Source organism: Podarcis tiliguerta (assembly GCF_965153285.1).
Source record: "Podarcis tiliguerta genome assembly, chromosome: W".
NCBI lineage: Eukaryota > Metazoa > Chordata > Lepidosauria > Squamata > Lacertidae > Podarcis > Podarcis tiliguerta.
Genome location: NC_139552.1, coordinates 17,396,791 through 18,550,223, shown reverse-complemented (window position 1 = coordinate 18,550,223; position 1,153,433 = coordinate 17,396,791). Strand labels below are relative to the sequence as shown.

Here is a 1,153,433-nt window from a genome sequence, read left to right as displayed (position 1 = left end):
TAAGATTTTGCAAATGAGAGATTTGCTTTTGAATGGCTTTAGAATTATCAGTGATATTAAAACAACACATGTCATTCACTTGTTCACAGCCATAATGATGAAGCATGAACAAATAGTCAATGGCACCACAATTTTGTAGAAGTCCATGATGAAGTTCACTCTGTTCTTTATTCAAAAGGTGAAGAGCTTGTGAAGTAAAATTCAGAGCTTTTGCTGCGGAGCAAGCTAAAGAGTTAATATTCATACTATTCCGTACAGCCAATCCAGGGACTCCTAAGAGAGAAACAGCTAAAGAGATATATTCAGATCTACTGGGAAGAGAGACAGAATCATCACAATCATTAGTCAGTTCCACAGAGCGACGATATCGAGAGCGGGACAAATGATGCTTTTTGGGTAAAATGATGGACAAATGGCTTAAGCAGCAGGGTGTGCCATGGCTGATGTTTGCTGGAATATAATTGAATGTATAGCCTGGGCACGACCAAAACCAGCCTTCAGGCAGCTCTGTATATTTATATATATAGGAAATATTTACATAATTAGAGCAATTAAAATTATCCTTGCCCATTTTCACACAGTTGGTTTTTGTGCAATTGACTATACGGGTGCAAGTGACATTAAAGGAAGCCACGTATGGGGTCAACAAATCAATGGCCAGAGGTGGGCGTTGGTGCACTCGGGTACCCCAGTTATGGTAACCGGAATAACCAAGGGTGCAGAGAGAATCATTTCGGGGTAGGGATGAGTAAAACCAGGTATCATTTTGCATATCAAAAGGGTCATGGCAAACAGGGATCCATGCTAGTGGAAAGAACAATCTCCCATTGCTCCAAGGGCATGGGCTCAATAATTTGGTGGCAATTGATACCAAAGAGACTTTTGCATCAACGGCGACCCTTGCTGATGAGCTGAGCAAGGAGATCCACTAAAGGAGTCACCGTGTTTTTTGGTGTATATTCTGTTGACCTGCTCCGATAACCTCTTCCGATAGATTTATTGCTTTATTGTTCGCCGTCCAGCACACTTCCCCCTGCGTGCCTCTGCAGGTCGTAAAACAATTAGCGAAGTATGCGCAGCAGCCGTGTGATGAAAGAGCACTTCCCAAAACGTTGCTTCTGTTTTAAAGTCACTTTATTGTCCCAAAAAGCAAGTATTTACAGAATCAAATCCCATCTGAATGGAGCTGCATGTTTCTGCCTCTGCTAGCAGCTACGCAACAGCAAAACTGCTGCTTTCGATTTCTACTGAACTCACACAGCATTCCAAGCTGCTTTCGTCACATCCTGGCTTACTTCCCTGGTAAGCCCTTCCCCTCAGTCTCGAGGCACAGAAGGTTAACCCTTCACTACACCCAACACCCCCTCTTGCCTCGCACCTGAGGGAAGAATCGACCCTTGGTCGTCCCAAACCCAGACCTTCGCAAAACTCTCCATGTCTCTGGAAGGAGAGTGGCTTCGTGAACCCATCAGCTAGGTTCTTGGCAGAGGGACAATACTTTCAGCGCAACTAATCCCTCCTGAACACTCTGGCACACATTCCGGAAGCGAATGTCTAAGTGTTTCGTTCTGGCTTTGAACTGACCTGACTCTGCCAAACGTAGGCATGGTTGATTGTCCTCGAAAACACGTATCGGTTGACAATCCACTTCGCAGACTTCCTGCACTAAGCAAGCATAGAACTCTACTTCTCTGCACACCTCTGAAAGAGCACTGAACTCAGCCTCAGTGGATGAGAGTGCTATCAGACTTTGCTTCTTGGACCTCCATCCAACTACTGAGTTCCCAAACTTTACCACTAGGCCAGACACAGACTTGCGATCCTCAAGATTAGCCCAATCTGAGTCCACATAGCAGGTCAGTTTGACTTCTCCCTGTGCTGGTAACCTAAGACAAAGGTCTTTGGTCTCCTGCAAATACCTCAGAACTCTCTTGATGCCATTCCAGGCTTGCACACTAGGGTTTGAAGCTTCCCTGCTGAGCAGATTGACAGCAAATGCTATATAAGGTCTGCTCCACTGGGACAAGTACAACAAACTCCCTAGGGCTGACTGAAACACTTCAGTATTTTCGAACGCAGCGCGTTCTACTTGCTGGCTGTCTTTCACAAAACTAGTCTCCATAGGACTTCTCACTCCTGCACAATCACTCATCCTCATTTTCTGAAGCAGTTGCTCAATTTTGCCTCTCTGGCTGAGCAAGAAACTTCCATCCTGTGCACGGTCAACACTGACACCTAGATCTTTCATGGACTTCATCTCTTTGTCCATCGCCCTGTGCCACTTATCTGCTTCTTCCTCAGGTACACTCTGAATATCCTCGAAGGAATCAGGTTCACATCTGGCTGAACCTACCCAGATGCCTGAAGCTTCGTACCGATCAGGAGGCCTCCTTGTCCTCGCTGATCTCCTCAGTGTGAAACCTGGTGACCCTGCTGCTTCACTGGGTCCAGCTAAATCATCCTCAACTTCAGTGTCTTCCTCCTCTGACCTGCTGCGCCTCTTGGGCCTTACAGCTGGTTCAGCAGGTGAAGAAGGCTCACTCTTTGGCTCAAACTTGACACTTGCCTGAGGAGGTGTTCTAGGTTCCCCCCTCTGAGGGATCCTGAGCTGTCCCTGCCTTGGACTCTGTCCCTGTGGTGAATCTTGTTGCTCTGGACCGTGGTCCCCAGCAACAAATTCCTCTTCCTCCTCAACGTCTGAGTCATAGAACTGTTGTGAAATCACGTCTGGATTAGCGTGCAGACGTTTCCAACCGGCTTGTTCACAGAACTCAGCACTATTGCTGGTAACCAACCTAGACTGGTCTCCACTTGGGTACGCAAACCGCCAGGCCTTTGAGCCAGGCTCATACCCTACAAAGATCATCCTTTTTGACCTTGGCTCACCTTTCTTGCGTAGGGCCTTTGGAATAAGCACCCAAGCCTCACAACCAAACACACGAAGGTAGTGCACCTTAGGCTTCTTCCCGTGCCGTAAGAAATACGGTGTATTTCCTACACTAGAGTTGTACACTCTATTCTGCGTATGGACCACATATTTCCAAGCTTCAGACCAATACTTTTTGGGTAGCCCTGCGTCCCACAGGATCGCAGACACAGCTTCTTGCACCGTCCTGTTCCTTCTCTCTGCGACTCCATTCTGTTGCGGAGAGTAAGGAGCGGTCAATCTGTGGCTAATCCCCTTCTCCCTAAAGAAATCCTGTAAAGCAGAACCAGTGAATTCAGAACCTCTGTCACTTTGAAAACCACGAACTTTGGTGGAAAAGGTTACCTCAACTGCGGTGATTCAATCCCTGATCATTTTAGCCGCCTCCCCTTTAGACTTAAGGGCAAAGGTCCAAGCAGATTTCGAAAAATCATCAATCAAGATCAGAGAGAACCTTGACTTTCCCAGTGACTCAACAGACATGGGTCCACACAAATCTGCATGAATTAATTCAAAGGGTTGTGTGGTCTGTCTCTCTGACTTTGGATAGGAGCATGTCACAACTTTTGCCTGTTTACATGCATTCCAATCTAAAAATTTTCCACAACTCCTAAATTTACATCCTTGTGTCAGCTCTGGTGCTTTCTGAAGATGGCCCCAATTCAAATGGGCGAAACGTCTGTGCCAAATATGCGAACAACCATTGTGGGGCGCTACATTCACACATTGCCCCTTGGCATCTTCGGTGTCATCCTCTCCTGTGGAAAAAGGCACATTTACAGCAAACAAATTGTCTTTAGCCTGCACTGTGTACACGTGTTTCCCATCCTTGGAAAACTCACACTTGGTACCTGCAAAAGAGACATGAAAACCATCAACAAGTAAATCATGCACACTTAACAAACAATTAGTTAAACCGGGCACCGCAAAAGCTTTGACTTCATGCTTAAGAAAGGGACAAAATAAAAAGCCTGACTGCGTTAGTCTCTTTTTGCTCCCGTCCGCAATCGTAACAAACTTTTCAGTTTTTACTGTCTTGCAATTTCTTAACAGACAGCTATATGGCACGAGCGTGTTTGAAGCTCCTGAGTCGATTATTACAGTGAGAAAGTTTTGTTGTTGACATTCCTGGGTCGCCATAGCAACAATCTTCTCACTACCCCCCTCCTTGGGGCTTCTGCAGATGTTCTCTCTGGTTGTCACGGCAACAGACTCCCCCCGGCAGGAAGACTTGCCCACGACCTTCACAGCTTCCGTAGATGCAACTCTCTCAGTTGCCATGGAGACTGGACTTGTCTCGGCGTTCCCACACAACTCCTCAGCTCTTATCTCTCCTTGCTCCAGGTGGCCGGCCTTGAAGCCTCTAGCTGCATTCAGCTTCGCACGGCTAGGCTTCAGCTCTTGGCGTAAACAACTCTTGGCAGCCTTTGGAGAAAGAGGCGTCTCTGAGCTTTCACTGCTCACTGCCCCCCCCCACTGCTCACAGGGCCCCCAGGACGTTTTCCTGCACCCCCTCTGGTGGGTAAAGGGCTTTCAACACTTGGCCTCTCTTCAGGCTCCTCACACAGACATGTCGCAGCATTCATACAGCTCTCAGGCTCATCAAAAGCATCAGCAGCTTTGTCAGCAACAGGAACATCAACAGAAACAGGAACAGTCCCTTCGCCCCCCCGTGGGGGCTCCCAACTCCTCCCAGCTGTGTATCGGCTCTCAAGAATGTGGCCGGCGCCATCTTGCCTCTCCCTTCCGGATGCAGCCACGTCTTGGCCCTTGCTTCCCACCCCAGCTTCACAAGCCTCTCGGAGTGCTAGCCAAGCGGCCCCTGGCCTTTTTGCATCCAGGACAACAGGCACTAGATGAGCATCCACATTTTCAGCCAAAAAAGCAAGCACACGCTTCTCCGCAGCCCTTTCAGCCTCTGTTTTCCCAGCTGCATTCTGTGGTTGGATTACGTCCCACAGCTTTTCCCCAACTAGGGTCAGCTCTGCTTGAAAGCTCCACTCCAGCCAATTGTTGCTATTCAGTCTCTGACATGGTAGTTTAAGCTCAAAGCCATGTCTATCAGTCAGCTGAGCCATTGCCTTTCTCCTCCCTTCTGTTGGCCAGTAGCAAGAGTAGCCGATAATACTCACTCTGCCGCCAAACTGGGCATTCCGTACATGGCTCTCAGCTCCGTCAGCTTCCTCTGATCTGCCCTCTGAAGTGCTTGGCAGTCGATCAAACTGACGTTCAGCAAACACAGCTTCAAAGCCCTTTCTCACATGCTTCGCGTTGAGCCATAACCTATTCTGTTGACCTGCTCCGATAACCTCTTCCGATAGATTTATTGCTTTATTGTTCGCCGTCCAGCACGCTTCCCCCTGCGAGCCTCTGCAGGTCGTAAAACAATTAGCGAAGTATGCGCAGCAGCCGTGTGATGAAAGAGCACCTCCCAAGACGTTGCTTCTGTTTTAAAGTCACTTTATTGTCCCAAAAAGCAAGTATTTACAGAATCAAATCCCATCTGAATGGAGCTGCATTTTCTCTGCCTCTGCTAGCAGCTACGCAACAGCAAAACTGCTGCTTTCGATTTCCACTGAACTCACACAGCATTCCAAGCTGCTTTCGTCACATCCTGGCTTACCTCCCTGGTAAGCCCTTCCCCTCAGTCTCGAGGCACAGAAGGTTAACCCTTCACTACACCCAACAGTGTATGATGTAAATACAACCATTCAATAATATGAATTTTTGATGGGCCTCACTAAGGGCCGCAAAAGGTTGGACAGAATCTGTCATTATGACTACATCTGGCAAAACATTAAGAATTGCTCGGTCAACCCAGTGGAGACACATAATTTCCTTTAACTGGGCAACGATTTTCTGTTGAGAGGAGGTCAAGGTAATTTGCTCACCAGGAGATTGATGGCCTTTTAGGGCTGAAAAAAGCGGCCGTAAAACTTCAAGAGGGATTTTAAAATATGGTCTTATCCAATTGATATTGCCCAGCAATTGTTGTAGCTGGACATATTTCATTGTTTTCGGAACATGAAGCTCAGGGACTATGGGAATGGAATAGCTAGCTATCATTTTGTGTCCCAGGTAATGAAAAGGAGAGGATTCCTGCACCTTTTCGGGAGCAATTTGCAAACCATAAATTGAGAAACAGGCTACCATATCATGTTTCCATTGAGGGGGAAGGTGGGGGCCAGTAATCAAAATATCATCCATGTAATGATAGACTAAGAGGTGTGGATACTGAAGACGGAAAGGCTGGAGGGCTTGATTCACATAATATTGGCACATGGTAGGGGAATTCAGCATTCCTTGCGGTAGGACTTTCCATTGATACCGTTCTGTGGGCTGGCTGTTATTTAACACAGGAACAGTGAAAGCAAAGAATTTACGATCCTTCTCCTATAAGGGGATGGAGAAGAAGCAGTCTTGCAAATCTATGATAGCCAATTGATAAGAATGGGGGATCACATTTGGATTAGGCAGACCACACTGCAAGGGACCCATGGGTTCAAGGATGTCATTAATCTTCCTTAAATCCTGGAGAAATCTCCATTTCCCACTTCTCTTTTTTATGACGAAGATGGGGGTATTATAGGGGCTAACAGAGAACTCAATATGGTCTGCCAATAATTGTTCATTCACCAATTGTTTTAAAGCAAGTAGCTTTTCCCCCGTTATGGGCCATTGTTCCACCCATACAGGGGTGGTGGATTTCCAGTTGAGGGGGAGTGCAAGCTTAAATTGAATGGTAGCTTGTAATTGTTGTAGTAGGTCTCTGCCCCACAGATTGAGGTGGATTTTCAGCACACAGGGCTGGATATATGCAATGGTTTCAGAGCTATCAGGCAGAGAAACAGGCAACCGCTGTACGCTTTTGGAAGAGGTCTGAGGTCCACCCACACCCCAAACTGCAGAGGCAGACTCAAGGGGCCACGTGGGGTCCCAGCAATTGCTGGATATGACAGAAATGTCTGCGCCCGTGTCAATCAAACCTTCCAGAACTTTGCCATTGATTTTATACTTACGAAAAAGTTTCTGTTCACCAATCCTCTGGATTACAGCTAACAGCTGTGGAGAGAGAGGAGAGAGCTGGTGCAAATTACTATCCATAAATAGAAGCAGTAGGATGAGAAGGGAGCACTACCAAATGCGCCCAAGACTCACCCTTGCTTAACTGCATGGGCATATGGCTCCAAAGTTGAACCATGATTGTGCCCACATAGTCAGGATCTAGGACTCCTGGAATAACCAGGATTCCTTCTTTAGCCGCAGAGAATTTGGGTAAAATTAAGCCTGCGACCTTAGGTGGTAGTGGGCCTGCCAATTGGGTGGGCATGAGCACAATTTCACCAGGTAAAACAGCGTCTTTGGTTTCCTGATTGATTAAATTAATGGTGAAATCAGAGGGTGTATCCTTAGAAAAATTTTCAATAGTGGAGACTAACGGTGGAGGGAGACTTCCGGGTTGGCGCCTCTGGTAATGGCGGATTTCCTCCGTCTCGGAGGAATCCGCTCCTTGGAAACTAGGGTCTGACCGCCACGGTGAGGCGGAGACCCGCTAAAAACCACGGACGGAAGAAGCCAGTGGACTTGGGATTTGGCAGGTACCTTTTGCGCCTCCCCTACTCGCTGGGAGACCCGGTTTCGGGGCTCCGGAGCGACGTGGGGTGAGCAGCGTGGTACATCTAATCAACCGCTACTTTCAAGGAGTGAAGCCGCATTGCTGTTGCCAGAAAGCGCTGACTTTTCCTGTGGACATTTGGACTCTAAGTAAATATTTGTAAGTAAACAGAAAATTGCACTACTAAACATTTTAATTTGGCACTTGAACGTGAAGGTCTAAACAGGAAGTCCGCCTTCCGTTTTGTAAAAAGATCAAAGCAAAGCTGTCGTAAGCTAAAGCCTGGGGAAAGTATTCTGTAAAGTACTAAATTCTCACCGTTTAAGATATAGAATACCCCCCTCGGAAGCAGGGGAAGAGGGGGATCTTTTTTGCGGATGATTTAAACCTGCAGGAGAGTGAGGGAGACAACTTAATTCACCACTGTCTCGAGCCTGGGATCGGGCTGTCAAATAGTTTTACGATCTGAAAAAAATTAACAACGGGGAATGGAACACATCTTGATGGACGGTTGAATAGAGATATATATTTTTTCATATTGATTTTGTGGTATTTAAAAAGAAGAAAAGTTGAATTGTAATTTTGTTACTGGTTTTTGACTCGAAATAACAAAAAATAGAAACTGTTGCCGATAGAGGGAGCTTCAGAAGCTGTTGCAACTGTTATAATTGAGAGGTGGAACTTTCCACCAAAAAACAGAGGCTGAGAAATAAGCAACCTTGAAGAGTCTTAAGATAAGAATGGAAAAACAAGAAGCTCTAGGGAACATGTTTGACAAAATAAATGCTCTGTTGGAGCAATTGCATGAAACAACAGACTTGACGATAAAGAAATTGGACACTTGTGGACAAAGTGTTTCTGACTTAGAACAGAATGTATTTGTCTTGGAACAAAAAGTGAGTAATTCAACAGGAACTGCTCGGGATGTGGAACCAACTTTGAAATGGCAAGCATTGGAGAAGAAGATGGAACAAACTGTCTCTGCTCTGCAAGAAGAAACTCAAGTGGAGGCCCTGGCCCCAGTGAACCAAATTGATGGACACAAGTTGAATTTTGAGGTGGAGAGCCAGAATTGGAGAGACAGTGCCCCGCTTGGACTGATTAAGGCAAGATGGGTGGATTTTCTGCTGGAGGGAGGCACTGCGGGAAAGCTTGGAAAAGTGGAGCTCCGTAACCTCAAAGGGACTGTGGAGTATGCCTTGGAACGCCTTTTGGATTACAATTTTGAATATGGAGTAAGGGCAAACATGCTGAAATGGGATAAAGGAGCTGCTGAGAAGAAAGACTTTTGGGATTTAATTTTTGGCACTGAAAGAAATCTGCGGACAGGACAGGGAGAAGAGTTAAGAGCCTCGGACATAAGAGCACCAGGTTGATGAATTATATGGAACTGACAGAAAAGACTGATAAAATTGGCAGAAAAGACTGATAAAATTCGAAACCAGGGAGAGGAGATGGTGGAAGAAGATTGGGAATTTTTAAAACATATTTAGCATAACATTGTATAATTAAGGAATGTTGGGAGATGGTGGAATGAATTTATATGACTTTAGTTGAAACATGATAAGGACTTGAGATTTTAGGATTTAAGGGTATAAGATTTAAGGTTTTCTTTTTCCCTTTACTAGATTGGAGTATAGATAATTTTTAAGATGTTGATGGGAGGATATGGTTTAAATGGATTAAGATAAATAAGTGATAGTAAGCAGTGAAAGATGGAAAGAATTTGCTGACTTAATTATTAACTGGAACACAAAAAGGGAGGTGGGAGGATGTCGAGGAAACAAGTCATTGAAGGATGGAATTGTGAAAAATGGAAGGGTTTTTTTTAAAAAAATGTTTTTGTTTTTTTTTCCTGCTGGTGGGGTGGAGGTGTGGTTTTTATGTACTTTTTAATTTTTCTCTATTCTTGTTTCTCTCTTTTTTTTACTGTATTTTGTCTTTCTCAATTTTTTCTGTATTTCTTAAAATTTGAATAAATATCATTTTTTTTATTTTTTTATTTTAAAAAAGAGAGACTAACGGCGGAGGGCTCTCTATTTGTCCTGGCCCAAGAGGTGGGCCCCTATGGAGTTTCCTGAACTCCTGCACTGATTTGCCCAATGATAGCCTTTTCCACATTTTGGGCATATTTTTGGAAGGTTTAGCCTTATTGGCATCACCATTCCTGTTTGCTCCCCCGCCAGGGGCTCTGCATTGTTTAGCAAAATGACCTGGGCGTTTGAAATTGAAGCAATTGCCCGTGGGCTTATTGCCAACCTGGATGGCACCAGCAAGCAAAGACATTGCGTGGCTCTGGCTGCTAACATCTGCACAGGTTTGAATCATATCGGCCAGGTCATATTTGGGGCGGTGTATGATTGACTGCAAAGCCTTCTTGCAATCGGTGTTTGCATTTTCAAAGGCCAATTTTTTCATCAATTCATTTTGAGCCGTAGGGTCATCAATCTGCCTGGTGATTGATTCCTTCAATCTATCTATAAATTGATGGTAAGGCTCTGAATGTTGTTGCTTAATATTAACGAAGGAGCTCAGACAGGGACTTTCCAAAAGGCGCGTTGTACACAGGTCGCGGTGCGACTGAAATGTAAAGGGGTCAATTGCGCCTGGGCTGGTACATTGTCATACAGACCAGCGCCAAAGAGTTGGTTGGCTGAATGCTGTGGATCAGCCAGGACTGCTGCGCTATGCTTAAATTCACTTTCAAAAACCACATACTGAGCAGGAGATAAAAGCATGCGCATCAAATCCTTCCAATCTTGAGGTAGCATTGTGTAACCATTTGCGATCCCCTCCAGCATCCCTAGCACATAAGAAGATTTGAGGCCAGAATCAGTAATGGCTTTCCTTAATTCTCTCAGAACAGAATAAGGAAGCGCCTCATACATAACCTGCTGTTGCGCAGTGCCGGGGTTCGTATAGGAGATAGGGAAAGCAGATGGCATTTCCCCAGCCCAGCCAGCCTCTTCCTCTAAGGAGAGGAACCCTTGCTGCCTAGCTTGAGAAAGCGCGGCGCGCACAGCTCCTGTGGGAGAGCACGCAGGGGCTGAGGCAGGCGAAGGAGGGATGGGGGGGTGGATGTGGGCTGAGGCGTAGGGAGGGGTTGGCAAGGCCGCGATGGAGGCAGAAGCTTTGGGTAAGGTGGGGGATTGTCTGCTTCGGCTAAAAGAGCAGGGGCCGACGGAGATGCCTGTGGTCCCAATCTAGCAAAGGCATCTGCTCCTGTTGGAACTTTGTTAGTCCCCACCCCACCCCCATACTCACGAAGTAGCGCGCTGAGACTTTTCCAGTTGAGTGAAGTACAGGGGTGGATGTGTAAAGGGATCTGGTGATCACATCGGGGTCACCAGATATTGGGTTGAAATAAATGACAGACGAGTGACAAGTGTCATATGGGAGGCATCTCTCGAGCATGTCTCGGAGAGTCCCTTTTATTGAATATTACAGCATTGCCACATATGTGCTTGTTGCTGATTGGTTAACACAAATTATATGCAAGGGTTGCATATAGGCATTACTCATCAATCGATTAAAGTTAGGGAAAGGGAACACAGAATTGGACAGGTATGAAAACCTCCTTATTAAACTATTACTAGTGATTGATATAGCAAAACTTAAAAGGGCATAACTATTGTATTCCATAGATGTGGTCAACCATGCATTAAGAACAGGTCAGGGTACGATGTTTCATGAGCTCAATGTGAACTGAACATTCTAGGGTGGGTGAGGAAGGAATGCTTCAGCTCAGAGCGGTTTGCCAGACTCATGTGCAGAAGCAAAACCTCCCATCAGTCTCCAAAGGACTCTGCAAAGCTCCCTGCTTCCGTGAGGCACTATCTTGAATTAGAAAAAAGTCAAAGTGTGATTGAAATCCATTCTAAAAACCATCATCATGCATGATGGCATGTCCAATGGCTTGCTTTACCATCAATTGGCAAGGGAGCCCCATTGAGATGCCATGGCAGTTGGAAAACTCTGGAATGCTGAACTTACCTTTTGCTTTCTTGCTCCTTCGTTCAGTGGGTAGGTAGGTGTAGGTCAGGGCAAGTCGAAAGCTTCCTTGGAATTCCTCAGCCCCAGCCAGCATTGCCAATGGACAGGATGATGAGAATTGTAGTTCAGCAAGGTCTGGAGGGCCAGAGGTTACCCTCACCTGTTTCATCGGTTAGTGTGCTAAGATCTGGGCACAAGCCCAATTCAGCTGACGGTACTTAACAAGGGCTTGCTTTACACAAAACATGAGAGCTAATACACTATTCTGCTCCAATACACAAAACAGCCCCTTCTCTAGAGAAAGCTCAAGAAAATACAAACTTTGGGGTTTGTAGATGGTTGAAAAGGTTGCTGAAAGGTTTCCATTTCACTAGTTGGAAACAGCTTCCAGGCTAGGCAGGACCAAGGTTGCTTTGTAACTGTTCCTGTCTGCCTGCTTGCCATCGTGCATATTTGTAAACCATTTCTGCCAAAATATATACATCTGCAATAGTAGTTTCTGGAAGCAGACCCTGCGAGAGTGCACACTCCTTGAAGTCCATATGAAGAGTGTTACGGAATGGAGGGGGGGGCATATGAATGAAGTCTTACTCCCGAGTAAGAGACGTAGAGCCTGAGGCGATGACCTCAAGGGAACCCTGCCACACTAGGACTCCCCTGGCCCCGTCACAACGTTGCACCAAGCACCGCACAAAAGTCCAAAACCCCGAGAAGAAAGCGCCATTTCTGACCCCGTATCCCGATGCTATACACGATTGATGTATTTGATGAATGAACAATGTATTTGCATGAGGATGCGCTCTAGCCAATCAGATGGCGTTGAATGTAGCCCTTCAGCCAATCACAGCAATGCCATGGCTCTGCAGAGGCAGCTCAGCTCCAGCTGTTTTGCACGCTCCACTGAGCGCTGACAAGGTGATGACAGCTCCTGCTGCGAGAACAACGGACTGAGTCAATCGAAACCTTGTTACCCTGTTAATCCAATCAAAACAAGATGTCGTTTGGACTTCCGGTGGAGCGCGATCTCGTTGCAAGTGGGGATTTAGCCGTGAGGAGAATCCCGGGCTATTTTGGAGGAAAAGGGGGTGCTACAGGGCGCAGTAGCCCCCTCAAAACACCCCTGGTGGGAGTCCAGAGGGTCAGGTTCCCGGCGGTACCAGAAGCGGTCCGCCCGGCCGTCAGGTAGCTTCGTAGAAGCGAAGAGAACGGTGGAGCGGATCGGCAGGTCGAGGGACGCCATTATCTACCTCCGAATAGCGAAGCCCCGAGCTTGCAGAGGAAGGCGCTCCATTCTCAAATTATTGAAACCCGGCACCAAATTTAGAGGATATTTTGGATTAAAATAAGGAAGTCCCGGGGAAGAAAAGAAGATTGTTTTTGAGTTCAGCCAGCTGCCGAAATCGGCCAGGACGCAGCACCACCGGCAGAGCGACAACAAAGGAAAGTAAGTCGCCCTAGTGGCTAAAGTTTCTTTTCCCCCATAAAAACTTTTCAATGTGTTAAAGTAATCGGTAAGAAGTTCTAAAATACTTCAAGCACTATTAAAATAAGGGGGAAACAGTGGAGGATTATGATTAAAAAACGAAGCTTTCTGTAAAACTGAGGGGGACTATTTAAGCAAGAAGAGTTTCTGCATTTTCACTTCTGGAAAGAACAAAGGATTGAGGAACGGAAGAGAAGCCTTCAATGCCATTATGAGCTACTAAGTGTGGTTTACAACTAAAAAATAGAGATTAAGGTACTGGAAGCTGGAATAAGGATTTGTTTTTGATACTTTTGAATTGGTTTTTGCAATTCTTTCTTTATGTTCACTTAGCTATAACTTCAGACATTCGGATTAAAAAACTTTTAAGACTGCGTCATACCATCACACAGTTAAATACACCCCCTAGTGGAAGAAAAGGGATATACAGCTTATTTTTTTTTTCTGTCTTTAGCTACAAAGTTATTGAACAAGACTGTGTCTGAGAATAATATCACAATATACCCCCTCTATTTGGGAGAGGCAGTTTGGATTATAAATTGGCTCTTTATTTTGGATTTATTTATCTATTTTGGTTCCATTCTCTGCGCTTCTGGATACTGTTCCCCGTTATTGTTCTCATTTGTTCCATTTACTCTGTGGTTAGACTATATAGAAAGAAATTGAGTTTGGACCCCAGATTATAAGAAACAATTGGAATATAATTTAAATAATCTAAAAGTGGATTAGCCTGATTGGAGGCAAGAAGAGGACGGACCCTTTCTCTCTTTTCTCCCCCCAAAAATGGATTAGCCTGACTGGAGGCAAGAAGAGGACAGACCCTTTCTTTCTTTTTTCCCCAAAAATTGGATTAGCCTGATTGGAGGCAAGAAGAGGATTGACTTTTGAATTGAGATTATTATGGATCATTAAGGATTTAATATTTTAAGGATTGTTAAGTATTTAATTTAAGGACTGTTAAGTATTTAATTTTGGATTTGCAAAAGAGGGGTATCGGAAATATTGGGAATATTTAAAAATATTTAAAAAATAAGGAAAGTGGATAAACTGTTAAAAGAAAATGTCTAATTTGGGAAAGAAAGGGGCGGAGGGGACGCCATCAGACAGAAAGGGGTCCAAACAAGAAACAGAATTCAAAGCAGAGATTTTAAAAATGTTTGCAGAAATCAAACAGAGCGAAAAGAATTTAGAAACAAAATTAGAACAGGTGGATAATAAGATTGGAAAAGTGGACAAAAAAATTGATGAAACAGTAAATGAATTGAAAGGGCAATTGAAGGAAGTGGCCAAAAGAACACAATCGCTTGAGGAGGGAATGAAGAGGACAAGATCGGAGATGAAAGATGTTAGAAAGGAGGAGAGAATCAAAATGGAGATGAGAGAATTAAGTAAAGCACAGGAAGACATGAAGGATTTAATAGCCATGAATGAACTTAGACAGAGGGAAGTAAATTTAAGACTTTAAATTTAAGACTTTGAATTTAAGATAGAGAAATGAGGAACACAATTTTACAGAAGAACAGAGAAAAGAGATTAAATATAAATGGGAATTACATAATTATTTTCAAAGATGTTCCGATTAGACTTCTTAAACGAAGAGACCCATACAAACCATTGGTTCAAACGCTGAAGAAGCACAAGATTGAATTTAGATGGGAGTTCCCCGAAGCAATTACATTTGCATATAGAGGAAAGAGACACAGACTGACAAGCCCGGAAGAGACGGGAAAATTTCTGAGAAAATACAAGGAATTGAGATCAGAAAAGGAAGAGGATAAAGGAGCAGAGGGAGGAGCATCAGGTGGATCAGAAGTGGAAGAAGAAGAAGAGAAGAGAAGGGGAAGAAGATGGATGAAGAAGAGGAGGAGGAGGAAGAAGAAGAAGAAGAAGAAGAAGAAGAAGAAGAAGAAGAAGAAGAAGAGGAAGAAGCCAAATTATAAAATTATTTAATAAAAAACTATTTAATTCAAAATCCGGAAGACATGGCGCTAAAAATCTGGAATTGGAACATCAATGGGATGAACGACAAAAAGAAGAGAAACAGAAATGAACAATTCATAAAAAAGAAACACTTAGACATAATCTGTTTACAAGAAACACATGTGGCAAGAAGACAGAAAAAGATATTGATTAACAAAAGACTGGGGAATGAATTCGTATCTTCAGATAAGCAAAAGAAAAGAGGAGTGGTCATCTATATAAATAACAAAATCGAAGCCCAACAGATATTCAAAGACGAAGACGGAAGGATAATTGCGGTTCGAATCAAATGGCAAGGAGAAAACCTAATCATAGTCGGGATCTATGCACCTAATGGAAACAAGACTGAGTTCTACAAAACTTTGGAAGAAAAACTGTTTGAATATATGGATCAGAAAATAATAATAATGGGAGATATGAATGGAGTGGTATCATTAGAAATGGACAGACTTAGAGATGGAGTAAGTAAAGAAGGGAAATTACCAAAGTCATTTTTCTCAATGATGAAGAATTGTAATCTGATAGACATCTGGAGACTAAGACACCCATTGGACAAACAATTTACGTATTATTCGGAACCGAACCAGTCAATGCCAAGAATAGATCAAATTTGGATTTCAACGGAACTCACTCATAGAATCATATAATCATAGAATCATAGAATCATAGAGTTGGAAGAGACCACAAGGGCCATCGAGTCCAACCCCCTGCCAAGCAGGAAACACCATCAGAGCACTCCTGACATATGGTTGTCAAGCCTCTGCTTAAAGACCTCCAAAGAAGGAGACTCCACCACACTCCTTGGCAGCAAATTCCACTGTCGAACAGCTCTTACTGTCAGGAAATTCTTCCGAATGTTTAGGTGGAATCTTCTTTCTTGTAGTTTGGATCCATTGCTCCGTGTCCGCTTCTCTGGAGCAGCAGAAAACAACCTTTCTCCCTCCTCTATGTGACATCCTTTTATATATTTGAACATGGCTATCATATCCCCCCTTAACCTCCTCTTCTCCAGGCTAAACATGCCCAGCTCCCTTAGCCGTTCCTCATAAGGCATCGTTTCCAGGCCTTTGACCATTTTGGTTGCCCTCCTCTGGACACGTTCCAGTTTGTCAGTGTCCTTCTTGAACTGTGGTGCCCAGAACTGGACACAGTACTCCAGGTGAGGTCTGACCAGAGCAGAATACAGTGACACTATTACTTCCCTTGATCTAGATGCTATACTCCTATTGATGCAGCCCAGAATTGCATTGGCTTTTTTAGCTGCCGCGTCACACTGTTGGCTCATGTCAAGTTTGTGGTCAACCAAGACTCCTAGATCCTTTTCACATGTACTGCTCTCAAGCCAGGTGTCACCCATCTTGTATTTGTGCCTCTCATTTTTTTTGCCCAAGTGCAATACTTTACATTTCTCCCTGTTAAAATTCAATAGAAATTGAACCGAAGGTGATCTCAGATCATAACCCAATAAAACTTGAACTGAAAGGCTATGAAGAAAGAACCTTCAGATGGAGGATGAATGACTATCTATTAGACGATCAGGAAATTGTAGAGAAAGCAGAGAAGAAATTGACGGAATATTTTGTAGACAACTGTAATAAAGGTACAAAAATGAAAGTGGTTTGGGATGCGAATAAAGCAGTGATGAGAGGATTCTTTATTCAACAGAACTCAATAAAGAACAAAAATAGGGAAAAAGGGAAAAAAGAAATTTTGAAGCAAATAATGGACAATGAACAAAAATTAATTAAGCACCCAAACAACAGGAAAGTAAAAGAAAATATTAAAATTCTACAAAGTCAATTTGCAATGATAATAAATAAAGAAGTAGAATGGAACATCAAAAGATTGAGACAAAACAACTTTGAACATGCGAATAAATCCGGAAAATGGTTGGCTTGGCAAATGAAAAAAAGGAAAGAACAGAGTACAATAAATAAAATTATGGTTGAAGGAGAAGAGATAGTCAATCCGAAAGAGATAAGAAAAGGGTTCCTGGATTATTACAGAGGTTTATATAAGAAAAAAGAAAGAAATAACTTGAGGAAAATAGAGAGATACCTAAAAGAGAAAAAGGTGCAGATGATCCCGACTGAGAAAAGACAGCTGTTAAATACCCCAGTAGAAATTGAGGAGATAAAAGAAGTGATAGAAGATCTAAAAAGGGGAAAAGCTCCTGGGCCAGATGGATTCAGCGCAAGATACTATAAAGAAATGAAATCAATTGTGTCAACACCGTTGAAGGAAGTGATGAACAACATCTTAAAAGAAAGAGACATCCCAGAAACTTGGAAAGAAGCATTTATTACATTTATACCAAAGCAAGATTCAGATTTATCCCAAGTTAAAAATTATAGACCAATTTCATTGCTGAACACAGACTATAAAATCTTTGCAGGAATACTTGCAAGGAGGTTGAAAAGAATATTACAAGACTACATTCATAAGGACCAAGCTGGTTTTCTTCCAGGCAGGCAGATGAAAGACAATTTAAGAAATATAATTAATATCATGGAATATCTGTCTGTCAGGATTGACAAACAAGCTATGATGATGTTTGTGGATGCAGAAAAGGCATTTGATAATATAGCTTGGGATTTTATGCTTAAAAATTTAGAGCATATGGAAATTGGCGAAGAGTTTTTCAATGGAATCAAGGCAATCTACACAGAACAAAAAGCAAAGCTTATAATAAATAATGTAATCACAGAAGAATTGAAAATTTCGAAAGGAACAAGACAAGGATGTCCACTTTCACCACTATTATTTATAACGGTGTTAGAGGTCCTTCTGAATTCAATAAGACAAAACGAAAACATAAAAGGGGTTATGATAGGTCAAAATGAATATAAAGTTAAAGCATTCGCAGATGACCTGGTGGTTACAATAGAAGAACCTACAGTTACTGCTAAAGAAGTTATAGAGGAAATGGACAAGTTTGGAGAAATGGCAGGTTTTAAATTAAATAAGAAAAAAACTAAAATGATTGTGAAGAATATGGATCATAGTGCAATTGAAATAATGCAACAGCAAATTGAAATAGAGGCAGTTAAAAAGGTGAAATATTTAGGAATATGGTTGACACAAAAGAATATTGATTTGTTCCAAAATAATTATGTACCAGTGTGGAATGCAATAAAAAAGGACCTGGAAGTGTGGGGAAGAATGAAATTTTCATTTTGGGGAAGAATATCTACAATTAAGATGAACGTATTGCCAAGAATGCTGTTTCTGTTCCAAACTATCCCTATAATTAAGGGGATTAGACTTTTTAAAGAGTGGCAAAGAGTGATTTCAAGATATATATGGCAGGGCAAAAAGCCGAGAATTCAATTTAAATTACTAACAGATGTAAGAGAAAGAGGAGGCTTTGCCCTGCCAGATCTGAAATTATATTATGAGGCATCATGTCTTTGCTGGTTGAAAGAATGGATAAAACTAGACAATAAGGAACTGCTGGATTTAGAAGGATATGATAATAGATTTGGATGGCATGCGTATTTGTGGAAGGATAAAAAGAAGGTACATAAAGGTTTTGGAGACCACATTTTCCGAGGTCCACTAATTGAAGTTTGGGATAGGTATAAAAACCTATTAGAACCTAAAATACCACACTGGTTATCACCACTAGAAGTTATGAGTGTAAAGAGAACCAATATGAGAAGTGAATGGGTAACATATGGCCAACTCTTATTCAAAGAGGGGGGAAAGTGGAAAGTGAAACCATATGAACAAGTTAAAAAACATGTATATGATTGGTTGCATTACTACCAAATAAATGAAATGTTTAGGAAGGATGTTAAAGAATGTGGCTATGCAGACAAAGATTCAGTATTCCAGTCTGAGATAGTAAATAAGGAAGGTAAAAACTTGTCGAAAATGTACAATTTGTTATTAGAGTGGAATTTGAAAGATGAGGAAGTAAAATCGGTTATGATACACTGGGCCAGAGACATAGGTTATAATATTCAGTTTGAAGATTGGGAAAAACTTTGGAAGGAGAACTTAAAATTCACCGCATGTACGGCACTGAAAGAGAATGTCATGAAAATGTTTTATAGGTGGTATATTACACCAGTAAAATTAGCAAAAATGTATAAGACTTGCAATAAGTGTTGGAAATGTAAAGAAAAAGATGGTTCATTCTATCATATGTGGTGGGAATGTAAAAGAGTGAAAGGCTTCTGGGAAATGATATATAATGAGTTGAAAAAGATTTTAAAATATACTTTTACAAAGAAACCAGAAGCCTTTCTGCTAGGTATCATAGGAAAAGAGGTTAAAAGAAAAGACAGTAAGTTTTTCCAGTATGCAGTGACTGCGGCAAGGGTGTTACTGGCACAGAAATGGAAACAACAAGAAATACCGACATATTTGTAAACCATTTCTGCCAAAATATATACATCTGCAATAGTAGTTTCTGGAAGCAGACCCTGCGAGAGTGCACACTCCTTGAAGTCCATATGAAGAGTGTTACGGAATGGAGGGGGGGCATATGAATGAAGTCTTACTCCCGAGTAAGAGACGTAGAGCCTGAGGCGATGACCTCAAGGGAACCCTGCCACACTAGGACTCCCCTCGCCCCGTCACAACGTTGCACCAAGCACCGCACAAAAGTCCAAAACCCAGAGAAGAAAGCGCCATTTCTGACCCCGTATCCCGATGCTATACAGATCGATGTAGTTGATGAATGAACAATGTATTTGCATGAGGATGCGCTCTAGCGAATCAGATGGCGTTGAATGTAGCCCTTCAGCCAATCACAGCAATGCCATGGCTCTGCAGAGGCAGCTCAGCTCCAGCTGTTTTGCACGCTCCACTGAGCGCTGACAAGGTGATGACAGCTCCCGCTGCGAGAACAACGGACTGAGTCAATCGAAACCTTGTTACCCTGTTAATCCAATCAAAACAAGATGTCGTTTAGTCGTTTAGTCGTGTCCGACTCTGCGTGACCCCCTGGACCAGAGCATGCCAGGCCCTCCTGTCTTCCACTGCCTCCCGCAGTTTGGTCAAACTCATGCTGGTAGCTTCGAGAACACTGTCCCACCATTTCGTCCTCTGCCGTCCCCTTCTGTAGTGCCCCCCATCTTTTCCAACATCAGGGTCTTTTCCAGGGAGTCTTCTCTTCTCCTGTGGTGGCCAAAGTCTTGGAGCCTCAGCTTCAGGATCTGTCCTTCCAGTGAGCACTCAGGGCTGATTTCCTTCAGAATAGATAGGTTTGATCTTCTTGCAGTCCATGGGACTCTCAAGAGTCTCCTCCAGCAGCAGAATTCAAAAGCATCAATTCTTCTGCGAATGTGAGCGGTATTGATTGGACCTGACTATATCTGACTCCTGCCCATTGTGCAAGAAGTCCCAGTAAGGGTAAGCCACCGGTAGGGGGAGCCCTGTTGATGCGAACCAACTCAAGCTCCCCCTGGTGCTCCCGTCGGGGTCGTGTCAAGGCCTTAGCCCCACAGCCGGGCTTCAGACTAGATCAACACCCCCGGATTCCTTTTACCCTTAAGCATGGAGGGGCAGGTGGCGGCCACACCTCCCCTCCTCCAAACAAGGTCAAACAATGCCTAACCGCAACCCTAACAAAGTTGTGACGATTGCTACGAGGTAGGTGAAAACCAAGTGGCCAGTGCCAATTTGCCAAGTGGAAAAATTCCTATCAGGCCCCTCGGACAACCAAGGTGACCAACCAAAGTCCATAGTGAGGCCATTGCCTAACCTGCAAAATAGGGAGGGAGGGCGTGTGATTGAGGAAGCGAGCCAAAGAGGAAGTTCTTTGGGGGTTGGCTGGCCGGGCTCTGACGTGGCCGGGATCCCATAGGCAACGTGGGACAGAGTCCCCCGCCCCTGGTGGGGAGTGGGTGGCCACGTGGTCCACCGCAACTCCTCCCCACTGGGAAGTGGAGCGGATTTCCCAAGACATATCCTGTATTTGCATGTTACCCCTGTTGGGATACTGCCAGGGAGACAAAGTCCATCTTGACCTCCATGTCGTCTCTGGACATCCATTGATCTCCCGTAGACACGCAGTATCAGCAATTAGTGACAGGAGCTCCAGAAATAGCTTTCCACATTCTAGAGCTCTTGCACACTCTATCAGCAGAGTTCACACAGCAAAAGTTGCACCCAGGAGAGCATTATATAGAAGTTTATTCAGCGTTGATCAGAACAAAGAAAAACCATGACTGCCTGCTAGAGTTTCCGGCAGTGAGTGAGAAACGAAAGCAAAAGACACAACAGAAACATCCTGTGAGACAGGAAATACGCAGGCTGTGAAACAAACATCCTGCTCCTTTTTAAGGTGGAACGGAAATATCCTAACATCCTCCCCCTTTCCGTGTAACCTGTAGTACCTGTGGTTCAACCCAATTGCAACCTTTGTACATAAACCTTAAGTTGTTCTCTGTTAACAACCTTCGACAACAGATCAGCAGGAATTTCATTTCCTGCCATGTAGGACACCCGAATAAGTCCTTTCTGAATACACTCTCTTGCACGATGTAGCTTAATCTGCAAGTACTTGGTTCTTTGCTTGCAACTCTCTGAGTTCAGCAAAGCCAAACAGGATCTATTGTCTTGATACACTTGTATAGGACATTTCACAGAAACTCTAATGTCCTCAAACAGTTGCATCAACCATTCACAATTCATGAGTGAAAATGACAGAGCATTGAGTTCTGCTTCACAGGAACTTAGGCTCACTGTCGTCTGCTTCCTGCACAGCCAGTCAAACAGACAGTGGTTGTTTTTCAAGTTTTCAAGTTTTATTGCGGCAAAAGCCAGTAACACTAAACACCATAAGATCAGACAAAAGGAAATCAACACTGACATCAGAAAAGAGAGAAGAAGAAAAAAGGATTACACAAGAGAACTTCGCAGTGTGTCATTCAACAGTGGAGATTTACGCTTCCTGATTACTAAAGTGCAAAATTTGGCCACCTCATATGATATTGAGCTTGAGGAACCTTCCAGAAGGTATTTTCGTAGAGTTTCGGGGGAGGATTCCAAATAATGTTGTAGGGGTATAAATTTTGATAAAAGCGGCAAAATAAGTTGAACTCGTTCTTCACTATAAAATTTGCAAAATAGAAGGATGTGAGTGACATGGGATATTTCCGTTCCACCTTAAAAGGGAGCAGGATGTTTGTGTCACAGCCTGCGTATTTCCTGTCTCACAGGATGTTTCTGTTGTGTCTTTTGCTTTCGTTTCTCTTTCACTGCCGGAATCTCATGCAGGCAGTCATGGCTTTTCTTTGTTCTGATCAACACTGAATAAACCTCTAAATAATGCTCTCCTGTGTGCAACTTTTGCTGTGTGAACTCTGCTGATAGAGTGTGCAAGAGCTCTAGAATGAGGGAAGCTATTTCTGGAGCTCCTGTCGCTAATTGCTGATACTGCGTGTCTACGGGAGATTGATGGATGTCCGGAGACGACGTGGAGTCAAGATGGACTTTATCTCCCTGGCAGTATTCCAAAAACAAAGGTTTCGGGCCCAGATAAACAGCACTTACAGGAGAGTAAGACTGCAACAGACTGCTGAGGTATGTGTGGCAAAAGCGAAAGAAAGTAAGGCTTTTCGTTGCCGCGGCAGAGTGCCTTTGATGTCCGGCTGGCTTAATTGGCCTGGGAGTCGAGCCAAAGGCTTCGTGATTTATGGGCAGCCAAAATAAGAAGCCTCTCAAAGTGAAAAGGGCTCTCAGTTGAAGTGAATACCTGAAATGGATCTTTGGATCTTTTACAATCCTCAGACGCTGCTCCGTCTCCACCAAAGCTCAATGGCCGCAACTATCAGACCTGGGCAAGGTACTGTGAGGGCCAGATGAGGAAGCTTGGTATGTGGAATGCTATTACTGAGGACCCCCCAGCCCCTGTGACAGATGATTGGAGGGCACAGGATTCAAGAGCCATGGGGATAATTTTGCTCTCAGTAGCTCCTGAAGAGTTAATCACCCTGGATGGCAAGGCCAGTGCCCGTGAGATGTGGAATGCTTTGAAACTGGCCCATCTGCCAGTCAACTCAGCCCAGAGTTTGACTGCATCGGAGGTCCTGGCTGTTTCCCGGAATGCAAGTCAATGCAGGGATGCCGAGGGCACCGGTTGCAAGCTGCAGGGGGAGCTGACTGTGATGTCATCCCAGGCAGCATTCCAGCCTCCAGGGGGAGCCAAGGAGTCGGCAGATGAGAGCTCTGTTTCTCGTGGGAACCAAGGTCATCGCCTGTGCAGAGGCCGGAAGGCCAGAGGTAAACAAAGACAGATGCCTGCAGATGACCAGAAGCAGAAGGGGGGTGAAGAGCCCACGCCAGTGGAAAACAAGGCTTTGTTTGCTGGCACAGCTTCACCAAAGGCTAAAGGCAAGTCTGATGGCCAGGAGCGGGGGGGCAAGCAGTTTAAGCCCACGCTGGTGGAAAACAAGGTTTTGCTTGCCAGAAAAGCTGCTCCAAAGGCCCAGCCCAGATTTGTTGTAGATTCTGGATGCACCCGCCATCTCGCGAAAGATAAGCATCTGTTTATCTCCTTCAAACCTCAAGATGGTGAGGTCCACCTGGCTGACGGAAGGACGTTGCGGATCGCAGGAGAAGGGACTGTGAAACTCACAAGTCTGCACACTACCATCAGAAATGTACTTTATGTTCCCGGTGCTGTGAACAATTTGCTCAGTGTCCCACAGCTGATTGGGCGTGGTTTTCAGGTTTCCTTCAAGAGGAGCGGCTGTGTCATCAGGAAAGGCAAAGAGGACATTTTGCATGCTAAGTTTATGGATGGCTTGTTCTGTATAACTTATGATGACAATGCTGTTGATGTGTCAAATGTTGATTCTTGTTGTGTTGCACAAACTAACAAGGTTCTTCATGCAGGTTGTGTTCATGAAGCACATAGAAGATTTTGTCACATGTCTTGGCAGGCGTTGGCCAAGATGCCTGAATTGGTTGAGGGTTTGAACATCAAACCCTGTAAGTTTCACATGAAATGTGTATCTTGTGCAGAGAACAAGGTGAAGGTTGCTCCAAAAGGCAAGGAGTCTAGCAGGCAGGCTTCCAAACCCTACCAGCTTGTTCACGCAGACCTGGTTGGTCCACTTGCGCCCTCTTTGGGTGGAGCAAGGTACTTCATGGTTCTAATTGATTCTTTTTCCAGGTACATTCATGTGTTTATGCTCGAGCAGAAATCGCAAGCGTTTCCTAGGTTCAAGGCATTCTGTGCTTGGTTGGAGAATGTTCACAGTAAACGTATCGGCTGTCTGTTTACTGATCGAGGCGGGCAATTCACTTCTCAGCAGTTTGAAGCTTTCCTGACTGAGAAGGGAATTAAGCATAGCCTCTCAAGTCCTGGATCCCCATGGGAGGTTTGTGAGCAAGCAAAGCAAACATTGCTTCAAGGCATGAAAACCTTGTTGCATGATGCCAATCTCCCTGATAAGTTTTGGGGGGAGTCTCTGTCGACGTATGTTTACACGTTTAATCGCAGATTGTCATCACCTATTGGTTGTACTCCCTACGAGAAGATTTTTGGTAAGAAACCAAATGTCAAGCACATGAAAATCTTTGGTTCTGACATGTGGGTACACACCCCACAGAGCAACAAGCTTGGGAAGCGTGGGGCACATGGTTTGTTCATGGGGTACGAAAAAGGAGCATACAGGGTATGGATGACTGACTCTAAGTCCATTAAGTTCACAAGGAGTGTTGAGTACAATCCTAAGTGGGCGGAAAATGTGGGAATTTTCCAGAGTTACCCAGAGGAGGATGAAGGTGATGTGCAAAAAGCAGATGATGCTAAAGAAGCTGAGGATGATGATGATGATGATGATGATGATGATCAGAGTTCGGATTCCAGTTCAGTGGGCGGCGCTGCTGCTGGTGTCAGTGACAGTGATGACACAGCAGACTTCAAGAGCGCAAAGGCCTCAGTCAGACCATCTGATGCGTCTGACAATGAACTGGAAGAACCACTGTTCACCATTGGTCATTTTTCTCCCAAGAAGGAGGAGATGAGTCCAGAAGACTTGCGTCTAGTACGCAGATCTGAAAGGGCGACCAAGGGCAGACCTCCAAAGAGATTTGCTGATGAGTTTGCTAAGACAGCAACTGCTGTTCTTAGTAGCTCAGAGAAGGTATGGGAACCTTCAAGCTTCAAAGAGGTTCAGGAGTTAACCTCTAAAGATGCTGAGCCTTGGCTTGATGCCATGAAGGCTGAAGTTGATTCCTTGAACAGGAACCAAACTTGGGAATTGGTACCGGTAGTCCCAGGAATGAGACTGGTTGGCAGCAAATGGGTCTTCAAGGCCAAGACAGACCAGAATGGCAAGGTTGTCAGACACAAAGCCAGATTGGTTGCCAGAGGTTTTTCACAGGTACCAGGACAGGATTACCACGAGACCTACTCACCCACAGTCAAATATGAGAGCATTCGACTGATGCTCAAGATTGCTGCAGAGGAGAAATTGCATGTTTCCCATCATGACATTAATACAGCTTTTTTGTACGGGAATTTGGCGGAGGAGCTGTATATGCTTCCACCTGATGGAATGCAGATACAGAAGGGAATGGTCTGTAAACTGCGGAAATCCTTATATGGTCTCAAGCAGAGTGCCAGGTGTTGGAACACAAAACTCAAAGAGACATTGCTTTCTCTAGGTTTTCACCAGGGCAAAGCTGATCCATGTGTGTTTGTCAAGGAGGAGGGGCAAAACAAACTGTATTGTTTATGTTTTGTTGATGATCTTCTGATGTTTTGGAAAAATCAGGCTTTGTACCAAAGCACCCTAGCTCAGCTGAAGGAGCACTTTGACATGAAGGATCTTGGTGAAGTATCCAACTATCTTTCTCTGCAGGTGGAGAGGGACCAAGCAGGTAATTTTCTGGTTCACCAAACACAGAAAATTGCTGATGTATTAACCAGGTTGAATTTGGTTGATGCAAACCCAGCAGACACACCAATGGTGACAGGTTACCAGGTAGACAGTACTGCTGAAGCGTTTTCTGACACAACGCTGTACAGATGCATTCTAGGCAAGTTGAATTTCATTGCTAGATGCTCAAGACCTGACATAGCTGTAAGCACTAACCTGCTTAGCAGACATGCTAATAATCCTACTGTTCAGGATTGGAAAGCTCTGAAGCGCATAGCCCGCTATTTGAAAGGGACTATGCACTACAGGCTGAGGTTCACCAGTCAGAAGAGTGGAGGTCTTGAAATCTTTGCAGATGCAAGTTTTGGAAGTGACACCACGGATGGTACAAGCACTTCTGGAGTATGCTACATGTACAACCACTGTCTGTTTGACTGGTTGTGCAAGAAGCAGACGACAGTGAGCCTAAGTTCCTGTGAAGCAGAACTCAATGCTCTGTCATTTTCACTCATGGATTGTGAATTGTTGATGCAACTATTTAAGGACATCAGAGTTTCTGTGAAATGTCCTGTACAAGTATATCAAGACAATAGATCCTGTTTGGCTTTGCTGAACTCAGAGAGTTGCAAGCAAAGAACCAAGTACTTGCAGATTAAGCTACATCGTGCAAGAGAGTGTATTCAGAAAGGACTTATTCGGGTGTCCTACATGCCAGGAAATGAAATTCCTGCTGATCTGTTGTCGAAGGTTGTTAACAGAGAACAACTTAAGGTTTATGCACAAAGGTTGCAATTGGGTTGAACCACAGGTACTACAGGTTACACGGAAAGGGGGAGGATGTTGGGATATTTCCGTTCCACCTTAAAAGGGAGCAGGATGTTTGTGTCACAGCCTGCGTATTTCCTGTCTCACAGGATGTTTCTGTTGTGTCTTTTGCTTTCGTTTCTCTCTCACTGCCGGAATCTCATGCAGGCAGTCATGGCTTTTCTTTGTTCTGATCAACACTGAATAAACCTCTAAATAATGCTCTCCTGTGTGCAACTTTTGCTGTGTGAACTCTGCTGATAGAGTGTGCAAGAGCTCTAGAATGAGGGAAGCTATTTCTGGAGCTCCTGTCGCTAATTGCTGATACTGCGTGTCTACGGGAGATTGATGGATGTCCGGAGACGACGTGGAGTGAAGATGGACTTTATCTCCCTGGCAGTATCTCCCAACAGATTCTACCTTATTGGACATACAGGGGCAGAGACGCGCATGCATTGGTACCCGCGTGAATTTGCCGTACAGCACTGCTGAGGGCATTGTCTCAAAGCGGGCTCTAGAAAAAGCCCATCTATAAGCTTCGTTAGTGATGTTAGTTAAGTAAGGGGCAGCTGCAAAATTAGGCCAAGTTTTTAAACATCTATACGTCTCTGGAAGTAGGGCGTCTTGCTGTTGTAGTTTGACATCGTAAAGTCTCTGAGTGATAATTGCTTTTGCCTTATTCAGAGTTCCAATAAAAAGATTTTCAGGGTTTAGGCCAATTTGTTTGATCTTATTAGTTATTTGCATAAGCCAAGGAGGATAGGGAACTGCGGCCAGGAAGCAAGGTAACAGTCCCTTAGGATTGTAATGGATTTTCAGCCAGAGGGATATTGCTTGCTCCCAGACTTTTAATTCCACTCTGGGCAGTCCTGCCTTTTGCCTTAAGACTGCATTAGGTGTACACCTTGGGGTAGCAAATAATGATCTTAAGAATTTTGATTGTACTGTTTCAAGGGTCTTAAGGTTGGCAGAGGGGCTAATTTGAGAACCATACAGGAGTTGAGCTAAAGATTTTGCCTGAAAAACTTTTAGGGCCATCGGGAGAAAACCAGCTCCTTTCCTTCTGAATAATCTGAGGATGGCATTTGCACTTCTTCCTGCTGATATAGCTGATGTAGTCAGGTGTGTTGACAATTTGGCATTATAAGAGAAAGTAATGCCTAAGTATTGGAAGGTCTTAGTCTGTTCAATGGCGTTTCCCTTTACGCTCCAATTATCTTTCCTGAAGGAACGGTTAAAATGTACAATTTTAGTTTTAGCAAAGTTGATTGTTAACAGTTCAGTATTACATTGGTCATTAAACTTTCCTAAGGCACGTTTCAGCCCCACTTTGGTTTGAGAGAGGAGAACAGCATCATCCGCATACATTAAAACTGGTACTTTTCTGCCGTTAGAGAACACGGGGGGGTGGGTTTCAATTTCGCGGCAACATGTGACCAGGGAGTTTACATAGATGTTAAATAAAAATGGGGCTAATAGGCATCCTTGTCTGACTCCTCTTTGGACTGGGATTTCTCTAGAGAGTCTGCCGTCCTGTGCGAGTCTTATCTGAAGGGTATTGTTCTCATGAAGCTTAATCATCAGAAGTAATAACCTTCTGTTAATACCCATATTGGCCAATTTGGCCCAGAGCCTACCCCTGGATACAGAATCAAAAGCTGCCTTTAGGTCCACAAAGGCCGCATACAATGACTTTTTCCAATGTTTCACATACTTGTAGACAAAATAATCTAACACTAAGCAGTGGTCTATGGTGGAACGTCCAGATGTAAATCCTGCTTGTTCAATTTCTAGCAAGTCATTATGATCTAACCATTCACATAATTTTAGACATAGATGTTTTGTATAAAGTTTACAGATCACATTCAGAAGACTGATTGGTCTATAATTGGATGGGTCAGAGGGGTTGCCCTTTTTAAATATAGGAACAATTATAGCCAGTCCCCAATCTTTAGGGATTTCAGTTGTCTTATCTATATATGAAAATAGATTTGCAAGAACCGGGGCCCACCAGTTTATTTGCGCTTTCAGAAGTTCAGCAACAATGAAATCACTTCCTGGGGCTTTGCCAGATTTCATTTGTAGAATTAACGAAGTGATTTCAGTTTCAGATGTTGGGGGCCATGGTGTGTCATTATCTAAGGGGATGTTAAGCAGCGCAGAGGGACGATGTTCCCTAAACAGCACTTTATAGTGCTCTTCCCATGAATTTGCAGGGATTATTGTGCCCTCGTTAGGAGCTTTGGTTTGACTGGAAATAATTTTCCAGAAGTTGGTATTGTCTTTTTCTATTGACGCTTTTATGAGGGCCTGCCAAATGAGGGAGTCTGCGGTTCTTTTTTTGGTTTTTAATAACTCTTTGTAGTTCTTTTTTTTAAGTTGTAACTCTAATTTAGTGATAGGGTTAGGATTTTGCTGGAAGGCCTTAAAGCATTCCCTGAGTATAAGTTTTGCCTGGATGCACTCGCGGTCAAACCATTTTTTGTTGGTAGGGGACTCATTGTGGTTGGGTCTCCTGAGTCTTGACAATAACGGTTGGAGTTTTCGGATTAAAGTGTTATAATGGTCAATTGGGGAGGTCTCTTCAGTGACGTTGGAGGTTAGATCAGCCCAGAGGAGTTGACCTTCCCTTGATTGTGTCCAAATGCTAAAATTGTTATTAACATAAGGGGACCATTTAATTCTGGATCTGCCTATTTGTTGTAGAGCATTAGGATCAGGTGTCTGTGGGGCGAGCCCACATCTAGAGGGTTTCCAAAATTCAGTCCTTTTAAGATTTAGGGGTAGATGGTCACTTTCGGTTCTTATATCTACAATAAATTCAATATAGTCATCGAAGAGTTCTTGGGAGACAAGGATGTAGTCAATAACAGAATGCCTTAAGCCTGACCAATAAGTAAATTGGCCAGGGCAGTCTCCCGAGGAGAGGCCATTTAAAATAACAAGGTTTAATCTAAGTGCCATTAGAAAAAGACATGTACCAGCAAAATTAATAACTGGGTCAAGTGAATGACGCCTGAATAGGGGCCAATGTTCATCATCAGCATTTAGGGGACCCATTCCACTTTCGTTGATTAGCTGTTCGTCTGAGTGGCCTAGCCTTGCATTAAAGTCCCCACCAACAATTAAGGAGGCAGAGGGAAACTTATTTGAGACAAAGAGAATGCAGTCTTCCAGTTCGTTCCAGATGTTTTTGAGATCAGTTTGTTTCATAAGTGGGTGAATATAAACATTGATGCATATGATCTTGAAGTGGGTAGAGAATATTTTAACAGCCAAAATCCATTTTTTATCGATTTTCAATTGGATAGGGGAGGTTCCTAAATCTGTCGATACGAAGGTGCTCAGACCTCCCGCCGGTCTTCCGCCTTTTGGGCCAATTGAGGCACAGGAATGGAAAGCAAAATAATTGTGTAGTTCAAAAGGATTTTGCATCCAGGTTTCTTGGAGCATAATGATCTTGAACTGTGATACATAGGTTAGAACATCTTTGTCCATTGTTTTCGATTGCCATCCAGCAACGTTCCAGGATAGTAGTAGAAGTGAGAGTCATTTTGTCTCTTCAATAACATCTAGGGCTTTCCCGGGGTCGTGGAAGATGCATCCATTGGATGGTGAAGTCTCCGGTAATGTGATTAGGGGCGTCACAGAGATTTCGGTGTGGATTTCAGTTGGGCAGAGTAGGGGTGTGTGTTCTGACGTGACCTGAGTAGATTCATATCCCATTTTTCGCTCCAAGTTAGGTGGAGGATTTGCCTCTTTTGTGGGTGCTAGGTCTTCAGAGTTGCGGAGATAGAGTAGTAACTCATCTAGTCTGTCTGTTATCTCTGTTTGTTCGGCTTTTGGCAGATGGGAGAAGGAGACAAGTAACTCTTGCTCCATTGAGTTTTCTAGATGAGTAGCCTTTGATAGGAGGGGCATGGTGGGCTCTGTCCAGCTAATTAAGTCTGAGGGTGGAGAGGTAGAGCTCATAGTAGGTGGGGTGCCCTCATTTTTAATTGCTTTCCTTTTAGCTGGGAAGTAGGGTATAAGGGGGCAAATCTTGGTGTTGATAAAAACTCTTGTAATAAAAATTCCATAATTAGTCAGGAAGCTTCGTAGGGACATCATATACGCTGGGAACCTTTTGGATTCGAAGGTGAGCAGTATCCTCTGCATGTGTGGCTTGCTGTAAATGTGGACAGTGGATTTCAGATCGATGGAAAGGGGATTTACGCCCAAAAGCTCAGCTAGATGCCTTCTTGCGACATGTGTAGACGACCAGTTAACAACCTGACCTTTGAAGGGGAGGATAATTAGACAAAGTCTAGTGGCTTGTAGTGAGAGGTTGTAGGAGGATATGGTGTGTAGATCTTCCATAGTTTGTTCATTTTCAAATTTGCAGCCAGTCTGCGAGGTTGCACGCGGTAGGACAGGTACTCTAGGTGTTGGTTCGGCCCTATCCTCCGGTGAAGCATCTACGGGGCTGACGTTAACTTTTGGGGATACAAAGGGTATAATCTTCTCTAGGGAGCCTTTGATGTCTCTTATGTGTTTAAAGATATAGTCCACAGTTTTAGCCACTAGGTCTAACATGGTAGAGTGTTCAAGTAGCAATTCGGAGAGATGGTTTTCTTGTTCTCTGATGCAGTCTTCCGCCTGAATGGGGATAGTTGGAACTTTTTTGGGACCTTTTAATCTTGTGGTGGTGTTGTTTGAGGGGATAGTGGGTTGTTTAGCGGATAGCTCCTTCGGTGTGGTTTCCTTATCTATTATCTCTGCTAATGGAGAGAAGCTATTCAAGGTCGGAATATTAAAAATATCCTTTGTTTTTCCATAAAAGAATTCGCTGATTTTGGTTTGCTTGGTAAGGGGCAAGCATGCCATTCCCTCTAAGTCCTCAGACTCTCTGCAGCGTTTTCCAACCCCCCTCCTTGCATCAGCAGGGTTTTCTAATTGCTGAGTCATTCTCTCCCCTTACCTCACTCTTCTTGAAAGTATCCTTGAACAGGGGATTTTCTCTTCGTGCAGCTTAAAGATTTTTCTCCAGCATCTCCGACAAACTTAAAACTTGTGGGGGGGAGAGCTCATAGCGGCCGCCAGCAGGAGGGATGTTTCGTTGCAGTAGGCAACCTCCAACAGCCAAATGCCAATAAATCAGTAAGGGGTTACTGCTCCCTCGACAAATTGGGGAGTAAAACAATAAAACAATAAACTAAAAGCAAAGTGAAGCGAGGAGGTAATAAAACAGCTGATAAGACGTTAAAAGTGAGTTTAAAACCAAGAGGTGGCTAAAAACTACGTAAAAACTACTTTAAAACTACTTAAAAGCTTAACTAAAAGCGGAGGAGTCTGACTAGGCTGCTGTCTCCGTCGCCATCTTGAAGGCCTCCGACAGTGGTTGTACATGTAGCATACTCCAGAAGTGCTTGTACCATCCATGGTGTCACTTCCAAAACTTGCATCTGCAAAGATTTCAAGACCTCCAGTCTTCTGACTGGTGAACTTCAGCCTGTAGTGCATAGTCCCTTTCAAATAGCGGGCTATGCGCTTCAGAGCTTTCCAATCCTGAACAGTAGGATTGTTAGCATGTCTGCTAAGCAGGTTAGTGCTTACAGCTATGTCAGGTCTTGAGCATCTAGCAATGAAATTCAACTTGCCTAGAATGCATCTGTACAGCGTTGTGTCAGAAAACGCTTCAGCAGTACTATCTATCTGGTAACCTGTCACCATCGGTGTGTCTGCTGGGTTTGCATCAACCAAATTCAACCTGGTTAATACATCAGTAATTTTCTGTGTTTGGTGAACCAGAAAATTACCTGCTTGGTCCCTCTCCACCTGCAGAGAAAGATAGTTGGATACCTCACCAAGATCCTTCATGTCAAAGTGCTCCTTTAGCTGAGCTAGGGTGCTTTGGTACAAAGCCTGATTCTTCCAGAACATCAGAAGATCATCAACAAAACATAAACAATACAGTTTGTTTTGCCCCTCTTCCTTGACAAACACACACGGATCAGCTTTGCCCTGTTGAAAACCTAGAGAAAGCAACGTCTCTTTGAGTTTTGTGTTCCAACACCTGGCACTCTGCTTGAGACCATATAAGGATTTCCGCAGTTTACAGACCATTCCCTTCTGTATCTGCATTCCATCAGGTGGAAGCATATACAGCTCCTCCCCCAAAATCCCGTACAAAAAAGCTGTATTAATGTCATGATGGGAAACATGCAGTTTCTCCTCCGCAGCAATCTTGAGCATCAGCCGAATGCTCTCATATTTGACGGTGGGTGAGTAGGTCTCGTGGTAATCCTGTCCTGGTACCTGTGAAAAACCTCTGGCAACCAATCTGGCTTTGTGTCTGACAACCTTGCCATTCTGGTCTGTTTTGGCCTTGAAGACCCATTTGCTGCCAACCAGTCTCATTCCTGGGACTACCGGTACCAATTCCCAAGTTTGGTTCCTATTCAAGGAATCAACTTCAGCCTTCATGGCATCAAGCCAAGGCTCAGCATCTTTGGAGGTTAACTCCTGAACCTCTTTGAAGCTTGAAGGTTCCCATACCTTCTCTGAGCTACTAAGAACAGCAGTTGCTGTCTTAGCAAACTCATCAGCAAATCTCTTTGGAGGTCTGCCCTTGGTCGCCCTTTCAGATCTGTGTACTAGACGCAAGTCTTCTGGACTCATCTCCTCCTTCTTGGGAGAAAAATGACCAATGGTGAACAGTGGTTCTTCCAGTTCATTGTCAGACGCATCAGATGGTCTGACTGAGGCCTTTGCGCTCCTGTAGTCTGCTGTGTCATCACTGTCACTGACACCAGCAGCAGCGCCGCCCACTGAACTGGAATCCAAACTCTGATCATCATCATCATCATCATCATCAGCTTCCTCAGCTTCTTTAGCATCATCTGCTTTTTTCACATCACCTTCATCCTCCTCTGGGTAACTCTGGAAAATTCCCACATTTTCCGCCCACTTAGGATTGTACTCAACACTCCTTGTGGACTTAATGGACTTAGAGTCAGTCATCCATACCCTGTATGCTCCTTTTTCGTACCCCATGAACAAACCATGTGCCCCACGCTTCCCAAGCTTGTTGCTCTGTGGGGTGTGTACCCACATGTCAGAACCAAAGATTCTCATGTGCTTGACATTTGGTTTCTTACCAAACATCTTCTCGTAGGGAGTACAACCAATAGGTGATGACAGTCTTCGATTAAACGTGTAAACAAAAGTCGACAGAGCCTCCCCCCAAAACTTATCAGGGAGATTGGCATCATGCAACATTGTTTTCAGTCCTTGCTGCAACGTTTGATTTGCTCGCTCCGCAAGCCCATTCATCCATGGAGATCTAGGTGTTGACAAGTCATGCTGGATTCCCTTCTCAGTCAGAAAAGCTTCAAACTGCTGAGAAGTGAATTCCCCACCTCGATCAGTAAAGAGACAGCCGATATGTTTACTGTGAACCTTCTCCAACCAAGCACAGAATGCCTGGAACCTAGGAAACGCTTGCGATTTCTGCTCGAGCATAAACACATGAATGTACCTGGAAAAAGAATCAATTAGAACCATGAAGTACCTTGCTCCACCCAAAGAGGGCGCAAGTGGACCAACCAGGTCTGCATGAACGAGCTGGTAGGGTTTGGAAGCCTGCCTGCTAGACTCCTTGCCTTTTGGAGCAACCTTCACCTTGTTCTCTGCACAAGATACACATTTCATGTGAAACTTACAAGGTTTGATGTTCAAACCCTCAACCAATTCCGGCATCTTGGCCAGCGCCTGCCAAGACATGTGACAAAATCTTCTGTGTGCTTCATGAACACATCCTGCATGAAGAACTTTGTTAGTTTGTGCAACACAACAAGAATCAACATTAGACACAGCAACAGCATTGTCCTCATAAGTTATACAGAACAAGCCATCCATAAACTTTGCATGCAAAATGTCCTCTTGAAGGAAACCTGAAAACCACGCCCAACCAGCTGCGGGACACTGAGCAAATTGTTCACAGCACCTGGAACATAAAGTACATTTTTTATGGTAGTGTGCAAACTTGTGAGTTTCACAGTCCCTTCTCCTGCGATCCGCAACGTCCTTCCTTCAGCCAGGTGGACCTCACCATCTTGAGGTGTGAAGGAGATGAACAGATGCTTATCTTTTGTGAGATGGCGGCTGGCACCAGAATCAACAACAAATCTGGCCTTGGCCTTTGGAGCAGCTTTTCTGGCAAGCAAAACCTTGTTTTCCACAGGCGTGCGCTTAAACTGCTTGCCCCCCTGCTCCTGGCCATGAGACTTGCCTTTAGCCTTTGGTGAAGCAGTGCCAGCAAACAAAGCCTTGTTTTCCACTGGCGTGGGCTCTCCACCCCCCTTCTGCTTCTGGTCCTCTGCTGGCTTTTTCCTTTGTTTATTTCCAGTCTTTGGACAAAACTTCTGAGTGTGACCTTGGTTCCCACAGTTCCAGCATTTCACAGCTGCCAGCGCTTTGGCTCCCTCTGGAGGCTGGAATGCTGCTTGGGATGACATCACAGTCAGCTCCCCCTGCAGCTTGCAACCGGTCCCCTCGGCATCCCTGCATTCACTTGCATTCCGGGAAACAGCCAGGACCTCCGATGCAGTCAAACTCTGGGCTGGGATGACTGGTAGATGGGCCAGCTTCAAAGCATTCCACATCCCACGTGCAGTGGTGTTGCCAGCCAGTGTGGCAATTTCCTCCAGAGAGACGGACAAGACTATTATATCAATGGCCCTTGAATCTTGGGTCTTCCATCTCTCTGTCAGAGGAACTGGAGGGGCCTCACTCACAGTATGCCACACTCCAAACTGTCGCAGTAAACTTTCACACCACACAGCCCAGGCGTCATAATTTTGCCGATTTAGCTTTGGGCACTCAGCAGCTTCAGAAGCTGTTTGAGAAGCTTGGAAAAACTCCATTCCAGCTTTTCACTTTAGCCGAGCCCCTTTTCACTTCAGAGGCTTCTTATCTTGGCTGCCCATAAATCACGAAGCCTTTGGCTTGACTCCTAGGCCAATTAAGCCAGCCGGACATCAAAGGCACTTTGCCGCGGCAACAAAAAGCCTTACTTTCTCTTTCCCCATTCACACATACCTCAGCAGACTGTCGCAGTCTTACTCTCCTGTACGTGCTGTTTATCTGGGCCCGAAACCTGTTCTTGGGATACTTCCAGGGAGACAAAGTCCATCTTGACCTCCATGTCGTCTCTGGACATCCATTGATCTCCCGTAGACACGCAGTATCAGCAATTAGTGACAGGAGCTCCAGAAATAGCTTTCCACATTCTAGAGCTCTTGCACACTCTATCAGCAGAGTTCACACAGCAAATGTTGCACCCAGGAGAGCATTATATAGAAGTTTATTCAGCGTTGATCAGAACAAAGAAAAACCATGACTGCCTGCTAGAGTTTCCGGCAGTGAGTGAGAAACGAAAGCAAAAGACACAACAGAAACATCCTGTGAGACAGGAAATACGCAGGCTGTGACACAAACATCCTGCTCCTTTTTAAGGTGGAACGGAAATATCCTAACAACCCCAACACATTCCTCCTATGTTAATCATGTATAACCCTCCCCTTTTCTGATGGAGTGGTGATGTTTAGCGAGCTGTCTGCTGGGATAAGATAGGAACTTTTAAAAGTCCTTGTCACCCCGTTCTCGGGGTTCAATTCCTCTCTGAACCTGTTGCGCGATAAACTTTGGTCTCCGCTATTTGCTCCGGTTGGTGGCTTGACTCCTTCTTTGTTCCGCAGGGACCCACGGGCTCTGAGCAGCCTCCCACCTGGATTTTTCCGTAAGAACAGAAACTCGACTAACCCTCTTGAGAGAAGAAAGGTGGCTTTTGCTCCCACTGCAATGTTGTAATCTAAATAAGCACATCTTCCTACAAGTGAATAGTAGCCACCTACCTGGGGGGAAATAAAGTGGTATGCTGAGAGACATGGTTACGGTGGAGAGCAAATCTGTGTTCAACAATCCGAACATCCCGAGAGAAACCAGATAGCAGCTTTTTTTTACTGTGTCCACAGAACTCAATGAAAGCCTGTGGGATGTAAACACAGGAGCAGTGAATGACAACATTCCTAGAGTGTACATGTTAGAACATGGGGAGGGATGTCTGTCCAGCAAGCAGGTAAACTTCCTGATGACGGACTTCCTCCGAATGTGTCCAGAGCTGGGTGTGGCCTCACCTGTGCAGGTAAATGATAAAAGCACAGGGCAGGCAGCCATCTCTCTCTCTTGCCTCTTGCCTCTCTCATCTTCATCTTTTGAAGAAGCAGGATGCCCTCTTGGCTCTCAGCCAAGAGAGGAGGATAGGACTATCTTCCTATAAGATAGATTCTAAATGTATTTTACCTTTTTAAGCCTGTCTGCCTTCTGGGATCATATTGTGAACAGAACGTGAGTAAACTCTTTTATACTTTTATAAAGACTGTGTTGTGTCTTGTATTTTAAGAGGGATCAAAAGGGGAAAATTACCAGAGTAATTATTATAGAGGTTCTAGTGAACCTGTGCAGACGTTACTGTTGCGAACTTAAAAGGGGGAATGTTATAAACTGTGCTGATATTTTGGGAACTTGTTAGCACAAGTTGGACTAGGATATAATCTCACAGTATATCCTCTCCTGCATTCCTGAACATTCCCACAAAGCCAACTAATGGTTTTGCAGTTGCTTTCCATGGACATTTTGCAACGAAGCACAGAATTCCTTGAACCTCGGAAACACTTCTGATTTCTGCTTGAGCATGAACACATGAATGTACCTGGAAAAAGCATCAATCAATACCATGAAGTACTTTGCTCCACCTAGAGAGGTTGCAAGTGGACCAACAAGGTCTGCGTGGACAATCTGGTAGGCTTTAGATGCTCACCTGCCAGAAACCTTGCCCCATTGAACTGTGTGTCATCATGATGGCCTTGACCGGTTGTGAGTTGTGAAGGCCGCTTCCTGCAAGGCCCTTTCCACCTGGCCTGGGGGGCAGGGCCCAGACACCAGCTCTACTAAAGAGGCTCCTGGTGAGACCAGAGGGACATCGAAACCCAAGACAAGAAACCCAAACTACTGGATTCTTTTGCCCCATCTTTTTGTGCCTGCTAAACAGCCGTGTCATGCTTATGATAATATTTTATTCTCTTGGGAATTCTGCTGCTTTAAATGTCCATTTTATATTTGACTTTACTTAGCAATGTTGGTTTTTTTGGGGAGGGGGGGGGATGCTTAAGTTTTTTGTTTTGTTTTTGTTAACTTTGTGTTAAATATGTATTCTGTAGTTGACTTCCTTTGTAATGTTTTATTTTGAAATCTTTAATATTTCAGTTTTTGGTTAACTATGTTGCTTTAACTGTATACTCTATATTTGACATTCTTCAGATTGTTTTATTTATGTTTTAATATGCTGTAAACTGCTTTGAATTTTTTCTTGAAAATATAAAGTGGTATAGAAAGGAAATTAACAACAACAACGTTCATTGAAATGTTGTGTCCAAAGACTGCAGCCGATGGAGAGATCACCCCTCCCTCAATTTTCTATCAGATTATTTAGATTTGGTAAATAATTCTTATTGCTATTCTTATTGTATTGATCATTATAATTGATTTATGTAGTTCTGATGGTTTAGCTGCCTTGAGCATGAGAATAGAAAGGCAGGATACAAACCTAATCTAATAAGGAGCCCTCCTCCTCCTCCTCCGCCTGAGCCTGGGGCAGGACCGTAGCCTGAGAGAGAGAGGGTTGCACAGTTCTCCGATTATTTTGGAGGAATTCCACACCACACATTTAAAGCTCTTACACCACTTGAAAGAGTCCAGGCTTTCCCTCAAGAATCCTGGGAACTGTAGGTTGCCAAGGGTGCTGAGAGATGTTAGATCTGTAGCAAACAGAGGTTCCCAGGATGTGTTGGGTGAATCTGTGACTCTTAGTGCAATGCTTCTTGAAATGTGTGGTTGTGACCATTGTCCTCATAACAGCACTGGGGTTCGGATTGCAGTGTGTGTGTGTGTGTGTGTGTGTGTGTGTTGCAGAATGGTTTAATTAGCTCATTCTCCTCCTAGCACATCGTATTCATTCAACTCTGGCTGTTGAATGAATGCTTTCTTATGATCATTCTTTTTTCCCCAATGCAAAATCATAACAAAAATTACAAACATTGAATCCAAAATAATACTATACAAACAAACAAAACGGAACATACAAAAAAAAGCAGAAAAGAAAAAAGAAAAAAGGGGAACAAAACAAAACCAAACAAAAACGAAAAAGCACACATTTACAGAAAAAAACCCCCATATCATTACGTACATTTACACATATTGACTTCCTTCCTTTGTTCTAAGACCTCAGTAAATTTACTCTTACTGTATTGTTGTGTCTGGTTAGATTACTTTCATCTTTGTACTATATATATATATATATATATATATATATATATATATATATATATATATAATATATATATATATACATATATATATATACACACACCATTTTCCCCCCTTTAACCCTGTAAAGCATTACATACCAATATACTTACTCCAGGACAATGTTTTTTCATATACTCTTTTGCACAACCCCATTCTTTTAATAATTTCTGGTCCGATTGTCCCCTTATGAATGCTGTGAGTCTTGCCAGATTTATGTATTCACAAAATTTAATTTGCCAATCTTTCACTGATGGAATTTTCCTCCCTTTCCAGTTTTTTGCTATAAGCATCCTGGCAGCTGTTGTTGCATAAAGGAATACTTTCCTTTGATTTTCGGGAATATCGTTTGTAATTAAACCTAAGAGGAATGCCTCCGGTTTTTTACTGAAAGATATTTTAAACATCTTTTTGAGTTCTTCGTAAATTTCGTTCCAGAATTGTTTAATAGGTCGGCATTCCCACCACATGTGAAACATTGTTCCTATTTCTTTTTTACATCTCCAACAGGTATTCGAATTTAATTTATAAATTTTAGCCAATTTTACCGGAGTTAAGTACCATTGGTACACCATTTTCATAAAGTTTTCTCTTATTGTGTAACATGCCATGAACTTAATATCATATTTCCATAATTTCTCCCATTGTTCTAGCCGAATCGCATATCCTATATCACATGCCCATTTAATCATAACTTCTTTTACTTCTTCATCCTTTAATTCCCATTCTAATAAGAAATTATACATTTTGGATATATTCTTTTTTGAGTTTTGTAATAATACTTTTTGTAATTTTGATTCATCTTTTTCAAATCCTATTGTTTTATCCTGATTAAATATTTGTGCAATTTGGTGATATTGAAACCATGTAGTACAGTATTGGGTCACCTCTTCATATGGTCTTAATTTTAATTGGCCCTGTTCTTCCTTTGGGAGCTGCTGGTATGTCGCCATTTTTCCTATAGTATTTTTCTTTTTAACAGATGTTACTTCTAACGGTGAGACTCACCATGGGGTTTTTGGTTCTAACAACCTTCTATATCTCACCCAGACCTTGTATAATGCATTTCTAATTACGTGGTTTAGGAATTCTTTATGTACTGCCACTTTGTTATAAATTAGATAGGCATGCCAACCATATCTGTTGTTCCATCCCTCCAAGTCCAAAATGTCACTGTTATCCAATTTGATCCAATCCTTGATCCAAGTAAAGCATGCCGCATCGTGATATAGTCTCAGGTCTGGGAGTCCGAAACCTCCCCTCTCTTTTATGTCGGTTAGTAATTTATATTTGATCCGTGGCTTTTTGCCTTGCCATATAAACTTTGTTAGGTCCGTTTTCCATTTTTTAAAACAATCATCTTTACCTCTTATGGGAATCATTTGAAAAAGGAACAAGAGTTTTGGTAAAATATTCATTTTAATAGCCGAAATTCTACCCCAGAGTGTTAAATTCAATCTTGTCCAAGTTTCCATTTCTCTTTTTGTTTCTTCCCAGTTTTTTTTAATAATTATCTTCAAACAAATTTATATTTTTCATTGTTATTTGTATTCCTAAATATTTCACTTTTTTTACAATTTGTAATCCAAATTTTTCTACCAGTTCCTTTTTCTCTTGATCTCCCATTAGTTTCGTTTTTTCTTTATTCAAAGCAAAACCTGAGACCCTTCCAAAGTTTCCCATTTTTTCTAGAGCCTTTGCTATGCTTTCCTTTGGGTTTTCCACCATTAAGACTAAATCATCTGCAAATGCCCTTATTTTGTATATTTTCTCTCCTAGGGATATTCCATTTATTTCTTGATCCAGTCTGATTTCTTGATTTAATATTTCCAAAACCAAAATGAATAATAATGGTGAAAGTGGGCACCCTTGTCTGGTGCCCTTCTGTATTTTAAAATAGTCAGTTGTGTCATTATTTATTATTATATTTGCTTCTTGTTGTTCATAAATTGCTTTTAGCCCTCTTGTAATTTGGTCTCCCATGTCCATCTGGTCTAATAATATTTTTAGAAATTTCCATGATACTTTGTCAAACGCCTTTTCCGCGTCCACAAAAACAAAGGCTACCTTCTTACTCGGTTTCATGTCTAAATACTCGATCATATCAATCACTGTTCTTATATTATCACTCATTTTCCTGCCCGGCAAGAACCCTGCCTGCTCTTTATTTATGCAATCCTGCAAAACTGTCTTTAATCTTGTTGCCAATATTTGTGCATAGATCTTATAATCATTATTTAGTAATGATATTGGTCTATAATTGGTTATAAACTCTTTATTTTGTCCTTGTTTTGGGATTACTACTATGTGAGCCTGTTTCCAGGTGTTGGGAATCTTCCCGTCTTCTAGTATTCTATTTAAGAGTGTCTTCATAAGTGATAATAATGGTTCCTCTAATTTTTTGTAATGTATTGCGGTAAGACCATCTGGACCTGGGGATTTTCCCAGTTTCATCTTAATTATCGCTTGATGAAGCTCTGTCGTGGTTATTGGGGAGTTTAGATCTTGAATCTTTTCTTTCTTAATTTATATCCTTTCCACATAAATACTCTTTTATTTCATCCTCTGTCTCATTTCCTGCTTTATATAGCTTGTTATAATATTTTATAAAGCACTTTTTAACTTCTTCAGGATTATCTAAAGTTCTCCCTTCTTCCAGTATTTTATCAATCAGTTTTTCCTTTTGTCTTTTTTTCAATTGCCAGGCTAGCATCTTTCCGGGTTTATTTGCAAATTCGAACGACCTTTGTTTCATCCATTTAATATTATCCTCAATTTCACTATTTAATATTGCTGAAGCCTGGGTTTGTAATATTTTTAGTTTTTGGTTTATTAGTTCATTTTTTGGTTGTTTTGTTAATAATTTTTCATTTATTCCTATTTCTTTCCTTATCTGTTCTAGTTTTTGCTCTCTGTTTCTTTTCCTTATTGCACTTTGTTGTATGTAAAAGCCTCTTATGAAAGCTTTACTTGCACCCCATATTGTCCTGATGTCTGTATCCTGTTCTTTATTTAATTCAAAAAAAACTTTCATTAGTTCTTGCGCTTTTTTCACAATCTTTTCGTCATTTAATATTCTTTCATTAAGTCTCCATCTTTTATTAGTTTTCTTGTATTCCTTTAATTCTAATGTGACTGGGTTGTGATCTGTAATAATTTTGGTCTGTATTTCTGCTTTTTAAATTTTAGTTGTTAAATTATTTGATACCCATATGCTGTCAATTCTGCCGGCTGATTTTTTTACTTCCGAGAAATGTGTATACTGTCTTTCTCCTGGGTTTTTATATCTCCATGTGTCAATCAAATTTAAGTTTTCTACCATCTGAAAGAAGGTATCTGGGAGTCTGCCTTTTTTTTTATTTTCTTTCCCTCTCTGTCCTATCTAATTCTATTGATGTGACACCATTTAGGTCTCCCATCAGAATAATTTCCTCTTCTATAAATTCCAGTAAATTAGCTTCTACTTTCCTGAAGAATTCTGTTTTGTTACCATTCGGTGCATAAACTCCTACTATAATTAAATGTTCTTTACCTTTTGTTATTTTTACCCCTAATAATCTACCTTCATCATCCTTAAAGATTTTTTTTTGCGTCTAGTTTAGGGTTCACATAGATCACACTTCCCCTTTTCTTTTTTACATCTGAGGATATAAATTCTTGACCCAATCTCTTGTTTTCTAAAACCCTTCTGTGATTTCTAGTCACATGGGTCTCCTGCAAGCATATGATATCCCATTGTTCTTTCCTCAATACATGTCCTATTTTATTTCTCTTCCTCTTATCATTTAAACCGTTAACATTCCAAGATATAATTTTTAGGTTCATTGATCTTTATTTATTATCTACAAAGGTTTCATTGAGTAAATAAAAGAAAAAAAGAAAAGAAAAAGAAAAAAACTCAAAAAATTTTAGGATTTTGATATTATGTTTCTTCCAATCTCTCTCCCCCCCCCCCCCCGATACCCGCTTGTCTCTCTATGCTTCTTGTGGTGTCTGCGTTGCTTCCTCTCGGTCCAATGTCGGATCTCCAGTTAGTTCTTTTTTATACTTCCTCCAGAATTTTCCCAGCTCGTCTACTGATCTAAAAGTTTTTCTTCTGTCCTTGTATGTGAAGGTGATGCCCTCAGGGAATTCCCACCGGAATCTAATCGAATTCTTCTTGAGTGCTTCTGTTACTGTCTTATAGTTCTGCCTTTTCTTCAAAATTCTTTTTGGGATTTCCTTGAATATTTTGATAGGCCTATCTTCTATTATTAACTTTGCTTGTCCTTTTTGATGTAATATTTTGTCCTTTAAAAGTCTTGAGTTGAAAAAGATTAAGCAATCTCCTGGCCCTTTATAAGTGTCCGATCTTTCTGATTTGATCCTGAAAATTTTATCAATATCCAATAGCATCTCTTCTACTTCTACTCCCAACCAGTTTGCAATCTCCTGTGATAGTTTCTCTTGAATTTGTTCATCATAAGTTTGTGGTACGCCTTGGAAGCGGAGGACCATCTCCTTCTGACGCATCTCCATCAATGATAAATCATCTAACAGCTCTTCATGGGCTCTCTTTAAGTCGTTAATTTCTTCCTTCGTTGAATCTTGTGACTTTTTAATGTCCTTATTTGCAATTTGCAATTTCTTCGTCATTTCCTCTTGTTTGGTGGATTTACTCTTAAGTTCTTGTACAGATTTATCCAGTTCTTTATTTTTAAGTGAGAGGTCACTTATTTGTGTTGTTAAGTCTATTATTAGCTTTGAGTTTTGTTGGATGTTGCCAGCTAATATGCCCAGCTTATCATTCAGGCTCTTTTCCATCCCCATTATAAGATTATAAGATTATGTCAGCATTGGGGTCTGTTTCAGCTGTTGGGGTCTCACTTGTAGACCCGACCCAGATGTCAGTGTAGTTTGGTATTTTTTAGAACCCATAATTGTCTTCTTCCTTTTAGTTCTGATCTAGATGTCTTTATTTCAGTCAAGAATATATATATTCCTAAAACTTTGAAAATGCTGTGTTTATAGTCTATAATTTGGTCCTTTTATTCCATCTGTTGGGATTGAAAGTCAGTTAAGATTCCAGTGGTTTCCACTGTATCATTACCAGTTCATCTCAAATATTTAAAAAAAAATAATAAAAAAAATCAAAGTTTTAATATAAATTTAGTTAAATATTTTATTTTATTTTAATTATTTTGGCAGTTGTCAGAGAAAAATTCCTTCACAGTACTTAACATCCGTCTTAAGAACTTATTTTCTAGAAGCTGAACTTGGTATTTCAGGTATCCTTTCATGTATAGCTAATTTTCTTTATGGTTGTGCTTCAAGCCTGTGTCTTAGCAGCGTTTTTTTTAAATTGTGGGAGTAATTTTATTTTCCAATTTACTTGTGAGGTGGTCCTTCTTGTTTTGTTTCTCTGTCCTCTCTTTGTTGCAGTGACTGTTTCCGCCACTATTCTTCTTCCGGCTTTTTCCCTTCTGAGGGCAATGACTCACACTTCCCCCTCCAGCGCCATTTTCGCCAACTGCTTTCTTCCTTATTACCGTCTTTCCCCTTCTTTTTCCTCCTTCTTTCTCTCCCTTCGTATATCTCTTCTTCTTCCCTTTCACTTCCTTATCTTAATCCTTATCTTCCCACCGCTGCCTGGTCTTCAAATCTTTTCCATTCCTTCTCTTTTCCACTGTCTCCTCCACGCTCCTCCCCCTCCTTTTTCTTTTCCACTCACCCTTTGTTTAACGCTGATCTCCTTCTTAATGGCCGCTGCTTTGTTGTCCCCGCTGCTGCTGCTTGTTATTTCAGCTCCTTGTCTCTCTCAACAGAATGTCCCCCTGTAGAAGCAGGTACTCAGTATGTCTCAGTTTTTATTTTCTGCCTCTTTACAAGGCTTATTTTCCACAGCTTGATAAGTCTCAGAACGCTGAAGCTCCTCTCTCCATTAGCTTTACTGTCCTTTATAATATTAAGTTAGTCCGTGCTCCTTTTATTTTAATTTAAGCCAGCGTTTTTGCCTTCTTGCTTCAGGAGTACTCTTAATTTTACAGTTTTAGTTTGGAGCAGCCTGGTGCTTTCTCATTCGGGTCTAAAGGGCGTTTCACGGTCGGGCGTGCGATCTTTCTGCCCTGAGTTCTTCCACCTTCCTCCACTTTTTGTGCCGGAATGGCAGAAAACCCCTTTATGCGCTGCTTGGATCTGTTTTCTTCAGTCTGGAACCTCCTCTCAGACCTCTTCAGGGTTTGCGTCGCCCTCGCTTCCCCGTCTTACAGCAGCAAAGCGCTTTCCCTGACCCGACGCTGAGCGCACCACACCAGGAAGTCCTCTTATGATCATTCTTATGTTTAAGTGGGCTTTGGCCTCCTTCCAGACAGCAGCTTGAAAGGGAAGCAGAGGAAAGCTCAAATGATGACAGAAGGCAGGGGCATCCAACAACCCAGAGTTTTGGTTTGGATGTGACACTTTGAGAATTCCCCAAGCCATCCCGAAGCCCCCATTTCACTCGGCCCTATTTCACTCTGGTCCATCTGAGTATCTCCTTTCCACCTATGCCTCCCCTCCCCCCCCCAAATATTCACAATTAAGAAATCAGAAAACAACCCCCACCTCTCTTTCGACAGAACTAGATAGAATGATCAGGCATAGCAACTCCTGCAGAGAGGATAAAACCAAAATGTTTCAAAGGGACACATTTATCAAACAAGATATCTGCCCATAGCTCAGTCAGTAGAGTGTGAGATTCTTCAGCTCAGGGTCGTGGGTTCAAGCCCCACATTGGGCAAAATATTCCTGCATTGCAGGGGGGTGGACTAGATGACTCTTGTGGTCCCTTCCAACTCTACAATTCCGTGATATCCTGTGAGGAGTAGTCTGAAGTGAAGGCACAAGACAGGCGTTGATCATCATGTGAGCTGGGCACAGATGGGCTGAAGCGAGCTGCTGACCAGTCCTGTGGAGCCTCCTTTTATTGAGACAAATATGCAAGCTAGGCAGATACATTTTGGGCTGCGACCTTTACACACCTTTGGTCCCGAGATCGTGGGGTGGTACAAAGTTATTTTGGCACCTGTTTCCACCGCGTCATTTTCCCCTTGCACAGTGTATGGCGAAGGAGACAAAAGGTCTCAGGGACAAAGGTTACAGACAGGACACCGCAGACTGCTGAGACCGCAAAAGGTCAGACAGAGGGAACAATGTTCCAGACAGCCATGACTTTGTCTGTGAGGGGGAGTATGCTACGCACCCCAGGGTCACGCATGCAGGCAGACTGTGGCTGCCTGCTGGTGGGGAGTGTGCTCCCTCCGGACCCCACTGCCCACTCCGCGATTATCCCTACAGTAGTCAACAGAGTTTTACTCAGAAGAGATGCGTCAAAATCAACACAGCCACGTAATTTGTGCCCATCAATTTCAATAGGTCTGCTGTGGAAAGGACTGATGTTGACTACAGCCCTGATGTTTTCTGATTATTTTATAGAGCGTTTCCCTCAATACCAAAAAATGGAGGCAGAGAGAATTTATTGAATTTCAAAACCACCGAAGCTTTATTGAATGAACGAATCAATTTATTACAGCCACAAACCAGAATATGGACTTATACAGAGATAGAGAACATGTAGAAGAAGAAGAGTTTGGATTTGATATCCCGCTTTATCACTACCCTAAGGAGTCTCAAAGCAGCTAACATTCTCCTTTCCCTACCCCCCCACAACAAACACTCTGTGAGGTGAGTGGGGCTGAGAGACTTCAGAGAAGTGTGACTGGCCCAAGGTCACCCAGCAGCTGCATGTGGGGGAGCGGAGATGCGAACCCGGTTCCCCAGATTACGAGACTACCACTCTTAACCACTACCCCACACTGGCTCTCATATATATGTAGGTTAAAATCAAAATCTATAAGCTAGAACACAGTAAAGAATTCAGATGTGAAACTATTAAAATGTGTAGTTTAAGACCTTATCCGCTAATTTAAAATATGCATGTCAATGCTTTATTATAATTAAGGCAGGTAAAATAATTATTACTCTTAATAGTATTCATTGCTATGAGGCTTCTTGAAGCAATTCAGAATACAATCAACATTAGCAGAACACTTTCCTTTACAAGGACAATTTAAAAAGCAACAATTAAAAAGCAATAAAAAAGTAATATTGCATAGGAAAGAATTCTAAAACAACAGCAATGATCACAATTAGCAACAAGACACAATGAAACAGCAAGCAAAAATTGCCACTCTATCATTGCTGAGCCTTGAAACTTGTGTCTTATCCCCATAATCGAAATTGAAATCAAGTCTTATGTCATCTGGAAGAGAATGAAGGAGAAGAGAGATGAATTTATGCCACATTTACTGATTCACAAAACTGACCTGGTCCCCATTCCATCCTATTTACAAGGAGGCTTTATGGATCCTGTCTTTGGTGGCAACGACTCCTTCCAAGCCTGCAGTTTGGCCATCTTTGTGCTGTGACAGGATTTCACAGCCACATGACCCAGGAGGTCTGCATCAAGCAAGGATGCTGCAGCTACTGAGTGGGCTCTCCTTAGTCTGGAAAGTGCGTCCCATGTCCCCAGGCTGTGGGTGTTACCTTCTTTGGGGCAGAAGTGAGCCAGCTCCAGAGGGACGAGAGCATGCTGTAGAGAAAAGAAAAGGCCGTACTGGATGAGATGACTGATCTGATCCTCAACCCTCCCCAAATAATGGGTGCAAGGGAACATGGAAGCAGACCCAAGCCAGGGAAGACTTGCTTCCATCAGGGGATGAGTGAGTTCTATTGCCTGGCCCCAAGGTGGAAGTGTAAGATCAAGGAAGAGGGCAGGAAATGTCTCCAGCCTTGTCCGGCATCCCAGGGACACACATTGTGTTGTGCGCCTGATACCAGACTGATTCCTCCTGTGGGAATCCTTTCACAAGCCACTCTGGGAGCCTCTTGGGGCTGTGAAGGTGCCAAAGCTGAGAGACTTACCTTCAGGCAACTGAGCCTTCTTGCATAGGACATCAGCCAGCTAATGCCACTGGCTGCCAGTTGCCTCTCCGCTGCAATCGCACTTGTTGTGTAACCTCTCAGTTCCTGTGGGAGGAAAGGGGACCTCAGGATCAGGAGGCTGGTCTGGGGGAAAGAGGCAGACCACTGTGAAGCCCTTTACACTCTCAGAGAGAGATCCGTTTCTGTTCTAAAATGGCAATGTCCTCCAGCCCCAAATTGTAGCTCTGCATCCAAGGCCCTCCTTTGGCTGTCTGGGCAAGTGGGCCTTTGCTGGCTCGTCCATGTGGCCAGCTTGCCTTACAAGAGGGGAAGGGCCCAAGAGGTGCACTGCTAGGTGGCGGCTTCTCCATGAAAGCTTTCTAGGTCAAACAGCCACTGAGGCCATCAAGATACTTACATTCACCAGCAAGTTCAGGGTCTTAGTGCTTGGGGCCTCCCAGAGGAGGCCTCCCAGCATCAGAGTATAACGTTCCTCTAACTCCTGCAGGCAATGGCAATGAGGGAGAGGATGCGCCAAGCAGGGGAAAGAGAGATCAGATGTTGAGCAATGGGAGCAATGCTTAAAGCGTGTGAAGAAGAAACAGCAACGAGAGAAGTCAAATTTCAAGGCTAACAACTTACCTGCTTGTCGGGCTCAGTTTTTACCTCAATGACCGCCGCAAAGGCTGCATGCACAATCAGGCTGTGGAGCTTCAGTGGTAATTTGGGCTTCATGAGGCTGGAGAGAAGGAGGGAAACCTTTTTAGACTCTGTCTCCTTGGAGTCTTCCTCATATTGGGGGGGGGGGGGGGAGCATCAAATACATGTCATTCTCTTGAAGTTCTAGTGAATTCATGTGTTAGCTTAAAACACTTTTTACAATCAAGCAGCGTATCAATTTTACAGGGTAAAAATGAATAAAGGTAAAATTAAAATAAACACACAAGGGCACTGTTTATGCGGCAGTCTACCTGGCACTTGGTTGCAAGCCTCTAGGTCTTTGTTAATCCCACCCCTAAAAGCTGAGCCATTTCGCAGTCATCTCTAGACAATATATCTTCTATTTTCTCTCACACATCTCCACTCATCCTGTAAATAGTTGCTGCATGAATAAAGCTTTTTGAACGCAAGAAACCCAAGAAATTGTAAGCAATTCTTCCAATCGAATTCACTGCAGTGGCAATGTCTGGTAACACCTTTCCACATTCTGCTCCACTCCCCCCCCCCCCGCCAGCTCCTCGTCAAGCTCAAAAAACCCGGTATACCTCAGTTGGTAAAGGGCTTCCAGTGCCATAGCAAGGGCCAATTCAGGCTGCGTAAAGCACACAATCCGTCCCATGAGATCCTGATAGAGAACAGAGGGCGGAGGGGGGAAACGTCAGTTCCCTACGGACATCAGGTGGATTCCTCCAACCCCAAACTCAGTGCAGGAATTGGCAATGTCAATTGGGGTTGGAGGAATCCACCTTCTCTTGGCCAGACCCCGCCAGGCCTTCCTTCTGCCCAGCATCCCCCCAATCCCATCCCCAGCTCTCCTGCCCCCCTCACCCCTGGATACCTCATGCAACCTCTCACTCACCGCAATTGCCTTGACGGCCATCTTCTTGGAGTACCTCAACCTGTCCTTTTCTCTCTGGCGGGCCTCCGAGCAAGTGGCCAGCACGCAGCAGAGCAACATCTCATCCTTCTCCAGTTGCTGAAATGGCAAGAGTCAGGCTGTCAGTTCATGGCAGGAGGGCTTCTCTGCATCTGAGACCGCCAAAATGGGGGTATAAACAGCACTGGTGGATGGGTGGGGGGGGGGGTTGAGGGATTTCGTATGTACTGTGCTGTTTTTTCAAATACTAACCACAGGCGATGCCCAGACCCTGCCAGTCTCTGAACCATCTGCAACAAGAGAAGAAGGAAAGGACATGTCCATTAAACTTTAATTTGTTTAATGTTAAGTAAACATCCAGTGTGCTTCCAATGCCATAAATCTTATCTCAGCAGAGAATTTCGTGCAGCGGTTGAAGAAGGCAGGAGAGTCAGTACCTTTCAATGAAGAATCCTGGAGCAAGCACTTTGGAACTCAAAAAAAACACAAAAAACTTTATTTACAAAAGAAAAACCCTGGCGATAAAACACACATGCTTTTATCTCCGGCATAAAGAAAACTTTACTCTAAACTTAACTCATATCAGCAAACACACCCATGGCTACAAACTGAGTCTGCGAGTCAGGTCAAAAAAGGGGCGGGGGGAAACACACGGGTGAACTGACTATTTATACAAACTAACTCACATTCCTGGATGCTTAATGACTTCCAGCTGCTCAGTGATTAGAGCGACTTGTTACCTCTTAACCCTTTAGTACCAACAGGACATGGGGGCAGGTTAGTTCATTTCTACTTATTTTCCACAGTTGAGGATTAGAGCATTAAGGCCACCCCTCCTTACGCTCCAAAATGAAAAGGAAGCATTTGCTCACGTGGGCCCACAGCAACCCTGGACTTCTTGGGGACTTTGCGGGTCCCCTTTTTCTTGCGGGCTGCCATGTCCCTCAGTCACCTGAACCTAGAAGAGAAGGAGAGGGGCAGCCAGAAGCATTCCTGCTAGGTATTGTGAGAAATGAGATAAACAAGAAAGACAGGAAATTATTTTTGTACGCAGTAACAGCAGCGAGAATATTGTTAGCCCAGAAATGGAAACAAGAAGAACTACCAACACTGGAAGAATGGAGAATGAAAATGATGGACTTTGCAGAACTGGATAGAATGACAGGAAGAATTAGGAATCGACGAGATCAGAGATTTATTGAAGAATGGGAAAAATTTTCAGAATATACGCATAATTTAGGTGAAAAACAAATAACGCTTGTAACGTTTAGCGAAGCTTTGTAAAAAAGAAAGTTAAAATTATGGATTGAAAGCAGATTTAATTTAAGAAGTAGATAAGAACTAAGAAATGTGTGGAAAATTGAGAAGGGAAGGAGTACCAGCCAAGTTGAGGGAAGTCAAAAAAATGAGAGAATGGTTTTATAAATTGTTTGAATTGTATTAATTTGTTTTATTTGTAAACTGAATAAAAATTATATTTTAAAAAAAAAGAAGAGAAGGAGAGGGGCAGACCTTGTTATTGTTGCTGTTGTTATACCGCCCTATACCCACAGGTCTCAGTTACAACCAGTGCTTTGCACTTTTGTCCATTTACTGTACTGCATTTATTTTCCCCGATTTGAACTATAAGATGGTGATTTTCTTGAGTCAAAATGAGAGTGCCCCAAACATTTTTTTTAATAGAAAAAAAGCACTGGTTCCAACATAAAAATCGCAATATAGAAACACAAAATGCATAATAAAGGTGAAAAACAAACCAGTAAAGCCCCCTCCCCAACACATTTCAAAACCTGAGACAGAAGCCTACAACCAAAATGGGGTGTGTGTGTGTAAGAGAAGGCAGGGAGTCTTTGCAGCATAGCCATAACACAAATACAGGTAGCCTAACAGTTGCAGGCAGAGCCGTGTCATTTCACACACTACTTCAGCTGCGGGACATCGTATCAACAAGGAAAGGAGCATTTGGTGTTGTTGCATCTCCTCGGGTATTTGTTGATTTGTCGCTACGAGGGGTTGTAGTTGTGGAGGTATAGTTTGATGAGGTTTCTGGTTATTTGTACCCTAGGTGCCCACTCTCACACAAAAACAAATCTCCCTGCAGCCAACCAAATACCACCAACCACACCCTAGGTCACTCCCCAACCTCTCTCACCACCAAGGAAATGCAACAAGGGAATAGTAAGTGAACCCACATAAGTGATGCTGACACAAAACCCCACACATACAGGGGAAACTCGGGAAATTAGAATATCGTGGAAAAGTTCATTTATTTCAGTAATTCAACTTAAAAAAGGTAAAACTAATATATGAGATAGACTCATGACATGCAAAGCGATACATGTCAAGCCTTTATTTGTTACAATTGTGATGAATATGGGGTACAGCTGATAAAAAACCCAAATTAGCAATCCCAGAAAATTAGAATATTGTGAAAAGGTGCAGTAGCTATTCAATCCATAACACCTGCAATGGGTTCAGTAGGAAGCACAATCATGGGGAAGGCTGCTGACCTGACAGTTGTGCAGAAAGCCATCATTGAGACCCTCCATAAGGAGGGAAAGCCTCAAAGGGTAATTGCAGAAGACGTTGGATGTTCCCAGAGTGCTGTATCAAAGCACATTAATGGAAAGTTATGCGGAAGGGTAAAGTGTGGAAGAAAAAGCTGCACAAGCAGCAGGGATGACCACAGCCTGGACAGGATTGTCAGGAAAAGACCATTCAAACGTGTTGGGGACTTTCACAAGGAGTGGACTGAGGCTGGAGTTAGTGCATCAAGAGCCACCACACACAGAAGGATCCTGGAGCTGGGCTGCAAATGTCATATTCCTCTTGTCAAGCCGCTCCTGAACAAGGAACAACGTCAGAAGCATCTTGCCTGAGCTAAAGGGGGAGAAAGAACTGGTCTGTTGCTCAGTGGTCCCAAGTCCTCTTTTCTGATGAGAGCAACTTTTGCATCTCATTTGGAAACCAAGGACCCAGAGTCTGGAGGAAGAATGGGGAGGCACACAATGCCAGATGCTGGAAGTTCAGTGTGAAGTGTTGATTTGGGGAGCCATGCCATCAGCTGCTGTTGGTCCACTGTGCTTCATTAAGTCCAGGGTCAACGCAGCAGTCTACCAGGAGATTTTGGAGCACTTCATGCTTCCTTCTGCAGACAAGCTTTATGGGGATGCTGACTTCATTTTCCAGCAGGACTTGGCGCCTGCCCACACTGCCAAAAGTACCAAAACCTGGTTCAATGCCCATGGGATTACTGTGCTTGATTGGCCAGAAGACTCGCCTGACCTGAACCCCCATAGAGAATCTATGGGGCATTGCCAAGAGAAAGATGAGACACATGAGACCGAGCAATGCAGAAGAGCTGAAGGCTGCTGTTGAAGAATCCTGGTCTTCCATAACACCTCAGCAGTGCCACAGGCTGATAGCATCCATGCCACGCCGCATTGAGGCAGTAATTGATGCAAAAAGGGCCCAAACCAAGTAGTGAGTACATATGCATGCTTCTACTTCTCAGAGGTCAAATATTGCTGTATTTGCAATCCTTGTTTTGCTGATTTCATTTCATATTCTAATTTTCTGAGATTGTTAATTTGGGGTTTTCATCAGCTGTACGCCATAATATCACAATCATAACAAATAAAGGCTTGACATTTCTCGCTTTGCATGTCATGAGTCTATCTCATATATTAGTTTCACCTTATAAGTTGAATTACTTGAATAAATGAACTTTTCCACGATATTCTAATTTCCTGAGTTTCCCCTGTACACTAAGTAGAAGAGAAGCATTGAAAAGGGAATTTTGAGCATCTGAGCACAACTGGGCCGTCTTCTGCGTTAACGTGAAGTGCAGGAAGTGATTGCCTTGAGCAGGGGTAGGCAACCGAAGGCCCAGGGGCCGGATGCGGCCCAATCGTCTTCTCAATCCGGCCCACGGACAGTCCGGGAATCAATGTGTTTTTCCATGAGTAGAATGTGTCCTTTCATTTAAAATGCATCTCTGGGTTCTTGGTGGGGCATAGGAATTCGTTCATTCCCCCCACCCCCAAAAATATAGTCTGGCCCCCCACATGCTGTGAGGGACGGTGGACCAGCCCACGGCTGAAAAAAGTTGCTGACCCCTGGCCTTGAGCCTCCTCAGGACTGGCGCAGGGGCCGTGCGTTGCAGGGTGCCAGCCAAGGCCCGTGCCCCAGTACTGATTGCTGATTCTACTGAGTCCATCAGTATATTGTTGTGAAGTGACCTGGCATTTTTAATGAAGTGCAATATAGGCATGTCTTACATCTTTAACAACAACAGCAACAATGCAGTAAATTGCACAGAAGAATTCCATGTTGCCTGTGGGAGTGGCTGGGTAGACCTCTTTGCAGTTGCATGATCCATGCATTTGATATTTAAGCAACTGGTCAATCTTCATAATTGGCTCTGGCTTCGTGTAGGAGATTGAACGCATCCTTCTATTTCTCAGCCCTGTATTCCACCCCACCCCCCTCCTCCTATACTCGGACGGTGCCGACTACTCATCTCTACAGAGTGAAATGTTTCTGAGTCCTGCAGATCTAGTCTCAGACGTCAAACCTCTACCCCAAAGACGGGGGAGCCTGTGATCTTCTAGAGCATACATTTCTTTGGACTACATTTCTTTTGAGCTTCTGTGGGCTGCCCTAGAGAACACTGGGCTAGAGGGATCATGGGGATGACTTGTTCCACAACAGCAGATGGCATGCAGAAATTTAAACTGTAGCAAAGGGAGGTAAACTGTCTAGCTAGCTAGCTATGTCTTGCTGAAAGTGCATGCACTCCTCTTAGCCAAAGCCCCAATAATTGCAAGCATGGAGCCACACAAACACGCCTGATCGCGACACTGTCTTGGGGGAAATTCCCGATGCTGGAAAATTCATGTGCTCAATTTCTGCACATTGAGACAGGAGCCAAAGAAAGCAGTTAGCTTAAAGGACACACAGAGTAGGGGGGCTCATAAAAAAGGTTTCTTTGGGAGGGGGTGGGTTGAGGTTTGCTCCGATGTGAAAGCTAAAGAGCAGGCTTTCACAGAGAAAGGAGCAGAGTAAGGCGGAAACTACTGGGACCCGTGCTTTCCAGGCACGCTGACGGGAGGGATGAGTCCAGCATTGCATTGTTGGGTCGTATTTCCAGTGACAACTATTTATGACAGAGGTTTACAGAAAATTGATCTAAAACCTCTGCTTGTAAGAGGCTGTGGGCATTTGAAGAAGCCCATCATAATCTTTACATGAAATGTATCTTTAGAACACCGGTGGCGTCATGTCCCCATTTCTTGCCTTAGTTTCTCCACCAATGCACCACCCACAATTTGCCATCATATTGGCATCAGGTGTTTTCCAGGCCAGTGAATGTCAGCAACCCCTTCTTCTAAAGCTGCTTCCCCAGTTTCATCCAAAATAGAAAGAAATGCCATTTGGTAGCCCATTGAGAAGCTTTGGCAAGTAATGAAATACATTTCTGAAAGTTATTTATGGATGCACAAGGTCACCACATCTTTGCTTCAGGTGAATGGAAAGGAACATTTCCCCAGGCGGCACACCACTGTCCCCGAATCTCGTCCGCTGCTTGGTCATTTCACAGATTGTGTGTCTTAGTAAGATTTTGTACATTTCAGAAAGCTTTCCCTTGCCTACAAATGAAGTGCATGATTTTTCAAAAACTTATTAATGCCCTGTGCTTTTACTTCTGGTGTGGTAAAAAAATTGCAGAATCTGGCTATCATTTAAAGCAGTGTAAGATGCTGGTTTACGTTTCCCCTCACATTTGGTGACTAGGTAGGGATATGCAGTTTTGTGTTTTGAAGAGTTCCTAAGGAGTCCTGCTGCTTCCGAGTTTTATTTTGGGGGTTGTTGTTGTTTACAAAAAGGTAACCCAGTTGTAACCTTTTTCTAGGTACAATTCTGTACATTCTGGTACTACCTGTTCACTCATGGTCCCTCCAAATCCCTTTGTTTCTTTTAGCAATGTGTCCTTGTGTAGCTGCATAAGCTTTTCAAAGCCTGCTACCTTTGCTTACAGAATTTCTCCTGAGGGGCGCTTTGAACACGTCCCGTAATACATGTGGATAAAAGGAATCGCCTTTGTTAATTTCAAAAGCCATTTTATTTCTTCCATGATTTTCCTCTGTTGTTAATTTATTTTATAAAAGCAAGTGGGGTTTAGTCACCAGAGAGGTTGATTCTGTGGTTTTGCTCAATAGGTCATGGTCATTTCAAGAGCCATAGGGCCTGAGATGGTTCCAGCTCTAATTTCCGTGTAAGATTAGGAGTCCAAGAATGTGGAATCAGTACTGCAGAAGGTCAGTTCTGACATACTTCCCCCCTAAATAGTGGGTGAAGTCCTTTTGGAAAGGACTCAAAGGTTTCAAAGTGTCAAGTTTTGCTGTACTGAAGGACTGTCCATATCTAATCTATTAGAACATTGAACCCTCCTCCCCACTCCAGGAATTTTGCTATCCAAAGTGGGTTTGAATTTGGCTAATAAAAGTTTCCAGTCGAGTAGATTTATATATTTTAGTGAAGGTAAGCAACTTAAAATGACCACAGACCCAGTAAAACTCATTACAAAGAGAAGAAAAACAACATTTAAAAGCAGATACAAATAATGAGGCATTATTCTTTTCTCAAGAAGCCAGCAAAATTTCATTTTTCCTGTTTTATTTTACGCATGCTTTTTATTCAAGTTTTTAACAAACAACAAGGTGGTAAGCTGCTGACAATAGGCAGACCATCCTTTCTCAAGGGCCATTCCAAATGTGTACAATTGATGGCTCCAAAGTAAGCTGCACCCTGTGAGTCCAGAGGGCAACTGGTGCCATTGTCCCTGTTAGCATTTTGTAAGAAAGGGCACCAAGATTTCATCAAGCTGTCTGCCTTGATGAGACTTGCAGTGAGGATCCCTTTGATAAGCCATCGGCAATGCATAAAGGAGGGCAGGTGGCTTGGTGAGCAGGGAAAGTCTTTCAAAGATTTGGACCAGCGATGTGCCTTTGCTTCGGGCAAAGGGTGATGGTGGATGGATCATAGCTACCTAACTCAGCACTGTCTGTACTGATTGGCAGTGGCTCTACAAGGTTCCAGGCAGGTGATGTTTTCAGTTTCACCTGGAGAGACTGGAGACTGTTCTGGGACCTGCATCACCAGCGAGCTCTGGTCCTCCCTTAAGGAGTTAGGCGGCTCAGTGGTGTGACTCTGTGGAAGGCACCATGCTATTCCCCTTTAAATTAGCCATTTTTGACAGAAAACATGAGAACTGGAATTTTGCTCTTGAATTGATTTTTGGATTGCCTGCATGCCAAGCACATACTTCTACCACTGGGCCAGCACCCTTCCTCAGTGACTGAGCTCTCATTGCACACAGCCATCCAGCAAGCAAAAAAATGGTATTGTTAGAAGGGCAGAGTGGGGAGCAAGAGATTCAGGGGCCGGTTTTAGACCCACAGTGCTCGGGTTTATTCTGCTGCCTGCTTGACATTGTGCCTCCTTCCCCCCTACCTTTTATTCCTATGAAAGTTTCACAGTGTCGCTGCTTGGGATTCTGGATAATCTATGGTGTTTTTCTTTTCAGTTTTTTAAATTAATTTTCAAAAAAAAATTTAAGACAAACAAACAAACAAACAAACATCCTAATTGTAATTAAACCAATCTTGATAACATTGTTAAGTGACTTCCTCAAATCCCCCTGGTTGAGCTTCCGGGTTGGCGCGCTGGCTATTGGCGGATTTCCTCCTCTGTGGAGGAGACCGCTCCCTGGAAAGAAGGAAGGAAGACCGTGGACTTGGGGTTCGGCACATGCCCTTAGTGCCCCCCTACTCGCGGGGAGACCCCGGTTTCAGGGCTCCGGAGCGACGTGGGGTGAGCGACACGGCACATCGGATCGATCGCTGTTTTCAGGGAGTGAAGCCGCACAGCTGTTGCCAGAAAAGCGCCAACTTTTCCTGTGGACATTTGGACTCAAATAAACTTCGTAAGTAACAGAATTGGACTACAAATTACTTGAATTTGGCATTTGAACGTGAAGGTATAAACAGGAAGCCCACCTTCCGTTCTGTAGAAAGATTAAAGCAAAGCCGCTACAAACCGGAGCTTTTGAAATGCGTTTTGCAAAGTGAAGAATTTTACCATCTAAGTTTCCTGCCCCCCCCCCCTCCCCTCGGAAGCAGGGGAAGAGGGGGAGATTCTTTTGATGGACTTTCGAGCCCTGCAGGATAGTAAAAATTGACTTAATTTACTGCCGTCTCGGACCCTGGGACCGGGTTGTCAGCCTTTACAACTTAAAAAAAAACAATGGAGGAATGGACTATATTTTAATGGAAAGAGGATCAGAGTATATTTTTAGGCACTGACTTGTGGTTTTTGAAAGAAAAAAGGAGTGGATTGGCAAACCTTTTAACTGAAGTGAGTGGAAAATAACCAGAGTAAACTGTTGTTAAATGTCGCTAAATGTTGCCTGTATGGGAACTGGGATTGTTACATCGTTACAGTGGATGGAATATTCCGACCAGATGGTAGATAAGAGGTTTTGAAGTGACCTTGAGGGGCAGCAGACAATACTGGGAAAATAAGCTAGAGGATATGACCGAAAGAATAACAGCTCTGTTGGATGACATTCTATACAAAGTGAGCACTCTTGAACAGAGTGTATCTGATCTGAGGAAAAATGTATTGACTTTGGCACAGAATGGGAATAACTTAACAAGTGTGGCTCGAGAAAAGGAACCAAATTTACAAAGTCAAGCACTGGAGAAGAGAATGAAACAATCAAAACCGGATCTGGTTTTGCAAGAGGGTTTTTATGTGGATGCCTCAGTAATAGAACTTCAAATTGATGGAGACAAATTTGAGTTTGAGGACACTGAGGCTGAAGGACAGAGTTGGAAAGGCAGTGGCCCTTGTGGATTGAGTGATGCAAGATGGATGAATAATACGCTGGAGGATCCCCCTGGTTGAATTTCATTGTATTTCATTTTAACAGTTTTCCAAAATCAATCTTCTCAAAAAATAAATAAATAAATAACTTGATCACTTCACATCTTTCATTCTTTCTAATCTAGCTTGAAACATCAGAGTTTGCAGGGCAGCAGCTGAAGAAGGAGCCAAAAGGGTTTTCTTGTGTGTGATTCTTTGTGGCTGATTAGCTGCTCTCCCTGTGCAAAGGACCGCTGTAGCCACGCCCAATGACACGTTCTCAAGATGGAGGGGGAGGGAACAGCTGCAGTCGCCTGTGGTTCCTGCGCAATGTTTGCCATCTTGCCAAAGGTTGCAGGCAGCTTTACCTGCAGCAATTGCATGTTGATTGCCCTCCTAAAAGACAAAGTCCAGCAACTGGAGGAACGTGTAGCTATGCTCCAAAGAATTAGAGAGCTGGAGCTCTTCTTGGAAGCAACAGAGCACACCGTCTCCACCAAGGAGGAGACAGGGGACTCCCCTGAGAAGGAGGCTAGTTCACCAACACAGGAGCCAGATATATGGAGAAACGTGACTCAAAGAAGTAGGAGGCCCAAGGTTCGCTCTGATTGTTTAGAAATACACAATCGTTTTGAGGTCCTCTCCCCTAACATGGAAGACGAAGAGCAGACTCCATTTGAGGATCTCTCCATCATCACAGTTGATCAGGTATATGAAGACGAGCAGCAAAGTCAGTCCTCAGGGAATGTGCAGGCGACCTTGGAACGGACAGCTCACGGAAGAACCCCGACGAAACCTAAGAGTAGGCGTGTAGTGGTGATAGGGGATTCCCTACTGAGGGGAACAGAAGCAGTGATCTGTGGGCCTGACAAGATGTCTCGGGAAGTGTGCTGTCTCCCCGGGGCTAAGATCCAAGATGTAACTGAACAACTGCAAGGAATAATAAAACCCACTGACAAATACCCCTTCCTCTTGGTTCATGTGGGAACCAATGACACTGCAAGCAATAGCCTCCAGAAAATCAAAAGAGACTAGGAGGCTCTGGGCAGGAAATTGAAGCAATTAAATGCACAAATTGTCATCTCATCTGTCCTCCCAGTTGAACGACGTGGCCCAGGGAGAGAGGGAAAAATAGTGGAAGTGAACAGCTGGCTTCGCAAATGGTGTAAACAGGAACGGTTTGGATTCTTAGATCACGGACTGCAGTTTCTTGAAGATGGACTTCTGGCAAGCAATGGGCTGCACTTCACAACGCTTGGGAGGAATGTTTTTGCCAAAAATCTCAGAAACCTCATCAGGAGGGCTTTAAACTGACTAATGTGGGGGAGGGAGACAGTGCTCCTGAAGGTAGGAGTCTATCAACTGATGAAGATGATCATCCAAATGTCATAGACCAAATGGAGCAAACAGCACGCAGACCTGGTGGTGGGAGGAAAAAATCCTTAAATAAGAGACACGGGGGAATGATTAATGGACTTCAATGTCTGTACACTAATGCGCAAAGCATGGGAAATAAACAAGATGAGCTTGAGCTCTTGGTACAGCAAACTAAATATGACATAATAGGCATCACTGAAACCTGGTGGGATAAGTCCCACGATTGGAATGTAATAATGGAGGGATACAATCTATTTCAGAGAAACAGACCAGACAAGAAACGAGGAGGAGTGGCGTTATATGTCAGGGATGTGTATACCTGTGAAGAGATCCAAGATTTAGAACCTCAAAGCCAAAGTGAGAGCATTTGGGTCAAAATTAAGGGAGAGAAGAATAACAGTGACCTCATTGTGGGAGTTTACTATAGATCCCCGAGCCAAACGGAGGACATAGATGATGCCTTCCTGGAACAGATGGCCAAGCATGCAAAAGGAAGGGAGATAGTAGTAATGGGGGACTTCAATTACCCGGATATTTGTTGGATGTCAAACTCAGCCAAGAGCATAAGGTCAAACAGATTCCTCACTGGCCTTGCAGACAACTTCATTGTCCAGAAAGTGGGAGAAGCAACAAGAGGAACAGCCATTTCATTTTTTTTATAAATTTTTTTATTGCGTTTCTTTCCATAATTTTATAGGTTTATAAACAAATAAAGTAGTTACAAGAAACAAATTTTCTCTTTTTAAACAACAAAAACAAAATAAAACTTGGACTTCCCCACCCCTTCCGATTCTGCGTTCTTTGCATTAACAATGTCAGCATTTTGTTACCTTATTTCATACCTTGTTGTAACTTTCGAATGTTATGTATCCAAATACAATATATTATATCTCAATTTCAATACCTTTAAAATAAACATAACATATTCAATTTAAATTGTCTCCTTTTCTCTTTTGTCACTAATTTTACCATTTACTTAATCATATTCGCAGAAGCTTAACGTTTCCTAATCATGCACTTTCTTAGGATTCATACAGCTTATAATATTTTTTCAGATAATCTTTAAATTTTCCCCAGTCCTCCTCAATTGTTTCTTTATCCAAATCTCGGATTCTGCCGGTCAGTTCAGCTATCTCCATGTAGTCCATCAACTGCGTCTGCCAGTCCTCCAGCGTGGGCAAATCTTGTGTCTTCCAACTCTTTGCAATGAGTATTCTTGCTGCTGTGCTAGCGTACATAAACAAAGTTCTATCTTTCTTTGACATTTTCTGGTCCACCATGCCCAACAGGAAGGCCTCTGGTTTCTTAGGAAAGGTATACCTAAATACCTTTTTCAATTCATTATAAATCATTTCCCAGAAGGCCTTCACTTTTGGGCAGGTCCACCAGAGATGGAAGAAAGTCCCCTCTGCTTCCTTACACTTCCAACATTTGTTGTCAGACAGGTGATGCATCTTGGCTAGCCTGACTGGGGTCATGTACCACCGGTATATCATTTTCATAATGTTTTCCTTCAAGGCACTAGATGCCGTGAATTTCATTCCGGTGTTCCATAACCTTTCCCAGTCTTCAAACATAATATTATGTCCAACATCCTGTGCCCATTTTATCATAGCAGATTTAACTGTCTCATCCTGTGTGTTCCACATAAGCAGCAAGTTATACATTCTAGATAAAATCTTGGTCTTTGGTTCTAACAATTCTGTCTCTAGTTTCGATTTCCCCTCCTGGAAACCAACCTTTTTATCCATTTTAAAAACCTCTTGAATTTGAGCATAATGTAACCAATCTCGCACCTTGTTTTTTAATTTGTCCTGGCTCTGCAACTTCCAACCGTCTCCAATTTTTTCAATTAATTCCCAATATTTCGGCCAATAGGCCTCCATATTGGGTCTTTTTCGAGCTTTGGCCTCCACCGGTGATAGCCACCTCGGTGTTTTACTCTCTAATAAGTCTTTATATTTCATCCAGACTGCAAAAATCGCTTTTCTGACAATATGGCTTTTAAACAATTTGTGAACTTTAACCTTGTCATACCATAGATATGCATGCCAACCAAATGCATTATCAAAACCTTCCAGATCTAGGACGTCGGTGTTTTCTAGCAAAAACCAATCTTTCAGCCAGCAGAAGGCTGCAGCTTCATAGTACAACCTCAAATCCGGCAGGGCAAACCCCCCTCTTTCTTTTGAATCAGTTAATATTTTATACTTTATTCGGGGCTTTTTGCCCTGCCAGACAAACTTAGATATATCCTTCTGCCATTTTCCAAAACATTCCTCTCTGTCCACGATCTGTAGGGTTTGAAACAAGAATAACATTTTCGGCAATACATTCATTTTAATTGCTGCAATCCTTCCCAACAAGGAAAGTTTCAATCTTGACCAAATTTCTAAATCCTTCTTTACTTCCAACCAGCATTTTTCATAATTGTCCTTAAATAAATTCAAATTTTTGGAAGACAAATAGATCCCTAGGTATTTCACTTTCTTTACCACATTTAATTCTGTTTCTCTCTGAAACCCCTCTGTTTCTGTAAGTGTCAAATTCTTGGTCAAAACCTTGGTTTTTTGTTTGTTCAACTTAAACCCCGCCACCTGACCAAACTCAGATATAAGTTCAAGAACTCTTTTTGTACTGGATTCTGGCTCCTGCAATGTCAAAACTAGGTCATCTGCAAAAGCTTTAAGTTTATATTGTTTCACTCCGACCTCTATCCCTTGTACCAGCCGGTCCTCCCTTATCATGTTCAATAGCACCTCCAGGACTGAAATGAATAAAAGAGGGGATAGAGGGCACCCTTGTCGTGTCCCTTTTTCAATTTTGAACTCCTCCGTCACCACATTGTTCACTATTAATTTGGCCTTTTGCTCTGAATAAATTGCTCGTAACCCATTTTCAAACCCCCGCCCCACTCCCATCCCTTCCAAGTTTTTCTTCATGAACATCCAAGATATATTGTCAAATGCTTTCTCCGCATCAACAAAAATTAACACCGCCCTTGTGTTCCTGTTAGTTTGTAAAAGTTCCAAAATATCGATGATGTTTCTGGTATTCTCATATAAATGTCTACCAGGGAGAAAGCCTGCTTGGTCTTTGTGAATTACTTCAATTAAAACTTTTTTAAGTCTACTTGCCAAAATGTCTGCAAATATTTTGTAATCCACATTCAGGAGTGAGATGGGGCGGTAGTTCTTGAGTTGAGTCTTTTCAGATTCTATCTTAGGTATCAATGTGATGAACGCTTCTTTCCACGTTTCTGGTGCCCTCTTCCCATCCATGATCTGGTTGCATACCTCCAACAAGGGTTGTGTTAAATAGTCTTTCAAAGTCTTGTAGTATTTGGAGGTAAGCCCATCCGGGCCTGGAGATTTGCCTAGTTGCATGTTCTGAATGGCACTTTCAATTTCCTGGGTGGTTATTATAGAGTTCAAGATTGATCTTTTATCTTGAGTTATTTTTGATAGTCCATTTGTCTTTAAAAAATGATCTATCTCTGATTCTTTCTGAGGCCCCTGTACATAAAGTTCTTTAAAATATCTGTGGAAGCACTTCCTAATTTCCTCTGGTTTCTGCACCGTTCTTCCTTCAATCTCTAGATTTGTAACTGTATTCAACTTTTGTCTTTTTTTCAGCTGCCAAGCTAGCAGCTTTCCACATTTATTTGCTGATTCAAAGGATCTTTGCTTCATCTGTTTTATTTTCCATTCAATCTCCTGATTAATCAATTTTGAATATTCTGCTTGATGGAATTTAATTTCTCTCAACAGATCCTTTGACTTTGGTTTAGTTCTCAATTTTTTCTCTCCTTGATGTATTTTCTCCAGTATTTTATCTTTCTTTCCATTCCAGAGCTTCTTCTTAATTGTATTCTGTTGTATCAGAAACCCCCTCATGACAGCTTTGCTTGCGTCCCAGATCGTTCTTTTTTCTACTGTAGTATTCAAATTTATCTCAAAATAGTCCTTTAATGTTTTTTGGGCCTTTTTCACAATCTCTTGATCTCTTAAAAGAGTGTCATTCATTCTCCATCTGAAGGAACCGGTTTGAGTAAGTCTGAGATCTAATTTCAGAGCGTTGTGGTCGGAGCATGTTTTTGGGCAGATTTCCACCTTTTTAGTCTTGGGTGCCAGCCCCCTGGAGGTCCAGATTTGGTCGATCCTTGACCAGGACAGGTGGGCCTCAGAGAAGAAAGTTCCTTCTTTACCTAGGGGGTTCTTTGTCCTCCATATATCAATCAAATCCAGATTGTCAGTCATTTCAAAAAAAGTTTTAGGCAGTCTGCCGTCTGATGTTAGATTTTGGTTATAAGACTTATCCATATGTGTAGACACCACTCCATTCATATCTCCCATCATTATGATGTTAGCATAGTCCAGATAGTCCAGCAGCGTCTCATGCAGCTTCTTGAAAAATTCTGATTTCCCGTCGTTTGGAGCATAAATTCCTAGTATCAATATTTTTTCTCCTTGGGTCTGGATTTCAATTGCCAGAATTCTTCCATATTCATCTTTGAATAAAAATTTAGGTATCAGGCTCTCCTTAGCATAAATCACCACTCCTCTTTTCTTTACCTTGTCTGAGGAAATAAACTCTTGGCCTAGTCTTTTGTTGACCAAAACTTTCCTGTGGAGCCTGGTCACATGGGTTTCTTGTAAACAAATAATATCCAATTGTTCTTTCTTCAATATATGAAACAGTTTCCTTCTTTTCTCCGGGGAATTTCCGCCATTTATATTCCAACTGAGTAGCTGCAGAGACATCCTGAACTATTCTGTTACACCTAGAGCGGTGTATCTTCTTTTTCCTCTAATTCCGAGGGTTTAGGCGTCCCTCCGCCTGCTGGCAGAGTGGGTCCTGGTTTAAGTATAGGCCAAAGGGCTGCTGCTTCTTTTTGGAGATCTTCTCCGTGGTCGTGCTGGAACTTTTGTAGATCCTCTGGTAATCTTATTTTAACCTTCTTCTGTTTGTAAGTAAATGATAGTCCTTGTGGGAACTCCCACCTATAAGGGATTGAGTTAAGTCTCAACAACTTAGCCAATTCTGAATAGGTGGCTCTCAGATCCAATAGCTGTTTAGGAATATCTCGGTAGATTTCCACCCTTTTCTCTTGTATCTCAATTGAGTTTTTGAAGTGTAGGCCTAATATTTTGTCTCTCTCCTCTCTTGATCTCAAAGCTATTAGACAGTCTCTAGATCTATCTTTTCTTACCAATCTTCCCAGTCGAAAAGCCGATACTATTTTAAAATCACTTTCTTCTTTTAAGCCCCAGAACTTTGAAAATTCTGTTGTCAAAAATCCAATCAAATCTTCTTGTTCGATTTCTGGGACCGCCCTAAGCCTAAGATTAGTCTCCCGGTTTTTCAGTTCCACCAAAGAGAGATAGGTTTGTTGGTCCCCTATCTGTTTATGCAGAGGCTTGACTTCTGCTTTAACTTCCTCAACCTCTTTTTTAGCTGATGTTGCAATTTCAACGGCTTCCCCTGCCAATTTACGGTTCTCTTCCGTTGCTCCTTGCAATTTTTCAATTGCTTGGGTGTGTTGGGAAACCTGATCTGTCAATTTCTGGATCGAGGATGTAGCTTGGTCAATTTTTGTTGATTGGTTATCAATTTTTTGATTTAATGTTGACAATTGTTCCAAAACTTGTTTCAGTGCTGCCTCTGCTCCTCCTGATGCCATATCTTCCTCTTCAGATTTTTCAGGCTTTTCACTTTCTACTTTTTGTGTTGCAAGCACAGCAGGCACTGATAGTCTACGTCCCTGAGTTAAAGTTGTTTGCAAAAGCTGTGCCTGCTTTTTTGCTTTTTCTTTTTCCTTAGCTTCCTTAGCTTTGGCTGCTCTTGTCTTTCCTGTACCACTCATCAGTCAATGTTCAAGGTCAGATGTTGTAATCCCATGGGAAAGACAAGTCCAAATTTATAAACAGTCTGGAGAAAGAAAGTAAGCAAAAAAACTTTTCCCAGGCCTTTGTTATCCAATGTCCTCTAGGGGGAGTGCCACCAAAAGTTAGTAAGAAGAAGGTAACTTTTCCGCCATTAAAGTTTCCGTTTTCAAAAACAATTTTAAAAGCAAGTTAGTTCCAAAACACTAAGAAAAAAGTCCTGCAGAGCACTTTAAAACGTTTAACAATGTTCCAACAAGGTGCCTGCAATTGTATCCACTCAAACTAAGTAAGCCCAAAAGTTGCACTTCAGTTACAAAAGTATCTGGAAGTTTGTAACAGTTCCGCAGTCAAGCAACTTCACCCGGCCACCCGAAGATTTGGGGTTAGAGTCTTCCCTCGCCCCATGGGGGACCGCTCCAAGTCCAATTTAAACTGTATTTTTTCTTCCTTTAAGAATAGAATTTCAAGTGTGCACGAAAGTCCCACTTTAAAGCCTTAAAGCTTCCCTGTTCACAGCGCTTTCCGCTCTTTAAACAGTCTGCTTTGATCTTATAAGCAGTGCCGGAAGACGGACTTCCTCTTTCTCGTCTCCCGGTTTCAGCCAAATTTCTTCAAGTTATTGTAACAAATCTTAAGTCCTTACTCACGGGTTTGCTGTTTCAGAGTAGTATTTTTTGGAAGAAAGGTCAGCGCTCATCCGTGACAGCCGCGCGGCTTCGCCTCCGCAGAAAGAGCGATGAACTCACAGCACCGCTCCCCCTCCTTCACTCCGGAGCCCCTTACGGGGTCCCTTCCGCGAATTTGGGGTCGCTCCAGGTGCCCGCCGAGTCCCACGGCCACGGACTCTCTCTGTCCGTGGTTTTTCTTGATGGGTTGCCGCTGCGCCGTAGCGAAACAACCCTTTTCTGCGGTGCCCCTCTTCAGAGCTCGAAGAGGTCCGCCATCACGGTTTCGCGCCGCCTCCGGAAGTAGGAACAGCCATTTCAGATCTGGTCCTAACCAATGTTGATGACCTGGTTAGTGGGGTAGAAGTGGAAGGATCATTAGGCACGAGTGATCATGCTCTTCTGAAGTTTACTATACAGCGGAAAGGAGTAGCCAAGCATACTAGGACTCAATTTCTTGACTTTAAGAAAGCCGACTTCATAAAACTTAGGGAAGTGCTGGGTGAGATCCCATGGACAGTAATACCAAAAGGAAAGGGAGTTCATGATGGCTGGGAGTTTGTTAAGAGGGAGATAGTAAAAGCACAACTTCAGGCAATACCAATGAGACGGAAACATGGAAGGTGCCTAAAGAAGCCAGGGTGGCTATCTAAAGAACTTTTAACTGAGTTAAGATTGAAAAAAGGATGTGTACAAAAAATGGAAAAGGGGGGAAACCACCAAAGAGGAATTCAAACAAATAGCCAGCACATGTAGACACAAAGTCAGAAAAGCTAAAGCACAGAATGAACTCAGGCTTGCTAGAGAGGTTAAAAGCAACAAAAAAGGCTTTTTGTTAGCAAAAGGAAGAACAAAGAAACAGTGGGGTCACTCAGAGGAGAAGATGGTGAAATGCAAACAGGGGACTCAGAAAGGGCTGAACTCCTCAATGCCTTCTTTGCCTCAGTCTTCTCCGATAAAGAACACAATACCCGACCTGAAGAATTTGGAGCAAATGATTCAGCAGAGAAAACACAGCCCAGAATAACTAAGGAGATAGTACAAGAATACTTGGCTAGTTTAGATGTATTCAAGTCTCCAGGGCCAGATGAACTGCATCCAAGAGTATTAAAAGAACTGGCAGATGTGATCTCAGAACCACTGGCAGTCATCTTTGAGAATTCCTGGAGAACAGGCGAAGTCCCGGCAGACTGGAGGACGGCAAATGTTGTCCCTATTTTCAAAAAGGGGAAAAGAGAGGACCCAAATAATTACCGCCCAGTCAGTCTGACATCAATACCAGGGAAGATTCTGGAGCAGATCATCAAGCAAACAATCTGTGAGCACCTAGAAAGGAATGCTGTGATCACCAATAGTCAGCATGGATTTCTGAAAAATAAGTCATGTCAGACTAACCTGATCTCATTTTTTGACAGAATTACAAGCCTGGTAGATGAAGGGAACGCAGTGGATGTAGTCTACCTTGATTTCAGCAAGGCATTTGACAAGGTGCCCCATGATATTCTTGTAAAGAAGCTGGTAAAATGCGGTCTTGACTATGCTACCACTCAGTGGATTTGTAACTGGCTGACTGACCGGACCCAAAGGGTGCTCATCAATGGTTCCTCTTCATCCTGGAGAAGAGTGACTAGTGGGGTGCCACAGGGTTCTGTCTTGGGCCCGGTCTTATTCAACATCTTTATCAATGACTTGGATGATGGACTGAAGGGCATCCTGATCAAATTTGCAGATGACACCAAACTGGGAGGGGTGGCTAACACCCCAGAGGACAGGATCACACTTCAAAATGACCTTGACAGATTAGAGAACTGGGGCAAAACAAACAAGATGAATTTTAACAGGGAGAAATGTAAAGTATTGCACTTGGGCAAAAAAAATGAGAGGCACAAATACAAGATGGGTGACACCTGGCTTGAGAGCAGTACATGTGAAAAGGATCTAGGAGTCTTGGTTGACCACAAACTTGACATGGGCCAACAGTGTGACGCGGCAGCTAAAAAAGCCAATGCAATTCTGGGCTGCATCAATAGGAGTATAGCATCTAGATCAAGGGAAGTAATAGTGCCACTGTATTCTGCTCTGGTCAGACCTCACCTGGAGTACTGTGTCCAGTTCTGGGCACCACAGTTCAAGAAGGACACTGACAAACTGGAACATGTCCAGAGGAGGGCAACCAAAATGGTCAAAGGCCTGGAAACGATGCCTTATGAGGAACGGCTAAGGGAGCTGGGCATGTTTAGCCTGGAGAAGAGGAGGTTAAGGGGGGATATGATAGCCATGTTCAAATATATAAAAGGATGTCACATAGAGGAGGGAGAAAGGTTGTTTTCTGCTGCTCCAGAGAAGCGGACACGGAGCAATGGATCCAAACTACAAGAAAGAAGATTCAGCCTAAACATTAGGAAGAACTTCCTGACAGTAAGAGCTGTTCGACAGTGGAATTTGCTGCCAAGGAGTGTGGTGCAGTCTCCTTCTTTGGAGGTCTTTAAGCAGAGGCTTGACAACCATATGTCAGGAGTGCTCTGGTGGTGTTTCCTGCTTGGCAGGGGGTTGGACTCGATGGCCCTTGTGGTCTCTTCCAACTCTATGATTCTATGATTCTATGATCTTAATTCCTATCCTTACATATTTAAATCCTAAGCCTATCTCATATTTGCAAGCTTTTCCAGTTAGGTTATCTTGACATATTTAGCTAAATAATCTTTGAATTTTGTCCATTCTTCCTGGTACTCCTCCTCCTTCTGGTTGCGGACTCTTCCCGTCAGGTGGGCTGGAGAATCTATGTATGCCAGGCAATCTAGCACAAGTGGGTAGGGTTGCCATTCGCTGGGATTTGGCCGTTGGAAACAAGTGTCCATGCGGGAAACGCTTGAATGTCCAGGGAAATCCAAAGGTATAGCAATTCTGCACGTGGGGAGTAGGCGCAAATCAGAATAAAGCAAAGGCTGTGAAAGTACAAACAGAAGCCCCCCCCCCACACACACACACACCATTCCTCAATATTTGTGTTTAAGACACAGGATCATAGAATTGTGGAGTTGGAAGGGACACTGAGGACCATCTAGTTCCGTTATTCCCAATCAGGGGTCCGTGGCCCCATCCCTTGCCTCCCTCCAACTAATTTTCTCTCATATTGACATGGCAATAGCATACATTTTATGGACGGTCTTGGTTTTTTTTAGTATACCTAAAATCCTTTGCTTATTACCCCACATTTTGAACCTGCAGCCCTGAGATTAAGAGTGTCACGCTCTACCAACTGAGCCACCCCACTGTAATTATCCCACACCTCCCCTCTTGACGAAGCTGCCTGCAAAGCTGATCTGCCGAGGAAATGTCCTTCTGCAGGCATGGTTTCAATCCAAACAACAAATACTAGTGGTCAACTCCAAAAGTGCGGTCAACAAACCCTGCTTGCCAAAGAACAATTGAATGCACCCTTGAAGCTCCTTTGCAGCCATGTCTTTACCTGTCTCCACACCTGACACCACGTAAGATGCTAGATGTGGGGCCTGCGGGCCTGTCAAGATTCCCCACCTCTGCTCTATCTAACCAGGCTGATGTTTTCAAATGGGGGTTAAAGGTGTGAAGCTGTTTGGATGCATGACTGGACTTTACTGTGGGCATTTCATTGTGCTGTGTCCCAGAGCCTTAAGAATGGGGTGGCCTAGGAACCTAAGCCACCAGGTATATAAAAGTGAGGTCCACTCCAGCCAAGAGCAAAAGAAAACCACCAAGCAGCCCTGCTCCCCAACAATGTCCCCCAAAGAGGATATGGATCGTCTCGGGAATGCTGGTGTCCAGGCACTCAATTCTCTCCTGCAGCTCGTCCTGCGTCCCCGGGGTCTGGAAGAGGTCCTCCTGAAGCAGAGTATCACCCATGCGTTTGGAAGGGATGAGGTACATCCTGGATAGCATGAAGAACAATCCAGCCCTGGGGTGCATAATGTGAGGTCGAGGAATGCCACAATGGAGAGAAGCCCATCACCTAGAGAGCTGGCACAAGGGCTGAGAATTGTATCCCGCCTGCTTTCCACAGTAGCATTCCGACTACCCTTCTCATGATTTGGGGCAATGGGAGAGTGAAATCATTCCCCGCGTCTTCTAGTGGCCAGTCTCAGAGAGCCGCTTTGCTAGGGAGAGACATACAATGGTTGGGAACACTTGGGTTCTTCTGAGCCGCTCTAAGGAATAGCGTATGCTGGATGTCCCACCCGCTGCCGCTTCACCAAGGTGGCACTATACTCACAGCAGGAGTTTGTAAGAGCGAGTCGGTAGCTAAGATATAAATAAATTGGGACGTTTGGAACCTGCACACCCCAAAACTGGTACTGGATTCCAGCCCACACCCATCCTTTCAATGGTACCGTCCCCCTCAGCTCACCTGGTGGCAGGCATTCTTGAAGAGGTGGTCCACCAAAAGCCAGATCTCCTTGGCCGCTCAGTGGAGTCATCACCATCCTGGGGTACGATATCCAGAAACTGCTTCTCCTGGAGGTCCAATGACAAGCGGGACTGGCATGAGAGCCTGACAGTATGTGTGCCTGTATGCATTCTTTCCTTGCTCCAGCTGGGGGGACAAGTCTTGCCCTCTGAGGCCACAACTAGGTAGGGCTGGGTGATAGCTGGCTTTCAACACGGTGATATATCACTAGCTAAACATTGCAATACACCAATATATCACGATGTCTGAAATAAGATGGAGCTATGTAGAGGCATTGGCTGGCTTCACGGTTTCACCCGCATTGTGATTTTTGCTGCCCCCTGCAGGAGGGCAGGGGAAAGCTGAACCGGCAGAGTCCACAGGGGCTGCAGGAATCTAGAGAAGCATTGTCTGGCTTCACAGTTTCCCCCCACATGGTGCTTTTTGCATAGTACACACACACACACACACATCATGATTCGCAATATATTGCCAGGTCAGAAATTATGAAACCAGTCTCACTATCTAGATTTCAAGCTGATTTGAAAATATATCTACCGGTATATTGACATATCGCCCAGCCCTATCCACAGCAAGCATCTCAAGTGGGAAAACAAAAAACAAATTGCTTGCACCCCAAATCCAAGCTCCCCCTCCCCCTCTTAATATGCAGCTCGTAATCCTCCCACTCCGGATGTGCAGTTCACCCCAAAGCTTACTGGATATGCAGCTGTGGACATGAGGTTTGGCTAACATTTTATTTAAATTGCTGGAACCTGCCCTGGGACCTTAGGGTGAAGGGCAGGAAATAAGTAAGAAAAACAGCAACAGAACATGGATGGGCCTTCATAGGTTGATGGGCTGCAACCCCAGCCAGCATGATGAGATGATGGGGTCACATGTTCACCACCCCTTGTCTAGAGCACGTTGCAGAGGCAGTGGTAGAAACTGAGCAACAGCTGGAGCCCCAGCCCACGACTTTGTCTGGGCAATGCAGCACACAGCAGCTGGTGAACCATGCCTCCGGCCTCCTTCCCATCTTCCTCTCCAGAAATGTTCAGGGTTGTTAGTTCTATCTCCAGGTCCCACATTCAAGAGAAAGAGAGGAGGGGGGAGCAAGAGAGCTTTAGGAGCACAGCAGTGGCAAACAGCCCATCACTAAAAGGAGTTGGCAAGGATGGAGAATTTGATCCCCTCATCCCCAGGGCAGCTGTTGATTAGAATCCAGTTCATCCCCCCTTCCCTCCCCCCCCCCCCCCGCTGCCAATACTCCCCGCCCCTGTCTCGAGAGAGAGAGAGAGAGAGAGAGAGAGAGAGAGAGAGAGAGAGAGTGTATTGGTGTGGGGAATGACACATGCTGTATCAGAGTCTTAGTGCAAGAGTAGCTGGTGCATGCTAAAGAACACAGGAGCCTAGCTGGGTTAGAGCAGCATTTTGTTCCCACAATGGCCAACCACATGCCCTTAAGAGTCCATAGGGACACGGGGACAAGAGCACTCTGTCCATCATGTTCCCCAGAAACTGGTAATCAAAAGCATGTGGTTTGTGATAATAGTGGCAAGAAATAGCCACTGATAAACATATCCTCCATGATTCTAAATGTCTACAGCTGTCCAAATTGACAGTCACCACTGTCTCCTTGTGGCTAGGATAATACACCCAAGTAGATCTGATTTTGAGAGGAGTGACATTTCCCTGAGCCACCCCAAAGCAGCCACTACTGCTTCCCAAATGCCAGTGCTCAGGTGGTAAGAGTAAGCCAGAGGGGCATAGCCTGTGCAGCAGTTGCTGAGCACAGAGACAAGGAGAAAACTGGCTCTTGGGGCCAGAGGGGTCTGGCGCCTGCATCATGAGACTGGGCTTTCTGCCTCCCGTGCTGCCAATCGCAAGCGGACCCAGAGTCAAGCAGCGCAAAATCAGTGACAAGCAGTGCTGGCAAATTCTGCTTTCGTCTCCGTTCTCCGTTGAGACTAGGGAAGAGACCAAAGCAGAGAGCTAGAGCCACCACCTGGACTGGATTTGAGTCAGAAGGCAGGCAGGTGCGGGTTGCCCGAGAGGAAAGTCAGGTTGGTGGGGTTTGCCCTAAGTGCCTGGTTTGCCCTAAGGGACCAGCTGCCACTGCATGGAGCAGCTGCTGATCATTGACAAGGGCAACTCCATTTACGTGCCTTCGAGGCACATGCACACTGCCGCAAAGCTGGAAGGGGCACTTGAAGGGGCAAAAATGTCCCCCCCAAGAGCACAAAAGCAGCAAAGCAGCATGGAAATAGCATCTCGACTCCCTCCCAGGAGTTTTGGCACCGACCTTTCAGGCCTGTGGAGAGTTGGAGCAAGGAGTTTTGCAGGGAGGCTGCTGGCTTTCCAAAGGTCTTTCAAAAGGGTTTCCGGAAGTTTAGAGGGTGTTTGCAGGCTTTCCCAATGCTGTCCCCAATATATGCAATTTCATTTAAACGCACGGTACCTCGGAACGCAACCCCCGTGTAAACGGGGCGTTGCCTGTACCTGATTTGAGCCCGCTACAAGAACATCTAGAAGATAGCAAACCAACTGTTACCTTTTCTAGGAAGCTGTCTTCTCGCTGAGATCAGAGGAGGAAGGCAAGAGCAAAAGACAACAAGGGGTGTTAATGGCACAGGCCCTGAGAAGAGAAAGAAACAGCCTGTTGGCTGAACAGTATCTGGGCAGATGGCAGGGAAATGCACACTGTTCAGTGGCCCTGCAAAAGGGCAGGTGGGAGGACCAGAACCTGGGATGACTCAGTCAAGGCAAACAAAGGACATGAACAGCACACAGGAAGCGGATGCACAGCTACAGAAGCTGAATGCAGCGGAGGACCCCCAGCCCCCACATTTCTGAGTGGAAGAGCAGCTGTTTTTCAAGCAGGCAAGCAGAGTGGGAAGGGTAGACATCCAGCACATGAACCTGCCAGGTAAATCAACCCCTTTCCCTACCAGGTCAATATGTCTGGTGACGGGAACTTCGCCAAGCGGCTGCCTCATCCAGCACAAGGCTTCCAAGGAGGTCCCGAAGCAGCTTGGTAGGTAGCTCCCACTGATGGTGAGGAAATAGTCCTTGCCACGGTCAAGGTGAAGGACAAAGATAGCCTCAATCTTCTCTTCCTTGCTGACGTACACATCCAGGGAAATGTCCACCGTCTCACCTAAAACGGGAGGAGGTCAGGTAGATACACTCTTTGGCACAGCCAAGTTGGCTTGTCTGTAAATTAAAAGTTAAGACAGTGAAGAATTGAACAGAAGGACACAATACCAGCCTGCTGGATCAGGCCAATGGCCCATTCTAGTACAGCCTCCTGTTCTCACAGGTGTATGGGGGAAACCTTAACTTCAAGAATTAGGAAAAGAAGCGACTCAGTTCCCACCCCCACCCCACTTTCCTCTCTAGTCCTCCAAAGCAGCAGCTGCACAGAAGATGGTGACAGATACTGGGGGGTGAGAGAAAGTGATACTAACAAAAGAATATAAAAAGGAAAGGATTTTTGCGCCCCCAATGTAACTTTCTTTTTTAGTTTACATTTCATTGAGTTTTTTAAAGTTTGGCTAGTTCTATATGTTCCCCAAGATATTTTTGTGCCTCCACAACATAAAAATACGCGTTGTTTTTAAAAAGTAATTTTTGGGCGGACTGCTCTCACTGGTTCCCTGCGATGCCAAAAGGTGTTTTGGGACCCTCCAGCATTGTTTTGCTTCAATTCATTTGTTTGTGTGTGTTTGTTTAAAGCTGGTCACACACACTTTTACACTTTGGGCTCAGCTGCTTTGACGTGTGGCCCTTGGAGGCTTGAGCATGGGGCAATGCAGCCCACAAATGTTAAGCCTCCCCTGTTCTACCAAACTCCCAAGGTTTGAGGGAGGAGGGTTGGGAAGAGGAGGAGAAAAGAAGGCCTTCCCTAGATGACCCTTGGGGTCCCTTTCCAACTCTACAGTTCTCTGATTCCAGAGAGAGACGCGCTGGGCTCCAAGTATCCCTCGCAGGGCTCAGCGCAAAGCCATGGCTTACAATACTGGCTGTCACTGAGCTTGGGGATAAAGGAGAAGTGGAGGGTGACCTGCCCGTTGTTTGTGATCTGGAACTTCTCCTTCTGCAGCTGCTGGAACTTCACATTTCCTGAAGGGCTTTCTTTCAGCATCAAAGGAAGAAAGATAAAAATAAGATCAGTGGAAGACAAAAATAGTTTTTTGGAAGTTTACGAGGAGGATTTACAGAAAGGAACCTTAAGAGGAACAGACCCGTCGGACCCACTAGAGGAAAGAAGGAAGGACGTTGCAGAAGCAATATTGAACCTGAATTTGGAGAAAAAGACACCGCCGGGATCGGAAGAGGAGAAGACTTTGGGTGTATCTGGAGGAACATAATAGAATAAACTCACCATGTCTCTGCAACTTTTAAGTTGGAATTGTAACGGTCTAAATTCGGTCAGAAAAAGGAAATCGATCTTTCATATCTTAAAAAAAGAACAATTGGACTTGATTTGTTTGCAGGAAACACATGTGACTAGGCTCCACAGAAAAATTTTAATTAATAAAAGACTGGGCCAAGAATTTATCTCATCTGACAAGGTTAAAAAAAGAGGAGTAGTAGTTGTTGTTGTTGTTTAGTCGTTCAGTCGTGTCCGACTCTTCGTGACCCCATGGACCAGAGCACGCCAGGCACTCCTGTCTTCCACTGCCACCCGCAGTTTGGTCAGATTCATGTTTGTAGCTTCGAGAACACTGTCTAACCATCTCGTCCTCTGTCGTCCCCTTCTCCTTGTGCCCTCCATCTTTCCCAACATCAGGGTCTTTTCCAGTGAGTCTTCTCTTCTCATGAGGTGGCCAAAGTATTGGAGCCTCAGCTTCACGATCTGTCCTTCCAGTGAGCACTCAGGGCTGATTTCCTTAAGAATGGATGCATTTGATCTTCTTGCAGTCCATGGGACTCTCAAGAGTTTCCTCCAGCACCATAATTCAAAAGCGTCAATTCTTTGGCGATCAGCCTTCTTTATGGTCCAGCTCTCACTTCCATACATCACTACTGGGAAAACCATAGCTTTTACTATACGGACCTTTGTTGGCAAGGTGATGTCTCTACTTTTTAAAATGCTGTCTAGGTTTGTCATTGCTTTCCTCCCAAAAAGCAGGCGTCTCTTAATTTCGTGGCTGCTGTCACCATCTGCAGTGATCATGGAGCCCAAGAAAGTAAAATCTCTCACTGCCTCCATTTCCTCCCCTTCTATTTGCCAGGAGGTGATGGGACCAGTGGCCATGGGACCAGTGGCTCCACAGAAAAATTTTAATTAATAAAAGACTGGGCCAAGAATTTATCTCATCTGACAAGGTTAAAAAAAGAGCAGTAGTAATTTATGCTAAAGAGAGCCTGTCACCAAAATTTATCTTTAAGGATGAGCAAGGAAGATATCTGGCAATTGAAATTCAATACCATGGACAGAAATATTTGATAGTAGGTGTATATGCACCAAATGAAGGAAAATCTGACTTTTTTAAGAAGTTGCATGAGACATTGACAGACTATTTGGAATACAATGTGATTTTGATGGGAGATATGAATGGAGTAGTTTCAACAAATATGGACAAGGCACAACGGCAGGTAGTCACCAAAGATGGGAGACTACCGAAAACTTTCTTTGAATTGACTGGTAACTTGGACTTGGTTGATATTTGGAGAACTAAAAACCCTCTAGGAAGAGAGGGAACCTTCTTTTCTGAAGCCAAAATGACTTGGACAAGAATAGACCAAATTTGGATCACTAGAGGACTGGCACCAAAGACAAAAAAAGTGGAAATCTGCCCAAAGACTTGCTCCGACCATAATGCAGTAAAGATGGTAATGAACCCACTACCAACTGGTTCCTTTAGATGGAGGATGAATGACTCTCTGTTTAGAGATGAGGAAATAACCAAGAAGGCCCAGAAAACCCTGAAAGACTATTTTGAGATAAATTTGAACACCACGGTGGAGAAAAGAACTGTTTGGGATGCAAGCCAAGCTGTTATGAGAGGGTTTTTGATACAACAGAATGCACTCAAGAAGAGACTTCAACAGGAAAAAAGAGAAAAGATATTGGAAAAGATCAAGGAAGGTGAAAAGAGATTGAGAACAAAACCAAAATCACAGGAAATTTTAAGAGAGATAAAGTTATATCAAGTACAATACATGCAAATGATAAATCAAGAGATTGAATGGAAGATCAGACAAATGAGACAAAGAACCTTTGAGTCAGCAAATAAATGTGGAAAGTTATTGGCATGGCAAATAAAGAAGAGACAAAAACAGAACACGATAACAAATTTGGAAGTGGAAGGAAGAATCATACAGAACCCAGTGGAAATAAGGACTGCCTTTCAAAAATATTTTAAACAGCTTTACTCTCAGCAACCCCAGAATGAAGCAGATATAGAGGAATTTATAAAGGAGAATGGGCTACCGAAAATATCCCAAGAAAGCAGACTGAAACTGAGCTATAGGATAACAGATCAAGAAATTGAGAGTGCCATTCAGAATATGCAACTAGGCAAGTCTCCAGGACCGGACGGACTGACTGCCAAATACTATAAAGTATTGAAAGACTGGTTAATTCAGCCGCTGAAAGATGTTTGTAATGAAATACTTCAGGGGGGGAAAGCACCAGAAACGTGGAAAGAAGCTTTTGTCACACTTATACCAAAGATAGAGACCGAAAAACATCAACTTAAAAACTACCGCCCAATATCGTTGCTTAACGTGGATTATAAAATTTTTGCAGACATTTTGGCTAGAAGATTTAAGAAAATATTAATAGAGGAGATTCATAAAGATCAAGCAGGTTTTCTCCCAGGAAGACATCTATCTGACAATGTGAGGAATATAATAGACATTTTGGAACTTTTACAGGAAAAAATAAATACAAAAGCAGTTTTGATATTCGTGGATGCGGAGAAGGCCTTTGACAATATTTCTTGGAGCTTTATGAAGAAGAATCTCCAAGGTATGGGGGTAGGCCAAGAATTTGAAAATGGTATAGGTGCAATCTATTCTGAACAAAAAGCTAAATTAATTGTAAACAATGTAATAACTGAGGAGTTCAGAATAGAGAAAGGAACACGACAAGGTTGCCCAATTTCCCCTTTGCTTTTTATATCAGTCCTGGAGGTGTTGTTGAATATGATTAGAAAGGACCAATTGGTTAGAGGGATACAGGTCGGAACTAAACAAAATAAATTAAGAGCATTTGCAGATGACCTAGTTTTGACATTGCAGGAGCCAGAATCCAGTGTGAAAAGAGTCTTAGAATTGATTCAAGAGTTTGGTCGATTGGCAGGGTTCAAATTAAACAAAACAAAAACTAAGGTTTTGACAAAGAATTTAACAGAAATTGAGAAAGAAAGGTTTCAGAATGAGACAGGATTGACAGTAGTGAAAAAAAATATTTGGGAATTACTATGACTGCTAAAAATGGGAACTTATATAAAGATAACTATGATAAATGTTGGTCGGAGATAAAGAAAGATCTAGAAATATGGTCTAATTTGAAACTCTCGCTAATGGGTCGTATTGCCGTGATAAAGATTAATGTATTGCCAAGAATGTTGTTTTTATTTCAGACACTGCAAATTATAGATAAGATCGACTGTTTTAAGAAGTGGCAGAAAGACATATCTAGATTTGTCTGGCAGGGCAAAAAGCCAAGGATAAAATTTAAAATATTAACTGACGCTAAGGAAAGAGGGGGCTTTGCCCTGCCAGACCTGAAACTTTATTATGAAGCAGCAGCTTTTTGCTGGCTAAAAGAATGGCTACTTCTTGAAAACACTGACATACTGGATTTAGAAGGATTTAATAATGTCTTTGGTTGGCATGCATATCTATGGTATGACAAGGTTAAAGTGCACAAAATGTTTAAAATTCACATTGTTAGAAATGCATTGTTTAAAGTTTGGATGAGGTATAAAGATTTGCTTGAAAACAAGACTCCAAGGTGGTTGTCTCCAATGGAAGCAAAAGCACTAAAAAAACTCAATATGGAGGCCAACTGGCCAAAATACTGGGAGATTTTAGAACAAGATGGTGATAAATTGAAATTACAGAGTTTTGATAAATTAAAAAGTAAAGTCCGAGATTGGCTTCATTATCATCAAATAATGGAGGCTTTTAAAATGGATAGAAAAATTGGCTTCCAGGTGGAAAAATCAAAATTGGAAACAGAACTGTTAGAACCCAAAACTAAGATTTTGTCTAGAATGTACAACTTGCTGTTAAAATGGAATACACAAGATGAGGAAGTGAAATCAGTGATGGTTAAGTGGGCCCAAGACTTGGGTCATAACATAATGTTCGCTGACTGGGAAAGGTTATGGACCACTGGTATGAAATTTACGGCATCTAATGCTTTAAGAGAGAATATTATGAAAATGATATACAGGTGGTACATGACACCAGTCAAGCTTGCAAAAATCTATCACTTACCTGATACTAAATGCTGGAAATGTCAAGAGGTTGAAGGTACATTCTTTCACCTTTGGTGGACATGCCCAAGGATAAAGGCATTCTGGGAGATGATTTATAATGAGCTGAAAAAAGTGTTTAAATACACATTCCCGAAGAAACCAGAAGCCTTCCTCCTGGGTATGGTTAGCCAACAGGTGCACAAGAAGGACAGGACATTTTTCATGTATGCTACAGTATTTCTTGGAGTTTTATGAAGAAGAATCTCCATGGAATGGGGGTAGGCCAAGAATTTGAAAATGGTATAGGTGCAATTTATTCTGAACAAAGAGCTAAATTAATTGTTAATAATGTTGTGACTGAGGAGTTCAGAATAGAAAAAGGAACATTACCATCTTTTTCATATTTTTTGTTGTTATATGTTTGTATGTGATTGTATTTTTTCATTTTTTTTGCTGTTGTATTGTTTTATTTGTTGTCGCCTTATACTTATTGTAAAACTGAATAAAATATGATTTTTTTAAAAAAAAGAACTTCACATTCTCAAACGGAAACTGCAGAGCAAAAGGGGGGGGGGGGGAGAAAGAGAGTGCTTGCCTTCAGCAGAGGCAAGGAAACGTGCTCCAGGGGGGAGTTTGTCCTTGGCCCCGGGCTCTCATTTAGGGGACTGCACATGCAACAGGTCCACGTGGGGCTCTCCAGATATTGCTGCACTTGCCACTGGCCATGTTGGCTGGGGATGGTGGGAGTTGTAGTCCAGCATCTGGAGGGCACCACGCTGGCTACCCCTGGAGTCTTTGCCTGCGAGGAAGAGGCTGCCGCTCAGTGGAAGGGCATCTGCCTTGCATGCAAAGGTCCCAGGTTCTATCCCCAGCATCTCCAGGTAGGGCTGGGAGAGATCCCCCGGAAATCCTGGGGAACCGCTCAAGACTGAGCTAGATGGGCCAAGGGCTTCTTTCCCCCCTGGTCTTTTTGCAGCAAACCCTCTTTAAGGGGTTGGAGAGGATCCTATTCGTCTTTACCTCCCTCCAGGGAGGGAAGGAATTCGTTCTCCATCCTGTCCATCAACTGAACAATATCCTCAAACACTTTCCGGTACCGTCGGTCAGCCACAACCTTCACCTATGGGGGGGGGGGGCAGAGCATATTTGTTGGGGCTATGGACTGAAAGGGTATGAGTTAAGAGCAAAAAGGCCTGATGCACCCCCCTGTTCCCAGCCCTGAAAGAGGCAAGTACTGTAACTCTGAGAGCTTCCCCAGGATGGCAGCGACTGTGACTTCCAGAGCCAATGGGCTGAAGCCAAATGCTCCAAGCCAAGTACCACAGAAGCTCCACTGCATGAATGGAGCCAACGGTTAAGGTATACAGTTCAGCCCATGTGGTCTGCCATGCCTGCAGGAGCAGCGTGTACTCAGAACAGTGGAGAATGGAAGCCTAGGGATTTAACAGAGCCAAAAGCTGCCCACTCCTTGCACCGGAAGTCATTGGCCAAGGAGGAGCTGTGTGGAAAGGGGCCTGGTTGTTGGTCAGGGCCTGCCCAGATTCGAGGAGGTGCCACATAGCAGGCAACTAAAAACCCTGACTAGACGATAGCCCTGGCCAGGGCAGGTGTTACCCCTGTGAGGAAGAGGGAGCTGACGGGCTTGTGGTCGCTCCTTTTCAATTCCATGTGGCTTCGGTAGCTGAGCTGATTCACGCTGCCTCCTCTCCAGAGGATTGGCTCACACCATGCTGGCACACGGCACTTCCCACTGCAAGGAGACAGGAGAGACACCAGGACTGTTGGACTGGCTGAGGCAACACACAAGGCTCACACAGTCAAACTTTGGCTCCACACATGGCCTGTTATCTTGACCACGGTCAAGAGCTGGAGATGATGGGGCTTGGGAGTCCAACTTCTGAAGGGGCGGACCTTGCAGGTGTGCAGGCATTTTGCCTCATGGAGAGAGTTGTTAGGAAATCAAAAGCTGCCTTCTACCAGGTCAGAATGAATTTCTGACCTCCCCCAGTTTGGATTCCTACATTGCAGGGGGTTGGACTAGATGACCCTCGTGATCCCTTCCAACCCCACAATTCATTAATTAAGTCTACTCTGGCTGGCAGCAGCTCTCTGTGGCCCAATCCTTTGTCAGGTGGAGATGCCTTTCAACTTAAGACTCTGCATACAAAGCATATGGCACACCACCAAATGATGATCCTTCCCCAAAGCAAGGGGCCCCGTTATTCTTGTTCAGACACTATTTTTTCAGTGATCCAAAAGACCCTTTCTGGCACCTGAAATGCTGCCCAAAGGAGCCTGCCATTTTCCGGCTTCGTCACTACATGTTCCGCCTGCCCTTTTGATTTCCCCATTACCACAGCAAGAGCAATGAAACTAGCAGGCCTCGGTGGCTTCTGACAGTTGTCAAGAACCACAAGCATATGCCAAATCCTGGATGGTGAGGCTCAATGGCTACTAGCCATAATGGCCACAGAACATACTCCACCAAGAGAAGCAGCATGGCTTGGAGGAGGGGAGCGTGCTGTTGCACCCAGGTCCTGTTTGTGGGTTCCCCGAGAGGCATCTCATTGGCCAATGTGAGAACAGGCCAGATGGACCAATGGCCTGATCCAGCAGGGCTGCTCTCATGCTCTTATGCCCTGGCAGACTCATCTTGAGAGAGCACCAAGTCTAATTCCCAGACTTCCTTGACACAAAGAGGATTCTCATTCAGCCTGCTGCACCTTTCAAGGAACTGCAACACCGCTTATGCACATCACGAAACAGAGGGTGCTGGTTATCAGGACAAATGTGGGGGAAAGGAGCCAAAACATTTCCAGAGCAGGGATGGCTTGAGGAAGACAACATATCACAGCCTTGCATTTCACAACTCGCCTAGCAGCCTTTGGCAACCAGGAATTCCATGCAAGCAAAGTGAGCAGGTGAAGGAGAGCTGGATCTCTCTCTTCCTCCGTGGCTTGGTGTCCATTCTGGCTGCAGAGGAAAGGAAGTCCGTCCAGCCCTCAACTCTAGCCCTCCTCCAACAGCTGGCTTAGCAGAAAGCCATGTCTAAAATATATTTTTGACTAGCCTGCTCAGGAGGATGGAAAGGCAGGCCACTACTAGCATCTCAGCAGACTAGGAAAAACAAACAAGCCTTGCAGAAGAATGATTGAGAGGACTTACTTACAAAGGCTCAACTATCAAGCAGGATCTGTTTTAGAGTCGAATTTGTACGTTGGGATGAACTTGATCTCTCCCTCTGTGAAATCAGCAAAAGCTGTGTTTTGGGTACGCTGAATGTTTAGCTAAAGCCAAAAAGAAATCGCTTATCAGCAGAGAAGGAAAAGACCCCCTGTTGCCTGACAATGGAGTCTATTAACAGCCACTGTTGTGCTGGAAAACCAAGGTGAAGTACTAGTAGGTTAAAGTTAAAGGTAAAGGGACCCCTGACCATTAGGTCCAGTCGTGACCGACTCTGGGGTTGCGGCGCTCATCTCGCGTTATTGGCCAAGGGAGCCGGCGTACAGCTTCCGGGTCATGTGGCCAGCATGACGAAGCCGCTTCTGGTGAACCAGTACAGCACACAGAAACAGCGTTTACCTTCCCGCCGGAGCGGTACCTATTGATCTACTTGCACTTGGACGTGCTTTCGAACTGCTAGGTTGGCAGGAGCAGGGACAGAGCAAGGGGAGCTCACCCCGTCGCGGGGATTCGAACCACCGACCTTCTGATCGGCAAGCCCTAGGCTCTGTGGTTTAACCCACAGCGCCACCCGCATCCCTACTAGTAGGTTAGCCAGGTGTAAAAAAAGGGGTATACCTGCTGAAATCTTATCTCATACACAATTATTAAAGGTACAGGATGCTTGTGCATTTTTGCCCCATGTCATCTTAAATTACTTTGCTGCATCACACGACAGGAAAATCCTCTAACTCAGGAGCAGCAGACACGTGGCCCTCACAATGCTGCAGAACTACAATTCCCATCATCCCTGATTACTGGCCATGATGGCTGGAGCCAACAGGAACTGCAGCTCAGTAACATCTGGCAGACCACAGGTTAGCCATACCTACAATATACAATGCTATATGTACCAATAATCCATACAAACTGTTAACAACCACCAGAATACACCCCGACACTATGAGCAACTGCAAAACCATCCTTTTGCATCCTACATTGGCTCCCAGGACGTTTCTGAGCACAATCCTGAGTGTTGGTGCCAACCTTTAAAGCCCTAAATGGCCTCAGCCCTGAAAGAGTGTCTCCATCCCCATTGTTCAGCCCAGGCATCAGGGTCCAGCACCGAGGGCCTTCTGGCGGTTTCCTCACTGTGAGAAGCAAAGTTACAGGGAACCAGGCAGAGGGCCTTCTGAGTAGTGGCACCTGCCCTGTGGGACACCCTCCCGTCAGATGTCAAGGAGATAAGTAGCTATACAGCCTTTAGGGAAGTTTTTAATGTTTTATGATGGTTTAGCATATGTTGGAAGTCTGAGGCTGCCCCCCCCCCCCGCCTTCCATGCAGCACCCTTCTCAAAGGGCTAAGGCATGACTACGCTCACAGAGTTTAAATCCACCATAAGGTGCAGCAATCAGGCCTCTGTTTCAACACAAAATACCAATGATCCTTATGCCAAGTGGGAGAAAGGTCGTCAACATGATGAACACACAAACCTTGGAGAGAAAAATGTAAAACAAAAAGCACCAGCAATTTAATTGGACTTAATGGAAGTCTCTGCTGATAAGAACATGTGAGCAACGCAGATTTTCCAGACAGATGCAAAACCTAGAGCAGGAAACCTTAGACCTTTAGATATTGCTGGACAGCAGCTATGCTGGGGCTGATGGGAGTCCAACAACATCTGGAGCGTGTGCTGAGCTAGGAAAGTCCTCTAACTGGGAAATTGCAGAGCAGTCCTACTTATTCCAAGGCAACCCTCCAATTTAATTGGGACTTGCTTCTAATTCAGGTTGCACAAACCTGCAACCTTAAAAAGCATTTGTAGAAGTCACAGTCATCCTATGTTCTTTGCTCCTAACTGCCTGAAAGTGGTTTCTCTAGCCTAGGCTGGGGTATCCCAGACAAAGGAAATAAACAGGGCAATATCCTAAACCACCACATATAACACAAAGATGTCTCTCACCTGGTTGTAGGTCAGAAGTCTCTGAAGCTCATTTTTAGTGATCAGATGACAATGCTGGAAAAAAGCAAAGCAACCACAGCTACAGGCTAGCTCACAGGGCCGGGGGCCGGGGGGCAGCCTGCTGCCACTTCCTGCAATATCTAGTAAGACTGATAGCTAGGATTGGGCAGTATGATCATATTAGGCTAGTGCTCTGTGAACTAGACTGGCTCTTGAACTGCTTCCAGGCCCAATTCAGAGCATCCCATTTGGCCTTTCAAGTGTTTCAAGGTTTGGGAAAAGGGTACCAGAAGAAGACCCACTTATGTTTGCACTGCCTCTCCACTGACTAGAATCCCTTTCCCAGGGAACTCCTGCTCTTTCAAGCATGGCAGGGCCTTTTCGGTCATGGCACCCGACCTTTCAGAAGAATCTCCCAAAGAGGTTCACCTGGCCCCTGCTTTGATGTCCTTTCAGCAAAGACTTCTAGAATTTCCCCTGGTTCTTGAATTCATGGGCAGGGCGCTTGTGGCCCTCCAAACCCTGCTGTAGTACACAGGAACGTAGGAAGCTACCTTATATTGAGGCAAACCATTGACCCATCTGTTAGGGTGTGAAACCTAAGACGCTGGCAAATTAGCAATGTCATGTGACTTTAAGTAGTCAAGCTCGTTAAGTTGTTAAGTTGCTCAGTATATAAAGAGTGTTTGTTTTCTCTGCCTGTTGGGGGAGTGCTGGGCGTGAAGCAGAAAATGTCTGAAAGCTCTGGAGGTGTTATCTTTCTGCAATAAACCTGCCTTTGGAAAGACAGGCTTCCCTGTGTCGTTTTTTTTTTTTTTTGCTGCTGAGCCTTTGAAGCTTGTACTGCAACAAGAATCTCTGCACTGGACTTAATTAATGCTCTGCAAAGAAAGCTGTTGCTGGTGGCGCAGCGGAAGCGCTTACTGGACCAGTAAACAGACTCTCTTAGGTTATGGATCCTTCTACGTTTCTACAGCTGTATTGTGTGCAGAGAAAGTGAAAGCAGCTTTCGGATGAGAGAAAACCGGCTTGGTCGTAAATCCAGCTCTTAAAGGAACTGAGAGGCTGGAGGCGTCTGAAAAGTGAGTAAAACAAATCCCAAGGGGAAAGAGAAGCAAGGGCACACAGAGGGAGTAGCAGCAGACCCCAAGAATGGCAGTGGAAAATTTCCAGGTTCCCTTTACAAAGTTGAACTCTGCTAATTACGTGCAGTGGTCTAAGAGGGCTCAAGTCTGGTTGGAAGCCAAAGAAGTGTGGGCTGACTATGTCCAGAGGTGAAAGCCGTTTGTGGCTGTTGCAGCAGATGCCACAGCAGAGCAACAGGCTGCTGCACATGCTCAGAACAGGGAACATGATAAAATGGACACTAAAGCTAGATGCATGTTGATGGTATCGATAGACGATTCCCAATTACCTCATGTGGAAAATTTAAGGTCTGCATTTGAAATTTGGGAAGCTTTTAGGCGAATTCACCATAGAGCCACGCCCGGAGAGAAGGTGAACATTATACGTGCTTTGTATGAGTTGAAACTGAAGCCAGGGGATAGTGTGGTTGAACACACGTCACAGATGACTGAGTATTTCAACCAACTGTCATCTCTAGGCGTGAATTTTCCTGAAAAGATTAAAGTTTATACTCTGCTTAGCAGCCTGCATGCAGGGTTTGAAAACTTAGTACTAATTTCCAAGTTTTGCCAGAGGACCAGCTGAATATGAATTATGTGACTGGTAGATTGTGTGAGCAAGAATATCAACATCATCGAAAACGTATTGATAATTCAAATACCCCAAGGGTTGGATGTTCAGATAATTCCCAGCGTGAGGGAACTAGCAGGCAGAGCTGTAAGGAAGCCTCACAAGTGTCTGCTATGGCCAGCAAGTCATGTTTTCGATGTGGCAGCAGGTTTCATTTGATAGCAAAGTGTCCAGAAAAGCAACAGGAATTTCAACAGTCCAAGGCCAGTTTCCGGAGCTACAGGGGAAGATGACGTGAGAACTACAAGAATCAACGATCCAGAGGGGGAGTAGGTTCTGATAAGGGACTATCTGCAATGGCAGCACAACAGAGTCCTAAAAGGAGCCAACAAACCTTGAAGTGGATAATTGACAGTGGAGCAAGTCACAGTTTAGTTCCAGCGACAGCTAGTGGCAGCTTGATGAACTGCAAGACATTGCCAGTTGCAAAAACCGTGACTATAGCAGACAATAGTAAACGAGAAATGAACCTTAAAGGCACAATTTATGTTAACTGTTTGAAAACTAACCTTCCTGTTTTTGTTCTTCCAGGAATGAAGAATGGACTTTTGAGTGTGTCATGCCTGGTAAAAGGTGGTTTTAAGGTTGAGTTTGAAAATGATGTATGCACCATTTCGAAACAGGGAAAGGAGCTAGTTAAAATTCCCTGTGAGGATGGGCTTTTTGTTTTGGATGAAGAGCAGTTAGCAGCAGGTAGATGTTCAACAGGTGAAGCGCAAGCTAAGTGTGTAAATAAGGCTCCTCATACAGGTTGTGTACATCTACTACACAGAAGGTTAGCTCATATATGCTTTAAGTATGTAAGCAAGATGCCAGATTTAGCTGAGGAGTGTAACATTAAACCCTGTCCAAATTTTCTGGATTGTTGTGCTTGTAAACATGCTAAGGTTAAGACATGTAACTATCCTAGATCTGATAGAGTAAGCAAGAAACCCTTTGAACTTGTGCACACAGACGTGTGTGGCCCTATGCCAGTCAAATCGCTTGGAGGTGCGAGATTTATGCAAATTTTGGTGGATGATTTTTCAAGAGCTAGTTGGGTTTTCTTTCTGAAAGAAAAATCACAAGCAGCTTCCATCCTGATGGATTGGATTGAAGAAGTCGAATGTAAATTTGACACCAGGGTATGTAAAATACAGTCAGATCGTGGTGGGGAATATGTGAACCACACGCTGGAGACGTGGTTAAAAAGGAAAGGTATAGTTCATAGACTTACCAATCCCTATTCACCACAGGAGAATGCAGTTGCCGAAAGAAAATTTCGAACATTACAGGAAGCCATTGCTGCTTTGCTGTTTGATTCTGGACTTCCACAGCGTTTTTGGGCTGAGGCTGCACTGTATGCGAATTATACTTTTAACAGAGTGTACAATAGCACAGTAGGCAACACTCCTTACTTCATGCTATTTGGAAAAAAACCAAAAATTGATCATCTAAGAGTTTTTGGATGTCGTGCTTATGTGCTGGTGCCTAGGGCACAACGTAGGAAAGGCGATCCTAGGTCTAAATAAATGGTTTTCTGTGGTTATCAAGCAAACACAAAAGGTTGGAGATTTGTGAATGTAGAAGGCAATCAAACGAAAATCACAATCAGCAGAAGTGCGGAATTTTGTGAACAGGATGGTTGGAATAAAATTCATGGAAATCCTGACATACTATTTGATGTGGTGAACAGTAACAATGAAACTCAGGCCCCAGGGCAGGTATTAGTTCCAGAACATGCTGAGGAATTTGAGTGTGAGGACGAGGGTGAGAAATCGTCTAGTTCACCCAAGTCTGTAAAGTCAGAATCTTCTAGCTCTAAAAGTTCACCTGTACAGCAAGAGAGACGTGTAAAGTCAGAATCAGAAAGTTCAACTACTAGTGACAAACAGGTGACTACTAGTGACAAGCAGGTGACGACTAGTGATTCTGAGTCAGAGGGGGAAACTGAAGGAACATCGCAGGAACTGCCAAGGCGTTCCAAGCGTACCAACAAAGGTAAACCTCCTGAAAGGTACCAAGCTATTAGTGTTTGGGCTGGTTTGGCAAATTGCGAACCTGAAAGTTTTGAGGAGGTTGAGCAATTAACCCAGGAGGAGGCCAGTAGGTGGCGTGAGGCCATGCAAAAGGAGTTGAATTCTATGAAAGAACTGGGTGTGTTTTCTGTTACCAAACTGCCAGAAGGTACCAAGGCAGTAAGTTGTAGGTGGGTGTACAGGTTAAAGACAACAGCGATGGGGAAACCAGAGTACAAAGCAAGGCTTGTAGCTCGAGGTTTTACGCAAAAAAGGGGGTTACTTTATTCCGAAGTCTATGCACCCACTTCAAGGAGTGAAACCCTGCGGGCACTATTAGCAGTTGCTGCTCAGAAAGGGTTTAAAGTGAATCAATTTGATGTCTCTACAGCTTATCTTCATTCAGACTTGGCTGAAGAGCTCTATATGGAGCTACCGCCAGGATTGAAAGTTGGTAAATCAAATCAGGTATGGAAACTACATAAATCTATTTATGGACTCAAGCAATCTGCTCATAATTGGAATGAGTGTTTGAATGACGTTTTGGTAGGCATTGGTTTTAGCAGGAGCAAGGCTGACAATTGCTTATATTTCAGAGGTTCAGGAGATGCTCAAGAATCTTTGCTTGTTTATGTAGATGACCTGATTTATACTTCAAAGACACAAGAACAAGTAAAAAAACTAGCCAAAGAGTTAAATAAACACTTCAAAGTTAAGAATCTTGGTGATGTGAAGGTCTATCTTGGTGTTCAGATAGATAGGACCAAAAATGGCAGTTTTCTACTGAATCAAAAAGGCAAGATATTGCAAATGTTGAAAAAGTTTGGTATGACGGAGTGTGCAGGTGTTAGAACACCAATGGAAATGGGTTTTGTAAAAGACAATGAGTTCAAGGATAGTGCTGAATTCAAGCGTGCTGAAATCTTTCAGTCAGCACTGGGAAGCTTACTTCATCTTTCGCAATGGAGTAGACCAGATATTGCTTACGCTGTTAACTTACTCAGCAGAGAAGCTCCAAAACCTAGTGTAAATGCATGGAAAGGAATTCAAAGAGTGTTAAGATATTTACAATACACCAAAGACTTTTGCCTTGAATTATCTTCGGAAGGACAAGCACAGATTACTTGTTGGGCAGATAGTGATTGGGCAAATTTAAAAGATAGAAAATCAGTGTCTGGCTGTGTAATAAAATTTGGTAACTCTCTGATTGGGTGGAGATCCAAGAAACAGAACCTGATTGCTTTGTCAACAGAAGCTGAGTTCTGTGCCTTATCTGAGTTATGTAGAGATCTAGAATTTTACAAATGCTTGGCACAAGAGATGTATGAAAAGGCCATCACTCCAATCACTGTATGGGGTGATAATCAACCGTGTCTTAAGTTAGCACAAAATGGGCAGATTAAAGGTCGTACAAAACATTTGGATATCCGCTTTCAAAATGTTTGTCAAACGGTAAAAGCAGGAATTGTTAAATTAAATTACTGTCCCAGTCATGAAAACCAAGCTGATGGTTTTACAAAACCGCTTGGGTTTCAGCGGCATGAAAACTTTTGTGAAGAAATGGGTCTGAAGTAATTTTTGGTTTTGTATTGCCAGCGAGAGGGGGTGTTAGGGTGTGAAACCTAAGACGCTGGCAAATTAGCAATGTCATGTGACTTTAAGTAGTCAAGCTCGTTAAGTTGTTAAGTTGCTCAGTATATAAAGAGTGTTTGTTTTCTCTGCCTGTTGGGGGAGTGCTGGGCGTGAAGCAGAAAATGTCTGAAAGCTCCGGAGGTGTTATCTTTCTGCAATAAACCTGTCTTTGGAAAGACAGGCTTCCCTGTGTCGTTTTTTTTTTTGCTGCTGAGCCTTTGAAGCTTGTACTGCAACAAGAATCTCTGCACTGGACTTAATTAATGCTCTGCAAAGAAAGCTGTTGCTGGTGGCGCAGCGGAAGCGCTTACTGGACCAGTACACAGACTCTCTTACCATCATGTTCAGGACTGACTACATGGACTGGCAGCAGCTTTCAGGCAGAGATCATGCCCAACCTGATCTGCACACACTGGTGACTGAGCCTGGAACCTTCTCCATGCAAAATGGCCACTCTGCTTTTGCGTTACTGCCCTTAACAAACTGCAACTCCCACCCCGATCACTGGAGAAGTTGCCCACATTTGCTATAATCTAATCTAGTACATCTCTGCCACTCGGTTTATGTTGCTCTCTACTGGCTGCTCTAGTAGAAACCTTAGTGGTGCAGCTGCAGCAGCAGGGATTGCCGACACTGCACCCTCCTGGTGTTGCTGAAGTGGAACTCTCATGAGCCCCAGTCAGCAAGGCCAATTCTTAGCAATTATGGGAATTTTGGTCTATCAAATTTTGGAGAGCACAATGCTGCCTGCCATACAAAAGGCTGATCACCGAAGAATTGATGCTTTTGAATTCTGGTGCTGGAGGAGGCTCTTGAGAGTCCCATGGACTGCAAGAAGATCAAACCTCTCCATTCTGAAGGAAATCTGTGAGGAGAATCAGAACTTACAGGGTTAAACAGTTCTGTGTGACGTCTCACATTCTGAGGCGTGGTTTGGTTCACATACGGGAATCTTTCTTTGTGTGTGAGTTTCCTTTCGTTTTTGGCTGAGAGGCGAGAAGGATGTCTGCTCTCTCGCCGGGACTGATTTATGATGTTTTTCTTCACAATTAAAGGCTGTTAGAGATTAGCAAGAAGCCTGCGTTCAGTCTGATTTATTACCCACACACGAGGCAACGCTTTCTACCGCTGCTAAGAACTCTGCTAAGAGCTTCAGAGAGCTCGAGTTTTCTATCGGCACGAGCGTCCAAAGGCACAGAGGAAGCGTGCCTGCCGCCATCTTGTTGCACAGGTTATGGAAGACAGCCAAACTTTGGAAGCTGTTGCCACGTCGTGCCTGTGTGAATGCCTGGCAAGGCATCAAGAGAGTGTTGAGCAATTTGCAGGATACCAAAGAGTTTTGCCTCACGTTGTCAGCTGAAGGTGACGCACGGCTTACATGCTGGAGTGACAGCGATTGGGCATCTCTTGGGGACAGGAAGTCTGTGTCTGGGCTGGTGGTAAAGTTCGGGGAATTTCTGGTTGGGTGGAAGTCCCGGAAGCAAAGTCTTCCACTGAGGCTGAGTTCAGTGCGTTGTCGGATTTGTGCAGGGAGTTGGACTTCTACCGGTGCTTGATCCAAGAGATCTGTGGGGATTGTTGCTTGCCCATAACTGTTTGGGGAGACAATCAACCTTGTCTTAGGTTGGCAGAATCTGGACAGTTCAAGTCCAGAACCAAGCATTTGGACATACGTTTCCAGAATGTATGTCAGAGTGTCCAGGCAGGTTGGATACGGCTCTAGTATTGTTCGAGCCGGGAGAACCTAGCTGATGGGTTTACCAAACCCTTGACCTTCCAGCGACATGGGGAGTTCTGTGAAGGGTTGTGTTTGGAGTGAGTTATACTCACAGTTTCCCTCAGGATGCGAGATGAGAGGGGGTGTGAGGAGAATCAGAACTTACAGGGTTAAACAGTTCTGTGTGACGTCTCACATTATGTTTTTTTTTTTATATAATATTTTTATTTTTCACAACCAATAAACAAAGAATACAAACAAACAAATACAAAACAAAAAATAAAAACAATACATACAAACAATATAAAGTACAGTGTACCAAAAAAAATAAAAGAAAAAAGTTAAAAACAATTATTGTGCCTTTGCATTTTTTAACATTAGCTTGGATCTGCGACTTCCCCAGGCCTTCCCACTCTGTATTCTAGATCTTATATTCTGACAGTAAATTCTTTCCCTCTGGCATATCTTTGGTTCAACTTAATCTTACTATCTTAACATAATTGCATTTCCATATGTCTTAAAACATTAGTCTTTCTTAATCATTAAATTTTTATGCTAATATTCTTTTAAATTCAATCTGATGTCCTCAAACATTCTTTATCTTATAATGCTTCTGTAAATAGTCTTTAAACTTCCTCCAATCTTCCTTCACCGTCTCTTCTCCCTTGACGTCTCACATTCTGAGGCATGGTTTGGTTCACATACGGGAATCTTTCTTTGTGTGTGAGTTTCCTTTCGTTTTTGGCTGAGAGGCGAGAAGGATGTCTGCTCTCTCGCCGGGACTGATTTATGATGTTTTTCTTCACAATTAAAGGCTGTTAGAGATTAGCAAGAAGCTGGAAAGGCAACACTTTCTACCGTTGCTAAGAACTCTGCTAAGAGCTTCAGAGAGCTCAAGTTTTCTATCGGCACGAGCATCCAAAGGCACAGAGGAAGCGTGCCGGGCGCCATCTTATTGTACAAAATCAGCCTTGAGTGCTCACTGGAAGGACAGATCCTGAAGCTGAGGTTCCAAGACTTTGGCCACCTCAGGAGAAGAGAAGAGTCCAAGTAGAAGAAAGCCTCTGTGCTCAGGTCCAGCTCCTGGAACCGAATGCCCAAGTGCCAAAGAGAAGGATGTGGAACTGCAGGAATAGGACTCCAATCGGAACAGACGTGCTGGTTAAATATGCAAAGACAACAGGAGTGTGCAAGGGCAGGCAAGATCAGGACCAAGAACAAACAAGTAATACCAGCCACTTCTTCCTCAGCTTAGCTATTCGGGGCCCCAAAGGAGCTTTGCTAATGAAAGAAAAAAAGCCTTTTCCTTGTATTTTTTAAGATGTGTCAGCCAGCCTGATATTTAAGCACTATCCCAGTAGCCACAGGCAACCAGAAATTCTTTGAAGGCAAGTGAGTTGGTTGATCTCTCCCTTCTTCCTTCACCTGGCAACCTGGTTTCCAGGCTGGCTTTCCGGGAGCAGAAAACCACCTCTCAGATCTGCTGTGCCAAGCTTGTTTGCTAGAAGATTACCCCGTGACACCCTTGTCCTCTTTGCAAACCTCCTAAATGGCTAGCCTTCTGTGTTTCCATGCTGGCTCTGAAAACAGCACAGAAATACAGCCTGTCTAGTAAAGGGGTAAAAAGAGCCAGCTAAACAGCCTCTGTAAAACAGTAGCATCTGAAGCTGCTAACCACATACTGATAAACATATCATAAAAGCAAACATGAAGAACAAATGGCCACTGGGTACTACTAACGGTACGAGGAAATATCCAAAGCAAAAACTTTGTTTGAAGTAGTAAGCTTAGCATTATAAGGATGACCCACACCAAGTGTTGGGGGGGGGGTCACACCTCCCTGTCCTCCAGCACAGCTTTTAGCTTCCGTTTTGGATTAACTGCATCTTGTCACAATGTCTGAAGCTGCACAAACCGCTTCATTTGAACCATGGCTCATTGAAACAAGCCGACGTCCAATCGTGGGTTTACAAAGCTGGTAAAATTAACCACCATAGGATCTGGACACACCAAACTGTGGTTAATTTAAAATCCAAGTGGAAGCTTCCCAATAGGCTTGGGGTGGGGGAGAGGTGTGCAAACCTGGAGGAGAGGCTGCCGTCCTGCTCATAATATGAAGCCACGGTTCAGTATGTGGCACCAAGGGAAATTGCCCACCACAACTAATACTTTCAAGTACCCACCCATGTGGCCTGAGTGAACAGGACAGACTTTGCCTGGCACCCAACAATAAAGCTGTCATGTAGATGTCGCTTTCTCCAGCCCCAACTCTGATACAGGTTCCACTGGTCTTTGCACTTTTGCATGATCTGACCTGAAATTCTGGGTGTTGACATATTCCTTCTCTCTCTTGGCGAGGAGGTGCTTGATGAGTCCCCCTCTCTGTCCGGACTGCGGATGTGCGGAAGGCACAAAGAGCTGGCGCATAGTGTGGGTCATTGGGGTTGCTTCTTGCTCATGCTCTCCTTGTCACGGATACACCTCAGGGAGATGAGAACAGAACTCAAGTAGTCCTTAAAAGCAAGGAGGCGGGAGGGCCCAGTACACCTCTAAGGCAACTTACAGCCTGCTTGGTGGCAGCGGTGGGGGTGGAGGCTCCCGGCGGGCACTCATTTGCTGATTCTGCAGGTTTCTTTCCTTCTCCATGAAGTTATCCTCGAATCCCAGAATTCCAGAGAGAGGAAAAGACTTCAGGGGTTAGAGAGGCTTCAGAACCGTTTGGGGAAGTTTCGGGAAAGGAACTTAGAAAATACTTAACTGCAGGAAAATGTTCCTGCCTCCCCACACCACCACATTTGCCGGACAATTGACTCTCAGCTTATGCACGTTTAGGAAGGATTGTGGAGGCAACAGTTCCTCCCCTCAAGGCCTTTTCCTCTAAAGGAGGTAGACTGGTCTTCTCCAATCCTCTGGCCACTGCTGAGTTTTCCAGACTTGCTGGCATATTGCATGTAGCACCTTAACAGCATCATCTTCAACAAAATTTAATAGTTCAGCTGGAATATCATCACTTCCACTGGACTTGTTATTAGCAGTGCTTTCTAAGGCCCATTTGACTTTGCTCTCCAGGATGTCAGGCTCAAGGTCAGCAACCACACTGCCTGGGGTGTATGAGACATCCATATCTTTCTGGTATAATTCCTCTGTGTATTCTTGCCACCTCTTCTTGACGTCTTCTGCTTCTGTGAGATCCTTTCCACCTTTGTCCTTTATTATGGTACTCTTTGTATGAAATGTTCCTTTCATAGCTCCAGTTTTCTTGAACAGATCTCTGGTTCTTCCCATTCTGTTGCTTTCCTCTATTTCTTTGCATTGCTCATTTAAGAAGGTCCTCTTGTCTCTCCTTGCTATTTTTTGGAAATCTGCATTCAATTTCCTGTATCTTTCACTATCTCCCTCGCATTTTGCTTGCCTTCTCCAAGTCCACCTTTCCTTTTGAAGCAAAATGTCATTGAAATGGGGGAGAAATGCCCTGCATGAAGTCTTGGGTTTGCAATTTGGGGAGAGGGAAGACTGTCTGCGGCGCTGGGGAGCGGGCAGGCTGGCGAGGCCCCCTAGATGTAGAGGTCCTAGGCTTCTGCCTACTTAGCCTATACATATATCCGGCCCTGCCTATATCCGGGCCAGGGGGAAGAGTGACACCAGCAGAAGACTGGGTGGTGGGGTCGAAGCTGATCCCGGGGAGCACGTGAGGAGTCAAGGCTTCCCGCATGAAGGCCTCGCTTCCCCTAGAAGTCCCTGCCTCCTGGTCTGTGTTCGCTTTCTTCTTCAGGTACAGCGCCAGCATGTTCTGGAAGGTGCACCTGCTTTTGGGGGAGAGCTTGTAGAACTGGTCCACACTAGAAGAATAGCCATGAGACAGGTGAGACTCCTGCAAGGCGTCCCCAAAGTCAGGGGAACATAAGCGCATTTGAAGAGCCTTGCTGGGTCAGGCCAAGGCCCATTCAGTCTGACATCCTGTTGGCATGTGGTTGGTCCACCACAATTGCAAGATTATTGCATCCTTCAGGAATGGTTTGTCCAGCTCCATCTGAGTCATCATCCAGGCACGCTCTGGAGCTGCATGGATGAGAGATGGGCATCTTCGGCCAGTCAGGGGTGAAGAGCTGGCAAGATCCCCTGTAGTGAGCAGAAAAGCAAACTCTTTGGCCTCCGAGATCTCTCCCAACTCTCAGCAGCCCTCACTGTGAGCCATACTAGAGGAATTTTGTCCTGCTTTTGCTGAGCTACAACACAGGAGCGCACCCCCAGGGGGCCATGGTGTGGTAACCCTGGCGAAGCATTGCAGAGCAACTGAGAAAGCAGAATGATGTTTGTGTGGACAGTCCATTAGAAAGCTGCACTATTACTGCATCGATAGCACATTGCAGAATACGGCCCCCCTCCAGGCAAAATCATCCATCTGGAGGCACAGTAGCCTTCATTTCGGAGGTTGTGGATTTATATCTTCCTATCTATTTATCTATCATCTATCTATCTATCTATCTATCTATCTATCTATTTATCTCTTCCTTCCTTCCTTCCTTCCTTCCTTCCTTCCTTCCTTCCTTTCATAAAATTTATACACACCAGATGGTAAGAAACATCAAAGCCGTTTACAGAAAGATAAAACCATAAAATCAGGAAAAACCTACAGTACATTTAACGCTGAAAAAGTGAATACCAGAATAGATCAGAACTCACTCCCAAGGTAAGGGGAAGAGACATGGCTAATGTGGCAGGACAGCTTACTCTATGATGTTAACCCCTTCATGCACTAATTAGACTGAAGCATGTTGGTTATATGAGACTGGTTATCCCGCACAACATGCTCTCACGCAACCCATGCCCTCCAACTGAAAACCCATTTCCTGGACAACATCAACATTGTGTTTTGTGCCTGTGAACTGCACAGTGAATATTTTTATTAGAAAAGAAAACAGCCCGGTGTTTCAGCTTCTCAGAGTTGTTTTATTCAGTGCGCTGCTACAGCTTGTCACACCCAAATCCTCCAAAGGAATCTGCCAAAGTGCTTTTCCAGGCAAAAGGGGGCAGAGGGAGAGAAACCAAGAACCTCAAATTCACTAGACCAGGGATGGGGAATTGTGTGGCCCTCTAGATGTTGTTGGATTGCATCACCCCTGACCGTCGGCCATGCTGGCTGAGGCAGAAGGCCATTGGATCTGGCAATATATGGGAGACCACAAGATTCCCAGCCCCCACCCTACACAAACAACCAGGCACTCAGTTGCGAGGCATGCCTTTTACCGGAGGGAGGGTCACTCCAGAGGCAGCTGTGGCATGAGGGTGCTGGATCATGCCTTTGTGGGCACACCTGAGGATTAAAGAGGACCCCCTAGGAAGCATGCTTGGAGATCTTCCTTACCACATGGCTCTCTGGCAAAAACACAACAGTACTAACGGCCATATGGAACCACACCTCAAAGCTGGATCAGACTTCCCAGATCCTGTAGCCTACATGAGGAGGAAGACTGGGCCAGAGGGGCCTAGAGTGGGAGTCAGAGCTGCTCTTAGGGCTGCATGTCTGAAGCATGGGCAGAAATCTTTGGGTGTGAGGTTGCATGGGGCTGTCTCTTTGTGTTTTGCTGGTGCCAAGCCGCCAGCCAGCCAGAGGCAGGCAACCAACTGGCTTCAGGGGCAAGCTCCTTTGCAAAGCCAGTCTGACTTCACCAAATGCAATGGCAGAGTGACCATTCGGCCCGTGTTCTGCTTCGCTGTGAAATGGTGCGTGCTCCTCAACCCAGAGAACCTCTTTTTCTTTTTTATATATATATTTTTTTATTAATTTTCCAATACATTTATACATCTTTAACCATATTGTAACAAAACATCTCTTTTGGACTTCCTTCAGCTTCCCTGGCAATCATCCATGGTTATCTCTTAATTACGCATTCCCTTTACACATATTGCCATTTGTCTTCCCTCTTCCTTCTATTTCTTTTTGACAATATCCTCAGTTTTTACAGCGCCTCTCGAAACCCCACTAGCGTTGTTTGTATATCGCATACATTTTTCAGATACTCTACAAACTTTCCCCAGTCTTCGATGAACCTTTGGTCTCGGGCATATCTGATTTTCCCAGTTAATTTGTCCAGTTCCGCATAGTCTGTCGATTTCAATCTCCATTCTCCTATTGTCGGTAATTCCTCTTGTTTCCATTTTTGAGCCAATAAAATCCTTGCCGCTGTAACTGCATACTGAAAGAGTTTACAGTCTGTCAGCTTACCAGCTCCGTACGTTGCTGCACTTAGCAGAGATACTCTCACGGCCAAACGCCATAAATTTCTTTCTTTATTGCTTTCTGACAAGATTACATGCAGAATAAACAAAACGACCCGTCTCTCATGACGCGTTGCTCTAACTACTTTCTCTTTTCCCTCTCCCTCGAGACCAACAGAGCCAACGGCCCAGCCCCTTCCGTCTTTCCCTGTGACGTGGATCCCCCTCTCTCTGAAGCACCCCTTCCTCCCCAGACTCACTGCTCCCTTCTCAGTCCTCTGAGGAGGACTCAGTGCTAATCAGTGGAGACCGCTCCCTGTACCCCCTGATTCTTTCCTCCCTTGCTGCCTGCAGTTCCCTGACATCCACCCCCTCCTCAAGGGCCCCCCTCTCCTCCCTTTCCTGAGAAGAAACCTCCCCCGATGCATTCTCCTCACGCTTCTCGGGTGTGAATCCTAGGAAAATCTCCTCCTCCTCCTCTTCGGTATCATCAAAAACGTTACCCCACCCTTTAACACCTGATGGACCCGGACGCTCTTCACTCACTCCTCCTCCCCCCTGTGTTTCCTCTTGGTCCGAGGCTGAGAACCCTTCAAAATCCTCTTCATCGTCTGTCAGCCCAAACGCCCTCTCAGCGAACCTCCCTGCGGGTTGTGGCTTATGTGGAAATAGCTCGTGGAAGTCCTCCACTAAACCCTCCTCCGTGACCCAATCTGACGGTACCCATGTGTTATCTGAACTGGGAGCCCCCTCCCAAGCTACACGATACTCCAGCTGATTACCCTTCCAACGCGAGTCCAATATTTCCTCAATCTGGCGTCCCCGCTCCCTTTCCTCGACTTCTGGCGGTGGCACCTCCCCTTCCCTTCTGCCCGGCCGGTAAGCCGACAATAGCGACCGGTGGAACACGGGATGAATTTCCATGCTCTCGGGCAGCCTCAACTTAAAGGCCACTGGGTTCACTTGCTGTATGATTTCAAAGGGACCTACCCTCCTGGGTTTGAGTTTCTTACAACCCCCTTTCCAAGGCAAGCCTTGCGTGGATAACCACACCTTATCCCCTACCCGGAGGGTCTCCCCTTCCCTCCGATGCTTGTCTGCTTGCTTCTTGTATACCTCCTTGGCCCTCTCCAAGTTCAACTTCAGTTGCTGCTGAATTGCTTCCATTTCCTCCGCGAACTGTTCAGCGGCTGGCACACTCCACGATTCCTCCCCCCTCCCCGGGAAAGCCCTAGGATGGCACCCGTGATTTGCAAAAAACGGAGTCATCCCTGTGGACACATTCTCTGAGTTGTTGTATGCAAACTCCGCCAGCGCTAATTTGTCCACCCAATCGTTCTGCCTCTCCCCCACATAACAACGCAGGTACTGCTGTAATACTGCATTGACCCTCTCCGCCTGCCCATTGCTTTCGGGATGTCTGGCGGTGGTGAAACTTACCTCAACTTGCAACAAACTCATGAGTTTGCGCCAGAACCTGGAGGTAAATTGTGTCCCCCTATCCGAAATGACCCTCGAAGGGACCCCATGCAACCTAAACACGTGCTCCACAAACAATTTGGCTGTCTCCTCAGCAGTTACCGCATGAGAACACGCCACAAAATGGCACATTTTGGTGAGTAGATCCACCACCACCAACACCGCTGTTTTCCCCTTGGACCGGGGCAGGTCGGTGATGAAGTCCACTGATACCACCTCCCATGGCCTCCCTGGTGTTGGCAGAGGCTCTAATAACCCTGCCGGAGCTGCCCTCTCCCCTTTGGCCCTCTGACAGGTCTCACACCCTCGCACATATTCCTTTACATCTTCCCACACCTTAGGCCACCAAAATTCCCTGGTGACCAACAACATGGTCTTATGTTGCCCAAAGTGTCCTGCCGTCGAGCTGTCATGCAGTTGTCGGAGGATTCTGGCCCGGAGAGCTTCCCCTGGTACATACAAAGCCCCTCGATAAAACAGTAGCCCCCCTTTTTCCTCGAAACCTCCCTCAGCCCCTCTCCCTTGCCCAAGTTCATCCAACTTTCCTCTGGCAAAAGCATCGTCCCGCATCAAGCGTAGCAGTTCATCGTCCTTCACCAATGTTGCTCCGCAAGCCCACCTCTGCTCGGGGAACATGAACCGAGCTGTCGGCGGTCCTCCCTCTGCCAGATACTCGGGTTTACGGGATAAAGCGTCCGCCCACACGTTCTGCTCACCTGGTACGTACTGAATCTTGAAGTTGAAGTTGGCAAAGAACTGTGCCCAGCGTATTTGCCTCTGGCACATCACTCTCGCTGTCCGCCAATACTCCAAATTCTTGTGATCCGTGCACACCTGTATCTGATGCTTTGCTCCAATTAAAAAATGTTGCCATTGCTTGAACGCAGACACAATAGCAAGCAATTCCTTATCATAGATACTATAGTTCACTTCCGATTTATTGAGCTTCCGGGAAAAGAAGGCACACGGACGCCACTCCCCCTCCCCATCTTGCTGCATGAGAACCGCTCCAATCGCTCGATCAGACGCATCTGTCTCCACGCGCAGTGGTAGTTCAGGGTTGACATGCAGCAGTTGTTCCTCGGAGGCGAAGACTCTCTTTAGACTCTCAAAGGCGCTCTGTGCCCCATCAGTCCATTCAAACTTCTTCTTGCCACTGAGGCAATTCGTTATGGGGGTCGCCAGCCGTGCGAAGTCCTTGATGAACTTCCGGTAGAAGTTACTGAAGCCCAGGAACCGCTGAACATCCTTCCTCGTTTTGGGGCTTTTCCACTCCAGCACCGCTTTGACCTTCTCCGAGTCCATTACCAGTCCCCTGTCCGACAGCCTATAGCCCAGGAACTCGACCTCTCTCGTGTGAAACTGACACTTCTCCAGCTTCACCCATAGGCTATGCTCCTTGAGCCTAGCTAGAACTTCCCGCACGTCCTTAACGTGCTGTTCTTCATCTGGAGAGTAAATAAGTATGTCATCCAAAAAAGCAGCGCAGTTTTTGTAGAGCAAAGGTCCCAACACGTGGTGCATGAAGGCTTGGAAGCACGGACTACCACACTGTAAACCGAAGGGCATAACAAGATATTCAAATGCCCCTAGTGGTGTGAACATGGTTGTCTTCCACTCGTCCCCCTCTCTCACCCTGATGAGATTGTAGGCTCCTCTCAAATCCAGTTTGGTGAAGATTTTCCCCTTTCGCACCCTCGCCAATACGTCATCAATTTTTGGCATTGGGAAGGCCATGGGGAGCGTCTGGGCGTTGATTCGCCTGTAATCCACGACGAGACGTTTATCTCGCGTGCCCTTTTTGTCCACAAAGAACACTGGGCTTCCTCCTACTGCCCTAGACTCCCTAATGAAACCTCTCCTTAAGCTCTTGTCTATAAAGGCTCTTAAGTCCTCCATCTCCTGATCGGACATAGAGTACAGTTTTCCTGCCGGCAACTTGGCCCCCGGGATCAAGTTGATCTGACAATCGTAAGGCCTGTGCGGTGGCAGTGTGTCTGCCTCTCTTTCGCTGAAAACCTCTGCCAAGTCCATATATTCTGGAGGAATGCCGCCTTTCTCTCCTGCACCCGTAGCCGCCACGCTGACACTACCAACTCGCGGCTCCTTTACCCCCAAACAGTTCTCCAAGCAATGCGCCGATCCAAACGTCAGGTTACGCTGATGCCAGGAGACCACCGGATCGTGCATGGCCAACCAACTCATGCCCAAAATGATGGGTGGGCCTGCCAGCGTGGCTACATGGAAAGCAATCGTTTCGGAATGCGTCAAAATCCTCATTCTCATGGGGGGGGGTCTGATGGGTCACTTCCCCTCCCAAAAGTTCCCTCCCATCAATGGTGGTCACTTGTAGTGGAAAATCCAAAGGTAGTAAGTGCAATTGGTGCTGCGCAGCGAAGTCCCTGCTGAAGAAATTGGCACTCGCTGCTGAGTCCAACAGGGCATAGACCTCCATAGCCTGTCCATTGGGGAGATCCAGCAACACCCTCACAATTATGCCTGGTTGGGGACGTCCTGATCGGGGCTCTGGTTCAGTTCCTTTCCTGCCTGGCTGCGGCTCCGCCCCATTCCCAGCCAGGCACTGGCGTTTCCCTGCTTTTGGACACCCCCCTCTTCCATCTGGGAGGAAGCCCCCACCATTCCCTGCCAGTTGCGACGTTCAGGACACACTCTGGCAAAGTGCCGTGGTTTCTGGCAGATAAAGCATTTCTTGGCAGCCTGCCTGTTTTCTGCCGCCTTGTGAGCCGGCCGTTGAGCCTTTAAATCTTCCCGCTCGCGGGCAGAGTCAATTTCCATCGGCTCCAAGTGAGAGTGACCTTGCGCTCCCTCACTTGGTATGCCAGGAATGTGATCACCATGGGAATGCCGGCCTTTGCTCTCAGCCTTCTCTAGCTGCCTCAGCTCCTGCCTGCTGCCCACTGCCAGAGCAGCCTTAACGAGGGAATTCAAGTCCTGGTGTCGGGGGCCCCTGGCAAGCTCATCTTTCACCTGAGAACTCAGTCCCGCCTTAAACAGAGCTTGCACAGGTTTAGAATCTAAGCTCCAATCAAGCTTGTGGATCAGCATTGCAAATTGGGACCAGTACTCCCTCACAGTTGAGTTCCCCTGCCGGAGATCCAATAGCTGCTGCTGAGTCACATCCTCCTCAGATCCAGATGAAAATATAATGTCCATGGCTTCCCAGAATTGTCTGAGATCGCTGAGCGCAGCATTATGGCTAGCAAGCAGTGGGAGTACCCAATCTTGAGCTGCCCCCGTCAAATGGCCTATAAGGTACCCCACCTTGTCAGCATCCCCAGCAAAAGCAGCTCCTTGTAGTTCCAGGGCATACTGCATGTCAAGTTTGAAGCCAGTGTATAATCTGGGGTCCCCATTGAATTTGCTTACCAGCGTCAAAGACCGGTTCAGTGAGGCCCCTCCAGAAGCTCCTTCTGATCTGGCTCTGGCTTCTTCCAAGCGAATTCTTAATTCCTGTGATGTAGCCAATAAATCATTCCTCTCTTTTTCCAGCTGTGCAAGGCGAGCCTCCATCCTGCTTTTCTCCTTGCCGATACTCTCCTCTCGAGTGCTCATTAGCTGGGTGTAGGAGTTAGAGCAATCTGTCAGCTTGCCAGCTCCGTACGTTGCTGCACTTAGCAGAGATACTCTCACAGCCAAACGCCATAAATTTCTTTCTTTATTGCTTTCTGACAAGATTACATGCAGAATAAACAAAACGACCCGTCTCTCATGACGCGTTGCTCTAACTACTTTCTCTTTTCCCTCTCCCTCGAGACCAACAGAGCCAACGGCCCAGCCCCTTCCGTCTTTCCCTGTGACATGGATCCCCCTCTCTCTGAAGCACCCCTTCCTCCCCAGACTCACTACTCCCTTCTCAGTCCTCTGAGGAGGACTCAGCGCTCCCTGTACCCCCTGTATTCATAGATGGAAATTACATAATCATTTTTAAAGATATACCAATAAGATTGTTGAAATGAAGAGATCCATACACGCCATTGGTACAGACTCTTAAGAAAAACAAAATTGATTTCAAGTGGGAATTCCCTGAGGGAGTCTTGTTTTTCTACAAAAGTAAGAAGCACAGGTTGACAAGCCCAGAAGAAACAGGGAATTTTTTGAGAAAATACAAGGAACTAAAGGCAGAAGAGGACGAAGCCAAAGGTGCAGAAGGAGGAGCAGGATCTAAGGAAGAGTCAGAATCAGGGGAGGAAAAAGAAGAGAACGGAAAGAAGTCGGATGAAGAAGTAGAAGAAGAAGGAGAGGAAAAGGATACGTTATAAGAAAATTAATTTAAATTTATTTAATTGGAATCCATCATGGTGCTAAAATTATGGAATTGGAATATTAATGGGATGAATGACAAGAAAAAACGAAATAAAATTGAACAATTCTTGAAAAAGAAGAATTTGGACATTATATGTTTACAAGAAACACACATGGCAAGGAAACATAGAAAAATATTGATTAATAAAAGATTAGGGAATGAATTTGTATCTTTGGACAAAGAAAAAAAAAGAGGGGTAGTTCTATATATTAAAAACAAAATTGAATCTCAACAAATCTTTAAAGACGAAGAAGGAAGAATTATAGCAGTCCAGATCAAATGGCAGGGTGAAAATTTGATAATTGTCGGGATCTATGCACCTAATGGAAATAAGACTGATTTTTACAAAATCTTGGAAGAAAAACTATTTGATCATATGGATCAAAAAATTATAATAATGGGAGACATGAACGGAGTGGTTTCATTGGAAATGGACAGACTAAGAAAAGGAACAAATAAGGAAGGGAAACTACCTAAGACTTTTTTTACGATGACTAAGAACTGCGGTTTGATTGATATTTGGAGACTCAGACACCCATTGGAGAAGCAATTAACTTATTATTCAGAACCAAATCAGTCAATGTCAAGAATAGATCAAATATGGGTTTCGAATGAACTGACTCCAAGAATCCAACAAATTGAAATACAACCTAAAGTAATTTCGGATCATAATCCAATAAAAATGGAATTAAAAGGTTTTGAGGAAAGGACTTATAGATGGAGAATCAATGAATACTTATTAGATGATCAGCAAACTTTAGAAAAAGCACGAAAGAAACTAACGGAATATTTTGTGGATAATATCAACAAAGGGACAAAGATGAACGTGGTCTGGGACGCAAGCAAAGCAGTCATGAGAGGCTTTTTCATTCAGCAGAATTCATTGAGGAATAAAAATAGAGAAAAAGGAAAAAAAGAAATTTTGAAGCAGATTATGGACAATGCACAAAAACTAATCAGAAAACCAAATAACTTAAAAATTAAACAAGAAAGCAAGATCTTACAAACTCAATTTGCAATGATAATAAACAAACAAGTGGAATGGAATATAAAAAGGCTGAGACAGAAAAACTTCGAATTTGCTAACAAATCAGGCAAATGTTTAGCGTGGCAAATTAAAAAGAGAAAGGAACAAAACACAATTAATAAAATCATTGTAAATGGTGAAGAGATAGTTAATCCAAAAGAAATCAGAAAAGGATTCGTGGACTTTTATTTATAGACAATTATATAAAAATAAAGAAAGGAACAATATAAAGAAAATAGAAAGATTTTTAAAAGAAAAAAAGGTGCAGAAGATCCCGACAGAACAAAAAGACCAGCTGAATGCCCCAATAGAAATGGATGAGATAAAGGAGGCTATAGAAGAACTGAAGAGAGGAAAGGCCCCGGGACCAGATGGATTTACATCAGGTTATTACAAAGAAATGAGAGATGTATTGTCGACACCATTGAAAGAAGTTATGAATAATATTTTAAAAGAAAGAGATCCCAGATACATGGAAAGAAGCATTTATCACTTTGATTCCAAAACAAGATTCGGATTTAACACAAGTCAAAAACTACAGGCCTATTTCATTATTGAACACGGATTACAAAATATTTGCAGGGATTTTAGCGAAGAGAATGAAAAAGATACTGTTGAAAATCATTCATAAAGATCAAGCAGGTTTCCTTCCAGGCAGACAAATGAAAGATAATATAAGGAATATAATTAATATTTTGGAATATCTGACTGCCAGGAATGAGAAACAAGCGATATTAATGTTTGTGAATGCAGAAAAGGCCTTTGGTAATATAGTATGGGATTTTATGCTGAATTTTTTTTATATATATATAATTTTTTTTATTAAGTTTTACAATAAGTATGAAGCAACAAAAGCAAGAAAAAATAAACCCTAACACGACAAAAGTAAGAAATTACAATGACACACAAGCACAAAACAACAACAAATATGCAAGAAAAGAAAAACAAAAATAAAAACAATTATTATCCTCATTATATTCTTGGCATTGACTTATTTCTCCGACTTCCCCAGACCTCCCTTCCTTGTATTCCAGATCATATATTCTATCAGCAAATTCCTTCCCTCTGTCTTAATTTGATTTTGTCATAATTTTAATATCTTAATATAACTGTTTTTTCTTATTTCTTAAAATGTTAAGTCTTTAATCTTTACATTTTTTACTAATAACCTTTTACATTCAATCTGGTGTCATCAAACATTCATTATCTTATAGTGTTTCTGTAGGTAGTCCTTAAACTTCCTCCAATCTTCCTTCACCGTCTCTTCTCCCTGGTCTCTGATTCTGCCAGTCATTTCTGCCAATTCCATATAATCCATGACTTTCATCTGCCATTCTTCCAGCATGGGTAGCTCCTGTGTCTTCCAATACTGTGCGATGAGTATTCTTGCTGCTGTTGTAGCATACATAAAAAATGTCCTATCCTTCTTATGTACCTGTTGGTTGACCATGCCCAGGAGAAAGGCCTCTGGTTTCTTCGGGAAGGTGTATTTAAACACTTTTTTTCAGTTCATTATAGATCATCTCCCAGAAGGTCTTAATCCTTGGGCACGTCCACCAAAGGTGAAAGAATGTACCTTCAGTTTCTTTACATTTCCAACATTTGTTATCGGGCAAATGATAAATTTTTCCTAGCTTGACTGGTGTCATGTACCATCTGTATATCATTTTCATAATATTCTCTATTAAGGCATTACATGCCGTAAATTTATTTATGCTGAAAATTTTAGAGTGTATGGATGTGGGGAAAGAGTTCTTCAATGGAATTAAGGCAATATACACAGAGAGCTAAACTGCAAGTCAATAACATAATTACAGAGCATATAAAAATATCAAAAGGAACAAGACAGGGTTGTCCGCTCTCGCCATTATTATTTATAACGGTCCTAGAGGTCTTTTTAAGTGTGATTATGTTGAGAGCAGTAAGGAGTTAAACTGCTGTGCCTCGGCTCTAAAGGGGAGGGATTGCCAGGGCCGAAAGCCAGGAAGTGATGTGAGCAGTCTGGAATGTTCTGTGTGTTCTGTGGGAAATCGAAAGTGTTTCTGTCGAGCTGCTGCGCTCGGACAGTGAGGAGCTAAAAATGCAGCTTCAGTCCGGAGGATAGTAAATCTGTTTGTTTACCTGTTTTTGTAACAATAAAAGAAGCTACAGAAAGAATCTGCCTTTCTCATTGATCAAGCCTTATCACATGCTGTTGCGCAATTCTGCTGAAGGGTTTTACTTCTGAAGGAGTGGAAGCAGAGGTTCGTGCAGCCGAAGCGTGCCGGACGACAAGGAGCCATAAATCAGTCTGGAGAGATTTATGGGCAGCACTCGGACTTTCTAATTAAATTCCTCTACATGGTTATGGAGGTCAGCACGTGTGGAAAAAGGCTTTGATGCTGCAGAGTGCAGAGATCGCCTGCCTCGAGACTTCAAAGGAAAGACGCCAAGAGCCTGAAGATGCCAGCCTGCTTTTCTGAGTGAGTACAAAGGGGCTGAGAAGGGTGAAAATGGCTCTGAGAGACAGACTTGGCTTTGAGCCTTTGGCATGCTGGAAGCTTTCCTCCAGCACGTGGCTGGAATGGTGCTTGCATGTAGAGCTTTCCCTAGTGGGGGCAAATTTGTGGGGTGCAGTGCAGAGACCCCAGAAGGCAGCTGAAAGCACAGAAGTGCAGAAAGAAGCTGAGCAGCGTGTGCTAGCGTTTCTAGCAGAAAACGTGGACGCACACCTGTTGCCCTTAGTTCTAGAGGCCAAGACGCCGGAAGCAGCGTGGCTAGCACTCCAAGAGGCTTGTGAAGCAGGAGTGGGAAGCCAGGGCCGAGAAGTGGCTGCTGCGACACCAGAAGGGGCAGAGAGCCAAGATGGCGCTGAGAGTCCAGCTGAGAGATGCTGGGAGAAGCCTCCAAGAGAGGGGGGCGAAGGGACTGTTACTTGCAATGCTGCAGAGAGCTGTTTTGATATGTGTGATGAGCCTGGAGAGGGGCCAAGCTTGGAGAACCCCAGACCCACCAGAAGGGGTGCAGGTTATCGTCCTGGGAGCCCCATTGCTGAGAGTGGGGGGGCAGAGAAAAGCAAAAGCGCAGAGAAGCCTCTTTCTCCAAAGGCTACTACCAAAAGCTGTTTACGCGAAGAAGCACAGGAGCCTTCCCGTGGGAAAGGAATGCAGCAGCTGTCAGGAAGACAGATAAACTCCGCTTCACAGCAGCAGAGGCGTGGGAAAGCCTCCAAAGGCACCGGTCGTGGTGAAAACAAAGACAAAGCATCGTTTTTCCACCTGGCAACTGAGAGAGCTGCATCAATGGCTACAGTGAAGGAAGCCGACACAGACCCCAGCCAGGGGGACAGTGAGAGGGGAGTTGTTGCTATGGCGACCCAGAAATGTCAACACGACGATCCGTTGACCGTGATAGTGGACAGTGGCACTACCCACACTTTAGTGCCATCTCCTGGTCTTTTACGGAACCGCAGGAGAGTTGAGACTGAAAAGTTTTGTATCGTAGCAGACGGTTCGAAAACAAAACTGACTGAGACAGGATTGTTTTACTGTCCTTTTCTTAAGCATGAAGTCAAGGCTTTTGTAGTGCCTGGTTTGACTAATTGTTTGTTAAGTGTACATGATTTGCTTAAGGAAGGGTTTAAAATTTCTGTTACAGGTGATAAGTGCGATTTCTACAAGAATGGCAAACATGTCTATACTGTGCATGCTAAAGACAATTTGTTTACTGTTAATCTGTCTTTGTCCACAGGAAAAGAGGACGCAGAAGACGCCAAGGGGCAATGTGTGAATGTAGCGCCCCACAATGGTTGTTCACATATTTGGCATCGCCGCTTTGCCCACACAGGGTGGTCATTTCTCAGGAAAGCCCCAAGTTTGACTGAAGGGTGCGAATTTAAGAGTTGTGACAAGTTCTTAGATTGCAATGCGTGTAAACAGTCTAAAATTGTAACTTGCTCTTATCCGAAGTCAGAGAGATGCACCACACAACCTTTTGAGTTGATTCACTCAGATTTGTGCGGCCCAATGTCGGTGGAATCATTGGGGAAGTCAAAGTACTCTCTGCTTCTGATTGACGATTTTTCGAGAAATTCCTGGACCTTTGCTTTGAAAAATAAAGCAGAGGCAGCTAAGGTGATCAGGGATTGGATCACTGCAGTGGAGGTGACATATTCCACCAAAGTAAAAAAAATTCAAAGTGACAGAGGTGCTGAGTTCACTGGTTCTGCTTTGCAGGATTTCTTTAGGGAGAAGGGGATTAGCCACAGACTCACTGCTCCTTACTCTCCGCAACAGAATGGTGTGGCAGAGAGGAAGAACAGGACAGAGCAAGAAGCAGTGTCTGCGATCCTGTGGGATGCAGGGCTACCCCAAAAGTTTTGGTCTGAAGCTTGGAAATATGTGGTACATACACAGAACAGAGTGTACAACTCCAGTGTGGGAAATACACCGTATTTCTTACTGCATGGAAAAAAGCCCAAGGTTAATTACTTCCGTGTGTTTGGTTGTGAAGCCTGGGTGCTTATTCCAAAGGCTCTACGCAAAAAAGGCGAGCCAAGGGCAAAGAGAATGATCTTAGTAGGGTATGAGCCTGGCTCAAAGGCCTGGAGGTTTGCGTACCCTAGTGGTGATCAGTCAAGACTGGTTGTGAGTAATAGTGCTGAGTTCTGTGAGCAAGCTGGTTGGGAACGTCTGCACGCAAATCCAGACGTGATTTTGCAACAGTCCTATGACTCAGACGTTGAAGAGGAGGATGATGAAGTGGTTGCAAGGGACCAAGGTCCAGAGCAACAAAGTCCAAGGCAGGGACAGCTTAGGATCCCTCAGAGGGGGGAATCTAGAACACCTCCTCAGGCAAGTGTCAAGCTTGAGCAAAAGAGTGAGCCTTCTTCACCCATTGAGCCAGCTGTGAAGCCCAAGAGGCGCAGCAGGTCAGAGGGGGAAGATGCTGAGGTTGAGGAAGAAGCAGCAGTGTCACCAAGGTTCACACTGAGGAGATCAGCGAGGACAAGGAGACCTCCTGATCGGTATGAGGCTTCAGGTGTCTGGGTAGGTTCAGCCAGATGTGAACCTGATTCCTTTGAGGATATTCAGAGTTTACCTGAGGAAGAAGCAGTTGAGTGGCACAAGGCAATGGACAAAGAGATGAAGTCCATGAAAGATCTAGGTGTGTTTTCACTCACAGAGTTGCCACCAGGCAAACAGGCTGTAGGTTGCAGGTGGGTTTACCGTTTGAAACCCACAGAGACTGGACAGCCGCAGTATAAAGCAAGATTAGTTGCACATGGATTTTCTCAGAAGAAGGGAATACACTTCACAGAAGTGTATTCACCGACATCACGAGCAGAGACTCTGAGAACGCTTTTAGCTTGTGCGGCACAGAGAGGCTGGAAGGTAAACCACTTTGATGTGGATGTTGCCTACCTAAACTCAGATCTCCAGGAGGAGCTGTACATGAAGCCTCCTCCAGGGTTTGAGACCAAGAGGCAGGATGTTGTGTGGAGGTTGCACAAATCTATCTACGGTTTGCGTCAATCTGCCAGTGGAGGACTTCCACGAGCTATTTCCACATAAGCCACAACCTGCAGGGAGGTTCGCTGAGAGGGCGTTTGGGCTGACAGACGATGAAGAGGATTTTGAAGGGTTCTCAGCCTCGGACCAAGAGGAAACACAGGGGGGAGGAGGAGTGAGTGAAGAGCGTCCGGGTCCATCAGGTGTTAAAGGGTGGGGTAACGTTTTTGATGATACCGAAGAGGAGGAGGAGGAGATTTTCCTAGGATTCACACCTGAGAAGCATGAGGAGAATGCATCGGGGGAGGTTTCTTCTCAGGAAAGGGAGGAGAGGGGGGCCCTTGAGGAGGGGGTGGATGTCAGGGAACTGCAGGCAGCAAGGGAGGAAAGAATCAGGGGGTACAGGGAGCGGTCTCCACTGATTAGCACTGAGTCCTCCTCAGAGGACCGAGAAGGGAGCAGTGAGTCTGGGGAGGAAGGGGTGCTTCAGAGAGAGGGGGATCCACGTCACAGGGAAAGACGGAAGGGGCTGGGCCGTTGGCTCTGTTGGTCTCGAGGGAGAGGGAAAAGAGAAAGTAGTTAGAGCAACGCGTCATGAGAGACGGGTCGTTTTGTTTATTCTGCATGTAATCTTGTCAGAAAGCAATAAAGAAAGAAATTTATGGCGTTTGGCTGTGAGGGTATCTCTGCTAAGTGCAGCAACATACGGAGCTGGCAAGCTGACAGATTGCTCTAACTCCTACACCCAGCTAATGAGCACTCGAGAGGAGAGTATCGGCAAGGAGAAAAGCAGGATGGAGGCTCGCCTTGCACAGCTGGAAAAAGAGAGGAATGATTTATTGGCTACATCACAGGAATTAAGAATTCGCTTGGAAGAAGCCAGAGCCAGATCAGAAGGAGCTTCTGGAGGGGCCTCACTGAACCGGTCTTTGACGCTGGTAAGCAAATTCAATGGGGACCCCAGATTATACACTGGCTTCAAACTTGACATGCAGTATGCCCTGGAACTACAAGGAGCTGCTTTTGCTGGGGATGCTGACAAGGTGGGGTACCTTATAGGCCATTTGACGGGGGCAGCTCAAGATTGGGTACTCCCACTGCTTGCTAGCCATAATGCTGCGCTCAGCGATCTCAGACAATTCTGGGAAGCCATGGACATTATATTTTCATCTGGATCTGAGGAGGATGTGACTCAGCAGCAGCTATTGGATCTCCGGCAGGGGAACTCAACTGTGAGGGAGTACTGGTCCCAATTTGCAATGCTGATCCACAAGCTTGATTGGAGCTTAGATTCTAAACCTGTGCAAGCTCTGTTTAAGGCGGGACTGAGTTCTCAGGTGAAAGATGAGCTTGCCAGGGGCCCCCGACACCAGGACTTGAATTCCCTCGTTAAGGCTGCTCTGGCAGTGGGCAGCAGGCAGGAGCTGAGGCAGCTAGAGAAGGCTGAGAGCAAAGGCCGGCATTCCCATGGTGATCACATTCCTGGCATACCAAGTGAGGGAGCGCAAGGTCACTCTCACTTGGAGCCGATGGAAATTGACTCTGCCCGCGAGCGGGAAGATTTAAAGGCTCAACGGCCGGCTCACAAGGCGGCAGAAAACAGGCAGGCTGCCAAGAAATGCTTTATCTGCCAGAAACCACGGCACTTTGCCAGAGTGTGTCCTGAACGTCGCAACTGGCAGGGAATGGTGGGGGCTTCCTCCCAGATGGAAGAGGGGGGTGTCCAAAAGCAGGGAAACGCCAGTGCCTGGCTGGGAATGGGGCGGAGCCGCAGCCAGGCAGGAAAGGAACTGAACCAGAGCCCCGATCAGGACGTCCCCAACCAGGCATAATTGTGAGGGTGTTGCTGGATCTCCCCAATGGACAGGCTATGGAGGTCTATGCCCTGTTGGACTCAGCAGCGAGTGCCAATTTCTTCAGCAGGGACTTCGCTGCGCAGCACCAATTGCACTTACTACCTTTGGATTTTCCACTACAAGTGACCACCATTGATGGGAGGGAACTTTTGGGAGGGGAAGTGACCCATCAGACCCCCCCCCCATGAGAATGAGGATTTTGACGCATTCCGAAACGATTGCTTTCCATGTAGCCACGCTGGCAGGCCCACCCATCATTTTGGGCATGAGTTGGTTGGCCATGCACGATCCGGTGGTCTCCTGGCATCAGCGTAACCTGACGTTTGGATCGGCGCATTGCTTGGAGAACTGTTTGGGGGTAAAGGAGCCGCGAGTTGGTAGTGTCAGCGTGGCGGCTACGGGTGCAGGAGAGAAAGGCGGCATTCCTCCAGAATATATGGACTTGGCAGAGGTTTTCAGCGAAAGAGAGGCAGACACACTGCCACCGCACAGGCCTTACGATTGTCAGATCAACTTGATCCCGGGGGCCAAGTTGCCGGCAGGAAAACTGTACTCTATGTCCGATCAGGAGATGGAGGACTTAAGAGCCTTTATAGACAAGAGCTTAAGGAGAGGTTTCATTAGGGAGTCTAGGGCAGTAGGAGGAAGCCCAGTGTTCTTTGTGGACAAAAAGGGCACGCGAGATAAACGTCTCGTCGTGGATTACAGGCGAATCAACGCCCAGACGCTCCCCATGGCCTTCCCAATGCCAAAAATTGATGACGTATTGGCGAGGGTGCGAAAGGGGAAAATCTTCACCAAACTGGATTTGAGAGGAGCCTACAATCTCATCAGGGTGAGAGAGGGGGACGAGTGGAAGACAACCATGTTCACACCACTAGGGGCATTTGAATATCTTGTTATGCCCTTCGGTTTACAGTGTGGTAGTCCGTGCTTCCAAGCCTTCATGCACCACGTGTTGGGACCTTTGCTCTACAAAAACTGCGCTGCTTTTTTGGATGACATACTTATTTACTCTCCAGATGAAGAACAGCACGTTAAGGATGTGCGGGAAGTTCTAGCTAGGCTCAAGGAGCATAGCCTATGGGTGAAGCTGGAGAAGTGTCAGTTTCACACGAGAGAGGTCGAGTTCCTGGGCTATAGGCTGTCGGACAGGGGACTGGTAATGGACTCGGAGAAGGTCAAAGCGGTGCTGGAGTGGAAAAGCCCCAAAACGAGGAAGGATGTTCAGCGGTTCCTGGGCTTCAGTAACTTCTACCGGAAGTTCATCAAGGACTTCGCACGGCTGGCGACCCCCATAACGAATTGCCTCAGTGGCAAGAAGAAGTTTGAATGGACTGATGGGGCACAGAGCGCCTTTGAGAGTCTAAAGAGAGTCTTCGCCTCCGAGGAACAACTGCTGCATGTCAACCCTGAACTACCACTGCGCGTGGAGACAGATGCGTCTGATCGAGCGATTGGAGCGGTTCTCATGCAGCAAGATGGGGAGGGGGAGTGGCGTCCGTGTGCCTTCTTTTCCCGGAAGCTCAATAAATCGGAAGTGAACTATAGTATCTATGATAAGGAATTGCTTGCTATTGTGTCTGCGTTCAAGCAATGGCAACATTTTTTAATTGGAGCAAAGCATCAGATACAGGTGTGCACGGATCACAAGAATTTGGAGTATTGGCGGACAGCGAGAGTGATGTGCCAGAGGCAAATACGCTGGGCACAGTTCTTTGCCAACTTCAACTTCAAGATTCAGTACGTACCAGGTGAGCAGAACGTGTGGGCGGACGCTTTATCCCGTAAACCCGAGTATCTGGCAGAGGGAGGACCGCCGACAGCTCGGTTCATGTTCCCCGAGCAGAGGTGGGCTTGCGGAGCAACATTGGTGAAGGACGATGAACTGCTACGCTTGATGCGGGACGATGCTTTTGCCAGAGGAAAGTTGGATGAACTTGGGCAAGGGAGAGGGGCTGAGGGAGGTTTCGAGGAAAAAGGGGGGCTACTGTTTTATCGAGGGGCTTTGTATGTACCAGGGGAAGCTCTCCGGGCCAGAATCCTCCGACAACTGCATGACAGCTCGACGGCAGGACACTTTGGGCAACATAAGACCATGTTGTTGGTCACCAGGGAATTTTGGTGGCCTAAGGTGTGGGAAGATGTAAAGGAATATGTGCGAGGGTGTGAGACCTGTCAGAGGGCCAAAGGGGAGAGGGCAGCTCCGGCAGGGTTATTAGAGCCTCTGCCAACACCAGGGAGGCCATGGGAGGTGGTATCAGTGGACTTCATCACCGACCTGCCCCGGTCCAAGGGGAAAACAGCGGTGTTGGTGGTGGTGGATCTACTCACCAAAATGTGCCATTTTGTGGCGTGTTCTCATGCGGTAACTGCTGAGGAGACAGCCAAATTGTTTGTGGAGCACGTGTTTAGGTTGCATGGGGTCCCTTCGAGGGTCATTTCGGATAGGGGGACACAATTTACCTCCAGGTTCTGGCGCAAACTCATGAGTTTGTTGCAAGTTGAGGTAAGTTTCACCACCGCCAGACATCCCGAAAGCAATGGGCAGGCGGAGAGGGTCAATGCAGTATTACAGCAGTACCTGCGTTGTTATGTGGGGGAGAGGCAGAACGATTGGGTGGACAAATTAGCGCTGGCGGAGTTTGCATACAACAACTCAGAGAATGTGTCCACAGGGATGACTCCGTTTTTTGCAAATCACGGGTGCCATCCTAGGGCTTTCCCGGGGAGGGGGGAGGAATCGTGGAGTGTGCCAGCCGCTGAACAGTTCGCGGAGGAAATGGAAGCAATTCAGCAGCAACTGAAGTTGAACTTGGAGAGGGCCAAGGAGGTATACAAGAAGCAAGCAGACAAGCATCGGAGGGAAGGGGAGACCCTCCGGGTAGGGGATAAGGTGTGGTTATCCACGCAAGGCTTGCCTTGGAAAGGGGGTTGTAAGAAACTCAAACCCAGGAGGGTAGGTCCCTTTGAAATCATACAGCAAGTGAACCCAGTGGCCTTTAAGTTGAGGCTGCCCGAGAGCATGGAAATTCATCCCGTGTTCCACCGGTCGCTATTGTCGGCTTACCGGCCGGGCAGAAGGGAAGGGGAGGTGCCACCGCCAGAAGTCGAGGAAAGGGAGCGGGGACGCCAGATTGAGGAAATATTGGACTCTCGTTGGAAGGGTAATCAGCTGGAGTATCGTGTAGCTTGGGAGGGGGCTCCCAGTTCAGATAACACATGGGTACCGTCAGATTGGGTCACGGAGGAGGGTTTAGTGGAGGACTTCCACGAGCTATTTCCACATAAGCCACAACCCGCAGGGAGGTTCGCTGAGAGGGCGTTTGGGCTGACAGACGATGAAGAGGATTTTGAAGGGTTCTCAGCCTCGGACCAAGAGGAAACACAGGGGGGAGGAGGAGTGAGTGAAGAGCGTCCGGGTCCATCAGGTGTTAAAGGGTGGGGTAACGTTTTTGATGATACCGAAGAGGAGGAGGAGGAGATTTTCCTAGGATTCACACCCGAGAAGCGTGAGGAGAATGCATCGGGGGAGGTTTCTTCTCAGGAAAGGGAGGAGAGGGGGGCCCTTGAGGAGGGGGTGGATGTCAGGGAACTGCAGGCAGCAAGGGAGGAAAGAATCAGGGGGTACAGGGAGCGGTCTCCACTGATTAGCACTGAGTCCTCCTCAGAGGACTGAGAAGGGAGCAGTGAGTCTGGGGAGGAAGGGGTGCTTCAGAGAGAGGGGGATCCACGTCACAGGGAAAGACGGAAGGGGCTGGGCCGTTGGCTCTGTTGGTCTCGAGGGAGAGGGAAAAGAGAAAGTAGTTAGAGCAACGCGTCATGAGAGACGGGTCGTTTTGTTTATTCTGCATGTAATCTTGTCAGAAAGCAATAAAGAAAGAAATTTATGGCGTTTGGCCGTGAGAGTATCTCTGCTAAGTGCAGCAACGTACGGAGCTGGTAAGCTGACAGACTGTAAACTCTTTCAGTATGCAGTTACAGCGGCAAGGATTTTATTGGCTCAAAAATGGAAACAAGAGGAATTACCGACAATAGGAGAATGGAGATTGAAATCGACAGACTATGCGGAACTGGACAAATTAACTGGGAAAATCAGATATGCCCGAGACCAAAGGTTCATCGAAGACTGGGGAAAGTTTGTAGAGTATCTGAAAAATGTATGCGATATACAAACAACGCTAGTGGGGTTTCGAGAGGCGCTGTAAAAACTGAGGATATTGTCAAAAAGAAATAGAAGGAAGAGGGAAGACAAATGGCAATATGTGTAAAGGGAATGCGTAATTAAGAGATAACCATGGATGATTGCCAGGGAAGCTGAAGGAAGTCCAAAAGAGATGTTTTGTTACAATATGGTTAAAGATGTATAAATGTATTGGAAAATTAATAAAAAAATATATATATAAAAAAGAAAAAGAGGTTCTCTGGGTTGAGGAGCACGCACCATTTCACAGCGAAGCAGAACACGGGCCGAATGGTCACTCTGCCATTGCATTTGGTGAAGTCAGACTGGCTTTGCAAAGGAGCTTGCCCCTGAAGCCAGTTGGTTGCCTGCCTCTGGCTGGCTGGCGGCTTGGCACCAGCAAAACACAAAGAGACAGCCCCATGCAACCTCACACCCAAAGATTTCTGCCCATGCTTCAGACATGCAGCCCTAAGAGCAGCTCTGACTCCCACTCTAGGCCCCTCTGGCCCAGTCTTCCTCCTCATGTAGGCTACAGGATCTGGGAAGTCTGATCCAGCTTTGAGGTGTGGTTCCATATGGCCGTTAGTACTGTTGTGTTTTTGCCAGAGAGCCATGTGGTAAGGAAGATCTCCAAGCATGCTTCCTAGGGGGTCCTCTTTAATCCTCAGGTGTGCCCACAAAGGCATGATCCAGCACCCTCATGCCACAGCTGCCTCTGGAGTGACCCTCCCTCCGGTAAAAGGCATGCCTCGCAACTGAGTGCCTGGTTGTTTGTGTAGGGTGGGGGCTGGGAATCTTGTGGTCTCCCATATATTGCCAGATCCAATGGCCTTCTGCCTCAGCCAGCATGGCCGACGGTCAGGGGTGATGCAATCCAACAACATCTAGAGGGCCACACAATTCCCCATCCCTGGTCTAGTGAATTTGAGGTTCTTGGTTTCTCTCCCTCTGCCCCCTTTTGCCTGGAAAAGCACTTTGGCAGATTCCTTTGGAGGATTTGGGTGTGACAAGCTGTAGCAGCGCACTGAATAAAACAACTCTGAGAAGCTGAAACACCGGGCTGTTTTCTTTTCTAATAAAAATATTCACTGTGCAGTTCACAGGCACAAAACACAATGTTGATGTTGTCCAGGAAATGGGTTTTCAGTTGGAGGGCATGGGTTGCGTGAGAGCATGTTGTGCGGGATAACCAGTCTCATATAACCAACATGCTTCAGTCTAATTAGTGCATGAAGGGGTTAACATCATAGAGTAAGCTGTCCTGCCACATTAGCCATGTCTCTTCCCCTTACCTTGGGAGTGAGTTCTGATCTATTCTGGTATTCACTTTTTCAGCGTTAAATGTACTGTAGGTTTTTCCTGATTTTATGGTTTTATCTTTCTGTAAACGGCTTTGATGTTTCTTACCATCTGGTGTGTATAAATTTTATGAAAGGAAGGAAGGAAGGAAGGAAGGAAGGAAGGAAGGAAGAGATAAATAGATAGATAGATAGATAGATAGATAGATAGATAGATAGATAGATGATAGATAAATAGATAGGAAGATATAAATCCACAACCTCCGAAATGAAGGCTACTGTGCCTCCAGATGGATGATTTTGCCTGGAGGGGGGCCGTATTCTGCAATGTGCTATCGATGCAGTAATAGTGCAGCTTTCTAATGGACTGTCCACACAAACATCATTCTGCTTTCTCAGTTGCTCTGCAATGCTTCGCCAGGGTTACCACACCATGGCCCCCTGGGGGTGCGCTCCTGTGTTGTAGCTCAGCAAAAGCAGGACAAAATTCCTCTAGTATGGCTCACAGTGAGGGCTGCTGAGAGTTGGGAGAGATCTCGGAGGCCAAAGAGTTTGCTTTTCTGCTCACTACAGGGGATCTTGCCAGCTCTTCACCCCTGACTGGCCGAAGATGCCCATCTCTCATCCATGCAGCTCCAGAGCGTGCCTGGATGATGACTCAGATGGAGCTGGACAAACCATTCCTGAAGGATGCAATAATCTTGCAATTGTGGTGGACCAACCACATGCCAACAGGATGTCAGACTGAATGGGCCTTGGCCTGACCCAGCAAGGCTCTTCAAATGCGCTTATGTTCCCCTGACTTTGGGGACGCCTTGCAGGAGTCTCACCTGTCTCATGGCTATTCTTCTAGTGTGGACCAGTTCTACAAGCTCTCCCCCAAAAGCAGGTGCATGCTGGCGCTGTACCTGAAGAAGAAAGCGAACACAGACCAGGAGGCAGGGACTTCTAGGGGAAGCGAGGCCTTCATGCGGGAAGCCTTGACTCCTCACGTGCTCCCCGGGATCAGCTTCGACCCCACCACCCAGTCTTCTGCTGGTGTCACTCTTCCCCCTGGCCCGGATATAGGCAGGGCCGGATATATGTATAGGCTAAGTAGGCAGAAGCCTAGGACCTCTACATCTAGGGGGCCTCGCCAGCCTGCCCGCTCCCCAGCGCCGCAGACAGTCTTCCCTCTCCCCAAATTGCAAACCCAAGACTTCATGCAGGGCATTTCTCCCCCATTTCAATGACATTTTGCTTCAAAAGGAAAGGTGGACTTGGAGAAGGCAAGCAAAATGCGAGGGAGATAGTGAAAGATACAGGAAATTGAATGCAGATTTCCAAAAAATAGCAAGGAGAGACAAGAGGACCTTCTTAAATGAGCAATGCAAAGAAATAGAGGAAAGCAACAGAATGGGAAGAACCAGAGATCTGTTCAAGAAAACTGGAGCTATGAAAGGAACATTTCATACAAAGAGTACCATAATAAAGGACAAAGGTGGAAAGGATCTCACAGAAGCAGAAGACGTCAAGAAGAGGTGGCAAGAATACACAGAGGAATTATACCAGAAAGATATGGATGTCTCATACACCCCAGGCAGTGTGGTTGCTGACCTTGAGCCTGACATCCTGGAGAGCAAAGTCAAATGGGCCTTAGAAAGCACTGCTAATAACAAGTCCAGTGGAAGTGATGATATTCCAGCTGAACTATTAAATTTTGTTGAAGATGATGCTGTTAAGGTGCTACACGCAATATGCCAGCAAGTCTGGAAAACTCAGCAGTGGCCAGAGGATTGGAGAAGACCAGTCTACCTCCTTTAGAGGAAAAGGCCTTGAGGGGAGGACCTGTTGCCTCCACAATCCTTCCTAAACGTGCATAAGCTGAGAGTCAATTGTCCGGCAAATGTGGTGGTGTGGGGAGGCAGGAACATTTTCCTGCAGTTAAGTATTTTCTAAGTTCCTTTCCCGAAACTTCCCCAAACGGTTCTGAAGCCTCTCTAAGCTCTGAAGTCTTTTCCTCTCTCCGGAATTCTGGGATTCGAGGATAACTTCATGGAGAAGGAAAGAAACCTGCAGAATCAGCAAATGAGTGCCCGCCGGGAGCCTCCACCCCCACCGCTGCCACCAAGCAGGCTGTAAGTTGCCTTAGAGGTGTACTGGGCCCTCCCGCCTCCTTGCTTTTAAGGACTACTTGAGTTCTGTTCTCATCTCCCTGAGGCGTATCCCTGACAAGGAGAGCATGAGCAAGAAGCAACCCCAATGACCCACACTATGCGCCAGCTCTTTGTGCCTTCCACACATCCGCAGTCCGGACAGAGAGGGGGACTCATCAAACACGTCCTCGCCAAGAGAGAGAAGGAATATGTCAACACCCAGAATTTCAGGTCAGATCATGCAAAAGTGCAAAGACCAGTGGAACCTGTATCAGAGTTGGGGCTGGAGAAAGTGACATCTACATGACAGCTTTATTGTTGGTTGCCAGGCAAAGTCTGTCCTGTTCACTCAGGCCACATGGGTGGGTAATTGAAAGTATTAGTTGTGGTGGGCAATTTCCCTTGGTGCCACATACTGAACCGTGGCTTCATATTATGAGCAGGACGGCAGCCTCTCCTCCAGGTTTGCACACCTCTCCCCCACCCCAAGCCTATTGGGAAGCTTCCACTTGGATTTTAAATTAACCACAGTTTGGTGTGTCCAGATCCCATGGTGGTTAATTTTACCAGCTTGGTAAACCCACGATTGGACGTTGGCTTGTTTCAATGAGCCATGGTTCAAATGAAGCGGTTTGTGCAGCTTCAGACATTGTGACAAGATGCAGTTAATCCAAAACGGAAGCTAAAAGCTGTGCTGGAGGACAGGGAGGTGTGACCCCCCCCCAACACTTGGTGTGGGTCATCCTTATAATGCTAAGCTTACTACTTCAAACAAAGTTTTTGCTTTGGATATTTCCTCGTACCGTTAGTAGTACCCAGTGGCCATTTGTTCTTCATGTTTGCTTTTATGATATGTTTATCAGTATGTGGTTAGCAGCTTCAGATGCTACTGTTTTACAGAGGCTGTTTAGCTGGCTCTTTTTACCCCTTTACTAGACAGGCTGTATTTCTGTGCTGTTTTCAGAGCCAGCATGGAAACACAGAAGGCTAGCCATTTAGGAGGTTTGCAAAGAGGACAAGGGTGTTACGGGGCAATCTTCTAGCAAACAAGCTTGGCACAGCAGATCTGAGAGGTGGTTTTCTGCTCCCGGAAAGCCAGCCTGGAAACCAGGTTGCCAGGTGAAGGAAGAAGGGAGAGATCAACCAACTCACTTGCCTTCAAAGAATTTCTGGTTGCCTGTGGCTACTGGGATAGTGCTTAGATATCAGGCTGGCTGACACATCTTAAAAAATACAAGGAAAAAGCTTTTTTTCTTTGATTAGCAAAGCTCCTTTGGGGCCCAGAATAGCTAAGCTGAGGAAGAAGTGGCTGGTATTACTTGTTTGTTCTTGGTCCTGATCTTGCCTGCCCTTGCACACTCCTGTTGTCTTTGCATATTTAACCAGCACGTCTGTTCCGATTGGAGTCCTATTCCTGCAGTTCCACATCCTTCTCTTTGACACTTGGGCATTCGGTTCCAGGAGCTGGACCTGAGCACAGAGGCTTTCTTCTACTTGGACTCTTCTCTTCTCCTGAGGTGGCCAAAGTCTTGGAACCTCAGCTTCAGGATCTGTCCTTCCAGTGAGCACTCAAGGCTGATTTTGTACAATAAGATGGCGCCCGGCACGCTTCCTCTGTGCCTTTGGATGCTCGTGCCGATAGAAAACTTGAGCTCTCTGAAGCTCTTAGCAGAGTTCTTAGCAACGGTAGAAAGTGTTGCCTTTCCAGCTTCTTGCTAATCTCTAACAGCCTTTAATTGTGAAGAAAAACATCATAAATCAGTCCCGGCGAGAGAGCAGACATCCTTCTCGCCTCTCAGCCAAAAACGAAAGGAAACTCACACACAAAGAAAGATTCCCGTATGTGAACCAAACCATGCCTCAGAATGTGAGACGTCAAGGGAGAAGAGACGGTGAAGGAAGACTGGAGGAAGTTTAAAGACTATTTACAGAAGCATTATAAGATAAAGAATGTTTGAGGACATCAGATTGAATTTAAAAGAATATTAGCATAAAAATTTAATGATTAAGAAAGACTAATGTTTTAAGACATATGGAAATGCAATTATGTTAAGACAGTAAGATTAAGTTGAACCAAAGATATGCCAGAGGGAAAGAATTTACTGTCAGAATATAAGATCTAGAATACAGAGTGGGAAGGTCTGGGGAAGTCGCAGATCCAAGCTAATGTTAAAAAATGCAAAGACACAATAATTGTTTTTAACTTTTTTCTTTTATTTTTTTTGGTACACTGTACTTTATATTGTTTGTATGTATTGTTTTTATTTTTTGTTTTGTATTTGTTTGTTTGTATTCTTTGTTTATTGGTTGTGAAAAAGAAAAATATTATATAAAAAAAAACAAAACAGAATGTGAGACGTCACACAGAACTGTTTAACCCTGTAAGTTCTGATTCTCCTCACACCCCCTCTCGTCTCGCATCCTGAGGGAAACTGTGAGTATAACTCACTCCAAACTCAACCCTTCACAGAACTCCCCATGTCGCTGGAAGGTCAAGGGTTTGGTAAACCCATCAGCTAGGTTCTCCCGGCTCGAACAATACTAGAGCCGTATCCAACCTGCCTGGACACTCTGACATACATTCTGGAAACGTATGTCCAAATGCTTGGTTCTGGACTTGAACTGTCCAGATTCTGCCAACCTAAGACAAGGTTGATTGTCTCCCCAAACAGTTATGGGCAAGCAACAATCCCCACAGATCTCTTGGATCAAGCACCGGTAGAAGTCCAACTCCCTGCACAAATCCGACAACGCACTGAACTCAGCCTCAGTGGAAGACTTTGCTTCCGGGACTTCCACCCAACCAGAAATTCCCCGAACTTTACCACCAGCCCAGACACAGACTTCCTGTCCCCAAGAGATGCCCAATCTCTGTCACTCCAGCACGTAAGCCGTGCGTCACCTTCAGCTGACAACGTGAGGCAAAACTCTTTGGTATCCTGCAAATTGCTCAACACTCTCTTGATGCCTTGCCAGGCATTCACACAGGCACGACGTGGCAACAGCTTCCAAAGTTTGGCTGTCTTCCATAACCTGTGCAACAAGATGGCGGCAGGCACGCTTCCTCTGTGCCTTTGGACGCTCGTGCCGATAGAAAACTTGAGCTCTCTGAAGCTCTTAGCAGAGTTCTTAGCAGCGGTAGAAAGTGTTGCCTCGTGTGTGGGTAATAAATCAGACTGAACGCAGGCTTCTTGCTAATCTCTAACAGCCTTTAATTGTGAAGAAAAACATCATAAATCAGTCCCGGCGAGAGAGCAGACATCCTTCTCGCCTCTCAGCCAAAAACGAAAGGAAACTCACACACAAAGAAAGATTCCCGTATGTGAACCAAACCACGCCTCAGAATGTGAGACGTCACACAGAACTGTTTAACCCTGTAAGTTCTGATTCTCCTCACAGATTTCCTTCAGAATGGAGAGGTTTGATCTTCTTGCAGTCCATGGGACTCTCAAGAGCCTCCTCCAGCACCAGAATTCAAAAGCATCAATTCTTCGGTGATCAGCCTTTTGTATGGCAGGCAGCATTGTGCTCTCCAAAATTTGATAGACCAAAATTCCCATAATTGCTAAGAATTGGCCTTGCTGACTGGGGCTCATGAGAGTTCCACTTCAGCAACACCAGGAGGGTGCAGTGTCGGCAATCCCTGCTGCTGCAGCTGCACCACTAAGGTTTCTATTAGAGCAGCCAGTAGAGAGCAACGTAAACCGAGTGGCAGAGATGTATTGGATTAGAGTATAGCAAATGTGGGCAACTTCTCCAGTGATCGGGGTGGGAGTTGCAGTTTGTTAAGGGCAGTAACGCGAAAGCAGAGTGGCCATTTTGCATGGAGAAGGTTCCAGGCTCAGTCACCAGTGTGTGCAGATCAGGCTGGGCATGATCTCTGCCTGAAAGCTGCTGCCAGTCCATGTAGTCAGTCCTGAACATGATGGGTCAATGGTTTGCCTCAATATAAGGTAGCTTCCTATGTTCCTGTGTACTACAGCAGGGTTTGGAGGGCCACAAGAGCCCTGCCCATGAATTAAAGAACCAGGGGAAATTCTAAAAGACTTTGCTGAAAGGACATCAAAGCAGGAGCCAGGTGAACCTCTTTGGGAGATTCTTCTGAAAGGTCGGGTGCCATGACCGAAAAGGCCCTGCCATGCTTGAAAGAGCAGGAGTTCCCTGGGAAAGGGATTCTAGTCAGTGGAGAGGCAGTGCAAACATAAGTGGGTCTTCTTCTGGTACCCTTTTCCCAAACCTTGAAACACTTGAAAGGCCAAATGGGATGCTCTGAATTGGGCCTGGAAGCAGTTCAAGAGCCAGTCTAGTTCACAGAGCACTAGCCTAATATGATCATACTGCCCAATCCTAGCTATCAGTCTTACTAGATATTGCAGGAAGTGGCAGCAGGCTGCCCCCCGGCCCCCGGCCCTGTGAGCTAGCCTGTAGCTGTGGTTGCTTTGCTTTTTTCCAGCATTGTCATCTGATCACTAAAAATGAGCTTCAGAGACTTCTGACCTACGACCAGGTGAGAGACATCTTTGTGTTATATGTGGTGGTTTAGGATATTGCCCTGTTTATTTCCTTTGTCTGGTTTGTGCAACCTGAATTAGAAGCAAGTCCCAATTAAATTGGAGGGTTGCCTTGGAATAAGTAGGACTGCTCTGCAATTTCCCAGTTAGAGGACTTTCCTAGCTCAGCACACGCTCCAGATGTTGTTGGACTCCCATCAGCCCCAGCATAGCTGCTGTCCAGCAATATCTAAAGGTCTAAGGTTTCCTGCTCTAGGTTTTGCATCTGTCTGGAAAATCTGCGTTGCTCACATGTTCTTATCAGCAGAGACTTCCATTAAGTCCAATTAAATTGCTGGTGCTTTTTGTTTTACATTTTTCTCTCCAAGGTTTGTGTGTTCATCATGTTGACGACCTTTCTCCCACTTGGCATAAGGATCATTGGTATTTTGTGTTGAAACAGAGGCCTGATTGCTGCACCTTATGGTGGATTTAAACTCTGTGAGCGTAGTCATGCCTTAGCCCTTTGAGAAGGGTGCTGCATGGAAGGCGGGGGGGGGGGCAGCCTCAGACTTCCAACATATGCTAAACCATCATAAAACATTAAAAACTTCCCTAAAGGCTGTATAGCTACTTATCTCCTTGACATCTGACGGGAGGGTGTCCCACAGGGCAGGTGCCACTACTCAGAAGGCCCTCTGCCTGGTTCCCTGTAACTTTGCTTCTCACAGTGAGGAAACCGCCAGAAGGCCCTCGGTGCTGGACCCTGATGCCTGGGCTGAACAATGGGGATGGAGACACTCTTTCAGGGCTGAGGCCATTTAGGGCTTTAAAGGTTGGCACCAACACTCAGGATTGTGCTCAGAAACGTCCTGGGAGCCAATGTAGGATGCAAAAGGATGGTTTTGCAGTTGCTCATAGTGTCGGGGTGTATTCTGGTGGTTGTTAACAGTTTGTATGGATTATTGGTACATATAGCATTGTATATTGTAGGTATGGCTAACCTGTGGTCTGCCAGATGTTACTGAGCTGCAGTTCCTGTTGGCTCCAGCCATCATGGCCAGTAATCAGGGATGATGGGAATTGTAGTTCTGCAGCATTGTGAGGGCCACGTGTCTGCTGCTCCTGAGTTAGAGGATTTTCCTGTCGTGTGATGCAGCAAAGTAATTTAAGATGACATGGGGCAAAAATGCACAAGCATCCTGTACCTTTAATAATTGTGTATGAGATAAGATTTCAGCAGGTATACCCCTTTTTTTACACCTGGCTAACCTACTAGTAGGGATGCGGGTGGCGCTGTGGGTTAAACCACAGAGCCTAGGGCTTGCCGATCAGAAGGTCGGTGGTTCGAATCCCCGCGACGGGGTGAGCTCCCCTTGCTCTGTCCCTGCTCCTGCCAACCTAGCAGTTCGAAAGCACGTCCAAGTGCAAGTAGATCAATAGGTACCGCTCCGGCGGGAAGGTAAACGCTGTTTCTGTGTGCTGTACTGGTTCACCAGAAGCGGCTTCGTCATGCTGGCCACATGACCCGGAAGCTGTACGCCGGCTCCCTTGGCCAATAACGCGAGATGAGCGCCGCAACCCCAGAGTCGGTCACGACTGGACCTAATGGTCAGGGGTCCCTTTACCTTTAACTTTAACCTACTAGTACTTCACCTTGGTTTTCCAGCACAACAGTGGCTGTTAATAGACTCCATTGTCAGGCAACAGGGGGTCTTTTCCTTCTCTGCTGATAAGCGATTTCTTTTTGGCTTTAGCTAAACATTCAGCGTACCCAAAACACAGCTTTTGCTGATTTCACAGAGGGAGAGATCAAGTTCATCCCAACGTACAAATTCGACTCTAAAACAGATCCTGCTTGATAGTTGAGCCTTTGTAAGTAAGTCCTCTCAATCATTCTTCTGCAAGGCTTGTTTGTTTTTCCTAGTCTGCTGAGATGCTAGTAGTGTCCTGCCTATCCATCCTCCTGAGCAGGCTAGTAAAAATATATATTTTAAACATGGCTTTCTGCTAAGCAAGCTGTTGGAGGAGGGCTAGAGTTGAGGGCTGAATGGACTTCCTTTCCTCTGCAGGCAGAATGGACACCAAGCCACGGAGCAAGAGAGAGATCCAGCTCTCCTTCACCTGCTCACTTTGCTTGCATGGAATTCCGGGTTGCCAAAGGCTGCTAGGCGAGTTGTGAAATGCAAGGCTGTGATATGTTGTCTTCCTCAAGCCATCCCTGTTCTGGAAATGTTTTGGCTCCTTTCCCCCAGATTTGTCCTGATAACCAGCATCCTCTGTTTCGTGATGTGCATAAGCGGTGTTGCAGTTCCTTGAAAGGTGCAGCAGGCTGAATGAGAATCCTCTTTGTGTCAAGGAAGTCTGGGAATTAGACTTGGTGCTCTCTCAAGATGAGTCTGCCAGGGCATAAGAGCATGAGAGCAGCCCTGCTGGATCAGGCCATTGGTCCATCTGGCCTGTTCTCACATTGGCCAATGAGATGCCTCTCGGGGAGCCCACAAACAGGACCTGGGTGCAACAGCACGCTCCCCTCCTCCAAGCCATGCTGCTTCTCTTGGTGGAGTATGTTCTGTGGCCATTATGGCTAGTAGCCATTGAGCCTCACCACCCAGGATTTGGCATATGCTTGTGGTTCTTGACAACTGTCAAAAGCCACCGAGGCCTGCTAGTTTCATTGCTCTTGCTGTGGTAATGGGGAAATCAAAAGGACAGGCGGAACATGTAGTGACGAAGCCGGAAAATGGCAGGCTCCTTTGGGCAGCATTTCAGGTGCCAGAAAGGGTCTTTTGGATCACTGAAAAAATAGTGTCTGAACAAGAATAACGGGGCCCCTTGCTTTGGGGAAGGATCATCATTTGGTGGTGTGCCATATGCTTTGTATGCAGAGTCTCAAGTTGAAAAGCACCTCCACCTGACAAAGGATTGGGCCACAGAGAGCTGCTGCCAGCCAGAGTAGACTTAATTAATGAATTGTGGGGTTGGAAGGGATCACGAGGGTCATCTAGTCCAACCCCCTGCAATGTAGGAATCCAAACTGGGGGAGGTCAGAAATTCATTCTGACCTTGTAGAAGGCAGCTTTTGATTTCCTAACAACTCTCTCTATGAGGCAAAATGTCTGCACACCTGCAAGGTCCACCCCTTCAGAAGTTGGACTCCCAAGCCCCATCATCTCCAGCTCTTGACCGTGGTCAAGATAACAGGCCATGTGTGGAGCCAAAGTTTGACTGTGTGAGCCTTGTGTGTTGCCTCAGCCAGTCCAACAGTCCTGGTGTCTCTCCTGTCTCCTTGCAGTGGGAAGTGCCGTGTGCCAGCATGGTGTGAGCCAATCCTCTGGAGAGGAGGCAGCGTGAATCAGCTCAGCTACCGAAGCCACATGGAATTGAAAAGGAGCGACCACAAGCCCGTCAGCTCCCTCTTCCTCACAGGGGTAACACCTGCCCTGGCCAGGGCTATCGTCTAGTCAGGGTTTTTAGTTGCCTGCTATGTGGCACCTCCTCGAATCTGGGCAGGCCCTGACCAACAACCAGGCCCCTTTCCACACAGCTCCTCCTTGGCCAATGACTTCCGGTGCAAGGAGTGGGCAGCTTTTGGCTCTGTTAAATCCCTAGGCTTCCATTCTCCACTGTTCTGAGTCCCCAGCCAACATGGCCAGTGGCAAGTGCAGCAATATCTGGAGAGCCCCACATGGACCTGTTGCATGTGCAGTCCCCTAAATGAGAGCCCGGGGCCAAGGACAAACTTCCCCCTGGAGTACGTTTCCTTGCCTCTGCTGAAGGCAGACACTCTCCCCCCCCCCCCTTTGCTCTGCAGTTTCCGTTTGAGAATGTGAAGTTCTTTTTTAAAAAAAAATCATATTTTATTCAGTTTTACAATAAGTATAAGGCGACAACAAATAAAACAATACAACAGCAAAAAAAATGAAAAAATACAATCACATACAAACATATAACAACAAAAAATATGAAAAAGATGGTAATGTTCCTTTTTCTATTCTGAACTCCTCAGTCACAACATTGTTAACAATTAATTTAGCTCTTTGTTCAGAATAAATTGCACCTATACCATTTTCAAATTCTTGGCCTACCCCCATTCCATGGAGATTCTTCTTCATAAAACTCCAAGAAATACTGTCAAAGGCTTTCTCCACGTCCACAAATATCAAAACTGCTTTTGTGTTTATCCTTTCCTGTAAAAGTTCCAAAATGTCTATTATATTCCTTACATTGTCAGATAAGTGCCTTCCTGGAAGAAAGCCTGCTTCGTCCTTATGAATCTCCTCTACTAAAACTTTCTTTAATGTTCTAGCCAAAATGTCTGCAAAAATTTTGTAATCCACATTAAGCAATGATATAGGGCAGTAGTTCTTAAGTTGATGTTTTTCAGATTCTGTCTTTGGTATAAGTGTTACAAAGGCTTCTTTCCACGTTTCTGGTGCCCTTCTCCCCTGGAGTATGTCATTACAGACTTCCTTCAAAGGCTGAATTAACCAGTCCTTCAATGATTTATAGTATCTTGAAGTCAGCCCATCAGGTCCTGGAGACTTGCCCAATTGCATATTCTGAATGGCACTCTCAACCTCTTGTTCTGTTATTCTGTAGCTCAGTTTAGATCTACTTTCTTGAGATATTTTCGGTAGCCCATTCACTTTCAAAAATTCCTCTATATCAGCTTCCTTCTGTGGTTGTTGAGAATAGAGCTGTTTAAAGTATTTTTGAAAAGCGCTCCTAATTTCAACTGGGTTCTGTATAATTCTTCCTTCCACTTCCAAATTTGTTATTGTGTTCATTTTCTGTCTCTTCTTTATTTGCCATGCCAATAACTTTCCACATTTATTTGCTGACTCAAAGGTTCTTTGTCTCATTTGTCTGATCTTCCATTCAATCTCTTGATTTATCATTTGCATGTATTGTACTTGATATAACTTTATCTCTCTTAAAATTTCCTGTGATTTTGGTTTTGTTCTCAATCTCTTTTCACCTTCCTTGATCTTTTCCAATATCTTTTCTCTTTTTTCCTGTTGAAGTCTCTTCTTGAGTGCATTCTGTTGTATCAAAAACCCTCTCATAACAGCTTGGCTTGCATCCCAAACAGTTCTTTTCTCCACCGTGGTGTTCAAATTTATCTCAAAATAGTCTTTCAGGGTTTTCTGGCGTTCTTGGTTATTTCCTCATCTCTAAACAGAGAGTCATTCATCCTCCATCTAAAGCAGGGGTCTGCAACCTTTAAGACAAAAAGAGCCACTTGGACCCGTTTCCGAAGGAAAAAAAAACTGGGAGCCGCAAAACTCGTCATTATAAAAACAACTTTTTTGTCACTTTTTTATTATTTCTTTGTTTGACCCCTCAGAATTACTCCTCCTCATAGAAATAAACGTTAAATTAACAAGTTACCTTTTTGTGTGTGTGTGTGTTCTTCACTCCCCTTCAAAACAGTGACCAGCGTACATGCCCCCTTTCAATGCAGTGACCAGCGTACATGCCCCTTACAATGTAGCGGGCGGGAAGGTGACGTTGGGACGGTGCGTGACAGACGCACACACCGCCCCCATGCGACGTCACAGCCAGTACAGCGCCCGCCACAGTGGGGAGTGTAGGGGCGCACAATGCGCCTCCTCCCCTCGCTAGTATCCACCCCGGAGCCGCGGCAAAGGTGTAAAAGAGCCACATGCGGCTCTGGAGCCGCGGGTTGCAGACACCTGATCTAAAGGAACCAGTTGGTAGTGGGTTCATTACCATCTTTACTGCATTATGGTCGGAGCAAGTCTTTGGGCAGATTTCCACTTTTTTTGTCTTTGGTGCCAGTCCTCTAGTGATCCAAATTTGGTCTATTCTTGTCCAAGTCATTTTGGCTTCAGAAAAGAAGGTTCCCTCTCTTCCTAGAGGGTTTTTAGTTCTCCAAATATCAACCAAGTCCAAGTTACCAGTCAATTCAAAGAAAGTTTTCGGTAGTCTCCCATCTTTGGTGACTACCTGCCGTTGTGCCTTGTCCATATTTGTTGAAACTACTCCATTCATATCGCCCATCAAAATCACATTGTATTCCAAATAGTCTGTCAATGTCTCATGCAACTTCTTAAAAAAGTCAGATTTTCCTTCATTTGGTGCATATACACCTACTATCAAATATTTCTGTCCATGGTATTGAATTTCAATTGCCAGATATCTTCCTTGCTCATCCTTAAAGATAAATTTTGGTGACAGGCTCTCTTTAGCATAAATTACTACTGCTCTTTTTTTAACCTTGTCAGATGAGATAAATTCTTGGCCCAGTCTTTTATTAATTAATTTTTTTCTGTGGAGCCACTGGTCCCATGGCCACTGGTCCCATCACCTCCTGGCAAATAGAAGGGGAGGAAATGGAGGCAGTGAGAGATTTTACTTTCTTGGGCTCCATGATCACTGCAGATGGTGACAGCAGCCACGAAATTAAGAGACGCCTGCTTTTTGGGAGGAAAGCAATGACAAACCCAGACAGCATTTTAAAAAGTAGAGACATCACCTTGCCAACAAAGGTCCGTATAGTAAAAGCTATGGTTTTCCCAGTAGTGATGTATGGAAGTGAGAGCTGGACCATAAAGAAGGCTGATCGCCGAAGAATTGACGCTTTTGAATTATGGTGCTGGAGGAAACTCTTGAGAGTCCCATGGACTGCAAGAAGATCAAATGCATCCATTCTTAAGGAAATCAGCCCTGAGTGCTCACTGGAAGGACAGATCGTGAAGCTGAGGCTCCAATACTTTGGCCACCTCATGAGAAGAGAAGACTCACTGGAAAAGACCCTGATGTTGGGAAAGATGGAGGGCACAAGGAGAAGGGGACGACAGAGGACGAGATGGTTAGACAGTGTTCTCGAAGCTACAAACATGAATCTGACCAAACTGCGGGTGGCAGTGGAAGACAGGAGTGCCTGGCGTGCTCTGGTCCATGGGGTCACGAAGAGTCGGACACGACTGAACGACTAAACAACAACAACAACTACTACTCCTCTTTTTTTAACCTTGTCAGATGAGATAAATTCATGGCCCAGTCTTTTATTAATTAACATTTTTCTGTGGAGCCTAGTCACATGTGTTTCCTGCAAACAAATCAAGTCCAATTGTTCTTTTTTTAAGATATGAAAGATCGATTTCCTTTTTCTGACCGAATTTAGACCGTTACAATTCCAACTTAAAAGTTGCAGAGACATGGTGAGTTTATTCTATTATGTTCCTCCAGATACACCCAAAGTCTTCTCCTCTTCCGATCCCGGCGGTGTCTTTTTCTCCAAATTCAGGTTCAATATTGCTTCTGCAACGTCCTTCCTTCTTTCCTCTAGTGGGTCCGACGGGCCTGTTCCTCTTAAGGTTCCTTTCTGTAAATCCTCCTCGTAAACTTCCAACAAACTATTTTTGTCTTCCACTGATCTTATTTTTATCTTTCTTCCTTTGATGCTGAAAGAAAGCCCTTCAGGAAATGTGAAGTTCCGGCAGCTGCAGAAGGAGAAGTTCCAGATCACAAACAACGGGCAGGTCACCCTCCACTTCTCCTTTATCCCCAAGCTCAGTGACAGCCAGTATTGTAAGCCATGGCTTTGCGCTGAGCCCTGCGAGGGATACTTGGAGCCCGGCGCGTCTCTCTCTGGAATCAGAGAACTGTAGAGTTGGAAAGGGACCCCAAGGGTCATCTAGGGAAGGCCTTCTTTTCTCCTCCTCTTCCCAACCCTCCTCCCTCCAACCTTGGGAGTTTGGTAGAGCAGGGGAGGCTTAACATTTGTGGGCTGCATTGCCCCATGCTCAAGCCTCCAAGGGCCACACGTCAAAGCAGCTGAGCCCAAAGTGTAAAAGTGTGTGTGACCAGCTTTAAACAAACACACACACACAAATGAATTGAAGCAAAACAATGCTGGAGGGTCCCAAAACACCTTTTGGCATCGCAGGGAACCAGTGAGAGCAGTCCGCCCAAAAATTACTTTTTAAAAACAACGCGTATTTTTATGTTGTGGAGGCACAAAAATATCTTGGGGAACATATAGAACTAGCCAAACTTTAAAAAACTCAATGAAATGTAAACTAAAAAAGAAAGTTACATTGGGGGCGCAAAAATCCTTTCCTTTTTATATTCTTTTGTTAGTATCACTTTCTCTCACCCCCCCAGTATCCTGTCACCATCTTCTGTGCAGCTGCTGCTTTGGAGGACTAGAGAGGAAAGTGGGGTGGGGGTGGGAACTGAGTCGCTTCTTTTCCTAATTCCTGAAGTTAAGGTTTCCCCCATACACCTGTGAGAACAGGAGGCTGTACTAGAATGGGCCATTGGCCTGATCCAGCAGGCTGGTATTGTGTCCTTCTGTTCAATTCTTCACTGTCTTAACTTTTAATTTACAGACAAGCCAACTTGGCTGTGCCAAAGAGTGTATCTACCTGACCTCCTCCCGTTTTAGGTGAGACGGTGGACATTTCCCTGGATGTGTACGTCAGCAAGGAAGAGAAGATTGAGGCTATCTTTGTCCTTCACCTTGACCGTGGCAAGGACTATTTCCTCACCATCAGTGGGAGCTACCTACCAAGCTGCTTCGGGACCTCCTTGGAAGCCTTGTGCTGGATGAGGCAGCCGCTTGGCGAAGTTCCCGTCACCAGACATATTGACCTGGTAGGGAAAGGGGTTGATTTACCTGGCAGGTTCATGTGCTGGATGTCTACCCTTCCCACTCTGCTTGCCTGCTTGAAAAACAGCTGCTCTTCCACTCAGAAATGTGGGGGCTGGGGGTCCTCCGCAGCATTCAGCTTCTGTAGCTGTGCATCCGCTTCCTGTGTGCTGTTCATGTCCTTTGTTTGCCTTGACTGAGTCATCCCAGGTTCTGGTCCTCCCACCTGCCCTTTTGCAGGGCCACTGAACAGTGTGCATTTCCCTGCCATCTGCCCAGATACTGTTCAGCCAACAGGCTGTTTCTTTCTCTTCTCAGGGCCTGTGCCATTAACACCCCTTGTTGTCTTTTGCTCTTGCCTTCCTCCTCTGATCTCAGCGAGAAGACAGCTTCCTAGAAAAGGTAACAGTTGGTTTGCTATCTTCTAGATGTTCTTGTAGCGGGCTCAAATCAGGTACAGGCAACGCCCCGTTTACACGGGGGTTGCGTTCCGAGGTACCGTGCGTTTAAATGAAATTGCATATATTGGGGACAGCATTGGGAAAGCCTGCAAACACCCTCTAAACTTCCGGAAACCCTTTTGAAAGACCTTTGGAAAGCCAGCAGCCTCCCTGCAAAACTCCTTGCTCCAACTCTCCACAGGCCTGAAAGGTCGGTGCCAAAACTCCTGGGAGGGAGTCGAGATGCTATTTCCATGCTGCTTTGCTGCTTTTGTGCTCTTGGGGGGGACATTTTTGCCCCTTCAAGTGCCCCTTCCAGCTTTGCGGCAGTGTGCATGTGCCTCGAAGGCACGTAAATGGAGTTGCCCTTGTCAATGATCAGCAGCTGCTCCATGCAGTGGCAGCTGGTCCCTTAGGGCAAACCAGGCACTTAGGGCAAACCCCACCAACCTGACTTTCCTCTCGGGCAACCCGCACCTGCCTGCCTTCTGACTCAAATCCAGTCCAGGTGGTGGCTCTAGCTCTCTGCTTTGGTCTCTTCCCTAGTCTCAACGTGGCCCTTGTAGAACTCGGCAGAGGAGAACGGAGACGAAAGCAGAATTTGCCAGCACTGCTTGTCACTGATTTTGCGCTGCTTGACTCTGGGTCCGCTTGCGATTGGCAGCACGGGAGGCAGAAAGCCCAGTCTCATGATGCAGGCGCCAGACCCCTCTGGCCCCAAGAGCCAGTTTTCTCCTTGTCTCTGTGCTCAGCAACTGCTGCACAGGCTATGCCCCTCTGGCTTACTCTTACCACCTGAGCACTGGCATTTGGGAAGCGGTAGTGGCTGCTTTGGGGTGGCTCAGGGAAATGTCACTCCTCTCGAAATCAGATCGACTTGGGTGTATTATCCTAGCCACAAGGAGACAGTGGTGACTGTCAATTTGGACAGCTGTAGACATTTAGAATCATGGAGGATATGTTTATCAGTGGCTATTTCTTGCCACTATTATCACAAACCACATGCTTTTGATTACCAGTTTCTGGGGAACATGATGGACAGAGTGCTCTTGTCCCTGTGTCCCTATGGACTCCCAAGGACATGTGGTTGGCCATTGTGGGAACAAAATGCTGATCTAACCCAGCAAGGCTCCTGTGTTCTTTAGCATGCACCAGCTACTCTTGCACTAAGACTCTGATACAGTATGTGTCATTCCCCACGCCAATACTCTCTCTCTCTCTCTCTCTCTCCAGAGGCGGGGAGTATTGGCGGGGGGGGGGGGAGGAGGGGGGATGAACTGGATTCTAATCAACAGCTGCCCTGGGGATGAGGGGATCAAATTCTCCATCCTTGCCAACTCCTTTTAGTGATGGGCTGCTTGCCACTGCTGTGCTCCTAAAGCTCTCTTGCTCCCCCCTCCTCTCTTTCTCTTTCTCTTGAATGTGGGAGCTGGAGATAGAACTAACCACCCTGAACATTTCTGGAGAGGAAGATGGGAAGGAGGCCGGAGGCATGGTTCACCAGCTGCTGTGTGCTGCATTGGCCAGACAAAGTCGTGGGCTGGGGCTCCAGCTGTTGCTCAGTTTCTACCACTGCCTCTGCAACGTGCTCTAGACAAGGGGTGGTGAACATGTGACCCCATCATCTCATCATGCTGGCTGGGGTTGCAGCCCATCAACCTATGAAGGCCCATCCATGTTCGGTTGCTGTTTTTCTTACTTATTTCCTGCCCTTCACCCTAAGGTCCCAGGGCAGGTTCCAGCAATTTAAATAAAATGTTAGCCAAACCTCATGTCCACAGCTGCATATTCAGTAAGCTTTGGGGTGAACTGCACATCCGGAGTGGGAGGATTACGAGCTGCATATTAATAGGGGGAGGGGGAGCTTGGATTTGGGGTGCAAGCAATTTGTTTTTTGTTTTCCCACTTGAGATGCTTGCTGTGGATAGGGCTGGGCGATATGTCAATATACCGGTAGATATATTTTCAAATCAGCTTGAAATCTAGATAGTGAGACTGGTTTCATAATTTCTGACCTGGCAATATATTGCGAATCATGATGTGTGTGTGTGTGTGTGTGTACTATGCAAAAAACACCATGTGGGGGGAAACTGTGAAGCCAGACAATGCTTCTCTAGATTCCTGCAGCCCCTGTGGACTCTGCCGGTTCAGCTTTCCCCTGCCCTCCTACAGGGGGCAGCAAAAATCACAATGCGGGTGAAACCGTGAAGCCAGCCAATGCCTCTACATAGCTCCATCTTATTTCAGACATCGTGATATATTGGTGTATTGCAATGTTTAGCTAGTGATATATCACCGTGTTGAAAGCCAGCTATTGCCCAGCCCTAGTTGTGGCCTCAGAGGGCAAGACTTGTCCACCCAGCTGGAGCAAGGAAAGAATGCATACAGGCACACATACTCTCAGGCTCTCATGCCAGTCCCGCTTGTCATTGGACCTCCAGGAGAAGCAGTATCTGGATATCGTACCCCAGGATGGTGATGACTCCACTGAGCGGCCAAGGAGATCTGGCTTTTGGTGGACCACCTCTTCAAGAATGCCTGCCACCAGGTGAGCTGAGGGGGACGGTACCATTGAAAGGATGGGTGTGGGCTGGAATCCAGTACCAGTTTTGGGGTGTGCAGGTTCCAAACGTCCCAATTTATTTATATCTTAGCTACCGACTCGCTCTTACAAACTCCTGCTGTGAGTATAGTGCCACCTTGGTGAAGCGGCAGCGGGTGGGACATCCAGCATACGCTATTCCTTAGAGCGGCTCAGAAGAACCCAAGTGTTCCCAACCATTGTATGTCTCTCCCTAGCAAAGCGGCTCTCTGAGACTGGCCACTAGAAGACGCGGGGAATGATTTCACTCTCCCATTGCCCCAAATCATGAGAAGGGTAGTCGGAATGCTACTGTGGAAAGCAGGCGGGATACAATTCTCAGCCCTTGTGCCAGCTCTCTAGGTGATGGGCTTCTCTCCATTGTGGCATTCCTCGACCTCACATTATGCACCCCAGGGCTGGATTGTTCTTCATGCTATCCAGGATGTACCTCATCCCTTCCAAACGCATGGGTGATACTCTGCTTCAGGAGGACCTCTTCCAGACCCCGGGGACGCAGGACGAGCTGCAGGAGAGAATTGAGTGCCTGGACACCAGCATTCCCGAGACGATCCATATCCTCTTTGGGGGACATTGTTGGGGAGCAGGGCTGCTTGGTGGTTTTCTTTTGCTCTTGGCTGGAGTGGACCTCACTTTTATATACCTGGTGGCTTAGGTTCCTAGGCCACCCCATTCTTAAGGCTCTGGGACACAGCACAATGAAATGCCCACAGTAAAGTCCAGTCATGCATCCAAACAGCTTCACACCTTTAACCCCCATTTGAAAACATCAGCCTGGTTAGATAGAGCAGAGGTGGGGAATCTTGACAGGCCCGCAGGCCCCACATCTAGCATCTTACGTGGTGTCAGGTGTGGAGACAGGTAAAGACATGGCTGCAAAGGAGCTTCAAGGGTGCATTCAATTGTTCTTTGGCAAGCAGGGTTTGTTGACCGCACTTTTGGAGTTGACCACTAGTATTTGTTGTTTGGATTGAAACCATGCCTGCAGAAGGACATTTCCTCGGCAGATCAGCTTTGCAGGCAGCTTCGTCAAGAGGGGAGGTGTGGGATAATTACAGTGGGGTGGCTCAGTTGGTAGAGCGTGACACTCTTAATCTCAGGGCTGCAGGTTCAAAATGTGGGGTAATAAGCAAAGGATTTTAGGTATACTAAAAAAAACCAAGACCGTCCATAAAATGTATGCTATTGCCATGTCAATATGAGAGAAAATTAGTTGGAGGGAGGCAAGGGATGGGGCCACGGACCCCTGATTGGGAATAACGGAACTAGATGGTCCTCAGTGTCCCTTCCAACTCCACAATTCTATGATCCTGTGTCTTAAACACAAATATTGAGGAATGGTGTGTGTGTGTGGGGGGGGGGGGCTTCTGTTTGTACTTTCACAGCCTTTGCTTTATTCTGATTTGCGCCTACTCCCCACGTGCAGAATTGCTATACCTTTGGATTTCCCTGGACATTCAAGCGTTTCCCGCATGGACACTTGTTTCCAACGGCCAAATCCCAGCGAATGGCAACCCTACCCACTTGTGCTAGATTGCCTGGCATACATAGATTCTCCAGCCCACCTGACGGGAAGAGTCCGCAACCAGAAGGAGGAGGAGTACCAGGAAGAATGGACAAAATTCAAAGATTATTTAGCTAAATATGTCAAGATAACCTAACTGGAAAAGCTTGCAAATATGAGATAGGCTTAGGATTTAAATATGTAAGGATAGGAATTAAGATCATAGAATCATAGAATCATAGAGTTGGAAGAGACCACAAGGGCCATCGAGTCCAACCCCCTGCCAAGCAGGAAACACCACCAGAGCACTCCTGACATATGGTTGTCAAGCCTCTGCTTAAAGACCTCCAAAGAAGGAGACTGCACCACACTCCTTGGCAGCAAATTCCACTGTCGAACAGCTCTTACTGTCAGGAAGTTCTTCCTAATGTTTAGGCTGAATCTTCTTTCTTGTAGTTTGGATCCATTGCTCCGTGTCCGCTTCTCTGGAGCAGCAGAAAACAACCTTTCTCCCTCCTCTATGTGACATCCTTTTATATATTTGAACATGGCTATCATATCCCCCCTTAACCTCCTCTTCTCCAGGCTAAACATGCCCAGCTCCCTTAGCCGTTCCTCATAAGGCATCGTTTCCAGGCCTTTGACCATTTTGGTTGCCCTCCTCTGGACACGTTCCAGTTTGTCAGTGTCCTTCTTGAACTGTGGTGCCCAGAACTGGACACAGTACTCCAGGTGAGGTCTGACCAGAGCAGAATACAGTGGCACTATTACTTCCCTTGATCTAGATGCTATACTCCTATTGATGCAGCCCAGAATTGCATTGGCTTTTTTAGCTGCCGCGTCACACTGTTGGCCCATGTCAAGTTTGTGGTCAACCAAGACTCCTAGATCCTTTTCACATGTACTGCTCTCAAGCCAGGTGTCACCCATCTTGTATTTGTGCCTCTCATTTTTTTTGCCCAAGTGCAATACTTTACATTTCTCCCTGTTAAAATTCATCTTGTTTGTTTTGCCCCAGTTCTCTAATCTGTCAAGGTCATTTTGAAGTGTGATCCTGTCCTCTGGGGTGTTAGCCACCCCTCCCAGTTTGGTGTCATCTGCAAATTTGATCAGGATGCCCTTCAGTCCATCATCCAAGTCATTGATAAAGATGTTGAATAAGACCGGGCCCAAGACAGAACCCTGTGGCACCCCACTAGTCACTCTTCTCCAGGATGAAGAGGAACCATTGATGAGCACCCTTTGGGTCCGGTCAGTCAGCCAGTTACACATCCACTGAGTGGTAGCATAGTCAAGACCGCATTTTACCAGCTTCTTTACAAGAATATCATGGGGCACCTTGTCAAATGCCTTGCTGAAATCAAGGTAGACTACATCCACTGCGTTCCCTTCATCTACCAGGCTTGTAATTCTGTCAAAAAATGAGATCAGGTTAGTCTGACATGACTTATTTTTCAGAAATCCATGCTGACTATTGGTGATCACAGCATTCCTTTCTAGGTGCTCACAGATTGTTTGCTTGATGATCTGCTCCAGAATCTTCCCTGGTATTGATGTCAGACTGACTGGGCGGTAATTATTTGGGTCCTCTCTTTTCCCCTTTTTGAAAATAGGGACAACATTTGCCGTCCTCCAGTCTGCCGGGACTTCGCCTGTTCTCCAGGAATTCTCAAAGATGACTGCCAGTGGTTCTGAGATCACATCTGCCAGTTCTTTTAATACTCTTGGATGCAGTTCATCTGGCCCTGGAGACTTGAATACATCTAAACTAGCCAAGTATTCTTGTACTATCTCCTTAGTTATTCTGGGCTGTGTTTTCTCTGCTGAATCATTTGCTCCAAATTCTTCAGGTCGGGTATTGTGTTCTTTATCGGAGAAGACTGAGGCAAAGAAGGCATTGAGGAGTTCAGCCCTTTCTGAGTCCCCTGTTTGCATTTCACCATCTTCTCCTCTGAGTGACCCCACTGTTTCTTTGTTCTTCCTTTTGCTAACAAAAAGCCTTTTTTGTTGCTTTTAACCTCTCTAGCAAGCCTGAGTTCATTCTGTGCTTTAGCTTTTCTGACTTTGTGTCTACATGTGCTGGCTATTTGTTTGAATTCCTCTTTGGTGGTTTCCCCCCTTTTCCATTTTTTGTACACATCCTTTTTTCAATCTTAACTCAGTTAAAAGTTCTTTAGATAGCCACCCTGGCTTCTTTAGGCACCTTCCATGTTTCCGTCTCATTGGTATTGCCTGAAGTTGTGCTTTTACTATCTCCCTCTTAACAAACTCCCAGCCATCATGAACTCCCTTTCCTTTTGGTATTACTGTCCATGGGATCTCACCCAGCACTTCCCTAAGTTTTATGAAGTCGGCTTTCTTAAAGTCAAGAAATTGAGTCCTAGTATGCTTGGCTACTCCTTTCCGCTGTATAGTAAACTTCAGAAGAGCATGATCACTCGTGCCTAATGATCCTTCCACTTCTACCCCACTAACCAGGTCATCAACATTGGTTAGGACCAGATCTGAAATGGCTGTTCCTCTTGTTGCTTCTCCCACTTTCTGGACAATGAAGTTGTCTGCAAGGCCAGTGAGGAATCTGTTTGACCTTATGCTCTTGGCTGAGTTTGACATCCAACAAATATCCGGGTAATTGAAGTCCCCCATTACTACTATCTCCCTTCCTTTTGCATGCTTGGCCATCTGTTCCAGGAAGGCATCATCTATGTCCTCCGTTTGGCTCGGGGATCTATAGTAAACTCCCACAATGAGGTCACTGTTATTCTTCTCTCCCTTAATTTTGACCCAAATGCTCTCACTTTGGCTTTGAGGTTCTAAATCTTGGATCTCTTCACAGATATACACATCCCTGACATATAACGCCACTCCTCCTCGTTTCTTGTCTGGTCTGTTTCTCTGAAATAGATTGTATCCCTCCATTATTACATTCCAATCGTGGGACTTATCCCACCAGGTTTCAGTGATGCCTATTATGTCATATTTAGTTTGCTGTACCAAGAGCTCAAGCTCATCTTGTTTATTTCCCATGCTTTGCGCATTAGTGTACAGACATTGAAGTCCATTAATCATTCCCCCGTGTCTCTTATTTAAGGATTTTTTCCTCCCACCACCAGGTCTGCGTGCTGTTTGCTCCATTTGGTCTATGACATTTGGATGATCATCTTCATCAGTTGATAGACTCCTACCTTCAGGAGCACTGTCTCCCTCCCCCACATTAGTCAGTTTAAAGCCCTCCTGATGAGGTTTCTGAGATTTTTGGCAAAAACATTCCTCCCAAGCGTTGTGAAGTGCAGCCCATTGCTTGCCAGAAGTCCATCTTCAAGAAACTGCAGTCCGTGATCTAAGAATCCAAACCGTTCCTGTTTACACCATTTGCGAAGCCAGCTGTTCACTTCCACTATTTTTCCCTCTCTCCCTGGGCCACGTCGTTCAACTGGGAGGACAGATGAGATGACAATTTGTGCATTTAATTGCTTCAATTTCCTGCCCAGAGCCTCCTAGTCTCTTTTGATTTTCTGGAGGCTATTGCTTGCAGTGTCATTGGTTCCCACATGAACCAAGAGGAAGGGGTATTTGTCAGTGGGTTTTATTATTCCTTGCAGTTGTTCAGTTACATCTTGGATCTTAGCCCCGGGGAGACAGCACACTTCCCGAGACATCTTGTCAGGCCCACAGATCACTGCTTCTGTTCCCCTCAGTAGGGAATCCCCTATCACCACTACACGCCTACTCTTAGGTTTCGTCGGGGTTCTTCCGTGAGCTGTCCGTTCCAAGGTCGCCTGCACATTCCCTGAGGACTGACTTTGCTGCTCGTCTTCATATACCTGATCAACTGTGATGATGGAGAGATCCTCAAATGGAGTCTGCTCTTCGTCTTCCATGTTAGGGGAGAGGACCTCAAAACGATTGTGTATTTCTAAACAATCAGAGCGAACCTTGGGCCTCCTACTTCTTTGAGTCACGTTTCTCCATATATCTGGCTCCTGTGTTGGTGAACTAGCCTCCTTCTCAGGGGAGTCCCCTGTCTCCTCCTTGGTGGAGACGGTGTGCTCTGTTGCTTCCAAGAAGAGCTCCAGCTCTCTAATTCTTTGGAGCATAGCTACACGTTCCTCCAGTTGCTGGACTTTGTCTTTTAGGAGGGCAATCAACATGCAATTGCTGCAGGTAAAGCTGCCTGCAACCTTTGGCAAGATGGCAAACATTGCGCAGGAACCACAGGCGACTGCAGCTGTTCCCTCCCCCTCCATCTTGAGAACGTGTCATTGGGCGTGGCTACAGCGGTCCTTTGCACAGGGAGAGCAGCTAATCAGCCACAAAGAATCACACACAAGAAAACCCTTTTGGCTCCTTCTTCAGCTGCTGCCCTGCAAACTCTGATGTTTCAAGCTAGATTAGAAAGAATGAAAGATGTGAAGTGATCAAGTTATTTATTTATTTATTTATTGAGAAGATTGATTTTGGAAAACTGTTAAAATGAAATACAATGAAATTCAACCAGGGGGATCCTCCAGCGTATTATTCATCCATCTTGCATCACTCAATCCACAAGGGCCACTGCCTTTCCAACTCTGTCCTTCAGCCTCAGTGTCCTCAAACTCAAATTTGTCTCCATCAATTTGAAGTTCTATTACTGAGGCATCCACATAAAAACCCTCTTGCAAAACCAGATCCGGTTTTGATTGTTTCATTCTCTTCTCCAGTGCTTGACTTTGTAAATTTGGTTCCTTTTCTCGAGCCACACTTGTTAAGTTATTCCCATTCTGTGCCAAAGTCAATACATTTTTCCTCAGATCAGATACCACCAGGTCTGCGTGCTGTTTGCTCCATTTGGTCTATGACATTTGCCTTCCAATATTTCATTGCAGACTTCCTTCAATGGTTGTATTAACCATTCTTTCAAAGATCTGTAATATCTTGAAGTCAAACCATCTGGTCCTGGAGATTTGCCTAATTGCATGTTTTGTATGGCCCCCTCCACCTCCTGATCCGAGTTCAACATTAGCTGTTTTTCCTGAGAGATTTTACGTAGTCCATTCATTTTTAAAATTCGATCAATATCCATTTCTTTTTGCTTCTCCTGTGTATAAAGTTGTTTGAAGTATCTCTGAAAACACTTCCTGATCTCCACTGGGTTTTGTATATTCTTTCCTTCCACTTCCAAGTTCGTAATAGTATTGAGTTTTTGTCTTTTTTTCATCTGCCAAGCCAACAATTTTCCACACTTATTTGCCGATTCAAATGTCTTTTGCCTCATCTGTTTGATCTTCCATTCTATTTCCTGATTCATCAGCTTCATATATTGTGTTTGGTATACAGTGGTGCCTCGCAAGACGAAAAGAATCCGTTCCGCCAGTCTCTTCGTCTTGCGTTTTTTTTCGTCTTGCGAAGCAAGCCCATTAGCGGATTAGCGCTATTAGCGCTATTAGCGGTTTAGCGGCTATTAGCGGCTATTAAAGGCTTACAGGATTAGCGGATTAGCTGCTAAAAGTCTATTAGCGGCTATTAAAGGCTTAAGGGATTAGCGGATTAGCTGCTAAAAGGCTATTAGCGGCTTAGATCAGCTGATAAGCGGCTTAGATCAGCTGTTAGGCGGCTTAGCCATCAGGTGTCAAGCGGCTTAGCTAACAGCTGTTAAGCGGCTTAGGGGGTTGGGAAAAAGGGGTGGAGGGGGAAAAAAACCAGGAATCGCAAGACATTTTCGCAAGCCCATAGCAAATTCATTTTGCGAAGCACCTCCAAAACGGAAAACCTTTTCGTCTAGCGGGTTTTCCGTCTTGCGAGGCATTTTTCTTGGGGGGCACCACTGTAGCTTTATTTCTTTCAGGATCTCCTGTGACTTTGGTTTTGCTCTCAGTCTTTCCTCTCCTTCCTTTATTTTCCCCAAGATTTTATCCTTTTTTTCATTCTGAATTCTCTTCTTAATTACATTCTGTTGTATTAAGAATCCTCTCATAACCGCCTTGCCTGTGTCCCAAATTACTCTTTTTTCCACTGTAGTATTCATATTTATCTCAAAATAATTTCTTAGGGTTTTTTGGGCCTTCTTGGTCACCTCTTCATTCCTAAACAAGGTATCATTCATCCTCCATCTAAAAGAACCAATTGACGTCAATTTCATTTCCATCTTCACAGCGTTATGGTCAGAGCAAGTTTTAGGGCAAATCTCCGTTTTGCAGATCTTCGGAACCAGTCCCCTGGTTACCCAAATTTGATCAATTCTTGTCCAAGTCATTTTAGCCTCAGAGAAAAAAGTTCCCTCTCTTCCCAGAGGGTTCTTCATTCTCCAAATGTCAACTAAGTCCATACTTTCAGTCATGTCAAAAAAGGTTTTTGGTAGTCTACCATCTTTGGTGACTACCTGTCTCTGTGCCTTGTCCATATTTGTAGACACCACTCCATTCATGTCTCCCATCAAGATCATATTGTAGTCCATATAGTCCATCAAAGTCTCATGTAGCTTCTTAAAGAACTCCGATTTTCCTTCATTTGGTGCATAAATACCTACAATCAGAAATTTCTCTCCTTGTAATTGAATTTCAATTGCGACAAATCTTCCTTGATCATCTTTAAATATAAATTTTGGTGATAGGCTCTCCTTTGCATAGAGGACCACTCCTCTTTTTTTAACTTTGTCCGATGAAATAAATTCTTGGCCTAATCTTTTATTACTCAGTATCTTCCTATGTAGCCTTATCACATGTGTTTCTTGTAAACAAATCAAGTCCAAATGCTCTTTTTTCAATAAATGAAATACTTTCCGCCTTTTCTCGGGGGAGTTCAGTCCATTCACATTCCAGTTCAAGACCTGCAGCGCCATCATGTGGTTACTCTGGTACCCCCCCCCCAACTGCACCCAATGCTTGTTCCTCTTCTGTTGGTAGTGATGATGGCACGTTCACTGGGAGGTCCAATCCAAAGGATAGTGTCGATATATCCAATGTTCCCCTGTTTGGTGATCTTCTGCCCAATGCTCTTTGCTCTGGTCCTCTATCTGGTGATCTTCTATCCAATGCGGTTGGCTCTTTTCCAATTCCCTTCTGCAGATCTTCTTTGTATTTGATCAGAAACTTTACTTTATCTTCTGCTGATCTTATTTTTCTTCCTTTGAAGCTGAAAGATAGGCCTTGAGGGAACTCCCACCTAAAGATGATTTTATTCCTTCTCAGCAGAGCAACAATATCTACGTAATTGGATCTAAGATCCAAAAGGTATTTTGGAACGTCTTTAAAAATTTCCACTCTTGACTGATGTATTTCTAGATTCTTCTGGTAGTGCCAACCCAAAATTTTGTCTCTCTCTTCTTTGGTCCGGAGGGAAATCAAACAGTCTCTTACTCTATTCTTCTCTTTCTTCCCTCCTCTTCCAAGTCTAAATGCCTTCACAATTCTAAACTCTTCTTGACCCAAATCCAGTTCCCAAAAATCAGCAAATTCCTATGTGAGAAAATCTGTCAAGCTTTCCTTCTCCAATTCTGGTATGGCTCTGATCCTCAAGTTTGTCTGTTTTTCTTTAAGTTCAATCATAGCAAGGGGCACCTTGTGTTCATCAAGTTGTCTCTGTAGGGTTGGCACTACCTCTTTCTCCAATTGAGTTATTTTACAATCAGCTGCTGCTGCCTTCTCCCTAGCTTCCTCCGCAGTCTGCCGTGTCCAAGTGGATTCCTGTAGCAATTTCTGAATGGATTCTGTATTAATGTTCACCTTTTGTCCCAAATTATTTATACTTTCAGTTGCAGTGTCCACTTTCTTATTAAGTTGTTCCAGTGAATCATTTATCTTACTTAATGCAACTGCTAAAGCCTCTTCTGTCGACATTCCTTTTGATTTTAAATGTGCTGATGCAGAAACAGCAACCGCAGAAGTGGCTGGGGGGCCTGATGTTGAAGCTCTCCTGGGTTGCTGCCAAATCTTACCGGATCTCAATGTTCCCCAGCTGCTGGCTGTTCTATTTTTCCCTTTTCATTTGCCATAACACTTAACAAATTCAAGGTCAGTCGCAAAGTCTCACGGTTTCTTATCTTGACTAGAAATTCCCCTAGCCCAGCTCTTTTAAAGTAACCAGTTTTAGAGACTTCCACTAGGGGGAAACAGTTTCTGTTTGTAATAGTCAATTAGTATCCTCTTTCAACCACAAATCCAAAGTTAGTTTCAATTTTCAATTACTTTTACTCCTTTTTGGTAACAGCCGGAGGCAGTGGAAACAATGTATTTCTCTTATTTTGCTAGCTGTCAAAGAACGTTCTGAGCTCTGTCAGTGAACATTGCAAAACGTCGGTCCTGCTAGCAGCCCGTTTCCAGGGTCAGAGCGGCAGTATTTCTACTCTCCTCACTCTCTCTTGCAGGTATACTCTGTCCTCAATTCCCCCCCCCCCCCACTCTTCTCCTGCCACCAAGGGGGTTTATACTCTTTTCCGATGGAAATTTAGTCTTTTACAGAAGGCTTTCCAAGACTCTAGATTGCAGCCTTATTGCTTCCATCTATTTACAAATGGGGAAAGCGGACTTCCTGTGTTTAACCTCCCCCGTTTTCGATGCCAAATTAAACTTTAAAGTCCAATTCTCCCTCTTCCACTCTACTCACAGATAGTTCTTTGAAGTCAAATTGTCCACAGGAAAAGGTCAGTGCTCTCCGGCAACAGCTACGCGGCTTCGCTCCGTGGAAGAAGCAGACGATTCGAAGCACCGCACCACTCACCTGACTTCACTCCAGAACCCCGAAACCGGGTTTCCCCGCGAGTAGGGGAGGTGCAAAAGGTGCCCGCCGAATCCCACGCTCACAGGCTTCTCCCACCTGTGATTTTTAAAGGGTCTCCGCCTTCGCCGTGGCGGCCAGACCCCATTTCCCCCCCTCTTTTTCTTTTTTTTGTATTGTATTATTGTATGTTTTTTCTTTTTTCTTTTTTTGTAGTTTGTGCTTAATTTGTTGGAAAACTAATAAATATTATTATATATATAAAAAAGTCTATATTGACCAAAAGATGAAAAGATGAAAAGAAGCTTTGATTCTCCCTCTGCAACAGCAGCCTTTTAGCTCTTAACAATGGAGTCGAAGGCTCTCCTTCCAACGCGGCTCTTTGTCTTTAAAAGTGAAAGTGGGAAAACACTACAAGCCTTATATATCCTCCGCTACACCAAAGACGTCTATTTGCCACTATAGTAACTTTCTGATCCCTCTTTTACTGTAATAATCTTCCTATATCCTTGTAGCCTCTTCCAAAGTCTCTTTTATACTTTTTAACTTTAGTTCTAAAAGTTTAGAGAGAAACGGAAACAATAGCCGCTAGTGGCAACTCACTTTCAATTTCCAGCTGTGCTTACAATGCTGCGTCTGCGCTGATTCCAGATGACAGCTGAACTCTGTATTAATCCTTTTTAGTTGCGGAGCCTTCCTCAATGTTATTTCTTCCAAATTTTAATTTTGTTGAGTCCGAATTTCTTAAATTTGAGAGCGGAGCGCTGTTGCTTGCAAGGTCGGGGCTTTGCTAGTCGGCCATAGCAATGGCTTCCCGATAGCCTGCTAATCCTTCCTCCGTGCTCTTCGCCCCTTTTTGGGGTTACCTGACGGCCGGTAGGTTAGCTCTAGGCACTGCCGGGAACCTGACCCTCTGAACACCCTCCAGAGGTTTTATGGGGGGGGGGGTTATTTCACCCAATAACCCCCCGTTTCGACCGAAATAGCTGGGATTCATCTAGCGGAAAAATCCCTCGCTTGCGACGGGTTCGCGCTCCACCAGAAGAGGGTCCAGAGAACCTCTTTTTCAACGTCAAGCTGGTCTAATGAAGAAAATCATAAGAGTTAGTCTTGAATCCCCCCACACACATGTACTGGGAGATGCCTGCACACCGCACATGTAAAGCACATCTCCCACCCACACTCAAAAAGTCCTGGGAACAATGGTTTGTTAAGGGTGCTGGGAATCGTAGCACTGTGAAAGGAAAACTAAGGTTCTTAGGATTCTTTGGAGGGGGTGGAATGTTGAATACACAGTGGCCACATGGACGGACAGACACACCCACACCCACACATACCCCAGCATAGCTTCAACTTTTAGCACAAAAAGTTTTCAGCCAGATGTCATGCAACCCTTTGGCAGGGGCAACTTATCATTTTATTGATTTTCCATAACAATTAAAAAGCCGGACAATCTTGCAAAGGAGTGTTGCCATTTAAACTGCTGGTGTGACGTAGGAACCCGAACAAAGAAAAGGAACCAACTACCCAGAGTCTGCTTCCGATTGCCCTTGTTCTCCATCTCCCTCTATCCTAATCAGCCATAAACAATAGTTCAGATTTGAAAGCCTTGTTATCACCTCATTGCCTTCTTTCCACAGATCCAAGGGAGAAGGGTGGAATTTGTTATACCCCCAAACCTTCCCACGTCAGAGATGCAGGAATTGCGTCACCTCCAACTTCCTCAGGGATGAAGCAGCTATGAAAAACGAAACATCCCACCTGGGCACGGTTTCTGAGAGAGCAACAGCAGAAGACCCAGACTCTGGCAAGATGAGCATTTGCCCAGTGGATTCTGGCCGCTCCATGAGGGCAGACAGGGGATGGCTGCGGTGGCCGCCAGCCGCTTCCCACTCCATCTCAGATACAGAACGCATTTGCTCTGCCACTCCTTGGCTCGGGCGCCACCTACTGTTGGCCTCCTTGCCTTCCACCCTACCAGTCCCAATGAGCACCATCCACCCCTGGTCCAGAGGCACAGAGCAGTAGTTAGGTGATCTTGCGCCCCAGCAGAACCGTCCAGATTGCGCCCCCTAGCCATGGACAAGTTAGCTCTTCTTTCCTCCGCTCCTCCAAACCCCCCCCCCACCTATTCAATTCACCCTGGAATTGAAAAGTACAATGTTAGAGGTTTCCCCCCACCCCATAGCAATATAATTTGATTCAGCTAGCTGGTCAGTCTACTTTTGGTTTCACTCCTGGCTCCTGGCAGATAGCAGAGGAAGCGAACCAATAGTCACGTTCATCTGCACTGGCTCAGTATGACCTATTCTGACAGATGCTGCCTTTCATATTCACGCCCAAGAGCCTTTCCGCTGCAGAGATCTGGGGCTGAACCCGGGATCTGCACGCCAAGGCTGGAGTAAGAAAGAGCCCTTGCAGTTCACTCGCTGGCTGCTGACCCTTTTCCTCCATCACCTGGATGGTAATAATAATATAATAATAATTTATTATTTATACCCCGCCCATCTGGCTGGGTTTCCCCAGCCACTCTGGGCGGCTTCCAACTGAATATTAAAAACAGTACAGCATCAGACATTAAAAACTTAGCTAAAGAGGGCTGCCTTCAGTTGTCTTTTGAAAGTAAAATAGTTGTTTATTGGTTTGACATCTGCTGGGAAGGCGTTCCACAGGGCAGGCGCCACTACCGAGAAAGCCCTCTGCCTGGTTCCCTGTAACCTTACTTCTCGCAATGAAGGAACCGCCAGAAGGCCCTCGGCGCTGGATCTCAGTGTCCGGGCTGCAAGGATTAAGACATTCTGGGAGATGATCTATAATGAAATGAAAAAGGTATTTAAATATACCTTTCTGAAGAAACCAGAGGCCTTTCTCCTGGGCATGGTAGGCCAATTGGTGTTAAAGAAGGACAGAACTTTCTTTATGTATGCAATAACAGCAGCAAGAATACTTATTGCGAAGTATTGGAAGACACAAGATCTACCCACCCGGGAAGAATGGCAGATGAAGTTGATGGACTACATGGAACTGGCGGAAATGACTGGCAGAATCCGAGACCAGGGAGAGGAGTCGGTGGAAGAAGACTGGAAAAAGTTTAAAGATTATCTACAGAAATACTGCAAAATTAATGAATGTTAAAATGTTGGAATGAAGTTATACGGCTTTAGTAGAAATGTTATAAGGATTTAAGTATAAATAGATTAATGAAATTTTAAAAGTAAAATAAGGTTAGAATGTGTTAAGATAATTATTTGACAGATAACAGAGGAAGATGGAAAGGAATTGCTGAAACATTTGACAGAAGTAGAATACAAAAAGGGAGGTGTGAGGAGGTCGGTGAAACAAGTGAATGAAAGATATTGAAATTGTTTGAGTGTTTTAAATTGTTTTGTTTGGTTGTGTTTAGTTTAATGTGTTTAGTGTTATGTAGTGTTTTTTTATTGTATTGTATTGGTTTTTATTTTTCTGTTTTTGTTTTTTGGTTTTGCAATGTTTAAATTGTACAAAAAGCAATAAATATTATTATTATTTTATTTTTTAAAAAAGGATCTCAGTGTCCGGGCTGAATGATGGGGGTGGAGACGCTCCTTCAGGTATACAGGACTGAGGCCGTTTAGGGCTTTAAAGGTCAGCACCAACACTTTGATTTGTGCTCAGAAACGTACTGGGAGCCAATGCAGATCTCTCAGAACCGGTGTTATGTGGTCCCGGCGGCCACACCCAGTCACCAGTCTAGCTGCCGCATTCTGGATTAATTGCAGTTTCTGGGTCACCTTCAAAGGTAGCCCCACGTAGAGCGCGTTGCAGTAGTCCAAGCGGGAGATAACTAGAGCATGCACCACTCTGGCAAGACAGTCCGCAGGCAGGTAGGGTCTCAGCCTACATACCAGATGGAGCTGGTAGACAGCTGCACTGGACACAGAATTAACCTGTGCCTCCATGGACAGCTGTGAGTCCAAAATGACTCCCAGGCTGCGCACCTGGTCCTGCGCACCTGATCCTCTCAAGAGAGGAGAGTTTCCTGCAGAGTCTGGCCAGCTGCTCATCCCTTCTCCCTGCAATCTCCTTTCTCCACCTCTTCCACATGATTCAGCAGACGCTTTTCGTCTTCTGCTTCTTCCAGGAACTGGCTCAGTTGTCTCAACTTCTCCACAGTCTTCAGCCTCTCCGGTTCTGAGGAGGTCGGAGTGAGGAAGAGGGTCAGCCTTCAAAACATCAGCAAGAGAATTATGAATTGAATTGCACTGCTTCCACCCTCTCAGCTCACAAGTCCTCAGGCTTCTCCTTGACTGCTTTTCACATAATAAACAACAATGGGAAATAAACTCCATTTAGCTGCATTCAAAGGTGAACATACCTAATTCGCAATTCTTGGAAAAATATGGAGACCAAAACAGCAATCTTTTGAAATTCACACCTCTGACTTTTTCAAGGTTGACCCAGCCAGGTAATGTTCACAAAAAATGTATTTATGAGGGTAAAGCACGTATCAACATATTTATACGAGAAGGTAGCCACCCTAGCATTTGATTCATTTTCAGAATAATAAATAAATAACAAACCAATATGGGAAAAGGAGAAATGGGGAGAAGTTGAAATGGGCAGATTTCCCCATCCCTCCTCAGTCCGGACTTGCTTCTTGAAGTGCTTGTTCCCTCACTAGTAAGAATAGGGACACTTCCAAGGAGGTCTTTGCTTTCCTTGTCCAGGTCTGCTTGATAGGCCAGAATTTCCCCTCTCTCTTTCCTCCGAATCTCCAGGCGGCGACAGATCTCTCCCTGACAAGAAAAGGGAAAACTCAGCTTTGATTGAGACACAAAGAGAGGAGATGAATATTATACTGGCTTCTTGGGTCCAGTGGCCTTGCTATAATAGCAAAGTAATTTACTGGAGGAAAGAAAAGGACAGAACACATACATAATTACCGTAAGTAGTTCTCATCACAAAAGAATATGCAGGTAAACCCATGAACAGCCAGGTAAACCCATCAACAGGTTTCCTGCCAGACAGGAGTCTGTTGTAGACCGCCCCTTCTGTGATGTATGTATGATGTATGGAGGGGTGGTCTTGGGCTCCAGGGTGGGCAATTTCAAATGTCTATATAAGGATCTCCTCCTCCCTCCAGTGTGTGTGTGGGGGGTGAGCACACTGTTGCAACAGATAATAAAGATCTGGCTTACTAGCTGCTTTGCTTCTCAGTTTTCTCTGGTTGGCCTCTGTTATTTTCTCCTACCGATAGAGAAGCTACCAAAGGACTCTATATGGGCTCTGAGGTACCCCAGAAGGGAAAAGGAGCCATTTTTCCCCTTATAACACTGGCCCCCAGTCCCCACCCCCTTGCAGCTGACCCCTTGCTGCTCTCTGCTTGGCAGGGTATTGAGGAGGCATCCTGCTAGCCAAAGGAGACATGTACTTAGTTCTGTATGTGCAATTCACATTTGTAGTGTTCTAAATATATACAAAGCAACCTTGCGGGGGATGTGGATGAGGTTAACCCTTTCTCTCCCTGCCATGGTCCCAACCCAAATCTTTGAAGCTGCTGTATTTCAAGGGAAGATCCCTTGCCCCCCCCCCCCGGCAGAGAGAAAGACTTCGACTCCCTCCTCCCAGCCATCCCAGCAGCCCTCAGGCTTCCCCTTGGCTGCTTCTAAGGTAATAAACAACCACCAATGAATACCATGCCTACTTTGGATCTGAGAATTAAGAAGATCACCTGCCAAGAAGAATACAAAGCTATTTCTCCCCGTCAAGGTACCTTGTATTCCTCGACAGCCTCTTCCAGAGGAATCACCTCGTGGTGTTGGTGCTTCTTGGATCTGCCCCAAACCACACAGATGGGGGCTTCATCCTCCTTGCGAAAGAGTTTCAGGGGCTCCTGGTGCTTCTCACAGACTCCTCCTTTCCCTCTGGAAGACTGAGAGTCTTGGCTACTTTGACAAAGGTAGCCAATTGCCGATTGCGGACGAGGCTCCTTCTCTGGACTCCAACTCGGCCTTGAGGACAGGAAGCCAGCCTCCTTTTTGCCCCGCTGCACTGGATCAGGCTGGACCGGCAGAAGTTGTGCCCACACTCTGGGATGGTCCCTGTGTCGAAAGAGAGTCAGGGTCAGAGAGGGGAATGAAGGAGAAGGACCCTACCAATATCAAATAGATCGTATTCTGCCTTCACACCCTACAAGTAGGTCAACGGTGCCTTGGGGAATGGATCCTTTTTCGCTTTATCTTTCTCATTGACTTTAAGAATGGATCTGAATGTATTTTTCGACTCAAATGTATTTTTCCTCAAAATGCTGTACTTTTCTAAATGTATCCAAATGGGTTTTTGTATTTCCCCCCAATCTCATCGCCTAGAGAATGTTCCTTAAATGTAACAATCACTTGTTCCAAATGTATTTGATTCAAATGTATTCGAGTGTATACTTTTATGGGAAAACGTAGCTAGGACAATGTGGAGATATATATATATATATTGCTTATAGTGCCTTTGAACGGTCAATGTTCCAACCTCTATCCTTTCACGAGCTGCCAAAAACACTCCCCACACCACACTGCGATCTACTGGGTCTACAAATAATACCATGAATACACACAAATACAAGCTCTAAAATAAATTAGTTTTATTTTCCCATAAGTATGCAAACATAAGACTATCACACCCGAATTCATAGCTATGCAAAACAGGATTCCCCCCCCACTCCCTCCATCGGATAGCTGCCTGCGCGGCTGTCTTTGAGGGGGGTGGAGGGAGGAACGGGCGGGATCGACATTGGATTGCTGCCTGCCTAAACATGCTGTGCACCCGGGGGGCGCTGCAACCGGCGCCCATTGGGAAGGAACAAGACAGGAAAAGGAAGGAAACGGAAGAGGTATTTTTAAGGCCCCACTTTTCACATGGTGTCCTGTTGTGTGGTCGGAAAGTACTCTTTATTGTTTGATTTGGGTTAATGTCAGAATAAAAGAGAGTTCCTTCAAAATTACACATTCCTTTTTATCTTACCAATTTCTCATATTGTAAGAAGCGGAAGAAGAAACCATAGAGAGCATTCATATTTTCCTTCTGATCAATGAAGTCAAACGTTACAATTATACATTTTAGAATGAGCACCTATAGGGAGAAGACAGATCTCAGTAAGCCAAAGCAAGGCCAAGACAACAAACCCCTTCTGGAATATGGTCAGCGTGTACAACATCTAGCTGAATCATCACCAGGATAACGAAATCAGACTGGGGGAAATATCATTCTTCAGAACCAAGACATCATTACCATGCTTTCCAAGTTACCTGAAAGTCACTAGAACACTTGCAAGCACAGAGCCAAGACGCAGCTGAAAGAAGAGAATCCTACAAACTTCGGGGTTTGTAGATGGTTGTAAAGGTTGCTGAAAGGTTTCCATTTCACTAGTTGGAAACAGCTTCCAGGCTAGGCAGGACCAAGGTTGCTTTGTAACTGTTCCTGTCTGCCTGCTTGCCATCGTGCATATTTGTAAACCATTTCTGCCAAAATATATACATCTGCAATAGTAGTTTCTGGAAGCAGACCCTGCGAGAGTGCACACTCCATGAAGTCCATATGAAGAGTGTTAGGGAATGGAGGGGGGGCATATGAACAAAGTCTTACTCCCGAGTAAGAGACGTAGAGCCCGAGGCGATGACCTCAAGGGAACCCTGCCACACTAGGACTCCCCTCGCCCTGTCACAACGTTGCACCAAGCACTGCACAAAAGTCCAAAACCCCGAGAAGAAAGTGCCATTTCTGACCCCGTATCCCGATGCTATACACGATCAATCTATTTGATGAATGAACAATGTATTTGCATGAGGATGCGCTCTAGCCAATCAGATGGCGTTGAATGTAGCCCTTCAGCCAATCGCAGCAATGCCATGGCTCTGCAGAGGCAGCTCAGCTCCAGCTGTTTTGCACGCTCCACTGAGCGCTAACAAGGTGATGACAGCTCCCGCTGCTGAGTCAATCGAAACCTCGTTACCCTGTTAATCCAATCAAAACTAGATGTTGTTTAGTCATATAGTCGTGTCCGACTCTGCGTGACCCCCTGGACCAGAGCACGCCAGGCCCTCCTGTCTTCCACTGCCTCCCGCACTTTGCTCAAACTCATGCTGGTAGCTTCGAGAACACTGTCCCACCATCTCGTCCTCTGCCGTCTCCTTCTCCTAGTGCCCTCCATCTTTCCCAGCATCAGGGTCTTTTATAATTCCTCATAGTAATCCCATCTGATCACTACATCTCTGGATATTTGCACTCCTACATAGGCTGAGCCTGTGACCAGGCTCAGGAACTAAGTATTTGTCATTACAAAAGACTGGCCAGGCTCCCCAGGGTACCCAATCAAGTGAGCACTAACAGGAAACCTGCCAGACAGGAGGTAAACAACGCACTCAGATGTCTGTTGTAGACCGCCCTTTCTGTGATGTAGGTATGATGTATCTGGGGGTGGTCTTGGACTCCAGGGCGGGAAATTTAAAATGTCTATATAATTGCAGGCACATCTTTGTTGTGGGTCCTCCTCCTTCTCCTGCCTGTGGGGGGAGCACCCTGTTGCAACAGTTCAAAAAAGATCTAGCTGCTTACTAGCTGCTTTGGTTCTCAATCTTCTCTTTTTTTAAAAAAAAAAATATTTTTATTAAGTTTTTTACACAAAAAATAAAACAAAAAAGAAACAACAGAAAAAGCAGAAAAATACAAAATTACAAAAACACAGAACAACAAAAAAGGATCAAAAAGAAAAAGCAATAATAAAAACAATTCCATCTTCATAATATTTCTTGCATTTACTTATTTCACCGACTTCCCCACACCTCCCTTCACTGTATTCCAAATCATATATTTAATCAGCAAATCCCTTCCCTCTGTCTTAATTGATCTTTGTCTTAATTTTGGTATCTTAATATAACTTAATCTCCTTAGTATCTTAAAATATTAAATCTTTTAATTTTACAACTTTTTACTAATAACCTTTTACATTCAATCTGATGTCATTCTAACATTCATTAATCTTATAATATTTCTGTAGATAATCTTTGAATTTCTTCCAATCTTCTTCCACCGTCTCTTCTCCCTGGTCTCTGATTCTGCCAGTCATTTCAGCCAATTCCATATAGTCCATCACTTTCATCTGCCATTCTTCCAGAGTGGGTAGCTCTTGTGTCTTCCAATGCTGTGCGATGAGTACTCTTGCTGCTGTTGTGGCATACATAAAAAAGGTTCTATCCTTCTTTTTCACCTGTTGGCCGACCATGCCCAGAAGAAAGGCCTCTGGTTTCTTCGGGAAGGTGTATTTAAACACCCTTTTCATTTCATTATAGATCATTTCCCAGAAGGTCTTAATCCTTGGGCACGTCCACCAAAGGTGGAAGAATGTGCCTTCAATTTCTTTACATTTCCAACATTTATTATCGGGCAAATGATAGATTTTAGCTAGCTTGACTGGTGTCATGTACCATCTATATATCATTTTCATAATATTTTCTCTTAAGGCATTACATGCCGTAAATTTCATACCAATGGTCCATAACCATTCCTAGTCAGCCAACATTATGTTATGACCAACATCTTGTGACCATTTAATCATTGCAGATTTCACTGTCTCATCCTGTGTATTCCATTTCAACAGCAAGTTATACATTCTTGACAAAATCTTAGTTTTGGGTTCTAGTAGTTCTGTTTCTAATTTTGATTTTTCCACCAATTTTCCTGTCCAATTTATATGCCTCCATTATCTGATGATAATGAAGCCACTCTCGCACTTTGCTTTTTAGTTTTTCGAAACTCTGCAGTTTTAATTTATCTCCCTCCTGCTCCAAAATCTCCCAATATTTTGGCCAGTTGGCCTCCATATTGAGCTTTTTTAGAGCTTTTGCTTCCATTGGAGACAACCACCTTGGGGTTTTATTTTCAAGTAGATCTTTGTACATTGTCCAAACATTAAACAATGCTTTCCTGACAATGTGATTTTTAAACATTCTATGCACTTTAACCTTGTCATACCATAAGTATGCAAGCCAGCCAAATACATTGTTAAATCCTTCTAAATCCAAAGTATCAGTGTTTTCAAAAAGTAGCCATTCCTTCAGCCAGCAAAAAGCTGCTGCTTCATAATAAAGTTTTAAGTCTGGCAGGGCAAAGCCTCCTCTTTCCTTTGCGTCAGTTAGTATTTTAAATTTTATTCTTGGCTTTTTGCCCTGCCAGACAAATCTAGATATGTCTTTCTGCCACTTCTTGAAACAGTCCATTTTGTCAATAATCTGCAATGTCTGGAATAAGAACAACATTCTAGGCAATACATTCATCTTTATCGCAGCAATACGGCCTAACAGTGAAAGTTTCAAATTAGACCGTATTTCTAGATCTTTCTTTATCTCGGTCCAGCATTTATCATAATTGTCTTTAAATAAATTCCCATTTTTAGCTGTCATAGTAATTCCCAAATACTTTACTTTCTTAACCACTGTCAAACCTGTCTCATTCTGAAACCTCTCTTTCTCAGTTTCTGTTAGGTTCTTTTCCAAAACCTTTGTTTTAGATTTATTCAATTTAAATCCTGCTAACCGACCAAACTCCTGGATCAGTTCTAAAGCTCTTGTTGCACTAGATTCTGGCTCCTGTAAGGTCAAAACTAGGTCATCTGCAAATGCTCTTAATTTATATTGTTTGGCTCCGACCTGTATCCCTTTAACCAATTGGTCCTTTCTAATCATATTCAGCAAAACCTCCAGGACTGATATAAAAAGCAATGGGGAAATTGGGCAACCTTGTCGTGTTCCTTTTTCTATACTGAACTCCTCTGTTACAACATTGTTAACGATTAGTCTAGCTTTTTGTTCAGAATAGATTGCACCTATACCATTTTCAAATTCTTGGCCTACCCCCCTCCCCTGGAGATTCTTCTTCATAAAGCTCCAAGAAATATTGTCAAAGGCTTTCTCCGCATCCACAAATATCAACACTGCTTTCGTGTTAATTTTCTCCTGTAATAATTCCAAAATGTCTATTACATTCCTCACGTTGTCAGATAAGTCTCTACCCGGGAGAAAGCCTGCTTGATCCTTGTGAATCTCCTCTACTAGGACTTTCTTTAATCTTCTAGCCAAAATGTCTGCAAAGATTTTATAATCCACATTGAGTAGTGATATAGGGCGGTAGTTCTTGAGCTGTGTCTTTTCAGACTCTGTCTTTGGTATAAGTGTAATAAATGCCTCTTTCCACGTCTCTGGTGCCTTTTTCCCCTCCAATATATCATTGCAGACTTCTTTCAATGGTTGAATCAGCCAGTCTTTCAACGTCTTATAATATCTAGAAGTCAGTCCATCAGGCCCTGGAGATTTGCCCAATTGCATGTTCTGGATGGCCCTTTCTATCTCTTGTTCTGATATTCTATAGTTCAGCATCAATTTATTCTCTTGAGAGATTTTTTGTAGTCCATTTTCTTTCAAAAATTCATCTATATCCGACTCTTTCTGTGATTGTTGTGAATATAGCCGTTGAAAATACCTTTGAAAAGAACTTCTAATTTCAACTGGGTTCTGTATAATCTTTCCTTCCACCTCCAAATTAGTTATTGTCTCTTCCTCATTTGCCAAGCTAATAGTTTCCCACACTTATTTGCCGATTCAAAGGGTTTCTGTCTCATTTGTCTAATTTTCCATTCTATGTCTTGATTTATCATTTGCATATATTGAACGTGATATGACTTTATTTCTCTTAGAATTTCCTGTGAAATTTTATCTCTCTTTTCCTGTTGTAATCTCTTCTTTAATGCATTTTGTTGTATCAAAAACCCTCTCATAACAGCTTTACTTGCGTCCCAGAATGTTCTTTTCTCCACTGTAGTGTTCAAATTTATCTCAAAATAGTCTCTCAAGGTTTTTTGGGCCTTCTTAGTCACTTCCTCATCCCTAAACAAAGTGTCATTCATCCTCCATCTAAAGGAACCAATTGGTATTAAGTTCATCACCATCTTTACTGCGTTATGGTCGGAGCAAGTCTTTGGGCAGATTTCCACTTTTTTTGTTTTTGGTGCCAGACCTCTAGTAATCCAAATTTGGTCGATTCTTGTCCAGGTCATTTTGGCTTCAGAAAAGAAGGTTCCCTCTCTCCCTAAGTGATTTTTTGTTCTCCAAATATCTACTAAGTCCAAGTTGTCTGTCAGTTCAAAAAAGGTTTTTGGTAGTCTACCATCCTTGGTGACTACCTGCCGTTGTGCCTTGTCCATATTTGTAGAAACCACACCATTCATATCTCCCATCAAAATCACATTGTACTCCATATAGTCTGTCAATGTCTCATGCAACTTTTTTTCTATGGCTCTATCTAGCTCAGTCTTGTCCACAATGGATGGCAAAAACTCTCCAGGGTTTCAGACAGAGGACAGGCTAGCTGGAGATACAACAGATTGAACCGGAGAGCTTCCGCATGTAAGCAGCTGCTTTACCACTAAGCTATGGCCCTTCTCCCATTGCTTCTGCCCTGAATGAACTGCAATCCTGTCCTCCAGTCCTCCCAAAACTCTCTTTTGTGGCTACACTCTGCAGGAGGTCATTGGTTGCAGAAGTTGAGCTGTCTGCACAAGTGACTGAATCCGTGAGAAGGCTGATCTGGAATGAAATGCTGACTTTCAGGCATCTCTTGAAGACCTTTTTTATGCCAACAGCTCTGTGCTATCATTTAAACATTTCTTGAGCACCCAGACATTAGAATTCTTTGGACTGATTTTAATGTCCACCCTCCACCCGCTTTTGTACATTGCTGTCTTTTATGACATGCCCTAGCTTCTGAGAAGCCTTTCGCTCAAACCAGTTAGACATGACATGAATTAGTCGTTTTATCCACACGGCATGTATGGAACAGACCCTGACGAATCAAATGACAAGGCATAATTAATCCCCCAGTTGAACTGAACAGGGAGCAGCAGCTGGGGTAGAACATGCAAACAAGAAATTATTAGTTCAAGGTACAGAAGCCCCAGAATACCCCAGCCACATGGAGGCCTTGCTCAGCTGGAGATGTCTTATTTCCTTTGAAGATATAAGCTGATTAGAATTTTAGGCTGTCGGGGGTGGGGCAAAATCTGAGGATGGGAAAAATGATATCACTGGCAGTCACATGGGAGGCTGCTGAAAATACACATGGAGAAACAATGGGTCCTTGTACTGAGGGGACTGTCTGACCTGCAGGAGGGAGCCAGTTGTTGAATGGGAACATGGATCTGAGAAGGAGCTTAGAGGGAGATTTCAACATCCAGCTGGAGCCATCAATGGCAGTTCATCACTAGTTTGGAGTTGGGGACTCTTTTTCAGTCTTAAGGGCCATATTCTCCTCTGGGAAGCCTCCCAGGAGCCGTGTGCCTGTGGTGGAAGGGGTCACAGGTGAAAGTGGGTGGAGTGATGAATGTAAAGTTTGTTTTCCTAAGGAAGGCTGGTTTCTACACACATTCAGCTCTCCACTCTCTGTCCTTCATGACTCAAGGGTGCGAGGGGAGAGGTAGTACCTCTGGTGGGGGGCACGTTGTGCTCCTTCTGGGGTAGTTTGTCCACCTGTTTGTCGATGCTGAGGTGAGGGGATTGAGCTGGGAGTGCCCTGTGGCCTGGCCTGTACCCCTACATTAGCTGACTGCTTTCAAGTGCAGGGAAAGCTCCTGTCCTTTCCAAAATTCTTGGAATAAGATTCAACAGTCAATCCAATTGGCTTCGGTACAGGAAAGATTTTGGGGTGTTTTACTGCATATAAATCTGATACGGGAAAGGGGGGGCATGTCTTCCTTCACACACACACCCCGCCGGACACCCGAAGGTCCGAGGCGATGACCTCAAGTATTCGTGATGTCACTACCTAATGTATTTGTGATGTCACTATGATGTATTTTGCACAGTACCCTGGGACATGGAGGGAAGTTTTAAAAGTTCATGTCACCCCTTTCCCATTGTTCAATCTCGCCTTGAACCTGTTGCGCAATAAACTGGGATCTTCCGCAGCTTGCTCCAGTCTCCGGCTGAGCTCATTTTTCCTCCGCAGGGACCCGCGGACTTAGTCCGACGAGCTGGGTGGCAGAGCAACCTCGTGCCCAGATTTTACCGTAACATTTGGCGCCCAACGTGGGGCGGGAGGTTCTCCCGTGTTGCTGACCGGGGCCCCCGAAGTCTTTAGCTGGCTCCGGGCCATTTTGCCTGCGAAGATCCTTTCGGACCTCCGGCCATCTTCCGGGAGGTAATCAAACGCCCCAAGAGTTCAGCCGGGGAGCAAAGAGGGATCCAGCCGGCTCATTCATCGATCCCGGGATCACCGTTGAAGACGCGTGAGTATAAGGAAAAGGAAATCCAGTGCACTGGTGGGAAGGGGGTGGAAGTCTTCTGGCAACTGAATTCTCTGCCCTCCTCTCTATCGTTCTTTCTTATCTTTCTCTTGGTCCGGTTAGTGAGAGAGACCGTGGACCGCCGCTCGACCCAAAAAGGGGGGTTCTGAGCTCTATCTCTTTCCCTTAAAATCTCCAGCCAGCCGCACCAATTGGGAACCCGAAAGTAAGACGGAGAGAGCCGACTTGAAAGACAGCCGACTCTCCGCAACGGGCATCTCAGTTGAAAGCAAGGGGTTGGAGCTCTCTTTCCGAACTTCCCTAGCGTCCTAGCAAGGGGGCAGGAAGTGGTCTTGCTTTCTATCATTAATCCCAGCCGCACCGGTCGGTGCCACGTAACACGTGTATCGTGCGTGAGCCCGCTTCTGAAAGCAAGGGGGATTTTCGGTTCGAAACTCTATCCAGGGACCACCCGATCTGACACCGCACGGCGCGGGCGTTCAGTAGGGCCCCTTTTCCTGAGATTGTGACGATAGGTAGGAGGTTGCCAGGAGGGATAACCCAGGAGGATTGGGCGGGATCAGGCAGAGTGGAAAGGAACCCCAAGTTATTGAATAGTGAGTAAGGACAAGGCTAAAAGGAAACAGGATAGTTAGAGCTCGTTAAAACCCCACTAGGAAGTTGCCAAGCAACAGGAGAAACCCCAAGATAAACCCCTATATAGGTTGCCCCAAATCCTTATCGACCCCTCTCTTTCTCCCCTCTCTTTACCTAGACACGCGTGAATCATAACATGGGTACCCAGGCTTCCAAGCACGAGCGGGCTCACTCTGGGAGGAAGGCTTCCAGAAAGCCATCTCAGTCCCAGAGGGACCCTGACTCCCCTCTTGAATTTGTCATCACCTATTGGAAGTCAATTCCTGGCCATAAATTGCTGTCGAAACAAAAACTAGAGGACCTCTGCAGAGAAACCTGGCCCGCCAATACTGCCTCTGCGAAACCAGAATTACGTTGGCCAACAGGAGGATCTTTTAATGAAGACCGTCTGAAACACCTTAGAAAATACCTATGGAGGAGAAGCCCCGTCAGTTAGAATATTTAGCCGCTTTCGAGGCGGTCAAGGGGCAGCTCCAGGCCCCAAAAGGAGCTCCATCTTATCAGCTGCCCATATTAAATCTGGGAAGGCAGCAAGTCCTGATTCCCTTTTACTATAGAGAACCGACACCACCCGCCCCTAACGACAACTCGGATAGCGGACTCCACTCCTGCAGATAGACCCATAGAAACACCAGGGACTTCTAGCCGAATGAGCCCTATGGCAGTCCAGATGCCTCTAAGGGCCCTGCCGATTCCACCCCTACAACCCGGCGGACCCCCCCCCCCCCGAATGGTATATACGCACCAACCCTTTTACACGGCTGACCTAGTAACCTGGGCAAACCAAATGCCTTCCCTAAGGGACGATCCGGATAAGTGTCACCATCAAGTCAGCGCTATTTTTTCCACTCACAACCCCACCTGGCCAGATGTCCACGTCCTTTTGAACGCCCTCTTTAACGAAGCTGAAAAGGCAGACATTCTGACAAAAGCTGGAGAGGCAATAGAGCTCCCGGACTATCAGAGAGGACGTCCCAAAGGCTTACAGGCTCTCTCGGCTCAATGCCTACGTATCGAACCAACCTGGGACTATAATGCCACAAATGGGACCTGGTGTTTAAATTTATTTAAGAAGGCAATTTTGGACGGCATAAAAGCTGCTGGACAGCGTACCGTCAATTGGACTAAGGTCCAAACAGTACTGCAAGGACCAAATGAACACCCATCTGACTATTACACCAGGCTGGTGTCCGCTATCAAAACATAGGGAGGGATAGATCCGGATAACTCCCAGCATGAGGTTATCATCAAGGGCTTCTTTAAAGACCAAGCCTGCCCAGATATCAGAAAAGTGTTAAACCTCCCAATAGGATATGATGGGAAGAGTATTAGTGAAATCCTATCTATAGCCAAATCAATTTACAATTCCCGAGATGAGAGAAAGCAAAAAGAGACCAAGCCTGAAACTGAACAGATCTTAGCCCTGAGCATGGAACCTAGCCCCATCCGCGGCAGAGGCTTTCCCCAAGGAAGATGGGTCCGGGGAGGAGGACCCCCCAACCCATACAGGCAGTGGGGACCCACCACTACAGGATGCTTCTACTGCCAAGAAGAGGGACACATAAAAAAGTTCTGTCCCTACCTTAATACAGCTCCCTACGGGGGACAAGGATTTAAACCCTTATCTGACAAACCCAACTATTTTCCCCTTCCATCACGTCCCAACATGACCCAGGGATATGGGAACCAGACACCTACACCCTATGCTCCGCAAGTACCCTCTGTGCCCTACAGTTCACAAGGAACCCCGAATTCCCTACCCCAGAATCAGCGATCCCAACCAGGTCCAAAGACTCAACTGCTCCTCCTCTACACCCGCCAAATCAACCACCCCCTGACGATCAAGAGACGTATTGACAACTAGAAGGGGATCCCAACCCAACCCAAGCCATTTGCCCCGTCCTGGCATTGTCACCGGAAGACCCAGTTTGCACTCTCGAGACCGACGGCCATCTCTATCAATGTTTATTAGACACAGGAGCCACGTACTCCACCTTAACCGACAGTCACCTGCACCAGGGACGGAAACCAGGAAAGTAATGGGATTGGATGGGATACCCCGCAATTGCCCACTCTCACAGCCAGCTAAAGTCACTCTCGGACCCCTACTGGCAGAACATACTTTTCTCCTAACCAGCAGCCCTGTAAACCTCCTCGGCAGAGATCTCCTCTGTAAGCTAAATGCCACGATAAAATATTCCGGGGATGGCATCTATTTACACATGCCTGAAGATTCTGTCCTCGCATTCCAGGGCATGATACAAGAAGCAAAATCAGACCGGCAATTTCCCAAACTCCCCCCTGAATTAGAGAATGAACTGCCCCCTTCATTATGGGGTACAGAATCAACCTCCGTAGGACTCTTAATATCAGCCACTCCAGTAAAAATCACCTATAGAACCGACCTACACTTTCCCTGCACCAAACAATACCCTCTACCCAAGGAAGCCGTTGAAGGACTAACACCCATAATAGAGGACTTCCTCGAGAAGGGAATCCTGGTTCCTTGTGCGTCACCCTGTAACACCCCAGTTCTCCCCGTAAAGAAACCTTCAGCGGAAGGAGCCCCAGTCCGGTATCATTTCGTCCAAGATCTGAGACTGGTGAACCAATTTGTAATACCCCGCCACCCAGTGGTGGGCAACCCAAACTCTCTTCTAAACGCCATCCCGGCTGGAACAATGTGGTACACGGCTGCGGACTTATGCTCCGCCTTCTTTAGTATACCTTTAGACCCTGCCAGCCAGTTCCTTTTTGCATTCACCTGGGGACCCAGCCAATTAACCTGGACCAGGCTGCCCCAGGGTTACGTGGAATCACCCGCAATATTTTCTGCGATATTACATCAAGATTTACAGGATATACACTTACCTGCTAGCTCCGCCCTCTTGCTCTATGTAGATGACCTGCTCTTATGTTCTACCAGTGAGGAGGCATGCAAAATAGACACCAAACACCTCCTTTCAGAGCTAGCACGCAAAGGACACAAAGTGTCCCCAAAAAAGTTACAGTATTGTAAGCAAGAAGTAAAGTACCTCGGGCACATCCTAGGAGTGGGTACCCGAAGCCTAGCAACTGACAGAATCGAAGCTGTCACCACAATTCCCCTCCCCAAGACGAAACGGCAATTACGCGGCTTCCTCGGAATGGCCGGCTTCTGCCGGGCTTGGATTGCTGGGTATAGTGAAATAACAAAACCTTTATCCGCTATGACCCGCCAAGACCACCCGGACACACTAGTTTGGGAAGAGGAAGCCTATAAATCTTTCGAACGTTTAAAACGAGAATTAAGATCTGCCCCCGCCTTGGGCCTGCCAGACTACCGGATCCCCTTTAACCTGTTCATCCATGAACAAATGGGGGTAGCCTCGGGTGTTTTAACTCAACCCTTCCGAGATCAAGAAAGGCCAGTAGCCTATTACAGCTTGCAACTAGACAACACCACAAAAGGGGCAGTGAGTTGCCTGAGGGCTATTGCCGCCGCCGCGATCCTCCTCGAGAAGGCTCAGGAAACAGTCTTGGGACATGAAATCACCATCCATGTACCCCACTCTGTCTCCACCCTCCTAACCCTGAGAGGCTGCCACCACTTCTCAAACTCCCGCCTAAACCGATACGAAGCCCTTCTGCTAACTCCATCCAACGTCACCATTAAACGGGTCAATTCCCTCAACCCAGCTACTTTGTTGCCCCTTCCTGATGATGGCACCCCACATCACGACTGCGCCACCATAATTCGCCAAGCTGAAAAGCCCCAGGAGGATCTAGACCACCTTCCCTTAGAAAACCCAGACCTGATACTTTATACTGACGGGAGCTCTAAAGTAATAGAGGGTGAAAGAAAGACCGGATATGCCGTGGTCTCGGATTTTGAAGTTTTAGAATCAAACCCAATTAACCCACAGTATAGCGCGGAGTTAATAGCACTAATACGCGCTTGTGAAATTAGCGAAGGTAAACGGACCACCATCTATACAGACAGCAAATACTGCTTTGGGCTGGTACACACCACCGGCCAAATTTGGCTCCAAAGTGGTTTCTTAACTGCAGCCGGCTCCCAGATTTCACATGCCGCTCTAGTGGAGAGACTCCTCACAGCCATCCATTTGCCTAGTGCGATAGCAGTCGTCCATTGCAAGGCACACACAAAAGGGAGAGATTCAGTCTCCAGAGGAAACAGGCGGGCCGATAAAGCGGCCCTCCAGGTAGACCCTACCCAAATATACGAATCAGCCCCAGAACAGGAGAGAACCACGTGGGAGTCCGTTGGTGCTAAAGAACAAAATGGTATCTGGATCCTCCCTGACGGCAGGTTCGTCCTGCCAAAGGCCTGGATTCCAAAATTGGTGAGGATCCTTCACCAGCAAACACATTGGGGAAAGGAGAGGTTGATAGAGCATGTTAAGAGGTCCTGGTATGCTCCGGGGATAGCAGCCGCAGCCACAGCAGCCTCAAAGAACTGTATCACCTGCCTCAACTTCAACCCCAAGCGTGAGCCCAGAAAACCACCAGGGGCTAGACCATGGGCCTTTGTCCCCTTTGAAAGTCTACAATTGGACTTTATCGATCTGCCCCAATGTCAGGGCTTTAAACATGCCTTAATCATAGTAGACCAATTCTCCTCCTGGGTAGAGGGATTTCCCTGTCGAAAGGCCACCTCGTCAGTAGTTGTGAGAGCCCTCCTACAGGACATTATTCCCCGATATGGAGTGCCTCGTCACTTGGACAGTGACAGGGGAACCAATTTCACCGCTGAAGTAGTACAACTAGTGGCTAAGGCTCTCCAAATAAAGTGGGATCTTCATACGCCATACCATCCGCAATCCTCTGGCCAAGTAGAACGTATGAACCAAGAGATAAAAATACAACTAGGAAAACTCTGCAGACTCACAGGGCTCAAATGGGTAAACACACTCCCACTGGTCCTCCATAATATACGGAGTGCCCCAACTGGACCTTTGAAACTCTCCCCGTTTGAACTCCTGTACGGGAGACCTCCTCCCGTTTATAACACCTTATTTCCCCTCTCAGAACTCGAGGTGGGGGAAGCAGAACTCACTAACTATATCATTCAGCTCCAGACACAGCTACAGCGCCTCCACCAGTACACGGCTATCGTAGGACAGAACCTGCCCATCGACGTCCAAGCCCACTCTTTCCATCCAGGTGACTGGATCTTGGTCAAGGTTTACCAGAGGTTACCCCTCCAGCCCGCCTGGGAAGGTCCCTACCAAGTACTTCTGACGTCACCAACCGCTGTGAAGGTAGGAGAGAAAAATGCATGGCTACACCACACGAGGTGCAAGGCAGCACCACCACCCCAGGAGACGCAAGAGAGCTTCGGAGAAGATTACACCTACGAAACTCCACCTCCCTCGCCGACCTCCTACATTGACGACGACGAGGAACAGTCCGGACCAGACCGGGGCCAAAGTCGGGCTCAACAGACTGGACCAGATCGGGGCCAAAGTCGGGCTCAACAGACCGGACCAGATCGGGGCCAGAATCGGGCCCAACAGACTGGACCAGACACCACTTCACCCAATTGGATTTCCGAAGTCGTCCCAGACACCAACGCCATCAAATTACGCTTTAAACGGGTTTGACAGCTCGTTTGACAGCTCGTTTTGACAGCCCGCTTGACAGTTCGCTTGACAGCTCGCCTAACAGTTCGCTTGACAGCTCGCCTGACAGCTCGCTTGACAGCTCGCTTGACAGCTCGTCTTGACAGCTCGTTTTGACAGCCCGCTTGACATCTCGCTTGACAGTTCGTTTGACAGCTCGTTTGGCAGCTCCATAGACTGCATCCTTCCCCGCTTCCCTGGCACCGTGTTCTGACAGTTTGTCTGACATTCCGTCTGACAGCCTCATTGACCTCTACGCTCACCACTCACGATCACCGACCATGGACTTGACCCACACCTTTCTTATCCTCACCACCCTGACCGAGATCTCAGCTTTCCTGCCGAACCATTGCACCGGATTACAAACAGATTACCACTTCTTGGATTACCACAGAGTCGAAACCGGCGGAAAGTCCAACCCCGACCGAATGGGGGACTTTGACTTCTGCCTTCCAGAGTCTCGGACCCTGCTACGTCATTCACTGGTACCCCGACTCACTGATAACGAATACTGGGAACTTTTTATTCGAGACAAAAACCTGCAACGCATAGGGTCGGCTGCCCTCACCCTTGATCACCCCTACTATCGGTTGAAGTGCTATAATGGGACCTATCTTCTTTACGGCAATGGGGAGCTCTCAAGGGGCCCAAATTGGACCGAGATCGAGGTAGGAGGGGCCACTCATGTGTACATGGACTCAAACCACCCCTCCGAGAACCTGATCTTCGGGTTCCAGTGTCTCCTCATGACCCCTGAACCCTGGAAACCGCAACTCCAAGGACTCTGTCTAAGGCGGTTCTGTTGCCTGTGGAGCCTTGGGGTCACTCGCGACTGGAAGGGAGCCGAATACCTAGAAGGCTGGCACCACCCTGTGCACCCCTCACGTTCCCCCACTTGGGACAATGCAGGGCCTCTGAGGTGTGGTGGCATTGCCAAGGACAGGCGGCTCCTCAACTCTACTGACCCACTCCACCCACTCGGCACTGCACCTCGACAACTTGGCACGGACCCCTCCTTCCCAGGGGAGGACCTTCTTTCGTCCTGGGAGCAAAACTCCTATATCAAACTCCTTAGCCAGGTGGCTAAGGATGCACCCTACCCGGACTGTTGGATCTGTGCCCATGCACCCAGCCACCTCCAGCAGAGCCTTCCCCTTGTTCCTGTACCAGTGACTTTAGAACAATTCCGTTCTGGAGATGTCACCTCCTGGAACCTAACTGCGTTAAACTTGACACATCAGTATATGTATCTTACCGGCCCGACAAAAGGACCCCTCTGCCGCAGCTTCACTGGAGAAGGGACCTTCATCGGATCCAGCACTTGCAACTCCAACCTGGAGATCTTACCCACTGGCCAGGTCACCGTCACCAGCATAGCGGGTTCCCATACTTTTGCAAATCTCACCCTTGCCTGGGCCACTGTTGTCGGCCACCCACCCACCTGGAAGCCTCAACCCACAGACTTCATGTTGTTGCAAGCTTTTGCTTCTGGCAGGATGGAATCATACCTCAGCGGCTTATTCTGGGTATGTGGACATCATGCGTATACCTGGGTAAGCCCACACATGTCTGGGTCTTGCTTTATAGGATACATCGTCCCAGAAATCAGAGTAGTCCCACATCTACCCCCCGGAAGACAGAGGAATAAGAGAGAGCAGAAAGAGCTGTCAGACCTTTCTGATGTTTCGGCAAATGGAGAGACCGTAGGTCGAGCCCTCTTCCCCGCCTATGGGGCAGGATCTAACCATGTGGGCATTCTCCGACTCACGGACATTCTCCTAAAATTCATGCAGGAGGCCACCCAGATCACTGACACCATGATGACAGAACTGTCTGAGGTAAGACAGCTAAGTTTGCAGACCAGGATTGCGACGGATTTTTTATTATCCAGCCAAGGGGGGACATGCGCCTTAATAGGCACTGAGTGTTGTACATATGTGACCGATCAATCCTTAAATATAACTGGACATTTGAATAACATCCATGAGCTAGCGGGGAGACTAAACGATATACAACACAAAGGACTATCTGATGTGGACTTGGAGCTTCCGGGTTGAGTGCCAGTGATCATGGCGGCCCCCTGCTGAGCACCGGAGGGGGAGCTCCGAAAAAAACAGGGTTCTACCGCTACGGCGACGTGGTGAACCCCTGAAAACGTAGGCGGAGGAAGCCTACGTCCGTGGGACTCGGCGGGCACCAACAGCGATCCCCTAAAACGTTTCTGGGGCTCAGGAAGAGCTCCGGAGTGTGGGGGGGGGGTAACGCGGTGCTGAGAGTCAATCGCTTCTTTTTCGGAGAGACGTCGCACAGCCGTGATCGGAGGAGCGCTCAACTTCTTCTTGGGACAAATTGGATTATAAAAGAACTTTCCGTGAGTAGGAGAATTACAAATTTTAAAAGGAAAAGAAACAAATTAAGGAACTTTTGGATTTGGCAAAGTTAAAAAAGCAAGCTAAATTAGAACCGAAGCGGTAAGGTTTAACCAGGAAGCCAGCCTTCCGCTCTGTATATAGCTGGAAACAAAGACTTTTGCGTGCCAAACCTTTAAAAGTGCTTTTGAAGAAACGGAATCTGGCGTTTTGATAAGGATTCCCCCCCCCCCCAAGTGGCAGGGAAAAGGGGGGGAAGGACTGGAAACTATATTGCCTGCGTAAGAAAGAGCTGACTGTGGGGGAACCACTGCCCGGCGCGCCCGGCTCTGATCTGTCAATCTGAAAATACAGGGTAAAGGAGGGACTGCGGAGAGAGACTCTGAGATTTTAAGCTCTGCAAACTGGATTATACTGTTAAAAGCTGTGACTGTTTAAGTCTTGTTACTGGGAGGAATTAGCTGCAAAGTTGCTGGGAAGGAGAAGGAGAAGACGGGAGACATTGTTCCCAGGGGCTATTGTATCCCCCTGGTGGACATAAGGACTGTTACAAAGACTGATACAAAGAAACAGAAAGCAATTGGGAATTTTCCACTGTTTGGCTTTAAAATCTGACAGCTTGCTGCAGCTGGGAAAGTGACTGGGGACTTTCCACTGTTTTGACTTCAAGTCTGACAGCTAGCCTCAGCTGGGAGTGACCTTGAAATAAGTTGGTGTGGTATGGCAAGTGATAAGGGAAAACTAGACCAGCTGCAGGAGAAGACTACAAGATCTGGGATACCCTTTTACTCAGGAAGAAGAGCCTCTATACCAGACCCAATTGGAGGTGCATCTGTACAACCTAAACCAAAAGCTATGTCTTCAACTGAGGACCTTTTTAATACAGGATTTGCAAAAATTCAAGAATCATTAAATAAATTGACAGAGGAGGTTGCAGAAACAAACAAAAAGGTGTCAGAGACATCTTCTAAAATAGATCAAAATACAGCTTGTATTAAACAAAATACGAATTTAATTCAGCAATTATTGCAAGAATCATCAAAAACAAGGAAAATTGCAGAAGAAGCAAAAGCAGCTGCAGAGGCCACAGAAGAAAAAATACCACCGATTAACAGGCAACTTGAGGACTATAGAACAAGATTTTCCATGCTTGAATTAAAAGATAAACAAACGAATCTCAGGATCAGATCCTTGCCAGAAATTGAGAAAGAAGGTCTTAAGGAATTTCTTGCACAGGAATTTGCAGATTTCTGGAAACTGGATCTGGATAAAGAAGAAATTAAAATAGTAAGTGCTTTCCGACTGGGTAAAACAAGCAGGAGAATCAAGACAAGAGACTGTTTGGTCACCTTTGGATCTAAAGAGGAGAGAGATAAAATTTTGGGACTACATTTCCAAAGGCCTTTGGAAGTTGGTGAATCAAGAGTGGAATTGTTCAGGGACATTCCCAAACATCTCTTAGACCTCAGATCTAGCTACAGAGACTTGGTCACACAGCTGAGAAAGAACAACATCATCTTTAGGTGGGAGTTCCCTGAAGGGCTTTCGTTTAGTATAAAAGGAAGGAAAATAAAAATAAAATCAGTGGAAGATAAAGACAGATTTTTAAAGGACTACGAGGAGGACTTACAGAAGGAATCCTTTAAAGACCAAGACCCGTCCGATACACAAGAGAGAAAAAGGAGAGATATAGCTAAAGCAATCTTGGATTTGGACAAGACGACACCACCGGGACCAGAAGAGAAAGAAGACACATTGGGAGCTACTGGAGGAACATAGCAGACTAATTTCAAGATGTCTCTGCAACTATTAAGCTGGAACTGCAACGGTCTAAACGTGGTTTCTAAGAGAAAATCAATTTTTCATATTCTAAAAAAAGAACAATTGGACTTGATTTGTTTACAGGAAACACATGTAACTAGGCTCCATAGAAAAATTCTAATTAATAAAAGACTAGGTCAAGAGTTTATTTCATCGGACAAAGTTAAAAAAAGAGGAGTGGTGGTATATGCAAAAGAGAGCCTAGCACCAAAATTAATTTTTAAAGATGAACAAGGAAGATATTTGGCAATTGAAATTCAACACCATGGACAGAAATATCTGATTGTTGGCGTATACGCACCGAACGAAGGAAAATCGGAATTTTTCAAAAAGTTGCATGAGACATTGATGGACTATCTGGAGTACAATGTGACCTTGATGGGAGATATGAATGGAGTTGTTTCTACAAATATGGACAAGGCACAACGGCAGGTAGTCACCAAAGATGGGAGACTACCGAAAACCTTTTTTGAACTGACTGATAACCTGGACTTGGTGGATATCTGGAGAACCAAAAATCCTTTAGAAAGAGAAGGAACCTTCTTTTCTGAAGCCAAAAAGACATGGACAAGAATTGACCAAATCTGGATCACAAGAGGACTGGCACCAAAGACAAAAAAAGTAGAAATCTGCCCAAAGACTTACTCCGACCATAATGCTGTAAAGATGGTAATGAACTTACAACCAACTGGTTCTTTCAGATGGAGGATGAATGACTCCCTGTTTAGAGATGAGGAAATAACCAAGAAGGCCCAGAAAACTCTGAAAGACTATTTTGAGATAAATTTAAACACTACGGTGGAAAAAAGAACTGTATGGGACGCAAGTAAAGCTGTTATGAGAGGATTTTTGATACAACAGAACGCACTCAAGAAGAGATTACAACAGGAAAAAAGAGAAAAGATATTGGAAAAGATTAAGGAAGGTGAAAAAAGACTGAGATCAAATCCAAAATCACAACAAATCTTGAGAGAGATAAAGTTATATCAAGTACAATACATGCAAATGATAAATCAAGAGATTGAATGGAAGGTCAGACAAATGAGACAAAGAACTTTCGAATCAGCAAACAAATGTGGAAAGTTATTGGCATGGCAAATAAAGAAGAGACAGAAAATGAACACAATAACAAATTTAGAAGAGGAAGGAAGAATTATTCAGAACCCAGTGGAAATTAGGAGTGCCTTTCATAGATACTTTAAACAGCTTTATTCACAACAACCACAGAAGGAAGCAGATATGGAGGAATTCTTGAAAGAAAATGGGCTACCGGAAATATCTCAAGAAAGTAAATTTAAATTTAGCTGCAGGATAACAGAACAAGAGGTAGAGAGCGCCATCCAAAATATGAAACTTGGCAAGTCCCCAGGACCTGATGGGTTGACGGCAAGATATTATAAATCAATGAAAGACTGGCTAATTCAACCCTTGAAGGATATATGTAATGACATATTACAGGGGAAAAGGACACCAGAAACGTGGAAAGAAGCTTTTGTGACTCTCATACCAAAGACAGAATCGGAAAAACACCAACTTAAGAACTATCGGCCTATATCATTACTTAATGTGGATTATAAAATTTTTGCTGACATTTTGGCTAGAAGATTAAAGAGGGTTTTAGTGGAGGAGATTCACAAGGACCAAGCAGGCTTTCTCCCAGGAAGGCACCTATCTGATAATGTAAGGAATATAATTGACATTTTGGAACTTTTACAGGAAAGAATAAACACAAAAGCAGCTTTGGTATTTGTGGACGCGGAGAAAGCCTTTGATAACATTTCTTGGGGTTTTATGAAAAAGAATCTCCATAGTATGGGGGTAGGCCAAGCGTTCGAAAATGGTATAGGTGCAATCTATTCTGAACAAAAAGCAAAATTAATTGTTAACAATGTTTTGACTGAAGAGTTCAGAATAGAAAAAGGAACACGACAAGGTTGTCCTATTTCCCCTCTGCTTTTTATATCGGTCCTGGAGGTGTTGCTGAATATGATTAGAAAGGACCAGATGGTAAGAGGGATACAGGTCGGAGTTAAACAATTTAAATTAAGAGCATTTGCAGATGACTTGGTTTTGACATTGCAGGAGCCAGAGTCCAGTGTGAAGAGGGTTTTAGAACTGATTCAAGAGTTTGGTCGATTAGCAGGTTTTAAACTCAACAAAACAAAAACTAAGGTTTTGACAAAGAATCTAACAGAAAAAGAGAAAGAAAGGTTTCAGAATGAGACAGGTTTGACAGTGGTGAAAAAAGTGAAATATCTGGGAATTATTATGACTTCAAAAAATGGGAACTTATATAAGGATAACTACGAAAAATGTTGGATGGAGATAAAAAAAGATCTAGATATATGGTCTAATCTAAAACTCTCACTGTTAGGTCGTATTGCTGTGATAAAGATGAATGTATTGCCAAAAATGTTATTTTTGTTCCAGACACTGCAGATTATTGATAAAATGGACTGTTTCAAGAAGTGGCAGAAAGATATATCCAGATTTGTCTGGCAGGGCAAAAAGCCAAGAATAAAATTTAAAATACTAACAGATGCAAAGGAAAGAGGAGGCTTTGCCCTGCCAGACTTGAAACTTTACTATGAAGCAGCAGTTTTTTGCTGGCTGAAAGAATGGCTACTTCTTGAAAATACAGATATACTGGATTTAGAAGGATTCAATAATGCGTTTGGGTGGCATGCTTACTTATGGTATGACAAGGTTAAAGTTCACAGAATGTTTAAGATTCACATTGTCAGGAAAGCATTGTTTAATGTATGGATTAGATATAAGGATTTCTTTGAAAACAAGACTCCAAGGTGGTTATCTCCGATGGAAGCAAAAGCAGTTAAAAAACTCAATATGGAGGCCAATTGGCCAAAATATTGGGAGATACTAGAACAAGATGGAGATAAATTGAAACTGCAGAGTTTTGACAAATTAAAAAGTAAAGTCCCTGATTGGCTCCATTATCTTCAGATAATGGAGGCATATAAATTGGATAGAAAAATTGGCTTCCAGGTGGAAAAATCAAAATTGGAAACAGAATTGCTAGAACCCAAAACTAAGATATTGTCAAGAATGTATAATCTGCTGCTGAAATGGAATACACAGGATGAGGAAGTGAAATCAGTAATGATTAAATGGGCACAAGATGTGGGTCACAGCATAATGCTAGCCGACTGGGAACGGTTATGGACCACTGGGCTAAAGTTTACGGCATGTAATGCCCTAAGAGAAAATCTGATGTGGACTTATGGGGGTGGTTGCCCAAGCTAGGATGGCTCCGACAATTCCTCAAAGCTATTCTTTTTACTGTCTTTATTGTTGTCCTCTGTATTTTGATCCTCTGTTGTGCTATACATTGCATTACCCCTTGCTGCTCCCTCCTTCGCCACCCTGTCCAATCTGCCTCTTTCCCCCTTAGGGCCTATTCCCGCTCGCAGGACACCCCTATCTTCCCAGAGTATATACAGATGAGACACCTGGGGGAAGGGGAATATGAAATCACCGAAATTTAGGGTGCGGAGAAAGGATTTGCAAGTTCTTACAGAACTTTAATGCAAATCTATCTCTGAATGGGGGACTGATACGGGAAAGGGGGGGCATGTCTTCCTTCACCCCCCCCCCCCGCCAGACACCCAAAGGTCCGAGGCGATGACCTCAAGGGAGTCCAACCCCACGAGGACCCTTTCAGTCCCACACTGTTACCTAAGCACCACACTATGCCCCAAGCCCCGTAAATAAAGTGTCCTTTCCTGTACCGATCCGCTATTACGGGCGAAATAAGCCCAAATTCCTATGCCTTTCCTCGCCCTATCTGGATCATTGGTAGACCGTACAAAGCTGAAGTCCCCATTGCTTTCAATGGCTGCATTCTACCCAATCAGAACCATGCATTCGTCCTCGCAGAGCTAGCTCAGCGAGCCCTGCACGCCTCATTTAACCTCTTGACAAGCTGCTGATGGCTCCCCGCTGGGAGAACAATGGAACCGAAACCCGTGAACTCATAAAAGTGTCAAATCCTGCTACAATGTATCTATTTTGTTTCCGACTTCAATCACCAATATAAAATGGACTAGAAAAGGACTAAAATCTTCAGAAATTTGTATAAAATCAACCATAACTCCGATTTCCTTGCTCTTGGTCTCAATCAGCTCAGTCTCTTCAGGACTCCATGACACCTTCCCTGCCTCCATAATCCCCCGAGCGAGGTGTCACGTACTCAGGAAGACCCTAATCCGGTCAAATCGCTCTGCCAAGCCCTTCCTCCGGGCAGTGCCAGGTGGCAGACTATGCATACATGGACCATTGTCTTCTCATCACCGGTACTCAGGATGTACTTATCTACGCATATCACGGGCTCTGCATATTCCCCCCTCCCTCCTCCATATGTTAATCTTGTGTAACCCAACCTCTTCTTAATGTATTCATGACGCGATCTGTGTAACCCAACCTCTACCTAATGTATTCGTGATGTCACTATGATGTATTTTGCACAGTTCCCTGGGACATGGAGGGAAGTTTTAAAAGTTCATTTCACCCCTTTCCCGCTGTTCAATCTCGCCTTGAACCTGTTGCGCAATAAACTGGGATCTTCCGCAGCTTGCTCCAGTCTCCGGCTGAGCTCATTTTTCCTCCACAGGGACCTGCGGACTTAGTCCGACGAGAAGGGTGGCAGAGCAACCTCGTGCCCAGATTTTACCGTAACAAAATCTCAACGTTGAATTTGTCTGATTTCCTTTCAGAGCCATTCAGGTTGGTACTTTTCAGCACCTAGGGGTGTAGTGGCATCTGGACCATGGACCTCTCAGCTGGTGACTTGTGGGAGTCAGTCTGCAGCTCACCACACCTCAGCCAGTGGGATGTATCACCAGAGATTACAGAACCCCAGCCGAGTCTTCAGAGATGTCCTGCTCTCAGCAGAACAGCTTCTTCCAGAGCAGTGGCGGAGCAGGGTGGGGGCGGTCCGCACTGGGTGTCATCCTGGGGGGGGGGGGGACACATTCACTGTAGGCTTGGGAAGCTGGGGGTCGTGGGTGGGCGCTCCCGGCTGGAGGAGGCAGGCAGGGGAGAGGACGGGAAGGAGGCAGGTGAGCAAAGAACGGAGGGGGGCAGGAAGGGGAGAGGAAGGAAGCGGGATCGGTGGGTGTGCCTTTCATTCTGCCTGGAAGACCAGCGCCTACAGCTGGACTATCAAGTGGATTGAAAGGGTCACTTTGGGGGCAGCGCTGCAAAGGCAGAAGGGATCTTGGCCGGTTTCTAAAAAGGGAAAGTGAATTTCCCTCTGACAAATGCTTTCTGCCTCCCCTCTGCAAAGCTCCACATGTTTCCACCCAACCCTGTCCTCAGCCAACCCCCCACTTAGAAGCCACTCTTGGGTTACTGACTTCTGTGTGCTTGTGTATCCGTGTCTCCCGTGTGGGGTTCCTCTCTGCGTAAAGTCGTCAAGCTGTGCCTGTGTGCGCCTGACAAATCTGCCCCATTGCCTTTCCCTCGTCAAAATTTATCTTTCCCCCCACCTCCAGTCTCCTTTGTTGTGGGTCCTGGCTGAGAGGAAAAACAGAAGACGGGGGGCCATCGGTCAGGGATAGTCTACTTGAGATTCCTGCATTGCCCCAGGGGGTTGGCTTGATGACCCTCAGGGGTCCCTTCCAGCTCCACTCTTCTCTGGTGCAGGCTTGTGCAGATTTTTAGGTACAAGTTGGGTGCAAGGGGTGCAGCCCAACTTATGCACCGCCGGCTCGGGAAGAAGTCCCACTGATCATGATGAGACTCGCAGGCGAGTAGATTGCTGCTGTGCAGGCCTGCTGTTGAAATCAATGTTTTCCTTTTCAGAGCATGGGGAAATCCCCATAACGAAAACCTCCCCTTCCGTAGTTTCTGTCAGGAGTTCAGCCTACACTAGAGAAGCACCCTGGCAGAGACACGTGCCCGACTGGCATGTTACCTCCCTCCTGGTTGATCGTTTGGGAGCTTCATAAGCTTTCTTCAGCCCGAACATCACAGCGACCGATGCCAAGTGACACCGGCACACTTAGGGATCCACAGAGTTTGTGCATCATGCGTGACAGACCTCAGCAACTCAGCATTTTGGCTAATCTACTTTATTTACATATCAACACACACACGGAGCACTGCAACATGGCTCCCTCTCTCTCGAGCATCAGACAGCAAAGAGAAAAAGAACAAAGGACAATAGTCCCACTTCACGGAACACAGGGACACAAACATCCTGTCGCCGTCACTTCCCACTCTGTGGAGTCAAAACATAGACAACAATCCCATGACTGCAATCATGGAGCTGGAATTCTCACAGTTCCAAGCGCTACCACAGGTTCCGCAGAATATATGTACTGCATTGTTTAGTGTGGCAGCACCTGCCCTTTGGAACTCCCCGCCTCTTGCAACAGAGCACGTGTCTTTGCTAGACGCTTTTCAGGCACCTGCTAAAAGCATTCTTGTTTAGGCAAGCATACCTAAAAGCTTAGGAAGTTGAAGTAATTTTCATCTCTTTTAATATTTTAGCTTTTGTATGTTTTAAAGTAGGATTGTTAGTTTTTCTTGATTTGACTGCTGTGGTGGTTTTTTTGTTTTTTGTTTTGGTAAACCACTTTGCAGGCATTTAAAAATAAATTTTATTAAATAAAGAAGCAATAGTAAAGGTAAAGGGACCCCTGACCATTTGCTCCAGTCGTGACCGACTCTGGGGTTGCGGCGCTCATCTCGCTTTACTGGCCGAGGGAGCCGGTGTACAGCTTCCAGGTTATGTTGCTAGCATGACTAAGCCCCTTCTGGCGAACCAGAAGAGCAGCACACGAAAACGCCGTTTACCTTCCCGCCGGAGCGGTACCTATTTATCTACTTGCACTTTGACGTGCTTTCGAACAAAGAAGCAGTACATAGAACTAATAATAGAAATATATAGGAAAATATATATCCCCCCCCCCCCATTTTCTTTATTTTTCCTTCGCCTCCTGCTGCTCCTCCTCCTCCTCGTGTTCCTCACCTGAAGGAAAAGCCAAAGAACCACCATTAACATTGGTGCCTGGTATGTGCAACCATATGCTGTATTTTTATTCTTTTTGGCAAGAAAATGGGCACACAAGGAGGCAGCAAACCTTTGTGCCCTTCCGAGGCAGCACATGCGCAGTCTGCTACTGGCCTCTGGTCTCCTGCGCATGGGGTGGGGGTGGGGGTGGGGGGGAGGCCACCCCTTCCAGGCAGCGAAGGCGACCCTGGCATGGCTACCAGCTGCCCACAAAGGCGCACTGAACTGGGCTCCAGACTGTGGTGGGACGCCCCTAAGCCCCAGCCAACATGGCCAGCGCTCATCAGGGATGATGGGACTTGAAACCCATTGGGAGGGAGGGCCATGTGAAGACAGGATTCTCAAAAATACCTCTGGCTTGCGGCTCCTGGAGTGTTGCTGGCAACGCCTGGAGTTTCTCTTCAAGCTCCTGGAGCTTCACACGGAATGCTTCAGCTTCCTTAAATACTGTTTCAGCTGCATGCCGCACCTCAGCCAAAAGAGCTGCTATCACTGAGAAAAAGAAGGGAGCATCTGTGCATGTCATTCCGGTCAAGTTGCACCAAAGTGGGACTTGTTCATCTGAGCTCCATAGGCTGGTTTTTCTAATTGTTTGACTGGGGTTGTTTCTTGGTTTTTCTTTAACTTGGGCAAGGCCTTTTTATGTGCCCTTTCAATCCCCAAGAGCCAGCACTGTAAATCAGTTTTAAGGGAGTCTTACAACCACAGCTGCCGCCACCCCCCAACATCATCAGCAGTTACACATAAAGGCTTTTAAAACTTATTTAATATCTTTTTTAAAAGGTTAACCTTGTAATTCCTAAATCATTTTAAACACTTTGAAATACCGTATTTTTCGCCCCATAGGGCGCACCGGCCCATAAGGCGCACCTAGTTTTTTGGGGGGGAAATAAAGAGAAAAAAATTATTCCCCCCCCCCCCCAGGCGCAAAAAATTATCCCCCCCCCCCCGACCCCAGCCCCCGGAACAGACTGCTCTGCGCAAGCCGGGGGAGGGCTCCCGCGGCTTGCGCAGAGCTACCCGAAGCCCCGGCGCGACTGCTCAGCGCGCCGGGGCTTCGGGATAAGAGGCAGCTCTGCGCAAGCCGGGGGAGCCCTCCCGCGGCTTGCGCAGAGTTACCCGAAGCCCCGACGTGACTGCTGAGCGCGCCGGGGCTTCGGGATAAGAGGCAGCTCTGCGCAAGCTGGGGGAGGGCTTCCGCGGCTTGCGCAGAGCTACCCGAAGCCTGGGCGCAACTGCTCAGTGCGCCCTGGCTTCGGGGTGCAGGCAGCTCTGCGCAAGCAAGGGGAGCCCGGCGGGAACTCTCGCGGGCTCCCAAGGCTTGCGGATAGCTTCCTGAAGCCTGGAGAGCGAGAGGGGTCGGGGCGCACCGACCCCTCTCGCTCTCCAGGCTTCAGCGAAAGCCTGGATTCGCCCCATAGGACGCACACACATTTCCCCTTCATTTTTGGAGGGGAAAAAGTGAGTCCTATAGGGCGAAAAATACGGTACTTTCTAAATTTCTGCTTTTTAACATTTATGAAAATGATGCAATAAAGGAACCCAAATGGCCAGATATTTCCCTGTTTCAGTTTTATCCCATAATGTATCCATTTTGCTACATGCCAACGGGACGGTGTTGATAATACAAACGGAAGTGGGTATGCGGCGATTACTAAAGAACTTTGGGAGACTGTGTCGTAACAAAGAGTTGAATACAAATTATTCCAAGACAAAAGCCGTAGTATTGGGGGCACAGCCCAGGAAGCAGAAATGGCTCCTAAATGGACAAGCCATTAAACAAGCCAGGCATTTCAACTACAGTGGTACCTCTGGTTGCGAACGGGATCCGTTCCAGAGCCCCGTTCACATCATGAGCAGAACGCAACCCGCGTCTGCGCATGTGTGGGTCGCGATTTGCCGCTTCTGCACATACGCGTGACATCATTCTGAGCGTCTGCACATGCGCGAGCAGCGAAACCTGGAAGTAACCCGTTCCGTTACTTCCGGGTCGCCGCGGGAGCCCATTGCAGCCCATTTCCTGGAAACGCCGTCTCAGCCCTGATCTAGGGATCCGACTCCAAGCCCTGGGGGTCCTACAGGAGAATTAAAACTGCCCCTTTTTCTTGTTCCCTTCTCTCTCTCTCTCTCTCTCTCTCTCTCTCTCTCTTTCTCCCTCTCCCCCTCCTCCTTCTTCTTTAGTTATACACACAACCCTCCCTTTTTTATTAATGCATTATTCTTCATTATTCATCCATTTATAGTCACTTCTTTTTTAAAAAACGGTTTCTTTTAATTTCTCATTAAAGAATTCTATATATATATCTACTTTTGCATCCCCACTCCCCACTTTTTCTATTTACTTATTACAATGGGTTTTTCCCCCCTTCTCTTTTCTGAACAAACAAACCAACCATTTTCAGTAGGATTTTTTGTGTTTTCTTTTTCTTTTTCTTTCTTTCTTCTTTTTCTCTCTATCTCTTTTCTCTTTTCCTTATCTTTTCTTTTCCATCTTGTCTTTTGTCTCACACTATAACTTGAAGCACCACAGCTACTTTTGATTTTTAAATAGAATTCCATTAGCCTTTACATTTTTAACTTTTGACTCTTATCTGCAAATTCCCAACCCCACCTCCCCACCTTAACACTGGGAGGGCCATGTCCCCGGAATTTGTGAAGACAGGATTCTCAAAAATACCTCTTGCTTGCGGCTCCTGGAGTATTTCTGGCAACAGCTGGAGTTTTTCTTCAAGCTCCTGGACCTTCAAAGGCAATGCTTGATCATCCTTAAGTACTGTTTCCGCCCCCGTCTTAGGGCTATTGGGCGCCTTCTTCAGTATTTCAACATCCTGGACAGGACAGACACTTCCTGCTAGACATTTACTCTAGACATTTACAGAAGGCACAGAGGCACTGGTTGAAGAAGTTGGGAATGAGCAGACAGTGCTATTGCTGAGAAGGAGCTCCACCCCACGGTGCTAAAGAGCTCTTTCCCTAGCCTGCAGGTGCCAGAAGGCCAAGCGCTGGTGTTGCAGTGGTGGTACTTCAGAGGAGTATGAGAAAAGGCTGCTCTGGATTCTGGGTATATAAATGGCCTTGCCTGAAGCTTTGGATTGTGCTCTGCATTAGCAGAGAGGCTCTACTTAGTTGCAAATGAAGCACATTTCAGTTGTTATAGAAACTGGTGTTTCCATGCATGCTTGTTCAGGAACTCTGTGAACTAGACAGCCGCTGTTTTAAACTGGCCCTTTTTCTGGCAGGTTAAACGATTAAAGTTGACTTGATTCACTTCATCCGCCAACTACCCTTCTAAGCAACCAGAGCAATTACAAATAAAAGGCTCTCCAACCGCGCGCTATCCTTATCTGCAAGCAAGCTCTCCCACAAAGTGTTCTATGAGACACATGAGCCAAATAGCCGAGGAGACAGTATTTTAGCTGCCTGTCATTCATACACTTTATACTGAAAGGATTTCAGGGGCAGATGCTCTTTTTCTGCATGGAGGGTGGGGGTTTCCAAAGGGGCACTATTCAGACCTGCATTCATGGCTTATGAGTCGTAGCCGTGTGACAACTGCACCTCATGCTGATGTGTTGAAGGGCTGATGTTGCACTTCCAGGTAGAAGAGCTCGTTGGCTTTATTTTAGGCTCTGTGTCAATTGACTTTGTGACATGATGGGGGGGGGGGAGTTCTTATTTTTAGAGTATTTACCTGCAACCTATTATGTGGGAATCTCAAGGTACTTTATAATAGGTCTGAAAATAGGCAAACATTGAAATGCAGCAGAATAAACAGGCCTACAGTAAAAAAAAATATCCTTCAAAGCCCATATTGGCTGGCAGCAGCATCCCCCCAAATCCATGATGGATAAGCACTTTCCCCACATGGAGCAGAATTGCACCCATGTTGGCAAAGGCCTCCTTTCTAGAAGGGGGAGCAGAGGCTGCCCCCACCCACTGCTCTCTCCTCCCAGGCATCTGAAGAGACAAACGGCTCCCCTTCTCTACCTGTGTGCCACAAGCCTGAATTGCAAGACAGTTCCCACTTTGGGGCAACAGGGAACAAACATGCAGAGGACGAGTTCTGAGGCTCCCCCAACAAAGCCATTTCCCTGGGCCCACCTGCCAGCCTGCTGCTGGCTGGCTGCCCACCCACAGGAAAACGGCACGATTCTCCCCACCAACAGGACATAACAAGAAGACGGGGACGATAACATAGGACTTCCTAACTTGTGAGTTCTGATGAGCCGCTGCTGCTTCCCCAGTTTAAAGGATGGCGGCTCAGGTGAGCCATTAAGCTAGAAGGAGGAAAAGGACCGACCCCGGGATGGGCTGTCTGCCTCCCTTTTGCCTTCCACCTCACGACATCCTTCCCCAGCCTGGTGCACTCCAGGTGTTCTGGGGCTCCATCTCTCACCAGGCCCAGGCGGTATGGCCAGGGGTCAGGGATGGGGGCAGTTGTCCAAAGCAGCTGGAGAGACTCAAGGAGGGCATTGCAGCCTCAAAGTCCTTTCCCTAAATCTCTCTCTTTACTTACCTGGCCTTGCCCCTGGCTGCCTTAAGCCAGATCAGCTGTGCTTGGAGCTGGGACAGACCCCTCTGGAGACTTAGAGGTAGAGGAAACAGCCTGGGTCCCCTGGAGAGCACTCTCAAAGGAGATGCCCGCAAAGCTGATCATACTTTTCCTACTCCCAGACTGCAGGCTAGAGAACATCGCTGCAAGCTGGTGACCCGTTCCCTGGGAAGAAGAAACCTCATCCAGAGATGGGAGGGAAGCACTTTGGCCAGTGCCATGGGGCCTTTCTTCGGAAAGCTGCTCGGGGACCTGCAATGGAGCACTGCCCAAGGAGGAGGAAATGTGGGAGGCCTGCTGGGAAGGCTGCCGGGACCCCGACGCTTCCTGGCTAAGGGAAGCAGCTCTTCCAGTGGTATCTCTGGGAACAGAGGGCATCGAAGTGAGCTGGCAATGAGAAGGCTCAGCCAGGTGGGAGCCGGAGGTCTCTGGGGTCGCACCCAGGGATTCGTTGGGCGAACTTTTCTTCTCCATTCTGTGGACACGAAGGCAAGTCTTCTGACCACTGACCAATATACAGAAATCAGTGTCAGATATCAAGCATTTTGAAAACATAAAAATGAAAAGAAACAGAAAACGAAAAGCTTTCTTCTTTGTTGCAAAGTAATTCCCAAGAATAAGCCCAGAGTAGGTAGGCCTTTTTACTCCTGGGGAAATCACCGGCAATTTCATGCCAAATGCAGCAGAGGGAAGGGGCACAGGAGCTGCTATGAAACAGACGATCCTCAAATCACAGCTGTTTGATGCAGGGATGGAATCAATCCTTTTGCTTCAGTAAAAACCTCAAGGGTCGTAGGTTGTGGTTAAATGAAGTGGATGGTGTTACAAAGGGTCTCAAAATGAAACACCGTTTTTCGATTTGAAAACTGTTGAATGATCTTTACCTATCCTGGGAACAGTACACCGCAGTGGTGGGCAGTTTCACAGACCCTCCTCCTCTGCTCAAAATGCATACAGACCCATCTTTGCGTGGGAAAGATCCAGACAAAAGGAGTCTGTTTTCAAAGTACCCGCCGAGGGGTTTAGACGGCTCCATCCTCTTGCCTCCCCCCCCCCCCCCCCCCGATCACTGTTTCACTCCAGAAGGCGTCTCAGACCTGAGCAGCCACAAATGACAGGCCAAGAGACAAGGTCCTGCCCAGATTCAGGCTTCCTCATGATTGTGTGGAATCTGTACACGTTTCTGTTGGCGCTTCCACTAGTGATTTATCTGTACAGGATCGGACTTCATTTCAGCAAACCACATCCTTCCTCTTCCCCCTCCCTCTTCCCCCGACAGCATACTAGAGTTCATATGGATTTCAAAGCATGCTTTCAGAACTTGTATGCTTAGCTTTAAACTCCACAAAATTAGCCTATGGCTAGGATGCTATTTATCAAAGTCTGTGTCCATTAAAATATGGTCAGATACAAGTATGCTTTCCCCCTTGTTATACAATTATTATTTTTAAAATTGCATTCAACCATTTACTATTTAAACAGCTTATACACCACTTGACTATAATCATCTCTGAAGTGACACACGAGAAATACATTGCAGAAAAGTTAACATGGATGACATCAGACTTCCGTTAAAAAGACCTGCTGGAATAAAAAAAGGATTCGGTAGGTGCTGGGTGCTCTGCCTGATGCTCTCAACTGACAAGATGTAGGTGTGGTTGAATCAAATGGGAACCACAGTGCTATGAGACTCAGCATACACAGTATGGAAGTGGACAATTGCTAAGGAAATCCAGAACAGTCACATTTGACTTCAAAAGAAGAGACTTCCTCAAAATGAGGGATTGGGTAAAAAGGAAGTTGAAGGGGGAAAGTCAAGGATGGTGAGCCCTTCTGTGCTCCAGAGGGCCTGGGTGGCCTCATTCCCCTCTTGTTCTGAGCACTGCAGAGGGAGGCAAACCTGTCCTTCCTGGGGGCTGTTCCTGGAGGGCAGCAGGAGGAGGGGGCTGCTGCAGCTGCCTCCTTTGGGGGCATGGCTCACCTTGCCTGCTCCTGCCCTCCTCCAACACACACAACCTTACCTGCCTCAGCCATCCATCCATGGGGGCTTGAGAGTGTGTGAGCAGACTTTGTCATGGGAGGAGGCAGGCCTTGCAGAGGAGGAATGCTGGGGGCAGGCATTCAAACTCAGCCCTGAAGCTCACTGGGTGACCCTGGGCCAGGCACTCACGCTCAGCCTAACCTACCTCAAAGGGTTGTTGTGGGGATAAAATGGGGGGGGGGGGAGAACTCTGCACACCAACTTGACCTCCTTGCAGGAAATGGGGGCTATAAATGTAATTGTGTTATTTGTACCCCACCCACCTCACTGGGTTTCCCCAGCCTCTCTGGGTGGCTTCCAACACATATTACAACAACAAACATTCAAAGCCTCCCTATAAAGGGCTGCCTTCCAGAGGTTTGATAGTTGCTCATCTCCTTGTCACCTGTAGGGAGGGCGTTCCACAGAGAGGCTGCCACCACCGAGAAGGCCCTCCCTCTGCCTGGTTCCATGCAACCTCGCTTCTCGCGGGTAGGGAACCTCCAGAAGACCCTCGGAGGAGGACTTCCGGGCTGAAGGATGGGGGTGGAGATGCTTCTTCAGGTATACTGTGCTGAGCTTCCTGACCTAACATTTGCCTCGCTTAACATAATTAATTAGTAAGTGAAGTTTTCCTCTTCCATTCAAGCAGTACAGGAAGTAAGAAATTGCAAAAAGGAGTACTACTTCTAGAATTCCCAACTCCTGACATAAAACAGCATAAAGGTTGCCTTTTCTTGACCATTGATCACCTGTGCAAAGTCCCTACGCCACCCCCTATTGTGCTTCAATACAGCCCCATTGGTCAGCCTGGATACTGAGGTCCAGCGCTGAGGGCCTTCTGGTGGTTCCCTCATTGCGAGAAGCGAAGTTACAGGGAACCAGGCAGAGGGCTTCTCAGTAGTGGCGCCCGCCCTGTGGAACGCCCTCCCACCAGATGCCAAAGAAATAAACAACTATATGACATTTAGAAGACATCTGAAGGCAGCCCTGTTTAGGGAAGCTTTTAATGACTGATGTTTTAATGTATTTTTAATCTTTTCCTGGAAGCCGCCCAGAGTGCCTAGGGAAACCCAGCCAGATGGGCTGGGTAGAAATAATAAAAAAATATTATTATTAAATTGTTGTAATAATAATAATAATAATAATAATAATAATAATAATAATAATACTTTATTTATACCCCGCCCATCTGGCTGGGCTTCCCCAGCCAGATGGGCGGCTTCCAAAAAAATATTAAAATACTGTGATACATCAAACATTAAAAGCTTCCATAAACAGGGCTGCCTTCAGATGTCTTCTAAAAGTCTGGTAGTTGTTGTTCTCTTTGACATCTGGTGGGAGGGCATTCCACAGGGCTGGCGTAACTACCAAAAATGCCCTCTGCCTGGTTCCCTGTAACTTGGCTTCTCGCAGTGAGGGAACCGCCAGAAGGCCCTTGGTGCTGGACTTCAGTGTCTGGGCAGAACGATGGGGGTGGAGACGCTCCTTCAGCTATACTGGACCGAGGCCGTTTAGGGCTTTAAAGGTCAGCACCAACACTTTGAATTGTGCTCGGAAATGTACTGGGAGCCAATGTAGGTCTTTCAAGACCGGTGTTATATGGTCTCGGCGGGCGCTCCCAGTCACCAGTCTGGCTGCCGCGTTCTGGATTAGTTTCTGGGTCTCCTTCAAAGGTAGCCCCACGTAGAGCGCATTGCAGTAGTCCAAGCGGGAGATAACCAGAGCATGCACCACTCTGGAGAGACAGTCCGCAGGCAGATAGGGTCTCAGTCTACGTACCAGATGGAGCTGGTAAACAGCTGCCCTGGACACGGATTTGACCTGCGCCTCCATGGACAGCTGTGAGTCCAAAATGACTCCCAGGCTGCGCACCTGGTTTTTCAGGGGCACAGTTACCCCCTTCAGGAAAAGGGAATCCTCCACACCTGCCCGCCTCCTGTCCCCTAAAAACAGTACTTCTGTCTTGTCAGGATTCAGTTTCAATCTGTTAGTCGCCATCCATCCTCCAACCACCTCCAGACACTCACACAGGACCGTCACTGCCTTCACTGGTTCTGATTTGAAGGAGAGGTAGAGCTGGGTATCATCCGCATACTGATGAACACCCAGCCTAAACAGAAACAGAATTTGAAGGGGCAGTCTTTTCTGGCAATGCCAAATGAAGCTGCTGACCCATTTCTAAGTCCTAAAATCCACAATTTCTCTGAATGCCTGAAAAACCCAGTGGTGCAGGACCTCCTAGCATGCCATCTGCTGGGGAACATTTCCTAGCACTTGGCTGGGAGCTGCTGCAGCGCTATAGTCAGGAAAGGCTTTCTGTATATCGGTAAGTCCCAACAGTTGAATAGGAACCTTCAAAAACAATGTATTTGTATCTCAGATGTTTTCAGCTATTTCACATGTCCACCAAGCACGAGAAAATGTCCCTTCATCTTCTTGACATTTCCAACAAACATTTGGTATGTTTTCATGTATTCTAAATAACTTCTCGGGAGTTAGATACCAACAATACTTAAATATATATATATATTTAAAAGTCTATTTTAAGTCATAACTCAATGTATATTTTAACTCTTTAGTCCACATATGTTACCACTATTCCAACTGTACAATATAACCAAAAAAAGAGAAAATCTTGCCCCTTTAATCATGCACTTTTTAGTTTGTTCCTCTTCAATTTAGGATTTCAACAAAAGTTTGTACATTTTTGATATCACATGATGTGCACAATTGTATCTCAAAACCCGTCTTCCACTCTTCCATACCCCAAGTCTTCATTTCCAACTAGAATCTCTCAATCATTCAACCAATCAATCATTTATTTATTTGTATGTTGCCTTTCCAAATTTCAAACCATGTGCAAGGCAGCTTACAAAAAAATAAAACATTACATAAGTGCAAACATAACAAAACTAGTCGTAAAGAATAAACAAAATATCAAAAAGTACACAACGAAATTGAAAAAAAATCCACATAAATAATAAGATTCCACGTAAATCATATAATCCAAACTAAAGAGATAAAAAATTATCATCAGCAACAGCAACCCCCCCCCCCGGAAAAAGAACCCATAAACAACACCCCAACCCTCTTTTATTACGTGTAAAAGAGAAACCACTTGTTTAAATTTTAAAATCTCCCTGTTTCCACTTTAAGAACTCTCAATAGATTAACCATTTCTCTTTATCCGTCACCCTTTTGTCTATAAAAAGTGTCTTCTGGTGAAACCCAAAATAGAGTCTTTGTGTATAAACTAACTTTATATCTATTTTCAGATTCTTAATACGCCACGCACATCTAATACAGTGGTTCTCAAGGTGAGCATTTACTCTGACTTGATCTACCACCAATATCCAAGCCATCTAACCCTGAAATCCTAACCTTCTAATTCCAAGTCTCTTCTTTCTCAATATCCCCATTCCGTTAACCGCACCAAGCAACAAGCTGTAAAATGCAAGTTTAAAACGCAAGCTTTCCTTTCCATCTCGCAGAACTTTAAATGTAATTCATGGGTTTTTTCACCTGTCCTCCAAACTTAGGTCTTTTTGCCTTCCTTCAAATGGGAAATCGGTAGTCGAGCCATACTTTTTGGTAAAACGTTCGTCTGGATCCTGGAAGTCCTACCTGAGATGGGAGGTTACGCTAGTACCAGCCACTTCTCCTTCTGCAAGCAGCGCCACCCGAATTCCCACCTGGCATGAGCCGCTAAACTGAGGGCGGGCGGCAAGTGGGAGGGGGAAATCGTAAGCTTCTGTCCCGTCAGAAAAGTGCTGCTCCTCCCAGGAGGTTCGCGTCTCAGCTCCTCCACATGCAGTTGCTGTGCGACCTTGGGCCAGTCACACTTCTGTGAAGTCTCTCAGCCCCACTCACCTCACAGAGTGTTTGTTGGGGGGGAGGAAGGCAAAGGAGAATGCTAGCTGCTTTGAGATTCCTGAAGGGGAGTGAAAGGCGGGATATCAAATCCAAACTCTTCTTCTTCTTCTTCTTCTTCTGGGCTGCCTCAAAGCCCATCAAGGCCACAGGCTGCTAGCATGACTCAGCCCGGCTTTCTCATCTGAGGGGAAAGGGTGCGTGGCTGTAAACGCTGGCCTTGGCAACTTGGTTGAGCTACCTTGGGCCAGTTCTTGGGCCAGCTTAGCCTCCCTCACAGAGGCTTGTTCTGAAGATACACTCAGGAAAACACCCGAGGCATGAAGAAGAAGAACGAGGAGAGTGGGGTCTGGAAAGGGGGGTGGGGAGCGCTCTCACCCCAGCCGCTCCAGGATGGGAAGTGCGTCCCGGGGGAAGCGGGATTCAGGCGGAGGAGGACGTCGGGTTGGGTGGGGGTTGCCAGGAGCAGCACGATGTCCCTGTACTGAGCCAGTACAGATGAACGTGACTATTGGTTCGCTTCCTCTGCTATCTGCCTTTTAGGGCACCTCAGAGGTGGCAGAGAGAGGCAGGGGAGAGACTCCGGCCTCTACAGAAGGCTGCACCCCTTTCCTCCATGTCCCCACCCCAACTCTTAAGACCAGAAGCAAGAGACAGCTTTGCTGAGCACGTGCCCCTTCCCAGGGAGATGCAACTCTGCACTACTGTTCCCTGAGCTGCTCGCGAAGCAGCCATACTCCAGGCTCTTATTGTCACAGCTCTGCAGGATCAGACCAAGGCCCATCTAGTCTAGCTCTCAACAGCCCAGCAGATGTCCAAGGGAAGCCCCAAGCAGACTCCAAATGCAGCCCCACTCTCCCCACTGCGGACGCCCACAACGGGTATGCAGAGGTAGACTGCCTCTGCGGCTGGAGGTGCAACATGGTCTAACCCTCCATGAATTTGATGAATCCTCTCTTAAAGCCATCCCCGTCAGTGCCTCTGGAAGGAGGAAATTTCAGTGTCAGTAGGCACTCTGTGTCTGGCCTGAATCTGCCATCATTCTGCTTTCTTAAAGAGATCCAGGTTTGTTGGGATTCGCAGGATCCTGAGTAAGTCTGCAGGCTTCAACAGGATGATGCAATACTCTGTAAAGTGCTGGGTCAGAATGACTCAGCAGGAATGGGGTTAATGTGATTGGCTATCACCTGTTTTAAAAGGAAAGCCTGTTTAACAGTGGGTGTGGTGGTTGTGCTGTGTTATGGTGGTGCTGTTGTGGAGAGTATTCGTTTGCCTTAAGGAGCAGGTACTCTGTATGGACTGTTGTTGTATATACCTGTATATAGCTCACATTAAAAAGACTGCACTGGAAAAACCTGGGACTCAGAGCGTTTCTGCTAAAAGCGCCGCGAGGAATCGTGACAGGGTTATGGGCCCAGCACGCTTCCGCTGCGCAATAGTACAGGTGGCAGTTATCTAGCCGTGGGTGCTGGAGGTGAGCTGCAGGGATGGAGCAGTCCAGAACTGGCGTGTTGCTGGAGAAGCTGACGGCCACAAACTACAGCATCTGGTCAGTCCGCATGCAACACTTCCTCAAGCGTGAGGGCCTGTGGAAGGTGGTGGAAACTCCACCGCAGCCCCCTGAGGAGGATGAGGACGACGATGAAAAGCTGGCACTAGCAGAGGCCCAGCTAGAAAAGGATGAGAAAGCTTTGGCTACGATCATCCTTGGAGTGGACGACAGCCAGCTAGTCTATGTAGCTGATAAGGTGACGGCAAGTGAGGCGTGGAATGCGCTCAAGGCTGTCCATGTGCGAGAGACAGCTGGCTCACGGATAACATTGACCAGGAGACTGTACCGGTGTCGGAAGAAACCGGGGGACTCCCTGGTGAACCACCTAAAATTCCTAACAGGCTGTTTCCAGGAGCTAGCCTTAAGAGGGAGGCCTGTGGGGGAAGAGGACAAAGTCTTTATAGTCCTGAGTTCCCTTGATGACAGCTATGATATGCTGGTCAACTCCCTCGAGTCTGTAGAGACTGATAAGCTGACTCTGGAATACGTTACTGGACGGTTGTATGCAGAGGAGGACAGGCGTGCAGAGCGAAAGATGACCTCAGCCCAGCTGTTGGAGCATCCCAGAGGGAACAACAGCCGGGAAGAGCAGAGGTGTCGGGAGCCGGAGAAACAGCCAGAAGGAGCTGCTGCAGACCAGCCGGTGGTCAACAAAGTAAAAAGGTGTTTTTGCTGCAAGTCCAGTGGACATCTGCTGCGGGACTGCCCGAGAAAACAACAAAAACAGCAGAAGCACAGGAGGCAGCAGAGAGAGTCTACCGCTTGGGTGTCTGCAGATGGTCAAGAAAATGAAGAGCTGTGGGTTCTGGACAGTGGAGCTTCTCAAACCTTTTGTAAAAGAAAAGGATTGCTAACTGATGCTAGGGCTTCAAACAAAAAACATGTAAGTCTTGCTACGGGCCAGAAAGCTAATGTGGTTTGTGAGGGGGAGGTTGTGTTCACACAGCTGGGACACACATTCAGGAATGTGTTGTGTGTGCCTAGTTTGCAAAACAATCTCCTGAGCATTCCTGACTTGGCAAAAGCAGGCTTTGAAGTTAACTTTGTGGGAGATCAGTGCCAGATAAAGCAAAATGGGGCAGTGTTGGCAAATGCTAACCTTAGAACTAATATGTATGTACTGCAGTGTGAGTCTAAGGTTGCGAATGTGCAAAATGTCCCAACCCATGATATGTGTATTCATCTCCTGCACAGGCGTCTGGCTCATGCTAGCTTTAAGGTGCTAAACAAAACATTGGAGTTGTGTGGGGGGATGAAAAATATTAAAAGTTGTGATAATTACTTAGACTGTAATATCTGCAAGGAGGTTAAAAGCAGGGCTTGCCCAGTAGCAAGAGCAAGCCAGAGAGAAACCAAAAAACCACTGGAGTTGATTCATGCTGATGTAACTGGTCCTTTTCCACCAAGTGTCTCCCATAACAAGTACTGTTTGATCCTAGTGGATGACTATTCTAGATTTGGCTGGGTCTATCCATTAAAGCAAAAGTCTGACGTTGCCCAAACTTTGAAGTTCTGGGTAAGAAGGGTAGAAAAGCAACTTGGCGAAAAGGTGTGTTCTATTCAGTCAGACAGGGGAGGAGAGTTTATGGCAAGCTCCCTAAGAAGCTGGTTGCGTTCCCAAGGGATTAAACATAGACTTACCAATGTGGCAACACCTCAGGAGAACGGAGTAGCAGAGTGTAGGGGAGGTGTCTTGCAGACACAAATGAAAGCATTGTTAGCAGATGCAAATCTTCCAATTAAGTACTGGGCTGAGAGTATTAAGACCGCAAATTATATTGGGAATCGCTTGTGGTCAAGGGTACTAGATGACATACCCTATAAAATTCTCTATAACAAAAGTCCTAGTTTGCAACATTTGAGAATTTTTGGGACAAAGGCGTGGGTTGACATACCTGTAAAGAACCGAAGAAAAGGTGGGAAAAGGGCAAAGCAGTTGCTATTTCTTGGGTATGAAAGTGGTACGAAAGCCTACAGGTTTGAAGATGATAAAAATCTTTTGAGTTATAGTCGATCAGCCAGCTTTAATGAGCAAAGAAATTGGCCCAAGATACATGCAAACCTGCTGCCAGGAAAAGTTTTACTGCCGAGCGTACCTGATAAGGCAGTTGAAACAAAGCTAAGAATTGGCAGCTTTCCCAGAGAAACTGAAAGGGAGGAGGTAAAGGTTGAGCATTTTTCTCCAGCTGCTAGCATGGAGCAGGGGGGAAAAGAAAGTGCAACAGGAACAGGAGGAGGTAAATCTCCAGAGTCAATCCACCCCAAAAGCAGTCCTGAAGGTAGCCCAGGCGGTGAGATTAATGAACCAAGGAGGTCTGCAAGAAGTAATAAAGGTCAACCTCCAGACCGTTATGGGTTCCCAGCCACCATAAACCAGGTTTGTGTAACTGAGCCAGAGAACTTTGAAGAAGTGCAAGAGTTACCTACTCTAGAGAAAGAGGCGTGGTTAAAGGCAATGCAGGCAGAGTATAACTCTCTGCTAAACAACAATGTGTTTGTACCTACAGAATTGCCTGAAGGTAAAAAGCCCATAAGCTGTAAGTGGGTTTTTAAAGTGAAAAAGCTGGCTGATGGTAGTTATCAGAGGAAAGCCAGGTTGGTTGCAAGGGGCTTTACACAAAGAAAAATGATACATTATGATGAAGTGTTTGCCCCAACAGCAAAGGCTGAAACAGTAAAATCAGTTTTAGCAATGGCAAGTCTGAGAGGGTTAAAAGTTAATCATTTTGATGTTGCCTCAGCATATTTAAATGCTCCTATTGACGCTGAGGTGTATTTACAGCAAATACCAGGTTATGAGCTGGAAAAAGACAGCATGGTGTTAAAGCTGCAAAGGGCACTATACGGGTTGCACCAAAGTGCGCGTCTATGGCATGAATGCATAGACACAACTTTGAAAAAGATGGGATTCAAACAAAGCCTGGCTGATTCCTGTTTATATTCAGCAAAGGTGCAAGGAAGTGTTTGTTATTTACTTTTGTATGTTGACGATATCTGTCTAATAACAACTACACAAAAGCAAGTGTCTTGGTTTATAAACAGCCTAGGTAACAAATACAAACTGAAGTATTTGGGAGAGATTCAGAATTACTTAGGAGTAGAGGTTCAGAGAAATGAAGAGGGCATCTACTCTCTGAGTCAGAAGGAAAAAATCGAAAAGTTACTGAAGACGTATGGAATGGAGAGGGCAAATGAGGTTGACACTCCCATAACTACCCAGTACAAAAATGAACCAGAAGGGCAAAAATGTGAGAATGCAACAGCGTTTCATTCTCTGTTGGGTTCTCTGTTATATTTAAGTTGTTGGACAAGACCCGACATAACATTGGCAGTGCACATGTTAAGCCAAAGAAGTGCAGACCCGGCTCAGAGAGATTGGGTAGCACTTAAAAGAATCCTAAGGTATCTGAAAGGCACAAAAGATTACAAACTGGTGCTGGATACAGGATATGATCAGCAAGTGTATGCATACGCTGATGCCAGCTGGGGGGACAGAGAAAATGGAAAGTCTACCACTGGCTATGCCATATATATTGGAAATACCCTGGTTCAGTGGAAATCCCAGAAACAAACATTTGTTGCCACAAGTACTTGTGAAGCAGAGTACTCAGCCATAAGTGAATGTGTATCACAAATAGAGTGGTTTGCTTGTCTAACAAAAGAGCTTGGAATACCTTCTGAAATGCCAATCACTGTGCTAAGTGACAACATGGCTGCACAACAGCTTGCTAACCAACAGAACTTTAAGAGCAAGAGTAAACATATTGCGATAAGATACGGAAATGTGAAAAATGCTTTGGAAAGAAATGTGTTAAAGGTACAGCACTGTAACACAAAATGTAATGTGGCGGATTTGTATACAAAATGTTTGGATGCTCCTAAATTTCGAGACTTAAGAGAATTATTAGGTCTCAAGCCTTTGACTTAAGGAGGAGTGTTGGGATTCGCAGGATCCTGAGTAAGTCTGCAGGCTTCAACAGGATGATGCAATACTCTGTAAAGTGCTGGGTCAGAATGACTCAGCAGGAATGGGGTTAATGTGATTGGCTATCACCTGTTTTAAAAGGAAAGCCTGTTTAACAGTGGGTGTGGTGGTTGTGCTGTGTTATGGTGGTGCTGTTGTGGAGAGTATTCGTTTGCCTTAAGGAGCAGGTACTCTGTATGGACTGTTGTTGTATATACCTGTATATAGCTCACATTAAAAAGACTGCACTGGAAAAACCTGGGACTCAGAGCGTTTCTGCTAAAAGCGCCGCGAGGAATCGTGACAAGGTTATGATATTATGAGGGAGAAAACATCACTCTGCACCTTTCCCACATCATGCATACTTCTATGATGTCCCCACTTTCCCCCCTCTCGCAAAGCCCCAAAGCCTCCTACATTGTAAGCCTTCCTTACAGGGGAATCATCAGAACCACCTGTGCTGCAGAGCTTCTGGCTGAAAGGCAACTCATGGAGATTTGCAATGACTGCTGCAATGCACCCCTAATGATTCAGATTGTATCATTATAGCCTTATTGTGTTTATTTGTTGTTGATATTTTAAGTTTGTATAACCTTAGAAGCGGTGTGGCTGTGAGTACCATGAAGGGAGCCTGCACTTTGTGATTTGCCAGGGCACTACTGCAGGTTAGGAAGGAGGAAGAGGCAAATATCCTTTCCCCAGTAAAACATGTTTGCACCCAGGGTGTTTCCAGACTGTCAGTATTTTGTGGAAGGGATTCAGGTCCAGCCCAGAACTTCAGCTTTTCCAATGAGAATGGATTAAAGCACACTGACTATTCCCTTAGTAGAGTCTAACCACTGTTGTAAATTTTGGGTAAGCAAGACATGAACTCAAAACAAACAAGTGGTCGTCTCCTCCGGAGGAACCCCTGCACTGTAAATATATTGACAGCACACTTATAGGTCTTTGGCATCGGCATCCCAGAACTGTGAAGGTTGCCTCAACTGTTGAGCAGCACAGCTAAGGAAGAAGGAGTGGAGTGTCTCCGGGGGGAGCATAGCTCCCATTCCCTTCCAAACACACAGACAGCACAGTGTGGTGGCACCCAGGGAATAGTTGCAGCAGCCGGATGGCTGGCTGAAACACACACCATTGCACTCTTTTTGAATGGGATTCAATCTGAATCAGCCAGTTAGTGAACTTGGTGCTCCTGTGCAACAAACCCACTACAAAATTGCTCTTCCCCTCACACATCCAGGTCCCTCCAGCTGGGCTTTTTGAGTGTGATGGGTTTTTCTCACTCCAGAGCAGTTTGTCTTTAAGCTGAAGGTCACCAGGAAAGCAAGGGAGACCCAAAAAAATTGCACTCTTGCTTTTTTTACAATTTGTAATCCAAATTTTTCTACCAGTTCCTTTTTCTCTTGATCTCCCATGTTTTTTACCATTAGTTTCGTTTTTTCTTTCTTCAAAGCAAAACCTGAGAAATATCTAGGAATACAAATAACAATGAAAAATATAAATTTGTTTGAAGATAATTATAAAAAAAAAACTGGGAAGAAACAAAAAGAGAAATGGAAACTTGGACAAGATTGAATTTAACACTCTGGGGTAGAATTTCGGCTATTAAAATGAATATTTTACCAAAACTCTTGTTCCTTTTTCAAATGATTCCCATAATAGGTAAAGATGATTGTTTTAAAAAATGGAAAACGGACCTAACAAAGTTTATATGGCAAGGCAAAAAGCCACGGATCAAATATAAATTACTAACTGACATAAAAGAGAGGGGAGGTTTTGGACTCCCAGACCTGAGACTATATCATGACGCGGCATGCTTTACTTGGATCAAGGATTGGATCAAATTGGATAACAGTGACATTTTGGATTTGGAGGGATGGAACAACAGATATGGTTGGCATGCCTATCTAATTTATAACAAAGTGGCAGTACATAAAGAATTCCTGAACCATGTAATTAGAAATGCATTATACAAGGTCTGGGTGAGATATAGAAGGTTATTAGAACCGAAAACCCCATGGGGGGTCTCACCGTTAGAAGTAACATCTGTTAAAAAGAAGAATACTATAGGAAAAATGGCGACATACCAGCAGCTCCTAAAGGAAGAACAGGGGCAATTAAAATTAAGACCATATGAAGAGGTGACCCAATACTGTACTACTTGGTTTCAATATCACCAAATTGCACAAATATTCAATCAGGATAAAACAATAGGATTTGAAAAAGATGAATCAAAATTACAAAAAGTATTATTACAAAACTCAAAAAAATATATATCCAAAATGTATAATTTCTTATTAGAATGGGAATTAAAGGATGAAGAAGTAAAAGAAGTTATGATCAAATGGGCATGTGATATAGGGTATGCGATTCGGCTAGAACAATGGGAGAAATTATGGAAATATGATATTAAGTTCACGGCATGTTACACAATAAGAGAAAACTTTATGAAAATGGTGTACCAATGGTACTTAACTCCGGTAAAATTGGCTAAAATTTATAAATTAAATTCGAATACCTGTTGGAGATGTAAAAAAGAAATAGGAACAATGTTTCACATGTGGTGGGAATGCCGACCTATTAAACAATTCTGGAACGAAATTTACGAAGAACTCAAAAAGATGTTTAAAATATCTTTCAGTAAAAAACCAGAGGCATTCCTTTTAGGCTTAATTACAAACGATATTCCCGAAAATCAAAGGAAAGTATTCCTTTATGCAACAACAGCTGCCAGGATGCTTATAGCAAAAAACTGGAAAGGGAGGAAAATTCCATCAGTGAAAGATTGGCAAATTAAATTTTGTGAATACATAAATCTGGCAAGACTCACAGCATTTATAAGGGGACAATCGGACCAGAAATTATTAAAAGAATGGGGTTGTGCAAAAGAGTATATGAAAAAACATTGTTCTGGAGTAAGTATATTGGTATGTAATGAATGATGCTTTACAGGGTTAAAGGGAGGGGGAAATGGTGTATATATATATATATAAAAGTATAAAGATGAAAGTAATTTAACCAGACACAACAATACAGTAAGAGTAAATTTACTGAGGTTTTAGAACAAAGGAAGGAAGTCAATATGTGTAAATGTACGTAGTGATATGTTGTTTTTTTCTGTAAATGTGTGCTTTTTCGTTTTCGTTTGGTTCTGTTTTGTTCCCCTTTTTTCTGGTTTTTTTTTGTATGTTCCGTTTTGTTTGTTTGTATAGTATTTTTTTGGATTCAATGTTTGTAATTTTTGTTATGATTTTGCATTGAAAAAAATAAGATTTTTTTTTTAAAAATTGCACTCTTGGTTTCCTGGAAGAAGATCAAAAGACTCCCCTGGACTAGAAGAGACATCTCATTAACAACTGGAGAAATGCCAAAGAACTTTGGATATCTGCTTGGGAGGTTTCTGATGCAGTATTAATTTAACAAGGAGCCAGGAGTGAAACCGAATGTAGACTGACCAGCTAGCTGAATCCAATTATATTGCTATGGGGTGGGGGGAACCTGTAACATTTTACTTTTCGATATTTGTACTTCCAGGGTGAACTGAATGGGTGGAGGGGGTGGGGGTGGAGGAGAGGCAGAAAGAAGAGCTAACTTGTCCGTGGCTAGGGGGCGCAATCTGGACGGTTATGGCGCAAGATCACCTAACTACTGCTCTGCGCCTCTGGACCAGGGGTGGATGGTGCTCATTGGGACTGGGAGGGTGGAAGGCAAGGAGGCCAACAGTAGGTGGCGCCAGAGCCAAGGAGTGGCAGAGCAAATGCGTTCTGTATCTGAGATGGAGTGGGAAGGGGCTGGCGGCCACCGCAGTCATCCCCTGTCTGCCCTCATGGAGCGGCCAGAATCCACTGGGCAAATGCTCATCTTCTTCTGCTGTTGCTCTCTCAGAAACCGTGCCCAGGTGGGATGTTTCATTTTTCGTAGCTGCTTCATCCCTGAGGAAGTTGAAGGTGACGCAACTCCTGCATCTCTGACGTGGGAAGGTTTGGAGGTATAACAAATTCCCCCCTTCTCCCTTGGTTCCCTGGAAAGAAGGCATCTTTACATTTTGAGCACATTTCACAGGCCAGGAGCCAAGCACCCCTGCCTGAGGGGGAGAAGAGGCCCAGAAAAGATGAGCCCTTCCCAGCCCAAAGGCGTTCCCCTGAGATTCAGCTTCCGGGCTATGGCTAACCAGGTTAGGAGCAGGAATATTGGGAGCGGGAAGGAACTGATGTCATCTGCCAGAGCAGCTGGCTAATTGAAGGGAATGAGGTGATAACAAGGCTTTCAAATCTGAACTCTTGTTTGCGGCTGATTAGGATAGAGGGAGGTGGAGAACAAGGGCAATCGGAAGCAGACTCTGGGTAGTTGGTGCCTTCTCTTTGTTCGGGTTCCTACGTCACACCAGCAGTTTAAATGCCATTGCATTTGGTGAAGTCAGACTGGCTTTGCAAAGGAGCTTGCCCCTGAAGCCAGTTGGTTGCCTGCCTCTGGCTGGCTGGCGGCTTGGCATCACCAAAACACAAAGAGACAGCCCCATGCAACCTCACACCCAAAGATTTCTGCCCATGCTTCAGACATGCAGCCCTAAGAGCAGCTCTGACTCCCACTCTAGGCCCCTCTGCCCCAGTCTTCCTCCTGATGTAGGCTACAGGATCTGGGAAGTCTGATCCAGCTTTGAGGTGTGGTTCCATATGGCTGTTAGTACTGTTGTGTTTTTGCCAGAGAGCCACGTGGTAAGGAAGATCTCCAAGTATGCTTCCTAGGGACTCCACTTTAATCCTCAGATGTGCCCACAAAGGCATGATCCAGCACCCTCATGCCACAGCTGCCTCTGGAGTGACCCTCCCTCCAGTAAGAGGCGTGCCTCACAGCTGAGTGCCTGGTTGTTTGTGTAGGGCGGAGGCTAGGAATCTTGTGGGCTCCCAGATATTGCCAGACCCAATGGCCTTCTGCCTCAGCCAGCATGGCCGACGGTCAGGGGTGATGGAATCCAACAACATCTAGAGGGCCACACAATTCACCATCCCTGGTCTAGTGAATTTGAGGTTCTTGTTTTCTCTCCCTCTGCCCCCTTTTGCCTGGAAAAGCACTTTGGCAGATTCCTTTGGAGGATTTGGGTGTGATAAGATTTCCTTTGGAGGATTTGAGTGTTTCTGATTTTTTGTGTCATTTTTGCCAATTCTATGTATTCAAATAATTTAATTTGCCAGTCTTTTACAGTTGGGATTTTTTATGTCTTCCAATTTTGTGCTATTAATATTCTAGCAGCTACTGTTGCATATTGGAATAAAGTTTGGTCTTCCTTTTTGATTTCCTCACCAATTATCCCCAAAAGGAAGGCTTCAGGTTTTTTTTTATAAAGGTATATTTAATTTTTTTTTTTAATTCATTGTAAATGAGTTCCCAAAACTTTTTAATTACCTCACATGTGGTAGAAATTGCCTTCCTTAATTTTACATTTCCAGCATGTTTTATCTCCATTTTAATACATTTTTTCCAATTTTACACGTGTAATGTTCCACCTGTACATCATTTTTTCCATATTCTCTCTAAGTGTTATGCAAGCTGAAAATTTCATACCTTTATTCCAAAGTTTCCTCCAACTATGATACTCTATATTGTATCCAATATCTATCACCCATTTCACCATTACTTCTTTTATTTCCTCATCTTTAGTGTCCCATTCTAGCAATTGGTTGTACATTTTGGATAGAAGTTTTGATTTGCCTTCCAATATTTCTATTTGGAATTTGGATTTTTTTCCCATTCATCCCAATCTTTTTGTCTTTGGTCCACAAAGCGTTAATTTGATGAAATTGAATCCAACCTGTTAGCTTATTCCTTATCACTTCATATGATCTGATCTTCCATCCTTTTTCTGTTTTAACGAACAGATCTTCATATGTCCATCTTTCACCTTCAATATTTATTTTTGTTGTTGTTAAAATATCAATTGGCGATAACCACCAGGGAGTGCTTCTTTCCAGTAGTTTTTTATTTCTCTCCCATACTTCCAGTAATGACCCTTTAATAATATGGCTAGAAAATCCTTTGTGGACCTTTCCTTTATTGTGCCACAAATATGCATGCCAGCCGAATCTGTTGTTGAAACCTTGCAAATCCAACAGGTCTGTGTTTTTTATAACAATCCATTCTTTGATCCAGCAAAGGCACGAGGCTTCATAGTATAGTTTCAAATTTGGAGCCGCAAATCCTCCCCTATCTCTTTGGTCTGTAAGTAATTTAAATCTAATTCTTGGCCTTTTTCCTTGCCAAATAAATTTGGAGAGTACTTTCTGCCAATCTTTGAATACTGAGGTTCCCCTGATTATCGGTATATATTTTGGAATAAAAACAATAATTTTGGCAGCAGACTCATTTTAATTGCCACTATTCTTCCCGACCAAGAGAGTTTTATCCTGTTCCAAGTATCCAAGTCCTTCTTTATTTCTTTCCAGGTGTTTGTACAGTTATCTTCCATTAAATTTATATTTTTCGTAGTTAGCCAAATTCCCAGATATTTTGGTTTTTTTATTGCTTTAATCCCAGTCTGTAATTCAATATGATTTCTTAATTCTTCCTTCATATTCTTAGTCATCATTTTAGTTTTTATTTTGTTTAATTTTAAACCGGATAACTTTCCAAATTCCTCTAGCAATTCTAACACTTTACCAACACTTTTTTGTGGATCTTCTAATGACAACATCAAATCATCAGCATATGCTTTGAGTTTATATTCTTTTACTCCAATTCTTATTCCACGTATCTCTGAAGTTTTCCTTATCTTATTTGCAATTATTTCTAACACCATAATAAACTAAAGAGGTGACAGAGGGCACCCCTGTCTTGTACCCTTCGAAATTTCAAAAGAGTCAGTTAGGTTATTATTAATAATTAATTTGGCTCTTTGGTACGAATAGATTGCTTTTATTCCTTCCAGGAATGTGCCCTCTATCCCTGCTGTTTCCATACATTTAATTAGAAATTGCCAGGATACATTATCGAAAGCCTTTTCGGCATCAATAAACATTAACACCGCAGGAATTTCATTTTTGCATTCCAAGTATTTGATAATGTTTATTATATGTCTTATATTGTCTTTTAATTGCCTATTGAGTAGAAATCCGGCTTGATCATTATGAATAAAATTGACTAAACACTTTTTAAACCGATTCGCCATTACTTCTGCAAAGATTTTATAATCATTATTTAATAATGAGATAGGTCTATAATTCTTAATGTTAAGCTTGTCCGAGTCTGGTTTGGGTATTAGCGTAATGTATGCTTCTTTCCAGGAGTCTGGTATTCTTCCTCTTAAAATCTCATTCATTACTTCACAAAGCACCAGAGTTAAGAGTTCTTCTAGGACTTTGTAATACTTGGCCGATAAACCATCAGGCCCCAGGGTTTTCCCTAATTTCATCTTCTTTATCACCTCTTGAATTTCCTCTGTTTTTATAGGTTTGTTTAATAGACTTTTCTCCTCCTCCGATAAACATTTAACTCTGTTGTCTTGTAAATATCTTCCTAGTTCTGTTACATCTTCTTCTTTTTTACACAATTTTTCATAAAATTTAAGGAAGCTCTTTTTTATTTCATTAGGATCCTCCAAGAGTTGTTCTTCTGTTTTTATTTTGTTAATCACATTTTGTTTTCTCCTTATTCTTAATTGCCACGCCAGACATTTTCCAGTTTTATTCGCTTACTCAAAATTTTTTTGTTTCATTGACTTAATTCCCCATTCCACCACTTGGTTTATTAATATCGAATACTGTGTTTGTAACATCATTGTTATGGTTCTAGTGGTTGCTCGTGAGTAAGTTGCCACCACTCCTGGCTAGGTTACCTGGTTGAACCCTTTCTGTCTGGACAGCCTCAAGTTTCGTGGCTGCCTCAGTTGCTGGCAGAATCCGTCAGTGGGCGTTTCTTGAACCTCTTCCAGGATAAAAGCTGTTTGACGCCCAGTCTCCTCCTACTCTCCCTGCGTGGAAGTCTTCTGCGCAGAGAGGGTGTGGGCAGCGGAGTACCCGTACTCTCTCCGCTGGTCTCCGGCGAGGAGTCCTGGAGCCACCTCTCCGATTCCCCCATCTGCCCCCCTTCTCCACTGGTGTTACGCTGATTTCCTTCCCCAGCGGATGGGCTGCCTCTCTCCCTACTGGGACCCTCTCCGGCATCCCTCTGGAGCCTTCTCTCCGCCTCCAGCTCCGATGGCAGTTCCCTGACATCCACCTCCCCCCCAGGACCCCCTCCACCCCCGGCCTGACCTTCTGATCCAACCTCGTCCCTTTCCTCGGCCGACGATGCGGGGAATCCCCTGAAGGAGCTGTCGCCATCCTCCGAGGATTCAAAACCCGCTTCCCACCCGCTCCGATACCTTCCCACGAGGTGAGCCTCCCAGTCTGCTTCTTCTTCCTCGGACACCTCCTCTCCCTCCTCTTCGGAGGCAGGAAAACCCACAAAGTCCTCTTCGTCGTCTGTGGTTCCAAATTCTTCCTCCCAGAATCTCGCTAGCGGTTTTGGTTTATCTGGGAACAGGCTGTGGAATTCTTCCACTAGATACCCGTCATTGACCGCCTCAGCAGGGACCCACACGTTTTCTGACTCGGGTTCTCCCTCCCAAGCCACCAAGTACTCCACCTGGCGTCCTCGCCACCTTGAATCGAGTATTTCCGTGGCTTGGTTGTGGTGTTCCCTCTCCTCTACCTGCGGGTGGATGGTGACTCCTCCCTCCCACCCCAGAAATTCCCGCCCCTCCCTGTACGGTGAGAGTAGGGACCTATGGAACACCGGATGTATCTTCATGCTGTTAGGCAATTTGAGCTTGAATGCCACAGGGTTCACCTGCTGTGTTACCTCAAAAGGTCCCAGCCTCCTTGGTTGCAACTTCTTGCACCCTCCCTTTAGGGGTAACCCTTGGGTTGACAACCACACTCAGTCTCCCACCTGTATGGCCTCCCCCTCCTGACGGTGCTTGTCGGCCTGCCTCTTGTAAACTTCCTTGGCCCGCTCCAAGTTCAGCCTGAGTTGCTGGTGCAAGGCCTCCATTTCTTCCACAAACTGCTCTGCCGCAGGTACACGCCATCCTTCCTCCCCCCTCCCCAGGAAGGCCCTGGGGTGACACCCATAATTGGCCATGAACGGGCTCATTCCCGTGGATACATGTTCAGCGTTATTGTACGCAAATTCAGCCAGTGCTAGTTTCTCTACCCAATCGTTCTGCCTCTCGCTGATGTAGCAGCGTAGGTATTGCTGGAGTATACTGTTCGCTCTTTCTGCTTGCCCGTTGGTTTCTGGGTGTCGCGCCGTCGAGAAGCCCACCTCGACCTGCAGCAAGCTCATGAGCTTCTTCCAGAACCGGGAAGTAAATTGTTTCCCGCGATCTGAGATGACTCTCGAGGGAACCCCATGCAGCCTGAAGATGTGCTCCACAAACAACCTGGCTGTCTCCTCTGCCGTCACCGCATGTGAGCAAGCTATGAAATGTCACCTCTTCATCAGTAGATCGACGACTACAATGACTGCTGTCTTCCCCCTTGACTTGGGCAAATCTGTCATAAAATCAATGGACACCACCTCCCAGGGTCTTCCCGGCGTGGGTAAGGGTTCCAGTAACCCTGCGGGGGCAGCCCTCTTCCCCTTGGCCCTTTGGCAGCGGTCGCACCCCCGTACATATTCTCGTACATCTTCCCTTATCCTTGGCCACCAGAACTGCCTGGTGACGAGCAGCATAGTTTTGTGTTGTCCAAAGTGCCCCGCCGTTGGGTTGTCATGGAGTTGTTTGAGTACCTTTCCCCTCAAGGTCTCCCCCGGTACATACAGCACCCCCTTGTAGTACAGCAGCCCTTCCTTTTCCTCAAACCCTCCATGGTTTTCCCTTCCGTCTCGGAGTTCCCTGATTTTAGTTTGAGCAAACACGTCGTTTCTAGTAAGCCCGCCCAGTTCTCGTTTCCCAACCAATGCTCCCCCACACACCCATCGGTCCTTGGGGATCACGTGTCGTATCTCCGGCGGTCCCTCTCCTTCCATGTACTCCGGCTTCCGGGAGAGCGCAACTGTTCTTACGTTTTCTTCTCCCGGTACGTATCGGATCTCGAAGGAAAACTTGGAGAACTCCTGTGCCCATCGAATCTGTCTCTGGTTGGGTACTCGCGTGGTCCTCCAGTATTCTAAGTTCTTGTGATCAGTACGAACCTGGATCTTGTGCTGCGCCCCTATTAACAGATGTCTCCATCGGCGAAACGCCGCATAGATCGCAAGCAGTTCACGGTCATACACTGTATAGTTTTGCTCCGACTTGCTCAGCTTCCTCGAGAAAAAGGCACACGGCCTCCAGCCCTGCTTGGCTCCTGGTTGCAAAAGAAGTACCGCCCCAATGGCTCGGTCGGATGTGTCGGTCTCCAGCCTCATGGGCTTCTCCAGATCAACGTGCAGGAGCTGCTCCTCCGAAGCAAACACCTTCTTCAGTCTTTCAAAGGATTGCTGGGTACTTTCTGTCCAAGCGAACTTCTTCTTGCTACTGAGGCAATCTGTGACGGGCGCTGTCAAGTGGGCGAAGTTCTTGACGAACTTCTTGTAGAAGTTGCTGAACCCTAGGAACCTCTGCACGTCCTTCCGGGTCTTGGGGGCCTTCCACTCCAACACTGCCTGTACCTTGCTTGGGTCCATAGCTAGGCCCTTGTCTGACAACTTGTACCCCAGAAACTCAACCTCTCTGGCGTGAAATTGGCATTTTTCCAGCTTGACCCACAACTGGTGCTTCTGCAGTCTCTTTAGCACTTCCCTGACGTCTCTGACATGTTGCTCCTCATTGTCCGAATAGATTAAGACGTCGTCCAAAAAGGCTACGCAGTTCTTGTACAGCAGGGGTCCCAACACGTGGTGCATGAAAGCTTGAAAGCAGGCGGAGCCTGATTGTAATCCAAATGGCATGACTAAGTACTCAAACGCCCCCAGGGGGGTGAACATGGTGGTTTTCCATTCGTCCCCCTCCCTTATTCTAATCAAATTGTACGCTCCCCTGAGATCCAGCTTGGTAAAAATTTTCCCCCGCCTCACCTGTGTTAAAATGTCGTCAATCCTTGGCATTGGGAAGGTCACGGGTTCTGATACCATGTTCAAGGCCCTATAATCTACGACCAACCTGGGCTGATTAGTCTCCTTCTTGTCCACAAAGAACACCGGACTGCCCCCCACCGCCTTTGATTCCCTTATGAACCCCCTCTTCAGGTTCTTGTCAATAAACTGCCGCAACTCCTGCATCTCCCTGTCAGACTTGGCATACAGCTTACCCATCGGTAGTTGAGCCCCTGGGAGTAAGTTGATTTGGCAGTCAAAGGGCCTATGGGGGGGTAGTTTATCCGCCTCCTTCTCGCCGAAGACTTCCTCTAGGTCAGTATATTGTGGTGGCAACTCCCCTTTTGTTCCCACTGCTAGCCCAGCCACCCTGGCCACTGTTATTCTTGGGGTCCCCCCCCCCAGACAGTGTTCCAAGCAGTAAGCTGACCCAAAGGTGACTGACCGCTGATGCCATGACACTACTGGATCATGCAGTGCCAGCCAGCTCATCCCCAGTATTATTGGAGGTCCTGCCAGTGTGGCCACGTGAAAGGCAATGGTCTCTGTGTGCCTGGAAACCCTCATTCGCATTGGTGGGGTCTGGTGTGTCACTTCCCCTCCCAGAAGTTCCCTGCCATCAATGGTGGTCACTTGCAAGGGAAAATCCAGGGGTAGCAGGTGGAGTTGGTGCTCTAGAGCAAAGTCCCTGCTGAAGAAATTGCAGGAGCTGCCTGAGTCCAGCAGCCCCTCAACCTTGACTGGGTGCCCATTCGGGAGTTCTAGACCACTTCTATGGCTATAGCTGCCCTGGGGGGATCAGGCTGGGGCACTTCTATTGGTTGCTGGCCTGGCTGCTGGCCCCACTGGTTGGCAGCCAGGCGTTCTCGTTTCTCTGCCCCTGCCCTTCCTCCCCCTTCTCCTCACAGCCGGCAGCCCCCACCATCCCTTGCCAGGCCTTTTTTTGAGGGCAGACCCTGGCAAAATGTCCTGGCCGTTGGCAGAGGAAACACTTCTTGGTTGTTTTCCAATCCTTCCCCTCCCTCTTGTGACCTTCACTGGAGTTTGAAACCTCACGCGTGCGCGCCCCATCAATTTCCATTGGCTCAGCCACCTGGGAAAGCTGTTTTGGTATTTCAGGAATGCGGTAGTCAAGGCAACGTTCCCCTCTCCCCTCGCGTTTCTCCTGAGCCCGCGCTTCCTGCCGTACTCCAATCGCAAGTACAGCCTTGGTCAGCTGATCCATCGACTGTGGGCGGGGCGCGCGGGACAGCTCGTCCTTCACAGTTGGGGACAACCCCTCCTCAAACAACATTTGAATCGGTTTAGAGTCCAGATCCCACCCGAGCCGGTGGATCAACATTGCAAAGCGCGACCCGTAGTCTCTAACTGATTGGCTCCCCTGCTTGCACCCCATCAGTTCTCGTCGAGTCACACTTTGTTCCACTTCACTGGAATACATTGCATTCATTGCCTGGAAGAATTTCTTAAGGTCCTTCAAGGCATCATTCTGCGTCGCCATTAGGGGCCTGATCCATTCACGTGGCCCCCCCCCCCTGCAGATGCCCCACCACGTAGGCTACCCTCTCCCCATCGTTCTCAAAGTCATTATGCTGCAGTTCCAAAGCGTACTCTATTTCCGTTCGGAACGCATTGTAGTCCTGGGGTTTCCCCCCAAACTTGTGTATCAGCCCCGGTACTTTCCTTGCGATGGGGGTGGGTCTGACCTGTGCATCCTGAGCCCACCTTTCATCCAGCCGCGCCGTCAGGAGAGCTACATGCTGTTCCAAGTCTCGGTTTCTCTCTACCAGACCTTGCACTCCAGCCGCTTGCTCCTCCTTGTCTCCGGCTCCCCTGGTTTGGCTCATTGTGCTGCCTCTCTGGAGCTGCGCACAAGCAACGTTGGGGACTGACGGATTGCTGTTATGGTTCTAGGGGTTGCTCGTGCGTAAGTTGCCGCCACTCCTGGCTAGGTTACCTGGTTGAACCCTTTCTGTCTGGACAGCCTCAAGTTTCGTGGCTGCCTCAGTCGCTGGCAGAATCCGTCAGTGGGCGTTTCTTGAACCTCTTCCAGCATAAAAGCTGTTTGACGCCCAGTCTTCTCCTACTCTCCCTGCGTGGAAGTCTTCTGCGCAAAGTGGGTGTGGGCAGCAGAGTACCCGTACTCTCTCCGCTGGTCTCCGGCGAGGAGTCCTGGAGCCACCTCTCCGATTCCCCCATCTGCCCCCCTTCTCCACTGGTGTTACGCTGATTTCCTTCCCCAGCGGATGGGCTGCCTCTCTCCCTACTGGGACCCTCTCCGGCATCCCTCTGGAGCCTTCTCTCCGCCTCCAGCTCCGATGGCAGTTCCCTGACAATCATATACAGTTGCTTATTTCTTTCTTCATTCGGGTTCATTATTAAACTCTTTTCACATTCTTTTAATTGAGTAAGTATCTCTTCTTCTTTTTGTTCTCTAACCCTTTTCCTATAACTATTTTGTTGGATCAGGAAACCTCTTAACACTGCGTTGCTGGCATCCCAAACTATATTCATATTTGTTTCTTTGTTAATGTTTAAATCAAAGTATTCTTTCAAGGTGTAATTGGCTTTTTCAATCACCTCCTCATTTTCAAATAGATAATCATTCATTCTCCATCTGGACGTACCCTGGGTTTCACATTTTAACTGTAACACTATTGCACTGTGATCAGATAGGGTTCTAGGTTGTATCTCACAATTCACCACTTTTATTGTTAATTCTCTTGAGATCCATATCTGATCCAGCCTACTCCAGCTCTGATGTAGCTCTGAAAAATGAGTGAATTGTTTCATCATAGGATTTTTGTGCCTCCATATGTCTATTAAATCTAAGTTTTCCTCGAGGTCCTTAAACTATCTTGGTAGTTTCCCCTGGTTTAAATTCTTCCTTTTCGAGCTTCTATCTAGTTCTGGTATTGGCACTCCATTTAAATCTCCAAGTAGAATCAATTTATTATTCTCTAGATCTAATAATATTTGTTCCAATTTCTTAAGAAAGGCCATTCTATTTGCATTTGGCGCGTAGACCGTTACCACATTGAATTTTTCTCCTTGATGATTAATTTGTACTCCTAAAATTCTTCCTTCCTCATCTTTACATATTAATTTAGGTTCCAATTTCTCCTTCACATAGATCACTACCCCTCTTTTTTTCTGTATCTGAATTAATGAACTCTGTTCCCAACTTTTTGCTTATTAAAATATGTTTGTGTCTTTTGGTTACATGCGTTTCTTGACAACAAATCACATCAATATTCTTTTTCTTTAAAACCTTCTGAATTTTATTTCTCTTAGACTTTTCGTTCAAACCATTCACATTCCAGGACAAAAACTTAAGAGTCATTGTTAAATTTAACCAGTGCTCACTTTACCTTATTTTCCTGACTTATATTCTAGTACTTCTATTTTCAGTGGTTTCTTCGTCTTCTTCCTCCTCCCCTTCCCCCGTCTCCACCTCCTCTCCGTCTTCCTCCGCCTCTCTTCCCTTTCTTCCTCTCTTCTCCTCCATGCTTATCTCTCTTCCTCCAGGTCTTTCTTCTCCTTTTCCAATTTCCTTTTCATATCTTCTCAAAAACTTTTTCACTTCTTGCGTGTCTGTCAGTTTAAATCTTTTGTCCTTGTAATAGAAGGAAATTCCTTCTGGGAACTCCCATCTATACTGTATTACATTTCTTTTTAGAACACTTGTTATTTGTCTGTATCCTTCCCTTTTGCGCAGAATCCTAATTGCAATTTCTTTAAAAATAATAATTGGTCGGCCTCCAATCATTATTTTTTTTATATATCTTGTTCTTAATATTGTGTTTTTCATTTCAATTGAGTTAAATATGACTAAACAGTCACCAGGAAGTTTCTTTGACTTAGTTTGTTGGGATTTCACTCTTATTCTGAATGCATTTTCTATCATGTATGCTACCTGATCTTCTTTTATCTCCAGCCATTTTGCAAGTTCTTTAATAATTTTTTCTTTTATGTTCTCATTCACTTCTTCTCCCACACCTCTAAATTTCAAGTTAAGTTGTTTCTGATGCATTTCTGCCATGGCTAAATTATCCCAAATTTGATCTTGCATTTTATTTAAATCTTTTATCTCTTCCTTTATTTTTTCTGTCTCTTTCTTTTGGTCTCTCATTTCTTTTTGATTTTTTTTATTTGTCTTTTGACTTAACTGTCAAATCTTGTATCTTACTAGAGAGTTCTCCTACAGCACCTTCTATCTTTCTATCTATCTGTTCCTGGATCTCTCCTAGTTTGCGTTCCATATGTAATTCACTTTGCTTAAATTCCTCCTTAATTTGTAACCACAGAATGTCTAAGTCTTTAATTTCCTCTTGTCGGGATGCCTTTCTATCTCCTGGCGTCCCTCCTACTTTTTTCCCATTTCCCCCCGACATTTTGCGGTTATTTTCTCAATAATCAGTTTTAACTTCCACTCTCTCCCCTAGAGGGTGCACAATCTCTCTCTTACCCTTTCTGTATCTTTAACAGATTTTAACACGTTTACAAATCTATTTTCTTACCACTTTCCTTATGTCACCTTATTTTTCTTAATATCGTACCCCCCTTGATTTCAATCAAGACTTCACAACCAAAAGAAAAGAGAAGCCCTTCAATACCCTTTAAAATATTTTCAAATCCCAGTAACCTTGTCAATGACCTTATGTCATATTAAATCTAATTATATTAGTATGTTAGTTTTCAAACACAAAAAGCAAAGGAAGCAAGTTTTTAAACGCAAAAAGCAAAAAAGCAAAAGTAGTGGTCTCTCTCTCTTTTTTTTAAAAGTCTAAAGAAGGATGTCCAGTCCCAATCAAGTTTTTATAATCTTCAGCCACTTGTCGGCTTAGTCCAAAGGAATTTTCCAACATGTATTACAGTCTTGTATCTCAAGTCCCAAGTTTTATTATTAAATCTAGTCCCTTATTTTCAATCTTTGTAATCCTGGGGGAGAAAATGTATTTAAATAAATCTCCAGTAGATAGTCAGATAAAGCACAGCTTTCAAGACCTGAAGTTATTCAGTATATAGACTCCATGAGTGTTATTTGCAGCCTTTCAGATTTATTAAAGTTCAAATAATAGTTCAACTTGGAATGAAAAGAGACGTCCTGGCTTGAATGCAAATCCTGCCAAAATTGGTGGGATCAACTTAAATTTTATAAATCTTTGTATTGTTGTCAAGACTGAGAGTAGGAAAGATGAGTTGTTAATATTATGTTATAAAGGTGGAAAACAAAGGGGGAAGAAAAGGAGGAAAGAAAAGAAAAAGAAGAGAACAAATTTATCCCCCTCTCAAATTTGGTACCAAAAAGAAAAGGGCGGTAACATAGTAATTCAAAAAATTATATAAGGAAAATTGTAAGTTGAATAAAGAGGGAGAGAGAAGGAAGAGAGAAGAAATGGAAGGAGACAAATCCTTGGAGACCAAGCAAGACTGAAAACTTTGCAATGGGTTCTGGATGTCTTTTAAAGTTCAAAAGGTTCTTAAATCTTCTATCCAAGCCACTCCAACGTTTGTAAAAAAATATCCCGGAGTGGGGAAAAAAGAAGTCCTTTTCCAGATTTCCCTTTTGTCTCTTAGAGCCGTTTTTCAAACTTTCCTTCTATCTCTCTTTTTCCCTGCTCTTTCAAGCTGTTCTTTTAAACGGCTCTATATAGTTCCATATCTATTCCTTAATCTTTATTCCCCCAAAAAGGTATAACAAAGTTTCCAGACGGTCTGATGTTTGTTACTTTATATTTCAAATTCGTTAGTCTCGACGATAATGTCAAGAACGTTTTACTTTGTATTCACTCAGTCAGGCAAAATAGTATTTCCTCCTCCTCCCTGCAACTTTGTATCCTGCGCCATTTTAATCCTCTACCGAACTGAATTCCTTGCTTAAATCCTTTAACATACGACGTTCTCTTAGTGTATTTTCAAATTTTATGGTAGGAAAAGGTTCTACTCACACTAAGAGTTCCGTTATTGCAATTTTGGAGGTTCGTCGCACTCTTCAGAGAGAGCCAGAGGCATCGTAACACAGGGTCGATACTTTTCCTTTTGCGCTTGCAGTCTCGCCGCCCTCGGGTTCTTCCATGAAAAAAAAAACTCGAAAAAGCAGCGAAACCACTCCCGCGCGGCTGGATGTCCTATCCCTCAAGGGTATCCCCCTTGAGATTTTTGGGGGGCGCAGTGCCTTTGCGGCTCCCCCAAGCCCATGTATTACTCGGAAAACCTCTCTGAGGGTTAACACGCTCCCTTTCTGTTCATGACGGAAACCGGAAGCCCCCCCCGGTCTAGTGAAATTGAGGTTCTTGGTTTCTCTCCCTCTGCCCTCTTTTGCCTGGAAAAGCACTTTGGCAGATTCCTTTGGAGGATTTGGGTGTGACAAGCTGTAGCAGAAAAATTGATGCTTTTGAATTAAGGTGCTGGAGGAGACTCTTAAGAGTCCCATGGACTGCAAGAAGATCAAACCTATCCATTCTTAAGGAAATCAGCCCTGAGTGCTCACTGGATAGTGTTCTCGAAGCTACCAGCATGAGTTTGACCATACTGTGGGAGGCAGTGGAAGACAGAAGTGCCTGGCGTGCTCTGGTCCATGGGGTCACGAAGAGTAGGACATGACTAAACAACTAAACAACAACAACAAAGCTGTAGCAGCGCACTGAATAAAACAACTTTGAGAAGCTGAAACACCGGGCTGTTTTCTTTTCTAATAAAAATATTCACTGTGCAGTTCACAGGCACAAAACACAATGTTGATATTGTCCAGGAAATGGGTTTTCAGTTGGAGGGCATGGGTTGCGTGAGAGCATGTTGTGCGGGATAACCAGTCTCATATAACCAACATGCTTCAGTCTAATTAGTGCATGAAGGGGTTAACATCATAGAGTACGGTAAGCTGTCCTGCCATCTTAGCCATGCCTCTTCCCCTTACCTTGGGAGGAAATAGGTAGTCAAGGCTATTGTCCCCTCACCCCTGGTGTACCTGAGAAACTCAGCTTGCAGAGAGAGTTGAGCTAGTTGCTCCAGCTCAACCACATGGCTCTCACCAGCCACTCTGGAGCTCCTATACCAATAATCTTTTGGATGGATTTAGAGAACTAGGAGAAGATACTTTATTTTGCCATTATCCTTCCTCTTTCTCATTTGTGTGAGAATGCAAATGATCTGTTTTCAGCAGAGTTAAACCTCACCATCTGTGTGCAGCTGGGAAAGTGCATGATGATCTAAACGTTTGTACTGAACAACGTCTTGCAATGTCCTTCATCCCAGTTCCAGAACCCTTCCTGCTGCACCGTGGAAGATCTCTCATGAGATCCTCAGCAGTGAACATCCAAAGAGTCTTCTGGATCAGGCCAGTGGCCCGTTCAGTCCAGCATTCAGTCCAGCATCCTGTTCACCCAGAGGCCAACCCACAAGGAGGATTCGCACACAAGACCGCTCTCTCTTCCTGTGGTTTCTAGCAACTAGGATGCAGAGGCACCACTGCCTCCAGCAATGGAGGCAGAGCCTAGTCATTATATCTAGAGCCATCAGCAATCCTCTCCTCTAGCCATTCGCCTAGGTTCCTGCTGTTATTTGTCCACTGGACTTTCCTTTATTCTGGCCTAAAAGCCCTCAAGGAGAACCTAGGAGACCGTCTTGCTGAAGCAGAAAAAGAGTCCCAATGGGTGGCAATGCATTTCCACAGCTCCAGCATTACAGGACAGTACTGGCTGAGGCTTCTGTGAATTGGACTCCTGACTGGCTGTGTGGTGTAGTGGGTAGAGTGTTGGGCTGGGACCTAGAAGGCCAGGGTTCAAATCCCCACACAACCATGAAGCTGTCTGGGTGAGCTTGGGCCAGTTCCTGCCTCTCAGCCTAACCTGCCTCACAGGGTTGTTGTGAGCATAAAATGAGGAGGGGGAGGACCCTTGAGCTCCATGGAGGAACGGTGGGAGAATAATGCTGACCTCCACCAGGGTTGCTAACATGAATAAAAAAATGGGGGGGGGAGGTAAGCCCCTCCCTGCATAATCAATCACACACACCAATTGTAGGGCAATGCCCATCCACTTTGGCTTGGGAGCCCCGTTCGGAGTGAAGTCTAGCCATTGGAGATGCTGTAATAAACACATCAATCTCCTGTTCCACACACTGGCTGACTAGATGCCTCTGGGAAGCCCACAAGCAAGGCAGGAAAGCAACCTCCCCACATGCTGCTTCTCCCCAACAGCTCATCTCCAGTGGCATTCTGTGTCTTGGAGCAACAATTTTACACGGAGGTCCTAACAGCATGGAACTGGGCCAGGCCCACAAGAGGTCGGAGGGGAATTGGGGGCAGTTCCAGGGCTGTTGGGAAGCTGGCATCTGCTTCCTGGGTCAGGAAGGAGTTGCACTGGAGCTCAGTGCTATGAAGGGAAGCAGCTCAGAATTGAGGGGTACTGTTACTTCTCCTGATCTGAACGCTAGACTTCTGTGGATAAAATCTAGAATTGCGGACTTCCGGGTTAGCGCCTCCGGCAATGGCGGATTTCCTCTGATCGGGAGGAATCCGCTCCGTGGAAATCAGGGTCTGGTCGCCATGGCAAAGGCGAAGACCCATTAAAAACCACAGGCGGGAGAAGCCTGTGGACGTGGGATTTGGCTGGCACCTTTTGCACCTCCCCTACTCACGGGGAAACCCGGTTTCGGGATCCAGAGCGACGTGCGGTGAGTGGCGCGGTGTTTTGAATCGACTGCTTCTTTCACGGAGTGAAGCCGCATTGCTGTTGCTGGAGAGCGCTGACTTTTTCCTGTGGACAATTGGACTTTAAACAACTACTCGTGAGTAGAACGGAAAATTGGATCTTTAAACATCTTAATTTGGCACCGAAACGGGAAGGTTCTAAACAGGAAGTCCGCCTTCCTCTTTGTAAATACATCAAAGCAAAGACGCTGCAAACTAAAGTCTGGGGAAAGCCTTTTGTAAAGGATTAAATTTTCATCATTTAAAAATACTAAACCCCCCTTGGAAGCAGGAGAAGAGGGGGGACATTTTGGATCGTTTAAGCCTGCAGGAGAGAGAGTGAAGAGAGATAAACTACCACTGTTTTGGACCTGGGACCGGGCTGCCAGTAAGATTGACGTTTTGGGAAAGTTCATTGACTGTGAATAAAGCGTATATTGACAGATAGTTAAATAAGAGAAATACATTGTTTCCATTGTTTTCCTCTGCACTTAAAAAGGGGCAAAAGTAGCTGAAAACTGAAAATTAACTTTGTTGCTGGATCTGCGTTTAAAAGGACGGATACAAATAGAAATTGTTTCCTCTAGAGGGAGCTTTTGAAACTGTTGCAGGAGTGGAGCTGGGGAATTTTCCAGCTGTAGAGATTAAAGACCGTGAGAAGTAGAGATTGACCTTGGACAAGAATGTCAACAGAAGAAGTTTTAGTGATTGCATTTTGCAAGATAAGTGCTTTATTGGAACAGCTCCACGAGAAGAAGGATGTGATGACTACTAAAATTGATAATTTGGGACAAAAAACAACTGAGTTGGGACAAAAAGTGAATAATTATACAGAAAATATTCAGGCATTGACTCAGGAATCCACTTTGTCATGGCAAGGTGCGGAGAAGACAAAGGAAAAAGTTGTTGTTGAACCTCAAGTAATACAAGTGGAGAGAGCCTCGTCTTCACAGAGGCAATTTGATGAATATAAGCTGATGCCTTTTATGATTGAATTTGAAAGTCAGATTTGGAGGGATGGAGTCCCGCTTGGATTGGAGAAGGAAAGTTGGATAGATCCCCTTATGCAGGGATGTTCTAGCCTTTGGGATTTGGATTTGGGTCAGGGGGAGATTGGAGCTGTGGAGGCCTTTAGCCTCGAAGGGACTTTGAAACATGCCCTGAAATATCTTTTGGCCTTTAGTTTTGACTTTGGAGAATGGGCTGACCGGTCGAGAAGGAATAAAGGAATTGTTAAGTTGGAGTTCCCCCGAGATCTACTCCTCAGTGCCAAAGGAAGGAAATTAAGAACAAGTCCAGCAGAAGATAAAGTAAAGTGTATGCATAAATATGAAGAAGATCTGCAGAAGGGACATGGAAAAGAGCTAAGAGCCTCGGACAGAAGATCACCAGGTTGATGGACTATATGCAACTGATAGAAAGGACTGACAGAATCCGAGACCAGGGAGAAGAGACAGTGGAAGAAGATTTGAAAAAAAATAAAAAAATTATTTAGAGAAATATTGTAAAATTAATGAATGTTAGGAAAATGTTGGAATGAAATCACATGGCTTTAATAGAAACATTATAAGGAGTTAAGTATAAATAAGCTTTAGGGTTTTGATGGTAAGATAAGGTTAAAATAAATTAAGATAATTAAATGACAGAAAGCAGTGAAGGGTGGAAAGGATTTGCTGAAATAATTGATAACTAGAATACAAAAAAGGGAGGTGGGAGGAGGTCGAGGAAACAAGTTAATGAAAGATAATGATAAATATTGGATGTGTTTTTAATTGTTTTTGTTTGTGTTTTGATGTATTGTGTCCTTTTTTTTCTTTTTTATGTATTGTAATGCATTGATTTGTATTGTTTATTTTTTTCTTTCTTTTTCTCATTTTTTTCTGTAATCCTTAAACTTTTAATAAATATTTAAAAAATAAATAAATAAATAAAATCTAGAATTGCATTAGCGCTTCTGCTGCTGCTCCGCGATGAGGACTCAGGTTAAGCTTGAGGCCCAAGAAGACCCCTAGATCTTTTTCACATGCGCTGCTGTCAAACCAGGTGTCCCCATCCTATATTTGTGCATCTATCTTCTTATTCCTGCCTAAGTGTAGAAGCTTTGGAAATTCATTCTGCAGCATGAGCTACCCTTCCCAGGTTGGTGTCATGGTGAAATGTGACTTCCAGGGATGGAGAGAGTGTGCAGGCTTTTTTGATGCTTGGTCATTTGTGATATACAGATAGCACAGGTGAGGGGTCTTTTGAGACACCTGTGGAGGAGATGCAGATGTGGCGCTGCAGGTATTTCAAGCATCTTCTACACTTGAGGGATCGCCTTACGCCTTGTGTGCCTACTCAACCAATTCAACCTGCACAAGTAGGACTGTTCTAGCTGCCACGTAAGACTCATTTCACACTTGCAAGAAATCTCTATTTTAGTGCAACAGCACTAACACTTTGGAACTCCCTGCCTAGGGACCCCAGGCAGCTGCCTTCACTGTACTCTCCCCCACACCTCCGTAAAGCCTTCAGGTTTAGGGGCCTATGGAAGACATGTGGAAGGCTGCAGGGTGTGGAAAGCCTTTTGCTTACTGCTGAGTTTAATTGTCATGGCAATATTTTGAAATGTGTGCCTGTATTTCACTGGATCATTAAACATTTCCATGAGGAGTTTTTGTAAACTTGCTTTAAGTTTTTTTGACAATCAAGTGTGGTAGAAATGACATAGGATGAATTAAGTTACATTAAATTAAAATGAACTCTCTTGAAATTGAATCCAAAGTGGTGAAGGTCTAACTCTCTGCTTGCTATTCCTGTACAACATCTTTCTTGTACTTCTGCCTGATTTTGTCTGGAAACTGAGTGAGATAAAAACTTCTCATGCTACAGCACCCGCCCACCTGCAGATGTTCAGGACCTCAAGGACGCTAACCCTTCTGGGTTGTAAACACAGGAGCAGTCAATGACAACATTCCTAGAGTGTACATGTTAGAACATGGGGAGGGATGTCTGTCCAGTAAGCAGGTAAACTTCCTGGGGACGGACTTCCTCCGCATGTGACCAGAGGTGGGTGTGGCCTCACCTGTGCAGGTAAATGATAAAAGCACAGGGCAGGCAGCCATATCTCTCTCTCTCATCTTCATCTTCTGAAGAAGCAACATGCCGTCTTGGCTCTCAGCCAAGAGAGGACAGTACTATCTTCCTATAAAATAGATTCTGAGTGTATTTTACTTTTTTTAAGCTGTCTGCCTTCTGGGATCATATTGTGAACAGAACGTGAGTAAACTCTTTTATACTTTTATAAAGACTGTGTCGTGTCTTGTATTTTAAGAGGGAACAAAGGGGAAATTACCAGAGTAATTATTATAGTGGTTCTAGCGAAGCTGTGCAGACGTTACCGTTGCGAACTTAAAAGGGGAATGTCATAAACTCTGCTGATATTTTGGGAACTTGTTAGCACAAGTTGGATTAGGATATAATCTCACAAGATATACTCTCCTGCACCCCAGAACATTCCCACAACCCTTTCTCCATGTTTTTTTTTTAAAAAAATCAATTTTTATTAAAAGATTTCAACGTAATATACAATGCACGTCTCTGCTGTGCCTCATTCTGAAGGAAACGGGAATCCTGGGAAAGTGCCTGGAAGCCCTGGAACCTTGTGTGTGTGCATATGTGCTTGCGCGTAGGAAATAGAAATTTGGGTCTACTTCTGGGTGTTCAGGAGGAAGAAAATGCCGAGAGCTCATTTCCCACGGTCTCTCCAAGTAGAGCTGACGATTAGATTAAAATATTACACCCTCTGCCACAGCCACAGGTGTCAAGATGAAGCAGAGCTGTGTATCAGCAACATATTGCTGACAATGTACTCCAAAACTCTGGATGACCCCATTCCAGCAATGACTAGGGTTGCCTAGACTCACACGTGTGTGTGTAACATAGAAGTTTGGGGGACAAAGTGCGTGCAGTATGCTACTTGTGAGGTGCTCAGAATGAAGCATATGCAGAAAGATCATTCCAGGCGACCTGACAACAATTAAAAAGGCGGACAATCTTGCAAAGGAGTGTTGCCATTTAAACTGCTGGTGTGACGTAGGAACCCGAACAAAGAGAATGAACCAACTACCCAGAGTCTGCTTCCGATTGCCCTTGTTCTCCACCTCCCTCTATCCTAATCAGCCGCAAACAAGAGTTCAGATTTGAAAGCCTTGTTATCACCCCATTCCCTTCAATTAGCCAGCTGCTCTGGCAGATGACATCAGTTCCTTCCCGCTCCCAATATTCCTGCTCCTAACCTGGTTAGCCATAGCCCAGAAGCTGAATCTCAGGGGAACGCCTTTGGGCTGGGAAGGGCTCATCTTTTCTGGGCCTCTTCTCCCCCTCAGGAAGGGGTGCTTGGCTCCTGGCCTGTGAAATGCGCTCAAAATGTAAAGATGCCTTCTTTCCAGGGAGCCAAGGGAGAAGGGGGGAATTTGTTATACCCCCAAACCTTCCCACGTCAGAGATGCAGGAGTTGCATCACCTCCAACTTCCTCAGGGATGAAGCAGCTACGAAAAATGAAACATCCCACCTGGGCACGGTTTCTGAGAGAGCAACAGCAGAAGACCCAGACTCTGGCAAGGTGAGCATTTGCCCAGTGGATTGTGGCCGGTCCATGAGGGCAGACAGGGGATGACTGCGGTGGCCGCCAGCCCCTTCCCACTCCATCTCAGATACAGAACACATTTGCTCTGCCACTCCTTGGCTCTGGCGCCACCTACTGTTGGCCTCCTTGCCTTCCACCCTCCCAGTCCCAATGAGCACCATCCACCCCTGGTCCAGAGGCGCAGAGCAGTAGTTAGGTGATCTTGCGCCCCGGCAGAACCGTCCAGATTGCGCCCCCTAGCCACGGACAAGTTAGCTCTTCTTTCTGCCTCTCCTCCACCCCCACCCCCTCCACCCATTCAATTCACCCTGGAAGTACAAATATCGAAAAGTAAAATGTTACAGGTTCCCCCCACCCCATAGCAATATAATTGGATTCAGCTAGCTGGTCAGTCTACGTTCGGTTTCACTCCTGGCTCCTTGTTAAATTAATACTGCATCAGAAACCTCCCAAGCAGATATCCAAAGTTCTTTGGCATTTCTCCAGTTGTTAATGAGATGTCTCTTCTAGTCCAAGGGAGTCTTTTGATCTTCTTCCAGGAAACCAAGAGTGCAATTTTTTTGGGTCTCCCTTGCTTTCCTGGTGACCTTCAGCTTAAAGACAAACTGCTCTGGAGTGAGAAAAACCCATCACACTCAAAAAGCCCAGCTGGAGGGACCTGGAAGTGTGAGGGGAAGAGCAATTTTGTAGTGGGTTTGTTGCACAGGAGCACCAAGTTCACTAACTGGCTGATTCAGATTGAATCCCATTCAAAAAGAGTGCAATGGTGTGTGTTTCAGCCAGCCATCCGGCTGCTGCAACTATTCCCTGGGTGCCACCACACTGTGCTGTCTGTGTGTTTGGAAGGGAATGGGAGCTATGCTCCCCCCGGAGACACTCCACTCCTTCTTCCTTAGCTGTGCTGCTCAACAGTTGAGGCAACCTTCACAGTTCTGGGATGCCGATGCCAAAGACCTATAAGTGTGCTGTCAATATATTTACAGTGCAGGGGTTCCTCCGGAGGAGACGACCACTTGTTTGTTTTGAGTTCATGTCTTGCTTACCCAAAATTTACAACAGTGGTTAGACTCTACTAAGGGAATAGTCAGTGTGCTTTAATCCATTCTCATTGGAAAAGCTGAAGTTCTGGGCTGGACCTGAATCCCTTCCACAAAATACTGACAGTCTGGAAACACCCTGGGTGCAAACATGTTTTACTGGGGAAAGGATATTTGCCTCTTCCTCCTTCCTAACCTGCAGTAGTGCCCTGGCAAATCACAAAGTGCAGGCTCCCTTCATGGTACTCACAGCCACACCGCTTCTAAGGTTATACAAACTTAAAATATCAACAACAAATAAACACAATAAGGCTATAATGATACAATCTGAATCATTAGGGGTGCATTGCAGCAGTCATTGCAAATCTCCATGAGTCGCCTTTCAGCCAGAAGCTCTGCAGCACAGGTGGTTCTGATGATTCCCCTGTAAGGAAGGCTTACAATGTAGGAGGCTTTGGGGCTTTGCGAGAGGGGGGAAAGTGGGGACATCATAGAAGTATGCATGATGTGGGAAAGGTGCAGAGCGATGTTTTCTCCCTCATAATATCATAACCTGGATCTCTTTAAGAAAGCAGAATGATGGCAGATTCAGGCCAGACACAGAGTGCCTACTGACACTGAAATTTCCTCCTTCCAGAGGCACTGACGGGGATGGCTTTAAGAGAGGATTCATCAAATTCATGGAGGGTTAGACCATGTTGCACCTCCAGCCGCAGAGGCAGTCTACCTCTGCATACCCGTTGTGGGCGTCCGCGGTGGGGAGAGTGGGGCTGCATTTGGAGTCTGCTTGGGGCTTCCCTTGGACATCTGCTGGGCTGTTGAGAGCTAGACTAGATGGGCCTTGGTCTGATCCTGCAGAGCTGTGACAATAAGAGCCTGGAGTATGGCTGCTTCGCGAGCAGCTCAGGGAACAGTAGTGCAGAGTTGCATCTCCCTGGGAAGGGGCACGTGCTCAGCAAAGCTGTCTCTTGCTTCTGGTCTTAAGAGTTGGGGTGGGGACATGGAGGAAAGGGGTGCAGCCTTCTGTAGAGGCCGGAGTCTCTCCCCTGCCTCTCTCTGCCACCTCTGAGGTGCCCTAAAAGGCAGATAGCAGAGGAAGCGAACCAATAGTCACGTTCATCTGTACTGGCTCAGTATGCCCTATTCTGACAGATGCTGCCTTTCATATTCATGCCCAAGAGCCTTTCCGCTCCAGAGATCTGGGGCTGAACCCGGGATCTGCATGCCAAGGCTGGAGTAAGAAAGAGCCCTTGCCAGCTGGCCACGTTGGGCGCCTGCCTGGAGAGTGGAAGCCGGGGGTTGGAGGGACATCGTGCTGCTCCTGGCAACCCCCACCCAACCCGACGTCCTCCTCCGCCTGAATCCCGCTTCCCCCGGGACGCACTTCCCATCCTGGAGCGGCTGGGGTGAGAGCGCTCCCCACCCCCCTTTCCAGACCCCACTCTCCTCGTTCTTCTTCTTCATGCCTCGGGTGTTTTCCTGAGTGTATCTTCAGAACAAGCCTCTGTGAGGGAGGCTAAGCTGGCCCAAGAACTGGCCCAAGGTAGCTCAACCAAGTTGCCAAGGCCAGCGTTTACAGCCACGCACCCTTTCCCCTCAGATGAGAAAGCCGGGCTGAGTCATGCTAGCAGCCTGTGGCCTTGATGGGCTTTGAGGCAGCCCAGAAGAAGAAGAAGAAGAAGAAGAGTTTGGATTTGATATCCCGCCTTTCACTCCCCTTCAGGAATCTCAAAGCAGCTAGCATTCTCCTTTGCCTTCCTCCCCCCCAACAAACACTCTGTGAGGTGAGTGGGGCTGAGAGACTTCACAGAAGTGTGACTGGCCCAAGGTCGCACAGCAACTGCATGTGGAGGAGCTGAGACGCGAACCTCCTGGGAGGAGCAGCACTTTTCTGACGGGACAGAAGCTCACGATTTCCCCCTCCCACTTGCCGCCCGCCCTCAGTTTAGCGGCTCATGCCAGGTGGGAATTCGGGTGGCGCTGCTTGCAGAAGGAGAAGTGGCTGGTACTAGCGTAACCTCCCATCTCAGGTAGGACTTCCAGGATCCAGACGAACGTTTTACCAAAAAGTATGGCTCGACTACCGATTTCCCATTTGAAGGAAGGCAAAAAGACCTAAGTTTGGAGGACAGGTGAAAAAACCCATGAATTACATTTAAAGTTCTGCGAGATGGAAAGGAAAGCTTGCGTTTTAAACTTGCATTTTACAGCTTGTTGCTTGGTGCGGTTAACGGAATGGGGATATTGAGAAAGAAGAGACTTGGAATTAGAAGGTTAGGATTTCAGGGTTAGATGGCTTGGATATTGGTGGTAGATCAAGTCAGAGTAAATGCTCACCTTGAGAACCACTGTATTAGATGTGCGTGGCGTATTAAGAATCTGAAAATAGATATAAAGTTAGTTTATACACAAAGACTCTATTTTGGGTTTCACCAGAAGACACTTTTTATAGACAAAAGGGTGACGGATAAAGAGAAATGGTTAATCTATTGAGAGTTCTTAAAGTGGAAACAGGGAGATTTTAAAATTTAAACAAGTGGTTTCTCTTTTACACGTAATAAAAGAGGGTTGGGGTGTTGTTTATGGGTTCTTTTTCCGGGGGGGGTTGCTGTTGCTGATTGTCTGGGAACTGCCATCAGTGCCGGAGGGAGAGAGCAAGCTCCAGAGGGATTCCAGAGAGCGTCCCGGGATTGGGAGAGGCAGCCCATCTTCTGGGGAGGAGAATCAGCGTAGCACCAGTGGAGAAGGGGGGCAGATGGGGGAAGCGGCGAGGCGGTCCCATGACTCCTTGCCGGGGACCAGCGGGGAGAGTAGGGGTCCTCCGCTGCCTACGCCCTCCTTGCGCAGAAGGCTTTCGCGCAGAGAGAGTAGGAGAAGACTAGGCGTCAAAGAGCTTCTTTGCTGGAAGAAGTTTAATAAACGCCCACTGACGGATTCAGCCAGCGATTGAGACAGCCACGGGTGAGTGGCTGTCCAGACAGAAAAGGTTCACTCAGGCAACCCAGCCAGGTGTTTGCACCGGCTTACGCATGAGCAACCCCTAGAACCATTACACTGATGATAATTTTTTATCTCTTTAGTTTGGATTATATGATTTACGTGGAATCTTATTATTTATGTGGATTTTTTTTCAATTTCGTTGTGTACTTTTTTAATATTTTGTTCATTGTTTACGACTAGTTTTGTTATGTTTGCAGTTATGGAATATTTTATTTTTTTTGTAAGCTGCCTTGCACATGGTTTGAAATTTGGAAGGCAGCATACAAATAAATAAATGATTGATTGATTGATTGATTGATTGAGAGATTCTAGTTGGAAATGAAGACTTGGGGTATGGAAGAGTGGAAGACGGGTTTTGAGATACAATTGTGCACATCATGTGATATCAAAAATGTACAAACTTTTGTTGAAATCCTAAATGGAAGAGGAACAGACTAAAAAGTGCATGATTAAAGGGGCAAGATTTTCTCTTTTTTTGGTTATGTTGTACAGTTGGAATAGTGGTAACATATGTGGACTAAAGAGTTAAAATATACATTGAGTTATGACTTAAAATAGACTTTTAAATATATATATTTGTATATATGTATGTATGTATATTTAAGTATTGTTGGTATCTAACTCCTGAGAAGTTATTTAGAATACCAAATATTTGTTGGAAATGTCTGCTTTAACGCCTCATTGCTGAGCAAAAATCAGCGTTCTTGGCCGTTCCTGTGGCGTACACCCCTCCGCCCTTTTCTCCAGCTGGACGGCTTGTCTTTGGGGCGTTGAGGCAAAGCACAGCAGCGGGGATCCCCTGCCCCCCCCCACTTTGTGGGAGAGCTTGCTTGCAGATAGGGATAGCGCACGGTTGGAGAGCCTTTTATTTGTAATTGCTTTGGTTGCTTAGAAGGGTAGTTGGCCGATGAAGTGAATCAAGTCAACTTTAATGGTTTAACCTGCCAGAAAAGGGGCCAGTTTAAAAGAGCGGCTGCCTAGTTCACATAGTTCCTGAACAAGCATGCATGGAAACACCTATTTCTATAATAACTGAAATGTGCTTCATTTGCAACTAAGTAGAGCCTCTCTGCTAATGCAGATCACAATCCACAGCTTCAGGCAAGGCCATTTATATACCCAGAATCCAGAGCAACCTTTTCTCATACTCCTCTGAAGTACCACCACTGCAACACCAGCGCTTGGCCTTCTGGCACCTGCAGGCTAGGGAAAGAGCTCTTTAGCACCCTGGGGTGGAGCTCCTTCTCAGCAATAGCACTGTCTGCTCATTCCCAACTTCTTCAGCCAGTGCCTCTGTGCCTTCTGGAAATGTCTGGAGTAAATGTCTAGCAGGAAGTGTCTGTCCTCTCCAGGATGTTGAAATACAGAAGAAGGCGCCCAATAGCCCTAAGACAGGGGTGGAAACAGTACTTAAGGATGATCAAGCATTGCGTATGAAGGTCCAGGAGCCTGTAGAAAAACTCCAGCCGTTGCCAGCAATACTCCAGGAGCCGCAAGCAAGAGGTATTTTTGAGAATCCTGTCTTCACAAATTCCGGGGACATGGCCCTCCCAGTGTTAAGGTGGGGAGGTGGGGTTGGGAGTTTGCAGATAAGAGTCCAAAGTTAAAAATGTAAAGGCTAATGGAATTCTATTTAAAAATCAAAAGTCGCTGTGGTGCTTCAAGTTATACTGTGAGACAAAAGACAAGATCGAAAAGAAAAGATAAGGAAGAGAGAAAAGAGATAGAGAGAAAAAGAAGAAACAAAGAAAAAGAAAAAGAAAACACAAAAAATCCTATTGTTTGTTTGTTCAGAAAAGAGAAGGGGGGAAAAACACCATTGTAATAAGTAAATAGAAAAAGTGGGGGAAAGTGGGGATGGAAAAGTAGATATATATAGAATTCTTTAATGAGAATTTTTTTTAAAAAAGCTTAATTTGGAGTGGGAACAACCCGCCCCATCTGTGCACCCCAGCGGTCTGCGCATGAGCTAGAAGCCAGCGGCCCAGCCAGCAGCTGACATTGGGAGGTCCAACCAAAGACCTTGCTGGTCCGATATGCTTTTCTCACGCTGCCCTCTGTTGTAAACCAAATCTGCCCTTCGTCCCTTATGGGGTATGCAAGAGCCCATATAGAGTCCTTAAGTGGGTTCCCTATTGGTAGGAGAAGATAACAGAGGTCAACCAGAGAATATTGAGAAGCAAAGCAGCTAGCAAGCCTGATCTTTATTAAAGCTGTTGCAACAGGGTGCTCCCCTCACACGCAGGAGGAGGGAGGAGGGCCCACAACAAAGGTGTGCCCACCCTTATATAGACATTTTAAATTGCCCGCCCTGAAGTCCAAGACCACCCCCAGAAACATCATACATACATCACAGAAGGGGTGTAGCCCAAGACCACCCCCCAGATACATCACACCTGCATAATAGAAAAAGCGGTCTACAACAGAAATCTGAGTGCGTTGTTTATCTCCTGTCTGGCAGGTTACCTGTTAATGGTCACTTGATTGGATTACCTGGGGAACCTGGCCAGTCCTCTGAGATGGTAATCACTTCATTCCTGGGACAATGGGAAGGTTCCCTCTCCCTCCTTGGAGAGAAACATTTGGTCAGTTTGGGAGTCAAAATGGTTTCAGGACTGTATTCCTGTGCTGCTCCAGACATGTGGTTTCTATATTTATGCACCTGTTTGCTTGGTCCATTTATGAACATTTATGACCTATCTAAGACCTTCAAATTCTTATAAGACCATCCTCCAGATGCATCTTGGAAGCAGGCTGCTGGCGCAACAGCCCTCCCCAAGCTCGGAGCGCTGGGGATGAGGGGCCTGCGGCTCTCCAGAGGCTGCTGGAGCCTGGGGACCACATCTGGAGCGGAAGAGGCGCGCCAAAACTCAACTCCTCACCTCGGTCTGGTTCCTACTTCAGCGAGAACTTCTTGGTTTATGCTGTGTAATGTAGTGGTTTCTGCTTTCAAAAATGGTGAGCCGCCTTGGGTTCCTTGGCCAGAAAGGCAGTGCGTTACAAATTAAATCATTCAGAAAGCTGGGGAAGGGACCTCCCAGCAAAGTCCCACCAATTCCTGCAAGCCGGTCGACGGGAAATGAGAATGGGGAGTTCAGGTGTGGTCGACCCCCCGTGGCCCGTTGCTCGCCGGACTGGCAGCCAACATGGCCGTGGGCTCCCCATCTCTGCCACCTTGGGAAGTCCTCTGCCTACCGCTGAGTTTCCTCGGTGCCGCTAGCAAAGATGTTTCCGGCCTCTGTTATCTCCACCTCCCCGCATCTCCAGCAGCCAATGATCGCTCGGGATCGGCCGCCGAAAAGTGAGCCAGAAGCGCTTGAGGCTGCGTGCATCGAGGTCTGCGCGCACCCCTGCGCAATTATGCGCCATGCCAATGATGCCCTGATTCCTTGCGTCACTCCTGCTCTCGCGCACATCCTTCCTCTTCTTTTGAGCCCTTTAAGAGCGGCTGGGGTCAGCACCCCCTCCCTTTCCTCTAGTCCTCCCAAATCACTACACCTTCATGTTGCCTTTTGGCCTCCGTTGTTGAAGGAGCTCTTTTTAAGAGATCCGGGGTGGCATAGTGATTAGTTTGTCAGACTAGGACCTGGGTTCAAATCCTCCCACTCGGCCTCGAAGCTCCCTGCGTGTGGCATTAGAGGCCAGTCCATGGAAGCCAACTCCTAGGGGCCGAGGTCCCTTTCGCCACCCCCTAATAAAATATTTGGGGGGGACAGTCGATTATGCGGGAAGGGGCTTACCTGCCCTCCCACAATATTTCATACAAGTTGCCCCCCCCCCGGGCCAGTCACTGCTTGTCACTCTAGCCTACCTCACAGGGTTGTCGTTGGGATTAGATTACGCCACTCTGGACACCACGTGGATGTCACATTGAGCTCCTCCGAGGAAAAGAGGGGATATAAATGCACTGAATGAATGAATAAATAGCACCCGACCAGGGTGTCGTGTTGAAATGTGTGCCCCTCCTTCTCTTTCGCTCCCTTTTTCGTGCGCCCATTTGCTCCACACAGAATAATAGAAGAACAGAAGAACGTGGGGCAGTTGCCTTTTGCCAAGTCAGAGACTCCTGGTCTATAGAGCTCGGAATTGTCTCCACTGACTGGCAGCATCTCCTCATAGTCTTCTCCCAGCCCTGCTTGCTGGAGATGTCCCTGGGGACTAAGCCTGGGACCTTCTGAACTATAGCCCTTCTCCGCCCCTCGCGGCGACCCCTGGTGGATAAAGCCACGCGAAGGCCAGTCGCAAGGCATCACAGGGTATGGGCACTCTGCATGCACTCAAAGGCACTGCAGTGTTATTGCTAGAGAGTGCTGCGATGGGATTCAATCGGGAAGGGAGAACCCTGTACCTCGGCCACGTTAAGCTCCTTGGAGAACGAGGTGGGATACAAATGCAAACAAAGAAATATTTTGGACTACAACTCCCATCAACCACCATCAGCTGGGGCTGAGGGGAATTGTAGCTCAGAAACCTCTGGGGTGAGGCCCAAGGTTTCATCACACCTGCTCCATCAAGGCACAGAACAGAAGAATCTGGCGGACACTGGTGTCCATCTAACCCACCGGTATTGTCTGCTGTGCTGGCACCAGCTCTCCGGCCAAGGGTCCTTTTAAGGGGGGGTGGGGGTGCCAGGGATTGAACCTGGAGCCTTTGGCATGCAAAGTGGGGGCACTTCACCACCGAGCAGATCTCCCCCCCCCCCCCCATGGTGCCTGCTGTCAGAGGGGGCTCCGGCCAGCCAGGTTCTGCACAATGGGCGTGCCCAAGGGACTCCAGTGAGGCCAGCATCCCAGTCCACTGCTTGGCTGGACACTCAGTACTGCTCAGGATATTATTATTTTTTTTAAGTAATATTTATTAGAGGTTTAATAATTACAGGGGGGGGAGGGGGGAAAAACCCAATAAAAAATTTAACAAACAATACATCAAAAATAGAAAGAAAAAACAGTACAACAAAACAAGAAAAAACAAAAACATTTAAAAACACATCCAAATTTCATATCTTTATCTTTCATTCGCTTGTTTCCTCGACTTCCTCACACCTCCCTTTTTTGTATTCTAGTTGAAATTAACTAATTCAGCAAATCCTTTCCCTCTTTCTCAATTTTTTGTTCTATAATTTATCTTGACACGATCTAATTTTAAATTTTCCACTTTAGCCCATTAACAATCAGTTTTTGCATAATTCTTAATAACATTTCTGCTAAAACCATATAACTTCATTCCAGTATTCTTCTAACATTCATTAATTTTGCAATATTTCTGTAAATATACTTTAAATTTTTTCCAATTCTTCTTCCATCGACTCTTCTCCCTGGTCTCGGATTCTGCCAGTCATTTCTGCCATTTCCATATAGTCCATCAGCTTCATCTGCCATTCTTCCTGGGTGGGTAGATCTTGTGTCTTCCAATACTTTGCGATTAGTATTCTTGCTGCTGTTGTGGCGTACATAAAAAAGGTTCTATCCTTCTTTGGCACCAATTGGCCGACCATGCCCAGGAGAAAGGCCTCTGTTTTTTTCAGGAAGGTATATTTAAATACCTTTTTCATTTCGTTATATATCATTTCCCAGAAGGTCTTAATCCTTGGGCACGTCCACCAAAGGTGAAAGAAAGTACCTTCCGTCTCTTTGCATTTCCAACATTTATTATCAGGCAAGTGATAGATTTTTGCCAGCTTGACTGGTGTTATGTACCACCTGTAAATCATTTTCATTAAATTCTCCTTTAAGGCATTGCATGCCGTAAACTTCATACCTGTGGTCCATAACTGTTCCCAGTCAGCCATCATAATGTTATGCCCAACATCTTGTGCCCATTTAATCATAGCAGATTTCACCGTTTCATCTTGAGTATTCCATTTCAGCAGCAAGTTGTACATCCTTGACAGATTCTTCACCTTGGGTTCTAACAATTCTGTTTCTAATTTTGATTTTTCCACCTGGAAGCCTAATTTTTTGTCCAAATTATATGCCTCCATTATTTGATAATAATGGAGCCAATCTCTCACCCTATTTTTCAATTTTTCAAAACTCTGCAATTTTAGCCTGTCTCCCTCTTGCTCCAGAATTTCCCAATACTTCGGCCATTTGGCCTCCATATTGAGTTTTTTCAATGCCTTCGCTTCCATTGCTGACAACCATCTTGGGGTTTTATTTTCTAACAAGTCCTTATACCTTATCCAAACATTAAACAATGCTTTTCTGATAATGTGATTCTTAAAGGCCCTATGAACTTTAACCTTGCCATACCACAAATATGCATGCCAGCCAAATACATTGTTAAAACCTTCCAGATCCAAAACATCAGTGTTTTCAAGAAGTATCCATTCTTTCAGCCAGCAAAATGCGGCTGATTCATAATAGAGTTTAAGGTCTGGCAGGGCAAATCCACCTCTTTCTTTAGCATCTGTTAATATCTTAAATTTTATTTGAGGTTTCTTGCCCTGCCAGACAAATCTAGAGATATCTCTCTGCCACTTCTTGAAACAGTCCATTTTGTCTACAATTTGCAATGTTTGAAACAGAAACAGCAACCTTGGCAATACATTCATCTTTATGACAGCAATTTGGCCTAGCAATGATAGTTTCAAATTTGACCATATTTCTAAGTCCTTTTTCACTTCAGACCAGCATTTTTCATAATTATCCTTAAATAAGTTCACATTTTTCGCAGTCATATTAACCCCCAAATATTTCACTTTCTTAACCAATAGTAATCCTGTCTCCTTCTGAAACTTTTCTCTCTCCATCGCAGTTAAGTTTTTCTCTAAAACCTTAGTTTTCATTTTGTTTAGCTTAAAACCTGCTACCTGACCAAAATCTTGAATTAATTCCAATACTCTTTTAGTGCTAAATTCTGGCTCCTGTAAGGTCAATACCAAATCATCAGCAAATGCTTTCAGTTTGTACTGTTTTGCTCCCACTTGAATACCCTTAACCAATTGGTCCCTTCTTATCATGTTTAGCAAAACCTCCAGGACCGATATAAAAAGCAATGGAGAGATTGGGCACCCTTGTCGTGTTCCTTTCTCGATCTTAAATTCTTCTGTCACCACATTATTCACAATTAGTTTGGCCTTCTGTTCTGAAAAGATTGCACCTATACCATTTCCAAAGCCTTCACCCACCCCCATCCCCTGTAAATTCTTTTTCATAAAGCTCCAAGAAATGTTGTCAAAGGCTTTCTCCGCGTCCACAAATATCAAAACTGCTTTAGTGTTGATCTTCACTTGTAGTTTTTCAATAATATTAATTATATTCCTCGTGTTATGAGACAAGTGTCTGCCCGGGAGAAAGCCCGCTTGATCTTTATGTATTACTTCTGCTAGTACCTTTTTTAATCTTTTAGCCAATATATCTGCAAAAAAATTGTAATCCACACTGAGCAGTGATATGGGGCGATAATTCTTAAGTTGTGTCTTTTCCGTCTCTGTTTTCGGTATAAGTGTAATATAAGCTTCCTTCCACGACTCTGGTGCCCTTTTCCCCTCCAATATTTCATTACAGACTTCCTTTAAAGGTTGTATTAACCATTCTTTCAAAGATCTGTAATATCTTGCAGTCAGTCCACCTGGTCCTGGGGATTTACCCAGTTGCATTTTCTGAATGGCCCCTTCTACTTCCTGCACTGTAATTTTATGATTCAACATTAACTTATTTTCCTGGGAGATTTTTTGTAGTCCATTAATTTTCAAAAATCTGTCAATGTCTATTTCTTTCTGCTTCTCCTGGGTATATAGTTGTTTAAAATACTTCTGGAAGGACTTTCTAATTTCCACTGGATTCTGTATGTTCTTTCCTTCCACTTCCAAATTCGTAACTGTGTTGAGTTTTTGTCTTTTTTTCAATTGCCAAGCCAGAAGTTTTCCACGCTTATTTGCCGATTCAAATATCTTTTGTCTCATCTGACTAATCTTCCATTCTATTTCCTCATTCATCATTTTCATATATTGTTCTTGATATGACTTTATCTCTTTCAGAATCTCTTGCGACTTTGGTTTCGCCCTCAGTTTTTTCTCTCCTTCCTTTATTTTTTCCAGGATTTTATCTTTTTACTCATTTTGTATTCTCTTCTTAATTGCATTCTGTTGTATCAAAAAACCTCTCATAACCGCCTTACTTGCATCCCAAATTACTCTTTTTTCCACTGTAGTATTCATATTTATCTCAAAATAGTCTCTCATAGTTTTTTGGGCCTTCTTGGTCACTTCTTCATTCCTAAACAGGGCATCATTCATCCTCCATCTGAAGGAACCAGTTGGCATCAGTTTCATTTCCATCTTCACAGCATTATGGTCGGAGCAAGTTTTAGGGCTGATTTCCACTTTATTAGTCTTCGGGACCAGTCCTCTAGTTACCCAGATTTGATCAATTCTTGTCCATGTCATTTTAGCCTCAGAAAAGAAAGTTCCCTCTCTTCCTAAAGGGTTCTTCGTTCTCCAAATATCAACTAAATCCATATTTTCAGTCATGTCAAAAAAAGTTTTTGATAGTCTACCATCCTTGCTGACTACCTGTCTCTGTGCCTTGTCCATATTTGTAGACACTACTCCGTTCATATCTCCCATCAAGATCATATTGTAATCCATATAGTCCATCAGGGTCTCATGTAGCTTCTTGAAAAATTCTGATTTTCCTTCATTTGGTGCATAAATGCCTACTATCAAAAATTTCTCTCCTTGTGATTGAATTTCAATTGCAATAAATCTTCCTTGGTAAACTTTAAACATAAATTTCGGTGATAAGCTCTCTTTTGCATATAGGACTACTCCTCTTTTTTTAACTTTATCTGATGAAATAAATTCTTGGCCCAATCTTTTATTTATTAATATCTTCCTGTGTAGCCTTATCACATGTGTTTCTTGCAAACAAATCAAGTCCAATTGCTCTTCTTTAAGCAAATAAAAGACCCTCTTCCTTTTTTCAGGGGAGTTAAAGCCATTAATATTCCAGCTTAATATTTGCAGTGTCATGATGTGGTTACTGTAGTTTCCCTCCAAATGCACCGAGTGCTTGCTCTTCTTCCGTTGGTGGTGTGTTCGTTGAATCCAATCCGAAATTTATTGTTGCTACGTCCAGAATTCCTCTTTTCGGTGACCCTCTATCTGACTCTCTTAGCTCTAATCCTCTGTCTGGCGCTCCTCTGTCCGGCACTTTTGGCTCTTTTCCAAGTTCCTTCTGTAGATCTTCCTCGTGTTTGTTCAAAAACTTAACTTTGTCTTCTTCTGATCTTATTTTTATTTTCCTTCCTTTAAAAGTAAAGGATAAACCTTGAGGAAATTCCCACCTGAAGATAATTTGGTTCCTTCTCAGCAAAGCAGCCAATCCACCGTAGTTAAACCTGAGGTCCAAAAGATGTTTCGGAATATCTTTAAATATTTCTACTCTTGACTGCTTTATTACCAAGGTCTTCTGATAGTGCCGACTCAAAATTATGTCTCTCTCTTCTTTAGATCTGAGGGTAATCAGACAGTCTCTTACTCTGTTCTTCTCTTTCTTCCCTCCTCTTCCAAGTCTGAAGGCCCTCACAATTCTAAATTCCTCTTGTTTCAAATTCAACTCCCAAAATTCTGCAAATTCCTGGGTAAGAAAGTCTGCCATGCTATCCTTTTCCAATTCAGGTACCGCTCTGATCCTCAAATTAACCTGTTTTTCCTTGAGCTCAATCATAGAAAGTTTCAACTTATGATCTTCAAGTTGCCTCGCCAGGTCTGGAACAGTCTCTGTTTCCAATTGAGTTAATTTAGCTTCCACGGCAGCCGCTTTTTCCTTGGCCTCCTCTGCAGTCTGTCGTGTCAAATTAGATTCTTTAATCAATTTTTCAATAGATTCTGTATTGCTATTAACTTTTTGTCCCAAATTAATTAAACTTTCTGTGTTCTGATCAATTTTTTTATTTGCATCATCTACTTTTTTATTTGTGTCATCTACTTTTTTATTTGTATCGTCTGCCTTTTTGCTAAGTTGTTCCAGTGAATCATTTATCTTCTTTAATGCAAGTGCTAGAGCTTCATCTGATGCCATTCCTTTTGATTTAGGCCAAGTTGGAACAGCCGCAGGTAGGGTAGAAGACCCAGATACAGAGGCTCTTCGCTGCCATGACTTCCCAGACCTTGTTGTTGATATATCTATTTTTTCTTTCCCATCTGCCATAACACTTCAACAGCTCAAGGTTAATCTCACAGTCCCAAAGTCAAAACACACAGTTGGAAAATTCCAGCACTTGTGGCACTTGTAGTAGTATCAAAATGTCTCCTCTTTTTTTAAAAAAACATGGCTGCAACAGTAGAACTAGTTTAGCAATTGTTTCTAGTCCCTTCGCCTTTTTTTTTTTGTAGCAGAGAAAATAGTTGAAACAATGTATCACTCTTGTTTGGCTAACTGTCAAGGAACGGTCTAGGTACAGCCGATGCGCATTCCAATGAAACAGTCTTAATAGCAGCCCGGTTCCAGGGTCTGAGTGATGGAATTTTTTTTTTTTTTGCCCCTTCCTCTCTCCTCCGCAGGCAAATTCAGTCCAAAAAGCCCCCCCCCCCCTCTTTCGCTGCTTCCGAGGGGGGGATTCACTATTTTTAATACTAGAAATATATACTTTTATTGTTAACTTTCCAAAGCTTTAGCTCAGTCTCTCTGCTTTCGTCTATTTACAAAAGGGGAAGGCGGACTTCCTGTTTTTGACCTCCCCCGTTCGTTGCCAGATTCAGAATTTTCCCTTTTAAATTTTCCCTTTAAAAAGTTCCAATTTCCGCTTTACTCATGGGTTGTTGTTTTAATGTCCCAATTTCTCCAGGAAAAAGTCAACGCTCTCTGGCGACGGCTACGCGGCTTCAATCCACAGAAGTAGCGGTTGATTCACAGCACCGCGCCACTCACCCCACTCCGCAAAAGATCACCCCCCAAAAAAGGCTTCCTTGCGTTGGGGGGGGGGCCTCTAATGGTGCCTGCCGAATCCCAAGCTCACAGGCTTCACCTGCTTGTGATTTTTAAGGGGTCTCTGCCTTCGCCGCGGCAGCCAGACCCGATTCCTGTGCAGCGGGTTCCTCCTCTCTCAGAGGAATTCAGCCATCGCTGATGGCGCTAACCCGGAAGTAAGAAGGGAATGCTTTTTTAAAAAAAAAATGATGTGCCCAGAACTCCTTTCTCTGATCAGTGAGTAAGCCCAAACAGCTCCCACACATCTGGCCTTAGGACTTCCAGAGTGGATGTGTGATCCCAAGCTATTGTTTGACATACCATATTTTTCATTTCAGGAAAAAGTCAACGCTCTCCGGCGATGGCTACGCGGTTTCACTCCACAGAAGTAGCGGTCGATTCACAGCACCGCGCCACTCACCCCACTCCGCAAAAGATCTGTGAGGAGAATCAAAACTTACAGGGTTAAACAGTTCTGTGTGACATCTCACATTCTGAGGGGTGGTTTGGTTCACATACGGGAATCTTTCTTTGTGTGTGAGTTTCCTTTCATTTTTGGCTGGGAGGCGAGAAGGATGTCTGCTCTCTCGCCGGAACTGATTTATGATGTTTTTCTTCACATTAAAGGCTGTTAGTGTTGGCTTTTTCGCAGTATAGTAGCGCAGAGAGCTTGCTGGGGAGAGCTTGCATTAAAAAGAAGGGACTCAAAAATAACTTAAACAAGGTTTTAATAAGAAAAACAAAACCTCCTTAAACACTAAATACATCTACAAACAAACACGACCCAACCACCAACCCATCCCCCAGGGTTAAAAGGCAGAGCTAGGTGCTGCCCCTTATATACTGCAGCCAATTCCCGACACAGCTTAATCAATGCAACTCAGCAGCACCTGCTATGCTTCACAGCTGTAAAGCTGGATCTCGTCAGCTTGCTATGGCCCTTGCTCCGGCCCCTTAAAGGTATACACATTGGGTGAAACAATGATGAACCTTTACATTTAAAGGAACAGTTCAACATTTCCCCTGCGGTTCATCATTGTGGAACAAAAACAAAGCATACTTGGTACATGTTTTTCATGTGTAACCTTTGGAAGTGCTTTAGTAAAAATGTCTGCAATTTGATTGTTATACAATAACATGTGCATGGGGGGGAGTGACCAAGATGGCGCCGAGGCAAATCACGCTCTCCGGCGCTCACTTTTATTCTTTTAAAACCTTATCTTAATTGCCCTCCGGATGCCAATTTTTAACAAACGGAAAACACTTTAAAGACTCTGAGCACTTTTATAACTCCTGTTGGCTCTGTGAGCTTCAGCTTCAGCTGCTCCCTCCTTCCTTATCAGCTGCCCGGTCAAGGTTGCCAGAGAGGAGAGGTTGCCAGAGAGGAGAGAACGCTGCTGCCTGAACTGAGAGCAGACAGAGAAGAGGCCTAAAGACAGAACTGCGAACTGCTTACCTGACCAGCGGTGCCTGGAGAAGGAGGGTAAGGAGAGACACGACTGTGAGCCCTGCTTTGAGACTGGCCCATAGACACCCAGCTCTGTTGAACACAGAGAAAGGTAAAGCTTGGAGATTCGGGGGTTAACTGAACTGACTGACCCCCACCCAGCTGGGGGGCTGTGTGAGCTAGCCGGGGACAGCATTCTTGCTTCGCAGCTGAAGAGGAAGTGCAGTAGCTGGAAAGACTCTTCATTTTAACAAACTGTTCTGAGGAGACCAGCATTTATATTCTCAGAGACTCCTGGTGAAGGCATCCTGAGTTTTTCTTACAGGAAGTTTTTAATCTACTTAAAAGCTCTACAACAGTTTATTGGATAGGACCCCCTGGAGGTTTGGAAAATCGGCTTTAGCAAGATATCGCTCTGTGCCCCGCCTTATGTGGTAGGCCTCTGAAAGACTGCTTAGAAGGAATCAGTGAACCAGCCCACAGAAAGTTTCCCTTCTGGGGCTCTTGGATATCCTTCGTTCAGCATAGGGCAGTGGGAGTTGGCCTCTAAAGACTAAGCTAGGGCCCGAAATACAAGATTATCATAGCTGTACATGTGCTATAGCCAAACTCCACTATAATCCCCTTCCAGCTGCACATAAATTGCCCAAATAAGGCAATTTTAATTTTAATGTAGTTTTTAGTCGTTTTATTACTGCTGTGCTTTTGGCAGCATTGTTTTTATTATTATATTCTGACTAGGTTGCAGCATTTGCGAAACAGCGCTGGCCGCATGATTGAGGTGAAAACTACAGGCTTAGGACAATCGCCAAGACCTAAAAGCAGAGAACTTAAAATAGAGAAATATACTGAGGCTGTTGATGAGCACATCAGAAAGCTGCTGCAGAGAGCAGGTGGGAATATAGATTGATACCCCCACTTGCCTCCCAATTCAAGGCCGCCGCACCCAGGGTAAACTGCCCTCTCTCTATATTAAGACAACTTTTACCATGGTTTTTACTAGAAGAACATATAAGAAGTTGGGTATACTCCCTGTCTCGGCAATCAGCCCTGGAAAAAGACAAAGCAAAATCACAAATTACTTTCCTAAGATGGAGGAGGGTAAGAGTCCACAAAAAGAACTAATTCTTGATGAAGTAATACCCCCCTCTCTTACTGTTCTTGATTGGACGTCTTATTTTAAAGAGATATATCAAGACACTGGAAATATTAACTCCCCATGCAGCCTAGCGCAAGAACTAGCTCTAGCCGAGGAATCCCAGGAGGGAAATACCTCCATTACTAAGGAACAGCTACCCACGGAAGAAATTACATCAACCCATCAAAACCAGTTACCTATCTCAAAATACTCTCAAACAGAATTGAGTGACGGACGCCCTTTAGATTATTCCCTAGCAATAAATACTGATCTAGCCAACATAAAAAACTATCTAACAATAACAAATGGGCTACTGCTGACGTTAGTAGAAAATTTTACATCTCAATGAAAAGAGATAAAATTAAATGATATGCCCCAAGAACATAAAACAGTTGAGCTAGTGGGGACGAACAAACCAGCAATAAATAAGAATCTGCAAAGATATAACTCAAGGGTAAAAGTAAAGAAAAGTAAAAATATCAAAACAAGGAAAGCCAAGTACACCCACAGTAATCGAAGCACACATTGGCAGAAATTGTTTAAACTTCTTCCCTCGGCCCCAAACAAATCAACCACACGGGGCAGTAAAAAGAAGGGTAAAAAGAGAGAAACAAAGATAGCTGCACAGCAACCGGCTAAGGAGGACTCGCCAAGGCCGACTCCAGTAGCAAGCGAGAAGGCAGAAGTAACAACTCAGTCCCTGGATAACCAACTATTTAACAAATCCGATACTGCGGTAGCAGAGGCCTCTACCTATGAAGGCAATAAAACACTTAGCAAATCGAACAGCGGGGAAGAGAAAGCGTGCAGTATAGATGATACCCCCCTTCAGTCCCGGCAAGCCTCCAGACAGGAAAGAGATTGGAATTTGATCCTAAATCCCCTAAAATTGGTACTCACGAACTTCCCGAAGCCTAAGGGCTTCCTTACAGGGAAACAACGAATAATGAACTTTGTATCTAGCCTAAATGACATACTGCCAGGAATGGTTAATTCTAATGATATCACCTCGGTGGAATATCTACATTATGATGGTCACTCAGTGAGAGCACTGACCACTTTTAGGGATCAGAACCTGGCCAAGTTTATCTTTAGGTCAAGACCTGCCTTTCTAAAAGCACGGATAACAATACTTAGGCTCTTTGAAAATAAGGCTCCCTTGAGCTCCCTTTTGAAAACTAAGCAGGCAAACCTTAGAAAGGGGAAACAACTCTCAAAATTCTGGCCTGACAAACAGAATCCGCAATGCCTTGTGAGCAAAAGTGAGGATTTCTTTACTATGGAAGAAAATATCCTAACTGACCAATTCTGGACGTTCCCACCACTAATACAAACTGACATCTTGGGAAGACTAGACAAGCTAAGAGATAAGCTGGCCGAGAGAGCTTCAGGCAACGAGGTTATTAAGGGGGATCAAAAAAAGACTACAACACGTAACCTTCAGATTAAAGCGGAGATTAACTTTCCACCAAGAGAGATTGTGTCACCCTTCAAGGAGAGCACTCAACTACCCCCCCCGAAGGAGAAATATTCCTAAGGTGACCCTACCAGACGTATGGGACAAAATGAGATACCTAGATGAATCAGAATTGGGCCAAAACCAGGCCGCAAAAGAATATCCACAGAAGGAATCTATGCATAATAAAGATCCGGTGTTCACAAACGTGAGCACTTTGCATCCACCTATTGAAATCATAGAGCGGCTGGATAGCCCGCCATACAAAGACGATAGGCGACAAACCCTAAAAGTACGTTAGCCAATAATTGACAAAGACTCGACTGTGAAAAAGCCAATCTTAAATTCTTATCATGGAACATTGCTGGTTGGCTCAACAAGGCGACTGACCAATCATTTGTCAATTTTATTCAAGATCATGATATAGTCTTCCTGCAAGAGACATGGCTAACAGGGGATTTAGATGTAAACGGTTTTGCCTCATTTTCGCTCGCAGGCTCACCAAGCAACAAAGGGGGACGAGTTAAGGGTGGGCTAGGCATTCTAATATCCACAAGGCTGAGAGCATCTTTCGTCGAGCTGGAACCTCTGAGCAGTGTGGCCATGGCAATATTAATGAAATGCAGATATTGCACACTTCTATTGATTAATATATATGCCCCTCCCCAAAGAGGCAAGCAGCTTATCAAAAATACCTGGCATAGGCTAGAATCATATGTCGATGAGCTAATGAATCAAACTCCTGCAGCGGCAGTGCTGCTGGCTGGGGATTTAAATGCCAGAATTGGCCAATCAGACGAAGCGTTATATGCTCATTTCCATGACGTACCTCCCATTCCCAAAGAAGCCCATTCTATTCCCCCAAGGCTCTCAAAAGACAAGGGCTGCAACTACGCAGGCCTATGCCTTCTACGTTTTTCCAACAATCTGGATCTGACTGTAATAAATGGTCGTGTCGACAGAGATCCCAGTGGGGAATTTACATTCATATCCAACATGGGAGCCTCCACTATCGATTACGTCCTGGTGTCATCTAACCTTTTGAGCAGAGCACGGGATTATAAAGTGGTGGAGAGGGTTGACAGCGACCATCTACCACTCTGTCTAACACTGGATGCAAGAAAAGATTTATTTTGCTCTGATAAACTTGTAGCCCCATGTTTTGAAAACATGGCGCTAAGATACTCACGTATTAAATGGTCCAGCAAATTGAGTAACGAAATATCGGAAAGACCTCACTCAGACACTTTTCTTGCTAGAAAGGAGAACCTCGTTAATTCCCCAACTCCTGAGGCTAGATTAGACATGTTCCGCGAACTGATTTCGTCCTTACAACCTTATCTGACCAACAAAAAAAACGCCACGGCAATCTCTACACTCTAATAAATCCAAACCTTGGTTTGACCAAGAATGCATGGCTATGAAACGCCTTCTGCTGGATAAGTACAGGAACTATAGATCAGCGAACTTACCTTCGCTTCCATTAGACTGGTTTGAGTTAAAACGCAGTTATAAAGCTTTGATTAACAAGAAAAAGCTCCAGGCGCAGAGGGAGGAATGGCAGTGCCTAGTGGAGGCCTCCCAAAGGAAAGATTCTGCCACATTTTGGAAAACAATTGCAAAAAGCTGGAGAGACTCCCCGATTGAAATTGAATACTCTATACCCGCTGGAGCATGGGAGGCCCATTTCCTCTCATTATATTCATCAAATCAACCGGCCCCAGTTCTGCTTCCTACTTCAAGTGAATTTGGCAAGGAATGCCCCCCTGTAACCACAGAAGAAATTACTGGCCTTATTCAATCTCTTAAATCAGGGAAAGCCCCGGGTTCTGACAATATCCCACCAGAAATTCTTAAGGCAAATGTTGAATGGTGGGCCCCTGTGCTAGCCGCCTTGTTCACTAGTATAAATCAAGCGGCTATTATCCCCGAGGACTGGGGTTTAGCCATCATCATTCCAGTATTCAAGAAAGGAAACAGAACTGAGCCAGCTAACTACAGACCAATCAGTCTATTAAGTATTATTAGCAAACTATACGCTGCTCATTTACGTGATAAATTAGTGGAGTGGATGGAAAGAGAGCATATTCTATCAGAAGCTCAAGCTGGTTTTAGAGCAAAGCGTTCAACTATAGACCAGGCCCTTATCCTTCAACACCTGGCTGACAAATATTCTAGAAAAGGGGGGTCTTTATATGCAGCTTTTGTGGATTTTAAATCGGCTTTTGATTTAATACCAAGGAACAGACTCTGGGAAAAGCTTGGCGCTACAAACATAGATAAACGCTTACTACGCCTTATCCGTGGTCTATACGAAAACACCAGGGTGAGGGTAAGATGTGATCGATCAGGCCATTTAACTAAAGAAATTCAAACGCACTGTGGGGTTAAACAAGGATGTGTCCTTGCGCTAATGCTATTTAATTTCTATATCAACTCTCTAGCAGTAAATATGGTGAAAGAAAATGCCCACCCTCCCAAACTGGCAGGTATGCCCCTTCCGGTGCTTCTGTATGCGGACGATGCAGTCCTACTCTCCTTTTCCTGCGTTGGCTTGAGGAAGCTTTTGAGATCACTTGCTGACTATTGTCAAGCGGAACAACTATCAATAAACTACAGCAAATCTAAAATTATGGTGTTTTCAAAAAAAAGAAGGAAACACAAATGGAGAATTAATGGACAATCTATTGACCAGGTAGCAACTTTCAAATACCTGGGAATAACTTTTCAGGAAAGTGTCTCGTGGCACCAACAGATGAAAAATGCCATTGCCAACGCGGGAAGGGCCAATAAAGCCCTCACAAGATTTTTTCACGGGAAAGGGGGTAAATACGTTCCGGCGGCCTCCCAGGTTTTTGCTGCAAAAATACTCCCACAACTCACTTATGGATCCCAGGTTTGCAGTTTTAAAAATTTTGCGCCTATGGAGGCATTTCAAACAAAATTCTATCGGTGTTTATTGGGGATCCCCCCCTGTGTATCTAATATAGCTGTCCGCTTAGAAGTTGGACAACCACCCGTTAACGCGCGGTTGTGGATTTTAAAGATACACTACTGGTTAAAACTTATTTTTTTCCCGGCCGGTTTGGCTCCTTTAACACTCTTAGACACCTTTCATTCTACCTGGAAAGCTTCCCTGTTTGAAAAGATAAGAAGCTTGGGATTCTCCCCGCAGATCTTGATAGCGGCAGGATATGAGAGAGCCAGAAGCCAAGTGCTCCAACGCATTAGGGACATAGAGCTGCAATGTCATATGGGCAGAATGGATAAACATGCCACAATTAGAGACTTTGGGAGAGGGTTCTCACCCGCAAATTATTTGGCTGATTTACAAATACCTAAGTACAGACACTCCTTTACCCTGGCTAGATTTAAAGTCCTGCCCTCTGCCCTGCTGCTAGGCAGATATGAGGGCAAGCCATATGAGTCACGTGTTTGCCCATGTGGCTCATCGGAAGTAGAAACAAGTCTGCATGTACTGCTGCACTGTAGTTACTACGAGGATCTACGCCTGACCTTTATTGCCCCAGTTCTACAAGAGCTTAAAAATGCACCAGAATTCCAACGTATGAGAGCCTTGGTAGAGGATAAGGTTCCTGAAATTTCGATCAATGTTGCCAAATTCTGTGTAGCCGCTATTAGGCGTAGGAAACAAGAGCTTGCCAATGTCAATAGGCAGGCAAATACTTAATTCTATTCATGCTGCCTAATTTTAAATTGCTGTTATGGCCTAATCTGCATTGAAATCATCCTTTGGTTTTTTGTGTGTTTTTTTTCTGGTGTTATGCTTCGCTGACTAGCTGTACGAGTTAATCTGGTCTGTGACCGTTTAATAAAATTTGATTTGATTTGATTGTCACCTGGAACATATTTAAATACAATCACTTTATCAGCAATTAGTTTCTTTACAAACTGCAAACGTAATCTTAAGACTCTAGTGCGCTGCGTATTGGTTTCTGAACATAGGATAGCGAGTCCACTTTGGGAATCAAGGTAAACTTTTACTGGTAGTGTTACTTGCATCTGTAGGTCTGCAAATACTTGCATATACCATTCTATATCACGAGTGGCCTGAACGCATGCACATAATTCACTCTCTGTTGTGGAGAGACAAATAATGGTTTGTGTCTGGGACTTCCATTCAAAAGGACAACCGTTATAACAAAACACCATACCAGACACACCCCTGCAATTATTTTGTTCCACTGCATGAGATGCATCACAGAAAATTTCAAAACCTTTGTCAATACTTGATGTAAACTGCAACCTATAATGTTTGGTATGTTTAAGGTACATTACCACTCTCTTAAGAGCAGAGAAACATTGTGTATGGGGCTTTTCCACAAATTTTGCCAGAAAGTGAAAAGCATAAGTTATATCTGGTCTTGAGATTCTTTGAATGAAATTTAGCTTGCCTATAGCAGAACGATACAAAGCTTTGTTAGAAAATGGCTTATCTTCACCTGTAAAGGCGAAACCACACACCATAGGTGTTTCCTTCCCATTTGCATTTTCTAAACATAGCATTTCAACAAGATCATCAATTTTTGCAGTTTGATGAACCAGAAAAGATCCATTTTTGCCTTTCTCAATTTGCATGGATAAGTAATTTTTAGCTATGCCTAATTCCACCACATCAAATTTCTTCTGTAACTGTGATACTACTTGTTCATATTCCTGTTTAGTTTTTGTAGAAACTAACACGTCATCTACATACACACATATCTTAGTTACAGAGTTTGCCCTTTCCTTTATGAATACACAATTGTCTGCCTTTCCTTGTGAAAAACCAATATCCAGCAATTCTTTTGCTAAAGTTTGGTGCCAATTCCTTCCACTTTGATGCAGACCATAAAGGGATTTATTTAATTTGCATACCAAACCTTCAGCAGCGTCTATGCCTTCAGGGACTCGCATAAAAATTTGTTCTTTTAAATCTGCGAACAGATATGCAGTTTTTATATCTAGGTGGTAAACAGAATGTCCACGTTGTGATGCATCTTTTAACAAGAGCTTAACTGTTTCATATTTTACACTTGGTGAATAACACAAATCATAATCTTCACCTGGAATTTGTTGAAAACCCCTAGCAACTAATCTTGCCTTGTACCTTACAACTTCATTTTTGTCATTCATTTTAGCTCTATAAACCCATTTTGAATCTAAGTCTCATATCTGAGGTTTGTGGTACAAGAGACCAAGTGTTATGCTCTTTTAAAGAAGCTATCTCAGAGTTCATAGCTTTATACCAATTTACAGCTTGGTGCTTAGGTAAATTCTGAACGTCATTGTAGCTTTTTGGCTCAAAAACCGCCTTATTGGCATACACAGTATTAAAATGTTCATCTGCAAATCGTTGTGGCTTCTGCCTCTTTCTATCTGAACGTCTCAGTGCGGAAGGAGAGTCAGACTCCTCAGACTTAACAGGACTAAGTGAACTACTAGTTTCAGGTTGTAAACCATCATTGTCAGACTGAAGAGATGCCTGTAGGCTAAGCTCACGGTCAGAAAACTCAAGAGAATCTAACCTCCCCTCGGGTGCCTGTAACTTTAAATCATCAAACAAATTATCAGATTCAACAGGCTTTTTGTCTTCTCCCATTAATTCAGAAGCACCATTTCCTGCTGCTGCTGCTCCTGCTTCCTCTTCTTCCTCAGTATCATTTATACCATCAGTATTTTGGAAAACAGCAACTCCATTCCAATTTACAGTTTGTATCATGCTTCTGGTAATATGAAATTTGCCAGTTGCTGGTATGTAAATTCTGTACGCCCCCTGCTGGTAGCCCATTAATTTTCCCTGAACACTACGCTCACCCAGTTTCTGCTTAGCGGGATAATGCATAATTACATCTGAACCCCAAATTCGTAGGTATTTCAGATTAGGGCGTTTTTTAAACAGCTTCTCATAGGGGGTGACATCTAAACCAGAATGATAACTTCGATTTCTAACAAAGCAAAACGCATTGAGCGCTTCAGCCCAAAAATCTTTGGGCAGATTAGCATCATGCAGTTAAGTTTTAACCCCTGCCTGCAGGTCACGCTGCGCAACTTCAACAAGCCCATTTTGCCAGGGACTTCGGGGGCAAGATACCTCATGAGTAGTCCCCTGCGCTTCCAGGAATTTCTCAAAATCCTCAAACAAATTCCCCACCCCGGTCAGAAAACAGGTTCTTAATTGGTTTGTTAAAGTGCGTTTTTACCCAGTTGCAAAAAACTTTGTACTTCTCAAATGCTTGGGACTTTTCAGCTATTGCATAAGTCCAACAGTATCTACTATACTGGTCTATCAGGGTAAGCCAGTACTTAGAACCTCCTAATGATGGTGGGAGTGGCCCAACTAAATCACAATGTACACGCTCAAATGGCTCAGTTACTTTCCTATCTGAGCACCTACCCTTGCGTGCAACCTTGATCTTATTTTTGCAACAGGATAGACATTGCATAAAGAATTTACATGGTTTTAAGTTGAGGCCATTAACAATATTCTTTGTCTTAATTACATCAGCAAAATTCAGGTGTCCCAGAAGTCTGTGCACCTCATGGACACACCCGGAATGTGGCCTTACATTCCTCAATCCCTGGCTTGACTGTGCTGCTCTGCAATTTATAGGTGATTGGGAGTAGGTGCGAAAATACAGTCTATATGAACCATCAGATTCCCGGGCATACAATAGACGTTTGTTCCCCTCAAAAAACTCACACATTGAATTTAAGAAACACACAGTTATGCCTTGACGAGCAAAACACCTTACTGATAATAAATTGTCCACTGATGGGCAGTAAATGCAGTTTGCTATCGTAATGTTTAAAGAGTCAAGTTTAACAGTACCCCGGCCAAGCGACTGCAAGACTTGTGAATTGGCTAAATGTACATTACCAATTTCCTCTTCGAAAGAAATAAACAAGCTTCGATCGTTGCAGAAATGCTGAGAAGCTCCTGAGTCGACAATAAAAGAATTCCACTTGGCACCTTTAATTCTTTTACGACCTGTTGTCCGAGCATGAAAAGCTCGCGGCTCGTTTCTGTCTTTACGGTACGATGTCGGCTGCTGGGCTGACGACCGTGACTGATGAACAGAAACAGTCTTGGGAGTACTTTGCTTTCTTTTGGATCTGCAGTCCTTTGCAAAATGTCCCTGCTTATTGCAGAACCAACGCTTGGCCACTTTAAATGCAGTCGTATCACCACCAGCTTGCATGTGGCGTCCCTCATTACTTTTGGAAATAGGAGTGCTTATGGCACAAGCCTCCCTTCTGTCCAACTCGCCCATTAATCTTGCCGTTACCCCTTCCACAGTTAATTGTGCTGGTGGAACAGCAGATATCTGGCTAACTATACCATCAAAGTCCTCATTAAGGGAACAAAGGATGATAAAAACATACTGAATATCAGGTATCTCCATGTCCCTTCGAATTAATTCGCAGCGTATTGCCTCCAGACGTCTCAAGTGTGATGCCAAATCACTACCAGGCTGCAACTTTTTCTGGTACAACTGCTTGAAATACGTCAATGCAGACGCTGACTCTTTTCTAACATGCACTGCTGCAAGACTGTCCCACATTTCTTTGGCAGTTTTCTTGTTCCTTATATAAAGTACTTGCTGGTCGCTGACTGCCAAATTGATTATCGCCCTGGCTTTCGCATCTCCTTTCGACCAAGCATCAGTTACAGGGTCAGGAGGGTCTTTAGTTACATAGGTCCATACATCTCTAGAGGTCAAAAGCGCCTCCACCCGAAAAGACCATAAACTATAGTTCTCATCTGTTAGCTGTGGGAAGACCAGAGCCTTCTCCACTTCAGGAACCCGGTCAACTATTCTGGAACTCTTCCAGACCCACAAAAACTACACTAACAGGAGAAGGAGTTTTCAAACCTTTCTCAGAGTCCAAAAATATGCAGTCATCCACTCAGCAGCTGGGCCCATAACCAAAGATGTTGGCTTTTTCGCAGTATAGTAGCGCAGAGAGCTTGCTGGGGAGAGCTTGCATTAAAAAGAAGGGACTCAAAAATAACTTAAACAAGGTTTTAATAAGAAAATCAAAAACTCCTTAAACACTAAATACGTCTACAAACAAACACGACCCAACCACCAACCCATCCCCCAGGGTTAAAAGGCAGAGCTAGGTGCTGCCCCTTATATACTGCAGCCAATTCCTGACACAGCTTAATCAATGCAACTCAGCAGCACCTGCTATGCTTCACAGCTGTAAAGCTGGATCTCGTCAGCTTGCTCTGGCCCTTGCTCCGGCCCCCTCACATTGGGTGAAACAATGATGAACCTTTACATTTAAAGGGACAGTTCAACAGTTAGAGATTAGCAAGAAGAATGGCAGATTAAATTATTTGAATACATAGAGTTAGACAAGTTGACACAAAGAATCAGGCATCAAAAAAGTAAAAAGTTTATTGACATTTGGAACAAATTCATAGCATATACAGAAACAAATTTAGGTAATATCAAAATTACAGTAGGCGAAATATAAAATCTGTGAAGCGAAGATACAGAGAGAACATTAAGACCGCAGAAAGGAAGGATGGCTATACAACCCAGACCGAGATGAAGGGAAGTACTCTTTTGAATTATCTTTTGATGGTGTACTATTTTGTTTGTTTGTTTGTTTGTTGTTTCTCTTCGTTTTTTGTGATTTTCTTTTGGACTTGTTGTTAGTTGTGAATGATGTGGAAAAACTTAATAAAAAGAATCATAAAAAAAAAAACAAAGGCACAGGGGAAGTGTGCCGGGCGCCATCTTATCGCATAGGTTATGGGAGCCAGCCAAGCTTTGGAAGCTGTTGCCACGTCGTGCCTGGAGCTCCTGCCTAACGTTTGAGGCAGCGAAGCTTGCTGGGGAGGATCTCATCTTCAGGACCGGGTGCCAAGAGGAGCTACTGGTTACGTGAGTAGGCTCAGCCCCGGGGGAGAAGATGGCAGATGGCCAGGAGTCATTCTCAGTCCCCTTTGAAAAGTTAAATGGGAGCAACTGGGAGGAGTGGTCAAGGAAGCTGAAGGCCTGGCTGGTAGCCAAGGGTCTGTGGGAGGCGATCCAAGGGCCCCCACAGCAAGCTGCAGCCGGAGCTGCAGCAGCGGTTGCTGCAGGTGCCCAAGCCTCACAGAGGAAAGATCAGAAAGCCCAAGGAGCTATAGTGCTCAATTTGGAGGCCTCACAGCTACCTTTGGTGGAGGGTCTTGAGACTGCCCAGGAGGCCTACCCGGCACTAGAGAGAGTGCACCACAGGACCACAGCTGGGGCAAAGATCCACACCACCAGAAGCTTGTTTGAGCTGAAGCTGCGTCCTGGTGATAGCATCAGACAGCATGTGACTAAGATGCTCTCTGTTTTCAACAAGCTGAGACTGTTGCAAGTCAACTTTACTGAGGAGCTGAAAGTTTATATTTTGCTCAGCTCTTTGGACAAAAGTTATGACAATTTGTGTCTATCTTTGGAATCGATGAATCCAGCGGATCTTACGCTGCAGTATGTGAGTGGTTGTTTGTGTGACGAGGAGGAACGCCGTCTCAGAGAGGGCCGAGCTGGCGCAGGGTGCCCTGCCGGTAACAGAGGGGGGGGGGGCAAGCCAGAAGGCACAGTTCAGGCTTTTTCCACTCGTCATTGTTTGGTTTGCGGGTCTGTTGACCATCTGCATCGGTCCTGTCCGAGGAGAGCCAGAGAGGCTGGGCAGGATGTCTCCAAGGTCGCTTCCCATGGCAGTTAGCCAAGTCCTCATGGCAGCCAACCAGGTTTCCATGGCAGCCAGTCTAGGAGAGGAGGCCAGCGTGGGAATGCGAAGGGAGGACGTGACAGAGGAAGTGAGAAGGACGGTTCTTTTTATCACCTAGCTGCCTCCATGGCAACGCTGAGGGACAACTCCAGTGAGGGCAGCATGCTGCGTTGGGTCATCGACTCAGGAGCCAGCCATCACCTGATGCCATCTAGTGGCGAAATGTGGAACTGCAGGGCTGTTTCAACTGGGAAAACAGTCACTCTTGCTGATGGGTCACAGAGACAATTAACCACTGTTGGCAATGTGTTTGTTTCTTTTTTACAGGCAGAGCTGGAAGTCTACGTTGTGCCAGGAATGAAGTGTTGTCTTTTATCTGTATCTGCTCTTGTAAAGGAGGGTTATAAGGTTTGTTTTGAAAATGCCAGGGAGATGGATTACATATGAGAACTTGATAATAAAAGAAGGTAACAAATGGAAGCTAAAACCATATGAAGAAGTGAAGAAAAATGTAAATGATTGGTTGCACTATTACCAGATAAATGCAATGTTTAAAAAGGAGTTGTCGGAAAGAGGTTTTCAAGAAAAGATATCGAGGTTTCAACAAGAAATCTTGAATAATGATGTCAAAATGTATAAATTATTACTTGAGTGGCATACTAAAGACGAGGAAGTAAAATCGGTTATGATTCAATGGGCCAAAGATTTTGGATATAATATACAATTTGATCAATGGATAAAACTGTGGAAAGAAGGAATGAAATTCACTGCATGCACTACAATAAAAGAAAATGTAATGAAAATGATGTACAGATGGTATGTAACACCAGTGAAACTTGGTAAGATGTATAAACTTAGCAATAAATGTTGGAAATGTAAAGAAAAAGAGGGAACATTTTATCATATGTGGTGGGAATGTAAGAAAGTGAAATGCTTCTGGGAAATGATTTATAACGAGATGAAAAAAACGTTGAAATATACTTTTATTAAGAAACCAGAAGCATTTCTACTAGGAATAATAGGGAATGATATTAGAAAGAATGATGTGAAAATATTTAGGTATGCAGTGACAGCAGCAAGAATTTTGATGGCCCAGAAATGGAAACAGGAAGAAATGCTGACTAGGGAAGAATGGAGAATGAAGCTGATGGAATATGCAGAGATGGACAAATTGACTGGAAAAATAAGGAACCAACGCGATCAGAAATTTTCCAAGGACTGGAATAAATTTACAGAATATATCAAAAATGTATGTGAGGAGCAACTAACGCTTGTTGGCTTTCAAGAAGCTTTGTGAAAAAGACCGATTGAAATGTTGCTTGAATGATATGATAAGATTAAGATTGGTAAAGTGCAATATAAATTTAAGAAATGTGAGTAGTAGTGATAATATGGAGAATTGTCAGATAGGCTGAGGGAAGTCCAAAAGATGTATATGTAAAAGGCGAATGTCAAATATGGATGGAATGTATATTGGAAACTGAATAAAAATTAATTATAAAAAAAAAAGGTTTGTTTTGAAAATGATGTCTGTTCTATTTCCAGGGGTGGGAAACAACTGGTCAATGTTGCATGTCAGAACAACCTCTTTGTTCTGGAGACACCACTGGAGGGTAAGGGGAACGCTGAGACAGCACAGGCGCAGTGTGCTAACGTTCCCACACATGATTCGTGTGCCCACTTGTGGCACAGGAGAATGTCGCATAGCTGTTGGAAATATATCCAGAAGTTGCTGGAATGCACTGAGGGTTGCAAGATGAAAGCATGTGGTAAATTTTTGGATTGTAGGGCATGCAAAAGAGCAAAGATAAAAAGGTGCAGTTATCCCAGATTGGAGAGGGTAACCACAAGGCCTTTTGTGCTAGTGCATACAGACCTTTGTGGACCCATGCCAGTGCCGAGTCTGGGCAGAGCCAGGTATGTGCTCACGCTGACAGATGATTTTTCGAGGAACAGCTGGGTTTTCTCGCTGAAACAGAAAAGCGAGGCAGCGCAACTGATCAAAGACTGGGTTGCGGCGGTGGAACTACAGTTTTCCACCAAGGTGCAGAGCTTTCAGAGCGACCGAGGCGGAGAGTTCACCGGGTCTGCTCTGCAGAGTTTCTTCCGCCAGAAGGGGATAAGTCACAGGTTGATGGTTGCTTTTTCTCCTCAGGAGAATGGTGTAGCAGAGCGCAGGAACAGAACGCTAGCTGAGGCAGCTGACGCTCTACTGTTTGACTCTGGTTTGCCTCAGAGCTTTTGGGCCGAAGCTTGGAAAGCTGCCAGCTTCACTTTGAACAGGTCCTATAGTTCTGTTGTAGGAGACACACCCTATTTTCTGCTGCATGGGAAGAAGCCCAAGGTGCATTTCTTCCGTGTGTTTGGTTGCGAAGCTTGGGTGCTTGTGCCAAAGGCTCAACGCAAGAAAGGTGACCCGAGGTCCCGGAAAATGATCTTTTGTAGGTACGAGCCTGGGACAAAAGGGTGGAGGTTTGCCTATCCAGAAGGCGATCAGTCCAGGATTCTAGTCAGCAGGAGTGCTGAGTTCTGTGAGCAGAGTGGTTGGTCAAGGATCCAGGCAAATCCTGATGTTCTCTCAGAGTGTCTTTCTGATTCTGCTGAGGAAGGAGAGTTAGAAGCTGAACCTGTTGATGAGGACCAGGTCTCTGACCAGGGTCAAGAACAGGGAGGGGCATCTCCACAGGTTGGTAAAAGAGAGCCCAAGAGTGAGCCTTCGTCTCCCGTTAGTCAAGTGCAGAAGGCCAGAAGACGCAGTAAGTCAGAGGGGGAGTCTTCTGATAACAAGGACACACTTGCTGGCCCTAGTGGGTCAGAGGGAGCACCTGAGACAGTGCTCAGACGTTCCACACACACTACAAAGGGGGTACCACCTGAGAGGTTTGAGGTCACCAGTGTGTGGGTTGGTTTAGCGCAGTGTGAACCTGAGAGTTTTGAGGAGGTTCAACAGTTGCCTGAAGCAGAAGCCAGGAAGTGGCAAGAGGCAATGGGAAAGGAGTTGAACTCAATGAGGTCCTTAGGTGTGTTCTCCACCACGAAGCTGCCAGAGGGCAAGCAGGCCGTGAGCTGTCGTTGGGTTTACAGGATTAAGCCCACAGCATCTGGAGAACCACAGTACAAGGCGAGGCTTGTAGCCAGAGGGTTCACGCAGAGAAGGGGGCTGCATTACACCGAGGTGTATGCTCCTACGTCCCAGAGTGAGACTCTGCACGTGCTTTTAGCAGTAGCTGCTCAAAGAGGGCACCAAGTGCACCAAGTGCTACCTCCTCACGGGTTTGAGGGCAATGAGCCAGGTGTTGTGTGGAAGCTGCACAAGTCAATTTATGGTTTGAAACAGTCAGCCAGAAATTGGAACATGTGCCTGAATGAAGCTCTGGAAAGTTTGGGTTTCCAGAAGAGTCTTGCAGACAGTTGCCTGTACCTGAAGGGGTCAGGAGAGACACAGGAAGCGATTCTGGTGTTCGTAGATGATATTCTGTACGTGGCACAGACAGGTAGACAGGTGCAAGGTTTTGCCAAAGAGCTTGGTAAGAAGTTTAAGCTCAAAAACCTTGGTCCCATTCAGGTTTATCTAGGCGTTAGGATAGACAGGTCAGAGAACGGGAGTTTCTTGCTCAGTCAGAAAGGCAAGATTGAGCAGTTGCTTGAGAAGTTCCGGATGTCTGACTGTGCAGGGGTCAGAACGCCCATGGAGACCAACTTCGTGAAGGACAGTCAGCTTGGGGAGCGTTCTGAGTTCCAAAACCCTGAGGTGTTTCAGTCAGCGCTAGGGAGTCTGTTGTATCTCTCTCAGTGGAGCAGACCAGACATAGCGTTTGCTGTGAATCTGCTCAGCAGGGAGGCTGAGAAGCCCAGTGTGAATGCCTGGCAAGGCATCAAGAGAGTGTTGAGGTATTTGCAGGATACCAAAGAGTTTTGCCTCACGTTGTCAGCTGAAGGTGACGCACGGCTTACGTGCTGGAGTGACAGCGACTGGGCATCTCTTGGGGACAGGAAGTCTGTGTCTGGGCTGGTGGTAAAGTTCGGGGTATCCCTGGTTGGGTGGAAGTCCCGGAAGCAAAGTCTTATTGCACTTTCTTCCACTGAGGCTGAGTTCAGTGCGTTGTTGGATTTGTGCAGGGAGTTGGACTTCGACCGGTGCTTGATCCAAGAGATTTGTGGGGATTGTTACTTGCCCATAACTGTTTGGGGAGACAATCAACCTTGTCTTAGGTTGGCAGAATCTGGACAGTTCAAGTCCAGAACCAAGCATTTGGACAGACGTTTCCAGAATGTACGTCAGAGTGTCCAGGCATGTTGGATATGGCTCAAGTATTGTTCGAGCCGGGAGAACCTAGCTGATGGGTTTACTAAACCCTTGACCTTCCAGCGACATGGGGAGTTCTGTGAAGGGTTGTTTTTGGGGTGAGTTATACTCACAGTTTCCCTCAGGATGCGAGACGAGAGGGTGTGTGAGGAGAATCAGAACTTACAGGGTTAAACAGTTCTGTGTGACGTCTCACATTCTGAGGCGTGGTTTGGTTCACATACGGGAATCTTTGTGTGTGAGTTTCCTTTCGTTTTTGGCTGAGAGGCGAGAAGGATGTCTGCTCTCTCGCCGGGACTGATTTATGATGTTTTTCTTCACATTAAAGGCTGTTAGAGATTAGCAAGAAGCCTGCGTTCAGTCTGATTTATTATCCACACACACGAGGCAACACTTTCTACCGCTGCTAAGAACTCTGCTAAGAGCTTCAAAGAGCTCAAGTTTTCTATCGGCACGAGCATCCAAAGGCACAGGGGAAGTGTGCCGGGCGCCATCTTATCACACAAGATCACCCCCCCAAAAAAGGGTTCCTTGCGTTTGGTGGGGCACTAATGGTGTCCGCTGAATCCCAAGCTCACAGGCTTCACCCGCCTGTGATTTTTAAGGGGTCTCTGCCTTCGCCGCGGCAGCCAGACCTGATTCCTGTGGAGCGGGTTCCTCCTCTCTCAGAGGAATTCAGCCATCGCCGATGGCGCTAACCCGGAAGTCAGTACTGCTAAGGATAGGAGGCTATTTCCTTGCAATGGTAGAAGAAGCTGAGCACCCGATTTAAACAAAAAATAAATAAACAATGTCGTATGTAATATGCATAGCATGTATCCAGGAAAAATAGAGCTTGCAAATTTTCTAATACACATGGGTCATCACTTCTTATTGCTGAGAATAAATTGAGGCTCTTGTGTGACATTGTAATGATTATGATTCTGATTATATTTAGACCCCGCCCACCCAGCTGGGATTCTCCCACCACAATTGTATATTGCCACAGAAAGAAATACTAAAAATTAAGAAGTTTAGTTGTTTGCCCACAAATCTTTCCCTATAGACCAATATTTGGATTGACCGCTACTTCTGTGGAGTGAAGCCGCTAAACCTTCGCCGGAGAGCGCTGATGTTTCTTGGAAAATTTGGGACATTAAACAACAACCCGTGAGTAAAGTGGAATTTGGAACTTTTTAAAGGAGAAAATTTACTGAATTCGGCTACGAACGGGGGAGGTTAGAAACAGGAAGTCCGCCTTCCCCCTTTTGTAAATAGATGGAAGCAAAGAGACTGAGCTAAAGCCTTCGAAAAGTAATAGCAAAATACCTATTTCTAGTATTGAAAATAGTAAATCCCCCCCCCCCTTGGAAGCAGGAGAAGAGGGGGGGGGGGGCTTTTCTTTTGTGACTGAATTGACCTGCGAGGAGGCAAGGGAAGGGCTAAAAGCTCCATCACTCAGACCCTGGAACCGTGCTGCCATTGGAATGCGCACCGGCTGTATTTGAAATGTTCGCTGACAGCTCTTTAAATAAGAGTGATACATTGTTTCAACCTATCTTTCTCTGCTATAAAAAGGGCAAAGGGACTAGAAACAATTGCAAAACTAATTCTACTGTTACAGCTAAGTTTAAAAAAGGGATACTTTGATTCAATATAAATTCAATTAGTAATTTTGTCCCTCTAGAGGAAATTTTTGAAACTGCTACAAGTGCTATAAGTGCTGGAATTTTCCAGCTGCATGTTTTGACTCTGGGACTGTGAGATTTAACCTTGAGCTGTGGAAGTGTTATGGCAGATGGGAAAGAAAAAATAAATTTATCAACAACAAGGTCTGGGAAATCGTGGCAGCAAAGAGCCTCTGTATCTGGGCCTTCTATTCTACCTGTGGCTGTTCCATCTCAGCCTAAATCAAAAGGAATGGCAACAGACGAAGCTGTGGCTATTGCACTAAAGAAGATAAATGACTCGACTTCCGATTCCGGTCGCGGACCGCGAGGAAGCACAGAAAGCCCCTGCTGGGGGTTTTCTGAGCAACGTGGAGGCTTGGGGGAGTCGCAAAGGCACTGCGCCCCCCCAAAATCCCAGGGGGGATACCCCTGGGGGATAGGCTACCCGGCAGCATGGGAGCGGTCTCGATGTCTTCTCCAGTTTTTTTTTCTCGGGAGGAAACTTGGGGACGACGAGAGACCGTGAGCGCAAAATGGGAGAGTAATGACTCCGTGTTGTGATGCCTCTAGCTTCTGCTGAGAAAGGCGACGAACCTCCATAAGGATATAATGGATTCCCTAGTGTGTTGGGACTTTGAACAGCTTTAAAAATTGAAGATTAAACTAGGAGAATCCTGGATGTTTTAAGATTTTTGCAAGGAACTCATCCGGTTGAAGGCAGAAAATGGCGCGGGCTACAGAATTGCAGGTATATAAAAAAAGAAGGGAAAGCAGCTGCCGCCTGACTGAGTGAGTACAGGACGTTCCTGATAATTTTGCTACAGCAATTAATGGCTAAATGACTAAATACAAAGTAGCAGAGAAGATGCCTGCCTGAATTTGTACTTTCTCTTTCAATTTACTCTGTTTCTTTTCTCTGGGACATGTTCCCAATAATTAACTAACTAAACTCAGCGTTCTTGGGGAGGATAAAAAGAAGTGGTAAAAGTTTATTGCAAGTGGTAAAAGTTTATTGCAAGCGGCGCTGAAAGGACGAAAAACAGAGACTGAAGGGGGAAAAGAAGGTAAAAAGGAATTTTGTTACAGATTTTCTATTATAGACATTACAGACGTTTGAGAAATTTGAACATGGCGAATTAAAATACAGACGCTTTGGAGCTCTATTACAGACATTTGTCACAGACGCTCTATAAATTTGAACACTGAGGACTAAAACTCAGTAGAGATTATAAAACTGTTTCAAGGAGATTTAGGACCCCCTACGCTTCTTTCTATTGCTGGCATTCTTCCTTTCTCTTTCTCCCTTTCTCCTTACTCTGCAACGTGGGATTAGTATGGGGTTAGTTTCTTCTTTTGTTTTGTTTTTTCTCTGGTTGCTCAGCAACTCTTTTGTTTTTTTTTCCTGGTTGCTCAGCAATTGTATCGATTAGCCCTGTAACCACTTTGGTGCTGGAACAGAATTCGAAGCCAATTTGAGTACCAGACCCTCTATCCATAGGGGGGTCTGTGGTTCCAATCAACCAGAGTGGATTCTGAACGTAACAGACCTATGTGAGTTTATGGTGGACAAACACCTAGCACTTACTCTTTTGGATTGTATTGAACATTTCTGCAATAATCTAAACAAACTTAATTTACAATAATTTAAACAAACAGGAAAACTGTAAGATTAGGGGTAACTTTCTATTCCCTCTCTTTTCGTGTTTCTCTTTCGAACGCCAAGTCAAGTGTATTGGACTATTTCACCTTCTCATATGCTATCGATGTTGGATTAGGCTGTCAAGTGGCCGAAGAACCCAAGGCTACTCGGACCTGATTGGACCACCTTTTATGAAATATTTTCGGGAAAATTACTGTGGATTTATCTTAGGCCAGTTAACTATACTGAAGAGGAAACCTCTACTGCTGGGTTGATATTACCAATAGCTTATTATATTTTCTTGTGTGGTTAAGCCCCCTCACGATTGAGTTTACATCCTGACTGTCTTTATATGTTCTGTGAGATAAAACTAGTTTGACTAGTTTGATTGAACACAGTAAGATACCCAAAGTAACCAAAGTAATCATTAGAAAGAAGGGTTCTGAATTTATTTGGGATTAGAGGGATTGGATGTGAGAACTTAAAGGGCTCACCTGTGTATAAAAGGTTTTTTTAAAATATATATATATAATTTTTATTCAGTTTACAAATAAGACAAATTAATACAATTCAAACAATTTATAAAACCATTCTCTCATTTTTTGACTTCCCTCAACTTGACTGGTACTCCTTCCCTTCTCAATTTTCCACACATTTCTTGGTTCATATCTACTTCTTTAATTAAATCTGCTTTCAATCCATAATTTTAACTTTCATTTTTACAAAGCTTCTCTGAACGTTACAAGCGTTATTTGTTTTTCACTTAAATTATGCATATATTCTGAGAATTTTTCCCATTCTTCAATAAATCTCTGATCTCGTCGATTCCTAATTCTTCCTGTCATTCTATCCAGTTCTGCAAAGTCCATCATTTTCATTCTCCATTCTTCCAGTGTTGGTAGTTCTTCTTGTTTCCATTTCTGGGCTAACAATATTCTCGCTGCTGTTACTGCGTACAAAAATAATTTCCTATCTTTCTGTAACTTGGGCAGCCACCGGCCGCGCTTCCCTGGCCTTCCACCAGCTTTTGCTTGGCCTTTGAAGGACTCTTAGATAACCGAGCCGCTCTAGGGGTCCAGCATGACGAACCTAAAACGTGGCCGTACCTCTTCTGTGGAAGACCTTTCTTTTAATGCCTTAGAACCTATGTCTAAGATCTCGAAACCTACTGGGCTGGATTTACCACCTAAGACCTTAGAGCCTTCTATTTCATCGTTGGAGGAGTTTTTCTGCAATCTTGTGCCTCCTTCGCCTGTTACCTTTAAGCAGTTAGATTGCCTACATGATCCTGCAATGACTTCAAACAACCTTTTAAACACTTCCAAGCAGGTAGATTGTCCGCATGACCTCGCAACGACTTCAAATACTCCCTTGCCAGGAGACAAACCGCTGTTGGATATAACCTCCAGCCCAGTCGGCCTCTCTCCTCACTCCAACTCTCACTGTAAATCTTTATGCGATATAGTACACTCAGTGGAGCTGAGGACTTTGCAGAAATATTGCCTGCACTTGGCTGACGAAATAAAGGTGCTATCAGCCTCCGTCAATATGTTAGAGGGAAAACTAAATGCTCTCACCAAAACCTCTACCCCGATTTTGAATCCGCCATCAAATCACCAGGGACCTGATAATCATCAGGCACAGAGCCCAAGTAGGGGGCAGCAGCTAGTAAACCTCCAACTCACCCCTAACAATATATGCTTGAACATCGCTCACTCCTGCTTCCCCTACCATGCCTGGAGAAATTGTAAAGCTGCTGTGATCTCACTGCGAATGTTGACCAGGTCCTACTTGGCCCAGGGTGATCTCCTATCATTAGAATGGTTGCCAGAGACTCCAAAATTTAAGCGCTTGGTGCTCAAGTTTGATTCTCCCAGGCTTCCTACACTTTTGAGCAAACTTCAAAATCGCCTCAACTGGTATGGAATCTTCCCACAAAGATGCTTCTTTAACAACTGTAGGGGCATTATTGGGAAAATCCCAAACTCAGCAAATTTGGTTAGCCGACCTACAAGGAGGATTGAGGATCATGACCGGAATTCGCAGCAACGGTCCCTCCCTATGAACCCCTCCCCACGATTTACTAGCCGACCATCCTACCGGCAAGAAGGGACTGCCTTAAGGGGTAGAGCTTTGACGGATCCAGCCTTGGCCATTATAGATGCACCTAAAAATTGGCAAACGCAAGCCCATGTGGACCCCCCTGCAGCGATAACGATCTCCAATCCTCAAAATGGCTGCATTCCTAGTGCTGATACCATGACGATGCAAGAGGCACGGGGAGATCCAGTAGCCCTCTGGACAAACACTGAGGCAGTGGCAAGGCTAAACAAGCTGCTGGAAGCTAACCGAAAAGGATGTCTTTCTTCTGTCTTACATAGTGCTTTCCCATCAACAAGCCTCGATCCTCAAGGCACGACTCCTGTAATTATAGAGCATATGGCAAACGACGAGTCTATGGACTTGTCGGTTAGTAACACCCCCTCGCATCAAGATTTTCTCTTACAGCGATCTATAAATTTGCCCCAGCCACTGGCTGCTCCTGTGCCATGTGATAACTTGAACCTGAAACGCAAACAATCAAAAATCACTGCTTTTTTTCACCCTACTGCCCCTTCACGTAGTGTGCACCCCCATTTGGACTCTTCAGGATTAACCACGCAAGAGAAATCATGACTTGAGGGAATCACAAAGCGGCCTCTTACACTACTATCATGGAATGTGGCTGGTATTAAATCCAAACTGACAGACCCATCATTTGTTGCCTATATAAATGGCAGCCACATCCTTCTATTCCAAGAGTCATGGGCCTGTGAGGACTTCTATCTATCAGGATACAAGGGCTTCTACCTGAATGCCACGCAGAATCCGTTATCACATGGTAGACCGCAAGGAGGCCTGGCTACTTTTGTTTCCCTAGCCATAAATCTTCAGGCCGAAAAAATCGACATCCAGTCGTCACTTATGTTGGTTATAAAGTTGCAAACAGCAGAGGAAACGATAGTAGTGATCAACATCTACTTATGTCCAATTCATAAGAGAAATTTGGTTGATTTGAGATGGCAGGAAATCCAAGTGACATTGGAAATGCTTTTCGACAAATACCCAGAAGCCACTTTTTTGTTGGCGGGAGATTTTAATGGACGCCTGTCACATACTGACCAAATCTTATTCTCTAAATTTAACAAGTGCCCTTCTTCACCTCTTATGACTACAGACCTTTTACCAAGGAAATTCAAAGATAACATAGCCACTTACGCAGGTTTTAAATGCAGGCAAACCTTGCTGGCCCTCAATTTCCTTCTGCTAAATGGGGCAGTCAGCTCTGACTACCCTGCTGAATTCACCTATTGGTCAGGTTCACGTGCATCCACTATTGATTTTGTATGGATATCTCCCGACCTTACCCCTAAAATATCCAGCTTTAAGGTGGCTACAAGATTGGAGAGTGATCACTTCCCTCTAGAAATTTCCTTGACTCTGGCTGACGAACTTGATAGGCACTCCTTTGTGCACCTATCAAATGATCATCTGGAGATAAGACCTACAGCCCTTAAATGGACCTCCAACTCGGCCCAGCAGTTGAACGAACTTCTCTGGTCTGATCAGCTCCAGATAAAAAGGGCTTCCCTTATGCAGGCGGATGAGCCTCTACCAATATATGATGATTTAGTAGAACTTCTAAAACCAACACTAGCTCGGCCCCCCACAAAGCGCGGTAAACAGTTTTTCCACAAAAAATGGTTCGATGAGGAATGCAAAAACTTCAAGAATCTTCTGTACAATGAATGGCTGGCATACAGAGCATCAAATGACCCCATGCCAAATAACCGCCTTATCACCCTCAGGAGAAGTTACAAAGCCCTATTAAAGGAAAAGAAGCTCGAGGCAGAAAGAAACAATTGGAACAACCTCTTGATAGCTGCAGAGAATAGAAATCCAGCCTCTTTTTGGCAGTTAATCTCCAGATACCTGGGTAGGCCGCTTGCAAGAATAGAACCCCACATCTCAGCGGACACTTGGGAAAGATACTTCGCCGATCTGTATGCAGCCCATGATGCCTGCGGAGACACGGTGGAGCCGGAAGCACTGCCCGATTGGGACCCAGTTACATGCCCTGAAGTTGAAACTCTCATAGATCGATTTAAAGCAGGCAAGGCCCCCGGTGACGACCTTATATCCATTGATGCCATCAAAGCAAATAAAGATTGGTGGACCCCACTTTTAGCAGCACTTTATACGCATATAAACAAAACAGCAAAATTTCCCTCAAGCTGGAGCTCTGCGTTGATTGTATTAATACATAAGAAAGGCCCACGTACAGAGCCGAGCAACTTTAGGCCAATCAGCTTGCTAAATGTTATTGGGAAGATTTACTCGGGATACCTGCTAAACAAACTATCAAAATGGATGGAGGATGACAATATTATTGCCGATGAACAGGCGGGTTTTCGCCCTGGAAGATCTACCATAGACCAAATATTAACCTTGAATCACCTGGCGGAAAAGTATGCCGGAATACGCCCCAAAGGTTCTTCATGTGGCTTTTATTGACCTTAAGCAGGCATTTGATCGAATCTCTAGAAAGCAGCTATGGTCAAAACTGGCCGCTACAAAGATCGATCGTCGTCTCCTTCATCTGATTATCAGTCTCCATACAAACACCTTTCTGAGAATCAGGCTTGACAATAAAGGCCTAGTCTCCAACCCCGTTACCACCACTAGAGGGGTAAGACAGGGTTGTTTATTGGCCCCAGCATTGTTTAACTTTTACATTAATTCACTGGTGACTCACATGGCCAATGATGCATTCCACCCCCCCAAATTAGCAGGCCGATCTCTGAATGTTCTTCTGTATGCGGATGATGCCGCACTTCTTGCCAGATCCCCTATTGGACTGAGGAGAATGTTGCAAGCTCTACATGAATACTGTGACCAGCATGAGCTCCAACCCAACTATGCTAAGACCAAGATCATGGTCTTCTCTGCCCGACCAAGAATCCATCGATGGTCGATGAACGGGATCCCCCTAGAGCAGGTTAACTGCTTTAAATATCTGGGACAAGTAATACGGTCAAATAGGTCTTTTCTGGCCCATAGAGACTATATAACAACTAATGCATCTAAAGCAGCCATCCAGATTAGATCTCTATATGCTAAGAATCAGGCTCAATCAGTGAAGATAGCTCTGAGACTCTTTCAAATGAAAGTCCTCCCCCTTCTTTTGGTGGGCATCTCTTTAGGCTCCCGTAGGGATTTTTTGAAACTGGATTCTATTCAGACGCGATTCCTTAGAGCCATCCTTAGGATTCCCCCCTCGGTAGCGGATGCGGTTATGAGATTAGAGGTCGGCTGGCAAGCTCTACGGTACGTGGCCTTGAAGACGAAACTCTGGCTATGGCTAAAGCTTTGTTTTAAACCAGTGGGTATTGCCCCCTTGATATTGAGGGACGATTTCCAATCATCGTGGGAAAAGGAGGTCATTAATGAGGTTCAATCCTGCGGATTGTCTCACCTTTACTTTGAGTCTATGACGTATAATCAAGCTAGAGCTGTGATTTCCCGGAGACTGTGTGACATTGCCAGGCAAGAGGACATAGCCCAGGTAAAACCAGGGATGTTCCTAGGGGACCAGATTTATCGGACCATACCAGCTCCCTACCTTGCAGAAATCCACTATGTGGAATATCACAGACTTTTTACAGCGGCTAGACTAAATGTCCTCGACTCTGCGATATTGTGGGGAAGGTATAGGGGAGTACCATACGCCCAGAGAACCTGTCATTGTGCCATGGGTGTGGTTGAGTCCACCGAACACATTCTCTTGACTTGCCCTTCTTATGCAGAGCTTAGACAAAATTTTATAGCCCCACTTCTACATCAATTTAGCTTCCTATCCGGAGAAAACCAGGTTTTACGCTTGCTAAATAATGTCACTAGAGCTATAGCTTCCTTGGTGGCCAAATTTCTTTTTTTAGCTTTTAAGCGTCGCAAGACTTTAATTGACTGTATTGATATAGGGCTATCTGCTTGACCCATTTTAGTGTTGGTTAAGTTTTAAAATTTTTATCGATGTTTTTAACTGTGTACTGACAAATGTTTCTTTTCTGACTGACGGTCGAATAAAAAAGGTTGATTAAAAAAAAAAAGGTTGATTTCTTGTTTATCTCATTTCTCACAATACCTAGCAGGAATGCTTCTGGCTTCTTAACAAATGCATATTTAAACATTTTCTTCAGTTCATTATATATCATTTCCCAATAATTTTTAATTTTCTTACATTCCCACCACATATGATAAAATGTACCTTCTTTATCTTTACATTTCCAACATTTGTTGCATCCCTTATACATCTTAGCTAATTTCACTGGTGTTAAGTACCATCGATACATCATTTTCATCACATTTTCTTTTATAGTTGTACAAGCAGTAAATCTTAAGCCTTCTCTCCACAATTTCTCCCAATCCTCCATATGTATGTTATATCCAAAGTCTTTCGCCCAGTCAATCATAACTGATTTTATCTCTTCATCTTTTGTGTGCCATTCTAACAATATTTTGTACATTTTAGCCATAATTTTATAGTCACTATTTATTATTTCTTTCTGGAATTTCGACTCTTTCTCTGCAAAACCATTTAGTTTAAGCTCTTTTCTAAACATTTCATTAATTTGGTAATAGTGCAGCCAGTCATTCACATATCTTTTCACTTCTTCATATGGCTTCAACGTCCATTTACCGTCTATTTTCCTTACTAGTTCTCTGTATGTTACCCATTCCCCACTCATATTCGTCTTTTTCACACATAATACCTCCAATGGTGACAACCACCATGGTGTTTTTGCCTCCAACAGATTTTTATATCTTTCCCAGACTTCTATCAATGAGCCTCTTATGGTGTGGTTTCCAAACCCTCTATGTACTCGCTTTTTATCATACCATAGATACGCATGCCACCCAAATCTATTGTCAAATCCTTCCAAATCCAACAAATCAGTATTTTCCAATTTTATCCATTCCTTTAACCAGCAGAGGCAGGATGCTTCATAATATAATTTCAGGTCCGGCAGGGCGAAGCCTCCTCTTTCTTTCGCGTCAGTCAATATCTTAAACTTTATTCTCGGCTTCTTACCCTGCCATATGAACCTTGAAATTTCTCTTTGCCAATTTTTAAAAATCGCTGCCCCCCTGATTACTGGGATGGTTTGAAACAGAAATAACATCTTTGGTAGCACATTCATTTTAATTATTGCGATTCTACCCCAAAATGAAAATTTCATTCTTCCCCACACCTCTAAGTCTTTTTTTATCTTACTCCGTGTTGGAATATAATTGTTTTGGTATAGATCTATATCTCTTGGGGTTAACCAAACTCCAAGGTATTTAACTTTCTTGACCACTTCTATTTCTAGCTGTTGCTGCACTTCCTCAATAGCTTTTAAGTCCATATTTGTGCACATCATTTTTGTCTTTTTTTTATTTAGGCGGAAACCCGCCAATTGTCCAAATTGCTCTATTTCCTTCCAAACTTCCCTTGTAGTGTCCGTCGAATTTTCCAGAGTTAAAACCAGGTCATCGGCAAATGCTTTAGTCTTATACTGCTTGTTTCCTACCGTTATCCCTTTTATCTGTTGGTTATTTCTTATCTCTCTTAACAAAACTTCCAGGACCGTGATGAATAACAGTGGTGAAAGCGGACATCCTTGTCTAGTACCCTTCGTTATTTTTATACTTTCTGTCACCACGTTGTTAACTATTAATTTTGCTCTTTGGTCTTTATATATTGACCCTATCCCATTCAATAGGTTTTGTCCAATGTCCATCATTTCAAAGTTTTTTAACATAAATTCCCAAGAAATATTATCAAAGGCTTTTTCCGCGTCCACAAATATTAACATTGCTTGCTTATCAATCCTGTCATTCAAATATTCCAAAACATTGATTATGTTCCTAATATTGTCTTTCATTTGCCTGCCAGGAAGAAAGCCTGCTTGATCTTCATGTATCAACTCCTTTAACAATTTCTTCATTCTATTTGCCAATATATTAGCAAATAATTTATAATCATTGTTTAAAAGCGAAATCGGCCTATAATTCTTAACTTGGGTTAAATCTGAATCTTGTTTGGGAATTAAAGTAATATATGCCTCTTTCCAAGTTTCTGGTATCTCATTTCTCAATAATATATCGTTCATTACTTGTTTCAGTGGTGAAATTATGATGTCTTTCATTTCTTTATAAAATCTTGCACTGAATCCATCCGGGCCTGGCGTTTTCCCACTTTTTAACTCTTTAATTGCTTTTTCAATTTCCTCTTGTTCAATCATCTCATTTAGTTTGCTTTTCTCTTTTGTCGGAATTTTCTGCACCCCTTTCTCATTCAAATATTCCTCTATTTTCTTAAGGTTATATTTCTCCTTCTTTTTATATAATTGTCTATAAAAGTCTACAAATCCTTTCCTTATTCCCTTCGGATCATCTATTTCTTTGTCATCAACCACAATCTTATGTACCATGTTCTGTTCCTTCCTTTTCTTAATTTGCCATGCTAACAATTTCCCTGACTTATTTGCGTGTTCAAAGTTCCTTTGTCTCATCATTTTGATGTTCCATTCCACTTCCTTATTTATTATCATAGAGAATTGTGTTTGTAAAGCTTTTATATTCATTTTTAACTTTTTATAGTTTGGTTTGTCTATTAATTTTTTCTCAATCTCCATAATTTGCATTAAAATTTCTTTCTTCCCTTTCTCTCTCTGTTTGTTTTTAATCGCGTTTTGTTGTATAAAGAAACCTCTCATAACTGCTTTTCCAGCGTCCCACACTATGTTGTTTTTGGTTCCCTTGTTCATATTGTTAATAAAATAGTCGCTCATCTGCTTTTTCGCATTCTCTCTTTTTTTTTTTTTTTGGTCGTCAAAAAGACTTTCATTTATTCTCCAATGAAAGGATTTTTCTTCAAATCCCTTTAGAGTACATTTTATTGGGTTATGATCTGAAAGGACTTTGGGTTGGATTTCAATCTTTAAAATTCTTGATATTAAATCATTTGTTATCCAAATTTGATCTATTCTTGACATTGATTGATTTGCTTCTGAATGATATGTGAACTGTTTTTCCAATGGGTGTTTTAGTCTCCAAATGTCAATTAAATTACAGTTCTCTACCATTGAAAAGAAAGTCTTTGGTAATTTCCCCTCCTTTACTTTCCCTGATGCTCTTGTTCTGTCCATTTCCATCGAAACCACTGCATTCATGTCTCCCATTATTATAATTTTTTGATCCATGTATTCAAATAGTTTCTCCTCTAGATTCCTAAAGAAGTCTATTTTGTTTTCATTGGGTGCATACACTCTCACAATTATTATTCTCTCTCCTTGCCATTTGACCTGTACTGCCACAATTCTACCTTCTTCGTCTTTAAATATTTGTTGGGCTTCTATTTTATTTTTTATGTAAAGAACCACTCCCCTCTTTTTAACTTTGTCTGATGAAATAAATTCATTTCCTAATTTTTTATTTATTAAAATTTTTCTATGTCTCCTCATTACATGTGTCTCTTGCAAACAAATAATGTCCAAATTTTGCTTTTTCAAATATTGCTGAATTTTATTCCGTTTTTTTATCGTTAATCCCATTAACATTCCATGTCCATAATTTTAACGCCATGATGATTTTTAATTATGTTTATTTAATAATCAATTTTAATTTGTTTTTCTTTCTTCTTCCTCTTCTTCTTCCTCCTCTTTCTCTTCCTCCGAATCTTGGGTATCTTCTCCCTCTGCTCCTGCCCCCAATGGTACGGTCTCTTCACTTCCCAGTTCTTTATATCTTCTCATAAATTTGTCCAATTCATCTGGTCTTGTTATTCTATGTCTCTTCCCCTTGTATGCAAAGGAGAGCCCTTCTGGGAATTCCCATCTGAATTCGATTTTGTTCTTCCTGAGAGCCTGCACCAAATTTTGGTATTGGTTGCGTTTTTTCAACAAATGTAGTGGGACATCTTTAAAGATGATTATGTTATTCCCTCCAATGTTCAGTCTTTTCTCTCTGTTTTTTTGTAAGATTAAATTTCTCATTTCTCTATCTTTAAATATCACCAAGCAGTCTCCTGGGAATTTCTTCGCTTTGTTTGTCCTCACTTTAATTCTGAAAGCATTCTGTACTGTCTTTGCAACTTCTTCTTCTTCCATTTCCATCCAGATCGCAATTTCTTTAATCAGTTTCTCCTTTATTTCTTTCCCCTGTGTCTCTGGAATTAATCTAAGTCTTAAATTACTCTCCCTCTGCCTCAGTTCATTCATTGAAATAGCATCCTTTAGTTCTTCCTGAGTTTTATTAACTTCTGCCACCTCTGCTCTAATCCTTTCCTCTCCCTTCTTTAATTCCTTGATCTCATTTTTGTTCTTTTTTGCCCCCTCTTCTAAATTTTGTGTCCTTTTTATCATATCTCTCATCTGCCCCTTAATTTCTGTAATAGATTCATCTATTTTTTCCACCGTAACGTCAATTTTTTTGTCCACTTGCTCCAACTTGGATCCAATGTTTTTTTCACTCTTATGTATTTCCGATGTTAACTCTGATTTAAGTTCAATTATCATCTTTAATATTTCTCCTTTTGTGTCAGATTCCTGTCTTGATCCTTTTCTTTCTGCTGGTGTTCCTTCTCCTTTCTTTTGCGTGTGTGCCATTTTCTAAGTTTGTAAATATCCACCAGGGGGCGTTCTGGCCCTTTAAGGGAGAGATTTAGTTGCAAAAGACAAACTGTGAAAATAAGAATACAATGCTGGGAAAAAATGGTAAAAAGGCGTGGGGGGGGGGACCCCAGCGGAAAGGAAGCCATCCTGACAAGAAGAGATTAAAGATTTAGATTTTTTATGGCTTAAAATTAAGGAGGAATTTAAACAAAGTGAAATACACATGGAAAACAAACTAGGAGAAATGCAGGAGATGATAGATAGAAAGATAGAAGGAGCAGTAGGAGAACTTTCCATTAAAATCCAGGAACTATCAGCCAAATCAAAAACAATAGAAGAAAACAATAAAAAAATCCAAAAAGAGATGAAAGAACAGAAAAGGAGACAGAAAAAATAAAGGAAGATATGAGAGAGGTGAATAAAATGCAGGAACAAATATGGGACAACCTAGCGATGACAGAAATGCGACAGAAACAACTTCATTTAAAATTCAGAGGAGTGGGAGAAGAGGTGAAGGAGAATATTAAAGAAAAAATGATTAAGGAGCTAGCTAAATGGCTGGAATTAAAAGAAGAGGAGGTGACATACATGATAGAGAGTGCATTTAGAATAAGAAGGAGATTCCAGCAAAACAAGTTAAAAAAACCTCTTGGGGATTGTCTAGTAATTTTTAACTCAATGGAGATGAAAAATTTAATACTAAAGGCTTCCGGGTTGCCGCGGCCACGGGAAGGAGTGCGAGGCTGCCCTCCGGGGGAGTCTCGAACAACACGGAGGTCTAGAGGGGTCACGAAGGCTCCGTGAACCCCGTAACCTCAGGAGGATTAACCTGGGGGACAGAGTACCCAGCGAGACTGCTTGTGCTCCCCTGTGTTGTCGGCGTTTAGCAGGGTTGGAGCGGCAGCATGAAGGGGAAGTAACAGACTCCATGTTGTGAAGCCTCAGGCTCCGAGTGGAAAGCGGTGAACCTCCGACAGCAATTAAAAAGGTGGGAAGCAACTGAAGTAATTAAATGGACAGAAAGCTTAAACAAAGAACTCACCGGGGGGGGGGGGAATACGTGGGGAAAGAAAAGGAGAAGGAGTTCACTACCGGCGGTAAGAAAAAAACGGAGTATAGCGGAAGACTGGGAGAGAGGGAAAGTAATAAAGTTGCCGCTAAGTGGGTGTAGAGGAGAGACCTCAGACACAAAGTATAAAGTATAAAGACGCTGAGGCAAGGTAACGATTGAAAATAATGTACCGGGCTAGAGAGAAGTGAAAGGAATTTTTCTGTTTCATCTGGTCGGAGAGCGGAGTGCCAGCGACCGGTTTGGGATATACAGGTAGGTTTTCCTTACCCAACTTTATTGCCTGCTGTGCTGAAAGAGGAACTTTATTGCCTGCTGTGCTGAAAGAGGAACTGAGGAACTGAATTTAACACTATCGGAACAGTGAGTTTACTTTCTTCACCTCCTATATGCTGAATAAAGGACAGAGACTGATTTGGATTAAGGGGACGTTTATGCTCTTTCTGGTAATATGGATTAAGGGGACGTTTATGCTCTTTCTGGTGAAGTTCGAGATAAAAAGCAAACGGCTTGGAGGAATTAGATAATACTGTTGACTCTTACTCCGCCATTTTCCTACCTGCTTTCCCCCCCCCTTTTCTTAAAGAAATATACTCTAATATACTAGTAGGAGAAGAGGGGGGCTATGCCTTAGACTGAACCACTGTTATTCCAGAAAGACGGGGAGTCCTCAGAAAGAAGAAAGGAAAGCCTAAATGGGGCATTTTGTTAAAACCCCCTGTCTTATATGGAAATTTAGACACACGTGGAACACCTCCACACCCGGCTTCGTCTTAAGACTTCCCTTAGGCCTGCTTCTAGACTGAGATCCACCTCCTATCTTGACCAGGTTCCTGAGATACATTGTATACTGTCCATGTTCCAGAGATTTATTTGTCTATTTGGTTATGTGACTCTTTTTCACGTTTTTGCAAGTTTGACGACTATTTTCTTCCTACCCTTGCATTCTCTATCCTTTTTTAATTTTGTACTTCTTACCCTCCGTAGGCAAAGTGTTTGAGACGTGGGCCTTCCCACCTGTTTCCTCTTCTTTTGTCCTTCTTTTTTCTTTCTTTCTCTCTCCCCCCCCCCCCCCACATAGTTTGTGGCTTTTTGCATTAGCTTTTTCCCACTTTCCTATGTTTCTTCTTGGTTGTTCCTTCTCTGTATAACCGACCTTTCTCTAACTGGGTGATCAGTAATACCACACGAGTTTAGCTGTCTGGACGTGTGTGGAAGAAGATATCTACTTGAGAAATTTTATAGAAGAGAAAAAGAGAAAAGAATTAAGATTTGAAAGATTAAAATAAGACGCTATCGTGTGGGACTAAAAGAAGTTGTACTGAGAGGAATCAACGGGAGGAACAGAGGAACTTGGTGGTTAAAGGGGGGGGGAAGGTTCTTAGTAACCAGCCTTTACAACCTGATGGATAAAATGAGGAGGGGGGCGGGAACGCCAGTGGAAAGGAGGCCATCTAGACAAGAGGATGGAAAAGAGGGGAAGGAAATTAAGGATTATGATAGTCTGATGGCTGAAATAAGGAAAGAATTTAAACATAATGAACATAACATTGAGAAAAAGCTATCGGAACTACAGGAAACATTGGAAAAGAGATTGGAGGGGGTGGTGGGAGAATTGACAGGAAAAGTGAAAGATCTGTCGGTAAGAACTAAAGTAATTGAGGATTCTATGAAAAGGGTGCAAAAGGACGTGAAAGATAGTAGGAAGGATTTGGACAGGACTAGAATGGAAGTAAAGGAGATAGGTAAGGTACAGGAAGAATTGCTAGATAATATGGCAATGACACAGATGAGACAAAATCAATTAAATCTGAAATTCAGAGGGATCCCAGAGGATCCAAGTGAGAATATAAGATCTAAAATGGTTAAAGAGCTGGCAATTTGGTTAAATATGAAGGAAGAAGAGATAAGTTACTCACTGGCAAATATTTTTTGGATAAAAACAAAATCGGCCAAAGCCAGGGGGGAAAAATTGCCAGGAGATGTATTAGCCATGTTCAATTCGTTGGATATGAGGAACGAAATTCTGAAACAGAACTATAGTAAAAGATTAATTATCGATGGAAGTTCAATTATTATATTTAAAGAGATTCCTTCGAGATTTCTTCGAAGGAGGGACCTGTACAAAAAATTAACCATTCAGCTGAAGAAAAATGGGATCCTATATAGATGGGAATTTCCGGAAGGAATTTCATTCTATTTTAAGGAAAAAAGATTTAGACTGTCTAGTTCTTCAGAAATGGAAAAAATTGCAAGAAGATACGAGAAGGAACTTGGAAAGATGGCGGGGTCGGAGGAGGTAGGGGAGCGGCGGAGGGAGGGGGCGGAAACGGGGGGAGTGGAGAGGGAGAGGGGGGGATAAACTCAGGAGAAGAGAGTGAAAAGGAAGAGACAGAAGACAAAGAACAGTAGCCTCAATCTAGATTTCATAAAGAACTATCTGTACATAACTGATGGCTTTAAAAGTAGTGTCTTGGAACGTGAATGGGCTCAACAACAAAAATAAAAGGTACCAGACTGCGCATATATTATTAAAAAAGAATCTTGACTTGATCTGCTTACAAGAGACGCACGTAACAAGAAAACATAAGAGAATATTGAGCAGTAAGAGATTAGGGTTGGAGTTTGTGACATCAGATAGGGTTAAGAAGAGAGGAGTGGTACTATATATAAAGGAAAAACGTGATCCAAAAATACTGTATAAAGATGAACAAGGGAGAATAATAGTAGTACAAATTATGTTTCAAGGAGTAAAAATAATTGTCGTTGGCATATATGCACCTAACGACAAAAAATCGGCTTTCTTTTTAGAATTAGGAAACAAATTACTAGAGTGGATGGATCAAAAAATGATATTGATGGGTGATTTTAACGGAGTGGTATCACCTAATCTAGATAGATCAACAAAAAAACAAGAGAGGAAGGAAGGCAAGTTACCTAAAACATTCTTTGAACTGGTTAATAATATGGGAATAATTGATGCTTGGAGATTTAAAAACCCGTTTATAAAACAGTACACCTTTTTCTCAAACCCAAACCAGAGTTGGGGGAGAATAGGTAGTATTTGGATCTCACTGACACAGAGTTTAACTAAATCTGAAATCCTCCCACAAACCATATCCGACCATAATCCAGTATTTATGGAGATAAAGGGTCAGGATGTTAGAGCATCTAGATGGAGAATGAATGAGTATCTATTTAATGACCAAATAATAGTAAACAAGGCAAAGGAAACAATTGAAGAGTATCTTAAATGGAATTTAAATAAAGGGACAGCTATTGAAACGGTTTGGGATGCGGGAAAGGCAGTTATGAGGGGCTTCCTAATCCAGAAAAACAGCCACCTAAGAAAAGAAAAAGAGAAAAGAAAAGAGGAGATCCTAACACAGCTTATGGAGAATGAAAGACAATTAACTATCAAACCAGGAGAGGAGACAATAAAACAAAATATAAAGATATTACAAGCCCAATTTTCTATGATAGTAAATCAGGAGATTGAGTGGAAAATCAAAATGATGAAACAAAAAAGCTTTGAATCAGCTAATAAAATAGGGAAATACCTGGCGTGGCAACTAAGAGAAAGGAAAAAACAAAATACGATCTGTAAGATAAGGGATGGAGATAGGATAGTGGAAGAGCCAAAAGAAATAAAAAGGATATTTCAAAGATATTATAAGGATCTATATAAAAGAGAGAAAGAGTCCGATTCTGAAATAGAAAATTATCTGGAAAAACATCACTTACAACAGATCACAACAGAAGAAAATGAAGCATTAAACCAGATGATCACGGAAGATGAGATAAAGAAGGCAATTAAAAAAATGAAAAGTGGAAAAGCGCCAGGGCCGGATGGCCTACCGGCCAAATATTATAAAACATTAAGTGACCAATTCGCCCCAATTCTCTGTGAAGTTATGAATAAAATTCTAGAAGAGGGAAAGATCCCAAACACCTGGAAGGAAGCCTATATTACATCAATTCCTAAGAAAGATGTAGACGCCTTAGAGGTGAAGAACTACAGGCCGATCTCATTACTAAAAAACAACTATAAACTGTTTGCGGATATAATGGCTGAAAGATTAAAAAAAGTATTAATTAGCAGAATTCATAAAGATCAAACGGGCTTCCTACCAGGGAGACAACTGAAGGATAATGTGAGAAATGTGATCGATATTATTGAATATTTGGAAACCAGAATAGACAAGCAGGCGGCCTTGATATTTTTCGATGCCGAAAAGGCATTCGATAATGTTTCTTGGCGTTTCCTGACTGAAAATTTGAAAAAGATGGGGATGGGAGAAAGATTTAGAAAGGGCATCGAAGCTATCTACTATGAGCAAAAAGCGGAACTCGTAATAAATAATACCACATCGGAATATTTTGATATAACCAAAGGGACTAGGCAAGGTTGCCCCCTGTCTCCTTTACTATTTATAACAGTACTGGAAGTACTCATTAAGAACCTGAGGGAAACAACAGAAGTTAAAGGACTCAAGGTAGGCATTAAGGAATATAAAATCAAAGCTTTCGCGGATGACATTGTACTAACATTGGAAGACCCCAAAGATAGTGTGAAAGAGGCCCTAAAAAAATTTGAAGAGTTTGGTGCTGTGGCAGGACTCAAAGTGAATATGAATAAGACTAAAATGCTGACCAAAAATTTAAGTAAAGAAGATAATATAGAACTAGAACAAAGGACGGGAATTAAGATAGCAAAGAAGGTGAAATACCTCGGAGTGTGGATTACAATTAAAAATATCAACCTATACAAGGATAACTATGAGGTCACCTGGAGGGGTATTAAGAAAGATCTAGAAATTTGGGAGAGAATGAAATTATCCTTCCTGGGGAGGATAGCGGTCATTAAAATGAATATACTGCCTAGAATGTTATTTTTGTTTCAAACTATCCCTGTACTTAAGGGGTTAAAGCAGTGCAAAGAGTGGCAAAGAGCCTTAGCAAGATACATCTGGGAGGGAAAGAGACCGCGAATAAAAATGAAAATATTGGTAGATAAAAAAGAGAGAGGGGGTTTCTCCCTACCGGATTTAAGTCTATATTATGAAGCGGCGTGTCTACTGTGGCTGAAAGATTGGATAAGACTGGAAAATAGAGACATCTTGGATTTGGAGGGCTTCGATAATAGGTTCGGGTGGCATGCGTACCTATGGTACGAAAAGGTGAAGGCTCACAGAGGCTTCTTGAACCATATTTTTAGAGGACCAATATTCTAAGTATGGGAAAGAAATAAAAATCTGTTGGAAAGGAAGACACCTTGGTGGATCTCACCAATAGAGGTCCTAACTGTTAAGAAAACTAATATGGAAGGGAAGAACGCCACCTATGAGGAACTTATACGGAAAACTGATCAAGGTATTAAACTCAGACCATATGAAGAAATTAAAAACTCATTTACTGGGTGGATACAGTACCACCAGGTAAATGATCTGTTAAAAGAAGATAAAAAGAAATTAGGATTTGAGGATAAAAAATCTAAATTTAGTACAGAAATTATAGAAGGTAAGAATAAAATACTCGCTAGGTTATATGATATTTTATTGGAGTGGTACACAAAAGATGAGGAGGTGAAGGAGGTTATGACTAAATGGGCAATAGATATTGGGTATAATATCGATTTTGAGAAGTGGCTGGAACTGTGGAACACTAATATGAAGTTCTCGGCGTGTATGGCACTAAGGGAAAACCTATGGAAAATGATATATAGATGGTATCACACGCCAGTGAAGTTAGCTAAGATCTACAGGTTGAAAAACAAGAGTTGTTGGAAATGTGGAGAGGCAGAGGGGGACCTCTACCACATGTGGTGGTCATGCAGCAAGGTGAAGGGCTTTTGGGAAAAGATTTACAATGAACATAAAAAAATTCTTAAATATACCTTTCCCCAAAAGCCTGAAGCCTTTCTGCTAGGAATGACGGGCAAAGAAATCAAAAAAGAAGATAAGATACTATTTCTATATGCCACTACAGCCACAAGAATTATGCTAGCACAAAATTGGAAAACAGAAGATATACCCAGTATAAGTGATTGGCAGGTTAAGGTGATAAATTATGCCGAGCTCGCTAGAATAACAGGAAGACTAAGGGATCAAGACCAACAGAAATTTCATGATAATTGGAATAAATATCTGACTTATCTTGGAACTAAACTCCAGACGACACTGGCGGGGTTGAATTAACTCTAACAGCAAATGATATAGAATAAAAGAGACAAAATACGAGATTGTAAAATTTATTCGATACTTACCAAAAGTGTGGAAGGAAATCTAAGGCTTGGCAGAGCCTAAAAGAATTTTGTATTATATTTATGATTTGTGGTTTTGATGTGATATGCGTAGGTTATGCTATGAATTTTGTATTTGTTCCTATGTAAATATATGTAATATCAATAAAAATTTAATTTGCAAAAAAAATAATAATAATACTAAAAACGAGTTATCAAAAAAATTAATAATTAATGGTAGACCAATTATTATCTTTAGAGAAATACCAGTTAGACTTCTGCGTAAAAGGGAAGGATACAGACAAATAGTAGGTGCTCTGAAGAGAAATAACATGCAATACAGATGGGAATTCCCTGAAGGGATTGCCTTCTTTTTTAAAGATAAACGATTTAAGTTGACAGATACCCAAGAGGTGGAAAAATTCTTGAGAAGATATGAGAAAGAGATTGGCAAGGTTGAGGACAGGTTAAGAGACAGAGAGAGAGGCAGGGGTGAGAAGGGAGGAAGAAGGGAGAAGAGGGGAGTATGGGAAGAGAAAGAAGATGAAGAGGAAGAGAGAGGGGAAGGGGCTGAGGGGGGTGAAAAGGAAGAAGAAGAGGAAGAATATACAGGGAACGGAAGCTCTAAACCTTAAGTTTGAAAAGTTAATCTGAACAAATAGAAATTAATTTTAACAATGTCTTTAAATTTTTTGTCTTGGAACGTAAATGGTCTAAATGAAAAATTTAAAAGGAATAAAATAGAGAAAGTGTTGAGGAACAAAAACTATGATGTGATTTGTTACCAAGAAACACATGTTGCCAAGAAACACAAACATATACTGATAAACAAAAAGTTGGGAGTGGAATTCATTAATTCAGATGTAAATTAAAAAAAAAGGAGTGGTGATCTATGTTAAGGAGAAATGGGACCCGGTATTAATTTGTAAAGATGATGAAGGAAGAATTTTGGGAGTTCAAATTAATTATCAAGGTGAAAAACTTAATGTGGTAACCGTATATGCCCCAAATACAAACAAAGCAGAGTTTTTCAAAAAATTGGAACAAGTACTGCTAGAATTAGAAAATCATAAATTAATCCTGCTTGGAGATCTAAATGGAGTACCAACACCAGAATTAGATAGAAGTGGGGGAAAAAGGAAATTAAATCAAGGGAAACTCCCAAAATCATTCAATAACCTTGTGGAAAATTTAGACCTGCTTGATATTTGGAGACATAAAAACCCAATAACGAAACAATTTACATATTTTTCAGAACCTCACCAGAGGTGGTGTAGAATTGATCAGATATGGGTCTCAAGAGAACTATCTCTAAGAACAATGAAATGCAATATACAACCCAGAACCCTTTCAGATCATAATCCAATTGTTTTCGAAATAAAATGTAAATCATTGGGGCCATATAGGTGGCGAATGAATGAATATTTATTTGAAATTGATGAGGTGATTGAGAAGGCTAAAAGTACACTGAAAGATTATTTGGACTTAAACCTAAATAAAGAAACAGTTTGGGACGCCAGTAAAGCGGTTCTAAGAGGTTTTTTAATTCAACAAAATAATTATAGAAGGAAGTTAAGAGAATTAAAGAAAGAAGAAATGATTAATCAATTAAGAAAATGTGAGAAAAAATTAGTAATAAATCCCAGAGATGAAAGGACTAAACAAATTTTGAAAACGTTGCAAACACAATATTCAACATTAATAGGCCAAGAAGTAGAATGGAGAATCAAATCAATGAAGCAAAAATATTTCAAATCAGCAAATAAAACCGGGAAACTACTGGCGTGGCAACTTAGAAAAAGGAAAAAACAAAATGTGATTAACAAAATAAAAATAGGAGAACAAACATTAGAAGACCCCAATGAGATAAGGGAAAAATTTCTTAAATTCTATGAAAACCTGTATAAAAAGGAGGATGAGGATATAGTAGAAATAGAAAAATATCTGGAAAAAAATGGAGGAGAATATTTGACGGAGGAAGAAAGAACCCAATTAAACAAATCGATAACAGTAGATGAGACAAAAGAGACAATCAAGAAGATGAAACCGGGAAAGGCACCTGGTCCAGATGGCTTGTCAGCAAAGTATTATAAAGTCTTAGAAGAATTTCTGGCCCCGGTACTATGTGATGTAATGAATAATATCCTGCAAGGAGGGAGGATACCTGATTCCTGGAAAGAGGCTCATATTACATTAATACCTAAACCAGATTCGGATAAATTGGACTTAAGAAACTATAGACCGATATCACTACTCAACAATGACTACAAAATCTTCACAGAAATAATGGCGAGCAGATTAAAGAAATATTTAATAAATTCCATCCATAAAGATCAAGCAGGATTTCTCCCTAACAGGCAATTAAAAGACAACGTAAGGCACATAATAAATATTATTGAATATTTGGATCTCAGGATCGATATCCCAGCGGCATTAATTTTCATTGATGCCGAAAAGGTGTTTGACAATGTGTCCTGGAGGTTTCTTTTAAAATGTATGAAGAGGGTAGGGATAGAGGGCCCCATTATGGAAGGAATAAAAGAGATTTATTCAACCCAAAGGGCCAAATTAATTATTAATAATAATTTAACTAATTCATTTGTGATATCGAAGGGCACAAGACAAGGGTGCCCTCTATCGCCTCTCTTATTTATTATGGTATTGGAGGTACTCACAAATAAGATCAGGAAAACATCAGAAATTAGAGGAATCAAAATTGGAGCAAAAGAATATAAATTAAAGGCTTACGCCGATGATTTGGTAATATTGCTAGAAGATCCAGTTAGAGGTATCGGTACAGTTTTAGAACTAATAGAAGAATTTGGGAAACTGTCCAGTTTTAAATTAAATAAAGTTAAAACTAAGATGTTAACAAAGAATCTGGATGAAGATCTACGAAGACAGAGCTGCAAACAGGAATCAAGGTGGTGAAAAGGGTGAGATATTTGGGTATTTGTGTCTCAACAAAAAACATAAATTTAGTAGAAGATAACTATACTAAGACCTGGAAAGAGATAAAAAAAGATTTAGATACCTGGAGCAGGATAAAACTATCCTGGTCAGGAAGGATGGCAGTATTTAAGATGAGCGTTCTGCCGAGATTATTGTTTTTATTTCAGAACATCCCGGTAATAGAGGCACGACAATGTTTAAAGACTGGCAGAAAATCCTTTCCAGATTTTGGCAGTGCAAAAGAGCAAGGATTAAATTTAAACTCCTTACAGACCGAAGAGATAGAGGAGGGTTTGCCGTCCCCAACTTGAAATTATATTATGAGGCCTCGTGCTTGTGTTGGATCAAAGAATGGATCGTTTTGAACAAAACAGATCTGTTGGATTTAGAGGGATTCAACACTAGTTTTGGTCGGCACGCATATCTGTGGCAAAACAAAGGGAGGGTACATAAAGGCTTCTCTAATCATATTATCAGAGGAGCGTTGCTGGAAGTATGGGACAGAAATAAAAGGCTTCTAGAGAAAAACACCCCTTGGTGGTTATCTCCAATTGATATCCTAACGATTAAAAAATTAAACATGGAAAGTCAAAGATGGACCTATGAAGACCTTCTGGTAAGATCAGACAAAGGATGGAAGATTAGAACATATGAAGACCTAAAGGATAAATTAACGAGTTGGTTACAATTTTATCAAATTAATTCTTTATGGAATGAACATAAAAAAACAGGGATGAATGAGAAGAAATCTAGATTTCAGGTGGAAATTCTAGAAGGTAATTCTAAACTTTTATCCAAAATGTACAACCAACTATTAGATTGGGATACTAAGGATGAGGAGGTTAAGGAAGTTATGACCAAATGGGCCATAGATGTGGGATATAACCTAGAATATGACAGGTGGTTGAAACTCTGGAACAAGGATATGAAATTCACAGCATGTGTTGGACTCCAAGAAAACATGGAAAAAATGGTGTATCGTTGGTACATCACCCCTGTGAAATTGGAAAAAATGTATAAGACCGGAGACAAAACATGCTGGAAATGCAAAACAAAAGAGGGTGATATCTACCACATGTGGTGGACCTGTGAAAAAGTGAAAAGGTTTGGGGGATTTATTTATTTGTTTATTTATTTATTTATTAGAATATTTATTAATTTTCCAAAAAACACAAAATTAGATAAACAAAACATTTCAAATACAATAAGATAAAGAAAAAGAGGAAAAAAGAAGAAGAGAAAAACAAAAACCAAAGCATACCCAAACAAAAATAATAAAAATCCCACACCCTCCCTCCACCCTTCCCATCAGAACAAAAAAATAAAATAAAAAAAAACAAGGAAAAAAATAAATCTCCATCCTTCAACATCTATTTTCAAATAACTTATTTCCTCGGTCTCCTCCCACCTCCCCTTCTGTATTCCAATTATTAATCAGATCAGCAAATTCTTTCCATCTTTTACTGCTTACTCATCCCAATTTTAAGTAAGCACCTAAAAAAAAAGAAATTAACTAAGCTCCAATTCCCTGGTTAAAAAGAAAAGAAAAAGAAGGGGGGGGAAGCAAAAAACCTTAAATCTTATACTTTTAAATCATGTACCATTAAATCTTAGTATCTTATATCTTTATGTTGTTTCCACTAAAGCCAAATAGAGTCATTCCACCATCTCCCAATTATTCTTAATCATACCATATTATACAAATGCTATTTTTAAGAAAATTCCCATTTCCCCCCACCATCTCATCCCCCTGGTGTCGGGTACTGCCAGTCCTTTTTACCAATTTTATCAGTCTTTTCTGTCAAAATTAATCCCCTAACCCGGTTCCCTTATATCCGAGGCTCTCAAGTCGTCTTCCTGGACTGCCTGCAAATTTCTTTTCCGGCCTAAAGTTAAGTCCCAAAGAGCTTCTTTCCCAACATCTTCTTTAATTCTCTTCTGCACGCTTACCCAAACTTCATATTTCAGTTCATAAGCCAATAAGTATTCCAAAGCGTGCTCCACAGTCTCTTTGGGATAACAGTTGTCCATCCTTTCAAACTTTCCCACAGTGACCCCCTCCAGCATAATTGACATCCATCTTACATTGCTCAGTCCACAAGGGCCACTGCTCTGCTTTTCAGCCTCAGTATCCTCAGACTCAAATTTATCTCCATCAATTTGAGACTCTATTCCTGAGGCTTCCATGTAAAAATCCTCTTGCAAGATCAGATCCAGTTTTAATTGCTTCATCCTCTTCTCCAGTGCTTGACTTTGTAAATTTGGTTCCTTTTCTTGGGCCTCAGTTGTTAGTTTATTCCCATTCTGTACCAAAGTCATTACATTCTTCCTCAGATCAGAAACACTCTGTTCAAAGATATTCACTTTGTTTAAAATGTCATTCAATAAAACTGTTATTCTTTCAGCCATATCTTCCAGCTTATTTTCCCAGTATTGTCTGCTGCCCCTCAAGGTCACTTCAAAACCTCTTGTCTACCATCTGGTCGGAATTTTCCATCCGCTGTAACGATGTAGCAATCCCAGTATATCCAAGCAGTATCCAAACAGGCAACATTTAGAAACTTTTAACAACAATTTGCTCTGGTTATTTTCCGTTCACTTCAGTTACAAAAGTTTGCCTTTCCACTCCTTTTTTCTTTCAAAATCCGCAAATCAATGCCAAAAATGTGTATGTCTCTGATCCTCTTTCCATTAAATTATAATCCATTCCTCCGTTATTGTTGTTTTTAAATTATACAGGCTGACAACCAGGTCCCAGGGTCCAAGACGGCAGTAAATTGAGTCAATTTTTACTGTCCTGCAGGGCTCGAAAAACTATCAACAGAATCTCCCCCTCTTCCCCTGCTTCTGAGGGGGGGGGGGTCCACAAAACTTAGATGGTAAAATTCTTCACTTTACAAAGCACGTTTCCCAAGCTCCGGTTTATAGCGGCTTTGCTTTAGTCTTTCTACAGAACGGAAGGTGGGCTTCCTGTTTATAACTTCACGTTCAATGCCAAATTCATGTAATTTGAAATCCAATTCTGTTACTTACGAAGTTTATTTAAGTCCAAATGTCCACAGGAAAAGTCGGCGCTTTTCTGGCAACAGCTGTGCGGCTTCACTCCCTGAAAACAGCGATTGATCTGATGTGCCGTGCCGCTCACCCCACGTCGCTCCGGAGCCCCGAAACCGGGGTCTCCCCGCGAGTAGGGGGGCACTGAAGGCACGTGCCGAACCCCAAGCCCACGGTCTTCCTCCGGCCGTGGTTTTTAGTGGGTCTCCGCCTCGCCATGGCGGTCAGACCCTTCTTTTCAGGGAGCAGTCTCCTCCTCAGCGGAGGAAATCCGCCATTAGCCAGCACGCCAACCCGGAAGCCGGTTTTGGGGACTTGTTTATGATGAATTAAAAAAAAAAATTGAAATATACTTTCCCCAAAAAACCCGAAGCCTTTTTGCTGGGAATGGTCGGAGAGGAGATCAAAAAAGAAGACCAAATAATGTTCCAATACTCAACAGTAGCAGCCAGGATATTGCTAGCGCAAAACTGGAAAACCTCTAATATCCCAACGGTTAGAGAATGGCAAATCAAATTATTTGAGTATATTGAATTAGCAAAGATGACACAAAAAATCAGGCATCAAAAAAGTGAAAAATTTATTAACGATTGGAATAAATTCATAACATATATAGAAACAAATTTAGGAAATATCAAAATCACAGTAGGTGTAACATAAAACTTGTGATGTGGGAGAGCATGCAGGGGCTGAGGCAGGCGAAGGAGGGATGGGGGGGTGGATGTGGGCTGAGGCATAGGGAGGGATTGGCAAGGTTGCGACGGAGGCAGAAGCTTTGGGTAAGGTGGGGGATTGTCTGCTTCGGCTAAAAGAGCAGGGGCCGACGGAGATGCCTGTGGTCCTAATCTAGCGACGGCATCTGCACATTTCTGCCAAGTGAGCAGACAATGAATCGGTGCCCTCGGTTCTGTGAAGAGGGTTTTTCCGATCTTTTGCCAAGCTTCTGATCCCAGAGAGCCGGACTCTGGGTACCAGGGGCACTGGCAAGCAATCTCACATAACAATTGTTCAATTTCTTTCAGAGAAATATGAGCACCCGCCACCCGCTGTCTAACGAGATGAAGCAGCTCCCTGGCATGCTCCTGTTGGAACTTTGTCAGTCCCCCCCCCCCCATACTCACGAAGTAGCGCGCTGAGACTTTTCCAGTCGAGTGAAGTACAGGGGTGGCTGCGTAAAGGGATCTGGTGATCACGTCGGGGTCACCAGATGTTGGGTTGAAATAAACGACAGACGAGTGACAAGTGTCATATGGGAGGCATCTCTCGAGCATGTCTCGGAGAGTCCCTTTTATTGAATATTACAGCATTGACACATATGTGCTTGTTGCTGATTGGCTGACACAAATCATACGCAAGGGTTGCATATAGGCATTAATCATCAATAGATTAAAGGTTGGGGAAGAGAACACAGAATTGGACAGGTATGAAAACCTCCTTATTAAACTATTACTAGTGATTGATATAGCAAAACTTAAAAGGGCATAACTATCGCATTCCATAGATGTGGTCAACCATGCATTAAGAACAGGTCAGGGTACGATGTTTCATGAACTCAATGTGAACTAAACATTCTAGGGTGGTTGAGGACGGAATGCTTCAGCTCAGAGCGGTTTGCCAGACTTGTGCAGAAGCAAAACCTCCCATCAGGACATTACGGGACACAAAGAGAGTTTGGTGAGAGCCTGCAATTCTATGATTCTTTGAGAGCAGGAGAAGGACTTTTCCCTACCCGCTTTCTCAATGCCATCCATCATTTTTTAAAAAATATATTATATCTATAAAAACATATCAGTTCCAACAGTCATACAACAGATCTTCTCATCTTATACAATATTTTAGACTTCCGTCAACACCTCTGATGATTTCCCATTCTTTATCACTTATTCTGCATTTCTTAATTTCTAGATTACATTTAATTATCCTTAACTAATAGTGCTTTTCATAGTCTTTCTTGCAATATTTCAAACTATCCACCTTACCAAACTTCTTGCAGTCCTACTTGCGTAATCTGTTCATTACAATTACTTTTCAAATAGTTCATATATTTACTCCAGTCTTCTATGAATCTCTGATCCCGCAGGTTTCGAATCCTTCCTGTTAATTTATCTAATTCTGCATAGTCCATCAACTTCACCCTCCATTCTTTTTTCGTTGGTAGTTCTTCTTGCTTCCATTTTTGTGCCAATAATATTCTTGCTGCAGTCATTGCATATAAAAACAACTTACAATCCTGTCTATTGATATCATCTCCTACAATGCCAAGTAAAAATGCTTCTGGTTTCTTAATCAATGCATATTTCAACATCTTTTTCATCTCATTATATATCATTTCCCAGAAGCTTTTCACTTTTTAACATTCCCACCACATGTGATAAAAAGGTCCTTCCTTTTCTTTACATTTCCAACATTTATTACTTATTTTATACATTTTAGCTAATTTTACTGGGGTGATATAACTGTTACAATATAGAAGCAATGCTGCTGCGAGCTGATTGCTTGAAATCGTCACATGATGTTGGGAGTGTCTGTGGGAAACAGACAGCACCGGAATTAGCTCAGAGTGTAATATGAGCTGCACAGGAAGTGTTTGTTCAGTCGTCTGCTGGAGTTTGAAGAGAGCAGACATGTTTTTTGTAACACTGCAAAGACAGAAATAAAGCCATGTAAATACGTTTCTGTCTATCTCTTTCCCCTGCCGGGGGGGCAGGAAAGAGGGGTGTGTTCTTCTCACGCTGAGAAGGATTGCCTATCGCGACCTCTGCCTGGATCCTGCCGGGAGGTCAACAGGAGACCAAGCCGGGTGCCTGGGAGAGTTGCCAGTTTCTCCTGATAAAGGCTTGGAATCCAACTTCTGGTAGCATGAAGCCGATGGTTTCAATCCATGAAAGCAGCAAGAGAGGTTGATGGATCGTAACTTCATCCTCTGCAAGGAGATAAAGGAAGATATGGTAGCGGGCGGATGGAGGCTACAAAAAACAGCTAAGCACCGGAGGAATCATTTTTGCTGATAAGCTAACGAGCAACAGAACCCCCAAGGTATGCTGATTTTATGGGCTAAAAGGGTGAACGCAGATTGAATCTTCTCTGGTTCACAAAAGCTGTTTTTTGGATTAGAAACAGCACTGAGAGAGAGCCACATACTTCGCATTCCTGGGCCTGATAAGGAGTTTGTTGCTCAAGCTTGGAATGTCCGGTTGCTAAGCAACGAGACGTGAATCTTTTCAGCTACTTCGGAGATAGTTAGCTTGAAAAGGAAGTGGAAATTTACTAGCCAACGGAAGAGAGGCTGGGACTGTAAGAGGCTGGAAAAACACTGGTAAACATTCCAGCGTTTGTTTTGTCTATTGTCACACTGCTCTTGGAGGGACTTTCCAGAGCTGCCTGTGTTTAGCTGCCAAAAGACTCTTGGATTTTACAGGCTCGAGAGTGAGAGCTGAGGCTTGGATTCAAAATGGATACCAAGAAGGGGGGAGGCTTACCTTACCCACCTCCACTGACTAATGACAATTATGCCTCATGGTCTATAAAGATGAAAGCCCTGCTACAGAATCAGAGGATTTATGGGGTGATTGAAAACCCCATCCCTCCTGCACCAACGCCAGGTTGGAATTCACAGAATGTGAGAGCCAGGACAGCCATAATTCTGTGTATCTCAGATGATCAACTCGTGCATGTTCAGGATTTGGAATACGCACGTGAGATTTGGGAAACGCTGCGTAGAATACATCAAAGAGATGCTGGTTCTTCAGCGTTGCTGCATTTTGAAAAGCTGACCAATCTGAGGCTAGCGCCTGATGGAGATGTACAAGCTCATCTGACAGAGATGAAATTCTTACGCCAGCAGATGGCGCAACGCAATTTCCCTCTACAGGAAGAGATATCCTGCTTCATGATTATTAACAGCCTTAATCAGACTTATAAAACAGTTACAAGTCAGCTGGGTTCTCTACCAGCCGCTCATCTTACGGTGGAGAGAATTTGTTCAGTTGTTCTGAATGAGAGAGACAGACTTGCTGCAATAGATGTCAAAGACAGGGGGAGAGAAGCTCGAAGTTCTGACACCCCCACTGCTATTGCAAGAGAAGAACAGGCTGTTGCTTTGAACGTTGTCCGTTGTTACAATTGTGGACAGACTGGGCATCTTCAGCGGAATTGTAAGAAGCCACGTCAACAGAAAGGAGCTAAGGGGAGCTCTGCAAAGCCTGAGGCGTCAGGCAAAAGTTGTACCAAGTCCCAGATGAAACCTGCAAAAGCATTGCTGTCAACAAAAGCCGAGTTTTCAATGGAGAACGCTTTTGTTATTGACACGGGTTGCACGCAACACATGACGTCGCGCCGAGGACTGTTTTCAACGTTTAAGAAGCAAAGCTTCATTGTGAAACAGGCCAATGGCCAGGAGCTGAAAGCGATCGGGTTTGGGACTGTGTATCTTGAAAGTCTGAACTTGACTATAAACAATGTGTATTTGGTTCCTGATTTAAAGTACAATCTGCTGAGTGTTTCGCAGATCACAAAGAAAGGACTGATTTTGTCCTATGATGAAGAAAGCTGCAAAATCTTCAAAGATGGAGAGCTGTATCTTTCTGCCAGAGAGAAAGATGGACTGTATTTGTTGACTTTTGATCAAAGTGATTGCATAAATCGTAATGCATCTGAATCTAACATGATTTCTCTTGCAGGTACGACGAAAAACGTTAAGAAGACGACGAGAGTAACCAAAGCTTTTCAGCGAGTGTATGCTGATGTGATTGGTCCTCTAGCACCATCTAGAGGCAATGCAAGATTTTATCTTGTGTGTGTGGATTATTTCTCTCATTATGTGTGGATATATACATTGCACAAACCACAAGAAGCCTTAGAAAGGTTTAAAGAGTTTTGTGACAAAGTTAAGAATATTCATGATGCTAACATTGATTGTCTTTTCACAGATGAAAAGCCAGTTTTTCTTTTACAGGATTTTCAGGATTTCCTGGATAAAAAAGGAATAAGGCACAAGATTGCTGTTTCAGCAGATGCATGGAACAAAAGTGTCTGTGTGCAAGTGAACAAAGAATTGCAAAATGGGATGAAGGCGCAATTGCTGAGTTCACATTTGCCACATGAGTTTTGGGCTGAATCTTTATCGTGTTTTTGTTATTCTTGGGTGAGAAAGGTTTCAAAAGGTATGGAATGTTCTCCTTTTGAGAAGCTGTTCCACAGAAAACCTTCTGTCGCGCATTTTAAGGTTTTTGGATCTCAGATCAGAACTGAAACTCCAGATGGGGTGAAGAATGCCAGAGGCATCTTTGTGGGTTATGAAAAAGGTCTCTACAGAGTAATTTTGTCTGAATCTGGTCAGGTGATTCTCACAAAATTTCTAGAGAGTGCTCCTGAACAGGAGAGAGTAATTGTTCACACATTTCCCACTGAGGACAGTTCAGATGATGATGATGATTTTACTGATTACAGTGGTACTGAGAGTGATAGTGATAGCTCAAAGAGCTCAGTTGACACAGTCATTGAGAAGAAATCTCACACAATGGCTAGACCTTCACAGGTGGAGGATGAACCACTGTTTACTATTGGAACTGGTTCTCCAAAGAGTCCTGAGTTTGCTAACTCAGCTGTAGCATGTGTTACTATTGTTGACAACTCAAGACAGGTTAAAGCTGTGTCTAAGTCAGAGACAGAGACACAACAGGGAGTTGCTAAGCGTAACACTACATTCCCTAGCCAAGGAAATGCAGATGCACTCATTCCTTGGAAGTCAGACAACCAGAGAGGTACACTGGGGAAACCAGTGGCGGGTAGTTCCAAGGGTGGAACTGAAACAACAGGAGAGTGTTATATGTATAACAACTGTTTGTTTTCTTCTCTGGATCAAGCTTTGGTCGCAGCGCACATTGATTCATATGGGGGAGTATGTTACAATATAGAAGCAATGCTGCTGCAAGCTGATTGCTTGAAATCGTCACATGATGTTGGGAGTGTCTGTGGGAAACAGACAGCACCAGAATTAGCTCAGAGTGTAATATGAGTTGCACAGGAAGTGTTTGTTCAGTCGTCTGCTGGAGTTTGAAGAGAGCAGACATGTTTTTTGTAACACTGCAAAGACAGAAATAAAGCCATGTAAATACGTTTCTGTCTATCTCTTTCCCCTGCCGGGGGGGGGGGGCAGGAAAGAGGGGTGTGTTCTTCTCACGCTGAGAAGGATCGCCTATCGCGACCTCTGCCTGGATCCTGCCGGGAGAGCAGACCGGGAGGTCAACAGGAGACCAAGCCGGGTGCCTGGGAGAGTTGCCAGTTTCTCCTGATAAAGGCTTGGAATCCAACAATAACACCTATACATCATTTTCATCACATTTTCTTTCAAAGCATTGCATGCAGTAAATTTTAATCCTTCCTTCCACAGTTTCCCCCGATCTTTTAACTGTATATTATACCCAAAATCTTTGGCCCAGTGTATCATAACCGACTTTACCTCTTCATCTTTCAAATGCCATTCAAGCAGCAATTTATACATTTTAGACGAAAAAATTTATTTATTATTAAAACATCAATTTCAAATTTTGATTTGTTATCATCAAATCCTTTCCCCCTCAAATCCTGTTTAAACATTTCATTGACTTGGCAATAGTGCAGCCAATCACTTACATATTCTTTAACCTAAAAGAATAACCACTTTAACCCAAGTGGTTAGCACGCTGTCCACCAGCCCAAAGAGTGCTGGATTGTCTGTGTGCCGCTTGTTTGCTTATGGTAGTCTGTTGTAACATACACAGAGCTACTCTCTCAACCGGAAAGGAGAGTAGAACACTTCAAAATGAATAAATTAATCAGCCACAGGTTTGCTTGATCTATAAGTGATACGTTGTGGTCTTAATATTGATCCCTTAATTGGTCTAGGGGTTTTCAATTCAGCTATGCAGTTGTTCCTCGCAATATTGACTTGATAAAATGCTTATGGCCCTGAGAGGTAGTGCCTGGCCCATGGTCACTCAGTGAGCTGCATGGCCTGCTGTGGATTTGGACCCTGGGTCCAGCACCCTTACCACCACCGCACAGTGACTGTCGGAGGAATTGGCAAAAGCCCTCCCAGTGCAGGCCTTCAATACATGAGGGAAAACTGTCGTGCAGCGGTCAGTTAATCAGCGCAGGGTCTTCTTCATACACAGAATAAACGTTTACTGAAGAAAATAAACTTGTTCAGAAACAGCATAGTCAAAGAGCATACACCGAGTGCTCCTAGCAGCCTTCTTAGTCTTCCCAGAGGCACAGCTCTTAGTTACTGATTAACTGGAGTCCTGGAGCCGCTCCGTCTGCAACAACACAACATACAGGCTGAGACACACACACTCTACACACAGACTGAGGCCCACAGAGATGGCTGGTTACATTTATAGGGAACCCAAGATGAGTCCCGAGTCACAGTGACCCAGTATTTGACTGCTAACACTTAGGCTTGACAGATTTGTGTAGCCCTTGTAGGCCGCGCTGCCTAGGCCTGGCCTGCTTCTGCTCTCAAGAACCTTTGTCTCCTGACAAAACCTCAGCCCTGTCCTTAAGCGCTTAGCCATCTTCTGGGTTCTTGGGACAGGAGCATGCAGCTAAAGTGTCCCATCCTTGCTGCTCCTCACCAGTTCAGAGTCAGGCAGGTCTTTGGCCAATTTGTGGCGATGCATCGACTTTGATGTGATCGAGAGAAGTGAAGCTACTGTGGAACCATTGCTCTGCCAAGTCCTCAAGGGGCGGTACAGAGTTCTCCTCCCTCCCACTTAGTCCCACAGCCACGCTGAGAGGCAGGGACTGGGCATTCAGTGAGCTTCACGCCTAGTGTGGATTTGGACCCTGGTCTGCCCAGTCTTAGTTCAACACTCTTGCCACTACCTGTCCGAGGAACTGGCAAAAAGCCACAGGAAAAGATTTTGCAAGGATACAACAGTCTCTCAATCTGTGCACTTTTGCCCATGCTAGACCCCAGCAATGCTTATGCAGCTGCAGTAAAAGAGCCAGGATGCTTCTTTGGATGTTTGAGCATGGGCCATACTGGAGATCTAACTCCTTTTTGTGTCTCTCCTCCTGCTGTAGGTCCGAGGGCGGTTTCCAAAGAAGCTACTGGGTAAGTTTGTTTTACTTAAAGTCTTTGGAAAAGAGGTGGACAATATTGACGCTGCTTCTGTGCAGTCGCTTTGACTGTGAGCCCGATCGAGATGCACAACAGTGCACTGCCGCCTTGGGCAAACGAGAAGCTATGGAGGGATCATGCAACTTTTTGTTCTTTTCAAAGTTTGCACTTCAAGACTTTTTTTTTTTTAAAAAAAAATCCCCTTTGCAAATTTGAGAAGTTTCCCCATGTTGTGCCTCAGCATTTGACGCTGCTTCTGTGCAGCCTCACCAGTGCACTGTGCTCACTAGAAAGACTCCCTTAAAAATCCATTCTTTGCCAAACTCATTTTGCCACCAATGCTTTCCCTGATAACAACAACAACAACAACAATTTATTATTTATACCCCGCCCATCTGGCTGGGCTACCCCAGCCACTCTGGGCGGCTTCCAACAAAATATGAAAATACAGTAATCCACCAAACATTAAAAGCTTCCCTAAACAGGGCTGCCTTCAGATGTCTTCTAAAAGTCTGGTAGTTGTTGTTCTCTTGGACATCTGGCGGGAGGGTGTTCCACAGGGCAGGTGCCACCACGGAGAAGGCCCTCTGCCTGGTTTCCTGTAACTAGGCTTCTCACAGCGAGGGAACCTCCAGAAGGCCCTTGGAGATGGACCCAGTGTCGCGAATTCCTCGCGGCGCTTTTAGCAGAAACGCTCTGAGTCCCAGGTTTTTCCAGTGCAGTCTTTTTAATGTGAGCTATATACAGGTATTTACAAAAACAGTCCATACAGAGTACCTGCTCCTTAAGGCAAATGAATACTCTCCACAACAGCACCACCATAACACAGCACAACCACCAACAACCACAGTTACTGTTGAACAGGCTTTCCTTTTTAAAACAGGTGATAGCCAATCACATTAATCACACTCCTGCTGAGTCACTCTGACCCAGCACTTCACAGAGTATTGCATCATCCTGTTGAAGCCTGCAGACTTACTCAGTATCCTGCGAATCCCAACACTCCTCCTTAAGTCAAAGGCTTGAGACCTAATAATTCTCTTAAGTCTCGAAATTTAGGAGCATCCAAACATTTTGTATACAAATCCGCCACATTACATTTTGTGCTACAGTGCTGTACCTTTAACACATTTCTTTCCAAAGCATTTTTCACATTTCCGTATCTTATCGCAATATGTTTACTCTTGCTCTTAAAGTTCTGTTGGTTAGCAAGCTGTTGTGCAGCCATGTTGTCACTTAGCACAGTGATTGGCATTTCAGAAGGTATTCCAAGCTCTTTTGTTAGGCAAGCAAACCACTCTATTTGTGACACACATTCGCTTATGGCTGAGTACTCTGCTTCACAAGTACTTGTGGCAACAAATGTTTGTTTCTGGGATTTCCACTGAACCAGGGCATTTCCAATATATATGGCATAGCCAGTGGTAGACTTTCCATTTTCTCTGTCCCCCCAGCTGGCATCAGCGTATGCATACACTTGCTGATCATATCCTGTATCCAGCACCAGTTTGTAATCTTTTGTGCCTTTCAGATACCTTAGGATTCTTTTAAGTGCTATCCAATCTCTCTGAGCCGGGTCTGCACTTCTTTGGCTTAACATGTGCACTGCCAATGTTATGTCAGGTCTTGTCCAACAACTTAAATATAACAGAGAACCCAACAGAGAATGAAATGCTGTTGCATTCTCACATTTTTGCCCTTCTGGTTCATTTTTGTACTGGGTAGTTATAGGAGTGTCCACCTCATTTGCCCTCTCCATTCCATATATCTTCAGTAACTTTTCAATTTTTTCCTTCTGACTCAGAGAGTAGATGCCCTCTTCATTTCTCTGAACCTCTACTCCTAAGTAATTCTGAATCTCTCCCAAATACTTCAGTTTGTATTTGTTACCTAGGCTGTTTATAAACCAAGACACTTGCTTTTGTGCAGTTGTTATTAGACAGATATCATCAACATACAAAAGTAAATAACAAACACTTCCTTGCACCATTGCTGAATATAAACAGGAATCAGCCAGGCTTTGTTTGAATCCCATCTTTTTCAAAGTTGTGTCTATGCATTCATGCCATAGGCGTGCACTTTGGTGTAAACCGTATAGTGCCCTTTGCAGCTTTAACACCATGCTGTCTTTTCCCAGCTCATAACCTGGTATTTGCTGTAAATACACCTCGGCGTCAATAGGGGCATTTAAATATGCTGAGGCAACATCAAAATGATTAACTTTTAACCCTCTCAGACTTGCCATTGCTAAAACTGATTTTACCGTTTCAGCCTTTGCTGTTGGGGCAAACACTTCATCATAATGTATCATTTTTCTTTGTGTAAAGCCCCTTGCAACCAACCTGGCTTTCCTCTGACAACTACCATCAGCCAGCTTTTTCACTTTAAAAACCCACTTACAGCTTATGGGCTTTTTACCTTCAGGCAATGCTGTAGGTACAAACACATTGTTGTTTAGCAGAGAGTTATACTCTGCCTGCATTGCCTTTAACCACGCCTCTTTCTCTAGAGTAGGTAACTCTTGCACTTCTTCAAAGTTTTCTGGTTCAGTTACACAAACCTGGTTTATGGTGGCTGGGAACCCATAACGGTCTGGAGGTTGACCTTTATTACTTGTTGTAGACCTCCTTGGTTCATTAATCTCACCCCCTGGGTGCTTTTGGGGTGGATTGACTCTGGAGATTTACCTCCTCCTGTCCCTGTTGCACTTTCTTTTCCCCCCTGCTCCATACTAGCAGCTGGAGAAAAATGCTCAACCTTTACCTCCTCCCTTTCAGTTTCTCTGGGAGAGCTGCCAACTCTTAGCTTTGTTTCAACTGCCTTATCAGGTACGCTCGGCAGTAAAACTTTTTCTGGCAGCAGGTTTGCATGTATCTTGGGCCAATTTCTTTGCTCATTAAAGCTGGCTGATCGACTATAACGCAAAACATTTTTATCATCTTCAAACCTGTAGGCTTTCGTACCACTTTCATAACCAAGAAATAGCAACTGCTGTGCCCTTTTCCCACCTTTTCTTCGGTTCTTTACAGGTATGTCAACCCATGCCTTTGTCCCAAAGATTCTCAAATGTTGCAAACTGGGACTTTTGTTATAGAGAATTTTATAGGGTATGTCATCTAGTACCCTTGACCACAAGCGATTCCCAATATAATTTGCGGTCTTAATACTCTCAGCCCAGTATTTAATTGGAAGATTTGCATCTGCTAACAATGCTTTCATTTGTGTCTACAAGACACCTCCCCTACGCTCTGCTACTCCATTCTCCTGAGGCGTTGCCACATTGGTAAGTCTATGTTTAATCCCTTGGGAACGCAACCAGTTTCTTAGGGAGCTTGCCATAAACTCTCCTCCCCTGTCTGTCTGAATAGAGCACACCTTTTCGCCAAGTTGCCTTTCTACCCTTCTTACCCAGAACTTCAAAGTTTGGGCAACGTCAGACTTTTGCTTTAATGGATAGACCCAGCCAAATCTAGAATAGTCATCCACTAGGATCAAACAGTACTTGTTATGGGAGACACTTGGTGGAAAAGGACCAGTTACATCAGCATGAATAAACTCCAGTGGTTTTTTGGTTTCTCTCTGGCTTGCTCTTGCTACTGGGCAAGCCCTGCTTTTAACCTCCTTGCAGATATTGCAGTCTAAGTAATTATCACAACTTTTAATGTTTTTCATTCCCCCACACAACTCCAATGTTTTGTTTAGCACCTTATAGCTAGCATGAGCCAGACGCCTGTGCAGGAGATGAATACACATATCATGGGTTGGGACATTTTGCACATTCGCAACCTTAGACTCACACTGCAGTACATACATATTAGTTCTAAGGTTAGCATTTGCCAACACTGCCCCATTTTGCTTTATCTGGCACTGATCTCCCACAAAGTTAACTTCAAAGCCTGTTTTTGCCAAGTCAGGAATGCTCAGGAGATTGTTTTGCAAACTAGGCACACACAACACATTCCTGAATGTGTGTCCCAGTTGTGGGAACACAACCTCCCCCTCACAAACCACATTAGCTTTCTGGCCCGTAGCAAGACTTACATGTTTTTTGTTTGAAGCCCTAGCATCAGTTAGCAATCCTTTTCTTTTACAAAAGGTTTGAGAAGCTCCACTGTCCAGAACCCACAGCTCTTCATTTTCTTGACCATCTGCAGACACCCAAGCGGTAGACTCTCTCTGCTGCCTCCTGTGCTTCTGCTGTTTTTGTTGTTTTCTCGGGCAGTCCTGCAGCAGATGTCCACTGGACTTGCAGCAAAAACACCTTTTTACTTTGTTGACCACCGGCTGGTCTGCAGCAGCTCCTCCTGGCTGTTTCTCTGGCTCCCGACACCTCTGCTCTTCCTGGCTGTTGTTCCCTCTGGGATGCTGCAACAGCTGGGCTGAGGTCATCTTTCGCTCTGCACGCCTGTCCTCCTCTGCATACAACCGTCCAGTAACGTATTCCAGAGTCAGCTTATCAGTCTCTACAGACTCAAGGGAGTTGACCAGCATATCATAGCTGTCATCAAGGGAACTCAGGACTATAAAGACTTTGTCCTCTTCCCCCACAGGCCTCCCTCTTAAGGCTAGTTCCTGGAAACAGCCTGTTAGGAATTTTAGGTGGTTCACCAGGGAGTTCCCCAGTTTCTTCCGACACCGGTACAGTCTCCTGGTCAATGTTATCAGTGAGCCTGCTGTCTCTCGCACATGGACAGCCTTGAGTGCGTTCCACGCCTCACTTGCCGTCACCTTATCAGCTATGTAGACTAGCTGGCTGTCATCCACTCCAAGAATGATCGTAGCCAAAGCTTTCTCATCCTTTTCTAGCTGGGCCTCTGCTAGTGCCAGCTTTTCATCGTCATCCTCATCCTCCTCAGGGGGCTGCGGTGGAGTTTCCACCGCCTTCCACAGGCCCTCACGCTTGAGGAAGTGTTGCATGCGGACCGACCAGATGCTGTAGTTCGTGGCTGTCAGCTTCTCCAGCAAGACGCCAGTTCTGGACTGCTCCATCCCTGCAGCTCACCTCAAGCACCCACGGCTAGATAACTGCCACCTGTACTCTTGCGCAGCGGGAGCGTGCTGGGCCCATGACCCTGTCGCGAATTCCTCGCAGCGCTTTTAGCAGAAACGCTCTGAGTCCCAGGTTTTTCCAGTGCAGTCTTTTTAATGTGAGCTATATACAGGTATTTACAAAAACAGTCCATACAGAGTACCTGCTCCTTAAGGCAAATGAATACTCTCCACAACAGCACCACCATACCACAGCACAACCACCAACAACCACAGTTACTGTTGAACAGGCTTTCCTTTTTAAAACAGGTGATAGCCAATCACATTAATCACACTCCTGCTGAGTCACTCTGACCCAGCACTTCACAGAGTATTGCATCATCCTGTTGAAGCCTGCAGACTTACTCAGTATCCTGCGAATCCCAACACCCAGGTGTCCGGGCAGAACAATGGGGGTGGAGACGCTCCTTCAGGTATACTGGACCGAGACCGTTTAGGGCTTTAAAGGTCAGCATCAACACTTTGAATTGTGCTTGGAAACGTACTGGGAGCCGATGTAGGTCTTTCAAGACCGGTGTTATGTGGTCTCGGCAGCCGCTCCCAGTCACCAGTCTAGCTGCCGCGTTCTGGATTAATTGCAGTTTCCGAGTCACCTTCAAAGGTAGCCCCATGTAGAGCACATGGCAGTAGTCCAAGCGGGAGATAACTAGAGCATGCACCACTCTGGCGAGACAGTCTGCAGGCAGGGAGGGTCTCATCCTGTGTACCAGATGGAGCTGGTAAACAGCTGCCCTGGACACAGAATTGACCTGCACCTCCATGGACAGCTGAAGGAGAAAAATAATCATTTCCTTAATAACAATTTAAATAGCGTATTTAACTAAAATAATAAAATTATAGCATATGTATCCATGTTTGTTAACTGATGTGGTTAAACATGGGTTTCTTTTGTTAGAAAACCCAAAAAAAACTTAGACTGAGTTTTAGCACACATGAAAGACTTAAAACAAATACTTCTTTCCTGATGAATAGCCTTTGGACTATAATGTAACTTAAATAGAAAACTATCTTTAGAAAGATCTTTCCTCCAAAAGCATTTTATTTTAAAAATCCAATTTAAATAAAAAACAGATTTTTTAATTATTCTTTTTTAAATCATTGATTTTTATCCACCCTGTTGGGTGTACACATTGAATGTGTCATACCTGGAAAATACCTCTTGCAAGAGCAGCCATAGGAGGTGCGCTCTAGTAGAGGCAACGCCAATGAATTTTATTTAAGATTTCCCATCGTCCTCAGCTTGGCTATGTGCCCTGGTTCTTCTTGAAGAGGAGACATTCATCATGAGTTCTTCCCTTCTCCTTATCAGACTCTTGTATAAAGAGGACTGTCAAGGTAGGGAAAGATGCTCCACCTCGTAATAATCCTAATTGTTTTAGCTAATCTCTTGGCTGAAAGATAGAAAACTAATAGTTGTGTGCCAGCTTCTTAGCCTAATCCTGTTTCTTCCCACGTGAATGCAGTTCTATAGAGTAACACGAAAGACACCCTAACTCAGGCTTCCTCAACCTCGGCCTGTCCGATGTTTTGAGACTACAATTCCCATCCTCCCTGACCACTGGTCCTGCTGGCTAGGGATCATGGGAGTTGTAGGCCAAAAACATCTGGAGGGCCGAGGTTGAGGAAGCCTGCCCTAACTCCTCAAGAAGTTGAACTTGCTCCAGCTTCGGAGTACCTGCTATAAAAGAGACAACTCTAATAAAGTCACGGTGCTCCAAAGCGTCACCAATTGCATCAAGTTGCTTTAGAGAGAGCATTCATGATCATCATTATCACATTACAGAATTGCTTGGTGACTAAGCAGGGAGCAGCACACGGAGATAAGGGGGGAAGCAAGTACTCTGCAGCCTGTGCCTCTCCCATCCCTGTGCATCATGAGTTCAACAAGTACAGAATGTAATGCAACCCAGCACAGCAACAGCAAGAGGGGCAGTCGCAACACCTCCGCAAGACCTCCTCATACTCTGGACAAGATGATGGTGGGAACTGCTTCTGAACCCTGTATCCCCTCCTCCTCCTCCTCCGCCTCCCTGCCACACAGCCTTAATGATAGAAGTATGGATGTGGAAGTAGTTGACCTCACTTGCGAAACTTCAGAACCTATAGTTGTTGATCTTACGCAAGACGATTCTCTTGTGCTTGTTGGAGAGAGTGGGCAGCAGCCCGATAGAGAGTTCAGACCTCAACCATTGTCTGACAGCCTCATATTTAGTGGTGGTGGTGGTGGTGATAGCAGACACACACAGAGTGGTGCTCTTGCCACTAGAAAGCTCCCCAGAGAAGTGGGAAGGAGGGAATTTGCAAGATCCTCAGGCACTTTGAGTTGTGGAATTTGCATAGACAGCTTTGCAGAGATTGTGCAAAGCAGACGGCTTATAGTGTCAACAACATGTGGCCACATCTTCTGTAGTCAGTGCCTCAGCAATTTTCTTAGGTATGCTAACTTTTGCCCAATTTGTAGGAGGCATCTCACTCCAAAGGAGTATCATCCAATTTATATGTGAAGACATGGGTGTTCCTGAACACAGTCTAATGTGGCCTTCATAAACATGAGTGAACTCCAAAGAACACGCCAAGTACAGTATATATGACTTCAATATGACAGCAATTTCACTTTTTCCCAGTTGGCCTCCTTATAGTCCAGTTGTACTGTTTCAGCTTCGTTTTGCTTTAAGGTTTTTGCCGCTCACATTTTTTGAGGTCTGTAGATGTTTGAAGAACAGCTTGGAGGATATGTCTGCTGCTGCCACATTGCTTTGTGCCGATATCTCATTTCTGTTCTAGTTCTGTTGCTGCTTTGAGAAAAGACTGATGTTGAGTGAACTCATCTATTCAAGACTAGGCTAGTCATAGTCATCTATGATAATACAACCTGCAGCTTCTTTTTGCAATTTGCCTTGTAAAAAACCAAAGCCAACCACTCACCGGTGGAAGTCTGTTCCACATGTACTTGCTTTCTAGTGGCAAACCCCTCTTTCTGTTGATGTAGCCCTAATAAAGACCAAGGTTTATACAACACTGTGGCTCATTTCTAACGCTGCATGCATAAATGGTTTATTACAAAGAACTCCTGGTGGTCCGAGTCTTCTCTTGAAGAGAATACAGCCATCATGTTAGATCTGAGCAGCTTTCCCTGTCCAGGCATATGCTTAAGGAGCAATTCATAGTGGAGTCCGTACCGAGGTTGCCACGTGGGGCAGAATCCAATCGAGATGAGCTAAGCCATTTATGTGAAACACTTGAGTTGCGGTGACTCTCTTTCTCAGCCCTGTCACGTAGTCATAGTGGAACTATGAATGGCTTGACCTGTTGAACTTTGGGATGCTGCTGTACTAATAGGTGTAATTGCTTTAAAATGTTTTATGTTGATAACTCTTAAATGAAAGACTTTCTCTTAAATGTATAAAAAATGCCTTCCAGTAGCACCTTAGAGACCAACTAAGTTTGTTCTTGGTATGAGCTCTCGTGTGCATGCACACTTCTTCAGATACATGAGCACACAAAAGCTCATACCAATCACAAACTTAGTTGGTCTCTAAGGTGCTACTGGAAGGCATTTTTTTATTTTGTTTCGACTACAGCAGACCAACATGGCTACCTACCTGTATCTTAAATGTATGCCAGCCAATCTTCCGTTGGTAGAAAACATGGGCGATCCAGCTAATCAGCAGCATCTCACCAGGCCTTAATCGGCTGCGGTGAGTCTCATAATATTTCCCCCCATGTTTCTTGTGTATTCGATTTTAAGGCGTCTCGTAACATAGTGAAACCTCACCCGTGACAGCTTGGAGGGCCAGTGTTACGCTTCCAGTTCAGCACTGGATTGAACACCTTTTTCAAAAGGGAGGCTTCCTTAGTCTCCCCGCAGCCTGCTGCAGGGGCCTAGCTGCACACACCCCATATTAGACTTGCACGTAGCCTGGCAATCATGTGGCATGGTTAGGACTTCCACAGATGGCATTGTCTCCGTGAACATGGGCTGTGGGGATCAAATCCTCTGTGCAAATGCGTCTGGTGTTACCAGAACCCATATGCTTTTTTTTTTTAAAAAAAATAATATTTATTAAGTTTTTCACAAATACAAAAGCCAAATTGCAAAAACAAAACGATAAAAATAGTGAGAATAAAAAAAGAGAAGGAAAAAAAGAGAAACAAGTCCCCCCAAAGTACATAATAAAAAACCCCCTCGCCTCCCCACCAACCCAAAAATCAAACAAAAAAAGGACAAAAGCATTCAAAAGAAAACAAGAAAAAATTCCACCTTTCCAAATCCATCCTTCATAACTTACTTTCTCGGCTTCCTCCCACCTCCCTCTTTGTATTCCAGTTGTTAATCAAGTCAGCAAATTCCTTCCAAATTTCACTACTTATATTTGTTTAACTTAGTCCCTATAGACCTTATTTCCTCATCAACCTCACCAAATAGACCCTGATTCACTAAATAATAAAGAAAAAAGAAACAAAAGAAAAAATATAACCTTAATTCTTACCCTCTTGGTTCCTAATATCATATACCTTTATATCCTAGTGTCTTAATTCTTTATCTTATTTCACTGGAACCAAATGAAATCCCTTCATCATCTCCCAATAGTTCTTAATCAAACAATATAAAGGTAAAATATTACTTTAAAAAGTTCCCAATTTATCCCACCATCTCTTCCACCCGGTTCCGGGTTCTGCCAATCCTTTTTACAAATTCTAGAGTCTTTCATATCTTCACAATAATTCTCTCATCCTGGTTCCCTAATATCCGAGGCTTTCAAATCATCTCCCTTGGCTGTCTGCAAGTTCTTTTTCCAGCCTGAAATTGAGCCCCAAAGAGCTTTTTCCCCAACGTCCCCTTTATTCCTCTTCAGCACGCTTGCCCAAACTCTATATTTCAACTTATAGGCCAAAAAGTAATCCAAAGCGTACTCCACACTCTCTTTAGAATCCCTGAAGCTCATTTTTCCAAACTTTCCCTCAGAGCCACCCTCCAGAAAATTATTCATCAATTTTGCATCACTCAGTCCACATGGGCCACTGGCTCTCCAATTCTGTCCTTCAACCTTGATGGTCTCAGAATTAAATTTGTGTCCATCAATTTGAGGCAATATTGCTGAAACTTCCACGTAAGATTTCTCTTGCAGAGACAAAACCGACTCTGTTTGTTCCATCTTCTTCTCCAATACACATCCTTGCCAAGTTGATTCCACTTCTCGGACTACATCTGTTGAATTACCTTTCTGTGCCAAGATATATGCATTTTTTTTTCAGTTCAGAGATACCTAATTCAAGGATACTCACTTTTTTTAAGACTTGTTCCAGCAGAGCTATTATTTTCTCAGCCATGTTCTCAGGCTTATTTTCCCCTGGTGTTATCTTAGTCTTCAAGGTCTCAGCCTCTCGTCTGCTGGCTGCAGAACTACAATCAGCATGGAATTTTCCGTCCACAAAATGTAACAGTCTCAGACACCTTTCTGCAATACTCTGCTCTTTTCTTATTTTCCATTCAAATTTCAGTTACAGTTCCATTCTCTGATCCTTCTTCGATAAAGTTATAATCCTTCTTCCATAAAGATATAGTCCAGTTCCTCCGTTGTTGTTATTTTACTAATTATGAAGCTTTTTTCCTTTTTGACAGCCCGGTCCCGGGCTCGAGACAGTAGTAAACTAGGTCGATTTTTACTGTCCTGCAGGTTAACAATCCATCGAGGAAATCTCCCCCTCTTCCCCTGCTTCCGAGGGGGGGTTCAAAGTACTTAAATGACAAAGGTTTTTACTTTGCTTTACAAAGCACTTTTCAAAGGCTCCAGCTTGTATCAATTTTGCTTTAGTCTTTCTACAAAGCGGAAGGTGGGCTTCCTGTTTAAACCTTCCGTTCAAATACCAAATTCCAATAAATTTATAATCCAATTTCATTACTTACGAGGTCAATTTAAGTCCGAATGTCCACAGGAAAGGCTGGCGCTTCCTGGCAACAGCTGTGCGGCTTCACTCCCCGAAAACAGCGATTGATTCGATGTGCCGCGCCACTCACCCCACGTCACTCCGGAGCCCCAAAACCGGGTCTCCCTGCGAGTAGGGGAGGCGTTAAAGGCACGTGCCGAATCCCAAGCCCACGGTCTTCCTCCGACCGTGGTTTTTTTGCGGGTCTCCGCCTCGCCGTGGCGGTCAGACCCTTCTTTTCGGAGAGCGGTCTCCTCCGAGATGGAGGAAATCCGCCATTGCTCAGGCGCGTCACCCCGGAAGCTCTTACCAGAACCCATATGCACCCCCAGCTTTTGAGGGGAGCTTAAGACAGAGTGCTCAACGGAAGGTCATTTCCATTCATCCCTACCATCACCGTTTCTGTTCTGTTTGCACAGACGCTCTTACTGAAGAACAAATGACACTTTGCCCAGAGAGGGACCTTGGTAATATGGTGCCCTCCTGGTGCCTTCCAAAAGCCAGGCAGGGGAGGGGTCAGGCTTGGGGAAGGATGCACAAGGCTCTGGTGGGGTCCTAGAGCCCTCTCATCTCAGTCCCAAAGCTGGGAGAGCGCTAACTAGGCTTGGGGAAGGAGGCAGGAAGGCTCCCTTCTGGCCCCCACATCCTGTGCAGGGGAAGAGCTTCACTGCCCTAAATCCACCTCTGCTTTGCCTCGTGTTTCAGTCACCATGAAGGCATTTTACCCATTGGAGAAAGTTGCACGATGCATTTTGGAGGTCACTTCTTTGAGTCGTGATGGAAAAAACTGAATTCCTGTGCAGAATCCTTAATGCGCACCAAACTGGAGGGGTACAGCAAGCACTACTGTTGGACGATGCTGTATGGAACCTAACACTTCACCAGTCTAGTCGTTGCATAAAAGTTCTAGCAAAACTATGTGTTTGGGTGCCTTGACCCTTACACAGTTTCCTGAATCCTTGCAGTGAATGGTTTTTTTTGGGGGGTGGGGGTGAGTTGTCTGGTGGCAGATGAAAAACAGCACCCAAGTTAGCAAAATGCAGTAACCAAAACTCCATCTGCATAATGGACTGTTCTTGACGGTAGGCAGCGATTGCCATGTGATACCATGACAAGGATAGGAGAATATTTAGCAAGTGAGTCAGAGCTTACAGTTGCCATATTCAGATGGGTTATTACATGCTCTTGTTTGACTTGAGACTGGACACCTCCCCCACAGGACACTACACTATTACTTTTGGGGTACATTGTAGAGTGGGTTTTCTGGATCCCTGTGTATGCCTAGAGGGATTCGTCCTGTCTTTCGTGTGTGTGTGTCTGTTCTCTTGCTGCATATCTCAGAGGCGCTGCGTAGGCAAAGCACTCACTTTATGCCTTCTCTGTTCGACCCTGGTATGGTACACTGGTACGGAAAGATCCTAAGCTTAGCTGATGTCATGACCCTGTAATCTAACTATAAACTTCCCTTGTTTATTACCACAGACTAGAAGAATTTTAAGTGCACTCTTATAATCCCTGCCATCCCTATCTATCAGAGATTGTCATGTTCCTGTGCTCTCTCTCTCTCTATCTATTGATGCGTATGTATGTATGTATGTAAACTCTACACATTGTATGTAATATGTGCGACGCTTAAACGTAGCCCACGTGTATCCAATCAGCACCGAGCATATATGGTGCAATAGACCCAAATATACAATAAAAGGGACAGGCTCTTAGCCTCAAGCTTGAGACGCCTCCCACATGCACACCTTCGACTCGTCTGCCAGTTATTTCCAACCCAACATCTGGTGACCCCGACGTGATCCAGCCACCCCCATCTCCTCACTCGACTGGAGAGAAGTCTTAAGCGCGCTAAAACTCGTGAGTAGAATGGGGAAGAATTTGACAAAGTTGCAGAGAGAGCATGCCAAAGAACTGCATTACTTAGTCAGGCAGAGAGTGGTGGGTGTTCATATTAGTTTAAAAGATGTTGAAAAATTAATATGTGAAGTGGCCTGCAGATGTCCCTGGCTCCCAGAGGCTGGTTCTCTCGAACCAGGGACATGGCAGAAGATCGGGTCCTCCCTCTTTAAAGAACCAAGGGCCCCGATTCATTGTTTGCTCACTTGGAAGAAATGCGTAGAGGCTGTCTCCGATTTAGGTTTCGACCTGGATCAGGAAGGTCAGGCGTCTCCGACAGCCCCTGCCATTTCAACCGCAGCAGACAATCCCCCCCCCCTTACCCAAACTGCTTACCTCCCTCCCTTCCACCCCCCCCCCGGCCGGCCAAAAGCCCCTGCAAACTCAATTGCAACCCCCCCTTCACCCCTTTCGCCTCAGCATGAAGGCATCCCATCCGCTCCTCCTCCCCCTCCTCCTTCCCTGCTTCCCCCTCCTCCTCCCCCTCCTCCTTCCATGCTTTCCCTTCCTCCCCCTCCTCCCCCCTCCTCCCCCCTCCTATCCCTTTTTCGCCTGGAAATGCCCCTGTGCCCATGGGGGCCGTTCGTGCCGCTCTGTCGCAAGCAAGGCAGCAGGGTGACCTCTCCTTAGAAGACCAGACAAACTGGCCAGGAGATTTGCCATCTGCATTTCCCATTACCCAAGGTGCAGCCGGAATCTTGCATGAGCACTTGCCTTATTCTGTAATAAGAGATTTAAGGAGGGCAGTTGCTGATTCTGGACTGAAATCTTCCTATGTGCAAGGAATGTTGGAAACAATAGCAACTACTTATACTATGCTACCTCAGGATTGGAAAGATCTGATGCGCATGCTTTTAACTCCAGCTCAGTATGTGGTTTTTGAAAGTGAATATAAGCATAGTGCTATGGCCTTGGCTGATCCTCACCATACAGCCAACCAACTTTTCGGTGCTGGCCCATATGAGACCATAACTTTGCAGGCAACGTTGACAAATGTACATTTCAGTCGCACTGCGACCTGCGTGCAACGTGCCTTCAAAAAGGTCCCTGTTTCAGGCCAACCCATGTCTTCTTTTGTGAACATAAAACAACAACATTCAGAGCCTTACCATCAATTCATAGATCGCTTGAAAGAAGCAATCACCAGGCAGATTGATAACACCACGGCTCAAAGTGAATTAACAAAAAAATTGGCTTTTGAAAATGCAAATGCAGACTGCAAAACTGCCTTGCAGTCCGTTATACGCCGCTTTAAATATGAACTGGCTGATATGATCCAGGCTTGTACAGAGGTGGGCAGCCAAAGCCATGCTATGTCCCTGCTTGCAAATGCCATTCAATCTAATAGCAGGCCCACAGGCAATTGCTTTAACTGCAAATGCCCAGGCCATTTTGCTAAGCAATGCAGAGCCCCTGGCGGCGGGGCACACAAGAATGCTGATACCAACAAGGCTAGACCTTCCAAAAAATGCCCTAAGTGTGGAAAAGGCTACCATTGGGCAAACCAATGCAGGAGTTCGGGAAACTCCAACGAGGCCCTGCTCTCGGGCCAGGCGAATTAGAGAGCCCACTGCCTTTAGTTCCTACTACTGAAAATTTTTCTAAAGGTACACCATCTGATACTACTATTGCAAAATTTTCTAAAGAAAAATCCTCTGACTTCACCATTGACTTAATCAATCAGGAAGACAAAGAGACTGTTTTACCTGGTGAAGTTGTGCTTATGCCCACCCAATTGGCGGGCCCCCTGCCATCTAAGGTCGCAGGTATAATTTTACCCAAGCTTTCCACGGCCAAAGAAGGCATCATGGTTATCCCAGCAGTGTTAGCCCCAGATTATGTGGGCACTGTCATGGTTCAACTTTGGAGCCATATGCCCATGCAGCTGAAAAAGGGTGACACTTGGGCGCATTTGGTGATGCTCCCAGCCCACCCTTCTGTTTCAATTATGGATAGTAATTTGCACCAGCTCTCTTCTTTCCCTCCACAGCTTTTAGCGGTTATTGAGAGAATCGGTGAGAAGAAACTTCTTCGTAAGTAAAAAATCAATGGTAAAATTCTGGAAGGTTTGATTGACACAGGAGCAGACATTTCTGTCATTTCCATCAGTTGCTGGGACCCCACGTGGCCCCTCGAGTCTGCTTCCGCAGTGTGGGGTGTTGGAGGCTCTCAAACCTCCGCAAAGAGTGTACGCTGGCTGCCTGTCTCTCTGCCCAATAGCTCTGCCACGATTGCTCACATTCAACCGTGTGTACTCCAAATTCATCTGAATTTGTGGGGCAGAGACCTTTTGCAACAATTAGACGCTACCATTCAATTAAATGAGTAAATTTGCACTTCCCCTTAACTGGAAGTCTACTGCCCCCGTGTGGGTGGAACAATGGCCACTTACTGGAGAAAAGCTGCTTGCTTTAAAGCATTTGGTGATTGAACAGTTACAAGCAGACCATATAGAACCTTCAACTAGCCCCTATAACTCCCCCGTCTTCGTTATAAAAAAGAAGAGTGGGAAATGGAGATTTTTACAGGATTTAAGGAAAATTAGTGAAATCATTGAACCTATGGGGCCTTTGCAGTGTGGTCTGCCCAATCCAAATATGATTCCACATTCCTATCAATTGGCAATTATAGATTTGCAAGATTGCTTCTTCTCCATCCCCCTACAGGAGAAGGATCGTAAACTCTTTGCTTTTACTGTTCCAGTGTTAAATAACAGCCAACCCACAGAACGATATCAATGGAAAGTCCTACCACAAGGAATGTTGAATTCTCCCACCATGTGCCAATACTATGTTAATCAGGCACTCCAGCCCTTTCGCCGTTTATATCCGGATCTGACGGTGATTCATTATACGGACGATCTTCTTTTGGCGGGGCGCCAGCTCCCCCCTCACTGGAAACGTGATATAACAGCCTGCTTGTCAGAGTATGGTTTAAAAATTGCCCCCGAAAAGGTACAAGAAACCTCGCCTTTTCACTATTTGGGACACAAAATGATAGCTGGCTATTCAATCCCAATAGTCCCTGAGCTTAAAGTCCCAAAAGTAATAAAATATGTCCAACTGCAGCAATTATTGGGCAATATTAACTGGGTAAGACCATATTTTAAAATCCCTCTCGAGGTTCTGAGACCATTGTTTTTAGCCTTAAAAGGCCATCAATCTCCTGGAGAACAAATTATTTTGAACCCCCTTCAACAAAAAACTATTGCCCAGTTGAAGGAAATAATGCGGATTCATTGGGTTGATAGAGCAATTCCTAATGTTTCGCCAGAATTAATAGTAATGACAGATGGTGTCCAACCATTCGCAGCCCTCACTCAATCAGCCCCACAAAAAGTTCATATTATAGAATGGTTGTATTTACAGCATACACCCAAAAACACAGTGACTCCCTTGGTGGACCTCCTTGCTCAAATCATCAGCAAGGGAAGGCGCCGCTGTAAAAGTTTATTTGGTATTGATTGCCAGAGGCTTATTATTCCCCTGCCCATGGACCAATGGGATAATGCTTTCTCCACTAGCATGACACTTCAATGCGCCCTGGCTGATTTTGTAGGCACAGTGGACTGTCATATTCCGGCAGATCCTCGCCTGCAAATGAGCAGACAATTTTCCTTATCCTTCTCATCCATTCTGTCCCGAGTGTCATTAGACGAAGCGCAAACGGTTTTCACCGACGGTGCCCCCACAAGGGGGGTGGTTGCTTGGCAACAGAATGATCGATGGCATAGCCTCTACACCCTTCCACAGAAATCCGCACAACGTTCTGAGCTGGCTGCTGCTGTAAAAGCCTTGCACCACTTCGCCTCAATGCCAATTAATCTGGTTGTTGATAGCCTTTACGTTGCCAATGTCACAACTCGCCTAGAGGGCAGCTACGTAAGCCCCCTACTGGATGACAACCTTCTGAGTCTTTTCCTGTCTTTACAATTACTGCTCTCCAAACGATCTCACCCATTATTTGTGGTACATATTCGATCTCACCAGCCCTTTCCAGGCTTTATCACAGATGGCAATGCAAAGGCAGATTCCCTGCTCAGAGTTCTGCCTGTTTCACCAATTGAAAGCCATGCTTTCCATCATCAGAATGCAAAAGCTCTCAGCCGGGAGTTCAAAATTCCTTTGGAGGCAGCTCGTGCAATTATACAACAATGCCCACAGTGCTCTAACCAACTTGGCCACCCCAGCCCTGGCGTTAACCCACGCGGGCTTGAATCAAATTGTCTGTGGCAGACGGATGTCACTCACTTTGCCCCTTTCTCACCTTGGAAATTCATACATGTCAGCATCGACACATACTCTGGCTTTATTTGGGCCACCCCTCAAAGGGGAGAACAAGTCAAACATGCTTGCAATCATCTTGTTCGTGCCATGTCAGTCATGGGCAAGCCTCATACTTTAAAAACTGACAATGCTCCTGCATATTGTTCTAAATCTTTTGCTCAGTTTTGTGAAACTTGGAATATCCGCCATTTATTCGGCATCCCCTACAATTCTCAAGGCCAAGCAATTGTTGAACGTGCCAATCGCACCTTGAAAACTGCCTTAATTCGGCAGGAAAAGAAGGCCGGAGTCCCCGCCTCCCTTTCTGAGAAGGAAGGCTGGCTAGCTAGTGTTCTATTTACGCTAAATCATTTGAATATTTTCATACAGGATCATCAATCGTGTACGCGACTGCAAAAGCATTTTCAGCAAAAGGAGATCCTTCCAGCCCCCCTGGTCCGCTATAAGAAATTACCATCCAACGACTGGAGCGAACCAGTTAAATTGATCACCTGGGGTAAGGGCTACGCGGCTGTGCAAAGCCCACAAGGCCCTCGCTGGGTGCCATCGCGCTGCATCCGCCTGTACCATGGCTTGGCATCAAACCCTGGAGAGTCCGATTCCGCAGTTCACCCAACAGCTCCAGATCGCCCAGGATGTGCCGTCTAGTCCCCCCAGGAGACGCAAGCGCGGAAATCGTAATGGACCAGTGACGTGGGGCCAAATAAAATCACTCTCCTCTCAAGCTGAACAACTTATGAAGGACAAACAGCTAGAATCAACCCCCGATAACGTGCTTCTCTGTCTTATCTCCTGCCTTAATATGAATTCCATGATTGTTCTCATTTTCTGCATCTTTTTCTTGCCCATCTCGGCTGCCCCCCCTATTCGCGGTGGCGCAACAACACCAAATGTATGGGAATCCTTTGCAAAAACCCTCAATGTTTCTTCCTTTTGTTTATCACAGCAGGTATCAGTGGGTGAAATACTTGGCTCTTGCCTTATCCCTGTGTGCCATGACCCCTCTGACATACAAAATGACACCTGGTTTTACTCTTCCCTACCCCAAAATGATTCTCTTCGCACTCTTGGCTACTCCGCTTACTCCACTTGGGGTACCCAGGTGCGCAAGCGCCCCACCATGGCCGTGGACCTATTAACCCCGTACGTGGCGTCATATAATATGACATGCGCTCGTATGGTGAACTGCACTAAGAACAACTGTGTAAGAATGAGCAAGGATAACTTTAACTGCTCTTCTTATGTAAATATTTCCTATGTATATAAATACACAGAGTTGCCTGCAGGATGGTTCTGGTCCTGCCCAGGTTATACATTCAATTACATTCCAGCAAACATTACCCATGGAACTCCCTGCTGCTTGAGTCGGTTGTCCATCATTTTACCAAAGAAACAACATCTATGCCGCCCTAGAAATCGCCGCTCTGTTGAATTGATTAATGATTGTGATGATTCTGTTTCTCTTTTCAGCAAAGCAGAATATGTCTCCTTAGCTATCTCTCTCCTAGGAGTGCCCTCATTGGCAGTATCGAATAGCAGGAATATTAATGCCCTGGCCTGTTCTGCAGCAAAAGCTATTAATTTCACATCTAACGCACTCCACCTGCTAAATACAGAACAGACCGAGATACAACACGGACTTTTGCAAAATCGTGCTGCTATTGACTATCTGCTGATGCTTCATCACTATGGCTGTGAACAAGTGGATGCGATGTGCTGCTTCAATATTTCTGACAATTCTAAGGCCGTTAGACAGCAAATCTCCCACCTGCAAAACCTTACCCACCACATTAAACAGGACGTTGGATTCTCCAGCCTCTGGGATTCATTCACCCAGTGGCTCACCGGCTGGCTGCCAAACTTGGACTGGCTCCGCAAACTCTTTCAATACGCTATTGCTATAATATGCATTCTAATTTTGTTATGCTGCTTCATTCAATGCATTCCTAGTCTCATACGTCTCTGGTCTCAACTCTTCTCCCCCCCTCAACCTCCGCAAAAACTCATTGCTGCCCACTTTACTAAGTGGCAACACCAACAGTAGCTCTTGGGGTTAAATAGGAGCAAACTTATTTTGGGCATGCGTTGGCACACCACGTATCCCGAAATATTTTTGTTTTTCTTATCTTACCTCCACTAGTGAAATAAAAACCTTGTATATAATAAAAGAAAGGGGGAGATGTAGAGTGGGTTTTCTGGATCCCTGTGTATGCCTAGAGGGATTCGTCCTGTCTTTCGTGTGTGTGTGTCTGTTCTCTTGCTGCATATCTCAGAGGCGCTGCGTAGGCAAAGCACTCACTTTGTGCCTTCTCTGTTCGACCCTGGTATGGTACACTGGTACGGAAAGATCCTAAGCTTAGCTGATGTCATGACCCTGTAATCTAACTATAAACTTCCCTTGTTTATTACCACAGACTAGAAGAATTTTAAGTGCACTCTTATAATCCCTGCCATCCCTATCTATCAGAGATTGTCATGTTCCTGTGCTCTCTCTCTCTCTATCTATTGATGCGTATGTATGTATGTAAACTCTACACATTGTATGTAATATGTGCGACGCTTAAACGTAGCCCACGTGTATCCAATCAGCACCGAGCATATATGGTGCAATAGACCCAAATATACAATAAAAGGGACAGGCTCTTAGCCTCAAGCTTGAGACGCCTCCCACATGCACACCTTCGACTCGTCTGCCAGTTATTTCCAACCCAACATGCCCCCTCCCTTTTTACGTGCTCCTGGCTCCTAGTCAAGTAACCAGTTCATGTTCTGTAATTCACACAGAAATCTTCAGCACCACAGGGCAGGTGTATCTGGTACTGAACACTTTTTGCCTGAACAGATTTCAGAAAAACACAACAGCTCTTGGTATTCAACGTTACCTGTTGAGTTACTCTACTCTGAATGCCCTTGCTTAGTTAATCGAGTCCACTTTTCTGCATCAACAAAACACACTTTGCATCTTAAACAAAACTCCCATCAGGATTCCAGTAGGAACCAGTTTGGAAAGTGGGGATCCAAACCCAGTGGGTCTATTTTTGCTTGCGCCAGAAGACGTTGCTGAACTCCCTTAATCATGGTGAGTGCAAGGGTGTTGTAATCTATGTATTCACACATCACCATCGACTTTCTGACTTACGGTTGCAAGATGCTTCATTTCTCCCCCTTTGCTCCTGGCACAAGTAGGATAAACAAACCTGGAAGCTTTGTTTTCCCCATTACATCTGGTCATGGTTTGTTGCTCCCTAACAAGCCACAGTCAGCAGGCCAGCCATAAGCAGGGACTTCAGATTGGCTGGCAATTGTTGCTTATTATGATAAGGCCACAGTCCCGGGTTCAGACGTGATGTGGTGCCAAGGCCTTGTGCTTTGCTTCTCCTGCTTGCTCCAAGAGAGAACAGCATGAGGAGCAATTGGGCAGCATGTGCTACATAATGCATTATAAAATGGCTCCTGATGGCAGCTGTATGTTTACAGCGTCTAGGAAGCTGCTTTGTATGCAATCAATCACAGTCTTCACTTAGACTAATCTGCATAATAACAAATCACCATTTCGCAGGGAATGCATGTTTTAATGCTCCCTAATGGCAAACTCCTTGCTTGTAGAAATATCTTTTTCAATCCTATCCAAATGGCATGTCCTTGTCTCAGCTCCTGAATTACCATTACCGAATTGGAGATCTAGGAAATTTCCACTTCCTGCCTACCTTGGGAACCATCACGCGCCTATTTATGACCTTTAGGTCATCAGCCCTCCCATCTCGACTCATGGAGATAAAGGATACTCTATGGTGGTTCCACTCTCTCCACCCAGTGAGGGTATTTAAGGACAAAACAAGGAGGCAATTGGTTCCTTGCATAGAGTCAAAGCTAATGCGGACAAGGGAAAGCAAGCTTAACACTAGAAATACTAACTGCCCGAAGGAAGAAAATAATTCTGTAAGCCTAGATTTACAAGACCTGAAGAAGAGGCTAATGAGTATAAAGACTGAGATTTCTACCCAAAATATAAGGACAGTAGAGCCTAGAGCACAAAGAGGTCCAACAGCTCTTTATCCCATAGAAAGAAATCAGTGCAACTCCCTGTTCCCTTTTCAAGCGACACCAAAGTAGATGAGGAATTTGGCGCCTCTGACATTTCTATGGCAACAACACCTAAAGAACTCTACGTTGCTGACAATCTGGAGAAATCCAGCACCCAATCTACATCTGGACCTTTGCCTAATGTTCCAAAAATTTAACAGAATGATCAACTTTCTCTACTGTACTCCTGGCGAGACAGGATGGACAGATCTTCCAAACTCGAAGCTGGCTCTTTGTTGGCCAGTGATCCACATTTTATAGCACATGACTCATTAATACTCCCACAGCCACAGATAGAACCAACAGTCCTCCAATCAATCCAGGAGGGAGAGGGGGATTGACAGTTAACGAAACACCGTGGGACCGCCCTCCTCGCTTGGGGTGCGGTTGGTTGGGTTTTATCTTCTAGGGATACTTACCCTATCAAACCTTCACCTCTTCCCCTTACCATTTTGACCCAGGAGTCCTGGCCCAGGGATGACTTGTCAGTGAGGGGATGTTACCCCTCTATTGGGGAGGCTAGTATGGGGTCTGGGATTCCCACTATTGAAGGGCTAGGGAGGAATGGTGGTGGGGCTAGATATCACTATCGGCGAAGGGTTTTGAGATGCAGTGATGCTCGAACCCCTTCCAATCTACGCCCCATCCCAAGGGACGAGGGTAGGGCGAACAGGGTTTACCCACCTCCGTCATTGGTGTTGTGCAATGCCAGGTCCATAGGCAACAAAACCGCCACCATGGGTGACTTTTTGTCTCGCAGGGGATTGACCTGGCTTGCGTGATGGAGACCTGGGTACGGGAAGGCAAAGTAGTCTCCCTACATGAGATAACACCCCCAGGCTTCTCTGTCCTCCATCAATCGTGGACTGTGGGTCGGGGGGGGGGGGAGGAGTAGCGTTGTTAATCCCAGAGGATTGCTCTTTCAGAGCTCTGCCAGCACCGGCAATCTCTGGCATTGAATGTGTTGGTCTTGTGTGGGGCACCAAGGAGAGCTTGGCTGTCTGGCTGGTGCACTGACCACCCAGCGCACCGGCAGCCACCCTGTCAGACCTGCTGGAGGTGGCGGCGGGCTGGGCCTTGGAGTTCCCAAGCTTATTGGTTTTGGGAGACTTCACTGTCCATGCCGATGCCGCCCCCTCCTCACAGGCTCTGGACCTGGTGACTTCCATGGCAACACTAGGGCTCTCCCAGTTTGCTTTGGGCCCCACTCATCAAGCAGGCAACACGCTGGATCTGATCTTTGGTGCTGGCATAGATGTGATCATGCTCCCCCCTGTGGAAGTGCCATGGTCTGTTCACTACGCTCTGAAAGCCAAGATTGACTTCCCACTCCTCCCCTGCTCGGGTGGCGAGCCTATTTGGGCTCGCCCCCAAAGGCTGATGGATCCTGAAAGATTCCGTCAGGCCTTGCGGGACCCTGCTCCTCCTGGCGACTCATTAGATGACCTTGTCGAGGACCGGAATAACCAGCTCTTGGCAGCCATCGATTAGATCGCGCCTAAGCGCCCTCTGCGACCCCGTCAAAACCAGGCCCCTTGGTTTACTGAGGTGCTCCGGAAAATGAAGCAGGATCTCAGACAGCTAGAGTGAGTATGGCGACAGACTCGTGACAGAGCTTCAAGAACATCTTATAGGACACTTACAAAAGCCTATGAGATGGCTATGCAAGCTGCTAAGAAATCTTACTTTGCAGCTTCCATTGCATCCGCTAGCTCTCGCCCGGCGCAACTTTTTAGAATAATTAGGTTGATAATGTCCTTAGGAGGACAACCAAATTTAAGCACAAATTCGACCCACAGCTGTGAGGCATTCACGAGCTTTTTTGCGGAGAAAGTCCTGTTGCTCCGCCATGACCTCCCTGCCAGTTTAGATACAGTGACTGAACTGGAGGCCCCTTGACTGTCTTCGGGTCCAGTGTTGGACCATTTCAATTGGCTACTCCCTGCTGATGTGGATAGATTCCTCCAAGCTGGTAGGCCCACCACCTGCCTCCTCGATCTGTGCCTGTCTTGGCTGATTAGGGCATGTCCAGATGTTGCACGGACCTCCCTGGTTGAAATTATCAATTTGTCCCTTGGCATGAGGACATTTCCAGGGGACCCGAAGGAAGCAATGGTGTGTCTGCTCTTAAAGAAAAAGTTCACTAGATCCTTTAGACCTATCCAATTACCGGCCAGTTTCAAATCTTCCATATCTGGGTAAGGTAATTGAGAGAGCGGTTGCTGATCAGCTTGGTAGGTTTTTGGAGGAAACATCAGCTTTAGGTCCATTTCAGTCCGGGTTCCGTCCTGGTTTCAGGACCGAGACGGCTCTGGTTGCCCTAACAGATGATCTACGTAGACAACTGGATTGAGGCGGGTCAGGACTGCTGATTCTTTTAGATTTGTCAGCAGCCTTTGACATGGTCAATCATGATCTTCTGGACCACCGCCTTGCCGACGTGGGGATACAGGGCATAGCCCGTAAATGGCTGTGCTTTTTTATCTTTGGTCAGGGACAGAGGGTGACGCTAGGGAGGGAGATGTTGTCATGCCACTCCTTGGTGTGTGGAGTGCCACAGGGTGCAAACCTCTCCCCAATGCTTTTTAACATCTTTATGCGCCCCCTTGCCCAGATTGTCCAAAGCTTTGGGCTGGGCTGTCACCAATATGCTGATGACACTTAGCTCTACCTGCTAATGGATGGCCGCACCGACTCGGCCCCGGACACACTGAGCAGATGCTTGGAAGCTGTGGCTGGATGGTTTCGTGGGAGCTGATTGAAACTAAATCCTTCAAAGATAGAGGTCCTATGGCTGGGTTGGGATGGCATGGGGATGAGGGACCAACTGCCTTCTCTTGCGGGGGCCCAATTAGTGCCATTGCCTTCTGTTAAGAGTTTGGGTGTAATCCTTGACGCCTCCCTTTCCATGGAGGCGCAGGTTACAGCAACAGTCAAGGTGACATTTTTCCACCTTCGCCGCATCAAGCAGTTGATCCCTTACCTTTCCCGCCCCGATCTGGCCACAGTGATCCATGCGACGGTCACCTCCAGGCTTGACTACTGTAATTCGCTCTATGCGGGGCTGCCCTTGAAACTCCAGTGGGTGCAGAATGCTGCAGCGAGGCTCCTCACGGGATCTCTGCCATGGGAGCATATTCACCCAGTGCTTTTCTAGCTGCACTGGCTCCCGGTGGAGTACAGGGTCAGATTTAAGGTGCTGGTTTTGACCTTTAAAGCCCTTCACGGCTTAAGACCTACAGGACCGCCTCTCCCAGTATGCCCCACGGAGGACCTTAAGGTCCATAAATAGCAACACCCTAGTGGTCCCGGGCCCTAAGGAAGTTAGATTAGCTTCAACCAGAGCCAGGGCCTTTTCAACGCTGGCTCCGGCTTGGTGGAACGCTCTGTCTCATGAGACCAGGGCCCTGCGGGATCTGATTTCTTTCCGCAGGGCCTGTAAGACAGAGTTGTTCCGCCTGGCCTTTGGCTTGGAGCCAATTTGATTCCCTCCCCCTCTTTCTTTTTCTTTTCTCCTTCTGTGATGAGGCTGCATTTTAATGTTTCAATATTTTAATGCTGTATTTTAATTCAACTTGTTTTAATTATTGCTTGTTAGCTGCCCTAAGCCTGGCCTTGGCTGGGGAGGGCGGGGTATAAATAAAAATAATTATTATTATTATTGTTGTTGTTGTTGTTGTTGTTGTTGTTATTATCATCATCTGGGCACAGATATCTGGGTTGACAACACTCATTAAAAGGGACTATCTTCCTACAAGATAGATTCTGAATGTATGTAACCTTTCTAAGCTGTCTGCCTTCTGGGATCATATTGTGAACAGAACGTAATGCCAAATGCCTGCACAACCCTTCTCTTGGCCAGACCCCGCCAGGCCTTCCTTCTGCCCAGCATCCCCCAATCCCATCCCCAGCTCTCCTGCCCCCCTCACCCCTGGATACCTCATGCAACCTCTCACTCACCGCAATTGCCTTGACGGCCATCTTCTTGGAGTACCTCAACCTGTCCTTTTCTCTCTGGCGGGCCTCCGAGCAAGTGGCCAGCACACAGCAGAGCGACATCTCATCCTTCTCCAGTTGCTGAAATGGCAAGAGTCAGGCTGTCAGTTCATGGCAGGAGGGCTTCTCTGCATCTGAGACCGCCAAAATGGGGGTATAAACAGCACTGGTGGATGGGGGGGGGTGAGGGATTTCGTATGTACTGTGCTGTTTTCTCAAATACTAACCACAGGCGATGCCCAGACCCTGCCAGTCTCTGAACCATCTGCAACAAGAGAAGAAGGAAAGGACATGGGGGCAGGTTAGTTCATTTCTACTTCTTTTCCACAGTTGAGTATTAGAGCATTAAGGCCACCCCTCCTTACGCTCCAAAATGAAAAGGAAGCATTTGCTCACGTGGGCCCACAGCAACCCTGGACTTCTTGGGGACTTTGCGGGTCCTCTTCTTCTTGCGGGCTGCCATGTCCCTCAGTCGCCTGAACCTAGAAGAGAAGGAGAGGGGCAGACCTTCTTGTTGTTGTTGTTGTTATACCGCCCTATACCCACAGGTCTCAGTTACAACCAGTGCTTTTTTCTGGGGGGATGCAGGGGTACGCACACCCCGAAACATTTTGTGAATCTTTGCACTTTTGTCCATTTACTGTACTGCATTTATTTTCCCCGATTTGAACTATAAAATGGTGATTTTCTTGAGTCAAAATGAGAGTACCCCAAACATTTTTTTAATAGAAAAAAAGCACTGGTTCCAACATAAAAATCGCAATATAAAAACACAAAATGCATAATAAAGGTGAAAAACAACCCAGTAAAGCCCCCTCCCCAACACATTTCAAAACCTGAGACAGAAGCCTACAACCAAAATGGGGTGTGTGTGTGTAAGAGAAGGCAGGGAGTCTTTGCAGCATAGCCATAACACAAATACGGGTAGCCTAACAGTTGCAGGCAGAGCCGTGTCATTTCACACACTACTTCAGCTGCGGGACATCGTATCAACAAGGAAAGGAGCATTTGGTGTTGTTGCATCTCCTCGGGTATTTGTTGATTTGTCGCTACGAGGGGTTGTAGTTGTGGAGGTATAGTTTGATGAGGTTTCTGGTTATTTGTACCCTAGGTGCCCACTCTCACACAAAAACAAATCTCCCTGCAGCCAACCAAAGACCACCAACCACACCCTAGGTCACCCGCCAACCTCTCTCACCACCAAGGAAATGCAACAAGGGAATAGTAAGTGAAGCCACACAAGTGATGCTGACACAAAACCCCACACATACAGGGGAAACTCAGAAAATTAGAATATCGTGGAAAAGTTCATTTATTTCAGTAATTCAACTTAAAAAAGGTGAAACTAATATATGAGATAGACTCATGACATGCAAAGCGAGATATGTCAAGCCTTTATTTGTTATAATTGTGATGAATATGGGGTACAGCTGATAAAAAACCCAAATTAACAATCTCAGAAAATTAGAATATGAAATGAAATCAGCAAAACAAGGATTGCAAATTGAGCAATATTTGACCTCTGAGAAGTAGAAGCATGCATATGTACTCACTACATGATTTGGGCCATTTTTGCATCAATTACTGCCTCAATGCGGCGTGGCGTGGATGCTATCAGCCTGTGGCACTGCTGAGGTGTTATGGAAGACCAGGATGCTTCAACAGCAGCCTTCAGCTCTTCTGCATTGCTCGGTCTCATGTGTCTCATCTTTCTCTTGGCAATGCCCCATAGATTCTTTTCAGTGACAACTATTTATGACAGAGGTTTACAGAAAATTGATCTAAAACCTCTGCTTGTAAGAGGCTATGGGCATTTGAAGAAGCCCATCATAATCTTTACATGAAATGTATCTTTAGAACACCGGTGGCGTCATGTCCCCATTTGTTGCCTTAGTTTCTCCATCAATGCACCACCCACAATTTGCCATCATATTGGCATCAGGTGTTTTCCAGGCCAGTGAATGTCAGCAACCCCTTCTTCTAAAGCTGCTTCCCCAGTTTCATCCAAAATAGAAAGAAATGCCATTTGGTAGCTGTTAAGTTGTGGGCGAACATGTCAGACGACACAGCGATTCTTTAAACCGCTCTTCTTTATTCAGATGCCAGAACAGAACTAGGCTGAGGAGCTCAATCAGCCTGCTTATATGGAGCTCCAGAACAATGCAACTGTTGCCATTTTCTAAAACTATCCAATCACTGAACGTCACTTTTCGATCCTTCATTTGCATACAAAACTATCCAATCACTGAACGTCACTTTTCGATCCTTCATTTGCATAACTATCTACAGGCCCAGGGTGAGAACTTCAGTACATAACACCCCTCCCCACCGAGATAAGGCATTAGTTACAATCATAATGGTTTCCTTATATACAGCACTACACGTAATGGTTCAATTAGGCACAGAAGCATATCGGTTACATTTCACATACTTAGACCAACAGTGATACATGTCCAACAACATAGTCCTTTAAATAAGTTGGGCGCTTGGAAACTCTGTCAGACCTCCGGGGACTGGTAGCCAAGTCCGGGGGGCCACACAACTCTTGCTGAGGCTGTGGTGCGACCCTAGGTGGCGTTGAAACCAAATCCCCTGGATTCGCTGCTGTGGGTGGAGCATACGCAAGTGGAGTGGTCTGAGACTGCGGTAAGTCTGGCAGACCCTCTGAAGTGGCTTGGTTCGGCTCCACACTGGCAGTTTGCAAGGGAGGTGTAGGTGGAGCCTCGCCATCTGTAAGTGTCTCTTCCGGAGCCACGAGCGCAGTTGGGGGCACCACGGTAGTGTCCAAGTCCCCAACCCTGCGCCTAAGCTGGTCTATGTGCAGGTGCCACAAGCGTCCGTCTTCGAGTGCCACCTGGTACGAGCGAGGTCCAGCGACTCCCACTACTGTGGCTGGCACCCAAGGAATGTCCCCCACATAGTTCTGGGCAAAGATCTGGTTTCCTGGAACAAATGAGCGTGGCGCGTTGGCACAGCCTGGGGGTTCGGCCACGGCAAAGTCCGGGTGCAGCCAGTCGAGCGGTGACCTGAGGCGGCGGCCCATAAGCAGTTCAGCAGGACTCCGCCCTGTGGCCGCATGAGGGGTGATGTGTTGCACGAACAAGTATTCGGTGACCTGCTCGTGCCAGTCTCCCCGGTCCAGGTGCGCCAGTGCCTCTTTTGCCGAGCGTACCATTCTCTCCCCTTGCCCGTTGCTGGATGGATGAAATGGTGCCGTTAGGGCATGGCGGATGCCCAGTCCCAAAAGATACCGCTCAAAAGTGCCTGACGTGAACTGCGGTCCGTTGTTGGAGACAAGGATATCAGGACACCCATGCGTCGCAAACAGGCCTCGCAGCACCCGGATGACGGCCTCGGTAGTGGTGGAGGGCATCAGGGCCACCTCCAGCCATTTGGAATAGGCGTCCACCACTACCATAAAGGTCCGGCCGTGAAAGGGGCCGGCCAGATCGATGTGCACCCTCGACCAGGGTGTCTTTGGCATCTCCCAGGTGTGTCCCTTAGCTGCCGGTAGTGCAGGCCTCGATTCTTGGCACGCTTGACAGGCGGACACCCAGGCAGTGATGGCATTGTCCATGTTAGGCCACCAGACGTAACACCGAGCCAACGCCTTCATTTTGACGATTCCCGGGTGGCCAACGTGCAGAGCCTCCAGGACGCGTTGACGGAGTCTTTGGGGAATCACGACGCGGTCTCCCCACAGCAGACAGCCGCGATGAGCCGAGAGTTCATGTTGTCTGGTTGCGAACGGTTGGAACTCCGATGCAAACGGCCCTTGTGGCCACCCCCTCCACACCCAGTTGAGCATACGGCTGATGGTGCAATCCTGGGCCGATGCGGAGGCCACAGTGGCAGCCGATACAGGCGCTGCCGGAAGATCCTCAATCAGGAGGAGCGATGAAGCTGGAGCTGGGTCTTCCACAAACGCTGAAAGAGGGCAACGGCTGAGGGCGTCGGCATGGCCCATCGATTTCCCTGGGCGATGGACGAGCCGGTAGTGGTAGGCAGCCAGGAAAACAGTCCATCGCAGCATGCGCGGCGAGAGGACCGGTGGAGTTGGACGATCACCGGCAAGGAGGCCCAGGAGCGGCTTGTGGTCAGTGATGAGGTCAAAAGTCCTGCCATAGAGGTATTCATGTAACCTCTTCACTCCAGCCACAAGTGCCAGTGCATCCTTGTCGAGCTGGCTGTATTTCTGTTCAGTCAGAGATAGCGTCCTGGAAAAGTAGGCGAGCAGTGCTTCTCTTCAGTCTGGAAAACGGTGACTAAGGACAGCGCCGATGCCAAAAGGTGAGGCGTCGCAGGCAAGGACCAGCGGCCTGGCTTCACTGTACTGTACCAGCACACTGTCCGATGAAAGGAGAGCCTTGACCGCGTTGAAGGCTGCCGTCTCCCGATGACCCCAGGACCAAGGCGTCTTTGTGCTGAGGAGTCGGTGAAGAGGCTCAGCCACCGTGGCTTTGTAGGGCAGGAACATGTTATAAAAGTTCAGCAGCCCAAGGAACGCCTGCAACTCTGTCTTGTTCTTTGGGATGGGGGCCTGCTGGATAGCACAGGTCTTGGATGTGGTCGGGTGAAGGCCGGGGGCGTCGATAAGATAGCCCAGGAACTCCACCTGTGGAACAGCGATCTGGCACTTCTCCCTCTTTACCTTGAGCACGGCCTCTTGGAACCTGGTCAGCACGGCACGGAGGCGCTCGAACAGCTGCTGGTGTGAGTCTGCGGACACCAACACGTCATCAAAATATGGTACCATGCCCGGAAGCCCTTGCAGGAGACGCTCCATAAGGCTTTGGAAGATGCCAGGAGCCATACTCACCCCGAACTGCAACTGGCGGCAACGGAATGCCCCTCGGTGGGTGACGATTGTCTGGGCTTCAGTAGTGGCGTCATCAACGGGCAGTTGTTGATAGGCTTGGGCAAGGTCCAGCTTAGCGAAGACCTTACCCTCACCCAGGGAATGCAGCAGGTGTTGGACAACAGGAACCGGATAAGCGTGCTGCTGAAGTGCCTTGTTGATCGTGCACTTGTAGTCAGCGCAGATTCTCACCGACCCGTCTGGCTTAACAGGCGTGACGATGGGGGTTTCCCACTTGGCGTGGTCAACCGGCTCCAAAACTCCTTGGGTGACCAGCTTGTCCAGTTGTTCGTCCACCTTAGCCTTGAGAGCAAAGGGAACCCGGCGTGGCTTTAGCTTGATGGGGGCGACTTGTGGATCAAGGCTAAAGGAGATGGGCGTACCTGTATATTGTCCCAAAGTGCCGTCAAAAACCTCGGCAAAGTCTTTGACCAGACTCTCAGTCTCTGCGTTAGAGATGCAGTTGATGCCGGTGACTTCCAGGCCGAGGGCATCAAACCAGTCTAGCCCTAGGAGGCTTGGCCGCTGACCTTTGACCACCACCAGTCGGAGCAGGCCCGAAAAATCCTTGAAGGCGATCTGGAACCAGCCAACACCTACAACGGGAATGTCGTTTCCCTGGTAGTCTCTCAGGTGTACGCGGTGAGAGTCGAGTTGCCTTTTGGACACTCTGGGTACCAGTCTTTTGATGGTGCTCCAAGACACGATGGACAGGGCAGACTCGGTGTCGATCTCCATGTCACATGGAGCTCCTTTAATGAGCACCGTGACGTTCAGCTTGCATCGCGTAGGCGAGTCGGTTTGGCCAATCGTGGTTCCAGACGGGCAGTGGCAGTTGGTGAGAGCGAAACAGCTTTCCTTGGCAGACTGGCGTGAAGACTTGGACTTGCGAGTCGGTGAAGGGGGGTGTCAGACGGAGCCGATTGGCAGACCTTAGCGATGTGGCCCCTTCTGGAACACGTCCGACAGATGGCGTCTCTGAATCGACACTTGGCACGGGAATGGTTGCCTCCACAGCCGGCACATTCCGGTTGGCCCTTGGACTTCTGTTGGAACTTCCTGTGCTCCCGCTTTGTCTGGTGCACATCATCGTCTTCACTGGAGGATGCCTCATCAATGCTGGCCTCTTCGTGATGCACTGGAACTGGCCTTGCGGATCTCCTGGGCGGTGCGTTCAGCAGCTTCCGAGGCCACAGCCTCCTCAATGGCTTTCTGCAGCGTGAGGTCTGGCTTAGCGAGGAGACACCGTTGCAGATGGATGTCCCGGACCCCGCAGACGATTCGATCCATCAGGGCATCGTCTAAGTCTCGGAACTCACAGTGCATTGCAGCCTGTCGCAGGGCGGTGGTGTAGTTGTTGATTGACTCCCCCTCTGCCTGGTTCCGGTGGTAGAATGCATGGCGGGCAGCAATCTTGGACGGCTTTGGCGCGTAGTGGTTGCGGAGCTTCTCTTGGATAGTGTCCCATGGTGTTGCCTGGACTGCTTCAGGCGCAACCAATGCTCGGGCCGTCTCAAACACCTCAGGCCCACAGAGGCTGAGGAATAGGCCCCGATTCTGTTCCATTGATACTGCTGTCAGCTCGTTGGCTTGGAGGTAGCAGTCGAACCGAGCGAGGTAGGAGTCCCATGATTCAGAGGCTGGCGCAAACGGCGGTAGAGGCACAAGTGAAGCCATGATTCTGATGCCGGCATGGCGGGCGATGGATGGATGGAACACAGTGCTCTAGCCAGAACAGTCAGCTCTGAATTGGTTCTGTCCAGTGATTTCGCTCAGTGATTCAGCTCAGTTCATAGGATGGCCGCATCTGGCTGTGCTCTGATGTCCATTGATCCCATCCTCATCGCCAGTGTTAGGTTGTGGGCGAACATGTCAGACGACACAGCGATTCTTTAAACAGCTCTTCTTTATTCAGATGCCAGAACAGAACTAGGCTGAGGAGCTCAGTCAGCCTGCTTATATAGAGCTCCAGAACAATGCAACTGTTGCCATTTTCTAAAACTATCCAATCACTGAACGTCACTTTTCGATCCTTCATTTGCATAACTATCTACAGGCCCAGGGTGAGAACTTCAGTACATAACAGTAGCTCATTGAGAAGCTTTGGGAAGTAATGAAATACATTTCTGAAAGTTATTTATGGATGCACAAGGTCACCACATGATTTTTCAAAAACTTATTAATGCCCCGTGCTTTTACTTCTGGTGTGGTAAAAAATTGCAAAATCTGGCTATCATTTAAAGCAGTGTAAGATGCTTGTTTACGTTTCCCCTCACATTTGGTGACTAGGTAGGGATATGCAGTTTTGTGTTTTGTTTTTTGAAGAGTTCCTAAGGAGTCCTGCTGCTTCCAAGTTTTATTTTGGGGGTTGTTGTTGTTTTTGTTTACAAAAAGGTAATCTAGTTGTAACCTTTTTCTAGGTACAATTCTGTACATTCTGGTACTACCTGTTCACTCATGGTCCCTCCAATTCCCTTTGTTTCTTTTAGCAATGTGTCCTTGTGTATCTGCTACCTTTGCTTACAGAATTTCTCCTTAAGGGCGCTTTGAACATGTCTCGTAATACATGTGGATAAAAGGAATCACCTTCGTTAATTTCAAAAGCCATTTTATTTCTTCCATGATTTTCCTCTGTTGTTAATTTATTTTGTAAACGCAAGTGGGGTTTAGTCACCAGAGAGGTTGATTCTGTGGTTTTGCTCAATAGGTCATGGTCATTTCAAGAGCCATAGGGCCTGAGATGGTTCCAGCTCTAATTTACGTGTAAGATTAGGAGTCCAAGAATGTGGAATCAGTACTGCAGAAGGTCAGTTCTGACATACCTCCCCCCTAAATAGTGGGTGAAGTCCTTTTGGAAAGGACTCAAAGGTTTCAAAGTGTCAAGTTTTGCTGTACTGAAGGACTGCCCATATCTAATCTATTAGAACATTGAACCCTCCTCCCCACTCCAGGAATTTTGCTATCCAAAGTGGGTTTGAATTTGGCTAATAAAAGTTCCCAGTCGAGTAGATTTATATATTTTAGTGAAGGTAAGCAACTTAAAATGACCACAGACCCAGTAAAACTCATTACAAAGAGAAGAAAAACAACATTTAAAAGCAGATACAAATAATGAGGCATTATTCTTTTCTCAAGAAGCCAGCAAAATTTCATTTTTCCTGTTTTATTTTAAGCATGCTTTTTATTCAAGTTTTTAACAAACAACAAGGTGGTAAGCTGCTGACAATAGGCAGACCATCCTTTCTCAAGGGCCATTCCAAATGTGTACAATTGATGGCTCCAAAGTAAGCTGCACCCTGTGAGTCCAGAGGGCAACTGGTGCCATTGTCCCTGTTAGCATTTTGTAAGAAAGGGCACCAAGATTTCATCAAGCTGTCTGCCTTGATGAGACTTGCAGTGAGGATCCCTTTGATAAGCCATCGGCAATGCATAAAGGAGGGCAGGTGGCTTGGTGAGCAGGGAAAGTCTTTCAAAGATTTGGAGCAGCGATGTGCCTTTGCTTCGGGCAAAGGGTGATGGTGGATGGATCATAGCTACCTAACTCAGCACTGTCTGTACTGATTGGCAGTGGCTCTACAAGGTTCCAGGCAGGTGCTGTTTTCAGTTTCACCTGGAGAGACTGGAGACTGTTCTGGGACCTGCATCACCAGCGAGCTCTGGTCCTCCCTTAAGGAGTTAGGCGGCTCAATGGTCTGACTCTGTGGAAGGCACCATGCTATTCCCCTTTAAATTAGCCATTTTTGACAGAAAACATGAGAACTGGAATTTTGCTCTTGAATGGATTTTTGGATCGCCTGCATGCCAAGCACATGCTTCTCCCACTGGGCCAGCACCCTTCCTCAGTGACTGAGCTCTCATTGCACACAGCCATCCAGCAAGCAAAAAAATGGTATTGTTAGAAGGGCAGAGTGGGGAGCAAGAGATTCAGGGGCCGGTTTTAGACCCACAGTGCTCGGGTTTATTCTGTTGCCTGCTTGACATTGTGCCTCCTTCCCCCCTACCTTTTATTCCTATGAAAGTTTCACAGTGTCGCTGCTTGGGATTCTGGATAATCTATGTTGGGGTTTTTACCATTTTTTAAAATTAATTTTCAAAAAAAAAAAAAAAAAAGACAGACAAACAAACAAACATACATCCTAATTGTAATTAAACCAATCTTGATAACATTGTTAAGTGACTTCCTCAAATCCCCCTGGTTGAATTTCATTGTATTTCATTTTAACAGTTTTCCAAAATCAATCTTCTTTAAAAAAAATAAAAATAACTTGATCACTTCACATCTTTCATTCTTTCTAATCTAGCTTGAAACATCTTAATTCCTATCCTTACATATTTAAATCCTAAGCCTATCTCATATTTGCAGGCTTTTCCAGTTAGGTTATCTTGACATATTCAGCTAAATAATCTTTGAATTTTGTCCATTCTTCCTGGTACTCCTCCTCCTTCTGGTCGCGGACTCTTCCCGTCAGGTGGGCTAGCCCCGGGATTCTGGAGAATCTATGTGACTAGATGCTTGTAATGTATGCCAGGCAATCTGGCACAAGTGGGTAGGGTTGCCATCCGCCCGTAATTGCCGCGATTTGGCCGTTGGAAACAAGTGTCCATGCGGGAAACACTTGAATATCCAGGAAAATCCAAAGGTATAGCAATTCTACACGTGGGGAGTAGGGACGCAAGCGCAAATCAGAATAAAGCAAAGGCTGGGAAAATTCAAACAGAAACACACACACACACACTATTCCTCAAGATTTGTGTTTAAGACACAGGATCATAGAACTGTGGAGTTGGAAGGGACACCGAGGACCATCTAGTTCCGTTATTCCCAATCGGGGGTCCGTGGCCCCATCCCGTGCCTCCCTCCAACTAATTTTCTCTCATTTTGGCATGGCAATAGCATACATTTTATGGGTGGTTCTGTTGTTTTTAGTATACCTAAAATTCTTTGCTTATTACCCCACATTTTGAACCCGCAGCCCTGAGATTAAGAGTGTCACGCTCTACCAACTGAGCCACCCCACTGTAATTATCCCACACCTCCCCTCTTGACGAAGCTGCCTGCAAAGCTGATCTGCCGAGGAAATGTCCTTCTGCAGGCATGGTTTCAATCCAAACAACAAATACTAGTGGTCAAGTCCAAAAGTGCGGTCAACAAACCCTGCTTGCCAAAGAACAATTGAACGTACCCTTGAAGCTCCTTTGCAGACATGTCTTTACCTTGACACCACGTATGATGCTAGATGTGGGGCCTGCGGGCCTGTCAAGATTCCCCACCTCTGCTCTATCTAGCCAGGCTGATGTTTTCAAATGGGGGTTAAAGCTGTGAAGCTGTTTGGATGCATGACTGGACTTGACTGTGGGCATTTTATTGTGCTGTGTCCCAGAGCCTTAAGGATGGGGTGGCCTAGGAACCTAAGCCACTAGGTATATAAAAGTGAGGTCCACTCCAGCCAAGAGTGAAAGAAAACCACCAAGCAGCCCTGCTCCCCAACAATGCCCCCCAAAGAGGATACGGATCGTCTCGGGAATGCTGGTGTCCAGGCACTCAGTTATCTCCTGCAGCTCGTCCTGCGTCCCTGGGGTCTGGAAGAGGTCCTCCTGAAGCAGAGTATCACCCGTATGTTCGGAAGGGATGAGGTACATCCTGGATAGCATGAAGAACAATCCAGCCCTGGGGTGCATAATGTGAGGTCGAGGAATGCCACAATGGAGAGAAGCCCATCACCAAGAGAGCTGGCACAGGGGCTGAGAATTGTATCCCGCCTGCTTTCCACAGTAGCATTTCTACTACCCTTCTCATGATTTGGGGCAATGGGAGAGTGAAATCATTCCCCGCTTCTTCTAGTGGCCATTCTCAGAGAGCCGCTTTGCTAGGGAGAGACAGACAATGGTTGGGAACACTTGGGTTCTTCTGAGCCGCTCTAAGGAAGACCGTATGCTGGATGTCCCACCCGCTGCCGCTCCACCAAGGTGCCACTATACGCACAGCAGGAGTTTGTAAGAGCGAGTCGGTAGCTAAGATATGAATCAATTGGGACGTTTGGAACCTGCACACCCCAAAACTGGTACTGGATTCCAGCCCACACCCATCCTTTCAATGGTACCGTCCCCCTCAGCTCACCTGGTGGCAGGCATTCTTGAAGAGGTGGTCCATCAAAAGCCAGATCTCCTTGGCCGCTCAGTGGAGTCATCACCATCCTAGGGTACGATATCCAGAAACTGCTTCTCCTGGAGGTCCAATGACAAGCGGGACTGGCATGAGAGCCTGACAGAATGTGTGCCTGTATGCATTCTTTCCTTGCTCCAGCTGGGTGGACAAGTCTTGCCCTCTGAGGCCACAACTAGGGCTGGGCGATAGCTGGCTTTCAACACTGTGCTATAGCACTAGCTAAACATTGCAACACACCAATATATCACGATGTCTGAAATAAGATGGAGCTATGTAGAGGCATTGGCTGGCTTCACGGTTTCCCCCGCATTGTGATTTCTGCTGCCCCCTGCAGGAGGGCAGGGGAAAGCTGAACCGGCAGAGTCCACAGGGGCTGCAGGAATCTCGAGAAGCATTGTCTGGCTTCACAGTTCCCCCCCACATGGTGTTTTTTGCATAGTACACACACACATCATGATTCGCAATACATTGCCAGGTCAGAAATTATGAAACCAGCCTCACTATCTAGACTTCAAGCTGATTTGAAAATATATCTATATTGACGTATCGCCCGGCCCTAGCCACAGCAAGCATCTCAAGTGGGAAAACAAAAAACAAATTGCTCGCACCCCAAATCCAAGCTCCCCCTCCCCCTCTTAATATGCAGCTCGTAATCCTCCCACTCCGGATGTGCAGTTCACCCCAAAGCTTACTGAATATGCAGCTGTGGACATGAGGTTTGGCTAACATTTTATTTAAATTGCTGGAACCTGCCCTGGGACCTTAGGGTGAAGGGCAGGAAATAAGTAAGAAAAACAGCAACAGAACATGGATGGGCCTTCATAGGTTGATGGGCTGCAGCCCCAGCCAGCATGATGAGATGATGGGGTCACATGTTCACCACCCCTTGTCTAGAGCACGTTGCAGAGGCAGTGGTAGAAACTGAGCAACAGCTGGAGCCCCAGCCCACGACTTTGTCTGGGCAATGCAGCACACAGCAGCTGGTGAACCATGCCTCCAGCCTCCTTCCCATCTTCCTCTCCAGAAATGTTCAGGGTGGTTAATTCTATCTCCAGCTCCCACATTCAAGAGAAAGAGAAAGAGAGGAGGGGGGAGCAAGAGAGCTTTAGGAGCACAGCAGTGGCAAGCAGCCCATCACTAAAAGGAGTTGGCAAGGATGGAGAATTTGTTTTTTGTTTTTTAAAGTAATATTTATTAAAAGTTTTCAGGATTACAGAAAAGAAGAAAAAATAGGAAACAGCACTACAGTACATAAAAAAAGAAAGGAAAAAAAAAAGAAAAAAATGCATAAAAACCAATACAGCAATACAACAACAACAAAAAAAACAAAAAATCAAACAAACACAAATCCCATATTGCATATCTTTAACTTCCATTTGCTTGTTTCATTGACCTCCTCACACCTCCCTTTTTGTATTCTAGTTTAGTTAGTTATTTCAGCAAATTCTTTGCATCTTTCTCAATTTTTATTTACTAATTTATCTTAACAATTTAACCTATTAATTAACTCAGCAAATCCTTCCCATCTTTCCCCATAATCTGTTATTCAATTTGCCTTGATTTATTTAACCTTATCTTACCGTAAAATACCTTAAAGCTTGAAACTTAATACTTATTTATACATAACTCCTTACATCATTTCTACTAAAGCCAGATAGTTTCATTCCAGCATTTTCCCTAATATTCATTAATTTTACGCTAATTCCCTAAATAAGAATTTTTCTTTATAAATTTTCTTCCAATCTTCATCCAACATCTTTTCTTCCTGGTCTCGGGTTATGCCAGTCCTTACTGTCCATTCCATCTAGTCCATCAACCTGGTAATCTTATGTCCGAGGCTCTTAAGTCTTTTCCATGTCCCTTCTGCAGATCTTCTTCTTGTTTATACCTGCACTTTTCCTTATCTTTTGTTGGTCTCTTTCTTAATTTCTTTCCTTTCTCATTGAGGGGTAGGTCTCTGGGAGATTCCAGCCCAAAATTATCTCCATCTCCCTTCATCAGACCAGCCCATTCCCCACAGTCCCACTCCCCACAATCATCAGTGTAATCCAAAAAATATTTGAAAGTATATTTCAAAGTCCCTCCAAAGTTAAGAACCTCCTCAGCTCCAGACTCTCCCTGGCCCACTCCAACTTCAATCTTCAAAAACAGCGGCTTATGCTCCTGCAGGGCCTCGGGTCTCTCCGTTTGTATTATTTGAGGTGCAACCGCAATCTCCTCCATTATCTTCTGCTCAGGTTCCTGAGTTGGTCCCTGAATGATTTCTGTATCAGTATTCCCTGTTTCTCCACAGTTACTGACCACAACAGTCATCAAATCCATTTCCTCATTCATCAAATCCATCTTTTCATGCATCTGTTCCAACAAAGCACTTGTCTTGCATAAAGCAAGCACCAAAACTTCCTCCCAGCACATTTTTATTCAAGGTCAAAGGACTGGTCCCACGATCTTAATCTCACAGCTGTAAAGTCCCCAAGTAGACTGCACCAACAATTTAACAAGCTCCCTCTAGAGGAGGCAATTTCTATTTGTATCCATCTTTTTAAGGCGAGTCCAACAAAGGAAAGTTACTTTCATTTTTCAGATATTTTGTTTCTTTAAAATGCAAAAAGCAGCATTGGAATCAGTTCATTTCTCTTTTTTAGCTATCTGTCAAAGTGTTCCAATTCACAGTCAATGAACATCTCCAACAATTTCTGACTCTGACATCCTGTTCCCAGGTTTGAGACGGTGGAAACTTGTCTTTCTTTACTCCCACTCCTGCAGGCTTAAACAGTCAAAGCCCCCCCCCCTTTTCTCCTGCTTCCAAGGGGGTTTTAGTGGTTATAAATGAATGAAATTTAGGCTTTTATAGACAACTTTCCAGTTTAGCTTACAAGGTTTTTGCTTCAGTCTGTTTACAAAAAGCGGAAGGCGGACTTCCTGTTTTGAACCTTCCCGCTTTGGTGCCAAATTAAGGTGTTTCTTGATCCAATTTTCCATTTCTACTCACGGGTACTTGTTTTAAGTCCAATTGTCCACAGGAAAAAGTCAGCGCTCTCCGGCAATGGCTATACGGCTTCACTCCGTGAAAGTAGCAATCAGTTCGCAGCACAGCGCCACTCACCCCACTTTACTCCGGAGCCCCAAAATGGGGTTCCCCGTGAGTAGGGGAAGCGCTCCTGGTGCCCTGCCGAACTCCACGTTCCCAGGCTTCCTCCACCTGGGATTTCTAGTGGGTCCCCACCTTCGCCGCTGTGGGAAGACCCAGTTTCCACGGAGCCAGTTCCTCCAGTTGGAGGAAGTCCGGCAAGGATGGAGAATTTGATCCCCTCATCCCCAGGGCAGCTGTTGATTAGGACCCAGTTCATCCTCCCTGCCCCCGCCGCCAATACTCCCCGCCCCTGTCGAGAGAGAGAGAGAGAGAGAGAGAGAGAGAGTGTATTGGTGTGGGGAATGACACATACTGTATCAGAGTCTTAGTGCAAGAGTAGCTGGTGCATGCTAAAGAACACAGGAGCCTTGCTGGGTTAGATCAGCATTTTTTCCCACAATGGCCAACCACATGCCCTTGGGAGTCCATAGGGACACGGGGACAAGAGCACTCTGTCCATCATGTTCCCCAGAAACTGGTAATCAAAAGCATGTGGTTTGTGATAATAGTGGCAAGAAATAGCCCTGACCGGTAGCCACTGATAAACATATCCTCCATGATTCTAAATGTCTACAGCTGTCCAAATTGACGGTCACCACTGTCTCCTTGTGGCTATGATAATACACCCAAGTCTATCTGATTTCGAGAGGAGTGACATTTCCCTGAGCCACCCCAAAGCAGCCACTACCGCTTCCCAAATGCCAGTGCTCAGGTGGTAAGAGTAAGCCAGAGTGGCATAGCCTGTGCAGCAGTTGCTGAGCACAGAGACAAGGAGAAAACTGGCTCTTGGGGCCAGAGGGGGCTGGTGCCTGCATCATGAGACTGGGCTTTCTGCCTCCCGTGCTGCCAATCGCAAGCGGACCCAAAGTCAAGCAGCGCAAAATCAGTTACAAGCAGTGCTGACAAATTCTGGTTTCGTCTCCGTTCTCCTCTGCCGAGTTCTACAAGGGCCACGTTGAGACTAGGGAAGAGACCAAAGCAGAGAGCTAGAGCCACCACCTGGACTGGATTTGAGTCAGAAGGCAGGCAGGTGCGGGTTGCCTGAGAGGAAAGTGAGGTTGCTGGGGTAGTGCCTGGTTTGCCCTAAGGGACCAGCTGCCACTGCATGGAGCAGCTGCTGATCGTTGACAAGGGCAACTCCATTTACGTGCCTTCGAGGCACATGCACACTGCCGCAAAGCTGGAAGGGGCAGTTGAAGGGGCAAAAATGCCCCCCCCCAAGAGCACAAAAGCGGCAAAGTGGCATGGAAACAGCATCTCGACTCCCTCCCAGGAGCTTTGGCACCGACCTTTCAGGCCTGTGGAGAGTTGGAGCAAGGAGTTTTGCAGGGAGGCTGCTGGTTTTCCAAAGGCCTTTCAAAAGGGCTTCCGGAAGTTTAGAGGGTGTTTGCAGGCTTTTCCAATGCTGTCCCCAATATACGCAATTTCATTTAAACGCACGGTACCTCGGAACGCAACCCCCGTGTAAACGGGGCGTTGCCTGTACCTGATTTGAGCCCGCTACAAGAACATCTAGAGGATAGCAAACCAACTGTTACCTTTTCTAGGAAGCTGTCTTCTCCCTGAGATCAGAGGAGGAAGGCAAGAGCAAAAGACAACCAAGGGTGTTAATGGCACAGGCCCTGAGAAGAGAAAGAAACAGCCCATTGGCTGAACAGTATCTGGGCAGATGGCAGGGAAATGCACACGGTTCAGTGGCCCTGGGAAAGGGCAGGTGGGAGGACCAGAACCTGGGATGACTCAGTCAAGGCAAACAAAGGGCATGAACAGCACACAGGAAGCGGATGCACAGCTACAGAAGCTGAATGCAGCGGAGGACCCCCAGCCCCCACATTTCTGAGTGGAAGAGCAGCTGTTTTTCAAGCAGGCAAGCAGAGTGGGAAGGGTAGACATCCAGCACATGAACCTGCCAGGTAAATCAATCCCTTTCCCTACCAGGTCAATAAGTCTGGTGACGGGAACTTCGCCAATCGGCTGCCTCATCCAGCACAAGGCTTCCAAGGAGGTCCCGAAGCAGCTTGGTAGGTAGCTCCCACTGATGGTGAGGAAATAGTCCTTGCCACGGTCAAGGTGAAGGACAAAGATAGCCTCAATCTTCTCTTCCTTGCTGACGTACACATCCAGGGAAATGTCCCCCGTCTCACCTAAAACGGGAGGAGGTCAGGCAGATACACTCTTTGGCACAGCCAAGTTGGCTTGTCTGTAAATTAAAAGTGAAGACAGTGAAGAATTGAACAGAAGGACACAATGCGAGCCTGCTGGATCAGGCCAATGGCCCATCTCGTACAGCCTCCTGTTCTCACAGGTGTATGGGGGAAACCTTAACTTCAAGAATTAGGAAAAGAAGCGACTCAGTTCCCACCCCCACCCCACTTTCCTCTCTAGTCCTCCAAAGCAGCAGCTGCACAGAAGATGGTGACAGGATACTGGGGGTTGAGAGAAAGTGATCCTAACAAAAGAATATAAAAAGGGAAAGGATTTTTGCGTCCCCAATGTAACTTTCTTTTTTAGTTTACATTTCATTGAGTTTTTAAAAGTTTGGCTAGTTCTATATGATCCCCAAGATATTTTTGTGCCTCCACAACATAAAAATACGCATTGTTTTAAAAAAGTAATTTTTGGGCGGACTGCTCTCACTGGTTCCCTGCGATGCCAAAAGGTGTTTTGGGACCCTCCAACAAAAGAAGACCCCAACTTTTATTAGCTCCTAATCCCCTAAGTTACACCCCTAGAAATACATCATATTTACATCATGACTACATTAAAAACAGGAGGAGTCGGGGAGGGGTTGCACAGGTAATCTGAGTATCCTGACACCTGGCCGGAGCCCCTTCTCTTCCTCCCCATGAGTCATTTTCGGGAAACAAAGGGAAAGGCGCAGTTTCCTGCCCCCTGAGGGTAATCCGGTCACGGTCCCTTTGTCATAGTCTGTGTTGAATACACTAGTGTATGCAGTTCGTTGTGTTCATGATAGTCTTCTGTCTGAGCCCATCAAGATGACTATCAAGGTTGCCATGTCAACTGGGTAGAGCTGCAGAGTACATGCCTGCTCAGTCAAGGGATTATGGCTGACTGGTATCAGGCCACCCCCCTTTGATAGTCCTTGTAATATGAAGCAGAATAAAAGTGATCCGGCAAAAATCCGATATACGGCTGATTTATGGTGAATTTATGAAGAATACTGTCCTTGAAGTTCAAAGCACTTTCGCCTTTCCGGAAGCGGTTTGCAACATTTTGATTAAATCAGTCACAGTCAATTGGACTCGGAAACTTTGTATTTGAGAACTGTCAAAGATAGAGAAGCGGGCGCCTGCTGCCTGCAGTACCTGCGTGGCCGCCACAAGGGGCGCTGTTCGGTAACGCTGATTGGCTGAAACGGCAGCCGATTGACCCTGAGTTCAGACAGTTGGTCTACCCATAATAAGGATAGGGCGAGGTAGAGTGTTTCGGTCCACTAAGGGAAAATATACGAAAATAAAATGGGTTCCGTGTGGAGCTGTCAAGCTAGCGCTTCCTTATTTACGGAAGGCTTTTAGGGGATGCCCTTCTAGAAGGGACATCTCCAGGCTCGGGGAGGTGGGAGGCGTGTGTGTGTGGGGGGGGGGGGTGCTTGTGCATTACATTGTAATGAAGGGGGGGGTGTTTCCTGCTACAGTTCCCCCCTTCGGAGATAAGATTGCGAAGCTGGACCCCGCACAATCCTTTTCTCCGCACAAGCTAGTAAAAATCTGACATGCCATACCCAGAGTCCGGATTTCGGGGGGCTCCTAGGGGTCCCATCTCGATGAAAGTCGAAGGGGTTCCCGGTGGCAACATCCTGTGAGAGGCAGACGTGCGGGAGCGGAGAAACGGAATGCAGGAGTCGCACGTTTGACAGCAAAGTGGGAAGCAATGGATAGCGCAGCAGAAGAAAGCAATGCAGATAGCTACGGTGATTAGAATCAGGAGCCCGTTTCCCAAGAGCTGTTTTATCCATGCAGATCCCGGTAGCCAGCTCCAAAATTGAGCATCGGATAGACCTTCATGTTGAATATCTCTAAGCTCATCTGTCAGTTTGTGGATATTGTTGAGATGACCCGTAATGTTCAAGGTCTGATCAGAGACGTACGTACAGCACTCGGTTCCTACGAGGGCACATACGCCTCCAGTCGAAGCCAGAATATAGTCTAAAGCAAGGCGATTCTGAATCGCCATCTGTTTGACCTCCATCAACGCCGTTAGGATGGACTGGGTTGCCGCGTTAGACTCCTCCATAAAAGTTAATAGAATGTCCGTCAGTTTAAGAATGTCTACATGGTTGGAACCTGCTCTGTAGGCGGGGAAGAGGGCTCGCCCATAGGTTTCCCCATTGGCTGACACATCGGAAAGTTCTGACAAGTCCTTTGCCCTCTTGTTGCGTCTCCTTCCAGGGGGAAGGTCTGGGGTGACCCTGATCCCAGGCAAGATAAGTCCAAGGTAGCAGGTGCCTCGGGGGTGGGGGCTGGCCCATACATAGCCACGATGGCCGCACACCCAAAACAATCCCTGTAGGCAGGAGTCTATGCGGCCCGTGAGAAAGGTGCGGAAAAAGCACTGGGAAACTGGGGAGGGGTCCCAAGAATCAGGCAAATTCATCACTTGTTTCCAGGCAGACAACAGATCTGGATGGGTAGAGAGGTTGCCCTGTCGCCACAAGGTGATTCTACCGGTCAGGGTGATGCCAATGATGTACTTACAGGTACTTTCTCCAATCATCCTGTCATTGCCGCTGAACTTCCGACAGAGGTCACTTTTCGTAGGTCCGGTTAGGTAGATGTACTGGTGAGTTAAGTTTACAGCCGTCAGGTTCCAGGACTGTACGTCGGCAGAGAGGTGTTGTTGTAAGGTGAGGGGTACTCCAAGAAAAGGAATGCCGCTGTGGAGGTGAGCCGGGGCGTTGGCACAGATCCAACAGTCGTCGGTGGTCGTTTGTTTTGCAATTTCGGAGACCAGCTTCACATAGGTGTTGGAATGCCAGGTGGATAATAGGTCGTCATTGGTGGGGGTTTGAGATATTGACAGTCCCCCCCTTTGTCGAGGTGCCGTGCCCGCGGGGTGGAGGGGGTCTTGTCGATGTAGGTAGGTGAGGTTTGTAGCCACACCTCCACATCTTTGGAGCCCTGAAGTATCCCACTCCGCGGGTGGGGTGGTGGAGTGATGCCAGCCCTCAAGGTACACTCTGCCATCCCAGGTGGAGGCAAGGCCGATGTCCCAGACGCAGCAGTACCTTCGGAGGCAGACTCCCTGGAGGGTGGTGGGGCGAGGTACGGAGTAAAATCCATGAATCAGACGGCCGGTCGGGTGATTTCGGTCAGTGTAAACTGATTCCCCACCGCCATTGTCTAAAATTGTCCAGTTCAGCGATTGTTGGGGCACACCGTCGGAGAATAGTGTATAGGAACCATTTATACAGCAGGCTCGGTTCCAGGGACCATCTCTGCTTAGTATGAGTTTGCCGAGTGGGGTGTAAGTTGGAGAACGAACGAACCGTTCCCACGTTTGGTGTGTGGAATGGCGGAGGAGGACGTGGGTCTCTGGTACGCAGAAGTCAAAATCCCCCAGGCGATCCAATGTCCCTCTTTTCACCATGTCCACAATACCGAAGTCAAGATATTGGTGCTCAATTTGTAATCCTGGGCATGAAACATGCATGGTCATGACGGTCTTTGAGTGGGTCATGGTTGTGGCAAAAATGGGAAACATGAGTAGGACGGAGAAAGGAGGAGGTATGGTGCGTCTGGTGGAGAGCATGGTGGTTGGGAAGAGGGTGGTGGTAAGCGGCAGGCTGTGAAAGGCAAACTGTCAAAAGGCGTGCTGTCAAAGGCGAAGTTGTCCAAAGGCCAGCTTGTCAAAAGGCGAAGCTGTCAAAAGGCGAGCTGTCAAAGGGCGAGCTGTCAAAAGGCGAAGCTGTCAGAAGGTGAGCTGTCAAACAGCGTGCTGTCAAAAGGTGAAGCTGTCAGAAGGCGAGCTGTCAACCGGCGAGTTGTCAAAAGGCGAGTTGTCAAAAGACGAGCTGTCAAAAGGCGAAGCTGTCAAAGGGCGAGCTGTCAAAAGGCGAAACTGTCAGAAGGCGAGCTGTCAAACGGTGTGCTGTCAAAAGGCGAGTTGTCAAAAGGCAAGCTGTCAAAAGGCAAGCTGTCAAATGGCGTGCTGTCAAAAGGCGAGTTGTCAAAAGATGAGCTGTCAAAAGGCGAGCTGTCAAACGGCATGAAGCGGTGTCTTACGGAGTCGGATCGGGGGTTGCTCCCAGTTGTCCGTTGTTGTGACGATTTCAGAGGTCCAATGAGTCGATGCTGGTGTTGAAGCAGGTCCGGTCTGTAGGGCCCGCCCAGTGCCCCGATCTGGTCCGGTCTGTAGGGCCCGACTCGTGCCCCGATCTGGTCCGGTCTGTTGGGCTTGATTCGTGCCCCGATCTGGTCCAGTTTGTTGATTCACCTCTATGTCGGTGTCGTCTTCTGCCACTTGTGGAGGAGTAGATAAGGGTGCGTTGTCAGTGGCGGAGTCGGGTGGAGAAGCAGGTTTGCAGCGGGTATGATGTAGCCAGGCCGACTTGACGGAGGTTGGGGTAGTTAGAAGTACCTGGTAGGGTCCTTCCCAGGTGGGCTGTAGGGGTACCTTCTGGTAAGTCTTTGCCAGTACCCAGTCCCCTGGTTGGAATGGATGGATGTTCTCGTCTAGAGGTATGTTTTGACTCGCGGCCGCGTATCTGTGGAGAACAATCAGTTGCTTCTGGAGCTGTATTATATATTTGGTTAATTCAGACTCACCCACTTCTAGTTCTGATGGGGGAAATTGGGTGTTGTATACGGGGGAGGGTCTCCCAAAAAGTAATTCATAAGGAGATAAGTTCAGGTTCCCACGAGGGCATGCCCTGAGATTATGTAAGACCAAGGGGAGGGCATTGACCCATTTGATTCCAGAGTCTTTGCAGAGTTTTCCCAGCTGAGACTTAAGCTGCTGGTTCATTCTTTCAACCTGCCCTGAGGAAGGGGGGGGGGCGATATGGGGTGTGTAATTTCCATTTTACCCCTAGAGCTTTAGCTACTTTTTGAACTGCGTTGGAGGTGAAGTGTGAGCCCCTGTCGCTGTCTATGTGTCTCGGAACCCCAAATCGTGGTATAATTTCATGCAGTAGAATTTTAGCAACTATTTGGGCCATAGTTCGGCGAGTCGGGAAGCATTCCACCCATCCGGTCAATTGATCAATGATGACAAGGGCATGTTTGTAGCCCTGACAAGGGGGTAGGTCTATGAAATCGACTTGGAGACTCTCGAATGGGACGAAAGCCCATGGTCTGGCTCCTGGTGGACATCTGGCGGTATGCTTTGGATTAAAAGTTTGACAGGTATGACAATTCTTTACTGCCGCTTTTGCAGTGAGAGCCAGTCCTGAGGCATACCAACAGCGTTGTACTGAGTCTATGAGCTTGTCCCTTCCCCAGTGGGTACACTGATGTAAGATCCTTAAGTGTTTGGGTACCCAGAGTCTGGGCATTAAGAGTCTCTTATCGGGAAGGTACCAAATGCCATTTTTAAAGAAAGCTCCTTGTTCCTCCCATCCCTTTATCTCCTCTGGGGTTGCGGCTTTGTACATTTGTTCAAAGTCCACATCTGAAGGAACCTGAGGTCCCTGGAATTCATTGTCTGCAGACAGCGGCTGTAGGGCTGCTTCCTGCGCTACGCGATCGGCACAACGGTTTCCTATTGAGATTGGGTCCTTCCCCTTGGTGTGAGCTTTACCGCTATAGCTTCGGGAAGATGTATGGAATCCATGAGACGTTGTACAAGGGGGGCATGGGCTATTTGGGTGCCTGCAGCGGTCAGAAAGCCCCTCTGCAGCCAGATCTGTCCGGTGGCATGAACTAACCCAAAGCAATATTTTGAATCCGTGTAAATGGTAATTCTTTGACCCGCCCCCAATTCGCAGGCTCGGATCAGGGCAATAAGTTCGGCAGCCTGCGCGCTGTACTTGGCATGGACAGGGCGTGCTTCTAAGATGTCGGTGTCGCTGATGACAGCGCATCCGCTTTTCTGTTCCCCTCCCACTATCTTTGAGCTCCCGTCAGTGTACAAGATGAGGTCGGGGTCTGTTAAGGGGAGATAGTCCAGGTCCTCCCGTGGTTTTTTGGCATGGCGAACCACTTGGGAACAGTCGTGATGTGGAGTGCCATCATCAGGGAGGGGTAGGAAAGTTGCAGGGTTGAGAGAGTTTACTCTTTTTATGGTAACATTGGACGGACTGAGGAGGATAGCCTCGTACCTGTTCAGCCTTTGTATAGTGAAGCGTTGGCACCCTTGTAAGCTGAGATGGGTAGCTACAGCATGAGGGACGTTCACAGTTAGATCATGTCCCAAAACAGTCTCTTGCGCTTTTTCTAGGAGTAATGCCGCCGCTGCCACTGCTCTCAGGCACCCCACGTTCCCCATTACAGTGGTGTCCAACTGGAGGCTGTAGTAGGCGACAGGTCTGTTCCTTCCCTGAAAAGGTTGCGTGAGGACACCAGAGGCTACTCCTTTGTTTTCATGGACAAAGAGAAAGGTAGTCTATAGTCAGGGAGTCCGAGGGCTGGTGAGGATCTCAACTCCTGTTTGATAGATTCGAATGCTTCAAGCGCCTCAGCAGTCCATTGTAGTTGGTCTGGGGCATTGTTGTGGGTCATTGCGGTAAGGGGATGGGTAAATTCTCCGTACCGAGGGATCCAGGCTCGGCAGAATCCACTCATCCCGATGAAGCACCTGAGCTGCCTTTTTGTTTTAGGAAGGGGTAGTTTCGTTATGGCTTCAATCCTATCTGTGGTTAGGGCACAGGTGCCTTCTCCCAGGATGCGGCCAAGATATTTCTCTTCCTTTTGGCAGTACTGTATCTTTTTGGGGGATACTTTGTGTCCCTTATGTGCCAATATCATCAGGAGAGCTATAGTATCTGATCTACAGGATTCTAAGTCCCGCCCACAAAGCAAGATATCATCAACGTAAAGGGCGGAGCCCCCCGGAAGAACTATATCTAATAGGTCTTGATGTAATATGAAGGAGAAGATTGCCGGAGATTCTACATATCCTTGAGGTAACCGGGTCCACGTTAGCTGACCGGTTTGCCAAGTGAAGGCAAAGAGGAACTGGCTCTCTGGATCCACGGGAATACTAAAGAAGGCAGAGCATAAGTCGATGACGGAGTAAACTACAGTTCCCTCCGGAATGGTGCTCAGAAGGTGGTGGGGGTTAGCCACCACAGCATGCCTGGGAATAACGAAGGAATTGACAAGCCTGAGATCTTGTACCAATCACCATTTGATGGGGTTTGTGTTGGGTTTCTTAACAGGAAGGAGAGGGGTGTTGCATGGAGAGGCACAGGGAACTAGAACTCCCATCTTTAAAAACTCGTCAATCATTGGGGTGAGTCCTTCTATTGCTTCCGGGGGTAGGGGGTATTGTTTGGTGCAGGGAAACGGTAGGTCTTTCCTATAGTTTACTTTTACTGGGGTTGCAGACTTTAGGAGTCCAACGGATGTTGATTCGGTTCCCCACAGCCAAAGGGGAACACTATTGAGAAGTTCGGGAGGAAGATCAATGGCTTTGCCGTTAGCTTCTTGAAGAATCCCTTGGAAATTGAAAATGGAGTCATTTGGCATGTGCAAATAAATTCCTTCTTGGCCACATTGAATTGTAGCGTTCAGTTTGCAGAGCAGATCCCTCCCCAAGAGGTTGACTGGACTAGAGGTTAGTAGGAAGGTATGTTTGACTGATAGAGGTTCGACTGAGACCTTTGCAGGTTTGGAAAGGGGGCAATTCCGGGGAATTCCATCAAGTCCCAACATGGTTCTAGTTTCTTCCCCCAGGGCCAAGTGGCTATTTGTAAGGGTGGAGTAAGTGGCCCCAGTGTCTAGGAGACAGTCATAAGATTGCCCATCAATTTGCATAGTGCAGATGGGGTCGGAGGAGGATAGTTGAAAGACTGGGCAAAGAAAGGAGAAAGAGGCGGGATCTGCTTCTAAGTGTCAATGGTTCTGATACTCTTCCATTACCATTTCATGTGTCGGATTTGTGGAGCGATTTCCCTGTTTGAAAGGATTGGTAGCATCATGGGGGTGATTTCGGGGTCGTGGTTGTGGAGGAGGGGGTCCTGCGCAGGGTTGCGTTTGGGACGGGGATTGAGTAGGTCCGTATGGAGGGGTTGACTCCCTATATTTGGGATAGGTGGCTTCCCTGTGTTCCGGTCTGTATGGTCTTGGATCTCTATATTCGGCCCTTCTGGCTCCCGTCAAGAGGGGGCAGTGTCTCTTTATATGTCCCACTTCACCGCAGTTAAAACAAACATGGTCATCCAGCTGTTCGGGTCCCCTTGGCTTGAATTTTTCTTTGAAGGGAGGAACCCCGGCTGCATAGGCTAGCACTCGTGGCTAATCGAGCTTTTGGTCTTTTCTTTTCTGCTCGTCTCTTGAATTGAAAACAGACTTTGCGATGGAAAGGATTTCATTTATTGTTTTTCCATCGTACCCAAGGTGTGCATTTAATGCTTTCCGTATGTCAGCCGTAGCTTGATCTTTAAAGAACCCTTTGACTATAACCTCATGTTGAGGGCTCTCTGGATCTATTCCACGCCAGGTTTTAATCGCAGAGACCAGTCGAGAATAATAGTCAGATGGGTGTTCATCACGTCCTTGAAGGACGGCTTGGACTTTGGTCCAATTCACGGTTCGCTGTCCCGCAGCTTTGATGCCATCTAGGCTGGCTTTATTTAAAATCTTTAAGCCCCATACACCATCAGTAGTGTTGTTGTTAAGTAAAGTCTGGGAGGTCAGTGGGGCCATCGAGGCGGGTCAGTTCGTTTGGTAGCCTTCCCGAGCTAAAGCTTCCCCCGCTTTTGCCAGTATCTCCCTTTTTTCTGCCTCATTAAAAAGGGCCCCAAGTAACATATGTACAGCCACCCACGTGGGGTTGTGGGTGGAGAAGATGGTGGCCACTTGGCGGTGGCATTTGTCAGGGTCGTCTCGAAGAGAGGGCATTTTGTCGGACCAGTTCATTAAATCTGAAGTAAGGAAGGGTTGGTGTGTGAAGACCATGCGGAGTGGGTCTCCTGCCCTGACCGGGGGTATAGGTAGTGCCCTTAGAGGAAAAGCGCCTTCTACCTCTCCATTTTGCAGGTTATCCCTATTCCGAGTTCTACTGGAGACTGGTCCATCCCTTCATTCGTTAAAAGGTTGCCCGTTGGGTAGGACTCCTATATCCAAATTGATCTGGTTTTCCCTTGTCTCGGATGCACTCTGGGAAGGGTTGAGCAGCGATACGTTTGACGAGCTTTGGAAAGGGGTAGTGGCAGGTGGATTTGTTACGTCTTCCCCGGGTCCCGCGCCCCCTCCACCAGCTCCTGCCCTGGCTCCTGTCCCAGATCCTGGCGGTTGGGGTGCTCTTGGTTCGGGATAATAGAAAAGGACGAGGGTTCTATCCAATTGCTCCTCTTGGGCTCTAATTTCATCGTATGGGGGAGGTCTGGTTGTTTTTAAAACAGCCATTTGCCGAACAATTTGGGCTTGTTGTCGTTGGATCAATTCATGGGCTTCAACGAAGGCATTGAGATAGTAAAGCTGCTGGAGTTTTTCATTGGCTAGATAAGATTTAAGTGCCTGCATCTTCACGAGATTAAAGGAACCATGAGGTGGCCATTGTGAGGCCGGCTCCAGATGGTGGGTGAAAGCGACCCACGAGATGTTGCAGAGGTCCCTCAGTTTAGACTTTGAGAGTCCCTTCCTGCCTCTCAGTTCTTTCCAATTTGAGAGAATGAATTGTAGAGGGGTATTGGAGTCCTCTCTAGGGCAGAAAGGCTTCATGGAAGCCTTGTCGCCTGGAGGAGTCCAGCTGGAATGTTTGGAAGCATGGGCTCCCATTTCCTCTAGTAGGTATAGTGGGATTTTCGTTAACGAAGTATGCTAAAAGACAGAAAGAATGGACACACAAGGAAAGGGACAAAGGGAAAGGGGGGGGGCAGAAAAAGAATATTCTTTCAGTATTCGGGATATCTTTGACTAGCACAATTCCTACCTATCAGTAAACTATAAATGACTTGTCTAGGAAAACCACAGGCCCAAGCCTGGGAAACCACGGGTTTCTTCACCCGGAAAACCACAGGCGCAAGCCTGGGAAACCACGGGTCTCTTCACCCGGACAATAACCACGGATCCGGAATTCCACCTCAGCGCTGTTTACAAGAATAACCCTAGTGTGGGGCCCCAGTTTGTGAACCTCCCGCTCTACCATCCACGACAGCGTCCTGCCTAGCCTTTGAGACTAGTTTCGGGGCTCCCTACTGAACGCCTGCGCAGTTCAGTGCCAGATCGGGGTCCGAGAAAACAAAGTTTTGAAAGGAAGCAAATGACCTTGCGTTCTCACGTACACGGGTCATCTCCAACAAGGGTCGCTGAGCAGGAGGGGCGGCTTCATTTGCATAGACAGGGGGAGGGAGGGAGGGAGGGAGAGAGAGAGAGAGAGAGAGAGATTTGCAAGGACGCCTCCGGACGACTCCGAGGGAAGACGTCAGAGAAATAACAAAGTTCTGCGCTTTCCCCGGCCAAACTCCGAGAGGGAAAACGGGGGAGAGAAGGAGAGAGAGATCAGGACGTTCCTGGTCGACTCCGAGGGGTAACGTCAGAAAACAACAAAAGTTCCACGGTTTCCCCGGCCAAACTCCGAGAGGGAAAACGGGGGAGAGAAGGAGAGATTAGGACGTTCCTGGTCGAATCCGAGGGGTAACGTCAGAGATAGAAGGAAGAAAAGTCCAGCTGTCGTGGGGACGTTGCTTTTCCACCCCCCTCCCAATGTATTTACTTCAAACCATACTCACGTTCGTAGATGTCCCTCGTGGATCCCGGGATCCCTTCTCTTTAGCCGGCTTGACCTTGCCTTTGCTCCCCCTGGTTGGGCTTTTGGTGACGATTGATTACCGCCCGCAAAGAGGAGGCAGGGAGAGGAAAAAGGGATCCCCAGGCTAAGGTTGCCCGATCCCCTCTATCTCCCCTCTCACCTTTACAGGAGAACCAAGTGTCCCTTCGTGGTCGCCAAAACTGTTACCGGAGAATCCGAGGGCTCCCTTGGGCAGAAATCAAGACACCAACCAGAGCAATTTGGAGCAAATCAGCAGCCTGTAGGCTCGGTCTTTATTAAAGAAAGACTGTCGCGACAGGACTCCCACCGCCCACAAGGTGAAGCAAGATGGAAGCCCAGAACAAAAGAAGACCCCAACTTTTATTAGCTCCTAATCCCCTAAGTTACACCCCTAGAAATACATCATATTTACATCATGACTACATTAAAAACAAGAGGAGTCAGGGGAGGGGTTGCACAGGTAATCTGAGTATCCTGACACCTGGCCGGAGCCCCTTCTCTTCCTCCCCATGAGTCATTTTCGGGAAACAAAGGGAAAGGCGCAGTTTCCTGCCCCCTGAGGGGAATCCGGTCACGGTCCCTTTGTCATAGATAGATAGATAGTTTATTACGGCCATAGACCCATATTCAATACATCATACAGCAACACAGGTATAACAAGATAAAATTAATAAATTAAATTACGTTAAAATCAAGTACATCTCAGACCGTAGGTTTCTAAATTCCATTAAAATAAGAACAATATAGCGCTTAAAATGTCAAATTATCAGTATAAATCAATATTATTTAGGCAAAATCAATAATCATAGAGTAATCCATTTTTCCTTTTATAGGCTAATACTGTTATCAGAAATCTGGCAACAGAAAGGGACCTACTCGGATCAGAATAAATGCATTAGCTGTGTTTCCAAGGAGTCACCTGAGATTTCCAATAATAAAGGGGACAAAAATCTGATCCGAGAAACTGAATGTAGTGAACAACAGAATAGTATATGTTGTAAAGATTCTATAGATCTATTATCACATGCACACACCGCTGAGATCCGACCATTGGAAAATCTATTATTCAAGACATTGGAAGGAAAGGCGTTAAATCTTGCCTTAATAAAGGCATATCTGTGGGCCGCTACAGACAAAGAAGTCAAATAAGATGGTATCTGCTGTGAGGGCACTATGCCAAGATTTAATGGTGAGCAAGTGCCACTACCCAAAGTGGTGTTTTGTTGTAGGTCAATCTCCTCAAGTTTTTGAGTGAGGGTTTTTTTTGCTGTGGCTAGGTCCAATTCCAATAATTCTGATGGAGACAATCCATAGGTCACTACTTTAGAATGGATCTCTTTTGCCCCTAGGACGAGAAAATTATCTCTCCAGAGGCATTGGATCAAATACAGATTCGGGAGCCTATGCCTTAAGGACAACCAGTAACAAAGGCTGTGCCTCCACAGAGTATTTTCTAAAGATGTAGTTTTTAATTCTAAGCGAATAGCTGCGTTACTAACGCACTGAGGAAGTTTTAGCAGTCGTCTTAGAAATTGATTTTGAATTACCTCCAAGGGCATCAAGTTTACTGCGGTCCCCCATAAAGGAACAGCATATGCCAATGTTCCAATTACTTTAGCTTTGAATACTTTCAGGGCAGATGAAACATGAAGAGCCCCGTCCGAAAAGAAAAAACGCAAAAGCGCAAAGGATAGGGCCTTGGCCTTGTTTAAAATATGTGCAATATGGGCCTTCCAACCCAGATTATATTGGAGAAAAACTCCCAGGTATTGAAATTTATAGACCTGTTCAATAGGTTTTCCATCTAATTGCCACTTATAGGATTTCCGACTTTTTGAGAAGATTAGTACTTTTGATTTAGATTGATTTATAGTGAGGGAATTTGTTTTACAATATGAAACAAAGAATTTTAATGCTCTCCTGAGGCAAATTCTTGAGAAGGATAAAATCACAGCATCATCAGCATAGAGTAATAGTGGGCAACGATAATTTGCGAGGCGGGGGGCATGGGTGATTTCCTGAGATTCAGCCAATGGTATCCTCATGTCACTAATGAATAAATTGAAAAGGAGCTAGGATACATCCTTGCCGGACTCCTCTGTTGATGGGCACAGAGTTTGTGAGATCGCTGGCTGGGGTTATTCTCACCCTAGCAGCCGACCCCTCATGCAGCTGGATTATTAACCATAAAAGTCTTCTATCAATTCCCCATCGGGCCAACTTTTCCCAGAGTAACCTTCTGGGGATGCTGTCAAATGCAGCCTTAAGGTCGATAAAAGCCGCACAAAGTTGGCCTCGGTTTGAAGAGGAATATTTCCGGGCTAGATGGTGCAAGACTAAAACATGGTCCGTAGTTGACTGGTTCGGTCTGAATCCTGCTTGCTCGGGGCCTATCGGTTTCTTTTCTTCAGCCCAGTGGGTAAGTCTATTCAGCAGAAAACATGCGTATATCTTTCCAACTATTGACAGTAAACTAATATTCCTATAATTCTCCGGATCGTCTGGGGAGCCTTTTTTATATATTGGAATTATAATAGCGTCCTTCCATATTTTTGGCACCCTTCCAGTTGCATTAATAGCATCAAAAGTAACAGCCAGGATTTTTGCCCACCAGTCGGAATGTAGTTTTATGGCTTCCGCCGGAACCAAATCTGGCCCAGGGGCTTTACCAATTTTAAGTTTAGAGATTAGATTCAAGATTTCATCGGGGTCAGTAGGAGGCCAGATGGGGAGATGGTCAAATACATCATCAAGAGCGTTGGTATTAGAATCTGGTGACGCAAAATATTTCCTTAAAAAGGATTCCCAGACTGGAGCAGGAATTATTGTTAAGGGATATCTCCTTAACCAATTGCCAAAATTGCCGTGAGCTACATGAACTAGAGGCGACTATTAGCGCCTGCCAGCGATTTTGTTGCCACTCTTGCTTAGTCATTCTCTGGGCTTGCTTATATGCTGTTTTTGCTTGTTGGTAATTCCTAGGTAATACTAGGGCACCAGAAGATTTATATTCATTGTAAATGGCACAGAGATGTCGTCTAGCTTGTTTGCATTTTAAGTTAAACCAGGGGGCACCGGTCTTAAAATGGGCCCGATTTACTTGGATGGCTGGTACTGTAAAAAAGGACATAAGATCTTCTATAAGCAAAGAGAATAAATTAATAATTTGTTCATGCCCATACAGATCTAAATCTAAAACAACATGAGTTTGAATTTTCTCTTGTTGGAAGAATTCCATATATTTTTGGGCTTGAGTTACTGACCATTTTATTCCTCTCACTTGTTCTGCAGTATTTATTCCCATATATATGGGGTGTCTAGACTTGATAGACTGCCAGTCTAGGGAAAGCTTGGCACTCAAGGGGAGATGGTCGCTCATTTGGACGTTTTCTATTTTAAAATAAGAAAAACTTGGGAATAAATCTCTAGAAACAATAAAATAATCGAGAACACTATTTGTAAGTGTGCTCAAATGAGTAAACTCACCCGGAATATCCGGGGGACAATTTCCGTTTAAAATTATCAAATTCAAACGTAAAATCAGCTGATAAAGAAGGGTTCCCGCTTCGTTAACCCTATTATCTTTCGATTTTCTCTCTATATGGGGGGAGAAATCCAAGTTCTGGTGAACAGGTATGACCCACCATTTGGTCTTGCCTAGCGCTTCCCAGTTTGCAGCTGTACGAGCATTAAAATCACCTCCCATGACTGCTGAAATGTTTGGGAACTTAGTATAACAGTGAGTTAGGTGTTCTTCAAGTGTTTCCCATTTGGAATGGAGGTCCACTACCTGCCCCCCAGGGGGGAAATAAACATTTGTTACCAGTAATTCAAATTTCCCTCCTGAAATCAATCCTGTAATCGCGTAAGGAGAGGAAGATTTGACAAGTGTAAGTTTTGCTTGCAATTTGAGGGAAATGGCTATTACCAGACCTCCCCTAGGGTGCCCACCTTTAAGAGAGGGGCTAGCTGGAAGCAAAATAGTATCGTATCTGTCAGGGGTTCAGGAGCAGAGGCACAGGAAAGGGAGGAAATGGAGAGCGAGGGGGAGGAATCCGAAGGAAATGTCAGCGATGACAGCGGTCCGAGGTCTCTGAGTCTTTCCAGTGAATCGGAAGATTCACAGAAAGGGGCTCCCATGGTCAGGGCAAGGGGGGTGCCCAGGGGGACACCCCAGGAAGAAGGGGCCAGAGGGGACTCAGAGAGCAGCAGTTGGAAATCCGGACCAGCGTCCACACCAGAGTGCAGTAGGGGGGAGGAGTCCCAGGCATCGGGATCAGGCGGCGCGCTGCCAGCGGGAGGACATGAGGCAGGACTGGCCACGCCTCCATCGGGGAGCGAGGAAACGGTTGAGAGGAAGGTTGAAGGCTGGGCGCGCGCGCCAAGTTCAAATGTGCAGGAGGGCGGCACAGTCGGCAGCCCGGATAGGGAGCCAGGTCCCAAAGCCCGCCGGAAAGAGCGGGAGGAGTCAGGGGGGTCATCGTCAGCCTCAGAAGAGTCCAGGAAGGAAGGGACCCCGGAGGGTAGCAGGACCCAGAGGAGAAAGGAGAGACGGAAGAGGTGGAGTAAGGCTAGAGTCTTAAACTGGTGTACAGGGGGCGGAGATTCAGATGGAGCTTCGCCGGTCTAAACCCTAGACGTAGAGCTGGGGCGCTGCGGCTTGAAAATGGAAACTGTACTTCAATAAAGACTTTTGTACATTACTACCGGCTAGCGTTGGTCCTCTGTGAGCTGGGACCAGGAGCCAGCTCTGACAGTATCCATTTATGTCAATCACCTCCTCTTCCCAAGTTTCTTGTAGGAGAATTACTTGGAATAAATTAACAAATTTTAAGAAGTCTGGATCAGATTTCTTCCCCCTCCATCCCGCAATATTCCAGCATAAAAATGACACCGAAGGGTGGCTGGGTTGGTCGTTAGGTAGTCAGGTCATGTGGGAATGGGATTCTAACTTTGGGGGAGTTTCAGCTTCAAAAAAATCAGTAATTTTCCTTTGAGAAGGTGGCAATCGTGCTATACATCCCAACTGTTTAGATTTATTGGGGTGGTTTGGCTGTAAAGTCGTGCCACTCGTCTCGCTAAAGGCAGATGTTTGGCCTAAGATAGTCGACTTTTCAGAGCCAGATGGTAGAATTAGGGGGGTATTACTTAGAGAGAGTGAAATTAAGTCAACAGGTATCGTGCCACTAGTTGAGTGATCATTAGTTGTTTGAATAATTTTGTTAATACGACCTGTCGGGTCTTCAACCAGATCATTCTTCGGGGCTAAAAATAAAATGGAGTCGTCTCTCATTTGTTGGTCTGGTTCAGCTGGTTCTGTTACCGGTTCAGTGGTATCTATGGATTTATTCAACTTGCACACATTAGAAGAGAGTGGGTTAATAAAATTACAAGTAAGTGGACCCATATGGGGCACTTTACATGGAGAGCCTAATTCAGATTCGTTAAGTTCCCTCATTTTGTCCCAGGCAGATGTTGTAGTCATATTTGCCTCAGAGATGGGGTGCATGATAGATGGGTCTGGTGATGGGGTTTCCGCCTCCAGAGTATGGAAGAGTGGATTCATCTCCGCAATAACCAGTTGGCTGGTAGGGGTGGGTGCCTTCCCAACCCACAGATCCAGTTCTTGGTGGTATAAGCGTGGGACAGAATCTGAACCACAGTCTCTATCAAGCATATTTTGTTTAGGTAATCTCAGCTGTTCCTCCGTCACTTTTGTCAGGCAGAAGTAAAGGGTATCAATTTTATGAAGTATTTCTTTATGAACTTCTTGCGGGAGAACGCTATAAGAGTGGAGTAATTTATTATCAAAGCTATCGAGGTCGATTCCCTGATTCTCCGCATACCTGGGCCCAAGGAAGTCCAACCTTTGAGAGTCCTTGACAGGACTTCCTGGTGTGGTGCGCTCAGCGTCGGGTCAGGGAAAGCGCTTTGCTGCAGTAAGAGCGCTCCCAATCACGGTTACGGGGCTAAAAAGACGGGGAAGCGAGGGCGACGCAAACCCTGAAGAGGTCTGAGAGGAGGTTCCAGACTGAGGAAAACAGATCCAAGCAGCGCATAAAGGGGTTTTCTGCCGTTCCGGCACAAAAAGTGGAGGAAGGTGGAAGAACTCAGCGCAGAAAGATCGCACGCCCGACCGTGAGACGCCCTTTAGACCCGAATGAGAAAGCACCAGGCTGCTCCAAACTAAAAACTGTAAAATCAAGAGTACTCCTGAAGCAGGAAGGCAAAAACGCTGGCTTAAATTAAAATAAAAGGAGCACGGACTAACTTAATACTATAAAGGACAGTAAAGCTAATGGAGAGAGGAGCTTCAGCGTTCTGAGACTTATCAAGTTGTGGAAAATAAGCCTTGTAAAGAGGCAGAAAATAAAAATTGAGACATACTGAGTACCTGCTTCTACAGGGGGACGTTCTGTTGAGAGACACAAGGAGCTGAAATAACAAGCAGCAGCGGAGACAACAAAGCAGTGGCCATTGAGAAGGTGATCAGCGTTAAACAAAGGGTGAGTGGAAAAGAAAAAGGAGGGGGAGGAACGTGGAGGAGACAGTGGAAAAGAGAAGGAATGGAAAAGATTTAAAGACCAGGCAGCGGTGGGAAGATAAGGATTAAGATAAGGAAGTGAAAGGGAAGAAGAAGAGATAAACGGAGGGAGAGAAAGAAGGAGGAAAAAGAAGGGGAAAGACGGTAATAAGGAAGAGAGCAGTTGGCGAAAATGGCGCTGGGGGGGGGGGAAAGTGTGAGTCATTGCCCTCAGAAGGGAAAAAGCCGGAAGAAGAATAGTGGCGGAAACAGTCACTGCAACAAAGAGAGGACAGAGAAACAAAACAAGAAGGATCACCTCACAAGTAAATTGGAAAATCCTGCCACCTAGGTGGCGGAAAATAAAATTACTCCCACAATTTAAAAAAACGCTGCTAAGACACAGGTTTGAAGCATAACCATAAAGAAAATTAGCTATACATGAAAGGATACCTGAAATACCAAGTTCAGCTTCTAGAAAATAAGTTCTTAAGACGGATGTTAAGTACTGTGAAGGAATTTTTCTCTGACAACTGCCAAAATAATTAAAATAAAACAAAATATTTAACTAAATTTATATTAAAACTTTGATATATTATTATTTTATTTTATTTTTAATATTTGAGATGAACTGGTAATGATATAGTGGAAACCACTGGAATCTTAACTGACTTTCAATCCCAACAGATGGAATAAAAGGACCAAATCATAGACTATAAACAGAGCATTTTCAAAGTTTTAGGAATATATATACTCTTGACTGAAATAAAGACATCTAGATCAGAACTAAAGGGAAGAAGACAATTATGGCTTCTAAAAAATACCAAACTATACTGACATCTGGGTCGGGTCTACAAGTGAGAAGACAATCAACAGCTGAAACAGACCCCAATGCTGACATAAAAGATCTTATAATGGGGATGGAAAAGAGCCTGAATGATAAGCTGGACATATTAGCTGGTAACATCCAACAAAACTCAAAGCTAATAATAGACTTAACAACACAAATAAGCGACCTCTCACTTAAAAATGAAGAACTGGATAAATCTGTACAAGAACTTAAGAGTAAATCCATCAAACAAGAGGAAATGACGAAGAAATTGCAAATGGAAAATAAGGACATTAAAAAGTCACAAGAGTCAACGAAGGAAGAAATTAACGACTTAAAGAGAGCCCATGAAGAGCTGTTAGATGATTTATCATTGATGGAGATGCGTCAGAAGGAGATGGTCCTCCGCTTCCGTGGCGTACTGCAAACTTATGATGAAAAAATTCAAGAGAATCTATCACAGGAGATTGCAAATTGGTTGGGAGTAGAAGTAGAAGAGATGCTATTGGATATTGATAAAATCTTCAGGATCAAATCAGAAAGATCGGACACTTATAAAGGGCCAGGAGATTGCTTAATCTTTTTCAATTCAAGACTTTTAAAGGACAAAATATTACATCAAAAAGGACAAGCAAAGTTAATAATAGAAGATAGGCCTATCAAAATATTCAAGGAAATTCCAAAAAGAATTTTGAAGAAAAGGCAGAACTATAAGACAGTAACAGAAGCACTCAAGAAGAATTCGATTAGATTCCGGTGGGAATTCCCTGAGGGCATCACCTTCACATACAAGGACAGAAGAAAAACTTTTAGATCATTAGACGAGCTGGGAAAATTCTGGAGGAAGTATAAAAAAGAACTAACTGGAGATCCGACACTGGACCGAGAGGAAGCTACGCAGACACCATAAGAAGCATAGAGAGACAAGTGGGTATCAAGGGGGGGGGGGGGATTGGAAGAAACATAATATCAAAATTCTAAAAATTTGTGAGTCTTTTTCTTTTTCTTTTTTTCTTTTATTCACTCAATGAAACCTTTGTAGATAATAAATAAAGATTAATGAACCTAAAAATTATATCTTGGAATGTTAACGGTTTAAATGATAAGAGGAAGAGAAATAAAATAGGACATGTATTGAGGAAAGAACAATGGGATATCATATGCTTGCAGGAGACCCATGTGACTAGAAATCACAGAAGGGTTTTAGAAAACAAGAGATTGGGTCAAGAATTTATATCCTCAGATGTGAAAAAGAAAAGGGGAATTGTGATCTATGTGAACCCTAAACTAGACGCAAAAAAAATCTTTAAGGATGATGAAGGTAGATTATTAGGGGTAAAAATAACAAAAGGTAAAGAACATTTAATTATAGTAGGAGTTTATGCACCGAATGGAAACAAAACAGAATTTTTCAGGAAAGTAGAAGCTAATTTACTGGAATTTATAGAAGAGGAAATTATTCTGATGGGAGACCTAAATGGTGTCACATCAATAGAATTAGATAGGACAGAGAGGGAAAGAAAATCAAAAAAAGGCAGACTCCCAGATACCTTCTTTCAGATGGTAGAAAACTTAAATTTGATTGACACATGGAGATATAAAAACCCAGGAGAAAGACAGTATACACATTTCTCGGAAGTAAAAAAATCAGCCGGCAGAATTGACAGCATATGGGTATCAAATAATTTAACAACTAAAATTTAAAAAGCAGAAATACAGACCAAAATTATTACAGATCACAACCCAGTCACATTAGAATTAAAGGAACACAAGAAAACTAACAAAAGATGAAGACTTAATGAAAGAATATTAAATGACGAAAAGATTGTGAAAAAAGCGCAAGAACTAATGAAAGAATTTTTTGAATTAAATAAAGAACAGGATACAGACATCAGGACAATATGGGATGCAAGTAAAGCTTTCATAAGAGGCTTTTACATACAACAAAGTGCAATAAGGAAAAGAATCAGAGAGCAAAAACTAGAACAAATAAGGAAAGAAATAGGAATAAATGAAAAATTATTAACAAAACAACCAAAAAATGAACTAATAAACCAAAAACTAAAAATATTACAAACCCAGGCTTCAGCAATATTAAATAGTGAAATTGAGGATAATATTAAATGGATGAAACAAAGGTCGTTCGAATTTGCAAATAAACCCGGAAAGATGCTAGCCTGGCAATTGAAAAAAAGACAAAAGGAAAAACTGATTGATAAAATACTGGAAGCAGGGAGAACTTTAGATAATCCTGAAGAAGTTAAAAAGTGCTTTATAAAATATTATAACAAGCTATATAAAGCAGGAAATGAGACAGAGGATGAAATAAAAAAGTATTTATATGGAAAGGATATACCTAAAATTAAGAAAGAAAAGATTCAAGATCTAAACTCCCCAATAACCACGACAGAGCTTCATCAAGCGATAATTAAGATGAAACTGGGAAAATCCCCAGGTCCAGATGGACTTACTGCAATACATTACAAAAAATTAGAGGAACCATTATTATCACCTATGAAGACACTCTTAAATAGAATACTAGAAGACGGGAAGATTCCCAACACCTGGAAACAGGCTCACATAGTAGTAATCCCAAAACAAGGACGAAATAAAGAGTTTATAACCAATTATAGACCAATATCATTACTAAATAATGATTATAAGATCTACGCACAAATATTGGCAACGCGATTAAAGACAGTTTTGCAGGATTGCATAAATAAAGAGCAGGCAGGGTTCTTGCTGGGCAGGAAAATGAGTGATAATATAAGAACAGTGATTGATATGATCGAGTATTTAGACATGAAACCGAGTAAGAAGGTAGCCTTTGTTTTTGTGGACGCGGAAAAGGCGTTTGACAAAGTATCATGGAAATTTCTAAAAATATTATTAGACCAGATGGACATGGGGGACCAAATTACAAGAGGGCTAAAAGCAATTTATGAACAACAAGAAGCAAATATAATAATAAATAATGACACAACTGATTATTTTAAAATACAGAAGGGCACCAGACAAGGGTGCCCACTTTCACCGTTATTATTCATTTTGGTTTTGGAAATACTAAATCAAGAAATCAGACTGGATCAAGAAATAAATGGAATATCCCTAGGAGAGAAAATATACAAAATAAGGGCATTTGCAGATGATTTAGTCTTAATGGTGGAAAACCCAAAGGAAAGCATAGCAAAGGCTCTAGAAAAAATGGGAAACTTTGGAAGGGTCTCAGGTTTTGCTTTGAATAAAGAAAAAACGAAACTAATGGTAAAAAACATGGGAGATCAAGAGAAAAAGGAACTGGTAGAAAAATTTGGATTACAAATTGTAAAAAAAGTGAAATATCTAGGAATACAAATAACAATGAAAAATATAAATTTGTTTGAAGATAATTATAAAAAAAAACTGGGAAGAAACAAAAAGAGAAATGGAAACTTGGACAAGATTGAATTTAACACTCTGGGGTAGAATTTCGGCTATTAAAATGAATATTTTACCAAAACTCTTGTTCCTTTTTCAAATGATTCCCATAATAGGTAAAGATGATTGTTTTAAAAAATGGAAAACGGACCTAACAAAGTTTATATGGCAAGGCAAAAAGCCACGGATCAAATATAAATTACTAACCGACATAAAAGAGAGGGGAGGTTTTGGACTCCCAGACCTGAGACTATATCATGATGCGGCATGCTTTACTTGGATCAAGGATTGGATCAAATTGGATAACAGTGACATTTTGGATTTGGAGGGATGGAACAACAGATATGGTTGGCATGCCTATCTAATTTATAATAAAGTGGCAGTACATAAAGAATTCCTGAACCATGTAATTAGAAATGCATTATACAAGGTCTGGGTGAGATATAGAAGGTTGTTAGAACCGAAAACCCCATGGTGGGTCTCACCGTTAGAAGTAACATCTGTTAAAAAGAAGAATACTGTAGGAAAAATGGCGACATACCAGCAGCTCCTAAAGGAAGAACAGGGGCAATTAAAATTAAGACCATATGAAGAGGTGACCCAATACTGTACTACATGGTTTCAATATCACCAAATTGCACAAATATTCAATCAGGATAAAACAATAGGATTTGAAAAAGATGAATCAAAATTACAAAAAGTATTATTACAAAACTCAAAAAAAATATATATCCAAAATGTATAATTTCTTATTAGAATGGGAATTAAAGGATGAAGAAGTAAAAGAAGTTATGATCAAATGGGCATGTGATATAGGATATGTGATTCGGCTAGAACAATGGGAGAAATTATGGAAACATGATATTAAGTTCACGGCATGTTACACAATAAGAGAAAACTTTATGAAAATGGTGTACCAATGGTACTTAACTCCGGTAAAATTGGCTAAAATTTATAAATTAAATTCGAATACCTGTTGGAGATGTAAAAAAGAAATAGGAACAATGTTTCACATGTGGTGGGAATGCCGACCTATTAAACAATTCTGGAACGAAATTTACGAAGAACTCAAAAAGATGTTTAAAATATCTTTCAGTAAAAAACCAGAGGCATTCCTTTTAGGCTTAATTACAAACGATATTCCCGAAAATCAAAGGAAAGTATTCCTTTATGCAACAACAGCTGCCAGGATGCTTATAGCAAAAAACTGGAAAGGGAGGAAAATTCCATCAGTGAAAGATTGGCAAATTAAATTTTGTGAATACATAAATCTGGCAAGACTCACAGCATTTATAAGGGGACAATCGGACCAGAAATTATTAAAAGAATGGGGTTGTGCAAAAGAGTATATGAAAAAACATTGTTCTGGAGTAAGTATATTGGTATGTAATGAATGATGCTTTACAGGGTTAAAGGGAGGGGGAAATGGTGTATATATATATAAAAAAGTATAAAGATGAAAGTAATTCAACCAGACACAACAATACAGTAAGAGTAAATTTACTGAGGTTTTAGAACAAAGGAAGGAAGTCAATATGTGTAAATGTACGTAGTGATATGTTTTTTCCCCCCTGTAAATGTGTGCTTTTTCGTTTTCGTTTGGTTCTGTTTTGTTCCCCTTTTTTTCTGTTTTTTTTTTTTTTGTATGTTCCGTTTTGTTTGTTTGTATAGTCTTTTTTTGGATTCAATGTTTGTAATTTTTGTTATGATTTTGCATTGAAAAAAATAAAAAAATTTATATATATATATATATATATATATATATAAAGAGAGTCCTTGGCAACCAGACCAGTAGGATGTTTGGAGATGTCCTCCGCAGAGTTTATATCAATTAGAACGTGTTGATCAATCTCGTGTTGGGTTTTTGGCAAATTTACAATATGGGGGATAAGTGGAATTGGAGGTGCTTCATTCTTAAAGTACCTTGAGATTCTTATACCACTCGTCTCCAGATGTTCTCTACATTTGTACACTAGTTTTGCCAGTCTCCCCTCATAGAATGAGACCACCGCTCTGGCAAGGAATCCGTTGAAGTATAGATATTCCACTTGGGCCAGATCAGTAGGGTTATTAAGTATATCCGGCATATAAATCTTTAAAAGGTTCAATAGTTGGGCTTTACGCTCTTCTTGTGACAGGAGTCCTGGGGGTTTAGGGTTATTTGATAAAACGAGTTTATTTCGGTACAACACCAGATTCCAGTTTTTATTTGTTAGATTTGTCAGATTTCTCTTCTTAGAGGGATTGGTTTCATCAACAGATAGAATGTAAGACCATGGATCTTGGATCAAAATGTCTTGCTTGGAGTTAGGTGTTGGGGTGGGTGTTAAGGGTTCCAAGCAATCCATCGCAGCGTCAGGGCAAGGGTTTGTAGAACGTTCTTGCTTAGAAGATTTCCTGGTTAGAAGTTTCTCAGTGTTCCCACTGGTCTCGGTTATTGGGATACTCTTGAGAAGATTAAAGAGCTTTTTAAAATCCATTTTTTTGTAAAGCACTGCCTTAAATTTTTTAACATTTCTGCTCTTTTTTACCCTTACGGGCCTCCTTTTCAAGGCAGTAGCCTTACAAGATCTCTTGGCCTTCCTTGGTGATCTGTTTTTACAGGTGGTAGGAAGGAAGTTGTTATTACTTTCCAATTCTACAGTCACCCCGCTGGATTCCCTACAGAGAGTTTTGCAAGTGTCCATCATTATAGTGAGGATTTTTGTACAGGTGGCCAGATGAGATTTTATATTTTCGATATCCTCAGTTAAAAGCACAAGCCATTTGATAACTGATAAATCCTCATCCTCATTTGTCTCAAATTGGAAGCAGGAGTCTCTTGATGTTTTAGGGTTTCCCAAAGACATCTCTGCAATTTGTTTTAACATTAATTCTTCCACTTCTCGGACTCAGGATGGTTCAGGAGAAGCTTGGGATTTAAGTCTCTGTTTTGGGAGTACTTCGGTGACTGTACCAATTATGTTTGGGTTTACTTTGGGCTTTATTTGCCCTTTGTTGTGGCATTCTTCTACACAATCCTCTCTCTGCACAGCCGGCCCTTCAGTGCAGGAGGGAGAAGTTTCAGTTTCCTGCTGATTCTCACTCGGCTTGACTTTACCCCTATTCTTAAAGGGCCGAGTGCTTTTTGTTTGAGCTCCCTTTAGGGTAGCTCTTTTAGAGAGAGGTTTTAGATCACTCAGATAAAAGCCTGGTGTTCTACAGCCACTCCTGGTCGTCACCATTATTTATCTTGTAAAGGTCAAGTTGGTAAAAATCTCACCTCGGTTCATTGGCTCCGTCGGGTGTTGCAGGAGGGTTCTCCGCGGGACTACTTCCAAGGTAGGCAGGTAATTGAGACCAATTTGCTGAGCTCCTTTGCCGTGGCGGTGGAGGCCGCGGCGGCGTCAGCGGCGCCTTTCTAGGCCGTGTCGCCCTCCTAGCTCAGTGGGAAGGCATCCGAGATAGGAGAAGAAAGGGCTCGGGCTGGCAAACAGCAGCTCTTAAGGGGGAAAGCAGCAGCCGGAAAAGGCAGGCAACAGCAGGCACAGCAACTTCAGTTTCAGCCGCTCCTTGTTTCTCGGCGTTCTCCATCGGTAAAGACTAACAAGGCTACAGATTCCCAGAGCCCAGCAAAATGGTTCTTTTCCTTTCCTAAAAATGACCTGCCTTGTCCCCGCTAACAAGTGGAATGGGCCGAAGTACCAGAGGTTACAGATAAAAATGAAGTGGGGTTCCCTCCAGCCTTTTGTCCCTCTCTTCAGCGAGGCATTTAGAGAAACAGCAGTTTATCAATGTCGCCAGTAAAACAATAAAACAATAAAACGTTAGCTAAGAAAAACAGGGGCAGTGGTGAGGTGATAAGGCAGCCAATAAATCATTAAAACTGTAAAATTAGAGTCCAGGAAGGCTATAAAAACTACTTAAAATCTTAATTGAAGGCAGGCGAACCTGACTATGCTGCTATCTCCGTCGCCATCTTGTTCTCCCTCTCCCTTTGTCATAGTCTGTGTTGAGTACACTAGTGTATGCAGTTCGTTGTGTCCATGATAGTCTTCTGTCTGAGCCCATCAAGATGACTATCAAGGTTGCCATGTCAACTGGGTAGAGCTGCAGAGTACGTGCCTGCTCGGTCAAGGGATTATGGCTGACTGGTATCAGCCCCCCCACCTTGATAGTCCTTGTAATACGAAGCAGAATAAAAGTGATCCGGCAAAAATCCGATATACGGCTGATTTATGCTGAATTTATGAATAATACTGTCCTTGTAGTTCAAAGCACTTCAGCAAACAATACATCAACAATAAAAAGAACAATACAACAATACAACATAAAAAAGAAAACAAAAACATTTAAACACACATCCAAATTTTATATCTATATCTTTCATTTGCTTATTTCCTCGACTTCCTCACACCTCCCTTTTTTGTATTCTAGTTCAAATTGCTGGTTCAACGAATCCTTTCCCTCTTCTTCAATTTTTGTTCTGTAATTTATCCTAACACATTTTAACTTTGAATTTTCCACTTTATCCCATTCACAATTAATATTCATATAATTCTTAATAACACTTCTGCTAAAACCTTATAATTTCATTCCAATATTCTTCTAACATTCATTAATTTTGCAATATTAATTTTCCAATCTTCCTCCATCGACTCTTCTCCCTGGTCTCGGATTCTGCCAGTCATTTCCGCCATTTCCATGTAGTCCATCAGTTTCATCTGCCATTCTTCCCAGGTGGGTAGCTCTTGTGTCTTCCAATACTTTGCGATGAGTATTCTTGCTACTGTTGTAGCATACATAAAAAAGGTTCTGTCTTTCTTTAACACCAATTGGCCGACCATGCCCAGGAGAAAGGCCTCTGGTTTCTTCAGAAAGGTATATTTAAATACCCTTTTCATTTCATTATATATCATTTCCCAGAAGGTCTTAATCCTTTGGCACATCCACCAAAGATGAAAGAAAGTACCTTCCACTTCTTTACATTTCCAGCATCTATTGTCGGACAAATGGTAAATTTTTGCAAGCTTGACTGGTGTTAAGTACCACCTAGACATCATTTTCATTAAATTCTCCTTTAAGGCATTACATGCCGTAAATTTCATACCGGTGTTCTATAACTGTTCCCAGTCAACCATCATAATGTTGTGTCCGACATCCTGTGCCCATTTAATCATAACAGATTTCACCATTTCATCTTGGGTATTCCATTTCAACAGCAAGTTATACATTCTTGACAAATTTTTAACCTTGGGTTCTAACAATTCTGTTTCCAACTTTGATTTTTCCACCTGGAAGCCTAATTTTTTGTCCGACTTATATGCCTCCATTATTTGATAATAATGGAGCCAATCTCTCTATTTTTTAATTTTTCAAAGCTCTGCAGTTTTAGTCTGTCTCCCTCTTGCTCCAAAATTTCACAATATTTCGGCCACTTGGCCTCCATATTGAGTTTTTTCAATGCTTTCGCTTCCATTGGTGACAACCATCTTGGGGTTTAACTTTCTAACAAACCCTTATACCTTATCCAAACGTTAAACAGTGCTTTCCTAATAATATGATTCTTAAAGGCCCTGTGGGCCTTAACCTTATCATACCACAAATATGCATGCCAACCAAATGCATTATTAAAGCCTTCCAAATCCAGAACATCAGTGTTTTCAAGAAGCATCCATTCTTTCAGCCAGCAAAAAATATTAATAGAGGAGATTCATAAGGATCAAGCAGGTTTTCTCCCAGGAAGACATTTATCTGACAATGTGAGGAATATAATAGATATATTGGAATTTTTAGAGGAAAAAATAAATACAAAAGCAGTTTTGATATTCGTGGATGCGGAGAAGGCCTTTGACAATATTTCTTGGAGCTTTATGAAGAAGAATCTCCAAGGTATGGGGGTAGGCCAAGAATTTGAAAATGGTATAGGTGCAATCTATTCTGAACAAAAAGCTAAATTAATTGTAAACAATGTAATAACTGAGGAGTTCAGAATAGAGAAAGGAACACGACAAGGTTGCCCAATTTCCCCTTTGCTTTTTATATCAGTCCTGGAGGTGTTGCTGAATATGATTAGAAAGGACCAATTGGTTAGAGGGATACAGGTCGGAGCTAAACAATATAAATTAAGAGCATTTGCAGATGACCTAGTTTTGACATTGCAGGAGCCAGAATCCAGTGTGAAAAGAGTCTTAGAACTGATTCAAGAGTTCGGTCGATTGGCAGGTTTTAAATTAAACAAAACAAAAACTAAGGTTTTGACAAAGAACTTAACAGAAATCGAGAAAGAAAGGTTTCAGAATGAGACAGGATTGACAGTAGTGAAAAAAGCGAAATATTTGGGAATTATTATGACTGCTAAAAATGGGAATCTATATAAAGATAACTATGATAAATGTTGGTCGGAGATAAAGAAAGATCTAGAAATATGGTCTAATTTGAAACTCTCGCTAATGGGTCGTATTGCCGTGATAAAGATGAATGTATTGCCAAGAATGTTGTTTTTATTTCAGACATTGCAGATTATAGACAAAACTGACTGTTTCAAGAAGTGGCAAAAAGACATATCTAGATTTGTCTGGCAGGGCAAAAAGCCAAGGATAAAATTTAAAATATTAACTGATGCAAAGGAAAGAGGAGGCTTCGCCCTGCCAGACTTGAAACTTTACTATGAAGCAGCAGCTTTTTGCTGGCTAAAAGAATGGCTACTTCTTGAAAACACAGACATTTTGGATTTAGAAGGATTTAATAACGCTTTTGGTTGGCATGCATATCTATGGCATGACAAGGTTAAAGTGCATAGAATGTTTAAAATTCACATTGTTAGGAATGCATTGTTCAAAGTTTGGATGAGGTATAAAGATTTGCTTGAAAACAAGACTCCAAGGTGGTTGTCTCCAATGGAAGCAAAAGCACTAAAAAAAACTCAATATGGAGGCCAACTGGCCAAAATATTGGGAGATTTTAGAACAAGACGGAGACAAATTGAAATTACAGAGTTTTGATAAATTAAAAAGTAAAGTCTGAGATTGGCTTCATTATCATCAAATAATGGAGGCATTTAAAATGGATAGAAAAATTGGCTTCCAGGTGGAAAAATCAAAACTGGAAACAGAACTGCTAGAACCCAAAACCAAGATTTTGTCAAGAATGTACAACTTGCTGTTAAAATGGAATACACAAGATGAGGAAGTGAAATCAGTGATGGTTAAGTGCGCCCAAGACTTGGGTCATAACATAATGTTCGCTGACTGGGAAAGGTTATGGACCACTGGTATGAAATTTACGGCATCTAATGCTTTAAGAGAGAATATTATGAAAATGATATACAGGTGGTACATGACACCAGTCAAGCTTGCAAAAATCTATCACTTACCTGATAATAAATGCTGGAAATGTAAAGAGGTTGAAGGTACATTCTTTCACCTTTGGTGGACATGCCCAAAGATAAAGGCATTCTGGGAGATGATTTATAATGAGCTGAAAAAAGTGTTTAAATACACATTCCCGAAGAAACCAGAAGCCTTTCTCCTGGGTATGGTTAGCCAACAGGTGCATAAGAAGGATAGGACATTTTTCATGTATGCTACAGCAGCAGCAAGGATACTTATCGCACAGTATTGGAAGACACAACAGTTACCCACACTGGAAGAATGGCAGATGAAAGGTATCGACTACATGGAATTGGCAGAAATGACCAGCAGAATCAGAGACCAGGGAGAAGAGACGGTGAAGGAAGACTGGAGAAAATTTAAAGACTATTTACAGAAATATTATAAAACAATGAACGTTTGATGACATCGGATTGAGGGTGAATGGTTATTAGTGAAAAAGTGAATAGAGAAAGATTTAATATCTTGATAGATTTAAGGAAATGTAACTATCTATTAGACTTTAAGAGTATCAGAAAATTAAAATATGTTAGAGGGAAAGAATTTGCAGACAGAATATTTGATTTGGAATACAGAGAAGGAAGGTCTGGGGAAGTCGGAGAAATAAGTTAATGTAAAGAATACAAGGAGACAAAAATTGTTTTTAACATGCTTATTTTCTTTGTTGTATATTGTTGCTTTGTGTGTTTGTGTGTTGTAGTGTATATTTTTCTGTCTTTTTTATTTTTTGTTGTGAGGTTGTTTGTTTATTGTTGATTTATGTCTTTTGTAAAATTTAATAAAATATTATAAAAAAAAAAGAGAGAGAGATTGGGCACCCTTGTCGCGTTCCTTTCTCAATCTTAAATTCTTCCGTCACCACATTGTTCACAATTAATTTGGCCTTCTGTTCTGTATAAATTGCACCTATACCATTTCCAAAGCTTTCACCAACCCCCATCCCCTGTAAATTCTTTTTCATAAAACTCCAAGAAATGTTGTCAAAGGCTTTTTCTGCATCCACAAATATCAGAACTGCTTTAGTATTTATATTCTCCTGTAATTTTTCAATAATGTTAATTATGTTCCTCGTATTGTCCTTCAAATGTCTGCCTGGGAGAAAGCCCGCTTGATCTTTATGAATTACCTCTGCTAATACCTTTTTTAGTCTTTTAGCCAATATGTCTGTAAAAATTTTGTAATCCACATTAAGCAGTGATATGGGGCGGTAGTTCTTAAGTTGTGTCTTTTCAGTCTCTGTTTTTGGTATAAGTGTGATATAGGCCTCTTTCCACGACTCCGGTGCCTTTCCCCCCTCCAATATTTCATTACACACTTCTTTTAAAGGTTGTATTAACAATTCTTTCAAAGTTCTGTAGTATCTTGAAGTCAATCCATCCGGTCCTGGAGATTTGCCCAGCAGCATGTTCTGTATGGCCCCTTCTACTTCCTGCTCTGTAATTTTAAGATTCAACATTAACTTGTTTTCCTGAGAGATTTTTTGTAGTCCATTTACTTCCAAGAATCTATAAATGTCCATTTCTTTCTGCTTCTCCTGCGTATACAGTTGTTTGAAATACTTCTGGAAGCATCTTCTGATTTCCCCCGGATTCTGTATATTCTTTCCATCCACTTCCAAGTTCGTAACTGTATTAAGTTTTTGTCTTTTTTTCAATTGCCATGCCAAAAGTTTCCCACACTTATTTGCCGATTCAAATGTCTTTTGTCTCATCTGTCTAATCTTCCACTCTATTTCCTAGTTCATCAGTTTCATGTATTGTACTTGGTATAATTTTATCTCTTTCAGAATCTATTGCGACTTTGGTTTCACTCTCAATTTTCTCTCCTTCCTTTATTTTTTCCAGGATTTTGTCTTTTTTCTCATTTTGTGTTCTTTTCTTAATTGCATTCTGTTGTATCAAAAAACCTCTCATGACCGCCTTACTTGCATCCCAAATACCGTACTTTTCGCACCATAGGCCGCACTTTTCCTAAGGGGAAAAGTCTGTGCGTCCTATGGAGCGAATGCAGGGGGGAGGCAGGCAGGAAAAGCCCCCAAGAGCCCCACACAAGCTTCGCTCGGCTCTTGCGGGCTTTTCCCCAAGAGGGAGAAGGGACTGACACCGCCAGTCAGTCCCTTTCCCTCCTCTAGAAAAGCCTTGCACAACCTCTCCAGCCGCGGGAGGCTTCGCAAGTCTAAAGAGGAAGCCAGGGCAGGGAGCGCAATCCATCCCGTTCGCTGCCCTGGCTTCCTCTTTAGACTTGCGCGCCTCTCCAGCGGGGGTGGGGTGGGGGGGTGGGGGAGGCTTCGCAAGTCTAAAGAGGAAGCCAGGGCAGGGAGCGCAATCCATCCCGTTCGCTGCCCTGGCTTCCTCTTTAGACTTGCGCGCCTCTCCAGCGGGGTGGGGTGGGGGGTGGGGGAGGCTTCGCAAGTCTAAAGAGGAAGCCAGGGCAGCGAGCGCGATCCATCCCGTCTCCAGTGGGGGTGGGGGGGTGGGGGAGGCTTCGCAAGGCTAAAGAGGAAGCCAGGGCAGGGAGCGCGATCCATCCCGTTTGCTGCCCTGGCTTCCTCTTTAGACTTGCCTGCCTCTCCAGCTGCAAGAGATCTACCAAAGGTAGATCTTAACCCTTGCCTCACCTGGGAGCTTCTCTGGGCAGGAATTCCCTCAGCTTAAGTGGGGTGGGGGAAGTGTGGCAGGTAGGGGGGGTACCTACCTAGACACTGAAGCCACATGTCTCTCAGATGAAAATTGGGAGTGGGCATTGTGTGAAGTGGCTGTGGATCTCCTGCTGCAGAACTGTAGGAATGTATAGAGTTGGGAGGGCCACCCGAGGGTCATCTAGCCCAGCCCCCTCACAATGTAGGGATCACAGCTAAAGAACGCCAGGCAGATGGTCCCCTGGGCTTTCCCCGCAGCCCCGAGAAGCTCTGGGAGAAGCAGACAGGCTGCGCGCAGCCTGTCCGTTGCTCTTTGGGGCTGGGGGGGGGTAATATTTTTTTCCTTGATTTCCCCCTCTAAAAACTAGGTGCGTCCTGTGGTCTGGTGCGTCCAATAGAGCGAAAAATACGGTAACTCTTTTTTCCACTGTAGTGTTCATATTTATCTCAAAGTAGTCTCTCAGAGTTTTTTGGGCCTTCTTGGCGAATTCCTCACTTCAAAACAGGGCATCATTCGTTCTCCATCTAAAGGAACCAGTTGGCGTCAGTTTCATTTCCATCTTAACCACATTATGATCAGAACAGGTTTTAGGGCTGATTTCTACCTTATTTGTCTTAACTACCAGACTTCTAGTTACCCAGATTTGGTCAATTCTTGTCCATGTCATCTTGGCCTCAGAAAAGAAAGTTCCCTCTCTTCCTAAAGGGTTCTTAGTTCTCCAAATGTCCACTAAATCCATATTCTCTGTCATGTCGAAAAAAGTTCATACAAAATCATATTGTATTCCATATAGTCCATAAGAGTCTCATGTAACTTCTTAAAAAAATCCGATTTTCCTTCATTTGGCGCATAAATACCTATTATCAAAAGTTTCTCTCCCTGTGAATTTATTTCAATTGCAACAATTCTTCCTTGTTCATCTTTAAACATAAATTTTGGTGATAGGCTCTCTTTTGCATATAGGACTACTCCTCTTTTCTTAACTTTATCTGATGAGATAAATTCTTGGCCCAATCTTTTGTTAATTAATAACTTCCTGTGTAGCCTTGTCACATGTTTCTTGCAAGCAAATCAAGTCCAAATGTTCCTTTTTAAGTAAATGGAAGATCTTCTTCCTTTTCTCAGGAGAGTTAGCGCCATTAATGTTCCAGCTCAATATTTGTAGTGCCATTATGTAGTTACTTTCTCCTTGCCTCCAACTGCCCCAAGTGCTTGCTCTTCTTCCGTCGGTGTTGTGTTCGTCGGGCCTACTTTTCCAAGTTCTTTCTGCAGATCTTTCTCGTGTTTATTCAAAAATTTATCTCTGTCTTCTTCTGATCTTATTTTTATCTTCCTTCCTTTAAAGGTGAAGGAGAGACCTTGGGGGAATTCCCACCTAAAAATAATTTGATTCCTTCTCAACAAGGCAGCCAATCCAGCGTAGTTGGACCTAAGGTCCAAAAGATGTTTCGGAATATCTTTGAAAATTTCCGCTCTTGACTGCGCTATCACCAAGGATTTCTTGTAATGCTGACTTAAAATTATGTCTCTTTCCTCTTTGGTTCTTAGGGTGATCAGACAATCTCTTACTCTGTTCTTCTCCTTCCTCCCTCCTCTTCCAAGCCTGAAGGCTCTCACAAGTCTGAAGTCCTCTTGTTTCAGTTCCCAAAATACTACAAATTGTTGCGTGAGAAAGTCTGCCAAGTTGTCTTTCTCGACCTCGGGTATCGCTCTGATCCTTAAATTAACCTGTTTGTCCTTGAGCTCAAGCATGGAAAATTTTAATTTATGATCCTCCAGTTGTCTCGCCAGGTCTGGGACACTTTCTGCCTCCAATTGGTCTAGTTTAGCTTCCACAACTGCAACTTTTTCCCTTGCCTCCTCTGCCGTTTGCTGTGTCAAATTAGATTCTTTAGTCAGCTGTTCAATACATTCTGCGTTACTATTGGCTTTCTGTTCCAAACTAATCAGTCTTTCCGCGTTCTCATCAATTTTCTTATTTGTATCATCCACCTTTTGATTAGTAGCATCAACTTTCTTGCTAAGTTGTTCCAAAGAGTCATTTATCTTTTTTAAATCATTAGTCACACCTTCATCTGTAGCCATTTCTTTTACTTTGGGTTGAGGTAGGGCAGATGGAGTTGTAGATCCAGGTACTGAAGCTCTTCGCAACTGTTTCCCAGACCTTGTTGTTGATGTGCTTAATTTCCCTTTCCCATCTGCCATAACAATTCCACAGCTCAAGGTTAGATCTCACGGTCCCGAAGTCATAACATACAATGGGGAATTTCCACTTAAAGCACTTGTCAGTTGTAGCAATTTCAAAAGTTTCCTCTAGAGGGACAAAGTTATTGGCTGAATTTATCTTGGTCCTCCCCCCCCCTTTTATACAACTTAACTGCAACAATAATACTAATTTGTAACTATTTCCAGTCTCTTTGGTCTTTTTGTAGCAAGGGGAGACAGTCCAAATCAATGTTACATTCTTATCTAAGTGGCTGTCAAAGAACGTTTCTAATGCAGCCGATACGCACTCCAATGGCAACCCGATCCCAGAGTCTGAACGATGGAGTTTTAAATCCTTCTCTACCACTTTGCAGGTCTATTCAGTCTCAAATAAAAACTCTCCCCCTCTTCTCCTGCCTTCAAGGGAAGGGGGAGGTTCGTTAATTTCAATATTAGAACTTAGCCGTTAATTAATTATTTTCAAGAGTTTTAGCTCAGTCTCTTTGTTTCCGCTTATTTACAAAAAGTGGAAGGCGGACTTCCTGTTTCTGACCTCCCCCAATCGTAGCCAAATTCACCAATTTATCTTTTTAAAAGTTCCAAATTCTGCTTTACTCACGGGTTGTTGCTGTCAAATGTTCCGAATTACCAAGAAAAAGTTAGCGTACTCCGACGAAAGATTAGCGGCTTCACTCCACAGAAGTAGCGATCGATCCTCAGCACCGTGCCACACCCCCCCCCACTCCGACAGGGAAATCCCAAAAAAAAGGGGTTTCCCTTGCTTCTGGGGGGAGCGCAATGGTGCCCGCCGGATCCCAGGCTCACAGGCTTCTCCCGCCTGTGATTTTTGAGGGGTCTCTGCCTTCGCCGCGGCAGCCAGACCCGATTTCTGAGGAGCGCACTTCTCCGTGCGGAGAAGTTCCTCCTTTCGCCGATGGCGCCAACCAGGAAGCTCTTTATTGTTTTTCTTTCATAATGATAAAATATTCAATAAATATTATATTATTTTTTTTAAAAAAAAGAAGTTCAAAGCACTTTTGCCTTTCCGGAAGCGGTTTGCAACATTTTGATTAAATCAGTCACGGTCAATTGGACTCATAAACTTTGTATTTCAGAACTGTCAAAGATAGAGAAGAGGGTGCCTGCTGCCCACAGTACCTGCGTGGCCGCCACAAGGGGCGCTGTTCGGTAACGCTGATTGGCTGAAACGGCAGCCGATTGACCCTGAGTTCAGACAGTTGGTCTACCCATAATAAGGATAGGGCGAGGTAGAGTGTTTCGATCCACTAAGGGAAAATATACGAAAATAAAAAGGGTTCCGTGCGGAGCTGTCAAGCTAGCGCTTCCTTATTTACGGAAGGCTTTTAGGGGATGCCCTTCTAGAAGGGACATCTCCAGGCTCGGGGAGGTGGGAGGCGTGTGTGTGTGTGTGGTGCTTCTGCATTACATTGTAACGAAGGGGGGGGGCGGTCCTGCTACACTGTCCATCAACTGAACAATATCCTCAAACACTTTCCAGTACCATCGGTCATCCACAACCTTCACCTATGGGGGGGGGGGGCAGAGCACATTTGTTGGGGCTATGGACTAAAGGGGGGGGGTATGAGTTAAGAGCAGAAAGGCCTGATGCACCCAATGGGCTGAAGCCAAATGCTCCAAGCCAAGTACCACAGAAGTCATTGGCCAAGGAGGAACTCTGTGGAAAGGGGCCTGGTTGTTGGTCAGGGCCTGCCCAGATTCGAGGAGGTGCCACATAGCAGGCAACTAAAAACCCTGACTAGACGATAGCCCTGGCCAGGGCAGGTGTTACCCCTGTGAGGAAGAGGGAGCTGACGGGCTTGTGGTCGCTCCTTTTCAATTCCATGTGGAAGACTTTGCCTGGCACCCAACAATAAAGCTGTCATGTAGATGTCGCTTTCTCCAGCCCCAACTCTGATACAGGTTCCACTGGTCTTTGCACTTTTGCATGATCTGACCTGAAATTCTGGGTGTTGACATATTCCTTCTCTCTCTTGGCCAGGACGTGCTAGATGAGTCCCTCTCTCTGTCCGGACTGTGGATGTGTGGAAGGCACAAAGAGCTGGCGCATAGTGTGGGTCATTGGGGTTGCTTCTTGCTCATGCTCTCCTTGTCAGGGATACGCCTCAGGGAGATGAGAACAGAACTCAAGTAGTCCTTAAAAGCAAGGAGGCGGGAGGGCCCAGTACACCTCTAAGGCAACTTATAGCCTGCTTGGTGGCAGCGGTGGGGGTGGAGGCTCCCGGCGGGCACTCATTTGCTGATTCTGCAGGTTTCTTTCCTTCTCCATGAAGTTATCCTCGAATCCCAGAATTCTGGAGAGAGGAAAAGACTTCTGAGGTTAGAGAGGCTTCAGAACCGTTTGGGGAAATTTCGGGAAAGGAACTTAGAAAATACTTAACTGCAGGAAAATGTTCCTGCCTCCCCACAGCACCACATTTGTCGGACAATTGCCTCTCAGCTTATGCATGTTTAGGAAGGATTGTGGAGGCAACAGGTCCTCCCTGTTGGGATACTGCCAGGGAGACAAAGTCCATCATGACTCCCCGTCGTCTCCGGACGTCCATCGATCTCCCGTAGACACGCAGTATCAGCAATTAGCGACACAAGCTCCAGAAATAGCTTGCCACATTCCAGAGCCGTGCACGCTCTATCAGCAGATAAAGCACACAGCGAAAGATGCAGGCTGGAGAGCATTATTTACAAGTTTATTTCTGCGTTGGTCAGAACAAAGAAAAACATGACTGCCTGCTTCAATGTCTCCGGCAGAGAGAGAGAGGAAAGCAAAGACACAACAGAAACATCCTGTGAAAACAGGAAATGCGCAGACTCTGTGACTCACAAAGCCTGCTCCCTTTTAAGGTGGAACGGAAATATCCTAACACTCCCCTCAAGGCCTTTTCCTCTAAAGGAGGTAGAGTGGTCTTCTCCAATCCTCTGGCCACTGCTGAGTTTTCCAAACTTGCTGGCATATTGCGTGTAGCACCTTAACAGCATCATCTTTAACAAAATTTAATAGTTCAGCTGGAATATCATCACTTCCACTGGCCTTGTTATTAGCAGTGCTTTCTAAGGCCCATGTGACTTTGCTCTCCAGGATGTCAGGCTCAAGGTCAGCAACCACACTACCTGGGGTGTATGAGACATCCATATCTTTCTGGTATAATTCCTCTGTGTATTCTTGCCACCTCTTCTTGACGTCTTCTGCTTCTGTTAGGTCCTTTCCACCTTTGTCCTTTATTATGGTACTCTTTGTATGAAATGTTCCTTTCATAGCTCCAGTTTTCTTGAACAGATCTCTGGTTCTTCCCATTCTGTTGTTTTCCTCTATTTCTTTGCATTGCTCGTTTAAGAAGGCCCTCTTGTCTCTCCTTGCTATTTTTTGGAAATCTGCATTCAATTTCCTGTATCTTTCACTATCTCCCTCTCATTTTGCTTGTCTTCTCCAAGTCCACCTTTCCTTTTGAAGCAAAATGTCCTTGAAATGGGGGAGAAATGCCCTGCATGAAGTCTTGGGTTTGCAATTTGGGGAGAGGGAAGACTGTCTGCGGCGCTGGGGAGCGGGCAGGCTGTCGAGGCCCCCTAGATCTAGAGGCCCTTGGCTTCTGCCTACTTAGCCTATACATAAATCCGGCCCTGCCTATGTCACATTGAGCACAGGCCCATCAATCACGTGCAAGGCATTCTGCGTGTTGGGAAGGAGTCTCCTGTTCTGGGCCAGGGGGAAGAGTGACACCAGCAGAAGACTGGGTGGTGGGGTCGAAGCTGATCCCGGAGGGCACGTGAGGAGTCAAGACTTCCCGCATGAAGGCCTCGCTTCCCCTAGAAGTCCCTGCCTCCTGGTCTGTGTTCACTTTCTTCTTCAGGTACAGCTCCAGCATGTTCTGGATGGTGCACCTGCTTTCGGGGGAGAGCTTGTCAAACTGGTCCACACTAGAAGAATAGCCATGAGACGTTTGAGACTCCTGCAAGGCGTCCCCAAAGTCAGGGGAACATAAGCGCATTTGAAGAGCCTTGCTGGGTCAGGCGAAGGCCCATTCAGTCCAACATCCTGTTGGCATGTAGTTGGTCCACCACAATTGCAATATTATTGCATCCTTCAGGAATGGTGTGTCCAGCTCCATCTGAGTCACCATCCAGGCACGCTGTGGAGCTGCATGGATGAGAGATGGGCATCTTCGGCCAGTCAGGGGTGAAGAGCTGGCAAGATCCCCTGTACTGAGCAAAAAAGCAAACTCTTTGGCCTCCAAGATCTCTCCCAACTCTCAGCAGCCCTCACTGTGAGCCATACTAGAGGAATTTTGTCCTGCTTTTGCTGAGCTACAACACAGGAGCGCACCCCCAGGGGGCCATGATGTGGTATTTGAAATTATTTATTTATTTCATAAAATTTAAACACTACCAGATAGTAAGAAACATCAAAGCCGTTTACAGAAAGATAAAACCATAAAATCAGGAAAAACCTACAGTACATTAAACGCTGAAGAAGTGAATACCAGAATAGATCAGAACTCACTCCCAAGGTAAGGGGAAGAGACATGGCTAAGATGGCAGGACAGCTTACTCTATGGTGTTATCCCCTTCATTCACTAATTAGACTGAAGCATGTTGGTTATATGAGACTGGTTATCCCGCACAACATGCTCTCACGCAACCCATGCCCTCCAACTGAAAACCCATTTCCTGGACAATATCAACATTGTGTTTTGTGCCTGTGAACTGCACAGTGAATATTTCTATTAGAAAAGAAAGCAGCCTGGTGTTTCAGCTTCTCAGAGTTGTTTTATTCAGTGCGCTGCTGCAGCTTGTCGCACCCAAATCCTCCAGAGGAATCTGCCAAAGTGCTTTTCCAGGCAAAAGGGGGCAGAGGGAGAGAAACCAAGAACCTCAAATTCACTAGACCAGGGATGGTGAATTGTGTGGCCCTCTAGATGTTGTTGGATTGCATCACCCCTGACCGTCGGCCATGCTGGCTGAGGCAGAAGGCCATTGGGTCTGGCAATATCTGGGAGCCCACAAGATTCCCAGCCTCCGCCCTACACAAACAACCAGGCACTCAGCTGTGAGGCATGCCTCTTACCGGAGGGAGGGTCACTCCAGAGGCAGCTGTGGCATGAGGGTGCTGGATCATGCCTTTGTGGGCACATCGGAGGATTAAAGAGGACCCCCTAGGAAGCATGCTTGGAGATCTTCCTTACCACGTGGCTCTCTGGCAAAAACACAGCAGTACTAACGGCCATATGGAACCACACCTCAAAGCTGGATCAGACTTCCCAGACCCTGTAGCCTACATCAGGAGGAAGACTGGGGCAGAGGGTGTTGGGATACTGCCAGGGAGACAAAGCCCATCTTGACTCCACGTCGTCTCCGGACGCCCATCGATCTCCCACAGACACGCAGTATCAGCAATTAGCGACAGGAGCTCTAGAAATAGCTTTCCACATTCTAGAGCCGATACATGCGCTTGTCAGCAGATATGCACACAGCGAAAGATGCAGTCAGGAGAGCATTATATAGAAGTTTATTCAGCGTTGGTCAGAACAAAGAAAACCACGACTGCCTGCTTGAGAGAGTTCTGGCAGAGAGAGAAACGAAAGCAAAGACACAACAGAAACATCCTGTGAGATAGGAAATGCGCAGGCTGTGACACAAACATCCTGCTCCCTTTTAAGGTGGAACGGAAATATCCTAACATCCTCCCCCTTTCCGTGTAACCTGTAGTACCTGTGGTTCAACCTAATTGCAACCTTTGTACATAAACCTTAAGTTGTTCTCTGTTAACAACCTTCGACAACAGATCAGCAGGAATTTCATTTCCTGGCATGTAGGACACCTGAATGAGTCCTTTCTGAATACACTCTCTTGCACGATGTAACTTAATCTGCAAGTACTTGGTTCTTTGCTTGCAACTCTCTGAGTTCAGCAAAGCCAAACAGGATCTATTGTCTTGATACACTTGTACAGGACATTTCACAGAAACTCTGATGTCCTTAAACAGTTGCATCAACCATTCACAATCCATGAGTGAAAATGACAGAGCATTGAGTTCTGCTTCACAGGAACTTAGGCTCACTGTCGTCTGCTTCTTGCACAGCCAGTCAAACAGACAGTGGTTGTACATGTAGCATACTCCAGAAGTGCTTGTACCATCCGTGGTGTCACTTCCAAAACTTGCATCAGCAAAGATTTCAAGACATCCAGTCTTCTGACTGGTGAACCTCAGCCTGTAGTGCAAAGTCCCTTTCAAATAGTGGGCTATGCGCTTCAGAGCTTTACAATCCTGAACAGTAGGATTATTAGCATGTCTGCTAAGCAGGTTAGTGCTTACAGCTATGTCAGGTCTTGAGCATCTAGCAATGAAATTCAACTTGCCTAGAATGCATCTGTACAGCGTTGTGTCAGAAAACGCTTCAGCAGTACTGTCTACCTGGTAACCTGTCACCATCGGTGTGTCTGCTGGGTTTGCATCAACCAAATTCAACCTGGTTAATACATCAGCAATTTTCTGTGTTTGGTGAACCAGAAAATTACCTGCTTGGTCCCTCTCCACCTGCAGAGAAAGACAGTTGGATACTTCACCAAGATCCTTCATGTCAAAGTGCTCCTTCAGCTGAGCTAGGGTGCTTTGGTACAAAGCCTGATTCTTCCAAAACATCAGAAGATCATCAACAAAACATAAACAATACAGTTTGTTTTGCCCCTCCTCCTTGACACACGGATCAGCCTTGCCCGCTTGAGACCATATATGGATTTCCACAGTTTACAGACCATTCCCTTCTGTATCTGCATTCCATCAGGTGGAAGCATATACAGCTCCTCCTCCAAATTCCCGTACAAAAAAGCTGTATTAATGTCGTGATGGGAAACATGCAGTTTCTCCTCTGCAGCAATCTTGAGCATCAGTCGAATGCTCTCATATTTGACGGTAGGTGAGTAGGTCTCGTGGTAATCCTGTCCTGGTACCTGTGAAAAACCTCTGGCAACCAGACTTCTGGGTTGAGCGCCCTCGGTTATGGCAGCTTCCCTCTGAACAGCGGAGGGGAGAGCTCTGAGTAAGCTGGGGTTCTACCGCTACGGCGACGTGGTGAACCCGTGAAATCGTAGGCGGAGGAAGCCTACGACCGTGGGACTCGGCGGGCACCACTAGCACCACCCCAAAACGTTTCAGGAGCCCAGTACGGGCTCCGGAGTGTGGCGGGGGCTGGCGCTGTGCTGAGAGTCGATTGCTACTTCCTCGGAGTGACGTCGCACAGCTGTAACCGGAGAGCGCTCAGCTTCTTCTTGGGACAATTTGGAATACAAAAAGAAGTATCCGTGAGTAGGGGAAATACAAAAATTTTAAAGGAAACAAGTATATAAATTTGGAAAAGAATTGGGACTTAAAGTAAAAGACGCAATTTTGGAACCGAAGCGGTAAGGTCTAAACAGGAAGTCAGCCTTCCGCTCTGTAAATAATTGAAAGCAAAGACTCTGTGTGCTAAAACCTAAAAAGGGATTTAAGGACTAAATTCTGACGTCTTGGGAAGGACTTACCCCCCCTCGGGAGGCAGGGAAAGAGGGGGGAAGGACTGAAACTTATACTGCCTGCGTGGAAAAGAGACTTTTATTGTTGGAAATCACCGCTCGGACGACTGGTCCTGAGCTGTCAATTTGAAAGTAAAGCCTTGAAAAGAGATCGCGGAAAGAGATTTAGGGAACTTTATTTCTGCAAATTGACTACTTTGTTACTGAGGACTATTTGGATACTTTTGACGGGATGATATTGACACTAAGTTGTTGTGAAGGAGAAGACGGGAGACATTTTATTTTTCTCCTCTTTGTGATTACTGTGTCCCCCCTGGTGGGCACTGAGACTGTTACAAAGTAACAAAAGTAACTGAGGAATTTTCCACTGTTTCCCTTTCAAAGCTGATAGTTGCAGCTGGAAAGTGACCTTGAGACAATCTGGTGTGTTATGGCAGATGGAAAAGGGAAAATAGACCAGCTTCAAGAGAAAACCACAAGGTCTGGCAAATCTTTTCACACGGGAAGGAGAGCATCTATACCTGACCCAACAGGAGGTGCTTCTGCACAGCCCAAATCAAAAGTGATGTCTTCAACTGAAGATCTTATAAATGCAGGATTTGCAAAACTTCAAGAATCAATAAGTAAATTGACAGAAGAGGTTGCAGAAACAAATAAAAGGGTGGCAGAACAATAATCTAAAATAGATCAGAATACTGTAAGTATCAAGCAAAATACAGATTCAATTAAACAATTGCTGGAGGAATCTGCCAAGACAAGGAAAATAGCAGAAGAAGCAAGGGAGGCTGTGGCTGCTACAGAGGAAAGGATACCACCGATTAACAGGCAACTTGAGGACTAAAGAGCAAGATTTTCTATGATCGAATTGAAAGACAAACAAACCAATCTGAGAATCAGAGGAGTGCCGGAAATTGAGAAAGAGGGGTTAAGTGATTTTCTTATACAAGAATTTGCAAACTTCTGGGATTTGGATCTGGAAAAAGAAGAATTTAAAATAGTGAGTGCCTTTCGACTTGGCAAAACAAGTAGGAGAATAAAAATAAGAGACTGTTTGATCACGTTCAGATCCAAAGGGGAAAGGGACAAGATTCTGGGACTGCACTTCCAAAAACCTTTGGAAATAAACGAATCAAGGGTGGAAATATTCAAGGACATCCCGAAACATCTTTTGGACCTCAGGTCCAACTACAGAGATCTGGTCACTCAGCTGAGAAAGAACAACATCATCTTCAGGTGGGAATTCCCTGAAGGACTTTCTTTCAGCATTAAAGGAAGAAAGATAAAAATAAGATCAGTGGAAGACAAAGACAAATTTTTGGAAGACTACGAGGAGGATTTACAGAAAGAAACCTTAAAAGGACAAGACCCGTCAGACTCACTAGAGAGGAGAAGGAAAGACGTTGCAAAAGCAATATTGAACTTGGATAAGAAGACACCACCGGGATCGGAAGAGAAAGAGGATACCTTGGGAGCATCTGGAGGAATATAACAGAATAAACGCATCATGTCTCTGCAACTATTAAGTTGGAATTGTAACGGTTTGAACTCTGTTAGAAAGAGGAAATCGATCTTTCATATATTAAAAAAAGAACAATTGGACTTGATTTGTTTACAGGAAACCCATGTGACTAGGCTCCACAGGAAAATCCTAATTAATAAAAGATTGGGTCAAGAATTTATTTCATTGGACAGAGTTTAAAAAAGAGGAGTTGTAATATACGCTAAAGAGAGCCTATCACCAAAGTTTGTTTTTAAAGATGAACAAGGAAGATATTTGGCAATTGAAATTCAGCATCATGGACAGAAATATTTGATAGTAGGTGTATACGCACCGAATGAAGGAAAATCTGAATTCTTCAAAAAGTTGCATGAGACATTGACAGACTATTTGGAGTACAATGTGATTTTGATGGGTGATATGAATGGAGTAGTTTCTACAAATATGGACAAGGCACAACGGCAGGTAGTCACCAAAGATGGTAGACTACCGAAAACTTTTTTTGAACTGACAGACAATTTGGATTTGGTAGACATTTGGAGAACAAAAAAACCCCTAGGAAGAGAGGGAACCTTCTTTTCTGAAGCCAAAATGACTTGGACACGAATAGACCAAATTTGGATCACTAGAGGACTGGCACCGAAGACAAAAAAAGTGGAAATCTGCCCAAAGACTTGCTCCGACCATAATGCAGTAAAGATGGTGATGAACTTACTACCAACTGGTTCCTTTAGATGGAGGATGAATGACACTTTGTTTAGGGATGAGGAAATAATCAAGAAAGCCCAAAAAACTTTGAAAGACTATTTTGAGATAAATTTGAACACTACAGTGGAGAAAAGAACAGTATGGGACGCAAGTAAAGCAGTTATGAGAGGGTTTCTGATACAACAGAATGCACTTAAGAAGAGACTACAACAGGAAAAGAGAGCTAGGATCTTGGAAAAGATCAAAGAAGGAGAAAAGAGACTGAGAGCAAAACCAAAATCACAGGAAATTTTAAGAGAGATAAAGTTACATCAAGTTCAATATATGCAAATGATAAATCAAGAGATTGAATGGAAGATTAGACAAATGAGACAGAAAACTTTTGAGTCAGCAAATAAATGTGGGAAACTATTGGCGTGGCAAATGAGGAAGAGACAGAAATTAAATACGATTACAAATTTGGAAGTGGAAGGAAGAATTATACAGAATCCAGTTGAAATTAGGAGTGCTTTTCAAAGATACTTCAAACAGCTATACTCTCAACAACCACAGAAGGAGTCGGACATAGAGGAATTTGTGAAAGTAAATGGGCTACAGAAAATATCTCAAGAAAATAAATCAAAATTGAGTTATAAAATAACAGAACATGAGGTTGAAAGTGCCATTCAGAACATGCAACTGGGCAAATCTCCGGGACCTGATGGACTGACTTCTAGATACTATAAAGTATTGAAAGATTGGCTGATTCAGCCCTTGAAAGAAGTCTGTAATGACATATTACAGGGGGAAAAGGCACCTGAAACGTGGAAAGAAGCTTTTGTTACACTTATACCAAAGACAGAATCTGAAAAGCATCAACTTAAGAACTACCGCCCTATATCATTGCTTAATGTGGATTACAAAATTTTTGCAGACATTTTGGCTAGAAGATTAAAGAAAGTTTTAGCAGAGGAGATTCATAAGGACCAAGCAGGCTTTCTCCCGGGTAGGCATCTATCTGATAATGTGAGGAATGTAATAGACATTTTGGAACTTTTACAGGAAAATATAAACACAAAAGCAGTTTTAATATTTGTGGATGCGGAGAAAGCCTTTGACAATATTTCTTGGAGTTTTATGAAGAAGAATCTCCAAGGAATGGGGGTAGGCCAAGAAGTCGAAAATGGTATAGGTGCAATCTATTCTGAACAAAAAGCTAGATTAATTGTTAACAATGTTGTGACAGAGGAGTTCAGAATAGAAAAAGGAACACGACAAGGTTGCCCAATTTCCCCACTGCTTTTTATATCAGTCCTGGAGGTGTTGCTGAACATGATCAGAAAGGACCAATTGGTTAGAGGGATACAGGTCGGAGCTAAACAGTATAAATTAAGAGCATTTGCAGATGACCTAGTTTTGACATTACAGGAGCCAGAATCTAGTGTGAAAAGAGTATTAGAATTGATTCAGGAGTTTGGTTGATTGGCAGGATTTAAACTGAACAAAACTAAAACAAAGGTTTTAGAAAAGAACTTAACAGAAACTGAGAAAGAGAGGTTTCAGAATGAGACAGGGCTGACAGTGGTTAAAAAAGTAAAGTACCTGGGAATTACTATGACAGCTAAAAATGGGAATCTATACAAAGACAATTATGACAAATGTTGGACGGAGATAGAGAGACTTAGAAACATGGTCAAATTTGAAACTCTCATTATTGGGCCGTATCGCTGCGATAAAGATGAATGTATTGCCAAGAATGTTGTTTTTATTCCAGACACTGCAGATTATTGATAAAATTGACTGTTTCAAGAAGTGGCAGAAAGATATATCTAGATTTGTCTGGCAGGGCAAAAAGCCAAGAATAAAATTTAAAATTTTAACAGATGCAAAGGAAAGAGGAGGCTTTGCCCTGCCGGACTTAAAACTGTACTATGAAGCAGCAGCTTTCTGCTGGCTGAAGGATTGGCTACTTCTTGAAAATACAGATATACTGGACTTAGAAGGATTTAATAATGCTTTTGGTTGGCATGCATATCTATGGTATGACAAGGTTAAAGTGCACAGAATGTTTAAAAACCACATTGTCAGGAAAGCACTGTTTAATGTTTGGATTAGGTACAAAGACCTATTAGAAAATAAAACCCCAAGGTGGTTGTCACCAATGGAAGCAAAAGCTCTAAAAAGGCTCAACATGGAGGCCGATTGGTCGAAATATTGGGAGATTTTGGAGCAAGAGGGAGATAAATTGAAATTGCAGAGTTTTGAGAAACTTAAAAGTAAAGTCTGTGATTGGCTTCATTATTACCAGATAATGGAGGCTTACAAACTGGATAGGAAAATTGGTTTCCAGGTGGAAAAATCAAAACTAGAAACAGAACTGCTAGAACCCAAAACTAAGAACTTGTCAAAAACGTATAACTTGCTGTTGAAATGGAATACACAGGATGAGGCAGTGAATTCGGCAATGATCAAATGGGCACAGGATGTTGGTCATAATATAATGCTGGCTGACTGGGAATGGTTATGGACCACTGGCATGAAATTTACGGCATGTGATGCCCTTAGAGAGAATATTATGAAAATGATATACAGATGGTACATGACCCCAGTCAGGTTAGCAAAAATCTATCATTTGCCTGATAATAAATGTTGGAAATGTAAAGAAGCTGAAGGTACTTTTTTCCACCTTTGGTGGACATGCGCGAGGATTAAGACTTTCTGGGAGATGATCTATAATGAAATGAAAAAAGTGTTTAAATACACCTTTCTGAAGAAACCAGAGGCCTTTCTCCTGGGCATGGTCGGCCAACAGGTGCAAAAGAAGGATAGGACTTTCTTTATGTATGCAAGAACAGCAGCAAGAATACTCATCGCACAGTATTGGAAGACACAAGAACTACCCACTCTGGAAGAATGGCAGATGAAAGTAATGGACTACATGGAATTGGCTGAAATGACCGGCAGAATCAGAGACCAGGGAGAAGAGACGGTGAAAGAAGATTGGAGGAAGTTTAAAGATTATTTACAGAAATATTATAAGATAAATGAATGTTAGATGACATCAGATTGAATGTAAAAGGTTATTAGTAAAAAGTTTAAAAATTAAAAGATCTAATATTTTAAGATACAAGAAAATCAAATTATATTAAGATACTAAAATTAAGACTAAAATTAATTAAGACAGAGGGAAGGGATTTGTTGTCTGAATATATGATTTGGAATACAGAGAAGGGAGGTCTGGGGAAGTCGGAGAAATAAGTTAATGCAAGGAATATAAAGAAGAGAGAATTGTTTTTATTTTTGTCTTCCTTTTTTTGATACTTTTTGCTGTTTTGTGTTTGTGTTATATTGTACTTCTTTTTTCATTTTTGTTGTTGTTCATCTTTTGTTGTTTCATTTTCTATGTAAAACTTAATAAAAAATATTTATATATAAAAAAAGAAAAACCTCTGGCAACCAATCTGGCTTTGTGTCTGACAACCTTGCCATTCTGGTCTGTCTTGGCCTTGAAGACCCATTTGCTGCCAACCAGTCTCATTCCTGGGACTACCGGTACCAATTTCCAAGTTTGGTTCCTATTCAAGGAATCAACTTCAGCCTTCATGGCATTAAGCCAAGGCTCAGCATCTTTAGAGGTTAACTCCTGAACCTCTTTGAAGCTTGAAGGTTCCCATACCTTCTCTGAGCTACTAAGAACAGCAGTTGCCGTTTTAGCAAACTCATCAGCAAATCTCTTTGGAGGTCTGCCCTTTGTCGCCCTTTCAGATCTGCGTACTAGACGCAAGTCTTCTGGACTCATCTCCTCCTTCTTAGGAGAAAAATGACCAATGGTGAACAGTGGTTCTTCCAGTTCATTGTCAGATGCATCAGATGGTCTGACTGAGGCCTTTGCGCTCTTGTAGTCTGCTGTGTCATCACTGTCACTGACACCAGCACCAGCACCGCCCACTGAACTGGAATCCGAACTCTGATCATCATCATCATCCTCAGGAGCTTCCTCAGCTTCCTTAGCATCATCTGCTTTTTTCACATCACCTTCATCCTCCTCTGGGTAACTCTGGAAAATTCCCACATTTCCCCCCCACTTAGGATTGTACTCAACACTCTTTGTGAACTTAATGGACTTAGAGTCAGTCATCCATACCCTGTATGCTCCTTTTTCGTACCCCATGAACAAACCATGTGCCCCATGCTTCCCAAGCTTGTTGCTCTGTGGGGTGTGTACCCACATGTCAGAACCAAAGATTCTCATGTGCTTGACATTAGGTTTGTTACCAAACATCTTCTCGTAGGGAGTACAACCAATAGGTGATGACAGTCTGCGATTAAACGTGTAAACAAAAGTCGACAGAGCCTCCTCCCAAAACTTATCAGGGAGATTGGCATCATGCAACATTGTTTTCAGTCCTTGCAACAACGTTTGATTTGCTCGCTCCACAAGCCCATTCATCCATGGCGATCTAGGTGTTGATAAGTCATGCTGGATTCCCTTCTCAGTCAGAAAAGCTTCAAACTGCTGAGAAGTGAATTCCCCGCCTGATCAGTAAACAAACAGCCGATACGTTTACTGTGAACATTCTCCAACCAAGCACAGAATGCCTTGAACCTAGGAAACGCTTGCGATTTCTGCTCAAGCATAAACACATGAATGTACCTGGAAAAAGAATCAATTAGAACCATGAAGTACCTTGCTCCACCCAAAGAGGGCGCAAGTGGACCAACCAGGTCTGCGTGAACAAGCTGGTAGGGTTTGGAAGCCTGCCTACTAGACTCCTTGCCTTTTGGAGCAACCTTCTCCTTGTTCTCTGCACAAGATACACATTTCATGTGAAACTTACAGGGTTTAATGTTCAAACCCTCAACCAGTCCCGGCATCTTGGCCAGCGCCTGCCAAGACATGTGACAAAATCTTCTTTGTGCTTCGTGAACACATCCTGCATGAAGAACCTTGTTAGTTTGTGCAACACAACAAGAATCAACATTAGACACAACAGCACCATTGTCGTCATAAGTTATACAGAACAAGCCATCCATAAACTTTGCATGCAAAATGTCCTCTTTGCCTTTCCTGATGACACAGACGCTCTTCTTGAAGGAAATCTGAAAACCACGCCCAATCAGCTGTGGGACACTGAGCAAATTGTTTACAGCACCCGGAACATAAAGTACACCTTTGATGGTAGTGTGCAGACTTGCCAGTCTCACATCCCCTTCTCCTGCGATCCTCAACGTCCTTCCGTCAGCCAGGTGGACCTCACCATCTTGAGGTTTGAAGGAGATAAACAGATGCTTATCTTTCACCAAATGGCGGGTAGCAGCAGAATCAACAACAAATCTGGCCTTTGGAGCAGCTTTTCTGGCAAGCAAAACCTTGTTTTCCACTGGCGTGGGCTTAAACTGCTTGCCCCCCTGCTCCTGGCCATCAGACTTGCCTTTAGCTTTTGGAGAAGCAGTGCCAGCAAACAAAGCCTTGTTTTTCCCCGGCTTGGGCTTTCCTCCCCCCTTCTGCTTCTTGCCATCTGCTGGCTTTTTCCTTTGTTTATTTCCAGTCTTTGGACAAAACTTCTGAGTGTGACCTTGGTTCCCACAGTTCCAGCATTTCACAGCTGCCAGAGCTTTGGCTCCCCCTGGAGGCTGGAATGCTGTCCCACATTGCTACCCCTGGAGTGCACAAGCCGACTCAGCTGCATTCCTTCGATCGTATTCGTTTTGCAAAGTCGCCAAGACCTTTGTAGCAGTGAGGTCTTGTGCCGGTAGGGTAGCCAGCTGACTTGCCACGGCATGGTAGCTTTCATCCAGGGAGTCCAGGATGAGAATTGCAAACAGTGACTCAGGTATATTGAAACCTCTCTGAGTCAATTCCTGTCTGAGATGCTGCAAATGTAAAACATGGGCTCTAAGGTCTTCCCCTGGCTCCAAACGCTTCCTGTGCAGCTTTCTGAAGTAAAGCAACACAGACCCAGCCTCTTGTCGGAGATGACAGGCTTTAAGCTCATCCCACATCTCACGGGCAGTGGACTTGCCAGCCAGGGTGATTAACTCTTCAGGAGCTACTGAGAGCCAAATTATCCCCATGGCTCTTGAATCCTGTGCCCTCCAATCATCTGTCACAGGGGCTGGGGGGGGGCTCAGTAATAGCATTCCACACACCAAGCTTCCTCATCTGGCCCTCACAGTACCTTGCCCAGGTCTGATAGTTGCGGCTTTGGTGGAGACGGAGTAGCGTCTGAGGATTGTAAAAGATCCATTCCAGCTCTTCACTTGAGCCGTGAGCCTTTTTCATTTCAGAGGCTTCTTATCTTGGCTGCCCATAAATCACGAAGCCTTTGGCTCGACTCCCAGGCCAATTAAGCCAGCCGGACATCAAAGGCACTCTGCCGCGGCAACGAAAAGCCTCACTTTCGCTTTCCCCACATACCTCAACGCAGTCTCTTTCGCAGTCTTACTCTCCTGTAAGTGCTGTTTATCTGGGCCCATAACCTGTTGTTGGGATACTGCCAGGGAGACAAAGCCCATCTTGACTCCACGTCGTCTCCGGACGCCCATCGATCTCCCACAGACACGCAGTATCAGCAATTAGTGACAGGAGCTCTAGAAATAGCTTTCCACATTCTAGAGCCGATGCACTATCTTATCAGCAGATATGCACACAGCGAAAGATGCAGTCAGGAGAGCATTATTTACAAGTTTATTCAGCATTGGTCAGAACAAAGAAAACCATGACTGCCTGCTTGAGAGAGTTCTGGCAGGGAGAGAAACGAAAGTAAAGACACAACAGAAACATCCTGTGAGACAGGAAATGCGCAGGCTGTGACACAAACATCCTGCTCCCTTTTAAGGTGGAACGGAAATACCCTAACAGAGGGGGCTAGAGTGGGAGTCAGAGCTGCTCTTAGGACTGCATGTCTGAAGCATGGGCAGAAATCTTTGGGTGTGAGGTTGCATGGGGCTGTCTCTTTGTGTTTTGGTGATGCCAAGCCGCCAGCCAGCCAGAGGCAGGAAACCAACTGGCTTGAGGGGCAAGCTCCTTTGCAAATCCAGTCTGACTTCACCAAATGCAATGACAGAGTGACCATTTGGCCCGTGTTCTGCTTCGTGTTCTACTTCCGGTTTCCGTCGTGAGCAGAAAGGGAGTGCGGAAAACCCTCGGAGGAGTTTTCCGAGTAATACAGGGGCTTGGGGGAGCCGCAAAGGCACTGCGCCCCCCAAAAATCTCAAGGGGGAAACCCTTGAGGGATAAGATACCTAGCCGCGCGGGAGCGGTTTCGCTGCTTTTTCTGGTTTTTTTTTCTTTGGAAGATCCCGAGGGCGGCGAGACTGCCAGCGCAAAAAGGGGCCGCATCGACCCTGTGTTACGATGCCTTTGGCTCTCACTGAAGGATGCGACGAACCTCCAAAATCATAAGAACGGAACCCTTAGTGTGAGTAGACTTTTCTGATGCCATAATATTTAAAAATACACTAAGAGAACGTCGGATGTTTGACGATTTAACTCAGGAATTCACCTCGGCAGAGGATTAAAATGGTGCAGGATACAAAGTCGCAGGGAGGAGGAAGGAAGTATCCCTTTGCCTGACTGAGCGAATACAAAGTAAACGCCTCGGACTTTATTGCCGAGATTAAGGAATCTGAAACATTCTATTGCCTGGAAACTTTGTTTTGCCTTTTTTGGGGGGAGTAAGAAAAAGAAAGGAAATCTTATAGAGCCATTTGAAATGAAACTTTACAGAGTTGTTTAAAAGATCAGCTGGAAGGAGCGGGAAAAATTAGAAGAGACTAGAAGGACAATTTAAAAAACGGCTCAAAGAGACAAAAGGAAAACTCTGAAGAGAACTTTTCTTTACTCTGGGACTTTTTCTATAAATACAGAACGGCCTGGATAGAAAACCTAAGAATTTAAGAACACCTGGAACTTTAAACCTTAAAACTTTAGAATCCTTTGAACTTTAGATCTCTTCGCAAAGGGGGTATTCATGCTTTGTCTGTAAAAATCTTGGTTTTCTCTCTTCCTATCCTCTTTCTTTTTCCCCACGTTTCCTCATGTTATTCTCCCCTTCAAATTAAGTATTGTGCCTTCTCTGAGGTTTTCTCTTCTTTTTGGTCCCTTTTTTCTGGTTTTAAATTCGAGAAGTGAATTATTCTGTTACCTTACCCCCCTTCCCCCCCTTTCTTTTTTTCCTCCCTTTGTTTTCTACTATAATAACACAATTAACAACTTATCTCTCCTACCCCCAGTCTTGAGGAAAATTCAACCTGACCTCACCAACATTGGCAGGACCTGTATTCAAGCTAGGATGGCTATCCATATTCCGAACTGAACAAACATTTGAACTCTAATAATTCAGAAAGGTTAATTATTTGAATTCGAATAATTCAGAGCACACAAAGAGTTTATATATTGAACAATTTCAGGCCCTGAAAGTTGGGTGTCATCTGATCTTTTACGGAATACTTATTCAAATATATACATCTCCCCCAGGATTACAAAGACTGATTTAATAAAACTTGGGACCTGAGGCATTAGACGGCAATGAATGCCTGGAAACATCCTTTGTGAATTGGATTAGGCCGACAAGTGGCTGAATATTACAGAATTTGACTGAGACTGAACAACCTTCTTTGGACTATAAAAAGAGACTACCATTTTTGTTTTTTGCCTTTATTTTTGTTCTCTGCTCTTCTGTCTTTGAAACTAACATACTAACATACCAGTGCAATCAAATTTATAATGACACAAGGTTATTGACAAGGTTAATGGGATTGGATAACATTGAATAGGTTAATGAAAGGTTCCTCTTCTCTTTTGGTCGTAAAGTCTGGATTGAAATCAAGGGGACACGATATTAAGGAAAATAAAGAAATATAAGGAAAGTGATATGTGATTAGATAGATAAAAGCGTTGAAAATACAGAAAGGATAAAAGAGAGATTGTGCGCCCCTAGGGGAGAGAGTTGAAATTAAAGTTGATTATTGAGAAATTAACTGCAAAATGTCAGGGGGAAACGGGGAAAAAGTAGGAGGGACGCCAGGAGAGAGAAAGGCACCCCAACAAGAGGAAATAAGAGATTTAGACATTCTATGGTTAAAAATTAAGGAGGAATTTAAGCAAAGTGAATTACATATGGAAAGCAAATTAGGAGAGATACAGGAACAGATAGATAGGAAAATAGAAGGTGCTGTAGGAGAACTCTCTAGTAAGATACAAGATCTGACAGTTAAGTCAAAAATAATTGAAGAAACAAATAAAAGAACTCAAAAAGAATTGAAGGACCAAAAGAAAGAGACAGAAAAATTAAAGGAAGAAATAAAAGACTTAAATAAAACGCAAGATCAAATGTGGGACAATCTAGGCATGACAGAAATGCGTCAGAAACAACTTAATTTCAAATTTAGAGGCGTAGCAGAAGAAGCAAACGAGAACATAAGAGAAAAAATGATTAAAGAACTTGCAAAATGGTTGGAGATAAAAGAAGAACAAGTAGCATTCACGATAGAAAGTGTGTTCAGAATAAGAGTGAAATCCAAACAAACTAAGTCAAGAAAACTTCCCGGTGATTGTTTAGTTATATTTCACTCAATCGAAATGAAGAACACAATACTAAGAACAAGCTACCAAAGAAAATTAATGATTGGAGGCTGCCCAATTATTATTTTTAAAGAAATCCCAATCAGGATTCTGCGCAAAAGGGAAGGATATAGACAAATAACAAATGTCTTGAAAAGAAATACAATACAGTACAAATGGTAATTCCCAGAAGGGATTTCCTTCTATTACAAGAACAAAAGGTTTAAATTGACAGATACACAAGAAGTGAATAAGTTTCTGAGAAGATATGAAAAGGATCTTGGAAAAGAAGAAGAAAGACCTGGAGGAGGAGAGATGAGCATAGAAGGGGGGAGGGGAAGAAAGGAAAAGGAGGTCGAAGGGACGGAGAGGAGGGGGGGAGAGGTGGAGGAAGAAGCAGAAGAGGTGGAATCGGGGGAGGAGGAGGAGGGGGAAGACGAGGAAACAATTGGAAATAGAAGTACTAGAATTTAAATTAGAAATTAGGATAAAGCGTACACTAGTTAAATATAGAAATGACCCTTAAATTTTTGTCCTGGAATGTGAACGGTCTTAACGAAAAGTCTAAGAGAAATAAATTTGAAAAGATTTTAAAGAAAAAGAATATTGATGTGATTTGTTGCCAAGAAACACATGTCACCAAAAAACACAAACATATTTTGATAAATAAAAAGTTGGGAATAGAGTTTATCAATTCAGGACTTCCGGGTTAGCGCCTCCGGTAATGGCGGATTTCCTCTAATCTGGAGGAACCCGCTCCGTGAAAATCAGGGTCTGGATCGCCACGGCGAGGCGGGGACCCACTAAAAACCACAGGCGGGAGAAGCCTGTGGACCTGGGACCTGGGATTTGGCTGGCACCTTTTGCGCCTCCCCTACTCACGGGGAAACCCGGTTTCGGGGATCCGGTGCGCCGTGGGGTGAGCGGCGCGGTGCTTCGAATCGACTGCTTCTTTCACGGAGTGAAGCCGCATTGCTGTTGCCGGAGACCCATAAAAGCAGAGGAAATTCAAGAGGCGATAAAGAAGATGAAACTAGGGAAAGCTCCGGGGCCAGACGGGAAAAGATTGCGCAAGAGAGAGGCTTGGCACCAGAAGAAATTCAGAACTTGCTGAACATCGCACTCAGTGCCAAGCTTGGTAAAGAAAACATGTTTTGGCTTCTCTTTCCCCTTGGCAGCAAAGTATGTCAAAGGAGCTGCATTGCCCTGCCTTCTCCCTTAACAAGAACCGGGGCTGCTTCAAGCTTGTGAGAAATTATCAAGAGTGAAGATGTTCAGAATGTTAAGCAGTGTCTTTCAAGGTCTTGCAGGCACAGTGATAAGCACTAGGCTACTGAAGACTCTGATTCCCATTTCCGTAATAACAGAGGATTCTCTTCTTTCAGCTGTGTCTTGGCTCTGTGGTCGCAAGTGTTCTAGTGACTTTCAGGTAACTTGGAAAGCATGGTAATGATGTCTTTTTTCTGAAGAATGATATTTCCCCCAGTCTGACTTAGTTATCCTGGTGATGATTCAGCTAGATGTTGTACACGCTGACCATATTCCAGAAGGGGTTGGTTGTCTTGGCCTTGCTTTGGCTTACTGATATCTGTCTTCTCCCTATAGGTGCTCATTCTAAAATGGATAATTGTAACATTTTACTTCATTGATCAGAAGGAAAATATGAATGCTCTCTATGGTTTCTTCTTCCGCTTCTTACAATATGAGAAATTGGTAAGATAAAAAGGAATGTGTTATTTTGAAGGAACTCGCTTTTATTCTGACATTAACCGAAATCAAACAATAAAGAGTACTTTCCGACCACACAACAGGACGCCATGTGAAAAGTGGGGTCTTACAAAAACCTCTCCCATTTCCTTCCTTTTCCTGTCTTGTTCCTTCCCAATGGGCGCCGGTCGCAGCGCCCCCCGGGTGCACGGCATGTTCAGGCAGGCAGGCAGGCAGGCAGGCAGCTATCCGATGTAGATCCCGCCCGTTCCTCCCTCCACCCCCCTCAAAGACAGCCACGCAGGCAGCTATCCGATGGAGGGAGGGGGGGGGAGAATTAAGAAGATAACCTGCCAAGAAGAATACACAGCTATTTCTCCCCCTCAATATACCTTGTATTCCTCGACAGCCTCTTCCAGAGGAAACCCCTCGTGGTGTTTGTGCTACTTGGATCTGCCACAAACCACACAGATGGGGGCTTCATCCTCCTTGCAAAAGAGTTTCAGGGGCTCCTGGTGCTTCTCACAGACTCCTCCTTTTCCTCCTTCCTCCTTTCCCTCTTGAAGACTGAGATTCTTGGCTACTTCGACAAATGTAGCCAATTGCCGATTGCGGACGAGGCTCCTTCTCTGGACTCCAACTCGGCCTTGAGAACAGGAAGCCAGCCTCCTTTTTGTGGGAATGTTGAGGGATGCAGGAGAGGATATATTGTCTGATTATATCCTTATACAACTTGCGTTAACAAGTCCCCCAATTTCAGCAGAGTACACCATTCCCCTTTATTTTAAGTTTGCAACGGCAGCGTTTGCTCAGGCTCGCTAATGCCTCTATAATAACTATTCTGGTAATTTCCCCTTATTCCCTCATAAAATAGAAGAGACGACACAGTCTTTTACAAAAGTATAAAAAGAGTTTACTCACATTCTGTTCACAATCAGATCCCAGAAGGCAGACTCAGCTTAATGAAGTAATATACACTTGGAATCTACCTCTTAAGAAGATAGTCCCTTTGTCCTCTCTTGGCTGGGAGCCAAGAGGGCATCTTTCACTCAGTAGATGTTGCTTCTTCGATGCATGTGGTGAAAGAGAGAGATGGAAGAGAAGGAAGAGAGAGATGGTTGCCCTGCCCTGTGCTTTTGTCGTTACCTGCACAGGTGAGGCCACACCCACCTCTAGTCACATGTAGAGGAAGTCTGTCCAAGCCCAGAGGGAAACAGACATACCTCGGGTTGAATGCGCTGTTTTGGTCTCCATATTTTTGCGAATTAGGTAAGTTCACCTTGGAATGCAGCTAAATGGAGTTTATTTCCCATTGTTGTTTATTATGTGAAAAGCAGTCAAGGAGAAGCCTGAGGACTTGTGAGCTGAGAGGGTGGAAGCAGTTCAATTCAAATCATAATTCTCTTGCTGATGTTTTGAACGCTGACCATCTTCCTCACTCAGACCTCCTCAGAAACGGAGAGGCTGAAGAGTGTGGAGAAGTTCAGACTGTGGGATGTAAAACACAAGAGCAGTCAATTACAACATTCCTAGAGTGTACATGTTTAGACATGAGGAGGGATGTTTGTCCAGCCAGCAGGCAAACTTCCTGTTTCCCTCTGGGCTGGGACAGACTTCCTCCACATGTGACTAGAGGTGGGTGTGGTCTCACCTGTGCAGGTAATGATAAAAGCACAGGGCAGGGGCAGCCATCCCTCTCTTCCTTCTCTTTCTTCGAAGAAGCAACATCTACTAAGTTAAGATGCCCTCTTGGCTCCCAGCCAAGAGAGGACAAAGGGACTATCTTCTTATAAGACAGATTCTAAATGTATATTACTTCACTAAGCTTAAGTCTGCCTTCTGGGATCCGATTGTGAACAGAATGTGAGTAAACTCTTTTTATACTTTTGTAAAGGACTGTGCCGTGTCTTCTATTTTAAGAGGGAATAAGGGGGAAATTACCAGAGTGATTATTATAGAGGCTTAAGCGAGCCTGAGCAGACGCTGCCGTTGCAAACTTAAATAAAGGGGAATGTTTTACTCTGCTGATACTTTGGGAACTTGTTAACACAAGTTGGATAAGGATATAACCATACAATATATCCTCTCCTGCATCCCTGAACATTCCCACAAAGGGTTATTGGCCCCAGTATTGCATATTTTTGTGTATTTTTGAAAGATTGCGTTGGATTGTGATTTTGAGTTGAGCAGTATTTTTCTGAGAGAACTTCCTGGTAAGCACATGGTCTTTTGTTCCATTGTGCAGTGGGGATTAAGCAAACCCCCCTCCCTCAGAGTTCACAGTGACCCAAGGCAGTGAAGATTTGTTTTGTATTTTGAGATTTTTCGAGATTTTGATTTTAGAATTTTGACAAATTTTGAATTTTGAATATTTTTCAAATTTTTGAATTTTAAGATGGCTAGAGCAACTTTTGATAGTGATGCAGAACTAAGAATGCCTGTGCTAAATGAACACAATTTTGTGCACTGGAAGCAGCGCTTAATAGGATTTCTAGATTCAAAACACATTTTGGAAGCTTTAGAACAGCCTCAGCCTACAGGATCATCTGAGGAAACGCAAGAATAGCGAAGCCAGACACATAATTTTGAGTGGACTTCGTGATGAGCATCTATCATTAATAAACAGTAGAGATGATGCATCTCAAATCTTAAAAGATATTGAGCGCATGTATGGAGAATCTACCAAGAACTCCTACAGAACCTTGGTGTATAAATTAACCAGACTGAGGATGAATTCAAAAGAGGAGTTCACAGAGCACATCAGCAAGTTTACTGAGATTGTTCAAAGGATTGATTTTACTCCTAAAGCTTTTGATGAAGTTACAAAGACATCGTTCTTGCTACCATCCCTGAACATTCCCACACAGACCATCTTCCTCACTCCGACCTCCTCAGAAACGGAGAGGCTGAAGACTGTGGAGAAGTTCAGACAACTGCACCAGTTCCTGGAAGAAGAAGAAGAAAAGCGTCTGCTGAATCATGTGGAAGAGGTGGAGAAGGAGATTGCCGGGAGAAGGGATGAGCAGCTGGCCAGACTCTGCAGGAAACTCTCCTCTCTTGAGAGGATCATCCAGGTGATGGAGGAAAAGGGTCAGCAGCCAGCGAGTGAACTGCTGCAGGTAAGACGGCTCCAGGAAAAGGCTGCCTCCCATCCTTTCTGTGCCCCTTTCATGTACGCAAGGAGTGTAGGGGCTCAGTTGATGGAGCCTTGAGTCAGCTTTGTAATGGACAGGAACACCCCAGAGACCTGGGATGCTGAACTCACCTGAATGCCGACTAGAGATTCTTCAGTCTTCTTGAGGGAAGGGGAGGGGTTTTTCTGCTCCTTGCTGATGATTTGCCTCCGAATCCCTTCCCGCTGGGCAATGCTGCCTTCCTGCCCTGCCCTGGGCTTCGCCAAGGATGCAGTCGGGCCTCCTTCTGACATGAGCCAGTCTCTTGACCAAGCTTCTCTTCCCGTTCCCTCCACAACTTCTGGGTGGATCCCCTTCCCCATAGATCCTGATCGGCACCAAATGGTGCTCAGTCACAGTGACCAAAGAGCAAGACAGAGGGACTCATCCAGACTGTGCCACCTTCTCCACTCACAATCCCATATGGCCAGACATGCAAGTGCTTCTGAATGCCCTCTTTAAGGAGGCTGAGAAGGCTGACATACTGGCAAAGGCAGGAGAAGCCCTATTACGGAATGATTACCAGATGTCCCCGTCTCCCGGGGACAGTCCCCGGATTTACAAATCTGTCCCCAACAGATTGTAGATTTGTAGATTTATTAGTAGGGAAGGAATGTTGCGTGATTGGTTCAACGGCACAAGACACATCATATGGGGACTTCCGACGAGGCAAAATGGGGGTTGCCACGGCAATGAGCAGCTCCTGAAGCCAGCCAGAGCCAGGTGCACTACCAGGCTGGTTCCGGGCTGCTGAGACAGCCGCCTGTGCTGCCACTGCCAAGGGGGAACCAGGGATGCCCGGCACGTCAACTGGGGGAACCGCGGACACCCCCCCCCCCCAGGACCCAAATCGAGGCGGGAGCGAGAGCGCCTGGCCACGTGGCCGACTGCCCAGCGGCGCTCCAGAGGCAGTAAAAACCCAGAGCCAACCCAGGGAGAAGGGGAAGGAAGAGAGAGAAAGAGGAAGGAGAAAAAAGAGGGGAGCCCCGACCTTGTTGCTGCTGAGGAAGAGAGGTAGGAGAGCACCAGGAGGGCAAGGACACGGGGCCGAGCCCAGGCCCGACCCGAGCCTACTCCACGGCAGATAGCACTCGACAGGCCACGCGACAGAGGAGACCCAGAAGAGAAGGTATTACTTCTTATTTTTTAAAAAAATGATTTTTAAAAAAATAACATTTGTTTCTCTTTTGGAAAAAAAAAAGTGTCCCCGGATTCTTTGAAAAAAATCTGGTAACCTTACCTTAAATCCTAACCTTCTAATTCCAAGACTTCTTCTTTCTCAATATCCCCCATTCCGTTAACCGCACCAAGCAACAAGCTGTAAAATACAAGTTTAAAAAGCAAGCTTTCCTTTGCATCTCACAGAACTTTAAATGTAATTCGTGGTTTTTTTCACCTGTCCTCCAAACTTAGGTCTTTTTGCCATCCTTTAAATGGGAAATCAGTAGTCGAGCCATACTTTTTGGTAAAACGTTCCTCTGGATCCCGGAAGTCCTACCTGAGAAGAACAATGGGAGTGTCCGCTAGCACCAGCCACTTCTCCTTCTGCAAGCAGCGCCACCCGAATTCCCACCTGGGATGAGCAGCTTGGCGCACTAAACTGAGCCACCGGAGAAAGACTGGAGCAGGTGGCAAGTGGGAGGGGGAAGTTGTGTGCTTCTGTCCTGTCAGAAAAGTGCTGATCCTCCCAGGAGGCAGCCTGCTTGCAAACAAGGGGGCTGGGCTGCCTCAAAGCCCATCAAGGCTAGAGGCTGCTAGCATGACTCATCCTCTGAGGGGAAAGGATGTGCGGTCTTAAATGCCTTGGCAAACTGGCTGAGCTACCTTGGGCTAGTCCTTGGGCCAGTTTAGCCTCCCTCACAGAGGGTTGTTCTGCAGATAAACTCAGGAAAACATCAGAGGCATGAAGAAGAAGCACGAGGAGAGTCTGGAAAGGGGGGTGGGGAGCGCTCCCCCCCCCCCAGCCGCTCCAGGATGGGAAGTGCGTCCCGGGGGAAGCGGGATTCAGGCGGAGGAGGACGTCGGGTTGGGTGGGGGTTGCCAGGAGCAGCACGGTGTCCCTCGAACCCCTGGCTTCCACTCTCCAGGCAGGCGCCCAACGTTGCCAGCTGGCAAGGGCTCTTTCTTACTCCAGCCTTGGCGTGCAGATCCCGGGTTCAGCCCCAGATCTCTGGAGCGGAAAGGCTCTTGGGCGTGAATATGAAAGGCAGCATCTGTCAGAATAGGTCATACTGAGCCAGTACAGATGAATGTGACTATTGGTTCGCTTCCTCGGCATCCCAGAACTGTGAAGGTTGCCTCAACTGTTTGTTTTTTTTAAAAAAGATATTTATTAACGTTTTCAATATATTACAAAAATTAGAAAAAAGAAGAAAAAAAATTAAAAGGAGTAAAAAGAGAAAGAAGATACAAAATAAAGGTAAAAGTAAAGGTACCCCTGCCCGTACGGGCCAGTCTTGACAGACTCTAGGGTTGTGCGCCCATCTCACTCAAAGAGGCCGGGGGCCAGCGCTGTCCGAAGACACTTCCGGGTCACGTGGCCAGCGTGACATCGCTGCTCTGGTGAGCCAGAGCCGCACACGGAAACGCCGTTTACCTTCCCGCTAGTAAGCGGTCCCTATTTATCTACTTGCACCCGAGAGTGCTTTCGAACTGCTAGGTTGGCAGGCGCTGGGACCGAAGAGCGGGAGCGCACCCCGCCGCGGGGATTCGAACCGCCGACCTTTCGATCGGCAAGCCCTAGGCGCTGAGGCTTTAACCCACAGCGCCACCCGCGTTTTCAATATATTACAAAAATTAGAAAAAAGAAGAAAAAATAATAAAAAATTAAAAGGAGTAAAAAGAGAAAGAAGGTACAAAATAGAAACAGAAGATACAAAATAGAAACAGTTAAAAGCAAATCAATCTTTCCATATCATATCTTTCATTTACTTGTTTCCCTGACCTCCTCACACCTCCCTTTCTTGCATTCCAGTTCAATTGGTTAATTCAGCAAATCCTTTCCCTCTTTGATTTTATCTTAACCTTTTATCTTAACATATTATAGCTTTAAATTATCACCTGTTAGCAATCCATTTTTACATATTCCTTAACATTGCTGCTAAAAAATCCCACTTAACTTCAATCCAGCATCATTCTAACATTCATTAATTTTACAATGTTTCTGTAAGTAATCTTTAAATTTCTCCCAATCTTCTTCCACTGACCCTTCTCCCTGGTCTCGGATTCTGCTGGTCATTTCCGCCAATTCCATATAGTCCATCACCTTCATCTGCCATTCTTCCAGAGTGGGTAATTCTTGTGTCTTCCAATACTTTGCGATAAGTATTCTTGCTGTCGTTGTAGCATACATAAAGAAAGTTCTAGCCTTCTTTAACACCAATTGGCCAACCATGCCCAGGAGGAATGCCTCTGGTTTCTTCAGAAAGGTATATTTAAATACCTTTTTCATTTCATTGTAAATCATCTCCCAGAAAGCCTTAATCCTTGGGCACGTCCACCAAAGGTGAAAAAAAGTACCTTCAGTTTCTTTACATTTCCAGCATTTATTATCGGGCAAATGATAGATTTTTGCTAGCTTGACTGGTGTCATGTACCACCGGTATATCATTTTCATAATATTCTCTCTTAAGGCATTACATGCTGTAAATTTCATACCTGTGGTCCATAACTGTTCCCAGTCAGCCATCATTATATTATGTCCAACATCTTGTGCCCATTTAATCATAGCAGATGTTACTGTTTCATCCTAAGTATTCCATTTCAGCAGCAAGTTATACATTTTTGACAAGATCTTAGTTTTGGGTTCTAACAATTCTGTTTCCAATTTTGATTTTTCCACCTGGAAGCCAATTTTCTTATCCAAATTATATGCCTCCATTATCTGATAATAATGAAGCCAATCTTGCACTTTGTTTTTTAGTTTTTCAAAACTCTGCAATTTCAATTTATCTCCCTCTTGTTCCAAAATTTCCCAATATTTCGGCCATTTGGCCTCCATATTGAGCTTTTTCAGAGCCTTTGCTTCCATCGATGACAGCCACCTTGGGGTTTTGTTTTCAAATAGGTCTTTATATCTTATCCAAACATTAAACAATGCTTTCCTGACAATATGATTTTTAAATGATTTATGCACTTTGACCTTGTCATACCACAAATATGCATGCCATCCAAACGCATTAGTAAAACCTTCTAGATCCAAAATGTCTGTGTTTTCAAGAAGCAGCCATTCTCTCAACCAGCAGAAAGCTGCTGTATCATAATACAGTTTGAGGTCTGGCAGGGCAAATCCACCTCTTTCCTTTGCATCCGTTAATATTTTAAATTTTATTCTAGGCTTCTTGCCCTGCCAGACAAATCTAGAAATGTCTCTCTGCCACTTCTTGAAACAATCCATTTTGTCCATGACCTGCAATGTTTGAAACAAAAAGAACATTCTAGGCAATACATTCATTTTTATCGCAGCAATATGGCCTAGCAGTGAAAGCTTCAAATTTGACCAAATTTCTAAATCTTTTTTCACTTCCGTCCAGCATTTTTCATAATTGTCTTTAAATAAATTCCCATTTTTAGTTGTCATATTAATCCCCAAATATTTCACTTTCTTAACCACTGTTAAACCTGTCTCATTCTGAAACCTCTCTCTCTCATTCACTGTTAGATTTTTTTCCCCAAAACCTTTGTTTTTAACTTATTCAATTTAAATCCTGCAACCTGACCAAATTCTTGAATTAATTCCAAAACCCTTTTGGTACTAGATTCTGGCTCCTGTAATGTCAGTACTAATTCATCTGCAAATGCTCTCAATTTGTACTGTTTAGCTCCGACCTGTATACCTTTAACCAATTGGTCCCTTCTAATCATGTTCAACAGAACCTCCAGGACCGATATAAAAAGCAATGGGGAAATTGGGCAGCCTTGTCGTGTTCCTTTTTCTATCTTGAATTCCTCCGTCACAACATTATTTACAATTAATTTAGCCTTTTGTTCAGAATAAATTGCACTGATACCATTTTCAAAGCCTTGTCCTACCCCCATCCCCTGTAGATTCTTCTTCATAAAACTCCAAGAAATATTGTCAAAGGCTTTCTCCGCGTCCACGAATATCAAAACTGCCTTGGTATTAATCTTCTCTTGTAGAAATTCTAAAATATTAATTATGTTTCTCATATTATCAGTTAAATGTCTGCCCGGGAGAAAGCCTGCTTGGTCTTTATAAATCTCTTCTACTAATACTTTTATTAGTCTTTTAGCCAAAATATCTGCAAAGATTTTATAATCCACATTTAGCAATGATATGGGGCGGTAGTTCTTAAGCTGCGTCTTTTCAGTCTCTGTTTTCGGTATAAGTGTGATATACGCTTCTTTCCACGACTCTGGTGCCCTTTTCCCTTCCAATATTTCATTGCAGACTTCCTTTAAAGGTTGTACTAACCATTCTTTCAAAGATTTGTAGTATCTAGAAGTCAGTCCATCCGGTCCTGGAGATTTCCCTAACTGCATATTCTGAATGGCACCTTCTACCTCCTGTTCAGTTATTTTATAATTCAACATCAATTTGTTTTCTTGGGAGATTCTTTGTAATCCATTTATTTTCAAAAATCGATCTATGTCAATTTCTTTCTGTGGCCCTTGTGTATATAGTTGTTTAAAGTACCTCTGGAAACAATTTCTATTTTTTTTCTTTTTTTTTTCTTTTTTAATAAATATTTTATTCGTTTTTACATACAAAACAACAAAGCGAAACAAAAACAACGAACAATACACCAAAAACATACAGAATTACACAAACATAACATACTACAGACAACAGAAATAAAAACAGTCTTATCTTCATATTCATCTTGCATTAACTTGTTTCTCTGACTTCCCCGAGTCTCCCTTCCCTGTATTCCAATTCATACAATTTAACAACAAATCCCTTCCCTCTGTCATGTTTAACCTCCTTTCTTGATTTGAATGTCTTAATATAGCTTATTCAATACTTAGAACTTAAGATGTTGGGTCTTCTAATCTTTAAAGTTTTACTCCAATAACCTTATACATCCAATCTGATGTTATTTTAACATTCATTAATCTTGTAGTGTTTCTGTAAATAGTCTTTAAATTTCTTCCAATCTTCCTCCACCGTCTCTTCTCCCTGGTCTCTGATTCTGCCAGTCATTTCTGCGGATTCCATATAGTCCATGATTTTCATCTGCCATTCCTCCAGCGTGGGTAATTCTTGTGTCTTCCAATACTTTGCAATAAGTATTCTTGCTGCTGTTGTGGCGTACATAAAAAATATCCTGTCTTTCATACGTACCTCTTGATTGACCATGCCCAGGAGAAAGGCCTCCGGTTTCTTCGGGAATGTGTATTTAAACACTTTCTTCAATTCATTATAGATCATCTCCCAAAAGGTCTTAATCCTTGGGCATGTCCACCAAAGGTGAAAAAAGGTACCTTCAGTTTCTTTACATTTCCAACATTTGTTATCGGGCATATGATAAATTTTTGCTAGTTTGACTGGTGTTATGTACCATCTGTATATCATTTTCATAATATTTTCTCTTAAGGCATTACATGCCGTAAACTTTAACCCAGTGGTCCATAACCGTTCCCAGTCGGCTAGCATTATGTTGTGACCCACATCTTGTGCCCATTTAATCATTACTGATTTCACTTCCTCATCCTGTGTATTCCATTTCAGCAGCAGATTATACATTCTTGACAATATCTTAGTTTTGGGTTCTAGCAATTCTGTTTCCAATTTTGATTTTTCCACCTGGAAGCCAATTTTTCTATCCAATTTATATGCCTCCATTATCTGATGATAATGGAGCCAATCACGGACTTTATTTTTTAATTTGTCAAAACTCTGCAGTTTCAATTTATCTCCATCTTGTTCTAGTATCTCCCAATATTTTGGCCATATTTTGAGTTTTTTGACTGCTTTTGCTTCCATCGGAGATAACCACCTTGGAGTCTTGTTTTCAAAGAAATCCTTATATCTAATCCATACATTAACCAATGCTTTCCTAACAATGTGAATTTTAAACATTCTGTGAACTTTAACCTTGTCATACCATAAGTAAGCATGCCACCCAAACGCATTATTGAATCCTTCTAAGTCCAGTATATCTGTGTTTTCAAGAAGTAGCCATTCTTTCAGCCAGCAAAAAGCTGCTGCTTCATAATAAAGTTTCAAGTCTGGCAGGGCGAAGCCTCCTCTTTCCTTTGCATCTGTTAGTATTTTAAATTTTATTCTTGGCTTTTTGCCCTGCCAGACAAATCTGGATATATCTTTCTGCCACTTCTTGAAACAGTCCATTTTATCAATAATCTGCAGTGTCTGGAACAAAAATAACATTCTTGGCAATACATTCATCTTTATCACAGCAATACGACCTAACAGTGAGAGTTTTAGATTAGACCATATATCTAGATCTTTTTTTATCTCCATGCAACATTTTTCATAGTTATCCTTATATAAGTTCCCATTTTTTGAAGTCATAATAATTCCCAGATATTTCACTTTTTTCACCACTGTCAAACCTGTCTCATTCTGAAACCTTTCTTTCTCTTTTTCTGTTAAATTTTTTGTCAAAACCTTAGTTTTTGTTTTGTTGAGTTTAAAACCTGCTAATCGACCAAACTCTTGAATCAGTTCTAAAACCCTCTTCACACTGGACTCTGGCTCCTGAAATGTCAAAACCAAGTCATCTGCAAATGCTCTTAATTTAAATTGTTTAACTCCGACCTGTATCCCTCTTGCCATCTGGTCCTTTCTAATCATATTCAGCAACACCTCCAGGACCGATATAAAAAGCAGAGGGGAAATAGGACAACCTTGTCGTGTTCCTTTTTCTATTCTGAACTCTTCAGTCAAAACATTGTTGACAATTAATTTTGCTTTTTGTTCAGAATAGATTGCACCTATACCATTTTCGAACTCTTGGCCTACCCCCATACTATGGAGATTCTTTTTCATAAAACCCCAAGAAATGTTATCAAAGGCTTTCTCCGCGTCCACAAATACCAAGGCTGCTTTTGTGTTTATTCTTTCCTGTAAAAGTTCCAAAATGTCAATTATGTTCCTTACATTATCAGATAGGTGCCTTCCTGGGAGAAAGCCTGCTTGGTCCTTGTGAATCTCCTCCACTAAAACCCTCTTTAATCTTCTAGCCAAGATGTCAGCAAAAATTTTATAATCCACATTAAGTAATGATATAGGCCGATAGTTCTTAAGTTGGTGTTTTTCCGATTCTGTCTTTGGTATGAGAGTCACAAAAGCTTCTTTCCACGTTTCTGGTGTCCTTTTCCCCTGTAATATGTCATTACATATATCCTTCAAGGGTTGAATTAGCCAGTCTTTCATTGATTTATAATATCTTGCCGTCAACCCATCAGGTCCTGGGGACTTGCCAAGTTTCATATTTTGGATGGCGCTCTCTACCTCTTGTTCTGTTATCCTGCAGCTCAATTTGAATTTACTTTCTTGAGATATTTCCGGTAGCCCATTTTCTTTCAAAAATTCCTCCATATCTGCTTCCTTCTGTGGTTGTTGTGAATAAAGCTGTTTAAAGTATCTTTGAAAGGCACTCCTAATTTCCACTGGGTTCTGAATAATTCTTCCTTCCTCTTCTAAATTTGTTATTGTATTCATTTTCTGTCTCTTCTTTATTTGCCATGCCAATAACTTTCCACATTTGTTTGCTGATTCAAAAGTTCTTTGTCTCATTTGTCTGACCTTCCATTCAATCTCTTGATTTATCATTTGCATGTATTGTACTTGATATAACTTTATCTCTCTCAAGATTTGTTGTGATTTTGGATTTGATCTCAGTCTCTTTTCACCTTCCTTAATCTTTTCCTTAATCTTTTCTCTTTTTTCCTGTTGTATCAAAAATCCTCTCATAACAGCTTTACTTGCGTCCCATACAGTTCTTTTTTCCACCGTAGTGTTTAAATTTATCTCAAAATAGTCTTTCAGAGTTTTCTGGGCCTTCTTGGTTATTTCCTCATCTCTAAACAGGGAGTCATTCATCCTCCATCTGAAAGAACCAGTTGGTTGTAAGTTCATTACCATCTTTACAGCATTATGGTCGGAGTAAGTCTTTGGGCAGATTTCTACTTTTTTTGTCTTTGGTGCCAGTCCTCTTGTGATCCAGATTTGGTCAATTCTTGTCCATGTCTTTTTGGCTTCAGAAAAGAAGGTTCCTTCTCTTCCTAAAGGATTTTTAGTTCTCCAGATATCCACCAAGTCCAGGTTATCAGTCAGTTCAGAAAAGGTTTTCGGTAGTCTCCCATCTTTGGTGACTACCTGCCGTTGTGCCTTGTCCATATTTGTAGAAACAACTCCATTCATATCTCCCATCAAGATCACATTGTACTCCAGATAGTCCATCAATGTCTCATGCAACTTTTTGAAAAATTCCGATTTTCCTTCGTTCGGTGCGTATACGCCAACAATCAGATATTTCTGTCCATGGTGTTGAATTTCAATTGCCAAATATCTTCCTTGTTCATCTTTAAAAATTAATTTTGGTAATAGGCTCTCTTTTGCATATACCACCACTCCTCTTTTTTTAACTTTGTCCAATGAAATAAACTCTTGACCTAGTCTTTTATTAATTAGGATTTTTCTATGGAGCCTAGTTACATGTGTTTCCTGTAAACAAATCAAGTCCAATTGTTCTTTTTTTAGAATGTGAAAAATTGATTTTCTCTTAGAAACCACATTTAGACCGTTGCAGTTCCAGCTTAATAGTTGCAGAGACGTCTTGAAATTAGTCTGCTATGTTCCTCCAGTAGCTCCCAATGTGTCTTCTTTCTCTTCTGGTCCCGGTGGTGTCGTCTTGTCCAAATCCAAGATTGCTTTAGCTATATCTCTCCTTTTTCTCTCTTGTGTATCAGACGGGTCTTGGTCTTTAAAGGATTCCTTCTGTAAGTCCTCCTCGTAGTCCTTTAAAAATCTGTTTTTATCTTCCACTGATTTTATTTTTATTTTCCTTCCTTTTATACTAAACGAAAGCCCTTCAGGGAACTCCCACCTAAAGATGATGTTGTTCTTTCTCAGCTGTGTGACCAAGTCTCTGTAGCTAGATCTGAGGTCTAAGAGATGTTTGGGAATGTCCCTGAACAATTCCACTCTTGATTCACCAACTTCCAAAGGCCTTTGGAAATGTAGTCCCAAAATTTTATCTCTCTCCTCTTTAGATCCAAAGGTGATCAAACAGTCTCTTGTCTTGATTCTCCTGCTTGTTTTGCCCAGTCGAAAAGCACTTACTATTTTAATTTCTTCTTTATCCAGATCCAGATTCCAGAAATCTGCAAATTCCTGTGCAAGAAATTCCTTAAGACCTTCTTTCTCAATTTCTGGCAAGGATCTGATCCTGAGATTCGCTTGTTTATCTTTTAATTCAAGCATAGAAAATCTTGTTCTATAGTCCTCAAGTTGCCTGTTGATCGGTGGTATTTTTTCTTTTGTAGCCTCAGCAGCTGCCTTAGCTTCTTCTGCAATTTTCTTTGTTTTTAATGATTCTTGCAATAATTGCTGAATTAAATCTGTATTTTGTTTAATACAAGCTGTATTTTGATCTATTTTAGAAGATGTCTCTGACACCTTTTTGTTTGTTTCTGCAACCTCCTCTGTCAATTTATTTAATGATTCTTGAATTTTTGCAAATCCTGTATTAAAAAGGTCCTCGGTTGAAGACATAGCTTTTGGTTTGGGTTGTACAGATGCACCTCCAATTGGGTCTGGTATAGAGGCTCTTCTTCCTGAATAAAATGTTTTCCCAGATCTTGTAGTCTTCTCCTGCAGCTGGTCTAGTTTTCCCTTATCACTTGCCATACCACACCAACTTATTTCAAGGTCACTCCCAGCTAAGGCTAGCTGTCAGACTTGAAGTCAAAACAGTGGAAAGTCCCCAGTCACTCTCCCAGCTGCAGCAAGCTGTCAGATTTTAAGGCCAAACAGTGGAAAGTTCCCAATTGCTTTATGTTTCTTTGTATCAGTCTTTGTAACAATCCTTATGTCCACCAGGGGGATACAATAGCCCCTGGGAACAATGTCTCCCGTCTTCTCTTTCTCCTTCCCAGCAACTTCGCAACTAATTCCTCCCAGTAACAAGACTTGAACAGTCACAGTTTTGAACAGTATAATCCAGTTTGCAGAGCTTGAAATCTCAGGGTCTCTCTCCGCAGTCCCTCCTTTACCCTGTATTTTCAGATTGACAGATCAGAGCCGGGCGCGCCGGGCGGTGTTTCCCCCACAGTCAGCTCTTTCTTACGCAGGCAATATAGTTTCCAGTCCTTCCCCCCCTTTCAATTTCTAATCTCGACTGGGTTCTGTATGCTTTTTCCTTCCACTTCTAAATTTGTAATAGTATTTAATTTCTGTCTTTTTTTCATTTGCCAAGCCAACAATTTCCCACATTTATTAGCCGACTCAAATGTTTTTTGTCTCATTTGGTTAATTTTCCATTCTATTTCCTGATTCATCATTTGCATATATTGTACTTGATATAGCTTTATTTCTCTCAAAATCTCTTGCGACTTTGGTTTTGCTCTCAATTTCTTCTCACTTTCCTTTATTTTCTCCAAAATTTTATCTTTCTTCTCGTTTTGGGTTCTCTTCCTTAATGCATTCTGATGTATCAGAAACCCTCTCATAACCGCTTTACTTGCATCCCAGATTACTCTTTTTTCAACCGTAGTGTTCATGTTTATCTCAAAATAGTCTCTCAAGGTTTTTTGGGCCTTCTTAGTCACTTCTTCATCTCTAAATAGGGTGTCATTCATCCTCCATCTAAAAGAGCCAGTTGGTATTAAGTTCATCTCCACCTTCACGGTGTTATGGTCGGAGCATGTTTTGGGGCAGATTTCCACTTTTCTTGTCTTTGGATCAACTGTTGAGCAGCACAGCTAAGGAAGAAGGAGTGTAGTGTCTCCGGGGAGGAGCATAGCTCCCATTCCCTTCCAAACACACAGACAGGACAGTGTGGTGGCACCCAGGGAATAGTTGCAACAGCTGGATGGATGGCTGAAACACACACCATTGCACTCTTTTTGAATGGGATTCACTCTGAATCAGCCAGTTAGTGAACTTGGTGCTCCTGTGCAACAAACCCACTACAAAATTACTCTTCCCCACACACTTCCGGGTCCCTCCAGCTGGGCTTTTTGAATGTGATGGATTTTTCTCACTCCAGAGCAGTTTGTCTTTAAGCTGAAGGTCACCAGGAAAGCAAGGGAGACTAAAAAAACTTGCACTCTTGGTTTCCTGGAAGAAGATCAAAAGACTCCCCTGGACTAGAAGAGACATCTCATTAACTACAAGGAGCCAGGAGTGAAACCGAAAGTAGACTGCCCAGCTAGCTGAATCCAATTATATTGCTATGGGGGGGAGGGGAGGGGAAACCTCTAACATTTTACTTTTCGATACTTGTACTTCCAGGGTGAATTGAATGGGGGGGTTGGAGGAGAGGCAGAAAGAAGAGCTAACTTGTCCGTGGCTAGGGGGCACAATCTGGACGGTTCTGCCGTGGCGCAAGATCACCTAACTACTGCTCTGCGTCTCTGGACCAGGGGTGGATGGTGCTCATTGGGACTGGGAGGGTGGAAGGCAAGGAGGGCAACAGTAGGTGGCGCCAGAGCCAAGGAGTGGCAGAGCAAATGTGTTCTGTATCTGAGATGGAGTGGGAAGGGGCTGGCGGCCACTGAAGCCATCCCGTCTGCCCTCATGGAGCGGCCAGAATCCACTGGGCAAATGCTCACCTTGCCAGAGTCTGGGTCTTCTGCTGTTGCTCTCTCAGAAACCGTGCCCAGGTGGGATGTTTCGTTTTTCGTAGCTGCTTCATCCCTGAGGAAGTTGGAGGTGACGCAACTCCTGCATCTCTGACGTAGGAAGGTTTGGGGCTATAACAAATTCCACCCTTCTCCCTTGGCTCCCTGGAAAGAAGGCATCTTTACATTTTGAGCGCATTTCACAGGCTTGGAGCCAAGCACCCCTGCCTGAGGGGGAGAAGAGGCCCAGAAAAGATGAGCCCTTCCCAGCCCAAAGGCGTTCCCCTGAGATTCAGCTTCCGGGCTATGGCTAACCAGGTTAGGAGCAGGAATATTGGGAGCGGGAAGGAACTGATGTCATCTGCCAGAGCAGCTGGCTAATTGAAGGGAATGAGGTGATAACAAGGCTTTCAAATCTGAACTCTTGTTTGTGGCTGATTAGGATAGAGGGAGGTGGAGAACAAGGGCAATCGGAAGCAGACTCTGGGTAGTTTGTTCCTTCTCTTTGTTCGGGTTCCTACATCACACCAGCAATTTAAATGGCAACACTCCTTTGCAAGATTGGCCGCCTTTTTAATTGTTTGTTATGGAAAATCAATAAAATGACAAGTTCCCCTGCCAAAGGGTTGCATGACATCTGGCTGAAGACTTTTTGTGCTAAAAGTTGAAGCTATGCTGGTGTGTGTGTGTGTTTGTGTGTGTCCGTCCATCCATGTGGCCGCTGTGTATTCAACATTCCACCCCCTCCAAAGAATCCTAAGAAGTTTAGTTTTCCTTTCACAGTGCTACGATTCCCAGCACCCTTAACAAACCATTGTTCCCAGGACTTTTTGGGTGTGGGTGGGAGGAGATGTGCTTTACATGTGCGGTGTGCAGGCATCTCCCAGCACATGTGTGTGGGGATTCAAGACTAACCCTTATGCTTTTCTTCCTTAGACCAGCTTGATGTTGAACGAGAGGTTCTCTGGGTTGAGAAACACACGCCATTTCACCGCGAAGCAGAATACGAGCCGAATGGTCACTCTGCCATTGCATTTGGTGAAGTCAGATTGGATTTGCAAAGGAGCTTGCCCCTGAAGCCAGTTGGTTGCCTGCCTCTGGCTGGCTGGCGGCTTGGCACCAGCAAAACACAAAGAGACAGCCCCATGCAACCTCACACCCAAAGATTTCTGCCCATGCTTCAGACATGCAGCCCTAAGACCAGCTCTGACTCCCACTCTAGGCCCCTCTGCCCCAGTCTTCCTCCTGATGTAGGCTACAGGATCTTGGAAGTCTGATCCAGCTTTGAGGTGTGGTTCCATATGGCCGTTAGTACTGTTGTGTTTTTGCCAGAGAGCCACGTGGTAAGATCTGCAAGCATGCATCCTAGGGGGTCCTCTTTAATCCTCAGATGTGCCCACAAAGGCATGATCCAGCACCCTCATGCCACAGCTGCCTCTGGAGTGACCCTCCCTCCGGTAAGAGGCATGCCTCACAGCTGAGTGCCTGGTTGTTTGTGTAGGGCGGAGGCTGGGAATCTTGTGGGCTCCCAGATATTGCCAGACCCAATGGCCTTCTGCCTCAGCCAGCATGGCCGACGGTCAGGGGTGATGGAATCCAACAACATCTAGAGGGCCACACAATTCACCATCCCTGGTCTAGTGAATTTCAGGTTCTTGGTTTCTCTCCCTCTGCCCCCTTTTGCCTGGAAAACCTCTAGCACATGTTGTGTGGGATAACCAGTCTCATAAAACCAACATGCTTCAGTCTAATTAGTGCATGAAGGGGTTAACACCATAGAGTAAGCTGTCCTGCCATCTTAGCCATGTCTCTTCCCCTTACCTTGGGAGTGAGTTCTGATCTATTCTGGTATTCACTTCTTCAGCGTTTAATGTACTGTAGGTTTTTCCTGATTTTATGGTTTTATCTTTCTGTAAACAGCTTTGATGTTTCTTACCATCTGGTAGTGTTTAAATTTTATGAAATAATTAATTTTAAACAAACAAACAAACAAATAAATAAATAGGAAGATGTAAAACCACAACCTCTGAAATGAAAGCTACTGTGCCTCCAGACAGATGTTTTTGCCTGGAGGGGGGCCGTATTCTGCAATGTGCTGTCGATGCAATAATAGTGCAGATTTCTAATGGACTGTCCACGCAAATATCATTCTGCTTTCTCAGTTGCTCTGCAATGCTTCACCAGGGTTACCACATCATGGCCCCCTGGGGGTGCGCTCCTGTGTTGTAGCTCAGCAAAAGCAGGACAAAATTCCTCTAGTATGGCTCACAGTGAGGGCTGCTGAGAGCTGGGAGAGATCTCGGAGGCCAAAGAGTTTGCTTTTCTGCTCAGTACAGGGGATCTTGCCAGCTCTTCACCCCTGACTGGCCAAAGATGCCCATCTCTCTTCCATGCAGCTCCACAGCGTGCCTGGATGATGACTCAGATGGAGCTGGACACACCATTCCTGAAGGATGCAATAATCTTGCAATTGTGGTGGAGCAACTACATGTCATTTTGCTTTGCAAGTTGTTCTGTGATGCGTCCCCTGTGCTACTATATTATTATCAGCCAGACAACCCCCACCCCATAACATTTAGATGGATTTAGGGGAGTGCAACTGGTTTGGTCACCCAGGCGTGAAGCCTTGCGGGCCCCACAGGGGAAACTGCAACTATGATGTTGAATAGACATTGAGAGGCGCGGGGGCACTGAATTTTGGCATCGTACAGGGCTCCCCTGGAATTTGAGATGCCATGGTTCACCACTGAAGAACATTTGTGGTATGAAAAAGGTACCTGGTTTCAGCTGGAAGTTAGGGGGCACTGGTTGGAAGGGTCGGAGTATGTCTGTCCCGAAAGCTTTGCAGGCACAAACAGTACTGAATACAGTCTTGCATATAACTGCCCTCCTACTGTCATGAATAGCAACAATCATGAATCGACAAAAACGGGCATCTGGAAGGAACCACTATGCCAACAGGATGTCGGACTGAATGGGCCTTGCCCTGACCCAGCAAGGCTCTTCAAATGCGCTTATGTTCCCCTGACTTTGGGGACGCCTTGCAGGAGTCTCACCCGTCTCATGGCTATTCTTCTAGTGTGGACCAGTTCGACAAGCTCTCCCCCGAAAGCAGGTGCACCATCCAGAACATGCTGGCGCTGTACCTGAAGAAGAAAGCGAACACAGACCAGGAGGCAGGGACTTCTAGGGGAAGCGAGGCCTTCATACGGGAGGCCTTGACTCCTCACGTGCTCCACGGGATCAGCTTCAACCTCACCACCCAGTCTTCTGCTGCAGCAGATGAGGATGGGCATTCCTCCCCTTTCAACCATCTGGCGGAGTCACTCTTCCCCCTGGCCCAGAACAGGAGGCTCCTTCCCAACACGCAGAATGCCTTGCACGTGATCGATGGGCCTGTGCTCACTGTGACATAGGCAGGGCCGGATTTATGTATAGGCTAAGTAGGCTGAAGCCTAGGGCCTCTAGATCTAGGGGGCCTCGACAGCCTGCCCGCTCCCCAGCGCCGCAGACAGTCTTCCCTCTCCCCAAATTGCAAACCCAAGACTTCATGCAGGGCCTTTCTCCCCCATTTCAAGGACATTTTGCTTCAAAAGGAAAGGTGGACTTGGAGAAGGCAAGCAAAATGCGAGGGAGATAGTGAAAGATACAGGAAATTGAATGCAGATTTCCAAAAAATAGCAAGGAGAGACAAGAGGGCCTTCTTACATGAGCAATGCAAAGAAATAGAGGAAAACAACAGAATGGGAAGAACCAGAGATCTGTTCAAGAAAACTGGAGCTATGAAAGGAACATTTCATACAAAGAGTACCATAATAAAGGACAAAGGTGGAAAGGACCTAACAGAAGCAGAAGACGTCAAGAAGAGGTTGCAAGTATACACAGTGGAATTATACCAGAAAGATATGGATGTCTCATACACCCCAGGTAGTGTGGTTGCTGACCTTGAGCCTGACATCCTGGAGAGCAAAGTCAAATGGGCCTTAGAAAGCACTGCTAATAACAAGTCCAGTGGAAGTGATGCTATTCCAGCTGAACTATTAAATTTTGTTAAAGATGATGCTGTTAAGGTGCTACACGCAATATGCCAGCAAGTTTGGAAAACTCAGCAGTGGCCAGAGGATTGGAGAAGACCAGTCTACCTCCTTTAGAGGAAAAGGCCGTGCGGGGAGGACCTGTTGCCTCCGCAATCCTTCCTAAACATGCATAAGCTGAGAGGCAATTGTCCGGCAAATGTGGTGCTGTGGGGAGGCAGGAACATTTTCCTGCAGTTAAGTATTTTCTAAGTTCCTTTCCCGAAACTTCCCCAAACGGTTCTGAAGCCTCTCTAACCTCTGAAGTCTTTTCCTCTCTCGGGAATTCTGGGATTCGAGGATAACTTCATGGAGAAGGAAAGAAACCTGCAGCATCAGCAAATGAGTGCCCGCCGGGAGCCTCCACCCCCACCGCTGCCACCAAGCAGGCTGTAAGTTGCCTTAGAGGTGTACTGTGCCCTCCCGCCTCCTTGCTTTTAAGGACTACTTGAGTTCTGTTCTCATCTCCCTGAGGCGTATCCGTGACAAGGAGAGCATGAGCAAGAAGCAACCCCAATGACCCACACTATGCGCCAGCTCTTTGTGCCTTCCACACATCCGCAGTCCGGACAGAGAGAGGGACTCATCAAGCACGTCCTCACCAAGAGAGAGAAGGAATATGTCAACACCCAGAATTTCAGGTCAGATCATGCAAAAGTGCAAAGACCAGTGGAACCTGTATCAGAGTAGGGGCTGGAGAAAGCGACATCTACATGACAGCTTTATTTTTGGGTGCCAGGCAAAGTCTGTCCTGTTCACTCAGGCCACATGGGTGGGTACTTGAAAGTATTAGTTGTGGTGGGCAATTTCCCTTGGTGCCACATGCTGAACCGTGGCTTCATATTATGAGCAGGACGGCAGCCTCTCCTCCAGGTTTGCACACCTCTCCCCCACCTCAAGCCTATTGGGAAGCTTCCACTTGGATTTTAAATTAACCACAGTTTGGTGTGTCCAGATCCTATGGTGGTTCATTTTACCAGCTTGGTAAACCCACGATTGGACGTTGGCTTGTTTCAATGAGCCATGGTTCAAATGAAGCGGTTTGTGCAGCTTCAGACATTGTGACAAGATGCAGTTAATCCAAAACTGAAGCTAAAAACTGTGCTGGAGGACAGGGAGGTGTGACCCCACCCCCAATACTTGGTGTGGGTCATCCTTATAATGCTAAGCTTACTACTTCAAACAAAGTTTTTGCTTTGGATATTTCCCTGTACCGTTAGTAGTACTTAGTGGCCATTTGTTTTTCATGTCTGCTTTTATGATATGTTTATCAGTATGTGGTTAGCAGCTTCAGATCCTACTGTTTTACAGAGGCTGTTTAGCTTGCTCTTTTTACCCCTTTACTAGACAGGCTGTATTTCTGTGCTGTTTTCAGAGTCGGGAATGCCCATTCCTTCATGGCCAGCATGGAAACACAGAAGGCTAGCCATTTAGGAGGTTTGCAAAGAGGACAAGGGTGTTACGGGGTAATCTTCTAGCAAACAAGCTTGGCACAGCAGATCTGTTGTTGTTTTTTTAAATTTATATTTTATTGGTTTACAAATACAAAAAAGAAAACAAAGTTGTACATTTGAACTTCTTAATTACCTCTTAATTCCATTCTTTTGACTTCCCTCAATTTGTCTGAACTTCGTTCATTTTATAACTTTTAACACAATCCTACTTATTGTTATTTATTCTGGTAGCTTCAATTCATTATTTATACTTATTATTAGATTTTCACATCACAGAGCTTCCTTAAAGCTTACAAACGTAATCTGGTTATCACTTAGTTTTTGCAAATATTGAATAAACTTCTCCCAATCTTCTGTAAATCTTTGATCTCGTCGATTCCGAATCCTTCCTGTCATTCTGTCCAATTCCACATAGTCCATCATTTTGGCTCTCCAATCTTCTATCGTAGGCAGCTCCTCTTGTTTCCATTTATGGGCCATCAATATTCTTGCTGCAGTCACTGCATATAAAAATAACTTATTCTCTTTCTTGTTTATCTCATTCCCTGTAATACCAAGTAAAAACGCTTCTGGTTTCTTAGTAAATCTATATTTCAACATTTTCTTCAATTCATTATAAATCATTTCCCAGAAGCATTTTACCTTCTTACACTCCCACCACATATGAAAGAAAGTGCCTTCCTTTTCTTTACATTTCCAACATTTGTTACTTATCTTATACATTTTTGCTAACTTTACGGGGGTTATATACCATCAATACATCATCTTCATAACATTTTCTTTTATAGCAGTACATGCAGTGAATCTTAAACCATCTTTCCACAGTCTTTCCCATTCCTCCATTTGTATATTATGTCCTATATCTTTGGCCCAATCAATCATCACAAATTTTACCTCCTCATCCTTCGTATACCATTCCAGCAATATCTTATACATTTTTGCTAAGATCTTACAATCATTATTTAATATGTCAGTCTGAAATTTGGATTCTTTATCAGCAAAGCCCCTTTCATTTAAATCTTTTCTAAACATCTCATTAATTTGAAAAAAAATGCAGCCAGTCATTCACATAATTCTTCACTTCTTCAAATGGTCTCATTTTCCATTTTCCTTCACTTTTACATATCAATTTCTCATATGTTACCCAACCCCCTGTCATATTGACTTTCTTCACGCTCATCGCTTCCAGCGGTGATAACCAATAAGGAGTTTTTTGTTCCAACAGATTTTTATATCTTTCCCATACTTCAATCAAGGACCTTCTTATAATATGATTTTCAAAACCTTTGTGGACCTGTTTCTTATCATACCACAAATATGCGTGCCACCCAAATCTATTATCAAAACCTTCTAAGTCTAACACATCCGTATCTTGTAATTTTATCCATTCCTTTAACCAACAGAGGCAAGATGCTTCATAATATAATTTCAGGTCTGGCAGTGCGAAGCCTCCTCTTTCTTTTGCATCTGTTAAAATCTTAAATTTTATCCTCGGCTTCTTACCCTGCCAGATATACCTTGAAATTTCTCTTTGCCAGTTTTTAAAAATTGCTGCCCCCTTGATTACTGGAACTGTTTGGAATAGAAATAACATCTTCGGTAGCACATTCATTTTTATCGTTGTAATTCTTCCCCAAACCTCAAGGTCCCTTTTAATCTTATTCCATGTTGGAACATAATTGTTCTGAAACAAGTCAATACTCCTGGGGGTTAACCAAACCCCTAAATATTTTACTTTCTTAACCACTTCTATCTCAGTTTGCTGCTGTAATCTATTAACTAACTCCTGATCAGTATTTTTAATAATTGCTTTGGTTTTTTTCTTATTCAACATAAATCCTGCCAATTGTCCAAACTTATCAATTTCTTTCAATACTTCCGATACTGTATTCATAGGATCTTCCAAGGTTAATACCAAATCATCTGCGAAAGCTTTAACCTTATATTCTTTTCTGCCCACCTTTACACCTTTAATTTGCTCATTACTCCTGATTGCCCTTAAAAACACTTCTAAGACTGCGATGAACAACAATGGTGATAAAGGACATCCCTGTCTTGTGCCCTTGGTTATCTTTATATTTTCCGTCATCACATTATTAACTATCAATTTAGCTCTTTGGTCCATGTATATAGCCTTAATACCATTTAAAAACATTTGCCCTATTCCCATCATTTCATTTTTTTTAAACATAAATTCCCAAGAAATATTATCAAAAGCTTTCTCAGCATCAACAAATATTAACATAGCTTGTTTGTCATTTTTAACATTCAAATCTTCCATCACATTAATTATATTTCTAATATTATCCTTCATTTGTCTGCCCGGCAGGAAACCCGCCTGATCTTTATGTATTAACTCCTTCAAAACTTTCTTCAATCTGTTTGCTAATATGTTTGCAAATAACTTATAATCATTGTTCAAAAGCGAGATCGGACTGAAATTTTTAACTTGACTTAAATCAGAGTCGTGCTTGGGAATTAAAGTAATGTACGCTTCTTTCCATGTCTCTGGTATTTCTATATTTGCTAGAATGTTATTCATAACTTCTTTCAAAGGTACAAGTAGGATGTCCCTTAATTCTTTGTAATATCTTACACTCAGTCCATCTGGTCCCGGCGTCTTTCCAGTTTTCATATCTTTTATTGCATTTCTAATCTCCTCAGATTCAATCTTCTCATTTAAATTATCTCTTTCTTTTGTCGGAATTTTCTGCACCCCTTTCTCTTTTAAATATTCCTCTATTTTTTATATATTGACTTTTTCTTTTCTCTTGTATAATTGTCGATAAAAGTCCACAAATCCTTTTCTTATACCTTTCGGATCATCAATCTCTTTATTTTCCACTATTATTCTATGTATAGTATTTTGCTCTTTCCTTTTTTTTATCTGCCAAGCAAGCAATTTTCCCGATTTGTTTGCAAATTCAAAATTCCTTTGTCTCATTCTTTTAATATTACATTCCACTTCTTTATTAATTATCATTGCAAATTGTGCTTGTAACCCTTTGATGTTGAGTTTAATTTTTTTGTCACCAAGGCTAGTAACTAATTTTTTCACATTCTCCATTATCTGCTTTAAAATTTCTTTTTTCCCTTTTCCCCTTAGTTTGTTCTTAATTGAGTTCTGTTGAATAAAGAATCCTCTCATTACTGCTTTACTAGCGTCCCAAACTGTAGTTATTTTTGTTCCCTGATTCATATTATTTAAAAAATAATCCTTCAAGCAGTTTTGTGCTTCTTCTGCAACTTTTTGATCATCAAAAAGATTTTCATTTAGTCTCCACCAGAAGGATTTTTATTTGAATATATGGACCAAAAGTTGCCATTTTACTTCCACAGCCACAATTCTGCCCTCCTCGTCTTTAAAGATTTGTTGAGCTTCTAATTTGTTTTTAATGTATAATACAACTCCTCTCTTTTTAGTTTTGTCTGATGAAATAAATTCATTTCCTAGTTTTTTATTTATTAATTTTTTTCGGTGTTTTCTCATTACATGTGTTTCTTGTAAGCAAATAATGTCCAAGTTTTGTTTTTTTAAATAGTGTACAATTTTATTCCTCTTTTTTCTCGTTCAAACCTTTAACATTCCATGACCATAATTTCAACGCCATATTGAATTCTTATTAATTTTAAAATATAAGTCTTTAAATTTTATTTCTCCTCCCTTTCTTCTCCCTCCTCTCCCTCTTCCTCTGATTCTTGTGAAGCTCCTCCTCCAGCTCCTGCTTCTGCCAGTGCTGCTCCTTCTTCTTCTCTTCCCAGCTCTTTATATCTTCTAAAAAATTTGTCCATTTCGTCCAATCTTGTTATCCTGTGTTTCTTTCCTTTATATGCAAATGAGACTCCTTCTGGGAATTCCCATCTGAACTCAATTTTGTATTTCCTCAGAGCTTGCACCAGCTGTTGGTATTGGTTCCATTTTTTTAACAGCCGAAGTGAGACGTCTTTAAAAATAATTATGTTGGCTCCATCAATGTTCAATCTTTTCTCCCTATTCTTTTGTAAAATTAAATTTCTCATTTCTCAATCTTTAAATATAACCAAACAGTCTCCTGGAAATTTCTTAGCCTTCGTTGTTCTCACTTTAATTCTAAAAGCATTTTGTATTGACATTGCAACGTCCTCTTCCTGCATCTCCAACCATATAGCAATTTCTCTTATCAATTTCTCCTTTATCTCTTTCCCTTGGGCTTCTGGCACCAGTCTAAGTCTCAAATTATTCTCCTTCTCTCTCAGTTCATTCATCGCAATAGCATCCCAAAGTTCTTCTTGTGTCTTATTAACTTCAGCTACTTCTACTTTAATTTTCTCTTCTTGCTTTTTAATCTCCTTGACTTCCGTTTTAGCTTTTTTGGCCCCTTCTTCCAGATTTTGCGTCCGTTTTATAATATCTTTCATCTGCCCCTTCATTTCCTTGACTGTTTCATCAATTTTTTCCACTGTAACATCTACCTTTTTGTCCACCAGCTCCAATTTAGTTTCAATATTTTTTTCACTTTTTTGTGTCTCTGATTTAAGTTCTGTCTTAAGATCTGCAAACATCTTCATCAGATCTCCTTTATATCAGGTCTCTTCCCTAGTCTCAACGTGGCCCTTGTAGAACTCGGCAGAGGAGAACGGAGACGAAACCAGAATTCGCCAGCACTGCTTGTAACTGATTTTGCGCTGCTTGACTCTGGGTCCGCTTGCGATTGGCAGCACGGGAGGCAGAAAGCCCAGTCTCATGATGCAGGCGCCAGCCCCCTCTGGCCCCAAGAGCCAGTTTTCTCCTTGTCTCTGTGCTCAGCAACTGCTGCACAGGCTATGCCCCTCTGGCTTACTCTTACCACCTGAGCACTGGCATTTGGGTAGTGGCTGCTTTGGGGTGGCTCAGGGAAATGTCACTCCTCTCGAAATCAGATCGACTTGGGTGTATTATCCTAGCCACAAGGAGACAGTGGTGACTGCCAATTTGGACAGCTGTAGACATTTAGAATCATGGAGGATATGTTTATCAGTGGCTATTTCTTGCCACTATTATCATAAACCACATGCTTTTGATTACCAGTTTCTGGGGAACATGATGGACAGAGTGCTCTTGTCCCTGTGTCCCTATGGACTCCCAAGGGCATGTGGTTGGCCATTGTGGGAACAAAATGCTGATCTAACCCAGCAAGGCTCCTGTGTTCTTTAGCATGCACCAGCTACTCTTGCACTAAGACTCTGATGCAGTATGTGTCATTCCCCACACCAATACTCTCTCTCTCTCTCTCTCAAGACAGGGGTGGGGAGTATTGGCAGGGGGGGGGAGAGATGAACTGGGTCCTAATCAACAGCTGCCCTGGGGATGAGGGGATCAAATTCTCCATCCTTGCCAACTCCTTTTAGTGATGGGCTGCTTGCCACTGCTTTGCTCCTAAAGCTCTCTTGCTCCCCCCTCCTCTCTTTCTCTTTCTCTTGAATGTGGGAGCTGGAGATAGAATTAACCACCCTGAACATTTCTGGAGAGGAAGATGGGAAGGAGGCTGGAGGCATGGTTCACCAGCTGCTGTGTGCTGCATTGCCCAGACAAAGTCGTGGGCTGGTGCTCCAGCTGTTGCTCAGTTTCTACCACTGCCTCTGCAACGTGCTCTAGACAAGGGGTGGTGAACATGTGACCCCATCATCCCATCATGCTGGCCATCATCCCATCATGCAGCCCATCAACCTATGAAGGCGCATCCATGTTCTGTTGCTGTTTTTCTTACTTATTTCCTGCCCTTCACCCTAAGGTCCCAGGGCAGGTTCCAGCAATTTAAATAAAATGTTAGCCAAACCTCATGTCCACAGCTGCATATTCAGTAAGCTTTGGGGTGAACTGCACATCCGGAGTGGGAGGATTACAAGCTGCATATTAAGAGGGGGAGGGGGAGCTTGGATTTGGGGTGCGAGCAATTTGTTTTTTGTTTTCCCACTTGAGATGCTTGCTGTGGCCAGGGCCGGGCAATACGTCAATATAGATATATTTTCAAATCAGCTTGAAGTCTAGATAGTGAGGCTGGTTTCATAATTTCTGACCTGGCAATGTATTGCGAATCATGATGTGTGTGTGTACTATGCAAAAAACACCATGTGGGGGGGAACTGTGAAGCCAGACAATGCTTCTCGAGATTCCTGCAGCCCCTGTGGACTCTGCTGGTTCAGCTTTCCCCTGCCCTCCTGCAGGGGGCAGCAAAAATCACAATGCGGGGGGAACCGTGAAGCCAGCCAATGCCTCTACATAGCTCCATCTTATTTCAGACATCGTGATATATTGGTGTATTGCAATGTTTAGCTAGTGATATATCACCGTGTTGAAAGCCAGCTATCGCCCAGCCCTAGTTGTGGCCTCAGAGGGCAAGACTTGTCCACCCAGCTGGAGCAAGGAAAGAATGCATACAGGCAAACATTCTGTCAGGCTCTCATGCCAGTCCCGCTTGTCATTGGACCTCCAGGAGAAGCAGTTTCTGGATATCGTACCCCAGGATGGTGATGACTCCACTGAGCGGCCAAGGAGATCTGGCTTTTGGTGGACCACGTCTTCAAGAATGCCTGCCACCAGGTGAGCTGAGGGGGACGGTACCATTGAAAGGATGGGTGTGGGCTGGAATCCAGTACCAGTTTTGGGGAGTGCAGGTTCCAAACGTCCCAATTGATTTATATCTTAGCTACCGACTCGCTCTTACAAACTCCTGCTGTGAGTATAGTGGCACCTTGGTGGAGCGGCAGCGGGTGGGACATCCAGCATACGGTCTTCCTTACAGCGACTCAGAAGAACCCTTTGGGTTCCCAACCATTGTCTGTCTCTCCCTAGCAAAGCGGCTCTCTGAGACTGGCCACTAGAAGAAGCGGGGAATGATTTCACTCTCCCATTGCCCCAAATCATGAGAAGGGTAGTAGAAATGCTACTGTGGAAAGCAGGCGGGATACAATTCTCAGCCCCTGTGCCAGCTCTCTTGGTGATGGGCTTCTCTCCATTGTGGCATTCCTCAACCTCACATTATGCACCCCAGGGCTGGATTGTTCTTCATGCTATCCAGGATGTACCTCATCCCTTCCGAACGCATGGGTGATACTCTGCTTCAGGAGGACCTCTTCCAGACCCCGGGGACGCAGGACGAGGTGCAGGAGAGAACTGAGTGCCTGGACACCAGCATTCCTGAGACGATCCGTATCCTCTTTGGGGGACATTGTTGGGGAGTAGGGCTGCTTGGTGGTTTTCTTTCGCTCTTGGCTGGAGTGGACCTCACTTTTATATACCTGGTGGCTTAGGTTCCTAGGCCACTCCATCCTTAAGGCTCTGGGACACAGCACAATGAAATGCCCACAGTCAAGTCCAGTCATGCATCCAAACAGCTTAGCAGCTTTAACCCCCATTTGAAAACATCAGCCTGGCTAGATAGAGCAGAGGTGGGGAACCTTGACAGGCCCGCAGGCCCCACATCTAGAATCATACGTAGTGTCAGGTGTGGAGACAGCTAAAGACATGGCTGCAAAGGAGCTTCAAGGGTGCGTTCAATTGTTCTTTGGCAAGCAGGGTTTGTTGACCGCACTTTTGGAGTTGACCACTAGTATTTGTTGTTTGGATTGAAAGCATGCCTGCAGAAGGACATTTCCTCAGCAGATCAGCTTTGCAGGCAGCTTCGTCAAGAGGGGAGGTGTGGGATAATTACAGTGGGATGGCTCAGCTGGTAGAGCGTGACACTCTTAATCTCAGGGCTGGGGGTTCAAGGTCCACCTTGCGCCAAAAGTGGGAACTTGCAAGGTGGGCCCAGATGTATAAGGACCAAGCTTCTTGCTTTGGAACAATCTGGGAAGGAGGCAGGCTGCAGGTAACAGGACAGAACACTTCCCTTGCCAGGCTGTCAATAGCTGGGAGTGATCACTCGGTGGCCGAAGCTCTGCTCATCTTCCTTTGCTATGAACTGTATCAACACTGCCTTGAGTGCTCACATGACAGCCACCTCTGTCGCCAGGTCGGCCCCAGAGCCCCATCTCTTCATGGCTGGTCTGTAGTGTGTACAGAAGCATAGAATCAGAAGGGATTTCCAAAGTCATCTAGTCCAAATGTTGCCGCGAGTAACAGGAAATCCACTAAAACATCCCTGACAGCCAGTAAGCCGGCACACTGGGAGGAGGGCTAGTCTGGTCTGGGAAGCCTTGTTAACTGCAGAGTTTGCTGATGTCTCCTTTGATAACCATCCCTCTCGGTTGTGGAGGGGGGTGGGGTGCGCACATGTTGCCTTTTTGCTTTCTGACCAGGACTTGTAACAATAGCCCACCTGTTTCAGTAAACCTCGCTTGAATTTCCAACCCAGGAAGCGGCCATATACTGGGCCATCTAGCTCAGTATTGTCGAAATTGACAAGCAGTGGCTCTCCAGGATTTCAGACAAGGGATGTTCCCTACCCTCCTGGGAGATGCTGGGGGTGGAGCCTGAGACTTTCTGCATGAAAAGCAGGTGGTTTACTGCAGAGCTATGTGTTGGGATACTGCCAGGGAGACAAAGTCCATCATGACTCCACGTCGTCTCCGGACGTCCATTGATCTCCCGTAGTCACGCAGTATCAGCAATTAGAGACACGAGCTCCAGAAATAGCTTGCCACATTCCAGAGCCGTGCATGCTCTATCAGCAGATAATGCACACAGCAAAAGATGCACTCAGGAGAGCATTATTTACAAGTTTATTTCTGCGTTGATCAGAACAAAGGAAAACATGACTGCCTGCTTCAGTGTTCCGGGGTCCGAGAGAGAGGAACGAAAGCAAAGACACAACAGAAACATCCTATGAAACAGGAAATGCGCAGGCTGTGACACAAACATCCTGCTCCCTTTTAAGGTGGAATGGAAATATCCTAACATCCTCCCCCTTTCCGTGTAACCTGTAGTGCCTGTGGTTCAACCCAATTGCAACCTCTGTACATAAACCTTAAGTTGTTCTCTGTTAACAACCTTAGACAGCAGATCAGTAGGAATTTCATTTCCTGGCACGTAGGACGCCCGAATGAGTCCTTTCTGAATACACTCTCTTGCACGATGTAACTTAATCTGCAAGTACTTGGTTCTTTGCTTGCAACTCTCTGAGTTCAGCAAAGCCAAACAGGATCTATTGTCTTGATACACTTGTATAGGACATTTCACAGAAACTCTGATGTCCTTAAACAGTTGCATCAACCATTCACAATCCATGAGTGAAAATGACAGAGCATTGAGTTCTGCTTCACAGGAACTTAGGCTCACTGTCGTCTGCTTCTTGCACAGCCAGTCAAACAGACAGTGGTTGTACATGTAGCATACTCCAGAAGTGCTTGTACCATCCATGGTGTAACTTCCAAAACTAGCATCTGCAAAGATTTCAAGACCTCCAGTCTTCTGACTGGTGAACCTCAGCCTGTAGTGCATAGTCCCTTTCAAATAGCGGGCTATGCGCTTCAGAGCTTTCCAATCCTGAACAGTAGGATTATTAGCTTGTCTGCTAAGCAGGTTAGTGCTTACAGCTATGTCAGGTCTTGAGCATCTAGCAATGAAATTCAACTTGCCTAGAATGCATCTGTACAGCGTAGTGTCAGAAAACGCCTCAGCAGTACTATCTAGCTGGTAACCTGTCACTATCGGTGTGTCTACTGGGTTTGCATCAACCAAATTCAACCTGGTTAATACATCAGCAATTTCTGTGTTTGGTGTACCAGAAAATTACCTGCTCGGTCCCTCTCCACCTGCAGAGAAAGATAGTTGGATACCTCACCAAGATCCTTCATGTCAAAGTGCTCCTTCAGCTGAGCTAGGGTGCTTTGGTACAAAGCCTGATTCTTCCAAAACATCAGAAGATCATCAACAAAACATAAACAATACAGTTTGTTTTACCCCTTGGACTACATTTTCAAAAACCCTTGGTAATTAATCAATCTAAAGCTGAGATCTTTAAAGATATTCCAAAATTTCTTTTGGACCTGAGGTCAAACTACAAGGATCTGGTTACCCAACTAAGAAAAAACAATATCATCTTCAGGTGGGAATTCCCGGAAGGAATTTCTTTCAGTATCAAGGGAAGAAAGATAAAGATAAAATCAGTGGAGGATAAGAATATATTCCTAGAAACCTACGAGGAGGACCTACAGAAGGGAACTTTAAAAGTAACAGACCCATCGGAATCATCAGAGGAAGGGAGTGAAGGCGTGACAGGAGCAAAACCAAAGAGGACTCGGAAGAAAAAGACACCACCGGATTCGACAGATAAGGATAAGACATTGGGAGCAACTGGAGGAACATAATAGAATAAATTCACCATGTCTCTGCAAATTTTAAGTTGGAACTGCAATGGTCTTAACTCGATTCGACGGAGGAAATCGATCTTTCATATTTTAAAAAAGGAACAATTGGACTTAATTTGCTTACAAGAAACACATGTGACAAGGCTCCATAGGAAAATTTCAATTAATAAAAGACTGGGCCAAGAATTTATCTCATCTGACAAAGTAAAAAAAAGAGGGGTTGTAATATATGCTAAAGAGAGCCTCTCACCAAAGTTTATGTTCAAAGATGAACAAGGGAGATATTTGGCAATTGAAATCCAATACCATGGACAAAAATATCTGATAGTAGGTGTGTACGCACCTAATGATGGAAAATCCGAGTTTTTCAAGAAGTTGCATGAGACATTGATGGATTATTTGGAATACAATGTGATGTTGATGGGTGACATGAATGGAGTAGTTTCGACAAATATGGACAAGGCACAACGACAGGTAGTCACCAAAGATGGGAGACTACCAAAAACCTTTTTTGAATTGACTGATAACCTGGATTTGGTGGACATTTGGAGAACTAAAAACCCTCTAGGAAAAGAGGGTACGTTCTTCTCTGAAGCCAAAATGACCTGGACAAGAATCGACCAGATATGGATTACGAGACGACTGGCACCGAAGACAAAAAAAGCGGTAATCTGCCCAAAGACTTGTTCCGACCATAATGCTGTTAAGATGGTAATGAACTTAATACCAACTGGCTCCTTTAGATGGAGGATGAATGACGCTCTGTTTAGAGATGAGGAAATAACTAAGAAGGCCCAGAAAACCCTGAAGGACTATTTTGAGATAAATTTAAACACTACGGTGGAGAAAAGAACGGTATGGGACGCAAGTAAAGCTGTTATGAGGGGGTTTCTGATTCAACAGAACACGGTTAAGAAGAGACTACAAAAGGAAAAAAAGAGAAAAGATCCTTGAGAAAATCAATGAGGGAGAAAAGAGACTAAGAGTAAAACCAAAATCACAGGAAATTTTAAGAGAAATTAAGTTATATCAAGTTGAATATATGCAAATGATTAATCAAGAAATTGAATGGAAAATAAGGCAAATGAGACAACGGACTTTTGAGTCAGCAAACAAATGTGGAAAGTTATTGGCATGGCAAATAAAGAAGAGACAAAAACAGAACACGATAACAAATTTGGAAGTGGAAGGAAGAAATATACAGAACCCAGTGGAAATAAGGACTGCCTTTCAAAAATACTTCAAACAGCTTTACTTTCAGCAACCCCAGAATGAAGCAGATATAGAGGAATTTTTGAAAGAGAATGGGCTATCGAAAATATCTCAAGAAAGCAGATTGAAACTGAGTGATAGGATAACAGATCAAGAAATTCAGAGTGCCATTCAGAATATGCAACTAGGCAAGTCTCCAGGACCGGACGGACTGACTGCCAAATACTACAAAGTATTGAAGGACTGGTTAATTCAGCCGTTGAAAGATGTCTGTAATGAAATACTTCAGGGGGAAAAAGCACCAGAAACGTGGAAGGAAGCTTTTGTCACGCTTATACCGAAGATAGAGACTGAAAAACATCAACTTAAAAACTACCGCCCAATATCGCTATTGAATGTGGATTACAAAATCTTTGCAGACATTTTGGCTAGAAGATTCAAGAAAGTATTAATAGAGGAGATTCATAAAGATCAAGCAGGTTTTCTCCCAGGAAGACATCTATCTGACAATGTGAGGAATATAATTGATATATTGGAATTTTTGGAGGAAAAAATAAATACAAAAGCAGTTTTGATATTTGTGGATGCGGAGAAGGCCTTCGACAATATTTCTTGGAGCTTTTTGAAGAAGAATCTCCAAGGTATGGGGGTAGGCCAAGAATTTGAGAATGGTATAAGTGCAATCTATTCTGAACAAAAAGCTAAATTAATTGTAAACAATGTAATAACTGAGGAGTTCAGAATAGAGAAAGGTACACGACAAGGGTGCCCAATTTCCCCTTTACTTTTTATATCAGTCCTGGAGGTGCTGCTGAATATGATTAGAAAGGACCAATTGGTCAGAGGGATACAGGTCGGATCTAAACAATATAAATTAAGAGCATTTGCAGACGATTTAGTTTTGACACTGCAGGAGCCAGAATCCAGTGTAAAAAGAGTCTTAGAATTGATTCAAGAGTTTGGTCGATTGGCAGGGTTTAAATTAAACAAAGTTAAAACCAAGGTTTTGACAAAGAACTTAACAGAAATTGAGAAAGAAAGGTTTCAGAATGAGACAGGATTGACAGTAGTGAAAAAAGTGAAATATTTGGGAATTATCATGTCTGCTAAAAATGGGAACTTATATAAAGATAACTATGATAAATGTTGGTCGGAGATAAAGAAAGATCTAGAAATATGGTCTAATTTGAAACTCTCGTTAATGGGTCGTATTGCCGTGATAAAGATGAATGTACTGCCAAGAATGTTGTTTCTATTTCAGACGTTGCAAATTATAGACAAAACTGACTGTTTCAGGAAGTGGCAAAAGGATATATCTAGATTTGTCTGGCAGGGCAAAAAGCCAAGGATAAAATTTAAAATATTAACTGATGTTAAGGAAAGAGGGGGCTTTGCCCTGCCAGATTTGAAACTTTATTATGAAGCAGCAGCTTTTTGCTGGCTAAAAGAATGGCTACTTCTTGAAAACACTGACATGTTGGACTTAGAAGGATTTAATAATGCTTTTGGTTGGCATGCATACTTATGGTATGACAAGGTTAAAGTGCATAAAATGTTTAAAATTCACATTGTCAGAAATGCATTGTTTAAAGTTTGGATGAGGTATAAAGATTTGCTTGAAAATAAGACTCCAAGGTGGTTGTCTCCAATGGAAGCAAAAGCACTAAAAAAACTCAATATGGAGGCCAATTGGCCAAAATATTGGGAGATTTTAGAGCAAGATGGTGATCGAGTGAAATTACAGAGTTACGATAAATTAAAAAGTAAAGTTCGAGATTGGCTTCATTATCATCAAATAATGGAGGCTTTCAAAATGGATAGAAAAATTGGTTTCCAGGTGGAAAAATCAAAATTGGAAACAGAATTGTTAGAACCCAAAACTAAGATTCTGTCAAGAATGTATAACTTGCTGTTGAAATGGAATACACAAGATGAGGAAGTGAAATCAGTGATGGTTAAGTGGGCCCAAGATTTGGGTCATAACATAATGTTTGCTGACTGGGAAAAGTTATGGATCACTGGTATGAAATTTACAGCATCTAATGCCTTAAGAGAGAATATTATGAAAATGATATACAGGTGGTACATGACACCAGTCAAGCTTGCAAAAATCTACCACTTACCTGACAATAAGTGTTGGAAATGTCAAGAGGTTGAAGGTACATTCTTTCACCTTTGGTGGACATGCCCAAGGATAAAGGCATTCTGGGAGATGATTTATAACGAGTTGAAAAAAGTTTTTAAATACACATTCTTGAAGAAACCAGAGGCCTTTCTCCTGGGTATGGTTAGCCAACAGGTGCATAAGAAGGATAGGACATTTTTCATGTATGCTACAGCAGCAGCAAGGATACTCATCGCACAGTATTGGAAGACTCAACAGCTACCCACACTGGAAGAATGGCAGATGAAAGTTATTGACTATATGGAATTGGCAGAAATGACCGGCAGAATCAGAGACCAGGGAGAAGAGACGGTGAAGGAAGATTGGAGGAAATTCAAGGATTATTTACAGAAACATTATAAGATAACGAACGTTTGATGACATCGGATTGAGGATGAATGGGTATTTGGGAAAAAGTGATCAGAGAAAGATTTAATATTTTGTCAGACTAAGGAAATGCAATTATCTATTAGTTTTTAAGAGTATTAGAAAATCAAAGTATGATAGAGGAAAAGAATTTGCAGACAGAATATTTGATTTGGAATACAAAGAAGGAAGGTCTGGGGAAGTCGGAGAAATAAGTTAATGTAAAGAATACAAGGAGACAAAAATTGTTTTTAATATGTTTTATTTTCTTTGTTGTATTTTGCTGTTTTGTGTTTGTGCGTTGTAGTACTTATCTTTTCTGTTTTTTCCTTTTCTTTTTCTTTATGTTGTTCTTCTGAGGTTGTTTGTTTAATGTTGTTTCAAGTTTTTGTTGTAAAACTCAATAAAATATTATTTAAAAAAAAAAAAATACAGTTTGTTTTACCCCTTCTCCTTGACAAACACACACGGATCAGCCTTGCCCTGGTGAAAACCTAGAGAAAGCAACGTCTCAGTGAGTTTTGTGTTCCAACACCTGGCACTCTGCTTGAGACCATATAAGGATCTCTGCAGTTTACAGACCATTCCCTTCTGTACCTGCATTCCATCAGGTGGAAGCATATACAGCTCCTCCCCAAAAATCCCGTACAAAAAAGCTGTATTAATGTCATGATGGGAAACATGCAGTTTCTCCTCTGCAGCAATCTTGAGCATCAGCCGAATGCTCTCATATTTGACGGTGGGTGAGTAGATCTCGTGGTAATCCTGTCCTGGTACCTGTGAAAAACCTCTGGCAACCAATCTGGCTTTGTGTCTGACTACCTTGCCATTCTGGTCTGTCTTGGCCTTGAAGACCCATTTGCTGCCAACCAGTCTCATTCCTGGGACTACCGGTACCAACTCCCAAGTTTGGTTCCTATTCAAGGAATCAACTTCAGCCTTCATGGCATTAAGCCAAGGCTCAGCATCTTTAGAGGTTAACTCCTTAACCTCTTTGAAGCTTGAAGGTTCCCATACTTTCTCTTAGCTACTAAGAACAGCAGTTGCCGTTTTGGCAAACTCATCAGCAAATCTCTTTGGAGGTTTGCCCTTCGTCGCCCTTTCAGATCTGCGTACTAGACGCAAGTCTTCTGGACTCATCTCCTCCTTCTTAGGAGAAAAATGACCAGTGGTGAACAGTGGTTCTTCCAGTTCATTGTCAGACGGATCAGATGGTCTGACTGAGGCCTTTGCGCTCTTGTAGTCTGCTGTGTCATCACTGTCACTGACATCAGCAGCAGCGCCGCCCACTGAGCTGGAATCCGAACTCTGATCATCATCATCCTCATCCTCAGCTTCCTCAGCTTCCTCAACACCATCTGCTTTTTTCACATCACCTTCATCCTCCTCTGGGTAACTCTGGAAAATTCCCACATTTCCCCCACACTTAGGATTGTACTCAACACTCTTTGTGAACTTAATGGACTTAGAGTGTGTCATCCATACCCTGTATGCTCCTTTTTCGTACCCCATGAACAAACCATGTGCCCCACGCTTCCCAAGCTTGTTGCTCTGTGTGGTATTTACCCACATGTCAGAACCAAAGATTCTCATGTGCTTGACATTAGGTTTCTTACCAAACATCTTCTCGTTGGGGGTACAACCAATAGGTGATGACAGTCTGCGATTAAAAGTGTAAACAAAAGTCGACAGAGCCTCCCCCCAAAACTTATCAGGGAGATTGGCATCATGCAACAATGTTTTCAGTCCTTGCAGCAACGTTTGATTTGCTCGCTCCGCAAGCCCATTCATCCATGGCGATCTAGGCGTTGACAAGTCATGCTGGATTCCCTTCTCGGTCAGGAAAGCTTCAAACTGCTGAGAAGTGAATTCCCCGCCTCGATCAGTAAACAAACAGCCGATACGTTTACTGTGAACATTCTCCAACCAAGCACAGAATGCCTTGAGCTTAGGAAACGCTTGCGATTTCTGCTCGAGCATAAACACATGAATGTACCTGGAAAAAGAATCAATTAGAACCATGAAGTACCTTGCTCCACCCAAAGAGGGCGCAAGTGGACCAACCAGGTCTGCGTGAACAAGCTGGTAGGGTTTGGAAGCCTGCCTCCTAGACTCCTTGCCTTTTGGAGCAACCTTCACCTTGTGCACAAGATACACATTTCATGTGAAACCTACAAGGTTTGATGTTCAAACCCTCAACTAATCCAGGCATCTTGGCCAGCGCCTGCCAAGACATGTGACAAAATCTTCTGTGTGCTTCATGAACACATCCTGCATGATGTTCGGTTGACCTGCTCCGATAACCTCTTCCGATAGATTTATTGCTTTATTGTTCGGCGTCCAGCACGCTTCCCCCTGCGAGCCTCTGCAGGTCGTAAAACAATTAGCAAAGTATGCATAGCAGTCGTGTGATGAAAGAGCACTTCCCAAAACGCTGCTTCTGTTTTAAAGTCTCTTGATTGTCACAAAAAGCAAGTATTTACAAAGTCAAATCCCATCTGAATGGAGCTGCATTGTCTCTGCCTCTGCTTGCAGCTACGCAACAGCAAAACTGCTGCTTTCGATTTCCACTGAACTCACACAGCATTCCAAGCTGCTTTCGTCACATCCTGGCTTACTTCCCTGGTAAGCCCTTCCCCTCAGTCTCGAGGCACAGAAGGTTAACCCTTCACTACACCCAACAAAGAACCTTGTTAGTTTGTGAAACACAACAAGAATCAACATTAGACACAGCAGCACCATTGTCGTCATAAGTTATACAGAACAAGCCATCCATAAACTTTGCATGCAAAATGTCCTCTTTGCCTTTCCTGATGACACAGACGCTCCTCTTGAAGGAAATCTGAAAACCAAGCCCAGTCAGTTGTGGGACACTGAGCAAATTGCCTGCAGCACCTGGAACATAAAGCACATCTTTGATGGTAGTGTGCAGACTTGCCAGTCTCACAGTCCCTTCTCCTGCAATTCGTAACGTCTTTCCGTCAGCCAGGTGGATCTCTCCGTCTTGAGGTGTGAAGGAGATAAACAGATGCCGGTCTTTTGCCAGATGGCGGGTGCATCCAGAATCTACAATAAACCTGGCCTTGGCCTTTAAGCAGCTTTTCTGGCAAACAAAACCTTGTTTTCGACCGGCGTGGGCTTAAGCTGCTTGCCCCCCTGCTCCTGGCCATCAGACTTGCCTTTAGCCTTTGGAGCAGCTTTTGCAGCAAGCAAAACCTTGTTTTCCACTGGCGTGGGCTCTTCACCCCCCCTTCTGCTTCTGGCCATCTGCAGGCATCTGTCTCTGTTTACCTCTGGCCTTCCGGTATCTGTGAGGATGACCTTGGCTCCCACGAGAAACAGAGCTCTCAGCTGCCGACTCTTTGGCTCCCCGTGGAGGCTGGAATGCTGCCTGGGATGACATCACAGTCAGCTCCCCCTGCAGCTTGCAACCGGTGCCCTCGGCATCCCTGCATTCACTCGCATTCTGGGAAACAGCCAGGAGCTCTCCGATGCAGTCGAACTCTGGGCTGGGATGACTGGCAGCTTCAAAGCATTCCACATCTCACGTGCAGTCGCATTGCCAGCTAGCGTGGCAATTTCCTCCAGAGAGACGGACAAGACTAATACGTCTATGGCCTTTGAATCCTGGGCCTTCCATCTATCTGTCAGAGGAACTGGAGGGGCTTCACACACAGTATGCCACACTCCAAACTGTCGTAGTAAACTCTCACACCACACAGCCAGGGTTTCATAATTTTGCCCATTTAGCTTGGGGCAGTCAGCAGCTTCAGAAGCTTGGAAAAATTCCATTCCAGCTCTTCACTTGAGCCGTGAGCCTTATGCTCTTCAGAGGCTTCTTATCTTGGCTGCTCATGAATCTCGAATTCTCTGGCTCGACTCCCCAGGCCAATTAAGCCAGCCGGACACCAAAGAGACTCTGCCGCGGCAACGAAAAGCCTCACTTTCGCTTTCCCCCCACATACCTTCACAGTCTCTTTCGCAGTCTTACTCTCCTGTAAGTGCCGTGAATCTGAGCCCGAACGCAGCGAAAGATGCACACAGCGAAAGATGCACTCAGGAGAGCATTATTTACAAGTTTATTTCTGCGTTGATCAGAACAAAGGAAAACATGACTGCCTGCTTCAGTGTTCCAGCTCCGAGAGAGAGGAACGAAAGCAAAGACACTACAGAAACATCCTGTGAAACAGGAAATGCGCAGGCTGTGACACAAACATCCTGCTCCCTTTTAAGGTGGAACGGAAATATCCTAACACTATGGCCCTTCCCCCAAGATATCTCAGTTGGTAGAGCATAAGACTCTTCATCTCAGTGTCCTGAGTTCGAGCCCCACCTTAGGCATTGCAGGGGGTTTGATTAGGTAACCCTCGTGGTCCCTTCCGACTCTACAGTTGTATTATTCCCCAAAGTTCCCAGCAGAGTTCTAGTCCGGTTACCATTTTAAACATTCTTTTTTTTATGCCAGGTATAAATCTGCAAACATAACAAGTACACCGTGCTAGTGATCCATGCCCCTCCTCTAGCAAAGCTCTGCACTGAAACTCCAAACCGCCCCTCCCTGTCTTGCAGGTGATCTGCCAGTTGCCGCAGTCGCACCAGAACGTGTTCCGCTTTGTGGTGGCTTTCCTGCGGGAGCTGCTGAAATACTCTGAGAGCAACAACGTCAGTGGCAACATGCTAGGTAAGGCCTGCCTGTCCTGGCTGGGAGCTGGCCTTCCTCCTGCTCCCACCTCCTCTCATGCAAATGTTTTCGCTTCCCTGCAGCCACCCTCTTCGCCAGCCTCCTGCTACGGCCTCTGCCCAACTTTCTGCCGAGTGCCATCGGCTTCCTGCTGGGCTTCCTGCTGGGGTCGGATGACTACGAAAGGTGCCAAGCGTGACTGGAGACGAAGTGGGGAGGGAAGAGGCAAGGCCCAGCCTCTGTTCTCTGGTGCCTGCCCTTCCCCTTGTGCCATCTTGCCATGTGCCAGCTCCCTTCCCTGTGCTTCGCCCTTTCCACCTTCTCCTCTTGACTCCTGACACGGTTGCACACTTGGCTTTCCACATGGTTCCAGGGCATTGGCAGCAGGTTCAGGGTGCTTGGGGAGGGACCCTGTTGGAGGACAGTCATTCCCCTGCCCATCCTACTACCACCACTGCTGCTCTCAGTCCCTGCGCAGTAGTCCACGCTCTCCCCTTCTGCTGCAGCTGAGCATGTGCTACTCTTGGTGGGTACCAGGCATAAGGATTCCTGGCCTGTCCTGGGATTGCAGGACCTCTTTCTCTGTCCCCCCAGCCTTGATGCTCATCAAGAAGGGGCAGGGCAGCCACTGTGGCCCACGTACGCCTTAGCCTGCTCTCTATAGTTCAGCTGTCTGTCCCCATTCTGCCAAGTAGAGTTCTAGGGTGTTCACTCTTCATGAAACACTAAGCACTGCCTAAAGGGATCAGGGAGGAGGAGGGGGCGCAGGCTGGGCAGCAGGAGGAGAGCTGAGGCAGTGGGTACAGCTGGGTTGGGTTGGGCTCCCCACCCGACCCCAAGTTCTGCAACTTTGTCTTTCTGCTTTTCTGTCCTGGGTTCCTGTACTTGGTGCACACACACACTCTTAATTTATTGGGAAACGGTTGTTTCAAAATGAAAGATCCGTTGTGCAGAGATTGTTCTGGTGTTTGGAGGGGAGCTACACTTGCCTTTGCTGGTTTCTCCACTGCTCTGAAGCTCAGCCAGACTTTCCAAATGTAGCCGCCTTGGGCCCTCGCAGCACACATGAGGGAGAGGCTGTGGAGAGGGGGTGCTGCATGGGGCATCAGTTCGTGCAGATACCATGGAATCTGACTTCGCTCTTCACAACAAGGCTTGCAGGTGCAGAAAGAGGGCTACATTGCTTCCCCAAGGTGTTTCTCAATTGCTCTCCTTCCTCATACTGCTTGCAGCTTGCAAGTTTCAGCCCAGCAGCAGCTGGCTGCGAATTATTGCATAGACTCTTGAGGGGAGGTCTGCCCTCCCCTCTCCCCATTAAGCTTTGTTTCCAGGGCTCAGTGGTAGGAGGGAGAACAGAGGAAGAAAAAGAACTGGGCTTGGCTTGAGGGGGTATGAGAGCATATGTGCACCTGGTGCCAAGGGATAAGGCTGCAGAAATGAGCAGAGCACACTTAAGAGCAGGAGGAGCTGAGCCCTGCTCCCGCCACCACCACCAACAGCAACTCCTAGATGTCCACTTGTTCTTCTCAAGGGAGTCCCCAAAATGACCAAAGGAGACTGGAGCTCTGAGAGCAGCTATGGAGACTGCAGAGTCTGGATGGGAGCTCTTTTACTATTTATTTTCATTTGAAGTGGGATGGAGTGGAGGCTAGATGAATCACTTTGAGGGGGGGGGGGAGCAGGTGGAGAGCAGTGGAACGGGATTGGGAACTTCCCCCTTCCCCACCGAAATAATCCAACTGGGCACCCTAGGAATTGGCAGGGCCAACCTGTGCATGAGGCGTTGTGAGGCCATTGACTCAAGTGGGGGGAGGGGCAGATCAAGGTCCATAGAGCACCATCCTTGCAGCCATGCCACTATTGTGACCATGGTCAGGCCCTTGTGAGGGTTTTGCCAACACAACCTGCTCCTCTCCAGCCTCCTTTCCTAAAGGAGAAGCAGAGGCAGTGCTCAGGGTGTTTCTGCCTCAGGCAAAAACATCCTCAGCTGGTCCTGGCAGTGGACATTAGAAATTGCTTTCGATATGGAAAAGAGTGGAATGCAGGAAAGTGGGGGGAGGGGAGTGTGTTAAAGGAAAAGGGAGGAGTTTTCCAAACTAAAATTGGGGTTGAAGACAGAGCTCTATTGAGTCACAAAAGGGGCTTCTGCCCGGCCAGTGGAATTTCCGGCTCCCCACATCCCAGCGTCTTAAAACACAAGAAGAGCTTGGGGAGTCAATTTTGTGCATAAGGTAGATGTTTGGCATGGTCTGTCCTTGATGTGAAAAGAGGATCCTTTCAATATTTACTTTGGTGAACGACAGCTCCCACAACAACAACGCTGAAGGTGACGCAGATGTTCAGAGCGGGGTCTGATAATGCCAAGGTCTTAAGTTTGATCCCTGTATAGGCCAACTGCATTATTCCTGCATTGTAGGGGATGAAACTAGATCAGTGGTTCCTAATTGGCTGATTACTGAGGACCCCTTATTTTTCAAAAGCCAAGCCGCAGACCCCCTACTTTTGAAAAATTTGATAACTCTATGGTAGTTACCTCTGCAAAGCAATTTTTTGAACAAAATGTGGGGTAATAAGCAAAGGATTTTAGGTATACTAAAAACAACAAGACCGCCCATAAAATGTATGCTATTGCCATGCCAAAATGAGAGAAAATTAGTTGGAGGGAGGCAAGGGATGGGGCCACGGACCCCTGATTGGGAATAACGGAACTAGATGGTCCTCGGTGTCCCTTCCAACTCCACAATTCTATGATCCTGTGTCTTAAACACAAATCTTGAGGAATAGTGTGTGTGTGCGTGTGTGTGGGTTTCTGTTTGAACTTTCCCAGCCTTTGCTTTATTCTGATTTGTGCTTGCGTCCCTACTCCCCACGTGTAGAATTGCTATACCTTTGGATTTTCCTGGACATTCAAGCGTTTCCCGCATGGATACTTGTTTCCAACGGCCAAATCCCGGCGGATGGCAACCCTACGTACTTGTGCCAGATTGCCTGGCATACATTACAAGCATCTAGTCACATAGATTCTCCAGAATCCCGGGGCTAGCCCACCTGACCGGAAGAGTCCGCGACCAGAAGGAGGAGGAGTACCAGGAAGAATGGACAAAATTCAAAGATTATTTAGCTAAATATGTCAAGATAACCTAATTGGAAAAGCTTGCAAATACGAAATAGGCTTAGGATTTAAATATGTAAGGATAGGAATTAAGATGTTTCAAGATAGATTAGAAAGAATGAAAGATGTGAAGTGACCAAGTTAATTTTTTTGGGGGGGAGAAGATTGATTTTGGAAAACTGTTAAAATGAAATACAATGAAATTCAACCAGGGGGATTTGAGGAAGTCACTTAACAATGTTATCAAGATTGGTTTAATTGCAATTTGGATGTATGTTTGTTTGTTTGTCTTAAAAAAAAATTGGAAAATTAATTTTAAAAACTGAAAAGAAAAACACCATAGATTATCCAGAATCCCAAGCAGCGACACTGTGAAACTTTCATAGGAATAAAAGGTAGGGGGGAAGGAGGCACAATGTCAAGCAGGCAGCAGAATAAACCCGAGCACTGTGGGTCTAAAACCGGCCCCTGAATCTCTTGCTCCCCACTCTGCCCTTCTAACAATACCATTTTGTTGCTTGCTGGATGGCTGTGTGCAATGAGACCTCAGTCACTGAGGAAGGGTGCTGGCCCAGTGGGAGAAGTATGTGCTTGGCATGCAGGCGATCCAAAAATCCATTCAAGAGCAAAATTCCAGTTCTCATGTTTTCTGTCGAAATGGCTAATTTAAAGGGGAATAGCATGGTGCCTTCCACAGAATCAGACCAAGGAGAAATTCTGTAAGCAAAGGTAGCAGGCTTTGAAAAGCTTATGCAGATACACATTGCTAAAAGAAACAAAGGGATTTGGAGGGACCATGAGTGAACAGGTAGTACCAGAATGTACAGAATTGTACCTAGAAAAAGGTTACAACTGGATTACCTTTTTGTAAACAGAAACAACAACAACCCACAAAATAAAACTCGGAAGCAGCAGGACTCCTTAGGAACTCTTCAAAAAACAAAACACAAAACTGCATATCCCTACCTAGTCACCAAATGTGAGGGGAAACGTAAACAAGCATCTTACACTGCTTTAAATGATAGCCAAATCATTGTGACATCTCTTGCTGCTTGTAGAAAAGACAGAAGCTACACATCCCTGTCGTGGGATAGTTGGGAGGAGTTGGCTGAACTGGGACGGAGAAGCAAGCAAGCAAGCGAGGGACCAACAGGGGAGATAGGTGTAGACTTTGCTTTGCTTTCACTTTATCGTTTCATTTTCATCTGTATATTTTGTGCACATATTTTCCTGTATATTTTATTTTTATTTTTTTTTGCAAGTAAATTTTTATTAATATTGCTCATTTATACATAAGAACAAATACAAAATTTATACCATAACTTGCGCGTATCACAACAAGTCAAAAATACAACACAAAATTCTTTTAGGCTCCGCCGAGCCGTAGACTTCCTTCCACACTTTTGGTAAGTATCAGATAAATTTGTATTCACGTATTTTATCGTTTTAATCTGTATCATTTACTGTTAGATTTAATTCAGCCCCGCCAGTGTCGTCTGAAAATTAGTTCCAAGATAAGTCAAATATTTATTCCAATTGTCATGAAATTTCTGTTCGTCTTGGTCCCTTAATCTTCCTGTTATTCTAGCGAGCTCGGTATAATTTATCAACTTAACCTGCCAATCACTTATACTGGGTATAACTTCTGTTTTCCAGTTTTGCGCTAGCAAAATTCTTGCGGCTGTAGTGGCATATAAGAATAGTATCTTATCTTCTTTTTTAATTTCTTTACCCATCATTCCTAACAGAAAGGCTTCAGGCTTTTTGGGAAAGGTATATTTGAGAATTTTTGTAAGTTCATTGTAAATCATTTCCCCAAAGCCCTTCACCTTACTGCATGCCCACCACATGTGGTAGAGGTCTCCCTCTGCCTCTCCACATTTCCAACATTTCTTATTTTTCAGCCTATAGATTTTGGCTAACTTCACTGGTGTATGGTACCATCTATATATCATTTTCCATAGATTTTCCTTTAGTACCGTACACGCCGTAAACTTCATATTGATGTTCCACAATTCCAGCCACTTCTCAAACTCAATATTATACCCAATATCCACTGCCCATTTAGTCATAGCCTCCTTTACCTCCTCGTCTTTTGTATACCACTCCAGTAAAATATCATATATCTTTGCCAATATTTTATTTTTACCTTCTATGATTTCTATACTAAATTTAGATTTTTTATCTTCAAACCCTAGGTTCTTTTTATCTTCTTTCAACAAATCATTTACCTGGTGGTATTGTATCCACCCAGTAAATGAATTTTTTATCTCTTCATATGGTCTGAGTTTGATGCCTTGATCAGTTTTCCGTATAAGTTCTTCATAGGTGGCATTCTTCCCTTCCATATTGGTTTTTTTAACCGTTAGGACCTCTATTGGCGAGATCCACCAAGGTGTCTTCCTTTCCAGCAAGTTTTTGTTTCTCTCCCATGCTTGAAATATAGGTCCTCTGAAAACATGGTTCAGGAAGCTTCTATGTGCCTTCACCTTTCCGTACCATAAGTACGCGTGCCACCCGAACCTATTGTCGAAGCCCTCCAAGTCCAAGATGTCTCTATTTTCCAATCTTATCGAGTCTTTAAGCCACAGTAGGCACGCCGCTTCACAGTATATGCTTAAATCCGGTAGGGAGAAGCCCCCTCTCTCTTTTTTGTCTACCAATATTTTCATTTTTATTCGCGGTCTTTTTCCCTGCCAGATGTATCTCGCTAAGGCTCTTTGCCACTCTTTACACTGTTTTAACCCTTTAAGTATAGGTATAGTTTGAAACAGAAAAAGCATTCTGGGTAGTATGTTCATTTTAACAACCGCTATCCTCCCCAGGAAGGATAGTTTCATTCTCTCCCAAATTTCTAAATCTTTCTTAATGCCCCTCCAGGTGACCTCATAGTTGTCCTTATAAAGGTTAATATTCTTGGTTGTGATCCACACTCCAAGATATTTCACCTGCTTTACTATCTTAATTCCTGTCCTTTGTTCTAAGTCTATATTGTCTTTTTTACTTAAATTTTTGGTCAACATTTTAGTCTTATTCATATTCACTTTAAATCCAGCCACAGCACCAAATTCTTCCAATTTTTTTAGAGCCTTTTCCACATTATCTTTTGGATCTTCCAATGTTAGTACAATGTCATCCGCAAAGGCTTTAATCTTGTATTCATTAATGCCCACCTTGACTCCTTTAACCTCTGTTGTTTCCCTCAGATTCTTAATAAGTACTTCTAGCACTGTTATAAACAATAAAGGAGACAGGGGGCAACCTTGTCTAGTCCCTTTAGATATATCAAAATATTCCGATGTGGTGTTATTTATTACAAGTTTTGCTTTTTGCTCAGAATAAATAGCTTCAATGCCCTTTCTAAATCTTTCTCCCATTCCCGTCTTTTTTAGATTTTCAGTCAGGAAGCGCCAAGAAACATTGTCGAATGCCTTTTCGGCATCGATAAATATCAAGGCCGCCTGCTTGTCTATTCTAGTTTCCAAGTATTCAATAATATCAATCACATTTCTCACGTTATCCTTCAATTGTCTCCCTGGTAGGAAGCCTGTTTGGTCTTTGTGAATTCTACTAATCAAGACTTTTTTTAACCTTTCAGCCATTATATCCGCGAACAATTTATAATCGTTATTTAAAAGTGAAATCGGTCTATAATTCTTCACTTCTAAAGCGTCTACCTCTTTTTTAGGAATTAATGTGATATAGGCTTCCTTCCAGGTGTTCGGGGTCTTTCCCTCTTCTAAGATTTTGTTCATAACTTCCCCTAGAATTGGTATCAATTGATCACTTAACATTTTGTAATATTTGGCCGGTAGGCCATCCGGCCCCGGTGCTTTTCCACTTTTCATTTTTTTTATTGCCTTCTTTATCTCATCTTCTGTAATCTTCTGGTTTAATATTTCATTTTCTTCTGTTGTGATCTGTTGTAAATGATGTTTTCCCAAATAGTTTTCTATTTCAGAATCCCGTTCCTTCTCTCTTTTATATAGGTCTTTGTAATATCTTTGGAATGTCCTTTTTATTTCTTTTGGCTCTTCTACTATCCTTTCTCCATCTCTTATCTTACAGATCATGTTTTGTTTTTTCCTTTCTCTTAATTGCCATGCCAGGTGTTTCCCTATTTTATTAGCTGGCTCAAAGCTTTTTTGTCTCATCATTTTAATTTTCCATTCAATCTCCTGATTTACTATCATAGAATATTGGGCTTGTAATATCTTTATATTTTGTTTTATTGTCTCCTCTCCTGGTTTTGTAGTCAATTGTCTTTCATTCTCCATAAGCTGCACTAGGATCTCCTCTTTTCTTTTCTCTTTTTCTTTTCTTAAATGACTATTTTTCTGAATTAGGAAGCCCCTCATAACTGCCTTTCCCGCGTCCCAAACCGTCTCTACGGCTGTCCCTTTATTTAGGTTCTGTCAGGGAACTGCCATCGGAAGGACAGGAGGTGCAAAGGCTCACGGAGGTTGAAAGAGACGCGGCAGCTGAAGAGGGAACCAGTAGGGGGAGAGCAGGAACTTCAAGGGAAGGTGAGTCGGAGGGATGGCTCAGAGACGCTTCCAGCGAAAACAGCGGGGAGGTCTCAGGACCTCCTATAGGGACACCCATTCCTCGCCGGAAACTGTCACGCCGAGAGTCCAGAAGACGTGTTTCCGTTAAGGAGCTTTTATGTTGGAAACGATTCCGAAAGCAACCACTTTCGGATTCTGCTAGCGATTGACGCAGCCATGCTGGAGGGGCTCCGTCACAGGGAGAGGTTTGAAAACCTGATCAAACTCTGAGGGACTTGCATTTTACGCACAAGCAGCTCATCATCCCATCACAGGTTCCATTTAAGATATTCTTCGAATGTTTCCTTTGCCTTATTTACTACCTTTTGGTCATTAAATAAATATTCATTCATTCTCCATCTGGATGCTCTAACATCCCGACCCTTTATCTCCATAAATACTGGGTTATGATCCGATATAGTTTGTGGGAGAATTTCGGATTTGATTAGACTCTGTGTCAATTCCTTCGAAACCCAAATACTATCTATTCTCCCCCAACTCTGGTTCGGGTTTGAGAAAAAGGTATATTGTTTTACACACGGGTTTTTAAATCTCCAAGCATCAATTATTCCCATATTGTTGACCATTTCAAAAAAAGTTTTGGGTAGCTTGCCTTCCTTTCTCTTTACCTGTTTTACTGATCTATCTAAGTCAGGTGATACCACTCCGTTAAAGTCACCCATCAATATCATTTTTTGGTCCATCCATTCTAATAATTTGTTTCCTAGTTCTGAAAAGAAGGTCGATTTTTTGTCATTTGGAGCATATATTCCCACGACAATTATTTTTACTCCTTGAGACGTAATATTCCTGCATTGAAGGGGGTTGGACTAGATGATCCCCAGGGTACCTTCCATGATCATTATTTTGGGATGCTTTTGATTGCATTCGTAGCCCAGTTTTCATCCAAGCAGTTCAAGGTGGCATTTATGGCTTGCCTTTCCCCCTGTTGTTCCCCTCACAACAAACCTGTTAGGCAGGCTAGGATGAGAGTGACTGGACCCAACATCAAACTGTGCACTTCAGGACTGAGTGGGGATTTGCATTCGGATCTCCCAGGTCCTCCTAGTCCAGAATTCTAGCCACTATACACCCCCCCCTCTCTCTACCCCTTCTCCGTTTCTCAACTCTTCAGCCATCAACTGCAACAGACAGGCGTTCTGTCAGTCTTCCTGTCAGTCACTCTGGCTCTAAGAGAGTTTTCATTGCATTCTTTGGCTCATCTATGACTTGATGCTTTGACAACCTTCCTAGCAGCCCCCTTCCCTCTCCAGGCAGGGCTGCTGTCCTAACAGCATTATGCTGAGGGCTCTTTTAAATGCTGGAAATGCTTCCCTTATCTTTCCTTTGCTGGGGGTGGGGGGAGTGTTGGAATTCCCCCCCCCCTATACATGAGATGCACCACTGTGTTCCTGTGGAGAGCCGTTTGGGGTCTGTGGGTGCATAAAAAACCAAAAAGAGCCCTATTGCGTGGTGAGTCCCCCCCCCCCCAAAGTGGAAATAAAGACACATGACACAATTATTTAAGGTTAATGGGCTAAATATGGCCACAACTTTATTGGTTACAGGTGATGAGTGGTATTGGCTTAGGCATTGGTCCTATCTGGCTTCAGCCCGTCCGCTTGAGGTCCGGGAAGGGTTAACCACCAGTAGGGGGAGTCCTGCTGATGCACATCAACTCAGACCCCCCCCCCGTAACCGCTCAGGGGCGTGCCTTAGGCCCTCACCTCCATAGGCTTCAGACAGGGCCACGTCCCCCGGAATCCTTTATCGGACTACCCTTCAATATGCGGGGCAGGTGATGGCGCTTCCTCCCCTCTTCCATCTACAGAACAATACCAATACCAATGCCTAACCGCCAATACCCAGAAAGTTGCGACGATTTGCTACGAGGTAGGCGGCGATAAATAGGGCTGGTCACGCTCCCTGAACCAGCGATTGGCTGTCCAGGGGCTGACGCGGCCGAGGATTCCCTCAGTCGCCCACAACTCCACCTCCTTTGTAGGCAGAAGTGGCTTTGCTGGATCAGAGGAAAAGCCCATCTAGTCCAAACTCACAAGCAGTAGCCCACTCCTGCTGCTTCTCCTCTAGCTGTGGGCTTCAGAGGTAGAGTGCCTCTGTTCCTGGAAGCTCTATATTGCTATGTTGAGTGATAGTAAGAGATGCTGTTGTTCTCCTCCAACAATTGGTGTAATCTGCTTCCCAGCCCTGCAGGCTACTTGTCCTTGTAGCATCGGCTGCCTGCAAATTTCAGCAATGGAGTAAACATGATGTGAAGAAGTTCCCACCAGCATTCTCAAATGAGTTGATTCAAAGCTCTCCCTCCATCTGCTTTCTCTCCTAGGCCACGATCATCTTGGATAACTCCTTCCTGCTCCTTTCCTTGTTGGTGTTTTAAAAAATAAATAAATAAATAAACAAACAAACAAATGATTAAAGATTTCTTAGTTTATAAAAAAACGGTGCATTGTCTCTTTTTTCCAGTTGTGTTTTCTACAGATCAGTTTCATTTGTTGTGAGACATTAGTGTTGCATGCAGTGTTGGGTTAGGAAGAACAGGGGGGGGAAGAGGGGGAGGGTGGGGTCGGGTGGCAATGCTTCTCTTCTACTTAGTGTACAGGGGAAACTCGGGAAATTAGAATATCGTGGAAAAGTTCATTTATTCAAGTAATTCAACTTAAAAGGTGAAACTAATATATGAGATAGATTCATGACATGCAAAGCGAGATATGTCAAGCCTTTATTTGTTATGATTGTGATATTATGGCGTACAGCTGATGAAAACCCCAAATTAACAATCTCAGAAAATTAGAATATGAAATGAAATAAGCAAAACAAGGATTGCAAACAGAGAATAGAGATTGACCTCTGAGAAGTAGACATTTCACCTTTTAAGTTGAATTACTGAAATAAATGAACTTTTCCACGATATTCTAATTTCCCGAGTTTCCCCTGTATGTGTGGGGTTTTGTGTCAGCATCACTTGTGTGGGTTCACTTACTATTCCCTTGTTGCATTTCCTTGGTGGTGAGAGAGGTTGGGGGGTGACCTAGGGTGTGGTTGGTGGTCTTTGGTTGGCTGCAGGGAGATTTGTTTTTGTGTGTGAGTGGGTGTGAGGAGAATCAGAACCTACAGGGTTAACAGTTCTGTGTGACGTCTCACATTCTGAGGCGTGGTTTGGTTCACATACTGGAATCTTTGTGTGTGAGTTCCTTTCCTTTTCGTTTTGGCTGAAAGGCGAGAAGGATGTCTGCTCTCTCGCCGGGAAAGATTTACGATGTTTTTCTACACAATTAAAGACTGATAGAGATAAGCAAGAAACCTGCGTTCAGTCTGATTTATTACCCACACACGAGGCAACGCTTTCCTACCGCTGCAAAGAACTCTGCTAAAAGCAACAAAGGGCTCACGTTTTATATCGGCACGAGCACAAAGGCACAGGGAAGTGTGCCGGATGCCATTTTAACACCCACAGGTTATGGGGGAAGGCAGCCAAGCTTTGGAAGCTGTTGCCACGTCGTGCCTGTGTGTGTGGGAGAAGCCAGCTGGAGCTCCTGCCTAATGTTTGAGGCAGCGAAGCTTGCTGGGGAGGATCTCATCTTCAGGACCGGGTGCCAAGAGGAGCTGCTGTTACGTGAATAGGCTCAGCCCCGGGGGAGAAGATGGCAGATGGCCAGGAGTCTTTCTCAGTCCCCTTTGAGAAGTTAAATGGGAGCAACTGGGAGGAGTGGTCAAGGAAGCTGAAGGCCTGGCTGGTAGCCAAGGGGCTGTGGGAGGCGGTCCGAGGGCCCCCACAGCAGGATGCAGCCTCACAGAGGAAAAATCAGAAAGCCCTGGGAGCTATAGTGCTCAGTTTGGAGGGTTCACAGCTACCTTTGGTGGAAGGTCTTGAGACTGCCCATGAGGCCTACCAGGCACTAGAGAGAATGCACCACAGGACCACAGACCACAGCTGGGGCAAAGATCCACACCACCAGAAACTTGTTTGAGCTGAAGCTGCGTCCTGGTGATAGCATCAGACAGCATGTGACTAAGGTGCTCTCTGTTTTCAACAAGCTGAGACTGTTGCAAGTCAACTTTACTGAGGAGCTGAAAGTTTATATTTTGCTCAGCTCTTTGGACAAAAGTTATGACAATTTGTGTCTAACTTTGGAGTCGATGAATCCAGCAGATCTTACACTGCAGTATGTGACTGGTCGTTTGTGTGACGTGGAAGAACGCCGTCTCAAAGAAGGCCGAGCTGGCGCAGAGTGCCCTGCCGGTAACAGGGGGGGGGGGGGGGCAAGCCAGAAGGCACAGTTCAGCCTTTTCCCACTCGACGTTGCTTTGTCTGCAAGTCTGTTGAACACCTGCGTCGGTCCTGTCCGAGGAGAGCCAGAGAGGCCGGGCAGGATGTCTCCAAGGTCACTTCCCTTGGCAGTCAGCCAAGTCCTCGTGGCAGCAAGCCAGGTTTCCATGGCAGCCAGTCTAGGAGAGGAGGCCAGCGTGGGAATGCGAAGGGAGGACGTGACAGAGGAAGTGAGAAGGACGGTTCTTCTTATCAACCAGCTGCCTCCATGGCAACGCTGAGGGACAACTCCAGTGAGGGCAGCATGCTGCGTTGGGTCATCGACTCAGGAGCCAGCCATCACCTGATGCCATCGCCATCTAGTGGCGAGATGTGGAATTGCAGAGCTGTTTCAACTGGGAAAACAGTTTCTCTCGCTGATGGCTCACAGAGACAATTAACCACTGTTGGAAATGTGTTTGTTTCTTTTTTACAGGCAGAGCTGGAAGTCTACGTTGTGCCAGGAATGAAGTGTTGTCTTTTATCTGTATCTGCTCTTGTAAAGAAGGGTTTTAAGGTTTGCTTTGAAAACGGTGTCTCTTCTATTTCCAGGGGTGGGAAACAACTGGTCAATGTTGCATGTCAGAACAACCTCTTTGTTCTGGAGACACCTCTGGAGGGTAAGGGGAACGCTGAGACAGCACAGGCGCAGTGTGCTAATGTTCCCACACATGATTCGTGTGTTCACTTGTGGCACAGGAGAATGTCGCATAGCTGTTGGCAATATATCCAGAAGTTGCCGGAGTGCACTGAAGGTTGCAAAATGAAAGCATGTGGAAAATTTTTGGATTGTAGGGCATGCAAAAGAGCAAAGACAAAAAGGTGCAGTTATCCCAGATCGGAGAGGGTAACCACAAAGCCTTTTGAGCTTGTGCATACAGACCTCTTTGGACCCATGCCAGTGCCGAGTCTGGGCGGAGCTAGATATGTGCTCACGCTCACAGATGATTTTTCGCGGAACGGTTGGGTTTTCTCGCTGAAACAGAAAAGCGAGGCAGCGCAACTGATCAAAGACTGGATTGCGGCGGTGGAACTACAGTTTTCCACCAAGGTGCAGAGTTTTCAGAGTGACCGAGGCGGAGAGTTCACCGGGTCTGCTCTGCAGAGTTTCTTCCGCCAGAAGGGGATACGTCACAGGTTGACGGTTGCTTATTCTCCTCAGGAGAATGGCGTAGCAGAGCGCAGGAACAGAACGCTAGCTGAAGCAGCTGACGCGCTACTGTTTGACTCTGGTTTGCCTCAGAGCTTTTGGGCCGAAGCTTGGAAAACTGCCAACTTCACATTGAACAGGTCCTATAGCTCTGTTGTAGGGGACACACCCTATTTTCTGCTGCACCGGAAGAAGCCCAAGGTGCATTTCTTCCGTGTGGTTGCGTAGCCTGGATGCTTGTGCCAAAGGCTCAATGCAAGAAAGGTGACCCGAGGTCCCGGAGAATGATCTTTTGTGGATACGAGCCTGGGACAAAAGGGTGGACTTCCGGGTCGGCGCCATCGGTAATGGCGGACTCCCTCTGATCTCCGGAGGGACGAGCTCCGAAGAAATTGGGTCTGCACCGCTGCAGCGAAGCGGGGACCCCTTAAATCGCAGGCGGGTGAAGCTTGCGAACGTGGGACTCGGCGGGCACCTTTTGCGCCCCCCCCCCAAATCGGCAAAGGAACCCAGTTACGGGCTCCGGAGCGAGGCAGGGAGTGTGGCGCGGTGCTGTGAGTTGACTGCTTCTTCTTCGGAGCGAAGCCGCACAGCTGTTATTGGAGAGCGCTGACTTTTTCCTGTGACAATTTGGACTCAAAAGCATCTACCCGTGAGTAGGGGGGAAAATTGGAAATAAAGAAGTGGGGAAAAGGGAGTAATTTGGAACCGAAGCGGTAAGGTACAAACAGGAAGTCCGCCTTCCGCTTTTTGTAAATAGATCAAAGCAAAGAGACTTTGAGCTAAAATCCGAAAGAAGTTTGAAAAGGACTAAAATCCTAACATCAAATAAGAGATCTCCCCTCCTGGCTGCAGGAGAGGAGGGGGGGAAAGGCTGGAACAATATACTTCCTGCTGAAAAGAAGATAAAATTTAAATTCCACCGCTTAAAAACCTGGGAACAGGCTGCCAATGGACAATAGCATGCCGTATTGCGGAAAGCGCTAAAGTATATTTGTGACAGTTAACTCTGCAAAGAAAGATACAGTGTTTCTGTTGGGTCTCTTCTGGTATAAAAGTAACTGGGACTAAGGGAAAATTGATACTATCGTCCATTTGGAGAAAGGGGGACCAAGGGGGGGGGGAAATGACATATTTATTAAAGAAACAAGTTGATTGATACTGTGTCCCCCTAGTGGATGTTGGAAACTGTTACAAAAATAACTGGGCTAGGGGAAATTTCCACTGCAAAACATACTTCGGCCGTGGGATCGACCTTGAGTTTTATCTAGAGTGTTATGGCAGATGGGAAAGAAAAGATAGAATTGCCTCAAGAAAAAACAACGAGGTCTGGTAAATCTTTTCGCCCAGACATTGGACAGCAGAGAAGAGCTTCAGCATCTGGCCCATCAGGGGGTGCTCCTGCACAACCTAAATCAAAAGGCATGTCAACTGAAGAAGTTTTAGCTGCGGGAGTAGCTAAAATTCAGGAATCTTTGAACAATTTAACTGCAGAAGTAGCTGAAACAAATAAGCGGGTTGCAGAAGCATCAAATAAAATTGACCAAAATACTACAAGTATCAATAACTTGGGTCAGAAGATCACTACTAATACGGAGACTATACAGAAATTATTACAGGAATCTACCACGACCCGAAAAACGGCTGAAGAAGCCAAAGAGATAGCAGTGGCTACAGGGGAAAATATACCACCGATACATAGGCAATTGGAAGACCATAGGTCAATGTTGTCTATGATTGAACTGAAGGAGAAACAAACAAACCTGAGGATCAGGGCTGTACCTGAACTTTTAAAAGACAAGCTAAGTGACTTTCTTATGCAGGAATTTGCAGACTTTTGGGATTTAGATCTGGGGAAGGAAGAATTTAAGATAGTGAGTGCATTCAGGCTTGGAAGAGGGGGAAAGAAGACCAAGGTGAGAGACTGTCTGATTACCCTCAGATCAAAAGAGGAGAGAGATAAAATCTTGGGTCTGCATTTCCAGAAGACCCTAAAAATACATCAGTCAAGAGTGGAGATAGTTAAGGACATTCCGAAACATCTTTTGGAACTTAGATCAAATTACGGAGATTTGGTTGCCCTGCTTAGAAGCAATAGCATTATCTTCAGGTGGGAATTCCCCCAGGGCCTATCTTTCAGTATCAAAGGAAGAAAGATTAAAATAAGATCAGTGGACAACAAAGACAGATTTTTAAAAGACTACAGGGAAGATCTACAGAAAGGACTTGGAAAGGAGCAAAAAGTACCAGAAAGAGGAGCAATAGACAAGGCAAAAATACTTCTTGATATAGACAGCTTGGAGAAGGTGGCACCACCGACAGAACAGGAAGAAGCATTGGGTGCAGTTGGAGGAAAAGCAAGGTAATTACATCATGTCTCTGCAACTATTAAGTTGGAATTGTAACGGTTTGAACTCCCCTCAGAAAAGGAAACAGATTTTTCATTTGTTAAAAAAGGAACAATTGGACTTGATTTGTTTACAGGAAACTCATGTGATAAGGTTACATAGAAAAGTGTTGATTAATAAGAGATTGGGTCAGGAGTTTATTTCATCAGATAGAGTTAAAAAAAGAGGAGTTGTGATTTATGTAAAGGAGAGCCTATCACCGAAATTCATTTTTAAAGATGACCAAGGAAGATATGTGGCAGTCGAAATTCAAATACATGGAGAGAAGTTTTTGATAGTAGGCGTATATGCACCAAATGAGGGGAAATCTGAATTCTTTAAGAAGTTGCATGAGACATTGACAGATTATTTGGACTATAATGTGATTTTGATGGGGGATATGAACGGAGTGGTATCTACAAATATGGATAAGGCACAAAGACAGGTAGTTACTAAAGATGGCAGACTACCGAAAACCTTTTTTGAGATGACAGACAATCTGGATTTAGTGGACATTTGGAGAATGAAGAACCTCTTGGGAAGAGAGGGAACCTTCTTTTCTGAAGCCAAAATGACATGGACAAGAATTGACCAAATATGGATTACTAGAGGCATGGCACCAAAGATAAGAAAAGTGGAAATCTGCCTCAAAACTTGCTCCGACCATAACGCCGTGAAGATGGAGATGAACTTAACACCAATTGGCTCCTTCAGATGGAGGATGAATGACAACCTATTTAGAGATGAAGAAGTAACTAAGAAGGCCCAAAAAACCTTGAGAGATTACTTTGAGATAAACATGAATACTTCAGTTGAAAAAAGAGTAATCTGGGATGCAAGCAAAGCCGCTATGAGAGGATTTTTGATACAACAGAATGCATTAAAGAGGAGAACTCAAAATGAAAAGAAAGAGAAAATTTTGGAAAAAATAAAGGAAAGTGAGAAGAGATTGAGAATAAAACCAAAGTCACAAGAAATTTTGAGAGAAATAAAGTTATACCAGGTACAATATATGCAAATAATAAGATAGAATGGAAAATTAGACAAATGAGACAAAAGACATTTGAGTCGGCTAATAAATGTGGGAAATTGTTAGCTTGGCAAATGAGAAAAAGAAAAAAATTAAATACCATTGCCAATCTAGAAGTGGATGGAAAGATTATTCAAAATCCAGCTGAGATTAGAAAATGTTTTCAGAGGTATTTTAAACAATTATATACACAACGGCTACAGAAAGAGACTGATATAGATCAATTTTTGAAAATAAATGGATTACAAAGAATCTCTCAAGAAAACAAACTGAGGTTGAACTATAAAATAACTGAACAAGAGGTTGAAAGTGCCATTCAGAACATGCAATTAGGTAAATCTCCAGGGCCGGATGGATTGACTTCCAGATACTATAAATCGCTGAAAGAATGGCTGGTACAACCCTTGAAGGAAGTCTGTAATGAAATATTGGAAGGGAGAAGGGCACCAGAGTCGTGGAAAGAAGCGTACATTACACTTATACCGAAAACAGAGACTGAAAAGACACAGCTTAAGAACTACCGTCCTATATCATTGCTAAATGTGGATTACAAAATTTTTGCAGATATTTTGGCTAAAAGATTAAAAAAAGTTTTAGTAGAAGAGATTCATAAAGACCAAGCAGGCTTTCTCCCGGGTAGACACTTATCTGATAATATGAGAAATATAATCATTATTCTGGAACTGTTACAAGAGAATATCAACACTAAGGCAGTTTTGATCTTTGTGGACGCGGAGAAAGCCTTTGACAATATTTCTTGGAGCTTTATGAAGAAGAATCTCCAGGGGATGGGGGTAGGACAAGAATTTGAAAATGGTATAGGTGCAATCTATTCTGAACAAAAAGCTAGACTAATTGTTAATAATGTTGTGACGGAGGAGTTCAGAATAGAAAAAGGAACACGACAAGGTTGCCCAATTTCCCCATTGCTTTTTATATCGGTCCTGGAGGTTTTGCTGAATATGATTAGAAAGGACCAATTGGTTAAAGGGATACAGGTCAGAGCCAAACAATATAAATTAAGAGCAGTTGCAGATGACCTAGTTTTGACTTTACAGGAGCCAGAATCTAGTACAAGAAGAGTTTTAGAACTGATTCAGGAGTTTGGTCGAGTAGCAGGATTTAAATTGAATAAATTAAAAACAAAGGTTCTGGAAAAGAATTTAACAGAAACTGAGAAAGAGAGGTTTCAGAATGAGACAGGTTTGACAGTGGTTAAGAAAGTGAAGTACCTGCGGATTAATATGACAGCTAAAAATGGGAACTTATTTAAAGACAACTACGATAAATGTTAAACGGAGGTGAAGAAAGATTTAGAAATTTGGTCTAATTTGAAGCTTTCACTGCTAGGCCGTATTGCTGCGATAAAAATGAATGTATTGCCTAGAATGTTGTTTTTATTTCAGACATTGCAAATTATTGACAAAATGGACTGTTTCAAGAAGTGGCAGAAAGATATTTCTAGATTTGTCTGGCAGGGCAAAAAGCCAAGAATAAAATTTAAAATACTAACTGATGCAAAAGAAAGAGGAGGCTTTGCCCTCCCAGACCTAAAACTTTACTATGAATCAGCAGCTTTCTGCTGGTTGAAAGAATGGCTGCTTCTTGAAAACACAGACATTTTGGACTTAGAAGGATTCAATAATGTTTTTGGTTGGCATGCATATTTATGGTATGAGAAGGTCAAAGTGCATAGAATGTTTAAAAACCATATTGTCAGGAAAGCATTGTTTAATGTCTGGACAAGGTACAAAGACCTACTTGAAAACAAAACCCCAAGGTGGTTGTCACCAATGGAAGCGAAAGCCCTAAAAAAGCTCAATATGGAGGCCAAACGGCCGAAGTATTGGGAAATTTTGGAACAGGAGGGAGACAAACTAAAATTGCAGAGTTTTGAAAAATTAAAAAGTAAAGTGCAAGACTGGCTTCATTATTACCAGATAATGGAGGCATACAAATTGGATAGAAAAATTGGCTTCCAGGTGGAAGAATCAAAATTGGAAGCAGAACTGTTAGAACCCAAAACTAAGATTTTGTCAAGTATGTATAACTTGCTGTTGAAATGGAATACTCAGGATGAAACAGTAAAATCTGCTATGATCAAATGGGCACAAGATGTTGGACATAACATAATCATGGCTGAATGGGAACAGTTATGGACCACTGGTATGAAATTCGCGGCATCTAATGCCTTAAGAGAGAATATTATGACTATGATATACAGGTGGTACATGACACCAGTCAAGCTAGCAAAAATCTATCATTTGCCCGATAATAAATGTTGGAAATGTAAAGAAACTGAAGGTACATTCTTTCACCTTTGGTGGACGTGCCCAAGGATTAAGACCTTCTGGGAAATGATATATAATGAAACGAAAAAGGTGTTTAAATACACTTTTCCTAAGAAACCAGAGGCCTTTCTCTTGGGCATGGTCGGCCAATTGGTGCCAAAGAAGGACAGAACTTTTTTCATGTATGCCACAGCAACAGCAAGAATACTTATTGCGCAATATTGGAAGACACAAGAACGACCCACTATGGAGAATGGCAGATGAAGGTGATGGACTACATGGAATTGGCAAAAATGACTGGCAGAATCAGAGACCAGGGAGAAGAGTCGATGGAAGAAGATTGGAAGAAATTTAAGGACTATTTACAGAAATATTATAAGATTAATGAATGTTAGAATGACATCAGATTGAGTTTAAAAGGTTATTAGCAACAAAGTGGTGAAGGAGTATGGAAAATTCGAAGGTTAAAAGGTGTAAAACTAAAAGGTTTAACATTTTAAGATATTAAGAAAGGATTAGGATATATTAAGATATTAAGATAAAGATTAAGTGAAGACAGAGGGAAGGGATTTGCTGATTAAATATTTGAATTGGAATACAGTGAGGGGAGGTGTGGGGAAGTCTGGGAAATAAGTAAATGCGAGGAATATAATGAAAATGGAATTGTTTTTATTTGTTTTTTCTGTGTTGTTGTTTTTGTCTTTTTGTCTTTTTGTATTTTTCTTTTGTTCTTCTTTTTATGTAAAACCCTAATAAAAAAAATTATATAAAAAAAAGGCCAGGTAAATCCAGATTGAGAGGTAGGGAAAGGGCTTTGAGGCTGCAATGCCCTCCTTGAGTCTCTCCAGCTGCTTTGGACAACTGCCCCCATCCCTGACCCCTGGCCAGACCGCCTGGGCCTGGTGAGAGATGGAGCCCCAGAACACCTGGAGTGCACCAGGCTGGGGAAGGATGTCGTGAGGTGGAAGGCAAAAGGAAGGCAGACAGCCCATCCCGGGGTCGGTCCTTTTCCTCCTTCTAGCTTAATGGCTCACCTGAGCCGCCATCCTTTAAACTGGGGAAGCAGCAGCGGCTCATCAGAACTCACAAGTTAGGAAGTCCTATGTTATCGTCCCCGTCTTCTTGTTATGTCCTGTTGGTGGGGAGAATCGTGCCGTTTTCCTGTGGGTGGGCAGCCAGCCAGCAGCAGGCTGGCAGGTGGGCCCAGGGAAATGGCTTTGTTGGGGGAGCCTCAGAACTCGTCCTCTGCATGTTTGTTCCCTGTTGCCCCAAAGTGGGAACTGTCTTGCAATTCAGGCTTGTGGCACACAGGTAGAGAAGGGGAGCCGTTTGTCTCTTCAGATGCCTGGGAGAAGAGAGCAGTGGGTGGGGGCAGCCTCTGCTCCCCCTTCTAGAAAGGAGGCCTTTGCCAACATGGGTGCAATTCTGCTCCATGTGGGGAAAGTGTTTATCCATCATAGATTTCGGGGGATGCTGCTGCCAGCCAATATGGGCTTTGAAGGATTTTTTTTTTACTGTGGGCCTAATAATTCTGCTGCATTTCAATCTTTGGCTATTTTCGGACCTAGTTGTAAAGTACCTTGAGATTCCCACATAATAGGTTGCAGGTAAATACTCTAAAAATAAGAACTCCCCCCCCCCCCATCATGTCACAAAGTCAATTGACACAGAGCCTAAATTAATGCCAACGAGCTCTTCTACCTGGAAGTGCAACATCAGCCCTTCAACACATCAGCATGAGGTGCAGTTGTCACACGGCTACGACTCATAAGCCATGAATGCAGGTCTGAATAGTGCCCCTTTGGAAACCCCCACCCTCCATGCAGAAAAAGAGCATTTGCCCCTGAAATCCTTTCAGTATAAAGTGTATGAATGACAGGCAGCTAAAATACTGTCTCCTCGGCTATTTGGCTCATGTGTCTCATAGAACACTTTGTGGGAGAGCTTGCTTGCAGATAAGGATAGCGCGCGGTTGGAGAGCCTTTTATTTGTAATTGCTCTGGTTGCTTAGAAGGGTAGTTGGCGGATGGAGTTAATCAAGTCAACTTTAATCGTTTAACCTGCCAGAAAAAGGGCCAGTTTAAAACAGCGGCTGTCTAGTTCACAGAGTTCCTGAACAAGCATGCATGGAAACACCAGTTTCTATAACAACTGAAATGTGCTTCATTTGCAACTAAGTAGAGCCTCTCTGCTAATGCAGAGCACAATCCAAAGCTTCAGGCAAGGCCATTTATATACCCAGAATCCAGAGCAGCCTTTTCTCATACTCCTCTGAAGTACCACCACTGCAACACCAGCGCTTGGCCTTCTGGCACCTGCAGGCTAGGGAAAGAGCTCTTTGGCACCCTGGGGTGGAGCTCCTTCTCAGTAATAGCACTGTCTGCTCATTCCCAACTTCTTCAACCAGTGCGTCTGTGCCTTCTGTAAATGTCTGGAGTAAATGTATAGCAGGAAGTGTCTGTCCTCTCCAGGATGTTGAAATACTGAAGAAGGCGCCCAATAGCCCTAAGACGGGGCGGAGACAGTACTTAAGGATGATCAAGCATTGCCTATGAAGGTCCAGGAGCTTGAAGAAAAACTCCAGCCGTTGCCAGCAATACTCCAGGATCCGCAAGGAAGAGGTATTTTTGAGAATCCTGTCTTCACAAATTCCGGGGACATGGCCCTCCCAGTGTTAAGGTGGGGAGGTGGGGTTGGGAGTTTGCAGATAAGAGTCCAAAGTTAAAAATGTAAAGGCTAATGGAATTCTGCGCTCCAAAGGCTTGTGGATAGCCGCCTGAAGCCTGGAGAGTGAGAGGGGTCAGTGCACACCGATCCCTCTTGCTCTCCAGGCTACGCTTTGCTGGAGAGGCGCTGCACAGTTTTCCCTCTCTGTGCAGCGCCCCTTCAGCGAAGCGGGAGGAGAAATGGAAGGGGCTCCGTTTCTCCTGCCGCTTCGCTGAAGGGACGCTTAGCAGAGAGGGGGAGAAATTTTTTCCCCTTGTTCTCCCCCTCCTATGGTCCGGTGCGTCCTATAGAGCGAAATATATATATATATATATATATATATATTTGCTTTCGTAGATTTTCACGGGTACAGGAATGCAGGTTTTGGTGTCCTCGGGTGTCTTCCCGTGTAAAAGTTGGGGTGTCTAGGCGACGTTTCGACGAGGTCTCACTCGTCATCTTCAGGCTGGTGCTTTCGGCTTCTTGTTACTGGAACAGAGCAGGATCTCAGTGTTTGAGTTCCTATAAATACTGTTGAGGAGGTGTGGTGTATAGCCTCCAATGTTCTGGGCAGAGAGGAGGTTCCCAGGCTAGTGTGCCTTTTCTTCTTTTGTTCCTTAATTACTTGAGGGATATCTTGGGTGATTTCTTGAGTGATTTCCTGAATCCTACTTAGGTGGGTCATTAGGTGTGGATTAGTTGCTAAAGCCTTCGTGTCTTGAACTCTTGAACTTTGTGAAGAGTGCAGTACAGCCATCTTCTCAGAAAAACTCTTCACAAAGTTCAAGAGTTCAAGACACGAAGGCTTTAGCAACTAATCCACACCTAATGACCCACCTAAGTAGGATTCAGGAAATCACTCAAGAAATCACCCAAGATATCCCTCAAGTAATTAAGGAACAAAAGAAGAAAAGGCACACTAGCCTGGGAACCTCCTCTCTGCCCAGAACATTGGAGGCTATACACCACACCTCCTCAACAGTATTTATAGGAACTCAAACACTGAGATCCTGCTCTGTTCCAGTAACAAGAAGCCGAAAGCACCAGCCTGAAGATGACGAGTGAGACCTCGTCGAAACGTCGCCTAGACACCCCAACTTTTACACGGGAAGACACCCGAGGACACCAAAACCTGCATATATATATATATATATATATATATATATATAGAATATAGAATATATATATATTCTATATATATATAGAAATCTATATATATAGAATATAGAATATATATATATTCTATATATATATATATAGAAATCTATATATATACTATATTCCCATATATATATATATATAATTCTATATATATATAGAATATATATATTCTATATATATATATAGAATTCTATATATATATATAGAATATATATAGAATTCTTTAATGAGAAACTAAAAAAAACTTTTAAAAAGAAAAAAGAAAAAATGAGTAATAATAATGAAAATGAGTAAATGAGTAAGAAGTGAATAGAAATGGATGAATAATGAGTAATAATGTATTAATAAAAAAGGGAGGGTTGTGCGTATAACAAAAGAAGAAGGAGGAGGGAGACAGAGAGAGAGAGGGGGGGGACAAGAAAAAGGGGCAGTTTGAATTCTCCCATGGGACCCCCAGGGCTTGGTGTCGGGTCCCTAGATCAGGGCTGAGGCGGCGGTTCCAGGAAATGGGCTCCAATGGTTCAGGCCGCCTACCTGGGTTCATAGGGTTTGAAAATACTGATATGAAATGGACTGAAAATAAACTCAATAACTTAAAGCATGGTTTTTGCTGTGCCCCCCTGCACTGGCAGGGGAGGGTCCACGCCGCGTTCTTCTAGCCCCCAGCCGGTCCCCGGTGCGCGGCTCCTCTGCTCTTTTGCTCCAGCCACTGGTGATATTGGCTTGGGGTCGGAGCTGGGCTAGGTGGGGCGTTCCCTCCGAGCTTCCCTGTCTCTCCCAATCCCCTCCTGTCCTTACCAATACAGTCGTACCTTGGATCCCAAACGCCTTGCGACTCGAATGTTTTGGCTCCCGAACGCCACAAACCCGGAAGTGAGTGTTCCGGTTTGTGAATGTTCTTTGGAGCCCAAATGTCCGACGGGGCTTCCGCGGCTTCGGATTGAGTGCAGGAAGCTCCTGCAGCCAATCGGAAGCCGCGCCTTGGTTTCTGAATGTCCCCCCCCCCCAACTTAATTTTTTATTAGTTTTCATCAAATATACATTCCAATACATTCATTGTATTAATACATCTCATACATAACATTAGCTCTATTGAGCTTTGGACTTCCTTCCTCCCCTTCGGTAAGTATCATATATTTTCATTGTGTCACGTATTTTATACATTTATCTATTTGATCAGAAGCTGTTGAAGTTAGTCAAATCCTGCCAGTGTCTTTACAGATTTACAGTTATCTCTTATATAATCTAAGTATTTACTCCAATTTTCATAAAACTTTTGTTCATCCTGATCTTTTATTCTCCCCGATATTCTAGCCAGTTCCGCATAATTAATCATTTTGACCTGCCATTCAGTAATAGTTGGTATTACTTCTGTTTTCCAATTCTGGGCTAACATAGTCCTTGCTGCTGTTGTGGCATACGGGATTAACTTTTTATCTTTCTTTTTAACATCTTTTCCAACTAGTCCCAGTAGAAAGGCTTCGGGTTTTTTTAAAAAGTATACTTAAACATTTTTTTAAGCTCATTGTAAATTAATTCCCAGAAGCCTTTCACTTTACTGCAATTCCACCACATATGGAAAAGATCTCCTTCTACCTCTCCACATTTCCAGCATTTGTTATTTTTCATTCTGTACATCTTTGCCAGTTTTACCGGCGTGAGGTACCACCTGTATATCATTTTCCATACATTTTCCTGTAATGCCGTATAAGCCGTGAATTTTAAGTTCACATTCCATAATTCTTGCCAGGCTTCTAATTCTATATTATAACCAAAGTCTATGGCCCATTTAATCATAACCTCCTTCACCTCTTCATCTTTAGTATACCAATTTAATAATAACGCATATATTTTGGACATTGTTTTATTTTTGCTTTCTATAATATCTATGTGAAATTTTGATTTTTTTATCGTCAAATCCCTTGGTTTCTGAATGTTTTGGAAGTCAAACGGACTTCTGGAATGGATTCCGTTTGACTTCCGAGGTACCACTGTATATCTTCTCGGAGCAGGGGCAATCCCATTGCCGCCGTCAGTTCTGGTAAAGCTAAGAATTGCTTGTGCAGATCTTGATGCCTTCAAGGCCGAGGCTGTCATCTGATGTGACCCAGTACTCCTATCAGAGAAGCAAATCCTCAAATACAGTCATTCCTCTTGTTCCGCTTGGTTCAGGTTACGTCTTTTCAGGTTGCCTCCCACAGCGACCCGGAAGTAACGGAACGGGTTACTTCCAGGTTTCGCTGCTCGCGCATGTGCAGACGCTCAGAATGATGTGCAGACGCTCAGAATGTTTGTGCTAACAACACCGTATCATTGGCATGTAGCAAAATGGATACATTATGGGATAAAAATGAAACAGGGAAATATCTGGCCATTTGGGTTCCTTTATTACATCATTTGCATAAATGTTAAAAAGCAGAATTTTAGAAAGTATTTCAAAGTGTTTAAAATGATTTAGGAATTACAAGGTTAACTTTTTTAAAAAAATATTAAATAAGTTTTAAAGGCCTGTATGTGTAACTGCTGATGGTGTTGGGGGGTGGGGGGTGGCGGCAGCTGTGGTTGTAAGACTCCCTTAAAACTGATTTACAGTGCTGGCTCTTGGGGATTGAAAGGGCACATAAAAAGGCCTTGCCCCAAATTAAAGAAAACCCAACAAACAACCCCAGTCAAACAATTAAAAAACCAGCCTGTGGAGCTCAGATGAACAAGTCCCACTTTGGTGCAACTGGACCGGAATGACATGCACAGATGCTCCCTTCTTTTTCTCAGTGATAGCAGCGATTTTGGCTGAGGTGCGGCATGCAGCTGAAACAGTATTTAAGGAAGCTCAAGTATTCCGTGTGAAGCTCCAGGAGCTTGAAGAGAAACTCCAGGCGTTGCCAGCAACACTCCAGGAGCCGCAAGCCAGAGGTATTTTTGAGAATCCTGTCTTCACATGGCCCTCCCTCCCAATGGGTTTCTTTTTTTTTAAATAAGATATTTATTAAAGTTTTCAATATATTACAAAAATTTGAAAAAAGAAGAAAACAACAAACAAAAAACATAAAAAATTAAAAAGAGTAAAAGAGAAAGAAGATACAAAATAGAAACAGTTAAAAACAAATCAATATTTCCATATCATATCTTTCATTTACTTGTTTCCCTGACCTCCTCACACCTCCCTTTCTTGCATTCCAGTTCAATTGGTTAATTCAGCAAATCCTTTCCCTCTTTAATTTTATCTCTTTAATTTTTGTCTTAATATATTATAGCTTTAAATTATCACCTGTTAACAATCCATTTTTACATATTCCTTAACATTGCTGCTAAAAAATCCCACTTAACTTCAATCCAGCATCATTCTAACATTCATTAATTTTACAATGTTTCTGTAGGTAGTCTTTAAATTTCTCCCAATCTTCTTCCACTGACCCTTCTCCCTGGTCTCGGATTCTGCCGGTCATTTCCGCCAATTCCATATAGTCCATCACCTTCATCTGCCATTCTTCCAGAGTGGGTAATTCTTGTGTCTTCCAATACTTTGCGATAAGTATTCTTGCTGTCGTTGTAGCATACATAAAGAAAGTTCTAGCCTTCTTTAACACCAATTGGCCAACCATGCCCAGGAGGAATGCCTCTGGTTTCTTCAGAAAGGTATATTTAAATACCTTTTTCATTTCATTGTAAATCATCTCCCAGAAAGCCTTAATCCTTGGGCACGTCCACCAAAGGTGAAAAAAAGTACCTTCAGTTTCTTTACATTTCCAGCATTTATTATCGGGCAAATGATAGATTTTTGCTAGCTTGACTGGTGTCATGTACCACCGGTATATCATTTTCATAATATTCTCTCTTAAGGCATTACATGCTGTAAATTTCATACCTGTGGTCCATAACTGTTCCCAGTCAGCCATCATTATATTATGTCCAACATCTTGTGCCCATTTAATCATAGCAGATGTTACTGTTTCATCCTAAGTATTCCATTTCAGCAGCAAGTTATACATTTTTGACAAGATCTTAGTTTTGGGTTCTAACAATTCTGTTTCCAATTTTGATTTTTCCACCTGGAAGCCAATTTTCTTCTCCAATTTATATGCCTCCATTATCTGATAATAATGAAGCCAATCTCGCACTTTGTTTTTTAGTTTTTCAAAACTCTGCAATTTCAATTTATCTCCCTCTTGTTCCAAATTTTCCCAATATTTCGGCCATTTGGCCTCCATATTGAGCTTTTTCAGAGCCTTCGCTTCCATCGGTGACAGCCACCTTGGGGTTTTATTTTCAAGTAGGTCTTTATATTTTATCCAGACATTAAACAATGCTTTCCTGACAATATGATTTTTAAATGCTTTATGCACTTTGACCTTCTCATACCACAAATATGCATGCCATCCAAATGCATTATTAAAACCTTCTAGATCCAAAATGTCTGTGTTTTCAAGAAGCAGCCATTCTTTCAACCAGCAGAAAGCTGCTGATTCATAATACAGTTTAAGGTCTGGCAGGGCAAATCCACCTCTTTCCTTTGCATCCGTTAATATTTTAAATTTTATTCTAGGCTTCTTGCCCTGCCAGACAAATCTAGAAATGTCTCTCTGCCACTTCTTGAAACAATCCATTTTGTCCATGACTTGCAATGTTTGAAACAAAAACAACATTCTAGGCAATACATTCATTTTTATCGCAGCAATACGGCCTAGCAGTGAAAGCTTCAAATTTGACCAAATTTCTAAATCTTTTTTCACTTCCGTCCAGCATTTTTCATAGTTGTCTTTAAATAAGTTCCCATTTTTAGCTGTCATATTAATCCGCAGGTACTTCACTTTCTTAACCACTGTTAAACCTGTCTCATTCTGAAACCTCTCTCTCTCATTCACTGTTAGATTTTTTTCCCCAAAACCTTTGTTTTTAACTTATTCAATTTAAATCCTGCAACCTGACCAAATTCTTGAATTAATTCCAAAACCCTTTTGGTACTAGATTCTGGCTCCTGTAATGTCAGTACTAAGTCATCTGCAAATGCTCTCAATTTGTACTGTGTAGCTCCGACCTGTATACCGTTAACCAATTGGTCCCTTCTAATCATGTTCAACAGGACCTCCAGGACCGATATAAAAAGCAACGGGGAAATTGGGCAGCCTTGTCGTGTTCCTTTTTCTATCTTGAATTCCTCCGTCACAACATTATTTACAATTAATTTAGCTTTTCAATGGGTTTCAAGTCCCATCATCCCTGATGAGCGCTGGCCATGTTGGCTGGGGCTTAGGGGCGTCCCACCACAGTCTGGAGCCCAGTTCAGTGCGCCTTTGTGGGCAGCTGGTAGCCATGCCAGGGTCGCCTTCGCTGCGTGGAAGGGGTGGCCTCCCCCCCACCCCCACCCCATGCGCAGGAGACCAGAGGCCAGTAGCAGACTGTGCATCTGCCTCGGAAGGGCACAAAGGTTTGCTGCCTCCTTGTGTGCCCATTTTCTTGCCAAAAAGAATAAAAATACAGCATATGGTTGCACATACCAGGCACCAATGTTAATGGTGGTTCTTTGGCTTTTCCTTCAGGTGAGGAACACGAGGAGGAGGAGGAGGAGCAGCAGGAGGAGGAGAAGGAAAAATAAAGAAAATGGGGGGCGGGATATATATTTCCCTATATATTTCTATTATTAGTTCTATGTATTGCTTCTTTATTTAATAAAATTTATTTTAAAAAGCCTGCAACGTGGTTTACCAAAACAAAAAACAAAAAAACCACCACAGCAGTAAAATCAAGGAAAATCAACAATCCTACTTTAAAACATACAAAAGCTAAAATATTAAAATATTAAAAGAGATGAAAATTACTTCAACTTCCTAAGCTTCTAGGTATGCTTGCCTCAACAAGAATGCTTTTAGCAGGTGCCTGAAAAGCGTCTAGCAAAGGCATGTGCTTTGTTGCAAGAGGCGGGGAGTTCCAAAGGGCAGGTGCTGCCACACTAAACCATGCAGTACAGATATTCTGCGTAACCTGTGGTAGTGCTTGAAACTGTGAGAATTCCAGCTCCATGATTGCAGTCATGGGATTGTTGTCTATGTTTTGACTCCACAGAGTGGGAAGTGACAGCGACAGGATGTTTGTGTTCCTGTGTTCCGTGAAGTGGGACTATTGTCCTTTGTTCTTTTTCTCTTTGCTGTCTGATGCTCGAGAGAGAGGGAGCCATGTTGCAGTGCTCTGTGTGTGTGTTGATATGTAAATAAAGTCGATTAGCCAAAATGCTGAGTTGCTGAGGTCTGTCACGCATGATGCACAAACTCTGCGGATCCTTAAGTGTGCCGGTGTCGCTTGGCATCGGTCACTGTGATGTTCGGGCTGAAGAAAGCTTATGAAGCTCCCAAATGATCGACCAGGAGGGAGGGAACATGCCAGTCGGGCACGTGTCTCTGCCAGGGTGCTACTCGAGTGTAGGCTGAACTCCTGACAGAAACTACGGAAGGGGAGGTTTTAGTTATGGGGATTTCACCATGTTCTGAAAAGGAAAACATTGATTTCAACAGCAGGCCTGCACAGCAGCAATCTACTCGCCTGCGAGTCTCATCATGATCAGTGGGACTTCTTCCCGAGCCGGCGGTGCATAAGATGGGCTGCACCCCTGTCGCGAATCCTCGCGGCGTTTTTAGCAGAAACGCTCTGAGTCCCAGGTTTTTCCAGAGCAGTCTTTTTAATGTGAGCTATATACAGGTATATACAAAAACAGTCCATACAGAGTACCTGCTCCTTAAGGCAAACGAATACTCTCCACAACAGCACCACCATAACACAGCACAACCACCACACCCACAGTTAAACAGGCTTTCCTTTTAAAACAGGTGATAGCCAATCACATTAACCCCATTCCTGCTGAGTCACTCTGACCCAGCACTTTACAGAGTATTGCATCATCCTGTTGAAGCCTGCAGACTTACTCAGTATCTGTGAATCCCAACACTCCTCCTTAAGTCAAAGGCTTGAGACCTAATAATTCTCTTAAGTCTCGAAATTTAGGAGCATCCAAACATTTTGTATACAAATCTGCCACATTACATTTTGTGTTACAGTGCTGTACCTTTAACACATTTCTTTCCAAAGCATTTTTCACATTTCCGTATCTTATCGCTATATGTTTACTCTTGCTCTTAAAGTTCTGTTGGTTAGCAAGCTGTTGTGCAGCCATGTTGTCACTTAGCACAGTGATTGGCATTTCAGAAGGTATTCCAAGCTCTTTTGTTAGGCAAGCAAACCACTCTATTTGTGACACACATTCGCTTATGGCTGAGTACTCTGCTTCACAAGTACTTGTGGCAACAAATGTTTGTTTCTGGGATTTCCACTGAACCAGGGCATTTCCAATATATATGGCATAGCCAGTGGTAGACTTTCCATTTTCTCTGTCCCCCCAGCTGGCATCAGCGTACGCATACACTTGCTGATCATATCCTGTTTCCAGCATCAGTTTGTAATCTTTTGTGCCTTTCAGATACCGTAGGATTCTTTTAAGTGCTACCCAATCTCTCTGAGCCGGGTCTGCACTTCTTTGGCTTAACATGTGCACTGCCAATGTTATGTCGGGTCTTGTCCAACAACTTAAATATAACAGAGAACCCAACAGAGAATGAAACGCTGTTGCATTCTCACATTTTTGCCCTTCTGGTTCATTTTTGTACTGGGTAGTTATGGGCGTGTCAACTTCATTTGCCCTTTCCATTCCATATGTCTTCAGTAACTTTTCAATTTTTTCCTTCTGACTCAGAGAGTAGATGCCCTTTTCATTTCTCTGCACCTCTACTCCTAAGTAATTCTGAATCTCTCCCAAATACTTCAGTTTGTATTTGTTACCTAGGCCGTTTATAAACCAAGACACTTGCTTTTGTGCAGTTGTTATCAGACAGATATCGTCAACATACAAAAGTAAATAACAAACACTTCCTTGCACCATTGCTGAATATAAACAGGAATCAGCCAGGCTTTGTTTGAATCCCATCTTTTTCAAAGTTGTGTCTATGCATTCATGCCATAGACGTGCACTTTGGTGTAAACCGTATAGTGCCCTTTGCAGCTTTAACACCATGCTGTCTTTTTCCAGCTCATAACCTGGTATTTGCTGTAAATACACCTCAGCGTCAATAGGAGCATTTAAATATGCTGAGGCAACATCAAAATGATTAACTTTTAACCCTCTCAGACTTGCCATTGCTAAAACTGATTTTACTGTTTCAGCCTTTGCTGTTGGGGCAAACACTTCATCATAATGTATCATTTTCTTTTGTGTAAAGCCCCTTGCAACCAACCTGGCTTTCCTCTGATAACTACCATCAGCCAGCTTTTTCACTTTAAAAACCCACTTACAGCTTATGGGCTTTTTACCTTCAGGCAATTCTGTAGGTACAAACACATTGTTGTTTAGCAGAGAGTTATACTCTGCCTGCATTGCCTTTAACCACGCCTCTTTCTCTAGAGTAGGTAACTCTTGCACTTCTTCAAAGTTTTCTGGCTCAGTTACACAAACCTGGTTTATGGTGGCTGGGAACCCATAACGGTCTGGAGGTTGACCTTTATTACTTCTTGCAGACCTCCTTGGTTCATTAATCTCACCCCCTGGGCTACCTTCAGGACTGCTTTTGGGGTGGATTGATTCTGGAGATCTACCTCCTCCTGTCCCTGTTGCACTTTCTTCTCTCCCCTGCTCCATACTAGCAGCTGGAGAAAAATGCTCAACCTTTACCTCCTCCCTTTCAGTTTCTCTGGGAGAGCTGCCAACTCTTAGCTTTGTTTCAACTGCCTTATCAGGTACGCTCGGCAGTAAAACTTTTTCTGGCAGCAGGTTTGCATGTATCTTGGGCCAATTTCTTTGCTCATTAAAGCTGGCTGACCGACTATAACTCAAAAGATTTTTATCATCTTCAAACCTGTAGGCTTTCGTACCACTTTCATACCCAAGAAATAGCAACTGCTGTGCCCTTTTCCCACCTTTTCTTCGGTTCTTTACAGGTATGTCAACCCACGCCTTTGTCCCAAAGATTCTCAAATGTTGCAAACTGGGACTTTTGTTATAGAGAATTTTATAGGGTATGTCATCTAGTACCCTTGACCACAAGCGATTCCCAATATAATTCGCGGTCTTAATACTCTCAGCCCAGTACTTAATTGGAAGATTTGCATCTGCTAACAATGCTTTCATTTGTGTCTGCAAGACACCTCCCCTACGCTCTGCTACTCCATTCTCCTGAGGCGTTGCCACATTGGTAAGTCTATGTTTAATCCCTTGGGAACGCAACCAGTTTCTTAGGGAGCTTGCCATAAACTCTCCTCCTCTGTCTGACTGAATAGAACACACCTTTTCGCCAAGTTGCCTTTCTACCCTTCTTACCCAGAACTTCAAAGTTTGGGCAACGTCAGACTTTTGCTTTAAGGGATAGACCCAGCCAAATCTAGAATAGTCATCCACTAGGATCAAACAATACTTGTTATTGGAGACACTTGGTGGAAAAGGACCAGTTACATCAGCATGAATCAACTCCAGTGGTTTTTTAGTTTCTCTCTGGCTTGCTCTTGCTACTGGGCAAGCCCTGCTTTTAACCTCCTTGCAGATATTGCAGTCTAAGTAATTATCACAACTTTTAATGTTTTTCATCCCCCCACACAACTCCAATGTTTTGTTTAGCACCTTAAAGCTAGCATGAGCCAGACGCCTGTGCAGGAGATGAATACACATATCATGGGTTGGGACATTTTGCACATTCGCAACCTTAGACTCACACTGCAGTACATACATATTAGTTCTAAGGTTAGCATTTGCCAACACTGCCCCATTTTGCTTTATCTGGCACTGATCTCCCACAAAGTTTACTTCAAAGCCTGCTTTTGCCAAGTCTGGAATACTCAGGAGATTGTTTTGCAAACTAGGCACACACAACACATTCCTGAATGTGTGTCCCAGTTGTGGGAACACAACCTCCCCCTCACAAACCACATTAGCTTTCTGGCCCGTAGCAGAATAGCTTTCTGGCCCGTAGCAGAATTTTTTGTTTGAAGCCCTAGCATCAGTTAGCAATCCTTTTCTTTTACAAAAGGTTTGAGAAGCTCCACTGTCCAGAACCCACAGCTCTTCATTTTCTTGACCATCTGCAGACACCCAAGCGGTAGACTCTCTCTGCTGCCTCCTGTGCTTCTGCTGTTTTTGTTGTTTTCTCGGGCAGTCCCGCAGCAGATGTCCACTGGACTTGCAGCAAAAACACCTTTTTACTTTGTTGACCACCGGCTGGTCTGCAGCAGCTCCCCCTGGTTGTTTCTCTGGCTCACGACACCTCTGCTCTTCCTGGCTGTTGTTCCCTCTGGGATGCTCCAACAGCTGGGCTGAGGTCATCTTTCGCTCTGCACGCCTGTCCTCCTCTGCATACAACCGTCCGGTAACGTATTCCAGAGTCAGCTTATCAGTCTCTACCGACTCGAGGGAGTTGACCAGCATATCATAGCTGTCATCAAGGGAACTCAGGACTATAAAGACTTTGTCCTCTTCCCCCACAGGCCTCCCTCTTAAGGCTAGCTCCTGGAAACAGCCTGTTAGGAATTTTAGGTGGTTTACCAAGGAGTCCCCCGGTTTCTTCCGACACCGGTACAGTCTCCTGGTCAGTGTTATCAGTGAGCCAGCTGTCTCTCGCACATGGACAGCCTTGAGCGCATTCCACGCCTCACTTGCCGTCACCTTATCAGCTACGTAGACTAGCTGGCTGTCGTCCACTCCAAGGATGATCGTAGCCAAAGCTTTCTCATCCTTTTCTAGCTGGGCCTCTGCTAGTGCCAGCTTTTCATCGTCGTCCTCATCCTCCTCAGGGGGCTGCGGTGGAGTTTCCACCACCTTCCACAGACCCTCACGCTTGAGGAAGTGTTGCATGCGGACCGACCAAATGCTGTAGTTCGTGGCCGTCAGCTTCTCCAGCAACATGCCAGTTCTGGACTGCTCCATCCCTGCAGCTCACCTCCAGCACCCACGGCTAGATAACTGCCACCTGTACTCTTGCTCCTTAAGGCAAACGAATACTCTCCACAACAGCACCACCATAACACAGCACAACCACCACACCCACAGTTAAACAGGCTTTCCTTTTAAAACAGGTGATAGCCAATCACATTAACCCCATTCCTGCTGAGTCACTCTGACCCAGCACTTTACAGAGTATTGCATCATCCTGTTGAAGCCTGCAGACTTACTCAGTATCTGTGAATCCCAAGTTGCACCCAACTTGTACCTAAAACTCTGCACAAGCCTGCACCAGAGAAGAATGGAGTTGGAAGGGACCCCTGAGGGTCATCAAGCCAACCCCCTGGGGCAATGCAGGAATCTCAAGTAGACTATCCCGGACCGATGGCCCCCCCGTCTTCTGTTTTTCCTCTCAGCCAGGACCCACAACGGAGACTGGAGGTGGAGGGAAAGATAAATTTTGACGAGGGAAAGGCAATGGGGCCGATTTGTCAGGCGCACACAGGCACAGCTTGAAGACTTTACGTAGAGAGGAACCCCACACGGGAGACACAGATACACAAGCACACAGAAGTCAATAACCCACGAGTGGCTTCTAAGTGGGGGGTTGGCTGAGGACAGGGTGGGGCGGAAACATGTGGAGCTTTGCAGAGGGGAGGCAGAAAGCGTTTGTCAGAGGGAAACTCACTTTCCCTGTTTAGAAACTGGCCAAGATCCCTTCTGCATTTGCAGCGCTGCCCCCAAAGTGACCCTTTCAATCCACTTGATAGTCCAGCTGTAGGCGCTGGTCTTCCAGGCAGAATGAAAGGCACACCCACCGATCCCGCTTCCTTCCTCTCCCCTTCCTGCCCCCCTCCGTTCTTTGCTCACCTGCCTCCTTCCCGTCCTCTCCCCTGCCTGCCTCCTCCAGCCGGGATCGCCCACCCACGACCCCCAGCTCCCAAGCCTACAGTGAATGTGGGTCCCCCCCCCCCCGCAGGATGACACCCAGTGCGGACCGCCCCCACCCTGCTCCGCCACTGCTCTGGAAGAAGCTGTTCTGCTGAGAGCAGGACATCTCTGAAGACTCGGCTGGGGTTCTGTAATCTCTGGTGATACATCCCACTGGCTGAGGTGTGGTGAGCTGCAGACTGACTCCCACAAGTCACCAGCTGAGAGGTCCATGGTCCAGATGCCACTACACCCCTAGGTGCTGAAAAGTACCAACTTGAATGGCTCTGAAAGGAAATCAGACAAATTCAACATTGAGATTTATATGCAGTAAAACACCCCAAAATCTTTCCTGTACCGAAGCCAATTGGATTGACTGTTGAATCTTCTTCCAAGTACTTTGGAAAGGACAGGAACTTTCCCTGCACTCGAGAGCAGTCAGCTAACGTAGGGGTACAGGCCAGGCCACAGGCCACTCCCAGCTCCATCCCCTCACCTCAGCATCGGCCACCTGAGGCAGCTGCCTCACTCTGGCTCATCAGAGGTCCGGCCCTGCTTGGGAATATGAGTGGGAGAGGGCCATTGCACTCAGGTCCTGCTTATGGGCTTGTTGTGAGCCTCTGCTGGGCAACTATGGGGAACAAGGTGCTGGACTAGATCATCCATTGGTCTAATCCAGAAGGACTGTTCTTACATCCGGGGTGGACTGGAGGCAACTCCAACTTGCAAAAAGCCCTGGAACACCAAGAATTGCAGACTCCCACACTCGCAAGCAAATGAGCTATTGCTTCGCTTCTTAAAACAAAAGAAAAAAACAAACCCCTTTTGCCAAGCTTGGCGACCACGTCCAGTAGCAAACAGACCAATGAAAGTTGCATTTTTGCGTGGGTAGGAAGGGTGTCATTTTCCTTTGGCTGATTTATGTCCTCGGCTTTTAGACTCCAGAACTGGCACAAAAAGGGATGGAACTCTGCTTCAGTTCAAAGGGAGGTATGATTGGCAGGCAAGGTGACACAGCCAGTTATGTGGAAGGGAGGAGGAGGAGGGTGGGGAGGTCACAAGGGAGGAAAGAGCTCTGCACCTCAGCTCGGAATTCTTTGGAAGAGTGGAGGGGAACAGAGGAAACCTTTCTTCCCTTTCAGTCTTTTCTCCACCCCCCCCCCTTTTTTCCCTTTTTTCCCTTTTTTAAGAATGTGCTATACGGAATTTCCGAGGGGGAAATTCGCTAGGGATCTCGCCTTCCCCAGAAACCCCTCCACATAGCTAGGGCGCGAGACAATGAGCTCGAGAAAGCCCTTTCCTTCCCCTGTCGCACCAAGCAAGCATCACATCTTTTTTAATGAAGAAAAGACCCTGCTTCCCTCTTTCTGGTATGAAACCGTATCAATATGAACGGGGACTTGGGATTGAACTCTATACTACTGCGTATAGACCAATCAAAAGCATCGGATTTGGACAGCTAGCCAATAGCGCTTAGCGGATAGCGGCCTCTAGTGAACAGAATCTGTCTTGTACCGCTGCCTGTTTCCGTTCTGCAGAGCAGCGGAGCTTCGCCAGCTTGACTGAGCTCCTGAGTGGCCGCCTGCTGAGAGAACAATGGACTCAGTCCATCAAAAGCCCATTAACTGGTTTCTATTGCCCAAAGTGATCCTTTGCTGCAAGAAATCTGTCAAGCCACTTCCCTTATGGACTGCCGGCTTAGGAAAAGCCCCTCACTTCAGAAAATCCTCGAAAATCCACCCCCTGCATCAATTTCCTCCATTCCAACGCCATTCTTACCCTTAAGGAAAGGACTCTTTCCCCCTCTATCTCCCGCCATAATCCCTCAAGCGTGAGGACAGGTGTACACCCAGGGAAGTGCCCAAAGGTGGCAATTACTGAGCACTTAGTTGGCCAAAGAAACCAAGAGCCCATCCCCAGACTTGCCCCAGAGTATGGATGTGCAGGAGGGACGCGGGTGGCACTGTGGTCTAAACCTGGCGCTGTGATCTGTTGGTGAAAACAGTACCTGGAGACTCTTTCAGGTGGTTCATAGTCTAACAGAACCACCTTTGCCATACAGAGTCCAAGATCTCCTGTAATGACTCCTGTCATGAGTTTTTCTGCAGATAAAAAGAGGTAGACTCCACCAAGGTAGGAGGGTGCCAGAGCTCTGCCTAGTCAGAGACATAGTATGGCTTGCCAGTTCCCGGGGCCACGTGGAGGAGGGGGTAGGAGGGAGGGAAACAGACGGAGTATGCATGCGCATTCGACTGCCTAATGGCATCCACATCACCCAGGGGATCACAGCCCCAGAGATAAGAAAAGAAGAGCCATCCCATTGTCTGGAGAGGTCACTTACCTGATCGCATGGACAAGCCGTTGTCATCGGACCCCAGTGATGGAAGCGTGCAGCTGTATTGAGGCAGCACCAGGTGCTGAAATTGTGCACCTCTAACAATTTTGTGCCTGGCGCAACTGCCCCTGTGCCCACGCAGCCCACTACGCCACTGGGTCTAGTCAAGTAAAGTGAAGTTGATCCTCCACTGTGTGTTACTTTTGTTCAAAGCAAGATTCCTCTGGAGGGAGAGGATGTTGCAAAGTAAGTCAGAGGCAAAGCAGCCCAAAGCCAGGTTCTGTGTTTGCACACATGATTTGCAGTGAGCCAAGGACTGAATTTCTGCTGTTGTTTCATAGCCCAGAACAGCAGGTGTAGGCGAAAGGTCTAAAGTTAGACAACCAGGTCTTGGTCAAGGCATCCGCTGACCAGCAGACCATAGAGAAGAGGAACGTTAGCATTTCAACTCTGAGCCAAAAGTTTGGCTTTTGCTATTTTTTGACACCCTTGGTCATGAGCCAAGTGTGATTCTCGAACTGTGAATGCTGACTTTGCCAAATCCATACAGGCCCTTTTCATCTCTCATGCTCAGGAAGTCGCAGCCACAGCTCAGGAGAGGATTTTTCATTTGCTCCTTTTCCATGGGGTGGGGAAAACTCAAAACTTTTAATCTTGTCTTATTGTTATGCAAATTGGGTGGTCCAAAACAAGGAGACTTACATTTGCACCCTCTCTTTAGCACAGATGGCCTGCAGGAGAATTTCCTGTCCTTAAAAGTAAAACTGAACTTTTTTGGGAAGGCATTGTCTGCCACGTTTGCAGTTGAAGGCAGAGCCTGGGGGGGCAGGAATGTTCAGCAGAGGGCAACCAAAATTATCAAGGGGCTGGAGCAATTCCCAGATGAGAAGCTAAAACATTTGGGGCTTTCTAGTTTAGGGGGAAAATGAGTAAGGGAGGACACGGTCAGGGGTACACGCATAGTGTAGAGAAAGTGGAATGCGGTAAGTTTTTCATCCCTCCATAATTCCAGAACCCAATGGGGCCATCCAATTGTGGGTTAGTGGGTGGTTGTTGTTTTTATTTTGATTGCAGTCGTACCTTGGAAGTTGAATGGAATCAGTTCCGGGAGCCAAAACATTCAAGAACTAAGCTGTTTGAAAACGAGGGTACAACTGTATTTATTTTTTGGTTTTATATTTTTATTTTACTTTGTGAAACACCCTGAGACCTACGGGTATAGGGTGGTATATAAATTCAATAAGTAATAAATAAAAGCAAAAAAAGAGGACAGCCTGAGGCACTGCCAGCCTGAGCTGTGAAAAGAGGTGTGTGGGGTCGCCACTGCCATGCCCCTTTCCCCAGCTCGGGCTGGCAGGGGCCAGGCCATGACGGGCAGAGCAGCCCAATCCCGAGCCACCTGAGCCTGAGACCCCAACACCTCAACCTCAACCTGGACATTTCCTTTAAAATGTAAAAAATTGCCCAGATAGGCATGTTGGTCCCCCAAAAGAGGACATGTCCGAGTTTCCCCAGACATATGGCAACCCTAAATTGTGGTGGAAGATGACCCTGAAAATACTGGCAAAGCCTTGTATGGTACGACATGGAAAGGGGAACTAGAATAAAGGACTGAAGGGGCTGCATTAGTGAGGTTGTTAGAGCAAGTTTCCTTGGAATGAGGCTCAGCAGAGACTGTGGTGTCTTTATGATATATGGTTTATTCACACACATATACAATCTGAGCCGAAGATGGAGAGGCTCACAGCATTAACGCCCCAGAAGGTCTTGCTTCTTCCAGTTACAAGAAGAAATCAGGCATGGCTCTCTTTGTGACTTCTGCCAACTTCCAGCCCAGCTCTCTCACACAACTCTGACCTTTTCCTTTCTCATTCCCAGCCAGGCGAGGGAGGAGGCCCACCCTCATTTGCCCTCTGGCACAGAGCAACCACAAGGTACATAGGTGGCAACTATGACCCTTGCTTGGTTAATTCAACAATGGAATCCTCCATTAGATTTTCACCCTTGCAGACTAGCTCCCAAACTCACAGGGCTGAGGGACTAGGCAAGACCAAGGCTGTTTCAAAACCAGTTTTTAGGTGCATGTAGCTTTGTGTTCTATAGCTTTTAGCCCAATATTGATTGATGGGGAATGGAGGCTTATTTTGGGATGGTTTGTGGTGCACAGCCCTGTCTTGTCTTGTCCTCGTGAGTGTGTGTGTGTGTGTGTGTGTGTGTGTTTCAAGGGCTTTTTGCTTGTTCACCGGGATCCTTCAGAAGGAAGAGACAAAAGAGTAGTGGCATTTTAGGACAACATAACAAAAACTTATGCAGGCATAGCCTATTTCATCAGAAGCATAAAGGAGACTGAGGAGGTTGATTGATAGTTTGAGGTATTGGTTGAGGCTAAGGCACCTGAAAAATCATATCACCCTTTATATACCCAATGGATGGCTCTGCTCTGCAGATGACAGCTTCCTGCAGGTACCACCTTATCGGGGGTCCCTTCTCTGCTATCTTTTCAATGCCTACTTCCTCTTCCTCTTTCAAGAAGCCTTCTGAGTAGAGATTTTTCTTAGTCTGCTTCTGTGTAGGAACTGTTTTTGGATGTTTTGGTTGTTTAACTGTTGTGTCTTTGCTGCCCTGGACTCCTTTGGGAGGAAGGGTGGGATCTAAGGATGCCGAGTAGTGCCTCCTGCCCATACCTGAAGGTTTTGTGGAGGCGCCATAGCCTCAGTGTGTCAGCACCTGCATTGCAGGCAGAAGGTCCCAGGTGCAGTCCCTAGCACCTGCAGTTAGAAGCTCAATGTAGGTAGGAGCCTCTCTCTGCCCAAGACCTTGGAGAGCTTCTGCCACTCAGGCTGGAAGTGGGCAATACTGGGCTAAATGGATCAATCAGGTTTAGGATCAGGGACTTCCTTCTCTTAAATGAGCTACCTTCCCAGGTGGATGAGCCCCACTGCTCGTCACTTCCCTCTACAGCACGGGCAGAAACCAGCTTCTTGACTGTTGGACCCCCTAGTGGTCTCATCTGCTCAATTGTCCGGAGCCTGGCTGTCAGGGCTGATTCAGCTGCAGTTCAGCATCAAAATTCAGAGATGAGCAGTAAGGTGGACTCTTTCTTCAGAGAGACAAAACCCGAGAGAGAAACTCCACAGGCAGAAACAACTCAGGCAGGCAGGCAGCTATCGGATGTCGATCCCGCCCGTTCCTCCCTCCACCCCTCTCAAAGACACCCGCGCAGCCAGCTATCCGATGGAGGGGGGCGGATCCTGTTCTGCATAGCTATCAATTCCGGTGTGACAGTCTTATGTTTGCATACTTATGGGAAAATAAAACTAATTTATTTTAGAGCTTGTATTTGTGTGTATTCATGGTATCATTTGTAGACTCAGTAGATGGCAGTGTGGTGTGGAGAGTGTTTTTGGCAGCTCGTGAAAGGATAGAGGGTGGAACGTTGACCGTTCAAAGGCACTATAAGCAAGATATATATCCACATTGTCCTAGCTACGTTTTCCAATAAAAGTATACACTCAAATACATTTGTATCAAATACATTTGGAACAATTCATTGTTACATTTAAGGAACATTCTCTAGGCGATGAGATTGGGGGAAAATACAAGAACCCATTCGGATACATTTGGATACATTTAGAAAAGTACAGCATTTTGAGGAAAAATACATTTGAGTCGAAAAATACATTCAGATCCATTCTTAAGTCAATGAGAAAGATACAGCAAAAAGGATACAATTTGATACAGCAAAAAACGATCCATTCCCCAAGGCAGCGTTGACCTTCTTGTAGGGTGTGAAGGCAGAATACGATCTATTTGATATTGGTAGGGTCCTTCTCCTTCATTCCCCTCTCTGACCCTGACTCTCTTATGACACAGGGACCATCCCAGAGTGTGGGCACAACTTCTGCCGGTCGGGCCTGATCCAGTGCAGCGGGGCAAAAAGGAGGCTGGCTTCCTGTCCTCAAGGCCGAGTTGGAGTCCCGAGAAGGAGCCTCGTCCGCAATCGGCAATTGGCTACCTTTGTCGAAGTAGCCAAGACTCTCAGTCTTCCAGAGGGAAAGGAGGAGTCTGTGAGAAGCACCAGGAGCCCCTGAAACTCTTTTGCAAGGAGGATGAAGCCCCCATCTGTGTGGTTTGGGGCAGATCCAAGAAGCACCAACACCACGAGGTGATTCCTCTGGAAGAGGCTGTCGAGGAATACAAGGTACCTTGAGGGGGAGAAATAGCTGTGTATTCTTCTTGGCAGGTGATCTTCTTAATTCTCAGATCCAAAGTAGGCATGGTATTCATTGGTGGTTGTTTATTACCTTAGAAGCAGCCAAGGGGAAGCCTGAGGGCTGCTGGGATGGCTGGGAGGAGGGAGTCAAAGTCTTTCTCTCTGCCGGGGGGGGGGGGGCAAGGGATCTTCCCTTGAAATTCAGCAGCTTCAAAGATTTGGGTTGGGACCATGGCAGGGAGAGAAAGGGTTAACCTCATCCACATCCCCCAGTAAGGTTGCTTTGTACATATTTAGAACACTACAAATGTGAATTGCACATGTCTCCTTTGGCTAGCAGGATGCCTCCTCAATACCCTGCAAAGCAGAGAGCAGCAAGGGGTCAGCTGCAAGGGGGTGGGGACTGGGGGCCAGTGTTATAAGGAAAAAACGGCTCCTTTTCCCTTCTGGGGTACCTCAGAGCCCATATAGAGTCCTTTGGTAGCTTCTCTATCGGTAGAAGATAACATAGGCCAACCAGAGAATATTGAGAAGCAAAGCATCTAGTAAGCCAGATCTTTATTAACTGTTGCAACAGGGTCTCACCCCCCCACCACACGCAGGAGGGAGGAGGAGACCCCGAACCAAGTCCTTCTATAGACATTTGAAATTGCCCACCCTGGAGCCCAAGACCACCCCTCCATACATCATACATACATCACAGAAGGGGCAGCCTACAACAGGCTCCTTTCTGGCAGGAAACCTGTTGATGGGTTTACCTGCATATTCTTTTGTGATGAGAACTACTTATGGTATTTATGTATGTGTTTATATCTTAGACCTTCTAATTCTCCTAGCACCAGGAATTGACCAGATGGTGCAGGATGCCCCCCCCCCCCAAGTATCTGTTGGAAGCAGATTTAGGAGTGGGGGGTGGAAGCACCTACTGGTGGGGAGCACACTTCTTCTGGGGATGCTTCCTCCTCCTCCTCCTCCTCTTCCCACTTCTCCCTGGGGCCTCAAGATGAGAAGTCAGGCTGGAAGTCTCCTCAGAGAAGACAAAGGAGCAAGCATGGCTGCCTTTCCTCTTCTCCGGACCAGTTAGTTGGACTAGAAACCTTTCCCATCCCAGTTCTGCAGTGCTTTTCAAGCAGTGTGCTGTGGAAGCTGGGGTGCCTTGAATGATGGTCAGGGGTGCTGCGGGAGACCCTGGCCTCTGTCCCTCTTTCCTTCCCTCCCTCCTCGGATGCCATCTCTGCCTCCCCAAGGCTTGCCCAGCTGTTCTCCCCCAGAGAATGGTGCCTCTGGGGCTGGCCAGGGGGTGTGAGCTGCCAGGAGCTGAGGCGGCCTCAGAGGAAGCCAGCCAACTGGCGAGGGGCCCTTGCTGTTGGGAATGGACAGGCAAGTCCCAGGCCCCTGGGGGGCAGCGGGGGCAGCTCAGAGACCAAGAGGAGGACTCCGAAGGAGAGGGGAGACGAGAGGAGGCTGAGAGAGCACTCCGCCAGGGAGGCTGTTCAAGAAAGGGGGAGAGGAGGCAAGCTGGGCAAGCAAGGGGGGACCTAACTGGTCTCCTGAGCCCCACAGGGGTGTTGCAGAAAGAAGGGAGTTGGTCCAGGGAGCCGTGGACCCCAAAAGTTTGAAAACCTCTGTACTTTTATTCCCTCCAGTCAATTACTTTCCTATTATAGCAAGGCCACTGGACCCAAGAAGCCAGTATAATATTCATCTCCTCTCTTTGTCGCCGCCTGGAGATTCAGAGTAAAGAGAGAGGGGAAATTCTGGCCTATCAAGCAGACCTGGACAAGGAAAGCAAAGACCTCCTTGGAAGTGTCCCTATTGTTACTAGTGAGGGAACAAGCACTTCAAGAAGCAAGTCTGGACTGAGGAGGGATGGGGAAATCTGCCCATTTCAACTTCTCCCCATTTCTCCTTTTTCCATATGGGTTTGTTATTTATTTATTATTCTGAAAATGAATCAAATGCTAGGGTGGCCACCTTCTCGTATAAATATTTTGATACGTTCTTTACCCTCATAAATACATTTTTTGTGAACATTACCTGGCTGGGTCAACCTTGAGAAATTCAGAGGTGTGAATTTCAAAAGATTGCTGTTTTGGTCTCCATATTTTTCCAAGAATTGCAAATTAGGTAAGTTCACCTTTGAATGCAGCTAAATGGAGTTTATTTCCCATTGTTGTTTATTATGTGAAAAGCAGTCAAGGAGAAGCCTGAGGACTTGTGAGCTGAGAGGGTGGAAGCAGTTCAATTCAAATCCTAATTCTCTTGCTGATGTTTTGAAGGCTGACCATCTTCCTCACTCCGACCTCCCCAGAACCGGAGAGGCTGAAGACTGGAGAAGTTGAGACAACTGCGCCAGTTCCTGGAAGAAGAAGAAGAAAAGCGTCTGCTGAATCATGTGGAAGAGGTGGAGAAGGAGATTGCAGGGAGAAGGGATGAGCAGCTGGCCACACTCTGCAGGAAACTCTCCTCTCTTGAGAGGATCATCCAGGTGATGGAGGAAAAGGGTCAGCAGCCAGCGAGTGAACTGCTGCAGGTAAGACGGCTCCAGGAAAAGGCTGCCTCCCATCCTTTCTGTGCCCCTTTCATGTACGCAAGGAGTGTAGGGGCTCAGTTGACGGAGCCTCGAGTCAGCTTTGTAATGGACAGGAACACCCCCAGAGACCTGGGATGCTGAACTCACCTGAAGGCCGACTAGAGATTATTCAGTCTTCTTGAGGTAAAGGGAGGGGATTTTCTGCTCCTTGCTGATGATTTGCCTCCGAATGCCTTCCCGCTGGGCAATGCTGCCTTCCTGCCCTGCCCTGGGCTTCGCCAAGGATGCAGTCAGGCCTCCTTCTGACATGAGCCAGTCTTTTGACCAAGCTTCTCTTCCTGTTCCCTCCACAACTTCTGGGTGGATCCCCTTCCCCATAGATCCTGATCTGCCCAAAATGGTGCTTGGTCACAGTGCCCAAAGAGCAAGACAGAAGGACTCATCCAGACTGCGCCATCTTCTCCACTCACAATCCCATATGACCAGACGTACAAGTGCTTCTGAACGCCCTCTTTAAGGAGGCTGAGAAGGCTGACATACTGGCAAAGGCAGAAGAAGCCCTATTACGGTTGGTTAAGAAAGTGAAATATTTGGGGGTTAATATGACTGCGAAAAATGTGAACTTATTTAAGGATAATTATGAAAAATGTTGGTCTGAAGTGAAAAAGGATTTAGAAATATGGTCAAATTTGAAACTTTCACTGTTAGGCCGAATTGCTGTCATAAAGATGAATGTATTGCCAAGGTTGCTGTTTTTGTTTCAAACATTGCAAATTGTGGATAAAATGGACTGTTTCAAGAAGTGGCAGAGAGATATCTCTAAATTCGCCTGGCAGGGCAAGAAGCCTCGAATAAAATTTAAGCTATTAACAGATGCTAAAGAAAGAGGTGGATTTCCCCTGCCAGACCTTAAACTTTATTATGAATCAGCCACATTTTGTTGGCTGAGAGAATGGATGCTTCTTGAAAACACTGATGTGTTGGATTTGGAAGGTTTTAACAATGTATTTGGTTGGCATGCATATCTGTGGTATGATAAGGTTAAAGTACACAGAGCCTTTAAAAACCATATTATCAGAAAAGCATTGTTTAATGTTTGGACAAGATACAAGGATTTGTTAGAAAATAAAACCCCAAGATGGTTGTCGCCAATGGAAGCGAAGGCATTGGAAAAACTCAATATGGAGGCCAAATGGCCGAAGTATTGGGAAATCCTGGAGCAAGAGGGAGACAGGCTAAAATTGCAGAGTTTTGAAAAATTGAAAAACAGAGTGCGAGATTGGCTCCATTATTATCAAATAATGGAGGCATATAATTTGGACAAAAAATTAGGCTTCCAGGTGGAAAAATCAAAATTAGAAACAGAATTGTTAGAACCTAAGGTTAAGAATCTGTCAAGAATGTACAACTTGCTGCTGAAATGGAATACCCAAGATGAAATGGTGATATCTGCTATGATCAAATGGGCACAAGATGTTGGGTATAACATTATGATGGCTGACTGGGAACAGTTATGGACCACAGGTATGAAGTTTACGGCATGTAATGCCTTAAAGGAGAATTTAATGAAAATGATTTACAGGTGGTACATAACACCAGTCAAGCTGGCAAAAATCTATCATTTGCCTGATAATAAATGTTGGAAATGTAAAGAGACGGAAGGTACCTTCTTTCACCTTTGGTGGACATGCCCAAGGATTAAGACCTTCTGGGAAATGATATATAATGAAATGAAAAAGGTATTTAAATATACCTTCCTGAAGAAACCAGAGGCCTTTCTCCTGGGCATGGTCGGCCAATTGGTGCCAAAGAAGGATAGAACTTTCTTTATGTACGCCACAACAGCAGCAAGAATACTCATCGCAAAGTATTGGAAGACACAAGATCTACCCACCCGGGAAGAATGGCAGATGAAGCTGATGGACTATATGGAAATGGCAGAAATGACTGGCAGAATCCGAGACCAGGGAGAAGAGTCGATGGAAGAAGATTGGAAAAAATTTAAAGTGTATTTACAGAAATATTGTAAAATTAATGAATGTTAGAAGAATACTGGCATGAAGTTATATGGTTTTAGCAAAAGTGTTATTAAGAGTCATATAAAAATGGATTGTGAAATGGGCTAAAGTGGAAAACTTAAAGTTAAACTTTGTTAAGATAAATTATAGAATAAAAATTGAGAAAGAGGGAAAGGATTTGCTGAACCAGCTAATTTGAACTAGAATACAAAAAAGGGAGGCGTGAGGAAGTCGAGGAAACAAGCAAATGAAAGTTAAAGATATGAAAGTTGGATGTTTTTAAATGTTTTTTTTTTCTTGTTGTTGTTTGGTTGTATTGTTTTTTCTTTCTATTTTCGATGTATTGTTTGTTAATTTTTTACTATTTTTTCTTTTTTTGGTTACCCTTTTTCTTTCTGTAACTTTTAAATATCTAATAAATATTACTTGGGAAAAAAAGAAAATGATTTACAGGTGGTACATAACACCAGTCAAGCTGGCAAAAATTTATCATTTGCCAGATAATAAATGTTGGAAATGTAATGAGACGGAAGGTACTTTCTTTTTTTTATATATAATATTTTTATTAAGGTTTTTACATAAAAAGAAAAAACAACAGAAAAATACAAAAATACAAAACGACAAAAACAACAACACAAAAGAGGAAAAAAAGAACAAATAAAAACAATTCCATTTTCATAGTATTCCTTGCATTTACTTGTTTCCCAGACTTCCCCACACCTCCCCTCACTGCATTCCAGTTCATATATTTGATAAGCAAATCCCTTCCCTCTGTCTTAACTAATCTTTATCTTAATCTTAATATCTTACTATATCTTAATCTCCTTAATATCTTAATAAATTAAGCCTTTTAATTTTACACCTTTTAACCTTTGAACGTGGACGTGCCCAAGGATTAAGACCTTCTGGGAAATGATATATAACGAAATGAAAAAGGTATTTAAATATACCTTCTTGAAGAAACCAGAGGCCTTTCTCCTGGGCATGGTCGGCCAATTGGTGCCAAGAAAGGATAGAACCTTTTTTATGTACGCCACAACAGCAGCAAGAATACTCATCGCAAAGTATTGGAAGACACAAGATCTACCCACCCGGGAAGACTATAAAGTATATTTACAGAAATATTGTAAAATTAATGAATGTTAGAAGAATACTGGAATGAAATTATATGGTTTTAGCATAAATGTTATAAAGAATTAAGCAAAAACTGATTGTTAATGGGCTAAAGTGGAAAATTTAAAGTTAGATTGTGTTAAGATACATTATAGAACAAAAAATTGAGAAAGGGGGAAAGGATTTGCTGAATTAGCTAATTTGAACTAGAATACAAAAAAGGGAGGTGTGGGGAAGTCGAGGAAACAAGTAAATGAAAGATAAAGATATGGGAATTGGATGTGTTTTTAATGTTTTTGTTTTTTCTTGTTGTTTTGATGTATTGTTTTTTCTTTCTATTTTCGATGTATTGTTTGTTATTTTTTTTGCTTTTCCCCCCTCTCATACTTTTTTTCTGTAACTATAAAACTTCTAATAAATATTATTATTATAAAAAAAGAGAAGCCCTATTACGGAATGATTGCCAGATGTCCCCGTCTCCCGGGGACAGTCCCCGGATTTACAAATCTGTCCCCAACAGATTGTAGATTTGTAGATTTATTAGTAGGGAAGGAATGTTGCGTGATTGGTTCAACGGCACAAGACACATCATATGGGGACTTCCGGCGAGGCAAAATGGCAGGTGCCACGGCAATGAGCAGCTCCTGAAGCCAGCCAGAGCCAAGTGCACTACCAGGCTGGCTCTGGGCTGCTGAGACTGCCGCCTGCACTGCCACTGCCGAGGGGGAACCAGGGATGCCCGGCGCATCAACTGGGGGAACCGCTGACACCCCCCCCCCAGGACCCAAATTGAGGCGGGAGCGAGAGCGCCTGGCCACGTGGCCGACTGCCCAGTGGCGCTCCAGGGCCAGTAAAAACCCCGGAGCCAACCCAGGGAGAAGGAGGAAAGGAGAAGGAGAAGGAAGAGAGAGAAAGAGGAAGGAGAAAAAAGAGGGGAGCCCCGACCTTGTGGCCGCTGAGGAAGAGAGGTAGGAGAGCACCAGGAGGGCAAGGACACCGGGTGGAGCCCAGGCCCGACCTGAGCCTACTTCACGGCAGATAGCACTCCAAGAGATAAGGCTGGGGCCCAGAGGAAGGCCACGCAACAGAGGAGACCCAGAAGAGAAGGTATTATTTCTTATTTTTTAAAAAAATGATTTAAAAATAATATTTTTTTTCCCTCTTACCTTAAATCCTAACCTTCTGATTCCAAGTCTCTTCTTTCTCAATATCTCCATTCCGTTAACCGCACCAAGCAACAAGCTGGTAAAATGCGGTCTTGACTATGCTACCACTCAGTGGATTTGTAACTGGCTGACTGACCGGACGCAAAGGGTGCTCATCAATGGTTCCTCTTCATCCTGGAGAAGAGTGACTAGTGGGGTGCCACAGGGTTCTGTCTTGGGCCCGGTCTTATTCAACATCTTTATCAACGACTTGGATGATGGACTCAAGGGCATCCTGATCAAATTTGCAGATGACACCAAACTGGGAGGGCTGGCTAACACCCCAGAGGACAGGATCACACTTCAAAACGACCTTGACAGATTAGAGAACTGGGCCAAAACAAACAAGATGAATTTTAACAGGGAGAAATGTAAAGTATTGCACTTGGGCAAAAAAAATGAGAGGCACAAATACAAGATGGGTGACACCTGGCTTGAGAGCAGTACATGTGAAAAGGATCTAGGAGTCTTGGTTGACCACAAACTTGACATGAGCCAACAGTGTGACGCGGCAGCTAAAAAAGCCAATGCAATTCTGGGCTGCATCAATAGGAGTATAGCCTCTAGATCAAGGGAAGTTATAGTGCCACTGTATTCTGCTCTGGTCAGACCTCACCTGGAGTACTGTGTCCAGTTCTGGGCACCACAGTTCAAGAAGGACACTGACAAACTGGAACGTGTCCAGAGGAGGGCAACCAAAATGGTCAAAGGCCTGGAAACGATGCCTTATGAGGAACGGCTAAGGGAGCTGGGCATGTTTAGCCTGGAGAAGAGGAGGTTAAGGGGGGATATGATAGCCATGTTCAAATATATAAAAGGATGTCACATAGAGGAGGGAGAAAGGTTGTTTTCTGCTGCTCCAGAGAAGCGGACACGGAGCAATGGATCCAAACTACAAGAAAGAAGATTCCGCCTAAACATTAGGAAGAACTTCCTGACAGTAAGAGCTGTTCGACAGTGGAATTTGCTGCCAAGGAGTGTGGTGGAGTCTCCTTCTTTGGAGGTCTTTAAGCAGAGGCTTGACAACCATATGTCAGGAGTGCTCTGATGGTGTTTCCTGCTTGGCAGGGGGTTGGACTCGATGGCCCTTGTGGTCTCTTCCAACTCTATGATTCTATGATTCTAAGTTTAAAACGCAAGCTTTCCTTTGCATCTCACAGAACTTTAAATGTAATTTAAATGGTTTCTGATGCAGTATTAATTTAACAAGGAGCCAGGAGTGAAACCGAAAGTAGACTGACCAGCTAGCTGAATCCAATTATATTGCTATGGGGTGGGGGGAAACCTCTAACATTGTACTTTTCGATACTTGTAGTTCCAGAGTGAATTGAATAGGGGGGGGGGGGTTGGAGGAGCGGAGGAAAGAAGAGCTAACTTGTCCGTGGCTAGGGGGCGCAATCTGGATGGTTCTGCCGGGGCGCAAGATCACTTAACTACTGCTCTGCGCCTGTGGACCAGGGGTGGATGGTGCTCATTGGGACCGGGAGGGTGGAAGGCAAGGAGGCCAACAGTAGGTGGCGCCAGAGCCAAGGAGTGGCAGAGTCAATGTGTTCTGTATATGAGATGGAGTGGGAAGGGGCTGGCGGCCACCGCAGCCATCCCCTGTCTGCCCTCATGGAGCGGCCAGAATCCACTGGGCAAATGCTCATCTTGCCAGAGTCTGGGTCTTCTGCTGTTGCTCTCTCGGAAACCGTGCCCAGGTGGGATGTTTCATTTTTCCTAGCTGCTTCATCCCTGAGGAAGTTGGAGGTGACGCAACTCCTGCATCTCTGATGTGGGAAGGTTTGGGGGTATAACAAATTCCACCCTTCTCCCTTGGCTCCGTGGAAAGAAGGCATCTTTACATTTTGAGCGCATTTCACAGGCCAGGAGCCAAGCACCCCTGCCTGAGGGGGAGAAGAGGCCCAGAAAAGATGAGCCCTTCCCAGCCCAAAGGCGTTCCCCTGAGATTCAGCTTCCGGGCTATGGCTAACCAGGTTAGGAGCAGGAATATTGGGAGCGGGAAGGAACTGATGTCATCTGCCAGAGCAGCTGGCTAATTGAAGGGAATGAGGTGATAACAAGGCTTTCAAATCTGAACTCTTGTTTGCGGCTGATTAGGATAGAGGGAGGTGGAGAACAAGGGCAATTGGAAGCAGACTCTGGGTAGTTTGTTCCTTCTCTTTGTTCGGGTTCCTACGTCACACCAGCAGTTTAAATGGCAACACTCCTTTGCAAGATTGTCCGCCTTTTTAATTGTTGTTATGGAAAATCAATAAAATGATAAGTTGCCCCTGCCAAAGGGTTGCATGACATCTGGCTGAAGACTTTTTGTGCTAAAAGTTGAAGCTATGCTGGTGTGTGTGTGTTTGTGTGTGTCCGTCCGTCCATGTGGCCGCTGTGTATTCAACATTCCACCCCCTCCAAAGAATCCTAAGAAGTTTAGTTTTCCTTTCACAGTGCTACGATTCCCAGCACCCTTAACAAACCATTGTTCCCAGGACTTTTGGGGTGTGGGTGGGAGGAGATGTGCTTCACACGCCATTTCACAGCAAAGCAGAATACGGGCCGAATGGTCACTCTGCCATTGCATTTGGTGAAGTCAGATTGGATTTGCAAAGGAGCTTGCCCCTGAAGCCAGTTGGTTGCCTGCCAGTGGCTGGCTGGTGGCCTGGCATCACCAAAACACAAAGAGACAGCCCCATGCAACCTCACACCCAAAGATTTCTGCCCATGCTTCAGACATGCAGCCCTAAGAGCAGCTCTGACTCCCACTCTAGGCCCCTCTGCCCCAGTCTTCCTCCTGATGTAGGCTACAGGATCTGGGAAGTCTGATCCAGCTTTGAGGTGTGGTTCCATATGGCCATTAGTGTGGGATGTAAACACAGGAGCAGTCACTGACAACATTCCTAGAGTGTACATGTTAGAACATGGGGAGGGATGTCAGTCCAGCAAGCAGGTAAACTTCCTGGCGACGGACTTCCTCCGTATGTGACCAGAGGTGGGTGTGGCCTCACCTGTGTAGGTAAATGATAAAAGCACAGGGCAGGCAGCCATCTCTCTCTCTCTCTCTGCCATCTTCCTTCGATGAGGAAACATCTAAGCATGCCCTCTTGGCTCTCAGCCAAGAGAGGAGATAAGGACTATCTTGCTACAAGATAGATTCTAAGTGTATGTAACCTTTTTTTAAGCTGTCTGCCTTCTGGGATCATATTGTGAACAGAACGTGAGTAAATTCTTTTATACTTTTATAAAGACTGTGTCGTGTCTTGTATTTTAAGAGGGAACAAAGGGGAAATTACCAGAGTAATTATTATAGAGGTTCTAGCGAACCTGTGCAAGTGTTACTGTTGTGAAATTAAAGGGGAATGTCTATAAACTATGCTGATATTTTGGGAACTTGTTAGCACAAGTTGGATAAGGGTATAATTAGTCAATATATCCTCTCCTGCACCCCAGAACATTCCCACAGTTAGTACTGTTGTGCTTTTGCCAGAGAGCCACGTGGTAAGGAAGATCTCCAAGTATGCTTCCTAGGGGGTCCACTTTAATCCTCAGATGTGCCCACAAAGGCATGATCCAGCACCCTCATGCCACAGCTGCCTCTGGAGTGACCCTCCCTCCGGTAAGAGGTGTGCCGCACAGCTGAGTGCCTGGTTGTTTGTGTAGGGTGGAGGCTAGGAATCTTGTGGGCTCCCAGATATTGCCAGATCCAATGGCCTTCTGCCTCAGCCAGCATGGCCGACGGTCAGGGGTGATGGAATCCAACAGCATCTAGAGGGCCACACAATTCACCATCCCTGGTCTAGTGAATTTGAGGTTCTTGGTTTCTCTCCCTCTGCCCCCTTTTGCCTGGAAAAGCACTTTGGCAGATTCCTTTGGACGATTTGGGTGTGACAAGCTGTAGCAGCGCACTGAATAAAACAACTTTGAGAAGCTGGAACACCGGGCTATTTTTTCCCCTAATAAAAATATTCACTGTGCAGTTCACAGGCACAAAACACAATGTTGAAAACCCAGGAAATGGGTTTTCAGTTGGAGGGCATGGGTTGTGTGAGAGCATGTTGTGCGGGATAACCAGTCTCATATGACCAACATGCTTCAGTCTAATTAGTGCATGAAGGGGTTAACACCATAGAGTAAGCTGTCCTGCCATCTTAGCCAGGTCTCTTCCCCTTACCTTGGGAGTGAGTTCTGATCTATTCTGGTATTCACTTCTTCAGCGTTTAATGTACTGTAGGTTTTTCCTGATTTTATGGTTTTATCTTTCTGTAAACGGCTTTGATGTTTCTTACCATCTGGTAGTGTTTAAATTTTATGAAATAAATAATTAATTTTGAACAAACAAACAAACAAATAAATAAATAGGAAGATGTAAAACCACAACCTCCGAAATGAAAGCTACTGTGCCTCCAGACAGATGTTTTTGCCTGGAGGGGGGCCGTATTCTGCAATGTGCTGTCGATGCAATAATAGTGCAGATTTCTAATGGACTGTCCACGCAAACATCATTCTGCTTTCTCAGTTGCTCTGCAATGCTTCGCCAGGGTTACCACATCATGGCCCCCTGGGGGTGCGCTCCTGTGTTGTAGCTCAGGAAAAGCAGGACAAAATTCCTCTAGTGTGGCTCACAGTGAGGGCTGCTGAGAGTTGGGAGAGATCTTGGAGGCCAAAGAGTTTGCTTTTCTGCCCAGTACAGGGGATCTTGCCAGCTCTTCACCCCTGACTGGCCGAAGATGCCCATCTCTCTTCCATGCAGCTCCACAGCGTGCCTGGATGATGACTCAGATGGAGCTGGACACACTGTTCCTGAAGGATGCAATAATATTGCAATTGTGGTAGACCAACTACATGTCATTTTGCTTTGCAAGTTGTTCTGTGATGCGTCCCCTGTGCTACTATATTATTATCAGCCAATTACATTTAGATGGATTTAGGGGAGTGCAACTGGTTTGGTCATCCTGGTGTGAAGCCTTGCAGGCCCCACAGGGGACACTGCATCTATGATGTTGAATAGACGTTGAGAGTCGTGGGGGCATTGGATTTTGGCATCGTACAGGGCTCCCCTGGAATTTGAGATGCCATGGTTCACCACTGAAGAACATTTGTGGTATGAAAAAGGTACCTGGTTTCAGCTGGAAGTTAGGGGGCACTGGTTGGAAGGGTCGGAGTATGTCTGTCCCGAAAGCTTTGCAGGCACGAACAGTACTGAATACAGTCTTGCATATAACTGCCCTCCTACTGTCATGAATAGAAACAATCATGAATCGACAAAAACGGGCATCTGGAAGGAACCACTATGCCAACAGGATGTCAGACTGAATGGGCCTTGCCCTGACCCAGCAAGGCTCTTCAAATGTACTTATGGTCCCCTGACTTTGGGGACGCCTTGCAGGAGTCTCACCCGTCTCATGGCTATTCTTCTAGTGTGGACCAGTTCTACAAGCTCTCCCCCGAAAGCAGGTGCACCATCCAGAACATGCTGGCGCTATACCTGAAGAAGAAAGCGAACACAGACCAGGAGGCCGGGACTTCTAGGGGAAGCGAGGCCTTCATGCGGGAAGCCTTGACTCCTCACGTGCTCCACGGGATCAGCTTCGACCCCAGCACCCAGTCTTCTGCTGCAGCAGATGAGGATGGGCATTCCTCCCCTTTCAACCATCTGGCGGAGTCACTCTTCCCCCTGGCCCAGAACAGGAGGCTCCTTCCCAAAACGCAGAATGCCTTGCACGTGATCGATGGGCCTGTGCTCACTGTGACATAGGCAGGGCCGGATTTATGTATAGGCTAAGTAGGCTGAAGCCTAGGGCCTCTAGATCTAGGGGGCCTTGCCAGCCTGCCCGCTCCCCAGCGCCGCAGACAGTCTTCCCTCTCCCCAAATTGCAAACCCAAGACTTCATGCAGGGCATTTCTCCCCCATTTCAAGGACATTTTGCTTCAAAAGGAAAGGTAGACTTGGAGAAGGCAAGCAAAATGCGAGGGAGATAGTGAAAGATACAGGAAATTGAATGCAGATTTCCAAAAAATAGCAAGGAGAGACAAGAGGGCCTTCTTACACGAGCAATGCAAAGAAATAGAGGAAAACAACAGAATGGGAAGAACCAGAGATCTGTTCAAGAAAACTGGAGCTATGAAAGGAACATTTCGTACAAAGATTACCATAATAAAGTACAAAAGTGGTAAGGACCTAACAGAAGCAGAAGACATCAAGAAGAAGTGGCAAGAATACATAGAGGAACTATACCAGAAAGTTATGGATGTCTCATACACCCCAGGTAGTGTGGTTGCTGACCTTGAGCCTGACATCCTGGAGAGCAAAGTCAAATGGGCCTTAGAAAGCACTGCTAATAACAAGGCCAGTGGAAGTGATGATATTCCAGCTGAACTATTAAATTTTGTTAAAGATGATGCTGTTAAGGTGCTACACGCAATATGCCAGCAAGTTTGGAAAACTCAGCAGTGGCCAGAGGATTGGAGAAGACCAGTCTACCTCCTTTAGAGGAAAAGGCCGTGCGGGGAGGACCTGTTGCCTCCGCAATCCTTCCTAAACATGCATAAGCTGAGAGGCAATTGTCCGGCAAATGTGGTGCTGTGGGGAGGCAGGAACATTTTCCTGCAGTTAAGTATTTTCTAAGTTCCTTTCCCGAAACTTCCCCAAACGGTCCTGAAGCCTCTCTAACCTCAGAAGTCTTTTCCTCTCTCAGGAATTCTGGGATTCGATGACAACTTCATGGAGAAGGAAAAAAACCTGCAGAATCAGCCTCCACCCCCACCGCTGCCACCAAGCAGGCTGTAAGTTGCCTTAGAGGTGTACTTTGCCCTCCAGCCTCCTTGCTTTTAAGGACTACTTGAGTTCTGTTCTCATCTCCCTGAGGCATATCCGTGAAAAAGGAGAGCATGAGCAAGAAGCAACCCCAATGACCCACACTATGCACAAGCTCTTTGTGCCTTCCACACATCCGCAGTCCGGACAGAGAGGGGGACTCATCAAGCACGTCCTCGCCAAGAGAGAGAAGGAATATGTCAACACCCAGAATTTCAGGTCAGATCATGCAAAAGTGCAAAGACCAGTGGAACCTGTATCAGAGTTGGGGCTGGAGAAAGCGACATCTACATGACAGCTTTATTGTTGGGTGCCAGGCAAAGTCTGTCCTATTCACTCAGGCCACATGGGTGGGTAATTGAAAGTATTAGTTGGGGTGGGCAATTTCCCTTGGTGCCACATACTGAACCGTGGCTTCATATTATGAGCAGGACGGCAGCCTCTCCTCCAGGTTTGCACACCTCTCCCCCACCCCAAGCCTATTGGGAAGCTTCCACTTGGATTTTAAATTAACAACAGTTTGGTGTGTCCAGATCCTATGGTGGTTAATTTTACCAGCTTTGTAAACCCACGATTGGACGTTGGCTTGTTTCAATGAGCCATGGTTCAAATGAAGCGGTTTGTGCAGCTTCAGACATTGTGACAAGATGCAGTTAATCCAAAACTGACGCAAAACCTTTGGAACTCCTCCTAAAAGCTGTGCTGGAGGACAGGGAGGTGTGACCCCCCCCCCAACACTTGGTGTGTGTCATCCTTATAATGCTAAGCTTACTACTTCAAACAAAGTAATTGCTTTGGTTATCTCCTCGTACTGTTAGTAGTAAGGTAAAGGTAAAGGGACCCCTGACCATGAGGTCCAGTCGTGGCCGACTCTGGGGTTGCGGCACTCATCTCGCTTTACTGGCCGAGGGAGCCGTCGTAAAGCTTCTGGGTCATGTGGCCAGCAGGACTAAGCCACTTCTGGCAAACCAGAGCAGCGCACGGAAATGCTGATTACCTTCCCGCCGGAGCGGTACCTATTTATCTACTTGAACTTTGACGTGCTTTCGAACTGCTAGGTTGGCAGGAGCGGGGACCGAGCAATGGGAGCTCAGCCCGTCGCGGGGATTCGAACCGCCGACCTTCTGATCGTCAAGCCCTAGGCTCTTTGTTTTAACCCACAGCGCCACCTGTGTCCCACTGTTAGTAGTACCCAGTGGCCATTTGTTTTTCATGTCTGCTTTTATGATATGTTTATCAGTATGTGGTTAGCAGCTTCAGATACTACTGTTTTACAGAGGCTGTTTAGCTTGCTCTTTTTACCCCTTTACTAGACAGGCTGTATTTCTGTGCTGTTTTCAGAGCCAGCATGGAAACACAGAAGGCTAGCCATTTAGGAGGTTTGCAAAGAGGACAAGGGTGTTACGGGGCAATCTTCTAGCAAACAAGCTTGGCACAGCAGATCTGAGAGGTGGTTTTCTGCTCCCGGAAAGCCAGCCTGGAAACCAGGTTGCCAGGTGAAGGAAGAAGGGAGAGATCAACCAACTCACTTGCCTTCAAAGAATTTCTGGTTGCCTGTGGCTACTGGGATAGTGCTTAGATATCAGGCTGGCTGACACATCTTAAAAAATACAAGGAAAAAGCTTTTTTTCTTTGATTAGCAAAGCTCCTTTGGGGCCCAGAATAGCTAAGCTGAGGAAGAAGTGGCTGGTATTACTTGTTTGTTCTTGGTCCTGATCTTGCCTGCCCTTGCACACTCCTGTTGTCTTTGCATATTTAACCAGCACGTCTGTTCCGATTGGAGTCCTATTCCTGCAGTTCCACATCCTTCTCTTTGGCACTTGGGCATTCGGTTCCAGGAGCTGGACCTGAGCACAGAGGCTTTCTTCTACTTGGACTCGACAAAGGAGCAAGAGTGGCTGACAGCTGTGGAAAAGGCTTTGCGTTTCAAATCCAAGTACAAGAAAGTAAGTCCAACCCCACCCATTTCTTCAGCAGCCAGACAGCTGTCAGGAGCTGGAGTGAGGAGGAGGAGGAGGAGGAGGAGGTCAGCAAGAAAAAACACCTGGTGTCAGTGGTGTTTTATTCAAAAGAAGCCAACATTCTTTATTCAAAGAAACTCAAACCGTGCAGGCCTCGTGATCACAGAAACCTTTCCCAACAGGTCTTGTCCCAGTGAGGTAGCTGTGAAGGCTGAAGGTTGCTACCCTCCCACCACTCTCTGAAGTCTCCTCCTCCCCCTGGTCCTTCCCAAGCAACCTGAGACTCTGACACCTTGCCTGTCTTTGCTCCATCCTCTTAATTTCTCTGTGTTCTGGGAGACCAGCAGGTAGGGGAGCTGATCGCAGCAGGATGGGGAGACCCCCTGGCTTCTTCAGCAGCCTGCCTGATCTCTGCCTCTTGACCCCCGCCTCCAGCCTCCACTTCTGCCTCGGATTCTGGGCTGCTGTTTGCCACAGAATCTTCCTGCCCTCCTGCCTCTTCAGTTTCCAACACCTCCTCTTGCTCACAGTCTGCTCCCTCTTCCTCCTCGGACGACTCAGCCTCGTCTTCCCCCCACCAGTTCCCTGGCTCTGAGCCTTCTACCCTTGGGGGATCCCCAGTTGGTGCCCCCTGCCACTCCTATCTGCATCCAGCCGGCCCAGGACAGCAAGCAATGAACAGAGCTGGTAGACATCCCAGTACCTTGCATCTTCTAGGTGCAGCTGGTGCTCATCTTTGTCAGGAAGGACCAGCTCAGCCGCATCAAGGAAGTGATGAGGGAGACAGTGGGCACAGGCATCATGGGGAAGATGGGGAGTAGACCCTGACAGTGGAATTCCCTACGTCGATCTTTCTGTCTGTCTATCTGTTTTTCTAATCTCTGCCAACCAGTTTCCCCCTCTTTCCTGCTTGCTCACTAACAGCCATCTTTGCTCCGCCCCTGCAGGGTAACAAGGGGTGTGTGGCCGTGAGGCTTGTCTGCAACAATACCAGCTTCTGCATGGTCAATTCCCACCTTGCTGCCCACGTGGAAGACTTTGAGCGCTGAAACCAGGATTACAAGGATATCTGTGCCCAGATAATAATAATAATAATAATTAATAATAATTTTTATTTATACCCCGCCTTCCCCAGCCAAGGGCAGGCTTAGGGCGGCTAACAAGCAATAATTAAAACATGTTGAATGGATACAACTTAAAAACAAAATTAAAATACAGCATTAAAATATTGAAACATTAAAATGCAGCCTCATCACAGGAGGAGAAAGGAAAAAGAAAGAGGGGGAGGGAATCAAATTGGCTCCAAGCCAAAGGCCAGGCGGAACAACTCTGTCTTACAGGCCTTGCGGAAAGAAATCAGATCCCGCAGGGCCCTGGTCTCATGAGACAGAGCGTTCCACCAAGCCGGAGCCAGTGTTGAAAAGGCCCTGGCTCTGGTTGAAGCTAATCTAACTTCCTTAGGGCCCGGGACCACTAGGGTGTTGCTATTTATGGACCTTAAGGTCCTCCGTGGGGCATACTGGGAGAGGCGGTCCTGTAGGTCTTAAGCCATGAAGGGCTTTTAAGGTCAAAACCAGCACCTTAAATCTGACCCTGTACTCCACTGGGAGCCAGTGCAGCTAGAAAAGCACTAGGTGAATATGGCAGAGACCCCGTGAGGAGCCTCACTGCAGCATTCTGCACCCGCTGGAGTTTCTGGGACAACTTCAAGGGCAGCCCCACGTAGAGCGAATTACAGTAGTCAAGCCTGGAGGTGACCGTCGCATGGATCACTGTGGCCAGGGCAGGGCAGGAAAGGTAAGGGACCAACTGCTTGATGCGGCAAAGGTGGAAAAATGTTGCCTTGGCTGTTGCTGTAACCTGCGCCTCCATGGAAAGGGAGGCATCAAGGATGTGGGAATGTTCTGGGGTGCAGGAGAGGATATATTGACTAATTATATCCTTATCCAACTTGTGCTAACAAGTTCCCAAAATATCAGCAGAGTTTATAACATTCCCCTTTAAGTTCGCAATGGTAACGCTTGCACAGGTTCACTAGAACCTCTATAATAATTACTCTGGTAATTTCCCCTTTTGTTCCCTCTTAAAATACAAGACACAACACAGTCTTTATAAAAGCATAAAAGAGTTTACTCACGTTCTGTTCACAATATGATCCCAGAGGGCAGACAGGCTTAAAAAGGTTACATACATTCAGAATCTATCTTATAGCAAGATAGTCCTTTCCTCCTCTCTTGGCTGAGAGCCAAGAGAGCATCTTTGGATGCTTCTTCTTCGAAAGAAAATGGCAGAGAGAGAGAGATGGCTGCCTGCCCTGTGCTTTTATCATTTACCTGCAAAGGTGAGGCCGCACCCACCTCTGGTCACATGCGGAGGAAGTCCGTCCCCAGGAAGTTTACCTGCTTGCTAGACAGACATCCCTCCCCATGTTCTAACATGTACACTCTAGGAATGTTGTCATTGACTGCTCCTGCGTTTTACATCCCACCAAGGATTACATCCAAACTCTTAACGGAAGGCAATGGCACTAATTGGGCCCCCGCAAGAGAACAGAGTTGGTCCCTCATCCCCATGCCATCCCAACCCAGCCATAGGACCTCTGTCTTCGAAGGATTTAGTTTCAATCGGCTCCCACGAAACCATCCAGCCACAGCTTCCAAGCATCTGGTCAGTGTGTTCGCGGCCGAGTCGGTGTGGCCATCCATTAGCAGATAGAGCTGAGTGTCATCAGCATATTGGTGACAGGCCAGCCCAAAGCTCTGGATAATCTGGGCAAGGGGGCGCATAAAGATGTTAAAAAGCATCGGAGAGAGAATTGCGCCCTGTGGCACTCCACACACCAAGGAGTGGCACGGCGACATCTCCTTCCCTAGCACCACCCTCTGTCCCCGACCAGAGATAAAAGAGCACAGCTATGCCCTGTATCCCCACATCGACAAGGCGGTGGTCCAGATGATCTTGATTGACCGTGTCAAAGGCTGCTGACAAATCTAAAAGAATCAGCAGTCCTGACCCGCCTCAATCCAGTTGTCTACGGAGATCATCTGTTAGGGCAACCAGAGCCGTCTCGGTCCTGAAACCAGGACGGAACCCGGACTGAAATGGACCTAAAGCCGATGTTTCCTCCAGAAACCTACCAAGCTGTTCAGCAACCGCTCTCTCAATTACCTTACCCAGATATGTAATATTTGAAACTGGCCAGTAATTGGATAGGTCTAAAGGATCTAGTGAAGTTTTTCTTTAAGAGCAGACACACCACTGCTTCCTTCAGTTCCCCTGGGAATGTCCCCGTGCCAAGGGACAAATTGATAATTTCAACCAGGTGGGTCTGTGCAACATCTGGACACGCCCTAATCAGCCAAGACAGGCACAGATCGAGGAGGCAGGTGGTGGACCTACCAGCTTGGAGGAATCTATCCACATCAGCAGGGAGTAGCCGATTGAAATGGTCCAACACTGGACCCGAAGACAGTCAAGGGGCCTCCAGTTCAGTCACTGTATCTAAATTGGCAGGGAGGTCATGGCGGAGCAACAGGACTTTCTCTGCAAAAAAGCTCGTGAATGCCTCACAGCTGTGGGTCAAATTTGTGCTTAAATTTGGTTGTCCTCCTAAGGACATTATCGACCTAATTATTCTAAAAGGTTGTGCCGGGCGAGAGCTAGCAGATGCAATGGAAGTTTCGAAGTAAGATATCTTAGCAGCTTTCATAGTCATCTCATAGGCTTTCATAAGCATCCTATAAGATGTTCTTGAAGCTCCGTCATGAGTCTGTCACCATACCCGCTCTAGCCGTCTGAGATCCCGCTTCATTTTCCAGAGCGCCTCCGTAAATCAAGGGGCCCGGTTTCGATGGGTTCACAGATCTCATCGATGGCTGCCAAGAGCCGGTTATTCCAGTCCTCGACAAGGTCATCTAATGAGTCGCCAGGGGAGCAGGGTCCCACAAGGCCTGACGCAATCTATCAGGATCCATCAGCCTTCTCGGACAAGCCCAAATAGGCTCGCCACCCGAGCAGGGGAGGAGCGGGAAGTCAATCTTGACTTTCAGAGCGTAGTGATCAGACCATGGCACTTCCACAGGGGGGAGCATGATCACATCTATGCCAGCACCAAAGATCAGATCCAGCGTATGGCCTGCTTGATGAGTGGGGCCTAAAGCAAACTGGGAGAGCCCTAGTGTTGCCATGGAAGTCACTAGGTCCAGAGCCTGTGAGGAGGGGGCGGCATCGGCATGGACGTTGAAGTCTCCCAAAACCAGTAGGCTTGGGAACGCCAAGGCCCAGCCCGCTGCCACCTCCAGCAGGTCTGACAGGGTGGCTGCCGGTGTGCTGGGTGGTCGGTACACCAGCCAGACAGCCAAGCTCTCCTTGGTGCCCCACACGAGACCAACACATTCAATGCCGGAGATTGCCGGTGCTGGCAGAGCTCTAAAAGAGCAATCCTCCGGGATTAACAACGCTACTCCTCCCCCCGCCCCCGACCCACAGTCCGCGATTGATGGAGGACAGAGAAGCCTGGAGGTGTTATCTCATGTAGGGAGACTACTTCGCCTTCCCGTACCCAGGTCTCCATCACGCAAGCCAGGTCAATCCCCTGAGAGACAAAAAAGTCACCCATGGTGGCGGTTTTGTTGCCTATGGACCTGGCATTGCACAACACCAATGACGGAGGTGGGTAATCCCTGCTCGCCCTACCCTCGTCCCTTGGGATGGGGCGTAGATTGGAAGGGGTTCGAGCATCACTGCATCTCAAAACCCTTCGCCGATAGTGATATCTAGCCCCACCGCCATTCCTCCCTAGCCCTTCAATAGTGGGAATCCCAGACCCCATACTAGCCTCCCCAATAGAGGGGTAACATCCCCTCACTGACAAGCCATCCCTGGGCCAGGACTCCTGGGTCAAAATGGTAAGGGGAAGAGGTGAAGGTTTGATAGGGTAAGTATCCCTAGAAGATAAAACCCAACCAACCGCACCCCAAGCGGGGAGGGCGGTCCCACGGTGTTTCGTTAACTGTTAGTCCCCCTCTCCCTCCTGGATTGATTGGAGGACTGTTGGTTCTATCTGTGGCTGTGGGAGTATTAATGAGGCATGCGCTATAAAATGTGGGTCACTGGCCAACAAAGAGCCAGCTTCGAGTTTGGAAGATCTGTCCATCCTGTCTCGCCAGGAGTACAGTAGAGAAAGTTGATCATTCTGATAAATTTTTGGAACATTAGGCAAAGGTCCAGATGTAGATTGGGTGCTGGATTTCTCCAGATAGTCAGCAATGTAGAGTTCTTTAGGTGTTGTTGCCATAGAAATGTCGGAGGCGCCAAATTCCTCATCTACTTCGGTGTCGCTTGAAAAGGGAACAGGGAGTTGCACTGATGTCTTTCTATGGGATAAAGAGCTGTTGGACCTCTTTGTGCTCTAGGCTCTACTGTCCTTATATTTTGGGTAGAAATCTCAGTCTTTATACTCATTAGCCTCTTCTTCAGGTCTTGTAAATCTAGGCTTACAGAATTATTTTCTTCCTTCGGGCAGTTAGTATTTCTAGTGTTAAGCTTGCTTTCCCTTGTCCTCATTAGCTTTGACTCTATGCAAGGAACCAATTGCCTCCTTGTTTTGTCCTTAAATACCCTCACTGGGCGGAGAGAGTGGAACCACCATAGAGTATCCTTTATCTCCATGAGTCGAGATGGGAGGGCTGATGACCTAAAGGTCATAAATAGGCGCGTGATGGTTCCCAAGGTAGGCAGGAAGTGGAAATTTTTTAGATCTCCATTTCGGTAATGGTAATTCAGGAGCTGAGACAAGGACATGCCATTTGGATAGGGTTTAAAAATATATTTCTACAAGCAAGGAGTTTGCCATTAGGGAGCATTAAAACATGCATTCCCTGAGAAATGGTGATTTGTTATTATGCAGATTAGTCTAAGTGAAGACTGTGATTGATTGCATACAAAGCAGCTTCCTAGATGCTGTAAACATACAGCTGCCATCAGGAGCCATTTTATAATGCATTATGTAGCACATGCTGCCCAATTGCTCCTCATGCTGTTCTCTCTTGGAGCAAGCAGGAGAAGCAAAGCACAAGGCCTTGGCACCACATCACGTCTGAACCCGGGACTGTGGCCTTATCATAATAAGCAACAATTGCCAGCCAATCTGAAGTCCCTGCTTATGGCTGGCCTGCTGACTGTGGCTTGTTAGGGAGCAACAAACCATGACCAGATGTAATGGGGAAAACAAAGCTTCCAGGTTTGTTTATCCTACTTGTGCCAGGAGCAAAGGGGGAGAAATGAAGCATCTTGCAACCGTAAGTCAGAAAGTCGATGGTGATGTGTGAATACATAGATTACAACACCCTTGCACTCACCATGATTAAGGGAGTTCAGCAACGTCTTCTGGCGCAAGCAAAAATAGACCCACTGGGTTTGGGTCCCCCCTTTCCAAACTGGTTCCTACTGGAATCCTGATGGGAGTTTTGTTTAAGATGCAAAGTGTGTTTTGTTGATGCAGAAAAGTGGACTCGATTAACTAAGCAAGGGCATTCAGAGTAGAGTAACTCAACAGGTAACGTTGAATACCAAGAGCTGTTGTGTTTTTCTGAAATCTGTTCAGGCAAAAAGTGTTCAGTACCAGATACACCTGCCCTGTGGTGCTGAAGAGTTCTGTGTGAATTACAGAACATGAACTGGTTACTTGACTAGGAGCCAGGAGCACGTAAAAAGGGAGGGGGCACCTCACAAACCTGAATTATATCTACATCACCAAAGGAAAACCACAAATAAACGCTGACAGTCCTTTAAGAACTCATTTCTTATTAAATGCAGGTCAATTGTGTTCAGATGTCTGTGACCCTGTCCTTGAGAAATGGCAGAGGTCACAAAACCTAGCAGAGAATTCTGCCAATTATTCCACCTCTTATTTGCATAGCCTATGGCTTTATTTATGTACCCCAAAAGTAATAGTGTAGTGTCCTGTGGGGGAGGTGTCCAGTCTCAAGTCAAACAAGAGCATGTAATAACCCATCTGAATATGGCAACTGTAAGCTCTGACTCACTTGCTAAATATTCTCCTATCCTTGTCATGGTATCACATGGCAATTGCTGCCTACCGTCAATAACAGTCCATTATGCAGATGTAGTTTTGGTTACTGCATTTTGCTAACTTGGGTGCTGTTTTTCATCTGCCACCAGACAACTCACCCCCACCCCCCAAAAAAAAACCATTCACTGCAAGGATTCAGGAAACTGTGTAAGGGTCGAGGCACCCAAACACATAGTTTTGCTAGAACTTTTATGCAACGACTAGACTGGTGAAGTGTTAGGTTCCATACAGCATCGTCCAACAGTAGTGCTTGCTGTACCCCTCCAGTTTGGTGCGCATTAAGGATTCTGCACAGGAATTCAGTTTTTCCCATCACGACTCAAAGAAGTGACCTCCAAAATACATTGTGCAACTTTCTCCAATGGGTAAAATGCCTTCATGGTGACTGAAACACGAGGCAAAGCAGAGGTGGATTTAGGGCAGTGAAGCTCTTCCCCTGCACAGGATGTGGGGGCCAGAAGGGAGCCTTCCTGCCTCCTTCCCCAAGCCTAGTTAGCGCTCTCCCAGCTTTGGGACTGAGATGAGAGGGCTCTAGGACCCCACCAGAGCCTTGTGCATCCTTCCCCAAGCCTGACCCCTCCCCTGCCTGGCTTTTGGAAGGCACCAGGAGGGCACCATATTACCAAGCTCCCTCCCTGGGCAAAGTGTCATTTGTTCTTCAGTAAGAGCGTCTGTGTAAACAGAACAGAAACGGTGATGGTAGGGATGAATGGAAATGACCTTCCGTTGAGCACTCTGTCTTAAGCTCCCCTCGAAAGCTGGGGGTGCATATGGGTTCTGGTAACACCAGACACATTTGCACAGAGGATTTGATCCCCACAGCCCATGTTCACGGAGACAATGCCATCTGTGGAAGTCCTAACCATGCCACATGATTGCCAGGCTATGTGCAAGTCTAATATGGGGTGTGTGCAGCTAGGCCCCTGCAGCAGGCTGCGGGGAGACTAAGGAAGCCTCCCTTTTGAAAAAGGTGTTCAATCCAGTGCTGAACTGGAAGCGTAACACTGGCCCTCCAAGCTGTCACGGGTGAGGTTTCACTATGTTACGAGACGCCTTAAAATCGAATAAACAAGAAACATGGGGGGAAATATTATGAGACTCACCGCAGCCGATTAAGGCCTGGTGAGATGCTGCTGATTAGCTGGATAGCCCATGTTGTCTACCAATGGAAGATTGGTTGGCATACATTTAAGATACAGGTAGGTAGCCGTGTTGGTCTGCTGTAGTCGAAACAAAATAAAAAAAATGCCTTCCAGTAGCACCTTAGAGACCAACTAAGTTTGTGATTGGTATGAGCTTTTGTGTGCTCATGTATCTGAAGAAGTGTGCATGCACACGAGAGCTCGTACCAAGAACAAACTTAGTTGGTCTCTAAGGTGCTACTGGATAGGGACGCGGGTGGCGCTGTGGGTAAAACCTCAGCACCTAGGACTTGCCGATCGCATGGTCAGCGGTTCGAATCCCCGCGGCGGGGTGAGCTCCCATCGTTCGGTCCCAGCTCCTGCCCACCTAGCAGTTCGAAAGCACCCTTAAGTGCAAGTAGATAAATAGGTACCACTCCGGCGGGAAGGTAAACGGCATTTCCGTGTGCTGCTCTGGTGCCGGTTTGCTGGAGCAGCTACGTCACACTGGCCACGTGACCCGGAAGTGTCTGCGGACAGCGCTGGCTCCCGGCCCCTAGAGTGAGATGAACGCACAACCCTAGAGTCTGTCAAGACTGGCTCGTACGGGCAGGGGTACCTTTACCTTTACCTTAAGGTGCTACTGGAAGGCATTTTTTATACATTTAAGAGAAAGTCTTTCATTTAAGAGTTATCAACATAAAACGTTTTAAAGCAATTAGACCTATTAGTACAGCAGCATCCCAAAGTTCAACAGGTCAAGCCATTCATAGTTCCACTATGACTACGTGACAGGGCTGAGAAAGGGAGTCACCGCAACTCAAGCTGACTTCATCATGCGGGGTTCAAGTCTTACATGCTTGCTGCTTGAAACATGGCCCTATGGGTGCAGCTTCCCCACAGCAAAGCGTTTCTGAAAAGCAGAGAATTACTTTATCCTCTGCCAACCATTTGAGGAGTGTTTCACATAAATGGCTTAGCTCATCTCCATTGGATTCTGCCCCACGTGGCAACCTCGGTACGGACTCCACTATGAATTGCTCCTTAAGCATATGCCTGGACAGGGAAAGCTGCTCAGATCTAACATGATGGCTGTATTCTCTTCAAGAGAAGACTCGGACCACCCAGAGTTCTTTGTAATAAACCATTTATGCATGCAGCGTTAGAAATGAGCCACAGTGTTGTATAAACCTTGGTCTTTATTAGGGCTACATCAACAGAAAGAGGGGTTTGCCACTAGAAAGCAAGTAGATGTGGAACAGACTTCCACCAGTGAGTGGTTGGTTTTGGTTTTTTACAAGGCAAATTGCAAAAAGAAGCTGCAGGTTGTATTATCATAGATGACTATGACTAGCCTAGTCTTGAATAGATGAGTTCACTCGACATCAGTCTTTTCTCAAAGCAGCAACAGAACTAGAACAGAAATGAGATATCGGCACAAAGCAATGTAGCAGCAGCAGACATATCCTTCAAGCTGTTCTTCAAACATCTACAGACCTCAAAAAATGTGAGCGGCAAAAACCTTAAAGCAAAACGAAGCTGAAACAGTACAACTGGACTATAAGGAGGCCAACTGGGAAAAAGTGAAATTGCTGTCATACTGAAGTCATATATACTGTACTTGGCGTGTTCTTTGGAGTTCACTCATGTTTATGAAGGCCACATTAGACTGTGTTCAGGAACACCCATGTCTTCACATATAAATTGGATGATACTCCTCTGGAGTGAGATGCCTCCTACAAATTGGGCAAAAGTTAGCATACCTAAGAAAATTGCTGAGGCACTGACTACAGAAGATGTGGCCACATGTTGTTGACACTATATGCCGTCCGCTTTGCACAATCTCTGCAAAGCTGTCTATGCAAATTCCACAACTCAAAGTGCCTGAGGATCTTGCAAATTCCCTCCTTCCCACTTCTCTGGGGAGCTTTCTAGTGGCAAGAGCACCACTCTGTGTGTGTCTGCTATCACCACCACCACCACCACTAAATATGAGGCTGTCAGACAATGGTTGAGGTCTGAACTCTCTATCGGGCTGCTGCCCACTCTCTCCAACAAGCACAAGAGAATCGTCTTGCGTAAGATCAACAACTATAGGTTCTGAAGTTTCGCAAGTGAGGTCAACTACTTCCACATCCATACTTCTATCATTAAGGCTGTGTGGCAGGGAGGCGGAGGCGGAGGAGGAGGGGATACAGGGTTCAGAAGCAGTTCCCACCATCATCTTGTCCAGAGTATGAGGAGGTCTTGCGGAGGTGTTGCGACTGCCCCTCTTGCTGTTGCTGTGCTGGGTTGCATTACATTCTGTACTTGTTGAACTCATGATGCACAGGGATGGGAGAGGCACAGGCTGCAGAGTACTTGCTTCCCCCCTTATCTCCGTGTGCTGCTCCCTGCTTAGTCGCCAAGCAATTCTGTAATGTGATAAGGATGATCATGAATGCTCTCTCTAAAGCAACTTGATGCAGCTGGTGACGCTTTGGAGCACCGTGACTTTCTTAGAGTTGTCTCTTTTATAGCAGGTACTCCGAAGCTGGAGCAAGTTCAACTTCTTGAGGAGTTAGGGCAGGCTTCCTCAACCTCGGCCCTCCAGATGTTTTTGGCCTACAACTCCCATAATCCCTAGCCAGCAGGACCAGTGGTCAGTGAGGATGGGAATTGTAGTCTCAAAACATCGGACAGGCCGAGGTTGAGGAAGCCTGAGTTAGGGTGTCTTTCGTGTTACTCTATAGAACTGCATTCACGTGGGAAGAAACAGGATTAGGCTAAGAAGCTGGCACACAACTATTAGTTTTCTATCTTTCAGCCAAGAGATTAGCTAAAACAATTAGGATTATTACGAGGTGGAGCATCTTTCCCTACCTTGACAGTCCTCTTTATACAAGAGTCTGATAAGGAGAAGGGAAGAACTCATGATGAATGTCTCCTCTTCAAGAAGAACCAGGGCACATAGCCAAGCTGAGGACGATGGGAAATCTTAAATAAAATTCATTGGCGTTGCCTCTACTAGAGCGCACCTCCTATGGCTGCTCTTGCAAGAGGTATTTTCCAGGTATGACACATTCAATGTGTACACCCAACAGGGTGGATAAAAATCAATGATTTAAAAAAGAATAATTAAAAAATCTGTTTTTTATTTAAATTGGATTTTTAAAATAAAATGCTTTTGGAGGAAAGATCTTTCTAAAGATAGTTTTCTATTTAAGTTACATTATAGTCCAAAGGCTATTCATCGGGAAAGAAGTATTTGTTTTAAGTCTTTCATGTGTGCTAAAACTCAGTCTAAGTTTTTTTTGGGGTTTTTTAACAAAAAAATCCCACGTTTAACCACATCAGTTAACAAACATGGATACATATGCTATAATTTTATTGTTTTAGTTAAATACGCTATTTAAAATGTTATTAAGGAAATGATTATTTTTCTCCTTCAGCTGTCCACAGAGGCGCAGGTCAATTCTGTGTCCAGGGCAGCTGTTTACCAGCTCCATCTGGTACGCAGGATGAGACCCTCCCTGCCTGCAGACTGTCTCGCCAGAGTGGTGCATGCTCTAGTTATCTCCCGCTTGGACTCCTGCCATGTGCTCTACATGGGGCTACCTTTGAAGGTGACTCGGAAACTGCAATTAATCCAGAACGCGGCAGCTAGACTGGTGACTGGGAGTGGCTGCCGAGACCACATAACACCAGTCTTGAAAGACCTACATTGGCTCCCAGTACGTTTCCGAGCACAATTCAAAGTGTTGATGCTGACCTTTAAAGCCCTAAACAGTCTCGGTCCAGTATACCTGAAGGAGCGTCTCCACCCCCATTGTTCTGCCTGGACACCTGGGTCCATCTCCAAGGGCCTTCTGGAGGTTCCCTCGCTGCGAGAAGCCAAGTTACAGGGAACCAGGCAGAGGGCCTTCTCGGTGGTGGCACCTGCCCTGTGGAACACCTTCCCACCAGATGTCCAAGAGAGCAACAACTACCAGACTTTTAGAAGACATCTGAAGGCAGCCCTGTTTAGGGAAGCTTTTAATGTTTGATGGATTACTGTATTTTCATATTTTGTTGGAAGCCGCCCAGAGTGGCTGGGGTAGTGCAGCTAGATGGGTGGGGTATAAATAATAAATTGTTCTTGTTGTTGTTGTTATCAGGGAGCGCATTGGACTTCCGGGTTGAGCGCCATCAGTTATGGCGGCTTCCCTCTGAACAGCGGAGGGGAGAGCTCTGAGAAAGCTGGGGTTCTACCGCTACGGCGACACGGTGAACCCGTGAAATCGTAGGCGGAGGAAGCCTACGACCGTGGGACTCGGCGGGCACCACTAGCACCCCCCCAAAACGTCTTAGGAGCTCGGTATGGGCTCCGGAGCGTGGCGGGGGTTGGCACGGTGCTGAGAGTCGATCGCTACTTCCTCGGAGCGACGTCGCACAACTGTAACCGGAGAGCGCTCAGCTTCTTCTTGGGACAATTTGGATTACAAAAGAAGTACCCGTGAGTAGGGGAAATACAAAATTATAAAGGAAACAAGCATATAATTTCGGAAAAGAATCGGGACTTAAAGTAAAAGACATAATTTAATTGGAACTGAAGCGGTAAGGTCTAAACAGGAAGTCAGCCTTCCGCTCTGTAAACAGTTGAAAGCAAATACTTTGTGTGCTAAAACCTATAAAAGTGTTTTTAAAAGACTAAAATCTGACATCTTGGGAAAGATTCTCCCCCCCTCGGGTAGCAGGGAAAGGGGGGGGGGAGGATTGGAACCTATATCGCCTGCGTGGAAAAAGGATTTTTGTTGTTGGAAAACACCGCTCGGACGCCTGGTCCTGAGCTGTCAAGCTGAAAGCAAAGCCTCGGAAAGAGATTGCAGAAAGAGACTTTGGGAACTTTATCTCTGCAAATTGATTACTTTGTTTATGATGGGACTATTTGGATACTTTTGATGGGACAAATTTGATACTAAGTTTTGTGAGGGAGAAGACGGAAGACATTTTATTTCCCTCCTCTTTGTGAACATTGTGTCCCCCTGGTGGGCACTGGGACTGTTACAAAGTAACTGAGGAATTTTCCACTGTTTTCCTTTCAAAGCTGTTAGCTAGTTGCATCTGGGAAGTGTCCTTGAGACAATCTGGTGTGGTATGGCAGATGGGAAAGGGAAAATAGACCAGCTTCAAGAGAAAACCACAAGGTCTGGCAAATCTTTTCACACGGGAAGGAGAGCATCTATACCTGACCCAACAGGAGGTGCTTCTGCACAACCTAAATAAAAAGTGATGTCTTCAACTGAAGAACTTATAAATGCAGGATTTGCAAGACTTCAAGAATCAATAAATAAATTGACAGAAGAGGTTGCAGAAACAAACAAAAGAGTGGCAGAAGCATCATCTAAAATAGATCAAAATACTGTAAGCATTAAGCAAAATACAGATTCAATTCAGCAACTATTGGAGGAATCGGCCAAGACAAGGAAAATAGCAGAGGAAGCAAGAGAGGCTGCGGCTGCTACAGAGGAAAGGATACCACCAATTAACAGGCAACTTGATGATTATAGAGCAAGATTTTCTATGATTGAATTGAAAGACAAACAAACGAACCTGAGAATCAGAGCAGTGCCGGAAATTGAGAAAGAAGGATTAAGTGATTTTCTTACACAGGAATTTGTGAACTTTTGGGATTTGGATCTGGAAAAAGAAGAGTTTAAAATAGTGAGTGCTTTTCGACTGGGTAAAACAAGTAGGAGAATAAAGATAAGAGACTGTCTGATTTCGTTCAGATCCAAAGAGGAGAGGGATAAAATTTTGGGACTGCATTTTCAAAAACCTTTGGAAATAAGTAAATCAAGAGTGGAATTGTTCAAGGATATCCCGAAACATCTTTTGGACCTCAGGTCCAACTACAGAGATCTAGTTACCCAGCTGAGAAAGAACAACATCATCTTTAGGTGGGAATTCCCTGAAGGTCTTTCTTTCAGTATCAAGGGAAGAAAGATAAAAATAAGATCAGTGGAGGACAAAGACAAATTTCTAAAAGACTACGAGGAGGACCTGCAGAAAGAACTTTTAAAAGAACAAGACTCGTTGGATCCATTAGAGAGGAAAAGGAGAGATACCGCGAAAGCAATTCTGAACTTGGACAAGAAGACACCACTGGGACCGATGAACAAAGAGGACATTTTGGGAGCATCTGGAGGAATATAACATAATAAACACATCATGTCTCTGCAACTATTAAGTTGGAATTGTAACGGTTTTAACTCGGCTAGGAAGAGGAAATCGATCTTTCACATATTAAAAAAAGAACAATTGGATTTTGATTTGTCTACAGGAAACTCATGTGATTAGGCTCCATAGAAAAATCTTAATTAATAAAAGACTGGGCCAAGAGTTTATCTCAGCGGACAAAGTCAAGAAAAGAGGAGTTGTTATATATGCTAAGGAGAGCCTAACACCAAAACTTATCTTTAAAGATGAACAAGGAAGATATTTGGCAATTGAAATTCAGCATCATGGAGAGAAATTTTTGATTGTAGGTGTGTATGCACCGAATGAAGGAAAATCTGAATTCTTTAAAAAGTTGCATGAGACATTGACAGACTATTTGGATTACAATGTGATTTTGATGGGTGATATGAATGGAGTAGTTTCTACAAATATGGACAAGGCACAACGGCAGGTAGTCACCAAAGATGGTTCAATATATGCAAATGATAAATCAAGAGATTGAATGGAAGATCAGACAAATGAGACAGAAAACCTTTGAGTCAGCAAATAAATGTGGGAAACTATTGGCATGGCAAATGAGGAAGAGACAGAAATTAAATACAATTACAAATTTGGAAGTGGAAGGAAGATTTATACAGAATCCAGCTGAAATTAGGAGTGCTTTTCAAAGATACTTTAAACAGCTATATTCTCAACAACCACAGAAGGAGTCGGATATAGAGGAATTTGTGAAAGTAAATGGGCTGCAGAAAATATCTCAGGAGAACAAATCTAAACTGAGTTGTAAAATAACAGAACATGAGGTGGAAAGTGCCATTCAGAATATGCAATTGGGCAAATCTACGGGACCTGATGGACTGACTTCTAGATATTACAAAACATTGAAGGACTGGTTGATTCAACCCTTGAAAGAAGTCTGTAATGACATATTACAGGGGCTTTTGTTACACTTATACCAAAAACATAATCTGAAAAGACTCAGCTTAAGAACTACCGCCCTATATCATTGCTTAATGTGGATTATAAAATTTTTGCAGACATTTTGGCTAGAAGATTAAAGAAAGTCCTAATAGAGGAGATTCATAAGGACCAAGCAGGCTTTCTCCCGGGTAGACATTTATCTGATAATGTGAGAAATGTGATAGACATTTTGGAACTTTTACAGGAAAATATTAACACAAAAGCAGTATTGATACTTGTGGACGCGGAGAAAGCCTTTGACAATATTTCTTGGAGTTTTATGAAGAAGAATCTCCAAGGAATGGGGGTAGGCCAAGAATTTGAAAACGGTATAGGTGCAATCTATTCTGAACAAAAAGCTAGATTAATTGTTAACAACGTTGTAACAGAGGAGTTCAGAATAGAAAAAGGAACACGACAAGGTTGCCCTATTTCCCCATTGCTTTTTATATCAGTCCTGGAGGTGTTGCTGAACATGATTAGAAAGGACCAATTGGTTAAAGGGATACAGGTCGGAGCTAAACAATATAAACTAAGAGCATTTGCAGATGACCTAGTTTTGACACTACAGGAGCCAGAATCTAGTGCGAAAAGAGCTTTATAATTGATTCAGGAGTTTGGTCAATTGGCAAGCTTTAAATTGAACAAATCTAAAACAAAGGTTTTGGAAAAGAACCTAACAGAAACTGAGAAAGAGAGGTTTCAGAACGAGACAGGGCTGACAGTGGTTAAAAAAGTAAAGTACTTGGGAATCATTTTGACAGGTAAAAACGGGAACTTATATAAAGATAACTATGACAAATGTTGGACGGAGATAAAGAAAGATTTAGAAACATGGTCAAATTTGAAACTCTCATTACTAGGCCGTATTGCTGCGATAAAGATGAATGTACTGCCAAGAATGTTGTTTTTATTCCAGACACTGCAGATTATTGATAAAATTGACTGTTTCAAGAAGTGGCAGAAAGATATATCCAGATTTGTCTGGCAGGGCAAAAAGCCAAGAATAAAATTTAAAATACTAACGGATGTAAAGGAAAGAGGAGGCTTTGCCCTGCCAGACTTAAAACTTTATTATGAAGCAGCAGCTTTCTGCTGGCTGAAAGAATGGCTACTTCTTGAAAATACAGATATACTGGACTTAGAAGGATTTAACAATGCTTTTGGTTGGCATGCATACCTATGGTATGACAAGGTTAAAGTGCATAGAATGTTTAAAAATCACATTGTTAGGAAAGCATTGTTTAACGTTTGGACAAGGTACAAAGACTTGCTCGAAAATAAAACCCCAAGGTGGTTGTCACCAATGGAAGCAAAAGCTCTAAAAAGACTCAATATGGAGGCCAACTGGCCGAAATATTGGGAGATTTTGGAGCAAGAGGGAGATAAATTAAAACTGCAGAGTTTTGAGAAACTAAAAAGTAAAGTCCGTGATTGGCTTCATTATTATCAGATAATGGAGGCATATAAAATGGAAAGGAAAATTGGTTTCCAGGTGGAAAAATCAAAATTAGAAACAGAACTGCTTGAACCCAAAACTAAGATTTTGTCAAGAATGTATAACTTGCTGTTGAAATGGAATACACAGGATGAGACAGTGAAATCTGCAATGATTAAATGGGCACAAGACGTTGGTCACAATATAATGCTGGCTGACTGGGAACGGTTATGGACCACTGGTATGAAATTCACGGCATGTAATGCCCTAAGAGAGAATATTATGAAAATGATATATAGATGGTACATGACCCCAGTCAGGTTAGCAAAAATCTATCACCTGCCCGATAACAAATGTTGGAAATGTAAAGAAACTGAAGGTACATTCTTTCACCTCTGGTGGACGTGCCCAAGGATTAAGACCTTCTGGGAGATGATCTATAATGAAATGAAAAAAGTGTTTAAATACACCTTTCCGAAGAAACCAGAAGTCTTTCTCCTGGGCATGGTCGGCCAACAGGTGCAAAAGAAGGACAGGACTTTTTTTATGTATGCCACAACAGCAGCAAGAATACTCATTGCACAGTATTGGAAGACACTCACTCACTCTGGAAGAATGGCAGATGAAGGTATTGGACTATATGGAACTGGCTGAAATGACCGGCAGAACCAGAGACCAGGGAGAAGAGACGGTGAAAGAAGATTGGAAGAAGTTTAAAGATTATTTACAGAAATATTATAAAATTAATGAATGTTAGAATGACATCAGATTGAATATAAAAGGTTATTAGTAAAAAGTCCAAAATTAAAAGACAGAACATTTTAGGATGTAAGATTATTAAGTTATATTAAGTTATTAAAATTAAGACAAAATTAATTAAGACAGAGGGGAGGGATTTGCTGTTTAAATATATGATTTGGAATACAGGGAAGGGAGGTTCGGGGAAGTCGGAGAAAAAAGTAAATGCAAGGAATATGATGAAGATAAAATTGTTTTTATTTTTGTTTTTTGACATTTTTTGGTTGTTGTATGTTTGTGTGATTGTGCATTTGCTTCTGTTTTTTCGTTGTTGTTTGCTTTTGCTTTTTCCCTTTTTATTGTTTCATCTTCTATGTAAAACTCAATAAAACATTTTATATATATATAAAAAAGAGCATTGGTGGCAAAATGAGTTTGGCAAAGAATGGATTTTTAAGGGAGTCTTTCTAGTGAGCACAGTGCACTGGTGAGGCTGCACAGAAGCAGCGTCAAATGCTGAGGCACAACATGGGGAAACTTCTCAAATTTGCAAAGGGGATTTAAAAAAAAAAAAGTCTTGAAGTACAAACTTTGAAAAGAACAAAAAGTTGCATGATCCCTCCATAGCTTCTCGTTTGCCCAAGGCGGCAGTGCACTGTTGTGCATCTCGATCAGGCTCACAGTCAAAGCGACTGCACAGAAGCAGCGTCAATATTGTCCACCTCTTTTCCAACTCTTTTCCAAAGACTTTAAGTAAAACAAACTTACCCAGTAGCTTCTTTGGAAACCGCCCTCGGACCTACAGCAGGAGGAGAGACACAAAAAGGAGTTAGATCTCCAGTATGGCCCATGCTCAAACATCCAAGGAAGCATCCTGGCTCTTTTACTGCAGCTGCATAAGCATTGCTGGGGTCTAGCATGGGCAAAAGTGCACAGATTGAGAGACTGTTGTATCCTTGCAAAATCTTTTCCTGTGGCTTTTTGCCAGTTCCTCGGACAGGTAGTGGCAAGAGTGTTGAACTAAGACTGGGCAGACCAGGGTCCAAATCCACACTAGGCGTGAAGCTCACTGAATGCCCAGTCCCTGCCTCTCAGCGTGGCTGTGGGACTAAGTGGGAGGGAGGAGAACTCTGTACCGCCCCTTGAGGACTTGGCAGAGCAATGGTTCCACAGTAGCTTCACTTCTCTCGATCACATCAAAGTCGATGCATCGCCACAAATTGGCCAAAGACTTGCCTGACTCTGAACTGGTGAGGAGCAGCAAGGATGGGACACTTTAGCTGCATGCTCCTGTCCCAAGAACCCAGAAGATGGCTAAGCGCTTAAGGACAGGGCTGAGGTTTTGTCAGGAGACAAAGGTTCTTGAGAGCAGAAGCAGGCCAGGCCTAGGCAGCGCGGCCTACAAGGGCTACACAAATCTGTCAAGCCTAAGTGTTAGCAGTCAAATGCTGGGTCACTGGGACTCGGGACTCATCTTGGGTTCCCTATAAATGTAACCAGCCATCTCTGTGGGCCTCAGTCTGTGTGTAGAGTGTGTGTGTCTCAGCCTGTATGTTGTGTTGTTGCAGATGGAGCGGCTCCAGGACTCCAGTTAATCAGTAACTAAGAGCTGTGCCTCTGGGAAGACTAAGAAGGCTGCTAGGAGCACTCGGTGTATGCTCTTTGACTATGCTGTTTCTGAACAAGTTTATTTTCTTCAGTAAACGTTTATTCTGTGTATGAAGAAGACCCTGCGCTGATTAACTGACCGCTGCACGACAGTTTTCCCTCATGTATTGAAGGCCTGCACTGGGAGGGCTTTTGCCAATTCCTCCGACAGTCACTGTGCGGTGGTGGTAAGGGTGCTGGACCCAGGGTCCAAATCCACAGCAGGCCATGCAGCTCACTGAGTGACCATGGGCCAGGCACTACCTCTCAGGGCCATAAGCATTTTATCAAGTCAATATTGCGAGGAACAACTGCATAGCTGAATTGAAAACCCCTAGACCAATTAAGGGATCAATATTAAGACCACAACGTATCACTTATAGATCAAGCAAACCTGTGGCTGATTAATTTATTCATTTTGAAGTGTTCTACTCTCCTTTCCGGTTGAGAGAGTAGCTCTGTGTATGTTACAACAGACTACCATAAGCAAACAAGCAGCACACAGACAATCCAGCACTCTTTGGGCTGGTGGACAGCGTGCTAACCACTTGGGTTAAAGTGGTTATTCTTTTAGGTTAAAGAATATGTAAGTGATTGGCTGCACTATTGCCAAGTCAATGAAATGTTTAAACAGGATTTGAGGGGGAAAGGATTTGATGATAACAAATCAAAATTTGAAATTGATGTATTGAATAATAAATAAAAAAATTTGTCTAAAATGTATAAATTGCGGCTTGAATGAAAGATGAAGAGGTAAAGTCGGTTATGATACACTGGGCCAAAGATTTTGGGTATAATATACAGTTAAAAGATTGGGGGAAACTGTGGAAGGAAGGATTAAAATTTATTGCATGCAATGCTTTGAAAGAAAATGTGATGAAAATGATGTATAGGTGTTATATCACCCCAGTAAAATTAGCTAAAATGTATAAAATAAGTAATAAATGTTGGAAATGTAAAGAAAAGGAAGGCCCTTTTTATCACATGTGGTGGGAATGTAAAAAAGTGAAAGCTTCTGGGAAATGATATATAATGAGATGAAAAAGATGTTGAAATATACATTGATTAAGAAACCAGAAGCATTTTTACTTGGCATTGTAGGAGATGATATTAATAGACAGGATTGTAAGTTGTTTTTATATGCAATGACTGCAGCAAGAATATTATTGGCACAAAAATGGAAGCAAGAAGAACTACCAACGAAAAAAGAATGGAGGGTGAAGTTGATGGACTATGCAGAATTAGATAAATTAACAGGAAGGATTCGAAACCTGCGGGATCAGAGATTCATAGAAGACTGGAGTAAATATATGAACTATTTGAAAAGTAATTGTGATGAACAGATTACGCTAGTAGGACTGCAAGAAGTTTGGTAAGGTGGATAGTTTGAAATACTGCAAGAAAGACTATGAAAAGCATTATTAGTTAAGGGTAATTAAATGTAATCTAGAAATTAAGAAATGCAGAATAAGTGATAAAGAATGGGAAATCATCAGAGGTGTTGACAGAAGTCTAAAATATTGTATTAAGATGAGAAGATCTGTTGTACGATATATATAAGATTTTTTTAAAAAATGATGGATGGCATTGAGAAAGTGGGTAGGGAAAAGTTCTTCTCCTGCTCTCCAAGAATCATAGAACTGCAGGCTCTGAGTAAGATCAGGTCGGCCCCCACGTTCAGCTCTCTATCCACCACACCACCCTGCCTTCCCTTTGCACGCTCGGGAGCTGTCTTTGGCTCCTTGCTGCCTATACCCTCAGAAAAGGAATCCCCGCCCCTCGCTTTCGGAGGGAGCCGCTGCTGCCATCTGTGCCTGGCGTGCACGGGTGGCTCACGCCGCTTGCGCGTTCGCTCTTGTATCATGTCCTGCTGCAGCCTCGGAGGGCAAGCGCCTCTTCCCTGCCTTGCCCGCTTCCCATGAGAAAGCCTGTGGGAACCACACTTTCTCCCTGGCTGCAGGTCTCGTCTCTCGCCCACGGCACGCAACTTCACATTCACACACGCGCAGCCATACACGGGTCTGCCGCCCTTTGGGCGCGCACCTTGCCTCCTTGCCGCGCTGGCAGTTCTCTCAAGCAACAGGTGTAACAAGAACAACACTTTCCTGGCGATTTTCCTGCAAGAAAGCTCCCTCTCCTTGTTGGCGCAACAGGCAGACGCAACATTTCACCCCCTCCCCTAAATGTCTACTCAGAAGTAAGTGCATTGAGCCAGATCGGACCAACTAGTCCCAGGTAATTGCGTACACACTTACTTTGGAGTAAGCGACAGCAGGCGCTGCAGCCTCCGTGCCCTTCTCGGGAGTCCGCCGTGAGCCCCACGGCGGGAAGCTCTGCTGCTCACGACGAGGCCAGGTCCCTGCCAGGCGCATGCGCGAGCGACCAGCTCCTGCTCTCCCATCTGTGCAATAGTTTCGAGGAGTTTCCCCAAAGAAATCTGGAAGCAGATTTTAAGGGCTGCGATTCCCAAATTTCATTCCCATCCTTGGGAATCGTTTGTGTGCCATATCTTTTTCAGGGGTTCCATTGGTAACCTACATGAAGCAACAGAAAGTATAATCGAGAATCTAATCCTTCCCCCCCTCTCTATCCATTGCAATTTTCAAATTTGGTTCAGGGTGACTGTTTTTCTCACCCTCTCCAGTTGCACATCCAGACTCAGGCATGCTCATGGGTGAGCTGTGTGATAAGCCGGTGGAGATAGGGTTTTCGTGTATGGGGGGGGGGTACTTTATACATGCTCAGAAGCACCCTCACACATATCCCAAGGCATGTGGATGAAAGCAGGCAGTGCCAAGAAGGCGTGTCTGTGTGTTTGTGTGGGTACTAGGGGTGTAACTTGTGGACTTGACTTTTCTTCCCCCAAAAGAGTTTCCTGTATCATAAAGGGACGCACTTTTGCTTAGAAACACTGGAAAAGGGATTAAGTATTCTCAGTTATGGAAAAAGGTCGCCCCAAAATGAAAAGTTGGAAACATCGTATATGTAACGTTACTACTCATAACTATGAGCACTTTTTAAAACTTCATGGAACTGTTTATAACTTTTACAGCTGCCTGGAACTTCCTGAAACTGTGGAGAATGTTCAAGAAGAATCCAAATATTGGTCTATAGGGAAAGATTTGTGGGCAAACAACTAAACTTCTTAATTTTTAATATTTCTTTCTGTGGCAATATACAATTGTGGTTGGAAAATCCCAGCTGGGTGGGCGGGGTCTAAATATAATCAGAATCATAATCATTACAATGTCACACAAGATCCTCAATTTATTCTCAGCAATAAGAAGTGATGACCCATGTGTATTAGAAAATTTGCAAGCTCTATTTTTCCTGGATACATGCTATGCATATTACATACTACATTGTTTATTTATTTTTTGTTTAAATCGGGTGCTCAGCTTCTTCTACCATTGCAAGGAAATAGCCTCCTATGCTGAGCAGTACTGAGTGTCCAGCCAAGCAGTGGACTGGGATGCGGGCCTCACTGGAGTCCCTTGGGCATGCCCATTGTGCAGAACCTGGCTGGCCGGAGCCCCCTCTGACAGCAGGCACCATGGGGGGGGGGGAGATCTGCTCGGTGGTGAAGTGCCCCCACTTTGCATGCCAAAGGCTCCAGGTTCAATCCCTGGCACCCCCCCCCCCCTTAAAAGGACCCTTGGCCGGAGAACTGGTGCCAGCACAGCAGACAATACCGGTGGGTTAGATGGACACCAGTGTCCGCCAGATTCTTCTGTTCTGTGCCTTGATGGAGCAGGTGTGATGAAACCTTGGGCCTCACCCCGGAGGTTTCTGAGCTACAATTCCCCTCAGCCCCAGCTGATGGTGGTTGATGGGAGTTGTAGTCCAAAATATTTCTTTGTTTGCATTTGTATCCCACCTCGTTCTCCAGGGAGCTTAACGTGGCCGAGGTACAGGGTTCTCCCTTCCCGATTGAATCCCATCGCAGCACTCTCTAGCAATAACACTGCAGTGCCTTTGAGTGCATGCAGAGTGCCCATACCCTGTGATGCCTTGCGACTGGCCTTCGCGTGGCTTTATCCACCAGGGGTCGCCGCGAGGGGCGGAGAAGGGCTATAGTTCAGAAGGTCCCAGGCTTAGTCCCCAGGGACATCTCCAGCAAGCAGGGCTGGGAGAAGACTATGAGGAGATGCTGCCAGCCAGTGGAGACAATTCCGAGCTCTATAGACCAGGAGTCTCTGACTTGGCAAAAGGCAACTGCCCCACGTTCTTCTGTTCTTCTATTATTCTGCGTGGAGCAAATGGGCGCACGAAAAAGGGAGCGAAAGAGAAGGAGGGACACACATTTCAACACGACACCCTGGTTGGGTGCTATTTATTCATTCATTCAGTGCATTTATATCCCCTCTTTTCCTCGGAGGAGCTCAATGTGACATCCACGTGGTGTCCAGAGTGGCGTAATCTAATCCCAACGACAACCCTGTGAGGTAGGCTAGAGTGACAAGCAGTGACTGGCCCGGGGGGGCAACTTGTATGAAATATTGTGGGAGGGCAGGTAAGCCCCTTCCCGCATAATAGACTGTCCCCCCCAAATATTTTATTAGGGGGTGGCGAAAGGGACCTCGGCCCCTAGGAGTTGGCTTCCATGGACTGGCCTCTAATGCCACACGCAGGGAGCTTCGAGGCCGAGTGGGAGGATTTGAACCCAGGTCCTAGTCTGACAAACTAATCACTATGCCACCCCGGATCTCTTAAAAAGAGCTCCTTCAACAACGGAGGCCAAAAGGCAACATGAAGGTGTAGTGATTTGGGAGGACTAGAGGAAAGGGAGGGGGTGCTGACCCCAGCCGCTCTTAAAGGGCTCAAAAGAAGAGGAAGGATGTGCGCGAGAGCAGGAGTGACGCAAGGAATCAGGGCATCATTGGCATGGCGCATAATTGCGCAGGGGTGCGTGCAGACCTCGATGCACGCAGCCTCAAGCGCTTCTGGTTCTGTTATGTACTGAGTTGAATAGGATCCAAACTGCAGCAGTCTGATTGGTCCTAGAACAATAGGATCCAAATTGCAGCAGTCTGATTGGTCCTAGAACAATAGGATTCAGAATGCAGCAGTCTGACTGGTCCTAGAAAAATGCAGCAGTATGATTGGTTGGCAGGAACCACCTAATCATGCTCCAGATATAAGTGAATCCACAACCTGATTGGCTTACAGTAGAATTCCAGAATTAGCCAATCATGTGCAGCCCATTGTGTAAATAATGTATATAAAGCAGATAATTTGAGGGGACTTTCATTCATTCCTCCTCACCACTCTGAGCTGAATAAAGAGCATGAAATCACTTTGCAATTCTGAGTATATTTCACTGGGGAGGAGGATGGGATCCCGCTGAGCTGACTGCCACACACAGCACCGCAGCACCGCCACCTGCCGCACCGCTGCCTCGCACCGTGTATCCAGGCTTCAGCTCCGGGACACAAGGAACTCAGAATGGCAACCGACAGCAGCTTCTTGCCGTTCAACCCAGCATCTGGAGACTGGGAAGCGTACGTGTCAGGGGTTCAGGAGAAGAGTCACAGGAGAGGCAGGAAACGGAGAGCGAGGGGGAGGAGTCGGAAGGAAATGTCAGCGACGACAGTAGTCCGAGGTCTCTGAGTCTCTCCAGTGACTCGGAGGATTCACAGAAAGGGGCCCCCATGGTCAGGGCAAGGGGGACACCTCGGGAAGAAGGGGCCAGAGGGGACTCAGAGAGTAACAGCTGGAAATCCGGACCAGCTTCCCCCCCAGAGTGCAGTAGGGGGGAGGAGTCCAAGGCATCGGGATCAGGGAGCGCGCAGGCAGAGGGAGAGCGGGAGGCAGGAGTGGCCACACCCTCGTCAGGGAGCGAGGAAACGGTCATCAGGAAAGTTAAACGCGCGCGCGCGCCAAGTTCAAATGTACAGGAGGGCGGCAAGGTGGGCAGCCCGGGTAGGGAACCAGGTCCTAAAGCACGCCGAAGAGAGGGGGAGGAGTCAGAGGGGTCCAGCTCTGCGTCAGAAGAGTCCAGGAGGGAAGAGACCCCGGGGGGTAGTAAGACCCAGAGGAAGAGAGAGAGAAGGAGGAGGTGGAGTAAGATTAGAGTTTTAAGCTGGTGCACAGGGGGCGGAGATCCAGATAGAGCTTCGCCGGTCTAAAGCTCAGACGTAGAGCTGGGACGCTGAGACTTGTAAATGGAGACTATTCTTCAATAAAGACTTTGATACTGTACTACCGGCTAGCGTTGGTCCTTGGTGAGCTGGGACCCGGAGCCAGCTCTGACAGTACGCCTCCCATTTCACCTTCCTCCTAGAAGCCAAAGGGGTCACCAATGAAGAAGACGCCAAGAAGAGGGCGATATTCTTCAGCATCTGCAGAGAGGAGACGTTTGAAATCGCCCGGGCTCTCCTTGCACCTGAAGACGTCGCTACTGTTCCATACAAAACAATAATGGAATAGCTGAAGGGGCACTTTTCACCGCAGCCCTCAGTGGTGGCTCGTCGAAATGCCTTCTACGCAAAGCGGCAAGCCCCTGGGGAAACCATAACTGGGTTTGTGACCTCTCTCCGCCAAGCCGCCTGGTTCTGCAACTTCTCAGAGCTGGAGAACATGCTTCGTGACCGCCTCGTCGGTGGCCTGAAGGATGAGAAGCTGCAATGACGCCTGTACGCTAAGAAGGACCTAACGTTCCAGGTCGCTCTGGAGGAGGCCCTGGCAACGGAAGCTGCCGAGAGGTCGACGCAAGAGGCACGGCCGAGCCAGCCGTCCCAACCGAGGGTCCACCACGAAGACCTCACCAACGACTCAGGATCCAACAGGGAGGAGGTGCACCGTGTACAGCAGTGCACTCAAGCAGCCCACAGACCACAGCTGCCTCGACGAGAAGGGGGGAACTGCGCAAGCTGCGGGGAAAGTCACGAGAGGAGGACCTGCCGTTTCCGCAACGCAGAGTGCAGGCAGTGCAGAACATCGGGACACATCGCCCGGGTGTGTCGAGCTCGGCCCACCCGACGCCAGGCATCAGATGACCAATCCAAGAGCCCCAGATCCCAGGGCCCAACGCACCAAGGCAACTCAATGGAGCTCACGGACTTCCAGGTATACCAGTTGCCCTACCCCAACGTAGAGAAAATTTATGTAGAGGTACAAATAGAGGGGGCCCCATGCCGCATGGAGCTTGACACGGGTTCAACTCTATCCATAATCTCGGCAAGGACCTTAAGGAAACTGTGTCCTACTGGGGGTCCCAAACTCAGGCCGGTCCCATTCACCCTCCGGGACTTCCAGAAACGTAAGGTCCCCACAATGGGGGTGGGGACCTTCAGGGTGCAATACCGAGGGCAGACGTGGCAACTGGACTTGCTTGTGGTCAAGGGCCCCTACATTAGCTTATTGGGATTGGCATGGTTTGGACCACTGGGCCTAGCCATCACCGGGGTGAACCACACTACCTTACAAGTGGACGTGGACGTCATATGCAAGGAATTTCCAGGGTTTTTCGATGGGAAATTGGGACAGTATACGGGCCCCCCCCCCATTGCTCTACAGCTTGACCCCGCAGTACGACCGGTCAGGCTCAAGGCCCGCCAGGTCCCGTTCGCCCTGAAACCCCGTATAGACGAGGAATTGGACCGGCTCATGGAGCAAGGAGTGCTGGAGCCTAATGCCCCCTGGGAAACCCCAATCGCCACACCCGTCAAGCCTAATGGTTCGGTCCGCATCTGTGCAGACTACAAATGTACCATAAGCAAGGCCCTCACGGCCCATGCATACCCAGTGCCAGTGGTCAGCCATGTCCTTGCCACCCTGGCTGGGTTGAAAATTTTTGGCAAGCTGGACTTGGCCCAAGCATATCAACAGCTGCCAGTAGATGAGGCCACAGCAGAGGCACAGACGATTGTGACACACAGAGGAGCGTTCAGGGTAAAGCGGCTGCAATTCGGTGTCAGTGTGGCACCTGGCATATTCCAGAATCTAATGGACTCGCTCCTTAAAGGGATTCCTGGCGTCACCCCCTTCTTTGATGATGTGTTGATTGCCGGGCCCACACCAGAGGAGTTTGAGGACCGCCTCCGCACCGTTCTGCACCGTTTCCAGGCGGCGGGTCTCAAGGTGAAGCGGGGAAAATGTCTACTAGGAGTGCCTCAGGTGGACTTTCTGGGATTCATGGTGGACGCAGAAGGGGTCCACCCGACTGGGGACAAGGTATGGGCCATTTGTGATGCCCCAGCGCCCAAGAGCAAGACTGAACTTCAGGCCTTCTTGGGACTATTGAACTTTTACCATTCCTTCCCCACAAGGCAGCGGTAGCGGAGCCCCTACACAGACTCCTGGACAAGCGGGCCCCTTGGGTGTGGGGCCAGTGCCAGGAGGCTGCATTCCAGGCAGTCAAGGACTTGCTTGTCTCAAACTCGGTCTTGGCACACTTCGACGAGAGGCTGCCGGTGGTGCTAGCATGCGACGCCTCGCCATATGGCATTGGTGCTGTCCTGGCACACCAACTGGAAGAGAGGTACCGGTAGCATACTTTTCCCAGACACTCAACGCAACCGAGCGGAACTACTCACAAATAGACAAGGAGGGGCTGGCAATCGTGAAGGGAGTAAAAAAATTCCATGATTTCTTGTACGGGCGGCCCTTCACCGTGGTGACTGACCACAAGCCATTGCTTGGCTTGTTTGCCCCTGAAAAGCAGACCCCCCAAGTGCTGTCTCCTCGCGTCCTCGGGTGCTCAATTTTCCTTGCCAGCTACCAGTATGCACTGATTCACCGCCCGGGGAAGGCGATGGGCCATGCGGACGCCCTCAGCAGGCTACCACTACCGGAAACAGGCCCCGACCCAGCACCTGCACAAGAGGTTATGAGCCTGGAGCTGCTTCCCGACCGCCCCATTCAGGCACAAGAAGTTGCACACCATTCCAAGAAAGATAGGGTCATCTCCCGGGTCCTGGACTGGCTGAAATGACCAACAGAATCAGAGACCAGGGAGAAGAGACGGTGGAAGAAGATTGGAAGAAATTTAAAGACTATCTACAGAAATATTATAAGATTAATGAATGTTAGAATGACATCGGACTGAATGTAAAAGGTTATTAGTAATAAAGTGGTGAAGGAGTATAGAAAATTCAAAGGTTAAAAGGTGTAAAATTAAAAGGCTTTAATTTGTTAAGATAATAAAGAGATTAAGATATATTAAGATATTAAGATGAAGATAAAAATTAGGTAAGATAGAGGGAAGGGATTTGCTGATCAAATATATGAATTGGAATACAGTGAAGGGAGGTGTGGGGAAGTCTGGGAAATAAGTAAATGCAAGGAATATTATGAAATGGAATTGTTTTTATCTGTTTCTCTTTTTTTCTTTTCTGTGTTGTTTTTTTGTCGTTTTGTATTTTTGCATTTTTGTACTTTTGTATTTTTTGTTATTTCTTTCTTTTTAATGTAAAAACCTTCATAAAAATATTATTTTTTTAAAAATGCACTCTTGGTTTCCTGGAAGAAGATCAAAAGACTCCCCTGGACTAGAAGAGACATCTCATTAACAACTGGAGAAATGCCAAATAACTTTGGATATCTGCTTGGGAACTTTCTGATGCAGTATTAATTTAACAAGGAGCCAGGAGTGAAACCGAAAGTAGACTGAACAGCTAGCTAAATCCAATTATATTGCTATGGGGTGGGGAGGGGAAACCTCTAACATTTTACTTTTCGATACTTGTACTCCCAGGGTGAACTGAAGGGGGGGGGGGTTGGAGGAGAGGCAGAAAGAAGAGCTAACTTGTCCGTGGCTAGGGGCCGCAATCTGGGCGGTTCTGCCGGGGCGCAAGATCACCTAACTACTGCTCTGCGCCTCTGGACCAGGGGTAGATGGTGCTCATTGGGACCGGGAGGGTGGAAGGCAAGGAGGCCAACAGTAGGTGGCGCCAGAGCCAAGGAGTGGCAGAGTCAATGTGTTCTGTATCTGAGATGGAGTGGGAAGGGGCTGGTGGCCACCGCAGTCATCCCCTGTCTGCCCTCATGGAGCGGCCAGAATCCACTGGGCAAATGCTCATCTTGCCAGAGTCTGGGTCTTCTGCTGTTGCTCTCTCAGAAACCGTGCCCAGGTGGGATGTTTCGTTTTTCATAGCTGCTTCATCCCTGAGGAAGTTGGAGGTGATGCAACTCCTGCATCTCTGATGTGGGAAGGTTTGGAGGTATAACAAATTCCCCCCTTCTTCCTTGGCTCACTGGAAAGAAGGCATCTTTACATTTTGAGCGCATTTCACAGGCCAGGAGCCAAGCACCCCTGCCTGAGGGGGAGAAGAGGCCCAGAAAAGATGAGCCCTTCCCAGCCCAAAGGCGTTCCCCTGAGATTCAGCTTCCGGGCTATGGCTAACCAGGTTAGGAGCAGGAATATTGGGAGCGGGAAGGAACTGATGTCATCTGCCAGAGCAGCTGGCTAATTGAAGGGAATGAGGTGATAACAAGGCTTTCAAATCTGAACTCTTGTTTGCGGCTGATTAGGATAGAGGGAGGTGGAGAGCAAGGGCAATCGGAAGCAGACTCTGGGTAGTTGGTTCCTTCTCTTTGTTCGGGTTCCTACGTCACACCAGCAATTTAAATGGCAACACTCCTTTGCAAGATTGGCCACCTTTTTAATTGTTATGGAAAATTAATAAAATGATAAGTTGCCCCTGCCAAAGGGTTGCATGACATCTGGCTGAAAACTTTTTGTGCTAAAAGTTGAAGCTATGCTGGGGTGTTTGTGTGTGTGTGTGTGTGTGTGTGTGTGTGTGTTGCAGAATGGTTTAATTAGCTCATTCTCCTCCTAGCACATCGTCTTCATTCAACTCTGGCTGTTGAATGAATGCTTTCTTATGATCATTCTTATGTTTAAGTGGGCTTTGGCCTCCTTCCAGACAGCAGCTTGAAAGGGAAGCAGAGGAAAACTCAAATGATGACAGAAGGCAGGGGCATCCAACAACCCAGAGTTTTGGTTTGGATGTGACACTTTGAGAATTCCCCAAGCCATCCCGAAGCCCCCATTTCACTCTGGTCCATCTGAGTATCTCCTTTCCACCTATGCCTCCCCTCCCCCCCCCCCAATATACACAATTAAGAAATCAGAAAACAACCCCCACCTCTCTTTCGACAGAACTAGATGGAATGATCAGGCATAGCAACTCCTGCAGAGAGGATAAAACCAAAATGTCTCCAAGGGACACATTTATCAAACAAGATATCTGCCCATAGCTCCGTCAGTAGAGTGTGAGACTCTTCATCTCAGGGTCGTGGGTTCGAGCCCCACGTTGGGCAAAATATTCCTGCATTGCAGGGGGTGGACTAGATGACTCTTGTGGTCCCTTCCAACTCTACAATTCCATGATATCCTGTGAGGAGTAGTCAACTGAGTTTTACTCAGAAGAGATGCGTCAAAATCAACACAGGCACGTAATTTGTGCCCATCAATTTAAATAGGTCTGCTGTGGAAAGGACTGATGTTCACTACAACCCTGATGTTTTCTGATTATTTTATAGAGCGTTTCCCTCAATACCAAAAAATGGAGGCAGAGACAATTTACTGAATTTCAAAACCACCGAAGCTTTATTGAATGAACGAATCAATTTATTACAGTCACAAACCAGAATATGGACTTCTACAGAGATAGAGAACATGTAGAAGAAGAAGAAGAAGAGTTTGGATTTGATATCCCGCTTTATCACTACCCTAAGGAGTCTCAAAGCGGCTAACATGAATGAACTTTATTACGGTCACAGACCAGGATTAAGAAAAGCATATCGATAAAATAGCAGTTGGGATTTTTGACCGATAATTGTTAGGGCAAATGAGGACAAGGAAACAGGCATAAAACATCCGAATAAAATACAAGATTAAACACAGATAATGGATAAATAAAAAACTAATAATTAAAACCAATAAGAGCTAAAAACCAACAAAGACACGCAGTTAAAACAGCTGTAAGAACATAAAAACTAAAAAACTCGCAGATAAAACAACTATAAGAGGCTGCAGAGTAGAAGCCTCTTAAATAGAGGACACTCACAACGTTAAAAACTGCTGTACAAATATGGTTAAAACAGACAATTAAAACAATATACAACACTAAATTTAGAAAACCATGTGCAACAATAAACTGTCTCAGAATCACCTATGGAACCGTGTTTGGGGCTTTTCATGCTGGACTATTTTGGGTTGGGCGCCTACAGATCTGTAGACAGAATCTGGCGACCATCCAGGTCATCTTCTGATCTTTGCCCAACAACAAAAGGTCAAATTTTTGCTTTTGCGGGAGGTCGGCGAGCCTCACCAGTAGGGGATCCATGATCTTACTACGTGCCTCTTTATAAAAGGGACATCTAAAGAACAAGTGTTCTGGGCTTCCTATCTCTCCCAATGGACAGGTGCAAAGTCTCTGAGCATACGGGACCCTTCTGAAGGCTCCATCCAGGACCGGCGAGGGAAGAGCCGAGCTTCTGGCGAGTGTAAAGGCCCTTCTTGCATCCCTAAGGAGTCTCAAAGCGGCTAACATTCTCCTTTTCCTCCCCCCCCCCCCCAACAAACACTCTGTGAGGTGAGTGGGGCTGAGAGACTTCAGAGAAGTCACCCAGCAGCTGCATGTGGAGGAGCGGAGACGCGAACCCAGTTCCCCAGATTACGAGACTGCCGCTCTTAACCACTACACCACACTGGCTGTCATATATATGTAGGTTAAAATCAAAATCTATAAGCTAGAACACAGTAAAGAATTCAGATGTGAAACTATTAAAATGTGTAGTTTAAGACCTTATCCGCTAATTTAAAATATGCATGTCAATGCTTTATTATAATTAAGGCAGGTAAAGTAATTATTACTCTTAATAGTATTCATTGCTATGAGGCTTCTTGAAGCAATTCAGAATACAATCAACATTAGCAGAACACTTTCCTTTACAAGGATAATTTAAAAAGCAACAATTTAAAAGCAATAAAAAAGTAATATTGCATAGGAAAGAATTCTAAAACAACAGCAATGATCACAATTAGCAACAAGACACAATGAAACAGCAAGCAAAAATTGCCACTCCATCATCGCTGAGCTTTGAAACTTGTGTCTTATCCCCATAATTGAAATTGACATCAAGTCTTACGTCATCTGGAAGAGAATGAAGGAGAAGAGAGATGAATTTCTGCCACATTTACTGATTCACCAAATTGACCTGGTCCCCATTCCACCCTATTTACAAGGAGGCTTTATGGATCCTGTCTTTGGTGGCAACGACTCCTTCCAAGCCTGCAGTTTGGCCATCTTTGTGCTGTGACAGGATTTCACAGCCACATGACCCAGGAGGTCTGCATCAAGCAAGGATGCTGCAGCTACTGAGTGGGCTCTCCTTAGTCTGGAAAGTGCGTCCCATGTCCCCAGGCTGTGGGTGTTACCTTCTTTGGGGCAGAAGTGAGCCAGCTCCAGAGGGACGAGAGCATGCTGTAGAGAAAAGAAAAGGCCGTACTGGATGAGATGACTGATCTGATCCTCAACCCTCCCCAAAGAATGGGTGCAAGGAAACATGGGAGCAGACCCAAGCCAGGGAAGACTTGCTTCCATCATGGGTTGAGTGAGTTCTATTGCCTGGCCTCAATCCCTTGCCCCAGGCGACCTCAATAGGTCCTGCAGCCTACTAGGCAGAGGTGGAAGTGTAAGATCAAGGAAGAGGGCAGGAAATGTCTCCAGCCTGGTCCTGCATCCCAAGGACACACATTGTGTTGTGCGCCTGATACCAGACTGTGATTCCTCCTGTGGGAATCTTTTCACAAGCCACTCTGGGAGCCTCTTGGGGCTGTGAAGGTGCCAAAGGTGAGAGACTTACCTTCAGGCAACTGAGCCTTCTTGCACAGGACATCAGCCAGCTAATGCCACTGGCTGCCAGTTGCCTCTCCGCTGCAATCACACTTGTTGTGTAACCTCTCAGTTCCTGTGGGAGGAAAGGGGACCTCAGGATCAGGAGGCTGGTCTGGGGGAAAGAGGCAGACCACTGTGAAGCCCTTTACACTCTCAGAGAGAGATCCGTTTCTGTTCTAAAATGGCAATGTCCTCCAGCCCCAAATTGTAGCTCTGCATCCAAGGCCCTCCTTTGGCTGTCTGGGCAAGTGGGCCTTTGCTGGCTCGTCCATGTGGCCAGCTTGCCTTACAAGAGGGGAAGGGCCCAAGAGGTGCACTGCTAGGTGGCGGCTTCTCCATGAAAGCTTTCTAGGTCAAACAGCCACTGAGGCCATCAAGATACTTACATTCATCAGCAAGTTCAGGGTCTTAGTGCTTGGGGCCTCCCAGAGGAGGCCTCCCAGCATCAGAGTATAACGTTCCTCTAACTCCTGCAGGCAATGGCAATGAGGGAGAGGATGCGCCAAGCAGGGGAAAGAGAGATCAGATGTTGAGCAATGGGAGCAATGCTTAAAGCGTGTGAAGAAGAAACAGCAATGAGAGAAGTCAAATTTCAAGGCTAACAACTAACCTGCTTGTCGGGCTCAGTTTTGACCTTAATGACCGCCGCAAAGGCTGCATGCACAATCAGGCTGTGGAGCTTCAGTGGTAATTTGGGCTTCATGAGGCTGGAGAGAAGGAGGGAAACCTTTTTAGACTCTGTCCCCTTGGAGTCTTCCTCATATTGGGGGGGGGGGGGGAGCATCAAATACATGTCATTCTCTTGAAGTTCTAGTGAATGCATGTGTTAGCTTAAACCACTTTTGACAATCAAGCAGCGTATCGATTTTACAGGGTAAAAATGAATAAAGGTAAAATTAAAATAAACACACGAGGGCACTGTTTATGTGGCAGTCTACCTGGCACTTGGTTGCAAGCCTCTAGGTCTTATTTAATCCCACGCCTAAAAGCTGAGCCATTTCGCAGTCATATCTAGACAATATAGCTTCTATTTTCTCTCTCACATCTCCACTCATCCTGTAAATAGTTGCTGCATAAAGAAAGCTTTTTGAACGCAAGAAACCTGTTGAATTGACCTCTTTCCAATAAATCTCTTTCGATAGATTTATGGCGTCCGGCACGCTCCCTCTGCGTGAGCCTCTGCAGGTCGTAAAATCATCAGCAGAATTGCACAGCACCTTCCAGCTGGGCATCGGCTCCCAAGAATGGGGCTGGCGCCATCTTGCCTCCCCTGTTCTGATGCAGCCACTTTTCGGCCCTTGCTGTCCACCCCTGCTTCACAAGCCTCTCGGAGTGCTAGCCAAGCAGCCTCTGGCTTCTGTGCATCCAGGACAATAGGCACCAGATGGGCATCCACATTTTCAGCTAAAAAAGCAAGCACACGCTGCTCAGCTTCACTTGCAGCTCTCTCAGCTTCTGTGCTCCCAGCTGCTTTCTGTGGTTGCTGTATTGCATTCCACAGGTTTGCCCCAACTAAGGACAGCTCTGCTTGGAAACTCCACTCCAGCCAATTGCTGGTATTAAGTCTCTGGCATGGCAGGTGAAGTCCAAAGCCATGTCTACCTCCCAGAGCCATTTTCTCCCTTCTCATCCCTTCTGTTGGCAAGTACTCACTCTTTGCAGCCAAAACTGGGCATCTCCCTTGGCTCTCTCTCAGCTCCGTCAGACTCACTCCAATCTGCCTCTGAAGCCTCGGCAATCGATCAAACTGACGTTCAGCACACAGCTGCTTCAAAGCCCTTTTTCACACGCTTCGCGTTGACCTCCATAACCTGTTGAATTGACCTCTTTCCAATAAATCTCTTTCGATAGATTTATGGCGTCCGGCACGCTCCCTCTGCGCGAGCCTCTGCAGGTCGTAAAATCATCAGCAGAATTGCACAGCATGCATGTGATAAAAGGAAGACTCTCCAAGACTTCTGCTTCTGTTTCTAAAGTCTCTTTATTGTCCCAAAAGCAAGTTATTTACAGATCAGCACTCCATCTGAATGCAACTGCATGTTTCTGCTCCCTTCTCCGGAGCTGCGCAGTTAACAGACTGCACTTTCGATTTCCACACTGAACTCAGACAGCATTCCAAACTGCTCACGTCACATCCTGGCTTATTCCCCTGGTTAGCCCTTCCCCTCAGAGCCGAGGCACAGAAGGTTAACCCTTCACTACACCCAACAAAACCCAAGAAATTGTAAGCAATTCTTCCAATCGAATTCACTGCAGTGGCAAGGTCTGGTAACACCTTTCCACATTCTGCTCCACTCCCCCCCGCCAGCTCCTCGTCAAGCTCAAAAAACCCGGTATACCTCAGTTGGTAAAGGGCTTCCAGTGCCATAGCAAGGGCCAATTCAGGCTGTGTAAAGCACACAATCCGTCCCATGAGATCCTGATAGAGAACAGAGGGTGGAGGAACCAGCATAGGAACCACAGCAACCCTGGACTTCTTGGGGACTTTGCGGGTCCCCTTCTTCTTGCGGGCTGCCATGTCCCTCAGTCGCCTGAACCTAGAAGAGAAGGAGAGGGGCAAACCTTGTTATTGTTGTTGTTGTTGTTATACCCACAGGTCTCAGTTACAACCAGTGCTTTTTTCTGGGGGGATGCAGGGGTACGCACACCCCAAACATTTTGTGAATCTTTGCACTTTTGTCCATTTACTGTACTGCATTTATTTTTCCCGATTTGAACTATAAAATGGTGATTTTCTTGAGTCAAAATGAGAGTACCCCAAACATTTTTTAAAATAGAAAAAAGCACTGGTTCCAACATAAAAATCGCAATATAAAAACACAAAATGCATAGTAAAGGTGAAAAGCAACCCAGTAAAGCCCCCTCCCCAACACATTTCAAAACCTGAGACAGAAGCCTACAACCAAAATGGGGTGTGTGTGTGTAAGAGAAGGCAGGGAGTCTTTGCAGCATAGCCATAACACAAATACAGGTAGCCTAACAGTTGCAGGCAGAGCCGTGTCATTTCACACACTACTTCGGCTGCGGGACATCGTATCAACAAGGAAAGGAGCATTTGGTGTTGTTGCATCTCCTCGGGTATTTGTTGATTTGTCGCTATGAGGGGTTGTAGTTGTGGAGGTATAGTTTGATGAGGTTTCTGGTTATTTGTACCCTAGGTGCCCACTCACACACAAAAACAAATCTCCCTGCAGCCAACCAAAGACCACCAACCACACCCTAGGTCACTCCCCAACCTCTCTCACCACCAAGGAAATGCAACAAGGGAATAGTAAGTGAAGCCACACAAGTGATGCTGACACAAAACCCCACACATACAGGGGAAACTCGGGAAATTAGAATATCGTGGAAAAGTTCATTTATTTCAGTAATTCAACTTAAAAGGTGAAACTTCTACTTCTCAGAAGTCAAATATTGCTCTATTTGCAATCCTTGTTTTGCTGATTTCATTTCATATTCTAATTTTCTGAGATTGTTAATTTGGGGTTTTCATCAGCTGTATGCCATAATATCACAATCATAACAAATAAAGGCTTGACATATCTCGCTTTGCATGTCATGAGTCTATCTCATATATTAGTTTCACCTTTTAAGTTGAATTACTTGAATAAATGAACTTTTCCACGATATTCTAGTTTCCCGAGTTTCCCCTGTACACTAAGTAGAAGAGAAGCATTGCCACCCGACCCCACCCTCCCCCTCTCCCCCCTCTGTTCTTCCTAACCCAACACTGCATGCAACACAACAAATGAAACTGATCTGTAGAAAACACAACTGGAAAAAAGAGACAAGGCACAGATTTTTTGTAAACTAAGAAACTTCAATCATTTATTTATTTATTTATTTATTTATTATTTAAAACACCAACAAGGAAAGGAGCAGGAAGGAGTTATCCAAGATGATCGTGGCCTAGGAGAGAAAGCAGATGGAGGGAGAGCTTTGAATCAACTCATTTGAGAATGCTGGTGGGAACTTCTTCACATCATGTTTACTCCATTGCTGAAATTTGCAGGCAGCCGATGCTACAAGGACAAGTAGCCTGCAGGGCTGGGAAGCAGATTACACCAATTGTTGGAGGAGAACAACAGCATCTCTTACTATTACTCAGCATAGCAATATAGAGCTTCCAGGAACAGAGGCACTCTACCTCTGAAGCCCACAGCTAGAGGAGAAGCAGCAGGAGTGGGCTACTGCTTGTGAGTTTGGACTAGATGGGCTTTTCCTCTGATCCAGCAAAGCCACTTCCGCCTACAAAGGAGGTGGAGTTGCGGGCACCTGGGGGAATCCCCGGCCGCGTCAGTCCCTGGACAGCCAATCGGCTGGCTCAGGGGGCATGACCAGCCCTATTTATCGCTGGCGCGGCCGGGGATCTCCCTCTTTTGCCGGACTTGGTTTTTCGCCTACCTGGGGGGGGGGGGTGTGCGAGTTGATGTGCATCAGCAGGACTTCCCAGACTTCAAGCGGATGGGCTGAAGCCGGATAGTCGGTTAGGACCAATGCCTAAGCCAATACCACTCATCACCTGTAACCACTCAAGTTGTGGCCATATTTAGCCCATTAACCTGAAATAATTGTGTCATGTGTCTTTAATTCCACTTTGGGGGGGGGGGGACTCTTTTTGTTTTTTTATGCACCCACAGACCCCAAACGGCTCTCCACAGGAACACAGTGGTGCATCTCATGTATGGGGGGGGGGATTCCAACACTCCCCCCACCCCCACCCCCAGCAAAGGAAAGATAAGGGAAGCATTTCCAGCATTTAAAAGAGCCCTCAGCACAATGCTTTTAGAACAGCAGCCCTGCCTGGAGAGCGAAGGGGGCTGCTAGGAAGGTCGTCAAAGCATCAAGGCACAGATGAGCCGAAGCATGCAATGAAAACTCTCTTAGAGTCAGAGTGACGGACAGGAAGACTGACAGAACCCTGGTCTGTTGCAGTTGATGGCTGAAGAGTTGAGAAACGGAGAAGGGGTAGAGAGAGGGGGGGTGTATAGTGGCTAGAATTCTGGACTAGGAGGACCTGGGAGATCCGAGTGCAAATCCCCACTCAGTCATGAAGTGCACAGTTTGATGTTGGGTCCAGTCACTCTCTCTCTCTCTCTCTCTTTTTTTAAATAATATTTATTGGAAATTTAAAGTTACAAGAAAAAGAAAAAAAGAAAAACAGAGAAGGCGAAAAAGCAGAATTAACAATACAACTCAATAAAAAAAAATACACCAACATCAAAAATAAAAACAAAAAGGTGAATTTAAAAACAAATCCAATAATTCCATATTCTTATCTTCATTAACTTATTTCCTTGACCTCCTCACACCTCCCTCTTTTGTATTCTAGTTATTAATTATTAATTATCTCAGCAAATCCTTTCCATATTTCATTATATTCTGTCCTTTAATTATCTTAATTTATTTTGGCCTTATCTCACCATAAAAAGAAAAAACCCTAAAATTAAAAAAAAAAATTGTACATAACTAGTTTCATTCCAAGATTTTCCTATCAGTCATTAAATTTACAATACTTCTCTAAATGAAAAATTTTCCCCTAAAAAATTCTGCCGAACTTCATCCACCGTCTCTTCTTCCTGGTCCCGAGTTCTGTCAGTCCTTTCTGTCTGTTCCATCTAGTCCATCAACCAGGTGATCTTATGTCCGGGGCTCTTAACTCTTTTCCATGTCTCTTCTGGGGATCTTCTTCATACTTGTACCTGCACTTTACTTTGTCTTCTGCTGGTCTTATTCTTAATTTCCTTCCTTTGTCTCTGAGGGGTAGATCTCGGGGAAGCAACTTAAAAGTAACTTTACCCCCTCTTAGCCAGTCAGCCCATTCTCCATTAGCACTAAAGTCCAAAAAGTATTCCAAGGCATACTTCAATGCCCCTCCAAAGTTGAGGGCCTCGACCACTCCAATCTCCTCCTGACCCAAAGCCGTATCCCAAAGGTCAGAACATCCCTGCATAGGAGGGTCTGACCAACTTGCCATCTCCAGTCCCGACAGGACTCCGTCTCTCCAAGTCTGACTCACTCCAGGTTCAGTCATCCGAAACGACAACTTATGTTCTTGCAGGACCACATCACTCTCGAATTGTATTGCTTGAGGTTCAACAATAACCTCCTTTATCTTCACCACAGCTTGCCCTGTCAGGGCAGATTCCTGGGTCAATTCTTGAGCAGGTCCTATATAAATGTTCACTTTTTGACCAAAGTTAACAGTTGCAGTAGTCATCAAATCCATCTTTGCATGAAGCTGCTCCAACAAAGCACTTGTCCTGCACAAAGCAGACACTAAGACTTCCTGTGTCAACATTCTCAAGGTCAGAGCCTGTTTCCCACGATCTCTTATCTCTGCAGCTGTAAAGTTCCCCAAGTCCACTCCAACAACAGTTCAAAGGCTCCCTCTAGAGGAAACCATTTCGGCAACAGTGTTGCTTTCGTTTTCCGAGTCTTTGTTCCTTTTTAATATAAAAGGAAATGTTGTAGTCAATATGTTTCTCTTATTTAGTTTCCTACAACATACAGTCAATGAGCTTTCCCAAAGCGTCTGTCTTTGACAGCTCGTTCCCATGTTCAAGACGATAGAAATTTATCTTTCTTTACTCCCTCTCCTGCAGGCTTAAATAGTTTTAAAACTTCCTCCCTCTTCTCCTGCTTCCAAGGGGGGTTTTGTAACTTTAATCGATGGAGGTTTAGTACTTTACAAATAGCTTTCCAGACTTTAGCTTGTAATACCTTTGCTTCAAACTATTTACAAAAGCGGAAAGGCGGACTTCCTGTTTAGACCTTCCCGCTCCGATGCCAAATTACGAAGTTTAATAATCCAATTTTCCGTTCTACTCACGGGTACTTGTTTAGAGTCCAATTTGTCCACAGGAAAAAAGTTAACGCTCTCCGACAACAGCAATGCGGCTTCACTCCGTGAAAAGAGCAATCGGTTCGAAGCACCGTGCCGCTCACCCCACGTCGCTCCAGCAGTCACTCTCATCCTAGCCTGCCTAACAGGTTTGTTGTGAGGGAAAAAACAGGGGGAAAGGCAAGCCATAAATGCCACCTTGAACTGCTTGGATGAAAAGTGGGCTACGAATGTAATAAAAAGCATCCCAAAATAATGATCATGGAAGGTACCCTGGGGATCATCTAGTCCAACCCCCTGCAATGCAGGAATATGCAGCTGTACCTTATGGGAATCGAACCTGCAACCTTGGTGCTATCTGCAGCTCCCTCTAACCAGCGGAGCTGCAATGAGATTTGAGGGAGAATGGGAAGGCGGGTGGGAAGAGAAGTTAAGCTGTTCAGGAAGGGGTTGAATTCCATGGGGATGCTGGCCATGTGGGGGACCCCAAACCCTCGCCCCAGAAGATTACAAAAAAGAAGCAGACGAAATCCTACTTACAGATTCACGATGATGGCCATCTCTTCAGGTGAAATCCGCTCCTGTTTAAACTCAACTGCTTTAAAATGCTCACACAACACTAACTCTGAACCTTGCCTCTAACCCTATTGCTACTCCTCTCTGTCTAAAATATACAGGAAAATATGTGCACAAAATATAGAGATAAAAATGAAATGATAAAGTGAAAGCATTTGCTGAAATACAGTAGAGAAGTCACGCCTCCCGAGTTGAGGGAGGCCTTGCTTTGCATGCAGGAGATCCCAGGTTCAGTCCAGGATCTCCACCAGACAGGGCTGGGACTGTCCCCTGTTTGAAAACCCTGCAGCGCTGCTGCCAGTCAGTGTAGGCAGTGCTAGGCTAGATTGACTCTGTCAAGTGCAACTTCCTATGAATGCTCCTCTTATACGATTTCTCAACACACAAGCAAGCTACCTTATCAACAAGTTGTGAGAGTTCATTCATGACTTTTAACAAACAGCAGAAACCATTTTATTATTTCTATGTGAGTACAGAAATCCTGAATATGAAAGGAAGGAAACTTCCTGCCTCTGCAATAAAGGCAGCTGCACTGCTAGGTGAGCTGTCCCGATGCCAACTGAAACAGACCCTCCAAAGATTCAAAGGTGAAAAGGGAATTTTGAGCATCTGAGCACAACTGGGCCGTCTTCTGCGTTAACGTGAAGTGCAGGAAGTGATTGCCTTGAGCAGGGGTAGGCAACCGAAGGCCCAGGGGCCGGATGCGGCCCAATCGTCTTCTCAATCCGGCCCACGGACAGTCCGGGAATCAATGTGTTTTTCCATGAGCAGAATGTGTCCTTTCATTTAAAATGCATCTCTGGGTTCTTGGTGGGGCATAGGAATTCGTTCATTTTCTCTCTCCAAAATATAGTCTGGCCCCCCACATGCTGTGAGGGACGGTGGACCAGCCCACGGCTGAAAAAGGTTGCTGACCCCTGGCCTTGAGCCTCCTCAGGACTGGCGCAGGGGCCGTGCGTTGCAGGGTGCCAGCCAAGGCCCCTGCCCCAGTACTGATTGCTGATTCTACTGAGTCCATCAGTATATTGTTGTGAAGTGACCTGGCATTTTTAAGGAAGTGCAATATAGGCTTGTCTTACATCTTTAACAACAACAACAACAAGACAGTCAATTGCACAGAAAAATTCCATGTTGCCTGTGGGAGCGGCTGGGTAGACCTCTTTGCAGCTGCATGATCCATGCATTTGATCTCTAAGCAACTGGTCAATCTTCATAATTGGCTCTGGCTTCGTGTAGTAGATTGAACGCATTCTTCGATTTCTCAGCCCTGTATTCCACCCCACCCCCCTCCTCCTATACTTGGACGGTGCCGACTACTCATCTCTACAGAGTGAAATGTTTCTGAGTCCTGCAGATCTAGTCTCAGACGTCAAACCTCTACCCCAAGGACGGGGAAGCCTGTGACCTTCTAGAGCATACATTTCTTTGGACTGCTATATGCTGAAGTGAACAAATGTTTTGTCTGAAACCCTTGAGAGCTTCTGTGAGCCGCCCTAGAGAACACTGGGCTAGAGGGATCATGGGGATGACTTGTTCCACAACAGCAGATGGCATGCAGAAATTTAAACTGTAGCAAAGGGAGGTAAACTGTCTAGCTAGCTAGCTATGTCTTGCTGAAAGTGCATGCACTCCTCTTAGCCAAAGCCCCAATAATTGCAAGCGTGGAGCCACACAAACACGCCTGATCGCGACACTGTCTTGGGGGAAATTCCCGATGCTGGAAAATTCATGTGCTCAATTTCTGCACATTGAGACAGGAGCCAAAGAAAGCAGTTAGCTTAAAGGACACACAGAGTAGGGGGGCTCATAAAAAAGGTTTCTTTGGGAGGGGGTGGGTTGAGGTTTGCTCCGATGTGAAAGCTAAAGAGCAGGCTTTCACAGAGAAAGGAGCAGAGTAAGGCGGAAACTACTGGGACCCGTGCTTTCCAGGCACGCTGACGGGAGGGATGAGTCCAGCATTGCATTGTTGGGTCGTATTTCCAGTGACAACTATTTATGACAGAGGTTTACAGAAAATTGATCTAAAACCTCTGCTTGTAAGAGGCTGTGGGCATTTGAAGAAGCCCATCATAATCTTTACATGAAATGTATCTTTAGAACACCGGTGGCGTCATGTCCCCATTTCTTGCCTTAGTTTCTCCACCAATGCACCACCCACAATTTGCCATCATATTGGCATCAGGTGTTTTCCAGGCCAGTGAATGTCAGCAACCCCTTCTTCTAAAGCTGCTTCCCCAGTTTCATCCAAAATAGAAAGAAATGCCATTTGGTAGCCCATTGAGAAGCTTTGGCAAGTAATGAAATACATTTCTGAAAGTTATTTATGGATGCACAAGGTCACCACATCTTTGCTTCAGGTGAATGGAAAGGAACATTTCCCCAGGCGGCACACCACTGTCCCCGAATCTCGTCCGCTGCTTGGTCATTTCACAGATTGTGTGTCTTAGTAAGATTTTGTACATTTCAGAAAGCTTTCCCTTGCCTACAAATGAAGTGCATGATTTTTCAAAAACTTATTAATGCCCCATGCTTTTACTTCTGGTGTGGTAAAAAAATGCAGAATCTGGCTATCATTTAAAGCAGTGTAAGATGCTTGTTTACGTTTCCCCTCACATTTGGTGACTAGGTAGGGATATGCAGTTTTGTGTTTTGTTTTTTGAAGAGTTCCTAAGGAGTCCTGCTGCTTCCGAGTTTTATTTCGGGGGTTGTTGTTGTTTACAAAAAGGTAATCCAGTTGTAACCTTTTTCTAGGTACAATTCTGTACATTCTGGTACTACCTGTTCACTCATGGTCCCTCCAAATCCCTTTGTTTCTTTTAGCAATGTGTCCTTGTGTAGCTGCATAAGCTTTTCAAAGCCTGCTACCTTTGCTTACAGAATTTCTCCTGAGGGGCGCTTTGAACACGTCCCGTAATACATGTGGATAAAAGGAATCGCCTTTGTTAATTTCAAAAGCCATTTTATTTCTTCCATGATTTTCCTCTGTTGTTAATTTATTTTGTAAAAGCAAGTGGGGTTTAGTCACCAGAGAGGTTGATTCTGTGGTTTTGCTCAATAGGTCATGGTCATTTCAAGAGCCATAGGGCCTGAGATGGTTCCAGCTCTAATTTACGTGTAAGTCCAAGAATGTGGAATCAGTACTGCAGAAGGTCAGTTCTGACATACTTCCCCCCTAAATAGTGGGTGAAGTCCTTTTGGAAAGGACTCAAAGGTTTCAAAGTGTCACGTTTTGCTGTACTGAAGGACTGTCCATATCTAATCTATTAGAACATTGAACCCTCCTCCCCACTCCAGGAATTTTGCTATCCAAAGTGGGTTTGAATTTGGATAATAAAAGTTTCCAGTCAAGTAGATTTATATATTTTAGTGAAGGTAAGCAACTTAAAATGACCACAGACCCAGTAAAACTCATTACAAAGAGAAGAGAAACAACATTTAAAAGCAGATACAAATAATGAGGCATTATTCTTTTCTCAAGAAGCCAGCAAAATTTCATCCTTCCTGTTTTATTTTAAGCATGCTTTTTATTCAAGTTTTTAACAAACAACAAGGTGGTAAGCTGCTGACTATAGGCAGACCATCCTTTCTCAAGGGCCATTCCAAATGTGTCCAATTGATGGCTCCAAAGTAAGCTGCACCCTGTGAGTCCAGAGGGCAACTGGTGCCACTGTCCCTGTTAGCATTTTGTAAGAAAGGGCACCAAGATTTCATCAAGCTGTCTGCCTTGATGAGACTTGCAGTGAGGATCCCTTTGATAAGCCATCGGCAATGCATAAAGGAGGGCAGGTGGCTTGGTGAGCAGGGAAAGTCTTTCAAAGATTTGGAGCAGCGATGTGCCTTTGCTTCGGGCCAAGGGTGATGGTGGATGGATCATAGCTACCTAACTCAGCACTGTCTGTACCGATTGGCAGTGGCTCTACAAGGTTCCAGGCAGGTGATGTTTTCAGTTTCACCTGGAGAGACTGGAGACTGTTCTGGGACCTGCATCACCAGCGAGCTCTGGTCCTCCCTTAAGAAGTTAGGCGGCTCAATGGTCTGACTCTGTGGAAGGCACCATGCTATTCCCCTTTAAATTAGCCATTTTCGACAGAAAACATGAGAACTGGAATTTTGTTCTTGAATGGATTTTTGGATCGCCTGCATGCCAAGCACATACTTCTCCCACTGGGCCAGCACCCTTCCTCAGTGACTGAGGTCTCATTGCACACAGCCATCCAGCAAGCAAAAAAATGTTGTTGTTAGAAGGGCAGAGTGGGGAGCAAGAGATTCAGGGGCCGGTTTTAGACCCACAGTGCTCGGGTTTATTCTGTTGCCTGCTTGACATTGTGCCTCCTTCCCCCCTACCTTTTATTCCTATGAAAGTTTCACAATGTCGCTGCTTGGGATTCTGGATAATCTATGGTGTTTTTCTTTTCAGTTTTTTTAATTAATTTTCCAAAATAAAATTAAGCCAAACAAACAAACAAACAAACAAACAAACATCCTAATTGTAATTAAACCAATCTTAATAACATTGTTAAGTGACTTCCTCAAATCCCCCTGGTTGAATTTCATTGTATTTCATTTTAACAGTTTTCCAAAATCAATCTTCTTAAAAAAAATAAAAAATTAACTTGATCACTTCACATCTTTCATTCTTTCTAATCTATCATGAAACATCTTAATTCCTATCCTTACATATTTAAATCCTAAGCCTATCTCATATTTGCAAGCTTTTCCAGTTAGGTTATCTTGACATATTCAGCTAAATAATCTTTGAATTTTGTCCATTCTTCCTGGTACTCCTCCTCCTTCTGGTTGCGGACTCTTCCCGTCAGGTGGGCTAGCTCCGGGATTCTGGAGAATCTATGTGACTAGATGCTTGTAATGTATGCCAGGCAATCTGGCACAAGTGGGTAGGGTTGCCATCCGCCGGGATTTGGCCTTTGGAAACAAGTGTCCATGCGGAAATCGCTTGAATGTCCAGGAAAATCCAAAGGTATAGCAATTCTACACGTGGGGAGTAGGGATGCAAGCACAAATCAGAATAAAGCAAAGGCTGGGAAAGTTCAAACAGAAACCCACACACACACATACACACTATTCCTCAAGATTTGTGTTTAAGACACAGGATCATAGAATTGTGGAGTTGGAAGGGACACCGAGGACCATCTAGTTCCGTTATTCCCAATCAGGGGTCCGTGGCCCCATCCCTTGCCTCCCTCCAACTAATTTTCTCTCATTTTGGCATGGCAATAGCATACATTTTATGGGCGGTCTTGTTTTTAGTATACCGAAAATCCTTTGCTTATTACCCCACATTTTGAACCCGCAGCCCTGAGATTAAGGGTGTCACGCTCTACCAACTGAGCCACCCCACTGTAATTATCCCACACCTCCCCTCTTGACGAAGCTGCCTGCAAAGCTGATCTGCCGAGGAAATGTCCTTCTGCAGGCATGGTTTCAATCCAAACAGCAAATACTAGTGGTCAACTCCAAAAGTGCGGTCAACAAACCCTGCTTGCCAAAGAACAATTGAACGCACCCTTGAAGCTCCTTTGCAGCCATGTCTTTACCTTGACACCACGTATGATGCTAGATGTGGGGCCTGCGGGCCTGTCAAGATTCCCCACCTCTGCTCTATCTAGCCAGGCTGATGTTTTCAAATGGGGGTTAAAGCTGTGAAGCTGTTTGGATGCATGACTGGACTTGACTGTGGGCATTTCATTGTGCTGTGTCCCAGAGCCTTAAGGATGGGGTGTCCTAGGAACCTAAGCCACCAGGTATATAAAAGTGAGGTCCACTCCAGCCAAGAGCGAAAGAAAACCACCAAGCAGCCCTGCTCCCCAACAATGTCCCCCAAAGAGGATACGGATCGCCTCGGGAATGCTGGTGTCCAGGACTCAATTCTCTCCTGCAGCTTGTCCTGCGTCCCCGGGGTCTGGAAGAGGTCCTCCTGAAGCAGAGTATCACCCATGCGTTCGGAAGGGATGAGGTACATCCTGGATAGCATGAAGAACAATCCAGCCCTGGGGTGCATAATGTGAGGTCGAGGAATGCCACAATGGAGAGAAGCCCATCACCTAGAGAGCTGGCACAAGGGCTGAGAACTGTATCCCGTCTGCTTTCCACAGTAGCATTTCTACTACCCTTCTCATGATTTGGGGCAATGGGAGAGTGAAATCATTCCTCGCTTCTTCTAGTGGCCAGTCTCAGAGAGCCGCTTTGCTAGGGATAGACAGACAATGGTTGGGAACACTTGGGTTCTTCTGAGCCGCTCTAAGGAAGACCGTATGCTGGATGTCCCACCCACTGCCGCTCCACCAAGGTGCCACTATACTCACAGCAGGAGTTTGTAAGAGCGAGTCGGTAGCTAAGATATGAATCAATTGGGACGTTTGGAACCTGCACACCCCAAAATTGTTACTGGATTCCAGCCCACACCCATCCTTTCAATGGTAGAGTCCCCCTCAGCTCACCTGGTGGCAGGCATTCTTGAAGAGGTGGTCCACCAAAAGCCAGATCTCCTTGGCCGCTCAGTGGAGTCATCACCATCCTGGGGTACGATATCCAGAAACTGCTTCTCCTGGAGGTCCAATGACAAGCGGGACTGGCATGAGAGCCTGACAGAATGTGTGCCTGTATGCATTCTTTCCTTGCTCCAGCTGGGTGGACAAGTCTTGCCCTCTGTTTTTTTGTTTTTTTTTAATAAAAAATTTATTAGGTATTTTATACTTATATCAAGAAAGACAATAAAGAATAAAAAAAGAAAAAGAAAAAAGCAATACACAAATTCAACAAACAATACATCCACAATAGAAACTGAGATAAAAACAATATAACAATACAACATAAAAAAGAAGAAAAACAAAAGTAAAAACACACATCCAGATTTTATATCCACATCTTTCATTAGCTTATTTCCTCGACTTCCTCACACCTCCCTTTTTTGTATTCTAGTTCAAGTTATCTACTTCAACAAATCATTTCCCTCTTCTTCAATTTAATCTTTAATTTATCATAATACAATTTAATTTTCAATTTCCCAATTTAACACATTAACACTTACTATTCATATCATTCTTAATAATCCTTCTGCTAAAACCATATAACTTTATTCCAATATACTTCTAGCATTCATTAATTTTACAATATTTTTGTAAATATACTTTAAATTTTTTCCAATCTTCTTCCATCGACTCTTCTCCCTGGTCTCGGATTCTGCCGGTCATTTCCGCCATTTCCATATAGTCCATCAGTTTCATCTGCCATTCTTCCCGAGTGGGTAGTTCTTGTGTCTTCCAGTACTTTGCGATGAGTATTCTTGCTGCTGTTGTGGCGTACATAAAAAAGTTACATCTTTCTTTGACACCAATTGGCCGACCATGCCCAGGAGAAAGGCCTCTGGTTTCTTCAGAAAGGTATATTTAAATACCTTTTTCATTTCATTATATATCATCTCCCAGAAGGTCTTAATCCTTGGGCACGTCCACCAAAGGTGAAAGAAAGTCCCTTCCACTTCTTTACATTTCCAGCATTTATTGTCAGACAAATGGTAGATTTTTGCAAGCTTGACTGGTGTTAGGTACCACCTATACATCATTTTAATTAAATTCTCCTTTAAGGCATTACATGCTGTAAATTTCATACCGGTGTTCCATAACTGTTCCCAGTCAACCATCATAATATTATGTCCGACATCCTGTGCCCATTTAATCATAACAGATTTCACCATTTTATCTTGGGTATTCCATTTCAGCAGCAAGTTATACATTCTTGACAAATTTTTAACTTTGGGTTCTAACAGTTCTGTTTCCAACTTTGATTTTTCCACCTGGAAGCCTAATTTCTCACTCTATTCTTTAATTTTTCAAAGCTCTGCAGTTTTAGCCTGTCTCCCTCTTGCTCCAAAATTTCACAATATTTCGGCCACTTGGCCTCCATATTGAGTTTTTCAATGCTTTTGCTTCCATTGGTGACAGCCATCTTGGGGTTTTACTTTCTAACAAATCTTTGTACCTTATCCAAACGTTAAACAGTGCTTTGCTAACAATATGGTTCTTGAATGCACTATGAACCTTGGCCTTATCATACCAGAGATAAGCATGCCAACCAAATACATTGTTAAAACCTTCCAAATCCAGAACATCGGTGTTTTCAAGAAGCATCCATTCTTTCAGCCAGCAAAAGGTGGCTGATTCATAATAGAGTTTAAGGTCTGGCAGGGCAAATCCACCTCTTTCTTTAGCATCTGTTAATAACTTAAATTTTATTCGAGGCTTCTTGCCCTGCCAGACAAATTTAGAGATATCTCTCTGCCACTTCTTGAAACAATCCATTTTATCCACAATTTGCAATGTTTGGAATAAGAACAGCATCCTTGGCAATACATTCATCTTTATAACAGCAATTCGGCCTAGCAATGATAGTTTCAAGTTTGACCATATTTCTAGATCTTTTTTCACTTCAGACCAGCATTTTTCACAGTTATCTTTAAATAAGTTAACATTCTTAGAGGTCATGTTAACCCCTAAATATTTCACTTTCTTAACCAGTAATAGTCCTGTCTCCTTCTGGAACTTATCTCTCTCCATTGCAGTTAAGTTTTTTTCCAATACTTTTGTTTTCATTTTATTTAACTTAAAACCTGCTACCTGACCAAAATCTTGGATTAATTTCAGTGCTCTTTTGGTACTAGTCTCAGGCTCCTGTAAAGTTAATACCAAATCGTCAGCAAATGCTTTCAATTTGTACTGTTTAGCCCCCACCTGTATCCCTTCAACCTGCTGCTCCCTTCTTATCATATTCAGCAAAACCTCCAGGACCGATAAAAAGAGCAATGGAGAGATTGGGCACCCTTGTCGCGTTCCTTTCTCAATCTTAAATTCTTCCATCACCACATTGTTCACAATTAATTTGGCCTTCTGTTCTGTATAAATTGCAGCTATACCATTTCCAAATCTTTCACCAACCCCCATCCCCTGTAAATTCTTTTTCATAAAACTCCAAGAAATGTTGTCAAAGGCTTTCTCCGCATCCACAAATATCAGAACTGCTTTAGTATTTATATTCTCCTGTAATTTTTCAATAATGCAAGGAAAATCTTTTTGAAGAAGAGGAAAAATAGCTGTCCTTTACAGTGAGCCAAAATGAAGTGGAAATATAAACCGTGGGTTAACCTGGACTTTTCATTAAGGTACCATAAGCCATAACCTTTGTTGTTGTTGTTGTTCTTTAAAAGTGGTTTTCTTTAGGGAGCCTGTACTGGCAAGTGAAGCCAATGACAAGAACCAGGCAAAGGCACACCTTCAAAGGTTCTAAACATATGAACGTGCAGTGCTGAGGAATGGTTCCCTGATCAGAAACCCTGAATTGTCCACCCCAAGCCCTGCCTTATTTCTATCCCCCAAACATCAAGCGAAGGGGGGGGGTGGCTTAGAGAAACCAAGAGGGGTGAGGTTTAAGCGCACAGTCTTTCCCAAGCCCCGGCAGCCTTTAAAATTTACAGGGGGCTCCCAATTTAAGTGGTACCAATGGAAGGGATGGCAGGGTAAATTAAACCCACGCTAGAAGAGTAATAAATCAATAAACGGCAGGCACAAACACACGCTGCAAGCACACACACACACACACACACACACACAACTTAAAATTAGAGAGGAACAGGAAAAGGAACCCTGAGGATCATCTAGTCCAACCCAGGCAATGCAGAAATATTCAGCTGTCCCATACAGGGATCAAACTTGCAACCTTGGCATTATCAGCACCATGCAGTCACCCAGACCAGCCACGCAATTGGACAGGCAAGGGCAATAGAGGGGGGGAAACGTACAAGCACCCTGGCCAAAAATTAAAATAAAACGCACAGCTACCAAGCAGAGGCAGGGAAGACAAGCGAGGAGACAAGGGAGAAAGAAAGACGGAGCCACACTCACACTCAGACCTCACCGGGGGCATGTGCTGGGCAAGGGAACAAGCTGCAGCTTAAGAAAGGTAATTCGCACTTAGACCGCACAAACAAATCAAGCACCAGGAGTGGGGGGAAATGGAAGGTTAAATGTAGGTTTTTACATGGAAAAAAGAGGACACAGCAAGGCAAACCTGGATGCCTGGATTTTTAAAAGCAGTAAAGCAATGAGCGCACGCAAGCCTCCTAAAGTTAAAAGGCAAGCCAGGAACCAGGCAGCCTCCACACACACAGACCCCCCAACTCCAAACCTCGTGGCTCTTCCCTGTGATGACTGTGATGACTCCTAGCTGATGACTCTCAGCGGGACGAAGAGAAATGAGGCCGGGGAGAGGGCTGGCGCGGTAACTTGAAGTTACCTGGGCACGCCCCCTGCCGGCTCCCGATTGGGTGCCGGCCAGTGGGCGGGGCGCCAGCCAGGTAAACTGGGAAAGCAGGGGGCGGCTGCCCCCTGCCGGGGGGCGGTGCTCGGGCTCCCGCCCACAACCACTCCCCTCCCTTCCAGGGAGGAGAGTCTTTGTCCTTCAAATGTCTGCCTGGGAGAAAGCCCACTTGATCATTATGAATTACTTCTGCTAGTACCTTTTTTAGTCTTTTAGCCAATATATCTGCAAAAATTTTGTAATCCACATTAAGCAGTGAAATGGGGCGGTAGTTCTTAAGTTGTGTCTTTTCAGTCTCTGTTTTTGGTATAAGTGTGATATAGGCCTCTTTCCATGACTCTGGTGCCTTTTTCCCCTCCAATATTTCATTACAGACTTCTTTTAAAGGTTGTATTAACCATTCTTTCAAAGTTCTGTAATATCTTGAAGTCAGTCCATCTGGTCCTGGAGATTTGCCCAACTGCATGTTCTGTATGGCCCCTTCTACTTCCTGCTCTGTAATTTTATGATTCAACATTACCTTGTTTTCCTGAGAGATTTTTTGTAGTCCATTTACTTCCAAAAATCTATCAATGTCCATTCCTTTCTGTTTCTCCTGTGTATACAATTGCTTGAAATACTTCTGGAAGCATCTTCTGATTTCCACCGGATTCTGTATATTCTTTCCATCCACTTCCAAATTCGTGACTGTGTTTAATTTCTGTCTTTTTTTCAATTGCCATGCCAAGAGTTTCCCACACTTATTTGCCGATTCAAATGTCTTGTGTCTCATCTGTCTAATCTTCCACTCTATTTCCTCGTTCATCAATTTCATATATTGTACTTGTTATAACTTTATCTCTTTCAGAATCTCTTGCGACTTTGGTTTCACTCTCAATTTTTTCTCTCCTTCCTTTATTTTTTCCAGGATTTTATCTTTTTTCTCATTTTGTGTTCTTTTCTTAATTGCATTCTGTTGTATCAAAAAACCTCTCATAACCGCCTTGCTTGCATCCCAAATAACTCTTTTTTCCACTGTAGTGTTCATATTTATCTCAAAGTAGTCTCTCAGAGTTTTTTGGGCCTTCTTGGTGAATTCCTCACTTCGAAACAGGGCATCATTCATTCTCCATCTGAAGGAACCAGTTGGCGTCAGTTTCATTTCCATCTTAACCGCATTGTGATCAGAACAGGTTTTGGGGCTGATTTCTACCTTGTTTGTCTTAGGTACCAGACTTCTGGTTACCCAGATTAGGTCAATTCTTGTCCATGTCATCTTAGCCTCAGAGAAGAAAGTTCCCTCTCTTCCTAAAGGATTCTTAGTTCTCCAAATGTCCACTAAATCCATATTCTCAGTCATGTCAAAAAAGGTTTTTGGTAGTCTGCCATCATTAGTAACTACCTGTCTCTGTGCCTTGTCCATATTTGTAGACACTACTCCGTTCATATCTCCCATCAAAATCATATTATATTCCATATAGTCCATAAGAGTCTCATGTAACTTCTTAAAAAATTCCGATTTTCCTTCATTTGGCGCATAAATACCTATTATCAAAAATTTCTCTCCTTGTGAGTTTATTTCAATTGCAACAATTCTTCCTTGTTCATCTTTAAACATAAATTTTGGTGATAGGCTCTCTTTTGCATATAGGACTACTACTCTTTTCTTAACTTTATCTGATGAGATAAATTCTTGGCCCAATCTTTTGTTAATTAATAACTTCCTGTGTAGCCTTGTCACATGTGTTTCTTGTAAACAAATCAGGTCCAAATGTTCCTTTTTAAGTAAATGAAAGATCTTTTTCCTTTTCTCAGGAGAGTTAGCGCCATTAATGTTCCAACTCAATATTTGTAGTGCCATTATGTAGTTGTTTTCTCCTTGCCTCCAACTACCCCAAGTGCTTGCTCTTCTTCCGTCGGTGTTGTGTTCGTCGGGCCTACTTTTTCAAGTTCTTTCTGCAGATCTTCCTCGTGTTTATTCAAAAATTTATCTCTGTCTTCTTCTGATCTTATTTTTATCTTCCTTCCTTTAAAGGTAAAGGAGACACCTTGGGGGAATTCCCACCTAAAAAAGATTTGATTCCTTCTCAACAAGGCAGCCAATCCAACGTAGTTGGACCTAAGGTCCAGAAGATGTTTCGGAATGTCTTTAAAAATTTCCACTCTTGATTGCTCTATCACCAAGGATTTCTTGTAGTGCTGACTCAAAATTATGTCTCTTTCCTCTTTGGTTCTTAGGGTAATCAGACAATCTCTTACTTTGTTCTTCTCTTTCCTCCCTCCTCTTCCAATCCTGAAGGCTCTCACGATTCTGAAATCCTCTTGTTTCAGTTCCCAAAATTCTACAAATTGTTGCATGAGAAAGTCTGCCAAGTTGTCTTTCTCGACCTCGGGTATCGCTCTGATCCTTAAATTAACCTGTTTGTCCTTGAGCTCTAACATGGAAAATTTTAATTTATGATCCTCCAGTTGTCTCGCCAGGTCTGGGACACTTTCTGCCTCCAATTGGTCTAGTTTAGCTTCCACAACTGCAACTTTTTCCCTTGCCTCTTCTGCCGTTTGCCGTGTCAAATTAGATTCTTTAATCAGCTGTACAATAGATTCTGCGTTACTATTGGCTTTCTGTTCCAAACTAATCAATCTTTCTGTATTCTCATCAATTTTCTTAATTGTGTTGTCCACCTTTTGATTGGTAGCATCAGCTTTCTTGCTAAGTTGTTCCAAAGAGTCATTAATTTTTTTTAAGCATTAGCCACACCTTCATCTGAAGCCATTTCTTTTACTTTGGGTTGAGGCAAGGCAGATGGAGTTGTTGATCCAGATACTGAAGCTCTTCGCAGCAGTTTCCCAGACCTTGTCGTTGATGTGCTTATTTTCCCTTTCCCATCTGCCATAACAATTCCCCAGCTCAAGGTTAGATCTCACAGTCCCGAAGTCATAACATAGAATGGGGAATTTCCACTTTAGACACTTGTCAGTTGTAGCAATTTCAAAAGTTTCCTCTAGAGGGACAGAGTTGCTGGCTGAATTTAACTTGGTCTTTTCCCCCCTTTATATCACTTAACTGCAACAATGAAATTAATTTGTAACTGTTCCTAGTCTCTTTAGCCCTTTTGTAGCAAAGGCAGACAGTCCAAAACAATGTTGCGTCTTTTAAGTAACTGTCAAAGAACGTTTCCAATACAACCGGTATACATTCCAATGGCAGTCCGATCGCAGGGTCTGGACGATGGGGTTTTAAGACCTTCTCTACCGCTTCTCAGGTCTATTCAGTCTCAAATAAAAGCTCCCCCCTCTTCTCCTGCCTTCAAGGGGGGGGGGGGCGGTTCGTTAATTTCAAAATTAGAACTTAGCCGTTAGTTAAGTATTTTCAGGGGTTTTAGCTCAGTCTCTTTGTTTCCGCTTCTTTACAAAAGGGGGAAGGCGGACTTCCTGTTTCTGACCTCCCCCGATCGTAGCCCGATTCATCAATTTATCCTTTTTTTTAAAGTTCCAAATTCCGCTTTACTCACGGGTTGTTGCTGTCAAATGTTCCAAATTGCCAGGGAAAAGTTGACAGAGGGAAGGAATTTGCTGACAGAATATATGATCTGGAATACAGAGAAGGGAGGTCTGGGGAAGTCTCAGAAAGAAGTTAATGCAAAGAATATAAGGAGACAAAAATTGTTTTTAATACTTTTATTTTTTCCTTTTTATATTTTCTGTTGTTGGGTGTTTGTATGTGGTTGTATTTTCTTTCTTGTTTTTTTTGTTTGTTTGTTGTGTTGTGTTCTATTTTTTGTTCACTTATTGTAAAATCCAATAAAATATCATATGAAAAAGTTGACGCTCTCCGACGAAAGATTAGCGGCTTCACTCCACAGAAGTAGCGATCGATCCTCAGCACCGCGCCACACCCCCCCTCTCCGACAGGGAAATCCCTAAGAAAAAAAGGCGTTTCCCTTGCTTCTGGGGGGAGCGCAATGGTGCCCGCCGGATCCCAAGCTCACAGGCTTCTCCCGCCTGTGATTTTTTAAGGGTCTCTGCCCTCGCCGCGGCAGCCAGACCCGATTTCTGGGGAGTGGACTTCTCCGTGCGGAGAAGTTCCTCCTTTCGTCGATGGCGCCAACCCGGAAGCCAAGTCTTGCCCTCTGAGGCCACAACTAGGTAGGGCTGGGCGATAGCTGGCTTTCAACACGGTGATATATCAATAGCTAAACATTGCAATACACCAATATATCACGATGTCTGAAATAAGATGGAGCTATGTAGAGACATTGGCTGGCTTCATGGTTCCCCCCGCATTGTGATTTTTGCTGCCCCCTGCAGGAGGGCAGGGGAAAGCTGAACCGGCAGAGTCCACAGGGGCTGCAGGAATCTAAAGAAGCATTGTCTGGCTTCACAGTTCCCCCCCACATGGTGTTTTTTGCATAGTACACACACACACATCATGATTCGCAATATATTGCCAGGTCTGAAATTATGAAACCAGTCTCACTATCTAGACTTCAAGCTGATTTGAAAATATATCTATATTGACATATCGCCCGGCCCTGGCCACAGCAAGCATCTCAAGTGGGGAAACAAAAAACAAATTGCTCGCACCCCAAATCCAAGCTCCCCCTCCCCCTCTTAATATGCAGCTCGTAATCCTCCCACTCCGGATGTGCAGTTCACCCCAAAGCTTACTGAATATGCAGCTGTGGACATGAGGTTTGGCTAACATTTTATTTAAATTGCTGGAACCTGCCCCGGTACCTTAGGGTGAAGGGCAGGAAATAAGTAAGAAAAACAGCAACAGAACATGGATGGGCCTTCATAGGTTGATGGGCTGCAGCCCCAGCCAGCATGATGAGATGATGGGGTCACATGTTCACCACCCCTTGTCTAGAGCACGTTGCAGAGGCAGTGGTAGAAACTGAGCAACAGCTGGAGCCCCAGCCCACGACTTTGTCTGGGCAATGCAGCACACAGCAGCGGGTGAACCATGCCTCTTGCCTCCTTCCCATCTTCCTCTCCAGAAATGTTCAGGGTGGTTAGTTCTATCTCCAGCTCCCACATTCCAGAGAAAGAGAAAGAGAGGAGGGGGGAGCAAGAGAGCTTTAGGAGCACAGCAGTGGCAAGCAGCCCATCACTAAAAGGAGTTGGCAAGGATGGAGAATTTGATCCCCTCATCCCCAGGGCAGCTGTTGATTAGGACCCAGTTCATCCCCCCCCCCCCCCCGCCAATACTCCCCGCCTCTGTCTTAAGAGAGAGAGAGAGAGAGAGAGAGAGAGAGAGAGAGAGAGTGAGTATTGGTGTGGGGAATGACACATACTGTATCAGAGTCTTAGTGCAAGAGTAGCTGGTGCATGCTAAAGAACACAGGAGCCTTGCTGGGTTAGATCAGCATTTTGTTCCCACAATGGCCAACCACATGCCCTTGGGAGTCCATAGGGACACGGGGACAAGAGCACTCTGTCCATCATGTTCCCCAGAAACTGGTAATCAAAAGCATGTGGTTTATGATAATAGTGGCAAGAAATAGCCACTGATAAACATATCCTCCATGGTTCTAAATGTCTACAGCTGTCCAAATTGACAGTTACCCCTGTCTCCTTGTGGCTATGATAATACACCCAAGTATATCTGATTTCGAGAGGAGTGACATTTCCCTGAGCCACCCCAAAGCAGCCACTACCGCTTCCCAAATGCCAGTGCTCAGGTGGTAAGACTAAGCCAGAGTGACATAGCCTGTGCAGCAGTTGCTGAGCACAGAGACAAGGAGAAAACTGGCTCTTGGGGCCAGAGGGGGCTGGCGCCTGCATCATGAGACTGGGCTTTCTGCCTCCCGTGCTGCCAATCGCAAGCGGACCCAGAGTCAAGCAGCGCAAAATCAGTTACAAGCAGTGCTGGCAAATTCTGGTTTCGTCTCCGTTCTGCTCTGCCGAGTTCTACAAGGGCCACGTTGGGACTAGGGAAGAGACCAAAGCAGAGAGCTAGAGCCACCACCTGGACTGGATTTGAGTCAGAAGGCAGGCAGGTGCGGGTTGCCCGAGAGGAAAGTCAGGTTGGTGGGGTAGTGCCTGGTTTGCCCTAAGGGACCAGCTGCCACTGCATGGAGCAGCTGCTGATCGTTAACAAGGGCAACTCCATTTACGTGCCTTCGAGGCACATGCACACTGCCGCAAAGCTGGAAGGGGCAGTTGAAGGGGCAAAAATGTCCCCCCCAAGAGCACAAAAGCGGCAAAGTGGCATGGAAACAGCATCTCAACTCCCTCCCAGGAGCTTTGGCACCGACCTCTCAGGCCTGTGGAGAGTTGAAGCAAGGAGTTTTGCAGGGAGGCTGGCAAGTGCTGCTGGTTTTCAGAAGGCCTTTCAAAAGGGCTTCCGGAAGTTTAGAGGGTGTTTGCAAGCTTTTCCAATGCTGTCCCCAATATACGCAATTTCCTTTAAATGCACGGTACCTCGGAACGCAACCCCCGTGTAAACGGGGCGTTGCCTGTACCTGATTTGAGCCCGCTACAAGAACATCTAGAGGATAGCAAACCAACTGTTACCTTTTCTAGGAAGCTGTCTTCTCCCTGAGATCAGAGGAGGAAGGCAAGAGCAAAAGACAACCAAGGGTGTTAATGGCACAGGCCCTGAGAAGAGAAAGAAGCAGCCCGTTGGCTGAACAGTATCTGGGCAGATGGCAGGGAAATGCACACGGTTCAGTGGCCCTGGGAAAGGGCAGGTGGGAGGACCAAAACCTGGGATGACTCAGTCAAGGCAAACAAAGGGCATGAACAGCACACAGGAAGCGGATGCACAGCTACAGAAGCTGAAGCTGAATGCAGCGGAGGACCCCCAGCCCCCACATTGCTGAGTGGAAGAGCAGCTGTTTTTCAAGCAGGCAAGCAGAGTGGGAAGGGTAGACATCCAGCACATGAACCTGCCAGGTAAATCAACCCCTTTCCCTACCAGGTCAATAAGTCTGGTGACGGGAACTTCGCCAAGCAGCTGCCTCATCCAGCACAAGGCTTCCAAGGAGGTCCCGAAGCAGCTTGGTAGGTAGCTCTCACTGATGGTGAGGAAATAGTCCTTGCAATGGTCAAGGTGAAGGACAAAGATAGCCTCAATCTTCTCTTCCTTGCTGACGTACACATCCAGGGAAATGTCCACCGTCTCACCTAAAACAGGAGGAGGTCAGGTAGATACACTCTTTGGCACAGCCAAGTTGGCTTGTCTGTAAATTAAAAGTTAAGACAGTGAAGAATTGAACAGAAGGACACAATGCGAGCCTGCTGGATCAGGCCAATGGTGTTAGGATATTTCCGTTCCAACTCAAAAGGGAGCAGGATGTTTGTGTCACAGCCTGCGCATTTCCTGTTTCACAGGATGTTTCTGTTATGTCTTTGCTTTCATTTCTCTCTCTCTATGCCGGAACACTGAAGGAGGCAGTCATGGTTTTCTTTGTTCTGATCAACGCAGAAATAAACTTGTAAATAATGCTCTCCTGAGTGCATCTTTCGCTGTGCATTATCTGCTGATAAGAGCGTGCACGGCTCTGGAATGTGGCAAGCTATTTCTGGAGCTCGTGTCGCTAATTGCTGATACTGCGTGACTACGAGAGATCAATGGACGTCCGGAGACGACGTGGAGTCATGATGGACTTTGTCTCCCTGGCAGTATCCCAACAACAGGTTTCGGGCCCAGATTCACGGCACTTACAGGAGAGTAAGACTGCGACAGACTGCTGAGGTATGTGTGGAAAAGCAAGTGAGGCTTTTCGTTGCCGCGGCAGAGTGTCTTTGATGTCCAGCAGACTAATAGGCATGGGGAGTTGAGCCGAGCAGGCTTTGAGATTTATGAGCAGCCAAGATAAGAAGCCTCTGAAGTGAAAAGGGCTCACGGCTCAAGTGAAAAGCTGGAATGGAATTTTTCCAAGCTTCTAAAGCTGTTGACTGCCCAAAGCTAAATGGGCAAAATTATGAGACCTGGGCTGTGTGGTGTCAGAGTTTACTACGACAGTCTGGAGTGTGGCATATTGTGTGTGGAGCCCCTCCAGTTCCTCTGACAGATGATTGGAGGGCACAGGATTCAAGAGCCATGGGGATAATTTTGCTCTCAGTAGCTCCTGAGAGCCAGTGCCTGTGAGATGTGGAATGCTTTGAAGGTAGCTCATCTGCCAGTCATCCCAGCCCAGAATTTGACTACGTTGGAGGTCCTGGCTGTTTCCGGGAATGCAAGTGAATGCAGGAATGCCGAGGGCACCGGTTGCAAGCTGCAGGGGGAGCTGACTGTGATGTCATCCCAGGCAGCATTCCAGCCTCCAGGGGGAGCCAAGGAGTCGGCAGCTCAGAGCTCTGTTTCTCATGGGAACCAAGGTCATCGCCTTTGCAGAGGCCGGAAGGCCAGAGGTAAACAGAGACAGATGCCTGCAGATGGCCCGGAGCAGAAGGGGGGTGAAGAGCCCACGCCAGTGGAAAACAAGGCTTTGTTTGCTGGCACTGCTTCACCAAAAGCTAAAGGCAAGTCTGATGGCCAGGAGCAGGGGGGCAAGCAGGAAAAGCCCATGCCGCTGGAAGACAAGGTTTTGCTTGCCAGAAAAGCTGCTCCAAAGGCCAAGGCCAGGTTTATTGTAGATTCTGGATGCACCCGCCATTTGGCAAAAGACCGGCATTTCTTTATCTCCTTCAAACCTCAAGATGGTGAGATCCACCTGGCTGACGGAAAGACGTTACGAATTGCAGGAAAAGGGACTGTGAGACTGGCAAGTCTGCACACTACCATCAAAGATGTACTCTATGTTCCAGGTGCTGCAGGCAATTTGCTCAGTGTCCCACAGCTGATTGGGCGTGGTTTTGAGATTTCCTTCAAGAGGAGCATCTGTGTCATCAGGAAAGGCAAAGAGGACATTTTGCATGCAAAGTTTATGGATGGCTTGTTCTGTATAACTTATGACGACAATGGTGCTGTTGTGTCAAATGTTGATTCTTGTTGTGTTTCACAAACTAACAAAGTTCTTCATGCAGGATGTGTTCACGAAGCACACAGAAGATTTTGTCACATGTCTTGGCAGGCGTTGGCCAAGATGCCGGGATTGGTTGAGGGTTTGAACATCAAACCCTGTAGGTTTCACATGAAATGTGTATCTTGTGCAGAGAACAAGGTGAAGGTTGCTCCAAAAGGCAAGGAGTCTAGCAGGCAGGCTTCCAAACCCTACCAGCTTGTTCACGCAGACCTGGTTGGTCCACTTGCGCCCTCTTTGGGTGGAGCAAGGTACTTCATGGTTCTAATTGATTCTTTTTCCAGGTACATTCATGTGTTTATACTCGAGCAGAAATCGCAAGCGTTTCCTAGGTTCAAGGCATTCTGTGCTTGGTTGGAGAATGTTCACAGTAAACGTATCGGCTGTCTCTTTAACTGATCGAGGCGGGGAATTCACTTCTCAGCTGTTTGAAGCTTTCCTGACTGAGAAGGGAATCCAGCATGACTTGTCAATGCCCAGATCACCGTGGATGAATGGACTTGCGGAGCGAGCAAATCAAACGTTGCTGTAAGGACTGAAAACATTGTTGCATGATGCCAATCTCCCTGATAAGTTTTGGGGGGAGGCTCTGTAGACGTTTGTTTACACTTTTAATCGCAGGCTGTCATCACCTATTGGTTGTACCTGTCAGCATCGCCCTTATCTACACAGAGATAACACTCAGTCTTTCCGACACACTGACCGACTCTCTCTCTCTCACTGACCGACTCACTCACTGACTCTTTGATGTGGTGCTGGAGCAGAATATGTAGAGATCAGAACACGCCTCCTCCTCTCTGCAGAATCAGCAGACTGCTCAGGAGATTCTTGGATATGGGAGGGGTGAAATCTCCTCATCCTCCCCCATTTCATCCGACCATTTCAAGAATCTTTAACATAACTGCAATTTACACACACACTCCAAAAGTTGTTCTCTGCTTACAACCTTGGTTAACATATTTGCAAGTACCTCTCTCCCCCTTTATCTAAGACACTTTAACAATACCATTAAACAAACATTGTAACCACTCTGTGTCCATTGGGAAAGAGTTAAAACATAAACCTCAATCTGTAGTTCACACAAAATACACATTGTGAACACTCAAATGAATAAGCAGCTTCTAGAAAAATCTTCATACATGTTTCTCTTTGTCACATGCAAATTAACATTGCTCATTTAGGCAGATTTAAACAAAACACGTTTTGTACTCAAACACACTTGCTCCTTCAATCCTGATCCTTTAAACATATTATACATGAACCACTTTAGGTCAGGTAAGGAAATAAATAAAGTGTTTTGTGCTATTACTCTCAGCACACTTCATGCTTGGTTTAAAAACCGCACCAGAGTTGCATGTGACCGCAGCCTTTGCAAACTCTTCAGGAAACCTTTTCGGTGGTATACCCTTGGTTGTTCTCTCGGATCTGCGCAAAACTCTCTGATCCTCTTGTTCTGGTGCTTCCTCCTCTTTGGGAGAATGGGGAGCTAAAGTATACGAAGCTGCTAAGTCTGAATCTGCATCAGACTCTCCTGAGGCTTTTGGGCTCTGATAATCTGTGCCACCATCCGAATTTACATCGGCATCAGGATTATCAATCACATCAGAACTTGCCTCCCTCTTAACTGTCTTTGCCCCTTTTGCACCATCATCACAAATGGGATAGCACTGAAAAACGCCAACTCTGTCCTATTGTGGATTGTCCTCGATACTCCTGGTCAGCCTGATGGTTTTCGTGTCTGTGATCAGGACACGATAAGACCCTTTCTCATATCCTAGGAAAACACCATGTTCTCCACGCTTGCTCAGTTTGTCACCCTGCGAGGTGTGCACCCAAGTCTCTGACCCAAAAATTTTAAAATGCTTTACACATGGCTTTCTTCCGTGAAGCATCTCATATGGGGTGCAATTTACTGCGGACTGGTACCTCCTGTTATACACGTGACAGAAAAACGAAAGAGCTTCGGCCCAATAGGGATTGGGCAGCCCCGAATCATGTAACAGTGTTCTGATTCCTTGCTGCAGAGTCTGATTTACTCTCTCACACAAACCATTCTGCCAGGGTGATCTGGGCGTGGCAGTCCTATGCTCAATGCCCTGTTCAGAAAGAAAACTTTCAAACTCCTCTGAACAAAACTCACCTCCCCTGTCAGTGAAAAGACAACGTACGTTCTCATTATGTACATTTCTGAGCCATTTACAAAACTGGCGAAACTTGGTAAAGGGTTCAGACTTTTTCTGCAGCATATAGACCCATACATATCTAGAATAGGCATCTATCAAAACCATGAAAAACCTTGAATTGCCTCTAGAAAGCGCTAGAGGCCCCACTAAGTCTGCATGAATGACTTCGTATGGTTTCTTGGCCTCTCTCCCAGACTCTGTACCTTTGGGAGCTTGCCTTACCTTAATCTCAGCACAAGAAACACATTTCATGTGGTAGGGACATTCTTTCAACTTCATACCCTGAACCATATCAGGCATTTTTGCCACAGCCTGGAAATTCAAATGAGCATAAACACAGTGGTAATAATGAATACATTGGTCATGCAACTTCTCATTCTTATCAACAGATAAATTGCAACACTCTTTCTTAGTTGCTTCTGCAGTACCTGTACCTGAAACAAAAGGCAATTGGTACAAACCATTAACACATTTTGCATACAGAATGAGCTTGCCATCTCGACGAATTTCACAACGAGATTTAGCAAACACCACCTTAACCCCCTGACGATCAAGCTGGGAAACACTCAACAAATTGTCCTGAATATCAGGCGCATACAGGACATTCTTAATTGTTGCATTCAGGCTCTTTAAAAACACAGTTCCCTGAGCCAAACTCGTGAGAACAGTCCCATCTGCTTGATGAATTTCTTTCTCTTGCTTCTCAAGATGAACAAAGAGATCCTTATCTTTGGCCACGTGGTTGGTACAGCCAGAGTCGATCACAAAGAAACTCCGCCCACCTTGATTGGAGCAGCGAGAGATCAAAGCCTTTGAAGTAGCAGGTGCTTGGGGATTTCGTCCTCCTCCCCCTCTGCCTCTGAAGTTTCCCTTCTTCTTTGAAGTTTTCTTGCTGCACTGAAAACTCAAATGGCCTTGTGCTCCACACGAAAAGCACCGCTTCAACTTTAGTGCTTTAACAGCAGCAGTTTCACTTTCACTTTCCCCTGCTGGAGACTTAGGCACATTTTCAAGCACATTTTTAACAGCACCATTTTCCTGGCTTTCTCTAACAGCCTGTCTGCGATCCCACTCATTCAGGAGCACGCTAGACACATAATCTTCCGTTAGCCGGTCAGAAGGCATTGTAGAAATCTGGGCAGCTACTCCATCGTAAGAATCATCTAGGCTATTTATCATCAGCATTGCAAACACAGCCTCTGAAATAGCCAGGTCTCGCTGAACAAGGTCCTGTCTGAGACGCTTTAACTGAGATAGATGGCTGGGCAAATCACCACCTTTCTCCAACTCCAGCCTGCACAGCTTCTTGAAGAAAATCACACTGGAACCAGTATTTTGCCTCAAATGCATATCTCTCAGCTTAGGCCAAACAGCTCGTGCAGTCCCTTGACCCTCTAAATTTACCAGCAAGTGGTCTGAAACACTCAAAACAATTGTCCCACGGGCTCTCATGTCTGCAGCATGCCACTCAGGCCATTCATCATCATCCTTATCGGGAGGGTCATCTTCTATCGTGTGAAATAGCTTTTCCCTCTGTAAAAGCGCTTTCATCTTCACCTGCCAAACTGCATAGGTCTCAGATGTCAGGAGAGGAAAGGACAGAGCCATCTGGCCAGAATGTGCACAGGCCATCTCTGCTATTACTTAGAGCAAGACACTTCCCTCGTGCAACACAGATAAAGCCTTGACTCCTTCAGCCACTCTCTCTCCCACTCAGAGCGCAATTAACAGGCAAACAGGGATGCTATCTTCTTTCTTTTGCAGTCAGCAACATACCTCCATAAATCAAGCAGCAGCAACAGCAACAGCGGCAGCTTGAACACTCTGCTCCAAAACAGCTCTGCTTCTGGGCACCGTAAATCAGTCCAGCATGCAGCCTCCGTTCCGCCGTCCGGCAATCAGCAACAGAAACCTCTGGCGACTGGGACGACTGGGACAACTGGTACAACTGGAACAACGCCAGGTCAGATGACTGGAACAACGACTGGGCCCATAACCGATGTCAGCATCGCCCTTGAGCCAGTGCCACCAACTGGACTCATCCACTTCAGCCCCGACTGGGCTAGGCGAGCTGGGTAGCACTTCCAGAGACCGCCTTCCTCACAGGAACAGGTCTAAGTGCTGTGGACTCACAACTCAGAGCTGTGAGCACCGCAAATCACTCCACCAAGAAGACAGTCGTTGTACAGCAGAGTACAGCAGAGCATAAATCACTCGGACAACAGCGCTGAAGAATATCTTCTTTTATTCACTAACAGCTACTGTACTGTACAAACTATATACAAATGGAGATGCTGGAGTGCACTGAGTGTTACAGCTGCTTTCTGCAGCGACCTTATCTACACAGAGATAACACTCAGTCTTTCCGACACACTGACCGACTCTCTCTCTCTCACTGACCGACTCACTCACTGACTCTTTGATGTGGTGCTGGAGCAGAATATGTAGAGATCAGAACACGCCTCCTCCTCTCTGCAGAATCAGCAGACTGCTCAGGAGATTCTTGGATATGGGAGGGGTGAAATCTCCTCAGTACCCCCCTATGAGAAGATGTTTGGTAAGAAACCTAACTTTCAGCACATGAGAATCTTTGGTTCTGACATGTGGGTACACACCCCATAGAGCAACAAGCTTGGCAACCGTGGGGCACATGGTTTGTTCATGGGGTACGAAAAAGGAGCATACAGGGTATGGATGACTGACTCTGAATCCATTAAGTTCACAAAGAGTGTTGAGTACAATCCTAAGTGGGGGGAAAATGTGGGAATTTTCCAGAGTTACCCAGAGGAGGATGAAGGTGATGTGAAAAAAGCAGGTGATGCTGAGGAAGCTGAGGATGATGATGATGATGATGATGATGATGATGATGATGATGATCAGAGTTCGGACTCCAGTTCAGTGGGTGGCGCTACTGCTGGTGTCAGTGACAGTGATGACACAGCAGACTTCAAGAGTGCAAAGGCCTCAGTCAGACCATCTGATGCGTCTGACAATGAACTGGAAGAACCACTGTTCACCATTGGTCATTTTTCTCCTAAGAAGGAGGAGATGAGTCCAGAAGACTTGCGTCTAGTACGCAGATCTGAAAGGGCCACCAAGGGCAGACCTCCAAAGAGATTTGCTGATGAGTTTGCTAAGACAGCAACTGCTGTTCTTAGTAGCTCAGAGAAGGTGTGGGAACCTTCAAGCTTTAAAGAGGTTCAGGAGTTAACCTCTAAAGATGCTGAGCCTTGGCTTGATGCCATGAAGGCTGAAGTTGATTCCTTGAACAGGAACCAAACTTGGGAATTGGTACCGGTAGTCCCAGGAATGAGACTGGTTGGCAGCAAATGGGTCTTCAAGGCCAAGACAGACCAGAATGGCAAGGTTGTCAGACACAAAGCCAGATTGGTTGCCAGAGGTTTTTCACAGGTACCAGGACAGGATTACCATGAGACCTATTCGCCCACCGTCAAATATGAGAGCATTCGACTGATGCTCAAGATTGCTGCGGAGGAGAAACTGCATGTTTCCCATCATGACATTAATACAGCTTTTTTGTACGGGATTTTGGGGGAGGAGCTGTATATGCTTCCACCTGATGGAATGCAGATACAGAAGGGAATGGTCTGTAAACTGCGGAAATCCTTATATGGTCTCAAGCAGAGTGCCAGGTGTTGGAACACAAAACTCACTGAGACGTTGCTTTCTCTAGGTTTTCACCAGGGCAAAGCTGATCCATGTGTGTTTGTCAAGGAGGAGGGGCAAAACAAACTGTATTGTTTATGTTTTGTTGATGATCTTCTGATGTTTTGGAAGAATCAGGCTTTGTACCAAAGCACCCTCGCTCAGCTGAAGGAGCACTTTGACATGAAGGATCTTGGTGAGGTATCCAACTATCTTTCTCTGCAGGTGGAGAGGGACTGAGCAGGTAATTTTCTGGTACACCAAACACAGAAAATTACTGATGTATTAACCAGGTTGAATTTGGTTGATGCAAACCCAGCAGACACACCGATGGTGACAGGTTACCAGGTAGATAGTACTGCTGAAGCGTTTTCTGACACAACGCTGTACAGATGCATTCTAGGCAAGTTGAATTTCATTGCTAGATGCTCAAGACCTGACATAGCTGTAAGCACTAACCTGCTCAGCAGACATGCTAATAATCCTACTGTTCAGGATTGGAAATCTCTGAAGCACATAGCCCGCTATTTGAAAGGGACTATGCACTACAGGCTGAGGTTCACCAGTCAGAAGACTGGAGGTCTTGAAATCTTTGCAGATGCAAGTTTTGGAAGTGACACCACGGATGGTACTAGCACTTCTGGAGTATGCTACATGTACAACCACTGTCTGTTTGACTGGCTGTGCAAAAAGCAGACGACAGTGAGCCTAAATTCCTGTGAAGCAGAACTCAATGCTCTGTCATTTTCACTCATGGATTGTGAATGGTTGATGCAACTGTTTACGGACATCAGAGTTTCTGTGAAATGTCCTATACAAGTGTATCAAGACAATAGATCCTGTTTGGCTTTGCTGAACTCAGATAGTTGCAAGCAGAGAACCAAGTACTTGCAGATTAAGCTATATCGTGCAAGAGAGTGTATTCAGAAAGGACTTATTCGGGTGTCCTACATGCCAGGAAATGAAATTCCTGCTGATCTGTTGTCGAAGGTTGTTAACAGAGAACAACTTAAGGTTTATGTACAGAGGTTGCAATTGGGTTGAACCACAGGTACTACAGGTTACACGGAAAGGGGGAGGATGTTAGGATATTTCTCACAGGTGTATGGGGGAAACCTTAACTTCAAGAATTAGGAAAAGAAGCGACTCAGTTCCCACCCCCACCCCACTTTCCTCTCTAGTCCTCCAAAGCAGCAGCTGCACAGAAGATGGTGACAGGATACTGGGGGGTGAGAGAAAGTGATCCTAACGGAAGAATATAAAAAGGAAAGGATTTTTGTGCCCCCAATGTTACTTTCTTTTTTCGTTTACATTTCATTGAGTTTTTAAAAGTTTTGCTAGTTCTATATGTTCCCCAATATATTTTGTGCCTCCACAATGTAAAAATACGCATTTTTTTTAAAAAAAATTTTGACAGCCTGCTCTCACTGGTTCCCTGCGATGCCAAAAGGTTTTTTGGGACCCTCCAGCATTTTTTGGCTTCAATTCATTTGTGTGTCTGTGTGTGTGTGTGTGTGTGTGTGTGTGTGTGTGTGTTTAAAGCTGGTCACACACACTTTTACACTTTGGGCTCAGCTGCTTTGACGTGTGGCCCTTGGAGGCTTGAGCATGGGGCAGTGTAGCCCACAAATGTTAAGCCTCCCCTGCTCTACCAAACTCCCAAGGTTTGAGGTAGGAGGGTTGGGAAGAGGAGGAGAAAAGGAAGGCCTTCCCTAGATGAGCCTTGGGGTCCCTTTCTAACTCAACAGTTCTACGATTCCAGAGAGAGACTCGCTGGGCTCCAAGTATCGCTTGCAGGGCTCAGCGCGAAGCCATGGCTTCCAATACTGGCTGTCACTGAGCTTGGGGATAAAGGAGAAGTGGAGGGTGACCTGCCTGTTGTTTGTGATCTGGAATTTCTCCTTCTGCAGCTGCTGAAACTTCACATTCTCAAACGGAAATTACAGAGCAAAATGTGGGATGTAAACACAGGAGCAGTCAATGACAACATTCCTAGAGTGTACATGTTAGAACATGGGGAGGGATGTCTGTCCAGCAAGCAGGTAAACTTCCTGGGGACGGACTTCCTCCGTATGTGACCAGAGGTGGGTGTGGCCTCACCTGTGCAGGTAAATGATAAAAGCACAGGGCAGGCAGCCATCTCTCTCTCACTGCCATCTTCCTTCAATGTGGAAACATCTAAGCATGCCCTCTTGGCTCTCAGCCAAGAGAGGAGATAAGGACTATCTTGCTACAAGATAGATTCTAAGTGTATGTAACCTTTTAAAGCTGTCTGCCTTCTGGGATCACATTGTGAACAGAACGTGAGTAAACTCTTTTATACTTTTAAGAAGACTGTGTCGTGTCTTGTATTTTAAGAGGGAACAAAAAGGGGAAATTACCAGAGTAATTGTTATAGAGGTTCTAGCGAACCTGTGCAGACGTTACCGTTGCGAACTTAAAGGGGAATGTCTATAAACTCTGCTGATATTTTGGGAACTTGTTAGCACAAGTTGGATAAGGATATAATTAGTCAAAATATCCTCTCCTGCACCCCAGAACATTCCCACACAAAAGGGGGGGGGGAGGAAAGAGAGTGCTTGCCTTCAGCAGAGGCAAGGAAACGTGCTCCAGGGGGAAGTTTGTCCTTGGCCCCGGGCTCTCATTTAGGGGACTGCACATGCAACAGGTCCACGTGGGGCTCTCCAGATATTGCTGCACTTGCCACTGGCCATGTTGGCTGGGGATGATGGGAGTTGTAGTCCAGCATCTGGAGGGCATCACGCTGGCTACCCCTGGAGTCTTTGCCTGCGAGGAAGAGGCTGCTGCTCAGTGGAAGGGCATCTGCCTTGCATGCAAAGGTCCCAGGTTCTATCCCCAGCATCTCCAGGTAGGGCTGGCAGAGATCCCCCGGAAATCAAGGCTGAGCTAGATGGGCCAAGGGCTTCTTCCCCCCCCTGGTCTTTTTGCAGCAAACCCTCTTTAAGGGGTTGGAGAGGATCCTATTCATCTTTACCTCCCTCCAGGGAGGGAAGGAATTCGTTCTCCATCCTGTCCATCAACTGAACAATATCCTCAAACACTTTCTGGTACCGTCGGTCAGCCACAACCTTCACCTAAGGGGGGGGGGACAGAGCACATTTGTTGGGGCTATGGACTAAAGGGGGGGCATGAGTTAAGAGCAGAAATGCCTGATGCACCCCCCTGTTCCCAGCCCTGAAAGAGGCAAGTACTGTAACTCTGAGAGCTTCCCCAGGATGGCAGCCGCTGTGACTTCCAGAGCCAATGGGCTGAAGCCAAATGCTTCAAGCCAAGTACCACAGAAGCTCCATTGCATGAATGGAGCCAACGGTTAAGGTATACAGTTCAGCCCATGTGGTCTGCCATGCCTGCAGGAGCAGCGTGTACTCAGAACAGTGGAGAATGGAAGCCTAGGGATTTAACAGAGCCAAAAGCTGCCCACTCCTTGCACCGGAAGTCATTGGCCAAGGAGGAGCTGTGTGGAAAGGGGCCTGGTTGTTGGTCAGGGCCTGCCCAGAGTTGAGGAGGTGCCACATAGTAGGCAACTAAAAACCCTGACTAGACGATAGCCCTGGCCAGGGCAGGTGTTACCCCTGTGAGGAAGAGGGAGCTGACGGGCTTGTGGTCGCTCCTTTTCAATTCACTGTGGCTTTGGTAGCTGAGCTGATTCACGCTGCCTCCTCTCCAGAGGATTGGCTCACACCATGCTGGCACACGGCACTTCCCACTGCAAGGAGACAGGAGAGACACCAGGACTGTTGGATTGGCTGAGGCAACACACAAGGCTCACACAGGCAAACTTTGGCTCTACACACGGCCTGTGATCTTGTTTTTTTAAAAAATAATGTTTATTGCTTTTCGAACAATTTAAACACTACAAAACCAAATAAAATCAGAAAAAAACCAATACAATATAATATAAAGACACTACATAACACTAAACACATTAAACTAACAAAACCAAACGAAAACAATTTAAAACACTCAAACAATTTCAATATCTTATCTTTCATTCACTTATTTCACCGACCTCCTCACACCTCCCTTTTTGTATTCCACTTCTGTCAAATGTTTCAGCAATTCCTTTCCATCTTCCTCTGTTATCTGTCCTATAATTATCCTAACACATTCTAACCTTATTTTACCTTTAAAATTCCATTAATCTATTTACACTTAAATCCTTATAACATTTCTGCTAAAGCCATATAACTTCATTCCTTTTTTTAATGATATTTATTAAAAGTTTTATAGTTACAGAAGAGAAAGAAAAAAAGAGAAAAAACACAAAATGTATATATAGAAAAAAAAGAAAAAAGTAAAAAATTAAAAAATTAAAAAATACATCAAACAACAAAAAAGAAAACAATACCTCCACCCAACCAGAGAAAAAACACAATCCTTTTTTCACATCTCTATCCTTCAATGACTTATTTCCTCGACCTCCTCCCACCTCCCTTTTTTGTATTCCAGTTAATAATTAAGTCAGCAAATCCTTTCCATCTTTCACTGCTTACTATCTTTTAATTATCTTAATCTATTTTAACCTTATCAAAATATTAAAATTTATCTATACTTCAATCTAATAAAAAAAAACTTTAAATCTTAAACCCTTAAATCCTAAAATCTTATTTTTTCTTATAATATTTTATTAAAATTTTCACAATATAACAGAAAAAAACAAACAAAAAAGAAAAGAAAAAGAAAAAATACAAAGAATAGAAACAATTAAAAACAATTCCATCTTTCAGAACATATCTTACATTTGCTTGTTTCTCGGACTTCCCCACACCTCCCCTCTTTGTATTCCAGTTCAATTGTTTGTTCAGCAAATCCTTTCCCTCTTTACCTTTATCTTAATTTTGACCTTAATAAACTTTCACTTTAGCTTTCCATCTGTTAACGTTCCATTTTTACATATTCTTTCAAACATTATTGCTAAAAAACCCTTAACCTCAATCCAACATCATTCTATCATTCATTAATTTTGCAGTGTTTCTGTAAATAGTCTTTAAATTTCTTCCAATCTTCTTCCACCAACTCTTCTCCCTGGTCTCGGATTCTGCCAGTCATTTCTGCTAATTCCATATAGTCCATCATCTTCATCTGCCATTCTTCCAGGGTGGGTAGTTCTTGTGTCTTCCAATACTTCGCGATGAGCACTCTTGCTGCTGTTGTAGCATACATAAAAAAAAGTTCTATCTTTCTTTAACACCAATTGGCCAACCATGCCCAGGAGAAAGGCCTCTGGTTTCTTCGGGAAGGTATATTTAAATACCTTTTTCATTTCATTATATATCATCTCCCAGAAAGCCTTAATCCTTGGGCACGTCCACCAAAGGTGAAAGAATGTATCTTCAGTCTCTTTACATTTCCAACATTTATTATCGGGCAAATGATAGATGTTTGCAAGCTTGACTGGTGTCATGTACCACCTGTATATCATTTTCATAATATTCTCTCTTAAGGCATTACATGCCGTAAACTTCATATCTGTGGTCCATAACTGTTCCCAGTCAGCCATCATAATATTATGTCCAACATCTTGTGCCCATTTAATCATAGCAGATTTTACCATTTCGTCCTGAGTGTTCCATTTCAACAGCAGATTATACATTTTTGACAAAATCTTAGTTTTGGGTTCTAACAATTCTGTTTCCAATTTTGACTTTTCCACCTGGAAGCCAATTTTCTTATCCAATTTATATGCCTCCATTATCTGGTAATAGTGAAGCCAATCTCACACTTTATTTTTTAACTTCTCAAAGCTCTGCAGTTTCAATTTGTCTCCCTCTTGTTCCAAAATTTCCCAATATTTCGGCCATTTGGCCTCCATATTGAGCTTTTTCACAGCCTTTGCTTCCATTGGTGACAACCACCTTGGGGTTTTATTTTCAAGTAGATCTTTATACCTTATCCAAACATTAAACAATGCTTTCCTAACAATGTGATTTTTAAACATTTTATGCACTTTAACCTTTTCATACCCTAAGTATGCATGCCATCCAAAAGCATTATTAAAACCTTCTAAATCCAAAATGTCTGTGTTTTCAAGAAGCAGCCATTCTTTCAGCCAGCAAAAAGCTGCTGATTCATAGTAAAGTTTAAGGTCTGGCAGGGCAAATCCACCTCTTTCCTTCGCATCAGTTAATATTTTAAATTTTATTCTTGGTTTTTTGCCCTGCCAGACAAATCTAGAAATATCTTTCTGCCACCTCTTGAAACAGTCCATTTTGTCAATGACTTGCAATGTTTGAAACAAATATAACATTCTCGGCAATACATTCATTTTTATCGCTGCAATACGGCCTAACAGAGAAAACTTCAAATTTGACCAAATTTCCAAATCTTTTTTCACCTCCATCCAACATTTGTCATAGTTGTCTTTCAATAAATTCCCATTTTTAGCTGTCATATTAATCCCCAAATATTTCACTTTCTTAACAACTGTTAAACCTGTCTCATCCTGAAACCTCTCTCTCTCTATTCCTGTTAAATTCTTTTCCAATACCTTTGTTTTTAACTTATTCAATTTAAATCCTGCCACTTGACCAAATTCTTCAATCAGTTCTAAAACTCTTTTAGTACTAGATTCTGGCTCCTGCAATGTCAAAACTAAATCATCTGCAAATGCTCTTAGTTTATATTGTCTGGCTCCGACCTGTATCCCTTTAACCAATTGGTCCCTTCTAATCATATTCAAAAGGACCTTCAGGACTGATATAAAAAGCAATGGATAGATTGGGCAACCTTGTCGTGTTCCTTTTTCTATCCTGAATTCCTCCGTCACAACATTATTGACAATTAATTTAGCTTTTTGTTCAGAATAAATTGCACCTATACCATTTTCAAACTCATGGCCTACCCCCATCCCCTGGAGATTCTTCTTCATAAAACTCCAAGAAATATTGTCAAAGGCTTTCTCCGCATCCACAAAAATTAAAACTGCTTTAGTATTGATGTTCTCTTGTAGTAGTTCCAAAATATTAATTATATTTCTCATATTGTCAGATAAATGCCTACCTGGGAGAAAGCCTGCTTGATCTTTATGAATCTCTTCTACTAAAACTGTTTTTAGTCTTTTAGCCAAAATATCTGCAAAAATTTTGTAATCCACATTTAACAACGATATGGGGCGGTAGTTCTTAACCTGTGTCTTTTCAGTCTCTGTTTTCGGTATAAGTGTTATATACGCTTCCTTCCACGTCTCTGGTGCCCTTTTCCCTTCCAATATTTCATTACAGACTTCCTTCAAAGGTTGTATCAACCATTCTTTCAAAGATTTGTAATATCTGGAGGTCAATCCATCCGGCCCTGGAGATTTACCTAATTGCATATTCTGAATGGCACCTTCCACCTCTTGTTCAGTTGTTTTATAGCTCAACCTCAGTTTGTTTTCTTGAGAGATTCTTTGTAGTCCGTTTATTTTCAAAAATTGATCTATGTCCATCTCTTTCTGCGGCCGTTGTGTGTATAGTTGTTTAAAATACTTCTGGAAACATTTTCTGATCTCAGCTGGATTTTGTATAATCTTTCCATCCACTTCTAGATTGGTGATGGTATTTAATTTTTGTCTTTTTCTCATTTGCCAAGCTAGCAATTTTCCACATTTATTAGCCGACTCAAATGTCTTTTGTCTCATTTGTCTAATTTTCCATTCTATCTCTTGATTTATTATTTGCATGTATTGTACTTGGTATAATTTTATTTCTCTTAAAATTTCTTGTGACTTTGGTTTTACTCTCAGTCTCTTCTCACATTCCTTTATTTTTTCCAAAATTTTATCTTTCTTTTCATTTTGGGTTCTCCTCTTCAATGCATTTTGTTGTATTGAAAATCCTCTCGTAACGGCTTTACTTGCGTCCCAGATTACTCTTTTTTCAGTTGAAGTATTCATATTTATCTCAAAGTAATCTCTCAAGGTTTTTTGGGCCTTCTTCGTTACTTCTTCATCTCTAAATAGGTTGCCATTCATCCTCCATCTGAAGGAGCCAATTGGTGTTAAGTTCATCTCCATTTTCACGGCATTATGGTCGGAGCAAGTTTTAGGGCAGATTTCCACTTTTTTAATCTTTGGTGCCATACCTCTAGTAATCCATATTTGGTCAATTCTTGTCCATGTCATTTTGGCTTCAGAGAAGAAGGTTCCCTCTCTTCCCAAGGGGTTCTTTGTTCTCCAGATGTCTACTAAGTCCAGATTGTCTGTCAACTCAAAAAAAGTTTTCGGTAGTCTACCATCTTTAGTGACCACCTGTCTCTGTGCCTTATCCATATTTGTAGAGACCACTCCATTCATATCTCCCATCAAGATCACATTGTAGTCCAGATAGTCTGTCAATATATCATGCAACTTCTTAAAAAATTCAGATTTCCCCTCATTTGGTGCATACACCCCTACTATCAGAAACTTATCTCCATGAATTTGAATTTCAACTGCCACAAATCTTCCTTGATCATCTTTAAAGATAAATTTCGGTGATAGGCTCTCCTTTGCATAAATCACCACTCCTCTTTTTTTGACTCTATCTGATGAGATAAACTCCTGGCCCAATCTTTTATTAATCAAAAGTTTTCTATGTAGCCTTTTCACATGGGTTTCCTGTAAACAAATCAAGTCCAATTGTTCCTTTTTTAACAAATGAAAAATCTGTTTCCTTTTCTGCGGAGAATTTAGACCATTACAATTCCAACTTAATAGTTGCAAAGACATGTTGTAATTACTTTGCTACTCCTCCAACTGCACCTAATGCTTCTTCCTCCTCTGTCGGTGGTGCCACCTTCTCCAAGTTGTCTAAACCAAGAAGTATTCTTGCCTTGTCTATTATTCCTCTTCCTGGGACTCGTTGCTCTTTTCCAGACCCTTTCTGTAGGTCTTCTCCATAGTCCTTTAAAAATCTGTCTTTGTCATCCACTGATCTTATTTTTATTTTTTTTCCCCTTGAAGCTGAAAGATAGGCCTTGAGGGAATTCCCACCTAAAAATAATGTTGTTGCTTCTCAGCAGGGCAACCAAATCTCCGTAATTGGCTCTAAGTTCCAAAAGATATTTCAGGATATCCTTAAATATCTCCACTCTTGACTGATGTATTTTCAGGGCCTTCTGGAAATGCAGACCCAAGATTGTATCTCTCTCCTCTTTTGATCTGAGAGTAATCAGACAGTCTCTCACTTTGTTCTTCTTCCCTCCTCTTCCAAGCCTAAATGCACTCACAATCTTAAATTCTTCTTTCTCCAGATGTATATCCCAAAAGTCTGCAAATTCCTTCATAAGAAAATCACTTAATTTGTCTTGCTCAAGTTCAGGTACAGCCCTGATCCTCAGATTTGTTTGTTTCTCCTTCAGTTCAATCATAGACAACATCAACCTATGGTCTACCAATTGTCTATGTATCGGTGGTATTTCTTCTCTTGTAGCGACTGCTATCTCTTGGCTTCCTCAGCCGTCTTTCGAATCATGGCAGATTCCTGTAATACTTTCTGTATAGTCTCAGTATTAGTAGTGACCTTCTGACCCAGATTATTAATGCTTGCAGTATTTTGGTCAATTTTACCTGATGCTACTTCTAAAGTTAAACTTTTCAAAGATTCCTGAACATTGTCCAGGGATTCTTGGATTTTAACTAATCCCGCAGCTAAAACTTATTCAGTTGACATACCTTTTGATTTAGTTTGTGGTGGAGCACCCCCTGGTGGGCCAGATGCTGAGGCTCTTCTCTGTTGGCCAATATCTGGGCGAAAAGATTTGCCAGACCTCGTTGTTTTTTCCTGAGGCAATTCTAGTTTTTCTTTCCCATCTGCCATAACACACACACTAGATAAAGTCAAGGTCAGTCCCACGGCTGAAATTGTTTAAACAGTGGAAATTTCCTTTGGCTCTATTGATGCTAACAGTTTCCAGCCTCCACTAGGGGGACACAGTATCAGTCAATTTATTTACCTTGGTTAAAGTATCCTTTTCTTTCCCTTATGTCCCCCTTTCTTCTAAAATAAACACTATATCGATTTTCCCTTAGTCCCGGTTACTTTTGTATCCAATCAAAAACACTGTATCTCTTCTTGCGGAGCTAGCTGTCAAAAAGATACTTCAGCGCTTTTCACAGTACGGCATGCTATTTCCCTTGGCAGCCCGTTCCCAGGTTTTTGAGCGGTGGTTTTTATGCTTTACCTTCTTTATCTACAGGCAAATACCGTATTTTTCGTCCCATAGGACGCTCCGTCCCATAGGACGCACCTACTTTTTTTTGGGGGGGGGGGAAATAAAGGAAAAAATTTTTCCCCAAAACCAGGTCGGGGAACAGTGGGATGGCGGCGCTGCGCCTCCCCGCTGTCCCCCGAGCTTGTGGGGCTGGCCGATGTCTGCCCGGCAGGAGGGGCGCTCTGCTTCAGGGCGCCCCACGCGCCGGGCGGCAGGCTGCGGACACCTGCGCAAAGCACGGGGCGTCCTCCGGAGGGCGCCCCGTGCTCCGCGCTGCAGGCTGCCGCCCGCAAGCCTTGCGCTCCCGGGGGGAGTTCCCCCGGGCGCGCAAGGCTTGCGGACACCTGCGCGAAGCACGGGACGTCCTCTGAAGGGCGCCCCATGCTCCGTGCTGCAGGCTACCACCCGCAAGCGTTGCGCTCCCGTGGGAGTTCCCCCGGGCGTGCAAGGCTTGCGGACACCTGCGTGAAGCACGGGACGTCCTCCGAAGGGCGCCCCGTGCTCCGCGCTGCAGGCTGCCGCCCGCAAGCCTTGCGCGCCCGGGGGGAGTTCCCCCGGGTGCGCAAGGCTTGCGGATAGCTTCCTGTAGCCTGGAAAGCAAGAGGGGTCTGTGCGCACCGACACCTCTCGCTCTCCAGGCTTCCGCGAAAGCCTGCATTCGCCCCATAGGACGCACACACATTTCCCCTTCATTTTTGGAGGGGAAAAAGTGCGTCTTATAGGGCGAAAAATACGGTATAACGTTCAACTTCCCCCCCCTCCGCTCCTGCAACCGGGGGGGGGGGGGATCTCTTGCTTGACGTTGGATTTTTTAAGTCCTTTTAAAACGTCTTTTAAAGTTCTAGCTCTCAGTCTCTTTGCTTAGATCTATATACAATGGCGGAAGGCGGACTTCCTTTTCTTACCTTACCGCTTCGGTTCCCAATTAGTCCTTTTGCTTTGATCTCCAATCTCTGATCTTCCCCTACTCACGGGTAGTTGCTTTAATCCAAATTAATCCAAAGAAGTCAGCGCTCTCCGGTAACAGCTGTGCGGCTTCACTCTGAAGAGGAAGCAGTCGACTCTCAGCACCGCGCCACACACCCCGCCTCGCTTCGGAGCCCGTTACTGGTTTCCTTTGTCGAGTTGAGGGGGCGCAAAAGGTGCCCGCCGAGTCCCACGTTCGCAAGCTTCACCTGCCTGCGATTTCAGGGGTCCCCGCTTCACCGCAGCGGATCAGACCCGATTTCTTCAGAGCTCTTCCCTCCGGAGATCAGAGGGATGCCGCCATTACCTTATCATATCTCAACTAAAGTCATATAAGTTGATTCCACCATCTCCTAACATTCCTTAATTATACAATATTATACTGAATAATGTTTTAAAAATTTCCAATCTTCTTCCACCGTCTCTTCTCCCTGGTGTCGGATTTTATCAGTCTTTTCTATCAGTTCGATAAAGTTCATCAACCTGGTGCTCTTCTGACCGAGGCTCTTAACTCCTCTCCCTGTCCTGTTTGCAAGTTTCTTTTAGTGCCAGAAATTAAGTCCCAAAGGGCTTCCTTCTTAGCAGCTCCTTGGTCCCATCTCAGTAAATTTGCCCATACTCCATATTCAAAGTTGTAATCCAGAAAATGTTCCAGGGCATACTCCACAGGCCCTTTGAGACTGAAGAGCTCCACTTTTCCAGTCTCTCCCTCAGTGCCTACCTCCATCAGAAAATCTGCCCATCTTCCCTTCTTCAGTACAAATGGGGCACCGTCTCTTCGATTTTGACTCTCAAACTCCATCACCTCAGAATTCAACTTATGTCCATCAATTTGTTTCTGTGGGGCCGGGGCCTCCACTTGAGTTTCTTGAGGTGCAGAAACAGTTTGTTCCATCTTCTTCTCCCGAACTTGCCATTTCAAGATTGGTTCCTGAGTCACAACCCGAGTGGTTCCTGTTAAAATGTTCACATTTTGTTCCAAATCAAATACACTTTGTCCCAAAGTGTCCATTTTCTTTACCGTCAAGTCCGTCTTCTCATGTAATTGTTCCAACAGAGCATTTATTTTTTCAAATGCATTCACTAGAGCATCTTGTTTCCCCATTCTTATCCAGAGACTTTCCAAGGTCGCTTCTTTCACAGCCCTTGGTTCTTTAGTGGAAAGTTCCACTTCGCAGTTACAAGTTGCAACAGTTTCAGAAGCTCCCTCTATAGGCAACAGTTTCTGTTTGTATCTATTCTTGTTATTCCAAATCAAAATCCAGTATCAAAGTTACTGTTCAACTTTTCTCCTTTTTAAGTGCCACAAGGACAATGCAAATATATATATATATCTTATTCAACCATCCATCAGGATGTATTCCATTCCCAGTTATTAATTTTCTCAGAATAAAATTTTTTGACAGCCCGATCCCAGGCTCGAAACAGTGGTAAATTATCTCGTCTCCCTCACTCTCCCGCAGGTTTAAACTGTCCACAAAGGATTCCCCCCTCTTCTTCTGCTTCCAAGGGGGTATTCGATGTCTTAAATAGTGAAAATTTAATACTTTACAGAGTACTTTTCCCAGGCTTTAGCTTGCGACGTCTTTGCTTTGATCTGTTTACAAAACAGAAGGCGGACTTCCTGTTTAGACCTTCACGTTCAAATGCCAAATTTAGATGTTTAAATAGTCCAATTTTCTGTTTACTTATGAATATTTTCTTAAAGTCCAAATGTCCACAAGAAAAGTCGGCGCTTTCTGGCAACAGCAATGCGGCTTCACTCCTTGAAAGAAGCGGTTGATTCGATGTACCGCGCCGCTCACCCCACGTCTCTCCGGAGCCCCAAAACCGGGTATCCCTGCGAGTAGGGGAGGCGCAAAAGGTACCTGCCGAATCCCAAGTCCACGAGCTTCTTCCGCTCGTGGTTTCTAGCGAGTCTCCGCCTCGCCATGGCGATCAGACCCTGATTTCCAAGGAGCGGATTCCTCCGAAACGGAGGAAATCCGCCATTACCAGAAGCGCCAACCCGGAAGTCCAGCCCTATAACTTCATTCCAACAATCTTTTAACATTCATTAATTTTGCAATATTTCTGTAAGTAATCTTTAAACTTTTTCCAGTCTTCTTCTACCGACCCCTCTCCCTGGTCTCGGATTCTGCCAGTCATTTCCGCCAGTTCCATGTAGTCCATCAACTTCAACTGCCATTCTTCCTGGGTGGGTAAATCTTGTGTCTTCCAATACTTTGCAATAAGTATTCTTGCTGCTGTTGTTGCATACATAAAAAAAGTTCTATCCTTCTTTAGCACCAATTGACCTGTGATCTTGACGTCGGTCAACAGCTGGAGATGATGGGGCTTGGGAGTCCAACTTCTGAAGGGGTGGACCTTGCAGGTGTGCAGGCATTTTGCCTCATGGAGAGAGTTGTTAGGAAATCAAAAGCTGCCTTCTACCAGGTCAGAATGAATTTCTGACCTCCCCCAGTTTGGATTCCTACATTGCAGGGGGTTGGACTAGATGACCCTCGTGATCCCTTCCAACCCCACAATTCATTAATTAAGTCTACTCTGGCTGGCAGCAGCTCTCTGTGGCCCAATCCTTTTTCAGGTGGAGGTGCCATAGAGTTTCAACTTGAGACTCTGCATACAAAGCATATGGCACACCACCAAATGATGATCCTTCCCCAAAGCAAGGGGCCCCGTTATTCTTGTTCAGACACTATTTTTTTCAGTGATCTAAAAGACCCTTTCTGGCACCTGAAATGCTGCCCAAAGGAGCCTGCCGTTTTCCTTTTGATTTCCCCATTACCACAGCAAGAGCAATTAAACTAGCAGGCCTAGGTGACTTCTGACAGTTGTCAAGAACCACAAGAATATGCCAAATCATGGATGGTGAGGCTCAATGGCTACTAGCCATAATGGCCACAGAACATACTCCACCAAGAGAAGCAGTATGGCTTGGAGGAGGGGAGCGTGCTGTTGCATCTCATTGGCCAATGTGAGAACAGGATGCTGGGCCAGATGGACCAATGGCCTGATCCAGCAGGGCTGCTCTCATGCTCTTATGCCCTGGCAGACTCATCTTGAGAGAGCGCCAAGTCTCATTCCCAGACTTCCTTGACACAAAGAGGATTCTCATTCAGCCTGCTGCACCTTTCAAGGAACTGCAACACTGCTTATACATGCCATGAAACAGAGGGTGCTGGTTATCAGGACAAATGTGGGGAAAAGGAGCCAAAACATTTCTAGAGCAGGGATGGCTTGAGGAAGACAACATATCACAGCCTTGCATTTCACAACTCGCCTAGCAGCCTTTGGCAACCCGGAATTCCATGCAAGCAAAGTGAGCAGGTGAAGGAGAGCTGGATCTCTCTCTTCCTCCGTGGCTTGGTGTCCATTCTGGCTGCAGAGGAAAGGAAGTCCGCCCAGCCCTCAACTCTAGCCCTCCTCCAACAGCTTGCTTAGCAGAAAGCCATGTTTAAAATATATATTTTTACTAGCCTGCTCAGGAGGATGGAAAGGCAGGCCACTACTAGCATCTCAGCAGACTAGGAAAAACAAACAAGCCTTGCAGAAGAATGATTGAGAGGACTTACTTACAAAGGCTCAACTATCAAGCAGGATCTGTTTTAGAGTCGAATTTGTACGACGGGATGAACTTGATCTCTGTTGAGAGCAGTAAGGAGTTAATCTGCTGTGCCTCGGCTCTGAAGGGGAGGGCTTACCAGGGCCGTAAGCCAGGATGTGACGTGAGCAGTCTGGAATGCTCTGTGTGTTCTGTGCGAAACCGAAAGTGCCAGTTGAGCTGCTGAGCTCAAAGAGAGCAGAGCTGAAAAAAATGCAGCTCCAGTCCGGAGGATTCTAACTCTGTGTTTGTTGTTTTTGGAACAATAAAAGAAGCTAGAGAAAAGAACCTGCCGTCTCTTTTTGATTAAGCCCTTATCACACGTGACGTTGCGCATTTCTGCTGAAGTGTTTTACTGCTGATGATATGTTTGCAGAGGTCCGCGCAGGGGAAGCGTGCCGGATGCCAAGTTGACCATAAATCAGTCTGAAGAGATTTATGGAAGCACTCGGACTTTTTAATTAACTCCTCTACAATCTCTCCCTCTGTGAAATCAGGAAAAGCTGTCTTTTGGGTACGCTGAATGTTTAGCTAAAGCCAAAAAGAAATCGTTTATCAGCAGAAAAGCAAAAGACCCCCTGTTGCCTGACAATGGAGTTTATTAACAGCCACTGTTGTGCTGGAAGACCAAGGTGAAGTACTAGTAGGTTAAAGGTAAAGGTAAAGGGACCCCTGGTTGGACAGTGTTCTCGAAGCTACAAACATGAGTCTGACCAAACTGCGGGAGGCAGTGGAAGACAGGAGTGCCTGGCTTGCTCTGGTCCATGGGGTCACAAAGAGGCGGACACGACTAAACCACTAAACAACAAGAACAAAGGGACCCCTGACCATTAGGTCCAGTCGTGACCAACTCTGGGGTTGCGGCGCTCATCTCGCTTTATTGGCCAAGGGAGCCGGCGTACAGCTTCCGGGTCATGTGGCCAGCATGACTAAGCCGCTTCTGGTGAACCAGAGCAGCACACAGAAACGGCGTTTAGCTTCCCACCAGAGCGGTACCTATTGATCTACTTGCACTTTGATGTGCTTTCAAACTACTAGGTTGGCAGGAGCAGGGACCGAGCAAGGGAAGCTCACCCCATCGCAGGGATTCGAACCGCCGACCTTCTGATCGTCAAGCCCTAGGCTCTGTGGTTTAACCCACAGTGCCACCCGCGTCCCTACTAGTAGGTTAGCCAAGTGCAAAAAAAGGGGTATACCTGCTAAAATCCTATCTTATACACACTTACTTAAGGTACAGGATGCTTGTGCATTTTTGCCCCATGTCATCTTAAATTACTTTGCTGCATCACACGACCGGAAAATCCTCTAACTCAGGAGTAGCAGACACGTAGCCCTCACAATGCTGCAGAACTACAATTCCCATCATCCCTGATTACTGGCCATGATGGCTGGAGCCAACAGGAACTGCAGCTCAGTAACATCTGGCAGACCACAGGTTAGCCATACCTACAATATGCAATGTTATATGTACCAATAATCCATACAAACTGTTAACCACCACCAAAATACACCCCGACACTATGAGCAACTGCAAAACCATCCTTTTGCATCCTACGTTGGCTCCCAGCATGTTTCTGAGCACAATTCTGAGTGTTGGTGCCAACCTTTAAAGGCCTAAGTGGCCTCAGCCCTGAAAGAGTGTCTCCATCCCCATTGTTCAGCCCAGGCATCAGGGTCCAGCACCGAGGGCCTTCTGGCGGTTTCCTCACTGTGAGAAGCAAAGTTACAGGGAACCAGGCAGAGGGCCTTCTGAGTAGTGGCACCTGCCCTGTGGGACACCCTCCCGTCAGATGTCAAGGAGATAAGTAACTATACAGCCTTTAGGGAAGTTTTTAATGTTTTATGATGGTTTTGCATATGTTGGAAGTCTGAGGCTGGCCACCCTTGCCTTCCTTGCAGCATCCTTCTCAAAGGGCTAAGGCATGACTACGCTCACAGAGTTTAAATCCACCATAAGGTGCAGCAATCAGGCCTCTGTTTCAACACAAAATACCAATGATCCTTATGCCAAGTGGGAGAAAGGTCGTCAACATGATGAACACACAAACCTTGGAGAGAAAAATGTAAAACAAAAAGCATCAGCAATTTAATTGGACTTAATGGAAGTATCTGCTGATAAGAACATGTGAGCAACGCAGATTTTCCAGATCGATGCAAAACCTAGAGCAGGAAACCTTAGACCTTTAGATATTGCTGGACAGCAGCTATGCTGGGGCTGATGGGAGTCCAACAACATCTGGAGTGTGTGCTGAGCTAGGAAAGCCCTGAAACTTGGCAACCTCTTGACTTTTGATGGTCCAGTACTTAACCCTTTTGTCTTAAGTAGCCCTTGGAGCAAAAGACACATTAAGGGTGATTTCCCTCAATGGTTCCAAGTTTTACATAAGGAAATTTGGATAGGTTTCTCCTTGCAGCACACGCTCTCCAAACCTCCTCTCCCCCCTCCTTCCTCTCTCTCTTTTTTTTAAGCTGATCTAGCCTCTGTGCATGTGCAGAGTTCATGTATCAGCAAACCTTTTATACTATTGAAAATGTTGCATCTTTTGGCTAAATTACCATTTGAATAAAGGAAGGGAAGGGTAAGGAGTAGATTTAAAAAATAGGGTTAGATTTAAAACAAAACAAGAAACTCCGCAATTCAAGTATTTACCAAAGCTAGAAGTTTTCTAAGGGATCATGTTTCTTGCAGCCCAAGCAAGGGAGTGCTTACTTTATTTACAGGAAAGGGCTATCATTATTGGTCATTTTATTGGTCATTTTATCTGGTCATTCGCGGAACAATCAACCGCTCTCTTATTTATGAGTAAAAATGGCCAGAGAGTCAGGATTCATAGCATATTATTTTTTTTAACATTCTCAGTCATTTCAGCCTTACCATTTGCAGACAATTTTTTCTGCCCTTTATTTACAGGATGGATGGTTAAGGCTCATTCTACTTGACTATATGAATTTTTATGTGCTTAAACTTTGAATAGACTTTTAAGTTTGATTTTTGTAAATAATAGACAAAATGATAAACACTGTAATCACTCAAATGCCTGATATCACCAGTTCTGCTTCAAAACATCACGGCTTTCACCTCTCACCTTTTTAAAAAACAAAGAGCAAAGTTGGGCTGAATTTCAACTCATCACATGCTTGCAGACACATGGCCCTCCACACAGCCACAAATTGGGAAAGTTGAAAGGGACCCTGGGGTCATCTAGTCCAACCCTAAAATACAGGGTTCATAGCAAGATTTGTACTACCAAAGAGACACGCACATACTTATGTACACAGACACAACTGTTTGAAGAGACCACAAGCCATGCTCCTATCATGTACTAACGAAGAGGAAAATAAAAGTACCCAACTTTATACAGAACCCTTTTAGCAGATCTTGAAGCTAGTTTGAGTGAGAGTTTACTTCCTTAGACTAAAGAGTGCAAGTTCCTAGAGAAATGATCTTTAAAGTAAGATTGAAGTGAACATTTTTCCTAAGATAGGGAGAGGATCTCTTATAAAGCATAGTTAAAACAGCCATAGATTTGATTTAAAAGGAATACAAAAGTGAACAATTTTTCCTAAACTTGCAGAGGAATAGTAAGCCTAATCTATGCCTCCCCCCCTTGCAGTTTCCTTTAAAGGAAGCTTACTCGGGAGTAAATTTACCTGGCACAGAAGTAAGAAGGAAAGGGGGGAAAAACCTGAAAGAGACAGAATGAGACAAGGCGGGCATTTTCTAAGAAAAGAGGCCAGGAAGTCTTATAGAGACTGATATCAGGAGCCTTACAATAGCTCTTCTGTCCAACCAAATCAAAGTTAAAACTGGACTCAGATATTTTTCTTAGAAGGAACACCATACTTTCATAGGCATATGCTTAATGAAATACATACACTGCATTTTAGCTTGAGAGAGCAATTGTGCTCAACTAGGCTTTTGCAGCAGAAACATTGGGTTAACTTCACATTCCAAAATAGACTGGAACACAGGTGTACTCACAAACTCAAAAGTTACAACAAAAAATCATTTACCATTAGACTTAAAATCACCCTCCTCACTTAAACTAGAGGAAGGAGGTGGGGTAATCCTCCTTTCAGAACACAAGTAGCACGTATACAGGATTTTACCACTTGGGAGGAAAACTCTCTTTTAGAGCCTCTTTCAAATAACAAACATTTGCACACTTCATTCTCCATTTTGTCTTGTTTAAGATTGATAAGGCCCAACATGGCTTTCTTAGATTTAAAATTTTGGAGCAAGCTTGCATTTTTATTTTAGATGGCACATTTAAGATAAGCAGCTGCTGGATGTTACCTAAGTACAATTTAAACACAGGAAAAACGTTTCTTAAACACAAATTTAAGGGGACTGTCAGAGTCCAGGCGCAAAGTAAGCACCAATTGGGCTTCTTTCACGCCAGGGGTCTGAGGACTATTTTTCTTTTGATTGAGGTGCACCCATTTTCAATTAAAAGGGGTTTGGACCTGGGCAAAACTCCGAAGGGTCCGGAAAAGGGGATACATGGACAAAACCCCGAGGGGAAAAACCTGGGGATACCTGGACAAATCTCCGAGGGGAAAAACCTGGGGACACCTGGACAAAACTCCGAGGGGAAAAACCTGGGGATACCTGGACAAATCTCCGAAGGGGAACCTGGGGATACCTCACTTAATCTCTATTCTACAACCCACAGCAACCTCCCTGCCTCTTACAATCTAACTCAGAGTCCCTACTGAACGCTTGCACACTTGCAATGCCAGATTGAGACTCTGGAATATGAAAGATGGAAAGGAATTCAGCGCCCTTGTGTTCTCTGTTCACAGGTCATTTCTAACAAAGATCGCCATGGCAGAGGTGCGGCTGCGCTGGGACTTATAGTTTCAGGGCAGAAGAAATTGCACAACCTTTCTGGGCAAAACTCCGAAGGAATAGGTTGGCATATAGAATTAAGTGGAAGAAATCACACACAACCTTGTGCCTGGGCATACTCTGAAGGGCTAGGGCTGGTGTTGAGATCGAGAGGACAGAAAGGAGGAGAAGGGAATTTTTTCAAGAGAAGTATAGGTTTGCTGTGGTTTGCAGAATCCCACCCTACTACCCATTTTTCCTACTCATACTCACTTCGCAAGCGCTGTCCTGGTGATCCCGGGATCTCTTGACTGGTTGTTTAAGGCCGGCCTGATCAAGCGTTGCTTCCTCTGGTTAACCCCGCTGAACCTCCAGTTATTTCCAGACCCTGGGATCGATGGAGGACTGGTCATTCCTCCTGGCAAACTGCCTGGTGCGCGCTGGATAACCAGTCCTTCCTCGCTTTCAGAATCCGGGTAACTAAAAGTCCCTTCGTGCGTGGTCGCCATCTGTTGTAAATAAAAATATGCCCTTTTCCCTTATGGGGTATCCAAGAGCCCATATAGATTCCTTACATAGGTTCCCTATTGGTAGGAGAAAATAACAGAGGCCAACCAGAGAATATTGAGAAGCAAAGCAGCTAGTAAGCTTGATCTTTATTGATCTGTTGCAACAGGGTACTCCCCTCACACGCAGGAGAGGAAGAGGACCCCCAAAATTGCTGTGCAAGGGCTTATAAAGACTTTTGAAATTCCCATCCTGTAGATCAAGACCACTCCAGAAACATTATGCATACATCACAGAAATTTAAATGTTGTTTTTCTCCTGTCAAAGTTTATCTCCTGTCTGGCAAGTTACTTGATTGGATTGCCTGGGGAGCCTGGCCATTCTTTTGTAGTGGTAAAATACTTATTTCCTGGGCCAGGTCACAGGCTCACACCTTATTCAAACAGACATATCTTGTGAGGAAAGAGACAATGGGGAGGCTTTTCCAGTTTAACCTTGCAGAGAAAGGATTTGGTCAGTTTAGGAATCAAAATGGTTCCAGGTTGGTCTTCCTGTGTTGATCTATGTATGTGCAGTTATGAACATTACCATATATCTAATACCATAAAATTCCTATCACACAGTCCTACTTATTCCAAGGCAACCCTCCAACTTAATTGGGACTTGCTTCTAATTCAGGTTGCACAAACCTGCAACCTTAAAAAGCATTTGTAGAAGTCGGAGTCATCCTATGTTCTTTGCTCCTAACTGCCTGAAAGTGGTTTCTCTAGCCTAGGCTGGGGTATCCCAGACAAAGGAAATAAACCGGGCAATATCCTAAACCACCACATATAACACAAAGATGTCTCTCACCTGGTCGTAGGTCAGAAGTCTTTGAAACTCATTTTTAGTGATCAGGTGACAATGCTGGAAAAAAGCAAAGCAACCACAGCTACAGGCTAGCTCATGGGGTCGGGGGTCGGGGGGCAGCCTGCTGCCACTTCCTGCAATATGTAGTAAGACTGATAGCTAGGATTGGGCAGTATGATCATATTAGGCTAGTGCTCTGTGAACTAGACTGGCTCTTGAACTGCTTCCAGGCCCAATTCAGAGCATCCCATTTGGCCTTTCAAGTGTTTCAAGGTTTGGGAAAAGGGTACCAGAAGAAGGCCCACTTATGTTTGCACTGCCTCTCCACTGACTAGAATCCCTTTCCCAGGGAACTCCTGCTCTTTCAAGTATGGCAGGGCCTTTTCAGTCATGGCACCCTACCAGCTCAGGACTGACTACATGGACTGGCAGCAGCTTTCCGGCAGAGATCATGCCCATCCCGATATGCACACACTGGTGACTGAGCCTGGAACCTTCTCCATGCAAAATTGCCGCTCTGCTTTTGTGTTACTGCCCTTAACAAACTGCAACTCCCACCCCGATTACTGGAGAAGTTGCCCACATTTGCTATAATCTAATACATCTCTGCCACTCGGTTTATGTTGCTCTCTACTGGCTGCTCTAGTAGAAACCTTATTGGTGCAGCTGCAGCAGCAGGGATCGCCGACACTGCACCCTCCTGGTGTTGCTGAAGTGGAACTCTCATGAGCCCCAGTCAGCAAGGCCAATTCTTAGCAATTATGGGAATTTTGGTCTATCAACATTTGGAGAGCACTATGCTGCCTGCCATAAAGAAGGCTGATCACCGAAGAATTGATGCTTTTGAATTCTGGTGCCGGAGGAGACTCTTGAGAGTCCCATGGACTGCAAGAAGATCAAACCTCTCCATTCTGAAGGAAATCAGCCCTGAGTGCTCACTGGAAGGAAAGACCGTGAAGCTGAGGCTCCAAGACTTTGGCCACCTCATGAGAAGAGAAGACTCCCTGGAAAAGACTCTGATGTTGGGAAAGATGGGGGGCAAAAGGAGAAGGGGACGACAGAGGACGAGATGGTGGGACCGTGTTCTCGAAGCTACCAGCATGAGTTTGACCAAACTGCGGGAGGCAGTGGAAGACAGGAGTGCCTGGCGTGCTCTGGTCCGGGGGTCACGAAGAGTCGGACACGACTAAACGGCTAAACAACAACAAATGTTGCCTACCCTGAGCTACACACAGGCAGGAAAGTTACGGGGGGCTACTAGGGGGCGCATCAGAAGATGGCTGACAATAACATCTCTCCGACCCACACGAGGTAATTTGGAGGCTATGATGGCAGTAATTAGCCTCCCTACCCCCCCCCCCCAGGATGGTGGGGGGGACTGCCTTGCCTGCTGTGCCCTATACCACCCCCGAATTTGTGGGGATGGGGGCACTAGCCACAAAGCCCTCCTGTGGGATTCCGGTGCTCCTGGACGCCGTCCCTGATCCGCGCCACTAGCTGCAAGAATTTCAAAAGAAACAATTTGGATGAAGGAATGCACATATTTCAAGGAAGGAGGGGGAGTAAAGACTGCTAACAGAAGAGATCTCTGATAAAACAAGACAAGAATAAATCATGAGAAGATACGGCAAGACTCGGTATGGCAAATGACTGATGGGGGAGGGGGAAAAAACTTTCCTTATGTGATTAAACAATAATCCCCTCCCCTCACGAGTCAGAAATGTCGTTTTAAGGACTTAAGCTGTGGATTTAAGGCTGTGTGGAGATAAACTTTTGAACCAAAGCATGTTTTAAGAAGAGCGTGGAATGTATAAGAGCTTGGGAATGACGCAGTTAAAAATGCCGTCGCCATATTGGGAAGCTCTGTCGGAGGTCTTGAATCTGGGAGGAGAAAGAGAGAAATAGAGTTGTTTTTATATTGTGGGTGGAACTCCTCAGAGGGACTTAAGAGCGACAGTTTTGTGAGATTAAGGATGGAAAGAGCGATGTTATCTATGAAGGCGATGATATATGGAAACCATCTCGATTTGAGGATTGGAAGAACGGAAAAATTCACACAGGCATATTATTGGTGTTTATCGGCTTAAGGAGACTATCAGAAGAGATCATAAAGAAAAAAGAGAAAATATATGAACAAGATGTGATGTGGAAACAGCAAGATAAGACTGGATAGAATTATGAACTCTGTTTGGACTGATTTGGACATTAACGCAGTAGCAAGAAGATGATCAGAATCCCCCTTCGGATCTTGAAATATAGGTCCCCACAACAAAATTTAAAATTCGGCTTTGTAATTCGGAATTTATGTGATGTGATTTAATTTGATTTGATCGGCCGGTTAATAATTTTTTATTTTTTATTTTAAAGGAAAGTTACAGAAACATGACTCAATTTGCTTCTCCAGATAGCGGAGACCAGCAAGTTACATCAGCCAACAGTACCTTGGAAGATAATTGACAAGGAGTGGATCTTGGTAAAGCCAACCTTAGCTTTTTATCATGGAATATCGCTGGATGGCAAAAAAAGGCAGCTGATCCATCCTTTGCTAAATTTATCCAAGGCTACGACATAGTATTTTTACAGGAGACATGGCTCACAGGGGATCCAGAAGTTAACGGCTTTTCCTCAATGTCCCTTCCAGGATCCCCATGCACTAAAGGGGGGAGAGCCAAGGGTGGCCTAGGCATTTTAATATCTACAAGGTTGAGGGCGTCCTTAGTAAAATTAGAGACACTGAAACACCTGGCGATGGCCTTACTAGTGAAAAGTAGATTCTTCACCTTGCTACTGATTAATGTATATCTTCCCCCTCAAAGAGGCAAGCAGCTGATTAAAAACACCTGGCATGGGCTGGAAACATACATTGATTGTTTGATGACTCAAACCCCTGCGGCTTCAGTGCTAGTGGCTGGTGATTTTAATGCCAGAATTGGCCAGTCTGACGAAGCACTATATGCCCACTTCCATGACTCGACACCTATCGTGGAAGAAAACCATCTTATACCTACCAGACTCTCAAAAGACAAGGGATGTAATTACGCAGGTCTGTGCCTATTGCGTCTTTCCAACAAGCTGGACCTGGTCATACTAAATGGGCGCAAGAATGGGGAGACCTGTGGGGAATTTACTTTTATATCAAATGCAGGAGCTTCCACTATAGACTATGTTATGGTATCATTTAATCTCCTAAATAGAGCCCTTGAGTGCAAAGTGGAGGAGAGGGTTGATAGTGATCACCTACCGCTCTGCCTCCTCCTGGATGCAAAAAAAGACTTATTTTGCAATGTTAAACTTGAAGCTCCCAGGTCCTCCATCATGGAGTTGAGATACTCACGTATTAGATGGTCAGAAAAGCTGGATGTTGAAACATCTGAAAGACTATACTCGGACATATTCCTCATGAGAAGAGATAATCTCTTAAACTCACCATGTTCTGAATCTAGAATAATCTTGTTCCAGGATCTGATTTCACTTTTGCAACCCCACCTGACCCAAAAAAAGACATCGTGCCAACCTTTATTCTTCAACAAATCCAAACCCTGGTTTGATCAGGAATGTATTGCTATGAAGCGTTCTTTGTTGGATAAGTACAGGAACTACAAATTAGCAAACTTACCCCTGCTCCCTGCGGAATGGTTTGAAGCCAAACGTAAATATAAAGAGCTGTTTAAAAAGAAAAAGCTTCAGGCCCAAAGGGGGGAGTGGCAACGTTTACTAGAGGCCTCTCGAAGGAAAGATTCAGCCACTTTTTGGAAAATAGTGGTGAAAAGTTGGCAAGACTCCCCGATTGAAATTGATTATACTATACCAGTTGGGACTTGGGAGGCTTACTTCACATCTTTATATACATCAAATCAACATCTGCAGGCCATGCCCCCAGCCTCGAGTGATATTGGCGCCGAATGGCCCCCAGTAGCAACTGAAGAGATCTATAGGCTCATCCAATCCCTTAAACCTGGAAAAGCTCCCGGCGCTGATAATATTACACCGGAACTCCTTAAGGCTAATGCTGAATGGTGGGCCCCTGTGCTAGCTGCCCTATTTACCAGAATAGACCAATCGGCCACTATCCCTGAGGACTGGGGATTAGCAATCATCATCCCGTTATTCAAGAAAGGGAGCCGATCAGATCCGGCTAATTACAGGCCAATTAGCCTCCTAAGTATCATTAGCAAACTGTACGCAGCCCACCTATGCGATAAATTAGCGGACTGGTTGGAACAAAACCACATTCTTTCAGAAGCACAGGTGGGTTTTAGGGCAAATTGGTCAACCTTAGACCAGGGCCTTGTTCTCCAACATCTTGCGGAGAAATATACATCAAGAAAAGGAGGTTCCCTATACGTGGCCTTTATAGATTTCAAATCTGCTTTTGATTTAATACCAAGGGACAGCCTTTGGGGAAAGCTAAGCGCCGCAAATATAAACAAACGCCTACTGTATCTCATCCACAGTCTATATGAAAATACATGGATCCGGGTAAGGTGTGACCGACAGGGCCACCTATCCAAGGAAATCCAAATCCATCAGGGGGTTAGGCAAGGGTGTGTCCTTGCGCCTACTTTATTTAACTTCTATATCAACTCGCTAGTAGGAAATATGGAGAAAGAAAATGCCCATCCCCCCAAATTGCCTGGTACGCCCCTCCCGGCCCTTTTATATGCGGATGACACAGTTTTAATTTCCTTTTTTTGTGTTGGACTAAGAAGACTTCTGAGATCTTTTACCAAATATTGCAGCATCGAACAACTAACAATTAACTACATCAAATCCAAAGTCGTGGTGTTCTCTAAAAAAAGGAGGAGGCACAAATGGAGAATAGTCAATCGCTCAATAGAACAGGTAGCAACTTTTAAATACCTGGGTGTAACCTTCCAGGAAAGGGGCTCATGGCGCTTTCAGATTAATAATACTATTGCAAAGGCAGAAAGATCTACCAAAGCGTTAACAAGATTCTTTTATGGGCAAGGGGGCCAACACATACCGGCAGCCTCCCAGGTCTTTGCTGCCAAAATACTACCACAATTGTTATATGGATCCCAGATCTGCAGCTTTAAAAACCTTACTCTCTTAGAGGCATTTCAAACTAAGTTTTTTCGTTGCCTGCTGGGGATCCCCTCTTGCGTATCCAACATAGCGGTCCATTTGGAGGTTGGGCAAATTCCTATTAGTACTCGGATATGGATACTGAAGATCCATTATTGGCTAAAGCTCATTTTCTTCCCGGTCGGGCTGGCACCTTTAACCTTATTAGATACCTACCAATCCAGATGGAAAGCTACACTGCTGGAAAAGCTTAAAGGCTTGGGGATCCCACAGCAGACCCTGATAGCGTTAGGCTTCGAGAAAGCTAGGACTACAATCCACCAGTGTATCTGGGACGTAGAATTACAATGCCACATGAGCAAAATGATCAAACATCCAGCAATAAGGGACCATGGGAGAGGTTTCTCTCCAGCTAACTATCTGTCAGGTCTTCAGATACCCAAATACAGTGGTGCCTCGCAAGACGAAATTAATTCGTTCCGCGAGTTTTTTCGTCTAGCGAATTTTTCGTCTTGCGAAGCACGGTTTCCCATAGGAATGCATTGAAAATCAATTAATGCGTTCCTATGGTCAAAAAAAGTCGGAACAAAGCCAAATTTGGTACAAGAACAGTTTATTAAGTGCTCTTTAAAGTCACACATACTGTAAAGAGCATTTCAAAAATGGAAGGAACAATAACTTAACTTTGTAAACATGGCAGAAAAGCATTTTCTAAGACTCTGGGGGACAACTCGAAGAAGGTTCCTCTTCTCCTCTTTGCTTCTTGGTGAAGAACCTGTCCATGGTCTGCTGTTTCATCCGCCTTTTCAGGACCTGCCTGAAAGACGACATGACCCTCGTGTCGAAACTGTACGCAAGGTCATGGGTCAGGTCCTTGTCATGGTGGTGCCGCTCTGCAAAAGCCTGCACATCTTTCCACTTGAGACAAATGTCCCTCAGCGCAATTCAAATTCCTCTGGCTGATCCCGTTCCAGGCCGTGGTGATCATCTTCAAGCAGGTGACGATGTCAAAGTGCTCCTTCCAGAATTCCCGCAGGGTGATGGTGGTGCAATCGGTCACCTCGAAGCATCGCCTGAAAAGCTCCTTGGTGTACAGTTTCTTGAAATTGGCGATGACCTGCTGATCCATCGGCTGGAGAAGTGGCGTGGTGTTAGGCGGCAGGAACATTATGTTTATGAAGCTGAACTCCTCCAACAAGTCCGCCTCAAGGCCTTTAGGATGAGCAGGAGCATTGTCCATCACGAGCAAAGCCTTCAGTGGCAGGTCATTGTCCAGCAGGTACTGTTTGACAGCAGGGCCAAAAGCAAGATTGACCCAGTCCACAAACAGCACACGTGTGACCCAAGCCCTACTGTTGGATCGCCACATGACACTCAGCTGCTCCTCGTCGACCTTGTGTCTCTTGAAGGCCCGTGGGTTCTCAGAGTGGTACACCAGCAGGGGCTTGATCTTCAGGTCGCCGCTTGGATTCCTCCCATACTCCCTGGCGAGGTCCGTCACACGCATTCCACCGTCGTGTTTCCGGATGATCTCCTTCTTCATTTCCAGGGTGACCTTCTCCTTCTTCCTCTCGCCGGCCTCCGCAGCAGCAGTCTTCTTGGGCCCCATGGCAGCACTGCTCCTACTTTCGCAAACCCCAAAAAGAGAAAATCAGTGCTGCACATCCAAAAAATCCAAAAGCACCAAACCTCCCAGAAAACAATTCCCTGAACCACCCCCCAGCCACCCTGCACTCAGAAATCCAAAGCCTGAATTTTTTTTCCAAAAAAGGCAGTTTGTCCCAATGGTCACAGCAAGTCAGAAAAATGCAGAAAAACCTGCAAAAGCTTCCAGATTCTTGCAAACCCCTTCTCAACAGTTTCCTGAACCACCCCCCAGCCACCCTGCACGCAGAAATCCAAAGCCAGGATTTTTTTTTTCAAAAAATGCAGTTTGCCCCAATGGTCCCAAAAAATCATAAAAAGCACCAAACCTCCCAGAAAACAATTCCCTGAACCACCCCCCAGCCACCCTGCACTCAGAAATCCAAAGCCAGACAATTTTTTTTAAAAAAAGGCAGTTTGCCCCAATGGTCCCAAAAAATCAGGAAAAATCAGGGAAAAAACCCCACAAGCTTCCAGATTCTTGCAGACCCTTCCCCAACACCAAGTCCTTCAATTCCTAACACCCCAACCCAAAATCCAAAACCCCCAAAAAAGTTTTTAAAAGTTTTAAAAGTTTAACTTACCAAATGGCTGCAAAAGAAGTTCTGGAAAATCTTCAAAAAATCACAGAAGTCTTCAAAAATCGCAGAAATCGCAAAAAAGGCTACCACACCGCGTGCTATCAGTTGCTCCTCGAAGTCAAGTCGCAACTGCACCTCTTCAAGCAATGCACCCTGGGTATTAACGGTTTTAAGAAAAAGGAAACAAACTTGCAAGACGTTTTCGTCTTGCGAAGCAAGCCCATAGGGAAATTCGTCTTGCGAAGCACCTCTGAAAACGGAAAACCCTTTCGTCTTGCGGGTTTTTTGTCTTGCGAGGCATTCGTCTTGCGGGGCACCACTGTACAGATGGTCTTTTACCCTCACCAGATTTAACGTTCTCCCTTCTGCCTTACTTCAGGGCAGATTTGAGGGTAAACCATACACAACACGGGTCTGCCCTTGTGGCTCGTTGGAAGTTGAAACTGCTTCACATGTACTATTACGTTGTCGTCTTTATGAGGATATACGTTTGACTTTTATTACACCTGTTTTGCAAAAGTCTAGGAAAGAATCGGAATACCATAGTCTAAAACTACTGCTAGAGGACAAGAAGCCCAAGACTACATTAAATGTAGCTAAATTCTGTGCGTCTGCAATCAATCGCAGGAAGCAAGTGGTATCCCATAATGCCCAATCCCCTAAATGTTAATTACAGGGGGCACGATAACAATTAATTTTAATTTTTATATTTAAATCTTTGTCATTGTCATATTGTCCCTTGTATTTCTGATATTTTTTATGATTTGTGATATCGTGTGTGTTGTAGCTGGTCAGTGACCGTATTAATAAATTCATTCATTCATTCATCAGCCAAGGCTTTCTCCCTCCAAGCCCTTGAAACGCACTTGTGTTTCATGATTGTCAGCTGCGGCAGACCCTGGTCAGGGGGCAGGAAGCTCAACTGGGCACAGATATCCTTGTAATCCTGGTTTCGGCGCTCAAAGTCTTCCACGTGGGCAGCAAGGTGGGAATTGACAACGCAGAAGCTGGTATTGTTGCAGACAAACCTCGCAGCCACACACCCCTTGTTACCCTGCAAGGGTGGAGCAAAGATGGCTGTTAGTGAGCAAGCAGGAAAGAGGGGGAAACTGGTTGGCAGAGATTAGAAAAACAGATAGACAGACAGAAAGATAGATGTAGGGAATTCCGCTGTCAGGGTCTACTCACCATCTTCCCCATGATGCCTGTGCCCACTGTCTCCCTCATCACTTCCTTGATGCGGCTGAGCTGGTCCTTCCTGACAAAGATGAGCACCAGCTGCACCTAGAAGATGCAAGGTACTGGGATGTCTACCAGCTCTGTTCATTGCTTGCTGTCCTGGGCCGCCTGGATGCAGATAGGAGTGGCAGGGGGCACCAACTGGGGATCCCCCAAGGGAAGAAGGCTCAGAGCCAGGGAACTGGGGGGGGGGGGGGACTACGCTGAGTCGTCAGAGGGAGAAGAGGGAGCAGACTGTGAGCAAGAGGAGGTGTTGGAAACTGAAGAGGCAGGAGGGCAGGAAGATTCTGTGGCAAACAGCAGCCTAGAATCCGAGGCAGAAGTGGAGGCTGGAGGCGGGGGTCAAGAGGCAGAGATCAGGCAGGCTGCTGAAGAAGCCAGGGGGTCTCCCCATCCTGCTGCGATCAGCTCCCCTCCCTGCTGGTCTCCCAGAACACAGAGAAATTAAGAGGATGGAGCAAAGACAGGCAAGGTGTCAGAGTCTCAGGTTGCTTGGGAAGGACCAGGGGGAGGAGGAGACTTCAGAGAGTGGTGGGAGGGTAGCAACCTTCAGCCTTCACAACTACCTCACTGGGACAAGACCTGTTGGGAAAGGTTTCTGTGATCACGAGGCCTGCACGGTTTGGGTTTCTTTGAATAAAGAATGTTGGCTTCTTTTGAATAAAACACCACTGACACCAGGTGTTTTTTCTTGCTGACCTCCTCCTTCTCCTCACTCCAGCTCCTGACAGCTGTCTGGCTGCTGAAGAAAAGGGTGGGGTTGGACTTACTTTCTTGTACTTGGATTTGAAACGCAAAGCCTTTTCCACAGCTGTCAGCCACTCTTGCTCCTTTGTCGAGTCCAAGTAGAAGAAAGCCTCTGTGCTCAGGTCCAGCTCCTGGAACCGAATGCCCAAGTGCCAAAGAGAAGGATGTGGAACTGCAGGAATAGGACTCCAATCGGAACAGACGTGCTGGTTAAATATGCAAAGACAACAGGAGTGTGCAAGGGCAGGCAAGATCAGGACCAAGAACAAACAAGTAATACCAGCCACTTCTTCCTCAGCATAGCTATTCGGGGCCCCAAAGGAGCTTTGCGAATGAAAGAAAAAAAGCTTTCTCCTTGTATTTTTAAAGATGTGTCAGCCAGCCTGATATCTAAGCACTATCCCAGTAGCCACAGGCAACCAGAAATTCTTTGAAGGCAAGTGAGTTGGTTGATCTCTCCCTTCTTCCTTCACCTGGCAACCTGGTTTCCAGGCTGGCTTTCCGGGAGCAGAAAACCACCTCTCAGATCTGCTGTGCCAAGCTTGTTTGCTAGAAGATTACCCCGTGACACCCTTGTCCTCTTTGCAAACCTCCTAAATGGCTAGCCTTCTGTGTTTCCATGCTGGCTCTGAAAACAGCACAGAAATACAGCCTGTCTAGTAAAGGGGTAAAAAGAGCAAGCTAAACAGCCTCTGTAAAACAGTAGCATCTGAAGCTGCTAACCACATACTGATAAACATATCATAAAAGCAGACATGAAAAACAAATGGCCACTGGGTACTACTAACAGTGGGACACGGGTGGCACTGTGGGTTAAACCACAGAGCCTAGGACTTGCAGATGAGAAGGTCGGCGGTTCGAATCCCCGCGACGGGCTGAGCTCCCGTTGCTCGGTCCCTGCTCCTGCCAACCTAGCAGTTCGAAAGCACGTCGAAGTGCAAGTAGATCAATAGGTACCGCTCTGGTGGGGAAGTAAACGGTGTTTCCATGTGTTGCTCTGGTTCGCCAGAAGCGGCTTAGTCATGCTGGCCACATGACCCGGAAGCTGCACGCCGGCTCCCTCGGCCAATAAAGCGAGATGAGCGCCGCAACCCCAGAGTCGGCCATGAATTGACCTAATGGTCAGGGGTCCCTTTACCTTTACCTTACTACTAACGGTACGAGGAAATAACCAAAGAACAAACTTTTTTTGAAGTAGTAAGCTCAGCATTATAAGGATGACCCACACCGAGTGTTGGGGGGGGGGGTCACACCTCCCTGTCCTCCAGCACAGCTTTTAGGAGGAATTCCAAAGGTTTTGCTTCACTTTTGGATTAACTGCATCTTGTCACAATGTCTGAAGCTGCACAATCCGCTTCATTTGAACCATGGCTCATTGAAACAAGCCAACTTCCAATCGTGGGTTTACAAAGCTGGTAAAATGAACCACCATAGGATCTGGACACACCAAACTGTGGTTAATTTAAAATCCAAGTGGAAGCTTCCCAATAGGCTTGGGGTGGGGGAGAGGTGTGCAAACCTGGAGGAGAGGCTGCCGTCCTGCTCATAATATGAAGCCACGGTTCAGTATGTGGCACCAAGAAAAATTGCCCACCACAACTAATACTTTCAAGTATCCACCCATGTGGCCTGAGTGAACAGGACAGACTTTGCCTGGCACCCAACAATAAAGCTGTCATGCAGATGTCGCTTTCTCCAGCCCCAACTCTGATACAGGTTCCACTGGTCTTTGCACTTTTGCATGATCTGACCTGAAATTCTGGGTGTTGACATATTCCTTCTCTCTCTTGGCGAGGACGTGCTAGATGAGTCCCTCTCTCTGTCCGGACTGCGGATGTGTGGAAGGCACAAAGAGCTGGCGCATAGTGTGGGTCATTGGGGTTGCTTCTTTTTTTTTTTCATGGTAATTTTTTATTGATGTTTCATATATATACATAAAAACAAATACAAAAATCATAACATAACATACGCATATCACATCGATTCCACGAATCATAAATATAATACAAAATTATTTTGGGCTCTGCCGAGCCTTAGACTTCCTCCCACACTTTTGGTAAGTATCAAATAAATTTTACAATCATGTATTTTATCTCTTTTATTTATATATCACTTACTGTTAGAGTTAATTCAGCCCCGCCAGTGTCGTCTGAAATTTAGTTCCAATATAAATCAAATATTTATTCCAATTATCATGAAATTTCTGTTCATCTTGATCCCTTAATCTTCCTGTTATTCTAGCGAGCTCGGCATAATTTATCACCTTAACCTGCCAATCACTTATACTGGGTATAACCTCTGTTTTCCAATTTTGTGCTAGCATGATTCTTGCGGCTGTAGTGGCATATAGAAATAATATCTTATCTTCTTTTTTGATTTCTTTACCCGTCATTCCTAGCAGAAAAGCTTCAGGCTTTTTGGGAAAGGTATATTTAAAAAAAAAAATTAAGTTCGTTCTAGATCGCTTCCCAAAAGCCTTTCACTTTACTGCATGCCCACCACATGTGGTAGAGGTCACCTTCTGCCTCTCCACATTTCCAACATCTCTTGTTCTTCAACCTATAGATCTTGGCTAATTTCACTGGCGTATGATACCATCTATATATCATTTTCCATAGGTTTTCCCTTAGTGCCGTACACGCCGTGAACTTCATGTTAGTATTCCACAATTCCAGCCACTTCTCAAAATCAATATTATAACCAATGTCTATTGCCCATTTAGTCATGACCTCCTTCACCTCCTCGTCTTTTGTGTACCACTCCAGTAGAATATCATATAGCCTAGAGAGTATTTTGCTCTTACCTTCTATAATTTCCATACTAAATTTAGATTTTTTGTCTTCAAATCCTAGTTTCTTTTTATCTTCTTTTAACAAATCATTTACCTGGTGGTATTGTAACCACCCAGTAAATGAGTTTTTAATCTCTTCATATGGTCTGAGTTTAATGCCTTGATCAGTTTTCCGTGTAAGTTCTTCATAGGTGGCGTTATTCCCTTCCATATTAATTTTTTTTAACAGTTAGGACCTCTATTGGTGAAATCCACCAAGGTGTCTTCCTTTCCAGTAGATTTTTATTTCTTTCCCATACTTGGAATATTGGTCCTCTAAAGATATGATTTAGAAAGCCTCTATGAGCCTTCACCTTTTCGTACCACAGGTACGAGTGCCACCCGAACCTATTGTCGAAGCCCTCCAAGTCCAAGATGTCTCTATTTTCCAGTCTTATCCAATCTTTCAGCCACATTAGACACGCCGCTTCATAATATAAACTTAAATCCGGTAGCGAGATACCCCCGCTTTCTTTTTTATCTACAAATATTTTCGTTTTTATTCGCGGTCTCTTTCCCTGCCAGATGTATCTCGCCAAGGCTCTTTGCCACTCTTTACACTGCTTCAACCCTTTAAGTACAGGAATAGTTTGAAACAAAAATAACATTCTGGGCAGGACATTCATTTTAATAACTGCTATCCTCCCCAGAAAGGATAATTTCATTCTCTCCCAAATTTCTAGATCTTTCTTAATATCCTTCCAGGTGACCTCATAGTTATCCTTGTATAGGTTAATATTTTTGGTTGTAATCCACACTCCAAGATACTTCACCTTCTTTGCTATCTTAATTCCCGTCCTTTGTTCTAAGTCTGTATTATCTTCTTTAGTTAAGTTTTTGGTCAACATTTTAGTCTTATTCATATTCACTTTAAGTCCTGCCACAGCACCAAACTCTTCAAATTTTTTTAGAGCCTCTTTCACACTATCCTTTGGATCTTCAAGTGTTAGTACAATATCATCCACGAAGGCTTTGATTTTGTGTTTCTTAGTGCCTACCTTGACTCCTTTAACCTCTATTGTTTCCCTCAGGTTCTTAATAAGTACTTCCAGTACTGTTATAAATAATAAAGGAGACAGGGGATAGCCTTGTCTAGTCCCTTTGGTTATATCAAAGTATTCTGATGTTGTCAGGGAACTGCAGGCAGCAAGGGAAGAAAGAATCAGAGGGTACAGAGAGAGGTCTCCACTGATCAGCAGTGAGTCCTCAGAGGACAGAGAAGAGAGCAGTGAGTCTGGGGAGGAAGGGGTGCTTCAGAGAGAGGGGGATCCACGTCACAGGGAAAGACGGAAGGGGCTGGGCCGTTGGCTCTGTTGGTCTCGAGGGAGAGGGAAAAGAGAAAGTAGTTAGAGCAACGCCTCGTGAGAGATGGGTCGCTTTTTTTATTCTGCATGTAATCTTGTCGGAAAGCAATAAAGAAAGGAATTTATGGCGGCTGGCCTCGAGAGTGTCTCTGCTAAGTGCAGCAACGGAGGGAGGAGGCACCCTCACAGATTGCTCTAACTCATTAAACCCAGCTAATGAGCACTCGAGAGGAGAGTGTCGGCAAGGAGAAAAGCAGGATGGAGGCTCGCCTTGCACAGCTGGAAAAAGAGAGGAATGATTTATTGGCTACATCACAGGAATTAAGAGTTCGCTTGGAAGAAGCCAGGGCCAGATCAGCAGGAGCTTCTGGAGGGGCCTCACTGAACCGGACTTTGACGCTGGTAAGCAAATTCAATGGGGACCCCAGATTATACACTGGCTTCAAACTTGACATGCAGTATGCTCTGGAACTGCAAGGAGCTGCTTTTGCTGGGGATGCTGACAAAGTGGGGTACCTTATAGGCCATTTGACGGGGGCAGCTCGAGATTGGGTACGCCCACTGCTTGCTAGCCACAATGCTGCGCTCAGCGATCTCAAGCAGTTCTGGGAAGCCATGGACATTATGTTTTCATCTGGATCTGAGGAGGATGTGACTCAGCAGCAGCTATTGGATCTCCGGCAGGGGAACTCAACTGTGAGGGAGTACTGGTCTCAATTTGCAATGCTGATTCATAAACTTGGGTGGACCTTAGATTCTCAACCTGTGCAAGCTTTGTTCAAGGCGGGACTGAATTCTCAGGTGAAAGATGAGCTTGCCAGGGGCCCCCGACACCAGGACTTGAATTCCCTCGTTAAGGCTGCTCTGGCTGTGGGCAGCAGGCAGGAGCTGAGGCAGCTAGAGAAGGCTGAAAGCAAAGGCCGGCGTTCCCATGGTGATCACATTCCTGGCATACCAAGTGAGGGAGTGCAAGGTCACTCTCACTCGGAGCCGATGGAAATTGACTCTGCCCGCGCGCGGGAAGATTTGAAGGCTCAACGGCCGGTTCACAAGGCGGCAGAAAACAGGCAGGCTGCCAAGAAATGCTTTATCTGCCAGAAACCAGGGCACTTTGCCAGAGTGTGTCCTGAACGTCGCAACTGGCAGGGAATGGTGGGGGCTTCCTCTCAGATGGAAGAGGGGGGTGTCCAAAAGCAGGGAAACGCCAGTGCCTGGCTGGGAATGGAGCAGAACCGCAGCCAGGCAGGAAAGGAACTGAACCAGAGCCCCGACCAGGACGTCCCCAACCAGGCATAATTGTGAGGGTGTTGCTGGATCTCCCCAATGGACAGGCTATGGAGGTCTATGCCCTGTTGGACTCAGGAGCGAGTGCCAATTTCTTCAGCAGGGAGTTCGCTGCGCAGCACCAATTGCACTTATTGCCTTTGGATTTTCCACTACAAGTGACCACCACTGTTGGGAGGGGAAGTGACCCATCAACCCCCCCCCATGAGAATGAGGATTTCGACGCATTCTGAAACGATTGCTTTCCATGTGGCCACGCTGGCAGGCCCACCCATCATTTTGGGCATGAGTTGGTTGGCCATGCACGATCCGGTGGTCTCCTGGCATCAGCGGAACCTGACGTTTGGATCGGCGCATTGCTTGGAGAACTGTTTGGGGGTAAAGGAGCCACAAGTTGCTAGAGCCAGAGTGGTGGCTACGGGTGCAGGAGAGAAAGGCGGCATTCCTCCAGAATATATGGACTTGGCAGAGGTTTTCAGCGAAAGAGAGGCAGACAGGCTGCCGCCGCACAGGCCTTACGATTGCCAGATCAACTTGATCCCGGGGGCCAAGTTGCCGTCAGGAAAACTGTACTCTATGTCCGATCAGGAGATGGAGGACTTAAGAGCTTTTATAGACAAGAACCTAAGGAGAGGTTTCATTAGGGACTCTAGGGCAGTAGGCGGAAGCCCAGTGTTCTTTGTGGACAAAAAGGGGACGCGAGATAAACGTCTCATCGTGGATTTCAGGCGAATCAACGCCCAGACGCTCCCCATGGCCTTCCCAATGCCAAAAATTGATGACGTATTGGCGAGGGTGCGAAAGGGGAAAATTTTAACCAAACTGGATTTGAGAGGAGCCTACAATCTCATCAGGGTGCGAGAGGGGGACGAGTGGAAGACAACCATGTTCACACCACTAGGGGCATTTGAATATCTTGTTATGCCTTTCGGTTTACAGTGCGGTAGTCCGTGCTTCCAAGCCTTCATGCACCACGTGTTGGGACCTTTGCTCTACAAAAACTGCGCTGCATTTTTGGATGACATACTTATTTACTCTCCAGATGAAGAACAGCACGTTAAGGACGTGCGGGGAGTTCTAGCTAGGCTCAAGGAGCATAGCCTATGGGTGAAGCTGGAGAAGTGTCAGTTTCACACGAGAGAGGTCGAGTTCCTGGGCTATAAGCTGTCGGACAGGGGACTGGCAATGGACCCGGAAAAGGTCAAAGCAGTGCTGGAGTGGAAAAGCCCCAAAACGAGGAAGGATGTTCAGCGGTTCCTGGGCTTCAGTAACTTCTACCGGAAGTTCATCAAGGACTTCGCACGGCTGGCGACCCCCATAACGGACTGCCTCAGTGGCAAGAAGAAGTTTGAATGGACGGATGGGGCGCAGAGGGCCTTTGAGAGTCTAAAGAGGGTCTTCGCCTCCGAGGAACAACTGCTGCATGTCAACCCTGAACTACCACTGCGCGTGGAGACAGATGCATCTGATCGAGCAATTGGAGCGGTTCTCATGCAGCAAGATGGGGAGGGGGAGTGGCGTCTGTGTGCCTTCTTTTCCTGGAAGCTCAATAAATCGGAAGTGAACTATAGTATCTATGATAAGGAATTGCTTGCTATTGTGTCTGCGTTCAAGCAATGGCGGCATTTTTTGATTGGAGCGAAGCATCAGATACAGGTGTGCACGGATCATAAGAATTTGGAGTACTGGCGGACGGCGAGAGTGATGTGCCAGAGGCAAATACGCTGGGCACAGTTCTTTGCCAATTTCAACTTCAAGATTCAGTACGTACCAGGTGAGCAGAACGTGAGGGCGGACGCTTTATCCCGTAAACCCGAGTATCTGGCAGAGGAAGGACCGCCGACAGCCCGGTTCATGTTCCCCGAGCAGAGGTGGGCTTGCGGAGCAACATTGGTGAAGGACGATGAACTGCTACGCTTGATGCGGGACGATGCTTTTGCCAGAGGAAAGTTGGATGAACTTGGGCAAGGGAGAGGGGCTGAGGGAGGTTTCGAGGAAAAAGGGGGGCTACTGTTTTATCGAGGGGCTTTGTATGTACCAGGGGAAGCTCTCCGGGCCAGAATCCTTCGACAACTGCATGACAGCTCGACGGCAGGACACTTTGGGCAACATAAGACCATGTTGTTGGTCACCAGAGAATTTTGGTGGCCTAAGGTGCGGGAAGATGTAAAGGAATATGTGCGAGGGTGTGAGACCTGTCAGAGAGCCAAAGGGGAAAGGGCAGCTCCGGCAGGGTTATTAGAGCCTCTGCCAACACCAGGGAGGCCATGGGAGGTGGTATCAGTGGACTTCATCACTGACCTGCCCCGGTCCAAGGGGAAAACAGCGGTGTTGGTGGTGGTGGATCTACTCACCAAAATGTGCCATTTTGTGGCGTGTTCTCATGCGGTAACTGCTGAGGAGACAGCCAAACTGTTTGTGGAGCACGTGTTCAAGTTGCATGGGGTCCCTTCGAGGGTCATTTCGGATAGGGGGAAACAATTTACCTCCAGGTTCTGGCGCAAACTCATGAGTTTGTTGCAAGTTGAGGTAAGTTTCACCACCGCCAGACATCCCGAAAGCAATGGGCAGGCGGAGAGGGTCAATGCAGTATTACAGCAGTACCTGCGTTGTTATGTGGGGGAGAGGCAGAACGATTGGGTAGACAAATTAGCGCTGGCGGAGTTTGCATACAACAACTCAGAGAATGTGTCCACAGGGATGACTCCGTTTTTTGCAAATCACGGGTGCCATCCTAGGGCTTTCCCGGGGAGGGGGGAGGAATCGTGGAGTGTGCCAGCCGCTGAACAGTTCGCGGAGGAAATGGAAGCAATTCAGCAGCAACTGAAGTTGAACTTGGAGAGGGCCAAGGAGGTATACAAGAAGCAAGCAGACAAGCATCGGAGGGAAGGGGAGACCCTCCGGGTAGGGGATAAGGTGTGGTTATCCACGCAAGGCTTGCCCTGGAAAGGGGGTTGTAAGAAATTCAAACCCAGGAGGGTAGGTCCCTTTGAAATCATACAGCAAGTCAACCCAGTGGCCTTTAAGTTGAGGCTGCCCGAGAGCATGAAAATTCATCCCGTGTTCCACCGGTCGCTATGGTCGGCTTACCGGCCGGGCAGAAGGGAAGGGGAGGTGCCACCGCCAGAAGTCGAGGAAAGGGAGCGGGGACGCCAGATTGAGGAAATATTGGACTCGCGTTGGAAGGGTAATCAGCTGGAGTATCTTGTAGCTTGGGAGGGGGCTCCCAGTTCAGATAACACATGGGTACCGTCAGATTGGGTCACGGAGGAGGGTTTAGTGGAGGACTTCCACGAGCTATTTCCACATAAGCCACAACCCACAGGGAGGTTCGCTGAGAGGGCGTTTGGGCCGACGGATGATGAAGAGGATTTTGAGGGGTTCTCAGCCTCGGACCAAGAGGAAACGCAGGGGGGAGGAGGAGTGAGTGAAGAGCGTCCGGGTCCATCAGGTGTTAAAGGGTGGGGTAACGTTTTTGATGATACCGAAGAGGAGGAGGAGGAGATTTTCCTAGGATTCACACCCGAGAAGCATGAGGAGAATGCATCGGGGGAGGCTTCTTCTCAGGAAAGGGAGGTGAGGGGGGCCCTTGAGGAGGGGGTGGATGTCAGGGAACTGCAGGCAGCAAGGGAAGAAAGAATCAGAGGGTACAGAGAGAGGTCTCCACTGATCAGCAGTGAGTCCTCAGAGGACAGAGAAGAGAGCAGTGAGTCTGGGGAGGAAGGGGTGCTTCAGAGAGAGGGGCATCCACGTCACAGGGAAAGATGGAAGGGGCTGGGCCGTTGGCTCTGTTGGTCTCGAGGGAGAGGGAAAAGAGAAAGTAGTTAGAGCAACGCCTCGTGAGAGACGGGTCGCTTTGTTTATTCTGCATGTAATCTTGTCGGAAAGCAATAAAGAAAGGAATTTATGGCGGCTGGCCTCGAGAGTGTCTCTGCTAAGTGCAGCAACGGAGGGAGGAGGCACCCTCACAGATGTGAAGAAGAAGAAGAAGAGTTTGGATTTGATATCCCGCCTTTCACTCCCTTTAAGGAGTCTCAAAGCGGCTAACATTCTCCTTTCCCTTCCTCCCCCACAACAAACACTCTGTGAGGAGAGCGGGGCTGAGAGACTTCAGAGAAGTGTGACTGGCCCAAGGTCACCCAGCAGCTGAATGTGGAGGAGCGGAGACGCGAACCCGGTTCCCCAGATTATGTGACTACCGCTCTTAACCACTACACCATACTGGTGTTATTTATTACAAGTTTCGCTTTTTGCTCATGGTAGATCGCTTCGATGCCCTTTCTAAATCTTTCTCCCATCCCCATCTTTTTCAAATTTTCTATCAGAAAACGCCAAGAGACATTGTCGAATGCCTTTTCGGCATCAATAAATATCAAGGCCGCCTGCTTGTCTATTCTAGTTTCCAAATATTCAATAATATCGATCACATTTCTCACATTATCCTTCAATTGTCTCCCTGGTAGGAAGCCCGTTTGGTCTTTATGGATTCTACTAATTCATACTTTTTTTAGTCTTTCAGCCATTATGTCCGCGAACAATTTATAGTCGTTGTTTAGTAACGAAATCGGCCTATAGTTCTTCACCTCTAAGGCGTCCACATCTTTTTTGGGAATTAATGTGATATAGGCTTCCTTCCAGGTATTCGGAATCTTTCCCTCTTCTAGAATTTTATTCATAACTTCACATAGAATTGGGCCTAGCTGGTCACTTAAAGTTTTATAATATTTGGCCGGTAGGCCGTCCGGCCCCGGCGCTTTCCCACTTTTCATTCTTTTTATTGCCTTCTTTATCTCATCTTCCGTAATCCTCTGATTTAATAATTCATTTTCTTCAATTGCGATCTGTTGTAGGTGATGTTTTTCCAGATAATGTTCTATTTCAAAATCAGTTTCCTTCTCTCTTTTATATAGGTCCTTATAATATCTCTGAAATATCCTTTTTATTTCTTTTGGCTCTTCCACTATCCTTTCTCCATCCCTTATCTTACAGATCGTATTTTGTTTTTTCCTTTCTCTTAATTGCCATGCCAAGTATTTCCCTATTTTATTAGCTGATTCAAAGCTCTTTTGTTTCATCATTTTGATTTTCCACTCAATCTCCTGGTTTACTATTGTCAGGGAACTGCCATTGGAGCTGGAGGCGGAGAGCAGGCTCCGGAGGGATGGTGGAGAGGGTCCCAGTAGGGAGAGAGGTAGCCCATCCGCTGGGGAAGGAAATCAGCGTAACACCAGTGGAGAAGGGGGGCAGATGGGGGAATCGGAGAGGTGGCTCCAGGACTCTTCGCCGGAGACCAGCGGAGAGGGCACGAGTACTCCGCTGCCCACACCCACTTTGCGCAGAAAACTTTCACGCAGGCAAAGGGGGAGGAGACTGGGCGTCAAACAGCTTCTATGCTGGAAGAGGTTTAAGAAACGCCCACTGACGGATTCTGCCAGCGACTGAGGCAGCCACGGAACTTGAGGCTGTCCAGACAGAAAGGGTTCAACCAGGCAACCTAGCCAGGAGTAACGGCAACTTACGCACGAGCAACCCCTAGAACCATTACAACTATCATAGAAAATTGGGCTTGTAGTATCTTTATATTTTGTTTTATTGTCTCCTCTCCTGGTTTAATAGTTAATTATCTTTCATTCTCCATGAGCTGTGTTAAGATCTCCTCTTTTTTCTTTTCTTAGGTGGCTGTTTTTCTGGATTAGGAAGCCCCTCATAACTGCTTTTCCCGCATCCCAAACCATGTCTATAGCTGTCCCTTTATTTAAATTCCACTTAAAATACTCTTCGATTGTTTCCTTTGCCTTATTTACTATTTTTTGATCATTAAATAGATATTCATTCATTCTCCATCTAGATGCTCTAACATCTTTACCCTTTATCTCCATAAATACTGGATAATGGTCGGATATGGTTTGTGGGAGAATTTCGGATTTAATTAAACTCTGTGTCAGTTCCTTCGAAATCCAAATACTGTCTATTCTCCCCCAACTCTGATTTGGGTTTGAGAAAAAGGTGTACTGTTTTGTAGACGGGTTTTTAAATCTCCAAACATCAATTAATCCCATATTATTGACCAATTCAAAAAACGTTTTGGGTAACTTGCCTTCCTTCATCTCTTGCTTTTTTGTTGATCTATCTAAGTTGGGTAATACCACTCCATTAAAGTCACCCATCAGTATCATCCACTCTAGTAACTTGTTTCCTAGTTCTGAAAAGAAAACCGATTTTTTGTCATTGGGCGCATATATTCCAACAACAATTATTTTTACTCCTTGAAACATAATTTGTACTACTATTATTCTCCCTTGTTCATCTTTATACAGTATTTTTGGATCACGTTTTTCCTTTATATATAGTACCACTCCTCTTTTCTTAACCCTATCTGATGTCACAAACTCCAACCCTAATCTCTTATTACTCAAAATTCTCTGTTTTCTTGTTACGTGAGTCTCTTGTAAGCAGATTAAGTCAAGATTCTTTTTTAATAGTATGTGAGCAATCTGGTTCCTTTTATTTTTGTTATTGAGCCCATTCACGTTCCAAGAGAGTGTTTTTAAAGCCATCAGTTATATACAAATAGTTCTTTATCAAATCTAGATTAAGACTACTGTTCTTTGTCATCTGTCTCTTCCTTTTCACTCTCTTCTCCTGAATTTGTCTCCCCCTCTCCCTCTCCACTCCCCCCGTTTCCGCCCCCCTCCCTCTGCCGCTCCCCTACCTCCTCCGACCCCGCCATCTTTCCAAGTTCCTTCTCATATCTTCTTGCAAATTTTTCAAGTTCTGAAGGGCTGGACAGTTTAAATCTTTTTCCCTTAAAATAGAATGGTGTTGCTTCTTGCTCATGCTCTCCTTGTCACGGATACGCCTCAGGGAGATGAGAACAGAACTCAAGTAGTCCTTAAAAGCAAGGAGGCGGGAGGGCACAGTACACCTCTAAGGCAACTTACAGCCTGCTTGGTGGCAGCGGTGGGGGCACTCATTTGCTGATTCTGCAGGTTTCTTTCCTTCTCCATGACGTTATCCTCGAATCCCAGAATTCCTGAGAGGGGAAAAGACTTCTGAGGTTAGAGAGGCTTCAGAACCGTTTGAGGAAGTTTCGGGAAAGGAACTTAGAAAATACTTAACTGCAGGAAAATGTTCCTGCCTCCCCACAGCACCACATTTGCCGGACAATTGCCTCTCAGCTTATGCATGTTTAGGAAGGATTGTGGAGGCAACAGGTCCTCCCCTCAAGGCCTTTTCCTCTAAAGGAGGTAGACTGGTCTTCTCCAATCCTCTGGCCACTGCTGAGTTTTCCAAACTTGCTGACATATTGCGTGTAGCACCTTAACAGCATCATCTTTAACAAAATTTAATAGTTCAGCTGGAATATCATCACTTCCACTGGCCTTGTTATTAGCAGTGCTTTCTAAGGCCCATTTGACTTTGCTCTCCAGGATTTCAGGCTCAAGGTCAGCAACCACACTACCTGGGGTGTATGAGACATCCATATCTTTCTGGTATAATTCCTCTGTGTATACTTGCCACCTCTTCTTGACGTCTTCTGCTTCTGTTAGGTTCTTTCCACCTTTGTCCTTTATTATGGTACTCTTTGTATGAAATGTTCCTTTCATAGCTCCAGTTTTCTTGAACAGATCTCTGCTTCTTCCCATTCTGTTGTTTTCCTCTATTTCTTTGCATTGCTCGTGTAAGAAGGCCCTCTTGTCTCTCCTTGCTATTTTTTGGAAATCTGCATTCAATTTCCTGTATCTTTCACTATCTCCCTCGCATTTTGCTTGCCTTCTCCAAGTCTACCTTTCCTTTTGAAGCAAAATGTCATTGAAATAGGGGAGAAATGTCCTGCATGAAGTCTTGGGTTTGCAATTTGGGGAGAGGGAAGACTGTCTTCGGCGCTGGGGAGCGGGCAGGCTGGCGAGGCCCCCTAGATCTAGAGGCCCTAGGCTTCTGCCTACTTAGCCTATACATAAATCCGGCCCTGCCTATGTCACAGTGAGCACAGGCCCATCGATCACGTGCAAGGCATTCCGCGTGTTGGGAAGGAGCCTCCTGTTTTGGGCCAGGGGGAAGAGTGATTCCGCCAGATGGTTGAAAGGGGAGGAATGCCCATCCTCATCTGCTGCAGCAGAAGACTGGGTGGTGGGGTTGAAGCTGATGCCGTGGAGCACGTGAGGAGTCAAGGCTTCCCGCATGAAGGCCTCGCTTCCCCTAGAAGTCCCTGCCTCCTGGTCTGTGTTCGCTGTCTTCTTCAGGTACAGTGCCAGCATGTTCTGGATGGTGCACCTGCTTTCGGGGGAGAGCTTGTAGAACTGGTCCACACTAGAAGAATAGCCATGAGACGGGTGAGACTCCTGCAAAGCGTCCCCAAAGTCAGGGGAACATAAGCGCATTTGAAGAGCCTTGCTGGTGTTGGATTCCAAGCCTTTATCAGCAGAAACTGGCAACTCTCCCAGGCACCCGGCTTGGTCTCCTGTTGACCTCCCGGTCTGCTCTCCCGGCAGGGACCAGGCAGAGGTCACGATAGGCGATCCTTCTCAGCGTGAGAAGAACACACCACTCTTTCCTGCCCCCCCCGGCAGGGGAAAGAGATAGACAGAAACGTATTTACATGCTTTTATTCCTGTCTCTGCAGTGTTACAGAAAACATGTCTGCTCTCCTCAAACTCCAGCAGACGACTGAACAATCACTTCCTGTGCAGCTCATATTACACTCTGAGCTAATTCCGGTGCTGTCTGTTTCCCACAGACACTCCCAACATCACATGACATTTCCAAGCAATCAGCTTGCAGCATCATTGCTTCAATATCGTAACATACTCCCCCATTTGATTCAATGTGTGCTGCGAGCAAAGCTTGACCCAGAGAAGAAAACAAACAGTTGTTATACATATAACACTCCCCTGTTGTTTCAGTTCCACCCTTGGAACTATCCGCCACTGGTTTCCCCAGTGTACCTCTCTGGTTGTCTGATTTCCAAGGAATGAGTGCATCTGCATTACCTTGGCTAGGGAATGTAGTGTTACGCTTAGCAACTCCCTGTTGTGTCTCTGTCTCTGACTTAGACACAGCTTTAACCTGTCTTGAGTTGTCAACAATAGTAACACATGCTACAGCTGAGTTAGCAAATTCAGGACTCTTTGGAGAACCAGTTCCAATAGTAAACAGTGGTTCATCCTCCACCTGTGAAGGTCTAGCCATTGTGTGAGATTTCCTCTCAATGACTGTGTCAACTGAGCTCTTCGAGCTATCACTATCACTCTCAGTACCACTGTAATCAGTAAAATCATCATCATCATCTGAACTGTCCTCAGTGGGAAATGTGTGAACAATTACTCTCTCCTGTTCAGGAACACTCTCTAGAAATTTTGTGAGAATCACCTGACCAGATTCAGACAAAATTACTCTGTAGAGACCCTTTTCATAACCCACAAAAATGCCTCTGGCATTCTTCACCCCATCTGGAGTTTCAGTCCTGATTTGAGATCCAAAAACCTTAAAATGCGCGACTGAAGGTTTTCTGTGGAACAGCTTTTCAAAAGGAGAACATTCCAAACCTTTTGAAACCTTTCTCACCCAACAGTAACAATAACATGATAGAGATTCAGCCCAATACTCATGTGGCAAATGTGAACTCAGCAATTGCGCCTTCATCCCATTTTGCAATTCTTTGTTCACTTGTACACAGACACTTTTGTTCCATGCATCTGCTGAAACAGCAATCTTGTGCCTTATCCCTTTCTTATCCAGGAACTCCTGAAAATCCTGTAAAAGAAAAACTGGCTTTTCATCTGTGAAAAGACAATCAATGTTAGCATCATGAATATCCTTAACCTTGCCACAAAACTCTTTAAACCTTTCTAAGGCTTCTTGTGGTTTGTTCAACATGAATAACCACACGTAATGAGAGAAATGATCCACACACACAAGATAATATCTTGCATTGCCTCTAGACGGTGCTAGAGGACCAATCACATCAGCATACACTCGCTGAAAAGCTTTGTATACTCTCGTCTTCCGGACATTTTTCGTCACACCTGCAAGAGAGATCATGTTAGATTCAGAAGCATTACATTTTATGCAATCACTTTCATCAAAAGTCAACAAATACAGTCCATCTTTCTCTCTGGCAGAAAGATACAGCTCTCCATCTTTGAAGATTTTGCAGCTTTCTTCATCATAGGACAAAATCAGTCCTTTCTTTGTGATCTGCGAAACACTCAGCAGACTGTACTTTAAATCAGGAACCAAATACACATTGTTTATAGTCAAGTTCAGACTTTTAAGATACACAGTCCCAAACCCGATCGCTTTCAGCTCCTGGCCATTGGCCAGTTTCACAGTGAAGCTTTGCTTCTTAAACGTTGAAAACAGTCCTCGGCGCGACGTCATGTGTTGCGTGCAACCCGTGTCAATAACAAAAGCGTTCTCCATTGAAATTTCGGCTTTTGTTGACAGCAATGCTTTTCCAGGTTTCATCTGGGACTTGGTACGACTTTTGCCTGACGCCTCAGGCTTTGCAGAGCTCCCCTTAGCTCCTTTCTGTTGACGTGGCTTCTTACAGTTCCGCTGAAGATGCCCAGTCTGTCCACAATTGTAACAACGGACAACGTTCAAAGCAACAGCCTGTTCTTCACTTGCAATAACAGTGGGGGTGTCAGGATTCCGAGCTTCTCTCCCCCTGTCTTTGACATCTATTGCAGCAAGTCTGTCTCTCTCTTGATGTATTCTACGCAGTGTTTCCCAAATCTCACGCGCGTATTCCAAATCCTGAACATGCACGAGTTGATCATCTGAGATACACAGAATTATGGCCGTCCTGGCTCTCACATTCTGTGAATTCCAACCTGGCGTTGGTGCAGGAGGGATGGGGTTTTCAATCACCCTAAAAATCCTCTGATTCTGTAGCAGGGCTTTCATCTTTACTGACCATGAGGCATAATTGTCATTAGTCAGTGGAGGTGGGTAAGGTAAGCCTCCCCCCTTCTTGGTATCCATTTTGAATTCAAGCCTCAGCTCTCACTCTCGAGCCTGTAAAATCCAAGAGTCGTTTGGCAGCTAAACACAGGCAGCTCTGGAAAGTCCCTTCCAAGAGCAGTTAGATTAGTCAAAACAAACGCTGGATGTTTACCAGTGTTTTTCCAGTCCCAGCCTCTTCCGTTGGCCAGTAGTTTTCCACTTCCTTTTCAAGCTAACTATCTCCGAAGTAGCTGAAAAGATTGACGTCTCGTTGCTTAGCAACTGGACATTCCAAGCTTGAACAACAAGCTTCTTATCTAGGCCCTGGTATGCGAAGAATGTGGCTCTCTCTCAGTGCCGTTTTTAATCCAAAAAACAGCTCTTGTGAACCAGAGAAGCTTCTTTCTGCGTTCACCCTTTTAGCCCATAAAATCAGCATACCTTGGGGTTCCGTTGCTCGTTAGCTTATCAGCAAAACTGATTCCTCCGGTGCTCTGCCGGTCTTGCAGCTTCCATCCGCCCGATACCATATCTTTCTTTATCTTTTTGCAGAGGATGAAGTTACGATCCACCAACCTCTCTCGCAGCTTCCATGGATCAAAACCATCGGCTCCTTGCTACCAGATGTTGGATTCCAAGCCTTTATCAGCAGAAACTGACAACTCTCCCAGGCACCCGGCTTGGTCTCCTGTTGACCTCCCGGTCTGCTCTCCCGGCAGGGACCAGGCAGAGGTCACGATAGGCGATCCTTCTCAGCGTGAGAAGAACACACCACTCTTTCCTGCCCCCCCGGCAGGGGAAAGAAATAGACAGAAACGTATTTACATGCTTTTATTCCTGTCTCTGCAGTGTTACAGAAAACATGTCTGCTCTCCTCAAACTCCAGCAGACGACTGAACAAACACTTCCTGTGCAGCTCATATTACACTCTGAGCTAATTCCGGTGCTGTCTGTTTCCCACAGACACTCCCAACATCACATGACATTTCCAAGCAATCAGCTTGCAGCATCATTGCTTCAATATCGTAACAGCTGGGTCAGGCCAAGGCCCATTCTGTCCGACATCCTGTTGGCATGTAGTTGGTCCACCACAATTGCAAGATTATTGCATCCTTCAGGAATGGTGTCTCCAGCTCCATCTGAGTCATCATCCAGGCATGCTGTGGAGCTGCATGGATGAGAGATGGGCATCTTTGGCCAGTCAGGGGTGAAGAGCTGGCAAGATCCCCTGTACTGAGCAGAAAAGCAAACTCTTTGGCCTCCGAGATCTCTCCCAACTCTCAGCAGCCCTCACTGTGAGCCATACTAGAGGAATTTTGTCCTGCTTTTGCTGAGCTACAACACAGGAGCGCACCCCAAGGGGGCCATGATGTGGTAACCCTGGTGAAGCATTGCAGAGCAACTGAGAAAGCAGAATGATGTTTGCGTGGACAGTCCATTAGAAAGCTGCACTATTATTGCATTGCCCAGGAGGACTCTCCTGAGTGAGTGCTTGTGGGCCCTGCTCTTGCCACCTACCATCTGGCCTGGGGCGGGGCCTGAAGCCTCATAAGGACTGCTTGCTGCTTGCTGCCTGCTGCCCAGGACTCTCCTGAGTGAGTGCTTGTGGGCCCAGCTCTTGCCACCTACCATCTGGCCTGGGGCGGGGCCTGAAGCCTCCCAAGGACTGCTTGCTGCTTGCTGCCTGCTGCCCAGGACTCTCCTGAGTGAGTGCTTGTGGGCCCTGCTCTTGCCACCTACCATCTGGCCTGGGGCGGGGCCTGAAGCCTCATAAGGACTGCTTGCTGCTTGCTGCCTGCTGCCCAGGACTCTCCTGAGTGAGTGCTTGTGGGCCCTGCTCTTGCCACCTACCATCTGGCCTGGGGCGGGGCCTGAAGCCTCATAAGGACTGCTTGCTGCTTGCTGTGGCTGGATGGTTACGTGGGAGCCGGTTGAAGCTAAATCCTTCGAAGACAGAGGTCCTGTGGCTGGGACGGGACGATATGGGATTGGGGGGGCAACTCCCATCTCTTGCGGGGGTGCAATTAGTGCCAGCACCGTCCGTTAAGAGTTTGGGTGTAATCTTCGACACCTCCCTTTCCATGGAGGCGCAGATTGCAGCTACAACAAAGGCGGCATTTTTCCATCTCCGCCAAGCTAAGCAGTTGGCTCCTTACCTCTCTCGCCCTGACCTAGCCACTGTGATCCACGCGACGGTCACCTCCAGACTGGATTATTGTAACTCGCTCTACGTGGGGCTGCCCTTGAGACTGACCCAGAAACTCCAGCGGGTGCAGAATGCCGCAGCAAGACTCCTTACGGGGTCTTCACTGCGAGATCACATTCACCCGGTGTGATACCAGCTGCACTGGCTCCCGGTGGAGTACAGGATCAGGTTTAAGGTGCTGGTTTTAACCTTTAAAGCCGTATACGGCCTAGGACCCTCGTACCTACGGGACCGCCTCTCCTGGTATGCCCCACAGAGAAACTTACGGTCTTCAAATAAAAACATCTTGAAGGTCCCAGGCCACAGAGAAGTTAGGCTGGCCTCAACTAGAGCCAGGGCTTTTTCGGCCGTGGCTCCGATCTGGTGGAACACTCTGTCACAAGAGACCAGGGCCCTGCGGGACTTGACATCTTTCCGCAGGGCCTGCAAGACAGAACTGTTCCACCAGGCCTTTGGCCAGGGCACAGCCTGACTCCCTCCATTGGCAATCTTCGCAGAGCTCTGGCCCAATGGTTGCCAGTGGCTTGAATTAATTAATTTTATAATGAATGATTTTAGAGTGTTGTTTGTACTGTTTTATTGTTGTTAGCCGCCCTGAGCCCGGCTTCGGCTGGGGAGGGCGGGATATAAATAAAATTTATTATTATTATTATTATTATTATTATTATTATTGATAGCACATTGCAGAATAGGGCCCCCCTTGAGGCAAAAACATCCGCCGTTTACAGAAAGATAAAACCATAAAATCAGGAAAAACCTACAGTACATTAAATGCTGAAAAAGTGAATACCAGAATAGATCAGAACTCCCTCCCAAGGTAAGGGGAAGAGACATGGCTAAGATGGCAGGACAGCTTACTCTATGGTGTTAACCCCTTCATGCACTAATTAGACTGAAGCATGTTGGTTATATGAGACTGGTTATCCCGCACAACATGCTCTCACGCAACCCATGCCCTCCAACTGAAAACCCATTTCCTGGACAACATCAACATTGTGTTTTGTGCCTGTGAACAGCACAGTGAATATTTTTATTAGAAAAGAAAACAGCCTGGTGTTTCAGCTTCTCAGAGTTGTTTTATTCAGTGCGCTGCTACAGCTTGTCGCACCCAAATCCTCCAGAGGAATCTGCCAAAGTGCTTTTCCAGGCAAAAGGGGGCAGAGGGAGAGAAATCAAGAACCTCAAATTCACTAGACCAGGGATGGGGAATTGTGTGGCCCTCTAGATGTTGTTGGATTCCATCACCCCTGACCGTCGGCCATGCTGGCTGAGGCAGAAGGCCATTGGGTCTGGCAATATCTGGGAGCCCACAAGATTCCTAGCCTCCGCCCTACACAAACAACCAGGCACTCAGCTGTGCGGCACACCTCTTACCGGAGGGAGGGTCACTCCAGAGGCAGCTGTGGCATGAGGGTGCTGGATCATGCCTTTGTGGGCACATCTGAGGATTAAAGTGGAGTCCCTAGGAAGCATACTTGGAGATCTTCCTTACCACGTGGCTCTCTGGCAAAAACACAACAGTACTAACGGCCATATGGAACCACACCTCAAAGCTGGATCAGACTTCCCAGATCCTGTAGCCTACATCAGGAGGAAGACTGGGGCAGAGGGGCCTAGAGTGGGAGTCAGAGCTGCTCTTAGGGCTGCATGTCTGAAGCATGGGCAGAAATCTTTGGGTGTGAGGTTGCATGGGGCTGTCTCTTTCTGTTTTGGTGATGCCAAGCCACCAGCCAGCCAGAGGCAGGCAACCAACTGGCTTCAGGGGCAAGCTCCTTTGCGAAGCCAGTCTGGCTTCACTAAATGCAATGGCAGAGTGACCATTCGGCCCGTGTTCTGCTTCACTGTGAAATGGCGTGTGTTCCTCAACCCAGAGAACCTCTTTTTCAACGTCAAGCTGGTCTAAGGAAGAAAAGCATAAGAGTTAGTCTTGAATCCCCCCCCCCACATGTGCTGGGAGATGCCTGCACACCGCACATGTAAAGCACATCTCCTCCCACCCACTCCCAAAAAGTCCTGGGAACAATGGTTTGTTAAGGGTGCTGGGAATCGTAGCACTGTGAAAGGAAAACTAAGGTTCTTAGGATTCTTTGGAGGGGGTGGAATGTTGAATACACAGCGGCCACATGGACGGACGGACACACACACACACACACTCACACTCACACATACCCCAGCATAGCTTCAACTTTTAGCACAAAAAGTCTTCAGCCAGATGTCATGCAACCCTTTGGCAGGGGCAACTTATCATTTTATTGATTTTCCATAACAATTAAAAAGGCGGCCAATCTTGCAAAGGAGTGTTGCCATTTAAACTGCTGGTGTGACGTAGGAACCCAAACAAAGAAAAGGAACCAACTACCCAGAGTCTGCTTCCGATTGCCCTTGTTCTCCACCTCCCTCTATCCTAATCAGCCGCAAACAAGAGTTCAGATTTGAAAGCCTTGTTATCACCTCATTCCCTTCAATTAGCCAGCTACTCTGGCAGATGACATCAGTTCCTTCCCGCTCCCAATATTCCTGCTCCTAACCTGGTTAGCCATAGCCCGGAAGCTGAATCTCAGGGGAATGCCTTTGGGCTGGGAAGGGCTCATCTTTTCTGGGCCTCTTCTCCCCCTCAGGCAGGGGTGCTTGGCTCCTGGCCTGTGAAATGCGCTCAAAATGTAAAGATGCCTTCTTTCCAGTGAGCCAAGGAAGAAGGGTGGAATTTGTTATACCCCCAAACCTTCCCACGTCAGAGATGCAGGAGTTGCGTCACCTCCAACTTCCTCAGGGATGAAGCAGCTACGAAAAACGAAACATCCCACCTGGGCACGGTTTCCGAGAGAGCAACAGCAGAAGACCCAGACTCTGGCAAGATGAGCATTTGCCCAGTGGATTCTGGCCACTCCATGAGGGCAGACAGGGGATGGCTGCGGTGGCTGCCAGCCCCTTCCCACTCCATCTCAGATACAGAACGCATTTGCTCTGCCACTCCTTGGCTCTGGCGCCACCTACTGTTGGCCTCCTTGCCTTCCACCCTCCCAGTCCCAATGAGCACCATCCACCCCTGGTCCAGAGGCGCAGAGCAGTAGTTAGGTGATCGTGCGCCCCGGCAGAACCGTCCAGATTGCGCCCCCTAGCCACGGACAAGTTAGCTCTTCTTTCCTCCGCTCCTCCAAACCCCCACCTATTCAATTCACCCTGGAAGTACAAGTATCGAAAAGTACAATGTTAGAGGTTTTCCCCCACCCCATAGCAAGATAATTGGATTCAGCTAGCTGGTCTGTCTACTTTCGGTTTCACTCCTGGCTCCTTGTTAAATTAATACTGAATCAGAAACCGCCCAAGCAGATATCCAAAGTTCTTTGGCATTTCTCCAGTTGTTAATGAGATGTCTCTTCTAGTCCAGGGGAGTCTTTTGATCATCTTCCAGGAAACCAAGAGTCAAAAACCTTGATTTTCCTTTTTTCAGTCATTTCCACACAGTCATTATTAGCGTTATTAAAACCTTATTATATCAACAAATGCAAAATTTTTAGTCTCCCTTGCTTTCCTGCTGACCTTCAGCTTAAACACAAACTGCTCTGGAGTGAGAAAAATCCATCACACTCCAAAAGCCCAGCTGGAGGGACCTGGAAGTGTGTGGGGAAGAGCAATTTTGTAGTGGCTTTGTTGCACAGGAGCACCAAGTTCACTAACTGGCTGATTCAGAGTGAATCCCATTCAAAAAGAGTGCAATGGTGTGTGTTTCAGCCAGCCATCCGGCTGCTGCAACTATTCCATGGGTGCCACCACACTGTCCTGTCTGTGTGTTTGGAAGGGAATGGGAGCTATGCTCCCCCCGGAGACACGCCACTCCTTCTTCCTTAGCTGTGCTGCTCAACAGTTGAGGCAACCTTCACAGTTCTGGGATGCCGCGGAAGCGAACCAATAGTCACGTTCATCTGTACTGGCTCAGTATGACCTATTCTGACAGATGCTGCCTTTCATATTCACACCCAATGCCCAAGAGCCTTTCCGCTCCAGAGATCTGGGGCTGAACCCGGGATCTGCACGCCAAGGCTGGAGTAAGAAAGAGCCCTTGCCAGCTGGCCACGTTGGGTGCCTGCCTGGAGAGTGGAAGCCGGGGGTTGGAGGGACATCGTGCTGCTCCTGGCAACCCCCACCCATCCCGACGTCCTCCTCCGCCTGAATCCCGCTTCCCCCGGGACGCACTTCCCATCCTGGAGCGGCTGGGGTGGGAGGCTAACCTGGCCCAAGGACTGGCCCAAGGTAGCTCAGTCAAGTTGCCAAGGCCAGCATTTAAGACCACGCATCCTTTCCCCTCAGATGAGAAAGCCGGGATGATTCATGCTAGCAGCCTGTGGCCTTGATGGGCTTTGAGGCAGCCCAGCCCAGCTGCTATAGTCCACCTCTGAACCGAGGAAGCGCAACTGGAGAGACAGAGCCCAGCACTTTTCTCACGGGACAGAAGCGCACGGCTTCCCCCTCCCACTTGCCGCCTGCCCCAGTCTTTCTCCGGCGGCTCAGTTTAGTGCGCCAAGTGGCTCATCCCAGGTGGGAATTCGGGTGGCGCTGCTTGCAGAAGGAGAAGCGGCTGGCGCTAGCGGAAACTCCCATTGTTCTTCTCAGGAGGACTTCCGGGATCCAGACGAACGTGTGGTTGCTTGGTGCGGTTAATGGAATCGGGATATTGAGAAAGAAGAGACTTGGAATCAGAAGGTTAGGATTTAAGGTAAGGTTATCAGATTTTTTTCAAAGAATCTGGGGACACGTTTTTTTTCAAAAGAGAAAAAAAAATTGTTATTTTATTAAAATCATTTTTTTTTAAAAAAATGAGAAGTAATACCTTCTCTTCTGGGTCTCCTCTGTTGCGTGGCCTTCCTCTGGGCCCCAGCCTTATCTCTTGGAGTGCTATCTGCCGTGAAGTAGGCTCGGGTCGGGCCTGGGCTCGGCCCCGTGTCCTTGCCCTCCTGGTGCTCTCCTACCTCTCTTCCTCAGCAGCCGCAAGGTCAGGGCTCCCCTCTTTTTTCTCCTTCCTCTTTCTCTTTCTTCCTTCTCCTTCTCCTTTCCTCCTTCTCACTGGCTTGGCTCCGGGGTTTTTACTGGTCCTGGAGCACCGCTGGGCAGCCGGCCACGTGGCCAGGCGCTCTCGCTCCCGCCTCGATTTGGGTCCTGGGGGGGGGGGTGTCAGCGGTTCCCCCAGTTGACGCTGGGCATCCCTGGTTCCCCCTTGGCAGTGGCAGCGCAGGCGGCAGTCTCAGCAGCCCGGAGCCAGCCTGGTAGTGCACTTGGCTCTGGCTGGCTTCAGGAGCTGCTCATTGCCGTGGCACCTGCCATTTTGCCTCGCCGGAAGTCCCCATATGATGTGTCTTGTGCCGTTGAACCAATCACGCAACATTCCTTCCCTACTAATAAATCTACAACACTTAAAATATAAATCTGGGGACCTTCCGGGGACGGATTTTGTTGGGGACAGATTTGTAAATCCGGGGACTGTCCCCGGGAGATGGGGACATCTGGTAATCATTCCGTAATAGGGCTTCTCCTGCCTTTGCCAGTATGTCAGCCTTCTCAGCCTCCTTAAAGAGGGTGTTTAGAAGCACTTGTACGTCTGGCCATATGGGATTGTGAGTGGAGAAGGTGGCGCAGTCTGGATGAGTCCCTCTGTCTTGCTCTTTGGTCACTGTGACCGAGCACCATTTTGGGCCAATAAGGATCTATGGGGAAGGGGATCCACCCAGAAGTTTTGTTTTTTAAAAAATAATATTTATTGCTTTTTGTACAATTTAAATATTGCCAAATCAAAAAACAAAAACAGAAAAATAAAAACCAATACAATACAATAAAAAGAGGAGAGAGAAAAAACCTACATAACACTAAACACATTAAACTAAACACAACCAAACAAAACAATTTAAAACACTCAAACAATTTCAATATCTGTCATTTACTTGTTTCACCGACCTCCTCACTTCTGTCAAATGTTTCAGCAATTCCTTTCCATCTTCCTCTGTTATCTGCCAAGTAATTATCTTAATATATTCTAACCTTATTTTACTTTTAATATTCCATTAATCTATTTATACTTAAATCCTTATAACATTTCTACTGAAGCCATATAACTTCATTTTAACATTCATTAATTTTGCAGTATTTCTGTAGATAATCTTTAAACTTTTTCCAGTCTTCTTCCACCGACTCCTCTCCCTGGTCTCGGATTCTGCCAGTCATTTCCGCCAGTTCCATGTAGTCCATCAACTTCATCTGCCATTCTTCCCGGGTGGGTAGATCTTGTGTCTTCCAATATTTCGCAATAAGTATTCTTGCTGCTGTTGTTGCATACATAAAAAAAGTTCTGTCCTTCTTTAACACCAATTGGCCGACCATGCCCAGGAGAAAGGCCTCTGGTTACTTCAGGAAGGTATATTTAAATACCTTTTTCATTTAATTATAGATCATCTCCCAGAATGTCTTAATCCTTGGGCATGTCCACCAAAGGTGAAAGAATGTACCTTCAGTCTCTTTACATTTCCAACATTTATTGTCGGGCAAATGATAAATTTTTTCAAGCTTGGTGTCATGTACCACCTATAAATCATTTTCATTATGTTTTCTTTTAAAGCATTAAAGATAAAGGTAAAGGTACCCCTGCCTGTACGGGCCAGTCTTGACAGACTCTAGGGTTGTGCGCCCATCTCACTCAAGAGGCCGGGGGCCAGCGCTGTCCGGAGACACTTCCGGGTCTCGTGGCCAGCGTGACATCACTGCTCTGGCAAGCCAGAGCCGCACACGGAAACGCCGTTTACCTTCCCGCTAGTAAGCGGTCCCTATTTATCTACTTGCACCCAGGAGTGCTTTCGAACTGCTAGGTTGGCAGGCGCTGGGACCGAACAACGGGAGCGCACCCCGCCGCGGGGATTCGAACCGCCAACCTTTCGATCGGCAAGCCCTAGGCGCTGAGGCTTTTACCCACAGCGCCACCCGCGTCCCTCTTAAAGCATTACATGCGGTAAATTTCATACCTGTGGTCCATAACTGTTCCCAGTCAGCCATCATTATATTATGTCCAACATCTTGTGCCCATTTAATCATAGCTGATTTCACCATTTTATCCTGAGTGTTCCATTTCAACAGCAAATTATACATTCTTGACAAATTCTTAGTCTTTGGATCTAACAATTCTGTTTCCAATTTTGATTTTTCCACCTGGAAACCAACTTTTTTGTCCAGATTGTATGTCTCCATTATTTGGTTAACTTAGAGCACACCTGTCCCTGTAGCAAAAGGGTGGGAAGACCTAAAAATAGAGGCAAAAAGCCAACCGAGCTTGGTGATAGCTGGCTGCTCAATTTTTCAAAGCTCTGTAATTTTATTCTATCTCCATCCTCTTCCATAATTTCCCAATACTTCGGCCATTTGGCCTCCATATTGAGTTTTTTCAGAGCCTTCGCTTCCATTGGGGACAACCATCTTGGGGTTTTCTTTTCTAACAAATCCTTATATCTTATCCAAACGTTAAACAATGCTTTTCTGACAATATGATTTTTAAACGCTTTATGTACTTTTACCTTATCATACCACAAATATGCATGCCAACCAAATGCATTATTAAAACCTTCTAAGTCCAAGACTTCAGTGTTTTCAAGAAGCAGTCATTCTCTCAGCCAGCAAAAAGCAGCTGATTCATAATAAAGTTTAAAGTCTGGCAGGGCAAATCCACCTCTTTCTTTAGCATCAGTTAATATCTTAAATTTTATTCGAGGCTTTTTGCCCTGCCAAACAAATCTAGAAATATCTTTCTGCCACTTCTTGAAACAATCCATCTTATGCAAAATTTGCAATGTTTGGAACAAAAACAGCATCCTTGGCAACACATTCATCCACCCAGAAGTTGTGGAGGGAACGGGAAGAGAAGCTTGGTCAAGAGACTGGCTCATGTCAGAAGGAGGCCTTGGCGAAGCCCAGGGCAGGGCAGGAAGGCAGCATTGCCCAGCGAGAAGGCATTCGGAGGCAAATCATCAGCAAATCCCCTCCCCTTCCATCAAGAAGACTAAAGAATCTCTAGTCGGCCTTCAGGTGAGTTCAGCATCCCAGGTCTCTGGGGTGTTCCTGTCCATTACAAAGCTGACTCGAGGCTCCGTCAACTGAGCCCCTACACTCCTTGCATACATGAAAGGGGCACAGAAAGGATGGGAGGCAGCCTTTTCCTGGAGCCGTCTTACCTGCAGCAGTTCACTCGCTGGCTGCTGACCCTTTTCCTCCATCACCTGGATGATCCTCTCAAGAGAGGAGAGTTTCCTGCAGAGTCTGGCCAGCTGCTCATCCCTTCTCCCTGCAATCTCCTTCTCCACCTCTTCCACATGATTCAGCAGACACTTTTCGTCTTCTGCTTCTTCCAGGAACTGGCTCAGTTGTCTCAACTTCTCCACAGTCTTCAGCCTCTCCGGTTCTGAGGAGGTCGGAGTGAGGAAGAGGGTCAGCCTTCAAAACATCAGCAAGAGAATTAGGATTTGAATTGAACTGCTTCCACCCTCTCAGCTCACAAGTCCTCAGGCTTCTCCTTGACTGCTTTTCACATAATAAACAACAATGGGAAATAAACTCCATTTAGCTGCACTCAAAGGTGAACTTACCTAATTCGCAATTCTTGGAAAAATATGGAGACCAAAACAGCAATCTTTTGAAATTCACACCTCTGAATTTCTCAAGGTTGACCCAGCCAGGTAATGTTCACAAAAAATGTATTTATGAGGGTAAAGCACGTATCAAAATATTTATACAAGAAGGTAGCCACCCTAGCATTTGATTCATTTTCAGAATAATAAATAAATAACAAACCGATATGGAAAAAGGAGAAATGGGGAGAAGTTGAAATGGGCAGATTTCCCCATCCCTCCTCAGTCCGGACTTGCTTCTTGAAGTGCTTGTTCCCTCACTAGTAACAATAGGGACACTTCCAAGGAGGTCTTTGCTTTCCTTGTCCAGGTCTGCTTGATAGGCCAGAATTTCCCCTCTCTCTTTCCTCCGAATCTCCAGGCAGCGACAGATCTCTCCCTGACAAGAAAAGGGAAAACTCAGCTTTGATTGAGACACAAAGAGAGGAGATGAATATTCTACTGGCTTCTTGGGTCCAGTGGCCTTGCAATAATAGCAAAGTAATTGACTGGAGGAAATAAAAGTACAGAACACATACATAAATATCGTAAGTAGTTCTCATCACAAAAGAATATGCAGGTAAACCCATGAACAGCCAGGTAAACCCATCAACTTTCATAAACAAAGACTACTCAAACTAGAGGAGGCAAGTCGTAACATGGTAAGCGTACCGGAAGGTGTGCTTGGACTAACAAAGAGTAGCTTATATAAAGCACCCAGCTTACAACTGGGAGATGCCGCATTCAAACCACGACCTTTTTGAGCTCACAACCTCAGCCATATAAACCTACAAAACCCCAAGTAACCCCCTAAAAACCAAAACATTTTTCCGGCTAGTAAATGAGATTAAACCCCACCATTGACCTTACAAGTACCGCAAGGGAACAATGAAAGAATAGTGAAAATTTTTAAGCATAAAACAGCAAAGACCAACCCCTGTACCTCCTGCATCATGGTTTAGCAAAACCTCTTCAGACAAAGCGAACCTTTAGCCTGCCCCCCCCCCCCCGAAACCAAACGAGCTATTTTTGGGCAGCTGTTAACTTAGAAATAATCTTTCTACAGGGAAGCAAATTCCCATCTTAATAATGCAGAAACTTATAACATACATTATTAATCCAATTTCATACATTATTCCTATTCTTATCGCTGTAGCATTCTTAACACTACTTGAACGAAAAATCCTAGGCTATATACAGCTACGAAAAGGCCCAAACGTAGTTGGACCTTTTGGAATTCTACAACCAGTTGCTGATGGAATTAAACTATTTATTAAAGAACCCATTCGCCCAACACACGCATCCCCAATACTTTTTATTTTAGCCCCAACCTTAGCTCTCTTACTAGCCCTTATAATATGAACCCCCATACCCATACCCCACCCTCTAGCAGACATAAACTTAGGCCTCCTATTTCTCCTTGCCCTCTCAAGTATAATAGTTTATACAATCTTATGATCTGGATGAGCATCCAACTCAAAATACGCCCTAATAGGGGCCCTCCGAGCTATCGCACAAACAATTTCCTACGAAGTCACCCTAGGCATTATTTTACTTTCCATTATTATATTAACCGGTGCCTTTACAATAACTACCCTTATTATTACACAAGAACACATATGGTTAATTTTGCCTACATGACCTTTAGCCATAATATGATATGTATCAACCCTAGCAGAAACAAACCGAGCACCATTCGACTTAACAGAAGGAGAATCCAAACTTGTTTCAGGCTTCAATGTAGAATATGCAGCAGGACCCTTTGCACTTTTTTCCCTAGCTGAATACATAAGCATTTTAATAATAAACACGCTATCATGCATTTTATTTTTTAGCCCAACCATTACTTTACAAACAGAACTTTTTACAATCAACTTAATAACAAAAACCATCCTACTAACTATTGGATTCCTATGAGCCAGAGCCTCTTACCCACGATTCCGCTATGACCAACTAATACATCTCCTATGAAAACAATTCCTCCCAGCTACTCTAGCACTTTATTTATGATATGTTTCCCTTCCAATTTCACTGGCCGGTCTTCCACCATTAACTTAATCTTCACTAGGATGTGTGCCCGAGATTTAGGGGTTACTTCGATAGAGTAAACCACAGGGACTTATTAAACCCTCACCTCCTCTAGAAGAATGGGATTTGAACCCACACCTAAGAATCCAAAATCCTTCGTACTACCACTATACTACCCCCTAGTAAAGTCAGCTAATAAAGCTCTTGGGCCCATACCCCAAAAATGTTGGTCAAACCCTTCCTTTACTAATGAACCCTTACATTATATCCATCTTAATCTGCAATTTAGCCCTTGGAGCAATCATCACAGTTATCACTAATTTCTAGCCTGAGTTGGTTTAGAACTAAACACCCTTGCCATCATCCCAATCCTAGCTAAACACCACCACCCATGAGCTACTGAAGCCGCAACAAAATACTTTATTATTCAAGCAACTGCTTCATCTATTATTTTATTTTCAAGCATTATCAATGCATGACACACCAGAACCTGAGATATCACCCAACTCACAACACAACCAACCCCCACCATACTTTTAATTGCTCTAACCATAAAACTAGGACTGGCCCCCATACACTTCTGACTACCAGAAGTCATACAATAACAGCCCTAATTATTGCAACATGACAAAAATTACCACCAATTTCCAATAACACTTCTATCACTATTAGCCATCTCCTCTACCCTAATTGGAGGCTGGTCCGGACTTAATCAAACCCAACTACGAAAAATCATAGCATTTTCATCAATTGGACACCTAGGATGAATAATCTCCATTTCCCTTATTTCCCAAAAACTTCTTCTTTTAACTCTAACAATTTATTTATTAATAACAACTTCCATCTTCATTATCCTTATTACCTCAACAACCAAAACCACCAAAGATTTAGGAACAATATGAACAATTTCCCCAACACTTTCCACAATTACAATAATTTCTCTTAGAGCACTAGGAGGACTACCCCCACTAACCGGCTTTATTCCCAAATGACTAATTTTAAAAGAATTGACTACCAACCTCCTCTTGCCACTAGCAACCACCCTCGCCCTATCTTCCCTATTAAGCCTAATATTCTATATACGTTTAACTTACGTTTCAACTCTATTTCCCCAAATACATCTAATAGCCCAATAAAATGACGATTCAAACCCTCCAAACCAATTAAGCCAGCCCCTATAATTATTAGTACACTTCTATTAACCCCTATCACACCACTAATTTATACCTAGAAGCTTAGGTTAAATCCAAAACCATAGGCCTTCAAAGCCTCTAATAGGGTCCAAAACTCCCTAGCTTCTGATTAAGACCTGTATAACTCTAATATACATCTTCTGAATGCAACCCAAACACTTTAATTAAGCTAAGGCCTAAACTAGATGGACAGGCCTCGATCCTGCAAAATTTTAGTTAAGAGCTAAAACACTACCCAGTGGGCTTCCATCCTTCACTTCCTACCCCGGCACTTATAAGGTACTTCTCCAAATTTGCATTTTGGCGTGGAAACAACACCTCGGGGCTGCTGGTAAAAAGAGGATTTGACCCTCCATAAGGGAGTTTACAGCCCCCCACCTAATTATTCGGCCATTCTACCTGTGTCATTAATTCATTGATTATTTTCAACCAACCACAAAGATATCGGCACCTTATATCTACTATTTGGTGCCTGAGCTGGTATAGTCGGCACAGCCCTCAGTCTTCTAATCCGAACAGAACTAAGCCAACCCGGAACCCTTCTTGGTGATGATCAGGTTTATAATGTTATTGTTACGGCACATGCTTTTGTTATAATTTTCTTTTTGGTAATGCCTGTAATAATTGGAGGCTTCGGAAACTGGTTAGTCCCCCTAATAATTGGTGCTCCCGATATAGCATTTCCACGAATAAATAATATAAGCTTCTGATTATTACCTCCATCTCTACTCTTACTTCTTTCATCTTCGGGCATCGAAGCGGATGCTGGTACTGGCTGAACTGTCTACCCACCATTAGCCGGGAATATGGCCCATGCGGGAGCCTCAGTAGATCTAACCATTTTTTCACTTCATTTAGCTGGAGTCTCCTCTATTCTAGGTGCAATTAATTTTATTACTACCTGCATTAATATAAAACCCCCGTAATATAACACAGTATCAAACTCCTCTGTTTGTGTGATCTGTCCTAATTACAGCAGTACTCCTCCTTCTTTCCCTTCCTGTTCTAGCTGCTGGCATCACTATACTATTAACAGATCGAAACTTAAACACATCCTTTTTTGACCCGGCTGGCGGAGGAGACCCAATTCTGTACCAACACTTATTTTGATTCTTTGGCCACCCAGAAATATATATTCTTATTCTTCCAGGTTTTGGTATAATCTCCCACATTGTCACGTATTATGCAGGTAAAAAAGAACCCTTTGGCTATATAGGAATGGTGTGGGCTATAATATCAATTGGCTTCTTAGGCTTTATTGTATGGGCCCATCACATATTTACAGTAGGTATAGATGTTGATACCCGAGCCTACTTCACCTCAGCTACAATAATTATTGCTATCCCTACTGGGGTAAAAGTTTTTAGCTGACTTGCAACCCTTCATGGCGGAACAATAAAATGAGACGCCGCTATATTATGAGCTTTAGGTTTTATTTTTTTATTCACAGTAGGGGGTCTTACAGGCATTATTTTAGCTAACTCCTCATTAGACATTGTCCTTCATGATACTTACTACGTAGTTGCTCATTTCCACTATGTCCTATCAATAGGTGCTGTATTTGCAATTATAGGCGGATTCGTCCACTGATTTCCCCTCTTTACGGGTTATATTTTACACTCTTCATGAACAAAAATTCAATTTGGAGTAATATTTACCGGAGTCAACATAACATTTTCCCCACAACATTTCCTTGGACTAGCAGGCATGCCCTGACGTTACTCCGACTACCCAGATGCGTACACTCTTTGAAACACTATTTCATCAATTGGCTCCCTAATTTCCCTTACAGCCGTAATCATAATAATGTTTATTATTTGAGAAGCTCTAGCAGCTAAACGTGAAGTTCTTACTCTTGAATTAACAAGCACAAACCTAGAGTGACTTCACGGCTGTCCTCCTCCATACCACACATACGAAGAATCAACTTGTGTACAAATCTCAAGGGAGGGGGGACTTGAACCACCTCTAACCAGTTTCAAGCCAGTCACACATCCTCTTATGTTTCTCCCCTTATAAAGTTCTAGTAAAATAATTACATAGCTCTGTCAGTGCTAAATTACAGACCACAAGACCTGTGAACCTTAGTGGCACACCCAGCACAACTAGGCTTCCAAAACGCAGCCTCCCCCATCATAGAAGAACTCCTTCATTTTCATGATCATGCATTAATAATTGTTTTTTTAATTAGTGCTCTAGTACTATATATTATTAGCTTAATATTATCAACAAAACTTACATATACCAATACAATAGATGCCCAAGAGGTTGAAATAATTTGAACCATCCTTCCTGCAATTATTCTTATTTTAATTGCACTTCCGTCCCTCCAAATTCTTTACTTAATAGACGAAATTAATAACCCCCATCTAACTATTAAAGCTATTGGCCACCAATGATATTGAAGCTACGAATACACAGACTACGGAAATCTACTATTCGACTCTTATATAATCCCAACATGTGACCTAGATCCAGGAAATTTTCGCCTATTAGAAGTAGACCACCGAGTTGTAATTCCAATGGAATCCCCCATTCAAATCTTAATCTCAGCAGAAGATGTTCTACACTCATGAGCTGTCCCAGCACTTGGCATTAAAACAGACGCAGTCCCAGGTCGATTAAACCAAACTACCTTAATTACATCCCACCCCGGTCTATTTTATGGTCAATGCTCAGAGATTTGCGGGTCAAATCATAGCTTCATACCCATTGTTGTGGAGTCAACACCCCTAAAATACTTCGAAGCATGATCTAAAACAATGATCTCTTCATCACTAAGAAGCTAACTTACAGCACTAGCCTTTTAAGCTAGAGAGGGAAATAATTTCCCTTAGTGATATGCCTCAACTTAATCCCGCCCCTTGATTTATAATATTTGTACTAGTATGAATAACCCTCATTATATTTTTTACAAAAAATATTAATACTAACTCCTCTCTATCAACCCCACAATATAAAAAACAACCCAATAATTACTACTGAACCTGACCATGGCCCTAAGTTTTTTTTATCAATTTGCTATTCCCAATATACTAGGAATTCCATTAATTATTCCAGCTTTGTTCTTCCCACTAACCATTTGTTTTTCAACCAACCGCCTTATCCAAAATCGCTATTCAGCCATTCAATCCTCGCTCATCATTAATGTTACAAAACAAATAATATTACCTATTAGTATTACAGGACACAAATGAGCAAGTATCTTTATAGCACTTTTGCTAATACTTACACTATTTAATACCCTAGGACTATTACCTTACACTTTTACCCCAACCACCCAACTTTCAATAAACATAGCTCTTGCCATTCCAACCTGATTAATAACAGTCTTAATTGGTCTACGAAACCAACCAACCAACCGCTTCACTAGGACACCTTCTCCCAGAAGGTGCACCAACATTATTGATTCCTATATTAGTAATAATCGAGACAGCAAGCTTACTCATTCGTCCAATTGCACTGGGCGTGCGCCTAACAGCTAACCTAACAGCAGGACACTTATTAATTCAACTTACCTCAACAGCAGTATTAGCCCTTATAAACACTATAACCTTAACAGCATCAATAACTCTTATTACATTAATCCTATTAACCTGCTTAGAGACAGCTGTTGGCTTAATTCAAGCATAGTTCTTCGTACTACTTCTAACCCTTTATTTACAAGAAAATATTTAATGACCCACCAAGCACACCCCTTTCACATAGTTGACCCCAGTCCATGACCCCTAACAGGAGCCATCGCAGCCCTCTTACTGACATCAGGCCTTGCAGCATGATTTCATTTTAATAATGCAAACCTAATATATCTTGGCTTCAAGATATATTGGCTTGCTCCTTTCTGCCACTTACCACCTGGCCCAGGGCGGGGCCTGACGGGCCTCACAAGGACTGCTCCTGCCACCTACTATCTGGCCCAGGGTGGGGCCTCACAAGGACAGTTGTTGCCACTGATGCTGCTACTGCCCAGGAGGACCCGGAGGGGTCCAGAGTTCTTTTTAACATGTTTTAAAATCTCCCTTTCCCTTTAGATTTTTTATGTATGGGGGTGGGATGGATGTTTGGGTGGGTTTGGGAATTTGTTAGTTTTTGATGAATCTGTAATTTTGGCAGTTTTTATTTGTATTGTTATATTGTTTTCTGGGCTGTTTTTGTTTTTTTGTATTTATTGTTTTAAGGTTTTATTGTGTTAGGCTGCGGAAGAATAACATTAATTGCCATCAATGGAGGCTACTATGAGGCTTGGGATTCCTACCGTGGAGGGGCGAGGGAGGTATGGCGGTGGGGGCAGATGTTATAGGCGAAGGGGATCGAGATATGGATATGCTCATACCCCTTCCAATCTGCGCCTCATCCCGAGGGACGAGGGTAGGGTGAGCAAGGATTACTCACCTCCGTCACTGGTGTTGTGCAATGCCAGGTCTATAGGCAACAAAACCGCCACCCTGCGAGATTTCTTTATCTCGCAGGGGGTCGACCTGGCTTGTGTGACGGAGACCTGGGTGCGCGAAGGGGCAACAGTTACCTTACGAGAGATGGCGCCCCCGGGTTTCTCCGTCCTCCACCAGTCGCGGACTGTGGGCTGGGGGGGGGGAGGGGTGGCATTATTAATCCGGGAAGATTGTCCTTTCAGGGCTCTACCATCACCATCGATCCCCGGCATTGAATGTGTTGGCCTAGCGTGGGGCTCCGAGGAGAGCTTGGCTGTCTGGCTGGTGTACCGGCCACCTAGCGAACCAGCAGCCACCCTGTCAGGCCTATTGGAGGCGGTGGCCGGCTGGGCCTTGGAGTTCCCTAACCTATTGGTATTGGGGGACTTCAACATCCATGCTGATGCCACTCCCTCCTCACAGGCTCTGGACCTGGTGTCTTCCATGGCGACACTAGGGCTCTCCCAGTTTGTTTCGGACCCCACACATCAAGCAGGCCACACGCTGGATTTGATCTTTGGCGTAGGTATAGATGTGATCATGTCTCCTTTGATGAAGGTACCATGGTCTGATCACTACGCTCTGAAAGCCAGGATTGACGTTCCACCCCCACCCTGCTTAGGTGGCGAGCCGATTTAGGCTCGCCCGCAGAGGCTGATGGACCCAGATAGATTCCGCCAAGCCTTGCGGGACCTTGCTCCCCCTGGCGACTCATTGACTGAGCTTGTTGAGGGCTGGAATATCCAGCTCCTGGCAGCCATCGATGAGATCGCACCTAAGCGCCCTCTGCGACCCCACAGAAACCGGGCTCCCTGGTTTACCGAGGAGCTCCGGAAAATGAAGCGGGACCTCAGACGGCTAGAGCGAGTATGGAGGGGTGCCCGTGACGGAGCCTCAAGAACATCTTATAGGGCTTTTATGAAAACCTACGAGATGGCGGTGAAGGCTGCTAAGAACTCTTACTTCTCGGCCTCCATTGCATCCGCTAGCTCTCGCCCGGAGCAATTATTTAGTATAATCAGGTCTTTAACGTCCCTTGAGGGACAGCCAAATTTAAATAACAATTTGACACACAGCTGTGAGGCATTTGCGAGCTTTTTGCGGAGAAGGTCTTGTTGCTCCATCATGACCTCCCTGCCAATTTGGATACAATAAAGGAACTGGAGGCCCCTCGACTGTCCTCGGGTCCAGTATTGGACCACTTTGACCGGATATCCCCAGCCGATGTGGACAGACTCCTCCGAGCTGCAAAGCCCACCACCTGTCCTCTCAACCCATGCCCGTCTTGGCTGATTAGAGCGTGTCCAGACGAGGTGCGGGCCCTCCTGGGGGATATCATCAATTTGTCCCTTGGCACGGGGACATTCCCAGGAGAACTGAAGGAGGCAGTGGTGCGCCCGCTCTTAAAGAAAACATCATTAGATCCTTTAGATCTATCCAATTACCGCCCGGTTTCGAATCTTCCGTTCCTGGGTAAGGTGATTGAGAGAGCGGTTGCTGAACAGCTTGGTGGGTTTCTGGATGAAACATCGGCTCTCGACCCATTCCAGTCCGGCTTCCGCGCTGGTCATGGGACCGAGACGGCTCTGGTTGCCCTAACAGATGATCTTCGTAGACAGCTGGATCGAGGCGGGTCGGGGCTGCTGATTCTTCTAGATCTGTCAGCAGCTTTTGACATGGTCGACCACGAACTTCTGGACCACCGCCTTGCCGGCGTGGGGATCCAGGGCACAGCCCTTCAATGGCTGCGCTCGTTTCTCTCTGGTCGGGGACAGAGGGTGGCGCTTAGGGGGGAATTGTCATCGCGCCACTCCTTGGTGTGTGGAGTACCTCAGGGTGCAATACTCTGCCCGATGCTTTTCAACATCTTTATGCGCCCCCTCGCCCAGCTTGTCCGGAGTTTTGGGCTGGGTTGCCATCAGTATGCTGATGACACCCAACTCTATCTGTTGATGGATGGCCATCCTGACTCGGCCCCAGACACACTGACCAGATGTTTGGAAGCTGTGGCTGGATGGTTACGTGGGAGCCGGTTGAAGCTAAATCCTTCGAAGACAGAGGTCCTGTGGCTGGGACGGGACGATATGGGATTGGGGGGGCAACTCCCATCTCTTGCGGGGGTGCAATTAGTGCCAGCACCGTCCGTTAAGAGTTTGGGTGTAATCTTCGACACCTCCCTTTCCATGGAGGCGCAGATTGCAGCTACAACAAAGGCGGCATTTTTCCATCTCCGCCAAGTTAAGCAGTTGGCTCCTTACCTCTCTCGCCCTGACCTAGCCACTGTGATCCACGTGACGGTCACCTCCAGACTGGATTATTGTAACTCGCTCTACGTGGGGCTGCCCTTGAGACTGACCCAGAAACTCCAGCGGGTGCAGAATGCTGCAGCGAGACTCCTTACGGGGTCTTCACTGCGAGATCACATTCACCCGGTGTGATACCAGCTGCACTGGCTCCCGGTGGAGTACAGGATCAGGTTTAAGGTGCTGGTTTTAACCTTTAAAGCCCTATACGGCCTAGGACCCTCGTACCTACGGGACCACCTCTCCTGGTATGCCCCACAGAGAAACTTACGGTCTTCAAATAAAAACATCTTGAAGGTCCCAGGCCACAGAGAAGTTAGGCTGGCCTCAACTAGAGCCAGGGCCTTTTCGGCCGTGGCTCCGATCTGGTGGAACACTCTGTCACAAGAGACCAGGGCCCTGCGGGACTTGACATCTTTCCGCAGGGCCTGCAAGACAGAACTGTTCCACCAGGCCTTTGGCCAGGGCACAGCCTGACTCCCTCCATCGGCAATCTTCGCAGAGCTCTGGCCCAATGGTTGCCAGTGGCTTGAACTAATTAATTTTATAATGAATGATTTTAGAGTGTTGTTTGTACTGTTTTATTGTTGTTAGCCGCCCTGAGCCCGGCTTCGGCTGGGGAGGGCGGGATATAAATAAAATTTATTATTATTATTATTATTATTATTATTAATTATTATACTTTTAACAATACAGCAATGGTGACGAGATGTTGTCCGCGAAGGTACATAGTAGAAGGAAACACCAAACTTTTATCCAAAATGTATGGTCAATTACTGGATTGGGATACTAAAGATGAGGAGGTGAAGGAGGTTATGATAAAATGGGCTATAGATTTGGGACATAACTTAGAATATGATAGATGGATACAAAAATAGATGGAAAATAGATATGAAATTTACAGCCTGTGTGGGAATTCGGGAAAATATGGAAAAAATGATGTATCGCTGGTACATCACTCCAGTAAAGCTGCAGAAAAGGTATAAGACCGGGGATAAGAAGTGTTGGAAGTGCAAAACAAAAGAGGGTGATTTCTACCATATGTGGTGGACATGTGTAGAGGTGAAAAGGTTTTGGGGACTCATTTATGAGGAATTAAAAAAGATCCTGAAATACACTTTTCCCAAGAAACCGGAGGCTTTTCTGTTAGGGATGGTTGGTGAGGAAATTAAAAAAGATGATAAGACAATGTTTCAGTACGCGATGGCAGCAGCCAGAATATTGTTGGCGCAGAACTGGAAAACCCCTAATATCCCAACAATTAAAGATTGGCAGATTAAATTATTTGAATACATAGAATTAGATAAATTGACACAAAGAATCAGGCATCAAAAAAGTAAAAAATTTATTAATGACTGGAATAAATTTATAACATATACAGAAACAAATTTAGGTAATATTAAAATTACAGTAGGCGAAATATAAAATCTGTGAAGTTGAGATACGGAGAGAAATCAGAGACCGCAGAAAGGAAGGATGGTTACATAACCTAGACCGAGATGAAGGGAAGTACTCCTCTGATTTATTTAATGTTTTTTTTCTTTTTCTTTTTCTTTCTTTTCTTTCTCGATTTTTCTGTGCTCTTTGTTTTCTTTTGGATGTTGTCTGTACGTTATGATCTTCTTTTGGACTGTTTGTTATGTGTGAATTGTTTGGAAAAACTCAATAAAAAGAAGTCTAAAAAAAAAAAAAAAGAACTAATTAATTTTATAATGAATGGTTTTAGAGTGTTGTTTGTACTGTTTTATTGTTGTTAGCCGCCCTGAGCCCGGCTTCGGCTGGGGAGGGCGGGATATAAATAAAATTTATTATTATTATTATTATTATTATTATTTATTATACTTTTAACAATACAGCAATGGTGACGAGATGTTGTCCGCGAAGGTACATATCAAGGACACCATACAATACCAGTACAAAAAGGCCTACGATATGGCATAATTTTATTTATTACCTCAGAAGTGTTATTCTTTGCCGGATTTTTCTGAGCCTTCTACCACTCAAGTCTAGCCCCTACCCCTGAACTTGGGGGTCAATGACCGCCAACAGGAATCCACCCTTTAAACGCCTTTGAGGTCCCACTACTAAACACAGCTGTCTTGCTAGCCTCCGGAGTGACAGTAACATGAGCCCACCATGCCCTAATGGAAGGAAAACGAACTGATGCTATTCAAACATTATCCCTAACAATCCTACTAGGTTTATACTTTACAATTCTACAAGCCAGCGAATATCACGAAACATCGTTTACTATTTCAGATAGTGTTTTTTTTTAATAGATATTTTATTAGGTTTTTTACACAAAAAAATAAGACAAAAAGAAAGAAAAAACAACAAGAAAACAGAAAAAATGCAAAATTACACAAACACAGAACAACAAAAAACATCAAAAGGAAAAAACAATAATAAGAACAATTCCATCTTCATGATATTTCTTGCATTTACTTATTTCTCCGACTTCCCCACACCTCCCTTCCCTGTATTCCAAATCATACATTTAATCAGCAAATCCCTTCCCCCTGTCTTAATTAATCTTTGTCTTAATTTTGATATCTTAATATAACTTAATCTTCTTATATCTTAAAATATTAAATCTTTTAATTTTAGAACTTTTTACTAATAACCTTTTACATTCAATCTGATGTCATTCTAACATTTGTTGATCTTGTAATATTTCTGTAGATAATCCTTGAATTTCTTCCAATCTTCTTCCACCGTCTCTTCTCCCTGGTCTCTGATTCTGCCGGTCATTTCAGCCAATTCCATATAGTCCATTACTTTCATCTGCCATTCTTCCAGAGTGGGTAACTCTTGTGTCTTCCAATGCTGTGCGATAAGTACTCTTGCTGCTGTTGTAGCATACATAAAAAAGATTCTATCCTTCTTTTTCACCTGTTGGTCGACCATGCCCAGGAGAAAGGCCTCTGGTTTCTTCGGGATGGTGTATTTAAACACCCTTTTCATTTCATTATAGATCATTTCCCAGAAGGTCTTAATCCTTGGGCTTGTCCACCAAAGGTGAAAAAATGTGCCTTCAGTTTCTTTACATTTCCAACATTTATTATCGGGCAAATGGTAAATTTTTGCTAGCTTGACTGGTGTCATGTACCATCTATATATCATTTTCATAATATTCTCTCTTAAGGCATTGCATGCCGTAAATTTCATACCAGTGGTCCATAACCGTTCCCAGTCAGCTAACATTATGTTGTGACCAACATCTTGTGCCCATCTATTTCAGATAGTGTTTATGGTGCAACCTTCTGTGTAGCCACCGGCTTCCACGGTCTCCATGTAATTATTGGATCTACATTTCTTATTATTTGCCTCATTCGACAATCCTTATTCCATTTTACAACAAGTCACCACTTTGGATTTGAAGCCGCCGCCTGATATTGACATTTTGTAGATGTTGTATGACTATTCTTATATGTATCAATTTACTGATGAGGCTCTTACTTTTTTAATATAACTAATATAGATGACTTCCAATCATCCAACCCCAGTTCAACCCAGGAAAAAGTAATGAACCTTATTCTTATACTGACTATTACCACACTAATTTCTCTTATCTTAATACTGGTGAGCTTTTGATTACCACAAATATCACCGGACATAGAAAAACTTTCCCCCTATGAGTTCGGGTTTGACCCGCTAGGCTCAGCATGACTTCCATTCTCCATCCGTTTTTTTCTAGTGGCTATTTTATTCCTTCTCTTTGACCTAGAAATTGCTCTTCTACTTCCAACCCCATGAGCAATTAACCTCTCACAACCTACAACAGCCATAATATAAACTTCTACAATTATTACACTTCTGACTGCTGGTTTAATTTATGAATGAACTCAAGGTGGTCTAGATTGAGCCGAATATAGGGGTTAGTCTAACTAAGACAATTAATTTCGACTTAATAAATTCTAATATTATTAGAACCCCTAACATGTCAATAATTATCTTTCTATTAAATACCATATTTCTACTTGGTCTCCTAGGCTTATCTCTTCACCGAACCCATTTCATATCTATTTTAATTTGTCTCGAAGGAATAATGCTTATTCTTTTCCTAATAATAGCTACATTTACAACCTCTACAAACACCCCAACTACTGCCATATTACCTATTTTACTTTTAGCATTATCCGCCTGTGAAGCCAGCACTGGCCTTGCCCTCCTAGTTGCTACCTCTCGAACTCATGGAACCGACCATATAAAAACTCTGAACTTACTAAAATGTTAAAAATCATTATCCCAACTGCCTTTTTAATCCCCTCAGCCTTTTTACTTAACTCAAATATTCTATTCCCAGCTATAACTGTATATTCTATACTACTAGCACTCTCAAGCCTTTTACTATTTAATCACCCCATACTTCTAAAAATCTCTAACACAACCACACATTTTAACATTGATACTACCTCTGCCCCCTTAATTATCCTCTCCTGCTGACTACTACCACTTATAATTTTAGCCAGCCAAAACCATTTAAAAACCGAACCCCTAAACCGAAAACGAACTTTCTTAATAATTTTAGCAACATTACAAACAACATTAATCATAACCTTTGCTGCCTCAGAGTTTATTTTATTTTATATCTTATTTGAAACAACCTTAATTCCTACCCTAATTATTATTACACGCTGAGGTAATCAAGCTGAACGCTTAATGCTATTTTTTATTTTATACCCTAGCAAGCTCCCTACCGCTCTTAATTACACTCTTGTACTTTAATAATAAATACTTTCATACCTCAATAGAACTACTCTTTATAACTCAACCAGAACTGCTTCCCACAGACTCCAACCCCATGCTTTGACTTGCCTGCCTTTTAGCCTTCCTAGTTAAACTGCCCCTATATGGTCTCCATCTCTGACTCCCAAAAGCACATGTAGAAGCCCCAATCGCTGGTTCAATAGTCCTGGCTGCTATTTTATTAAAACTGGGAGGCTACGGCTTAATCCCCATTTCATCCCTACTAAATCCACATCTGCCTAACTTAATATTTCCAATTATTATCCTCGCCCTCTGAGGCATTTTAATAACCAGCTCAATCTGCCTACGACAAACAGACCTAAAAGCTCTTATCGCTTATTCATCCGTAAGTCATATAGGTCTTGTAACTGCTGCTATTATTGTACAAACACCATGAGGCTTAACCGGGGCTATAACCTTAATAATTGCACATGGCCTGACATCATCAGCTCTTTTTGCCCTAGCAAACACCAATTATGAACGAACACACACTCAAACCCTTCTCCTTGTCCGAGGCCTACAATTGGCCTTCCCACTAATATCAACCTGATGACTTCTCACCAACCTAACTAATATAGCTATACCCCCAACAATCAACCTACTTGGCGAACTATTTATTATCTCCACCTTATTTAATTGATCCACCCCAACAATTATTATTACCGGAATCGGAACCCTTATTACTGCCACTTATTCCCTTTACATATTTTTAATAACCCAACGAGGAAGCATTTCAACACAATTTTGACTCCTTCCCCCCACCCACACTCGAGAACATCTTACCTTAACCCTACACCTACTAACCTTAGGACTTTTAATTATAAAACCCGCCCTCATCTCAGGCCTGTTTACTTGTAAATATAGTTTACCCAAAACACTAGACTGTGACTCTAGAAACAGAAGCCCTATCTTCTTATTTACCAAGAGGTGCATTAACGATTAGAGCTGCTAACTCAAATAGCTAAGAATAAAATCCTTAGACCTCTTATTTCTATAGGAAAGCAGCAATCCATTGGTTTTAGGTACCAAAAATCTTGGTGCAACTCCAAGTAGAATTAAAAATGCACGATTTTCTCCTGCATTCAACCCTGCTTACAGTCTTATTCATTTTAACACACCCCATTCTCACAACCATAAATCCAATCCCCTTAATAATGGGGTGAGGTATACTTTACGCAAAAACCGCTGTACAACTAGCATTCAAAGTCAGCCTTATCCCCCTAATTATTTTTATAAACTACGGCATAGAAGCCTCCACAACAAATTTTACATGAACCAACATTGCCAATATTGATATTAATATTAGTCTTGTCTTAGATATATATTCCCTTACATTTATCCCAATTAGCCTCTTCGTCACATGATCCATCCTTGAATATCATTACGTACGTTTACACATATTGACTTCCTCCAAAAAATTTACTCTTACTATATTGTTGTGTCTGGTTAGATTACTTCCATCTTTGTCCTTTTTTCTTTTTTTTTTACACCATTTCCCCCCCCTTTAACCCTGTAAAGCATCATTCATTACATACCAATATACTTACTCCAGAACAATGTTTTTTCATATACTCTTTAGCACAACCCCATTCTTTTAATAATTTCTGTTCCGATTGTCCCCTTATAAATGCTGTGAGTCTTGCCAGATTTATGTATTCACAAAATTTAATTTGCCAATCTTTCACTGTTGGAATTTTCCTCCCTTTCCAGTTTTTTGCTATAAGCATCCTGGCAGCTGTTGTTGCATAAAGGAATACTTTCCTTTGATTTTCGGGAATATCATTTGTAATTAAACCTAAAAGGAATGCCTCCGGTTTTTTACTGAGAGATATTTTAAACATCTTTTTGAGTTCTTCGTAAATTTCTTTCCAGAATTGTTTAATAGGTCGGCATTCCCACCACATATGAAACATTGTTCCTATTTCTTTTTTACATCTCCAACAGGTATTCAAATTTAGTTTGTAAATTTTAGCCAATTTTACCGGAGTTAAGTACCATTGGTACACCATTTTCATAAAATTTTCTCTTATTGTATAACATGCCGTGAACTTGATATCATATTTCCATAATTTCTCCCATTGTTCCTGTTGAGAGCAGTAATGAGGTAAACTGCTATGCCTCGGCTCAAAAGGGGAGGTTTTTCCTGGGACGTCAGCCAGGAAATGACGTGAGTGGTCTGGAATGCTCTGTGTGTTCTGTGAAAGCGAAAGTGTCAGTGTGTAAGCAGCCAGCTCGGTGAGAGGAGCTGGGAGAGGGAGAGATGGAATTATCCTCTGATGGATTTTTGCCAATGTTATCGGAGCAATAAAAGACTTTAAGGAAAGAATCTGCCTTCGTTAATTCAAGCCTTTTCCACATGCAGTTGCGTTTATTCTGCTAAGGTGTTTTACTGCTGTAGGAGTGACGCAGAGTTCACACAGCGGAGCGTGCCGGACTGAGGGGCCATAAATCTGTCTGGGAAGATTTATGGGCAGCACCGGACTCACTAATTATCCTAACAAAGGTTATGGACTTCAGCACGTGTGGAAAAAGGCTTTGAAGCTGCGGAGGGCTGAGATCGCGAGTCAGATCTTCAAAGGCACAGCGGAGAGACTCAGTCGCAAGGAGCCAACAGCCACACAGACTCCCTGTTTTGGCTGAGTGAGTATAAGCCGACAGAAGGGAAGGGCCATGGCTCAGGCAGCTTCAGAAAACTTCAATATCCCCTTTGAGAGGCTCAATGGAGCTAATTGGGAGGATTGGCAGAGAAGGATGTTCTTCTGGCTGGGAGGGAAGCAGCTCTGGGAGTGCACGCAGCAGGACCCCTTTGTGGCTGCACAGGGGGCAGCGGCTGCTGAGCAAGAGCGTGCGTCCGCGGCAGCCAAGAAAGATCAGAAGGCCATGTCTTACGTCGTCATGGCACTTGAGGCCAGCCAGTTGCCTCACATTGATGGGCTGAGGACTTGCCATCAGATTTGGTCTGCTTTGGAGAGAATCCACCAGCGCACCACGGCAGGGGCAAAAGTGCATGTGTTGCGTGCCTTGTTTGAAAAGAGGCTTGCCCCAGGGGAATCGATACGTGAGCATATTGCACAGGTGCTGTCTATCTTCAGCAAGCTGCGTTTGCTCAACGTCCCTTTCCCAGAGGAATTAAAAGCTTATGCTTTGCTGAGCTCTTTGGACAAAAGTTATGAGAACCTGGTTCTCACGATGGAGACTATGCCGGTGCAAGATCTGACGCTGGATTATATCTCTGGACGCTTGATTGATGAGGAGATAAGAAGAAAAGGGGCCATGAAGGAGCCTACAGGCTGTACCCCTAGAAGGAGTGGGGGGGCAGCAAGTCACAGTGAGCATACTGTGAGAGCTTTTGCATCTGGCAAGAGATGTTTTCGCTGTGGCAGTCACTCACATCTTATCCGCAACTGTCCGTTGGAGGCACAAGAGCCTTCCCGTGGGAAAGGAATGCAGCAGCTGCCAGGAAGGCAGATAAGCTCCGCTTCACAGCAGCAGAGGCGTGGGAAATCTTCCAAAGGCACCGGTCGTGGTGAAAACAAAGACAAAGCATCGTTCTTCCACCTGGCTGCATCTATGGCTACAGTGAAGGAAGCAGAAGCAGGCCCCAGCCAAGGGGGCAGTGAGAGGGGGGTTGTTGCTATGGCGACCCAGAAATGTGAACACAACAATCCTCTAGAAATCATCATTGACAGTGGAGCGACCCACACCCTCGTACCGTCGCCTAATCTCTTGCGGGATCGCAAGAGGGTAGAGACAGACAAATTTTGTGTCGTGGCGGATGGTTCGAGAACGAAATTGACTGAGACAGGATTGTTTTACTGTCCTTTTCTTAAGCATGAAGTTAAGGCTTTTGCAGTGCCTGGTTTGACCAATTGTCTGTTAAGTGTACATGATTTGCTTACAGAGGGCTTTAAAATTTCTTTTGCAGGTGACAAGTGCGAATTCTACAAGGATGGCAAACATGTCTATACAGTGCATGCCAAAGACAATTTGTTTACTGTTAACCTGTCTTTGTCCACAGGAGAAGAAGACGCAGAGGACGCCAAGGGGCAATGTGTGAATGTAGCGCCCCACAATGGTTGTGCCCATATTTGGCATCGTCGCTATGCTCATTTGAATTGGTCATTTCTTAGAAAAGCCCCAAGTTTAACTGAAGGGTGTAACTTTAAGAGTTGTGACAAGTTTTTAGATTGCAATGCATGTAAGCAATCTAAGATTGTAACTTGCTCCTATCCGAAATCAGAGAGACGCACCACACAACCTTTTGAATTAATTCATGCAGATTTGTGTGGTCCAATGGCGGTGGAATCTTTGGGAAAGTCTAGGTTCTCTCTGCTTCTGGTTGATGATTTTTCGAGATCCGCCTGGACATTTGCTTTGAAATCCAAAGCAGAGGCAGCTAAAGTGATCAGGGATTGGATCACAGCTGTAGAAGTGACATATTCCGCCAAAGTTAAGACCTTTCAGAGTGATCAAGGTTCAGAATTCACTGGATCCGCTGTGCAAGATTTTTTTAAGGAGAAGGGGATTAGCCACAGACTCACTGCTCCTTACTCTCCGCAACAGAATGGTGTGGCAGAGAGGAAAAACAGGACAGTGCAAGAGGCAGTGTCTGCAATCCTGTGGGATGCAGGGCTACCCCAAAAGTTTTGGTCTGAAGCTTGGAAGTATGTGGTACATACACAGAACAGAGTGTACAACTCTAGTGTGGGAAATACACCGTATTTCTTACTGCATGGAAAAAAGCCCAAGGTTAATTACTTCCGTGTGTTTGGTTGTGAAGCCTGGGTGCTTATTCCAAAGGCTCTACGCAGAAAAGGCGAGCCAAGAGCAAAGAAAATGATCTTTGTAGGGTATGACCCTGGCTCAAAGGCCTGGAGGTTTGCGTACCCCAGTGGTGATCAGTCAAGACTGGTTGTGAGTAATAGTGCAGAGTTTTGTGAGCAAGCAGGCTGGGAGCATCTGCACGCAAACCCAGAGGTGGTTATGCAACAGTCCTATGACTCAGACGCTGAAGAGGATGATGATGAAGTGGTTGCAAGGGACCAAGGTCCAGAGCAACAAAGTCCAAGACAGGGACAGCTTAGGATCCCTCAGAGGGGGGAACCTAGAACACCTCCTCAGACAAGTGTCAAGCTTGAACAAAAGAGTGAGCCTTCTTCACCCATTGCGCCAGCTGTGAAGCCCAAGAGGCGCAGCAGGTCAGAGGGGGAAGATGCTGAGTTTGAGGAAGAAGAAGCAGTGTCACCAAGGGTCACACTGAGGAGATCAGCGAGGACAAGGAGACCTCCTGATCGGTATGAGGCTTCAGGTGTCTGGGTAGGTTCAGCTAGATGTGAACCTGATTCCTTTGAGGATATTCAGAGTTTACCTGAGGAAGAAGCAGCTGAGTGGCACAAGGCAATGGACAAAGAGTTGAAGTCCATGAAAGATCTAGGCGTGTTTTCACTCACTGAATTGCCACCAGGCAAACAGGCAGTAGGTTGCAGGTGGGTTTACCGTTTGAAACCCACAGAGACTGGACAGCCGCAGTATAGAGCGAGATTAGTTGCACGTGGATTTTCTCAGAAGAAGGGAATACACTTCACGGAAGTGTATTCGCCGACATCGCGTGCAGAGACTCTGAGAACGCTTTTAGCTTGTGCGGCACAGAGAGGCTGGAAGGTAAACCACTTTGATGTGGATGTTGCCTACCTAAACTCAGATCTCCAGGAGGAGCTGTACATGAAGCCTCCTCCAGGGTTTGAGACCAAGAGGCAGGATGTTGTGTGGAGGTTGCACAAATCTATCTACGGTTTGCGTCAATCTGCCAGAAACTGGAACATGTACCTGAATGAAGCCTTGGAAGAGTTAGGTTTCAGAAGAAGTGTTGCTGATAGTTGTGTCTATTTGAGAGGTTCAGGTGCAACCCAAGAGTCCCTACAGGTCTGGGTAGATGACATTTTATTCTTCTCAGCAACAGATGAACAGGCAGAAAAGTTTGCCAAAGAGCTAGGTAAACGTTTCAAGTTGAAACAGCTTGGTGCTGTCAAAACTTATCTTGGTGTCAATGTTGAACGCACACAAGATGGAAGTTTCTTGTTCAGTCAGAGAGGTAAAATTGAGCAATTGCTGCAGAAAATGAGAATGAGTGTTTGTGCAGGAGTTAGGAGTCCAATGGAGACAAATTTTGTGAAAGACAGCCAGCAAGGAGACAGTGCTGTGTTTGAGAATACTGAAGTGTTTCAGTCAGCCCTAGGGAGTTTGTTGTACTTGTCCCAGTGGAGCAGGCCTGATATTGCTTTTGCTGTCAATCTGCTCAGCAGGGAAGCATCAAACCCTAGTGTGCATGCCTGGAATGGCATCAAGAGAGTTCTGAGATATCTGCAAGAGACAAAAGACCTTTGTCTTAGGTTACCAGCACAGGGAGAAGCAAAGCTAGTCGGCCATGTGGATGCAGATTGGGCTAATTTGAAGGACCGCAAATCTGTGTCTGGTCTAGTGGTTAAATTTGGGAATTCAGTAGTTGGATGGAGATCCAAGAAGCAGAGTCTTATAGCGCTCTCATCCACTGAGGCTGAGTTCAGTGCTCTTTCAGAGATATGCACAGAGCTAGAGTTCTATGCTTGCTTAGTGCAAGAAATCTGTGGGGTAGATTGTCAACCAATACGTGTGTTTGAAGACAATCAACCATGCCTACGTTTGGCAGAGTCTGGACAGTTCAAAGCGAGGACGAAACATTTAGATATTCGTTTTCGGAATGTGTGTCAAAGCGTTCAAGAGGGATTAGTAGCACTGAAGTATTGTCCCTCTGCGAAGAACCTAGCTGATGGCTTGACGAAGCCACTCCTTCCAGAGACATGGAGAGTTTTGCGTAGGTTTAGGTTTGGGACGACCAAGGGTCGATTCTACCCTCCGATCCGAGGCAAGAGGGGGTGTTGAGAGCAGTAATGAGGTAAACTGCTATGCCTCGGCTCAAAAGGGGAGGTTTTTCCTGGGACGTCAGCCAGGAAATGACGTGAGTGGTCTGGAATGCTCTGTGTGTTCTGTGAAAGCGAAAGTGTCAGTGTGTAAGCAGCCAGCTCGGTGAGAGGAGCTGGGAGAGGGAGAGATGGAACTATCCTCTGATGGATTTTTGCCAATGTTATCGGAGCAATAAAAGACTTTAAGGAAAGAATCTGCCTTCGTTAATTCAAGCCTTTTCCACATGCAGTTGCGTTTATTCTGCTAAGGTGTTTTACTGCTGTAGGAGTGACGCAGAGTTCACACAGCGGAGCGTGCCGGACTGAGGGGCCATAAATCTGTCTGGGAAGATTTATGGGCAGCACCGGACTCACTAATTATCCTAACAGTTCCAGCCGAATCGCATATCCTATATCACATGCCCATTTAATCATAACTTCTTTTACTTCTTCGTCCTTTAATTCCCATTCTAATAATAAATTATACATTTTGGATATATTCTTTTTTGAGTTTTGTAATAATACTTTTTGTAATTTTGATTCCTCTTTTTCAAATCCTATTGTTTTATCCTGATTAAATATTTGTGCAATTTGGTGATATTGAAACCATGTAGTACAGTATTGGGTTACCTCTTCATATGGTCTTAATTTTAATTGGCCCTGTTCTTCCTTTAGGAGCTGCTGGTATGTCTCCATTCTTCCTATAGTATTTTTCTTTTTAACAGATGTTACTTCTAACAGTGAGACCCACCATGGGGTTTTCGGTTCTAACAACCTTCTATATCTCACCCAGACCTTGTATAGTGCATTTCTTCTTTTTTTTTAAATAATATTTTATTTTCCATATTCAATAAACAAAAAATACAAATCGACGAACACATCAAAAAGAAAAAAGACAAAAGAAAAACAATACATACATTATACAAAGACAATAAGAAAAATAGAAAAAGGTAAAAATAAAAAATTAAAAACAAATATTGTGTCATTATATTCTTCTGCATTAACTTAAGTCTGCGACTTCCCCATGCCTTCCCGCTCTGTATTCTAGGTCTTATATTCCGGTAGTAAACTCTTTCCCTCTGACATAACTTTAGTTCAGATTAATGTTATTGTCATAATAGTCTTTACATTTCCCTATGTCTTACAAAATATACTTTCTTTATCATTTTCATTTTTTATAATAACATTCTTTTACATTCAATCTGATAACGTCAAACGTTCATAATTTTATAATGCTTCTGTAGATAGTCTTTAAATTTCCTCCAGTCTTCCTTCACCGTCTCTTCTCCCTGGTCTCTGATTCTGCCAGTCATTTCTGCAAGTTCCATATAGTCAATGAGCTTCATTTGCCATTCTTCCAGCGTGGGTAAATCTTGCGTCTTCCAATATTGCGCGATGAGTATTCTTGCTGCTGTTGTAGCGTACATAAACAAAGTTCTATCCTTCACTTGAACCTGTTGGTTTACCATACCCAGGAGAAAGGCTTCTGGGGTCTTTCTAAATGTGTATTTAAATATTTTTTTCAGTTCATTATAAATCATTTCCCAGAAAACCTTAATCCTTGGGCACGTCCACCAAAGGTGGAAAAAGGTACCTTCAGTTTCTTTACATTTCCAACATTTGTTATCAGACATATAATACATTTTTGCAAGCTTGACTGGTGTCATGTACCATCTGTAAATCATTTTCATTATATTCTCTCTTAAGGCATTACATGCCGTAAACTTTATTCCAGTGGTCCACAACCTTTCCCAGTCAGCAAACATTATGTTATGACCGACATCTTGAGCCCATTTGATCATAGCCGATTTCACTTCCTCATCCTGTGTGTTCCATTTCAACAGCAAATTATACATTCTAGACAATATTTTTGTTTTGGGTTCTAACAATTCTGTTTCCAATTTTGATTTTTCCACCTGGAAGCCGATTTTTCTGTCTATTTTAAATGCCTCCATTATTTGATAATAATGTAGCCAATCTCGGACTTTGCTTTTTAGTTTATCAAAACTCTGCAGTTTCAATTTGTCACCATCCTGTTCTAAAATCTCCCAATACTTTGGCCAATTAGCCTCCATGTTAAGTCTCTTTACTGCCTTAGCTTCCATTGGAGACAACCACCTTGGGGTTTTGTTTTCCAAAAGATCTTTGTATCTGATCCAAACATTAAACAGTGCTTTTCTAACAATGTGAATTTTAAACATTCTATGCACTTTAACTTTGTCGTACCATAAATATGCATGCCAACCAAATGCATTATTAAACCCTTCTAAGTCCAATATGTCTGTATTTTCAAGAAGTAGCCATTCTTTCAACCAGCAGAAAGCTGCTGCTTCATAATAGAGTTTTAGGTCTGGCAGGGCAAAGCCCCCTCTTTCTTTAACGTCTGTTAATATTTTAAATTTTATCCTTGGCTTTTTGCCCTGCCAGACAAATTTAGATAGGTCTTTTTGCCACTTCTTGAAGCAATCAGTTTTATCAATAATCTGCAGTGTCTGAAACAAAAATAGCATTCTTGGCAATACATTCATCTTAATTACAGCAATACGTCCAAGTAGTGAGAGTTTCAAGTTAAACCATATATCTAGATCCTTTTTTATCTCCGTCCAGCATTTCTCATAGTTATCTTTAAATAAGTTCCCATTTTTTGCTGTCATAGTTATTCCCAAATATTTTACTTTCTTCACCACTGTTAAACCTGTTTCTTTCTGAAACCTTTCATTTTCAATTTCTGTCAAATTTTTTGTCAAAACCTTAGTTTTTGTTTTATTTAATTTAAAACCTGCCAATTGGCCAAATTCTTGAATCAGTTCTAAAACTTTTTTTCCACTAGATTCTGGCTCCTGCAACGTCAAAACCAGGTCGTCTGCAAAGGCTCTTAGTTTATATTGTCTGGCTCCGACCTGTATCCCTTTAACCAATTGGTCCTTTCTGATCATATTCAGCAACACCTCCAGGACCGATATAAAAAGTAAAGGGGAAATTGGGCACCCTTGTCGTGTTCCTTTTTCTATTCTGAACTCTTCTGTCAAAACATTATTTACAATTAATTTAGCTTTTTGTTCAGAGTAGATTGCCCCTATACCATTTTCAAATTCTTGGCCTACCCCCATGCCTTGGAGATTCTTCTTCATAAAACTCCAAGAGATATTGTCAAAGGCTTTCTCCGCGTCCACAAATATCAGCTCCGCTTTTGTATTTATATTTTCCTGTAAAAGTTCCAAAATGTCAATTATATTTCTTACGTTCTCTGATAGGTGTCTTCCTGGGAGAAAGCCTGCTTGATCTTTATGAATCTCCTCTGTTAATACCTTCTTCAGTCTTCTCGCCAAGATATCTGCGAATATTTTGTAGTCCACATTTAACAATGATATAGGCCGGTAATTCCTAAGTTGATGTTTTTCAACGTCTGTCTTTGGTATAAGAGACACAAAAGCTTCTTTCCACGATTCTGGGGCCTTTTTTCCCTGAAGTATTTCATTACATATTTCCTTTAAGGGTTGAATTAGCCAGTCTTTCAATGATTTGTAATATCTTGCAGTCAGCCCATCAGGTCCCGGAGCTTTGCCTAATTGCATGTTTTGGATGGCACTCTCTACCTCTTGTTCTGTTATCCTGCTGCTCAGTTTAAGTTTATTTTCTTGCGATATTTTTGGTAGCCCATTCACTTTCAAAAATTCTTCTATCTCTGTTTCTTTCTGTGGTTGTTGAGAGTAAAGCTTTTTAAAGTATTTTTGAAAAGCACTCCTGATCTCATTGGGATATTGCAACATTCTTCCTTCAACTTCCAAATTTGTAATAGTGTTCATTTTTTGCCTCTTCTTTATTTGCCATGCCAATAATTTTCCACACTTATTTGCCGATTCAAATGTTCTTTGTCTCATCTGTCTGATTTTCCATTCAATCTCTTGGTTTATCAATTGCATGTACTGTACTTGATACAACTTTATCTCTCTTAGTATTTCCTGTGATTTTGGATTTGTTCTCAGTCTCTTTTCACCTTCCTTGATCTTATCCAAAATCTTTTCTCTTTTTTCCTGTTGTGATCTTCTCTTGAGTGCATTTTGTTGGATCAAAAAGCCTCTCATAACCGCCTTACTTGCGTCCCATATAATTCTTTTCTCCACCGTAGTGTTCAAATTTATTTCAAAGTAATCTTTCAGGGTTTTCTGGGCTTTCTTTACAAATTCCTCATCTCTAAAAAGAGAGTCATTCATCCTCCATCTGAAGGATCCAGTTGGTTGTAAGTTCATTACCATCTTAACAGCGTTATGGTTGGAGCAAGTCTTTGGGCAGATTTCCACCTTTTTTATCTTTGGGGCCAGTTCTCTAGTGGTCCAAATTTGGTCAATTCTGGTCCAGGTCTTTTGGGCTTCAGAAAAGAAGGTTCCCTCTCTTTCCAAGGGATGCTTCGTTCTCCAAATGTCAATCAAGTCCAGGTTATCAGTCATTTCAAAAAAGGTTTTCGGTAGTCTCCCATCTTTGGTAACTACCTGTCTTTGTGCCTTATCCATATTCGTTGAGACTACTCCGTTCATATCTCCCATTAAAATCACATTGTACTCCATATAATCCAACAGTGTCTCATGCAGTCTTTTAAAGAATTCTGATTTTCCTTCATTAGGCGCATATACGCCCACCATCAAATATTTCTGTCCATGATACTGTATTTCAATAGCCAAATGTCTTCCTTGCTCATCTTTAAAAACAAATTTTGGTGCCAGGCCTTCTTTAGCATAAATTACAACTCCTCTTTTTTTGACTTTGTCCGATGAGATGAATTCTTGTCCCAACTTTTTGTTAATTAGAATTTTTCTGTGAAGCCTGGTCACACGTGTTTCTTGCAAGCAAATCAAGTCCACTTGTTCTTTTTTTAATATGTGAAAAATAGATTTCCTCCTCTGGCCAGTGTTCAAACCATTACAATTCCAACTCAAAAGTTGCAGAGACATGTTGTATTGTTGTTATTCTGTTCCTCCCGTTGCTTCTGATAACTTGTCCTCTTCTGCTCCCGGTGGAGCCTTTCCATCCAAATTCAAATTCAATATTGCCTCTGCTGTCTTCTTTCTTCTTTCTTCTAGTAGGTCTACCGTCCCTTTCTGTAGGTCCTCCCCGTAGGCTTCCAAAAAGCTGTTTCTATCTTCCACTGACTTTATTTTTATCTTTCGTCCTTTAAAATTAAAGGAGAGTCCTTCTGGGAATTCCCACCTGAAAATGATACTATTTCTCCTCAACAAAGTCACCAGATCTTTATATCTGGCTCTGAGATCAAGAAGATGTTTGGGGATGTCTTTAAAAATTTCAGCTCTCGATTGGGAAACTTCCAAAGGTTTGTGAAAATGCAATCCTAGGATCTTGTCCCTTTCCTCTTTGGATCTTAATGCAATCAGAAAATCTCTAGTTTTAATCTTTTTACTTGCTCTTCCCAGTCGAAAGGCACTCAAAATTTTAATTTCTTCCTTTTCCGGATCTAATTCCCAAAATTTCTCAAATTCTTGTGTCAGGTAGTTCCGCAGGCTCTCCTTCTCAATTTCTGGCAAACCTCTAATCCTAAGGTTTGCCTCTCGTTCTTTCAGTTCAATTAAGGAAAACTTAGCCTTGTAGTCCTCCAGCTGTCTAGTCATAGGTGGTAATTTCTCCTCTGTAGCTGCTGCAGCCTGTCGAGCTTCCTCTGCAATCTTTCGCGTTTTGTCAGAATCGTCCAATAATTTTTGAATTGCAGCTGTATTTTGCCGGATGCTTAGTGTATTTTGATCTATTTTAGAAGATGCTTCTGCAATCCCCTTGTTCGTTTCTGCCACCTGATTTTTAATTTCTGATACCTCCTTTTTCGTCTCTGACACCTCCGCTGTAAGTTTATCAATGGCCCCTTGTAGCCTTGCAAAGCCAGAACTTATCAGTTCATCTGTATTCGACATTCCTTTCCCCTTCTGTTGTGAGGGAATACCTCCTGTAGGGTCTAAAGATCCTCTTCTTCCTGGGAGAAAGGATTTGCCTGATCTTGTCGTCTTTTCCTGATAAAAACTCTCTTTCTCAGCCATAAGATAAACTTTCCCACAGTCAGGCTGCAGCTGGGCTTGTAGCACTGGCAGACAGTCCGATAAGAAGTTACAATAAGATGTTACAGTGGAAAGTTACCAATAAACTTTGTAGCAGTGTCTATGCCCACTAGGGGGACTCTAAGATTCCACAATTAGAAGAAACAAAATGTCCTTTAGTTTACAATCAAGGCGATATTGTATTCAACAGTCCTTTTGGCAACATTTTATAGTTCCAACTCCTTTATAACAGTTTTGTAGCAATTTCAACTCTCATTTAGCAAGCGCCGTCCACTGTCCCCTTTCTGAGACTTATATTTTCAAGTTTGACAGTTCAGGACCTGGGAGTCAGAGCGGTGCTTCTTTTACCGCAGCCTCTTACTCCCGGGGGTTTAAGCTTTTTCAGATCTCTCCCCCTCCTTTCCAATCCTTGGGAAGGGGGTTACAGTCCCTTCTATGGCTTCAGAGTAGATTTTTCAATCTCTTGTTTTAGAATGTTTAAAGCATAGTCTTTACTTTCTACTATATACAAAGCGGAAGGCTGACTTCCTGTTTAGACCTTCCCGCCTCTGATCCGATCATTCTTAAAGAAATTTAAAGTCCCGATTCTTTTTCCAATTCAAATTTTCCAGATTAAAGTCCTTCAAATTTGCTGTAATTTACTCACGATTATTCTGTTTTGTAATCCAAATTGTAACAAGAAGAGGTCGAGCGCTCTCCGGTTCGGCAATGCGACGTCGCTCTGAGAAGGTAGCGATAGCCTCACAGCACCGCGCCGGCCCCCCCTCCGTTCCCCGGGGCTGTTTTTCGTCCCGGAGACGATCTGGAGCTGCGCTTTCGGTGCCCGCTGAGTCCCACGGCCGTAGGCTTTCCCCGCCTGCGGTTTCAGGGGGTTTCCGAGTCGTCGAAGCGGTAAAACCCCGTCCCTCTCGGAGCTCTCCCTCTGAGAGATCAGAGGAAAGCAGCCATTTCCGTTCGCGCTCAGACCCGGAAGCTGTATAGTGCATTTCTAATTACATGGTTTAGAAAATCTTTATGTACTGCCAGTTGGTTATAAATTAGATAGGCATGCCAACCATATCTGTTGTTCCATCCCTCCAAGTCCAAAATGTCACTGTTATCCAATTTGATCCGATCCTTGATCCAAGTAAAGCATGCCGCATCGTGATATAGTCTCAGGTCTGGGAGTCCGAAACCTCCCCGCTCTTTTGTGTCGGTTAGCAATTTATGTTTGATCCGTGGCTTTTTGCCTTGCCATATAAACTTTGTTAGATCCGTTTTCCATTTTTTAAAACAATCATCTTTACCTATTATGGGAATCATTTGAAAGAGGAACAAGAGTTTTGGTAAAATATTCATTTTAATAGCTGAAATTCTACCCCAGAGTGTTAAATTTAATCTTGTCCAAGTTTCCATTTCTCTTTTTGTTTCTTCCCAATTTTTTTTTTAATTATCTTCAAACAAATTTTTTATTTTTCATTGTTATTTGTATTCTTAAATATTTCACTTTTTTACAATTTGTAATCCAAATTTTTCTACCAGTTCCTTTTTCTCTTGAACTCCCATGTTTTTTACCATTAGTTTCATTTTTTCTTTATTCAAAGCAAAACCTGAGACCCTTCCAAAGTTTCCCATTTTTTCTAGAGCCTTTGCTATGCTTTCCTTTGGGTTTTCCACCATTAAGACTAAATCATCTGCAAATGCCCTTATTTTGTATATTTTCTCTCCTAGGGATATTCCATTTATTTCTTGATCCAGTCTGATTTCTTGATTTAATATTTCCAAAACCAAAATGAATAATAATGGTGAAAGTGTGCACCCTTGTCTGGTGCCCTTCTGTATTTTAAAACAGTCAGTTGTATCATTATTTATTATTATATTTGCTTCTTGTTGTTCATAAATTGCTTTTAGCCCTCTTGTAATTTGGTCTCCCATGTCCATCTGGTCTAATAATATTTTTAGAAATTTCCATGATACTTTGTCAAAAACAAAGGCTACCTTCTTACTCGGTTTCATGTCTAAATACTCGATCATATCAAGCACTCTTCTTATATTATCACTCATTTTCCTGCCCGGCAAGAACCCTGCCTGCTCTTTGTTTATGCAATCCTGCAAAACTGTCTTTAATCTTGTTGCCAATATTTGTGCATAGATCTTGTAATCATTATTTAGTAATGATATTGGTCTATAATTGGTTATAAACTCTTTATTTCGTCCTTGTTTTGGGATTACTACTATGTGAGCCTGTTTCCAGGTGTTGGGAATCTTCCCGTCTTCTAGTATTCTATTTAAGAGTGTCTTCATAGGTGATAATAATGGTTCCTCTAATTTTTTGTAATGTATTGCAGTGAGACCATCTGGACCTGGGGATTTTCCCAGTTTCATCTTAATTATCGCTTGATGAAGCTCTGTCGTGGTTATTGGGGAGTTTAGATCTTGAACCTTTTCTTTCTTAATTTTAGGTATTTCCTTTCCACATAAATACTCTTTTATTTCGTCCTCTGTCTCATTTCCTGCTTTATATAGCTTATTATAATATTTTATAAAGCACTTTTTAACTTCTTCAGGATTATCTAAAGTTCTCCCTTCTTCCACTATTTTATCAATCAGTTTTTCCTTTTGTCTTTTTTTCAATTGCCACGCTAGCATCTTTCCGGGTTTATTTGCAAATTCGAATGACCTTTGTTTCATCCATTTAATATTGTCCTCAATTTCACTATTTAATATTGCTGAAGCCTGGGTTTGTAATATTTTTAGTTTTTGGTTTATTAGTTTATTTTTTGGTTGTTTTGTTAATAATTTTTCATTTATTCCTATTTCTTTCCTTATTTGTTCTAGTTTTTGCTCTCTGATTCTTTTCCTTATTGCACTTTGTTGTATGTAAAAGCCTCTTATGAAAGCTTTACTTGCATCCCATATTGTCCTGATGTCTGTATCCTGTTCTTTATTTAATTCAAAAAATTCTTTAATTAGTTCTTGCACTTTTTTCACAATCTTTTCGTCATTTAATATCCTTTCATTAAGTCTCCATCTTTTATTAGTTTGCTTGTATTCCTTTAATTCTAATGTGACTGGGTTGTGATCTGTAATAATTTTGGTCTGTATTTCTGCTTTTTTAATTTTAGTTGTTAAGTTATTTGATACCCATATGCTGTCAATTCTGCTGGTTGATTTTTTTACTTCCGAGAAATGTGTATATTGTCTTCCTCCTGGGTTTTTATATCTCCATGTGTCAATCAAATTTAAGTTTTCTACCATCTGAAAGAAGGTATCTGGGAGTCTGCCTTTTTTTGATTTTCTTTCCCTCTCTGTCCTATCTAATTCTATTGATGTGACACCATTTAGGTCTCCCATCAGAATAATTTCCTCTTCTATAAATTCCAGTAAATTAGCTTCTACTTTCCTGAAGAATTCTGTTTTGTTACCATTCGGTGCATAAACTCCTACTATAATTAAATGTTCTTTACCTTTTGTTATTTTTACCCCTAATAATCTACCTTCCTCATCCTTAAAGATTTTTTTTGCGTCTAGTTTAGGGTTCACATAGATCACAATTCCCCTTTTCTTTTTTACATCTGAGGATATAAATTCTTGACCCAATCTCTTGTTTTCTAAAACCCTTCTGTGATTTCTAGTCACATGGGTCTCCTGCAAGCATATGATATCCCATTGTTCTTTCCTCAGTACATGTTCTATTTTATTTCTCTTCCTCTTATCATTTAAACCGTTAACATTCCAAGATATAATTTTTAGGTTCATTAATCTTTATTTATTATCTACGAAGGTTTCATTGAGTAAATAAAAGAAAAAAGAAAAGAAAAAGAAAAAAAACTCAGAAATTTTAGGATTTTGATATTATGTTTCTTCCAATTTCTCTCCCCCCCCCCCCCCTTGATACCTGCTTGTCTCTCTATGCTTCTTGTGGCGTCTGCATTGCTTCCTCTCGGTCCAATGTCAGATCTCCAGTTAGTTCGTTTTTATATTTCCTCCAGAATTTTCCCAGCTCGTCTACTGATCTAAAAGTTTTTCTTCTGTCCTTGTATGTGAAGGTGATGCCCTCAGGGAATTCCCACCGGAATCTAATTGAATTCTTCTTGAGTGCTTCTGTTACTGTCTTATAGTTCTGCCTTTTCTTCAAAATTCTTTTTGGGATTTCCTTAAATATTTTGATAGGCCTATCTTCTATTATTAACTTTGCTTGTCCTTTTTGATGTAATATTTTGTCCTTTAAAAGTCTTGAGTTGAAAAAGTTTAAGCAATCTCCTGGCCCTTTATAAGTGTCTGATCTTTCTGATTTGATCCTGAAAATTTTATCAATGTCCAATAGCATGTCTTCTACTTCTACTCCCAACCAGTTTGCAATCTCCTGTGATAGTTTCTCTTGAATTTGTTCATCATAAGTTTGTGGTACGCCTCGGAAGCGGAGGACCATCTCCTTCTGACGCATCTTCATCAATGATAAATCATCTAACAGCTGTTCATGGGCTCTCTTTAAGTCGTTTATTTCTTCCTTCGTTGAATCTTGTGACTTTTTAATGTCCTTATTTTCAATTTGCAATTTCTTCGTCATTTCCTCTTGTTTGGTGGATTTACTCTTGAGTTCTTGTACAGATTTATCCAGTTCTTTATTTTTAAGTGAGAGGTCACTTATTTGTGTTGTTAAGTCTATTATTAGCTTTGAGTTTTGTTGGATGTTGCCAGCTAATATGTCCAGCTTATCATTCAGGCTCTTTTCCATCCCCATTATAAGATCTTTTATGTCAGCATTAGGGTCTGTTTCAGCTGTTGATTGTCTTCTCACTTGTAGACCTGACCCAGATGTCAGTGTAGTTTGGTATTTTTTAGAACCCATAATTGTCTTCTTCCTTTTAGTTCTGATCTAGATGTCTTTATTTCAATCAAGAATATATATATTCCTAAAGCTTTGAAAATGCTCTGTTTATAGTCTATAATTTGGTCCTTTTATTCCATCTGTTGGGATTGAAGGTCAGTTAAGATTCCAGTGGTTTACACTATATCATTACCAGTTCATCTCAAATTTTTTTAAAAAAAAAATCAAAGTTTTAATATAAGTTTAGTTAAATGTTTTGTTTTATTTTAATTATTTTGGCAGTTGTCAGAGAAAAGTTCCTTCACAGTACTTAACATCCGTCTTACGAACTTATTTTCTAGAAGCTGAACTTGGTATTTCAGATATCCTTTCATGTATAGCTAATTTTCTTTATGGTTGTGCTTCAAGCCTGTGTTTTAGCAGCGTTTTTTTTAAAATTTTGGGAGTAATTTTATTTTCCGCCACTAGGTGGCGTGATTTTCCCATTTACTTGTGAGGTGGTCCTTCTTGTTCTGTTTTTCTGGCCTCTCTTTGTTGCAGTGACTGTTTCCGCCGCTATTCTTCTTCCGGCTTTTTCCCTTCTGAGGGCAATGACTCACACTCCCCCCCCCCAGCGCCATTTTCGCCAACTGCTTTCTTCCTTATTACCGTCTTTCCCCTTCTTTTTCCTCCTTCTTTCTCTCCCTTCGTATATCTCTTCTTCTTCCCTTTCACTTCCTTATCTTAATCCTTATCTTCCCACCGCTGCCTGGTCTTCAAATCTTTTCCATTCCTTCTCTTTTCCACTGTCTCCTCCACGTTCCTCCCCCTCCTTTTTCTTTTCCACTCACCCTTTGTTTAACGCTGATCTCCTTCTTAATGGCCGTTACTTTGTTGTCCCCGCTGCTGCTGCTGCTTGTTATTTCAGCTCCTTGTCTCTCTCCACAGAGCGTCCCCCTGTAGAAGCAGGTACTCAGTATGTCTCAGTTTTTATTTTCTGCCTCTTTACAAGGCTTATTTTCCACAACTTGATAGGTCTCAGAACGCTGAAGCTCCTCTCTCCATTAACTTTACTGTCCTTTATAATATTAAGTTAGTCCGTGCTCCTTTTATTTTAATTTAAGCCAGCGTTATTACCTTCTTGCTTCAGGAGTACTCTTGGTTTTACAGTTTTAGTTTGGAGCAGCCTGGTGCTTTCTCATTCGGGTCTAAAGGGCGTTTCACGGTCGGGTGTGCGATCTTTCTGCGCTGAGTTCTTCCACCTTCCTCCACTTTTTGTGCCGGAATGGCAGAAAACCCCTTTATGCGCTGCTTGGATCTGTTTTCTTCAGTCTGGAACCTCCTCTCAGACCTCTTCAGGGTTTGCGTCGCCCTCGCTTCCCCGTTTTTTTATCCCGTAACCGTGATTGGGAGCGCTCTTACTGCAGCAAAGCACTTTTCCCTGACCCGACGCTGAGCGCACCACGCCAGGAAGTGTATCTCCTAGTATTTTTATTAGCCATATTAACACTCGTTACAGCCAATAACATGTTCCAATTATTTGTGGGTTGAGAGAGCGTAGGAATTATATCCTTCATATTAATCGGCTGATGATTTGCCCGCCCAGATGCTAATACTGCAGCCCTATAAGCCATTATTTTTAACCGCGTAGGAGATATTGGATTAATACTAGCCCTTGCCTGACTCGCAATACACTTAGCAACCTGAAATATTCAAGAAATAACAATTGAAACTAAAACTCCTCCCCTTCTGCCTCTCTTCGGCCTTATTCTTGCCTCCGCAGGTAAGTCCGCACAATTCGGACTTCACCCCTGACTTCCAGCTGCCATAGAAGGTCCAACACCCGTTTCAGCCCTACTGCACTCCAGCACAATAGTTGTAGCTGGCGTTTTCCTCCTTATCCAACTACACCCAATTTTACAAAACAATAAAACAGCCTTAACTATTTGTCTCTGCCTAGGAGCACTCACTACACTATTCACAGCTATTTGCGCCCTAACACAAAATGATATTAAAAAAATTATTGCCTTCTCAACCTCTAGTCAATTGGGCCTCATAATAGTAACTATTGGTCTAAACCAACCACAACTTGCCTTTCTTCACATTTCAACACATGCTTTTTTCAAAGCTATGTTGTTCTTATGCTCTGGTGCAATTATTCACAACCTTAACAACGAACAAGACATCCGGAAAATGGGAGGCATACAAAAAATATTACCTACTACAGCTACCTGCCTGACAATTGGCAATCTTGCTTTAACAGGAACCCCTTTCTTATCAGGCTTTTATTCAAAAGATACAATTATTGAAACTATAAACAACTCCCATCTAAACGCCTGAGCCCTAATACTTACCCTCTTTGCAACCATACTAACCGCTACCTACACCATACGAATAACCTTTTATGTTCAAATAAACACACCACGAACAACAACATCAACAATAAATGATACACCACCAACCCTTTCTAACCCACTCATTCGTCTTGCCATTGGAAGCCTTGTAGCAGGCTTGATCCTTATAGCAACCCTCCTCCTAACAAAACCTGCTCCAACCACAATACCAACCTCTATTAAACTAACCGCTATCATCATTGCCACCCTTGGAGCACTTTTCGCTCTCCAAATTGCAAAAAAACCCAACCTGACTTACAACCACAAAACGAGCAAAACACCATGAATTCTCCAATTAACTAGGCTTCTTTAACCCAACACTCCATCGCATCATCCCCCTAACCTCATTATTTATAGGACAAAACATAGCCCTTCACATCAACGATCTCCTTTGATTAGAAAAATCAGGACCTAAAGGATTAGTCTCTTTAAACCTCCCTAACATCAAAGCTAATGCACAAAGCATGGGAAATAAACAAGATGAGCTTGAACTCTTGGTACAGCAAACTAAATATGACATAATAGGCATCACTGAAACCTGGTGGGATAAGTCCCACGATTGGAATGTAATAATGGAGGGATACAATCTATTTCAGAGAAACAGACCAGACAAGAAAGGAGGAGGAGTGGCATTATATGTCAGGGATGTGTATACCTGTGAAGAGATCCAAGATTTAGAACCTCAAAGCCAAAGTGAGAGCATTTGGGTCAAAATTAAGGGAGAGAAGAATAACAGTGACCTCATTGTGGGAGTTTACTATAGATCCCCAAGCCAAACGGAGGACATAGATGATGCCTTCCTGGAACAGATGGCCAAGCATGCAAAAGGAAGGGAGATAGTAGTAATGGGGGACTTCAATTACCCGGATATTTGTTGGATGTCAAACTCAGCCAAGAGCATAAGGTCAAACAGATTCCTCACTGGCCTTGCAGACAACTTCATTGTCCAGAAAGTGGGAGAAGCAACAAGAGGAACAGCCATTTCAGATCTGGTCCTAACCAATGTTGATGACCTGGTTAGTGGGGTAGAAGTGGAAGGATCATGAGGCGCGAGTGACCATGCTCTTCTGAAGTTTACTATACAGCGGAAAGGAGCAGCCAAGCATACTAGGACTCAATTTCTTGACTTTAAGAAAGCCGACTTCATAAAACTTAGGGAAGTGCTGGGTGAGATCCCATGGACAGTAATACTAAAAGGAAAGGGAGTTCATGATGGCTGGGAGTTTGTTAAGAGGGAGATAGTAAAAGCACAACTTCAGGCAATACCAATGAGACGGAAACATGGAAGGTGCCTAAAGAAGCCAGGGTGGCTATCTAAAGAACTTCTAACTGAGTTAAGATTAAAAAAGGATGTGTACAAAAAATGGAAAAGGGGGGAAACCACCAAAGAGGAATTCAAACAAATAGCCAGCACATGTAGACACAAAGTCAGAAAAGCTAAGGCACAGAATGAACTCAGGCTTGCTAGAAAGGTTAAAAGCAACAAAAAAGGCTTTTATGGGTATGTTCGTAGCAAAAGGAAGAACAAAGAAACAGTGGGGTCACTCAGAGGAGAAGATGGAGAAATGCAAACAGGGGACACAGAAAGGGCTGAACTCCTCAATGCCTTCTTTGCCTCAGTCTTCTCCGATAAAGAAAACAACGCCCGACCTGAAGAATTTGGAGGAAATGATTCAGCAGAGGAAACACAGCCCAGAATAACTAAGGAGATAGTACAAGAATACTTGGCTAGTTTAGATGTATTCAAGTCTCCAGGGCCAGATGAACTGCATCCAAGAGTATTAAAAGAACTGGCAGATGTGATCTCAGAACCACTGGCAGTCATCTTTGAGAATTCCTGGAGAACAGGCGGAGTCCTGGCAGACTGGAGGAGGGCAAATGTTGTCCCTATTTTCAAAAAGGGGGAAAGAGAGGACCCAAATAATTACCACCCAGTCAGTCTGACATCAATACCAGGGAAGATTCTGGAGCAGATCATTAAGCAAACAGTCTGTGAGCACCTAGAAAGGAATGCTGTGATCACCAATAGTCAGCATGGATTTCTGAAAAATAAGTCATGTCAGACTAACCTGATCTCATTTTTTGACAGAATTACAAGCCTGGTAGATGAAGGGAACGCAGTGGATGTAGCCTACCTTGATTTCAGCAAGGCATTTGACAAGGTGCCCCATGATATTCTTGTAAAGAAGCTGGTAAAATGCGGTCTTGACTATGCTACCACTCAGTGGATTTGTAACTGGCTGACTGACCGGACCCAAAGGGTGCTCATCAATGGTTCCTCTTCATCCTGGAGAAGAGTGACTAGTGGGGTGCCACAGGGTTCTGTCTTGGGCCCGGTCTTATTCAACATCTTTATCAACGACTTGGAGGATGCACCCTGATCAAATTTCCAGATGACACCAAACTGGGAGGGGTGGCTAACACCCCAGAGGACAGGATCACACTTCAAAACGACCTTGACAGATTAGAGAACTGGGCCAAAACAAACAAGATGAACTTTAACAGGGAGAACTGTAAAGTATTGCACTTGGGCAAAAAAAATGAGAGGCACAAATACAAGATGGGTGACACCTGGCTTGAGAGCAGTACATGTGAAAAGGATCTAGGAGTCTTGGTTGACCACAAACTTGACATGAGCCAACAGTGTGACGCGGCAGCTAAAAAAGCCAATGCAATTCTGGGCTGCATCAATAGGAGTATAGCATCTAGATCAAGGGAAGTAATAGTGCCACTGTATTCTGCTCTGGTCAGACCTCACCTGGAGCACTGTGTCCAGTTCTGGGCACCACAGTTCAAGAAGGACAGTGACAAACTGGAACGTGTCCAGAGGAGGGCAACCAAAATGGTCAAAGGCCTGGAAACGATGCCTTATGAGGAACGGGTAAGGGAGCTGGGCATGTTTAGCCTGGAGAAGAGGAGGTTAAGGGGTGATATGATAGCCATGTTCAAATATATGAAGGGATGTCACATGGAGGAGTGAGAAAGGTTGTTTTCTGCTGCTCCAGAGAAGCGGACACGGAGCAATGGATCCAAACTACAAGAAAGAAGATTCCACCTAAACATTAGGAAGAACTTCCTGACAGTAAGAGCTGTTTGACAGTGGAATTTGCTGCCAAGGAGTGTGGTGGAGTCTCCTTCTTTGGAGGTCTTTAAGCAGAGGCTTGACAACCATATGTCTGGAGTGCTCTGATGGTGTTTCCTGCTTGGCAGGGGGTTGGACTCGATGGCCCTTGTGGTCTCTTCCAACTCTATGATTCTATGATTCTAACACATTAGCACAAAAAGGCCTAATAAAATTTTATCTCTCCATTTTTATAATTACCTCAGCATGCTTTATTACAATCATATGAACCTAACTGCACGAAGACCCCCACGCACTAACCCACGAGTCAACTTCAATACAACAAATAGTGCTAACAACAATGCCCATCCACAAATCAGTAAGCCCCATCCACCCAAACAATATAATAATGACACACCACTTAAATCCACACGAACAACGGATAAACCTTGTGAATCCACCCCACTTACCCCATAACTAATAAAACTCCCTTCACTGAACATTATTATTAAAAATAGCACTAGTACAACATATCCACCAAAATATCCTCCAACCTTTCCCCATGTCTCTGGAAATGGGTCTGATGCCAAAGCAACAGAATAAGCAAAAACAACCAACACCCCACCCAAATAAATTAATAACAATACAAGAGATACAAAAGAGCTTCCTAATAGAATTAAAATTCCACAACCCACACTAGCACCCACCACCAAATTTCCCGCCCCAAAATAAGGAGATGGATTAGACGCAACTCCAATCAAACTAATCAATAAACAAACCATAAAAAACTCAATCAAATATATCATTATTTTAATTTGGCCTCTCACCGAAACCTGCAACTTGAAAAACCACCATTGTATTCAACTAGTAAAACTTCTAATGACACTCAATATACGAAAACACCACCCCATCATCAAAATTATTAACTCCTCCTTTATTGACCTCCCAACCCCATCAAACATCTCTGCTTGATGAAATTTCGGATCACTATTAGGCCTCTGCCTAATTATTCAAACCATTACAGGCCTTTTTTTAGCCATACATTACACCCCAGACATCTCTTCTGCATTTTCATCGATTGCTCACATTCACCGAGATGTCCAATACGGATGATTTATCCGCAATTTACATGCCAACGGTGCTTCCATATTTTTTGTCTGTATTTATTTTCACATTGGACGAGGTTTATATTATGGTTCTTATATATATATTGAAACCTGAAACATTGGAGTCCTCCTGAGGCGTCTGATCAAAGATCTGTATTTTAAATAAGCTTAAAAATATATCTGTAGATTCTTGCTTCAGATGCTTGCTCCAGCCTTCGCAGAGGTTTAGCCTTGACAGATGTTTATTCTTCTGAACAGGGCCCCTCATTGATTTGTTGCAGTACTTCAAAGTTGTAAAAAGGAGCAAAAGCTGGGAACAAAGGTCATACAGATTACAGAATACAATCCAAGCTGCAAAAACATTAATTAGAGTTGGTAATTACTCAAACTCAGCCATATCTTCTCAAGGTTTATATCCTGAGAAGGTTAAAAGGCAAAGAGCTAATATCAACAACAGCTGGTGGGGGGGGTGTAAATTGAAGGGGTTTGCTTTAGAAACTGCTTTTCTATTAAGTTCTTTTCCTTTTAAAAATCTATGTGTGATATATGTACTGACTTTAATGTAACTATGCAAAATCTAGAAAGTAAGAGATGTTAGATTCTTATGTTAGATTCTTATTTCATTGATGGTGTGTGAGAAGGTGAACCCAAGACCTCTGTTTATATGACAAGATTTAAAACCATGAGCCATCTGTTTTAGCCATCTGTCCCTGTTGCCAAGGGCAGAAGAGCCAAGAGCAGAAGAGCAAAGGGCATAGGGGATCTGATAATTAAGATGCTTGTCAAGACAAATGTAAGATATATGATAGAAGGAAATATAGCTCTTTGTCTCCCATAAAAGGTAATAGGAAATGGGTGTATCTTTTATGATTGGTTCTAGCAAACAGCCAATAGGAATTTCAACCAGGCTGATTGGACAGAGGCAGCCAAAGGAGGAGTAAGGAGGCTGGGCTGAGGGAATATAAGTGCTGGTCACCAGGGCTGGGGTGTGCAGAGCTTTTGGTAAATATACCACTGTGCCAATCATTTATTTGTCTGACAAATAAATTATTATTTTAATTTCTCTATTGCTGCGTTGAATATTTCATTCCAGCTAAGCGTTAACCACAAGCAGGGTGCTACATTTTATGGTGCCTCTGTGACTCGGATAAGTGGTCTGCTGGAACGCAGCCCCTTCGCCTTAGTGGGCAGGGTACCAGAGGGAGGACACTAACTGTTTACCCAGCGCGCACTGGAACCTTTTTTTTTCCAGGGGAACGCAGCAGTCTCGTCTGTCTACTACCCTGCTCACTGAACGGCGACGGAACCGGGGGGAACCAGAGAAATTAACAGGGAACCAGCTAAGGGTAAGTGCACAAAAGGGATTGTGGCCCTCCAATTAATTGGGAGGAAGAGAAGTCTTGATCAAACTTCTGCGTCTCAGTAAAGGGGAACTGAGTACGCTAGGTGGCTGGGTACATCAGATGCTGGTCTGGTGGAGGAAAAGGGAAATATTGGGAGGTAGAGTGTGGTGAAGTATCTAGCGCATTGTATGTGTGAGAAAGTACTATTTGTAGCTGACCTGAGTGTGGAGTGGGTAGTACTTCGTTTCCCAGTAAGGCGACTTCACTGGGCAAGGAACCCCACGAAGCGAGTGTGTGAGTGACTGAGTGGATACTTCACAGGGCCATACAATGGGAGTTGGAGGTTCAAAGGGGGGAAATACACCTCTTGAATGTATGTTAAATAACTTTAAGAAAGCCTTCTCAGGAGCATATGGAGTCAAAATGACCCCAGAGCGCTTGAGAACGTTATGTGAATTAGACTGGCCGAAACAAAATACTGGATAGCCGTCTCAAGGAACTTTTGATATAAATTTAGCGAGCAAACTTTGGTCTAACATCACCAAAGAAACTGGAGGGTGCCCAGAACAATTTTCATATATAGACTCTTGGCTGAGCACATTAAATAATAATCCTCCATGGATAAGGGAATGCAAAGTCCAACAATGCAAATTATTGGCTGTAAAAGCCGAAGCTAGGAAAGGAATCTTGCCAAATAAACTCAAACCCATTTTTGAGGGACCAGAGGAAGAGGTGCTTTCACCTCCACCCTATGCTCCACGTCGGGGGGAGCCTAATCCAAACACTCCACCAGTTGTAACCCCAAGGCAAGAAAGTGGAATGAGTAATGGAGCTGAAGTCACAGACCTTGATTCCTTGATAGATTATGATAAATATCTTCAGGAGGCATTGGAGTCCTATAATAAAGCCCAAGCAGAAGTGGTTGTTCCACCTGTGAGTCCCAGTAGAACTCCATCTACAGTCTCCTTTAGTGGAACAACTGATTGCCCACCCCACACCCCTGTACGTCCAAGTCCTAGAGAATTATTACAGAAGTTACAGGGAGACCTTGAACGGTCAGCAAGCAATACAGCCAGGCGCATAAAGCTGCTAAAAGAACGCCTTGGGACAGATACCATCCCCTATGATTTGAGGCCCCTAGAGCAAAGTGAAGAGAAAGGTCACGTAGTAGCCCCTCTTAGAAGAGTATTTGATGCACTTGAGGAGCCTGTGCTGGTTAACGGGCAACCCGGACCACGGCCACCTCGAACTTCGACCCTCCAATACATTCCATTCACGACTACGGATCTGATGAATTGGAAAACACACCCCCCGACTTTTGCAGAAAAACCTCAGGCTATGATGGACTTGGTGACTTCAATAGTAAATACTCATAGTCCTACTTGGACAGATTGCCGCCAGCTCCTCAATACTCTTTTCACCACTGAGGAAAGGAGAGACATAATTGAAAAAGCACAGATATATTTGTGTGAGCAGGCCAGAGTGGGAAATATTTTTAATATTGACCGTCATCTCCAGGACAACTTCCCCTTGGAAGATCCTAATTGGGATCCAAACAATGCAATTCACCTGGCCAGGCTTACTACCTACCGCCAGACGCTTGTGCAAGGTATCCGCAGGGCATGCCAGAAGCCCACTAATATGTCTAAAGTTTCAGAAGTAGAACAGAAACCAAATGAGAGTCCAGGAGACTTTTTAGAGAGGCTGCAGGAAGCCTATCGTATATGGACTCCTTTTGACCCTGAAGCCCCTGAAAACAGCAGAATGATTACTGCTACATTTGTGGCCCAGTGCGCTTCTGACATTCGTAAGAAAATTCAGAAATCAGAAGGATGGGAAGGGATGCTGATGAGCCAAATCATGGCCATTGCACGCCGAGTTTATCGGAATAGGGATGAGGCTGAGAAACAAGAGAAGAAGAAGTGGCAGAAGGAAAAGATGGTAATGCTGGCCACAGCAGTGAAACAAGAGTACCGCCCCTTAAATGGAGGGAGAGGGCGGGGAAGGAATCCACCACTGGGAAGGAATCAATGTGCGAATTGCAAGAAGGAGGGTCATTGGAAGCGAGAGTGTCCTGAACCCCTGAGGTTGGAAGAAGTACGCCCAGGCCCAGGCCCAGGCCCAGGCTCCGGCCCAAGAAACCAGGGACGAGGACGGGGAATGATCCGAGATGGAAGATATCAGAGACCGGGACAAGGACGGAGTAGAGACAATTTTATTGGACTGGCAGAGGAGGATTTTACCCAAGACTAGGAACGACCGGACTCCATAAAGTTAGGCTTCCAGGAGCCCACGGTCACGATTCAATTAGGGAGCCATTTAATAGACTTTATGATAGATACTGGGGCTGAATACTCAGTACTCCCAGAACTATTGCAGAAAAAGGCATCCAAAAGTGTAGTCATTAAAAGTGCCACTGGTCAGTCAGCTAAGAGGTCTTTCCTCCAACCTTTGGAATGCCAGATTGGGGGACATCGTTTAACCCATCAGTTTTTGTATATACCTGAGTGTCCAATACCTCTCTTGGGTAGAGATATGCTGTCCAAATTGCAGGCCCAAATCACCTTCACTCCTCGAGGTCCAGAAATGAAATTGCCATCAAAGGCAGCAGGAATAATTACCCTCTCAGTACCTAAGGAACAATCATGGCGCCTACTGTCAGCCCTGCAAGTCCAACCTACATTGGATACAGAATTAAACAAGCTCCTCCGAACCCTACAGGTGCCACCAGGAGTATGGGCCGAAAATAGCCCACCAGGAATGGCTAAGAATATAGCTCCAATTGTAGTAACCCTAAAACCTATGGCTACCCCTGTATCTGTAAAGCAATATCCTTTACCCCGGCGAGCAGCGGAGGGCATCCAGAAACATTTGGACCGCCTATTAAAATATGGTCTGCTTAAGCCCTGCCAATCAGAATGGAACACACCCCTTTTGCCTGTTCGGAAACCTGGGACAGATGACTACAGGCCAGTACAGGACTTGAGGCTCGTAAACCAGGCTATTGAAACCTTGCACCCAAATGTACCAAACCCATATACCCTGCTGAGTTTGATCCCACCAGAAGCAACATTTTTTACTGTATTGGACTTGAAAGATGCATTCTTCTGTTGCCGGTTGGCACCACAGAGCCAACCTATATTTGCCTTCCAGTGGGAAAACCCTTTGACAGGAACAAAAGGCCAGCTAACCTGGACAAGATTGCCCCAGGGATTCAAAAATTCCCCAACTTTATTTGGCACTGCCTTGGCGAAGGATCTAATAAGCTACCCCTCAATACCTGGAGAAAAGGTGGTTCTGCAATATGTAGATGACCTTATACTAGCGGCAAAGGATTTTGATACCTGTAAAGAAGGGACAGAGGAACTGCTCCACTTGCTCTGGGAAGCTGGCTACCGAGTTTCCCAGAAAAAGGCACAGTTATGTTTAGAAAAGGTCAAATATTTGGGCTTTGACATCTCACACCAACAACGAGCATTGAGACCAGAGAGGAAAGAAGCTATTTGCCTTATCAAGGAACCTACCACAAGGAAACAACTCAGAGGATTCCTGGGAACAGCAGGGTTTTGTAGACTATGGATACCTGATTTCAGCAGTCTGGCCAAGCCCTTACATGAAAGCACTCGAGGTGCAGAAAAGGACCCATTTGTATGGGGACCTGAGCAGCAACAAGCCTTTTTAGTTATCAAACAACGACTTATGGAGGCCCCAGCCCTTGGACTGCCTAATTCGGAAAAACCCTTTCAGCTGTATGTACATGAACAGAATGGGATTGCAGCGGCAGTCCTGACCCAGAGATTAGGGAGTTGGAACCGTCCAGTAGCTTATTTGTCTAAACAATTGGACTCAGTAGCAAAAGGATGGCCTCCATGCCTAAGGGCAGTAGCGGCCACTGCAAGCCTTGTCAAAGAAGCTGATAAATTTACCTTTGGCCAGACGATGTATGTGAATGTACCTCATGCTGTTCTGACACTCATGGAATATAAGGGTAGTTATTGGCTAACAAACCCAAGGATGGCTAGATATCAAGGCCTATTGTGTGAAAATCCCAGGATTCATCTACGAGTAGTGAATATGCTCAATCCAGCAACTTTGCTGCCCCTACCAGAGGTAGATGATGAGGAATCACATGATTGTCTCCAAATAATGGATGAAGTTTATTCCAGTAGACCCGATCTGAAAGATGAACCATTGAAAAATCCAGATGTTGTATATTATACTGATGGTAGCAGTTACCTGCATGAAGGTGCCAGACGAGCAGGATATGCTGTGGTCACCAATGAGGAAGTTGTGGAAGCTGAAGCTTTGCCTGCTGGAACCTCAGCACAAAAAGCTGAACTTATAGGTTTAACTAGAGCTTTGCAATTGGCAGCCGGATGTAAGGCAAACATCTACACTGACTCTAAATATGCCTTCTTAACCCTGCATGCACATGGAGCTCTATGGAAAGAAAGAGGTCTAATCGGAGCCCACGGGAAGGCCTTGAAATATGGACCTGAAGTAGAAATCTTGTTGGAAGCAGTATGGGCTCCAGAACAGATTGCTGTAATGCACTGCAAAGGTCATGGACGTGGAAGGGATCCAATAACCAGAGGAAATCATGCTGCTGACAAAGCAGCCCGAGAGGCAGCCCAAAAGCCTGTGGGAGGATTTATAGCAGCCCTCATACCAGAGGTAGTTCCAGAAGAAGTTAAACCTCACTATAACCCAGAAGAGAGGAAGTGGGCTGAACAGGAAGGAGCGGTTGTGAAGGACGGTTGGATGATCCTGCCGGACAATAGGATTTATGTACCTCATCACCTAGCAGGCACAATTGTAAGAAATTATCATGAATCTACTCATCTTGGCGGTACTGCAACCAGAGAGAGTCTCAGTCGGAAGTTGTATATTATTAACCTATCACAATTAGCAACTTGCATTTCACAGAAATGTGTTCTTTGTGCTAAAAACAATCCTAGGCAGGGACCGGTACAACCTCCTGGAATCCAACATGTGGGATATGTCCCCATGGAAAGCCTAATTGTGGACTTCACAGAGCTAGTCCCTTCTAAGGGATTCAAGTATCTCCTTGTGTTTGTAGATACTCTTACCGGATGGGTTGAAGCTTTTCCCACCCGAACTGAAAAGGCGCGAGAGGTAACTAAGAGACTCCTCACTGAATTGATCCCAAGGTTTGGATTACCTAGATGCATTGGAAGTGATAATGGGCCAGCGTTCATTGATCAAGTAGTACAAGAAGTATGTCGAGTCCTACAAGTGAAATGGAGACTGCATGCGGCATATAGGCCTCAGAGTTCAGGGAAAACTGAAAGAATGAATCGGACTCTGAAAACCCAATTGGCAAAGTTAACCCAGGAAACAGGATTGGGATGGGTAGATGTGCTACCCATAACACTGTTTCGTGTTCGGTGTGCACCCACAAAAAGACTTAAGTTGTCACCTTTTGAGCTCCTGTATGGGAGGCCACCCTCCTTTGTTCAGGATATTCCAGCTGACCTCAAACAAATAGGAGACCATGTGACACAGGGACAAGTGCAATCTCTCTCCCGTGTTTTTGTTTCTCTTAACAGGTGGGCCCTCGAGCGCACGCCGTGCAGCATTGCTGAGCCGATTCATCAGTTCCAGGCTGGCGATAGCGTATGGGTGAAAGAGTGGAAACGTGATCCACTTGCACCTAAGTGGCGTGGGCCTTACACCGTCTTGCTCTCTACTCCAACAGCGGTGAAGGTAGCTGAGGTGACCCCCTGGATTCATCACTCCCGTTTGAAGAAGTCCGAAGGCAGTTGGACGTGCAAAGGTGACCCCTCTAATCCTTTAAAACTGACTCTCTCCAAAAACCCCTGTATCTAGCCCTACGGGGAACGGGCTAGGTCACGGGCAACATTGAGACGACCGTCCTGCTGCAGCCACAACCTGGAAGCTGGCTGACCTGCGCACGCCTGAAGCTTGAGGAGCGTCTAAACCAGCGATTGTGAACGGGAAGATTCTCTTATATAATTGATTGACTGCCCCCCCCCCTTGTGGAACAATTATCAGGGATATTACTCATTGGGGATCCTCGGGATATATGTTTTGGTCTTGGTGGTTCCCCATTTCTGTCACTGGGGGAATTATATTGGGGCTAATATTTCTTTGCTATCACAATAAGGTAATCTTTTGTGGGAGGAATGCATATACTAGACATCAACATGATTTTATTATTAATCCTGATCCCTTGGGAAGGGGAAGGGTCCTTGAATCTGACCAAATTTGCTAAATATGGATTCCGCCATGACCACAATATGTGGGTAGGCTTAGCTGAAATGGTAGCCAATGCTACAAATAAGACTAATTGCCTTGTTTGCTCTCTTGGGCCAGATGATTCAGAGGGAGGTATGCCCTTATTACCGATACCATTAAATGCCATTGGTATGGTAAGCGAAATGCCACATCAAACAGAAGTACAGAATTTTCCTGGATGGAACTCACCTAAACCAATACGAGTTATACCTGTACAAGGGGAATTCTGTGTACATAAATCATCAGATACAGCTGATTCTACCATGGTAGGCTCTTCTCGTTGCCACTATACTTGGAATTATATTAAGAATAATCAAACCTGGGCAGACGGTACTTCCTATCGAACTCGGAATACCTTGCCCTGTGCACCTCCTTTTATTCATGCATGGAAAATGGTGTGGAACAAAACTGTGACAGCAAAAGGCAATCTAACATACTGTATTGTGAACTCTTTACCCCTTGTGATATTTCGCCATATGCACTCCACGTTCCAAAAATCTCAGACCCGATGGTTGTGGTGGATATGTGGAGAATGGGCATACAAGCAACTCCCTTCTAAATGGAGTGGGACTTGTTTCCTGGGATGGGTATTACCACCAATGTGGGTTATGCCCACTAGTTCGGTCAAACGTACACGAAGAAACGCTGATATTTCTCATATAGCAGGAGGAAGTACCCAGAGTTGGAGCGATACTGACGATTGGCCACCAGAGCGCATTATAGCCTATTATGATCCTGCCTCCTGGAATCCTGATGAGCTGATACAAGGGGCACGGGATCCTATTTATAATCTAAACAGAATAATTCGATTGCAAGCAGTAGTGGAACTTGTAACCAATGCAACGGCCCAGAGTTTGAGACTTATTGCACAACAGTTGGATGAAAGTAGAGCCGCCATTTTGCAGCTAAAATTGGGAATGGATTATGTACTTGCCAGGCAAGGAGGCCTATGTGGAGTCTTGAACTTGACAGGGAATGCCTGTTGCTTTAACATTTCTGATAATGGTGAGGCAATCCGTGTGTTGGCCACAAAGATGGAGAGTATAGCACATGTCCCAGTACAAACATGGGAAGGATGGGATATGGGATGGCTCACCAATTGGTTACCAAATGTTGCAGGACTCAAAGGGATACTATTGTCTTGCTTGTTTTTCTTGACGGTAGTAGTCATGGTTTTATGTATGGTGCCATGTATCTTTTCATGTTTTAGAAGTACAATTAGCAAGATGATTTCAAATGAAACTCTACCTCATATCATGGCCCTATACAGAGCCTTACCCCAGGAATATGATGAAGGTCAAGCTATCAAGGACACTTGGGATGAAGGTCCTTGAGCTTGAAAGGGGGGAATGAGGCATCTGATCAAAGATCTGTATTTTAAATAAGCTTAAAAATATATCTGTAGATTCTTGCTTCAGATGCTTGCTCCAGCCTTCGCAGAGGTTTAGCCTTGACAGATGTTTATTCTTCTGAACAGGGCCCCTCATTGATTTGTTGCAGTACTTCAAAGTTGTAAAAAGGAGCAAAAGCTGGGAACAAAGGTCATACAGATTACAGAATACAATCCAAGCTGCAAAAACATTAATTAGAGTTGGTAATTACTCAAACTCAGCCATATCTTCTCAAGGTTTATATCCTGAGAAGGTTAAAAGGCAAAGAGCTAATATCAACAACAGCTGGTGGGGGGGGGTGTAAATTGAAGGGGTTTGCTTTAGAAACTGCTTTTCTATTAAGTTCTTTTCCTTTTAAAAATCTATGTGTGATATATGTACTGACTTTAATGTAACTATGCAAAATCTAGAAAGCAAGAGATGTTAGATTCTTATGTTAGATTCTTATTTCATTGATGGTGTGTGAGAAGGTGAACCCAAGACCTCTGTTTATATGACAAGATTTAAAACCATGAGCCATCTGTTTTAGCCATCTGTCCCTGTTGCCAAGGGCAGAAGAGCCAAGAGCAGAAGAGCAAAGGGCATAGGGGATCTGATAATTAAGATGCTTGTCAAGACAAATGTAAGATATATGATAGAAGGAAATATAGCTCTTTGTCTCCCATAAAAGGTAATAGGAAATGGGTGTATCTTTTATGATTGGTTCTAGCAAACAGCCAATAGGAATTTCAACCAGGCTGATTGGACAGAGGCAGCCAAAGGAGGAGTAAGGAGGCTGGGCTGAGGGAATATAAGTGCTGGTCACCAGGGCTGGGGTGTGCAGAGCTTTTGGTAAATATACCACTGTGCCAATCATTTATTTGTCTGACAAATAAATTATTATTTTAATTTCTCTATTGCTGCGTTGAATATTTCATTCCAGCTAAGCGTTAACCACAAGCAGGGTGCTACACTCCTTCTACTTCTAGTAATAGCTACTGCCTTTTTAGGCTATGTACTACCCTGGGGTCAAATATCATTCTGAGGAGCCACCGTCATCACTAATCTTCTCTCCGCAGTTCCCTATGTTGGCACCTCCCTTGTTGAATGAATTTGAGGCGAATTTGCAGTAGACAACGCAACCCTAACTCGATTTTTCACCTTTCACTTCTTACTACCATTCCTTATTATAGCCACCTCCATTGTTCATGCTCTTTCTACATGAAACAGGATCAAATAACCCAACGGGTTTAAACTCCAACACAGACAAAATCCCATTCCACCCATACTACTCCTATAAAGATTTACTGGGTGCTATACTAACTATTACCCTTCTCCTATTACTCACCCTTTTTACACCTAACCTCCTGGGCGACCCGGAAAATTTCTCCCCCGCAAACCCCTTAGTCACCCCACCACACATTAAACCAGAGTGGTATTTCCTCTTTGCCTATGCAATTCTCCGCTCAATTCCAAACAAACTAGGGGGTGTCTTAGCCTTACTTTTCTCAATTCTTATTCTTTTAATCGTACCAATAATACACCTTTCAAAACAACGTACCCTAGCATACCGCCCACTATCCCAACTACTCTTCTGACTCCTAGTTGCTGACATTATTATCTTAACATGAATTGGAGGCCAACCAGTAGAACACCCCTTTATTATTATTGGTCAACTAGCTTCTACCCTATACTTCACTATTTTTCTTATCTTAATACCAACCCTAGCCTTAGCAGAAAACAAACTCCTTGAATGATAAACCCGTCCTAGTAGCTTAAAATTAAAGCACTGGTCTTGTAAACCAGAAATGAGACTTCACCCTCCTAGGTCATCAAAAGAGAAGGCCATAACCCCTCATCGCCAGCCCCCAAAACTAGCATTTTTATTAAACTATCTTCTGTATCAAGCCGCTCCCAGAGCGGCTTTTTTGCCCCCACTCCAGCCGCTCCCAGAGCGGCTTTTTTGCCCCCACTCCAGCCGCTCCCAGAGCGGCTTTTTTGCCCCCACTCCAGTCGCCTCCAGAGCGGCTTTTTTGCCCCCACTCCAGTCGCCTCCAGAGCGGCTTTTTTGCCCCCACTCCAGCCGCCTCCAGAGCGGCTTTTTTGCCCCCACTCCAGCCACTGCATATAACATGTCCGATGATCTATTTACTATTATGTATATAGTGCATTAACCTATTTACCCCATGAAAAAATTACATATGCATTATCCTTTAAAGAAGACATTATACGTATATGTATAATTATGCATTAATATATTTACCCCATGAATATCCTATATATACTATCTCCTATAAATTTTACATAATACATATTAACTATTCGTGCATACATATGTTTACCATACGACTATTATTTAAGTATTATTAACCTATATACTTGACTTAAGAATCATCAACCCCTGCGTATAAGGCCCCCCTCCCTAGTCTCGTGGTCCATAACATGAGGTTGCACCACTTTCTCACCTTTTCCAAGGCCTCTGATTGTTAGGTCAGGACCATTCTACTCTCCATCACCACTTTCTCACCTTTTCCAAGGCCTCTGGTTAATGGGTTAGTTACCCTCTTACCCTTGCTCATAGCATAACTGGTTTTCCTGGCGGCTGATATTTTTTTTTTCTCTTTCTCTTCAGACCTCATCTCAAGTGCTCCTACCAATCCGGTTTTAACCTGAACTAACAGTGCAATGGACTTCGCGCAAGCTCTCTATATGGTATTATTGTCTTAATGCTTGGTAGACATATTTTTTTACACCACGAACGCAACCCTAAAATTTCCCATACAATTTTCGATAAATTTAAACAAAATTTTAATTAAATTTTATACACAACACTCCGCGTCCATGCTCATCACACGAAACTAAAAAAAATTATTAATATTTTTTCTATAACAACTAAATTAATTACAATACTAAATTTAACCATATAAATTAAAATTTAACTAAAAAAAAATACATTTTTTTATGGCAAACCCCCCTACCAATAATTTTTCATGTTTAATCAAAAATTTTTCTCGCCAAACCCCTAAAACGAGATTCAACTAAACTGATAAATTATCGGTTAATTGCAGTCAACACTACATCATACAAAATGTAAATGCAACCACAATTTTTTTTAAACCCTTGTTAAAATTTGATTCATTCATCAAACTTTTCCCCTAAAAACTTCTAACATATTGTCAGGGAACTGCCATCGGAGGAGGAGGAGGAGGTGAGAAGGCTCCAGGATGATGGCAGAGAAGCTCCCAGCAGAAGGAGGGGTAGCCCGCAAGCTGGGGAAGGAAATCAGCGTAGCACCAGTGGAGAAGGGGAGGAGATAGAGGAAGCGGAGAGTTGGCTCCAGGACTCTGCGCAGGAGACAAGCGGAGAAGGGACCAGTGCTCCCTTGCCAGCTCCCACCTTGCGCAGAAAGCTGTCGCGCAGGGAGAGAGGGAGGAGACTGGGAGTAAAGGAGTTCTTATGTTGGAGAAGGCTTAAGAAACGCCCACTGACGGATTCTGCCAGCGACTGAGGCAGCCACGAGATAGAGGCTCCTCTGTTAGAAAGGGTTCAACCAGGCAAGACAGCCACGAGTAAAGGCAATTTACACACAAGCAATCCCAAGAACCACAACAGCAATCCGTCAGTCCCCTACATTGCTTGTGTGTAGGGCGGAAAAGACACAGCATGAGCGTCAACAAGGGAGCCAGTGCCCAGGAGGGTGCAGCTGGAGGACAGAGTCTGGCAGAGAGAAACCGAGACTTGGAACAGCATGTGGCTCTCCTAACGGCGAGGCTGGAGGAAAGGCGCACTCAGGATGCACAGGTCAGACCCACCCCCATCGCCAGGAAGGTACCTGGGCTGGTACAGAAATTTGGGGGGGACCCCCAGGACTATAACGTGTTCCGAACGGAAATAGAATATGCCCTCGATCTGCAGCATGATGATTTTGCAGACGACTCACAGAGAGTGGCTTACGTGGTGGGGCACCTTCAGGGCGGGGCTAGAGACTGGATTAGGCCCCTTATGGCCACGCAGAATGCTGCCTTGAAGGATCTTAGGAAGTTCTTCCAAGCAATGGACGCGATGTATTCAAATGAAGTGGGCCAGAGCGTGACTAGGCGGGAGCTGATGAGATGCAAGCAGGGGAACCAATCAGTCGGGGAATACTGGTCGCGTTTTGCCATGTTAGTTCACCGTCTTGGATGGTCGCTGGACGAGGAGCCTATTCAAATGCTGTTCGAGGAAGGACTTTCTGCGGGTGTCAAGGACGAACTGTCAAGGGCGCCCCGTCCCCAGAACATGGATCAGCTGACCAAAGCTGTACTTGCCATTGGAGTGCGTCAGGAGAAGCGCGAGGGAAAAGGAGGGGAATGTTGCCTTGACTACCGCATTCCTGACATACCGGGAGAGCTTTCCCAGGCGGGGGAGCCTATGGAAGTGGATGGGGGGAGGGCCAGCAGCGTTTTGAAACCCAGGGAAGGTCGCAAAAAGGCGGGAAAAAGATGCTTTCTCTGCCAACAGCCGGGACACTTTGCCAGGGTCTGCCCACAGAGAAAAGCGTGGCAAGGGATGGTGGGAGCTGCTGCCAATGGGGAGCAAAAGCAGGAGCCGGAGGCGATGCAGGGAAACGAGATAGCCTGGCTGCCCAGCAGAGGGGAATGCAGCCAGGCAAACGACCAATAAAGGTTCCCCAACCTGAGCCCCCCAGGGCAGCCATAGCTGTTGAAGTGGTGCTAGAGCTCCCAAACGGGTACCCAGTCAAGGTGGAAGGGTTGCTGGATTCAGGAAGCTCCTGCAATTTCTTCAGCAGGGAATTTGCCCTAGAGCACCAACTCCACCTAATACCCTTGGACTTTCCCTTGCAAGTGAGCACCATAGATGGGAGGGAAATTCTGGGAGGAGAAGTTACACATCAGACCCCCCCAATGAGAATGAAGGTGTCTCGGCACACAGAAACCATTGCCTTCCACGTGGCCACACTAGCTGGAACTCCAATCATACTGGGAATGAGCTGGCTAGCCCTGCATGACCCAGTAGTGTCCTGGCACCAGCAGTCAGTCACCTTTGGATCTACATACTGCTTGGAGCATTGTCTGGGGGGGGGAAAACCCCCAGAATGACTGTGGCCAGGGTGGCTGGGCTGGCAGTGGGAACAAAAGGGGAGGTGCCAAGGCAATATGCTGACCTAAGGGAAGTTTTCAGCGAGAAGAAGGCTGAAAAACTACCCCCCCCCCACCGGCCCTTTGACTGCCAAATCAACTTGGTCCCAGGGGCACAATTACCAACGGGAAAATTGTACGCCATGTCTGACAAGGAGATGCAGGAGTTGAGGCAGTTTATTGACAAGAATCTGAAGAGAGGGTTCATAAGAGAATCAAAGGCGGTGGGGGGCAGTCCGGTGTTCTTTGTGGACAAAAAGGAGACAAAACAACCCAGATTGGTTGTTGATTATAGAGCGTTGAACTTGGTGTCTGAACCAGTGACCTTCCCCATGCCCAGGATTGACGACATCTTAACGCAAGTGAGGCGGGGAAATTTTTTTACTAAATTGGATCTTCGGGGAGCGTACAATCTGATTAGAATAAGGGAAGGGGACGAATGGAAAACCACCATGTTCACCCCCCTGGGGGCGTTTGAGTACTTGGTTATGCCTTTTGGATTACAATCAGGCTCTGCCTGCTTTCAAGCTTTCATGCACCACGTGCTGGGTCCCCTGCTGTTCAAGAACTGTGTGGCGTTCCTGGATGACGTCTTAATCTATTCGGACAATGAGGAGCAACACGTCAGAGACGTCCGGGAAGTACTGAAAAGGTTGCATAAGCACCAGCTGTGGGTTAAGCTGGAAAAGTGCCAGTTCCATGCCAGAGAAGTCGAATTTCTGGGGTACCAGTTGTCAGACAAGGGGCTGGCAATGGACCCGAGCAAGGTGCAGGCGGTGCTGGAGTGGAAGGCACCCAAAATCCGGAAAGACGTGCAGAGGTTCCTAGGGTTCAGTAACTTCTACAGGAAGTTCATCAAGAACTTCGCCCACCTGACAGCGCCAATCACCGATTGCCTCAGCAGCAAGAAGAAATTCGTCTGGACAGAAAGCGCCCAGTGATCCTTTGAAAGGCTGAAGAAGGCATTCGCCTCGAAAGAGCAGCTCCTGCATGTGGACCTGACAAAGCCCATGAGGTTGGAAACCGACGCGTCCGACCGAGCCATTGGAGCGGTCCTTCTCTTACGGGGAGGAGCCGAAGAGGAGTGGAGACCGTGTGCCTTTTTCTCGAGGAAGTTGAGCAAATCGGAGCAGAACTATACCGTATATGACCGCGAACTGCTGGCGATCTATGCGGCGTTCCGACGGTGGAGACATCTGTTGATAGGGGCGCAACACAAGATTCAGGTCTGCACTGACCACAAGAACTTAGAATACTGGAGGACAGCACGAGTACTCAACCAGAGACAGATTCGATGGGCGCAGGAATTCTCCAAGTTTTCCTTTGAAATCTGGTACGTACCGGGAAAGGAAAACGTAAGAGCAGATGCACTCTCCCGTAAGCCGGAGTACATGGAAGGAGAGGGACCACCTGAGATACGACATGTGATCCCCGAGGACCAGTGGGTGTGCGGGGGAGCGTTGGTGGGTAAAAGGGAGCTGGGAACTCGAAATGACGAGTTCGCCCAAACAAAAATCAGAGAACTCCGAGAAGGAATGGAGAACCACGGAGGGTTTGAAGAAAAGGGAGGGTTGTTGTACTACAGGGGGGCACTGTATGTCCCAGGGGAAAACCTAAGGGGAAGGGTGCTCAAGCAACTCCATGACAACCCCACGGCGGGTCACTTTGGACAGCACAAGACCATGCTGCTGGTCACCTGGTGGCCAAGGGTAAGGGAAGACGTACGAGAATATGTGCGGGGGTGCGACCGCTGTCAAAGGGCCAAGGGAGAGAGGGTGGCTCCGGCGGGGTTACTGGAACCCTTACCCACACCGGGAAAACCCTGGGAGGTGGTGTCCATTGATTTTATGACTGATTTGCCCAAGTCCAGGGGGAAAACAGCAGTCATGGTGGTAGTCGACTTCCTGACCAAGATGTGCCATTTCATAGCCTGCTCCCACGCGGTAACGGCAGAGGAAACGGCCAAGTTGTTTGTGGAGCACGGCTTCCGACTGCATGGCGCTCCCACGAGGGTCATCTCCGATCGCGGGAAACAATTTACTTCCCGGTTCTGGAGGAAGCTCATGAGCTCGTTGCAGGTCGAGGTGGGGTTCTCGACGGCACAACACCCAGAAACCAACGGGCAGGCAGAAAGAGCGAACGGGATACTCCAACAATACCTACGGTGCTACGTAGGGGAGAGGGAGAACGATTGGGTAGAGAAGTTGGCGCTGGCGGAGTTTGCTTATAACAACGCCGAACATGTATCCACGGGTATGAGCCCATTCATGGCCAACTATGGGTGCCACCCCAGGGCCTTCCCAGGGAGGGGGGAGGAAGGATGGAGTGTACCAGCGGCGGAACAGTTCGTGGAAGAAATGGAGGCCTTGCATCAACAACTCAGGTGGAATTTGGAGAGGGCGAAGGAGGTGTACAAAAGGCAAGCTGATAAGCACCGCAGGGAGGGCGAAGCCATACGGGTGGGAGACCGGGTGTGGTTGTCAACCAAAGGGTTACCCCTAAAGGGAGGATGCAAGAAATTGCAACCCAGGAGACTGGGGCCTTTCGAGGTAACACAGCAGGTGAACCCGGTGGCATTCAAACTAAAACTGCCCAACGGCATGAAAATACACCCTGTGTTCCATAGGTCCCTACTCTCACTGTACAGGGAGGGGTGGGAGTTTCCAGGCCAGGGTGGAAGGAGCACCGACCACCCGCAGGTGGAGGAAAGGGAACACCAAATGCGAGCTACGGAAATACTCGATTCCAGGTGGCGAGGGCGCCAGGTGGAGTATTTGGTAGCCTGGGAAGGGGAACCCGAGTCAGAGAACACGTGGGTCCCGGCTGAGGCAGTCGAGGACGAGTACCTCGTGGAAGAGTTCCACCACCTGTTCCCGAGGAAACCCAAACTGCCAGTAAGGTTCTGGGAGGAGGAGTTTGGCACCACAGACGACGAGGAGGACTTCGTCGGTTTCCCGGCCTCCGGCGAGGAGGGAGGGGAGGTGTCCGAAGAAGAAGAGGCTAACTGGGGGGCCCCACCCACAGAAAGGTGCAGAGGTGGGTGGGAAGCAGGGTTTGAATCGTCGGAGGATGACGACAGCTCCTTTTGGGGATTCCCTGCATCGTCGGCCGAGGATAGGGACGAGGGTAGGTCAAAAGGTCGGGCCGGGGGTGGAGGGGGTCCTGGGGGGAGGTGGATGTCAGGGAACTGCCATCGGAGGAGGAGGAGGAGGTGAGAAGGCTCCAGGATGATGGCAGAGAAGCTCCCAGCAGAAGGAGGGGTAGCCCGCAAGCTGGGGAAGGAAATCAGCGTAGCACCAGAGGAGAAGGGGAGGAGATAGAGGAAGCGGAGAGGTGGCTCCAGGACTCTGCGCAGGAGACAAGCAGAGAAGGGACCAGTGCTCCCTTGCCAGCTCCCACCTTGCTCAGAAAGCTGTCGCGCAGGGAGAGAGGGAGGAGACTGGGAGTAAAGGAGTTCTTATGTTGGAGAAGGCTTAAGAAACGCCCACTGACGGATTCTGCCAGTGACTGAGGCAGCCACGAGATAGAGGCTCCTCTGTTAGAAAGGGTTCAACCAGGCAAGACAGCCACGAGTAAAGGCAATTTACACACAAGCAATCCCAAGAACCACAACACATATCTTAAAATTTAACAAGATACTTTATAAAATATGTTAGCTTTGTCAGGACTGAACAACAAAGCCTTTTTAAACAATTTATTATGTTTGTCTGGACCAAACTACATTTTTTTAAAAAAAATGTTTGCTTCATATATATATATATATAGAAATTTTTTACACTATTAACAACCTTTATTATATATCCCCGGACAAAAACATGTCATTGTAGCTTATTTTTTAAAGCATGGCATTGAAGATGCCAAGATGAAGAATAACAAAACCTCCACAGACAATAGCTTTGGTCCTGGGCTTACCGTTATTTTTTATCAAGATTATACATGCAAGCCTCAACAATCCAGTGAAAATGCCCAAAACCCCTTAAAAGACAGAATGGAGCAGGCATCAGGCACTATAATTAAGCCCATAATGCCTAGCCACGCCACACCCCCACGGGCTTACCAGCAGTAATAAACATTGGGCCATAAGTGAAAACTTGACCCAACTATGATAACTTAGGGCTGGTCAATTTCGTGCCAGCCACCGCGGTTATACGAAAGGCCCAAAATAACGACAAACCGGCGTAAAATGTGACTAGAGATCAATAATATTTTTAACATCAAAATTCATAGTCTAGTTGTAAAACACTTAGACAACGGAGAAAACCAACACAGATATTCTTAAAGACTCTCCTCCCTGGAAGAGAGGGGAGTGGTTGTGGGCGGGAGCCCGAGCTCCGCCTCTCGCAGGGGGCGGGAGCCCCCTGCCTCTTCCGCCCACCTGGCTGGTGCCCACGCCCCCCCACGGCAGGCACCCAATCAGGTGCCTCCGAGGGGGCGTTTACAGCAGCCTTTTGCTGCGGCACCAGCCCCTCCTCTGCCTCATTCACCTTCGTCGTCTCATCGCGAGTCATCAGCTAGGAGTCATCACAGTCATCACAGGGAAGAGCCATGAGGTTTGGAGTTGGGGGGGTCTGTGTGTGTGGAGGCTGCCTGGTTCCTGGCTTGCCTTTTAACTTTAGGAGGCTTGCGTGCGCTCATTGCTTTACTGCTTTTAAAAATCCAGGCATCCAGGTTTGCCTTGCTGTGTCCTCTTTTCCGTGTAAAAACCTACATTTAACCTTCCATTTCCCCCCACTCCTGGTGCTTGATTTGTTTGTGCGGTCTAAGTGCAAATTACCTTTCTTAAGCTGCAGCTTGTTCCCTTGCCCAGCACATGCCCCCAGCGAGGTCTGAGTGTGAGCGTGGCTCCGTCTTTCTTTCTCCCTTGTCTCCTGGCTTTCCTTCCCCTGCCTCTGCCTTGGTAGCTGTGCGTTTTATTTTAATTTTTGGCCAGGGTGCTTGTACGTTTCCCCCCCTCTATTGCCCTTGCCTGTCCTATTGCGTGGCTGGTCTGGGTGACTGCATGGTGCTGATAATGCCAAGGTTGCAAGTTTGAACCCTGTATGGGACAGCTGAATATTTCTGCATTGCCTGGGTTGGACTAGATGATCCTCAGGGTTCCTTTTCCTGTTCCTCTCTAATTTTAAGTTGTGTGTGTGTGTGCTTGCAGCATGTGTTTGTGCCTGCTGTTTATTGATTTATTATTCTTCTAGCGTGGGTTTAATTTACCCTGCCATCCCTTCCATTGGTACCACTTAAATCGGGAGCCCCCTGCAAAAATTTTAAAGGCTGTCGGGGCTTGGAATAGAGTGGGCGCTTAAACCTCACCCCTCTTGGTTTCTCTAAGCCACCCCCCCCCCTTCGCTTGATGTTTGGGGGATAGAAATAAGGCAGGGCTTGGGGTGGACAATTCAGGGTTTCTGATCAGGGAACCATTCCTCAGCACAGCACGTTTAGAACCTTTGAAGGTGTGCCTTTGCCTGGTTCTTGTCATTGGCTTCACTTGCCAGTACAGGCTCCCAAAAGAAAACCGCTTTTAAACAAACAAACAAACAAAAAAAAAAGGTTACGGCTTATAGTACCTTACTGAAAAGTCCAGGTTAACCCACGGTTTATATTTCCACTTCATTTTGGCTCACTGTAAAAGACAGCTATTTTCCTCTTCAAAACTTTCTTCAAAACTTTTTCCCTGCCCGGCATGTTCATTTTACTCCCCTCCTCCCCTCCTCCCTCCCAACTCCCCCCCCCCCTCACGCTTTCCTTCTCCTCCCTCCACCCCTCCTCCCTCCCTACACCGGCAGTTTGTGAGGCATTGTCTTTAAGCACCTGGCAGTTCAGCAGCTCTAGTTGCATTGTCAGTTTAACTAACCAGCAGTTTGACCAATTGCAGTCTTTTGTCTGTTTAAGCACCCTTATTTCCCTCAACTGGTCTTGAGCCGACCTTGTGGGCAAAGATTTACTTTTCTTTGTTTGGCAACGTTTCCTTTGTTTGGTAAAGTTTCCCCAGCAGGGCCGCTGGTGTGGAATCTTATTGATTTCCTTTTCTCTTCAGTTATTTTCAATTCTGTTTGATTACTTGGCATTGCTTTGCTCCTAGATCTGCCTATCATTTAAAAGGGGCAACTTTTTATTGTAGGCAATTATCTTCTAATTCTTTCTGACTGCAGTTGGGGTTCCTTTGTGTATGGGATTGTTCATTGGAGCCAGGTGCTAATATGTAGCTGAGCACTGCTGCTTGAACTCTTGCTGGGTTGTGATTTAATAAATATAAATAAATACAAACGGTGCAGTTAAGTGACGTATAGCTTGTTCATTTTGTCAGCATTTACGCAGAGCAATTGATAATAGTAATTCCTACTCTTAGCTATAAATCCATTGGCTATTAATTGAGATACTAGTGATTAATAGTTAATTCATCAACCGTGCTCCGAACTTTATTGATGCACAATACTAGCATTTAATTACAGTCAAGTTATTAATTGATTGGTGATATTAATACTAATACTAATTAAAAATAACAACAACAATAATAAAATAAAATGATAAAATAAAATAAAATTGAAAAATAAATAATAATAATAATAATAATAAATAATTATAATTATAAATAATAAAATAAAATAAAATAAAATAATAATATAATATTAAATAAATAAATTAAATGAAAATTAAATTTAAAATAAAATAAAATAATCAGTGACAAAATAAATAGTAGGCGCATTTTACTAGTGCACAGAGCAGCTCATGGCGCCCAAGAGGAAGCGCACGGGTGCAGCACCAGTACACACTGCAGCTGGCGACTGTCATAATAATAAACCCAAACCCATTTCGCATTTCCTCAATGCCTTCAGATCATTCATTGTTGACTATGAACAGCGCTTTCTCTTAGCTATTCTTTAGTTCTATTTGCCTTGCGTTTCTTACTTCCTTGTTTCGCAAACCAGTGGCCAGCCTTTAAACTACCCAGGTGCAGGCCCAAGCCCTCAGTCAGGAACGGCGGCTGTGCAAACTAGGTCTCAGGCTTGCTCGGCGACGACTGACTTTCAGAACCGCATCGGGGCGCCTGCGTGGAGGCTGCCGGCCCGTATCAATAACCCGGTGGCTTCCAGTTCTTCTAGTTCTTTGAAGAATAAGCAGCCCAGGGTCTAGCTTCCAGAATCAGGCACCTCATCAGCCAGTGATGATGAGTCAGAATGGCTTACGCCCTTTCCGTGGAGGACGCCGCTATTAGCATCTGGCAGTTAGCCCGTATGTCGAGAAGAAGCCATCAGAGGTGTATCGCACTGGAAAGCTGGACCTTAGAAAGGATTTAAAACGTAAGGTGTGCAGGTAATTCAATAAAGGGCAATGCCAAGTGAGCGGTTCACCTGGTTGCCTACCTTTCCCACATCCACACTGCTTGCGCCCTCTCTGGGGAAGCCGCCGCCATAAGCTATGATAAAAAGTTTCGCAGGAAGGCTTCCAGGATCCCGTTAGCACGCTGGGATCAGATTGAGAATGGCATCTGGTCAATACCAGTTGGTCCATATGTAGAGAAAAAACCGGTTGATTCATATCGTTCGGCCAGGACCGAGCAAAGAAGGGATTTCAAGCGCAAGGTATGCTGGGAGTACAATAAAGGGTCATGCCAAAGGTCATCGTGTAAATACCCGCATGAATGCGATAGATGTGCCGGGGCCCACCCTGTAACAACTTGCTTTAAGGGGGGGAAACAGCCCTTTCGTGGAGGCCGGGGGTTCCATCAATCCAGTTCCAGGGGAGCCCCCGCGGCAGGGAACAGAAGATGAGGCTGTTTTGGATTTGGCGTTCTCCCCCATCAAGCTTGCCCCCCTTTGCGACCTTCTGTCCTTTTACCCAGATAAAAATGCAGCTTCCTATCTTCGCGAGGGGTTTTCCAGCGGGTTTAGAATCCCTATTGCGGGTTCTTTAATAGCAAAAGATTCCCCCAATCAGAAATCCGTTAGGGAGAGACCGGAGGTCACCAAAAGGAAGATAGCCAAAGAAGTGAGCGCAGGCAGGGTAGCAGGCCCGTTTGACAGCCCCCCCCATCCCAAACTTACACGTATCACCATTAGGCATCATCCCCAAGAAGGCACCGGGGGAATTTCGGCTCATTCACAATCTTTCTTATCCGAAGGGCGGCTCGGTTAATGATGCCATTCCACCAGAGCTATGCACGGTAAAATACGCATCCTTTGACCAGGCAGTTAAGCTAATTCGGCGTTTTGGTCACGGGGCACTTTTAGCAAAGTGCGATATCGAATCGGCCTTCCGCCTTCTGCCAGTGCACCCTAGCGACTTTTGGTTGCTGGGCTTCAAATTTCAAGGAAAGTACTACGTTGATAGGGCCATGCCAATGGGCTGCTCAGTAGCCTGTTCAGCATTCGAAACTTTCAGCACCTTTTTGGACTGGGCCTTGCGTTTTGGGACTAATTCCACTGGGGTCACGCACTATCTGGATGATTTTCTTTTCGTGGGAGAGTCCAATACGGGGGAATGCGCCTCCTTGCTTGAGGCCTTCTCAGCTCTGGCCCAGGACCTGTGTGTTCCCCTCGCAGCTGAAAAAACTGAGGGACCGGCCACGCGCCTCACATACTTGGGCATCGAGTTGGATACAATAGCCCAGCCATCCCGCTTACCTGGAGAAATAATTGAAGCCCTTAAGGAGATAATCCGAATCACCCTTACGCTTAGAAAGATCACCCTTAGACAGATTCAAGCACTATTAGGTCATTTCAATTTCGCTTGCAGGGTAGTTTCCCCCGGACGCTCCTTCTGTGCCCGCCTGGCAAGGCTGTCAGCTGGTCTCAGACACCCACACCACAGGGTCCGACTCCCCAAGTCGGTTAAGGCGGACCTGGACGTGTGGATGACATTTTTGGAACAATACAACGGGGTATCGCTATGGCAGGATGTTCTAAATTTGTCATCAGATTTCCAGGTCCATTTGGACGTGGCTGGGTCCCTAGGCTTCGGCTTGTACTTCAGGGGACGATGGTGCGCGCAACGATGGCCAACGGGGTGGCAGGGCCAGGCCATCACGCGTGATCTCACCTTTCTCGAGTTTTTTCCAATAGTAGTGGCCGTGCACATCTGGACGGAGGAGTTTCGAAATCGCCGTGTATGCTTCAGGACCGACAACCTGGCAGTGGTGAACATTCTGGCCAGGCAGTCATCTCGGTCGGCGAGGGTCTCCTCCCTTCTGCGGGCGTTCGTTCTCCGGTGCCTAGAGTACAACATAATTTTTTCAGCCAAATTCATACCAGGGACCAATAATGATATAGCCGATGCCTTGTCTCGCTTTCAGATATCTCGCTTCCGGTCGCTAGCGCCTGGAGCACGACTGTTGCCCAAACCCTTTCCGGAGCACCTGTGGAACGTTGGAGACGCAAAGTGATACAGGGAGTATTAGTGTCTGTTGCACCTTCCACTCTCAGGTCTTACAAGAAGGCCTGGTGCGTTTTCATGGTTTTCAGGTCTGGGTTATCTGGGGTTTCACATAACATGCCACCCACAACTGATGATGTTCTGCAGTACCTTTCCCATCTCGATGATTTGGGGCATGCTCCCAAAACCTTAAAGATTCATGTAGCCGCCATCAGCTTCTTTGCCAAAGCCACATTTTCCTTCGATCCGTGTAGTGACTTCTTGATCCGCAGAGCTATTGAAGGTTGGGGCAGGCTTCAACCTCCCAGGGCCGAGGGCCGTAAGCCAATTTCTTATGGGTTGCTATCTCAGATTCGCGTAAAGCTCAGTTCAATCTGCTGGTCAAAGTTCGAGGACCGCCTCTTTTCGGCAGCGTACGCTATCGCCTTTTTCGGTGCCCTGAGAGTTGGCGAAGTTGTGGTTGAAGTTAGTGCAGGAGGCTCAACGCGCGGCCTCCTTAGGGAGGACGTGCAGTTGTCCGAATCTTCTTTGACTGTACGGATACGTCAGCCCAAAACGGATCAGGCCGGTAGGGGTGTTCTAGTTAAGCTCACAGCGTCAGCGCAGGAGGGCCCATGCCCGGTAAAGGACACGAGGCGGTACCTCTATCTCAGACCACCCGGCCCGGGTCCGCTCCTGGTTCATGAGGATGGGTCACCCTTATTGAGGCACCAATTCACTAGGGTACTTCGCAAGGCTATTGAAGCTTGTGGTTTGTCTTCCCAAGAGTATGCCACACACTCATTCAGGATCGGCGCCGCAACAACAGCCGCACACTGGGGTCTGCCTGCGGACAAGATTAAGGAAATGGGCCGGTGGAAATCCAACGCTTATAAAAGTTATATTCGCTAGAATGCGCTCTGCTACCTTACCCCTACTTATCTGTTTTTTCTCTCCTTTCATCCTCAGCCGGGCTCAGGAGAAGTGTGTGGATTTGCGGCCACAGTATAGTCCATTGTGCCCGCCCACGGGCGGTCTGCTGCGGCCTCACGCCTAATCTTGGTTTACCACCTGGAGCTCGAGTTTTCTGGTTTTCGAGAAGAGGCATGCGTTGGGAAGAACTTATGCCATTGCTGTTGGAGAAAGTAGCCACGTTTGGCCCTCCTGACATCCTTGTCATTCAATTAGGGGGAAATGACCTTGGTAACATAAGGAGTGTGGACTTGTTGTGGAACATAAAAAGAGACTTGGATGCTTTTGCTGCCTTGTGCCCCAGAACAACGGTGTTCTGGTCCTCCTTCCTGAAGAGAATTTTTTGGTGCGGTGCGCAGAGCTGTATGGCCATTGAAAAACCAGGAAACTCGTAAATCGGGCAGTGGCCCGTTGGGTGCGCTTCATGAATGGCCGAGTCATTTATCATGACCGTATCCGGATTGGCGATCAGCCCTTATACCGGAATGACGGGGTGCATCTCTCAGATCAGGGGAATGATATTTGGCTAGATAGTGTCATCAGCAGCGTTTGGGGTTGGTTGCAGTCGTGAGGGTATTGGCGGCGAGCCTTTTCCGGCTTGGGTGGCAGTTAGGCATTGGAATTGTGTTGTGGTGTGTCGAAGAGCTAGGTGTGGCCATCGCCTATGCCTTCAATTTTGGGGTATTCCGTTAAAGGAATCTGGCGGTCGTGTATTCTGTCCGATGCCTGCTTGGCGGGAGGCCATGGCATGACCCTCGGTGACATCAGGGGGTGAGCCTTTAGTTGTATTAGCATCAACAGGCTCCACCTACTGGTGAATAAACCCCCCTTGTTTAGAAATCCAATGCCTAAGCCAATACCTTTCTCACTGCTGTAATCAATAAAGTTGTGGCCTTTTCTTGCCCATTAACCTTATATCACGTGTCCTTGTGTGTTCATTTCACATTGCGGGGGTTGGGCCCTCGAACCACAATATTATATTCTTGACTACACGAAAGCTTAGAAACAAACTAGGATTAGATACCCTACTATGCTAAGCCCTGAACATTGATAGTTACTAATACAGTACTTTCCCGCCAGAGGGAAAGAACTTACTATCAGAATATAAGACCAAGAATACAGTCAGGTATTAACGCTAGTATGTCAGGTCAAGGTGTAGCAGATGTTGAGGAAGAGATTGGCTACATTTTTTAAGATAAAAAACACGAATTGCACTACGAAACACTGCATGAAGGTGAATTTAGTAGTAAAACAGATAAGAGTGTCTGTTTTAACAACGCTCTGGGACGCGTACACACCGCCCGTCACCCTCCTCAACAAAACAAAACAACAGGAGTCTGTTGTAGACCGCCCCTTCTGTGATGTATGTATGATGTAGGTGCTTCCACCCCCCCACTCCTAAATCTGCTTCCAACAGATACTTGGGGGGGGGGGGCATCCTGCACCATCTGGTCAATTCCTGGTGTTAGGAGAATTAAAAGGTCTAAGATATAAACACATACATAAATACCGTAAGTAGTTCTCATCACAAAAGAATATGCAGGTAAACCCATGAACAGACAGGTAAACCCATCAACGGGTTTCCTGCCAGACAGGAGTCTGTTGCAGGCCGCCCCTTCTGTGATGTTATTGTAACTCGCTCTACGTGGGGCTGCCCTTGAGACTGACCCAGAAACTCCAGCGGGTGCAGAATGCCGCAGCGAGACTCCTTATGGGGTCGTCACTGCGAGATCACATTCATCCAGTACTATACCAGCTGCACTGGCTCCCGGTGGAGTACAGGATCAGGTTTAAGGTGCTGGTTTTAACCTTTAAAGCCCTATACGGCCTAGGACCCTCGTACCTGCGGGACCGCCTCTCCTGGTATGCCCCACAGAGAAACCTACGGTCTGCAAATAAAAACATTCTGAAGGTCCCAGGCCTCAGAGAGGTTAGGCTGGCCTCAACTAGAGCCAGAGCTTTCTCGGCTGTGGCACCAATCTGGTGGAACGCTCTGTCACAAGAGACTTGACATCTTTCCGCAGGGCCTGTAAGACAGAGCTGTTCCACCAGGCCTTTTGTCAGGGTGCAGCCTGACCCCCTCCTCTGGCAATCTGCACAGGGTCCTGCTTGCTGGTTGCCATCAATTTGTTTCTGATTGATTTTATGGTGAAAAGTTTTTAGAATGTTGGATTGTTTTTACTGTTGTTAGCCGCCCTGAGCCCAGCTTTGGCTGGGGAGGGCGGGGTATAAATAAAATTTATTATTATTATTATTATTATATGTATGTATGATGTATGGAGGGGTGGTCTTGGGCTCCAGGGTGGGCAATTTCAAATGTCTATATAAGGACTTGGTTCAGGGTCTCCTCCCTCCTGCGTGGGGGGGGGGGGGGTGAGCACCCTGTTGCAACAGTTAATAAAGATCTGGCTCACTAGCTGCTTTGCTTCTCAGTATTCTCTGGTTGGCCTCTGTTATTTTCTCCTACCGATAGAGAAGCTACCAAAGGACTCTATATGGGCTCTGAGGTACCCCAGAAGGGAAAAGGAGCCATTTTTCCCCTTATAACACTGGCCCCCAGTCCCCACCCCCTTGCAGCTGACCCCTTGCTGCTCTCTGCTTGGCAGGGTATTGAGGAGGCATCCTGCTAGCCAAAGGAGACATGTGCAATTCACATTTGTAGTGTTCTAAATATGTACAAAGCAACCTTGCTGGAGGATGTGGATGAGGTTAACCCTTTCTCTCCCTGCCATGGTCCCAACCTATATCTTTGAAGCTGCTGTATTTCAAGCGAAGATCCCTTGGCCCCCCTGGCAGAGAGAAAGACTTCGACTCCCTCCTCCCAGCCATCCCAGCAGCCCTCAGGCTTCCCCTTGGCTGCTTCTAAGGTAATAAACAACCACCAATGAATACCATGCCTACTTTGGATCTGAGAATTAAGAAGATCACCTGCCAAGAAGAATACATAGCTATTTCTCCCCCTCAAGGTACCTTGTATTCCTCGACAGCCTCTTCCAGAGGAATCACCTCGTGGTGTTGGTGCTTCTTGGATCTGCCCCAAGCCACACAGATGGGGGCTTCATCCTCCTTGCAAAAGAGTTTCAGGGGCTCCTGGTGCTTCTCACAGACTCCTCCTTTCCCTCTGGAAGACTGAGAGTCTTGGCTACTTCGACAAAGGTAGCCAATTGCCGATTGCGGACGAGGCTCCTTCTCGGGACTCCAACTCGGCCTTGAGGACAGGAAGCCAGCCTCCTTTTTGCCCCACTGCACTGGATCAGGCCGGACCGGCAGAAGTTGTGCCCACACTCTGGGATGGTCCCTGTGTCATAAGAGAGTCAGGGTCAGAGAGGGGAATGAAGGAGAAGGACCCTACCAATATCAAAAAGATCGTATTCTGCCTTCACACCCTACAAGAAGGTCAACGCTGCCTTGGGGAATGGATCGTTTTTTGCTGTATCAAATTGTATCCTTTTTGCTGTATCTTTCTCATTGACTTAAGAATGGATCTGAATGTATTTTTCGACTCAAATGTATTTTTCCTCAAAATGCTGTTCTTTTCTAAATGTATCCAAATGTATCCGAATGGGTTTTTGTATTTCCCCCCCAAACTCATCGCCTAGAGAATGTTCCTTAAATGTAACAATCACTTGTTCCAAATGTATTTGATTCAAATGTATTCGAGTGTATACTTTTATGGGGAAATGTAGCTAGGAAAATGTGGATATATATATATATATATATTGCTTATAGTGCCTTTGAACGGTAAACATTCCACCCTCTATCCTTTCACAAGCTGCCAAAAACACTCTCCACACCACAGAATAAAAAGCGAGTTCCTTCAAAATAACTCATTCCTTTTTATCTTACCAATTTCTCATATTGTAAGAAGCGGAAGAAGAAACCATAGAGAGCATTCATATTTTCCTTCTGATCAATGAAGTCAAACGTTACAATTATCCATTTTAGAATGAGCACCTATAGGGAGAAGACAGATCTCAGTAAGCCAAAGCAAGGCCAAGACAACAAACCCCTTCTGGAATATGGTCAGCGTGTACAACATCTAGCTGAATCATCACCAGGATAACTAAGTCAGACTGGGGGAAATATCATTCTTCAGAACCAAGACATCATTACCATGCTTTCCAAGTTACCTGAAAGTCACTAGAACACTTGCGAACAGAGAGCCAAGACACAGCTGAAAGAAGAGAATCCTCTGTTATTACGGAAATGCGAATCAGAGTCTTCAGTAGCCCAGTGCTTATCACTGTGCCTGCAAGACATTGAAAGACACTGCTTAACATTCTGAACATCTTCACTCTTGATAATTTCTCACCAGCTCAAAGCAGCCCCGGTTCTTGTTAAGGGAGAAGGCAGGGCAATGCAGCTCCTTTGACATACTTTGCTGCCAAGGGGAAAGAGAAGCCAAAACATGTTTTCTTTACCAAGCTTGGCACTGAGTGCGATGTTCAGCAAGTTATGAATTTCTTCTGGTGCCAAGCCTCTCTCTTGCGCAATCTTTTCCACAGTCTCCAAAGGACTCTGCAAAGCTCCCTGCTTCCGTGAGGCACTATCTTGAATTAGAAAAAAGTCAAAGTGTGATTCAAATCCATTCGAAAAACCGTCCTCATGCATGATGGCCTGTCCAATGGCTTGCTTTACCATCAATTGGCAAGGGAGCCCCATTGAAATGCCATGGCATTTGGAAAACTCTGGAATGCTGAACTTGCCTTTTGCTTTCTTGCTCCTTCGTTCAGTGGGTAGGTAGGTGTCGGTCGGGGCAAGTCGAAAGCTTCCTTGGAATTCCTCAGCCCCAGCCAGCATTGCCAATGGGCAGGATGATGAGAATTGTAGTTCAGCAAGGTCTGGAGGGACAGAGGTTACCCTCACCTGTTTCATCGGTTAGTGTGCTAAGATCTGGGCACAAGCCCAATTCAGCTGACGGTACTTAACAAGGGCTTGCTTTACACAAAACATGAGAGCTAATACACTATTCTGCTCCAATACACAAAACAGCCTCTTCTCTAGAGAAAGCTCAAGAAAATACAAACTTCGGGCTTTGTAGATGGTTGTAAAGGTTGCTGAAAGGTTTATAGTTCACTAGTTGGAAACAGCTTCCAGGCTAGGCAGGACCAAGGTTGCTTTGTAACTGTTCCTGTCTGCCTGCTTGCCATTGTGCATATTTGTAAACAATTTCTGCCAAAATATCTACATCTGCAATAGTAGTTTCTGGAAGCAGACCCTGCAAGAGTGCACACTCCATGAAGTCCATATGAAGAGTGTTACGGAATGGGGGGGGCATATGAACGAAGTCTTACTCCCGAGTAAGAGACGTGGAGCCCGAGGAGATGACCTCAAGGGAACTCTGCCACACTAGGGCTCCCCTCGCCCCATCACAACGTTGCACCAAGCACCGCACAAATGTCCAAAACCCCAAGAAGAAAGCACCATTTTTGACCCCGTATCCCGATGCTATACGCGATCGATGTATTTGATGAATGAACAATGTATTTGCATGAGGATGCGCTCTAGCCAATCAGATGGCGTTTAATGTAGCCCTTCAGCCAATCACAGCAATGCCATGGCTCTGCAGAGGAAGCTCAGCTCCAGCTGTCTTGCACGCTCCACTGAGCGCTGACAAGGTGATGACAGCTCCCGCTGCGAGTGTTGGGATACTGCCAGGGAGACAAAGTCCATCATGACTCCACGTCGTCTCCAGATGTCCATCGATCTCCCATAGACACGCAGTATCAGCAATTAGCGACACGAGCTCCAGAAATAGCTTGCCACATTCCAGAGCCGTGCACGCTCTATCAGCAGATAATGCACACAGTGAAAGATGCACTCAGGAGAGCATATTTACAAGTTTATTCAGCGTTGGTCAGAACAAAGAGAAAACATGACTGCCTGCTTCAGTGTCTCCGGCAGAGAGGGAAAAACGAAAGCAAAGACACAACAGAAACATCCTGTGAAACAGGAAATGCGCAGGCTGTGACACAAACACCCTGTTCCCTTTTAAGGTGGAACGGAAATATCCTAACAGCGAGAACAACGGACTGAGTCAATCAAAACCTCGTTACCCTGTTAATCCAATCAAAACTAGATGTTGTTTAGTCGTTTAGTCGTGTCCGACTCTGCGTGACCCCCTGGACCAGAGCACGCCAGGCCCTCCTGTCTTCCACTGCCTCCCGCAGTTTGGTCAAACTCATGCTGGTAGCTTCGAGAACACTGTCCCACCATCTCGTGCTCTGTCATCCCCTTCTCCTTGCGCCCTCCATCTTTCCCAACATCAGGGTCTTTTCCAGGGAGTCTTCTCTTCTCATGAGGTGGCCAAAGTTTTGGAGCCTCAGCTTCAGGATCTGTCCTTCCAGTGAGCACTCAGGGCTGATTTCCTTCAGAATGGAGAGGTTTGATCTTCTTGCAGTCCATGGGACTCTCAAGAGTCTCCTCCAGCAGCAGAATTCAAAAGCATCAATTCTTCGGTGAATGTGAGCAGTATTGGCTTAGGCATTGATTGGACCTGATTCTTTGGTGATCAGCCTTCTTTATGGTCCAGCTAGATACAATGTAGCAATGTCAGGCCAGTCCACTTCCGCAAAGAACCGTCTGTCTTAAAAAAGCCTAAAAACACTTGGAAATTCATAGAAAACCACTGATTTCACCGATTCTCTTCATTCCACTGCCAGTTTGCTTCGTTGGCCAAGGACTTGGGAACCCCTGGGTCCCCGCCAGAATTCCCCAAGCGGGAGGTCACCTACTCACAGGAAGGTACTTTACCCGTAGGTGACAATCGCTGGGCAAAACCTCTCCTCCGGACTTACCCAGGCGGCAGACTATGCAAACCAAAGTTCTATTGTCCTCTTGCAGTAGGTGCTTAGAATGTACTTCCCAAGACATATCCTGTATTTGCATGTTACCCCAACACATTCCTCCAATGTTAATCATGTATAACCCTCCCCTTTTCTGATGGAGTGGTGATGTTTAGCGAACTGTCTGCTGGGATAAGATAGGAACTTTTAAAAGTCCTTGTCACCCCGTTCTCGGGGTTCAATTCCTCTCTGAACCTGTTGCGCGATAAACTTTGGTCTCCGCTATTTGCTCCGGTTGGTGGCTGGCCTCCTTCTTTGTTCCGCAGGGACCCACGGGCTCTGAGCAGCCTCCCACCTGGATTTTTCCGTAACAACAGAAACTCGACTAACCCTCTTGAGAGAAGAAAGGTGGCTTTTGCTCCCGCTGCAATGTTGTCATCTAAATAAGCACATCTTCCTACAAGTGAATAGTAGCCACCTATCTGGGGGGAAATAAAGTGGTATGCTGAGAGACATGGTTACGGTGGAGAGGAAATCTGTGTTCCACAATCCGAACATCCCGAGAGAAACCAGATGGCAGCTTTTTTTTACTGTGTCCACAGAACTCAATGAAAGCCAACCAGTGGTTTGGGTCAGGTGAAGTAGAAGCATGTTGAAATCTGTAGATGGCACAAAGTTCAGCGGCAGTAAATCAGAAAGAGGGGCAGTCCTTAAACAGCTGAAGAGAATGGGATAAACCTCAACTGAGCATCCAAGTATTAACATCCTGACGGTAAGGACCTTACCCAACCCTAGTCACATATAAACACCATTTTAAAGTATGGCTTGAGGAGCTAAAAGATGAAGAGGAGTACCCATTCAGAAGCACATCATATTGGAAACAATGCAGTTCGGTACTAACACTCCGATATGCACCAGCTTTATTCCCAGTTCGTGATCCAGCAAGAGACAAACGTACTGGAGCTGATTTACATGCATTGTTCTTCTTTGCTGGATTGGGGCATAAGCACTGAGCCCTATCTTTGTTCTTACCTTTATTCTAACGGTTCAAGGGTTCTTCAATGGAAAGTCGGTCATCTTCTGTCTCTTCTGGTTTGTTTACTATGAGTAGCCAGCAAAGCTTGTTCTGGCACCTTAGAATTCTTGTGTCTCTTCATTTTTTTCTTATTCCAGGAAAGAAACACATTTTTTTCTTATTCCAGGAAAGAAACATTTTTTAATTTTCTTTTGCTACTATTTTCCTGTCCTCCGATAATCAAGTTTGGTGCAGAAAAGAAATGGAGAGCTTTGTTGTTTGTTGTTGTTTAGTCATAGAATCATAGAATCATAGAATCATAGAATCATAGAGTTGGAAGAGACCACAAGGGCCATCGAGTCCAACCCCCTGCCAAGCAGGAAACACCATCAGAGCACTCCTGACATATGGTTGTCAAGCCTCTGGTTAAAGACCTCCAAAGAAGGAGACTCCACCACACTCCTTGGCAGCAAATTCCACTGTCGAACAGCTCTTACTGTCAGGAAGTTCTTCCTAATGTTTAGGTGGAATCTTCTTTCTTGTAGTTTGGATCCATTGCTCCGTGTCCGCTTCTCTGGAGCAGCAGAAAACAACCTTTCTCCCTCCTCTATGTGACATCCTTTTATATATTTGAACATGGCTATCATATCACCCCTTAACCTCCTTTTCTCCAGGCTAAACATGCCCAGCTCCCTTAGCCGTTCCTCATAAGGCATCGTTTCCAGGCCTTTGACCATTTTGGTTGCCCTCCTCTGGACATGTTCCAGTTTGTCAGTGTTCTTCTTGAACTGTGGTGCCCAGAACTGGACACAGTACTCCAGGTGAGGTCTGACCAGAGCAGAATACAGTGGCACTATTACTTCCCTTGATCTAGATGCTATACTCCTATTGATGCAGCCCAGAATTGCATTGGCTTTTTTAGCTGCCGCGTCACACTGTTGGCTCATGTCAAGTTTGTGGTCAACCAAGACTCCTAGATCCTTTTCACATGTACTGCTCTCAAGCCAGGTGTCACCCATCTTGTATTTGTACCTCTCATTTTTTTTGCCCAAGTGCAATACTTTACATTTCTCCCTGTTAAAATTCATCTTGTTTGTTTTGGCCCAGTTCTCTAATCTGTCAAGGTCGTTTTGAAGTGTGATCCTGTCCTCTGGGGTGTTAGCCACCCCTCCCAGTTTGGTGTCATCTGCAAATTTGATCAGGATGCCCTTGAGTCCATCATCCAAGTCGTTGATAAAGATGTTGAATAAGACCGGGCCCAAGACAGAACCCTGTGGCACCCCACTAGTCACTCTTCTCCAGGATGAAGAGGAACCATTGATGAGCACCCTTTGGGTTTGGTCAGTCAGCCAGTTACAAATCCACTGAGTGGTAGCATAGTCAAGACCGCATTTTACCAGCTTCTTTACAAGAATATCATGGGGCACCTTGTCAAATGCCTTGCTGAAATCAAGGTAGGCTACATCCACTGTGTTCCCTTCATCTACCAGGCTTGTAATTCTGTCAAAAAACGACATCAGGTTACTCTGACATGACTTATTTTTCAGAAATCCATGCTGACTATTGGTGATCACAGCATTCCTTTCTAGGTGCTCACAGACTGTTTGCTTAATGATCTGCTCCAGAATCTTCCCTGGTATTGATGTCAGACTGACTGGGTGGTAATTATTTGGGTCCTCTCTTTCCCCCTTTTTGAAAATAGGGACAACATTTGCCCTCCTCCAGTCTGCCGGGACTTCGCCTGTTCTCCAGGAATTCTCAAAGATGACTGCCAGTGGTTCTGAGATCACATCTGCCAGTTCTTTTAATACGCTTGGATGCAGTTCATCTGGCCCTGGAGACTTGAATACATCTAAACTAGCCAAGTATTCTTGTACTATCTCCTTAGTTATTCTGGGCTGTGTTTCCTCTGCTGAATCATTTGCTCCAAATTCTTCAGGTCGGGCATTGTTTTCTTTATCGGAGAAGACTGAGGCAAAGAAGGCATTGAGGAATTCAGCCCTTTCTGTGTCCCCTGTTTGCATTTCACCATCTTCTCCTCTGAGTGACCCCACTGTTTCTTTGTTCTTCCTTTTGCTACGAACATACCCATACAAGCCTTTTTTGTTGCTTTTAACCTCTCTAGCAAGCCTGAGTTCATTCTGTGCTTTAGCTTTTCTGACTTTGTGTCTACACGTGCTGGCTATTTGTTTGAATTCCTCTTTGGTGGTTTCCCCCCTTTTCCATTTTTTTGTACACATCCTTTTTTAATCTTAACTCAGTTAAAAGTTCTTTAGATAGCCACCCTGCCTTCTTTAGGCACCTTCCATGTTTCTATCTCATTGGTATTGCCTGAAGTTGTGCTTTTACTATCTCCCTCTTAACAAACTCCCAGCCATCATGAACTCCCTTTCCTTTTAGTATTACTGTCCATGGGATCTCACCCAGCACTTCCCTAAGTTTTATGAAGTCGGCTTTCTTAAAGTCAAGAAATTGAGTCCTAGTATGCTTGGCTGCTCCTTTCCGCTGTATAGTAAACTTCAGAAGAGCATGGTCACTCGCGCCTCATGATCCTTCCACTTCTACCCCACTAACCCGGTCATCAACATTGGTTAGGACCAGATCTGAAATGGCTGTTCCTCTTGTTGCTTCTCCCACTTTCTGGACAATGAAGTTGTCTGCAAGGCCAGTGAGGAATCTGTTTGACCTTATGCTCTTGGCTGAGTTTGACATCCAACAAATATCCGGGTAATTGAAGTCCCCCATTACTACTATCTCCCTTCCTTTTGCATGCTTGGCCATCTGTTCCAGGAAGGCATCATCTATGTCCTCCGTTTGGCTTGGGGATCTATAGTAAACTCCCACAATGAGGTCACTGTTATTCTTCTCTCCCTTAATTTTGACCCAAATGCTCTCACTTTGGCTTTGAGGTTCTAAATCTTGGATCTCTTCACAGGTATACACATCCCTGACATATAACGCTACTCCTCCTCCTTTCTTGTCTGGTCTGTTTCTCTGAAATAGATTGTATCCCTCCATTATTACATTCCAATCGTGGGACTTATCCCACCAGGTTTCAGTGATGCCTATTATGTCATATTTAGTTTGCTGTACCAAGAGCTCAAGCTCATCTTGTTTATTTCCCATGCTTTGCGCATTAGTGTACAGACATTGAAGTCCATTAATCATTACCCCGTGTCTCTTATTTAAGGATTTTTTCCTCCCACCACTAGGTCTGCGTGCTGTTTGCTCCATTTGGTCTATGACATTTGGATGATCATCTTCATCAATTGATAGACTCCTACCTTCAGGAGCACTGTCTCCCTCCCCCACATTAGTCAGTTTAAAGCCCTCCTGATGAGGTTTCTGAGATGTCTGACTCTTCGTGACCCCCTGGACCAGAGTACGCCAGGCCCTCATGTCTTCCACTGCCTCCCGCAGTTTGGTCAAATTCATGTTGGTAGCTTCGAGAACACTATCCAACCATCTCTTTTTTTAAAAAAAAAAGAATATTTATTAGAAGTTTAAATGTTACAGAAAAAAGCACAAAAAAGAGAAAGAGAAAAGAGAAAAAATTACATAAAAAGAGAGCAAAAAGAAAAAAACACAATACATCAAAACAGAAAAAACACAAAAACAATTAAAAACACATCCAATATTTATCCTTATCTTTCATTAACTTATTTCCTCGACGTTCTCACACCTCCCTTTTTTGTATTCCAGTTATTAATTATATCAGCAAATCCTTTCCATCTTTCACTGCTTTCTATCATTTAGTTATCTTAATTTATTTTAACCTTATCTTACCATGAAAACCTTAAAATTTATTTATACTTAGCTCCTTATAATATTTCTACTAAAGTCATGTAATTTCATTCCAAAATTTCCTAACATTCATTAATTTTACAATATTTCGCTAAATAGATTTTCAAATTTTTTTTCCAATCTTCTTCCACCGTCTCCTCTCCCTGGTCTCGGATTCTGTCAATCCTTTCTATCAGTTCTGTATAGCCCATCAACCTGGTGATCTTCTATCCGAGGCTCTTAATTCTTCTCCATGTCCCTTCTGCAGATCTTCTTCATATTTAAGCATACTCTTTACTTTATCTTCTGCTGAGCTTGTTCTTAGTTTCCTTCCTTTGGTACCGAGGAGTAGGTCCCGGGGGAACTCCATCTTGACAGTTCCATTATTCCTTCTCACCAGGTCAGCCCATACTCCATAGTCAGAGCTAAAGTCAAAACTAAAGTCCAAAAGATATTTCAGGACATGTTCCAAAGTCCCTTCGAGGCTGAAGGCCTCCGCAGCTCCAATCTCCCCCTGGCCCAGATCCAAATCACAAAGCCCAGAGCATCCCTTCATAAGGGAGTCTGTCCAACTTTCCTTCTCCGATCCGAGCAGGGCACCATCCCTCCAAATCTGACTTTCAAAATCAATCACATATGGCATCAGCTTGTATCCATCAAATTGTCTCTGTGAAGACGAGGCCTCCACTTGTATTGCTTGAGATTCAGGAGCAGTTTTTTCCATCGGCTTCTCCACAGCTTGCCATTTCGAGATGGGTTCCTGAGACAATGCCCAAATGTTTTCTGTATAAATATTCTCTTTTTTTTCCAAAATCAGTTGTTTTTTGTCCCAAATTGTCAATTTTATTAACCATCACATCCGTCTTCTCATGAAGTTGTTCCAGTAAAGCACTTATCTTGCAAAATGCAATCACTAGGGCTTCTTGTTTTGACATTCTTGTCCAAGGTCACTGTTATTTCTCACGGTCCTTGATTCTAACAGGAAAATTCCCCCGCTCCACTTCACTCCTGCAACAGTTTCAAAAGCTCCCTCTAGGGGAAACAATTTCTAATTGTATCTGTCCTTTTAGACCCAGATCCAGTTACAAAGTTAATTTTCAATTTTCAATTACTTTTTCTCCTGCAGAGGAAAATAATGGAAACAAGGTATATCTCTTATTCAGCTATCTGTCAGCATAAGTTCTATTCGCAGTCAATGAGTTTTCCCAAACTGTCAATCTTACTGACAGCCCGGTCCCAGGTTCAAAACGGTGGTGATTTATCTCTCCTCACTCTCTCTCCTGCAGGCTTAAACAGTCCAAAAAGAATTCCCCCTCTTCTCCTGCTTCCAAGGGGGGGTTTAATATTTTGAATGATGAAAATTTAATCCTTTACACAAGGCTTTTCCCAGACTTTAGCTTGCGACGTCTTTGCTTTGATCTATTTACAAAACGGAAGGCGGACTTCCTGTTTAGAACCTTCCTGTTTCAGTGCCGAATTACGATGTTTAAAAATACAATTTTCCTTTCTACTTACAAGTAGTTGTTAAAGTCCAATTGTCCACAGGAAAAAGTCAGCGCTCTCCAGCAACAGCAATGCAGCTTCGCTCTGCGAAAGAAGCGGTCGATTCAAAGCACCGCGCCGCTCACCCCATGTCGCTCCGGATCCCCGAAACCGGGTTTCCCCGCGAGTAGGGGAGGCGCAAAAGGTGCCAGCCGAATCCCAGGTCCACAGGCTTCTCCCGCCTGTGGTTTTTAGTGGGTCTCCACCTCGCCGTGGCAGTCCAGACCCTAGTTTCCGCAGAGCGGATTCCTCCACATTAGAGGAAATCCGCCATTGCCGGAGGCGCTAACCCGGAAGTCCCACTATCCAACCATCTCATCCTCTGTCATCCCCTTCTCCTAGTGCCCTCCATCTTTCCCAGCATCAGGGTCTTTTATAATTCCTCATAGTAATCCCATCTGATCACTACATCTCTGGATATTTGCACTCCTACATAGGCTGAGCCTGTGACCTGGCTCAGGAACTAAGTATTTGTCATTACAAAAGACTGGCCAGGCTCCCCAGGGTACCCAATCAAGTGAGCACTAAGAGATAACCTGCCAGACAGGAGGTAAACAACGCACTCAGATGTCTGTTGTAGGTATGATGTATCTGGGGGGTGGTCTTGTGCTACACCCCTTTCTGTGATGTAGGTACGATGTATCTCTATAAGGGCAGGCACTGTTGGGATACTGCCAGGGAGACAAAGTCCATCTTGACTCCACGTCGTCTCCGGACGCCCATCGATCTCCCACAGACACGCAGTATCAGCAATTAGCGACAGGAGCTCTAGAAATAGCTTCTGACATTCTAGAGCCGATGCACGCTCTTATCAGCAGATAAAGCACAGCAAAAGTTGCACCCAGGAGAGCATTATATAGAAGTTTATTCAGTGTTGATCAGAACAAAGAAAAGCCATGACTGCCTGCTAGAGATGTCTGGCAGTGAGTGAGAACGAAAGCAAAATACACAACAGAAACATCCTGTGAGACAGGAAATGCGCAGGCTGTGACACAAACATCCTGCTCCCTTTTAAGGTGGAACGGAAATATCCTAACATCCTCCCCCTTTCCGTGTAACCTGTAGCACCTGTGGTTCAACCCAATTGCAACCTCTGTACATAAACCTTAAGTTGTTCTCTGTTAACAACCTTCGACAACAGATCAGCAGGAATTTCATTTCCTGGCATGTAGGACACCCGAATAAGTCCTTTCTGAATACACTCTCTTGCACGATGTAACTTAATCTGCAAGTACTTGGTTCTTTGCTTGCAACTCTCTGAGTTCAGCAAAGCCAAACAGGATCTATTGTCTTGATACACTTGTACAGGACATTTCACAGAAACTCTGATGTCCTTAAACAGTTGTATCAACCATTCACAATCCATGAGTGAAAATGACAGAGCATTGAGTTCTGCTTCACAGGAACTTAGGCTCACTGTCGTCTGCTTCTTGCACAGCCAGTCAAACAGACAGTGGTTGTACATGTAGCATACTCCAGAAGTGCTTGTACCATCCGTGGTGTCACTTCCAAAACTTGCATCTGCAAAGATTTCAAGACCTCCAGTCTTCTGACTGGTGAACCTCAGCCTGTAGTGCATAGTCCCTTTCAAATAGCGGGCTATGCGCTTCAGAGCTTTCCAATCCTGAACAGTAGGATTATTAGCATGTCTGCTAAGCAGGTTAGTGCTTACAGCTATGTCAGGTCTTGAGCATCTAGCAATGAAATTCAACTTGCCTAGAATGCATCTGTACAGCGTTGTGTCAGAAAACGCTTCAGCAGTACTATCTACCTGGTAACCTGTCACCATCGGTGTGCCTGCTGGGTTTGCATCAACCAAATTCAGCCTGGTTAATACATCAGTAATTTTCTGTGTTTGGTGTACCAGAAAATTACCTGCTTGGTCCCTCTCCACCTGCAGAGAAAGATAGTTGGATACCTCACCAAGATCCTTCATGTCAAAGTGCTCCTTCAGCTGAGCTAGGGTGCTTTGGTACAAAGCCTGATTCTTCCAGAACATCAGAAGATCATCAACAAAACATAAACAATACAGTTTGTTTTGCCCCTCCTCTTTGACAAACACACACGGATCAGCTTTGCCCTGGTGAAAGCCTAGAGAAAGCAACGTCTCAGTGAGTTTTGTGTTCCAACACCTGGCACTCTGCTTGAGACCATATATGGATTTCCGCAGTTTACAGACCATTCCCTTCTGTATCTGCATTCCATCAGGTGGAAGCATATACAGCTCCTCCCCCAAAATCCCGTACAAAAAAGCAGTATTAATGTCATGATGGGAAACATGCAGTTTCTCCTCCACAGCAATCTTGAGCATCAGCCGAATGCTCTCATATTTGACGGTGGGTGAGTAGGTCTCGTGGTAATCCTGTCCTGGTACCTGTGAAAAACCTCTGGCAACCAATCTGGCTTTGTGCCTGACAACCTTGCCATTCTGGTCTGTCTTGGCCTTGAAGACCCATTTGCTGCCAACCAGTCTCATTCCTGGGACTACCGGTACCAATTCCCAAGTTTGGTTCCTATTCAAGGAATCAACTTCAGCCTTCATGGCACCAAGCCAAGGCTCAGCATCTTTAGAGGTTAACTCCTGAACCTCTTTGAAGCTTGAAGGTTCCCATACCTTCTCTGAGCTACTAAGAACAGCAGTTGCTGTCTTAGCAAACTCATCAGCAAATCTCTTTGGAGGTCTGCCCTTCGTCGCCCTTTCAGACCTGCGTACCAGACGCAAGTCTTCTGGACTCATCTCCTCCTTCTTAGGAGAAAAGTGACCAATGGTGAACAGTGGTTCTTCCAGTTCATTGTCAGACGCATCAGATGGTCTGACTGAGGCCTTTGCGCTCTTGTAGTCTGCTGTGTCATCACTGTCACTGACAGCAGCAGCAGCGCCGCCCACTGAACTGGAATCCGAACTGTGATCATCATCATCATCATCATCCTCAGCTTCCTCAGCTTCCTTAGCATCACCTGCTTTTTTCACATCACCTTCATCCTCCTCTGGGTAACTCTGGAAAATTCCCACATTTTCCGCCCACTTAGGATTGTACTCAACACTCTTTGTGAACTTAATGGACTTAGAGTCAGTCATCCATACCCTGTATGCTCCTTTTTCGTACCCCATGAACAAACCATGTGCCCCACGCTTCCCAAGCTTGTTGCTTTGTGGGGTGTGTACCCACATGTCAGAACCAAAGATTCTCATGTGCTTGACATTTGGTTTCTTACCAAACATCTTCTGGTAGGGGGTACAACCAATAGGTGATGACAATCTGCGATTATAAGTGTAAACAAAAGTCGACAGAGCCTCCCCCCAAAACTTATCAGGGAGATTGGCATCATGCAACATTGTTTTCAGTCCTTGCAGCAACGTTTGATTTGCTCGCTCACAAACCTCCCATGGGGATCCAGGACTTGAGAGGCTATGCTGAATTCCCTTCTCAGTCAGGAAAGCTTCAAACTGCTGAGAAGTGAATTGCTCACCTCGATCAGTAAACAAACAGCCGATACGTTTACTGTGAACATTCTCCAACCAAGCACAGAATGCCTTGAACGTAGGAAACGCTTGCGATTTCTGCTCAAGCATAAACACATGAATGTACCTGGATAAAGAATCAATTAGAACCATGAAGTACCTTGCTCCACCCACAGAGGGCGCAGGTGGACCTACCAGGTCTGCGTGAACTAGCTGGTAGGGTTTGGAAGCCTGCCTGCTAGACTCCTTGCCTTTTGGAGCAACCTTCACCTTGTTCTCTGCACAAGATACACATTTCATGTGAAACTTACAAGGTTTGATGTTCAAACCCTCAACCAGTCCCGGCATCTTGGCCAGCGCCTGCCAAGGCATGTGACAAAATCTTCTGTGTGCTTCATGAACACATCCTGCATGAAGAACCTTGTTAGTTTGTGCAACACAACAAGACTCAACATTAGACACAGCAACAGCATTGTCATCATAAGTTATACAGAACAAGCCATCCATTAACTTTGCATGCAAAATGTCCTCTTTGCCTTTCCTGATGACACAGACGCTCTTCTTGAAGGAAACCTGAAAACCACGCCCAGTCAGCTGCGGGACACTGAGCAAATTGTTCACAGCACCGGGAACATAAAGTACATTTTTGATGGTCGTGCGCAGACTTGCAAGTTTCACAGTCCCTTCTCCTGCGATCCGCAACGTCGTTCCGTCAGCCAGGTGGACCTCACCATCTTGAGGTTTGAAGGAGATAAACAGATGCTTATCTTTTGCAAGATGGCGGGTCGCAGCAGAATCAACAACAAATCTGGCTTTTGGAGCAGCTTTTCTGGCAAGCAAAACCTTGTTTTCCACTGGCGTGGGCTTAAACTGCTTGCCCCCCTGCTCCTGGCCATGAGACTTGCCTTTAGCCTTTGGCGAAGCTGTGCCAGCAAACAAAGCCTTGTTTTCCACTGGCGTGGGCTCTTCACCCCTCTTCTACTTCTGGCCATCTGCAGGCATCTGACTCTGTTTACCTCTGGCCTTCCAGCCTCTGCAAAGACAATGACCTTGGTTCCCACAAGAAACAGAGCTCTCATCTGCCGACTTCTTGGCTCCCCCTGGAGGCTGGAATGCTGTCTGGGATGACATCACAGTCAGCTCCCCCTGCAGCTTGCAACCGGTGCCCTCGGCATCCCTGCATTCACTTGCATTCCGGGAAACAGCCAGGACCTCCGATGCAGTCAAACTCTGGGCTGGGATGACTGGCAGATGGGCCAGCTTCAAAGCATTCCACATCTCACGGGCACTGGCCTTGCCATCCAGGGTGATTAACTCTTCAGGAGCTACTGAGAGCAAAATTATCCCCATGGCTCTTGAATCCTGTGCCCTCCAATCATCTGTCACAGGGGCTGGGGGGTCCTCAGTAATAACATTCCACACACCAAGCCTCCTCATCTGGCCCTCACAGTACCCTGCCCAGGTCTGAAAGTTGCGGCCATTTAGCTTAGGGCACTCAGCAGCTTCAGAAGCAGCTTCAGAAGCTTGGAAAAACTCCATTCCAGCTTTTCACTTTAGCCGTTAGCCCTTCTCACTTCAGAGGCATCTTATCTTGGCTGCCCATAAATCACGAAGCCTTTGGCTCGACTCCCAGGCCAATTAAGCCAGCCGGAAATCAAAGGCACTCTGCAGCGGCAACGAAAAGACTTACTTTCGCTTTCCCCACATACCTCAGCAGTATGTCGCAGTCTTACTCTCCTGTAAGTGCTGTTTATCTGGGCCCGAAACCTGTTGTTGGGATACTGCCAGGGAGACAAAGTCCATCTTGACTCCACGTCGTCTCCGGACGCCCATCGATCTCCCACAGACACGCAGTATCAGCAATTAGCGACAGGAGCTCTAGAAATAGCTTCTGACATTCTAGAGCCGATGCACGCTCTTATCAGCAGATAAAGCACAGCAAAAGTTGCACCCAGGAGAGCATTATATAGAAGTTTATTCAGTGTTGATCAGAACAGAGAAAAACCATGACTGCCTGCTAGAGATGTCTGGCAGTGAGTGAGAACGAAAGCAAAATACACAACAGAAACATCCTGTGAGACAGGAAATGCGCAGGCTGTGACACAAACATCCTGCTCCCTTTTAAGGTGGAACGGAAATATCCTAACAGGCACCTCTTTGTTCGGAGTCCTCCTCCTTCTCCTGCCTGTGGGGGGAGCGCCCTGTTGCAACAGTTCAAAAAAGATCTAGCTGCTTACTAGCTGCTTTGCTTCTCAATATTCTCTGCTTGGCCTCTGTTATTTTCTCCGGCCGATGGAGAACCTACAAAGGACTCTAGAAGGGCTCTTGTGTTCCCCATAAGGGAATAAGGGCAGATTTTTGCTTATTACAATATGCAGGAGTGGGCTGCAAAAGATGGAGTTTGGCCTCATTAGGTCCCCCTACCATGAACTCCTTAGGTGGGCCACCCTGCGTCCGCCTCGGCATCGCGCCTCCCTATTCTGCAACTCGAGGTAAAATAGAACTGCTCTGCAGGGTTGTTGTAAGGATTGCAAGTCAAGGCATCCCAGTGAGACCACTGGGCCATCTAGTTCTGTATGGTCTGCCACAGCCAGCAGCTGCTCTCCAGCATTTCAGAGCTCTGTTTCCCATGAATGGGTTGAAACTGCCACTTTTTGCATCATGTGCCTCTCCCAGTGGGCCACCCAGAGCCATTTCCTGTATAGCGTTCTACATCCCATGTAGTCCTGCTTCTTCCAGCTCAGTTCAGTTCATTCTGCAACTGTGCAAGTTAGGCCGCATCTGCTTTATGCATTCAAAGCCCCATCATGCCACTTGACATTCTAACAGTTGCATCTTTGTATTCAATCCCTTCAGCACCTTGGACAGCAGTCTCTCAAGGCTCAGCCACAGGTACCTGGTGCCCCATGCTTCCTAGGAACAGGTCCGTGCTTTAAAGGCACTGTGTCCGAGTGTTTTGTTGTCCCAGGGCTGTCTAATTTTGACTCATTTTCAGCATCCCTTTCCAGGGCAGCTTTATTTATTTCATGTCTTTAAGGAGTCCTCTGTGCGTGGCAAAGGCTTGTTGCTGGGACAATAGGAGGCTGCCTTATACAGAGTCCCACTATGGCTCTATCTAGGTCAGTCTTGTCCACAATGGATGGCAAAAACTCTCCAGGGTTTCAGACAGAGGGCATTCTACCTGGAGATACAACAGATTGAACCTGAGAGCTTCTGCATGTAAGCAGCTGCTTTACCACTAAGCTATGGCCCTTCTCCCATTGCTTCTGCCCTGAATGAACTGCAAGCCTGTCCTATAGTCCTCCCAAAACTCTCTTTTGTGGCTACACTCTGCAGGAGGTCATTGGTTGCAGAAGTTGAGCTGAATCCGTGAGAAGGCTGATCTGGAATGAAATGCTGACTTTCGGGCATCTCTTGAAGACCTTTTTTATGCCAACAGCTCTGTCCTATCATTTAAACATTTCTTGAGCACCCAGACATTTGAATTCTTTGGACTGATTTTAATGTCCACCCTCCACCCGCTTTTGTACATTGCTGTATTTTATGACATGCCCTAGCTTCTGAGAAGCCTTTCGCTCAAACCAGTTAGACATGACATGAATTAGTCGTTTTATCCACCCGGCATGTATGGAACAGACCCTGACGAATCAAATGACAAGGCATAATTAATCCCCCAGCTGAACTGAACAGGGAGCAGCAGCTGGGGTAGAACATGCAAACAAGAAATTATTAGTTCAAGGTACAGAAGCCCCAGAACACCCCAGCCACATGGAGTTAAGAATAGCAATTCCAGATTAAAGGGCTTGCATCTGAGACACTTCCTCTGCACTTAAAAAGGAGAAAAGTAACTGAAAGTTGAATGGTAACTTTGTTATTGGACTTGGATGTATAAGGACAGATACAAATAGAAATTGTTTCCTATAGAGGGAGCCTTTGAAACTGTTGTAACTGCGAAGTGGAATCAAGGAATTCTCCACTAAGAACTAAGGACTGTGTGAAATAAGTGACCTTGGATAAGAATGGCAAAACAAGAAGTTCTAGTGAATGCATTTTACAAAATAAGTGCTCTGTTGGAACAACTACATGAGAAGACAGACTTGACGGTAAAGAAAATTGACAATTTGCGACAAAATATAACTGATTTGGAACAAAAAGTGAACATTTTTACAGGAATTACTCGGGATGCGACTCAGGAACCCACTTTGAAATGGCAAGCTCTGGAGAAGATGATGGAACAAACTGTTTCTGTATCTCAAGAAACTCAAGTGGAGGTTTTGGCCCCACAGAAACAATTTGATGGACATAAGCTGAAGTCAGAGGTGATGGAGAGTCAGATTTGGAGAGACGGTGTTATATGGTCTCGGCGGGCGCTCCCAGTCACCAGTCTGGCTGCCGCGTTCTGGATTAGTTGTAGTTTCCTGGTCACCTTCAAAGGTAGCCCCACATAGAGTGCATTGCAGTAGTCCAAGCGGGAGGTAACCAGAGCATGCACCACTCTGGAGAGACAGTCTGCGGGTAGATAGGGTCTCAGCCTGCGTACCAGATGGAGCTGGTAAACAGCTGCCCTGGACACAGATTTGACCTGTGCCTCCATGGACAGCTGTGAGTCCAAAATGACTCCCAGGCTGCGCACCTGGTTTTTCAGGGGCACAGTTACCCCAGCCCGAGCTGGGGAAAGGGGCATGGCAGTGGCGACCCCGCCCCCCTCTTTTCCCAGCTTGGGTTGGCAGTGCCTCAGGCTGTCCTCTCTTTTTGCTTTTATTTATTACTTATTGAATTTATATACCACCCTATACCCGCAGGTCTCAGGGTGTTTCACAAAGTAAAATGAAAATATAAAACCAAAAAATAAATACAGCTGTACCCTCATTTTCCAACAGCTTAGTTCTTGAACGTTTTGGCTCTCGGAACTGATTCCATTCAACTTCCAAGGTACGACTGTAATCAAAATAAAAACAACAACCACCCAGTAACCCACAATTGGATGGCCCCATTGGGTTCTGGAATTATGGAGGGATGAAAAACTTACCGCATTCCACTTTCTCTACACTATGCGTGTACCCCTGACCGTGTCCTCCCTTACTCATTTTCCCCCTAAACTAGAAAGCCCCAAATGTTTTAGCTTCTCATCTGGGAGTTGCTCCAGCCCCTTGATAATTTTGGTTGCCCTCTGCTGAACATTCCTGCCCCCCCCCAAGCTCTGCCTTCAACTGCAAACGTGGCAGACAATGCCTTCCCTGCAGTTGCACTGCCAAAAAGGTTCAGTTTTACTTTTCAGGACAGGAAATTCTCCTGCAGGCCATCTGTGCTAAAGAGAGGGTGCAGATATAAGTCTCCTTGTTTTGGACCACCCAATTTGCATAAAAATAAGACAAGATTAAAAGTGTTGAGTTTTCCCCACCCCATGGAAAAGGAGCAAATGAAAAATCCTCTCCTGAGCTGTGGCTGCTACTTCCTGAGCATGAGAGATGAAAAGGGCCTGTATGGATTTGGCAAAGTCAGCATTCACAGTTCGAGAATCACACTTGGCTCATGACCAAGGGTGTCCAAAAATAGCAAAAGCCAAACTTTTGGCTCAGAGTTGAAATGCTGAAGTTCCTCTTCTCTATGGCCTGCTGGTCAGCGGATGCCTTGACCAAGACCTGGTTGTCTAACTTTAGACCTTTTGCCTACACCTGCTGTTCTGGGCTATGAAACAACAGCAGCAATTCAGTCCTTGGCTCACTGCAAATTATGTGTGCAAACACAGAACCTGGCTTGGGGCTGCTTTGCCTCTGACTTACTTTGCAACATCCTCTCCCTCCAGAGGAATCTTGCTTTGAACAAAAGTAACCCACACTGGAGGATCAACTTCACTTTACTTGACTAGCCCCAGTGGCGTAGTGGGCTGCGGGGCACAGGGGCAGTTGCCCCAGGCACAAAATTGTTAGAGGTGCACAATTTCAGCACCCGGTGCTGCCTCAATACAGCTGCACACTTCCATCACTGGGGTCCGATGACAACGGCTTGTCCATGCGATCAGGTAAGTGACCTCTCCAGACAATGGGATGGCTCTTCTTTTCTTATCTCTGGGGCTGTGATCCCCTGGGTGATGTGGATGCCATTAGGCAGTCGAATGCGCATGCATACTCCGTCTGTTTCCCTCCCTCCTACCCCCTCCTCCACGTGGCCCCGGGGAACTGGCAAGCCATACTATGTCTCTCACTAGGCAGAGCTCTGGCACCCTCCTACCTTGGTGGAGTCTACCTCTTTTTATCTGCAGAAAAACTCATGACAGGAGTCATTACAGGAGATCTTGGACTCTGTATCAGACCCTGATGGCAAAGGTGGTTCTGTTAGACTATGAACCACCTGAACCAGTTAATAGGCTTTTGATGGACTGAGTCCATTGTTCTCTCAGCCGACGGCCACTCAGGAGCTCAGTCAAGCTGGCGAAGCTCCGCTGCTCTGCAGAACTGAAACAGGCAGCGGTAAGATTCTGTCCACTAGAGGCCGCTATCCGCTAAGTGCTATTGGCTAGCTGTCCAAATCCGATGCTTTTGATTGGGCTATACGCAGCAATATGTAAATACAGAGTTCATGCCCAAGTCCCCATTCATATTGATACGGTTTCATACCAGAAAGAGGGAAGCAGGGTCTTTTCTTCATAAAAAAAGATGTGGTGCTTGGTGCGACAGGGGAAGGAAAGGGCTTTCTCGAGCTCATTGTCTCGCGCCCTAGCTATGTGGAGGGGTTTCTGGGGAAGGCGAGATCCCTAGCGAATTTCCCCCTCGGAAATTCCGTATAGCATATTCTTAGAAAAGGGGGGGGGGAGAGAAAAAAGGAGGGGGAGAGAAAAGACTGAAAGGGAAGAAAGGTTTCCTCTGTTCCCCTCCACTCTTCCAAATAATTCCGAGCTGAGGTGCAGAGCTCTTTCCTCCCTTGTGACCTCCCCACCCTCCTCCTCCTCCCTTCCACATAACTGGCTGTGTCACCTTGCCTGCCAATCATACCTCCCTTTGAACTGAAGCAGAGTTCCATCCCTGTTTGTGCCAGTTCTGGAGTCTAAAAGCCGAGGACCTAAATCAGCCAAAGGAAAATGACACCCTTCCTACCCACGCAAAAATGCAACTTTCATTGGTCTGTTTGCTACTGGACGTGGGTTTGTTTTTTTGTTTTGGTTTAAGGAGCGAAGCAATAGCTCATTTGCTTGCGAGTGTGGGAGTCTGCAATTCTTGGTGTTCCAGGGCTTTTTGCAAGTTGGAGTTGCCTCCAGTCCACCCCGGATGTCAGAACAGTCCTTCTGGATTAGACCAATGGATGATCTAGTCCAGCACCTTGTTCCCCATAGTTTCCCAGCAGAGGCTCACAACAAGCCCATAAGCAGGACCTGAGTGCAATGGCCCTCTCCCACTCATATTCCCAAGCAGGGCCGGACCTCTGATGAGCCAGAGTGAGGCAGCTGCCTCAGGCGGCCGATGCTGAGGTGAGGGGATGGAGCTGGGAGTGGCCTGTGGCCTGGCCTGTACCCCTACGTTAGCTGACTGCTCTCGAGTGCAGGGAAAGCTCCTGTCCTTTCCAAAGTACTTGGAAGAAGATTCAACAGTCAATCCAATTGGCTTCGGTACAGGAAAGATTTGGGGGTGTTTTACTGCATATAAATCTCAAGGTTGAATTTGTCTGATTTCCTTTCAGCACCTATGGGTGTAGTGGCATCTGGACCATGGACCTCTCAGCTGGTGACTTGTGGGAGTCAGTCTGCAGCTCAACACACCTCAGCCAGTGGGATGTATCACCAGAGATTACAGAACCCCAGCCGAGTCTTCAGAGATGTCCTGCTCTCAGCAGAACAGCTTCTTCCAGAGCAGTGGCGGAGCAGGGTGGGGGCGGTCCACACTGGGTGTCATCCTGCGGGGGGGGGGGACACATTCACTGGTGGCTTGGGAGCTGGGGGTCGTGGGTGGGCGCTCCCGGCTGGAGGAGGCAGGCAGGGGAGAGGACGGGAAGGAGGCAGGTGAGCAAAGAACGGAGGGGGGCAGGAAGGGGAGAGGAAGGAAGCGGGATGGGTGGGTGTGCCTTTCATTCTGCCTGGAAGACCAGCGCCTACAGCTGGACTATCAAGTGGATTGAAAGGGTCACTTTGGGGGCAGTGCTGCAAATGCAGAAGGGATCTTGGCCGGTTTCTCAAAAGGGAAAGTGAGTTTCCCTCTGACAAACACTTTCTGCCTCCCCTCTGCAAAGCTCCACATGTTTCCGCCCCACCCTGTCCTCAGCCAACCCCCCACTTAGAAGCCACTCTTGGGTTATTGACTTCTGTGTGCTTGTGTATCCGTGTCTCCCGTGTGGGGTTCCTCTCTGCGTAAAGTCGTCAAGCTGTGCCTGTGTGCGCCTAACAAATCGGCCCCATCGCCTTTCCCTCGTCAAAATTTATCTTTCCCCCCACCTCCAGTCTCCGTTGTTGTGTGTACTGGCTGAGAGGAAAAACAGAAGACGGGGGGCCATCGGTCAGGGATAGTCTACTTGAGATTCCTGCATTGCCCCAGGGGGTTGGCTTGATGACCCTCAGGGGTCCCTTCCAACTCCACTCTTCTCTGGTGCAGGCTTGTGCAGAGTTTTACGTACAAGTTGGGTGCAAGGGGTGCAGCCCATCTTATGCACCGCCGGCTCAGGAAGAAGTCCCACTGATCATGATGAGACTCGCAGGCGAGTAGATTGCTGCTGTGCAGGCCTGCTGTTGAAATCAATGTTTTCCTTTTCAGAGCATGGTGAAATCCCCATGACTACAACCGCCCCTTCCGTAGTTTCTGTCAGGAATTCAGCCTACACTAGAGTAGCACCCTGGCAGAGACACGTGCCCGACTGGCATGTTCCCTCCCTCCTGGTCGATCAATTGGGAGCTTCATAAGCTTTCTTCAGCCCGAACATCACAGCGACTGATGCCAAGCGACACTGGCACACTTAGGGATCCGCAGAGTTTGTGCATCCTGCGTGACAGACCTCAGCAACTCAGCATTTTGGCTAATCGACTTGATTTACATGTAAACACACACACGGAGCACTGCAACATGGCTACCTCTCTCTCTAGCATCAGACAGCAAAGAGAAAAAGAACAAAGGACAATAGTCCCACTTCACGAAACACAGGAACACAAACATCCTGTCGCCGTCACTTCCCACTCTGGGGAGTCAAAACATAGACAACAATCCCATGACTGCAATCATGGAGCTTGAATTCTCACAGTTTCAAGCGGTACCACAGGTTCCGCAGAATATCTGTACTGCATTGTTTAGTGTGGCAGCACCTGCCCTTTGGAACTCCCCGCCTCTTGCAACAAAGCACGTGCCTTTGCTAGACGCTTTTCATGCACCTGCTAAAAGCATTCTTGTTTAGGCAAGCATACCTAGAAGCTTAGGAAGTTGAAGTAATTTTCATCTCTTTTAATATTTTAGCTTTTGTATGTTTTAAAGTAGGATTGTTGATTTTCCTTGATTTTACTGCTGTGGTTGTTTTTTTGTTTTTTGTTTTGGTAAACCACGTTGCAGGCTTTTAAAAATAAATCTTGTTAAATAAAGAAGCAATACATAGAACTAATAATAGAAATATATAGGAAAATATATATCCCCCCCCCCCATTTTCTTTATTTTCCCTTCTCCTCCTCCTGCTGCTGCTCCTCCTCGTGTTCCTCACCTGAAGGAAAAGCCAAAGAACCACCATTAACATTGGTGCCTGGTATGTGCAACCATATGCTGTATTTTTATTCTTTTTGGCAAGAAAATGGGCACACAAGGAGGCAGCAAACCTTTGTGCCCTTCCGAGGCAGCACATGCGCAGTCTGCTACTGGCCTCTGGTCTCCTGCGCATGGGGTGGGGGTGGGGGGGAGGCCACCCCTTCCAGGCAGCGAAGGCGACCCTGGCATGGCTACCAGCTGCCCACAAAGGCGCACTGAACTGGGCTCCAGACTGTGGTGGGACTCCCCTAAGCCCCAGCCAACATGGCCAGCGCTCATCAGGGATGATGGGACTTGAAACCCATTGGGAGGGAGGGCCATGTGAAGACAGGATTCTCAAAAATACCTCTGGCTTGCGGCTCCTGGAGTGTTGCTGGCAACGCCTGGAGTTTCTCTTCAAGCTCCCGGAGCTTCACACGGAATACTTGAGCTTCCTTAAATACTGTTTCAGCTGCATGCCGCACCTCAGCCAAAAGAGCTGCTATCACTGAGAAAAAGAAGGGAGCATCTGTGCATGTCATTCCGGTCAAGTTGCACCAAAGTGGGACTTGTTCATCTGAGCTCCATAGGCTGGTTTTTCTAATTGTTTGACTGGGGTTGTTTCTTGGTTTTTCTTTAACTTGGGCAAGGCCTTTTTATGTGCCCTTTCAATCCCCAAGAGCCAGCACTGTAAATCAGTTTTAAGGGAGTCTTACAACCACAGCTGCCGCCACCCCCCACCCCCCAACACCATCAGCAGTTACACATACAGGCTTTTTAAACTTATTTAATATCTTTTTTAAAAAGTTAACCTCGTAATTCCTAAATCATTTTATTTATTTATTTTTATAATATTTTATTAAGATTTTCACAAAATAACAGAAAAAACAGAAAAAAGAGGAAAAATACAAAAAGTAAAAAACAATTAAAAAGCAAATCAATCTTTCAAAACATAACTTACATTAGCTTGTTTCTCGGACCTCCCCACACCTCCCCTCTTTATATTCCAAGTCAGTTTATTTATTCAGCAAATCCTTTCCTTCTTTACCTTTATTTTAATCTTGATCTTAATATATTATAACTTTAACTTTCCACCTGTTAACATTCCATTTTTACATATTCTTACATATCATTTTTGCTAAAAACCCCTTAACCTCAATCCAACATCATTCTAACCTTCATTAATTTTGCAATATTTCTGTAAATAGCCTTTAAATTTCTTCCAATCTTCTTCCATCGACTCTTCTCCCTGGTCTCAGATTCTGCCAGTCATTTCCGCCAATTCCATATAGTCCATCACCTTCATCTGCCATTCTTCCAGAGTGGGTAGTTCTTGTGTCTTCATATACTTTGCGATGAGTATTCTTGCTGCTGTTGTAGCATACATAAAGAAAGTTCTGTCTTTCTTTAACACCAATTAGCCAACCATGCCCAGGAGAAAGGCCTCTGGTTTCTTCTGGAAGGTATATTTAAGTACCCTTTTCATTTCATTATATATCATCTCCCAGAAAGCCTTAATCCTTGGGCACGTCCACCAAAGGTGAAAGAATGTACCTTCAGTTTCTTTACATTTCCAACATTTATTATCGGGCAAATGATAGATTTTTGCGACCTTGACTGGTGTCATGTACCACCTGTATATCATTTTCATAATATTCTCTCTTAAGGCTTTACATGCCGTAAACTTCATACCTGTGGTCCATAACTGTTCCCAGTCAGCCATCATAATATTTTGTCCAACATCTTGTGCCCATTTAATCATAGCAGATTTTACCGTTTCGTCCTGAGTATTCCATTTCAACAGTAGATTATACATTTTTGAGAAGATCTTAGTTTTGGGTTCTAACAGTTCTGTTTCCATTTTTGATTTTTCCACCTGGAAGCCAATTTTTTTGTCCAATTTATATGCCTCCATTATCTGATAATAATGAAGCCAGTCTCGCACTTTATTTTTTAGTTTCTCAAAACTCTGCAATTTCAATTTGTCTCCCTCTTGTTCCAAAATTTCCCAATATTTCGGCCATTCCTAAATCATTTTAAACACTTTGAAATACTTTCTAAAATTCTGTTTTTAACATTGATGTAAATGATGTAATAAAGGAACCCAAATGGCCAGATATTTCCCTGTTTCATTTTTATCCCATAATGTATCCATTTTGCTACATGCCAACGATACGGTGTTGTTAGCACAAACATTCTGAGCGTCTGCACATCATTCTGAGCCTCTGCAAATGCGCGAGCAGCGAAACCTGGAAGTAACCCGTTCCGTTACTTCCGGGTCGCCGCAGGAGGCAACCTGAAAAGATATAACCGGAACCGAGCGGAACAAGAGGTATGACTGTATTTGAGGATTTGCTTCTCTGATAGGAGTACTGGGTCTCATCAGATGACAGCCTCGGCCTTGAAGGCATCAAGATCTGCACAAGCAATTCTTAGCTTTACCAGAACTGAAGGTGGCAATGGGATTGCCCCTGTTCCGAGAAGTTATACAGTGGTACCTCGGAAGTCAAACGGAATCCATTCCAGAAGTCCGTTTGACTTCCAAAACATTCAGAAACCAAGGGATTTGACGATAAAAAAAATCAAAATTTCACATAGATATTATAGAAAGCAAAAATAAAACAATGTCCAAAATATATGAGTTATTATTAAATTGGTATACTAAAGATGAAGAGGTGAAGGAGGTTATGATTAAATGGGCCATAGACTTTGGTTATAATATAGAATTAGAAGCCTGGCAAGAATTATGGAATGTGAACTTAAAATTCACGGCTTGTACGGCATTACAGGAAAATGTATGGAAAATGATATACAGGTGGTACCTCACGCCGGTAAAACTGGCAAAGATGTACAGAATGAAAAATAACAAATGCTGGAAATGTGGAGAGGTAGAAGGAGATCTTTTCCATATGTGGTGGAATTGCAGTAAAGTGAAAGGCTTCTGGGAATTAATTTACAATGAGCTTAAAAAAATGTTTAAGTATACTTTTTTTAAAAAACCCGAAGCCTTTCTACTGGGACTAGTTGGAAAAGATGTTAAAAAGAAAGATAAAAAGTTATTCCCGTATGCCACAACAGCAGCAAGGACTATGTTAGCCCAGAATTGGAAAACAGAAGTAATACCAACTATTACTGAATGGCAGGTCAAAATGATTAATTATGCGGAACTGGCTAGAATATCGGGGAGAATAAAAGATCAGGATGAACAAAAGTTTTATGAAAATTGGAGTAAATACTTAGATTATATAAGAGATAACTGTAAATCTGTAAAGACACTGGCAGGATTTGACTAACTTCAACAGCTTCTGATCAAATAGATAAATGTATAAAATACGTGACACAATGAAAATATATGATACTTACCGAAGGGGAGGAAGGAAGTCCAAAGCTCAATAGAGCTAATGTTATGTATGAGATATATTAATACAATGAATGTATTGGAATGTACGTTTGATGAAAACTAATAAAAATTTAAGTTGGGGGGGGGGGACATTCGGAAACCAAGGCGCGGCTTCCGATTGGCTGCAGGAGCTTCCTGCACTCAATCTGAAGCCGCGGAAGCCCCGTCGGACATTTGGGCTCCAAAGAACATTCACAAACCGGAACACTCACTTCCGGGTTTGTGGCGTTCGGGAGCCAAAACATTCGAGTCGCAAGGCGTTTGGGATCCAAGGTACGACTGTATTGGTAAGGACAGGAGGGGATCGGGAGAGACAGGGAAGCTCGGAGGGAACGCCCCACCTAGCCCAGCTCCGACCCCAAGCCAATATCACCAGCGGCTGGAGCAAAAGAGCAGAGGAGCCGCGCACCGGGGACCGGCTGGGGGCTAGAAGAACGCGGCGTGGACCCTCCCCTGCCAGTGCAGGGGGGCACAGCAAAAACCATGCTTTAAGTTATTGAGTTTATTTTCAGTCCATTTCGTATCAGTATTTTCAAACCCTATGAACCCAGGTAGGCGGCCTGAACCATTGGAGCCCATTTCCTGGAACCGCCGCCTCAGCCCTGATCTAGGGACCCGACACCAAGCCCTGGGGGTCCCATGGGAGAATTCAAACTGCCCCTTTTTCTTGTCCCCCCCCCTCTCTCTCTCTGTCTCCCTCCTCCTTCTTCTTTCGTTATACGCACAACCCTCCCTTTTTTATTAATACATTATTACTCATTATTCATCCATTTCTATTCACTTCTTACTCATTTACTCATTTTCATTATTATTACTCATTTTTTCTTTTTTCTTTTTAAAAGTTTTTTTTTTAATTTCTCATTAAAGAATTCTATATATATCGTATTTTTTGCTCTATAGGACGCATAGGAGGGGGAGAACAAGGGGAAAAAAATTCTCCCCTTCTCTGCTAAGCGTCCCTTCAGTGAAGCGGCAGGAGAAACGGAGCCCCTTCCATTTCTCCTCCCGCTTCGCTGAAGGGGCGCTGCGCAGAGAGGGAAAACTGTGCAGCGCCTCTCCAGCAAAGCGTAGCCTGGAGAGCAAGAGGGATCGGTGTGCACTGACCCCTCTCACTCTCCAGGCTTCAGGCGGCTATCCGCAAGCCTTTGGAGCGCAGAATTCCATTACCCTTTACATTTTTAACTTTGGACTCTTATCTGCAAACTCCCAACCCCACCTCCCCACCTGCAAACTCCCAACCCCACCTCCCCACCTTGTGAAGACAGGATTCTCAAAAATACCTCTTCCTTGTGGATCCTGGAGTATTGCAGGCAACGCCTGGAGTTTTTCTTCAAGCTCCTGGACCTTCATATGCAATGCTTGATCATCCTTAAGTACTGTCTCCGCCCCGTGATAGGGCTATTGGGCGCCTTCTTCAGTATTTCAACATCCTGGAGAGGACAGACACTTCCTGCTATACATTTACTCCAGACATTTACAGAAGGCACAGAGGCACTGGTTGAAGAAGTTGGGAATGAGCAGACAGTGCTATTACTGAGAAGGAGCTCCACCCCAGGGTGCTAAAGAGCTCTTTCCCTAGCCTGCAGGTGCCAGAAGGCCAAGCGCTGGTGTTGCAGTGGTGGTACTTCAGAGGAGTAGGAGAAAAGGCTGCTCTGGATTCTGGGTATATAAATGGCCTTGCCTGAAGCTGTGGATTGTGCTCTGCATTAGCAGAGAGGCTCTACTTAATTGCAAATGAAGCACATTTCAGTTGTTATAGAAACCGGTGTTTCCATGCATGCTTGTTCAGGAACTCTGTGAACTAGACAGCCGCTGTTTTAAACTGGCCCTTTTTCTGGCAGGTTAAACGATTAAAGTTGACTTGATTAACTCCATCCGCCAACTACCCTTCTAAGCAACCAGAGCAATTACAAATAAAAGGCTCTCCAACCGCGCGCTATCCCTATCTGCAAGCAAGCTCTCCCACAAAGTGTTCTATGAGACACATGAGCCAAATAGCCGAGGAGACAGTATTTTAGCTGCCTGTCATTCATACACTTTATACTGAAAGGATTTCAGGGGCAGATGCTCTTTTTCTGCATGGAGGGTGGGGGTTTCCAAAGGGGCACTATTCAGACCTGCATTCATGGCTTATGAGTCGTAGCCGTGTGACAACTGCACCTCATGCTGATGTGTTGAAGGGCTGATGTTGCACTTCCAGGTAGAAGAGCTCGTTGGCATTATTTTAGGCTCTGTGTCAATTGACTTATGGCATGATGGGGGGGAGTTCTTATTTTTAGAGTATTTACCTGCAAACTATTATGTGGGAATCTCAAGGTACTTTACAACTAGGTCAGAAAATAGGCAAACATTGAAATGCCCATATTGGCTGGCAGCAGCATCCCCCCAAATCCATGATGGATAAGCACTTTCCCCACATGGAGCAGAATTGCACCCATGTTGGCAAAGGCCTCCTTTCTAGAAGGGGGAGCAGAGGCTGCCCCCACCCACTGCTCTCTCCTCCCAGGCATCTGAAGAGACAAACGGCTCCCCTTCTCTACCTGTGTGCCACAAGCCTGAATTGCAAGACAGTTCCCACTTTGGGGCAACAGGGAACAAACATGCAGAGGACGAGTTCTGAGGCTCCCCCAACAAAGCCATTTCCCTGGGCCCACCTGCCAGCCTGCTGCTGGCTGGCTGCCCACCCACAGGAAAACGGCACGATTCTCCCCACCAACAGGACATAACAAGAAGACGGGGACGATAACATAGGACTTCCTAACTTGTGAGTTCTGATGAGCCGCTGCTGCTTCCCCAGTTTAAAGGATGGCGGCTCAGGTGAGCCATTAAGCTAGAAGGAGGAAAAGGACCGACCCCGGGATGGGCTGTCTGCCTCCCTTTTGCCTTCCACCTCACGACATCCTTCCCCAGCCTGGTGCACTCCAGGTGTTCTGGGGCTCCATCTCTCACCAGGCCCAGGCGGTCTGGCCAGGGGTCAGGGATGGGGGCAGTTGTCCAAAGCAGCTGGAGAGACTCAAGGAGGGCATTGCAGCCTCAAAGCCCTTTCCCTACCTCTCAATCTGGACTTACCTGGCCTTGCCCCTGGCTGCCTTAAGCCAGATCAGCTGTGCTTGGAGCTGGGACAGACCCCTCTGGAGACTTAGAGGTAGAGGAAACAGCCTGGGTCCCCTGGAGAGCACTCTCAAAGGAGATGCCCGCAAAGCTGATCATACTTTTCCTACTCCCAGACTGCAGGCTAGAGAACATCGCTGCAAGCTGGTGACCCGTTCCCTGGGAAGAAGAAACCTCATCCAGAGATGGGAGGGAAGCACTTTGGCCAGTGCCATGGGGCCTTTCTTCGGAAAGCTGCTCGGGGACCTGCAATGGAGCACTGCCCAAGGAGGAGGAAATGTGGGAGGCCTGCTGGGAAGGCTGCCGGGACCCCGACGCTTCCTGGCTAAGGGAAGCAGCTCTTCCAGTGGTATCTCTGGGAACAGAGGGCATCGAAGTGAGCTGGCAATGAGAAGGCTCAGCCAGGTGGGAGCCGGAGGTCTCTGGGGTCGCACCCAGGGATTCGTTGGGCGAACTTTTCTTCTCCATTCTGTGGACACGAAGGCAAGTCTTCTGACCACTGACCAATATACAGAAATCAGTGTCAGATATCAAGCATTTTGAAAACATAAAAATGAAAAGAAACAGAAAACGAAAAGCTTTCTTCTTTGTTGCAAAGTAATTACCAAGAATAAGCCCAGAGTAGGTAGGCCTTTTTACTCCTGGGGAAATCACCGGCAATTTCATGCCAAATGCAGCAGAGGGAAGGGGCACAGGAGCTGCTATGAAACAGACGATCCTCAAATCACAGCTGTTTGATGCAGGGATGGAATCCATCCTTTTGCTTTAGTAAAAACCTCAAGGGTCGTAGGTTGTGATTATTTTTGATATCACATGATGTGCACAATTGTATCTCAAAACCCGTCTTCCACTCTTCCATACCCCAAGTCTTCATTTCCAACTAGAATCTCTCAATCAATCAATCATTTATTGGTATGTTGCCTTTCCAAATTTCAAACCATGTGCAAGGCAGCTTACAAAAAAAATAAAACATTACATAAGTGCAAACATAACAAAACTAGTCGTAAAGAATTAACAAAATATCAAAAAGTACACAATGAAATTGAAAAAAAATCCACATAAATAATAAGATTCCACGTAAATCATATAAACTAAAGAGATAAAAAAATATCATCAGCAACAGCAACCCCCCCCCCCCCGGAGAAAGAACCCATAAACAACACCCCAACCCTCTTTTATTAAGTGTAAAAGAGAAACCCCTTGTTTAAATTTTACAATCTCCCCGTTTCCACTTTAAGAACTCTCAATAGATTAACCATTTCTCTTTATCCGTCACCCTTTTGTCTATAAAAAGTGTCTTCTGGTGAAACAGAGTCTTTGCGTATAAACTAACTTTATATCTATTTTCAGATTCTTAATACGCCACGCACGTCTAATACAGTGGTTCTCAAGGTGCGCATTTACTCTGACTTGATCTACCACAAATATCCAAGACATCTAACCCTGAAATCCTAAGCTTCTAATTCCAAGTCTCTTCTTTCTCAAAATCCCCCGTTCCGTTAACCGCACCAAGCAATAAGCTGTAAAATGCAAGTTTAAAATGCAAGCTTTCCATTGCATCTTGCAGAACTTTAAATGTAATTCGTGGTTTTTTCACCTGTCCTCCAAACTTCGGTCTTTTTGTCATCCTTTAAATGGGAAATCAGTAGTCAAGCCATACTTTTTGGTAAAACGTTCGTCTGGATCCTGGAAGTCCTACCTGAGAAGAACAATGGGAGTGTCCGCTAGCGCCAGCCACTTCTCCTTCTGCAAGCAGCGCCACCCGAATTCCCACCTGGGATGAGCCGCTAAACTGAGCCACCGGAGAAAGACTGGGGCGGGTGGCAAGTGGGAGGGGGGAGTCGTGCGCTTCTGTCCCATCAGAAAAGTGCTGGTCCTCCCCAGAGGCAGCCTGCTTGCAGAGAAGGGGGCTGGGCTGCCTCAAAGCCCATCAAGGCCACAGGCTGCTAGCATGACTCATCCCGGCTTTCTCATCTGAGGGGAAAGGATGTGCGGTCTTAAATGCTTAAATGCCTTGGCAACCTGGCTGAGTTACCTTGGGCCAGTCCTTGGGCCAGCTTAGCCTCCCTCACATAGGGTTGTTCTGATGATACACTCAGGAAAACACCCGAGGCATGAAGAAGAAGAACGAGGAGAATGGGGTCTGGAAAGGGGGGTGGGGAGCGCTCCCACCCCAGCCGCTCCAGGATGGGAAGTGCGTCCCGGGGGAAGCAGGATTCAGGCCGAGGAGGACGTCGGGTTGGGTGGGGGTTGCCAGGAGCAGCACGGTGTCCCTCCAACCCCCGGCTTCCACTCTCCAGGCAGGCGCCCAACGTGGCCAGCTGGCAAGGGCTCTTTCTTACTCCAGCCTTGGCGTGCAGATCCCGGGTTCAGCCCCAGATCTCTGGAGCGGAAAGGCTCTTGGGCGTGAATATGAAATGCAGCACCTGTCAGAATAGGGCATACTGAGCCAGTACAGATGAACGTGACTATTGGTTCGCTTCCTCTGCTATCTGCCTTTTCGGGCACCTCAGAGGTGGCAGAGAGAGGCAGGGGAGAGACTCCGGCCTCTACAGAAGGCTGCACCCCTTTCCTCCATGTCCCCACCCCAACTCTTAGGACCAGAAGCAAGAGACAGCTTTGGTGAGCACGTGCCCCTTCCCAGGGAGATGCAACTCTGCACTACTGTTCCCTGAATTGCTCGCGAAGCAGCCATACTCCAGGCTCTTATTGTCAGATCCCTACAGGATCAGACCAAGGCCCATCTAGTCCAGCTCTCAGCAGCCCAGCAGATATATGATATTTTACTGGAGTGGTACACAAAAGACGAGGAGGTGAAGGAGGCTATGACTAAATGGGCAGTGGATATTGGGTATAATATTGAGTTTGAGAAGTGGCTGGAATTGTGGAACATCAATATGAAGTTTATGGCGTGTACAGTACTAAAGGAAAATCTATGGAAAATGATATATAGATGGTACCATACACCAGTGAAGTTAGCCAAAATCTATAGGCTGAAAAATAAGAAATGTTGGAAATGTGGAGAGGCAGAGGGAGACCTCTACCACATGTGGTGGGCATGCAGTAAGGTGAAGGGCTTTTGGGAAATGATTTACAATGAACTTAAAAAAAAAATCAAATATACTTTCCCCAAAAAGCCTGAAGCCTTTCTGTTAGGAATGATGGGTAAAGAAATTAAAAAAGAAGATAAGATACTATTCTTATATGCCACTACAGCCGCAAGAATCTTGTTAGCGCAAAACTGGAAAACAGAAGTTATACCCAGTATAAGTGATTGGCAGGTTAAGTTGATAAATTATGCCGAGCTCGCTAGAATAACAGGAAGATTAAGGGATCAAGACGAACAGAAATTTCATGACAAATGGAATAAATATTTGACTTATCTTGGAACTAATTTCCAGACGACACTGGCGGGGCTGAATTAATTCTAACAGTAAATGATACAGGATTAAAATGATAAAATACGTGAATACAAATTTATCCGATACTTACCAAAAGTGTGGAAGGAAGTCTACGGCTCGGCAGAGCCTATAATAATTTTGTGTTGTATTTTTGATTTGTTGTGATACGCGCAAGTTATGGTATAAATTTTGTATTTGTTCTTATGTATAAATGAGCAATATTAATAAAAATTTACTTGCAAAAAAGAGAGAGAGAGAGAGAGAGATGCCATGGCATTTGGAAAACTCTGGAATGCTGAACTTGCCTTTTGCTTTCTTGCTCCTTCCTTCAGTGGGTAGGTAGGTGTAGGTCGGGGCAAGTCGAAAGCTTCCTTGGAATTCCTCAGCCCCAGCCAGCATTGCCAATGGGCAGGATGATGAGAACTGTAGTTCAGCAAGGTCTGGAGGGCCAGAGGTTACCCTCACCTGTTTCATCGGTTAGTGTGCTAAGATCTGGGCACAAGCCCAATTCAGCTGACGGTACTTAACAAGGGCTTGCTTTACACAAAACATGAGAGCTAATACACTATTCTGCTCCAATATACAAAACAGCCCCTTCTCTAGAGAAAGCTCAAGAAAATACAAACTTTGGGGTTTGTAGATGGCTGTAAAGATTGCTGAAAGGTTTCCATTTCACTAGCTGGAAACAGCTTCCAGGCTAGGCAGGACCAAGGTTGCTTTGTAACTGTTCCTGTCTGCCTGCTTGCCATCGTGCATATTTGTAAACAATTTCTGCCAAAATATCTACATCTGCAATAGTAGTTTCTGGAAGCAGACCCTGCAAGAGTGCACATTCCATGAAGTCCATATGAAAAGTGGTACAGAATGGAGGGGGGGGCATATGAACGAAGTCTTACTCCCGAGTAAGAGACGTAGAGCCCGAGGCGATGACCTCAAGGGAACCCTGCCACACTAGGACTCCCCTCGCCCCGTCACAATGTTGCACCAAGCACCGCACAAAAGTCCAAAACCCCGAGAAGAAAGCGCCATTTCTGACCCCGTATCCCGATGCTATACAGTACGATCGATGTATTTGATGAATGAACAATGTACAGTGGTGCCCCGCAAGACGAATGCCTCGCAAGACGGAAAACCCGCTAGACGAAAGGGTTTTCCGTTTTCAGAGGTGCTTCGCAGGACGAATTTCTCTATGGGCTTGCTTCGCAAGACGAAAATGTATTGCGATTCTTGAGGGTTTTTCCGCTCCCCACCCCCTTTTTCTAAGGCGCTAAGCTGCTAATAGCCTTTTAGCAGCTAATCCACTAATCCCTTAAGCCTTTAATAGCCGCTAATAGCCGCTAATAGGGTTGCTTCGCAAGACGAAAAAACCGCTAGACGAAGAGACTCGCGGAACGGATTAATTTCGTCTTGCGAGGCATCACTGTATTTGTTTTTTTTTCTTTGTTTTTTAAAAAAATAATATTTATTACTTTTCCAGCAATTCAAACACTACACAAAAAAAGAAAAAAATCACAGCAGAAAACAAGATAAAAAAAGAATACAATACAATACAAAGACACCACACAACACTAACACATTAACCCAACAAAACCAAACAAAAACAATTTAAAACACCTCAAACAATTTCAATATCCTTTCTTTCATTCACTTATTTCAACAACCTCCTCACACCTCCCTTTTTGTATTCCACTTCTGTTAATTGTTTCAGCAATTCCTTTCCATCTTCCTCTATTTTCTATCCTATAATTATCTTAACACATTCTATCCTTATTTTTTCCCCCTTTAATATTCTATTAATCTATCTATACTTAATTCCTTATAACATTTCTACTAAAGCCATATAACTTCATTCCAACATTTTTCTAACATTCTTTAACTTTACAGCATTTCTGTAAATAATCTTTAAAGTTTTTCCAGTTTTCTTCCACCAACTCTTCTCCCTGGTCTCGGATTCTGCCAGTCATTTCCGCCAGTTCCATATAATCCATCAACTTCATCTGCCATTCTTCCCGGGTGGGTAAAGTCTACTGTCCGATGCTCTTTGTTCTAGTCTTCTATCTGATGATCTTCTATCCGGTGCTCTTGGCTCTTCTGGGTTCTTCTGGTAATGCCAACCCAAGATTCTATCTCTCTCTTCCCTAGCTCGAAGGGTGATCAACCAATCTCTTATTCCATTCTTCTCTTTTTTCCCTCCTCCTCCAAGTCTGAAGGCCCTCACAATTCCAAACTCTTCTTGACCCACGTCCAAGTCCCATAAGTCAGCAAATTCCTGTGTAGGAAAGTCTATCAAGCTTTCCTTCTCCAATTCAGGTAGGGCTCTAATCCTCAAATTCATCTGTTTTTCTCTAAGTTCAATCATAGCAAGCGTCAACTTATGTTCATCAAATTGCCTCTGTAGGGCTGGGACTCTCTTTCCCTCCAGTTGTGTTACTTTCTCCCTAGCTTCCTCCGCAGTTTGCCGTATCAAAGTAGATTCCTGTATCAATTTCTGAATGATTTCTGTATTGGTATTCACCTTTTGTCCCAAGTTATTTATACTCTGTAATTAAGTCGATTTTAATAGCATCCACTTTCACATTTATCGCGTCTGTTTTCTTGTGAAGCTGTTCCAGTGAATCCTTTATCTTATTTAATGCAACCACTAAGGCCTCTTCTGTCGACATTCCTCTTGGTTTTGAATGTACTGGTACAGAAGCTTTTTCCCACAGTTGGCTGGTCTGTTTTTCCCTTTCCATTTACCATAACATCTAAAAGATTCAAGGTCAATCCCAACGTCTCACAGTCTTTTATCTTGCAGCTGGAAATTCCCCTAGCCCAGCTCTGTAAAGCAACCAGTTTCAAAGTTTCAAAGGCTTCCACTAGGGGGAAGCAGTTTCTATTTATATTAGTCAATAATGTCCTCTTTTAAACACAGTTCAAACGATCCAAAGTTAGTTTCAATTTTCAGTTACTCTTACTCCTTTTTAAAAGCATCCGGAGACAGTAGAACAGTAGAAACAATGTATTTCTCTTATTTAGCTAGCTGTCAATGAACGTTCTAAACGCTGTCAGTAAGCATTCCAAAAGACGTCAGTCCTGCTAGCAGTCCTTTTCCAGGGTCGGAGTGGCAGTATTTTTAACTCTCTTCGCTCTCTCCTGCAGGCATACTCAATCCACAACTTTCCCCCCTCTTCTCCTGCCTCCAAGGGGGGTTTATGTTCTTTACCGATGGAAATTTAGTCTTTTACAAAAGGCTTTCCAAGACTTCAGCTTGCAGCCTCATTGCTTCAATCTATTTACAAAAGGGGAAGGCGGACTTCCTGTATTGAACCTCCCCCGTTTCGATGCCAAATTAAACGTTTAAAAATCCAATTTTCCCGATTCAGCTCTACTCACGGGTAGTTACTTTGAAGTCAAATTGTCGACAGGAAAAGGTCAGTGCTCTCCAGCAACAGCTATGCGGCTTCGCTCCGTGGAAGAAGCAGACGATTTGAAGCACCGCGCCGCTCACCCCACGTCGCTCCGGACCCCCGAAAACCGGGTTTCCCTGCGAGTAGGGGAGGCTCAAAAGGTGCCCGACGAATCCCACGCTCACAGGCTTCTCCCGCCTGTGATTTTTTGCAGGTCTCCGCCTTCGCCGTGGCAGCCAGACCCAAATTCCCATGGGGCAAATTCCTCCCGATCAGAGGAATTCAGCCATTACTGGAGGCACCAACCCAGAAGTCCGAATGAACAATGTATTTGCATGAGGATGCGCTCTAGCCAATCAGATGGCGTTGAATGTAGCCCTTCAGCCAATTGCAGCAATGCCATGGCTCTGCAGAGGCAGCTCAGCTCCAGCTGTTTTGCACGCTCCACTGAGTGCTGACAAGGTGATGACAGCTCCCGCTGCGAGAACAACGGACTGAGTCAATCGAAACCTCGTTACCCTCTTAATCCAATCAAAACTAGATGTTGTTTAGTCGTTTAGTCGTGTCCCACTCTGCGTGACCCCCTGGACCAGAGCACGCCAGGCCCTCCTGTCTTCCACTGCCTCCCGCAGTTTGGTCAAACTCATGCTGGTAGCTTCGAGAACCCGGTCCCACCATGTCGTCCTCTGTCGTCCCCTTCTCCTTGTGCCCTCCATCTTTCCCAGCATCAGGGTCTTTTCCAGGGAGTCTTCTCTTCTCATGAGGTGGCCAAAGTCTTGGAGCCTCAGCTTCAGGATCTGTCCTTCCAGTGAGCACTCAGGGCTGATTTCCTTCAGAATGGTTAGGTTTGATCTTCTTGCAGTCCATGGGACTCTCAAGAGTCTCCTCCAGCACCATAATTCAAAAGCATCAATTCTTCGGCGAATGTGAGCAGTATTGGCTTAGGCATTGATTGGACCTGACTATATCTGACTCCTGCCCATTGTGCAGGAAGTCCCAGTAAGGGTAGGCCACCGGTAGGGGGAGCCCTGTTGATGCGAACCAACTCAAGCTCCTCCTGGTGCTCCCGTTGGGGTCGTGTCACGGCCTTAGCCCCCCAGTTGGGCTTCAGACTAGATCAACACCCCCAGATTCCTTTAACGGAATACCCTTAAGCATGGAGGGGTAGGTGGCGGCCACACCTCCCCTCCTCCAAACAAGGTCAAACAATGCCTAACCGCAACCCTAACAAAGTTGTGACGATTGCTACGAGGTAGGTGAAAACCAAGTGACCAGTGCCAATTTGCCAAGTGGTAAAATTCCTACCAGGCCCCTCGGACAACCAAGGCGACCAACCAAAGTCTATAGCAAGGCGATTGCCTAACCTGCAAAATAGGGAGGGAGGGTGGGTGATTGAGGAAGCGAGCCAAAGAGGGAGTTCTCTGGGGGTTGGCTGGCCGGGCTCTGACGTGGCCGGGATCCCATAGGCAACGGGGGACAGAGTCCCCCACCCCTGGTGGGGAGTGGGTGGCCACGTGGTCCACCGCAACTCCTCCCCACTGGGAAGTGGAGCGGATTTCCCAAGACATATCCTGTATTTGCATGTTACCCCAACACATTCCTCCTATGTTAACCATGTATAACCCTCCCCTTTTCTGATGGAGTGGTGATGTTTAGCGAACTGTCTGCTGGGATAAGATAGGAACTTTTAAAAGTCCTTTTCACCCCGTTCTCGGGGTTCAATTCCTCTCTGAACCTGTTGCGCGATAAACTTTGGTCTCCGCTATTTGCTCCGGTTGGTGGCTGGCCTCCTTCTTTGTTCCGCAGGGACCCACGGGCTCTGAGCAGCCTCCCACCTGGATTTTTCCGTAACAACAGAAACTCGACTAACCCTCTTGAGAGAAGAAAGGTGGCTTTCGCTCCCACTGCAATGTTGTAATCTAAATAAGCACATCTTCCTACAAGTGAATAGTAGCCACCTATCTGGGGGGAAATAAAGTGGTATGCTGAGAGACATGGTTACGGTGGAGAGGAAATCTGTGTTCCACAATCCGAACATCCCGAGAGAAACCAGATGGCAGTTTTTTTTTACTGTGTCCACAGAACTCAATGAAAGCCTGTGGGATGTAAACACAGGAGCAGTCAATGACAACATTCCTAGAGTGTACATGTTAGAACATGGGGAGGGATGTCTGTCCTGCAAGCAGGTAAACTTCCTGGGGACGGACTTCCTCCACATGTGACCAGAGTCACAGGTGTGGCCTCACCTGTGCAGGTAAATGATAAAAGCACAGGGCAGGCAGCCATCTCTCTCTCTTGCCTCTTGCCTCTCTCATCTTCATCTTTCGAAGAAGCAGGATGCCCTCTTGGTTCTCAGCCAAGAGAGGAGGATAGGACTATCTTCCTATAAGATAGATTCTAAATGTATTTTACCTTTTTAAGCCTGTCTGCCTTCTGGGATCATATTGTGAACAGAACGTGAGTAAACTCTTTTATACTTTTATAAAGACTGTGTTGTGTCTTGTATTTTAAGAGGGATCAAAAAGGGGTAATTACCAGAGTAATTATCATAGAGGTTATGGCGAACCTGTGCAGACGTTACCGTTGCAAACTTAAAGTGGGAATGTTATAAACTCTGCTGATATTTTGGGAACTTGTTAGCACAAATTGGACTAGGATATAATCTCACAATATATCCTCTCCTGCATCCCTGAACATTCCCACAAAGCCAACCAATGGTTTTGCAGTTGCTTTCCATTGACATTTTGCAACCAAGCACAGAATTCCTTGAACCTCGGAAACACTTCTGATTTCTGCTTGAGCATGAACACATGAATGTACCTGGGAAAAGCATCAGTCAATACCATGAAGTACTTTGCTCCACCTAGAGAGGTTGCAAGTGGACCAACAAGGTCTGCGTGGACAGTCTGGTAGGCTTTAGATGCTCACCTGCCAGAAACCTTGCCCTATTGAACTGTGTGTCATCATGATGGCCTTGGCCGGTTGTGAGTTGTGAAGGCCGCTTCCTGCAAGGCCCTTTCCACCTGGCCTGGGGGGCAGGGCCCAGACACCAGCTCTACTAAAGAGGCTCCTGGTGAGACCAGAGGGACATTGCTCGGCCTGACAAGAAATCCAAACTATTGGATTCTTTTGCCCCATCTTTTTGTGCCTGCTAAACAGCCGTGTCATGCTTATGATAATATTTTGTTCTCTTGGGAATTCTGCTGTTTTAAATGTGCATTTTATATTTGACTTTACTTAGCAATGTTGGGGTTTTTTTTGGGGGGGAATGCTTAAGTTTTTTGTTAACTTTGTGTTAAATATGTATTCTGTAGTTGACTTCCTTTGTAATGTTTTATTTTGAAATAATATTTCAATTTTTGTTTAACTATGTTGCTTTAACTGTATACTCTATATTTGACATTCTTCAGATTGTTTTATTTATGTTTTAATATGCTGTAAACTGCTTTGATTTTTTTCTTGAAAATATAAAGTGGTATAGAAAGGAAATTAACAACAACAACAACAACAACAACAACAACAACAACAATAATGTTCATTGAAATGTTGTGTCCAAAGACTGCAGCCGATGGAGAGATCACCCCTCCCTCAATTTTCTATCAGATTATTTAGATTTGGTAAATAATTCTTATTGCTATTCTTATTGTATTGATTATTATAATTGATTTATGTAGTTCTGACGCTTTAGCTGCCTTGAGCATGAGAATAGAAAGGCAGGATACAAACCTAATCTAATAAAGAGCCCTCCTCCTCCTCCTCCTCCTCCTCCTGAGCCTGGGGCAGGACCGTAGCCTGAGAGAGAGAGGGTTGCACAGTTCCCCGATTATTTTGGAGGAATTCCACACCACACATTTAAAGCTCTTACACCACTTGAAAGAGTCCAGGCTTTACCTCAAGAATCCTGGGAACTGTAGTTTGCCAAGGGTGCTGAGAGATGTTAGATCTGTAGCAAGCAGAGGTTCCCAGGATGTGTTGGGTGAATCTGTGACTCTTAGTGCAATGCTTCTTGAAATGTGTGGTTGTGACCATTGTCCTCATAACAGCACTGGGGTTCGGATTGCAGTGTGTGTGTGTGTGTGTGTGTGTGTGTGTGTTGCAGAATGGTTTAATTAGCTCATTCTCCTCCTAGCACATCGTCTTCATTCAACTCTGGCTGTTGAATGAATGCTTTCTTATAATCATTGTTATGTTTAAGTGGGCTTTGGCCTCCTTCCAGACAGCAGCTTGAAAGGGAAGCAGAGAAAAGCTCAAATGATGACAGAAGGCAGGGGCATCCAACAAGCAAGAGTTTAGGTTTGGATGTGACACTTTTAGAATTCCCCAAGCCATCCCGAAGCCCCCATTTCACTCGGCCCCATTTCACTCTGGTCCATCTGAGTATCTCCTTTCCACCTATGCCTCCCCTCCCCCCCAAATATTCACAATTAAGAAATCAGAAAACAACCCCCACCTCTCTTTCGACAGAACTAGATGGAATGATCAGGCATAGCAACTCCTGCAGAGAGGATAAAACCAAAATGTTTCCAAGGGACACATTTATCAAACAAGATATCTGCCCAAAGCTCAGTCAGTAGAGTGTGAGACTCTGCATCTCAGGGTCGTGGGTTCGAGCCGCACGTTGGGCAAAATATTCCTGCATTGCAGGGGGGTGGACTAGATGACTCTTGTGGTCCCTTCCAACTCTACAATTCCATGATATCCTGTGAGGAGTAGGCTGAAGTGAAGGCACAAGACAGGAGTTGATCATCATGTGAGCTGCGCACAGGTGGGCTGAAGCGAGCTGCTGACCAGTCCTGTGGAGCCTCCTTTTATTGAGACAAATATGCAAGTTAGGCAGATACATTTTGGGCTGTGACCTTTACACACCTTCGGTCCTGAGATTGTGGGGTGGTACAAAGTTATTTTGGCACCTGTTTCCACCGCGTCATTTTCCCCTTGCACAGTGTATGACGAAGGAGACAAAAGGTCTCAGGGACAAAGGTTACAGACAGGACACCGCAGACTGCTGAGACCGCAAAAGGTCAGACAGAGGGAACGATGTTCCAGACAGCCATGACTTTGTCTGTGAGGGGGAGTATGCTACGCACCCCAGGGTCACGCGTGCAGGCAGACTGTGGCTGCCTGCTGGTGGGGAGTGTGCTCCCTCCGGACCCCACTGCCCACTCCGCAATTATCCCTACAGTAGTCAACTGAGTTTTACTCAGAAGAGATGTGTCAAAATCAACACAGCCACGTAATTTGTGCCCATCAATCTAAATAGGTCTGCTGTGGAAAGGACTGATGTTGACTACAACCCTGATGTTTTCTGATTATTTTATAGAGCGTTTCCCTCAATACCAAAAAATGGAGGCAGAGACAATTTACTGAATTTCAAAACCACCGAAGCTTTATTGAATGAACGAATCAATTTATTACAGCCACAAACCAGAATAGGGACTTCTACAGAGATAGAGAACATGTAGAAGAAGGAGAAGAGTTTCAATTTGATATCCCGCTTTATCACTACCCTAAGGAGTCTCAAAGCGGCTAACAAAGCGGCCTATCCCCCACAACAAACACTCTGTGAGGTGAGTGGGGCTGAGAGACTTCAGAGAAGTGTGACTGGCTCAAGGTCACCCAGCAGCTGCATGTGGAGGAGCGGAGACGCAAACCCGGTTCCCCAGATTACGAGACTACCGCTCTTAACCACTACACCACACTGGCTCTCATATATATGTAGGTTAAAATCAAAATCTATAAGCCAGAACACAGTAAAGAATACAGATGTGAAACTATTAAAATGTGTAGTTTAAGACCTTAACTGCTAATTTAAAATATGCATGTCAATGCTTTATTATAATTAAGGCAGGTAAAATAATTATTACTCTTAATATTATTCATTGCTATGAGGCTTCTTGAAGCAATTCAGAATACAGTCAACATTAGCAGAACACTTTCCTTTACAAGGATAATTTAAAAAGCAACAATTTAAAAGCAATAAAAAAGTAATATTGCATAGGAAAGAATTCTAAAACAACAGCAATGATCACAATTAGCAACAAGACACAATGAAACAGCAAGCAAAAATTGCCACTCCATCATCGCTGAGCCTTGAAACTTGTGTCTTATCCCCATAATCGAAATTGACATCAAGTCTTATGTCATCTGGAAGAGAATGAAAGAGAAGAGAGATGAATTTCTGCCACATTTACTGATTCACCAAATTGACCTGGCCCCCATTCCACCCTATTTACAACGAGGCTTTATGGATCCTGTCTTTGGCGGCAACGACTCCTTCCAAGCCTGCAGTTTGGCCATCTTTGTGCTGTGACTGGATTTCACAGCCACATGACCCAGGAGGTCTGCATCAAGCAAGGCTGCTGCAGCTACTGAGTGGGCTCTCCTTAGTCTGGAAAGTGCGTCCCATGTCCCCAGGCTGTGGGTGTTACCTTCCTTGGGGCAGAAGTGAGCCAGCTCCAGAGGGACGAGAGCATGCTGTAGAGAAAAGAAAAGACCGTACTGGATCAGATGACTGATCTGATCCTCAACCCTCCCCAAATAATGGGTGCAAGAGGGACTTCCGGGTTGAGCGCCATCGGTCATGGCTGCTTCCCTCTGAACAGCGGAGGGGAGAGCTCTGAGAAAGACAGGGTTCTACCACAACAGCGACGCGGTGAACCCGTGAAATCGTAGGCGGAGGAAGCCTACGACCGTGGGACTTGGCGGGCACCATTAGCGTGTCTCCAAAACGTCTCTGGAGCCCAACAAGGGTCCCGGAGTGTGGCGGGGGCTGGCGCGGTGCTGAGATTCGATCGCTACTTCCTCGGAGCGACGTTGCATTGCTGTGATCGGAGAGCGCTCAGCTTCTTCTTGGGACAATTTGGATTACAAAAGAAGTACCCGTGAGTAGGGGAAATACAAAAAATTTTAAGGATTCAAGCATTTAAATACGGAAAAGATTTGGGACTAATTTTTTTTTAAAAAAAACGAGATTTGGAACTGAAGCGGTAAGGTCTAAACAGGAAGTCAGCCTTCCGCCTGTAAATAGCTGAAAGCAAAGACTTTGTGCGCTAAAACCCAGAAAAAAGGGACTGAGAGGATTAAAATCTGAAGTCCTGGGAAGGATCAATCCCCCCTCGGGAGGCAGGGAAAGAGGGGGAAAGCTTAGAAACTTTTATTGCCTGCGTTGAGAAGAGGCTTTAAACATTGGAAACTACCACTCAGACTCCCTGGTCTTGAGCTGTCAAATTGAAAGTAAAGCCTCGGAAAGTGATTGCGGAAAGCTTTTAAAGGAATTTTACTGCTGCAAAAGGACTAAATTTGTTACTGAGAACACTGGATACTTTAGAAGGGACAATATTGCTACAAAGTTGTTGTGAGGGGAAAGACGGGAGACATTTTATCTTTTTTAACTCCATGACTATTGGGTCCCCCTGGTGGGCATGGACACTGTTACAAAGTAAACAAGGCAACTGAGGAATTTTCCACTGTTTTGGTTTTGAAGCTGACAAATAAGTTGCAGCTGCAGTGTGGCCTTGAGACAATCTGATATGTTATGGCAGAGGGAAAAGGGAAAATAGACCAGTTTCAAGAGAAAACCACAAGATTCGGCAAATCTTTTCTCACGGGAAGAAGAGGATCTATCCCTGACCCAACAGGAGGTGCCTCTGCACAACCCAAAGCAAAAGGGATGTCTTCAACAGAAGAACTTATAAGTGCAGGATTTGCAAAACTTCAAGGATTAATAGACAAATTGACAGAAGAAATTGCAGAAACAAATAAAAGGGTAGCAGAGGCATCCTCTAAAATAGATCAGAACACTGCAAGTATCAAGCAAAATACAGATTCAATTAAACAATTGCTGGAGGAATCTGCCAAAACAAGAAAGATAGCAGAGGAAGCAAGGGAGGCCGTAGCTGCTACAGAGGAAAAACTACCACCGATGAACAGACAACTTGAGGACCACAGAGCAAGATTTTCTATGATCGAATTGAAAGACAAGCAAACCAATTTGAGAATCAGAGGAGTGCCAGAAATTGAGAAAGAGGGTTTACGTGATCTTCTTACACAAGAATTTGAAAATTTTTGGGAATTGGACTCAGAAAAAGAAGAATTCAAAATAGTAAGTGCTTTTCGACTTGGAAAAACAAGTAGAAGAATTAAAATTAGAGACTGTTTGGTTACGTTCAGATCCAAAGAAGAAAGGGACAAGATTTTGGGATTGCACCTCCAAAAACCATTGGAAATTAACCAATCTAGAGCTGAAATTTTCAAGGATATCCCGAAACATCTTTTGGACCTTAGGTCGAATTACAGAGATTTGGTCACTCAGTTGAGAAAGAACAATATTATTTTTAGGTGGGAATTTCCTGAAGGGCTTTCTTTCAGCATTAAAGGAAGAAAGATAAAAATAAGATCAGTGGAAGACAAAGATAATTTTCTGGAAGTCTACAAGGAGGATCTACAGAAAGGAACTTTAAAAGGAACAGACCCGTCGGACTCATTAGAGGAAAGAAGGAAAGACGTTGCAGAAGCAATATTGAACCTGAACTTGGAGAAAAAGACACCGCCGGGACTGGAAGAGAAAGAGAAGACTTTGGGTGCATCTGGAGGAACATAATAGAATAAACTCACCATGTCTCTGCAACTTTTAAGCTAGAATTGTAAAGGTTTGAACTCGGTTAGAAAAAGGAAATCGATCTTTCATATTTTTAAAAAAGAACAATTGGACTTGATTTGTTTGCAGGAAACACATGTGACTAGGCTCCACAGGAAAATTTTAATTAATAAAAGATTGGGTCAAGAATTTATCTCATCGGACAAGGTTAAAAAAAGAGGAGTTGTAATTTATGCCAAAGAGAGCCTGTCACCAAAGTTCATCTTTAAGGATGAGCAAGGAAGCTATCTGGCAATTGAAATTCAATACCATGGACAGAAATATTTGATAGTAGGTGTGTACGCACCAGATGAAGGAAAATCTGACTTTTTAAAGAAGTTGCATGAGACATTGACAGACTATTTGGAGTACAATGTGATTTTGATGGGAGATATGAATGGAGTAGTTTCAACAAACATGCACAAGGCACAACGGCAGGTAGTCACCAAAGATGGGAGACTACCGAAAACTTTCTTTGAATTGACTGATAACTTGGACTTGGTTGATATTTGGAGAACTAAAAACCCTTTAGGAAGAGAGCGAACCTTCTTTTCTGAAGCCAAAATGACTTGGACACGAATTGACCAAATTTGGATCACTAGAGGACTGGCACCGAAGACAAAAAAAGTGGAAATCTGCCCAAAGACTTGCTCCGACCATAATGCAGTAAAGATGGTAATGAACTTACTACCAACTGGTTCCTTTAGATGGAGGATGAATGACTCTCTGTTTAGAGATGAGGAAATAACCAAAAAGGCCCAGAAAACCCTGAAAGATTACTTTGAGATAAATTTGAATACTACTGTGGAGAAAAGAACTGTTTGGGACGCAAGCAAAGCTGTTATGAGAGGGTTTTTGATACAACAGAATGCACTCAAGAAGAGACTACAACAGGAAAAAAGAGAAAAGATATTGGAAAAGATTAAGGAAGGTGAAAAGAGATTGAGAACAAAACCAAAATCACAGGAAATTCTAAGAGAGATAAAGCTATATCAAGTTCAATATATGAAAATGATAAACCAAGAAATTGAATGGAAGATTAGACAAATGAGACAAAGAACTTTTGAGTCAGCAAATAAAGGTGGGAAGTTATTGGCGTGGCAAATAAAGAAGAGACAGAAACTGAAAGGATAACAAATTTGGAAGTGGAAGGAAGAATTATACAGAACCCAGTGGAAATTAGGAGTGCTTTTCAAAAATATTTTAAACAGCTCTATTCTCAACAACCACAGAAGGAAGGAGATATAGAGGAATTTTTGAAAGTGAATGGGCTACCAAAAATATCTCAAGAAAGTAGATCTAAACTGAGCTACAAGATATTAGAACAAGAGGTTGAGAGTGCCATTTAGAATATGCAATTGGGCAAATCTCCAGGACCTGACGGGCTGACTTCGAGATACTACAAATCATTGAAAGACTGGTTAATTCAGCCCTTGAAGGAAGTCTGTAATGACATACTTCAGGGGAAAAGGGCACCAGAAACGTGGAAAGAAGCTTTTGTGACACTTATACCAAAGACAGAATCTGAAAAACACCAACTTAAGAACTACCGCCCTATATCATTACTTAATGTGGATTATAAATTTTTTGCAGATATTTTGGCTAGAAGACTAAAGAAAGTTTTAGTAGAGGAGATTCACAAGGACCAAGCAGGCTTTCTTCCAGGAAGGCACCTATCTGATAATGTGAGGAATATAATAGACATTTTGGAACTTTTACAGGAAAGAATAAACACAAAAGCAGTTTTGATATTCGTGGATGCGGAGAAAGCCTTCGACAATATTTCTTGGAGTTTTATGAAGAAGAATCTCCAAGGAATGGGGGTAGGCCAAGAATTTGAAAATGGTATAGGTGCAATCTATTCTGAACAAAAAGCTAGACTAATTGTTAATAATGTTGTGACTGAGGAGTTCAGAATAGAAAAAGGAACACGACAAGGTTGCCCAATTTCCCCATTGCTCTTTATATCAGTCCTGGAGGTGCTGCTGAACATGATTAGGAAGGACCAATTGGTCAGAGGGATACAGGTTGGAGCTAAACAATATAAATTAAGAGCATTTGCAGATGACTTAGTTTTGACATTACAGGAGCCAGAATCTAGTGTGAAAAGAGTCTTGGAGCTGATTCAGGAGTTTGGTCGATTGGCAGGTTTTAAATTGAATAAGACAAAAACAAAGGTTTTGGAAAAGAACTTAACAGAAGTTGAGAAAGAAAGGTTTCAGAATGAGACAGGTCTGACAGTGGTGAAAAAAGTAAAATATTTGGGAATTGTTATGTCTGCAAAAAATGGGAATTTATATAAAGATAATTATGATAAATGCTGGACGGAGATAAAGAAAGATCTAGAAATATGGTCAAATTTGAAACTCTCACTATTGGGTTGTATTGCTGTGATAAAGATTAATGTATTGCCAAGAATGTTGTTTTTATTCCAGACATTGCAGATTATTGATAAAACTGATTGCTTCAAGAAGTGGCAGTAGACATATCTAGATTTGTCTGGCAGGGCAAAAAGCCAAGGATAAAATTTAAAATATTAACGGATGTAAAGGAAAGAGGAGGCTTTGCCCTGCCAGACTTAAAACTTTACTACGAAGCAGCAGCTTTCTGCTGGTTGAAGGAATGGCTACTTCTTGAAAATACAGACATATTGGATCTAGAAGGATTTAATAATGTGTTTGGTTGGCATGCATATCTATGGTATGACAAAGTTAAAGTGCATAGAATGTTTAAAATTCACATTGTCAGGAAAGCATTGTTTAATGTATGGACTAGATATAAAGACCTACTTGAAAATAAGACCCCAAGATGGTTGTCTCCAATGGAAGCAAAAGCTTTAAAAAGACCCAGTATGGAGGCCAATTGGCCAAAATATTGGGAGATTTTAGAATAAGATGGAGATAAATTGAAACTGCAGAGTTTTGAGAAATTAAAAAATAGAGTCCGTGATTGGCTTCATTACTATCAGATAATGGAGGCTTATAAATTGGACAGAAAAATTGGTTTCCAGGTGGAAAAATCAAAACTGGAAATAGAACTGTTAGAACCCAAAACTAAGACCTTGTCAAGAATGTATAACTTGCTGTTGAAATGGAATACACAGGACGAGGAAGTGAAATAAGTAATGATTAAGTGGGCACAAGATGTTGGTCATAATATAATGCTAGCTGACTGGGAACGGTTATGGACCACTGGTATGAAATTTACGGCATGTAATGCCTTAAGAGAGAATATTATGAAAATGATATACAGATGGTACATGACACCAGTCAAGCTAGCAAAAATTTATCATTTGCCCGATAACAAATGCTGGAAATGTAAAGAAAATGAAGGTACATTCTTTCACCTTTGGTGGACGTGCCCAAGGATTAAGACCTTCTGGGAGATGATCTATAATGAACTGAAAAAAGTGTTTAAATACACCTTCCCGAAGACACCAGAGGCCTTTCTCCTGGGCATGGTCAACCAACAGGTACATAAGAAGGATAGGACATTTTTTATGTATGCTACAACAGCAGCAAGAATACTCATCACACAGTATTGGAAGACACAGGAACTACCCACGCTGGAAGAATGGCAGATGAAAGTCATGGACTATATGGAATTGGCAGAAATGACTGGCAGAATCAGAGACCAGGGAGAAGAGATGGTGAAGGAAGATTGGAGGAAGTTTAAAGACTATCTACAGAAACACTATAAGATAATGAATGTTTGATGACACCAGATTGAATGTAAAAGGTTATTAGTAAAAAGTTTAAAGATTAAAGACCTAACATTTTAAGAAATAAGAAAAAACAGTTACATTAAGATATTAAAATTATGATAAAATCAAATTACGACAGAGGGAAGGAATTTGCTGATAGAATATATGATCTGGAATACAGGGAAGGGAGGTCTGGGGAAGTCGGAGAAATAAGTCAATGCCAAGAATATAATGAGGATAATAATTGTTTTTATTTTTTTATCTTTATTTTTTTCTTTTCTTGCATATTTTTTGCTATTTTGTGTTTGTGTGTTATTGTAATCTTTTACTTTTGTCGTGTTATGGTTTATTTTCTCTTGCTTTTGTCGTTTCATACTTATTGTAAAACTTAATAAAAATGTTTATAAAAAAAAAAAATAATGGGTGCAAGAGAACATGGAAGCAGACCCAAGCCAGGGAAGACTTGCTTCCATCATGGGATGAGTGAGTTCTATTGCCTGGCCCCAATCCCTTGCCCCAGGTGACCTCAATGGGTCCTGCAGCCTACTAGGCAGAGGTGGAAGTGTAAGATCAAGGAAGAGGGCAGGAAATGTCTCCAGCCTTGTCCGGCATCCCACATTGTGTTGTGTGCCTGATACCAGACTGTGATTCCTCCTGTGGGAATCCTTTCACAAGCCACTCTGGGAGCCTCTTGGGGCTGTGAAGGTGCCAAAGGTGAGAGACTTACCTTCAGGCAACTGAGCCTTCTTGCATAGGACATCAGCCAGCTAATGCCACTGGCTGCCAGTTGCCTCTCCGCTGCAATCGCACTTGTTGTGTAACCTCTCAGTTCCTGTGGGAGGAAAGGGGACCTCAGAATCAGGAGGCTGGTCTGGGGGAAAGAGGCAGACCACTGTGAAGCCCTTTACACTCTCAGAGAGAGATCCGTTTCTGTTCTAAAATGGCAATGTCCTTAATTATAGGGATAGTTTGGAACAGAAACAGCATTCTTGGCAATTCGTTCATCTTAATTGTAGATATTCTTCCCCAAAATGAGAATTTCATTCTTCCCCACACTTCCAGGTCCTTTTTTATTGCATTCCACACTGGTACATAATTATTTTGGAACAAATCAATATTCTTTTGTGTTAACCATATTCCTAAGTATTTCACCTTTTTAACCGCCTCTATTTCAATTTGCTGTTGCATTATTTCAATTGCACTTTGATCCATATTCTTCACAATCATTTTAGTTTTTTTCTTGTTTAATTTAAAACCTGCCATTTCTCCAAACTTATCCATTTCCTCTATAACTTCTTTAGCAGTAACTGTAGGTTCTTCTATTGTTACCACCAGGTCATCTGCGAATGCTTTAACTTTATATTCATTTTGACCTATTGTAACCCCTTTTATGTTTTCGTTTTGTCTTATTGAATTCAGAAGGACCTCTAACACCGTTATAAATAATAGTGGTGAAAGTGGACATCCTTGTCTTGTTCCTTTCGAAATTTTCAATTCTTCTGTGATTACATTATTTATTATAAGCTTTGCTTTTTGTTCTGTGTAAATTGCCTTGATTCCATTGAAAAACTCTTCGCCAATTTCCATATGCTCTAAATTTTTAAGCATAAAGTCCCAAGCTATATTATCAAATGCCTTTTCTGCATCCACAAACATCATCATAGCTTGTTTGTCAATCCTGACAGACAGATATTCCATGATATTAATTATATTTCTTAAATTGTCTTTCATCTGCCTGCCTGGAAGAAAACCAGCTTGGTCCTTATGAATGTAGTCTTGTAATATTCTTTTCAACCTCCTCGCAAGTATTCCTGCGAAGATTTTATAGTCTGTGTTCAGCAATGAAATTGGTCTATAATTTTTAACTTGGGATAAATCTGAATCTTGTTTTGGTATAAATGTAATATATGCTTCTTTCCAAGTTTCTGGGATGTCTCTTTCTTTTAAGATGTTGTTCATCACTTCCTTCAACGGTGTTAACACAATTGATTTCATTTCTTTATAGTATCTTGCGGTGAATCCATCTGGCCCAGGAGCTTTTCCCCTTTTTAGATCTTTTATCACTTCTTTTATCTCCTCAATTTCTATTGGGGTATTTAACAGCTGTCTTTTCTCAGTCGGGATCGTCTGCACCTTTTTCTCTTTTAGATATCTCTCTATTTTCCTCAAGTTATTTCTTTCTTTTTTCTTATATAAACCTCTGTAATAGTCCAGGAACCCTTTTCTTATCTCTTTCGGATTGACTATCTCTTCTCCTTCAACCATAATTTTATTTATTGTACTCTGTTCTTTCCTTTTTTTCATTTGCCAAGCCAACCATTTTCCGGATTTGTTCGCATGTTCAAAGTTGTTTTGTCTCAATCTTTTGATGTTCCAGTCTACTTCTTTATTTATTATCATTGCAAATTGACTTTGTAGAATTTTAATATTTTCTTTTACTTTCCTGTTGTTTGGGTGCTTAATTAATTTTTGTTCGTTGTCCATTATTTGCTTCAAAATTTCTTTTTTCCCTTTCCCCCTATTTTTGTTCTTTATTGAGCTCTGTTGAATAAAGAATCCTCTCATCATTGCTTTACTCGCATCCCAAACCACTTTCATTTTTGTACCTTTATTACAATTGTCTACAAAATATTCCGTCAATTTCTTCTCTGCTTTCTCTGCAATTTCCTGATCGTCTAATAGATAGTCATTCATCCTCCATCTGAAGGTTCTTTCTTCATAGCCTTTCAGTTCAAGTTTTATTGGGTTATGATCTGAGATCACCTTCGGTTCAATTTCTATTTGTTGGGTTCTTGGAGTGAGTTCCGTTGAAATCCAAATTTGATCTATTCTTGACATTGACTGGTTCGGTTCCGAATAATACGTAAATTGTTTGTCCAATGGGTGTCTTAGTCTCCAGATGTCTATCAGATTACAATTCTTCATCATTGAGAAAAATGACTTTGGTAATTTCCCTTCTTTACTTACTCCATCTCTAAGTCTGTCCATTTCTAATGATACCACTCCATTCATATCTCCCATTATTATTATTTTCTGATCCATATATTCAAACAGTTTTTCTTCCAAAATTTTGTAGAACTCAGTCTTATTTCCATTAGGTGCATAGATCCCGACTATGATTAGATTTTCTCCTTGCCATTTGATTCGAACCGCGATTATCCTTCCGTCTTCGTCTTTGAATATCTGTTGGGCTTCGGTTTTGTTATATATATAGATGACCACTCCTCTTTTCTTTTGCTTATCTGAAGATACAAATTCATTCCCCAGTCTTTTGTTAATCAATATCTTTTTCTGTCTTCTTGCCACATGTGTTTCTTGTAAACAGATTATGTCTAAGTGTTTCTTTTTTAAAAATTGTTCAATTCTGTTTCTCTTCTTTTTGTCATTCATCCCATTGATGTTCCAATTCCAGATTTTTTAGCGCCATGTCTTCCGAATTAAATAATTTTTTATTAAATAATTTTATAATTTGGCTTCTTCCTCTTCCTCTTCTTCTTCTTCTTCTTCTTCTTCTTCTTCTTCTTCTTCTTCTTCCTCCTCTTCTTCATCTATCTTCTTCCCCTTCTCTTCTTCTTCTTCCACTTCTGATCCACCTGATGCTCCTCCCTCTGCTCCTTTATCCTCTTCCTTTTCTGATCTCAGTTCCTTGTATTTTCTCAGAAATTTTCCCGTCTCTTCCGGGCTTGTCAGTCTGTGTCTCTTTCCTCTATATGCAAATGTAATTCCTCTGGGGAACTCCCATCTAAATTCAATCTTGTGCTTCTTCAACATTTGAACCAATGGTTTGTATGGGTCTCTTCGTTTAAGAAGTCTAATCGGAACATCTTTGAAAATAATTATGTAATTCCCATTTATATTTAATCTCTTTTCTCTGTTCTTCTGTAAAATTGTGTTCCTCATTTCTCCGTCTTTAAAGGTAATCAAGCAGTCTCCAATGAGTTTCTTTGCTTTTGTTGATCTTACTCTCATTCTGAATGCATTTTGTACCGTTTTGGCCATCTCTTCAGTTGGTATCTCCAGCCACTGCGCTAATTCCGAAATCAACTTATCTTTAATGTTCTCTCCCTGCGCCTCTGGCACCGCTCTAAGTCTCAAATTCACTTCCCTCTGTCTAAGTTCATTCATGGCTTTTTAAAGAGTGGCAAAGAGTGATTTCAAGATATATATGGCAGGGCAAAAAGCCGAGAATTCAATTCAAATTACTAACAGATGTAAGAGAAAGAGGAGGCTTTGCCCTGCCAGATCTGAAATTATATTATGAAAGAATGGATAAAACTAGACAATAAGGAACTGCTAGATTTAGAAGGATATGATAATAGATTTGGATGGCATGCGTATTTGTGGAAGGATAAAAAGAAGGTACACAAAGGTTTTGGAGACCACATTTTCCGAGGTCCACTAATTGAAGTTTGGGATAGGTATAAAAACCTATTAGAACCTAAAATACCACACTGGTTATCACCACTAGAAGTTATGAGTGTAAAGAGAACCAATATGAGAAGTGAATGGGTAACATATGGCCAACTCTTATTCAAAGAGGGTGGAAAGTGGAAAGTGAAACCATATGAACAAGTTAAAAAACATGTATATGATTGGTTGCATTACTACCAAATAAATGAAATGTTTAGGAAGGATGTTAAAGAATGTGGCTATGCAGACAAAGATTCAGTATTCCAGTCTGAGATAGTAAATAAGGAAGGTAAAAACTTGTCAAAAATGTATAATTTGTTATTAGAGTGGAATTTGAAAGATGAGGAAGTAAAATCGGTTATGATACACTGGGCCAGAGACATAGGTTATAATATTCAGTTTGAAGATTGGGAAAAACTTTGGAAGGAGAACTTAAAATTCACCGCATGTACGGCACTGAAAGAGAATGTTATGAAAATGTTTTATAGGTGGTATATTACACCAGTAAAATTAGCAAAAATGTATAAGACTTGCAATAAGTGTTGGAAATGTAAAGAAAAAGATGGTTCATTCTATCATATGTGGTGGGAATGTAAAAGAGTGAAAGGCTTCTGGGAAATGATATATAATGAGTTGAAAAAGATTTTAAAATATACTTTTACAAAGAAACCAGAAGCCTTTCTGCTAGGTATCATAGGAAAAGAGATTAAAAGAAAGGACAGTAAGTTTTTTCCAGTATGCAGTGACGGCGGCAAGGGTGTTACTGGCACAGAAATGGAAACAACAAGAAATACCGACAGTGGAAGATTGGAGATCAAAGTTGTTAGACTACACTGAATTGGACAAGATGACAGGAAAGATTAGATACCTAAGAGACCAAAAGTTTACAGAAAACTGGGGAAAATTTGTTGATTATCTGGAAAATATAAGTGAAGGCGAAATAACGCTAGAAGGTTTTAAAAGAGCACTGTGAAAATATGAGAGATATTGTCCAAAGGAAACGAAGGGAAAAGATTCAAACAATGACAATATAAAGGATAAGAAATGCGTAAACTAATAAAGACTACGAAAGATTTATGGAAAAGTTGAAGGAAGTCCAAAAAAAGAAAGACTTTGAATATTTGAATGTGAAAATATTGTATGTTTTGTTTTGTTTTGTTGTAAATTAATAAAAATTATTATAAAAAAATAAAAATAAAATGGCAATGTCCTCCAGCCCCAAATTGTAGCTCTGCATCCAAGGCCCTCCTTTGGCTGTCTGGGCAAGTGGGCCTTTGCTGGCTCGTCCATGTGGCCAGCTTGCCTTACAAGAGGGGAAGGGCCCAAGAGGTGCACTGCTAGGTGGCGGCTTCTCCATGAAAGCTTTCTAGGTCAAACAGCCACTGAGGCCACCAATGTACTTACATTCATCAGCAAGTTCAGGGTCTTAGTGCTTGGGGCCTCCCAGAGGAGGCCTCCCAGCATCAAAGTATAACGTTCCTCTAACTCCTGCAGGCAATGGCAATGAGGGAGAGGATGCACCAAGCAGGGGAAAGAGAGATCAGATGTTGAGCAATGGGAGCAATGCTTAAAGCGCGTGAAGAAGAAACAGCAACTAGAGAAGTCAAATTTCAAGGCTAACAACTTACCTGCTTGTCGGGCTCAGTTTTGACTTCAATGACCGCCGCAACGGGTGCATGCACAATCAGGCTGTGGAGCTTCAGTGGTAATTTGGGCTTCATGAGGCTGGAGAGAAGGAGGGAAACCTTTTTAGACTCTGTCTCCTTGGAGTCTTCCTCATATTGGGGGGGGGGGGAGCATCAAATACATGTCATTCTCTTGAACTTCTAGTGAATGCATGTGTTAGCTTAAACCACTTTTGACAATCAAGCAGCGTATCGATTTTACAGGGTAAAAATGAATAAAGGTAAAATTAAAATAAACACACGAGGGCACTGTTTATGTGGCAGTCTACCTGGCACTTGGTTGCAAGCCTCTAGGTCTTAGTTAATCCCACCCCTAAAAGCTGAGCCATTTCGCAATCATCTCTAGACAATATATCTTCTATTTTCTCTCTCACATCTCCACTCATCCTGTAAATAGTTGCTGCATAAAGAAAGCTTTTTGAACGCAAGAAACCCAAGAAATTGTAAGCAATTCTTCCAATCGAATTCACTGCAGTGGCAAGGTCTGGTAACACCTTTCCACATTCTGCTCCACTCCCCCCAGCCAGCTCCTCGTCAAGCTCAAAAACCCTGGTATACCTCAGTTGGTAAAGGGCTTCCAGTGCCATAGCAAGGGCCAATTCAGGCTGCGTAAAGCACACAATCCGTCCCATGAGATCCTGATAGAGAACAGAGGGCAGAGGGGGAAAACGTCAGTTCCCTACGGACATCAGGTGGATTCCTCCAACCCCAAACTCAGTGCAGGAATTGGCAATTTCATGCCAAATGCCTGCACAACCCTTCTCTTGGCCAGACCCCGCCAGGCCTTTCTTCTGCCCAGCATCCCCCAGATCCCATCCCCAGTGTTACCGGAAAATCCGAGGGCTCCCTTGGATGAAAACAAAGACACCAACCAGAGCAAATAGGAGCAAATCAGCAGCCTGTAGGCTTGGTCTTTATTGAGGAAAAGACTGTCGCGACAGGACTCCCACCGCCCACAAGGTGAAGCAAGATGGAAGCCCAGAACAAAGGGAGACCCCAACTTTTATTAGCTCCTAATCCCCTGAGTTACACCCCTAGAAATACATCACACTGACATCATGATTACATTAAAAACAGGAGGAGTCGGGGAAGAAGAAGAAGAAGAAGAGTTTGGATTTGATATCCCGCCTTTCACTCCCTTTAAGGAGTCTCAAAGCGGCTAACATTCTCCTTTCCCTTCCTCCCCCACAACAGACACTCTGTGGGGTGAGTGGAGCTGAGAGACTTCAAAGAAGTGTGACTGGCCCAAGGTCACCCAGCAGCTGCATGTGGAGGAGCGGAGACGCAAACCCGGTTCCCCAGATTACGAGACTACCGCTCTTAACCACTACACCACACTGGTTGTACAGGTAATCTGAGCATCCTGACACCTGGCCAGAGCCCCTCTCTCCCCCTCCCACGAGTCATTGGTGGATAACAAAGGGAAAAGGTGCAGCTTCCTGCCCCCTGAGGGGAATCCGGCAATGGTCCCTTTGTCGCAGTCTGCTCCGAATATACAAGCGTATGCAGTCCATTGTATCCATGATAGCGCTAAGTCTGAGCCCATCAAGATGGTTATCAAGGTTGCCATGCCCACTGGGTAAAGTAGCTGAGTACGTGCCTGCTCGGTCAGGGGATTATGGCTGACCAACATCAGGCCACCCCCCTTTGTTAGTCCTTGTGACATGAAGTAGAATAAAAGTGGTCCGGTGAAAATCCGATATACGGTTGATTTTTAGTGAATTTACGGAGAATGCTGTCCCTGAAGTTCAAAGCATGTTCACCTTTCCGGAAGCGGCTTGCTACATTTTGATTAGATTAGTCACGGTCAATTGAAGTCGGAAGTTTTGTATTTGCGAGCTGTCAAACGAGGAGAAACGGGCGCTCGCTGCCTGCACCAGTGTGGCCGCCACAAGGGGCGCTGTTCGATAACGCTGATTGGTTGAAGCGGCAGCCGGCTGACCCTGAGTTCAGGCAGCCGGTCTACCAATAATAAGAATAGGGCGAAGCAGAACGTTGAAGTCCGTTGAGGGAAAATGGAAGTAGTGCTTCCTTATTTACGGAAGGCTTCAGGGGGTGTCCCTCTAGAAGGGCATCTCCTGGGTCGGGGAATGGGAGTGTGTGTATGTGTGTGGTGCTTGTGCTTTACGTTGTGGTGTGAACATTAAAGGGGGGGGTCCTGCTACACCAGCTCTCCTGCCCCCCTCACCCCTGGATACCTCATGCAACCTCTCACTCACCGCAATTGCCTTGACGGCCATCTTCTTGGAGTACCTCAACCTGTCCTTTTCTCTCTGGCGGGCCTCCGAGCAAGTGGCCAGCACGCAGCAGAGGAACATCTCATCCTTCTCCAGTTGCTGAACTGGCAAGAGTCAGGCTGTCAGTTCATGGCAGGAGGGCTTCTCTGCATCTGAGACCGCCAAAATGGGGGTACAAACAGAACTGGTGGATGGGGGGGGTGAGGGATTTCGTATGTACTGTGCTGTTTTCTCAAATACTAACCACAGGCGATGCCCAGACCCTGCCAGTCTCTGAACCATCTGCAACAAGAGAAGAAGGAAAGGACATGGGGGCAGGTTAGTTCATTTCTATTTATTTTCCACAGTTGAGTATTAGAGCATTAAGGCCACCCCTCCTTACGCTCCAAAATGAAAAGGAAGCATTTGCTCACGTGGGCCCACAGCAACCCTGGACTTCTTGGGGACTTTGCGGGTCCTCTTCTTCTTGCGGGCTGCCATGTCCCTCAGTCGCCTGAACCTAGAAGAGAAGGAGAGGGGCAGACCTTGTTGTTGTTGTTATACCGCCCTATACCCACAGGTCTCAGTTACAACCAGTGCTTTTTTCTGGGGGGATGCAGGGGTACGCACACCCCGAAACATTTTGTGAATCTTTGCACTTTTGTCCATTTACTGTACTGCATTTATTTTCCCCGATTTGAACTATAAAATGGTGATTTTCCTGAGTCAAAATGAGAGTACCCCAAACATTTTTTTAATAGAAAAAAAGCACTGGTTCCAACATAAAAATCGCAATATAAAAACACAAAATGCATAATAAAGGTGAAAAACAACCCAGTAAAGCCCCCTCGCCAACACATTTCAAAACCTGAGACAGAAGCCTACAACCAAAATGGTGTGTGTGTGTAAGAGAAGGCAGGGAGTCTTTGCAGCATAGCCATAACACAAATACGGGTAGCCTAACAGTTGCAGGCAGAGCCGTGTCATTTCACACACTACTTCGGCTGCGGGACATCGTATCAACAAGGAAAGGAGCATTTGGTGTTGCATCTCCTCGGGTATTTGTCGCCACGAGGGGTTGTAGTTGTGGAGGTATAGTTTGATGAGGTTTCTGGTTATTTGTACCCTAGGTGCCCACTCTCACACAAAAACAAATCTCCCTGCAGCCAACCAAATACCACCAACCACACCCTAGGCCACTCCCCAACCTCTCTCACCACCAAGGAAATGCAACAAGGGAATAGTAAGTGAACCCACACAAGTGATGCTGACACAAAACCCCACACATACAGGGGAAACTCGGGAAATTAGAATATCGTGGAAAAGTTCATTTATTTCAGTAATTCAACTTAAAAGGTGAAACTTCTACTTCTCAGAGGTCAAATATTGCTCTATTTGCAATCCTTGTTTTGCTGATTTCATTTCATATTCTAATTTTCTGAGATTGTTAATTTGGGGTTTTCATCAGCTGTATGCCTTAATATCACAATCATAACAAATAAAGGCTTGACATATCTCGCTTTGCATGTCATGAGTCTATCTCATATATTAGTTTCACCTTTTAAGTTGAATTACTTGAATAAATGAACTTTTCCACGATATTTTAATTTCCCGAGTTTCCCCTGTACACTAAGTAGTAGAGCATTGCCACCCGACCCCCCCTCCCCCTCTCCCCCCTCTGTTCTTCCTAACCCAACACTGCATGCAACACTAATGTCTCACAACAAATGGAACTGATCTGTAGAAAACACAACTTGACAAAAGAGACAAGGCACGGGTTTTTTGTAAACTAAGAAATCTTCAATTATTTGTTTGTTTGTTTGTTTGTTTATTATTTAAAACACTAACAAGGAAAGGAGCAGGAAGGAGTTTTCCAATATGATCGTGGCCTAGGAGAGAAAGCAGATGGAGGGAGAGCTTTGAATCAACTCATTTGAGAATGCTGGTGGGACCTTCGTCACATCATGTTTACTCCGTTGCTGAAATTTGCAGGCAGCCGATGCTACAAGGACAAGTAGCCTGCAGGGCTGGGAAGCAGATTACACCAATTGTTGGAGGAGAACAACAGCATCTCTTACTATCACTCAACATAGCAATATAGAGCTTCCAGGAACAGAGGCACTCTACCTCTGAAGCCCACAGCTAGAGGAGAAGCAGCAGGAGTGGGCTACTGCTTGTGAGTTTGGACTAGACGGGCTTTTCCTCTGATCCAGCAAAGCCACTTCTGCCTACAAAGGAGGTGGAGTTGCGGGCACCTGGGGGAATCCCCGGCCGCGTCAGCCCCTGGACAGCCAATCGGCTGGCTCAGGGGGCGTGACCAGCCCTATTTATCGCTGGCGGGGCCGGGGATCTCCCTCTTTTGCTGGACTTGGTTTTTCGCCTACCTGGGGGGGGGGGGGGTGCGAGTTGATGTGCATCAGCAGGACTCCCCCTACTGGTGGTTAACCCTTCCCGGACTTCAAGCGGACGGGCTGAAGCCGGATAGTCGGTTAGGACCAATGCCTAAGCCAATACCACTCATCACCTGTAACCACTAAAGCTGTGGCCATATTTAGCCCATTAACCTTAAATAATTGTGTCATGTGTCTTTATTTCCACTGGGGGGGGGAGAGCGGGAACTCGCCACGCAATAGGGCTCTTTTTGTTTTTTTATGCACCCACAGCCCCCAAACGGCTCTCCACTGGAACACAGTGGTGCATCTCATGTTTGGAGGGGGGGATTCCAACACTCCCCGCACCCCCAGCAAAGGAAAGATAAGGGAAGCATAAATGCCACCTTGAACTGCTTGGATGAAAAGTGGGCTATGAATGTAATAAAAAGCATCCCCAAATAATGATCATGGAAGGTACCCTGGGGATCATCTAGTCCAACCCCCTGCAATGCAGGAATATGCAGCTGTGGAATCGGGCCTGCAACCTTGGTGCTATCTGCAGCTCCCTCTAACCAGCTGAGCTGCAATGAGATTTGAGGGAGAATGGGAAGGTTCAGCTGTTCAGGAAGGGGTTGAATTCCATGGGGATGCTGGCCGTGTGGGGGACCCCAAGCCCTCGCCCCAGAAAATTACAAAAAAGAAGCAGAAGAAATCCTACTTACAGATTCACGATGATGGCCATCTCTTCAGGTGAAATCCGCTCCTTAGAAGGATTCAACAACGCGTTTGGGTGGCATGCTTACTTATGGTATGACAAGGTTAAAGTTCACAGAATGTTTAAGATTCACATTGTCAGGAAAGCATTGCTTAATGTATGGATTAGATATAAGGATTTTTTTGAAAACAAGACTCCAAGGTGGTTATCTCCGATGGAAGCAAAAGCAGTAAAAAAAACTCAATATGGAGGCCAATTGGCCAAAATATTGGGAGATACTAGAACAAGATGGAGATAAATTGAAACTGCAGAGTTTTGACAAATTAAAAAGTAAAGTCCGTGATTGGCTTCATTATCATCAGATAATGGAGGCATATAAATTGGATAGAAAAATTGGCTTCCAGGTGGAAAAATCAAAATTGGAAACAGAATTGCTAGAACCCAAAACTAAGATATTGTCAAGAATGTATAATCTGCTGCTGAAATGGAATACACAGGATGAGGAAGTGAAATCAGTAATGATTAAATGGGCACAAGATGTGGGTTACAACATAATGCTAGCCGACTGGGAACGGTTATGCACCACTGGGTTAAAGTTTACGGCATGTAATGCCTTAAGAGAAAATATTATGAAAATGATATACAGATGGTACATAACACCAGTCAAACTAGCAAAAATTTATCACATGCCCGATAACAAATGTTGGAAATGGAAAGAAACTGAAGGTACCTTTTTTCATGCCCAAGGATTAAGACCTTTTGGGAGATGATCTACAATGAACTGAAGAAAGTGTTTAAATACACATTCCAGAAGAAACCGGAGGCCTTTCTCCTGGGCATGGTCAATCAAGAGGTACGTACGAAAGATCGGACTTTTTTTATGTACGCTACAACAGCAGCAAGAATACTTATTGCAAAGTATTGGAAGACGCAAGAACTACCCACGCTGGAGGAATGGCAGATGAAAGTCATGGACTACATGGAATCCGCAGAAATGACCGGCAGAATCAGAGACCAGGGAGAAGAGACGGTGGAGGAAGATTGGAAGAAATTTAAAGACTATCTACAGAAACACTACAAGATTAATAAATGTTAAAATAACATCAGATTGAATGTATAAGGGTACTGGAGTAAAACTCTAAAGACTAGAAGATCCAACATCTTAAGTTTTAAGTATTGAATAAGCTATATTAAAACACTCAAATTAAGAAAGGAGGTTAATTATGACAGAGGGAAGGGATTTGTTGTTTAAATGTATGAATTGGAATACAGGGAAGGGAGACTTGGGGAAGTCAGAGAAACAAGTTAATGCAAGATCAATATGAAGATAAGATTGTTTTTATTTCTGTTGTCTGTAGTATGTGATGTTTGTGTAATTTTGTATGTTTTTGGTGTATTGTTTGTTGTTTTTGTTTTGCTTTGTCGTTTTTTATGTAAAACCGAATAAAATATTTATATAAAAAAAAAAAAGATAAAGTGAAAGCATTTGCTGAAATACAGTAGAGAAGTCACGCCTCCCGAGTTGAGGGAGGCCTTGCTTTGCATGCAGGAGATCCCAGGTTCAGTCCAGGATCTCCACCAGACAGGGCTGGGACTGTCCCCTGTTTGAAAACCCTGCAGCGCTGCTGCCAGTCAGAGTAGGCAGTGCTAGGCTAGATTGACTCTGTCAAGTGCAACTTCCTATGAATGCTCCTCTTATACAATTTCTCGAAACACAAGCAAGCTACCTTATCAACAAGTTGTGAGAGTTCATTCATGACTTTTAACAAACAGCAGAAACCATTTTATTATTTCTATGTGAGTACAGAAATCCTGAATATGAAAGGAAGGAAACTTCCTGCCTCTGCAATAAAGGCAGCTGCACTGCTAGGTGAGCTGTCCCGATGCCAACTGAAACAGACCCTCCAAAGATTCAAAGGTGAAAAGGAAATTTTGAGCATCTGAGCACAACTGGGCCGTCTTCTGCGTTAACGTGAAGTGCAGGAAGTGATTGCCTTGAGCAGGGGTAGGCAACCGAAGGCCCAGGGGCCGGATGCGGCCCAATCGTCTTCTCAATCCGGCCCACGGACAGTCCGGGAATCAATGTGTTTTTCCATGGGCAGAATGTGTCCTTTCATTTAAAATGCATCTCTGGGTTCTTGGTGGGGCATAGGAATTCGTTCATTTTCTCTCTCCAAAATATAGTCCGGCCCCCCACATGCTGTGAGGGACGGTGGACCAGCCCACGGCTGAAAAAGGTTGCTGACCCCTGGCCTTGAGCCTCCTCAGGACTGGCGCAGGGGCCGTGCGTTGCAGGGTGCCAGCCAAGGCCCCTGCCCCAGTACTGATTGCTGATTCTACTGAGTCCATCAGTATATTGTTGTGAAGTGACCTGGCATTTTTAAGGAAGTGCAATATAGGCTTGTCTTACATCTTTAACAACAACAACAACAACAACAACAACAACAACACAGTAAATTGCACAGAAGAATTCCATGTTGCCTGTGGGAGCGGCTGGGTAGACCTCTTTGCAGCTGCATGATCCATGCATTTGATCTCTAAGCAACTGGTCAATCTTCATAATTGGCTCTGGCTTCGTGTAGAAGACTGAACGCATCCTTCTATTTCTCAGCCCTGTATTCCACCCCCACCCCCCTCCTCCTATACTCGGACGGTGCCGACTACTCATCTCTACAGAGTGAAATGTTTCTGAGTCCTGCAGATCTAGTCTCAGACGTCAAACCTCTACCCCAAGGACGGGGGAGCCTGTGACCTTCTAGAGCATACATTTCTTTGGACTGCTATATGCTGAAGTGAACAAATGTTTTGTCTGAAACCCTTGAGAGCTTCTGTGGGCTGCCCTAGAGAACACTGGGCTAGAGGGATCATGGGGATGACTTGTTCCACAACAGCAGATGGCATGCAGAAATTTAAACTGTAGCAAAGGGAGGTAAACTGTCTAGCTAGCTAGCTAGCTATGTCTTGCTGAAAGTGCATGCACTCCTCTTAGCCAAAGCCCCAATAATTGCAAGCATGGAGCCACACAAACACGCCTGATCGCGACACTGTCTTGGGGGAAACTCCCAATGCTGGAAAATTCATGTGCTCAATTTCTGCACATTGAGACAGGAGCCAAAGAAAGCAGTTATCTTAAAGCACACGCAGAGTAGGGGGGCTCACAAAAAAGGTTTCTTTGGGAGGGGGTGGGTTGAGGTTTGCTCCGATGTGAAAGCTAAAGAGCAGGCTTTCACAGAGAAAGGAGCAGAGTAAGGCGGAAAGTACTGGGACCCGTGCTTTCCAGGCACGCTGACGGGAGGGATGAGTCCAGCATTGCATTGTTGGGTCGTATTTCCAGTGACAACTATTTATGACAGAGGTTTACAGAAAATTGATCTAAAACCTCTGCTTGTAAGAGGCTATGGGCATTTGAAGAAGCCCATCATAATCTTTACATGAAATGTATCTTTAGAACACCGGTGGCGCCATGTCCCCATTTCTTGCCTTAGTTTCTCCATCAATGCACCACCCACAATTTGCCATCATATTGGCATCAGGTGTTTTCCAGGCCAGTGAATGTCAGCAACCCCTTCTTCTAAAGCTGCTTCCCCAGTTTCATCCAAAATAGAAAGAAATGCCATTTGGTAGCCCATTGAGAAGCTTTGGCAAGTAATGAAATACATTTCTGAAAGTTATTTATGGATGCACAAGGTCACCACATCTTTGCTTCAGGTGAATGGAAAGGAACATTTCCCCAGGCGGCACACCACTGTCCCCGAATCTCGTCCGCTGCTTGGTCATTTCACAGATTGTGTGTCTTAGTAAGATTTTGTACATTTCAGAAAGCTTTCCCTTGCCTACAAATGAAGTGCATGATTTTTCAAAAACTTATTAATGCCCCGTGCTTTTACTTCTGGTGTGGTAAAAAAATTGCAGAATCTGGCTATCATTTAAAGCAGTGTAAGATGCTGGTTTACGTTTCCCCTCACATTTGGTGACTAGGTAGGGATATGCAGTTTTGTGTTTTGAAGAGTTCCTAAGGAGTCCTGCTGCTTCCGATTTTTATTTTGGGGGTTGTTGTTGTTTACAAAAAGGTAATCTAGTTGTAACCTTTTTCTAGGTACAATTCTGTACATTCTGGTACTACCTGTTCACTCATGGTCCCTCCAAATCCCTTTGTTTCTTTTAGCAATGTGTCCTTGTGTAGCTGCTACCTTTGCTTACAGATATTTTATACTTATAAAAAGAAAAACAGTAAAAGAAAAACAATACATAAATTCAACAAACAATACATCAACAATAAAAAGGGGAAAAAAGAAGAAAATACAATACAACATAAGAAAAAAGAATAAAAACACAAATCCAAATTTTTATATCCAAATCTTTCGTTAGCTTATTTCCTCAACTTCCTTGCACCTCCCTTTTTTGTATTCTAGTTCAAATTATCTAGTTCAACAAATCCTTTCCCTCTTCTTCAATTTGGTCTGTAATTTATCATAACACAATTTAACTTTCATTTTCCCAATTTAACACATTAACACTTAATGTTCATATAATTCTTAATAACCCTTCTGCTAAAACCGTATACCGTATTTTTCGCCCTATAGGACGCACTTTTTCCCCTCCAAAAATGAAGGGGAAATCTGGGTGCGTCCTATGGGGCGAATGCAGGCTTCGCGGACCTCTCCGCAAACAGCAGGAGCGCTCCCGCTGCTGGCGGAGAGGTGCCTGCATGCTGAAGCCTGCGCGCGCTGAGCTCAGCGCGCCCAGGCTTCGCGGACCTCTCCGCTAGCAGCGGGAGCGCTCCCGCTGCTGGCGGAGAGGTGCCTGCATGCTGAAGCCTGCGCGCGCTGAGCTCAGCGCGCCCAGGCTTCGCGGACCTCTCCGCTAGCAGCGGGAACGCTCCCGCTGCTGGCGGAGAGGTGCCTGCATGCGGAAGCCTGCGCGCGCTGAGCTCAGCGCGCCCAGGCTTCGCGGACCTCTCCGCTAGCAGCGGGAGCGCTCCCGCTGCTGGCGGAGACGTGCCTGCATGCCGAAGCCTGCGCGCGCTGAGCTCAGCGCGCCCAGGCTTCGCGGACCTCTCCGCTAGCAGCGGGAACGCTCCCGCTGCTGGCGGAGAGGTGCCTGCATGCCGAAGCCTGCGCGCGCTGAGCTCAGCGCGCCCAGGCTTCGCGGACCTCTCCGCTAGCAGCGGGAGCGCTCCCGCTGCTGGCGGAGAGGTGCCTGCATGCCGAAGCCTGCGCGCGCTGAGCTCAGCGCGCCCAGGCTTCGCGGACCTCTCCGCTAGCAGCGGGAGCGCTCCCGCTGCTGGCGGAGAGGTGCCTGCATGCCGAAGCCTGCGCGCGCTGAGCTCAGCGCGCCCAGGCTTCGCGGACCTCTCCGCTAACAGCGGGAGCCAGCACTGGGCTCCCACGGCTTGCAGAGAGCTGCCTGTTTGGGGGCTGGGGTCGGGGGAAGCTTCCCCCTGGGGGGGAAATAATTTTTTTCCTTTATTTCCCCCCAAAAAAACTAGGTGCGCCTTATGGGACGGTGCGTCCTATAGGGCGAAAAATACGGTAACTTCATTCAAATATACTTCTAACATTCATTAATTTTGCAGTATTTCTGTAAATATACTTTAAATTTTTTCCAATCTTCTTCCATCGACTCTTCTCCCTGGTCTCGGATTCTGCCAGTCATTTCCGCCATTTCCATGTAGTCCATCAGTTTCATCTGCCATTCTTCCCGAGTGGGTAGTTCTTGTGTCTTCCAGTACTTTGCGATAAGTATTCTTGCTGCTGTTGTAGCATACATGAAAAAGGTTCTATCTTTCTTTAACACCAATTGGCCGACCATGCCCAGGAGAAAGGCCTCTGGTTTCTTCAGAAAGGTATATTTAAATACCTTTTTCATTTCGTTATATATCATTTCCCAGAAGGTCTTAATCCTTGGGCACGTCCATCAAAGGTGAAAGAAAGTACCTTCAGTCTCATTACATTTCCAACATTTATTATCGGGCAATTGATAGATTTTTGCAAGCTTGACTGGTGTTAAGTACCACCTAGACATCATTTTCATTAAATTCTCCTTTAAGGCATTACATGCTGTAAATTTCATACCGGTGTTCCATAACTGTTCCCAGTCAACCATCATAATGTTGTGTCCGACATCCTGTGCCCATTTAATCATAGCAGATTTCACCATTTCATTTTGAGTATTCCATTTCAACAGCAAGTTATACATTCTTGACAAATTTTTAACTTTGGGTTCTAACAATTCTGTTTCCAACTTTGATTTTTCCACCTGGAAGCCTAATTTCTTGTCCAATTTATATGCCTCCATTATTTGATAATAATGGAGCCAATCTCTCACTCTATTTTTTAATTTTTTGAAGCTCTGCAGTTTTAGCCTGTCTCCCTCTTGCTCCAAGATTTCCCAATATTTCAGCCACTTGGCCTCCATATTGAGTTTTTTCAATGCTTTCGCTTCCATTGGTGACAACCGTCTTGGGGTTTTACTTTCTAGAAGATCCTTGTACCTTATCCAAACATTAAACAGTGCTTTCCTAACAATATGGTTCTTGAAGGCCCTATGGACCTTGACCTTATCATACCACAGATATGCATGTCAACCAAATACATTATTGAAACCTTCCAAATCCAGAACATCAGTGTTTTCAAGAAGCATCCGTTCTTTCAGCCAGCAAAAGGCGGCTGATTCATAATAAACTTTAAGGTCTGGCAGGGCAAGTCCACCTCTTTCTTTAGCATCTGTTAATATCTTAAATTTTATTCGAGGCTTCTTGCCCTGCCAGGCGAATTTAGAGATATCTCTCTGCCACTTCTTGAAACAGTCCATTTTGTCCAAAATTTGCAATGTTTGGAACAAAAACAGCATCCTTGGCAATACATTCATCTTTATAACAGCAATTCGGCCTAGCAATGATAGTTTCAAGTTTGACCATATTTCTAAATCCTTTTTCACTTCAGACCAGCATTTTTCATAGTTATCTTTAAATAAGTTCACATTCTTAGAAGTCATGTTAACCCCCAAATATTTCACTTTCTTAACCAATGATAGTCCTGTCTCCTTCTGGAACTTATCTCTCTCTATTGCAGTTAAATTTTTTTCCAGCACTTTTGTTTTCATTTTATTTAACTTAAAACCTGCTACCTGACTGTCAGGGAACTGCCATTGGAGCGGGAAGCGGAGAGGAGGCTCCCGGATGATGGGGGAGAGGGTCCCAGTAGGAGGAGGGACAGCCCATCTGCTGGGGAAGGGAATCAGCGTTACTCCAGTGGAGAAGGGGAGGAGATAGAGGAATCGGAGCGGTGGCTCCAGGACTCTTCGCAGGAGACCAGCGGAGAGGGGACAAGTGCTGCTTTGCCCACACCCACCTTGCGCAGAAAGCTTTCGCGCAGGCAAAGGGGGAGGAGACTGGGCGTCAAACAGCTTTTATGTTGGAAGCGGTTTAAGAAACGCCCACTGACGGATTCTGCCAGCGACTGAGGCAGCCACGGAATAGGGGCTGTCCTGTCAGAAAGGGTTCAACCATGCAAGCTAGCCATGAGTAAAGGCAACTTACGCACAAGCAATCCCTAGAACCATTACACTGGCCAAAATCTTGGATTAATTTCAGTGCTCTTTTAGTACTAGTCTCAGGCTCCTGTAAAGTTAATACCAAATCGTCAGCAAATGCTTTCAATTTGTACTGTTTAGCCCCCACCTGTATCCCTTCCACCTGCTGGTCCCTTCTTATCATATTCAGCAAAACCTCCAGGACCGATATAAAGAGCAATGGAGAGATTGGGCACCCTTGTCGCGTTCCTTTCTCAATCTTAAATTCTTCCGTCACCACATTGTTCACAATTAATTTGGCCTTCTGTTCTGTATAAATTGCACCTATACCATTTCCAAAGCTTTCACTGACTCCCATCCCCTGTAAGTTTTTTTTCATAAAACTCCAAGAAATATTGTCAAAGGCTTTCTCCGCGTCCACAAATATCAGAACTGCTTTAGTATTTATATTCTCCTGTAATTTTTCAATAATGTTAATTATGTTCCTCGTATTATCGTTCAAGTGTCTGCCTGGGAGAAAGCCCGTTTGATCTTTATGAATTACCTCTGCTAATACCTTTTTTAGTCTTTTAGCCAATATGTCTGCAAAAAATTTGTAATCCACATTAAGCAGTGATATGGGGCGGTAATTCTTAAGTTGTGTCTTTTCAGTCTCTGTTTTTGGTATAAGTGTGATATAGGCCTCTTTCCACGACTCCGGTGCCCTTTCCCCCTCCAATATTTCATTACACACTTCTTTTAAAGGTTGTATTAACCATTCTTTCAAAGATCTATAATATCTTGAAGTCAGTCCATCCGGTCCTGGAGATTTACCCAATTGCATGCTTTGTATGGCCCCTTCTACTTCCTGCTCTGTAATTTTAAAGTTCAACATTAACTTATTTTCCTGAGAGATTTTTTGTAGTCCATTAACTTCCAGAAATCTATCAATGTCCATTTCTTTCTGCTTCTCCTGTGTATACAGTTGTTTAAAATACCTCTGGAAACACTTTCTGATTTCCACTGGATTCTGTATATTCTTTCCATCCACTTCCAAATTCGTAACTGTATTATGTTTTTGTCTTTTTTTCAATTGCCATGCGAAAAGTTTCCCACACTTATTTGCCGATTCAAATCTCTTTTGTCTCATCTGTCTAATCTTCCATTCTATTTCCTCGTTCATCAATTTCATATATTGTACTTGGTATAACTTTATCTCTTTCAGAATCTCTTGCGACTTTGGTTTCACTCTCAATTTTTTCTCTCCTTCCTTTATTTTTTCCAGGATTTTGTCTTTTTTCTCATTTTGTGTTCTTTTCTTAATTGCATTCTGTTGTATCAAAAAACCTCTCATGACCGCCTTACTTGCATCCCAAATAACTCTTTTTTCCACTGTAGTGTTCATACTTATCTGAAAGTACTCTCTCAGAGTTTTTTGGGCCTTCTAAGTGAATTCCTCACTTCGAAACAGGGCATCATTCATTCTCCATCTAAAGGAACCAGTTGGTGTCAATTTCATTTCCATCTTAACCGCATTATGATCAGAACAGGTTTTAGGGCTGATTTCTACCTTATTTGTCTTTGGTACCAAACTTCTAGTTACCCAGATTTGGTCAATTCTTGTCCATGTCATCTTGGCCTCAGAAAAGAAAGTTCCCTCTCTTCCTAAAGGATTCTTAGTTCTCCAAATGTCCACTAGGTCCATATTCTCAGTCATGTCGAAAAAAGTTTTTGGTAGTCTGCCATCATTGGTAACTACCTTTCTCTGTGCCTTATCCATATTTGTGGACACTACTCCATTCATATCTCCCATCAAAATCATATTGTATTCCATATAGTCCATAAGAGTCTCATGTAACTTCTTAAAGAATTCTGATTTTCCTTCATTTGACGCATAAATACCTATTATCAAAAATTTCTCTCCCTGTGAATTTATTTCAATTACAACAATTCTTCCTTGTTCATCTTTAAACATAAATTTTGGTGATAGGCTCTCTTTTGCATATAGGACTACTCCTCTTTTTTTAACTTTATTTGATGAAATAAATTATTGGCCCAATCTTTTATTGATTAATTACTTCCTGTGTAGCCTTGTCACGTGTGTTTCTTGCAAGCAAATCAAGTTCAAATGTTCCTTTTTAAGTAAATGAAAGACCTTCTTCCTTTTTTCAGGGGAGTTAGCGCCATTAATATTCCAGCTCAATATTTGTAGTGCCATTATGTAGTTACTTTCTCCTTGCCTCCAACTGCCCCAAGTGCTTGCTCTTCTTCCGTCGGTGTTGTGTTCGTTGGGCATACTTTTCCAAGTTCTTTCTGCAGATCTTCCTCGTGTTTATTCAAAAACTTATCTCTGTCTTCTTCTGATCTTATTTTTATCTTACTTCCTTTAAAGGTGAAGGAGATACCTTGGGGAAATACCCACCTAAAAATAATTTGGTTCCTTCTCAACAAGGCAGCCAATCCAGCGTAGTTGGACATAAGGTCCAAAAGATGTTTCAGAATATCTTTGAAAATTTCCGCTCTAGACTGCGCTATCACCAAGGATTTCTTGTAATGCTGACTTAAAATTATGTCTCTTTACTCTTTGGTTCTTAAGGTGCTCAGACAATCTCTTACTCTGTTCTTCTCCTTCCTCCCTCCTCTTCCAAGCCTGAAGGCTCTCAGAATTCTAAAGTTCTCTTGTTTCAGTCCCCAAAATTCTACAAATTGTTGCGTGAGAAAGTCTGCCAAGTTGTCTTTCTCGACATCGGGTATCGCTCTGATCCTTAAATTAACCTGTTTATCCTTGAGCTCGAGCATAGAAAATTTTAATTTATGATCCTCCAGTTGTCTCGCCAGGTCTGGGACACTTTCTGCTTCCAATTGGTCTAGTTTAGCTTTCACAACTGCAACTTTCCCCCTAGCTTCCTCTGCAGTTTGCCGTGTCAGATTAGATTCTTTTATCAGTTGTTCAATAGATTCTGCGTTACTATTAGCTTTCTGTTCCAAACTAATCAGTCTTTCTGAGTTCTCATCAATTTTCTTATTTGTATCACCCACCTTTTGATTGGTAACATCCACTTTCTTACTGGTCTCTTCAACTTTTTTGCTAAGTTGTTCTAAAGAGTCATTTATCTTTTTTAAGACATTAGCCACACCTTCATCTGTACCCATTTCTTTTACTTTTAATTGAGGTAGGGCGGATGAAGTTGTAGATCCAGATACTGAAGCTCTTCGCAGCGGTTTCCCAGACCTTGTTGTTGATGTGCTTATTTTCCCTTTCCCATCTGCCATAACAATTCCACAGCTCAAGGTTAGATCTCACGGTCCCGAAGTCATAACATGCAATGGGGAATTTCCATTTCAAGCACTTGTCAGTTGTAGCAATTTCAAAAGTTTCCTCTAGAGGGACAAAGTTACTGGCTGAGTTTATCTTAGTCTTTTTTCCCCTTTATACCACTTAACTGCAACAGTAATATTAATTTGTAACTGTCTCTTTAGCCTTTTTGTAGCAAGGAAAGACAGTCCAAAACAATGTTACGTTCTTATTTAAGTAACTGTCAAAGAACGTTTCCGATGCAACCGGTATGCATTCCAATGGCAGCCCGATCCCAGGGTCTGAACGATGGAGTTTTAAACCCTTCACTACCACTTTGCAGGTCTAGTCAGTCTCAGATAGAAACTCTCCCCCTCTTCTCCTGCCTTCAAGGGGGGGTTCGTTAATTTCAAAATTAGAACTTAGCCGTTAATTAATTATTTTCAAGAGTTTCAGCTCAGTCTCTTTGTTTCCACTTGTTTACAAAAAGGGGAAGGCGGACTTCCTGTTTCTGACCTCCCCCGATCGTAGCCAGATTCATCAATTTATCCTTTTTAAAAGTTCCAAATTCCGCTTTACTCACGGGTTGTTGCTGTCAAATGTTCTGAATTACCAGGAAAAAGTTAGCGCTCTCCGACAAAAGATTAGCGGCTTCACTCCACAGAAATAGCGATCAATCCTCAGCACCGCGCCACACACCCCCTCTCCGACAGGGAAATCCCTAAAAAAAGGGGGTTTCCCTTGCTTCTGGAGGGAGCGCAATGGTGCCCGCCGGATCCCAGGCTCACAGGCTTCTCCCGCCTGTGATTTTTGAAGGGTCTCTGCCTTCGCCGCGGCAGCCAGACCCGATTTCTGAGGAGCGCACTTCTCCGTGCAGAGAAGTTCCTCCTTTCGCCGATGGCGCCAACCTGGAAGTCTTTGAACATGTCCCGTAATAAATGTGGATAAAAGGAATCGCCTTCGTTAATTTCAAAAGCCATTTTATTTCTTCCATGATTTTCCTCTGTTGTTAATTTATTTTGTAAACGCAAGTGGGGTTTAGTCACCAGAGAGGTTGATTCTGTGGTTTTGCTCAATAGGTCATGGTCATTTCAAGAGCCATAGGGCCTGAGATGGTTCCAGCTCTAATTTCCGTGTAAGATTAGGAGTCCAAGAATGTGGAATCAGTACTGCAGAAGGTCAGTTCTGACATACTTCCCCCCTAAATAGTGGGTGAAGTCCTTTTGGAAAGGACTCAAAGGTTTCAAAGTGTCAAGTTTTGCTGTACTGAAGGACTGTCCATATCTAATCTATTAGAACATTGAACCCTCCTCCCCACTCCAGGAATTTTGCTATCCAAAGTGGGTTTGAATTTGGCTAATAAAAGTTCCCAGTCGAGTAGATTTATATATTTTAGTGAAGGTAAGCAACTTAAAATGACCACAGACCCAGTAAAACTCATTACAAAGAGAAGAAAAACAACATTTAAAAGCAGATACAAATAATGAGGCATTATTCTTTTCTCAAGAAGCCAGCAAAATTTCATTTTTCCTGTTTTATTTTAAGCATGCTTTTTATTCAAGTTTTTAACAAACAACAAGGTGGTAAGCTGCTGACAATAGGCAGACCATCATTTCTCAAGGGCCATTCCAAATGTGTACAATTGATGGCTCCAAAGTAAGCTGCACCCTGTGAGTCCAGAGGGCAACTGGTGCCATTGTCCCTGTTAGCATTTTGTAAGAAAGGGCACCAAGATTTCATCAAGCTGTCTGCCTTGATGAGACTTGCAGTGAGGATCCCTTTGATAAGCCATCGGCAATGCATAAAGGAGGGCAGGTGGCTTGGTGGGCAGGGAAAGTCTTTCAAAGATTTGGACCAGCGATGTGCCTTTGCTTCGGGCCAAGGGTGATGGTGGATGGATCATAGCTACCTAACTCAGCACTGTCTGTACTGATTGGCAGTGGCTCTACAAGGTTCCAGGCAGGTGATGTTTTCAGTTTCACCTGGAGAGACTGGAGACTGTTCTGGGACCTGCATCACCAGCGAGCTCTGGTCCTCCCTTAAGGAGTTAGGCGGCTCAGTGGTGTGACTCTGTGGAAGGCACCATGCTATTCCCCTTTAAATTAGCCATGTATACAGAAAACACGAGAACTGGAATTTTGCTCTTGAATGGATTTTTGGATCGCCTGCATGCCAAGCACATACTTCTACCACTGGGCCAGCACCCTTCCTCAGTGACTGAGGTCTCATTGCACACAGCCATCCAGCAAGCAAAAAAATGTTCTTGTTAGAAGGGCAGAGTGGGGAGCAAGAGATTCAGGGGCCGGTTTTAGACCCACAGTGCTCGGGTTTATTCTGCTGCCTGCTTGACATTGTGCCTCCTTCCCCCCTACCTTTTATTCCTATGAAAGTTTCACAATGTCGCTGCTTGGGATTCTGGATAATCTATGTTGGTTTTTTTTTTCCATTTTTAAAAATTAATTTTCAAAAAAAAAAAAAAAAAGACAAACAAACAAACAAGGTAAAGGTAAAGGTACCCCTGCCCATACGGGCCAGTCTTGCCAGACTCTAGGGTTGTGCGCTCATCTCACTCTATAGGCCGGGAGCCAGCGCTGTCCGCAGACACTTCCGGGTCACGTGGCCAGCATGACAAGCTGCATCTGGTGAGCCAGCGCAGCACACGGAACGCCGTTTACCTTCCCGCTGGTAAGCGGTCCCTATTTATCTACTTGCACCCGGGGGTGCTTTCAAACTGCTAGGTTGGCAGGCGCTGGGACCGAACGACGGGAGCGCACCCCGCCGTGGGGATTCGAACCGCCGACTATACGATCGACAAGTTCTAGGCACTGAGGTTTTACCCACAGCGCCACCCGCATCCCGACAATTGTAATTAAACCAATCTTGATAACATTGTTAAGTGACTTCCTCAAATCCCCCTGGTTGAATTTCATTGTATTTCATTTTAACAGTTTTCCAAAATCAATCTTCTAAAAAAAAATAAATAAATAACTTGATCACTTCACATCTTTCATTCTTTCTAATCTAGCTTGAAACATCTTAATTCCTATCCTTACATATTTAAATCCTAAGCCTATCTCATATTTGCAAGCTTTTCCAGTTAGGTTATCTTGACATATTCAGCTAAATAATCTTTGAATTTTGTCCCTTCTTCCTGGTACTCCTCCTCCTTCTGGTCGCGGACTCTTCCCGTCAGGTGGGCTAGCCCCGGGATTCTGGAGAATCTATGTGACTAGATGCTTGTAATGTATGCCAGACAAACTGACACAAGTGGGTAGGGTTGCAGCTCGTTAATATGCAGCTCGTAATCCTCCCACTCCGGATGTGCAGTTCACCCCAAAGCTTACTGAATATGCAGCTGTGGACATGAGGTTTGGCTAACATTTTATTTAAATTGCTGGAACCTGCCCTGGGACCTTAGGGTGAAGGGCAGGAAATAAGTAAGAAAAACAGCAACAGAACATGGATGGGCCTTCATAGGTTGATGGGCTGCATGATGGGATGATGGCCTGCATGATGGGATGATGGGGTCACATGTTCACCACCCCTTGTCTAGAGCACGTTGCAGAGGCAGTGGTAGAAACTGAGCAACAGCTGGAGCCCCAGCCCACGACTTTGTCTGGGCAATGCAGCACACAGCAGCGGGTGAACCATGCCTCCTGCCTCCTTCCCATCTTCCTCTCCAGAAATGTTCAGGGTGGTTAGTTCTATCTCCAGCTCCCACATTCAAGAGAAAGAGAAAGAGAGGAGGAGGGAGCAAGAGAGCTTTAGGAGCACAGCAGTGGCAAGCAGCCCATCACTAAAAGGAGTTGGCAAGGATGGAGAATTTGATCCCCTCATCCCCAGGGCAGCTGTTGATTAGGACCCAGTTCATCCCCCCTCTCCTCCCCTCCCCCGCCGCCAATACTCCCTGTCTTGAGAGAGAGAGAGAGAGAGAGAGAGAGAGTATTGGTGTGGGGAATGACACATACTGTATCAGAGTCTTAGTGCAAGAGTAGCTGGTGCATGCTAAAGAACACAGGAGCCTTGCTGGGTTAGATCAGCATTTTGTTCCCACAATGGCCAACCACATGCCCTTGGGAGTCCATAGGGACACGGGGACAAGAGTACTCTGTCCATCATGTTCCCCAGAAACTGGTAATCAAAAGCATGTGGTTTATGATAATAGTGGCAAGAAATAGCCACTGATAAACATATCCTCCATGATTCTAAATGTCTACAGCTGTCCAAATTGACAGTCACCACTGTCTCCTTGTGGCTAGGATAATACACCCAAGTAGATCTGATTTCGAGAGGAGTGACATTTCCCTGAGCCACCCCAAAGCAGCCACTACTGCTTCCCAAATGCCAGTGCTCAGGTGGTAAGACTAAGCCAGAGTGACATAGCCTGTGCAGCAGTTGCTGAGCACAGAGACAAGGAGAAAACTGGCTCTTGGGGCCAGAGGCGTCTGGCGCCTGCATCATGAGACTGGGCTTTCTGCCTCCCGTGCTGCCAATCGCAAGCGGACCCAGAGTCAAGCAGCGCAAAATCAGTTACAAGCAGTGCTGGCAAATTCTGCTTTCGTCTCCGTTCTGCTCTGCCGAGTTCTACAAGGGCCACGTTGAGACTAGGGAAGAGACCAAAGCAGAGAGCTAGAGCCACCACCTGGACTGGATTTGAGTCAGAAGGCAGGCAGGTGCGGGTTGCCTGAGAGGAAAGTCAGGTTGGTGGGGTAGTGCCTGGTTTACCCTAAGGGATCAGCTGCCACTGCATGGAGCAGCTGCTGATCGTTGACAAGGGCAACTCCATTTACGTGCCTTCCAGGCACATGCACACTGCCGCAAAGCTGGAAGGGGCAGTTGAAGGGGCAAAAATGTCCCCCCCCCAGCACAATAGCGGCAAAGTGGCATGGAAACAGCATCTCAACTCCCTCCCAGGCGCTTTGGCACCGACCTTTCAGGCCTGTGGAGAGTTGGAGCAAGGAGTTTTGCAGGGAGGCTGCTGGTTTTCAAAAGGCCTTTCAAAAGGGCTTCCGGAAGTTTAGAGGGTGTTTGCAGGCTTTTCCAATGCTGTCCCCAATATACGCAATTTCATTTAAACGCACGGTACCTCGGAATGCAACCCCCGTGTAAACGGGGCGTTGCCTGTACCTGATTTGAGCCCGCTACAAGAACATCTAGAGGATAGCAAACCAACTGTTACCTTTTCTAGGATGCTGTCTTCTCCCTGAGATCAGAGGAGGAAGGCAAGAGCAAAAGACAACCAAGGGTGTTAATGGCACAGGCCCTGAGAAGAGAAAGAAACAGCCTGTTGGCTGAACAGTATCTGGGCAGATGGCAGGGAAATGCACACTGTTCAGTGGCCCTGCGAAAGGGCAGGTGGGAGGACCAGAACCTGGGATGACTCAGTCAAGGCAAACAAAGGGCATGAACAGCACACAGGAAGCGGATGCACAGCTACAGAAGCTGAAGCTGAATGCAGCGGAGGACCTCCAGCCCCCACATTTCTGAGTGGAAGAGCAGCTGTTTTTCAAGCAGGCAAGCAGAGTGGGAACGGTAGACATCCATGTTATTTATTGCGTTCGGTCTCTTCCAATAAATCTCCTCGGACAGATATATTGTTTAATGGCGCCCGGCACGTTTCCTCTGCGCGGACCTCTGTAGGTCGTAAAATCATCAGCAGAATTGCGCAGCTTCGCGTGTGATAAGGGATGACACTGGAGACGGCAGCTCCTGTTTCTCTAGTTCTTTATTGTTCCGAAAACACATATATACATAGATCGGCATCCATCGGAGTGTAGCTGCATTTTCCCAGCTCCTTTCCTCCCTGAGCTGGGCAGTTCAACTAACGCTTTCGCTTTCCCCAGAACACACACAGCATAGCAGGCTGTTTACGTCACGTCCTGCCTGATAAGCTCTTCCCTTCAGCTCCGAGGCACAGCAGATTAATTCTTTACTGCTCTCAACACCCCCTCTTGCCTCGTGTCTGAGGGGAGAATCGACCCTTGGTCGTCCCAAACCTAGACCTTTCATGGACTTCATCTCTTTGTCCATTGCCTTGTGCCACTCAACTGCTTCTTCCTTAGGTAAACTCTGAATATCCTCAAAGGAATCAGGTTCACATCTGGCTGAACCTACCCAGATACTTGAAGCCTCATACCGATCAGGAGGTCTTCTTGTCCTCGCTGATCTCCTTAGTGTGAATTTTGGTGACCCTGCTGCTTCTTCCTCAACCTCAGCATCTTCCCCCTCTGACCTGCTGCGCCTCTTGGGCCTCACAGCTGGCTCAACGGGTGAAGAGGGCTCACTCTTTTGCTCAAGCTTGACACTTGCCTGAGGAGGTGTTCTAGGTTCCCCCCTCTGAGGGATCCTGAGCTGTCCCTGCCCTGGACTCTGTTGCTCTGGACCTTGGTCCCCAGCAACCACTTCTTCTTCCTCCTCAACGTCTGAGTCATAGAACTGTTGCGAAATCACGTCTGGATTAGCGTGCAGACGTTCCCAACCAGCTTGTTCACAGAACTCAGCACTATTGCTCACAACCAATCTTGACTGGTCGCCACTTGGGTATGCAAACCTCCAGGCCTTTGAGCCAGGCTCATACCCTACAAAGATCATCCTCTTTGCCCTTGGCTCGCCTTTCTTGCGTAGAGCCTTTGGGATGAGCACCCAGGCCTCACAACCAAACACACGTAGGTAGTGAACCTTTGGCTTCTTCCCATGCAGTAAGAAATACAGTGTATTTCCCACACTAGAGTTGTACACTCTGTTCTGCGTATGTACCACATATTTCCAAGCTTCAGACCAAAACTTTTGGGGTAGCCCTGCATCCCACAGGATCGCAGACACTGCTTCTTGCACCGTCCTGTTTTTCCTCTCTGCCACGCCATTCTGTTGCGGAGAGTAAGGAGCGGTGAGTCTGTGGCTAATCCCCTTCTCCCTAAAGAAATCCTGCAAAGCAGAACCAGTGAATTCTGAACTTCTATCACTTTGAAAACCACGAACTCTGGTGGAATAGGTTACCTTCACTGCTGTGATCCAATCCCTGATCACTTCAGCTGCCTCCGCTTTGGATCTCAAAGCAAAGGTCCAAGAATTTCTCGAAAAATCGTCAATCAGAAGCAGAGAGAACTTTGACTTTCCCAGTGATTCAACCGACATGGGTCCACACAAATCTGCGTGAATCAATTCAAAGGGTTGTGTGGTCTGTCTCTCTGACTTCGGATAGGAGCATGTCACGACCTTTGCCTGTTTACATGCATTGCAATCTAAAAACCTCTCACAACTTCAAAATTTGCATCCCTCAGTTAGACCTGGGGCTTTTTTGAGATATTTCCACCCCGTATGCGCAAAACGGCGGTGCCAAACATGGGAACAACCACTGTGGGGCGCTACATTCATACATTGCCCCTTAGCATCTTCGGTGTCCTCTTCTTCTCCTGTGGAAAAAGACAGATTAACTGCAAACAAATTGTCTTTAGCTTGTACTGTATACACGTGTTCCCCATCCTTGTAGAATTTGCACTTGGTACCTGCAAAAGAAATTTGAAACCCTTCTTTAAGCAAATCATGCACACTTAACAGACAATTAGTCAAACCAGGCACTGCAAAAGCTTTGACTTCCTGCTTAAGAAAAGGACAGTAGAAAAACCCCGTTTCAGTCAGTTTTGTCTTTGACCCGTCCACAATCATAACATATTTTTCAGTTTTAACTCTCCTGCGGTTCCGCAAAAAACCAGGAGAGGGCACCAACGTATGGGTTGCTCCCGTATCTATTATGATGGTCAAAGGGTCATGTTGTTGACATTCCTGGGTCGCCATAGCAAAAACCCCCCTCTCACTGACCCCCTGGCTGGGGTCTACGTCGGCTTCCTTCACGGCAACTGTAGATGCAACTCTCTCAGTTGCCATGGAGACTGGACTTCTCTCAACGTTCCCACACAAGTCCACAGCTCTTATCTCTGCGTGCTCCAGGTGGCTTGCCTTGAAGCCTTTAGCTGCATCCAGCTTCCCACAAGGCTTTAGGCGTAAACAACTCTTGGCAGCCTTTGGAGAAAGAGGCTTCTCTGAGCTTTTGCTGCTCACCGCCCCCCCACTCCCAGGGCTCCAAGGACGATTTCCTGCACCCCCTCTGGTGGGTCTAGGGCTCTTAACGCTTGACCCCTCTCCAGGCTCCTCACACAGCCACGTCTCAGCAGCCAAACAGCTCTCAGGCTCAGCAACAGCATCTGAAACAGTCCTTTCGCCCCCCCCCCCTCTTGGGGGCTGCTCCCAGCTCCTCTCAGCTGGGTGACCGGCACCATCTTGCCTCTCCTGTTCTGATGCAGCCACTTCTCGGCCCTTGCTTTCCACTCCTGCCTCACAAGCCTCTCGGAGTGCTAGCCAAGCTGCCTCTGGCTTCTTTGCATCCAGAACGATGGGCAACAGATGTGCATCCACATTTTCTGCTAGAAACGCTAGTACACGTTGCTCCGCTTCTTTCTGGGCTTCTGTGCTCCCAGCTGCTTTCTGGGGTTGCTGTATTGTACCCCACAAATTTGCCCCAACTAGAGAAAGTTCTGCGTGTAAGCACCATTCCAGCCACGTGCTGGTGGTAAGTCTCTGGCATGGCAAAGGCTCAAAGCCATGTTTGTCCCTCAGAGCCATTTCCACCCTTCTCAGACCCTTCTGTTGGTTTCTACTCACTCAGAACGCCAAGCTGGCATCTTCGGCTATCGGCTCCCTCCTTCAGAGCCTCTCCGATGTGCCTTTGTAGTCTCGGCAATCGATCTCAGCACACAGCTGCTTCAAAGCCCTTTTCCACACGCTTCGCGTTGTCCTCCCATAACCTGTTATTTATTGCGTTCGGTCTCTTCCAATAAATCTCCTCGGACAGATTTATTGTTTAATGGCGCCCGGCACGTTTCCTCTGCGCGAACCTCTGTAGGTCGTAAAATCATCAGCAGAATTGCGCAGCTTCGCGTGTGATAAGGGATGACACCGGAGACGGCAGCTCCTGTTTCTCTAGTTCTTTATTGTTCCGAAAACACATATATACATAGATCAGCATCCATCGGAGTGTAGCTGCATTTTCCCAGCTCCTTTCCTCCCTGAGCTGGGCAGTTCAACTAACGCTTTCGCTTTCCCCAGAACACACACAGCATAGCAGGCTGTTTATGTCATGTCCTGCCTGATAAGCTCTTCCCCTCAGCTCCGAGGCACAGCAGATTAACTCTTTACTGCTCTCAACAATCCAGCACAAGGCTTCCAAGGAGGTCCCGAAGCAGCTTGGTAGGTAGCTCCCACTGATGGTGAGGAGATAGTCCTTGCCACGGTCAAGGTGAAGGACAAAGATAGCCTCAATCTTCTCTTCCTTGCTGACGTACATATCCAGGGAAATGTCCCCCGTCTCACCTAAAACGGGAGGAGGTCAGGTAGATACACTCTTTGGCACAGCCAAGTTGGCTTGTCTGTAAATTAAAAGTTAAGACGGTGAAGAATTGAACAGAAGGACACAATAGGAGCCTGCTGGATCAGGCCAATGGCCCATCTCGTACAGCCTCCTGTTCTCACAGGTGTATGGGGGAAACCTTAACTTCAAGAATTAGGAAAAGAAGCGACTCAGTTCCCACCCCCACCCCACTTTCCTCTCTAGTCCTCCAAAGCAGCAGCTGCACAGAAGATGGTGACAGGATACTGGGGGGTGAGAGAAAGTGATCCTAACAAAAGAATATAAAAAGGAAAGGATTTTTGCGTCCCCAATGTAACTTTCTTTTTTAGTTTACATTTCATTGAGTTTTTAAAAGTTTGGCTAGTTCTATATGTTCCCCAAGATATTTTTGTGCCTCCACAACATAAAAATACGCATTGTTTTAAAAAAGTAATTTTTTGATGGACTGCTCTTACTGTTTCCCTGCGATGCCAAAAGGTGTTTTGGGACCCTCCAGCATTTTCTGGCTTCAATTCATTTGTGTGTGTGTGTTTGTTTAAAGCTGGTCACACACACTTTTACACTTTGGGCTCAGCTGCTTTGATGTGTGGCCCTTGGAGGCTTGAGCATGGGGCAATGCAGCCCACAAATGTTAAGCCTCCCCTGCTCTTCCAAACTCCCAAGGTTTGAGGGAGGAGGCTTGGGAAGAGGAGGAGAAAAGGAAGGCCTTCCCTAGATGACCCTTGGGGTCCCTTTCCAACTCTACAGTTCTCTGATTCCAGAGAGAGACGCGCTGGGCTCCAAGTATCCCTCGCAGGCCTCAGCGCAAAGCCATGGCTTCCAATACTGGCTGTCACTGAGCTTGGGGATAAAGGAGAAGTGGAGGGTGACCTGCCCATTGTTTGTGATCTGGAACTTCTCCTTCTGCAGCTGCCGGAACTTCACATTCTCAAATGGAAACTGCAGAGCAAAAGGCGGGGGGGGGGGGGAGGAAAGAGAGTGCTTGCCTTCAGCAGAGGCAAGGAAACGTGCTCCAGGGGGAAGTTTGTCCTTGGCCCCGGGCTCTCATTTAGGGGACTGCACATGCAACAGGTCCACGTGGGGCTCTCCAGATATTGCTGCACTTGCCACTGGGCATGTTGGCTGGGGATGATGGGAGTTGTAGTCCAGCATCTGGAGGGCACCACGCTGGCTACCCCTGGAGTCTTTGCCTGCGAGGAAGAGGAAGAGGCTGCCGCTCTGTGGAAGGGCATCTGCCTTGCATGCAAAGGTCCCAGGTTCTATCCCCAGCATCTCCAGGTAGGGCTGGGAGAGATCCCCCGGAAATCCTGGGGAACCACTAGGACTACTGCAATGCACTCTACGTGGGGCTACCTTTGAAGGTGACTCGGAAACTACAACTAATCCAGAATGCGGCAGCTAGACTGGTGACTGTGGCCGGCCACCGAGACCACATAACATTGGTCTTGAAAGACCTACATTGGCTCCCAGTACGTTTCCGAGCACAATTCAAAGTGCTGGTGTTGACCTTTAAAGCCCTAAACGGCCTCGGCCCAGTATACCTGAAAGAGCGTCTCCACCCCCATCGTTCTGCCCAGACGCTGAGGTCCAGCGCCAAGGGCCTTCTGGCGGTTCCCTCATTGTGAGAAGCAAAGCTACAGGGAACCAGGCAGAGGGCCTTCTCGGTAGTGGCGCCCGCCCTGTGGAACGCCCTCCCATCAGATATCAAAATGATAAACAACTACCTGACATTCAGAAGACATCTTAAGGCAGCCCTGTTCAGGGAAGTTTTTAATGTATGATATTTTAGTGTACTTTTGGTTTCTATGGAAGCCGCCCAGAGTGGCTGGGGAAACCCAGCTGGATGGGCGGGGTACAAATAATAAATTATTATTATTATTATTATTATTATTATTATTACCGCTCAAGACTGAGCTAGATGGGCCAAGGGCTTCTTCCCCCCCTGGTCTTTTTGCAGCAAAGCCTCTTTAAGGGGTTGGAGAGGATCCTATTCGTCTTCCCTCCAGGAAGGGAACGAATTCGTTCTCCATCCTGTCCATCAACTGAACAATATCCTCAAACACTTTCCGGTACCGTCGGTCAGCCACAACCTTCACCTATTGGGGGGGGGGGGCAGAGCACATTTGTTGGGGCTATGGACTGAAAGGGGGGGTATGAGTTAAGAGCAGAAAGGCCTGATGCACCCCCTGTTCCCAGCTCTGAAAGAGGCAAGTACTGTAACTCTGAGAGCTTCCCCAGGATGGCAGCGGCTGTGACTTCCAGAGCCAATGGGCTGAAGCCAAATGCTCCAAGCCAAGTACCACAGAAGCTCCACTGCATGAATGGAGCCAACGGTTAAGGTATACAGTTCAGCCCATGTGGTCTGCCATGCCTGCAGGAGCAGCGTGTACTCAGAACAGTGGAGAATGGAAGCCTAGGGATTTAACAGAGCCAAAACCTGCCCACTCCTTGCACTGGAAGTCATTGGCCAAGGAGGAGCTCTGTGGAAAGGGGTCTGGTTGTTGGTCAGGGCCTGCCCAGATTCGAGGAGCTGCCACATAGCAGGCAACTAAAAACCCTGAATAGACGATAGCCCTGGCCAGGGCAGGTGTTACCGCTGTGAGGAAGAGGGAGCTGACGGGCTTGTGGTCGCTCCTTTTCAATTCCACGTGGCTTCGGTAGCTGAGCTGATTCACGCTGCCTCATCTCCAGAGGATTGGCTCACACCATGCTGGCACACAGCACTTCCCACTGCAAGGAGAGGGGAGAGACACCAGGACTGTTGGACTGGCTGAGGCAACACACAAGGCTCACACAGTCAAACTTTGGCTCCACACACGGCCTGTGATCTTGACCACGGTCAACAGCTGGAGATGATGGGGCTTGGGAGTCCAACTTCTGAAGGGGCGGACCTTCTGAAGAAGGCGCCCAATAGCCCTAAGACGGGCGCGGAAACAGTACTTAAGGATGATCAAGCATTGCCTATGAAGGTCCAGGAGCTTGAAGAAAAACTCCAGGCGTTGCCTGCAATACTCCAGGAGCCGCAAGCAAGAGGTATTTTTGAGAATCCTGTCTTCACAAATTCCGGGGACATGGCCCTCCCAGTGTTAAGGTGGGGAGGTGGGGTTGGGAGTTTGCAGATAAGAGTCCAAAGTTAAAAATGTAAAGGCTAATGGAATTCTATTTAAAAATCAAAAGTCGCTGTGGTGCTTCAAGTTATAGTGTGAGACAAAAGACAAGATCGAAAAGAAAAGATAAGGAAGAGAGAAAAGAGATAGAGAGAAAAAGAAGAAACAAAGAAAAAGAAAAAGAAAACACAAAAAATCCTATGGTTTGTTTGTTCAGAAAAGAGAAGGGGGGGAAAACACCATTGTAATAAGTAAATAGAAAAAGTGGGGGAAAGTGGGGATGGAAAAGTAGATATATATAGAATTCTTTAATGAGAATTTTTTTTAAAAAAGCTTAATTTGGAGTGGGAACAACCCGCCCCATCTGTGCACCCCAGCGGTCTGCGCATGAGCTAGAAGCCAGCGGCCCAGCCAGCAGCTGACATTGGGAGGTCCAACCAAAGACCTTGCTGGTCCGATATGCTTTTCTCACGCTGCCCTCTGTTGTAAACCAAATCTGCCCTTCGTCCCTTATGGGGTATGCAAGAGCCCATATAGAGTCCTTAAGTGGGTTCCCTATTGGTAGGAGAAGATAACAGAGGTCAACCAGAGAATATTGAGAAGCAAAGCAGCTAGCAAGCCTGATCTTTATTAAAGCTGTTGCAACAGGGTGCTCCCCTCACACGCAGGAGGAGGGAGGAGGGCCCACAACAAAGGTGTGCCCACCCTTATATAGACATTTTAAATTGCCCGCCCTGGAGTCCAAGACCACCCACAGAAACATCATACATACATCACAGAAGGGGTGTAGCCCAAGACCACCCCCCAGATACATCACACCTACATCATAGAAAAGGCGGTCTACAACAGAAGGGGACTTCCGGGTTGGCGCCATTGGTAATGGAGGATTCCCTCTGACTCCAAGGGACCAGCTCTGTGGGAATTGGGTCTGCACCGCTGCGGCGAAGCGGGGATCCCGCAAAAATCACAGGCGGGTGAAGCCTGTGAGCGTGGGACTCCGCGGGCACCTTTCGCGCCCCCAATTTGCAAAAGAACCCGTGTACGGGCTCCGGAGTGAAGCGGGGCGAGTGGCTCGGTGCTGTGAGTCAACTGCTTCTTCCACGGAGCGAAGCCGCACAGCTGTTACCGGAGAGCGCTGACTTCTTCTTGTGACAATTTGGACACAAAAGCAACTACCCGTGAGTAGGATAAAATTGGATATAAGGAAGAAAAAAAAAAAGGCTTAATTTGGCACCGAAGCAGGGAGGCATAAACAGGAAGTCTGCCTTCCGTTTCTTGTAAATAGATCAAAGCAAAGAGACTGTAAGCTAAAACCCTTTAAAGACGTCTGAAAAAGGACTATAATCTTAGCGTCAAACAAGCGATTTTCCACCTCTGGTTGCAGGAGAGGAGGGGGGAAAGGTTTGAACTGCATTTTCCTGTAAAAAAAGAGAGGAAAAGGAAGCTAAAATCCACTGCTCAAAACCTGGGAACGGACTGCCAAAGGACAATAGGAATGCCGTACTGTGAAAAGCACTCTTGGTAAATAGAGGACTTTTTGACAGTTAACTCTGCAAGAGAGATACAGTGTTTCTGGCTGGTCTCTCCTGGTTTTAAAGTAACTGGAAATTAAGTGAAATTGATACTGTCGTCCATTTCGTGAATTGGGGGAGAAAAAGACTACTTTTATTAAGGTAACAAATTTTGACTGTTACTGGGCCCCCTAGAGGAAGCTTGAAACTGTTACAATAACAACTGGGCCAGGGGAATTTTCCACTTCAAAACAAACTCTGGCCGTGGGACTGACCTTGGGTTTTATCTAGAGTTTTATGGCAGATGGAAAAGAAAAGATAGAATTGCTTCAAGAAAAAACAACGAGGTCTGGTAGATCTTTCCGTACAGACACTGGGTTACAGCGAAGAGCATCAACATCTGGTCCTTCTGTACCATCAGGGGCCGCACTTGTACAATCTAAACCAAAAGGAATGGCATCTGAAGATGCATTGGCTTTGGGACTAACCAAAATTAATGAATCTTTGGAAAATTTAACTAAACAAGTAGCTGAGACAAATAAACAAGTAGCTGAAGCATCAGCTAAAATTGACCAAAATACTACAAGTATTAACAATTTGGGACAGAAGGTTAATACTAATACAGAAACTATACAGAAACTGTTACAGGAATCTACTTTGACCCGAAAGACAGCTGAGGAAGCAAAGGAGATAGCAATTGCTGCTGAAGAGAAGATACCACCGATACATAGGCAATTGGAGGACCACAGGTCGATGTTGTCTATGATTGAATTGAAGGAGAAACAAACGAATTTGAGGATCAGGGCCGTACCTGAACTTGAGAAAGACAATCTGACTGACTTTCTTACACGGGAATTTGCAGACTTTTGGAATTTAGACTTGGAGAAGGGAGAATTCAAGATAGTGAGTGCATTTAGGCTTGGAAGGGGGGGGGAGAGAACAAGGTGAGAGACTGTTTGATTACTCTCCGAACAAAAGAGGAGAGAGACAAAATATTGAGTCTGCACTTCCAGAAGACCCTGGAAATACATCAGTCAAGAGTGGAGATATTTAAAGACATCCCGAAACATCTTTTGGAACTTAGGTCCAACTACGGAGATTTGGTCGCAGTGCTGAGAAGTAATAGGATCATCTTTAGGTGGGAATTTCCCCAAGGCCTATCTTTTAGCTTCAAAGGAAGAAAGATAAAAATAAGATCAGTGGACGACAAAGAAAGATTTTTTAAAGACCACGGTGAAGACTTGCAGAAAGAATCTGGAGAAGAGCTAAGAGCACTAGAGAGAGGAATACTAGACATAGCAAAACTACCTTTTGGACTGCATAGTCCAGAGAAAGTGACACCACCGACGGAACAAGAACAAACACTTGGAACAGCAGGAAAAGCAAAGTAATTACACCATGGCCCTGCAACTATTAAGTTGGAATTGTAATGGTCTGAATTCCCCTCAGAAAAGGAAAAGAGTTTTTCATTTATTAAAAAAGGAACAATTGGACTTGATTTGTTTACAGGAAACACATGTGATAAGGCTACATAGAAAAATATTGATTAATAAAAGATTGGGTCAGGAGTTTATTTTATCAGACAAAGTTAAAAAAAAGAGGAGTGGTGATTTATGCAAAGGAGAGCCTATCACCGAAATTTATTTTTAAAGATGACCAAGGAAGATTTGTGGCAATTGAAATTCAAATATATGGAGAGAAATTTTTGATAGTAGGAGTTTATGCACCAAATGAGGGGAAATCTGAATTTTTTAAAAAGTTGCATGAGATATTGATGGATTATTTGGACTATAATGTGATCCTGATGGGGGACATGAATGGAGTGGTATCTACAAATATGGACAAGGCACAAAAACAGGTAGTCACCAAGGACGGTAGATTACCGAAAACCTTTTTCGAGATGACAGACAATTTGGACTTAGTTCATATTTGGAGAACAAAGAACCCCTTGGGAAGAGAGGGAACCTTCTTCTCTGAAGCCAAAATGATATGGACAAGAATTGACCAAATATGGGTAACTAGAGGAATGGCACCAAAGACAAGAAAAGTGGAAATCTGCCCCAAAACTTGCTCCGACCATAATGCCGTGAAGATGGAGATGAACTTAATACCAACTGGCTCTTTTAGATGGAGGATGAATGACACCCTATTTAGAGATGAAGAAGTGACTAAGAAGGCCCAAAAAACCTTGAGAGACTATTTTAAGATAAACATGAACACTACGGTTGAAAAAAGAGTAATCTGGGACGCAAGTAAAGCAGTTATGAGAGGGTTTCTGATACAACAGAATGCATTAAAGAAGAGAACCCAAAACGAGAAGAAAGATAAAATTTTGTAGAAAATAAAGGAAAGTGAGAAGAAATTGAGAGCAAAACCAAAGTCGCAAGAGATTTTGAGAGAAATAAAGCTATATCAAGTACAATATATGCAAATGATGAATCAGGAAATAGAATGGAAAATTAACCAAATGAGACAAAAAACATTTGAGTCGGCTAATAAATGTGGGAAATTGTTGGCTTGGCAAATGAAAAAAAGACAGAAATTAAATACTATTACAAATTTAGAAGTGGAAGGAAAAAGCATACAGAACCCAGTTGAGATTAGAAACTGTTTCCAGAGGTACTTTAAACAATTATATACACAAGGGCCACAGAAAGAAATTGATATAGATCGATTTTTGAAAATAAATGGATTACAAAGAATCTCCCAAGAAAACAAATTGATGTTGAATTATAAAATAACTGAACAGGAGGTAGAAGGTGCCATTCAGAATATGCAATTAGGGAAATCTCCAGGACCGGATGGACTGACTTCTAGATACTACCAATCTTTGAAAGAATGGTTAGTACAACCTCTAAAGGAAGTCTGCAATGAAATATTGGAAGGGGAAAGGGCACCAGAGTCGTGGAAAGAAGCGTATATCACACATACCGAAAACAGAGACCGAAAAGACGCAGCCTAAGAACTACCGCCCCATATCATTGCTAAATGTGGATTATAAAATCTTCGCAGATATTTCGGCTAAAAGACTAAAAAAAGTATTAGTAGAAGAGATTCATAAAGACCAAGCTGGCTTTCTCCCGGGCAGACATTTAACTGATAATATGAGAAACATAATTAATATTTTAGAATTTCTACAAGAGAAGATTAATACCAAGGCAGTTTTGATATTCCTGGACGCGGAGAAAGCCTTTGACAATATTTCTTGGAGTTTTATGAAGAAGAATCTACAGGGGATGGGGGTAGGACAAGGCTTTGAAAATGGTATCAGTGCAATTTATTCTGAACAAAAGGCTAAATTAATTGTAAATAAAGTTGTGATGGAGGAATTCAAGATAGAAAAAGGAACACGACAAGGCTGCCCAATTTCCCCAGTGCTTTTTATATCGGTCCTGGAGGTTCTGTTGAACATGATTAGAAGGGAGCAATTGGTCAAAGGTATACAGGTCAGAGCTAAACAGTACAAATTGAGAGCACTTGCAGATTACTTAGTACTGACATTACAGGAGCCAGAATCTAGTACCAAAAGAGTTTTGGAATTAATTCAAGAATTTCGTCAGGTTGCAGGATTTAAATTGAATAAGTTAAAAACAAAGGTTTTAGAAAAAAATCTAACAGTGAATGAGAGAGAGAGGTTTCAGAATGAGACAGGTTTAACAGTGGTTAAGAAAGTGAAATATTTGGGGATTAATATGACAGCTAAAAATGGGAATTTATTTAAAGACAATTATGAAAAATGCTGGACGGAAGTGAAAAAAGATTTAGAAATTTGGTCAAATTTGAAGCTTTCACTGCTAGGCCGTATTGCTGCGATAAAAATGAATGTATTGCCTAGAATGTTGTTTTTGTTTCAAACATTGCAAGTCATGGACAAAATGGATTGTTTCAAAAAGTGGCAGAGAGACATTTCTAGATTTGTCTGGCAGGGCAAGAAGCCTAGAATAAAATTTAAAATATTAACGGACGCAAAGGAAAGAGGTGGATTTGCCCTGCCAGACCTCAAACTGTATTATGAATCAGCAGCTTTCTGCTGGCTGAAAGAATGGCTGCTTCTTGAAAACACAGACATTTTGGATCTAGAAGGTTTTAATAATGCATTTGGATGGCATGCATATTTGTGGTATGACAAGGTCAAAGTGCATAAAGCATTTAAAAATCATATTGTCAGGAAAGCATTGTTTAATGTCTGGATAAAATATAAAGACCTCCTTGAAAATAAAACCCCAAGGTGGCTGTCACCGATGGAAGCGAAGGCTCTGAAAAAGCTCAATATGGAGGCCAAATGGCCGAAATATTGGGAAATTTTGGAACAAGAGGGAGATAAATTGAAATTGCAGAGTTTTGAAAAACTAAAAAACAAAGTGCGAGATTGGCTTCATTATTATCAGATAATGGAGGCATATAATTTGGATAAGAAAATTGGCTTCCAGGTAGAAAAATCAAAATTGGAAACAGAATTGTTAGAACCCAAAACTAAGATTTTGTCAAAAATGTATAACTTGCTGCTGAAATGGAATACTCAGGATGAAACAGTAAAATCTGCTATGATTAAATGGGCACAAGATGTTGGACATAATATAATGATGGCTGACTGGGAACAGTTATGGACCACAGGTATGAAATTTACGGCATGTAATGCCTTAAGAGAGAATATTATGAAAATGATATACAGGTGGTACATGACACCAGTCAAGCTAGCAAAAATCTATCATTTGCCCGATAATAAATGCTGGAAATGTAAAGAAACTGAAGGTACTTTTTTTCACCTTTGGTGGACGTGCCCAAGGATTAAGGCTTTCTGGGAGATGATTTACAATGAAATGAAAAAGGTATTTAAATATACCTTTCTGAAGAAACCAGAGGCATTCCTCCTGGGCATGGTTGGCCAACTGGTGTTAAAGAAGGATAGAACTTTCTTTATGTATGCTACAACGGCAGCAAGAATACTTATCGCGAAGTATTGGAAGACACAAGAATTACCCACTCTGGAAGAATGGCAGATGAAAGTGATGGACTATATGGAATTGGCGGAAATGACCGGCAGAATCCGAGACCAGGGAGAAGGGTCAGTGGAAGAAGATTGGAAGAAATTTAAAGACTATTTACAGAAACACTGTAAAATTAATGAATGTTAGAATGATGCTGGATTGAAGTTAAGTGTGATTTTTTAGCAGCAATGTTAAGGAATATGTAAAAATGGATTGCTAACAGGTGATAATTTAAAGCTATAATATGTTAAGATAAAAGGTTAAGATAAAATCAAAGAGGGAAAGGATTTGCTGAATTAACTAACTGAACTGGAATGCAAGAAAGGGAGGTGTGGGGAGGTCGGGGAAACAAGGAAATGAAAGATATGATATTGAAAGATTGATTTGCTTTTAACTGTTTCTATTTTGTATCTTCTTCTTTTTACTATTTTTTTTCTTCTTTTTTCTAATTTTTGTAACATATTGAAAACTTTAATAAATATCTTTTTTTAAAAAAAATACAACAGAAATCTGAGTGCATTGTTTATCTCCTGTCTGGCAGGTTACCTTTTAATGGTCACTTGATTGGATTACCTGGGGAACCTGGCCAGTCCTCTGAGATGGTAATCACTTCATTCCTGGGACAATGGGAAGGTTCCCTCTCCCTCCTTGGAGAGAAACATTTGGTCAGTTTGGGAGTCAAAATGGTTTCAGGACTGTATTCCTGTGCTGCTCCAGACATGTGGTTTCTATATTTATGCACCTGTTTGCTTGGTCCATTTATGAACATTTATGACCTATCTAAGACCTTCAAATTCTTATAAGACCATCCTCCAGATGCATCTTGGAAGCAGGCTGCTGGCGCAACAGCCCTCCCCAAGCTCGGAGCGCTGGGGATGAGGGGCCTGCGGCTCTCCAGAGGCTGCTGGAGCCTGGGGACCACATCTGGAGCGGAAGAGGCGCGCCAAAACTCAACTCCTCACCTCGGTCTGGTTCCTACTTCAGCGAGAACTTCTTGGTTTATGCTGTGTAATGTAGTGGTTTCTGCTTTCAAAAATGGTGAGCCGCCTTGGGTTCCTTGGCCAGAAAGGCAGTGCGTTACAAATTAAATCATTCAGAAAGCTGGGGAAGGGACCTCCCAGCAAAGTCCCACCAATTCCTGCAAGCCGGTCGACGGGAAATGAGAATGGGGAGTTCAGGTGTGGTCGACCCCCCGTGGCCCGTTGCTCGCCGGACTGGCAGCCAACATGGCCGTGGGCTCCCCATCTCTGCCACCTTGGGAAGTCCTCTGCCTACCGCTGAGTTTCCTCGGTGCCGCTAGCAAAGATGTTTCCGGCCTCTGTTATCTCCACCTCCCCGCATCTCCAGCAGCCAATGATCGCTCGGGATCGGCCGCCGAAAAGTGAGCCAGAAGCGCTTGAGGCTGCGTGCATCGAGGTCTGCGCGCACCCCTGCGCAATTATGCGCCATGCCAATGATGCCCTGATTCCTCGCGTCACTCCTGCTCTCGCGCACATCCTTCCTCTTCTTTTGAGCCCTTTAAGAGCGGCTGGGGTCAGCACCCCCTCCCTTTCCTCTAGTCCTCCCAAATCACTACACCTTCATGTTGCCTTTTGGCCTCCGTTGTTGAAGGAGCTTTTTTTAAGAGATCCGGGGTGGCATAGTGATTAGTTTGTCAGACTAGGACCTGGGTTCAAATCCTCCCACTCGGCCTCGAAGCTCCCTGCGTGTGGCATTAGAGGCCAGTCCATGGAAGCCAACTCCTAGGGGCCGAGGTCCCTTTCGCCACCCCCTAATAAAATATTTGGGGGGGACAGTCTATTATGCGGGAAGGGGCTTACCTGCCCTCCCACAATATTTCATACAAGTTGCCCCCCCGGGCCAGTCACTGCTTGTCACTCTAGCCTACCTCACAGGGTTGTCGTTGGGATTAGATTACGCCACTCTGGACACCACGTGGATGTCACATTGAGCTCCTCCGAGGAAAAGAGGGGATATAAATGCACTGAATGAATGAATAAATAGCACCCAACCAGGGTGTCGTGTTGAAATGTGTGTCCCTCCTTCTCTTTCGCTCCCTTTTTCGTGCGCCCATTTGCTCCACGCAGAATAATAGAAGAACAGAAGAACGTGGGGCAGTTGCCTTTTGCCAAGTCAGAGACTCCTGGTCTATAGAGCTCGGAATTGTCTCCACTGACTGGCAGCATCTCCTCATAGTCTTCTCCCAGCCCGGCTTGCTGGAGATGTCCCTGGGGACTAAGCCTGGGACCTTCTGAACTATAGCCCTTCTCCGCCCCTCGCGGCGACCCCTGGTGGATAAAGCCACGCGAAGGCCAGTCGCAAGGCATCACAGGGTATGGGCACTCTGCATGCACTCAAAGGCACTGCAGTGTTATTGCTAGAGAGTGCTGCGATGGGATTCAATCGGGAAGGGAGAACCCTGTACCTCGGCCACTGAAATATACTCAGAGTCGCAAAGTGATTTCATGCTCTTTATTCAGCTCATAGTGGTGAGGAGGAATGAATGAAAGTCCCCTCACAGTGTCTGCCTTATATACATTATTTACACAATGGGCTGCACATGATTGGCTAATTCCGGAATTCTACTGTAAGCCAATCAGGTTGTGGATTCACTTCTATCTGGAGCATGATTGGGTGGTTCTATCTGGAGCATGATTGGGTGGCTCCCCCCCCCCCCATGGTGCCTGCTGTCAGAGGGGGCTCCGGCCAGCCAGGTTCTGCACAATGGGCATGCCCAAGGGACTCCAGTGAGGCCCGCATCCCAGTCCACTGCTTGGCTGGACACTCAGTACTGCTCAGGATAGGAGGCTATTTCCTTGCAATGGTAGAAGAAGCTGAGCACCCGATTTAAACAAAAAATAAATAAACAATGTAGTATGTAATATGCATAGCATGTATCCAGGAAAAATAGAGCTTGCAAATTTTCTAATACACATGGGTCATCACTTCTTATTGCTGAGAATAAATTGAGGATCTTGTGTGACATTGTAATGATTCTGATTCTGATTATATTTAGACCCCGCCCACCCAGCTGGGATTCTCCAACCACAATTGTATATTGCCACAGAAAGAAATATTAAAAATTAAGAGGTTTAGTTGTTTGCCCACAAATCTTTCCCTATAGACCAATATTTGGATTCTTCTTGAACATTCTCCACAGTTTCAGGAAGTTTCAGGCAGCTGTAAAAGTTATAAACAGTTCCATGAAGTTTTAAAAAGTGCTCATAGTTATGAGTAGTAACGTTACATATACGATGTTTCCAACTTTTCATTTTGGGGCGACCTTTTTCCATAACTGAGAATACTTAGTCCCTTTTCCAGTGTTTCTAAGCAAAAGTGCGTCCCTTTATGATACAGGAAACTCTTTTGGGGGAAGAAAAGTCAAGTCCACAAGTTACACCCCTAGTACCCACACAAACACACAGACACGCCTTCTTGGCACTGCCTGCTTTCATCCACATGCCTTGGGATATGTGTGAGGGTGCTTCTGAGCATGTATAAAGTACCCCCCCATACACGAAAACCCCTCCCCTCTAAATTCCAGTCCTGCCCGGGAGGTCGCATTCATAGTCCTCAAGGTACGCCGGCGGCCTACGTGTGCGTTGCGGCCTGGGGTGTTCCCTGGTCCGGGGTTCCGGTTCTGGCTCGTGTTCCAAGGATGCTGGCTGTGATGGGGCTGTTTGGTCTGGCGCCACCGGCTCGCTCAGTCGTGGTTCTGGTTCTGGTGTCCTTTCGGCCTCACGGATCCTCTCTGTATTTACTGATTCTGCTTCACCTGCTGGCCCCTGCTGCTGTATTGGCCTCACTGCCCCACTGTTCCCTTGGGACTCCTCTGACCTGTCCGCCTCCTCCTGGTTTTCTCCCGGGAATCGTCGCCGTATCTGGTCGCAGTGGCGGTGCCAGCATTGCCCCCCATCTGTTAGCACCTCGTACGACACGGGGCCAGTGACCCTGGTGACTGTGGCAGGTACCCATGCAGGGCCTGCCCCAAAATTCTTTGCGTACACTGGGTCCTGGGCCTTGAAGGTCCGGGGGTTCCGGCCTTCCCCCACCACTACCTCATCCTGAGCTCTATCGGGGTGAAGGCGGTCCAATCTGATTGCAAGGCGCCGACCCATTAGTAGTTCAGCGGGGCTCCGGCCAGTCGTTGAGCTGGGGGTGCTGTGCTGTGTTAGAAGGAATGTGGCAAGGCGGTACTCCCAATCCCCTTGCGTCATGCGGCGAAGGGTGTCCTTGGTGGTCCGCACCATGCGTTCTGCTTGGCCATTGGTGGCAGGGTGGAATGGCGCCGAACGGATGTGGCGGATGGCGTTCTGCGCTGTGAAGGTTTGGAATTCTCCTGACGTAAATGCAGTCCCGTTGTCCGAGACGAGAGTGTCAGGGAGCCCGTGGGTTGCAAACAGCCTGCGTAGTATCCGGATGGCTGCGGACGTAGAAGTGGACGGTACCAGTGCGACTTCCAGCCATTTGGTGTAGGAGTCCACCACTATGAAGAATGTTTTTCCCTGATTGGGGCCAGCGAAGTCCACATGCAGGCGTGACCATGGTGCTCGGGCGGACTCCCAGGACTGGACTGGGGCCCTTGGGGGATCTGGGCGGGATTCTTGGCAGGCCTGGCAGTGTTTGACCCAGGCCTCTATCTCTCCGTCGATCCCCGGCCACCACACATAACTCCTGGCAAGGGCCTTCATTCTTACTACCCCTGGGTGTGTCTCATGTAGGGCTGTGAGGACCCTTTTGCGGAGGGGCTGGGGAACCACGACCCTGCTTCCCCATAACAGGCACCCCTTGTGGGCTGACAGTTCATGTTTGCGGGTTGTGTAGCCGGCAAATTCTGGCCCGGGGCTGCTGCTGGGCCATCCCCTCCACACCCAGTCCAGGACCCGGGAGATGACCCTATCTTTCTTGGAATGGTGTGCAACTTCTTGTGCCTGAATGGGGCGGTCGGGAAGCAACTCCAGGCTCATAACCTCTTGTGCAGGTGCTGGGTCAGGGCCTGTTTCCGGTAGTGGTAGCCTGCTGAGGGCGTCCGCATGGCCCATCGCCTTCCCAGGGCGGTGAATCAGTGCATACTGGTAGCTGGCAAGGAAAATTGACCACCTGAGGACGCGAGGAGACAGCACTTGGGGGGGTCTGCTTTTCGGGGGCAAATAAGCCAAGCAACGGCTTGTGGTCAGTCACCATGGTGAAGGGCCGCCCGTACAAGAAATCATGGAATTTTTTTACTCCCTTCACGATTGCCAGACCCTCCTTGTCGATTTGCGAGTAGTTCCGCTCGGTTGCGTTGAGTGTCTGGGAAAAGTATGCTACTGGTACCTCTCTTCCATCCGGGAGTTGGTGTCCCAGGACAGCGCCAATGCCATAGGGCGAGGCGTCGCATGCTAGCACCACCGGCAGCCTCTCGTCGAAGTGTGCCAAGACCGAGTTTGAGACAAGCAAGTCCTTGACTGCCTGGAATGCGGCCTCCTGGCGCTGGCCCCACACCCAAGGGGCCCGCTTGTCCAGGAGTCTGTGTAGGGGCTCTGCTACCGCTGCCTTGTGGGGAAGGAAGGAATGGTAAAAGTTCAATAGTCCCAAGAATGCCTGAAGTTCAGTCTTGTTCTTGGGTGCTGGGGCATCACAAATGGCCCGTACCTTGTCCCCAGTCGGGTGGACCCCTTCTGCGTCCACCATAAATCCCAGAAAGTCCACTTGAGGCACTCCTAGTAGACATTTTTCCCGCTTCACCTTGAGACCCGCCGTCTGGAAACGGTGCAGAACGGTGCGGAGGCGGTCCTCAAACTCCTCTGGTGTGGGCCCGGCAATCAACACATCATCGAAGAAGGGGGTGACGCCAGGAATTCCTTTAAGGAGGGAGTCCATTAGGTTCTGGAATATGCCTGGTGCCACGCTGATGCCGAATTGCAGCCGCTTTACCCTGAACGCTCCTCTGTGCGTCACAATCGTCTGTGCCTCTGCTGTGGCCTCATCTACTGGTAGCTGTTGATATGCTTGGGCCAAGTCCAGCTTGCCAAAAATTTTCGACCCAGCCAGGGTGGCAAGGACATGGCTGACCACTGGCACTGGGTATGCATGGGCCGTGAGGGCCTTGTTTATGGTACATTTGTAGTCTGCGCAGATGCGGACCGAACCATTAGGCTTGACGGGTGTGACGATTGGGGTTTCCCAGGGGGCATTAGGCACCGGCTCCAGCACTCCTTGCTCCACGAGCCGGTCCAATTCCTCGTCTATACTGGTCGTACTGCGGGGTCAAGCTGTAGAGCAATGGGGGGGCCCCGTATACTGTCCCAATTTCCCATCAAAACCCCCCAGAAATTCCTTGCATATGGCGTCCACGTCCACTTGTAAGCTAGTGTTGTTCACCCCGGTGACGGCTAGCCCCAGTGGTCCAAACCATGCCAATCCCAGTAAGCTAATATAGGGGCCCTTGACCACAAGCAAGTCCAGTTGCCGCGTCCGCCCTCGGTATTGCACCCTGAAGGTCCCCACCCCCATTGTGGGGACCTTACGTTTCTGGAAGTCCCGGAGGGTGAATGGGGCCGGCCTGAGTTTGGGACCCCCAGTAGGACACAGTTTCCTTAAGGTCCTTGAAGAGATTATGGATAGATTTGAACCCGTGTCAAGCTCCATGCGGCATGGGGCCCCCTCTATCTGTACCTCTACATAAATTTTCTCTACGTTGGGGTGGGGCAACTGGTATACCTGGAAGTCCGTGAGCTCCGCCGAGTTGCCTTGGTGCGTTGGGCCCCGGGACCTGGGGCTCTTGGAGTGGTCATCTGATGCCTGGCGTCGGGTGGGCTGAGCCCGACACACCCGGGCGATGTGTCCCGATTTTCTGCACTGCCTGCACTCTGCGTTGCGGAAACGGCAGGTCCTCCTCTCGTGACTTTCTCCACAGCTTGCGCAGTTCCCTCCTTCTCGTCGAGGCAGCTGTGGTCTGTGGGCTGCTTGAGTGCACTGCTGTACACGGTGCACCTCCTCCCTGTTGGATCCTGAGTCGTTGGTGAGGTCTTCGTGGTGGACCCTCGGTTGGGACGGCTGGCTCGGCCGTGCCTCTTGCGTCGACCTCTCGGCAGCTTCCGTCGCCAGGGCCTCCTCCAGAGCGACCTGGAACGTTAGGTCCTTCTTGGCGTAGTGGCGTCGTTGCAGCTTCTCATCCTTCAGGCCACCGATGAGGCGGTCACGAAGCATGTTCTCCAGCTCTGAGAAGTTGCAGAACCGGGCGGCTTGGCGGAGAGAGGTCACAAACCCAGTTATGGTTTCCCCAGGGGCTTGCCGCTTTGCGTAGAAGGCATTTCGACGAGCCACCACTGAGGGCTGTGGCGAAAAGTGCCCCTTCAGCTGTTCCATTATTGTTTTGTATGGAACTGTAGCAACGTCTTCAGGCGCAAGGAGAGCCCGGGCGATTTCAAACGTCTCCTCTCCGCAGACGCTGAAGAATATTGCCCTCTTCTTGGCGTCTTCTGTTGGGATATTTCCGTTCCACCTTAAAAGGGAGCAGGATGTTTGTGTCACAGCCTGCGTATTTCCTGTTCACAGGATGTTTCTGTTGTGTCTTTTGCTTTCGATTCCCTCTCACTGCCGGAACTCTCTCATGCAGGCAGACATGGTTTTTCTCTGTTCTGATCAACACTGAATAAACCTCTAAATAATGCTCTCCTGTGTGCATCTTCCGTTGTGCATATCTGCTGATAGAGCGTGCAAGAGCTCTGGATCTTTGGGAAGCTATTTCTGGAGCTCCTGTCGCTAATTGCTGATACTGCGTGTCTACGGGAGATTGATGGATGTCCGGAGACGACGTGGAGTCAAGATGGACTTTATCTCCCTGGCAGTATCCCAACAACAGGTTTCGGGCCCAGATAAACAGTACTTACAGGAGAGTAAGACTGCGACAGACTGCTGAGGTATGTGTGGGAAAGCGAAAGTAAGGCTTTTCGTTGCCGGGGCAAAGTGCCTTTGATGTCCGGCTGGCTTAATTGGCCTGGGAGTCGAGCCAAAGGCTTCATGATTTATGGGCAGCCAAGATAAGAAGCCTCTGAAGTTGAAAAGGGGCTCGGCTAACGTGAAAAGCTGGGATGGAGTTTTTCCAAGCTTCTCAAACAGCTTCTGAAGCTGCTGAGTGCCCAAAGCTAAATCGGCAAAATTATGACGCCTGGGCTGTGTGGTGTGAAAGTTTACTGCGACAGTTTGGAGTGTGGCATACTGTGAGTGAGGCCCCTCCAGTTCCTCTGACAGAGAGATGGAAGACCCAAGATTCAAGGGCCATTGATATAATAGTCTTGTCCGTCTCTCTGGAGGAAATTGCCACACTAGCTGGCAACACCACTGCTCGTGGGATGTGGAATGCTTTGAAGCTGGCCCATCTACCAGTCAACCTAGCCCAGAGTTTGACTGCATCGGAGGTCCTGGCTGTTTCCCGGAATGCAAGTGAATGCAGGGATGCCGAGGGCACCGGTTGCAAGCTGCAGGGAGAGCTGACTGTGATGTCATCCCAGACAGCATTCCAGCCTCCAGGGGGAGCCAAGGAGTTGGCAGCTGAGAGCTCTGTTTCTCGTGGGAACCAAGGACATTGCCTTTGCAGAGGCCGGAAGGCCAGAGGTAAACAGAGACAGATGCCTGCAGATGGCCAGAAGTAGAAGGGGGGTGAAGAGCCCACGCCAGTGGAAAACAAGGCTTTGTTTGCTGGCACAGCTTCACCAAAGGCTAAAGGCAAGTCGCATGGCCAGGAGCAGGGGGGCAAGCAGTTTAAGCCCACGCCTGTGGAAAACAAGGTTTTGCTTGCCAGAAAAGCAGCTCCAAAGGCCCAGCCCAGATTTATTGTTGATTCTGGTGCCAGCCGCCATCTCACAAAAGATAAGCATCTGTTCATCTCCTTCACACCTCAAGATGGTGAGGTCCACCTGGCTGACGGAAGGACATTGCGGATCGCAGGAGAAGGGACTGTGAAACTTGCAAGTCTGCGCACGACCATCAAAAATGTACTTTATGTTCCAGGTGCTGTGAACAATTTGCTCAGTGTCCCACAGCTGATTGGGCATGGTTTTCAGGTTTCCTTCAAGAGGAGCGGCTGTGTCATCAGGAAAGGCAAAGAGGACATTTTGCATGCTAAGTTTATGGATGGCTTGTTCTGTATAACTTATGATGACAATGCTGTTGATGTGTCAAATGTTGATTCTTGTTGTGTTGCACAAACTAACAAGGTTCTTCATGCAGGTTGTGTTCATGAAGCACACAGAAGATTTTGTCACATGTCTTGGCAGGCGCTGGCCAAGATGCCGGAATTGGTTGAGGGTTTGAACATCAAACCTTGTAAGTTTCACATGAAATGTGTATCTTGTGCAGAGAACAAGGTGAAGGTTGCTCCAAAAGGCAAGGAGTCTAGCAGGCAGGCTTCCAAACCCTACCAGCTTGTTCATGCAGACCTGGTTGGTCCACTTGCGCCCTCTTTGGGTGGAGCAAGGTACTTCATGGTTCTAATTGATTCCTTTTCCAGGTACATTCATGTGTTTATGCTTGAGCAGAAATCGCAAGCGTTTCCTAGGTTCAAGGCATTCTGTACTTGGTTGGAGAATGTTCACAGTAAACGCATCGGCTGTCTGTTTACTGATCGAGGCGGGGAATTCACTTCTCAGCAGTTTGAAGCTTTTCTGACTGAGAAGGGAATCCAGCATGACTTGTCAACGCCTAGATCTCCATGGATGAATGGGCTTGCGGAGCGAGCAAATCAAACATTGCTGCAAGGACTGAAAACAATGTTGCATGATGCCAATCTCCCTGATAAGTTTTGGGGGGAGGCTCTGTCGACGTTTGTTTACACTTTTAATCGGAGACTGTCATCACCTATTGGTTGTACTCCCTACGAGAAGATGTTTGGTAAGAAACCGAATGTCAAGCACATGAGAATCTTTGGTTCTGACATGTGGGTACACACCCCACAAAGCAACAAGCTTGGGAAGCGTGGGGCACATGGTTTGTTCATGGGGTACGAAAAAGGAGCATACAGGGTATGGATGACTGACTCTAAGTCCATTAAGTTCACAAGGAGTGTTGAGTACAATCCTAAGTGGGGGGAAAATGTGGGAATTTTCCAGAGTTACCCAGAGGAGGATGAAGGTGATGTGAAAAAAGCAGGTGATGCTAAGGAAGCTGAGGAAGCTGAGGATGATGATGATGATGATGATGATCAGAGTTCGGATTCCAGTTCAGTGGGCGGCGCTGCTGCTGGTGTCAGTGATAGTGATGACACAGCAGACTACAAGAGCGCAAAGGCCTCAGTCAGACCATCTGATGCGTCTGACAATGAACTGGAAGAACCACTGTTCACCATTGGTCGTTTTTCTCCTAAGAAGGAGGAGATGAGTCCAGAAGACTTGCGTCTAGTACGCAGATCTGAAAGGGCAACCAAGGGCAGACCTCCAAAGAGATTTGCTGATGAGTTTGCTAAGACAGCAACTGCTGTTCTTAGTAGCTCAGAGAAGGTATGGGAACCTTCAAGCTTCAAAGAGGTTCAGGAGTTAACCTCTAAAGATGCTGAGCCTTGGCTTGGTGCCATGAAGGCTGAAGCTGATTCCTTGAATAGGAACCAAACTTGGGAATTGGTACCGGTAGTCCCAGGAATGAGACTGGTTGGCAGCAAATGGGTCTTCAAGGCCAAGACAGACCAGAATGGCAAGGTTGTCAGGCACAAAGCCAGATTGGTTGCCAGAGGTTTTTCACAGGTACCAGGACAGGATTACCACGAGACCTACTCACCCACCGTCAAATATGAGAGCATTCGACTGATGCTCAAGATTGCTGCGGAGGAGAAACTGCATGTTTCCCATCATGACATTAATACAGCTTTTTTGTACGGGAATTTGGCGGAGGAGCTGTATATGCTTCCACCTGATGGAATGCAGATACAGAAGGGAATGGTCTGTAAACTGCAGAAATCCTTATATGGTCTCAAGCAGAGTGCCAGGTGTTGGAACACAAAACTCACAGAGACGTTGCTTTCTCTAGGTTTTCACCAGGGCAAGGCTGATCCGTGTGTGTTTGTCAAGGAGGAGGGGCAAAACAAACTGTATTGTTTATGTTTTGTTGATGATCTTCTGATGTTTTGGAAGAATCAGGCTTTGTACCAAAGCACCCTAGCTCAGCTGAAGGAGCACTTTGTCATGAAGGATTTTGGTGAGGTATCCAACTATCTTTCTCTGCAGGTGGAGAGGGACCGAGCAGGTAATTTTCTGGTACACCAAACACAGAAAATTGCTGATGTATTAACCAGGTTGAATTTGGTTGATGCAAACCCAGCAGACACACCGATGGTGACAGGTTACCAGGTAGATAGTACTGCTGAAGCGTTTTCTGACACAACGCTGTACAGATGCATCCTAGGCAAGTTGAATTTCATTGCTAAATGCTCAAGACCTGACATAGCTGTAAGCACTAACCTGCTTAGCAGACATGCTAATAATCCTACTATTCAGGATTGGAAAGCTCTGAAGCGCATAGCCCGTTATTTGAAAGGGACTATGCACTACAGGCTGAGGTTCACCAGTCAGAAGACTGGAGGTCTTGAAATCTTTGCTGATGCAAGTTTTGGAAGTGACACCACGGATGGTACAAGCACTTCTGGAGTATGCTACATGTACAACCACTGTCTGTTTGACTGGTTATGCAAGAAGCAGACGACAGTGAGCCTAAGTTCCTGTGAAGCAGAACTCAATGCTCTGTCATTTTCACTCATGGATTGTGAATGGTTGATGCAACTGTTTAAGGACATCAGAGTTTCTGTGAAATGTCCTGTACAAGTGTATCAAGACAATAGATCCTGTTTGGCTTTGCTGAACTCAGAGAGTTGCAAACAAAGAACCAAGTACTTGCAGATTAAGTTACATCGTGCAAGAGAGTGTATTCAGAAAGGACTTATTCGGGTGTCCTACATGCCAGGAAATGAAATTCCTGCTGATCTGTTGTCGAAGGTTGTTAACAGAGAACAACTTAAGGTTTATGTACAGAGGTTGCAATTGGGTTGAACCACAGGTACTACAGGTTACACGGAAAGGGGGAGGATGTTGGGATATTTCCGTTCCACCTTAAAAGGGAGCAGGATGTTTGTGTCACAGCCTGCGTATTTCCTGTTCACAGGATGTTTCTGTTGTGTCTTTTGCTTTCGATTCCCTCTCACTGCCGGAACTCTCTCATGCAGGCAGACATGGTTTTTCTCTGTTCTGATCAACACTGAATAAACCTCTAAATAATGCTCTCCTGTGTGCATCTTCCGTTGTGCATATCTGCTGATAGAGCGTGCAAGAGCTCTGGATCTTTGGGAAGCTATTTCTGGAGCTCCTGTCGCTAATTGCTGATACTGCGTGTCTACGGGAGATTGATGGATGTCCGGAGACGACGTGGAGTCAAGATGGACTTTATCTCCCTGGCAGTATCCCAACATCTTCTTCATCGGTGACCCCTTTGGCTTCTAGGAGGAAGGTGAAACGGGAGGCGTACGCTTCCCAGTCTCCAGATGCTGGGTTGAACGGCGAGAAGCTGCTGTTGGTTGCCATTCTGAGTTCCTTGTGTCCCGGAGCTGAAGCCTGGATACACGGTGCGAGGCAGCGATGCGGCAGGTGGCGGTGCTGCGGTGCTGTGTGTGGCAGTCAGCTCAGCGGGATCCCACCTTCGTCGCCAGTGAAATATACTCAGAGTCGCAAAGTGATTTCATGCTCTTTATTCAGCTCATAGTGGTGAGGAGGAATGAATGAAAGTCCCCTCACAGTATCTGCCTTATATACATTATTTACACAATGGGCTGCACATGATTGGCTAATTCCGGAATTCTACTGTAAGCCAATCAGGTTGTGGATTCACTTCTATCTGGAGCATGATTGGGTGGTTCCTGCCAACCAATCATGCTGCTGCATTGTTCTAGGACCAATCAGAGTGCTGCATTCTGAATCCTATTGTTCTAGGACCAATCAGACTGCTGCCTTTTGGATCCTATTGTTCTAGGACCAATCAGACTGCTGCAGTTTGGATCCTATTCAACTCAGTACATAACAGCCACGTTAAGCTCCTTGGAGAACGAGGTGGGATACAAATGCAAACAAAGAAATATTTTAGACTACAACTCCCATCAACCACCATCAGCTGGGGCTGAGGGGAATTGTAGCTCAGAAACCTCCGGGGTGAGGCCCAGGGTTTCATCACACCTGCTCCGCCAAGGCACAGAACAGAAGAATCTGGCGGACACTGGTGTCCATCTAACCCACCGGTATTGTCTGCTGTGCTGGCACCAGCTCTCCGGCCAAGGGTCCTTTTAAGGGGGGGGGGGCAGGGATTGAACCTGGAGCCTTTGGCATGCAAAGTGGGGGCACTTCACCACCGAGCAGATCTCCCCCCCCCCCATGGTGCCTGCTGTCAGAGGGGGCTCCGGCCAGCCAGGTTCTGCACAATGGGCATGCCCAAGGGACTCCAGTGAGGCCCGCATCCCAGTCCACTGCTTGGCTGGACACTCAGTACTGCTCAGGATAGGAGGCTATTTCCTTGCAATGGTAGAAGAAGCTGAGCACCCGATTTAAACAAAAAATAAATAAACAATGTAGTATGTAATATGCATAGCATGTATCCAGGAAAAATAGAGCTTGCAAATTTTCTAATACACATGGGTCATCACTTCTTATTGCTGAGAATAAATTGAGGATCTTGTGTGACATTGTAATGATTATGATTCTGATTATATTTAGACCCCGCCCACCCAGCTGGGATTCTCCAACCGCAATTGTATATTGCCACAGAAAGAAATATTAAAAATTAAGAAGTTTAGTTGTTTGCCCACAAATCTTTCCCTATAGACCAATATTTGGATTCTTCTTGAACATTCTCCACAGTTTCAGGAAGTTCCAGGCAGCTGTAAAAGTCATAAACAGTTCCATGAAGTTTTAAAAAGTGCTCATAGTTATGAGTAGTAACGTTACATATACGATGTTTCCAACTTTTCATTTTGGGGCGACCTTTTTCCATAACTGAGAATACTTAGTCCCTTTTCCAGTGTTTCTAAGCAAAAGTGCGTCCCTTTATGATACAGGAAACTCTTTTGGGGGAAGAAAAGTCAAGTCCACAAGTTACACCCCTAGTACCCACACAAACACACAGACACGCCTTCTTGGCACTGCCTGCTTTCATCCACATGCCTTGGGATATGTGTGAGGGTGCTTCTGAGCATGTATAAAGTACCCCCCCCCATACACGAAAACCCTATCTCCACCGGCTTATCACACAGCTCACCCATGAGCATGCCTGAGTCTGGATGTGCAACTGGAGAGGGTGAGAAAAACAGTCACCCTGAACCAAATTTGAAAATTGCAATGGATAGAGAGGGGGGGAAGGATTAGATTCTCGATTATACTTTCTATTGCTTCATGTAGGTTACCAATGGAACCCCTGAAAAAGATATGGCACACAAACGATTCCCAAGGATGGGAATGAAATTTGGGAATCGCAGCCCTTAAAATCTGCTTCCAGATTTCTTTGGGGAAACTCCTCGAAACTATTGCACAGATGGGAGAGCAGGAGCTGGTCACTCGCGCATGCGCCTGGCAGGGACCTGGCCTCGTTGTGAGCAGCAGAGCTTCCCGCTGTGGGGCTCACGGCGGACTCCCGAGAAGGGCACGGAGGCTGCAGCGCCTGCTGTCGCTTACTCCAAAGTAAGTGTGTACGCAATTACCTGGGACTAGTTGGTCCGATCTGGCTCAATGCACTTACTTCTGAGTAGACATTTAGGGGAGGGGGTGAAATGTTGCGTCTGCCTGTTGCGCCAACAAGGAGAGGGAGCTTTCTTGCAGGAAAATCGCCAGGAAAGTGTTGTTCTTGTTACACCTGTTGCTTGAGAGAACTGCCAGCGCGGCAAGGAGGCAAGGTGCGCGCCCAAAGGGCGGCAGACCCGTGTATGGCTGCGCGTGTGTGAATGTGAAGTTGCGTGCCGTGGGCGAGAGACGAGACCTGCAGCCAGGGAGAAAGTGTGGTTCCCACAGGCTTTCTCATGGGAAGCGGGCAAGGCAGGGAAGAGGCGCTTGCCCTCCGAGGCTGCAGCAGGACATGATACAAGAGCGAACGCGCAAGCGGCGTGAGCCACCCGTGCACGCCAGGCACAGATGGCAGCAGCGGCTCCCTCCGAAAGCGAGGGGCGGGGATTCCTTTTCTGAGGGTATAGGCAGCAAGGAGCCAAAGACAGCTCCCGAGCGTGCAAAGGGAAGGCAGGGTGGTGTGGTGGATAGAGAGCTGAACGTGGGGGCCGACCTGATCTTACTCAGAGCCTGCAGTTCTATGATTCTTGGAGAGCAGGAGAAGAACTTTTCCCTACCCACTTTCTCAATGCCATCCATCATTTTTTAAAAAAATCTTATATATATCGTACAACAGATCTTCTCATCTTAATACAATATTTTAGACTTCTGTCAACACCTCTGATGATTTCCCATTCTTTATCACTTATTCTGCATTTCTTAATTTCTAGATTACATTTAATTACCCTTAACTAATAATGCTTTTCATAGTCTTTCTTGCAGTATTTCAAACTATCCACCTTACCAAACTTCTTGCAGTCCTACTAGCGTAATCTGTTCATCACAATTACTTTTCAAATAGTTCATATATTTACTCCAGTCTTCTATGAATCTCTGATCCCGCAGGTTTCGAATCCTTCCTGTTAATTTATCTAATTCTGCATAGTCCATCAACTTCACCCTCCATTCTTTTTTCGTTGGTAGTTCTTCTTGCTTCCATTTTTGTGCCAATAATATTCTTGCTGCAGTCATTGCATATAAAAACAACTTACAATCCTGTCTATTAATATCATCTCCTACAATGCCAAGTAAAAATGCTTCTGGTTTCTTAATCAATGTATATTTCAACATCTTTTTCATCTCATTATATATCATTTCCCAGAAGCTTTCACTTTTTTACATTCCCACCACATGTGATAAAAAGGGCCTTCCTTTTCTTTACATTTCCAACATTTATTACTTATTTTATACATTTTAGCTAATTTTACTGGGGTGATATAACACCTATACATCATTTTCATCACATTTTCTTTCAAAGCATTGCATGCAATAAATTTTAATCCTTCCTTCCACAGTTTCCCCCAATCTTTTAACTGTATATTATACCCAAAATCTTTGGCCCAGTGTATCATAACCGACTTTACCTCTTCATCTTTCATTCAAGCCGCAATTTATACATTTTAGACAAATTTTTTTATTTATTATTCAATACATCAATTTCAAATTTTGATTTGTTATCATCAAATCCTTTCCCCCTCAAATCCTGTTTAAACATTTCATTGACTTGGCAATAGTGCAGCCAATCACTTACATATTCTTTAACCTAAAAGAATAACCACTTTAACCCAAGTGGTTAGCACGCTGTCCACCAGCCCAAAGAGTGCTGGATTGTCTGTGTGCTGCTTGTTTGCTTATGGTAGTCTGTTGTAACATACACAGAGCTACTCTCTCAACCGGAAAGGAGAGTAGAACACTTCAAAATGAATAAATTAATCAGCCACAGGTTTGCTTGATCTATAAGTGATACGTTGTGGTCTTAATATTGATCCCTTAATTGGTCTAGGGGTTTTCAATTCAGCTATGCAGTTGTTCCTCGCAATATTGACTTGATAAAATGCTTATGGCCCTGAGAGGTAGTGCCTGGCCCATGGTCACTCAGTGAGCTGCATGGCCTGCTGTGGATTTGGACCCTGGGTCCAGCACCCTTACCACCACCGCACAGTGACTGTCGGAGGAATTGGCAAAAGCCCTCCCAGTGCAGGCCTTCAATACATGAGGGAAAACTGTCGTGCAGCGGTCAGTTAATCAGCGCAGGGTCTTCTTCATACACAGAATAAACGTTTACTGAAGAAAATAAACTTGTTCAGAAACAGCATAGTCAAAGAGCATACACCGAGTGCTCCTAGCAGCCTTCTTAGTCTTCCCAGAGGCACAGCTCTTAGTTACTGATTAACTGGAGTCCTGGAGTCGCTCCGTCTGCAACAACACAACATACAGGCTGAGACACACACACTCTACACACAGACTGAGGCCCACAGAGATGGCTGGTTACATTTATAGGGAACCCAAGATGAGTCCCGAGTCCCAGTGACCCAGCATTTGACTGCTAACACTTAGGCTTGACAGATTTGTGTAGCCCTTGTAGGCCGCGCTGCCTAGGCCTGGCCTGCTTCTGCTCTCAAGAACCTTTGTCTCCTGACAAAACCTCAGCCCTGTCCTTAAGCGCTTAGCCATCTTCTGGGTTCTTGGGACAGGAGCATGCAGCTAAAGTGTCCCATCCTTGCTGCTCCTCACCAGTTCAGAGTCAGGCAAGTCTTTGGCCAATTTGTGGCGATGCATCGACTTTGATGTGATCGAGAGAAGTGAAGCTACTGTGGAACCATTGCTCTGCCAAGTCCTCAAGGGGCGGTACAGAGTTCTCCTCCCTCCCACTTAGTCCCACAGCCACGCTGAGAGGCAGGGACTGGGCATTCAGTGAGCTTCACGCCTAGTGTGGATTTTGACCCTGGTCTGCCCAGTCTTAGTTCAACACTCTTGCCACTACATGTCCGAGGAACTGGCAAAAAGCCACAGGAAAAGATTTTGCAAGGATACAACAGTCTCTCAATCTGTGCACTTTTGCCCATGCTAGACCCCAGCAATGCTTATGCAGCTGCAGTAAAAGAGCCAGGATGCTTCCTTGGATGTTTGAGCATGGGCCATACTGGAGATCTAACTCCTTTTTGTGTCTCTCCTCCTGCTGTAGGTCCGAGGGCGGTTTCCAAAGAAGCTACTGGGTAAGTTTGTTTTACTTAAAGTCTTTGGAAAAGAGGTGGACAATATTGACGCTGCTTCTGTGCAGTCGCTTTGACTGTGAGCCCGATCGAGATGCACAACAGTGCACTGCCGCCTTGGGCAAACGAGAAGCTATGGAGGGATCATGCAACTTTTTGTTCTTTTCAAAGTTTGCACTTCAAGACTTTTTTTTTAAAAAAAATCCGCTTTGCAAATTCGAGAAGTTTCCCCATGTTGTGCCTCAGCATTTGACGCTGCTTCTGTGCAGCCTCACCAGTGCACTGTGCTCACTAGAAAGACTCCCTTAAAAATCCATTCTTTGCCAAACTCATTTTGCCACCAATGCTCTCCCTGATAACAACAACAACAACAACAATTTATTATTTATACCCCGCCCATCTGGCTGGGCTACCCCAGCCACTCTGGGCCGCTTCCAACAAAATATGAAAATACAGTAATCCATCAAACATTAAAAGCTTCCTTAAACAGGGCTGCCTTCAGATGTCTTCTAAAAGTCTGGTAGTTGTTGTTCTCTTGGACATCTGGTGGGAGGGTGTTCCACAGGGCAGGTGCCACCACCGAGAAGGCCCTCTGCCTGGTTCCCTGTAACTTGGCTTCTCGCAGCGAGGGAACCTCCAGAAGGCCCTTGGAGATGGACCCAAGTGGGCAGAACAATGGGGGTGGAGACGCTCCTTCAGGTATACTGCACTGAGACCGTTTAGGGCTTTAAAGGTCAGCATCAACACTTTGAATTGTGCTCGGAAACGTACTGGGAGCCATTGTAGGTCTTTCAAGACCGGTGTTATGTGGTCTCAGCAGCCGCTCCCAGTCACCAGTCTAGCTGCCGCGTTCTGGATTAATTGCAGTTTCCGAGTCACCTTCAAAGGTAGCCCCATGTAGAGCACATGGCAGTAGTCCAAGCAGGAGATAACTAGAGCATGCACCACTCTGGCCAGACAGTCTGCAGGTATATAGAGTCTCATCCTGCGTACCAGATGGAGCTGGTAAACAGCTGCCCTGGACACAGAATTGACCTGTGCCTCCGTGGACAGCTGAAGGAGAAAAATAATCATTTCCTTAATAACAATTTAAATAGCGTATTTAACTAAAACAATAAAATTATAGCATATGTATCCATGTTTGTTAACTGATGTGGTTAAACGTGGGGTTTTTTTTGTTAAAAAACCCAAAAAAAACTTAGACTGAGTTTTTTTAAAATAATATTTTTATTAAGGTTTTTACATAAAAAGAAAAAACAACAGAAAAATACAAAAATACAAAACGACAAGAAAAGAAGAACAAATAAAAACAATTCCATTTTCATAGTATTCCTTGCATTTACTTATTTCCCAGACTTCCCCACACCTCCCCTCACTGTATTCCAGTTCATATATTTGATCAGCAAATCCCTTCCCTCTATTTTAACTAATCTTTATCTTAATCTTAATATCTTAATATATCTTAATCTCCTTAATATCTTAATAAATTAAGCCTTTTAATTTTACACCTTTTAACCTTTGAATTTTCTATACTCCTTCACCACTTTATTACTAATAACCTTTTACGTTCAATCCGATGTCATTCTAACATTCATTAATCTTATAATATTTCTGTAAATAGTCTTTAAATTTCTTCCAATCTTCTTCCACCGTCTCTTCTCCCTGGTCTCTGATTCTGCCAGTCATTTCTGCCAATTCCATGTAGTCCATAACCTTCATCTGCCATTCTTTCAGAGTGGGTAGTTCTTGTGTCTTCCAATACTGCGCGATAAGTATTCTTGCTGCTGTTGTGGCGTACATAAAGAAAGTTCTATCCTTCTTTCGCACCTGTTGGCCGACCATGCCCAGGAGAAAGGCCTCTGGTTTCTTCGGGAAGGTGTATTTAAACACCTTTTTCATTTCATTATAAATCATTTCCCAGAAGGTCTTAATCCTTGGGCACGTCCACCAAAGGTGAAAGAATGTACCTTCAATTTCTTTACATTTCCAACATTTGTTATCGGGCAAATGATAGATTTTTGCATGTACCACCTGTATATCATTTTCATAATATTCTCTCTTAAGGCATTAGATGCCGTGAATTTCATACCAGTGGTCCATAACTGTTCCCAGTCAGCCATCATTATGTTATGTCCAACATCTTGTGCCCATTTGATCATAGCAGATTTTACTGTTTCATCCTGAGTATTCCATTTCAACAGCAAGTTATACATTCTTGACAAGATCTTAGTTTTGGGTTCTAGCAGTTCTGTTTCCAATTTTGATTTTTCCACCTAGAAGCCAATTTTTCTATCCAATTTATATGCCTCCATTATCTGGTGATAATGAAGCCAGTCTCGCACTTTACTTTTTAGTTTTTCAAAACTCTGCAGTTTTAGTTTGTCTCCCGCCTGCTCCAAAATTTCCCAATATTTTGGCCATTTGGCCTCCATATTGAGCTTTTTTAGAGCTTTTGCTTCCATTGGTGACAACCACCTTGGGGTTTTATTTTCAAGTAGATCTTTATACCTTGTCCAAACATTAAACAATGCTTTCCTGACAATGTGATTTTTGAACATTCTATGCACTTTAAACTTTTCGTACCATAAATATGCATGCCAACCAAAAATGTTGTTGAATCCTTCTAAATCCAAAATGTCTGTGTTTTCAAGAAGCAACCATTCTTTCAACCAGCAGAAAGCTGCTGATTCATAATAAAGTTTTAGGTCTGGCAGGGCAAAGCCTCCTCTTTCTTTTGCATCAGTTAATATTTTAAATTTTATTCTTGGCTTTTTGCCCTGCCAGACAAATCTAGAGATATCTTTCTGCCACTTCTTGAAACAGTCCACTTTCTCAATAATTTGCAGTGTCTGGAATAAAAACAACATTCTAGGCAATACATTCATCTTTATCGCAGCAATACGGCCTAACAGTGAAAGCTTCAAATTTGACCATATTTCTAAATCTTTCTTTACCTCGGTCCAACATTTATCATAGTTGTCTTTAAATAAGTTCCCATTTTTAGCTGTCATGTTAATCCCCAAATACTTCACTTTCTTAACCACTGTCAAACCTGTCTCATTCTGAAACCTCTTTTTCTCAGTTTCTGTTAAATTCTTTTCCAAAACCTTTGTTTTTGATTTATTCAATTTAAATCCTGCTACTCGACCAAACTCCTGAATCAGTTCTAAAACTCTTCTTGTACTAGACTCTGGCTCCTGTAAAGTCAAAACTAGGTCATCTGCAACTGCTCTTAATTTATATTGTTTTGCTCCGACCTGTATCCCTTTAGCCGATTGGTCCTTTCTGATCATATTCAGCAAAACCTCCAGGACCGATATAAAAAGCAATGGGGAAATTGGGCAACCTTGTCGTGTTCCTTTTTCTATTCTGAACTCCTCCGTTACAACATTATTAACAATTAGTCTAGCTTTTTGTTCAGAATAGATTGCACCTATACCAAAAAAACCTAGACTGAGTTTTAGCACACATGAAAGACTTAAAACAAATACTTCTTTCCTGATGAATAGCCTTTGGACTATAATGTAACTTAAATAGAAAACTATCTTTAGAAAGATCTTTCCTCCAAAAGCATTTTATTTTAAAAATCCAATTTAAATAAAAAACAGATTTTTTAATTATTCTTTTTTAAATCATTGATTTTTATCCACCCTGTTGGGTGTACACATTGAATGTGTCATACCTGGAAAATACCTCTTGCAAGAGCAGCCATAGGAGGTGCGCTCTAGTAGAGGCAACACCAATGAATTTTATTTAAGATTTCCCATCGTCCTCAGCTTGGCTATGTGCCCTGGTTCTTCTTGAAGAGGAGACATTCATCATGAGTTCTTCCCTTCTCCTTATCAGACTCTTGTATAAAGAGGACTGTCAAGGTAGGGAAAGATGCTCCACCTCGTAATAATCCTAATTGTTTTAGCTAATCTCTTGGCTGAAAGATAGAAAACTAATAGTTGTGTGCCAGCTTCTTAGCCTAATCCTGTTTCTTCCCACGTGAATGCAGTTCTATAGAGTAACACGAAAGACACCCTAACTCAGGCTTCCTCAACCTCGGCCTGTCCGATGTTTTGAGACTACAATTCCCATCCTCCCTGACCACTGGTCCTGCTGGCTAGGGATCATGGGAGTTGTAGGCCAAAAACATCTGGAGGGCCGAGGTTGAGGAAGCCTGCCCTAACTCCTCAAGAAGTTGAACTTGCTCCAGCTTCGGAGTACCTGCTATAAAAGAGACAACTCTAATAAAGTCACGGTGCTCCAAAGCGTCACCAATTGCATCAAGTTGCTTTAGAGAGAGCATTCATGATCATCATTATCACATTACAGAATTGCTTGGCGACTAAGCAGGGAGCAGCACACGGAGATAAGGGGGGAAGCAAGTACTCTGCAGCCTGTGCCTCTCCCATCCCTGTGCATCATGAGTTCAACAAGTACAGAATGTAATGCAACCCAGCACAGCAACAGCAAGAGGGGCAGTCGCAACACCTCCGCAAGACCTCCTCATACTCTGGACAAGATGATGGTGGGAACTGCTTCTGAACCCTGTATCCCCTCCTCCTCCGCCTCCCTGCCACACAGCCTTAATGATAGAAGTATGGATGTGGAAGTAGTTGACCTCACTTGCGAAACTTCAGAACCTCTAGTTGTTGATCTTACGCAAGACGATTCTCTTGTGCTTGTTGGAGAGAGTGGGCAGCAGCCCGATAGAGAGTTCAGACCTCAACCATTGTCTGACAGCCTCATGTTTAGTGGTGGTGGTGGTGGTGATAGCAGACACACACAGAGTGGTGCTCTTGCCACTAGAAAGCTCCCCAGAGAAGTGGGAAGGAGGGAATTTGCAAGATCCTCAGGCACTTTGAGTTGTGGAATTTGCATAGACAGCTTTGCAGAGATTGTGCAAAGCGGACGGCATATAGTGTCAACAACATGTGGCCACATCTTCTGTAGTCAGTGCCTCAGCAATTTTCTTAGGTATGCTAACTTTTGCCCAATTTGTAGGAGGCATCTCACTCCAGAGGAGTATCATCCAATTTATATGTGAAGACATGGGTGTTCCTGAACACAGTCTAATGTGGCCTTCATAAACATGAGTGAACTCCAAAGAACACGCCAAGTACAGTATATATGACTTCAATATGACAGCAATTTCACTTTTTCCCAGTTGGCCTCCTTATAGTCCAGTTGTACTGTTTCAGCTTCGTTTTGCTTTAAGGTTTTTGCCGCTCACATTTTTTGAGGTCTGTAGATGTTTGAAGAACAGCTTGAAGGATATGTCTGCTGCTGCTACATTGCTTTGTGCCGATATCTCATTTCTGTTCTAGTTCTGTTGCTGCTTTGAGAAAAGACTGATGTTGAGTGAACTCATCTATTCAAGACTAGGCTAGTCATAGTCATCTATGATAATACAACCTGCAGCTTCTTTTTGCAATTTGCCTTGTAAAAAACCAAAACCAACCACTCACTGGTGGAAGTCTATTCCACATCTACTTGCTTTCTAGTGGCAAACCCCTCTTTCTGTTGATGTAGCCCTAATAAAGACCAAGGTTTATACAACACTGTGGCTCATTTCTAACGCTGCATGCATAAATGGTTTATTACAAAGAACTCCTGGTGGTCCGAGTCTTCTCTTGAAGAGAATACAGCCATCATGTTAGATCTGAGCAGCTTTCCCTGTCCAGGCATATGCTTAAGGAGCAATTCATAGTGGAGTCCGTACCGAGGTTGCCACGTGGGGCAGAATCCAATGGAGATGAGCTAAGCCATTTATGTGAAACACTCCTCAAATGGTTGGCAGAGGATAAAGTAATTCTCTGCTTTTCAGAAACGCTTTGCTGTGGGGAAGCTGCACCCATAGGGCCATGTTTCAAGCAGCAAGCATGTAAGACTTGAACCTCGCATGATGAAGTCAACTTGAGTTGCGGTGACTCCCTTTCTCAGCCCTGTCACGTAGTCATAGTGGAACTATGAATGGCTTGACCTGTTGAACTTTGGGGTGCTGCTGTACTAATAGGTCTAATTGCTTTAAAACGTTTTATGTTGATAACTCTTAAATGAAAGACTTTCTCTTAAATGTATAAAAAATGCCTTCCAGTAGCACCTTAAGGTAAAGGTAAAGGTACCCCTGCCCGTACGGGCCAGTTTTGACAGACTCTAGGGTTGTGCGCTCATCTCACTCTAGAGGCCGGGAGCCAGTGCTGTCCGCAGACACTTCCGGGTCACGTGGCCAGCGTGATGAAGCTGCTCCGGCAAACCGGCACCAGGGCAGCACATGGAAACGCCGTTTACCTTCCCGCTATAAAGCGGTACCTATTTATCTACTTGCACTTAAGGGTGCTTTTGAACTGCTAGGTGGGCAGGAGCTGGGACCGAACGACGGGAGCTCACCCCGCCGCGGGGATTCGAACTGCTGACCATGCGATCGGCAAGTCCTAGGTGCTGAGGTTTTACCCACAGCGCCACCCGCGTCCCTATCCAGTAGCACCTTAGAGACCAACTAAGTTTGTTCTTGGTATGAGCTCTCGTGTGCATGCACACTTCTTCAGATACATGAGCACACAAAAGCTCATACCAATCACAAACTTAGTTGGTCTCTAAGGTGCTACTGGAAGGCATTTTTTTTATTTTGTTTCGACTACAGCAGACCAACACGGCTACCTACCTGTATCTTAAATGTATGCCAACCAATCTTCCATTGGTAGACAACATGGGCTATCCAGCTAATCAGCAGCATCTCACCAGGCCTTAATCGGCTGCGGTGAGTCTCATAATATTTCCCCCCATGTTTCTTGTTTATTCGATTTTAAGGCGTCTCGTAACATAGTGAAACCTCACCCGTGACAGCTTGGAGGGCCAGTGTTACGCTTCCAGTTCAGCACTGGATTGAACACCTTTTTCAAAAGGGAGGCTTCCTTAGTCTCCCCGCAGCCTGCTGCAGGGGCCTAGCTGCACACACCCCATATTAGACTTGCACATAGCCTGGCAATCATGTGGCATGGTTAGGACTTCCACAGATGGCATTGTCTCCGTGAACATGGGCTGTGGGGATCAAATCCTCTGTGCAAATGTGTCTGGTGTTACCAGAACCCATATGCACCCCCAGCTTTCGAGGGGAGCTTAAGACAGAGTGCTCAACGGAAGGTCATTTCCATTCATCCCTACCATCACCGTTTCTGTTCTGTTTACACAGACGCTCTTACTGAAGAACAAATGACACTTTGCCCAGGGAGGGAGCTTGGTAATATGGTGCCCTCCTGGTGCCTTCCAAAAGCCAGGCAGGGGAGGGGTCAGGCTTGGGGAAGGATGCACAAGGCTCTGGTGGGGTCCTAGAGCCCTCTCATCTCAGTCCCAAAGCTGGGAGAGCGCTAACTAGGCTTGGGGAAGGAGGCAGGAAGGCTCCCTTCTGGCCCCCACATCCTGTGCAGGGGAAGAGCTTCACTGCCCTAAATCCACCTCTGCTTTGCCTCGTGTTTCAGTCACCATGAAGGCATTTTACCCATTGGAGAAAGTTGCACAATGTATTTTGGAGGTCACTTCTTTGAGTCGTGATGGGAAAAACTGAATTCCTGTGCAGAATCCTTAATGCGCACCAAACTGGAGGGGTACAGCAAGCACTACTGTTGGACGATGCTGTATGGAACCTAACACTTCACCAGTCTAGTCGTTGCATAAAAGTTCTAGCAAAACTATGTGTTTGGGTGCCTCGACCCTTACACAGTTTCCTGAATCCTTGCAGTGAATGGTTTTTTTTGGGGGGGTGGGGGTGAGTTGTCTGGTGGCAGATGAAAAACAGCACCCAAGTTAGCAAAATGCAGTAACCAAAACTCCATCTGCATAATGGACTGTTCTTGACGATAGGCAGCAATTGCCATGTGATACCATGACAAGGATAGGAGAATATTTAGCAAGTGAGTCAGAGCTTACAGTTGCCATATTCAGATGGGTTATTACATGCTCTTGTTTGACTTGAGACTGGACACCTCCCCCACAGGACACTACACTATTACTTTTGGGGTACATAAATAAAGCCATAGGCTATGCAAATAAGAGGTGGAATAATTGGCAGAATTCTCTGCTAGGTTTTGTGACCTCTCCCATTTCTCAAGGACAGGGTCACAGACATCTGAACACAATTGACCTGCATTTAATAAGAAATGAGTTCTTAAAGGACTGTCAGCGTTTATTTGTGGTTTTCCTTTGGTGATGTAGATATAATTCAGGTTTGTGAGATGCCCCCTCCCTTTTTATGTGCTCCTGGCTCCTAGTCAAGTAACCAGTTCATGTTCTGTAATTCACACAGAAATCTTCAGCACCACAGGGCAGGCGTATCTGGTAATGAACACTTTTTGCCTGAACAGATTTCAGAAAAACACAACAGCTCTTGGTATTCAACGTTACCTGTTGAGTTACTCTACTCTGAATGCCCTTGCTTAGTTAATCGAGTCCACTTTTCTGCATCAACAAAACACACTTTGCATCTTAAACAAAACTCCCATCAGGATTCCAGTAGGAACCAGTTTGGAAAGGGGGGACCCAAACCCAGTGGGTCTATTTTTGCTTGCGCCAGAAGACGTTGCTGAACCACCTTAATCATGGTGAGTGCAAGGGTGTTGTAATCTATGTATTCACACATCACCATCGACTTTCTGACTTATGGTTGCAAGATTTCTCCCCCTTTGCTCCTGGCACAAGTAGGATAAACAAACCTGGAAGCTTTGTTTTCCCCATTACATCTGGTCATGGATTGTTGCTCCCTAACAAGCCACAGTCAGCAGGCCAGCCATAAGCAGGGACTTCAGATTGGCTGGCAATTGTTGCTTATTATGATAAGGCCACAGTCCCGGGTTCAGACGTGATGTGGTGCCAAGGCCTTGTGCTTTGCTTCTCCTGCTTGCTCCAAGAGAGAACAGCATGAGGAGCAATTGGGCAGCATGTGCTACATAATGCATTATAAAATGGCTCCTGATGGCCGCTGTATGTTTACAGCATCTAGGAAGCTGCTTTATATGCAATCAATCACAGTCTTCACTTAGACTAATCTGCATAATAACAAATCACCATTTCTCAGGGAATGCATGTTTTAATGCTCCCTAATGGCAAACTCCTTGCTTGTAGAAATATATTTTTAAACCCTATCCAAATGGCATGTCCTTGTCTCAGCTCCTGAATTACCATTACCGAAATGGAGATCTAAAAAATTTCCACTTCCTGCCTACCTTGGGAACCATCACGCGCCTATTTATGACCTTTAGGTCATCAGCCCTCCCATCTTGACTCATGGAGATAAAGGATACTCTATGGTGGTTCCACTCTCTCCACCCAGTGAGGGTATTTAAGGACGAAACAAGGAGGCAATTGGTTCCTTGCATAGAGTCAAAGCTAATGCGGACAAGGGAAAGCAAGCTTAACACTAGAAATACTAACTGCCCGAAGGAAGAAAATAATTCTGTAAGCCTAGATTTACAAGACCTGAAGAAGAGGCTAATGAGTATAAAGACTGAGATTTCTACCCAAAATATAAGGACAGTAGAGCCTAGAGCACAAAGAGGTCCAACAGCTCTTTATCCCATAGAAAGAAATCAGTGCAACTCCCTGTTCCCTTTTCAAGCGACACCAAAGTAGATGAGGAATTTGGCGCCTCTGACATTTCTATGGCAACAACACCTAAAGAACTCTACGTTGCTGACAATCTGGAGAAATCCAGCACCCAATCTACATCTGGACCTTTGCCTAATGTTCCAAAAATTTAACAGAATGATCAACTTTCTCTACTGTACTCCTGGCGAGACAGGATGGACAGATCTTCCAAACTCGAAGCTGGCTCTTTGTTGGCCAGTGACCCACATTTTATAGCGCATGCCTCATTAATACTCCCACAGCCACAGATAGAACCAACAGTCCTCCAATCAATCCAGGAGGGAGAGGGGGACTGACAGTTAACGAAACACCGTGGGACCGCCCTCCCCGCTTGGGGTGCGGTTGGTTGGGTTTTATCTTCTAGGGATACTTACCCTATCAAACCTTCACCTCTTCCCCTTACCATTTTGACCCAGGAGTCCTGGCCCAGGGATGACTTGTCAGTGAGGGGATGTTACCCCTCTATTGGGGAGGCTAGTATGGGGTCTGGGATTCCCACTATTGAAGGGCTAGGGAGGAATGGCGGTGGGGCTAGATATCACTATCGGCGAAGGGTTTTGAGATGCAGTGAAGCTCGAACCCCTTCCAATCTACGCCCCATCCCAAGGGACGAGGGTAGGGCGAGCAGGGATTACCCACCTCCGTCATTGGTGTTGTGCAATGCCAGGTCCATAGGCAACAAAACTGCCACCATGGGTGACTTTTTTGTCTTGAAGGGGATTGACCTGGCTTGCGTGATGGAGACCTGGGTACGGGAAGGCGAAGTAGTCTCCCTACATGAGATAACACCCCCAGGCTTCTCTGTCCTCCATCAATCGCGGACTGTGGGTCGGGGGGGGGGGAGAGTAGTAGCGTTGTTAATCCCGGAGGATTGCTCTTTCAGAGCTCTGCCAGCACCGGCAATCTCCGGCATTGAATGTGTTGGTCTTGTGTGGGGCACCAAGGAGAGCTTGGCTGTCTGGCTGGTGTACCGACCACCCAGCGCACCGGCAGCCACCCTGTCAGACCTGCTGGAGGTGGCAGCGGGCTGGGCCTTGGCGTTCCCAAGCCTATTGGTTTTGGGAGACTTCAACGTCCATGCCGATGCCGCCCCCTCCTCACAGGCTCTGGACCTGGTGACTTCCATGGCAATACTAGGTCTCTCCCAGTTTGCTTTAGGCCCCACTCATCAAGCAGGCCATACGCTGGATCTGATCTTTGGTGCTGGCATAGATGTGATCATGCTCCCCCCTGTGGAAGTGCCATGGTCTGATCACTACGCTCTGAAAGCCAAGATTGACTTCCCGCTCCTCCCCTGCTCGGGTGGCGAGCCTATTTGGGCTTGTCCGAGAAGGCTGATGGATCCTGATAGATTGTGTCAGGCCTTGTGGGACCCTGCTCCCCTGACAACTCATTAGATGACCTTGTCGAGGACTGGAATAACCGGCTCTTGGCAGCCATCGATGAGATCTGCGACCCCGTCGAAACCGGGCCCCTTGATTTACTGAGGCGCTCTGGAAAATGAAGCGGGATCTCAGACGGCTAGAGCGGGTATGGTGACAGACTCATGACGGAGCTTCAAGAACATCTTATAGGATGCTTATGAAAGCCTATGAGATGGCTATGAAAGCTGCTAAGATATCTTACTTCGAAACTTCCATTGCATCCGCTAGCTCTCGCCCGGCACAACTTTTTAGAATAATTAGGTCGATAATGTCCTTAGGAGGACAACCAAATTTAAGCACAAATTTGACCCACAGCTGTGAGGCATTCACGAGCTTTTTTGCAGAGAAAGTCCTGTTGCTCCGCCATGACCTCCCTGCCAATTTAGATACAGTGACTGAACTGGAGGCCCCTTGACTGTCTTCGGGTCCAGTGTTGGACCATTTCAATCGGCTACTCCCTGCTGATGTGGATAGATTCCTCCAAGCTGGTAGGCCCACCACCTGCCTCCTCGATCTGTGCCTGTCTTGGCTGATTAGGGCGTGTCCAGATGTTGCACGGACCCCCCTGGTTGAAATTATCAATTTGTCCCTTGGCACGGGGACATTCCCAGGGGAACTGAAGGAAGCAGTGGTGTGTCTGCTCTTAAAGAAAAACTTCACTAGGTCCTTTAGACCTATCGAATTACTGGCCAGTTTCAAATATTACATATCTGGGTAAGGTAATTGAGAGAGCAGTTGCTGAACAGCTTGGTAGGTTTCTGGAGGAAACATCGGCTTTAGGTCCATTTCAGTCCGGGTTCCGTCCTGGTTTCAGGACCGAGACGGCTCTGGTTGCCCTAACAGATGATCTCCGTAGACAACTGGATTGAGGCGGGTCAGGACTGCTGATTCTTTTAGATTTCAGCAGCCTTTGACACGGTCAATCAAGATCATCTGGACCACCGCCTTGTCGATGTGGGGATACAGGGCATAGCTGTGCTCTTTTATCTCTGGTCGGGGACAGAGGGTGGTGCTAGGGAGGGAGATGTCGCCGTGCCACTCCTTGGTGTGTGGAGTGTCACAGGGCACAATCCTCTCTCCGATGCTTTTTAACATCTTTATGCGCCCCCTTGCCCAGATTATCCAGAGCTTTGGGCTGGGCTGTCACCAATATGCTGATGACACTCCGCTCTATCTGCTAATGGATGGCCACACCGACTCGGCCCTGAACACACTGACCAGATGCTTGGAAGCTGTAGCTGGATGGTTTCGTGGGAGTCGATTGAAACTAAATCCTTCGAAGACAGAGGTCCTATGGCTGGGTTGGGATGGCATGGGGATGAGGGACCAACTCCCTTCTCTTGCGGGGGCCCAATTAGTGCCATTGCCTTCCGTTAAGAGTTTGGGTGTAATCCTTGGTGGGATGTAAAACGCAGGAGCAGTCAATGACAACATTCCTAGAGTGTACATGTTAGAACATGGGGAGGGATGTCTGTCTAGCAAGCAGGTAAACTTCCTGGGGACGGACTTCCTCCGCATGTGACCAGAGGTGGGTGTGGCCTCACCTGTGCAGGTAAATGATAAAAGCACAGGGCAGGCAGCCATCTCTCTCTCTTTCTCTGCCATCTTCCTTCGATGCGGAAACATCTAAGGATGCTCTCTTGGCTCCCAGCCAAGAGAGGAGGAAAGGACTACCTTGCTACAAGATAGATTCTAAGTGTATGTAACCTTTTTAAGCTGTCTGCCTTCTGGGATCACATTGTGAGCAGAACATGAATAAACTCTTTTATACTTTTATGAAGACTGTGTCGTGTTTTGTATTTTAAGAGGGAACAAAAGGGGAAATTACCAGAGTAATTATTATAAAGGTTCTAGTGAACCTGTGCAAGCGTTACCGTTGCGAACTTAAAGGGGAATGTTATAAACTCTGCTGATATTTTGGGAACTTGTTAGCACAAGTTGGATAAGGATATAATTAGTCAATATATCCTCTCCTGCACCCCAGAACATTCCCACAAAGGGTTATGGGCCCAGTATTGCTTATTTCTGCGTATTTTTGAAGGATTGCGTTGGATTGTGATTTTGAGTTGAGTAGTATTTTTCTGAGTTAACTTCCTGGTAAGCACATGGTCCTTTGTTCCATTGTGCAGTGGGGATTAAGCAACCCCCCCCCCTTCCCTCAGAGTTCACAGTGACCCAAGGCAGTGAATAATTGTTTTGCATTTTGAGATTTTTGAGATTTTGAATTTTTTAAATTTTGAGAAATTTTGAAAAAAAAAAATCAAATTTTTGGATTTTAAGATGGCTAGAGCAGCTTTTGATAGTGATGCAAAGCTAGGAATGCCTGTGCTGAATGAACACAATTCCATACACCGGAAGCAGCGCTTGATAGCATGTTTAGATTATAAGCACATTTTGGAAGCTTTAAACCCTCAGCCTACAGGATCATCTGAGGAGGATTTAGCTAAGATAAGTGCTTGGAAACGCATGAACAGCGAAGCTAGACACATAATTTTGAGTGGACTTCGTGATGAGCAGCTATCATTAATAAATAGTACAGATGATGCGTCTCAAATCTTAAGAGATATTGAGCGTGTGTATGGAGAATCTAGCATAAACTGCTTCAGAAACTTGGTGTGTAAATTAACCAGATTCAGGATGAATTCAAAAGAGGAATTCACAGAGCACATCAACAAGTTTACTGAGATTATTCAAAGAATTGATCTGACTCCCAAAGCTTTTGATGAAGATACAAAGATAGCATTTTTGTTATCATCACTTGGACCACGCTTTAGCGCTTTTGTAAGTTTGATGGACCATAGACAAGGTCTGACTTTTAAAGACTTGACTGGTTATTTAAAAGAAGAATGCAGAGATAGAGCTGAATCTCCAGTGAGAAATGCTAAAATCAAGGACAGCAGTTATGCATCTAGGCAATTTAGAAAGTCCAAAGAGATGCCTAAGAAAGTGATTTGTTTCAATTGTAACAAAGAAGGACACATTGCAAAGAACTGCAGAGCTCCTAAAGCCAAGAAACCCCACCCCTTTCAGCCAAAAGGGGAAAAGAAGGGGAAATGTGAATGCACATGGCTACTGCAAGAAAGGAATTTAGCTGCCCAGAATCGTGAAAATAAACGTAATAAATGGATTTTAGATTCAGGTGCCAGTTTGCATTTTTCATATAAAAAGGACTATTTTAATGAGATTAATGAGATAAATGATGAAGAAGGATCTGAAATTGAGATTGCAGATGGCAACATTGTTAAAGCAAAAGGTGCAGGTTCCATGAGTCTGAAATGCAATATAAACAATGAATGCATTGAGAACACAATCTCTAGAGTTTTGTACGTACCAGAGCTGAGCTGCAATTTAATCAGCGTGTCCACTTTGGACAAGAAAGGTTTCCAGATCACATTTGGAAATGGAGAATGTAAAGTAACTAAAAATGACAAAGTGGTTGCTCAAGCAAAGCTAATAAATGGTGTATATGAGCTTGATCTTTCAGAGAACCAGTCTGCAAAAGTGGCACATTCCAGCCAGAAGGATGAGGCAGATCTGGACCTATGGCACAGAAGGCTTGGACACAGAGACACCAACGTCATTCTGGATCTACAGAAAAGAGATCTTGTAAGAGGTTTGCAGGTAAAGCAGAGCAACAAAGCTCCAGCAAAGTGCGTAAGCTGTATTACTGAGAAGGCTGTAAAACCTTCATTTCCACGTTGTGCAGAACAAAGAAGCAACAAAGTGCTTGACATAGTGCACACTGACATATGTGGACCCATGAATGTTCCCTCACTGGGAAAGAATAGATATATTTTAATATTTCTGGATGACTTTTCAAGATTTTGTGTTGTATATTTCCTCAAAGAGAAGAGTGAGACAGTGGACAAGCTCCAGGAATACATTGCCATGGTCAAGAATAAATTCCAGAGAGCTCCAGCTGTGCTAATGAGCGACAATGGAGGTGAGTATGAGGCATCTGATCAAAGATCTGTATTTTAAATAAGCTTAAAAATATATCTGTAGATGCTTGCTTCAGATGTTTAGCCTTGGCAGATATTTATTTTTCTGAACAGGGCCCCTCATTGATTTGTTGCAGTACTTCAAAGTTGTAAAAAGGAACAAAAGCTGGGAACAAAGGTCATACAGATTACAGAATACAATCCAAGCTGCAAAAACATTAATTAGAGTTGGTAATTACTCAAACTCAGGATATCTTCCCAAGGTTTAAGATATCCTGAGAAGGTTAAAGGAGCAAAGAGCTAAAAGCAACAACAGCTACAGCCAATAGGAATTTCAACCAGGCTGATTGGACAGAGGCAGCCAAAGGAGGAGTAAGGAGGCTGGGCTGAGGGAATATAAGTGCTGGTCACCAGGGCTGGGGTGTGCAGAGCTTTTGGTAAATATACCACTGTGCCAATCATTTATTTGTCTGACAAATAAATTATTATTTTAATTTCTCTATTGCTGCGTTGAATATTTCATTCCAGCTAAGCGTTAACCACAAGCAGGGTGCTACAAGTACTGCTCAAATGAAATGCAGGCTCTCCTGGCCAAGGAAGGAATTGCACACGTGACCACAATTCCTTACACACCACAGCAGAATGCCATAGCTGAGAGAACGTTTAGGTCCATTATGGACATGACAAGGTGCATGCTAAAGGATGCATGTTTGCCACAGAAGCTGTGGGCCGAAGGAGTGTACACGTCGGTCTATTTGCAGAATAGACTGCCAACCAAAGGGGCAGAGCGCACACCATTTGAACTTTGGCATGGGAAAGCTCCCAATCTGACGCACATACGTGTGTTTGGAAGTCCGTGTTACTTCCACGTGCCCAAGGAACACAGACACAAGCTTGATTCCAGGGCAAAAGCAGGTATCCTTGTGGGCTACGCCTCTGGAGGCAAAGGATATACAAACTGGACTTACAAACTGGTAAGACAAATGCATACCATGCAGTTTATGTTGATGAATATGGAAAAGTAGACACTAAGAACACTGTTGTGGATTCTTCAGATGAGTCAGAAAGGACTCAAGAGTTCGTATATTTCCCTTTTGAGACCCCACAAAGTACTAATCTGCCTTCAAGTGTTACAGCGCCCCCTACAGGCGACGCACCAGAAGACGCAGAGGACCAGAACCCTGGCGGCACCAGAGACGAAGATGAGGACTCAGATGGGGACATGCCTGCATTGGAGGAGGATGAGGAAGCTGATGCGGTCGCAGAACCAGAGGCCAGGCGCTCGTCCAGAACCAACAAAGGTGTCCCACCATTACGGTTGTCCTACTTTGCAGGGTCAGCATTTCCACAGGAACCTTCCACTTGGGAAGAGATACAGGAGATGCCAGCTGCAGAAGCCAGTCTCTGGAGGAAGGCCGCACAGGAGGAGATGGATGCACTGCATCAGAACAAGACCTGGACACTCACTGAGCTGCCTCCTGGTAAGAAGGCCATTGGCAGTAAATGGGTTTTCAAGGTTAAGAAGGGGTCAGAAGGAGAAGTGCAGCGCTACAAAGCTAGACTTGTAGCACAGGGATTTTCACAGCGTTTTGGTGAAGACTATGATGAAGTTTTTGCACCAACCGTGAGGTACAGCAGCATAAGAATGCTTTTAAGCATTGCAGCCTCCAAGAAAATGAGAGTGAAACACATAGACATTGCTACCGCTTTTCTACATGGGCAGATTTCAGAAGAAATTTACATGAAACAGCCCAAGGGTTTTGTAAAACCACATGAGGCACATTTAGTGTGCAAACTCCAGAAAGGACTTTATGGACTTAAACAGGCTGCTAGAGCCTGGAACCAGAAGTTGCATAAAATGCTGACGCAACTTGGGTACAAGCAAGGCGACGCTGACAAGTGCTTGTACAGTAAGTCAAATAATGGACAATTCTCATATATCCTAGCTTTTGTTGATGACCTGATTATTGCCACAGCAAGTGAAAAAGACTATACACAGATAGTAAAACACCTTAGCAAAGAGGTGGAGGTCAAGGAGCTAGGAGATGTCCAGTACTACCTCCGGATCCAGGTGGAAAGAGAAGAGGACGGCTCATTTCTTCTCAGCCAAAGACAGAAGATCCATGAGCTGATTGAGCACATGCAGATGCAAGACGCACATCCAGTTGCTACACCGATGGCCACTGACTTCCTGAAGAATCAGCAGGATTCAAAGCAGTTGCCAGACAACAATGACTACAGGTCGGCGATTGGTAAACTTTTGTATTTAGTTACCACATGTAGACCTGACTTAGCTAATGCTGTGGGGATTCTTAGCAGAAAAGTGAATTCTCCCACTGAGCATGATTGGGCAGGTGTAAAGAGGGTGGTGCGATATTTGAAGGGTACCATGAATTGTAAATTAAGGTTACCAGCCGTCAGAGACCCTAAGTTGGTTGGGAATACTGATGCGGATTGGGCTGGGGATAATGCTGATTATAAATCAACAAGCGGTCATGTTTTTATGTTTGGTGATGGACCTGTTGCATGGGGCAGTTATAAACAGAGCTGTGTAGCATTATCTTCCACAGAATCAGAATACGTTGCAGCAACAGAAGCCTGCAGAGAGATCCCCTGGCTTGATCAACTCATAAAGGACTTTGGGTTGGTGAGAAAAGGGCCTGTCAGCTTGCTAGAGGACAATCAAAGTTGCCTGAAGCTGACGCAGAGTGAGAAGTTCCTGGCCAGAACAAAACACATTGGGGTTAAATACCACTACATACGCCAGATGATCCAGGATGGACTAGTGGAACTATCCTACTGCAGCACCCAAGAGATGACTGCTGACATCCTGACGAAACCCCTACCAAGAGAGAGTTTCCAGAATCTACGTGTCAAGCTGGGACTCTGAGTGGTTGAATAAAGTTGTTTATGTTTTGTGTATGTTGTATTGCCTGAGAAGGGGTATTTGGGATGTAAAACGCAGGAGCAGTCAATGACAACATTCCTAGAGTGTACATGTTAGAACATGGGGAGGGATGTCTGTCTAGCAAGCAGGTAAACTTCCTGGGGACGGACTTCCTCCGCATGTGACCAGAGGTGGGTGTGGCCTCACCTGTGCAGGTAAATGATAAAAGCACAGGGCAGGCAGCCATCTCTCTCTCTCTGCCATCTTCCTTCGATGAGGAAACATCTAAGGATGCTCTCTTGGCTCCCAGCCAAGAGAGGAGATAAGGACTATCTTGCTACAAGATAGATTCTAAGTGTATGTAACCTTTTTAAGCTGTCTGCCTTCTGGGATCACATTGTGAGCAGAACGTGAGTAAACTCTTTTATACTTTTATGAAGATTGTGTCGTGCCTTGTATTTTAAGAGGGAACAAAAGGGGAAATTACCAGAGTAATTATTATAGAGGTTCTGGTGAACCTGTGCAAGCGTTACCGTTGCGAACTTAAAGGGGAATGTTATAAACTCTGCTGATATTTTGGGAACTTGTTAGCACAAGTTGGATAAGGATATAATTAGTCAATATATCCTCTCCTGCACCCCAGAACATTCCCACATCCTTGACGCCTCGCTTTCCATGGAGGCGCAGGTTACAGCAACAGCCAAGGCAACATTTTTCCACCTTCGCCGCATCAAGCAGTTGGTCCCTTACCTTTCCTGCCCTGCCCTGGCCACAGTGATCCATGCGACGGTCACCTCCAGGCTTGACTACTGTAATTCACTCTACGTGTGGCTGCCCTTGAAGTTGTCCCAGAAACTCCAGCGGGTGCAGAATGCTGCAGTGAGGCTCCTCACGGGGTCTCTGCCATATTCACCCAGTGCTTTTCTAGCTGCACTGGCTCCCGGTGGAGTACAGGGTCAGATTTAAGGTGCTGGTTTTGACCTTTAAAGCCCTTCATGGCTTAAGACCTACAGGACTGCCTCTCCCAGTATGCCCCACGGAGGACCTTAAGGTCCATAAATAGCAACACCCTAGTGGTCCCGGGCCCTAAGGAAGTTAATTAGCTTCAACCAGAGCCAGGGCCTTTTCAACACTGGCTCCGGCTTGGTGGAACGCTCTGTCTCATGAGACCAGGGCCCTGCAGGATTTGATTTCTTTCCGCAAGGCCTGTAAGACAGAGTTGTTCCGCCTGGCCTTTGGCTTGGAGCCAATTTGATTCCCTCCCCCTCTTTCTTTTTCATTTCTCCTCCTGTGATGAGGCTACATTTTAATGTTTCAATATTTTAATGCTGTATTTTAATTTTGTTTTTAAGTTGTATTCATTCAACCTGTTTTAATTATTGCTTGTTAGCCACCCTAAGCCTGCCCTTGGCTGGGGAAGGCGGGGTATAAATACAAATTATTATTATTAATTATTATTATTATTATTATTATTATTATTATTATCTGGGCACAGGTATCCTTGTAATCCTGGTTTCGGCGCTCAAAGATGGGCAGCAAGGTGGGAATTGACAACGCAGAAGCTGGTATTGTTGCAGACAAGCCTCACGGCCACACTCCCCTTGTTACCCTGCAGGGGCGAAGCAAAGATGGCTGTTAGTGAGCAAGCAGGAAAGAGGGGGAAACTGGTTGGCAGAGATTAGAAAAACAGATAGACAGACAGAAAGATCGACGTAGGGAATTCCGCTGTCAGGGTCTACTCCCCATCTTCCCCATGATGCCTGTGCCCACTGTCTCCCTCATCACTTCCTTGATGCGGCTGAGCTGGTCCTTCCTGACAAAGATGAGCACCAGCTGCACCTAGAAGATGCAAGGTACTGGGATGTCTACCAGCTCTGTTCATTGCTTGCTGTCCTGGGCCGGCTGGATGCAGATAGGAGTGGCAGGGGGCACCAACTGGGGATCCCCCAAGGGAAGAAGGCTCAGAGCCAGGGAACTCGTGGGGGGACGACGAGACTGTGAGCAAGAGGAGGTGTTGGAAACTGAAGAGGCAGGAGGGCAGGAAGATTCTGTGGCAAACAGCAGCCCAGAATCCGAGGCAGAAGTGGAGGCTGGAGGCGGGGGTCAAGAGGCAGAGATCAGGCAGGCTGCTGAAGAAGCCAGGGAGTCTCCCCATCCTGCTGCGATCAGCTCCCCTCCCTGCTGGTCTCCCAGAACACAGAGAAATTAAGAGGATGGAGCAAAGACAGGCAAGGTGTCAGAGTCTCAGGTTGCTTGGGAAGGACCAGGGGGAGGAGGAGACTTCAGAGAGTGGTGGGAGGGTAGCAACCTTCAGCCTTCACAACTACCTCACTGGGAGAAGACCTGTTGGGAAAGGTTTCTGTGATCACGAGGCCTGCACAGTTTGGGTTTCTTTGAATAAAGAATGTTGGCTTCTTTTGAATAAAACACCACTGACACCAGGTGTTTTTTCTTGCTGACCTCCTCCTCCTCCTCCTCCTCCTCACTCCAGCTCCTGACAGCTGTCTGGCTGCTGAAGAAATGGGCGGGGTTGGACTTACTTTCTTGTACTTGGATTTGGAACGCAAAGCCTTTTCCACAGCTGTCAGCCACTCTTGCTCCTTTGTCGAGTCCAAGTAGAAGAAAGCCTCTGTGCTCAGGTCCAGCTCCTGGAACCGAATGCCCAAGTGCCAAAGAGAAGGATGTGGAACTGCAGGAATAGGACTCCAATCGGAACAGACGTGCTGGTTAAGTATGCAAAGACAACAGGAGTGTGCAAGGGCAGGCAAGATCAGGACCAAGAACAAACAAGTAATACCAGCCACTTCTTCCTCAGCTTAGCTATTCGGGGCCCCAAAGGAGCTTTGCTAATGAAAGAAAAAAAGCTTTTTCCTTGTATTTTTAAAGATGTGTCAGCCAGCCTGATATTTAAGCACTATCCCAGTAGCCACAGGCAACCAGAAATTCTTTGAAGGCAAGTGAGTTGGTTGATCTCTCCCTTCTTCCTTCACCTGGCAACCTGGTTTCCAGGCTGGCTTTCCGGGAGCAGAAAACCACCTCTCAGATCTGCTGTGCCAAGCTTGTTTGCTAGAAGATTACCCCGTGACACCCTTGTCCTCTTTGCAAACCTCCTAAATGGCTAGCCTTCTGTGTTTCCATGCTGGCCATGAAGGAATGGGCATTCCTGACTCTGAAAACAGCACAGAAATACAGCCTGTCTAGTAAAGGGGTAAAAAGAGCAAGCTAAACAGCCTCTGTAAAACAGTAGCATCTGAAGCTGCTAACCACATACTGATAAACATATCATAAAAGCAGACATGAAAAACAAATTGCCACTGGGTACTACTAACAGTGGGACACAGGTGGCGCTGTGGGTTAAAACAAAGAGCCTAGGGCTTGACGATCAGAAGGTCAGCGGTTCGAATCCCCGCAACGGGCTGAGCTCCCATTGCTCGGTCCCCGCTCCTGCCAACCTAGCAGTTCGAAAGCACATCAAAGTTCAAGTAGATAAATAGGTACCGCTCCGGCGGGAAGGTAATCAGCATTTCCGTGCGCTGCTCTGGTTTGCCAGAAGTGGCTTAGTCATGCCGGCCACATGACCCGGAAGCTTTACGACGGCTCCCTCGGCCAGTAAAGCGAGATGAGCGCCACAACCCCAGAGTCGGCCACGACTGGACCTCATGGTCAGGGGTCCCTTTACCTTTACCTTACTACTAACAGTACGAGGAAATAACCAAAGCAATTACTTTGTTTGAAGTAGTAAGCTTAGCATTATAAGGATGACGCACACCGAGTGTTGGGGGGGGGGGTCACACCTCCCTGTCCTCCAGCACAGCTTTTAGAAGGAGTTCCAAAGGTTTTGCTTCAGTTTTGGATTAACTGCATCTTGTCACAATGTCTGAAGCTGCACAAACCGCTTCATTTGAACCATGGCTCATTGAAACAAGCCAACTTCCAATCGTGGGTTTACAAAGCTGGTAAAATTAACCTCCATAGGATCTGGACACACCAAACTGTGGTTAATTTAAAATCCAAGTGGAAGCTTCCCAATAGGCTTGGGGTGGGGGAGAGGTGTGCAAACCTGGAGGAGAGGCTGCTGTCCTGCTCATAATATGAAGCCACGGTTCAGTATGTGGCACCAAGGGAAATTGCCCACCCCAACTAATACTTTTAATTACCCACCCATGTGGCCTGAGTGAACAGGACAGACTTTGCCTGGCACCCAACAATAAAGCTGTCATGTAGATGTCGCTTTCTCCAGCCCCTACTCTGATACAGGTTCCACTGGTCTTTGCACTTTTGCATGATCTGACCTGAAATTCTGGGTGTTGACATATTCCTTCTCTCTCTTGGCGAGGACGTGCTTGATGAGTCGCTCAAGGACTTCAAGGACTTCCGGGGTCGAGCGCCATCGGTAATGGCGGCTTCCCTCTGATCTGCGGAGGGAAGAGCTCCAGAGAAACTAGGGTCTTACCGCTACGGCGACGCGGCAGACCCCTGAAATCGTAGGCGGAGGAAGCCTACGACCGTCGGACTCGGTGGGTGCCATTTGCGCCCCCCCCAAACGTAAAAGGAGCCCGGCAAAGGCTCCGGAGCGTGGAGGGGGTGGTGAGGCGCTGAGAGTCAATCGCTACTTCTCTGGAGTGACGTCGCGCAGCTGTTACCGGAGAGCGCCGGCTTTTTCCTGAGACAATTCGGACTACAAAAAGAAGTATCCGTGAGTAGGGGAAGTAATAAATTTTAAAGAAAACGAAGATTTTAAATGCTGGAGTGAAATTGGGACTTGAAGTAAAGAAAGAATTAATTGGAACCCGAAGCGGTAAGGTCTAAACAGGAAGTCAGCCTTCCGCTGTGTAAATAGTTTAAAGCAAAGACTTTATAAACTAAAACCTTTAAAAGACGTTTGGAAAGAATTAAATCCGAAAGTCGTAAGACAAGACTCCCTCTCCGGAAGCAGGAAAGGAGGGGGAAAAGACAGAAAGACATTTTGCCTGCATGAAAGACTTTTATGACTGAGAAACATCGCTCGGACGCCTGGCTCTGAGCTGTCAAAAGACGATAAAAACCCCTCCGGTAAATAGGAGGGGAAGGGGGAAAGACGGAGGGACATTCTGTCTGATTGAAAAGGTCTGTAAGACCAAGAAGTTCTGCTTAAACGTCTGACTTTGAGCGGACAAAGGACAATAGAAGCCCCAGGTAGCAGGGAAGCTGCTTGAGTTTTCGTTTTGGATCTGTTAAAACTGAAAGTGAAGTTACAAAGGACTGTGAAAGTACCTAAAGGAATGTTTAAATGTTTAAAGGAGCCTGTCTATTAGGACAGGAGAATTTCATGTGAAACCTTGAGTTGTGGACACTGTGAGGGAACATTGCTGTTTTAAATTTGTTGCGAAAGGAGAGAGGGAGACATATTATCCTTTCAGCAGCAACATTTGCTAGGTCCCCCTGGTGGCTACTGAAACTGCTACAGAGTCACAAAGTAACAGAGGAAAATTCCATTGTCTTCCCTTGAACTGGTAAACAAGTTACAGCTGCAGAGTAACCTTGAAACTGCTGGCTTATGGCAGAGGAAAAAGGGAAACCACAGCAATTTCAAAACAAAACAACAAGATCTGGTAAATCTTTTCACACGGGAAGGAGGGGATCCTTCCCAGAACCTACAGGAAGTTCCTCAGTTACACCTAAAGTAAAAGGAATGTCTGGGACAGAAGACCTTATCGCAGCAGGATTTGCAAAGGTACAGGGTTCACTAGACAAACTGACAGAAGAAGTGGCAGAAACTGAAAGACAAGTTGCGGAAATAAAAAGCCAGGTTGCAGAAACAAATAAAGGAGTAACAGAGGCCTTCCAAAAGATAGAACAAAATTCTGCAAGTATAAAACAAAATACAGCTTCAATTAAGGAATTATTGGAAGCATCGGCTGAGACAAGGAAAATTGCTGAGGAGGCAAGGGAAGCTGCAGTAACTACAGAGGAGAAATTACCACCGATGAACAAGCAACTAGAGGAGTATAGAGCAAGATTTTCTATGCTGGAACTGAAAGATAAACAAACGAATCTGAGAATCAGAAATATTCCAGAAATTGAGGAAGGAAGCCTGCGGGACCTTCTTACACAAGAATTTGAGAAATTTTGGAACCTGGAATCTGAGAAAGAGGAATTTAAGATCTTGAGTGCCTTCAGATTGGGAAGAACAAGCAAAAGGATTAAAATTAGAGACTGTTTGGTTACGTTTAGAACCAAAGAAGAAAGAGACAAGGTTCTTGGACTACATTTTCAAAAACCTTTGGTAATTAATCAATCCAAAGTTGAGATTTTTAAAGATATTCCAAAACATCTTTTGGATCTTAGGTCAAATTATAAGGATTTGGTTATTCAACTAAGAAAAAACAACATCATCTTTAGGTGGGAATTTCCGGAAGGGATCTCTTTCAGCATCAAGGGAAGAAAGATAAAGATAAAATCAGTGGAGGACAAGAACATATTCTTAGAAACCTACGAGGAGGACCTGCAGAAGGGAACTCTAAAAGTAACAGACCCATCAGAATCATCAGAGGAAGGGGGTGAAGATGTGACAGGAGCAAAACCGAAGAGGACTCGGAAGAAAAAGACACCACCGGACTTGACAGATAAAGATAAGACATTGGGAGCATCTGGAGGAACATAACAGAATAAATTCATCATGTCTCTGCAACTTTTAAGTTGGAACTGTAATGGTCTTAACTCGGTTCGAAGGAGGAAATCGATCTTTCATATCTTAAAAAAAGAACAATTGGATTTAATTTGTCTACAAGAAACACACGTGACAAGGCTCCACAGGAAAATTTTAATTAACAAAAGACTGGGCCAAGAGTTTATCTCTTCTGACAAAGTAAAAAAAAGAGGGGTAGTAATTTATGCTAAAGAGAGCCTCTCATCAAAGTTTATGTTTAAGGACGAACAAGGGAGATATTTGGCAATTGAAATTCAATATCATGGACAAAAATATTTGATAGTAGGTGTGTATGCACCTAATGATGGAAAATCCGAGTTTTTTAAGAAGTTGCATGACACATTGATGGACTATTTGGAGTACAATGTGATCTTGATGGGAGACATGAATGGAGTAGTTTCAACAAATATGGACAAGGCACAACGACAGGTAGTCACCAAAGATGGGAGACTACCGAAAACCTTTTTTGAATTGACTGATAACTTGGATTTGGTGGATATTTGGGGAACTAAAAACCCCCTAGGAAAAGAGGGAACCTTCTTTTCTGAAGCCAAAATGACCTGGACAAGAATCGACCAAATATGGATCACCAGAGGATTGGCACTGAAGAAAAAAAAAGTGGAAATCTGCCCAAAGACTTGTTCCGACCATAATGCTGTCAAGATGGTAATGAACTTACTACCAACTGGTTCCTTTAGATGGAGGATGAATGACACTCTGCTTAGAGATGAGGAAACAACTAAGAAGACCCAGAAAACCCTGAAGGACTATTTTGAGATAAATTTGAATACCACGGTGGAGAAAAGAACTGTATGGGACACAAGTAAAGCTGTTATGAGAGGGTTTCTGATTCAACAGAATACGATTAAGAAGAGATTACAAAAGGAAAAAAGAGAAAAGATCTTAGAAAAGATCAATGAGGGAGAAAAGAGACTAAGAGCAAGACCAAAATCACAGGAAATTTTAAGAGAAATTAAGTTATATCAAGTTGAATATATGCAAATGATAAACCAAGAAATTGAATGGAAAATAAAGCAGATGAGACAAAGGACTTTTGAATCAGCAAACAAATGTGGAAAGTTATTGGCATGGCAAATAAAGAAGAGACAAAAGCAGAACACGATAACAAATCTGGAAGTGGAAGGAAGAATTATACAGAACCCAGTGGAAATAAGGACTGCCTTTCAAAAATACTTTAAACAGCTTTACTCCCAGCAATCCCAGAATGAAGCAGACATAGAGGAATTTTTAAAAGAGAATGGGCTACCGAAAATATCCCAAGAAAGCAGACTGAAACTAAGCTATAGGATAACAGATCAAGAAATTTAGAGTGCCATTCAGAATATGCAACTAGGCAAGTCTCCAGGACCGGACGGACTGACTGCTAAATATTATAAAGTATTGAAAGACTGGTTAATTCAGCCGCTGAAAGACGTTTGCAATGAAATACTTCAGGGGGAAAAAGCACCAGAAACGTGGAAAGAAGCTTTTGTCACACTTATACCAAAGATAGAGACTGAAAAACATCAAATTAAAAACTACCGCCCAATATCGTTGCTTAATGTGGATTATAAATTTTTTGCAGATATTTTGGCTAGAAGATTCAAGAAAATATTAATAGAGGAGATTCATAAGGATCATGCAGGTTTTCTCCCAGGAAGACATCTGTCTGACAATGTGAGGAATATAATAGATATATTAGAATTTTTAGAGGAAAAAATAAATACAAAAGCAGTATTGATATTTGTGGATGCGGAGAAGGCCTTTGACAATATTTCTTGGAGCTTTATGAAGAAGAATCTCCAAGGCATGGGGGTAGGCCAAGAATTTGAAAATGGTATAGGTGCAATCTATTCTGAACAAAAAGCTAAATTAATTGTAAACAATGTAATAACTGAGGAGTTCAGAATAGAGAAAGGAACACGACAAGGTTGCCCAATTTCCCCTTTGCTCTTTATATCAGTCCTGGAGGTGTTGCTGAATATGATTAGAAAGGACCAATCGGTTAGAGGGATACAGGTCGGAACTAAACAATATAAATTAAGAGCATTTGCAGATGACCTAGTTTTGACATTGCAGGAGCCAGAATCCAGTGTGAAAAGAGTCTTAGAAATGATTCAAGAGTTTGGCCGATTGGCAGGGTTTAAATTAAACAAAACAAAAACTAAGGTTTTGACAAAGAATCTAACAGAAATGGAGAAAGAAAGGTTTCAGAATGAGACAGGATTGACAGTAGTGAAAAAAGTGAAATATCTGGGAATTACTATGACTGCTAAAAATGGGAATTTATATAAAGATAACTATGACAAATGTTGGTCGGAGATAAAGAAAGATCTCGAAATATGGTCTAATCTGAAACTCTCGCTAATGGGTCGTATTGCTGTGATAAAGATGAATGTATTGCCAAGAATGTTGTTTTTATTTCAGACATTGCAAATTATAGACAAGATCGACTGTTTTAAGAAGTGGGAAAAAGACATATCTAGATTTGTCTGGCAGGGCAAAAAGCCAAGGATAAAATTTAAAATATTAACTGATGCTAAGGAAAGAGGAGGCTTTGCCCTGCCAGATTTGAAACTTTATTATGAAGCAGCAGCTTTTTGCTGGCTAAAAGAATGGCTACTTCTTGAAAACACTGACATTCTGGACTTAGAAGGATTTAATAACGCTTTTGGTTGGCATGCATATTTATGGTACGATAAGGTCAAAGTGCATAAAATGTTTAAAATTCACATTGTCAGAAACGCATTGTTTAAAGTTTGGATGAGGTATAAAGACTTGCTTGAAAATAAGACTCCAAGGTGGTTGTCTCCAATTGTCAGGGAACTGCAGGCAGCAAGGGAGGAGAGAATCAGGGGGTACAGAGAGAGGTCTCCACTAATCAGCAGTGAGTCCTCAGAGGACAGAGAAGAGAGCAGTGAGTCTGGGGAGGAAGGGGTGCTTCAGAGAGAGGGGGATCCACGTCACAGGGAAAGACGGAAGGGGCTGGGCCGTTGGCTCTGTTGGTCTCGCAGGAGAGGGAAAAGAGAAAGTAGTTAGAGCAACGCCTCGTGAGAGACGGGTCGCTTTGTTTATTCTGCATGTAATCTTGTCGGAAAGCAATAAAGAAAGGAATTTATGGCGGCTGGCCTCGAAAGCGTCTCTGCTAAGTGCAGTCACGGAGGGAGGAGGCACGCATCACAGATTGCTCTAACTCAATAAAACCCAGCTAATGAGCACTCGAGAGGAGAGTGTCGGCAAGGGGAAAAGCAGGATGGAGGCTCGCCTTGCACAGCTGGAAAAGGAGAGGAATGATTTATTGGCTACATCGCAGGAATTAAGAGTTCGCTTGGAAGAAGCCAGGGCCAGATCAGCTGCTGGAGGGGCCTCACTTAACCGGACTTTGACGCTGGTAAGCAAATTCAATGGGGACCCCAGATTATACACTGGCTTCAAACTTGACATGCAGTATGCCCTGGAACTGCAAGGATCTGCTTTTGCTGGGGATGGTGACCGAGTGGGATTCCTTATAGGCCATTTGACGGGGGCAGCTCGAGATTGGGTACGCCCACTGCTTGCTAGCCACAATGCTGCGCTCAGCGATCTCAAGCAGTTCTGGGAAGCCATGGACATTATGTTTTCATCTGGATCTGAGGAGGATGTGACTCAGCAGCAGCTATTGGATCTCCGGCAGGGGAACTCAACTGTGAGGGAGTACTGGTCTCAATTTGCTATGCTGATTCATAAACTTGGGTGGACCTTAGATTCTCAACCTGTGCAAGCTTTGTTCAAGGCGGGACTGAGTTCGCAGGTGAAAGATGAGCTTGCCAGGGGCCCCCGACACCAGGACTTGAATTCCCTCGTTAAGGCTGCTCTGGCTGTGGGAAGCAGGCAGGAGCTGAGGCAGCTAGAGAAGGCTGAGAGCAAAGGCCGGCGTTCCCATGGTGATCACATTCCTGGCATACCAAGTGAGGGAGTGCAAGGTCACTCTCACTCGGAGCCGATGGAAATTGACTCTGCCCGCACGCGGGAAGATTTAAAGGCTCAACGGCCGGTTCACAAGGCGGCAGAAAACAGGCAGGCTGCCAAGAAATGCTTTATCTGCCAGAAACCAGGGCACTTTGCCAGAGCGTGTCCTGAACATCGCAACTGGCAGGGAATGCTGGGGGCTGCCTCCCAGATGGAAGAGGGGGGTGTCCAAAAGCAGGGAAACGCCAGTGCCTGGCTGGGAATGGGGCAGAACCGCAGCCAGGCAGGAAAGGAACTGAACCAGAGCCCCGACCAGGACATCCCCAACCAGGCATAATTGTGAGGGTGTTGCTGGATCTGCCCAATGGACAGGCTATGGAGGTCTATGCCCTGTTGGACTCAGGAGCGAGTGCCAATTTCTTCAGCAGGGAGTTCGCTGCGCAGCACCAATTGCATTTATTGCCTTTGGATTTTCCACTACAAGTGACCACCATTGATGGGAGGGAACTTTTGGGAGGGGCAGTGACCCATCAACCCCCCCCCCATGAGAATGAGGATTTCGACGCATTCTGAAACGATTGCTTTCCATGTGGCCACGCTGGCAGGCCCACCCATCATTTTGGGCATGAGTTGGTTGGCCATGCACGATCCGGTGGTCTCCTGGCATCAGCGTAACCTGACGTTTGGATCGGCACATTGCTTGGAGAACTGTTTGGGGGTAAAGGAGCCTCAAGTTGCTAGTGCCAGAGTGGTGGCTACGGGTGCAGGAGAGAAAGGCGGCATTCCTCCAGAATATATGGACTTGGCAGAGGTTTTCAGCGAAAGAGAGGCAGACAGGCTGCCACCGCACAGGCCTTACGATTGCCAGATCAACTTGATCCCGGGGGCCAAGTTGCCGTCAGGAAAACTGTACTCTATGTCCGATCAGGAGATGGAGGACTTAAGAGCTTTTATAGACAAGAACCTAAGGAGAGGTTTCATTAGGGACTCTAGGGCAGTAGGCGGAAGCCCAGTGTTCTTTGTGGACAAAAAGGGGACGCGAGATAAACGTCTCATCGTGGATTTCAGGCGAATCAACGCCCAGACGCTCCCCATGGCCTTCCCAATGCCAAAAATTGATGACGTATTGGCGAGGGTGCGAAAGGGGAAAATTTTCACCAAACTGGATTTGAGAGGAGCCTACAATCTCATCAGGGTGCGAGAGGGGGATGAGTGGAAGACAACCATGTTCACACCGCTAGGGGCATTTGAATATCTTGTTATGCCTTTCGGTTTACAGTGTGGTAGTCCGTGCTTCCAAGCCTTCATGCACCACGTGTTGGGACCTTTGCTCTACAAAAACTGCGCTGCATTTTTGGATGACATACTCATTTACTCTCCAGATGAAGAACAGCACGTTAAGGACGTGCGGGAAGTTCTAGCTAGGCTCAAGGAGCATAGCCTATGGGTGAAGCTGGAGAAGCGTCAGTTTCACACGAGAGAGGTCGAGTTCCTGGGCTATAAGCTGTCGGACAGGGGACTGGCAATGGACCCGGATAAGGTCAAAGCGGTGCTGGAGTGGAAAAGCCCCAAAACAAGGAAGGATGTTCAGCGGTTCCTGGGCTTCAGTAACTTCTACCGGAAGTTCATCAAGGACTTCGCACGGCTGGCGACCCCCATAACGGACTGCCTCAGTGGCAAGAAGAAGTTTGAATGGACGGATGGGGCGCAGGGGGCCTTTGAGAGTCTAAAGAGAGTCTTCGCCTCCGAGGAACAACTGCTGCATGTCAACCCTGAACTACCACTGCGCGTGGAGACAGATGCATCTGATCGAGCAATTGGAGCGGTTCTCATGCAGCAAGATGGGGAGGGGGAGTGGCATCCGTGTGCCTTCTTTTCCCGGAAGCTCAATAAATCGGAAGTGAACTATAGTATCTATGATAAGGAATTGCTTGCTATTGTGTCTGCGTTCAAGCAATGGCGGCATTTTTTGATTGGAGCGAAGCATCAGATACAGGTGTGCACGGATCATAAGAATTTGGCGTACTGGCGGACGGCGAGAGTGATGTGCCAGAGGCAAATACGCTGGGCACAGTTCTTTGCCAATTTCAACTTCAAGATTCAGTACGTACCAGGTGAGGAGAACGTGAGGGTGGACGCTTTATCCCGTAAACCCGAGTATCTGGCAGAGGAAGGACCGCCGACAGCCCGGTTCATGTTCCCCGAGCAGAGGTGGGCTTGCGGAGCAACATTGGTGAAGGACGATGAACTGCTACGCTTGATGCGGGACGATACTTTTGCCAGAGGAAAGTTGGATGAACTTGGGCAAGGGAGAGGGACTGAGGGAGGTTTCGAGGAAAAGGGGGGGCTACTGTTTTATCGAGGGGCTTTGTATGTACCAGGGGAAGCTCTCCGGGCCAGAATCCTCCGACAACTGCATGACAGCTCGACGGCAGGACACTTTGGGCAACATAAGACCATGTTGTTGGTCACCAGAGAATTTTGGTGGCCTAAGGTGCGGGAAGATGTAAAGGAATATGTGCGAGGGTGTGAGACCTGTCAGAGAGCCAAAAGGGAGAGGGCAGCTCCGGCAGGGTTATTAGAGCCTCTGCCAACACCAGAGAGGCCATGGGAGGTGGTATCAGTGGACTTCATCACTGACCTGCCCCGGTCCAAGGGGAAAACAGCGGTGTTGGTGGTGGTGGATCTACTCACCAAAATGTGCCATTTTGTGGCGTGTTCTCATGCGGTAACTGCTGAGGAGACAGCCAAATTGTTTGTGGAGCACGTGTTCAAGTTGCATGGGGTCCCTTCAAGGGTCATTTCGGATAGGGGGACACAATTCACCTCCAGGTTCTGGCGCAAACTCATGAGTTTGTTGCAAGTTGAGGTAAGCTTCACCACCACCAGACATCCCGAAAGCAATGGGCAGGCGGAGAGGGTCAATGCAGTATTACAGCAGTACCTGCATTGTTATGTGGGGGAGAGGCAGAACGATTGGGTGGACAAATTAGCGCTGGCGGAGTTTGCATACAATAACTCAGAGAATGTGTCCACAGGGATGACTCCGTTCTTTGCAAATCACGGGTGCCATCCTAGAGCTTTCCCGGGGAGGGGGGAGGAATCGTGGAGTGTGCCAGCCGCTGAACAGTTCGCGGAGGAAATGGAAGCAATTCAGCAGCAACTGAAGTTGAACTTGGAGAGGGCCAAGGAGGTATACAAGAAGCAAGCAGACAAGCATCGGAGGGAAGGGGAGACCCTCCAGGTGGGGGATAAGGTGTGGTTATCCACGCAAGGCTTGCCCTGGAAAGGGGGTTGTAAGAAACTCAAACCCAGGAGGGTAGGTCCCTTTGAAATCATACAGCAAGTCAACCCAGTGGCCTTTAAGTTGAGGCTGCCCGAGAGCATGAAAATTCATCCCGTGTTCCACCGGTCGCTATTGTCGGCTTACCAGCCGGGCAGAAGGGAAGGGGAGGTGCCACTGCCAGAAGTCGAGGAAAGGGAGCGGGGACGCCAGATTGAGGAAATATTGGACTCGCGTTGGAAGGGTAATCAGCTGGAGTATCTTGTAGCTTGGGAGGGGGCCACCAGTTCAGATAACACATGGGTACCGTCAGATTGGGTCACGGAGGAGGGTTTAGTGGAGGACTTCCACGAGCTATTTCCACATAAGCCACAACCCGCAAGGCGGTTCGCTGAGAGGGCGTTTGGGCCGACGGATGATGAAGAGGATTTTGAGGGGTTCTCAGCCTCGGACCAAGAGGAAACGCAGGGGGGAGGAGGAGTGAGTGAAGAGCGTCCGGGTCCATCAGGTGTTAAAGGGTGGAGTAACGTTTTTGATGATACCGAAGAGGAGGAGGAGGAGATTTTCCTAGGATTCCCACCCGAGAAGCATGAGGAGAATGCATCGGGGGAGGCTTCTTCTCAGGAAAGGGAGGAGAGGGGGGCCCTTGAGGAGGGGGTGGATGTCAGGGAACTGCAGGCAGCAAGGGAGGAGAGAATCAGGGGGTACAGAGAGAGGTCTCCACTAATCAGCAGTGAGTCCTCAGAGGACAGAGAAGAGAGCAGTGAGTCTGGGGAGGAAGGGGTGCTTCAGAGAGAGGGGGATCCACGTCACAGGGAAAGACGGAAGGGGCTGGGCCGTTGGCTCTGTTGGTCTCGCGGGAGAGGGAAAAGAGAAAGTAGTTAGAGCAACGCCTCGTGAGAGACGGGTCGCTTTGTTTATTCTGCATGTAATCTTGTCGGAAAGCAATAAAGAAAGGAATTTATGGCGGCTGGCCTCGAAAGCGTCTCTGCTAAGTGCAGTCACGGAGGGAGGAGGCACGCATCACACCAATGGAAGCAAAAGCACTGAAAAAACTCAATATGGAGGCCAATTGGCCAAAATATTGGGAGATTTTAGAGCAAGATGGAGATAAATTGAAATTACAGAGTTTTGATAAGCTAAAAAGTAAAGTCCGAGATTGGCTTCATTATCATCAAATAATGGAGGCATTTAAAATGGATAGAAAAATTGGCTTCCAGGTGGAAAAATCAAAATTGGAAACAGAACTTTTAGAACCTAAAACTAAGATTTTGTCAAGAATGTACAACTTGCTGTTAAAATGGAATACACAAGATGAGGAAGTGAAATCAGTGATGGTTAAGTGGGCCCAAGACTTGGGTCATAACATAATGTTTGCTGACTGGGAAAGGTTATGGACCACCGGTATGAAATTTATGGCATCTAATGCTCTAAGAGAGAATATTATGAAAATGATATACAGGTGGTACATGACGCCAGTCAAGCTTGCAAAAATCTATCACTTACCTGATAATAAATGTTGGAAATGTCAAGAGGTTGAAGGTACATTCTTTCACCTTTGGTGGACATGCCCAAAGATAAAGGTATTCTGGGAGATGATTTATAATGAGCTAAAAAAAGTGCTTAAATATACAATTTCGAAGAAACCAGAAGCTTTTCTCCTGGGTATTGTCAGCCAACAGGTGCACAAGAAGGATAGGACATTTTTTATGTATGCCACAGTAGCAGCAAGGATACTCATCGCACAGTACTGGAAGACTCAACAGCTACCCACACTGGAAGAATGGCAGATGAAAGTTATGGACTATATGGAACTGGCAGAAATGACCGGCAGAATCAGAGACCAGGGAGAAGAGACAGTGAAGGAAGACTGGAGAAAATTTAAAGACTATCTACAGAAATATTATAAGATAATGAACATTTGAGGACATCGGATAGAGAGTGAATGGTTATATGGGAAAAAGTGAATAGAGAAAGATTCAATATCTTGTTAGACTTAAGGAAATGCAATTATTTATTAGACTTTAAAAGTATCAGAAAATCAAAATATGATAAAGGGAAAGAATTTGCTGACAGAATATTTGATTCGGAATACAGAGAAGGAAGGTCTGGGGAAGTCGGAGAAATAAGTTAATGTAAAGAATGAAAGGACAAAATTGTCTTTAATATGTTTATTTTCTTTGTTGTATTTGGTTGTTTTGTGTTTGTGGGTTGTAGTGTTTACTTTTCTGTTTTTTCTTTTGTTATGAGGTTGTTTGTTTATTGTTATTATATGTTTTATTGTAAAAAACTTCATAAAATATCATTATAAAAAAAAGAGAGAGAGAGAGGAAAAGACTTCTGAGGTTAGAGAGGCTTCAGGACCGTTTGGGGAAGTTTCGGGAAAGGAACTTAGAAAATACTTAACTGCAGGAAAATGTTCCTGCCTCCCCACAGCACCACATTTGCCGGACAATTGCCTCTCAGCTTATGCATGTTTAGGAAGGATTGTGGAGGCAACAGGTCCTCCCCTCAAGGCCTTTTCCTCTAAAGGAGGTAGACTGGTTTTCTCCAATCCTCTGGCCACTGCTGAGTTTTCCAAACTTGCTGGCATATTGCGTGTAGCACCTTAACAGCATCATCTTTAACAAAATTTAATAGTTCAGCTGGAATATCGTCACTTCCACTGGCCTTGTTATTAGCAGTGCTTTCTAAGGCCCATTTGACTTTGGTCTCCAGGATGTCAGGCTCAAGGTCAGCAACCACACTACCTGGGGTGTATGAGACATCCATAACTTTCTGGTATAGTTCCTCTGTGTATTCTTGCCACTTCTTCTTGACGTCTTCTACTTCTGTTAGGTCCTTACCACTTTTGTCCTTTATTATGGTAATCTTTGTACGAAATGTTCCTTTCATAGCTCCAGTTTTCTTGAACAGATCTCTGGTTCTTCCCATTCTGTTGTTTTCCTCTATTTCTTTGCATTGCTCGTTTAAGAAGGCCCTCTTGTTTCTCCTTGCTATTTTTTTGGAAATCTGCATTCAATTTCCTGTATCTTTCACTATCTCCCTCGCATTTTGCTTGCCTTCTCCAAGTCCACCTTTCCTTTTGAAGCAAAATGTCCTTGAAATGGGGGAGAAATGCCCTGCATGAAGTCTTGGGTTTGCAATTTGGGGAGAGGGAAGACTGTCTGCGGCGCTGGGGAGCGGGCAGGCTGGCAAGGCCCCCTAGATCTAGAGGCCCTAGGCTTCTGCCTACTTAGCCTGTACATATATCCGGCCCTGCCTATGTCACAGTGACCACAGGCCCATCGATCACGTGCAAGGCATTCTGCGTGTTGGGAATGAGCCTCCTGTTCTGGGCCAGGTGGAAGAGTGACACCAGCAGAAGACTGGGTGGTGGGGTCGAAGCTGATCCCGGGGAGCACGTGAGGAGTCAAGGCTTCCCGCATGAAGGCCTCGCTTCCCCTAGAAGTCCCGGCCTCCTGGTCTGTGTTCGCTTTCTTCTTCAGGTACAGCGCCAGCATGTTCTGGATGGTGCACCTGCTTTCGGGGGAGAGCTTGTAGAACTGGTCCACACTAGAAGAATAGCCATGAGACGAGTGAGACTCCTGCAAGGCGTCCCCAAAGTCAGGGGACCATAAGTACATTTGAAGAGCCTTGCTGGGTCAGGGCAAGGCCCATTCAGTCCGACATCCTGTTGGCATAGTGGTTCCTTCCAGATGCCCGTTTTTGTCGATTCATGATTGTTTCTATTCATGACAGTAGGAGGGCAGTTATATGCAAGACTGTATTCAGTACTGTTCGTGCCTGCAAAGCTTTCGGGACAGACATACTCCGACCCTTCCAACCAGTGCCCCCTAACTTCCAGCTGAAACCAGGTACCCTTTTCATACCACAAATGTTCTTCAGTGGTGAACCATGGCATCTCAAATTCCAGGGGAGCCCTGTACGATGCCAAAATTCGGTGCCCCCGCGCCTCTCAACGTCTATTCAACATCATAGATGCGGTGTCCCCTGTGGGGCCTGCAAGGCTTCACGCCAGGGTGACCAAACCAGTTGCACTCCCCTAAATCCATATAAATGTAATTGGCTGATAATATAGTAGCACAGGGGACGCATCACAGAACAACTTGCAAAGCAAAATGACATGTAGTTGGTCTACCACAATTGCAAGATTATTGCATCCTTCAGGAATGGTGTGTCCAGCTCCATCTGAGTCATCATCCAGGCACGCTGTGGAGCTGCATGGAAGAGAGATGGGCATCTTTGGCCAGTCAAGGGTGAAGAGCTGGCAAGATGCCCTGTACTGAGCAGAAAAGCAAACTCTTTGGCCTCCAAGATCTCTCCCAACTCTCAGCAGCCCTCACTGTGAGCCATACTAGAGGAATTTTGTCCTGCTTTTGCTGAGCTACAACACAGGAGCGCACCCCCAGGGGGCCATGATGTGGTAACCCTGGTGAAGCATTGCAGAGCAACTGAGAAAGCAGAATGATGTTTGCGTGGACAGTCCATTAGAAAGCTGCACTATTATTGTATTGATAGCACATTGCAGAATATGGCCCCCCTCCAGGCAAAAACATCTGTCTGGAGGCACAGTAGCTTTCATTTCGGAGGTTGTGGTTTTTACATCTTCCTATTTATTTGTTTGTTTGTTTGTTTGTTTGTTAATAATTAATTATTTATTTCATAAAATTTAAACACTACCAGATGGTAAGAAACATCAAAGCTGTTTACAGAAAGATAAAACCATAAAATCAGAAAAAACCTACAGTACATTAAACACTGAAGAAGTGAATACCAGAATAGATCAGAACTCACTCCCAAGGTAAGGGGAAGAGACATGGCTAAGATGGCAGGACAGCTTACTCTATGGTGTTAACTCCTTCATGCACTAATTAGACTGAAGCATGTTGGTTATATGAGACTGGTTATCCCGCACAACATGCTCTCACACAACCCATGCCCTCCAACTGAAAACCCATTTCCTGGGTTTTCAACATTGTGTTTTGTGCCTGTGAACTGCACAGTGAATATTTTTATTAGGGGGGAAAATAGCCCGGTGTTCCAGCTTCTCAAAGTTGTTTTATTCAGTGCGCTGCTACAGCTTGTCACACCCAAATCCTCCAAAGGAATCTGCCAAAGTGCTTTTCCAGGCAAAAGGGGGCAGAGGGAGAGAAACCAAGAACCTCAAATTCACTAGACCAGGGATGGGGAATTGTGTGGCCCTCTAGATGTTGTTGGATACCATCACCCCTGACCGTCGGCCATGCTGGCTGAGGTAGAAGGCCATTGGATCTGGCAATATCTGGGAGCCCACAAGATTCCCAGCCTCTGCCCTACACAAACAACCAGGCACTCAGCTGTGCGGCACACCTCTTACCGGAGGGAGGGTCACTCCAGAGGCAGCTGTGGCATGAGGGTGCTGGATCATGCCTTTGTGGGCACATCTGAGGATTAAAGTGGACCCCCTAGGAAGCATACTTGGAGATCTTCCTTACCACATGGCTCTCTGGCAAAAGCACAACAGTACTAACTGTGGGAATGTTCTGGGGTGCAGGAGAGGATATATTGACTAATTATATCCTTATCCAACTAGTGCTAACAAGTTCCCAAAATATCAGCATAGTTTATAGACATTCCCCTTTAATTTCACAACGGTAACACTTGCACAGGTTCGCTAGAACCTCTATAATAATTACTCTGGTAATTTCCCCTTTGTTCCCTCTTAAAATACAAGACACGACACAGTCTTTATAAAAGTATAAAAGAATTTACTCACGTTCTGTTCACAATATGATCCCAGAAGGCAGACAGCTTAAAAAAAGGTTACATACACTTAGAATCTATCTTGTAGCAGGATAGTCCTTATCTCCTCTCTTGGCTGAGAGCCAAGAGGGCATGCTTAGATGTTTCCTCATCGAAGGAAGATGGCAGAGAGAGAGAGATGGCTGCCTGCCCTGTGCTTTTATCATTTACCTACACAGGTGAGGCCACACCCACCTCTGGTCACATACGGAGGAAGTCCGTCGCCAGGAAGTTTACCTGCTTGCTGGACTGACATCCCTCCCCATGTTCTAACATGTACACTCTAGGAATGTTGTCATTGACTGCTCCTGTGTTTACATCCCACACTAATGGCCATATGGAACCACACCTCAAAGCTGGATCAGACTTCCCAGATCCTGTAGCCTACATCAGGAGGAAGACTGGGGCAGAGGGGCCTAGAGTGGGAGTCAGAGCTGCTCTTAGGGCTGCATGTCTGAAGCATGGGCAGAAATCTTTGGGTGTGAGGTTGCATGGGGCTGTCTATTTGTGTTTTGGTGATGCCAGGCCACCAGCCAGCCACTGGCAGGCAACCAACTGGCTTCAGGGGCAAGCTCCTTTGCAAATCCAATCTGACTTCACCAAATGCAATGGCAGAGTGACCATTCGGCTCGTATTCTGCTTCGCTGTGAAATGGTGTGTGTTTCTCAACCCAGAGAACCTCTTGTTCAACGTCAAGCTGGTCTAAGGAAGAAAAGCATAAGGGTTAGTCTTGAATCCCCACACACATGTGCTGGGAGATGCCTGCACACCGCACATGTAAAGCACATCTCCTCCCACCCACACCCAAAAAGTCCTGGGAACAATGGTTTGTTAAGGGTGCTGGGAATCGTAGCACTGTGAAAGGAAAACTAAACTTCTTAGGATTCTTTGGAGGGGGTGGAATGTTGAATACACAGCGGCCACATGGATGGACGGACACACACAAACACACACACTCACCAGCATAGCTTCAACTTTTAGCACAAAAAGTCTTCAGCCAGATGTCATGCAACCCTTTGGCAGGGGCAACTTATCATTTTATTGATTTTCCATAACAATTAAAAAGGCGGCCAATCTTGCAAAGGAGTGTTGCCATTTAAATTGCTGGTGTGACGTAGGAACCCGAACAAAGAAAAGGAACCAACTACCCAGAGTCTGCTTCCGATTGCCCTTGCTCTCCACCTCCCTCTATCCTAATCAGCCGCAAACAAGAGTTCAGATTTGAAAGCCTTGTTATCACCTCATTCCCTTCAATTAGCCAGCTGCTCTAGCAGATGACATCAGTTCCTTCCCGCTCCCAATATTCCTGCTCCTAACCTGGTTAGCCATAGCCCGGAAGCTGAATCTCAGGGGAACGCCTTTGGGCTGGGAAGGGCTCATCTTTTCTGGGCCTCTTCTCCCCCTCAGGCAGGGGTGCTTGGCTCCTGGCCTGTGAAATGCGCTCAAAATGTAAAGATGCCTTCCTTCCAGTGAGCCAAGGAAGAAGGGTGAAATTTGTTATACCTCCAAACCTTCCCACATCAGAGATGCAGGAGTTGCGTCACCTTCAACTTCCTCAGGGATGAAGCAGCTATGAAAAACGAAACATCCCACCTGGGCACGGTTTCTGAGAGAGCAACAGCAGAAGACCCAGACTCTGGCAAGATGAGCATTTGCCCAGTGGATTCTGGCCGCTCCATGAGGGCAGACAGGAGATGGCTGCGGTGGCCGCCAGCCCCTTCCCACTCCATCTCAGATACAGAACACATTGACTCTGCCACTCCTTGGCTCTGGCGCCACCTACTGTTGGCCTCCTTGCCTTCCACCCTCCCGGTCCCAATGAGCACCATCCACCCCTGGTCCACAGGCGCAGAGCAGTAGTTAGGTGATCTTGCGCCCCGGCAGAACCATCCAGATTGCGCCCCCTAGCCACGGACAAGTTAGCTCTTCTTTCCTCCGCTCCTCCAACCCCCCCCCCACCTATTCAATTCACTCTGGAACTACAAGTATCGAAAAGTACAATGTTAGAGGTTTCCCCCCACCCCATAGCAATATAATTGGATTCAGCTAGCTGGTCAGTCTACTTTCGGTTTCACTCCTGGCTCCTTGTTAAATTAATACTGCATCAGAAACCATTTAAATTACATTTAAAGTTCTGTGAGATGCAAAGGAAAGCTTGCGTTTTAAACTTGCATTTTACAGCTTGTTGCTTGGTGCGGTTAACGGAATGGGGATATTGAGAAAGAAGAGACTTGGAATCAGAAGGTTAGGATTTAAGGTAAGGTTACCAGATTTTTTTCAAAGAATCTGGGGACACTTTTTTTTCCAAAAGAGAAAAAAAAATATTATTTTTAAATCATTTTTTTAAAAAATGAGAAGTAATACCTTCTCTTCTGGGTCTCCTCTGTCGCGTGGCCTTCCTCTGGGCCCCAGCCTGATCTCTTGGAGTGCTATCTGCCGTGAAGTAGGCTCGGGTCGGGCCTGGGCTCGGCCCCGTGTCCTTGCCCTCCTGGTGCTCTCCTACCTCTCTTCCTCAGCGGCCGCAAGGTCGGGGCTCCCCTCTTTTTTCTCCTTCCTCTTTCTCTCTCTTCCTTCTCCTTCTCCTGCAGAGACGGAAGGTACCTTCTTTCACCTTTGGTGAACATGCCCAAGGATTAAGACCTTCTGGTTTCTTCAGGAAGGTATATTTAAATACCTTTTTCATTTCATTATATATCATTTCCCAGAAGGTCTTAATCCTTGGGCATGTCCACCAAAGGTGAAAGAAGGTACCTTCCGTCTCTTTACATTTCCAACATTTATTATCGGGCAAATGATAGATTTTTGCCAGCTTGACTGGTGTTATGTACCACCTGTAAATCATTTTCATTAAATTCTCCTTTAAGGCACTACATGCCGTAAACTTCATACCTGTGGTCCATAACTGTTCCCAGTCAGCCATCATAATGTTATACCCAACATCTTGTGCCCATTTGATCATAGCAGATATCACCATTTCATCTTGGGTATTCCATTTCAGCAGCAAGTTGTACATTCTTGACAGATTCTTAACCTTAGGTTCTAAGAATTCTGTTTCTAATTTTGATTTTTCCACCTGGAAGCCTAATTTTTTGTCCAAATTATATGCCTCCATTATTTGATAATAATGGAGCCAATCTCGCACTCTGTTTTTCAATTTTTCAAAACTCTGCAATTTTAGCCTGTCTCCCTCTTGCTCCAGGATTTCCCAATACTTCGGCCATTTGGCCTCCATATTGAGTTTTTTCAATGCCTTCGCTTCCATTGGCGACAACCATCTTGGGGTTTTATTTTCTAACAAATCCTTGTATCTTGTCCAAACATTAAACAATGCTTTTCTGATAATATGGTTTTTAAAGGCACTGTGTACTTTAACCTTATCATACCACAGATATGCATGCCAACCAAATACGTTGTTAAAACCTTCCAAATCCAACACATCAGTGTTTTCAAGAAGCATCCATTCTCTCAGCCAACAAAATGCGGCTGATTCATAATAAAGTTTAAGGTCTGGCAGGGCAAATCCACCTCTTTCTTTAGCATCTGTTAATATCTTAAATTTTATTCGAGGCTTCTTGCCCTGCCAGGCGAATTTAGAAATATCTCTCTGCCACTTCTTGAAACAGTCCATTTTATCCACAATTTGCAATGTTTGAAACAAAAACAGCAACCTTGGCAATACATTCATCTTTATGACAGCAATTTGGCCTAACAGTGAAAGTTTCAAATTTGACCATATTTCTAAATCCTTTTTCACTTCAGACCAACATTTTTCATAATTATCCTTAAATAAGTTCACATTTTTCGCAGTCATATTAACCCCCAAATATTTCACTTTCTTAACCAACCGTAATAGGGCTTCTCCTGCCTTTGCCAGTATGTCAGCCTTCTCAGCCTCCTTAAAGAGGGCGTTCAGAAGCACTTGCATGTCTGGCCATATGGGATTGTGAGTGGAGAAGATGGCGCAGTCTGGATGAGTCCCTCTGTCTTGCTCTTTGGGCACTGTGACCAAGCACCATTTTGGGCGGATCAGGATCTATGGGGAAGGGGATCCACCCAGAAGTTGTGGAGGGAACGGGAAGAGAAGCTTGGTCAAAAGACTGGCTCATGTCAGAAGTAGGCCTGACTGCATCCTTGGCGAAGCCCAGGGCAGGGCAGGAAGGCAGCATTGCCCAGCGGGAAGGCATTCGGAGGCAAATCATCAGCAAGGAGCAGAAAATCCCCTCCCCTTCCCTCAAGAAGACTGAAGAATCTCTAGTCGGCCTTCAGGTGAGTTCAGCATCCCAGGTCTCTGGGGTGTTCCTGTCCATTACAAAGCTGACTCGAGGCTCCATCAACTGAGCCCCTACACTCCTTGCGTACATGAAAGGGGCACAGAAAGGATGGGAGGCAGCCTTTTCCTGGAGCCGTCTTACCTGCAGCAGTTCACTCGCTGGCTGCTGACCCTTTTCCTCCATCACCTGGATGATCCTCTCAAGAGAGGAGAGTTTCCTGCAGTGTGTGGCCAGCTGCTCATCCCATCTCCCTGCAATCTCCTTCTCCACCTCTTCCACATGATTCAGCAGACGCTTTTCTTCTTCTTCTTCTTCCAGGAATTGGCGCAGTTGTCTCAACTTCTCCACAGTCTTCAGCCTCTCCGGTTCTGAGGAGGTCGGAGTGAGGAAGATGGTCAGCCTTCAAAACATCAGCAAGAGAATTAGGATTTGAGTTGAACTGCTTCCACCCTCTCAGCTCACAAGTCCTCAGGCTTCTCCTTGACTGCTTTTCACATAATAAACAACAATGGGAAATAAACTCCATTTAGCTGCATTCAAAGGTGAACTTACCTAGAATCATAGAATCATAGAGTTGGAAGAGACCACAAGGGCCATCGAGTCCAAACCCCTGCCAAGCAGGAAACACCATCAGAGAATTCGCAATTCTTGGAAAAATATGGAGACCAAAACAGCAATCTTTTGAAATTCACACCTCTGAATTTCTCAAGGTTGACCCAGCCAGGTAATGTTCACAAAAAATGTATTTATGAGGGTAAAGTATGTATCAAAATATTTATACAAGAAGGTAGCCACCCTAGCATTTGATTCATTTTCAGAATAATAAATAAATAACAAACCGATATGGAAAAAGGAGAAATGGGGAGAAGTTGAAATGGGCAGCTTTCCCCATCCCTCCTCAGTCCAGACTTGCTTCTTGAAGTGCTTGTTCCCTCACTAGTAACAATAGGGACACTTCCAAGGAGGTCTTTGCTTTCCTTGTCCAGGTCTGCTTGATAGGCCAGAATTTTCCCTCTCTCTTTACTCTGAATCTCCAGGCGGCGACAAAGAGAGGAGATGAATATTATACTGGCTTCTTGGGTCCAGTGGCCTTGCTATAATAGGAAAGTAATTGACTGGAGGGAATAAAAGTACAGAGGTTTTCAAACTTTTGGGGTCCACGGCTCCCTGGACCAACTCCCTTCTTTCTGCAACACCCCTGTGGGGCTCAGGAGACCAGTTAGGTCCCCCCTTGCTTGCCCAGCTTGCCTCCTCTCCCCCTTTCTTGAACAGCCTCCCTGGCGGAGTGCTCTCTCAGCCTCCTCTCCTCTCCCCTCTCCTTCGGAGTCCTCCTCTTGGTCTCTGAGCTGCCCCCGCTGCCCCCCAGGGGCCTGGGACTTGCCTGTCCATTCCCAACAGCAAGGGCCCCTCGCCAGTTGGCTGGCTTCATCTGAGGCCGCCTCAGCTCCTGGCAGCTCACACCCCCTGGCCAGCCCCAGAGGCACCATTCTCTGGGGGAGAACAGCTGGGCAAGCCTTGGGGAGGCAGAGATGGCATCCGAGGAGGGAGGGAAGGAAAGAGGGACAGAGGCCAGGGTCTCCCGCGGCACCCCTGACCATCATTCAAGGCACCCCAGCTTCCACAGCACACTGCTTGAAAAGCACTGCAGAACTGGGATGGGAAAGGTTTCTAGTCCAACTAACTGGTCTGGAGAAGAGGAAAGGCAGCCATGCTTGCTCCTTTGTCTTCTCCGAGGAGACTTCCAGCCTGACTTCTCATCTTGAGGCCCCAGGGAGAAGTGGGAAGAGGAGGAGGAGGAAGCATCCCCAGAAGAAGTGTGCTCCCCACCAGTAGGTGCTTCCACCCCCCACTCCTAAATCTGCTTCCACCCCCCACTCCTAAATCTGCTTCCAACAGATACTGGGGGGGGGGGGGCATCCTGCACCATCTGGTCAATTCCTGGTGCTAGGACAATTAGAAGGTCTAAGATATAAACACATACATAAATACCATAAGTAGTTCTCATCACAAAAGAATATGCAGGTAAACCCATCAACAGGTTTCCTGCCAGAAAGGAGCCTGTTGTAGGCTGCCCCTTCTGTGATGTATGTATGATGTATGGAGGGGTGGTCTTGGGCTCCAGGGTGGGCAATTTCAAATGTCTATAGAAGGACTTGGTTCGGGGTCTCCTCCTCCCTCCTGCGTGTGGTGGCGGGGTGAGACCCTGTTGCAACAGTTAATAAAGATCTGGCTTACTAGATGCTTTGCTTCTCAATATTCTCTGGTTGGCCTATGTTATTTTCTCCTACCGATAGAGAAGCTACCAAAGGACTCTATATGGGCTCTGAGGTACCCCAGAAGGGAAAAGGAGCCGGTTTTTCCTTATAACACTGGCCACCAGTCCCCACCCCCTTGCAGCTGACCCCTTGCTGCTCTCTGCTTGGCAGGGTATTGAGGAGGCATCCTGCTAGCCAAAGGAGACATGTGCAATTCACATTTGTAGTGTTCTAAATATGTACAAAGCAACCTTGCTGGGGGATGTGGATGAGGTTAACCCTTTCTCTCCCTGCCATGGTCCCAACCCAAATCTTTCAAGCTGCTGTATTTCAAGGGAAGATCCCTTGGCCCCCCTGGCAGAGAGACTCCCTCCTCCCAGCCATCCCAGCAGCCCTCAGGCTTCCCCTTGGCTGCTTCTAAGGTAATAAACAACCACCAATTAATACCATGCCTACTTTGGATCTGAGAATTAAGAAGATAACCTGCCAAGAAGAATACACAGCTATTTCTCCCCCTCAAGGTACCTTGTATTCCTCGACAGCCTCTTCCAGAGGAATCACCTCGTGGTGTTGGTGCTTCTTGGATCTGCCCCAAACCACACAGATGGGGGCTTCATCCTCCTTGCAAAAGAGTTTCAGGGGCTCCTGGTGCTTCTCACAGACTCCTCCTTTCCCTCTGGAAGACTGAGAGTCTTGGCTACTTCGACAAAGGTAGCCAATTGCCGATTGCGGACGAGGCTCCTTCTCGGGACTCCAACTCGGCCTTGAGGACAGGAAGCCAGCCTCCTTTTTGCCCCGCTGCACTGGATCAGGCCGGACTGGCAGAAGTTGTGCCCACACTCTGGGATGGTCCCTGTGTCGTAAGAGAGTCAGGGTCAGAGAGGGGAATGAAGGAGAAGGACCCTACCAATATCAAATAGATCGTATTCTGCCTTCACACCCTACAAGAAGGTCAACGCTGCCTTGGGGAATGGATCATTTTTTGCTGTATCAAATTGTATCCTTTTTGCTGTATCTTTCTCATTGACTTCAAGAATGGATCTGAATGTATTTTTCGACTCAAATGTATTTTTCCTCAAAATGCTGTACTTTTCTAAATGTATCCAAATGTATCCGAATGGGTTTTTGTATTTCCCCCCAATCTCATCGCCTAGAGAATGTTCCTTAAATGTAACAATCACTTGTTCCAAATGTATTTGATACAAATGTATTTGAGTGTATACTTTTATTGGAAAACGTAGCTAGGACAATGTGGATATATATCTTGCTTATAGTGCCTTTGAACGGTCAACGTTCCACCCTCTATCCTTTCACGAGCTGCCAAAAACACTCTCCACACCACACTGCCATCTACTGAGTCTACAAATGATACCATGAATACACACAAATACAAGCTCTAAAATAAATTAGTTTTATTTTCCCATAAGTATGCAAACATAAGACTGTCACACCGGAATTGATAGCTATGCAGAACAGGATCCCCCCCCCTCCCTCCATCGGATAGCTGCCTGCGCGGGTGTCTTTGAGGGGGGTGGAGGGAGGAACGGGCGGGATCGACATCCGATAGCTGCCTGCCTGCCTGCCTGCCTGCCTGCGTGCCTGAACATGCCGTGCACCCGAGGAGGAGGAGGAGGAGGAGGAGGAGGAGATGGCTTGAGAGCCAGTGTGGTGTAGTGGTTAAGAGCGGTAGTCTCATAATCTGGGGAACCGGGTTCGCATCTCCGCTCCTCCACCTGCAGCTGCTGGGTGACCTTGGGCCAGTCACACTTCGTTGAAGTCTCTCAGCCCCACTCACCTCACAGAGTGTTTGTTGTGGGGGAGGAAAGAAAGGGAGAATGTTAGCCGCTTTGAGACTCCTTAAAGGGAGTGAAAGGCGGGATATCAAATCCAAACTCCTCCTCCTCTTCTTCTTCTTCTTCTTCTTCTTCTTCTTCTTCTTCTTCTTCTTCTTCTTCTTCACAAGCAACAGGTTTAAGGGAGACTGAGGCAGCTGAGGAGGAGGAGGAGGAGGTGGAGGTGGAGGCGGAGGCTGCAACAGATCCCCAGGCACCTGCCATGTCCACTGTTCCCTTCTCCCCTCCTCCTCTGTCCCCAGGAACAAGGGAGGCATTACATGGAGCAGAACAAAAGGCACAGAGAGCCCCTCCATGACTGTTGGGAAGTCAGCCGACTGAGGAGGAGTCTTAGGCTAGGGATGCCATATTTCTAAAAGTAGAAACCAAGACACCCCAAAAGCTGTGGAGCTATTTTTAGGAAGACCCCCAAATTGTTGAGCTTCTTAAAGGAAGACCCAGAAGCTGTTGATGTATGATAGCCCTACCTTAGGAGGAGGCTAAGCTCCTCCCTTCTGGCAACTGGGGCTAGTCCTGCCTGTGGAGTTTCTCTGTCGGGTTTTGTCTCTCTGAAGAAAGAGTCCACCTTACTGCTCATCTCTGAGTTTTGATGCTGAACTGCAGCTGAATCAGCCCTGACAGCCAGGCTCCGGACAATTGAGCAGATGAGACCACTAGGGGGTCCAACAGTCAAGAAGGTGGTTTCTGCCCGTGCTGTAGAGGGAAGTGACGAGCAGTGGGGCTCATCCACCTGGGAAGGTAGCTCATTTAAGAGAAGGAAGTCCCTGATCCTAAACCTGATTGATCCAGTTAGCCCAGTATTGCCCACTTCCAGCCTGAGTGGCAGAAGCTCTCCAAGGTCTTGGGCAGAGAGAGGCTCCTACCTACATTGAGCTTCTAACTGCAGGTGCTAGGGACTGCACCTGGGACCTTCTGCCTGCAATGCAGGTGCTGACACACTGAGGCTATGGCGCCTCCACAAAACCTTCAGTTATGGGCAGGAGGCAATACTCGGCATCATTATATCCCACCCTTCCTCCCAAAGGTGTCCAGGGCAGCAAAGACACAACAGTTAAACAACCGAAACATCCAAAAACAGTTCCTACACAGAAGCAGACTAAGAAAAATCTCTCCTTAGAAGGCTTCTTGAAAGAGGAAGAGGAAGTAGGCATTGAAAAGATAGCAGAGAAGGGACCCCCGATAAGATGTTACCTGCAGGAAGCTGTCATCTGCAGAGCAGAGCCATCCATTGGGTATATAAGGGGTGATATGATGCCTTAGCCTCAACCAATACCTCAAACTATCAATCAACCTCCTCAGTCTCCTATATGCTTCTGATGAAATAGGCTATGCCTGCATAAGTTATTGTTATGTTGTCCTAAAATGCCACTACTCTTTTGTCTCTTCCTTCTGAAGGATCCCGGAGAACAAGCAAAAAGCCCTTGAAACACACACTCACGAGGACAAGACAAACCATCCCAAAATAAGCCTCCATTCCCCATCAATCAATATTGGGCTAAAAGCTATAGAACACAAAGCTACATGCACCTAAAAACTGGTTTTGAAACAGCCTTGGTCTTGCCTAGTCCCTCAGCCTTGTGAGTTTGGGAGCTAGTCTGCAAGGGTGAAAATCTAATGAAATTGTTGAATTAACCAAGCAAGGGTCATAGTTGCCACCTATGTGCATTGTGGTTGCTCTGTGCCAGAGGGCAGATGAGGGTGGGCCTCCTCCCTCACCTGGCTGGGAATGAGAAAGGAAAAGGTCAGAGTTGTGTGAGAGAGCTGGGCTGGAAGTTGGCAGAAGTCACAAAGAGAGCCATGCCTGATTTCTTCTTGTAACTGGAAGAAGCAAGACCTTCTGGGGCGTTAATGCTGTGAGCCTCTCCATCTTCGGCTCAGATTGTATATGTGTGTGAATAAACCATATATCATAAAGACACCACAGTCTCTGCTGAGCCTCATTCCAAGGAAACTTGCTCTAACAACCTCACTAATGCAGCCCCTTCAGTCCTTTATTCTAGTTCCCCTTTCCATGTCGTACCATACAAGGCTTTGCCAGTATTTTCAGGGTCATCTTCCACCACAATTTAGGGTTGCCATATGTCTGGGGAAACCCGGACATGTCCTCTTTTGGGGGACCAACATGCCTATCTGGGCAATTTTTTACATTTTAAAGGAAATGTCCAGGTTGAGGTTGAGGTGTTGGGGTCTCAGGTCAGGTGGCTCGGGATTGGGCTGCTCTGCCCGTCATGGCCCCTGCCAGCCCGAACTGGGGAAAGGGGCATGGCAGTGGCAACCCCACACACCTCTTTTCACAGCTCAGGCTGGCAGTGCCTCAGGCTGTCCTCTTTTTTTGCTTTTATTTATTACTTATTGAATTTATATACCACCCTATACCCGCAGGTCTCAGGGTGTTTCACAAAGTAAAATAAAAATATAAAACCAAAAAATAAATACAGCTGTACCCTCGTTTTCAAACAGCTTAGTTCTTGAACGTTTTGGCTCCCGGAACTGATTCCATTCAACTTCCAAGGTACGACTGTAATCAAAATAAAAACAACAACCACCCAGTAACCCACAATTGGATGGCCCCATTGGGTTCTGGAATTATGGAGGGATGAAAAACTTACCGCATTCCACTTTCTCTACACTATGCGTATACCCCTGACCGTGTCCTCCCTTACTCATTTCCCCCCTAAACTAGAAAGCCCCAAATGTTTTAGCTTCTCATCTGGGAGTTGCTCCAGCCCCTTGATAATTTTGGTTGCCCTCTGCTGAACATTCCTGCCCCCCCAAGCTCTGCCTTGAACTGCAAACGTGGCAGACAATGCCTTCCCCAAAAAGTTCAGTTTTACTTTTAAGGACAGGAAATTCTCCTGCAGGCCATCTGTGCTAAAGAGAGGGTGCAAATGTAAGTCTCCTTGTTTTGGACCACCCAATTTGCATAACAATAAGACAAGATTAAAAGTGTTGAGTTTTCCCCACCCCATGGAAAAGGAGCAAATGAAAAATCCTCTCCTGAGCTGTGGCTGCTACTTCCTGAGCATGAGAGATGAAAAGGGCCTGTATGGATTTGGCAAAGTCAGCATTCACAGTTCGAGAATCACACTTGGCTCATGACCAAGGGTGTCAAAAAATAGCAAAAGCCAAACTTTTGGCTCAGAGTTGAAATGCTGACGTTCCTCTTCTCTATGGTCTGCTGGTCAGCGGATGCCTTGACCAAGACCTGGTTGTCTAACTTTAGACCTTTTGCCTACACCTGCTGTTCTGGGCTATGAAACAAGAGCAGCAATTCAGCCCTTGGCTCACTGCAAATCATGTGTGCAAACACAGAACCTGGCTTGGGGCTGCTTTGCCTCTGACTTACTTTGCAACATCCTCTCCCTCCAGAGGAATCTTGCTTTCAACAAAAGTAATCCACAGTGGAGGATCAACTTCACTTTACTTGACTAGACCCAGTGGCGTAGTGGGCTGTGTGGGCACAGGGGCAGTTGCGCCAGGCACAAAATTGTTAGAGGTGCACAATTTCAGCACCCGGTGCTGCCTCAATACAGCTGCACACTTCCATCACTGGGGTCCGATGACAACGGCTTGTCCATGCGATCAGGTAAGTGACCTCTCCAGACAATGGGATGGCTCTTCTTTTCTTATCTCTGGGGCTGTGGTCCCCTGGGTCATGTGGATGCCATTAGGCAGTCGAATGCGCATGCATACTCCGTCTGTTTCCCTCCCTCCTACCCCCTCCTCCACGTGGCCCCGGGAACTGGCAAGCCATCCTATGTCTCTGACTAGGCAGAGCTCTGGCACCCTCCTACCTTGGTGGAGTCTACCTCTTTCCAAACCTGAGCAATTTTATCTGCAAACTCATGACAGGAGTCATTACAGGAGATCTTGGACTCTGTATGGCAAAGGTGGTTCTGTTAGACTATGAACCACCTGAAAGTGTCCCCTGGTACTGTTTTCACCAACAGATCACAGTGCCAGGTTTAGACCACAGTGCCACCTGCGTCCCTCCTGCACATCCATACCCTGGGGCAAGTCTGGGGATGGGCTCTTGGTTTCTTTGGCCAACTTAACTGCTCAGTAATTGTCACCTTTGGGCACTTCCCTGGGTGTACACCTGTCCTCACGCTTGAGGGATTATGGCGGGAGATAGAGGGGGAAAGAGTCCTTTCCTTAAGGGCAAGAATGGCATTGGAATGGAGGAAATTGATGCAGGGGGTTGATTTTCAAGGATTTTCTGGAGTGAGGGGCTTTTCCTAAGCTGGCAGTCCATAAGGGAAGTGGCTTGACAGATTTCTTGCAACAAAGGATCACTTTGGGCAATAGAAACCAGTTAATGGGCTTTTGATGGACTGAGTCCATTGTTCTCTCAGCAGGCGGCCACTCAGGAGCTCAGTCAAGCTGGCGAAGCTCCGCTGCTCTGCAGAACGGAAACAGGCAGCGGTACAAGAAAGATTCTGTCCACTAGAGGCCGCTATCCGCTAAGCGCTATTGGCTAGCTGTCCAAATCCGATGCTTTTGATTGGTCTATACGCAGCAATATGTAAATACAGAGTTCATGCCCAAGTCCCCATTCATATTGATACGGTTTCATACCAGAAAGAGGGAAGCAGGGTCTTTTCTTCATAAAAAAAGATGTGGTGCTTGGTGCGACAGGGGAAGGATAGGGCTTTCTCGAGCTCATTGTCTCGCGCCCTAGCTATGTGGAGGGGTTTCTGGGGAAGGCGAGATCCCTAGCGAATTTCCCCCTCGGAAATTCCGTATAGCATATTCTTAAAAAAGGAAAAAACGGAAAAAGGAGGGGGGGGGAGAGAAAAGACTGAAAGGGAAGAAAGGTTTCCTCTGTTCCCCTCCACTCTTCCAAAGAATTCCGAGCTGAGGTGCAGAGCTCTTTCCTCCCTTGTGACCTCCCCACCCTCCTCCTTCTCCCTTCCACATAACTGGCTGTGTCACCTTGCCTGCCAATCATACCTCCCTTTGAACTGAAGCAGAGTTCCATCCCTGTTTGTGCCAGTTCTGAAGTCTAAAAGCCGAGGACCTAAATCAGCCAAAGGAAAATGACACCCTTCCTACCCACGCAAAAATGCAACTTTCATTGGTCTGTTTGCTACTGGACGTGGGTTTGTTTTTTTCTTTTGGTTTAAGGAGCGAAGCAATAGCTCATTTGCTTGTGTGATAGGAATTTTATGGTATTAGATATATAGTAATGTTCATAACTGCACATACATAGATCAACACAGGAAGACCAACCTGGAACCATTTTCATTTTCATTTTGGTCAGTTTCATTCCCATTTTCATTTCATTTTGGTCAGTTTCATTCCCAAACTGACCAAATCCTTTCTCTGCAAGGTTAAACTGGAAAAGCCTCCCCATTGTCTCTTTCCTCACAAATCTTGTCTCAAGGATATGTCTGTTTGAATAAGGTGTGAGCCTGTGACCTGGCCCAGGAAATAAGTATTTTACCACTACAAAAGAATGGCCAGGCACCCCCGGCAATCCAATCAAGTAACTTGCCAGACAGGAGATAAACTGTGACAGGAGAAAAACAACATTTAAATTTCTGATGTAGGTGGGATGTATCTGAGGGGTGGTCTTAGGTTACACCCATTCTGTGATGTATGCATAATGTTTCTGGGGGTGGTCTTGATCTACAGGATGGGAATTTCAAAAGTCTTTATAAGCCCTGGCACAGCAATTTTGGGGGTCCTCTTCCTCTCCTGCGTGTGAGGGGAGTACCCTGTTGCAACAGATCAATAAAGATCAAGCTTACTAGCTGCTTTGCTTCTCAATATTCTCTGGTTGGCCTCTGTTATTTTCTCCTACCAATAGGGAATCTATGTAAGGACTCTATATGGGCTCTTGGATACCCCATAAAGGAAAAGGGCATATTTTTATTTACAACACTTGCGAGTGTGGGAGTCTGCAATTCTTGGTGTTCCAGGGCTTTTTGCAAGTTGGAGTTGCCTCCAGTCCACCCCGGATGTCAGAACAGTCCTTCTGGATTAGACCAATGGATGATCTAGTCCAGCACCTTGTTCCCCATAGTTGCCCAGCAGAGGCTCACAACAAGCCCATAAGCAGGACCTGAGTGCAATGGCCCTCTCCCACTCATATTCCCAAGCAGGGCCGGACCTCTGATGAGCCAGAGTGAGGCAGCTGCCTCAGGCGGCCGATGCTGAGGTGAGGGGATGGAGCTGGGAGTGGCCTGTGGCCTGGCCTGTACCCCTACGTTAGCTGACTGCTCTCAAGTGCAGGGAAAGCTCCTGTCCTTTCCAAAGTACTTGGAAGAAGATTCAACAGTCAATCCAATTGGCTTTGGTACAGGAAAGATTTTGGGGTGTTTTACTGTTTTGGATGTTTCAATTTGCTGGCATCGCCCAAAATTGCTGGGGCAACTAAGTCTGATGGACAGCATAGAAATCTCAACGTTGAATTTGTCTGATTTCCTTTCAGAGCCATTCAAGTTGGTACTTTTCAGCACCTAGGGGTGTAGTGGCATCTGGACCATGGACCTCTCAGCTGGTGACTTGTGGGAGTCAGTCTGCAGCTCACCACACCTCAGCCAGTGGGATGTATCACCAGAGATTACAGAACCCCAGCCGAGTCTTCAGAGATGTCCTGCTCTCAGCAGAACAGCTTCTTCCAGAGCAGTGGCGGAGCAGGGTGGGGGCGGTCCGCACTGGGTGTCATCCTGGGGGGGGGGGGAACCCACATTCACTGTAGGCTTGGGAAGCTGGGGGTCGTGGGTGGGCGATCCCGGCTGGAGGAGGCAGGCAGGGGAGAGGACGGGAAGGAGGCAGGTGAGCAAAGAACGGAGGGGGGCAGGAAGGGGAGAGGAAGGAAGCGGGATGGGTGGGTGCGCCTTTCATTCTGCCTGGAAGACCAGCGCCTACAGCTGGACTACCAAGTGGATTGAAAGGGTCACTTTGGGGGCAGCGCTGCAAAGGCAGAAGGGATCTTGGCCGGTTTCTCAAAAGGGAAAGTGAGTTTCCCTCTGACAAACGCTTTCTGCCTCCCCTCTGCAAAGCTCCACATGTTTCCACCTCACCCTGTCCTCTGCCAACCCCCCACTTAGAAGCCACTCTTGGGTTATTGACTTCTGTGTGCTTGTGTATCTGTGTCTCCCGTGTGGGGTTCCTCTCTGCGTAAAGTCTTCAAGCTGTGCCTGTGTGCGCCTGACAAATCGGCCCCATTGCCTTTCCCTTGTCAAAATTTATCTTTCCCCCCACCTCCAGTCTCCGTTGTGGGTCCTGGCTGAGAGGAAAAACAGAAGACGGGGGGCCATCGGTCAGGGATAGTCTACTTGAGATTCCTGCATTGCCCCAGGGGGTTGGCTTGATGACCCTCAGGGGTCCCTTCCAACTCCACTCTTCTCTGGTGCAGGCTTGTGCAGAGTTTTAGGTACAAGTTGGGTGCAAGGGGTGCAGCCCATCTTATGCACTGCCGGCTCGGGAAGAAGTCCCACTGATCATGATGAGACTCGCAGGCGAGTAGATTGCTGCTGTGCAGGCCTGCTGTTGAAATCAATGTTTTCCTTTTCAGAACATGGTGAAATCCCCATAACTAAAACCTCCCCTTCCGTAGTTTCTGTCAGGAGTTCAGCCTACACTCGAGTAGCACCCTGGCAGAGACACGTGCCCGACTGGCATGTTCCCTCCCTCCTGGTCGATCATTTGGGAGCTTCATAAGCTTTCTTCAGCCCGAACATCACAGTGACCGATGCCAAGCGACACCGGCACACTTAAGGATCCGCAGAGTTTGTGCATCATGCGTGACAGACCTCAGCAACTCAGCATTTTGGCTAATCGACTTTATTTACATATCAACACACACACAGAGCACTGCAACATGGCTCCCTCTCTCTCGAGCATCAGACAGCAAAGAGAAAAAGAACAAAGGACAATAGTCCCACTTCACGGAACACAGGAACACAAACATCCTGTCGCTGTCACTTCCCACTCTGTGGAGTCAAAACATAGACAACAATCCCATGACTGCAATCATGGAGCTGGAATTCTCACAGTTTCAAGCACTACCACAGGTTACGCAGAATATCTGTACTGCATGGTTTAGTGTGGCAGCACCTGCCCTTTGGAACTCCCCGCCTCTTGCAACAAAGCACATGCCTTTGCTAGACGCTTTTCAGGCACCTGCTAAAAGCATTCTTGTTGAGGCAAGCATACCTAGAAGCTTAGGAAGTTGAAGTAATTTTCATCTCTTTTAATATTTTAATATTTTAGCTTTTGTATGTTTTAAAGTAGGATTGTTGATTTTCCTTGATTTTACTGCTGTGGTGGTTTTTTTGTTTTTTGTTTTGGTAAACCACGTTGCAGGCTTTTTAAAATAAATTTTATTAAATAAAGAAGCAATACATAGAACTAATAATAGAAATATATAGGAAAATATATCCCCCCCCCCATTTTCTTTATTTTCCCTTCTCCTCCTCCTGCTGCTCCTCCTCCTCGTGTTCCTCACCTGAAGGAAAAGCCAAAGAACCACCATTAAAATTGGTGCCTGGTATGTGCAACCATATGCTGTATTTTTATTCTTTTTGGCAAGAAAATGGGCACTCAAGGAGGCAGCAAACCTTTGTGCCCTTCCGAGGCAGATGCGCAGTCTGCTACTGGCCTCTGGTCTCCTGCGCATGGGGTGGGGGTGGGGGGGAGGCCACCCCTTCCAGGCAGCGAAGGCGACCCTGGCATGGCTGCCAGCTGCCCACAAAGGCGCACTGAACTGGGCTCCAGACTGTGGTGGGACTCCCCTAAGCCCCAGCCAACATGGCCAGCGCTCATCAGGGATGATGGGACTTGAAACCCATTGAAAAGCTAAATTAATTGTAAATAATGTTGTGACGGAGGAATTCAAGATAGAAAAAGGAACACGACAAGGCTGCCCAATTTCCCCATTGCTTTTTATATCGGTCCTGGAGGTCCTGTTGAACATGATTAGAAGGGACCAATTGGTTAAAGGTATACAGGTCGGAGCTAAACAGTACAAATTGAGAGCATTTGCAGATGACTTAGTACTGACATTACAGGAGCCAGAATCTAATACTAAAAGAGTTTTGGAATTAATTCAAGAATTTGGTCAGGTTGCAGGATTTAAATTGAATAAGTTAAAAACAAAGGTTTTAGAAAAAAAATTAACAGTGAATGAGAGAGAGAGGTTTCAGAATGAGACAGGTTTAACAGTGGTTAAGAAAGTGAAGTATTTGGGGATTAATATGACAGCTAAAAATGGGAACTTATTTAAAGACAACTATGAAAAATGCTGGACGGAAGTGAAAAAAGATTTAGAAATTTGGTCAAATTTGAAGCTTTCACTGCTAGGCCGTATTGCTGCGATAAAAATGAATGTATTGCCTAGAATGTTGTTTTTGTTTCAAACATTGCAAGTCATGGACAAAATGGATTGTTTCAAGAAGTGGCAGAGAGACATTTCTAGATTTGTCAGGCAGGGCAAGAAGCCTAGAATAAAATTTAAAATATTAACGGATGCAAAGGAAAGAGGTGGATTTGCCCTGCCAGACCTTAAACTGTATTATGAATCAGCAGCTTTCTGCTGGTTGAAAGAATGGCTGCTTCTTGAAAACACGGACATTTTGGATCTAGAAGGTTTTAATAATGCATTTGGATGGCATGCATATTTGTGGTATGACAAGGTCAAAGTGCATAAAGCATTTAAAATCATATTGTCAGGAAAGCATTGTTTAATGTCTGGATAAAATATAAAGACTTACTTGAAAATAAAACCCCAAGGTGGCTGTCACCGATGGAAGCGAAGGCTCTGAAAAAGCTCAATATGGAGGCCAAATGGCCGAAATATTGGGAAAATTTGGAACAAGAGGGAGATAAATTGAAATTGCAGAGTTTTGAAAAACTAAAAAACAAAGTGCGAGATTGGCTTCATTATTATCAGATAATGGAGGCATATAAATTGGATAAGAAAATTGGCTTCCAGGTGGAAAAATCAAAATTGGAAACAGAATTGTTAGAACCCAAAACTAAGATCTTGTCAAAAATGTATAACTTGCTGCTGAAATGGAATACTCAGGATGAAACAGTAACATCTGTTATGATTAAATGGGCACAAGATGTTGGACATAATATAATGATGGCTGACTAGGAAAAGTTATGGACCACAGGTATGAAATTTACGGCATGTAATGCCTTAAAAGAGAATATTATGAAAATGATATACAGGTGGTACATGACACCAGTCAAACTAGCAAAAATCTATCATTTGCCCGATAACAAATGCTGGAAATGTAAAGAAACTGAAGGTACTTTTTTTCACCTTTGGTAGACGTGCCCAAGGATTAAGGCTTTCTGGGAGATGATTTACAATGAAATGCAAAAGGTATTTAAATATACCTTTCTGAAGAAACCAGAGGCATTCCTCCTGGGCATGGTTGGCCAATTGGTGTTAAAGAAGGATAGAACTTTCTTTATGTATGCTACAACGGCAGCAAGAATACTTATCGCAAAGTATTGGAAGACACAAGAATTACCCACTCTGGAAGAATGGCAGATGAAGGTGATGGACTATATGGAATTGGCGGAAATGACCGGCAGAATCCGAGACCAGGGAGAAGGGTCAGTGGAAGAAGATTGGGAGAAATTTAAAGACTACCTACAGAAACATTGTAAAATTAATGAATGTTAGAATGATGCTGGATTGAAGTTAAGTGGGATTTTTTAGCAGGAATGTTAAGGAATATGTAAAAATGGATTGTTAACAGGTGATAATTTAAAGCTATAATATATTAAGACAAAAATTAAAGAGATAAAATTAAAGAGGGAATGGATTTGCTGAATTAACCAATTGAACTGGAATGCAAGAAAGGGAGGTGTGAGGAGGTCAGGGAAACAAGTAAATGAAAGATATGATATGGAAAGATTGATTTGTTTTTAACTGTTTCTATTTTGTATCTTCTTTCTCTTTTACTCTTTTTAATTTTTATATTTTTTGTTTGTTGTTTTCTTCTTTTTTCAAATTTTTGTAATATATTGAAAACTTTAATAAATATCTTAAAAAAAAAGAAACCCATTGGGAGGGAGGGCCATGTGAAGACAGGATTCTCAAAAATACCTCTGGCTTGCGGCTCCTGGAGTGTTGCTGGCAACGCCTGGAGTTTCTCTTCAAGCTCCTGGAGCTTCACACGGAATACTTGAGCTTCCTTAAATACTGTTTCAGCTCCATGCCACACCTCAGCCAAAATCGCTGCTATCACTGAGAAAAAGAAGGGAGCATCTGTGCATGTCATTCCGGTCCAGTTGCACCAAAGTGGGACTTGTTCATCTGAGCTCCACAGGCTGGTTTTTCTAATTGTTTGACTGGGGTTGTTTGTTGGTTTTTCTTTAATTTGGGGCAAGGCCTTTTTATGTGCCCTTTCAATCCCCAAGAGCCAGCACTGTAAATCAGTTTTAAGGGAGTCTTACAACCACAGCTGCCGCCACCCCCCACCCCCCAACATCATCAGTAGTTACACATACAGGCCTTTAAAACTTATTTAATATCTTTTTTAAAAAGTTAACCTTGTAATTCCTAAATCATTTTAAACACTTTGAAATACTTTCTAAAATTCTGCTTTTTAACATTTATGCAAATGATGTAATAAAGAAACCCAAATGGCCAGATATTTCCCTGTTTCAGTTTTATCCCATAATGTATCCATTTTGCTACATGCCAATGATACGGTGTTGTTAGCACAAACATTCTGAGCGTCTGCACATCATTCTGAGCGTCTGCACATGCGCGAGCAGCGAAACCTGGAAGTAACCCGTTCCGTTACTTCCAGGTCGCCGTGGGAGGCAACCTGAAAAGACGTAACCTGAAACGAGTGGAAGAAGAGGTATGACTGTAGTTGAGGATTTGCTTCTCTGATAGGAGTACTGGGTCTCATCAGATGGCAGCCTCGGCCTTGAAGGCATCAAGATCTGCACAAGCAAGTCTTAGCTTTACCAGAACTGAAGGCGGCAATGGGATTGCCCCTGCTCCGAGAAGATATACAGTGGTACCTCGGAAGTCAAACGGAATCCAAGAATTTGAAAATGGTATAGGTGCAATCTATTCTGAACAAAAAGCTAGATTGATTGTTAATAATGTTGTGACAGAGGAGTTCAGAATAGAAAAAGGAACACGACAAGGCTGCCCAATTTCCCCATTGCTTTTTATATCAGTCCTGGAGGTGTTGCTGAACATGATAAGAAAGGACCAATTGGTCAGAGGGATACAGGTCGGAGCTAAAAAGTATAAATTAAGAGCATTTGCAGATGACCTAGTTTTGACATTACAGGAGCCAGAATCTAGTGTGAAAAGAGTTTTAGAACTGATTCAGGAGTTTGGTCGATTGGCAGGTTTCAAACTGAATAAGACAAAAACAAAGGTTTTGGAAAAGAACTTAACAGAAATTGAGAAAGAAAGGTTTCATAATGAGACAGGCTTGACAGTGGTGAAAGAAGTAAAATATTTGGGAATTACTATGACTGCAAAAAACGGGAATTCATATAAAGATAATTATGATAAATGCTAGATGGAGATAAGGAAAGATCTAGAAATATGGTCAAATTTGAAACTCTCACTATTGGGTCGCATTGCTGTGATAAAGATGAATGTATTGCCAAGAATGTTGTTTTTATTCCAGACATTGCAGATTATTGACAAAACTGATTGCTTCAAGAAGTGGCAGAAAGACATATCTAGATTTGTCTGGCAGGGCAAAAAGCCAAGGATAAAATTTAAAATATTAACAGATGTAAAGGAAAGAGGAGGCTTTGCCCTGCCAGACTTAAAACTTTACTATGAAGCAGCAGCTTTCTGCTGGTTGAAGGAATGGCTACTTCTTGAAAATACAGATATATTGGATCTAGAAGGATTTAATAATGTGTTTGGTTGGCATGCATATCTATGGTATGACAAAGTCAAAGTGCATAGAATGTTTAAAATTCACATTGTCAGGAAAGCATTGTTTAATGTATGGACTAGATATAAAGACCTACTGAAAATAAGACCCCAAGGTGGTTGTCACCAATGGAAGTGAAAGCTTTAAAAAGACCCAATATGGAGGCCAATTGGCCAAAATATTGGGAGATTTTAGAACAAGATGGAGTTAATTTGAAATTGCAGAGTTTTGACAAATTAAAATGTAGAGTCCGTTATTGGCTGCATTACCATCAGATAATGGAGGCTTATAAATTGGACAGAAAAATTGGTTTCCAGGTGGAAAAATCAAAATTGGAAACAGAACTGTTAGAACCCAAAACTAAGACCCTGTCAAGAATGTACAACTTGCTGTTGAAATGGAATACACAGGAGAAGGAAGTGAAATCAGTAATGATTAAGTGGGCACAAGATGTCAGTCATAATATAATGCTAGCTGACTGGGAACGGTTATGGACCACTGGTATGAAATTTACGGCATGTAATGCCTTAAGAGAGAATATCATGAAAATTATTTACAGATGGTACATGACACCAGTCAAGCTAGCAAAAATTTATCATTTGCCCAATAATAAATGCTGGAAATGTAAAGAAACTGAAGGTACATTCTTTCACCTTTGGTGGACGTGCCCAAGGATTAAGACCTTTTTTTTCCCAATTGATATTTATTAAATTTTCATAGTATAATATAAGCCAAACATGACAAAGAAACAACAAGACAACAACAACAAAAAAATACAACAAAAAAACACCTTAACACATAACAAAAAATTAACACATAATATAACAACAGTTAAAAGCAACTTCACTTTTCAAAAAAGATCTTGCATTAGCTTTTTCCTGGACTTCCCCGTACCTCCCTCCTTTGTATTCCATTTCCATTGTTCGATCAGCAAATCCTTTCCCTCCTTTGCTTTCATCTCACTTCTTATCTTAATATTTTGGCTTTACCCTTCCCTCTCTTTTACACTATTTTTTCCATTAACTTCATCGTTTTTTACAGAAAGCCCCTTAATCAAAATCCAGCATCGTTCTAACATTCATTAATTTTACAATATTTCTGTAAATAATCCTTAAATTTCTTCCAATCTTCTTCCACCTGATCTTCTCCCTGGTCTCGAATTCTGCCGGTCATTTCTGCCAGTTCCATGTAGTCTATCACCTTCATCTGCCATTCTTCCACGGTGGGTAGTTCTTGAGTCTTCCAATACTGCGCAATCAGTATTCTTGCTGCTGTTGTGGCATACATAAAAAAGGTTCTGTCCTTTCTTGGCACCAATTGGCCGACCATGCCCAGGAGAAAGGCCTCCGGTTTCTTGAGGAAAGTATATTTAAATATCTTTTTCATTTCATTATAGATCATTTCCCAAAAGGCCTTAATCCTTGGGCACGTCCACCAAAGGTGAAAGAATGTACCTTCTGTTTCTTTACATTTCCAACATTTATTATCAGGCAACTTATAAATTTTTGCTAGCTTGACTGGTGTCATGTACCACCTGTATATCATTTTCATAATATTCTCTCTTAAGGCACTACATGCCGTGAATTTCATACCGGTGGTCCATAACTGTTCCCAGTCAGCCATCATTATATTATGTCCAACATCCTGTGCCCATTTGATCATAGCAGATTTCACTGTTTCGTCCTGCGTATTCCATTTCAACAGCAAGTTGTACATTCTTGACAAAGTCTTAGTTTTGGACTCTAACAGTTCTGTTTCCAATTTTGATTTTTCCACCTGGAAGCCCACTTTCCTATCTAGTTTATATGCCTCCATTATTTGATGATAGTGAAGCCTGTCACGCACTTTATTTTTTAGCTTCTCAAAACTCTGTAATTTCCATTTTTCTCCATCTTGTTCTAAAATCTCCCAATATTTCGGCCATTTGTCCTCCATATTAAGCTTTTTAAAGGCCTTCGCTTCCATTGGTGACAACCACCTTGGAGTTTTACTCTCAAGTAGATCTTTATACCTTATCCAGACATTAAACAGTGCTTTCCTTACAATGTGGATCTTAAACATTCTATGCACTTTAACCTTCTCATACCATAAATATGCATGCCGGATTAAGACCTTCTGGGAGATGATCTATAGTGAATTGAAAAAAGTGTTTAAATACACCTTCCCGAAGAAACCAGAGGCCTTTCTCCTGGGTATGGTCAGCCAACAGGTACATAAGAAGGATAGGACATTTTTTATGTATGCTACAACAGCAGCAAGAATACTCATCGCACAGTATTGGAAGACACAGGAACTACCCACGCTAGAAGAATGGCAGATGAAAGTCATGGACTATATGGAATTGGCAGAAATGACTGGCAGAATCAGAGACCAGGGAGAAGAGACGGTGAAGGAAGATTGGAGGAAGTTCAAAGACTATCTACAGAAACACTATAAGATAATGAATGTTTGATGACATCAGACTGAATGTAAAAGGTTATTAGTAAAAAGTTTAAAGATTAAAAAAGACCCAATATTTTAAGATATAAGGAAATGTAATTATATTAAGATATTAAAATTATGACAAAATCAATTTAAGACAGAGGGAAGGAATTTGCTGATAGAATATATGATCTGGAATACAGAGAAGGGAGGTCTGGGGAGGTCGGAGAAATAAGTTAATGCAAAGAATATAATGAGGATAAAAATTGTTTTTATTTTTTATTTTTATTTTTTCATATTTTTTGCTGTTTTGTGTTTGTGTGTTATTGTATTCTTCTATTTTTGTTGTGCTGTGGTTTATTTTTTATTTTTTGTCGCTTTATACTTATTGTAAAACTCAATAAAATATTTATTAAAAAAAAGGAAGTCAAACGGAATCCATTCTGGAAGTCCGTTTGACTTCCAAAACATTCAGAAACCAAGGGATTTGACGATAAAAAAATCAAAATTTCACATAGATATTATAGAAAGCAAAAATAAAACAATGTCCAAAATATATGAGTTATTATTAAATTGGTATACTAAAGATGAAGAGGTGAAGGAGGTTATGATTAAATGGGCCATAGACTTTGGTTATAATATAGAATTAGAAGCCTGGCAAGAATTATGGAATGTGAACTTAAAATTCACGGCTTGTACGGCATTACAGGAAAATGTATGGAAAATGATATACAGGTGGTACCTCACGCCGGTAAAACTGGCAAAGATGTACAGAATGAAAAAACAAATGCTGGAAATGTGGAGAGGTAGAAGGAGATCTTTTCCATATGTGGTGGAATTGCAGTAAAGTGAAAGGCTTCTGGGAATTAATTTACAATGAGCTTAAAAAAATGTTTAAGTATACTTTTTTTAAAAAACCCGAAGCCTTTCTACTGGGACTAGTTGGAAAAGATGTTAAAAAGAAAGATAAAAAGTTATTCCCGTATGCCACAACAGCAGCAAGGACTATGTTAGCCCAGAATTGGAAAACAGAAGTAATACCAACTATTACTGAATGGCAGGTCAAAATGATTAATTATGCGGAACTGGCTAGAATATCGGGGAGAATAAAAGATCAGGAAGAACAAAAGTTTTATGAAAATTGGAGTAAATACTTGGATTATATAAGAGATAACTGTAAATCTGTAAAGACACTGGCAGGATTTGACTAACTTCAACAGCTTCTGATCAAACAGATAAATGTATAAAATATGTGACACAATGAAAATATATGATGCTTACCGAAGGGGAGGAAGGAAGTCCAAAGCTCAATAGAGCTAATGTTATGTATGAGATGTATTAATACAATGAATGTATTGGAATGTATATTTGATGAAAACTAATAAAAAATAAAGTTGGGGGGGGGGAAACATTCAGAAACCAAGGCGCGGCTTCCAATTGGCTGCAGGAGCTTCCTGCACTCAATCCGAAGCCGCGGAAGCCCCGTCGGACATTTGGGCTCCAAAGAACATTCACAAACCGGAACACTCACTTCCGGGTTTGTGGCGTTCGGGAGCCAAAACATTCGAGTCGCAAGGCGTTTGGGATCCAAGGTACGACTGTATTGGTAAGGACAGGAGGGGATCGGGAGAGACAGGGAAGCCCGGAGGGAACGCCCCACCTAGCCCAGCTCCGACCCCAAGCCAATATCACCAGCGGCTGCAGCAAAAGAGCAGAGGAGCCGCGCACCGGGGGGACAGCAAGAACCATGCTTTATGTTATTGAGTTTATTTTCAGTCCATTTCTTATCCGTATTTTAAAGCCCTATGAACCCAGGTAGGCGGCCTGAACCATTGGAGCCCATTTCCTGGAACGGCCGCCTCAGCCCTGATCTAGGGACCCGACACCAAGCCCTGGGGGTCCCACGGGAGAATTCAAACTGCTCCTTTTTCTTGTTCCCTTCTCTCTCTCTCTCTCTCTCTCTCTCCCTCTCCCCCTCCTCCTTCTTCTTTAGTTATACACACAACCCTCCCTTTTTTATTAATACATTATTACTCATTATTCATCCATTTCTATTCACTTCTTGCTCATTTACTCATTTTCATTATTATTACTCATTTTTTCTTTTTTCTTTTTAAAAGTTTTTTTTTATTATTTCTCATTAAAGAATTCTATATATACCGTATTTTTCGCTCTATAGGACGCACCGGACCATAGGAGGGGGAGAACAAGGGAAAAAAATTTCTCCCCTTCTCTGCTAAGCGTCCCTTCAGCGAAGCGGCAGGAGAAACGGAGCCCCTTCCATTTCTCCTCCCGCTTCGCTGAAGGGGCGCTGCACAGAGAGGGAAAACTGTGCAGCGCCTCTCCAGCAAAGCGTAGCCTGGAGAGCAAGAGGGATCGGTGTGCACTGACCCCTCTCACCCTCCAGGCTTCAGGCGGCTATCCACAAGCCTTTGGAGCGCAGAATTCCATTAGCCTTTACATTTTTAACTTTGGACTCTTATCTGCAAACTCCCAACCCCACCTCCCCACCTTAACACTGGGAGGGCCATGTCCCTGGAATTTGTGAATACAGGATTCTCAAAAATACCTCTTGCTTGCGGCTCCTGGAGTATTGCAGGCAACGGCTGGAGTTTTTCTACCAGCTCCTGGACCTTCATACGCAATGCTTGATCATCCTTAAGTACTGTTTCCGCCCCTGTCTTAGGGCTATTGGGCGCCTTCTCCTGTATTTCAACATCCTGGAGAGGACAGACACTTCCTGCTATACATTTACTCCAGACATTTACAGACGGCACAGAGGCACTGGTTGAAGAAGTTGGGAATGAGCAGACAGTGCTATTACTGAGAAGGAGCTCCACCCCAGGGTGCCAAAGAGCTCTTTCCCTAGCCTGCAGGTGCCAGAAGGCCAAGCGCTGGTGTTGCAGTGGTGGTACTTCAGAGGAGTATGAGAAAAGGCTGCTCTGGATTCTGGGTATATAAATGGCCTTGCCTGAAGCTTTGGATTGTGCTCTGCATTAGCAGAGAGGCTCTACTTAGTTGCAAATGAAGCACATTTCAGTTGTTATAGAAACTGGTGTTTCCATGCATGCTTGTTCAGGAACTCTGTGAACTAGACAGCCGCTGTTTTAAACTGGCCCTTTTTCTGGCAGGTTAAACGATTAAAGTTGACTTGATTAACTCCATCCGCCAACTACCCTTCTAAGCAACCAGAGCAATTACAAATAAAAGGCTCTCCAACCGCGCGCTATCCTTATCTGCAAGCAAGCTCTCCCACAAAGTGTTCTATGAGACACATGAGCCAAATAGCCGAGGAGACAGTATTTTAGCTGCCTGTCATTCATACACTTTATACTGAAAGGATTTCAGGGGCAAATGCTCTTTTTCTGCATGGAGGGTGGGGGTTTCCAAAGGGGCGCTATTCAGACCTGCATTCATGGATTATGAGTCGTAGCCGTGTGACAACTGCACCTCATGCTGGTGTGTTGAAGGGCTGATGTTGCACTTCCAGGTAGAAGAGCTCGTTGGCATTAATTTAGGCTCTGTGTCAAATGACTTTGTGACATGATGGGGGGGGGGGGAGTTCTTATTTTTAGAGTATTTACCTGCAACCTATTATGTGGGTATCTCAAGGTACTTTACAACTAGGTCAGAAAATAGGCAAACATTGAAATGCAGCAGAATAAACAGGCCTACTGTAAAAAAAAATCCTTCAAAGCCCATATTGGCTGGCAGCAGCATCCCCCCAAGTCCATGATGGATCAACACTTTCCCCACATGGAGCAGAATTGCACCCATGTTGGCAAAGGCCTCCTTTCTAGAAGGGGGAGCAGAGGCTGCCCCCACCCACTGCTCTCTTCTCCCAGGCATCTGAAGAGACAAACGGCTCCCCTTCTCTACCTGTGTGCCACAAGCCTGAATTGCAAGACAGTTCCCACTTTGGGGCAACAGGGAACAAACATGCAGAGGACGAGTTCTGAGGCTCCCCCAACAAAGCCATTTCCCTGGGCCCACCTGCCAGCCTGCTGCTGGCTGGCTGCCCACCCACAGGAAAACGGCACGATTCTCCCCACCAACAGGACATAACAAGAAGACGGGGACGATAACATAGGACTTCCTAACTTGTGAGTTCTGATGAGCCGCTGCTGCTTCCCCAGTTTAAAGGATGGCGGCTCAGGTGAGCCATTAAGCTAGAAGGAGGAAAAGGACCGACCCCGGGATGGGCTGTCTGCCTCCCTTTTGCCTTCCACCTCACGACATCCTTCCCCAGCCTGGTGCACTCCAGGTGTTCTGGGGCTCCATCTCTCACCAGGCCCAGGCGGTCTGGCCAGGGGTCAGGGATGGGGGCAGTTGTCCAAAGCAGCTGGAGAGACTCAAGGAGGGCATTGCAGCCTCAAAGCCCTTTCCCTACCTCTCAATCTGGATTTACCTGGCCTTTTTTTTATATAATATTTTTTTATTAGGGTTTTACATAAAAAGAAGAACAAAAGAAAAATACAAAAAGACAAAAAGACAAAAACAACAACACAGAAAAAACAAATAAAAACAATTCCATTTTCATTATATTCCTCGCATTTACTTATTTCCCAGACTTCCCCACACCTCCCCTCACTGTATTCCAATTCAAATATTTAATCAGCAAATCCCTTCCCTCTGTCTTCACTTAATCTTTATCTTAATATCTTAATATATCCTAATCCTTTCTTAATATCTTAAAATGTTAAACCTTTTAGTTTTACACCTTTTAACCTTCGAATTTTCCATACTCCTTCACCACTTTGTTGCTAATAACCTTTTAAACTCAATCTGATGTCATTCTAACATTCATTAATCTTATAATATTTCTGTAAATAGTCCTTAAATTTCTTCCAATCTTCTTCCATCGACTCTTCTCCCTGGTCTCTGATTCTGCCAGTCATTTTTGCCAATTCCATGTAGTCCATCACCTTCATCTGCCATTCTCCATAGTGGGTCGTTCTTGTGTCTTCCAATATTGCGCAATAAGTATTCTTGCTGTTGCTGTGGCATACATGAAAAAAGTTCTGTCCTTCTTTGGCACCAATTGGCCGACCATGCCCAAGAGAAAGGCCTCTGGTTTCTTAGGAAAAGTGTATTTAAACACCTTTTTCGTTTCATTATATATCATTTCCCAGAAGGTCTTAATCCTTGGGCACGTCCACCAAAGGTGAAAGAATGTACCTTCAGTTTCTTTACATTTCCAACATTTATTATCGGGCAAATGATAGATTTTTGCTAGCTTGACTGGTGTCATGTACCACCTGTATATCATTTTCATAATATTCTCTCTTAAGGCATTAGATGCCGTGAATTTCATACCAGTGGTCCATAACTGTTCCCATTCAGCCATCATTATGTTATGTCCAACATCTTGTGCCCATTTGATCATAGCAGATTTTACTGTTTCATCCTGAGTATTCCATTTCAACAGCAAGTTATACATTCTTGACAAAATCTTAGTTTTGGGTTCTAACAGTTCTGTTTCCAATTTTGATTTTTCCACCTGGAAGCCATTTTTTCTATCCAATTTGTATGCCTCCATTATCTGGTAATAATGAAGCCAGTCTTGCACTTTACTTTTTAATTTTTCAAAACTCTGCAATTTTAGTTTGTCTCCCTCCTGTTCCAAGATTTCCCTATATTTCGGCCATTTGGCCTCCATATTGAGCTTTTTTAGGGCTTTCGCTTCCATTGGTGACAACCACCTTGGGGTTTTGTTTTCAAGTAGGTCTTTGTACCTTGTCCAGACATTGAACAATGCTTTCCTGACAATATGGTTTTTAAACATTCTATGCACTTTGACCTTCTCATACCATAAATATGCATGCCAACCAAAAACATTATTGAATCCTTCTAAGTCCAAAATGTCTGTGTTTTCAAGAAGCAGCCATTCTTTCAACCAGCAGAAAGCTGCTGATTCATAGTAAAGTTTTAGGTCTGGGAGGGCAAAGCCTCCTCTTTCTTTTGCATCAGTTAGTATTTTAAATTTTATTCTTGGCTTTTTGCCCTGCCAGACAAATCTAGAAATATCTTTCTGCCACTTCTTGAAACAGTCCATTTTGTCAATAATTTGCAATGTCTGAAATAAAAATAACATTCTAGGCAATACATTCATTTTTATCGCAGCAATACGGCCTAGCAGTGAAAGCTTCAAATTTGACCAAATTATCACCTGTTAACAATCCATTTTTACATATTCCTTAACATTCCTGCTAAAAAATCCCACTTAACTTCAATCCAGCATCATTCTAACATTCATTAATTTTACAATGTTTCTGTAGGTAGTCTTTAAATTTCTCCCAATCTTCTTCCACTGACCCTTCTCCCTGGTCTCGGATTCTGCCGGTCATTTCCGCCAATTCCATATAGTCCATCACCTTCATCTGCCATTCTTCCAGAGTGGGTAATTCTTGTGTCTTCCAATACTTTGCGATAAGTATTCTTGCTGCCGTTGTAGCATACATAAAGAAAGTTCTATCCTTCTTTAACACCAATTGGCCAACCATGCCCAGGAGGAATGCCTCTGGTTTCTTCAGAAAGGTATGTTTAAATACCTTTTGCATTTCATTGTAAATCATCTCCCAGAAAGCCTTAATCCTTGGGCACGTCCACCAAAGGTGAAAAAAAGTACCTTCAGTTTCTTTACATTTCCAGCATTTGTTATCGGGCAAATGATAGATTTTTGCTAGTTTGACTGGTGTCATGTACCACCTGTATATCATTTTCATAATATTCTCTTTTAAGGCATTACATGCCGTAAATTTCATACCTGTGGTCCATAACTTTTCCCAGTCAGCCATCATTATATTATGTCCAACATCTTGTGCCCATTTAATCATAACAGATGTTACTGTTTCATCCTGAGTATTCCATTTCAGCAGCAAGTTATACATTTTTGACAAGATCTTAGTTTGGGGTTCTAACAATTCTGTTTCCAATTTTGATTTTTCCACCTGGAAGCCAATTTTCTTATCCAATTTATATGCCTCCATTATCTGATAATAATGAAGCCAATCTCGCACTTTGTTTTTTAGTTTTTCAAAACTCTGCAATTTCAATTTATCTCCCTCTTGTTCCAAATTTTCCCAATATTTCGGCCATTTGGCCTCCATATTGAGCTTTTTCAGAGCCTTCGCTTCCATCGGTGACAGCCACCTTGGGGTTTTATTTTCAAGTAAGTCTTTATATTTTATCCAGACATTAAACAATGCTTTCCTGACAATATGATTTTAAATGCTTTATGCACTTTGACCTTGTCATACCACAAATATGCATGCCATCCAAATGCATTATTAAAACCTTCTAGATCCAAAATGTCTGTGTTTTCAAGAAGCAGCCATTCTTTCAACCAGCAGAAAGCTGCTGATTCATAATACAGTTTAAGGTCTGGCAGGGCAAATCCACCTCTTTCCTTTGCATCCGTTAATATTTTAAATTTTATTCTAGGCTTCTTGCCCTGCCTGACAAATCTAGAAATGTCTCTCTGCCACTTCTTGAAACAATCCATTTTGTCCATGACTTGCAATGTTTGAAACAAAAACAACATTCTAGGCAATACATTCATTTTTATCGCAGCAATACGGCCTAGCAGTGAAAGCTTCAAATTTGACCAAATTTCTAAATCTTTCTTCACCTCCGTCTAACATTTATCGTAGTTGTCTTTAAATAAGTTCCCATTTTTAGCTGTCATATTAATCCCCAGGTACTTCACTTTCTTAACCACTGTCAAACCTGTCTCATTCTGAAACCTCTCTTTCTCAGTTTCTGTTAAATTCTTTTCCAGAACCTTTGTTTTTAATTTATTCAATTTAAATCCTGCTACTCGACCAAACTCCTGAATCAGTTCTAAAACTCTTCTTGTACTAGATTCTGGCTCCTGTAAAGTCAAAACTAGGTCATCTGCAAATGCTCTTAATTTCTATTGTTTGGCTCCGACCTGTATCCCTTTAACCAATTGGTCCTTTCTAATCATATTCAGCAAAACCTCCAGGACCGATATAAAAAGCAATGGGGAAATTGGGCAACCTTGTCGTGTTCCTTTTTCTATTCTGAACTCCTCCGTCACAACATTATTAACAATTAGTCTAGCTTTTTGTTCAGAATAGATTGCACCTATATCATTTTCAAATTCTTGTCCTACCCCCATCCCCTGGAGATTCTTCTTCATAAAGCTCCAAGAAATATTGTCAAAGGCTTTCTCCGCGTCCACAAAGATCAAAACTGCCTTAGTGTTGATATTCTCTTGTAACAGTTCCAGAATATTGATTATATTTCTCATATTATCAGATAAGTGTCTACCCGGGAGAAAGCCTGCTTGGTCTTTATGAATCTCTTCTACTAAAACTTTTTTTAATCTTTTAGCCAAAATATCTGCAAAAATTTTGTAATCCACATTTAGCAATGATATAGGACGGTAGTTCTTAAACTGTGTCTTTTCAGTCTCTGTTTTCGGTATAAGTGTAATGTACGCTTCTTTCCACGACTCTGGTGCCCTTCTCCCTTCCAATATTTCATTACAGACTTCCTTCAAGGGTTGTACCAGCCATTCTTTCAGCGATTTGTAGTATCTGGAAGTCAATCCATCCGGCCCTGGAGATTTACCTAATTGCATGTTCTGAATGGCACTTTCAACCTCTTGTTCAGTTATTTTATAGTTCAACCTCAGTTTGTTTTCTTGAGAGATTCTTTGTAATCCATTTATTTTCAAAAATTGATCTATATCAGTCTCTTTCTGTAGCCATTGTGTATATAATTGTTTAAAATACCTCTGAATACATTTTCTAATCTCAGCTGGATTTTGAATAATCTTTCCATCCACTTCTAGATTGGTAATGGTATTTAATTTTTTTTCTTTTTCTCATTTGCCAAGCTAACAATTTCCCACATTTATTAGCCGACTCAAATGTATTTTGTCTCATTTGTCTAATTTTCCATTCTATCTCTTGATTTGTTATTTGCATATATTGCACCTGGTATAACTTTATTTCTCTCAAAATTTCTTGTGACTTTGGTTTTATTCTCAATCTCTTCTCACTTTCCTTTATTTTCTCCAAAATTTTCTCTTTCTTTTCATTTTGAGTTCTCCTCTTTAATGCATTCTGTTGTATCAGAAATCCTCTCATAACTGCTTTACTTGCGTCCCAGATTACTCTTTTTTCAACTGAAGTATTCATGTTTATCTCAAAGTAATCTCTCAAGGTTTTTTGGGCCTTCTTAGTTACTTCTTCATCTCTAAATAGGTTGTCATTCATCCTCCATCTGAAGGAGCCAATTGGTGTTAAGTTCATCTCCATCTTCACGGCGTTATGGTCGGAGCAAGTTTTGAGGCAGATTTCCACTTTTCTTATCTTTGGTGCCATGCCTCTAGTAATCCATATTTGGTCAATTCTTGTCCATGTCATTTTGGCTTCAGAAAAGAAGGTTCCCTCTCTTCCCAAGGGGTTCTTCGTTCTCCAAATGTCCACTAAATCCAGATTGTCTGTCATCTCAAAAAAGGTTTTCGGTAGTCTGCCATCTTTAGTAACTACCTGTCTTTGTGCCTTATCCATATTTGTAGATACCACTCCGTTCATATCCCCCATCAAAATCACATTATAGTCCAAATAATCTGTCAATGTCTCATGCAACTTCTTAAAGAATTCAGATTTCCCCTCATTTGGTGCATATACGCCTACTATCAAAAACTTCTCTACATGTATTTGAATTTCGACTGCCACATATCTTCCTTGGTCATCTTTAAAAATGAATTTCGGTGATAGTCTCTCCTTTACGTAAATCACAACTCCTCTTTTTTTAACTCTATCTGATGAAATAAACTCCTGACCCAATCTCTTATTAATCAACACTTTTCTATGTAGCCTTATCACATGAGTTTCCTGTAAACAAATCAAGTCCAATTGTTCCTTTTTTAACAAATGAAAAATCTGTTTCCTTTTCTGAGGGGAGTTCAAACCGTTACAATTCCAACTTAATAGTTGCAGAGACATGATGTAATTACCTTGCTTTTCCTCCAACTGCACCCAATGCTTCTTCCTGTTCTGTCGGTGGTGCCACCTTCTCCAAGCTGTCTATATCAAGAAGTATTTTTGCCTTGTCTATTGCTCCTCTTTCTGGTACTCTTTGCTCCTTTCCAAGTCCTTTCTGTAGATCTTCCCCGTAGTCTTTTAAAAATCTGTCTTTGTTGTCCACTGATCTTATTTTAATCTTTCTTCCTTTGATACTGAAAGATAGGCCCTGGGGGAATTCCCACCTGAAGATAATGCTATTGCTTCTCAGCAGGGCAACCAAATCTCCGTAATTTGATCTAAGTTCCAAAAGATGTTTTGGAATGTCCTTAAATATCTCCACTCTTGACTGATGTATTTTCAGGGCCTTCTGGAAATGCAGACCCAAGATTTTATCTCTCTCCCCTTTTGATCTGAGGGTAATCAAACAGTCTCTCACCTTGGTCTTCTTTCCCCCTCTTCCAAGCCTGAATGCACTCACTATCTTAAATTCTTCCTTCCCCAGATCTAAATCCCAAAAGTCTGCAAATTCCTGCATAAGAAAGTCACTTAGCTTGTCTTTTTCAAGTTCAGGTACAGCCCTGATCCTCAGGTTTGTTTGTTTCTCCTTCAGTTTAATCATAGACAACATTGACCTATGGTCTTCCAATTGTTTATGTATCGGTGGTATTTTTTCCCTTGTAGCCACTGCTATCTCTTTGGCTTCTTCAGCCGTTTTTCGGGTCGTGGTAGATTCCTGTAATAATTTCTGTATAGTCTCCGTATTAGTAGTGATCTTCTGACCCAAGTTATTGATACTTGTAGTATTTTGGTCAATTTTATTTGATGCTTCTGCAACCCGCTTATTTGTTTCAGCTACTTCTGCAGTTAAATTGTTCAAAGATTCCTGAATTTTAGCTAGTCCCGCAGCTAAAACTTCTTCAGTTGACATGCCTTTTGATTTAGGTTGTGCAGGAGCACCCCCTGATGGGCCAGATGCTGAAGCTCTTCTCTGCTGTCCAATGTCTGGACGAAAAGATTTACCAGACCTCGTTGTTTTTTCTTGAGGCAATTCTATCTTTTCTTTCCCATCTGCCATAACACTCTAGATAAAACTCAAGGTCGATCCCACGGCTGAAGTATGTTTTGCAGTGGAAATTTCCCCTAGCCCAGTTATTTTTGTAACAGTTTCCAACATCCACTAGGGGGACACAGTATCAATCAACTTGTTTCTTTAATAAATATGTCATTCCCTCCCCCTTGGTCCCCCTTTCTCCAAATGGACGATAGTATCAATTTTCCCTTAGTCCCAGTTACTTTTATACCAGAAGAGACCCAACATAAACACTGTATCTTTCTTTGCAGAGTTAACTGTCACGAAGATACTTTAGTGCTTTCCGCAATACGGCATGCTATTGTCCATTGGCAGCCTGTTCCCAGGTTTTTAAGCGGTGGAATTTAAACTTTATCTTCTTTTCTTTTCTTTTTTTAAATAATTTTTATTAATTTACAACAAAACAAAACAACACATATATTATTTTCCTGTTTCACGTTCCCATTTCCAAGTCTTTGGTTTTCGACTTCCTTCAGCTTTTCCGTAAATCTTTCATAGTCACTGTTAGTTTCCGCATTTCCTTTTTTCCATTGTCATTAATTATATCTTTTCTCTATCATTCCTTTTAACAATGTCTCTCGCGTATGTCACAGTGCTCTTTTAAAACCTTCTAGCGTTATTTGACCATCACTTAATTTCTCCAGATAATTGACAAATTTCCCCCAGTTTTCTGTAAACTTTTGGTCTCTTATGTATCTAATTTTTCCAGTCATCTTGTCTAATTCTGCGTACTCTAGCAACTTAAACCTCCACTCTTCTATTGTCGGTATTTCCTGTTGTTTCCATTTTTGTGCCAGTAACATTCTCGCTGCCGTCACTGCGTATTGGAGAAACTTACTATCTTTTCTCTTAATCTCCTTTCCTATAATACCTAACAGAAAGACTTCTGGCTTCTTTGTAAAAGTATATTTCAAAATCTTCTTCAACTCGTTATATATCAACTCCCAGAAGTCTTTCACTTTCTTACATTCCCACCACATATGATAAAATGATCCTTCTTTTTCATTACATTTCCAACACTTATTACATGTTTTATACATTTTAGCCAGTTTTACCGGTGTAATGTACCATCTATAAAACATTTTCATCACATTCTCTTTCAATGCCATACATGCTGTAAATTTTAAGTTCTCCTTCCATAACTTTTCCCAGTCTTCAAACTGTATATTATACCCAATATCTCTGGCCCAATGTATCATTACCGATTTTACCTCTTCATCTTTTAAGTTCCATTCTAATAACAATTTATACATTTTCGACAAGTTTTTAACCTCCTTATCTACTATCTCAGATTGGAAAGTTGACTCTTTATCAACATATCTCCATTCTTTCAGGTCTTTCCTAAACATTTCGTTAACCTGATAATAATGCAACCAATCATAAACATACTTTTTAACCTGCTCGTATGGTTTCACTTTCCATTTTCCTCCTTCCTTCTCCAATAATTGACCATACGTTGCCCAATCACTTCTCATATTGATTTTCCTTACACTCATAACTTCTAGAGGTGATAGCCAGTGTGGTATCTTAGGTTCTAATAGGTTTTTATACCTATCCCAAACTTCAATTAATGGACCTCGGAAGATGTGGTCTCCAAAACCTTTATGTACCTTCTTTTTCTCTTTCCATAAATATGCGTGCCAGCCAAATCTATTATCGTATCTGTCAGAGCTGGCTCCTGGTCCCAGCTCACAAAGGACCAACGCTAGCCGGTAGTAAAGTATCAAAGTCTTTATTGAAGAATAGTTTCCATTTCCAAGCCTCAGCGCCCCAGCTCTACGTCTAGAGTCTAGACCGGCGAAGCTCCGTCTGAATCTCCGCCCCCTGTACACCAGTTTAAGACTCTAATCTTACTCCACCTCTCCCTTCTCTCCTTTCTCCTCTGGGTCCTGCTGCCCCCCGGGTTCTCCTCCCTCCTGGACTCCTCTGACGCAGACGTTGACCCTCCTGACTCCTCCCGCTCTCTTCGGCGGGCTTTAGGACTTGGCTCCCTACCCGGGCTGCCAACTGTGCCGCCTTCCTGTACATTTGAACTTGGCGCGCGCGCGCGTTTAACCTTCCTCTTAACCGTTTCCTCGCTCCCTGACGGAGGCGTGGTCAATCCTGCCTCATGTTCTCCCGCTGGTAGCGCGCCGCCTGATCCCGATGCCTGGGACTCCTCCCCCCTACTTCCCTCTGGTGTGGACGCTGGTCCAGATTTCCAGCTGCTGCTCTCTGAGTCCCCTCTGGCCCCTTCTCCCTGAAGTGCCCCCCTGGGTACTCCCCTTGCCCTGACCATGGGAGCCCCTTTTTGTGAATCCTCTGATTCACTGGACAGACTCAGAGACCTCGGATCGCTGTCATCGCTGACATTTCCTTCGGACTCCTCCCCTTCGCTCTCCATTTCCTCCCTCTCCTGTGCCTCTGCTCCTGAACCCCTGACATCCATCCCCCCTCGAAGCCCCCCCTTCCCCCTCCCCTTCCTCAGGTGTGGGTGCTGGGTGCTCCGTCGTTGTGGGGGTGAATGGCGGATACAGTTCGTCCCCCGTGGCGTGCATCCAGCCGGATAAGTCCGGCTCGTCCTCCGTGCTCTCGCCGACCTCGATTTCCTCTGCTTCCATCTCTGTGCCGCCGTGCTCGAACCCAACGTCCTCCCCTAGCACGTCCATGTCCATCTCTCCCTCTGTCACCTCTGGGTCCGTTGCCTGCCAAGGACCCCCCAGCCACCTCCTGCTCCACCGCTCCTCTGGTCGATCGTCCCACCAAAACGAGCGGTCTGAGGCAAACCCCGAGGGCGATCCCTCCGGGGAACGTGTTTCTATTGCCGGTTCTTCGTCCGAGGTGAACCCCTGGAATGTGCTGGTTGAAAGCGTGGGTGTGAAAAGCCAGTCGTCGAAATACTCGGCTGGCATGGGCCTGTGTGGGAACAAGGCATGAAACTCCTCCTTGAGAAGAGGCTCGTTCAGGGCATAGTCCGGCACCCAACGGTTGGCGCTGGCCGGGGTACCTTCACTGGCGAGAAAATATTCTACTCCCTCTTCCCCCCATCTCGAGTCTAAAATCTCTGTGACCTGGTTGATGGGCTCCCCTCTTGGCGACTCCCTCCTTGGGGGCGTCTCCCTATACGGGTCTGGTGCCGTGCCCTGCGCCTGAAATCGGTGAGGTGCTTTGTAGGGCGTGAGCACTGACCTATGGAACACTGGGTGCATTCTGGATCCCTCCGGAAGTGTCAACCGGAAGGCCACTGGATTGATCTGTGCCTCAACTTGGTAAGGTCCTAGCTGCTTATGTCCGAGTTTCTTCTTAGCTAAGGATCTGGTCGGCACTGCTTGGGCCGCTAACCACACCCAGTCTCCCACCTGTATGTCCTCCCCGACCCTTCTGTGCTTGTCAGCCTGCAGTTTGTATGCGTGCTTTGCAAGTTCTAACTGCCTCCTAAGCTGTTCGTGAACTTCCTGCAATTCTGACGCTAAGACTTCCGCTGCCTGTGGCTCCCCCTCCCCCAGTCTCTCTAATCCCGGGAAGGTTCTGGGATGCCTCCCGTTGTTGGCGAAGAACGGTGTCACCCCCATGGACACGTGCTTCGTGTTGTTGTAGGCGAACTCAGCGAGCGGCAGGTAGTCCACCCATGTTGCCGGCTGCTGATTTGCATAGCATCTCAGGTACTGCTGCATGATGGCGTTGACGCGCTCCGCTTGTCCGTTGGTCTGCGGGTGTCTCGCCGACGCTAGGTTGATCTTGACGTTCAGAAAACCCATCAGCTTCTGCCAGAAGTTCGAGATGAACTGTCGCCCCCTGTCGGACAAGATCGACCGTGGCAGACCGTGCACCCTGAAGACGTGGTCTATGAACAGTTTGGCGGTCTGTTCCGCCGTGGCCACCTTCGCGCACGGAATGAAGTGGGCCATTTTGGTGAACATGTCCACCACCACTAGCACTGCCGTTTTACCCCTCGAGCTAGGTAAATCCGTGACAAAGTCCAGGGCCACCCTCTCCCACGGTTCGCTCGGTGTCTGCAGCGGTTCGAGCAGTCCCGCCGGAGGTTTGTGCACTGACTTGGCCCTTTGGCAGGTGTCGCACCTCGAGACGTACTCCGCGACTTCCCCCCGCATCTTGGGCCACCAAAAATCTCTGGCAACTAATTCTGCCGTCTTCTCTTTGCCAAAGTGCCTGGCGGTGGGTGCGTCGTGCAACTGCTGCAGTACTTTCGCGCGGAGGTCGTCTCCCGGTACATAGAGTGCCCCTCTGCGGATGAGCAATCCATCACGTATTTGGAACTCGTCGTCCTTCACCGTGCCCTTGTGCACCTCCTCCATTTTGGCTAGTGCGAAGGGGTCCTCCTGCAGCGCTCGACGGACCGCATCCAGGTCCACGGTTGCTGAAGCGCACGCCCACGCTTTCGGTGCGAAAATGTGCTTGGCCGCTGCTGGTGCCGCCTCTTCGAGGTATTGCGGCTTTCTGGACAGTGCATCTGCCATGATGTTGTTGTCGCCTGGGATGTACTCTATCCTGAAGTCGAAATCTGCAAAGAACTCCGCCCATCTGATGTGCCGCTGGTTCAGGAACCTTGCCGTACGCCAGTACTCCAGGTTCTTATGATCCGTGCGAACCTGCACTGTGTGTTTGGCTCCGATGAGGAAGTGCCGCCACGCCTTGAATGCTGCATGAATGGCCAGCAACTCCCTGTCCCAGATGGTGTAGTTCTGCTCTGACTTGCTGAGCTTCCTAGAGTAGAAGGCACACGGTCTCCAGTCCCCATGCGGGTCCTGCTGCAACAGTACTGCGCCCACGGCTCTGTCTGAGGCGTCCGTTTCAACTCTCATCGGTCTGCTGGGATTCACATGCAGTAGCTGCTCTTCGGACGAGAAGAGACGCTTAAGGTTCTGGAAGGACTGCTCCGCTTGCTCCGTCCAGATGAACTTCTTCTTCTTGGAGCTGAGCGTGTCGGTAATGGCCGCTGTCTGCATCGCGAACCCCTTGATGAACTTGCGGTAAAAGTTGGCGAAACCCACAAACCGCTGGACCTCCTTCCGATTGCGCGGGCTCTTCCAGTCCAACACTGCGCGAACCTTGGCGCTGTCCATGGCGAGCCCCTTGTCCGACAACTTGTAGCCCAGGAAATCCACCTCCTTCCTGTCGAACTGGCACTTCTCCAGCTTGGCGTACAGCCGATGCTCCTGCAGTCTCTGCAGAACCTCCTTGACGTCTCCCTCGTGGGTCTCCTCTGATTCTGAGAATATCAGGATGTCGTCCAAGAAGCAGACGCATTTCTTGTAGAGGAGACCCGCCAGGACGTGATGCATGAAGGCTTGAAAACAGTGAGAGCCATTTTGTAAACCAAAGGGCATAACTCTGTATTCATAGGTGCCCAGGGGCGTGAACATGGCAGTCTTCCACTCGTCTCCCTCCCACATGCGAATCAGGTTGTACGCCCCTCGCAGATCCAACTTTGTGAAAACGCTTCCTTTCCTCACCGTTGCGAGCAGGTCATCTATTTTGGGCATGGGAAAGGCCGTGGGCTTGGTCTTGGAATTTAAGAGCCTGAAATCAACTACAAGCCTCTTTTGGGGCGTGTCCTTTTTCTTCACAAAGAATACAGGACTGCCCCCCACTGCCTTCGACTCCCGGATGAAACCGCGCTTCAAGTTGAGGTCTATGAACTCCTTGAGCTCCTGCAGCTCGTCTTCAGACATTGAATACAGTTTCCCGGTTGGCAGCGTCACCCCTGGCAGGAGGTCAATCTTGCAGTCATAGGGCCTGTGGGGAGGCAGCTTGTCTGCTTCTTTCTCGCAGAAAACCTCCAAAAACGCTGCGTACTTGCGTGGCACTGCTTGCAGCGTGCCTAGTTGTAGCTGCGGGTCTTCCCCTCCCTCTTCCGGGCTAGGTAGGATGCAATGTTCCGCGCAATAGGATGAGCCGAAGGTCAGTTGGCGCTGGTACCACGCCAATGCTGGGCTGTGCCTGTGCAGCCAACTCATGCCCAAGACTACAGGCGTGTCCGACAGGTGGGTGACATTGAAGCTGATGACTTCTCGGTGATTTCCAATCCGCATCACCATTGGCTGCGTTTGTTGCACCACCTGCCCCCCCAACAATTCTCTGCCATCCACCGTGACAACCTTCAGGGGCAGCGTGGCTGGTAGTAGTGGTATATTGTGCTGCTGAATGAAATCCAGTCCTATAAAGTCGGCGTTGCTGCCGGAGTCAATGGTGATCGGCACTTCCAGAGTGCGTCCATTGGGTAGTTGGAGAGACGCTGTAAGCTGCACCACTGGTTTGGGTGGGAGGGGGTCTGTGGGCTGCAAAATTGCTGGGGATTGCTTCATTGACTTGTCTGGCTGGACCCCAGTGCCTCTTCCTCCAGCCAGACTCCGTCGTTTCCCTGTTGCGGTGTTCCCTGTGGAGTTGCGTCTGTGACTGTTGCCGAGGCTGCAGTGTGCTTGTGGAGCCTCTGGGGACACTCTTTCGCCATGTGCTGAGCACTCTCGCAGATGTAGCACTTCCTGTTCCCTCTAGGAGGCTTCGTTTTGACTGCTCCCGGTGTTAGGGCTCTGGTAGCTGACTGAGCCCTGGCACCTCCGATCTCCATCGGTTCTTCTCCCCCTCCCTGCGAGGGTGTGGATTGCGCACGCGTTGCATCTTTGGGAGAGAAGGGAGGTGCTCTGGCTGGCGCCCTTCCCCAACGTCCTTCTTCTCTGTTCCAAGGACGTTCCTCCAAGCGCACCCCAATCTCCAGCGCCCTCTGGACCACTTGCTGAGTGTTCTTTGGCCTCTCTCCCCTTGCAATCTCAGCTTTTACATCTGCATTCAAGCCTTCCCAAAAGAGGTCTCTCACTGGAGCAGAATCTTTTCCCCATCCCAGTGCATGAACTAAGCCAAAAAAGCGTGCATGGTACTGCCTCACAATGGCTCTGCCTTGTTTAAGCCCGTGTATGTCTCTTCTGGCAATGTCGATGTCTATCTTTGATAAAAAACACGAATCCATTGCTTTAATGAAAGCCTTCGCATCTTGGAGCGCCGGATCATTATCTCTCCATAAATTCCTCAGCCACGTTTTGGCCTCCCCATGCAAATGGGACAAGATAAACCCCACTTTCTCTCTCTCATCTCTAAAGTCTTTTTCTAGCAGATCCAGCGCAAACAGCAGGTCGGCTCTGAAGTTGGGGTACTGCTGTAAACTCCCGTCGAAATGAGATACCAGACTGCCTCCCCTCCTCCCCAGTCCAATGCCCTCTGACTTGGGTCCCATTTGCCCCAGTGTAGTGAGCGCTTCCAACCTGGTTCGGAGATCTCTGCAGGCGGCATCCATTTCCTCTTCCCTTTTCTTGGAGGCCCGTACCTCCGTGTTGAGTTGAGTTACTGCATTTCGCAGTTCTGTCAGTTGCTGTTCTGGAGTCATCTTGCCTAATTTGTGTGAGCTCTCGAAGCACCCCTCCTCTGCCCTCGCCGCGTCGACTCACGTGGCGAGGTTCTTGGTGCCAAAACTTAGCAGACGGAGCTTACTGTCAGAGCTGGCTCATGGTCCCAGCTCACAAAGGACCAACGCTAGCCGGTAGTAAAGTATCAAAGTCTTTATTGAAGAATAGTTTCCATTTCCAAGCCTCAGCGCCCCAGCTCTACGTCTAGAGTCTAGACCGGCGAAGCTCCGTCTGAATCTCCGCCCCCTGTACACCAGTTTAAGACTCTAATCTTACTCCACCTCTCCCTTCTCTCCTTTCTCCTCTGGGTCCTGCTGCCCCCCGGGTTCTCCTCCCTCCTGGACTCCTCTGACGCAGACGTTGACCCTCCTGACTCCTCCCGCTCTCTTCGGCGGGCTTTAGGACTTGGCTCCCTACCCGGGCTGCCAACTGTGCCGCCTTCCTGTACATTTGAACTTGGCGCGCGCGCGCGTTTAACCTTCCTCTTAACCGTTTCCTCGCTCCCTGACGGAGGCGTGGTCAATCCTGCCTCATGTTCTCCCGCTGGTAGCGCGCCGCCTGATCCCGATGCCTGGGACTCCTCCCCCCTACTTCCCTCTGGTGTGGACGCTGGTCCAGATTTCCAGCTGCTGCTCTCTGAGTCCCCTCTGGCCCCTTCTCCCTGAAGTGCCCCCCTGGGTACTCCCCTTGCCCTGACCATGGGAGCCCCTTTTTGTGAATCCTCTGATTCACTGGACAGACTCAGAGACCTCGGATCGCTGTCATCGCTGACATTTCCTTCGGACTCCTCCCCTTCGCTCTCCATTTCCTCCCTCTCCTGTGCCTCTGCTCCTGAACCCCTGACATCCATCCCCCCCTCGAAGCCCCCCCTTCCCCCCTCCCCTTCCTCAGGTGTGGGTGCTGGGTGCTCCGTCGTTTAGAGATCTTCAATTCTTCTGTAATAACATTGTTTATTATAAGTTTGGCTCTCTGCTCTGTGTAGATTGCCTTGATTCCATTAAGGAACTCTTCACCAATTTCCATATACTCCAAATTTCTTAACATAAAATCCCAAGCTATATTATCGAATGCCTTTTCTGCATCCACAAACATCAATATGGCTTGTTTCTCAATCCTGACAGACAGATATTCCACTATATTAATTACATTTCTTATGTTGTCCTTCATCTGCCTGCCTGGAAGGAAACCAGCCTGGTCTTTATGTATATAATCTTGTAATATTCTTTTCAGCCGTTTTGCAAGTATCCCTGCAAATATTTTATAGTCGGTATTCAACAGTGAGATCGGTCTATAGTTCCTTACTTGGGTTAAGTCAGAGTCCTGTTTTGGTAAGAATGTAATATATGCTTCTTTCCATGTTTCTGGGATGTCTCTTTCTTTTAAGATGTTGTTCATGACTTCCTTCAGCGGTGTTAGCACAATAGATTTCATTTCTTTATAATATCCTGCGGTGAATCCATCTGGGCCCGGAGCTTTTCCCCTTTTCAGATTTTTAATAGCTTCCTTTACTTCTTCAATTTCTATTGGGGTATTTAACCACTGTCTTTTCTCAGTCGGGATCTTTTGCACCTTTTTATCTTTTAGATATCTCTCTATTTTCCTTAAATTCTTTCTTTCTTTCTTCTTGTACAGACCTCTATAAAAGTCCAGGAACCCTTTCCTTATCTCTTTCGGATTGACTTTCTCTTCACCTTCAACCATAATTTTGTTTATTGTGGATTGCTCTTTCCTTTTTTTCATTTGCCAAGCCAACCATTTTCCAGATTTGTTTGCATGTTCAAAGTTGTTCTGTCTTAATCTTTTTATGTTCCACTCGACTTCTTTGTTTATTATCATTGCAAATTGGCTTTGTAATATTTTAATATTTTCTTTTGTTTTCTGGTTGTTTGGGTGTTTGATTAACTTTTGTTCATTGTCCATTATTTGTTTTAAGATTTCCTTTTTCCCTTTTCCCCTATTTTTATTCTTAATTGCATTCTGCTGAATAAAGAAACCTCTCATTACAGCTTTGCTTGCATCCCAAACCACCTTTGATTTTGTGCCTTTATTACAATTGTCCACAAAATATTCCGTCAATTTCTTCTGAGCTTTTTCTACCACTTCCTGGTCGTCCAGTAAATAGTCATTCATCCTCCATCTGAAGGTTCTTTCCTCATATCCCTTCAATTCAAACTTTATTGGATTATGATCTGAAATTACCTTCGCTTGGATCTCTATTTGTTGGGTTCTTGGAGTGAGTTCCGTTGAAATCCAGATTTGATCTATTCTGGACATTGACTGGTTCGGTTCCGAATAATATGTAAACTGTTTGTCCAATGGGTGTCTAAGTCTCCAAATGTCTATCATATTCAGATTCTTTGTCATTGAGAAAAAAGATTTCGGTAATTTCCCTTCCTTGCTTGCTCCCTCTCTAAGTATCCATCTCCAATGACACCACTCCGTTCATATCTCCCATTATTATTATTTTCTGATCCATGTATTCAAATAATTTTTCTTCCAAAGTTTTGTAGAACTCAGTCTTATTTCCATTAGGTGCGTAGATCCCGACTATAATTAGATTTTCTCCTTGCCAGTTGATTCGAACCGTGATTATCCTTCCGTCTTCATCTTTAAATATTTGCTGGGCTTCGATTTTGTTATTTATATAGATGACCACTCCTCTTTTCTTTTGTTTGTCCGAAGATATAAATTCATTCCCTAGTCTTTTGTTGATCAATATCCTTTTCTGTCTTCTTGCCACATGTGTTTCTTGTAAGCATATTATATCTAGATGTTTCTTCCTTAAAAATTGTTCGATTCTGTTTCTCTTCTTTTTATCGTTCATTCCGTTAATATTCCAGTTCCAAATTTTCAGCGCCATGTTTTCCAATTTTTAATTTTGGTAAATTTATTTAAATAATTTTATAATTTCGCTTCTTCTTCTTCCTCTTCTTCTTCTTCGTCTGTCTTCTTCTCCTTCTCTTCTTCTTCCTCTTCCTCTGAGCCGCCTGATGGTTCTACGTCCGCCCCTTTGTCTTCTTCTTTCTCTGATTTTAATTCCTTGTATTTTCTCAAAAAATTCCCCATTTCTTCCGAACTTGTCAGTCTGTGTCTTTTGCCTCTGTATGCAAACGCTATCCCTTCCGGAAACTCCCATCTAAACTCAATCTTATTTTTCTTCAGCGTTTGCACTAAGGGTTTATAGGGGTCTCTTCGTTTAAGCAGTCTGATCGGAACATCTTTAAATATAATTATATAATTCCCATTTATACTCAGTCTCTTCTCTCTGTTCTTCTGTAAGACTGTATTCCTCATCTCTCTATCTTTGAATGTAATCAGGCAGTCTCCTGTAAATTTCCTTGCTTTTGTTGATTTTACTCTCATTCTGAATGCACTTTGCACTGTTTTTGCCATCTCTTCCTCTGATATCTCTAACCATTGTGCCAATTCTGAAATCAGTTTGTCTTTAATGTTTTCTCCCTGCACTTCTGGTACAGCTCTCAATCTTAAATTCACCTCTCTCTGTCGGAGTTCGTTCATAGCTATTAAATCCTTCATCTCTTCCTGTGCTTTGCTTAACTCCCTTATTTCCGATTTCATTTTCTCTTCCTCCTTTCTAACATCCTTCACCTCTGCTCTTGTCTTCTTCATTCCCTCCTCCAATGATTGTGTTCTTTTCACGACCTCCTTCAGTTGTCCTTTCAATTCCTTTACTGTCTCATCGATTTTTTTATCCACATTTCCAATTTTGTTATCCACATGCCCTAGCTTTGTTTCCAAATTGTTCTGACTCTGTTTAATATCAGCAAACATTTTTAAAATCTCTGCCTTAAATTCTGTTTCCTGTTTGGACCCCTTTCTATCTAATGGTGTCCCCTCCGCCCCTTTCTTTCCCAAATTAGACATTTTGCCTCCTTTTTACCCCTTCTCCTTATTTCCTTATTTTCTAATTTCAATATATAACAAAATACAAATAATTGTTGAGTCCTCAATAAAGCAATAAATCAATAACAATAGTTAGTTCAAATATTGGCTCCTCTTCTTGCCTCCAATCAGGCTAATCCATTTTGCGTTAATCTCCTCTTCTTGCCTCCACTCAGGCTAATCCACTTTAGGGGTCATTCAAATTAAAATCTTTAAATTTCGGGGTCCAAATATTATCCAGTTGTAATCCCAAACTTAGTTCCGTTGGAAACAAAACTAGAGACAATAAATCATTCCCATAGCACAGAAGATTAGTCCATCCTCTCGGCCCCTCTCCCCTCGGGGGAGGATTCCGAAAGTTATATCCCTTAAATTTGTGGCCGAAGGCAGAAAAAAATAAGTTGTAATTTCCTTAGCCACCACCAGGGGGGTGGCTGATGATGCAGTTCAAAAAAAGAAGGAAAAAAAAGCGTAGATCAAAAGTTTTTAACAATACTCAAGCAGTTGTAATTCTTTCCAAAAAAAAAGAAACGTCAGAAAAAAAACCGTCAGAAAAAACCAGCATACTAATAACAGTCCCCACTTCCAATTCCAAATATATTTTCGCTTTTAACTTCTTTAAGTTCTAGAGAACGTCCGATAGTTGAAAATGGTGTCAAGGGCTTCTCTTCCGTTTTGACTCTATTGTCCTTTTCAAAAAAGAAAGTAATCCAAATAAAGAAGCTCCTCTAATTGAATAAACAAAAAACCCCTCAGTTTAACAGGAAACCTCTTTTTAATTCGCTTAATCTTCTGTTTCCCCCTTATTTAAGTCGAGCTTGAGACGTTGTTTCAAGCTACTCTCCTCTTAGTTTAAATGTATCTTATGGGGGAAAAGAAACAATAGCCGCCAGTGACTCACTTTTCCTTTGCTGCTGCTCTGCCAATGGTGCTGCGTCTCCGCCGATTTCGGCTGCCGGCTGAACTCGGGGCAAAGTTTTCCACTCCCCGGGACTTCCTTATAATCCAAATTTATCCAATCTGATCTTAGATTTGGTGCCGGGTTTCAAATCTTGAGAGCGAAGCGCTTCCTCTGCAAGCTCGGGGCTTCGCTATTCGGAGGTAGATAATGGCGTCCCTGGACCCGCTGAACCGCTCCGCCGTTCTCTTCACTTCCAAGAAGCTACCTGATGGCCGGGCGGACCGCTTCTGGTACCGCCGGGAACCTGACCTTCTGGACTCCCACCAGAGGTGATTTTTGGGGGCTACTGCGCCCTGTAGCACCCCCTTCTCCTCCGAAATAGCCCGGGATTTGCCTCTCAGCAAAATCCCCGCTTGCGGTGAGATCGCGCTCCACCGGAAGTCCTTTATCTTCTTTTCAGCAGGAAGTATATCGCTCCAGCCTTTCCCCCCCTCCTGCAGCCAGGAGGGGAGATCTCTTATTTGATGTTAGGATTTTAGTCCTTTTCAAACTTCTTTCGGATTTTAGCTCAAAGTCTCTTTGCTTTAATCTATTTACAAAAAGCGGAAGGCGGACTTCCTGTTTGTACCTTACCGCTTCGGTTCCAAATTACTCCCTTTTCCCCCCTTCTTTATTTCCAATTTTTTCCCCCTACTCAAGGGTAGATGCTTTTGAGTCCAAATTGTCACAGGAAAAAGTCAGCGCTCTCCAATAACAGCTGTGCGGCTTCGCTCCGAAGAAGAAGCAGTCGACTCACAGCACCGCGCCACACTCCCCGCCTCGCTCCGGAGCCCATAATTGGGTTCCTTTGCCGATTTGGGGGGGCGCAAAAGGTGCCCGCCGAGTCCCACGTTCGCAAGCTTCACCCGCCTGCGATTTACGGGGTCCCCGCTTCGCTGCAGCGGTGCAGACCCAATTTCTTCGGAGCTCGTCCCTCCGGAGATCAGAGGGAGTCCGCCATTACCGATGGCGCCGACCCAGAAGTCCACCCTTTTGTCCCAGGCTCGTATCCACAAAAGATCATTCTCCAGGACCTCGGGTCACCTTTCTTCCGTTGAGCCTTTGGCACAAGCACCCAGGCTACGCAACCAAACACACGGAAGAAATGCACCTTGGGCTTCTTCCGGTGCAGCAGAAAATAGGGCGTGTCCCCTACAACAGAGCTATAGGACCTGTTCAACGTGAAGTTGGCAGTTTTCCAAGCTTCGGCCCAAAAGCTCTGAGGCAAACCAGAGTCAAACAGTAGAGCGTCAGCTGCTTCAGCTAGCGTTCTGTTCCTGCGCTCTGCTACGCCATTCTCCTGAGGAGAATAAGCAACCGTCAACCTGTGACGTATCCCCTTCTGGCGGAAGAAACTCTGCAGAGCAGACCCGGTGAACTCTCCGCCTCGGTCGCTCTGAAAACTCTGCACCTTGGTGGAAAACTGTAGTTCCACCGCCGCAACCCAGTCTTTGATCAGTTGCGCTGCCTCGCTTTTCTGTTTCAGCGAGAAAACCCAACTGGTCCTTGAAAAATCATCTGTGAGCGTGAGCACAAACCTAGCTCCGCCCAGACTCGGCACTGGCATGGGTCCAAAAAGGTCTGTATGCACAAGCTCAAAAGGCTTTGTGGTTACCCTCTCCGATCTGGGATAACTGCACCTTTTTGTCTTTGCTCTTTTGCATGCCCTACAATCCTAAAATTTTCCACATGCTTTCATCTTGCAACCTTCAGTGCACTCCGGCAACTTCTGGATATATTGCCAACAGCTATGCAACATTCTCCTGTGCCACAAGTGAACACACGAATCATGTGTGGGAACGTTAGCACACTGCGCCTGTGCTGTCTCAGCATTCCCCTTACCCTCCAGAGGTGTCTCCAGAACAAAGAGGTTGTTCTGACATTCAACATTGACCAGTTGTTTCCCACCCCTGGAAATAGAAGAGACATCATTTTCAAAGCAAACCTTAAAACCCTCCTTTACAAGAGCAGATACAGTTAAAAGACAACACTTCATTCCTGGCACAACGTAGACTTCCAGCTCTGCCTGTAAAAAAGAAACAAACACATTTCCAACAGTGGTTAATTGTCTCTGTGAGCCATCAGCGAGAGAAACTGTTTTCCCAGTTGAAACAGCTCTGCAATTCCACATCTCGCCACTAGATGGCGATGGCATCAGGTGATGGCTGGCTCCTGAGTCGATGACCCAACGCAGCATGCTGCCCTCACTGGAGTTGTCCCTCAGCGTTGCCATGGAGGCAGCTGGTTGATAAGAAGAACCGTCCTTCTCACTTCCTCTGTCATGTCCTCCCTTCGCATTCCCACGCTGGCCTCCTCTCCTAGACTGGCTGCCATGGAAACCTGGCTTGCTGCCACGAGGACTTGGCTGACTGCCAAGGGAAGCGACCTTGGAGACATCCTGCCCGGCCTCTCTGGCTCTCCTCGGACAGGACCGACACAAGTGTTCAACAGACTTGCAGACAAAGCAACGTCGAGTGGAAAAAGCCTGAACTGTGCCTTCTGGCTTGCCCCCCCCCCCCCCCCTGCTACCGGCAGGGCACTCTGCGCCAGCTCGGCCTTCTTTGAGACGGCGTTCTTCCACGTCACACAAACGACCAGTCACATACTGCAGCGTAAGATCTGCTGGATTCATCGACTCCAAAGTTAGACACAAATTGTCATAACTTTTGTCCAAAGAGCTGAGCAAAATATAAACTTTCAGCTCCTCAGTAAAGTTGACTTGCAACAGTCTCAGCTTGTTGAAAACAGAGAGCATCTTAGTCACATGCTGTCTGATGCTATCACCAGGACGCAGCTTCAGCTCAAACAAGCTTCTGGTGGTGTGGATCTTTGCCCCAGCTGTGGTCCTGTGGTGCACTCTCTCTAGTGCCGGGTAGGCCTCCTGGGCAGTCTGAAGACCCTCCACCAAAGGTAGCTGTGAACCCTCCAAACTGAGCGCTATAGCTCCCAGGGCTTTCTGATTTTTCCTCTGTGAGGCTGCATCCTGCTGTGGGGGCCCTCGGACCGCCTCCCACAGCCCCTTGGCTACTAGCCAGGCCTTCAGCTTCCTGGACCACTCCCCCCAGTTGCTCCCATTTAACTTCTCAAAGGGGACTGAGAAAGACTCCTGGCCATCTGCCATCTTCTCCCCCGGGGCTGAGCCTATTCACGTAACAGCAGCTCCTCTTGGCACCCGGTCCTGAAGATGAGATCCTCCCCAGCAAGCTTCCCTGCCTCAAACGTTAGGCAGGAGCTCCAGCTGGCTTCTCCCACACACACAGGCATGACGTGGCAACAGCTTCCAAAGCTTGGCTGTCTTCCCCCATAACCTGTGGGTGTTAAGATGGCGTCCGGCACACTTCCCTGTGCCTTTGTGTCGTGCCAATATAAAACGTGAGCCCTTTGTTGCTTTTAGCAGAGTTCTTTGCAGCGGTAGGAAAGCGTTGCCTCGTGTGTGGGTAATAAATCAGACTGAACGCAGGCTTCTTGCTTATCTCTATCAGTCTTTAATCGTGTAGAAAAACATCGTAAATCTTTCCCGGCGAGAGAGCAGACATCCTTCTCGCCTTTCAGCCAAAACGAAAAGGAAAGGAACTCACACACAAAGATTCCAGTATGTGAACCAAACCACGCCTCAGAATGTGAGACGTCACACAGAACTGTTAACCCTGTAAGTTCTGATTCTCCTCACACCCACTCACACACAAAAACAAATCTCCCTGCAGCCAACCAAAGACTACCAACCACACCCTAGGTCACCCCCCAACCTCTTTCACCACCAAGGAAATGCAACAAGGAAATAGTAAGTGAACCCACACAAGTGATGCTGACACAAAACCCCACACATACAGGGGAAACTCGGGAAATTAGAATATCGTGGAAAAGTTCATTTATTTCAGTAATTCAACTTAAAAGGTGAAACGTCTACTTCTCAGAGGTCAATCTCTATTCTCTGTTTGCAATCCTTGTTTTGCTGATTTCATTTCATATTCTAATTTTCTGAGATTGTTAATTTGGGGTTTTCATCAGCTGTACGCCATAATATCACAATCATAACAAATAAAGGCTTGACATATCTCGCTTTGCATGTCATGAGTCTATCTCATATATTAGTTTCACCTTTTAAGTTGAATTACTTGAATAAATGAACTTTTCCACGATATTCTAATTTCCCGAGTTTCCCCTGTACACTAAGTAGAAGAGAAGCATTGCCACCCGACCCCACCCGACCCCTCTTTCCCCCTCTGTTCTTCCTAACCCAACACTGCATGCAACACTAATGTCTCACAACAAATGAAACTGATCTGTAGAAAACACAACTGGAAAAAAGAGACAAGGCACGGTTTTTTTGTAAACTAAGAAATCTTCAATCATTTGTTTGTTTGTTTGTTTGTTTATTTATTATTTAAAACACCAACAAGGAAAGGAGCAGGAAGGAGTTATCCAAGATGATCGTGGCCTAGGAGAGAAAGCAGATGGAGGGAGAGCTTTGAATCAACTCATTTGAGAATGCTGGTGGGAACTTCTTCACATCATGTTTACTCCGTTGCTGAAATTTGCAGGCAGCCGATGCTACAAGGACAAGTAGCCTGCAGGGCTGGGAAGCAGATTACACCAATTGTTGGAGGAGAACAACAGCATCTCTTACTATCACTCAACATAGCAATATAGAGCTTCCAGGAACAGAGGCACTCTACCTCTGAAGCCCACGGCTAGAGGAGAAGCAGCAGGAGTGGGCTACTGCTTGTGAGTTTGGACTAGATGGGCTTTTCCTCTGATCCAGCAAAGCCACTTCCGGAGCTTCCGGGTTGAGCGCGCCTGGCAATGGCGGATTTCCTCCGTCTCGGAGGGGACCGCTCTCCGAAAGGAAGGGTCTGACCGCCTACGGCGAGGCGGAGACCCGCAAAAAACCACGGTCGGAGGAAGACCGTGGGCTTGGGATCCGGCTTTTGGGAAAGGGGGAGGAGGGTCTCTTCTTTGTTGGGTTTTTTTGTTCTATTTTTTTTCTTTTTTACTATTCTTTTTTTCTTTCTCTTTTTCTTGTGGACTTGCTTTTGTTTTGGTGTTATGTTATTGGAAAATCAATAAATATTATTATTTTTTTAAAAAAGCAAAGCCACTTCCGCCTACAAAGGAGATGGAGTTGCGGGCGACTGAGGGCCGCGTCAGCCCCTGGACAGCCAATCGCTGGCTCAGGGAGCATGACCAGCCCTATTTATCGCCACCTACCTCGTAGCAAATCGTCACAACTTTCTGGGTATTGGCGGTTAGGCATTGGTATTGGTATTGTTCTGTAGATGGAAGAGGGGAGGAAGCGCCATCACCTGCCCCGCATATTGAAGGGTAGTCCGATAAAGGATTCCGGGGGGCGTGGCCCTGTCCGAAGCCTATGGAGGTGAGGGCCTAAGGCACGCCACTGAGCGGTGACGGTGGGGGGGGGGGTTCCGAGTTGATGTGCATCAGCAGGACTCCCCCTACTGGTGGTTAACCTCAAGCGGACGGGCTGAAGCCGGATAGGACCAATGCCTAAGCCAATACCACTCATCACCTGTAACCAATAAAGTTGTGGCCATATTTAGCCCATTAACCTTAAATAATTGTGTCATGTGTCTTTATTTCCACTTGGGGGGGGGGAACTCACCACGCAATAGGGCTCTTTTTGTTTTTTTATGCACCCACAGACCCCAAACGGCTCTCCACAGGAACACAGTGGTGCATCTCATGTATGGGGGGGGGGGAATTCCAACACTCCCCCCACCCCCAGCAAAGGAAAGATAAGGGAAGCATTTCCAGCATTTAAAAGAGCCCTCAGCATAATGCTGTTAGGACAGCAGCCCTGCCTGGAGAGGGAAGGGGGCTGCTAGGAAGGTCGTCAAAGCATCAAGGCATAGATGAGCCAAAGAATGCAATGAAAACTCTCTTAGAGCCAGAGTGACGGACAGGAAGACTGACAGAACGCCTGTCTGTTGCAGTTGATGGCTGAAAAGTGGAGAAACGGAGAAGGGATAGAGAGATGGGGGTGTATAGTGGCTAGAATTCTGGACTAGGAGGACCTGGGAGATCCGAGTGCAAATCCCCACTCAGTCATGAAGTGCACTGTTTGATGTTGGGTCCAGTCACTCTCATCCTAGCCTGCCTAACAGGTTTGTTGTGAGGGGAACAACAGGGGGAAAGGCAAGCCATAAATGCCACCTTGAAGTGCTTGGATGAAAAGTGGGCTATGAATGTAATAAAAAGCATCCCCAAATAATGATCATGGAAGGTACCCTGGGGATCATCTAGTCCAACCCCCTTCAATGCAGGAATATGCAGCTGTACCTTATGGGAATCGAACCTGCAACCTTGGTGCTATCTGCAGCTCCCTCTAACCAGCTGAGCTGCAATGAGATTTGAGAGAGAATAGGAAGGCGGGAAAAGGGAGGGGGTGGGAAGAGAAGTTAAGCTGTTCAGGAAGGGGTTAAATTCCATGGGGATGCTGGCCGTGTGGGGGACCCCAAGCCCTCGCCCCAGAAGATTAAAAAAAAGAAGCAGAAGAAATCCTACTTACAGATTCACGATGATGGCCATCTCTTCAGGTGAAATCCGCTCCTGTTTAAACTCAACTGCTTTAAAATGCTCACACAACACTAACTCTGACCCTTGCCTCTAACCCTATTGCTACTCCTCTCTGTCTAAAATATACAGGAAAATATGTGCACAAAATATACAGATGAAAATGAAACGATAAAGTGAAAGCAAAGCAAAGCAAAGTCTACACCTATCTCCCCTGTTGGTCCCTCGCTTGCTTGCTTGCTTCTCCGTCCCAGTTCAGCCAACTCCTCCCAACTATCCCATGACAGGGATGTGTAGCTTCTGTCTTTTCTACAAGCAGCGTGAGATGTCACAAAGATTTGGCTATCATTTAAAGCAGTGTAAGATGCTTGTTTACGTTTCCCCTCACATTTGGTGACTAGGTAGGGATATGCAGTTTTGTGTTTTGTTTTTTGAAGAGTTCCTAAGGAGTCCTGCTGCTTCCGAGTTTTATTTTGGGGGTTGTTGTTGTTTTTGTTTACAAAAAGGTAATCCAGTTGTAACCTTTTTCTAGGTACAATTCTGTACATTCTGGTACTACCTGTTCACTCATGGTCCCTCCAAATCCCTTTGTTTCTTTTAGCAATGTGTCCTTGTGTATCTGCATAAGCTTTTCAAAGCCTGCTACCTTTGCTTACAGAATTTCTCCTTGGTCTGACTCTGTGGAAGGCACCATGCTATTCCCCTTTAAATTAGCCATTTCGACAGAAAATATGAGAACTGGAATTTTGCTCTTGAATGGATTTTTGGATCGCCTGCATGCCAAGCACATGCTTCTCCCACTGGGCCAGCACCCTTCCTCAGTGACTGAGGTCTCATTGCACCCAGCCATCCAGCAAGCAAAAAAATGTTGTTGTTAGAAGGGCAGAGTGGGGAGCAAGAGATTCAGGGGCCGGTTTTAGACCCACAGTGCTCGGGTTTATTCTGCTGCCTGCTTGACATTGTGCCTCCTTCCCCCCTACCTTTTATTCCTATGAAAGTTTCACAATGTCGCTGCTTGGGATTCTGGATAATCTATGGTGGGGGTTTTTTCAGTTTTTTAAATTAATTTTCCAAATTTTTTTAAAGACAAACAAACATACATCCTAATTGCAATTAAACCAATCTTGATAACATTGTTAAGTGACTTCCTCAAATCCCCCTGGTTGAATTTCATTGTATTTCATTTTAACAGTTTTCCAAAATCAATCTTCTCCCCCCCAAAAAATTAACTTGATCACATCTTTCATTCTTTCTAATCTAGCTTGAAACATCTTAATTCCTATCCTTACATATTTAAATCCTAAGCCTATCTCATATTTACAAGCTTTTCCAGTTAGGTTATCTTGACATATTTAGCTAAATAATCTTTGAATTTTGTCCATTCTTCCTGGTACTCCTCCTCCTTCTGGTCGCGGACTCTTCCCGTCAGGTGGGCTAGCCCCGGGATTCTGGAGAATCTATGTGACTAGATGCTTGTAATGTATGCCAGGCAATCTGGCACAAGTGGGTAGGGTTGCCATCCGCCTGGAATTCCCGCGATTTGGCCGTTGGAAACAAGTGTCCATGCGGGAAACGCTTGAATATCCAGGAAAATCCAAACGTATAGCAATTCTACACGTGGGGAGTAGGGACGCAAGCGCAAATCAGAATAAAGCAAAGGCTGGGAAAGTTCAAACAGAACCCCCCCCCCCACACACACACACACTATTCCTCAAGATTTGTGTTTGAGACACAGGATCATAGAATTGTGGAGTTGGAAGGGACACCAAGGACCATCTAGTTCTGTTATTCCCAATCAGGGGTCCATGGCCCCATCCCTTGCCTCCCTCCAACTAATTTTCTCTCATTTTGGCATGGCAATAGCATACATTTTATGGGCGGTCTTGTTGTTTTTAGTATACCTAAAATCCTTTGCTTATTACCCCACATTTTGTTCAAAAAATTGCTTTGCAGAGGTAACTACCATAGAGTTATCAAATTTTTCAAAAGTAGGGGGTCTGCGGCTTGGCTTTTGAAAAATAAGGGGTCCTCAGTAATCAGCCAATTAGGAACCACTGATCTAGTTTCATCCCCTACAATGCAGGAATAATGCAGTTGGCCTATACAGGGATCAAACTTAAGACCTTGGCATTATCAGACCCCGCTCTGAACATCTGCGTCACCTTCAGCGTTGTTGTTGTGGGAGCTGTCGTTCACCAAAGTAAATATTGAAAGGATCCTCTTTTCACATCAAGGACAGACCATGCCAAACATCTACCTTATGCACAAAATTGACTCCCCAAGCTCTTCTTGTGTTTTAAGACGCTGGGATGTGGGGAGCCGGAAATTCCACTGGCCGGGCAGAAGCCCCTTTTGTGACTCAATAGAGCTCTGTCTTCAACCCCAATTTTAGTTTGGAAAACTCCTCCCTTTTCCTTTAACACACTCCCCTCCCCCCACTTTCCTGCATTCCACTCTTTTCCATATCGAAAGCAATTTCTAATGTCCACTGCCAGGACCAGCTGAGGATGTTTTTGCCTGAGGCAGAAACACCCTGAGCACTGCCTCTGCTTCTCCTTTAGGAAAGGAGGCTGGAGAGGAGCAGGTTGTGTTGGCAAAACCCTCACAAGGGCCTGACCATGGTCACAATAGTGGCATGGCTGCAAGGATGGTGCTCTATGGACCTTGATCTGCCCCTCCCCCCACTTGAGTCAATGGCCTCACAACGCCTCATGCACAGGTTGGCCCTGCCAATTCCTAGGGTGCCCAGTTGGATTATTTCGGTGGGGAAGGGGGAAGTTCCCAATCCCGTTCCACTGCTCTCCACCTGCTCCCCCCCCCCCTCAAAGTGATTCATCTAGCCTCCACTCCATCCCACTTCAAATGAAAATAAATAGTAAAAGAGCTCCCATCCAGACTCTGCAGTCTCCATAGCTGCTCTCAGAGCTCCAGTCTCCTTTGGTCATTTTGGGGACTCCCTTGAGAAGAACAAGTGGACATCTAGGAGTTGCTGTTGGTGGTGGTGGCGGGAGCAGGGCTCAGCTCCTCCTGCTCTTAAGTGTGCTCTGCTCATTTCTGCAGCCTTATCCCTTGGCACCAGGTGCACATATGCTCTCATACCCCCTCAAGCCAAGCCCAGTTCTTTTTCTTCCTCTGTTCTCCCTCCTACCACTGAGCCCTGGAAACAAAGCTTAATGGGGAGAGGGGAGGGCAGACCTCCCCTCAAGAGTCTATGCAATAATTCGCAGCCAGCTGCTGCTGGGCTGAAACTTGCAAGCTGCAAGCAGTATGAGGAAGGAGAGCAATTGAGAAACACCTTGGGGAAGCAATGTAGCCCTCTTTCTGCACCTGCAAGCCTTGTTGTGAAGAGCGAAGTCAGATTCCATGGTATCTGCACGAACTGATGCCCCATGCAGCACCCCCTCTCCACAGCCTCTCCCTCATGTGTGCTGCGAGGGCCCAAGGCGGCTACATTTGGAAAGTCTGGCTGAGCTTCAGAGCAGTGGAGAAACCAGCAAAGGCAAGTGTAGCTCCCCTCCAAACACCAGAACAATCTCTGCACAACGGATCTTTCATTTTGAAACAACCGTTTCCCAATAAATTAAGAGTGTGTGTGTGCACCAAGTACAGGAACCCAGGACAGAAAAGCAGAAAGACAAAGTTGCAGAACTTGGGGTCGGGTGGGGAGCCCAACCCAACCCAGCTGTACCCACTGCCTCAGCTCCCCTCCTGCTGCCCAGCCTGTGCCCCCTCCTCCTCCCTGGTCCCTTTAGGCAGTGCTTAGTGTTTCATGAAGAGTGAACACCCTAGAACTCTACTTGGCAGAATGGGGACAGACAGCTGAACTATAGAGAGCAGGCTAAGGCGTACGTGGGCCACAGTGGCTGCCCTGCCCCTTCTTGATGAGCATCAAGGCTGGGGGGACAGAGAAAGAGGTCCTGCAATCCCAGGACAGGCCAGGAATCCTTATGCCTGGTACCCACCAAGAGTAGCACATGCTCAGCTGCAGCAGAAGGGGAGAGCGTGGACTACTGCGCAGGGACTGAGAGCAGCAGTGGTGGTAGTAGGATGGGCAGGGGAATGACTGTCCTCCAACAGAGTCCCTCCCCAAGCACCCTGAACCTGCTGCCAATGCCCTGGAACCATGTGGAAAGCCAAGTGTGCAACCGTGTCAGGAGTCAAGAGGAGAAGGTGGAAAGGGCGAAGCACAGGGAAGGGAGCTGGCACATGGCAAGATGGCACAAGGGGAAGGGCAGGCACCAGAGAACAGAGGCTGGGCCTTGCCTCTTCCCTCCCCACTTCGTCTCCAGTCACGCTTGGCACCTTTCGTAGTCATCCGCCCCCAGCAGGAAGCCCAGCAGGAAGCCGATGGCACTCGGCAGAAAGTTGGGCAGAGGCCGTAGCAGGAGGCTGGCGAAGAGGGTGGCTGCAGGGAAGCGAAAACATTTGCATGAGAGGAGGTGGGAGCAGGAGGAAGGCCAGCTCCCAGCCAGGACAGGCAGGCCTTACCTAGCATGTTGCCACTGACGTTGTTGCTCTCAGAGTATTTCAGCAGCTCCCGCAGGAAAGCCACCACAAAGCGGAACACGTTCTGGTGCGACTGCGGCAACTGGCAGATCACCTGCAAGACAGGGAGGGGCGGTTTGGAGTTTCAGTGCAGAGCTTTGCTAGAGGAGGGGCATGGATCACTAGCACGGTGTACTTTTTATGTTTGCAGATTTATACCTGGCATAAAAAAAAGAATGTTTAAAATGGTAACCGGACTAGAACTCTGCTGGGAACTTTGGGGAATAATACAACTGTAGAGTCGGAAGGGACCACGAGGGTTAACTAATCAAACCCCCTGCAATGCCTAAGGTGGGGCTCGAACTCAGGACACTGAGATGAAGAGTCTTATGCTCTACCAACTGAGATATCTTGGGGGAAGGGGCATAGTGTTAGGATATTTCCGTTCCACCTTAAAAGGGAGCAGGATGTTTGTGTCACAGCCTGCGCATTTCCTGTTTCACAGGATGTTTCTGTTGTGTCTTTGCTTTCGTTCCTCTCTCTCGGAGCCGGAACACTGAAGCAGGCAGTCATGTTTTCCTTTGTTCTGATCAACGCAGAAATAAACTTGTAAATAATGCTCTCCTGAGTGCATCTTTCGCTGTGTGCATTATCTGCTGATAGAGCGTGCACGGCTCTGGAATGTGGCAAGCTATTTCTGGAGCTCGTGTCGCTAATTGCTGATACTGCGTGACTACGGGAGATCAATGGACGTCCGGAGACGACGTGGAGTCATGGTGGACTTTGTCTCCCTGGCAGTATCCCAACAACAGGTTTCTGGCTCAGATTCACGGCAGTTACAGGAGAGTAAGACTACGAAAGAGACTGTGAAGGTATGTGGGGGGAAAGCGAAAGTGAGGCTTTTCGTTGCCGCGGCAGAGTCTCTTTGGTGTCCGGCTGGCTTAATTGGCCTGGGGAGTCGAGCCAGAGAATTCGAGATTTATGAGCAGCCAAGATAAGAGGCCTCTGAAGAGCATAACGCTCACGGCTCAAGTGAAGAGCTGGAATGGAATTTTTCCAAGCTTCTGAAGCTGCTGACTGCCCCAAGCTAAATGGGCAAAATTATGAAACCCTGGCTGTGTGGTGTGAGAGTTTACTACGACAGTTTGGAGTGTGGCATACTGTGTGTGAAGCCCCTCCAGTTCCTCTAACAGATAGGTGGAAGGCCCAGGATTCAAAGGCCATAGACGTATTAGTCTTGTCCGTCTCTCTGGAGGAAATTGCCACGCTAGCTGCGCGTGAGATGTGGAATGCTTTGAAGCTGCCAGTCATCCCAGCCCAGAGTTCGACTGCATCGGAGCTCCTGGCTGTTTCCCAGAATGCGAGTGAATGCAGGGATGCCGAGGGCACCGGTTGCAAGCTGCAGGGGGAGCTGACTGTGATGTCATCCCAGGCAGCATTCCAGCCTCCAGGGGGAGCCAAGGAGTCGGCAGCTGAGAGCTCTGTTTCTTGTGGGAGCCAAAGTCATCCTCACAGATACCGGAAGGCCAGAAGTAAACAGAGACAGATTCCTGCAGATGGCCCGAAGCAGAAGAGCCCATGCCAGTGGAAAACAAGGCTTTGTTTGCTGGCACTGCTTCTCCAAAGGCTAAAGGCAAGTCTGATGGCCAGGAGCAGGGGGGCAAGCAGCTTAAGCCCACGCCGGTCGAAAACAAGGTTTTGTTTGCCAGAAAAGCTGCTTAAAGGCCAAGGCCAGGTTTATTGTAGATTCTGGATGCACCCGCCATCTGGCAAAAGACCGGCATCTGTTTATCTCCTTCACACCTCAAGACGGAGAGATCCACCTGGCTGACGGAAAGACGTTACGAATTGCAGGAGAAGGGACTGTGAGACTGGCAAGTCTGCACACTACCATCAAAGATGTGCTTTATGTTCCAGGTGCTGCAGGCAATTTGCTCAGTGTCCCACAACTGACTGGGCTTGGTTTTCAGATTTCCTTCAAGAGGAGCGTCTGTGTCATCAGGAAAGGCAAAGAGGACATTTTGCATGCAAAGTTTATGGATGGCTTGTTCTGTATAACTTATGACGACAATGGTGCTGCTGTGTCTAATGTTGATTCTTGTTGTGTTTCACAAACTAACAAGGTTCTTTGTTGGGTGTAGTGAAGGGTTAACCTTCTGTGCCTCGAGACTGAGGGGAAGGGCTTACCAGGGAAGTAAGCCAGGATGTGACGAAAGCAGCTTGGAATGCTGTGTGAGTTCAGTGGAAATCGAAAGCAGCAGTTTTGCTGTTGCATAGCTGCAAGCAGAGGCAGAGACAATGCAGCTCCATTCAGATGGGATTTGACTTTGTAAATACTTGCTTTTTGTGACAATAAAGAGACTTTAAAACAGAAGCAACGTTTTGGGAAGTGCTCTTTCATCACATGACTGCTGTGCATACTTTGCTAATTGTTTTATGACCTGCAGAGGCTCGCAGGGGGAAGTGTGCTGGACGTCGAACAATAAAGCAATAAATCTATCGGAAGAGGTTATCGGAGCAGGTCAACCGAATAGGTTATGGGGTTGACGCGAAGCGTGTGAGAAAGGGCTTTGAAGCTGTGTTTGCTGAACATCAGTTTGATCGACTGCCAAGCACTTCAGAGGGCAGATCGGAGGACGCTGACAGAGACGGAGAGCTGAGAGAGAGCCACGTACGGAATGCCCAGTTTGGTAGCAGAGTGAGTACTTATTGGCTGCTCTTGCAAAAGGCCAACAGAAGGGAAAAGGGGCAAATGGCTCAGCTGAAAGATAGACATGGCTTTGATCTTAAACTACCATGTCAGAGACTAAATAGCAACAATTGGCTGGAGTGGAGCTTTCAAGCAGAGCTGACCCTAGTTGGGGAAAAGCTGTGGGACGTAATCCAACCACAGAATGCAGCTAGGAAAACAGAGGCTGAAAGGGCTGCAGAGAAGTGTGTGCTTGCTTTTTTGGTTGAAAATGTGGATGCTCATCTAGTGCCTGTTGTCCTGGATGCAAAAAGGCCAGGGGCCGCTTGGCTAGCACTCCGAGAGGCTTGTGAAGCTGGGGTGGGAAGCAAGGGCCAAGACGTGGCTGCATCCGGAAGGGAGAGGCAAGATGGCGCCAGCCACATTCTTGAGAGCCGATACACAGCTGGGAGGAGCTGGGAGCCCCCACGGGGGGGGGGGCGAAGGGACTGTTCCTGTTGATGCTGATGATACTTTTACTGAGCCTGAGAGCTGTATGGATGCTGCAATGTGTCTGTGTGAGGAGCCTGGAGAGAGGCCAAGTGTTGGGAGCCCTTTACTCACCCGAGGGGGTGCAGGAAAACGTCCTGGGGGCCCTGTGAGCAGTGGGGGGGCAGTGAGCAGTGAAAGCTCAGAGACGCCTCTTTCTCCAAAAGCTGCCCAAAGTTGTTGACACCGTGAGCTGAAGCCTAGCCGTGCAAAGCTGAATGCAGCTAGAGGCTTCAAGGCCGGCCACCTGGAGCAAGTAGAGATAAGAGCTGTGGAGTTGTGTGGGAACGCCGAGACAAGTCCAGTCTCCATGGCAACTGAGAGAGTTGCATCTACGGAAGCTGTGAAGGTCGTGGGCAAGTCTTCCTGCCGGGGGGAGTCTGTTGTCGTGACAACCAGAGAGAACATCTGCAGAAGCCCCAAGGAGGGGGGTAGCGAGAAGATTGTTGCTATGGCAACCCAGGAATGTCAACAACAAAACTTTCTCACTGTAATAATCGACTCAGGAGCGTCAAATACGCTTGTGCCCTCTGCTGGGCTGTTAAGAAATTGCAAGACAGTAAAAGCTGAAAAGTTTGTTACGATCGCGGATGGAAGCAGAAAAAGACTAACACAATCAGGCTTTTTCTTCTGTCCCTTTCTTAAGCATGAAGTCAAAGCTTTTGCGGTGCCCGGTTTAACTAATTGTTTGTTAAGTGTGCATGATTTACTTGTCGATGGTTTTCATGTCTCTTTTGTAGGTACCGAGTGCGAATTTTCCAAGGATGGGAAACACGTGTACACAGTGCAGTCTAAAGACAATTTGTTTGCTGTAAATGTGCCTTTTTCCACAGGAGAGGATGACACCGAAGATGCAAAGGGGCAATGTGTGAATGTAGCGCACCACAATGGTTGTTCGCATATTTGGCACAGACGTTTCGCCCATTTGAATTGGGGGCATCTTCAGAAAGCACCTGAGCTGACACAAGGATGCAAATTTAGGAGTTGTGGAAAATTTTTAGATTGCAATGCATGTAAACAGGCAAAAGTTGTGACATGCTCCTATCCAAAGTCAGAGAGACAGACCACACAACCCTTTGAATTAATTCATGCAGATTTGTCTGGCCCCATGTCTGTTGAGTCACTGGGAGGGTCAAGGTTCTCTCTGATTTTGATTGATGATTTTTTGAGATCTGCTTGGACCTTTGCCCTTAAGTCTAAAGGGGAGGCGGCTAAAATGATCAGGGATTGGATGACCGCAGTTGAGGTAACCTTTTCCACCAGAGTTCGTGGTTTTCAAAGTGACAGAGGTTCAGAATTCACTGGTTCTGCTTTACAGGATTTCTTTAGGGAGAAGGATTAGCCACAGATTGACCGCTCCTTACTCTCCGCAACAGAATGGAGTCGCAGAGAGACGGAACAGGACGGTGCAGGAAGCAGTGTCTGCGATCCTGTGGGACGCAGGGCTACCCCAAAAGTATTGGTCTGAAGCTTGGAAATATGTGGTCCATACGCAGAACAGAGTGTACAACTCTAGTGTAGGAAATACGCCGTATTTCTTACTGCATGGGAAGAAGCCTAAGGTGCACTACCTTCGTGTGTTTGGTTGCGAGGCCTAGGTGCTTATTCCAAAGGCTCTACGCAAGAAAGGTGAGCCAAGGTCTAAAAGAATGATCTTTGTAGGGTATGAGCCTGGCTCAAAGGCCTGGCGGTTTGCATACCCAAGTGGAGACCAGTCTAGGTTTGTTATCAGCAATAGTGCTGAGTTCTGTGAACAAGCCGGTTGGAAACGTCTGCACGCTAATCCAGACATGATTTCACAGCAGTTCTATGACTCAGACGTTGAGGAGGAAGAGGAATTTGTTGCTGGGGACCAAGGTCCACAGCAACAAGATCCACCACAGGGACAGAGTCCAAGGCAGGGACAGCTTAGGATCCCTCAGAGGGGGGAACCTAGAACACCTCCTCGGGCAAGTGTCAAGTTTGAGCCAAAGAGTGAGCCTTCTTCATCTGTTGGACCAGCTGTAAGGCCCAAGAGGCGCAGCAGGTCAGAGGGGGAAGACACTGAAGTTGAGGATGATTTAGCAGGACCCAGTGAAGCAGCAGGGTCACCAGGATTCACACTGAGGAGATCAGTGAGGACAAGGAGGCCTCCTGATCGGTACGAAGCTTCAGGCATCTGGGTAGGTTCAGCCAAATGTGAACCTGATTCCTTCGAGGATATTCAGAGTTTACCTGAGGAAGAAGCAGATAAGTGGCACAGGGCGATGGACAGAGAGATGAAGTCCATGAAAGATCTAGGTGTGTTTTCACTCACAGAGTTGCCACCAGGCAAACAGGCTGTGAGTTGCAGGTAGGTTTACCGTTTGAAACCCACGGACACTGGAGAACCACAGTATAAAGCCAGATTAGTTGCTCGTGGATTTACTCAGAAGAAGGGAATACACTTCACGGAGGTGTATTCGCCAACGTCACGAGCAGAGACTCTGAGAACGCTTTTAGCTTGTGCAGCACAGAGAGGCTGGAAGGTAAACCATTTTGATGTGGATGTTGCCTACCTAAACTCAGATCTCCAGGAGGAGCTGTACATGATTCCTCCTCCGGGGTTTGAGAACTTGAGGCAGGGTGTTGTGTGGAGATTGCACAAAATCCATCTACGGATTGTGTCAATCTGCTAGAAACTGGAACATGTGCCTGAATGAAGCCTTAGAAGAGTTAGGTTCCAGAAGAAGTGTTGCTGATAGTTGTGTTTATTTAAGTGGATCAGGTGCAACGCAACAGTATTTGCAGATCTGGGTTGATGACGTGTTATTTTTCTCAGCAACAGATGAACAGGCAGAGAAGTTTGCCAAAGAGCTAGGTAAACGGTTCAAGCTTAAACAGCTTGGTGCTGTCAAAACCTATCTAGGTGTCAGTGTTGACCGTCCACAGGATGGAAGTTTCTTGCTCAGCCAGAGAGGCAAAATTGAGCAACTGCTTCAGAAAATGAGGATGAGTGATTGTGCAGGAGTGAGAAGTCCTATGGAGACTAGTTTTGTGAAGGACAGCCAGCAAGTAGAACGCGCTGTGTTTGAAAATACTGAAGTGTTTCAGTCAGCCCTAGGGAGTTTGTTGTACTTGTCCCAGTGGAGCAGACCTGATATAGCATTTGCTGTCAATCTGCTCAGCCGGGAAGCTTCAAACCCTAGTGTGCAAGCCTGGAATGGCATCAAGAGAGTTCTGAGGTATTTGCAGGAGACCAAAGACTTTTGTCTTAGGTTACCAGCACAAGGAGAAGTCAAACTGACTTGCTATGTGGACTCGGATTGGGCTAATCTTGAGGATCGCAAGTCTGTGTCTGGCCTAGTGGTGAAGTTTGGGAACTCAGTAGTTGGATGGAGGTCCAAGAAGCAAAGTCTGATAGCGCTCTCATCCACTGAGGCTGAGTTCAGTGCTCTTTCAGAGGTGTGCAGAGAAGTAGAGTTCTATGCTTGCTTAGTGCAGGAAGTCTGCAAAGTGGATTGTCAACCGATACGTGTTTTTGAGGACAATCAACCGTGCCTACGTTTGGCAGAGTCAGGTCAGTTCAAAGCCAGAACTAAACACCTAGACATTCGCTTTCGGAATGTGTGCCAGATTGTTCAGGAGGGATTAGTTGTGCTGAAGTATTGTCCCTCAGCCAAGAACCTAGCTGATGGGTTCACGAAGCCACTCTCCTTCCAGAGACATGGAGAGATTTGCGAAGGTCTGGGTTTGGGACGACCAAGGGTCGATTCTCCCCTCAGGTGCGAGGCAAGAGGGGGTGTTGGGTGTAGTGAAGGGTTAACCTTCTGTGCCTCGAGACTGAGAGGAAGGGCTTACCAGGGAAGTAAGCCAGGATGTGACGAAAGCAGCTTGGAATGCTGTGTGAGTTCAGTGGAAATCGAAAGCAGCAGTTTTGCTGTTGCGTAGCTGCAAGCAGAGGCAGAGACAATGCAGCTCCATTCAGATGGGATTTGACTTTGTAAATACTTGCTTTTTGTGACAATAAAGAGACTTTTACACAGAAGCAACGTTTTGGGAAGTGCTCTTTCATCACAAGACTGCTGTGCATACTTTGCTAATTGTTTTATGACCTGCAGAGGCTCGCAGGGGGAAGTGTGCTGGACGTCGAACAATAAAGCAATAAATCTATCGGAAGAGGTTATCGGGGCAGGTCAACCGAACATCATGCAGGATGTGTTCATGAAGCACACAGAAGATTTTGCCACATGTCTTGGCAGGCACTGGCCAAGATGCCTGGATTGGTTGAGGGTTTGAACATCAAACCTTGTAGGTTTCACATGAAATGTGTATCTTGTGCAGAGAACAAGGTGAAGGTTGCTCCAAAAGGCAAGGAGTCTAGCAGGCAGGCTTCCAAACCCTACCAGCTAGTCCATGCAGACCTGGTTGGTCCACTTGCGCCCTCTTTGGGTGGAGCAAGGTACTTCATGATTCTAATTGATTCTTTTTCCAGGTACATTCATGTGTTTATGACCGAGCAGAAATCGCAAGCGTTTCCTAAGTTCAAGGCATTCTGTGCTTGGTTGGAGAATGTTCACAGTAAACGTATCGGCTGTTTGTTTACTGATCAAGGCGGGGAATTCACTTCTCAGCAGTTTGAAGCTTTCCTGACCAAGAAGGGAATCCAGCATGACTTGTCAACGCCTAGATCGCCATGGATGAATGGGCTTGCGGAGCGAGCAAATAAAACGTTGCTGCAAGGACTGAAAACATTGTTGCATGATGCCAATCTCCCTGATAAGTTTTGGGGGGAGGCTCTGTCGACTTTTGTTTACACTTTTAATCGCAGACTGTCATCACCTATTGATTGTACCCCCAACGAGAAGATGTTTGGTAAGAAACCTAATGTCAAGCACATGAGAATCTTTGGTTCTGACATGTGGGTACACACCCCACAGAGCAACAAGCTTGGGAAGCGTGGGGCACGAAAAAGGAGCATACAGGGTATGGATGACACACTCTAAGTCCATTAAGTTCACAAAGAGTGCTGAGTACAATCCTAAGTGTGTGGGGGGGGGGGAATGAGGGAATTTTCCAGAGTTACCCAGAGGAGGATGAAGGTGATGTGAAAAAAGCAGATGGTGTTGAGGAAGCTGAGGAAGAGGATGGTGATGATCAGAGTTCGGATTCCAGCTCAGTGGGAGGCGCTGCTGCTGATGTCAGTGACAGTGATGACACAGCAGACTACAAGAGCGCAAAGGCCTCAGTCAGACCATCTGATGCGTCTGACAATGAACTGGAAGAACCACTGTTCACCACTGGTCATTTTTCTCCTAAGAAGGAGGAGATGAGTCCAGAAGACTTGCGTCTAGTACGCAGATCTGAAAGGGCGACGAAGGGCAAACCTCTAAAGAGATTTGCTGATGAGTTTGCTAAAACGGCAACTGCTGTTCTTAGTAGCTGAGAGAAGGTATGGGAACCTTCAAGCTTCAAAGAGGTTCAGGAGTTAACCTCTAAAGATGCTGAGCCTTGGCTTAATGCCATGAAGGCTGAAGTTGATTCCTTGAATAGGAACCAAACTTGGAAATTGGTACCGGTAGTCCTAGGAATGAGACTGGTTGGCAGCAAATGGGTCTTCAAGGCCAAGACAGACCAGAATGGCAAGGTAGTCAGACACAAAGCCAGATTGGTTGCCAGAGGTTTTTCACAGGTACCAGGACAGGATTACCACGAGACCTACTCACCCACCATCAAATATGAGAGCATTCGGCTGATGCTCAAGATTGCTGCAGAGGAGAAACTGCATGTTTCCCATCATGACATTAATACAGCTTTTTTGTACGGGATTTTGGGGGAGGAGCTGTATATGCTTCCACCTGATGGAATGCAGATACAGAAGGGAATGGTCTGTAAACTGCAGAGATCCTTATATGGTCTCAAGCAGAGTGCCAGGTGTTGGAACACAAAACTCACTGAGACGTTGCTTTCTCTAGGTTTTCACCAGGGCAAGGCTGATCCGTGTGTGTTTGTCAAGGAGGAGGGGTAAAACAAACTGTATTGTTTATGTTTTGTTGATGATCTTCTGATGTTTTGGAAGAATCAGGCTTTGTACCAAAGCACCCTAGCTCAGCTGAAGGAGCACTTTGACATGAAGGATTTTGGTGAGGTATCCAACTATCTTTCTCTGCAGGTGGAGAGGGACCGAGCAGGTAATTTTCTGGTACACCAAACACAGAAAATTGCTGATGTATTAACCAGGTTGAATTTGGTTGATGCAAACCCAGCAGACACACCGATAGTGACAGGTTACCAGGTAGATAGTACTGCTGAGGCGTTTTCTGACACTACGCTGTACAGATGCATTCTAGGCAAGTTGAATTTCATTGCTAGATGCTCAAGACCTGACATAGCTGTAAGCACTAACCTGCTTAGCAGACAAGCTAATAATCCTACTGTTCAGGATTGGAAAGCTCTGAAGCGCATAGCCCGCTATTTGAAAGGGACTAAGCACTACAGGCTGAGGTTCACCAGTCAGAAGACTAGCAGATGCTAGTTTTGGAAGTGAGACCACGGATGGTACAAGCACTTCTGGAGTATGCTACATGTACAACCACTGTCTGTTTGACTGGCTGTGCAAGAAGCAGACGACAGTGAGCCTAAGTTCCTGTGAAGCAGGAGTCAATGCTCTGTCATTTTCACTCATGGATTGTGAATGGTTGATGCAACTGTTTAAGGACATCAGAGTTTCTGTGAAATGTCCTATACAAGTGTATCAAGACAATAGATCCTGTTTGGCTTTGCTGAACTCAAAGAGTTGCAAGCAAAGAACCAAGTAGTTGCAGATTAAGTTACATCGTGCAAGAGAGTGTATTCAGAAAGGACTCATTCGGGTGTCCTACGTGCCAGGAAATGAAATTCCTGCTGATCTGTTGTCTAAGGTTGTTAACAGAGAACAACTTAAGGTTTATGTACAGAGGTTGCAATTGGGTTGAACCACAGGTACTACAGGTTACACGGAAAGGGGGAGGATGTTAGGATATTTCCGTTCCACCTTAAAAGGGAGCAGGATGTTTGTGTCACAGCCTGCGCATTTCCTGTTTCACAGGATGTTTCTGTTGTGTCTTTGCTTTCGTTCCTCTCTCTCGGACCCCGGAACACTGAAGCAGGCAGTCATGTTTTCCTTTGTTCTGATCAACGCAGAAATAAACATCTTTCGCTGTGTGCATTATCTGCTGATAGAGCGTGCACGGCTCTGGAATGTGGCAAGCTATTTCTGGAGCTCATGTCTCTAATTGCTGATACTGCGTGACTACGGGAGATCAATGGACGTCCGGAGACGACGTGGAGTCATGATGGACTTTGTCTCCCTGGCAGTATCCCAACACATAGCTCTGCAGTAAACCACCTGCTTTTCATGCAGAAAGTCTCAGGCTCCATCCCCAGCATCTCCCAGGAGGGTAGGGAACATCCCTTGTCTGAAATCCGGGAGAGCCACTGCTTGTCAATTTTGACAATACTGAGCTAGATGGCCCAGTATATGGCCGCTTCCTGGGTTGGAAATTCAAGCGAGGTTCACTGAAACAGGTGGGCTATTGTTACAAATCCTGGTCAGAAAGCAAAAAGGCAACATGTGCACACCCCACCCCCCTCCACAACCGAGAGGGATGGTTATCAAAGGAGACATCAGCAACCTCTGCAGTTAACAAGGCTTCCCAGACCAGACTAACCCTCCTGCCAGTGTGCCGGTTTACTGGCTTTCAGGGATGTTTTAGTGGATTTCCTGTTACTCGCGGCAACATTTGGACTAGATGACTTTGGAAATCCCTTCTGATTCTATGCTTCTGTACACACCACAGACCAGCCAGGAAGAGATGGGGCTCTGGGGCCAACCTGGCGACAGAGGTGGCTGTCATGTGAGCACTCAAGGCAGTGTTGATACAGTTCATAGCAAAGGACTGGTTCTGGCGCTGTCTCCAGGAAGATGAGCAGAGCTTCGGCCACCGAGTGGTCACTGCCAGCTATTGACAGCCTGGCAAGGGAAGTGTTCTGTCCTGTTACCTGCAGCCTGCCTCCTTCCCAGGCTGGTCCAAAGCAAGAAGCTTGGTCCTTATACATCTGGGCCCAACTTGCAAGTTCCCCCTTTTGGCGCAAGGTGGACCTTGAACCCGCAGCCCTGAGATTAAGAGTCTCACGCTCTACCAGCTGAGCCATCCCACTGTAATTATCCCACACTTCCCCTCTTGACGAAGCTGCCTGCAAAGCTGATCTGCCGAGGAAATGTCCTTCTGCAGGCATGCTTTCAATCCAAACAACAAATACTAGTGGTCAACTCCAAAAGTGCGGTCAACAAACCCTGCTTGCCAAAGAACAATTGAACGCACCCTTGAAGCTCCTTTGCAGACATGTCTTTAGCTGTCTCCACACCTGACACCACGTATGATTCTAGATGTGGGGCCTGCGGGCCTGTCAAGGTCCCCCACCTCTGCTCTATCTAGCCAGGCTGATGTTTTCAAATGGGGGTTAAAGCTGTTAAGCTGTTTGGATGCATGACTGGACTTGACTGTGGGCATTTCATTGTGCTGTGTCCCAGAGCCTTAAGGATGGAGTGGCCTAGGAACCTAAGCCACCAGGTATATAAAAGTGAGGTCCACTCCAGCCAAGAGCGAAAGAAAACCACCAAGCAGCCCTGCTCCCCAACAATGTCCCCCAAAGAGGATACGGATCGCCTCGGGAATGCTGGTGTCCAGGACTCAATTCTCTCCTGCAGCTTGTCCTGCATGCCCGGGGTCTGGAAGAGGTCCTCCTGAAGCAGAGTATCACCCATGCGTTCGGAAGGGATGAGGTAAATCCTGGATAGCATGAAGAACAATCCAGCCCTGGGGTGCATAATGTGAGGTTGAGGAATGCCACAATGGGGAGAAGCCCCTCACCAAGAGAGCTGGCACAAGGGCTGAGAATTGTATCCCGCCTTCTTTTCACAGTAGCATTCTTACTACCCTTCTCATGATTTGGGGCAATGGGAGAGTGAAATCATTCCCCGCTTCTTCTAGTGGCCAGTCTCAGAGAGCCGCTTTGCTAGGGATAGACAGACAATGGTTGGGAACACTTGGGTTCTTCTGAGTTGCTCTAAGGAAGACCGTATGCTGGATGTCCCACCCGCTGCCGCTCCACCAAGGTGCCACTATACTCACAGCAGGAGTTTGTAAGAGCGAGTCAGTAGCTAAGATATAAATCAATTGTGACGTTTGGAACCTGCACACCCCAAAACTGGTACTGGATTCCAGCCCACACCCATCCTTTCAATGGTACCGTCCCCCTCAGCTCACCTGATGGCAGGCATTCTTGAAGAGGTGGTCCACCAAAAGCCAGATCTCCTTGGCCGCTCAGTGGAGTCATCACCATCCTGGGGTACGATATCCAGAAACTGCTTCTCCTGGAGGTCCAATGACAAGCGGGACTGGCATGAGCGCCTGACAGAATGTGTGCCTGTATGCATTCTTTTATATATATATATATATATAATATTTTATTGAGTTTTACAATAAATGAACAGAAAAAAGAACACAACACAACTAAGCAAACAGAACAAAAAGGAAAATACAACACATAAACACCATACAACAAAAGATATAAAAATAAAAATATTAAAAACAATTGTTATCTCCTTGTATTATTTACATTAACTTGTTTCTGCGACTTCCCCAGACCTTCCCTCTCTGTATTCCAGATCGTATATTCTGTCAGCAAATTCCTTCCCTCTGTCATATTTTGATTTCATCATTAACTTAGTGTCTTAATGTAATAACATTTCCATGTATCTTAAAACTTATTAATCTTTCTTAATCTTTAAGTTTTTATACTACTAGTCTTTTAGGTTCAATCTGGTGTCATCAGACATTCATTATCTTATAATGCTTCTGTAGATAGTCTTTAAACTTCCTCCAGTCCTCCTTCACCGTCTCTTCTCCCTGGTCTCTGATTCTGCCAGTCATTTCTGCTGATTCCATATAATCGATAACCTTCATCTGCCATTCTTCCAGCGTGGGTAATTCTTGTGTCTTCCAATACTGTGCATTCTTTCCTTGCTCCAGCTGGGTGGACAAGTCTTGCCCTCTGAGGCCACAACTAGGTAGGGCTGGGCGATAGCTGGCTTTCAACACTGTGATATAGCACTAGCTAAACATTGCAATACACCAATATATCACGATATCTGAAATAAGATGGAGCTATGTAGAGGCATTGGCTGGCTTCACGGTTTCCCCCGCATTGTGATTTTTGCTGCCCCCTGCAGGAGGGCAGGGGAAAGCTGAACCGGCAGAGTCCACAGGGGCTGCAGGAATCTCGAGAAGCATTGTCTGGCTTCACAGTTTCCCCCCACATGGTGTTTTTTGCATAGTACACACACACATCATGATTCGCAATATATTGCCAGGTCAGAAATTATGAAACCAGTCTCACTATCTAGACTTCAAGCTGATTTGAAAATATATCTACCGGTATATTGACATATCGCCCGGCCCTAGCCACAGCAAGCATCTCAAGTGGGAAAACAAAAAACAAATTGCTCGCACCCCAAATCCAAGCTCCCCCTCCCCCTCTTAATATGCAGCTCGTAATCCTCCCACTCGGATGTGCAGTTCACCCCAAAGCTTACTGAATATGCAGCTGTGGACATGAGGTTTGGCTAACATTTTATTTAAATTGCTGGAACCTGCCCTGGGACCTTAGGGTGAAGGGGAGGAAATAAGTAAGAAAAACAGCAACAGAACATGGATGGGCCTTCATAGTTTGATGGGCTGCAGCCCCAGCCAGCATGATGAGATGATGGGGTCACATGTTCACCACCCCTTGTCTAGAGCATGTTGCAAAGGCAGTGGTAGAAACTGAGCAACAGCTGGAGCCCCAGCCCACGACTTTGTCTGGGCAATGCAGCACACAGCAGCTGGTGAACCATGCCTCCTGCCTCCTACCCATCTTCCTCTCCAGAAATGTTCAGGGTGGTTAGTTCTATCTCCAGCTCCCACATTCAAGAGAAAGAGAAAGAGAGGAGGGGGGAGCAAGAGAGCTTTAGGAGCACAGCAGTGGCAAGCAGCCCATCACTAAAAGGAGTTGGCAAGGATGGAGAATTTGATCCCCTCATCCCCAGGGCAGCTGTTGATTAGGACCCAGTTCATCCTCCCTCCCCTCCCCCCCCCCCCGCCGCCAATACTCCCCCCCCCCGTCGAGAGAGAGAGAGAGAGAGAGAGAGAGAGAGAGAGAGAGAGTATTGGTGTGGGGAATGACACATACTGTATCAGAGTCTTAGTGCAAGAGTAGCTGGTGCATGCTAAAGAACACAGGAGCCTTGCTGGGTTAGATCAGCATTTTGTTCCCACAATGGCCAACCACATGCCCTTGGGAGTCCGTAGGGACACGGGGACAAGAGTACTCTGTCCATCATGTTCCCCAGAAACTGGTAATCAAAAGCATGTGGTTTATGATAATAGTGGCAAGAAATAGCCACTGATAAACATATCCTCCATGGTTCTAAATGTCTACAGCTGTCCAAATTGACAGTCACCACTGTCTCCTTGTGGCTAGGATACTACACCCAAGTATATCTGTTTTCGAGAGGAGTGACATTTCCCTGAGCCACCCCAAAGCAGCCACTACCGCTTCCCTAATGCCAGTGCTCAGGTGGTAAGAGTAAGCCAGAGGGGCATAGCCTGTGCAGCAGTTGCTGAGCACAGAGACAAGGAGAAAACTGGCTCTTGGGGCCAGAGGGGGCTGGCGCCTGCATCATGAGACTGGGCTTTCTGCCTCCCGTGCTGCCAATCGCAAGCGGACCCAGAGTCAAGCAGCGCAAAATCAGTGACAAGCAGTGCTGGCAAATTCTGGTTTCGTCTCCGTTCTGCTCTGCCGAGTTCTACAAGGGCCACGTTGAGACTAGGGAAGAGACAAAAGCAGAAAGCTAGAGCCACCACCTGGACTGGATTTGAGTCAGAAGGCAGGCAGGTGCGGGTTGCCTGAGAGGAAAGTGAGGTTGGTAGGGTAGTGCCTGGTTTGCCCTAAGGGACCAGCTGCCACTGCATGGAGCAGCTGCTGATCGTTCACAAGGGCAACTCCATTTACGTGCCTTCAAGGCACATGCACACTGCCACAAAGCTGGAAGGGGCAAAAATGCCCCCCCCCCCAAGAGCACAAAAGCAGCAAAGTGGTATGGAAACAGCATCTCGACTCCCTCCCGGGAGCTTTGGCACCAACCTTTCAGGCCTGTGGAGAGTTGGAGCAAGGAGTTTTGCAGGGAGGCTGCTGGTTTTCATTTTTTTTATATATGATATTTTATTGGTTTTTACAATAAATGAACAAGAAATAAAACACAATACAACAGACCAAAAAAATAAAAAAGAAAATACCACAACATACAAACACCAAACAACAATATATATATATATATAAAACATAAAAATATTAAAAGCAATTTTTTTCTCCTTAAATTTTTTGCATTAACTTGTTTCTACGACTTCCCCAGACCTCCCTTCTCTGTATTCCAGATCATATATTCTGTCAGCAAATTCCTTCCCTCTGTCATATTTTGATTTCATCATTATCTTAATGTCTTAATATAATTACATTTCCATATATTTTAGAACATAATCTTTCTTAATCTTTCAGTTTTTTTACTAATAACCTTTTACATTCAATCTGGTGTCGTCAGTCGTTCATTATCTTATAGTGTTTCTGTAAATAGTCTTTAAACTTCCTCCAATCTTCCTTCACCGTCTCTTCTCCCTGGTCTCTGATTCTGCCAGTCATTTCTGCCGATTCCATATAGTCGATAATTTTCATCTGCCATTCTTCCAGCGTGGGTAGTTCTTGTGTCTTCCAATACTGTGCGATGAGTATTCTTGCTGCTGTTGTAGCATACATAAAGAATGTCCTATCCTTCACATGTACCTGTTGGTTGACCATGCCCAGGAGAAAGGCCTCTGGTTTCTTCGGGAATGTGTATTTAAACACTTTTTTCAATTCATTATAGATCATCTCCCAGAAGGTCTTAATCCTTGGGCACGTCCACCAAAGGTGAAAGAATGTGCCTTCAGTTTCTTTGCATTTCCAGCATTTATTATCGGGCAAGTGATAGATTTTTGCCAGCTTGACTGGTGTCATGTACCATCTGTATATCATTTTCATAATATTCTCTCTTAAGGCATTACATGCCGTAAATTTCATACCAGTGGTCCATAACCGTTCCCAGTCAGCTAGCATTATATTATGACCAACATCTTGTGCCCACTTAATCATTACTGATTTCACTTCTTCATCCTGTGTATTCCATTTCAGCAGCAAATTATACATTCTTGACAATATCTTAGTTTTGGGTTCTAACAATTCTGTTTCCAATTTTGATTTTTCCACCTGGAAGCCAATTTTTCTGTCCAATTTGTATGCCTCCACTATCTGATGGTAATGAAGCCAATCACGGACTTTGCTTTTTAATTTATCAAAACTCTGTAGTTTCAGTTTATCTCCATCTTGTTCTAGAATCTTCCAATATTTTGGCCAATTGGCCTCCATATTGAGTTTTTTTAATGCTTTTGCTTCCATTGGAGACAACCACCTTGGAGTCTTATTTTCAAAAAAATCTTTGTATCTAATCCAAACATTAAACAGTGCTTTCCTGACAATGTGAATTTTGAACATTCTATGCACTTTAACCTTATCATACCATAGATATGCATGCCAACCAAATACATTATTGAATCCTTCTAGATCCAGTATATCTGTATTTTCAAGAAGTAGCCATTCTTTCAGCCAGCAAAAAGCTGCTGCTTCATAGTAAAGTTTCAAGTCTGGCAGGGCAAAGCCTCCTCTTTCCTTTGAATCTGTTAATATTTTAAATTTTATCCTTGGCTTTTTGCCAAGGATAAAGGGCGATCTGGCTGCGACATCTGTCACCCCATTGATCGCCAGGGTTGATTCGGCTGATCTGGCTGGCTAGGCGGGTGTCCCCTTCCTCCCTCACCGCTCCATGTGCGTCCCTCCCGAAGCTGCGTGCTCGGTGGAAGAGGACGACCACCCCAGATAGAAGGAGTGTACCGTTCTTCGGTCAAGGGTATACGATAGCTGCGCTCCCCTGCTAGAACCTCCAAACAAGCTCGAGGCTGCTGGTTTTCAAAAGGCCTTTCAAAAGGGTTTCCGGAAGTTTAGAGGGTGTTTGCAGGCTTTTCCAATGCTGTCCCCAATATACGCAATTTCCTTTAAACGCACGGTACCTCGGAACGCAACCCCCGTGTAAACGGGGCGTTGCCTGTACCTGATTTGAGCCCGCTACAAGAATATCTAGAGGATAGCAAACCAACTGTTACCTTTTCTAGGAAGCTGTCTTCTCCCTGAGATCAGAGGAGGAAGGCAAGAGCAAAAGACAACCAAGGGTGTTAATGGCACAGGCCCTGAGAAGAGAAAGAAACAGCCCATTGGCTGAACAGTATCTGGGCAGATGGCAGGGAAATGCACACGGTTCAGTGGCCCTGGGAAAGGGCAGGTGGGAGGACCAGAACCTGGGATGACTCAGTCAAGGCAAACAAAGGGCATGAACAGCACACAGGAAGCGGATGCACAGCTACAGAAGCTGAAGCTGAATACAGCGGAGGACCCCCAGACCCCACATTGCTGAGTGGAAGAGCAGCTGTTTTTCAAGCAGGCAAGCAGAGTGGGAAGGGTAGACATTCAGCACATGAACCTGCCAGGTAAATCAACCCCTTTCCCTACCAAGTCAATAAGTCTGGTGACGGGAACTTCGCCAATCGGCTGCCTCATCCAGCACAAGACTTCCAAGGAGGTCCCGAAGCAGCTTGGTAGGTTAGCTCCCACTGATGGTGAGGAAATAGTCCTTGCCAGGGTCAAGGTGAAGGACAAAGATAGCCTCAATCTTCTCTTCTTTGCTGACGTACACATCCAGGGAAATGTCCACCGTCTCACCTAAAACGGGTGACAGGATACTGGGGGGTAAGAGAAAGTGATCCTAACAAAAGAATATAAAAAGGGAAAGGATTTTTGCACCCCCAAAGTAACTTTCTTTTTTAGTTTACATTTCATTGAGTTTTTAAAAGTTTGGCTAGTTCTATATGTTCCCCAAGATATTTTTGTGCCTCCACAACATAAAAATACGCATTTTTTTTTTTAAAAAGTAATTTTTGGACGGACTGCTCTCACTGGTTCCCTGTGATGCCAAAAGGTGTTTTGGGACCCTCCAGCATTGTTTTGCTTCAAATCATTTGTGTGTGTGTGTTTAAAGCTGGTCACACACACTTTTACACTTTGGGCTCAGCTGCTTTGACGTGTGGCCCTTGGAGGCTTGAGCATGGGGCAGTGTAGCCCACAAATGTTAAGCCTCCCCTGCTCTACCAAACTCCACATGCAACAGGTCCACGTGGGGCTCTCCAGATATTACTGCACTTGCCACTGGCCATGTTGGCTGGGGATGATGGGAGTTGTAGTCCAGCATCTGGAGGGCATCACGCTGGCTACCCCTGGAGTCTTTGCCTGCGAGGAAGCGGCTGCTGCTCAGTGGAAGGGCATCTGCCTTGCATGCAAAGGTCCCAGGTTCTATCCCCAGCATCTCCAGGTAGGGCTGGGAGAGATCCCCTGGAAATCAAGACTGAGCTAGATGGGCCAAGGGCTTCTTTCCCCCCTGGTCTTTTTGCAGCAAACCCTCTTTATGTGGGAATGTACAGGGGTGCAGGAGAGGATATATTGTGAGATTATATCCTAATCCAACTTGTGCTAACAAGTTCCCAAAATATCAGCAGAGTTTATGACATTCCCCTTTTCGTTCGCAACGGTAACGGCTGGTAACCTTAATTTACAATTCATGGTACCCTTCAAATATCGCACCACCCTCTTTACACCTGCCCAATCATGCTCAGTGGGAGAATTCACTTTTCTGCTAAGAATCCCCACAGCATTAGCTAAGTCAGGCCTACATGTGGTAACTAAATACAAAAGTTTACCAATCGCCGACCTGTAGTCATTGTTGTCTGGCAACTGCTTTGAATCCTGCTGATTCTTGAGGAAGTCAGTGGCCATCGGTGTAGCAACTGGATGTGCGTCTTGCACCTGCATGTGCTCAATCAGCTCGTGGATCTTCTGTCTTTGTCTGAGAAGAAATGAGCCGTCCTCTTCTCTTTCCACCTGGATCCCGAGGTAGTATTGGACATCTCCTAGCTCCTTGACTTCCACCTCTTTGCTAAGGTGTTTTACTATCTGTGTATAGTCACTTGCTGTGGCAATAATCAGGTCATCAACAAAAGCTAAGATATATGAGAATTGTCCATTATTTGACTTACTGTACAAGCACTTGTCAGCATCGCCTTGCTTGTACCCAAGTTGCGTCAGCATTTTATGCAACTTCTGGTTCCAGGCTCTAGCAGCCTGCTTAAGTCCATAAAGTCCTTTCTGGAGTTTGCACACTAAATGTGCCTCATGTGGTTTCACAAAACCTTTGGGCTGTTTCATGTAAATTTCCTCAGAAATCTGCCCATGTAGAAAAGCGGTAGCAATGTCTATGTGTTTCACTCTCATTTTCTTGGAGGCTGCAATGCTTAAAAGCATTCTTACGCTGCTGTACCTCACGGTTGGTGCAAAAACTTCATCATAGTCTTCACCAAAACGCTGTGAAAATCCCTGTGCTACAAGTCTAGCTTTGTAGCGCTGCACTTCTCCTTCTGACCCCTTCTTAACCTTGAAAACCCATTTACTGCCAATGGCCTTCTTACCGGGAGGCAGCTCAGTGAGTGTCCAGGTCTTGTTCTGATGCAGTGCATCTATCTCCTCCTGCGCGGCCTTCCTCCAGAGACTGGCTTCTGCAGCTGGCATCTCCTGTATCTCTTCCAAGTGGAAGGTTCCTGTGGAAACGCCGACCCTGCAAAGTAGGACAACCGTAATGGTGGGACACCTTTGTTGGTTCTGGACGAGCGCCTGACCTCTGGTTCTGCGACCGCATCAACTTCCTCATCCTCCTCCAACGCAGGCATGTCCCCATCTGAGTCCTCCGCTTCGTCTCTGGTGCCGCTAGGGTTCTGGTCCTCTGCGTCTTCTGGTGCGTCGCCTGTAGGGGGCGCTGTAACACTCGAAGGCAGATTATTACCTTGTGGGGTCTCAAAAGGGAAATATACGAACTCTTGAGTCCTTTCTGACTCACCTGAAGAATCCACAACAGTGTTCTTAGTGTCTACTTTTCCATATTCGTCAACATAAACCGCATGGTATGCATTTGTCTTACCAGTTTGTAAGTCCATAATTCTGTATCCTTTGCCTCCAGAGGCGTATCCCACAAGGATACCTGCTTTTGCCCTGGAGTCAAGCTTGTGTCGGTGTTCCTTGGGCACATGGAAGTAACACGGACTTCCAAACACACATATGTGCGACAGATTGGGAGCTTTCCCATGCATCCTTTAGCATGCACCTTGTCATGTCCATAATGGACCTAAACTTTCTCTCAGCTATGGCATTCTGCTGTGGTGTGTAAGGAACTGTGGTTACTTGTACAATTCCTTCCTTGGCCAGGAGAGCCTGCATTTCATTTGAGCAGTACTCGCCTCCATTGTCGCTCATTAGCACAGCTGGAGCTCTCTGGAATTTATTCTTGACCATGGCAATGTATTCCTGGAGCTTGTCCACTGTCTCACTCTTCTCTTTGAGGAAATATACAACACAAAATCTTGAAAAGTCATCCAGAAATATTAAAATATATCTATTCTTTCCCAGTGAGGGAACATTCATGGGTCCACATATGTCAGTGTGCACTATGTCAAGCACTTTGCTGCTTCTTTGTTCTGCACAACGTGGAAATGAAGGTTTTACAGCCTTCTCAGTAATACAGCTTATGCACTTTGCTGGAGCTTTGTTTCTCTGCTTCACCTGCAAACCTCTTACAAGATCTCTTTTCTGTAGATCCAGAATGACGTTGGTATCCCTATGTCCAAGCCTTCTATGCCATAGGTCCAGATCTGCCTCATCCTTCTGGCTGGAATGTGCCACTTTTGCAGACTAGTTCTGTGAAAGATCAAGCTCATATACACCATTTATTAGCTTTGCTTGAGCAACCACTTTGCCATTTTTAGTCACCTTGCATTCTCCATTTCCAAATGTGATCTGGAAACCTTTCTTGTCCAATGTGGACACGCTGATTAAATTGCAGCTCAGCTCTGGAACATACAAAACTCTAGAGATTGTGTTCTCAATGCATTCATTGTTTATATTGCATTTCAGACTCATGGAACCTGCACCTTTTGCTTTAACAATGTTGCCATCTGCAATCTCAATTTCAGATCCTTCTTCATCATTTATCTCATTAATCTCATTAAAATAGTCCTTTTTATATGAAAAGTGCGAGCTGGCACCTGAATCTAAAATCCATTTATTACATTTATTTTCACGATTCTGGACAGCTAAATTCCTTTCTTGCAGTAGCCATGTGCATTCACATTTCCCCTTCTTTTCCACTTTTGGCTGAAAGGGGTGGGGTTTCTTTGCTTTAGGAACCCTGCAACTCTTTGCAATGTGTCCTTCTTTGTTACAATTGAAACAAATCACCTTCTTAGGCATCACTTTGGACTTTGTAAATTGCCTAGATGCATAACTGCTGTCCTTGATTTAGCATTTCTCACTAGAGATTCAGTTCTATGTATGCATTCTTCTTTTAAATAACCAGTCAAGTCTTTAAAAGTCAGACCTTGTCTATGATCCATCAAACTTACAAATGCGCTAAAGCGTGGTCCAAGTGATGATAACAAAAATGCTATCTTTGTATCTTCATCAAAAGCTTTGGGAGTCAGATCAATTCTTTGAATAATCTCAGTAAACTTGTTGATGTGCTCTGTGAATTCCTCTTTTGAATTCATCCTCAATCTGGTTAATTTACACACCAAGTTTCTGAAGCAGTTTATGCTAGATTCTCCATACACGCGCTCAATATCTCTTAAGATTTGAGATGCATCCTCTGTACTATTTATTAATGATAGCTGCTCATCACGAAGTCCACTCAAAATTATGTGTCTAGCTTCGCTGTTCATGCGTCTCCAAGCACTTATCTTGGCTAAAGCTTCCCCAGACGATCCCGTAGGTTGAGGGTTTAAAGCTTCCAAAATGTGCTTATAATCTAAACATGCTATCAAGCGCTGCTTCCAGTGTATTAAATTGTGTTAATTCAGCACAGGCATTCCTAGCTTTGCATCACTATCAAAAGCTGCTCTAGCCATCTTAAAATCCAAAAATTGAAAATTCTTCAAAATCTCAAAAATCTCCAAATTCAAAACAATTCTTCACTGCCTTGGGTCACTGTGAACTCTGAGGAAAAAAAGGGGGGGGGGTTGCTTAATCCCCACTGCACAATGGAACAAAGGACCATGTGCTTACCAGGAAGTTAACTCAGAAAAATACTACTCAATTCAAAATCACAATCCAACACAATACTTCAAAAATACGCCGAAATATGCAATACTGGGGCCAATAACCCTTTGTGGGAATGTTCAGGGGTGCAGGAGAGGATATATTGTGAGATTATATCCTAATCCAACTTGTGCTAACAAGTTCCCAAACTATCAGCAGAGTTTATGACATTCCCCTTTTCGTTCGCAACGGTAACGTCTGCACAGGTTCGCTAGAACCACTATAATAATTACTCTGGTAATTTCCCCTTTTGTTCCCTCTTAAAATACAAGACATGACACAGTCTTTATAAAAGTATAAAAGCGTTTGCTCACGTTCTGTTCACAATATGATCCCAGAAGGCAGACAGCTTAAAAAAGGTAAAATACACTCAGAATCTATCTTATAGGAAGATAGTACTGTCCTCTCTTGGCTGAGAGCCAAGAGGGCATGTTGCTCCTTCGAAAGATGAAGATGAGAGAGAGAGATATGGCTGCCTGCCCTGTGCTTTTATCATTTACCTGCACAGGTGAGGCCACACCCACCTCTGGTCACATGCGGAGGAAGTCTGTCCCCAGGAAGTTTACCTGCTTGCTGGACAGACATCCCTCCCCATGTTCTAACATGTACACTCTAGGAATGTTGTCATTGACTGCTCCTGTGTTTACATCCCACACCTTTGGCAACCAGGAGTTCCATGCAAGCAAAGTGAGCAGGTGAAGGAGAGCTGGATCTCTCTCTTCCTCCGTGGCTTGGTGTCCATTCTGGCTGCAGAGGAAAGGAAGTCCATCCAGCCCTCAACTCTAGCCCTCCTCCAACAGCTTGCTTAGCAGAAAGCCATTTTTAAAATATGTTTTACTAGCCTGCTCAGGAGGATGGAAAGGCAGGACACTACTAGCATCTCAGCAGACTAGGAAAAACAAACAAGCCTTGCAGAAGAATGATTGAGAGGACTTACTTACAAAGGCTCAACTATCAAGCAGACGCTTACCTGGAGTCCCAGCGATCTGTTTTAGAGTTAAATTTGTACGTCGGGATGAACTTGATCTCTCCCTCTGTGAAATCAGCAAAAGCTGTCTTTTGGGTACACTGAGTGTTTAGCTAAAGCCAAAAAGAAATCGCTTATCAGCAGAGAAGCAGAAGACCCCCTGTTGCCTGACAATGGAGTCTATTAACAGCCACTGTTGTGCTGGAAGACCAAGGTGAAGTACTAGTAGGTTAAAGGTAAAGGTAAAGGGACCCCTGGCCATTAGGTCCAGTCGTGACCGACTCCGGGGTTGCGGTGCTCATCTCGCGTTATTGGCCGAGGGAGCCGGCGTACAGCTTCCGGGTCATGTGGCTAGCATGACTAAGACGCTTCTGGTGAACTAGAGCAGCACACAGAAACGGCGTTTACCTTCCCGCCGGAGCGGTACCTATTTATCTACTTGCACTTAGACGTGCTTTCGAACTGCTAGATTGACAGGAGCAGGGACCGAGCAACAGGAGCTCACCCCGTCGCGGGGATTCGAACCGCCGACCTTCTGATCATCAAGCCCTAGTCTCTGTGGTTTAACCCACAACGCCACCTGCGTCCCTACTAGTAGGTTAGCCAGGTGTAAAAAAAGGGGTATACCTGCTGAAATCTTATCTCATACACAATTATTAAAGGTACAGGATGCTTGTGCATTTTTGCCCCATGTCATCTTAAATTACTTTGCTGCATCACACGACAGGAAAATCCTCTAACTCAGGAGTAGCAGACACATGGCCCTCACAATGCTGCAGAACTACAATTCCCATCATCCCTGATTACTGGCCATGATGGCTGGAGCCAACAGGAACTGCAGCTCAGTAACATCTGGCAGACCACAGGTTAGCCATACCTCCAATAGACAATGTTATATGTACCAATAATCCATACAAACTGTTAACAACCACCAGAATACACCCCAACACTAGGCGCAACTGCAAACCATCCTTTTGCATCCTACGTTGGCTCCCAGGACGTTTCTGAGCACAATTCTCAATGTTGGCGCCAACCTTTAAAGCCCTAAATGGCCTCAGCCCTGAAAGAGTGTCTCCATCCCCATTGTTCAGCCCAGGCATCAGGGTCCAGCACCAAGGGCCTTCTGGTGGTTTCCTCACTGTGAGAAGCAAAGTTACAGAGAACCAGGCAGAGGGCCTTCTGAGTAGTGGCACCTGCCCTGTGGGACACCCTCCCGTCAGATGTCAAGGAGATAAGTAACTATACAGCCTTTAGGGAAGTTTTTAATGTTTTTTGATGGTTTTGCGTATGTTGGAAGTCTGAGGCTGCCCACCCTTGCCTTCCTTGCAGCATCCTTCTAAAAGGGCTAAGGCATGACTACTCTCACAGAGTTTACATCCACCATAAGGTGCAGCAATCAGGCCTCTGTTTCAACACGAAATACCAATGATCCTTATGCCAAGTGGGAGAAAGGTCGTCAACATGATGAACAAACAAACCTTGGAGAGAAAAATGTAAAACAAAAAGCACCAGCAATTTAAGAGGCCTCATTGAGGCTGCTGCTGCACTGTGGGTTGGGGAAGGCCGCTCCCCCCTTACGCTGATTCCACCTGGCCTAGGGGGCGGGGCCCAGACTGACTCACCACCGCCACAGCTTAAGAGGCCTCATTGAGGCACTGGGACACCACTGCTGCTGCTGCACCATGGGTGTTGAGGAAGGCTGCTCCCTCCTGTAGGCCCATTCCACCAGGCCTAGGGGGCGGGGCCCACACTCGCCACCGCTACAGTTTTAAGGACACTGGTGTTGCTGCAGCAAATGTTAAAAATGTTTTTATATATTTTAAAGTGTTTTAAAGGGGTTTTTACTTTTTACTTTGTTGTACCACCGTGAACGGTGGTTTTTATTGATGTATTTTTATTTTGTTCTGTTTTATTTTGGTTTGGGGTTGGATATTGAGTGGGGTGGGGATTTGTTTTGTTTGGTACAATTGTTTTTGGTTTGATTTTTTTTCTATTTTGTAAATGGAGGTTGGTTTGAGGCTTGGGATTGCTACCGTAGTGGGGCGAGGGAGGTATAGCGGTGGGGGCAGATGTCATAGGCGAAGGGGATCAAGATACGGATATGCTCGTACCAATTCCAATCTGCGCCCCATCCCGAGGGACGAGGGTAGGGTGAGCAAGGATTACTCACCTCCGTCACTGGTGTTGTGCAATGCCAGGTCTATAGGCAACAAAACCGCCACCCTGCAAGATTTCTTCACCTCACAGGGGGTTGACCTGGCTTGTGTGACGGAGACCTGGGTGCGCGAAGGGGAAAATGTTACCTTACGAGAGATGGTGCCCCCGGGTTTCTCCGCCCTCCACCAGTCGCGGACTGTGGGCCGGGGGGGGAGGGGTGGCATTATTAATCCAGGAATATTGTTCTTTCAGGGCTCTACCATCGCCATCAATCCCCGGCATTGAATGTGTTGGCCTAGTGTGGGGCTCCGAGGTGAGCTTGGCTGTCTGGCTGGTGTACCGGCCACCTAGCGCACCAGCAGCCACCCTGTCAGGCCTGCTGGAGGTGGTGGCCTTGGAGTTCCCTAACCTATTGGTATTGGGGGACTTCAACATCCATGCTGATGCCACTCCCTCCTCACAGGCTCTGGACCTGGCGTCTTCCATGGCGACACTAGGGCTCTCCCAGTTTGTTTCAGGCCCCACACATCAAGCAGGCCACACACTGGATTTGATCTTTGGCGTCGGTATAGATGTGATCATGTCTCCTTCGATGAAGGTGCCATGGTCTGATCACTACGCTCTGAAAGCCAGGATTGATTTTCCACCCCCACCCTGCTTAGGCTGATGGACCCTGATAGATTCCGTCAGGCCTTGTGGGACCTTGCTCCCCCTGGCAACTCATTGACTGAGCTTGTTGAGGGCTGGAATATCCAGCTCCTAGCAGCCATTGATGAGATCGCACCTAGGCGCCCTCTGCGACCCCGCAGAAACCGGGCTCCCTGGTTTACCGAGGAGCTCCGGAAAATGAAGCGGGACCTCAGACGGCTAGAGCGAGTATGGCGGAGTGCCCGTGACGGAGCCTCAAGAACATCTTATAGGGTTTTTATGAAAACCTACGAGATGGCAGTGAAGGCTGCTAAGAAGTCCTACTTCTCGGCCTCCATTGCCTCCGCTAGCTCTCGCCCGGCGCAATTATTTAGTATAATTAGGTCTTTAACGTCCCTTGAAGGACAGCCAAATTTAAATAACAATTTGACACACAGCTGTGAGGCATTTGCGAGCTTTTTTGCGGAGAAGGTCCTGTTGCTCCGACATGACCTCCCTGCCAATTTGGATACAATAAAGGAACTGGAGGCCCTTCGACTGTCCTCGGGTCCAGTATTGGACCACTTGGACCGGATATCCCCAGCCGATGTGGACAGACTCCTCCGAGCTGGAAAGCCCACCACCTGTCCTCTTGACACGTGCCCGTCTTGGCTGATTAGAGCGTGTCCAGACGAGGTGCAGGCCCCCCTGGGTGATATCATCAATTTGTCCCTTGGCACCGGGATATTCCCAGGGGAACTGAAGGAGGCAGTGGTGCGCCCGCTCTTAAAGAAAACATCATTAGATCCCTTAGATCTATCCAATTATCGCCCGGTTTCGAATCTTCCATTCCTGGGTAAGGTAATTGAGAGAGCGGTTGCTGAACAGCTTGGTAGGTTTCTGGATGAAACATCGGCTCTCGATCCATTCTAGTCCGGCTTCCGCGCTGGTCATGGGACCGAAACGGCTCTGGTCGCCCTAACAGATGATCTCCGCAGGCAGCTGGATCGAGGCGGGTCGGGGCTGCTGATTTTTCTAGACCTGTCAGCAGCCTTCGACATGGTCGATCATGAACTCCTGGACCACCGCCTTGCCGACGTGGGGATCCAGGGCACAGTCCTTCAATGGCTGCGCTCGTTTCTCTCTGGTCGGGGACAGAGGGTGGCGCTTGGGGGGGAATTGTCATCGCGCCACTCCTTGGTGTGTGGAGTGCTTCAGGGTGCGATTCTCTCCCCAATGCTTTTTAACATCTTTATGCGCCCCCTCGCCCAGCTTGTCTGGAGTTTTGGGCTGGGCTGCCATCAGTATGCCGATGACACCCAACTCTATCTGTTGATGGATGGCCATCCTGACTCGGCCCCAGACACACTGACCAGATGTCTGGAAGCTGTGGCTGGATGGTTATGTGGGAGCCGGTTGAAGTTAAATCCTTCGAAGATAGAGGTCCTCTGGCTGGGACGGGGCGATATGGGATTGAGGGGGCAACTCCCATCTCTTGCGGGGGTGCAATTAGTGCCAGCATCGTCCATTAAGAGTTTGGGTGTAATCTTCGATACCTCCCTCTCTATGGAGGCGCAGATTACAGCTATAACAAAGGCGGCATTTTTTCATCTCCACCAAGCTAAGCAGTTGGCTCCTTATCTCTCTCGCCCTGACCTAGCCACTGTGATCCACGCGACAGTCACCTCCAGACTGGATTATTGTAACTCACTCTACGTGGGGCTGCCCTTGAGACTGACCCAGAAACTCCAGCGGGTGCAGAATGCAGCGGCAAGACTCCTTATGGAGTCTTCGCTGCGAGATCATATTCATCCGGTACTATACCAGCTGCACTGGCTCTTGGTGGAGTACAGGATCAGGTTTAAGGTGCTGGTTTTAACCTTTAAAGCCCTATACGGCCTAGGACCCTCATACCTACGGGACCGCCTCTCCTGGTATGTCCCACAGAGAAATTTACGATCTGCAAATAAAAACATCCTGAAGATCCCAGGCCACAGAGAGGTTAGGCTGGCCTCAACTAGAGCCAGGGCTTTCTCGGCCGCGGCTCCAATCTGGTGAAACGCTCTGTCACAAGAGACTAGGGCCCTGCGGGACCTGAAATCTTTCCGCAGGGCCTGCAAGACAGAGCTGTTCCACCAGGCCTTTGGTCAGGGCGCAGCCTGACCCCCTCCTCTGGCAATCTGTACAGAATTTTGCTTAATGGTTGCCATCAATTTGATTTTAATTAATTTTATAATGAATGTTTTTAGAATGTTGGATTATTTTCATTGTTGTTAGCCGCCCTGAGCCCAGCTTCGGCTGGGGAGGGCGGGATATAAATAAAATTTTATTACTACTACTACTACTACTATTATTATTATTATTGGAAGTATCTCCTGATAAGAACATGTGAGCAACGCAGATTTTCCAGACAGATGCAAAACCTAGAGCAGGAAAACTTAGACCTTTAGATATTGCTGGACAGCAGCTATGCTGGGGCTGATGGGAGTCCAACAACATCTGGAGCGTTTGCTGAGCTAGGAAAGCCCTCTAACTGGGAAATTGCAGAGCAGTCCTACGTATTCCAAGGCAACCCTCCAACTTAATTGGGACTTGCTTCTAATTCAGGTTGCACAAACCTGCAACCTTAAAAAGCATTTGTAGAAGTCGCAGTCATCCTATGTTCTTTGCTCCTAACTGCCTGAAAGTGGTTTCTCTTGCCTAGGCTGCGGTATCCCAGACAAAGGAAATAAACAGGCCAATATCCTAAACCACCACATATAACGCAAAGATGTCTCTCACCTGGTCGTAGGTCAGAAGTCTCTGAAGCTCATTTTTAGTGATCAGATGACAATGCTGGAAAAAAGCAAAGCAACCACAGCTACAGGCTAGCTCACGGGGTCGGGGGGCAGCCTGCTGCCACTTCCTGCAATATGTAGTAAGACTGATAACTAGGATTGGGCAGTATGATCATATTAGGCTAGTGCTCTGTGAACTAGACCGGCTCTTGAACTGCTTCCAGGCCCAATTCAGAGCATCCCATTTGGCCTTTCAAGTGTTTCAAGGTTTGGGAAAAGGGTACCAGAAGAAGGCCCACTTATGTTTGCACTGCCTCTCCACTGACTAGAATCCCTTTCCCAGGGAACTCCTGCTCTTTCAAGTATGGCAGGGCCTTTTCAGTCATGGCACCCTACCTTTCAGAAGAATCTCCCAAAGAGGTTCACCTGGCTCCTGCTTTGATGTCCTTTCAGCAAAGACTTTTAGAATTTCCCCTGATTCTTGAATTCATGGGCAGGGCGCTTGTGGCCCTCCAAACCCTGCTGTAGTACACAGGAACATAGAAAGCTACCTTATATTGAGGCAGACCATTGACCCATCAAGCTCAGGACGGATTACATGGACTGGCAGCAGCTTTCAGGCAGAGATCATGCCTAGCCCTATCTGCACACACTGGTGACTGAGCCTGGAACCTTCTCCATGCAAAATGGCCGCTCTGCTTTCGCGTTACTGCCCTTAACAAACTGCAACTCCCACCCCGATCACTGGAGAAGTTGCCCACATTTGCTATAATCTAATCTAGTACATCTCTGCCACTCGGTTTATGTTGCTCTCTACTGGCTGCTCTAGTAGAAACCTTAGTGGTGCAGCTGCAGCAGCAGGGATGGTCGACACTGCACCCTCCTGGTGTTGCTGAAGTGGAACTCTCATGAGCCCCAGTCAGCAAGGCCAATTCTTAGCAATTATGGGAATTTTGGTCTATCAACATTTGGAGAGCACTATGCTGCCTGCCATAAAGAAGGCTGATCACCGAAGAATTGATGCTTTTGAATTCTGGTGCTGGAGGAGACTCTTGAGAGTCCCATGGACTGCAATAAGATCAAACCTCTCCATTCTGAAGGAAATCAGCCCTGAGTGCTCACTGGAAGGACAGATCCTGAAGCTGAGGCTCCAAGATTTTGGCCACCTCATGAGAAGTGAAGACTCCCTGGAAAAGACTCTGTTGTTGGGAAAGATGGAGGGCACAAGGAGAAGGGGACAACAGAGGACGAGATGGTTGGACAGTGTTCTCGAAGCTACCAGCATGAGTTTGACCACACTGCGGGAGGCAGTGGAAGACAGGAGGGCCTGGCGTGCTCTGGTCCATGGGGTCACGAAGAGGCGGACACGACTAAACGACTAAACAACATCTAGTTTTACATCCAGCGGAGACCCACAAGTTACATCAGCCAAGGCTCTCTCCCTCCAAGCCCTCGAAACGCACTCGTGTTTCATGATTGTCAGCTGCGGCAGACCCTGGTCAGGGGGCAGGAAGCTCATCTGGGCACAGATATCCTTGTAATCCTGGTTTTGGCGCTCAAAGTCTTCCACGTGGGCAGCAAGGTGGGAATTGACAACGCAGAAGCTGGTATTGTTGCAGACAAACCTCACGGCCACACACCCCTTGTTACCCTGCAGGGGCGGAGCAAAGATGGCTGTTAGAGAGCAAGCAGGAAAGAGGGGAAAACTGGTTGGCAGAGATTAGAAAAACAGATAGACAGACAGAAAGATAGATGTAGGGAATTCCGCTGTCAGGGTCTACTCCCCATCTTCCCCATGATGCCTGTGCCCACTGTCTCCCTCATCACTTCCTTGATGCGGCTGAGCTGGTCCTTCCTGACAAAGATGAGCACCAGCTGCACCTAGAAGATGCAAGGTACTGGGATGTCTACCAGCTCTGTTCATTGCTTGCTGTCCTGGGCCAGCTGGATGCAGATAGGAGTGGCAGGGGGCACCAACTGGGGATCCCCCAAGAGAAGAAGGCTCAGAGCTAGGGAACTGGTGGGGGGGGACGACGACGCTGAGTCGTCAGAGGGAGAAGAGGGAGCAGACTGTGAGCAAGAGGAGGTGTTGGAAACTGAAGAGGCAGGAGGGCAGGAAGATTCTGTGGCAAACAGCAGCCCAGAATCCGAGGCAGAAGTGGAAGCTGGAGGCGGGGGTCAAGAGGCTGCTGAAGAAGCCAGGGGGTCTCCCCATCCTGCTGCGATCAGCTCCCCTCCCTGCTAGTCTCTCAGAACACAGAGAAATTAAGAGGATGGAGCAAAGACAGGCAAGGTGTCAGAGTCTCAGGTTGCTTGGGAAGGACCAGGGGGAGGAGGAGACTTCAGAGAGTGGTGGGAGGGTAGCAACCTTCAGCCTTCACAACTATGTTAGCTTCTTTTGAATAAAACACCACTGACACCAGGTGTTTTTTCTTGCTGACCACCTCCTCCTCCTCACTCCAGCTCCTGACAGCTGTCTGGCTGCTGAAGAAATGGGTGGGGTTGGACTTACTTTCTTGTACTTGGATTTGGAACGCAAAGCCTTTTCCACAGCTGTCAGCCACTCTTGCTCCTTTGTCGAGTCCAAGTAGAAGAAAGCCTCTGTGCTCAGGTCCAGCTCCTGGAACCGAATGCCCAAGTGCCAAAGAGAAGGATGTGGAACTGCAGGAATAGGACTCCAATCGGAACAGACGTGCTGGTTAAATATGCAAAGACAACAGGAGTGTGCAAGGGCAGGCAAGATCAGGACCAAGAACAAACAAGTAATACCAGCCACTTCTTCCTCAGCTTAGCTATTCTGGGCCCCAAAGGAGCTTTGCTAATCAAAGAAAAAAAGCTTTTTCCTTGTATTTTTTAAGATGTGTCAGCCAGCCTGATATTTAAGCACTATCCCAGTAGCCACAGGCAACCAGAAATTCTTTAAAGGCAAGTGAGTTGGTTGATCTCTCCCTTCTTCCTTCACCTGGCAACCTGGTTTCCAGGCTGACTTTCTGGGAGCAGAAAACCACCTCTCAGATCTGCTGTGCCAACGTCTGTTTGCTAGAACAGCTCTCTGGTGGTCAACTTCGGCGTTGCATTAAAAATCATAAAATTAATTTAATTAAATTTATAAAATGTCTTATACCCAGAAGAAGGCTGATGGAGGGACACCAGCAGAAAGGAGGAGTTCTAGACAAGAACCTGATATTAAAGGAGATCTGATGAAGATGTTTGCAGATCTTAAGACAGAACTTAAATCAGAGACACAAAAAAGTGAAAAAAATATTGAAACTAAATTGGAGCTGGTGGACAAAAAGGTAGATGTTACAGTGGAAAAAATTGATGAAACAGTCAAGGAAATGAAGGGGCAGATGAAAGATATGATAAAACGGACGCAAAATCTGGAAGAAGGGGCCAAAAAAGCTAAAACGGAAGTCAAGGAGATTAAAAAGCAAGAAGAGAAAATTAAAGTAGAAGTAGCTGAAGACACAAGAAGAACTTTGGGATGCTATTGCGATGAATGAACTGAGAGAGAAGGAGAATAATTTGAGACTTAGACTGGTGCCAGAAGCCCAAGGAGAAGAGATAAAGGAGAAATTGATAAGAGAAATTGCTATATGGTTGGAGATGCAGGAAGAGGACGTTGCAATGTCAATACAAAATGCTTTTAGAATTAAAGTGAGAACAACGAAGGCTAAGAAATTTCCAGGAGACTGTTTGGTTATATTTAAAGATTGAGAAATGAGTAATTTAATTTTACAAAAGAATAGGGAGAAAAGATTGAACATTGATGGAGCCAACATAGTTATTTTTAAAGACGTCTCACTTCGGTTGTTAAAAAAATGGAACCAATACCAACAGCTGGTGCAAGCTCTGAGGAAATACAAAATTGAGTTCAGATGGGAATTCCCAGAAGGAGTCTCATTTGCATATAAAGGAAAGAAACACAGGATAACAAGATTGGACGAAATGGACAAATTTTTTAGAAGATATAAAGAGCTGGGAAGAGAAGAAGAAGGAGCAGCACTGGCAGAAGCAGGAGCTGGAGGAGGAGCTTCACAAGAATCAGAGGAAGAGGGAGAGGAGGGAGAAGAAATAAAATTTAAAGACTTATATTTTAAAATTAATAAGAATTCAATATGACGTTGAAATTATGGTCATGGAATGTTAAAGGTTTGAACGAGAAAAAGAAGAGGAATAAAATTGTACACTATTTAAAAAAACAAAACTTTGACATTATTTGCTTACAAGAAACACATGTAATGAGAAAACACCGAAAAATTTTAATAAATAAAAAACTAGGAAATTTATTTCATCAGACAAAACTAAAAAGAGAGGAGTTGTATTATACATTAAAAACAAATTAGAAGCTCAACAAATCTTTAAAGACGAGGAGGGCAGAATTGTGGCTGTGGAAGTAAAATGGCAACTTTTGGTCCATATATTCAAATAAAAATCCTTCCGGTGGAGACTAAATGAAAATCTTTTTGATGATCAAAAAGTTGCAGAAGCACAAAACTGCTTGAAGGATTATTTTTTAAATAATATGAATCAGGGAACAAAAATAACTACAGTTTGGGACGCTAGTAAAGCAGTAATGAGAGGATTCTTTATTCAACAGAACTCAATTAAGAACAAACTAAGGGAAAAGGGGGAAAAAGAAATTTTAAAGCAGATAATGGAGAATGAGAAAAAATTAGTTACTAGCCTAGGTGACAAAAAAATTAAACTCAACATCAAAGAGTTACAAGCACAATTTGCAATGATAATTAATGAAGTGGAATGTAATATTAAAAGAATGAGACAAAGGAATTTTGAATTTGCAAACAAATCGGGAAAATTGCTTGCTTGGCAGATAAAAAAAAGGAAAGAGCAAAATACTATACATAGAATAATAGTGGATAATAAAGAGATTGATGATCCGAAAGGTATAAGAAAAGGATTTGTGGACTTTTATCGACAATTATACCAGAGAAAAGGAAAGGTCAATATAAAAAAAATAGAGGAATATTTAAAAGAGAAAGGGGTGCAGAAAATTCCGACAAAAGAAAGAGATAATTTAAATGAGAAGATTGAATTTGAGGAGATTAGAAATGCAATAAAAGATATGAAAACTGGAAAGACGCCGGGACCAGATGGACTAAGTGTAAGATATTACAAAGAATTAAGGGACATCCTACTTGTACCTTTGAAAGAAGTTATGAATAACATTCTAGCAAATAGAGAAATACCAGAGACATGGAAAGAAGCGTACATTACTTTAATTCCCAAGCACGACTCTGATTTAAGTCAAGTTAAAAATTTCAGACCGATCTCGCTTTTGAACAATGATTATAAGTTATTTGCAAACATATTAGCAAACAGATTGAAGAAAGTTTTGAAGGAGTTAATACATAAAGATCAGGCGGGTTTCCTGCCGGGCAGACAAATGAAGGATAATATTAGAAATATAATTAATGTGATGGAAGATTTGAATGTTAAAAATGACAAACAAGCTATGTTAATATTTGTTGACACTGAGAAGGCTTTTGACAATATTTCTTGGGAATTTATGTTTAAAAAAATTGAAATGATGGGAATAGGGCAAATGTTTTTAAATGGTATTAAGGCTATATACATGGACCAAAGAGCTAAATTGATAGTTAATAATGTGATGACGGAAAATATAAAGATAACCAAGGGCACAAGACAGGGATGTCCTTTATCACCATTGTTGTTCATCGCAGTCTTAGAAGTGTTTTTAAGGGCGATCAGGAGTAATGAGCAAATTAAAGGGATAAAGGTGGGCAGAAAAGAATATAAGGTTAAAGCTTCCGCAGATGATTTGGTATTAACCTTGGAAGATCCTATGAATACAGTATCGGAAGTATTGAAAGAAATTGATAAGTTTGGACAATTGGCAGGATTTGTGTTGAATAAGAAAAAAACCAAAGCAATTATTAAAAATACTGATCAGGAGTTAGTTAATAGATTACAGCAGCAAACTGAGATAGAAGTGGTTAAGAAAGTAAAATATTTAGGGGTTTGGTTAACCCCCAGGAGTATTGACTTTTTTCAGAACAATTATGTTCCAACATGGAATAAGATTAAAAGGGACCTTGAGGTTTGGGGAAGAATTACAACGATAAAAATGAATGTGCTACCGAAGATGTTATTTCTATTCCAAACAGTTCCAGTAATCAAGGGGGCAGCAATTTTTAAAAACTGGCAAAGAGAAATTTCAAGGTATATCTGGCAGGGTAAGAAGCCGAGGATAAAATTTAAGATTTTAACAGATGCAAAAGAAAGAGGAGGCTTCGCCCTGCCAGACCTGAAATTATATTATGAAGCATCTTGCCTCTGTTGGTTAAAGGAATGGATAAAATTACAAGATACGGATGTGTTAGACTTAGAAGGTTTTGATAATAGATTTGGGTGGCACGCATATTTGTGGTATGATAAGAAACGGGTCCACAAAGGTTTTGAAAATCATATTATAAGAAGGTCCTTGATTGAAGTATGGGAAAGATATAAAAATCTGTTGGAACAAAAAACTCCTTATTGGTTATCACCGCTGGAAGCGATGAGTGTGAAGAAAGTCAATATGACAGGGGGTTGGGTAACATATGAGAAATTGATATGTAAAAGTGAAGGAAAATGGAAAATGAGACCATTTGAAGAAGTGAAGAATTATGTGAATGACTGGCTGCATTTTTTTTCAAATTAATGAGATGTTTAGAAAAGATTTAAATGAAAGGGGCTTTGCTGATAAAGAATCCAAATTTCAGACTGACATATTAAATAATGATTGTAAGATCTTAGCAAAAATGTATAAGATATTGCTGGAATGGTATACGAAGGATGAGGAGGTAAAATTTGTGATGATTGATTGGGCCAAAGATATAGGACATAATATACAAATGGAGGAATGGGAAAGACTGTGGAAAGATGGTTTAAGATTCACTGCATGTACTGCTATAAAAGAAAATGTTATGAAGATGATGTATCAATGGTATATAACCCCCGTAAAGTTAGCAAAAATGTATAAGATAAGTAACAAATGTTGGAAATGTAAAGAAAAGGAAGTCACTTTCTTTCATATGTGGTGGGAGTGTAAGAAGGTAAAATGCTTCTGGGAAATGATTTATAATGAATTGAAGAAAATGTTGAAATATACATTTACTAAGAAACCAGAAGCGTTTTTACTTGGTATTACAGGGAATGAGATAAACAAGAAAGAGAAGAAGTTATTTTTATATGCAGTGACTGCAGCAAGAATATTGATGGCCCATAAATGGAAACAAGAGGAGCTGCCTACCATAGAAGATTGGAGAGCCAGAATGATGGACTATGCGGAATTGGACAGAATGACAGGAAGGATTCGGAATCGACGAGATCAAAGATTTACAGAAGATTGGGAGAAGTTTATTCAATATTTGCAAAAACTAAGTGATAACCAGATTACGTTTGTAAGCTTTAAGGAAGCTCTGTGATGTGAAAATCTAATAATAAGTATAAATAATGAATTGAAGCTACCAGAATAAATAACAATAAGTAGGATTGTGTTAAAAGTTATAAAATGAAGGAAGTTCAGACAAATTGAGGGAAGTCAAAAGAATGGAATTAAGAGGTAATTAAGAAGTTCAAATGTACAACTTTGTTTTCTTTTTTGTATTTGTAAACCAATAAAATATAAATTTTAAAAAAAACAACAACAGATCTGCTGTGCCAAGCTTGTTTGCTAGAAGATTACCCTGTAACACCCTTGTCCTCTTTGCAAACCTCCTAAATGGCTAGCCTTCTGTGTTTCCATGCTGGCCATGAAGGAATGGGCATTCCCCACTCTGAAAACAGCACAGAAATACAGCCTGTCTAGTAAAGGGGTAAAAAGAGCAAGCTAAACAGCCTCTGTAAAACAGTAGGAAGCTGCTAACTACACACTGATAAACATATCATAAAAGCAGACATGAAAAACAAATGGCCACTAAGTACTACTAACGGTACAGGGAAATATCCAAAGCAAAAACTTTGTTTGAAGTAGTAAGCTTAGCATAATAATAATAATAATAATAATAATAATAATAATAATAATAATAATTTATTATTTGTACCCCGCCCATCTGGCTGGGTTTCCCCAGCCACTCTGGGCGGTTCCATAGAAACAAAAAATACGGTAAAATATCACAGATTAAAAACTTCCCTGAATAGAGCTGCCTTAAGATGTCTTCTAAATGTCAGGTAGTTATTTATCGCTTTGACATCTGCTGGGAGGGCATTCCACAGGGCAGGCGCCACTACCGAGAAGGCCCTCTGCCTGGTTCCCTGTAGCTTTGCTTCTCGCAATGAGGGAACCGCCAGAAGGCCCTTGGAGCTGGACCTCAGTGTCCGGGCAGAACGATGGGGGTGGAGACGCTCCTTCAGGTATACTGGGCCGAGGCCGTTTAGGGCTTTAAAGGTCAACACCAACACTTTGAATTGTGCTCGGAAACGTACTGGGAGCCAATGTAGGTCTTTCAAGACCGGTGTTATGTGGTCTCGGCGGCCGCCCCCAGTCACCAGTCTAGCTGCCGCATTCTGGATTAGTTGTAGTTTCCGAGTCACCTTCAAAGGTAGCCCCACGTAGAGCGCATTGCAGTAGTCCAAGCGGGAGATAACCAGAGCATGCACCACTCTGGCGAGACAGTCCGCGGGCAGGTAGGGTCTCAGCCTGCGTACCAGGTGGAGTTGGTAGACAGCTGCCCTGGATACAGAATTGACCTGCACCTCCATGGACAGCTGTGAGTCCAAAATGACTCCCAGGCTGCGCACCTGGTCCTTCAGGGGCACAGTTACCCTATTCAGGACCAGGGAGTCCTCCACACCAGCCCGCCCCCTGTCCCCCAAAAACAGTACTTCTGTCTTGTCAGGATTCAACTTCAATCCATTAGCCGCCATCCATCCTCCAACCGCCTCCAGGCACTCACACAGGACCTTCACTGCCTTCACTGGTTCTGATTTGAAAGAGAGGTAGAGCTGGGTATCATCTGCATATTGATGGACACCCAGTCCAAACCCCCTGATGATCTCTCCCAGCGGCTTCATATAGATGTTAAAAAGCATGGGGGAGAGGACGGAACCCTGAGGCACCCCACAAGTGAGGGCCCAGGGGTCTGAACACTCATCCCCCATCACCACTTTCTGAACACGGCCCAGGAGGAAGGCGCGAAACCACTGTATAACAGTGCCCTCAGCTCCCAGCCCCTCTAGACGGTCCAGAAGGATGTTATGGTCGATTGTATCAAAGGCCGCTGAGAGATCCAGCAGAACCAGGAAACAACTCTCACCTTTGTCCCTAGCTCGCCGGAGATCATCAACCAGTGCGACCAAGGCAGTTTCAGTCCCGTGATGAGGCCTGAATCCTGACTGGAAGGGATCCAAATGGTCCGCATCCTCCAGGCATGCCTGGAGTTGTTCAGCAACCACGCGCTCAATCACCTTGCCCAAGAATGGAAGATTTGAGACTGGGCGATAGTTGGCCATACTGGCCGGGTCTAAAGATGGTTTTTTAAGAAGCGGTTTAATGACCGCCTCTTTCAGCGGATCTGGGAATGTTCCCTCACAGAGGGAAGCATTCACCACCCCGCAGAGCCCATCGCCCAGCCCTTCCCGGCTTGCTTTTATTAGCCAGGATGGGCAAGGATCAAGGAGACAGGTGGTTGGTTTCACGCGTCCAAGCAGCCTGTCCACATCCTCGGGGGTAACGGATTGAAATTGATTCCATGCAACTTGACCAGACAGAGCTCTAGCACTCTCCCGCCCCGGCCCTGCTCCCACGGTGGTATCTAGCTCCTTCCGAATATGAGTGATTTTATCTGCATTCCAGCGGGCCACCAGGGAATCAGCTGAAAGGCCATCAACATGGGATAAAGCATCCACTACCACTCTCTGGAAACCATTTGGATCCATTAAGTGGCGGGGGCGGACCATCCAAATTGGTCCCACCTCTCTGCAGAGGGGAAGGGTCGCTGAGAAGTCCAGTTGCACCAGGAACTGATCTGACCATGGCACTTCTTTTGTTTCACTTTTACTTAGTGTCAGATCACCCACATCACTAGAGGTGAACACCAGGTCTAAGGCATGTCCATGACTATGAGTTGGGCCAAACTTATTCAGGGACAGCCCCATGGAGGCCATGCTTTCCACGAAGTCCCGAGCAGCCCCTTGTAAGGTCGTGTCGGCATGGATGTTAAAATCCCCTAGGACAACCAAACTAGGTGTCTCCAGGAGAAAATCCGCCACGACCTGAAGCAGCTTGGACAGGGAATCCTTGGTGCAGCGGGGAGGTCGGTACACCAGAAGGAATCCTGTACTGCCCCTATTGCCCAACTTCCAGAACATGCACTCAGAGAACTGGATCTTCCCAGTAGGACGCCTGGTGCAAGCTAGTGACTTCCTAAAAATCACTGCAACCCCCCCTCCCCGCCCACATGACCTGGGTTGCTGTGCGTAAGAGAAACCTGGTGGGCAAGCAGCGGCAAGGACAGGCCCATCTGCTTCCTCCAACCAGGTCTCTGTCACACATGCCAGGTCAAATCCTCCATCCACAATCAGGTTGTGGATGGCAGTGGTTTTATTCATCATTGACCTGGCATTGCACAGCAACACTTTCAGGTCATGTGGGTTTCCCCTGTTGATTCCAGTATCCATCCGGTCAAGGCCAGACCCGGAGGCAGGGATAGTCTTCAAACAACGACTAAACCTGCCTCCTCTGTAATGACATGGTCTGGTCTTAGCGTAACTCCGCCTCCTGCCCATGATCACCGAGATTGGATGTCCCAGTGCTTTCCCCCCTGTGGCACTTGTCCCAGCCATCGTATTGGCTGGGGAGCCACTCCCCGGCAGCCCTGATCCCGCCCCTTAAAAACAAAACACAAACTATACAGAACCAATAAAACAACAACAACAACAAAGGGAGCAGAACAATTATACTACAATTAATCCCCAACCAACTATCCATCCCACCCACCCACCCCAACAAAGGAAAAAAGGAAAAAAGGAATAAAAATTTAAATTGCCACCGACTGCTTGAGGACATTTTAAAGCACATTAACCACCTGGAACAGGGAAGCAATGGCAGAACACTACCCACACTTCCCCAAAAGTTTGTTCCAAATAAGGGCCTGGGCCACGCCCCCTGGGCCAGTTGGAAAAGGCCCTGGAAGGGAGCAGGCCCTGCAGTCCTCACCCAGCCGATGGTCCGAGGCTTCCCCGCAGCAGGAGTCCCTTTATAGCCGGGCGAGACGGCCTGGGCCACGCCCCCTGGGCCAGTTGGAGAAGGCCCTGGAAAGGAGCAGGCCCTGCAGTCCTCACCCAGCCGATGGTCCGAGGCTTCCCCGCAGCAGGAGTCCCTTTATAGCCGGGAGAGAGGGCCTGGGCCACGCCCCCTGGGCCAGTTGGAATAGGCCCTGGAAGGGAGCAGGCCCTGCAGTCCTCACCCAGCCGATGATCCGAGGCTTCCCCGCAGCAGGAGTCCCTTTATAGCCGGGAGAGAGGGCCTGGGCCACGCCCCCTGGGCCAGTTGGAAAAGGCCCTGGAAGAGAGCAGGCCTGGCAGTCCTCACCCAGCCGATGGTCCGAAGCCTCACTGCAGCAGGAGTCCCTTTATAGCCGGGCGAGACGGCCTGGGCCACGCCCCCTGGGCCAGTTGGAAAAGGCCCTGGAAGGGAGCAGGCCCTGCAGCATTATAAGGATGACCCACACCAAGTATTGGGGGGGGGGTCACACCTCCCTGTCCTCCAGCACAGCTTTTAGCTTCAGTTTTGGATTAACTGCATCTTGTCACTATGTCTGAAGCTGCACAAACCGCTTCATTTGAACCATGGCTCATTGAAACAAGCCAACTTCCAATCGTGGGTTTACAAAGCTGGTAAAATGAACCACCATAGGATCTGGACACACCAAACTGTGGTTAATTTAAAATCCAAGTGAAAGCTTCCCAATAGGCTTGGGGTGGGGGAGAGGTGTGCAAACCTGGAGGAGAGGCTGCCGTCCTGCTCATAATATGAAGCCACGGTTCAGTATGTGGCACCAAGGGAAATTGCCCACCACAACTAATACTTTCAAGTACCCACCCATGTGGCCTGAGTGAACAGGACAGACTTTGCCTGGCACCCAACAATAAAGCTGTCATGTAGATGTCGCTTTCTCCAGCCCCAATTCTGATACAGGTTCCACTGGTCTTTGCACTTTTGCATGATCTGACCTGAAATTCTGGGTGTTGACATATTCCTTCTCTCTCTTGGCGAGGACGTGCTTGATGAGTCCCTCTCTCTGTCCGGACTGCGTATGTGTGGAAGGCACAAAGAGCTGGCGCATAGTGTGGGTCATTGGGGTTGCTTCTTGCTCATGCTCTCCTTGTCACGGATACGCCTCAGGGAGATGAGAACAGAACTCAAGTAGTCCTTAAAAGCAAGGAGGCGGGAGGGCACAGTACACCTCTAAGGCAACTTACAGCCAGCTTGGTGGCAGCGGTGGGGGTGGAGGCTCCTGGCGGGCACTCATTTGCTGATTCTGCAGGTTTCTTTCCTTCTCCATGAAGTTATCATCGAATCCCAGAATTCCTGAGAGAGGAAAAGACTTCAGAGGTTAGAGAGGCTTCAGAACCTTATACCAAAGACCGAATCTGAAAAACATCAACTCAAGAACTATCGGCCTATATCATTGCTTAATGTGGATTACAAAATTTTTGCAGATATCTTGGCTAGAAGTTTGAAGAAAGTCTTAGTAGAGGAGATTCACAAAGACCAAGCAGGCTTTCTCCCAGGAAGACATCTATCAGACAATGTGAGGAATATAATAGACATTTTGGAACTTTTACAGGAAAGGATAAATACAAAAGCAGCTTTGATATTTGTGGATGCGGAGAAAGCCTTTGACAATATTTCTTGGGGTTTTATGAAGAAGAATCTCCAAGGTATGGGGGTAGGCCAAGAATTTGAAAATGGTATAGGTGCAAGTTTGCAGAATTGCAGGCATTTGCAAACCCTTAAAGTTGTGACAATGGCAGATTCAACTAAACGTTCCTTAGAGACCGTAGGCACAGTGTTCTTGAATTGTTTGCATACAGAAATTGACGCCTATGTGCTAAAGGGAATGAAGGGGTGTATTTTGCCTGTCTCAGAACTTGATAGAGATGGGTTTAAAACTGTGTTTGAAAATGGGGTTTGCACTATTTCAAAGAATAACGTATCTCTTTTGCAGGTGGAATGCAGAAATGGGTTATATTATTTTGAGACAAGACCAGATGAAGTTGAACAGGTTCATGCTGGTTGTGTGAACTCGCCTACCCATAATTCTTGTGTTCATTTATGGCACCGCTGTTTGGGACATATTAATTTTCAGTATGTTAAAAGGCAACCTGAATTATCAGAAGGGTGCAAAATGAACAAATGTACTAAGTATTTGGCTTGTACTGCATGCAAAAGGGCGAAGGTTCATAGATGCAGCTATCCCAGTTCAGGTAGGAAATCTGACAAAGTATTCCAACTTGTGCATATGGACCTATGTGGCCCAATGCCTGTTGCTAGCATGGGAGGTTCGAGGTATGCACTGTGTCTCTCGGATGACAAAACAAAAGTCACATGGTTTTTTCCTCTCAAAACAAAAGCAGATACTGCAGAAACAGTTAAAAATTGGGTTCATGCAGTAGAACTTGAATTCGGTACTAGAATACTTGCTTTTCAGACAGACAGAGGGTCAGAATTTACCGGGTCTGTGTTGCAGAATTTCTTTAAGAAAAAGGGAATTAAGCATCGTCTGTCTACACCTTATTCCCCCCAAGAAGGAGGCGTGGCCGAACGTAAAAACAGGGTTCTGCAAGAGTTGGCAAACTCTATGTTGTTTGATTCTAAACTCCCTCAAAGTTACTGGGCGGAAGCCTGGCAGACGGCTACTCATATTCTGAACCGAGTATATAATTCGGTAATTGATACTACGCCATATTTTGCTTTATACGGGAAGAAGCCCAAAGTTAATTACTTTCGGGTGTTTGGATCTCAAGCCTATGTACTTATCCCAAAAGCGTTAAGGAAAAAGGGAAGTCCAAGGGCTAGGAAACTCATCTTTTGTGGATACGAACCACACGCCAAATCTTGGAGGTTCGTGAACCCAGATGGGGTTACTACAAGAGTGGTCATCAGTAGGAGCGCTGAATTTTGTGACCAATCCGGATGGACTCACTTACATTTTGAGAGATGATTTAGGCATTTATGCTGAGAATGAAAGTCCAGAGGGTGGTGAGCCAGAAGGGGATGGTGCACATGGTTCAGATGCAGATTCTGACCAGGCACAAGGTTCTTCTCCTAAGGTAGAAAAGCCAGAATCTAGGAGTGTTCCAACATCGCCAGTCAGTAGGCCTAGCAGACAGCAAAAGCGAAGCAGGTCGCCTGCAACCCCAAGCCCAAGGGAGGTATCTAAACGGAGGTCTTTATCCCTAGGGGCGCATCCAGATATAAAGTCTGAGACAGATTCTGACAGCCAACGGTCAGAGGGGGCACAAGAGGAACAACTGCGCAGATCAAAACGTGCCACAAAGGGCAAACCACCAGAGCGGTTTAAGGTGACAAGTGTATACGTAAATATGGCACAGTGTGAGCCAGATAGCTATATAGAGGTACAACAGCTTCCAAGCTCAGAAGCCGTAAAGTGGCAGGAAGCAATGGAAAAAGAGATGGCTTCAATGAAGTCTCTCGGTGTGTTTACAAGTACAGAACTTCCGAAAGGGCAACAAGCTGTAGGTTGTCGATGGGTATATCGTTTAAAGCCCACAACTACTGAGGAGTTGCAATATAAAGCCCGACTAGTTGCAAAAGGATTTTTGCAGCGCAAAGGTGTTCACTATTCTCAAATCTATGCCCCTACTTCAAGATCGGAGTCATTAAGAATGCTTTTAGCCTCTTCAGCTAAGAAGGGAAATAAGCTGTTTCATTTCGATGTCAATGTGGCTTATTTAAATGCAGACTTACAGGAGGAAGTCTATATGACACCACCACCAGGTTTTGAAGGAGACAAGCCAAACCAGGTCTGGCGCCTACACAAATCCATTTATAGGTTGAAACAGTCCGCCTGTAATTGGAATTCCTGCTTAAATGAAGCTCTAGAGAGCATGGGGTTCAGAAAGAGCGCAGCAGATGCGTGTCTTTATCTAAAAGGCTTGGGATGTGAACAAGAAGCAGTTTTGATATTTGTTGACGATTTATTATACAGTGGAAAGGACGATAAACTTGCACAACAATTTGCCACAAAGCTTGGAGAAAAGTTTCAGATAAAATCACTAGGCACTGTATCTGTTTATCTAGGAGTTAAAATTCAGCAAGATGAAAATGGGAACTATTGGCTCAGCCAAGAAGCTAAGATCCAGTAGTTGCTGGAAAGGTTTAAAATGGATGACTGTGCTGGTGTTAAAACCCCAATGGAGTTAAGTTACACAAAGGATGCTCAAGCCGAGCAACAGGCAGAGTTCAGTAATCCCGGGGATTACCAGTCAGCGATAGGCAGTCTACTCCACATTGCACAGTGGACTCGGCCCGATATAACATATGCTGTCAACATGCTGTGTAGACAAGCTGAAAAACCATCAATGCATGCTTGGCAAGGAGTAAAAAGAGTTTTAAGGTATCTCCAAACTACCAAAAGGTTTCGCTTAAAACTATCAGCAGAGGGCAGCACACAACTTGAATGTTGGGCCGACAGCAGTTGGGCAGATGCTGGACCAGATAGAAAATCAGTGTCAGGAATGGCAATAAAATTTGGAAATGCACTAATTGGTTGGAGATCAAGAAAGCAATCACTTATAGCTTTAAGTTCAACTGAATTTGAGTTCAATGCATTATCAGATGTATGTAGAGAACTGGAATTTTACAAGCAACTGGTACAAGAATTGTTTGGAGAATGTTCCCTACCTATCAGAGTGTGGGAAGACAATCAACCTTGTATTAAACTAGCTAAATCAGGTCGATTCAAGGCACTCACAAAACACTTGGATATCCGTTATCAAAATGTATGCCAAAGTGTAAAACAAGGTTTAATTGAACTAAAGTATTGTCCAAGCAAAGAAAATCTCGCAGACGGTTTTACAAAAGCTTTGAGTCCGCAATCTCATAAATATTTCTGTTCAGGTTTAAATTTGAATTAAGGTTGGTACAGCTCAGTGTTACGAGCGAGAGGGGGTGTTGGTACTAAAGGGTTAAGAGGTAACAAGTCGCTCTAATCACTGAGCAGCTGGAAGTCATTAAGCATCCAGGAATGTGAGTTAGTTTGTATAAATAGTCAGTTCACCCGTGTGTTTTCCCTCCGCCTCTTTTTTGACCTGACTCGCAGACTCAGTTTGTGGCCATGGGCGTGTTTGCTGATATGAGTTAAGTTTAGAGTAAATGTTTTCTTTATGCCGGAGATAAAAGCATGTGTGCTTTATCGCCAGGGTTTTTCTTTTGTAAATAAAGTTTTTTTTCTGAGTTCCAAAGTGCTTGCTCCAGGATTCTTCATTGAAAGGTACTGACTCTCCTGCCTTCTTCAACCGCTGCACGAAATTCTCTGCTGAGACAAGATTTATGGCGTTGGAAGCGCACTGGACGTTTACTTCACATTAAACTAATTAATGGACAGAACCTTACTTTTCCTTTCACAGTGCTACGATTTCCCGCACCCTTAAAAAACCATTGTTCCCAGGACTTTTCGGGTGTGGGTGGGAGGCGATGTGCTTTACATGTGCGGTGTGTAGGCATCTCCCAGCACATGTGTGGGGGGATTCAAGACTAACTCTTATGCTTTTCTTCCTTAGACCAGCTTGATGTTGAAAAAGAGGTTCTCTGGGTTGAGGAACACACGCCATTTCACAGCGAAGCAGAACACGGGCCGAATGGTCACTCTGCCATTGCATTTAGTGAAGCCAGACTGGCTTTGCAAAGGAGCTTGCCCCTGAAGCCAGTTGGTTGCCTGCCTCTGGCTGGCTGGCGGCTTGGCACCACCAAAACACAAAGAGACAGCGCCATGCAACCTCACACCCAAAGATTTCTGCCCATGCTTCAGACATGCAGCCCTAAGAGCAGCTCTGACTCCCACTCTAGGCCCCTCTGCCCCAGTCTTCCTCCTGATGTAGGCTACAGGATCTGGGAAGTCTGATCCAGCTTTGAGGTGTGGTTCCATATGGCCGTTAGTACTGTTGTGTTTTTGCCAGAGAGCCACGTGGTAAGTAAGATCTGCAAGCATGCATCCTAGGGGGTCCTCTTTAGTCCTCAGATGTGCCCACAAAGGCATGATCCAGCACCCTCATGCCACAGCTGCCTCTGGAGTGACCCTCCCTCCGGTAAGAGGCATGCCTCACAGCTGAGTGCCTGGTTGTTTGTGTAGGGCGGAGGCTGGGAATCTTGTGGGCTCCCAGATATTGCCAGACCCAATGGCCTTCTGCCTCAGCCAGCATGGCCGACGGTCAGGGGTGATGGAATACAACAGCATCTAGAGGGCCACACAATTCACCATCCCTGGTCTAGTGAATTTGAGGTTCTTGGTTTCTTTCCCTCTGCCCCCTTTTGCCTGGAAAACCTCTAGCACATGTTGTGTGGGATAACCAGTCTCATAAAACCAACATGCTTCAGTCTAATTAGTGCATGAAGGGGTTAACACCATAGAGTAAGCTGTCCTGCCATCTTAGCCATGTCTCTTCCCCTTACCTTGGGAGTGAGTTCTGATCTATTCTGGTATTCACTTCTTCAGCGTTTAATGTACTGTAGGTTTTTCCTGATTTTATGGTTTTATCTTTCTGTAAACGGCTTTGATGTTTCTTACCATCTGGTAGTGTTTAAATTTTATGAAATAATTAATTTTGAACAAACAAACAAACAAACAAACAAACAAATAAACAAATAAATAAATAAATAAATGGGAAGATGTAAAACCACAACCTCCGAAATGAAAGCTTCTGTGCCTCCAGACAGATGTTTTTGCCTGGAGGGGGGCCGTATTCTGCAATGTGCTATCGATGCAATAATAGTGCAGATTTCTAATGGACTGTCCACGCAAACATCATTCTGCTTTCTCAGTTGCTCTGCAATGCTTCGCCAGGGTTACCACATCATGGCCCCCTGGGGGTGCGCTCCTGTGTTGTAGCTCAGGAAAAGCAGGACAAAATTCCTCTAGTATGGCTCACAGTGAGGGCTGCTGAGAGCTGGGAGAGATCTCGGAGGCCAAAGAGTTTGCTTTTCTGCTCAGTACAGGGGATCTTGCCAGCTCTTCACCCCTGACTGGCCGAAGATGCCCATCTCTCTTCCATGCAGCTCCACAGCGTGCCTGGATGATGACTCAGATGGAGCTGGAGACACCATTCCTGAAGGATGCAATAATCTTGCAATTGTGGTGGAGCAACTACATGTCATTTTGCTTTGCAAGTTGTTCTGTGATGCGTCCCCTGTGCTACTATATTATTATCAGCCAGAGGGGCCCTCTTGAGCTATAAAGCACAACTTAAGTGGGACAAATCCCCCCCCCCCATTACATTTAGATGGATTTAGGGGAGTGCAACTGGTTTGGTCACTCTGGCATGAAGCCTTGCGGGCTCCACAGGGGAAACTGCAACTATGATGTTGAATAGACGTTGAGAGGCGTGGGGGCACTGAATTTTGGCATCGTACAGGGCTCCCCTGGAATTTGAGATGCCATGGTTCACCACTGAAGAACATTTGTGGTATGAAAAAGGTACCTGGTTTCAGCTGGAAGTTAGGGGGCACTGGTTGGAAGGGTCGGAGTATGTCTGTCCCGAAAGCTTTGCAGGCACGAACAGTACTGAATACAGTCTTGCATATAACTGCCCTCCTACTGTCATGAATAGCAACAATCATGAATCGACAAAAACGGGCATCTGGAAGGAACCACTATGCCAACAGGATGTCGGACTGAATGGGCCTTGCCCTGACCCAGCAAGGCTCTTCAAATGCGCTTATGTTCCCCTGACTTTGGGGACGCCTTGCAGGAGTCTCACCCGTCTCATGGCTATTCTTCTAGTGTGGACCAGTTCGACAAGCTCTCCCCCGAAAGCAGGTGCACCATCCAGAGCATGCTGGCGCTGTACCTGAAGAAGAAAGCGAACACAGACCAGGAGGCAGGGACTTCTAGGGGAAGCGAGGCCTTCATACGGGAGGCCTTGACTCCTCACGTGTTCCACGGGATCAGCTTCAACCCCACCACCCAGTCTTCTGCTGCAGCAGAGGAGGATGGGCATTCCTCCCCTTTCAACCATCTGGCAGAGTCACTCTTCCCCCTGGCCCAGAACAGGAGGCTCCTTCCCAACACGCAGAATGCCTTGCACGTGATCGGTGGGCCTGTGCTCACTGTGACATAGGCAGGGCCGGATTTATGTATAGGCTAAGTAGGCTGAAGCCTAGGGCCTCTAGATCTAGGGGGCCTCACCAGCCTGCCCGCTCCCCAGCTCTGCAGACAGTCTTCCCTCTCCCCAAATTGCAAACCCAAGACTTCATGCAGGACATTTCTCCCCCATTTCAAGGACATTTTGCTTCAAAAGGAAAGGTGGACTTGGAGAAGGCAAGCAAAATGCGAGGGAGATAGTGAAAGATACAGGAAATTGAATGCAGATTTCCAAAAAATAGCAAGGAGAGACAAGAGGGCCTTCTTAAACGAGCAATGCAAAGAAATAGAGGAAAACAACAGAATGGGAAGAACCAGAGATCTGTTCAAGAAAACTGGAGCTATGTGTTGCAGGAAAAATCCGAGGGCTCCCTTGGACAAAAGGTAAAGACACCAACCAGAGTAAATTGGAGCAAATCAGCAGCCTGTAGGCTTGGCCTTTATTGTACTGTTGCAGCAGGGTGTTCCCCTCACTCGCAGGAGAGAGGAAAGACCCAGAACAATGGTGTGCAAGACCTTATAAAAACTTTTGAAATTCCCCTCCTCTAGGTCAAGCCCACCCCCAGAAACATCATGCATACGTTACAGAAAGGAGGGGTTGAGGGAGGAGTTGTGGTAGTAACCTGAGTGTCCTGTCACCTGGCTGGTTCCTCCTTTCTCCCCCTCCCATGAACCAGTTGTGAATAACAAAGAAAAGGTGCAGTTTCCTTCCCCCTGAGGGGAATCCGGCCATGGTCCTTTTGTTGCTGTCTGCCCTGAATATACAACCATATGCAGTCCATTGTGTTCATGAAGGCGGTGAGTCTGAGCCCATCAGGATGCTTATCTAGCTTGTCATGCCCCTCCAGGTGCAGTACAGGGGATTATGGCTGACCGTCACCAGGTCACCCCCCTTAGCTAGTCCTTGAGATATGGAGTAGAATAAAAGTGGAACAGTGCAAATCTGATGTATGGTTGATTTTCTATGAATTTATAACAGAAGTGTAGCGTATGTAGTGTGTGAGTGTGAGTGTGTGTGAAGTCTGTACAAACTGAATGATTGGGGGGGGGGTTTTCCTGCTACAGATGAAAGGAGCATTTCATACAAAGAGTACCATGATAAAGGACAAAGGTGGAAAGAACCTAACAGAAGCAGAAGACGTCAAGAAGAGGTGGCAAGTATACACAGAGGAATTATACCAGAAAGATATGGATGTCTCATACACCCCAGGTAGTGTGGTTGCTGACCTTGAGCCTGAAATCCTGGAGAGCAAAGTCAAATGGGCCTTAGAAAGCACTGCTAATAACAAGGCCAGTGGAAGTGATGATATTCCAGCTGAACTATTAAATTTTGTTAAAGATGATGCTGTTAAGGTGCTACACGCAATATGCCAGCAAGTTTGGAAAACTCAGCAGTGGCCAGAGGATTGGAGAAGACCAGTCTACCTCCTTTAGAGGAAAAGGCCTTGAGGGGAGGACCTGTTGCCTCCACAATCCTTCCTAAACATACATAAGCTGAGAGTCAATTGTCCGGCAAATGTGGTGCTGTGGGGAGGCAGGAACATTTTCCTGCAGTTAAGTATTTTCTAAGTTCCTTTCCCGAAACTTCCCCAAACGGTTCTGAAGCCTCTCTATTTTTTTTTTTATAAATATTTTTATTAAGTTTTACATAAAAATTAAAAACAACATACAATAAACAACAGAAAAAACAGAAAAAAAGAAAAAAAATGCAGTTACACAAACATAAAACACCAAAAACAACAAAAATAAAAACAATTTTTTCTTCATATTAGCCTTGCATTAACTTATTTCTCCGACTTCCCCTAACCTCCCATCCCTGTATTCCAGATCATACAATTGAACAACAAATCCCTTCCCTCTGTCTTATTTAAGTTCTTATCTTAATTTATTGTATCCTAATTTATCTTATTTAGTACTTATAGCTTAAAATATTGAGTCTTTCAATTTTTTAAAATTTTTTACCAATAACCTTTTACATTCAATCTGATGTCGTTCTAACATTCATTAATCTTGTAGTATTTCTGTAAATAGTCTTTAAACTTCCTCCAATCTTCTTTCACCATCTCTTCTCCCTGGTCTCTGATTCTGCCAGTCATTTCTGCGGATTCCATATAATCAATGACTTTCATCTGCCATTCTTCCAGTGTGGGTAATTCTTGTGTCTTCCAATACTGTGCGATGAGTATTCTTGCTGCTGTTGTAGCGTACGTAAAGAATGTCCTATCCTTCTTATGTACCTGTTGGTTGACCATGCCCAGGAGAAAGGCCTCTGGTTTCTTCGGAAATGTGTATTTAAACACTTTTTTGAGTTCATTATAGATCATCTCCCAGAAGATCTTAATCCTTGGGCACGTCCACCAAAGGTGAAAAAATGTGCCTTCAGTTTCTTTACATTTCCAACATTTGTTGTCGGGCAAGTGATAGATTTTTGCTAGTTTGACTGGTGTCATGTACCATCTGTAAATCATTTTCATTATATTCTCTCTTAAGGCGTTACATGCCGTGAATTTCATCCCAGCGGTCCATAACCATTCCCAGTCAGCTAGCATTATATTATGACCAACATCTTGTGCCCACTTAATCATTACTGATTTCACTTCCTCATCCTGTGTATTCCATTTCAACAGCAAATTATACATTCTTGACAATATCTTAGTTTTGGGTTCTAACAATTCTGTTTCCAATTTTGATTTTTCCACCTGGAAACCAATTTTTCTGTCCAATTTATACGCCTCCATTATCTGATGGTAATGAAGCCAATCACAGACTTTACTTTTTAATTTGTCAAAACTCTGCAATTTCAGTTTATCTCTGTCTTGTTCTAAAATCTCCCAATATTTTGGCCAATTGGCCTCCATATTGAGTTTTTTTAATGCTTTTGCTTCCATCGGAGACAACCACCTTGGAGTCTTATTTTCAAGAAAATCTTTATATCTAATCCAAACATTAAACAATGCCTTCCTGACAATGTGAATTTTGAACATTCTATGCACTTTAACCTTATCATACCATAGATATGCATGCCAACCAAACACATTATTAAATCCTTCTAGATCCAGTATATCTGTATTTTCAAGAAGTAGCCATTCTTTCAGCCAGCAAAAAGCTGCTGCTTCATAGTAAAGTTTCAGGTCTGGCAGGGCAAAGCCTCCTCTTTCCTTTGCATCTGTTAATATTTTAAATTTTATCCTTGGCTTTTTGCCCTGCCAGACAAATCTAGATATGTCTTTCTGCCACTTCTTGAAACAGTCAATTTTATCAATGATCTGTAATGTCTGGAATAAAAACAACATTCTTGGCAATACATTCATCTTTATCACGGCAATACGACCCAATAAAGAGAGTTTCAAATTAGACCATGTTTCTAGATCTTTCTTTAGCTCCATCCAACATTTGTCATAGTTGTCTTTATATAAGTTCCCATTTTTTGGAGTCATGATAATTCCCAAATATTTCACTTTTTTCACCACTGTCAAACCTGTCTCATTCTGATACCTTTCTTTCTCAATTTCTGTTAATTTTTTTGTCAAAAAACGGACACTAGATGGTGCCACCAGGTGGTGCACCACTGTCGATCAACCAGCGTAGATTGCTGCCTTGGCCATGCCCTTGCATCAGCGCCATTGCTGAAGCCAAGTGCTGTGTGCTGTGGGAGGAGCCATGACCTCCTCCTCTTCTTCGACGTCTCCTGGAACTCCTTGTCTGGTAACTAGGGGTACCAGCCTTGGTGCTGTCTTGACCAGGTACACGTGTGCAGTTCCTGATTAAATGGGAAGAGGAAACACAGCGAAAACAGTGTCTAGCTGCAAAAGCATTTACTGTGTTCTCAAACTCAGCATCCCCACTCTTAGGCACAGCACAACTCCCCTTTGAAGACAAACCTCTTTCTCTTTGCCGTTTATCCTGTTCATCTGCAAGCCGAGAAGAAATGTATTCAAGGGTTAATTCAGCTGAAGGCATAGCTTCCAAAGTTAAAGCTAGAGTCTCATAGCTTTTATCAAGAGAAGACAACAATATGTATGACTGCTGCTCCATAGAGAAAGGAATGCCCAGCTGTCTTAGTTGATTAAAGGCAGACACCATTTTGGCAATATGTTCTTTCACACACGCTCCCGGTTGGAGACGTAAATCAAACAAACATCTTGTAGCATGGATCTTGGCCCCTGCAGTGTTTCTGGAATTTAGCCGCTGCAGAACCGTCCAGACCTCATGCGTGTTCTTTAACTCAGAAACATAAGGCATTTGCTCTGGTCCCACTGCCAAAACTAATAGACCTTGGGCTTTCCTGTCGCGTTTCTGTGAAGCTGCTGCTGCTGCTTTGTCTTCTGCAGACGCGTCTGCAGCTGCCTGTAAAGGCGGTGCTTCAGTAAAACTCCACAACTCTTTTGCTTGCAACCAAACCCTTACTCTAGCCTTCCAATCTTGCCAATTTTTTCCCATTGAGTCGCGTAAACGGGACAGCAAAACTTTCCTGGGACTCTGCCATCCTCCCTGGGGCTTAGGAACGATACTCACACACCTGTAGACCGTCTCCCAGCTGCTGAGGTGGCTCCTTGAGGAATAAGATGTCTTCCAGCGAGTACAAACTGCGCAGTGCCTGTTTAAAACTTTTTTCTAGGCACGTTGCAGGACTCAAGCTGCTTTGAAGGCTTTCGTTGTCGGCAACCGCTTCTGTCTTCGCTCCAGTCCTTTCATAAATCACTCTGAACTGCACGCCTTATCTCCTTCTTTACGTACAAACATCCATAACCTGTCCATTAAACTTTAATTAGTTTAATGTGAAGTAAACGTCCAGTGCGCTTCCAACGCCATAAATCTTATCTCAGCAGAGAATTTCGTGCAGCGGTTGAAGAAGGCAGGAGAGTCAGTACCTTTCAATGAAGAATCCTGGAGCAAGCACTTTGGAACTCAGAAAAAAAACTTTATTTACAAAAGAAAAACCCTGGCGATAAAGCACACATGCTTTTATCTCCAGCATAAAGAAAACATTTACTCTAAACTTAACTCATATCAGCAAACACGCCCATGGCCACAAACTGATTCTGCGTGTCAGGTCAAAAAAGAGGCGGAGGGAAAACACACGGGTGAACTGACTATTTATACAAACTAACTCACATTCCTGGATGCTTAATGACTTCCAGCTGCTCAGTGATTAGAGCGACTTGTTACCTCTTAACCCTTTAGTACCAACAGGTTCTTAGGATGCTTTGGAGGGGGTGGAATGTTGAATACACAGCGGCCACATGGATGGACGGACACGGACACACACACACACACACACACACACCCCAGCATAGCTTCAACTTTTAGCACAAAAAGTCTTCAGCCAGATGTCATGCAACCCTTTGGCAGGGGAACTTGTCATTTTATTGATTTTCCATAACAAACAATTAAAAAGGCGGACAATCTTGCAAAGGAGTGTTGCCATTTAAACTGCTGGTGTGACGTAGGAACCCGAACAAAGAGAAGGAACAAACTACCCAGAGTCTGCTTCCAATTGCCCTTGTTCTCCACCTCCCTCTATCCTAATCAGCCGCAAACAAGAGTTCAGATTTGAAAGCCTTGTTATCACCTCATTCCCTTCAATTAGCCAGCTGCTCTGGCAGATGACATCAGTTCCTTCCCCCTCCCAATATTCCTGCTCCTAACCTGCTTAGCCATAGCCCGGAAGCTGAATCTCAGGGGAACGCCTTTGGGCTGGGAAGGGCTCATCTTTTCTGGGCCTCTTCTCCCCCTCAGAAAGGGGTGCTTAGCTCCTGGCCTGTGAAATGTGCTCAAAATGTAAAGATGCCTTCTTTCCAGGGAGCCAAGGGAGAAGGGTGGAATTTGTTATAGCCCCAAACCTTCCCACATCAGAGATGCAGGAGTTGCGTCACCTCCAACTTCCTCAGGGATGAAGCAGCTATGAAAAACGAAACATCCCACCTGGGCACGGTTTCCGAGAGAGCAACAGCAGAAGACCCAGACTCTGGCAAGATGAGCATTTGCCCAGTGGATTCTGGCCGCTCCATGAGGGCAGACGGGATGGCTGCGGTGGCTGCCAGCCCCTTCCCACTCCATCTCAGATACAGAACACATTTGCTCTGCCACTCCTTGGCTCTGGCACCACCTAGTGTTGCCCTCCTTGCCTTCCACCCTCCCAGTCCCAATGAGCACCATCCACCCCTGGTCCAGAGACGCAGAGCAGTAGTTAAGTGATCTTGCGCCACGGCAGAACCGTCCAGATTGCACCCCCTAGCCACGGACAAGTTAGCTCTTCTTTCTGCCTCTCCTCCAACCCCCCCATTCAATTCACCCTGGAAGTACAAGTATCGAAAAGTAAAATGTTAAGGGTTTCCCCCCACCCCATAGCAATATAATTGGATTCAGCTAGCTGGTCAGTCTACTTTCGGTTTCACTCCTGGCTCCTTGTTAAATTAATACTGCATCAGCAACCTCCCAAGCAGATATCCAAAGTTCTTTGGCATTTCTCCAGTAGTTAATGAGATGTCTCTTCTAGTCCAGGGGAGTCTTTTGATCTTCTTCCAGGAAACCAAGAGTGCAATTTTTTTTAGTCTCCCTTGCTTTCCTGGTGACCTTCAGCTTAAAGACAAACTGCTCTGGAGTGAGAAAAATCCATCACATTCAAAAAGCCCAGCTGGAGGGACCCGGAAGTGTGTGGGGAAGAGCAATTTTGTAGTGGGTTTGTTGCACAGGAGCACCAAGTTCACTAACTGGCTGATTCAGAGTGAATCCCATTCAAAAAGAGTGCAATGGTGTGTGTTTCAGCCAGCCATCCGGCTGCTGCAACTATTCCCTGGGTGCCACCACACTGTCCTGTCTGTGTGTTTGGAAGGTAATGGGAGCTATGCTCCCCCCAGAGACACTCCACTCCTTCTTCCTTAGCTGTGTTGCTCAACAGTTGAGCCAAAGACAAGAAAAGTGGAAATCTGCCCCAAAACATGCTCCGACCATAACGCCGTGAAGATGGAGATGAACTTAATACCAACTGGCTCTTTTAGATGGAGGATGAATGACACCTTATTTAGAGATGAAGAAGTGACTAAGAAGGCCCAAAAAACCTTGAGAGACTATTTTGAGATAAACATGAACACTACGGTTGAAAAAAGAGTAATCTGGGACGCAAGTAAAGCGGTTATGAGAGGGTTTCTGATACAACAGAATGCATTAAGGAAGAGAACCCAAAATGAGAAGAAAGATAAAATTTTGGAGAAAATAAAGGAAAGTGAGAAGAAATTGAGAGCAAAACCAAAGTCGCAAGAGATTTTGAGAGAAATAAAGCTATATCAAGTACAATATATGCAAATGATGAATCAGGAAATAGAATGGAAAATTAAACAAATGAGACAAAAAACATTTGAGTCGGCTAATAAATGTGGGAAATTGTTGGCTTGGCAAATGAAAAAAAGGCAGAAATTAAATACTATTACAAATTTAGAAGTGGAAGGAAAGATCATACAGAACCCAGTCGAGATTAGAAATTGTTGAGCGCCAGCGATCATGGCGGCCCCCTGCTGAGCACCGGAGGGGGAGCTCCGAAAAAACAGGGTTCTACCGCTACGGCGACGTGGTGAACCCCTGAAAACGTAGGCGGCGGAAGCCTACGTCCGTGGGACTCGGCGGGCACCAACAGCGATCCCCTAAAACGTTTCTGGGGCTCAGGAAGAGCTCCGGAGTGTGTGTGTGGGGGGGGTAACGCGGTGCTGAGAGTCAATCGCTTCTTTTTCGGAGAGACGTTGCACAGCCGTGATCGGAGGAGCGCTCAACTTCTTCTTGGGACAAATTGGATTATAAAAGAACTTTCCGTGAGTAGGAGAATTACAAATTTTAAAAGGGAAAGAAACAAATTAAGGAACTTTTGGATTTGGCAAGTTAAAAAAGCAAGCTAAATTAGAACCGAAGCGGTAAGGTTTAACCAGGAAGTCAGCCTTCCGCTCTGTATATAGCTGGAAACAAAGACTTTTGCGTGCCAAACCTTTAAAAGTGCTTTTGAAGAAACGGAATCTGGCGTTTTGATAAGGATCTTTTCCCCCCCTAAGTGGCAGAGAAAAGGGGGGGAAGGACTGGAAACTATATTGCCTGCGTAAGAAAGAGCTGACTGTGGGGGAACCACCGCCCGGCGCGCCCGGCTCTGATCCGTCAATCTGAAAACACAGGGTAAAGGAGGGACTGCGGAGAGAGACTCTGAGATTTTAAGCTCTGCAAACTGGATTATACTGTTAAAAGCTGAGACTGTTTAAGTCTTGTTACTGGGAGGAATTAGCTGCAAAGTTGCTGAGAAGGAGAAGGAGAAGACGGGAGACATTGTTCCCAGGGGCTATTGTATCCCCCTGGTGGACATAAGGACTGTTACAAAGACTGATACAAAGAAACAGAAAGCAACTGGGAATTTTCCACTGTTTGGTTTTAAAATCTGACAGCTTGCTGCAGCTGGGAAAGTGACTGGGGACTTTCCACTGTTTTGACTTCAAGTCTGACAGCTAGCCTCAGCTGAGAGTGACCTTGAAATAAGTTGCTGTGGTATGGCAAGTGATAAGGGAAAATTAGACCAGCTGCAGGAGAAGACTACAAGATCTGGGAAAACCTTTTACTCAGGAAGAAGAGCCTCTATACCAGACCCAATTGGAGGTGCATCTGTACAACCTAAACCAAAAGCTATGTCTTCAACTGAGGACCTTTTTAATACAGGATTTGCAAAAATTCAAGAATCATTAAATAAATTGACAGAGGAGGTTGTAGAAACAAACAAAAAGGTGTCAGAGACATCTTCTAAAATAGATCAAAATACAGCTTGTATTAAACAAAATACGAATTTAATTCAGCAATTATTGCAGGAATCATCAAAAACAAGGAAAATTGCAGAAGAAGCTAAAGCAGCTGCAGAGGCCACAGAAGAAAAAATACCACCGATTAACAGGCAACTTGAGGACTATAGAACAAGATTTTCCATGCTTGAATTAAAAGATAAACAAACGAATCTCAGGATCAGATCCTTGCCAGAAATTGAGAAAGAAGGTCTTAAGGAATTTCTTGCACAGGAATTTGCAGATTTCTGGAAACTGGATCTGGATAAAGAAGAAATTAAAATAGTAAGTGCTTTCCGACTGGGTAAAACAAGCAGGAGAATCAAGACAAGAGACTGTTTGGTCACCTTTGGATCTAAAGAGGAGAGAGATAAAATTTTGGGACTACATTTCCAAAGGCCTTTGGAAGTTGGTGAATCAAGAGTGGAATTGTTCAGGGACATCCCCAAACATCTCTTAGACCTCAGATCTAGCTACAGAGACTTGGTCACACAGCTGAGAAAGAACAACATCATCTTTAGGTGGGAGTTCCCTGAAGGGCTTTCGTTTAGTATAAAAGGAAGGAAAATAAAAATAAAATCAGTGGAAGATAAAGACAGATTTTTAAAGGACTACGAGGAGGACTTACAGAAGGAATTCTTTAAAGACCAAGACCCGTCCGATACACAAGAGAGAAAAAGGAGAGATATAGCTAAAGCAATCTTGGATTTGGACAAGACGACACCACCGGGACCAGAAGAGAAAGAAGACACATTGGGAGCTACTTGAGGAATATAGCAGACTAATTTCAAGATGTCTCTGCAACTATTAAGCTGGAACTGCAACGGTCTAAACAAAGTTAAAAAAAGAGGAGTGGTGGTATATGCAAAAGAGAGCCTAGTATCAAAATTAATCTTTAAAGATGAACAAGGAAGATATTTGGCAATTGAAATTCAACACCATGGACAGAAATATCTGATTGTTGGCGTATACGCACCGAACGAAGGAAAATCGGAATTTTTCAAAAAGTTACATGAGACATTGATGGACTATCTGGAGTACAATGTGATCTTGATGGGAGATATGAATGGAGTTGTTTCTACAAATATGGACAAGGCACAACGGCAGGTAGTCACCAAAGATGGGAGACTACCGAAAACCTTTTTTGAACTGACTGATAACCTGGACTTGGTGGATATCTGGAGAACCAAAAATCCTTTAGAAAGAGAAGGAACCTTCTTTTCTGAAGCCAAAAAGACATGGACAAGAATTGACCAAATCTGGATCACAAGAGGACTGGCACCAAAGACAAAAAAAGTAGAAATCTGCCCAAAGACTTACTCCGACCATAATGCTGTAAAGATGGTAATGAACTTACAACCAACTGGTTCTTTCAGATGGAGGATGAATGACTCTCTGTTTAGAGATGAGGAAATAACCAAGAAGGCCCAGAAAACTCTGAAAGACTATTTTGAGATAAATTTAAACACTACGGTGGAAAAAAGAACTGTATGGGACGCAAGTAAAGCTGTTATGAGAGGATTTCTGATACAACAGAACGCACTCAAGAAGAGATTACAACAGGAAAAAAGAGAAAAGATATTGGAAAAGATTAAGGAAGGTGAAAAAAGACTGAGATCAAATCCAAAATCACAACAAATCTTGAGAGAGATAAAGTTATATCAAGTACAATACATGCAAATGATAAATCAAGAGATTGAATGGAAGGTCAGACAAATGAGACAAAGAACTTTCGAATCAGCAAACAAATGTGGAAAGTTATTGGCATGGCAAATAAAGAAGAGACAGAAAATGAATACAATAACAAATTTAGAAGAGGAAGGAAGAATTATTCAGAACCCAGTGGAAATTAGGAGTGCCTTTCATAGATACTTTAAACAGCTTTATTCACAACAACCACAGAAGGAAGCAGATATGGAGGAATTCTTGAAAGAAAATGGGCTACCGGAAATATTTCAAGAAAGTAAATTTAAATTGAGCTGCAGGATAACAGAACAAGAGGTAGAGAGCGCCATCCAAAATATGAAACTTGGCAAGTCCCCAGGACCTGATGGGTTGACGGCAAGATATTATAAATCAATGAAAGACTGGCTAATTCAACCCTTGAAGGATATATGTAATGACATATTACAGGGGAAAAGGACACCAGAAACGTGGAAAGAAGCTTTTGTGACTCTCATACCAAAGACAGAATCGGAAAAACACCAACTTAAGAACTATCGGCCTATATCATTACTTAATGTGGATTATAAAATTTTTGCTGACATTTTGGCTAGAAGATTAAAGAGGGTTTTAGCGGAGGAGATTCACAAGGACCAAGCAGGCTTTCTCCCGGGAAGGCACCTATCTGATAATGTAAGGAATATAATTGACATTTTGGAACTTTTACAGGAAAGAATAAACACAAAAGCAGCTTTGGTATTTGTGGACGCGGAGAAAGCCTTTGATAACATTTCTTGGGGTTTTATGAAAAAGAATCTCCATAGTATGGGGGTAGGCCAAGAGTTCGAAAATGGTATAGGTGCAATCTATTCTGAACAAAAAGCAAAATTAATTGTTAACAATGTTTTGACTGAAGAGTTCAGAATAGAAAAAGGAACACGACAAGGTTGTCCTATTTCCCCTCTGCTTTTTATATCGGTCCTGGAGGTGTTGCTGAATATGATTAGAAAGGACAAGATGGTAAGAGGGATACAGGTCAGAGTTAAACAATTTAAATTAAGAGCATTTGCAGATGACTTGGTTTTGACATTGCAGGAGCCAGAGTCCAGTGTGAAGAGGGTTTTAGAACTGATTCAAGAGTTTGGTCGATTAGCAGATTTTAAACTCAACAAAACAAAAACTAAGGTTTTGACAAAGAATCTAACAGAAAAAGAGAAAGAAAGGCTTCAGAATGAGACAGGTTTGACAGTGGTGAAAAAAGTGAAATATCTGGGAATTATTATGACTTCAAAAAATGGGAACTTATATAAGGATAACTACGAAAAATGTTGGATGGAGATAAAAAAAGATCTAGATATATGATCTAATCTAAAACTCTCACTGTTAGGTCGTATTGCTGTGATAAAGATGAATGTATTGCCAAAAATGTTATTTTTGTTCCAGACACTGCAGATTATTGATAAAATGGACTGTTTCAAGAAGTGGCAGAAAGATATATCCAGATTTGTCTGGCAGGGCAAAAAGCCAAGAATAAAATTTAAAATATTAACAGATGCAAAGGAAAGAGGAGGCTTTGCCCTGCCAGACTTGAAACTTTACTATGAAGCAGCAGCTTTTTGCTGGCTGAAAGAATGGCTACTTCTTGAAAATACAGATATACTGGATTTAGAAGGATTCAATAATGCGTTTGGGTGGCATGCTTACTTATGGTATGACAAGGTTAAAGTTCACAGAATGTTTAAGATTCACATTGTCAGGAAAGCATTGTTAAATGTATGGATTAGATATAAGGATTTCTTTGAAAACAAGACTCCAAGGTGGTTATCTCCGATGGAAGCAAAAGCAGTCAAAAAACTCAATATGGAGGCCAATTGGCCAAAATATTGGGAGATACTAGAACAAGATGGAGATAAATTGAAACTGCAGAGTTTTGACAAATAAAAAAGTAAAGTCCGTGATTGGCTCCACTATCATCAGATAATGGAGGCATATAAATTGGATAGAAAAATTGGCTTCCAGGTGGAAAAATCTAAATTGGAAACAGAATTGCTAGAACCCAAAACTAAGATATTGTCAAGAATGTATAATCTGCTGCTGAAATGGAATACACAGGATGAGGAAGTGAAATCAGTAATGATTAAATGGGCACAAGATGTGGGTCACAACATAATGCTAGCCGACTGGGAATGGTTATGGACCACTGGGCTAAAGTTTACGGCATGTAATGCCCTAAGAGAAAATATTATGAAAATGATATACAGATGGTACATAACACCAAACTAGCAAAAATTTATCATATGCCCGATAACAAATGTTGGAAATGTAAAGAAACTGAAGGTACCTTTTTTCATCTCTGGTGGACATGCCCAAGGATTAAGACCTTTTGGGAGATGATCTATAATGAACTGAAGAAAGTATTTAAATACACATTCCCGAAGAAACCGGAGGCCTTTCTCCTGGGCATGGTCAACCAAGAGGTACGTATGAAAGACAGGATATTTTTTATGTACGCCACAACAGCAGCAAGAATACTTATTGCAAAGTATTGGAAGACACAAGAATTACCCACACTGGAGGAATGGCAGATGAAAGTCATGGACTACATGGAATCCGCAGAAATGACTGGCAGAATCAGAGACCAGGGTGAAGAAACGGTGGAGGAAGATTGGAAGAAATTTAAAGACTATTTACAGAAACACTACAAGATTAATGAATGTTAAAATAACATCAGATTGAATGTATAAGGTTATTGGAGTAAAATTTTAAGGATCAGAAGACCCAACATTCTAAGTTCTAAGCATTGAATAAGCTATATTAAGACATTCAAATCAGAAAGGAGGTTAATTATGACAGAGGGAAGGGATTTGTTGTTTAATTGTTTGAATTGGAACACAGGGAAGGGAGACTCGGGGAAGTCAGAGAAACAAGTTAATGCAAGATCAATATGAAGATAAGATTGTTTTTATTTCTGTTGTTTGTAGTATGTTATGTTTGTGTAATTCTGTATGTTTTTGGTGTATTGTTTGTTGCTTTTGTTTTGCTTTGTTGTCTTTTATGCAAAAACGAATAAAATATTTATTAAAAAAAAAATAGAAATTGTTTCCAGAGGTACTTTAAACAACTATATACACAAGGGCCACAGAAACTGAACAGGAGGTAGAAGGTGCCATTCAGAATATGCAATTAGGGAAATCTCCAGGACCGGGTGGACTGACTTCTAGATACTACAAATCTTTGAAAGAATGGTTAGTACAGCCTTTAAAGGAAGTCTGCAATGAAATATTGGAAGGGAAAAGGGCACCAGAGTCGTGGAAAGAAGCGTATATCACACTTATACCGAAAACAGAGACTGAAAAGACGCAGCTTAAGAACTACCGCCCCATATCATTGCTAAATGTGGATTATAAAATCTTTGCAGATATTTTGGCTAAAAGACTAATAAAAGTATTAGTAGAAGAGATTCATAAAGACTAAGCAGGCTTTCTCCCGGGCAGACATTTAACTGATAATATGAGAAACATAATTAATATTTTTGAATTTCTACAAGAGAAGATTAATACCAAGGCAGTTTTGATATTCGTGGACGCGGAGAAAGCCTTTGACAATATTTCTTGGAGTTTTATGAAGAAGAATCTACAGGGGATGGGGGTAGGACAAGGCTTTGAAAATGGTATCCGTGCAATTTATTCTGAACAAAAGGCTAAATAAATTGTAAAGAATGTTGTGACGGAGGAATTCACGATAGAAAAAGGAAGACGACAAGGTTGCCCAATTTCCCCATTGCTTTTTATATCGGTCCTGGAGGTTCTGTTGAACATGATTAGAAGGGACCAATTTGTTAAAGGTATACAGGTCGGAGCTAAACAGTACAAATTGAGAGCATTTGCAGATGACTTAGTACTGACATTACAGGAGCCAGAATCTAGTACCAAAAGAGTTTTGGAATTAATTCAAAAATTTGGTCAGGTTGCAGGATTTAAATTGAATAAGTTAAAAACAAAGGTTTTGGAAAAAAAATCTAACAGTGAATGAGAGAGAGAGGTTTCAGAATGAGACAGGTTTAACAGTGGTTAAGAAAGTGAAGTATTTGGGGATTAATATGACAGCTAAAAATGGGAATTTATTTAAAGACAATTATGAAAAATGCTGGACGGAAGTGAAAAAAGATTTAGAAATTTGGTCAAATTTGAAGCTTTCACTGCTAGGCCGTATTGCTGCGATAAAAATGAATGTATTGCCTAGAATGTTGTTTTTGTTTCAAACATTGCAGGTCATGGACAAAATGGATTGTTTCAAGAAGTGGCAGAGAGACATTTCTGGATTTGTCTGGCAGGGCAAGAAGCCTAGAATAAAATTTAAAATATTAACGGATGCAAAGGAAAGAGGTGGATTTGCCCTGCCAGACCTCAAACTGTATTATGAATCAGCAGCTTTCTGCTGGTTGAAAGAATAGCTGCTTCTTGAAAACACAGACATTTTGGATCTAGAAGGTTTTAATAATGCATTTGGATGGCATGCATATTTGTGGTATGACAAGGTCAAAGTGCATAAAGCATTTAAAAATCATATTGTCAGGAAAGCATTGTTTAATGTCTGGATAAACTACTTGAAAATAAAACCCCAAGGTGGCTGTCATCGATGGAAGCAAAGGCTCTGAAAAAGCTCAATATGGAGGCCAAATGGCTGAAATATTGGGAAATTTTGGAACAAGAGGGAGATAAATTGAAATTGCAGAGTTTTGAAAAACTAAAAAACAAAGTGCAAGATTGGCTTCATTATTATCAGATAATGGAGGCATATAATTTGGATAAGAAAATTGGCTTCCAGGTGGAAAAATCAAAATTGGAAACAGAATTGTTAGAACCCAAAACTAAGATCTTGTCAAAAATGTATAACTTGCTGCTGAAATGGAATACTCAGGATGAAACAGTAAAATCTGTTATGATTAAATGGGCACAAGATGTTGGACATAATATAATGATGGCTGACTGGGAACAGTTATGGACCACAGGTATGAAATTTACGGCATGTAATGCCTTAAGAGAGAATATTATGAAAATGATATACAGGTGGTACATGACACCAGTCAAGCTTGCAAAAATCTATCATTTGCCCGATAATAAATGTTGGAAATGTAAAGAAACTGAAGGTACTTTTTTTCACCTTTGGTGGACGTGCCCAAGGATTAAGGCTTTCTGGGAGATGATTTACAATGAAATGAAAAAGGTATTTAAATATACCTTTCTGAAGAAACCAGAGGCATTCCTCCTGGGCATGGTTGGCCAACTGGTGTTAAAGAAGGATAGAACTTTCTTTATGTATGCTACAACGGCAGCAAGAATACTTATCGCAAAGTATTGGAAGACACAAGAATTACCCACTCTGGAAGAATGGCAGATGAAAGTGATGGACTATATGGAATTGGTGGAAATGACCGGCAGAATCCGAGACCAGGGAGAAGGGTCAGTGGAAGAAGATTGGGAGAAATTTAAAGATTACTTACAGAAACATTGTAAAATTAATGAATGTTAGAATGATGCTGGATTGAAGTTAAGTGGGATTTTTTAGCAGCAATGTTAAGGAATATGTAAAAATGGATTGCTAACAGGTGATAATTTAAAGCTATAATATGTTAAGATAAAAGATTAAGATAAAATTAAAGAGGGAAAGGATTTGCTGAATTAACCAATTGAACTGGAATGCAAGAAAGGGAGGTGTGCGGAGGTCAGGGAAACAAGTAAATGAAAGATATGATATGGAAAGATTGATTTGCTTTTAACTTTCTATTTTGTATCTTCTTTCTCTTTTTACTCCTTTTAATTTTTTATTTTTTTTCTTCTTTTTTCTAATTTTTGTAATATATTGAAAACATTAATAAATATCTTAAAAAAAAAAAAAAACAGTTGAGGCAACCTTCACAGTTCTGGGATGCCAAGGAAGCGAACCAATAGTCACATTCATCTGTACTGGCTCAGTATGACCTATTCTGACAGATGCTGCCTTTCATATTCACGCCCAAGAGCCTTTCTGCTCCAGAGATCTGGGGCTGAACCCGGGATCTGCACACCAAGGCTGGAGTAAGAAAGAGCCCTTGCCAGCTGGCCACGTTGGGCGCCTGCCTGGAGAGTGGAAGACAGGGATTCGAGGGACACCGTGCTGCTCCTGGCAACCCCCAGCCAACCCGACGTCCTCCTCCGCCTGAATCCCGCTTCCCCCGGGACACACTTCCCACCCTGGAGCAGCTGGGGGGGGGGAGCGCTCCCCACCCCCCTTTCCAGACTCTCCTCGTGCTGCTTCTTCATGCCTCGGGTGTTTTCCTGAGTTTATCTGCAGAACAACCCTCTGTGAGGGAGGCTAAGCTGGCCCAAGGACTGGCCCAAGGTAGCTCAGCCAGTTTGCCAAGGCATTTAAGACTGCACATCCTTTCCCCTCAGATGAGAAAGCCGGGATGAGTCATGCTAGCAGCCTCTAGCCTTGATGGGCTTTGAGGCAGCCCAGCCCCCTTGTTTGCAAGCAGACTGCCTTCTGGGAGGATCAGCACTTTTCTGATGGGACAGAAGCACACAACTTCCCCCTCCCACTTGCCACCTGCTCCAGTCTTTCTCCGGTGGCTCAGTTTAGTGCGCCAAGCGGCTCATCCCAGGTGGGAATTCGGGTGGCGCTGCTTGCAGAAGGAGAAGTGGCTGGTGCTAACGGACACTCCCATTGTTCTTCTCAGGTAGGACTTCCGGGATCCAGAGGAACGTTTTACCAAAAAGTATGGCTCGACTACTGATTTCCCATTTAAAGGATGGCAAAAAGACCTAAGTTTGGAGGACAGGTGAAAAAAACCACGAATTACATTTAAAGTTCTGTGAGATGCAAAGGAAAGCTTGCTTTTTAAACTTGTATTTTACAGCTTGTTGCTTGGTGCGGTTAATGGAATGGGGGATATTGAGAAAGAAGAGACTTGGAATTAGAAGGTTAGGATTTAAGGTAAGGTTACCATATTTTTTTCAAAGAATCCGGGGACAGGTTTTTTCCCCCCAAATGTTATTTTTTTAAACAAATGTTTTTAACAAATGTTATTTTTAAAAAATCATTTTTTTAAAAAATAAGAAGTAATACCTTCTCTTCTGGGTCTCCTCTGTCGCGTGGCCTGTCGAGTGCTATCTGCCGTGGAGTAGGCTCGGGTCGGGCCTGGGCTCGGCCCCGTGTCCTTGCCCTCCTGGTGCTCTCCTACCTCTCTTCCTCAGCAGCAGCAAGGTCGGGGCTCCCCTCTTTTTTCTCCTTCCTCTTTCTCTCTCTTCCTTCCCCTTCTCCCTGGGTTGGCTCTGGGTTTTTACTGCCTCTGGAGCGCCGCTGGGCAGTCGGCCACGTGGCCGGGCGCTCTCGCTCCCGCCTCGATTTGGGTCCTGGGGGGGTGTCAGCAGTTCCCCCAGTTGACGCGCGGGGCATCCCTGGTTCCCCCTCGGCAGTGGCAGCGCAGGCGGCAGTCTCAGCAGCCCGGAGCCAGCCTGGTAGTGCACTTGGCTCTGGCTGGCTTCAGGAGCTGCTCATTGCCGTGGCACCTGCCATTTTGCCTCGCCGGAAGTCCCCATATGATGTGTCTTGTGCCGTTGAACCAATCATGCAACATTCCTTCCCTACTAATAAATCTACAAATCTACAATCTGTTGGGGACAGATTTGTAAATCCGGGGACTGTCCCCGGGAGACGGGGACATCTGGTAATCATTCCGTAATAGGGCTTCTCCTGCCTTTGCCAGTATGTCAGCTTTCTCAGCCTCCTTAAAGAGGGCATTCAGAAGCACTTGCACGTCTGGCCATATGGGATTGTGAGTGGAGAAGGTGGCGCAGTCTGGATGAGTCCCTCTGTCTTGCTCTTTGGTCACTGTGACTGAGCACCATTTTGGGCCGATCAGGATCTATGGGGAAGGGGATCCACCCAGAAGTTGTGGAGGGAATGGGAAGAGAAGCTTGGTCAAGAGACTGGCTCATGTCAGAAGGAGGCCTGACTGCATCCTTGGCGAAGCCCAGGGCAGGGCAGGAAGGCAGCATTTCCCAGCGGGAAGGCATTCGGAGGCAAATCATCAGCAAGGAGCAGAAAATCCCCTCCCCTTCCATCAAGAAGACTGAAGAATCTCTAGTCGGCCTTCAGGTGAGTTCAGCATCCCAGGTCTCTGGGGTGTTCCTGTTCATTACAAAGCTGACTCAAGGCTCCGTCAACTGAGCCCCTACACTCCTTGCGTACATGAAAGGGGCACAGAAAGGATGGGAGGCAGCCCTTTCCTGGAGCCGTCTTACCTGCAGCAGTTCACTCGCTGGCTGCTGACCCTTTTCCTCCATCACCTGGATGATCCTCTCAAGAGAGGAGAGTTTCCTGCAGAGTCTGGCCAGCTGCTCATCCCTTCTCCCGGCAATCTCCTTCTCCACCTCTTCCACATGATTCAGCAGACGCTTTTCTTCTTCTTCTTCCAGGAACTGGTGCAGTTGTCTGAACTTCTCCACAGTCTTCAGCCTCTCCGTTTCTGAGGAGGTCGGAGTGAGGAAGATGGTCTGTGTGGGAATGTTCAGGGATGATAGCAAGAACGATGTCTTTGTAACTTCATCAAAAGCTTTAGGAGTAAAATCAATCCTTTGAACAATCTCAGTAAACTTGTTGATGTGCTCTGTGAATTCCTCTTTTGAATTCATCCTCAGTCTGGTTAATTTATACACCAAGGTTCTGTAGGAGTTCTTGGTAGATTCTCCATACATGCGCTCAATATCTTTTAAGATTTGAGATGCATCATCTCTACTGTTTATTAATGATAGATGCTCATCACGAAGTCCACTCAAAATTATGTGTCTGGCTTCGCTATTCTTGCGTTTCCTCAGATGATCCTGTAGGCTGAGGCTGTTCTAAAGCTTCCAAAATGTGTTTTGAATCTAGAAATCCTATTAAGCGCTGCTTCCAGTGCACAAAATTGTGTTCATTTAGCACAGGCATTCTTAGTTCTGCATCACTATCAAAAGTTGCTCTAGCCATCTTAAAATTCAAAAATTTGAAAAATATTCAAAATTCAAAATTTGTCAAAATTCTAAAATCAAAATCTCGAAAAATCTCAAAATACAAAACAAATATTTACTGCCTTGGGTCACTGTGAACTCCGAGGGAGGGGGGTTTGCTTAATCACCACTGCACAATGGAACAAAAGACCATGTGCTTACCAGGAAGTTCTCTCAGAAAAATACTGCTCAACTCAAAATCACAATCCAACGCAATCCTTCAAAAATACACTAAAATATGCAATACTGGGGCCAATAACCCTTTGTGGGAATGTTCAGGGATGCAGGAGAGGATATATTGTATGGTTATATCCTTATCCAACTTGTGTTAACAAGTTCCCAAAGTCTCAGCAGAGTAAAACATTCCCCTTTATTTAAGTTTGCAACGGCAGCGTCTGCTCAGGCTCGCTTAAGCCTCTATAATAATCACTCTGGTAATTTCCCCCTTATTCCCTCTTAAAATAGAAGACACGACACAGTCCATTACAAAAGTATAAAAAGAGTTTACTCACATTCTGTTCACAATCAGATCCCAGAAGGCAGACTTAAGCTTAGTGAAGTAATATACATTTAGAATCTATCTTATAAGAAGATAGTCCCTTTGTCCTCTCTTGGCTGGGAGCCAAGAGGGCATCTTAACTTAGTAGATGTTGCTTCTTCGAAGAAAGAGAAGGAAGAGAGGGATGGCTGCCCCTGCCCTGTGCTTTTATCATTACCTGCACAGGTGAGACCACACCCACCTCTAGTCACATGTGGAGGAAGTCTGTCCCAGCCCAGAGGGAAACAGGAAGTTTGCCTGCTGGCTGGACAAACATCCCTCCCCATGTCTAAACATGTACACTCTAGGAATGTTGTAATTGACTGCTCTTGTGTTTTACATCCCACAGTCTGAACTTCTCCACAGTCTTCAGCCTCTCCGTTTCTGAGGAGGTCTGAGTGAGGAAGATGGTCAGCGTTCAAAACATCAGCAAGAGAATTAGGATTTGAATTGAACTGCTTCCACCCTCTCAGCTCACAAGTCCTCAGCCTTCTCCTTGACTGCTTTTCACATAATAAACAACAATGGGAAATAAACTCCATTTAGCTGCATTCCAAGGTGAACTTACCTAATTCGCAATTCTTGGAAAAATATGGAGACCAAAACAGCGCATTCAACCCGAGGTATGTCTGTTTCCCTCTGGCCTTGGACAGACTTCCTCTACATGTGACTAGAGGTGGGTGTGGCCTCACCTGTGCAGGTAATGACAAAAGCACAGGGCAGGGCAGCCATCTCTCTCTTCCTTCTCTTCCATCTCTCTCTTTCACCACATGCATCGAAGAAGCAACATCTACTGAGTGAAAGATGCCCTCTTGGCTCTCAGCCAAGTGAGGGCAAAGGGACTATCTTCTTAAGAGGTAGATTCCAAGTGTATATTACTTCATTAAGCTGAGTCTGCCTTCTGGGATCTGATTGTGAACAGAATGTGAGTAAACTCTTTTTATACTTTTGTAAAAGACTGTGTCGTCTCTTCTATTTTATGAGGGAATAAGGGGAAATTACCAGAATAGTTATTATAGAGGCATTAGCGAGCCTGAGCAAACGCTGCCTTTGCAAACTTAAAATAAAGGGGAATGGTGTACTCTGCTGAAATTGGGGGACTTGTTAACACAAGTTGTATAAGGATATAATCAGACAATATATCCTCTCCTGCATCCCTCAACATTCCCACAAAAAGGAGGCTGGCTTCCTGTTCTCAAGGCCGAGTTGGAGTCCAGAGAAGGAGCCTCGTCCGCAATCGGCAATTGGCTACATTTGTCGAAGTAGCCAAGAATCTCAGTCTTCAAGAGGGAAAGGAGGAAGGAGGAAAAGGAGCAGTCTGTGAGAAGCACCAGGAGCCCCTGAAACTCTTTTGCAAGGAGGATGAAGCCCCCATCTGTGTGGTTTGTGGCAGATCCAAGTAGCACAAACACCACGAGGTGATTCCTCTGGAAGAGGCTGTCGAGGAATACAAGGTATATTGAGGGGGAGAAATAGCTGTGTATTCTTCTTGGCAGGTTATCTTCTTAATTCTCCGCCCCCCCTCCATCGGATAGCTGCCTGCGTGGCTGTCTTTGAGGGGGGTGGAGGGAGGAATGGGCAGGATCGACATCGGATAGCTGCCTGCCTGCCTGCCTGCCTGCCTGAACATGCCGTGCACCCGGGGGGCACTGCGAACGGTGCCCATTGGGAAGGAACAAGACAGGAAAAGGAAGGAAATGGGAGAGGTTTTTGTAAGACCCCACTTTTCACATGGTGTCCTGTTGTGTGGTCGGAAAGTACTCTTTATTGTTTGATTTCAGTTAATGTCAGAATAAAAGCGAGTTCCTTCAAAATAACACATTCCTTTTTATCTTACCAATTTCTCATATTGTAAGAAGCGGAAGAAGAAACCATAGAGAGCATTCATATTTTCCTTCTGATCAATGAAGTCAAATGTTACAATTATCCATTTTAGAATGAGCACCTATAGGGAGAAGACAGATCTCAGTAAGCCAAAGCAAGGCCAAGACAACCAACCCCTTCTGGAATATGGTCAGCGTGTACAACATCTAGCTGAATCATCACCAGGATAACGAAGTCAGACTGGGGGAAATATCATTCTTCAGAAAAAAGACATCATTACCATGCTTTCCAAGTTACCTGAAAGTCACTAGAACACTTGCGACCACAGAGCCAAGACACAGCTGAAAGAAGAGAATCCTCTGTTATTACGGAAATGGGAATCAGAGTCTTCAGTAGCCTAGTGCTTATCACTGTGCCTGCAAGACCTTGAAAGACACTGCTTAACATTCTGAACATCTTCACTCTTGATAATTTCTCACCAGCTCGAAGCAGCCCCGGTTCTTGTTAAGGGAGAAGGCAGGGCAATGCAGCTCCTTTGACATACTTTGCTGCCAAAGGGAAAGAGAAGCCAAAACATGTTTTCTTTACCAAGCTTGGCACTGAGTGCGATGTTCAGCAAGTTCTGAATTTCTTCTGGTGCCAAGCCTCTCTCTTGCGCAATCTTTTCCCGTCTGGCCCCGGAGCTTTCCCTAGTTTCATCTTCTTTATCGCCTCCTGAATTTCCTCTGCTTTTATGGGTCTTCGGCAACAGCAATGCGGCTTCACTCCGTGAAAGAAGCAGTCGATTCGAAGCACCGCGCCGCTCACCCCACGTCGCCCCGGATCCCCGAAACCGGGTTTCCCCGTGAGTAGGGGAGGCGCAAAAGGTCCACAGGCTTCTCCCGCCTGTGGTTTTTAGTGGGTCCCCGCCTCGCCGTGGCGATCCAGACCCTGATTTTCACGGAGCGGGTTCCTCCAGATTAGAGGAAATCCGCCATTACCGGAGGCGCTAACCCGGAAGTCCTGAATTGATAAACTCTATTCCCAACTTTTTATTTATCAAAATATGTTTGTGTTTTTTGGTGACATGTGTTTCTTGGCAACAAATCACATCAATATTCTTTTTCTTTAAAATCTTTTCAAATTTATTTCTCTTAGACTTTTCGTTAAGACCGTTCACATTCCAGGACAAAAATTTAAGGGTCATTTCTATATTTAACTAGTGTACGCTTTATCCTAATTTCTAATTTAAATTCTAGTACTTCTATTTCCAATGGTTTCCCCATCTTCCCCCTCCTCCTCCTCCCCCGATTCCACCTCTTCTGCTTCTTCCTCCACCTCTCCCCCCCTCCTCTCCGTCCCTTCGACCTCCTTCTCCTTTCTTCCCCTCCCCCCTTCCATGCTCATCTCTCCTTCTCCAGGTCTTTCTTCTTCTTTTCCAAGATCCTTTTCATATCTTCTCAGAAACTTATTCACTTCTTGTGTATCTGTCAATTTAAACCTTTTGTTCTTGTAATAGAAGGAAATCCCTTCTGGGAATTACCATTTGTACTGTATTGTATTTCTTTTCAAGACACTTGTTATTTGTCTATATCCTTCCCTTTTGCGCAGAATCCTGATTGGGATTTCTTTAAAAATAATAATTGGGCAGCCTCCAATCATTAATTTTCTTTGGTAGCTTGTTCTTAGTATTGTGTTCTTCATTTCGATTGAGTTAAATATAACTAAACAATCACCGGGAAGTTTTCTTGACTTAGTTTGTGTGGATTTCACTCTTATTCTGAACACACTTTCTATCGTGAATGCTACTTGTTCTTTTATCTCCAACCATTTTGCAAGTTCTTTAATCATTTTTTCTCTTATGTTCTCGTTTGCTTCTTCTGCTACGCCTCTAAATTTGAAATTAAGTTGTTTCTGATGCATTTCTGTCATGGCTAGATTGTCCCACATTTGATCTTGCGTTTTATTTAAGTCTTTTATTTCGTCCTTTAATTTTTCTGTCTCTTTCTTTTGGTCCTTCAATTCTTTTTGAGTTCTTTTATTTGTTTCTTCAATTATTTTTGACTTAACTGTCAGATCTTGTATCTTACTAGAGAGTTCTCCTCCAGCACCTTCTATTTTCCTATCTATCTGTTCCTGTATCTCTCCTAATTTGCTTTCCATATGTAATTCACTTTGCTTAAATTCCTCCTTAATTTTTAACCATAGAATGTCTAAATCTCTGATTTCCTCTTGTTGGGGTGCCTTTCTCTCTCCTGGCGTCCCTCCTACTTTTTTCCCGTTTTCCCCCAACATTTTGCGGTTAATTTCTCAATAATCAACTTTAATTTCAACTCTCTCCCCTAGGGGCGCACAATCTCTCTTTTATCCTTTCTGTATTTTCAACACTTTTATCTATCTAATCACATATCACTTTCCTTATATTTCTTTATTTTCCTTAATATCGTGTCCCCTTGATTTCAATCCAGACTTTACGACCAAAAGAGAAGAGGAACTTTTCATTAACCTATTCAATGTTATCCAATCCCATTAACCTTGTCAATAACCTTGTGTCATTATAAATTTGATTGCATTGGTATGTTAGTATGTTAGTTTCAAAGACAGAAGAGCAGAGAACAAAAATAAAGGCAAAAAACAAAAATGGTAGTCTCTTTTTATAGTCCAAAGAAGGTTGTTCAGTCTCAGTCAAATTCTGTAATATTCAGCCACTTGTCGGCCTAATCCAATTCACAAAGGATGTTTCCAGGCATTCATTGCCGTCTAATGCCTCAGGTCCCAAGTTTTATTAAATCAGTCTTTGTAATCCTGGGGGAGATGTATATATTTGAATAAGTATTCCGTAAAAGATCAGATGACACCCAACTTTCAGGGCCTGAAATTGTTCAATATATAAACTCTTTGTGTGCTCTGAATTATTCGAATTCAAATAATTAACCTTTCTGAATTATTAGAGTTCAAATGTTTGTTCAGTTCGGAATATGGATAGCCATCCTAGCTTGAATACAGGTCCTGCCGATGTTGGTGAGGTCAGGTTGAATTTTCCTCAAGACTGGGGGTAGGAGAGATAAGTTGTTAATTGTGTTATTATAGTAGAAAACAAAGGGAGGAAAAAAAGAAAGTGGGGGGGGGGAGGGGGGTAAGGTAACAGAATAATTCACTTCTCGAATTTAAAACCAGAAAAAAGGGACCAAAAAGAAGAGAAAACCTCAGAGAAGGCACAATACTTAATTTGAAGAGGAGAATAACATGAGGAAACGTGGGGAAAAAGAAAGAGGATAGGAAGAGAGAAAACCAAGATTTTTACAGACAAAGCATGAATACCCCCTTTGCGAAGAGATCTAAAGTTCAAAGGATTCTAAAGTTTTAAGGTTTAAAGTTCCAGGTGTTCTTAAATTCTTAGGTTTTCTATCCAGGCCATTCTGTATTTATAGAAAAAGTCCCAGAGTAAAGAAAAGTTCTCTTCAGAGTTTTCCTTTTGTCTCTTTGAGCCGTTTTTTAAATTGTCCTTCTAGTCTCTTCTCTTTTTTTCCGCTCCTTCCAGCTGATCTTTTAAACAACTCTGTAAAGTTTCATTTCAAATGGCTCTATAAGATTTCCTTTCTTTTTCTTACTCCCCCCAAAAAAGGCAAAACAAAGTTTCCAGGCAATAGAATGTTTCAGATTCCTTAATCTCGGCAATAAAGTCCGAGGCGTTTACTTTGTATTCACTCAGTCAGGCAAAGGGATACTTCCTTCCTCCTCCCTGCGACTTTGTATCCTGCACCATTTTAATCCTCTGCCGAGGTGAATTCCTGAGTTAAATCGTCAAACATCCGACGTTCTCTTAGTGTATTTTTAAATATTATGGCATCAGAAAAGTCTACTCACACTAAGGGTTCCATTCTTATGATTTTGGAGGTTCGTCGCATCCTTCAGTGAGAGCCAAAGGCATCGTAACACAGGGTCGATGCGGCCCCTTTTTGCGCTGGCAGTCTCGCCGCCCTCGGGATCTTCCAAAGGAAAAAAAAACCCGAAAAAGCAGCGAAACCGCTCCCGCGTGGCTAGGTATCTTATCCCTCAAGGGTTTCCCCCTTGAGATTTTTGAGGGGCGCAGTGACTTTGCGGCTCCCCCAAGCCCCTGTATTACTCGGAAAACTCCTCTGAGGGTTTTCCGCGCTCCCTTTCTGCTCACGACGGAAACCGGAAGTAGAACACGAAGCAGAACACGGGCCGAATGGTCACTCTGTCATTGCTTTTGGTGAAGTCAGACTGGATTTGCAAAGGAGCTTGCCCCTGAAGCCAGTTGGTTGCCTGCCTCTGGCTGGCTGGCGGCTTGGCATCACCAAAACACAAAGAGACAGCCCCATGCAACCTCACACCCAAAGATTTCTGCCCATGCTTCAGACATGCAGTCCTAAGAGCAGCTCTGACTCCCACTCTAGCCCCCTCTGTTAGGATATTTCCGTTCCACCTTAAAAGGGAGCAGGATGTTTGTGTCACAGCCTGCGCATTTCCTGTCTCATAGCATGTTTCTGTTGTGTCTTTACTTTCGTTTCTCTCAAGCAGGCAGTCATGGTTTTCTTTGTTCTGACCAACGCTGAATAAACTTCTATATAATGCTCTCCTGACTGCATCTTTCGCTGTGTGCATATCTGCTGATGAGATAGTGCATCGGCTCTAGAATGCGGAAAGCTATTTCTAGAGCTCCTGTCGCTAATTGCTGATACTGCGTGTCTGTGGGAGATTGATGGGCGTCCGGAGACGACGTGGAGTCAAGATGGGCTTTGTCTCCCTGGCAGTATCCCAACAACAGGTTATGGGCCCAGATAAACAGCACTTACAGGAGAGTAAGACTGCGAAAGAGACTGCGTTGAGGTATGTGGGGAAAGCGAAAGTGAGGCTTTTCGTTGCCACGGCAGAGTGCCTTTGATGTCCGGCTGGCTTAATTGGCCTCGGAGTCGAGCCAAAGGCTTCGTGATTTATGGGCAGCCAAGATAAGAAGCCTCTGAAGTGAAAAAGGCTCACGGCTGAAGTGAATAGCTGAAATGGATCTTTTACAATCCTCAGACGCTACTCCGTCTCCACCAAAGCTCAATGGCCGCAACTATCAGACCTGGGCAAGGTACTGTGAGGGCCAGATGAGGAAGCTTGGTGTGTGGAATACTATTACTGAGCCCCCCCCAGCCCCTGTGACAGATGATTGGAGGGCACAGGATTCAAGAGCCATGGGGATAATTTTGCTCTCAGTAGCTCCTGAAGAGTTAATCACCCTGGCTGGCAAGGCCACTGCCCGTGAGATGTGGGATGAGCTTAAAGCCTGTCATCTCCGACAAGAGGCTGGGTCTCTGTTGCTTTACTTCAGAAAGCTGCACAGGAAGCGTTTGGAGCCAGGGGAAGACCTTAGAGCCCATGTTTTACATTTGCAGCATCTGAGACAGGAATTGACTCAGAGAGGTTTCAATATGCCTGAGTCACTGTTTGCAATTCTCATCCTGGACTCCCTGGATGAAAGCTACCATGCCGTGGCAAGTCAGCTGGCTACCCTACCGGCACAAGACCTCACTGCTACAAAGGTCTTGGCGACTTTGCAAAACGAATACGATCGAAGGAATGCAGCTGAGTCGGCTTGTGCGCTCCAGGGGGAGCAATGTGGGACAGCATTCCAGCCTCCAGGGGGAGCCAAAGCTCTGGCAGCTGTGAAATGCTGGAACTGTGGGAACCAAGGTCACACTCAGAAGTTTTGTCCAAAGACTGGAAATAAACAAAGGAAAAAGCCAGCAGATGGCAAGAAGCAGAAGGGGGGAGGAAAGCCCAAGCCAGGGAAAAACAAGGCTTTGTTTGCTGGCACTGCTTCTCCAAAAGCTAAAGGCAAGTCTGATGGCCAGGAGCAGGGGGGCAAGCAGTTTAAGCCCACGCCTGTGGAAAACAAGGTTTTGCTTGCCAGAAAAGCTGCTCCAAAGGCCAGATTTGTTGTTGATTCTGCTGCTACCCGCCATTTGGCGAAAGATAAGTGTCAGGGAACTGCCATCGGCAGGACAGGAGGTGCAAAGGCTCCCTGAGGTTGAGAGAGACGCAGCAGCTGAAAAGGGAACCAGTAGGGGGAGAGCAGGAACTTCAAGGGAAGGAGAGTCGGAGGAATGGCTCAGAGACGCTTCCAGCGAAAACAGCGGGGAGGTCTCAGGACCTCCTATAGGGACACCCATTCCTCGCCGGAAACTGTCACGCCGAGAGTCCAGAAGACGTGTTTCCGTTAAGGAGCTTTTATGTTGGAAACGATTCCGAAAGCAACCACTTTCGGATTCTGCTAGCGACTGACGCAGCCATGCTGGAGGGGCTCCGTCACAGGCAGAGGTTTGAGAACTTGATCAAACTCTGAGGGACTGGCGTTTTACGCACAAGCAGCTCATCATCCCATCACAGCAATCCGAAAGTCACCGAAAGCTAGCTTGTGCAGGGAGAGGCATCATGAGCGAACCAGCCGGAACCGGAGGAGCAGGAGCAGCTGGAGGAGGTCCAAGCCTGGAGGAAAGGTACAGAGCGTTGGAGATCCAGCTTGCCTTGCAAACGGCGAGGCTTGAGGAGAGGAGGGCTCAGGATGCAGAAAAGGGGAAGGAGAAAACCACCCCGCTCGCCAGAAAGATACCAGGATTGGTGCAGAAATTCGGGGGGGACCCCAGAAACTATCATGCCTTTAGAACAGAGATGCAATACGCTCTCAACCTGCAGTTTGATGACTTCCCCGACGAGGAGTCGCGAGTGGCTTTTGTAATTGGCCATCTCGAATCAGGGGCGAAGGACTGGGTTAGACCCCTGATGGCAGGGAATAATGAGATCCTAAAGGACACGATGAAGTTTTTTCGTGCCATGGACCTGATGTTTTCCAGTGACATTGAGCAGGGAGTGGTGCGAAGGCAGTTAATGGCTTGCAAACAGGGGAGCCGGTCTGTCCGTGAGTACTGGACTGAGTTTACTATGTTGATTCATAGATTGGGGTGGGACCTATCGACGGAACCCATCCAGATGCTTTTCGAAGAGGGGCTTTCTTCGGTCTTGAAAGATGAGCTTTCCCGGGGCCCCAGGGCGGAGTCTATGGACCAGCTGACCAAATCCGCGCTGGCCATAGGAGCGCGCCAGGAAGCGAGGGCTTTGGAAAGGCGGGAAGGGAAAGGAGAACGTTGGAGGGAGCTCCGCATTCCAGACATTCCAGAGCCGCCTTTCCCGCCGGCAGAGCCGATGGAAGTTGGAACAGCGCGGGCGCGCGCAGTTTCAAACCTCAGTGAAGGGCGGAAGAAGGAGGGAAAGAGCGCCAAGAAATGTTATCTCTGCCAACAGCCAGGGCACTTTGCCAAAGTCTGTCCACAAAGAAAGGAATGGCAAGGGATGGCAGGAGCTGTTGGGGGAGAAGAGGAGGAAAGCAAGGAGCAAGTAAAAGCCAACGCCTGGCTGCCACCGTCGGGGCACAGCAGCCAGGCCAAAGAGCAGTGAAAGTGCCCACGCCAGAACCTCCCAGACCTGCTTTAGTGATAGAGGTGTTGCTAGAGCTGCCAAACGGACACCCACTACAGATCAAGGCGCTTTTGGATTCAGGCAGCTCCTGTAATTTCATGAGTAAGGAGTTTGCAGCTGAGCACCAGATACAGACCATCCCTTTAAGTAACCCCTTGCAGGTGACCACCATTGACGGCAGAGAGCTGTTGGGAGGAGAAGTGAACCAACAGACAGTCCCGATGATAATGAGGGTGGCAAGGCACACCGAAAGGATAGCGTTTAATGTGGCCACCTTGGGAGGAGCTCCCATCATTTTGGGGATGAGCTGGCTGGCACTACACGATCCTCTAGTGGGCTGGCATCAGAGGGTGGTCTCCTTTGGGTCAGCGCATTGCCTAGAACACTGCAAGCAGGGGAAGGTTCCAGGAGGAGCCAGAGTCACCCTAGCCGGGATGGAGGTAATGAATAAAGGGAAGGTGCCTCCGCAATACGCAGATCTGAGCAACGTATTTAGTGAAAGGGAAGCAGACAAGCTGCCGCCACATAGACCCTTTGACTGTCAAATCAACCTACTCCCTGGGGCCCAACTCCCAGTGGGCAAGCTGTACGCCATGTCAGACAGGGAGATGCAGGAGTTGAGGGAGTTCATTGACAAAAACCTGAAGCGAGGTTTCATCAGAGAGTCCCGAGCGGAGGGGGGCAGCCCAGTGTTTTTTGTGGACAAAAAGAACACAGATAAGCCGAGGCTTGTAGTGGACTTCAGGGCCCTAAATGCCGTGTCGGAACCCCTGGCTTTTCCTATGCCCCGAATTGATGACATTCTGACCAGGGTGAGGAAGGGGAAGATTTTTACAAAACTGGACCTGCGGGGGGCGTACAATCTGATACGCATAAGGAAGGGGGACGAATGGAAGACCACCATGTTCACCCCTCTGGGAGCATTTGAATACCTCGTTATGCCCTTCGGTCTACAAGCAGGCTCGGCGTGTTTTCAAAGTTTTATGAACCACGTTTTGGGACCTTTGCTCTACAAGAATTGTGTGGCCTTTTTAGATGACGTGTTGGTGTATTCGGAAAATGAAGAGCAGCATGTGAGGGACGTGCGAGAAGTGTTGGGCCGGCTGCAAGCCAATCAGCTGTGGGTGAAACTGGAGAAGTGCCAGTTTCATACCAAGGAGGTGGAATTCCTGGGGTACCGCTTGTCAGACAAAGGATTGGCCATGGATCCAGGCAAGGTCCAAGCGGTACTGGAATGGAAGACACCGAAGACCAAGAAGGATGTGCAAAGATTCCTGGGGTTTGGGAACTTTTATCGGAAGTTCATCAAGAACTTTGCACACTTGACGGCGCCCATCACCGACTGTCTTAGCAGCAAGAAGAAATTTGTTTGGACTGCGGAGGCGGAGCGAGCTTTTGAAGAACTGAAAAGGGCTTTCGCCTCGGAAGAACAACTTCTGCATGTGGACTTACGGAAACCCATGAGAGTGGAAACAGACGCGTCAGACCGGGCGGTAGGGGCGGTACTTCTTCAACCGGGAAGGAATACGTCGGAGTGGAGACCGTGTGCCTTCTTCTCGAGGAAGCTGAATAAGTCCGAGCGGAACTACACGGTGTATGACAGGGAACTACTCGCCATTCACGAAGCGTTCCGGAGGTGGAGACATTTATTAATTGGGGCACAACACAAGGTGCAAGTGTGCACCGACCACAAGAATTTGGAGTATTGGAGAACAGCTCGAGTACTCAACCAACGACAAGTGAGATGGGCACAGGAATTCTCCAAATTCCACTTTGAGATTTGTTATGTGCCAGGCCCAGAAAACGTCAGGGCGGACGCTCTCTCACGCAAACCAGAGTATTTGGAGGGGGAGGGGGCAATCGAAGAAAGACATGTCATCCCTGAGGACCGCTGGGTGTGTGGGGCGGCGCTGGTGGGGAGACGAGAACTGGTAGAGGAAACGGAAAATGACGAGTATGCCCAGAATAAGCTCAGAGGTCTCAGGGGAGAGGGTGAGAGCCCCGAAGGTTTTGAGGAAAGAAATGGGGCATTGTATTACAAAGGGGCACTGTATATACCAGAAGGTGAATTGAGGGGAAGAGTACTCAAGCAGTTGCACGATAGTCCCACGGCGGGACATTTTGGACAACACAAGACCATGTGGATGGTCACCAGGGAATTTTGGTGGCCCAAGGTGAGGGAAGATGTAAAGGAGTATGTAAGAGGGTGTGACCAATGTCAGAGGGCCAAGGGGGAAAGAAGGGCGCCGGCAGGGTTATTAGAACCATTACCCACACCAGAACGGCCTTGGGAAGCGGTATCAATAGATTTTATGACGGATCTGCCCAAATCCAAGGGGAAAACGGCCATCATGGTAGTAGTAGACCTGTTAACTAAGATGTGCCACTTTGTAGCATGCTCACATGCAGTCACAGCGGAAGAAACGGCGAAGTTGTTTGTAGAACACATCTTCAGGCTGCACGGCGCCCCCTTGAGGGTGATCTCAGACCGCGGCAAACAATTTACTTCCAGGTTCTGGAGGAAGCTCATGAGCTTGCTGCACGTGGAAGTCAATTTTTCGACTGCCCGGCACCCTGAAACCAACGGGCAGGCGGAAAGAGCAAATAGCATCCTCCAACAATATCTGAGGTGTTATGTCAATGACAGAGAGAACGATTGGGTCGAAAAGTTGGCGCTGGCAGAATTTGCCTACAACAATGCGGAGAATGTGTCCACAGGGATGAGCCCCTTTTTGGCTAATTACGGGTGTCACCCCAGGGCATTTCCAGGGGAGGGAGGCGAGAGATGGAGCGTCCCAGCGGCCGAACATTTTGTAGAAGAGATGGAAGCGATCCATCGTCAGCTCCAGCTCAACTTAGAAAGGGCCAAGGCACAATATAAGAAGCAGGCAGACAAGAACAGAAGGGAAGGTGAAACTATAAGGGTGGGGGATCAGGTGTGGCTGTCAACCCAAGGGTTGCCGTTCAAAGGGGGTTGTAAAACATTAAGACCCAAGAGATTGGGACCCTTTGAGGTCATTCAGCAGGTCAACCCAGTGGCTTTCAAACTCCGGTTACCCAGCCACATGAAATTGCACCCAGTGTTCCACAGGTCGTTACTGTCACCGTACAAGGGGGGACGTGAAGGGGAGCACACCAGGGGACCAGTCTTGGAAGAGAGGGAAAGCAGTAACCATGTAGCGGAAATCCTCGATTCCAGGTGGAAGGGTAATCAGGTGGAGTATTTGGTGGCGTGGGAAGGGGAACCGGAGTCAGAAAACACCTGGGTGACTGCAGAGGAGGTCAATGACGAGGTTTTAACAGAAACGTTCCACCAAAGATTCCCGAGGAAACCACAGCCGGTAGCAAGGTTTAGGAGGGAGTATTTCGGCACCACAGACGAGGAAGAGGAACTGGAAGGATTCGCGGAGTCGGAGTTGGAAGAGGGAATGGACTCCGATGACGAGGAGTACCAAGAGACCAGGAACAGCAACAAGTGGAGGAAAGTGTTCGAAACTTCGGACGATGAGGAAGGTTCTTTCAGGGGTTTTACCTCCTCACAACCCGTAGGGGAGGAGACGGGAGGGGGTGAAGGGGGCCCTGGAGGGGAGGTGGATGTCAGGGAACTGCCATCGGCAGGACAGGAGGTGCAAAGGCTCCCTGAGGTTGAGAGAGACGCAGCAGCTGAAGAGGGAACCAGTAGGGGGAGAGCAGGAACTTCAAGGGAAGGAGAGTCGGAGGAATGGCTCAGAGACGCTTCCAGCGAAAACAGCGGGGAGGTCTCAGGACCTCCTATAGGGACACCCATTCCTCGCCGGAAACTGTCACGCCGAGAGTCCAGAAGACGTGTTTCCGTTAAGGAGCTTTTATGTTGGAAACGATTCCGAAAGCAACCACTTTCGGATTCTGCTAGCGACTGACGCAGCCATGCTGGAGGGGCTCCGTCACAGGCAGAGGTTTGAGAACTTGATCAAACTCTGAGGGACTGGCGTTTTACGCACAAGCAGCTCATCATCCCATCACAATAAGCATCTGTTTATCTCCTTCAAACCTCAAGATGGTGAGCTCCACCTGGCTGACGGAAGGACGTTGCGGATCGCAGGAGAAGGGGATGTGAGACTGGCAAGTCTGCACACTACCATCAAAGGTATACTTTATGTTCCGGGTGCTGTAAACAATTTGCTCAGTGTCCCGCAGCTGATTGGGCGTGGTTTTCAGATTTCCTTCAAGAAGAGCGTCTGTGTCATCAGGAAAGGCAAAGAGGACATTTTGCATGCAAAGTTTATGGATGGCTTGTTCTGTATAACTTATGACGACAATGGTGCTGTTGTGTCTAATGTTGATTCTTGTTGTGTTGCACAAACTAACAAGGTTCTTCATGCAGGATGTGTTTACAAAGCACACAGAAGATTTTGTCACATGTCTTGGCAGGCGCTGGCCAAGATGCCGGGACTGGTTGAGGGTTTGAACATTAAACCCTGTAAGTTTCACATGAAATGTGTATTTTGTGCAGAGAACAAGGTGAAGGTTGCTCCAAAAGGCAAGGAGTCTAGCAGGCAGGCTTCCAAACCCTACCAGCTTGTTCACGCAGACCTGGTTGGTCCACTTGTGCCCTCTTTGGGTGGAGCAAGGTACTTCATGGTTCTAATTGATTCTTTTTCCAGGTACATTCATGTGTTTATGCTTGAGCAGAAATTGCAAGCGTTTCCTAGGTTCAAGGCATTCTGTGCTTGGTTGGAGAATGTTCACAGTAAACGTATCGGCTGTTTGTTTACTGATCGAGGCGGGGAATTCACTTCTCAGCAGTTTGAAGTTTTTCTGACTGAGAAGGGAATCCAGCATGACGTATCAACGCCTAGATCGCCATGGATGAATGGGCTTGTGGAGCGAGCAAATCAAACGTTGCTACAAGGACTGAAAGCAATGTTGCATGATGCCAATCTCCCTGATAAGTTTTGGGGGCAGGCTCTGTCGACTTTTGTTTACACGTTTAATCGCAGACTGTCATCACCTATTGGTTGTACTCCCTACGAGAAGATGTTTGGTAAGAAACCTAATGTCAAGCACATGAGAATCTTTGGTTCTGACATGTGGGTACACACCCCACAGAGCAACAAGCTTGGGAAGCATGGGGCACATGGTTTGTTCATGGGGTACGAAAAAGGAGCATACAGGGTATGGATGACTGACTCTAAGTCCATTAAGTTCACAAAGAGTGTTGAGTACAATCCTAAGTGGGGGGGGGGGGGGAATTTGCCAGAGTTACCCAGAGGAGGATGAAGGTGATGTGAAAAAAGCAGGTGATGCTAAGGAAGCTGAGGAAGCTGAGGATGATGATGATGATGATCAGAGTTCAGATTCCAGTTCAGTGGGCGGCGCTGCTGCTGGTGTCAGTGACAGTGATGACACAGCAGACTACAAGAGCGCAAAGGCCTCAGTCAGACCATCTGATGCATCTGACAATGAACTGGAAGAACCACTGTTCACCATTGTTCATTTTTCTCCTAAGAAGGAGATGAGTCCAGAAGACTTGCGTCTAGTACGCAGATCTGAAAGGGCGACAAAGGGCAGACCTCCAAAGAGATTTGCTGATGAGTTTGCTAAAACGGCAACTGCTGTTCTTAGTAGCTCAGAGAAGGTATGGGAACCTTCAAGCTTCAAAGAGGTTCAGGAGTTAACCTCTAAAGATGCTGAGCCTTGGCTTAATGCCATGAAGGCTGAAGTTGATTCCTTGAATAGGAACCAAACTTGGGAATTGGTACCGGTAGTCCCAGGAATGAGACTGATTGGCAGCAAATGGGTCTTCAAGGCCAAGACAGACCAGAATGGCAAGGTTGTCAGACACAAAGCCAGATTGGTTGCCAGAGGTTTTTCTTTTTTTTTTAATAAATATTTTTTATTAAGTTTTACATAGAAAATGAAACAACAAAATATGAACAACAACAAAAACGAAAAAAGAAGTACAATATAACACAAACACAAAACAGCAAAAAGTATAAAAAAGACAAAAATAAAAACAATTCTCTCTTCTTTATATTCCTTGCATTAACTTATTTCTCCGACTTCCCCAGACCTCCCTTCTCTGTATTCCAAATCATATATTCAGACAACAAATCCCTTCCCTCTGTCTTAATTAATTTTAGTCTTAATTTTAGTATCTTAATATAATTTTCTTGTATCTTAAAATATTAGATCTTTTAATTTTTAAACTTTTTACTAATAACCTTTACATTCAATCTGATGTCATCTAACATTCATTTATCTTATAATATTTCTGTAAATAATCTTTAAACTTCCTCCAATCTTCTTTCACCGTCTCTTCTCCCTGGTATCTGATTCTGCCGGTCATTTCAGCCAATTCCATGTAGTCCATTACTTTCATCTGCCATTCTTCCAGAGTGGGTAGTTCTTGTGTCTTCCAATACTGTGCGATGAGTATTCTTGCTGCTGTTCTTGCATACATAAAGAAAGTCCTATCCTTCTTTTGCACCTGTTGGCCGACCATGCCCAGGAGAAAGGCCTCTGGTTTCTTCAGAAAGGTGTATTTAAACACTTTTTTCATTTCATTATAGATCATCTCCCAGAAAGTCTTAATCCTCGCGCATGTCCACCAAAGGTGGAAAAAAGTACCTTCAGCTTCTTTACATTTCCAACATTTATTATCAGGCAAATGATAGATTTTTGCTAACCTGACTGGGGTCATGTACCATCTGTATATCATTTTCATAATATTCTCTCTAAGGGCATTACATGCCTTAAATTTCATGCCAGTGGTCCATAATCGTTCCCAGTCAGCCAGCATTATATTATGACCAACATCCTGTGCCCATTTGATCATTGCCTATTTCACTGCCTCATCCTGTGTATTCCATTTCAACAGCAAGTTATACATTTTTGACAAGTTCTTAGTTTTGGGTTCTAGCAGTTCTGTTTCTAATTTGGATTTTTCCACCTGGAAACCAATTTTCCTATCCAGTTTGTAAGCCTCCATTATCTGGTAATAATGAAGCCAATCACGGACTTTACTTTTAAGTTTCTCAAAACTCTGCAATTTCAATTTATCTCCCTCTTGCTCCAGAATCTCCCAATATTTTGGCCAGTTGGCCTCCATGTTGAGCCTTTTTAGAGCTTTTGCTTCCATTGGTGACAACCACCTTGGGGTTTTATTTTCTAATAGGTCTTTGTACCTAATCCAAACATTAAACAGTGCTTTCCTGACAATGTGGTTTTTAAACATTCTGTGCACTTTAACCTTGTCATACCATAGATATGCATGCCAACCAAAAGCATTATTAAATCCTTCTAAGTCCAGTATATCTGTATTTTCAAGAAGTAGCCAATCCTTCAGCCAGCAGAAAGCTGCTGCTTCATAGTAAAGTTTTAAGTCTGGCAGGGCAAAGCCTCCTCTTTCCTTTGCATCTGTTAAAATTATAAATTTTATTCTTGGCTTTTTGCCCTGCCAGACAAATCTAGATATATCTTTCTGCCACTTCTTGAAACAGTCAGTTTTATCAATGATCTGCAATGTCTGGAATAAAAACAACATTCTTGGCAATACATTCATCTTTATCGCAGCGATACGGCCCAATATTGAGAGTTTCAAATTTGACCATGTTTCTAAGTCTCTCTTTATCTCCGTCCAACATTTGTCATAATTGTCTTTGTATAGATCCCCATTTTTAGCTGTCATAGTAATTCCCAGGTACTTTACTTTTTTAACCACTGTCAGCCCTGTCTCATTCTGAAACCTCTCTTTCTCAGTTTCTGTTAAGTTCTTTTCTAAAACCTTTGTTTTAGTTTTGTTCAGTTTAAATCCTGCCAATCGACCAAACTCCTGAATCAATTCTCATACTCTTTTCACACTAGATTCTGGCTCCTGTAATGTCAAAACTAGGTCATCTGCAAATGCTCTTAATTTATACTGTTTAGCTCCGACCTGTATCCCTCTAACCAATTGGTCCTTTCTGATCATGTTCAGCAACACCTCCAGGACTGATATAAAAAGCAGTGGGGAAATTGGGCAACCTTGTCATGTTCCTTTTTCTATTCTGAACTCCTCTGTCACAACATTGTTAACAATTAATCTAGCTTTTTGTTCAGAATAGATTGCACCTATACCATTTTCGAATTCTTGGCCTACCCCCATTCCTTGGAGATTCTTCTTCATAAAACTCCAAGAAATATTGTCAAAGGCTTTCTCCGCATCCACAAATATTAAAACTGCTTTTGTGTTTATATTTTCCTGTAAAAGTTCCAAAATGTCTATTACATTCCTCACATTATCAGATAGATGCCTACCCGGGAGAAATCCTGCTTGGTCCTTATGAATCTCCTCTGCTAAAACTTTCTTTAATCTTCTAGCCAAAATGTTTGCAAAAATTTTGTAATCCACATTAAGCAATGATATAGGGCGGTAGTTCTTAAGTTGTTGCTTTTCAGATTCTGTCTTTGGTATAAGTGTAACAAAAGCTTCTTTCCACGTTTCAGGTGCCTTTCCCCCCTGTAATATGTCATTACAGACTTCTTTCAAGGGCTGAATCAGCCAATCTTTCAATACTTTATAGTATCTAGAAGTCAGTCCATCAGGTCCCGGAGATTTGCCCAGTTGCATGTTCTGAATGGCACTTTCAACCTCATGTTCTGTTATTTTATAACTCAATTTTGATTTATTTTCTTGAGATATTTTCTGTAGCCCATTTACTTTCACAAATTCCTCTATGTCCGACTCCTTCTGTGGTTGTTGAGAGTATAGCTGTTTGAAGTATCTTTGAAAAGGACTCCTAATTTCAACTGGATTCTGTATAATTCTTCCTTCCGCTTCCAAATTTGTAATCGTATTTAATTTCTGTCTCTTCCTCATTTGCCACGCCAATAGTTTCCCACATTTATTTGCTGACTCAAAAGTTTTCTGTCTCATTTGTCTAATCTTCCATTCAATCTCTTGATTTATCATTTGCATATATTGAACTTGATGTAACTTTATCTCTCTTAAAATTTCCTGTGATTTTGGTTTTGCTCTCAGTCTCTTTTCTCCTTCTTTGATCTTTTCCAAGAGCCTATCTCTCTTTTCCTGTTGTAGTCTCTTCTTAAGTGCATTCTGTTGTATCAGAAACCCTCTCATAACTGCTTTACTTGCATCCCATACTGTTCTTTTCTCCACTGTAGTGTTCAAATTTATCTCAAAATAGTCTTTCAAAGTTTTTTGGGCTTTCTTGATTATTTCCTCATCCCTAAACAAAGTGTCATTTGTCCTCCATCTAAAGGAACCAGTTGGTAGTAAGTTCATCACCATCTTTACTGCATTATGGTCGGAGCAAGTCTTTGGGCAGATTTCCACTTTTTTTGTCTTCGGTGCCAGTCCTCTAGTGATCCAAATTTGGTCTATTCGTGTCCAAGTCATTTTGGCTTCAGAAAAGAAGGTTCCCTCTCTTCCTAGGGGTTTTTTTGTTCTCCAAATGTCTACCAAATCCAAATTGTCTGTCAGTTCAAAAAAAGTTTTCGGTAGTCTACCATCTTTGGTGACTACCTGCCGTTGTGCCTTGTCCATATTTGTAGAAACTACTCCATTCATATCACCCATCAAAATCACATTGTATTCAAAATAGTCTGTCAATGTCTCATGCAACTTTTTGAAGAATTCAGATTTTCCTTCATTCGGTGCGTATACACCTACTATCAAATATTTCTGTCCATGATGCTGAATTTCAATTGCCAAATATCTTCCTTGCTCATCTTTAAAAATAAACTTTGGTGATAGGCTCTCTTTAGCGTATATTACAACTCCTCTTTTTTTAACTTTGTCCGATGAAATAAATTATTAACCCAATCTTTTATTAATTAGGCTTTTCCTGTGGAGCCTAGTCACATGGGTTTCCTGTAAACAAATCAAGTCCAATTGTTCTTTTTTTAATATATGAAAGATCGATTTCCTCTTTCTAACAGAGTTCAAACCGTTACAATTCCAACTTAATAGTTGCAGAGACATGATGCGTTTATTCTGTTATATTCCTCCAGATGCTCCCAAGGTATCCTCTTTCTCTTCCGATCCCGGTGGTGTCTTCTTATCCAAGTTCAATGTTGCTTTTGCAACGTCTTTCCTTCTCCTCTCTAGTGAGTCTAACGGGTCTTGTCCTTTTAAGGTTTCTTTCTGTAAATCCTCCTCGTAGTCTTCCAAAAATTTGTCTTTGTCTTCCACTGATCTTATTTTTATCTTTCTTCCTTTAATGCTGAAAGAAAGTCCTTCAGGGAATTCCCACCTGAAGATGATGTTGTTCTTTCTCAGCTGAGTGACCAGATCTCTGTAGTTGGACCTGAGGTCCAAAAGATGTTTCGGGATGTCCTTGAATATTTCCACCCTTGATTCGTTTATTTCCAAAGGTTTTTGGAAGTGCAGTCCCAGAATCTTGTCCCTTTCCTCTTTGGATCTGAACGTGATCAAACAGTCTCTTATTTTTATTCTCCTACTTGTTTTGCCAAGTCGAAAGGCACTCACTATTTTAAATTCTTCTTTTTCCAGATCCAAATCCCAGAAGTTTGCAAATTCTTGTATAAGAAAATCACTTAACCCCTCTTTCTCAATTTCCGGCACTCCTCTGAATCTCAGATTGGTTTGTTTGTCTTTCAATTCGATCATAGAAAATCTTGCTCTATAGTCCTCAAGTTGCCTGTTAATCGGTGGTATCTTTTCCTCTGTAGGAGCCACAGCCTCCCTTGCTTCTTCTGCTATTTTCCTTGTCTTGGCAGATTCCTCCAGCAATTGTTTAACTGAATCTGTATTTTGCTTGATACTTACAGTATTCTGATCTATTTTAGATGATTGTTCTGCCACCCTTTTATTTGTTTCTGCAACCTCTTCTGTCAATTTACTTATTGATTCTTGAAGTTTTGCAAATCCTGCATTTATAAGATCTTCAGTTGAAGACATCACTTTTGATTTGGGCTGTGCAGAAGCACCTCCTGTTGGGTCAGGTATAGATGCTCTCCTTCCCGTGTGAAAAGATTTGCCAGACCTTGTGGTTTTCTCTTGAAGCTGGTCTATTTTCCCTTTTCCATCTGCCATAACACACCAGATTGTCTCAAGGTCACTTTCCAGCTGCAACTATCAGCTTTGAAAGGGAAACAGTGGAAAATTCCTCAGTTACTTTTGTTACTTTGTAACAGTCTCAGTGCCCACCAGGGGGACACAGTAATCACAAAGAGGAGAAAAATAAAATGTCTCCCGTCTTCTCCTTCACAACAACTTAGTGTCAATATCGTCCCGTCAAAGGTATCCAAATAGTCCTCAGTAACAAAGTAGTCAATTTGCAGAAATAAAGTTCCCTAAATCTCTTTCCGCGATCTCTTTTCAAGGCTTTACTTTCAAATTGACAGCTCAGGACCAGTCGTCCGAGCGGTGATTTCCAACAATAAAAGTCTCTTTTCCACGCAGGCAGTATAAGTTTCAGTCCTTCCCCCCTCTTTCCCTGCCTCCCGAGGGGGGGTAAGTCCTTCCCAAGACGTCAGATTTTAGTCCTTTAAATCCCTTTTTAGGTTTTAGCACACAGAGTCTTTGCTTTCAACTATTTACAGAGTGGAAGGCTGACTTCCTGTTTAGACCTTACCGCTTCGGTTCCAAAATTGCGTCTTTTACTTTAAGTCCCAATTCTTTTCCGAATTTATATACTTGCTTCCTTTAAAATTTTTGTATTTCCCCTACTCACGGATACTTCTTTTTGTATTCCAAATTGTCCCAAGAAGAAGCTGAGCGCTCTCCGGTTACAGCTGTGCGACGTCGCTCCGAGGAAGTAGCGATCGACTCTCAGCACCGCGCCAGCCCCCGCCACACTCCGGAGCCCGTACTGGGCTCCTGAAACGTTTTGGGGGGGTGCTAGTGGTGCCCGCCGAGTCCCACGGTCGTAGGCTTCCTCCGCCTACGATTTCACGGGTTCACCGCGTCGCCGTAGCAGTAGAACCCCAGCTTACTCAGAGCTCTCCCCTCCGCTGTTCAGAGGGAAGCTGCCATAACCGATGGCGCTCAACCCGGAAGTCCGGTTGCCAGAGGTTTTTCACAGGTACCAGGGCAGGATTACCACGAGACCTACTCACCTACCGTCAAATATGAGAGCATTCGACTGATGCTCAAGATTGCTGCAGAGGAGAAACTGCATGTTTCCCATCACGACATTAAGACAGCTTTTTTGTACGGGAATTTGGAGGAGGAGCTGTATATGTTTCCACCTGATGGAATGCAGATACAGAAGGGAATGGTCTGTAAATTGTGGAAATCCATATATGGTCTCAAGCAGAGTGCCAGGTGTTGGAACACAAAACTCACTGAGATGTTGCTTTCTCTAGGTTTTCACCAGGGCAAGGCTGATCCGTGTGTGTTTGTCAAGGAGGAGGGGCAAAACAAACTGTATTGTTTATGTTTTGTTGATGATCTTCTGATGTTTTGGAAGAATCAGGCTTTGTACCAAAGCACCCTAGCTCAGCTGAAGGAGCACTTTGACATGAAGGATCTTGGTGAAGTATCCAACTATCTTTCTCTGCAGGTGGAGAGGGACCAAGCAGGTAATTTTCTGGTACACCAAACACAGAAAATTGCTGATGTATTAACCAGGTTGAATTTGGTTGATGCAAACCCAGCAGACACACCAATAGTGACAGGTTACCAGGTAGACAGTACTGCTGAAGCGTTTTCTGACACAACGCTGTACAGATGCATTCTAGGCAAGTTGAATTTCATTGCTAGATGCTCAAGACCTGACATAGCTGTAAGCACTAACCTGCTTAGCAGACATGCTAATAATCCTACTGTTCAGGATTGGAAAGCTCTGAAGCGCATAGCCCGCTATTTGAAAGGGACTTTGCACTAAAGGCTGAGGTTCACCAGTCAGAAGACTGGAGGTCTTGAAATCTTTGCTGATGCAAGTTTTGGAAGTGACAACACGGATGGTACAAGCACTTCTGGAGTATGCTACATGTACAAACACTGTCTGTTTGACTGGCTGTGCAAGAAGCAGACGACAGTGAGCCTAAGTTCCTGTGAAGCAGAACTCAATGCTCTGTCATTTTCACTCATGGATTGTGAATGGTTGATGCAACTGTTTAAGGACATCAGAGTTTCTGTGATAGAGACAAGTAGTCTCTACTGTTGAAACAAACTGGAAGAGAAAGAAAGGTTTCAGAATGAGACAGGTTTGACAGTGGTGAAAAAAGTGAAATATCTGGGAATTATTATGACTTCAAAAAATGGGAACTTATATAAGGATAACTACGAAAAATGTTGGATGGAGATAAAAAAAGATCTAGATATATGGTCTAATCTAAAACTCTCACTGTTAGGTCGTATTGCTGTGATAAAGATGAATGTATTGCCAAAAATGTTATTTTTGTTCCAGACACTGCAGATTATTGATAAAATGGACTGTTTCAAGAAGTGGCAGAAAGATATATCCAGATTTGTCTGGCAGGGCAAAAAGCCAAGAATAAAATTTAAAATACTAACAGATGCAAAGGAAAGAGGAGGCTTTGCCCTGCCAGACTTGAAACTTTACTATGAAGCAGCAGCTTTTTGCTGGCTGAAAGAATAGCTACTTCTTGAAAACACAGATATACTGGACTTAGAAGGATTCCATAATGCGTTTGGGTGGCATGCTTACTTATGGTATGACAAGGTTAAAGTTCACAGAATGTTTAAGATTCACATTGTCAGGAAAGCATTGCTTAATGTATGGATTAGATATAAGGATTTCTTTGAAAACAAGACTCCAAGGTGGTTATCTCCGATGGAAGCAAAAGAGATAAATTGAAACTGCAGAGTTTTGACAAATTAAAAAGTAAAGTCCGTGATTGGCTCCATTATCATCAGATAATGGAGGCATATAAATTGGATAGAAAAATTGGCTTCCAGGTGGAAAAATCAAAATTGGAAACAAAATTGCTAGAACCCAAAACTAAGATATTGTCAAGAATGTATAATCTGCTGCTGAAATGGAATACACAGGATGAGGAAGTGAAATCAGTAATGATTAAATGGGCACAAGATGTGGGTCACAACATAATGCTAGCCGACTGGGAACGGTTATGGACCACTGGGTTAAAGTTTACGGCATGTAATGCCTTAAGAGAAAATATTATGAAAATGATATACAGATGGTACATAACACCAGTCAAACTAGCAAAAATTTATCATATGCCCGATAACAAATGTTGGAAATGTAAAGAAACTGAAGGTACCTTTTTTCACCTTTGGTGGACATGCCCAAGGATTAAGACCTTTTGGGAGATGATCTATAATGAACTGAAGAAAGTGTTTAAATACACATTCCCGAAGAAACCGGAGGCCTTTCTCCTGGGCATGGTCAATCAAGAGGTACATATGAAAGACAGGATATTTTTTATGTACGCCACAACAGCAGCAAGAATACTTATTGCAAAGTATTGGAAGACACAAGAATTACCCACGCTGGAGGAATGGCAGATGAAAGTCATGGACTATATGGAATCCGCAGAAATGACTGGCAGAATCAGAGACCAGGGAGAAGAGACGGTGGAGGAAGATTGGAAGAAATTTAAAGACTATTTACAGAAACACTACAAGATTAATGAATGTTAAAATAACATCAGATTGAATGTATAAGGTTATTGGAGTAAAACTTTAAAGATTAGAAGACCCAACATCTTAAGTTCTAAGTATTGAATAAGCTATATTAAGACATTCAAATCAAGAAAGGAGGTTAAACATGACAGAGGGAAGGGATCTGTTGTTTAATTGTATGTATTGGAATACAGGGAAGGGAGACTCGGGGAAGTCAGAGAAACAAGTTAATGCAAGATCAATATGAAGATAAGATTGCTTTTATTTCTGTTGTCTGTAGTATGTTATGTTTGTGTAATTCTGTATGTTTTTGGTGTATTGTTCGTTGTTTTTGTTTTGCTTTGTCGTTTTGTATGTAAAATCGAATAAAATATTTATTAAAAAAATAAATAAATAAAAATAGAAAATAAAGTGAACTACTTAGGGATATGGATTACAAATAAAAATACAAATTTATTTAAGGATAATTATATCAAAAAATGCAAAGAAATTAAAGGAAGTATGGATAAATGGGGAAAATAAATCTATCATTAGGAGGAAGAATATCTATGATTAAAATGATGATACTCCCCAAAATTCTATTTTTATTCCAAACGATCCCAATTGTAATAGGAACTAAATATTTTATAAGCTGGCAAAGAGACCTTGCAAATTTTATATGGCGGGGGGGAAAGCAAGGATAATATTAGAAGTAATGACGGGCCCAAAGGAAAGTGGAGGATTCGCAGTGCCAGATTTAAGAAAGTATTTTGAGGCAGCGTGTTGGTGTTGGATAAAAAAATGGATATTATAATGATAATGAAGGCCTAACATTAGAGCGCTGGGACAAAATATACAGGGGCACGGCTATTTATTCTATGACAAAAAAGAACAACATAAAAAATTTACAAAGCACATAGTAAGAAAGGCTCTATGGGATGCCTGGGAAAGAACAAAAGGAAAAATTATTGAGAAAACTCCCCAATGGATATCACCAGTGGAAGCAACTACAACATTAAAGAGTAATGTAAAAGAGACTTGGCCAACATATAGGGAAATATTAGAGGATGCAGACGGAAATATTAAATTAAAAACTTACGAACAATTACAAACATTTGGAATAAATTGGTTACAATATTACCAATTAAAAGCAACATATGAAAAAGACATAAAAAGGGGGGCATTTGAAAATAAAACCTCAAAATTAGAAAAGGAAAGTGATCAAAAAATACTTGCAAAAATGCATAGAATATAAATGCACTGGGCAACAATTTTTTACTTTTTGAATGTTGTCTAGATTTCTACAAATGATTTAGGGTATTTTTGCACTGCTGAATCAGGAAATGGCATCCGTTTCTCTCCATCAAGTCAGGTTTACTGTAAACTGAATGGTGGGCATTGATAAAGGTACCGTATTTTTCGTCCTATAGGGCGCACCGGCCCATAGGACGCACCTCGTTGTTTTTTTTGGGGGGGAAATGAATAAAAAATAATACCCCCCCCCCAGCCACGGCTGCCACCCCAAGCCTCGCACGCCTGGCAGGAGGTCCCCCCGGGCGCGCAAGGCTTGCGGACACCCACCCGAAGCAGGGGGCGCCCTCCAGAGGGCGCCCCGTGCTTCGGGCTGCAGGCTGCTGCCTGCAAGCCTTGTGAGCCCGCGGGAACTCCCGCCGGGCTTGCAAGGCTTGCGGATAGCTTCCTGAAGCCTGGAGAGCTAGAGGCATCGGTGCGCACCGACCCCTCTCACTCTCCAGGCTTCAGTGAAAGCCTGCATTCGCCCCATAGGACGCACACACATTTCCCCTTCATTTTTGGAGGGGAAAAAGTGCGTCCTATGGGGCGAAAAATATGGTAAGTACACATAAATTGCATGTTGCTTCACCATTTTTAAAACTTCATAATAATAATAATAATACTAATACTAATAATAATAATAATAATTTAATATTTGTACCCCACCCATCTGGCTGGGTTTCCCCAGCCACTCTGGGCGGCTTCCAACAAAGATGAAAAATACACTAAAATGTCACATATTAAAAACTTCCCTGAACAGGGCTGCCTTCAGATGTCTTCTGAATGTCAGGTAGTTGTTTATCGTTTTGACATCTGATGGAAGGGCGTTCCACAGGGCGGGCGCCACTACCGAGAAGGCCCTCTGCCTGGTTCCCTGTAACTTGGCCTCTCGCAGTGAGGGAACCGTCAGAAGGCCCTCGGAGCTGGACCTAAGTGTCTGGGCAGAACGATGGGGGTGGAGACGCTCCTTCAGACGCTGAGAGATCCAGCAGCAGTGGCGTAGCGTGGGGGGTGCAGGGGGGGCCGGCCGCACCGGGCGCAACATCTGGGGGGGGGGGGCGCGCTTGCACTCGCAGCTCTCTGCCCCTACCTGGCTCACTCACTCTCTCTCACTGCAGTGCTGGCTGTGCGAATCCGATCCGAGCCGCCGGGTCGCCGCCCACTGTGGAGGGGAGGGTGCCAGGCGTGCGGTGCGGAGAGAGAGTGAGGGACTATCTGGGGGAAGGACAGTGCAGTGGGGGGGGGGGCGCAAATTACTTGCCCTGCCCCGGGTTAGGGGGCGCAAATTACTTGCCTTGCCCCGGGTGCTGACAACCCACGCTACGCCACTGTCCAGCAGAACTAGGAAACAGCTCTCACCTTTGTCCCTAGCCCGCCGGAGATCATCAACCAGTGCGACCAAGGCAGTTTCAGTCCCATGATGAGGCCTGAATCCCGATTGGAAGGGATCCAAATGGTCCGCTTCTTCCAGGCGTGCCTGGAGTTGTTCAGCAACCACTCGCTCAATCACCTTGCCCAAGAATGGAAGATTTGAGACTGGGCGATAATTGGCCATCGTGGCCGCATCTAAAATGGTTTTTAAGAAGCGGTTTAATAACCGCCTCTTTCAGCGGGTCTGGGAAGGCTCCCTCACGGAGGGAAGCATTCACCACCCCACGAAGCCCATCGCCCACTCCTTCCCGGCTAGCTTTTATAAGCCAGGATGGGCAAGGATCCAGGAGACAGGTGGTTGGCTTCACTCGTCCAAGCAGCCTGTCCACATCCTCGGAGGTAACAGGTTGGAATTGACCCCACGCAACTTGACTAGACAGGACTCTAGCACTCTCCCGCCCTGGCCCTGCTCCCACGGTGGAGTCTACTTCTTCCCGAATCTGAGCAATTTTATCTGCAAAAAACTTTGCAAAATCATTGCAGGAGATCATGTGGCCCGTACTGGGCCCAGATGTCGCAGGTGGTTCCACTAAATTGGGAACCACCTGAAAAAGTCTCCTGCTGCTGTTTTCTGCAGATGCAATAGAGGCGGCGAAGAAGGTCTTCTTCGCCGTTGCTATCGCCACTTGGTAGGCTCGACGTTGAGCTCTAACCTGTGTCCGGTCAGATTCGGAATGAGTTATCTGCCACCGGCGCTCTAGCCGTCTCAATGATTGTTTCATTGCCCTCAGATCCATGGAAAACCACGGGGCTGTCCGGGCTCCATGCAATCGGAGAGGGCGCTTCGGAGCCAAACATTCAATAGCCCTGGTTAACTCCACATTCCAGCGGGCCACCAGGGAATCAGCTGAAAGGCCATCAACATGGGATAAAGCATCCCCTAACACTCTCTGGAAACCATTTGGATCCATTAAGTGGCGGGGGCGGACCATCCGAATTGGTCCCACCTCCCTGCAGAGGGGATGGGTCGCAGAGAAGTCCAGTTGCACCTTGGAAGTGATCTGACCATGGCACTTCTTTCGTTTCACTTTTTCTTAGTGTCAGATCACCAACATCCATAGAGGTAAACACCAGGTCCAAGGCATGTCCGCGGCTATGGGTTGGGCCAGACTTATTCAGGGAGAGCCCCATGGAGGCCATGCTTTCGACAAAGTCCCGAGCGGCCCCTTGTAAGGTCGTGTCGGCATGGATGTTAAAATCCCCTAGGACAACCAAGCTAGGTGTCTCCAGGGGAACATCCGCCACAACCTGAAGCAGCTCGGGCAGGGAATCCTTGGTGCAGCGGGGAGGTCAGTACACCAAAAGGAATCCTGTACTGCCCCTATTGCCCAACTTCCAAAACATGCACTCGGAAAACTGGGTCTTCCCAATAGGACGCCTGGTGCAAACTAATGACTTCCTAAAAATCACTGCAACCCCCCCCCCTCCCCGCCCACATGACCTGGGTTGCTGTGCGTAAGAGAAACCTGGTGGACAAGCAGCGGCAAGGACAGGCCCATCTGCTTCATCCAACCAAGTCTCTGTCACACATGCCAGGTCAAGTCCTCCATCCATGATCAAGTCATGGATGGCAGTGGTCTTATGAATCATTGACCTGGCATTGCACAGCAGCACCTTCAGGTCATGTGGGTATCCCTTGCTGATTCTAGTATCCATCTGGTCGGGACCAGACCCGGAGGCAGGGATAGTCCTCAGACGACTAAACCTGCCTCCTCTGTAATGACATGGTCTGGTCTTAGCGTAACTCCTCCTCCTACCCGTGATCACTGAGATCGGTTGTCCCAGTGCATTCCCCCCCTCCCCGTGGAACATGCCCCAGCCATTTTGTTGGCTGGGACCCACTCCCCGGCAGCCCTGATCCCTCCCCTTAGGAACAAAATAACACCTTAAAAAAACAACAACAATAAAACAATACAAACAAAAAACAGTAAAAATTACAAAAACATAAAATCAAACAAATTCCCAGGTCCAATAAACATCCATCCCACCCCCACCCCACTTACAAAAAAATCAAAAGAAAATTTTTAAAAACATTTAAAAAGCACTCTGCACCCCTCCAGCAGTAACAGCAACCATCCTAGTGAGGCCCGTCAGGCCCTGCCCTGGGCCAGGTGGTAAGTGGCAGGAAGGAGCAGGGCCCTCAGACACTCACACAGGAGAGTCCTCCTGGGCAGGAGAACGCAGCAGTCCCTGTGAGGCTTCAGGCCCCGCCCTGGGCCAGGTGGTAAGTGGCAGGAAGGAGCAGGGCCCCCAGACACTCACACAGGAGAGTCCTCCTGGGCAGCAGAGCACAGCAGTCCTTGTGAGGCTTCAGGCCCCGCCCCGGGCCAGGTGGTAAGCGGCAAAAGCAGGGCCCTCAGACACTCACACAGGAGAGTCCTCCTGGGCAGCAGAGCGCAGCAGTCCCTGTGAGGCTTCAGGCCCCGCCCTGGGCCAGATGGCAAGTGGCAGGAAGGAGCAGGGCCCTCAGACACTCACACAGGAGAGTCCTCCTGGGCAGCAGAGCGCAGCAGTCCTTGTGAGGCTTCAGGCCCCGCCCTGGGCCAGGTGGTAAGCGGCAAGAGCAGGGCCCTCAGACACTCACACAGGAGAGTCCTTCAGGGCTTGAACTTCTGTTTCTTGGAACTCCAGGAATGCTCAGCGGCAGGGAGGTCTCTCTTCAGAGTCCAACAGTAGTCAGCCATCATGACTGCATCCCAGCAACCCTGATACCTGGGTCTCCATCTCTTTCATGTCCTGATGGAATCTCTCCCCCTGCTCGTCACTCATTGAACCCAGGTTCTCAGGAAACCGGTCCATATGTGAAAATAGATAGTGCATCTTGACGCTCATGTTGCAGCCCAGGTTTCTGAAAGCAGTCAGCATGTTGTTGACAAGTTCTGCGTAGTTTCTGGCCTTATTGTTGCCAAGAAAGTTCTTCACTACCAGAACAAATGTCTTTCACACTTCCAGTTCCACTTCGTTCATTGAGTTTCCGAACTCTGGATCTCTGATGAGCTGACGGATCTGAGGACCGTCAAAGATGCCAGCTTTCAACTTCTCCATGGTCAATCCTGGAAAAGCCTGGCACAAGTAAGTGAAGCAGTCACTATCCTTGTCCAGAGCCTTGGTGAACTGCTTGATTAAGCTGAGCTTGATGTGCAGCGGTGGGAAGAGTATTCTGTCTCTGTCCACCAGAGGGTCGTTGATGACGTTCCTTTCTTTGCAAGGCACCAATTCCTCCCGCACAGGCCAGTCCTTCTTCGTGTAATGCTGAGCACGGTCCCTACTATCCCACATGCACAGAAAACATGGGTACTTGGTGAAGCCAGACTGTTGTCCCAACAAAAAGTTCACCATCTTCAGGTCAACACAAATAAATCACTTATGCTGATCATAACCAATTTTCTCCAGCACATACTTCACCGCTTCATAGTTCTCCTTCAGTGTACTTGAGTGAGCCAGGGGTATAGAGGCAAACTGGTTCCCGTTGTGTAGCAGAATACATTTCAGTGATCGCTTGCTGCTGTCAATGAACAGTCTCCAAACTTTGGGTTCTGCTCCAAGCTTGAGCAGAAGCTGCGCAATATCTGCACAGTACACCAAGTCCTTCTCTTCCAAGAAAAAATGGAGGTACTCTTGATGCCTGTTGCGGACGTAGCTGATGCGAGCACTGTCGGAGAGGAGGTTTTTTTCCTTCAATCTGGATGCCAACAGTTCGGCAGAGTCCTTTGACAAGCTGAGGTCGCGAACTAGAACATTCAACTCCTTTTGGGAAAATGGATGTGGAGCATCATCTTCAAGAACCACTTCTTCTTCTTCATGTCCTTCAACACTGGAGGCATCTTCGTCACTAATGTCAGGAAGTTATCCGAAGATAGGCACTGGAATTTCATCACAATGAGCTACAGGACGACGTGCTGATTGAAGATCAGGATACTTGAGGCTGCTCCCGTTCTTTCTGTTGATCCCAGCCGCACCAATTTATGGAAGATTTCGAGGTTTTATGACTTCAAACTGATCCCTTTTTCGACATAATCACCCAGAACTATTGGACCTGAATACTTCTTATCATTAAAATAATCATTTCCAATCAAAACAATTATTCGACATGGCATTTTACCCCCACCAACTTCTTCTAAAAGGCTCCACATTAGCGTACATGTGAACAAAAACGTAAAAAAAGACATGTGGCCATAGTTCAAAAACTTGACCTGATTGAGCAAAACCAATGTGATTTTTGGATTCAGCGCATCAGATTCGTCCTAAATCAACTGAAAAAGCGCAGACAACAAATTTGTTGTTGACCAGTGAATGAAAACTACCTTAGAACAAGAGACGAAAGGGGAAAACATGTTAAAATGGGAGCACTATTTGGGATATGAGATAGATCTGGAAAGATGGAAAACTTTTTGGGTGGAAAACATAAATTTTACTGCATGTGATTTATTAAGGGAGAATTTCAGAAAAATTCACCACAGATGGTACCTAACTCCTGACAGACTGCCAAAAATAAATAAAAGGAGCAATGACAAATGTTGGAAATGTAACAGAACAAAAGGTACGTTATACCACATGTGGTGGACTTGCCCAAAGATTAAAACCTTTTGGGACATGATCCATGACGAAATAAAAAAATTGATAAGGACATCACACAGAAAAAAGACAGAGGCATATCTATTAGGAATTCTAGACAAAGATATCCCAAAAGATAAAACTAACTTATTTTTATACGCGACAACAGCGGCAAGAATTTTGATCGCTAGCTATTGGAAAGAAGACAGCATCCCAACAAAAAGAGAATGGTTGGGGAAACTTTGTGAGTACCTGGAATTAGCAAAATTGACGGATATAATAAGGAGAAAATCCAAAACTATAGTTATGAAGCAATGGGAGTGCTTAAATGATTATTTACAAAACCAGGACTCAACTACAAAAATCTGGTTGTGTTTAGAATAATCTTGTGCGTAATATAAAAAATACAAAGTGAGACATTAAGGAAATCCAAAGGGAAAATATGAAGAACAGAGGTTCTGACGAACAGATTATTAAAAACGAGTGAGGTAAACAGTGGAAGTCTTTTTTTAAAAAAACTATTTAAGGTAGATAAGGACAAGATGAAATTATACAATTGAATATAAATATAGATGGGAAACGGCTGTGTATTGTGAATACTTATCTACTTTAAAATTTTTCCACTTATGATCTTTTTCCTTTACTTCTTTATTCTTTCTTTTTTTTCTTTTTTCTGATATCTTATCTTTCATTTCACTGTTTTATTGCGAATAGCGTTTTATAGAGGTATTGTTGTTGTTTAGTCGTTTAGTCGTGTCCGACTCTTCGTGACCCCATGGACCAGAGCACACCAAGGACTCCTGTCTTCCACTGCCTCCCGCAGTTTGGTCAGACTCATGTTTGTAGCTTCGAGAACACTGTCCAACCATCTCGTCCTCTGTCGTCCCCTTCTCCTTGTGCCCTCCATCTTTCCCAGCATCAGGGTCTTTTCCAGGGAGTCTTCTCTTCTCATGAGGTGGCCAAAGTATTGGAGCCTCAGCTTCACGATCTGTCCTTCCAGTGAGCACTCAGGGCTGATTTCCTTCAGAATGGATACGTTTGATCTTCTTGCAGTCCATGGGACTCTCAAGAGTCTCCTCCAGCACCAGAGCACGCCAGTCACTCCTGTCTTCCACTGCCTCCCGCAGTTTGGTCAGACTCATGTTTGTAGCTTCGAGAATGCTGTCCAACCATCTCGTCCTCTGTCGTCCCCTTCTTCTTGTGCCCTGCATCTGCAGTCCATGGGACTCGCAAGAGTCTCCTCCAGCACCATAATTCTAAAGCATCAATTCTTCGGCGATCAGCCTTCTTTATGGTCCAGCTCTCACTTCCATACATCACTACTGGGAAAACCATGGCTTTAACTATACGGACCTTTGTTGGTAAGGTGATGTCTCTGCTTTTTAAGATGCTGTCTAGGTTTGCCATCGCCTTTCTCCCAAGGAGCAGCCCCTTGTAAGGTCGTGTCGGCATGGATGTTAAAATCCCCTAGGACAACCAAACTAGGTGTCTCCAGGAGAACATCCGCCACGACCTGAAGCAGCTCGGACAGGGAATCCTTGGTGCAGCGGGGAGGTCGGTACACCAAAAGGAATCCTGTACTGCCCCTATTGCCCAGCTTCCAGAACATGCACTCAGAAAACTGGATCTTCCCAGTAGGACGCCTGGTGCAAGCTAGTGCCTTCTTAAAATGCACTGCAACCCCCCCTCCCCGCCCACATGACCTGGGTTGCTGTGCGTAAGAGAAACCTGGTGGGCAAGCAGCGGCAAGGACAGGCCCATCTGCTTCCTCCAACCAGGTCTCTGTCACACATGCCAGGTCAAATCCTCCATCCACAATCAGGTTGTGGATGGCAGTGGTTTTATTCATCATTGACCTGGCATTACACAGCAACACCTTCAGGTCATGTGGGTTTCCCTTGTTGATTCCAGTATCCATCCGGTCAAGGCCAGACCCGGAGGCAGGGATAGTCTTCAAACAACGACTCAACTTGCCTCCTCGGTAATGACATGGTCTGGTCTTAGCGTAACTCCGCCTCCTGCCCATGATCACCGAGATCGGATGTCCCAGTGCTCCCCCCCCCCCGTGGAACTTGTCCCAGCCATCATGTTGGCTGGGGCCCCACTCCCCGGCAGCCCTGATCCCGCCCCTTAAAAACAAAACACAAACTATACAGAACCAATAAAACAACAACAAAGGAACAAAACAATTATACTAAAATTAATCCCCAACCAAATATCCATCCCACCCACCCACCCCCAACAAAGGAAAAAAGGAAAAAAAGAAATAAAAATTTAAATTGCCACCGACTGCTTGAGGCCATTTTAAAGAACATTAACCACCTGGAACAGGGAAGCAATGGCAGAACACTTCCCACACTTCCCCAAAAGTTTGTTCCAAATAAGGGCCTGGGCCACGCCCCCTGGGCCAGTTAGAAAAGGCCCTGGAAGGGAGCAGGCCCTGCAGTCCTCCCCACAGCCGATGGTCCAAGGCCTCACCGCAGCAGGAGTCCCTTTATAGCTGGGAGAGAGGGCCTGAGCCACGCCCCCTGGGCCAGTTGGAAAAGGCCTTGGAAGGGAGCAGGCCCTGCAGTCCTCCCCACAGCTGATGGTCCGATATGCATAGAAAGACGACAAATAACCTTTGTTTGGGCTTAGTTCACTTCATTTCTTGTTTTTCTGGTGTGCATGCATATTCACTCAAAGAAAGCAAAACACTTGTTTTTTGTGTCAGTATGCATAGTAAGAAGACGAATAAGCTTATTTCACTTCGTTTCGTGTTTTTGGGGGGTGCATACATATTCAAACAAAAAATGCAAAACGAAGTAAAATAAACAAAAAAAAGCAAAGCATGCGTTTTTGGGGTGAAAATGCATAGAAAGAAGACGAATAAGCTTTGTTTGGGCTTATTTCACTTCGTTTCGTGTTCTTTGGGTGTGCATACATATTCAAACATAAAATGCAAAAGGAAATGAAATAGGCCCAAATAAAATAAAATAAAATAAAATAAAATAAAACACTCTGTGATGGGGGTGTTTCAGGCCGACTGACAACCTGGCTAAGCGAGAGATAACCAGAGATACTACCCTACACACAAAGTTGAAATGCCCTAACAACGACTGTATCTGCCTGAGGGTGACTTTTTTGAGTGGGAGGGTTTGAAATATGGTTTCCTTGAGGGCTGCTATCTTTTCCTCGGGCAGATGGGAAGACTGAGCCACTGTGTCTAGCTCTAAGGCGAGCTGTTTGGGGCCGTGTCGGGAATAATGTCAGGGGAGGGCGTTAAGCTGGGAGCTTGGGTAGAATAACATTGCTCATAATCATCAATAAAAGACCTGAAAGCATTCAAGAAGTGTGATACGGATTTTGAGTTACCATTATTCTCACGGGGCGCCTGAGGTGGATTACCATTGTCCGCAGCAGCACGCTTCCTCTTGGGCACCATGTAAAATATATTAAAGGTAGCGAGCCCCCCAAGCTATGCTCGCTATAGTTCGTATAAGGATGTCAAATCTCTCCTTTTATTATTATGTATATTTTTTTCTTTTTTCTTTTTATATTATAATTACCTACAATGTATCTTCTATTATTATTATTAATTATTATTATTATTATTATTTTCTACTTATTTATTTATTTGTTGTTATTATTATTAAATTTATTTATATATTTGTTTATTACTGTTTCAATTGCTTATTTAATCGTTTACCTATTAATATAGAAGCGTGTGAATTTATTGTACAATCAATTTATTTAAGGCTGATTATTATCAGTGCTTGCAGCTTTATTATATCCTGATATTTTATATATATGTGTGTGTGTATTTTTTAGAAATTTTATTTATTAATTAACTAATTTCTTATATGGGCAAGGATAGTCTTTACCTTAACTATCTAATAATCAATTCCTAATATCTCCCAATAATAATTATCAACTTATTACTTGTAACGTTGTTCACAGTATTGAAAATACCACTAATCAAATATATGCAACCAGGAGTGATATCCGATTACGCTCACACTCTAGCTGTTTGCTAGAGAGCGGCTGCCAAAACCGCGCCGACCACAAGGGGGCCTAATCAAGTGACACACCAATAAAATTAAAAGTATAAATTTCTAGGATTAAGAGTCAAAAAGTAATCGCAGCTGCACGATGGCCCCTTAAGGAAGGCGCAGTACGTTGCTCAGGGAGATAATCCCCTGAAATGGGGTCTTAGTAAACACAAAGGGGCCAAGGCTCCAGTCACCGCCTGCGTAATGGCGCGGTGATTAATAAACAAAGCCGGTCTATGAGAGGCACTCAAACTGCAGTTAAACAAATTGTTGGGTAGTTAAGGCAAACAATTATCTGCTATCGCTGATGTTAAGAGAACAATGTAGCACAGGATGCCCAGCCCAAGTAGTAGGAGCAAAAAAAGTATCAGTTCCCCTGTCGTTCAAGAGAACAATAACTCTCCAGCTGCACCGCAAATTGGTGAAAGCGAAGTATCGCTCAAGAGAACAATACGAAGTATCTAGTAGCCCTGTCGTTCAAGAGAGCAATGTAGCCGTTTATAGCAAAGATGGGGCTGTGAAAGTAAGCGAAGACAGCGGATGCAGCACTGGGTTTATAGCAATGACGGGGGCAGGGGAAGCAAGCTCCCTCTAGTCCGATGAATTATAGGGAATTAATTTAGAGGTGTGTCTATTTAAAAGTTGAATCGGAAATCTAATGAAACTGGTATGGACGAGGACACAGGGACCACGTGGTGAGCTATAAAATTTCCGGCTGCCCCCTTCCACATTGCGCGCTTATTACTGGCTAATCTTTACTCCGACAGCTTAATCCCCTCAAACTACCACCCTCGGGCCTGCTTTATGAGTTCAGCTAGCCTATTTCACCTGGTAACCAAATGAGAGCTACGGAAGCTGCAAAACCTATGGAGAGAACCGCGGGAAGGACAAGGCACAGATGGCGTCTGCCCCGTTACCCTGGCAGCGGCGGCCCACGTGCTCGGTTAAGATGTCGGGTGCCGCTTGGGAAGCCCACATCTCCAGCTAAGGAAACCTCTAGCCCCTGAGATAACAGAAAGAAAAGGGGGGTGGCAAAAGGGTTTTTGCTCCAATTAACGATCTAAGAAAACCCGTTTACGATATGGGGAAAGGAGCGGGTGTACCGCTAGAGATGGGGCAGGCAGGAAACTTTTGCTTGTTCACCGACGGGGGGCTGGACAAGCACCCTTAGGACGGCTATCCGCTTTAATAAGATGAACAAAGATGAGCACAGGCACTCGCTCACCACAACGACGTTGCCGCCGCCGCTAACACACTCTAGCACACTCCGCTAAAGCACTAACGCGAACTCTCAGACACCCAACGCTCAATCACCCCAAATCTCAGTCAAACAGCAGGATTTTCCGAAGGCAGGACAAAGATCAAATAAGGAAACTGATCAAGTTAGGGAGACTGCCAGCGAGCTCACCCACCCGCACAGGCACAGTGAAAGCAAAGGAGGAATACCGCTAACAGTCACACCTCCCCCCCCACCAAACCTCGCAGTTTGTGGAGTTGGTCGAGAGCACCCGGTTCGCAAAGGGACTCTGTCTCCTCGGTAGCCAGATACCGCTCCAAGGTTCAATGGGACGAGGCTGCTGCACGGCCTGTGGCTGGATGAAAAGACGAACAAAGTCTCCCAAGTCTTGACGCGAGGACGAATCTACTAGGTCTTGACGCGAGGAAAACAGCAGTGGAATGGGGAGAAGAGCTGGCGCGGCTGCATTTGAGCAGCTAAACCACGCCCCCCGAGCGGCCACCTGATTGGGCGCTCTTCTGGGAGGCGTGGCGCACCAGCGTCGATGGGAGGGCAGGGGCTGGAACGCCCCCTGCGTGGCGCGGGAATCGGTTCCCGCTCACAATCCCTCCCCTCCGGAAGGAGAGGCTTTTTTTGTGTGTGTCACTATGCCTAAAAAAAAAAAAAAAAACGCAAAAGGAAGTGAAATAAGCCCAAAGAAAGCAAAACACTTGTTTTTTGTGTCAATATGCTTACAAAGACGGGATCCACTGCTTCCTAGCCACACCATGGGCAAAAAAACTGTTTCCAAACCATGGGTCCTCAAGATCCTCAGGGTTTATACAATGGGCCAACGCAAACTGACCATCAAATCACAAGAAAGGCATGAGTTTTGCAGGTGAAAATGAATAGAAAGAGTATGAATAACCTTTGTTTGGGCTTCTTTCACTTTGTTTCGTTATTTTGGGTGTGCGTGCATATTCAATCACTCAATGTAAAACACATGTTTTCTGTGGCAATATGCATAGAAAGAAGACGAATAAGCTTTGTTTGGGCTTAATTCACTTCTTTTCGTGGTTTTGGGGTGTGCATGCATATTCACTCAAAAAAAAAAGCAAAACGAAGTGAAATAAGCCCAAACAAAGCTTATTTGTCGTCTTTCTATGCATATTGACACAAAAAACAAGAGTTTAGCTTTCTTTGGGCTTATTTTACTTCCTTTTGCTTTTTCTGTGTGAATATGTATGCACAACCAAAAAACATGCAAAGCATTGATATAAGCCTGAAATAAGCTTATTCGTCTTCTTACTATGCATATTGACACAAAAAAAAGTGTTTTGCTTTCTTTGAGTGAATATGCATGCACACCCAAAACCCCCGAAATGAAGTGAAATAAGCCCAAACAAAGGTTATTCATACTCTTTCTATTCATTTTCACCTGCAAAACTCATGCCTTTCTTGTGATTTGATGGTCAGTTTGCGTTGGCCCATTGTATAAACCCTGAGGATCTTGAGGACCCATGGTTTGGAAACAGGTTTTTTGCCCATGGTGTTGCTAGGAAGCAGTGGATCCCTTATTTGGGGGGGGGGCAGGCTGTGCCCATGGACATAATGTGTGATTTGATCATGAGTTTTGGGTGGCCCAATGCCAGAACCCTGAGGATCCATGAGGATTCATGCTTCAAAACCAGGTTTTTGGCCCACGGTGTTGCCAAGAGCTGTGGACCCATGGTTTTTGTGGTGCAGGCTGTGCCTATGGACATGACGTGTGATTTGAGGGTGAGTTTGGGGTGCACCAATGTAAAACCCCTGAGGACACGTGTTTTTCTTGTGGCAGGTTGATCCCATGGACATAATGTTTGATTTGATCGTGAGTTTGCGGTGGCCCAATGTAAAAACGCTGGGGATCCATGAGGATCCATATTTTGAAAAAATGTTTTTGGGCCATGGTGTTGCCAGGAAGCCATGGATCCATGATTTTTCTGTGTGTAGGATGTGCCCATTGACATGACGTGTGATTTGACGGTGAGTTAGGGGTGGTCCAATGCAAAAACCCTGGGGATCCATGGTTTGGAAGCATATTGTTGGCTGACGGTGTTGCCAGGAGCTGTGGACTTGTGTATTTTTTGGTACAGGTTGTGCCCATGGACATGATATGTGATTTGATGGTGAGTTTGGGGTGTGCCAATGTAAAAACCCTGAGGACCCATGAGGATCCATTGTTCTAAACCACGTTTTTTTGGTTTTTTTAAAATAACATCTTTATTGGTTTAAAATATAGTCATATAATACAGGCAAGTACAACAGAATCAAGCACAAAGAAGAAGAAGAAAAGAAAAAAGGAAAGAAAAACAAAAAAATAATTTAACAAAAACAAGAAAATATCAATTAAAAAAGCCAATTATTTATACAACATCATTTCTTTTCCAATAAAGTCTTTTATGAAAAACTTCCAATCGTTCTCATTATACTTTTTCTATTGGCTTGATTTTATCGCACAGTTTATTTTATACCTCCCCCCCCATATATTCCTCTATGATATTTATTTATTGTACACATGTATCATTCAATTCCCCTTCATGGATCACTGCCTTGCCGTGGCGAAGGGGCTTGAATAACTCAGAGAAGCTATAAGCTGTGCCGTCCAGGGCCACCCAAGATGGACAGGTCATAGTGGAGAGTTTTGACCAAACGTGGTCCACCTGGAGCAGGAACTGGCAAGCCACTCCAGTATCCCTGCCAAGAAAACTCCATGGACAAAGACAACAGGCATATAAAAGTTATGACGCTGGAAGATGAGCCCCTCTGTTTGGAAGGCGTCCAGCATGCTACTGAGGAAGAGCGGAGGACAAGTACAAGTAGATTCAGAGCTGATGAAGTGGCTGGGCCAAATCCGAAAGGATGCTCAGTTGCAGATATGCCTGGAAGCGAAAGGGAAGTCCAATGCTGTAAAGAAAAAAATAGCATAGGAACCTGGAATGTAAGAACCATGAACCTTGGTAAGTTGGATGTGGTCAAAAATGAGATGGCAAGAATAAATATTGACATCCTAGGCATCAGTGAACTAAAATGGACGGGAATGGGCGAATTCAGTTCGGATGACCATCACATCTACTACTGTGGGCAAGAATCCCGTAAAAGAAATGGAGTGACCCTCATAGTCAACAAAAGAGTGGCAAAAGCTGTACTGGGATGCAATCTCAAAAATGATAGAATGATCTTGATACGAATCCAAGGCAGACCTTTTAACATCACAGTAATCCAAGTTTATGCACCAACCACTGGTGCTGAAGAAACTGAAATTGACCAATTCTATGAAGACTTACAACACCTTATAGAAATGACACCAAAGAAGGATGTTCTTCTCATTATAGGGGATTGGAATGCTAAAGTAGGGAGTCAAGAGATAAAAGGAACAACTGGCAAGTTTGGCCTTGGAGTTCAAAACGAAGCAGGGCAAAGGCTAATAGAGTTCTGCCAAGAGAACAAGCTGGTCGTCACAAACACGCTTTTCCAACAACACAAGAGATGACTCTACACATGGACATCACCAGATGGGCAGCATCGAAATCAGATTGATTATATTCTCTGCAGCCAAAGATGGAGAAGCTCTATAAAGTCAGCAAAAACAAGACTTGGAGCTGACTGTGGCTCAGATCATCAGCTTCTTATAGCAAAATTGAAGCTTAAATTGAAGAAAGTAGGAAAAACCACTGGGCAGGTAAGATACAATCTAAATCAAATCCCTTATGAATACACAGTGGAAGTGAGGAACAGGTTTACGGATTTAGATTTGGTGGACAGAGTGCCTGAAGAACTATGGATGGAGGCTCGTAACATTATACAGGAGGCAGCAACTAAAACCATCCCAATGAAAAGGAAATGCAAGAAAGCAAAGTGGCTGTCCAACGAGGCTTTACAAATAGCGGGGGAGAGAAGGCAAGCAAAATGCAAGGAAGATAGTGAAAGATACAGGAAATTGAATGCAGATTTCCAAAAAATAGCAAGGAGAGACAAGGAGGCATTCTTAAACAAGCAATGCAAAGAAATAGAGGAAAACAATAGAATGGGAAAAACCAGAGATCTGTTCAAGAAAATTGGAGACATGAAAGGAACATTTCGTACAAAGATTACCATAATAAAAGACAAAAGAGGAAAGGACCTAACAGAAGCAGAAGACATCAAGAAGAGGTGGCAAGAATACACAGAGGAACTACAGTGGTGCCTCGCAAGACGAAATTAATTCGTTCTGCGAGTTTTTTCGTAGAGTGAGTTTTTTCGTCTTGCGAAGCACCACGGTGGGGAGGGGTGGGGAGAAGCAGGGCAGCTGCAGCAGCCGGTATCTTGGACTCACCCGCGCCTTGTGGCCACCGCGCGATGCAGCTGCTGGAGGGCGGCGGGGCTCAGGAGCGCGACTCCGGCTGCAACGCTGGCTGCTGGCGGCAACGGCTCCTGAGGGGAGCGCGCGAGGGCGGTGGGCAGCGGCGCAAGGCAGCCGGAAGGTCGGCCATCAGCCGGAAGGTCGGAGGGAGCTGGAGGAGCTGTCAGCAGGAAGGTGGGAGGGAGCCGGGGGAGTGGGGAAGCGAGCGTGCGTGCGTGCAGTGACCGTTGCCATGACAGGAGAGGCAGGGCTGTTTCGTCTAGCGAAGCAAGCCCATAGGAAAATCCGTCTTGCGAAGCACCTCAGAAAACGAAAAACCCTTTCGTCTAGCGAGTTTTTCGTCTTCTGAGGCATTCGTCTTGCGGGGTACCACTGTATACCAGAAAGAAATGGATGTCTCGTATACCCCAGGTAGTGTGGTTGCTGACCTTGAGCCAGACATCCTGGAGAGTGAAGTCAAATGGGCCTTGGAAAGCAATGCTAATAACAAGGCTAGTGGAAGTGATGATATTCCAGCTGAACTATTTAAAATTTTAAAAGATGATGCTGTTAAGGTGCTACACTCTATATGCCAGCAAATTTGGAAAACTCAGCAGTGGCCAGAGGATTGGAGAAGATCAGTCTACATCCCAATCCCAAAGAAGGGAAGTGCCAAAGAATGCTCCAACTACCACACAATTGCGCTCATTTCACACACTAGCACGGTTATGCTTAAAATTCTATAAGGCAGGCTTAAGCAGTATGTGGACCGAGAACTCCCAGAAGTGCAAGTTGGATTTCGAAGGTGCAGAGGAACCAGAGATCAAATTGCAAACATGCACTGGATTTTGGAGAAAGCTAGAGAGTTCCAGAAAAACATCTACTTCTGCTTCATTGACTATGCAAAAGCCTTTGACTGTGTCGACCACAGCAAACTATGGCAAGTTCTTAAAGAAATGGGAGTGCCTGATCACCTCATCTGTCTCCTGAGAAATCTCTATGTGGGACAAGAAGCTACAGTTAGAACTGGATATGGAACAACTGATTGGTTCAAAATTGGGAAAGGAGTATGGCAAGGCTGTATATTGTCTCCCTGCTTATTTAACTTATATGCAGAATTCATCATGCGAAAGGCTGGGCTGGATGAATCCCTCGCCGGAAATCAGATTGCCGGAAAAAATATCAACAACCTCAGATATGCAGATGACACAACCTTGATGGCAGAAAGGTTCATTATAATTTTTTCCCCAGAAGTCCTTTACCTTGGGACAAGTCCACCACATATGATAGAAGGTACCTTCTTTTTCTTTACATTTCCAACATACATTGTCACAATTATGGTACATCTTTGCCAATTTAACAGGGGTTAAGTACCATCTATACATCATTTTCATAATATTTTCCTTTAGCATAGTACATGCGGTAAACTTAACCCCTTTCTTCCAAAGTCTCTCCCAATCCTCCATCATTATGTTATGCCCCACATCTTGTGCCCAATCAATCATAACCAACTTTACTTGTTCATCTTTTGTGTGCCACTCCAGTAGTAAACTATACATCCTAGACATATTCTTAACATTAGTATCTAACAACTCCGTTTCCAATTTGGTTTTTTCTGTTGCAAAATGTAATGGTTCTAGGGGTTGTTCGTGCGTAAGTTGCCGCCACTCCTGGCTAGGTTACCTGGTTGAACCCTTTCTGTCTGGACAGCCTCAAGTTTCGTGGCTGCCTCAGTCGCTAGCAGAATCTGTCAGTGGGCGTTTCTTGAACCTCTTCCAGCATAAAAGCTGTTTGACGCCCAGTCTTCTCCTACTCTCCCTGCGCGGAAGTCTTCTGTGCAGGGAGGGTGTGGGCAGCGGAGTACCCGTACTCTCTCCGCTGGTCTCCGGCGAGGAGTCCTGGAGCCACCTCTCTGATTCCCCCATTTGCCCCCCTTCTCCACTGGTGTTACGCTGATTTCCTTCCCCAGTGGATGGGCTGCCTCTCTCCCTACTGGGACCCTCTCCGGCATCCCTCTGGAGCCTTCTCTCCGCCTCCAGCTCCGATGGCAGTTCCCTGACATCCACCTCCCCCCCAGGACCCCCTCCACCCCCGGCTTGACCTTCTGATCCAACCTCGTCCCTTTCCTCGGCCGACAATGCGGGGAACCCCCTGAAGGAGCTGTCGCCATCCTCCGAAGATTCAAAACCCGCTTCCCACCCGCTCCGATACCTTCCCGCGGATTGGGCCTCCCAGTCTGATTCTTCTCCCTCGGACACCTCCTCTCCCTCCTCTTCGGAGGCAGGAAAACCCACAAAGTCCTCTTGGTCGTCTGTGGTTCCAAATTCTTCCTCCCAGAATCTCGCTAGTGGTTTTGGTTTATCTGGGAACAGGCTGTGGAATTCTTCCACTAGATACCCGTCATTGACCGCCTCAGCGGGGACCCACGCGTTTTCTGACTCGGGTTCTCCCTCCCAAGCCACCAAGTACTCCACTTGGCGTCCTCGCCACCTTGAATCGAGTATTTCCGTGGCTTGGTTGTGGTGTTCCCTCTCCTCTACCTGCGGGTGGATGGTGACTCCTCCCTCCCGGCCCGGAAATTCCCGCCCCTCCCTCTACGGTGAGAGTAGGGACCTATGGAACACCGGATGTATCTTCATGCTGTTAGGCAATTTGAGCTTGAATGCCACAGGGTTCACCTGCTGTGTTACCTCAAAAGGTCCCAGCCTCCTTGGTTGCAACTTCTTGCACCCTCCCTTTAGGGGTAACCCTTGGGTTGACAACCACACTCGGTCTCCCACCCGTATGGCCTCCCCCTCCCGACGGTGCTTGTCGGCCTGCCTCTTGTAAACTTCCTTGGCCCGCTCCAAGTTCAGCCTGAGTTGCTGGTGCAAGGCTTCCATTTCTTCCACAAACTGCTCTGCCGCAGGTACACTCCATCCTTCCTCCCCCCCCCCCAGGAAGACCCTGGGGTGACACCCATAATTGGCCATGAACGGGCTCATTCCCGTGGATACATGTTCAGCGTTATTGTACGCAAATTCAGCCAGCGCTAGTTTCTCTACCCAATCGTTCTGCCTCTTGCTGACGTAGCAGCGTAGGTATTGCTGAAGTATACTGTTCACTCTTTCTGCTTGCCCGTTGGTTTCCGGGTGTCGCCCCGTCGAGAAGCCCACCTCGACCTGCAGCAAGCTCATGAGCTTCCTCCAGAACCGGGAAGTAAATTGTTTCCCGCAATCTGAGAGGACTCTCGAGGGAACCCCATGCAGCCTGAAGATGTGCTCCACAAACAACCTGGCTGTCTCCTCTGCCGTCACCGCATGTGAGCAAGCTATGAAATGGCACATCTTTGTCAGTAGATCGACGACTACCATGACTGCTGTCTTCCCCCTTGACTTGGGCAAATCTGTCATAAAATCAATGGACACCACCTCCCAGGGTCTTCCCGGCGTGGGTAAGGGTTCCAGTAACCCTGCGGGGGCAGCCCTCTCCCCCTTTGCCCTTTGGCAGCGGTCGCACCCCCGTACATATTCTCGTACATCTTCCCTTACCCTTGGCCACCAGAACTGCCTGGTGACGAGCAGCATAGTTTTGTGTTGTCCAAAGTGCCCCGCCGTTGGGTTGTTGTGGAGTTGTTTGAGTACCTTTCCCCTCGAGGTCTCCCCTGGTACATACAGCGCCCCCTTGTAGTACAGTAGCCCTTCCTTTTCCTCAAACCCTCCATGGTTTTCCCTTCCGTCTCGGAGTTCCCTGATTTTAGTTTGAGCGATCTGTGATGGGTGCTGTCAAGTGAGCGAAGTTCTTGATGAACTTCCTGTAGAAGTTGCTGAACCCTAGGAACCTCTGCATGTCCTTCCGGGTCTTGGGGGCCTTCCACTCCAACACTGCCTGCACCTTGCTTGGGTCCATAGCTAGGCCCTTGTCTGACAACTTGTACCCCAGAAACTCGACCTCTCTGGCGTGAAATTGGCATTTTTCCAGCTTGACCCACAACTGGTGCTTCTGCAGTCTCTTTAGCACTTCCCTGACGTCTCTGACATGTTGCTCCTCATTGTCCGAATAGATTAAGACGTTGTCCAAAAAGGCTATGCAGTTCTTGTACAGCAGGGGCCCCAACACGTGGTGCATGAATGCTTGAAAGCAGGCGGAGCCTGATTGTAATCCAAATCGCATGACTAAGTACTCAAACGCCCCCAGGGGGGTGAACATGGTGGTTTTCCATTCGTCCCCTTCCCTTATTCTAATCAAATTGAATTGTACGCTCCCCTGAGATCCAGCTTGGTAAAAATTTCCCCCCGCCTCACCTGTGTTAAAATGCCGTCAATCCTTGGCATTGGGAAGGTCACGAGTTCTGATACCATGTTCAAGGCCCTATAATCTACGACCAACCTGGGCTGATTAGTCTCCTTCTTGTCCACAAAGAACACCGGACTGCCCCCCACCGCCTTTGATTCCCTTCTTGTCAATAAACTGCTGCAACTCCTGCATCTCCCTCTCAGACATGGCATACAGCTTACCCATCGGTAGTTGAGCCCCTGGGAGTAAGTTGATTTGGCAGTCAAAGGGCCTATGGGGGGGGTAGTTTATCCGCCTCCTTCTCGCTGAAGACTTCCTCTAGGTCAGTATATTGTGGTGGCACCTCCCCTTTTGTTCCCACTGCTAGCCCAGCCACCCTGGCCACTGTCATTCTTGGGGTCCCCCCCCCCCAGTGTTCCAAGCAGTAAGCTGACCCAAAGGTGACTGACCGCTGATGCCATGACACTACTGGATCATGCAGTGCCAGCCAGCTCATCCCCAGTATGATTGGAGGTCCAGCTAGCGTGGCCACGTGAAAGGCGATGGTTTCAGTGTGCCTGGAAACCCTCATTCGCATTGGCGGGGTCTGGTGTGTCACTTCCCCTCCCAGAAGTTCCCTGCCATCGATGGTGGTCACTTGCAAGGGAAAATCCAGGGGTAGCAGGTGGAGTTGGTGCTCCAGAGCGAAGTAACTGCTGAAGAAATTGCAGGAGCTGCCTCTCTGGAGCTGCGCACAAGCAACGTTGGGGACTGACGAATTGCTGTAATGGTTCTAGGGGTTGCTCTTGCGTAAGTTGCCGCCACTCCTGGCCACTCCATTTGCCCCTCTTCTCCACTGGTGTTACGCTGATTTCCTTCCCCAGTGGATGGGCTGCCTCTCTCCCTACTGGGACCCTCTCCGGCATCCCTCTGGAGCCTTCTCTCCGCCTCCAGCTCCGACGGCAGTTCCCTGACACAAAACCTTTTTTCTTATCAATCATAAATAACTCATTAATTTGATAATATTGAAGCCAATTTATTTTATCTTTAACTAATTCAAATGGTTTTAATTTAAATCTCTCAGCATCCTCTATCAGTAAATCAGAGTATCTCAACCACTTATTCTCCATATTTAACTTTTTTTGTGCATGGGCTTCCATCGGTGAAATCCATTTGGGTGTTTTTCTTACCAAGAGATCCTGATATCTAATCCATACATTCCATACATTATAAAGCGCCTTCCTGATTATATGATTCTTAAAACCACTATGGGCCTTTACTTTATCATACCAAAGATATGCATGCCATCCAAACCTATTATCAAGTCCCTCCAAGTCCAAAATATCCTCATTTTCTAATTTAATCCAGTCTTTAATCCAGCAGAAGGCCGCTGCTTCAAAATATATCTTCAAATCAGGCAGGGAAAAACCTCCTCTTTCTTTTATGTCCGTAAGCAATTTATACTTAATTCTCGGTTTCCCCCCCTCCAAATAAATTTAGACAGGGTCTTCTGCCATTCTTTAAAGCATTTAACATTGTCAATAATAGGTAAAGTTTGAAACAAAAACAACATTTTCGGCAGTACATTCATCTTCACCACCGATATTTGACCCATAAGTGAAAATTTTAAATTTGACCATATCTCTAAATCTCTTTTTACTTCATTCCATACTTGTGAGGGAACTGCCATCAGTGTCCGAGGGAGAGAGCAAGCTCCAAAGGGATCCCAGAGAGCGTCCCGGGAGTGGGAGAGGCAGCCCGTCTTCTGGGGAAGAGAATCAACGTAGCTCCAGTGGAGAAGGGGGCAGATGGGGGAATCGGCGAGGCGGTCCCATGATTCCTTGCCGGGGACCAGCGGGGAGAGGAAGGGTCCTCCGCTGCCTACGCCTTCCTTGCGCAGAAGGCTTCCGCGCAGGGAGAGTAGGCGGAGACTTGGCGTCAAAGAGCTTCTTTGCTGGAAGAAGTTTAAGAAACGCCCACTGACGGATTCTGCCAGCGATTGAGACAGTCACGGGCGAGTGGCTGTCCGGACAGGAAAGGTTCACTCAGGCAACCCAGCCAGACGTTGGGACAAGCTTACGCACAAGCAACCCCTAGAACCATTACAATACTTTTTCATAGTTATTGTCAGGAACGAGTTGTGAGTGCTAGCAGAGATAAGAGTCCGGGAATCCAGCCATATTTACAGAGATTTATTGCTATTTACAGTCAGCGTTGAAAGTCCGTTCCAGTCATGGCAAGTCAGTTGCCTCGACTAAATTTGCTTTCGGTTTCCCCAGCATAATCACTTCCGAGGCCCAGCCCCCCTCTTTCCTCTCTTACGAGAGTGGCTTGGCCCCAGAAGTGCCTCCCCCCTCTCAGATTCATTGCCTCCTGACAGGCTTTCGTCACTTTCCTCGTCCAAGGAAGAACAGCTGCTAATTAAAGGCGCCTTCTCTCGATAAGTTGCCATTCTCTCCCCCTTCCCTGGATCCAATTCCCTGACAGTTATCTTTATATAAATTCAAATTTTTCGCTGTTAAGTTCACCCCCAAATATTTAACCTTCTTCGTAAATGCCAGGCCTGTTTTTTCAGTAATGGTATTCCTTTCATCTTTATCTAGATTCTTTTCTATTACTTTAGTTTTGCTCTTATTCAATTTAAAACCTACCAGCTGCCCGTACTCCTGTATCATCTCCAGTGCTTTCAATACACTGGACTCTGCATCCTGTAGAGTTAACACCAAATCATCAGCAAAGGCTTTTAATTTATACTGCTTAGATCCTACCACAATGCCCTTTACTTTCTCTTCCTTCCTCAATATATTCAGCAATACCTCCAGGACCAAAATAAAAAACAACTTCAGCCATGGGACTGACCTTGACTTTATCTAGTGTGTGTGTTATGGCAGATGGGAAAGAAAAACTGGATTTGCCTCAGGAAAAAACAACAAGGTCTGGCAAATCTTTTCGCCCGGAAATTGAGAAGAGAAGAGCTTCAGCATCTGGCCCATCAGGGGGAGCTCCACCACAAACTAAGGCAAAAGGTATGTCATAGAATCATAGAATCATAGAGTTGGAAGAGACCACAAGGGTCATCGAGTCCAACCCCCTGCCAAGCAGGAAACACCATCAGAGCACTCCTGACATATGGTTGTCAAGCCTCTGCTTAAAGACCTCCAAAGAAGGAGACTCCACCACACTCCTTGGCAGCAAATTCCACTGTCGAACAGCTCTTACTGTCAGGAAGTTCTTCCTAATGTTTAGGTGGAATCTTCTTTCTTGTAGTTTGTATCCATTGCTCCGTGTCCGCTTCTCTGGAGCAGCAGAAAACAACCTTTCTCCCTCCTCTATATGACATCCTTTTATATATTTGAACATGGCTATCATATCACCCCTTAACCTCCTCTTCTCCAGGCTAAACATGCCCAGCTCCCTTAGCCGATCCTCATAAGGCATTGTTTCCAGGCCTTTGACCATTTTGGTTGCCCTCCTCTGTACACGTTCTAGTTTGTCAGTGTCCTTCTTGAACTGTGGTGCCCAGAACTGGACACAGTACTCCAGGTGAGGTCTGACCAGAGCAGAATACAGTGGCACTATAACTTCCCTTGATCTAGATGCTATACTCCTATTGATGCAGCCCAGAATTGCATTGGCTTTTTTAGCTGCCGCGTCACACTGTTGGCTCATGTTAAGTTTGTGGTCAACCTTGTCAACTGAAGAAGTTTTAGCTGCGGGTTTAGTTAAAATCCAAGAAACCCTGGACAATGTTCAGGAATCTTTGAAAATTTTGACTTTGGAAGTAGCTGAAACAAATAAAAAAGTGGTGGATGCATCAAGTAAAATTGATCAAAATACTGCAAGCATTAATACTCTGGGTCAAAAGGTCACCACTAACACTGAGTCTATACAGAAAGTATTACAGGAATTTGCCACAATTCGAAAGACGGCTGAGGAAGCTAAAGAGATAGCAGTGGCCACAAGACAAGAAATACCACTGATACATAGACAATTGGTAGACCATAGGCTAACGGTGTCCATGATTGAACTGAAGGAGAAACAAACTAATTTGAGAATCAGGGCTGTAACTGAACTTGAGCAAGATAAGTTAAGTGACTTCCTTATGAAGGAATTTGCAGACTTTTGGAATTTAGATCTGGAGAAAGAAGAATTTAAGATTGTGAGCGCATTTAGGCTTGGAAGAGGAGGGAGGAAGAATAAAGTGAGAGACTGTTTGATCACTTTCAGAACAAAAGAAGAGAGAGACAAAATCTTGGGTCTGCATTTCGAGAAGGCCCTGAAAATGCATCAGTCAAGAGTGGAAATATTTAAGGATATTCCAAAATATCTTTTGGAACTTAGAGCCAACTACAGAGATCTGGTTGCCCTGCTGAGAAGTAACAACATTATTTTTAGGTGGGAATTCCCTCAAGGCCTATCTTTCAGCTTCAAAGGAAAAAAGATAAAAATAAGATCGGTGGACGACAAAGACAGATTTTTAAAGGACTACGGTGAAGATCTACAGAAAGGATCTGGAAAAGAGCAACGAGTCCCAGGAAGAGGAATAATAGATAAGGCAAGAATCCTTTTTGGTGTAGACAACTTGGAGAAGGTGGCACCACCAACAGAGGAGGAAGAAGCATTAGGAGCAGTTGGAGGAGTAGCAAAGTAACTACAATATGTCCTTGCAACTATTAAGCTGGAATTGTAATGGTCTAAATTCCCCGCAGAAGAGGAAACAGATTTTTCATTTGTTAAAAAAGGAACAATTGGACTTGATTTGTTTACAGGAAACCCATGTGATAAGGCTATGTGATGGGATGAAGAGCTGCTTGTGCGTAAACTGCAAGTCCCTCAGAGTTTGAACAGGTTCTCAAACCTCTGCCTGTGATGGAGCCCCTCCAGCATGGCTGCGTCAATCGCTAGCAGAATCCGAAAGTGGTTGCTTTCGGAAACGTTTCCAACATAAAAGCTCCTTAACGGAAACACGTCTTCTGGACTCTCTGCGTGACAGTTTCCGGCGAGGAACGGGTGTCCCTATAGGAGGTCCTGAGACCTCCCCACTGTTTTCGCTGGAAGCGTCTCTGAGCCATTCCTCCGACTCTCCTTCCCTTGACGTTCCTATTCGCCCCCTACTGGTTCCCTCTTCAGGTGTAACGTCTCTCTCTACCTCAGAGAGCCTTTGCACCTCCTGTCCTGCCGATGGCAGTTCCCTGACATCCACCTCCCCTCCAGGGCCCCCTTCACCCCCTCCCTTCTCCTCCCCTACGGGTTGTGAGGAGGTAAAACCCCGGAAAGAACCTTCCTCATCGTCTGAAGTTTCGAACACCTTTCTCCACTTGTTGTGGTTCCTAGTCTCTCGGTACTCCTCGTCATCTGAGTCCGTTCCTTCTTCCAACTCCGACTCCGCGAATCCTTCCAGTTCCTCTTCCTCGTCTGTGGTGCCGAAATACTCCCTCCTAAACCTTGCTACCGGCTGTGGTTTCCTCGGGAATCTTTGGTGGAACGTTTCTGTTAAAACCTCGTCATTGACCTCCTCTGCCGTCACCCAGGTGTTTTCTGACTCCGGTTCCCCTTCCCACGCCACTAAATACTCCACCTGATTGCCCTTCCACCTGGAATCGAGGATTTCCGCTACATGGTTACTGCTTTCCCTCTCTTCCAAGACTGGTCCCCTGGTGTACTCCCCTTCACCTCCCCCCTTGTACGGTGACAGTAACGACCTGTGGAACACTGGGTGCAATTTCATGTGGCTGGGTAACCGGAGTTTGAAAGCCACTGGGTTGACCTGCTGAATGACCTCAAAGGGTCCCAATCTCTTGGGTCTTAATTTTTTACAACCCCCTTTGAACGGCAACCCTTGTGTGGACAGCCACACCTGATCCCCCACCCTTATTGTTTCACCTTCCCTTCTGTTCTTGTCTGCCTGCTTCTTATATTGTGCCTTGGCCCTTTCTAAGTTGAGCTGAAGCTGACGATGGATCGCTTCCATCTCTTCTACAAAATGTTCGGCCGCTGGGACGCTCCATCTCTCGCCTCCCTCCCCTGGGAATGCCCTGGGGTGACACCCGTAATTGGCCAAAAAGGGGCTCATCCCTGTGGACACATGCTCCGCATTGTTGTAGGCAAATTCTGCCAGCGCCAGCTTTTCGACCCAATCATTCTCTCTGTCATTGACATAACACCTCAGATATTGTTGGAGGATGCCATTTGCTCTTTCCGCCTGCCCGTTGGTTTCAGGGTGCTGGGCAGTCGAAAAATTGACTTCCACGTGCAGCAAGCTCATGAGCTTCCTCCAGAACCTGGAAGTAAATTGTTTGCCGCGGTCTGAGATCACCCTCAAGGGGGCGCCGTGCAGCCTGAAGATGTGTTCTACAAACAACTTCGCTGTTTCTTCCGCTGTGACTGCATGTGAACATGCTACAAAGTGGCACATCTTAGTTAACAGGTCCACTACTACCATAATGGCCGTTTTCCCCTTGGATTTGGGCAGATCCGTCATAAAATCTATTGATACCGCCTCCCAAGGCCGTTCTGGCGTGGGTAATGGTTCTAATAACCCTGCCGGCGCCCTTCTTTCCCCCTTGGCCCTCTGGCATTGGTCACACCCTCTTACATACTCCTTTACATCTTCCCTCACCTTGGGCCACCAAAATTCCCTGGTGACCATCCACATGGTCTTGTGTTGTCCAAAATGTCCCGCCGTGGGACTATCATGCAACTGCTTGAGTACCCTCCCTCTCAATTCACCTTCTGGTATATACAGTGCCCCTTTGTAATACAATGCCCCGTTTCTTTCCTCAAAACCCTCCGGGCTCTCACCCTCTCCCCTGAGACCTCTGAGCTTATTTTGGGCATATTCGTCATTTTCCGTTTCCTCTACCAGTTCTCGTCTCCCCACCAGCGCCGCCCCACACACCCAGCGGTCCTCAGGAATGACATGTCTTTCTTCGATTGCCCCCTCCCCCTCCAAATACTCTGGTTTGCGTGAGAGAGCGTCCGCCCTGACGTTCTCTGGGCCTGGTACATAACAAATCTCGAAGTGGAATTTGGAAAATTCTTGTGCCCATCTCACTTGTCGTTGGTTGAGTACTCGAGCTGTTCTCCAATACTCCAAATTCTTGTGGTCGGTGCACACTTGCACCTTGTGTTGTGCCCCAATCAATAAATGTCTCCACCTCCGGAACGCTTCGTGAATGGCGAGTAGTTCCCTGTCATACACCGTGTAGTTCCGCTCGGACTTATTCAGCTTCCTCGAGAAGAAGGCACACGGTCTCCACTCCGACGTATTTCTTCCCGGCTGAAGAAGTACCGCCCCTACCGCTCGGTCTGACGCGTCTGTTTCCACTCTCATGGGCTTCTGTAGGTCCACATGCAGAAGTTGTTCTTCCGAGGCGAAAGCCCTTTTCAGTTCTTCAAAAGCTCGCTCCGCCTCCGCCGTCCAAACAAATTTCTTCTTGCTACTGAGGCAGTCGGTGATGGGCGCCGTCAAGTGTGCAAAGTCCTTGATGAACTTCCGATAAAAGTTCCCAAACCCCAGGAATCTTTGCACATCCTTCTTGGTCTTCGGTGTCTTCCATTCCAGCACCGCCTGGACCTTGCCTGGATCCATGGCCAATCCTTTGTCTGACAAGCGGTACCCCAGGAATTCCACCTCCTTGGCATGAAACTGGCACTTCTCCAGTTTCACCCACAGCTGATTGGCTTGCAGCCGGCCCAACACTTCTCTCACGTCCCTCACATGCTGCTCTTCATCTTCCGAATACACCAACACGTCATCCAAAAAGGCCACACAATTCTTGTAGAGCAAAGGCCCCAAGACGTGGTTGATAAAACTTTGAAAACATGCGGAGCCGGCTTGGAGACCGAAGGGCATTACGAGGTATTCAAATGCTCCCAAAGGGGTGAACATGGTGGTCTTCCATTCATCCCCCTTCCTTATGCGTATCAGATTGTACGCCCCCCGCAGGTCCAGTTTTGTAAAAATCTTCCCCTTCCTCACCCTGGTCAGAATGTCATCAATTCGGGGCATAGGAAAAGCCAGGGGTTCCGACACAGCATTTAGCGCCCTGAAGTCCACTACAAGTCTCGGCTTATCTGTGTTTTTTTTGTCCACAAAAAACACTGGGCTGCCCCCCACCGCTCGGGACTCTCTGATGAAACCTCGCTTCAGGTTTTTGTCAATGAACTCCCTCAGCTCCTGCATCTCCCTGTCTGACATGGCGTACAGCTTGCCCACTGGGAGTTGAGCCCCAGGGAGTAGGTTGATTTGACAGTCAAAGGGTCTATGCGGCGGCAGTTTGTCCGCTTCCTTTTCGCTAAATACGTTGCTCAGATCTGCATATTGCGGAGGCACCTCCCCTTTGTTCATTACCTCCATCCCAGCTAGGGTGAGCCTGGCCTCCCCTGGATCCTTCCCCTGCTTGCAGTGTTCTAGGCAATGCGCTGACCCAAAGGAGACCACCCTCTGATGCCAGCCCACTAGAGGATCGTGTAGTGCCAGCCAGCTCATCCCCAAAATGATGGGAGCTCCTCCCAAGGTGGCCACATTAAACGCTATCCTCTCGGTGTGCCTTGCCACCCTCATTATCATCGGGACTGTCTGTTGGTTCACTTCTCCTCCCAACAGCTCTCTGCCGTCAATCGTGGTCACCTGCAGGGGTTTACTTAAGGGGAGGGTTTGTATCTGGTGCTCAGCTGCGAACTCCTTACTCATGAAATTACAGGAGCTGCCTGAATCCAGAAGGGCCTTGATCTGTAGGGGGTGTCCGTTTGGCAGCTCTAGCAACACCTCTATCACTAGAGCAGGTCTGGGAGGTTCTGGTGAGGGCACTTTCACTGCTTTTGGGCCTGGCTGCTGTGCCCCGACGGCAGCCAGGCGTTGGCTTTTACTTGCTCCTTGCTTTCCTCCTCCTCTCCCCCAACAGCTCCTGCCATGCCTTGCCATTCCTTTCTCCGTGGACAGACTCTGGCAAAGTGTCCTGGCTGTTGGCAGAGATAACATTTCTTGGCGCTCTTTCCCTCCTTCTTCCGCCCTTCACCGAGGTTTGAAACTGCGCGCGCCCGCGCTGTTCCCACTTCCATCGGCTCTGCCGGCGGGAAAGGCTGCTCTGGAATGTCTGGAATGCGGAGCTCCCTCCAACGTTCTCCTTTCCCCTCCCGCTTCTCCAAAGCCCTCGCTTCTTGGCGCGCTCCTATGGCCAGCGCGGATTTAGTCAGCTGGTCCATAGACTCCGCTCTGGGGGTCCGGGAAAGTTCATCTTTTAAGGACGAAGAGAGCCCTTCTTCGAAAAGCATCTGAATGGGCTCCGCAGACAAGTCCCACCCCAATCTATGAATCAACATAGTGAACTCAGTCCAGTACTCACGGACAGTCCGGTTCCCCTGTTTGCAAGCCATTAACTGCCTTCGCACCCCTCCCTGCTCAATGTCGCTGGAAAACATCAGGTCCATGGCACGAAAAAACTTCCTTGTGTCCTTTAGGATCTCATTATTCCCTGCCATCAAGGGTCTAACCCAGTCCTTCGCCCCTGATTCGAGATGGCTAATTACAAAAGCCACTCGCGATTCCTCATCAGGGAAGTCATCAAATTGCAGATTGAGAGCGTATTGCATCTCTGTCCTAAAGGCATGATAGTTTCTGGGGTCCCCCCCAAATTTCTGCACCAATCCTGGCATCTTTCTGGTGAGCGGGGTGGCTTTCTCCTTCCCCCTTTCTGCATCCTGAGCCCTCCTCTCCTCCAGCCTCGCCGTCTGCAAGGCAAGCTGGATTTCCAACGTCCTGTACCTTTCCTCCAGGCTCGGACCTCCTCCAGCTGCTCCTGCTCCTCCGGTTCCGGCTGGTTCGCTCATGATGCCTCTCCCTGGCACAAGCTAGCTTTCGGTGACTTTCGGATTGCTGTGATGGGATGAAGAGCTGCTTGTGCGTAAACTGCAAGTCCCTCAGAGTTTGAACAGGTTCTCAAACCTCTGCCTGTGACGGAGCCCCTCCAGCATGGCTGCGTCAATCGCTAGCAGAATCCGAAAGTGGTTGCTTTCGGAAACGTTTCCAACATAAAAGCTCCTTAACGGAAACACGTCTTCTGGACTCTCTGCGTGACAGTTTCCGGCGAGGAACGGGTGTCCCTATAGGAGGTCCTGAGACCTCCCCACTGTTTTCGCTGGAAGCGTCTCTGAGCCATTCCTCCGACTCTCCTTCCCTTGACGTTCCTATTCGCCCCCTACTGGTTCCCTCTTCAGGTGTAACGTCTCTCTCTACCTCAGAGAGCCTTTGCACCTCCTGTCCTGCCGATGGCAGTTCCCTGACAGGCTACATATAAAATTTTTGATTAATAAAAGATTAGGCCAGGAGTTTATCTCATCAGACAGAGTTTAAAAAAGAGGAGTGGTGATTTATGTAAAGGAGAACCTATCACTGAAATTTATCTTTAAAGATGATCAAGGGAGATTTGTGGCAGTTGAAATTCAAATTTATGGAGAGAAGTTTTTGATAGTAGGAGTGTACACACCAAATGAGGGGAAATCTGATTTTTTTAAGAAGTTGCACGACATTTTGACAGACTACTTGGACTATAATGTGATTTTGATGGGAGATATGAATGGAGTGGTCTCTACAAATATGGATAAGGCACAGAGACAGGTAGTTACTAAAGATGGTAGACTACCGAAAACTTTTTTTGAATTGACAGACAATTTGGACTTAGTAGATACTTGTTGTCAGGGCTGGCTCCTGGTCCCAGCTCACAGAGGACCAACGCTGGCTGGTATTTATGTACAAAAGTCTTTATTGAAGTACAGTTTCCATTTCCACGCCGCAGCGCTCCAACTCTACGTCTAGACTTTAGACCGGCGAAGCTCCATCTGAGTCTCCGCCCCCTGTACACCAGTTTAAGACTCTAGCTTTACTCCACCTCTTCTTTCTCCTCTGGGTCCTGCTGCCCTCCGGGGCCCCTGTCTCCCTGGATTCCTCTGAGGCTGACGATGACCCCCCTGACTCCTCCCGCTCTCTTCGGCGGGCTTTAGGACCTGGCTCTCTTCCCGGGCTGCCCACTGTGCCTCCCTCCTGTACATTTGAACTTGGCGCGCGCGCGCGTTTAACTTTCCTGATGACCGTTTCCTCACTCCCCGAGGGAGGTGTGGTCAATCCTGCCTCATGTTCTCCCGCTGGCAGCGCTCCACCTGATCCCGATGCCTGGGACTCCTCCCCCCTACTGCACTCTGGGGGGGACGTGGGCCCTGATTTCCAACTGCTACTCTCTGAGTCCCCTCTGCCCCCTTCTTCCCGAGGTGTCCCCCTGGGCACTCCCCTTGCCCTGACCATGGGAGCTCCTTTCTGTGAATCGTCCGATTCACTGGAAAGACTCAGAGACCTCGGATCGCTGTCATCGCTGACATTTCCTTCGGACTCCTCCCCTTCACTCTCCATTTCCTCCTTATCCTGTGCCTCTGCTCCTGAACCCCTGACATCCATCCCCCCCTCGAAGCCCCCCCTTCCCTTCCCCCCTCCCCTCCTTCAGGCGCGGGTGCCAGGTGCTCCGTCGTTGTGGGGGTGGTTTGCGGATACAGTTCGTCCCCCTTGGCGTGCATCCAACCGGATAAGTCCAGCTCGTCCTCCATGCTCTCGCCGACCTCGATTTCCTCTGCTTCCATCTCTGAGTCCCCTCTGCCCCCTTCTTCCCGAGGTGTCCCCCTGGGCACTCCCCTTGCCCTGACCATGGGAGCTCCTTTCTGTGAATCGTCCGATTCACTGGAAAGACTCAGAGACCTCGGATCGCTGTCATCGCTGACATTTCCTTCGGACTCCTCCCCTTCACTCTCCATTTCCTCCTTATCCTGTGCCTCTGCTCCTGAACCCCTGACATCCATCCCCCCCTCGAAGCCCCCCCTTCCCTTCCCCCCTCCCCTCCTTCAGGCGCGGGTGCCAGGTGCTCCGTCGTTGTGGGGGTGGTTTGCGGATACAGTTCGTCCCCCTTGGCGTGCATCCAACCGGATAAGTCCAGCTCGTCCTCCGTGCTCTCGCCGACCTCGATTTCCTCTGCTTCCATCTCTGAGTCCCCTCTGCCCCCTTCTTCCCGAGGTGTCCCCCTGGGCACTCCCCTTGCCCTGACCATGGGAGCTCCTTTCTGTGAATCGTCCGATTCACTGGAAAGACTCAGAGACCTCGGATCGCTGTCATCGCTGACATTTCCTTCGGACTCCTCCCCTTCACTCTCCATTTCCTCCTTATCCTGTGCCTCTGCTCCTGAACCCCTGACATCCATCCCCCCCTCGAAGCCCCCCCTTCCCTTCCCCCCTCCCCTCCTTCAGGCGCGGGTGCCAGGTGCTCCGTCGTTGTGGGGGTGGTTTGCGGATACAGTTCGTCCCCCTTGGCGTGCATCCAACCGGATAAGTCCAGCTCGTCCTCCGTGCTCTCGCCGACCTCGATTTCCTCTGCTTCCATCTCTGAGTCCCCTCTGCCCCCTTCTTCCCGAGGTGTCCCCCTGGGCACTCCCCTTGCCCTGACCATGGGAGCTCCTTTCTGTGAATCGTCCGATTCACTGGAAAGACTCAGAGACCTCGGATCGCTGTCATCGCTGACATTTCCTTCGGACTCCTCCCCTTCACTCTCCATTTCCTCCTTATCCTGTGCCTCTGCTCCTGAACCCCTGACACTTGTAGAACAAAGAACCCCTTGGGAAGAGAGGGAACCTTCTTTTCTGAAGCCAAAATGACATGGACAAGAATTGACCAAATATGGATTACTAGAGGTATGGCACCAAAGATTAAAAAAGTGGAAATCTGCCCCAAAACTTGCTCCGACCATAACGCCGTGAAAATGGAGATGAACTTAATACCAATTGGCTGCTTCAGATGGAGGATGAATGACAACCTATTCAGAGATGAAGAAGTAACCAAGAAGGCCCAAAAAACCTTGAGAGATTACTTTGAGATAAATATGAATACTTCAGTGGAAAAAAGAGTAATCTGGGATGCAAGTAAAGCCGTCATGAGAGGATTTTTGACACAACAGAATGCACTAAAAAGGAGAACCCAAAATGAAAAGAAAGAAAAAAATTTGGAGAAAATAAAGGAAAGTGAGAAGAGATTGAGAGTAAAACCAAAGTCACAAGAAATTTTGAGAGAAATAAAGTTATATCAAGTACAATATATGCAAATAATAAATCAAGAGATAGAATGGAAAATTAGACAAATGATACAAAAGACATTTGAGTCGGCTAATAAATGTGGGAAATTGTTAGCTTGGCAAATGAGAAAAAGACAAAAATTAAATACCATTACCAATTTGGAAGTGGATGGAAAGATTATACAAAACCCAGTTGAGATCAGAAAATGTTTCCAGAAGTATTTTAAACAACTATATACACAACGGCCGCAGAAAGAGATGGACATAGATCATTTTTTGAAAATAAATGGATTACAAAGAATCTCTCAAGAAAACAAACTGAGGTTGAGTTACAAAATAACTGAACAAGAGGTGGAAGGTGCCATTCAGAACATGCAATTAGGTAAATCTCCAGGGCCGGATGGATTGACCTCCAGATATTACAAATCTTTGAAAGAATGGTTGATACAACCTTTGAAGGAAGTCTGTAATGAGATATTGGAAGGGAAAAGGGCACCAGAGACGTGGAAAGAAGCGTATATAACACTCATACCGAAAACAGAGACTGAAAAGACACAGCTTAAGAACTACCGCCCCATATCATTGTTAAATGTGGATTACAAAATTTTTGCTGATATTTTGGCTAAAAGACTAAAAACAGTTTTAGTAGAAGAGATTCATAAAGACAAAGCAGGCTTTCTCCTGGGTAGACATCTATCTGACAATATGAGAAATGTAATTAATATTTTGGAACTATTACAAGAGAATATTAACACTAAGGCAGTTTTAATTTTTGTGGACGCGGAGAAAGCCTTTGACAATATTTCTTGGAGTTTTATGAAGAAGAATCTCCAGGGGATGGGGGTAGGCCGAGAGTTTGAAAATGGTATAGGTGCAATATATTCCGAACAAAAAGCTAAATTAATCGTTAATAATGTTGTGACGGAGGAATTTAGGATAGAGAAAGGAACACGTCAAGGTTGCCCAATCTCTCCATTGCTTTTTATATCGGTCCTGGAGGTCCTTTTGAATATGATCAGAAGAGACCAATTGGTTAAAGGGATACAGGTCGGAGCCAAACAATATAAATTAAGAGCATTTGCAGATGACCTAGTTTTGACATTGTAGGAGCCAGAATCTAGTACTAAAAGAGTCTTAGAACTGATTGAATAATTTGGTCAAGTGGCAGGATTTAAATTGAACAAGTTAAAAACAAAGGTATTGGAAAAGAATTTAACAGGAATAGAGAGAGAAAGGTTTCAGAACGAGACAGGTTTAACAGTGGTTAAGAAAGTGAAATATTTGGGGATTAACATGACAGCTAAGAATGGGAATTTATTTAAAGACAATTATGAAAAATGCTGGACAGAGGTGAAAAAGGATTTGGAAATTTGGTCGAAATTGAAGCTTTCTCTGTTAGGCCGTATTGCAGTGATAAAAATGAATGTATTGCCGAGAATGTTATATTTGTTTCAAACATTGTAAATTATTGACAAAATGGACTGTTTCAAGAGGTGGCAGAAAGATATCTCTAGATTTGTCTGGCAGGACAAGAAGCCAAGAATAAAATTTAAAATACTAACTGATGCGAAGGGAAGAGGTGGATTTGCCCTGCCAGACTTTAAACTTTATTATGAATCAGCAGCTTTTTGCTGGCTGAAGGAATGGCTGCTTCTTGAAAACACAGATATTTTGGATTTAGAAGGTTTTAATAATGTTTTTGGATGACATGCATATCTATGGTATGAAAAGGTTAAAGTGCATAGAATGTTTAAAAATCATATTGTCAGGAAAGCATTGTTTAATGTTTGGATAAGGTATAAAGATCTACTTGAAAATAAAACCCCAAGGTGGTTGTCACCGATGGAAGCGAAGGCCTTGAAAAAGCTCAATATGGAAGCCAAATGGCCGAAATATTGGGAAATTTTGGAACAAGAAGGAGACAAATTGAAATTGCAGAGCTTTGAGAAGTTAAAAAATAAAGTGCGAGATTGGCTTCATTATTATCAGATAATGGAGGCATAAAAATTGGATAAGAAAATCGGCTTCCAGGTGGAAAAATCAAAACTGGAAACAGAATTACTAGAATCCAAAACTAAGACTTTGTCAAAAATGTATAATCTGCTGTTGAAATGGAACACTCAGGATGAAACGGTAAAATCAGCTATGATTAAATGGGTACAAGATGTGGGTCATAATATTATGATGGCTGACTGGGAACAGTTATGGACCACAGGTATGAAGTTTACGGCATGTAATGCCTTAAGAGAGAATATTATGAAAATGATATACAGGTGGTACATGACACCAGTCAAGCTAGCAAAAATCTATCATTTGCCCGATAATAAATGTTGGAAATGTAAAGAAACTGAAGGTACATTCTTTCACCTTTGGTGGACGTGCCCAAGGATAAAGGCTTTCTTTTTTTCTTTTTTTTAATAAATATTTTATTGGGTTTTACAATAAGTATAAAGCAACAAAAAAAATAAAACACAGCACAACAGAAAATAAAAAAAATACAATAACATACAAACACAAAACAGCAAAAAAATATGAAAAAAGAAAAATAACAAAAATAAAAACAATTTTTTTATCCTCATTATATTCTTTGCATTAACTTATTTCTCCGACCTCCCCAGACCTCCCTTCTCTGTATTCCAGATCATATATTCTATCAGCAAATTCCTTCCCTCTGACTTAATTTAATTTTATCATAATTTTAGTATCTTAATATAATTACATTTCCTTATATTTTAAAATATTAGATCTTTTTTAATCTTTAATCTTTTTACCTTTTACATTCAATCTGGTGTCATCAAACATTCATTATCTTATAGTGTTTCTGTAGATAGTCTTTAAACTTCCTCCAATCTTCCTTCACCGTCTCTTCTGCCTGGTCTCTGATTCTGCCAGTCATTTCTGCCAATTCCATATAGTCCATGACTTTCATCTGCCATTCTTCCAGCGTGGGTAGTTCCTGTGTCTTCCAATACTGTGTGATGAGTATTCTTGCTGCTGTTGTAGCATACATAAAAAATGTCCTATCCTTCTTATGCACCTGTTGGCTGACCATGCCCAGGAGAAAGACCTCTGGTTTCTTCGGGAAGGTGTATTTAAACACTTTTTTCAATTCATTATAGATCATCTCCCAGAAGGTCTTAATCCTTGGGCACGTCCCAGTCAGCTAGCATTATATTATGACCAACGTCTTGTGCCCACTTGATCATTATTGATTTCACTTCCTCATCCTGTGTATTCCATTTCAACAGCAAGTTATACATTCTTGAGAAAGTCTTAGTTTTGGGTTCTAACAGTTCTGTTTCCAATTTTGATTTTTCCACCTGGAAACCAATTTTTCTGTCCAAGGATTAAGACCTTCTGGGAGATGATCTATAATGAAATGAAAAAGGTATTTAAATATACCTTCCAGAAGAAACCAGAGGCCTTTCTCCTGGGCATGGTTGGCCAATTGGTGTTAAAGAAAGACAGAACCTTTTTTATGTATGCAACAACAGCAGCAAGAATACTCATCGCGAAGTATTGGAAGACACAAGAACTACCCACTCTGGAAGAATGGCAGATGAAGTTGATGGACTATATGGAACTAGCAGAAATGACCGGCAGAATCCGAGACCAGGGAGAAGAGATGGTGGAAGAAGATTGGAAGAAATTTAAAGATTATTTACAGAAACAATGTAAAATTAATGAATGATGGAATGATGTTGGATTGAGGCTAAGGGGTTTATAGCAATAATCTTTGAAAGACTAGGAAAAAATGGAATGTTAATAGAGGGAAAGGTAAAGTTAAAATATTAAGACAAAAGTTAAGATAAAGGTAAAGAGGGAAAGGATTTGCTGAACAAACAATCGAAATGGAATACAAAGGGGGGAGGTGTGAGGAAGTCCGAGAAACAAGCTAATGTAAGATATGTTCTGAAAGATGGAATTGTTTTTAATTGTTGTTATTTTTTGTATTTTTTCTGGTATTGTTTTTTCTTTTTTCTTTTTTCTGTTTGTCTTCTTTGTTACTTTGTGAAAATCTTAATAAAATATTATTTTAAAAAAAACACCAAAATAAATAGTAGGGGGAAAGTGGGCATCCCTGCCTGGTTCCTTTCTCAATTTTGATTTCCTCCGATACCACATTGTTAACAATAATTTTAGCTTTTTGTTCAAAATAAATCGCCTTAATACTATTTAAAAATTGTTGGCCAACTTCAATACTTTCCAAATTTTTTTCCATAAAAAGCCAAGAAATATTATCAAAGGCTTTCTCCGCATCAATAAACATTAATAATGCTTTAGTATTTCTTTTAGCCTCTAATCTTTCCAGAATAGCCACTATATTTCTGATATTGTTTTTCATATGTCTTCCAGGCAAAAAACCTGCCTGGTCTTTATGTTTATGTTATGTTATTCTGTTAAGACTTTTTTCAATCTATTAGCCAAAATATTTGCAAATATTTTATAGTCCACATTAAATAATGAAATTGGTCTATAATTCTTTATATCCGATCTATCTTGTTCAGATTTTGGTATCAAAGTTATATATGCATCTCTCCAGGTTTCAGGAGACCTCTCCCCTCTCAATATCTTATTACATACCTCTGCCAACAGTTGAATTAACCAGTCTTTAAAAGTTTTATAATACTTGGCAGATAGTCCATCCGGTCCCGGGGCTTTGCCCAATTGCATTTGATTTATTGCTGTCTCTACCTCCTGTCTTGTAATCATGTCTTTGAGTAGTAATCTTTTATCTCCGGGAATTTTCTGCATTTCATTTAATCTAAAAAATTGCTCAGTTTTGTCTTTATCTTCTTTACCTTTTTTATATAGTTGTTTGAAATATTTCTGAAAACATTTTCTAATATCCCAAGGATTTTCCACAGATTTCCCCTCTGTTACAATATTTGTAATCCTATTTTTTTAATTGCCAAGCCAGCAGTTTTCCACATTTATTTGCAGATTCAAAATTTCTCTGTTTCATTAATTTTATTTTCCATTCTATTTCTTGGTTTATAATTTGAGAAAATTGAGTCTGCAGAGCTTCAATTTCTTTTTGTATCTGTTGGCTTTTGGGTTTTGATCTTAATTTCTTTTCTTTTTCATTTATTTGGGAAATAATTTTTTCCTTTTTTCCATTTTGTAACTTTTTCTTTATAGCATTCTGTTGCATGAGGAAACCTCTCATAACAGCTTTACTAGCATCCCAAATGACTCTTGCTTCTACCTCTGTATTTATATTTAATTCAAAACAATCCTTTAGAGTCTTTTGGGCCTTTCCCACCACCAAGTCATTCCTCAACAACCCATCATTCATCCTCCATCTAAAAGAACCCTGCAGATACAATTTCATTTCCAATAACACTGCATTATGGTCAGAGCATGTCCTAGGACATATTTGAATTTTGGATACCCTTGGAGCTAAATCTCTAGTAATCCATAAGTAATCGATTCTTGAAAATGTTTGGAGAAAATTTGAGAAAAATGTATAATCTTTTTCAGTCGGATTTCTTAGTCTCCATATGTCTGACAAATCATATTTGTCCACCATCTCAAAAAACAATTTTGGGAGTCTGTCTGCATTTTGTACTTTTTGTTCTTGTGATTTGTCCATTAATGTGGAGACTACTCCATTCAAATCTCCCATCAATATTATTTTATAATCCAAATATTAATTAAGCTTCAAGTCCAAATTTCTGAAAAAGTCCACTTTTCCATCATTTGGTGCATAAATTCCCAATAAAAGGTATTTGTCGCCTTGTGCTGTAATTTCAACCACAATGTATCTCCCCTTCATCCTTAAACAAAAACTTGGGGTTCCATTTTTCTTTAATGTAGAACACCACTCCTCTTTTTTTCTTACCTTATCTGATGAAATAAAGTCCTGTCCGAGTTTTTTATTCTGTAAAGTTTTTCTGTGTAATCTAATAACATGAGTTTCTTGTAAACATATTATATCCAAATTGTTTCTTTCCAAAATATGAAAAACTTGACCTCTCTTTCCCGGAGAGTTAAGGCCATTAACATTCCAGGAATAAATTCATAAAGACATCTTAATTTTTTAAGGTCCTTCAGCCCCTGCACCCAGAGGAGGGGGACTTTCCAAACCAAGTTCTTTTGCGTTTTTCTCCAGAAATCTCTCCTTCTCTCCTACAGTTCTAATCCTCTGTTTCCTCCCTTGAAATTTGAAGGAGAGACCCTCTGGAAATTCCCACCTGAAGAAGATCTTTTTCTTCCTTAGTTTAGTTGCCAGATCCGAATAGTTGCTCCTCAAAGATAAAAAGTATTGTGGGATCTCTTTGAACAAAATGACCACCCTACCATCTGTCTTTAAGCTTTTTTTATAATGATGTCCCCTCAGTCTCAGATGAGCCTCCTTCTCCTTTAGCTCCAAAAACGCAATCAAAGTTAGCGCCTGCTGCTGAACAGTCTCTAAGTCCCGAATTTTTACTGTTTCCAGTTGTGTGATTCTGTCCTCATGTGAGGTGATATTAGACCTAAGTGCTTTCAGATCTTCTTTCACTTCAGAGAAATCACTCCTCAATTCTTGGATGGTTTTTTGATTCCCTCTAACTTCTGTTCTAATTTCCTGGAGAAGGTTCATTACTGATTCTTCAAATGTTGGTGTTTTAGAGTCCCTTCTAGGTTTACTTTTTACTTTTTCAAACCTCTCTGACTTTTCTGTCTTGTCTGGTTTGTCAGCCCCATCCATAATTTTATTTTATTTTTTCAAGATCAGCTGCAGTCACAAGAGGGAGCCAGAACGCTAAACAGGCTGTTTTCCATCTACAGAAATCCCCACTTCAGAGTAAGAGCCTTTCCTGTCCACAGTCTTTCAGTTTGGTAAATAGAATACAAGTCTTTATTTTCTCCTTTAAACAGTCCCCAAAAGTTTAATCCAAGTCCTTAATTTAATTGCAGAGGGTGGAGGATACAGTTCCATGTATTTTATGAGCTCTGGCATCTGTGGTTACTTTGTAATTATCCAAAGTGGAAAACGAAAGTTGAGAGCTTCCGATCCCTTTGTTACTTCACAATGGAGTCTAGCCTCCCCCCACCCGGGAGGTCCGCTTCCACAAAGAAGATACAATTCAAGAGAAATCCCTAATTCTTCTGCAGGTGAGTTTGTTTTTTATCTTTCCCCCCCTTCCCCCTGCTAGAAGGGGGGATATAGGAAAGACTTGAAAGTTTCTAAACAATAAGTCTAAAGTTACGGCTTTTGGTTTTGTTAGCTGTTTTTGTTTTTACTTCAGTGAAAAGGATCGAACTCCGTTTTTAAATCCCTTTCCTTCCCAAATCGAAGTTCAAAATACAATCCTTTTACTCACAGTTTCCAGGAGGGATAGTCCAGATTTTTATTTTATTTTTTTCATTAGAGGACCTGGCCGCTCACGATCACCGGACTCAGAGCTTCACGCTTTGAAGGAAGCGAATTGATTCCCTAGTGCCACCGTCTCCACCCTGCCCGCTCTCGGCGCTCTTTTTTAGAGCTTACCGGGGGGCAGGGGAGTCATCTCCAGCACCTGCAGGAACTAGAAAGTTGGACATTTTGCTGCCGTTCTTACCGTTTAGGGTTTTGAGGCTTGCTGTTGAGGGTTGGTCGTGTCCTCGCGTCCAGGTACTCTCCGTCAACTCACCTCCTGGTTGGGACGTGGGCTTCAAAGGGTTCCTTTTTTGATGCTGCCAGACAGTGTCAGCCCTGGGCCACCCCCAGGGCCTTTTTGGAGGTTGCGTAGCCTCCGCGCTACCCCCCAAAGATCCCTCTAACAGCTGCTAAGCGCTGAGAATCCGCGAAGTGCACCCACAACAGAGGGTGGAAAAACCAGAAGTCATCACCTAGCCAGTTCTAAACCACGTTTTTGGGCCCTGGTGTTCCCAGGAAGCCGTGGATCTGTGTTATTTGGGGTACATGCTGTTCCTATGGACATGACGTGTGATTTATCGGGGAATTTGGGGTGGCCCAATGCAAAAACCCTGAGGCTCCATGAAGATTCATGGTTTAGAACCATATTTTTGGCTCACGGAGTTGCCAGGAAGCCGTGGATCCATGTTTCTTGTGGTGCAGGCTGTGCCCTTGGATTTGACATGTGATTTGATGTTGAGTTAGGGGTGGTCCAATGCAAAAACACTGAGGATCCATGAGGATCCATGGTTCAAAACCATGTTTTGGGGACATGGTGTTGTTAGTTTCTGTGCACGAAGCAAACAACAGTAAACTTAAGTTCTTGTGAAGCTGAACTGAATGCACTGTCTTATTCACTTGTGGATTGTGAATGGTTGTTACAATTGTGTAAAGACATGAGAATTCCTGTAAAGTATCCAATCCAGGTTTATCAGGACAACAAAGCATGTTTAGCTTTGCTAACTTCTGAAGGTTGTAAGCAAAGCATGAAGCACTTGCAATTGAAGCTGCAACATGCTAGAGAATGTGTTCAGAAAGGACTCGTATCAGTGTCCTACATGCCAGGTAATGAAATTCCTGTTGATTTATTGTCCAAGATTGTTCCGAAAGATCAACACTGTACCTATGTACAGAAACTGGGTTTGTACTGAGATTGTACTGACACACTGCCCAGTGGTGTTCATAGAAAGGGGGAGGATGTTAGTTTCTGTGTGTTGCCACTGTGCAGTGCTTTGGAGTCACAAGACTCTGTTTACATTCCACACATTCCATAATGTTGGAAGTCTCACGGGAGATGGTTAGTGGTTTCCTGTTCCTTTGTTCCTTTGTTTGTTTCAGTTACTCTCTGCTCTCACAGAAAGACTATGATTTCTTTTCTGTCTGTGCCTGAGGCCTCATCAAAGGCTCAGGTCGTTAATCACATCGGAGGGCGATTCCGAAGGACTCGGCCGGAGGAAGATGAGCTTTATCAGCTTGGTAGAACAGAGATTCCGACAGGTGTCGCCAGGAAGCCGTGGATCCGTGATTTTTGTAGGGGAAAGGTTGTGCCTATTGCCATGATGTGTGATTCAACAGTGAGTTAGGGGTGCCCCTGCAGGGATGATCACTGGGTCCGGAGCACACTCCCCACCCACAGGCAGCCTCAGTCTGCCTGCACGCGTGACCTTGGGGTGTGGAACACACTCCCTCTCACAGACAAAGCCACAGCCACATGCCCTCTGTCTAACCTATTGCGGTCTTAGTAGTCTGTCGTGCCCTGTCTGTGACCCCTGTTTCCTTCAAGTAAAAACATTGTGCAAGGGGAAAGTGAAGCGGTGGAAACAGGTGCCAAAATAATCTGTACTACCCCTCGATCTCAGGATTGAAAGATGTGTAAAGGTCACAGTCCAAATGTATCTGCCTGGTTTTGCATATTGTGTCAATAAAAGGAGCCTCTGCGGCCTTTAGCGAGCAGCTTGCTTCCGCACAGCTCACCTGATGATCAACACCTGTCTCGTGCCTTCACTTCATGCTGCAATGCAAAAACCCTGAGGCTCCATGAGGATCCGTGCTTCGAAACCACGTTTTTGGCTCACGGTGTTGCCAAGAAGCTGTGGTTCTGTGCTTTTTTTGTGCAGCCTGTGCCCATGGACATGATATGTGATTTGATGCTGCGTTTGGGGTGCCCCAATGCAAAAACCATGAGGATCCATGCTTTGGAACCACGTTTTTGGCGCAAGGAGTTGCCAGAAAACCGCGGATCCGTGTTTTTCTTGTGTGCAGTCTGTGCCCATGGACATGATGTATGATTTGATGGTGAGTTTGGGGTTCACCAATGGAAAAACCCTGAGGATCCCTGGGGATCCATGGTTCGAAACAACGTTTTGGGGCCATGGTGTCGTCAGGAAGCCATGGATCCGTGACTTTTGTGGTGCAGGCTGTGCCTATGGCCATCAATTCTGATTCGACAGTGAGGTAGGGGTGCCCCAATGCAAAAATTTGGAGGATCCATGAGAATGTGTGCATCAAAACCAGGTTTTTGGGCGAGGTTCCATAGTTCGAAAAAAAATTATTGGGCCATGGTGTTGCCAGGAAAGCGTGGATCTATGATTTTTGTGGTGCAGGATGTGCCCATGGACATGACATGTGATTTGACAGTGAGTTTTGGGGTGGCCCAATGCAAAAACCCTGAGGAGACCAACATGGCGCCGAGCTACATGCTATGGCAACTTTCTGAGAGATTTGGCCCTGCTCCAGATTGCTGCAGACTGCTCCTTGTTTCTCTCTTATCAGCGGGTTGGCCTCAGCTGCTAAAAGAGAAGAGAACGCCATTATCCTAATTGGAGAGAGGACTTAAGAGGAAGACGCTGTGTGTTAAATGTTATGTTATTTTAAGAATCGTATAATCCTTGGCCTGAGGAAAGCATGGGTCAGAACAAACGCTTGAGAGACTTTGACGAGCCCCTATCATCCCCTAAACCAAAACTATCAAGGTTGGTGCTACACCGGAATAGAAGAGGGAGTGACAATACTGAGCATTGCTTTGCGGTGGAAACCCAAAATCGCTTCCTACCTCTAATTGATTTGGAAGCCACTCCAACTCTGACGACTCAGGATTTTTTAAAAGTAAAGCCTGTAAAGGAGAATACGAAAGAAAAACTCTCAACACAGGATGATGGTTTAACATCTGATATGGGGGAGTTCCCCAGTTGTGAGCAGTTACACTTAGTAATTAAGACCCTTCACTGTATCTTTAAAAGGCTGGATGAGGTATCTTCACAATTATCCAATATCCTGCTGAAAGTCAAAAAACTTGAATCAATAACACAATCTTCAGTTTGTGAGGTCAAAAACTTATTGCCTCACCCCAATTCAGATAAAAGAAAGGAGACTAAAATTAAATATATCTTAAATTCCCAATTGAATAATCAGATATTAACTCTGCAACCCAAGAAAAGTTGCCTTTCTGTCAGGTCGGAAATAGGAAGATGGTCATCGCTAGAAGGGGCCAAAGACTGTTTAAGCAAACTCTTAAAAATTAAGAAACACCAGATTGGCCTTTATGCGGTGATGCCCCTGTTCCGACAGACCAACTTCTTGAAGGTGATACTTGCGTTCCACTCTGAAAAGATACCATCTATTATTGTTAGGCGGAAAACGCTTTTGTCCATGGCCGATATCGTAGCAACGAGGGTTTTTGCAGATATCAAGATCAAACCCCTTCTAAATAGGTGTCCTGGCGGTGAGGACATTAGGACAAGAGACTCTGCCTTACTTAAAAATACTGCCAGGCCCCACTGCGATAATTCTGCAGCGTGCCATTCTCGACCAATCTCGATACCCTCTCAAACAGCCGTATATGAGGACGGAAACCTGCAGACTGCTCTTGGTGAAAGGGAACTTATTGATTCGTTCAGAGCCCTCCCTCCGAAAGAACAGTCGGTGATGATGCAAAGATTTGACACGCTTAAATCGCAGCTTTTGCAAGTCCAACACAGAGGGAAAGATACTAATGATGCTTCAAACAACCCCACTTGGGTTCACCGGACAGAAGTGGTCGACCTTCTTCAGCTCAGCCCCACTTTGAAAACAAAAACCATCCTGCAAGACTCAAATCTTCAAGTTGTTTCTGCCCCCAGTGCTATTCCACGAGACGACCAGGCTCTGCCATCCTCATTTAACCTTCATCTACATCCACCGACCAACACACCTAAGGACGAAACTCTGATCTCCCTGCCTGACTCAAATCCTTCTTTAACTCACTCATCTATGCCAGAGCTAGAATCTTCTCCAGTTTCGACCAGATATAGAAGTAGTCCATAAGTGATGCACCTGAGAGAGTCTTCCACAATTACCGCCCCCGTGATGTCCCTTCAACTACCTTCTTTAAAGGAAAATGTGAATGTCACACTTCGGGACCCGTCGTCGGAAACGATTGAAGACCCGATGGGACGCATCAATAAAATCATCCTAATGCCTGATGATAAATCTGCTAGAGGGTCTCCTCCGACGGACTTAATTTCTCCCTCTCTGGGTATTTCTCTGTCAAGTTGTACAAAGAATTTCGAAATGAAGAGACTTCCTGTTCAGGGATCTACTTCTAGTAGATCATCCTCGGTGTTCCAACAGTCAAACCAAATTGTTAAAAATTTTAATTTGGAGGGTTCCTCACAGTTACCATCTTCCCAATGTAAAATAACTGATTTTTTTGTTACATCTTCCGTCTCTTCCAGAGAGTCTGCCCCTCCTTCGCTTTGACTGTTAAAAGAACAACATAGAAGTCCCCAGCTAGCAGTCCTAAGTTGGAATATTGCTGGCTGGAAAAGGAAAAGATTAGATCCCGAATTTTTGTCCTATATAAACTCTTTTCAGATAATCCTTTTACAAGAAACATGGGAAGAAGATAAAATAGATATAAATGGCTTTGAACTGATATCACTTCCAGCTAGTCCCTCCCAAAAAGGTGGCCGGTCCAGAGGCGGTCTTGCAATCGCCATATCGCTTAAAATGAGCGCTAAACTCTCGCTAGTTCAGACTTTTCCTCCTTTTGCTTTTACAGGTCTGATTTCAAGCGAAAAACTCTCCCTATTAATCACCAATGTTTATCTTCCTCCAGGTGGTCTTATATCGGACCTCCATAATAGATGGGATTCTCTGGAAGATCATTTATTGGCGTGTTATGTTATGTACCCTAATATTCCATTGATAATGGGTGGTGACTTTAATGCACGTACAGCCGCCAATTGGGATGGGATAATCAAGGCCAAGTGGTGGGTACCTCCCCCCTATCCAAAATCTGATTTAATCTCTTTTACATCAAGAAGATCTAAGGACATCAGAGTGAATGAGGCGGGAGTTCTTCTCTATCAATTGGCCATTCGTATGAATTTGAACATTTTGAATGGCAATTGCCCTCCGGACGTGCCAGGTGAATTCACTCATTTGGGCACAACATCAAATCGTGTCCTAGACTACCTTCTAGGCACACTCCCTCTGCGCGGGCCTCTGTAGGTCGTAAAATCATCAGCAGAATTAGCGCAGCGTGTGCGTGTGATAAGGGAAGAATCCCGAGACGTCAGCTTCTGTTCCTTAAAGTTCTTTATTGTTCCGAAAACACGTATGTCATCATCAACCTTTTATTCGACCGTCAGTCAGAAAAAGAAACATTTGTCAGTACACAGTTAAAAACATCGAAAAAGATTTTAAAACTTAACCAACACTAAAATGGGTTAAACAGATAGCCCCATATCAATACAGTCAATTATAGTCTTGCGACGCTTAAAAGCTAAAAAAAGAAATTTGGCCACCAAGGAAGGTACAGCTCTAGTGACATTATTTAGCAAGTGTAAAACCTGGTTTTCTCCGGGTAGGAAGCTAAATTGACGTAGAAGTGGGGCTATAAAATTTTGTCTAAGATCTGCATAAGAAGGGCAAGTCAAGAGAATGTGTTCGGTGGACTCAACCACACCCATGGCACAATGACAGGTTCTCTGGGCGTATGGTACTCCCCTGTACCTTCCCCACAATATTGCAGAGTCAAGGACATTTAATCTAGCCGCTGTAAAAATTCTGTGGTATTCCACATAGTAGATTTCTGCAAGGTAGGGGGCTGGTATGGTCCGGTAAATCTGGTCCCCTAGGACCATCCCTGGTTTTACCTGGGCTATGTCCTCTTGCCTGGCAATGTCACTCAGTCTCCGGGAAATCACAGCTCTAGCTTGATTGTACGTCATAGACTCAAGGTAAAGGTGAGACAATCCGCAGGATTGAACCTCATTAATGACCTCCCTTTCCCACGATGATTGGAAATCGTCCCTCAATATCAAGGGGGCAATGCCCACTGGTTTAAAACAAAGCTTGAGCCATAGCCAGAGCTTCGTCTTCAAGGCCACGTACCGTAGAGCTTGCCAGCCGACCTCTAATCTCATAACCGCATCCGCTACCGAGGGGGGAATCCTGAGGATGGCTCTAAGGAATCGCGTTTGAATAGAATCCAGTTTCAAAAAATCCCTACGGGAGCCTAAAGAGATGCCCACCAAAAGAAGGGGGAGGACTTTCATTTGAAAGAGTCTCAAAGCTATCTTCACTGATTGAGCCTGATTCTTAGCATATAGAGATCTAATCTGGATGGCTGCTTTAGATGCATTAGTTGTTATATAGTCTCTATGGGCCAGAAAAGACCTATTTGACCGTATTACTTGTCCCAGATATTTGAAGCAGTTAACCTGCTCTAGGGGGATCCCGTTCATCGACCATCGATGGGTTCTCGGTCGGGCAGAGAAGACCATGATCTTGGTCTTAGCATAGTTGGGTTGGAGCTCATGCTGATCACAGTACTCATGTAGCGCATGCAACATTCTCCTCAGTCCAATAGGGGATCTGGCAAGAAGTGCGGTCTGGCAAGAAGTGTGGGAAAACACGTATGTACACAGATCAGAACCCATCTGAATGCAACTGCATTTTCTCTGCTCCCTTCTCCTGGAGCTGAGCAGTTCAACTAACTGCTTTCGGTTCCCACAGAACACAGACTGCATACCAGGCTGTTCACGTCACATCCTGCCTGGTAAGCTCTTCCCCTCAGCTCCGAGGCACAGCAGGTTAACTCTTTACTGCTCTCAACACCCCCTCTTGCCTCGTGTCTGAGGGAAGAATCGACCCTTGGTCGTCCCAAACCCAGACCTTCGCAAAACTCTCCATGTCTCTGGAAGGAGAGTGGCTTCGTGAACCCATCAGCTAGGTTCTTCGCAGAGGGACAATACTTCAGCGCTACTAATCCCTCCTGAATGCTTTGGCACACATTCCGAAAGCGAATGTCTAAGTGTTTCGTTCTGGCCTTAAACTGGCCAGACTCTGCCAAACGTAGGCATGGTTGATTGTCTTCGAAAACACGTATCGGTTGACAACCCACTCCACAGACTTCCTGCACTAAGCAAGCATAGAACTCCACTTCTCTGCACACCTCTGAAAGAGCACTGAACTCAGCCTCAGTGGATGAGAGCGCTATAAGACTCTGCTTCTTGGATCTCCATCCAACTACTGAGTTCCCAAACTTAACCACTAGGCCAGACACAGATTTGCAATCCTCAAGGTTAGCCCAATCTGAGTCCACATAGCAGGTTAGTTTGACTTCTCCCTGTGCTGGTAACCTAAGACAAAGGTCTTTGGTCTCCTGCAAATATCTCAGAACTCTCTTGATGCCATTCCAGGCTTGCACACTAGGGTTTGAAGCTTCCCTGATGAGCAGATTGACAGCAAAAGCTATATCTGGTCTGCTCCACTGGGACAAGTACAACAAACTCCCTAGTGCTGACTGAAACACTTCAGTATTTTCGAACGCAGCGCGTTCTCCTTGCTGGCTGTCTTTCACAAAACTGGTCTCCATTGGACTTCTCACTCCTGTACAATCACTCATCCTCATTTTCTGAAGCAGTTGCTCAATTTTACCTCTCTGACTGAGCAAGAAACTTCCATCTTGTGCACGTTCAACACTGACACCAAGATAAGTTTTGACAGCACCAAGCTGTTTAAGCTTGAACCATTTACCTAGCTCTTTGGCAAACTTTTCTGCCTGTCCATCTGTTGCCGAGATAAATAAAAGGTCATCAACCCACAGCTGTAAGGTCTCTTGGGTTGTACCTGAACATCTCAAATAGACACAACTATCAGCAACACTTGTTCTGAAACCTAACTCTTCTAAGGCTTCATTCAGGCACATGTTCCAGTTTCTGGCAGATTGGCGCAAACCGTAGATGGATTTGTGCAACCTCCACACAACACCCTGCCTTAAGTTCTCAAACCCCGGAGGAGGGTTCATGTACAGCTCCTCCTGGAGATCTGAGTTTAGGTAGGCAACATCCACATCAAAGTGGTTTACCTTCCAGCCTCTGTGTGCCGCACAAGCTAAAAGCGTTCTCAGAGTCTCTGCTCGCGAAGTTGGCGAATACACCTCCATGAAGTGTATTCCCTTCTTCTGAGAAAATCCACGTGCAACTAATCTGGCTTTATACTGTGGTTGTCCAGTGTCCGTGGGTTTCAAACGGTAAACCCACCTGCAACCTACAGCCTGTTTGCCTGGTGGCAACTCTGTGAGTGAAAACACACCTAGATCTTTCATGGACTTCATCTCTTTGTCCATTGCCTTGTGCCACTCAACTGCTTCTTCCTCAGGTAAACTCTGAATATCCTCAAAGGAATCAGGTTCACATCTGGCTGAACCTACCCAGATACCTGAAGCCTCATACCGATCAGGAGGTCTCCTTGTCCACGCTGATCTCCTCAGTGCGAATCTTGGTCATCCTGCTGCTTCTTCCTCAACCTCAGCATCTTCCCCCTCTGACCTGCTGCGCCTCTTGGGCCTCACAGCTGGTTCAAAGGGTGAAGAGGGCTCACTCTTTTGCTCAAGCTTGACACTTGCCTGAGGAGGTGTTCTAGGTTCCCCCCTCTGAGGGATCCTGAGCTGTCCCTGCCTTGGACTCTGTTGCTCTGGACCTTGGTCCCCAGCAACCACTTCCTCTTCCTCCTCAACGTCTGAGTCATAGAACTGCTGCGAAATCACGTCTGGATTAGCATGCAGATGTTCCCAACCGGCTTGTTCACAGAACTCAGCACTGTTACTTACAACCAATCTTGACTGGTCGCCACTTGGGTACGCAAACCTCCAGGCCTTTGAGCCAGGCTCATACCCTACAAAGATCATCTTCTTTGCCCTTGGCTCGCCTTTCTTGCGTAGAGCCTTTGGGATGAGCACCCAGGCCTCACAACCAAACACACGTAGGTAGTGAACCTTTGGCTTCTTCCCATGCAGTAAGAAATACGGTGTATTTCCCACACTAGAGTTGTACACTCTGTTCTGCGTATGCACCACATATTTCCAAGCTTCAGACCAAAACTTTTGGGGTAGCCCTGCGTCCCACAGGATCGCAGACACTGCCTCTTGCACCGTCCTGTTCTTTCTCTCCGCCACGCCATTCTGTTGCGGAGAGTAAGGAGCGGACAACCTGTGGCTAATTCCCTTCTCCCTAAAGAAATCTTGCAAAGCCGAACCAGTGAATTCAGAACCTCTATCACTTTGAAAACCACGAACTCTGGTGGAATGGGTTACCTCCACTGCTGTGATCCAATCCCTGATCACTTTAGCCGCCTCCGCTTTGGATCTCAAAGCAAAGGTCCAAGAGGATCGTGAAAAATCATCAATCAAAAGCAGAGAGAACTTTGACTTTCCCAATGATTCAACCGACATGGGGCCACACAAATCTGCATGAACCAATTCAAAGGGTTGTGTGGTCTGTCTCTCTGACTTTGGATAGGAGCATGTCACAACTTTGGCCTGTTTACATGCATTGCAATCTAAAAACCTCCCACAACTTCGAAATTTGCACCCTTCAGTTAAACCTGGGGCTTTCTTGAGATAGTTCCACCCCGTATGCGCAAAGCGGCGGTGCCAAACATGGGAACAACCACTGTGGGGCGCTACATTCACACATTGCCCCTTAGCATCTTCGGTGTCCTCTTCTTCTCCTGTGGAAAAAGACAGATTAACCGCAAACAAATTGTCTTTAGCTTGTACTGTATACACGTGTTCCCCATCCTTGGAAAATTCACACTTGGTACCTGCAAAAGAAATTTGGAAACCTTCTTTAAGCAAATCATGCACACTTAACAAACAATTAGTCAAACCAGGCACTGCAAAAGCTTTGACTTCATGCTTAAGAAAAGGACAGAAGAAAAAACCCATTTCGGTCAGTTTTTTCCAAGACCCGTCCGCGATAGTAACATATTGGTCAGTTTTTACTCTCCTGCAATTTCGCAAAAAAACAGCAGATGGCAGCAATGTATTGGTCGCTCCAGTGTCAATTATGACAGTTAAAGAGTTGTGTTGTTGACATTCCTGGGTCGCCATAGCAACAACCCCCCTCTCACTGCCCCCCTGGCTGGGGTCTGCGTCGGCGTCCTTCACGTTTGCCATTGACGCTGCCAGGTGGAAATACGATGCTTTGTCTTTGTTGTCTCCACGTCCGGTGCCTTTGGAAGCTTTCCCACGCCTCTGCTGCTGGGAAGCGGAGCTTATCTGCCTTCCTGGCAGCTGCTGCATTCCTCTCCGACTGTCCTTGGGTTCCTGTGCTTCCATCGGGCAGTTACGGATAAGATGTGTGTGACTGCCACAGCGAAAACATCTCTTGCTAGATGCAAAAGCTTTCACAGTATGCTCACTGTGACCAGCTGCCCCCCCACTCCTTCTAGGGGTACAGCCTGTAGGCTCTTTCACAGCCCCTTTTCTTCTTATCTCTTCATCAATCAAGCGTCCAGAGATATAGTCCAAAGTCAGTTCCTGCACCGGCATAGTCTCCATCGTGAGAACCAGGTTCTCATAACTCTTGTCCAAAGAGCTCAGCAAAGCATAAGCTTTTAATTCCTCTGGGAAAGGGACGTTGAGCAAACGCAGCTTGCTGAAGATAGAGAGCACCTGTGCAATATGCTCACGTATCGATTCCCCTGGGGCCAGCCTCTTCTCAAACAAGGCATGCAACACATGCACTTTGGCCCCTGCCGTGGTGCGTTGGTGGATTCTTTGCAACGCAGACCAAATCTGATGGCAAGTCCTCAACCCATCAATGTGAGGCAACTGATTGGCCTCAAGCGCCATGACAACGTAGGACATCGCCTTCTGATCTTTCTTGGCTGCAGCGGACGCACGCTCTTGATCAGCAGCCGCTGCCCCCTGTGCAGCCACAAAAGGGTCCTGCTGCGTGCACTCCCAGAGCTGCTTCCCTCCCAGCCAAAAGAACATCCTTCTCTGCCAATCTTCCCAGTTACTCCCATTGAGTCTTTCAAAGGGGATATTGAAGTTTTCAGAAGCTGCCTGAGCCATTGCCCTTCCCTTCTGTTGGCTTATACTCACTCAGCCAAACCGGGTATCCTGGCTATCGGCTCCCTCCGTCAGAGTCTCTCCGATCTGCCTTTGTAGTCTCGACAATCGATCAAACTGACGTTCAGCACACAGTCGCTTCAAAGCCCTTTTCCACACGCTTTGCGTTGACCCCCATAACCTGTTGTTTAATTAAGTTCGATCTCTTCCAATAAATCTCCTTGGACAGATTTATTGTTTTATGGCGCCCGGCACACTCCCTCTGTAGGTCGTAAAATCATCAGCAGAATTAGCGCAGCGTGTGCGTGTGATAAGGGAAGAATCCCGAGACGTCAGCTTCTGTTCCTTAAAGTTCTTTATTGTTCCAAAAACACGTATGTACACAGATCAGAACCCATCTGAATGCAACTGCATTTTCTCTGCTCCCTTCTCCTGGAGCTGAGCAGTTCAACTAACTGCTTTCGGTTCCCACAGAACACAGACTGCATACCAGGCTGTTCACGTCACATCCTGCCTGGTAAGCTCTTCCCCTCAGCTCCGAGGCACAGCAGGTTAACTCTTTACTGCTCTCAACGAAGACCTATTCTCAAACTTCTTTTATTTTAAAGTAGACAATGTACAATCCAGTGACCACCTACCTCTAGCGGCCAAGCTAATGCTTGACTGGCACCCGGTTAGCGGTTCACATCCAATTCATGTAGGTTTAAATGCCGCAGCTCAAGTAAGAAGCATTAAATGGTCTATGAAACAGGCCCAAAAATACGCAGAATTCTTCCAGAGGAATATCTCCGAACCCCTTATTGTTTCAGTGGCGGAGTTGTCTGAATCAAATAGGATATTGGAGTGGTTCTCCCACCTCTCTGTAGATTTAACTAGCGTCTTTACGATGCCAACTCACCTGGTTAACCGAGATCAACCCAGGTTCGGTGCACCTTGGTTTGATTCCAAATGTAAGCAAGCGATACTCTCTCTCTGTTGTATCTACAACAGATATAAATCTTCTGGAGCTGAAACTCTTCCCCCAGAGTACTTGCAGGCCCGACATGGGAACAATTTCTAAGAAAATATTTCTCCCAGACAGTTATCTCTAACACTCATTCTGATACTCTTTCATGTCACTTGCCCATATGGCCAGATACTGACCCGGAGGAAATAGTTGATTTAATTGCTAAACTGAAAACTGGTAAAGCCCCAGGGCCCGATCTGATCCCGGCGGAAGCTATTAAACAACACCCAGCATGGTGGGCCAAAATTCTTGCAAAAATCTTTGATGCAATTAATGCCACGGGCCAGATACCTAGATCATGGAAGGAGTCCATCATAATTCCTATATATAAAAAAGGACCACCAGAGGACCCAGGAAACTATCGTAATATCAGTCTATTATCAATCATCGGAAAAATCTATACTCGCTTCCTGCTAACCAGACTAACCCAATGGGCCGAAGATTCCAATCTGATAGGCCATGAACAGGCCGGGTTTAGACCAAATCGTGCTTCTATTGACCATGCAATAATTCTATATCATTTGGCACGGAAGTATTCTTCCCCCACTCATGGTCTTCTATGTGCCGCTTTTATAGACCTGAAGGCGGCTTTTGACAGTATCTCTAGAGAGCTGCTATGGGGAAAATTGGCAAAGTGGGGCATAGATAAAAGGCTGTTGTGGCTTATGATCAAATTACATGAAGGGACGGCCGCTAGGGTGAGGTTAACACCTGAGGGCGATCTCACAAACTCTGTACCAATAAATAAGGGGGTACGACAAGGGTGCATCCTTGCCCCCTATCTCTTTAACCTCTATATTAGTGACATGAGAACTCCCCTAGTTGAGGCCCAAACCACCATTCATGCACCCAGGCTTGCAGACTATCGCTGCCCCTTACTATTGTACGCTGACAATGCGGTGATCCTCTCATATTCAAGAATTGGTTTGAGGAGGGCCTTTAAGATCTTCACGTTATATTGCCAAACAAATTTACTTACTATTAACCATTCCAAATCTAAAGTCCTAATTTTTTCCAGGAGCCGTAAATTGTATAGGTGGGAACTCGAGGGGAAGCCAATTGAACAAGTCTACAAAGTTCAATATCTAGGAATTTACTTCCAGCATAATATGGGATGGAAAGCGCATATCACATATTTACAAAATAAGGGCAAAGCCCTTATCTACGCTCTATTCTCTCCGGTCGGGGACAGAGGGTGGCGCTTGGGGGGGAATTGTCATCCCGCCACTCCTTGGTGTGTGGAGTGCCCCAGGGTGTGATACTCTCCCCGATGCTTTTTAACATCTTTATGCGCCCCCTCGCCCAGCTTGTCCGGAGTTTTGGGCTGGGCTGCCATCAGTATGTTGATGACACCCAACTCTATCTGTTGATGGATGGCCTCCCCGACTTGGCCCCAGACACACTGATCAGATGCTTGGAAGCTGTGGCTGGATGGTTACGTGGGAGCCGGTTGAAGTTAATTCCTTCGAAGACAGAGGTCCTCTGGCTGGGACGGGATGATATGGGATTGAGGGGGCAACTCCCATCTCTAGCGGGGGTGCAATTAGTGCCAGCACCGTCCGTTAAGAGTTTGGGTGTAATCTTCGATACCTCCCTCTCCATGGAGGCGCAGATTGCATGGGACGCAAGTAAGGCGGTTATGAGAGGTTTTTTGATCCAACAAAATGCACTCAAGAGAAGATCACAACAGGAAAAAAGAGAAAAGATTTTGGACAAGATCAAGGAAGGTGAAAAGAGACTGAGAACAAATCCAAAATCACAGGAAATATTAAGAGAGATAAAGCTGCACCAAGTACAGTACATGCAATTGATAAACCAAGAGATTGAATGGAAAATCAGACAGATGAGACAAAGAACATTTGAATCGGCAAATAAGTCTGGAAAATTATTGGCATGGCAAATAAAGAAGAGGCAAAAAATGAACACTATCACAAATTTGGAAGTTGAAGGAAGAATGCTGCAACACCCTAACGAGATCAGGAGTGCTTTTCAAAAATATTTTAAAAAGCTTTACTCTCAACAACCACAGAAAGAAACAGAGATAGAAGAATTCTTGAAAGTGAATGGGCTACCAAAAATATCGCAAGAAAGTAAACTGAAACTGAGCTGCAGGATAACAGAACAAGAGGTAGAGAGTGCCATCCAAAACATGCAATTAGGCAAAGCTCCGGGACCTGATGGGCTGACTGCAAGATATTACAAATCATTGAAAGACTGGCTAACTCAACCCTTAAAGGAAATATGCAATGAAATACTTCAGGGGAAAAAAGCCCCAGAATCGTGGAAAGAAGCTTTCGTGACCCTTATACCAAAGACAGACGCTGAAAAACATCAACTTAGGAACTACCGGCCTATATCATTGTTAAACGTGGATTACAAAATATTTGCAGATATCTTGGCGAGAAGACTGAAGAAGGTATTAATAGAGGAGATTCATAAAGATCAAGCAGGCTTTCTCCCAGGCAGACACTTATCAGAGAACGTAAGAAATACAATCGAAATTTTGGAACTTTTACAGGAAAATATTAATACAAAAGCGGCGCTGATATTTGTGGACGCAGAGAAAGCCTTTGACAATATCTCTTGGAGTTTTATGAAGAAGAATCTCCAAGGCATGGGGGTAGGCCAAGAATTTGAAAATGGTATAGGGGCAATCTACTCTGAACAAAAAGCTAAATTAATTGTAAACAATGTTTTGACAGAAGAGTTCAGAATAGAAAAAGGAACACGACAAGGGTGCCCAATTTCCCCCTTACTTTTTATATCGGTCCTGGAGGTGTTGCTGAATATGATCAGAAAGGACCAATTGGTTAAAGGTATACAGGTCGGAGCTAGACAATATAAACTAAGAGCATTTGCAGATGACCTGGTTTTGACCTTGCAGGAGCCAGAATCTAGTGGAAAAAAAGTTTTAGAACTGATTCAAGAATTTGGCCAATTGGCAGGTTTTAAATTAAATAAAACAAAAACTAAGGTTTTGACAAAAAAATTGACAGAAATTGAAAACGAAAGGTTTCAGAAAGAAACAGGTTTAACAGTGGTGAAGAAAGTAAAATATTTGGGAATAACTATGACAGCAAAAAACGGGAACCTATTTAAAGATAATTATGAGAAATGCTGGACGGAGATAAAAAAGGATCTAGATATATGGTCTAACTTGAAACTCTCACTACTTGGACGTATCGCTGTAATTAAGATGAATGTATTGCGAAGAATGTTATTTTTGTTTCAGACACTGCAGATTATTGATAAAACTGATTGTTTCAAGAAGTGGCAAAAAGACCTTTCTAAATTTGTCTGGCAGGGCAAAAAGCCAAGGATAAAATTTAAAATACTAACAGACGTTAAAGAAAGAGGGGGCTTTGCCCTGCCAGACTTAAAACTCTATTATGAAGCAGCAGCGTTTTGCTGGTTGAAAGAATGGCTACTTCTTGAAAACACAGACATATTGGACTTAGAAGAGTTCAACAATGCATTTGGTTGGCATGCATATTTATGGTATGACAAAGTTAAAGTGCATAGAATGTTTAAAATTCACATTGTCAGAAAGGCAATCTTTTGGAAAACAAAACCCCAAGGTGGTTGTCTCCAATGGAAGCCAAAGCAGTAAAGAGACTTAATATGGAGGCTAATTGGCCAAAGTATTGGGAGATTTTAGAACAGGATGGTGACAAATTGAAATTGCAGAGTTTTGACAAACTAAAAAGCAAAGTCTGAGATTGGCTTCATTATTATCAAATAATGGAGGCATTTAAAATGGACAGAAAAATTGGCTTCCAGGTGGAAAAATCAAAATTGGAAACAGAACTGTTAGAACCCAAAACAAAAATATTGTCTAGAATGTATAATCTGCTGCTGAAATGGAATACACAGGATGAGGAAGTGAAATCGGCTATGATCAAATGGGCTCAAGATGTCGGTCATAACATAATGTTTGCTGACTGGGAAAGGTTGTGGACCACTGGAATAAAGTTTACGGCATGTAATGCCTTAAGAGAGAATATAATGAAAATGATTTACAGGTGGTACATGACACCAGTCAAGCTTGCAAAAATGTATCATATGTCTGATAACAAATGTTGGAAATGTAAAGAAGCAGAAGGTACCTTTTTCCACCTTTGGTGGACGTGCCCAAGGATTAAGGTTTTCTGGGAAATGATTTATAATGAACTGAAAAAAATATTTAAATACACATTTAGAAAGACCCCAGAAGCCTTTCTCCTGGGTATGGTAAACCAACAGGTTCAGGTGAAGGACAGAACTTTGTTTATGTACGCTACAACAGCAGCAAGAATACTCATCGCGCAATATTGGAAGACGCAAGATTTACCCACGCTGGAAGAATGGCAAATGAAGCTCATTGACTACATGGAACTTGCAGAAATGACCGGCAGAATCAGAGACCAGGGAGAAGAGACGGTGAAGGAAGACTGGAGGAAATTTAAAGACTATCTACAGAAGTATTATAAAATTACGAACGCTTGAGGTTATCAGATTGAATGTAAAAGAATGTTATATAAAAAATGAAAATGATAAAGAAAGTATATTTTGTAAGACAAAGGGAAATGTAAAGACTATTAAGACAATAACACTAATCTGAACTAAAGCTATGGCAGAGGGAAAGAGTTTACTATCGGAATATAAGACCTAGAATACAGAGTGGGAAGGTTTGGGGAAGTCGCAGACTTAAGTTAAAGCTGAAGAATATAATGACACAATATTTGCTTTTAATTTTTTATCTTTACTTTTTTTTCTATTTTTTCTATTGTATTTGTATAATGTATGTATTGTTTTTCTTTTATCTGTTTTCTCTTTGATGTGTTTGTCGATTTGTATTTTTTTTTTTTTTTGCTTATTGAATACGGAAAATAAAATATTAATTTTTTTTTAAAAAAAAGAGGCGCAGATTGCAGCTATAACAAAGGCGGCATTTTTTCATCTCCGCCAAGCTAAGCAGTTGGCTCCTTACCTCTCTCGCCCTGACCTAGCCACTGTGATCCACGCGACGGTCACCTCCAGACTGGACTATTGTAACTCGCTCTACGTGGGGCTGCCCTTGAGACTGACCCAGAAACTCCAGCGGGTGCAGAATGCCGCAGCGAGACTCCTTACGGGGTCTTCGCTGCGAGATCACATTCATCCGGTACTATACCAGCTGCACTGGCTCCCGGTGGAGTACAGGATCAGGTTTAAGGTGCTGGTTTTAACCTTCAAAGCACTATACGGCCTAGGACCCTCGTACCTATGGGACCGCCTCTCCTGGTATGCCCCACAGAGGAACTTACGGTCTTCAAATAAAAACATCTTGAAGGTCCCAGGCCACAGAGAGGTTAGGCTGGCCTCAACTAGAGCCAGGGCTTTTTCAGCTGCGGCTCCAACCTGGTGGAATGCTCTGTCACAAGAGACTAGGGCCCTGCAGGACTTGGCATCTTTCCGCAGGGCCTGCAAGACAGAGCTGTTCCACCAGGCCTTTGGTCAGGGTGCAGCCTGACTCCCTCCTTTGGCAATCTTTACAAAACTTTAGTTTATGGTTGCCATCAATTTTGAATTTGATCTTAATTAATTTTTTATAATGTTTTATAATGTTGCACTATTTTAGTGTTGTTAGCCGCCCTGAGCCCGGCTTCGGCTGGGGAGGACGGGATATAAATAAAATTTATTATTATTATTATTATTATTATTATTATTATTATTATTATTATGCTTTTTCTTTACAGAGGGGGCTATGCATGTTCCATCTGCCTTAAAAGTTTATAGTGCAAAAGTGGTTGCAACTATGGCCTATGCGGTCCCTTTATGGGGCGCTTTTGTAAACCTCATGCCTCTGGTGACATTGCAAAATCTTTTTCTCATACGCCTTTTGAAACTACCCTCCTGTGTAAGCAACTCGGCTATTCGCTTAGAACTTAAGACCCCCTCCTTAGAGATCCTGATGTGGAGACATGCCTTTAATTACTGGCTGTCCCTTTGGCATAAGTTGCCCAATTACCATCTTATTCAGTGCCTTTGGAGAGATGAATTTACCAGCCCATGGGCAACAAAAATCCATTCCAAACTATTGTCTTATGGAATCTCTCCTTCCGATATACTAAATTTAGATCTAATTACAGCAAAAAAGGCCATCAAACAAAGATTGGAGGAGGTTGATTTGCAACGAAATCTTACTACAGGTGGAGGTACATGTTCCCCAATAAATCAGGGCATTACATTTATGTCCCAGATACCTCGATATCTGTCTACCTTATCGGTTGCGTCGCATAGATTCGCTTTTGTTAGAGCCAGATTTAATGTGTTCCCCTCAAACATGCTGAGCAATAGATTTTCTAACGGTAAAACCTCTGTTTTATGCGCATGTGACAACAAATCAATAGAATCCCTTTATCATATCTTGTTTAATTGTCCTCTATATTTTGTTCCCCGATCAAGGATTCTGAGTTCAATCATTTTGGAAACTGTTGCTAAACCACCTGAATTACATCTTGCCTATCTACTCCAGGACATTGACTCTTATAGAACATTACAGGTTGCCAGATTCCTGAATTCAGTTCTTTCATATAAAAGACTTCATGGAATGCTGCATGACTATTAAAAATCTAGTAAACTTTATCCACCACCCTTATATTCAAGGCCACAATATGGTATATCTAGAGATGGTACGTAACGTGAAGGAGATTATGCGTTGAAATATTTTAGTTGATATTTTAGAATGTAAAATGCTATTTTATTTATTGATTGGTTTTACCTTGTGGGCTTATAGCCGAATAAAGTATCTGATTCTGATTCTGATTCTGAGGGTGCATGAGGATCTGTACTTCAAAACCACGTTTTTGGGCTATAGTGTCATCAGGAAGCCATGGATCCATGTTTTTTGTGTTGCAGGCTGTGCCCATTTACATGATGTGTGATTTGACAGTGAGTTAGAGGTGACCCAATGCAAAAACCCTGAGGATCCATAAAGATCCGTCCTTCGAAACTACGTTTTTTGCCCACGGTGTTGCCAGGAAGCCGTAGACCTGTGTTTTTTGTGGTGCCAACTGTGCCCATGGATATGATATGTGATTTGACGGTGAGTTTGGGCTGCTCCAATGCAAAAACCCTGAGGATCCATGAGGATCCTGCGTTCTAAACTGCTTTTTTGGTCCACTGTTTTGCCATGAATCCGTGGAGTCGTTTTTTTTAATCTGCAGTCTCTGTCCATAGACATGACGTCTGATTTGATGGTGAGTTGGGGGTGCCCCAATGCAAAATCCTTGAGGATCCATGAGGATCCGTGCTTCGAAACCACGTTTTTACGCCACGGTGTCGCCAGGAAGTTGTGGATCTGTGTTTTTCTTATACCAGGTTGTGCCCTGTCGGGATCTCCGCTTGGCCAAGCTGATAAAGCTCATTTTCTTCCCCCGAGTCCTTCAGAATCGCCTTCCGACGAATAACTAATGACCTGAGCCTCTGATAAGGCTCCAAGGCACGTTCCCACATTAAGCAGAGTATCAAAGCAGCAGAAGTGATGAGATTTATGGCTACATGCTATGCTTTATTTCTTACGACGCAGACAGCAAGGAAATATACATCCTCTCTCTATGAAAGCAGAGAGCAACTGAACAAAGGAACAAAGGAACAAAAGAAACAGGAAACAGGAAACCACTAACGTCACATCCCGTCTCCCCTCCCGTGAGACTTCCCACAGTCTGGAAGGTCTCTGGAATGTAAACAGAGTCCTGTGACTCCAAGCAGCTGCACAGTGATAAGAACAGAAACTAACATGCCCATGGACATGATGTGAGATTTGATGGTGAGTTTGGGTTGCGGCAATGAAAAAACCCTGAGGAGCCAAGGGTACCCAAGGTTCAAAACCACGTTTTTGGGCCACGGCTTTGCCAGGAAGCTGTGGACCCATGTTTTTTGTGTTGCACGCTGTGCCCATGAACATGATGTGTGATTTGACGGTGAGTTAGGGGTGGTCCAATGCAAAAACTCTGAGGAGCCATGGTTTGGAACCATGTTTTTGGCACACAGTGTTGCCAGGAGCTGAGGACCCGTGTTTTTTTGTTGTGCACACTGTGCCCATGGAAATATTGCAATTTTTGATGGCCAGTTGGGGGTGCCACAATGCAAAAACCCTGAGGATCCATGAGGATCCATAATTCAAAAAAAATGTTTTTGGACCATAGTGTTGCCAGGAAGCCGTGGTTCCCTGTGTTTTTGTGGTGCAGGCTGTGCCCATGGACATGACTTGTGATCTGACAGTGAATTTGGGGTGCGCCAATGCCAGAACCCTGAGGATCCATGAGGATCTGTGCTTCGAAACCATATTTTTGGCCAATGGTGTTGCCAGAAAGCCGTGGTTCCCTGTGTTTTTGTGTGTGCAGTCTGTGCCCATGGGCATGACATGTGATTTGACGGTGAGTTAGGGGTGGTCCAATGCAAAAACCCTGAGGATCAATGGGGATCCATGGTTCCAAACCACGTTTTTGGCCAAAGGTATTGCCAGGAAGCCGTGAATTTGTGTTTTTTGTGCTATAGGATGTTTCCATGGACATGACGTTTGATTTGACAGTGAGCTAGGAGTGATGCAATGCAAAAACTCTGAGGATCCATGGTTTGGAACCATTTTTTTGGCCGAAGGTGTTGCCAAGAAGCTGTGGACCCATGGTTTTTTTGGTGCAGGCTGTGCCCTTGGACATGACGTGTGATTTGATGCTGAATTAGGGGTGGTCCAAAGCAAAAACCCTGAGGATCCATGTTTTGGAACCACATTTTTGGCCCACAGTGTTGCCAGGAAGCCGTGTTTTTTTGGGTGCAGGCTGTGCTCATGGACATGACATGTGATTTGACAGTGAGTTAGGGGTGACCCAATGCAAAAACCCTGAGGATCCATGAGGATCCGTCCTTCGAAACCATGTTTTGGGGCCACTGTTATGCCAGGAAGCTGTGGATCCATTTTTTGTTTTGTTTTGCAGGCTCTTCCCATGGACATGACGTGTGATTTGATGGTGAGTTAGGGGTGCCCCAATGCACAAACCCTGAGGATCCATGAGGATCCATGCTTTGAAACCATGTTTTTTGCCCACAGTGTTGCCAGGAAGCCATGGATTCATGATTTTTGTGTTGCAGGCTGTGCCCATGGACATGACGTGTTATTTGATGGTGAGTTGGGGGTGCCCCAATGAAAAAACCCTGAAGATCCATGAGGATCTGTGCTTCGAAACCATGTTTTTTGCCCAGGGTGTTTTTGGCCCACGGTGTTCCCAGGAAGGAATGGATCCGTGATGTTTTTGGTGCAGACTGTGCCCATGGACATGATGTGTCATTTGACAATGATTTAGGGGTGCCTCAATTCAAAAACCCTGAGGATCCATTAGGATCCATGGTTTGGAACCATGTTTTTGGCCCACAGTGTTGCCAGGACTCCATGGATCCGTGTGTTTTTTGGTGCAGGCTGTTCCCATGGACATGATGTGTGAGTTGACCATGAGATTGGGGTCTTCCAATGCAAAAGCCCTCTGGATCCCTGAGGATCCTGCGGATATTCCCCCCCCCCCCCCCCACATTGCAAGAGTCTCCTGATATGTTGTTTTCAGAAAGGAGGGGGCAGAAACTGCTCTTCGCTTCTTCCGCTCCTGCCTAACTTTGTGGGAATCTGTATGTTATCTATGTAAAGATTAGATGGCTGAGTGAAAGTTGTAACACTCATGCAAGCCAGTAGCTCTTTAGTTTAGTTTGCAGTAGCTATTACAAAATAAAGAAGTTATGCTTCACAGCTTTCTTCTGTGTTGTTCATACTCTACTGAGTTTGGTGCTCACAATGGACAGTTGTGGGTCCAGTGCACTTAGACCTGTTCTCCAGGAGTGGAAGATCTCAGGAAGTGCTTCAGTCGCCTAGCCCAGTTGGCAGCAGAAGCAGTTATTGAGCCCAGTGGTTGGCATTGGCTCAAAGGCATACTGACATCGGTTATGGGGCCCAGTGGCTTCTGACATTGATTTCGGGTCCAGAAGCTGCAAGTTGGATTTGTTTGCAGTGCCCAGATGCCGGACAGCAGAAGCAGAGCTGTGAAGCTGAAATGTTTTCTGGAGCTGTTTTCGACGCTGCTGCTGCTTCTTGATTTATGGAGGTATGTTGCTGGCTGCCAAGAAAAGAAGATAGCGTCCCTGTTTGCCTGTGAATCGTGCTGAGTGGGAGAGAGAGTTGCTGGAGGAGTCCAAGGCTTTATTTGTGTTGCACGTAGGGAAGTGTCTCGCTTTAATTTGTAGCAGACGTGGCCTGTGCACATTCCTGCCAAATGGCTCTATCTTTTCCTCTCCTCACGCCCAAGACCTATCCAACGTGGCAGGTCAAAATGAAAGCGATTTTACAGAGAGAAAAGCTATTCCATACTATAGATGACCCCCCCAGGAGGATGCGGATGAATGGCCAGAGTGGCATTTTGCAAACCTGAGAGCCAGGGGGACAATTGTTTTGAGTGTCTCAGACCACTTGTTGGCAAACTTGGCGGGTCAAGAGACTGCACGGTCTGTTTGGCATAAATTGCAAGATATGCATTTGAGGCAAGGTGCCGGCTCCAGCATGATTTTCTTCAAGAAGCTGTTCAGGCTGCAATTAAAGAAAGATGGTGATTTGCCCAGCCATATGTCCCAATTAAAACGCCTCAGGCAGGACCTTGTTCAGCGAGACCTGAATATTTCAGAGGCGGTGTTCGCGATGCTAATGATAAACAGTCTCAATGATTCCTTTGATGGAGTAGCTGCTCAAATATCAACTTTGCCTTCTGACCGGCTAACAGAAAATTATGTGTCTAGCATGCTCTTGAATGAGTGGGATTGCAGACAGCCTGTTAGAGAAAGCCGGGACAATGGTGCTGCTGAATATGTGCCTAAGTCTCCAACAGGAGAAAGTGAAAGTGCTGTTAAAGCTGCGGCGTTGTTTTTCCTGCAGCGCAGAAGACCATCTTAGTTTTCAGTGTAAAAAAGCTTCAAAGAAGAAGGGCAACTTCAAAGACAGAGTGGGAGGAGGATGAAAACCCCAAGGGCCAGCTGCATCAAAGGCTTTGATCTCGCGCTGCTCCAGTCTACGTGCACGGAGAGTCTTCATTGTTGATTCTGGCTGCACGAACCACATGTGCAGAGATAAAGATCTCTTTGTTCATCTTGAGAAGCAAGAGAAAGCAATTCATCAGGCAGATGGAACTGTTTTCAGAAGTTTGGCTCAAGGAACTGTGTTTTTAAATGCACCAATTAAGAATGTCCTGTATGTTCCTCATCTTCAGGACAACCTTTTGAGTGTTTCCCAACTTGATTATCAAGGGTTTAAGGTGGTTTTTGCTGGATCTCGTTGTGAAATTCGTCGAAATGGCAAGCTCATTCTGTATGTACTAATGGTTTATATCAATTGCCTTTTGTTACAGGTACAGCTGCTGAAGCCACTGAGAAGACATGTTGTAACATTTCTGTAGATAAGAATGAGAAACTGCATGACCATTGTATTCATGAGTACTACTGTCTTTATGGTCATTTGCATTTCCAGGCAGCAGCTAAAATGCCAAGCATGGTTGATGGCATGAAATTGAAAAATTGTCCTTTGTCGTGGCTCTGGACTGTCAGGAGTTAACACTCCAGGAGCGTTCTTATCAACTGGGTGCACTGCCCACATGATCCGTGCTTTTTTCCTTTGATCTGTGCTCTGTGGGGGCTGAGCTCTCTCTGGAGAGCAGTCTGACTGAGAACGTTAGCAAGGTCGTTTTGGTTTTTGTTAAGAGGCAGAAAGCTGCGAACATGCAGCTAGATTCTGTAGGTTTTCTTTTCTGTTTTGAATGCTTCTAAATAAAGAGTGTTAGGTGGAGAATGAACGAGGAGGTATGGAGAGATGATCAAAGGGTTAAAAGAGCTAAGGAAATATTGAAAGAATTTTATGAAATAAATGAAAATCAGGATACAGATTAAAAAATGATTTGAGAAGCGAGCAAAGCCTAAATGAGAGGGTATGTAATACAACAAATGGGAAGGATAAGGAGAAATAAAGATAATAATATTATGGAAATAAATAAACAAATAAGAGAGAAAGAAAAAGATTTAGTGAAAAACCCAAAGAATGAAGATATCCTCCAACAAATAAAGAATTTACAAGCCCACCTTTCCAATTTAATAAATAGGGAAGTAGAGGAAAAAATTATATGGACGAAACAAAGATATTTTGAACAGGCAAATAAACCGGGTAGGATGCTGGCATGGTTTATTAAAGAAAGACAGGTAGAAAGAGTAATAAATAGAATTATTGACGAAGAAAAGGAAATCATAGACCCAAAACAAATTAAAGAAAGTTTTATAAAATATTACAACAAATTATATAAAGTAGAATTAAAAGAAGAAAAGAAAATCCAAAAATACCTATCAGAAAATAGACTACCAGATATAGAAGAAGAAGAATATGCAATATTAAATTCAAATATTGAACTTGAAGAGATTAAAAAAGTGATTAAAAATATGAAGGAGAGGAAATCGCTGGGACCAGATGGAATCTCAGTAACATATTATAAAAAAATAGAGGAAATAATAACACCCAAATTGCAATTAATTATGAATGAAATTTTAGACAAAGGAGAAATACCTAATTCGTGGCAAGAAGCATTAATAACCCTTATCCCAAAGCAAGGTACAGATTTGAGACTTATAAAAAACTACAGGCCAATATCTTTATTGAATATAGACTATAAAATATTTACTGGAGTTCTTGCAAATAGAATGAAAACTCTGCTAAAAAGGGTAATTAAAAAAGATCAGGCAGGATTTTTGCCAGCCAGACAAATAAAGGACAACACTAGAATAATTATAGACTTAATAGAATATGCCGAAATGAAATTTCAATGCTCTTGGTAGACGCTGAAAACGCATTTGACAGTGTCTCTTGGAAATTTATGATCAAAACCTGTGAAAGTTTAAATTTAGGTAAAAGATTTATGAATGGAATTCAAGCAATCTACAAAAAACAAAGAGCCAAATTAATACTAAACAACGAAATTACAGAGGAATTCAACATCGAGAGAGGGACACGACAGGGATGTCCTTTATCCCCACTCCTATTTATAACAATATTAGAAACTCTATTAATAGCTCTGAGAAAGGATGAAGAAATAAAGGGCATATGTCTTGAGACACAGTGTTACAAAGTAAGAGCATTTGCAGACGATGTGATCATTACAACCGAAACACCAAAAGGAAGTATTAAAAAGCATTAGAAAGAATGGAAGAATTTGGCGAAGTAGCAGGATTCAAATTGAATAAAGATAAATCGAAATTGATAACTAAAAATATAGGCGAGAAAGGGAAAAAGGAAAACTAAGAGATAACTAAAAATATAGGCGAGAAAGGGAAAAGACAAAACTAAAAATAGAAAATAAAGTGAACTACTTAGGGATATGGATTACAAATAAAAATACAAATTTATTTAAGGATAATTATATCAAAAAATGCAAAGAAATTAAAGGAAATATGGATAAATGGGGAAAACTAAAACTATCATTAGGAGGAAGAATATCTATGATTAAAATGATGATACTCCCCAAAATTCTATTTTTATTCCAGACGATTCCAATTGTAATAGGAACTAAATATTTTATAAGCTGGCAAAGAGATCTTGCAAATTTTATATGGCAAGGGAAAAAAGCAAGGATAAAACTAGAAGTAATGATGGGCCCAAAGGAAAGTGGAGGATTCGCAGTGCCAGATTTAAGAAAGTATTTTGAGGGAGCGTGTTGGTGTTGGATAAAAAAAAATGGATATTATAATGATAATGAAGGCCTAACATTAGAGCGCTGGGACAAAATATACGGCTGGCACGGCTATTTATTCTATGACAAAAAAGAACAACATAAAAAATTTACAAATCACATAGCAAGAAAGGCTCTATTGGATGTCTGGGAAAGAACAAAAGGAAAAATTATTGAGAAAACTCCCCAATGGGTTTCGCCAGTGGAAGCAACTACAACATTAAAGAGCAATGTAAAAGAGACTTGGCCAACATATAGGGAAATATTAGAGGATGCAGGCGGAAACATTAAATTAAAAACTTATGAACAATTACAAACATTTGGAATAAATTGGTTACAATATTATCAATTAAAAGCAACATATGAAAAAGACATAAAAAGGGGGGGATTTGAAAATAAAATCTCAAAATTAGAAAAGGAAATACTGCAGAGCGATCAAAAAATACTTGCAAAAATGTATAGATTATTAATGAAAACCACCTTAGAGCAAGAGACGTAAGGGGAAAACATGTTAAAATGGGAGCATGATTTAGGATATGAGATAGATCTGGAAAGATGGAAAACTTTTTGGGTGGAAAAGACTCTCCTCCCCAGAGGGGAGGGGAGTGGTTGTGGGCGGGAGCTCCAACCCCCGCCCACGCAGGGGCGTGAGCCCCTGCCCCTTCCGGCTCACCTGGCCGGCGCCTCACGCCCAGGGGGCGGCTCCCACCTGGAGCCGCCCGTAGCGGGGGCGTGCCTGGCCATCGTATATCTCCTGGCGCCGGCCCCCCCTTCGGCCTCTTTCGACGTCGCCGCTCCGCGAGTCAACAGGTCGTCCGTTCTCGCTCCGTCAGCTGGAAGCAGGGAAGTATATTCGCGGTTGGGCGGGGGAACTGCGGCTTTGCTTTGGCTTTTGCCTACTTTGCGGTTTGCTTTTGTCCCTTTGGCGTTTGGTTTTCAGCTGTGTGCTGCATCAGGCCGTTGTTTGTTCCTATTAGTGGCTAGCGTCATTTGCCACGAGTGTCTGTGTTTCTCCTTACTACCATTGCGTCTTGCTCCCCGCCGCCCCCCCCCCCCCGCCTACGGCTGCGATCTGCCTTTTCCTACCGATAAACTGACCGATCTGCTGCAGCCTCCCCTGCTTCTGGGCAGCTTCGGGTGCTGTGCGCCGCTGAGCGTTGATTCCCCCTACGTGCATTCAGGGACGGGGGGGTGCTCTTCTTCCCCTCACAAATTGCTTTACGTCGCTCCGTGGGCCTGCCGGCTAACCTAGCATTAATTTGAGAAGCTGCACTGACGGCAACGCCAGAGAGCAAGGGAGCGTATACATTTAAGTCTGAATAATACCCATTTGCTTAAGAAGTTTTTGTGAGCCCAGGAAGCCTCCCCGTTTCTTTACAGTGGTGACCCTTTAGAACAGTCTTTTTGCTTAGGGGCTCCTATTAATTGCTGGGCGTGACGTTTAGGGGTTTTTTTTAATAGTATTTGCTATTTCGAGTAGAAAGGGGGTCACTGTTGCGATCAGGGACGCTCCTAGCAACAGCTTTGCCTTGCTGCTCAGTTGGTGCTTAGCATAGAACAGGAACATTGCCACATGCAGCGTGTGTACCCGCCCCTGTGCCTGTTTGTCTTCCCGTGCCCGTTTGTTTTCTGTTGGATTAATTTCACACACCGTTTCTGTTTGTTTTCTGCTGTGTTTAGGCTTCTGTTAGGTTTATGTCCTGTGTGTTTGTCTTCTTTGTGTCCTGTTAGTTGTCTGTGGTAATACTGTAATTCAACCACCTACAGGGTAAAAGATCACCCCCACCCCCCCACCATCCCCTGCTTTAAACGCTGAAGAGGGATCTTTGGGGCTGCAATCCTAAGGGGCTTTGGGGGTCCCGCTGTTAGCGCTGAAGAGGGGTTGTTGGGGCTGCAATCTTAGGGGGCTTCACGTTGTACCCATTCCCCTTCACAGGGGCATTAGTCTGGGTTCTTGCCCAGCGAAGTTGCTACTTGCTTTAATTCTTAATTCCCTCCCCCCCACACCATTTTTCCCTTTTCGCTATTGCTAAGCAACTGCAGCAGCCAGCACAGCTTATTGCTGAATTGATTGCTGAGCTATTTTACACTATTTGCTGAATAGCCAGCCTACTGCTGAACTGATTGCCTATCTATTATACTCTGCTGTATTTTACACTGACTACTGGGTGATTGCTATATTGTTCCCTCGGGGCATTGGGGAAAGCCAGCCATCTACTGAGTTGGGAGCGGTTTATTCTTCCTGCTTTTCTGAGCCTACTGCCTCTCCAGCTAGAAGCTGTTGTGTTGCTAGGCAACCCAGCAGCCAGGCTATTGTTCGCTGATTGCTGAGTGATTGCTGGATCACGTGGATAGCCAGGCTATTGTTACATTGCTGCTGAGCAGCTGCACCTTTTTCCTTGGTTGCTAGGCTATTGTTCACTGATTGCTGAGTGATTGCTGGAGTTCCAAGCTATTGATACATTGATCCCACGTGGATAGCCAGGCTATTGTTACAGTGTTGCTGAGTAGCTGCACCTCCCTTGGCTGGTACTTAATATTGTAGCAAAAAGGCTATCACATTGGGGGTGCTGGTGGCTGCCAGAGAGCAAGCTTGAGAGCAAAGTTTTTTAGATTTACTGGGCTACAGCTTGCTGCCCTCCGGGCCAGTGGTTCAACAGACGGTTTACTACAGTTGCTTATTCTGTTATTTACTTGAGTTACACATTTCGGCACAGTGGGTATTTAGCAAGCAGTGTTAGGTGGCAATTGGGCTGGACATTTTAATGGAATATAAGTTTAATAAAAAGATAAACATATAAATAATTAAATAATAATAATAATAATAATAATAATAATAATAATAATAATAATAATAAATTAAATAATATAAATTTAATAAATAGATAAATATATAAATAAATAAAGTTAAAAAAAACAAAAAAATTAAAAAATACTATTAATATTTGATCTTTTGATTAGTAACAAATCAGCACACACACACACACACACACACACGCTACTCACACACACGCATTAGAATATTTATACATATATTCAGATATTTAGCACACCCACGCATAGCTTCACATTCACTTCACAAACACACGCACTTGTACATCCATACACATCGTGGACAGATAGTTAGATAGATAGATAAGTAAATAGATAGATAGTTACAAATATCTAGCGTATACTAATAGCAACAATAACAGGTATTAATAGGCAGCAAAACAATAATAACTGTAAGCCACCTCTTGCGTGCTGTTGGTCCCATGGCTCCAAAAAGGAAGCGCGCGCCCGAGGCTGCACGCACTGCAGTGGCAAAATCATCGGGGAGACCACAAAGAAAGAGCAGTAATCAAAAACCTATCTCTCATTTCCTCCAAGCCTTCAGATCTTTTATAGATGACTACGAGCAACGCTTCCCGGAGAACGCCAGCCCCCCGTCTTCCCCTGACGTCATCCCGGATACACAAGTGGTTCCGGAGAGCCCCCGATCTTCTCTCGATGAGGAACTTCCCAGCACTTCCGCCGCCCTCTTTAGTGACTCACAACTGGCAAGGGCGGGCGCGACAGGCAGGGTGGAGCCTGTGCGGACCAGATCACGGGCCCAGACGTCAACAGCCACGTCTAGGGATGGAAGGGGTAAGGCGTCCAATAAGTCCGCGCGTTCTGATAATGTTTCTTTGTCTAGCTCTACTACTCGGGTTCAGAACAGGCGGTCTAGGGTGCAGCGAACAGAGCCAACTTCATCAACGGAGGACGAAGAGCAGCAGGACATGGACGAGACGCCCGGTGGGTTACCTGTGGAAAAACCAGCAGGCAAAAGACGGGAAAAGAAGAAGCACACCTGCAGGAGGAGCAAGTCCAAAAAGAGTGACACCGATGATGAGACAGGTAGCTCCACATCAGACTATGATAGCGACGCCTCTTTGGGATCCTATTGGGGCAAAGGGGAGGAGGTTTCAGGTCTCTCTGATTGGGCCATTGCTAGGAGGGCCAACGCTCACAGAAAGAAGTTTGGTGGTACTCAGGAATGGAAGGACGGGGCCCTGCTAAAAGATTCCCCAACCTCCACTTATTCAACCTCGGATGTGATCCCTGGAGATCATCTCTCGCCCAAATTGCGTTCAAAAATTTTAAACGGGGAATTCGTAGACATGTTTAAACTAGTTCCTCCGGTGGAGGAATTAGGGAGGGGTGAAAGGAGGCCTTCCCACGGCAAGAGGAAGAGTAAGTACCCCTCGGTGCCGAGAACTTTCGAGAATTGGCTTGATGGCTTCCAGGCCTTCATGGGAACTATAGTCGCCGCTTATCCCAAGAGGGCGGTCCATTTAATCGCTTATCTTTCTCACATCCGTACCGCGTATGCCCTCTTGGGGGAGGCCGCTGCGATAAGTTACGACAAGAAATTCCGTAGAAAGGCCTCCAGGATCCCTACTGCGCGCTGGGACCAGATTGAAAACGGTATTTGGTCAATCGCAGTGGGCCCATATGTCAAGGAAAGGCAGGGCGACTCTTTGCGTGTTGTCAGGGCAGATCCCAGAAGGGACTTCAGACGCAGGGTGTGTTGGGAGTATAATAAAGGTTCCTGCCAGCGGGCAGCATGTAAATACCCTCACGAGTGCGAGAGGTGCGCCGGGGCCCACCCTGTGACGACTTGTTTTAAAGGGGGCAAACAGCCCTTTCGCGGAGGCCGGGGGTTCCATCATACCAGTCCCAGGGGAGCCCCCGGATCCGGGAACAGAAGGTGAGGTGAGGCTGGAAATGGCCTTTTCCCCTATTAAGTTGGCCCCCCTTCACGAGTTGCTAGCACATTATCCCAACAAAACGGCAGCATCATACCTTTGGGAGGGTTTTTCAGCAGGGTTTCGCATTCCGGTTGTGGGCTACCTGACGTCCAGGGACTCTCCCAATCAAAAATCAGTTAGGGAGAGTCCGGAAGTCGCGGAAAAGAAGATCGCCAAAGAAGTGAGTTGCGGGCCCCTTTGAAAAACCTCCCATCCCAAATCTGCACATATCCCCATTGGGCATTGTGCCAAAAAAGACCCCTGGCGAATTTCGCCTCATCCACAACTTGTCATACCCCAAGGGGGGATCAGTGAATGACGCCATTCCGCCGGAGTTTTGCTCAGTGAAATACGCCATGTTCGATCAAGCGGTTAAGTTAGTTAGGAGTTTTGGCCAGGGAGCCCTTTTAGCAAAATGTGATATTGAATCGGCTTTCCGCCTCCTGCCGGTTCACCCCAAGGACTTCTGGTTACTGGGCTTCAAATTCAGGGGGCAGTATTACGTGGATAGGGCCATGCCGATGGGTTGCTCAGTCGCCTGCTCGGCATTCGAGTCATTCAGTACCTTTCTGGATTGGGCCTTGAGGTTTAGGACAAATTCTGCTGGGGTCACACACTATTTAGACGATTTCCTCTTCGTGGGCAGGTCCAGGTCCGGGGAGTGTGCATCACTCCTCCGGGCCTTTTCAACCTTAGCGCAAGACTTGGGTGTACCCCTCGCAGCAGAAAAAACGGAGGGCCCGGCCACACGCCTCACGTACCTAGGTATCGAGTTAGACACAATCACCCAGTCATCTCGCTTACCTGAGGAGAAAATCGGCAACCTCAAGGAAATGATACAGTCTACCCTTACCCTCAAAAAGATCACACTCAGACAGATTCAGTCTCTTCTAGGCCATTTCAACTTTGCATGTAGGGTTGTTTCCCCAGGGCGCCCCTTCTGCGCCTGGCTGGCCAGACTATCAGCGGGCCTCAAGTACCCGCATCACAGAGTCCGACTTCCCAGGTCAATCAAGTCAGACTTGGAGGTTTGGGCTATGTTTTTGGAACGCTACAATGGGGTCTCCTTGTGGCAGGATGTTATTAATCTATCTTCAGACTTCCAGGTCCAATCCAACGCGGCAGGATCCTTAGGCTTCGGAGTGTATTTCAGGGGTCGTTGGTGCGCTCAGCGGTGGCCGCAGAGCTGGCAGGGGACCGCCATCACTCGTGACCTTACTTTCCTCGAGTTCTTCCCTATAGCGGTAGCGGTTCACATCTGGACAGAGGAGTTCCGAAATCGCCGGGTGTGCTTCAGATCTGACAATCAGGCAGTGGTAAAAATCTTGGCGAGGCAATCATCAAAATCGGCAAGGGTTTCCGCCCTCCTGCGATCTTTCGTCCTCCGGTGTCTTGAGTATAATATAGTCTTTTCAGCTAAATTTGTACCCGGGGTAGATAATAACATTGCTGATGCTTTGTCTCGATTTCAGATGTCCCGCTTCCGGTCGCTAGCACCTGGAGCTCAACTGTTGCCCGAACCCTTTCCGGAGCACCTGTGGAGCATTGGAGACGCAAAGTGATCAAGGGAGTATTAGCGTCTATCGCGCCTTCCACTCTTAGATCCTACAAGAAGGCCTGGTGCGATTTCCTGGGCTTTAGGGTCAGCGTATCCGGGCAACCTGCTGGCGTGCCACCCACCACTGATGACGTCTTAGAATACTTAGCCCACCTGGACGACTTGGGGCGAGCATCAAAAACCTTAAAAATACATACGGCCGCCATCAGTTTTTTCTCCAAAGCGACATTTGCCTCCGACCCTTGCTGTGACTTTTTAGTTCGCAGAGCAATAGAGGGATGGGGTAGATCGCAACCATCCAGAGCTAGGGGCCGCAAACCAATTTCATATGGGCTGCTCAGCCAGATTTGGGAAAAGCTAAGGTCGGTTTGTTGGTCTAAGTTCGAGGCCAGACTCTTTTCGGCGGCCTTCGCCATCGCCTTTTTCGGCGCCCTCCGGGTGGGCGAGGTGGTGGTTGAGGCAGCTGAAAATGGGTCTATGCGCGGGCTCCTGATGGAGGACGTCCACTTGTCTGAGGCAGGCATGACAGTGCGGATACGTCAGTCAAAGACGGATCAGGCTGGCAGGGGGGTCCTAATAAAGCTTACAGCCTCAGCGGAGCGTTTCCCCCGCCTGCGCCCTCCCGGTCCCGGTCCACTTCTGGTCCATGAGGATGGATCTCCCCTGTTAAGACACCAGTTTTCAAGGGTGCTCCGCAAGGCCATTGACGCTTGCGGTTTACCCTCACAGGATTACGCGGCGCATTCGTTTAGGATCGGCGCCGCCACAACAGCCGCGTGCTTGGGGCTACCAGCTGATAGGATAAAGGAGATGGGCCGTTGGAAGTCTAACGCTTATAAAACCTACATACGTTAAATCGGGCCTACTTCTTCCTCCCGCTTACCCTTTTTTTTTTTCTCTCTTCTTCTGTGATGGCCTGGGATTCCGATTCGGAGGATGAAACAGAGGAATCCCGGCCTGCACAGGAGTCCCCGCCTCCAGGGCCGGCTGAACTGGGGCCAGGCCTAGATGCTGAAGAGCCTGCACCTGTGGCAGTGCATCAGGAGCTGGCCCCAGGTGAAGCCCTTCTGGCCCCAGAGAGGCTTGACGACTCAGTGGCCACAGGTGAGCCTCCTCCAGGGCCCAGTAACCCTTCGGCCTCTCCTGATCTGCAGAGGTTTAGAGCAGAGAGGCGAAGGGAACTGGTTGCCCCCAGGAGGAGTGCTCGCCTTAAGGCCAGAGGAGGCGGGGCTCCTGGGGGCCGGGACCGCCCCTGGCCTTAGAAGAGGATAAAAGCCCAGTCAGCCCGGCCCCAGGTTGCGGGAGCAACGTCGTTGTTGGCTTCGGACCTTCCTGCGTTCTTGATCCCTGCTCGGCCTCCTGTTCCTGACTATCCGGTACTCCTGTTCCCTGCTCGGCCTCCTGTTCCCGACCATCCGGTGTTCCTGTTCCCTGCACAGCCTCCTGTTCCAGCGTTCCTGTTCACCGCCCGGCACTCTGCCTCGGACCTTGCCCCTCTTCGTGTGGACTTTGCTACACCCAAGGTACCTTACCCCCGGGACCAGCACAGTTTGCTCCCGCCACCTCCCGCACTCCCCCTTCGTCGGGGTGCGTTCGGGAAGAGCCAGAGGCCATGGCTGAACAGGCGGCTGCACTGGTGGCTTTGGCCCAGGAGAACCAGGCCTTGTCTCACACCGTGCAGCAGCTCAGTGACGCGGTTGAGGCACTTCAGCAACGCTTGGAAGCCCTACCGGCTTCTGGGGCCGACGCCCCGGCTCCGGGCAAGTACCCAGTGGCTTTGCCTGAGAAATTTGATGGAGCCCCGGCCAGCTTTCCCATGTTCCTGGCCCAGGCCAAACTGTATATTCAGGGGCGAGCCCGGAACTTTCCTGACGACCGTACCAAGGTGCACTTTTTGATTAGCTTGTTAAAGGACCAGGCGGCCAAGTGGGCGTTGCCGCTACTCAGGCAAGACTCCCCCTTGCTGGCAGACTATACGGGGTTTTGCAATCGTTTGGAGGCCGCGTTCGGCAACCCCCAGAAAGAGAGTCAAGCCAACCGGGCGATTCGGCATTTGAAACAGGGCAAGTCCACGGTGGCCACATATACCACGGAGTTCCGGCTGTTGGCACAGGACTTGACCTGGAATGACTCGGCACTGCGGGACCAGTATCTCGAAGGGCTTTCGGACGAGGTACTGGACCAGTTGGCCACAATGGAACGCCCCACCACGCTGGACACTCTCATTCAACGGAGTCTACAAATAGGCGACCGGTTGGAGGATCGTCGTCAGGCCCGGGGTCGCCGACACTTCCAGTTCACGGCACCAGCTTTTTCCGGCAGCCCCACGGTCACAACTGATTTAACGGAGGAGCCTATGCAGCTCGGGGCAGTGCGGCCACGCCTTTCCCCCGCAGAGAAGGCGCGGCGTCGGGATGGAAATCTCTGTCTTTACTGTGGCGGAAGTGGACACTTCGCTCGGTCCTGCCCTGAGAAACGCCAGCCGCAGGGAAACCGCCAACCCCAGTAGCTGATGGCCCTAGCTACCGGGGGTCCCAAACCGTACAGAATGGGCCCGCACCAATGGACTTGCAACATCTTATGGTTTCGGTACGTTTATACCCTCCAGGTGGGCCCTGGATCCTCACCCATGCTTTGGTAGATTCAGGGGCAACCCGCTCCTATATGGACGCTGCTTTTGCCGCCCATCATCAGGTGCCACTTCGGAACAAGCCAGTACCGGTCCAGGTGGAAGCGATTGACGGTCGACTTCTGCGTTCAGGTGCCGTTACTCAGGAGACCCAGCCTCTGGTCCTGTGTCTCCAGCAGCACCGGGAGTTGCGAACTTTGGACATTGCCTCTATGCCCCGCTTCCCCCTGGTGCTCGGGATGGACTGGCTGGAGGCCCACAACGTTCAGATTGACTGGGTCAAACGGACCGTGCACTTCCCAGACCCATGTTCCCATGCTCAATCCGGAACGCTGGCGGCCGCGCCCTCAGAGGAGGCAGCACCCACGCTCCCAGCCGTGTACCAGGACTACCAGGACGTGTTCGAGGAACGGGGGGCAGACCAGCTGCCGCCGCATCGGCCTTTTGACTGCGGCATAGACCTCCAACCCGGAGCGCCTTTACCAGTGAGTCGCTTATATTCCCTAACAGAGCCAGAGCGCGAGGCTTTGCAGGACTTCTTGCGCAAGAACCTGGAGCGTGGGTTCATTAGGCCTTCCACCTCGCCCACCGCGGCGCCGGTGCTTTTTGTTAAGAAGAAATGTGGGGAACTCCGCCCTTGCCATGATTACCGAGCCCTGAACAAAATTACCGTCCCAGACCGGTACCCCTTGCCCCTTATCTCGGAGCTGCTGGAGCGGGTGCAAGGGGCACAGGTGTTCACCAAGCTGGACCTCCGGGGGGCCTACAACTTGATTCGGATCCGAGCCGGGGATGAGTGGAAGACAGCGTTTGGGACCCGGTACGGGCAGTTCGAATATTTGGTTATGCCTTTCGGTTTGTGCAACGCGCCTGCTGTGTTTCAACGCTACATCAACCACGTGTTTCAGGACCTGTTAGACAAGTACGTGGTGGTGTATTTGGATGACATACTGATTTACTCCCGTGACCCGGCTCGCCATGAGGGACATGTCCGGACCGTGCTGCAGCGCTTGCGTGAGCACCGTTTGTACGCAAAGCTCAGCAAGTGCGAGTTCCATCAGCGGACTGTGGACTTCCTTGGTCACCGGCTCTCTCCAGATGGGGTGCAAATGGACCCGGGGAAGGTGACAGCGGTTCAAGAATGGGCGGCACCCCGGAACCGCAAGGACCTACAGCGTTTCCTGGGGTTCGCCAATTACTACCGGACCTTCATCGCTGATTATGCTCATCGCACCACCCCGTTGACCCGGCTACTGCGCCCAAAGACGCCGTTTTCCTGGGACAAGGAGGCAGAGGAGGCGTTTCAGGGGTTGAAGGCCTGTTTCCAGAGGGCACCAATCTTACAACATCCTGACCCCTCTCGACCCTTTGTGGTGGAGACCGACGCTTCCAGTACGGCTCTCGGTGCCGTCTTGTCTCAACAGATTGGTCCTGAAGCGCCACTCTTACCCTGTGCCTTCTATTCCCGCCAGCTCCTACCAGCGGAGCGTAACTATACTGTGTGGGAGCGGGAACTACTGGCCATCAAGGTAGCCTTTGAGGTCTGGCGCCACCATCTTGAGGGGGCACGACATCCGGTGGAGGTGAGAACCGACCACCGGAACCTGGAGTACCTCCAGACCACCCGCAAGCTGAACCAAAGACAGATCCGGTGGGCGTTGTTCTTTTCCCGGTTCCAGTTCCGGATCCGCTACATCCCTAGCTCTCAGAATCAGAAGGCGGATGCCCTGTCCCGGAAACCTGACGACAACGCAGACACGGTACAGCAAGCAGAACCCACCACGATCCTACCTCCGGCTGCATTCCTGGCCACCCAGGAGGCGCAGCCACTGCAGGTTCGGGTGCGGGAACAGCAGCGGGTCGACGCTTGGGCCCAGGAACGACTCCGGGAGCTGGCTGAAGGGTCCAGCCCACAGTATCCGGGGCTGGTCCTGCATCAGGGCCTTCTGCTGCACCACGGTCGTTTGTACATCCCGCCAGGGCCACTACGGCTGGAGGTTCTCCGGATGGCCCATGATGCCCCAGCAGCGGGGCACTTTGGACGGTATCGGACCACCCATCTGGTCAGTCGAGAGTTTTGGTGGCCCCGCCTGAAGGCTGACGTGGCTCGCTACGTTGCTGGTTGTGATGTCTGCCGGCGCGCCAAGGGACCTACCGGGCGACCCCCCGGCCTACTTCAGCCATTGCCAGTTCCACCGCACCCTTGGCACACGGTTTCGTTGGACTTTGTAGTGGACTTACCCTCGTCTCGTGGCTGTACCTGCCTTCTGGTTTTCTCCGACCATTTCACCAAGATGGTGCACTGCGCTCCCTGTCCATCTGTACCCACAGCCAAGGAAACTGCTCAGCTGTACCTTCAGCATGTCTTCCGCCTGCATGGCCTACCTGAGCGCGTGGTGTCCGACCGGGGCGTTCAGTTCACATCCCGGTTCTGGCAAGCACTACACCAGACCCTCGGAACGGAGGTCTGCCTCTCGTCAGCCTACCACCCACAGACCGATGGCCAGACGGAACGGGCGAACGCGGTGCTGGAGCAGTACCTCCGGTGTTACTGCAGCTACCAGCAGGATGACTGGGTCGACCACCTGGCATTGGCGGAGTTCGCCTACAATAACGCGGTGAATGCGTCCACCCAGCAGACCCCGTTCCAGGCCAGTTATGGTTATCATCCACGGCTGTTTCCAGAGGTGCTGCCGGCATCCGCAGTCCCGGCGGTGACGGAGTGGCTTCAAGAGCTCCAGTCCCAGCAACAGCTTTTGGTGGAGCAACTGCACCAGGCCAAGGAAGCGTACAAGGCCCAGGCCGACCGCCACCGCCAGGTGGGGCCGGAACTTCGCGTCGGTGACCTGGTTTGGCTCTCCACTCGCCACCTCCACCCCTCTCGACCTTCGCGGAAGTTGGACGCCCGCTTCACCGGCCCGTTCCCTATCGTAGACCAAGTCTCTCCTGTGGCATTTCGTCTCCGGTTACCCGCAACCCTGAAGGTTCACCCGGTCTTCCACAGGTCCCTTTTGAGCCCGGTGGCCCCACCCGACGAGTTCCACCCGAACCGTCCCCGACCGCAGCCAGTGTTGGTTCGGGGAGAGCCTGAGTACGAGGTGGAACGCATCCTGGACTCCCGATACCGCAGGGGGAAGCTGCAGTATCTCATTGACTGGAAGGGGTACGGACCGGAGGACCGTTCCTGGGAACCAGCGGCCAACGTCCACGCACCTGCCTGCCTCCGAGAGTTCCATGCGACGTACCCCGGCAAGCCGGGTCCGGACCCTCGGTTGAGGGGGGGGCCTGGGAGGGGGGATGGTGTGATGGCCTGGGATTCCGATTCGGAGGATGAAACAGAGGAATCCCGGCCTGCACAGGAGTCCCCGCCTCCAGGGCCGGCTGAACTGGGGCCAGGCCTAGATGCTGAAGAGCCTGCACCTGTGGCAGTGCATCAGGAGCTGGCCCCAGGTGAAGCCCTTCTGGCCCCAGAGAGGCTTGACGACTCAGTGGCCACAGGTGAGCCTCCTCCAGGGCCCAGTAACCCTTCGGCCTCTCCTGATCTGCAGAGGTTTAGAGCAGAGAGGCGAAGGGAACTGGTTGCCCCCAGGAGGAGTGCTCGCCTTAAGGCCAGAGGAGGCGGGGCTCCTGGGGGCCGGGACCGCCCCTGGCCTTAGAAGAGGATAAAAGCCCAGTCAGCCCGGCCCCAGGTTGCGGGAGCAACGTCGTTGTTGGCTTCGGACCTTCCTGCGTTCTTGATCCCTGCTCGGCCTCCTGTTCCTGACTATCCGGTACTCCTGTTCCCTGCTCGGCCTCCTGTTCCCGACCATCCGGTGTTCCTGTTCCCTGCACAGCCTCCTGTTCCAGCGTTCCTGTTCACCGCCCGGCACTCTGCCTCGGACCTTGCCCCTCTTCGTGTGGACTTTGCTACACCCAAGGTACCTTACCCCCGGGACCAGCACATCTTCATTTCATAGTGGCTGTCAGGAAGAACGTGTGGATTTGCGGCCACAGTATTGTTCACTGGGCCCACAAGAGGGCCGTCAGCCGGGGCCTCACTCACAATCTGGGCTTACATCCGGGAGTACGCGTATATTGGTTCGCCAGAAGAGGCATGCTCTGGCAGGAGCTTATGCCTTTGCTGAGGGCGAAGGTGGCTGCATTCGCCCCCCCCCCCCGACATTCTGATCATTCAATTGGGAGAGAATGATCTCGTGAGCAGGAAAAGTGTGGACTTATCTTGGGCCATAAGGACTGATATGGATGAAATTGCGGCCTTGTGCCCCGGAACGACGGTGTTTTGGTCCTCCCTCCTGAAAAGAACTGTTTGGCGTGGTGCGCAGAGCTGTATGGCCATTGAAAGATCCAGGAAAGTCCTGAACCGGGCCGTGTCCCGCTGGGTGCGCTTTTTGTATGGCCAAGTTATCAGTCATGACCGCATCCGGATTGGCGATGGTGCCTTATACCGGGATGACGGGGTTCACCTCACGGATAAGGGGAATGACTTATGGTTGGACAGCGTAATCAGGAGTGTCAGGGATTGGTTGCGGCTTTGAAGGTATTGGCGGCGAGCCTTTTCGGCTCGGGTGGCGGTTAGGCATTGGATTTGGGTGTTATGCTGTGTGGGAAGGCTAGGTGTGGCCATCGCCTACGCCTTCGATTTGGGTATTCCGTTAAAGGAATCTGGCGGTCGTGTATTCTGTCCGATGCCTGCTTGGCTGGAGGCCATGGCACGACCCCCGGTGACATCATGGGTGAGCCTATAGTTGGATAGGCATCAACTGGCTCCATCTACTGGTGATTCAACCCCTCTGCTGTGGTCATCCAATGCCTAAGCCAATACCTTTTCATTGCAGTAACCAATAAAGTTGTGGCCTTTTCCTTGCCCATAAACCTTATACCACGTGTCCTTGTGTGTTTATTTCCACCTCACGGGGGGTTGGGGGTCCTCAAACCACAAAGACTCTCCTCCCCAGAGGGGAGGGGAGTGGTTGTGGGCGGGAGCTCCAAACCCCGCCCACGCAGGGGCGTGAGCCCCTGCCCCTTCCGGCTCACCTGGCCAGCGCCTCACGCCCAGGGGGCGGCTCCCACCTGGAGCCACCCGTAGCGGGGGCGTGCCTGGCCATCGTATATCTCCTGGCGCCGGCCCCCCCTTCGGCCTCTTTCGACGTCGCCGCTCCGCGAGTCACCCACCCTCCACTCCCTTTAGCTCAGGGTTTAAGTTCTTTTCTGGCCTTGCTATGGACCTTAGGTTGGTCGCCCGGTTGTCTGGGGGCCTGGTAGGAGTTTTTCCTGTTGGCATTAGGCCTTTGGGTTTTTTCGCCGACCTCGTAGCAACCGTCACAACTTTTGTGGTATTGGTGGGTAGGTTAGGCATTGGATTTGGGTGTTATGCTGTGTGGGAAGGCTAGGTGTGGCCATCGCCTACGCCTTCGATTTGGGTATTCCATTAAAGGAATCTGGCGGTCGTGTATTCTGTCCGATGCCTGCTTGGCTGGAGGCCATGGCACAACCCCCGGTGACATCATGGGTGAGACTATAGTTGGATAGGCATCAACTGGCTCCATCTACTGGTGATTCAACCCCTCTGCTGTGGTCATCCAATGCCTAAGCCAATACCTTTTCATTGCAGTAACCAATAAAGTTGTGGCCTTTTCCTTGCCCATAAACCTTATACCACGTGTCCTTGTGTGTTTATTTCCACCTCACGGGGGGTTGGGGGTCCTCGAACCACAAACATAAATTTTACTGCGTGTGATTTATTAAGGGAGAATTTCAGAAAAATTCACCACAGATGGTACTTAACCCCTGACAGACTGTCAAAAATAAATAAAAGGAACAACGACAAATGTTGGAAATGTAACAGAACAAAAGATATGTTATACCACATAGATATGTCTTGCCCAAAGATTAAAACCTTTTGGGACATGATCCATGACGAAATAAAAAAATTGATAAGGACATCACACACACAAAAGCAGAGGCATATCTATTAGGAATTCTAGATAAAGATATCCCAAAAGATAAAACTAACTTATTTCTATACGCGACAACAGCGGCAAGAATTTTGATTGCTAGCTATAGGAAAGAGGAAAGCATCCCAACAAAAAGAGAATGGTTGGGGAAACTTTGCGAGTACCTGGAATTAGCAAAATTGACAGATATAATAAGGAGAAAATCCAAAACTATAGTTATGAAGCAATGGGAGTGCTTAAATGATTATTTACAAAACCAGGGCTCAACTACAAAAATCTGGTTGTGTTTAGAATAATCTTGTGTGTAATATAAAAAATACAAAGTGAGACATTAAGGAACTCCAAAGGGAAAATATGAAGAACAGAGGTTCTGACGAACGGAGTATTAAAAACGCGTCAGGTAAACGGTGGAAGTCTTTTTTTTTTTTTTTCAAAAATGATCTTTTTCTTTTACTTCTTTATTCTTTCTTTGTTCTTTTTTTCTTTCCCCCCGATATCTTATCTTTCATTTCACTGCTTTATTGTAAACAGCATTTTATAGAGGTATAAATAACTGTAAATATGAAAAGAAACAAAACTTTCTCTAATTGTTTTTCCTTGGTTAGATGTATTTTCTCTTTCTTTTGTATTTTCTTTTGCTGTGAATATGTATGTTTTTTAAATTTGTACTTAATAAAATTAAGGCCATACCACCTAAGTGGTACTCCAAAGTGTTTGCTAAAGCTACTGTTACTAGCATCTCAGATTCGGTTTTTGAACCAGCCAACTACAAAGAGGTTCAAAATTTATCCGCAAAGGATGCTGAACCTTGGCTAAACGCCATGAAAGCCGAGTTAAATTCCCTGAAGCAGAATGATACATGGAAATTGGTTCCAGCAGAACCAGGCATGAAGTGTGTTGCTAGTAGGTGGGTCTACAAGACAAAAACTGATCAGAATGGAAAAATAGTCAGGTACAAAGCCAGACTAGAGGCATGAGGTTTTTCTCAAATACCTGATCAGGACTATCATGAGACATATTCAATGACAGTAAAGTTTGAAAGTGTTAGGCTGTTGATGAAAATTGCTGCAGAGGAAGTTATGACAATTTCTCATCATGATGTAACTACTGCGTTTTTATATGGAATTCTCACTGAGAATATCTACATGTCACCGCCAGATGGTGTGCAGATAAAACAGGGAATGGTTTGTAAGCTGAAAAAAATCCCTGTATGTCTTAAAACAGAGCACACAATGCTGGTGCACCAAGCTGACTGAAGTGCTGTTTTCCCTAGGTTTTCAGCAAGGGAAGGCTGATTCTTGTGTTTTTGTAAAAGAGTCTAATCAGCACAAACTCTACTGCATTTGCTTTGTAGATTATATATTATTTTTGTGGAAGAATGAGAATGTTTACCAAAGCACTCTAGCAAAGCTGCAGAAACATTTTGATATGAAAGATCTCGGAAAAGTCAGCAATTATCTCTCACAAAAGGTAGGCACAAGGTGATGTTTTGCTGCATCAGACACGTAAAATAAATGATGTCACTGAAAGGTTGAACCTGAGCGATGCTAATGCTGTAGACACCCCCATGGTCTCAGGTTATCAACATGGTGCTGATGTTGATGTTTTTCCTGATACAATGCTTTTCAGGAGTGTATTAGGTAAACTCAGTTTTATAGCAAGGTGTACAAGACCAGATATTGCTGTAAGTGTAAATCTGCTCAGCAGACATGCAAATCAACCCACAGTTCAAGATTGGAAGGTGCTAAAATGAATACCGAGATATTTAAAAAGAACTGTGCATTACAGGTTAAAACTTACTAGCCAAAGATCTGGAGGTCTTGAAATTTATGCCAACGCCAGTTTTGGCAGTGATGCAATTAATGGCAAAAGCACATCAGGTGTGTGCTACCTGTATACTCAATGCCTATTTGATTGGTCTCGTAGAAAGCAGGCAACAGTAAGCTTGAGTTCTTGCGAAGCAGAACTTAACACTTTAACTCTTTCCCTCATGGACATAGAGTGGTTATTACAACTGTTTGAAGATGTAAAAGTGAAAGTCACTTGTCCTGTTCAAGTCTATCAGGACAATAAAGCTTGTATAGCTTTGCTCCACTCTGAAGGATGCAAACAGAGAACAAAGTATCTACAAATCAAGCTTCACCGAGCTAGAGAATGCATCCAGAAAGGAATTGTAAAAGTATCCTACATGCCATGGAAAGAAATACCTGCCGATGCACTAACCAAAGTTGTTAACAGGGAACAACTTGCTGTGTATATACATAAATTGCAAATGTGTTAGATTCTGCAATGGTCGGTATGAAAAGGGGGCAAATGTGGATATTTTCACCCTCTCCCATTGCGAGAATCTCCTGATATGTTGTTTTCAGAAAGGAGGGGGCAGAAACTGCTCTTCGCTTCTTCCGCTCCTGCCTAATTTGTGGGAGTCTGTATGTTATCTATGTAAAGATTAGATGGCTGAGTGAAAGTTGTAACACTCATGCAAGCTAGTAGCTCTTTAGTTTAGTTTGCAGTAGCTATTACAAAATAAAGAAGTTATGCTTCACAGCTTTCTTCCGTGTTGTTCATACTCTACTGAGTTTGGTGCTCACAATGGACAGTTGTGGGTCCAGTGCACTTAGACCTGTTCTCCAGGAGTGGAAGATCTCAGGAAGTGCTTCAGTCGCCTAGCCCAGTCGGGGCAGAACCAGTTATTGAGTCCAGTTGTTGGCATCAGCTCAAAGGTGTACTGACAGACCCATGGTTTGCAACCACGTTCTTGGGCTATGGTGTCACCAGGAAGCCGTGGATCCATGATTTTTGTGGTGCAGGCTGTGCCTATAGCCATGGTGTGTGATTCTACAGTGAGTTAGGGACGTTCCAATGCAAAACCCCTGAGGATCTATGAGGAGTAGTGTTTCGAAACCACGTTTTTGGCCCACGGTGTTGCCAGGAAGCCGTGGATCCGGATTTTCTGTGCTGCAGGTTGTGCCCATGGACATGATGTTTGATTTGACGGTGAGTTTAGGGTGCGCCAATGCAAAAACCCTGAGGATCCATGAGGATCCATGGTTCTAAACCACGTTTTTGGCCCACAGTGGTGCCAGGAGGTGTGAAGCCGTGTTTTTTGTGGTGCAGGTTGTGCCCATGGACCTGATGTGTGATTTGATGGTGAGTTTGGGGTGCGCCAATGCAAAAACCCTGAGGACCCATGAGGATCCATGGTTCTAAACCATGTTTTTGGACCCCGGTATTGCCAGGAAGCCGTGGATCTGTGTTTTTTATGGTGCAGGCTGTGCCCTTGGACTTGACATGTGATTTAATGTTGAGTTAGGGGTGGTCCAATGCAAAAACACTGAGGATCTATGAGGATCCATGGTTCGAAACCACGCTTTTGGGCCATGGGGTCACCAGGAAGCCTTGCATCCATGATTTTTGTGGATCAGGCTGTGCCTATGGCCATGATGTGTGATTCTACAGTGAGTTAGGGACGTTCCAATGCAAAACCCCTGAAGATCTATGAGGAGTAGTGTTTCGAAACCACGTTTTTGGCCCACGGTGTTGCCAGGAAACCGCAGAACCCTGCTTTTTTTCTGTGCTGTCTGTGCCCATGAACATGACATGTGATTTGACAGTGAGTTAGGGGTGTCCCAATGCAGAAACCATGAGGATCCATGAGGATCCATGCTTCAAAACAAGGTTTTTGGCCCACGGTGTTGCCATGAAGCCGTGGATCCGTGTTTTTCTTGTTGCAGGTTGTGCCCATGGACATGCTGTGTGATTTGACACTGAGTTTAGGATGGCCCAATGCAAAAACCCTGAGGGATCCATGAGGATCCATGGTTTGGAACCATGTTTTTGGCCCACAGTTTTGCCAGGAAGCCGTGGACCCTTGTTTTTTGTGGTGCAGGCTGTGGCCATGGATATGATGGGTGAGTTGATGGTGAGTTTCAGGTGCGCCAATGCAAAAAACCTGAGGACCCATGAGGATCCATGGTTATAAACAAAGTTTTTGGCCCATGGTGTCACCAGGAAGCCATGGATCCATATTTTTTTGTGTTGCAGGCTGTGCCCATGGACATGATGTGTGATTTGACGGTGAATTAGGGGAGGTCCAATGCAAAACCTCAGCGCATACATTATTTAGAACCATGGTTTTGGCCCGCGGTGTTACCAGGAAGCCGTGGATATGTGCTTTTTGTGCTGCATGCTGTGCCTATGGCCATGAGGTGTGATTTGACGGTGAGTTAGTGGTGCCCCAATGCAGAAACCCTGAGGATACATGAGGATTCGTGCATCGAAACCACGTTTTTGGCCCATGGTGTTGCCAGGAAGCCATGGATCCATGATTTTTGTGGTGTAGACTGTGCCGATAGAGATTACGTGTGATTTGACGGTGAGTTTGGGGTGGCCCCGATGCAAAAATTCTGAGGATCCATGAGGATCCGTACTTCAAAACCATGTTTTTTGGGCCACAGTGTTGCCAGGAAGCCATGGATCCGTGGGTTTTGTGGTGTAGGCTGTGCCCATGGACATGACGTGTGATTTGATGGTGAGTTAGGGGTGCCCCAATGCAAAAACCCTGAGGAGCCATGAGGATTCTTGATTTAGAACCACGTTTTTGGGCCACGGTGTTGCCAGGAAGCCATGGATCCGTGAGTTTTGTGGTGCAGGCTGTGCCCCTGGCCATGATGTGTGATCTGATGGTGACTTTGGGCTGATCAAGTGCAAAAATCATGAGGATCTATGAGGATCCGTGCTTTGCAACCATGTTTTTACGCCATTGCCACCCCACGAAATAGTGGGTGCATGGTTTTTTTTATGCTTCCTACAGACTAAGACATAGTCTACAGTATCATGGTAGTTTTATTTAATTCAAGTTAAAAAATCATATGAATTCATGAGGATCCGTTTAAAATAATCTCAATCCAACTTTTATCCAGTTCCTGGGGGAAAACCTCAAATCTTAGATGAAACATAAGATTTCTGGGACAATTTGGCCCCTCAGAAAGCTGGCTCGACGGTTGCTAATTTGGAGCAAGAATCCCAAATGTGTTGCAGAAAAAAATCCCAATTTGCAGAGTTGTGAAACTCAAATCTGAGAAGGAAAGTGAGTTTTTTGGACAATGCAAAAATCAGGCCCTCTTCCTAATCTGGAGGATTGCAATTGCTCTGCAGCCTCAAGAATCCCAAATCTGTTACACAAAAATTCCCACTTTGCAAAGTTGCAAAAAACTCAAATCCAAGAAGAAAAGCAAGATTTTCGGCACTCACAAGCTTGCTTGCCGGTTGCAAAACTTGAGGAATCCAGGTGCTTTGCAGCTTTTAGAATATCCCAACCTGTTGCACCAAAAATTCCCACTTTGCAGAGTTGTAAAAAACTCAGATAATCAGAGAAATAAAGCGAGGTTTTTGCACAATGCAAAAATCAGGCCCTCTTCCTTTTTTTAAAAAAGTTTTTTATTGACAATTTTAACACAGCAAATTATCCAAACAAATCATCTTCCTTGTCCCCCCATTTTCCCCACCCACCTCCCCAACAAACCCTCCCTCTCTCCCTCCCTCCCCCCTACCACTTCCCCACCTCCTCTCTCTGATTTCTCATCCAATGTTAACTTCTGCATATTATAAAACTGTTTACATCCTTATATTATCTCTCTTCAATGTTATCCCTCAATAAATTTGTGTATGTTTATTCAAAACCTTCCAGGGAGTCCAATTCATTTTGTTGTTTTATTAGATAATTTATAAATGGTTCCCATTCTTCTTTGAACTCACAGTTGTCCTTGTCTCGTAGTTTGCATGTCAATTTCGCCAGTTCTGCATAGTTCATCAATTTCTCTTGCCACTGTTCTTTTGTCGGGGTTTCCTCATTCTTCCATCCTTGTGCAATCAAGACTCTTGCCGCTGTTGTAGCATACATAAATAAATTCTTTCTTTTCCTTGGCAGGTCTTGTCCTACAATCCCTAACAAAAATGCTTCTGGGTTTTTTTTTATAAATGTCATTTTAAACATTTTCTTCATCTCACTGTATATCATTTCCCAAAATTTTTTAATTTCTCTACATTCCCACCACATATGGTAAAAGGTCCCTTCCCTTTCTTTACATTTCCAACGTATGTTTGACCCAGTTTTATACATTTTTGCTATCTGTACTGGTGTTATATACCATCATTTTCATGTAATTTTCTTTCAGAAGAGAACAATCTGTAAATTTTAAATCTGTTTTCCACAGTTTTCCCCAATCTTCAAATTGTATATTATGCCCTATATCTTGTGTCCATTTGATCATGACCGATTTCACCTCCTCATCTTTTGTTTCCCATTCTAGCAGAATGCTATATGCACCCTTCAGCAACTTCACTTCACTTTCCCTTCTATAACTTCCTTTTGAAATCTAGAAGTGGTGTAACTAAATCCTTTCTTGTTATCTTCTTTATACATCTCATGTAATTGCCTATAATGTAACCAACTCTGAAAATGGTATTTTATTTCCTTGTACTCTTTTAATTTCCATTTTCCTTTTTGATCTTTTAATAAATCACTATATGCAAGCCACTTCCCTTTCTTGCCAAGTGGTTTGAGCAACAAAGCTTCAAGTGGTGAGAGCCACCAAGGAGTTGTTCTATTAAATCTTTATATCTCTCCCAAACCCTCATTAATGATTTCCTGATTATATGATTATAGAATCCTTTATGCAGTTTTCCTTTCCCATACCATAAGTATGCATGCCATCCGAATCTGTTATCATGACCTTCCAAGTCCAATGCTTCTTCCCTCTACAGTTTTATCCAGTCCCTAATCCATACCAAACATGCAGCCTCATAATACAATTTAAGGTCTGGGAGGGCAAAACCGCCTCTGTCTTTTGTATCTGTATCTTATGTATCCTTGGCCTTTTGACCCCCCCCCCCCCAAGTAAAATTGGAAATTTCCTTCTGCCAACTTTTGAGGCAATCATCCTTCACAATTACTGGAACTGTCTGGAAGAGAAAGAGCATTTTTGGCAGAACAATCATTTTAACCGCTGCTATTTTTCCTAGTAGGGAGAGGTTCATTCTTTTTATCTCAAGCCACACTTTCTCATAATTATCTTTGTAGATATTTATATTTTTTGGTGTTAGCCATATCCCTAAATATTTTACCTTTTTATGGACTTCTATCTCAATACTTTGCTCCAACTCTTTTTTCTCTTCTTCCTTTAATTTTTTAACTAATAACTTTGTTTTATTTCTGTTTAATTTAAATCCTGCCACTTCCCCAAATTTTTGAATCTTTTCTATAACTCTAGGGGGGGAATTTTTTGGATCTTCCACTGTAATCACTAGATCATCAGCATATGCTTTCAATTTAAACTCACCTTTCCTAGTTTTTATCCCTATAATCTCCTTGCCTGCTCTTACATTTCTGGCACATACTTCCAGGACCAGAATGAACAAAAGCAGTGATAATGGACAACCTTGTCTAGTTCCTTTTTGTATCTTGCAATCATCCGTTATCACCTGATTTACAATTAGTTTGGCTTTTTGTTCTGAATATATTGCTTGTATTCCTTTTTAAAATTTAGATCCACAATTAATTTCTTCAAGTAATTTTGTCATGAAATTCCAAGATACGTTGTCAAAGGCTTTTTCAGCATCTATAAACATCATTGCTGCTTCCTTTTCATTTTTAACCTCCAGGTATTCTATTTGTAATGGCTTGGCTCTCCCACAGAAGCGAGACACTGGTCGTAATTATCTCAGGTTTATTGCTCAAACACATAAATCACTCTGGAGCTCCTTCACTCCGTGTCTGACTCCAAGTTCGCAGTTGCCGAGTCTAAACTCCTCCCCTTCCTCTTCTTCCAAACAGGGGAAAAAGCCCTTTCGCTTTTGCTCTTTTCCCCTCCTCTCACTGACCTTTTCGCGCCTTCAAGTTTTTGGGCTGGCTATTCCCGGCCTCCCTCCGTTTCTGAGCTAAGACTGCTAGTTTGCATATCTCTGCTCTGGCTCCCCTTTCCTTGCTCACTATGCTCAGGGATCAGGTTACCGTTGCTATCTGCTGCCTGCTCTCTGTTCTCTGAAGTCATGCCGCTAGGTTGTCTCTCCTCCCTCTCACATTCCAGCTCACATTCCAGTGTCCTTATCTCTCTTTGTCTGTTCTCATTCCCAGTCTCTGTCAGCTCCGGAACGAAGCTGACACTATTACATTCATTTCTTATATTCTCTTTCATTTGTCTACCTGGAAGAAATCCTGCCTGATCTGGATGTATATAATCATTTAATATTTTTTCATTATATTAACTAAAATGTTTGCAAATAATTTATAATCATTATTTAACAATGAGATAGGCCTATAATTTTTAATTTGCAGCAAATCTGAATCTTGTATTGGAATTACTGTAATATAAGCCTCTTTCCATGTTTCTGGAATTTCACCTGTATTTAAAATCTCATTCATAACATCTTTCAATGGATTGACCAATTGTTCACTTAATTTTTTATAATACTTTGCCATTAATCCATCCGGCCCAGGAGACTTGCCATTTTTTGTCCACTTTATTGCCTCTAACACTTCTTGAACTGTTATTTGGGTATTTAAGATCATCATTTGTTCCTTTTTTATTTTTGGTAAATTACTACTTTTAATATATTCCTCTGTTTTAAAAGTTTTTCCCGATCCTTTCCTATACAGCTCTGAGAAATATTTTACAAATACTGCTCTTATTTCCTTCGTCTTATCTGTGATCTTTCCGTCTATATTAATTTTGATAATAGAGTTCCCTTGTTCACTTTTCTTCAACTGCCATGCTAGTAGTTTTCCTGATTTATTGGCATGCTCAAAATATTTTTGTTTCATTCTTTTTATTTTCCAGCTGATTTCCTCATTAATTATCATAGAATATTGAGTTTGTAATGTTCTAATTGCCTGTTTAATTGACTCTTGATTTGCTTTCTTTGACAATTGTTTCTCTTTTTCTGCAATCTCTTCTAAAATCTCTTTTTTCATTTTTCCTTTCAACTTTTTTTGAAATGAATTTTGTTGTATAAACAATCCCCTCATTACCGCCTTACTTGCTTCCCCAATCACCTGCAATTTTGTCTGTCCTTGAGTGTTTATTTCAAAATAATCACTTAAGGCCTTTTTGGCCTGTTCTGTAAATTTTTGATCAGCTAATAAATCTTCATTCAATCTCCATCTGAATGAAATTTGGCTTTCTTTTTTTTATTTCCATTATCAGGGAATTATGATCTGAAAATGTCCTAGGAATGATCTCAATTTCTTTAGCTCGAGATTCTAGCTATTTAGATATTAATAAAGAGTCTATTCTTAGCACTTCCAGTTGGTCGCCTGTTATGGAGGACGGGAGCTCTTTCATTTGAAAGGGCACCGGTGCTTTGAAGGCTGGGGAAACCGCTAGAGCGTTGGAGTACCCCGAAAAAAACCTCGGATTGAGTGTTCCGAGGATGTGGTGTTCCTGCGGGTACCTGGAACGACTCCCTCACTCCCCGGTAAGCTCCTAAAAAGAGCTCCATGAGTGGGTGGGGTTGGAGACGGTGGCACTTTGGAATAGACTTGCTTCCTTCATCACACGAAGCTCCGAGTCCGGCGATTGTGAGCGGCCAATTCCTCCAAAAAAAGCTGATTGGAAAATCGTGAGTAAAATGATATTAATTCAGCTGTCTAATTGGAAAAGGAAAGGGATTTAAAAATGGAGGTCGATCCCTTCTGCTGATTAAAGGAGAAAGCAGTCACCGCAACCAAAGCCGCGATTTAAAACGGGACTTTTAAAACTTTCAAGTAAACATTCGGATCTACCCTTCTAGCAGGGGGAAGGGGGAGGGAGATAATTTTTAGATTTAATTTCCCTGCAGAAGATTGACTAGATTTTGCTGTATTTTCTTTGTGGAAGCGGAGCACCCGGTGGGGGAGGCTAGACTCTATCGTGACGTCATAAAGGAATCGGATACTTTCAACTTTCATTTTCCTCTTTGGGAAAAACAAAGTAACTGCAGCTGCCTGAGCTCAAAAATTAGTGATAACAGTATCTTTACCTCAAGACATAAACTGTAACTGTGTTACTAACCTCTTGGGAACAAACTAAAGGAGTATATATAAAAAAAGGATTAGAAGTTGGAGAAAGGAGAGACTGCTGACTTTTGCATTAAGGTTTGTGGAGAGGCTGTCTGCCGCCTTATCTCCCCCTTGTGACTGAGACTGACCTGGAACAAAAGAAACACATGTTATGGATGGGGGAGAGAAAGGAGAGAAGCCAGAGAAATCTAAAACTAAAGTAAGGAGGGACTCCAAGTCACCAACCTTTGAGGAGTCTGTGATGCAATTGCTTCAGGAAATTAAAACAGAAGTAAAAGGAAACCAAAAGACTATACAGGAATTTAAAAATGACTTTGCTGAGCTAAGACAAGATTTGAAAGAGGTTAAGACAGATGTATCAGCACATGAGTCAAGACTGACGCAATTGGAAACTGTGAGAGTCCCTGACTTAGAGATAATTCAGCAAGAAGGCCAAAATTCAATTGCGTTTCTCCAACTGAAAGAGCAGGAAAGTCATTTGAGATTGAGAGGGGTACCCCAGAAAGAACAAGACAATTTAAAGGACTGGTTAATTGAGGAATTTGTAGCTTATTGGGATCTCCTAAAAGAAGAATTAAATTCCTAGATTCACAAAGCCTATAGATTTGGACCTAAAAAGGATACTAAGATTACACATGATTGTATGGTAATTTTCAAAACTAAAGAGCAAAGAGACACTATTTTAGGCCATCATTACAAACAAAGCTTAAAGATAGATGAGAAAGGGATAATTTTGTTTAAAGAGATCCCGAGACACTTTTTGGCCCTGAGAAATAATTACACAGAATTGGCTAGTGCTCTAAGAAGAAAGAATATTTTTTTTAGGTGGGAGTTCCTGGAAGGTCTTTCTTTCAAATTTCAAGGGAGAAAACAAAGAATTAGAACTGTTGGGGAGAAAGAGACATTTCTGGAGAAAAACACAAAAGAGCTTGGACTGGAAAGTTCCCCTACATTGGGGGCAGGGGCAGTGGGCCCCTAAAAAATCAGGATGTCTTTGAAAATTTACTCCTGGAATGTAAATGGGTTAAACTCACGTCGAAAAAGAAATCAAGTTTATCATGTACTGGCAAGACAGAATCTGGATATAATTTGTTTACAAGAAACACATGTTATTAGACTTCATAGAAAGATTCTTCAAAATAAGAAACCTGGACAGGAATTTATTTCTTCAGAGAAGGTTAAAAAAAGAGGCGTGGTCTTTTATGTTAAAGAAAAATGTAACTCCAAGTTGTTATTTAAGGATGAGGAAGGGAGATACATTGCTGTTGAAATTACAGCACAAGGCGATAAATTTCTTCTACTGGGAATTTATGCACCAAACGATGTCAAAGTGGAATTCTTCAAGAATCTGGACTTAAAACCTACGGACTATATGGATTACAAATTGATTTTAAAGGGAGACTTGAATGGGGTAGCCTCAACACTTATGGACAAAACACAGGGGCAAAAATTTCTGAATTCTGGCAGATTACCAAAGATTTTTTATATATATAACTGATAAATATGGTCTGTCAGATATATGGAGGCTATGAAATCCTATGGAAAGAGATTATACTTTTTTCTCAAATTCAAACCAATCTTTCTCGAGAATCGACTATTTAAGGATATCCAGAGACTTGATTCCCAGGGTCACTAAAACTGAAATTTGCCCTAAGACTTGCTCAGATCATAATGCAGCATTTTTGGAGATGAAGTTATGCCTTCAGGGTTCCTTCAGATGGAGGATGAATGATGACTTGTTGAGGAACGAACAGACAATCAGTAAGACCCAAAAGACTCTAAAAGATTATTTTGAAATAAATATGAATACAGAGGTAGAAACAAGAGTCATTTGGGATGCAAGTAAGGCTGTAATGAGAGGTTTCCTCATACAACAGAATTCGATAAAGGAATACAGAATGAGAAAAAAGAAAAAAATCTGTCTCAAATAAAAGATAAAGAGATGAGTTTAAGTTCAGCACCAAAGAGTCAACAGATACAGAAAGAAATTAAAGCTTTGCAGATCCAATTTTCTCAAATTATAAATCAAGAAATTGAATGGAAAATAAAAACAATGAAACAGAGAAACTTTGACTCTGCAAACAAATGTGGGAAATTGTTTGCCTGGTAATTAAAAAAGAGACAGAAACAAAATGCTATTACAAATATTGTATCTGATGGAAAATCTGTGGAAAACCCTGCAGACATAAGAAAATGGTTTCAGAAATATTTTAAACAATTGTACAAAAAAGGTAAAGAACTTAAGGATAAAATTGAGCAATTTTTCAATGTAAATGAATTGCAGAAAATTCCCGCAGACAAAAGATCCCTACTCAATGGTATGATTATAAGACAGGAAGTTGAGATAGCAATAAATCAGATGCAATTAGGCAAAACCCTAGGACCAGATGGTCTGTCTGCTAAATACTATAAAATTCTGAAAGATTGGTTAATTCAACCATTGGCAGGTGTGTGTAATAAGATCCTAAGAGGGGACAAAGCACCCGAAACCTGGAAAGATGCATATATAACCCTGATACCAAGATAGATCGGATGTGAAGAATTACAGACCGATCTCATTACTTAATGTGGATTATAAAATTTTCGCAAATATTCTGGCCAATAGATTGAAAAAGGTCTTATCAGAATATATACATAAGGACCAGGCAGGATTTCTGCCTGGGAGACCCATGACAGATAATATTAGGAATACAGTTGATATATTAGAAAGGTTGGAAGTAAAAAGAAACTGTAAAGCAATATTAATGTTTATTGACGCTGAGAAGGCCTTTGACAATGTTTCTTGGTTTTTTATGAATTTTTTTTAAGAAAGATATTTTATAGCTCAACCTCAGTTTTGAGGAATTGAGGTTGGCCAAGAATTCTTAAATAGTATTGATGCGATCATCATCATCATCAGCCTTTTATTCGACCGTCAGTCAGAAAAAGAAACATTTGTCAGTACACAGTTAAAACATCGAAAAAGATTTTTAAAACTTAGCCAACACTAAAATGGGCTAAACAGATAGCCCCATAGTATTGATGCGATTTATTCTGAGCAAAAAGCTAAAATTATAGTTAACAATGTGGTATCAGATGAAATTAGAATTGAGAAAGGAACCAGGCAAGGGTGCCCACTCTCCCCTCTACTATTTATTTCGGCTCTGGAGGTTTTGCTAAACATGTTGAGGAAAAAGGATGAGGTTAAGGGCACTGTAGTAGGTTCCAAGCAATATAAATTAAAAGCCTTTGCTGATGATTTGGTTTTAACTTTACAGGATCCAGAAACCAGTGCAATAAAAGCACTGGAGCTGATTCAGGAATTTGGGCAGGTGGCAGGATTTAAACTAAATAAGAGCAAAACCAAAGTTTTGGATAAAAATCTAGATAAGGATGAAAGAAAACCCCTTATTGAAAAGACAGGCCTGGTCTTTACGAAGAAAGTTAAATATCTGGGTGTGAACTTATCGGCGAAGAATTTGAATTTATATAAAGATAATTATGTAAAACTATGGAATGAAATTAAATGAGATCTAGAGATATGGTCAAACTTAAAATTTTCACTTATGGGCCGAATATCGGTAGTTAAGATGAATGTATTGCCGAAGATGCTGTTTTTGTTTCAAACCTTACCAATTATCGACAATGTTAAATGTTTTAAAGAGCATCTTAAAAAGCAGAGACATGTCCGTATAGTTAAAGCCATGGTTTTCCCAGTAGTGATGTATGGAAGTGAGAGCTGGGCCATAAAGAAGGCTGATCGCCGAAGAATTGATGCTTTTGAATTATGGTGCTGGAGGAGACTCTTGAGAGTCCCATGGACTGCAAGAAGATCAAATGTATCCATTCTTAAGGAAATCAGCCCTGAGTGCTCACTGGAAGGACAGATTGTGAAGCTGAGGCTCCAATACTTTGGCCACCTCATGAGAAGAGAAGACTCCCTGGAAAAGACCCTGATGTTGGGAAAGATGGAGGGCACAAGAAGAAGGGTACGACAGAGGATGAGATGGTTGGACAGTGTTCTCGAAGCTACAAACATGAGTCTGACCAAACTGCGGGAGACAGTGGAAGACAGAAGTGCCTGGCGTGCTCTGGTCCATGGGGTCACAAAGAGTCGGACACGACTAAACAACTAAACAACAACAACAAATGTTTTAAAGAATGGCAGAAGGCGCTGTCTAAATTTATCTGGCGGGGGGGGGGGGACCTAGAATTAAATATAAATTACTTACAGATGTTAAAGAAAGAGGGGGTTTCTCCCTGCCAGATTTGAAGATGTACTTTGAAGCTGCAGCCTTCTGCTGGATTAAGGGCTGGATTCAGTTAGATAATGAAGATGTCTTGGATTTGGAGGGGTTGGATAATTGATTTGGATGGCATGCATATCTATGGTATGATAAGATAAAGGCTCACAGTGGTTTTAAGAATCATATAATTAGAAAAGTGTTATATAATGTATGGATCAGATATAAGGATCTCTTAGTACGAAAAACACCCAAATGGATTTCACCAATGGAAGCACAGGTCCAAAAAAAGTTAAATATGGAAAATAAATGGTTGAGATATTCAGGTTTATTGTTAGAGGATCGTGATGGTTTTAAATTAAAACCGTTTGAACAAATTAAAGATAAAGTAAATTGGCTTCAATATTATCAAATTAATGAATTATTTAAGATACACAAGAGAAAGACTCTCCTCCCGGGAAGAGAGGGGAGTGGTTGTGGGCGGGAGCCCGAGCACCGCCCCTAGCAGGGGGCGTTAGCCCCCTGCCTCCCCCATTCACCTGGCTGGTGCCCATGCCCATCGGCAGGCACCCAACCAGGTGCTGCCGAGGGGGGCGTGTACAGCAGCCTATATGCTGCAGGGCCAGCCCCTCCTCAGCCTCACTCTCCGTCGTCCTGTCGCGAGTCACCCACCCTCCACTCCCTTTTAGCTCAGGGTCTAGGTTTTTTCCTTGGTCTTGCTATGGACCTTAGGTTGGTCGCCCTGGTTGTCCAGGGGCCTGGTAGGAATTTTTCCATTTGGCATTAGGCTTTTTGGTTTTTTCGCCTACCTCGTAGCAATCGTCACAACTTTCGTGGTAGGTTAGGCATTGGAATAATGTGTTGTGGTGTGTCAAAGGGCTAGGTGTGGCCATCGCCTATGCCTTCAATTTTTGGGTGTTCCGTTAAAGGAATCTGGCGGTCGTGTATTCTGTCCGATGCCTGCTTGGCGGGAGGCCATGGCACGACCCTCGGTGACATCGGGGAGAGCCTATAGTTGGATTAGCATCAACAGGCTCCACCTACTGGTGAATAAACCCCCCCCCCCTGTTTTGGAGATCCAATGCCTAAGCCAATACCTTTTCACTGCTGTAATCAATAAAGTTGTGGCCTTTTCTTGCCCATTAACCTTATATCACGTGTCCTTGTGTATTCATTCCACATTGCGGGGGTCGGGTCCTCGAACCACAAATGGTTTTGCAACAGAAAAAAACAAATTGGAAACGGAGTTGTTGGATACTAAGGATAAAAAATTGTCTAAAATGTATAATTTGTTGTTGGAGTGGCATACAAAGGATGAACAAGTTAAATCTGTGATGATAGATTGGGTAAGAGATGTAGGACATAATATAATGTTTGAGGATTGGGAAAGATTGTGGAAGAAAGGGGTTAAGTTCACTGCATGTACGATGTTAAAGGAAAATATAATGAAAATGATGTATAGATGGTACTTGACCCCTGTTAAATTAGCAAAGATTTATCATAACTTCGATAATTTATGTTGGAAATGCAAAGAAAAGAAGGAACTTTTTATCACATGTGGTGGACCTGCCCCAAGGTGAAAGACTTCTGGGAAAAGATTTATAATGAATTGAAAAAAATGATGAAATATACATTTATAAAGAAACCAGAAGCCTTTCTTCTTGGAATAACAGGTTTGGAATTGCCCGAAAAAGATGTAAAGTTATTTCTGTATGCCACAACTGCTGCTCGAATTTTATTAGCCAAAAAGTGGAAAACACAAGAACTACCAAATGTGGAAGAATGGCAGATGAAGATGATTGACTTTTTGGAGTTGGCTGATCTTACTGGAAGAATCCACAACCAGAAAGAAGAGGAATATCAATTGGAGGAAATTTAAGGACTATCTGAATAAATATTGTAATATTAAAAATTAGAAATTACCTGAAAGTACCAAACAGGTTTAGGATTAAATTAAGATTTACTTAAAAAATTGGAATTTAGAACATTAAGAAAACTGAAGAAATTTGATTATAATTGAAATATTGAGCTTTAATAATGATATTGGAAAACTGTTACATTCATAAACAAGGGAAATCAGAAAGGAGGGACTAGAGGAAGTCAAGTAACATGTTTATAAGGTTGGATTTTTAAATAATTAAGTCTGTGTTGTTTATTTGTTTGTTGTTATTTTTTATAGATGTACTTTTTGTTTTTTGGTTGTGCAATGTTTGTTGCAGTTTCTGTTATAATTGTATAAAACTTAATAAAAAATATTGGGGGGGGGGAGTCTATTCTTGAGCTGCTATCATGAACATGACTGTAATAAGTGAACTATTTGTCGAACAAGTTTCTTGTTCTCCATATACAGTATCTATCAAATTCAAATTTTGAGCCAAATCAAAAAAAGTATTTGGTAATGTCAGGGGTAGATTGGTGAGTGCTAGAAGAGATAAGAGTCCGGGAATCCAGCCATATTTACAAGATTTATTGGTTTCTTTCTGCTATGTACAAGAGCCCTCAGAGTACGCCTGCATCTTCAGTGTCAGTTGCACTCTTCTCTTTCTTCCAGCATAGCCACTTCCAGAACCCTCCCCCTTTCCTTCCTCTGTTACGAGAATGGCTGGGCCCCAGAAGCTGCTTCCCCCTCTCTGATTCATTGCTTCCTGACAACCTTTCATCACTCTCCTCCGAGGACGTGCCACTACTAACGATCGGAGGCTTATCTCTATAGGTCCCCATTCTCTCCCCCTTCTCAGTCTCCAATTCCCTGACATCCAACCCTCCCCAAAGGCCCCCCTCTCCTCCTCAGGAGAAACGGCTGTCTCTGTTTCACCTATGTCACGAGTCGTGGGAGGAAAACCTAGGAAAATGTCATCTTCGTCTTCTGTATCCTCAAAAACATCCCTCCAGCCTTCCCACAAACCTGTTGTTCCCCGGCAATTCTCCGGATGTCCTTCTTCCGGGCCGTTTCCACCGACTCTCTCCGGTCCCCACTCCTCATCGTCCAATGGCACGAAACCCTCGAAGTCCTCTTCATCATACTTCAGCCCAAACACCTGTTTAAAGAACTTACCCGGGGGTTTTGGTTTGTCGGGAAATAAATCGTGAAACTCCTCCTTCTCAGTGATGCAACCTTCAGGAACCCATGTGACCTGTGGAAAACGGGGTGAATCTTCATGCTCTCAGGCAGCCTTAACTTAAAAGCCACGGGATTGATCTGCTGGATGACCTCGAAGGGCCCCACCCTCCTGGGCTTGAGTTTCTTGCACCCACCCCTCCAGGGCAAGCCTTGTGTGGACAACCACACTCTATCCCCAACCCGGATAACCTCCCCTGGTCTCCGATGCTTGTCTGCCTCCCTTTTGTATACTTTTTTGGCCCTTTCCAAGTTCAACTGGAGCTGTTGGTCAATAGCCTCCATTTCTTCCGCAAACTGTTCCGCGGCTGGCACACTCCACGACTCCGCCCCCCTTCCCGGGAAAGCCCTAGGGTGACATCCGTGACTGGCGAAGAAAGGGGCCATCCCTGTAGACATGTTCTCCGCGTTATTGTAAGCAAACTCCACTAGTGCTAATTTGTCCACCCAGTCGTTCTACCTCTGATTGACATAACACCGCAAATACTGTTGAAAAACTGAGGAGATTTCACCCCTCCCATATCCAAGAATCTGCTGATGTTCTCTGCTGATTCTCCAGAGAGGAGGGGGCGGTTTCAGCTCTCTACTTATTCCGCTCCAGCCTCACATAAGAGAGAGAGAAAGAGAGACTGAGTGTTAGAGAGAGATTGTGTGTATAGATAAGGTTGCTGCTAAGAGCAGCTGCAGACACTCAGTGCAGTTCAGCATTTTCGCTTAGACCTCATTTAGCTCTGTACATAGTTGTGTATAATAGTTGTAGATAGAATAAAAGAAGATATTCTACAGAGCTGCTCTCCGAGTTGTTTATGCTCTGCTATACTCTGCTGTACTCTGCTGTGCGACGACTGTCTTCTTGTTGGAGTGAATCCAGTGCTCACAACTCTAAGCTGTGAGTCCACAGCACTTTGACCTGTTCCTGTGCAGAAGGTGGTCTCTGGAAGTGCTACCCAGCTCGCCTAGCCCAGTCGGGGCTGAAGTGTATGAGTCCAGTTGGTGGCACTGGCTCAAGGGCGATGCTGACAAAAACAGCATTTGCTCTCTCCGCCTGCCCATTGGTTTCGGGGTGCCTCGCTGTCGTGAAGCTCACCTCTACTTGCAGCAAACTCATGAGCTTGCGCCAAAACTGTGAGGTGAATTGGGTCCCCCTGTCCGAAATCACCTTAGAAGGGATCCCATGCAACCTAAACACATGCTCTACGAACAGCTTGGCTGTTTCCTCTGCTGTCACTGCATGTGAACACGCCACAAAATGACACATCTTGGTTAGGAGATCCACCACCACCATGACGGCTGTTTTCCCCTTGGACCTGGGCAGGTCTGTGATGAAATCTACCGACACCACCTCCCATGGCCTCCCTGGTGTGGGCAAAGGCTCTAATAACCCTGGCGGAGCAGCCCTCTCCCCTTTGGCCCTCTGAGAGGTGTCACACCCTCTTACATATTCTCTCACGTCCTCCCTCAATTTGGGCCACCAAAATTCCCTAGTAACCAACAACATGGTTTTGTGTTGCCCAAAATGTCCCGCAGTGGAGCTGTTGTGAAGTTGCTTGAGGACTCTGTTCCTTAGGGTTTCACCCGGAATATACAACGCCCCCCCCCCGATAGAACAGCAGCCCCCCTTTTTCCTCGAAACCTCCCTCAGCTCCCCCCTTTTCCCTTAGCTTGTCCAGTTTCCGCCGTGCAAAGGCATCGTCTCTGATCAGTTGTGCCAGTTCTTCGTCCTTCACCAATGTCCCCCCCCCCCACAAGTCCACCTGTTCTTGGGGAACATGAGCCTGGCTACAGGAGGTCCTTCTTCTGCCAGGTACTCTGGTTTGCGTGATAGTGCATCCGCCCTCAAGTTTTGCTCCCCAGGCACGTACTGAATCCTAAAGTTGAAGTTGGCAAAAAACTCCGCCCAGCATATTTGCCTTTGGCACAGCACACGCGCCGTATGCCAGTACTCCAGGTTCTTGTGATCCGTGCACACCTGTATCTGATGCTTCGCACCAATAAGGAAGTGTCTCCATTGCTTGAACACAGCCACAATAGCAAGCAATTCTTTGTCATAAATACTGTAGTTCACCTCCGACTTCTTCAGCTTCCGGGAGAAAAAGGCACACGGCCACCAATCCCCCTTACTGTCTTGCTGCATCAGGACCGCGCCGATCGCCCGGTCCGACACATCAGTTTCCACTTGCAGCGGCAGCTCGGGGTTGACGTGCAGTAACTGCTCCTCGGATGCAAAAACCTTCTTCAGTCTCTCAAACCCCTCAGTCCACATCAATTTCTTCTTCCCACTAACGCAGTCTGCTATGGGCGCCGCCAACTGCGCAAAGTTTTGGATGAACTTCCTGTAGAAGTTGCTGAAACCCAGGAACCGTTGAACGTCCTTTCCGGTCTTGGGGCTTTTCCATTCCACCACAGCCTTCACCTTCTCCGGATCCATCGCCAGACCCTTATCCGACAACCTGTAGCCCAGGAACTCGACCTCCCTCGTGTGGAACTGGCACTTTTCCAGCTTCACCCACAGGCGATGCTCCTTTAGCTTACTCAGAACTTCACACACGTCCTTCATGTGCTGCTTTTCGTTGTCAGATAATACCAAAATATCATCTAAAAAACAAACGCAGTTACGATACAGCAGCGGCCCCAGCATGTGGTGCATGAATGCCTGGAAGCACGGGCTTCCGCATTGCAAGCCAAAAGGCATGACGAGATATTCAAATGCCCCCAGCGGTGAAGCGGTAACGTGTTGGCCTCCCTCTCACTGAACACTTCCTCCAAGTCTCGGTATTGTAGAGGGTTTCCGTCTTTCTTTCCCATGCACGTTGCCGCCATCTTGGCCCTCCTTTCTGCTTTCTCGAGGTTCCACTACTCCCAGGCAGTTCTCCAGTCAGGGACTGCTAGTGCCAGGAAACCACCGTATCGTGCAAATCCAACCAACTCATTCCCAGAATAATGGGCGGCCAAGCCAGGGTGGCTACGTGGAAAGTGGTGGTCTCGGAGTGCGTGGAAATCCTCATCCTCATGGGAGGGGTCTGATGGGTCACTTCCCCTCCCAAAAGTTCCTTTCCATCAATGGTGGTCACTTGCAAAGGAAAATCCAAAGGCTGAAGGTTCAACTGGTGCTGCGCAGCAAAGTCCCTGCTGAAGTTGGCACTAGCCCCTGAGTCCATTAGAGCGTCCACCAGCCAGGCCTTCCCGTTTCCTTGCACCTGGGGCACTTCCTCTTCTCCCTGTGGAGTGGCCCCTACCATTCCCTGCCAGTTACGAAGCTCCGGACACACTCTGGCAAAGTGTCCTGGTTTCTGGCACAAAAAACACTTTTTGGCCGCCGGCCAGTCATTTCCCTCCTTTTTGCTCTGCAGTTGGGCTTTTCAATGTTCCCGCGCGCGGGCTGAGTCAATCTCCATCAGCTCTGGCTGACTCTGACCTTGAGTAGCACCTGCCGGCATCTCAAGAATGCCATGGAAATGCTGCCCTCTGCTCTGCCTCCTCTCCAGCAAACGGGTTTCCTGCCGGAGGCCCACCGCTAAGGCAGCCTTAGTTAACGCATCCATATCTTGGGGCCGGGGCCCTCTGGAAAGCTCATCTTTCACTTCGTAATTCAGCCCAGCCTTAAACAGAGCCTGAACTGGTTCTGAACTCAAATCCCATCCCAGCTTGTGGACCAGCATTGCGAACTGAGACCAGTAACTGCGCACAGTCAAATTGCCTTGCTTCAAAGCCAAGAGTTCCTGCTGAGTCATATCAACTTGACTCTCATTTGTAAACATGGCGTCCATCACCTGATAGAACTTTGCCAAGTCCCGAAGTGCCTCATTACCGGCTGCTATCAGTGATCTCACCCACTCCCGAGCTGGCCCCGATAAGTGGCTAATTACAAAAGCAACTTTCTGTGCATCATTAGCAAAGTCCGCTCCCTGCAGTTCTAGTGCATATTTCATCTCCGTTATAAAGCCTAAATATTCCTGAGGATCGCCGTCAAACCTACCCACCAGCATAGGCATCTTTCTTCCCAGCAGGTCCCCTCTCATCTCTTTATGATGCGCCCGACTCTCTTCCAATCTGATACGCAGCTCCTCCGCTCGTCTCTCCAGATTGGCGTAGCTCTCCTATAAAGCAGCAAATTCCTTTTTAAAAAAAATAATAATATTTGTTAGAAGTTTAAAAGTTACAGAAAAAAAACACAAGAAAGAGAAGAGGAAAAAAGAAAGAAAAAAAGAAAAAAATCAATACATAAAAAGAGAGCAAAAAACACAATACATCAAAACACATCCAATATTTATCCTTATCTTTCATTAACTTATTTCCTCGACCTCCTCACACCTCCCTTTTTTGTATTCCAGTTATTAACTATATGTGATGGCCTGGGATTCCGATTCGGAGGATGAAACAGAGGAATCCCGGCCTGCACAGGAGTCCCCGCCTCCAGGGCCGGCTGAACTGGGGCAAGGCCTAGATGCTGAAGAGCCTGCACCTGTGGCAGTGCATCAGGAGCTGGCCCCAGGTGAAGCCCTTCTGGCCCCAGAGAGGCTTGACGACTCAGTGGCCACAGGTGAGCCTCCTCCAGGGCCCAGTAACCCTTCGGCCTCTCCTGATCTGCAGAGGTTTAGAGCAGAGAGGCGAAGGGAACTGGTTGCCCCCAGGAGGAGTGCTCGCCTTAAGGCCAGAGGAGGCGGGGCTCCTGGGGGCCGGGACCGCCCCTGGCCTTAGAAGAGGATAAAAGCCCAGTCAGCCCGGCCCCAGGTTGCGGGAGCAACGTCGTTGTTGGCTTCGGACCTTCCTGCGTTCCTGATCCCTGCTCGGCCTCCTGTTCCTGACTATCCGGTACTCCTGTTCCCTGCTCGGCCTCCTGTCCCCGACCATCCGGTGTTCCTGTTCCCTGCACAGCCTCCTGTTCCAGCGTTCCTGTTCACCGCCCGGCACTCTGCCTCGGACCTTGCCCCTCCTCGTGTGGACTCTGCTACACCCAAGGTACCTTACCCCCGGGACCAGCACAGTTTGCTCCCGCCACCTCCCGCACTCCCCCTTCGTAGGGGTGCGTTCGGGAAGAGCCAGAGGCCATGGCTGAACAGGCGGCTGCACTGGTGGCTTTGGCCCAGGAGAACCAGGCCTTGTCTCACACCGTGCAGCAGCTCAGTGACGCGGTTGAGGCACTTCAGCAACGCTTGGAAGCCCTACCGGCTCCTGGGGCCGACGCCCCGGCTCCGGGCAAGTACCCAGTGGCTTTGCCTGAGAAATTTGATGGAGCCCCGGCCAGCTTTCCCATGTTCCTGGCCCAGGCCAAACTGTATATTCAGGGGCGAGCCCGGAACTTTCCTGACGACCGTACCAAGGTGCACTTTTTGATTAGCTTGTTAAAGGACCAGGCGGCCAAGTGGGCGTTGCCGCTACTCAGGCAAGACTCCCCCTTGCTGGCAGACTATACGGGGTTTTGCAATCGTTTGGAGGCCGCGTTCGGCAACCCCCAGAAAGAGAGTCAAGCCAACCGGGCGATTCGGCATTTGAAACAGGGCAAGTCCACGGTGGCCACATATACCACGGAGTTTCGGCTGTTGGCACAGGACTTGACCTGGAATGACTCGGCACTGCGGGACCAGTATCTCGAAGGGCTTTCGGACGAGGTACTGGACCAGTTGGCCACAATGGAACGCCCCACCACGCTGGACACTCTCATTCAACGGAGTCTACAAATAGACGACCGGTTGGAGGATCGTCGTCAGGCCCGGGGTCGCCGACACTTCCAGTTCACGGCACCAGCTTTTTCCGGCAGCCCCACGGTCACAACTGATTTAACGGAGGAGCCTATGCAGCTCGGGGCAGTGCGGCCACGCCTTTCCCCCGCAGAGAAGGCGCGGCGTCGGGATGGAAATCTCTGTCTTTACTGTGGCGGAAGTGGACACTTCGCTCGGTCCTGCCCTGAGAAACGCCAGCCGCAGGGAAACCGCCAACCCCAGTAGCTGATGGCCCTAGCTACCGGGGGTCCCAAACCGTACAGAATGGGCCCGCACCAATGGACTTGCAACATCTTATGGTTTCGGTACGTTTATACCCTCCAGGTGGGCCCTGGATCCTCACCCATGCTTTGGTAGATTCAGGGGCAACCCGCTCCTATATGGACGCTGCTTTTGCCGCCCATCATCAGGTGCCACTTCGGAACAAGCCAGTACCGGTCCAGGTGGAAGCGATTGACGGACGACTTCTGCGGTCAGGTGCCGTTACTCAGGAGACCCAGCCTCTGGTCCTGTGTCTCCAGCAGCACCGGGAGTTGCGAACTTTGGACATTGCCTCTATGCCCCGCTTCCCCCTGGTGCTCGGGATGGACTGGCTGGAAGCCCACAACGTTCAGATTGACTGGGTCAAACGGACCGTGCACTTCCCAGTCCCATGTTCCCATGCTCAATCCGGAACGCTGGCGTCCGCGCCCTCAGAGGAGGCAGCACCCACGCTCCCAGCCGTGTACCAGGACTACCAGGACGTGTTCGAGGAACGGGGGGCAGACCAGCTGCCGCCGCATCGGCCTTTTGACTGCGGCATAGACCTCCAACCCGGAGCGCCTTTACCAGTGAGTCGCTTATATTCCCTAACAGAGCCAGAGCGCGAGGCTTTGCAGGACTTCTTGCGCAAGAACCTGGAGCGTGGGTTCATTAGGCCTTCCACCTCGCCCACCGCGGCACCGGTGCTTTTTGTTAAGAAGAAATGTGGGGAACTCCGCCCTTGCCATGATTACCGAGCCCTGAACAAAATTACCGTCCCAGACCGGTACCCCTTGCCCCTTATCTCGGAGCTGCTGGAGCGGGTGCAAGGGGCACAGGTGTTCACCAAGCTGGACCTCCGGGGGGCCTACAACTTGATTCGGATCCGAGCCGGGGATGAGTGGAAGACAGCGTTTGGGACCCGGTACGGGCAGTTCGAATATTTGGTTATGCCTTTCGGTTTGTGCAACGCGCCTGCTGTGTTTCAACGCTACATCAACCACGTGTTTCAGGACTTGTTAGACAAGTACGTGGTGGTGTATTTGGATGACATACTGATTTACTCCCGTGACCCGGCCCGCCATGAGGGACATGTCCGGACCGTGCTGCAGCGCTTGCGTGAGCACCGTTTGTACGCAAAGCTCAGCAAGTGCGAGTTCCATCAGCGGACTGTGGACTTCCTTGGTCACCGGCTCTCTCCAGATGGGGTGCAAATGAACCCGGGGAAGGTGACAGCGGTTCAAGAATGGGCGGCACCCCGGAACCGCAAGGACCTACAGCGTTTCCTGGGGTTCGCCAATTACTACCGGACCTTCATCGCTGATTATGCTCATCGCACCACCCCGTTGACCCGGCTACTGCGCCCAAAGACGCCGTTTTCCTGGGACAAGGAGGCAGAGGAGGCGTTTCAGGGGTTGAAGGCCTGTTTCCAGAGGGCACCAATCTTACAACATCCTGACCCCTCTCGACCCTTTGTGGTGGAGACCGACGCTTCCAGTACGGCTCTCGGTGCCGTCTTGTCTCAACAGATTGGTCCTGAAGCGCCACTCTTACCCTGTGCCTTCTATTCCCGCCAGCTCCTACCAGCGGAGCGTAACTATACTGTGTGGGAGCGGGAACTACTGGCCATCAAGGTAGCCTTTGAGGTCTGGCGCCACCATCTTGAGGGGGCACGACATCCGGTGGAGGTGAGAACCGACCACCGGAACCTGGAGTACCTCCAGACCACCCGCAAGCTGAACCAAAGACAGATCCGGTGGGCGTTGTTCTTTTCCCGGTTCCAGTTCCGGATCCGCTACATCCCTAGCTCTCAGAATCAGAAGGCGGATGCCCTGTCCCGGAAACCTGAAGACAACGCAGACACGGTACAGCAAGCAGAACCCACCACGATCCTACCTCCGGCTGCATTCCTGGCCACCCAGGAGGCGCAGCCACTGCAGGTTCGGGTGCGGGAACAGCAGCGGGTCGACGCTTGGGCCCAGGAACGACTCCGGGAGCTGGCTGAAGGGTCCAGCCCACAGTATCCGGGGCTGGTCCTGCATCAGGGCCTTCTGCTGCACCACGGTCGTCTGTACATCCCGCCAGGGCCACTACGGCTGGAGGTTCTCCGGATGGCCCATGATGCCCCAGCAGCGGGGCACTTTGGACGGTATCGGACCACCCATCTGGTCAGTCGAGAGTTTTGGTGGCCCCGCCTGAAGGCTGACGTGGCCCGCTACGTTGCTGGTTGTGATGTCTGCCGGCGCGCTAAGGGACCTACCGGGCGACCCCCCGGCCTACTTCAGCCATTGCCAGTTCCACCGCACCCTTGGCACACGGTTTCGTTGGACTTTGTAGTGGACTTACCCTCGTCTCGTGGCTGTACCTGCCTTCTGGTTTTCTCCGACCATTTCACCAAGATGGTGCACTGCGCTCCCTGTCCATCTGTACCCACAGCCAAGGAAACTGCTCAGCTGTACCTTCAGCATGTCTTCCGCCTGCATGGCCTACCTGAGCGCGTGGTGTCCGACCGGGGCGTTCAGTTCACATCCCGGTTCTGGCAAGCACTACACCAGACCCTCGGGACGGAGGTCTGCCTCTCGTCAGCCTATCACCCACAGACCGATGGCCAGACGGAACGGGCGAACGCGGTGCTGGAGCAGTACCTCCGGTGTTACTGCAGCTACCAGCAGGATGACTGGGTCGACCACCTGGCATTGGCGGAGTTCGCCTACAATAACGCGGTGAATGCGTCCACCCAGCAGACCCCGTTCCAGGCCAGTTATGGTTATCATCCACGGCTGTTTCCAGAGGTGCTGCCGACATCCGCAGTCCCGGCGGTGACGGAGTGGCTTCAAGAGCTCCAGTCCCAGCAACAGCTTTTGGTGGAGCAACTGCACCAGGCCAAGGAAGCGTACAAGGCCCAGGCCGACCGCCACCGCCAGGTGGGGCCGGAACTTCGCGTCGGTGACCTGGTTTGGCTCTCCACTCGCCACCTCCACCCCTCTCGACCTTCGCGGAAGTTGGACGCCCGCTTCACCGGCCCGTTCCCTATCGTAGACCAAGTCTCTCCTGTGGCATTTCGTCTCCGGTTACCCGCAACCCTGAAGGTTCACCCGGTCTTCCACAGGTCCCTTTTGAGTCCGGTGGCCCCACCCGACGAGTTCCACCCGAACCGTCCCCGACCGCAGCCAGTGTTGGTTCGGGGAGAGCCTGAGTACGAGGTGGAACGCATCCTGGACTCCCGATACCGCAGGGGAAAGCTGCAGTATCTCATTGACTGGAAGGGGTACGGACCGGAGGACCGTTCCTGGGAACCTGCGGCCAACGTCCACGCACCTGCCTGCCTCCGAGAGTTCCATGCGACGTACCCCGGCAAGCCGGGTCCGGACCCTCGGTTGAGGGGGGGGCCTGGGAGGGGGGATGGTGTGATGGCCTGGGATTCCGATTCGGAGGATGAAACAGAGGAATCCCGGCCTGCACAGGAGTCCCCGCCTCCAGGGCCGGCTGAACTGGGGCAAGGCCTAGATGCTGAAGAGCCTGCACCTGTGGCAGTGCATCAGGAGCTGGCCCCAGGTGAAGCCCTTCTGGCCCCAGAGAGGCTTGACGACTCAGTGGCCACAGGTGAGCCTCCTCCAGGGCCCAGTAACCCTTCGGCCTCTCCTGATCTGCAGAGGTTTAGAGCAGAGAGGCGAAGGGAACTGGTTGCCCCCAGGAGGAGTGCTCGCCTTAAGGCCAGAGGAGGCGGGGCTCCTGGGGGCCGGGACCGCCCCTGGCCTTAGAAGAGGATAAAAGCCCAGTCAGCCCGGCCCCAGGTTGCGGGAGCAACGTCGTTGTTGGCTTCGGACCTTCCTGCGTTCCTGATCCCTGCTCGGCCTCCTGTTCCTGACTATCCGGTACTCCTGTTCCCTGCTCGGCCTCCTGTCCCCGACCATCCGGTGTTCCTGTTCCCTGCACAGCCTCCTGTTCCAGCGTTCCTGTTCACCGCCCGGCACTCTGCCTCGGACCTTGCCCCTCCTCGTGTGGACTCTGCTACACCCAAGGTACCTTACCCCCGGGACCAGCACACTATATCTGCAAATCCTTTCCCTCTTTCACTGCTTTCTGTCATTTAATTATCTTAATTTATTTTAACATTATCTTACCATCAAAACCTTAAAATTTATTTATACTTAACTCCTTATAATGTTTCTACTAAAGTCATGTAATTTCATTCCAACATTTCCTAACATTCATTAATTTTACAATATTTCTCTAAATAGATTTTTAATTTTTTCCCCCAATCTTCTTCCACCGTCTCTTCTCTCTGGTCCCGGATTCTGTCAGTCCTTTCTATCAGTTCCATATAGCCCATCAACCTGGTGATCTTCTATCCGAGGCTCTTAGCTCTTTTCCATGTCCCTTCTGCAGATCTTCTTCATATTTATACATACACTTTACTTTATCTTCTGCTGAACTTGTTCTTAGTTTCCTTCCTTTGGCACCGAGGAGTAGATCCCGGGGAACTCCATCTTGACAATTCATTTATTCCTTCTCGACAGGTCAGCCCATACTCCATATTCAGAACTAAAGTCCGAAAGATGTTTCAGGACATGTTCCAAAGTCCCTTCGAGGCTCCACAACTCCGATCTCCCCTGACCCAAGTCCGAATCACAAAGTCCAGAGCATCCCTTCATAAGGGAGTCTGTCCAACTTTCCTTCTCCGATCCAAGCAGAACAGCATCTCTCCAGATCTGACTTTCAAAATCAATCACACAAGGCATCAGCTTATATCCATCAAATTGTCTCTGTGAAGACAAGGCCTCCACTTGTATTGCTTGAGATTCAAGAGCAGCTTTTTCCTTCGTCTTCTCCACAACTTGCCATTTCGAGATGGGTTCCTGAGTCAATGCCTGAATATTTTCTATACAAATATTCACTTTTTGTCCAAAATCAGTTGTTTTCTGTCCCAAATTGTCAATTTTAGTAGTCATCACATCCGTCTTCGCATGAAGTTGTTCCAGTAAGGCACTTATCTTGCAAAATGCATTCACTAGGGCTTCTTGTTTTGACATTCTTGTCCAAGGTCACTCTATTTCTCAAGGTCTTTGATCTCTACCACTGGAAAATTCCCCAGCTCCACTCCACTCCTGCAACAGTTTCAAAGGCTCCCTCTAGAGGAAACAATTTCTATTTGTATCTGTCCTTTTAAACACAGATCCAGCAACAAAGTTAATTTTCAATTTTCAGTTACTTTTTCTCCTTTTTAAATGCAGAGGAAAGCAATGGAAACAATGTATATCTCTTATTTAGCTACCTGTCAACATATGTTCTATTCACAGTCAATGAATTTTCCCAAACTCCTCCATGCTCTTATCTTCCCTTTTCTTGCTAGCACCCAGTATATGAGTCTCTGCAAGCTGTCAGGGGTAGATTGGTGAGTGCTAGAAGAGATAAGAGTCCGGGAATCCAGCGATATTTACAAGATTTATTGGTTTCTTTCTGCTATGTACAAGAGCTCTCAGAGTACGTCTGCATCTTCAGTGTCAGTTGCAGAGACTGTCAGTCTCTTCTCTTTCTTCCAGCATAGCCACTTCCGGAACCCTCCCCCTTTCCTTCCTCTGTTACGAGAATGGCTGGGCCCCAGAAGCTGCTTCCCCCTCTCTGATTCATTGCTTCTTGACAACCTTTCGTCACTCTCCTCCTCCGAGGACGTGCCACTACTAACGATCGGAGGCTTATCTCTATAGGTCCCCATTCTCTCCCCCTTCTCAGCCTCCAATTCCCTGACAGGTAAGCTGCCTTCTTTCGTCTCATTTTTCCTGATTGATCTATCTCTTTCTAATGATGGAACTCCATTTAAATCTCCCATTAATATCATCTTTTGATCTGCAAATTCAAGTAATTCTGTTTCCAATTTTTTTAAGAAGACTGCTTTTTTCTCATTAGGTGCATAAATTCCTACCAAAATCACCTTCTCTCCCTGGATTTTTATTTGTATTATCAAAATCCTACCTTTTTCACCCTTCTGAATCAATTTGGGTTCTAGTGCAGGATTAATGTAAAAGATCACTCCTCTCTTTTTTGTTTTATCCGCCAAGATGAAGTCCAAAGCTAATTTTTTATTAATTAATATTCTCTTTTTTTTTTTGCAATGTGTGTCTCTTGAAGACAAATTATATCCAATTTCTGTTTTAAAATTACATGCTGAATCCTATTATGTTTAGCTTTGCAGTTCAAACCGTTCACATTCCAGCTCAATATTTTAAGATTGGCCATTATGAGTCAGTTACAATATCTGTTTTTCCACCTGTTGCACCTTCTAGTGACAGCCACTCCAGAGCAGCTCTGTGTTCTGCTACTGGGTCTGTTCTTATGACATGTCCAGGATCTAAGTCTCTTCTGTGTTTTTCAAAAAATTATCTGGCCTGATGCTCTGTTGTCAACCTGTATCTCTTTTTCATAAATGTAAAGGCTATCCCTTCTGGATATTCCCATTTATACCTGATGTCTACCCTCCTCAGTGCTGTTGCTAAAAATCAATATTTAGTCCTTCTAAGTCTCAGTTTCAATGGAATCACCTGAAAGATGTCCACTTTCTGTCCAGCAACCATGAGATTGTCCTCAAAACTTTTTTGAAGGATTGCATCCTTCATTCTTTTGGAAACTAATGTTAATAGAACATCTCCTGGCTGCTGTCTCAGTCTGCTTTCTCTCATCTTAATTCCATTGACCCTGGACTTAATGAAGCACAGTGGACCAACACCAGCTGATGACATGGCTCCCCAAATCAACACAGACTGTGGAAACTTCACACTGGACTTCAAGCATTTGGCATTGTGTGCCTCCCCATTCTTCCTCCAGAGTCTGAGTCCTTGGTTCCCAAATGAGATGCAAAAGTTGCTGTCATCAGAAAAGAAGACTTGGGACCACTGAGCAACAGACCAGTTCTTTTTTTCTTTAGCCCAGGTAATACGCTTCTGACGTTGTTTCTGTTAGGATATAGTTCCGTTCCACCTTAAAAGGGAACAGGCTGTTGTGTGTCACATGCCTGTTTACTTCCAGATCTCGCTGGAAACTTCCGTTTGTATATAGCTTTTGTATTCTGGCTGTTTTCTTGGACACGGAGGCAAGCGGTCATGTTTTTCCTTTGTTCTGAACTAGGTTGAATAAAGCTGTAACTATGCTCTCTCGTTGTGGAGACTCTGCTGAAAGGGCGTGCATGGGTCTTGGAATGTCTCTGAGGCTCGTGTCGCTAATTGACTGGTGCTGTTCCATGGGAGACTGGTGATCGTCCGGAGACAACTGGGGGCCTGCCTGATGCCTCTGTCTCCCTGGCAGTATCCCAACAGGTTTCGGGCCCAGATTCATGGTGCTTACAGGAGAGTAAGACTGCTGATGCCTGCTGAGATCCTACCAGCAACAGAGGTATGTGGAAAAGCGAGACTTTTCTGTGCAGCAGCAGAGAATCTTTGAAGTCTGAGCCAAGTACTTAGGCTGGCAGAGAGAAGCAAGCAGGCCTCGTAATTTACAACCTTCCGTAGATAAGGAGCCTTTGAAGGGAATAAGGCTCACAGCTGAAGTAAAGAGCTGAAATGGAGCTTTTACAAGCCTCAGATGGGGCTCCATGCCCAAAGCTTAATGGCCACAACTATCAGACCTGGGCAAGGTACTGCGAGGGCCAGATGAGACAGTTTGGAGTGTGGCACACTGTTTCTGAAGCCCCTCCAGTTCCTCTGACAGATAGATGGAGGGCCGATGATTCAAGGGCCATAGACGTGATCGTCTTGTCCATCTCTCTGGGGGAAATTATAACACTGGCTGGCAACATGACAGCAAGTCAGATGTGGAATGCTTTGAAAGTAGCCCATCTGGCAGCATTTCCAGCACAGAGTTTGACTGTGTCGGAGGTCCTGGCTGTTTCCCAGATTGCGTGTGATCGCAGTGATGCCAAGGGCGCCGGTTGCAAGCTGCAGGGGGAGCTGACTGTGACGTCATCCCAGACAGCATTCCAGCCTCCAAGGGTAGCCAAGGAGACAGCAGCTGTGAGCTTTGTTTCCTGTGGGAATCAAGGTAATCTTCACAGAAGTCCAAAGGCGAAAGCGAAACAAAAGAAGAAGCCTGCAGATGGCCAGAAGCAGAAAGGGGGTGGGAAACCCAGGCCAGTGAAAAACAAGGCTTTGTTTGCTGGCACTGCTTCTTCAAAGGCCAAAGGCCGCTTTATTGTCAATTCTGGAGCCACGAGGCACATAATGAAGGATCAGCACTTGTTTATTTCCTTCACACCTCAAGAAGGGGAAATTCAACAGGCGGATAGAAAGACATTGAGAGTTGCAGGAGTCGGGACAGTGAAACTGGCAAGTCTGCATACTACCATCAACGAAGTACTTTTTATTCCAGATTCTGCAGACAATTTGCTCAGCGTCCCACAGCTGACTGGGCGAGGCTTTGAGATTTCCTTCAAGAAGAGCGTCTGTGTCATCAGGAAGGGCAAAGAGGACATTTTGAAAGCAAAGTTTATAGATGGCTTGTTCTTGATAACTTATGATGACAATGCTGTTGATGTGTCTAATGTTGATTCTTGTTGTGTTGCACAAACTAACAAAGTTCTTCATGCAGGATGTATTCACGAGGCGCACCAAAAATTTGGTCACATGTCTTGGCAGGCACTGGCCAAGATGCCTGGGTTGGTTCAGGGTTTGAACATCAAGCCCTGTAAGTTTCACATGAAATGTGTATCTTGTGCTGAGAACAAGGTGATGGTTGATCCAAAAGGCAAGGTGTCTAGCAGGCAGGCTTCCAAACCCTATCAGCTAGTCCACGCAGACCTGGTTGGTCCACTTGCGCCCTCTTTGGGTGGAGCAAGGTACTTCATGGTTTTAGTTGATTCTTTTTCCAGGTACATTCATGTGTTTATGCTCCAGCAGAAGTCAGAAGCGTTTCCTAGATTCAAGGTGTTCTGTGCTTGGTTGGAGAATGCTCATAGTAAACTCATTGGCTGTTTACTTTCTGATTGAGGCAGTGAATTCACTTCTCAGCAGTTTGAGGCTTTCCTGACTGAGAAGGGAATCCAGCATGACCTCTCAAGTCCTAGATCTCCATGGGAGAATGGACTTTGTGAGCGGGCAATCCAAACTTTGCTGCAAGACCTAAAAACCTTGTTGCATGATGCCAATCTCCCTGAGAAATATTGGGCTGAAGCTTTATCATGTTTCCTTTATTCCTATAACAGGAGACTGTCATCACCTATTGGTTGTACTCCCTATGAGAAGATGTTTGGTAAGAAACCTTACGTCAAGCACATGAGAATCTTTGGTTCTGACATGTGGGTACACACCCCACAGAGCAGCAATCTTGGGAAGTGTGGGGCACCTGGTTTGTTCATAGGGTATGAAAAAGGTGCATACAGGGTATTCATGACTTACTCTAAGTCCATTAGGTTCACAAAGAGTGTGGAGTACAATCCTAAGTGTGGGGGGGGGGGGGGAGGGGGGAATTTTCCAGAGTCACTCAGAGGCGGATGAAGATGATGTGGAAGGAGATGATGATGAGGTAGAAGAGGAAGATGAGAATGATGATCAGAGTTCGGATTCCAGCTCAGTGGGCAGCGCTGCTGCTGTTGTCAGTGACAGCGATGACACAGCAGACTACAAGAGTGCAAAGGCCTCAATCAGACCATCTGATGCATCTGACACTGAACTGGAAGAACCACTGTTCACCATTGGCCACTTTTCTCCTAAGAAGGAGAAGATGAGTGCAGAAGACTTGTGTCTAGTACGCAAATCTGAAAGGGCCACAAAAGGCAAACCTCCAAAGAGATTTGCTGATGAGCTTGCTAAGACAGCAACTGCTGTTCTTGGTAGTTCAGAGAAGGTGTGGGAACCTTCAAGCTTCAAAGAGGTCCAGGAGTTAACCTCTAAAGATGTTGAGCCATGCTTTAATGCCATGAAGGCTGAAGCTGATTCCTTGAATAGGAACCAAACCTGGGAGCTAGTCCCAGTAGTCCCAGGAATGAGGCTGGTTGGCAGCAAATTGGTCTTCAAGGCCAAGACAGACCAGAATGGCAAGGTTTTCAGGCACAAAGCCAGATTGGTTGCCAGAGGTTTTTCACAGGTGCCAGGACAGGATTACCACGAGACCTACTCACCCACCATCAAGTATGAGAGCATTAGGCTAATGCTCAAGATTGGTGCAGAGGAGAAACTGCACGTTTCTCATCACGATGTGAACACAGCTTTTTTGTATGGGGTTTTGGGGGAGGAGCTGTATATGCTTCCACCTGATGGAGTGGAGGAACAGAAGGGAATGGTCTGTAAACTACGGAAATCCCTATATGGTCTCAAGCAGAGTGCCAGGTGTTGGAACATAAAACTCACTGAGACATTACTTTCTCTAGGTTTTCACCAAGGCAAAGCTGATCCATGTGCGTTTGTCAAGGAGGAGGGGCAAAACAAACTGTATTGTTTATGTTTTGTTGGTGAACTTCTTTTGTTTTGGAAGTATCAGGCTTTGTACCAAAGCACCCTAGCTTAGCTGAAGGAGCACTTTGACATGAAGGATCTTGTTGAGGTTTCCAACTATCTTTCTCTGCAGGTGGAGAAGGACCAAGTAGGTAATTTTCTAGTACACCAAACACAGAAAATTGCTGATGTATTAACCAGGTTGAATTTGGCTGTTGCAAACCCAGCAGACACACCGATGGTGACAGGTTACCAGGTAGACAGTACTGCTGAAGCATTTTCTGACACTACGCTGTACAGATGCATTCTAGGCAAGCTGAATTTCATTGCTAGATGTTCAAGACCTGACATAGCTGTAAGCACTAACCTGCTTAGCAGACATGCCAACAATCCTATTGTTCAGGACTGGAGAGCTCTGAAGCGCATAGCCCGCTATTTAAAGGGGACTTTGCACTACAGACTGAGGTTCACCAGTCAGAAGACTGGAGGTCTTGAAATCTTTGCAGATGCTAGTTTTGGAAGTGACACCACGGATGGTACAAGCACTTCTGGAGTATGCTACATATACAACCACTGTCTGTTTGACTGGCTTTTGCAAAAAGCAGACGGCAGTCAGCCTAAGTTCCTGTGAAGCAGAGCTCAATGCCCTGTCATTTTCACTCATGCATTGTGAATGGTTGGTGCAACTGTTTCAGGACATCAGAGTTTCTGTGAAATGTCCTATACAAGTGTATCAAGACAATAGATCCTGTTTGGCTTTGCTGAACTCAGAGAGTTGCAAGCAAAGAACCAAATACTTGCAGATTAAGTTACATCGTGCAAGAGAGTGTATTCAGAAAGGACTCATTCAGGTGTCCTACATGGCAGGAAATGAAATTACTGCAGATCTGTTGTCTAAGGTTGTTAACAGAGAACAACTTCAGGTTTATGTACAGAGGTTACAATTGGATTGAACCACAGGTACTGTAATGGCTTGGCTCTCCCACAGAAGCAAGACACCGGCAGTAATTATCTCAGGTTTATTGCTCAAACACATAAATCACTCCGGAGCTCCTTCACTCTGTGTCTGACTCCAAGTTTTCAGTTGACGAGTCTAAACTCCACCCCTTCCTCTTCTTCCAACAGGTACTACAGGTTACACGGAAAGGGGGAGGATGTTAGGCTATAGTTCCGTTCCACCTTAAAAGGGAACAGGCTGTTGTGTGTCACATGCCTGTTTACTTCCAGCTCTCTCGGAACTTCTGTTTTGTATATAGCTTTTGTTCTGGCTGTTTTCCTGGACACGGAGGCAAGGAGTCATGTTTTTCCTTTGTTCTGAACTACGTTGAATAAAGCTGTAAATATGCTCTCCTGTCTGCATCTTTCGTTCTGGAGACTGCTGAAAGGGTGTGCACGAGTCTTGGAATGTCTCTGAGACTCGTGTCGCTAATTGACTGGTGCTGTTCCATGGGAGACTGGTGATCGTTCGGAGACAACTGGGGGCCTGCCTGATGCCTCCGTCTCAATGGCAGTATCTCAACAGTTTCTTGTTCAGGAGCGGCTTGACAAGAGGAATACGACATTTGAAGCCCATCTCCAGGATCTGTCTGTGTGTGGTAGCTCTTGATGCACTAACTCCAGCCTTAATCTACTCCTTGTGAAAGTCCCCAACATGTTTGAATGGTCTTTTCCTGACAATCCTCTCCAGGCTGCGGTCATCCCTGCCGGTTGTGCACCTTTTTCTTACATACTTTTCTCTTCTGCATAACTTTCCATTAATGTGCTTCAATACAGCACTTTGGGAAAATCCAACTTCTTCTGCAATTACCTTTTGAGGCTTTCCCTCCTTATGGAGGGTCTCAGTGATGGCTTTCTGCACAACTGTCAGGTCAGCAGCCTTCCCCATGATTGTGCTTCCTACTGAACCAGACTGAGATACCATTTAAAGGCTCAGGAACCCATTGCAGATATTATGGATTGAATAGCTACTGCACCTTTCCACAATATTCTAATTTTCTGAAATTGTTAATTTGGGGTTTTCATCAGCTGTACGCCATGACCATCACAATTATAACAAATAAAGGCTTGACATATCTCACTTTGCATGTCATGAGTTTATCTCATAGATTAGTTTCACCTTTTAAGTTACTGAAATAAATGAACTTTTCCACGATATTATAATTTTTCGAGTTTCACCTGTAAATAAAAGTTCCAAAAAGTCTGTCCAAGCTAAACATCCATGTCCAAGTCCACGTCCATGTGAAATGCTTTATTAATTTTTATAATCTAAGTTTTCCAACTTTCTGGCTTAATACTTAAGTCCCAAATATGCTGGAGTATTCAGATCTTTCAAGTCTTTCTTGGCAGGTAATTGCTTGCAACCCCTGGTCTTCTGTAAACACTAAAATTAGTTCCCAGGCTATTCCAGACTCTCCTTCTTCTTTAGGGATTTTTTTCCTCGATATAATAGAGAGTTCTCCTGTGGAGGTGACGCTCTGCTTGTGCTGAGGCAAACCTCGCACCTGGCATGCAACAGTGTGCCAAGGAGCCTTGCACCCACGCTCCCTGAACTTCTGTCTCTTGGCTAGAAAACAGGGTTTTTTTCCTCACCGTTTGTCCTCTCACAGATTTGGTTACTAGACATAATGCTTGGCTGGAGCATGACTGGGGACACAGACGTAATCAAGTATCGGGGAAAACATTTTAGGGAAACACCTGCTAACACGTGTATTTGCTAACGCTGGAAATGTGCTTAGATGGAAATACGTCCTGTTCAGAGTGGTTTCACTACTGATTCCAATTGTTGACTTCTGCTAATAAAAGGAGCCTCTGCAGAACTAGTCGGCAGCCTGCTTGAAGCATGCTTGCCAGCGTGCCTCTGCACAGCTCACCTGCATCCAACCTCCTGTCGTCCTCGTTATTCCTACATGTGGCACCTAACGTGGCGCGTGACCATACTCGCTTCGCCCAGCAAGGGCTACAGACGCATCCTCGCATCCTTCGGGATCCCGGTGAGTATTTTGGAATAAGGAGAGATGGGGGGGGGTCCCTTTCTGCACAACAGCGAAAACATCGCAAAGATTTATAGGAGCTGCTGTTAAAAGCACACCACCGCTGTTCATGTGCAGAATTAAATGTCCTATTGTGGGTAATTCATACCCAATGTCCATGGTACCCTGAGGCTGGTTCCTTTAGGCTCCAGGACTGGGGGGAAATAGGATGGACCCTGCACTCAGAGCCCAGAGCCCAAGTGCGAGTCCTGCAGGTCTGGCATTTCTGCCGAGATGCCATTCAGCGTTTCGCTCCCATTCAGCATTCTGCTGTCATTCAGTGTTCTGCTCCCATTCAGCGATCTGTGGTTTCACTACTGATTCCAATTGTTGAATTTCCCACAGAAACTAAGGCTTTGCTTTCGGTTGTTAAGCCCCCGTCCGCAGAAACTCAGCCTTGGTTTATAAATCCACCATGTGCACCATTAGGCCTCCCAGCGGCAAAGCCACTTAGGTCAGCCCTTGAGGCTCCTCCAGTTATTTTGCAACCACCTCCATTATACCAGCCAAAAACTTCCAGTGGTAACAATCCTTTTCAGCCTCTGGAACCTTCTGAATCAATCAGGAAAGAAACTGGGCCAGAATCAGTAACTAAACAAACTGGGCCAGAAAAAGAAATCCTCTGCTGTCCAGAAAATGGTTAAAGAGGCAACAACATCACCAGACTTAACAGCAGAAGATCTTGCCAACCTCACTGTGGTCTTTCCGGTCACAGTGACCCTAGATGCCCAGGGAAATCAAGTTGGCCAATGGGACAACTTGCCCTACTCTGTGATATGTAAAGGTAAAGGGACCCCTGACCATTAGGTCCAGTCGTGGCCGCCTCGGGGGTTGCGGCGCTCACCTCACTTTATTGGCCGAGGGAGCCGACGTACAGCTTCCGGGTCATGTGGCCAGCATGACTAAGCCACTTCTGGCAAACCAGAGCAGCACACAGAAATGCTGTTTACCTTCCCGCCGGAGCGGTACCTATTTATCTATTTGCACTTTGACGTGCTTTCGAACTGCTAGGTTGGCAGGAGCTGGGACCAAGCAACCGGAGCTCACCCCGTCGTGGGGATTCGAACCGCCAACCTTCTGATCGGCAAGTCCTAGGCTCTGTGGTTTAACCCATAGCGCCACCTGCGTCCCTGCTCTGTGATAAGGGAGGTAGAAAAAGCCGATAATGAATTTGGTTTGACTAGTACCTATGTACGTGGACTGGTGGAGCGGATTCAGTTCTGGAGCAGATTCAGTTTGACGCTTTTTTGGTTCCTTTGTTTTTGTGACTGTGTGGAAGCTGGTTCAGCTCCTGATGGATGGATTGTGTGACTGCGGAAATGGATCAAAGCCCCCCATCCAAACAAGGACTATCACCACTGCAGGTCAGGGGAAAAATCCATTTTAATTTTTCTCATCTACAACTGTCTCCTTTATTTTATAGTATGGTCCATTGATGATTGCTTCCGTTTGATGGATCCACAAGAGTTCCTCAGAGCTGGTATTTCTGGAGCAGCTCGCTTTGCCACGCCTGTTTCTTGTTGGGGAACAAGGTGGGCACCCAGATTCTCCGAATGTCCTCGATGCATTTGCCCAGCTTCGACTGGAGGGCCTTCCTCTCCTCACCGGGGGGTGGCGGGCCACGCTCCAGCATGTTCTCCTCGACGCCCACCTGCTTCACCTCCTCCAGTTTCTGGAGGGGCTTGGAAAAGTCCAAGGTGGTGGGCAGGGGTGGACTGCACTCCTCGGGGGCCTCCGGCCATGGCAAGGACCCCCAAGACCCCCTGGTTTCCAGGAGGGGGCCTTAATCTGGAGGAGGGGGCAAAGCCGGATCTGGGTTGGGGGAGAAGTTGGTGGAAGAGAAAGGTCTCTCCTGGATGGCCTCCTTGGGGCTCTGGTGTGGGTCTGGCAGGGCCGGTTCGGTGGTGGCCCCGGCTGGGACCATGGGGGATCTTTCAGCGGGGCAGTTGGCATGGTGCTGGTGGGGACAGCGGACGCTGGAGGAGAGACGGAGGAGAAAAAGGAAGAGGAGGAGGAGGGATTGGAGGAGGAGGAGGGGGAAGGAGAAGGAGAAGAAGAAGAGGAGGAAAAAGAAGAAGAAAAAGAAGGAGAAGGAGAGGAGGAAGAGGAGAGGAGGAGGAGGAGGAGGAGGAGAAGGAGTTGGAGGAGGATAGAATAGAATAGAATAGAATAGAATAGAATAGAATAGAATAGAATAGAAATACCTTATTGTCACTGTACCACTTGTTTACAGTGAGATTAAACGAGCCCCCCTCCCCCCACAATCTCTCCGTCCTTGTTACACTCTGTGTGCTGTCGTATGACCACCAACACCGAACGTCAGCTGCAATGTTGCTGTCTTCCATTCAGCAGCCTCACGGCCCACGGGTAGAAACTGTTCTTTAACCTGTTGGTGCGGCTTATCATGCTTCCATATCTCCTCCCGAGAGCAGGAGATTAAAAAGAATGTTCCTCGCTCTTCTGAGGCAACGGTCTCCGACGATGGCGTCTAGCGGACTCAGGGGACAGCCCATTATATCATGTGCTGTCTTCACCACCCTCTGTAGGGACTTTCTGTCAATGGCTGTCAAACCAGCGTACCACACAGTAATACAGTATGAGAGAACACTTACTATTGTGGACCGATAGAAGGAAATCATCAATTGCTGTCTAACATTGTTCTTTCGCAAGACCCTAAGGAAATGAAGTCTCTGTTGGGCCTTCTTAACCACCTGGGCTGTATTGACCTTCCAAGTAAGGTCTTCACTAAGATGGACTCCCAGGAATTTAAAGGAAGAGACTCTCTCCACACAGCCCCCCCCCCAATATACAATGGGACTAGCTCCCCTCTCTTCCTCCGAAAGTCCAACACCATCTCCTTTGTCTTGTCAATGTTTAAGTGCAGATTGTTCTCTGAGCACGATGTGGATATCTTTTGAACCTCCCCCCTGTACGCAGATTTGTCTCCGCCTGTAATTAAACCCATTATGGTGGTGTCATAAGCAAACTTAATAACTGAAGTAGATGGGTCAGATGAAATGCAATAATATGTATACAACGAATACAGGTATGGACTTAGCACGCATCCCTGTGGAGTGCCAGCGCTGAGCTTCAGGGAGGTAGATGTAACAGGCCCATGAAGATCATGATCGACCATGTCAAAGGCTGCTGACAAATCTAAAAGAATCAGCAGTCCTGACCCGCCTCTATCCAGTTGTCTACGGAGATCATCTGTTACGGCAACCAGAGCCGTCTCGGTCCCGAAAGCAGTCTGGAACCCAGACTGAAATGGATCTAAAGCCGATGTTTCCTCCAGAAACCTACAAAGCTGTTCAGCAACCCCTCTCTCAATTACCTTACCCAGATATGGAAGATTTGAAACTGGGCGGTAATTGGATAGGTCTAAAGGATCTAGTGAAGTTTTCTTTAAGAGCGGACACACCACTGCTTCCTTCAGTTCCCCTGGGAATGTCCCCGTGCCAAGGAACAAATTGATAATTTCAACCAGGGGGGTCCGCGCGACATCTGGACACGCCCTAATCTAATCAGCCAAGATGGGCACGGATCGAGGAGGCAGGTGGTGGGCCTACCAGCTTGGAGGAATCTATCCACATCAGCAGGGAGTATCTGATCGAAATGGTCCAACACTGGACCCGAAGTCAGTCGAGGGGCCTCCAGTTCAGTCACTGTATCTAAATTGGCAGGGAGGTCACGGTGGAGCAACAGGACTTTCTCCGCAAAAAAGCTCACGAATGCCTCACAGCTGTGGGTCGAATTTGTACTTAAATTTGGTTGTCCTCCTAAGGATGTTATCGACCTAATTATTCTAAAAAGTTGTGTCGGGCGAGAGCTAGCGGATGCAATGGAAGCTGCGAAGTAAGATTTCTTAGCAGCTTTCATAACCATCTCATAGGCTTTCATAAGTGTCCTATAAGATGTTCTTGAAGCTCCGTCACGAGTCCGTCGCCATACTCGCTCTAGCCGTCTGAGATCCCGCTTCATTTTCCGGAGTTCCTCAGTAAACCAAGGGGCCCGGTTTCGACGGGGTCGCAGAAGGCGCTTAGGCGCGATCTCATCGATGGCCGCCAAGAGCCAGTTATTCCAGTCAGTCCTCGACAAGGTCATCTAATGAGTCGCCAGGAGGAGCAGGGTTCCGCAAGGCCTGAAGGAATCTATCAGGATCCATCAGCCTTCGCGGGCGAGCCCAAATAGGCTCGCCACCCGAGTAGGGGAGGAGCGGGAAGTCAATCTTGGCTTTCAGAGCTTAGTGATCAGACCATGGCACTTCCACAGGGGGGAGCATGATCACATCTATGCCAGCACCAAAGATCAGATCCAGCGTGTGGCCTGCTTGATGACTGGGCCCCAAAACAAACTGGGAGAGCCCTAGTGTTGCCATGGAAGTCACTAGGTCCAGAGCCTGTGAGGAGGGAGCAGCATCGGCATTGCACATGCCTTGGACCTGGTGTTTACCTCTATGGATGTTGGGGATCTGACACTAAGTAAAAGCGAAATGAAAGAAGTGCTATGGTCAGATCACTTCCTGGTGCAACTGGACTTCTCTGCGACCCATACCCTCTGCAGGGAGGTGGTACCAATTCGGATGGTCCGCCCCCGCCACTTAATGGATCCAAATGGTTTCCAGAGAGTGGTAGGGGATGCTTTATCCCATGTTGATGGCCTTTCAGCCAATTCCCTGGTGGCCCACTGGGATGTGGAGTTAACCAGTGCTATTAACTGTTGGGCTCCGAAGCGCCCTCTCCGATTGCATGGAGCCCGGACAGCCCCGTGGTTTTCCACGGATCTGAGGGCAATGAAACAATTGTTGAGATGGCTAGAGCACCGGTGGCGGATAACTCATTCCAAATCTGACCGGACACAGGTCAGCGTCAAGCCTACCAAGTGGCGATAGCGACGGCGAAGAAGACTTTCTTCGCCGCCTCTATTGCATCTGCAGAAAACAGTAGCAGGAGACTTTTTCAGGTGGTTCACAATTTAGCGGAACCACCTGCGACATCTGGGCCCAGTACGGGCCACATGATCTCCTGCAATGATTTTGCAAAGTTTTTTGCAGATAAAATCGCTCAGATTCGGGAAGAAGTAGACTCCACCGTGGGAGCAGGGCCAGGGCGGGAGAGTGCTAGAGTCCTGTCTAGTCAAGTTGCGTGGGATCAATTCCAACCTGTTACCTCCGAGGATGTGGACAGGCTGCTTGGATGAGTGAAGCCAACCACCTGTCTCCTGGATCCTTGCCCATCCTGGCTTATAAAAGCTAGCTGGGAAGGACTGGGCGATGGGCTTCGTGGGGTGGTGAATGCTTCCCTCCATGAGGGAGCCTTCCCAGACCTGCTGAAAGAGGCGGTTATTAAACCGCTTCTTAAAAAACCATCTTTAGATGCGGCCACGATGGCCAATTATTGCCCAGTCTCAAATCTTCCATTCTTGGGCAAGGTGATTGAGCGAGTGGTTGCTGAACAACTCCAGGCACGCCTGGAAGAAGCGGACCATTTGGATCCCTTCCAGTCGGGATTCAGGCCTCATCATGGGACTGAAACTGCCTTAGTCGCACTGGTTGATGATCTCCGGCGGGCTAGGGACAAAGGTGAGAGCTGTTTCCTAGTTCTGCTGGATCTCTCAGCGGCGTTTGATACTGTTAGGATAATTAGTGAGTCCAAGTGCTGCCCATAAATCTTCCCAGACAGATTTATGGCCCCTTTCCAGTCCGGCACGCTCCGCTGTGTGAAACTCTGTTGTAAAACACCTTAGCAGAATAAGCGCAGCATACGTGTGATAAGGCTTGAGTAATGAGAAAGGCAGATTCTTTCTGTAGCTTCTTTTATTGTTCCAAAAACACTGGAAAAAACAGATCTCACGCTCCTCCAGACTGGAGCTGCATTTTAGCTGCTCACTCTCTGAGCACAGCTCCACACACTCTGAGACTTTCGGTTTCTCACAGAACACAAAGAACATTCCAGTCTGCTTACATCACATCCTGCTGGCTCACTTCCCAGGCAATCCCTCCCCTTTAGAGCCGAGGCACAGCAGTTTACCTCATTACTGCTCTCAACACCCCCTCTTGCCTCGGATCGGAGGGTAGAATCGACCCTTGGTCGCTCCAAACCTAAACCTACGCAAAACTCTCCATGTCTCTGGAAGGAGAGTGGCTTCGTTAAGCCATCAGCTAGGTTCTTTGCAGAGGGACAATATTTCAGTGCTACTAATCCCTCCTGAACGCTTTGACACACATTCCGAACTCTCAGTGCTTCACAAGCTACAAGCGTTCTCTGAGTCTCTGCACGCGTTCTCACAGCCAGTCTTGACTGATCACCACTGGGGTACGCAAACCTCCAGGCCTTTGAGCCAGGCTCATACCCTACAAAGATCATTTTCTTTGCTCTTGGCTCGCCTTTTCTGCGTAGAGCCTTTGGAATAAGCACCCAGGCTTCACAACCAAACACACGGAAGTAATTAACCTTGGGCTTTTTTCCATGCAGTAAGAAATACGGTGTATTTCCCACACTAGAGTTGTACACTCTGTTCTGTGTATGTACCACATACTTCCAAGCTTCAGACCAGAACTTTTGGGGTAGCCCTGCGTCCCACAGGATCGCAGACACTGCCTCTTGCACTGTCCTGTTTTTCCTCTCTGCCACACCATTCTGTTGCGGAGAGTAAGGAGCAGTGAGTCTGTGGCTAATCCCCTTTTCCCTAAAAAAATCTTGCAAGGCGGAGCCAGTGAATTCCGAACCTCGATCACTCTGAAAGTTCCTAACTTTGGCGGAATATGTCACTTCCACAGCTGTGATCCAATCCCTGATCACTTTAGCTGCCTCTGCTTTGGTTCTCAAAGCAAAGATCCAGGAAGTTTTCGAAAAATCATCAACCAGAAGCAGAGAGAACCTAGACTTTCCCAAAGATTCCACCGCCATTGGACCACACAAATCTGCATGAATCAATTCAAAAGGTTGTGTGGTGCGTCTCTCTGATTTCGGATAGGAGCAAGTTACAATCTTAGATTGCTTACATGCATTGCAATCTAAAAACTTGTCACAACTCTTAAATTCACACCCTTCAGTTAAACTTGGGGCTTTTCTAAGAAATGACCAACACAAATGAGCAAAGCGGCGATGCCAAATATGGGCACAACCATTGTGGGGCGCTACATTCACAAATTGCTCCTTGGCGTCCTCTGTGTCTTCTTCTCCTGTGGACAAAGACAGGTTAACAGTAAACAAATTGTCTTTGGCATGCACTGTATAGACATGTTTGCCATCCTTGTAGAATTCGCACTTGTCACCTGCAAAAGAAATTTTAAAACCCTCTGTAAGCAAATCATGTACACTTAACAGACAATTGGTCAAACCAGGCACTGCAAAAGCCTTAACTTCATGCTTAAGAAAAGGACAGTAAAACAATCCTGTCTCAGTCAGTCTCTTTCGGCTTCCATCCGCAAAAGTCACATATTTTTCAGTTTCAACTGGCCTGCAATCTCTCAGCAGACAGCCAGATGTCACTAGCGAGTTTGAAGCACCACTGTCAATCACAACAGTCAGTGAGTTGTGTTTACCTCATTACTGCTCTCAACAGATACCATCGACCATAACATCCTTCTGGACCGTCTTGAGGGGCTGGGAGCTGGGGGCACTGTCATACAGTGGTTCCACTCCTTCCTCCTGGGCCATGTTCAGAAAGTGGTGGGGGGGTAAGTGTTCAGACCCCTGGGCTCTCACTTGTGGGGTGCCTCAGGGTTCTGTCCTCTCCCCCATGCTTTTCAACATTTACATGCAGCCACTGGGAGAGATCATCAGGAGGTTTGGGCTGGGTGTTCATCAGTATGCGGATGATACCCAGCTCTACCTCTCTTTTAAATCAGAACCAATGAAGGCGGTGAAGGTCCTGTGTGAGTGTCTGGAGGCAGTTGGAGGATGGATGGCAGCTAACAGATTGAGGTTGAATCCTGACAAGACAGGAGTACTGTTTTTGGGGGACAGGAGTCGGGCAGGTGTGGAGGATTCCCTGGTCCTGAATGGGGTAACTGTGCCCCTGAAGGACCAGGTGCACAGCCTGGGAGTCATTTTGGACTCACAGCTGTCCATGGAGGCACAGGTCAAATCTGTATCCAGGGCAGCAGTTTACCAGCTCCATCTGGTACGTAGGCTAAGACCCTATCTGCCTGCAGACTGTCTCGCCAGAGTGGTGCATGCTCTGGTTATCTCCTGCTTGGACTACTGCAATGCGCTCTATGTGGGGCTACCTTTGAAGGTGACCCGGAAACTACAACTAATCCAGAATGCGGCAGCTAGACTGGTGACTGGGAGCGGCCGCCAAGACCATATAACACCGGTCTTGAAAGACCTACATTGGCTCCCAGTACGTTTCCGAGCACAATTCAAAGTGTTGGTGCTGACCTTTAAAGCCCTAAACGGCCTCGGTCCAGTATATCTGAAGGAGCGTCTCCATCCCCATTGTTCTGCCCAGACACTGAGGTCCAGCTCCGAGGGCCTTCTGGCGGTTCCCTCACTGCGAGAGGCCAAGTTACAGGGAACCAGGCAGAGGGCCTTCTCGGTAGTGGCACCCGCCCTGTGGAACGCCCTCCCATCAGATGTCAAAGCGATAAACAACTACCTGACATTCAGAAGACATCTTAAGGCAGCCCTGTTCAGGGAAGTTTTTAATATGTGACATTTTAGTGTATTTTTCATCTTTGTTGGAAGCCGCCCAGAGTGGCTGGGGAAACCCAGCCAGATGGGCGGGGTACAAATAAATTATTATTATTATTATTATTGGCATGGACGTTGAAGTCTCCCAAAACCAGTAGGCTTGGGAACTCCAAGGCCCAGCCCGCCGCCACCTCCAGCAGGTCTGACAGGGTGGCTGCCAGTGCGATGGGTGGTTGGTACACCAGCCAGACAACCAAGCTCTCCTTGGTGCCCCACATGAGACCAACACATTCAATGCCAGAGATCGCCGGTGCTGGCAGAGCTCTGAAAGAGCAATCCTCCCGGATTAACAACGCTACTCCTCCCCCCTGACCCACAGTCTGCGATTGATGGAGGACAGAAAAACCTGGGGGTGTTATCTCATGTAGGGAGACTAATTCGCCTTCCCGTACCCAGGTCTCCGTCACGCAAGCCAGGTCAATCCCCTGCGAGACAAAAAAGTCACACATGTTGGCGGTTTTGTTGCCTATGGACCTGGCATTGCATAGCACCAGTGACGGAGGTGGGTAATCCCTGCTCACCCTACCCTCGTCCTATGGGATGGGGCGTAGATTGGAAGGGGTTCGAGCATCACTGCATCTCAAAACCCTTCGCCGATAGTGATATCTAGCTCCACCGCCATTCCTCCCTAGCCCTTCAATAGTGGAAATCCCAGACCCCATACTAGGCTCCCCAACAGAGGGGTAACATCTCCTCACTAACAAGTCATCCCTGGGCCAGGACTCCTGGGTCAAAATGGTATAGGGAAGAGATGAAGGTTTGATAGGGTAAGTATCCCTAGAAGATAAAACCCAACCAACCACACCCCAAGCGGAGAATGGCGGTCCCATGGTGTTTCGTTAACTGTCAATCCCCGTCTCCCTCCTGGATTGACTGGAGGACTGTTGGTTCTATCTGTGGCTGTGGGAGTATTAATGAAGCATGTGCTATAAAATGTGGATCACTGGCCAACAAAGAGCCAGCTTCGAATTTGGAAGATCTGTCCATCCCATCTCGCCAGGAGTACAGTAGAGAAGGTTGATCATTCTGATAAGTTTTTGGAACATTAGGCAAAGGTCCAGATGTAGATTGGGTGCTGGATTTCTCCAGATTTTCAGCAACGTAGAGTTCTTTAGGTGTTGTTGCCATAGAAATGTCGGAGGCGCCAAATTCCTCATCTACTTCAGCATCGCTTGAAAAGGGAACAGGGAGTTGCACTGATGTCTTTCTATGGGATAAAGAGCTGTTGGACGTCTTTAAATATTGTGCTCTAGGCTCTACTGTCTGTTAGTTTCTGTTTCCTCACTGAGCAGCTGCTTGGAGTCACAAGACTGTGTTTACATTCCACAAAGTCCAGATACTGTTGGATTCTCACAGGAAAGGGAGACTGGATGTGATGTTCACTGGTTTCCTGTTTCTTTGTTCTGTCATTTCTTTGTTGGAGTTGCTCTCTGCTCTCACAGAGGCAAGATGTACATTTGTGTGTTCTCGGTATAGCTTAGAAATAAAGTATCGCAGACTTCCGGGTTGGCGCTTCTGGCAATGGCGGATTTCCTCCGTCTCGGAGGAATCTGCTCTTTGGAAGCAAGGGTCTGACCGCCACGGCGAGGCAGAGACCCGCTAAAAACCACGGGCGGAAGAAGCCCGTGGACTTGGGAGTTGGCAGGTACCTTTTGCGCCTCCCCTACTCACGGGGAGACCCGGTTTCGGGGCTCCGGAGCGACGTGGGGTGAGCGGCGCGGTACATCGAATCAACCACTACTTTCAAGGAGTGAAGCCGCATAGCTGTTGCCAGAAAGCGCCGACTTTTCCTGTGGACATTTGGACTTTAAGTAAATATTGGTAAGTAAATCGAAAATTGGATTACTAAACACTTTAATTTGGCATTTGAACGTGAAGGTCTAAACAGGAAGTCCGCCTTCCGTTTTGTAAAAAGATTAAAGCAAAGCCGCTGTAAGCTGAAGCTGGGAAAAGTATTCTGTAAAGTATTAATTCTCACCATTTAAGACATTGAACACCCCCTCAGAAGCAGGGGAAGAGGGGGGAATTCTTTTGTGGACGATTTAAACCTGCAGGACAGTGAGGAAGATGACTTAATTTACCACTGTCTCGAGCCTGGGATCGGGCTGTAAAAAAGCTTTATGACTTGAAAAAATAATAACAGGGAATGGATCACATCTTGATGGACGGTTGATTAGAGATATATATCTTTTCGTATTGATTTTGTGGTACTTAAAAAGAAGAAGAGCAGATCTGTAACTTTGTTACTGAATTCTGAATTGAAAATAACAAAAAATAGAAATTGTTGCCGATAGAGGGAGCTTCAGAAACTGTTGCGACTGTTACATCTGTGAAGTGGAAATTTCCACCAAAGAATGGAGGCTGAGAATTAAGTGGCCTTGAAGAGTCTTAAGATAATATTGGAAAAACAAGAAGCTCTAGGGAACATGTCTGATAAAATAACTGCTCTGTTGGAGCAATTGATAAAGACAGTGGACACTTTTGAACAAAGTGTTTCTGACTTGGAACAGAAAGTGAGTAATTCAACAGGTGCTGTTTGGGATGTGGAACCAACTTTGAAATGGCAAGCACTGGAGAAGAGGATGGAACAACAAAAACAAACTGTTCTGTCTCTGCAAGATGAAGTGGAGGCCCTGGCCTCAGTGAATCAAATTGATGGATATAAATTGAAGTTCGAGGTTATGGACTTTGAAAGTCAGAATTGGAGAGGCAGTGCCCCACTTGGACTGAGTAAGGCAAGATGGATGGACTTTCTGTTGGAGGGTGGCACTGCGGGAAAGCTTGGAAAAGTGGAGTTCCGTAACCTCAAAGAGACTGTGGAGTATGCTTTGGAATACCTCTTGGATTATAATTTTGAACATGGAGTATGGGTAATCATGTTGAAATTGAACAAAGGAGCTGCCGAGAAGAAAGCCCTTTGGGATTTAATTTTAGGTACTGAAAGAAATCCGCAGGCAGAACAGGGAGAAGAGCTAAGAGCCTCGGACATAAGAGCACCAGGTTGATGGAATTAATGGAACTGACAGAAAAGACTGATAAAATTGGCAGAAAAGACTGATAAAATCCAAAACCAGGGGGAAGAGATGGTGGGGGAAATTGGGAATTTTTTTAAAAACAGTACTTAGTTTAATATTGTATAATTAAGGAATGTTGGGAGATGGTGGAATGAATTTATATGTCTTTAGTGGAAATATGATAAGGATTTGAGTTTTTAGGATTTAAGGGTATAAGATTTAAGGTTTTTCTCCTTTCTCTTTTTATTAGATTGGAGTATAGATAATATTTTAGATGTTGATGGGATAATGAGGTTTAAATGGATTAAGATAAATAAGTGAGTAAGCAGTGAAAGATGGAAAGAATTTGCTGACTTAATTATTAACTGGAATACAAAAAGGGAGGTGGGAGGAGGTCGAGGAAATAAGTTATTGAAGGATGGAATTGTGAAAAATGGAAGTGTTTCTTTTTTAAATGCTTTTGGGTTTTTTCTTCTGTTGGTGGGGTGGAGGTGTGGTTTTTATGTATTTTTTTTCTATCCTTGTTTTTTTTCTTTATATTACTGTATTTTGTCTTTTTCAATTTTTTTCTGTATGTGTTAAAATTGGAATAAATATCATTAAAAAAAATAGAAATAAAGTATAGCAATGTAGCCATACCTGCCTCATCCTTTCGTTTGCGGACACTGGGATTATACTCTGCTGGGCTCAGGATCAAGATGAGCCGTATCAGCTCAAGAGCCAGAGCTGAATAAACTAACATTTTTGGTTATGGGCCCGGAAGGTCAAATCAACATGATGGACGGTGGAGGAACGGAACGTTATCAAGAAGATTGATGAGAGGTATGTGCTCTTGCCCCGGGAAGCCTGCCAGCTCCTAATTAATGGCTTTAAGGCTGGACTTTGAACTTTCTAAGCCAAAGCACTAACAGGCTGTGGCAGCAAGAAGCTCGGGAGAAAGTGAAAGTGCTTTTGGAAGCAGCTGTAAACAGACGCAGCTTGCTTTAAAGACACAGAGCTGCCAGAGAAGGCTAATGCCAGGCTAATGGAGGGCCTTTGAGATGCTTTTGGGATTCCAAAGCTCAACAAAGGGAATTACGTGGAGTGGGCACAGTATGCAGAGGCACTGCTATGGAAAGAGGGTCTGTTCAATGTCATAACAGACAACCCCCCAGCTCCTGTAACAGATGATTGGAGAGCTAAGGATTCAAAAGCAAGGTGAACTCTAACGTTGATTGTATCCCCAGAAGAGCTATGTCTAGTGCGTGACAAGACCTCAGCCAGAGAAATGTGGGACACTTTGAAAGTCTCACATTTGAGAACAGAGGCTGGAGCTTCTTTGTTCTATTATGCCAAGTTGCATGATATGGCACTTGCTGAAGGTGCAGATGGAGATGCAGAATCTCAGACATGAGCTGCAACAGAGAGGAATCACCTTTCCAGAGTCTGTGTATTCCTTCATTATTCTACATTCTTTGGGTTCGAGTTGGGAAGCGATTGCCAGTCAGATTGCCGTATTGCCAACTGCTCAGCTCACGGTAGCACATGTTACTGCTGTTGTATTGAATGAAGCAGATCGCCGTAGTGCTAGCTGCATCACTAAGGGGGAGTCTTCATAGACGTCATCCCAGAATGCAGTGGAACCACTAGATGGCGCCAAAGCTTTGAAGGCAGTGAAATGCTACTCGTGTGGGCGTCTAGGCCACGTGAAAAGGGAATGCAAGTATCCGAAGGCCAAAGCAACAGAGCAGCGCAGCGTAAGCTCAACGCATGGAAAAGGCAAAGGCAAAGATCCGGTGTTCAGGACAATGCAGCACAAGGCAATGGTCTCACGCTTCACTCCGAAGGTCCCAAAGATCCAAAAGATGCCTAGATCTTTCTTCGTCGTAGATTCGGGCACTACCAGGCACATTTGCAGGGACAAAAGACTGTTTGTGTCTTTTACTCCACAGGAAGGTGCGATTCACCAGGGGGATGACCGCACGATCTCCAGTCAAGGCTACGGAACTGTTGTTCTTCACAGCTTGAACGTATTGATACGCAACGTTCTTTATGTTCCAGATACTGCACACAACCTACTGAGCGTTGCGCAGCTGATTGAACAGGACATACACGTTTCATTCAAGAAAAGGAAGTGCATCATCACAAAGAAAAACGATTATTTTATGCATGCTGATTATGTTGATTGTTTGTTTGTATTGCATTATGATGATTCTGATGATGTTGTGCAGGATGAAACTTGCTGTATTGCAGATACTAACAAGGCTTTGCATGCAGGTTGTATTCATGATTTTCACCGAAAATTTGGTCATTTACACTTTGAGGCAGTTTCCAAAATGCCTGCCTTGGTTGAAGGTATGACTATTAAACCCTGCAGGTACCATATGAAGTGTAAGGCATGCGCAGCAAATAAGGTGAAAATGGCTGCGAAAGGTAAGGTGTCTAGTAGACAAGCTACAGAACCATACCAGGTAATGCATGCTGATCTCGTTGGTCCACTATCGCCCTCTTTGGGTGGAAACAGGTACTTCATGGTTCTCACTGATTCATTTTCCATATGTGTTCAATCTCAAGCAGAGATCAGAAGCATTTCCAAGGTTCAAGGAATTCTGTGCTTGGTTGGAAAATGTGCATGATAAAAAGGTAAAGTGTCTTTGTATTGATCGCGGGGGGGGGGGGGGGGGAATTCACTTCTCAGCAGTTTGAAGCCTTTCTGACTGAGAAATGAATTCAGCACGATTTGTCAAGTCCTCGTTCTCCATGGATTTACGGACTTTGTGAGAGAGCAAATCAAACATTGCTTCAAGGGTTGAAAACCTTGCTGCATGAGGCCAATCTTCCAGAGAGTTATTGGGCCGAATCTCTCTCCTGTTTTGTTTACAGTTATAATCGCAGATTATCATCATCGATTGGTTGTACCCCCTATGAAAAGATGTTTGGTAAGAAACCATACATCAAGCATATGAGAATATTTGGTTCTGACATGTGGGTTCACACACTACAAAGCTCCAAATCAGGCAAACCATGTTTGCATGGTATCTTTCTAGGGTATCAGAAAGGTTTTTACAGAGTAATGATGACTGACTCAAAGACAATTAGGCTCACAAGAAGTGTTGAGTACAATGCCAAGTGGGGGGAGAATGTGGGAATTTTCCAATGTTATCCTGATGACAGTGAAGAGACTGAGGATAAGCAGCAGCAACAGCCACAGCTGCAGCAACAACCCACACCCACTGATCAAGGTCCTGAGTCTGAATCTGAGACTGAATCGGATGATTCAGAGGATTTCAAGAGTGCTACGGCCTCTATGCTACCCTCTGAAGGCTCTGGTCAAGAATTGGAGGAACCATTGTTCACTATAGGTCACTTTTCTCCTAAGAAGGAAGAGGAGAGTGTTGAAGACTTACGGCTAATTCGCAGGTCTGAAAGAGCCACAAAAGGTAGACCTCCAAAGAGATTTGCTGATGAGATTGCTAAGACAGCAAAAGTTGTAACTGCTGATAATAGCTCCAAGAAGGTATTTGAACCTTAAAGTTTCCAAGAGATCCAGGCTTTGGATTCAAAGGATGCTGAGCCATGGTTAACTGCCATGAAGGCTGAGCTTGATTCCTTAGAGAGGAACAAAACATGGGAGCTAGTTCCAGTAGTTCCAGGAATGAAACAGCTTGGAAGCAAATGGGTCTTCAAGGCGAAGACAGATCAAAATGGCAAGATAGTCAGACACAAAGCCAGATTGGTAGCCAGAGGTTTTGCACAGGTACCAGGTGAAGACTATCATGAGACCTACTCACGCACCGTGAGGTATGAGAGCATTAGACTCATGCTCAAACTTGCTGCAGAAGAGAATCTACACGTTTCTCATCACAATGTGAATACAGCATTTTTGTACGGATCTTTAGGTGAATCACTTTATATGCTTCCACCTGATGGCGTACAGGTAAAACAGGGATTTGTTTGTGCCCTGAAGAAGTCCCTTTATGGTCTCAAACAGAGTGCACGATGCTGGCATTCTAAACTCACTGAAGTATTGTTTTCTCTAGGTTTTCAGCAAGGGAAAGCTGATCCATGTGTATTTGTCAAAGAGGAAGGGCAAAAGAAGCTGTATTGCTTGTTTTATGTTGATGATATTTTTTTCTTTTGGAAGGATGTCACAATGTACAATAACGCCCTAGCTCAACTGAAAGAGCACTTTGACATGAAAGATCTTGGTGAGGTAACCAACTACCTATCTCTGGAAATAGAGAGAGGCCAGGATGGTAACATTCTAGTACACCAGTCACGGAAAATTGCTGATGTGTTAAGCAAACTAAACCTGATGGATGCTAACCCTGTAGACACACCAATGACAACAGGTTATCAGGTAGATGACACTGAAGGAGCATTTTCTGACACTACACTGTACAGAAGTATGCTAGGCAAACTAAACTTCATTGCCAGATGTTCAAGACCTGACATTGCTGTTAGCTGTAATTTGCTAAGCAGACAAGTCAACAATCCTACTGTTAAGGATTGGAAAGCTCTGAAACGCATAGCTCGCTATTTAAAAGGCATTATGCATTACAGACTGAGATTTAACAATCAGAAGTCGGGTGGTCTTGAGATATTTGCAGATGCAAGTTTTGGAAGTGACACTACAGACAGGAAAAGTACGTCTGGAGTTTGCTACATGTACAATCCAGGTCTTTTTGATTGGTCATGCAAGAAGCAAACAACAGTTAGCTTAAGCACTTGTGAAGCTGAACTGAATGCACTGTCTTATTCACTTGTGGAATGTGAATGGTTGTTACAATTGTGCGAAGACATGAGAATTCCTGTCAAATGTCCAATCCAGGTTTATCAGGACAACAAAGCATGTTTGACTTTGCTGAATTCTGAAGGTTGTAAGCAAAGCACGAAGCACTTGCATTTGAAGTTGCAACATGCTAGGGAATGTGTTCAGAAGGGACTCGTAACGGTGTCCTATATGCCAGGTAATGAAATTCCTGCTGATTTATTGTCCAAGGTTGTTCCAAAGGATCAACACTGTACTGTAATGGTTCTAGGGGTTGCTCGTGCGTAAGCCGGTGCAAACACCTGGCTGGATTGCCTGAGTGAACCTTTTCTGTCCAGACAGCCACTCACCCGTGGCTGTCTCAATCGCTGGCAGAATCTGTCAGTGGGCGTTTCTTAAACTTCTTCCAGCAAAGAAGCTCTTTGATGCCTAGTCTTCTCCTACTCTCTCTGTGCGAAAGCCTTCTGCGCAAGGAGGGCGTAGGCAGCGGAGGACCTCTACTCTCCCCGCTGGTCCCCGGCAAGGAGTCATGGGACCGCCTCGCCGCTTCCCCCATCTACCCCCCTTCTCCACTGGTGCTACGCTGATTCTCTTCCCCAGAAGATGGGCTGCCTCTCCCAATCCCGGGACGCTCTCCGGAATCCCTCTGGATTTTGCTCTCTCCCTCTGGCACTGATGTCAGTTCCCTGACATGTACCTATGTACAGAAGTTGAGTTTGTACTGATATTGTACGAACACGCTGCCCAGTGGTGTTCACAGAAAGGGGGAGGATGTTAGTTTCTGTTTCCTCACTGAGCAGCTGCTTGCAGTCACAAGACTGTGTTTACATTCCACAGAGTCCAGATACTGTTGGATTCTCACGGGAAAGGGAGACTGGATGTGACGTTCACTGGTTTCCTGTTTCTTTGTTCTGTCGTTTCTTTGTTGGAGTTGCTCTCTGCTCTCACAGAGGCAAGTTGTACATTTGTGTGTTCTCGGTATAGTTTAGAAATAAAGTATAGCAATGTAGCCATACCTGCCTCATCCTTTCGTTTGCGGACACTGGGATTATACTCTGCTGGGCTCAGGATCAAGATGAGCTGTATCAGCTCAAGGGCCGGAGCTGAATAAACTAACACTGTCCTTATATTTTGGGTAGAAATCTCAGTCTTTATACTCATTAGCCCCTTCTTCAGGTCTTGTAATTCTAGGCTTGCAGAATTCTTATCTTCCTTCAGGCAGTTAGTGTTTCTAGTGTTGAGCTTGGTTTCCCTTGTCCGCATTAGCTTTGACTCTATGCAAGGGACCAATTGCCTCCTTGTTTCGTCCTTAAATACCCTCACTGGGCGGAGAGAATGGAACCACCATAGAGTATCCTTTATCTCCATGAGTCGAGATGGGAGGGCTGATGACCTAAAGGTCATTAATAGGCGTGCGATGTTTCCCAAGGTAGGAAGGAAGTGGAAATTTTCTAGATCTACATTTCGGTAATGATAATTCAGGAGCTGAGACAAGGACATAGTAATTTGTCTGCGGTTCATCTACCTATGATTGAATCGGTGAATCTCAAGCGTTATCTGGTTCATTTGCAAGACTTGACAGTACCTCACTTCATCCATAGTTTGAGTTGGTGAGTTGTTAACTAAGTCATTTCTTATCATCCTTTTAAGCCCTTGAGCATTTAAAGAGGAATAACTAGTATCCAATTGTTTCTCAATGTTAACTATTTTGGGGAGGATTTCATTCAGTCTTTGGAGAACCAGAACCATAGTTTCTGCAGACAACATGCAAATCTCTTGGTAGGGGTGCGTATCCGGAATCGGTTGAAAGCAGGCTCCTCTAATATCTTGTTCTAGAGACATGGGTGGGTCAGCGTTAGGAGCGTTAGGAGTGGGAGGAACCCCTCCTGCTCCTGCTCTTGCCCTCTTGGACAGATCAGCTTTTTCTGGAAGGAGGGGGGTCGGGTCATTGCCATCCTCCTTAAAGGGGGGTGAGGTTCGCCTAACGTTGTTACGCACTGTTTGTTCTATTTGCTCCGTTTTCTCAGACTTCCGGTGGAGCACGATCTTGCCGCAAGCGAGGGATTCTTCGCAGAGAAGAATCCCAGCTATTTCGGGTGGAAAAGGGGTGCTACAGGGCACGGTAGCCCCCTATAAAGCCTCTGGAGGGTGTCCAGGGGTGTCAGGTTCCTGGCAGTGCCCTTAAAACTGCCCGTCTGGCCGTCAGGTAACCCCCAAAAGGGGCGAAGAGTACGACGGAATGGGTTAGCGGGCTATCGGGAAGCCATTGCTGCACCCGAATAGCGCAGCCCCGAGCTTGCAAAGAACAGTGCTTCGCTCTCAAAATTAAGAAATTTGGGCCTAAATTAAGCTATAAACTGCAAGAGGTGGAACCAAGGAAGGCTCCGAAAGAATAAAGATACTTTTTCGAGCTCGGCTGTCATCTGGGATCAGCTTTGATGCAGCAACAAATGCAGAGCTGGAAAGCGAAAGTAAGTTGCCGCTAGCGGCTATTGTTTCCGTTTTCCCCGTAACTTTTAGAAACAAAACAAAGAAGCTAAAAAGTAACTTTGCCAAGTTCTAAAGAGGCTGAAAGAAGTATTAGACCAAAAGGGGGAACAGAGGAACTGTTGTGATAAATAGAGATCTTTGATGGATCGGAGGACTTACAGAGAGCCAAGTTCTTTGTCTTCCCACTTTCGCTTTTAGGGATAAAGAAAGGAGAAGCTTCTGACCCCATTGTTAATAGTAAAATAGAAGAGAATCTGAAAAGGCTGCAGTTGCAACGTACAGGATTTAACATCTTTTATGTATCTTCAATCTCCTTATTAATTGGATTTATAATTTCGGTACATAAAAACAAAAGCTGGAATTTGTTTATCTGGACTATTAATTTATTCACCCCGGATTTGGGCACGGACACCTAGTAGATGGATTAAGTTACTACAACTTGTTTTTCTGTGCTTCTTCCAATGTTAGTGGAATTTTTTTTCTTCTTTTTTGAAGTGACCTTGGCTCCACTTCCTCCTTGTGCTGTTTTTCCTTTCTCAGTGGAGCTTCCCTCTTCGGTTATTTGTGGCTATTTTCTGCAGAAACTAAACACCATTCCTTTGGAATATTAAACAGATAATCCAGACTTTAAATTTAAGGTTTAATCGGTTCTCCGTATTGATACTGTGAAAGGACCATCCCATCCTAAGTGGAATATATAATTTGTATTTGCAGTTAAGTTCCTCATTTTTTCTTTTTTAAATTTTGATCTTTTGGATTTACACTCTATTTGGATTACAATTTGGATTACAATTTTATTTGGATTACAATTGAGGCAAGTACAAATACAGAAGGAAGAACCCAATTAGGATTAGCCCAAGTGGGGGCAAGAAGATTGTCTTCAACTTTGGTCAACTTTGGTCAGGATTGTGACTTCCCCTTTAACGTTCCCTATTAAAGGGGGACTAATTAATCTTAAATTAATTCTTTTTCTTTTGGAAATTATAAGATATTTATATTTGTAAAAAAGTTTGTGGGTTTTCCATCATAGCTATTTTTTTATTTATTTAAAATTTGTAAATTGGTCATATTTGCTGTGATTTGAACAGGTGGGGAACGTAATAAAATGGGTAAAACGTAATAAATTGGGTAAAATGACACATCAACAAAAGAAAGGGATGGAGGGGGGACACCAACTGACAGGAGACCGTTAAAGCAAGAATCTGATTTTAAAGCAGAAATATTGAAAATGTTTGCAGAAATTAAACAAAGTGAAAAGAACTTAGAAACAAAATTAGAACAAGTAGATAATAAAATGGAACAAGTGGATAATAAAATTGGGAAAATTGATAAAAAAATTGATGAGACAGTTAATGAACTGAAAGGGCAAATAAAAGAGGTTTCCAAAAGAACACAATCACTAGAAGAGGGGTTGAAAAAGACAAAATTGGAGATGAGGGAAGTGAAACGAGAGGAAGAAAGAATGAAGGTGGAGATGATAGAAATAAATAAATCGCAGGAGGAAATTAAAGACGCAATTGCTATGAATGAACTGAGACAGAGGGAAGTCAACCTAAGGCTGAGATCTGTACCGGAAATTCAGAACGAGAATGTTAAAGAGAAACTGATTACAGAACTGGCACAGTGGCTGGAGATCCCTGTAGAAGAAGTAGCAAAAACAGTGCAAAATGCATTTAGGATGAGAGTAAGAACAACCAAGGCAAGGAAATTTTCAGGTGACTGCTTAATTACGTTTAAAGATTGAGAGATGAGAAATTTGATACTACAGAAGAATAGAGAGAAAAGACTATATATAGATGGGAACTACATAATCATCTTCAAAGATATTCCGATAAGGCTGTTGAAACAAAGGGACCCTTATAAGCCACTCTTGCAGATTCTCAAGAAGAATAAGATTGACTTCAGATGGGAATTTCCAGAAGGAATTTCCTTTTTCTATAAAACTAAGAAACGTAAGTTGACAAGCCCTGAAGAAATAGGGAAGTTTACGAGAAGATACAAAGAATTGCAAGTGGAAGAAGAAGAGGTCAAAGGTGCAGAAGGAGGAGTAGGACCCAGGGACAAGTCAGAATCAGTGGAAGAAGAGAGTTCCAAAAAAGAAGAAGAAGCAGAAGAAAAGGAAGACAGGTTATAAGTAAATTAACATAAATTTATTTAATTGGCTTCTATCATGGCTCTAAAACTATGGAATTGGAACATTAATGGGATGAATGACAAAAAGAAACGAAATAAAATTGAACAATTTTTTAAAAAGAAAAATTTGGACATTATATGTTTACAAGAAACACATGTGGCAAGGAGACACAGAAAAATTTTGATCAACAAAAGACTAGGGAATGAATTTATATCTTCGGATAAAGAGAAAAAAAGAGGGGTTGTTTTATATATCAAAAACAAAATTGAAGCTCAACAAATATTTAAAGATGTAGAAGGAAGAATTATAGCAGTTCAGATCAAATGGCAAGGTGAAAATTTAATAATTTTTGGGATCTATGAACCTAATGGAAATAAGACTGAATGCTATAAAGCTTTGGAAGAAAAACTTTTTGAATACATGAACCAGAAAATCATAATAATTGGAGATATGAATGGAGAGGTTTCATTGGAAATGGATAGATTAAGAGAAGGAATAAATAAAGAAGGGAAACTACCTAGGACCTTTTTTACAATGACCAAGAACTGTAACTTGATTGATATCTGGAGACTTAGACACCCACTGGAGAAGCAATTTACTTACTATTCAGAACTGAATCAGTCAATGTCAAGAATCGATCAAATATGGGTATCGAATGAATTGACTCCAAGAATCCAACAAATTGAAATACAACCTAAAGTAATTTCAGATCACAGTCCAATAAAAATGGAACTTAAAGGTTTTGAAGAAAGAACGTTTAGATGGCGAATTAATGATTATTTGTTGGATGATCAGAAGATTATAGAAAAAGCACAAAAGAAATTAATGGAATATTTTATAGACAATTCTAACAAAGGTACAAAGATGCACATTGTTTGGGACGCAAGCAAAGCAGTTATGAGAGGATTATTTATTCAGCAGAACTCACTGAAGAACAAACATAGGGAAAAAGGGGAAAAAGAAATTCTAAAGCAGATCATGGACAATGAGCAAAAATTAATCAAAAAACCAAATAATTTAAAAATCAAGCAAGAAATCAAGACACTTCAAACTCAATTTGCAATGATAATAAATAAAGAAGTGGAATGGAATGTTAAAAGGTTACGACAGAAAAACTTTGAGTTCTCTAACAAATCAGGTAAATGGCTTGCGTGGCAAATTCAAAAGAGAAAAGAACAGAATACAATTAACAAAATTATTATGAACGGTGAAGAGACAGTTAACCCGAAAGAAATTAGGAAAGTATTCTTGGACTTTTATAGGCAATTATATAGAAATAAGGAAAGGAATAATATGAAGAAAATAGAAAGATTTTTAAAAGATAAAAAGGTGCAGAAGATCCCGACAGAACAAAAAGACCAGCTGAACACCCCAATAGAAGTTGAAGAGATCAAAGAGGTTATAAAAGAACTGAAGAGGGGAAAGGCCCCCGGACCAGATGGATTTACATCAGGATATTATAAAGAAATGAGTAATGTCTTGATGATACCATTGAAAGAAGTTATGAATAATATTCTAAAAGCAAGAGAGATCCCAGAAACGTGGAAAGAAGCATTTATTACTTTGATTCCAAAACAAGATGCGGATTTATCTCAAGTTAAAAACTACAGACCTATTTCACTGTTGAATACGGACTATAAAATATTTGCGGGGATTTTAGCGAAGAGAATGAAAAAAATATTGATAAGAACTATCCACAAAGACCAAGCAGGGTTTCTGCCAGGCAGACAAATGAAAGATAACGTAAGGAATATAATTAATCATTTTGAATTTCTGACTGCCAGGAATGAGAAACAAGCGATATTAATGTTTGTGGATGCTGAAAAGGCATTTGCTAATGTAGTATGGGATTTTATGCTGAAAAATCTAGAATATATGGAAGTGGGGAAAGAGTTTTTCAATGGAATCAAGGCAATATATACAGAGCAGAGAGCTAAGCTGATAGTTAATAATGTAGTTACGGAAGATATAAAGATATCTAAAGGAACAAGACAGGGTTGTCCGCTCTCGCCATTGTTATTTATAACGGTCCTTGAGGTCTTTTTAAATGTGATTAGACAAAATAGTTCAATTAAAGGGGTGACAGTAGGTCAGAATGAATATAAAGTCAAAGCCTTTGCCGATGATCTGGTTATAACGATGGAAGAACCAATGGAAAGTGTTAAAGAAGTATTGAAGGAGGTTGAACAATTTGGAAATGTAGCCGGTTTTAGATTGAATAAGAAAAAGACTAAAATAATGGCTAAAAATATGGAGCATAATACGATAGAAATAATGCAACAACAGACAGAGATAGAGGTGGTGAAGAAAGTAAAATACTTTGGAATTTGGTTAACTCCTAAAAATATCAACCTGTTCCAGAACAATTATGTACAGGTTTGGAAGGGAATAAGGAACGACCTGGAGGTGTGGGGCAGAATGAAGCTGTCTTTTTGAGGCAGAATTTCTACGATAAAGATGAGCGTGCTTCCAAAGATGTTGTTTTTATTCCAGACTATCCCCATTATTAAGGGGATAGGGATCTTTAAGGACTGGCAAAGAGTGATTTCAAGGTATATATGGCAGGGCAAGAAGCCAAGAATAAAATTTAAACTATTAACAGATGTAAAAGAAAGAGGAGGCTTCGCCCTGCCAGATATGAAATTATACTATGAAGCAGCATGTTTATGTTGGTTAAAGGAATGGATTAAACTAGAAAATATGGAATTGCTAGACCTTGAAGGTTTTGACAACAGATTTGGTTGGCACGCTTACCTATGGTGTGATAAGAAGAAAGTACATAAAGGTTTTGCAAACCACATTTTCAGGAGTTCGCTAATAGAAGTATGGGACAGGTATAAGAGTCTTTTGGAACCGAGAGTTCCACATTGGTTATCCCCGTTGGAGGTTATGTGTGTAAAGAAAATTAATATGAGAGGTAAATGGGCTACATATGGGGAAATGGTGATTAAAGAAGGAGGAAAATGGAAATTAAAACCATATGAACAAGTTAAAGATTATGTGTATGATTGGCTGCATTATTTCCAGGTAAACGAAATGTTTTAAAAAGATATAAAGGAAAGTGGTTATGTAGAAAAAGACTCTAAGTTCCAAATAGATATAATAAATAATGAATATAAAACTTTGTAAAAAAAATTTATAAGATATTGTTGGAATGGTACACGAAAGACGAAGAGGTTAAATCGGTAATGATACACTGGGCCAAAGACTTTGGTTATAACATTCAATTTGAGGATTGGGAAAAACTGTGGAAAGAAAATTTAAAATTTACTACATGCACGGCGTTGAAAGAAAATGTTATGAAAATGTTTTATAGATGGTACACCGGTAAAACTTGCAAAAATGTATAAAACATGTAATAAGCGTTGGAAATGTAAAGAAAAAGAGGGAATGTTTTACCATATGTGGTGGGAATGTAAGAAAGTGATGAGCTTTTGGGAAGTGATATATAATGAATTGAAAAAGATGTTAAAATACACCTTTGTTAAGAAACCAGAAGCTTTTCTCTTAGGGATTACAGGAAATGAAATAAGAAGAAAAGACTGTAAACTTTTCCAGTATGCAGTTACAGCCGCAAGAATTTTATTGGCCCAGAAATGGAAACAAGAGGAAGTACTGACGATACAAGAATGGAGATTGAAATTAACGGACTATGCGGAACTGGATAGACTGACTGGGAAAATAAGATATGTTCGAAACCAAAAGTTTATCGAAGATTGGGGAAAGTTTGTAGATTATCTGAAAAATGTATGTGATGTGCAAACAAGGCTAGTGGGGTTTCAAGAAGCACTGTAAAAGTATGAGATATATTGTCAATAAGAAATAGAAAGGGGAGAGAAGACAAATGGCAATACAATGAAGGGAATGCGTAATTGAAGAGTAAATATGGATGATTACCAGAGAAGCGGGAGGAAGTCAAAAAGTTTAATTTGTTAAAATATGGAGAAAAATGTATAATTGTGTTGGAAAATTAATAAAAATGATATGGAAAAAAAAACATTTGCTCCGTTTTCTCAGCTTCCTCAACCCGCTCTGTTTCTGAGCCAAGGAAGATGGAATTGGCTCTCTGTCGATTCTTTGTTTTAGAGGAATTATGAGTCCCAATTATGCTCTTCTTGCTCTTTGCACCTCGTTTTCTCCTTCCGGCAGGCATTCCAATAATTAACAAAGCTATATCAGTCAAGTGCTGTCTGTTTATTTTATCAGCAGATGAAACCTGCACTTGTTCAGGTAATTTGGTACTGTCAGGTTTTTAATGTAAGATGCTAACTTAAAGACATACCCATATTGAACTCCTACTGCCAGCGGACTACAGACTGTGTGTGATCGAGATCGCAAGTCACTGTGTGCATAATCTTTGCTTTAAAATCTTTTGGGCATCTTCATAACCCAGGTAATACAGTTGGGGGGGAGACAGACCAATAGAGGTGGCTTTGTTAGCCATGGTTTTCTGCCATTTGCTGACAAATTCCTCATTGGTCAGGTGTTGGTACAAACCCTTCCCTAAATTAAACCCTGAAATCCTGAGCCAATGTTTTAGGGCAGCCCACCACGCTTTAGTTGAAATTGGTCATTCACCAGCTTCTAACAGAAGTACGGAGTTGGGAACGCAGTTAGGTACCTGCAGCAGAGATCGTAGAAATTTTGCCTGAAAGCTATCTAGCTTTGGCAGGTCCCCATTATGCCAGACATTTGCTGCATACAGGAGCTGGGAAACGGGCTTTGCGTTGAAAACCCTTAAAGCTGCTGGAACATATTTGCCGCCCTTTGTGAAGAAGAATCTGAGTATGACTAGCTTTGTAATCTCCGCCTTTTGAAGGGAGGTTTGCCAGTGGTGCTTCCAAGATCCTGTATGATGGAATGTGAGCCCTAGATAACTGAAGTATTTTATCTGTTCAAGGTTATGGCCATCCAGCACCCATTTAGACCAGGAGAATCTTCTTTCGAAGACTAAAATTTTAGATTTTTCATAATTAATGGATAAACCCTTTCCAGAACAGTAATCAGAAAATTTCCTCAACTGATAATTCAAACCCGGTCTGGAACGTGAGATGATGGCCGCGTCATCAGCATATAACAACAAGGGGGTCCTTCTCATTCCTATTTTTGGAATGTGTCCATCTGGGTCCATTAAGTTCTCTTCTAGGTCATTTAAGAATAGATAAAACAATGTGGGGGCCAAAATACAACCCTGTCTCACCCCCCTAGTCATCTCGATGCTGTTCGATAGCTGTCCCTGTCAACCGCATCGGACCTGCAGTTTGGTTCAATTGTACAGGGCTTTTATGAGAAAGAGAAGTCATTTGTCCTGCAAAATCAGACTTAATTTGGACCATAGCTGGGATCTGGGGATGGAGTCAAACGCTGATTTCAGATCCATGAAGGCCATGAAGAGTTTACCCTGTAGAGGCCTGGTATACTTCTCGGCTAGGAAGGACAACATTAGACAGTGGTCTGTTGTTGAATGGTTCTCACAAAAAGCTGCCTGGGCTTCAGATAGTGTCAGAGCTGGCTCCAGGTCCCAGCTCACAGAGGACCAACGTTAGCCGGTAGTAATGTGCAAAAGTCTTTATTGAAGTACAGTTTCCATTTTCAATCCGCAGCGCCCCAGCTCTACGTCTAGGGTTAGATCGGCGAAGCTCCATCTGAATCTCCGCCCCCTGTACACCAGTTTAAGATTCTAGCCTTACTCCACCTCTTCCGTCTCTCCTTTCTCCTCTGGGTTCTGCTACCCCCCGGGGTCCCTTCCTTCCTGGATTCTTCTGACACTGACGTTGACCCCCCTGACTCCTCCCGCTCTTTTCGGCGGGCTTTGGGACCTGGCTCCCTATCCGGGCTGCCAACTGTGCCGCCCTCCTGTACATTTGAACTTGGCGCGCGCGCCCAGCCTTCAACCTTCCTCTCGACCGTTTCCTCGCTCCCCGATGGAGGCGTGGCCAATCCTGACTCATGTCCTCCCGCTGGCAGTGCGCCGCCTGATCCCGATGCCTGGGACTCCTCCCCCCTACTGCACTCTGGTGTGGACGCTGGTCCGGATTTCCAACTGCTGCTCTCTGAGTCCCCTCTGGCCCCTTCTTCCTGGGGTGTCCCCCTAGGCACCCCCCTTGCCCTGACCATGGGAGCCCCTTTCTGTGAATCTTCCGATTCGCTGGAAAGACTCAGAGACCTCGGACCGCTGTCATCGCTAACATTTCCTTCGGACTCCTCCCCCTCACTCTCTACTTCCTCCCTTTCCTGTGCCTCTGCTCCTGAACCCCTGACAGATAGTATATTGTGTTCATTTAGAAAAGTTGTCAGTTTGCTACTGAGGAAACGGGCATACAGCTTCCCAATTATTGAGAGCAGGCTAATTGGCCTATAATTGGAAGGTACATTTGGGTGGCCTCTCTTAAAGATTGGAACTACTATAGCATGTTTCCAGCTATATGGTACCTTACCCGAGTTATTTACTACCGTAAAGAGTGCTCCCAGAAGCGGAGCCCACCAGTGCTGGTTTGATGTAATCAGTTCCGCTGGGATAAAGTCTTTCCCCGGAGCCTTTCCGCTCTTCAGATTCCCAATTAATGTATGGACTTCCTCCACAGTAACCGGCCTCCAATTAGGGAGCAGTGACAATTCCGCCCTGTCATCCTCCTGTAAGCTGGAAGGGAGGTTTGGAGTTTCCATAAATATATTTCTGAAGTGGTTCTCCCAAACCTGAGCTGGAATGACACAGCTGGGGGCTGAAGAACTATTTTTCATTGAGTCGGAGACCAGTTGCCAAAAGAGTTTAGTTTCATTGTTTAGTGAGGCATTCAATAGCAGGGACCAGGAATTTTGTTCGAACTGCCTTTTTTTTAGGCCAAAAGGGCTTTATACTCTTTTTTGATTTTGAAATAAGATGGAGGTAAGTAGTTTAGGCCTTCCTCCTGGGCATGGTTGGCCAATTGGTGCTAAGGAAGGATAGAACTTTTTTTATGTACGCCACAACAGCAGCAAGAACACTCATTGCAAAGTATTGGAAGACACAAGATCTACCCACCCGGGAAGAATGGCAGATGAAGCTGATGGACTATATGGAAATGGCGGAAATGACTGGCAGAATCCGAGACCAGGGAGAAGAGTCGATGGAAGAAGATTGGAAAAAAATTAAAGTATATTTACAGAAATATTGCAAAATTAATGAATGTTAGAAGAATATTGGAATGAAGTTATATGGTTTTAGCAGAAGTGTTATTAAGAATTATATAAAAATTAATTGTTAATGCGCTAAAGTGGAAAATTTAAAGTTAAACTGTGTTAAGATAAATTATAGAACAAAAATTGAGAAAGAGGGAAAGGATTTGTTAAACCAGCTAATGTGAACTAGAATACAAAAAAGGGAGGCGCGAGGAAGTCGAGGAAACAAACATATGAAAGATAAGGAAATGAAATTTGGATGTTTTTAAATGTTTGGTGTTTTAAAATGTTTTAGTTTTTTCTTGTTGTTTTGTTGTATTGTTTTTTCTTTCTATTTTTGATGTATTGTTTGTTAATTTTTTTATTGTTTTTTCATTTCTTTTTTACCCTTTTTCGTTTTGTAACTATTCCAGATGCAAAGTGATCCCCAGTGCCAGCTGCTCGAAAACTGAGGACTCAGTAACTTGTGACGCCAATTGAGTGGAAACCAGAGTTACTAGGCCCCCCCCCCTCGGTCGTCCCCTTCCGAGCGGTATAGAGGCCTTGATTTCATAGGCATCGTAACCGTCGAGAACTATGTTGTCAGTTGCCCAAGTTTCCTGCAGCGTTATTATGTCAAAACCTGTTATATATCCACGAAATGGCTCGTCCCTGTTGGGATACTGCCAGGGAGACAAAGGCCCTCATGCCCCCACGCCGTCTCCAGACGATCCATCAACCTCCCGTAGAAACGCAGTATCAGTCAATTAGCGACACAAGCCTCAGAAACATCTGTCCACATTCCAAGGACTGGTGCACGCCCTTTGCAGAGTTCGCAGAATGAAAGATGCACTCAGGAGAGCATTATTTACAACTTTATTCAGCGATGGTCAGAACAAAGAAAAAACATGACTGCCTGTCTGCGTGTCCAGGCACACAGAGAGAGACAAAAGCTATATACAAAAACAGAAACTTCCTGTGAGCCAGAAGTACGCAGACTGTGACTCAAACAATAGTCTGCTCCCTGTTTAAGGTGGAACAGTCCCCTAGTTTGTTGGCCCAACCCGCTATCTTCCATGAGATAATGTTAAGGCTGCTTGTTCCATAACTGGCTTGGCTTCATTGTGGTGGGGAAATTGTTATCAGCTCTCCCACTGGTTCGGTAATGATGCAACCGTTCTTAGGACATGCACGGTGTTGTTCTCGGGGTTGATTTGCAGCATTTTCCCAATTTCCCGGCATCGACGGTGTTATCTGAATTGCTGGGACCATCAGGGGATCTTCGTCAAAGACAATTAAATCTGTCTCTGGCTTTCTATGTGTCCCATTTCCCTTGGGAGAGGCGTCACTTGGCATTGGCTGATCAGATTCCAGCTGGGGTAGAGAGTGGTGAAATTCTGGATCTGCCAAAGGCATAATAGAGTGTCCTATCTTTGAATTATCTAGATTGGGCTGGCGTTCTTTGTGTGTTTGGCCTTTTTGCTCTGACGTTTTCCTCTCCAAGGGACTGTTACGGCTGGGTTCACCACACATATTCATCTTTGACGGCCCTTCTGAATGAATCATGGCCCTATGGCGAAAGCCCTTCGGCAGAGAGGGCATTGATTGCTTGGGGTCGGTCCGGCTATACGACAAGTTTGGCAGTAGTTGTTTTCGTTCTGTGTCTTTAAAAACACGCCTCAAATCAATATTATAGTCCTGTAAAAGGGCCCTATATTTCAGTAGCATTTTAGGGGTAGCTGAGTCATAAAATGTCAGCATGTGTCTAGTGTGCTGGGGGTCCATGCAAAGCAAGTTTATCGCGATCAGAGTGTTGCTGCTGATCTCCAGTGGAGCTCTCTTACCTGGGAAATGGGGATGCTCTCTTGATGACTTTTGGGCATTGAAATATACTCAGAGTCGCAAAGTGATTTCATGCTCTTTATTCAGCTCATAGTGGTGAGGAGGAATGAATGAAAGTCCCCTCAAAGTATCTGCTTTATATACATTCTTTAGGCTTCCGGGTTGACGCGCTGGCTAATGGCGAATTTCCTCCGCTGCGGAGGAGACTGCTCCCTGAAAAGAAGGGTCTGCCCGCCACGGCGAGGCGGAGACCCGCTAAAAACCACGGTCGGAAGAAGACCGTGGACTTGGGGTTCGGTAGGTGCCTTCAGTGCCCCCCCTACTTGCGGGGAGACCCCGGTTTCGGGGCTCCGGAGTGACGTGAGGTGTGCGGCACGGCACATCGGATCAATCGCTGTTTTCAGGGAGTGAAGCCGCACAGCTGTTGCCAGAAAGCGCCGACTTTTCCTGTGAACATTTGGACTTAAAAAGACTTCGTAAGTAACAGAATCGGACGATAAATTACTTGAATTTGGCATTTGAACGTGAAGGTATAAACAGGAAGCCCACCTTCCGTTCTGTAGAAAGACTAAAGCAAAGCCGCTAGAAACCGGAGCTTGGGAAAGGAGTCTTGTAAAGTGAGGAATTTTACCATCCAAGTTTGCGGACCCCCCCTCGGAAGCAGGGGAAGAGGGGGAGATTTATTGGATAATTCTTTGAGCCCTGCAGGACAGAAAATTTGACTTGGTTTACTGCCGTCTCGGACCCTGGGACCGGACTGTCAGCCTGTATAACTTAAAAACAACAATAGTGGAGGAACGGACTATATCTCAATGAGAAAGAGGATCAGAGACACATATTCTTTGGCACTGACTTGCGGATTTTGAAAGAAAAAAGGAGCGGAAAGGCAGATTTTCACAACTGAAGTGAATGGAAAATCACCAGAGTAAGTTGTTGCTAAAAGTTTCTAAATGTTGCCTGCTTGGATAATGGGACTGTTACATAGTTTCAGCAGATGGAAAATTCCAACCAGATGGTAGACAAGAAGCTCTGAAGTGACCCTGAGGGGCAGCAGACAATACTGGGAAAACAAGCGGGAAGATATGGCTGAAAGAATAACAGTTTTATTGAATGACATTTTAAATAAAGTGAACATTTTTGAACAGAGTGTTTCTGATCTGAGGAAGAATGTAATGACTTTGGTACAGAATGGGAACAAATTAATAACTGAGGCTCGAGAAAAGGAATCAAATTCACAAAGTCAAGCACTGGAGAGGACGAGGAAGCAATTAAAACCGGCCCTGACTTTGCAAGTGGAAGTCTTAGGAGCAGAGTTCCAAATTGATGGAGACAAATCTGAGTCTGAGGACACCGAGGTTGAAAGACAGTGCAGTGTCCCTCGTGGACTGAGCGACGCAAGATGGATGATAAATATGCTGGAGGGGGACACTGCGAGAAAATTTGAAAGGATGGACAATTGTTATCCCAAAGAGATTGTGGAGCACGCCTTGGAATACCCATCAGTTTATGAACTGAATTATGAAGTCTGGGTGAGCGTGCTGAAGAGAATTAAAGAAGACGTGGAGAGAGAAGCTCTTTGGGACTTAACTTTAGGTCGAAGAAGAAACCTGCAGGTAGTCCAGGGAGATGACTTGAGGGCCTCGGACATAAGGGAACCGGGGTAGGAAATTAATTTTGACTGAAAAGACTGATAAAACTGGTAAAAAAGACTGGCAGTACCTGATACCAGGGAGAGGAGATGGTGGGGAAAATTGGGAATTAAACAAAATAAATACAGTATTTAAATAATATGGTATAATTAAGAACAATTGGGGGATGGTGGAATGATTTTATTTGGCTTTTGTGGAAGTAATATAATGAAATAAGAGAATAAGACTTAAAGGTATATGAGTTAAAAGTATAAACTTTAAGGTTTTTATGGTTGATGTTTTTCTTTTTTGTATTTTCTTTTTAACTAGGGATGGAGTTTAGTTAATTTTGTTTTTAGGTGCTTACTTGAACTGGGATGTATATAAGATAATAAGATATGAATGGATTAAGTAAATAAGCGAGTAAGCAGTAAAAGACGGAAAGAATTTGCTGATCTGATTAATAACTGGAATGCAGAAGGGGAGATGGGAGGAGGCCGAGGAAATAAGTTATTTGAAAATAGATGTTGAAATGATGGAGATTTATTATTTTGTTTGTTTTTCCTGATGTTCTTTTTGTATGTTTTGAAGGGAAGGGTGGAGGGAGGGTGAGGGACTTTTATTATTTTTGTTTGGGTATACTTTGGTTTTTGCCTTTTTTACTTTTTCTTCCCCTTCTTTTTTTTTCTATCTTATTGTATGTAATCTTTACTTTTTTAATTTTTCTCTTTTTTGTACACTCGGAAAATTTATATATATATATATTTATATATATATATTTATATATATATATATACACACACACACACATTCTTTACACAATGGGCTGCACATGATTGGCGAATTCCGGAATTCTACTGTAAGCCAATCAGGTTGTGGATTCACTTCTATCTAGAGCATGATTGGGTGGTTCCTGTCAACCAACCATACTGCTGCATTGTTCTAGGACCAATCAGACTGCTGCATTCTGAATCCTATTGTTCTAGGACCAATCAGACTGCTGCCTTTTGGATCCTATTGTTCTAGAACCAATCAGACTGCCGCAGTTTGAATCCTATTCAACTCAGTACATAACACCCCTCCCCTCTAAGTTCCAGTCCTGCCCGGGAGGTCACATTCATAGTCCTCAAGGTACGCTGGCGGCCTACATGTGCCTTGCAGCCTGGGGTGTTGCCTGGTCCAGGGTTCAGGTTCTGGCTCGTGTTCCAAGGATGCTGGCTGTGATGGGGCTGTTTGGTCTGGCGCAACCGGCTCGCTCAATCGTGGTTCTGGTTCCGGTGTCCTTTTGGCCTCGCGGGTCCTCTCTGTATTTACTGATTCTGCCTCTCCTGCTGGCCCCTCCTGCTCTATGGGCCTCACTGCCCCACTGTTCCCTTGGGACACCTCTGACCTGTCCTCCTCCTGGTTTTCTCCCGGAAATTTCTCCCAGGAATTGCCCCCCATCCGTTAGCACCTTGTACGACATGGGGCCAGTGACCCTGGTGACTGTGGAGGGTACCCATGCTGGGCCTGCCCCAAAATGCTTTGCGTACACTGGGTCCTGGGCCTCGAAGGTCCGGGGGTTCCTGCCTTCCCCCACTACTACCTCATCCTGAGCTCTATCGGGGTGAAGGCGGTCCAATCTGATTGCAAGGCGCCGACCCATTAGTAGTTCAGCGGGGCTCCGGCCAGTCGTTGAGCTGGGGGTGCTGTGCTGTGCTAGAAGGAATGTGGCAAGGCGGTACTCTCAATCCCCTTGCGTCATGCGGTGAAGGGTGTCCTTGGTGGTCCGCACCATGCGTTCTGCTTGGCCATTGGTGGCAGGGTGGAATGGCGCCAAACGGATGTGGCGGATGGCGTTCTGCACTGTGAAGGTTTGGAATTCTCCTGACGTAAATGCAGTCCCGTTGTCTGAGACAAGAGTGTCAGGGAGCCCGTGGGTTGCAAACAGCCTGCGTAGTACCCGGATGGCTGCGGACGTAGAAGTGGACTGTACCAGTGCGACTTCCAGCCATTTGGTGTAGGAGTCCACCACTATGAAGAATGTTTTCCCCTGAAAGGGGCCAGCAAAGTCCACATGCAGGCGTGACCATGGTGCTTGGGCTGACTCCCAGGACTGGACTGGGGCCCTTGGGTGATCTGGGTGGGATTCTTGACAGGCCTGGCAATGTTTGACCCAGGCCTCTATCTCTCCGTCGATCCCCGGGCACCACACATAACTCCTGGCCAGGGCCTTCATTCTTACTACCCCTGGGTGTGTCTTGTGTAGGGCTGTGAGGACCCTTTTGCGGAGGGGCTGGGGAACAACGACCCTGCTTCCCCATAACAGGAACCCCTTGTGGGCCGACAGTTCATGTTTGCGGGTTGTGTAGCCGGCGAATTCTGGCCCGGGGCTGCTGCTGGGCCCTCCCCTCCACACCCAGTCCAGGACCCGGGAGATGACCCTATCTTTCTTGGAATGGTGTGCAACTTCTTGTGCCTGAATGGGGCGGTCGGAAAGCAGCTCCAGGCTCATAACCTCTTGTGCAGGTGCTGGGTCGGGGCCTGTTTCCGGTAGTGGTAGCCTGCTGAGGGCGTCCGCATGGCCCATCACCTTCCCAGGGCGGTGAATCAGTGCGTACTGGTAGCTGGAAAGGAAAATTGACCACCTGAGTACGCGAGGAGACAGCACTTGGGGGGTCTGCTTTTCGGGGGCAAACAATCCAAGCAACGGCTTGTGGTCAGTCACCACGGTGAAGTGCCGCCCGTAAAAGAAATCATGGAATTATTTTGCTCCCTTCACGATTGCCAGACCCTCCTTGTCGATTTGCGAGTAGTTCCGCTCGGTTGCGTTGAGTGTCTGGGAAAAGTATGCCACCGGTACCTCTCTTCCATCTGGCAGTTGGCGTCCCAGGACAGCGCCAATGCCATAGGGCGAGGCGTCGCATGCTAGCACCACCTACACCAGCAGTCCACAAGATTGGTTTTCTGAGCTGAATGTACTGGGAAAGGCAACCAGTATCTCTTGTTCCCTAGAATGTTACAGCTTCAGGAGCATGGAAAGCAGCATTCAAGGGAGGCACCATTTGCATTGTATGTTTAAAGCAGTACCATACCACTTTAAACACTCATGGCTTCCCCCCAAGCATCCTGGGAGCTGCAATTTATTAAAGGTTGTGAGACTTGTTAGGAGACACCCCCCCATTCTTCGCACAGAGCTGCCATTCCCAGAGTACACCAGGTAGAGGGAACTGTTAAACCACTCTGGGAATGGTAGCTTTGTGAGGGGAATAGGGGGCCTCCTAAAAAGTCTCACCACCTTAACAAACGGCAGTTCACAGAAACCTTTGGGGGAGCCCTTGTCGGAATCTCCACTTGGCCAAGCTGATAAAGCTATATTTTCCGTCCTAGTCTCCGGAATCGTCTCCAACGAATAATTAACGACCTCGAGCCTTTGATGAGGCTCCAAGGCACGTTTCCATCCATTCAGCAGAATTCCCAGCACAGGGAAGAGATGAGAGGTTTGGGCTACATTGTAAAGAGTTTTATTTCTAAGCTACGCAGTCAGAAAAGACATCCTCTCTCTATGAAAACAGAGAGAAACAGAACAAAGGAAACAGGAAACCACTAACGTCACATCCCGCCTCCCCTTCCGTGAGACTTCCAATAGCCTAGAATCCCTGGAATGTAAACAGAGTCCTGTGACTCTAAGCAGCTGCTCAGTGATAAGAACAGAAACTAACATCCTCCCCCTTTCTGTGAACACCACTGGGCAGCGTGTCAGTACAATCTCAGTACAAACCCAATTTCTGTACATAGGTACAGTGTTGATCCTTCGGAACAACCTTGGACAATAAATCAGCAGGAATTACATTTCCTGGCATCTAAGACACCGTTACGAGTCCTTTCTGAACACATTCTCTAGCATGTTGCAGCTTCAATTGCAAGTGCTTCGTGCTTTGCTTACAACCTTTAGAAGTCAGGAAGGCCAACATGCTTTGTTGTCCTGATAAACCTGGATTGGACATTTGACAGGAAGTCTCATGTCTTTACACAATTGTAACAAGCATTCACAATCCACAAGTGAATAAGACAGTGCATTCAGTTCAGATTCACAAGAACTTAAGCTAACTGTTGTTTGCTTCTTGCACGACCAATCAAAAAGACCTTGGTTGTACATGTAGCAAATTCCAGACATACTTTTCCTGTCTGTAGTGTCACTTCCAAAACTCGCATCAGCAAATATCTCAAGACCACCCAACTTCTGATTGTTAAATCTCAGTCTGTAGTGCGTAGCGCCTTTCAAATAGTGTGCTATGCATTTCGGAGCTTTCCAATCCTTAACAGTAGGATTGTTGACTAGGGCGGTATTGTACATTTTGACATCCTTCCAAAAGTAAAGAATATCATCCACATAAAAGAAGCAATACTGCTTCTTCAGCCCTTCCTCTTTGAAAAATCCACATGGATCAGCTTTACCTTGCTGAAAACCTAGAGAAAACAACACTTCAGTGAGTTTAGAGTGCCAGCATCGTGCACTTTGCTTGAGACCATATAGGGACTTCTTCAGAGAACAAACAAATCCCTGTTTTACCTGTACGCCATCAGGTGGAAGCATATAAAGTGATTCACCTAAGGTTCTGTACAAAAATGCTGTATTCACATCGTGATGAGAAACGTGTAGATTCTCTTTTGCAGCAAGTTTGAGCATAAGCCTAATGCTCTCATATCTCACGTTGGGTGAGTAGGTCTCGTGATAGTCTTCTCCTGGTACCTGTGAAAAAGCTTGGGCTACCAATCTGGCTTTGTGTCTGACTATCTTGCCATTTTGATCTGTCTTTGCTTTGAATACCCATTTGCTGTCAAGCAGTTTCATCCCTGGAACTGTCGGAACTAGCTCCCATGCTTTGTTCCTCTCTAAGGAATCAAGCTCAGCCGTCATGGCAGTTAACCATGGCTCAGCATCCTTCGAGTCCAAAGCCTGGATCTTCTGGAAGTTTGAAGGTTCAAATACCTTCTTGGAGCTATTAACAGCAGTTACAGCTTTAGCTGCTTTAGCAAATTCATCAGCAAATCTCTTTGGAGGTTTACCGTTTGTGGCTCTTTCAGACCTGTGAATTAGTCGTAAGTCTTCAACGCTCTCCTCTTCTTTCTTAGGAGAAAAGTGGCCTATAGTGAACAGTGGTTCCTCCAATTCTTGATCAGAGCCTTCAGAGGTTCGCAGAGAGGCCTTAGCACTCTTGAAATCCTCTGAATCATCTGATTCAGATTCAGAATCAGAACCTTCATCAGTGGGTGTGGGGTTTTGCTGCTGCTTATCCTCAGTCTCTTCACTGTCATCAGGATAGCATTGGAAAATTCCCACATTCTCCCCCCACTTGGCATTGTACTCAACACTTCTAGTAAGTCTAACTGTATTAGTGTCAGTCATCATCACTCAGTAAGAACCTTTCTGATATCCTAGAAAGATACCATGCAAACCACGTTTGCCTAACTTGGAGCTTTGTGGTGTGTGAACCCACATGTCAGAACCAAAAATTCTCACGTGCTTGATGTATGGTTTCTTGCCAAACATCTTTTCATAGGGGGTACAACCAATCGGTGATAATAATCTGTGATTATAAGTGAAAACAAAACAGCCGAGCGCTTCTGCCCAATAACTCTCTGGAAGATTGGCAATGAATCAATGAGAACCATGAAGTACCTGGCTCCACCCAAAGAGGGTGCGTTGTCCTGGACTTCTGACCTTTGCCTTTGCCTTTTCCACGCATTAAGCTTTCGCTGCGCTGCTCTGTTGCCTTGGCCTTGGGATGTTTACATTCCCTCTTCACCTGGCGTAGACGTCCACACGAGTAGCATTTCACTGCCTTCAAAGCTTTGGCACCATCTAGTGGTTGCACTGCATTCTGGGATGACATCTGTGAGGATCCCCCCTTAGTGATACAGCTAGCGCTATGCCAATCCGCTTCATTCAACACCCAGCAGTAACATGCGCTACCGTTAGCTGAGCAGTAGGCAAAACAGCAAGCTGGCTGGCAATCGCTTCCCAACTTGAACCCAAAGAATGTAGAATCATGGAAGGAATACACAGCCTCTGGAAAGGTGATTCCACGCTGTTGCAACTCATGCCTGAGATTCTGCATTTCCATGAGGTGAGCATGTACGTCTGCTCCTTCAACAAGTGCCATATCATGCAACTTGGCATAAAAGAACAAAGAAGCACCCGCTTCTGTTCTCAAATTTGACTATTGCAGACTGTCCCACATCTGCCTGGCTTGTCACGCAAAAGACATAACTCTTCAGGGGACACTATAAGCGTCAGAGTTCCCCTTGCTTTGGAATCCTTAGCCTTCCATTCTTCGGTTACTGAAGCTGGGGGGAGGGGCATCTGTTATCACATTAAACAGACCCTCTTTTCTTAGCAGAGCTTCTGCATACTGCACCCAGTTCAAATAAATTTTTTTGGAGCTTTGGAAATACAAATGCATTTTCAAGAGCCTCTGTTACTCTTGGACTGGCCATGTCTGTGTCTTTAAAGCAAGCTGTGTCTATTCACCAGCTGCATTCCAAAAGCACACTACTTGAGGCCTTTGCATTACGCTGAACTTCTGCCGCAACCGGTCACTGCTTTGGCTGAAAGTTCAAAGCCCACCCCTTAATGCCATTAATTAGGGACTGGCAGACTTCTAGGGCAAGAGCACATACCTCTCATCAATCTTCTTGACACACAGAGAAGATAAGCTGCCTTGCGTTCTTCTGCCGTTCGTCTGGGCGCATGACCAAAAATGTCGAAATCTCCACTCAGCCAAGCTGATAAAGCTCAATTTTCCGGCCGAGTCTCTGGAACCGCCTCCGATGAATAAGTAACGACCTTGAGCCTTTGATGAGGCTCCAAGGAACGTTTCCATCCATTCAGCAGAGTTCCCAGCACAGGGAAGAGACAAGAGGTTTGGACTACATTGTAAAGAGTTTTATTTCTAAGCTACGCAGTCAGAAAATACATCCTCTCTCTATGAAAGCAGAGAGCAACAGAACAAAGGAACAAAGAAAACAGGAAACCACTAACGTCATATCCCTTTTCCCCTCCCGTGATAGCCTGGAATCCCTGGAATGTAAACAGAGCCCTGTGACTCTAAGCAGCTGCTCAGTGATAATAATAATAATAATAATAATAAATTTTATTTATACCCCGCCCTCCCCAGCCAAAGCTGGGCTCAGGGCGGCTAACAACAATAAAAACAATCCAACATTCTAAAAACTTTTCACCATAAAATCAATCAAAAACAAATTGACGGCAACCAGCAAGCAAGACCCTGTGCAGATTGCCAGAGGAGGGGGTCAGGCTGCACCCTGACCAAAGGCCTGGTGGAACAGCTCTGTCTTACAGGCCCTGCGGAAAGATGTCAAGTCCCGCAGGGCCCTAGTCTCTTGTGACAGAGCGTTCCACCAGATTGGTGCCACAGCCGAGAAAGCTCTGGCTCTAGTTGAGGCCAGCCTAACCTCTCTGAGGCCTGGGACCTTCAGGATGTTTTTATTTGCAGACCGTAGGTTTCTCTGTGGGGCATACCAGGAGAGGCGGTCCCACAGGTACGAGGGTCCTAGGCCGTATAGGGCTTTAAAGGTTAAAACCAGCACCTTAAACCTGATCCTGTACTTCACCGGGAGCCAGTGCAGCTGGTATAGTACTGGATGAATGTGATCTCGCAGCGACGACCCCATAAGGAGTCTCGCTGCGGCATTCTGCACCCGCTGGAGTTTCTGGGTCAGTCTCAAGGGCAGCCCCACGTAGAGCGAGTTACAATAATCCAGTCTGGAGGTGACCGTCGCGTGGATCACAGTGGCTAGGTCAGGGCGAGAGAGATAAGGGGCCAACTGCTTAGCTTGGCGGAGATGAAAAAAAGCCGCCTTTGTTATAGCTGTAATCTGCGCCTCCATAGAGAGGGAGGTATCGAAGATTACACCCAAACTCTTAACGGACGATGCTGGCACTAGTTGCACCCCCGCAAGAGATGGGAGTTGCCCCCTCAATCCCATATCGCCCCATCCCAGCCAGAGGACCTCTGTCTTCGAAGGATTTAACTTCAACCGGCTCCCACGTAACCATCCAGCCACAGCTTCCAGGCATCTGGTCAGTGTGTCTGGGGCCGAGTCAGGATGGCCATCCATCAACAGATAGAGTTGGGTGTCATCGGCATACTGATGGCAACCCAGCCCAAAACTCCGGACAAGCTGGGCGAGGGGGCGCATAAAGATGTTAAAAAGCATCGGAGAGAGAATCGCACCCTGAGGCACTCCACACACCAGGGAGTGGCGCGATGACAATTCCCCCCCAAGCGCCACCCTCTGTCCCCGACCAGAGAGAAACGAGCGCAGCCATTGAAGGACTATGCCCTGGATCCCCACGTCGGCAAGGCGGTGGTCCAGGAGTTCGTGATCGACCATGTCGAAGGCTGCTGACAGGTCTAGAAGAATCAGCAGCCCCGAGCCGCCTCGATCCAGCTGCCTGCGGAGATCATCTGTTAGGGCGACCAGAGCCGTCTCGGTCCCATGACCAGCACGGAAGCCGGACTGGAATGGATCGAGAGCTGATGTTTCATCCAGAAACCTACCAAGCTGTTCAGCAACCGCTCTCTCAATCACCTTACCCAGGAATGGAAGATTCGAAACCGGGCGGTAATTCGATAGATCTAAAGGATCTAATGATGTTTTCTTTAAGAGCGGGTGCACCACTGCCTCCTTCAGTTCCCCTGGGAATATCCCGGTGCCAAGGGACAAATTGATGATATCACCCAGGGGGGCCCGCACCTCATCTGGACACGCTCTAATCAGCCAAGACGGGCACGGGTCAAGAGGACAGGTGGTGGGCTTTCCAGCTCGGAGGAGTCTGTCCACATCGGCTGGGGATATCTGGTCAAAGTGGTCCAATACTGGACCCGAGGACAGTCGAGGGGCCTCCAGTTCCCTTATTGTGTCCAAATTGGCAGGGAGGTCATGGCGGAGCAACAGGACCTTCTCCGCAAAAAAGCTCGCAAATGCCTCACAGCTGTGTGTCGAATTGTTATTTAAATTTGGCTATCCTTCAAGGGACGTTAAAGACCTAATTATACTAAATAATTGCGCCGGGCGAGAGCTAGCGGATGCAATGAAGGCCGAGAAGTAGGACTTCTTAGCGGCCTTCACTGCCATCTCATAGGTTTTCATAAAAACCCTATAAGATGTTCTTGAGGCTCCGTCACGGGCACCCCGCCATACTCGCTCTAGCCGTCTGAGGTCCCGCTTCATTTTCCGAAGCTCCTCGGTAAACCAGGGAGCCTGGTTTCTGCAGGGTCGCAGAGGGCGCTTAGGTGCGATCTCATCGATGGCTGCTAGGAGCTGGGTATTCCAGCCCTCAACAAGCTCAGTCAATGAGTCGCCAGGGGGAGCAAGGTCCCGCAAGGCCTGACGGAATCTATCAGGGTCCATCAGCCTCTGCGGGCGAGCCCAAATCGGCTCGCCACCTAAGCAGGGTGGGGGTGGAACGTCAATCCTGGCTTTCAGAGCGTAGTGATCAGACCATGGCACCTTCATTGAGGGAAACATGATCACATCTATACCAACACCAAAGATCAAATCCAGCGTGTGGCCTGCTTGATGTGTGGGGCCCGAAACACACTGGGAGAGCCCTAGTGTCGCCATGGAAGACACCAGGTCCAGAGCCTGTGAGGAGGGAGTGGCATCAGCATGGATGTTGAGGTCCCCCAATACCAATAGGTTAGGGAACTCCAAGGCCCAGCCGGCCACCGCCTCCAGCAGGCCTGACAGGGTGTCTGCTGGTGCGCTAGGTAGCCGGTACACCAGCCAGACAGCCAAGCTCACCTTGGAGCCCCACACTAGGCCAACACATTCAATGCCGGGGATCTATGGCGATGGTAGAGCCCTGAAAGAACAATCTTCCCGGATTAATAGTGCCACCCCTCCCCCCCGGCCCACAGTCCGCGACTGGTGGAGGACGGAGAAACCTGGGGGCGCCATCTCTCGTAGGGTAACAGTATCCCCTTCGCGCACCCAGGTCTCTGTCACACAAGCCAGGTCGACCCCCTGCGAGATGAAGAAATCTCGCAGGGTGGCGGTTTTGTTGCCTATAGACCTGGCATTGCACAACACCAGTGACGGAGGTGAGTTATCCTTGCTCACCCTACCCTCGTCCCTCGGGATGGGGCGCAGATTGGAAGGGGTATGAACATATCCGTATCTCGATCCCCTTCGTCTATGAAATCTGCCCCCACCGCCATACCTCCCTCGCCCCACCACGGTAGCAATCCCAAGCCTCATACCAACCTCCATTTACAAGTAAAAAGCAAACAAAACAAAAAAACAATTGTATGAAACAAAACCAGTCCCCACCCCACTCAATATTCAACCCCAAACCAAAATAAAACGGAACAAAATAAACATACATCAATAAAAACCACCGTACATGGTGGTACAACAAAATAAAAAGTAAAAACCCGTTTAAAATACTTTAAAATATATAAAAACATTTTTAACATTTGCTGCAGCAGCACCAGTGTCCTTAAACTATAGCAGAGGTGAGTCTGGACCCCGCCCCCTGGGCCAGGTGGAATCAGCCTGAGGGGGGAGCGGCCTTCCCAACTCACAGTGCAGCAGCAGCAGCGATGTCCCTGTGCCTCATGAGGCCTCTTAAGCTGTGGCGATGGTGAGTCAGTCTGGGCCCTGCCCCCTGGGCCAGGTGGAATCAGCCTGAGGGGGGAGCGGCCTTCCCAACTCACAGTGCAGCAGCAGCAGCAATGTCCCTGTGCCTCATGAGGCCTCTTAAGCTGTGGCGATGGTGAGTCAGTCTGGGCCCCGCCCCCTGGGCCAGGTGGAATCAGCCTGAGGGGGGAGCGGCCTTCCCAACTCACAGTGCAGCAGCAGCAGCCCTGAGTGTTTAAAGTGGTTTAATGCTGCTTTAAATGTATAGTGCAGATAGAGCCTGATTCTAAAAACCACATTTGACACCTGTCAACTTTGCTATGTGAAATGAGTAACTGGGTCTCCAGGAGAAAGAGTAAAGTCTTAGGACCAAACTAGACAAATTATACTGTCTCCATTGAATAGAGATGGTTAAGCGCAAAGGCAATTTGGAAAATCCCATTGTCTTGTTGTAGAAAATGTGTAAATTCCCACTAGGCAGTTGTGAAGCTGGTAGTGAAGCATGTTGTGTAAGTGGCTGTTGTCCAGAGTTGGGTCAAAAAACCAGCTTTTCCTTTTTTGAGCTTCCCATGACATTCTCTCTCTCTCTCTCTCTCTCTCTCTCACACACACACACACACACACACACACACACACACAATGCTGGTGGCTGGTGTTGTTGTTTAGTCGTTTAGTCGTGTCCGACTCTTTGTGACCCCATGGACCAGAGCACGCCAGGAACCCCTGTCCTCCACTGCCTCCCGCAGCTTGGTCAAACTCATGCTGGTAGCCTTAAGAACACCATCCAACCATCTCGTCCTCTGTCGTCCCCTTCTCCTTGTGCTCTCAATCTTTCCCAACATCAGGTTCTTTTCCAGGCAGTCTTCTCTTCTCATGAGGTGGCCAAAGTATTGGAGCCTCAGCTTCACGATCTGTCCTTCCAGTGAGCACTCAGGGCTGATTTCCTTCAGAATGGATACGTTTGATCTTCTTGCAGTCCATGGGACTCTCAAGAGTCTCCTCCAGCACCATAATTCAAAAGCATCTATTCTTCGGCGATCAGCCTTCTTTATGGTCCACCTCTCACTTCCATACATCACTACTGGGAAAACCATAGCTTTAACTATACGGACCTTTGTTGGCAAGGTGATGTCTCTGCTTTTTAAGATGCTGTCTAGGTTTGTCATTGTTTTTCTTTTTTTTTTTAATGATATTTATTCCAATTTTAACACATACAGAAAAAAATTGAAAAAGACAAAATACAGTAATATAAAGAAAAAAACAAGGATAGAAAAAAAAATAAAAATACATAAAAACCACACCTCCACCCCACCAACAGAAGAAAAAAACCAAAAGCATTTAAAAAAGAAACACTTCCATTTTTCACAATTCCATCCTTCAATAACTTATTTCCTCGACCTCCTCCCACCTCCCTTTTTGTATTCCAGTTAATAATTAAGTCAGCAAATTCTTTCCATCTTTCACTGCTTACTCACTTATTTATCTTAATCCATTTAAACCTCATTATCCCATCAACATCTAAAAGATTATCTATACTCCAATCTAATAAAAAGAGAAAGGAGAAAAACCTTAAATCTTATACCCTAAAATCCTAAAATCTCAAATGCTTATCATGTTGAGTTGGAAACAACTGGCAGACGAGTCGAAGGTGTTCATGTGGGAGGCATCTCCTTGACCAAGTCTAAGAGACTCCCTTTTATTGTATATTTCCCCCATTGCAGCATATGTGCTTGGTGCTGATTGGTTACACGTGGGGTACGTACAGGCACCGTACGTATTACATACACGTATGATAGGGTTACATGCAGGCATTACACATCTTACTAGATAGAAACAGTACAGGAACATACTAATCTATGATAGATAGGGTGGTACGCAGGGATTATATAGAGTGCACTTAACATTCTTCTAGTCTGTGGTAATAAACAGGGGATGTGTATAGTTAGATAACAGGGTCGTGACATCAACTTAGAGAGTTGGAGCTTTCCGTGTCAGGGTCGTACAGAAGGCAATGTGCCGGAACAGCGCCTACACGGAACTCAAAGAATTCAACAGGGTAGCAAGCACAGGAAGAGAGTACAGAAGGCCACATTCTAGTCACATAGGATAAGGAATACAGGAAGGCCACATTCTAGTCACATAGGATAAGGAATACTCTACATCTCCCCTTTCTTTTCTTATATACGAGGTTTTTATTCCACTAATGGAGGTAGGATAAGGAAGACAAAAATATTTTGGGATACGTGGTGTGCCAGCGCATGCCCAAAATAAGTTCGCTCCTATTTACCCCCAAGAGTTACTGCTGGTGTTGCCACTTAGTAAAGTGGGCGGCAATGAGTTTTTGCGGAGGTTGAGGGGGAGAGAAGAGTTGAGCCCAGAGACGTATGAGACTAGGAATGCATTGGATGAAACAGCATAACAAAATTAAAACGCATATTATGGCAATAGCATATTGGAAAAGTTTGCGAAGCCAGTCCAGATTTGGCAACCAGCCGGTGAGCCACTGGGTGAATGAGTCCCAGAAGCTAGAGAATCCAACGTCCTGTTTAATGTGGTGAGTAAGATTTCGCAGATGAGAGATTTGCTGTCTAATGGCTTTAGAATTGTCAGAAATATTGAAACAGCACATCTCATCCACTTGTTCACAGCCATAATGATGAAGCATCAGCAAATAGTCAATAGCAGCACGATTTTGCAAAAGTCCATGTTGTATCTCGCTCTGTTCTGTATTCAAAAGGTGGAGTGCCTTTGATGTGAAATTTATTGCTTTTGCTGCAGAACAGGCTAAAGCATTAATATTCCTACTATTCGATACAGCCAATGAAGGAACTCCTAAAAGGGAAACAGCTAAGGAAACATATTCGGCTTTGCTGAAAAGAGAAACAGAATCATCACAATCATTAGTCAATGCAACAGAGCGGCGATATCTAGGGCGGGATAGGTGTTGTTTCTTTGGTAATATGATGGACAACCGACTTAAACAGCAGGGAGTTCCATGGGTAATGTTTGCTGGAATGTAATTGAATGTATAGCCTGGACAGGACCAGAACCATCCTGCAGGCAACTCTGTGTATTTATATACATAGGAAATATTTACATAAGAAGAGCAATTAAAGTTATCCTTGCCCATTTTTACACAGTTGTTCTTAGTGCAGTTCACCATACGAGCGCATGTCGCATTAAAGGACGCCACATACGGTGTTAGTAGATCCACGGACAAGGGTGGGCGTTTGCGAACTTGGTTACCCCAATTATGATAACCTGAGTAGCCGAGAGTACGCAGAGAGTCATTATGAGGTAGGGTCAAATAAAACCAGGTGTCATTTTGCATATCAGAAGGGTCATGGCAAACAGGGATAAGGCAAGAACCAAGAATTTCACCCACTGATACCTGCTGTGTTAAACAAAAGGAAGAAACATTGAGGGTTTTTGCAAAGGATTCCCACACATTTGTTGTTGTTGAGCCACCGCTAATAGGAGCGGAGGCAGAGAGGGGCAAAAGGAAAAAGCAGAAGATGAGAACAATCATGGAATTCATGTTAAGGCAGGAAATAAGACAGAGAAGCAAGTTATCAGGGGTTGCCTCTAGCTGTCTGTCTTTCCTAAGTTGTTCAGCTTGAGAGGAGAGTGATTTTATTTGGCCCCACGTCACTGGTCCATCATGATTTCCGCGCTTGCGCTTCCTGGGGGGGCTGGGCGGCGCATCCTGGGCGATCTGGAGTTGATGGTTGAACTGTGGTATCGGACTCTCCAGGGTTTGATGCCAAGCCATGGTACAGGCGGATGCAGCGTGATGGCACCCAGCGGGGGCTCTGGGGTATGTGTACAGCCACGTGACCTTTTCCCCAGGTAATCAGCTTAACTGGTTCACTCCACTCGTTGGAGGGTAATTTCTTATAGCGGACCAGGGGGGCTGGAAGGATCTCTTTTTGCTGGAAATGCTTTTGCAGTCGCGTACACAATTGATGATCCTGTATGGAAATATTCAAATGATTGAGTGTAAATAGAACACTAGCCAGCCAGCCTTCCTTTTCGGAAAGGGAGGCTGGGACCCTGGCCTTCTTTTCCTGCCGAATTAAGGCAGTTTTCAAGGTGCGATTGGCACGTTCAACAATAGCTTGGCCTTGAGAATTGTAGGGGATGCCGAATAAATGGTGGATATTCCAAGTTTCACAAAACTGAGCAAAAGATTTAGCACAGTATGCAGGGGCATTGTCAGTTTTTAAAGTATGAGGCTTGCCCATGACTGACATGGCACGAACAAGATGATTGCAAACATGTTTGACTTGTTCTCCCCTTTGAGGGGTGGCCCAAATAAAGCCAGAGAACGTATCAATGCAAACATGTATGAATTTCCAAGGTGAGAAAGGGGCAAATTGAGTGACATCCATCTGCCACAGACAATTAGATTCAAGCCCGCGTGGATTAACGCCAGGGCTGGAGTGGCCAATTTGGTTAGAGCACTGAGGGCATTGTTGTATAATTGCACGAGCTGCCTCCAACGGAATTTGGAACTGGTGACTGAGAGCCTTTGCATTCTGATGATGAAAAGCATGGCTTTCAATAGGAGAGACAGGCAAAGCCCTAAGCAAGGAATCTGCTTTTGCATTACCATTTGTGATAAAGCCTGGAAAGGGCTGGTGAGATCAAATGTGCACCACAAATAATGGGTGAGAGCGTTTGGAGAGCAGCAATTGTAAAGACAGGAAGAGACTCAAAAGATTGTCATCCAGTAGGGGGCTTACGTAGCTGCCCTGTAAATGGGTTATGGCATTGGCAACGTAAAGGCTATCCACGACCAGATTAATTGGCTGCGAGGAGAAATGATGCAAGGCTTTTACTGCAGCAGCCAGCTCAGAATGTTGCGCGGACTTCTGTGGAAGAGTGTAGAGGCTGTGCCATTTATCATTCTGTTGCCATGCAACCACCCCCCTTGTGGGGGCGCCGTCTGTGAAAACTGTTTGGGCTTCTAATGGCACATGGGATAGAATGGAGGAGAAGGATAAGGAAAATTGTCTGCTCATTTGCAGGCGGGGATCTGCCGGGACGTGGCAGTCCACTGAGCCCACAAAATCAGCCAGGGCGCATTGGAGGGTCATGCTAGTGGAGAAAACACTTTCCCATTGCTCCAGAGGCATGGGCACAATAATTTTCTGGCAATCAATACCAAAGAGACTTTTACAGCGACGCCGTCCCTTGCTGATGATTTGAGCAAGGAGATCCACCAAAGGAGTCACTGTGTTTTTGGGTGTATGCTGTAAATACAACCATTCTATAATATGAACTTTTTGTGGGTCTGATTGAGTAAGGGCTGCGAAAGGTTGGACAAAATCTGTCATTATTATTACATCAGGCAAAACATTAGGAATTGCTCTATCAACCCAATGAATCCACATGATTTCCTTCAACTGGGCAACAGTTTTCTGTTGAAGGGGGTTCAAAATAATTTGTTCTCCAGGAGATTGATGGCCTTTTAAGGCTAAGAACAATGGCCGTAAAACCTCGAGAGGGATTTTAAAATATGGTCTTATCCAATTGATATTGCCCAGCAATTGCTGCAGCTGGACGTATTTTAATGTTTTTGGAACTTTAAGCTCAGGGACTATTGGAATTGAATAGCCAGCTATCATTTTGTGCCCCAATTAGTGAAAAGGAGAGGTTTCTTGCACCTTTTCGGGGGCAATTTTTAAGCCATAATCTGACAAACAAGCTGTTATATCATGTTTCCATTGAGGGGGGAGATGGGCCCCCGAAATTAATACGTCATCTGTATAATGATAAACAAGCAGATGTGGATATAAAAGGCGAAAGGGCTGGAGAGCCTGATTAACATAATATTGGCACATGGTGGGAGAATTCAACATTCCTTGTGGTAGGACTTTCCATTGATACCGTTCCGTGGGCTGGCTATTATTTAAGACTGGAACAGTAAAAGCAAAAAATTTACGATCCTTCTCCTGTAAAGGGATGGAGAAGAAACAATCTTGCAAATCTATAATAGCCAATTGATAGGAATGTGGGATCATATTTGGATTGGGCAGACCACACTGCAAAGGCCCCATAGGTTCAAGGATTTCATTAATTTTCCTTAAATCCTGTAAAAATCTCCATTTCCCACTCTTCTTTTTTATAACGAAGACGGGGGAGTTATAGGGGCTAGTTGAAAATTCTATATGGTCTGCTAATAATTGCTCATTCACCAATTGCTTTAAAGCAAGCAGCTTTTCTCCGGTAACAGGCCATTGTTCCACCCACATGGGGGCAGTAGACTTCCAGTTAAGGGGAAGTGCAAACTTACTCATTTAGTTGAATGGTAGCGTCTAGTTGTTGCAATAGATCTCTGCCCCACAAATTTAGGTGTATTTGTAGCACACAGGGCTGTATGTGTGCAATTGTGTCAGAGCGATTAGGCAGAGAGACAGGCAGCCACCGTACACTTTTTGCGGAGGTTTGAGAGCCTCCAACACCCCACACTGCGGAAGCAGACTCAAGGGGCCACGTAGGGTCCCAGCAACTGCTAGAAATTACTGAAATGTCTGCTCCTGTGTCAATCAAGCCTTCCAGAATTTTACCATTGATTTTATACTTACGAAGAAGCTTCTGCTCACCAATCCTCTGGATTACAGCTAAAAGCTGTGGAGGGAAAGAAGAGAGCTGGTGCAAATTACTATCCATAATTGAAGCAGAAGGGTGGGCTGGGAGCATCACCAAATGCGCCCAAGTGTCACCCTTTTTTAACTGCATGGGCATATGGCTCCAAAGTTGAACCATGACAGTGCCCACATAATCTGGGTCTAAAACTGCTGGGATAACCATAATGCCATCTTTGGTCGCGGAAAGCTTGGGTAAAATTAAACTTGAAACTCTCACTATTGGGTCGTATTGCTGTGATAAAGATGAATGTATTGCCAAGAATGTTGTTTCTATTCCAGACGTTGCAGATCATTGATAAAACTGATTGTTTCAAGAAGTGGCAGAAAGACATATCTAGATTTGTCTGGCAGGGCAAAAAGCCAAGGATAAAATTTAAAATATTAACGGATACAAAGGAAAGTGGAGGCTTTGCCCTGCCAGACTTGAAACTTTATTATGAAGCAGCAGCTTTTTGCTGGCTGAAGGAATGGCTACTTCTTGAAAATACAGATATACTGGATTTAGAAGGATTTAACAATGTGTTTGGTTGGCATGCATATCTATGGTATGACAAGGTTAAAGTGCATAGAATGTTTAAAATTCACATTGTCAGGAAAGCATTGTTCAATGTATGGACTAGATATAAAGACCTTCTTGAAAATAAGACTCCAAGGTGGGTGTCTCCAATGGAAGCAAAAGCACTAAAAAAAACTCAATATGGAGGCCAATTGGCCAAAATATTGGGAGATCTTAGAACAAGATGGAGATAAATTGAAATTGCAGAGCTTTGACAAATTAAAAAGCAAAGTCCGTGATTGGCTTCATTACCATCAGATAATGGAGGCATACAAATTGGATAGAAAAGTTGGCTTCCAGGTGGAAAAATCAAAGTTGGAAACAGAATTGTTAGAACCCAAAACTAAGATATTGTCAAGAATGTATAATTTGCTGTTGAAATGGAATACACAGGATGAGGAAGTGAAATCAGTAATGATTAAGTGGGCACAAGACGTTGGTCATAATATAATGCTAGCTGACTGGGAACGGTTATGGACCACTGGTATGAAATTTACAGCATGTAATGCTTTAAGAGAGAATATCATGAAAATGATATACAGATGGTACATGACACCAGTCAAGCTAGCAAAAATCTATCACTTGCCCGATAATAAATGCTGGAAATGTAAAGAAACTGAAGGTACATTCTTTCACCTTTGGTGGACGTGCCCAAGGATTAAGACCTTCTGGGAGATGATCTATAATGAACTGAAAAAAGTGTTTAAATACACATTCCCGAAGAAACCAGAGGCCTTTCTCCTGGGCATGGTCAACCAATAGGTACATAAGAAGGACAGGACATTCTTTATGTACGCTACAACAGCAGCAAGAATACTCATTGCACAGTTTTGGAAGGCACAGGAACTACCCACGCTGGAAGAATGGCAGATGAAAGTTATTGACTATATGGAATTGGCAGAAATGACTGGCAGAATCAGAGACCAGGGAGAAGAGACGGTGAAGGAAGATTGGAGGAAGTTTAAAGACTATTTACAGAAACACCATAAGATAATGAATGTTTGATGACACCAGATTGAATGTAAAAGGTTATTAGTAAAAAAAATTAAAGATTAAGAAAGATTAATATTTTATGATATATGGAAATGCAATTATATTAAGATATTAAAATTATGACAAAATTAAATTAAGACAGAGGGAAGGAATTTGCTGATAGAATATAAGATCTGGAATACAGAGAAGGAAGGTCTGGGGAGGTCGGAGACACAAGTTAATGCTAAGATTATAATGAGATAAAAATTGTTTTTACTTTTTTCTTTCATATGTTGTTGTTGTTTTGTGTTTATATGTTATGTTATTGTATTTTTCTGTTATATGTTGTATTGTGTTTTTCTTTTTGTTGTGTTATACTTATTGTAAAACCCAATAATTTTTTTTTTTTTTTAAGGAAAGCTTGGGTAAAATTAAACCTGCGACCTTAGATGGCAGGGGACCCGCCAATTGGGTGGGCATAAGCACAATTCCACCAGGTGAAACAGCCTTTTTGTCTTCCTGATTGATTAAGTCAATGGTGAAGTCAGAGGATGTTTCTTTAGAAAATTTCGCAATAGTAGAATCAGATGGTGTACCTTTAGAAAACTTTTCAGTAGTGGAAACTAAAGGCAGAGGGCTCTCTAATTGTCTTGGCCTGAGAGCTGGGCCTCCTGGGAGTTTCCCGAACTCCTGCATTGATTTGCCCAATGGTAGCCTTTTCCACACTTCGGGCATTTTTTGGAAGGTCTAGTCTTGTTGGTATCAGCATTCTTGTGTGCCCCCCCCCCCCCGCCAGGGGCTCTGCATTGCTTAGCAAAATGGCCTGGGCGTTTGCAAGGCGTTTTGCAGTCTGTGTTTGCATTTTCAAAAGCCAATTTTCTTGTCAATTCGGTTTGAGCTGTACTGTTATCAATCTGCCTGGTGATTGCTTCTTTCAATCGATCTATGAATTGATGGTAAGGCTCCGAATGTTGTTGTTTTATATTTACAAAGGAGCTCATGGGTTGCCCTGAGACAGGGACCTTCTGAAAGGCGCGTTGTACACAGGTCGCAGTGCGACTGAAATGTACATGTGTCAACGTTGCCTGCGCTGTGATGTTGTCATATGGACCAGCGCCAAAAAGTTGGTTGGCTGTATGCTGAGGATCAGCCATGGCTACAGCGCTATACTTAAATTCACTTTCAAAAACCACATACTGAGCAGGAGATAAAAGCATGCGCATCAGATCTTTCCAATCCTGAGGTAGCATTGCATAACCATTTGCTATTCCCTCCAACATTCCTTGCACATAGGAAGATTTCAGCCCAGAATCAGCAATCGCCCTCCTTAATTCTCTCATTACAGAATAGGGTAGGTTTTCATGCATGATGCCAGCGATACCTTGGGTAATCGGAAATGCCGATGGCATTTCCCCCGACCAGTGTGCCTGGTCCTCTAAAGAGAGGTGTCCCTGCTGCCTTGCCTGAGACAGCGCGGCGCGTACAGCTCCTATGGACGCAGGGACATTCACAGGCAAAAAAGGGATAGGAGGGGGGGAGGAGGGGGGAGGAAGGGAAGGAAGGGAAGGAAGGGAAGGAGGAAGGGGAGGAGGAGTGGATGGGGTGAATTCATGCTGAGGCGAAAGGGGGGGTTGCAATTGAGTTGGGTCGGGTGGAGGAGGTGGAAGTGAGGGAGGTAAAAAGTTCGGGTGGGGGGGGATTGTCTGCTGCGGTTGAAATGGCAGGGGCTGTCGGAGATGCCTGACCTGCCTGACCCAGGTCGAAACCCAGGTCGGCGACAGCCTTTACACATTTCTTCCAAGTGAGCAGACAATGGATCGGAGCCCTTGGTTCTTTAAAGAAGGAGGTCCCGATCTTTTGCCAAGCCCTGGCTTCCAGAGTTCCTGCATCTGGAAACCAAGGACATCTGCAGGCAACTTCACACAGTAAAATTTCAACATCTTTTAAACTAATATGAACACCAACCACCCTCTGCTTAACTAAATAGTGCAGCTCTTTGGCATGCTCTCTCTGCAATTTTGACAAGTTCTTCCCCATACTCACGAATTAGCGTGCTGAGACTTTTCCAGTCGAGTGAAAGTATGGGGGTGGCTGGATCACGTCGGGGTCACCAGATGTTGGGTTGGAAACAACTGGCAGACGAGTCGAAGGTGTTCATGTGGGAGGCATCTCCTCGACCAAGTCTAAGAGACTCCCTTTTATTGTATATTACCCCCATTGCAGCATATGCACTTGGTGCTGATTGGTTACACGTGGGGTACTGTCAGGGGTTCAGGAGCAGAGGCACAGGAGAGGGAGGAAATGGAGAGCGAAGGGGAGGAGTCCGAAGGAAATGTCAGCGATGACAGCGGTCCGAGGTCTCTGAGTCTTTCCAGTGAATCGGAAGATTCACAGAAAGAGGCCCCCATGGTCAGAGCAAGGGGGGTGCCTAGGGGGAAACCCCAGGAAGAAGGGGCCAGGGGGGACTCAGAGAGCAGCAGTTGGAAATCCGGACCAGCGTCCACACCAGAGTGCAGTAGAGGGGAGGAGTCCCAGGCTTCGGGGTCAGGCAGCGCGCTGCCAGCGGGAGGACATGAGGCAGGAGTGGCCACGCCTCCATCGGAGAGCGAGGAAACGGTCGAGAGGAAGGTGGAAGGCTGCGCGCGCGCGCGCGCCAAGTTCAAATGTACAGGAGGGTGCAGCAGTTGGCAGCCCGGATAGGGAGCCAGGTCCTAAAGCCCGCCGTAGAGAGAGGGAGGAGTCAGGGGGGTCCACGTCGGCGTCGGAAGAATCCAGGAAGGAAGGGACCCCGGGGGGTAGCAGGACCCAGAGGAGAAAGGAGAGACGGAAGAGGTGGAGTAAGGCTAGAGTCTTAAACTGGTGTACAGGGGGCGGGGATTCAGATGGAGCTTCGCCGGTCTAGACTCTAGACGTAGAGCTGGGGCGCTGAGGCTTGGAAATGGAAACTATTCTTCAATAAAGACTTTGATACTTTACTACCGGCTAGCGTTGGTCCTTTGTGAGCTGGGACCAGGAGCCAGCTCTGACAGGTACGTACAGGCATCGTACGTATTACATACACGTATGATAGGGTTACATGCAGGCATTACACATCTTACTAGATAGAAACAGTACAGGAACATACTAATCTATGATAGATAGGGTGGTACGCAGGGATTATATAGAGTGCACTTAACATTCTTCTAGTCTGTGGTAATAAACAGGGGATGTGTATAGTTAGATAACAGGGTCATGACATCAACTTAGAGAGTTGGAGCTTTCCGTGTCAGGGTCGTACAGAAGGCAATGTGCCGGAACAGCGCCTACATGGAACTCGAAGAATTCAACAGGGTAGCAAGCACAGGAAGAGAGTACAGAAGGCCACATTCTAGTCACATAGGATAAGGAATACAGGAAGGCCACATTCTAGTCACATAGGATAAGGAATACTCTACATTATCATATTTCCACTAACGTCATATAAATTCATTCCACCATCTCCCAACATTCCTTAATTATACAATATTAAACTAAGTACTGTTTTTAAAAAATTCCCAATTTCCCCCACCATCTCTTCCCCCTGGATTCGGATTTTATCAGTCTTTTCTGCCAATTTTATCAGTCTTTTCTGTCAGTTCCATTAATTCCATCAACCTGGTGCTCTTATGTCCGAGGCTCTTAGCTCTTCTCCCTGTTCTGCCTGCGGATTTCTTTCAGTACCTAAAATTAAATCCCAAAGGGCTTTCTTCTCTGCAGCTCCTTTGTTCGATTTCAACATGATTACCCATACTCCCTGTTCAAAATTATAATCCAAGAGGTTTTCCAAAGCATACTCCACAGTCTCTTTGAGGTTACGGAACTCCACTTTTCCAAGCTTTCCCGCAGTGCCACCCTCCAACAGAAAGTCCATCCATCTTGCCTTACTCAGTCCAAGTGGGGCACTGCCTCTCCAATTCTGACTTTCAAAGTCCATCGAACTTCAATTTATATCCATCAATTTGATTCACTGAGGCCAGGGACAGAGACAGAACAGTTTGTTTTTGTTTTTGCAGAGACAGAACAGTTTGTTTTTGTTGTTCCATCCTCTTCTCCAGTGCTTGCCATTTCGAAGTTGGTTCCACATCCCGAACAGCACCTGTTGAATTACTCACTTTCTGTTCCAAGTCAGAAACACTTTGTTCAAAAGTGTCCACTGTCTTTATCAATTGCTCCAACAGAGCAGTTATTTTATCAGACATGTTCCCTAGAACATGTTCTCCATTCTTTGGTGGAAATTTCCACTTCACAGATGTAACAGTCGCAACAGTTTCTGAAGCTCCCTCTATCGGCAACTGTCAGAGCTGGCTCCTGGTCCCAGCTCACAGAGGACCAACGCTAGCCGGTATTAATGTATAAAAGTCTTTATTGAAGTACAGTTCTCATTTCCAATCCTCAGCGTCCCAGCTCTACGTCTAGGGTTTAGACCGGCGAAGCTCCATCTGAATCTCCGCCCCCTGTACACCAGTTTAAGACTCTAACCTTACTCCACCTCTTCCGTCTCTCCTTCCTCCTCTGGGTCCTGCTACCCCCCTGGGTCCCTTCCTTCCTGGACTCTTCCGACGCAGACGTTGACCCCCCTGACTCCTCCCGCTCTCTTCGGCGGGCTTTAGGACCTGGCTCCCTATCCGGGCTGCCAACTGTGCCGCCCTCCTGTACATTTGAACTTGGCGCGCGCGCACAGCCTTCAACCTTCCTCTTAACCGTTTCCTCGCTCCCCGACGGAGGCGTGGTCAATCCTCCCTCATGTTCTCCCGCTGGCAGCCCGCCGCCTGATCCCGATGCCTGGGACTCCTCCCCCCTACTGCACTCTGGTGTGGACGCTGGTCCGGATTTCCAACTGCTGCTCTCTGAGTCCCCTCTGGCCCCTTCTTCCTGGAGTGTCCCCCTGGGCACCCCCCTTGCCCTGACCATGGGAGCCCCTTTCTGTGAATCATCCGATTCACTGGAAAGACTCAGAGACCTCGGACCGCTGTCATCGCTGACATTTCCTTCGGACTCCTCCCCCTCGCTCTCCATTTCCTCCCTTTCCTGTGCCTCTGCTCCTGAACCCCTGACAGCAACAATTTCTATTTTTTGTTATTTTCAATTCAGAATTCAGTAACAAAGTTACAGATCTGCTCTTCTTCTTTTTAAGTACCACAAAATCAATACGAAAAGATATATATCTCTAATCAACCATCCATCAAGATGTGATCCATTCCCTGTTATTATTTTTCAAGTCATAAAGCTTTTTGACAGCCCGATCCCAGGCTCGAGACAGTGGTAAATTAAGTCGTCTTCATCACTGTCCTGCAGGTTTAAATCGTCCACAAAAGAATTCCCCCCTCTTCCCCTGCTTCTGAGGGGGTGTTCAATGTCTTAAATGGTGAGAATTAATACTTTACAGAATACTTTTCCCAGGCTTCAGCTTACGGCGGCTTTGCTTTAATCTTTTTTACAAAATGGAAGGCGGACTTCCTGTTTAGACCTTCACGTTCAAATGCCAAATTAAAATATTTAGTAATCCAATTTTCGATTTACTTACGAATATTTACTTAAAGTCCAAATGTCCACAGGAAAAGTCGGCGCTTTCTGGCAACAGCTATGTGGCTTCACTCCTTGAAAGTAGTGGTTGATTCGATGTACCGCGCCGCTCACCCCACGTCGCTCCGGAGCCCCGAAACCAGGTCTCCCCGCGAGTAGGGGAGGCGCTAAAGGTGTTGGCTTTTCGCAGTATAGTATCGCAGAGAGCTTGCTGGGGAGAGCTTGCATTAAAAAGAAGGGACTCAAAAATAACTTAAATAAGGTTTTAATAAGAAAAACAAAAACTCCTTAAACACTAAATACAAACAAACACGACCCAACCACCAACCCATCCCCAGGGTAAAATGGCAGAGCTAGGTGCTGCTCCTTATATACTGTGGCCAATTCCCAACACAGCTTAATCAATGCAACTCAGCAGCACCTGCTATGCCTCACAGCTGCAAGGCTGGATCTCATTAGTTTACTCTGGCCCTTGCTCCGGCCCCTTAAAGGTATACACATTGGGTGAAACAATGATGAACCTTTAGATTTAAAGAAACAGTTCAACATTTCCCCTGCGGTTCATCATTGTGGAACAAAAACATAAAGCATACTCTGTACATGTTTTTCATGTGTAACCTTTGGAAGTGCTTTAGTAAAAATGTCTGCAATTTGATTGTCACCTGGAACATATTTAAATACAACCATTTTATCAGCAATTAGTTCCTTTACAAACTGCAAACGTAATCTTAAGACTCTAGTGCGCTGCGTATTGGTTTCTGAACATAGGATAGCGAGTCCACTCTGGGAATCAAGGTAAACTTTCACTGGTAGTGTTACTTGCATCTGTAGGTCTGCAAATACTTGCATATACCATTCTATATCACGAGTGGCCTGAACGCATGCACATAATTCACTCTCTGTTGTGGAGAGACAAATAATGGTTTGTGTCTGGGACTTCCATTCAAAAGGACAACCGTTATAACAAAATACCATACCAGACACACCCCTGCAATTATTTTGTTCCACTGCATGAGATGCATCGCAGAAAATTTCAAAACCTTTGTCAATACTTGATGTAAACTGCAACCTATAATGTTTGGTATGTTTAAGGTACATTACCACTCTCTTAAGAGCAGAGAAACATTGTGTAGTGGGCTTTTCCACAAATTTTGCCAGAAAGTGAAAAGCATAAGTTATATCTGGTCTTGAGATTCTTTGAATGAAATTTAGCTTGCCTATAGCAGAACGATACAAAGTTTTGTTAGGAAATGGCTTATCTTCACCTGTAAAGGTGAAACCACACACCATAGGCGTTTCCTTCCCATTTGCATTTTCTAAACATAGCTGTCAGAGCTGGCTCCTGGTCCCAGCTCACAAAGGACCAACGCTAGCCGGTAGTAAAGTATCAAAGTCTTTATTGAAGAATAGTTTCCATTTCCAAGCCTCAGCGCCCCAGCTCTACGTCTAGAGTCTAGACCGGCGAAGCTCCGTCTGAATCTCCGCCCCCTGTACACCAGTTTAAGACTCTAATCTTACTCCACCTCTCCCTTCTCTCCTTTCTCCTCTGGGTCCTGCTGCCCCCCGGGGTCTCCTCCCTCCTGGACTCCTCTGACGCAGACGTTGACCCTCCTGACTCCTCCCGCTCTCTTCGGCGGGCTTTGGGACTTGGCTCCCTACCCGGGCTGCCAACTGTGCCGCCTTCCTGCACATTTGAACTTGGCGCGCGCGCGCGTTTAACCTTCCTCTTAACCGTTTCCTCGCTCCCTGACGGAGGCGTGGTCAATCCTGCCTCATGTTCTCCCGCTGGTAGCGCGCCGCCTGATCCCGATGCCTGGGACTCCTCCCCCCTACTTCCCTCTGGTGTGGACGCTGGTCCAGATTTCCAGCTGCTGCTCTCTGAGTCCCCTCTGGCCCCTTCTCCCTGAAGTGCCCCCCTGGGTACTCCCCTTGCCCTGACCATGGGAGCCCCTTTTTGTGAATCCTCTGATTCACTGGACAGACTCAGAGACCTCGGATCGCTGTCATCGCTGACATTTCCTTCGGACTCCTCCCCTTCGCTCTCCATTTCCTCCCTCTCCTGTGCCTCTGCTCCTGAACCCCTGACAATAGCATTTCAACAAGATCATCAATTTTTGCAGTTTGATGAACCAGGAAAGATCCATTTTTGCCTTTCTCAATTTGCATGGATAAGTAATTTTTAGCTATGCCTAATTCCACCACATCAAATTTCTTCTGTAACTGTGATACTACCTGTTCATATTCCTGTTTAGTTTTTGTAGAAACTAACACGTCATCTACATACACACATATCTTAGTTACAGAGTTTGCCCTTTCCTTTATGAATACACAATTGTCTGCCTTTCCTTGTGAAAAACCAATATCCAGCAATTCTTTTGCTAAAGTTTGGTGCCAATTTCTCCCACTTTGGTGCAGACCATAAAGGGATTTATTTAATTTGCATACCAAACCTTCAGCAGCGTCTATGCCTTCAGGAACACGCATAAAAATTTGTTCTTTTAAATCTGCAAACAAATATGCAGTTTTTATATCTAGGTGGTAAACAGAATGTCCACGTTGTGATGCATCTTTTAACAAGAGCTTAACTGTTTCATATTTTACACTTGGTGAATAACACAAATCATAATCTTCACCTGGAATTTGTTGAAAACCTCTAGCGACTAATCTTGCCTTGTACCTTACAACTTCATTTTTGTCATTCATTTTAGCTCTATAAACCCATTTTGAATCTATAAGTCTCATATCTGGGGTTTGTGGTACAAGAGACCAGGTGTTATGCTCTTTTAAAGAAGCTATCTCAGAGTTCATAGCTTTATACCAATTTACAGCTTGGTGCTTAGGTAAATTCTGAACATCACTGTAGCTTTGTGGCTCAAAGACCGCCTTATTGGCATACACAGTATTAAAATGTTCATCTGCAAATCGTTGTGGCTTCTGCCTCTTTCTATCTGAACGTCTCAGTGCGGAAGGAGAGTCAGACTCCTCAGACTTAACAGGACTAAGTGAACTACTAGTTTCAGGTTGTAAACCATCATTGTCAGACTGAAGAGATGCCTGTAGGCTAAGCTCACGGTCAGAAAACTCAAGAGAATCTAACCTCCCCTCGGGTGCCTGTAACTTTAAATCATCAAACAGATTATCAGATTCAACAGGCTTTTTGTCTTCTCCCATTAATTCAGAAGCACCATTTCCTGCTGCTGCTGCTGCTGCTGCTCCTGCTTCCTCTTCCTCAGTATCATTTATACCATCAGTATCTTGGAAAATAGCAACTCCATTCCAATTTACAGTTTGTATCATGCTTCTGGTAATATGAAATTTGCCAGTTGCTGGTATGTAAATTCTGTACGCCCCCTGCTGGTAGCCCATTAATTTTCCCTGAACACTACGCTCACCCAATTTCTGCTTAGCGGGATAATGCATAATTACATCTGAACCCCAAATGCGTAGGTATTTCAGATTAGGGCGTTTTTTTAAACAGCTTCTCATAGGGGGTGACATCTAAACCAGAATGATAACTGCGATTTCTAACATAACAAAAAGCATTAAGCGCTTCAGCCCAAAAGTCTTTGGGCAGACTAGCATCATGCAGATAAGTTTTAACCCCTGCCTGCAGGTCACGCTGCACAACTTCAACAAGCCCATTTTGCCAGGGACTTCGGGGGCAAGATAACTCATGAGTAGTCCCCTGCGCTTCCAGGAATTTCTCAAAATCCTCAGAAACAAATTCCCCACCCCGGTCAGAAAACAGGTTCTTAATTGGTTTGTTAAAGTGAGTTTTTACCCAGTTGCAAAAAACTTTGTACTTCTCAAATGCTTGGGACTTTTCAGCTATTGCATAAGTCCAACAGTATCTACTATACTGGTCTATCAGGGTAAGCCAGTACTTAGAACCTCCTAATGATGGTGGGAGTGGCCCAACTAAATCACAATGTACACGCTCAAATGGCTCAGTTACTTTCCTATCTGAGCACCTACCCTTGTGTGCAACCTTGATCTTATTTTTGCAACAGGATAGACATTGCATAAAGAATTTACATGGTTTTAAGTTGAGGCCATTAACAATATTCTTTGTCTTAATTACATCAGCAAAATTCAGGTGTCCCAGAAGTCTGTGCACCTCATGGACACACCCAGAATGTGGCCTTACATTCCTCAATCCCTGGCTTGACTGTGCTGCTCTGCAATTTATAGGTGATTGGGAGTAGGTGCGAAAATACAGTCTATATAAACCATCAGATTCCCGGGCATACAATAGACGTTTGTTCCCCTAAAAAAACTCACACATTGAATTTAAGAAACACACAGTTATGCCTTGACGAGCAAAACACCTTACTGATAATAAATTGTCCACTGATGGGCAGTAAATGCAGTTTGCTATCGTAATGTTTAAAGAGTCAAGTTTAACAGTACCCCTGCCAAGCGACTGCAGGACTTGTGAATTGGCTAAATGTACATTACCAATTTCCTCTTCGAAAGAAATAAACAAGCTTCGATCGTTGCAGACATGCTGAGACGCTCCTGAGTCTACAACAAAAGAATTCCACTTGGCACCTTTAATTCTTTTACGACCTGTTGTCCGAGCATGAAAGGCTTGCTGCTCGTTTCTGTCTTTACGGTACGATGTCGGCTGCTGGGCTGACGACCGCGACTGACGAACAGAAACAGACTTGGGAGTACCTTGCTTTCTTTTGGATCTGCAGTCCTTTGCAAAATGTCCTTGCTTATTGCAGAACCAACAACGCTTGGCCACTTTAAATGCAGTCGTATCACCACAAGCTTGCATGTGGCGTCCCTCATTACTTCCGGAAATAGGAGTGCTTATGGCACAAGCCTCCCTTCTGTCCAGCTCGCCCATTAATCTTGCCGTTACCCCTTCCACAGTTAATTGTGCTGGTGGAACGGCAGATATCTGGCTAGCTATACCATCAAAGTCCTCATTAAGGGAACAAAGGATGATAAAAACATACTGAATATCAGGTATCTCCATGTCCCTTCGACTTAATTCGCCGCGTATTGCCTCCAGACGTCTCAAGTGTGCTGCCAAATTACCACCAGGCTGCAACTTCGTCTGGTACAACTGCCTGAAATACGTCAATGCAGACGCTGACTCTTTTCTAACATGCACTGCTGCAAGACTGTCCCACATTTCTTTGGCAGTTTTCTTATTCCTTATATAGACTACTTGCTGGTCGCTGACTGCCAAATTAATTATCGCCCTGGCTTTCGCATCTCCTTTCGACCAAGCATTAGTCACAGGGTCAGGAGGGTCATCAGTTACATAGGTCCATACATCTCTAGAGGTCAAAAGCGCCTCCACCCGAAAAGACCATAAACTATAGTTCTCATCTGTTAGCTGTGGGAATACTAGAGCCTTCTCCACTTCAGGAACCCGGTCAACCATTCTGGAACTCTTCCAGACCCACAAAAACTACGCTAACAGGAGAAGGAGTTTTCAAACCTTTCTCAGAGTCCAAAAATATGCAGTCATCCACTCAGCAGCTGGGCCCATAACCAAAGATGTTGGCTTTTCGCAGTATAGTAGCGCAGAGAGCTTGCTGGGGAGAGCTTGCATTAAAAAGAAGGGACTCAAAAATAACTTAAATAAGGTTTTAATAAGAAAAACAAAAACTCCTTAAACACTAAATACAAACAAACACGACCCAACCACCAACCCATCCCCAGGGTAAAATGGCAGAGCTAGGTGCTGCTCCTTATATACTGTGGCCAATTCCCAACACAGCTTAATCAATGCAACTCAGCAGCACCTGCTATGCCTCACAGCTGCAAGGCTGGATCTCATTAGTTTACTCTGGCCCTTGCTCCGGCCCCTTAAAGGTATACACATTGGGTGAAACAATGATGAACCTTTAGATTTAAAGAAACAGTTCAACAAAAGGTACCTGCCGAATCCCAAGTCCACGGGCTTCTTCCGCCCGTGGTTTTTAGCAGGTCTCCGCCTCGCCGTGGTGGTCAGACCCTTGCTTCCAAAGAGCGGATTCCTCCGAGACGGAGGAAATCCGCCATTGCCAGAAGCGCCAACCCGGAAGTCTCGGTTTGTCATTGTTTTTTAATGCAACTTTTAATTTCGTGACTGCTGTCACCATCTGCAGTGATCATGGAGCCCAAGAAAGTAAAATCTCTCACTGCCTCCATTTCTCCCCCTTCTATTTGCCAGGAGGTGATGGGCCCAGTGGCCATGATCTTCGTTTTTTTGATGTTGAGCTTCAGACCATATTTTGCCCTCTCCTCTTTCACCCTCATTAAAAGGTTCTTTAATTCCTCCTTACTTTCTGCCATCAAGGTTGTGTCATCTGCATATCTGAGGTTGTTGATATTTCTTCTGGCAATCTTAATTCTGGCTTGGGATTCATCCAGCCCAGCCTTTCACATAATGAATTCTGCATATAAGTTAAATAAGCAGGGAGACAATATTCAGCCTTGCCGTACTCCTTTCCCAATTTTGAACCAGTCAGTTGTTCCATATCCAGTTCTAACTGTAGCTTCTTGTCCCACATAGAGATTTCTCAGGAGACAGATGAGGTGATCAGGCACTCCCATTTCTTTAAGAACTTGCCATAGTTTGCTGTGGTTGACACAGTCAAAGGTTTTTGCATAGTCAATGAAGCAGAAGTAGATGTCTTTCTGGAACTCTCTAGCTTTCTCCATAATCCAGCACATGTTTGCAATTTGGTCTCTGGTTCCTCTGCCCCTTCGAAATCCAGCTTGCACTTCTGGGAGTTCTCTGTCCACATACTGCTTAAGCCTACCTTGTAGAATTTTAAGCATAACCTTTCTAGCGTGTGAAATGAGTGCAATTGTGCGGGCTTAAGGAGTGCAACACTATGCTGGTGGCTGGTATCTACAGCAAATCTAGAAAGGTTCTTCGTGACCTGCTAACGTGGAAGGATGGATTTCTAGTTCTTGGTTGTATTGTTTTTGATTGTGGTGTGTAGGTTTAAACATGGCGTATATTGATCCTTCCTGTATATACATGTGAAATAAACATGGTTTTAATTAGAGAGGTCTTTAATGATATGGGCACAATCCTTTTGGCCCTACATAATCTAAAATAGGGATAGTCAGCTGGCAGCCCTCAATTCCAGCTCTTGGTAGAATTTTTTTTATCCCACCTATGGCAGCTGTACCAAATTCTAATCAAGATCATAGTAAGTTATATTGGGACGAAGTGAAGCTGTGTTGTGTTTCGAATTCATAGGCTAAAATGAATCAAAAGCTAAAGGACATCTTGTATTGTCAAGATGGGGGGGCAGACATTGTCCAAGTAAACTTCCAAACCCATAATCCATTAGTAATCTGCAAGCTCTCCCAGATTCAACTTTTTCTCCCAAATGGGGGCTGCTGTCCATATCCCGTGTTTGTTTCATTGCCGACACCTAGCTGTGTAGCTGCTGTTCATTCTGGTCTCCTGTTTGCATTTTCTGCAGGTCCCTATGATTTTGGCGGTGTCCTGACAAACAGCAACCGGGACATCATAAATGGGGATGCCATCCACAAGCAGAACCAGTCATACAAAGAGATGCACTGGTGAGTACCATGCACCTGGAAGAGCATGTAGCAGGAGCCCTCTGTTAGGATATTTCCGGTCCACCTTAAAAGGGAGCAGGATGTTTGTGTCACAGCCTGCGTATTTCCTGTTCACAGGATGTTTCTGTTGTGTCTATGCTTTCGTTTCTCTCTCTGTGTCTGAGACACTGAAGCAGGCAGTCATGTTTTCTTTGTTCTGACCAACGCTGAATAAACTTCTAAATAATGCTCTCCTGAGTGCATCTTTCGCTGTGCATTATCTGCTGATAAGAGCATGCATCGGCTCTGGAATGTGGCAAGCTATTTCTGGAGCTCGTGTCGCTAACTGCTGATACTGTATCTACGGGAGATCGATGGGTCGCAATGGAGACAACGTGGAGTCATGATGGACTTTGTCTACCTGGCAGTATCCCAACAACAGGTTATGGGCCCAGATTCACGGCACTTACTGGAGAGTATGACTGCGGCGGACTGCTGAGAGGTATGTGGGCAGAAGCGAGGCTTTTCTGTTGCCATGGCAAAGTCTCTTTGAACTCCGGCCGGCTAATTGGCCTGGGAGTCGAGCCAAGCAGGCCTCAAGATTTATGAGTAGCCAAGATAAGGAGTCTCTGAAGTGAATAAGGCTCACAGCTCAAATGAAGAGCTGGAATGGAGTTTTTACAAGCTTCTGAAGCTGCTGAGTGCCCAAAGTTAAATCGGCACAATTATGAGACCTGGGCAAAATGGTGTGAAAGTCTACTACGACAGTTTGGAGTGTGGCATACTGTGTGTGAAGCCCCTCCAGTTCCTCTGACAGATAGATGGAGGGCCCAAGATTCAAAGGCCATAGACGTAATTGTCTTATCCGTCTCTCTGGAGGAAATTGCCACACTAGCTGGCAACACGACTGCACGTCAGATGTGGAATGCTTTGAAGATAGCCCATCTGCCAGTCATCCCAGCCCAGAGTTTGACTGCATCGGAGGTCCTAGCTGTTTCCCAGAATACGAGTGAATGCAGGGGTGCCAAGGGCACCGGTTGCAAGCTGCAGGGGGAGCTGACTGTGATGTCATCCCAGGCAGCATTCCAGCCTCCAGGGGGAGCCAAGGAGTCGGCAGCTGAGAGCTCTGATTCTTGTGGGAGCCAAGGTCATCCTCACAGATAACGGAAGGCCAGAGGTAAACAGAGACAGATGCCTGCAGATGGCCCGAAGCAGAAGGGGGGGGGGTGAAAAGCCCACGCCAGTGGAAAACAAGACTTTGTTTGCTGGCACAGCTTCACCAAAGGCTAAAGGCAAGTCTGATGGCCAGGAGCAGGGGGGCAAGCAGCAAAAGCCCACGCCGGTGGAAAACAAGGTTTTGCTTGCTGGAATAGCTGCTCCAAAGGTCAAGGCCAGGTTTATTGTAGATTCTGGATGCACCCGCCATCTGGAAAAAGATAAGCATCTGTTTATCTCCTTCACACCTCAAGATGGAGAGATCCACCAGGCAGATGGAAAGACGTTGCGAATCTCAGGAGAAGGGACTGTAAAACTGGCAAGTCTGCACACAACCATCAAAGATGTACTTTATGTTCCAGGTGCTGCAGACAATTTGCTCAGTGTCCCACAGCTGACTGGGCGTGGCTTTGAGATTTCCTTTAAGAGGAGCGTCTGTGTCCTCAGGAAAGGCAAAGAGGACATTTTGCATGCAAAGTTTTGTTGGGATACTGCCAGGGAGATAAAGTCCATCTTGACTCCACGTCGTCTCCGGACATCCATCAATCTCCCGTAGACACGCAGTATCAGCAATTAGCGACAGGAGCTCCAGAAATAGCTTGCCAAAGATCCAGAGCTCTTGCACACTCTATCAGCAGAGTTCACACAGCAAAAGTTGCACCCAGGAGAGCATGATTTACAAGTTTATTCAGTGTTGATCAGAACAAAGAAAATCCATGACTGCCTGCCTCAGATGTCTGGCAGTGAGAGGGAATCGAAAGCAAAAGACACAACAGAAACATCCTGTGAGACAGGAAATACGCAGGCTGTGACACAAACATCCTGCTCCCTTTTAAGGTGGAACGGAAATATTCCAACATCCTCCCCCTTTCCGTGTAACCTGTAGTACCTGTGGTTCAACCCAATTGCAACCTTTGTGCATAAACCTTAAATTGTTCTCTGTTAACAACCTTCGACAACAGATCAGCAGGAATTTCATTTCCTGGCATGTAGGACACCTGAATAAGTCCTTTCTGAATACACTCTCTTGCACGATGTAACTTAATCTGCAAGTACTTGGTTCTTTGCTTGCAACTCTCTGAGTTCAGCAAAGCCAAACAGGATCTATTGTCTTGATACACTTGTATAGGACATTTCACAGAAACTCTGATGTCCTGAAACAGTTGCATCAACCATTCACAATCCATGAGTGAAAATGACAGAGCACTGAGTTCTGCTTCACAGGAACTTAGGCTCACTGTCGTCTGCTTCTTGCACAGCCAGTCAAACAGACAGTGGTTGTACATGTAGCATACTCCAGAAGTGCTTGTACCATCCGTGGTGTCACTTCCAAAACTTGCATCAGCAAAGATTTCAAGACCTCCAGTCTTCTGACTGGTGAACCTCAGCCTGTAGTGCATAGTCCCTTTCAAATAGCGGGCTATGCGCTTCAGAGCTTTCCAATCCTGAACAGTAGGATTATTAGCATGTCTGCTAAGCAGGTTAGTGCTTACAGCTATGTCAGGTCTTGAGCATCTAGCAATGAAATTCAACTTGCCTAGAATGCATCTGTACAGCGTTGTGTCAGAAAACGCTTCAGCAGTACTATCTACCTGGTAACCTGTCACCATCGGTGTGTCTGCTGGGTTTGCATCAACCAAATTCAACCTGGTTAATACATCAGCAATTTTCTGTGTTTGATGAACCAGAAAATTACCTGCTTTGTCCCTCTCCACCTGCAGAAAAAGATAGTTGGATACCTCACCAAGATCCTTCATGTCAAAGTGCTCCTTCAGCTGAGCTAGGGTGCTTTGGTACAAAGCCTGATTCTTCCAGAACATCAGAAGATCATCAACAAAACATAAACAATACAGTTTGTTTTGCCCCTCCTCCTTGACAAACACACATGGATCAGCTTTGCCCTGGTGAAAACCTAGAGAAAGCAGTTTCAGTGAGTTTTGTGTTCCAACACCTGGCACTCTGCTTGAGACCATATAAGGATTTCCGCAGTTTACAGACCATTCCCTTCTGTATCTGCATTCCATCAGGTGGAAGCATATACAGCTCCTCCGCCAAATTCCCGTACAAAAAAGCTGTATTTATGTCATGATGGGAAACATGCAGTTTCTCCTCCGCAGCAATCTTGAGCATCAGTCGAATGCTCTCATATTTGACGGTGGGTGAGTAGGTCTCGTGGTAATCCTGTCCTGGTACCTGTGAAAAACCTCTGGCAACCAATCTGGCTTTGTGTCTGACAACCTTGCCATTCTGGTCTGTCTTGGCCTTGAAGACCCATTTGCTGCCAATCAGTCTCATTCCTGGGACTACCGGTACCAATTCCCAAGTTTGGTTCCTGTTCAAGGAATCAACTTCAGCCTTCATGGCATCAAGCCAAGGCTCAGCATCTTTAGAGGTTAACTCCTGAACCTCTTTCAAGCTTGAAGGTTCCCACACCTTCTCTGAGCTACTAAGAACAGCAGTTGCTGTCTTAGCAAACTCATCAGCAAATCTCTTTGGAGGTCTGCCCTTGGTCGCTCTTTCAGATCTGCGTACTAGACGCAAGTCTTCTGGACTCATCTCCTCCTTCTTGGGAGAAAAACGGCCAATGGTGAACAGTGGTTCTTCCAGTTCATTGTCAGACGCATCAGATGGTCTGACTGAGGCCTTTACACTCTTGTAGTCTGCTGTGTCATCACTGTCACTGACACCAGCAGCAGCGCCGCCCACTGAACTGGAATCCGAACTCTGATCATCATCATCATCATCATCATCCTCAGCTTCCTCAGCTTCCTTAGCATCACCTGCTTTTTTCACATCACCTTCATCCTCCTCTGGGTAACTCTGGAAAATTCCCACATTTTCCCCCCACTTAGGATTGTACTCAACACTCTTTGTGAACTTAATGGACTTAGAGTCAGTCATCCATACCCTGTATGCTCCTTTTTCGTACCCCATGAACACACCATGTGCCCCACGCTTCCCAAGCTTGTTGCTCTGTGGGGTGTGTACCCACATGTCAGAACCAAAGATTCTCATGTGCTTGACATTTGGTTTCTTACCAAACATCTTCTCGTAGGGAGTACAACCAATAGGTGATGACAATCTGCGATTAAACATGTAAACAAACGTTGACAGAGCCTCCCCCCAAAACTTCTCAGGGAGGTTGGCATCATGCAACAAGGTTTTCATGCCTTGAAGCAATGTTTGCTTTGCTTGCTCACAAACCTCCCATGGGGATCCAGGACTTGAGAGGCTATGCTGAATTCCCTTCTCAGTCAGAAAAGCTTCAAACTGCTGAGAAGTGAATTGCCCGCCTCGATCAGTAAACAGACAGCCGATGCGTTTACTGTGAACATTCTCCAACCAAGCACAGAATGCCTTGAACCTAGGAAACGCTTGCGATTTCTGCTCAAGCATAAACACATGAATGTACCTGGAAAAAGAATCAATTAGAACCATGAAGTACCTTGCTCCACCCAAAGAGGGCGCAAGTGGACCAACCAGGTCTGCGTGAACAAGCTGGTAGGGTTTGGAAGCCTGCCTGCTAGACTCCTTGCCTTTTGGAGCAACCTTCACCTTGTTCTCTGCACAAGATACACATTTCATGTGAAACTTACAAGGTTTGATGTTCAAACCCTCAACCAATTCAGGCATCTTGGCCAGCGCCTGCCAAGACATGTGACAAAATCTTCTGTGTGCTTCATGAACACAACCTGCATGAAGAACCTTGTTAGTTTGTGCAACACAACAAGAATCAACATTTGACACAGCAATAGCATTGTCATCATAAGTTATACAGAACAAGCCATCCATAAACTTTGCATGCAAAATGTCCTCTTTGCCTTTCCTGATGACACAGACGTTCCTCTTGAAGGAAACCTCAAAACCACGCCCAATCAGCTGTGGGACACTGAGCAAATTGTTCACAGCACCTGGAACATAAAGTACATTTTTGATGGTAGTGTGCAAACTTGTGAGTTTCACAGTCCCTTCTCCTGCGATCCGCAACGTCCTTCCGTCAGCCAGGTGGACCTCACCATCTTGAGGTTTGAAGGAGATAAACAGATGCTTATCTTTCGTCAAATGGCGGGTCGCAGCAGAATCTACAATAAATCTGGGCTGGGCCTTTG

General features: G+C 45.1%; 6 protein-coding genes and 4 long non-coding RNA genes across 10 annotated transcripts; 4 read left to right on the top strand and 6 right to left on the bottom strand.

Annotated features, from left to right (window-relative positions):
* Positions 1–45,251: 45,251 nt before the first annotated feature.
* Positions 45,252–50,541, bottom strand: LOC310668768 (uncharacterized protein; the record flags this gene model as incomplete). Its single annotated transcript, XM_083422099.1, has 8 exons — positions 50,460–50,541; positions 49,840–49,877; positions 49,570–49,686; positions 49,256–49,335; positions 48,633–48,729; positions 47,991–48,095; positions 47,418–47,658; positions 45,252–45,403 (listed from the first exon to the last, which is right to left on the bottom strand). Exons 1-8 carry the CDS (start codon positions 50,524–50,526, stop codon positions 45,252–45,254), a joined length of 897 nt encoding a protein of 298 aa, XP_083278225.1. The 5' UTR covers positions 50,527–50,541.
* Positions 50,542–234,370: 183,829 nt separating this feature from the next.
* Positions 234,371–240,885, top strand: LOC310668894. The gene is made up of 2 exons (XR_014506878.1): positions 234,371–234,474; positions 234,764–240,885. It is a non-coding gene; the product is annotated as an uncharacterized lncRNA (long non-coding RNA).
* Positions 240,886–293,246: 52,361 nt separating this feature from the next.
* On the top strand, positions 293,247–294,499 carry LOC310668857 (E3 ubiquitin-protein ligase RNF4-like). Its single transcript, XM_083422211.1, has one exon. It carries the CDS (start codon positions 293,390–293,392, stop codon positions 294,017–294,019), a length of 630 nt encoding a protein of 209 aa, XP_083278337.1. The 5' UTR covers positions 293,247–293,389; the 3' UTR covers positions 294,020–294,499.
* Positions 294,500–311,719: 17,220 nt separating this feature from the next.
* Positions 311,720–312,196, bottom strand: LOC310668901. Its single transcript, XR_014506885.1, has 3 exons — positions 312,107–312,196; positions 311,938–311,975; positions 311,720–311,791 (listed from the first exon to the last, which is right to left on the bottom strand). It is a non-coding gene; the product is annotated as an uncharacterized lncRNA (long non-coding RNA).
* A 9,781-nt stretch (positions 312,197–321,977) lies between these two features.
* Positions 321,978–1,055,379, bottom strand: LOC310668798 (inositol polyphosphate 5-phosphatase OCRL-like; the record flags this gene model as incomplete). The annotated part of the gene is given in 15 exon segments (XM_083422126.1): positions 321,978–322,163; positions 526,614–526,663; positions 526,666–526,720; positions 536,983–537,006; positions 537,386–537,589; positions 547,054–547,226; positions 548,280–548,379; positions 548,876–549,011; positions 896,306–896,415; positions 901,868–901,921; positions 903,263–903,537; positions 903,645–903,744; positions 904,376–904,558; positions 910,081–911,474; positions 1,055,154–1,055,379. Coding segments are annotated over 14 exon segments (2,910 nt in total). The 5' UTR covers positions 911,341–911,474; positions 1,055,154–1,055,379.
* Positions 322,738–327,965, bottom strand: LOC310668882. The gene is made up of 3 exons (XR_014506867.1): positions 327,803–327,965; positions 327,406–327,429; positions 322,738–322,793 (listed from the first exon to the last, which is right to left on the bottom strand). It is a non-coding gene; the product is annotated as an uncharacterized lncRNA (long non-coding RNA).
* Positions 338,475–352,976, top strand: LOC310668877. The gene is made up of 4 exons (XR_014506861.1): positions 338,475–338,540; positions 338,649–342,749; positions 343,519–344,636; positions 351,302–352,976. It is a non-coding gene; the product is annotated as an uncharacterized lncRNA (long non-coding RNA).
* Positions 489,601–501,214, bottom strand: LOC310668856 (E3 ubiquitin-protein ligase RNF4-like; the record flags this gene model as incomplete). The annotated part of the gene is made up of 3 exons (XM_083422210.1): positions 501,144–501,214; positions 498,010–498,040; positions 489,601–490,321 (listed from the first exon to the last, which is right to left on the bottom strand). Exon 3 carries the CDS (start codon positions 490,228–490,230, stop codon positions 489,601–489,603), a length of 630 nt encoding a protein of 209 aa, XP_083278336.1. The 5' UTR covers positions 490,231–490,321; positions 498,010–498,040; positions 501,144–501,214.
* LOC310668767 (inositol polyphosphate 5-phosphatase OCRL-like) lies at positions 574,324–584,151 on the bottom strand (the record flags this gene model as incomplete). Its single annotated transcript, XM_083422098.1, has 5 exons — positions 574,324–574,557; positions 574,692–574,787; positions 575,513–575,661; positions 582,679–582,840; positions 583,998–584,151. The coding sequence occupies 5 exons, from the start codon at positions 584,149–584,151 to the stop codon at positions 574,324–574,326; spliced, it is 795 nt and encodes a 264-aa protein (XP_083278224.1).
* LOC310668858 (E3 ubiquitin-protein ligase RNF4-like) lies at positions 781,378–782,622 on the top strand. The gene has a single exon (XM_083422212.1). The coding sequence runs from the start codon at positions 781,540–781,542 to the stop codon at positions 782,161–782,163; it is 624 nt and encodes a 207-aa protein (XP_083278338.1). The 5' UTR covers positions 781,378–781,539; the 3' UTR covers positions 782,164–782,622.
* Positions 1,055,380–1,153,433: the final 98,054 nt, after the last annotated feature.

What these genes read in the sequence shown, in the direction of transcription:
- LOC310668858 (XM_083422212.1), top strand. Translation starts at nt 781,540, where the DNA reads ATGAGTTCAACAAGTACAGAATGTAATGCAACCCAGCACAGCAACAGC.
- LOC310668857 (XM_083422211.1), top strand. Translation starts at nt 293,390, where the DNA reads ATGAGTTCAACAAGTACAGAATGTAATGCAACCCAGCACAGCAACAGC.